The 1,153,433-nt window shown below is 42.5% G+C and overlaps 26 protein-coding genes, 1 long non-coding RNA gene and 1 other non-coding gene across 37 annotated transcripts; 14 read left to right on the plus strand and 14 right to left on the minus strand.

The window, feature by feature from the left end:
- Positions 1 to 49,942: 49,942 nt before the first annotated feature.
- bnc1 (basonuclin 1) lies at positions 49,943 to 72,343 on the plus strand. 2 transcript variants are annotated; one of them, XM_049561517.1, is made up of 5 exons: positions 49,943 to 50,312; positions 60,814 to 60,916; positions 62,296 to 62,531; positions 65,445 to 67,525; positions 70,317 to 72,343. In XM_049561517.1, exons 1-5 carry the CDS (start codon positions 50,298 to 50,300, stop codon positions 71,125 to 71,127), a joined length of 3,246 nt encoding a protein of 1,081 aa, XP_049417474.1. In that variant the 5' UTR covers positions 49,943 to 50,297; the 3' UTR covers positions 71,128 to 72,343. The 2 variants fall into 2 exon arrangements, with proteins under 2 accessions (XP_049417474.1, XP_049417481.1); XM_049561524.1 differs by lacking the exon at positions 49,943 to 50,312 and adding an exon at positions 52,779 to 53,086.
- A 20,223-nt stretch (positions 72,344 to 92,566) lies between these two features.
- Positions 92,567 to 141,038, plus strand: sh3gl3a (SH3-domain GRB2-like 3a). Of its 2 annotated transcripts, XM_049561877.1 has the most exons (11): positions 92,567 to 92,767; positions 126,586 to 126,654; positions 127,012 to 127,084; positions 127,203 to 127,346; positions 127,533 to 127,666; positions 129,346 to 129,504; positions 130,838 to 130,941; positions 131,320 to 131,444; positions 131,577 to 131,609; positions 132,178 to 132,243; positions 133,798 to 141,038. In XM_049561877.1, exons 1-11 carry the CDS (start codon positions 92,723 to 92,725, stop codon positions 133,998 to 134,000), a joined length of 1,155 nt encoding a protein of 384 aa, XP_049417834.1. In that variant the 5' UTR covers positions 92,567 to 92,722; the 3' UTR covers positions 134,001 to 141,038. The 2 variants fall into 2 exon arrangements, with proteins under 2 accessions (XP_049417834.1, XP_049417841.1); XM_049561884.1 differs by lacking the exon at positions 132,178 to 132,243.
- A 7,641-nt stretch (positions 141,039 to 148,679) lies between these two features.
- On the minus strand, positions 148,680 to 149,870 carry gjd6 (gap junction protein delta 6). The gene has a single exon (XM_049561863.1). The coding sequence runs from the start codon at positions 149,868 to 149,870 to the stop codon at positions 148,680 to 148,682; it is 1,191 nt and encodes a 396-aa protein (XP_049417820.1).
- Positions 149,871 to 158,094: 8,224 nt separating this feature from the next.
- Positions 158,095 to 162,871, plus strand: zgc:158785 (uncharacterized protein LOC791214 homolog). The gene is made up of 4 exons (XM_049562037.1): positions 158,095 to 158,279; positions 158,685 to 158,889; positions 161,981 to 162,187; positions 162,713 to 162,871. The coding sequence occupies exons 1-4, from the start codon at positions 158,095 to 158,097 to the stop codon at positions 162,869 to 162,871; spliced, it is 756 nt and encodes a 251-aa protein (XP_049417994.1).
- Positions 162,872 to 165,007: 2,136 nt separating this feature from the next.
- lmnl3 (lamin L3) lies at positions 165,008 to 175,973 on the minus strand. 3 transcript variants are annotated; one of them, XM_049561753.1, is made up of 13 exons: positions 175,884 to 175,973; positions 173,116 to 173,747; positions 172,272 to 172,428; positions 171,900 to 172,025; positions 171,595 to 171,765; positions 170,479 to 170,604; positions 169,994 to 170,214; positions 169,643 to 169,865; positions 169,147 to 169,254; positions 168,864 to 168,980; positions 167,271 to 167,381; positions 167,066 to 167,134; positions 165,008 to 165,347 (listed from the first exon to the last, which is right to left on the minus strand). In XM_049561753.1, exons 2-12 carry the CDS (start codon positions 173,505 to 173,507, stop codon positions 167,096 to 167,098), a joined length of 1,791 nt encoding a protein of 596 aa, XP_049417710.1. In that variant the 5' UTR covers positions 173,508 to 173,747; positions 175,884 to 175,973; the 3' UTR covers positions 165,008 to 165,347; positions 167,066 to 167,095. The 3 variants fall into 3 exon arrangements, with proteins under 3 accessions (XP_049417710.1, XP_049417700.1, XP_049417719.1); XM_049561743.1 differs by lacking the exon at positions 175,884 to 175,973 and having other exon boundaries at positions 173,116 to 173,829; XM_049561762.1 differs by lacking the exons at positions 167,066 to 167,134; positions 175,884 to 175,973 and having other exon boundaries at positions 173,116 to 173,829.
- Positions 175,974 to 181,764: 5,791 nt separating this feature from the next.
- Positions 181,765 to 496,981, plus strand: adamtsl3 (ADAMTS-like 3). Of its 2 annotated transcripts, XM_049561501.1 has the most exons (32): positions 181,765 to 182,031; positions 185,462 to 185,577; positions 226,259 to 226,372; positions 343,049 to 343,176; positions 357,140 to 357,185; positions 362,946 to 363,182; positions 384,861 to 384,987; positions 403,842 to 403,916; positions 411,060 to 411,217; positions 421,776 to 421,887; positions 422,037 to 422,175; positions 425,531 to 425,581; positions 433,825 to 434,035; positions 435,769 to 435,916; positions 442,027 to 442,111; positions 448,173 to 448,468; positions 448,576 to 448,705; positions 459,741 to 459,951; positions 460,034 to 460,213; positions 461,405 to 461,558; positions 469,547 to 470,281; positions 472,723 to 472,963; positions 478,691 to 478,818; positions 479,507 to 479,644; positions 482,675 to 482,857; positions 482,988 to 483,113; positions 484,533 to 484,787; positions 485,172 to 485,355; positions 491,488 to 491,692; positions 491,784 to 491,887; positions 492,026 to 492,240; positions 492,900 to 496,981. In XM_049561501.1, exons 2-32 carry the CDS (start codon positions 185,518 to 185,520, stop codon positions 493,016 to 493,018), a joined length of 5,295 nt encoding a protein of 1,764 aa, XP_049417458.1. In that variant the 5' UTR covers positions 181,765 to 182,031; positions 185,462 to 185,517; the 3' UTR covers positions 493,019 to 496,981. The 2 variants fall into 2 exon arrangements, with proteins under 2 accessions (XP_049417458.1, XP_049417464.1); XM_049561507.1 differs by lacking the exons at positions 448,173 to 448,468; positions 448,576 to 448,705; positions 459,741 to 459,951; ... (12 more) ...; positions 492,026 to 492,240; positions 492,900 to 496,981 and having other exon boundaries at positions 442,027 to 442,115.
- LOC125879973 (uncharacterized) lies at positions 461,917 to 580,936 on the minus strand. Its single transcript, XR_007447995.1, has 3 exons — positions 579,009 to 580,936; positions 542,823 to 542,982; positions 461,917 to 462,385 (listed from the first exon to the last, which is right to left on the minus strand). It is a non-coding gene; the product is annotated as an uncharacterized LOC125879973 (long non-coding RNA).
- lins1 (lines homolog 1) lies at positions 498,929 to 505,064 on the minus strand. 2 transcript variants are annotated; one of them, XM_049561686.1, is made up of 6 exons: positions 504,703 to 505,064; positions 504,523 to 504,612; positions 503,356 to 503,488; positions 502,103 to 502,687; positions 501,697 to 501,880; positions 498,929 to 500,356 (listed from the first exon to the last, which is right to left on the minus strand). In XM_049561686.1, exons 1-6 carry the CDS (start codon positions 505,057 to 505,059, stop codon positions 499,561 to 499,563), a joined length of 2,145 nt encoding a protein of 714 aa, XP_049417643.1. In that variant the 5' UTR covers positions 505,060 to 505,064; the 3' UTR covers positions 498,929 to 499,560. The 2 variants fall into 2 exon arrangements, with proteins under 2 accessions (XP_049417643.1, XP_049417634.1); XM_049561677.1 differs by having other exon boundaries at positions 501,697 to 501,883.
- On the plus strand, positions 509,685 to 529,616 carry asb7 (ankyrin repeat and SOCS box containing 7). The gene is made up of 4 exons (XM_049561951.1): positions 509,685 to 509,800; positions 512,149 to 512,360; positions 515,355 to 515,960; positions 522,782 to 529,616. The coding sequence occupies exons 1-4, from the start codon at positions 509,763 to 509,765 to the stop codon at positions 522,919 to 522,921; spliced, it is 996 nt and encodes a 331-aa protein (XP_049417908.1). The 5' UTR covers positions 509,685 to 509,762; the 3' UTR covers positions 522,922 to 529,616.
- aldh1a3 (aldehyde dehydrogenase 1 family, member A3) lies at positions 552,953 to 578,551 on the plus strand. The gene is made up of 13 exons (XM_049561786.1): positions 552,953 to 553,159; positions 553,290 to 553,394; positions 554,497 to 554,637; positions 560,132 to 560,261; positions 566,012 to 566,073; positions 572,246 to 572,374; positions 572,738 to 572,851; positions 574,104 to 574,206; positions 574,707 to 574,891; positions 575,084 to 575,248; positions 576,594 to 576,751; positions 577,546 to 577,620; positions 577,715 to 578,551. Exons 1-13 carry the CDS (start codon positions 553,061 to 553,063, stop codon positions 577,782 to 577,784), a joined length of 1,536 nt encoding a protein of 511 aa, XP_049417743.1. The 5' UTR covers positions 552,953 to 553,060; the 3' UTR covers positions 577,785 to 578,551.
- Positions 580,937 to 582,158: 1,222 nt separating the features above from the next.
- On the plus strand, positions 582,159 to 706,570 carry lrrk1 (leucine-rich repeat kinase 1). Of its 3 annotated transcripts, none has more exons than XM_049561456.1 (38): positions 582,159 to 582,297; positions 589,975 to 590,108; positions 603,015 to 603,205; positions 610,887 to 611,058; positions 611,840 to 612,019; positions 612,683 to 612,819; positions 614,646 to 614,872; positions 616,782 to 616,909; positions 617,187 to 617,350; positions 619,080 to 619,217; positions 623,320 to 623,432; positions 625,127 to 625,197; positions 626,973 to 627,102; positions 634,421 to 634,533; positions 635,012 to 635,226; positions 636,639 to 636,803; positions 640,311 to 640,483; positions 640,648 to 640,768; positions 643,499 to 643,658; positions 643,902 to 644,080; positions 644,210 to 644,307; positions 645,680 to 645,851; positions 645,946 to 646,115; positions 646,659 to 646,798; positions 649,726 to 650,011; positions 662,283 to 662,452; positions 665,229 to 665,432; positions 665,521 to 665,660; positions 665,920 to 666,057; positions 676,674 to 676,868; positions 678,068 to 678,219; positions 684,531 to 684,648; positions 684,960 to 685,076; positions 690,198 to 690,395; positions 690,529 to 690,743; positions 693,977 to 694,414; positions 694,593 to 694,694; positions 702,407 to 706,570. In XM_049561456.1, exons 2-38 carry the CDS (start codon positions 590,039 to 590,041, stop codon positions 702,582 to 702,584), a joined length of 6,078 nt encoding a protein of 2,025 aa, XP_049417413.1. In that variant the 5' UTR covers positions 582,159 to 582,297; positions 589,975 to 590,038; the 3' UTR covers positions 702,585 to 706,570. The 3 variants fall into 3 exon arrangements, with proteins under 3 accessions (XP_049417413.1, XP_049417421.1, XP_049417426.1); XM_049561464.1 differs by having other exon boundaries at positions 636,642 to 636,803; XM_049561469.1 differs by lacking the exons at positions 582,159 to 582,297; positions 589,975 to 590,108; positions 603,015 to 603,205; ... (2 more) ...; positions 612,683 to 612,819; positions 614,646 to 614,872 and adding an exon at positions 615,036 to 615,080.
- Positions 706,571 to 728,362: 21,792 nt separating this feature from the next.
- chsy1 (chondroitin sulfate synthase 1) lies at positions 728,363 to 813,967 on the minus strand. Its single transcript, XM_049561603.1, has 3 exons — positions 813,216 to 813,967; positions 802,691 to 803,186; positions 728,363 to 731,329 (listed from the first exon to the last, which is right to left on the minus strand). The coding sequence occupies exons 1-3, from the start codon at positions 813,524 to 813,526 to the stop codon at positions 729,737 to 729,739; spliced, it is 2,400 nt and encodes a 799-aa protein (XP_049417560.1). The 5' UTR covers positions 813,527 to 813,967; the 3' UTR covers positions 728,363 to 729,736.
- LOC125882624 (U1 spliceosomal RNA) lies at positions 797,609 to 797,774 on the minus strand. The gene has a single exon (XR_007448351.1). It is a non-coding gene; the product is annotated as a U1 spliceosomal RNA (small nuclear RNA).
- Positions 813,968 to 822,000: 8,033 nt separating the features above from the next.
- On the minus strand, positions 822,001 to 826,801 carry selenos (selenoprotein S). Its single transcript, XM_049562141.1, has 6 exons — positions 826,578 to 826,801; positions 824,609 to 824,740; positions 824,254 to 824,360; positions 824,084 to 824,173; positions 823,205 to 823,274; positions 822,001 to 822,657 (listed from the first exon to the last, which is right to left on the minus strand). Exons 1-6 carry the CDS (start codon positions 826,672 to 826,674, stop codon positions 822,578 to 822,580), a joined length of 576 nt encoding a protein of 191 aa, XP_049418098.1. The 5' UTR covers positions 826,675 to 826,801; the 3' UTR covers positions 822,001 to 822,577.
- A 2,443-nt stretch (positions 826,802 to 829,244) lies between these two features.
- snrpa1 (small nuclear ribonucleoprotein polypeptide A') lies at positions 829,245 to 839,140 on the minus strand. The gene is made up of 9 exons (XM_049561987.1): positions 838,959 to 839,140; positions 836,696 to 836,843; positions 836,346 to 836,424; positions 834,043 to 834,089; positions 833,855 to 833,957; positions 833,448 to 833,527; positions 832,917 to 832,992; positions 830,751 to 830,844; positions 829,245 to 830,068 (listed from the first exon to the last, which is right to left on the minus strand). The coding sequence occupies exons 1-9, from the start codon at positions 839,038 to 839,040 to the stop codon at positions 829,902 to 829,904; spliced, it is 876 nt and encodes a 291-aa protein (XP_049417944.1). The 5' UTR covers positions 839,041 to 839,140; the 3' UTR covers positions 829,245 to 829,901.
- Positions 839,141 to 848,884: 9,744 nt separating this feature from the next.
- Positions 848,885 to 909,108, plus strand: LOC125899603 (mucin-2-like). Its single transcript, XM_049594033.1, has 50 exons — positions 848,885 to 849,188; positions 858,136 to 858,192; positions 858,310 to 858,571; positions 861,124 to 861,238; positions 861,428 to 861,518; positions 861,606 to 861,712; positions 862,867 to 863,095; positions 863,361 to 863,486; positions 863,577 to 863,694; positions 864,525 to 864,663; positions 864,814 to 864,924; positions 865,994 to 866,063; positions 867,499 to 867,636; positions 867,794 to 867,958; positions 868,042 to 868,136; positions 868,229 to 868,355; positions 870,469 to 870,724; positions 871,045 to 871,097; positions 872,840 to 872,943; positions 873,095 to 873,246; positions 873,366 to 873,504; positions 873,857 to 873,967; positions 874,343 to 874,522; positions 874,638 to 874,877; positions 875,153 to 875,309; positions 875,714 to 875,842; positions 876,074 to 876,224; positions 876,331 to 876,374; positions 876,465 to 876,659; positions 876,758 to 876,881; positions 877,113 to 878,311; positions 888,867 to 889,556; positions 892,499 to 892,632; positions 892,813 to 892,984; positions 893,102 to 893,349; positions 893,557 to 893,740; positions 895,196 to 895,379; positions 895,484 to 895,662; positions 895,777 to 895,846; positions 895,971 to 896,101; positions 896,594 to 896,628; positions 896,739 to 896,907; positions 899,481 to 899,579; positions 899,694 to 899,734; positions 901,465 to 901,587; positions 903,210 to 903,311; positions 904,686 to 904,814; positions 906,363 to 906,402; positions 907,340 to 907,463; positions 908,847 to 909,108. Exons 1-50 carry the CDS (start codon positions 848,885 to 848,887, stop codon positions 909,061 to 909,063), a joined length of 8,559 nt encoding a protein of 2,852 aa, XP_049449990.1. The 3' UTR covers positions 909,064 to 909,108.
- Positions 909,109 to 932,236: 23,128 nt separating this feature from the next.
- Positions 932,237 to 942,162, plus strand: LOC125899610 (mucin-5AC-like; the record flags this gene model as incomplete). The annotated part of the gene is made up of 7 exons (XM_049594046.1): positions 932,237 to 932,322; positions 935,243 to 935,284; positions 935,388 to 935,646; positions 936,781 to 936,895; positions 940,264 to 940,348; positions 941,497 to 941,603; positions 942,094 to 942,162. Coding segments are annotated over exons 1-7 (756 nt in total), but the record flags the coding sequence as incomplete, so codon positions are not given.
- Positions 942,163 to 942,186: 24 nt separating this feature from the next.
- Positions 942,187 to 985,966, plus strand: LOC125879511 (mucin-5B-like). Its single transcript, XM_049561447.1, has 43 exons — positions 942,187 to 942,307; positions 942,463 to 942,588; positions 942,683 to 942,800; positions 943,191 to 943,329; positions 944,784 to 944,894; positions 945,085 to 945,154; positions 945,421 to 945,558; positions 945,915 to 946,082; positions 946,221 to 946,315; positions 946,408 to 946,534; positions 947,957 to 948,209; positions 948,718 to 948,767; positions 949,072 to 949,181; positions 949,272 to 949,423; positions 950,286 to 950,424; positions 950,622 to 950,732; positions 950,914 to 951,090; positions 952,121 to 952,360; positions 953,603 to 953,759; positions 953,904 to 954,032; positions 955,421 to 955,568; positions 957,943 to 957,986; positions 959,697 to 959,900; positions 960,088 to 960,372; positions 971,133 to 971,507; positions 972,235 to 972,428; positions 974,912 to 975,083; positions 975,763 to 976,010; positions 976,212 to 976,395; positions 977,184 to 977,403; positions 977,688 to 977,860; positions 977,949 to 978,018; positions 978,361 to 978,476; positions 978,580 to 978,611; positions 978,699 to 978,867; positions 980,056 to 980,154; positions 980,669 to 980,709; positions 981,329 to 983,104; positions 983,499 to 983,597; positions 984,225 to 984,353; positions 984,449 to 984,488; positions 984,616 to 984,736; positions 985,571 to 985,966. Exons 1-43 carry the CDS (start codon positions 942,187 to 942,189, stop codon positions 985,770 to 985,772), a joined length of 7,872 nt encoding a protein of 2,623 aa, XP_049417404.1. The 3' UTR covers positions 985,773 to 985,966.
- Positions 985,967 to 988,715: 2,749 nt separating this feature from the next.
- On the minus strand, positions 988,716 to 1,022,651 carry LOC125880018 (anoctamin-9-like). Its single transcript, XM_049562230.1, has 24 exons — positions 1,022,272 to 1,022,651; positions 1,016,965 to 1,017,030; positions 1,015,927 to 1,016,049; positions 1,015,665 to 1,015,804; positions 1,009,891 to 1,009,940; positions 1,009,671 to 1,009,729; positions 1,005,668 to 1,005,747; positions 1,004,473 to 1,004,607; positions 1,004,032 to 1,004,122; positions 1,003,021 to 1,003,081; positions 1,002,845 to 1,002,927; positions 998,577 to 998,681; positions 997,921 to 998,079; positions 996,199 to 996,235; positions 995,879 to 995,990; positions 994,759 to 994,813; positions 994,573 to 994,670; positions 994,247 to 994,443; positions 993,076 to 993,228; positions 992,777 to 992,921; positions 992,568 to 992,684; positions 992,391 to 992,481; positions 992,183 to 992,295; positions 988,716 to 989,650 (listed from the first exon to the last, which is right to left on the minus strand). The coding sequence occupies exons 1-24, from the start codon at positions 1,022,290 to 1,022,292 to the stop codon at positions 989,617 to 989,619; spliced, it is 2,325 nt and encodes a 774-aa protein (XP_049418187.1). The 5' UTR covers positions 1,022,293 to 1,022,651; the 3' UTR covers positions 988,716 to 989,616.
- A 4,265-nt stretch (positions 1,022,652 to 1,026,916) lies between these two features.
- On the minus strand, positions 1,026,917 to 1,030,679 carry tssc4 (tumor suppressing subtransferable candidate 4). 2 transcript variants are annotated; one of them, XM_049562293.1, is made up of 3 exons: positions 1,030,609 to 1,030,679; positions 1,028,815 to 1,028,902; positions 1,026,917 to 1,028,668 (listed from the first exon to the last, which is right to left on the minus strand). In XM_049562293.1, the coding sequence occupies exons 2-3, from the start codon at positions 1,028,815 to 1,028,817 to the stop codon at positions 1,027,673 to 1,027,675; spliced, it is 999 nt and encodes a 332-aa protein (XP_049418250.1). In that variant the 5' UTR covers positions 1,028,818 to 1,028,902; positions 1,030,609 to 1,030,679; the 3' UTR covers positions 1,026,917 to 1,027,672. The 2 variants fall into 2 exon arrangements, with proteins under 2 accessions (XP_049418250.1, XP_049418259.1); XM_049562302.1 differs by lacking the exon at positions 1,030,609 to 1,030,679 and adding an exon at positions 1,030,364 to 1,030,384.
- Positions 1,030,680 to 1,032,315: 1,636 nt separating this feature from the next.
- shcbp1 (SHC SH2-domain binding protein 1) lies at positions 1,032,316 to 1,042,886 on the plus strand. Its single transcript, XM_049562240.1, has 13 exons — positions 1,032,316 to 1,032,600; positions 1,034,251 to 1,034,466; positions 1,034,576 to 1,034,691; positions 1,034,916 to 1,035,124; positions 1,035,228 to 1,035,323; positions 1,035,415 to 1,035,645; positions 1,035,764 to 1,035,941; positions 1,036,403 to 1,036,523; positions 1,036,867 to 1,036,998; positions 1,038,208 to 1,038,326; positions 1,040,836 to 1,040,922; positions 1,041,051 to 1,041,189; positions 1,041,306 to 1,042,886. Exons 1-13 carry the CDS (start codon positions 1,032,441 to 1,032,443, stop codon positions 1,041,623 to 1,041,625), a joined length of 2,124 nt encoding a protein of 707 aa, XP_049418197.1. The 5' UTR covers positions 1,032,316 to 1,032,440; the 3' UTR covers positions 1,041,626 to 1,042,886.
- Positions 1,042,887 to 1,045,384: 2,498 nt separating this feature from the next.
- spg21 (SPG21 abhydrolase domain containing, maspardin) lies at positions 1,045,385 to 1,059,237 on the minus strand. The gene is made up of 9 exons (XM_049562315.1): positions 1,058,924 to 1,059,237; positions 1,058,630 to 1,058,692; positions 1,052,634 to 1,052,795; positions 1,052,043 to 1,052,123; positions 1,050,970 to 1,051,115; positions 1,050,777 to 1,050,885; positions 1,049,092 to 1,049,199; positions 1,048,854 to 1,048,994; positions 1,045,385 to 1,045,966 (listed from the first exon to the last, which is right to left on the minus strand). Exons 2-9 carry the CDS (start codon positions 1,058,690 to 1,058,692, stop codon positions 1,045,841 to 1,045,843), a joined length of 936 nt encoding a protein of 311 aa, XP_049418272.1. The 5' UTR covers positions 1,058,924 to 1,059,237; the 3' UTR covers positions 1,045,385 to 1,045,840.
- A 2,511-nt stretch (positions 1,059,238 to 1,061,748) lies between these two features.
- On the plus strand, positions 1,061,749 to 1,065,698 carry pdcd7 (programmed cell death 7). The gene is made up of 5 exons (XM_049562253.1): positions 1,061,749 to 1,062,873; positions 1,064,215 to 1,064,353; positions 1,064,516 to 1,064,746; positions 1,064,837 to 1,064,924; positions 1,065,184 to 1,065,698. The coding sequence occupies exons 1-5, from the start codon at positions 1,061,839 to 1,061,841 to the stop codon at positions 1,065,314 to 1,065,316; spliced, it is 1,626 nt and encodes a 541-aa protein (XP_049418210.1). The 5' UTR covers positions 1,061,749 to 1,061,838; the 3' UTR covers positions 1,065,317 to 1,065,698.
- A 1,335-nt stretch (positions 1,065,699 to 1,067,033) lies between these two features.
- On the plus strand, positions 1,067,034 to 1,081,790 carry ubap1lb (ubiquitin associated protein 1-like b). Its single transcript, XM_049562267.1, has 6 exons — positions 1,067,034 to 1,067,155; positions 1,071,135 to 1,071,260; positions 1,071,996 to 1,072,595; positions 1,074,635 to 1,074,844; positions 1,080,549 to 1,080,650; positions 1,080,760 to 1,081,790. The coding sequence occupies exons 2-6, from the start codon at positions 1,071,150 to 1,071,152 to the stop codon at positions 1,080,892 to 1,080,894; spliced, it is 1,158 nt and encodes a 385-aa protein (XP_049418224.1). The 5' UTR covers positions 1,067,034 to 1,067,155; positions 1,071,135 to 1,071,149; the 3' UTR covers positions 1,080,895 to 1,081,790.
- A 1,428-nt stretch (positions 1,081,791 to 1,083,218) lies between these two features.
- On the minus strand, positions 1,083,219 to 1,084,826 carry kbtbd13a (kelch repeat and BTB domain containing 13a). Its single transcript, XM_049594059.1, has one exon. The coding sequence runs from the start codon at positions 1,084,824 to 1,084,826 to the stop codon at positions 1,083,327 to 1,083,329; it is 1,500 nt and encodes a 499-aa protein (XP_049450016.1). The 3' UTR covers positions 1,083,219 to 1,083,326.
- A 5,925-nt stretch (positions 1,084,827 to 1,090,751) lies between these two features.
- Positions 1,090,752 to 1,101,591, plus strand: rasl12 (RAS-like, family 12). Its single transcript, XM_049562328.1, has 5 exons — positions 1,090,752 to 1,091,311; positions 1,094,846 to 1,094,902; positions 1,096,523 to 1,096,596; positions 1,096,897 to 1,097,091; positions 1,099,148 to 1,101,591. Exons 1-5 carry the CDS (start codon positions 1,091,200 to 1,091,202, stop codon positions 1,099,469 to 1,099,471), a joined length of 762 nt encoding a protein of 253 aa, XP_049418285.1. The 5' UTR covers positions 1,090,752 to 1,091,199; the 3' UTR covers positions 1,099,472 to 1,101,591.
- Positions 1,101,592 to 1,102,451: 860 nt separating this feature from the next.
- Positions 1,102,452 to 1,107,626, minus strand: si:cabz01068815.1 (solute carrier family 51 subunit beta). The gene is made up of 6 exons (XM_049562281.1): positions 1,107,521 to 1,107,626; positions 1,105,345 to 1,105,386; positions 1,104,871 to 1,105,254; positions 1,103,448 to 1,103,570; positions 1,103,239 to 1,103,329; positions 1,102,452 to 1,103,125 (listed from the first exon to the last, which is right to left on the minus strand). The coding sequence occupies exons 1-6, from the start codon at positions 1,107,609 to 1,107,611 to the stop codon at positions 1,102,747 to 1,102,749; spliced, it is 1,110 nt and encodes a 369-aa protein (XP_049418238.1). The 5' UTR covers positions 1,107,612 to 1,107,626; the 3' UTR covers positions 1,102,452 to 1,102,746.
- Positions 1,107,627 to 1,146,216: 38,590 nt separating this feature from the next.
- Positions 1,146,217 to 1,150,696, minus strand: LOC125902759 (cytochrome b-c1 complex subunit Rieske, mitochondrial). Its single transcript, XM_049599358.1, has 2 exons — positions 1,150,430 to 1,150,696; positions 1,146,217 to 1,147,369 (listed from the first exon to the last, which is right to left on the minus strand). The coding sequence occupies exons 1-2, from the start codon at positions 1,150,638 to 1,150,640 to the stop codon at positions 1,146,759 to 1,146,761; spliced, it is 822 nt and encodes a 273-aa protein (XP_049455315.1). The 5' UTR covers positions 1,150,641 to 1,150,696; the 3' UTR covers positions 1,146,217 to 1,146,758.
- Positions 1,150,697 to 1,153,433: the final 2,737 nt, after the last annotated feature.

Here is a 1,153,433-nt window from a genome sequence, read left to right on the forward strand (position 1 = left end):
AGCAGAGCTAAATGGTAAACAAACATGGCAGCACACCGGTAAGGTAAGACAACACGTTTACATGTCGTTTTCTATATGTTCTCTGACATTTATCCTAACGATATGAGGCGGTCTTTGTGGAAAAAAAGCTTGTTTAGTGGACTAACTTTGCACTTGAAGTATGCCCGTTCACTTACGTTTTAACAGGTCACTTGAAACAAATTTAGGACGATAGGAGACAGGTTGAAATAAATCGAAATTTCCCTTTAAGTCAATTTGTTTCTGGTAAACCTCATGAATCCTGAATCATTAAAAAAGGAGAGCATGCATTAAGTTATCAGAGAAATTACGTGAGCACACATTAGCATGTGGTGGGCAAGTCACTGGTTTACAACATGCCAAACAGTGTTGGAGAAACAAAGATTTGTAAGGTGAAACTGCTTTATTCAATGTTTTTACTGGTTTTAATCACCTGGTCTGAACAATGAACACTGAAGGAATCCTAACCTGGAGAAGTTTCAGCTGGTTGCAATCTGCAATCACCACCACTAGATGCCACTAAATCCCCCTGAATCTGACACACTGGACCTTTAAAAAGTCCTCTTCTTTCCTCTGCAAGCACAATGAAGCCAGTTGCACGTACTGTCGGTGAAAAGTCGTTAGCTTGCTCATGTTTTCTATATTAGATTTTCATGTGTGATGTTAATCTTTGCCGTTATGATAAGGAGATGGAGAGAAAGTGGGAGATTGTTTATATCTTAATTGTATAGGCTAGTGTTATTTGCATTATTAGCTGAACTGCTTTTATTAAAAAAAAAGTTGAATTGACAAGTACAACAGGTGCTGTTTTCACCTTACCTTCAGCCATTTTTATGGTGGTAATTGTACTTTTACTTAAGTACAGATTTTCATTACCCACTGCAGAGTGTGACGATGACTACATAGATAACTGGGGGAAAGCGCTGTGGATTTGTCTGGTTGCTATTGTCTCATGAATAAACAGACAATGTGTAGGCGTGTTAAAGTAGCTGTTACTTGCCTCGTGAACATGATACACACTCTGCAGAAAGCTCTACATGACTAGAACACCACTACCTGGTAGAAGCGGCCTACATTTCTGTATATCTGCTGCAGAGCTGAAAACAGCAAGACTGATCAAGAGCCTGATGAGAACGTTTGGGAGAATGTTTCCGAGTGTGTGCGTGAGTGAGAGAGAGAGTAGGGCAGGAAGGAGGGCGGCCAGGGAAAACCTGCACTAAAACATCATTGCTCAAGGCATAATCGCAGTTAAATAGGTTGTTGACTTACACAGTCGGCTGTGTGCAAACATCTCATTTGGCCAATTATCCCATTCGCTGAGGTGGTGTGGTCTAGATGAGGAGTGTAAGTGAGGATTCGGCGTAGACGGAGGCAGTAACTCTCTCCTGCTCGGCGTTAATGGAGCTACCAGATGTGTTTTAAAGGAAAAGGAGCGGGAGCGCTGGGTGGCCTGCCACATGTCCGACTTGGGAATGTGTGTATGAGCATGTGTAAGCATACCTTTGTCCATGACCATGTCTATGTGTGTGCAGGTGTACAGGGGGGTTTAGTGGACCACCCCAGGGTGCTACTCACCGCGACCACCTCCTCCCCTTAAAGCCACCCCGCTACTAACACCTACACAGGCTGGCAGAGAGGAGCAACAGCTTCCATCGCACTTGAAAACGATCCTATGATTGATGATGCTCGGCTGAACATGATGACTCACTGCAAAATGTTGCTGCTATCAGTGTTTGCGTTCCATCTGTTTCTGGGACTGATAATCAAATAAAAGTGGGATGTTGTGAGCGTTGGGCACCAGAGAAGAAGACAGAAGTCCGTGGCAGGCCGTAATGGATATGTGTATGAGATCTGAGTGCTTTCTTTGATTGTCTGATTGTGTGTGTGATTCCCCAGTAGTGATAGATAGCTGGAGAAAAGCACCCCCCCCTCCACCACCACCCTCCACCCCCACCCTGAGGCTGCAGGCTCCTCCTGCTCTAATCAATGACATGTTAAGCTGGCAGGCTTTTGAAGTGAGGGGTTCCAGAGGGGTGCTGAGGGGGTGAAGGGTAGGGGTGTGTGTGTGGGAGGGGGGTGTGTGACAGAGGAGTTGAGGGGTATTGATGATGTGCGGCGATGGGACACAAGGGAGAAAAGCGAGCGAGGGATGAAGGGAGTCCAGAGGCAGGCTTTAGGTGGGGGGAAGGTTGACAAGGAGCAAAAGCCAGTCTGGAACTCATCACACCAACTGGAGTGACTGGACGGCTGGCTGATGGCTCGCAGTGATGGGTCCCAACAGGTCATGCTCAGAACAGTCCCCAAACGTGTTGTTTTTCTCTTGGTTAACTCTTCGAGCCTGTGGTGTGTCTAGAACACACATCCGAAGTATTACAGGAAGTGTAGGCTGAATTGCATACTTTCTCTTTTTACTTTAGGTACATACTGCAGCCGGCCTTACAGACTACATGTGGTTGCATGGAATATGTCAATACATTCTCAGCCTGACCTCGTCACATATTGATGCTTCAGTCATGGACTTTCCATGTCCACATTCGACGTGCAAGGTACCTTTGGTGCGTTGGTTGTTGACGTTCTGGGACATCGTGCCAAGTTCTCTTCTTTCAAGATGCGCTTCAGTTTTCACAGAAAATTTAAAGTTGGCATACAGTCTCTTTCAAAATAAACGCACTACGTTGGTATAACACCGTGAATTGATGTTTTTTTCCATCAACAACAAACACACATAGTTGGGTTTAGGAAAAAGGAACAGGGTTTGGCTTGAGAATCTTGCAGGATGCAAACACCGCTCTCCTGGGTGATGGTTGGTGTTTGCTGGATCCATTCACCACCCCTTTCGCCTGCCCCACTCTGACTTTTGCCACTGCGTTTCCCCGACGCTGCCGGGTGCCATCAAACTCTAACAGCAACCAGCCACGTATCATGCCAACATTAAAGGACGCCTTTTTCATTGGTTTCTGACACCACAAGCCACTGCTCAAGTGCCAGATTTCGATGACTTTGGAGTGAGACTGGGCCTACAATGCACACAACAGTGTTGCGCTTTAAACTTTACCTTCCTGGTAATATATACGTCACAGTCAGTGCAAAATTTGAAGTAAAAAGAAAATATACGATTTGGAACTTGGGAGATCTGATCACTAACATTAGCCCCTTTTTCACTGCCAGATTTTTAGCGAATGTTGGCCTGTTTTGCCGGCAAGCTGCGAGCGTTTAGACACACACAGCTGGATTGGCGAGTTGATCCGAGTTGCCCAATTTTCCGCGGTGTAGGGTAGACATATTGGCGGAACCTTTTTGGTTTAAAACAAACGAGGCGGCCTTCCGCAACGGGAGGGGCTGTTGAAGACTTGTGGGAGGAGCTGTTGATGATGCCGCACGTGGGACCCGCTGGCGGTGGATAAACAGGAAACAGCTGATAGCAGGAATTAGCGAGCAGCTAGTAGCAAGAGGGAAACACAAACCTGACAGACACTATAAAGATGAGCAACTGGGGAGACAAGGAATTGCACGCCCTCCTTGTCCTCGCAAACGAAGAGGCCATTAACCGTCAGATGACGGGGACGGTGAAGAACGGGCCGACTTACGAGAGAATCGCCGAAGGACTGACCAGCCGCGGCTTCCCTCCCACGTCACTGTTTACGTCACACGCTGAGCTACACGTTTTGTTGCTTGCTCACGCCCCCCATTGCCCCGAAAAGGGCGCATTCTGTATAAACAAAAGTAGGTAGGTGGCATTTTGCTGCACTCCCCGATTTTGTTTTTATACTGCCAATGCTGAAAGAAGACTGATTGGGCTATGCCTATTTATAAAGGGCTATTATCTTGGAGATACAACAGAGACCCACAGATCTCTGCTGTTGTTACTTTGCAATGTACAGTATGCACATTCAACTTTTAATATATTACTGCGTACATTTTAGATTGTTTGCTATTGATTTTAGTCACTGTGGCCTCAGTCAGCCATCTTGCATACTGCTAAATGTGTCTGGACTCAGTGGGACATCATAGTACTGTATATTTGGCATACTGCGTTTGACATCCTATGTGTTGGGACGTAATAGATCATTTTTTGGCACACTAAGGCTGCATTCCAAATCGCATACTTTTGCTTTTTACATTTAGCAGGTACTGCAGCTGCCCTTATAAAGTACATACTTTTGCATGTATTATGCACAAAGTTGGGAAATACTACTGTCTCATACATTATGTCCTGAACTTTGACCCTCTTCACCAGAGACGAAAATGTCAAAACTATCCCTTCAAATCTTTCGTTGCTGACCACATAATGATAACAGCAGGGTTATTGGTGGTAAACTTTATTAAATACAGGAACATGACCCTAAAAATCAAGTTAATGTTTACTTTTTAAATACTGCCAGTGTTGTTCTGAATCTGAATTTGTTTGTTACTAACACTTGGCTGCAGAGCTGAGATGAATCAGAAACAAAAGAAATCCATTTTGCTGGTAAAAATGTCTGCGCTCTCCCTCCCCGATCCTCCCTCCCCGTTTCTACATCTCTCAAAACTTGGAAAAAAAGCAGGAGGGTATGTCACAGAGGAGGAGCACGTTATAGGATATTATGTGTGCTTTTTGTAACTCAGCAAAGCTTTGGAAGTGTGGGTCTGTACTTTTGTGTAGTTTCGGATATGTGTGCGTGTTATCTGGTGTGCATGTGCTCATTTATGGGTGAGTGTGTGTTTGAGGTTGCATCTGTGTGCCTGTGTGATATGTGCGTATATCTGTGTGTGACTATGGATGTTTGTGTAATATTGTGTATGTGTGAATGCCATGTGACTGTGTGCGTGCACCTCTGTATGAATATGTACTTTTTGCTCTGTGAGTGTGTGTGTGTGTGTGTGTGTGTGTGTGTGTGTGTGTGTGTGTGTGCTGCGGAGCCCTGAGAACTTGGCAGCGTGTCAGCAGTGTGCTCCAGCAGTGAGGGGGAGCTGCTGTGTTTCTCTGCCCTGTGCTGGATCCCCTTTCAGCCTGACACAATCCCACAATCCCACAGCTCTGAGCTCTCAGCTGCAGCCTCCACAGCACCAGCGCTAACCCACCGTGCTCTCATACCCACCCAGATCACTGTTTCAGCACACCAGGACCTGGCCGCTGTCAGCGTCTGCAGTGGTGCTCCAGCACATTCGACTGTGCTGTAATTTGGTGGAAAAGAGCCTGAATGTGTTTCGCAGCTACACTATACTGAAAGATGGTTTTCAGATCCTATTAATTAGTGATTCTGTCCACACTGACTTACTAAAATAATACAGGGTTAGAATACAGCATATTTCCTTACTTCCCTCTAGTGGTGCCAAGCCATGCAGATAGTTTTGGTTGTATTTGTCCAGGTTTTGAGATATCCGTGTCTGAGAGTCCTGCTGCCCTTAGTGCTCTGGATAATTCACACATCTTACTGTGAACTGCTTTTAATGGAAGAACTTTTTAAGGGACCTTCTCAGTAGAAAAAATCATGACGATAGTGCTGGACAGTTGGAGTCACATATATGTAATGAATATTATTTATTACTCAACTTATGTGTTAAATCCTGATCACTTGGTGCAACTAGAGAGGTCCAATGGAGAAGGTCCTGAGGAATCAAGTTCATATCGGATGAATCTGTAGTGCACAAATACCAGACACAAGTATCAGCTGATATTTGCATTGTTGGCCGCCATCAGCTGATCGGCAAATAATATGACATTTACTAATGTTAGTGAATATCTTACTTTTTTCCTGTTGTTTCACATATTTTTTTTTAATTTATTTTCTGTCGTTTCACATAATATTTTTTATTATTTTATTTATTTATTTTCTGTTGTTTCACATAATTTTTGGATTTATGTATTAATTTTTATTTATTTATTTATTTTATTTTATTTCACATACATTTTTCTGTTTTACACAATTTTTTTTATGATTTTTTTCTGTATTTATTTTTATTTGTTAATTTATTTTCTGTCGTTTCACACAAATTTTTATGTTGTTTCACATAATATTTTATTTATTTATTTTTATTTATTTATTTTTTCCTTTCACATACATTTTTCTGTTGTTTAGATTTTTTTTATTAATTTATTTATCTATTTTTAATCATTTATTTAATTTCTGTCATTTCACATACATTTTTCTTTTTTTCACACAATTGTTTTAAAAAATATTTTATTTACTTTCATTTTTATTTTTTTCTGTCGTATCACATAAAATTTTCTGTTTCGCATAGATTCACATAAATTTTGCAGAGGCGATAAAGAAGGGCTTGAGACTAACACCGTTGAGTCGTCCTTAAGACAATAGAAAATGTTTTCCGGGATGAAAGGACACAGTAAAGCAGCTACTGACGTGTGAGGGGACATACCATATTGTTTCCCTGATAACATTACATTGTGAACAACAAAATCATGTTGACATCAGCAGGAGGAGAGCTAGTAAACGTTAGCCGTAAGCAGCTGGCAGCTGAAACTAACTGCTCATGGAGGTTGTGTTGAGTTACATTAAGATGCGTTCAAGTCTCTCTCCTGTAAAAATGAGTATTGGGTGAAGGTAAATTAAAATATTTTCATGATGTGTTCAATTTAATTTTGTAAAATGAAGGTTTCTGGGGGGTGCTGACAAGCTCACCTGAGAGCAGCAGAGAGCACCAGAGCAGGCACCCTGTGTACGAAGGCCACGTCCTCGCCACAGCAGCCGCGGATTCGATTCTAACCCACAGCCCTTTGCTACATGTCATCCCCTCTCTCTCTGTCCTATCCAAAAAGGGGCAAAAGGCCACACAAATAATCTTAAAGTTTAGGGTTTTTTTCTGGTGTGAAAATATTTGAAGGAAAAATGTATTGATGTTTTTACAGCATATAAAATAGGTAGTAGAGAAAGAATCAGGATATAGTGAAAAGGCTTTTGAAACAGTTATTTAAAAAGTGTTTCTCATGTGAAAGGTTTTTTTCTCAAGGTTGTTTCATATACATCTTTGGTTGAACTTGTGCTCATTCAAAGGAGGCGTAATGAAGGACTGAGTGACTTTAAAAAAGGGTTCAGGATTTTTTTCAATAATGAAGATCTCTGTGTTTCTCTGGCACAATGGGGGAATGAATAACAACAAAAACTAAATAATCAGCAATATAAAAACATCCCTATCAGTATCAGGTATTGTCAAAACTGTTATTTTTAACATCAGTACACCCCTGATTCCTCCCTGCATCCCTCTCATAACTAGATAGGAGGATGTGAACATTTCATGTTCTGTGGTCAGTACTTTTTTCCTGTATAATTCCACTCTATTGAACATAACTTTTTTATGGATTGGAATGTCACAATTTCTTTATCTGTGTGGTTTTATTGAGTTTATACCAAGGTCTGGTCTAAATTTCAATGAATTAAAATGTGTTAAATGAGAAGAATGTGACATTTTGAATGCTGCTTTCCCCCACTGATTGACCACAGACTGTAGAAATAATGGACATAGCTATAATAACCTCACCCACTGGTTTGTGGACTCTCATTTTAAAGTGTTGAGTTCGGCATTTCAGCCGTCACCTTCTTGTTTTTTTTGGAGCCATAAGTGACCATGTTTGGGCGAGAGGCTGGAGCTGTGGAGGAGCGAGGGGTGGGTTTGACTGAGAAGTCGAGGACACTATGGGCAGACAGCCTGTCGCTCAAAGTGGCCCGCCATTATTTATGTGTAACTTAAGCCCCATTTCCACCAAACACTTTTAGTATGGTACCTTTGGAACCAAAAGTACAGTGGTTACATGAGCTTCAAAACCAGCCACAACTCAGTCCTGAGCAGAGTGACCGTACTGCAGTGTTCACAGCTCCACCTTTTAGTACCAGATCTGTGTGCTAGGTACCCCAACAGAGGGGGGGACCAAACATGGGGACAGTAAGGAACGCTTCTGTTGGTACCATCCACAACTTTTCACAGTGGAAACGGAAAAAAATGGTACTGAACTGAACTGAACTGCTTGATGGAAACGGGGCTTTGAAGCCTTACTAAAATGTAAACAGATGTGTTATATTAAAATTCTCCCTCCAAACAGTTGATGAAGTCATGAACGGGAAATTACCTACAGAGACCAAAACATTTTTTGTATCAGGCTGTAAACATGTTTATTTCTGCTGTAAAGTACAGCATCTTAACATGAGTGTCTATGGGGATTGACTGGCTTCTGAAGCCAGCCTCAAGTGGCCAATAGAGGAACTGGAATTTTTTTAAAACTGGCACGTTGGCGTCATATTTCAGCCGTGGAGGTTGCTGCTCAGTATTGACACAAACTATTGAAACAAACTAGGAATCTGCCCTGACTAGATTTTATTCAGATGCAGATACCGTACCCAGCTCTCATTCTGCTGCTCTTTGTTTAAATGGTTCACTCTTCATCAGCTGATTCCTTGTGATTAGTTCATTGTGACACAAGAAGGTGGGCAGAATGAGCTCTCCCATCAGTGTTTAGTGTGCATCATCATCATCAGCAGCAGCAGCAGCAGCCGCTCCCCCAGATGGACCTTCACAAGATTGGTATTGATTGATTCTTCTCAGAGTGGTGGTGATAATATGACAAACAGCAGTCATTTCCCACTGACCCTGATCACTTTGGTCCTCTAGCGAAGCCTTTATCACAAGAGTACCCGAGGCTTCCTGGAAGTGCTCTTCCGGCACTGGGGACCCGTCAGACCAATGAGCCAGTGGATCAAATGACACTGCAGCAACTGTCTTAATGACTCTGTGTCGTGGTTCCAGGAAGTGACTGTGACAAATCCTTGTTGGTAACAGTGGAAAAAAGTGGTGGAGGAGACGGTGATTTATAATGTGTTGTTGGCTTTCAGTTTCACAGAGAGTTCAAGTGAAAGGAATCAAAAACTAAACTGCTCTCTTGTTCATGGAGACCTTTACCATCTCATCCATTAATACTATGGCCTGATTAATGCTGGGTGTTTGAGGCTGATATTGGTATCCAAGACCCATATATTTGCAGATATATATGTTTGCCAACATAAACTCAAAGCAGCAAACGTCAGGGCTTAAAAATGAAGCCAACACTGAAGTGCCAAAAACTACAGTTCCTCAAATGGCCACTTGAGGCTGGCTCCAAGAACAAATCAATCCCATAGACCCCTATGGTAAAATGCCCAACTTTGTACCAAAAATAAACACAGATTGGTACAAAAAATGGTTTTAGGGTGCTGTCAGACCTAGAGTCGTCCCCTTTGGTCCAAAACAGGGACTAATTTTGTTCCAAAGTTGTATAATTGCCTAGAGTTGGTTCGTGTTCTCACGGCAGCATTTACAAGAGGACCAGATCAAATGCCTTGTGTGAGAAAGCTGCTCTTGATTGGTCAGAATTTCCATGTGGGAAAAATCCAGGAAGTAAAGCAAACGTTGAAGAAGAGTACACTTGCAAGATAAATGTGACACTTTCTAATGTCACAATGGAGGGACAACTACGCAGGTTGATTTTAGCGCTGCTCATCGTGGACTATATTGCTGTCATTGTTCATTTTAGTCAAAGCATACAGTTTGAAAACGAGGCGCGGCTCCAACTAGAAAACAATGTTTTGATGCATTGGATGTGCTGAATGTGCATATTAAGGCAGTACAGGCGGAGGTGCACATTAATAATCCTCCAGGACTGTAACATGCTCATGTTTAACCCAAACAATGTGTCATGTGACTGCAGTTGCTTCACATCCAGGTCGGAACACCTTCTCACCACAAACCAACCGCACCAGAGTTCCTTTGTAACCGGACTGAGACCACCTCTTCAAGAAGGTCTCGGTCTGGTTGTTTTGGTGCACACCTGAGTGTGATTGCTGTGTTCACACCTGCCCAAATGAACCACACTGAGGGGGCAAATGAACTTGAGTTTGATTGAACTGAACCAAACAGGGCAGGTGTGAAAGCGACCCAAATTACCTACAATATTTCTTTGTCATTCCCGTACTGCCATCTCTTTATTTATTGGCTGACATATATACCAGATAAGCTTAGACTGGCCAAAGATGTCAGCCCAGGTGGGATCTCATTTATTCATATACACTGAGTGCCACTTAGGGCCTCAAACAGTATTTCTCAGATCATCTCACAGCGCCTGAACCTCATCTTTGTCAGTGGAAGGTTGCATTTGTCAATTTTGTAACTTCGAGAAGAAGTCGATCTGACAAGCAAGCTTTTACTTACGCAGCGAATGACCAGCTGCAGTGTAGGCAGCGTTTGAACTCTTAAGCTCTTCAGCCCCGTTTGTACAGTTTCTCATTGCACAAATGAACTCATACAGATTTGAAATATACTGAAGCCTTTAGTGGGCCTTATGGTTTGCCTACACAGGAGGCGTTTCAGTCAATTATTTTCTGTCGTCCATCTCTCGCGTCTGACGGAACAGATATGCTTCTATTTTAATCAATGCAGCTGCCTACACATGCTGCATAATGCACTTCAGTCTTGCTTTACGTGCATAGCCGTTACCCAAATCTTATTTTAACGCTTCAAGCATCTATTTCCTTGTGTTTCACGAATGTACCTAAAGTAATTATGTGTTGGGCCCTGAGTGCTACCAAAGCGTGGGTGACCTACACTCAGCACTGTGCCTGAACACATCCTGTGTAGACACAGATGGAGGACTGAAGCTGCTGCGCTGCTGACGTACTGCTTTGATTACGCAGGGTGTTTTGAGATGGTGTTAGGTGGTGTGACAGAAGACTGTCTGCTAACAGTGTGTTCAGTTTGTTGTTCTCATCCAGTCTTTGGTTGCTAGCTGCTCACTGCTGTGGCATTTCCAAGACGTCACCTGTTAAAGAGTGTGGCATCTTTATCCTCTTATTTGCTGTTGAAATGTGAGACGGTGTTGATGGTGCTCTTTGCTTTGTTAAGAACAGTGGTTATTGTCATCATCAAAATATCTTGCCTTGTTTATCCAACAGTCCAAAACCCCAAAATATTCCATTCAAAGTGATTAAAAAGAGCTGAAAATAGATAGTAAAGGCAAATGAGAAGCTGTAACCTCTAAGTGTAAGATTTAGGAAGATTTGTAAACTGGAAACCATCTGAAACTTCTCCCGGTTAGAATCCCTTCAATGTTGATTGTTGGTTGGAGGTTTACACCAGGAGCTGAATTATCCATAGAGGTTTCTTTGTCTCCAAAACAAACTGACCCTCTGATTAAACTGGTAAAAACACATTACAGATCAGTTTTTCTCTGGTACTGTTTGGCATGTCAGAGACGAGCTGGAAGCCCAGCACTTGCTAATCTGTGCTCTTCTTTTAGTCCTCTGACAACTTAGGATCGAGACGTTCAGGACGTTTTCACCAGCATCCTCAGAGAGCTCTTCCTCTCTAAAACAAAGTGACCAGGTGATTAAAACACAGAATAAAGCAGTTTCACATTAAAATATTGGTGCATTACCAACACTCTCTTTGTGGAGGGGCTGCTACCTGCTGTGGTGGCCAACGTGAAAACAAGAAAACACAAAAACACAAATGGCCCTATCAAGAGCCGATGTTTGGATCCTGTAGAAAAGTGGCAGTTCAACATGGCGATATCTGAAGACGAAGAATTGCTCTCTATATAGATAAAAATGACTCATTCTAAGGTAATGAAAACACGACTCTTATTTTCAGTTGATTGAGAACAAGCTTGTTATATTATCACCTTTCACCAAGATCAAGACGTTCAAGAGATTATAACTGGGAGCCAAATTATCCGCAGAGGTCTCTTCCTCTCTGAAACAAACGGACCTGTTGATTTTAACCAGTAAAAAACACTGACCAAAGTGATTTAATGTTAGAAAAATCAGTGTTTTTCCATTGCTGCTCATCGCAGACGGGCTTCTAACTGCCGTGGCTGACATGAAAACAGATGACCCCGTCTAGAGCCAGGGTTTAGTTTGATTGTTCTGGGCTACTGTAGAAACATGGCGGTGCAAGATGGCGACTCCATAGACGAGGACCCGCTCCCTATGTAGACATAATGGCTCATTCTGAGGTAATGAAAACACAGCAATTCTTATTTTCAGGTGATTATACACTAAAGGTAGCCTGGAAATCCAGACCCAAATCTAGAAAGATTTAGGGTCTGGCTATGAGTAATGCAAATGGCCCAACTCAAGGGACGGCACCAAGCATGCATTTGTAAATATCACTGCACGCAATTGGATAACACTGCGACCAATCAGAACAATACACGGGGTGACGTATACGCTTAGCTACCAGTGGAGCTAACTGGTAGATTAGACTCTTACCGTATCCGCTCAGCAAAACAGCAAAAATGTCCGTATTGCAAAGAAAAGATTCGAGCGCCGTCTTCTGTTCCTCTTTTAGAGAAAAAGCCAAGTCTAACTCGTTCATTGTAGCGGCCAAAGCCGTTTCAAACAACTGGTGTTCATCCGTAGCCACCTTGCAATGTTTACTGACTGATTTCGGACTTCGTTGTCGCAGCGCTGTCGTCACCTGTTTAGCTCGCCTCTGGTCCGCCTATATCAGATACATCAATGTGATTGGTGCAGCTCGGCTCCAACAGCATGGGTAATGAGCATCATTACTGATTGCCAGAGTGACTCGCTGAGCAAATTCAAATTGTGCTCTCATGAGAACTCTGGATTTCCAGGGTACACTAAAGGTTCACAACTGGTCCAATCAGGGAGTTCAAATTTCTCCTTAGTCATTAGTTTAAGGTACACACGGTTTAACATATTGAGCGTCATACTTTCATTTGGCCCTGTTAGCCGTGTCTGTCAAGTAGCTGTCCGTTCTCTCACTCATTCTACAGCAGGAAACAGCACTTCAAAATTAAAGTTCTGAGCCAGAAATTCACCATACTTCAAAATAAAGTGTGTTTTTTTACAAGCTTGACACGTTTGTGAGTCACATGAATGGACCCCCGACCCACTTTTGGACCATGACCCACCATTTGGGGACACACTGGACCTTTAAATGATCATTAATAATGATGGTGAAACATCGCCTCTTTATCACCATTTGATGACTCAATAATTCATTATAGCAGGAGTTTCCTCTGTTACACATTCTGAGTAAAATCAGAACCTAGATAGCATCATTTCCTGTGCACCAGAAGAACAAAAAACCCTGGGGACATCTGACGCTGGGCATTTGAGCAACTTCAGTTTTCGCTTAGAAGTTGCAAGACTGACATCTCTTTCTAATTAAAAGATGAAAATATTTCTTTAGGAGTGACAAAGTGTCCTGTTTAAGCCTGTTCTTTTGGTGAACTTATTCAAACAGCTCTACAAGTCAAAGCAAATGAAGCATTTTGAAATATGTCAGACCATCACAACGTATCCCAGCTCATTGAATATAATAGTGTTCAGGCAGCCACCCTGCTGCAGACAGAGACAGTGCCACATCAGCACTGTGTGTGTATGTGTGTGTGTGTGTCTCTGCATGTGAGCGCATGTGTCTCTCATCTGTGTGTGTGTCTATGTGCTCCAAATGCTGATTGATGTAACTCTGGCTTTGTCAGCCCTTTGGCATAGGTGGAACAGGTGTGACTCTGCCACAGAGCGTGGCTCAGACAAGCCATATCACGGCACAATGAGGTCATTGTGCAACACACACATTCCTGCACAGGGCCCTCGGACTTTTACGGGCTGGAGGTAGCCATCTGTGTGTGTGTGTGTGTATGTGTGTGTGTGCAAATATGTGTGTGTTGCTCCAGGTGAGGGGGATTTGGATGAGATTTGCTGTATGAAAGAGATGTGTGCTCACCAGCTGCGTGTCCCTACACACTCTCAGAAACACCTCGGAGGCTCAGACACACACATACACACAAAGACACACAGACGGGCCAAGTGACGATTCTCCAGTGTTGCAAAATCAGCGTCTTGTGTGTGTGTGAGAGTGGGCGTCAGGTTAAGTGGGGCTGGCTGGGTTTTTTCCGACCGTGTCACTCTTGTCTCTGATACAGTCAAGGCTGCGTTGGCTCGCGTGGTTCCCGGGGTCCATTAGTACAATATGGATGTTACTACGGGGATGAAATCATCTGGTCTGACTCAGGCGGCTCATTCAGTGGCATCTGTGTTTGTTTGGATCCTGGCTGACACTTCAGCCTCTGTGTCTTAACACTGAGACACAGCACATGTAATACTCACTCCTTATTTCATATTTTTTCCCCTCCTCTCTGTGACTGTCTGCATTTTTTCCTGCTTTCATCCTGGACAAGGGGTTGCCATTTTTGTTTGAGGTGGGCCGTGTTCAGTGTGTGTTTGTCTAAGTGGTGTGTAGTGCTATCCCCAGGGTTGGTGTGTCTGGACTGGGTCCCTTCGAGCTGCTTTACAGTTTAACCAGCCTTGACTTGCTGTGTGGTGACATGTCTGCACTACACTGGCTGGATGACTGGGAGGATCTGCTCCGTGTGTGTGTGTGTGTGTGTGTGTATGGATCAGAGTGGGTGTAAGGCTGGAGGCTGACTGCTGGGCTATGCTTGAAAGACTTCTGGCATGTGCTGGTGCCTGCATTTTTCACCCTTGACTGGAAGCATATGCTGTAGCACAATCGAGACAGTGTTAGACGGGCTTGGCGTGAGGGACCCAGGCGGCTTCCTCCACATCTGGCAGTGCTTGGCCCTCCTTCCAGGTGAGTCACATCCCCCGGGAGGGTGGCTCTGCTGCGGCCCTCGGCCCCTCAGCGCCCGGGCATCTGGAAGTGTCTGGATCCGTCTCGCAGTCACATCTATCTCCACATGCTTTTCCAATTTCATCACCCCCCCCTCCGCAACACCACCGCCACCTCCACCGCCCCCAGCCACTCGCTGACCCCTGCTGTGCACCAATTACCCCTACCTCCACGCTCCAGGTGACATGGTTTAGCAAGACAGATGACCAAAAAGGACAACAGCACTGATGAATTGTACAGACAAGAAGGCCACAGGGTCACTCCACTGCATGGGTTTTCATTTCTTTTAAGTTGGAAAATTAAAGGATCATTCAGGTTTATTACACCTTCTCTTGTTTGCATAATTTTGACCATTATTTTTGTTGGGTGTGAAAACGCTGTCTCCACTTTGTAAGTTGCTGGGATCTGGGAACACAGCAACATCACTAACACAGGCAGATGGCTTTAAACAAATCCTGAATTCAGTTAATTTTTATTTGGAAGAGAAAACTCAAATGAACAGTAAAATTAGCAGACAAACACTCTGACCTCCTGGTGTACTAGCTTTAGGTTTAGATAATCTGGCTTTAATATTTTTAGTTCTGTTTTGTTTGTATCCACCTGATGAAATCTAGTATTCGCTCTCCTTTTTAGCTCTGTTTTGGTCTCCACCAACTCCTGAGGGAAACATTTGGCACGGAGCTTTTTCACTGGACACAAACAAGCTAATGACAGCAAGGAGAACAATAACGTTAATGAGTTAAAAGTCTTTGACCTGTTATTAATATCATAGGGTTAATTCTGACCAAACACCACAAGAAAAGACTCTTAAAAGACTGAAGTCTGACACCTTCTCACATCTTTAGACAATTTCAGTTTTTAGTCACAGACGATAACATTTTTGCAAAGACTGTAGATCTCGTAGGGTCACTGTGTTCAAGACAGCAATAAGATTCCTTTTGAAATTATAGAGTATATAATTATAGTCTCACTCCGAAGTCATCAAAATCCGGCGGTTGGTCGGTGACTTATGTCGTCAGACAGTGACGAAAAAAGCCGTCCTTTCATGTGGGCATGATACGCAGCCTGTCTGCGTTATAGTTTAACTGCGCCTGGTGATGTCAGGGATATGTGGCTGGACAGGAAAGAAAGTTAAGGTAGTGAAAGTTCGAGTAGAATGGGTGGGAGAGGATGGATGGATCCAGCAACCACCGACTGTCACCTGGGAGGCCGGTGGTCGCTTCCTGTAAGATTGTAAAGCCAAACCCTGATCTTTTGTCCAAAACACAACCACGTGCTTTTGTTGCCTGAACTCAACCATGTGTGTGTGTTGGCAAAATGTAACCACATGGGTTTGTTGTTGAAGGAAAGAAATGGTCGATACGTGGTGTTGAACCAATGTAGTGTGTTATTTTAGCGGAAGGAGACGGTGGGAATGAGAGGAGAACTGTTTCAAAAATTAAGATTTCTCACTAAAATAAGTGCTGGTTGGTGGATCAGATACACGCCAAATTAAACTCCTCCAGTTTCCCCTCCTTTTCCGCAGTCCAAGAGAACGGAGACTTGTTCATGATCTTGTACCTGCCCTGAGTCCGCTCCATGTTTACTGTCATCCTGGTTTGCTGCTTCCTGTTTGCTGCTGGAGAGAACGCAGCTATTCTTCAGTATTTGCATGAGCCACTAAAAATTCAGCTAATATTAAACATGTTTGTTTCTGACGTAAAAGCTAGACGAGAAAAAGACTGACTCAAGACAGCTTGGGCTGAGTTTTGTGACCAGATTATTGGAGCACGCACCAACTGTGGTAAAACACACAATTTAATTCCAGTGTGGAGATTTGTCTGTGACTATGAAATCACTTGGAAAGATGTTTGGTGGAAGGCTGGTATGAATCGTAGGCTGTGCTGGAATTTTAGGATTTTTCATGAACAATTTGACCATATAAGTAAACACGCTAACCACACATGAGAAGTGTGTGTGTGTGCAAGTGTGCGTCTGTGTGTGTGCATGTGGAGAGGAGTTAAAAGAGGCGGAGGGGGGCGGCTTCCCCCTGACCCTTAAACAGGAATGTCACAAGCAGCCTGGATAATTATGTCCCTTAGCCTGATGGCTGTTGGGGAGGCCCAGCTGTGTGTGTGTTTGTGTGTGTGTGCGTGTGTGTGTGTTGGTCTGGGGAGAGGGAGGGGGACAGGGGGGTGGACTGATGGGAGTTGCATGTGTCAGAGCGGATTGATCATGACACAAACAGATGTATGTCGGCGGAAAACATATCGGTGTCCGTGTGGAATGGGTCTATCCTGATCATTAAAGAGATGAAAATAAACATCTTGCTCTGATTAACGGCGGCTGTCCCGGCGGACTTGTCAGCTGCGCCGTCGACACGCTGCGCTGAGGCCGTACATATGTGTGTACAGATTTCTGCTTTTTACATAAATGTGTTCCTGTTTAGAGGCTGGTGAGCCATGCTGCAGCTGTAATCTGTGAGTGTGTGTCAGCCTGCAGGTCAATCAAGTGGGCCGCCCATTTTTTTTTTTCTTTTAGGTGTCTAAATGGAGATCTGGATGGATGAATAACACAAAGCGTACTGGGTTATATTTTTGCTTTAAAAAAAAATCTCTTGTTGCTACCATATTCTCCCTAAACAGCATCTCTCTTTTTATCTATTGCACTCTCTCTTTCTGTAACACCCGCACACACACACACACACACACACACACACACACACACACACACTCAGCCTCTCTCTCTCAGAGGCTATTTAGAAAGGAATGCTCTCGGAGTCTCACATTTCACTAAAGAAGCAGAAAAAAGGGGAGAGACTGAGCGACATCGAAATTGAGGAAAAAGGGAAAAAAAGATCAAGTGGGGACTAATTTTGGTCCGTGTAGTTTTCGCGTGCACATATTCACGTGCGTATGTGTGTGTCATTTTAGCATTGTTTTAAAGATTTAACCGCCACAGTGCGTGTGCTGCTGAATGCCATTAGAGGACAAGCATCTGGAGGACTAATGAAGTCAACTCTTTAATTCATTGAGTGTAACACACAGGGGTGAGACTTGATTGGCAGAGGGTTTGTCACATTGCGTGTTCGTACATGTGTGTGTGCGTGCTGCAGAGACACCCTTTCTTCTTCATTGTCTCGGCTGTCTCGGAGGCGACCCTGTTTCTGGGCCCTGTGAGAGAGCGTCAGTGTCAAACAGAGAGACTGGCCGTGTAGTAAACAATCCAGCACACACTCGGGGGATTACCACTGTCTCTTTGTCTGCTCGTGCAGAGGGCCTGAAACACATTTGCCCTGACTTTTAGAGAGAAAAACAAAGTCAAAATTGGCTGCGTTGAGTCCTGCGAACGCTCCCTGAAATGGGTCTTGTATACTGATAAGTTTATCTGAAGTCTTCGGTTCTTGCAACGCCAGCCTTCCTAATGAGGCACCTCTCCTCTCTTATGTTGAAATGATAGCCTCAGAGAAGATTTTCTGTGTGCGCGCCATGTGAGCATCGATCAGCCCAGACTTGTAAAACAGCTTCCACAATCCAATTTTCTCCTTTGCTGTATTCATTTCAAATTGCCTCACTGATGCCATCTTGGGTCAAGCTTGGTTGGAAGAAAAGCAAGCACCTGTGAATCAAAGCTGTGCTCTAACTCAATGAAACATTTTGTACCTTGGAGATTTTTTTGTTGTTGTTGTTGTCATTTAACCAACGCAGCTCACTGCTTGTACCAACAGATGTTTAAAAAAAAACACCCCAGCACTTTGTACGCAACAGGATTTTACCCAGAAAGCTCACCAGAGCCTGGAAGACACTGGGACTCACTGAAAGCCTGATATTTCCCCTGATGGCTGTGCTTTACGTCCTGCTTCACACAGAGTATCATGTGCCTGATGTGCATTCTTGGCGGCTCCCGTTGGGTCGTCTCATCCCTTTCTGGATAAGCTAGCAAATCTTAAAAGTTGTTTATCAACCTGATGTTTACTTTAACCCCAAAATTAAACCTACAGGAGATCTCACACCTCACTGTAGCTTCAGACAAAGATGATTGTTTGTCATCATCGATTTACGAAGATAATCCTAGATATTTGCTCCTTGTGCTGCTGGCGCAGCTTCAACTGCTGCAAGACTTCCCTGCAGATTTTCACATGACTTTTAACTGAAAGTCAAATTTATTTTCATCTCAACGTTATAAAATCTGTGCAACTAAATAGTGCTAAAATATATTGACATTTGGACAGACTAGATCGTTTACAATAACAAAAATCTGCTCAGATTTAGGAGGGATGAGTATCGCTTCATACTTGAAGCCTTAGTGTCATTTGCCTAATTTTCCAAGCTTTAGAAATTAAACTATCACATTCTTTGCCAACTCTATTTTCATTAAACCAAAATAACTAAGGATTTTTGTTTTGCCTTCTTACAAAGGTGCACACAGAGGCAAACCTTGCTGAAGCATGCACTGCTGCGTCCTGCAAAACCACACCCATCTGGGTGAAATACCAAGTTTTTAGGGAGTCCCATAAGACACTTACAACAACAGCATCAGTGTCTTTTTTTTTGTTGGTCTATGTTAGTGTTAAACTAACGAGAGAGCACGAGCAGCCGTGTGAGTAATGACTTACGGTGTTTCTGTAAATGGATGGGTTAAACAAACATGTTACATTCACGAGACTGGTGTTTGTTTCTTGTTTCCTAACAGCCATCAGCATTGGATCTTTTTAACCACGTCCATGAAGCTTTCCCCAGTCTCAAAGAAAAAATTCCAGTATTTTTCTGTCTGGGCCGTTCTGACTGTCGGCCATGTAAACAGTGTATATTGGGGCAAGCAGAGTGAACCTCTTAAAGCTTTTTAGATACACTTCAATCTTACATTAATCCTTTCAAATGCTTGTCTCAGAGTAAACACAGAATTGAGCCTCCTGGAGTAGCTATCATAGCTGACTGCATACGTCTCTAATTGTGGGGCTACTGGCTGGCTAACCAAGCTAGCTAAACAACAACTACCAGCCAGTTCTCATCGTCAGATCGTTACACACTTTGTCATGTCCCTTGGCATGTGATATTAACGCCAAAGGCACCCTTCAGGGTCTCTATGAGACACACTATGCTTTCAAGTAATTCTAATGTAACCCCAATAACCCAGTAATACTAGACAGCAACTGACGTAGTATAACGAGCAAAAAAGTCTGCATAGGGTGGGAGGGAGTAGAGGTAGATGGATAACACAAAAGAGGACTTTTATCCAGGAGACTGTAGCTCGTGTCACGTGTGTTAGCTTTGTAGCCTCACAGCAAGACGTTCCTGGTTTAAACCCAGGGTGGGGGGTTCAAACCCAGGATGGTGGAGCCCTTCTGTGTGGAGTTTGCATGTTCTCCATGTGTTAGCGTCGGTTTCCTCCAGGTGCTCCAGCTTCCTCCCACAGTCCAAAGACATGCAGGTTAATTGCTGACTCTAAATTGTCTGTAGGTGTGAATGTGAGTGTGAATGGTTGTCTGTCTCTATAGCCCTTTTTAAACAGGAACTGTGCAAATTTGCAGGAAAGCCCAATCAGTCTTTTTTCAGCATTGGCAGTATAAACACAACACTCGGGGCAATGGGGGGCGTGAGCAAGTAACAAAACATGTAGCCCAGCGTGTGACGTCAGTAGTGACGTGGGAGGGAAGCCGCGGCTGGTCAGTCCTTTAGCGATTCTCCCTCATAAGTCGGCCCGTTCTTCAACATTCCTGTCATCTGACGGTTAATGGCCTCTTCGTTTGCGAGGGCAAGGAGGGCGCACAATTCCTTGTCTCCCCAGTTGCTCATCTTTACAGTGTCTGTCAGGTTTGTGTTTCCCTCTTGCTACTAGCTGCTCGCTAATTCCTGCTATCAGCTGTTTCCTGTTTATCCACTGCCAGTGGCTCGCACATGTGGCATCATCAACAGCTCCTCCCACAAGTCTTCAACAGCCCCTCCCATTGCGAGGGCCGCCTCGGTCTGTTTAAACTAAAAGGTTCCACCAATATGTCTACCCCACAAGGCAGAAAATTGGGCACCTTGGATCGACTCGCCAATCTGGCTCTGTGTGTCTAAACGCTCGCAGCTTTCCGGCAAAACGGCCCAACATTTGTGGAAAATCTGGCAGTGTAAAGCCGTGCATCACATAGAGACGTTAAAGGGTGGCCTGTGCGTTGCTATGAGCCACAGTGTCTGTATTTGGCGACCTGGGAATTAGAACTGGTTGAAACTGACTGCTTAAGGTTAGAGAAAGATTTGGTTGATCATGGTTTCAGTTAAAACAAGTGCTCATCAAGATAAGGATACCTTTGTCCACATGGCTTAAATCCAACCAAGCCATCACCAATGCTTTGGCTGATTTGGAGAAAAAAAACTCACAAATGAAGTCCTGCCCATAGGAGCCTGATTCCAGAAAATGCCAGTTTGGTAGTTTTGCAGTCATTTGCAGGTTTTGACACATCTGTCTCATGCATCCAACCTCAATACGATGAAGGAAAATGGATTTTTGTTTTTGATTTGCTTATAGCAACTTAAAATAATGCAGCAATCCACTGACCCCACTGTCACCAGTTTTCATTGGAACTACTTTCTACTAAAGAAATATTGACTATGAAACTGTTGACTGTGTGTTTTGTGGATTTCATCGCTGTGAGCACCAAAAACAAAACTTGACTCAACTCCATTACATCAGGGTGGAGGCAAAACTGGAAATGTCAATGGCTAAACTGAGTGCATTTTTTCTCCTCCTCAATTCATAATTCAATGCTTACCTTTTGTACCAACCGATCTTTTACCATCCCCGAGAGGGCAACAAAAGTGACGAATGGCGCTGTCATCTCATTGAGCCGGCCCTCACGCAGGCCACCATAGCATGCTTTGGGGCCCTCGGGTGCTGCCGGGCTCAGTGTCAAGACTCAGCTGCTACAAGTCCCAACACAACCCTGACAGAGCCATGCCACAACACAGGCCCTAAGGTGATCTGTCTCTCTGTCTCTGTGCTTCCACATGAACACAGACTTCTAAGCTTTAACCTGAATCATCATCCCCCCGGCAGCGAGGTAGACAAGAGATGGATTATGGAGAGGAGAAATAAAACACTCTGAAAGTGCAAATTCAGCAACTCTGACTCCAATTTATTTAATCAAAAGTATCTGAATCAACTCTACAGTGAATCTAGGATGTTTAATTGAAAGAAAATAGTGTGTACGTAATCTAATTTATTCTACTTTGTCTATCCCTCCAAACCACACTGTTTTCAGTGGCAGGTTCTCATATTCTCAAGCTCCCTCTCGTCGTTGGCTGAGAGCTTCACATTCGCTGAGAATTACACAGCTACACCCCTAACAGCCACCCCCCCCCCTTTCTAGACTAAAGCTTCTATGGAAGTCACTGACGCATTGTTTACTTCATATCAACAACTTTACCGTATACAAGCCATGACAAAGTCCAACCTTGGTCTTACTGTCATATATTATACCTGAAGACTACTGTAGTGAAGAAGGTTTTAATAAACATTCCACCTATAGTGTGGTGGCACATCACTTGCTTTTCCGACACAATAACACTCTACAATGTACAGTAGGTCTGAGTCTTAAGATGCTTTTGAACAGTACTGGTCGAGACATATGTCCAGGAGATCCTGTAAAAGCTGCTACATGTTGAATCATAATGCAATAAATAGTAATTGCATTCTTTGTCTTGGATTTCGACTGTGCTTTGACTTGTGTGATTATTTAATGAGAATTGTTGGAGGGTGCCTGAGGCTAGCCCAGTCATCAGAAGATGCTAACCATGGCTACGTTACAATTGCACAGTTCATACGAATCATATGAATATTTCTAAAGTGATGTAGTAAATGAACTGACTTTGTCATCCAGAGGAGAGGATGGTGTAGCGTCACCAAGGTAACATCGCTGCCAATCTGCAGACCACTGTTCAAACCCAACAAATAACAACACTGTTTTTTTTTTTGTTGTTGTTGTTTTTTGGTGACCCTTTGTGGCATTTCCACTGTTTTTTGTGGCACTGTGACTGGGTGTTTTAGCAGCACATTGCGGTATTTCCCAGCAGCATTTGAGCCATGATAATTGGGTGTTTTTCACTGACATAACACTGTGTTTTCTAGTGGCATTTGAGTCACTGAACCTGGGTATGTTTTACAAACCCGTCCCTGCTTTTGCACCACCAAACATGGCAGTATTAAGCCATAAACCATAACCAAGTGGTTTTTGGACCTTAACTTAGCCACACGTTCACCACAGCATCACCTGAGTAAATTAAAATTTTTAACTGATGATGTTCCTGGATGCAAAGTCAGAGAATCACTAAAATTATAGCAGTTAATCCTGAGGAGAACATAAATGTGTGTATAACAATTCAAGGCAAACATTTTACTCTGAACCAAAAATGTCAGTCAGGGTATCGCCAACTACATCCCCTTTCTTGCTGGACAAAAACCCACTAACACCTATCAACATCTAGCTTTTGTATTTAATGGGAAGTGTTACATTCATCATTCACTCCCAGGTCAAAAGACTCCTCAGTAGTCATGGTTCCAGCTTCAATCGGCAGTGATGAAATATGGCACCCAGGTGGAGGTGCTAATTTTAGCCCCTCTGCTGACACGATGCAGTGACAGGTCGCCACAAAATACCGCCCGTCTCTGTCCAAGCAGCGTTCAAACATCATTCCAAAGTTGGCTCCAAGTTTGAGAGAGACTGAATAAGTAACAGAAATAACAAAAGAAAATTTTCATTTGCCTCCATGCTGCTAGATGTTTACTAACCCGTTTTCCAACCCATCTTTAAAGTCTAACTGACGCACCAGAAAAAAACTAACAAACCTAGAAAGCCATACTCGTCTACTGCAGAGACATGTACACAGCTCTGGTTTACTGGCAGGGGAAAAGCAGTATCACCTATTATTAACTGGTTTTCCTGTGTTTAAAAAACCTGCACTAATTTTGGTGGGAAAGGGGTGTAAGATTCGTCCTCTGGATGAATTCTGTAGACTTTAAGATAAGAGAACATTTTGACCTGCTTGTAGCACTACAGAAAAAAAGTTATGGCAAGTTAATCCTCTGGGCACCATGAATGTCTGTATAAAATTTCATGTCAGTCTATTCATTGAATATTGAGGTATTTCACTGAAAACTAAAAATGTCAACCACATGGTCAGAGGATGACTGAAGTCAGCAGGCGTCATCCTCTGGGGATCATGAATATCTGTACCACATTTGATGATAGTCCACCCAATAGTTGTTGAGACCAAACATTACCAGCCACGGACACAATCAGCCACTAGCATGGCTAAAATTAGAGTCTTGTGGAAGTTTGTATATTTTGCAAGCACATTAGTCATTTTAATGTTATTTTTGGGACCGAAATTATCCGATTATTATTTCGATTATCCGAAATAATAAAAAAATATGCACATGTACAAGCTGTGGACATCCTCTGTTAATAAATGCAGAATCAGCCTAGAATATGTACAAACACAGATATCGATTAAACCAGCTTGTGAATACATGATTCTTGTTATTTTTATTTTTAGCTCGTTCTGTATCTCAGACATGTTTTTCACAAGTATGAGTGAATGTGTTTCCTGGCTAGCATGTGCTGTTGGCTAAAAGAGGGCGATGTTCTCTGTTGTAGGTCAGAGCAAGAGGCAGCGGATCAAAGATGAATAGAGGCACGGGGGTGAGATGTAGTGGTGTGTTTGTTTGGACCAGAGTTTGAGGAAAAGTGGAAAGTCCAGTGGTGGTTAATTGGTGTGTTTAGGTCTGAGGTCATGAGGGTGGCAACAGGAACACACCGCTCAGCCCTGAGCGGCAGATGGATATACAGCCACCACAGAGATGCTGCTCAATCTAATCACAACTAAACACTGTGAAGACACGCACAGGCCCTCTTTTCTTCTTTTCCTCTCTGACTCCCCCCTCTTCCTTGGCCCTCCTCCCCCCTCTCCGAGCTCTCGCTGTGCCCAAAGCCCAGGGGAGGTCACAATGTGTCCCAGCAGCTAAGGCCTCCAGATGAACCTGTTGGTAAGCCCCCCACCCCCACCTCTCAGCACCACCTCCTACCTCTGAAAATACCCTGGAGGCTTGCATGACCTGAGGGGTTCAAGATCAAGCGGGAGCAGAGATGATCATGAAATGAGGATTTTTTTTCTCTCTCCTTCTCTGTCAACATTTTTTTGAAACCTTGGAGTTTATCCTTATGCTTCTTTAACTCTGTATCAATAACACAAAGATGTCATTGATGTCCGGCTGGTCCGCTGGCCGAGGTATTGCCGCCTTAACACCCACGCATGACTGTGCATTTTTATCTTTGTGTTGGATTATTATGTGTCAAACGAGGGTTGTTCTGCCAAAATGTCAGGCTGATTTGTAACATCAAAATCCCATCTGTGGTCCAGTCTGCATCCTCCACCTCTGTTATCATAGATACACTGTTATTTTTGTTTCCTGTACTACAAACTATGTGAGGGCCTTAAGCCATATTCACACAGGACTCATGACAGAGGCTCACAGTTTGGCTGTTAAGACAAAAAGGATATTATAATATCCATCCAGCAGCTTCCTAATAGCAGGGCTTATCAAATACACTGTGATACTCTGTTCACATAATACTGTATTCTCTAGCAACGTTTTTTTTTTTTTTTTTTTTTGCCTTCTCTCTCTCAGCAACCGTATACACACTGGAGGCTTTATCCATAGCGGTACACTTCTGTGGAGGTCTGGCTGAACAGATTCACTTCATTTTTAATCACCACAGCTTTCCAGTAACTCGTGCTTTACTTGCACTTTACGTGCAAGACCTCTGAAATGCTGCCCACATCTCAGATTTGTTCAGTGACTCAAGTAGTTGTGTTGTTTTGCCCCTTGACAGCTGCTTTTCCCAGTTTGGAGAAACTGTTGACCAATCAGAGCTTTGTTGGCAGATTAAAAATGGCAACATGCATGAAACACAGCAACAGAAAAATGGTTACAAATGTGATGAGATCCATGTAGATGTGTTGGTGTGTAGAAAACAGACCAGTTGCCAGAAAATGTTGGAATTGTACGTTTCTGCAAACCACAAATATGTTATGTTTGTACGTTTCATACATATATCAATATTTCTACAATGATGTCATTTATAAGCTGATTTCAGAAGGTGGAAGGGATGGTGGATGGTGTGACACCAAGGCAAGAAGGCTGCCGAGCTGCAGACCACTGTTTGAGACCAACAAACAACAGGAAGTTATCGAAAACCATCGGCGTGTTTCCATCTGCCTTTCAGCCACCAAAGTGTGTTTTAAGCTTCCTTGTCACTGTTATTCCATCGGGGATAGCACCACAAAAACCTGTTGTTTTTTACTAGACATTGTTGCTTTTCCTGCTGGGACAATGCCAAAGAAGAGGAAAGACTCATTTTTTTATGGGGCACACGCTCTATCAGGAGAGCTTGAAGTTGCCCTGAGGGGTTGTTTTTTTTACCGAGACATCAAGCGTTTCCTGCCTGGGACAGTGCCATGAAAAGCAGTTGTTTTTTACTGAGACATCTTGTTTCTTTCCAGTGCCACAAAACCAAGTGGTTTTTGTGTGTAAACCTAACCACAAGTTAACCGCTGTGTTGATGACACATTAAGAGAACAAATGTTCAATGTATTTGCTACATAAAGTAATAGCGTGCAAATGTAATGTATCCATGGTTTGCAGAAACAAACAACCATCATTCGCTTCTTTGCACAAAAATGCATTGTGTATTTCCTCAAGGTCTGAAAAACATGGTTCATAAACTTGATGCATTTGATTCTTTGGAGACAGTTTGAATCCGGCACTGATTAAACTGGACTATTTAAATTTCAGAAAATTCACTCCAAAAAAAAAATCTAAATTTCCAGCCAGGACAATGTTGTTAAAAATAATAAATGAGCAAACTCTGATAAAGACAGGGTTGAAAGCACGGAAGGAATGATTCCAGTTCTGGGGCGTCATTCAGAGTCTCAGCCAAGTTAGGCAATTGGATGTAGCCTGGTTAATTTCATCCGGCAACCGAATGGTGCCCCACTAATTTCATATGACATGCAGAGTTTCAGACGATGCTGGGGCAGCTTGCGACCTGTCCAGGGCGTACTCCGCCTCTCGACCAATGTCAGTTGGGATAGGCTCCAGATTACGGATAATGAATGAATGAATGAGTGAATGTCAAGTTTTAGCCAATGCTGGGTCAGGTCATTCTCAATCTGGAAATCCATCAGTAAAAAAAAAAAAAAAAAAAAATTTCTTCCTTTACCTCTGGAGGCACTGCCCGGTAGTTTTCGACTAACGGAAGTGCAGGGGCCTCGAGGATTGCTCACCCCTTCACTTCCGGCGGTGCCCCCAGTGTTACACTCCTACCTGCAACTCGAACCAGACGGCGGTAAAAACGTTGCCGCTAATGCCCTTCCATGGAGTGGAAGGTGTGCTGGTGGATGCACAACGCTTGTAAGTTGTGCTGTTGTCCATGTTTTTCACGTTGACGAAACTGCGTTTTGGGTGGTGCGGTCGCCATGGACGTGGAGCTTGCTGTTTCTTTAGGTACACATTTCCTGGGGACACCTGCACATCTCGGCCACGCCCCCTCCATTGTGATTGGCTAAAGCGCAGCATGTTCAACCTCAAAGCCCCACCCTCCCCCACCACCTGTAGTTGTCTTTCACACAGGGCTGCCGACAGATTCTACAATGTAAACTGCAAAATCTGTCTTGAGAGATTAGGTCATTCTTGATAACGGCCCAGGGATGACAGTATCAACAGCTGGAACTGGACCATCTGATTTGGCCTGATTCTGGGGCGTCATTCATGCTCTCAGTCGAGTCAGGCAACCCAGTTTGGCCCAGCTAATTTCATCCAGCATCCTGAGTTCAGGCTGAATCTGGGCCAGGTCATTTTGGCTACCTGGGACTGTCTGGAATTTGATTTAAAGATTAGTTGTGTTACCTCTTGTCCGGTGTCATCTACAGTAGGCTGTAGGCCCACACAAACCTGCACAGGAGAAGCAGGAGTAGATAATGGACAAACATTAGGATTAAACAGCATCATATCAGAGGTACATGATGCTGAACAAGGACCCACCCTCCATGAAGTAATAACCTCAGTGTACATGTGGCTTAAGTCACTCCACCTCTGTCCTCTCCAGTGACATCCCTGCCCCAGTTTGATATAATGACACTGGGTGAAAGCTTATGAAAGGTGCTGCTCACTGATTAAATTATTCCCTTTGTGAGTTGCTTTGTGACAGGCGCTCCAGCCAGCTGCCTGCTAAAGTGTGTGTGTGCTAATTTAGTTTTCACTGAGATCACATGGCTGTCAGAAGAGGGGACAGGGATGAACATAACGGTTCCCTATCAAAAGCCCAGATCTCCTGTTTGAGGGGGCAGTGCTGTTTGTCGACGGTGATTTGCCCCAGTGGCCGGGCTGGATGTGCCATATGTACTTTTGATAGCAGCACCAACCCACAGAACCACAACAGACAGCAACAATACTTCATGGATGTTAAATGGGTTTGAGCTGAGATCTACATTAATACCACATAGGCATCCACTGTGATAACTCTGTAGCAGCCATCCTGGATCGTAGCACAGTTTATACTCCAGCAGCTCAGGTTTACATCAAATTTGAGGAAAAATAACCAATATTTAACACCTTTTTCATTTTGGACCTCTTTGTTTCTGTTCCGTCAGAGCTCAGCACCAGTCAGTGACTTGAATTCACATGTTAAAAGGATGGTTTGCATCTTTAGAAGTGGGCTTGTTTGGGGTACTTATCCATAGTCACTGTTTTACATATCTTAAATGTCAGTCGGCACACCCCCCTCGCTTGGAGACGCAGGCTGGACATGGAGGCTAAAAAATTTACTGCTGTGGACGAGGGCAACAACAAGACATTTTAGCCACCTAAAAAAATCAATATCAGTTAAGTGTAAACTATATGCTTTCCCTTACCATCAGACAGCGATTTCCATCAGGGAACTGAAGCCATTACATCGCTCTCTTCAAAGCCAGACTCCATTGAGAAAAACAGCGATTTAACACGGCTGAACACAGGAGCTGCTGGTCTACCATTGCCTTGGAACAGTTAGTTTGTCTTTTGTGTGACACTGGCATTTAAAAGGGTTAGTTCAGATTCACCAAAGTCACACAATAACACTAACCAAACCAACTGATCAAGGCAGCAGTAGATCAGCAGTTCAGCAGCTGCCCCCATCCACAGCCAACACATTCTCACTCCGATCTCGTCATATATCAACGTTTGGTCATGGACTTTTCACGTCCACATACAATGTCCAAGGTACCCTGGTTACGTTGGTTGTTGATGTTCTGGGACACTGTATTAAGTTCAGCCTGTTACAGGCTTTGTCCTCTTACAAAATACACCTCTGTTTTCACAGGAAATGTAACGCTTGCATACCCTTTCAATATAAATGTGCCACCTTGGTACAACACCACAAAATGACGCACATGGTTTGGTTTAGTCCATGAAAACACCAAGAAAAGAAAGGTCTGGCTGGACCGACTCTCGCTTTAAGATTGGAGAAAAAAACGCCCCGGCTGCTTGTATTTCTTTCAACCAATCACAATCGTTCTGGGCGGTGCCACAGCAATGGTGTGCTTGCAAAAATATTGCCGGGGGGAAACAGGTTTTGGTGTAACACACCCACAAAAATATCGCCTACAGGACGCGAACCATGGCAGAAAAATAGCTACATCCCCGCAAGATCAAACACTGCAAAAGTTAGTAAAGGACGTGTTGAGAACGGTTGAAAACTGCTACACAACCGGACTTCAGAGAGGGGATCTATGCAGCAAACTTCCGCCCACTCAGACTACTATAACGGCAATCGGCTATGTATCATGCCGACATTAAAGGATGCCTTTTTTCAGTGGTTTCTGACGCTGCAAGTCACTGGCGAAGCACTGGATTTTGACGACTTTGGAGTGAGACCGGGCTCCCACAGTAGTACATTTCTTCAATTCCATGTCGGACCCCAGCCTGTTTCTCCTAGCTGAGGGTGTGCTGACTGACTTCCACTGTATGTAATACACTATACCATACAAGCCTACTTCAAAAGATCTGAACTATCCCTTTAAAGTTCACTAAGCTCTACGCAAACGCTCCATAATGTCCAAAATTTTGTTGTTAAGATACTGGTGGGACTGGAATGGATTTAGTTTTTAGGGCGAATAGGTGCGTTGGGATAGACCATACCTATTGAATTGGCTGCTTGGGAGCAGATCTAAAATGGACCAGAGGAAAGTGTACCTGAACTCAATGTGCGTTAATTGATTTTTTTTTAAAAAAAAGAAACGAGAGAGAGAAAGACCCGATCTGAAAGGGACCTGAGAACAGTCAGAGTTGATCTGATTAGAGTATAATTGGACCTGATCTGAAATGCGGTCGACCAAAACAGAATCAAACAGGGAGGAAAAACCAACACAAGTGTTCCAAATTAAACCACAAAATACTTAAACTGCCCTCCAGAAATGTTTTCTGATCTGCTGCTCCTGTCCGCAGGGTGACATTATTTGTCTTTCTCTTCTACAAGCATATTTCCCATTTCTGGAAATACAGTATTATTTCCTGTCTTACCCAGAGTCAGACGGAAATATTTATCAATTCCATCTTTTATGAGTCCAGTCTAGAGAAGTAACTTAACTCTTAAGATTTCTGTGCGGGGATAAAAACTCTAAATATGTTCTTAATTATAACCAACAGTACTAAAATCTGAGATTTGTTTTTTTGCTTTTCCTTTTGTGATTCAAGTTATACAGTGGTGTGTTTCATGTAGAATCTTGCTTCATGCAGTTTTAAATGATGCATAAACCTCCCCTCCTCAACATTCCTCTCCCACATTAGCTGTGTGCAGAGGTTGGATATGGGGAATGACAAGGCAGCAGATGTCCCTGTGTGAGTCATTGTGCCCATGAGTCGCCATGAGCTTTCTTAGAAAGTATTTTGCTAATGCGAATGGGAACATGAGTGTGTTTGTCAGAGTGTGTAAGACAGCTGGGATGGGGTTCACAGGTCGAGCAGGGATGAAGCTTCTCGTCACAGCACTCCAAGTCTCCCCTGGTCTCAGTCTGACTCACATTTCCTCTCATTGTATGTGCTTAGCTTCTGTTGTCGGCCTACACAACCAGCTGATGTTGAAAGCAAAGAGCGGGACTGAATGGTACTGACAGTACCTGTAATGCTGCTCAGAGGCTGTTGATGTCAGAGAGGTCAGAGGTCAGGGTCAGGCTCTGCTACACAACAGCGAGCCTGGAGCTGGTTGTGTCTCTGGATCCTCACATGAACTGGATCCTCTGGTTGAATCACAAAACCTTTAAGGTCACACAACCTGTTAGAAGATGAAACAAATACGAAGCTGATAAGGTGGTGTCACAGCTCAGGTTTCCTAGATTATGTTTTCATTTCATTCATTCATGTTGTTTCCTGTTTTACGTTGAAACTCACATCTCCTCTCGTTTCTGATCACTTCACTTCCTGCCCCTGAGTGTTTTTCCTCCCTCTTGATGGCTTCACCTGTGTCTAATTGTCTGTCCCGCCCTGATTAGCCTCACCTGTGTCTCATTATCCTTCCCGTCACCAGGGTACTTGGTGTGTGTCTTGTTTTCTCTCAGTGCCAGTTCGTCTTAGCTCCTTGTGTGTCTAGTGTTCCAGCCTTTTGTTTCCCAGTGTCCTTTTCATGTTTTTTTGGATTCAGCCTGTTGATTGACTCTGACTCATCCCCATTGGATTTGTTTGCCTCCACTGATAGTCCTCCTGAGTACCGAACCTACCTTTTGACCAGTGAAGACTGTTATTTTACCTGAATTGTTTCCAGAGATGTGTGTTTGAGTCCATTCTTACCTGGTTCACCAGTTGTTACAGGTGGATGTTAACTGACCCCTCCTAAGTCCTGCCCCTTTTTGCTTTGTGCTTCAGTAACAGTGGAGGAAGCTCATTACACCTTTCATGCTATATACTTGGCTCAGCGATGTTAAAAGGAAAACCAAATTGCAGACATGGCAAACGATGTGACTGGGGGACTCTTTACAGACACATTACATGGTATATAGTCAGACCTTCCCAGCTGGCACAGGATGTCAATATGACGTCAGAAAGATGTTGGACTGTTATCTGACAGATGTTAAATTTTGGTTGAAATAAAAATAAGGTTGACAGAATTTTAAATGTGTAGTGATACTAGAATTTCATACTGCGTGGACTTGTAGCAGATGTTGCGGTTGGTTCTCCGTACCTTATGACTGAGTGTCATTATGGTACTTCAAGAGGATGTTGGCATGACATGTTCAGAAGACGTTGGACTCTGGTCACTTAACAGCGCACCTTAATTTAAAACCAACAAAATATCAATGTTATCTGTCGTCATTTTTTTTTTTTACGTCAAATTGACATTGGCATTAGACGTCCTGACATTGAATTTTGGTTACCCCATGTCACAACCTCAATTCAACGAAACATCAACGTCTAACAATGTTGGTAGCCAGCTGTTTTAAGTTAGCTAATGTTAGCAAATGCTAGCTGACTAGCTAGCTAATGTATGGCTACATACATAGAGGTTACCCCAATGTCAGATTACCAATGTCAGCCAGGTTTGCTTCCTCCTTATTTTTGTGTTAATGTAAAAAAGATTTTGAAAAGGACAGATAGGTTGTTTGCTAGAATGTATTACAGTTAGCCAGAAAAGATCAAGGCTAAAGGCCCTTTTGTTATTTTGTTATTATCTCCGTAAGGCTAATTGCTGCCCAGAAGTAACTTTCTACAGTAAAGAGAGAATAGATCAGTATTTAGGAATAAATACATAGAGCACGTTATTGATCCCCGGAAGGGGAAGGGGGAACACATACTGAGCAGTGAAGGAACAATGTTGACTGATAGTATTGTCCTCAAGCTCTCTGCAAAGAATGTGTGGCTTCTCCCTTTTTTGTTGAGACTGGAATGACTTTGTTTCAATGCACTTCATTTTGTTTTGTTCACAAAAGTTGAATATATTGTTCCATTGTATACCATAGTCCTTGCTGTCGGCTTCTTGAAGCAGCATATGGCTTAAAGGGATAGTGCACCCAAAAATGAAAATTCAGCCATCATCTACTCACCCATATGCAGAGGGAGGCCCTGGTGAAGTTTTACAGTCCTCACATCCCTTACCATGGTTCTCTGCCGGAAAATGGTAAATTGCCCCTCTGGGTTGGGAGAGAGTTACTGCCTCAAGCGAGGGGGTTCAAGTATCTCGGGGTCTTGTTCACCAGTGAGGGTAAAATGGAGCATGTGATGGATCTGCGGTTTGGCGCAACATCGGCAGTGGTAAGTGCGTTGCGCCAGACAGTCATGTTGAAGAGGGAGCTGAGCCAGAAGGTGAAGCTTTCGATTTACTGGTCCATCTACGTCCCAACCCTCACTTCTCGTCATAAACTCTAGGTAGTGTCCGAAAGAATGAGGTCGCGGATACAAGCAGTCGAAATGAGTTTCCTCCACAGGATGGCTGGGCTCAGCCTTAGAGATAGGGTAGGGAGCTCAGAGTAGAGCCGCTGCTCTTTTGCGTTGAATGGGGTCAGCTGAGGTGGTTCGGACATTTGATCAGGATGCTTTCTGGGCGCCTCCTGTTTGAGGTGGCCCAGAACATGCCGGAAGGATTATATATCTTGTCTATAACGCCTTAGGGTCCCCGAGGAGGAGCTGGAAAGTGTCGCTTGGGAGAGGGACGTCTGGGATTCTTTGCTCGGCCTGCTGTCCCCGCGACCCGGCTTCGGATAAGCAGATGAAAATCGATGGATGGATTTTAGTCACATATCCTAAAGCCTTATTTGTCCAGAACATCAGGTAGTGTTTAAACTGTCTCTGACAGTTTTTCATCACCAAGTGGGCTACTTCCAGCAGGATATGTTTGCTACATGTAGTCAAAATATATTTGAAAGGAGATGTAGTAAGCCATCTTGTGCTACTAGATTGTTTCTCTGTTTGCACTTGGAAGTCACATTCACATCTGAACCTTCTGAAGATTCGTGCATTGTTACTCAGATCAACTTGCCAAATATTATTACAGTTTTGGCTACTCACCACATAAAGTTCAAATGTTTGGCAACTCGTTTGTCCTGCCAGCTGTGTGTGTAACTCTGTTTCTGCTCATGGAGGCTTGGTTTATAAATATCAGATGTATCAAGAGACACAAGACTTTGTCCACTGCACTCAAAGACTGAATGAGAGGATGAATTGGTAATGGAAGCGCTTGATTAGATAGTTGCTCACAGTAAGCAATCAAAATGGATTTAAGCAGTTTCTCTGATCAGGCTTTACCATCACTGTTAGAGAAAAACAAATTTGTAATGAATGCTTAAAATGAAAAAATAAATGTACCATTGTGGTTTTATTGGCAGTATATTTGATTTATTATTTCTCTATTTCTTTGAAACACTTCTGTCTTTTAAGAGAAGTACTGTACATGAATTAAGCTGAGGAACAAAAATGATCTTCACTTGATTCTTGAATAAATTGTCCAACCTAATACAGGACATGTGCTCCTTCTCAGATGTTGAGTCATCAACTGAGAGCTGAATATTAGTGTCTGTTTTCTAGATGTTGACCAGTCAGGAAGAGTTTGTCCATATTGAAGTTACGCAATGGAAAAATTGGCAATTGTAACATAATAACTGCATGTTTTAGTTTAAGGCATTATGTACTTGAGGATGGTTCCCATTCAGGACTGCAAAATATGGAAGGATGAAGTGCAATGTGTACAAATGGCTTGAGATCTGAGGATGCACGTGAAACATTTGTGGCATTGTTGTCAGCAAAATAAACGCACTACACCGGTACAACTCTGCAATTAGACACTATTTTCCTTCAACAACAAATGCACATGGTTTGGTTCAGCCAACACACACACATGGTTGGGTTTAGGAAAAAGAACAGGGTTTGGCTTTACAGTCACACGAGAAGCAAACACCAGCCTTGCCAGGTGAAAGTTGGTGGTTGTTGGACCCATGCACCACCCCTCCCGCCTGCCCCTCTCAGACTTGCGCTGCCTTAACTTTTGTTGTTTTCCCGCCACGTTCCCCCTTGATGCTGCCGGGCACCACTGAACAATAAAGGCGACCAGCTGCGTATCGTGCCAACGTGAAAGTATGGCTTTTTTCATCTGTGTCTGACGCAAGAAGTCACTGACAAAGCACCAGTTTTTGACAACTTCTAAAAATAACAGAAAATAATAAACTGAGATACAGTGATGTCGCCCATTGGTTTGTGGACTCCATTCTGAAACCTGGAGTTCAGCATTACGGCTGTCACTGTCTGGGTTTTTGGAGCCAGAAGTGACCATATTTGGATGAGAGGGTGGAGCTGTGGAGGAGTGAGGGGTGCATCTGACATGAAAGCCGAAAAAAGCTGACACTATCGACAGCCTATAGTGTCATGACATGGTATAAGCAGGATAGTGCCCTTCAAGATTTCGGTCATGGCTTTTGGATGGCCTTCGTGGAGGCAAGCGTCCTCCGCTGAGCGTCAGGCACTTCCGCCTCCACATTGGCCATTGAAAGTGACAATGGAGGCCTCATTGGGCATTCCTTGTGCAAAATTGGGCACTTTAACGTGGGGGTCTATAGGTATTGACTAGCTTCTAGAGCCACCCTCAAAAGGTCGTTCAAAGAACATCACTTTTTGGCAGTTCTGTGTTGGTTTCATTTTTCAGCCCTGGTGGTTGCTGCTTGGTAAAAAGTGAAGTGACAAGTGCAACTCTTGGCACTCAGAAAAAAATGCTTTGCTGGACCCCGAGAGCTACACACAGAAACTTAGTACAGTTTGTAACTGCACAGCCAAACCTTGTCTTGTTGCCAGCACTCAATCACTGGAACAGTTTAAATGATTTGCTCAAGAGCACACAGACAGTAGTTAAGAATGGGGTAGCAGATATTTCCTCAGACCACTTAACGTGCCCCTGTAACTGCCTCTGCTAATGTCCCCACTTCAAGCCGTGTGCATGGGGCTAATGTTGCAGCAGTTTAGATGTGTTCAAATCGCTCACAGAGACCAGCTTCATACAGACATTAATGCTCATACTGTAGTATAGATGGCGACCGCCTGGGAGGAGTCCAGCACAGCTTCCAGTTGTGCCTCATCATCGTCACCCTCTGAACCCCCCTCACATACCCGCCATTCCTTACACATGAAATATTGTCATCACACATTCCTTAGTTACAACTGACTTCCTACTACAACTACAAGCTTAGTTTAAAGGCTGCAGTTGACACCCACTTCCATTCGTTTTTCCTCGTCTGAGATGATTTAACTCCGAAACACATTTTTCTTTCTGCAGGCTGATATTTGTACGTGATAAGTGGGGGTCCTTGAATGTGATATCTTAACCTCCATAAGGTGTAGAAAAGGGAATACAGAAGACTAAAAGGAAGATGTGTGGATCAGTCCAGCACATTTTTGCAGTTCTGTTTGTGCATGTGCTCTCGTATTGGCTTTTTTTCCTTCCTTGAAGAGCCACAGGTTGGGTCTTGCATATTGGCCCTGAGACCTTGTAATGCACTATCCTTTTATTCATGGCTCCTGGGCCGCTGCATATGTCTCTGTGTCCCCCGTCCGCCTGCTGAGAGATTCCAGAGGCTCCTCTCTTGGCCTCTCAGGGCTCCTGGGTCACTCGTTTGTCATCACGACCTTTGACCCCTGTAGGCCAGCGTGCCGGGAGGAATGTGGGAGATGTTTACCTTCTCTGAGACTGATGGTGTCCAGGTGGCTCTTTCTCTCTCCTTCCTTTTTTTCAATCTTTTTTTTTCCTTCCTGAGCCAGGCATCTTGAGAGTCGCACCGCTCTGCAGAATCCAGCCAGTCTGGTGAATAATGCAGAGGCATAGCGAGAGTATAGCCCATCATGCTGTTGGTGTGCTAATACCATTCCGGTTAGTACCAGTGCCGCCCAACACAAGTGTCCCACCTCGATCTTTAGTTTCAGCTCTGGCACGTTTGTGGACGGACTCTTTACATTTGTGTCAGAATGTATCTGGATTGTTTTGACTGGAAAGTAATGAGAGAGAAAGCTATTGATTGGCCCTCTGTCTGGGTCCGGTCAGAGAACACACTCATCCAAAGCTCCACTTCCCAGAGTTTGTCAGCCATCAGACAGCCAGCCGAGCGGCGTGGCCAGACAGAGAGGGCATTCAGTAATAGGTAATGGACCCCCACTTCCAGCTCCCTCCGCCCTCCACTTCAACATGGTGCCATCTATCACTCTCGCACCGGACCTTCCCAGTGGCTCCTTGCTGGGTCCTCATCTACTGGAAACTCTTGGAAAGTTTCCTGCCCTCCCCTGCCCCCCAGCCCCCTCAGCCCCTCTAAAGAGCCCATTAAACAGTGTTGTAATGCAAACAGTAAGTCCAAAGAGAGCCAGGGCCAGGTGTCGGGTGCGGAGGGGATGAGCGTCTAATGCAGCCATTACGAGTGGCGGGGAGGGTGGGTGGATTATCATAAAAGCATCTCCCCTCCCTCTAATGTGGACATGTCTGATCAATACCAGACTCCTGGGAGGGGATGGAGGGATGGACGGATGAAGGATGAGAGGAAAGGGAGCAGCTTTATTAATCTATCTGCTGGGCGAACGCTCTGTCGCCACACCATGGGACGGGCAGAGAGGGAACAGAATGTGAGGAGAGGTGGGAATGACGATTTTCTTTTTATCTGATGCAATATCACGGTCATGTGACAACTTGCATTTTTATATTTTACCAACAAGACCACTCAACTGCCCTCCAAAGCAAACAAACTGAATGTTTTATACAACAATACTTTAATTCAATCCACTATTTAGCATTTATCAGCAGTAAATAATCGATTAACAAATGGTTTATACACTGAAATATCACAGCAAGCAGACATAAATGTTTTTAAGGGTTTATTGAGGTATCATTAAGCATTTACAAAATTATAATTCCTCTTATGAAGCATCCTTAACTGCACTGTATAAACTGTTCATGACAACAAGGGGTCTCATTGATAAATACTGTGTACGCACAAAACGAGGCCTGAAAGAGGCGTACGCCACTTCCCACAGAAAAGTTGTGATCTCTAATAACAGACTTGACGGGAGAAACTTTGATCCATGCTTACGAACATTTTGGAGATGGGAAATTAGCAACGCAGATGCTTGAGTGGAAGCCTCATTGTACAAACTGTTGAATATTTTTTGGTGCATGCCATTTTTGACTTTTGTCTGTACGTACATTTTTAGTATGGATCCTACGCACTGTTTTATAAATGAGACTCCAGGTCTCACTCCCATCTCGTCAACTGCCGACCCTTTGTCAGTGGTCCTTGGCATCTGACACTCACACACCCAGGCACCCTTTAGGGTCGGTATCAAGTTGTATAAAAAGCATAAAGTCCACATAGGGCGGGTCAAACAGACCCTGGACTTTCACCCTGGAGCTCATTGTTCGTGCCCTACCTGAAACCAAAAGTCATTCGAGTTTTTTAAATAACAATGTAGCATGCTACAGACGTTGACCCTTCACTAAGCCCCGCCCCTTGCGATGGTCTGTCAAGCTGTCGGAGTTAGCATGGAGCCACTGAGCAGCAGTGAAAACAGGTTAAACAGAGGATAGAAGTTAAAGCCTAACATACAGATGACAGTGTAAAAGTGAACCACCACATCACCTGGAGATCCAGACAAGAGACAATCAAAATAAAGGGAACTTTGCTAAATACAATTTTAATACTGTTTTAATGTTTAAAGACATCCTGCTTTCATTTAGAATAAAATGCTAAAAAAATAACTTCTCAGAAAAGTCTATCTTCTATTTAAATATAATCCTTCCCAATGGGCAAATAGGCCCTTTTAACACATTTTGAACCTCTAACACAGATGTCCATATCTTTATAAAACATGTCCATCAGTATTTTTTTTTTACTTTTATTCATATTCAGCTAATCTGAACATCATAAATAATCTTTGGTCAAAATAAAGTGTAATGTTAAGATACAATTTATGACTTTCATGGTGACTGGTGTCTTAATGTGCAGAAAATTATATTATACTTAGAAAGTATTTAAATGCTTTTTAAAAATGCCAAATTTTAGCAGAACTGTTGGTTGGATAAAACAAGCTATATGAAGAACTGTGAAATTGGTTGTTGTGACAAACTCTTGGCTTAGGGTGCGTTCACACCTGCCCTGTTTCATTCAGTTCAATCGAACTCAAGTTCATTTGCCCCCTCAGTCTCGGTCCAGTGACAAACAAACTCTGAGAATGCGTTCCGACCTGGATGTGAAGCAACTGCAGTCACATGACACATTGTTTGGGTTAAACATGAGCATGTTACAGTCCTGGAGGATTATTAATGTGCACCTCCTCCTGTACTGCCTTAATATGCACATTCAGCACATCCAATGCATCAAAACATTGTTTTCTAGTTGGAGCCGCGCCTCGTTTTCAAACTGTATGCTTTGACTAAAATGAACAATGACAGCAATATAGTCCACGATGAGCAGCGCTAAAATCAACCTGCGTAGTTGTCCCTCCATTGTGACATTACAAAGTGTCACATTTATCTTGCAAGTGTACTCTTCTTCAACGTTTGCTTTACTTCCTGGATTTTTCCTGCATGGAAATTCTGACCAATCAAGAGCAGCTTTCTCACACAAGGCATTTGATCTGGTCCGCTTGTAAATGCTGCCGTGAGAACACGAACCAACTCTAGTCCCTGATTCAGACCAAAGCAAGACAACTCTAGGTCTGAAAGCACCCTAAGATACTCATGAATCAAAATAATCAATACTGAAAAACAACTTTTAGGAGCGTTTTGTATCTCGTCTTCAGTCACATTCAGTAGTTCCCCCATAAAATAAATCTTTCATATGAAGGATTGTGATATCATGCAGCTCTAAAGCCTCATGAGAGCTGTTAGAAATTAAATATTACCTGTAATTAGTCTCCACTGACGGAGATAGATTTCTAGAGAGGAATGCTGCTTGTCTCATCACTATGACTAGACTAGACTATGTGTATGTGTGTGTGTGTGTGTGTGTGTGTGTGTGTGTGTGTGTGTGTGTAAAGGAGCTGCAGGGCTGCTTTTGTTAATGCCTTTACCTGCAGGTGTGTCCAACCTGTCCTGTGGACGGATGTCTTCACACCATTTCAGTGGCAGTTAGAGCAGACAGGCAGCTGGTTCCCATCAGTTTTCCTCATATGGGCCAGACGTCCTTCCAGAACCCCCCCTCTCTCAGCAGCTCTGCTCTGGACTCAGAAACTGAGCCATGTTGGAGAAGGTCCTCATCACAGAGGACCCTACAAGTGATTCTCACCACTGAGTGGAAAGTAACATTTAACGGTGACTCATATGTTTAATGGCCGCATAGAAAGTAAGTCTGACAGATCGATGGCAGACGCAGTTGAAGTGGGAGCGCAGTACGGTCTGTGGTTTCCAACACTGTCAGTAGTTGTACAACAATAGATTAGAAGTATTTCCTATTAAATTTCCCAGAGATGATCAATCCCAGATTGTGTTTAAAGGAGGTCTGTCTGCACTGCTCTGCTCAGGCTTCCTGCCTGCTTACTACTGTAATTGTGTTAACAGGTGTTTATCTTTATAGGGCTTTTATCTTTATAGTGTACCGAGCTGCTAAAACTGCTGTCTAGCTAGTCAGCTCGCTCACTATTTAGGTTTCACACCTGCTCGCTTGTTACCTTGTTAGAACCATAGATGTACAGGGAGCTGCAGTAAATAAAAAGTGGAAGAAATTCCAGGATCTGTTCCTGAAGTAAGAAACCCTAATCCACATTACTCTGACGTAAGTAATGAGACAAAGTACTACAAATGCAGCCTCGGGGCATGACCTCACTCAGCAGTATGTCAACATAATGAAAAACTACAACAAAAAAATCAAACAAAAACACCATCTTCACCAAACATCACCACTTAGTTCAGAGATGGATGTATGTATTTAGTCAGCCTGTCACCCAAGTGCTGCTGCCCTTAAACATGCTTATTTTAAGCCTTAACAAAACGGCTCTGGCGCGGCATCTGCAGTGATGCGGGTGCTGCACTGGACTGTTGTGGTGAAGAGGGAGCTGAGCCGGAAGGCCAAGCTTTTGATTTACTGATCCATCTACCCAACCCAGGCCATGAGCTCTGGGTAGTGACTGAAAGAATGAGATCAGGGATACAAGTGGCCAAAATGAGTTTCCTCTGTAGGGTGTTTGGGCTCAGCCTTAAAGATAGAGGGAGGAGCATAGACATTCTGGAGGGAGCTCGGAGTAGAGCCGCTGCTCCTTTGTGTTGAAAGGGGTCAGTTGAGGTGTTGACTTCATTTTTCAGTCCAGGAGGTTGCCGTTTATATCAAAATTCCTTTCTTTTTCTGTAAAACGGTTTCAAAAGTCTGATTATCGTCCTTCACTCTGAGGCATTTACAAAAGTTCATCCAATCAAACGAGACTCTAGGGGACTAGCGAGCCACACCGGTCAGACAAAACCATACTGCACCGCTTGTGGGTTGTAGTAGCTAACGGAGCAGTATGGACATAGGAAGAGACGAGTGTTCGGATATCAGTGGTCAAAACCTTTGTTTTCATTTCCAAACTAACTATAACTATTACCGTACTATATCGTATGCCAGAAAAAGATTTCCTAGTACATAGTGCATCAAATACTGATATCCTGATTGTGTGCATACTGCATGCAACAGTACATCCTTTTTAAGGGCAGCTGCAGAACCTACTAAAAGCAAAAAGAAAAAGTTTGTGATTCGGAACATATCCAGAGCGCGTTTTGCAGTGTCTTTTTGTTGAACAGTCACAGCGAGCACCACCAGCTGGTCCAGGAGCTCAGCCTGGATGATGGTTGGTTCAAGGCTCATTTGAAGATGTGTCGGGGACAGTTTGACCGTCTGCTAAAAATTATCAGGTCAAATTACAGTTTGTTAAAATATTTTAAAGTAGTCTAGGCTACAGTTTGTCAGATACTTCTTGCAGTTTGCCTCGGGCGACATTAGCTGTAAACCATGCACCCAACTAGCATCTTCTCATTGCCACACGGAAGGCCCGCCTCTTAATTCATCTGACGCGCCAATGGGGAAAAAATGGCAATGACATTGTTTCCCACTCTGTATTTTAACTTTTCAATTCCAGCCGTTCCAGGCGCTCCTTCAAAACCACGAAGCACATGGAGGAGAAAATGTTGGGCTCTCACAAAATTATTACAGAAAGCCAACAGACTGTTGTCGCTCCGTATTGTGTTTAACTCTGAGCCCTCCCACTTGGATTTGATTTAAACTGCTTGTCTAACTGTACATGTTCTGTTTCACTGTTTCGCTGGGAAGTGCCAAGGCTAAAGATGCTATAACTTCCGTTTCACTGCAACTAAAAATATGCAGCTGTCTCTTTAGTTCAGTCTGGAAACACTGGCATAGATGTAAATATGTTTTTAAACTGAAAAAGTGAATAATAAAATCTCTTTCTGTGATAGCTCAATCAAAGCAGTCATTGTACAGTAATTCAGTCTCATATCATATTTGTTAAAGCTTTTATATTTGATGTCCCAAACAAAGCAAATTCTCTGGAGTGCATGGAGCTATGTGTCATGTGCCCCGATTCTTTGAAAAAGATAGATAATAATAGCATAAAATAGAAATAATAGGAGGTATTGTGTGATGGCCAGCATGGCTGCAGAGACAGAGAAAAAAGGAACAAAATCCAAGGAAGATGACACAATGCTGGACGGTGGATGCGAGACTTCCGCTGGTCGAACTGGCTCTTGGCCTGTTGGCTCCTCGTCTCCACACGAAAGGGGTAGGATTATACAATCATACTTGTAGACATTTCAAACGTTACTGCACAGAACAGATCAAATTCTGACAATAAAAAGGGTCGTTTCAGGGGGTCTGTGACGCTTAGAAAAATGTATTCACCGTTTTACAGCCACCCCTTTTCCAATGCTCGTGGCCAGTGCGCCAAAATCTCTTCACAGCCCAGCTCCGTTCCTGGGGGCTTGTACTGGACACAGTCAAGTGATTTCTGGGAAGTGAGGTGCAGAAACACGACAGCATGAGTGCGAGCAGCAAAGATAGAGACAAATAGGGATCTTGCATATTAAATCTAACCAGTGCTTTATTGAAATCTGACCCCCACGAACCTTGTTTTGCATGTCTTTGTGTACCATTTGCCACATGTGCACTGAGCCTGGTACCATCAGCACTGCTCCCATTTACTTCTATGTCCTATACTCTTTACCCGCTAACTAAAGAGAGAAGAATATATTCATAGTAAGCACTAATATCCTGTGGTCTTCTTTTAACATTTGAAGTGCACTCAGTGGCCAGCTCTGCTTTCACTAATGCTGTTTTATATAAAACCAATCTCTATGAAAGCCCCGCGCCTCCCACACACGAGCAGTGTTGACCTCCTCTCATGCTGCATGGTGAAAGCGCTCTCCTCACTTTTTTCTTGCCACATCGCTTTCCATCTCCTTCACACATAATCGCATACATTCTGTTGCATGACTGCATCACATACTGCGTATCCACACGGGCAGGGGTAAACAAAAGAGTCCTGTAATGGTGGAACACACAATAGTGATTTCCAGGCTGCCAAAAGCCCTGTCGCACATCAAAGTCTCTCAGCAGCTTAGATTCCTCTCCTCTCAATTTTAAAGTAGCTCTCTGGGTCTTTCTGCTCTGTGTGATTTACAGTGACCCAATGAGAGTGTCTGTATTGAATAATGGCGTGGAATGACAGGTAAACCTCGGGCTATTTGGTGTGGTGGCTGGAGCCTGGTACGGACAGTTTGCAGGGAACGGGGAGGTAATAGCTCCCCTTTTGGCCTTTTTTACTGTCAACTCAAGTGAGGAAAGGCAGGCCGACACTGGGACGACACACTTGGCATGTACACACACACACACACTCACACACACACACACACACACACACACACATTTCCCTTGTAGTGTGGCTGTGTTGGGGCAGGTTCTGCGTCATACGGTAGTCAGCCAGGAGAGATAACAGCCAGCACAACTTAAAACAAAGCTGAACCACACATGGATCATTGTTACTGACATGATTATAGTGATTTAGTTTTTTTAATAATGAGATGTACTAATATGTACACAGGGTTGTTGTGCTGTTTGTTTAAGTGCTGCAGTGCACTTAAGATGAATATGCACGTGTGCATGCACATGGTGAAGTTGGAGCTTGTTTCCCAGATTCTGTATGAATTGTTAACCACTGATTCTTTGGTGGCAAGTTTACATATATAAGGCAACTATAACTATTAATGAAAGGATGTTTTGCTGCCTTTTCCTCTCTACTAGTTAGCTGTTAAGAGGAATACCTCACCCCCCCCTCCCAGATGAGCATTTTTCATATCAACCACTTGCCCAAAAATTTGTTGTTTTTTTTGTGCAATCCTCCACAGGGGACTCCAACTCCAAAAACAGAGAAAATTCTTGTTGAATTGAACAATAAAACTATGAAACATGGTTACAAACTCTTGCACAACTTGTGCAGTATAATCCAAATCTTATTTATCCAGTGGTGTGGTCAGTACTGCTCAAACAGAGAGTCCTCTCTGACGGGGAGCTCAACTTAAAGTGAGACTTATCAATACTCTCTTCAAAGCCAGGCTCCATTAATAAAAACAACAATTTTACCTCATTAAATATGGGAGCTGCTGGTCTACCACTGCCTCAAGTAGGAGTTTGTTTGTGTTATTGTGTGACTGTGGTGAATCCAAACCAACAATTTAAAACACCACAATCACACAATAACAACAAACAACTGATGGAGGCTGTGGTAGACCAGCTGCTTTCATGTTCAGTGAGGTAGAATGACTGTTTTTGTGAACTGAGTCTGGCTTTGAAGAGAGCATAGATAAGTTTCACTTTCAGCTTGTAGCAAAAACGCATGTGTGCTGAGCAGATGATGCAATAAATGAGAGTTGGAGTACACTGCACGAGCTGTGTGGGTTTGTAATCGGGTGTTTTAATATGGTTTTGCTGTTGTTCATTGTGGACCCCAATGACTTCAATTCATGTAGAATTTTCTCAGTTGTTGGATTCTTTGTTCACCGTGGAGGCACAAGAGAAAACTAAATTTTCATGAATTCAGCGTAGCATGGGGAGATTAACTGAAATACAAATCATCATTTGGGGGGCTAAGTATTCCTTTAAGGGGGAATGATTTCTTGCATGTTGTCAATGCATCAATGACAACTGTGACAACTTTGACCATTGCTTTTTTTATTGTCTCTCTTGCATGAAACACACATTAGTGATGATTTAAAAAAATGTGTTTGAATTCCAGCCAGATCAGGCGAACTGTGAATATCTTGTTTCCTCACTTGAAGAAAAAAAGTGGAGGAGCGTTTTCTGGAGCGCTCTGGCAGCACCACACCCCTGCATGTAAATACAAGCAATGGCACAGTCTTCATAGAGTCAAATTATCACCAGTGGAGTTTTTTTTTTTTTTTTGTCAGCACAGCTTTGATTGTATTTATCAACTCCACATGTTGGTATTTAGATTTATCAGTCCCCTCAGGATTTCACGGGATTTTTTCGGGATTGTTGTGGCAGCTTCTTTGTTTTGTTTTTTAAATAATTTCCGATTGAATTAATCAAATTTGAACATATCTGTCATATTTAAAAAGTTAATTTCCGTCCTGGCACACACTTATTTACACACATGCACACAGCTTGTCATGTTAACAGGCAAACACACCTCTCTTATTTTGCATTGCATGATTTGTCTGGTCTGTGGTCCGCTAGTTTCAGCAATTCTCCGAATATGTTTTGCAGTACCAAAGTGTTTGTCAACCGATGATTTTCCTTTATGTTTCACCACAATATTACACGGAGTGCAAAGCATTCACCTCCGTTTTCGTGAAGAACATCAGGGAATTGTTTTGCACGGTTTTTAGCAGTAATTTTGTTGGTAAATGTGAGACATTAGAATCGCACATGTCTGCATCCTCATTCCATAAACAAGGAAGTGAATCTGGTGACGTACGTCCATTACGTTTGCACAGGGGACTGCTATGATTGGTGGAACTCGTGGGAGGCTAGTCCAAATTGTGGAAAAGATGCAGTGATTGGACAAAATTGCACGGTCGTGCAGAATTCACTGAGATTGGTCGAAATTGGCGTTAATTGTTGCAGTTGCAACAACGCAAATTCCTGGAGGGACTGATTTATGTGTTCGTTGATAAACCTCCTCCTCCCAGATAAACATGACAGAGGCCAGTATGGTTCTTAAACAAGTCACTTTTATTGAAATGAGATATTAAATATTAGTCAATTAATTGATTAGTTGATTGAAAGATCAGCAATGCCATTGTTAATTTAATTAAATGTTGATGTTTTACTACAATACTTTCTGTTTCCAGCTTCTCCATTGTGAGGCTGCATTTCTTTAAGTTTTAGGCTTCAAGTTGGACAAAACAAGACATTTCAAGATGTTAACTCAGTTATGATCACCATTTTTTTTTTTAAACTTTTCTGACATTTATTAGATTTATTAATTAATCAGTAACTGTCAGAATAATTGACAATGAAATAAACAGTAACAGAGCTCCCCTGTGATTGTATTAGGGTTGTGAGAGTATTTAGATCATCAACAGTCATGAAATTAAAGCCGTGAAATTCCTTAAATCATCTCACGTGGTGGACACATCTGTTATATAAATCAGCCAAATGTATCATCTCACTAACAATGACAGAGTCCAAGTGTCCGCGCCCGCAGTATTGTGCTCGGCTTCATCAAATAAAGAAAGTGTAAAGGAATGTGTAACGCTCTCCCAGATCTGCTCATCTGCTCAAGTACTCAAGCCCGTCTCTCTTTTCCCTGCAGGAAGGCTAATGACAGACATGTAAGTAGGCAGCGTGACCTGTTCTGCTGCACATGGAGTTTATTTGCTGTGGTTTTAGCTGCAGCTTCTACGCTCAGCCCCCGGGGCGCAAATACGTCCGCCTTGCTCCAGCCCAGGGAGCAGCAATCTGACAAGCAGTGCAGACCTAATCCAGGCCAGGTCTGGGGCTGTGTTTGGTATGCATCCCTTAGGTATGGAATAAATACAAGGCCGGTAAGCAGATCTGCTTGCCTGGACGACCGCAGGGGAGTGTAGGGCTTTCCAGCCTTGCGCTACATGCCTTGACGGGATGTCTCTCATCCATATATGTAACCTCATAACATTTTGGGCTTTTCACAAACAAGAACGGCTTTGATCTCCTGTGGAAAGTAATGCAGTTTTAATGTCCAACTTCAAGGGCCATTAGCTGCATTTTTATCAGTTAGCGTCGAGGCTGCTTGGCAAATTTTCTGAATGTCAAGTCAGGGGGTGTTGCTAGCCTAGAGGTTAGAGAAGCAGGTCTGTGATTGGAGGGTTGTCAGGTTGAGTTCCTCGCTGGGAGAATGTGGGCGGGGAAAGCAGCTGAATTACCTTTTAGCAAGGCACTGAGCCCCCCGATGCTTCGGCGGGGTAAAGTAGGAAAATGAGATTATACAAGAAGCTTTAAATGATATGAATGTGGTGCAGTGAGTTATTGCTTCAATGATACTCTCTGGATTCATTTAAGGTGGAAACTCTGTTGTGCACGTTCTATATACTGAACCTTTAAAGTGTGTTTCAGCCTGGTGGCATCCCCACACTCCCACCTTCCCTCCCTCCCTCCTTTAAGCTGCCACAGGTAGAGCACACCAGGTGTACCTGTTTAAACTTGCTGTGTAATTTGTGGATTAGCAGATGCCTCTAATGGCTAAAATCATCAGAGCTTTCCCTCCGCCACAGAGAGGAAAGACATGGAAGGGGAAAAAAAACACAGAGGCAGAAAAGTAAGAGTAAAGAAGAGGATGAATCTTGAAGGGGAAACTCATCTATCCCACATACGAACTTAACATGAATATATGTAGAAAACATTAGGAGCTTTTCCTTCATACTGACTGGCAGCCCCTTTTCACTCTATCAACAGTCTTGTCAGTGCTTCTCTTTTCTAATGTGTTTGTGTCACTGCTGTGGTGGCAGACGAGGGCAAATGTGCAAAGACGGCCCAAAACATTTCTTTAGGAGCAGCTTAAGAAACAATACCAATTCAAAAACACTTATGAAAATCCAAAACAAATAAAAAGTGCTGTGCAATTGAAAAAATGTGCCACAGAAAGCCAAAACAAATAAATTGGCTGCAAACGCACTGCAAATAAAGAAACATAGTGCTGCAGGGAAGACGTTTTTCTGTAGGCCAACGTGGAAGTTCAATCTCACAGACAAAAAGCCCAAAGGGATTTTGGATTACTGCGGAAAATAAACTTTTGTTTGGCAAGATAATCTTCACAAATTAACACTTTTATGATAGTTGAAGCATAAATGCAATCGCCAGAAGTAAAAAGCTAACCATTGGCTGTAAACAAACTACAGTCACATGAATGTTGTCTCATTTAGCCACTTGTTAGCAACTGACACGTAAAGGCAAGTACAAGTGGGGAACTTACCAGCAAATTCTGTGTCGTAGAACAAAACCTGAAAGTCTCTTAAGCTTGTGACGACTTTATTTCAGGCATCTAACCAAAAACCTATTGACTACAAGACGAGCGAACTGAGTGTGCTAAAATGCTAACTCATTTTCAAGCCCGGTCTCAATCCGAAGTCGTCGAAATCAGGCAACTGGGCAGTGACTTGAGGGATCAGAAACCAATGAAAAAAGGCGTCCTTTAATGTCGGCACGATATGCAGCTGGTTGCCGTTTTATAACAGTGTCAGAGGGAAATGTGGCAGGACAAAGACGTAAGTTAAGGCGGTGGCAGACAGGAGGGTGTGAGAGTGGTGTTCACTTCCCGTAAGATTCTAAAGCCAAACCCTGTTCTATTTTTCCTAAACCTAACCATGTGTTGTTGTTTTTTTTGTTGCTGAAGGAAGTCAATTTGTGGTGTTGTACAGACGTAGTGCTTTTATTTTGAAAGAGACTGCATGCACGTAAGTTGACACGGCATCCCAGAACAACCAGCACACCCAGGGTACCTTGCATGTCATATGTGGACGTGGAAAGTCCATGACCAAACGTCGATATGTGACGAGGTCGGAGTGAGAATGTGTTGTATTTTCTGAACACCCCACTATATCTTAGTTTTCACTTAAAGATTCGGAAGGACCTAAAAAGTCAAACAAACATGAACGTCTCATGTCAGCAGAAGTCTGTTGTTTATAGTGCTTAATCCAAGATATACTGCACTATTAAATTCTCAATGCGCAGCAGTTTTAACCCTCCCATGACCAACTCTGCAATCACACAACTGTATGAGCTGTCTGATGATTTAATGGGAAGTAGGATACGATGTCATGATAAAAGGATCTGCCTTTTGCCCATCAAACACGCCTCATTTGTAGCTGTGGGTGCTGTAGTTTGTCCTGCCGCAGGTATTCAGCTTTTACACAAGAGCTTTGCATGTGTAGTAGTACTGATAAGATACCTGAGATTTGATATTTGAGCAGTATTTCTTTTTCGAAACCTTTATTTGTGAAAAATAAATATGTTCCCTACAAAATCAGAAGAAGCTCAAGTTCTCAGATGCTGTTTGTTGTAAAAAGTGAGTCTGAAATCGACAGACTTTTGATTTAAATCTGAAACTTTCTAATAAAAGAAGTAAACAAATCTAAACCACATTCACTGCCAGCTTTGGACACTTTGAAGTTTTCAGTCGTCAGTGTTGTGGACTGATTTTGGTCAGTGTTGAGGTTTGATACCCAGCCGCAGGTACACGTATTCCTAAAGATAACACAGATTTAGTTTTTGTCATGTGTGAAGTCCCCCTCCTCCCGAGAAACACTCGACACAGACACTGACACATTCCTGACGGCACAAGGCATAACTTGTTATGGAGGCTGTTCACAGAGCTGTGTTAAGGTGAATCCAGACACACACACTGGGCTGTGTGCACCAAGAGGGGCAACGTTGATTTAGGGCATTACTCAGACAGAGAGCGAGGAGAGGGGGAGAGAGGGAGAGTCTCCCCTGACTGCATTAGGAGAGCCTCCAGCCTTTGTGATTCCTTTTGATCAAATCTCTGTGAAAGATGAGTGTCATGCCCTCTTCCAGCCAGCTGTGAGGGGACTGCCCTGTGACTCTGAGGGGGTAGACGTGTGTGTGTGTGTGTGTGTGTGTGTGTGTGTGTGTCTGCGCGCGTGAAAGAGCATGCACACCTCTATCGGTGTGTGTGTTGTGCGCGCAGGCTAGGGAGGGAGCAGGCAGCTCCTGAGGTGAGAATGCCGAGTGGGAGGATCTCATTCCAATCCCCTGTGCCCAGTTTCAACACACACACACACTCACACACTCACACACACACACACTGAACATCTTGAGTAGTTTAGAGCCAGTCCACGGCAACATTAGAGGAGAGAAAGCAGAGGAGGCGTGTGTGTGTGTGAGAGTGTGTGTGTGTGTGCTGAGCAGTGAGAGTAAAAGCACAGTGACTTCTCTTTTTTGTGGAGTGTTGGTGGCTCAGTGTGTGTCAGTGTGTGTGTGAGAGAAGACAGAGGAGCAGAGTACATGTGTGTCTGTGTTGTTGAAGGAGATGCTGCTGGGTGTGATGGCTCTTTTGCGTTAGTATTTGTGCGGACAGGAGAGTTGGAGGCAGTTGTTTTGTGGGACTCGCGGGGAATGGCAAACTCCACGGTATCCTTGGAAACATCCGACTAAATGACAATGGCCGAGGTAAGAGAGACGGCTTTTCACTGCTATTCTCCGTCTGCTCTCCTGCTCCTCTTCTTCTCTTCCTCACACACACACTCACGCCGCCTGCACACATGAACAGGATATGTTTAACAAAGACAAAGTGGAAGGAGTTTATGTAGATCAGAGTGACAAGCGGGCGGAGTGCAGACTTTTGAGAGGAATATAAATGTTTTATAAATTAGGATTACAAACGTGTGTGTGCGCTACTTTATGTCTGACAAGACACGAGCGCTGATGTCGACTGTAGTTTTGCCGTTATTCCACATTTATCTCTTATATCTCTACAATTTCTTGTCACAAGTTGTCACATGGTGATCTACAGAGCTGGGAGCCAAGACTTAAGGCAATATTTCTTTGATATCTTGCTTTTGAGAGATATACGTTCTCAAATGTTGAATGAAACGATCCAAAATGCAAGCAGCTCTAGAAAAACTTTGTCTAAGTAAAATAGTATGAAACTGAATTTAATGGAGGAACTATCTGATGAAAGACAAAGTGAACATGATTCCAAATCTGTTTTTCGTACCCAGATTTTGGTTTTCAAAACTGTAAGATTCCTTAAAACTTTCTCCAAAAGCACACACAAACAAGAAGCTGAAATTTCCGTGACTTTGAGTCGCTCACAAACACTCGGAGTGAAATTGAAATGTGAGCCTCAGTCACTGTGGACAGAGATTGTCCTCACATGCCTTCAAGAATCCAGAGACAACTCCCGATAAACAGAAACAACTCCCCTCTCAGTCATCCTCTGTTCTCTGTTTCATCCTCTTGTCTTAAATCACACCCTGAGTTTTCATTTTCACTCTGCTTTGATTCATTTTATTCAATTTAATGAACTTTTTATTTGTGCATTTTATTTTATTTTTACATTTCTGCACACCACGTCCACCTTTGTCCTAAAGACAATACGCTCCGGTGAGGAGAAAGGTGTTCGAGGTGCGAGAACCAGCCTCATGTTCTTACCTGGGCCTGCTCTCCATCCACCCGTCTACCCGTCTGTCCGCCTGTCTGTCCGTAGTTCGGGCGAACAGAGCAGCCCGGCCTGCTGTAGCCCGCTGGCTGCTGGCCACAGCCTATTGGAATGTAATTTAAGAGCAGCCTAATGTTTTGTTGCAGCCATAATGTAACAATTAGCTGAGCTGTCTGTGTGGTGGTGGTGGTGTCGGTAGCGGCAACACACTCTCCATGCCTGTTGTGTGTACAGTGTGTGTGTGTGTGTGTGTGTGTGTGTGTAATCAGTTGGAGGAGAAACAATTGTGGTTTATTCTCTCTTACATTGCAGCGCAGCATCCAGACAGGCTGCAGTTCAACTTCCACAACTATGAAAATTGATTTAATGATGAAACAGATACTGAAACAGAATTTGTTTTTGTTTCGGTTGATTTGAAAAGCAAATTCCAATTACTTCCTTATTTATTTCTTCCGGTTTGAATGCCTCTTTTTTTAAAGAATGTATTTATGTGTAAATATAAATCTAAAAGAGACTTTCTTTACGTGATTTGAGCCTCACAATAACCACAATGTTCATGAATTAAAAACTCCAGAAATGCATCTGATAGGATGCGGTGACTATGAAATAATTTTATCAGTAGTTTAATACATGAAAAATAGATTCAGCAGCTATTTTTAAAGCAAACAAGTGAAGTGTAACCTTAAATATCGCAGAGCAGAGTTTTATTTTGCAAATATCACAATAAATATTAACCATCATAAAACAAATAGAATCCTAAAAAGCATTTGTTAAATCATGATGAAGCTCTGTCATAATTTTGGCCTGTGAGGTGTTTTTTTTTTTTTTTTTTGCTCGGCGCACATTTTATGCCCCTCTAACAGGTTGCCTTTTTCATTGTGTGAGAGGCCATTACTCCTGCAATCCATGAAAGTGATTTAGATTTATTTTGTGTGTGTGTGTGAGACAGAGATGTGAGTGGAGTGGCCCTCTGTGGCTTTCCTTTAACACACTCATGTCCTATCTCTTTATTCCTGCTGCTATCTCCCTCTTTCTATCGTTTGTTTCCTCTTTCCACCTCCAGCTCTTTCTGTGGGTGTCTCTCTGTTCTTCTTTAGTGCTGCAGGGCCCCGGGGCACAACACACACACACTCACTCACACACACACACGTGCGTAACAGAGAACGACACACACAGGGCCCCTGCTCGTCTTAACAGAGTTGCACTTGGCTTTGTGTGTGTGTTTATGTGTGTCGGCCGTGGCGACTGTAGCCTGCCAGCCTCGTCAGCTTCATTAGCTTCATGATGGTCCATCCGTGAGAGGATGAGGAAGGGGGGAGGCAGGGTGTGTGTATCTGCTCCAGCCTTTTACCCCCTTCAGCGTCTCCTCGAGCTGCGATCCGCCCCTCCTGGCCCCAGCCTACCCCCTTAACACCCCCCAAACTCCACACGCACAGCAGCCACCCCTTGCGTCTGCTCCGCGCTGCCACCAAAAGGCTTGTGAGGATTTGTCAGCCAGATGTGACAAGATTGTCAAGAGGCAGGCGAGGAGAGAGGGAGATCTGATATTAATCAGAGCGTAGCTGGGAGCCAAACTCTCTCAGACTCAGTGTACTAACATGTTCCCCTCATTTACTCCCTCTCGGAGCCAAACACTCCCTCCGAGTTCCTAACGGGGAGCCACATACACCAGGAAGCCAAGCAAACTTTGGCTCGCCTGCTTCTTCTCCCCCCCCAACACATTGTCTTCTAAGATTTTTTTCTCCTCTTTAAAGAAGCCAACCTTTTCCTCATGGATATTCAGGTAAAGCTTTGCTACCTTTTTGTCTGTGTTAGTGTTGAAACATGTAGTGTGTGTGTGCTGCCTTGTGATTGACTGCTGGATGAGTATGAAATAATGAGTTTTTCACGCTGTCTTTGGGCTGTATGGACTCTTAATAGGCTCAAACACAGCCTGTCACTACTTGTACTCGCCCAGGCTTTAGCTGGGTTTGTCTTCTCCTTTTCAGGTCCAATGCGCTGTTAAAGAAACGCTCATGGTTTTAAGTTTTCTTATAATTTGTGTGTGTTTCAAAAGCTGTAACTGACATAGAGTTTACTTTAAAGGAAGCTGTTAAAGGCTGGATGGCTTTGCAGCTAAAAAAACTTGATGTAATCATTTTGGGGAATCTCACAAGTGAGTGGTTTTTATCTGGTGCTGTGTGTTAAAGTGCTTCCTCTTTCTTAGTGCGGTGACATTAAATCATACGCTGAGGCAGGATCACGTTGCCTGCTGAGCAGCTCATGTATCGTAACCTCGCTTTAACTAACACTTGTCATCAATTAACATTTTACTGCCTCGCTGTCACACACACAACTCGGTCCAAGGCGTGATTTATTCATGAGACACACACTCTCACACACACATAGAGCCTGTGATCGGCGGTGGGGCCAGGTGTAACCATGAGTTTTGGTGCTGAGGTGGTTTTATTGGTGGAAGTGTGTGTTATTAGCAGGGTATCTGAGTGGTACCAGGAACACTGTCCTCCCACTAAATTCCTGAGTGTTTTCTGTGTGTTCTGGCCGGGATAAGATATTTATTTCCTCTGTGAGTGTGTGTGTGAATGTTCAGCCTTTTTTTGATCGCTGTGCTCCAGTTTGTTTGCTTTTTTTGTTGCCATGTAAATATATGTTGTCCTTTAATTTCAGAGAGTAAAGCGTGTGAGACATGTGCTAAATGTTTTTGTAGTTGTTTTATTAAATTCCAAAATCACTGTCAGTTTGGCTCTCAGTTTACTGCTTTCATATGTCATTTCCTTTGTAGCTTTAAAGTTAAATACGTCTTTTCTGCAAATTTAAAAGCAGCTCCATTTTATGTCGCAATAATTCTGTTAGTTGATTGTTTTCACAGTTAATTAATCGATCGTTTTGTCGTTTGAAAAGCAGAAATTGAGGGAGAAAACATCCATCACAAGTCTCCACAGCCTGCGGTGTCTTTTTGAAATTCCTTTTCTCTTTGACCAACAACCTAAAATTTGAAACTATGAATTTAATACTGATAAAGAACAGAAAATAACTACATTTAAGGAGCTTTTCAGTGAGTGAGTGAGTGATTGATTAATTAACCGACTGCACCAGCTTTCTAATAAAGCTCCATTTATAAAGGGTGTATAAATTGGAACTAGTTTCTTTGTATTCATGGTTAATAAATGATTTACTAATGCTTAATTAATTATTAATAAACCCTTAATCAAAGCAGCTTTTGGGTTGCAAAGATGGGTGTTAATCCTAGGCACCATCCAAAAAGATTTAGTAACCTGTTAATCCAAGAGTTTTCTTATTAATGTCTTATAACAGATCAATAAAGCATTACTAACTGATTTATTAATCATTAATAAATCATTAGTTACAACTTATTAATGCTTTATAAAGGGTGCATTAATGGAAAGTCAAGTGACAGTCTGCAGGAATTGGTAGCGTTTTGATCTGCAAACTAACCGCACAACCAGTGATAACAGTTGTTTGCACATATGTGAAATAGGAAAAAAATTATTATTGATAATAATCATAAACAGCACTATAAACCGTTATCTTAATGTCACTGCTGTTTTCCACATGAGGTGTCAGAATCATTTCCACCTCAGCTCTCAGTGTGTGTGTGTGTGTGTGTGTGTGTGTGTGTGTGTGTGTGCTTCATGGAGAGTCACCACCAAAGTTTTAAAGGAAATATGTTTAATTTGTACAAAAAGTGAACCGTAAATGAATAAAATCTGCTTCGTGCAGCTCAGAGATTATTTATATTTCCCATCAGGAAAAGTCTCCCTTCCTTTATTTCCCATGTGCCGTAATTGTCTTGTTAACTGATTAATGGCTGATAGTAAAATCTGATCTCACTTGGCCATCAGTCTGCCTCTTCCTGCGAGCTGCTGATCGCCCTGTTGTTATTCACTCTTTGGCACCAGCACCGCTTGTTTCCCCATCGAGTGTCAGTTGGTGCCGGGCTGCTGCTAATTGATTAGTTTTCCAGCGCATTAGGCCAACAAGTCCCCGTCCATCCCCGAACTGTCTCTGTCCAAGCAGCTGTTCACTTCTGCTGAGCCTCTAAAGCACCGTGGCTACTCAGGACATATGGCAGGATTTTATTTTAAGAGCCAGAAAAGACCATTTCATTTTATTCCTTGTGTGTGTGTGTGTGAGAAGGATGTCATGGCTGTAGCCCAGCAGTGGGATGAAGATGATGTTCCACTTTGAGCAGATAGAGCATAGCTTCTTTTTTTTCTTTCTGTTTCTGGTTTAGAGAACATATTGTGTTTTTTACACAGATTAAAGATTATTTCATAAATAGATTGAATTTTATAAACTCTTGCTATAATCCCAGCATTGTTAGATGAGATTGAGAGGCCTGAGAAGGCAAATTTGATCAGCTGGGTTGAATTTTAAGGACTCTAATCATATAATCGCTCATTACAATACTCAGATTTACCATGGAAATTATGTAGACAGGTGACTTTTATCTGAAACGTGTCACTGGTGTCTCTTGTGTTTTTCACGGAAAGTTATTTCATACTCACTCCTGATGTGGTCGTCATGTGATGCCGTCTTGATGTCGCCCCTGCCTTCTTCACCTCACACTTTTCTCTTTCCTCAACCTCACCTTCCCTCTCTTTAACCTCCCCTCACGGCCTCCATCTCTCCGTCCTACACAGCCTGACCCCTGAGTGTATGGTCCCTCAGCCGAGACGCCTGCAACAAATAGACAGACGCTGAGGGACTGAGGACAAGGAGACCGAATGTGCTTTGACTTTAGAGAAATAGCGTGAAGGTTTGAAGAAGTAGAATCTCTAAAGAGACTCAGACAGACCAAGGCTGTATAGGTCCATTGTATCAGGAGATGAAAGATTTTTTTTCAGGTATGTTTTTAAAAGTATTTCAGTCCTCCTTACTATTCAGAATCTTAGTTTTGCATGAGTCTCAAACACCCAGTGTGCAGGATTTAAAGGATTCTATTGGCAGAAATGGAATATTCATAACTATGTTTTATAATTCAATTCAATTCAATTTTATTTATAAAGCTCAATATCACAAATCACAATTCGCCTCACAGGGCTTTACAGCATACGACATCCCTCTGTCCTTAGGACCCTCGCAGCTGACAAGGAAAAACTCCCTTTAACAGGGGAAAAAATGGTAGAAACCTCAGGAAGAGCAACTGAGGAGGGATCCCTCTTCCAGGACGGACAGACGTGCAATAGATGTCGTACAGAACAGATCAACATGATACATTAACGGTAATCTGTATGACACAATAAGACAGAGAGAGAGAGATGGTAATGACAGTAGCTTACAACAACATTAATGAAAGTAATAATATTATAATTAATAATATTATTATCGGATAGTATACATGTGTGACAATAATCATATGTGTATAATAACAGTAGAAGTACATAAATCACCTGAAACTAGGAACTGTTGTGTTTTTGTTATCTCAGAATGAGCCGTTTATATCTACACACAGAGCAGCCCGCCATGTTTCTACAGTAGCCCAGAACGGACAAATCAAACTCTTCCCCTTTGCATTTTCACATCGGGCACATTAGTCTTCACTGCTAAATGTCACCAAATCCTACACAGTGACCATTAACTTAAATCCACTTGCTCATTCCAGAGCTTTCAACCACTTCTCACAGTCTTCGTCAGCAGATCGCTCAGTTGTCACGGAGTAAGTTTAGTCGTCAACACACGGCCTGTTCAGACTCTGACATGAGGAAAACTTTAGTAACTGGACCGTAAGTTAATTTGTTTTAAGATTGCTGTTTCCAAGGTGAAGACTGAACGCTCACATAGAGGTTCTGAGTTAATAAAAATATCAGATACATTCATCTAGTTGCCCTCAGTTAATACTGTGCATAAACTTAACAGGCAGCAGGGAGGCAGTGGACTTTTTTTGCTCCAGGTTTTGCCTCACAGGCTTAATGCAAGCTGCGCTGACTCTTTTGGAGTTGTGCTCACCAGTGCTGGACAACTCCTGCCCCCCAAAAAACAAAATTTATTATTATTCTATACATTTATATTTATTATTACAAACAAGAACAAGAGCCAACAGCTTAGCTAACATGCAGTAATCATTTTTTTTAAAGCCAAAAGAATAGGATTGTGTGAATTTGTTATTATGTCATACTGCGCCCCTTTTCATTTTCTTTATCGCTAATTTACGCCAAACACTCGATACGAAGACGGACAGAGCCTTTTGTCTGTATTCTGCATTCATTTCGTCCATATTTGTGCACGTTTCCTGAAAGCTTGCAGATATGGACGAAACGTAGCAGTAGCACCAGAGATCGTGGGGTCAATGTAGCGCAGTTGAAGCGAGATAAAACCGCAGGAAACACCGAAGACAATTAAATATTGGTGGAACGAACTTAATGGGTAATATAGTGAAAAGAATTCACCATCCACATGTTGGTATGTACATAATGGCTATACAAACCACCGTCTGCAACATTGCCTCTGATTAAAGGTACCGTATTACGACTTCATTCACCGTCGGCTCGTTTGTTGTTGTGTAAAACTATTGACTCTGCCCTCTAGTGCCATCTAGTGGCTGTATCTATGCCAACACAAAGAATGCATGGAGGCATGAGGGCAGCGACATTTGACTTATCTATTTTCATATGTAAATGGAGGATAAATGAGCCTTTACTCTGATGCTCTCCATTATGTTTGGTTTTTTTTTTTAGTATCAATGCCCCGCCCCTTGGCGGCCGCCTATGTGGCCTGTACAAAGATCTGCCGCTGGTGCTCACACTGCAAAAGCAACCACAGCAATTTGAATAGCACCATTTTTTGTTGCAGTACCAATAATATTCTTTATGTTTTAATCAATGCCTCCCTGCCCTCTGAAAACAAACCAACATCATTTGTCATGTATTCAACAACATGCACAAACTAAATGCTAATTCAGGACATGTGTAATGAACTCAAGGTGTGTGTAGAGGTGTTTGGGGTTGATGAGTGGCTGCACTGTTACACATCATTGATACAAAGAAACGACACCGTGTTAGCTTTGGCTTCAAAAACCTTGAACCAGCCGCGTCATTCTGTGCAATTAGTCTTCTTGTCATCGACCTCAGTGATGCGTGCGAGCAGCCGTGGCTTTGTTGTGACAACAGAAAAGAGAAAGAGATGGTGGGGAGGCTCGGTCACCAAGAGCCACTGTTGTGTCGGCCCGCCCCGCGCTGCCATACTTCCTCCTCTTCTTCTTCTTCTTCTTCTCAGGAACTCATGAAATGAGTCTCTAATTAAGATAAACGACCCAGAGCACAGTGTGCATTGGAATTTGCGTGTGTGTGTGTGTGTGTGTGTGTGTGTGTGTGTGTGTGTGTTACAGGCTGGTGAGCAGGCAGGGGCACCTGATTGAGATGTATATTAGGGGGAGCAGCAGCAGGAGGTGTGTGTGCACCCACAGTGGGATGGGATTAGCCTAATTGGGCTGTGTTGGTTCTTGGTGCTCTGTAATGATGGGATTATGTCGCTGAGAGATGAGCAAAAGGGTTTTTACACCTCACCACTGTCCGGAGGAGGCTGAGTTAGCCAGCCGGAGATAAAACCCGACAGAGAGGGCGATAGAGAGAAAAGCAAAGCAAACGGATGTCATGGGACCGAAGGCCGGAGCTACCACGCTGCGCTTCAAGGCCAGGTAGCTGCCGCCACCTTCATCTCAGGTCAGTTTATCCTTCCTAATGATGAGAGGTTATTGGAAGGTGAAATAACGTGATCCCAGATCTCAAGGACAAGCCCAGCCTCGAGCGCAGAACCAAGCGGCTGACTAAATGAGGAGGAGGAGGAGGAGGAGGAGGAGGAGGTCCCCTACCCATCCACCCACCCGCACTTCTCTTCCTTCTCCACTCGTGGAGAGGCAGCGAGCTCCAGCGAGGAGCTAAGCATGCCGCTCATGTATACTAAAACCCCACTGATCATGCATTATAGATGCAGAGGGAGAGAGGTGGCGTAGCGCAGCCACTCCGAGGTTTTCAGCATGTAGCACTAACAACACTCGCTTTGATCATAAATCTGATGATGCTTTTCCCTCAGTTCCTGGTGTGTAAATGATTTTTTTTTTTTTTTTTTTTTTTCCGTCCAAGGCGGAGAGAGTCATTTTTAGTGTATCAGTGCGCTGGAGTCCTCTCCGCAGGGTCGCTGCCAAGTCAGCAGCTCCCCACAAAACTTGACTCATTACTGCCATTCACTCCTCACTTTGAGTCTCGACATGTCTGTCCACGTACTGCATGTTTATCCTGAAAAGATAAAACCCATTAGCAGACGAGCTAATGGACAGAGTCTCCTGACCTGTGTGTGTGTGTGTGTGTGTGTGTGTGTGTGTGTGTGTGTGCCTCAGGCATCAATTGATTGAGATGGTTTTGGTGGTCCAGGTGTGTCTGAGACCTTTCGTTACTGTAGATACAACCAGCCCTGCAGCACCACTGACAGACACACACACACACACACACCTGTGCTAACGCTGCTCTCGCGGGGCAAACCAGGCAATGAGCGATACACAAAGGGAGAGCAAAATTACTTAAGGCAACAACGTTCTTTCTTTTAGTTTCCGTGGGCAACTTGACAGTCGTACATTTTTCATGGAGCTGTGTAAGATAAGCAGAGCTACAGCCATGCACACACTCTGACACTTCCTCTGTTGCACAGTCACAGCACGATGAGATGACAGGGCAGATTTTGGATTAGTGCTATTTAGTGTTGTCACAATGCTGCAATCTCAAACTTGAAAAATGTATCAAAAAAAGCATCAAAAATTTGAAATTGAAAGCATAAAAATTAAAAAAAAATATTATTATAATTAAAGAAAATATAACAGGGCTATAAATGACAACGACAAGTTTTCTTTGCTCAGTAACACTAACACTAGAACAGCAGCAGGACTGTAGTAAACATTAAAAATAAGAGAAAGCGAGACACAGCACGAGTATTAAAAAGGTTTCAAATTTTCAGAGTCGAGATGTGTCAATTAATCAATATTTCTGACAACACTTTTGCTATTATTTTTCATACAAATATGTCCACTTGAAAATGTTATACCTTTGGAAAAAGGGTATGACGTCAGTGATGCCAAATCTTTGATGTTGAACACAGAAATTTGCGCTGCAACCTTTTACAGTAGCGGCTCAGGTCTCAAGGTTGGATTTAGTAAAATGTAAACCAAATAAAACATCTACAGTATTTTTATTTCATGAAATGCTGGAGCCAAAAGGAAAAAAAATCTGTCTTGGGTTTGAATAATTCAGTCAATATAAGCTTGATCTGCGTCATAAAAGTGTTTGAAAGAAGAAAATACTGAATATATATTTGTTTTGGACTGAAATCATGAATTTGATTCATATCAAGAAGCACAGGGAATTTTAAGTGATAATCAGGTTCTGAGGAGGTTAACACTTTCAAATAGATATGGTGGTGCTGTGTGTTGTAAAAACAGGAATTTATTTTTATTGCATGCTCATTAAAAATAATAAAAACAGTTTTTGTGTGTGTTAACAGGCGATCTGCTGCACTTTGGTGAACTGTAACTGCGACAGCTTCAAGCCTGGGAAGCTGAAGAGGAGGCAGTGTGAAAACTGCAAGCATGGCTGGGTAGCACACGGTAAGAGCTCACTGGAGATGCACACTCTTTTTATTAATATGAGCATAATGTGTTTTTATTTTCAGCAGAATATATACTGTCTCACTTCTAGTATTATAAGAGTTTTGGTTTCATTTGGGTCTCGTGTCTCTGGAATTTCTGCCTTTTAAAAAAATCAGCAGCAACATATCTTTAGAAAACGTCGTCCTCTTTGATTAGGATGTCACACAGTTTCCCTCGAGACTGTTTTACCAGTAGAAAAATTAAATGAAAATTGTTAACTGTGGATTATCTGGAGTGACCAGGACAAAATATATTTGACAGGTGGGATACAGTTTTTATTTTAAGTCCCAACTCAGGTCACAAATCCTTAACTTTGCATCATTATGCAGCATTTCCCAAATCTAATGCGGAAATTTACAGAAATAATAAATGCTGTTTAACTTTTGTATTTTATTACTTTCAAACATACAGTAAAATAAATACAATAAAAATGACAGGTGTTATTTTTGAAACACAAAAATATGATTATAGAGCTGAATATTTTGCATTTTATCGTCTAATTTTTTGTTGACCACAACAGAATCTAATGAGGTGTCGTCTGTTGATCTGCACCGACACCTTTTACCTCCATCTCACACAACATGACTCTCAGCATATGTAGTGTCAGGAATTTTGATTTGATTGCGCAATTTTTTCACAGCGTAAGTTTTAGTCTTTTGTCAAGTCAAAAGACTGACATCACTGGTGTTAATATTAAAATGGTGTTAAACTGGTGTAAGTAAAATTTAATGTTTCAAACATTTGAGTAATCTTATGCTAAAAAATGTATTTTCTGCATCATCAGCACCTTCAGTTTGTTTATCGCTGATTATGTGCAAATATTTTAAGTAGAGCTCTGCAAAATAATCTTTAACATGAAGCAGCATCCTTTAAAATGTTGACTCATGCATTGTTTTCTAATATTCAGTTGACGTTATCAACTGTAGCATGAACCTGTCCAGATGGTGCATATGTGCTCATGTGATCACTGCACCTAAGGCAGAGTAACACAGAATCTGTGGCATTGGCATTTTGTAATATTAATGAAGGAGTACACATTTTATTTTTTCAAATAATGTTCTCATATTTATTATTTATTGCTTGTATAGTATTCCAATATTTTTATTTTTTTTTATATAAATCACATCTCCAAGCTGTCAGCTTTTCAGCAGTGAACAAAAACCATTTTGATTTTAATAAAGAGTGGGAATTAAATTTTAATATATGCACAAACCACATTTTTTCCATAACAATGCATTTTGGTTTTGTCCCATAATAATTTAAAAAAAAAAAAAAAAAAAACTCATTGTTTGCTGATGCTCAGTCTAGTGTCGTAAAATGCGATGTGTGTGTTGCAGCCCTGAGTAAACTGAAGGTGCACCACATGTACCAGAGCAGCCAGGTGGAGATTGTGCACTCCAACGTGGTGTTCGATATCTGCAGCCTGATGCTGTACGGCACCCAGGCCATCCCCATCCGCCTCAAGATCCTCCTGGACCGCCTGTTCTCTGTCCTCAAGCAGGAGGAGGTCATCCAGATCCTCAACGCACTCGACTGGACGCTGCAGGACTACATACGAGGATATGTGCTCCAGGTGAGCAGAGGGGGGGAAGAATATTAGGAACACACCTCCACCAGCCGGGGCTTCTGAACACCAGTACAAAAAAAACTGTTCAACATTTTGGGAGATGTGCGTATTTGCTGTCTTTGTGAGATGGAAGCAGGGGCAACCAGCCTCGCCTGGCTGTGTTCAAAATTTAAAAATACACCTACGAACAACTCTGAAGTGACGTGCTGAGACTATTTTTTGGCAAATAACAGGGTGCGACGGCTGCGTCACAGTGAGGTTGTCAAGTTTGGGACCGTTGTGCCTGTAGAGACCAGAACCTGCCATATCTTGCAGGAGGTGCTACCGTTGCAGACAAGCGCAAAGAAATGCTGAGAGCCAGGGAGACTGAAAAATCACACATTAAAATTCACAATTTGTTCTTTTTAACAATTCTGTTCATGTGCATGAGTTTTATAATAATAATGACAATGACTTTATTAAAGACACAGAGAAAGGTCCATAGTGTACACATTAAAACAATCATCTATGTACAAAAATACAATATAATAAATACTATATATTTAAAGAAAGGACAAAAAATACCCAACACTACATGGTGAATATTTGTATAAGAAGACAAAATGCAATTAGCTGCTCCTACAATCAAGCTGGAGAGCCAGTGGCTCCACAGTCACAGTGAAAACCGGTCAGTGAGCGTTCAGTCTTCACCTTGGAAACAGCACCGGGTCGGCCGAGGCCTAGATGATATTCTGAAACAGAGAGCTGCACATATTGATATATAGGATTTCATGTTTAGGCAGGGCAGGTAGGCACACCAGCATCGATATTATAGCGTTATTATAGGTCACATTAAGTCTTTGCAATTTGCTCTTCCTGTAGGAGCGCCACAGGTGGGCAGTATACAGCGTTGTACAAAATGCTTTCCAAAAAGAAAGTCTTTACATCAACTGAGCACGTGCTAAATTTGTGAACAAGCATATTAGCTTGCGCATACAACTTGCGTCACTGTCTGTGGATATCTTTATCATCAGATGAACCATGTGCAGGAGTTACAGAAGTGCTGCAACAAACTCTCATCCCAACTCGTCAAGTATTGCCGCTTTGTAAGTGGTTTTAGACATTAAATATGACGCCTCCTGCATCAGTTTTGGACATTCAGGGACAGCGTGTCATTTTACACTTTTCAAAATACATTTAGGTTTTCACAGGAAATGTAGTTTCTGTTTGACAACTGCAGTCTTTTTCAAGATAAAATTACAGTATAGGTATAAAACTTCCTTTTTAGGTTTAATTTAGGAAACTAAATCATGTTGTTAGGTTTAGAAAAAACATTTTGCTTAAAAATCACACAGGAAATAAACTGTGAAAGCGTGGAGTTTGTTTGACCCATCCACCATCACTCCTGCCCTCTACAGACTTTCTTTATATTACAGCAGTTGCCAGCAAACTGATGCCACCTGGTGCGTATCAAACCACCGCCAATGGCACCCCTGACTGACGCTGACGTCCACTGACAAAGTGCTGGTATTTAAGGAGTTGGGAGGGAGAACAGGCTGGGTGTTAAAGGCCTGTTTTTGAACTTTAGACAGAGTCATGCTATCTGTTTTCCCCTGCCTCCAGTCTTTATGCTAAGCTAGTCTAACACATCCTGACCTTTGCTCTGTGCTAACACACACAAGATTGATATCAGTCGTCTCGTCTGAATGACAGAAATAAAGCAAACTATTTCTCAAAATGTTAAAATGTTCCTTTAAATATCAAAAACACTTCCAACATAGCACATTGTGTAATTTATTTCAGGGTGAAAGAGCCTCTAAAGGCCAACATGCAACCCCAAAACTCTGAGTGAGTGTGAGTACATGAAGGCAGAGACAGAGGGAATTTCTGAGGAAGACGAGGGGGGAGGAGGAGGAGGAGGGAGAAGAGGGGTCAGGAAAGCATGGCCGCAGACAGGAGAGAGTAGGCATGTGATGTAGCGACCAGTGCCATGAACTCTCTTGGTACCCCGCTGATGCTTGTTGCTGTGCTAGCACCAGCTCGGGGAGGTCTCCAAACTGTGCCGGGTAGATTTGTAAATATTATGTCTTTTGCTTCAGATTTCCTCTCAAGCTGGAGCCAAGCCGGCCGAGCCGAGCCGAGGCCTGGGCTGCAGGCACTGTGTCAGAGCAGCGAGCTCTCACTTCGATTAGTACAGCATCAAGTATTCAAGTTGGGCTGCGTTTAATTCATGTTAGCTCATCTAATGGCGAACGTAGAGTCAGAATCCTCGACAGGCGCCCAATGAATGCTCTGTGATGAAATATTAATCACGGTTACGGCACGAAGCCGCTCCTCACTTTCAAAGGCACTCGAACTCACATGTGATTACTGCTGGGCTAAGGGAGAGAGGACCGCTTGATCAATGTGAGCCGCCCTCTGATCACCCCTCCCTAACTTGCGTGTCTTTATATATGTGTGTATGTGTGTGTGCGTGTGGTATGTTTGTGCACATATTTATTTTTGCATGCCTTTGGGAGTGTGTAAGCGTACGTGTGCATGTCTTGACCGGGATGTGTGTGTGTTCTCTGTCTGCTTCTGCTGATGCAGAGCGAGTAAATCCACATGATTTAAATGAAGAGAAATGACCTGCGAGATGAAACACTGTGTGTCTGTGTAATGAGGGTTCTCAGGGTTCTGCACTGCCCGCTTGTATTAACACTCCATCTGATTCCTTTATTTAGCTGCCATGCCAGTCTGCTTTATAGGGTGTGTCATCTAACCCACTCTGTGAATATGTATGAGCAACCCAACAGACACTTATAATGCTAATGATGAAATTGCTCTCTCCCCTTTCTCTTTTTTTCACTCTTCCTCTCCTTCTCAATCTATTTCACACCCCTGCCCTCTCCCCTTTCCTGTTCCGTGCCGCTGTTCCCTTTCTTCCTGCCCTGTCTGCAGGATATAGCAGGAAAGGTACTGGACCGCTGGGCCATCATGACGTTCGAGGAGGAGATTGCCACGCTGCAGCAGTTCCTGCGTTTCGGCGAGACAAAGTCCATAGTGGAGCTGATGGCTCTGCAGGACAAGGAGGGCCAGGCGGTGTTGGTTCCCAGTACCCGCACCAACTCAGACATCCGCACTTTCATTGAGCGCAACACCCCACGCACCGCTGCCAACCTCTCCACATCCAAAGTTGAAAAGCTGAGCAGCAGCAGCATGCACCACTTTGAGAACTTTGTCAACAGCATGGCGTTCATGCTGCCCTTCCAGCTGTTAGGCTCTGTTCCTGCACCGTTTCTGGGCTCACCGACCGGGGCACCACAGCAGCAGCAGCAGCACCAGCAACACCAGCAGCACCAGCAGCCATGCCGCGGGTCAATGGAGCAGCAGACTCAGAGACGAGACGATCAGTGTCGGGATGGTTTAGGGAGGGACAACCCGCTCTCTCTTTCACACCCTCCAGAGAACAGCCTGCTGGGATCCAGCTCCGTCTCATATACTGGTGATCTCGACCGAAGTGGAGACAAGACGATGGACAGCCTCTCCACCACCACTAAGATCGAGGCAGAGGACTTCTCCACGAGTGACAACTACTCAGATGGACCCTCCACACCGTGCACACCCTCTATGAGCTCTGATGTAACACAGATGTCCCCCGACGGCAAGCTGCGCTCTCTGGACAGGAATGGGAGCGGCGGTGGAGGGGTCTCAGGAGGCGGTGGGGGAGGATGCTCTCTGAAGAAGGGTCGCGTGTTTTGCAACGCCTGTGAGAAGACATTCTACGACAAAGGCACGCTGAAAATCCACTACAACGCAGTGCACCTGAAGATCAAGCACAAGTGTACCATTGAGGGCTGCAACATGGTGTTCAGCTCGCTGCGCAGCCGCAATCGCCACAGTGCCAACCCCAACCCGCGGCTACACATGCCTATGAACCGCAACAACCGGGACAAAGACCTGCGGGGCAGCTTGTCTGCTGACGAGAGCTCTCAAGGAGAGAAGAGGCCTGAATATGGAACCCCCATCCCTGTCTGCACCTCAGAAAGCCATAAGTCAGTGCCCAGCTACATGGTGAGCCATGTGGACACCGGCTCTAAACTCCACAGCAGCTCGTTCCCCAGCATGGGCCAGAGTGGCATCCTCTTCCCTAACCTTAAAACAGTACAGCCAGTCCTGCCTTTCTACCGCAGCCTGGTGACCCCGGCCGAGCTCGCCAACACCCCAGGAACACTCCCCTCCCTCCCTCTGTTATCCTCCTCTGTGCCCATCAAACCCATCATGGCCCCTGAACCCTGCATTACAGACCCTATACCAAAGAAAAAGTCTCGCAAGTCAAGCATGCCAATAAAGATAGAGAAGGAAGTGGTGGAGCGAGATGAGCAGATGGATAAGGGCAGCAGCTCTGAGGACGAGGCTCCTCTACAGGGCAGGGACAGGGAAGAGTGTGATGGAGGTCGAGCAGAGGGGCACATGTGTGCTGGGGAGGAGAGGGAGGCCAGAGGGGCTTACGCTGGTGAAGAGAAGGAAAGGGAGGGCGCCAAGCATCTGTTGGACCAAACATTAGACAGAGAAATGACAGCGAGGGAGGACAAAGATGACGGGCTGAGGCAAGCTGAAACAGGGGTCATCACCTGCGCATCCTCCCCCTTCGAGGACAGACTGATGGACAATCACTGTGACAACAATTTACTCAGTCAGGAACCCAATGGCAACGAAGAGCGGGAGGACAGGGAGCATGCTAACACTGACAAGATGTCAGAGCTCAGATGGGATGAGGGTGAGCACAGGCTGACTAACGGGGGCGCTCTACAGCTCATAGACCGTGAGAGGGAGGGATCAGACGGCTGCTTGGATGACTCCGATCTGTCTCAACTCGACCCCAACGCTGACCTGCCACACCACTGTGAGATCTGCAGTAAGACCTTTAAGAACCCCTACAGCGTCAAGATGCACTACCAAAATGTCCACCTGAAGGAGATGCACATGTGCACGGTGGACGGCTGCAACGCCGCCTTCCCCTCCCGCAGGAGCCGAGACAGGTGAGAGGCAGCCATGTTTGGGGTTCTGACAGATGTAGTAAGGCCCCAATCAGACAGAACGTGTTTAGCACAGGGCGCACTGCACTGCCTTTTCAGTCGAAGCTCAGTGCACATTTTGTAGCCTGCTGCACCTTTGTTGCTTGGCAACCACTAAATCACAGCTGTTATACTGTAAAGTTAACTCAAAGATCTGTACCTTCAAATCTGCGTTAAGAAAAGGACAGGTGTAGGGCTCTTAGGGACTGGACACAGGGAAGCAGAGATCCATGTGGGTACATGAGACTGTCAGAAAGAGGAGGGGAGCACCAACAGCTGGTCCAGGCGCTTTTCTTGAATATTAATCGTTCAAGCTTAATTTTAGGAGGAGTTGGGGACAGTTGACAACCTGATTATGGTTGGTAAAAAGTTAGAAAATAGTTGAAAGTATGTCTCCCAGCTTGCCTAGTAGGGTGACAATGAAAGTGAGCTAACGGCTTAACACTATACAATACCACGTGTTGTTATCGCCACTGCAGAAGGCCTGCCTCTCAGTTCATCTGATTGGAAAATAGGGAAAAAATGGAAATGACATCAGGCATGTAAAGCCTGAGTGTTGGGAGTACCCCAGGGTTCCATCTTAGGACCGCTGTTGTTTAGCGCATACATTAATGACCTTCCATCCGTGTGTGATGAAGTGGGGACCCTGATGTATGTGGACAACACGGTCCTGTATACTAGTGGGAAAGATCCCGAACAAGTGGCTGCTAAGTTGTCATTGGCAATGGAAAAAGTTCCACAGTGGCTTCAGTATTCCCGTCTCACCCTTAATACTGACAAAACAGAAGAAAAAAAAACATTGTCCGGCTGCCACCAGCTGATATCACTATCTGACCTGTTGAAAGTAGCTGTCTGAGTTATGAAATGGTTCTGTGCGCCCTGTTCCTCTATCTTGTCGCAGCTGTGTCCCCCAACCACGTTTCCTTCACAGATTCTCGGTCAAACGTCTCTAAAAGCTCTGACAGATGTGTAAAACGCAGAAAATCAAACCTGTTCCGAAAATTTTAATGACGGATGAAAGTTTTGGACTCAGGGCCGTAATCACAAAGAATGAACTGCGGCTGCTGATAGCACCTTGAATTGCACTTCACTTGCACCCGCAGTTTGCTCCGTCGTAACGTCCTATTCACAAAGGATATTGCGCTAATGATATACCAGCGCAAACATGCCCACAAAGTTTGGCAGCTGAGTGCAGTTTGCCCCTGATTGCAATTAGCCACATGGCAAAGTATAAATGGTGGCTTTGCGCCAAGAACACCGTGGCAGAACAATGGCAGACTTTGTTTGGCAAAGTACTGAATACTGTAGGCTATACCCTCATGTAGTGATGTCTGCTGGTGAGTCAGTCTAACGGTGTCGGATGGGTTGAGGCTGTGGATTTGACCAAGTTTGACCACTTTATCACTATTCCCTCTCACCTGTAGCTGTTTTTCCGTTATCTTTTGAATTTAATATGAATTACGGAACCGTTTTTGTTCATGTTTGTTTCCCCCGTTTCATAAAATAAATTATTGAAAGTTGCTTTTGAAGTGCATGACACAAGTGCGTTTTCAGAACGACCGCAGACTGTCACCTGTTCAATGCATCAGTATCTTCGGATGCCATTAAAGTAATAATGATTATAATAATAATGTCAAAATATTATTTACAGACTGATTTAACAGACGATCACTGCTGCCACGATCACTGGAAAAAGTCTGGGTGAGAGGCTTCCACAGAGGAGCGCCCAGTTTGCACCAGCTTTCTAAAGACGTTATTTACTTCACTCAAACTGCGTGTGGCTATTAGCGCTGGTGTTAGTGAATTAGACGTTGTTTATCAGTGAGGCTCATTTGCATAGAAAGGGGCAATTTTTGCGCCAAATATATGCATAGTACCTCATTTAAATACGTGCAAATAACACCGGAGCACCGAGACGCAATCTGCTTGGCAGCGCAGTTAGTGGAGCATTTCACCCTCTGCGCATGCTTTGTGAATTAGACGGTATCTGTTTGCTACATTTTTACCGGTTTAGCGGCCGCAAAAGCCACGCAATCCTTTTGTGAATTAGGCCCTCAGTGCGCAAACGTGATTGACACAATGTGAGGTCATATTTCTTTTTAAACATGCGACAATTTGAGATGTAAAAAACGGACGCAATGTGCAAAGGCTTTAAGTTTAAGGTATTTTAACTCGAAGTGTTGAGAGTGCTCCTGCAAAAAGACGAGGTGCATATAGTGTAAAAATGTGAGGCGCTCAGCAACGCAAAAGCAGCGAGCAAAACGCTTCACTCTCATTACAATTACAAAAAGCCACCCCAGGCTGCTAAAACTCACTGTCTGATCAGGGCCTTAGCCTGTATGTTTTACTGTCTCCAAAGGAGCAAGAATTCAGATGTCACCTCGGTGTTGCTGTTCAGTTCATTCATTTTGCAGTTTCCCTGTGGTTTCACTTAGCAGACACCAGCAGATCAGTGGTTCTCAACTATAAACGTCAATGTGCTGGCAGGAAGGAGAAGCTGAAATCAGCTGCTCTAGTTTGGTTCGAATGGAAATAGCAGACTCTTGAACTCTTAAGCTCAAATGATACTTTACACAGAATGCAGTTGGCAGAAATGGAAAAAACTTCTGATTCAAACATCACTACAATGTCTAAAAGACATTTTTCTAATGCTTTGGCATTTTCGGGTGAAGAGCACCTCAGGCAGCTGAGCATGACAATAAGAATTCACCATGTGGTTTTAAACACATCTCATTGATTTGTTTTTTATCTACAGACACAGTGCGAATTTGAACCTGCACCACAAGCTGCTGACCAAAGACTCATTCAGCCCAGCCAACACCCTGTACCTGCCCTCATCCCACTGTAAAGACAGAGACTCTGTTGGCCTGGACTACTACCAGGACCAGCGGGACCTGCTCCATCGAGAACCAACCAGCCAGACCTCCGTCATCTTCCGAGGACACAATCGCATGGGCCTGGTCTTCCCAATGAGCAAAATGTCCACTGCACCAAACAGTGCTGAAGCATCTCCCCTGGGAGAGATGGAGGGATTAGGAGGAGGAGGAGGAGGAGGAGGAGGAGGAAGTGGGGAGGATGGGGCAGTCCTGGACCTGAGCACCTCCTCCGCCGCTCCACCTCGCGGCGGCGGCAGTGCTCGATCTTCCTGGGACTCAGATGGTGCCGGCAGTGAGGAAGGGGAAGGGATTGAAGAGGATGAGGAGGCGCTCCCCATGGAGGACAGTGAGGAAAGCTGCGATGGGATGGGTGTGGGGGGGCCTGGGGGCGAGGAGTTGGCACTCGGGGGAGAGAGGACCCTGAGCTGCATTGGGAATGGGCAAGGCGGACTTCAGGGAGGTGGGGGTGGATCTCCGATAACCTGCCACGTCTGCCAAAAGGTCTACAGCAACAAGGGCACGTTCAGAGCTCATTACAAGACTGTCCATCTGCGACTGCTTCACAAGTGTAAAGTCCCCGGCTGCGACACGTCCTTCTCCTCGGTGCGAAGTCGAAACAGGCACAGCCAGAACCCGAACCTTCACAGGAACCTAGCTGTTAGTTCAGGTGCCACCATGGACCAGGAGTAGGGATGTGAGCTCATACACCAACATGACTGATTTTCCTAATTGTCTTTTTGTTGTTGTTGTTGTTGTTTTTGGGCACCTAAAGAAGGCTCACCAATTAGCACTTTTTAAGTTCCACACCGTCGTCCATCCTGTCATCATATTTCAGAGAAAGAGGAGCAAAAACAAGTACAGAGTTCTTCTGCTGTGACAAAACTGAAACTCGATTTTGTAACAAATAATTTTTTCTGCAAGGCAAAAATTTGATCAAGCTTTTCACACACCTATCTGTGTTTACACATCAACACACAAAGAATAACTGAAACAATCACTTGTCAGTAAATTAATTTTCAACATTGAGAAATACAACCTTAAAGGAACAGTGTGAAGGATTTAGTGGCATCTAGTGGTGAGGATTACAGATTGCAACCAGCTGAAACTTCTCCCATGTGCCGAACATAAACTCAACGGTGAACCATTAACCGTCAATGAGTTAACAATATTTTTGAGTGGTTACACGTCATGCTATGGGTTAATTTTGCTACTCTACAGTTTAACATTACTGGGCTGTGCACCACCCAGGTCTGGTGGGAGCTAGCTAACTAGCAGCACTGCTCATTTGGCGATTACCGCCAGTAACGCCATCCCAACCCACCAACCCTGCCGTGGAAACATTGTGCCCACCCTCCGGTCTCGGCCCAGCTCCCCCTGGTGAGTAAGTGGCTCAATTTTGAACTGTTAAACCTTCACTGTTAGCTTTGGTACCACCCTTAGCGGTGTCACAGGGCTAGTGATGCTAACAAAGTAATAGTGCTAAAAGGGTACTGTGGCTCGAAATGAAGCCGCTTACTCACCAGGGGCACCTCAGGGGAGACCGGAGGGTGGGCACAATGCCTCCGCAGCAATGCATTCTGCCACTGGGACGACGTTACAAGCTGTAATTGAGAAAAGAGTGGTGCTGCTAGCTAGCTAACATTAGCTTCCACCCAAACCAGGTGGTTTGCCCAAGGAACCAGAGATCGGAGGGTGTGCAGTGGGCCCGTTTCCACAAGTTAACGTGGCTGGCCTGCTGTCTGACAGCAAAGCCAACAGAAATAAAAAAAAGAAGACATTTATATCACAAAACATGAAAATTTCACCACCTCTAAATGATGGCGCTAAAGCTCACTGAGGCAAAAGAGTTTAGGCTAAAAGGAAAGGTTACTTGTATTTCACGTCTTTTTTTTTTTATTTTTTTTTGCATCCCTAATATTTAATATCTGCCAGTATATTCCCCTAAATCTCACACACTGGACCTTTAATGAGTCTCAATCTTTTGTTGTAACGCAGTACTGATTTCTTTGCTTTGGTTTACCTACAGCCCAGGTTAGACTTAAAAAAATCATTAGTATGAACTGAATTTGTCCTTGTGTTGTCCAGGTGAGAGTTGAGCCAGTTATTTTTTCTGGTGTTTTTGTTGTCACATGTCCACATCTTCCCTGTGAAGCTGTGCTAAAATGTATTGATCAAAAGCAGTAGTGAAGTAACATGTGTCTCCATGTGTCATTTCATCCACCTCGACATTCAAAAATAGTCTTTGTTGAGAAGCTATAGTGTTGTGAGCTTGACCAATAAGTTATTGTATGGTGTTAAATATGATCCGTCTTTACTGTTCTGGTTGTTGCATAACTGCTAATGTTGACCAAAGATTTTTTCAGTCCACAAGTGTGTATAGAAACCCCTTCGTACCGTGTGAGGGGTATGCAGTATTAAAAGGGCCCGCCCACTTGTGTCTCATCTACTTTGTGATTAACAGCAGTGTTAAGGGGTGGGCTCGGTTGTAAAATAAAATCCACCTAAAACACAAATAAAACAGAACAAAAAACTGCTTTTGACTGATCGCGGTGAAAAAAATCTTGATTTCGGTGGTGTTTTTGTAAAGAAACCTGCTCGTGGGACTAGACTTGATTAAGGCATTGCTCTTGTATTATTTGTGTGGTTGCTTGCAGTATCCTGACTGACTGGACCAACAGCAGGAAGAGACGCTGTGTCTGGAGGCTAGAAGCATGTACTGTGAATGAGTCAAACACTGAGAAATAATAATAAAAAATGCAATTTATAAGAACGGCCCCACACATGAGCACACCCTAAAAAAAAGAACTGGTAAACAAAATGTTTATTGAACTGTATATTCTGTGAATAGAGTAATTTGTTATCTGAAAGAAACCAAAAAATATACTGTATAAAATAGGTAAATTTCACCACTAACATTACATGTTTGTTTTGTTTTTTCTAAAAATGAATGAACAAGAACATTGTGTTGTACATGTCTGATTATTTTACACATGGTCTACTGTTCTGGTTTTGCTCTGCATATTTTTTTTTTCACTCTGTATTTAAATGCAATGGGTCGGATTTAAGATCCCATCTGTTTGTTGTTTGGATTTGTTAAAAAAAAGAAAAAAGAAAAACAGGAGCAAAACTGACATTTGTTGATAGGTGTTCATGTTTCCTTTGATTTAGTGTTACAATATTCATTCCAATTAAATAAAAAGCCATATGTTTGCAAGCCTCACTCCATTCAATTTTCTACCCATTAAACAAATAAACACAATCATTACTTGTATCATTGTGAATGAAATAATGAAATGTATTGCTCTGTATAATATTACACAAGTTTAGCACAAATTTGCTCATACATAGAAGGTTTTGGGTCATCACGTGCCGTCAGAACAGTTCCAATGCACCATGATTCAACAAGTATCTGGAACTCTACCGGAGAGACGATCACCATTCTTCCAAAAGATATTCCTTCATTCTGTGTTTGGATGATGGTCATTTATGCTCAACGTTAAATGCGTACATGAACACGAACGGAGCTTTCTGTCCATACTCTGCATTCTGTATTTGCGCACATTTTCTGAAAGCGTGTGGGTAAGGAAAAAACAGAGCCAGTGGAAATCACGGTGGCAGTGTAGCGTAGCTCAAGCGAGACACAATTGTAGGACACAACAAAGATATTTTAAATATGGTGGAACGGAACGAATCTGTCCGCGTCGTGATGTATTTCATAGCCTCACCAATCCAGTCTCACTCCAAAGTTGTTGAAAACCGGCACTTGGTCAGTGACTTGTGGCGTCAGACACCAACAAAAAAAGCCATCCTTTCACGTCGGCATGACACGCAGCCGATCGCCGTTATTGTTTAATGGTGCAGCGGGACAACAATGAAAGTTAAGGCAGTGGAAGACCAAGTAGAGCAGGTGGTAGGGGTGGGAGAGGGGTCCAACAACCACCAACTTTCACCTGACAGGCCAGTGTTTGCTTCCCAGTCTTTGTGATTGAAGCTCCTATCATCCATTCCCCAACAATGAACCCTCTTTCAAAGTCCGTTAGATCTTTGTCTTCTTGCCATCTCAATATAAAATCAGAATCACCATGGCCTGCAACATGCCACACAGCATGACTGGACTGGTTAATTGCTTAATTGTACCATTGTACCATGGTCTGTGGACTCCCGTTTTGAATCCTTGAGTTCCAACACATTCTCACTCTGACCTCGTCACATATCGACGTTTGATCGTTTGATCATGGGCTTTCCATGTCACAATATGACGTGCAAGGCATCCAGGGTGTGTTGACATTCTGGGATGTCAAAATACACTTCCTTTTTCACTTGAAATGTACAGTTTATATACAATCTCTTTCAAAATAAAAGCACTATATTGGTTCAGCACAGCAAGCTGATGTTTCATTCCTTCAGCAACAAAAGCACATGGTTGGGTTTATGAAAAAAGAACAGGGTTTGGCTTTATAATCTTACGGGAAGCAAACACTAGCTTCCTGGTGGAAAGTCGGTGGTTGCTAGACCCATCCACCACCCCTCCTACTCGGTCTTCCAACACCTTAACTTTCATTGTTGTCCCAACGCGTTTCCCCCTGCCGCCGCCAGGCACTGTTAAACAATAATGGCGTCCAGCCGCGTACCGTGCTGATGTGAAAGGGCGGCTTTTATCGTCAGTGTCTGACGCTGGAAGTCACTGACCAAACTGGTTTTTGACAACTTCAGAGTGAGCCTGGGTTGCTAGTTCAGCATTTTAGGCGTCCTCATCTTGGATTTTTGGAGCCAGAAGAAAAGCGAAGTTGGTTGAGAGGGTGGAGCTATGGAAGACCGAGAGGTAAATCTGACTAACAGACAACCTGTCATTCTTAATTATGAGTCATTTTAAGCCTTAATAAAATGTACTGGGTGAGTAACATAAAAATTCACCCCGTACAGTTGTCATGCTTGGGAAAATTAGCGATAGAGACCCAAAGCAGTTTTTGTTCCAGGCTGTTAACATGTTTATAGGAAATGCAGATTTTGGCACTTCTGCATTAGCTTCATTTCTTAGCCCTGGAAGTTGCCGCTTGTTCCACTCATTTGTTCAGGTTTTTCTTTAATTTTGTCACCATCCCTGTGATTAAACTATTTCATGATGATTAATCACATAATGACTATGGTTCATTCCAAATTAATCACACATTTTTAATTCGTTAAAGTGAACCTTTAAGGGAAAATTGTCAAGTTTTTGTTCTCATCACTGTGGAAGTGGACAAATATGCTTGTTTTATGCAAATGTATATTTATCATTGGAGATCAATTAACAACACAAAACAATGACAAAGTATTGTCCAGAATCCCTCACAGGAACTGCATTTAGCATTAAAAAAATGCTCGAATCACGACATGGGAAACTCACACTAACAGGTGACAACAGCTGGAACTTATTCTTACAAGGGTTCACTGAAACATGCCCTGTTTTAAAGCATCAACACAAATAAATAGACGCCAATGCTTCTCAACAACAGATACATTTTACAACAGGAACACTGGTCCGCTAATTTTCCATGACTTCAGTATCACAGACCACTCCCTTGATGTCTTGCACTTCTAAAGCAAACCACACAGTGTCACTGGGTTTAACCCCGGTGCTGACTTTATGTTTAATGTTCTTCTCTTTTGCATCTTATGCTTAAACTTTTCAGTCGTCCTGCAAGCTGCAGCCACCATTTAGCTACTGCGTGGTCTGCCGTAAGTGACATGTTTCAGGGATAATTCAGTCTCAGGGCTTCATCGCTTGCTAGTTCTCATCCAATTTGGGGCAAAGAAAGCAGACCATGTGTTACTGCATAATGTATATTTACATATATACATTTGAAACATGTTTAATCACACCAATGCAAACAAAGGATGTAAAGAGGAGGGTTGTTGCCTTGTTCATCTCCGCAGCAGTATCATCTGATGATGGCTGACTCCCTCGGGTCCATGTACTATTCAGTGTTAGGCGGAGCAACACCGATGAGCCTCTGACAGACACATCTAGCAACGGGCTGCTGGGACGACAACATACGGGCTTCGCTGAAGAAGATACTCCTCTGAATAACCCATTCAAAACAGAGATGAAACAAAAAATTTATTTCACCCATATTACAAAAACAGCATGTTTTCTCTTTTAACCTGATGCAGAACGGAGCCATCGGATAGTTTTGCTTTTATTTGTCCAGAGATTTGTCTCAGAGATTTCTGCCACGAAGGTGAACAGAGTTAAATTTCTGTTTCTTGCATCACTGACAAACGATTTAAAAAATTTAGAAGAATTTTAAAAGTTCAACATCTCATTCTGGAAACAGGCCCATCTGGAAGTGAATTTTCTACTGAGAAAATATCCCTGTGTGAAGACAGCTGTAAGGGACTGTCCTTTATTTATCAGGTGGTGTGACTTCTGTTTTTGTCTCTTAATTCTGACCCTCTCTGAAGCTACAAATATTTTTCATGAGCCTCCCTGAATGACTGGTGGGACACGCATGGCCCTCCAACAATAAATTACTTATTAGATTTCTAAAATGCACAATTTGATGTTTTAAAATTAAAAGCAAAAGTCGAAGATGAAAATCTGGAGTTGTAAAAACCCACATTTTTTCATTTTTGACCAAATTTTAAATGAGACGTTGAATAAAGGAATGTTAAAGGCGCCGTATGTAAGAATGTGGCCAAAACGGTTACTGCACTCAAATTCAAAATACTGCCACGAGTTGTGTCCGCCCCCCCTGCCCTACAGATTCGAGGTTGTTGGACAGCGGCACGCTGGAGACTGACGGCAAAAATAGAAGTCCTGCTTATCTGTTGCGGAGGGCTCCGGAGTGCCGCAGCTGAGACGGAGCTGGAACGCAGCACAGCCACAGCCGCACACACATTGACTAGAATTGAATCCTATCTGCTCCGCTGCCGTGCCGGAGCGCAGACGCAACCAACGCGCATCTGGTGGAAATTGAGGGTGATTTGTTTGCCCACAGGCGGCTGCCGTGGCAGGGCCGCGTCGCCGCGTTCTTGATCTCCGGTTTTCCAGCAGACCGTTCAAGCAAGTCTGGCTTCTCTGCTGCTGCTGCTGCTGCCGTGATACAGCTGAGGACGAGCCGGCTGCTAATGCTATGTACCAGGACACTGCTAATGCTGCTTGCCGTGCTGCTAACGTTTGTTTCTCAAAAAAAAAAATCAGTCGGGTCAATGACCCACCTGCACATGGGCTACAATGTATGATCGAAAATGAATAACAGTTGAAAGTATTCTAAATGTCCATCCCCGTCTAGCTATGATGCTAGTTAGCCAACTTTGGCTAAAGCTTACCTGTCGAGGAGAAGAGTAGCCACTTCGACATCCGATTTCAAATTCTTCTCCGCTTTCAACCGTCTCCACCGTTCAAAAGCATCTCCTGTATAGACCCTCGCTTTGCCTCGAGTTTTGTCTTGGCATTTTTGGGAATCATAACGAGGTTGTGTAGTGTAAAAGTTGTGTTCAATGAATCAAGTAATAAGGTTTTAACTCAAAATTGATTATAAAGAAACTATATAGTCAAGTATAAGGTATTATAAAGGCTTTGGATCAATGTTAAGTTTTGTTAATGTATTCACAAATCAGATTATTATGTGATGTTGTATGCACTTACTGAAAGGATACACCATGTTTTGTTCAATGATGATTCACACACACGCACTCTCATATTGTATGACTAAGGCTTTATTTTACAAGAAATTAAGGGCACTGTGGACTGTGTAGAAAGTCCCTAGAATTCACATATTTTTAAAAAATAAAGTGAAAACGAAACCAAACATAAGGGAAGGAAATTTGGGAAATTCCAGGCTGCATGACACCATTAAAAATGGGCCCAATCAGAATTGGACACAAAGGAAAGTTCTCCACCAATAGAATTGGCCCAGAGTGGGAAGGATTAACAAGAAGAGGTGGAGACTCATTTGAATCTCCACCAGCATATAAGCAAGGACGCTGAGAGCAGGATTTTAGTCGCATCCCGGGGGCTGACTCACGAAGTTGTATGTGTTGATGCCTGTTGACACATTAAACTTGATTGCATCGGACTTTGCCTGTTTCCAGTGATTCTTTAAGAGTTTCTGCTACTAAGTACAAGATACCAAATCGACATCTGAGAGCAACTGACAGAGACAAGAGGTTCAAGGTCGGGAGCCTACAGGCCCACTTCCAGGCACCGATTCTTGACACTTCAGTTGTTTGGGTTTAGTCGCACTGTCAGCCATTGTAGCTCAGTCGTAACTGTAACTGATGCTGAGACTCTACTGACTGCGTGACTGGTAGACGGCGGTGGGTGGCGCAACAGGCCAAAACACAAATTCAAAACATAAACATGATTTGCAGACCGTAAAAATGTTTTTTAAATGCGAATATTCTGGCTGTACTATTGTTGTTGGTGAGATCAGTATGTTATATGAACATTATTCCTTAGTCTCTGTGACATATTAGGAGGATTTTACGACTATTTGCTTTAGATTTCTTACATATAGCTCCTTTAATTTAGTATCACTTATTATTATTGTTTATTATTATCATCATTATTGGTATTTCTATTTATTTATTTATTTATTTATTTATTATTCATTTTCAGATCCTAGATCCTAAACAGATCAGTATCTCCTGAGCATCACAGGACAGATATGGTCAAACACACAGACCTTATTTTTCTATTTTATGTTTCTGTGCAGATATAATTTAAATAATGGATTGTATTTTCTTTCTTCCTTTTTATGTGCTAGATGTTTATTTAGTAATTTCTCATTTTTGTGCAGGATTTTCGTTTCTTTTCTGATCACTTGTGGAGGTTTGTCACCTTCACAGTGGACTCTGATTGTAGGTGACATCCACTGCCGTCGCCCACCTGCAGTCACTTATCAGTCAGGACTGGGTGACTCCCCCTACCAAGTTTATTAAATGTTTGCTTGTCTCCTGTCCACTCTTTTGCACCCTGATGAAGACTTTAGGGTGGACACCGGTCGGAGTTTTAATGAGAGCAGCCATGTTGTTTGAATAAAGGCTTTTTAACTTAATCCATTTTTTACTGCTCCACACATGAGCACCTGAATTTCATTTTTCCTCCCCATGTGCTGACCCTTTCCTTCAAGAGCATCTGCATTTTGTTTTGTTTTTTTGAGTTTCATACACTAAAGGCCGTCCTTGAGCACACCACTGCCTCGTTCTCCAAAGGATGGTGTAATTTGGGTGATTTTTAAAGAGAGCATGCATATTTACAAGACATGTTTTCTTAAAATTGGCAATAAAATAAATGTAGGTTACTGAAGCCATAGTTTGACATTCTAACCATCTGCTTTGTCTTAATCCACATGAGCAAAATATCCACTGGACCACTCGATAGGAGGTCAAAAAACTGTGCTGCTCTGCTCTCCACTGCAACTAACTCTCAAATCCGGAATCTCCCCCTACTGGTTAGAGTGTAAAAAAGAGGCAATTAAAGGTACAATACAATAATAATAATAATAATAATAATAATAATAATAATAATAATACCCTTATCTTAAAAGTTACAAATGTAAAACTGCATTTATGCTCTTACAATAAATACAAAATACAACAGTTTAAATTTATATGCCCCTATAATATGTCATGCTTCCACCATATTGCACCACCCTCTCCTCCCTCATAAATAACAAACAGTCCCTAAGTAAGAAAATGGCCTTTTGTGTAACTTGGGTGACTCGACACTTAACAGTTAATATGAAAATCTGTTCAGTAAGTTGATTCTTGTGCAGATCTTTGGGGGAAATCTCAAGCATGCGTCATGGCCTTTGTTTCAGCGGAGCAATCTGCCTCATTTACAAACACAACAGGACAAAAACACAAATTTCCTTCACTTTCAGGAAAATGAGGATTTAACAGGAGACTAAAGGGCTCATTAAGCAGCTCTTGTTTTCAGAGGTTATCTCAGGATCAGGCCTCGTTGACAGGCTGAGGACGGGTGTGGTCCTCAGAATAACTGTGTACAGGTAAACTCTGCTTGACCTCCGTCACTGCAACACTGCCGAGACCGGACAAGAAACAAAACAGACACAGTAACAGCGTGTCTGAATGCACACGCACAGAACACAGAGGCAGTGTTATGGTGGTGAAAACATCCAGCAGGCAACGGATATTTTGTTGGATTAATAGTGTTTTGATTATATTTTGATTTCTGTGATCCTTTCTTTTGGCACCATGAAATGGAAGAGCTGAGATGGTAGTCACATTCAGCAGTTATTAAAATTTGCATTGCCTCAAAATGGCATGCACTACACTCCCTGAAAAAAGCTCTCACAGTTATTGAAGAGGTGAATTAATCGCTGTAATACTGCTATGCAAAGTTAAAGGGCATGGATGGAAATGGACCAGGGACAGTGGAAGTATCGTCGGGCCCACATTGAAAAAGCGAGGAGGACAAATCTGTTACGCAACGAGCCAAAGTATTGCACTATTACAGAGGGCTGAAAGCCTTGCATAACTCAACAATTCAACCCACCCGTCACATTTACTGTACATTAGTGAGCCTGCAGAGCGGTTCCTCATCACTTTGGAGCTGAAAAACCCAGTTCTGACAAGTGGCCCCCATCCTTTTTCCCTGGCACGTTGCAGAAATCTAGTACCACTCAGAGAGGGCACAATGGGTTATTTCAGTCCCTCCTGTGTGCTGTATGTAGGCGACAATATTCAGCAGAGAACCTGGTTGATCTGTAGAGGTGGAGCACTTGCTCAGCTTCCTCCACAGAGCTGTATCTGTATCTGGAACAACGTGCATCTTTAGGGCTATTTTTAAGAAGCAGTGGACCACTTTCAGAATCCGCTCAGTGGTAAATATGGAACACACTGAAACTGAGGCTGAGCCATCAGCACACACAGCAACACGTTGGGAGCTAGCGTACAGCTAACGTCTTCACAGTATTGACTGTTTGGTGTGACTAAACACAGGAAGCATCCTGTGGTTAAAGCTGCAGGAACACAATGAAATGCTGCTCCATCCTGAACACACCTGCAGACACAAACTAAGCACCAATAAATAAAGATAAATAAATAAATAAATAGCGGACAGCCTTGTTTTGGAATTCAGAATTTCTATCATCAGTTTGTTCTTTGCTGAGATCTTAAAACACTGCAATATGGACAGCAGTGTCATGTAACGAAGTAATGATAATTCGTTGCAGTACTTAAGTATTTTTTGGGAGTGTCTGTACTTTACTTAAGTTTTTGTGTGTCTGTTGACTGTCCTTTTACTGCACTACATTCCCCACATAAAAATAAATACTTTTTTGTTGATACATTTTCCCTCAGCGTCTTAGTTACTTACTTACTACAAAACAGGAAAGGAAAGGAGGGACAGATGGACGAATGAAGGAATGGGAAGGAAAGAAAACTGGATTTTGCTCCTTAAATCCTTTAAGTTGTGACAAAGACCTTGTTTTTCTCACGAAGAATAAAACTTAATAATTCTAAAAATTCTGATGGCTTGATTTTTTTTAGTAGCAGAATTTACTTGTATATTTACTTTCAAGTACATTTGATATAATTAAATGATATTTGATACTGAAATACAGAAAATATCAGGGGACGGCTGCACAAAGCACCTCAAGTAAAGATTTTCCTTTAAATTTGAGCTAAGGTTTCTTTCAATAAAATCAGTTACAAAAACATCCTTAAGTCTTCTCCTTAAAGTTTTTCTCCTCATCTTTGTCTTACACTTAAGGAATTACTTAAAGTTCATTAAATCATTGCACAGAGGACCTCAGCAACCAAAGTAAGGAAAAAACATAAGGTACCTCTGACTGTATGTTAGCGTCAACATGGCTGAGTTCATGGTGATCTATGAGGAAAATGGAGAGCACCCAGTGGAGCCCTTAATGATGACCTATTGATTTTGCTTGGTCTTTCCATTCAGTTATTGGTGAGGTATTTCATGTACACAAGTTAATGGTTCGCCACATCATTCACCTGGTTTTAAACGCCCCGTCTGCTGAACATCATGAAGTTCCTGTCCAAACATTGCAGTTTCTTCCCACGTCTTTCCTTGACTAAGGAAACCTTTTAAGAGATTCTGTGCAACACCCTTAAGTAATTTCCTCAGCTAAGAAAAAACTAAACCTTGAGTGCCATACTTAAGGAGCACAGTTAAGGTGCTTTGTGCAACCGGCCTCAGATACTTTAGGGCTCAAATGAGACTCTGATACGTGACTTTAATTTCTGCTAAAGTCATTTTCTGGTAAGAAATCTGTGTTTTTACTCAAGTGTAACTTTCAGGTTCTCCATTCACCACTGAATATGGCTGAACAGAAGAGAGGGGCAGAAACACGAGCAGTCAGATGAGCAAACAGGAAACAAACCTCCAGGTTAGCCAAACTTTTTATTTTATTTATTTATTTATTACCCAACTGTCCAACATCCACCACAGCTCACAGACCAGCTCACTGCCTCCTGCCAAACTTCTGCACACAGATAGTTTCCTTGTTTTCTTGTGGTGGATTATTACACACACACACACACACACACACACCAACTCCATTAAATAAAGTATTTTTATTGAGCCCTAAAAAACACTTTTTCTTCAAATGAGTGAAAACGTTTGACAGTGCTGAAGGACATCTAACCTGTTTCTAATACATGTAAGCTTGTTGGAATTTAAATTAAATCAGTGTCAGTGTCTTCAAAGAAGACAGAAAGAAAACCCACATGAGTGACTGCAGGCCAGTGACCATCGCTTGCCAGGGTGATATTTGTGCTGACTATGGGCCATGCTGGATTTGAAGCACATGCAAAGCTAACTTACAAGCTAATGTTTGCTAGCTTGAAATATGATGTGATCGGTATATCTTCCATTTTTCTAAGTTCCATGCCGATCTCCTCACTCACTGGCAGCCAGGCAGCATCTCTCATGTGGGGCAGTTTGTATTGTTGATGGCCAATATTACACAGTATCAGGTGGTGTTGTGGTTCAGGGGTTAGTGCTGTCACCTCATGGCAAGAGGGTTCGAACTCGCTGGCTGGCGGAGGCTCTTCTGTGTGGAGTTGCATGCTCTCCCATGTCAGCGCAGCTTTTCTCTGCGTTCCTCCAGGAAGAAGGAAGAAAGCATTCCTTTATTATACCTTTTATATTCCTTTATTCCAGGTTAATAAATCGCCTGTATAGGAAACGTGAGCGTGAATTGTTGTCGGTCTTTATGTGTCCAGGGTGCACCAAGCCTCCTGCTTAATGTCCAACCTTGTCTCCTTCAAAAGTCTTTGAAAACAGTCGCTTGGTCAGAGACTTATGGCGTCAGACACCAACAAAAAGCCGTCCTTTCACGTTAGCATGGTACATGGTTGGTCGCCGTTCTAGTTTAACGGCAGCGTCAGGGGGAAACGCAACGGCACAGCAACGAAAATTAAGATGGCAAAAGTCCAAGTAGGGCAGGTGGGAGGGCTGATGGATGGGTCCAACTTTCACCACCGACTTTCACCCGGGAGAACGGTGCTCACTTCCTGTGGAATTGTAAAATCGAACCCTGTTCTTTTTTCCTAAACCTAACCACGTGTTTTTGTTACCTAAATCCAACCATGTGCATGTGTAGGCAAAACGTAACCACATGCGTTTGTTGTTAAAGGACATAGTGCATCTATTTATGAAGAGACTGTATGCAAACTGTACATTTCCTGCGAAAACTGAAGTGCGTCTTAAAACAGACAATGCATGTAACAGGGTGAAGTTGACACGGCATCCCAGAACGTCAACAACCAACACACCCAGGGTACCTTGGACGTCATATCTTGATGTGGAAAGTCCATGAGCAAACGTCGATATGTGACGAGGTGGGAGTGAGAATGTGTTGTATTTACACATCCTGCAGATGTTCTGTTCAGTATCCTCTCACTTTTAGCTTTGTTTTGTTCTCCACCAACTCCTGAAAACCATCTGGCTCTGTAGCTGCTAAATGCTCCACCATGTTCACCAGCTCATCTCTGACTGTGTGTGTCTGCTGTTTGGTGCTGAGCAGATGGAATACACTGGGTTTTGTACTGACAGCAGCCGCCTGCTGCTACCTGAGAGCGCTGAGACTGAACCAAACATTAAAGCTTCGGGCTGTAAAACCAAAATAATGAGCTAAAGGAGGCTAAAAGGCTCCACAGAGCTGAGGGGAGCTGCAGAGTCTGTGTGGGGTTGTCTCTATCAGCCATGTCTTTCACATTATACAGAGTCAATTGATCCATTTTAAGTATTAAAACAAGATTAGTGCAACTTTAATAATAAAACTGCTCTGAGCTACAGAGTTACTTTGGTGTGAACAATGTCACGTGACCGATAGAAAGACTCAAACAGTGTAAAGTTTAATTATCCTTCAAACCACTGTGATTGAAACCATGAGTCTTAGTCTCTACGACACACACACACAGACTGTAAGTGAATCAAAAAATTCCCATGCTGTTCTTGAGAATACATCAGCTGATTGAAAGCTTCGCTGTGAGCCAGCACCTGGGAAGCAACGGATACATGCACGCTACTGTGAGAATCCCAAACAGTGAAACTGAGCCCTCTGAACAACACTGCTTCTGATCCCCCACATGTTCCAGAGAGAGGGGTCTTTCTGGGGCACTGACACCGGATCCCACCTCTCGGTCCTGGGACGGGATCAGGGCCGGTGGGGGGGAGAGGAGGGTGTAGAACTGGAGGGTAAGGCAGAGGAAGGGGGAGAGAATGGATTGTCCACGGGTGCTTGGGAAGCTGAGGAATATGAGGGGTATTACCGCCCGGCACAGCGACCAGATGGACAGCAGATGACTTTTGTTCTTCCAAAAACTCTGCAGGCCGAGGGAGGAAAAGGAGGAGGAGGAGGAGGAGGAGGTGGAGAAGAGTAAAAGCAGAGCGAAGGAGGGAAGGGGCAGGAGGACAGAGGAGACAGGCTCAAGTGAAAGTTTGAGTTTTAACAAGACAAGTTTTTTTCCATCTCTGGACAACCCGTTCATCAAAGCCTCAACAGGTCCTGCGTAATTTAAAAAATCCAACACTCAGTTGTTTCATTCATTCCTTAAGTTTTATGCAATTAGAGACGACACGAGAAAACATTCATAGATACAAATTTATTGTTACAGTTTTCATTTCTTGGCACCAGTCTAAAGTCCTCCAACCTTAATTCAGCTGTGTACACAAATTAAAATCTAATCACAATCCAACTCGACCGCAGACAGCATGTCAGCACAGGAGTGGAAGCTGCTGCCAGTCTTCCCCCTGCTGCTGGACATCAGGCCTCTGCTGGGTCTCACATCTGCTGCTCTGCAGGCCTGTGCTGCCCCCTGGTGGTGTAGAGAACAAGTCACAGGCAACAATCCCCACAGCACACCTCAACAGATCCTCTTTAGATCAAGTATTGATCCAACAGCTGATGTAATATGAATGTGTGTTGTACATTTAAAGACAACACATGTAAATTTGTGCATGCAATTATAATCCAGCACTTTCCCCTGGATTTTGGCTGCCCTATAATAAAGGCAAAAACACATTAAAAAAAAAGTCTTTTCGGTGTCAGACACTGAGATGTGATAAAAAAAAAAAAGACTGGCAGAGTTTGATCTCGTCAACATGTCAGAATGTGCAATTTAAATGGAAGCAGTCATCACCTTCGTTGAATTTCTTGGACTACTGAAATCAACGTCGGTGTACATGAACATGCTCTGGGTTTTCCTCATATATTTAGTGAAGTCCAAACACAGCCATTACACCTGCTTGATCCCCTGCAAGCTCTACTCTCTCTGTCTCTTTTTTACAACCACAAGAACCGTCAGCACTGGCGCTGCTCTTCTCTGCTCTTCTCCCTGTATACCAGTGACTGCACCTCAGGGGACCCTTTTGTGAAACTCCTGAAATTTGCGGACGATACTGTGGTCATCAGTTTACTGTGATGAGTCTGCATACAGACAGGAGATGGAGCAGCTGGTCCTCTCGTGTGGTCAGAACCACCTGGAGCTGAACCCGCTCAACACTGTGGAGATGACAGAGGACTTCAGGAGAAGCCCCCCAACACTGCCCCGCTTTACCATCCTCAACAGCACAGTGTCTTCTGTGGACATCTTCAGGTTTCTCGGTACCACAGTCTCTCGGGACTTGAAGTGGACCTCCCACACAGACACTGTCCGGAAAAAGGCCCAGCAGAGGCTGCACTTCCTGTGACAGCTCAGGAAGCTCAACCTGCCCCAGGAACTGCTGATCATGTTCTACACAGCCATAATACAGTCTGTTCTCTGCACATGCATCACCGTCTGGTTTGGATCTGCCACCAAATTGGACAGGAACAGACTGAAACGGACAATCAGGTGTGCAGAGAGGATTACTGGGACTGACCTTCCCTCCATCGAGGACATGTACAGGTCAAGGGTCGGGAAACAGGCAGGAAACATCAGTGTAGACCCCTCACACCCTGGACACGATCTGTTAGAAGTCCTCCCCTCCGGTAGGCGCTACAGAGCACTGTTCGTCAAAACCACCCGTCACAAAGACAGTTTCTAGCCCCAGGCTGTCGCTCTGATGAACTATTAACACTACATAAATCAATAGTATACTAAACCTAAGTTTGCACTATTATATTTACATCACACAATTTCACTCTTACACTACGATCAAGGTGCGCAAGTGCATCTGATGATGCATCACTTCATGTGAGGAGCTGTCATTTTGACAAACGTCAGAGATGCTGCTAAAATCAGACTCCTACTAAAAGCATCAACGTCATTTTACTACAGAGTCCCACAATTGTGTTTTTTTAGATAACTGAAATAAGTACATTTCACTGTCATGACCCAGGGTTTTTTGTTTGTAGTTTTATCTCTCGGGTTTTGTTTTTAGGGTTTTCTATATTCTTCCTTGTTTCATGTTCATCCTGTTTGAGCTGTTTCCTGTTTTATTTTGTAGATTCACTCCTCATGTGTCATGTCTGCTTTTATTTCCTGTCTTTGTGTTTTCCCTCCTTAGTCTGCTCCGCCCCTGATCAGTTTCACTCACCTGTTCTTAGTCCTACAATCAGTGCCTTTCCCTCATTTACCCAGCGACACACCTGCCCTGTGTCAGCCTCTTTGGTCCTCCATGCTCCTGAGTTTGTCCCAGCCTGCTCCTCTGCCTCATCACTTTATTCCCCTCACCTGAGCGTCGCCGTCCTTTTTGTCCACCTGCACTTCGTCCCCTCGTCAGACTAGTTTGTATTTAAGTCCTGGTTTTCAGTTCAGTTGTTGTTGGATCCTTGATTTGGTTGTGTGATGTTCAGTTGCTGCTTCCTGGAATGAAGAGTGATCTGTTTGAGCTCCTGAAGTGGATATTAAAGTCACATTATAGAGTTATGTGAACACCATAATGGCAGTTATGTCTTTATTGCAGTGTTGGCCATAACTGTACTATTGTGCTTATATAAACGCAGCCTTTGTGACACCCCCCTGCTTGGTTGCTCTTCTGTGTCTGCTTTCCCATTGTGGGCTGCAGAGTGTGATCAGCAGCATGGGACACACCATACGCCCCACATATAAGAAAGGGCAGCAGTCAGTCTTGGAGATGGCACCTTCTTGCTCTGTGTTTTTTGCTTTTACAGCACATTTTCACTCATCCACTCCCTACACCACTGACTGCAGATTTCTACCATCTATCTGTGACATGTTTTTGTTACTTTTTAGTTAAAAAATCATTTATTTGCAGTTTTTTTTTTGTCTGAAGAGCTGAGGTGTGACATCTTTGACTAGCATGTTAAAACACCGTCCGCTTCAGTTGGAGCAGAGGAGCTTTTCAGCCACTTCAGATGAACACTTGAACTATTCAGCCCTGTTTGGGAAAAGATATTTGGAAAGACAGACCTTCAAACTGGAGCTCATGATCTGTACTTCTATTTCGCATCAAAAGCCAGAAGAGAGCGAAGCCAAAATAACAACAGTTTCCTCAATATTTTAGCATGTAACTGATTTTTTTCATCATATTCTTCCTTCTTGTCCGTACTCTCCTCTCTGTCATATTCACTACCTGCAGACGATTCATAAAGGTAATACAATAAATTGCACTGTATCCTTTAAAAGAACTGTAAAAAGGGAAGTGCGAGTGTGACAGAACGAGTCTAACGTAACTTGGGTTTAATTCCACAGGTGGGTTTCTGCATTCATGGTAGTAAATGTAGTGTAGTAAGTGTTAATCAATATATTTTAAAGGGGAGCACCACCTAAATTAAGAATACCAATATGTTATTTCCATGGCCTAGGAAAGCTAAATCAATATTTGTGAACATACTCCCTCAAGGCCAAAAACCAGAGAAGTAAATCTCCAACTTGTGATGTCATCAAGTAAAAAGTCTGGAGCTGCGCTGTAGGCAGTGAATGAGCAGCTTGGTCTCATGAAGTGTTAACAACACATAACGTGGTGGTGAGAACAAGTAAGTGTTAAAATTACTTGCTGGCAACACAAAGACAACGACAGTGCAAATTCAGTGGGGATGTTTTGTCGTGATGACTGCATGAATGAAGTATATAGAGTGAGACAGTCCATGGAGGGTGGAGGGGTCAAACAAACATGGACTTTCAGTCAGGAGACCGCTGTTTGTGTCCTGTGTGAAACCAAAAGTCAACATACTTACGTGACTTTACAGACTGCACATTACTGCACTGACAAGAGCAAAGAAGGAAGTAGTGTAAAGACTGAAAGTCTGTGTGATGGGTCTAAAAAGACAGGACTTTCCCCCTGGAGGCGAATTTTCAGAACAGTGAAACCAAGTAAACGCTGAGTTGTTTGCTGCTGCTGTCATCATGTTTCTACACACTACATTATTCAGTCAGCTGTAGTTATTTTGCAGATTAAGATTTCAAACATTAAATAAGAGATTAATGCTATCCATGCTTTTACCTAAGAATCCCTCAGACATGTTTTCAAGACATAAAATACTCTGTGTTGACTGATAATTTGTTGGACATTTTTTGTTTTTTCTATATGGTATGAACTTCAACCATAAGAGTGCCTTATGGGTTCTTTACTCAGCTACCACTTTCACCCTCACTGAAAAATCCAGAATCTATGGACACACAAATATTTGTTATTTTGCCTCCATGTTGGCGATAGCCTCGGCCGGAGGTTTATCTGTCGCATTCTCCTGAAAGTGGTATCCAAAGAACACCTTGAGGGAATTTCTTCCAGTTTGGCACAAACGTCCACTTGGACTTAAAAATGAAAACAGATTGTATTTTGATGATCATGGGTCAAAGGTCAAAGTCACCATGACTTTGCATCTGTCTTATTCTCATAAACCCGATATGTCAAGAACACCTTAAGGGATTTTCTTTTTTCAAATTTGGCACAAACATCCACTTTGAGTTAAGAACAAAGTGATTACAATTTGGTGGTCAAAGGTCAAGGTCACTGTGACCTTGTCCGTCACATTCTCCTGAACGCTGTATCTCAAAAACACCTTGAGGGAGTTTCCTCAAATTTGGCACAAATGTCCACTTGGACTCAAGAATAAACTGATTAGAATTTGGTGGTCGAAGGTCAAAGGTCAAGGTCACCATGACCTCACAAATCATGTTTTTGGCCATAACTCAGAAAATCATTCGTTCATTCTGACTAAATTTCACACAAATGTCTCAGGTACTGAAGGGGAGACATTTGGTCAGGTGATATTAATCTTGGGTGTCCATCTTGAAACGGTGCTGATTGTGTAGATCTTCTGTGCTGCCAGGGGGGAGATGTGCGTCTGTGTTTTCACGGACGCTGATTCAAACTTCAGCTGCAACTTGACGTATTTCTGGAGGCATACCACTGTGATGCGGTAATTCTAATTTTCAAAGATTCATGGACACAATTTGTATCCTATGCACGAACAGAAACAACCACCTCAGATCTGACACTGGAAGCAAACATACAAAACTGTATCACTCATACTGGTAACCTGTTTTTGGCATTGTATATAGACCGTTTCAAACCGGACATCATAAACATTCTAAATGGGTCCCTTTGTATTTCCTGTTTGAATGCATGTTAATGCAGAAGCTGACAGGAAGTAAACAGGAACCAAAGTTGTTGCCCTAGCAACAGAATATCAATGAAACGGTCCATAGGATTGCACCTTTTCGCACCCCAGCATGTTTTTATATTTTGCACCTACTGTTCCTTTATTTTTAAGTTTAATCTTATCTTACTTCACTACCAAACAGACTACAGTTACCTGTGTCAACATCAGTCTCATCACCTGTGGCCGTTAGTTGGTTGTAAAGATCATTTATTTCAGGTGCCTTTGAAGTCATCGATTCTCTCCGCCGTGGTTTCCTCCGCACGAGCGGCTGACAGCCAATAAGGTTTGAGATGTGGCGACATCACTGCGATTCAGGAAACCCTCTCCTCCTCCGCCGCTCAACGAGTCAAGTACCATACCATTAGCCCCGCTTCCTGTTTGTACTTTCAAATTAAACCTCAACTGACCTATGTATTTAAAATGTGAAAATGACTGATAAACAAAATGAGTTTGTACTGAATAAATAAATAAAGAATAAATACTACACTTAATAAACGGAAGGACTGGGTTTAATTGTTTAATTAATTATGACCATAATTAAGCTATAGAATCGAAGCATTGTAAGAGAGAGAAGTGAGGAGATATTTAAAACATGTGACTATTAGTGTGGGTACAAATGTTCATCTGGAGGCCTTCGGACAAATCTATCAGGGCATCTGAGGTTTCTTTTTTATACAGTTGTACCGTCAGTCCCTATTTCAATTTTTATATGCTTGTTCAGGAAGCTGTATAAGATGCCCTGATTATTGATTACACATTTTGTTCTTGTTATTTATTGAAAATATCTTTTTGCTTATTGCTGTAATGTCTTGCTGTTCACTTGTTGTTTTTCATGTGCTGTTTTACTCGTGCTCTGTGAAGCACTTTAGGCTGCATGATTGTATGAAAGATGCTACATAAATAACGTTTGATTTGATTTGATTGATTTTAGGAGATCTGTGATGGAAAATCACAAATATATTTTGAGAATACAACTGTCTGAGTTTAATGAAAAGCAGTGTTGGGATGTTTACTTTTAAAATGTTAGGCTATAGGTGTCAGATTACTAGCTACCCTGTTAAAAATGTAATCGTTCATGTATTCTAACTACTTAATCAAGTAAGTAGGCTGACTTGTCACATTTGATTACTTTTCCAAGAAATGTTTTAAACTGGGCAATGAAACTGAAAACTGTCAAGGAATAGCATCTGCCAAAAGAAAGGCATTCCTGCAAGGTGAAAACATGCAAAGCAACAGGATGAATTTTACTCTACATAGAAACTTTTAACCCAGGGGTAGCAACCCTTTCAATCACAAATAATATTAACATATTTAAAACATATTTGAGCCTTATAATAAAGGTAAAACAGCCTATTGAGTCTAAATTAGTCTGTTATAAGACTGAAGACGAGCCACTGCTATCGATGTTTGGCAAAATTTCAAGGAAAAGGTTCCAGTTTTACTTTATGTTTACTTGTTGTTTTTTTTCAGTATATAGGCTTCACATTTTTACAATTTGAGAATGTAAACATTTTTAGGCCTAAAACATTGATAAAAAAAAACAAACCATCATTTTTAAAAATAACTCATTTATTCAATATATATATTTATATTATATATAGATATATAAAATTTAATATTTTTGTCAAAGCTACAGGGAGACACTGGAGTGGGGCTAAAGGGCTACATTTGGAGCTGTAGGTTGTCTACACATTTTAACTGAAGATAATATAATCAGATTTAACTCCTTTGTAATCACCGACATTTTGAGTAGCAACTCTAATTAATCACACTTTTTTCCTCTCAGGAACTGTAGCTTATTAAAATCAATTTATTTTGTGGTGTTATTACAAGTAACTAATCACATGTAACTAGTTACTCCCCAACTCTCATGAAAAGTAGTCACAAGACCAATCCCAATGTCACTCACAACTAAAACCATTGTGAGAAACTCTGAGTTGCGACAGTGAAAATGCCCCCCTCTGACACTCTTCATTTGTTTTATATGAAAAACAATAAAAGAAATAAATGCTTCAATTTCAGTGTTCAACTTGTCACTTTTATTTTGAAGAGAATAAAACTATTTCCGGTTCCGCCTGCCTCCGCTGTGTCAGCTTGACTCAGCTCAGGTCTTGCTGCAATCTTGAACGGTGGTGACTGATGAGTGCGGTGTTGTGGAGTCGCCTGGATCTTTCTTCCTCCTACATTTTCCTACTTTTACCCGGTGTCTCACGGAACATTTCGTCCAGAGGTGAAGCTTCACACGTCGGTCCAAGATGTCGGTGGCCGGGCTGAAGAAACAGTTCCACAAAGCCAGTCAGGTACGGAGACGCCTGTTAGTGCTCCTTCATAACAACAATTGTTTGGATGTGAACCATGTTTGCTGCTAACGATGATGATGATGATGGTGGTGGTGGTGGGCTTCAGCTGATTACAAAACATGAAAAGTAGCCAACTTTAAAGTGTTACCTGTAACTATTTTGGATTTAGGCGCCAAATTAGACAACGTTTCAAGCTAATCAGTGTAACGGTACTTTTTAATTCGGACAAGTTCGATCAGTGCGGAGACAACGTCACACCAAACCCCGTTGAAAAATCCGTAAATTAAAAGTATTCTCGCCTACAAGCAAACACATTTTCGTTATTTGAGGTATTTTTAGATCATATACGAAACAACAAAGCCCCGTGAATAATTCGGCATCATTATTGACGTTTTAAGTCTTTACCTGGAAACGCACTACTTCAATAAAATCTGAAATGTGAACGTAGACCTTGTTGCTGTTGTTCTCCAGCTAGTACCGTTGACCGGTGACAAGAAAATGGAAATATCATAATATCAGAGCTATTAGATAAGTGAAAATATTAATGACAAAAATTGGTTTATTGAATTTATATGGTTAAAAATCTAGCTACGGTATAAAAGTTAACATCACACATTTCCTGCTGGAGTTTGGCGTGACGTTATCTTGATAGGTGAGATAACAGAATCTCTGTCTGTGCATGTGACAGACCTTTGAAGGAAACCACACACAGGCTGCTTCACTGTATGAAGGAGATATTACAGGGGTGAAGTCAGGTGATCTGATGCTTCAGGTACAAATGGGAAAAAGATGGTTTTACATCTTGGGCTCTTTAAATAGAAGCAGCCAGTCACTGCACATGATATTGCATCACTACACATGTGCTTTACATGAAACAATCATATTGATTGGTCTGAGATAACAGATTCAGAAATCACTGGACTTGCCAGAACAGACATGTGGCATGTTGATTTTCTCTTTCTGGTAATAAGAGGACTGTCGCTTAAATAATAAGAGTATAGAGACAAAAGTGCTGTCAAAATATTTTCCAAATACAGGTAACATTTTATGAGAAAGGGTTTTGAGTGAGCACTTAATGCATTTAGCTAAAATGGGTAATTTTTCTGTAGTGAAACCAGCATGTTTTGGGGCTGCCGGGTGCCATATGTGCCACTCTGTAATGTTACAGACATTTTTAGTCTTGTTGTCACTTAAAAAGGTGATGTAGTGACAGTGGCGTAAGGTAGTTATGATGGGCCCTAATGCATCATGAAGCAAACACAGAGAGTTTAAGGCATATATATATTTTACAACAGTGTGTTTTACTGCTGCTTTTATGTTCAATCCGCTCGTACATGTGTCCAGCTTGTCAGTCATGAGAGATTTTGCAACTTAACTAGCTGCTGTAAATCACCTTGGCTCGTTACATGATTAAACACCTCAACATTAATATTACCCAGCAGTCATCATTACATATCTGCATATGACAAAATAACAGAAGAAAATAGGAAATTGTTAATTTAACTAAATAGTTTTTTAGTTAAATTATAGTTTATGCAGAATAAGCATATCATTTGTCATAGACTGATAATATTTTACAACAACAGAAAGACATGATGGAGATGAGTTTGTCTTTTTGAGGGAGTACATATAAAATGTTTGATTTAATGTGAGTTCTTCTTTGGATGCGGGTGTATTTCCAGGTGGCTATTGGGCCCCTCAACCCCACGGGCCCCAGTGCAACCTCACTGCCTGCACTGTCTATATTCACGCCCCTGTGTAGTGAGTCATTATTGGCCACAATCGTCTGGAATTTGCCATCATTGTTACATGCATGCAAGCACACGTTTGTCCACTGTAACCAGCATGGCACCAAGGAAACACACATGAGCAGGGAAAGCACTTTAGAAAAGGCTGAAGATATTTTTTAATGAGGTTACATTAATGATTAAATGATTGAACTGATAAATGAACTACCCATTTAAAAAACAAGCATGGCTCTCCCATGTTACCTGAACATGTCGGTGGAGTGAGGTCGGGGTTCTTGGTGTGTTTAAAGATCCACAGTTTGTAACATCATCTTTTCTTTATGGGAATATAGCAGAGATCCAGAGCAAGTTCTAAGAGTAACGCTTAAAGGGACAGTTCAGATTTTTTAAAATGGGGTTGTGTGATGTTTTTATTCATAGTCAGTGTTTTACCTACAGTAAGTATCTGTCAGTTCGCCACCCCAGTTTGGAAAAAGGGCAGGGGGCTGGAATAGAAGCTAAGCAACATACTGCTGTTTATATGGGTCAGCAGCGAAATCTATTTTAACCACCTAAAAAAGTCCTACCTAAAACAATCCGCATTAGTTTAAGTGTGTGCTATATCTGCTGCTTCACCTGTCTGTCAGACTTCCTGTTTCCAGTGGTGAAGCTGTTAATAGCTTCACTTCCATCTGTGCACTTTTCAAAACCGCCAGACTCCATTGAGAAAACAGTAATTTTGGTTCGCTGAACACAGGAGCTGCTGGTTTACCACTGCCTCGGTAATTTAGTCAGTGTGACTTTGGTGAATCTGAACCAGGGATTTTAAACGCCGAAGTCACACAATAACACACAAAAATATGACTGGTGGAGGCAGCGGTGGACCAGCAGCTCCTGTGTGCGGCAATGTTAAATCACTATTTTCGTCAATGGAGTCTGGCTTGTGATATTAAGGCTTCAGTTCCCTGTCGGAAATCGCTGTCTGGCAGAAAGGTAAAGCAGTGAAAATACTCTCAGTATAGCTTATAGTTAAATTGATATCTTCTCTTGGTAATCTACCATAAAGTGTCCCAAATTACCTGACTTCACTCCAGCTATTAAAATTCTACTTAGCTTGTGCTCCGTCCTGATGTCACAGCATATGTCTTACTATCCAAGAGTCTGTCTTACTCACCTTCTTTAGCAATCATCACACAAGGATCTATCTCCTGGAAACCAGCAATATGTTTTAAACTTGTCATGCCTGCAAGTCACTGTGAGTTAAAGGCAGGTAGAGTGACATCACTGCGTCATCAGAGACATTGACCCAACAGGCCTCCTCATAATAACAGCTTCACACACTGAGGTTGTAGGTATTGTGCAATCTGGGCACGCATCCACTACTCTGCAATGCACTTTAATGTTACTCATAAAATTCCTTGGGCTGTTATTCCCACAGCCTCCTGCCACCAAAATACACCATGGTGGGTGGCTGTGAGTAACTGTGAACCAGCTCTAACATTTAGATAACATGTCACTGGGAACAAACGCCGGCTCTGGTGGATCATCTGTTTGTCTAAATGAGCAGTGGCTCTTGTCTTAAGCTTTGTTAAACCTGTGCCAGTAAAGTTAGAGAGCCAGAGATCCAGGTGGAGATGGATTGGATTAGACTGGGGTTTGGCGTGTCTCACAGGCTTGTTGTCCATTTGTTGGGTGCTCTCTTATCATACATGTTGCCTGCTGATACATTTGACTTTAAAGGGAAATTTCGGTTTATTTCAACCCGTCTCCTATCGTCCTAAATTTGTTTCAAGTCACTAGTGACATAGAAATAATAGTTAGCGTGTTAGCCGTTAGCCTAGATACAGCCGTAGCGTCAGACCTGTTAAAACTTAATTGAACGGGCATCCTTTCAAGTGCAAAGTTAGTCCACTGAACAAGCTTTTTCTCCACAAAGACCGCCTCATATCGTTAGGATAAATGTCAGAGAACATATAGAAAATGACATGTAAACGTGTTGTCTTACCTTACCGGTGTGCTGCCATGTTTGTTGTTTACCATTTAGCTAAGGCTGCAACCAGTCCCATTCCTTGCAACAGAGGCATTCCTCTTCTGTGGGCACTGGGGCACAGCATTCACAGGTAACGTTACACCACCAAGCTCCAGAGCTACGCAGCCTTGCAGCAGCCATTCCTCCTCTCTCGTCCTCTACCTGTTGCGCCTCTCTCTCTCTCTCTCCTCCTCCGTTCTTCAGTTTCACGAAGCTCTTCGTCAGTGTATTCTGGCTCAAATAAATAAGGGCGGCCATCAAACTCTGCAAAATCAAATTCCTCCTCCACAAAGTCGAAGTCTGGCAAAAAGTCAGCCATTATTCTATAAATCTTTCATAAAATAAATGAATGAACTTTTCACGCTACTGTCCGGTTCTGCCTTGCAGCTGCTGTGGCGTGTTCTTGCAAGATTTCAGGTACGGTATGAGATCACTGCTTGTTCTCGCAATATTTCGGCCGCGCTTTGGGAAGCAGAGGTAAACAGTAAACACACCGTAAGGTAAGACAACAACTCTGAAGACCACCTAAATGTGGAATGTTAGTATATAGACTTTCCACATCGAGAGGCGGTGGCCGCCCTTATTTATTTGAGCCAGAATACACTGAGGAAGAGCTTCATGAAATTGAAGAACGGAGGAGGAGGAGAGAGAGAGAGAGGCGCAACAGGTAACGTTAGAGGACGACAGAGGAGGAATGGCTGCTGGAAGGATTTAGCTCTGGAGATCGGTGGTGTAACGTTACACCGCTAGGGCTGTATCTAGGCTAACGGCTAACATGCTAACTATTATTTCTATGTCACTAGTGACTTGAAACAAATTTAGGATGATAGGAGACGGGTTGAAATAAACCGAAATTTCCCTTTAAGGTACAGAGAGTTCTGCTACTAGACTGGAAGTGTTGGGTTTTAGGTTGAGTATGGCTGTTTGGTTTTGTACGGCTGTGTCTGGGTTTCAGTTTTGGTATTTTCATATTTAAAAATCCTCTTTCTCTGTCTGACTGATGTCTAATCAGATGCACCCATGTGTGACATGTGTTGCAAGTAGATACACAATGCGAAGTGGTAATGGAAAGAGACAGCACGTAACCAGTGTGTTGCATTAGATCACTGGATGAAACAAATAAAAATATGATCAAACAGCTCCAAGGAGCCTTTCAGCCTCTTATGGTTTTACAGCTTGCAACCTTACTGTTTATTTTATAGACTGATCGTAACTGAATTTTCAAGTCCAACAGTTTATTATTCTCATAGCTTTTTTTAGTCTAATAAATAAACAAAATAACCTCACAAAAGGTCAAGATAGGAAATATTTTTGGAGCATCCCTGACTTGTTCAGGCCTGTAGCTGACCCCTGACCTCTTGTGAAGACAGAAGAGTTTCACTACTATTCAAGCTCCAGTGCCGCTCCTGTTGATGACATAAAAGTGACATTTTTAAAGGGCTTATTGTGAAACTGACTACTCATTACTGTGTTTATTACCCAACGTAGTTACCTTAAGAGGAAGCCATGCTATTATCTGTTTTGAAACATACTTACTTCAGAGCTGGTTTCAGTTAAATATTATATTTGGGGACTTTCAGTTTCTTTTTGTGCCTGAAGTTGAGTAACGCTGGCTCACTCACATACAGTGGTGTACAGGCCTGGACCTGTCAGATACATACATGACACCATTATCAGTCACCTAAAGAATCCAGCTCCATATGTGTGACAGCAAGAAAGGTCGTGTATTATATTAATTAGAGAATCTGCCAAGAATATTTCTGACTGGTTAAGCATGCTGATCAATAGGTTAATGTTGATACTCTTCAGTTAACTGTGCACCACCTGGGACTCATGGGAGCTAGGGGTGTGCCATGTCATATCCTTCATGATGATACTTCTATAATTTTTACTGTGATATGAAAAATTCATGTAGTGATACTCGCAATATTTCGACTTGTTGACACATTGATGTCATACTGTTACCCATGGCAACAACAAGCATTGCTGAAAGCGAAATTATCAGCGTCTCCACATCTGTTCCAAAAAGAGGAGCAGCTTCAGTAGTGTGGAGTAAACTGTGGCGTCCTGAATGTTTTATGAACAGCCCCGGACTTTCAGACTCTTTGAGTGACTTGCCGCTCAGAGGGAACTCATTCAGCGGCGAGTTACTGATGTTGTTCAGACACCAAAGAAATGAGAGATCAATTTTATTTTGTTTTTACTGAATATTTGAAGCAAACTGTAAAACTACATCACTTATTTTGTTGCAATTCTGTGTTCTTAAATTAATAATGAAATATTTTTTAATTAGTCATATCGTCAAGAATACCGTTATCGCAAAAATACCGTGATATTATTTTAGCACCATGTCGCCCAGCCCTATGCAAACCCCTTTAACATTGTTAACTATGTTAGTATCGTTAGTTGGGTTAGCAGTGTCAGCTAAATGCTAAAGGGGTTTTGTGGCCAAAATGAAGCTGCTTACTCACCTTTGCTACCTTTGCTATATCGATTCTTTGGACGACGATAAAATATTAACCGATATAACAAAGTCAGCCACAATACGATATAATGACTTTTTAGAACGATATCATTCATTGTCACTTTGAATCTAAATGAATACACCTATTGTTTATAAATTTTTTCAAAGGTATTCAGTGAGTGAGCTGTCGAGGTGTTTTACTAAAATATGACAGGATATACTGATGTATATGAAATAGAATAGGGACATCAGAGACAAAGGCATGTCTCAAATACAAGTCTGCTGACTGTGTCTTTGTGCTGTTTAAGGCAAATAAAGGGTCTAATAAATAATTCCCTCAGACCCGACTTCATCTCATTTATACTGGAAACTTCTTCCACTTGCCTCAGATTAGAGCTGCCATAATGTCTCATGTGACATTGAAATTCCCAGACCAAATACCATCAGTTATCTAACTAGATAGAGAGTGCTGACATTGGCGATGACCTTAGACCAGCATCTAGGTGAATCATAGATCAGGCCACACATTAGAGACTCATTGTGTAATTCAGAGTATCGCTCTGTCGTCCCCTCGCAGCAGAGGGGAAATCTCACGCTGGGCATCTGGGCTTAAGCAGGGGGAATATGAATGTCATTATCTTGTGAGGTTATTCCCATGTGCACAAGCTAAATGTCAACCTGCCACTTCCTGTCTGTGCTCCACATTGTTGTTGTGGCGTGTGATCCCCTGCACTCTTTGATCAGTGTAATTGTACATCGAAAGAGACATGCAGTTACTATTTCACAGTCTGTTTCATGAGATAACGTGAAGGTCACGTCTGTAACGTAGGAATGTTATCCACTGTCAGTTCTTTTTATTTATTGCTCATGTGGAAAAAGAAATGAAATACAGCCGTTTCCCCTCATGGGCAGTGACTTCACATGTAAATGTGTACAGTATCTTCTACCTGATTTTCCCCGGTACCTGTTTGATCTAGCCGTTCTGAGTCATGCTGTGATGAGCAGTCAAAGCAGAAGCTGTAAAACAATTCAGAGCTACTAACATTTACGTCACCTGCAGTGGTTTCCAGCCACTGGAAACACAGTGAGAACGCTTCTGAAAAAGCAGTCAGGCTGTATCAATCAGACTTTTAAAGCCCCAGCAGAAAAACAAACAAAAGATCAGTTTTTAGAGCGAGGTGTATGTCAGAAATATTGTTTGGTGTTTCACCTGTTTCCTGAAGTGGAAATGTGTCGTGACTGGGGCTGAGAACAGATGTACGAGTCTCTGAACCAGCAACAGATAACAGGGAAGGAAAACAGTGTCACTTCCTGTTTATTTCAACCAAATCTGAATCTTTTTTTCACTATTGAACTGGTGACACATGCAAAAGACCCAGATATTAGCCGAGGGCTCAGCCTGTCCTGCACCTATCAATGACATGATAACAGCACTGTTGTTGTTTCTGATCCGCTGCTCAGTTTACTGTGCAAAGTCCACAGTACAGGTGGAACCCACAGGAGTTTTATGACTACCTCCCCTGACGTCTCATGCACAGAAATGTCAGGCAGTGTCATAGAAACCTGCAGTTACTCAATGTCTCTGCCGTCTACTGTGAATTCCTCTTCACCTGAGTGGGACACACTTGTAACCTTGAAATACATGTATTCAGTTCAGTGGCAGGTCGGCCCTTCATTATTGAATAACTTTCTGAGTGTTTATATCTTCTGATAAATCCTACTACTACTTAAATCACATAATCAAAACCAGCAGCCTTGGAAGTTTGAATTCCATTTTATATTTTGAATTTCAAATTTAAGGCCTTGAAAGATAGATTTAGAGTTGGCTGGTCTTATATGTTGTGGTTAAACAAGTGTTTATTCATGATGTAGCTTAATTTAGCTTCGTATTATGTCAGCTTGTTAACAGATTAACTAACACTGGAAATTTGCACAATATAAATAAGTGACGGGGTGCAGTGGTGGTCTGAAGCCCAGTCCAGACCAAAGATTCATGACGAGATGAAACTGTTTTAGAACGTTGCAGAGAAAAGTTGCAGCGGTGTGAACTGGCCGGTCTGAGCTCGACTCAAGCCAGCTGATGGTGTCACCTGCAACTCAGCTGGTCAAGTCGCTGGCGGCTGGTTTCAACTGCCAATCTGCTTGTAGTGAAGTCCGCTGGTCAAGTCAAACTGATCGCAGATGGCATGTTTGTTGCTGTTGCAGGTGCTCCGTCCCCACCGAGCCCTCTGTTTCGACTATGCAAAGTTATTACCACTTTTTTTTTTTTTTTTTTTTTTTTAAGATATTTTTTTGGCCATTTTGCTTTTAATGGACAGGACAGGTAAGCATGAAAGGGGGAGAGAGAGAGCGGGGATGACATGCAGCAAAGGACTACCACTAAGCTACGGACGCCCCAAGTTATTACCACTTTTAATGAAAGATCTGTACTTCCTCTTCCTCCACCTTTGCAACTTTAAATCCTTTGCCACTGACAGCCACTACTTAAACTTGATCTCTCAACTGAAGAGCCGATCTCCAGAGCTATGACTCACCAAGCAATATCTTTTTGGCCATTGTCTATAATGACAGGATTGAGGGTCGTTTAGCTTTGGATATTTCTCAACCTCAACAGCGAGTCTCTCCTCATCCATTCTTCATCACACATGGGACACAACAACAGTTGTCTTTTTTTTTATTTCTATTTTTTTTTTATAGACTTTATTAATCCCCGAGGGGAAATTCAATTTTTCACTCTGTTGTCAATTACACATTTACACAATCACACAATTACACACAGGTCCGAACACACACATGCACAAACTGGACCTATACATGCACAAAGTGGAGAGATGTCAGAGTGAGCTGCCCATGACAGGCACTCCGAGCGGTTGGGGGGTTTGGTGCCTTGCTCAGGGGCACCTCGGCAGTGCCCAGGAGGTGAACTGGCACCTCTCCAGCCACCAGTCCACGCTCCATATTTTGGTCCGGACGGGGACTTGAACAGGCGATCCTCCGGTTCCTAACCCAAGTCCCTATGGACTGAGCTACTGCCGCTCCCTTTATACATCAGTGGTGAGGAGAGGAGTCGAGCTGCTATAGGAACAGAGAAAAAGAGTTGGTATGTACAAGCAGAGAGTAAGTGGGGGGGGAAATGCATTTAATTCTGGGGGCGGCAAGGCTGGTAATAGGACAGTGGCGTGAAGTGCTGTGGGGCAGCGCATCCAGGAGTGCCAACATGCTGTCGCCATGTGGAGCTGTACATCGAAAATAAGAGGGGCATATTTTTTTGATGCGCAGCATTCACTGCTGGTGTGTTTTGGGCTTTAGTCTTCTGAATTCTAAATCCATCTCATCATTGGACAGTTGCTTTTACAATCAAGAGGTAGTAGTGTGTTAAGAATAAATACAGCTTGGGAAAGACATTCAGACCTTTTCTGCTTTCACACCTAACACATCTGGCCAGCTGGAGTGCTGTGGAAAGATTTTTGGATTGTCTGTTTCAGAGAGTTACAAAAATACAAGAAGACTCAACCATCCTGAATTCTGCCATCACAAAGGCCAAAGAATACCGAAGCTTTCAGTCAAAGCCTTTTAAAACTAAGGTTAAAACCAAACTGTCTACTAGTGACACAGTCCAGGTTAATGTGCCAGGGTCCGAGCCGTTGTCACCAACGATCAAGGTGTGGAACTTGTGTGCTGTCAGGTGCGTTCATGCCTGGAGCATCAATTATCTTTTCTCTACACTGTACTTGGTTTACTGTAACCTACGTACAATAGGCATGTAGCCCATCACAGAAACAAAATTCCACTAAATAGAGATACAGCTGACACCTCTGTGAAAAGAATCTATCTATCTTTAATGGCGTAGTGATGGAGAGACTGAGTCACAGTTGCCTGGTGGTCTGGCAGGCAGCATTTCAGCTCATTAACATTTCAGGAGCTCATCATCATTGTGTGAGGCTCCACTGTGACGTGGTTTTGTCGGTGGTACAAGAGGAGAGCCTTCCGCCTGAAAGCAGCTGATACATGATATATAGGAACAAGGTGTCCTCTCTGAGGATTCCCCAAAGGATGAAATATAATAGCACTAAGTTTTCCACTGAGAGTTTTTCTAGTAGTTTGACCTTTACGTCAAAAACACTTAATTAAAAACTTTTATTTAAGAATATTTTCTTTTGTCACACTGTGGTAGTGTTTGGTGAAAATCCTACTATTATGCACCAAATTGCTATTTGACAACATCATGGAAATGGCAGCTGATGACATCCTTACACTGAAAAAGCATTTGTGGGAAATTTTTCAGAAATAATCACTTGGGAGTGAAAATGAAATTTGTGGAAATGAGATTGCAGCTGGCATGAAATACAGATTGTGGCAGAGAATAATTGCATAAAAAGCAGTGGGAGAAGGTGGGTACAATCTTCAGAAAACAGACCCAGACCTTTTTGTTTCTGGTTGAGAGTTCCTGATAGAGAAGTTTATGCCCTTTAGAAACATGCAGGGGAAATGAGCGGGGGCAGAAAGGATTATGGGTATGGGATGAGTTCCAATAGCAGTTTCCATTGTGGGTCCACTTCCAAGTTGGCAAAATACCTGAATCTGTTCAGCTTGAACTAATCTCCTGGTATATCTTTTAGTTTGTAGCTCATTTTTTATCAGCAGAGCTTAAACGTTGAGGTTAAAGGCCTCCCAGTTGAATCTGCAACTGTTGCTTTACTTTAGTTGACATGAGATTCAACAATGTTCATTAAGAATTAACCAAAACTTTTGGCTGTTGGCAAGCTGATGTCTGTATACTGGATATTTAGTGTTTGTAAAAGTTTGCAGTTCATTAGAAGGAAGTGTTTTAAATCAAACAGTCTAGATGACAGTATGATGTTAGTGTCAGTTGTCAGAATCTTTCAGCTTTAAGTGTTTCATATCAATTTACAAGGCATATTAACTTGATAGCTCTGAATCAGGACCTGCAGCAAACAGATTGTTGGGCCCAGTGTCAAGTATCTTTTGATGGGGGCCAGCGACAGACTTGATTTTGATGTTAACAGTGCAGCTAAGTTACATTAAGATATGCTTTTTTATGCATAGAAATAAGCACTTGGTCTCATGTGCATATGGAATATGATGCAGATTTGATGTGTATCCATGAGTGATAGAAATCTTAAAAAACAAGATAGCATAGGCTAGCCAAAAAGCTAGAAGCAGCCCTGAAACATAGGAAGAGGTGTAGCATGTTGCTATGGACGATATGTGATGGTGAGAGTTTTGATTCCTCTTAGTTAATGTAAAGTTAATGTATCGTCAGCTAGCTCACTGTAGATGCAAACAGCCAAACTGGTAATTGGTAAGAAAAATAATCTTACCTTATATAACAAGTTTGTTTTGCTCTTACTCCCTCTTGACTTTAGCTGTTACCTTTACCTGTTTACCTTCCTCATTCTCTTCTTGTGTGCTGAGCTGAACTGTCAGTCAGAGTGATATTATTCACCAACGGGCTCCACTGTCTCTGATGCCTATTCAGCATGTTGTATTGGCAGAAAAAAAGGCCAGCTAGCACTGACAAGGGCCAACAGTGCAGGACACACCGTGGCAACAAGGGCCCTGGATGCTCACAGACAGCCCAACATTGACTGACCACTGACCATCGGCTTGGTGTGTCAGGGTCTTAAAGCCAGCGTACTCACCCAGATGTGCTCTCAGGTATTGAAACTAGGCACAGATGGATTTAACATGAATCTATACTCTGTAGTCTCTGTAGTACTGATGTAATTTGGTCAGTACCCTTGAAAGTACCTTCTTGGGTACCCAACCCTAGTGCACTGTGTGTGCGTTCAGTCAGTTACTTTGTCATTTCCGTTCTTTGTTACGTTAGCAGGGTGTTTTTCTGTCCTCTCTAGGCTACTGTAGTTAAGAAAACATCTTAAAAGTACAATTAAAAGTAAAATTTCGGTTTATTTCAACCTGTCTCCTATCTTCCTAAATTTGTTTCAGGTGACTAGTGACATAAAAATAATAGTTAGCATGTTAGCCGTTAGCCTAGATACAGCCGGGGCGCATAGTAGCGTCAGACCTGTTAAAATGTAAGTGAAAGGGCAACCTTCAAGTGCAAAGTTAGTCCACTAAACAAGCTTTTTTTCCACAAAGACCGCCTCATATCGTTAGGATAAATGTCAGAGAACATATAGAAAACCACATGTAAACGTGTTGTCTTACCTTACCGGTCTGCTGCCATGTTTGTTTACCGTGCAAGGGGGGGTCAACTGGCTGCTTGGTTTGCAACACAGTGGCGGAAACCCTGGTTATGTGTTAAAAAAAATCAATACCAGCCAATATGCTGTTAATAGATTTTTAAACTCTCAAGTACTGATATTGTTGTCCTAAATCAAGTATCAGTCACTGGAGACACTCAACAACATATCAATGCTGTAAAAAGACGACTGTTCCTCTTTTAAAGTGGCAGTTTTTCCAGGTAAAATATCAACAGAGAAACTTTGTATGAAAAATATTGACATGAAATATGTGTGGTGGCATGCTTGCTTGTTTACCAGCTGTCATTATAATTCCACTCTCACCATGTGTCCTGAGTGAAGGAATAATAATTACATTAGGTCTGACCAGGGCTCGTTGGCTAACGACGCCTCTGATGGTAACAGACAACTGTGTCCCTGCTCTGGACAGGCCTCTAATGAGGCAATTACCTGCATGGTAGGTTTAACCCACGCATGACGAAGGAGGATTAATCCAATAATGTCATGGCACGAGAGAGATGGAGTTTTTTTTCTCTCTCTAAGAAAAGATTAATTAATTTTCTTGCAAATCTTCTCATTGTTTTCAGTAAACAGCCTCGTTACCTCACTTCCAGTTTGTCAGGAGATGATTCTCCGGCAACAGTGACTGACGGCAGCTCAGATTCCCTGAAACAGAGCTGCGGTGTTGGTTTTGTAGGCTGGGGTTAGATACATCTGCCTGACTGGCTTAAAGGGAAACACAAACAATGCAGAGTCTGCTAGACTGCCTGCTGCCTCTTCCTTCCTGCACGCACTGCAACCTGAACATATGAAGAAAGTTCCACCCACAGGTCAACAACCCCCAACACACACACACACACACACACACACACACACACACACACACACACGGCAGACTGAAAGCTGTGGTTCCATATAAACCCAGTGAAGTACACACACTCACACTGACAATGCTGTTGGGTAGATAACTGTGTGTGTACAGTCAAGGCAGAATGAAAGGCTCTTTTCACTGTGTTATCAAGCCAAGGACATCTCAAGCTATTCAACTTACAGACCAGAAAATAGACAAGCATGAGACACTACAGGCTTTGTACCCACAACACATACATGTGTGGGAGGGAAACGTCTGGCTTTAGTTTGTTCATTGTTGAATCGTATAGTTGAATACCTGTACATGCTGAAATACTATTGGTGTGAATCTTCAGCCTTCTCTATCTGACATAAAACTGAACATGACAAACTTTTCATCTGCCAGCTCGGGCACTCATGAAGCCCTTTGATGAACCCTGAGTGGTTCTGATCCCTGAAACCTGCTTTGACCACACAGCACTGTGTGTTATTGAGCCTGGTGTACAATGAGCTGTAGGCCTTTCATTGACCCTATCAAATCAATGAGGAGCAGCTATCTTTAGTGAGGGTTTGTTGAGTTTATTACACACACACACACACACAGCTGAAACCTCTGTAACAGAAGATTACTTTAAAGGGAATTAATAGCAGCTTTGGTATGTATTCCTGCTTTGTGTAATCTTAACAGTGTTTCCTCCACCACTGCCTTGATAGGGCAGCCCGGCCTCCCAGGGGGAGGATTGCTCAGCCTTGCTGTGCAGTTTTGGGAGTGAAGTTGCAGAGAAAAAATCCCCTGGGGTCTATAAAACATTTTCCCCATAGACATTATAAAATAGACGTCTGTAAAACTGTTGACAGGACAGCTGGAACTGCAAACAGCAATCATGACTCTTTGTATTATGAATTTTTGGTTAATTTAGGTTTTAAAATTTCCCTCGAGCCAACAAAAAGCAACCTAAAATCTGTGATGTCATCACAATACAAGTATATGGGTTGAACAGAAACTCACAGGCGGGACCAGCAGGAGAAGATATTCGGTGGATGCATACCATGGGATTAAACCCAGAAGCTAGAAAGTCTTGGCATTTGCGCAGGGATTGAGAGGCAATAAAGAGTTTGCCATCTTGGTTCAGACTTCATTACCTTCACAAGTATGGGCACAATGCCAGCTAGCAGCAGACTGGTGAGTAATATTTAAGTGATATGTGCCCCTAGATGATACCAATTCACAGCAGAGAATTATGGCATAGTTTTTTTAGTACATGACTATTTTGGCACAGACATTTACCCGCCAGTGTGGCAGATAGCCTTTCAAGATTTACTCACCAAATGGAAAACCTACTTGTATTTGGCCCTGCTTTTGCTCCAGGCAAATAACTTTCATTGGACTGAACAGGCGTCATCTTGGGGTTGACTGTTACTCGGGTTGATGACAATGCATTACATTAAGTGCAATAAAAGCAAGATCCTAAAAACCAAAGATTGACAAACGTCAGCCAATGTCCAAAAGTCTAAAATAATGCCTAGTGTCTTGTTTGGAGGATTTTCACCCATTCTTCCTGCAAAAGGCTACTAGTTCTTTTTAACTTCATCAGTCAACAGGACTTGTTTCAAAAAAGCATCAGGCTTGTTTCGATATTCCTTTGCAAACTTCTGACACTGAATTTTGTGGTGAGGGCGGGGGAAGAAAATAGTAGAAACCTCAGGAAGAGCAACTGCAATAGATGTCGTACAGAACAGATCAACCATGAGGACTAGTTGACAAATTAAAACAAAACTTTGTGTCCATGTTTGTAGGTATGACTTTCCCCAGTTAGAGGAGCACCACAGATACAACACCAGCTCTCAGTTTTCTCTCAACTACTGCCAAAGGAAACGCCCACTCAGAGACTTGAACAGGGTCTACAAATGTGTCCAGAAAGTTAAAAGTTGAAACATAGAAAGTTATGCACAATAGCTGCAGTATCATTATCGTTAATATGTCTATACGTAAAAAGTGAGGAGGAATAAAATTTCAGTTCAAGAAACTACTTTACAAACCCTCTGTGGTGCCGTTACAAAATACCATAATTTATTTGCTTGTACACGATCTCAGCTGGATGGCTCCTGTTTCCAACTCATTCCACACGCCACTGAACAAACACACTCCTGCTCCAAACAGCAGGAAGGTCGTAGCTCAGTCCAGTCAAAGCTACTTGTTGTCAAACATGTCTGTCGATATTTTTGTGCATGGAGAACTCAATTTCCTGGACTCCAAAGGGTGTGTACTGTTTTCATATCCACTGCACACACCTCTCTAGAGTTAATACTGCTGTGTCCCCTCCTCTTTGCCTCTGCAGTACAGCTCCTCTGGGACACACAGCAAAACAGTATGACTCTGCTAACACACACAAACCCGCCACAACAATTCCTGCGTACGTGAGTGAAGGCCGGTGATTCACCTCCTCGAGAGACTCCACATTGTTTAGGAGGGAAGCTGCTGTGTGGTTTGACTTCATGTCACTTTCCCTCCTATCAATAGCACATCTCAGCTGAGGGGAAAGTGTGATCTGTGACAGACTGACAGTGAGTCACTGAGCCCCAGAGCATCGCAGAGCATCGCAGTTTTGTTTTTCACTTTCTTATGACCTTCTGCATTCTTTCACTCCGTCTGTACCCTGCAGGCAAACAGTCCAGCAAACCTGGAATGCCTCATAACTTGTCCAGACTCATTTCCCACAAGATCCTCCATACTGAGAGGCTGACAGGAAGGAGTCTGGGCTGAACATTATCTCTGTGTTGCATTAATTAGTGTGAACCAATATTAACACCCTGCAAAATTGAAATAATTGAATTAACCTTTGCTGTCCATAAATCCAACCTTTCTTATTAGCCTTGTAATCATAAGTCAAATCTTTTCCAAGAGGTTAAGACGGTGTTACCTCTTCAGTGCAGCTTTAATGAGTTTTTCATTTAAAAAATGACTTAATCTCAATATTAGTGAGATGAAAGTTAGATTGATTGTGAATTAAATTTCTTGTTAATAAGGACATTTTCTGCAGTTTAATTAATACTTAATTTTCATGCTTCAGCCAACTCAGAACTGAATACGAAATTTTCTATCAATGTATACAGGGTCTGAAATCAACACTGCGAAGCGCCAAATGTGTTTGGTTTTTTTTGTTTGTTTTTTGGCAGGTACATCTCAGAACACTCTCTGCCACACTAGCAGGTAAATAATACCATTGTCACATTATAAGAAAATAAGTCTTTACCACATTTGGTGTATTTACGGTTACGCTGTTTCAGTCCTCTGTGGTCTGTCGATGTCAGAGACCAGTATGACACGCACACAGCACAGGGGCTTCATGGTGCATTCATGTGCACCTTGTACCTCTAAAAACTACATTGCTTTGTATGGCAAAGTGCATGGACATGGACAAGGACTATGATGCAATTAGGTGCACCTTGTAAACTCTGTAATCTATACTGGAATGGTCAAGAAGGTTATTTAAAATGGGAGAGTTTCTTTTTTCCTCTTGTTTTCCTTTATTTGAAATAGATCTGTGCAGTGGTCCGATCTATTATTGAGCTTTTAGACAGAGACCTGTTACCTATCCACTTTGTGGCACCACTGTGTTTTTGTCCCGCCTTAGTATGTGTCCAATCATTTTCCATCTACAAAGCTTCACTTCCTGGCTCAGCGGAATATGGAGTATTCTTCGTAGGCACCTATTGTGGAACACGTCAACTGCTTTGTTGTCTCCCTTATTTATTTTCCAAGTGTTTTTTTTTAGACAGAAAGTGCATAGATGTAGGTGTGTGGAAATCATTTCTACCAGTTTGCCACTTCTGCAAAATGACGGGGGGCCAGTTGCAGCAGTGATTTGAGGACACTAAAGCTGCCATGCAGGGGTGCCCAAAGTCTCTGTCCTTGCCGCAGCACTCGCAGGCTCAGTTCCAACCTGCAGGCCGCTGCTGCATGGTGTCCCCCCTCCACACACACACACACACCAACTATCGTCTCATCAATTAAAGACAAAAAAAGCCCTAAAAAATATCTTACAAAAAAAAGCTGCCATGCAAACAAGTTGCTATCAGTTCTTGTTCTGGCACTCGACTTGACATGCCTTTGAAAATCGACCCCTTTTTATTCGCCTAGCTCTCAACGATACTTGCACGATACATGGTTATAGTTTTGCCCACATCCTCTAACGCCACTCAGCGAAACTCTTTTTTTCCAGGATGATTGAAAGGCTTGCTTGTGCTGTAGCTCATAACTTTGTCTTTACCCACTGCCATACTCTTGTGAGAGTACCCAATTGGTTCTGCACACGTGCAACTCTAAACAAAGACGAAAAGGAAGATGGCTCACTACTTTGCTACTTCTGTCATCAGCTCTGGAAAAATGCGTGTATTTCTTTTTTACCTCTTCCCCGATCCAGCAAGTGAGTTACTAGATTTACTAGCTCAGCGTGGTGTTTTACTGGCTATCAGACAATCCTTTTCATTGAGCCCTGATGTGGGAAAGTATCTGAGCAGCAGCAACAGCAGCAAGGATTCTTCAGCAGGAGCTGATAATTGCTTTGTGCTTAATAAGTAACAGGGCTGGAGCACATTAACCCTTGAAAATTGAGCAATTGCCATCCAACATGAAAATCTATGTAGTGAATATTTTCCCTGATTGCTAGCAAAGCCCTTCCTACCTGAGGTGAAGCTCAGAAAACATTCTCTCCAGCCTGAGATGAACATTTTGCCAAATAGGAACAGTATATTAATAACAACAAACATACAAACTTGCAAAGATTTTCTCATCTGAAATGAAGCTCACACAGCGTACTATACCTCAGTTAAGCACTCAGTGATAATCTAATAGTGTCCCTATCCAAGGAAAATATTCCTCACTGAATGTTGGGACATATGGAAAGTGTCAAAGGTAAAACAGCCGTGCTGGAGCATGACTAAAGCAGCTGATAAAGCACAGCTAATGCAAGCTGTGACATCATGTGTTCTTCCTGAACTAAACCCATGCTTCATACTGCATTGTTTCAGCGTCAACATTACAATGCAGGCAATAACTACACTGCAAAATATACAATGTGATGAGGGAAACTAGGTCACCGTGGTGCACTGTGTAAATCATTTTACTGCTGTGTAAAAACTTAAGCTTGGTATGGTGATGAACCCAAGCATCTGTAGGCTGTGCTGATCCTTCAGCATGCAGCAATTCTACTTCAGCAGCTTCAATTCATTTTTATCTTTTATCGCACTTACTACCAGGATACACTGTAGTAATAAGGATTAATTAGTAATGTTTGATGAATTCAATCATTGCCAAACTGAAGATCGTCTTCTATTCATTCTCATAAGTTCAAGCTCATCTTTTAATGTGAGCGTTTGCTTGATGATTCTCCTGTGAGTGTTAAATAAGTGGTAATTTGAATAGTGTTTGGCCTGATGACTCCCCTTACTGCTGCATCCTGTTAGAATTGGCTCACACAGTGTTACACAGGTTGCATAACTAACTTGTGCTGCAGCTACAGAAGCTGTTATGCACCCTGAGGTGGCAATTTGGGACCACAACATAGTTGTCTGCTCTCTCCAGAGCTTTCTTTAGTGCCAGCTGAGAGATGAAACACGCATTGATTTTCTTTTCCTAAAAGGGTAATAGACTCTGGGTCGGGTGATTTGATGATATGTTGTAAAATGATATTTGTCACGGGTCTGAGATTGTGCAACGCTGTTAATACCAAGGTGACTATCCCTTTGATATCTCAGGCAAATCTGTGAGCAGGACGGCTTTGTTGCAATGTTGTATTTACCGGATTATTCACCAGGTGATGATTATTCATCAGTGTGATGAAATACTTTGATCTGTCAGGGATTAGAAGATTGTATTATATGTTATCTAGTTGCATCGTGGTGGCAGTTTAGTCCGAGTGTTTGGCTAAGTTTCTTGGTGATTCCTCAACTTGATCCCTCGTACTTTCCTTCGGTTCAGATTGGTTGTTGATGTTGCTGATCAGTACCACCATTCATTAAACAGGCAGCCAGCAGAGAGAGTGATTAACAGTGGTGTGGCGGTAGTTTCTGACCTCTGCTGGAGCAGAGCCTGGAGCTGCACTGATCTATGAGCAGAGTTGGACTGAACTGATTACGCTCCAAACTGCAGTCAGGAAAATTGATAGTGGTGGTGGCTCCATGTTTCGACCGGTTGAGCATGATTTAGTGTGGTAGCAAAAGACCCAGTATAAACACGAATCTTTTATATAGTGGAATGTAGGATGTATTTACAGTATAAAATGCACTGCACTGCTTAACTTGAGATTCAGCTGTGTTCTCTGTGGTTTCTCAGAATGCTACTGAGAGGCAGGAAATCAGCTCAGTGTTGTGAAGAATCCATGGACATTTTCAACACAAGTTGAGCTGTAAATTTGGCCTCCATTGTCTAAACTGGCTCGCAAATGGATGTTTAAAATCCTGAAGTTGCTCAAGTTAATTGCATGTCAGGTATGTTTTGAAGCAAAGTGACAATGAAGGCATAAGATGTTGATGGAGCACCTACTGACTGCTGTCAAAATCAGTTTTTCCTCTTCCATTTTGATTTGTGATTTTCTGTGAATAAGGAACTGTGCTTATTCATTTATATCATTTGGTAAACCTCAGTGAAACCTGCCGTGTCTGGATACAGTTAATAGTGTTGTAGTGTTATTGTTACTTACAGAAATGACAGCCAATTTTTTGTGTAATAAATGACGAAGCCACAAAAGCTCTGAGTAAGGTAAGGAAACTCAAAGGGAAATCCTCCATACTACTATGTTCCATTGTTTGGCTGCTGGGTCATCATGAGCCCCTTTTACACTGCCTGTTCAAGGTGCACTACTTGCCGCCTTGCCATTCAGTACATCACAGTGGTTTCCAACTGGTGGGTCACGGTCACAAAGTAGGTCGCTGGTCCATTCTGAATGGCCCACATGTGAAGTTTGTAAAAAGCACACTTCATTGTACAGTACAGTAAATTTCAGGCATAGAGCTTTTATTTTGAAGTGCTGTTTCCTGCTGTAGAGTGAGTGACTAACGGACAGCTGCTTAACAGAGGCAGCAAACTAGCTTGACAACATGGCCAAACACAAATATGATACTGAATATATTAAACTGTGTGGACCTTGAAGTAATTATGAAGGAGAAATCTGGACCCCGTGGCTGGACCAGTGTGGAACCACTGGTATAGAAGGTACGATCTTGGTATTTGGGGACAGAGTTGACTCGCCTTTAAGCCGCCAGGGGAGGCAGTAATGGGACAGTAACAGGTATAAACGGGATATCGGACAGGATGGGACCATGGGCAGGACATGTGTGACATTTGATGATGATATATGTATGTGACCCACTGCGGGACATTTATAATGTAGCTGCTAGCAGTTAGTGGCTAACTCAAAGAAGATGACCAACAGCCGGGAAAGCACTGAGATTCGGGAGCTCTTTAACCTTCGAACAGAGGATCAGATCAGCCGCCATATAACAGGGACGGTAAATGGTTGTTATTGCCATGTTATATGTTATTTGTCACACTAGCGGCTGATGTTGTGTCAAACACATGGATGCATAAAGAGAACGTCAGGCCCGTCATGCCTCTTTTGGTTCATGCCAGCATGCCAGGATACTATTTAAGTCACACACTGGAGCGGCACGATGGTGCTGTTGTTTAGTTTGGTGTAAAAATGCAAAGGAGGCATAAAGAAGGGACTTTGTAGTGACTCTGTTAGACTCTATTAGAAATGAACAGAGACGTCATTTTCTGTATCTGACATCTGTTAAGCCCCAAAAATTACCTGTCTCTGTGTTTGAATAGAAGACTTGAAGTGGACATTGTTTATACCAGGGGTCACATTAAATCAGGACTATGTTGTATTTTCTACCTAATATTCTTTGGCAATGACATTGTTGTGCCTTAAAAGCATCAAATTGATTTAAAAGTGGCATATATTTAGTCATGAAATATATTTCCACATCTTCATACTGTACTTTGATCTCTCTGTCTCTCTGGTAGTCGGGATCTGTGCGCTTTCAGCATGCTGCCTGATGTGCGTCGACTTGGTTGGGCAACTACGGAACATAGCGATCACTTTTCAGTAATTTGTAGTAAATAAAATAACTAGCTTGCAAAATCAAGTCCTATATTGCAAACAGAATAGGAGTTTTTATCTTGTGGCCATCTACAATTATGCGAAACAGTTTCTGGAATCATGGCTTTTTCTCCTCTGAATATTAACGAACAACTTCAGTTAGAATACATCTGTTTCCATCACATTTTTAATGCCCTTCCAAATAACATATTCACATTCAGTTACATCCCCAGTGTGTATGTGCATGTGTGTGTGTGTGTGCGCTGTACAAAGGAAGGAACAAGCAGAGTGTGTGCGTCCCCTCTGCTCCTGCAGGCCCGTCTGTAAGGTCTGTGTTCAGAGTGCAGGAAGAGGGAACACACAGATCCAACAACACAGTCACACAATCAAAGAAGTGACTGTAAATGAATGAGCAATGCCGGCTGCTTCTTTGATGTCTGATTTGAAAGGAAGAACTAGCATCCTGTCAGTGACGATCGCAGCTCGCTGTAGAGTCCCTTCCAATCAAAGTACCTGTTGGTCTTAACGGTTTTACTTTCTGCCTGTTGAGCCTTGTGTTCACTCTCTCTTTATGGACATGGTTTGACTCCAGCTCTGTAATAAACGCACTCAGACTGAGAGATAATGGGTGTTTTCCAAATATGTTGAAATACTCATTTAGCTGTTCAGTGAAAACATGATCTTACATTGGTAACAGTAACTGACTTGATGGATCAGACTGTAAAGATGTACAGTGGTACTTTCCGTTTCATTTCACTGAGCATGCTGCCCCCTCCACTGTCCTAGAAAGGCTCTGGCAGCCAGATCGGGCTCATTTCTCCACTCTGAGTCTGCTAATTTTACCCAGGCTCTGACCCACTTGGTGCCTACAACCCTCCTACTGCTGGCAGCTCTTGCAGTGGAGCTGTGGACACACACGTATTCACACCACCTGTAATGGAATGGGGGCAGCAGGGCTCTCTGTTTAGATTTGCCAGGTTGGCTGAATAAAGACCTGTGCTGGCAGGCTCACACTGGCAATTTGGCAATTCTGGTAAATGCCAGATGGACCGGCCCACCATGTGGGCTACAATGGCACCATCAGAACACAGTGCTGGTAAAGCACATCTGATTAGGGGTTACATCATCCCCATCTTACCAAAAGGCTACTTAAAAGTAGGAGTGAGGGGAATAAATCCATACAGCATAGTATTGCAGTATTTTGCGTGGTGATATTATATCGATACACAAATGCTAAGTATCGATCTTTTATGATATACATTATTCATTTTTGCAAATACACACAACTTTTGGTACTAGAATAATAAAATCAGTTGCTTTTTCGGTCGGCTACATGGTGCTGAGTCGGCTCAGTTGGAGTTGGAGCGTTAGCGTGGCAGCCGAGTAGTGCTAAGAGTGAGTGAAAGACATCGCTAACTGCTAAACTAAGCCAAACTAAGTTGGCTGTTTAGGTTTTATTTCCTCGCCCCTGTGGTGATTGAATCTACCTCCAGTGAAAGCGAGGCTAACCGGTGCTTCCTCCTCATGCTCCACTTCACTCAGCTGCCAGCACAGCCAGTTAGCCTCCACTAGCCTCCGCTAGCCTCCCAGCTAGCAGCTCTCCATATGGATCCAACCGGAGCACCGAGCCCTAGTTTGTTATTCAGGTTAATGTGGGAAGAAGCAGCGGGTATATCAGGCAGCTGAGTGAACTGAGTGAAGCGGAGCCTGCGGAAGAAACACCGGGACCGTCTGGATGCGATAGTCCGTGGAGATGCTGCAGTGCTCGGTGACACAGACGAGGCAAGTGGGGGGTGTTGGAGAGCAGAGGTAGAGGGAGGAGTGGCTCATTGACACACTTTGTTTTGGTCTACAGGCAGTGCACAACAGCAAACCTAGCAGTGAAAGGATTTCGCTTATTGCCCCTTTAAGGTGTGCTACATTAAATGATTAAAGCCTCAGTGTGTAAAAATGGTGAGTAACAGTAACATCAGCGGTCAAATTCTAGATTGCAACGCTCACTCGCGCTCACTCACTCACTCACCCCTCCCATTGGGTAAGTGAGGGTGGCCTCGTAGGACAAAAAGCCTTACGCAGACAGCAGAGTTTTTCAGCAGTATCTAGCGACGAGGTGAATGTTTATTTAGGAATCTAAACCATGTTACGATATGTTATAGCTTACCAGTGAGATATAGGTTATCTGTGAGATACAGGTGTTATATAGTGTGACAAGTGTTTAGGAGTGTTTTATTTCTAATTGTTTTGGTAACACGAGCAAACATTAGCACAGTAATGCTAAAATAACACGTTTTATGTGATAGTCACAGCACAGTGCGGCAAATATAGGTTGGTACGATTATAATATATGCGTTTCCAGAGTGCTCTTCCACAGGACACAGGGAGATGAGGAAGAGGGAGAGGGAGAGGAGGAAGACCAGGGAGAGGAAGGGGGTGAGGGGGTAACGTTAGAGGCGGTGCAGGAACGGCCAGGCGAAGAGGTGTGTCTCAGCTACCCAGAGGGAAGAGGAGGAGGAGAGGGTGGCAGCCTTAGCAGCAGCGCGAGAGGAATCAACAGATTAGGCTGTAGGCTAGGCTAACCATTTAGCTGTAGCTCTGGGATAACGTTAGCCAAGGCTAGGATAACGTTAGCATGTAAACGTAGCCGTCACTTGAACTTAGACGAGAGGGAAAAGTAGTTGCAAACATGAAGCCAAAATGATTTTAAAATATCAGATTGAATTACCTGTCTAGCAGAAAGCAGGCAACCTCCGCATCCCTTGTGAAATCCTTCTCCTTCGGGAGTTCTTTCCATCTGGAATTAGCAACACTGATATTCACTTGCGTTTTGTCCCGTCCTCGCTTATCTGATCTTTTTCTTTTATTTGGTGGCGTGGTTTCCCTCTTACGGGGCAAAACATATGTGTGGTCCTCCATTTAAAGTGCGACAGAATCATAAAAGTACAAAGCGGGTTCACACAGAAGCACCTCGGATTGATCTTCACCTTAACCGTCTCCAGTGACGCCAAGTTCTAGGTAAACGCGAAAGGCGAAGCGCGTATGTCCCTTTCAGCCACTGTATTCAAATATGGCGACGCAAGAGGGCAGCCTCCAGCAGACCGCGCCCTGCCTGTGTGTATATAGAGAAATCATTGTAAGCCTATGAGAAAGCTTCCATTTTTTTTCATTCGATGAACAGACTGAAAACTTTATCTTATGAGGTAAAACTGACGGTGACAAAGTTTTCCTTTGGGGAAATAATTTGCAGTTGGAAAAAGGTAATAAATCACAATATATTGCAATAATATCATGTCGTGGGTCCTCTGGCGATTCCCACCCCTACTTATAAGGCAGGTGCACTGGTGACAACCGCCATAACCTCCACTTCCAGTGGATCTATCCATTTATGGCTGGGCAAAACATCGATATCATATGAGACTGGATATCATCTCAGATTTTGAATATCGTCTTTTCCTCGATTTAAAGGTTGTGTTACAGTAAAATGATGTGATTTCATGAACGTACCAGACTGTTGTAGCTGTTCTCTTATTTGTCTTTACACACGTCACCATTATTTCCACGTTACTCATGATTATATATCGAAAATGTCACAGTGTAAGTATTTTGTGAAAGCACCAATAGTCAACCCTACAATGTTGTCGCAATATGTCGTGATATTGAAGTGTGTGAAGCATCAAAAATATTGTGACTGCCCTGTGTGGATGATCATTAGGATTCAGCTGAGGGAAATGTAACATCAGTGAAGTAAACATGAGGCCAACAGCACAGCGACGAAACCCGGCAACACTGCTCTGTGAAAATTCATGAGATTCTTGGAACTGCTGTCACTGTGAGCTCTTGTTCTTTATGACACTGGACGCATTTCCATTTTTTTTCTACCAGTGCTTGCAATGGCTTATTATACTGTGTGACCTCCACAAACACACGCACAACATCAACACAGAAACGCTGCAGTTTTCAAGCTCTCCGCCCCCCGCCCATGCTTTCCCAAAGCCTGGGTCATACTGTAAACTGTTTACTGATCCAGTCCTGCTGCTTACATAAGGCCTGGCAGCAGCAACACTCACTCCAGCGCTGATGTCGTCACTTACTGACACAAGACAATGCAGCATGCTGGAGGTGATGACCGCAACTTCCTGCCCTGCTCCTCTTACACTCACCATCACGCTCGGCCTCTTTGTTCAGCACCAGTTGGGATGTAACAAGGAGCATGTTATCATTTATATCACTCTGAATCATGTGACATAAGATGTTGTGAGGTGTCAACACAGCTCGGCTGCTGTTTAGGACCAAGATATGAGCAGTAAAAGCACCTGAAATCATTAAATATCAGAAGCAGCTGCACGTTTTGTTCTCAAGTGAAGAATGTTTAGGTCGAGCTGAATTGTGGAAACCATTAATATTTTACTGTTCCAGCCTCTCAAATGTGAGGGGTTGGCTGCTCTTGTGTTTCATACCATTGTTAAATGAATACTGTTTGGACTGTTTGTTGGGCAAATAGGCAAGGGAAATTTATTTGTAAAGCAACTTTCAAACACAAAGGCAGTTTGGGCCTCAATCTAAATTGCATTGGGGCCTAAACTGCACCACACTGCCTATAATTGTTGAAGCCTGACTCAGTCTGATAGAGCTGACTCACAGATCTGTATCATGAAATCTGCGTCAAGAATGCACAGGCAGAAGGCACTTGCTTGAATTGAGGGTGAGAGGCTGTTTTCCCTAATAGTACATTAGTCACAGGGAAACAGAGATCTATGTGGGTAAATAAGATCTTTGAGAAAGAGGACAAAATCACAGGGAGTGACACCAGCTGCTCCGGGAGCTTCGCCTGGATGATGAGCGCTTTGAGGCTTATTTTAGGATGAGTTGGGGACAGTTGACAATCTGTTGTAGATCTTAGGGCCTAATTACAGTTGGTAATATGTCAGAAAGAAGTTGAGGCTACAATTTGTTGAGATATGTCTTGCAGCTTTCCGAGGGCGACAATGAAAGACTGCTAATGTTAGCTTCACACAAACCATGTGTGTTACTATTTGTCGTCATCGCCACATGAGAAGGCCTGCCTCTAAATGCATCTCATTGGACAGCGGGATAAAAGAGCGCTTTTTCTGTTCCAAGTGGAAGTTTTTTTTAACTTGAAGCGTTCGGAGAGCTCCTTCAGAAATGTAAGGCACAACCTAAGGCAACACAAAACGCTTCATTCTTATTGAAAACCATCACAGAAAGCCAACTCCAGCTGCTAAAACACAGTCTGTCTTATTGGGGTGATTTTAGTGCTTTGTATAATGCAGCAAAATGCATTTTCAAATACAATAAAAAGGGAATAAAAATCAATCAAAATACTACAGTGGAGTAACAAGTTTCCCCAAATTCAGTAAAAAAAATGAAAGCACGGCAAGATTTTAATCAGTTAAAGGCACAGCACAACAGCAGAGTTTTGAGTTTAGAATTTGAAAGTAGGTCGGCCGTCATTTAAGATGACATCAGGACGTTGGTTCCACCTGTGTGCAAGATGGTAGCTAAATATTCTGACTGCTTCTAAAAGACCTAAGGGACCTATCAGGTTTATATTTCAAGCATGTTGTAGATATGTTTTGTCTGGAGATTAAGTGATGTATAAACCAGCACTAACACTTTACAATCTCTTCTGTAACTGTAGTCTTCTGGTTCTGGTTAGAGCTCTGGCAGCAGCATTTTGGTCTTGCAGTATCTTACAAAGTCAGAACCAACAATACATCTGCTGCAGTCCAAAGTGGAGCGCACAAAGAGCCGATTTTCAGTTAACTGCATTAAAGCACAGCTGAGGGAACTCACTGGAACGACACACCCCTCAGGCTCTAATCACCAAGTGAAAGCAAAACAGCTTTTTGACACCAGCTGACTCAAATGTATTCTACATCCCAAAATTGACACCATTTAACACAAGATATGTTCTTTAGGGTTCCATGAGGACACCAGTGGGGCTGCCCTCGACTAAGAATTTTCCTGGTCAAGCAGTTTTCATCATTTAGGTCCATCAGTGGACTAGTCTCCTGCATGTTTCTGATATGAATGTAATGATTAACTGATATATTTTGGTGGTTTGAGTTGAAGGTGTGTGCAAGAATAGTATCAGTAACATTGTTAACACTGTGCTACATTACAGAGAAATACAAACCGTACTAATGAACCTTCATTAATATAGGCCTATATTTTATCTCCAAGTGCACGTCACACACTGAGCGAGCCGCCTGTTAATGACGCTGTGGGCTAATGGGCATGTAGCTACTTCCGTGTTTTACATGATACGTCATGTTTGTAGTCGACCAATGAAGATGAGTTTACATATCACCTTGGGTTCGTCCTTCACCTTCTCAAAATGATCCCACACTTTGGATTTCCTGCCCGACATGTTATTAACTAGCCTGTGGAATAACCGCAGGTACCAGCCCTGGAGATTAACCTGACTCATGTCTGACTGCTGAGCGTGGGCACTTCCTGTGTCTGTCCTTTCACATTAAATTCCCACATGGTCCAGTCATATAGGCTTTGAGTTATTTTGACAAGGCGCAGTTTCACGTTTGTTTTTTCTGTGACTAAGTGACCAATGAAATCTTGCCAACTAATGGCAATTGTGGTCGATTGACGTTTGGTGGACTATTAGGGGGCAGCTCTAGACATCAGTATAAAGTGAGTAAAAACAATAAGATTTAGATAAACAGATGAAATGATAACTTATTGCTGTAGCAGATAAAACAGCAAAATACAGTCAAAGATAAAGACAAAACAGAGTTACAGAAATACTGGTACCATGATAGTAATATGAAATATAGTGGTAATGTCTAAACAACAAATCTAAACAATAACTGAATAACCCTGCAAAACTCTCTTCAAGTCAAATCAATAGATTCAGGCCATTTAAATAATTGAATTTACAAGTAAGTCATTAGTCTGAACATCAGCCCCGACCTGAATGGCTGATATCTTGGATGTCTTGGATCGGCCTTTGATAAAAGTAATGTCTTTCTTCACCACGTTGGCACTTTGATAATTACACTGACTGGCCTGGGGGCGATCAATGTAATGTTTATTCTTAAAGTGTCAGGAGAGAAACATGAACACATTTTTATACTCTGTGCTCCAGAACAGTTAAAATCTGCCAGACAGCTGATGGTAAGAAAGGCACAATGTGAGCTTTCATCACCTGGATGTAAGTTAAATGCAGAAAATGTCATTTCTGCTGCTCAGGGTCTCTCAATTTAAACAGTAATGAGAGATGGACTTTGATGATGTCGTAAAGTAGAGTGGGATTGTAGGAGTTGTTGTCTTCATTGCTGAAAACCATATAGAAATGTTTCTGCATCTATGTAATGTAATCAACAACCACTGCTGAGGAAAATCTGTCTGACACAGCTCAGGCAGACATCATGTTATTAAAGTTTTGTTTAAATTATGTCTGTTAACTTCTGGCCGTTTCATTCTAATGAAATAGGAGTCAACTATCCATACTCTGTAGGCGACAGCTACGCTAATGTTACATGGTGAGTTCAGTTGTGAAATTGTCCAGTGCTGTTATCTGTGGTCAAAACAACAAGCCTTTATCTGAGCTCTCTTCAAAGCCACCAGACCTTAGTGACAAAAACAGTAGTTTCATCTTTGGGGACACGGGAGTTGCTGATCTACCACTGCTGTGCTTAGTAAGTTTGTTTGTACTGTCTCACAGACACCTTGTTGTAATGTTATACCATTACTGTACACATGAGCTTGGTGGCTGGCATGAGCCTGAGCAGTTCAGAGAAATCACTGTTCAGATTTCTTGTAATGTTATTGCTATAGTAAGCTGGTCGATGAAAGAGATTACAAGCTCAGTGATCATAGATAATACAGACCTTGGTGAGTGGAAGATAAGGAGGCTGTGATCACATGCCAGCTATCTGGTGCGACAGTATGACTGATACTCAGCCACTGAGGCCTGACTGCCGATCACGGCATCATTTATGTGTCATTTACAGCGCTGCTCCGAGGATTTCCTTTTGAAATGATGACTAACTGGAGTTGTAAATGACATGGTAGTTTCCAGGTATGACTGTTTGATCGGTGACAGTTTGAGTTTTCTCATAGTAATTAGACACGTCAGCGGATAAGCAGAATGTCCTGTGGTCAGACCTCATAATACATGACGTTTTTGCTATGATTTCTAAGTTGATTTATGAATATTTGTGAATACCACTTTGATGAGAGAGAGTGTGTACTCGGATCCCAGCATACAGTATAGTTTATAATGTGTTTGTGTTTGGATTTGACTTAGGTTTGACCCTGAGAAGAGGGGGCGTGTTGTGATGCACACTGCTTTAATCATGTTCAAAGTTGCTTTGGGTTCATGTTCCCTTTGAATGTGGAGCCTTGTGCTGTCTGCCAATATCAAGACCCTGCTTCTAAAGTGTTTGAGCATCTGTTCTTCAGTTACATTAATCATCATATTCCATATGTGACGACTGATAACCCTGCCACACACCTCCAGTCCTGGTGACTCAAGTCTTGTTTCTATTCTGGGTCGATCTCCAGGTTTTCCCACTTATGAGCTTCCTGTTAAAGGTTGTGCTGTTCACAGAGCTGCTAATTGGACTACTTTTAGCTGTGCTGTGTCTGTGCCGCAGCACCCTTTGTCACCGTCTGCCACATACCTGCAGCCACTTTACTAAACTGCTGCCAAAGGAAGACCCTGGTAGGTAGAAATCTTTACCTAGGAATTGGGACACCACTCACTACATCACCCATTGATTACGTTCACGCATACGTAACTATTTTAAACAGGAAGCTGCGAGCCATCCACATTTCCAGCCGGCATCTACAATGGAGTCTCCAGTTGAGTTCATCCTGCCTATTACGTTTGCTGTATTCATCATGCTTCATTTGATGAACGACAGACGACAGGGGACTTCTGCTATCTAGCTAGCTAACCAGCTAACATTACGAGGCAGCATAGTTATACTAGCTGGTGTATTATTGTAATGTGAAAAATGCAAGAATTTTGCAGAACAGGACAGATGACAGAAGCCAGGTAGTGCAAGCTAGCTAGCTAGCTAACAAGCAACCTGACGACGGTAATGTTAGCTATGTACGAGCTTTTCCCCCGTCTCTTGCTCGGTGGTAGCCATGGCGACATCTACCCCTCGCTGGCAAGTCAGCATCTGAAATCCCTCGCTCCAAAGGGCTAGTTTCATACCCACTGCCCCTCGTTATGCCCCCTACCCCTACACGCAAAAAGGAATTGGGACACCCCTACCCCTCGTGGGAACGCACAAATGCAGGAGTAGGGCCAAGGGGTAGGGCTAAGGGAGGGTATTGGGACAGGCCCTTGAACTGCCGCGTTTGGAGGGACAGCTCCATAATATAGCGGCTATGTGAAAGGTGTGCTTTCTAAATGGACAGATTGATATCCCTGAAGTTTAACTGACTTGGTGTTATACTGTGATGATTAAGTAATGTTTTTGAGCAGCGTGTATGATTATACACTGTCAGATGTTCGTATTAAATGAGGTGAACGTCTGTAAAAGTAACCCCTGTGAGCAGACCGTTCTGAATACACGCTACTGCAAGTGGGTATGTTATGTAGCCTAAACTGCTACATGTAGCATCATGCTAACTTCAAGGAACCTTGGTTGCTGATGTTGTTCATTTCTCCCTGATTTTGATCATGCTCCTGGTGAAACATGTTCAGTTGAGAAGTTTTTGGTTTAGAAAATGCATTTCAGACAGAGGGTGAATACAGGTGTTATAGCACAGACAGTATGAAGAAATTAGTGTTTTTTGAACATTAAGGTGTGTAAAGATGTTCTAGTAGAAACCCAAAATACAAGTATGGACCTGAAAATGAGCATAAACTGTCCCCTAACTGTAGAGATAAGTAGAAGACTGAAAAAGCCTTGAGAAAAAGAAGAATTATGCAACATCCTCCAAAAAAATAACAGACAGAAGTAGGTGGTTGCTCCCATTAGGGTTCTTCAAATGTTGTCTTGGTAATGCAGAAAATCTCTGATGAAGTAGAGGTGCATGAGGCAGAATGATATGAAAGTGAGCTCCTCAGAAAGAAAACTACAACACATAATTACAGTAACTCATAAATTAGGTAAAGCTTGATGTTTCAGTTGTAGAACTCAGTGACTGACCTGCAGTAATACTGTAGCTGGCCAACTGCCCCAAATCTTTCAGTATTAGTCCACTATTTGTGTGCACAGAATTTTAATCCTCTTTAAATCTGCCAGGGAATTGTGTCAAAGTCCCATTCCTCTGTTTGATACACCCTTTAAAACCATGCAGGGTCAGAAGTGTTACTGCTGCTGAGGCACAAGTGTCGATCGGGGATGTCCTCATACCGTCTAGTGCCAGTAACTGAAACTGTTAATTTCCTAAACAGCTAAATCTGTGCTGGAAATTTACTGTAATTAAAAATAAAGTGTGTTTTTTTACTAACTTTGTGAGTCACTTGCGGTCCTTTCATAATGGACCTGTGACCCACTTTTGGACGGTGACCCACCAGTTGGGAACCACTAGTTTACATGACATTAGAGAAAATGGATTTGTTGTGTTAGTCTGACTTAAACTGGACTTTTAAAGTACATGTAAACATGTTAGTCCAACTGAAATCGTACTAAATCAGATTTCTCAAAGTCGGACTGACACACCCAGATAATGTTAGTGGGAGTCAAATTACTCCAGTCAGACCCAACCTGACCGAGGTGCTGTGCACATGCTCCACAGTTACTGCTCTGGGCTTTGATTGAGAAGTCGAATAGCAATAAATGTGTAACAACAGATGAAGCTGGTAACAACGTGGTGAAATCTACATCCAGAATCATTCCAGAACCATTTTTTGGACAGACGAGGAGTCTGTCTGAATGGAAGGAAGACACAGAGTGGCGATTGTTTGGTCTGGGACGTAATAGGTCAACAGGAAAAAGGTCCAATGCTAACAAGCTGAAAGGAGGCATATCTCCATCAGAGTCACGGACCTTTTTGTCCCTTTTGTCTCAAGTTTTGTACTTTGCAGCATTTTAAGTCACATCCGTTACAAAGCAATAATGAAAGTCATGAAAAGTCCTGATAAACTGTGTCAAAGTGAAACATAAGATGTGGTGCAGCAGAGAAGCTGCTGCTGCAGAGCTACAGAGAGCTGACACTCACTCACAGTCAAGTCACATGTTCTAAATGTAAACCGGTCTAGCAGCTTGTGAACAGTTAGTTTTGGTTTGGGTTAGACTTTATTGTACCTCGACATAGTTCAAGAAAAGGTTGCATCTGACTTAAAGGGATAGTGCACCCAAAAATGAAAATTCAGCCATTATCTACTCACCCATATGCCGAGGGAGGCTCAGGTGAAGTTTTAGAGTCCTCACAACACTTCACGCCCCAGATTAAAACGTCCAAAAAACACATAATTGAAACCACAAAATATCTCCATACTGCTCGTCCGTAGTGATCCAAGTGTCCTGAAGCCCCGACATAAAAAGCTGTTTGGAAAAACGTCATCTGAACTCTGTTTTTAGCCTCATTGTAGCCTGTAGCTCTAACTGCCTCTCTGTACACCACGCTCACATGTGCGCACTTACGCGAGACCGTGAGACATGGGCACCGCCTTCATGTGTGCTTCACAGGCTGGTCTCGTATGGAGATATTTTGTGGTTTCAATTATGTGTTTTTGGACGTTTGAATCTGGGGCACCGTCAGCCTCCATTAGGTGGAGTTGTGTTGCTACCTCCTCTCCCCTTGGATCTCCACAAGGGATGAGAGGACTCTAAAACTTCACTTGAGCCTCCCTCGGCATATGGGTGAGTAGATAATGGCTGAATTTTTATTTTTGGGTGCACTATTCCTTCAACCAATCAATGATTTGATGCACCAAGCAGGAAACACACACAATGTTTGTGACCAACAGGTGCAGCTGGGTCTGTTTGTAATGGAGGTGACTGCAGGCAGAGACAGTCAGCTGCGTCAGAGCCAAAGTAGCACAGTATTCAATGAATTACATTTATCAGCTGAGAAAAAAACGCATTGATGACGGTGGTGACTTCAAGGCTGCGGTGATGTGGTTATTGTTACAGGCTCTATACAGCATGTTTTTTTCCTGATATTGTGCAGCTTAACTTTATTTATCCTGAACAGCAGAGAGACAGATTGTGAGGATGATGTCATCTAGAGACAAAGCCTGATGATGCTAGACAGTGAATAATGGAACAACTGCTGGGTCGCGGCTTTACTGAGATATGATTACTTTTATTTTTGGACACAAATGTCCTAAATTTAACTAATAAATATCAAGTCAAGCACTGTACTGTTGAAACTGTAAAATGAGACAAACAAAAATGTTAAAAGATTAACCCTCGTCCTGTCCCTTTGTGTCTCTGAGTCCTCCTTAATTCTCTCTCTGCTCTCTTTGCGCAGCTACTCAGTGAAAAGATCAGCGGGGCAGAGGGGACGAAGCTCGATGAAGACTTCATGGAGATGGAGAGGGTGAGTTCAGTACTGTCTGCTCAGCAGGTAACATAATGTATAGCGTTACACATGGTGGCACTGGGTTGATTTCATTTAGTACAGGCAGGAGATAAGAGTGTCCAACTGAAAGTCCTTTTCTACTCATCTTCAGCTTCAGTGATGGTCACTGATTTTCTGAATTTCAATGTCTAAAACAAACAAGCAGAAGGAACTATGCTGATATTAAAACAATTACTTGTAATTTTTGACAATGAGCCTACTTTAAAATGAATCATGAACTGAATGTAAAGTTTCAAATACTCTATAGAACAAGAAAATATTTACACACAGCTACAATATCTCTAATTTTTAACGTTGTTGTCTCGCTCTCATCAGAAAATTGACGTGACCAACAAGTCCGTGTTTGACCTCTTGGCCAGAACACAAGAATACCTCCAGCCTAACCCAGGTAACAAAAAAAAAGATGCATCATACTTTATTTTGCTGTTACTTAATCTGCCACTACATTTTACACTGTGACGCAAAATGAGTCCAATATGTGATTTATTCATTGTTTTCCATCGCAGCCTCTCGAGCCAAACTGAACATGCTGAACACAGTGTCAAAGATCCGAGGACAGGTGAAGACCACCGGCTACCCTCAGACTGAAGGCCTGCTGGGAGACTGCATGCTGCGCTACGGCCATGAGCTGGGAGAGGACTCCGTCTTTGGTACTCTTTCTCATGTTCCAGAAATTCTTAGTTAATGGCGGAAAGCACTGAAATATCATAACAAGTTAATATTTAAAGGCAAAGTGACGAAAGGGGCAAGTGAGAAATTTCTATCCTGAAAATTTTAGACTTTGAATCCACTAAATATAGGGTTTCAAAATGAGTATTTGTCTCTCTGTCCTGCAGGCTGTGCTCTGGTGGACATGGGTGAGGCCATGAGGCAGATGGCAGATGTGAAGGACTCCCTGGACATAAATGTCAAACAGAACTTTATTGACCCTCTGCAGAATCTACAGGACAAGGACCTCAAAGAGATCACGGTACGTCACAGCGTCCTGTAAATGGACTTATACGAAGTGAAACACAAGCTACAGTATAATTCTGTTCTGATGAGTGTTTGCACCACAGGGGAAGTGTGACAACACTACCAGGATGTGCCAAGAAGTGTTTGTAATCTGCTGTCGGATCAGTGTGATCGTGCATCTGCTTTAATGTTACAGTCATTTCATTTACAGTATGCAAACAGTGTGTTTTAGGTTTTCGGTTCATTTGATCCTGCTATTAATACCACACCATAAAACCACCCGTTAATGACAGCAGGTCATGCTGCTTGCGCTGAACCTGGGGTGTTTATTAATTTTATCTGGTTTCACAAAGAACTCATGAACAACTGATTATAAGCACTATTACTTTATTATTTATGACTGTTAGTCTGTGGTTGATTTGTTTCACTCACTTTTAAATGAAACTTAGGGCTGGGTGGTATGACAAAATTTTCATGTCACATTTTTTTAAAAAATCATAGCGGTTTCATGGTATTTGACGGTATTTTGCTCGGGTTCGGCCCACTTGACATGCTGCTGTGTTTTGCTATGGCCTATTCAAGTCCTGGAATTTGTTATTTACGTGACGCCTGAACACAAAACAGGCTCCGCTCCATTAGTGCCGTGCTCAGTTAGAATTGTCTCGGACTCGGGTCGCCTTCGGTCAGGAAAATGTGGCCCAAGAGGGCAGAGGAGAGTTGTAAACAGCGGTGTGCCGCTGTTAGTTGCATACAGGGGAAACACTGCTCTTTTTGGTATAAGTTCTTCTGGGTCATCGTGTACGGCTGCTTCGCTTTCAGGATTCTCTCCCGCAACCATTCTCGCCTCTAAACTTTTCTCTATGCTCTCACTCTCTGTGCAGCAGTGAAATGGGTCACCGCTGAAACACTTTCCCGCCGCGTACATTCTGGACGTTGTTTGGGCTATTCACTGGTATTGCAGTTAAAGAAAAATTCATTTCATAATGAAAATACATACCGGTTTTCAGGAAGAATGGGTTTACCGCCCAGCCCTAATGAAACTTCAAAAGTAGTTGGAGCCTTATCTCTTCAGTGTCTAAAATATCAGGTTAAATTCCTGCACGATGGCATGGTCACGAGAGAGTAGGGCTGTACTTGACTCAGAATTATGTCAGTCAAATCAGATTTAGCTTTTCAATATATTCATATTAAAGTTAAAGTTTTAACTTTAACTTTAATATGAATATTCAGTAATTTGTTGTTTGTTTGTTTTTGTTTTTTTCTTATAAAGTTTGAAAGTTTGAACAGGCTAACCAGGACATTCAGTGTGACGTATTTCATTCACGCAGTGTAGCAAACAATCTAATTGTCATAACAATGGATCGGAAATGTGGATCAACATTTTCTTCTGATACTACATATCAAACAAAAGCCAGAGACTGTGCTGTATTAAGTTGCTGTGAGCTGTAAAATCACCACTTCCAAGCAGAAGAGAGAAGATAATGTTATCTCGGAGCCTTATGGTGGAAAGTCTCTCCTCCTCTGAGCTGCTGCATCACATCTGCAGCTGTCTGTACCAAAAAATATCATGAAAGTCAAGAACGCAAAATCCAGGGAAAATGCAGGATGTGTGAGTTTGTATTGTTACTAATATTGTTATGTCAGTCAGAGAGTTTGCTGAAGAACAGTTTTGACATGTGTTGTTTGTGTTTGCAGCACCACCTGAAGAAGCTGGAGGGCCGCCGGTTAGACTTTGACTATAAGAAGAAGCGTCAGGGGAAGATTCCAGACGAGGAGATCCGACAGGCTGTGGAGAAGTTTGACGAGAGCAAAGAGCTGGCCGAGAGGAGCATGTTCAACTTCCTGGAGAATGATGTAAGACAGGACAGGACTTCTAAATAAATAATAGACAAATTGGGGAGTATTAAACATAAAGCAGTTAAAACATGTCAGTAAACTAATAACAAAACTGATGCTTTACCACACAGTTAAGGCCAAAACCCACCAGCAGTGAACAACGCCCCTGTTACTTTAAATGTACAACCCCACACCAGTGTGTTAACATTTTAAGGTTGATGTTTAAGAGAAGATGAACGCTTATGCTGCCATCACCCCGAGTATGAAATTCATTTTCCCCCACTCGCTCTCTGCTTGTACAGACCAGCTCCTATAGCAGCTCTTTCTCTGCTCCTATGGCAGTTCGACTCCTCTCCTCACCTCTGATGCATAAAGAGACCTCTGTAGCTGTTGCTGTGTCTCTCTTGTGTGATGAACAATGGATGAGGAGAGACTTGTTGTTGAAGTCGTGAAATATCCCGAGCTAAACGGCCCACAGTCCCGTTAATATAAAGATAAAGGCCAAAAAGATATTGGCTGGTGAGTCATAGCTCTGGAGATGGGCTTTTCAGGTGGGAAATCAACTTTAATTAGTCCGTGTCCACACATGATTTTAAGCTAACGCAGAGGTGGAGGAGGTACAGATCTTTCAATAAAAATGGTAATAATTTTGTGTGGTCATCTGTTGACGAGCTGCAGTGCACTTGATGCGCTGAGCTATGTTCATTCTGTTTTTCTCAGCTCAGTATGTCCGACTGCAGCTGTCAGAAAACTGCAAATCATTTCATCTGTCAGTGCTTTAAAACACAGACGTCGCACTCTCTCCTAGGAGTTTACCTTTTTCTGAAAGTTAGTGCTGCATGAGTAAGCAGTCAAACCATGCTCTGAGGTGGGATTGTTTTCAGTGATATGTGAACGCTCTACTCAGCGTGAGTCCCAGGAGCAAGTTGGAGACGCGTGATACATCTCGAGTCCTGATCTGACCTCATCCCAAACAAGATACGCTCATCAAGTTTGTCAGGTGCAATTATGACAAGGTTTTCATGAAAAGTTGTACATATGTGCTCATTTGTAGACATCTAAATAAATAAATAACAAACAGGCAGGTTGTATTTTTACTGCAGTTGTTGAAATAAAGATGAAGATTTTAGAATTTAGCCTCAGACTTCAGTGTGAGTCACACGACGTTGTGAAGAGACAGGCCTAGTTATTATTTTCCAGTGCGCTGACGTTCAGTATACAGAAAGTCACATCACCACTTAACACTGTGAGTTTTTTTATTTGTGTGTGCCAGAGTGTTTTTAAGGAGTTATGTCACATTGCTAGAGGGGAATTTAACGCACGTGTTTTTGTGTTTTCCTGTGGCCAACAGGTGGAGCAGGTGAGCCAGCTGGCAGCACTGATCGAGGCGGCCGTAGAGTACCACAGGCAGTCGTGTGAGATCCTGGAGGAGCTCAGCGGAAAGCTGCAGAAGAGGTACTGAAGGCCACACTTCACTTTGCTGTTAGTAATTACTCTGCAGTGTTCATGCCCTGTGGGAGAGTCACAGCTTCGCTCTGGTCCTGCTGTTCAGAAAGTCATTTCACTCAATGTTCTTTGTCATAATGGAGGCACACTAACAGCCACACACTGACTGTGTGTTGTTGTTTTTGTCAACACGTGGGATCAATCCGAGAGCGGCCATGATTAGTGCTCCGCACCGTACTAACTGTCTTAACACCACAGCCAATGAAATATCTGTTTCACTACCAAAACCCAAACGATACTTTTCTCTCATCCTGTGATGTATGAGAAAACTGATTTGTTTTGCCAAATGGAACAAGTTTTTATCACCCTGTTATCCTCTCACCTCAGGATATCCACAGCTAGCAGCCGGCCCAAAAGAGAGTTCAAACCAAAGTCCGTCAGGAGCAGCATGGAGACCCTGGACAACAGTCAGCACAATGGACTGACCTACAGCTCCTCTCTCAAATCCACCGGTACAGCTGCCACACACCTGTCTTTATCTCACCCCTGCTTTTTCTTTTTTTTCTGTGATTTTCTCTGTCAGCCCCATCTTCATTGTTTGCTTTAAGTTCGAGTGTACATTTTATTTCTGCTATCCCTTACAGATATCCAGATCAACCACACAGTCAATGGGAAAAGTAGGTATTCCTTTATAGTGTTAAGGCTCTGCTCATGTGTGCTCCCCCCCACCTGCTATTGACGTCTCACACACACTGTGGCTGGATCACATGTAATGCACTCAGTGTATTTCTCTTCCCTCACCAAATGCAGATCATCATGCACACTGTTATAGAATAATTACTGACTGTGTTTGTTGTTAAACTCAAGCTGTAACTGTAAAGGAAGCTCGATCGCTCACTCAGATCTAGAGACATAATTCAACCTGTGTGCTGACAAACTGAGGGCATGTATTTTGTCTCTTTAAGCTCCTTATTTTAAAGTGGAGTCACTGTGGTTAGCACACATGTTGATACCAGGTGAAAAGAGATTTACCTCCTCATCTCTTTCATGGCAGTATCTGAGAAAACATTGCTGCCCTCTGCTGGTGTATGTCAGATACAACTAGTGTTCCTGCAGTGTGGAGTGGCACACTGCAGATTTAACAGCACATTTAGGATGATTTTTCCATCATAATCTGAGTGTGTGCATTGTTTTGTGTTGTCCTGTGCTCACCACCATCTTCATTTGTCTTCACATCTCACCCAGCTGATCATATAACCTCTGTCCCACTGTCATGGCCTGACAGCCCCACTACCAATGGCAATGTTCACCGTGAGTAACACACACTGACTCTGCACTCACATCTGTGCTGATCAATGAATCCTGCGTTATCAAGCCATGATGCAGCTGCTTTTAACGCAGATGTGAGGGTCAAACAACACTTTAAAATGAGTGTGAAGTTAATTCATGATCTTGTAAACTACAGTCGCTTCCGTTATTGCTGAATTCGACAACAGAATGACTATAAAAAATATATTGTGCAGCTCTAGTATGCAGATAGTTTACATGCTAGTAAAGTTAGCAAGCACCACCAGTGGCGTATCAGCATGACTTTCAAAGACAAATATAATACACTGCTCAAGAGAGAGGCAGACCCTGGCCAGGTTGGCCACACAACATGGGGGAGGCAGCTCTGGTCAGCCATGATGAAGGGAAAAAACATTAAGACAGCCAAGAGGTTGCTAAACAGACCACCAGCGTCAGCACACATTTCATGCCACATAATGTTACCACTTTGTGCCTACTGTATGTGCACACACAAAGGCATTCCTTTCCATATTCTCCATTTTTGCTGCAGTGCCTGTCTGAAGGCACAGCATACTGGTGTAATAGATATTGTGCCCTATGATATCTATACAGCCTCTCCTTTTTTTAAACTACTTATCATGAATGTGGGGTAAAATATTATGGAAGCGTTATGAAAAAAGTTTTACAAAATTAATAAGTAAAAATGTGTGTGAACCCTGTAGAAAAACATACTATACCTCTACAGTGGATGGAGTTTGCTCAGTTGTCATGGAGATGTCTCAGTATAAAATACTGAATACTGACAAATGAGCAAACCCCTCCCCTCAAGGTCAATCATTCAAACTGTGTTTCACACTCTTCATCAGTGAATTGTTCAGTTGTCATTGAGATGACAAAAAAATCTTTTAAAAAATCTTAACTCAAGGTAGACTTAATAACTTTTTATTGTGTTTTTAACCACATCTCATGACCTTCATCAGTAAGTGGAGTTTGCTTTGGTTGTCATGGAGATGGTTCAGTATCAGTACTGAGTATTGACAACTGAGCAAACTCCATCGACTCAACCACATTTAAATGGTTTTGTCAGCAGCTGGAGTTTTTGTCAAAGCAATGAAAAGACGTCATATTAGGTTGTTTTCAGACATTTTATTGCCTCGTCTTCTTGTCTTTATTGACTTGTCTTATTGTTTTCTTTGAAAAAACTGTGGTTAAAAAAAATTACTTAACGAAAGTAATTAAAAGGTGCAGCCTTGTGTCAAAAAAACCACACCAAGCAGCGGTGAAGTACGGCCTGAGGCGAGCTGCCATGCAGTTGTTATGGAAAGCTGTGGCGGTTGCTATGAGCTGCGGCCGTTTGATTCTGTGGCCAAACCAGAAGTTGGAGATAGTCTCTAACTTTTAGCATAGTCAGTCAATAAACAGAGTCCTGTGACTCCAATGACATGTTGACGTATGTTACAAACAATTCCTACCTTCCTGAAAAACACGAACACTCCTCCCAGCCGCAGAAAGGTAGGAAAGAAACCATTGGAGTGATATAGTTATACAGTCATGTAATACTGTTTTCTGTCGGTGCAGAGTCGGAGGTGTTGGACCAGCCGTGTTGCCGCTCTCTCTATGACTTCGAGCCAGAGAACGAAGGCGAGCTGGGCTTCAAAGAAGGTGACATCATCATCCTCACCAACCAGATAGACGAGAACTGGTACGAGGGCATGATCAACGGCGAGTCCGGCTTTTTCCCCATCAACTACGTGGATGTCATCGTCCCCCTGCCTCAGTGAAGACCGGCACATCGAGTCCTCTACAGACTCCGTCCTGCCTCTGTCCTGACTCGGGCCTGAAAATGCGAAGGGGGGGCGAAGCTGAAAAAAAATCTGATTTCCAAGCCGAGCCAGAGAGGTAGTAGTTTTGTCCCGAGCTGACTTAGGATCAAATTTCGCTGATTACATTGTTTTCTCTGTTGATATTTATGAACCTGAAGCCAACTGAAACCCAAGCCATTAAGCGGGACACTCTGCCTGGTCGGACCCTTCGTGTCCTTTGGGTCTGACCGAGGTGAAAATGTCCAGCAGTCGTCAAACTCTGTAGTCCATCCTGTCAGTCCCTCAGATGACTCCGCTCCCCGTTTACACTGATCAAAGTTTATTTCGTTGAGCTGTCTGCCTGTCTTTGCCCCCTCACCACAGACTGAGGCTTCTTATCTTTGTTCAAGTTCACCGTTGGACATCACGACTGAAGAGTTCGTCATTTCAAAAAATGATATGCTTTCATTTGCATTACAGTCACATTAGAAATGTGATATACATTTCAGGATGTTTTCAGTCCCATTACATCGTCATATAGAGGCTTTGTGTTTGCACAAAGCCCACATAGCTATAGCTTGAACTGTCGTGGACATCTGTCATCGTGCTGACTACATGCTAGCTACAAGAAACTAAAATAATCCAAGTACAAATGTAGGCAGGAGTTAATGACAAGCAACCCCAGGTATCACGCCATGCAGACGGGTTTGGTTTTATTTTATCAAGCTTTGAGATATTGTCTCCAAAGTTAATGACTCCATTCCAATTTAACACAGGTGAATGGAATTTAATTTGTGGTGCTTATAGATTGAACAAAGACAAAATAAAAGCTAAGAAAATTGGATCTGTTTAAATTTGGGTGAACTGACCCAAAAAAGCCCACATTTTCTCAGCCACTGCTTCCAATATGGCCGCCTCGGTGCTGAATACCACTGATTTTGTGATTTGTATTTTAAAAGCATTTTATATATGTGTTGTCTGAACACAGGTCTCAGTTTTCTGTTTTTATGACTCCTTGTGAGGCCTTCCAGTGAAGTCTTGCCAAAGTTCGAGGATAATTTCAGCTCCCTCAATGTTGTTGTAATTTTGCCCATCATTTCTATCAGCAGTAATTACATTGTACTCGAGAACAAAGTGACATAGCTGAAAAGAAGTCAGACATGTCAAGAAACACCAGCAGTGAGACAATTAGTTTGTAAAGCTGTGCTAACCAATATGGGTCACTCCACAGTGGGTCACATGACTACTTGTATGTCAATTTCAGAACCCATCGCCTATCAGACTGACCACAGTGTGCCTGCAGGGGGGCAACGGACAATATTTGGGGGATACAGTTTGAGCAGCAACCTCCAAGGCTGAAAAATGACACCATCAAGGAAGTGCCAAAAACTGCAGTTCCTCAAATGGCCACTTGGGCCTGGTTCCAGAAGTAACTCAATCCCCATAGACCGACCATGTTGAAATGCCCAACTTTAGAGCACAAGTAAACATGTTAACAACCTGGTACAAAAAACAGTTTTGGTAACCATAGCTAATTACAACATTCATGAAAACTGTAAATGGTCAATATTTATATAACTACTCTACAGCTCCCCCCTCTGGTCTGAATTACTTACTGGTTACTTTTGGCTAAAAAAGATAGCACAAGATAGCGACGGCTGAAATGCAGAACTCCGCAAACCAACAGGTGACATCACGTAGGCCCATTATTTTATACAGTCAATGGTTCTGGTGTAGCCAGCTAGTATCCAGATAACAGATAAGCAGCCCAAGACCTCCATATATATGTCAGATAATGTTTACAGTCCTGTTAGCAACTCGAGATGTGAGAATGGAGTTTTAATTGAGAAACAATGTCTATCCCTGTGTTTTTTCGAATACTGTTCAAAAACGAAATTAATTGTAAGTGAAATTCTACAACATTCTGAGTTTTTTGCAGTTGGTGATCGCAGCGCAGGCAGAGCTCTCCATGAATTCTTTTGTCTTGTTTTTAATACTCAGCAGCGGCCCAAGCCATTCAGAGCTGATTAGATCAGAGAGGAGCAGCTGCTGCCAAGTGAATGCAAACTTTTAGACCCAGTAAAATGAACACTTAAGTTTCACTTTCAATGCGCCTGCCTTTCTTGGCATTCTTTACAATGCGCCCGACTATTTGCGCATTGACAGTCAGAGTGATGCTCCCTCACAAACCCTCAGGTTAACCAACCATATTTGGGGGAGAAATTAAAGGCGGAAGTTGAACTGATCAGTTTACAGACAGACTTCTGATCTTGAACTTTGACCCATCTTACTTGGCGTAGTTATGCGCACACAGTTTTCCTTTGCATTCAAGGATTGTAAGCAATGTTTCAGACGGGCTCATTTTTAGTTTTAACTCCAGAAAAATGAAAAGTCGTTTATGTAAAGTGGATAAACTGTCAGCTTATTTACAACCGGCCTTACCGTCAGACTGCTGGTGTTTTTCACCCTGTTTGATAACTGATAGAAATGATGGCCAAAATTATAAGAACAACTTCCAAGTTGATATAACCAGAGTTTAAAATGTGAAGTTAAACATGTGCTTTACGTAGGCGTTAGCTGGATGATGCTCCTCCTCTCCACACAAACATTCCTTTGCTATTTATTTTAGACGTTCTTATATGATTTTGTGAACATTTCAAGCCACAGCTCTTGGACAGCGATCACACCGAACTCACAGAGTTCAAAGCCACCAGTGTTTGAAAGCTCCACATTCCACTGGGATCATGGCAGACAGTACGTGATGTATATTACCACTCCGTTCGACTCTGCCTGTGTTTAGGTGGGCCTGTCTCGTGTTGTAACTCTGTACCTTAATGTTCTCGTCCTTTCTCCTCCCCAAACTGACTCTGCCTGTTTGCCTGCTGTGCTCTTAAGTGTGGCCCAGAACACGTTCTTACGACTGTGAGGAACTGAAGTGAACTCCATCTCTCTGAATGTCCCTCTCTCTGTCTCTGTTTACATGCTCTGACTCTTTGTGACATGATGTAAGGACTGTGCTGCCCGCTCTCTGTCAGATAGGGATGAAAGCCTTGAGGCACTGAAACCATGAGAAAGTGCTTTTTTAAAATGTCATCTGTATTGCACTGAAGCTTTAGAATCTACCTACCACATACGTTTATGGACATGCACCTTTTTGTTTGTTGATATTTCCTTTTCTTCAGCGTTGCACTTTGTGTTCTTCACAACAGGGTTAGAATCACTACCATATCAGAAATGTCCGTGAAGTCAGAGTGGTAGAAACTTAGACTTATATAACCACAAATGTTATTTGACTGTACTATAATGAATCTCAGCTATTGTAATGTAGATTGGAGAAAAACATGGTTGTATCACATCTTAAATCAGACGTCTGTGGAAGTAGAAGATCCTGTAAACCTCGTGACACTCATTCCAGCTCTTCTAGTAGCTCGTGATAAGCCGTAGGATAAGTGAAGGCCTGCAGTTATTGTGTGGCTGTGCTGATAAACGTGTTTGTTTAGGAAGTCCCATCACGGCGTCATTTGTGAAACACCATGGAAGTATGGAAAGCCCAGATGCCATTAAACCCTTCTGTTTCACCCAATTTATTTTACAAAGGCATTTTTCTCAGTTTTATTCAACAAAAATGCCACTTTTTAGGATGCTCTGGTAAATAATTTTAAAACAGTGTGCTGTTTTTTTGGTTGGTTTGTTTGTTTTAGCATAAAAATTTTATTTTAATATATTTCACCAAAGCGCTGTAAAAAGCAGCATTTATTTTAACAGCTTTTTCTACACCATAAAGAGTGATATTATTCACCTTTTTTTAACTCTTTAAAAACCAGCGTTTATAATAATCCACTTTAAAAATAACTCACCACTTAATTTTTTTATTTTATTTTATTTTTTTTAAACAGTAAATTGCACTTGGCTTTTTTTTTTTTTGCCATAAAAAGTGGTGTTGGAAAGCTTTTTTTAAGTTGTAAAAATGTAAAAGCACCATTAAAAGCAGGGTTTTAAAATAACTCACCTCAATTTTTTGTACTTTTTTTGGTCACTTCGTAAAAAGCAGCTTTTTTAAATAACTCAGTAAATTGCTGTAAAATGCAGCATTTTTCCATTTTTCTTTCCTTTTTTTAACAGCATATTTTCTTTGAAACTGTTAAAAAGTGTCCTTTTTTCTGCTTTTTTTTCCCTGACTCACTAAAATGCTGTAAAAAGTAGAATTTTTTATTTTATTTTTCATGAACGCTGTACAATTTTTTTTTTCTTTTACAGCATTTATGTTATGCAGTAAAAAAGCAGCATTTTAAAATAACTTACCAGAGCGCCATACAATGCAGCATTTTATAATATCTCACTAAAGCACAGTAAAAAGCACAGTTTTTTTTCCCCCTAATAAAACAGCATGAAAAACGGCTTTTAAAATGGGGGGAGAAAGCAGAGACATTTAATGGCACTTTAAGCTCTCCATACATTAGCCTGGTAACTAGCAGATTTAGAGTATCCTGCCAACAGACAGGACGGTTCAAGAGATGATTTATCATGATTAGTCAAAGAGAGGCCGAGGCCTTTGTTTACCTCAACTACAGATTTATTTATTTGAATCTGAATTTCTAATGTTTCATTTTTAAAGTTTATTTGATCCAATTTTAGTCAGACACATCCCCCTGTTGATGCAGACTCAAACCTCCGTGTTTACCAGACGTCTGGTTCTTTCCGCAGCACTGATTCCATCTGTACAGCAACAGTCACGTCTTACTCACCACACTGCTGCTCTCAGTGTCAGAAATGCTGTTTTCTTTCACTGATTTATTCCAAAAATCTGGTACATGTTCCGCTAACGGAGGACAGAAGTGAACAGTTACGCTTTTGGGGAAAATGATTTTACAGTCTGCAGCTTAAATCAATATCACTTTTAGATTCTGGGTCAGTCCGGCTAGAGCAGCGTGATTTGTTCACAACTGCTACAGGAAGCACTTTGAATTCTCTGCACCTCTGGCTGCTAAATTGATGGACAAAACATAATTTCCCAGAAACAAGGTTGAAATTTAAAAGTGATGGTCATAACATAAAGGTAAAGGAACGTTGCGTTATCCAGAAGAGTCCAGTGTTTCTGTGTTTAGTAACCGTGAGGATATTATTTAAAGAGTCAAAGGATATTTATCTGCTGTTTTCTGTAAGCTGTTATTTTGAAACATTTGCAAGAAATTAACAGCAACTTATAGTTGTCAAAAAAAGGCAAAGCACAAGCAATGATTTAATGAATAAAAACAGCGTTTGTGTTAAGAAGAGCAGAGTGGTGAGAATGACATGACTCATAGTGATGAGATCAGTGCTGTGGAAATGTACATCATACTGAATATATTAAGTGAGCTATCCAAACACATTCTCACTCCGACCTCGTCACATATTAACATTTGGTCATGGACGTTCCGCATCTACATATGACGTGCAAAGTAACCTGGGTGCATCTGTTGACCGTCTGGGACTGTTACATGCATTGTCTTCTTTCAAACACACTTCCTTTTTCACACGAAATTTATCGTTTACATACAACTGACGTTTTTTTTTCCTCCTACAACAAACACGTGGTTTGGTTTAGGAAAAAAGAACAAGGTTTGGCTGTTATAATCTTACGGGAAGTGAGCTCCACTCTCCTGGGTGAAAGTCAGTGTTTATTGGACCCATCCGCCACCCTTCCCAACCGATCTTTGCACTTTCGTCGCCTTAACTTTCGTTCTTGTCCCATCGCGTTTCCCTCTGATGCCACTGAGCACCGTTAAACTGTAACAGCAACCGGTTTTGTATCGTGCCAACTTTTTTCATCACTGACTGACGCTACAAGTCACTGCCCAAGGGCCAGCTTTCGACGACTTCGGAGTAAGACTGGGTTGTCATACGGGAAGCAAACAGTGGCTCAAGAGTGAAAGTCTGTGATTGTTGGACCCGCCCACCCTACTCTGACTTTTACATCCCTTCACTTTCCCCCTGACGCCATTAGGTGCCGTTACACACTCATGGCAACGTAAAAGGACGGCTTTTATCTTGGTGTCTGATGCGCAAGTCTCTGCCCAGGCGCCGGTATTTGACGACTTCGGGGTGAGACCGTATTGAAATTCCACCACAACTCAATGTTTGGCTTCTTTCTTTGCGACAAGCCTTTATTTATCCGACCACTATTTGAACACCGGCTTTCATTTCAGAAGTTAGAGAACCCAAAGTTGTTGTCATGGCAGTTCCCTCCAGACGTTTGTGTATTTCCTTGTTTCGTTTTCTCCACAAAGTCTTAACTAAGAATGTGAGCAGACACAACCCCAGACCTAAACTCAAGTTTGGGTACTTGTCCCAACACGTGCTCGATGGACTTCATTCTTAATCTTCATTATTACGTTGTGTCTTTTATCGTATGTGGACCAACTTGACTTTATATACAATAGAGAGAAAATAAAGAAAATGTATTGGATACTTACTATTAGCTTGCACTTGCCTAGATGTTCAAGATGTTGCATGATGATTTTCTTTTTTCTAAAGATTGTTATTATGGATTTTGGATACTGGGGAGCTCGTCTGCAACACAGTACAACACATCACAGAAAGAAACGTCCATCACAAGGTTTAATCCTGAATTCAGTCTCCAGAAAACAAACTGAGAGGAAGACTGCAATTTGGTTTAACATGAATCAAGTGGAACCATTCATACTAACCATGCATTTCCAAAGGTTTTGACTTCGTTTACAGATTAAAGATTAGCCTAATTCAAATGTATTTTTTGCAGGTAGCCCCACAGCACGAATGACTGACTTTTGATACACTAAAACAAGATCTCTGTCAACACTGTACCTCTGTTTGCCTTTGCAGTTCACAAAGTCTCTCCTCAGTATTCATTTTACAACCAACTACTAGGCAAAGGAAACTGGCTGCGCAGTCGTGTTTTATTTTTTCAGTAGCATAATTTATGCAAAAGGTGTTTTATAGATGTTGTAAATGAATATATTAATAAATATATTGCGTAAATAAATGACAAGCAAATATTGAGCCACCACTCGCATGTGTGTTTTGTTTGTGTGCATCTTGATCAAGTGGAAACCAACGTGGAAGTGTCCAAAACTGCAGTTCCTCTAATGGCCACTAGAGGCTGGCTCCAAAAGTGAGTCAATCCCCATAGACTCGCATGTTAAAATATCAAACTTTACAGCAGAAATACACGTATGGATGTGTCATCCTGGAGGAGCTGGACTACCTGTGCAACCTGATTGGGCTGCAGGTACCACCTCATGCTACCAGTAGTGACAAGGAGACTAGCAGAAGACCAAACTAGAGCAGAATCAGTCAGGAAGGATAAGGAGAGAGCAACTGTCTGTGGTTACCACATGTAAAACCATTCCCTTTTTGGGGGTGGTCTTGCTTTTGCCTCTCAATTGCACCTGTTGTCACTTTGATTTGCACCAAAGCAGCTGAAACTGATTCACAATCACTTGTGCTTCCTGAATGGACACATTGATATCCCTGAAGTTTAGTAGTAATTCCAATGAAGGGAAACTAACGTCACAGTACACAGACAGCAGTGTGTTATAACTTTGAATCAACAGCTCCAGAGAGAAAGTGTTTTCCCAGTCTGGTGTGAAAGAGCTTGACAGAGCCCTGACCTCAAACCCCATCCAACACCTTTAGGATGACCTGAACACCAACTGTGCAAAACCTACACTGAACAAAAATATAAACGCAACACTTTTGTTTTTGCTCTCATTTTTCATGAGCTGAACTCAAAGATCCAAAACATTTTCTATACACACAAAAGACCATTTCTCACAAATATTGTTCACAAATCTGTCTAAATCTGTGTTAGTGCGCACTTCTCCTTTGCCGAGATAATCCATCCCACCTCACAGGTGTGGCATATCAAGATGCTGATTAGACAGCATGAATATTGCACAGGTGTGCCTTAGGCTGGCCACAATAAAAGGCCACTCTGAAATGTGCAGTTTTGCTTTACTTGGGGGGGGGGGGGGGGGTCAGGGAACCAGTCAGTATCTGGTGTGCCCACCATTTGCCTCACAAACATCTCCTTCCCATAGAGTTAATCAGGTTGTTGATTGTGGCCTGTGGAATGTTGGTCCACTCCTCTTCAATGGCTGTGCGAAGTTGCTGGATATTGGCAGGAACTGGAACACGCTGTCGTATACGCCGATCCAGAGCTTCCAGGAATTGTGTACAGATCCTTGCAACATGGGGCCGTGCATTATCATGCTGCAACATGAGGTGATGGTCATGGATGAATGGCACAACAATGGGCCTCAGGATCTCATCACGGTATCTCTGTGCATTCAAAATGGCATCAATAAAATGCACCTGTGTTCGTTGTCCATAACATACGCCTGCCCATACCATAACCCCACTGTCACCATAGGCCACTCGATCCACAACGTTGACATCAGCAAACTGCTCACCCACACGACGCCACACACGCTGTCTGCCATCTGTCCTGAACAGTGAAAACCGGGATTCATCCGTGAAGAGAACACCTCTCCAACGTGCCAGACGCCATCGAATGTGAGCATTTGCCCACTCAAGTTGGTTACGACGACGAACTGCAGTCAGGTTGAGACCCCGATGAGGACGACGGGCATGCAGATGAGCTTCCCTGAGACGGTTTCTGACAGTTTGTGCAGAAATTCTTTGGTTATGCAAACCGATTGTTGCAGCAGCTGTCTGGGTGGCTGGTCTCAGACGATCTTGGAGGTGAACATGCTGGATGCGGAGGTCCTGGGCTGGTGTGGTTACACGTGGTCTGTGGTTGTGAGGCCGGTTGGATGTACTGCCAAACTGTCTGAAACGCCTTTGGAGACGGCTTATGGTAGAGAAATGAACGTTCAATTCACAGGCAACAGCTCTGGTGGACATTCCTGCAGTCAGCATGCCAACTGCACGCTCCCTCAAAACTTGCGACATCTGTGGCATTGTGCTGTGTGATAAAACTGCACATTTCAGAGTGGCCTTTTATTGTGGCCAGCCTAAGGCACACCTGTGCAATATTCATGCTGTCTAATCAGCATCTTGATATGCCACTCCTGTGAGGTGGGATGGATTATCTCGGCAAAGGAGAAGTGCTCACTAACACAGATTTAGACAGATTTGTGAACAATATTTGAGGGAAATGGTCTTTTGTGTGTATAGAAAATGTTTTAGATCTTTGAGTTCAGCTCATGAAAAATGGGAGCAAAAACAAAAGTGTTGCGGTTATATTTTTGTTCAGTGTAATTACCCAGCATCAACGTCTGACCTCAGTTAAGCTCTTGTGTCTGAATGAGAGAAAATCCCTGCAGCAGGTTCAACACACGGTCGAAAGACTGAAACCAGAAGAAGAGTTCAGAATTTTTGAAGTGGAGTTGTCCTTGTATTACCTACAGCAGATATCAGACCGCACACCCCCAGTTTGGAGAAGCACACAGGAGTCTGACACTGAAGCTAAGCAATGTACTGCTGTAGAGTGCTGACTGACAAACTTGTAACTCAACTGCTCACAGGGGCGTAGGTTTGTTTCAACACAGGGGGACACATAATCAGCAGGGGGTCTGGGGGTCCTCGCCTAAGAAATTTTAAGCATCAAACACTTAATGTCCTGAATTCTGGTCAAAGTTTATGCACCAATTTGTGGTGACAATCTCATCCAACTGTAAACAGTTACTTCATCTTCTTTGTGTTTTATGGCAGGTTGTCACAGTGTTCAACTTCTGACTCATCACCTACTTTACCAAAGACATTGTTACAGCTATAAGGCACATACTAGCAGTTTGTCAAAGTGAAAATCCTCGGCTACGTTCATGGTTTTGGGAGTTGGGTTTGCTCTCACTATTAAAGATGTATCAGTTCCTCATTCTCTGGAACCTGCAGTCATTTCTTTTTTTTTTTCTGCCTTTATTTTAACAGGGACGTCCATTGAGAGCAAGCTCTCTTTTTCAAGGACGCCCTGCATTGAGCACAATTCAAAATACAGGTCACAACACATCAATGCAATACAAGAGTACGTAAGTGTAAAGTGCCAAATATAATAGTAAACCAGACTAAAAATTAGTCTACGATTAAGAAGTTAAAAAGTTCAGAATACATATCGCAACACATAATGCAGTAAACGAGTACAGTAATATAAAATGCCGAATAAAATAGACAGCCAGACTAGGAATAACAAGAACATGACTGAGTGCTTTCTCATTTCCCAATTCATTTCAGCGGACTGTCACAGTTCCCCAGAGTCGATTGTAGAGTAATTCAGATCACCTGTTTCGCAGGCTGTTAGTACTGACTCCTGATTAGGAATTGAGAGCAGCTTGGTTCATTTCTCCTCTGGTCCAATCAGGATGTGATGACACCCTCTCAAAGGGCTTAAGAGAGGTGGAAAAACGCACGCACAGGTCATTATGATCCTTCGTCAGCCTGATGCAGACCTCATGTCAGCATATGTTGTCAGTCAGAAACCCTGGTGTCGAGGCCTTTTTTGACTTCTTTGCTGCTGTTCTGGTTGAGGGTGATTGTGAGCGTTCTGAAACCTGAGAGGCTGTTTACACGTTGCTGGCTATTTTCATAAACGGACATTTCACCGTCTCCGTTTTCAAAAAGATCTTCGTTTACACTTACCCGTGTATATATACACAAGAGCATGCCACACCTGTAGGTGGCAGTGTAACGAGAAGCTCAAGCCTTCCATGTATCCATTGTCACCATAGCAACATAGGTCACACTTTTGACACAGGCGCAAGTTACGGCGCATACTGTGACGTCGGCTGCCTATAACTCCGTTTATCTCCGTTTATCTCCGTTTATCTCAGTTTACATGCAAACGCACAACCGGAGTTTTCCAAAATCTCCACTCTGGCTGGAGTTTTTAGAAAGACTCGTTTTCAGAGGAGAAATCTCTGTTTGCGTGTAAACGAAGGGCACAAACGAAGGAAGATGTCTCCGTTTATCAAAATCACCGTGTACGTGTAAACGGCCTCTGAGTGCAGGGGAATATTAGAGAGCACCTTACCACCAGGTCACTTTCAACAGGACAGCTCTTAGTTTAGTTTAGTTTATTTAAGAAGGAATGGTGCAAATTAATAAATACCCGTGGTATAAAAAAGGCCAGAATCAGCCAAAAGGCTCTTTTCATCATTAGTCCCTCGACCAAGATGTTACACCAGGCAACCGAAAATACAACAAAACAAACAGTTATAGCTGCTGCGCAGCGATGGGTCGGGTCCGGGCATTTTCAGGCAATTCTGAGCAACAAGCAGAAGAATTGGAAGACATTTAGCAACACAATCTGCCTTTTGCATCAGCTGAGGCTTGAACTCACAACCTCTGAGACTAAGAATCAATTTCTATCTCACTGAGCTAATTAATCAGTGACAGTTCATGTGTAGCTTCACAAATTGACTAAGCCAGACGTGCAGGTTTAGCAGCCGTCCCTGCATGGAAAAGCAGATTTCAAACCACTGTAAAAAATTCAGTTATTAAGACAAAAATCTGAAAATACACATATTGCATCTAGACAGCATGGAGATGTTGGTAATTTGTTTGTAACAATGATTGATTTGCTCCATAAGTGAAAAACTGATGTTTAAAATTGTCATTTTTACATTGACTCCAATTGTTCACATTAGAGCAAAATTCAAAATGCTGTCAAAAATTAAGTTTTTGAGATAAAATTCTGACATTTGCCACACATCATCTACCATGACTCTAGAATTTTGTCATTTTTTTCATGAACATTGAAGATTTATTTAGCAAGAATTTGCATGTATATGTTTACAGTACCGTTTACAGTCAAACATTTTGATGCACTGTAGGCTCAATTTTTGATAAATCAAAAATCTGTATGGATCGTTTGTGTAGGACAGTCTGAAGATGCTCTGTAGCAAGTTTGGTGTCAATTGAGCAAAAATTGTGGGAGGAGATAGGTTTAAGAAGTTTTACAGTTTTTGAAAAAAACATAGTGATGAACTTCATAATTTTAATAGGTTTAAATGTACAAAAGTTTCGTCAGTATTGGGGCTACAGTTTGATGAAAGTTGTGAAGTTGTAGCACGTATGGTTGATTTGTTGTGAATTTTCAAACTTTAGACGCTTGCTGTAGCGCCACCATCAGGATTATTGGCTTGAGTTTACAGCTGAGGATATCTGGCATGAGACTGGACCTTTGTGCAAAGTTTGGTGAGTTTCCACCCATGGGAAGTATGATTTCCTCGGAAGAAGAAAGAAGAAGAAGAAGAATACCTAGGATTACAATAGTGTCCCGGCAGCTTAGCTGCCCGGACCCTAAAAATAAATGAAAAGACACTAAATAAAAAAAAAACAAGACAAACATTTTTCCCATTGTGACCTCTCTTGTGAGATTTCTTCCTCCTGGTGAATATTTTCTATATGACGTGGGTGTGAACTGGTTCACAGGTTTCTTCCTGACCAGCTGAAATCTTGGGAATCAGTACCACCACAAAGGGGGTGTGCACTCATCTCCCCCCAAAATCTACACCCATGACTGCTCACAGCTCAGTCAGCCTGTGATAAAGGGGAAGTAGACGGACGCTGTTTTGTATGAAGAGAACATAAATGAAAAAGGTTGGAAGTCACAGCCTGAAATGATCAACATTCTTATAAGTGATCATATTTATTTTAGGGCTGTCAATCAATTAAAATCCCAAGTAAATGCATGATTTGTCATAGTTAACTTGCAATCAAATGACTCAAACTAAATGTACCTTAAATGGGATTTTTTTTCAAGTTTTTAATACTCTTATCAACATGGGAGTGGCAAATACGTTTGTTTTATTCAAATGTATGTTTATTTTTATTGCAACAATCCAAATCAATAACAAACACTGTCCAGAATATTCTCCAGAATCACCCAAAGGTTCAAAAACTATGCTGAAAGCAGACCATCAAGCATCAACAAGCAACAACAGACTAACATACTGACCTGAATATAACACTGAAAAGCATATTCTGTGGCTTATCCTGATTAAAGATATGTTTCTATAAATAATGTGTTGCATTTTGATGGAGGTAGAAATCTATAAACAGAAACTGTCTGTGTGGCTACATTCAACTAAAGGTGATTAAAAAAAATATGCATTTTATAATTTGGGTAAGTTAGTCCTTCCTTCTGCATTTTGCTGGGGACCCTTTAAAGGATCAGTGTGTAAAATTTAGGGTGGTTTAGCGGCATCTAGCAGTGAGGATCACAGACTCCAACCAGCTGAAGCTCATTGTTGTTCATTGTTTCATTGTTTTTTACTGGAAGCTGAATTCTCCACAGAGGTCTCCTCCTCTCCAAAACAAACGGACCAGGTGATTTAAACTTCAAATGAGCTGTTTTATGTTACAAACCAGTGTTTCTCCAATGCTATTTGGCATGTCAGAGACATGCCTGTAAGAGACTGTATATAAAGATGGACAATGCGTCTCCACTTACCCTGACTGTACAGAAGTGAAGCTGAGGTGATCTCTGCAGCTCAGTCTGAAGTGGTTGAATACCCGTGCTTGGGCTGTGACTTCTGGAGTCACACACAGACAAAAAAAAAAAAAGAGCCGTCCTTTCACATCGGCTTGATGATGTGACGAGGTCAAAGTGAGAATGTGCTGATGTCTGTGGCAGCAAGTTTCACACCTCATGTGGTAAAATCTTTGTTTTATAGAATTAAATAACTAATTAAAACCAGATTTATCAGAAAAACAAACACTTGAACAAACAGCAGCATACTAAAACTACCATAAATGTCAGAAACCATGTTTGGGAGAAATGTATATGATGTATAGATCTACTTTGAGTTTTTAGTTTGGCCCGTGTCCCATCTACTTATATGGAGAGCACAGGCTTTATGACCTATACTGCAGCCAGCCACCAGGGGGCAACCAAGATGTTTCAGCTTCACTTTTGAGGAGCTGTCAAGTCGTCCATCTTCAGACAGTCTATGGTCAGAGACGAGTTGCCAGCCCTGCACCTGCTGTGTGTTCACCTTTTTTCTCTGATAACTTAAGATCCAGATGTTCAGGAGGTTTTAATCAGGAGCTGAATCATCTGAAGAGGTCTCACCCTCCCCAAAACAAACGGACCAGAGATCTCATTTATAAAACAATGCATTGGCTCCATACTTACAATGTATGTAAAGACAAAAGACAAAAATGGCATGGCTGAAAAATGTCTGACAGTTCCTACACTCAGGCTTCTACCTCACCATCTGTGTCGCCAATTTCCCATCTCCAAAATGTTTGTAAGCGTGGGTCAAAGTTTCTCCCATCAAGTCTGTTTTTATAGATCACAACTTCTGCGTGGGAAGTGGCGTACGCCTCTTTCAGGCCTAGTTTTGTGCATATGCAATGTTTATAAATGAGACCCTGGTGATTAAAACTGGTAAAAACACTGGATAAAACAGTTTCACGTAAAAAAAAAAAACAACTGTCATTTCGGAGGGTCTGCCAAACACGAATGGCCCCATCCAAAGCCAGCTCATTCTGAGGTAACACAAACACAATGATTCTTATTTTCAGGTGATTATAAACTATAGAAAACATACGTATTTTATTATATTCCATTTCTGACAGTATATCCACCAAAATATGACACACTGAGTCTTTATATTCCAACATGAGATCCACAGGTCAAACAAACAGACATGCGACATGCTTCCCCGTGCTCGTTGACTATATCCAGACCTCAGCACTCCTCTGTTTGGACTCTCTGATGGCCTTCTTACTCTTCAGAGGCTGCCTCTCTCCTTTATGTGAGTCCTGTCTCTTTGGTTGCTCTGTTCTGGTCCCTCTGACCTCCTCAGGCCCCCTCATCCTGCTGCAGTTGACAGCACAGGTCCAGTCAGGCTGGTGACCCACCACCAGGTCCAGAGTGGGCAGGGAGGTGGTGCTGGTCACATCTCTGAAGCCTAAAGAGGATGTGAGAGAGGGGCTGTCTGGAGGGAAGGTTTCATACCCCCCCCTCATTCCTGGACAACCTCTCCAGGACGCCCTCTCCCTGAGCCTCACTACCTGACGGATCTTCTTCCAGCCCAGGTGGTTGAGCTCCAGCAGGTTGAGGAGGATACAGAAGACCCCGACGCAAAACATGAAGAGCAAGAAGATGGTCTTCTCCGTGGGCCTGGAGACGTAGCAGTCCACCGGCTGGCTGCAGGGAGCCGAGGTACAGAGGAAACGGACGGGCACCTGGAAGCCAAACAGCTTCCACTGGGCCAGGACGAAGCCCACCTCCAGGACAGCCCGTAAACACACATGGAAGACGTAACATTTCGACAGAACGCCTCCAGAGACCACATGACCCTCTGCCGTCCCCTTCTTGAGGGTGCAATCTCGGGCATGGCTCAAGGACACCATGTTGTTGGGGGCTGCCCTCTGGAGGCTCTGGATGTTGATGCCCTCCAGCACATCCGCCAGGCTGTGACCGAGATGCTTATGTGAGCGGATGGAGCAGCTGTCTGAATCGCAGCTCCGATCGTACACCTCCCGCCCTCCACCTTGCCCCACATCTGGGATATCCCCCAGTCCTTGCCCTTGCCTCTGGGTGGTGTTGTGGGGCAGCTTGGACAGGTTGTGCCAGGTGTAGATGATGAAGCAGAGCGACGGCGTGGAGACGCTGATGATGTGGAAGACCCAGAAACGAGGTTGCGAGATGGGTGCGAACGCGTCGTAGCAGACGGTGGAGCATCCCGGCTGCAGCGTGTTGCACACGAACATCTCCTGCTCGTCGGTGTACACATCCTCAGTCGCCACGGCGACAATGAGCAGCCGGAAGATGACCATGACGGTGAGCCACAGGCGTCCAATCATGGTGGAGTGCTGGTGGACAGCATCCAGGAGACGTTTGAGCAGGGTCCACTCCGTCATGGTGGCCTGTGGCTGCCGGCTGCCTCGAGGAGGGATGAGCTGCCTGGAGAGGAGCAGTCTGCTCTGGACCGATCCACCTCTCCTCCTCCTGAGCTTCTACCCTGTTGGACTCGCTGACATCTTAAACCTCGCAGAAGACCCAATCTTCACTGTCCTGCCTAATCTGCACTCCCCTCTGAGCTTGTGTTTTCTATTCAGTTCTTAAAACTTCTGATTTCTATTTTAAAATCCGAGCACCTTCCCTCCCTGGCTGCAGGCTGCTGTAGGCTTCCTCTCTGCTTGAATGTTCTCCAGCACTGCCCGGCTCCCTTGAGAGCAGTGGAGCCATTGCAAGAGTGAGCCACCCCATCTTTCACAGATAAGGATGTCCACTTGACATGAGTCACTTGGCGCACTCGCTTCTCTCTCGTCTTTAGGATCCATTTTAAAACCCAGAGACATCACCCTTCCTCTGCTGGAGGACCTGCTGATAGTGCCGACTGATAGAGCATTCTTCACAGATTAGTCCTCTGAAAGCAAGGCTCTTCCTTTAATGGAGAGGCGTATTTTAAATGATGACCTGTACATTAGAGCATGCTCACTGGATAACACACACTGTCATATACAAAACCACGTCAGGAAGTTTGTGTCAGGACGACTGAGCGGGCTTTTCCAGACTTCAGTCTGCTGTCTGCTGAGGTTTTGTGTTGCAGGGCTTGTTTTGACTGCTCCTCTCCAGCCACTTGCCAATCCTCTTATCTGTGTTTTAAAAAAAGACCCTTGAAAGGTCTGCGAGCATCAAATCATTGTGTCCCCAGATAAAACACTCAGTGACCCCTTTCTTTACTTCAAACAGTGCTGCCAAGCCTCGTCTGAGTCTCTGTCTCAGAGCTCTGCCCACCTGCTATTTCTGTCTCCAACACAAACGTTTAGTGTAGAATTAGATAGAAATGTCTTTTAAACACACTATACTTTATTTCTGAAGGCCTCAGTGTGCATCAAATAAGGTGTTTCGTGGATCATCTATCAGTGTGTGAAACAGACGGGCTACGTTAGACAATTTTTGGGACTTTCAGAAACAGACAAGATTTTAACTCCCCTCTCAGGGTCTCTTTTTTTAATGTGCACACAACTACCTCTGTCTCTGTTCATATGTACAAATGAGTGACACCTCCAAGAGGAGACTGTCTGTAGGCACTGTAAACCCCATTTGTAGAACTCTGACCTATCTCATCTTAATGCATGCATAGGTCTTGTTTGTACATGTGTGTGTATTTCGGGCCTGTGTATACTGCATGTGACAACAGGGTGAAAAATTTAATTTCCCCTCAGGGATTAATATAGTATATCTTCTTCTTTCTTAAAGCAAGTTCATTTTTTTCAGCCCAGTCTGAAGAAGAAAATGTTGGCATTGTATATTTCTGAACACCACATTATATTTTACGTTTCATATGTATCATATCAGTGTTTCTAACACTAACACAACACAGCTCCAAAAAAAGAAAATCAAAACCTGGCAGCAGATGTTTCTAAATCATGGCAGGATGCCACAAATAAATTAATAAGTGAGCCCAGTCTCACTCCAAAGTCGTCGAAATCCAGAGCTTGATCAGTGACTTAGACAGACACCAACGAAAAAAAGGCGTCCTTTAACTTTGGCATGATACATGGCTTGTTGCTGTTAAAGTTTAACGGTGCCCAGTGGCATCAGGGGGGAAATGTGACGTGACAAGGATGAAAGTTAAGGTGGCGAAAGTTCTACTGGGGTGGGCGGGAGCTGTGGTGGATGGGTCCAACAAACACAGACTTTCACCTGGGAGAGCGGTGTTTGTGTCCCATAGATCCTCAACCCAACCACGTGTGTTTGTTGTTGAAGGAAAAAAACAAACGTCAATTTGCTGTGTTGTACCGATGTGGTGCATTTATTTTGAAAGAGACTGTACGTAAATGTTAAATTTCCTGTGAAAATAGCAGCGTAGTTTGAAAACATGTAACAGGCAGAACTTGACAGGCATCCCAGAACGTCAACAACCAACGGACCTTGCACGTCGTATCTGGATGTGGAAAGTCCATGACCAAACATTGATATGTGACAAGGTCTGAGTGAGAATGTATTGTTGCTCCAGGTAGCCTCTGCTTTTTTTCAAGCTTCTCATTGACCAATATCTCCTTCTTCTTTGCCTGACTGGGCCAAAATGTTTTCAGGGTTAGGGTCATATCTTCCTGGGACCCTGTGTCCTCATATGAGGACATCACATTTTGGGTTTACTTGACCTTAGACTTCATTCTACTTAAAGCTGCTACAAGGAACTTTTAACTGGATGTGCAAAAGTCTCTCGTTTCTGCTGATGTCTGTGCGTGACCTACAACAGCAAATGAGACCATCGGTGTGAAGATAAGCTATTTCTATATAGTGTATATCCATACCTTTAGGAAACTGTCTCCGGGTCCGCCCCAGGTCCTGGAAGCAACCTGGGGCAATTTACGGCACTCAGACGGCACACGTCATCTTACCTAGCTGCTTACATTTATAGTGACTCTTATAAATAGTCGCTATTCTTCCTCTTCGTCCGCAGGGAGTTAATATAGCAGCAATCATCGGGTAAAAGTTCTGTGAAAGCACTGGACTCACCAACAGTCAGCCACGTCTCAGTCACACAGAGAAAATCCAATCCTCGGGAAGTCAGGAAATTTGTCAGGATAAACATTTTGTTCGCTAGTGATCTAGCATTTACCAGCCCAATCCTGGCAGGAGCCGGCGGGTCCACGGCGTTAGCTGTCCGGGGAGCCACACACAGAGGCCGCAGGTTGCGCAGATTCACCCCGCGCCAGCGGGGACGAGGAGAGCAGGGGCCGCGGGGCTGGAACACCTCATCCAGGCCGACGACAGGGGCCAGCGAGTGGCGAGAAATAAAGAGGCGAGGCACCGCTCCATACTCAGTCCAAGAAGCTGTGGAAGTGCTCGCCAAACAGGCCTTCAGCCTTACCAGCCGACTGCTGCGTTTACCCCGGCAGCGGTGGCGCTTACGCCGGAGAGGTGGAGCTGGGGCGCTGCAGAGGAGAGCTGGGATCCCTGATAGGAGCGGGGGCAAAGTTTTCCCGTCTTGTTGTTTCATTCATCCCCAAAACAAACACATGCGCGAGCCAGGTGAGCGTCTTTACAACAACACGCGCTAGAGCTCATGGGAAATGTAGGCTTCATTCTGGCAAAACACTACCGCTTTTGTCCACAGGGTCACCAAAATCAACTCAGAATGCAACCCTAACCCAACAAATGTTGTGGTCACAGGAGGATATCACAGCCGGTTGGTTTGGCATTCTTCTTATGAGCGCTTTAATTATGTTTTTGAGTTTTCATTTTAACAGATTTTTTTTTAACAGTTCATGTGTGGACAGGATTTTTTTTGAGACTGAAGTATGAAAAACCTTGTTTTCAAAAACACCTGTGAACATGTGGACCAGGACTAAAGGTTGCCACATCATCAGGTCATGTCTCCTTCATATGTTGCCTTCACTGTATGAACTACATTATCTGAAGCACACTGAACCCTTTACATCTTATTTTTACTTCTACTAAGTGATATTTGTACTGCTCAGGAGCAGGTGTTTATCATGATGACGATGGCGCACAGGTAACACATGAGGCACATGTGTGGGTTAAAGTCCAGACAGCCTCCGACGGTGCTTTTGTCTCCTATCGATCCAGACTGAGGCACACGCTGGATTAACATCTTTCAATGGCTGCTATGAGACCTGATGAAGCGAGGGATCGATAGACTGGAGAGTGGCCCCTCGCTCCTGGCAGGATTAGAGGGCCCCAGTCCCATCTAGCACAATGCAAATGGAGGAGGGGGGTTAAAGGGTCCGCCGATTGCAAATAGACCTTGACTAAAGCTCAGACACAACATCAGCCGACCCAGACCTGCAGCCAGAGGCAGCGTCCGGCGAGCCTGCACCCAGCGCCGGCCACTGAGAGGACAGGAAGTGGCTTTTCTCCAGAGCAGCGTGACGGGGCCCTCTGTATATATGTTTTTATCCAGCACGTCTGGGGCTCTGTGTGCCGCCGTCCTGCCGATGTCAAAGGAATTATCCACCCTCTCAGTCTGTTCATGATGGAATTCCCACTGATGTGCGTTCCCTCTGGGCTTTGTCAAGAGCAGCCTGGGAATGAATAACAGACAGGATTAGAGGCGAAGAGGGAGAAAGTGAGGGACTGGTGCTCCGCCAGTCACAGAAAGACCCTCTCTTTCTCCTCTGTGTTCAGGAGTTATTTTTCAGCAGGACTTTTATCTGAGCTACAGAGAGACCAGACTATAAATATGAATGGAAAAGCTTCTTTTAGAGCACAGACTCGGCTCTGAACCTGCTGCACACAGACATGTTTCACTCTGTTCAGTCAGTGTAACTCAAAATCTGTTGACTTCCTGGTTACGACTGCTGCAGGGTACAAAGATATTACCATTTTCATTTTAAAGTTCCTTATCATGAGACATAACAGAGACATATTTTTAAAAATATTTTCACTGCAAAAACAACAACCCCAAATGATTCTGCATTGTTATTTTTTGTCAGGCTTGTATTGGATTCAGCATCATATAAGAAGTGAGACACTGGCTGAGGATTCAGAAGTTCAGGCTGTCTTCATCATCCGACCAAGACTTCAATAAGTTCCTCGACAATGTGTCATTAGCAGGCAGTGAAGCGTGATTCACTGCTCTCTCTGAGCCTCAGTCTAAGTCCTGTTGTTTGAAACAACAAAAACATTTTATTAAGACAGAACAACCACATCCTACTGAACAACTACGGATGTTACTAAAATGATTCATATTTTAATCCTAAAACAAAGGTATTTTAAGGAGGAAGAGTTAAAGTACGTATGGATATGGAGCAGGACTGACGGAGGCATGAGATTAGACAGACTGTTAACACTAAATGTGTGGCTGCATTTTCCGAACAAACTGGCCCAATTCTGGCTGCCAACACCATCATCACTTGGCTTTCAAAAATAAGTTTGCCCAACTAGGCAAAGATTCGGAGTGATTGATACCTCAGAATTGGGCCAAATAAATGGAACCCATTTCTGGCTGCCAACATGGCCATCACTGGGCCATTAGCAAAAAAAAAAGACCTCGCCCATCACTGACCCAAACCGAGCATGCCGGAAGAAATAAGTTAGGCTACGTCCAGTTGCCCAACATGGCTGACATTCGGAATAAATGGTGCTCCAGAGCCAAATAACCTGGCCCAATACTGGCTGCTGACACTGTCATCACTGGGCCGTTACCAAAAAATGATGTGGCCCAACACCAGACCAAACTCAGCTGGGATTTGCAATGAATGATGCCCTGGATGCCAAATAAACTGGCCCGATTCTGGTTTCATGAGGTAGAAAGTGGTTTCTGGCACAACTTCACCGATTCACAAGGTGCATGGAGAGTGACGAAACACTGGAAAATGTCAAAAGAGCTCCAGCAACACTTGTGGTATGGAAAACAACTTTACTGACCGAGCGTTTCGGCTTGTGGACCCCGACGAATACCACAAGCCGAAACACGTCAGTCAATAAAGATGTTTTCCATACCACAAGTGTTGCTGGAGCTCTTTTGACATTTTCCAATCCTGGTTTCAGACACTGTCAGTACTGGGTTGTTATAAAAAAAAATCAGCTGGCCCAAACCTGACATGCCTGAAGAAATAAACTGGGCTACATCTAGTTGCCCAACTCAACTGAGATTAAGGAGGAAAGACACCCCAATATTGGGCCAAATAAACCAGCCTGTTTTCGGCTGCCAACACCGTCATCACTGTGGAGATACATTCGAAACTGACAGCAGGACATCTTAAGAAAGAACCTGTAAGAATTACAGTGCTAAATGCTAAAGTGCTTGTTTTTCTATCGTGCATTGCAGTGAGATTTAGCATTAGAGTTCAGTAGCTTGATGGAGGCTGAAACAAACGATCACTTCAAGCTTTTGATTTGTACATTGGCTTCCTGACAGCAGAGGGTTGCATTCAGAGAAGAAGAGATGTTGAGAGTCTGCAATGATTTTGTTGCTTGTCTCTTTACTGTCTGGTTATACTGACAATTTTCACTGGGCGTTACAAAAAAAGTTACATCTCCAATTTTCTCATGACTGCAGTTGTGCTCATGTGATAAATCTAAAAGCTTTACAAACAAGCAGAAGGGCATTCAAATCAATTCTAAAAAGAAGACAGTTTTTTCTTGCACCATTTGTTTTTCTGTTTGTCCGCACTTGCAATCTGATTTCCATCTCAAGACCTCTGATTGGAGCATAAATCAAAGAGCGAGGCGCTCTCTCCTCCACACACATACCTGTCAGAAACCAAACACAACAACAACAACACAGTCTCATGCCCTTCCTCATCTGTGCTGCCGACTTCAGCCCACATTACCATAGGAGCTGGGAGGCCGGTGAAAGGCTCGCTCTGCTGCCTGGTAGCCCCCTAACAGGATTAAGGGGGGTATGGTGAGGTGCTGCTCCCACTTGGTGTAACTCACTCTGATGTGATTTCCATTTGTCTGGCCTGGCCCTTACTTTCCCCTCTGGCTAATCCCTCACTATTCTCACCCCCGTCCGTCAGCCATGCTAATCTGCTGGCAGGCTTTAGGAGGAGAAGCTTCCCCACACAGACTCTTATGAACAGAGGTTGCTGGTCACTGTACGGGAGCACACACACCGTCACACAGTGTTTGTGGATATCAAGCTGCTGGTAAGACCGATTCACAAAATGACTTGTTGTTTGCAGCCTGCTGTCTTAGCTGTCATTGTCTCTACTGTGTGTGTGATTGGCTCAGTGTTTCACGTGTCACTGCCTGGGCTCGTCAGCTCGTCAGGGTCTGATATGTGCATATTATGTCAAACAAAGTGAGCTGTTTGTTGACCTGAACAAGCTGAAGTACAAATGTTATAAGTGGGAGTCATCTGTCTGTTGCATGAGATGCAGGAGACACAGGTAGGTGCACTTACAGCTCAAATCTAGTCCTAAAAATCTAATTTTCTTATATGAATTTCTGTATGAAACGAGCAAGGATAATACAGGGTGCTGCAGTAGAATTAGAGCAATTAAAACCTTGGAAAGTTTATTTGTTATTAGAAACAGTTAAATATTTCTGGCTGCACTGGCTGATTTTTTTATTCCTTTAATCTTTGGTACATGACAGTATGTTGTGTCACATTGTTAGACCTTTTTTACAGTGGATTTATATTAGCTTGTCCACCGACAGCTGCTGGAGATGAGGTTGATGTGCAAGATGTGAGCGACGTGAAGCAATGAAAGTGAAACAAACAGTAAAATTATGGGCTGTAAATGAAATAGTTCCTACATGAAACTGCTCACAACAAGGTCTGCGGGTTATCTTGAGTAACCAGGTCATGATTTCTGGAAAGAGACATTGCTGTTGAGTTTTTCAAATGTATATTTTTGGCACTTTGAGCACCACAAGCTGAGTGTCATCTAGTTCCATTTTATTGGAGAGAAGGCAGACATCTCTATGGACAATATTTCCAATATTCAGCAACTTACACCAGAACTATCTAGACTGATAAATAGCACGACAGGTAAGAGGACAAATATGCATTTTGGATTTTGCTGTGAACTGTCCCTTTAAGACAGAGTGACCTTTTTAACAGTGTTTTTCAGTCTTAATTAATGATGAATGATGTTTCCTAAATTCACATTAACATTTCTGAACAGGTGATATTCACAGACATTATTATGACTTCTGCACATCTAACGTTATAAACCGAATTAAAGGGCCAAACTGTAATATTTGTTATATAATTCGTGACGTCCCGCCCACTGTTTTGGAGGATGTTCCAGCCTCATCAGGCAGTTGGCTAACATGGGAGAGTCGTTGCCTTGATTGACCTCACCTGCCTCGTGTTTTCACTCACTCAGACCTACACACTCCGTTGGTTATTTAAGTTCATTTTAGTTAAATAAACCGTGCTTTTTTTAACTAAATCTTTTGTGTGGACTCTGTACTTGTCACATTCACTGAGCCAGTTTGTGACAAATTAAATGTACAACAAATTTCACAATAAAATTTCTGTATTGGTATATTCATATACGACACCACAGAGTTTGACCTGTCAATGAAAACTTACTGTTTGTGCACCTTAGTCTTCATCTTTGCTTATTATCAGTATCATGATGAATCAAGTCTGACGTGTTCGTCCTGGTCTGTGTCTGCTGACAGATGTGACGCTCCTGACATGAGTGAATGGCCCCTCATATAGCAGACATGACAGCAGAGGAGCCCCTGGGCCCGTGGGTGTCCAGCCCTGTGGGGGAGGTCAAGTTAACGCCTGAACGCAGGCTGGAGGAGGAACTCAACAACTGCAACCAAGAAGCAACACACTATCACACAGACATGCCCGCTGAGGGATGTGCACCAAACACTGACAGGTAACACAATAGTCTTATCGCTTCTGTCGAGCCGTTTCATGGGAAGATTCACAGCATCCATGTACAAATACATCTGGGGAAGGATTTCTGTCCTAAAGGAAGAGTTCAGCTCCAAAATAAACATTTGTATATCAGTTATTCACTCGGTGTTAGGTTGAAGTTCTGGATGGAAACTTTGGCGTTCTCACGTGCCTCCATGGTGATGGAAGAATTTAAATAGAGAGAAAATTCTTGACTATTGAAGCTAGAGGGTCCACGTTAAACAACAGCGTGGGATCACACAGAAACAGGGAAGTGTCTAAGAAGGGTCCCATAAAACTACCATCACCACACCAGTGAGGTAAATGTTTACATCCTCACAAACACTCCACCATCCTCTGACATGTCTCTCTCTCTGTGTGCCAGTCTGTGCAGCGAGGAGCCATTTTGTAGGATCTGCCATGAAGACAGGGCGTCAGGGGAGCTGCTGTCGCCCTGCGAGTGCTCTGGTAGCCTGGCCATGGTGCACCGGGCCTGCCTGGAGCACTGGCTCACCGCCTCCAACAGCAGCCACTGTGAACTCTGCCACCACCAGTTTGCACTGGAGCGCCTGCCAAAACCTCTCACTGAGGTAGGTTATTATTTCATGACTACACAGCTCATTAAGACACTGCTTCTCAGCATTGAGTTCTGATACTGGCCCCTTTACATGCAAATGAGCTTCACTGCAGAAACAGTCCAGTTCACAAAGATCAGCCACACACAGGTACAGTGAAGTTATTAGTGTCCTCAGAGAGTTGATGGTAACTGAAGTGCACAGACGTCACAGACAGCTTTGATAGTTAAATCCCAAAATACTGTTTCTCTCTGTCATGTTTAAATTCCTTGTCTGAAGTTTTGAGGAGTGCCTCCACCACCTCATTGTCTGTAAATTGTTCTGCCTGCTGTGTTCTTGGCGCAAACATTTATTCAAGGCCAGATTTCTGAAGAGTCCGCCATGCTTTAAGACTTGAAGGCTTTTTAGACTTTATTTTACAGGAAATCTGAGCCTTACATGTCCCATTTTCTCTTACCTGCATGTAACCTTTGTCCCTTTGGTTGAGTTTGGTTGCTGTGTGTGATATTACTACTATTTTTTTAAAAAAATATTTATTTAAATATGCACCTAAGTCTCCCTCTTTATTGTCAGTATCATGTCTGTGAGTTAAGATCAGAGCTAGAGACAGGATGAAGTTAGTGTTACCGGCTCACCCTTTTCCCCTGGAATGGCGGTGGCCTCGTGGGTACCCTGTGCGGGTGTGATGTATACTTCATAGTGCGTGTGGAGAGAGGCAGCTCTCTCTTGGTGTCATGGTGAAGACGGCAGGCGGCAAAGAGTGATGACAGCCAGCAGAATTAGGTGTCTAGATGAGCTCAGGGCTGCGTCTTAACCTCATGAGAAGGCCATGTTTATTGTTTTGTGGTGAAGACTGTGATAAAACCATTGTTGTGAACGCCTCGCCATCCGTCCTTCTTCAGAGTGGTGCGGACTGCTTGAAGATAGCTACCAGCTAATAATGAGCCAAGCTAAAATTAATGTTAATAAGCCAGCGTGTTCCCAGCTACGGTTCAGAGCTGTCACTGAGAGAGGAAACAGTAGCAAAGAATTGGAAAGAGCTAGCCTCTGTCCAAAGTTCAAAACCAATCCATTGTACATTTCTACAAACTGTGGATACATTACATTTGTGTGTTTTTATGTAGCAGATGCATAGAAAGCTAGGTTTCAGTGTTTCAGCAACACTGTGGTCAGATTTAGGCACAAAGACATTTGGTTATGGTTAGAGAAACATCCTGTTTGGGCTTCAAAAACAGTTTAATGGCACAATTGTGGCCGGAGAAGCTCTCTGTCTCTCAGTAAAAAACAATTGCTTTTCATGTCAATATATCAGCAGGAAATACATTGAAGTTTTGGTTAGGAACAACTTCTTTTTGTGGTGCTATCCCAGCGTGAGGCAGTTATGTCTCGGTGTGAATCTGTCCCTGCTGGAAAAACAGTGACAAGTCGCTAAAAAACAACTGCTTTTATTGTTTGTTGGTCCTGACTAGTGGTCTGCAGCCTGGCAAGCCATCCAACATCCATCCAGCGTCAGCTCTTCTACTGTCACTTTAGAAATGTTAATATAATGTGTATGAACACGGCAAATGAAGCATATTTCTGGTTTGCAGGATGCACAATATCAACTTTTTTTTTTCTGGTGGCTTGGCTGCAAAATTACACCTTCTAACAGATGTTAGATTGACAGAAATTTTCTCATCTGACTCTGAAAAGTAAAATAAATTAAATAATAACTTTCAAAACTTCTCTTTAACTCTTTAATAAGCCCAACTGAAACACAGATTTACCTTCCAACCATCAACCAAACATGTGACAAACGCACTGTCACCTGATATCCAGCAGGTCTGCTCTGTTTTTTCAATGAGACAGCAGAAGTCAGTGTTTGTGGGAGGAGCCTCTTGGCGAGTTGCTGCCTTCACGTTGGAGGACCTGCTGCTGTTAGCTGGACCGCTTGTACCCCTAAAGCCACTTAGCCTGAGAGCCAGATTAGATGGTGTTTCCTTCCCCATGCTGCTCTGCAGAGCACAGAGCAGCAGAGTGTATTAGAGCCCTCCCCCTCCTCCTCGTCCTCCTCCTCCTTGTCTTCCTGCTCTTCCTGCAGTCACAGCCAGTAATCTGCTGATTAAGCACCACGTTCTCCACCAGGTTAAGCTACACAGTGAGCAGCATAAGCCTGCTGTCAGGCAACACTGGACACATGCGCACACATGCACAGAAACACAGGTACAACACGTTAGTGATGTCGTACAATTAAGTGTGTCTGTTGTGGAGGTCAGCTCTGTCCAAGTCTGTCTAAGCAGCAGGCCTTGCACACACTTGGTGCATAAACATGGCTGATACATCACGGATTAGAGGTCTTCTTATATCTCTGCCCTGTTAGCTTTGTTGCACCTGTTTTGGTGGGACTTTATCATCGTCATGAATAAGGGGTCTGGTGAACTCACTCCCACACACGTTCAACATGAGCACAATCATGAGAATGATTGAACACCTGTTGTCGGCTGTGCAGAGAAGAGTTTTGATGTAGAGAGGACTATCATGAAAATGTTCTGCTTTTATTGAGTCTGTTCTTTCTTTTAACGTTTAACAATCTGAGCCTTAAAAACAAGTTGTGTCCAGTTGTGCTGCAATAACCTACAGCATCTGTATGAAGAGACGGTCACCTCCAAAACTCAGTCTGTTGCCTCCATGTTGAGTTTCAGGTGCTTCCATCAGGGCCGAGGTTTTGCATCACTAAATGCAGCACTAAGCGTTACAGCTCGTCCTTTGTCCCGTCTGATACTGCTCATCTTAACCAGCAGTGACCACTAATGTCTGTGATTTACCTCTGACAGTGTGTGACACTGGATACTGTGTGTTATAGTTTTATATTTGCTTGATATAACAGTAAAATACTGTCATATGTATTGCTATATATTAATGCATAATATGCTGATAGTAATATTCTTGTACCAAGTATTTTAGGGTTTTTATGACTACTGTGCTTTTACCAATACCACTTACTGCATGCAGCAGCTCACAGGAGTTGGCTCTTCAGCACCACCCGCTGGACAAATACAATATTTTCCACCCCAGGTGTCATTTCAGTGGTCTTAACCTGCCTTCTCCCTCTTCCTTTCCCCCCCAGTGGTTGTGTTCTCCGTCCATGCAGCAGCAGAGGAGGACGCTGTGTGGTGACGCAGTGTGTTTCCTGTTCATCACGCCACTGGCCAGCCTGTCAGGGTGGCTGTGCGTTCAGGGAGCCATGGACCTCCACTACACTAACGGCATGGAGGCCCTGGGGCTCCTGGTCCTCACGCTGGCCCTCTTCACCATATACGTCTTCTGGACCGTGGTACGTTCAGGGTCTGTTCTTCTCATTCAGACACGTCATGCTTATTTTACGGTGCTTTACAATAGTGCCATCCTGTCATGAGTTAAACCACCACCATGAGTTTCAAGTTGATAAAATGCACTGGCATTTTGCACCATGACTGAAGTCGTACACACAGTTAGGGACCTTCCACCTGTGTGAACATTAGTGTCCACCAGGAAGTTGTACTGAAGCAAAATAAAGAGCACTTCCTGGTTCATCTCTGTCTTATTCTAGCACTTGAGAAACCTGAACTTGCTACAATATATTTTTTGTACTTTCTTGTACTTTTGTATTAAATGCTGAAAGAACAAAAAAGTTGTGTTAAACTGACATAAAATTCCTGTCAGACATCATGTCACACATCTATAATGTGTTTGATGAAATCAAACTTTTTGGAGTGTAAGCTGTTTCCCAAAAAAAAAATTAAGTTGACTTATCCACCGTGGTGTATTTGACCTTTGACCTTTCCCAGCTGTACTGAGATATGTCTTATTATTGTCTCAGGTATCTGTGCGCTACCACATGCATCTGTTCAGGACGTGGAAGAAGACGGACCAGAGAGTGCGACTGCAGATTCCCTCGCCCCCTCACGCCACATCCAACCAACACGTCCTGTGCATAAACACCTTCGGCAAAGCCACCAACAAAGAGACTATGGTGTAGAGACTGCAGTCTACGACAATGAACGTACTTCAGAGATAAGGAAAGAAGGGAACGAAGATCAGGATGCGTTCCAATCCTGATGTAACTGCAGAGCTGAAGCCAGTGTAAGGGAGGACTCCTCTGAGAGCTGGAGGACTGACAGACTAGCCTCTGTAACCTTATGCTGGGAACTATTGCATGGAAGGAGCAAATCTAAGACTTCTCACAACCTGTGAGTCTTGCAGCGACGAGATCAGAAGGATCACTCTGGCACCTGTGGATTGTTCAGGATCCACAGTGACAATCAGTGTCATCACCTCCTGAAGACAATGAAGCGTTCTGGACTAATCCCACGAGTCAGTTATTTTTCCTCCTCATGGAATAAGCTCAAGATTTCCAATTCATGACAATCTGTTGTGACTTTGCAATGCAAGTGTGTTTGAGTTATAACGATGAGAAGAACTGAACTCAGCCATGCTTTCATTTCGACATGTCATCCATGTGACAACTCAGCAGCTGTCGAGTCATTCTTTCACGGACAAACATTTTATGAAGCTCTGCTCATAACTCACACACCACAGCTGATGTTGAAGGGTTCAGTGGGATCTGTCCATGCAGATAGTTTGGGGTTTTAGTTGTCTGGGTTTTGCCATATCTGAGATTTCTGCCTCCACCTTGATACAGTGGGAGGTGACTGGAATTTTATTTGTGATGCTCAAAACTGGAAAAACAAATGATATGACATATTAAATAAAAAAAATAAAAAAATCATAGAGCAATAAAGTCTTTCTGGATATTCCACAAAGCTCATTACAAATCATTGGATCTACTGTCTGAAGAAATAATCTCCATGAAAAGTGTTCATAGTTATGTTCTCATTTAAACATTTTTTATTTTAATTTTGTCAAAATAAAACTCAGGGCAGTGGGACAAGATGACATTATTTGAGCACCAGCCACTGACACATCATGAAGTTTAATTGCTGCTTCCCACCTTTTAGCAGAGCTGAGGCTGATCAGTATGTCGTTAGTTCTGCAGGTGTTTGGCCATAAACCGAAGAAGTGCGATCAAACCTGTTCTTTGTTTTACACCTACCTCACTTTGTCCTGTATAGAGGCCCATGTCTGCCAGTTTAATGTTTAATCTTGTTTTGTTTTTTTTGAGAAACTTTCCCAACATTATGACTTAATGTAGAGAATAAGAATCCCTCAAAATGAGAAGATTTCTTAACAAAATTACTTTGCATCTCAAAATAATGAAACTTTCGTAAAATGACTTGGTACCATTTCTCATTATGTTGAAATATTACGTCATTATTTTGAAATTGTTTCTCATTTTGAGATACAAAATTGATTATTTGGGCTAGGCAATATATATCTACTTGATATCAATATCATGATATGAGACTAGAGATCCTCTTAGATTTCGGATATTGTAATATAGAAAGTGTCTGTTTATCAAACATATCATTGAGTAAATGTTTAGTTAAAGTACCAGTACTAACCCTACAATAGTGCCACAGTATTGACACTGTTTCTCACTAGTTTGAAATAAAGTTTTTGATAAAGTTCCTCAATACAAAGAATTACTAAATCTTAATTTTTCTCACCCTACTGGCAGAAACAGGCATCCATATCATTGCCTCTCACTTTTTGGCATGAGCTGCCCAGTGATGAAAATGTCTTCTAGAACCAGAAATGCAGGACCATGATTCCTATTTTATTCTGGATTGTTCACATCAGCCTTTATCATACCTTGCCACTGCAGCCAGACGCAAAATCATGCTGCAATATTTAAGATTTTATTTCAATTTCTTTTTTACCCTCAGCAACTAAATGCACAAATTGGCGACCACATAAAGACGTGGAGGAATCACACCTGTTGTGTTTCGCATTTTATGTTTTTCCCAGTGCTGTGAGCAGGACAAATGAAACCTACACCATCTGCATGCCTAGTTTGACAATGAGATTTTTCTGTTGGGTATACAGGTGGATCGACCCTTCAGCCCGTGCTGCTGAAAACTGTCCTGCTATTAATTTAGTTTATTACGTGTGTGAGCCATTTTGACTTGGGAGTTCCTTCAAGCACACGTTTCCCGCCAAACTCAACTATAACTGCATTTGTTGTAATAAACAGTCTTTAATACATAGAGCCAACTGTATTTATAACTTTATTAAGCTAACACTTTTAAATTCACACGCACACACACACATTCATTTAAATGAGATCAAATCAAGGCAAAGCTCGTATCTTGTCTTGTGCAGTTAGAGATGAGACAAAGTGAGGAATACTGAGGTCGATACTGTTGCTCTAAGGCGAAGTCTGAGGTCTTCATACTCAGACTGACGTTTAAATGTCTCTACTGGAGTTTGTTGTACGGGACAACACCGGGGCCAGATAGGAGCAGATGTTTGTATTCAAGGTCAGAGCTGGTCCGGGTTCTTCAGACGGACAGCAGTGATCACATGACGGCACAGCTCTCACCCTTAGATAGATCCTGGAAAAAAAACAACACAGCAGCGTTATCAAATGTCCCCAGTTACCATCACAGGACACATGCTGGTTTCTTACAGGCAGGCTGGGTAGCACTGAACATGCAGTTAGGGGACGGTGTGGGGAATGAGTCTGCAGCAGGGTGTTATTACTGAGCAACAAACAGCTGTCACTGTGTGGCAACCAGGAAACCCAGATCAGTGGATCTGGATGTTTTCCTTTCACTTACAGGACTGCTGTCTGGGTAAATTCTCTGAGCCTCAAACTCAAATAAGTGCATCTTAGGCCCTGTTTAGACGTGGTATTAATGTGTGTTTTGCATGATCTGATCACAAGTAGACAGACGCGACACATCGCCATTCACACTCGTGTCGATCATACGTCTCCAGCTGACCATGTGGCTCAAATTATGTTACTGCCCCGTGCACAATTATTACATCCACACCTTTGGAGCACGCTTGTTTGTCACGTTAGCAGTTGTGTCAGTACAGCTGAAGATATTGCTGTCAGCAGAATTTAACACGTCTCTTTCCAAAGGGAGAAACGATGGATAATCACGCAACACTTTGTCCAACTCAACATAAAATATAAATGTAGATTAGCGCCAAAACAACCACCACGTCCTGCACTGATGACGTAGTCCTTCGCGGGGATGCATCAGTGTTTACACTACAAAAGATATGTGGTCAAATGCATGGCTGAGTGATTGGACAATGCGTCTTGGTGGTCGTTTACACTTGTATTTAGCGCTGTCCACTTGTGATTAGATCACCTAGAGCGCATGTTAACACCAGGTCTAAACAGGGTGGTAGCTTTAAGAACTGCAGGTTACCACATGTTAAAAATGCAAGGTAATTCATATTTAGCTGGATTAGTTTGGTACTTCCTTGCATCATTGGCTCTGCTGCATCCTTTGTACTTGTTCTAAAAAAACAAAACATGTATATTACAGGGCTGAGCTCCATATTAGACACACTGAGGAATAATGGTGAGCAGTGGAGAAGGTCTCAGGACTAGAAAACTAATCTGTGCAAATCCATTTATAAATCATGCTCTTCAATTATTCATTTTTGTGCACAAATTACTGGAACTTTAAACAATATTAATGACATGTCAGACGTTTAGCTGGAAAACCCAAAATATCTATGTATTTTCATCAAAAAGCAGAAAATGGCAGCACGTATGATCGAGTGGAAGTCTGTGGGTTGTAGAGATTTAAAGTCAAAGCAAACTGCCTTAAGACTGGATTAAAGAGTAACTATGGTATTTTTTATTACCTGAATCCTATGTTCCCATGTTTTTGTGTCTAAGTGACTCATGGGAACAACGGTATTTGAAATTGGTCCAGTATTGAGCGACAGGCTGCAGTGTAACCACTTCGGGTATGTTCGCACTGTCAATGTACGTCCACTGAAAGTGTTTGTTTTAGCCACTGAGAGGGATAGTCCTTTATGTTTCACCAGATACAGCCCCAAAATCACTATCGTCAATTCCAGACGCCATCAACTTAAAACACTTGCTTCATTCAGACACGTGAACCTGCTTCGTGATGCACAGTGTTCATTTTTACCCATTACATTTGGCATGTTGCTGAATAAAGCACAGAGGCAGCAGCTAATCCAACATGCATGAAACAAGCCATGCATCCTGGGACAAGCACACAGCGCAGCACACACTGGGTACGAGCAGACGGGCAGAAGGTGAAAGCACCTCCCTCCTCACCTACTGTACAGCTCGCTGTCTGCTCTGCACTCAAGAGACAGAACAACACTTCTTCTTCTTCCTCTTTGGCTTCAGTGTCAGCAGAAAGAAAAGTGATGTCAAGTTTCATAAACTCAAGTGTTTGAGCTTGTATCTGTGAGAACACTTCACACAGAGGACATTGAATGTTTTGTTTCTGGCTGGTTTTATGAGTCGGTGTGTTTACCTGTCTGCGAAAGTGCTGGATTTCACTGCCTGCGACAAGTTCTTCATCAAAATCCAGCTCAGTTTCCTCGTCACCTCTGTGCTGCATACACACCCTGCGCTCCGCCATTTCCTGAAGAGGGATCACATGATTATGTTGAGTTACATAAAAAAGACCACATAAAATAATGGACGTAACCACTGTGACATCACCCGTTGGTTTGGACTCCTGTTTTCCCATTCTCCTCAAGTTTGGCATTTTGGTCGTCACCATCTTGGATTTGTGGAGACAGAGGTGACCATATTTGGATGAGAGTGTGGAGATAATCCTTATGCTACCTGTTAGCTTTGTTAGCATGGTGCAGGGATGGTTAACTGTGATGATACTAATGCTAAAAAACAGACTTAAACCATTAAAACAAAACTGAATATCCGACTCCTTGGAGGATCTTTTAGTAGAATGCTGAACAAAACTTTTTCAGGTGACCAAATGTATGTAATATCCCAAAATGAACAGTTTAAATGTGCTGCCTGACCAAATTATTTGAGCAGTGCAGGGTTATTATAGAAACTGCAGTTTCAGGTCAGGTCGCAGATCTTGTGTCTACAGGTTGGGTTGTAGAAGCAGATAATGTATCATTCTATATCAAAAGGTGAAAATGACGTCAGTTGCAAAAGGTCGTAGAAACAATTGATCAGATGTCAGTTTCTGCAATAGGAAGAACTCCGTATAAGGAGTTGTTTTTGAGTTGGTGAACTTTGGAAATCAAACAAGAGAACAGAACGTTTAGGCTAGGATGACCTGACTGATGGACACTTAGGTCATACACCCAGACTGTCTGCACATAGATGCACACACACACACACACACACACACACACACACACACACACACACAGATGAACAGACGCCCACTCACTCAAATAGTATAAAAGCATTTGAAAGTTGGATGAACGGGGCTGTCTTTGCTGTGTTTACTATTCTCTGCTGTATTCTACAACCTGTGTGTTGGGTTGTATTATGCGATTAAAGTAATCCCGCTGGCTGTAACTTTTCTCCGTGGTTCTCCGAGTCTCTTCAGTGTTTGCTGCAGCAATTTCCTTACAGGGTCAGGTTGCAGAACTAACTGGTCATAAGTCCTGGATGCGGGGCAGGTGCGGTATTTGCCATTGCTGTGCTGGTTGGACCGCAGCTCTTGAAAATCAGACCCCTGTAGGTGTCTGCACCTCGCTCCTCAACCGTTCCAACCTTTCGTCTAAATGTGGTCACTTCTAGCTCCAAAAATCCAAGATGGCGACGGCCAAAATGCCAAACTCAAGACATCAAAACAACCGACCATACAGTCTGTGGTTAGATACAGCATTGTAAGATAGCCGAGACAGAGAGGATATGTACTTCAGGTACCCTGAACAAACACCTTCACCTTTACAAATGCTGTCTTATGACTTTGATTAGGATCTAAAACACTGGCTCAAAATGTGGCTTTAGCTGAGATACTCTTAAACATTAAGGACACCACTTTTTGGGATTTTATTCAAGGAAATTAAATCAAAAACTATAAACTTTGATTGCGGTGATTGAGGCAGATGACACTTGTTCACACCGCTTCACCCACCTCGTGGTTGGGGTTCAGTAGAATCACCCGTACATCAGTGACGGGGCCCCAGCTCCTGTGGCCCTGCAGGATCAGGTCCCCTGAATCAGCCTCCGCCTCTGCACCTGCTGCCCAGATCTAACAGCACACATACACACATGTAATTCACACATCTGACTTGCTTGGGAGTGCCCCCATAAAACTGCTCAACAAATCACACTGTCCCACCACTAATATTGTCATGAGAGTTTTCCCTCTCTGCAGGAGAACTCAGGGAAATACATAAATAACAATAAGTACTCACTGTGAGTGTCTGTCCAGCAGTGAGGATGCAGGAGGAGGGGATGTGGAAGGAGAGGTCTCCAGAGTCTGGGTACGTCCTCCGCACCACCCAGCCACCTAGTGGCTGCTCCTGGAAACACATAAGAGGGCGAGAAGCAGTTTAATGCAGAATATAATACAGTTCTGTAGAAAGACGTGTCCAAGCTTTAAACAAGAAACTTAAAAATAAAATTAGGGGTGGGAATTGAGTTTCTGGTGTCGTAATTCAGAGCTGATTCTCGATTCAGTGAATAGGAACAAGCTTTTAATCCAGTGCACACCATTTTTAGTCAACTTAAAAACAATATGAAACATAACTGGTCTGACTAAACATGTAAAGCACAGCAGTGTGTGAGAGCAGAAAAACATCTCAAAGGCACGATTACTGTTATATTGAACCAGTTCTTAAGTCTAAATGGAGTACTCGTGCTCATCCTTAAGTCAAACCCCAGAATAACCCCATCATCCAGCAGCCTCACCGCTTCAGAGTTGTTCTTCAGTCTAACATATTTTCCTTCTATGTCGACCTCTGCTATGCTCACAGCGCCGTGCTCTGTTGAACGACTGGACATTTTATAGGCCGGCGAGCTGCCAGAGGCTCCCTCGTGTTTCCGCTTCTTCCCTCGGAGCCTGCGGCTGCTGTGCTCATGTGACATACGAGGTATAGCTGTGTGCTGGGAGGGGCTCGGTGACAGCTGCAGTCTGACAAGAAAATGACATTTATTTAGATTTTAAAAACTTGGAGCAAAAGCACCAGACAGTGAACCAGGACCCAGAGATCTTGATGCCTTGCTTAACTGTCACACAGTGTACATAGATGACGGCCGTACCTCTGCTCCTCCACCTCCAGCATCTTCCTGTAGGCGTTGATCTCCATGTCCAGGGCTAGCTTGACATCCAGCAGGTTCTCGTAGTCCTCCAGCTGGGCGTACATCTGGCTCCTCATGTTCAGCAGCTCCTGCTCCTTCTGACCGAGTCTCTGCTGCCAAACCTCACGCTCCCTGTCGAGAGTCCTCTCCAGCTCCTGGAAGCGGCTCTCCAGCACCATTTTCTACCCAAGAAAGGAGAATAATATGAAGACAACTGTTTACTGCTAGACCCAACCTGCACAGATACCTGTACTACAAAGATTACCACAGAACACAAGTATTTTCAGGTTGCAGAAGAAGAACAAGAACTAGCTCAGCCCCTCTACACCCACCCACTCTACACACAGCCACCTCTAAGTATCATGGGAGTCAGGAATACTGTGGCCTGTGGTATTTTCTTATTTTGTCAACAGAACTGTTCGTGTTTCCTTACAGACTGCACTCACATCCTTCTGGTACTGCTGGAGCTGGGAGCTGAGGCTCTCCACTCTGAGCTTGGTGGTTTCCAGTTCATCTTTGGTGGATGACGCAGCGTTGTTTTTGTCCAGTACAGCCTGCTGAGCGTTCTGTAACTGCAGTGCAGAAAGGATTCAATCAGATATCAGAAATTTCAAGTAATAAAAAAAAAAAATGCAAGAAATTTGTACGCTTTCAAAAAACATTATCTTAAAAAGGTCCAGCGTGTAGGATTTAGGGGGAAGTATTGGCTAAGATGGAATATAGAACAATAAGAGTCACTGTGTTGTCGTTGCCTCAGAATGACATGTCTATATCTACATACGGCGCGGGTCCTTGTCTGCAGAGATCACCATGTTGCACCATCACGTTTCTACAGTAGCTCAGAACAGACAAACCAAACACTGACTCTAGATAGAACCATTCATGTTTTCACATCAGCCACCGTAGTTAGCAGCCCTTCTGCAACAAGCAATATCGCAAAAACATTTTTTTCCCCGTGAATTTGCTGGTTTAAATCAGCAGGTCTGTTTGTTGTGGAGAGGAGGAGACCTCTACAGATAATGTGGCTCCCGTCAAAGCTTCCCTGGATGTCTGCATCAGAAATAAGGTGAGCATACACTTGCAGGTGCTGGGCTAACAGCCCGTCTCCAATGTGCAAAACAGCTTTTAAGAAATATTGATTTATAAAATGAAACTGCTTTACTTTGTGTTTAAATCACCAGATCTGTTTGTTTTGGAGAGGAGGAGACCTCTGAGGATAATTCGGCTCCCAGTAAAAACCTCCCTGAACGCCTGGACCAGAAATGAGGTGAGCACACACAGCAGGCACTGGGCGAGCGGCTCATCTGTGATGTGCCAAACAGCGTAGATTTGTAACCTGGAACTGCTTTATTCAGTGTTTTTGCCAGTTTTTAATCAGCTGGTCTGTTTGTTTCGGAGACAAAGAGACGTCTGTGGATAATTCAGCTCCTGGTAAAAACCTCCTGAACAATGAAACTGGAGCAATTCCAAGAGAAGTTCCAGCTGGTTGCAATCCTCACCACGAGACACCACTGCATCCCCGTAAATCTTACACACCGCTTCTTTAAGTTCCACGTCTGTACCTTTGAGCTGTAGTTCCTTTCGATTTCTTCCTTGTACTGCTGCAGCTGAGACTCGTGGTCCTGCCGCAGCTGCTGCATCGTCTCGGCCAGTTTACTCTCAAACTCCCTCCGTCGTCCTGAGTCCACCTCCACCAGACGGCTCTCGTGTCGGCTTCGGATCTCCAACATCTCCTACAAAACAGAAACGACTGTGAGCTGTGCAAGAACTACCCTGACGCGATGCAGACAATTAACACATTAATCTCAGAGGACGACGGGAGCTGGTGGGATTCAAAACTGGGTTGAGGTGAAGGTTTGTGTCTTACTTGCTCGCTGATGTTCCTCTGTAGCTCCAGCTGTTCTTTGAGTGTTTGCACCTGGTTCTCCATCTCCACCCTCCTCAGGATCTCAGAGCTCAGCTGGTTCTTTGTGTCTGCCAGTGCACCCTCTACCTGGTGACACCCCCACCCCCACCCCCAGCACATACACACAGTTAACACATCTTAAAATATCAGCTCATCAAACACTGAATCTATAACATAACTGAAACGCTGACAAGCAGGCATTTTGGTTACGCTACTAGAAAGTTAAGTCATTTTCTCATCCTACATTTGGGGCTTTAAAGGCCCTCAAAAATGGACACCATTACATCCCTCTGTGTGTAACCTAACATGTGTAAATCAAGCTTGACTTCATACATTTTCCAGCTGGCCCTGCAGGTCAGTGAAGTCATCGTTGAGTCTCCTGTTCTCAGACAGCAGCTTAGTGTACTCAGCATCCTTGGAGCTCAGAGACACCTCGAGTTTCCTCCACTGGGCCAACGCATTCGCCAGATCACCCTCCTTCTTCTGGTTCCTGAAGTGGGACAACATCATTATCAGAAGATGACTTAGCTCGTTCTCTCATATCATGCCAAACTTCATTCAAATTTCTGCAGATTTAAGGCTGCATTGGTCACTTTGCAACTGTTAAGTCTCGTCTCAGTGTACGTTGGATTACCAAAACTATATCCCCAAACATACTTCAACCTAAAATCCACTTTGACTGTATTCCTTTAGATTGAGTCAGTCTCCCAAACTATGACTCTCTTCCATCTGTGTTGTCCATTTTGCAAATCCATTTGTTTTCCACATGATAAAAATATCACCAACAGGTAACTAACAAATTTCAACACATACACCTGTTGTGGGTGGGCAGGTGTAAATGTCAAACCAAAGTCTTATTACAGACCAATGCTCAGTTCTGCAAGTGTTTAATTAAAGGCTTCAGTGAAGTGTGAAAGCAAGTGTGTCAGTGCTGCAGGAGCTGTGTGAACAAGCAGGAATATTAAGGAGATACCTGCAGCTCGGTGTTTAAATTCACCCCGAATTATAAAGCAGCACCTGAATGTGCTGTGGAAATTTTTTATCTGTGTCCAGCAGGTGCGGGAGTCTCACGCTGTGCAATACTGCCTTTAAAAAAAGCAATTTCTGAACGGAGTCTGGTGTAGCAGCTTCCCCAGCACCTGCATGGTGGGACCCGGCTACATCCTAACGCAGCTACCTGGTCTGCAGTTTCCTGTACTCCTCGCAGAGGTTCCCATAGTCGATCTGCAGCCGGGCCCTCTCTCCGGCCAGGACATCCAGGGACTTTCTCACATCGGCCAACTCCTCCTCGTACAGCCGCCGCACGTTGCCCATCTCCCGGCTCTTCGACTCATCTTTCTCCTCCAGCTGAAACAATATAGAAGACCGCTCACTCTCCAGCTCCTGCACCCGCTGGATGTAGTTAGCGAGCCGGTCGTTGAGGTGTCGGAGCTCATCCTTCTCCTGGACCCGGGACAGCCGGGGGCTGGTGCTGGAGGTGGGCAGGCCGGGGTCTGCGCTGCGGCGGCTGGCTGAGCGGCTGGAGCGGCCGCTGGAGGCGGCAGCGGGGGTGGAGGTGGCAGAGGCCATGATGGTGGTGGACTAGGCACTTCTGTAGTCCGGGTCCACAGCTGGTCCAGATACTTTAGTCGAGTCCTAAACACACATATACAACTGTGGGCCGCAGGGAGGTGACGGTACACCCATCCGATCCAACGTGATGTTAATGAATTACAGTCTCATTAAATCTCTCCTGTAAAGTTCATCCGTTCATCACAGCTCAGGTAAAACACGGATCTGATCCTCCGCTCGTGATAAGTTGCCTTTGTCCTGTAATAAAATGTCCACAGCTGAAATTAATCACATTTGACGAGTTGACGCACTGAGAACAAGTGAAGAGCACCTCGCGACAAGTGACCCTAAATACAGCAATACGTTTCCGGGTGAGATTTTCAAAATAAAACAGTTTGACAGATGGAAACTACCAATGAGAAAATCAATATACCAAAGGGACTGTTTGTTATTTATAAAGGGAGAGGGGGTGGTGCAATATTTTTTTAAGCACTACGGCGGGACTTATGTTTTTTATTTTGGCTCAGGGTAGGGGCATACACATTTAAATAGTCATTGTTTTATTTATTTTACAGCTGATCTTTAAATAAATACAACAATGCCTTACAAACCAGAATTTGAGAAATATGAACTTTCCAAAATCACACTGTGTATCGTGGCCAGAATCTGTAAAAAAAATTATTGTTGTAATTTTCACATTTCTGACTGTCCTTGTGCAACAAACGCTTCTGTCAGAAAACAAACAAAACCAACTCTGAGCTTAAAACAGTGATATTTCATCAAAATCGCTTTATTTTACATCTCATTTAAAATTTGGCCAAAAATAAACTGTCGGACAAACTAACCAGCATGCACAACAAGGCTTTTTGTAAAGTCCAGGATTTTGTCTACAACTTTTAACTTTTCACTTTCAAACATCAAAAGGTAAGTTTTAAATATCTAATGACTCATTTATGGTGGTGGGAGAGTCATGCATTTTCCACCAGTCACTCGGGGAAGTTATAAAAAGCAAAATCAACCAAATAAACAAAAAACTAAGCCACACTCCAGCCACCCCCTCCTTTGATAAGTAAAGAACAGTCCCTTAGAGAATGGAATTATATTTAGTTTGCAAAGTAACCTCATAGTAACATATAGCATATTATTGTCACCATGGGCTTTACACCTATCTTGAGGATGTCTACCATGTTACAATAATAGATACATAACTGTTATGGTACATTCTTTCCCATGTACAATCAAATATTAATTTGTTGGCTTGAAATCCACAGGCCATAAAGCACATTGACTTTTGTACATTCACAAAGATAAAATTGCCCAGTTACTATGATGCAGAAGCATATAAAATACAGTATTAAATCAGCTGGGACTGGTGGGAGATCATTACACATAAATAACAATACAAACCAGAAGAACTATATTTACTTTTTTACGCTACATTAGACATTTTTTTCTGCATGCTGCTGCGTATAAAAGACAGATTATATTTCACAAATGAAAACTATAATCTCAGCGAGTTAAACCCTGTAAATTCCATGTTTTATGAGCCATTTAGTTTGGTACATTATTCTATGCTATAAACCAGTACTGCTGTTAAGTAAGTAAATAACAAAACAATGAAAGATGGAACAGATGATGTAATCAATAACATAAAAGGCAGTAGAAGAAACAAGATTTTTATAAGGAAAGAGAAAGATGGAAACTAGTACTACTGTATGATTTGTCCTTCCTGGGCTACTGTAGAAACAACATGGCGAACTTGTGGAAGAAGGTTACCAAAGAGCATGGATACCAAGAGGCGAAGCTCAATAGAACGCCCCATAGCAACAGACTCGCCCATGGTTTCGTCCTACCGCCGCCATTTTGGACTGTCAGCAGACCCGCTTGCATACAAAAACACACAGACAGACTTAAGTATATTGCTATTAATTATGCTTACAATGCTACTCACCTCGTGATAGCTTGGTCACAGTTGCTTTTTCACGTTTTTGTAAAGCAAAATATAGACTTTAAAAAAACAAAACGAGGAGAAACGGCCTAGATGGCATCTCTACATATTACATCCACTTATGAGAGGATTAACTTAATTACTCCATCAAAATCACCCCATAAGCCAAAAAATTAAAAAAACAAACAAAACAAAAACAACACATTAATACATTAATGGCGACGTCACATAGTAAGGAATAAAGATTTATTCACAGTTTGTACAGTAAGGGGACAGTAATAATAATAATAATAATAATATATAAGCTATTTTAATATATTTTAAAGCTAAAGCAGTAATCAGTTCTGATATAAATGGTCCAAGAGGCCATATATAGGCCTATACACATATACATATATCTTCCCACGAAAACTGGCATATTAATATTAAAACACTTTAAAACCTACACCTCTGTCGGGATCCTTCGGGAAACGGTGGAAGGCCAGGTGCGGGGTGTTCCACTGATAGTTGTTGCAGTTAATTGCACTACACTGTTTTCTTTTACTTTCTCCTCCTCTCTCCTTCACATCTTGCATGTTGTCTGGGCGGCAAAATGGCGGCAGCGCCCCTAGTGGCTGTTGGCAGAAAGTCAACGGAGTTTCGCCTCTTGGTATCCATGCTCTTTGAGGTTACTATGGAAACAACATGGCGGACTCCGGAAGAAGGCTACTGTAGAAACAAAATGGCAGACTCTGTGTTGAAGATGAGGATCTACTGCTCCCCTAGTAGTTAGAAACAGCTCATTTCAACAGCCGGAGAGCGACTGTCGCTGAGTTTTTGCGCTGCGTGTCATACCGTGACAACAGTCCGCCATTGTCTGGCGTTTTTTGGACTGTTGAATCAGAGTCAGACCCAGTGGAGCCAGAGAGCTCAGCAGTTCAGCTCAGTGTGGGAGAAGAGAAATAGAAGTTGGGAAAGGAAACAATCCCTGAAGTCAAGATGGCGTGAGATCGAAACAAACTTGTTTTATTGGGTAAGATAATTATTTTAGCTGTTGACCTCTTTTGCATAAATGGTTTGTGATAGTTGGTGTTATTGTTCACTAGCTAACGGTAAATGGCCTTTATCTGGGAACATGTAACATTATATTTAGTGTTGTAAGAGTGAACCTCTGAATTCAAGTGTGGAAAATTTTCAACAAACCAAAACAGTACCGTTCACAAATACTGAACGCTTTTACTTTGAAGGCACACCCGGAGCACTTCCGTTATGTTTTACCGTAACTGTGTCTAAATTGACTGCAGTGAGATTCCTGCAGGACATCAGCTGATAGACGTGACTGGACAAACGCCGGGAGCTGATGTCACTTATCACAAGACTACTTTTGCTTTCTCAACTTCTGAAATGAAACATTTTTGACCTCATATGCTAAATATTAAAACATCCATTGCTCCCATCATAGATTATAATTTTACAATTCATAAAGCGCCATTTTCTTGAATAACATGTCGCCATCAATATGAATACACGATGAGGTAACCTTTATATCCCCATTAATTACTGCCAGATATTTTCTTTAAGATGTGGTAAATATTTTTAACAAATGGCTCAAATTATACATTAAGGTCTTTATCATATAAACAACTTTTTTTTTTTTTTTTTAATTTTTATTTTATTTTACTGAGCTCTTTTCTGGTACAGGTGCGATGTTTTATAATGTCCCCAAGACAAAGTTATCAACTTATACAAAACTATCACCAATATTTTTTTACTTTTTTATAGGCCAAAAAACCTCTCTTTGTTTGCTCAAAGAAGTAAAGTATGATGAGCATAAACTTTCACTCATGTCTTCCTCCCCCATTTCTCCTAATGTTAATCCATTCATCACACTGAATTATTTATTATAAAGACAGCTGCGTGGATTAAACAAAATGAAAATAATAATAATAATAATAATAATAAAAATGTATTCAGCTCATAATTTCAGATCAATATAAACCAGTCTAACAATAGTAATTATTATTTGAGATACTGATATTGGCCGATATGTTTTCTAGTCTTATGAAATGCAAAATGCAAATAATTAAATAAATAAATACATAGAAATAAAAAATATATAAAACCATGAAAAGTATGTATGTACATCAATTCAGCCTCTATTTCTTTGCAATATTTACATAGTTTACAACTTGCAGAACGCAGTTATTTATTTTTTACTAGCTGGTCATTGATGCTTTGTATATTTACACAATATTTATATACAGGCCTACACCAATTTTTCACACACCTGTGTACACTGTCTGTGTTTTAACTTTATTTGTCCAGCTTTGTTTTCTTTGTTCCAGGCTGTTATATCTATTTATAGCTATACACTGAAGGCAATGCAAGAAAAAGTCATATTCCTTGTATGTGAACACACACTTAAACACACATTTTGCCAATGAAGCTGATTCTGATTTAAACGTGAACATATTCAGTTCAGGTCGGCAGGAATAAAGTGTTTATGTAAATGTGTGAAGTAATTTTCATCAGTGATTAAGAGAGAGTGTATTTCTCTTTAATGTTGTTGCACATGTTTGGATGAAAGGGGGCGCCACAGCTCCATCACACACTGATCACACAGTTTTGTTAATAGAATAATTCAGTTTGCACAATGTGACATCCATCTGTTTATATACAATATGATTTATGTACTGGCTGCCTCTGAATGACTGCTAACTGTCATGTTGACTCACTGTGTAACTGACGACAGTTTACAGATGACTGTATGATTGTATTATCGGCCTAATGCAGTCAGTTTAACTCCACCACATACAAACCATCCTTCAGTCTATTTATAGTCCATCCAGCCCTGTACGTATATATCCAGCATGTTTCCATAGAGCGCACAGTTTGGCACAGTTGAGGAACTTGAGGTCATCTGCTGACTGAAGCTTTTTGATATTCCCATTAGTCAAAGTCAAAACCAGCTCCTTCATACGCTGCCAGCTTCTATTCTTCACCTCATAATAAAAGTCTGTACACACACACACACACACACACCCTTTGATCCCCCCTGTGGATGGGGGGGAGCTGTGTTTGGCTGAACTACAGGAATAATCAGGGTGTGTGTATTACACTCAGGTGAATGATGGACGCTGACAGGAACCAGGCCACTGGATGTGAGACTGGTCTGATTGGGATCATCTCACTGAAACTTTTGCTTCCATTTCAAGCCTCAGCTGTCTCCGCATTTTATTTTACAACTCCCACAGAAACCTTTTGACCGTAGACTTCGTAAAAAATGAGGCTGGCGTTATAGTCATGTTAGTATCAACAAAATCAAAACCAACAGTGTGTAAGTCTGTCTGTCTCAGTGCTTTCTGACTTCAGCCCCAAGCACACCTGTTCCTCTCTAACACCAGTCTTTGTAAACAGTGTGGTTTCAAGAGGAAATACTGCATTTGTTGGACTGTTGTCAGTGTTTGATCCAGTGTTTTAATGATTCTGTCCAGCAACAGGACGGTGAACTGCATCTGGGACTGTGTGTGTGTGTGTGTGTGTGTGTGTGTGTTCATGATGAGCACATAATTATTATTATAAAAATGCTCATCACACAAATAACTAATCAGCCAATCACGTGGCAGCAGCTCAATACATTTGTCATGTAGTCATGATGAAGACGAGCTGCTGAAGTTCAAACGGAGCATCAGAATGATGAAGAAAGGTGATTGAAGTGACTTTGAACGTGGCATGGTTGTTGGTGCCAGACGGGCTGCTCTGAGTATTTACTGGGATGTTCAGCACAACCATCTCTAGGGTTTACAAAGGATGGTCCCAAAAAGAGAAAATATCCAGTGAGCCAAAATGCCTTGTTGATGCCAGAGGTCAGAGGAGAATGGCCAGACTGGTTCAAGATGATAGAAAGGCAACAGGAAGTCAAATAAGCACTGGTTCCAACCAAGGTGTGCAGAAGAGCATCTCTGAAGCAACAACACCTTGTCCAACCTTGAAGCAGATGGGCTACAGCAGCAGAAGACCACACCAGGTGCCACTCCTGTCAGCTAACAACAGGAAACTGAGGCTACAGTTCACACGGGTTTTCTCACCAAAACTGGACAATAGAAGATTGGAAAAACCACATTCAGATGGAAGCATGGATCCATCCTGCCTTGTATCAACGCTTCAGGCTGCTGCTGCTGGTGGTGTAATGGTGTGGGGGAGATTTTCTTAGTACCAACTGAGCATGGTTTAAACACCACAGCCTACCTGAGTATTGTTGCTGAGCGTGTCCATCCCTTTATGACCACAGTGTACCCATCTTCTGATGGCTACTTCCAGCAGGATAACGCACCATGTCACAAAGCTCACATCATCTCAAACATGACAATGAATTCACTGTACTCCAATGGCCTCCACAGTCACCAGATCTCAGTCCGAACGGGAGATTCTCATCATGGATGTGCAGCCGACAAATCTGCTTTAGTAATTCCAAACAGTTACAGTAATTCAAATGACCACGAACTGGTTGCCACACATTGAACTTTTAAGGCCCTTGGGGGCCTGAGAGATGCCCACCTTACCCAGTTAATAGTTTGGCCCTGGTCACCATGACTTCACTAGTGAACAGTGATAAGCACAGTGTTCAGTATTTCACTGCAGATATATAAAAGTAAAACCATGAAGCATGTATGCCAGTACTGTGTCATTTCTCAGTAGGACCCCAGTGACACATGAAGCCATGCGGTGAGGCTGTGGACACTGTACTGATGGTGCAGAGAGACATGCAGTCAGCACAGACACTGACTACAGGAATAGTAAACTGATGGAGATGACTGTTCCCTGCACACCACATGGGACAGAGGGGTTGGTCATCAGGATCGCCTACGCAGCATGTTGTGAAGCTGCTGGAGACGACCAGGGCTGTGCAGGAAATAAGCTGATTCACCCTTCAGAATAAAAGACTAATGTGATAAACCCTGGGGAGGAAAATGAAATCGAGACGTACAATCTGGAGGTGTAGATTTTGTGGGAGATGCAGGGGACACTGCCCCCTCATTATGTAGAGCATGTATCCCCCCTGCCCCCAATAACAACATGAAGGTAGCAGAAGACTTTTATTTTGATGAAATTAAAGATTATAGATTATATAGATTATAGATTAAGTGATGCAAAAAAGCACAAATTGGTGCATAAAATTCACCAGAATGCAGGAAATTAAGTGGTTTTCTGATGCCGAGGTGAAAGCATATTAATATAATTACAGTTTGACATTACAAATGACAGCCTAACAATACAGACAAACATTAAGCCTGTTGATATATGTTAGCTGGCTCACAATCAAACACAGTAACACATCGTTAAACTCCCCCTCGTTCTATAAGATTTATATTAGAAGAGGCTGTGGTGGATTTTTCAACAAAATTTTGACCTTTGTTTATTATTTGAGATCTGCATAAAGGTCACACATAGCGTAAACCTATATTTAACCCATCTGGGGACACACAGGGACATGTTGACTGTGGTCGTTTACCATTACCTTCACTTTGATTCGGGGAACAAAGAGAAGAATAAAAGAAAACAATTAACTTGATGACTGAAGAACATAGGTGTAGATTTTGGGATGATGCAGGGGACACATCTGGCTCAGTATGTAGAATCTGTGCATTTGCCCCCACCCATAAAAACACAAAATAAGCAGAGGACTTTTATTTTGACCAAATTAAATACATTTAAACGATGAAACTGATGCAGATAAGGCACAAATTGGTGTCCATAATTTTACTGGGCTGATAATTTGAGATCTACATAAAAGTCACACATTGTGTAGGCCTGTATTTAACCCATATTTAATCCATATGGGGACACACAGGGACATGTTGACTTTACTTTGACTTTACTCTGACTCAGGGGAACAAAGAGAAAATTTGAAAAGAAAAAAGTTTGCGTCATGAATTATGAACAAAGGTGCAGATTTTGGGGGAACGCAGGGGACATGTCCCGCTCAGTATCTAGCAATAAAAACATGAAAGTAGCAAAGGACTTTTATTTTAATCAAATAAAAGACATTCAAAATACAAACTGATTCAGTAAAGGCACAAATTGGTGCTTAAATACAGAATGCAGGAAATTAAGTGTTTGATGCTCAACCTTTTCTGCTGCAGGGCCCCCAAGCCCCCGGTTTCATATGTGTCCCCTTTAAATTAAAAAAATAAAATATATAAATATTCAAATAAAATTAAATGAAAAATATTAGGCTACGAAAGCGGACTAAAGTTGATCAGAGGACATTTTTCTGTATGTGTTTTACTTTGAAAGTGCTGACCGGAAAAAGTGTTATAACCGCGTCTAGCTTGACTCTGGCCCCAAGTTGAGTGTCAGGCAGGCAGACGGGCTGTGCGCCGCCCGGAGCCTGGAGACACTTTACCGGAGACAGAAAGTACCGGCGCGTCGGTCCCTGTGACACCTCACCGGACTCTCTCCGTCACTTTTTGGACGTGTGTGTGTTGGACTCGGGGCGTGGACACCGGGGACCGGGGCTCGTTGGATAACCGCACTGTTTTTGGATAATAACTGATGTTGCATCTCCATATGAGCGCATAGGGAGCGCAGGACCTCCCCCCGCCCCCCCACAAGGTAAGGTGTTTATTCCCCCCAAACAAACACACATCAGGCTGGAGGCGCCGCCGGTACCGGCTCCAGACTTTCAGTCACACCGGTCCGGTTGCTGACACATTGAGCCCGTGAGGTCTCGGTGCTGCTGATGAGCTGAACCTCAGAGTGGAAGCGACGCTTCACGGGTAGAAACTTAGAAAGTGGCTGTGATTTCTGCACACGCTGCATGGCATAGTTGGAGGAAAGGAAAGCTACATGGGAGCAGGAGGATCGCTCCCTGCAGCAGCTGTGGCACCACAGTGCTTTTGTCATGCAGGTGAATTTCCCTACAGTAAATATTCCTGCTGTGTAACACTGGAGCTTACAGTGAGTTTGACTCCGCCAGTGGGGTTGGTACCAGCAATTTGATTAATCCCATCAATGAGTCAGTGATAATTTAATCTATGAAAAAGTCGAAAAGTAATAAAAAAAAAAGTCCATCACAGATTTTCCAAAAGGATGTTGGATGTTTTTAAATAGTCCCAAACCTTAAAAAAAAAGATTCAGTTTACAGTCATTTGAAACAGAAAAGAAGCTTATTTCTATGTGGCTGTACCCACCCAATATGTGGTATTTTTCCATAGTTTGAATATCAGTCAGTTTTCTGTCTTTGTCTTGCAATAAAAAAATCATAAAGATATAGAAAGGCAGGATTACAAATGTGCCCCCGACACCCCTGGTTCACTGTGTGGTAATGAGTTAGTGGTCATTTTAATAAGTGAATTTGCCCAGCAATGCTGTAGGGCGGCACAATGGTGAAGTGGTTAGCATTAATACCTCATAGCAAGAGGGTTCGGTCCAAACTCAAGGGGACTCCAACTATGCAGAGTTTGCATGTTCTCCAGCTTCCTCCCACAGTCCAAAGACATGCAGGTTAATTGGTGACTCTTGATTGGCTGTGGTGGTTGAGTTGAGTAGTCGTCTGTCTCTGTGTGTCAGCTCTGTGATAGTCTGGTGACCTGTCCAGAAGAATGTACCCCGCCTCTCGGCCCCCCTACAACCCCCAACAGAATAAGCAGTCACAGAAAATGAATGAATGAATGAATGAATGCTGTATGAGATGATAAGGGTGAACTGAAGTAGCATTTTTATAATTATATAAAATCAAAGCCACGTCATGTAGCTAGAGGGCCCCGAGTTAAAACCTGTTTTTAAGGGGGGTTAAAGAAGTCATTCAGTGTTGCACTTCCATAAGATTGACTAACTTCAGGAAAAAAAACTATCAAACTATCAGTCAAACTAATTGCTGACTAATATGCTGGCATCAGTGATGGGCTCTGGATCGGCTAATGTCTTATCTGTCTGCTGTATTTTTCTGTTATGTTTGAAGATGTTCCTCCTCTCATGCTCCTGCCTGTTTTGGCGTCCCCCAGGGGTCTACTCTGGGTCCCCTTTTAATTACTATATGCTACCCCTGGACAAAACATGTAGACATAATGTTGATTTTCATTGCTACCTGGATGATACACAGCTATAAAGCCAATAAAGCTTCGTACCACCAATGTATACTTTACTGGGCTCTGCTTGCGGAAGTGAAGAATTGGATGTCCAAAATGTTCCTGCAGCAGAAATAATTTCAGTGACCCCGTCTGGCCCCAGCATGAGTAGCATTTACACTTGTGTCTAGTCTGGGTAAAATGGTGGAGTCCTGCTTTTTCCAACTAAGACATTTAACTCAGATCAGGTCATCAGTGTTTTTGCTTGACTATTGCACCACACTTTATTGTGGTATCAGCAGGTGAAACATCCAAAGACAGCAGCTGATACAAAATGCTGCTGCCAGGCTTCTAACACACACTTAAAAAAGCAAACACAGAACAGCAATCCTTGCTGCCCTTCACTGGTTACCTGTGAGGTTTAGAATTGATTTTAAGATATTACTGCTTGTTTGTAAAGCCTTGAATGGTCTGGCTCCTATCTACATCTGTGATATCTGTACATCGGTGTCTCTTGATCTGCTTCTATACTCTCTGTGTCCAAGGCGGCAGTATGTGTGGTGGGCAATATGAAAAGAAAGCACAGCATGTAGTTTGAGCAACTGTTTATATTGTACGTGATTGGCATTGTCTTTTTTTCTGACTTTACTGTAAAACACTGTAAAAAACTTTATTTTGAAAGGTGCTAACTGCAGTGGTGCAGTGGTTAGCATTGTTGCCTCACAGCAAGAGGGCTCATGGTTGGGGAGTTCGAATCCCAGGATGGGGGAGCCCTTCTAGGCCCGTTTCCACTGAAGAAGTTCCTGGTACTATTTGGGGGGCAGGAACTACTACAGGAACGTCCTCTCGCTCGGCCCTCTCAACCGCCGTGTCTCCACTGAGAGGGCGGAGTAGGAGGAAGGTTCCTGTAAAGTTACCGGGATCTGGATGTGACGTAATCGTTGCGCGACCATTTTGACCGGGGCGACGTAGGGGCATAGAGACGCCGTTAGCTGTTAGCCCTTAGCGGTGTCTGTAATACTCAGTAACTCAATAAATGGTCCGTGAATTTTTTTTTTTCCAGCGGCTGTCTTAGTTACAACATGATTGAGCTGACTGGAGTAGTTTCATCTTCTGTCAGCTGCAGCCACTGATGCTTTCTAGACATTGTGATTTCCCAAAACTGAATAAATACCACACACAGCAAAACAAAACTGCTTTGCTAGCTCAATCATGTTGTAACTAAGATATCCACTGGAAAAAATATTTTTTTTCACAGACTGTTTATTGAGTTACTGAAGCTATGAATGTGCTAACCCTCGTCTACTGAGTTTTAAAAATGCCGGCTATTTTGCCACTTTCTGTTGACGTCATATCCCGTCTTGAGTATATCCAATCAGCACCAAGTAATCCCCAAGCCCCAGCCAGGAGTTTTTAGGGGCCGTTCTGAGTACCTACTCTGAGTCAGGGACTTGTTTAGCCCCTGTAAAAGTTCCGGAACTCTGTCCTTCGGGGGTGATTCCTGCAGTGGAGACACACACCAATGGCCCCGGCCCCGTAAAATTACCCCGAAGTTCCTGCAGTGGAAACGGGCCTTCTGTGTGGAGTTTGCATGTTCTACCTGTGTCAGTGTGGGTTTCCTCCAGGTGTCAGCCCTGTGATAGTCTGGTAACCTGTCCAGGGTGAACCCCGCCTCTCACCCACTGTCAGCTGGGATAGGCTCCAGCCCCCCCACGACCCCTAACAGGATAAGCAGTTACGGAAAATGAGAGAATGAATATATAAATACAGTTATTGCTATTAATACATACACAATGTACAGAGTGGGGGATTGGGGCAGCTCAGTTTTGCCCTGGGGCCCACTCGTGGCTTAATCTGGCCCTGTCAACTACATGTTTCAGCATGGCTAACCAGACGTGATATAAGAGTTTGATCTAGTGTGGCGTCACAGTTAACAACTGCAGAAATGATTTGACTTGTCCACTTCCTCTCCACAGGTCGGGGCTCACCTAGCTGTAGAGGGACCCAGACCTGGGGAAATATCCGGACGAAGATGGAGTCATTTATCTTCTGGAGGGCTGTCCTCATTTTCCTCATGCTTCCCTGCATCCAGGTACTGAAAATGGATCGATGGATGAATGGAAAATAATTGGATATATGAATCCGGGAGCTGGATGTTTGTCTTTTGTATTACTGCCTGAATGACACATTGGGAACACCTTCCTGATGTGCAATTGTAGCCTCACAGTGAACTTCAAACAGAAGCGCCTTTATGTTTCTGTACAGTCAGTGTAGATTTTTGCTTTCACCACCTGCCTCACAGTCATGGTGGATCATCACATTCATCGGTGAATACAACGAGCACGAACCAATTAGAGAAACAATGTCAGGGTTCACAAACTGCACACCCAGCCTCTGACTTCTCAGTGCGGCTGCTGTCGGCTCCGTTTGCCTAATTTGATCTGACCCGTCCGAATCAAATTGTTTACACAGGTCAGAAGGCCGCAGGGCAGCGTGGAGATCCTGCCGGAGTCTGTGTATACATGTATGAGCTGTGGTGAATGTCACCTCTTTATATGAAGCAATACTGAGCGCAGGATGTTCTCTGGCAAATATAGCAGCTACTTAATCCCTGACAACAGGCTGCTGTGGACCTGGTGTTCTCCGTGATCAACTCAGCAAAGAGATCTTTATTTGGACCCCGTCTGTTTATAAAGCCACTGAAGCCTTTAGAGAAGCAGGAATATTTCTTCCATCTATTTTCAGGGGGGCTGGGACCTGAAGCCTTGCAGTGTTTACTATTGATCGCTTGCTATTGTGGTGAACTGGGAATTTAAATTTGAAGATTTGGACAGGTTGTTGACTCCTCATAAAGTGTCTACAGAGCCACACGGAATCCAAATGTCGAATAAAGTTTGTTTTTAAGGCGATTCACCGCCTGAGAGAATTAATGGGGTAAAGCCATACATTTAGAGTGCTGACACCAAATATTGGCCTGCAGAAGTCCATATTGATCAAACCCTTATTCACAGTGCTCTGTACCATCAGCAGCAGCTGCAGTAACACACACATACAAGAACAGTTAAGAGTCAATACATGAAAATGAAAAGATAAAGCAGTCACTAATTAGTAGGTCAAATCTGAGATTAACATTAATATTTAAAATGCAGATCAGCAGGATCAGAGAGTTCTGTGAGCACAGCTTTACATCACATAACTTACTGCTTTATTACTGCTGCATTGTGCTTTTCTAGTTTTTAAACCGTTGTATATTCATCATTACTGTAATACCTAAATATTTACAAGAGCCGCCATTTGTACAATTTCAGAATCTGTGACCACAGGCGTTGCCAGGTTATTCTGTTGGGACTTAAATGCCAAATGTTGAGTGTAGACCCAAAAAACTGGTTATGAGAGAATGTGTGTTAGTCTTTGTAACCTAACAGCCTTTCAAAATAAATGCAGGTCTCTAACTGTGTGTGCAGGGGTTGGGATGGTGGGTGGGGTCTGATGGTCAGTGCTGAGTGACTCAGGTTACAGCTACAAGAGCAGAGGAGAAATGACACAGCTCACAGATCCAGGTGGAAAAAAACAACTCAATGTTTTTGGATTTTTGCAAAAGAAAGAGGAGTAAAAAGTCATACAATACATTTCTCTTTATTGTGATTGTAGGTAGGCAGGCTGTAATTGTCTGATCCCACAGCATACTGTTAAATAAATGAATAAGTGAATGACTATTTTTATTTCCGTTATATACATCTGGAGAAACAAAGATTATTTCACACCAATTTTCCCACAGTCAGCAACCCCCAAGAAAGGCTGAAGCCCCGTGTTATTTTTGCCTATCCTATACCAATTAATAATTAAATACATTATACTCTAAATTAGAATCCATAATCATTTTACATTTTAAGGCTTTTTTGAAACTCAACAGGGAGCGACACATTTTCAACTCAGCGCTGAGTCCACTCCATAGTTTGACTTCCAAAACTGAAGCACATCTGTATTTTACATTAGTTCTCACTTGTTTCATAAATAAATGACTCTTTTAAATTATAATTTCCTTCTCTTATTTATTTATTTTTTCAAAATACAGACAAGGCGGCTTCTGTTAACAACTCGATACGATAACCAGCTTTATGTATCATGTTAAGAGCTCTTTTCTGAAGTTTAATTACAGGGTCTATATTTGTTTTATATGCATTTCCCCAAATTTCAGCACAGTAGGCATTACAAGTAAATTTAATTTCAATATTGCAGTGGTTGTCTTGTGGATAAATCAGATTTCATGTTGTATAACATAACGTTACTGTAAACAACTCATAATTTACTGTAGATGAGACAGACAGACAGACAGACAGACAGACAGCAGCAGATGATGGAGAGGTGAACAATGCATGCGGTGCACTGCATTAACTGTATCTAAACTTGAGTGTGTGTGTGTGTGATAGAAAGAAAACCCTTTTGATATTTTAATGTTAACATCAATACATTTAGCTGTTTTTCAGCTCTGGACAATAAATGTTTAAAGTTAACAGCTGGAGATTTTTTTGATGTTGTTGTATGCACTCGGGAACCTTGTTCCAAGTACATGTTTTAATAATTGACAAATTTAAATGTGCAGCCTGCTGTTGTCCACCTGCCAGATTTATTGTGAGTTGTATTTGTTAGTAATTAATATTGAGTAGAAACAGAATACTCCAGCAGACAACACATAGAGTGCAATCCTTTTAGTCTCATATGCCTATTCTGAGGTGTATCATTCGACTTGTTACTTGCTTCATTCCTGGCATATGGCATAAACGACATGTGACTCAAGTTCCTCGGGCAGAAAGTGCGCCGGCATACTGGCATAAACTAGGGCTGGGCGATATGGACAAAAATTCATTTCTCGGTATTTACAGGGGCTATTTATGGGCTACATGTTCGGCTGCAAGTCAAAGACATATCTAAGATGTCACGAGCACTTCTATAAAAACAGACTGTGATCAAAATAAAATGCAAAGACGGGGATTTTTCCCCTGTTTGAAAATATACAGCTGCACAACATGTACATGAAAAATTGTATATAAAAAAAAAGCAGGGCTGAATGTTACGTGTTTGCGCACAGCACTGGAGCTACAGAGGTTGAAAGTGTTGCAGCACAGGACACTAAACTATAACACGACTATAAAAGTATCAAGTAGTCCTAAATCCATTGTAGTTTGACACAATAAAAAATCTCTGTGGGCGGAGTTAAAAAGTTGTTTTCCACATCCTTTCAAATGAATCTAGTGCTGGAAAATGATTCAAATATTTTAATCTTATTTCTGCACAGAGCATCAACAGAGAGGCTGAGGGAGGGAGAGACATTTTTCCCCATTATATACGTCTTGTACATGAAACGTCTGTGTTGTTGCTGCATTTTTTAATCACATCATCATAGCAGGAATTAGCGAGCAGCTAGTAGCAAGAGGGAAACGCAAACCTGACAAAAGATGAGCAACTGGGGAGACAAGGAATTGCACGCCCTCCTTGTCCTCACAAACGAAGAGGCCATTAACCGTCAGATGACGGGGACGGTGAAGGATGGGCCGACTTATGAGAAAATCACCGCCTGACCAGCCGTAGCTTCCCTCCCACGACACTGTTTAAGTCACACGCTGAGCTACACGTTTTGTTACTTGCTCACGCCCCCCATTACCCCGAAAAAGGCACATTCTGTATAAACAAAATTAGGTAGGCGGCATTTTGCCTCACTCCCCGATTTTGTTTTTATACTGCCAATGCTGAAAAAAGACTGATTGGGCTTTCCTGCAAATTTGCACAACTCCTGTCTAAAAAGGGCTTGTGAGTGAGTGAGTGGGCCGAAGGGTGTGAGAGAGGAGAGATGGACATTGGCATGGCTTTTTGGAAAAACGGCGCTAAGCAACTTGACCCTATATTGATATAAACAATATTGTCTAAATCTCTATCTTGCTTGAAAATATATTGATATATCGCCCAGCCTGAGCATAAACCACTGCTGATTATGGTATTGCTGCCCTGTACCACATAAAAATGAAACACCCCACTTTTGTTCAACTGATGGGTGCCACTTTTCTCTATCTGCCCCATGTAAGAAGCTGTTACTGCTGTGATGAACTCTTCTTGTTGCTAAGCTAGTTTGCATATATTAGATGAAACTGCAGGTCCTACTCTGTCCTCGTGTTCTATATTTTAACCTTCACCAGCTGGTTCATTTTTAAACCAACTCCCCTACGTGATCCATGTCGATGTGAGCTGTACATGTCCGACCCTTCAGGGGGATATGAAGGGATAGAAGTTATCAGAATGAAAGCACAGCAGAGTGAAAGGGGACCAACAGGTGTTTCCACCGAGGCTTTCCAATTAGTCACACACACTACCCACACATGGGCCTCTGACCTGACTCTCTGCTACCTGCCAAACCTTATCACACACCTGGGGATAAGTCCACATCTGAGGAAGAAAGTATGACTTGTGCACTGTGTGTTGTGTGTTTATATGTGTGTGTGTAGCAGGTGTGCATTAGTCCCTAAAATCCATATCTGTGTGTGTTTGTTGGACTTGGCCAGGATGAAGCACAGTTCACTTTACACAATTTGACATGATAAAAGAAACGATTGTGCGGCTGTGTTCAGAGGAGTGAGTGTTTTTGTTTCTTTATTCTTTTAGCAATAATTGGATAAGATTGCAGCACACTTCTAAACATTGGATTTGACTCAACTCACCAGTTTTTCAGTGTTTTTGTAGGTCGGACACAGCCGGCAGAGACTCTGTAAGATGCCCACCATGGCAACAACAACAACAATGTGATAAGATAGGACAGACTTTTTGTACTGGCATGTCTCTGCATAAGCGAGAAAAAGCCCAGGCCCACAGTCCACCCCCACCCAGCCCAGTGTTCTACCTACAGGCATCCAGTCCTTGGATAGCAGGAAGATCTTAGGGCAAGGAGTGGAGGAGTGTGTCTCATGACAAACAACAGTTGGTGTTATCTCCACTCTCGGGCTCCTGCATGCCTGGCTTTGAGCATCAGATGATTTCATTCTGTCCATTCTGCCTTCCCCGGGAGTTCACTTTGGTCGTCATCCCCGCTGTGTGCATACCGCCACAGACAGATGCCGACACAGCATGGACAGAGCTGCGTGGTATTCTGCTCTGGCACTGGACCAGCTACCCGGACACTGCCCTTGTCGTGACTGGGGATTTTGGCAAGACAGACCATAAAAATGTCCAACCAGACTGGTGGGACTCTGGACAATTTTGTGTTCTCCATTCAGTGAGGGTTACAAGGCTAATTCTCTCCCACCATTTGGCAAGTCAGATTAATGCCGCCATCTTTATCAAGCCAGGGTATAAACAAATGTGGAAAATGGGAGTCTGTGGTGATGGACCAGGTCAGGCATTGGACTGCCCTATCTGAGTTATGTAGACCAGGATGTGAATCAGTTTTTATTTTCAGCAGCAAAATGTATCCAGTGAACTGAAATGCAATTGATTATATTATTCTAGTAGGCTGCCTAAATTTTAATTTGTATTTGTAATATTAATAATTTATATAATGAAAAAATCAACACTTGGCCCTGTGTGATGATACAGTAGTCGATTTTCCAGCTGTATGTGACACTTGCAGAACATCATAATGATGTCACAGAAGCTCATGAAGTGTAACTGATTGGTACATTGGTGATGTCAGTGTCACCGGCGCATGCTGGTCCTAGGTAAAAAAACGTGGCAAATCGAGTCCATCTGGCTGTGTCAGAAAATGGATCAACATTGGACATGAGGGTCCTGTGAGACAGAGTCTGGGTTGTCCTGAGGTGAATTCACAAGTTGTTTTATTTGTTCTAGATCTTTACAACAATTCATTGAAAGAACAAAGCAGACCTTCCTTATTGCACGATCCAAACCTTCATCAAAACTTGACAATATCAGCGTGTATGTTGTTAACTTGGAGGTTGCTGTTTCCCATAGCGAAGGGGATTTTGAGAACAGTAAGACACAGACAGCTGAAGAGGGGGAGAATGCTGGCTTACAGCCACAGCCGACGTCCGATGAGTCAAACTATGGAAGTAGTGAAAAGCTTCATGACAACTCCAGCAGATGATATAGTCCCTAAGGTGACCGCACAGTCATTTCCAAGGCGGAAACCGTGGGTTGATGGATCCCTCCATTCTACTCTGGTGACTGTGCTCCTGATTGTGGCTCAGGAGTTGCTGTTGGAGATAGGAAAAAAGACAAGACGGCTTCCTACAGGCTGAGATGTGCGGTCAAAGTCGCTGAGCAGAGTCAATTCTAAATATTACTATTATTATTAATACACACAACCCTTTTAACAAAGCTTGCAGTGTATGCCACCCCAGAATTTCACTACACAAACAGAGAAATATTAGTGCGTAAAAACAAAATCCTTGAATCTTGAATCATGTCTTGAGAGGCTGAATTTACAAACTCAATTGATAGAGACAATGGAAAGAGAGAATATTCATGTAGGATCATTTCTGCCTGATGACTGTGTCAGCACTTATCCCAATTAATTTGTCCTCTTGCTGACTGTGTCTCCAGTCCTGCTGATTATTACTTCGCAGCTCCTGCACCATCTGCGTCTTTGTCTCATTTAAATTGTGAATCATTTAAAAAACACTGACACGGTCGAGTCTCCAAAGCCCTATAAAAAGGTTTCACAGAGTGTGGTCACATGACGGCGTAAACCCTGCTGCTGACAGTATCTGAGTGCACAGCTGCAGTGTTGTGAAGAGTAAACTTTGACTGATCTATGAGGTCCTCAGATGCTGGGTTCCTAATAAAGAGGCAGTAAATGACATGCAGTCATTGGAATTTCATCCACAGTGCAGAACATGTTTTTGCTTTTAAATTTTGGAGTCAGTCTGCTCACGTGAAAAATATTTTATGTGATCACATCATTTTTTAAATGATTCTGATGATGTGGATCTTTGCTCGTAGAAAAAGTCGACTGTTGTGGTAAAAACTCGACATCCCATTTAGGTCGTTGTCCCAGTCAGATCCATGGGAGGAGGGGTGGATGGCATTGGTGGCTATTGTTATCAGCTGCAGTGTCTTTTTTTGTTAGTGACAGTGGGTATCACCAAAGTAAGACATTTTCCTTTGAATGTAAATATTGTGTTGGCACTGTCTTCATCATCCCTTGAGGGTCCAGTGTGTAGAATTTGGGGGGATTTAGTGCCATCTAGTGGTGACGAGTTCAGATTACAACCAGCTGAAACTTCTCCAGGTTAGAATTCCTTCAATGGTCATTGCTCAGGAGGTTTTCACCAGGAGCCTGATTATATGCAGAGGTCTCTTTGTCCCCTTCAAAACAAACCAGGTCATTAAAACTGGTAAAAACACTGAATAAAGCAGTTTAACGTCATAAATCAGTGTTTCTCCAACGCTGTTTGGCACCTTGCAGAATGTGTGCTCTCCTATTATCTCCGATAACATAATTTGTGCTCACCTTACTTGTGATCCAGACATTCAGGAAGTTTTTTGCCATGAGCTGAATTATCTGCAGATGTCTCACCTCTCCAAAACAAATAGATCAGATGTTTTAAATCGGTCAGAACACTGAATAAAGTTGTATCACGTAAAAAAAAAAAAGCGTTTCTCTGATGCTGATTTGGCAATCATGGTTACATGTAAACATGTCAGTATGTGAGTGCAGAGAAGTGAGAATGAGTTAAACTGGAGGTGTATCAAGCTTGTGTCTGTATACTTCAGCAGTCACACAGTAACTACGCCCTCTATTATCACAGGACAAGCTGCTGTTTTTTATCCTGTTGCTGCCTGTTGTTACTTATGACATACAGGTCCAGTAGTGGTTTCAGCTAATAATTATCATCGTCAGTTATTTCTTTGTGACATCAGATAATAAAAATAAAAATAAAAACATGACCTGCTGTCATTTCAGCATTTGATTTCCCCGTGTGGCTCCGTGTGGTACCGATGACGCAGGATGACATCATCAAAAAGGTCCAAAGAATGAGTTACCTGTCGGTCTCAATTGTGAACACACACACACATTAAACAGCAGTAAAAAGCAACAGTGGGATGAAAAATGAACCACACTACAATTAAGGAAGCAGCCTAGGACTCCAAACTAGGGCTGGGCAATAAATCAAAGTAACTGAAACCTACACTGTAACTGACTAATTGACCCAATTTCAGTCATTTCGATATTTTGCACAACCAGTAAGATTTTTTTTCTGAGTGTTCATTTAATAAGACGAGTCAGCAAGCTGTTTAAAGCAGTGTAATTAATTATGTGCGTCCAATCAAGCTCAGATGAAGTGACTCCGATGTTTCCAAAATGTCAGGTCAGCAACCTGCTCATAAAGGTCAGCAAAACTAAGCAGATGATAGTGGTATTTAGGAAGACGCAGGAAAGAAACTACGCCCGTCTTAATGTCAGCGGGTCCTTGTGGAGAGGGTGGACAGCTTCAGGTACCTGGTGTCCACCTCACTGTGGGCCTGACCTGGGTGCTGCATACTGACTCAGTGGAGAGAAAGGCAAGGCACAGACTGTTTCACCTGAGACACTTGAGGAAATTCCAAGTATCCTCTAAAGCCTCCTACAGACTGTGATATTTTAGCAGTCTTATAAGTTTGTGCAACACGGATCTGATAAACTTGGGTAGGACATCAAGTTTGATGTATGCAGACTGTACGATGACAGCGCTTACTGAATCACAGGCTACGACATACGAAACAATACCTTCCCATACTCAGTGTGCAAAGATGCGGCACGGGTTACTACTTCTCCAACTGTGATTCACAACATAGAGGGGCACATTATTAAATATGCCTAAGTTTTGTGGGCACTATATACTGTGGTGTGTGTGTGTGTTTGCTAGCTGCTAGGTTGCTCACCTGGCAGCTGCAACTCAGCCGCCTTTTCCTTCCATGCTTCATCCTTCTATGCGTGATCATGGTCAGGGCTGGAGGACACATCATACAGGCAAGGCTCCTGCTGCCACAACTTTACAAGGTTTTCCTCTTTACTGGAATTCCACACATTTCTTTTAGTGTGTTTTGCCTCCATGGTGAGCTGCTATTCGTCTGTTTGTTTGGATTCAGTGACCATCATTTTAGAGTCACGACCAAAGATATCGCCATGTTTCTTTCACAGTGGTCATGGTTTGTATAGGACGCCAAAAATCACACAGAACAGTGTGGAGCTTTCATTTTGAAGTGCTGTTTCCTGCTGTAGAGTGAGTGACTAACGGACAGATGCTTGACAGAGACAGTAAACTACTAGCTCAATGACATGGCCAAACAAAAGTTTGGCGCTGAATGCATCAAACTACATGAACCTTGAACTGATGACTAGAAATCTGGACCCCGTGGCTGCACCAGTTGGGAACCACTGATCTAAAATACTAAGGAATTTCTACTACTGCTCCATCGAGAGCATCCTGACTGAGAACATCACTACCTGGAGCAGAAACAGCACTGAACAGGACCAAGGACACTGCAAAGAGTGGTTCATTCAGCTGAACACACTATAGATGCTGCTCTACCCTGCATAAAGGAGAGTCAGGCAGGAAGGCCAGGAGAATCATTAAGATTCCAGCCACACACAGATAACGGCCTTTCCCCCCTGATGAGGTTGGGAAGAAGGTACCGGATACACCAGGTCAGCACTGACAGTCTCAGGAAGACCTCCTACCCCCAGGCCATAAGGATCCAAAATGGGGTCAGGACTGAACAGCATTACATTTCACTGGAATCGTATCTTATGATTTCATGTGACAAATAAATTGATTTGATTTGAAACGCAGCTGTGGGCAATTGAAGATAAGAAAACTGATAAAGAAGAAACAATGCCAAGTTGGTGGTGTGGATAAAAGATAAATGACAATACTGTCAAAAATAGCAGAGCGGCGCAGCTGCTTCTGAAGCAATCAGTCGGTGTGTTTGGTGAGTGTGCGGCAGAGAGCCGGGGTGTCTGAGCCCTCAGAGGCAGGTGTGCTGACTGTCGGAGCGAAGTCAAACTATGACTGTAACAGTGAACATTCAGTGAGAGCTACAGTTTGACGGAAAATAAATGCTCCTCAGGAACAAGTTGAAGAGATTTGTTTACCAGCAGCTGTGTATAGTGACAGTGGTAAGGCCTGGAGTTAACAACTTTGCCCTGGAGCTGTAATGGAGTCTTCCCTGTGCTTCTGAAAAACAGTCTGGAGGCTGTAGCAAATCATTTCAGATGCAGTAGTCAGCACTCCATACCCTAAAACATCCAGCTAATGGAATGCGATACCAGAAGCCATCAGTCTGTTTTATTTATTTATTTTTATGCGAGTATCATAGTCTGATGTGTCTTGAAGATTTAATAGTAGAGCCTATTTTTTTTGATATAGGCTTAAATGGCAGCGTGTGTGTGTGGACATGGGTGCGATTGCTATGTAGCGCCCCCTTTGGCAAGTATCACAGCTTCTAAACACTTTCTGTGTCCAGCTCAGAGTCTTTCAGTTCTTGTTTGGAGGATTTTCACCCGTTCTTCCTGCAGAAGGCTTCTAGCTCTGTGAGAGTCTTCAGTCGTCTTCATGCCCTGCTCTTTGAGCTCTATCCACAGATGTTTAATGATGTTTAGGTCGGGGGACTGTGAGGGCCACAGCCAAACCTTCAGCTGGCTCCTCTTGAGGTCGTCCATTGTGAATTTGAAGGTGTGTTTAGGATCATTGTCCTGTTGTAGAAGCCATCCTCTCTTCATCCTCAGCTTGTTTACAGATGCTGTGATGTTTGCTCCCAGAATTAATCCATTCTTCCCTGTACCTGTGAAATGTTCCCCGTGTCACTGGCTGCAACACAAGCCCAAAGCACGATCCATCCACCCCCGTGTTTAACACTTGGACAGGTGTCCCTTTGCTCATTGTGTCCAAAGAAATTCTATTTTAACTTCATCAGTCCACAGGGCTTGTTCCCAAAAAGCATCAGGCTAGTTCAGATGTTCCTTTGCAAACTTGTGAGGCTGAATTTTGTGGTGAGGACACAGGAAAAAATTTCTTCTGATGACTCTTCCATGAAGGTCATATTTGTACAGGTGTGTCTGCACAGTAGAACAGTGCACCACCACTCCAGAGTCTGATCAATCTTCCTGCAGGTCTTTTGAAGTCAAACTTCAAATTTTGATTTACCTTTCTAACAATCCTACGAGCACCTCTCTCTGAAAGTTTTCTTGGTCTTCCAGACCTCAACTTGACCTCCACAGTTCATGTGATCTGCCATTTCTTAATCACATGACAAACTGAGGTCACAGCTCCCTGAAAACACTTTGCTATCTTCTTATAGTCTTCTCCTGCTTTGTGGGCATCAGTTATTTTAGTTTCAAAGTGCTAGGCAGCTGTTTAGAGGAGCCCATGGCTGCTGATTGTTGGAACAAGGTTTCAGGAGTCAGTTGAAATTAGCATCACCTGGCCTTTCCTAACAATGACTGTGAACAAGCCAGAGCCCTAACAAGCTCATTAAGGTCTGAGACCCTGGGAAAAGTTGTCAGAGAGCTCAGATGTCTTGGGTCGTCCAAACTTCTGCATGGTGCTCCTTTTTTTTTCACTCTTAAATTGTACAAAACAAAAATTATACACTGATCGGCAATGGCATCGGCTCTGTGTAGACTTTACGCACAACTATAAATCAGCTTTAAGGTGTGTTGTGGTTATGAATGGAGTAGGGGGATGTGTGACAGCCTCTCAACTGGCAGTCCAGCATGTCCAGAGGTGGATAATAGAGTTTAAAGTGGTATTTAAATCTGTTTATAAGGGGTTATGACCTATTTATGTGAGGTCAGAGAATAATAAGATACTGAGGTGTGTCAGTGGTATTTACTACTGGACAGGAAGCTGTATATGTCTCATCCCTCTTCTAGAATACATGTATATCCTCTATAAGAAGAGTTAGAGTCACTGAGCTGACTAAATTGAGAAGTTAAGGAATGTTTTGGGTGCAGTGCACAAAAGGGGGATGATTGGGTGTAGATGAGATGGGGGTGGTGGTGGAGGGTTCGGGTGCACGCTTGGCTAGCTGCATGGATTATCACAAGCAGATGTGGGATCAGAATCACGCCTGATTGCCTTTTATTGTCCGGGTGTTTTTCTGGATGTGCTGCAAGATTTAGAGCTCTGTTTTCATTGACCTCGGCTGATTTTCTTGAACTTTTACTTTTCCTGGATTTGACCTAGCGTACCCCCTCCTTTGTCCCTTTGCTTTGTTACTAATACAACAACAGTGGGGAAATGCCTCTAAAGAAGAAGACAAAGCATGTTTATTGGTGTTATCGCACAAAGCAGGAGAGGAGAGAGTGAGGGAGAGGGGAGAGGAGAGAGTAAAAGAAAAAGATCTGCACTCTTCCACCTCTGCCTATTTGTCTGTTTCCTGTTGGCCTGGCCTTCCTGGTGCCAGCCTCTTCCTGTCATCCTTCAACCTCACTGCAGGGACAGCTGTTCAAACACAGCCCATCAGTACCAGCTCTGCCTTTTCCCGTCTCGCCCCCCTCCTGTCCAGCCAGAATCCCCACCCTGATTCCCTCACCAGCACCAGCTTCCTCTTCCTCCGTACTCACAAACAACAACCGGACGACATCACCAAGCTTTTCCTCTCAGCCTCCTCTGAAAACAGCATTGTCTGTGATGCCAACAAGCTATGAGCTATGGCTTCGAGGAATGCAGTTTGCTGTTGCCATTGTGTGTAGAAATGATGACAGAGGTGGAGGAACTGCAGAGAGCAGCCAGGGACCAGAAGGAAAAGTGCACAGAGAGAAAGGGAGTTTAGAGCATGGAGCAGAGCAAGAGAAGCTCTCTCTGGTGGCTTTTTAAAGATTACATTATATGTTTATAATAGGTTCTTTAAATTCATTGACTGATATCTGAATCCAGTACTTTTAAACAGTTTTGGATTCAGTCAAGCTGCCTGAGTGCTTCATCAGAGCTGCTTCTCAGGTGGTTGAATTGCTTTGGAGACCTCCTCCAACCCAGAACTTTTCAACATAAGAACTATCCGCTGTGACAATTTCAGTAACTTTCTGAAACCGACAATCACACCCTTTTAATGCTGTAAATGGCCAGGCGTGTAGAAGCGTGAATGTAGTAGGTTTGCCTCTCAAATTCAGTATTTTCTGCCACTTTGTGTCTGCTTTCCTTCTATAGTGGTTCATTAACATGACTTATCAACTAGTCTTGGGCAATGTCACGGTATTGTGGTACCAGAGTAGTAAGAAATCCAGACGATTAGATTTTCAGTACCTTAAAAAAAAAACGGCGCTACCCTTTTCATTGTGCTAAATCACTACCAAGACCTTTAACCAATAGATTATTGAGAATGATCCAATTTGGTGCAGCATTTGTAGTAGTTGTTTAGAAACAGTTTGTTACTTATGAGGAGGGAGAAGTTGGCGCAACAAGCGGAAGGCATGTCAAATAATTTTTTAAGCACTGGGCAGGGGCTTATGTTTTTATCTTGGCTTAGGGAGTGGCATACAGGTTTAAACAGTTGTATTTTATATCCATTTTACTGCCAAATTTGAAAGAAAACATGCCTTCCAAACTCATGGGTGGGTTTTAAAAATTATGCCATTTATCACGGCCAAAAACTGTAAACACAGAAATTATCATTGGATTGTCAAATTTCCGACGGTCCTTGGACGCATCTTGCACGACAAATGCTTCCGTCAGGAGAAAAAACAAAAACAAATCTGAGCTTAAAATAGTGATATTTCATTAAAATAACATTATTCTAAATGTCTCATTTAAAATTTGGCCAAAAAAACATTTGCACGAATGAAGCAGCATGCGTGACAGGAGTGAAAAACTGAGGCTTTCCTCAAGTCAAGTCTCAAGTCTTCAACTTTTAACTTCCACAAGCCAAAGGATAACATATGAAAAATAATATTAAAAATCAACAAACTAATTAATGGTGGAAGGAGGGTCGTCCAATTGCCCACAGTCACTCAGAGAGGCTCAAGGAAAATTTGTAGCTTCTGGAAGAAAAAAAAACACAAAGTCACCCCCGTCCTCTGAGAAGTAAAGACCAATCCCTTAGCGACCAGGAAACTCACAGACCGATTGCATGCATGCAGGGTGGTTAAACTTTAACAAATAACTACTGGGTATAAAGGTATAAAAAAGAGATGCCGCCCAAGCCAGGTATGAACTAGCTCTTTTCAAGCGTAACCCAGCCCTGACTAATTATTACATATTGTACAAGTAGAACCTGAGATTCACTCTTGGAACGAGCTTTCTCTGCTTGGCTTTAGCCTCACTATATTGGTGTTTCTTGGCTCTGTGAATGTGATTTTTATAACTTCCACTTGGATGCGTGCAGCTTACAGTCTGGCACCTGATTGCAACCTTTTTTAAAAAGTCCCGACCTTACCTGCGTGCTGTTATTGGCTGACGGCAATGCACCTAGATACGTCCCTAACACAGCAAAATATGAATAAGAAAATACAGGTAGAGGGCAGAGTCTCTGCAGGTAAATACACCACCACACACTGAGAGTGGGTCATATGTGGTGATGATTGAGAGGGATTACTTCTGTACGACTCTATACAGAGTTTAATAGGAAAATCCTGCAGAGTATACCTCTACAGAAATCCCCCAAAGCTGCTGGTGTGCCAGGAATCCAGGTTAGCAAAGGCTAATGAGAACAAAACTGTCTGTGATCCCTGCCTGTTAAGATGACTCTTATCAGGGTGTACATCAGGGACAGGATCACGGCACTGCATGAGTGGGGCCCCTCAGACAGCTTTGAGCGAGGCTCCTTAGCCCACAGTGTATTTTTTGATATTGTTGTTGGGGTTTTCATTCTCCTCTGGTGTGAAAAAAAGAAGCGACAGACGCTCGGGCCTGTGCTTTAGTGGTTGATTTTTCAGTGAACTTTGACAAATTTAGTCCATTAGATCCTCAGCGGCAACAGCACCAAAGTCAGGAACAGGCTTTCAGTGTCAATCATCCAGCCCCTGGTCCTCCACACTCTCAGAGGCAACTCTGTTCAAAGGAAACCCAAACCCAGACGAGGAACGATTAAGATATCCATCTGGAATAATATAATTTTGACCATGTGGCCTGCAGAGTAGGCCCAACCTGCCGCTGTTATCAGCGTTGTCATTATTTATTCACAGCTTGGTTCGTGTTTATTATTCAGTTGTGGATTCATTATGGCTGGAATGTGGTTATCTTTTCATGTTTTTCTGGCACATTGGAGTTCTGGAGTTTATTATTATATGAGCCCTGCTCATCACCTCCCTCCTCCCCCTGTTCTCTCCTTCCTTCCTGGAGCCGGTTCATGTGTGGGTTTATTAAGTTTCATTTTGTTCTTTACCTTTGCCATTAACTTGTTAACCTGTAATGTCTCCTGTCCGCTCTCTGCTCCACTGCCTTGGATTTATACCTCCTGAAGGAGCAACTAGTAAGCAGCTGCTTGTAATTGCAGTGTTACAGATAAAGATTTACGCATAAATGTGTTTAAGTAAGAGTGGGAGGCTCTGGAGAGCAGCAAAATAAGGTTTAATGAAATACATGTGGAAGAGGGAGAGAGCTTGGCTCGAGTCGTGGTGAAATTTTCTTTCTTTCTTTCTTGCTTGCTTTCCTTCCTCCTTTCCTCCTTCCTTCTTTCCTACCTGCTTGAGTACACGATATGAAGAAAAATATGTGATAAATATCCTATCCTTTGGTCCTGGCATTCATGTAGATGCTACTTGACATGCACCACTCATCCAAAGGCTGTTAGATAAAGTTCCCCCGCAGCTCATGGTAATGGCATGTCTCGATGGCAGTTGCCCCCCGACCAGGAGAAGGCAGCATACCACACTGCTCAGGAACGGCCTGAGGAACGTGACAAAGAGCTCAAGGTGTTGACCTGGCCTCCAAAGTTCCAAGATCCCGATCGTATCGCGCATCTGTGGTGGGACCCTGCCTCACAAACACCACCGGACACCCCTAGAGGTCCTGTGTCCATGCCTCGACAGGTCAGAGCCAAGTCTGATCCACAGAGGCCCCACCGTGGATCAGGGGTACTTCTGGGGTATCAGCAAGTCCCAGGAATGTTCGATCAGATTGTGATCTGGGGAATTTCAGCTAATCCGTTGTTTTAGGACTGACTGCCATCTCATCTGTGAAGTAAACAGTCCTGCCTGCGTCTGGCAGAGCAGAGCGAAGTCTCAGAGAGCAGAGTCGACACACTAACATCACTCGCTCAGTCACTTTTTCAATCACCTGCTCGATCAGGCAACTGGCTGATTGTAATGCAACTTCTTACTGCACCAGGCTGTCGTTGGACGCTGCCTAACAGTGAGGGCTCTCTGTGATTGTCCAGAGAGTTTACAGCATGGCGCTGTCAGACAAAATGTAATTTAACACCTTGTTACTATATTATAAGTGCAAGTCCATTAATTTCAGTGGAAATCTCCTTGATATCCGAAACTCCCACTGAAGAAACATCTTGGATGAGAGGTGAAATGTCTTCAAGAAACTCAATCAAGTCCAGTTGCCTAAGATATTACCACTTTAGATCATCATGACCTGGATGACTGAGAATCTTCACCAATGCGTAAAAAAAAAAAATTAACTTTTGCGGTGGATTTCAGAGAGACCATATGACGGTGTGCTAGCTTAGCCAACAGGCTGCTAACAAGCTAACAGGCTATTTCTTTTAATTCAGTTGATTGTAAGTGAGTTTGTCTGATTAAAAAGAACTTGTATCTAGTGTTAATGCATTGTGAATCTGAGTAATGTTATTCTGATAAAATATGGTTATACATTTCATACAGTCTGATCATCGTTATGATTCGTTCAGCCGTTCATAGTTTAGTTTAGTTTATTTAGTTTATCAAGGGACAGTGCAATAGCATTAATCATTTACAGAGATAAGGAGATGGTTGCACCAGATTTAACTGCTAATTTCCATCTGTAGTCCCAGCATATAATTTACAATATACACAGACCACAATCTAAAAAACAAAGAAACCTAAAATACAGATGAACAGAGGACAGCACAGAGACAGTACAGACATACAATTTCCACATTTAAATTAACCAAGTTGTTACAGTGCAGGGAGGAACACTTACAAAACACTAAAAGGCAGTCCAAGTAGCAGCTCCTGATATAAAGTGCAAGGCAGGAATGTGCATAGATAAAGTGCTGGTGTTGTTGTTGGTAGTCAACAAAGTGCTCGTAGCAGCAAAAAAAGTTACAGAGTTGATAATAATTTAGAGTACAGCGATAAGAAACCTAGATACCAACGATGGTAATTCGGGATTACAGGGATGATTAAATACCAGCAATGGTAATATGACAGGAATATCTGTAACAGAGCTCAGATAAACAGCAGAAGAGAGAAACGCAAAACGAGACATAATGACAGAGAATCAGACAGGAAATCTGACAGCAACACCTAATGTTGGCAACATTGTTTACTCAGGAGCCATTTCTTTGTGGCAAGGCAGAAACTGCGATAATTCCTGTCTATTCCATTCTCCGATGGCCTTGATGGAGAAAGCAGATTGACCAAAGGATGACTTTCTTTACATATGTCTTTTTAATTAAATAATTTATAAAACATGCCACGTACCTGGCAGGCCAGCATCTTCATCTTCGGTCTTTGTGTCACTGCACCCTGAAGAAGGCGCAAGCCGATACGCGTTGGTGTAATTTTAATGAATGTAGCCCATTAAATTAAAGGCCTTTTACATTTTTCAAACCCACTTGAGTGCCTGGACTTGGATTTTTTTGTGCCATTTTTTTTGGCCAAAAGTTTTCCTTTTATCTTCATTTATTTGTTGCCATTGGTCCTGTTTCTGTCCTGGTAATGGGAACAGCATGTTGGCCAATTCTGATCATTCGTTCATTTTAAAGCATTGGCCGATACCGATGACGTGTTGATATTATCATGCATCCCTAGCTGGCGCTGACATCATCAGACAAGTTAAAGGAACAGCAGTAACTCAATTGTTTATGACCAAATTACGAACCGGCTATTGGACCGTGATGTTATCCGCGTTCTGTCCTTCCTCCTGCACCTTCTACCCAGGTGCCACCCCTCGCCTAAACCAAACAGAGTATTTTGAGTGGTGAGAACTTCCGACACAGACAGTTTCCTGTTGTGTACTACATGTGTGGTAATTGTCTGGAGTTCATGTGAGAATGTGGCTTATTTTTGCCTTTACAGAGACAGTGGAGACAGAACGGTCCCTGGCTGGACTCAAACAGGGGACGTTACAATTATTTATCTCAACCATATTCACAGCTAAGACATAAATGCCCTGCACAGCCACATGTGTTTGCACTTATTTTTGCTGACCTCTGCTCAGGTTAAGGGTAGGAGGAGCTCTACTGAGAATTATGTGACTTCTGTACCAATAACAATTATGTGTAAATGTGAAATATTTTCCTCCCCTGCAGAACCAACAAGGCTAACAGCAGAGTGAGGGAAATGCCAATTACACAGTCTGTTGGCGCCCACACAGCCGTCAGAGCAGGTCCAACCAGGCGCAACATAAGTAACACCTGCAGTTTATCATGGATGTATAGCACCTTTAAGGTTTAAAAGTAAGCTTGTCTAAATCATATCAGCAGTAAATCCTAAACAGCAAACTCCACTTTTATTGTGACAAAACTATAAACACCAAAACAAATACAACAAAAATATAATAGAGTTGATATGAGAAAACTAAGAGTCAGTGATGCCGCTGTAAGCTATGAAACTTTAAAGACCTATAATAAACTATAATAAAATTTAAATGAAGTCATGTATTATGTGGGGAGGTCTATGAATATTAAATTACTCTGTAATAGGTATATGGACGTCACTAAGATGATTTATCTTCTTGCAGCATTTCTCTTTTATTTGCTGCATTTTCTTTCTATTTATTGATACTTATTGCTCCAATTACCCTGAATTTTTCAGGGTTTCCATTTTCTCAGAAGTAGAGTTTGTAGTTCTCCAGCTCTGCAACTTTGCTCCTTTTGGAGATGCACACCTTTTGCCCACACACACACACATTCAGTACACACACACACATGCACAGATCCACACATCGAGCTCAGGTTCAATGTCAGCTCTGGTATTTCAGCTGAAGGCGAGGAGTGAAAAGATCACTGTAGGTCTCCACACAAACTGCAGCGAGCCAGGCCGTCACCAGTCACCGCCTCACCCCCTCACAGTTAACTGCATACATGCTTCATGTGTGTGCGTGTGCATGTGCATGTGCAGATAGAGAGACAGCTGAAAAGCTCATTCATACACGCGGACAGTGTGGCCATTCACTCCGAGCCGCTGGCTCTGTTTCTCCTCCACTCTGGGGCTCTGCCAATCAGCTGGCTGGAATCTCTCCTCTTCCTCATCCTCTTATTTTTCTATTTATTCCTCCCCGCTCTCGCTTCTCTTCCATCTCGCTATTTTTCCAAAACTTGGTTCTCCTCTCTGCTGCTGACCTCCATTTACCCTGAGCTGTGTGTGCTGTCTGTGAGGAGCAGTAAAAGCTCTCCAGCCCTCCCTCATAAAGACATAACCTCCTCAGACCTCTCTGTGACTACGTGTGATGTGTGACACACCGTCAAACCTGCTCCTCTTGTTACAGCATGCTGTCACTGCAGGACTTCTCATAACATCTACCCAGTGTTGGGAAGGCTACTTTTGAACTACTTTTGACATCGAGCATTTTGATGTTGACAGCGTTTTTACAGCTTTACACTTTACAGTAATGTCAGCGCCTTTTTCTGATATCAACAAAAATGGTCTTGAATTTCCAGCCCTAAAAAGCATTCTGCAGCCAACAACATGGCCACCCACGTTGGTGTGGTCACCTGGTAGCAGGCATGGCAGTTTCAGGTTGCTTAAAGCAATGCGCATTGACTTGATTGTTAGACAAGAGGCGGTGCAGATTTAAACAAAAGAACCAATCAGAAACAATACTCAAAATTTGAGCATGTACTGCCAAATGAATGTAACCTGTCCAGACGTGGAGACAGCTCCTTATAAAGGCCCAGACACACCAAACCAACTTCAGAGAACTGGCAGCGACGAAGGCCCCCTGCTGCGTCGCCTGACCTTACCGTGTCTCGGCCAAAAAGTTGCACATGAACACACTGCAAAGACTACAGCTGACGGCCAACCAGCACGTACGCTCTGTGCCTGTGTGAGAGGAAATATGTCTCCACACTAGCAGATGGCGGTAGTCTGTATTCGTTGAAAACAGAAGACCATCTTGATGCTAGTTAGCCTCATGCCAGTTAGCATCATTAATAGCTCAATGGTTAAAGAAAAATAACCTTACCTCATGTAACAAGTTTGTTTCAATCTCACTCCCGCTTCACTTTAGCTCTTTGTTTACTTTCCTCACTTCTGTTTCTCTTCTCGTTGATTTCTAGGGCTGCCCTATAGACCAATAGTCATTTAGGTCCATTGGTCGACTGGTCTCCTGCATGTTTCTGATATGAATGTAATGATTAACTGATATATTTTGGTGGTTTGAGTTGAAGGTGTGAGAAAGAATAGTATCAGTAACATTGTTAACACTGTGCTACATTACAGAGAAATACAAACCGTACTAATGAACCTTCATTAATATAGGCCTATATTTTATCTCCAAGTGCACGTCACACACTGAGCGAGCCGCCTGTTAATGACGCTGTGGGCTAATGGGCATGTAGCTACTTCCATGTTTCAGATGATACGTCATGTTTGTAGTCGACCAATGAAGATGAGTTTACATATCACCTTGGGTTCATCCTTCACCTTCTCAAAATGATCCCACACTTTGGATTTCCTGCCCGACATGTTATTAACTAGACTGGAATAACCGCAGGTACCAGCCCTGGAAATTAACCTGACTCCTGTCTGACTGACTGCTGAGCGTGGACACACTCATATAGGTTTGGATTTATTTTGACAAGGTGCAGCTCCTGAGAGTTTTTTTTTTCTGCGACTAAGCGACCAATGAAATCTTGCCGACTAATGACTTTTCGGGCTCTAGTTTTGCAGACCGGGCGAGGTGGGGGCGCAGCTCACCTGTGTGCACACTGGGTGTGGCCAGGCGGATTTTGCAAGTTTGGCACACCGTGTTCCTTGCGCAGCTACTCGTCTTTCCTACCTCCATCCCTCCTACCTGCGCAAGTCGGAAAGAGGGAGGACAGAAGGCGTGGAGTGGGTTTTACACACATCACACCAATCAAATGAGCCCCTGTCCTCGCCCTTAAATGTGCCGCTTGAAGGCGTAATGAGAGTTTACTCAATTCGCCATGGCAGAAGAGAGCAGCAGCATCAGGCGGCCAAACTCCTCCCAGGAGGAAACTGATGTTTTGGTCCAGGAGGTCCAAGCTCGCAGTGTCCGAATATACGGAACTGTGAGCAGACCTCCACGGGCTGATGATGCAAAGGTAGCCTGGGAGGAGGTCACCACAATTGTAAATCAATGTTGCGTTTCTCTCGTGCGTGCGCTCTCTCTTTCTCTCTAGCAGTCTCACTCTGTTTCTTTTCTTTTGACTTTTCTAAGATGACAGATGCTGAATATATACTCCCTATCTGATGCTGTGGCTGTTTGTGGTTGGCTGAGAGGGATAATCAGGGTTAATCAAATCAGGTTGGGTTTCCATTACGCGTGCCAAACGTGCCAATCAGTGCCAGTCCCCTTTGATCTGACATCAGATGTGACGGGACAGTCGATATAGAGATACACGTATGTGCTGATTGCAGATAGTTGCATTGAATAGTGTTTTTTTGGGTATTTATTGCATCGTTAATGTGCCTGATATTCTGGAAACCTGCCTGTGAGGTTTTGGTGATGTGTGCACACTGTCCGCCGGTCAGCCAAACTTCGGCTTACACCGGCTGCGCTCCCCCTGCGCTGACAGTAGACCTGGTTTCAGCTGGCGAGCTTTTAGCGCACCTTCGGTGAAGCCTTTTAGCACAAAACTGTCACTGCGCCAAACTGGATCTGTCGACACCTCCCCCTGCTGCACCGCCACACGCATCTCAGCGCACCTCGGTTTGCCAAACTACCAAACTGAGCGCGCCTCGGGCTGCGCTGCTTGAAACTAGTTCTGCACGGGGTTCGCCACCCTGTGCCACCCTGCGCTGCGCCGGGAAACTAGAGCCCTTCTGGTTGACCAGTGTTTGGTGGACTATTGGGGACATCGCAGACACTGATTCAGCATGCTGAAATGAAAGCAATGGAGGCCAACGGAGTGGGACAAACTGCACCAACAAGGGTGATGGATGCTTACTGACAGCCCAACACTGACTGACGGTGTCAGGGCCTTAAGCCGTCCCACCCCTGATTGTGTTGCAGTCAAATTTGTCTGAAAAGCTTTGCTGACCTGTGTAAAGATACAAAGCAAAAGAATACGTTATGCTACAAATAAGCTTTTTACCCCCCAAAAATATTAAGATTGTAGTCACTAACATTTTGATTGGTATCTTTAATTCAATTACATATTTTTGTGATTGTCATGTTGTTACATTTACATTTATTTTGTATGTGGTTAAAGTGTTTGGCCTCCTAGCTGGTTAAATGTCACACTGTGGGAGTTAAAGTGATATTCTGAACTCTTCTTAGTGCCTGATCAGACAGGGACAGCACAAATCAAATAACATGTACTGCATCGTCCATTGGAGCGAACACTTCATGTCCTCTGGAGAGCACAAGGAGGTAGATATTGATTTCTTATGTCAACGTTTCATTTCACTTTGATTTTAATGCAGCAGCTGTAAAGAAAGAGTCTCTTCTTACTGGGAATAACACCTTAAGCAATAATTCAGAATGAAGGAATTTTAGTCACTTTTTTTCTCAGTCACAACTCCTTGCTGACACCATACTTAATGCTGAGGTCAGCTGATGCTCCACACTGTGATGTAACTTGATCTCTCATGTATCATTGAGAAGTTTACGTGTGTTAAGTGTAACATGCGGATCAAGAGCAGTGAAATACTGCAGAAACCCTCAGTCATGGCCTCGCGGTGGCTTCAAAGCAGGTGAACATGTCGTTGCTGTTATCCCTCTCACTGCTGCGGCTGTTAGTCCTACATTAAACTGTTCTGTATTCAGTTAAACCACTCAGCGTTCTCGTGACCCGCAGTGTCAGTCTGATAAGATGTTCTGGAACGTTTGGTTATAGCTTAAAGTGGATCACAATGAGGTAGTGAGGGCCAGCTTGGCCTCGATTAATCCTACGTTTCTCTGCACCCACTCTCCTCTGTGTTCTATTTATGGAGCTCTCTGGGGTTTTCATATCTTCAAGTATCTCTTAATTATCTGAAGAGGCGAGCTGTGTTATGTTACATTCAAAGTGCAGGAGAGGGGTGTAGACACAATGAGACACCCAGGCAAAGCCACATGCATACTTCCTAAAGTGCCCAACTTCAAATATGCTCACAAATATTTTTGAGCCATACATACATGCAGACTTACACATGTACACCTCATCTTTTCTGCAGGACACCTGATATATAAAGAATTTAGCTATGAGCTTTAAACTCATGTTCAAATTTATATTCAGATATCTTGGTCAACCAAGATGGTCTAACTATTCCAGCCACTGGGTCCAGATTTCTCCTCAGTCATTAGTTTAAGGTCCAACTCGGTTTAATATATTTAGCGTCATACTTGCATTTGGCCATGTTGTTGAGCTAGTTTTCTGTCTCTGTCAAGTAGCTGTCACTCACTCTCTGTTAGTCACTCACTCTACAGCAGGAAATGGCACTTGAAAGTAAAAGCTCTGTGCTGCAAATTTACTGTACTTCAAAATAAAGTGTGTTTTTACAAACTCGACATGTTTGTGAGTAACTTAAGGTCCATTCAGAGTGGATGCAGCAGCCCACTTTTGGACCACGACCCACCAGTTGGGAACCACTGGCACGAAGGATTAACTGATTCAGTCTTTACCACATCTACTAATCAGCTACAGGCTATCCCGTTACAGGTTTCCACATAGTTATTAGATGTCAACAGGATGATTACATTTGCTGTTGGTGTTCTGGTGTGTGGAGACTAATATCAAAATATTAGTGTTTGATGGACAAGGACCTCTACAAAATAAATGCGGTCTGACATGAACAGATGTCGTGTGATGCAGAGCCTCAAAACATGATAGGAGTTTAACAAGGCAAACTGCTGTTTGTTTCCTGCTTCCTACCAACTAGGAGTGTAAATATAGACAGTGCAGGCAGGGTGGTTGCACAGGGGCCCATGGGGTGAGGGGCCCCTTATAGAGTGTGCCCACCAACTATATGTTGGGCAGAAAACAGGCCCTTGTGAGTAATTTGGATTGCTACCTTAGAATCATGCCTGTGTTCAAAGAAAAACTCAATTTGCTATATGTGCCTTTGAGAAGGTGAACCCATCTCCATCGTGTTCTTCTTTTCTTTTTTTCTAAAATAGCCAGAAGCAATCTCTAACAAAATATGTTAGAAAATATATGCCTACCCTTCTTAAATTATCCATAAGAAACTGAACAATTAAATGACTAATCCCTTATTTCGTTGCTATTGTTGTCACATATATGCAGTGGTGATTTCTGAGCAATATGTATGTTGGTGTTGTCCAGTGTCAAGTCTCTATTTGATCACAGATTATACAGTAGCTAGTTTAGGTGCATAACTGGTACCCAGCATGCCTAAGGGCCCATCATAATGACATGCACTGGTTACTACCTTACACCACTGCTACCAGCAATCAATGTCGGTTTCCATGACCGTTTTACTTCGTTTCCCCTAACTACGTTCCCTAACCTTAAAGCTGCACGTGGTTAATTTTTTAAAAGTTTTTGACATATTTGCTGAAACTGCCACTATCTTCCAGTCAGTATAACATGAGACAGATGATCGGTGGAAAAAAATCATGTTCCTCTGCCTCCTCCTCGTGCTCTTACTGGCATTTGCAAGAATCTGATGTGTCTCAAGAAAAACAAATCGGAGTTAAGGAGTCTCTAACACATCTGTCAACCATGTCAATCACAGCTTGTGAACTGCGGTCAAACTGTCAAACTAGGGCTTGGGGATAAGGACAAAAATTCATATTTCGGTATTTTCAGGCTGAATGGCGATACAGGATATATATCTCAGTATTTTCTATGAAGTGGGCTACATTTTCAGCTGCAATTTTATTAAAAGAGACTGTGATCAAAATAAAATGCAAAGACAGGGATTTTTTCCCTGTTTGAAAATATACAGCTGCACAACATGTAAATGAAAAATTATATAAAATAAATAGCAGGGCTGTACGTTACCTTTTTGCACACAGCACTGGAGCTACAGAGGTTTAAAGGTTTGCAACACAGGACACTAAACTTTACTATGAGTATAAAAGGATCAAGTAGTTTGGAACAATTAAATTCGTTTTTCGTGGCCTTTCAAATGAATCTAGTGCTGGAAAATGATTTAAGTATTTTTATTTATTTTTGATCTTATTCATGCACAGAGCATCAGCAGAGAGGCTGAGCGAGGGAAGGATACAGAGACACTTTTTCCGTGTCATGTACGTCTTGTACATGAAACATCTGTGTTGTCCCCGCATTTTTTAAACACATCTGTCGCCTGCATCCAGGCGCTGTCTCAGTGTCACACAATAGACTTCAACTACCAAGAAAAACAGCAACGTGCTACGATCCACCTCACACACAAACTAGCAAACAAATGCTCACCTGACAGTCGAGCAGCTCTGTCTCCCACACATGCAGCGCAGCGCTGTGCAGCACGTGTACTACGTCAGTCATTTCATTCATCTCACAGACGTAACACGTGCAACATATAGACTGATGTCACACTGTAGATAATTAACAGACAGATTAAACAGAGGAGCAGCTCTGTGTCTCTGAGAGTTGCTGGAGAACTTGTGAGTGAGTGAATGAGTGGGGCGGAGCTGTGCGGAAAGTGTTGGAGAGGAGAGATGCACACTGGTTATGTCACGCAACTTCACCCTATATTGATATAAACAGTGTTTTCTACATTTATATGTTGCTTGAAAATAAATTGATATATTGCACATAGTCTGTATATGGCCTAGCCCAATGTCAAAGTAGGCAGCGCTGATCAAATATGAATCATTTTCTGTCACTGCATTGCCTATTGCTTGACACAAAGTTATTAAAAAAAGAATTGCTGGGTGTGTGATTGGCTGTACATCCCCTCAGTCTGCTTCAAACAAACCACTTGTTGGATCTTTTACGAGTCTGAAAACCCTCTGCACCCCCCACACATTCCCACATGGACATTACTGGAGCTGTTTTTCAAACCTGATAATCTGACGAGCACACCTACCTCATGCTGCGTTTGGCCAGGTGTAGAAATGAGAAACTAATGCAGGATCTGAACGTCAGGCTCTCTTTTTTCCTTTAGTAACAACTTCCATCACTTCATGTGTGTACCAATGAGTGCAACAACATGGCTGTTTGAACATTCTCTCTGTAGGGCAGCAGGCTTTGCTCCCCGCCTATGTGTGTGGTTGTTCTGAACAGCTATTAACACTTGTGCCTTCAGTTTGGATGGCATGTTGTCAGAACTTTGTTTCAAGCATGCCCAGCCTTCATGGTCGAACATGGGCTTTTTTTTATCACTGGGAAACAACTTAATCTGAGAAATGCGTGGCACAGGGCGTTTTCCAAATTGGCTCAGATTTTAAAAATGTTTTAACATGTTCCCAGTTTTGATCAAAATGTTTCAGAGCCACAGATACTCTGGATACAACATAGATCAAACATGAAGTATAAACAGCAAACACTTCTTTTATTTAACTGCTATTAAAAAATGTAAAAATAAGTGAAAACCAAATATGATGCCCCTCAGTATCAAGTTCTTTTTTGCCCTAAAGCGAGATCTGTGTTATTCAGATTGTCATGAAATTTGCTGCGTTCATGGTCCACAGTGAATGTGTTTTGACCCGTGATGTTTCGTCTAGTGCCATCTCCATTTTTCATATAAGATACATCATAATCTAATAGCCAAAGCATCAGTATGATGTTTGTTTTATCCAGCTGTATTTTGGATTGTAACAATGTTCTAAATTCTGCTTTTTGTTTTCTTTGAGTTAGTAGTGGGCCTTCTTTCAGACACATCCTCGTTTGATGCTTGTGGGCATGTGACAATACCAGAAATTTAGTAGTCGATGTCGAAAATTCCATGATTATCCATGTCTAATTTGATACCATGGTAAAACAAAAAACAAAAACAATAAGTCCAATATACTTGCACATACACAAATTTATCAGAAAACATTTAAATTAAATTAAATTGAAATTTGATTATTAATCCTTCCAAGTCCCAAGAGCCAGTCTCCAACACCAGGGATCAGCATGCCTGCCACCTGACTCCTGTCCCCGCAGCTGGTGGGTCAACATGGCATTGGCTCCATGTTTCTTATTCAGGCTGAGACCGACCAGGCCCCATGGCTAAGGCCCGGCCACCAGACCTGGCAAGCTCCCACCCCCAGGTCTGGCAACGTGGGGGGGTACCATCCAAGGTACTTGAAATCCGAATATGCCACGTCATCAAGGTCTGAAATAAGTTTCCTGCGTGGGGTTGCAGGGCTCAGCCTTAGAGATGTGTGAAGAGATGTGAAAAGCACAGACATCCAGAGGGAGCTCGGGATAGAGCCGCTGCTCCTTTGTGTTGAAAGGGGTCAGTTAAGGTGGTTCTTTTTTTTGGCACACAACAGCAGACTAGAACAGTTGTTCTCCATCGAGAGGAGCCAGTTGAGGTGGTTCGGGCATCTGGTAAGGATGCCTTCCGGACGCCTCCAACCGGGAGGAGACCTCGGGGCCCCAGGACATGCTGGAGGGACTACATCACCTGGCTGGCCTGGGAACACCTCGGGGTTCCCACGGAAGAGCTGACGGAAGTGGCTAGGGAGAGGACTGTCTGGGCTTCTTTGCTGAGGCTGCTGCCGCCGCGACCCGGACCCAGATAAGCGGAGGACAACGAGTACGACGAGTAGAACAGTTGTAGGCGTATGCTCCCCTGTCAGTCAGAATTACAGTATCGGTACCTATGGTAGGGGAGAAAAATGACCACCGGCTTGTATTCTGAATTTTGGGCATAGACTTGGCACTGAAGTATTGTTTCTAATGACATCCCTAGATGCTTGTCTTCTTTGTTTTACCCGACATTAAAATGTTACTCAGCTCAAACTCCTGTGATCCGTTTTCCGACTGCTGGTAAAATCAACTTGTAGGATCCTCTCTACCTTCCTCCTCCTTGTGCAGCTAAAAGCCCAGTCTGTCCAGCATGGACTGACCATTCATGGCTGTATCACTGCAGAGTGTGGGTTACTCACTGAGATCATCACCCGTTAACAAAAGCCCATTCATGGATACAAACAGCCCTCATTAAGGATGACTTCTTCACTCCTCATTTCCTCAACACAAACAGACAGAAAACTGCCTGCAGATACAGACACACACTTCTCCAAGTGAAGCAGCTGGCCTGAACATTGAGGGGATTACAGTATGTTACTGTTCTACTCACTATGAATCGACTCCATCAAGCCACACATTGATTGTAGGAGTAAAACTGATAAAATGTCCCTTTTTCCAGATTCTTCACTCACAGTAAGGACTGTTAGACTCAGCACTTGATTAACTGACAGTTACTATGGGTGTAAATGCTCAGTAGGTGTTTGAAAACATTTTCTTTCATCTCTTTCTGTGACTGTAAGCCTATGAAATAATAATAGAAAAGGCTGTATAGACAAAGGTGGGCCTGTAAATTTCAGTGGTGGACTGCAGAGGGTGAAAATAGATCCTGTATATTTAGACATGATGAGATCAAAGCCTTTCATCCCACTCTTTCAGCCTCTATAATAAGAAAAGATTATCTTACAGTAGGCAGTTCTGTATGCTGAATCAGATAAAGGACAAAATAACCTGTGGGACTGTTTTATGTGTTAAAGGGTGAGTCTGTAGTTTTTAATCTGGACCTTATTTTTAGTGTTTTTGTGTCTAAGTGCAGACTGTTCTCACAATTTTTTGGTATGTTTTCCTGTGAAAAGCAATGCACCAAAACCAAATTCGTACATATCCCGTATTTTAAAAAGGCTGCGATCCCAGATAACACTGAAAGCATTTTAGCAGCTGGAGGCACCTTTTTGTAATTGTTTTTAATGTGAATGAAGCTTCTTGGTCGCTGTTTTTGCGTTGTGATGTGCCTCTCGTTTCTGCGATCTAGGCGCCTGGTGTTTTTGCCAGAGAACTCTGAATTCCTTGAGTTGAAAAAACTTCAACCCAGAGCCAAAAAACACCCCATGTCATCTCTTTTTCGTCACCTTTTTTACCCGTTGTCCAGTCGGCTGATTTGAGAGGCGGGCCTTCTGTGGTGGTCCCAACAACAAGTTTACAGTTGGTAAACAATGGAGGAGAAACTGGTGGTAGTGGTTGCTGGATACCCAGAGCTATACTGCCGCAACGATAGACAGCAAGTCATCCTGAAATTTGCCTGGAAACAGCCATCATGGAGGAGAAGCTCCTGGACCAACTGGTGGCACTCCCCATGATCCGCCCTCGTTTTTAGGGTCTCATGTACCCACACAGATCTCCATTTCCCTGTGCCTGACAAATATTTTGCCGACAGCCTCTCACCTTCAACCAGAGCTACAGCAAGTACCCTCTGTCTCAACGTTTTAGGAACTAGATACTGATTACTGTGAAAAAAAGGCTGCAAAATTGCTTTCTGTGTTTGGGGGCCTAAGCAAGGAAGCAGTCCTGAGCAGTCTTGTAATATGACAGGTTGAGGTGGTGAATAGGTCTCAAAGAAACAAACTTCCTCCAGGACTTTCCCCTGGTTTTGAGTGTTTGGATCCATGTAAACTTTGAGCCTTTTTAAGGTACTTTGCGTCATGTTTTTCCCAAACCTCACCTCCATAACTTTACGTTGATTACAGAAGTGTACATTGAGGACGTAACATCATTCGTGGGATGCAAATTCGTAGAATATCATACGAACTGTTCTATGAGAATACGTTGCTAAGTGACTAATGGGAACAACAATTTTTGAAATCTATCCAGTAGTGAGTGAGACTACTGCAGCTGGCAGTGGTGAAACATGCTGCAGTGTAACCACTCTGGTCATGTTTCTACCGTCAATTAACGCCCACTAAAAGTGTTTGTTTGTGCCACTGACGAGCTAAGATTGTTACTATAAGTATCTGGCAACATTATGGAAAGGATCCCTAATGAGATTGACCTTTTTGTCAAAGAGTAAGATCCTTTTTGTTCATCCAGAAACAGCCCAAAATCGCAGTAGCCAGTTCCACCAAACCCCATTTAACTAAACAGTCATTTTAGTGTATAAAGAGCCATCATATTTTTCACATGTAACTGAGTGAATTAGGGATTATTTCAGCCAAACGTGAACATGATTGTTGGAACAATGTAAAGACGAACTAAGACAGTTTTTTAAAATTTTATTTGTTTTTTGTAGACTTGATGAAGTGTGTTTTACGGTGGTAAAATTACTCTTTATTTAATGGAATCTGGTCGGGTTGACAATGGCGATTCTGGGGCTGTTTTTGGTTAAACAAAGGGATCTTACTCATTAATCAAAAAGCTTATCTCTGTATGGATCCTTTCCATACTGTTATGGACACTTACAAAAAAAATCTCAGCCTGTCAGAGACAAAAACAAGCACTTTATATGAACATAAATTGACACTGCAGCTTGTTTTGCGGCTGCTGGCTGCTGCCATCTCACTAAAAACTGGAGGACCTGGGTGTAGCAGAAGTCAAACCTTGTTGGATCACATGTCAAGTCAAGTCAAAGTCAAGTCAAACTTTATTTATAAAGCACATTTAAAAACAACCTCAGTTGACCAAAGTGCTGTACAGTTATTGAAATATAAAATAATCATACACAAATATCATAATAAATAAAATAAAGGAAATAGTAAGAGCTCAATTTAAAAAACTAAAAATTAGATTAAAAAAGGAAATAAAAGAGTAAAAGGAGTAAAAGCCAAGGATTCTTGCCTAGCAGGGACTGAACGCCAAGGAGAAAAGATGGGTTTTCAGTAATGTTTTAAAGTGCTCAACAGACTGTGCAGCTCTACACATGTCAACTGAACCCACAAAAAAGAACCTGGTTCTCTAATTCTAAACTGGCCGTACACATACAACATTTGCTACTGATTGATTACGGCAGAACAAAACAAAATAACCCTGCCCCCTCCAACAGGAAATTGGCTAACATGAACACAATGTCGGGCTGAATGAAGAAAGTGAACAGAAATTGTAGTGTAGTGTGACTATCAGGGCAGGATCCACTGATTGCCACTTGAAAGTGGTGGTACAATGTATTCAAATAGGACAGAGAAACAGCCCAGGATGAGGAAGGGGAGGTGAGCTGTGTTTAGGCTCTGAATGCACCTGATTTAAAATCAATCACCGTCCAATCAGCTCCTGAGCTTCTCTGTTTGTCTCTCACAGGGCTACATTTGATATGACTAAAGATTGAGGTGACTTAAAGCAGAAAAAAATCAGAGAGGGGATCTCCAGCGACTGAATCATCACCAACTCTTGTATCGATGATACATATATATTGTGCCTGACCTCGAAAATGTTTCAGAATGACTGCTTAAGTATTTGTGGTCTGCCACTGGAGCTGAACAAATCACATCTTCCATCCCTGTTAATGTGAACAAACTCAGGCTTTGATTTCTGAGCTGCTGCACAGGAGTTTCTCTCCTGGCTTTAACAAGTAATCCCTACCACACTATGTAACAGCCGCCTCCTCCAGTACAGTGTCTTGTCCTTTGGGATGGGGGTTGCCCTCCTTGTATTATTATCCCAGTATTGGCTCCCCTGAAGTAAGCCGGTGATCCAGCGTGAACCAGCCACTGCAGGGTGCTGGCAGGGTGACGGCTGTCCTGACACCGTCCTTCCACTGGTGTGTAAACTCAATTAGGGGAACTGCTCTATGCCGCGCTGCACGGCTACGACTCAGTAACTTCACAGCAAGACAACCTGACTCTTTGTCACTGTGTGTGCCTGTGTGTGTGTGTGTGGCCTAGTATGGTCATAGTCCTCTATTGGGATGACAAATCATGCCCCTTTCAGACACGACTTTGTATTTTCAGTGTCAGCCCACTCATGCTGTTCATTCTGACCTTGATTAGAGCTGTGTGGCAGAACAAACAGCTGTCAGAGTAACAGCACAAATGCTCTCACACAATGGGCTGTTTGTCAGCTATTGAAATTATTTGTAGGTGGTCGGAGATGTACCACTGTCTCTCTGCTGCACCAAAGCGAGCGACAAAATATAACAAGCAGTTTGAACTGAGTCGCTTTCTTTAAATCTGCATAATACAATTTTTTTTATATTGATATGGAACAAAATAATAATAGTCCAGTGGTTCTCAGACTTTTTACACCGTGTACCACCTCACAGAATTCAGCTTTAATGTTTTTTTTTTCACTTGCTGATTGGACAGGTGGTTCAGAAATTTACTTGCCCAAAGTCAATTTAATACTTGCGCCTATACAAACTGTTTTTTTTTAATAGTGATGATCAGATAACAAGTTGATGTGCCTTTGAAAAATGGCCTCATTTTATCCAAGTTGCTCTTATCCTTTGTTTTAATGCTCTTATTCATGCATATTTATTTAGTAGTGTCTGTAAGTGTTGTGTTTGGTCTGCATGTGAGCTGCTGGATACCTGAATTCCGAGGGGATCAATAAAGTATCTATCCACCTCTCCATGTAATACCACCCAACTGAACTCCAGTGTGAGTGTCCAATCAGTACTGAGCATTTGCAGCTCCTAACAGAGATGAGAAGGAAGAAGGTATAGCTCACTCCTCAATGTCCTCCATCAGCCTTGGAATAAAAGGCTAGCCCGACATGGCAATTAACTTGCCCCAGGCAATCGGACAACCCATATCTTTGAGCCCTGCCTCAGAAAATATGAGACTCTACAAGTACCACCATTACAACTGATTACAACTGCGCTCGATTCACTGTTGTCTGCTTCAGTTTCCACAGAGCCGCTTGAAATATTCTATTCCTGATCCGCACTTCTCTCCCTAATTGTTCCTTTTTGGGGCCATGATTTCAGTGTTTTTAAACCATGCATTTTGACCTCAGCTTGTGATCTTGCCATCACAGTTTAGCTTGTAACTAATCATGAACGTATGCGTGTGCGATGTTTATAAATGTGACCACAGAGCAGGCTGATACAGAGACAAAAATATAACAGAAAGAGGCAAAACTTACTTTTTTAATAGTATAAATATCTAAAGATTGAGTATTTTCATTTGCAGTCCTTTGGTAGTATTATATGTATTTAAATTCATTAGTTTAATTTTTTAAAAACATTTTGGTGTTTCTTCCAAGTACCACTAGAGATAGCTTGCATATCACCGTTGTCAGTGCACCATAGTTTGCGAACCAGTGCCCTAGTCAATAGGGGTCACTCTTACACCGTATCCTAACAGCAAGCGAGCGTCCAACTATTGTTTCATCCAAGTGGCAACCTCTGGGACTGGAAAATGAGCCAACACAGGAGTACCAAAAACTGCAGTTCCTCTAATGGCCACTTGAGGCTGGCTTCAACAAGTGAGTCAGCCTGGTACAAAAAACAGTTTTGGTCTATATAACTAATTTCAGCATTCATGATAACTGTACAGGGGGTGAATTTGTATATAACTCACCTGTTTAGATTTATCAAGGCTTAAAGTTACACAGAATTAAAGGCGGGCCGTGTCGAGTGACAGACTGTCTGCTGATAGTGAGCTATTGTGATACTTATTGGAGATGACATACAATATAGCTAACTGCAAGTAGACTGTTCTTAGCCTTCAACTCCCTGGCGATTTCCTCCCAGCCAACTGCCACCTTATGCATGTTTTTGTCGTGAAATGGGGAGGTATATATGAATAAATCCTCATTTCAGCCTCATGAATCACCTGTTGCTTGTCACAAATTAACAGAATCGGTGTGTTCAGTTCAACAGTGTCACGCTGCATAGCCCTTAGGGCTGTACCCAAATATTCGGATATTCGTTTCTATGGGTAGGTATTCGTTGTTTTATTTACTTGTTGTTGTTTTTTTTGTAATTTATTTTTTTTAACATATTTTTGTTGGTGCTAAATGTAGTCTTTTTGTTGTTGGTAAATGTAGGTTATCAATGAAAATCAAAACTTTTAAATTGCATTGTTAAAAATGTAAAAATATAATATCGCCTACCAACGGAGCTTGTGTGCACGACACGCTTCAGGGCGGCTCTACAGTGCACGGCACTGCTGATTAACCATTTTATTGCAGCACAGAGTGTCCGCCAGCAACCAGTTACTTGCAGAGGCTTCCTACAACTTGTTTGAATGGTTCCGATTTAATCAGAAGACAAATTCAACAGGATGACTAGCCAATGTGAAAATCAAAAGAAAGCATAGAATAATGTACTGAAGGAGACTGTTGTGCCATCACATCTTTTTTTGTATTTTGAGAGCAAAGATCCGGTCGCCGCTGTGCAAAACTCTGCAATACAATTAGGTCCGAAAAAACCCTGGAGTTGTCCCCCCTGGAAATACAGTTTTGTACATAATAAAGAGTGTGTTTTGTCCTTCATCACTTACATTGATAGCAGCTTTAGGAATGGATCTCTTAATGTCCAGTATGTTCATGAAGAATGGAACAGTAAGCAAAACCTGTTTCAGTTTACATACACCTGGCTGTGGGTTTAAGACAGACTTGAAAAAGAGTGAGCCTCTCCTTTAACGTTGTCTTTTCTATCAACAGTCTCCACCAGCATCAGAAACACGTGTAAGTTACACGTTTGAGGAGATGCACTTTGGTTACGGTGTAGCCTGCAGTGTAGCTGAAGCTGTTACATGCAAAGGCTCTGGAGATACATAATATCCTCAACACACAAATTTCACTTCACAACTCTGCAACTCTATGAAAACGATGCAAGGGGTGATGTTGTGTTGGCGGGGGTGTTGTTTATGTGATCATGGCCTAAACTCACTGTTTACTGTAGAGTTTGTTCGGAGCTGCTCTCATCAGTCTCAATCTCACCTGTTTCCATGAGAAAGCTCTGACAAACCATCAGTGTACACCACCAGCAACAAACGACAAAAGTAGGACCAGCTGCATGTAGTGAAGCATAAAGCAGCCACACAGGGAAATATATTTTTCTCAGGAGTTATTAGAGACAGGGTTTGAATAAGGGAAAGGGATATTGGCCTAAAATATGTCAGGTTGACACAGACACCCAACATGAATGCTACTGTAATGCTTTGGCAAATGTTTGTTATTAGCTAAGACAACTTTATAAGCTGGGGATGTGTGCTGTCTGTTGTTTTTTATTTCCTTCTTCCCACTCGCCCAAAACGTGATTAATACAGTTGTAAAAACAATAGAAATAGCTGTACAGATGAGATGCTTCTCTGCATGCATCTTTTCCTGCACCATGAGCTCAGCTGCACAGAAAAATCCACTTTATTACCTCTTGAACAGCTTTTGAATTCTTTCCTTGGTGTCCTTTACCTTACGTGCCTTACCTCGTGAAGGCACAAAGCTTGTGCACCTGTGTGTGTTTCAGACGATGAAAGGGAAAAAGTTTATTTTAGTTAGTCATGTTCAGACATATGGGCTGTGGGAGGCAAGCTGAGCGCATGGCTGTGTGCTCAGTGGTGAGGTGGGGGGTTGAGGTGTGAGAAGTGGACTCTGTCAAGGCTCAGTCTAAGTGCTGAGGTGTGAATGTGAGCAATTATGAGGTAAAAGGTTAATCTTACCCTGCCATTCTACCAAGCAGACGTTGGGGTGGTCAGAGTTTGACATGTGATACTGCTGTTTGTTTGGCCGTCCACAAGCATATGAATCGTCTTTGTGATGCTTTGGAAGGCACTGTTGTTGTTGACAGGAGCATCAGATGAGAAAACTCTCATGTTTTTCGAGAATTCATTCTTGACCTTGAAAACAGTAATTGACAAAAACAATCTCACGGAAAGGTTCAGTGATAAGCTGGTCTGGAGCTTTCTCCTTTATTCCCTGCAAACATTTGTATTGGCGGGGAGCAGGTTTTTCTTATACTGTGAATGACAGAGAGAGCGGAGTGTGTTTGATGCTGCTGCAGAAATGAACAAAATACCACAAAATTGGGCTCCTGAGGGAGAGGCTGAGTGAGGATGCACTACTTGTGATACATTTACAGTGCACATTTCTGCTCCAAGATGGAGACTAACACAAACACCGGTTTCCATCCAGCTGACCAGCAGGCTGCTTCCTCCAGGTCAGCTGTGAGGATCAGGAGACAGGTGCAGAATAAATGGTGGAGGAACTGACTGTGGGATGCAGCACTATTTCTTTTTCTTTTAGAGTGGCTATAATCAATATTTTCATTCAACCAAAGGCTCATATAACTGCTTGTACATTAAAGGACTCACTGACAGACTTATAGAAAATCACCACCTGCTTTTACAGTTCCCTCCAGTTTATTGGAGCTTCATTATGTTTTTCATTGTTCTGGTTTAACTTTTACTGTGTTGGATCCGTCCCAGTGCTCTCATCATCCCTGTTTCCAGCAGCAGGCAGCCATTTTCAACAAAACAAACTGATTAAATAAAAGATCTGATAAACCCACTGTACTCTACCTGCCCAGCAGCAAACAGCAGACAGACACACAAGCCCCTTTCACACTGCCTGTTAACACTTTCCTCACCAGAGTATTATTTTCATGTTGCCAGGCACTGAGCATTTTCTATCATACTGACTAATCTTTCAAGAGCCACAGAATAATTTGTTCTATGAATATGTAAACAGTAAAGAGTGGACCTTCTGTTTTTATACACAAGAAACATTTTATACTGTTTTATTACATTTCTTTGCTATCAACTCTTGAATTTGTGTATTTTCATTGAAAAACAAAATTTTGGACAGAAAGCTGCATTTTTGTCAAAGACATTTTCAAGGGTTACATTTAATTTTACATTTACATTTTCCCCTCATTTTCTTATTTCAGTTTGAATTGTATAAATGAAAATTATAATAATAGTAATAAAAGTAATGTTTTCTTTGAGGTATAGTGGAACACGTTGTCACGTTCAGTGTTCTGTTGTCTCTGTCTCCTCTTTGGTCGTCCTGTCTGTGTGTCGCTGTCACTGTCATGGAGATCCTGTTTCGTCCCACCAAAACTGTTTGCTTCTTCGTCCAAATCGGATTCAGAATATACTGTAGATCAAAACAGGAATTGTCAGAGTCTGAGTTCATCAACATCTCCACAACTTGCGCAGCCAGAAACTTTTCCGTCAGCGCCCTCATTTTCATGCAGTTTACAATCTGCTACACTTCCATAAACAACATCTTCTTAAGGTTTCCAGCAGATCTTCTTTTTCAAGAACACGGATTGCCGGAATATCTCCTCAGTGGCGGGGATAGTGTTAAAGGTGGAAATATTGCACCTTTATGCCACCTTGCTGTGCTGTATATAATAGGGGTGTCCCCGACTAAGACAGACAGATTTTTCCTTTAGCCGACTAATCGTCGAATCATGTTGTTTTCCCCCTCATTGATTAATGAGCTCATTTGCGTCAGTTTCCGCTCCAGAAAAAAGAGCTAAAACACCCAAATAAACAAATTTAATTCTTCAGTTGGCATAATAAGATAATAATAATAAAAGTAAAAGGGTTATCATTTTATCTTTATCTTTATTCCTTTCACTTCATCAAGGTATGATGCTCTAGATGAGCACAGACGCGCTGCCCAGCCGGGGACAGCCCTCCATTCCGAAACCCCGCCGTTCTGAACCACCCCCACTCCGAAACTGATTTTCAAGTCCATATCGAGTTTCCTGCATCAAACACTGCCGTCCGCTCTCCGGCCACACTCGAACAATTCTGAAATTCGTTGTACTACAAAACCTTGAAATGAACGTTCAACTCATTGTTTTTTATTGAAAATATGTCACTGTCTTCATTTATTATGTGTAATTTTGCTAGCAGCAAACACATTTAAAAGGAGACGCTTGTCAAGTCTTTGTACACGCGCTGTCCGTGGTGCTGCAATCCCCACTCCCGGCTGCACTCCCGGCCGCACTGGTCAGACAGACTAGTGATAATAAATAAATAAAAAATCAGAGTCTATCAAGAAAACAATCAGCGGTGAAATTCGTTTCAAGACACTTCCGGTCAACGAATAATCCTTCAAAAAAGTCTGATTTGAGAGCACGTACCTCCTCCAAAGTGTTTGTTTATGCGCTCCATCACCGTAAATCACCGTAGGCCTCGATGCTGCTCTGATGGTCCTGCAGCGCACTCACTCACCTCAGCTTATTTGGACAGAGCAACTGGGTGATTTATTCATGCGTAGTAATGATTATGCCTACTGATTAAACGCACGCGTCATTTTCAGTTTTTTATTAACAGAAATTAGGCTGATGTTTGTATCAAAATAGGCTATATATCATGAATTACTAGAAAACAAATACATTCTATGTCAAATCAAGATGTTTAGCAGCAGTGAGCACCCCATATAGTCAGAATGGTACGGTCTTGTTTCATAACCACATTTTGCGACGATTCGATGGCGGGACTGGCAGTCGAATCAGACTTCTCCGAATCAAATCACCGAATCATTGACTATTCGGGATTACCCCTAATATATAAGGTGCAATCACATCATGGGGGGGGGGGCAGTTTTCTCACCTTTAAAGTGACATAGAAATAATAGTTAGCATGTTAGCTGTTAGCCTAGATACAGCTGGGGCGCACCTAGTAGCGTCAGACCTGTTGAAACGTAAGTGAAAGGGCCTACTCTTCAAGTGCAAAGTTAGTCCACTAAACAAACTTTTTTCTGCAAAGACCGAGAAGCCCAGCTGTTGCTGCTTGTTCTCGTGAGATTTCAGGCATGGTATGAGATCGCTGCTTGTTCTCACGATATTTCGGCCGCGCTTTGGAAAGCAGAGCTAAATGGTAAACAAACATGGCAGCACACCGGTAAGTTAAGACAACACGTTTACATGTTGTTTTCTATATGTTCTCTGACATTTATCCTAACGATATGAGGCGGTCTTTGTGGAAAAAAAGCTTGTTTAGTGGACTAACTTTGCACTTGAAGGTTGCCCGTTCACTTATGTTTTAACAGGTCTGACGCTACTATGCGCCCCGGCTGTATCTAGGCTAACGGCTAACATGCTAACTATTATTTCTATGTCACTAGTCACTTGAAACAAATTTAGGACGATAGGAGACAGGTTGAAATAAACCGAAATTTCCCTTTAAGCCACCACATGACCTAGTTAAAGTGTTGAACAAGGTCTGTATTAACAGGACAGCCTGCAGGACAGGATCATGGGCTGAACATGTGTGAAATTTTGACGACATGTTAGGCGCGCAGCCCTCTGCGGGAGATTTAAAAAGCAGCTGTTAGCAGTTAGCGGCTAACTCAAAGAAGAACAATGGTTGAAAATGTCCCTAAATTGGGCAAACATTGAGGTCCAGGAGCTCCTTACCCTCCAAGCAGAGGACAAGATCAGCCGCCATAACAGAGACAGTAAATGATTATTATTGCCATTGTTATTGTTTAGAGAACGCTGCCTTATGTGTCGCGCTAGAGGCCGATGCTGTTGTGTTGTCTCACCTCCTTTGCGTCCATGACGCTGTGTAAAACCACACACTGGAGCGGAATGATGCCGCCGTTGTTTGGTTCTGTGTGAAGAGGTGAATGAGGCATACAGTAAGGAAGAGACTTTGTAGCAGCCCTGTAGCGCTGAGCCAACCTGCTACCTTGTTTTGAATGTGCATGTCCTTCTCTCCAACACAGCTTACACTGACCACTACAAGGCCGCAGACCCCTGGTGGAGAGACTGTGGCATATTGTTTGTAGTGTCATGTATATAATGTTGTTTATGTCAATAGTAATATGAAAACTATTTGTTTTTCTTCTATCCTGAATTACATTATTGACATTTCATTTTTTATTTTTAGCACAAGTGTCCTCAGTCGTAGTCATGTGAGTAAAATACATTTGGGTTTCAGAGGGAGGGAGCTAAGAGAGAGTGAAGAGGTTAGTAAGTGATGAAAGTGTGCCAGTCCTCAGACACTCCTCAGGGAAACACATACCAGTGGTACTTCTCCTGTGTCTGTCTCTAAGTGGCTCTAAAAGCCTGCAGGAGACACCAGCCCTGCTAATCTTAATGGTAGATCATCTCTCTCACACACTATTCAAGTGGCCTGGACACACACACACTCTCACACACACTCACACAGTCCCTCTGTCTCTGGGGAGCCCTCTAAATGCCAGATGCCAGTTATTCCTCTCCAGCCTGGGTTAGCAGCACAGTCTCAGTCCCTGTTAGTCTGATAATCAGTCTTCCGCTCCCCTGCCTTTGGATTATGCTGATCATCCAAAAATCCTGCGTGAGACGTGCATGCTTCCTGACTGTTGTGTATAAATCACAGTGAAATTAATAGAAAATATTCAAGTGGAGCAGAATTTATGAAGAATCAGCAGAGGGTTTGGTCATGTAGGAGCATAGCTTTTCTCTCCTGTGAGCTGAGGAGGAGGAGTTGGGGAATGAAGAAGACGGGAGGGGATCCCGGCCTTTTTGGGGAGATGATATCACAGCCTCTGTTTGGAAAACGCCAGCGAGGTCCAGGTTTTAGCTCACTAAATTAACCCAGGAGTGACTGAGATCAGATTTATGACCCACGATACACAACCAAAGGGTCCAGTTGTCCAACTCTACTGTGTGCATCTGTGTGTGTTGATTTCTTATAGCTTTGTTGCATGATGGTGATCTCACTTTAATAATATTCCCGTGCACTTCACCTGGATACTGACTGACTGAAACTGTGTGTGTGTGTTTTCAGTGTGCAGAGAGTCAGACTGCAGTGTTCCTGCCAGAGTTCGCCCTCTCACCTCAGGGCAGCTTCATGGAGGATGCTACAGAGGATCAGTTTCTAACCTACAAATACGACGACCAGGTCAGTCCCACACTCTGCACTGTTGCTGGACCAGAATGGGTTGAGTGTCGCCAGTTGCTGTTAATCACTCCTACATTGTTTCTTTACCTACATGTAATTATTTAGGCTTTTTCATCACAGATAAATACAAGTCCGAACACAGGGAACACTGTACTATATAGACTATATTGACAGCAGCCCAGCATGCACTGGGGCGTTTTGCAGCTGAGTGTGAATGAGCATCACCACCTCCAAGTCTGAGGCCATGGTTCTCTGCCCCCTCTGGGTTGGGAGAGAGTTACTGCCTCAAGCGAAGGAGTTCAAGTATCTCTGGGTTTTGTTCAGTGAGGGTAGAATGGAGCGTGAGATGGTTCAGCAGTGCAGCGTCTGCAGTGATGTTGGCGCTGAAGAGGGAGCTGAGCCAGAAGGCAAAGCTTTTGATGTACTGGTCCGTCTACGTCCCAACCCTCACCTATGGTCATGAGCTCTGGGTAGTGACCGAAAAGATGAGATCGCAGATACAAGCGGCCGAAATGAGTCTCCTCCGTGGGGTGTCTGGGCTCAGCCTTAGAGATAGGGTGAGGAGCTCGGACATTTGGAGGGAGCTCGGAGTAGAGTCGCTGCTCCTTCGCGTCGAAAGGGGTCAGTTGAGGTGGTTCAACATCTGATCAGGATCCTCCTGGGCGCCTCCTGTTAGACGTGTTCCAGGCACGTCCAACTGGTAGGAGGCCCCGGGGCAGACCCAGAACACACTGGAGGGATTACATATCTCATCTGGCCTGGGAACGCCTCGGGGTCCCCTAGGAGGAGCTGGAAAGTGTTGCTGGGGTGTCTGGGATGCTTTACTTGGCCTGCTGCCCCTGTGACCTGGCTCCGGATAAGCAGATTGAAAATGGATGAAAATGGATGGATGGACTATATTGACATCTGCTCATGGAGAAGAGGCTAGTGGTGCTAGGTGAGCTAGCTACAGATGTATGCTTCCTTCTGTGGAGTGATACAGTTGGCAGGTGTAGTTCGGTAGAAAGAAAATAGGTCCTACATGAAACTGCTCACAACAATGTTTGCTGATTATCTTGAGTTGTGATTGCTAGACGAGACATTACTGTTTGTTTTTGGTGCTCAAAGCAAAGTAAAGTGCCATCTAGTTCCATCATATTCAAAAGATGGCAGACATCTCACACCAAAACAATCAAGATCGATAAACGGCACTACAGGTAAGAGGAAAAATATGTATTTTTGACTTTGTGGTGAACTGTCCCTTTAAGGTTTTAAAGAACATTTGCATCATGTCAAAGACAGTCGAAAAAAAATGGGAAACAGAAACACACATTCTCATTAAAGTGCTGCACTCTCAAAGGCACACATGCTTCAGGCCCTGTGTAGGTGTTTGGTGTTAGTGTGAGCGGTGTTGCCTCAGTGCGGCAAAGTGATTAGAAGCTACAGGTTGAGTAACAGGTGGAAGACTGTCAGCTCTCTGATCTACATCTCCTTCACTACAACAGGCCGCATTAGCTGGATGTGCTAACTGATGCACGCTCCAGTTGTTTCTCCTCGGCAGTGCGCTGCAGGTAGCAGATCTGATGTGTCAGCAGTGTTGCTTCCTGTGTTTTCCCCCCCGGGATGGTTAATAATGCTCTCTCACATTTTCTAGTTCACTTCTGTTCTACATTCTGCTTCGTGCACACACAGAACACCAGCTAGCAGATCAGCGAGACAGGTGGTGCTCTGAGCAAGGTCCTCTGGGGCTCCCAGGCGTCCACAGCATTACAATCCAAAGAGGATCTGAGGTGTTGCTGTGATGCATTATTTCAGTTGACGCAAGAGACAGAGAATGCTTACCATTGACACTTTTACAATCCTGTCCCCCTCCTGCCCTAGGCACGTGGTCTGAAAAGAAAGAACTATTTATAAGCAAACACTTAGGTCAAAAGGTCTTAATGAAGACTTCTGTCTTCGTGTGATGCTGTGAGATTGTGTGTCAGGTGAGATAAGTTGTTGTATTGCCGATGTTGTCTTAGGTGAGGCAATCCTTCAACATATAGATAGCAAGCAGTTTGAGGTGTTGATTTTCTCTTAGAGCCTGTTAGATACTCCTTGTCATGTTGTTGTTAAGGTTGCTTTAACATTAACACACAGTATATTCCTTTGTGTCTATATTTATCTCCGCCGGGAGAAGCCCGAATGGGATCATGTGTTTGATCTTGTGCTTGGGAAAGTGACTGAGTGTATGTATCTGTCAGCCTACAGCTAATCTCACAAACTACTGGACCAATCTGCCTAATATTTTGTGTGCATATTTATGAATGTATGCTCAAGGACCTCTTGTGGTGGCAGCAAGTAACAGTTGTTGAAAAACCTGTCTTATTGACTCTTTTGACTGCTGAGTCCTTACTCGTCTTAACCGTTCCGTAGAGGTCACTAGGGTTGCAGCGATATACTGGTTTTAAGGTACACCGTGATATAAAAGTTGATGGTTATACATACTGTGTACTTTTGCTTACGTACAATATTAGGAAAAAAAAACACAACTGGACTTTAAATCCCCTTAACTTTAGGTATTTTTTAAGTGGAGACTGTTTACACAAACTTCCATTAACAAAATGTTTCAAGTTTAAATTATAGTAGTAAAGAAATTGTTTAACCAACAATAGCCCCTCTATTTTCATTCCTTTAAAGGTCATTTTGACTGATAATAAGATAAATTCTTTAATTCCGCGATACCGTGAAGCTGCGAAATTTACTGAGACAGTTATCGTACCACGAAAAACAATGATCAACAACATTACGTAGGTAGCAAAGCATGGAGCAAAGGGCATTTCTGCCAGTCCACTCAGCTAAAAACAACAAGCCTTACTGTCTGTTGCTGGAGACATTTTGACCAACATTCTTAGAAATGAGTGGTCTCGGTTTGAACTGGAGCATCTGCAAATTAAATCCATACCTGATATCTTATGATCCAACGAAGTTAGGTATAATACGAGATGAATCGGTCAACTTATCTTTTCTATCATTTGACTGGAGCCTGGAGGGACAATTCCACAGGGTACAGCTATCTGCATGTATTGTCTAGAGGAGTGGTTCCCAACTGGTCCAGCCACACGGTCCAGATTTCTCCTTCGTCATTAGCTCAAGGTCCACACAATTAGATATATATTCAGCATCATACTTGCGTTTGGCCATGCCGTTGAGCTACTTTGCTGTCTCTGTCAAGTAGTTGTTAGTTAGTCACTCACTCTACAGCAGGAAACTGCACTCCAAAATAAAAGCCCTGTGCCAGAAATTTGCTGTACTTCAAAATAAACAAGCCTGACATGCTTAGGAGTCACTTGTGGTCCATTCAGAATGGATCAGCGACCCACCAGTTGGGAACCACAGGTCTAGAGTGGCCACGATCAGCACTAGCTCACCTCTTGGCTGCAGCTGGAACGTGGCCACCTGGTGGAGATCTGCTTTCTTATGAGTGTGCTTTTCCAGTTATAATGCTGATATTTGACTGTTGGAATTTGTATGTGCTTTCCCCTTCTTTCTGCAATTCAATTTTGATTATCTTTTTAAAATTACTGTCAAACTTACCTACTTTTGCTGATTTATATACGCCTAATTGTTGAGAAATTATGGTCTTGTATTCGTATCTATTTGGCTCATCATGGGATGTTGAATTTTTCAGTTGGATGACACAGTTAGCATCACTTAGTTAGCAGTTAGCATCCACTTAGTTTATCCTTTGTTACACTAAGTTTGCTTATATTGGGAGAGCGTTTTGGCCTCGAAGGTTACTCGTGGCGATATTTTTGTTACATGAACAAAGACTCACTCAGAGCTTTCTGACTTCCCCTCCCTGTCTATGACCCCCAGCCCCAAAGCCCACTGGTTCCTATTGTGAATGTGTAAGTGGCTAACAATCGCTCTATAATAAATGGCTTCGTATAAACAAAGGCTAAGTCATTTCCAAAAGCGGCTGGCCACTACAGCTTTTTATCAAACCTTATTCAAAGAGGAGGAAATGGAGCATTTGTTGGGGGCTGTTTTCAGTGATGGATTGATATACAGTTGGGTCTCCAGTGGGTATTTGCTGCAGCAGGATGGTGTGTGTGGGACTGTGTCAAAACAAACTACAGTGTGTGTGTGTGTGTGTTCATGGTAATGAAGGAACACGTCACCCAGTGCAACAGTGTGGCTCCTTGATGTATATTTAATAGTTTGTGGACAACAATGGAGCCCTACAGCTCAGAGGACGATGATATATCAGGCTGTGGATACACACAGCACTTGTTAGTTTATACATTCACTTTTGGTTTGGGACTGCACATAGGATTTGTTCACAAAAAGAAAAATATACAAGTAGAATACCACCGGACTTATTCTCTAATTTGTATGGATGCTGGGAGCTGCTTCTGTTCTCTGTGATTAGGGCGTTCTTCCCAGATCAGATTGATGCGGTGCCATTCGTGAGTGAGGTGTTTCTTTTTAATTTAGGGGACTTGTCACTGTATTGCATTGATGATTGCAAACAGTGCCATGCGCTGACATTTTGTGGGGCATGTCCTCAAGTAAAAAAAGGGCATCTCTTTCAAATATGCCTGTGCCAAAATTGTTTTGTGTGCTGCAAAAGCGCCCTGCTAGGAGGTTTCTATGTGTTAGGGATGCACCGATCCGATACCTGGATCGAATATTGGCCTCAATATCATCAAAACAGATGGATCGGGTATTGGAAAATGCAACCTATACCAGAGGTGATCCTTTCCCTTTAAATCTATTGCGATGCGAGCTACGTCATACGTCATGGAGCGAAGGAGAGAATCTGCTGTGTGGAGGTATTTCACACTATTTCAACTGCTGTTGTACAAGTGTTTATTGTTGTTAACTATAAATAGTTCATCATTGCATTAATCCGTTTCCTCTTGTTTCATTGTATCTTTGGAAAGAGCTGTGTAGTCATCAGTGCCTGATGCCTCAAGTCTTTTCTGTTCTACATGTAAAGGTATACAGCTTTTTAGGTCAACCATGGTATCGGATCGGTATTGGCTGATACTCAAAGCCACAGCATCGGGATCGGTATGGAAACTGAAAAAGCTGGATCACTGCATCTTTACCATGTGTCTTCTGGAACCTGAAGAGCTCTTGGGGCCTTAGAACACTGTTAGTTTTGTTGACGAAAACTATGACAAAAATATTTTGTCAACAACCTTTTTTCATTTTCGTTAATGAGACCAGACGTGACAAAATGTTCGTGGTGGACTATCAGACATTGAAAGCTGATAACAGCTGTGCTTGAAATTATCATCAAATGCTGCACGAGCATCAGGCTGATAAACTCCAGTAAATAGTCTGTTTCGCTAGCTAGCAAAAACACTTAGACTGGAGCAGCGTCCTCTGTTGGTGCGAGTTGTGAGCTGTAATTCAGCAGTAAATAATCAGCCGTGTGTGTCTGACTGTGGATGGTGGAGCTGCTGAATGGATTTGTGGAGTTTGGTTGTTAGCAGCTAGCTCTGCTTATTAGCTGCTGTTGTGAGAGTGAGCTGTGATTGGTGTGTGACTGATAAGATAGAATGATCCAATCAGCTGGCTGTTTGCTGATTACAGCTGGGGTGTATGACTTCCGTGTCCTGCGTGAGTAAACACAAAGCTTTGTCTGCTGTTAGGCATGATGGTGGGTTGTTGCCTCAGTTAGGCAGGCTGTATGTAGATGTTTTATAGTGGTTTAATTTCACAACAGAGACAAACAACACAGAGGCTTAGGTCAAACACTATCATTACCTGGCTGTCCATGAAGACAGGTCAGGGACACGTGGAGGCTGTACTGCAGGGTGCTCGATTTGTGTGTGTTATCATCTATAGTGTCTGTGACAAAGGAAGCTGAAGAGGGAGGGGACAGCGGCTCAGCTCTAATGCAGTTATCGGGCATACAACAGGCTTTTAATTGAGAATTGATGCCATGAGCTAAATTTAAAAGCTAAAATGTAAAAGTATTACAAAATGTCTTGCAAAAAAGGCACTTATCAAGTCAAAGGCCAAAAGGGCAGGTGATTGAGCACTACCTGGGGTCTATGTGTGCACGTGCCTGATTACAAAACCACTGTCAAGAAGCCAAAGAAATGTTCGGTATTTAGTCACTACCACTACCTCAATTTCTGCTTTCTAAATGAGCGGACAAGGGATGTAGCAAGTGTTCAAAATCAGCTTTGCTATGGCTGCCTTGTAAAACAGTTGCACTGTGTATATTTGGTCTTTAAAATGAGACGGGAGTTGCTTCAGGACAAAAGAAAAGTGAGTTGGTTTAGATTTTGCAGTCAGAGCCATTCCTATTCATTTTTCAGTGAATGCTCACATTCTCTGATGCACACTTTGGAATACAAATTTGAATTACCCACCCACATCCGCACTAAGCTGGCATTTTAAGAGAAAAACCCCAATTTAAAAGGTTGATCACAATATCTGTTGGCTCAGCATGGTGGGGAAGCTGAGTTTAAGGATTGTATTTTTAAAGTACTGTAAGTGTTGGCAGTGTGAGTAGTTTTAGTCTCATATTGAATTCCTGCAGAGTTCTGTGTGCTTTGATGGGGAGAGCCAGGTAATTTTCTCCTCTCTGCTGTTTGAAAAAATGGCTTCAAAAATGCAAATTACGCTGAGAGCATTTCTCTACTTTTTATGCAACTCTGAAAATTAAACCGGTGTATGTTGTGTCAAAGTTTATTGGGTTTAGTCACACACTCAATGCACCCATTCTTTTCCCTATAACTTCTGTAATATGGAGAATTTTTTGATTCAATAAAGCGGCGCAGAGCGGTAAGGTGATCCATCTGGCATTGGAGTGTGGTTAATAAGGAGATCTCTCTTTGGACACACAGCCGCATAAATCAGGTTAACATCTTGAGAGTACACTGTGTTTTGAAAGCCTCGCAGCTGACAAATATCGTACAAATGATCCCTGACGAATCACAGAAACCTTGTTTGGAGAGATTCTGCATGGATAAGTTTGCCTGGAGTGCTCTGGCCGTCTGCAGTGGTCAAGGTTGTTGTTGTATTGCTGTGTGCCAGAGTCTCGCATCGAGGCTGCACAAAGGTTGAGGATGTGTCTCTAAGGAAACGCCTGAGCCCCATGCATGACGCACTTCCTTCTATAGGGCTTTTACTTTCAGAAAAGGAATGAATATTCTTCTATAAATGTCCGTCTTTTACTGCTCTACTCTCCTAAGGGAGATGGACTCTTCTGAAACATTTAACAGGGCTCTTCCAGTGGCTTCATGTGGCTCATGTTATCCAAGTGTGTGTCACTGGAGTGTAAGGACTGAGCTAACAGAGGTACAGGCACAGACAGGAGATCTCTGGGTACACTGATTTATCTTTGGTGGAATGTTTTCTGCATATCAAGTTTGTGATTGGTGATGCATTTGATCATGTGTCTAACTTTGTACTGCATGGTGGGAGTCATTGATTTGTTGCTCACCAGTATCGTGGTTATGATCAGGCTTTTGTGATGTGCATATAAACATCATGTAATGTTAAAATATTTCATTGGTCACTTAGCTGCAGAAAAACAAAAAACAAACGTAAAACTCTACTAAAGGCTGCACCTTGTCAAAATAAAACAAAACCTATATGACTGGACCAAGTGTGAATTTAATTTGAAAGGACAGACACAGGAAGTGCCCACGCTCAGCAGTCAGACAGGAGTCAGGTTAATCTCCAGGGCTGGTACCTGCGGTTATTCCACAGGCTAGTTAATAACATGTCGGGCAGGAAATCCAAAGTGTGGGATCATTTTGAGAAGGTGAAGGACGAACCCAAGGTGATATGTAAACTCATCTTCATTGGTCGACTACAAACATGACGCATCATCTGAAACATGGAAGTAGCTACATGCCCATTAGCCCACAGCGTCATTAACAGGCGGCTCGCTCAGTGTGTGACGTGCACTTGGAGATAAAATATAGGCCTATATTAATGAAGGTTCATTAGTACGGTTTGTATTTCTCTGTAATGTAGCACAGTGTTAACAATGTTACTGATACTATTCTTTCTCACACCTTCAACTCAAACCACCAAAATATATCATTTAATAAGTAAATTAACATCAGAAACATGTGGGCGACTAATGGACCTTAGTGACGACTATTAGTTGACTTGGAAAATTGTTAGTCGGGAGGGTAGCCCTACTTCTGAATATTCATTAATAACAGCATATACTGGACTGGACATCAGGATCTGGAGTTTCAAGCCAGTGTTGAAAATGGAAAATTAGATTTGTAAATCAAAACAAAATGAGGCAGCTACATTCACTCAGAACTGTGGACAATCAAACCATTTTTGTTACTAAACGTATCCTCTGGCTCTAGTTACTGATTATGTCCGTCCCTCATCCTCAGCCCTTCCCTTGGAGCCCAGACACTGGTTAGAGTACAAAGGAAAAATGACTTATTCAACTGCAAACATAAAATTGCCCACATGCTAGTCCTGAATAAAGACCTGGTAAAACACGTTGTGGTTGGGTGGAACCACCTGCACTGCAGTAGCTCACATGGTAAAAACATCATCATGTTTTCCACAGCATTAAGTCCATCAGTAGGCTTTTAATGTGAAACACTTTGCAGGAAGTGTTGGGTTTCATTAACAGTAGTTCAGCATCGATTGAGAAGTAGAAGTGGCTCAGTTAATTAATTAATTAATTATTAGTGAGAGCTGTTGCTTTAAAATGGAGAAACAGAGAGCAGCAGTGTTAGTGCTGCGAAAATGTACATTACACCACATTTATCAAGACAACAGAAAAACATGGAGGAAGTGTTGAGTGGTTCAGCCTTTATCATTTTAATTACTCCTTCAAGCTCTGGATTATTTGCAGCTCATCATGCAGCGCTCACTGTGACAGTTTGTACTGAGGAGAGGCCACGTAAGATCATTCATGTCACTGAGCTGTGATTACACCCGTATGAAAACAGTCTTAGAAGACGCAAATGTCAGACATATTTTCTCATCACGTCCTTATTAAACACACACGCACACTGGCAGCAGGTGGAGGTGGAGGTGACGGGTCATCTGTGAGGCGGAGCGGGAGACCTGGGGTGATTGTTGACTGTAGCATGTGTGAGCTGTGTGAGCTGCTTGAGGAAGACAGACACTTAACCACAGCCGACAGAGTCAAGGTTGACTTTTCAACTGCTTGAACGCGTTGCAGGTCACAGTTCAGACAAAACAATCAACAGGTCAGTGGAAGTGCAATCACTTTCTCTGGAGGCAGCAAAAAAAAAACCCCTCAATGTATAGACTGTTGGCATTAGTAAGTAACAGTGGCCACTGCAGCTCTCTAGTAAGGTGGTTAACAGCCAGTTCCAGTTCGCAGCTCTGCCTGACGTGCAAAATGGAAGTTGGTTCCCTCAGTCCAATGTGTGCCATACCTTTGGGGCTTTTAATTTGAAGATTGAAAGAATAAGACCCCATGTACACCTGGTATTAATTGACATGTGAACCTTATCTGCATAAAGAAGAACACATGTTGAGGCAGGTGTAAATGAACGCAGAATGCATTGCAGTAAAACATGACTTACTCAGCTCGACAAATAGACTGCATAAAATGATGAGATATATAAAAATGAACCCCCCATACAGTTGCCATGAATGTTGAAATAAGCAACTAGTGGCCATTCCAAGCATTGCAGTTTTTGGGACTCAGTGGTTGCCACTTGGTTGCCACGAGGCTGTCTATGAAACGTCGCCACAGTCTGTGAGTCAAAGCCATCCCTGACTGAAATCGTACTAAATTGAATTTCTCAAAGTCAGACTAACACACCCAGATAATGTGATTGATTGATTAAATTCCTCCTGCATGTATACAGTCAATCAGGCGCAAACTGGCCGAGGCGCTCTGAGCATGCTCCAAAGTTTCCACCGCAGCCCTTGACCCGGAAGTCAAATAGAGTGTGCCAGTAAACCCGGAAATCCGTTAGCGCTTTCAGCACTTCCGGTTCTCTCGTCTAAAAGTCAATACGTTTTTTGAATGGGATTTTGGTAAAATGCTTCAAATAAGGTCTATGGTTAACAAAAGCTTAAGCGAGTTTCAGGTTTTGTTCTACGACATAAAACACATCAGTAAATACCCGACTTGTGAATTTTGAAGCTTTTACGTGTTGTAAAAAAAGGCGGTTGCTAACAAGTTGCTCAGTACGACTACAAACCCTGTCGGGGACATTAAACGTCATCACCCCCGAACAGGCGAGAGTGCTGGCAGTCCGCCATTACAGCTTCTTATTTAGCTTAAACAGTCCGATTTCCCCATTATACAGTGTTCTACGTGGAGTAGTCATGTAGTCCGTTAAAGCCTAATGTTAGCTTTTTACTTCTGGCGATCGCATTTAAGCTTAAAATGCGGTATGAAAGGTGTTCATATGTGAAGATTATCTCGCTGAACAAAACCTGTAAGTATCATAAACTTGTGTTAGTCACAGAGCTTATTTTCTGACATAATCCAAAACGCAATGCAAAAATCACATTCACTTTCTCTTCCGGGAACCAGCGCGATGCTAAACTTCCGGGTTTTGACGTCAGCCCTGGCTGACACTCTATTGCATCAAACAGAAGAAGAAGCTGGTAACAACATGGTGAAATCTACATCCAGAGCCGTGCATTTTTGGACAGACGAAATGTACAGAGCTGTAAACTTGTCCACCATGATACCAGATAGCTGCTAGCTAACCGTAGCTAACTTGTTTGTCAGTTGTTTGGTCTGTGATGTAATAGGTCAACCAGAAAAAGGTCCAGTACCAAGAAGCTGAAAGGAGTCGGACATACTTGGGTCAATAAATGGACTGCTTGTATACTGGGACAAGGTCATGGTATAACCATAACTCAACTAAAATGTACATGTAAATGAGATACATACAAAACCTTCAATTTAATAGTTGACAACTAACTGTGCATTCACACCAAACGTGATGGACGCGATGAACGCCACAAGTTTCCATTCAAAATCAATGTAAATGACGCGATGACACGCGATGTCGCTTCGGGCAACACGTCTCAGACTATAAGAGCGACGCGATGAAGCGGTGACGCATCCATCGCATCCATTGCCTCATCGCGTGTGTCGCTTGAAGTTGAAAAATTTGAACTTTTCAAGTGACATCGCATGACGCTGTGCCGTGACATCCAATCAGCGTTGATATCCAAACATTCATAAAGAAATTATAAGCTACTAACCGGAGACAGATGGACAGGCGCTCTGCAGCTGGGATGGAGCGCCTGTAGTTGGTGTCCAGGCGGGAGATCCTCGCACCGATACGGGCCAACAGGTCTTCAAACTGGGCCAGTGTCAGCCTGAAATACCGCTGGAAACGACCGTCATCCAGATGCAGCTCTTGCAGGAGGTGATGATATTCACCCAGCTGTGTGCGTTTCTGGAGGATATTGTGAACTCAGACACGGCAGCATTTGGGTCTCCGATCCAAATCAGATGCCCACAACAGATAAAGAGCAGCTACGGTAGTTAATTCAGCCATGGTTGATGAGAAAATAGCGGGAGGTGAAGAAAATTGCGGGAGGAGGGTTGCGTCATTGCGATTGAAGCGACGAAGCGATGATCAGAAAGGTGACATTTGTGATCAAGCGACACGATACTTGCTTTACAGGCGATGACATCACGTCCATCGCGTTTGGTGTGAACGCACGGTAATTGATTAATCCTTCAAGTGTTGCAGCTCTAATCATCAAATGTCTTGTTTTGTCTGACCAGCAGTCCAAATCCCAAAGAGATTCAGTTTAATATCCCATAAGAGAAAAACGGCTGAATTGAGACGCTAAAATACAAGGATGCAAGAAGTAGCTTTTACATGACCTTTGGTGTGTCACGTGATCCTCGCTTTGCATGTCGTAGTGGTCCCTCAGGTGAATCCTGCATTGCTTCCATTTAAAAGGAAATGCGCCATGTTTGGTCATAATAATAAAGGTACGTGATCAGATGTCATTATCCAGAAATCATATGGTGTCTAAATGTCTTAAAACACCATATTTGTAGGACAGAACAGCAAAGGCTAAGAAAAGTTGTCGTGTTTTTAATTGAAGTTCATTTGGGATTAATACAGCCTAATTAGTGTCTGCTAAATACTGCGCTAGCCCCTCGAAATGATGCAACATTGCGAAAGGCAAAATCAAAGTAGTGAAAGAGACCTCCTTTTTTTGTTCAAGACCTTGTGGCTGCAGACAGCAATATAGATGCAATCAGAGTCTCATTCAGAATAAACCAAGGTTTCACAGTGTCGAGATCATCTCACAACACTCTGTGTGTGTGTGTGTGTGTGTGTGTGTGTGTCTTTTCTCGGCGAGGCTGTTTGCACACACTGTGACTGTAATGTGAATGTTCCTCCTTATCGTCTGCCTCTGGCAAAGCAGCCTCAGATACTCACTTATATTAAAAACAGAACCAGTTAGCACACGAAAACAAGTCAAATTGCATTCTGCGCGTCTGCTGTCACAGCGAGGAGAGAGAGTCGACTCACAGCTCTGGGCTCGCCATCATCTCCTGAGGTATTATTGGACCCAAGTCATATAAATGCAACGTCAAGGCATGGTGTGTGACCAGCTGTGTTGAAATGCTCGAAAATGAGTTGTTGAGATGTCAAGCTTTTACAGCTCAGGCGCCAGTTCTTGCCTATTGTCTGACAGAGGCCTGAGCCACAAATAGGGAACATGACGCAGGTAGGAAGACATCACAGCAGGGCAGCCAGCAGCAACAGCTTCATCTCAGGCTGTATTTCTGTCTCTTTCTCTCTCTGTTTGTGACTTACCAAAGGCTGTTTTCTCGTTCCTTCTCCCTGTGCATGTTTCATATTCTCTGCACTACTCTTTTAACTCTGTCTCCTGTCTGGAAGGGCAGAAGCACAAAAGAGCAAAAGTGCCTCAACTCATGTTTTATTGCACAGCCTTGATACATTAATAGGGATACATGGGAATAAAAAAATGTCTAGGATTATGAGTTTGCTGTCCAGTCATAATGTTTTACCTGCATTGGAGGGGAAGGAGACAGTCAGTGACTAATAATTCTATCATGTCCCTGAGGTCTTCGTACAATACACGCCTGCTGCCTCAGACAGAGTTAAATCTGTAGCTATGCACGCCGCTGGCTCAGCTGCATTTCAACGGAGGCAGTCACATCCATCCTGTCTATGTGTAACTGATTTAAAAAGGTGATTTGAGAAGATGGATGAGAGCGATGCTGGAGATCGATGGCAACTGGTGTTGAGCCCGGAGAGGAGAGTGAAACAGGGTGTAATGTGGGCCATATTTTGTCTGATTGGAACCCAGTCATCAAACTCTTCACTGAGGGAGGATTCTACACTGAGACTGAGCTGCATTATTATTTTGAGCCGGCATTCTACGTTAGTTTTAGTTGTACAAACTCTAAAATTGGCATTTTTCTTTATGACATAAGCGCAATGATGCAAATGTAAAAAAAGCTTAAGCATCACAGCACTGAATTCAACTCAGATTGCATAAGGAATGAGCAATATAACAACATGAACAATATAAGAAAGAGGTGAGAGGAGGGAGAGCGGCGTGCGTGATGCTTGTTTACTTGAACGTTCATGTGTTTTTTGGGGTGACAAGAGGAGAGGATGCAGATGTAGTCTCTCAAGAAACTAAAACTGCACCAATGTGGCAACATTTTGGTTTTGAAGCCGATAAAAGAGGTGTCTGAACTGGCTGCAACTTTCAGTGGAAAGTTCTGTTATATCTTTTTTTTTTTTTTTTTTTTTTTAAGATTTTTTTGGGCTTTTTGCCTTTATTGATAGGATAGTTAAGCGTGAAAGGGGGAGAGAAAGAGGGGGGATGACATGCAGCAAAGGGCCACAGGCTGGATTCGAACCCGGGCCGCTGCGGCAACAGCCTTGTACATGGGGCACCTGCTTTACCCACTAAGGCCACGACGAAGTTCTATTATATCTTTGACTTGCTTTAGAAGCCCTTTAGTGGACAAGGACGGCTGATTCATGAAAGTGAAATGAGGAAGTATCTAGACTATACCTCCTTATTTCACTACAACTACCTTAACACAGTGGCAGCTGTCTGGAGGGAGATCACCAGGTGCTGAATGTTTCTGCAAAGGAAAATGACCATCACTAAAATCAAGCTAGGCTAGGCTAACGGTATTTGCTTTTAGCTATATTATATGTAATTTCCAGTAAATATCACAATATAAAACATGTTTTTGATTTAAAGAGTAATGATACAAAAGTAGGACAAAAGCAAATAGGCTACTTAATCATCCGTTAAATGGTTACGTCTCCAGTCTGATCTTGGGTGCGCAGCCGATTTAATGGATTAAGTGTGGACAGAGAGCTCTGATGTTACGTGATGCTACGCCATAGTCAATCAATACATTTCTGTTTGGACACAGCCGTCACTATGTTCTATATGTAGTTTGCAGACGCAATTAATGCCAATATTTTTTTAGATTTAAACCTGAAAACAAGTCAGTATGTAAACTGTGATAGAACAGTTTGTGTCATCATTTCCTCATTCATCTTCATTTTCTCTTTCAGATGAGTTTATCTAACCTGAGGATGTGTTTTCAACATGCCTCACTGCTTAAGTTTCTCCACCAGACTTAAAGGATAACTTTGGTATTTTTCAACCTGGGCTCTATTTCCCCATGTGTATGTGTGCGTATGATTCACAGGTACAACTCGTTCTAAAATTGGTTCAGTATTGAGGGAGGCGGATGCAGCCGGCAGCCGCGAAACGAGCTAAAACGGTAACGGGGGCAAATGCGTCCCGTATAAGTTTGTGCATTAAAAGTGCTTTTTTTCGCCACTGACCAGTTCAGATCGCCAGTGCTCTCAGAGCTGAGAGTTTTACTGCATCAATTGAAAACAATGGTTCGTGTTTGTGCTTATCCAAATTGCAAGAACAGGATGTCGCGCAACACCCCGTACAGCTTTCACAGGCTGCCTTTGTCGGACGGCGAGATGCTGAAGTTGTGGCTAGTTGTGCTACAAATGGATGCTAACACTCCTGTCCAGACACTGCGCCTTGCAGACCATCGGGTCTGCAGTGCTCACTTCTCCCAACATGACTACTGCCAGCCGAAGAAGAGAAGACATCCAATCCCAAAACACCTCTTCCTCAAGAAAAGCTGTCCCACGAGTAGAGAGAGCTACAGACACAGTGGAGGTAATGTTATATAAACAATGTTCGAAATGCTTAGTATGCTATTTAAGGAGATAACACTGGCGATTTGAACCGGTCAGTGGCGAAAAAAAGCACTTTTAATGTGCAAACTTATACGGGACGCATTTGCCCCTGTTACCGTTTTAGCTCGTTTCGCAGCTGCCGGCTGCATCCGCCTCCCTCAATACTGAACCAATTTTAGAACGAGTTGTACCTATGAATCATACGCACACATACACATGGGGAAATAGGGCCCAGGTTGAAAAATACTGAAGTTATCCTTTAATGGCAGCTATGTCCCCATGTTCCCAAACCTCAGGACTTAACTTGCTGATGTTGTTCTTACTAATAGAAATAATGGCTTAAAGTATTTAAGACCACTGTTGTAATAAAGCGGACCTGTCCTTTACTGTTGTGGATGTGCACCACTTAAAGAAACCCTCCAGTTTAATTGCACTTGTTCCTTTAACCACCAAGTGGATTTATTACTGTACTGTCTATGCTGACACCAGCAGTCAGCTGTGCCTTGTACTTATTTAATTATGTTCACACACGTCGTTACTGGAAAATTGGCCTCTTGGGTGTTTTTCTTTTTATTAATGCCCTTGTGCCTCTTTGACTTTTCATTGCCTTCGTCTTGTAATTGAGCTCTAATCTCCTGAGTTTGAAAAATAAGCAGCAAGTTTGGCATGATAACCTGAAAGCACAGGAGATGCCCCTGCAGAAAGCAACAGGACAGACTCTGCAATTAAAATTTTTGGGTTCTGGTTGACATCTTTGTCAAGTATAGGTGAGGTATTTCTTCTATTCCCTGCTTCTTTTGACAATCATCGTCCTCTGTGGGGAACAGAGTTTTAATACACTTTTTTTCCGAATGTCATTTGCTGGTGACAAATATCCAATGGACGTCTTTTCCTGCTGTAAATACAAGGAGGGCGGAAAATTGCACCTGGAGACAATCCTGCTTGAAGACTTTCTCACTGAAGTGGAAAAGTCTCACGTGGACTGAAACTCTGTACCATCCAGACAATAATAAACACACTGACGAACCCATTAGACAAAGTGCCCTTAGAAGTCTTAGAATATGCTTTACTTATCAATAACTGCTAATAAAATATGACAGGGCTGTGTGGTGGGAGGTTTGCCTGGCATGAGTGGACGTGTCCGCAGCCAGCTGAGGCACCGAGACAGACAGGCTATTGAGTGCTTGTGCTGGAGCAGGCTTTCTAATGGCAGTTAAAAGAGAAACTGTGGTTGTGGCCTAATGGCTCTTAGCTCTAATGCTTATTTTTGAGGTGACACATGCTGGAGACGAAAAACCCTGCAGCCACACTGTGGTCTGTGGTGTGAATGTGTGCGTGCGTGTATGTGTGTGTAATTCGGCCGCTTGCTGTGGGTTGCTCATAAATGCTGCTCCGTGGTTGGCATATTGATTTATGATGATGAGATTATAACTCTGCGCACACTTGAGTGCCAGTCCAGCCTGTTGGATTCTGGAGTGTTTGGACTGTGTGTCTGCGCGTATATGTTTCTGTGCGTGCTCTGTTCATTCCTGTGAGCTCCCTGGGATCGGTCTCTGTGAGGAAAGAAACGTTGTGAGGAGTGTTTTTCAGAAACTGTGTCTTTTCTGTCTTGGTACAAGGAAATACTTTATATATTTTGATGATACTGCAGTTATTGTGCATACAGCCTCTAAGTGGACATTTCCAATGGCAGCACAGACAACTGAGAGGCAGCAGTTCTGGGAGATGAGCTATCAAATTCTACTTTGCACTGCTACCTTGTTCACTTGTTTTCGCCTTGCTGTATTTGTGTTGTTCTGCACTGTGTCCGAAGTGTTTGGAGCTTCATTTTGGATACCTGCTGTTTATGTCCAGACCTCACCTGCACACTGTGGCCATGAACATCATAAACATGGCAAAATCAGAACATATTAAGAACATACAGGCAGAGGGCAGAGTCTTTACAGATAAATACAGCACCACATACTTCTAAAGGTTGGTATTTTCTCTAGGGGGAAATTACGGATACTCCCAGAATTTAAGTTTGGTTCAGATAAATTAGAAGTTATTTTTGAGTATGACTATCTTGGAACATTATTTAATTTTAATGGACGATTTGATAAAGCAATAGCCAAGCGAGTTAAACTAGCTAAAAGAGCTTTATTCTCCTTGGAAAATAGAGTTACTGGATTACAGTTACCTGTTGATATACAATGTGAGTTATTTGACCAGCTTATAGTGCCTGTTCTTTTATATAGAAGCGAAGTTTGGGGATTTCATAAATTTGACCAAGTTGAAATCTTCACAGATCTTTTTTGAAACGTTTACTTAATGTTAATAAATGCACAGCAAATTGTGTTATTTAATGAGAGTTTGGTTGAAATAGTCTAGATTTAAAGGTAAACATGAGAATGATTAACTTTTGGGTACATTTAATTAGTCATAATAAAACAAAAATCTCTTTGATTGTGTTTATTGTTTTCAAGATTCTGTATGATGACAATATTTTTCAGTGTAAATGGATTTCCAAAGTTTAAAATATTCTTGATGATTGTGGTTTATCGTACTTATGGCATAACGCTGGACGGATGAAACCTAAGTATTTAAAGTTAATGATTGAATGTAGATTATCTGATATGGAACTACAGAGATGGCATGAGAAATTACAAAGCAACCCCTTTATGTGATAGTTATCAATTGTTTAAAACTGATTTCACTTTTGAACCTTATCTGATTATGTTAAGACCTGCCGAAAGGATTTGTTTGTCTAAGTTTCGGTGTGGAAATCGTAAGTTACCTATCTCTGAGCGCAGGTATGACCGTGAAAATGGCACTTGGCAATGTACTCTTTGTTTGACTGGCAATCGAGGAGACGAATATCATAATGTGTGTTCCTTTTTTAACAGTTCTATAGAGTAAATCCAAATATTTACAAGTTTCAAAAGTTAACGTCATCTTGAAAAGTAAAGGTTTTGTCAAATTTGTTGAAACTTTTAAAGAAAATCCTGAGTAGTTTCTCTTGATTTGTTTTTCTTCTCTTCAAAGACTTGTATGTATGTACACTAATTTTGTTTTATTTATTTTGTTGTACATTGGTTGCTGCCTGCTTTGATTGGTTATTGCTATTTTTCTTTGTCCCTTATACCCCGGGGAGGGGTTAAAAGGAAATAGATAAATAAATAAAAATAAATAAAAGTGGGTTATAAGTGATGATTGAGAGAGATTTGCATCCGTCTATACGTTGTTCTTTGGGAAAATCTTGCACGTTATACCTTTAAGCTGTCTGTCCCTTTACAATGTTCAACATTTGGGAGGTCCCAAAGTGCTGCTCCCCTCCAGAAGTGGAAGCTGGCCAGTAAAGCTTGGTAACAGTCACACTGATTCACAATTAATGCTCAGGGTTACAGCCTTGCTATGGAGCCTACACAAGAGGTACCATGGAGACTCTTGAGGGTGGCTGTCTTCATTGGTAGAACATAGACAAGCTCACAAGGCTAATGAATATGGCTGACCTGAATGCTTCACTGCTTTGATCGCTGCCATGGTAGTCGACGTCAAAATCAGTAATTGAATGCTCTGTTTTTATAGTTATCCAACATTTTATATGATGCATCAGCATTAGGGACGCACGATAATATCGGCATGTCATTGGTGTCGGACGATAATGGCTTTAAAATGAAATATCGGAATTAGCCAACATGCTTTTTCTTAATTTGCACAATGAATGAATATCACATACACTGGAAAGTATTGTATTTCATGTCTCCACCTACTGGTGGGCCATCATGATAGGAGTATACATGCATAATATGATGTTAAGTCCACTACAGAAGAGACTTGATCATCACTAAAATTAGGTGAGGAAAAAGTGGATATATCGACTGGTATCAGTTATCGGTCAGATGAGTTGATACATATCAGCATATAGGATATCTGCAAAAAATCCAATATTGTGCATCCTGAATCAACATTATTATTTTTAGCGCTTCTCAGACAGAGACAGTTTTTTTAGTGATAGTTTTGTGACTCCGACTCGCACTCATCTAATGTCAGTGACCAGCAGTCCAGTTTTTAGGATTTTATTACCTTTGTACAGCACTTTGGTCAGCGTGAGTTGTTTTTAAATGTGCTTTATAAATAAATTTGAGTTTAGTTGAGTTGAGCACTACTGAAACTCGGACAATTTGAACACACATGACAGGCTTACAGAGGCTAGCAAGATGTCAAAAACACCAATATATGGAATAGTTTCAAGATTTGCAAAGATGACCCCCAAAATTTCAGATATGTCAAAGGAAATTAGTGTGTCACCAATCTACAGCAAGCTTGGAAAATCACTTGAAAACTGCATGCTAACAAACCACAACTCCCGCCCCACTTTCAATGCTATTATTTAGTAACCTAATGACACTTTTGGCAGTCTCTTGGTCATAGTGGTACGTCCCTGCTTGTGTTTGCATCTCATCTCACCCCCTGTGTGTATCTCACTCGCTTGGGTCGCAATGCTTATTGAAATGCACAGACTTGCATCACATGGGATGATTAAATGCATGTAATTGGTCTGAGAGTGTCCTTGGGTCTCATTTATAAAACAATGCCTAGGACCCATACTAAAAATGTAGATACAAACAAAAGCCAAAAATGGTGTGTGCCAAAAAATATTCAACAATTTCTGCAAACAGGCTCCATCTCACCATCTGCACTGCCAATTTCCCATCTCCAAAATGTTTGTAAGCTTGGGTCAAAGTTTATGCCATTAAGTCTGTTTTTATGCATCACAACTTTTGCGTGGGAAGTGGCGTACGCCTCTGTCAGGCCTTGTTTTGTGCACTGTTTATAAATGAGACCCCTGGTTGCTGAACCTGCTACAAATGCTCCACAAGTTAAGATAGAAATGCTCTGTCCAAAGTTTCGCTATTTTATCGGTTATAGGCTGGGTCCAGGTTGGACAGCGTCTGGGTGCGGACTGTGGGGATGGAGGGGGACGGCAGGTTGACAAGAGGGATGCATTTTGGTCATTTTTCTCACAAGATGACCAAATGAAATGACCATGAATGAAATATTGTAAACAAGTAAAAGCACTGCAGACAGCTCCAGTTCAGTAGTGAGACATGGTGAACCTTCCTTATGTTGCTTTACATCTCAGTGTCATTAACAGAATGTGAACATTATTACAGTGGGATATATACAGCCTGATGATGTACAATACTTTTGTCTAACGTTGTGCGGCTGCTATCAAAGGGTGGAATCCAAGGCTGAACTATAAAACAGAACCTGCAGTGAAGATATTCACAGCATGACTTCCATTAATCTCTCGAATCAAGTATAAATCCAGCTCTGTGTGCGTGTTATTTCACCTCCTGCAGAGTGCCATAGAAGCTCCTGTGCACTCAGTCCTGTGTTCATCCTGCATTATAGAACAGGGGGTCTGCCAAACCTGAGCTGCTCTTCTATTTTTTTCCAGTTGTGCTGATGGTAAATGACCAGTTGGTCAAAACCCAAAATAGCAGGTAGCAATGTCAACTCCAAACTATATTTCCTGATAGTAGTAAGACCTTGTTAGGCTGTAAGAAATGAGTGGATACATCAAACTATTTTTAGTGTCCACCAGCACAGATATTTTTCTAACTACACGACAGTCAGTCATCTGACTGTTATAACCACATAAAGACACAAGGCAAACACCAATAAGATACTGTAAATATTGATTTCTCAGTGAAACTACATCTCAGTGTCAGCCTGACTGAGTGTGCATTTGAAGTTGTAGACTGGAGCCTCTGTTTTTTATCCATTCATGCTTTTCACTAACATATTCTTAAAAGGTTTTCCATCAGGCTGGGTTAAGTACTGTTCAAATAAATAATTCAAATAAGTATTCAGATGCACACTCACACACTCACACCCCCCCCCACACACAAAAGGTATTTTCAGGTCTCAGTGTAAGTGCTGGAGATTTTTTTGTTGTGCTGTCATAGCAACCGGCCATGAGCAGAGTGAGCGGTGACGTGTAATCTCACTGAAGTGTCCGATCTAATGCGGTGTGTGCTGGGTGAGGACATCTCTATGACACCCTTATCGACGGCAGGTGACATTCAGCGAAGGCCCATTAACAGCTGCTCTTTTAACGCTCCGTCTGATTGCGTCCCGTTAGGCCTCGGCACCTCCTCTGCTCCACATTTTCGCCACTTGATTAAGGCTGTTCGTTCTCATATTAGCAGGAGGGTTATTGATCATCAGCACGGGCCTCGCTCAGTGTTCTCATCCTCCTTCGACCATAATGGCATTGTCTTCAAAGTGTCTGTGTTGTTAGATCACAGTCACAGACGGGCTGTGTGGGATGGATTCAGACCAACGTGTTGAGTTCATGGTGGGATTTAATTAACAAGTCTTAAAGTTTAAAGTCTTGCTATCGGCCTCTAGAGGCTGCAATGTTAACTACACTCAAGTAATCTAATGTAAATGTGATTTTCTTAGATCATTAGCAGAAGTCAACTTAAAGGAATACTTCACGCGCAAAATGATCATCGGTGTATCAGTTACTCACCCAATGTTACGTTGAATTCTGGAACAAAATTTAGTTTTTCTTGCATGAATTTTAGTTGAACAAGAAATCCAAAAAAACAGAGAAAATTCTTGATAAATTGAAGTCATAGGGGGCCGCGTTTAACAACAGCAAAACTATATCAAAACATCTGTTTACAAACTCTCACACATCTCACACAGTATAATCCAAGTCTCATTTTCCCAATTGTATGCTCAGTATGTCCCTAACACATGCATTCCATAAATAAAATATTAGAATTTAAAAACACTTTAACAAAAAGCCATGTGTTTGAGAAGAACTGAGCATACGACTGGATAAATGAGACTTGAGCTGTGTCTCAATTCAGGGGCTGCAGCCTTTGAAGGACGCGGTCTTCACGGCTCATGTCACCCCCTTCTTTTGAAGACGGCATCAGCCAAACCCAAAGTCTGAAATGGAACAGTCTGGTCTGCGGAGGATTTCCTGGTTGCATCACCAGCTGTTCTCACCCCGACCTGGCATTCCTGTTACCCAGCAACCAGCTGTGCTTGACGAAAGAAGAAGTAAGCTGGTAAGTTAGTTAGCCCAAGATCATTGGGCATTGGGCCAAGATTGTTGTTAAATATATATATATATACAGTATGTATATATTTTTAATTTAATACTTGAGGAGATGATTCACCGCCGGAGACATTGCCGTTTTCAGGTAAACTTAATAAATTAAGATTGTTTAACTGACAGCTTGCTCGTTTAGCGTGCCAACTTGTGAGGTCGAATGGCACCAGAGAGAAAGAAGAGGAGAGGCTCTTCCGGCTAGCAAAGGAAAGCCAAACACCGCCCATGCCCAAGTGCACGCGGTTTCCCCCTCTCCAAGATGGACACACACGATTCTTGCCCGGTCTGCCTCGGCATGTTGCATGCAAGCTAACCCCGAGACCTGTGCACCCACTGTCACTGACCCTGGAGTGACGTGTGGCGCTCTGACGAAGGTGCTGGGAGGCTCAGCTGCTAATGAAGACCCTCTGTTGTCCGAATCTTCCGCCATGTTGGAGCTTGAAGGTGAGGACTATGAGGGCAGTCATGGGGGGAGCAGATTGGATGAGATCCTCCCGCTGTCAGCATGGAGCGTGAATGAGGTTCACGCTCACGTTCATAAGTTCAACAAGAATATGAGCGTGTTCATGCACAACACTGAAGATTAGTTGTTAGTTTAACTGTGAGAATCTCTTGTTATGGAGCAATCAGCTACATCGTAGCAGTAGAGCAGACTAACCACCTGCTGCTCTTGATGAACAAGATCACTTCAAATCATTGAGTGATGTTACAGAGATTTTTTTCTACAACAAACTATCTTTGAAGTGCAGACACCAGCCTGGAGAAAGCGCATTTTGTCTCACTTTTTCCAAAAAGGAAAAAAGAATTCTTGCCATCAAAGAATCTATAGGCACGAGGGAATTCTGTGTATGGATGTTGCCAAATCTGACAGCGTCATTTTAAAGACAAGCACACGGGAAGCCGCCTGTTGTCAGCTCACCCAGGTGTTGTCAGGAAACAGTTCCAGCATATAACTTCCCTGGAAACAATAAATTGTTTTTTTCACATTTCTATTTATGCGCAGATTAAACAAACAAAGAGCAGTTAATTAGTGAGCGTTAGAGGTGTTGATACATGCCACTTTGAGCCTTGCCTGTGACGTGACTCGAGGGATGGAAAAAAACATCTCTCCACCTCGTTAACTTTGTGGTGGCTTGTGTTTGGCTAAAGTTCAGTGTTTGTTTTCCGGCATCAGCAGCCTCATACTGTTCCTGGCAGCCTGGCGTACTCGGTATCCCTCATGCAACATTCATGGCTGCACTTCTTCAAAGAACAAACAATGGGAGAAGCTGCGTAGCCCCAATATGACTGAATCTCAGTGTCTGCACTGTGCATTCTCATACAGATGTGGGGTGTAACACAGTCCTCCAACTTGTGTGTGCTGCTGCTGCTGTCATCACAGCCTTCCTCTCCTTTCAGCCCAGGTGTTTCATTTCTCTGCAGCATCTCAATCTGCTCCGTAACACCACTGATAGTATTCAACACGAGCTCTGTGTACCTGTTCCCAAATCCTCACCCTTCACAGTGCTCATTATGTTGGCATTTCAGAGCCATTAGCTATGCACAGAGCACTTTTTCCTAATCCTGGAAAAGAGTTGCTCTAATGGCTGAAATTAGTAACGTGACACGTACAGGAACTCACACACACACACACATATGAAGCCCTGTGTGTCATTTCCTAGTGTGTGAGTCCTGTCAGAGTACAGTAGTCACAAAGCAGCTAGTGTGTGGACTGAGAGGCCTGCCGGTGAGCAGCGGGCCTGTATCAGTCTGTGGGGAATAGTTGCTCTGCTACTGTAGCCGGGGATGGATTCACATTGTGCTCAAGCTACCAACTACAGGAAATTGTTTCAGGCCAAATTCTGCATCTCATTCAAAAACGCTGTGGCACATCAAACATTGGTTACGGCCCATTGTACTTTAGTTTTGGATAATTATATTGGTGATGAGCAGCTGCAGAAATGACTGAAGTGGCAGTATAGTTTTAGTGGTCACATCCAGCCTCGAATAATAGAGTAGAAAAAAGTAAAAATTACCAGCTTTATAACCACACTATAGCAGCATAGCTCTGGGGAAGGACTGACTGTTGGTTGGTCAGTGAATAATAATACAAATCACCCTGTATGACTTATATTAAACTTGAATTGGGTGCACAATAATAGTAATGTGGCTGTAGTAAAGAGGCAATAGTGATGTGACAAGAAAATACATGCTCTGTAAAAACTTCCATAGTCTCCTGGTATAATGAGAACTTATGAAAAAGTAATCCCTTTGTGCAAAGTCCTCAGGCTTCAGACCGTTCTGAATACTCTGTTTCCTACAGTTTTTTCCTGCTTTGGCTACAAGATGACGTCAGCTTGCGACAGATTTCTCTATATTGTCATCTGCTCCTGCTGGATATGCTGCTATTTACAGTCAATACTGGCTGCAAATACACTGAAACATGTAGCTACATGCTAATGTCAGGGAAACACAAAGTCCTGCTTGCTGGTGTTGTAATTTTCTCCCCGATTTCAGGTTATATTTCTGGGGAAACATATCTGGTTGTAATTGAAGCTGTTACTTCTGACTTTTAATGGGAAATATTGCTGCTATACACAGGCATTTCCTGACTGGAAGCACACTGCTACATGAAGCTACATGCTAATGTCAGTAAAAACTGTAACCGTGGTTACTGTTGTCGTTAATTGCTCCCAGATTTTGGATAAAATCCCTGCTGGAACATGTCTTTAGTGTTTTGAAGTTTTTATTGGTGAGCGCCACTACACACAGTCATTACCCGCTGTAAGTACACTGCTACATGTAGCTACATGCTAACGTCAGGAAACATGTAATCTTGGTTGCCGATATTGTTAATTTCTCCCTTATTTTGGATCATATTTCTGTGGAAACGTATCTGGTTGTGTTTTAAAGCATTTATGGGCAACTTTTAATGGAAAATATTGCCGCTATGCACAATCATTTCCAGGCTGCAAGTACACTGCTACATGAAGCTACATGCTAATGTCAGGAAAACCTATAACCTTGGTTGCTGTTGTCCTTAATTCCTCCCAGATTTTGGATAAAAATCCCTGCTGGAACATGACTTTTGTGTTTTGAAACTGTTATTGGTGACTTTTGATGAAAAATATTGCTCCTATACACAGTCATTTCCCGGCTGCATGTACACTGCTACATGCAGCTACAAGCTAATGAGAAACATGATATCATGGTTGCGGATGTTGTTAATTTCTCCCAGATTTCGGATCATATTCCTGCTGGAACATAGCTTTTACGGGGGATTTTTCACAGGAGAAAGTGTCACTATACATAGTCAATATAGTCAATATGACAGGATATATTGCTGCTATGCACAGTCATTTCCTGGCTGCACTGCTACATGAAGGTACATGCTAATGACCAGGAAACATTTTGCCTAAGCTTGGCTACTGTTGTCATGTCCCAGATTTTGGATCATATCCCCACTGTAACATGTGGTTTTGTTTTGAGTCTTTTGTTGGTGATTTTGAACAAGACATTGTTCCAACACGCAGTCATTTTCCAGCTGCAGGTAGCCTACACTAGCACATGAAGCTACATGCGAACATCATGTAAACGTGTAATCTTGGTTGCTGAAATTGTTAATTCCTACCTCATTTCATAACATATCCCTGCTAGAACATGTCTGTAATGCTTTGAAGCTGTTATTGGTGATTTTCAATGGGAAAAATTGCCGCTATACCCAGTCATTTACTGTCTGCCAATTCACTGCTACATGAAGCCACATGCTAATGTCAGGGAAACATGTAATCTTGGCTGCTCTTTTTATTAAGTTCTCCTCAATTACAAATCCTTTTCCTGCCGAAACATGTTCAGTCACGTATTAAAGCTTTAATTGGTGATTTTCTTAGAGTAGAAAGCCCCGTTATTCTCTGTTTTGGTCACTCCCCAGTAACAACATATAGCAACACACAGCACGATACACATATACAATACATCCACACATCCACACTCATCTCCACAAATTCTATAAAACATAAAACACGCCAACACATGCCGACCCACACATACTCACAAGCATACACATACACACAAATGTGCATTAAAAAGGAGTATGTACAGAGGTGGGTGAAAACAAGTAACAGCAAAAAGTTGAAGAAAATAAGATTAAAATATTAATAGTTAATAGTTGTAATGATTGCGATAGTAATGAAAGGAAATGTTTATATAAACATATGATACATAAATCTTCATCAGCATAATAATGTGTTCCCAACAAGGCCGAGTCTGATCCACCGGGCACAAGGCCAGTGACGTTAGGTTTAGTTGAGTCACCTCATAGATAGCCCAAAATATCAATGATCTAAGTGTTGGAAGGTGGAATGGATTACTGGCAGGTCAGAATCTTTGCTCAGCTGCAGTTTGATGAGTTTAGCAATATAATTTTTCCCATGTGGCTGCTGTCATCTTCACACTTAACCATTTACATGCACTGTAAAGTGTGATTCATAATTAATAAATGCTGCAGACGATCCATTCTCCTCAAAACTTACTTCTATTAACTGACAGGGTGCTGTGCCGGTGCTTAGTTAGTTTTATTCTTGAAGCTTCAAAACCTTCAAAATCTCCTCAATAAATACATGAAATTCATAATTGAGGATCTCTTCAAAGCGAAGGCATTTCATCTTTGGAAATAACCTGATCCTGACTCATCCACATTCAGCTGAAAGTGGATAGAATTTGGAAGTAATTTTTTGGTTTATAATGGGTATTTATTTTTTCCCATCATGAAGTCTGAGCCCACTCATGTATTTACCACAGTCAGACTGTGTCAATGGTTCGTCAATGGTTTCTGTTGTATTCAGAAATGTATTTAAGCAGCTGCCTTGATGAATAATCCATCACATTAAATAGCACATTATTGCACTTTTCCCCACCATGCTTTTATCACTCAGCTAATTATCACATTTATTATAGGCTACTTTCATTTCTACATTTCATATTGTATTGCTGTGCACTTTCCGGCTTCTGGTGGCAATGATAAGGCAACATAAATCTGAGGGCAGAATAAGAAGCAAATGCTTGTCTTGATCTCTTCAAATTCAGTCCAGGCTGGTTTTTATATGACTGCAGTGATTCTGGCATCATGACGTTGTGTCAGAGGAAGAAATACACACACACATGCGATTGAAAAGATGGATTGCATTAGTCAGTAGAGCAGTTTCTCTCTGAGCTGGTTTTCATGGATTTTTGAAAACAACAGGAGCCGATGACTTCCAGAGGGAAAACTAAACCTGCTGCAGACAGCAGAAGCCCCAACTGTTCAGATAAATCACCAAATGCACACTTCTGGGTAACATTATTTTAAAGTACCTGTATTTGTATTTTTTCTTTATGCTGCAGATGCTCATATCTAACTATAATGTCCTTGCTTTAATGTAGTTCCTAATCTATATATCATACATCTGTGTTATCCTCTATGAAATTATGCTGGTCAAAAACAAAATCTGAGAGGTATTGTGTTTCTTTCAAAATGTATTTTTTGTTCCAATTAGGCGACCTGTCAAAACACTGATAGATACTGCAGCCTTATCACCATTGATCTGTGTGTTCAGAAGGGTTGGGCCGGTGTAACAAAGTTTTAAGCAGGTTTATCTGTTATACCTGTTTATCGAATTTCACCAGGTGTCCCACTTGGCTCAGCAGCTCCCGAGTGAAACATAAGGACACCATGTTCCAAGGAGCATCCGACTACTGCATAGCAACACGTTACATCTGAACTTCCTGCCCACACTGAATCCAATGATATGTACTTTCGTTGCATCATGTCAACGAATCAAGTAGCTATCAGCTGTGTGCTGACGATCAGACTTCAGACGTGACCACTTAAAAGATGGACGAGTACTTGCTATCTACCTATGTTTGTACTGTTTAAACAAAAAACACACATTTTATATTGTGAGCTTGACTGGAAGTGACATACAATAGAGCCAACTTCATGAATCCATTGTTCTTCATCCATGGCGAAGCTTTTAGAGCAAGAGACAGGAATAAATAGAAACAGGGCGTTGTCGATGTGACGTGATTTTTTTTAAAAAAGAGAGTTTACAGTAAGTAGTGCGTGCATTGTGTTGTATTTTGAAATTTGCCAGATGCGGTGGGAGCGTATCTGCTACGCAGTGCGCGGTGCAGTGCAGATGGAGTATGTGGAAATTGGAGGTAAGGACACCTCTGTCGTCGGCTTCAAATACAAAATGTCATACTGGCGCAGTTTCACTTTCTTGAGAGACTAAAGCCTCTTACAGATTGTTAGATTTTAGCAGTCTTATAAGTGTATTGAAAGCTACACTGTGCAGCGTGATTTTAATAAACTTGTGTACGACATCAAGTTTGATGTCAGCGGTGGTGTGCGTGTGTGTGTTTGGGGTCTTTTCCTTTCTTTAATTTTTATACATGTATATTTACTTAGTTATTTTTTCCATGGTTTTCTACCTTGGTTCCATCATGTTGGGGTGCAGGGAGTGGGGGTGGAGTGGGAGGGTGTGGGAAGGAGGTGGGGAGCAGGCATCGGAGCAGGTGGTGTTTTGCTCTGCTGGTTTCATGGATGTGAAGATTTTTCTTCTTTTTTTTGTTTTCCCCAGTATGCAAATAATTGTTTGTTTTTTCTTTGGCTGTGGGGATGCTCCTCCCCTATTATATAAGCGATGAATAAATAAAAAATTGATCACAAAAAAAAAAGTTTGATGTCAGCTGTACGTACTGTATGATGACAGTGCCTAGTGAATCGCAGGCTGCGACGTATGTCCGTCAGCATCAAAACACAAGAACATAACATCAGTGTGCGCCATCCATGTACGCCGCTGTAATGGTAAGAAAAAAATAAAAACAAACATTAATGGAGCCCTTGTTATAGTGGCAACTTTGTGTGTTGAAAATGTCTGAAGAAGAGGAGGAGGAGAATGTGGACACAATCGTGACTGGGGATAAGCAGCGAAATTGGTGTGCTAATTTTGCTACGATAGCATAGTGTATTTATTTATTGGTTAGCAGACGTAGGTCGTAACAGCAGTCACACAGTGAGATGGTCATCCCAAATTTCTGACACTGTCAGAAGTTTATCCCAGGCTGTCTTTGATCACAGACCATGACAACAGTTATCCTTGAACCTCTCTAAGTCTGCAACACTGTTTGCAGAGCCATGGCCAAAGGTATCGCCACGTTTTCTGGTTATCTTTCGTCTGGGACAGCCAAAAATCGCACAGTGTATACCAGACTTAACTCCGCCATTTCTCATCTCCCCACCCAAAAACTTTCTCGTAAACAAATACAACATGCACCGCTCTTTTCCCGCCTACCTCTCTGGAAATTTGATCCTCCTTCATGTTGCCGGTGCTTGGCATCATGAAGTGACAAAACAGCTCAGTAGTAAATTTCACACAGCCTCTCAGACACTGGTGGCTACATTAGTCCCATATAATCCAACACATAACGTTAATCACGATGCCATATTTCTTATTTCTAATGCAACACAAGTTAGATTTAGCTGATGTAGGCTTCTTTTTAATTAGCCGCAACATGTCATAATGACAAATGCCTGTTCGGCCAGTTTGCATAAAATCAATCTGATTTAACCTCGTACACAAGACTGGACCAGCAAAACCAGAAGCTGACCCAGCTCTAATGTTTTGTATGTTTCCATCATAGTTTTTCAGTAGCTTTGCTTAATTTGCCTCCAGATAGCTCCAAACAGCACCACCAGAGTAGTGCTTCCAGCAATTTATTGGCAAAGCATCAGTTTGGAAAATACTGAAGACGTGATTAAGTCCTCGGGAGTGGTTTGAGAGGTTGCCATGGTTTCTTTCTTTTCTTTGCAGTTGATAGCAGGTCACTGTAAATGCTATGAATCCAAGCTGACTCTAGGCAACCTACAGACTTACTAGAGCCACCTTTCAAGTCTTGAGGAAGGTGGGTGTTTGATACTCAGAAGGTTTTGGGTGGAGCGCTTCTTTAAGACTGTGCAGAGTTTGTGCATCTCTCAAAGTTTGGGTGAAAACCCTGCCCTGTTATACATGGCTGTGAACAAATGTGAAGTGACAGTTTCCATATTCCAGTTTGTATTTATGTGTCTGGCTCCATTGTTTAATCGCCACGCACGCTTTCCTGACAAAAAGCAGACGTTAAAAGTGGCCCAACGAGCAGCAGAGTGATCAGCTGTGACATCTGGTTTTAACACTTTCCCCTGTGGTTGTCTTGGAATCGAGCCCGCATCGGCTTATAAAGCTGCTGAAAGAGAAACACGGCATCGCCCAGAGCTGCTGCTTTACCTGCCAGTTATGGGACACACACACACACACACCCACACCCACACACACACACACACACACACACACACACATACACACAGAGTCTAATGTCTGCCGCCTGGGGCTTCTATACCAGCCACTGTATGGAACATCTGGAATACACAGTGAGGTACGGCAAAGGGAAACATGCAGCCAAGTTACTTTCATGATCCTGACACACACACATCTAAGAATACTCATGTCACACACACACACACACACACACACACACGCACACACACACACACGCACACACATACCTGCTGCACATTACCTTACATTTCATGTTAGGCACGATGAGTTGAAGGACCTTAATTGTTTAAGTTTTCTCAGTCAACCACAAGGCTCTGCGTCTGAAGGAGAAACGAGTGCACATTATGTCAGATCTTTTCTCCGTGACCATTAATCACACCGAGTGTTGTTGTAGCATTAAGCTGGCGGATAATGACTGGATGTTATAGCGGGGGCCTAAGTGCTTGAAGGTGATGGAGGCTGTAGCCAGAAGGCACAGGGCCGCCGGTGAGGAATGAAGGAGAGAGAAAGCAGCGGACTGGATACAAGGAGTGCTGTAAACCGCTGTGAACCACATCACCTGAGAGATCTGTGTGCACGTATCAGTTAAAGCACTCGCAGTCGGCCACCCTGCAATAAGCCGAGACCAGACCTCATGCAGGTGACCTTGGTTCAAGCATTCGTGTCAGCAAGTATCTGTTCTGTTCTGAAGTGCCCCTGAGAAAAACACTGACTGCACAGTGAAAGAAGATCACTTTTAGCAAACGAGAAATATTTGGGGTTCCCAAAAATGACAATTAAATGTTAGCTGACCTTAGAACAATAAACAGACTTGACATAAGCATCATTATAAAAATTGTAGTGGTTTTGAAAGTCAGTGGCAAATTATGTCATCCTGCTAACGGGGGCATCAGATCCCAAAAAGCTTCCATATAGGCCTGTCATGATACCTCCTTTTGTTGGACGATATATTGTCTCAGAAATTATTGCAATAAACAATATTATTGACATTTTAAGACCATTTCATGCCACTGATACAATGATGATATAATAGCATAATAATTAGGGCTGTCAAGCAATTAAGAAATTGATCTAATATATCACATATTCTGTGATTAATTAATCTAAATTAATCGCATACATCAACTTTTGCTGTGAAAGTGTTCAAAAACTTTTAATTCGGATGTGTCGTAGTAAAGCTGCTGGATTTTGGACACAGTTGTCCATTTTGCGAGGGAGTTAGTGAGTCGGTCACAGGTAGACTCACTCTGGCTGGCTGCTAGCGTTAGCATCAGAGGCTGTGCTAGCTCTGACCTCCAGGGTCGCTGCTAAATGCTTTGTGTTGAGGTGATATTTCAGGCCTGAAGTTCTTTGATGGTACGAAAATTCCTTACTGCAGAAACCGCAGAGTATGATGCTCCTATCAACAGTTCCATCTGGGCATTTTATGAATATAAATGTTTTGTTCACAGGCCGAGCAGCGTCATCTAGTCTGCCTCCATCATGTGACAAAGCCACTGTGGCCTTCAACAATGCACGGGGTCAAAGGGCGTTAGTTAGTAGTTTTTTTTTTTCTGTGATTAATTAATTGAAATTAGCGCGCTTTTTTGACAGTCCAAGTAACCTTTTCAAGGAGCAATGAACATTAATGATCAAGAATGTTCAGACATTGAAATTAGACAGTGAAAAAATATTTCACATATTTTTAAATAAAGAAAGAAACATCTGTTAATATATATAAGATAGTAGTATAAAAGTATAGTACCGTTATAAGAAAAGCCCAAAATAAATATTTTGAGACATAATTGGGCAAGAAAAACAAAACTAACTTGATGCTCCTGCAACCAGTGGACAAGCTTATGGAAGCTCTGGGAACTGGTGACCTGCAGGTCGACCTCCAGCTTATGCGTTGACCTGCAGGTCAGGCGGTTTAGGTAAGCTTGTTAGAAAATATTGCAGGTTTTGGGCGGACGGGTCATAAAGTGATAAACAATAATAACTTACAGAAACATTGTGCAGTAGCCTTATCCAACTTCCACCTTTTCTTCCCTTCTCTCTGTTTCTGTCTCTCTCACACAACAAGCAGCTTTATCATCAGCGCAATTTTAAATTTGGTTGTCTAATTTCGAGGACTTGTTGGTTTCTTTGCACTATCCTTCAGTGCAACTAGATTTTAAATCTTATTATAAGATCGTGCAGTTACTTGGAAACATATTTTTGTCTTTGCAGTTCAGACTGTTCATTTAAGCAACTCTATAAAAAGCACATCTGCAGTGTCGTGTTTGTATTGCCTGCTGAAGTTTGAGGATTTTATCAGGAGTGTGACGACCGTGTTTCACGTCAGCTCAGGCTGAAAAATTACTCCTCTAAATCCCATCTGTGCGATGACTTCTCCCTGCAAACCTGACATAATCAGCCTCTGTTAACATGTCTCCTCCTGTTATTTGCATGATCCTCCCCTAAATCCTTACGCAGTGAGGAGAGAGCGGCACCTTGCAAACGCTCACACAGATGACACACAAACTCTTGAGTCCAACGTGCTGCGTCCGTTTGATAAATGAAGCAGGTGTTTGTTTTTTTTTTCTTTCACTGTGTTTCAGATGGCAACAAATACAGCACATTCTCAAACTACTCAGGTCATAACTTCCACTCAACAGTTTTATAAATGGAGCTTTTGTCTGTCTGCACAAGACATGATGGCACTTGGCTCCTGGTTAGTTAGTTTACATCACTTTGTGTTGTGGGATGATGTGAGTCTATAAGACATTCACAAAACAGAAAAAAAAGGCAAACACGCTGTTTAATGGATTATATGGTGAAAGAGCCTAACAGAATCTGTGCTGTTCTTCAGCTGACCTCTGACCTGTGGAGAGCAGCATCAGAAAAAAAATTATTTTAGCAGTCTGTGGGGCGATTCTGTCATCTCTGTCTTTCTGTGATTGTTCATTCAAACATGGCCGAACACGTCTGTTGACCTGTATTTATGTTGACTCTGTTAAATTAAGTCAGGATTATAAAATGATTTTGCTGTAGTGTTTTCTGGTGGGTTGGAGGTGTAAGTGTGGGTGCCTGTTTTGTGGGGGCTGGACGTCCTGTAAGGATCGCTCTGAGGGGCCATTAGTGGAGCAGCACAACAGTTTGATGTGTTGGCTAATGCTGCTGCCTCTTCATCTGCATCAACCGTAAATGTATAAAAAAAAAAAATAATACTCAACTGAACCTTTTGTCTGTTTTTATGTTTCAGGGCAGTGGGATTGAGTCTGTATCATCAAATAAGTACCTCGGAGTCTTGATAATGATTTGCTCTCTCTGAAGTCTCACATTAAGGAACTTGTAAAGAAATTGAAACCGGGGCTGGGTTTTTATTTCACAAATAAGTCTTGCTTTTCTTTTGATGCAGAAAGACGACTTGTTGCCGCTGCTTTTATGCACATGATGATGATATTTATGCATCTTCTCATTTCCTTCACTCCTTAGATTCTGTGTGCCACAGAGCATTGAGGTTCATTACAAATCTAAAAGCTCTCACTCACCACTGCTCCCTGTACGCTGGGGTTGAGTGGCCTTCCTTGCTCATTCGTAGACTTAATCACTGGCATGTCCTTATTTATAAGGCGACTTGCCTCTGTCAATTCTATGTAAATTTATTCGTCTCAAAAATGCTGGAAGCTACCGTCTCTGCTCTGTGACGTACTCCTCTTGTTGGCTGTCTCCAACGTCCGTCTTGAAATGAGAAAAAAGGCGTTTAGGTATGCTGCTCCTGCAGCTTGGAATCTGCTGCAGACTGATTTGGGTCTTTGGGAGCTCATCTCTTTAAGTGTTTTCAAAAATAAATTAAAGGAGTTAAAGGAAGGTGCACCAGGATGTAGATGCTTTGACGGTGCTGTTTGCCTCTATATGAACCAGGATGTAGTGACCTGATTTTTTATGCCTCTGTGCCGGCTATAGTCATGGCCGGAGGCGTTATGCTTTTTTTTTTAGGTCGTTCATCTGTCCCATTCTTGTGAACACGATATCTCAAGAACGCCCTGAGGGAGTTTGTTCAAATTTGCCATCATCCATGAGGACTAAACAGTGAACTGATTACATTTTAGTGGTCAAAGGTCACTGTGACCTCACAAAACAGCATGCTTTTGGCCATATCTCAAGAACCTATGTGCAAAATATGACAAACCTTAACAGAAATGTCGAGTAAGATGTAATGATGAAGTGATGACATGTTAGATCCAAAAGATCAAAGGTCGACTTCACTGTGATATCATAATGTTCTGCATAAAACACTTTCCTCGCCATTATTCGGTGTCATATCTCAGGAACAAAAAGGGAGACATTTGTTCAGTTACTGAATTGCTGTCCATCTTGAATCTGGGCTGTTGTAAACATCTTTTGTGCTGCCAGCTCTGAGAGTTGACTAACCTCCTTCCGTGTTGCCTTGATCTTGGCCTCCAGCCTCCCTCTCCATGGGTGGGAACGCTCTTTGTGGCTCATGGTGTTCATCTTGTAGCCAAGCATCTGTTGCCATGGTGTATATCAGCTGATTGGTCTCAGTAATGGTCCTTTTTGGGGGGACAGTATGTAGTACTGCATTCACGTCGTCTAGCAGACTTTCAGAGGGTACTTTGTCACTTAGCCTTAGTAATCAGCTTCAGGGGTGTTGTGACTTGTTTTAGTTAGTGCTTGTTTTAATCTAAGGGTTATAAGTAAGTTACTATTTCATTAAACTTCATTGCCTATAATCCTTTGCTACCCATAAAGCTGGACAAAAAAGGGAGAATAAAGGTCATGTTTTTATTAGCAGGGCAGTTTAGCTCATGTCTAACAGCCACGTTGTTCCTACGTTCACGAGCTGAAATGTACCGTTGTTTGTGTTCACTAAAGTCATGTTCAGACTTCATCTTGTCATTTCCAAGCAAGACTGAATCACAACGGGGTTTCGGGTTTCCAGCTTATACATGATTTTTCAATCTCAGGTCATTTGCCCTTATTGTAAGGGAATCTGTGTCGTAAGGGCTTGTTGGGGCTTGATTCCCAGTCGCCAAGCGTGGGGATGATGATGACGTCCCCAGTTTGACCTGTCGTCCTGGCTCCTCCTTGCTGTAGCATGTTTGTTGTACCTCATCAGCCTCTAGTTGTGACAGCAGTTGCCCTGTGTGAATGTTGGAACACTGGGCTAGGAGTTGTTTCTTTGTCAGCCTAGATGTTGGGCTCTGAAGCATCCAAATATCCCGTAACCTCTCGAGTAGTTCCTCTCGCTGGGGTTACACGTATAGTGGCATTCCAACAGGTCCACATTCTCTGCTCTAGTCCACCTATGTCTTGTTCCAGTAGCCCATTTCCTATCAGGTTGCTCTGGTTCATCAACACCTGACGCAGACCTTGTTGACCTGGGCAACGTCCAAGCTGGCATGCCTCCTGAGTTTGCGCTTTCACTCATCCTGAGGTAGGCTAGCAGCATTAAGAACCTGGCCTAAGGGTCCAGACTGGATATGTGTTGCCTTGCCCTGACCAGGAATTGAACCCTGATCTTCTGCGCCCTATACAGATATAAAACATTTAAACTACCCCCAAATAAGCTGTCTGTTGCAGTATGGAGCGACTACACACCAAACTCAGAGAGATGCAACAGCACAGTTGCTATCAGAGTACAGACAGCACACAGTCACACACACAATCACAGTGACACGCTGTCAGTAACAGTAAACAAGGTTTATTTTGTGCACGTAACCTGGACGGTTTAACAGCTTGTGTTTTTTCTTTCTTTCTGATGACTGTTGCACAGCAGCAATAAAACTCTGAGGAAGGAGAGGCCGCCTTCTCTCCCCTTCCTCTCCCTCCTGTTGCAACAGCACACGATATTTTTCATATAGTGATGATGCAAAAGCACACAACAACGTTAAACCATGGAATTTGATAGAGTAGGCTCCAGGTGCAGCTGTGTCAGGCTCTGGAGATGAGATGCACCTTTCTGAAATGTTACTGAGTAAAAAGAAGATGCAAAGTCTGGCAAGTCTAAATATGATATCCATCTAATCACATAGAGAAATAAAAGACTCAACATGAAATGAATAATGAGAACAGTTAATGCACTAATAAAAAAATAAATAAGGGATAGCCTTGTATCATTTAACGCGTGTAGTCAGCTATATTACATCTGTCAGTATTCACCACAGGTTGAGTCGTATAAATGTCAGCTAATTTCCTGACATGACTCACAGTCACGGACCTGTTTGTTTTATTAGTTCCTGAGTCTTTGCTTGACTTTTTATTAAACCACGTCTCTTATACTGTATCTCTCGCACATAATGATTACCTTCATGATTCATTTGATGAGGTAATCTTGTCACTGCCGCCGACTCTTTAATAATGTCAGAAATTAAAGAGTGTGAATCTCATGCAGGGCTGTGAGCTGCCAACAGCTGAGTAATGTGCTCGCAAACATCCTGACCTCACTTCACCTCTGTTTGTGTGTGTGTGTGTGTGTGTGTGTGTGAGCATGTAAGTTGACGAGGCTAAACAAGTGCAGCACACAGGATGGTAAAAGAAGAAAAGGTCCAGGCCGGTTCTTCGTGCTGCGTTTATCTTCCTCCACACCAGCGGCACACGCAGCAGGCCCCAGGGCACTGATTGAGACTGTGTGTGTGTGTGTGTGTGTGTGTGTGTGTGTGTGTGAAGTTGTTGCTCCTCCAGGAATTTAACTGGATCTATTCTTGTCAAAATACAAGCGCACGCTCACAAGTGTCTCTTTTTTGGGATTGACGTTCGCCAAAAGAGAATAGAAGCTTTCTTGTGAAACTTTATGGCTCTGCCGAGATCCCTAAAAATAGGAGTGTTTTTAAAACTTGTGACATATTGCATAGATCCAGTTATGTCTGCTTCGCCGCTTCATTCCAGGGACAAAGGGGGCATAAATTGCCTGCCAGAGAGCTCACAAAGAGATCTGACATGAGCAGAAATACAGCACTGAAACGCCTCTCATCGTTTAAATCATGCCCTTCGAATATATAAAAAAGTGTCCATCTCAAACAGCTATTGGGTCTTTTTTTGTCTCTTTCTGGCACTTCTGTGAAAATGGCGTCAACAATTCTGCCAAAGTGGTGAGATCACTCCTCCTGCTTTCTATCAAAGGCTGCTTGTTTAAAGGCTGTTCTGTTATTTTCTCTCTGCAGGGAGAATGATCTGAATGATCCATTCCCTATTTGCTTTAAAATTGCACCTGTGTTTGCTTCTCATGCAGCAGTGTGACTCCCACTAACACTGGTGCTGTCGAGGCATAGTAAAATTCAGCAGCAGTTTTTGTTTTTGCACAATAATGATATGAAGAAATAAATGAGTCAATAAAACACAGAGAAGTAATGATCTCAGGCAATAATTTAGTTAAGTTCATTCGCAGCTTTAGGTCATTATCTGGAAAGAAGTCAGCAGTGCCCTGTTAAAAATACGACAAAAAACATTAAGGAAATAAGTCATATTCTCTCACAGCTGAGGCAGATTTTAACCAAATTTATTGAATTCACAGAGAATTTTAAGCAACAAGGCAACAAGTGAAATTCCCAGTGGCAGAGCTGATGTTTTTTAACTCAAGTGACAATATTTAAGATTAAAAAGGCAATAAGGATTATTTATTCATTTCAAGATATGTAAATGATTAAGAAGAATAGGCATTAAGACGATATCGTATAAGGGAATTTCACTTATTACAGTATTTCCTATAATCCGGAGGGTTAATAAAGAAGTAAATGAGGCAAAAGGACATTAGAGTGATACAGGCAGCAGCTGGCCTCCAGGTATTTTCACATTATCTAACTCCCAGTCAAAAAATGTTCGGACACCCCTGCTGTGAGAGATTAATTGCTTCATACAGGAAGTGTCTTGAAGCTGTCACCACAAACAGTGGCTTCTCCAGGCACTAATAAATTTCACTTAGCGTGTTCAGTCCTTTGTTCCTGTGTCATCCCAGTTTATTCTATATCATTTTTAAGGATTTAAAGTTTCCTTCTCTGCGTAGTTTGATTGAGTTCATACAAATGTCTTGTCTAAATTTCATGTGAATAGCTGCACTGAAAATATGTTTTATGGAAAAAAATGACGTGTTGAATACTTGTTTTCACTGTGTGTCAAAAAGGATTTGCAAATCATTATATTCAGTTTGAATTTGATTTTAACAAAGCATTTTTTGGAACTGGGGTTGTACTTGTAGACTTGTGAAAGTACCCGAGCTGCTGGCAGCGTTACAACTTACGTCATCGCAACTCAGTTTCGTCCATATTAAGAATATCTCATCTTCTGTTCAAAAATAAAACCAGCGATCATTCCTCTGTGTCCTGCTGTTGTTACAGACATGTCTGAGCTAACCATGGACTCGCCTCTTTTGTTGGGTTTATGGGAACTGCTGTTTGTCAAAGGCCATTAAAAACAGAAATATTGAATAAGCATTGGTGCCATCCCTTTATAGATACACAGAGTGAACCTTACTGCATACTGTTGACTTAAGGTTAAGGTTTAGGAGTAAAGGCTTTGTTCCATCGTTGGATATTCAGTTATTCATGTTATTACAAATATGAATGTGATTTTGAAAGTTTTTCGTACTTCTGGAACAAAATCTGGAAGTTTTGGTTCCGCTTCTGCTCTCTGTAACAACCATGTTTTCAATCAGTCAATCATTTATTTGTCACATGATATTATACAAGATACAACTCCAGTGAAATGTGATCCCATCAGCTCCTTTAACTTGTGCACTGTAATTTAGTCTTACGTCATCGGCTGTTGTTTTATTATTGTCCATTTTTCCAGATGGTTTCTGGTTGTGGAATAATTTAACTGTCCACATATCCCCACTTTCACAAGACGGCCACATGGTTCCTCCTCTTGCAACACGGGCAACATCTCTGCTGTGCCGCTGGGTCTGCACAGTGTACTGCAGTGATCCACAGCAGGAACAGGACAGCACCTCACATTCCCACAGACACACCAGAGCTTATTCAATTTTAAATTCAATTCAATTTTATTTATAAAGCCCAATATCACAAATCACAATTTGCCTCACAGGGCTTTACAGCATACGACAGCCCTCTGTCCTTAGGACCCTCACAGCTGATCAGGAAAAACTCCCCAAAAAACCCTTTAACGGGGAAAAATGGTAGAAACCTCAGGAAGAGCAACTGAGGAGGGATCCCTCTTCCAGGACGGACAGACGTGCAATAGATGTCGTACGGAACAGATCAACATGATAAATTACCAGTAATCCATATGACACAGAGAGACAGAAAGCACACTTCTCTCTGTCTCTCACTGGACAATAAACTCAATTTTGATCAGCACACCAGAGACATACGAAAAAGCAGCCAACAAAGACTGTCAGCTATCTGAAAACTCAAAGGACTCTATGTCGCCCCCCGTCTACCGCTACTTCTGTACCAAAGCATCATTCAACCAGTCCTTCTGTACTGTTCCACATGTTTCTTCACCATGCTTTCTGTCACCAATCGGGCCAAACTGACACGCATCACACACCCACTCAACCAACACCTCATCCCATTACCCTCAGGGCGCAGGTACTGAACACTTAAACTCAGGAAAGCTGGACTCGGGAAGAGTCTGATCCCAGCAGCCATAGCTGCGCTGAACAAAAGATCCCGTTAACTCTTAGGGCTCTAGTTTCCCGGCGCGGTGCAGGGTGGCGAACCCTGAGGCGCGCTTGGTTTGGTAGTTTGGCAGACCGGGGTGCACTGAGATGGGTGTGGCGGCGCAGCAGGGGGAGGTGCCGACAGATCCAGCTTGGCGCAGTGACAGTTTCATGCCAAAAGGCTTCGCTGAAGGTGCGCTAAAAGCTCGCCAGCTGAAACCAGGTCTACTGTCAGCGCAGGTGGAGTGCAGCCAGTGTAGGGGAAGTTTGGCTGACCGGCGGACAGTGCGCACACGTCACCAAAACCTCACAGGCAGGTTTCCAGAATATCAGGCACATTAACGATGCAATAAATACCCACAAAACCACTATTCAATGCAACTATCTGCAATCAGCACATAAATGTATCTCTATATCGACTGTCCCGTCACATCTGATGTCAGATCAAAGGGGATTGGCACCGTTTGGCACGTTTGGCACGTTTGGCACGCGTAATGGAAACCCAACCTGATTTGATTAACCCCAATTATCCCTCTCAGCCAACCACAAACAGCCACAGCATCAGATAGGGAGTATATATTCAGCATCTGTCATCTTAGAAAAGCCAAAAGAAAAGAAACAGAGTGAGACTGCGAGAGAGAAAGAGAGAGCGCGCGCACGAGAGACACGCAACATTGATTTACAGTTGTGGTGACCTCCTCCCAGGCTACCTTTGCATCATCAGCCCGTGGAGGTCTGCTCACAGTTCCGTATACTCGGACACTGCGAGCTTGGACCTCCTGGACCAAAACATCAGTTTCCTCCTGGGAGGAGTTTGGCCGTCTGACGCTGCTGCTCTCTTCTGCCATGGCGAATTGAGTAAACTCTCATCACGCCTTCGCGCGGCGCATTTAAGGGCGAGGAGAGGGGCTCATTTGATTGGTGTGATGTGAATCGGCTGTGTAAAACCCACTCGCCTTCTCTCCTCCCTCTTTCTGACTTGTGCAGGTAGGAGGGACAGAGGTGGGAAAGAGGAGTAGCTGCGCCAGCGCGCACCGTGTGCCAAACTTGCAAAATCCGCCTGAAGCGCCTCCGCCTCACCTGGTCTGTGAAACTAGAGGCCAAAGTGTCCACCTCTGTGAATGAACATGTGATGTTTTGTGATGTCTGTGATATGTCTGTACCTGTGATATTTGTGATCGATCTCTGTAAATGTACAACTAGTGGAAACGAATTTCCCTCTGGGACAAATTAAGTAAGTCTAAGTCTCACCAGAGTCCTCTGCTCTGTGAGATCGGCATATAGACAAAGAGCCTCCTGGTTGAATGGTGCTGTCCAGGATTTAGCCAAGTTTCAGTGAAGGATTCACATTTACTGATATCCTGTTAGAAACTGGTGCAGCACAAAGTTTGTCCAGTTTATTTTCCAAAACCTGTACAATGCTAGCAGGATCGTAGTTCAGCTGGTGCTGGTGTTTTTCAGTGATTTTCAGTCACACACTTCTTCCGTCCAAAGCCGACAAAAAGCACCACCAACACTTTCAAAATAGACTTAAGAGCGTGAATTTATCACAAATTTAGCAGAGCTGACAGTGAAGCGACTTGAAATGTTTGCACCTATGTCATCATTTTTGTATTTGTATATATATATATATGTGTGTACTTATTTCAAGATATTGATATATAACGTCTGGTATGAAGATATTTAGTCTTGCATCGTATGAAAATTTTTGTGTCCCACTGGTGAATCTTGAGAAAGAAATGTTCCTTTAAAAACTTCAACAGGTAGTGTCCTTTTTTTTCAAACACTCACTCAGTTGTAAAAAAACAAGACGATGAAACACAGTGGTGAACATGCTCCCATCCCTAGTGTTTTGCAACCTGTTGCAGACATCGAATTCAGAATGAGTGTATATCTACAAAGAAGAATAAAGTTTATAAGTTTGAACATTAAACATATTCTCTTTGCACTGTATTCAGTGAAGTGAAAAAAGGATTTGCAAATCATTGCGTTCTGTTTGTATTTCCGTTTTACTCAGCGTTCCAACTCCTTTGGAACCAGGGTTGTAATACCAGCATCATATATCAAGGTTAAACCCTCCTCGGCGTCACTTCTCCTCTTTTCTCCTCCTTTTCACTCCTCTGTTCCCTCTTCACCCCGGGTCAAGGCACCCTTCAGTTCGCCTCCCAGTCAGTTTTACACAGATCGAATTAAACAGGCCAATGAATGCAAAATGCTCCTCTGTCTCCCCTCCGCCTCCTTCTGTCCAGGCATGGACGAGGGCACCTCTGTCGTAACCACAGTAACACCACCCTCCAACCCCCTGGTCCCAGAGGAGACCTGGCTGTCCACAGTCAAGTTGTGATGTGATTTGAAGCTTTGCATGCACACACACACACACACACACACACACACACACACACACACACACACACACACACACACACACACCAAGTAATCACTGTACTTTGATTACAGGGGGTTGAAGGAGAGGGGGGTAAATGGATTAGCATGGTGTGTGTAACAAAAAGAAGCCATGCATAGATTTTACGCTACATTACCCCCTCTGGGAAAAGCCACTTGGGCCCTTTGTGCTCCACAGAGCTCATCCTACACCTGCTTTGTCTCAGTAACGACACGCTGTCCCCAAACCGCTGTTCAAACGGCCTCATTCAACAAGTCACACAAACACATGTGATGAGAATCAGAATAATTTGTTGTTTGAATAAGAAGAAAGGAAGAAGAGAACAGAAGCTGCTGCTCTTTTGATTCTGCTCGTGTTTGGGTGAAGTCAGAAGTCTGAGGCCTCCAGTTTATCTTCTCGTCCTCCGGTTTTGGATTTGGCACAGCAGTTCTGCTGATTTGTTCATGTGGCTGTATTTCATTTTCTCCCGAGAGTCTGCTGTCCACTGCATTAGATTGATTAAAGCAGTAAATAAGATTTTAGCAGGGCAGAGCAGCTGAGGGCACAGGGAGAGCCAGTCCTAAATGAAATATTCACCGATTTAAAAAGCGAATAGCTAAAAACAGAGAATGATTACCGCCTCAAAATGAATCGACTGTTATTGTAGTTATAAGATAAGATGAAACTGTATTGATTTCTGTGGGAGAATAAGGTTGTAGCAACAAGGGACTGTGATATGACAGTATTATGGATGGTAATGATGATAACAGCTTTTAAAGTAGAAATCAAACAATAATTCCAGCTGACCAACAAACAAGTTACTTTTTCTTTTATTTACTGCTTTTATTTAAAGTCCCCCTCCCCTCACATATGTGTTTGTCTTCTGTTTATGTGCCTTAAAATGTGTGACCATGACTATACTGACTCATATCTGTCAAACTTTGTCACAAGAGAGGTGTTTTCACATTCCTTGACTTAAGGAGGCAACGTCTGTGCACTTCCCTAAAATCTGAGATTCAAATGTACGTTTAGCAAGCTAGATAGAGAGCTACAGGAATTACCTTTATCTTTAGGCCAACCAGGAAGTCAACATGACCCTGGTTCACTCCCCAAAAAGCCTGTAGGATTTTTCCATTTGATTTTGTATTAATGCAGAAAATAAGTGCTGTAGCTAACATACGTTTATGATACTTACATGTGTTGAGACTCTTAACACGTCTTTGATTCATTTGTAGAACATTTCACATTGTTAACACAAACTTTTTTGTCATTTGTACATCACTGTCAATTATGTGTTATCACTTACTTTTGAGATTTTGATCAATGATGCAATCTTTCTTATCTTTTTCCTATTATTTGTAAATATTGTTATTTAATAGGGGAGATGTCTCTTTGAAAAACAGTGCAAAAGACACGCACATCCCAGCGTCCAATGGAGCGGATGCTGGACCAAAGAAACGTCTGGCAAAGTAAAAGCCAAATAAGTCCGCAGACCCGTGCAGAGTGATTTTAATGCAGAGTGACGTTTCAAACCTGTCATGTATCAGAAGTCTGAGGAAGAGCCGTGTGGCTCCAAGTGTCACTCTGCATTGAAATCCTTCAAAACAGGAGCTACTTGATGTGCAGACGTATTTGTTTTTTACTTTGTGAGGTGTCTCCATGAGCCATTTTTGCCTCCTAACCTTTCCTGCACAATGTTTTAACTTTTTCTACACACATGGATGTGCAAATAAATAAACTAAACTAAACTAAACTTAACTTAAAGCTCCAGTAGGCAAAATTGTTTTGGTATAATTAAGTAAAAATGTTATAATGTCCTCTCAGCATAATGTAAATCAAGTGGTCTGAGACAAACAGTAGGTTTCTGCACCTCACCATGGCTCTGTGTTCTGCCATTAAAGAATCAGTATTGTGCCGATGTGCATCAACCAATCAAAGGTCAGCTCAGACCAGGTAAAATAGTGCACCAGGTAAAATAGCTATTCCAGCACTGGCTACAACTGCCTACACGGCTAAACAACCCAAAAAAAAGAAAGACAGAACTCGGTTCCCCGGAGCCCCGGAGGGAGGGGAAGGGTGAGGTGGGGCCGGGCCCGGCTGGAGGGCGCAAGGCTCGGCCGTGGGAGTGGAGCCGAGGGCTCTTCGCAGAGAGTGAGAGCTGAGCCTTGGGAGTATGTGCTGGGCCGTGAGGGAGGGATGGGGAGGGCTGCTGCGCGGTGAGGGAGAGCCGAGGTTCCCAGAGAGGGAGAAATAGAACCAAGTAGGATAAAATACTCGCGTGCTCGTCTGGTAGGAGGGGCTCAGGGCGGAGACGAATGAAATCTAACTCAGTTTTTAGGCTTTCTACCTACTGCAGCTTTAACTTTTGTTAAGAAAGATAATCTTTACAAATTGAAACACCATTTTTATGATTCTTCAGTGTCGCCACCACAATGAGGCTGTAAAGCTGGTTTGGTGTGATGACATTATGTAGTTTCATTTAGCCTCTTGTTAGCGACCACCTTTTTTAAGACAGGTAAAGGGTTCAAAATTCAGCAGTGTGGTATTTACTGTCATATATTATGTTGTAGAACAAAACATGAAAGTCTCATAAGCTTGTGTGAACCACAGACCTTATTTCATTTCAGGTATCATGAACGTTACAATATTCATGAGGGAGTGTAGCAAAAAGGGGGAGGCATTTATGATTTTTTTTTTTTTTTTTGCTTAGGGAGGCTTTTTTTGTATTTTTTTTAAACTAAGATTACACCATTTATCATTGTGAGAATCCGTGAAAACATAAGTTATCATTGGATTTTCACATTTCCAACAGTCCTGTGACACGTCACGTGCAACAAATGCTTCTGTCAGGGGGAAAAACAAAACAAAAAACATGACCAACTCTGAGCTTAAAATAGTGATATTACCTTGCAGTCACTTAATTCTACATCTAAATTAAAATCTGGCCAAATATGAACCGTTTGCACGGTTACCAGCATGGACGACAAGAATGAAAAACGCAGGCTTTTTTTTAACTCCAGGATTTCATTGTCAACTTTTAACTTTTAATTTTCAATCATAGGGTAAGTTTTTAAAATGTAATTCATAGTGGAGGGAGGGTCATGCATTGTCCACCAGTCAATCAGGGAGGCTCAAGAAAAAATATTTGCAGCTTATGTAGTGCCATACAAGTACAGTACTGTGGTACATGTACTTCTTATTACTTCTTATTTTCCATCACAGTGGCTTTCTTATTGTGAAATTTGAAATGTAAAGTATTTCCCTCCAGGACGCCTCAGCATTGTTTCATAAGCAGAATAAAATCTCAGTTCAACACCGAGCCAGTGCTCTGAGATATTCACAAATAAAGCTCCTTTATTATCTCAGCTCTCTCCTCAGAGGGCAGCATGTAAACTCACACAACATATTTAAAGCAGAGAACATAAATAATGTGGCGTCCTCCTTTCTCTTGTGAAGATGTTATGAGAAAACAGTGGAGGGAGCGAAAGAAATTGTTTGTCCCAAATGCAGAATGCAGGTCAGAAACAGCTCAGACTGCTGGGAGATTATTCCCATCTTTCTTCTAGGACACATGCTGATGCATGCTGGATCATATTAATGATGTTTCTCCTTACTCCTGCCATCTAATTGCCCCAACTTTGTGTTTGGCCCAGAAATCACTGATATGAATAGCATTATACTGGAATCACATACATATTTACAATGTAGGACAGCTTCAGTTGAATTTTAAGCTGCACTGCGGCAAACTTTGCCAAAGTGCGACTGTATCGTCTCTGCAATGAAGTTACTCAGCTCTTCTGTCTGCCGTCTCCTCTGAGTTGGTGTGGATTGTTTTGGCAGTGCAGAGAGAAATGTGCTCAAAGCTGCTGTCCTCTTTGTCTGCTGTGTGTCATCTGCCCTCTGTGGACAGGCTAACACACTGGCGCTCTCTTCATACTGGAAACATCCCTCCCAGATTGTCGCTTTCTTCTTTTACAGTGTCTCATGTGGATGATTGAGGACTAATTGAGTCCCCGCTGAAACCCCGCTTGGCCTTTTACCCAAGTGACAAAGTGACTTTGAGGGTTTAGAAATGCCACCAGAACAGCCCCACACACACTCATGTGTCCCATACACACACAAATACATACAAACACATGTATCTAATCCATATGCATGGAGAGCGGAGGCTGCAGGCTGTTTGTGAAGAGGTTATTCAACCCCATAGGGAGTCCGTGGGGATAAGAATAACCCTAGCATGGCTAAATGTCATTCTAAGTGGTGTGTGTGTGTGTGTGTGTGTGTGTGTGTTAAATAACTTCATTTGCTGGATGCTTTTACTGTAGATGAAAGAGCCAGGGTCCACAGCTGCTTCCCCTGTGGTCCTTCAGGAGCACTCTGGGTGCCTCTGGCAGCTTTTAATAAACACTCTTCATTCAGCCACACCACTGACACACACACACACACACACACACACACTTATAAAAAGAGTATTGACAAAATCAAAATGATAAAAATCCAGGTAATTTCAATGACGCGCAAACTTTTAAAACTCTAACGACAAAACGTCCATGTTCAAAAAGTGAAAAATGAATTTCCTATTTATGTAATACTCAATCGTTTTCCTTATGTTCATCATGAACGGTGACATTCAGGGAAAACTGACAGAGCATTAAGCTCTTTCACAGTCGTTCCACGAATTCAAATTCATAAGGACTAGAGCGATATATAATATATGATTAAACAGCCGCAATAAAATGATGAAAAATTCTATAAAAATAAATAACTAGCAGCAATAAAAACAGTAAATTGCCAAATAAATAAATAAATAACAAACAAGTCTGCCAGGAAAATGTTGTGGTAATAAACATTCATAACCCCGTACATAAACATCATAACCCTACGCAAACATTGTACCTGATGTGATTCTGCTCGCAGGCAATGTTTATTTATTTGTGTAACATCCTGTGTCGTCCTGTCTTGTGCACCGCGACTGTTTCTGGTTAAACTATGATCTTGTCCTAACCTTATGTGCTGCCAGTGCCTGAAGAGAAACCTTAAGAAAGTTGAGCAATGCTGTAATCACTGTGATCAAATGTTTTGGTTGAGGTGTTGTCAGTGGACATTAGAGGTGGCTGTGGCTCAGGAGGTAGAGCAAGTCATACAGTGATCATAAGATCAACGGTTTAGTCCCCAGCTCTTCCAGTCTGCATGTCGAAGTATCCTTGGGCAAGATCCTGAACCCCAAATTGCTCCTGATGGCTACTGATGTGTGAATGTTTAACTGATGAGCCAGTGGTATGGCCACCAGCATATGAATGTGTGCGGGTGAGCGTGACATGTAACGTAAAAGTGCTTTAAGTGGTGTGAAGACCAAAAAGGCGCTGTACAAATGAAGTCCATTTACCACGACATCTTACTGATTCATGCAGTATCAAGAGATATTAATATATGCCAGATATGTAAATTACTGTTTCCTCATTGTGTTTGATCTGCCTTACATCAGACAACCGGCTCCTCTCGGGACACTTGTTTATGTATTTGCAGTGTTTCTGTGGCAAATTTTAGCTCCAGTGTTACAAGTTTATGGAAGGACACTGGTGCTGTCAGCTTTACCGGCTTTCATGCCCACAGTAAAACGTATTCCCTGACAGGAAATGTGGAAGGGAGATGGGCAATGGAGCACAGCAAAGGGCTGGGTTTTGGTGGGCGGGGCTTAGCTGGAGGCAAAACAGACACAGACAGTAGCTAGCGCTGGCTAGCAAGTTATGTTGACTTATTTTAGACGATGGAGGAAGATGATGTGAGTGGTGCTTTCAGATGTCGGAGCGCACTCTGACACAAACTGAACCGTTCATAAATTGGGAGCGCTGTCTGAATGTAGCCTTGCGCTATCCAGAGCACCACACTCTCAGAGTGGCAGAGCGCACTCTGGACACTCTGTCTGTGGAGACGGAGCAGCAGAGCGCCGAGCAGAGTGAATGTGTGATTAACTTAATCGTTCATTAATTCATGTATAAAAATATAATGCTCCGTTTTAAGGTGCGGACACACCAAATCGACATCAAAGAACTAGCGGCGACGAAAGCCAACTGTTCCGTTGTCTACGTTGCCTCACGTCGCCCTGTGTCAGTTGAATTTGAACACACTACACGGACTACATCCGATGGCCAATTAGCACGTACGTTCTGCACCTGCGTGAGAGAGTGGTACATCCTGTCAGCCGAGGGGTTTCCTATCTGTGCAGCCGAGCACCGCAGCACCTCCACGGACTATTACATCCAGACGGTCCTGGTGTTTCCTCCTCAGGCTCCACTTCACTCAGCTGCCCGATAAACCCGCTGAGGAGGAAGCACCGGTTAGCCTCGGTTTCACTACCGGCAGATTCACTCGCTACAGGGGCGAGGAAATAAAACCTGAACAGCCAATCAGAGTGATCTCTCTCACCGTGCGGGACACACCGCAAAAACTAGGCCGACAGACACTCACTGACAGCCTGACTTTGGTCGACAGCCGACCGTTGGCTTGGTGTGTCAGGGCCTTTAGTGTAGAGCGTCAGACTGAATTTATGAATGCATCAGACCAGACTGTGTCGGCCAGTCGACCAGACTGACAGACCCGTATGCTCTCACATGGTGGATGGATGATTTGACAGGATTGCTGAAGGTGGGATGGCTGGCTTTGTGGTTGGTTACTATGCCAGTCTTACAAAGGAGGACGACACTTGAACGCTTTCCTCTAGCAGGATTCTGGTTCATTTTAAAGCCAATATCAGCTGATACCAAGGACGTGCCGATATTATCGTGTATCCTACACCGGACTGTAGTGTTGTCACGATACCAAAATCTTTGTTTCGGTACCAATACCAATATGAATTTCGATACTTTTCGATACTCTCCGGTACTTTTTCTAAGGAAAAGTCCTTTTGGGTACAAACCTTTAGAACAATAAATAGTAGGGGTGTAACAGTACCAAAAAAATCATGGTTCGGTAAGTACCTCGGTACAGACGTCACGGTTTGGTAACTCAAATGTTCCACCAAGTTTGTGTTGTCTCGTGTTGTCTCCCTTTGCGAGGCAGACTTTCTCTTGTCTTTTTTCACATGCGCCAGCTGCGAATGTTGATACAGGTGTTGTCTTACACACCACTTGTGCAATCTGTGCTCTAATCGGAACAAAAAAGGCGTTTGTGTGCATAAATGAGTAAAATAAATTAACTAAATTAATGAATTGAATCAATTTCAAAGTACCGGTATTTTCCAAATGCAGTATAGTACCGTTTGGAATACTCTAGTACTGCGGTACTATTTTAGTACTGGTATACCGTGCAACACTATCAGACTGTTACCAGAACTCTTCCAAGAGCGTATAACTGTTATACTCTCCGTGCTCTCCGTTATAAAACCATCTTTTTCCTTTGTTTGAGGTTTGACTGGCGCTCTTTAATAGCGCCATCTTCTGTAGCGGCATGTGACTGGACAAATAGTGCCACCCGCTGCTTATCTCAATGGACAGAACAGAAGGATGGAAAAATACATGAATTTGAATTTTCTTTTGCCTATTTTCTGAAAATGTGGTTAAAATGTTTGCTATGTTTGGATGGAAGCCCAGCTACAGCAACCAACAACAGCTTGTGGTGTGGATCAGTTCACTGTCTCCTGAGTCCCATTCATACACGTGATGAGCACAGAGCAATGTCAAGAGAAGAAACATAATCCAGACACCATTACATTTTCCTCTAAATGTATTTGTTGTTTCACATTAGCTGCACATAAACAGATTTTCTAGGAGACATGGTTACACATTGACTTAAACGAATGCCATGTTGGTGCAGAAGCTGAGGATGTGGGTGTTTGTTCCGAGAGGTGCTTCATTGATTCGAAGAAGGATGGAGTGTAACCTAATCAACAATCACACCTGCTGATATCTTTACACACAGGTAGTCAAACTCATGCACACACGCAAACTAATTCTCAGTACGACATGCTCACAAACACAGTGACCATATCTGTGTGTGTCAGTAATATTCCACTCACAAACTTACAGACTCTGAGAGAAAAAGGGAGTCTCCAGTGTGTCTCTCACTTTCATCAGTCCAGCAGGGGAGGTGAGCTTAGTGTCACCCAGTGGGTGTTGAAACGCTGTGTGATGGAGATGAATGAGGTGTGTTTTGTGAGCAGCAGGAGGAGAAAACAAACTCAGTTGACTCTATGTTTGATGCATTCTCTGACATGTGGTGAGGAAGCCTGTCCGTCCTCTGCGCAGATGTGTCCCGTGACAACACGCAGGACGCTCTGTTCTCTGGATTATTGCTGTTACACCGCTGGAACTGCTTTAAGGATTTCGCAAGATCGATTTAGCTGTCATTTTACAGCTGCATCGGACAGTTTGTTATGTGAAAGTACTCCTGTGTTGTCACCATGGATCACACACTGAGGCTCGAACAGAGCGTGTCTGGAAATAAGTTTAATCAACAGATACAGTATGAAGAACAGGTAATTCTTATGAGGGGCAAATCAGGAAATAAAACACAGGTGAAAATGTCTCCTGAACAAAGAACACACTGATTGTAAAGCCTCACAAAACCAGACTACATCTTGGTTTTAACAGTGTTTTACTGGAAATGATCACAGAGAATCCAACACATACCTAAACGACAAAATAGTTTGTTTGCCAGTGACTCCCAATCAACATCTATGACCGGAAGAGTACGCTAATGACCAAGTGGTTAAAGGTCCAGTGTGTAGGATTTAGGACAGCAATATTCAACTTACTTTGCCTGGAGGCGACATTTGCAAAATGACAGGAGGCCAGGAGCCAGTCGCAGCAGCCTCGCACATGTACACAGGTGCATTTGTAGGATTTGAGGACATCAGGGGTTTAGCCTGGGCCTCTGTCGGGGAATCTGGGGGATCTTCCCTTGGTGCAACCTCTGTTTTAATGATTTTTGTGTGTATAAATAGTACAAAAAAATCCCATTGATTCATTTTCATTGTAAATTAGAAAATCCAGGTTTGGGAGAGAGTTACTGCCCCAAGCGAAGGAGTTCAAGTATTCGGGCTCCGAGGTTCACAAGTGAGGGTAGAATGGAGTGTGAGTTGGATCGGTGGTTTTGCACGGCGTCTGCAGTGCCAGACTGTTGTGGCGTGTACATGCTTTTGCTTCTCATGAGCATGATATCTCAAGAACATCTTAAGAGAATTTCCTAAATTGTGGCACAAACGTCCACTTTGACTTAATATTGAACTGATTAGGAAGATCAAAGGTCCTCATAAAACATGTTTTGGGCCATAATTTAAGAATTCATATTCTAGTTTTCACACAATTTCACACAAATGTCTAATAGGATTAAAAGATGACGTGATAACATTATATATCCAAAAGCTTCACTGTAGCCCATTTTACACTGCCAGTTTTTCCGCAAATGTTGGGCTGTTTTTGAGTTGATCCGAGGTGCCCAATTTTCCGCCTCGTAGGGTAGACGTATTGGCGGAACCTTTTTTGTTTAAAAAGAACGAGGCGTCCTTCTGCCACGGGAGGGGCTGTTGATGACTTGTGGGAGGAGCTGTTGACGCCGCACATGCGAGCCACTGGCGGTGGATAAACAGGAAACAGCTGATAGCAGGAATTAGCGAGCAGCTAGTAGCAAGAGGGAAACGCAAACCTGAAAGACACTGTGAAGATGAGCAACTGGGGAGACAAGGAATTGCGCGCCCTCCTTGTCCTCACAAACAAAGAGGCCATTAACTGTCACATGAGGGGGACGGTGAAGGACGGGCCGATTTATGAGAGAATCGCAGAAGGACTGACCAGCTGCAGCTTCCCTCCCACGTCACTGTTTACGTCACACGCTGAGCTACACGTTTTGTTACTTGCTCACGCCTCCCATTGCCCTGAAAAAGGCACATTCTGTATGAACAAAAGTAGGCAGGCGGCAAATACCAAAGCGAAAAAATAAAATACCATACTGATACCAAAGAACAATATGGTCGGATACTGAATCGGTGACACTAATCTTGGGTGTCCACCTTGATACTGTGCTGATAGTTGAGATCTTCACTGCTGCCAGACTGAAGATGTGTGTGCTGCATCAGTGTCTTAGAATATGTTTCTTCTTTGCAGCAACATCTATATTTGAAACATTGCCAGCATTAATAGCTACATTTGAGTCTGAATAAACATGGATGAAAACTAACTTGACTGGTTTGCGGAGGCGTACAACCCCTGGGCATTAGTTCTAGATAATTCATGCTATTATCATAATTCCTGTACTGATGAGTGAGTTAAAATCGTAGGAGTTGTAAATTAAGTTTTCTTCCTTGAAAGGAGGATCATTAACTATCTGTGTATTATCCACTGTCCTGTTTTATTTTATGTATATCAGTACAATTCTGACTCAAAAGACCAACTATGGTTTATACAAATATGCAGCCGATGCTTTATGATTCAGTTTTATGGTCATTCTGAAGGTCATGGCTTGTTGTGTTGAGAGGTGTTTTGAATATTTCAAGGCATTATTACAAACTGAAATACATTTTGTATGTCGTAGTTTTTGGATATACAAAGAGCACTGTGTAACAGAGCAGGAGTGGAGCGGATCTAGGACACTTGATTAGTGACACAGAACTGGGCTACAGTAGTCTTCACACCAGGGAGCTCCACCTGGATCTGTTTCCATCTCTCTATTACTTCCTCTGTAACATATCCACCTGATCTGGCCGCTCCACTACCTTTTCCAGAAACCATGGTTACGCGCTGTTGTGTTTACCACTGGACGCTCTGAGGACAGGAGAACCTCGCTTAGCGACCGGCTCTGCGACACAACGACCCATTGAGTGTTTTTGCAGACGTAGTTTGGCAGGCTCAGCCAGCAGAGCTCCCCCTCCCCCTCTCACCCATCTGTTAAGACAGTTTATTTGTTGTCTGCTTTCACTGCGGTTCATATGGTGATGATAAAATGTTGGCACGTCTCTAGAAAATAATGCAATATACAGTTGGGGACAGGGAGCAGGATTACTGAATGTCCAGCCCAGAGGTTTTAACAGTTTCATTGTGCTGACCTTTCTCAAAATACTCAGTGCTGCACTCCTCTTAAAAGATTTATTTCCTAATGGTTATGTTGTGTTGTAATTGTTTTAAAACACAGTGTAATTGTGCCAGTATCCCTAAAATCAGGGCCAGACTTAGTGATTTAGGGGCCTTAGGTATTCCTTATGATATTAAGGTTACTGATCTCCATGGACTGCAACCATTTAGTTTGGTTTTTCCTCGGCTCCCCTGACATGACCTGCTGACTTTTCCAGTCGTGGAGGCAATTAAGTACATTTACTGCATTTATGTGCAATTTTGAGGTAATAACACTCTAATTGATAGGTTTACTCACTTGCATTTCATTAGGAGGTATTGTACTTTACTGTCTGGTTCTGTCTCGTGGCTCTTAGACACCATGCAGGTAGCTGAGGACAATTTGCTCAGGACCAAATAACAGTCACAGTTAGAGGCAAGCTGATAATCCCAGTGGAGCAGTAAGCAGCTAAAGAGACAGATTTTCTCAGTAGTTGGTGGAGACCAAAACAGAGTTAATAAGAAAGAAATTATGCGACTTAGAGGCTTTGTGATAATGTTGTTTTGTTTCTGCTGGCTGACTAAATGGGCAACTTTGTGTTACCATGTTCACCACATCAACTTTATAAGGTCATGCTGTGGTTACAGCTGTGCCAGATTTTGTATATAGTTTATCTAACAAACATAGTTCTCTTCTGTGCTCAGTTGAGGTCGGGTTTATACTGTATATTTACAGTATGGAAATGGAGAATAAATTTTTTTCTGAAATAGACATTATACAGTATGTTAAGACGTAACATTGCAACCTTCCCAGGATGGTTCTGGAAGACAATGTTAGTTTTGACAGCTGTCTTAAATTTAGCTTTAGGTGAAAGTCGGTGGTTGTTGGATCCATCTGCCACCTCTCCCATCCACCCTACTTGGACTTCCGCTGCCTCAACTTTTGTTACTGTCCTGCCGTGTTTCACCCTGATGCTGCCGGGCGCTGATTCACAGAAACAGCAACCGGCCACAAATCATGCTGATGTGAAAGGACAACTTTTTCGTTGGTGTCTGACCAAGTGCCGGTTTTCGATGACTTCAGAGTGAGACCGGGTTGGGAGGCATTATGTTCCTGGGTTCCCTGTCAGTACGTCTATTCTCATGAACACAATGTGTCAAGAAGGCCTGAGGGAATTTGTTCAAATTTGACATCAACGTTCCCATGGACTCAATGAACTGATTAGATTTTGGTGGACAAAGGTCACTGTGACCTTGTCTGTCTCATTCTCGTGAAGGCAATACCTCAAGAACAAACGCAACCGGCCGCCTATCATGCGAATGTGAAAGGCTGACTTTTTCGTTGGTGTCTGGTGCCGGAAGTCACTGCCCAAGTGCCGGATTTCGATGACTTCGTAGTGAGACTGGGTTGGACAGTGCAATATAATGACATGATTGATAGTGTTCTTGTGGTTTTGCGTGTGTTACTGATCCCTTGTTTTATTTCTGATGTTTGATATAATCATATGTTTTGAAATTCCTTGATGGATTGGTCAAATGTTCGCCATTGCCTGGAAATTAAAAGTAACTAACAAACTTTTAACATCATAATGTTTAATACCCATATCTATTAGGGGCACCACAGTCAGGGGCCTCAGTCAGTACACTGCCTTGCTGAATGGTAAAAAATGTTGGATTTATGGTATGAAGTTATAGCAGGGTAATTCAGGAGAAAGTTGGCCAGAGGGATTGTAGCTTTTGACTCTACATAATCCTACATTACAGTGGCTTACATCAACCTTCCACAGCCTCCTAACAACACATAATCATTCAAAAGCTGCTCCATCTGTCTGTTCACTCTACTTCTAATTCATCCAAAGTTTATTTTCCTTAATGTCAGTTGCTCAGAAGTAGACCTTTGGCGCTGACACATTCGGCACACTAGTGATGAACTGAGGTATCGAGTTCCATTTAAGAAGAATCATTATGCAGTGTTTAATGGAAAACTCGCTAAATATAGAGTCCTCTGTAAAATATCTTTCAGTGGCTGTGTGAGGTTAAAAGACGGGGCTGGGAGTACAGTTCCCGACCGTTCCCAGATGGCCAAAACATGAATTTCCTTCAAATGGCTTTAATTAATTCATATCTTTGCTTGGGGAGTGTAATTACTCTGACAAATACATGATGTACCTATGGGAAAAACTGATATTAATTTCCTTCCGTGAATGTCCTCCTGGCAGTTCTCCTCCCCCTGTGGGAGTTACAGTAATTACATTTTAAATACATACTGAATGTTCTTCATCCGCTAGAAAGACCTGAGTTAATGCAAAGTAGAGCCTCCATTTTTTTTTTTTTTTTTCCTCATTTCATATAATTTTTCCAGCGGCAGTTGTGCTCTCTTAAAAAAAAAAAACACACAAGATCACTCAGACTGAGGCTGGACACTGCTTTCTGACTGTGCCTCCAGTGATAATAATAAGTATGATGAAATAACTTTATAACATACAGCACTGCATGTGTATGTGTTGCTTCAAGGCATATAGAGTGTGGTAGGATTTAAAGAGAATTAACTACCACATTGGGGTACTTAGCAGGGATTATAGCATGCTGAGGTCATGTGTGTGATTAAATACATAATTATCTGTACAAATATAATATAATTAGAGCTGCCCCTGACTAAAAAATTTCCTAGTCAGCCAGTAGTCGTCATTTAGGGTCATTAGTTGTCTAGTCGCTCACATGTTTACAATATTAATTTGATCATTAAATGATATATTTTGGTGGTTTGAGTTGAAGGTGTGAGAAAGAATAGTATCAGTAACATTGTTAACACTGTGCTACATTACAGAGAAATACAAAACCGTACTAATGAACCTTCATTAATATAGGCCTATATTTTATCTACAAGTGGGGCGGTTTGCAGCCGAATGTGAAGCAGTAGGGATGAGAGTCAGCACCTCCAAGTCTGAGGCCATGGTTCTCTGCTGGTAAACAGTGGATTGCCTCCTCTGTGTTGGGAGACAGTTACTGCCCAAAGCAAAGGAGTTCAAGTATCTTGGATGCACAAGTGAGGGTAAAATGGAGCGTGAGATTGACAGGCAGTTTGGTGCAGTGTTTCAGGCGCTGCAACTGACTGTTGTAGTAAAGAGGGAGCTGAGCTGGAAGGCGAAGCTTTTGATTTACTGGTCTATCTACGTTTTGGGTAGTGACCGAAAGAACGAGATCGAGGATACAAGAGCCCGAAGGGAGTCTCCTCCGTGGGGTGGCTGGGCTCAGCCTTAGAGATGAGGTGAGGAGCTCAGACATCAGGAGGGAGCTCGGAGTACAGCCGATGCTCCTTCACGTTGAAAGGGGTCAGTTGAGGGGGTTCAGGCGTCTGATCAGGATCCTCCTAGGTGCCTCCTGTAAGAGGTGTTCTGGGCACATCCTACTGAAAGGAAGCCCAGGAGGAGGTGGAGTGTGTTGTTGGGGAAAGGGACATCTGGAGTACTTTGCTCAGTCTGCTGCCCCTGTGACCTGGTGCCAGATAAGCTGATGAGATATGACACATGTAACATATCCATGGTTTGCAGAAATGTACAATGCCAACATTTTACTCTGGCAGCTGGGCTGCTGTATTTCAAGAGTACCATTGTCTAAAGTTGAGTGTGTCAATGATGGCCCGTAGGCTTTCCATTTGATGTGCATTTCTGTTGTGATATGATTCAAATATGGATTCTTTGTGAGTAAAGGAAACAGACACTCAGCTGGTGAGATTACTCCTGTTGGTTAACAGTGTGTCAGCCACATTTAACCCTGAAATACTGGACTGTTTAGTGGGACACATTTGCTTTCTTTCAGCTTTGGGGCAACTTCCTGCCCCTTCCCCCAGAGATTCTGTGTGAGTGTGGGTTGACATATATGTGTGTGTGTGTGTGTGTGTGTGTGTGTGTGTGTGTGTGTGTGTGTGTGAACCACTGTGCACACGTTAATGTGAGTTGGCAGCAAGTACAACTTCACTACTAATTGAAGCACAGTTGTGGAGATGGGACTGAGCTGGGGGCAGGCTGTACCTGTGTGTGTGTGTGTGTGCTGTGATGGGGGATACTGGTCACTCTGCCAGACGAGACCAATTAACTGCCTTCCACTTGACCCTCCTAAATCCTTCTGTCAGGGCGAGACCTCCTCCACAGCTCTGCATGGCCCAGAGGCCACAGCTGCACAGCTCACAGCTGACAGCCTATAGCTGCTCACACACAGCACACATCTCAGACTGAGAGACCGGCAAGTTTTGTCAACTCAAATTCAGAAATACCTCACCGTGGGCACGTGGAATATTGTTGTCTCATCTGCACACCGAAACGACAAAATAGCGCCTGCAGAAATGACTCACATGAGTGTTTTCTGATTTGTCACCTCTGCAGTTCAGGTTTAGTTAATTTGGTCAAGCAGCTAAATCTACTTGGGTGTGGTGAGGTCAAGCATGCATGATATCTTATGAAAATGCACACACCATGGTTCATATGACTTCTAATTAATTAGCTCTGCACAAATCAGCGCCCCTACCAGTTAGGTTTAGGAACACAATCATGGCTGAACGTCAACACATTGTGCTCCAAACACAAAGTTACATAGGTGAGGTCTGGGAAAGGAAAGTTTGGTTGGTTAGGTTAAGGAAAAGATACATGGTGACGATGTAGCGTAAAATAAATCAAAAGCCCTATTCGGACAGGATTAGTTTTACATAGGGACGAGGGGTAAAGTAATAATTACCAGAGATTTTAGTCCCGTCCGAATGTGCCATGTCAGTAATCATTACCGCACAATGTCAGTAAAGATTTACCTTCTGTAAAAGGGTCCCGGACAATTACCTCAGCTAATACTAATCCCGTGCGAATAGACCAGCAGTAAATATGTGTGTTAGGGCTGTCAAAAAAAAAAATCGAAGTTAGAAATATATTCAAATATATGTATTTTTTATAAGTTCGAATCTAAATTTGATAATTCGAATATCATTAATAATTAATTAATACTATCAATAATGTTGTATATCACGGCGAATCCCGTTCAGGTGGCGATGGCTCGCGCACAAGCCGGGCCAGAGAGGGACGCAGCGACGGAGGGAGAGGCGCCGATGGAGGAGCCCGCTGCACCAACACCACCCACTGCGCTGTCCGCGATGTGTGACCTGTTCGGGGAGACAGACATTGAGGGTGCTGCACCTGCTGCCTCCCTGCCTACCCTTTTTGAAGAAGAGATGAAACGTTACCAGAATGAGACACCACTACGAGCCGACCAGGATCCACTCTTGTGGTGGAAAACTACGCACTGAAGTATCCAAACATTGCTCAGATAGCGAGGCAGAAGCTGATCATATCTGGAACTTCAGTGAGGTCAGAACGGGTGTTTTCATGCAAGTGTCACGTTCATATTGTGTCAGCAATAAGCATCTTATTTTTTGTGTTTCTTTTTATTTTTTGTAAAAAAAAACAACAAAAAAAACAACAACCAAATAATAATAATAATAATGATAAATTCTAATATTATTCAAACTCTACTAAATTAATTTGAAAATATTCAAGCTCAATTTCATGGTGCTTTTGACAACCCTATCATACGCACATGACGGCAGGAGGGCATGGCGGTGCGTGAATGGATTTACCCCTCCCACTTGTAGTAGTTTTACTGATATTTCTTATCCCGTGCGAATCGGCCATTAATATTACTGACGTCCTGTGGCAAAGTGACATTACCCCGCGTGCCCATGTAAAACTAATCCCGTCCGAATAGTGCTGAAGTTTACTTAGTTTCACACAGGACACAAACACCGGTCTCTTGGGGGAAAGTCGTGTGTTTGATTGACCCATCAATTACCTGAACCTGTCTCCTTATGCAGATTTCTCTTCATACTGCTTCTTTATTCAAGTCAGCGCATGATCGCAGCCTTCACGATTACGTGAGGACTGCGAGTTCTCATGCATAACTTTTTATAGGCGTACATATGAACAGTGCATGAGAACAGCCTGTATGTGGTGGGGTTGTGGCGCCAGGTTTTTGCAGAACTTTCTAACCCCACAGAAGAGCTTTTAATTTAGTTAAAGTTACAGTTAAAACTTAAAGTTTAATCTTTTTAAACCACTGTCTTGTGCCCTTTTCCACTCCTCTCTTTGTCTCTGTGCCTTTGTCAGTTTTGCTGTCCAACTCTCTGCCACCCCCGTCTCACAGTGGTATGCTCCATAATAAGGAGTGATTGCTTCCTCTCAAAGACTATTTTTGTGTGCTGTTATTTTTACCCTCCTCTTTTCCTCGTTTTTTTTTTCTCATTCCCTCGCTTCCTCTTGTGTATTTTCTCTTGTACAATTTAATTAGCTCTGACTGTTCGGTCTCCATCAGCCAACAATGGCCAAAAAAGACATGCAGCTCTCAGAAGGTCACAGAATCTGCTGGGATTCAAACGCCGTGTTTCCATCAGCAGGGATTATCTTTGGATTCAAAGAGATTATCTGTTTTTTATGTGTTTATGTCAGAGCTGTTTTTAAGTCTTCAAAGTCTGAGTCCATTCTCGAGTCTTTGAATCGTGATGTGTAAGTCAAAAAGTAAATGTTTCCGGTCTATCAATGCTGATAGGAGAAGAAGAGAATACGAGAAAACAATGGACACAATCAAACCAATACATCGTCCTAATAGAAACAGGTCATTTAATGCTTCAAACAGTGAATCAGAGCATCTGCATGAGTCACATAGTTCAGTGAGGACATTAAAACAAATGTGGGACTGTGCAAATAAAAAACATGATGAGGAACACTGTAGTCTCTCTACACATCACTGCTCGTGGTTTAGATCCAAACACAGCTCTCAGGGTGCTTTCACACCTGCCCTGTTTGGTTTGGTTCAATCGAACGCAAATTAGTTTGCCCCCTAAGTGTGGTTCTTTTGGGCAGGTGGGTACACAGCAATCACACTCGGATGTGCGCCAAAACAGCTGGACCAAGACCAGACTCTCGCATTGGTATTACACATATCATGCTGTACTCAGCTTAACAAACAAGGTTTGGCTTCAGATTTAATCGTTAGATTTGCAGTCTGAGGATTATGAAGCACTGTGTCCTGGTTGATGTTTACAAGACACATGGGCTGTTACACACAGGTGGTTCCCAACTGGTCCAGCCACAGAATCCAGATTTGTCTTTAGTGATTAGTTCCAGGTCCACAGACTTCAAAACATTCAGCATCATACTTGTGTTTGGCCATGTTGTCAAGCTAGTTTGCCGTCTCTGTCAAGTAGCTGTTCATTAGTCCCTCACTCTACAGCAGGAAACGGCACTTCAAAGTAAAATCTTTGTGCCGGAAATTCACTGTACTTCAAGATAAAGTGTGTTTTTCACAAACTTGGCATGTTTTCAAGTCAATTGCGGTCCATTCAGAATGAACCCTTGACCCACCAGTTAGGAACCACTGTGCTACAGTAACTTCAAACAGTCTTTTTAGCAGTTAAGATCAGGTATAAGCTATAGTAGCATTCAAACAAAATTATTTTGATCACAAACTTCTGACGCAGCAAACTTCTCACTCACTGTTTGAACTTTTACCTCATATGAGAGGAGCAAAGGAAGAAGTCAGGTCACATAAAGAGCAACAGAGTCTAGTTTGGGGTGGTGCACGGATCAAACAAACACAGGACTTTAAGTCAGCAGACCAGTGTGTCTGTCTCGTGTGAAACCAGCGCTGAGTTATTCCAAGTTACTGAAAGTCATGTCGTCAAGTTACGGTAAGTGCTGAACACTCAAACATTATTCTTTCACTAAACCTAACCTTACAGTAGAGGCACTGATTCTTAAAAAATCATACGAACTGTTGTATGAGGACATGTTGAACGCAGTCGACGCAGGTTTCAAGTCAAAATCTTAATTTTTCCGAACAGAATCTGACTTGAGTCGAAGTTTCAAGTCTACAGCTTTAATTTATATTTGAATTTAAAAAATAGATTCAGGAGTTTAACTTCCAGATATGGTGGTGTAAAAATGTATATAATATGTTAATTCATGGTACAATCTAAAAATTGCAGACGTTCACATGATTTTATTTAGTGCTGCTGCGTACCTGGACTGCACTGCAGTAACCTCATCATTGCACACCACAGTGTTCCATTACAGTGTGTCTTGGCCACAGCGAGCTTACTTATTATGCTACTGAAAATACAGACTTAAGTCAACAGTGCTTAATAAATAGATTTGTCCTCACTATCTTTGTGTGTGTGTGTGTGTGTGTGTGTGTGTGTGTGTGTGTGTGTGTGTGTGTGCAACTTCATTAGGAGGAGTTAAAGATGTCCTGTGACTCTGTCCGTTGCCTGCTCATAGCCTTTGGTCATATTGAAATCATTTTAGCACAGTTACATAAGCAGGACTATCCCTCTTTGAGTCTGACCCTCGTTTTGATCATATCCAGGATGTGGAGTTTATGTGGAAATATAAAGGAACCTGGTTATTCAGCAGGATTGTGACAGTATCCAGGTTGTGACGTCCAGCAGATCTGTTATTTCTGCACTAACTGAGCTCCTTCTGCAGGAGAGGATGGATCCACTTTACATCAGACCTGTTGGATTCTACTCAATACATCATGATGGTTTGGTATCGACAGGAAGTGAAAGCAACAAAATCAGTGTCCAGGTGTGCTCAGACAGAACACAAGGCAAATTATAGAGCAACAGGCAGTGGAAATTGGATGCAAATTCACCCGGGGCGACACAAACTGAGGCGAAAACATGTCGGCATGAGACTTTCAGACTTTTCACTTTCACTTCAGTATGCATAATATTGTTGATCATCCAGGTAATGGGTTTTGCTGACTAACTTCTTTGTAGTCCAGGCTGGGCCTTCACAGTCATTTATAATTCTTACCTCCAAGATGGCGTCACTCTTGCGGTGGTCTTATGTGTATATTCTTCACAGTAGAGATGGATGTAAGGTGGATTATGGACTTCTTTGTGATAGCTTTTGCACTCTGTACCTGGGAACTATGCCAATAAGAGTCTCATTCCCTGGTCTTCAAATACGGCAACTTTGTCACATCCCTCTGCGTCTCATAGCAATGCACAGGGCAACAAAACTACTCGGTTAGGTGTAGAAAAAAGATCATGTTTTGGTTTGAAATAAGTACATTTGTTTTGCAATATAACCTACCTCCCAGAAAATACACTGCAGAGAGCAGAGTTTAGGTTGCTTTATGATATTCTAGTCTTAATGTAAAGCTGGGATACTACAGCAGATTGATGATATATTTCATACAGTTCATTAATACATTTGGCTTCACAGCTAAAAAAATGAATAAGTAAATAAACTGATGTAAAATCAACAGAGCATCAACAACAATCTCTTCAACAGTTGATGTGATTGTCAGTCGTCATAATCCTAAATTAAGTAAAAATGCCCCTGTGAACATGGCAGACAGTGACTGGAAACTTGTAAAGTGTTGTTACGTCACATCCCGGCTTCTGTGAGGGTGCTGCAGCTGGACAGGCTGTTCTCATGCACTGTTTGTACGTATACCTATGAAAAGTAATGCACGAGAATTGGTTTATGACCCATGTAATCAGGGAGGTTGCCATCACATGACTAATGTACTGACAGTAGTAAAGAAGGAAGTAGTATAAAGAGCGAAACACAGCATAAGGAGGCAGTTTGGGGTGGTGGATGGGTCAAACATCACAGGACTTTCGCCCAGGAGACTGGTGTTCTTGTCTAGTGTGAAACCAGATGCTCTTTGAGTTATTTTAAGGAGTGTCATCACCATGTTTATTTTCCTAAACCAAACCTACATAACTTTACATTAAGTGCTAACTTTATGTTAAGTAAGTAACATGACAACACCATTTGTGAGGTGCTAATTTGTAAGATATTACACAAACCATTGTATGAGGATTTGTTAAGCCGGCACACCTGGGTTTCACAAAACCAGGATATGATGTTTACATGTGTGAATACTAGGGATTCATGATATATATTGGGCTGATAAATTATCGGCCGATAATGGGACATTTTTATAATTATGCGATAAATAGCGTCGATAATACGAAGCCAAACTGCCTTGTTTGGGCTGCATCTAAACACCCGATGCAGTGAGTAATGATACATGTATCTTTAAACGTGGTTTGTGAGCTGCCAGTTAACACAGAGAAGAAGAGCAACAGCAAATGCAGCACGCTGTCTAGAGGGCAGAATATGTAATTTCTTTTTAAAATACAAAAATGTAAATTATTGGACATCGGCCATGAGAAGCAGGTAATTATTGGTATAGGTTGAAGAAATCCATATTGGTGCATCCCCAGAAAACACATGGCAGGGATACAAACACCTGATCATTCCGGGGATACATGTAGTGTTTGGTTGCAGTTTGGTTTTGAGCAGGAATGCACATCGATAATTTTCTTACTCTACTTTCACTGATGTCAGTAATGATGTTATTTTCATACCCTGCTCTGTGCACACTTACACTTTTTTCAGAAAAGGGATTTCTTTTATGTTTTGTTCTTTTCTATCTCTGTAACCTTCAGACTAGCCAGTGGAAGTATACTCGATGCCCTTTTTATTTTAATCACCACCTTTCTTTGCTTTAATGCACTTATTCATGCCATTCAGTCTTTGGTCTGTAGTTCACTTCTGTGTGAGCTGAACAGTTCCACTGTAGCAATCAGGAGTTTAATATCTTCCTCAGTAGCACCTTAACAAAAGCTGCTTCACTTCCAACCTCCTCGTTTTCTCCGCCGGCCTGTGGAATCACTCTGGCAATCTTCTGGCCTGATTCTTATGCTGCTGCCGTCCTCTCTGCGATGTGGGTCCCTGCCCGCTCTCTAAAGTGCTTTGTGGAGCTGTGGCTGCGGAGCTGGTGTGGTCTGCCGACTTTCAGCCCCGGCTGCAGCGTCTCATCGGACGTTCCATTATCCTCTATGTGCTCCCCCAGTACCAGCTGCCGGACCAGATAACTCACAGCAGCCGCACTGGGAAGGAATAATGGAGCTAAATGGTGTGTGTGTGTGTGTGTGTGTGTGTGTGTGTGTGTGTGTGTGTGTGTGTGTGTGTGTGTGTGTGCTTATGCAAGTATAGCAATAGTGCTAACACGCATACTTTAAAGGCCATATACTTCAAACAAACACGCACCCTTTTAATCATGGAGACTTACTCAGTACGGTGCCGTGATTAAGCGGGTGCGTAGGATAAACTCTGTGATGCAGATTGTGTTACATGTGTGTAGTGGGGGACTCAAAGTGACATGCTCACAGGCTCCTTAATGAGGAAGAGAAACAACAGCAAAAGGGGAATATCCTTGATGTGACAAGCAAAATGTTCTAATGAACGGCTTGTAACTGATTTACTATAAAACTTCAATTAAAAGCTCAGTGTCCTTTATGAGCCTGGTGTAGCTACGCATTTGGACAAATAAAGGCCTGTCTCGATTAGACACATGGTCTGGTTGCCAAGCAGATATTTTTATAGAATTCTTTGGATGTCTAAAACCGGATTGTTGACTATATACACTTGAGCTAACATTAGTTAGCCGCTTAGATTGTGTATACAAATATAAATGTTTTAAGTTTTGACAATGTGGAGATGCTGCACGTTGTCAGCTCGGCTGATTTCATTTTACTGAAACCATGAGCGCCAGAGAAGACGGTAAGTAATTCAGATTTACTCCCTTCTCCTTTAAAGTTGTTGTAAAGTCAAAATATGTGTCCATTCCTTGATTACCCGGTAAGTTATTTATATTCTTTTAGTCCATAAAGGTCCACGGATCAAAAGAATCTTAAGTGTTTTTCATAAAAATTAATGTAAGTTGTGAGTATTGTTTTAACAGGATAGAGTGGTGCTGTGTCAGTATGCCAGGTGCTGTTATCCTTGGGTGCCGTGAAGCAAGTGTTATAACATAACACATAATTGATATGTCATTCAAAGCCTAATTTTTATTCAAGTAATATTCATACTGGTTCACATAAACAATTAATTTGATTGTACTTCCTGATCTTTGCTGAGCAACAGTTTTGTGTGAAAGGAATTAAAAGCCTGTCCCATATAGATGCCTGTTGAGTTTAGTGATTTAAGCACATAATAGCCTGGGCTACTAATATAAGTTTTATAGTATATTGCATTAGTATGATTTATTAACCATTAATGAAGCCATGAATTGAAATTTAAAAGCCCTTTATGAGGAAAAAGTCAACCCTGTGGCCAGACAAAAACGTTAATATTGGACGATTCTGCAAAAGTCAAATTACATCCAATGACATTGGCATTGACAGTGGGCCCTGGGTTCCTCCTGGTGCAGTCGGCCCTGGGTTCCTCCTGGTGCAGAGGGCCCTGGGTTCCTCCTGGTGCAGCGGGCCCTGGGTTCCTCCTGGTGCAGAGGGCCCTGGGTTCCTCCTGGTGTAGTCGGCCCTGGGTTCCTCCTGGTGCAGTGGGCCCTGGGTTCCTCCTGGTGCAGCGGGCCCTGGGTTCCTCCTGGTGCAGAGGGCCCTGGGTTCCTCTTGGTGCAGGACAATGCCTGGCCTCATGTGTCCAGAGTGGGCATTTCCTGGATGACGAAGGCGTTGATGCCACTGACTGACCCTCTCACAAGTTGGATCCGCTTGTGATTTCAATTTTTTACTTTGATTTTTGGTGTGATTTTGAATCCAGCGCTCAGTGGGTTGATGATGTTGGTTTCCACTGACCGTTGTTATGTCATTTTATCCTCAACAAATTATACAAGGTACATCGGTAAAGATTTTCAACTTGAAACATTCGTTCATCTGACATGAGATTTAAGTGTTCCCTTAATTTTTTTTTAGCAGTGTAGTTGGTTTGATTTTTCTTCTCACAAAAAGCAGCACTGGAAAGCAGTAAACATGGTTCATGTCCACTTACTGACTTCTGTCTCTTTGGCAGCGCTGCTAATGTGCACAGTGACAGATTGAGATGTGTAACTAAATTGCCTCTTCTGTGTTGGGCCTTCTGCGCCAGTTGTGTTGGAGATTGAATGTTTTCCCCTCTTATTCTGCTTTTCATTATTAAGTGGCGAGTGATCACACGGAGATACAGTACCTGCCGTGGAGCTGTGACATGAAAATTGCAGTGCACTGACTGATGAGTTTTTCTCAACAGAGGAAAGTCAATATCAGTCTCTGACCAAGGAGCTCTTCCATTAGGACGGATTTAGGGTCTTTCAGAGAGGCAAATACAATTGCTCCTAAAACAAACAAGTCTGATCAAAGGGGGCATTTCAGTAGTTTGTTATTCCTCCTGTCCTTGCAAGTGAAGCGGTTCATGGGAAATAGCTGTTTGTTTATATTCCATACTAACTGCTTAATGCTAATGCACTGCACAGGCAATGTATTTTTCCCACTGGCTGCCTGTTTATAACGACAGCCATGATGCATTCAGGCACAACTCTCCATGCATTGTTAGCACACTGTAATGCTTTAAAGTTCAAAAGATTGTTTCAAGTCAGCACAGCTACATATGCAGCCTATTATCTGGTCTGATCAGTGCGGCACAGTAGTTGACGGCCATGCAAGACGCTCCGGTGAAGCATCAGACTGAAGCTGGACATCCATTACACAAACTATTGCCCTGATGACTGCTATATGAATTCTGTGCCTGTTAGTCTCATCCGACCTGTTTGAGCCGACTTGATTCTTCATCCTCTCCTTTTATCTGCTCTGCTTCCCCCGGCCTCGTTCCCACCGCTCATGATGGCCTGACATGTGCGTCTGATCACTGTTAGCAACCAAATATTTGCATTCATCTCTCAACCTTCTCAGCCGCACCGCCTCACACACACACACACACACACACTCACACACACACACACACACCCCTGTACTGCTGTCTTTGTGAGGACCCCCACTGACATAAATCATTCCTTGGCCTAGTGGTTCCCAACCTGCGGGTCTGGAACCCCTCTCGGGGTCGCCAAAGCTTCACAGGGTCACAAGGCCGTCTGGATTTTAGAGAAAATAAATAAGGAAAATAACTTACCGGTACTATATAATGGCGAAAACTCTGTGTGTCTGTTCCAGGTTTTTCTCCTCACTGACTTGGTCAATCCATGTGAAATTTGGCACAGTGGTAGAGGGTCATGGGAGGATGCCAATGAAGCAATATTACATCAATTGGCCAAAGGGGGGCGCTATAGCAACTGATTGAAATGTCAAACTTTGAATGGGCATATCTCATGCCCCGTATGTCGTAGAGACATGAAACTTTGCACAGAGATGCCTCTCCTCATGAGGAACAAATTTGCCTCAAGAACCCATAACTTCCACTTATATAGATTTTCCACCATTTTGAATTTTTTGAAAAACACTTCAAATGGATCTCTTCCTAGGAAGTTTGAGCGATCTGCATGAAACTGGGTGAACATAATCTAGGGACCAATATCTAAAGTTCCCTCTTGGCAAAAGTTGGAAAACTTCCTAAAACTGAGCTTCTATAAGGCAATGAATATTGCGGAGGGCGTGGCTCATCACATAAAGGTGTAGAACATCTCAAGGGTTTCACCCATCACCACGCAACTTTGTAGGCATATGACCACACATAATCTGAGGGGACCCCTCCATTATTGACCCCATCAAACAAAATGGGGGCGCTAGAGAGCTCATTTCTTATCTAGGCCTAACCGCCATATGGATTTTTACTAAACTTGGTAGATATGTAGAACAGGACGTCTCAAGGTGACTGGAGAAATTGAACTCTAATTGGCAACTGGGTGGCGCTATAACAACAGAAAAATGGCTAAAATGCGACAGATCGATGTGGCTGCAATCATACTATCGAATTCACAAAAACTCTGTCTGAATACATTGCTCTTCTTAATGGGTTCAGTCGACTATTTAATCTGCAATTTCCTATGACCTGTATCCCAAACACACACCATGTGAAACTGTACGTGGGCAACTGTGCACTCAATGGGTATGGACTAGTATAAACTTAGTATGGATAAATAATCACAGGATAAGGGTATGTCGAAGACCTGAACACAAGTTTTAATCACAGCACCTCCCCTTGCTGAACAGCCTCCCCTTGCATTAGAAAATTACACAGTCAAAACAACAACAATTACAAAAATGGCCAAGTGTCAATGAGAAGAAAAAACTAAATTTGAGGAAATCTACTAAAAATATATCCAAATCAGTCATTTTACTCAAACTTCCTGCAGTTACTGTGTTGACTTTTTGGGTTGATTGTACAGTTAATCAGCTGCTCTGTACTGTTATTGTTACGCGTTGAATATAATATAAAATATTCTTAAACTTTGTCACTTAGTCAGGGAATGTCAGTTTACCTAATGATAGAAAAGGGTACCCTTGAGCAAAAAGGTTGAGAGCCACTGCCTGAGCCCCTTACCCTAACCCTACCACTAACCTTAACCATCACAACCACAGGGTTCCAAGAGATCATTAAGAAGTCCAAAAAGGCATTGAATTTATTCATTTAAAAGAAAAGTAAGGCCCAGTTGGTATTAAAATGTCTTTAATCAACCATTCAAAAGTCTTGGCTCAGACATGGAAAGTTGGATTTTTTGAATCTTTTTTTCTGATGTTGCATTGTAAAATCTCAAAAGAATTGGTAAGATATATAAAGTAATTAACTGAATGCCTCTCACATGAGCATAGATCAGGATAGTGGAAACAACAACACTCATAGTTTGAGTGCAAATTCAAATGAAAATTGGCCATTAAACTGAGGTTTTGCGAGATGGCTGAAACCAGTACAAAGTGATGCCTTTGAGGCTCTGTGCATTTTTTCAAACTTGGCACAATAGAAAGCAAGGCAGTAGAATCACACATGCAGAGTGAGAAACAAAATCGCCAAGTAAACTCGCCAGGTATTTCACAAAAAAGTCATATTTTATGTTACAGTTAACATTTGGGCAAAACAAAACTTAATGCCGGAGGCATAATGTATTTCGTGTTATCCGTCCATGTCATTCTTGTGAACACATTATCTCAAGAACGCCTTGAGGGTGAATGTTTCCAAATTTGACACAAACTCAAGGATGAACTCATTAGATTTTGGTGGCCAAAGGTCAAGGTTACCATGACCTTGCATCCATCTCATTCTTGTGTACGTGATATTTCAAGAATACCTTGAGGGAAGTGCTTGAGTCAAGGGTGAACTAATTAGATTAGATGCAAGGTCACCATGAACCTGTGTCTGTCTCATTGCGTTCGAGACAGACGTCATAATATTGTTCAAAAACACTTTCCTGGTCATTTCTCAGTGTCTTAACTCAGGAACAGAAGGGGAGACATTTCGTCAGATACTGAATCGGTGACACTAATCATGGGTTACACCTTGAAACTGTGCTGATTGTTTAGATCTTTCTTGTGGCTGAGGGTATGTTTTCACACACATGGATGTAAACTGTGAGTGTAACAACCCCAAGGCGGTAATTTTAGTTTTCTTCAGTTCTGGTTATTGTAATCTGGTCTTAAATTTCTTACCGAGTTGCATTTAAAAAAATCTGAAAACGTCTGAACTAAATACCTAACCTCAGTCCTTAACCTATGCTAAATCTGAACCTTAAAATCAAGTCTTAACCCTCAAACAGGCCCTTAAAATGTCCTCACTTTGCAAAACTGTCATCACTCTGTTGGTAAAAACCTGGTGTGGTCCTCACTATGTAGCAAGAACAAGTAGGCACACTCTCACACTCCTTTCCTCCGCCTTCAGATCCCATAATAGCTAATAGCTGGAACATTCTTGTGGTGATTCAGTTTGTTGGAGGCTGTCCACCTCCGCTTTCTAGGTTACATCGAATGCAGGGTGTTACATCAAATGACAGCTTCGTGACCGGTGAAAACTCACCTCATTATTTGCTCAACCAGTGCATATGAAATACAGATATTATTACCTAATTGGTTCAGTCCCCAGAGCTTTGATTCTTTCTTTGAAATTTCCACACACCGCCTGGTTTGACTGAAGCATATTGGAGGTGTTGAGCTGAAGAGAAAGGAGAGGTTTTAGCAGTAGGTGTTGGGACGTGTTGAACTGGATTGTGTCCCTCTGCAGGTTGTAGCTGACTGGCCTGCAGCCAGTGCCAGTGAAAGAACACACTCAGATATTAATATTTCATTCTTTATGTACTTTCAAAAATCCAAATAAGAGATACAGCAATGCTCACACAGCCTCTTTCAGTGTGTTGTATAAAAGACACCTACTGACACAGGAGTAGCTCACATGTAAGCAGGCTGCCATTAGCTATAGTACAAACCTATGCTGTGCTTTAGAATCTGCCCCATATAGGCCGAGTCCTCTGCAGCAGCCTGGGTGTGATTCTGACCCGCAGCACTTTGCTTTGTGTCATCCTCCTCTCTGTTCTAGCTTTTCTGTCCATCTCCAGCTGTACTATCAATAAAGGCAAAACACCAATGATGATAATAATAAGAATAATCTTTTAAAAAAATAACAAATTGCTGCTCAGCACTTTTGGACCTCCACACCTCCGTCATCACCATCATTGCATTTGCATCATGTCTCAAATACTAAATGTTCTCTCCTGTTGCAACCTGGTCTCACGCAGATGTTGTCAATCTCCAGCGCTTGGTCAGTGACTTCCAGCGTCAGACACCGGCTCAATAAGCCATCCTTTCACATTGGCATGATACATGGCCGATTGCCATTATTGTTTAACAGCACCTGGTGGTGTCAGGGGTAAATTCAGCGGGACAACTACAAAAGTTAAGGTGGCTGTAGTCGGAGTTGGGCGGGCAGGAGGGTGGTGTATAGGTCCAAAAACCACCAACTTTCACCTGGGAGACCGTTGTTCACTTTCCCTACGATTGTAAAGCCAAACTCTGTTCTTTTTTTCCCCAAGCACATCATTTCATTGCCTAAATGCGGCCACGTGCTGTGTTTGCAAAATGTGAGTTGTTGAAGGAACAAAAGCATCAGGTTGCAGTGGTGTGTGCTGACGTAGTGTGTTTATTTTGAAAGAGACTGTATGCAAAGTGTACATTTCCTGTGACATGGCGTCCCAGACAGTCAACAACCAACACACCCAGGGGACCTTGGATGTCGTATATCGACAAGGAAAGTCCATGACCAAATGTTGATTTGTGACGAGGTCAGACTGAGAATGTGTCGCATTGGAGTTTGTCAAAAGTCCAAGGTTAGCTAAACGTATATGGAAAATGCAATGAATTGTAACCGAAATTGTTTGGTATTACAATTGTAATACAACAATCATAATTTCCATAATTGAAATATCATTCTTGGATTCTAAGCTAGCTGTATAGATGTCACACATCATAGTCATGCAGTGTCTAAAGCTTTGTTACGCCTCTGTGCCAGCAACAGCTCTGGCCGGAGGCATTATGTTCTCAGGTAGTCCGTCCATCCCATTCTCGTGAATGTGATATCCCAAGAACACCTGGAAGGGATTTTTTTCAAATTAGGCACAAACGTCCACTCGGACTCCACAATGAACTGATTAGAATTCGTTGGTCAAAAGTTACTCTGACCTTGTATCTGTCTCATTCTCGTGAACTCAGTATCTCAAAAAGGCCATAAGAGAATTTTGTCAAATTTGGCACAAATGTCTACTGAGTACAATTTAAAAGGTCAAAGGTCACTTTGGCCTCACAAAACTTGACTGGTTTGTGGAGGCATATAGCCAAGGAGCGGTAATTCTAGTTTTAAATATCAAACTTGAATATGAATCTGTTTCTATTGTATTTCTGTGATCAGAGTGCCTCCTGACCTGTGTTGGCCCTTGATAGGTGGCAGGTTGTACCAGTCGACAGGGATTTCACTCCTCATTGGGGCTGTTTGGGTGAGTGGATGAGAGGCTGTTGAGGGCAAGCGTGCATGGGTTTGAACTTCCTCTGTATTCCAAAAGAAATCCAGACTGATCGACCTCATAGACAGAGGAAATGTTGAAGGTCATAGCTCGAGCACAGTTTTGTTGTGTGTTTGTCTTATTGTACGTCTCTTCACAAACTAGCACACTTGCAAAAGGTCTCTGTGTGCTTTTTATTCTTATGAGGGTGGCATTCTTCCAAAAATAGAAGTATATCCTCCAAAGTAAGGGCGTTTTATTCATCCTCACTTTTATCCACGAGGTGCTGTTTTAAGGTTAGAGCCTGGGTGTAAGGATAGAAATAGGATGAGCTGGGTGAATCCATGCGTGTTTGCATACCTAGTGGGTCTGTAATAGCTTCATAGAGTGCTCACTACTCTGAAGGAAGCAGGTTTCATACTTTAAGGAAAAGTTTTGGAAAGTATCCTCATTTGCTTTCTTTCCAAGAGTGAGACGAGGAGATAAAAATCAATCAATCTGTGTGTTAAGTACGGAGCTAGCTTAGCCTAGCATAAAGACTAAAAGCCAGTGATAATTTTGACAGCTATTTTAGATTTAGTCATAGTTTTGAGACAAAACAGTTTATCAGTTTATTTAGTCATTTTTATCCTTCATAGTTATAGTAGACGGAAATTCATGACATTATAGTCAGTAGTGCTTTGAGTCATTATGTTTTCTATATGTTTTTTAATCTTTAAATTAATCCAGTGAGGCTGATTCATGCATCAGAAGCTAGAATCAAGGTGATAGGATGTATAAAAATTTCATTTAGACATTTTATTTTACAACTACAAATAATGTCTGCACACTTACAAACTCTCACTTCTCCAGCAGTGTTTGACAGGTGTAAAAGCTGATTTACGAGCACACACTTACTGATCATCATTTGGAAAGTTTAACATCTCTCTATTTATGCTCTCAAAAATCCAGGTTCACTGTAAGGTCTGACTTATCGATCTCACTGTTAAGAAGCAGAAAATAACTTCTGCAACATGTTAGTCTGGAGGTTTAAACTCGTGTCCTCTCAGAGTTGGTGATTCAAACTAAACTTTCATCTCTGTCAGAGAAAACTGATCTGAGTTCAGACTGTTTACTTACAGCACAGCTACACTCACAGATAACTGAGCCTCCTACCTGCCTGTCAAACACCATCAACCCAGAAACCTTCACAAGACAGTCCGGATACGATTTGAGTCCTGTAGGGATCAACATAGGTGAAGTCCGGCAGCTGGTGGCTGCTTGCTCCACTGCCATTCGGTGGCTAATGTGCGGAGCTAACTGCTAACAACCACCGCTGCAACTAACAAACTCCACAAATCCATTCAGCAGCTCCACCATCCACAGTCAGGCATACACGACTGATTATTTACTGCTGAATTACAGCTCACAACTCGCACCAATGGCTGATGCTGCTCAGGTGTGAGTGGTTTAGCTGGCTAGCGAAACGTCCTGGCACCGACTTTTTACTGGAGTTTACCAGCCTGTTGCTCATGCAGCACTTGAAGATAACTGCAAGCACAGCTGTTCTTGGCTTTTCAGTGTCATGGATATACATGGATTTGTCTTAGTTTTTATCATCAAGATCTATTTTTAGCTCATCATTGTCTCGTTTTTGTCAAAAAGGTCATTGACCAAAAATTTTCGTCATACTTTTCGGGAACGAAATTAAAAGTGCTAAAAGCAAGGGGAAACAGCAAAATATCTAGTTATTTGGATTTGAACAGTGGCAGCTACCTTGCCAAAGTGACATGCCGCCCACCACCACCTCCACCTTCAGGAGTCTTGGGATCCTTGCACCATTTTCCCCCTTAAAAGTACAATATAACAAGTGTTTGCTTTTGGCTCAGCATTAAGTTTGGCCCTCCAAGGGAAGAAGTTTGGTCACCCCTGCTCCAGAGATTAACAACCTGAATCTGCAGCTCCCCTCGGCTTTACAGAGCTCTATAGTGACTGTCGGCTCAGTGTTTATCATGCGGCCCAAAACTTTTGGTTCACTGTCACTGCTTTCACAGCATCATTGTTAGCAACAGGAGGGAGCTCTTTTCAGAGAAAACCCTCTGATAAACCCACTGAACACTTCTGCTCAGCAGCAAACAGCAAACAGACACAGTTAGAGACTAGCTGTCATTAGAGGGACACATCATTCAGAGTGCATGGCCACAGAGAGAAAACCTCACAGCTGTATTTATGGGTCAGAGAGATGCAGTGGTTTTCAGAAAGTGAAGTGACATGTATCAGTATTCTCATCAGCAAGATGGACTATAATTATGAGGCTTAATAGATCGAGATTGATCCAGATCCACCGGCTAATGGTAACAGGTGCAAGCCAAACGTAATCAAAGAGTAAGCAACTCACCAAAAGTTAAGGCAAGAGGATGAGTTTTAAAATTTGGATTTAAATGCTTCAGCAGCGTCAGACTTTCTGATATCAGCGGGGAGGTTATTCCAGAGGAAGGCGACATGATAGGAAAAGGTCCTGCAGTCTGCTGACTTCTTTTTAACCTGGGGACAGACGGGCAGGACAGGCCTGTACTCTGAGAGTGGAGAAGATGGGATGGGATGTAAAGTTTAAGGAGATCAGAGGGGTTTGAAGGGGCGAGCCCGTTTACAATTTTGTAAGTCATCAAAAGTACCTTTTGATGCTTAGACGTTAGATTAGTGTGGGAGGGTCCTCACAAGTGTAGTAACACACACGTGTTTGTGTGTGTGTGTCTATTTTGAGCTTTATCAGAGAGAGCAGGACGACGCAGGGTTCCTCAGCTTTCTCATCATTAGCCCAGCAGGCCCCCGCATTCATTTCCTCCATTCATACTATTGTTGCCCCTCCATCACTCTCTTCTCTCCTCCATGCTCTCACCTTTTATCCTGCTCCTCTCTTTTCCCCCTGCGCCTCTCCTTTACCCTCTTCCTCACTTTCCCTCTCTGTCTGCAGTCGTTTGATGTTTACTCTATAGCTGGTACTCATCACAAACTCCCCCCAAATACAGTGAATATCTGGCCCCCTGCAGGACTTATTCTCTCTTGTTTTGTGAAGAGAGTATGTGTCACTGCTGCTCTTAAAAATGGCTGACAGCTCTTTACAGGAAACAGCAGAAAGCTTAATAAGTTCTTCAGTTTGAGAGAAGAGGACTATTTTTAACACGCTGAAATTCACTTTCATCTGTATTAAAGCGCTCCATATATGCAGCAATGAAATGTGAAGTCATAATTCTGCTGCTGAAATTTTAATCTTAACCAACTGGATTAAATTTACATTTTTTAGTGCAATATTTTGGGCGGTATATGGACATTCGGGGCATACAGTCTCCGGGATGGGTCAGAGGATTTAAGATACGTAAGCACAAATTGGGAGTGGAAGCTATGATGAGATTTGGATCGGACCAGAGCTGCAGACCAAACAGTCACAGTCACTGCGGTTTGACTCATATGTGTCTTTATTTTCGTTTTGTTGTGATATATTTCATATCTGAAGGTGCTTTTTTTAATGTCACGGAATAAAAAATTCAAGCTACGTATTCGTTATTAAATGAACTACACTCTACTCTTCCTGTTGTAACTTGTAACCTATGACAGGCTCATGATGAAATGACCTGGCGATGATGATTCACGTAACCATAGTAACTCTCCTCTGCCTGCCGACTCATGGCGAGAGTATGCAGGTACGTATCAAGTTACTTAAAGGGGGGTTAAACGTATTTTTCTGACCTGCAGTGTCTCCGCGCCTCCCTTGTTGTTTTTTATATTGTCTATTTTGGCACCCTTTCTGTTGCAGACGCTGTTTAAGGGGCCGTACACATGCTGCTTTTTTTGTGCTCATTGTTTTCAATGTAGATGCACAGCAGGACCGCTCAAACGCCAGAGCAACGCCGTTGTGGTGCACATGCATTCCCAAGCTCCTGTTTTTCTGGGTACAGTGGCTGCACCCTGAGATAAACTGAGTTTAAGTTTTGGAATGCAGCCGTGCGCACCGCATGTCACGTGACAGCCGACAGAAATCTTCCCCACCTTCAGTAAATATCAATCTGTGATAGAGAAGGAAAAGATAAAGAAGAGAAGAAGTTGATCATTTTAGTGCAGAGCTGCCAGAGCTTTTCATCTGACCCACAGACAATGTTTTAGGCCGACACACAAACAGCTCCTGGAAGAAGATCAGCTCTACACTCAGGATTTCATGTATGTGTTAGGGGAATACATTTATTATCTGTTATTGTTTCTGCTAAGGCAACATAGTCACTAGAAAAAATCCTAGCATTGCACATTTCTACAAACCACAGATATGTTGCATTTGCATGTTACTATATAGCAGATACATTGAAATGTCACGTTTCAACATGTGTGGTTAACATGTTTCGGTTTAAGCACAAAAAACACATGGTTATAGTTTGTAAAAGATCTGATACCTGATTTTGACCAGGCCCAGTCCCAGCAGGAAAAGCAGTGATGCCTCTTTAAAAAAAAAAAAAAAGCACTTTTCGTGCTACTATCCTCGCTGGAAAAACACAGACGGGTTGGTACAGAACAGCCACACTTGGAGCCCTTGGAGGAAACACAGCGATGACCTGCTAAAACACAACTGGTTTGTTGTCTGTTGGTCTCAGTGGATCTGCATCTTGTCTGGGTGACACACCATCCACCATCTCCTCCACCTCCTGATGACAGCTTATATTTTATGTGACTTTAAAATCATTGGTATGATATGTATAAAACATACACATGTGATGTATTCATGATTTGAAGAAAAATGTAATGCCAACATTTTCATCTGGCAACTGACCTGGCGAAGGAATGGACTTATTTAAAGAAGATGTTAAACAATTTGATCATGTCAGGACAGGTGATCCTTCTGACATGTGATGGTGCACAGTCAGAGTGTTAGGTGGTGCCAAGAGTTGCAGCAGGAAGCAGTGCTGACTTTGAGGAACACTAATACAAATTTGCTTTGTTTTTAGAGATTATCTCCTTTATATGCTGATATAATGTTAATATAATAGCATGCTGCTGTTATCCATTATGAAATGTGAGTTTGAAGGTGAGACATTTTCCTCAGAGAGGTGTAGTCCTTGTTGAAACTCTTAATATTTCACAATGTACATTGTTATTGCCAATCTGCATCCGCGTGTGAAGCTGTCATCAAAACACAAAGCAATTTCTAAAGCCGAGAAAAAAAGAGAGTTATGGCAAAGCCGAGTTCAGTTCCCCTATCAAGAGTGCAATTTATTCTCATTGCTCACGCGGTCATGACTCCAATCATTCACTGAAGAGGAAGGTGTAAAGGCCAAATGCGGCAGACAGAAATTGGGTTTTGAAAAGGATGAACGAGACTCGCTGGGAATTTATTCACATCAAAAGCCGACGAGTCCTCTAGTTCTTTAGTTTTGAACTTCATGTTGCCCTTGGTGGATGCTGTGGTATGGCACAATCTTAATAGTTTCTGACAGGAGACTTTCTGCATATTTCTAGTGTTTTACAGTATCCAAGCATCGCTCAGGAAGGCAATAATCAACACAAGTCTTAAATCAGTGCTAATCAGTTAGAGAAAGCAGAGTACGGATCTCAGTGCACTGAATAAACGATAAGTCGAGGTGAGTTTTTATTGCGGGCTGTATATAAGATTAGCTGTAGCTGTTATTGATGGAAGCAGTCTGAGAGGAGTATTGAATGCCTGAAACAAATAAGGCTGGAATTAGAAGTGGGTGATTAGTGATTAAATTGGGGGCAGGAACAATGGATTGATTGTGGTGGAATTGTATAAATATTTTCTCCTGGTGCTTTGACAGCCCTGCTTGCTCATTGGCTCGGGCTGCTGCCAGAGATGGGAAATGGACTCTAATACCAGACAGTGTACACAGTAGTTGGAGGAGCACTGGCTGTAAGGTGACTGAGGAAGAGGCCCTGACAGCAGCACCCACTGTAATGATCACAGTGTCTGAAATATTTAAAAAGATTTAGATTTGTGTCCACAACTCATGCAGAAAATGTCAGTCAGCAACAGTCACTAGTAAAAAATGTTGGTATTGTACTTCTCTACAAACAGCAGATATGTTATATTTGTTCGTTATGTTGTAGCTGATATGTTGAAACAATACTGTGGTGAAGGTGTGGTTAGGTTTAGGCCCAAAAACCACTTGGTTATAGTTGGGAAAAGATCAAGTCTTGGCTTAAAACACCCATGTTTGGTGGCACGAAATCTGCTGGAAAAGCAGGGGTGGGTTGGTGAAAAACACCCAGGTATGGTGGACCAAACACAGCCAGGATATGCTGTAACCTGTCGATGAAAAACATCCAGTTTCGATGGGTTAAATGGCGCTAGGAAATGCCGCAATTTGTAGGTGGACAACAGCCAGGTTTTGTGGCTCAAATGCTGCTGAGAAATATTGTGATGTGCTGCCGAAAACACCCACGGCCACAGACATGGGTGATGGCTTTTGGGACGACCTCGAGTTCATCAGGTAGCGTGTGCCCCTCATATAGGCTGAGGCGTCTAGAACAGGGAAAATGCCCCCCGAAAATAAAACAAACACGGGTGAAAATGCTGCAAAGGATTGCCAAAAAACAACTTGCGTTCTTGTTTATCTGTCTTGAACTCTGGTCCTTGGTCTGTGTGGATTATTGTTTATAGCACAGATTCAAAAACCTGCCCTTTGAAGACAAACTTGAAATGAAACACCTTGGTGCTCACCAGCAGCAGGGTCAGTGTTATAAACCACCCCTGGTAAAAATAATTGCTTTTAACCTATGGTGTTTTTTTGGCATCAAGTTCTTATTGGTAATAGCTGTGACCACATCAGCGCATGAATCCACTCATTGCCCCTGTTTGAGCTATGGATGCACCGATCCACATTTTTTCACTTACAATCTGATCCCGATACCTGAATTTAGATATCTGCCGATACCAATACTATTCCAATACCTGAGCTCTGTTTGCTTTAATATTATTATTATCATTATTGTTGATTTTATATGAGGCTGTAATAAACTCCTCTCTACAGGCAAGTATGATATGTACGTATGTATGCATGTATGTCCCAAAAGGCAACTTAAGTATAAGGTCAGAAAAGCAGGAAATCCTGTTCACAGAAAAAATCCCATCCTGAAAACAAATAGCCTATGCAACTGTAAGGGTTTCAAATTGATTGTCAATATTTATTAAATTCCAAGACAGTGTTAAACTACTAGTGCAATATACACTATCAAAAAACAAAAAGTACCTGTCATATTAATCTGAACAGCACAGATACAAATCAAGTAGACACTATGTAGTAGTGTTGTCACGGTACCAAAATTGGGACCCACGGTACGATACCAGTGAAAGTATCATGGTTCTGAGTAGTATCATGACAACGAAAATGAGGCAGATGTGCCTTTTGTCATTTATAAAAAAATAAATCACTTTTCTATAATACATCAATGATATTTCAATGGAATAAATTACTTATTGACTTATTCATACTTCAAAAACAGCATCTATCAGTGATTAACATAGGGGGGATCAAAATAAAATGAATAAATGAAATAAGAATCAACCAGCCACCCTCCTCCCCTGACAAGTAAAGAACAGTCCCTTCATAAGTAAAGAACAGTCCCTAAAGTGCGGTGAGGTTTGTGGACCGTTACCTGCCACAGAGCGAAATGTGAACAGCTCGTTTCTCCTCTGACACATCACATACCTGTGTGCTGCCACAGTTCGGCTGTTCAGGTACTTTTGAGCAGTCATGACGCCAAGAAGAGGACATTATTGGACCTGGAGTCGGACTCCTCTGTCGCCAGGTAAGCCGTTCTTGCGCCGTACAGCACTATGAGCCTCCACCGTATTTGACAGGAATACATTCCCGTCTGTGTCTGTGACCCCCGTTCAACCCACAACCGACAGGATTTGCCTTTAGTTTCTGCTGCTGGTTGAAATCTGTACTCCGTGCTGAATGATTTATTTTGCGCGCACAAAACTATTTTTAATCACAAATGCCAGTAAAATGCTCGCACTGTAGAGCTCTGTAGTGGAAAACAAATCACTGTAGCATAATCTAACCTACAAGTAAAAATAAATTAATAATAACTTTCACTGCTTAAAGATACTCAATAGCTCAGCTCATACCTGAAATGTCACTGGATACAAACCACTGCAGCGGCATATCGAGTGCCAGGTGGACAGCGCGCACTGTTATTGGACGCCACATGGACACTCACGCTCTTGCGATTGGACTTTGATCTTATCCCACAGTAGTGGTACCTGAGGTAACATAGTACTACAGTACTCCAACATTATGGTATCATATGTACCGTCATGTTTTAGTACCGCGGTCAGTGCAACACTACTATGTAGCAATCATAATATCATTCCAGCAGACAGCATGAAAGCACAGACGCGTCTCGTGGATCGGAAATTTCCGCAGGTAGATCGGAAATTTCCGATCCGTGAATTACGTTGGTATCAGAACCCAATACCGATACTAGATCGGATCGGCCCCATCCCTAATTTGAGCCAAGAGTAACCAACCATATTTTGCCAAGTGGTCGATCCATTAAAGTTTGTTATATCTCTCATATTCTTTTGTCAGATCTTTTTTTTTCTCGTTTATTTGTGCGTGTTTTTGGGTTTGTTATGTTATTCCCTTACGTTATGCTGTTACCATGTTATGTTATTTTACTTGTTTTATTTTATTGTACATTTCTTTGGTCAACTCTGGCTGTTTTCAAACATGCTTCATTAAAAAATTTGATTAGACTTGATGAACGTGGATAGCTAGCTGTCTGTCAGCAAAGCCAACAGAAACTAAAATAAAAAACAAAACGTTAACATTGCAAAACATTAAAATGCACAGTGATGTACTGTGACTGTATACTGCAAACATATTTGTCCTGAAATATGATCATTTTGTACTCTATGTACGGTTCATAGTGATTGATGTTTCCCTGTGAATGACAAACTGTCAGGCTTTGATGCAAAACCTCTCACACTGATGGACATGTCAACATCACTTTTGATTTATCTGCGCCCACAAATACAAATAGCATCGACAAATTCCATCTGCCAACGAGTTTAAATGAGAGGTTATCACAAATAGATGATTATAAACTCTCATCAAGGCCGTGACAATTCATTAAATGATTAATATAAAGCAGATTTTACAGATGTGCACAATTACTCTGCAGCACAGCCTTTTGTCGCAGTTATTCTTTCACAGAATCATGAGATGCTATACATTTCTCTGGCACAGTGAGAAAATTTGAATCCTGTATCTCAGGTATTTCAGAGACAGTCCGCTCCTGACAAACACGGCAGACAGAGGTGAGAGGACGGAATAACTCATAACACTCTGATTAAGATAACATGATAAATGTCTGCCTCCACTGTCAATAAGAAGAGACAAACTGAGAGCACTTCTTTCTTCCAAGAGTTGTGATAAAAACATCCAGTGCTTCTGTAGAGTTTTTTTCAAATGATAATAGTCTGATTTATGACTGTGCTGCATTTGATTTAAAAACAAAAAACAATAGCCATGCACCAGTTGCTCCGAATGTGGCTGAGTCACATGCTCACCCCGAGGCAACTTGAGAGCAGCTCCTCTGTGATGCACGGACAAGTGATTTACAGTGAGAGCCTCCTATTTCTCACAAACACAGTTTACATTTCCTCCCCGGCCTTGAGAATTATTGCGGAACAAATTAGCGGCCGGGGATTCGATTGGCTGAGCCCCGCACACCCAGAGCAGCGCTCCGAGGAACAGAACTCTCAGTGAATGTTTGGTCCTGACTGATGCCTGGATGTGGTGGGTGGCCTACAGGGCCTCTCAAACTGTCGAGCCTTGTTAGTGTTCACAAGCATCTGTGCTTCTCTGAGTCACTGTTGATGTGTGGTATACATTCTGCAGGGCTAAAAAGATTTTAATGTAAAAATGAAGAGCTTCTTATCAGCCTCAACAGAGCAGAGTGTCACCTTTTAGTCATACATTCACATCCGCCCACATTAGGACTTCTGAGTGTCTCATCTTTTTGGTATCCTCTGCTATATGGCAGCACAGACTGGCTGGCCAAGCTGGTAAACATGAGTCACCCTGTGCAGTTTACTGACATCATCTTGCAGAATTTCTGAGTTTTTAAGTCAAAAAACAACAACCGTTGGCTCTTGCCATTTGTGACCTCAGCTGCCAGGTAGAGCATATCATTTCAGTGATCTTATTCGGCTGTGGGATCTGAGAGAGATTTCAAATAATCCAAAGATAACAGGAGCTGTTGTCTGCCAGTGGTGATGGAGCCTGGAGAGTTCAAGTTGACTGTAACCCCAACCCTCACAACAAGAATAATATCACATCTACCAGGGCTCAAAAGATTTCTTTCTGTGTAACTGCAGCTGTGGATATGACTTTTAATAATATACATAACAATAAACGTTATTAATACAGCACCTTTCATACAAGAAATGCAGCACAAAGTGCTTAACAATAAGGACAGCATAAGCACTGAGTGCTTCACATGAAAATACACATAACTAGTCCATAGCCATTGGTAGCTTTGTCCCCTTCTACCTATGCCAGTCCTCAATGCCTATGTGCAGTTTCACATAGATTGACCACGTCAGTGAGTAGAAAAACGTGGGACAGACAGAATGACTGACTGACAGAATGACACACTGACAGTTTCCGTGATTATGTACAGCATACCATACCATGACTTAGTCATACCAAACATTAGAAAAAAACCCCCCAACATTGGTCCACAGGGGGAGCCACAGTGATCGGTCGCATTTTAGCCATTTCTAAGCATTTTTCTGTTGTTATAGCGCCACCCAGTTGCCAATTAGAGTTAAATTTCTCCAGTCACCTTGAGGCGTCCTGTTCTACATATCTACCAAGTTTAGTAAAAATCCATATGGCGGTTAGGCCTAGATAAGAAATGAGCTCTCTAGCGCCCCCATTTTGTTTGATGGGGTCAATAATGGAGGGGTCCCCTCAGATTATGTGTGGTCATATGCCTACAAAGTTGCGTGGTGATGGGTGAAACCCTTGAGATGTTCTACACCTTTATGTGATGAGCCACGCCCTCCGCAATATTCATTGCCTTATAGAAGCTCAGTTTTAGGAAGTTTTCCAACTTTTGCCAAGAGGGAACTTTAGATATTGGTCCCTAGATTATGTTCACCCAGTTTCATGCAGATCACTCAAACTTCCTAGGAAGAGATCGACTTTTCAAAAAATTCAAAATGGCAGACAATCTATATAACCGGAAGTTATGGGTTCTTGAGGCAAATGTGTTCCTCATGAGGAGAGGCATCTCTGTGCAAAGTTTCATGTCTCTACAACATACGGGGCATGAGATATGCCCATTCAAAGTTTGACATTTCAGTCGGTTGCTATAGCAACCCCCTTTGGTCAATTGATGTAATATTGCTTCATTGGCATCCTCCCATGACCCTCTACCACTGCGCCAAATTTCACATGGATTGACCAAGTCAGTGAGGAGAAAAACGTGGAACAGACACACACACACAGAGTTTTCGTCATTATATAGTAAGATGAACATAAAATACACAAACAAGGCAATTCAGTATAAAAGGACATTTAAAAACTTTTTAAACATGTATTAACTGATTCATATAATTATAGAGTTGTAAAACTATAAATCATAAAATCAGATTTTAAAACAGTTGCAGCAGCGTGACGCTTAAGAAAAAATAGTTTCAGACTTGTATGTGGAAAGTCAGAGCAAGTTAAAGGCTAAAGTGAACAGATATGTTTCTAGCTGTCTGTTAAAAATATTTAGGGAGCAGCTTCTCTGATATCTACAGGTAGTGTGTTCCATAGCTTTGGGGCATCACTGACAAAGGCTATATTCCTGATCTTCTTCTGGCTGTTTCTGGGAACCTCCAGTAAACAAGCAGCAGATGATCGCACTGTTCTTGGAGGCAAATAGTACACAGTAGTTAAAATGATGTGCTTAAATTTGTATTTAACCATTTGGTGTATTTGTCCTTTCTCGTCATGTCCATCAAAGCTGCAGCAAGAAGAAATCCAACAATGACCGCTGCAGCATTTTTTGTGTCATTTGAGCTGACTGTCCCTTTAAATAAAACAAAAGTACTGTAAATTGTAGTAGTAACTCATAATGAGGGTCATTCTGAACAGGATTACATTTAAAATTCCAGCAAACCTCTGATGGGAAACATTTATTCTTTTAATTTATGATATTATTTTCACTGAGTTATAATATCATGTGAACTGACTTTCCTTGAACAGTAATGTGCAGTGAAACTACTTTACATTTTACATGGTCATAGGGACAAAAACAAGACCAATGAATTAATCTCTCCCCTTTTCACTCTGGCTGGTTGACACAAAAGGCACCACTTCCTGTGAGTCTGCACAGTAAGGCCGCCACAGACACCAAAACTGTCACACTGAGAAATACAGAGAGCTCTCCCTGGTAGCGATAATCTTAATCACTATTGTGTGAACTCATTTGGCAAGGGGCTTGATTGTAACATACTTGTAAAAGTCCCACACTCTAAGTTGAATATGAATGAGTGCTCTGCAGTCACAACATGGATTATCAAAAACATCAGAAAGGCATCACACACCTCACTGAAGTAGAATTTCCTCAGTGAACGTACAATAGAAGTCACTGCTGGAAGATCGACCATGAGCATTTTACATAGTCCCACGTTTTGGTCCCCCAACATTCTGTGCTTGTTTCTTGTATTATGGCATTCATTTTATAGCCTGGAAATCCAGACCCAAATCTAGAAAGATTTAGGGTCTGGCTGTGAGTAACGCAAATGGCCCAACTTTGTAAATATCACTGCACGCAATTGGATAACACTACGACTAATCAGAACAATACACGGGGTGACATATCCAGAGCGCTACCAGCGGAGCTAACTGGTAGATTAGACTCTTGCCGTATCCAGTGGGCAAAACAGCAAAAACGTCCTTCTTGCAAAGGAAAGATTCGAGTGCCGTCTTCTGTTCCTCTTTTAGAGAAAAAGCCAAGTCTAACTCGTTCATTGTAGCGGCCAAAGCTGTTTCAAACAACTGGTGTTCATCCGTAGCCATCTTGCAATCATCGCAGTGCTGTCGTCATCTGATTAGCTCGTGTCTGGCCCGCCTATATCAGATACACCGATGTGATTGGTGCAGCTCGGCTACAAGGGCATGGGTAATGAGCATCATTACTGATTGCCAGAGTGACTCACTGAGCAAATTGTGCTCTCACGAGAACTCTGGATTTCCAGGGTATTCCTTTTAGGAAGATCGTATCTGTTTTTGGTATCCTATCCCTTCCGTTCAGGCTGTTCTCATGCATTGTTTGTATGTACACAAGAGGTAATGCACCAGAGTTCATATGTAACCTTCATAATCACATGCTTAGTTGAGTTGGTATATAACTCACAGAATCAAGAAGGCTGCTCCTATCAGTGCAATAGTCACATGACCATTGCACTGATAGGAGTAAAGGAAGTAGTATGAAAGGCAAAAGTCCGCCTAAGGAGGCAGGTTGGGGATGGGTTAAACAAACACATGACTTTTCCCCAGGAGATCAGTGTATCCCATGGGAAACCAAGTGAACTTTGAGTAGGTGACGAACGGTATGTCGTCACCAAATTTCTTTTTCCTTAACCTAACCTAAGTAACTTGAGGTGATGGTTGTGACACCAGTCGAGGGGCGCTAATTCATCAGATATCATTTGAACCATTGTTTGAGGATATCTGTTACAGAGTGCCAGCTGAGTGTAAAGTGTCACCTCTGTCAGTATTGATAGTAGATGTAATTAGTTATTTACACCCCTGATACAAAGGCATTAGCATGATTTTTTCTGCATAGGCAGCATTCGCACATCCCTGGTGTCAGATAGGTCTTTGTTGGAAAAATAAACCCTTGTCCCACAGAGGAAGTGAGACATGATCATCACAGCAGGAGTGGCCAGAATCTGGATTTTCTCTGTTTGATACTGTATAGAAGTCTTTTTAGTCAGGAGTCAGAGACGCCACAAACAGAAATGTAGCCATAAAGGCTGAACCTTGTCTGAAGCAGCTTCCAGTTTCCCTTTTGTATTCCAGCCTTGTATAACATCTTTTCTGACAGCTCAGAGGTATTTCTTCTGTCAGCAATTCTATGAGGCCCTGACACCTCGTGCAGCTCTGAGGGAGCGCTGCCTGTAAGCCTCGATGGTCTGTACAAATAGTGCAGCAGCTTGATTAGTGGCTGGATGAAAGGAAAACTGTCAGGCCAATGTAAATACTGACAGTGAAAGATGTTTTCCAGCAGGAACCGTTTGTTATTACACTCACATCTTTATGTGTGTACGTGTATTGTTTTAGTATGTGCATGTTCTGTGTACAACTGTGTGTGTGTGTGTGTGTGTGTGTGTGTGTGTGTGAGTGAAGTGGAGACAAACAAATGAGGAGAATCATTTTTTCATATTTCAATTTCTCTTTGATTCTTTTTTCAATTCGAGCACCACATAATGGGCTGCTACTTTTAATTTGCCACTGCATACATACAAAGGAATTTATCTTCTGTTTTTTACCGCTCATTGATCTACCTTCATCACCAGACAGGAATGACTGCATCGGCCTGTTCTGCAAAAATACTGTGGATTATGTTCAACACCTTTTTATGTGTAATGTCTCCATGTGTACAATAACATGGTTGCAGCTGGGCTATGGTGAGGGTTAGGCAACTTAAATAAGTGGCTAAAGGGACAGTGCACCCAAAAATGAAAATTCAGCCATTATCTACTCACTTACGCGTGAGACCAGTGAAAGCATGTGAACACACATGAATGTGGTGCCCATGTCTCACGGTCTCGCGCAAGCGCACTCATGAGCGTGGTGTACACAGGCAGTTAGAGCTACAGGCTACAATGAGGCTAAAAACAGAGTTCAAATGACATTTTTCCAAACAACATTTTATGTCGGGGCTTCAGGACACTTGGATCACTACGGATGAGCAGTATGGAGATATTTTGTGGTTTCAATTATGTGTTTTTGGACGTCGTCAGCCTCCATTAGGTGGAGTTGTGTTGCTACCCCCTCTCCCCTTGGTGGGAGTGTTGTGAGGACTCTAAAACTTCACCTGAGCCTCCCTCGGCATATGGGTGAGTAGATAATGGCTGAATTTTCATTTTTGGGTGCACTATTCCTTGAAGGTTAGGGAAAGGTTGTCAATAAAATGACAAACATCAGTTGCAGGTCTGTGACAGACAGTAACCTGAATGTCAGAGGTGCTGCACACACGTCCACCACCTGACCTCCACATGTTCTCTTTCGACCTTGCTACATAGGCCACACTACTTTCTGCTTCGACACTGGGCATTGGCACTGGAAATAAATTGCAGGGTGTTAAATTGTCCAATATGGGCATCATTCACAGGGACACTGTACAGTTAGAATGTAAGTAAACAATATTTCAGATTAGGGCTGGGCGATATAACAACGATGTACGATATATCAATATATTTTCAAGCAAGATATGGATTTAAACAAAACCATTTATTTCAGTAAAGGTTCAAGCTGTGCCACATAATGCTGTTCTAGCTATCCTCCTGCATTTGTTGTTGATGTTCCAGGATGGCGTGCCATGCAACACAAGCATGTGAATAGGCTCAGAAAAGAACATCATGTTTTGGCTCTACGTTCATACAGGAAGCAAACACCGGCCTCCTGGGTGAAAGTCCAGGATTTGTTGGACCCATTCACTGCCCCTCCTGCCCGCCCTCTAGGGACTTTGCAGCTCTGACGCTGTCCAGCGGTGTGTCATACAACTGTGAAAGGTTCCATCTGGTCGCGATAGAAACTGATCCCGCTTAGCAGCTTTTGGGTTGAGTGTCTGAAGCAGGGTTTGGAGTGAGTTACTGCCCCAAGCAAGGGAGTTATAGTATCTCAGGGTCTTGTTCACAAGTGAGGGTAGAATAGAGCGTGAGATGGATCTGCGGTTTTGCACAGTGTCTGCAGTAATGTGGGCTCTGTGCGTTGTGGAGAAGAAGGAGCTGAGTTGGAAGTCAAAGCTTTCGATATACTGGTCCATCTACGTCCCAACCCTCACCTATGGTCATGAGGTCTGGGTAATGACTGAAAGAACGAGGTCGCAGATACAAGCGGCCAAAATGAGTTTCCTCACAAGGGTGTCTGGGCTCAGCCTTAGAGATAGGGTGAGGAGCTCAGAGTAGAGCCACTGCTCCTTCACGTCGACGGGTCAGTTGAGGTGGTTCGGGCATCTGATCAGGATCCTTCTGGGGGCCTCCCATTGGCGGTGTTCTGGGCATGTCCCACTGGTAGGAGGCCCCTGGGGCAGACCCAGAACACACTGTAGGGATTGCATATCTCATCTGGCCTGGGAACGCCTTGGGGTCCCCCAGGAGGAGCTGGAAAGTGTCGCCAGGGAGAGGGAAATCTGGAATGCTCTGCTCAGCCTGCTGCCCCTGTGACCCGGCTTCAGATAAGGGGTTGAAAATGGATGGATGGATGGATGGATGCCTTAACACGAAATCACTGACCAAGCAGCAGTATTTGTTAACTTCAGAATTAACAGTGCCTACAAACTCATGGCAAAGTGGCATACTGAATGTCTATAATTATTTTTTTTTACCACTTTGTACTTGTCAGGTGAAGCTTTTGTTCTTCACACTCAGCTCTTGATATGATCATCTCATAATGACCGAGATGAATTCAGCTGATAGGTTCAACTGATTATTTTACCATCTACACATCAGTAACGATTCCCTGGTTGCTTTACCTAGAAAAACAACAATGGGCTCTGGTGTGGTGACTTGTTGCCTAATGGTAACGTGACTGTTTTGTACCATCCATTTGTTTATCAGGTTTAAGAGGCCACACCAAACATGAATGGTGCATCTGTGATGACTCACTCTTCATTCACAGCCCTCTCACATCTCAGTTTAATGATAAATAATGATACATCCATTTGAGAGGCTCCTTTAACCAGCTTCAGTTGGATATATTTACTCCCTCTCCCCCTCACACACACACACACACACACACACACACACATGACGTCTGGTGCCCCATGTTAATTTCCTCAGGCAGGTACAAACAGATTGTTTGCTGCTTAGGAGCTGAAATATAATTAAAAGTCAATGAAGAGCAAAATTGCTATTTCGCAGGTTGTTGATGAATAGGGCTTTGCAAAAAGGAAATAAAGGAATGGCCTGGTGAGAAGAAAGACCCCTGGTGTGACATTAATTTTAGTGCCAAAAATTGTAGTTTAATGAAAAGCTCTCCAACGACTGTGTTTGAGAATTTGAAAAACGCACTTGGAGATAGGAGATGTGTCAGCAGCAGTGTGGGTGGTGTGCATACACTCTTATAGTAGGTGCGGATTTTGGAAGCTGGTTGCAGCTTTGTGATACAGACAATGGCTGTAGGGGCTTTTTAAGGGCTGTATTGTGTTTTATATGTGAGGGGGAAAAAGAGGAGGTAGGCTGGAATAAGGAATAAAAATGAAGAATTAGTGAAATAGTGGCAGGGGAAGGTGGATGGAGGGGATTTGAAGGAGTCTGCTGCTGCTTCACAACACTGCAGCAGAACCAGCAGAGCATTTACACATACAGATTATGTGTGAATTTAGGCTGGATGTTGAAGGGGAAAGAGGCAGGTGAGAATTTTCTGATAGCTTTCCCTATTTTGTACATTTTTCCTTCAATCATTTTTTAGTAAGAATCGTCTGTGTTTTCTGATGTGCTCCTGTTTTAATTTGCTGTTGATAGTGTTCGCTGTTGATTCCAGCTGCTTCCAGTTGAGTTTTTTTTTACAGAAATACTGTCACAAATTCTTACAAACCACAGTTGGTTCTATCTTTCCATTTTTTTTCATTCAGGGTTTGGTAATCAACACACAGTGACCTCCAGCATGCACTGGGGCGGTTTGCAGACGAGTGTGAAGTCGTCAGGATGAGAGTCAGCACCTTCAAATCTGAAGCCATGGTTCTCTGCTGGAAAATTGTGAATTGCCGCCTCGGGGTTGGGAGAGAGTCTAAGCGAGGGAGTTCAAGTATCTAGGAGTCTTGTTCAAGAGTGAGGGTAGAATGGAGTGTGAGATGGATCAGCTGTTTGGTGCAGCGTCTGCAATGGTGCGGGTGCTGTGCCAAACTGTCATGGGGAAGAAGGAGCTGAGTCGGAAGGCAAAGCTTTCGATGTACTGGTCCATTTATGTCCCAACCCTCACCTATGGTCATGAGCTCTGGGTAGCCGCCGAAAGAACGGGCCGAAATGAGTTTCCTCAGAAGGGTGTTTGGGCTCAGCCTTAGAGGTAGGGTGAGGAGCTCAGACATCAGGAGGGGGCTCGGAGTAGAGCCGCTGCTCCTTTGCGTTGAAAGGGGTCAGTTGAGGTGGTTCAGGCGTCTGATCAGGATCCTTCTGGGTGCCTCCTGTTAGAGGTGTTCCAGGCACGTCCCACTGGTAGGAGGCCCCGGGGCAGACCCAGAACACACTGGAGGGACTACAAATCTCATCTGGCCTGGGCACACCTTGGGGTCCCCCAGGAGGAGCTGGAAAGTGTTGCTGGGGAGAGGTCTGGGGTGCTTTGCTTGGCCTGCAACCCGGGCCCGGATAAGTGGATGAAAATGGATGGATTGATAGTTTGGTAATCATCACGAAGCTCCTGCATGGTTGTTTCACATAAGTGCTTTACCTTATTTTCCTGTCCTTTTCTTATTGTGAAACTTTAGCAGGAAGTGTTCAGTTTCATGAATGGTGGCCCAAAGGGACAGTTCACCCCAAAATCAAAAATAAATATTTTTCCTCTCACCTGTGGTGCTGTTTATCAGTCTAGATTGTTTCGGTGTGAGTTGTTGAGTGTTGGAGATACAGACTGTAGAGATATCTGTCTTCTCTTCAATATAATGAAACTAGAAGGCAATTGGCTTGTGGTGCTCAAGTGCTCAGGTGACTTGGTTGGCAGTGTTTCCTTCTACCTCCCCAGCAGTGATCATCACTTCAATTGCCATGGATCGCCATGCATACATGATGCTCAACCACTCTGCTGAACCTGTTGTGCATGAGACGATATTAAAACATATAATAATATGATTTTTTTCTACAGTATTATTTCGGGTTTTTAATCGGGCTTGGGCCTAAAACTGCTGCTGATAGTCGGGTTTGGGTCAGGCTTGGACAGAAACTGTGCAGGTTTATGTGGGGTCGGGCCTGATTTTTTGGGCCCAATCAGAGTTCTCCATCCATGATGTAACCAGAATCTTCAGGGGTTAAGTATCAGATTAGCCAACTAAAACACTTCCAGCACTTATTTGAGAAGTACGGTATCATTTTCCTAACCATTTTGTTGTACTAAGGAACAGTTGGGCTTGTATAACTCAGAACTCTGTCTTGTTTTCAATGTTGTCTTTGTAATCTGCCATAAATCTGACCCAAAATCTGAAACTCCTAAATCAGAACTTATAGTCGATATGGCTAAAAGTCCACTGCACCCTTCCCTCCGCAGTGCAGACCCTTGCTCTCCAGCTTTATTATTCAACCTTAACCTTTAGCTCTGTGTATCTAATCGTTCTCATTTAATATGCATCATGCAGCACATCTTTACACAGTACAGTCAATGCTTCAAGCTAAACAGCAAATCCTGGATGTTGGACTAAATAACAAATCAAGTCTTCAGCTGGGCTTCGTATCTCTGGTGAGACTCTTAGCTGTGAGCCTAATCTCTGTTTTGTCCTACCCAACCTTGCTTGTGCCTAATCACTTATATTTTTATCCAGCTAATTTCCCTTCATATTTAAAGTGTATTTGATGCTTGCAGCTCTCTCCTTACGGTAAAAATTAGTCTATATCTTTTTTATCTTGATTGCCGCTTCAAAGGCTTCAACATTCAGCTGTGTCTCAAAGTATATCGTGCACAGGCAAGACTGACTCTGCAGCTTGACAGGAAGAGGATGTGTTGGATTTTTCCCATGGTAATTTGTGGTTTTGATCAGGGCAGATCCTATGTTCCTCTAATAATGAATCTAATCGTGGATGCCTCCATATTCCCCGGTCTTCTCCAGCAAAATCTCCTCTCCTTTCCTCAGTTCATCTGACGTTCATTTGTAGCTTGAGAAGCTGCTTCAGCTCACTGTGCTACTTCCTCCTGGCTGTCAGCAGTGGATTAGTAGCTCCAACTTATTCCTTTTTAAATGTGCTGCTTAGTTCCAGGACTCTTTATGAGAACATGCCAATTTCCTTATTAGACCGATCCTCGCTCCTCGCTTGACCTGAAAATTGCCCTGGTCCACCATCACGAAGAACGCTCTAATGCTTTTATCTCTGCTCTGAGCGAGGAGGGATCTTTGAGGACATGAGTGAGGATACACGAGGCCAGCTTTCACTGAAGTTTTTCTTACCAGAGAGACACGCTCCATTATCGACAACATCAACAACAACATTGCTGCAGCTTTATACCAAAGTGGACACACGAATAACAGAGCTGATAAAGGTGTATCCCTCACGTTTTGTTTTCTGATTCACCATCAAATAAACGACTTGGTTAATCAGAGAGATTGTTCTCTTCATGATCGGTTATCTTTCCTTTTAATGAGTATCATAACTAATAACAGTAAAGTAGAGAGGGAGAGTTTTCTTTCAGCAGTAAACACATTTTAATTGTCTACTGTCATCGGTTTTCAGTCACTCATGAGGCTGAAAATTACAGTGACCCTGGGCGGAATAATAATCACAACACAAGCACATGAAGAAACATCTTCACTGACTTGACAACACGTGAAGCACTTCGAAAACATTTAGCAATTTGACAGCACACAAAAACATTAACATAACAACATGCAAGATTTAGAAAGCCGTGGACGAAGCTCACAGCAAAACAGAAACTCTCTCCAGGGGACATTAAAAAGTGACGCACATGGCTGGGACATGCTTGAGGTGCTTTCCGAATCGTGTAGTTTTTCTTTTCACTTTTAGTAGATACTGCAGCTGCCCAGATGTACGTACTGTTGAATGCAGTACGCACACAATCGGGACATACTAGTTCATCATAACATCCCGCTCTAAAGTTTGACTCTCTTGCTCATATCTGTCACCTCGGAGATTAAAGAAATCACAGTTTGCCAAGCTCGCCAGAGACAGTCTTTCAACAGATGTGATAGGTTGTCCTTTTGTGAGTGTGCAAGCTGTGGACACCCAGTGGACATGAATTCAACAGCATCACAATATGAGACTGTGAAAATGCTGTAACTGTTAGTGAGATCACTCTGCTGATGGAAGATTGAGACAGACCCAAGTCATCGCTGCTGCACTGTTGCATTTTTCCAGTCACTAAATATCTTAGTGATATCATCAGTTTCATTTCTGATGTTATGTCATTATTGGGTTGGGTGGGAGATGTGAGTACACCTCGAAAGAGATCGACCACAAACATAACCCCTTCGAGCAAGCGAGGAATCCTAGCTTAGGTTTGGTTTGACTTTAGGTAGGTGATTTGTGAAAGTTTTCAGAGCAACTCTGAGAAAGGGACAGAAACTTTTACTTACCATCTTATCTGAAGTGTTTCATTTACTCACTGTCATCCAGCGTTTGGAGAATATTTCTCTCACCTCTTTTTCTTTCTGCAGTTTTGTCCTCTGTTTAAGAAACTCTTAAGCCTCTTAAAAGTTCTCCTCTCTACTCCTGACAGTTTTTCACCTTAAGAAAATTAAGTGAATACGTTTTATCTTTAGCATAACCTAGTCTTAAGTTGAAGGGGAAATTCATAGAAAATGTCATAATTCTTACAATTTTCTGGAATTTTGTCACCAGGAGCAACTCTTTGTACTATAATAATAAAAATAATAAGAAGAAGACGAAGAAGAAAAAGAATCTTTAAAGAGTGCTTTTCAAAACAGTTACAAAGTGCTTTACATGTCAATAATTAAAACAGACGACATGAAAACTACAACTTTTAAAAGAACCGATAAAAACGCCTTAGTATTTAAAAACTGAGAAAATAAGAGACTGATAAGAGTCTAAATGAACTTAAAACCCAAGTAAAATCCGGAAATCCCTTACAGCAAACACTCTGTCCTCTTTGGTTTTCAGCCGGGACTCTGAAACAGATGACAAACCTCTGCCTAAGGACCTCAAGTGCATCGTGGCATGTACAGTACTAAGACGAGCCTTGAAAGTAATCAGTAAAATCTTAAAATCTATTCTAAAACATACTGGGAGCCAGTGTCACGAGGGTGATATGGGAGTGATGTGATCATGTCTCTTGGATCTGGTAAAAATCCTGGCAGCTGAATTCTGTACAGTCTGGAGTCGAGGAAGGTGGAAGCTCTGTAAATACAGCCCCAGGCACATATCTGCAAAACGAAGAAAACTGATGAAGGTCAATGAATAATACTTTTGAATGATGGTAGAGTGATAGCAGCACCTTTGTTTCTTAATCAAGTATTTTCACATTGTTGATTGATTGTAAAGAGGGTATAATGGTTGTAGCGTACGCACACCTGCCTGGGACCAGCTCGTAGCACAGTAAGATAAGTGTGAGAAAATCATTGAGTGCATAAAGAGCTCAGCAGCGGCTGGAGGCAGTTGGTGTCTAATATGTCTATAATTCATTAGACTCACTCCAACACTTGTGGAGACCTTAGTTCTGTGTTTGGTTTGTTTTAATGCAGGTATTTAACGTTTTCCGTACTGCTGCTGCAGAGGATTTAATTCTGTCTTAAAATGAGTTGATTTCCAGCTAAAAACCTTGACATTCGCTTCACATTGCTCATACGAGCTCATGTGGTTCATCTACGAGTCAGAGTTGTACTCAGTGTGGATAATACTTGATATGTCTCCAGGGAAGAATGATAAACTGAACTGGTCGGTCCATCGGATCAGGATGTCAGAAAGGATTCAGGAAGATGCCTCATCTTACAAAACCTCAAATCCTCGTGTTGTTATTCAGCTCTCAGTTCAGCGCTGAGCCCGGGCCGAAGGAGTCGGTGGTCAATCTCACCCCGCTGTGAAGACGTTGGCTGCCTTTCCAAAAGAATTACACTGGCAATTTGAACCCCAGGGTTATGCGTTGACTCGATATAGGAGCTTCCCTGCAAGAAACCAGGGATTAAATGTTGATTACGAAGCAGAAAATTAATTGCAGTGTTTGTATAAAGTGCTTAATTGCCTGTTTGATTTATGAGTTGTGTATGGCAGAACGGTAAGAGGATTTCACCTGTTGTTTTCTCATTTTTTATCACTGGCAGCAGCCCCGTGAATATTTAATGGTGTTTTGCAAGAATCGACAAACAACTTTTGTGATAAATGTGCATGTGCTGCATATGTGCACGTTTCTATCTGGCTGCAACGAGCATGATGAGGCTCACCAGAGCTGTCAGTCTCTGTCTTACCTGTTTGCTTTGGCAGCGCTGCAGCTGAGGAACTAGGACGGATCTCTGAGTATGTGTTTTTGGACTTGTGTAGCTCTAAATGTGTGTGTCCATATTTGAATACTGAGCTGCTTTGGCACCTGTAATACAGGTAATGAGCCCGCTGCTTTCATCAAAACAGCTGGAAGCAGCTCAGCAAGTCTTCATCCTGCTCAGTTACCTGCAAGAGGAGCTCAGTGCAGGATGTTAATGCATAGATATATAGACAGACATGATGGGAAAAAAATCTTAGGTTAAGAGGAAAACAGGGTTTTAATGGTTAATCCCCAAAGAGAAAACTGGTCAAAGAAAAAAAATTACCTTAACCATAAAAACACAGAAAAAACAGAGTATTCCAACAGGACAGAATAACTGCTTGAGCCCGCCAGAGCCAATATATTGCCCTGCAAAATCAATATCAGTATAAAACCAATAACAGTTCATGCCTGCCAGTTCATAAATTATCAGCCCCACAAGAAAAACCAATAAGTAAATACATGCATCTTTAACATACAGTATTTCACTGGATATACTGTTAGGTTAGTGAGTATGTATCTGAGACTGTCCTCCGATGAAAAAGAGTGATTCCAGGGACAACGTTTTTCTGTAGGCAGACAAGGAAGTTAGCGTCACACTGGCTCCCTCATTAAAAAGCCCAGGGGATTTTTCCATTGGATTTGGGTGGTTGCAGAAAATCAGCTCTGTGGTGAACAAACCTTTATGATACTTTTTGTTCAGCAAGATAATCTTCACAAACAAACATCACTTTCCTGATTTTTGAAGCTAAATGCAGTCGGAAGTAAAAAGCTAATATCAGGCTATAAATTAACTCCATTACATTTCTACAGGTCACATCACACGGTATATGTGTGCTTTATTATTTAGATTTTTTACATCAATGTATGGGAGGGTGGGGAGCATATGAGAGTTATTGGCTGTTCTGTATATTTGTGGTAATGTTTTTTTTTCTCAGAATGAATGATCAGGCAGATACTGAAAGTTTGTACACTTTTATCGATTTAACACTGCTTTTATAACTTTCAGGGCCAAAGAATTACATCTTGAAGATAAACCAAACATTGTCTTAAATAATTCGTGCTGTTAAAAGTGTCATATAATACAATAAGAAGACTGAAAACAGGTGAAACGTTTCATGAGGTCAGCTTGTGCTTGTTGAGGTAATGGTTCCATAATGTGGTCTAATATCTTGTTGAAACATCATGTTGACACGAAACTCAGATCGTGACGTGGTTTGTCCAAGTGGTGTAGTGCATGTGGTACATGCAGGACTCGCATCATGAGCCAACTGGGAGCAGAAAAATGCTAACTCATATCCAGGTTTTAGGACTCCTTCCCGTGGCACTCTACACGACTGCATAGGTAATTTTTACAAGCAGAAGTTACAACCTGCATTTATGTTTTTTTCAACCCCTAGTGGCTGTAGTAATTATAATGTGAGCAAAGGAGGTAGTCAGGTGACATTTTATAAAGAGCAATTAAGTCTGTCAGGAGGTGGATGTGTCAAACTAACATAGGACTTTCATCCAGGAGACCAGTGTTTGTGTCCCGTGTAAAACCAAAGTCAAGTTTGAGATATTTTAACAATGTAATGTGTTGTGTCAGTATATGTATGTGACCTTTGTCTTGTGAGATACATCACGATACATTACCTAATTTGAGAAAGTAGTTATTTTGAGTCAAACCATGATCCTTATCCTAAATTCAACTACATAGGTTTGGTGCAACTGCGACCATTTCACAACGTATGCCACATGTTTAAAAATGCAACCATTAACAGTCCGATCTGATGCATATGGGTCTTTTTTGTGACATTTTTTTTATTGAAGTATAAATGCAAATCAACCAGTATTATAATCGAAACAATATTTTTCCTTCCATTTTTCTTTTCTGTAACAAACATCCCTCTCCACCTCCCATCCCAACCTTGAAAGTCCAAGAAGATTCAGGCTCAACACACAGTGACATCGATTTCATTTAAAAAATAAAGTGCAGTAGAAAAAAGGGATAAGTAAATGAATGAAAGGAGGGGAGAAAAGGGGAGAAGGTCTTATAAATAACAGTGCTCGGGAGTGAAGAGCAGTATTGTACAATTACATCATATTTCTCTCCTATTCAGGGTTAGGGTTCTCAAAGGCTGGGAACAAAGAAAAGGTATCATGCATTGCTATTTTATTTAGAAACGATCTTCAGAGCCCCTGAGAGTGAATTCTGTTTTTTCACGTTTAAAGAAAAATACCAGGTCCTTCAGCCAGATCTGCAATGAGCTAATAAAGATGTATACACGACTATATCAGCCCGTCCACCAGTCAGAGTAGTGACACCTTCTGAACCGCAAACACTGCCATGAGGGTGCAGGGTTGCAAATCCAAAAACTGAAGCCGAGAAGTTCTTTAGTTTGGGACAGCAACAAACCATATGAGCAGGGTCTGCAGGATGTTGTTGTATGGGTCATGGTTAAGCAAAACCAGTTTTGACTTTTGGTAGAAGACAGACCTTGAAGAGTGATCTCTGGTGTCAAAGTATGACACCCAACCATCCACCATAGCCTCCTTCCCGATAGCTCTTTTTTAGGCTTGTCATGATCAACACTTTTGTTGGACGATAAAGATGTCATCACAACTTAACAAAGACAGCAAACTAGCTCAACGACATGGCCAAACACAAGTATGACCCTGAATATTTTAAACTGTGTGGACCTTGAAATGATGACTAAGGACATCTCTGGACCCCGAGGCTGGACCAGTAAAAAAAAATGTAAGTATGGGTCGTAATCCTGCAGACAAATGCTTTACAAGACTGCAAAACATAGAGTACATTGGATATTCTGAAGCAGAATATTGTACATCATTTCAGCTTCAGTAATTACTGTGTTGCAAACCAGCTGTAGCATGTCTCCCCCTTGAGAGTTATCTGTGACTTGGATTTGATACCACCTCCTGAGCAGTGCCAAAATTTAGGTTGAGGAACTCGCCCCTAAAGCACAGGGAGTACAGTGGAAACAAAAGCAGAACCACAGACAAGGGCTTCACCTTCAGTCATTAAGTTCCTGTCGTGGAAAGGGCCTATAAGAGGTTTTGTGGTGGCAACACTGCATCTACCTTTGCTTTTAGACGCAACAGTCATTATTTCCCATTAGTAATACAGTACATTGTTTTTATTGCTTTAAGCATTCGACCAAAGGACTAGTGCTGTTGTGTCTCTGATGAGGACAGTCTTACATTCACAGTTCAACCTTTTGATATGAAATAATGTTCAACATATGCTGACAAAGAACATTTTAAACAATAACAGGGCAGTGAGTTTCTATTCCCAGATCACCACAGAACAGTGGGTACAAAATGTCTTCGGGCCAAATGCTTAAAACAAAAACAGGATAAGAGCTAAGGAGAAAGATCGAGGTGATTTTTCACTTCTTGGCCGCCTAAAGTAACCATTTGACACTTCCATCACTGTGATTCAATGCAGCTTCTCTCCAGAGCCATTAAATCTTTTATAGGTTGTTATTATTTGTCCTGTTGCTATACATGATGTCATTGACGAGTCTAATGTGAAGTCTGGTAAGGGACCGTGTGCACAGCTCACCATATTGGCTGAGCTCAGTAAACACAGCTCTCCTAAGCATGATAAACAGCTGAGGGTTGTGTATGAAGGGCACGCTGTGATGTTGATCAGGGCTGGTACAGTAAGTTTTTACAGTTGTCAGTGGCATTTTGAGGCCAGGTCTCCTGGTGTGAGGGCTCCACTGCAATCAGCCAGGGAATGAGCTTAATCGTTTATAATGAGTCCAGAGTCCAACCTGCCAGCCTTATGAATGAGACGGACTTAACAGGTCAAGGCAGTCTAGCAGGTCCTTGTTTTGTATCTGCCAGAAAGCAAAAAATAAATTCTCCATCTTGTAATTTTATTTTAACTGTTTTACTTAAAGTGACATTTAATCCTGAGATGCTTGTTTTTTTTTATCGGTATCCAGCAATCAGATTTGTTTACTGAGTAGACTCAGGTCACACTCAACAGTTTGATAAGTTCAGACTGGAGTTTGACAAAATCGAAATGACTCACACCTGTATTTCAGCGTAATCACCAATGACTCATGACGCCACTTGTACTTGAGTCTGTTTACTTGACAGACGTGATGCCCTCGCCAAACCCAAGGAGGGAGAAACTTGGCTGGAGCAGCAGTATGTCCACAGACAGCCAGGCCAGTGTTCAAACTGAAGGCTTGCTGGAAGCGTCAAATCAATAATTGTAAATTTGTGTAAGGATTACCTCAGATGCAGCATATCTATTGACAGGAATGGAGCGAAAAGAGGGACGTGTTCTGTGGGATCAGAGCTGGCATTTTCTTCTGTGAATTAAATAGCAAATATATTTCTATCCTCATAGTATACATACGATTCACATCGAACATATCGGCATTTCTCAGGGTTTCTCAGTTGTCTCTACAGTGTCTGCATGTGGCAACTAAAGGCTTCAATTTGCTTCAAACTAGCCATGGCTGCTTTCACACCTGCCCTGTGCGTTTACCCCCTAAGTGCGGTTCATTTGGGCAGTTGTGAACACAGCAATCACCAAAACAACCGGACCGAGACCCTCTTGATGAGGTGGTCTTTGTCTGGTTAAAAACGAACTCTGGTGCGGTTCGTTGGTTTCGACCTCAATCCGAACCAACTGCAGTCACATGACACATTGTTTGGGTTAAACATGAGCATGTTACAGTCCTGGAGGATTATTAATGTGCACCTCCTCCTGTACTGCCTTAATATGCACATTCAGCACATCCAATGCATCAAAACATTGTTTTCTAGTTGGAGCCGCGCCTCGTTTTCAAACTGTATGCTTTGACTAAAATGAACAATGACAGCAATATAGTCCACGATGAGCAGCGCTAAAATCAACCTGCGTAGTTGTCCCTCCATTGTGACATTAGAAAGTGTCACATTTATCTTGCAAGTGTACTCTTCTTCAACGTTTGCTTTACTTCCTGGATTTTTCCCACATGGAAATTCTGACCAATCAAGAGCAGCTTTCTCACACAAGGCATTTGATCTGGTCCGCTTGTAAATGCTGCCGTGAGAACACGAACCAACTCTAGGCAATTATACAACTCTGTGACAGAATTAGTACCTGATTCAGGCCAAAGCAAGACAACTCTAGGTCTGAAAGCAGCCTGCTTAGGGGTTGGGTCCCAGACTCCATACTTTCAAAGGTACCAACCAAAATAAAGCGGCACTACTGAGTAACAATTCATATTAAGTCATTCCTTACCAAATTTTGGTACCTGAGAGCACATCTGGGTAAGAATGCTGGGTTTAGACGAGGCAGAGGTGCAGTGAAGCAGCCAGAAACAGTTTGGAGGTCATGTTATCTAAACTAATCCATTAAACTGAACATCAAGTCTGCACACTTTTTTCCCTTAATATAAGTACATTATAATAATGGTAATGTAAGCGCAGACTGATATAGAACAGGGGTAGGCAACCTGTGGCTCCAGGGCCATAAGTGGCTCTTTAGCATCTGTCCAGTGGCCCTCTGTGGCTTTGACAAAAATATCACATGAAAATTAATAATGTTTTTCTTTTAACTTTTTCATTCTTATGTTTCATTGGCATAAAGAAATTCTTACATTCTCCAATTGTTAAAAAAACGTGTCAAACAAGCACAGGACTTTAACCCAGGAGACCACTGTTCCTGTCTCATGTGAAAGCAACGCTCAGTGCCTAGTTATTTTAGGTTAATGTTACTTTTGATGTAGCGTCACATAGATCACATTATGTATTTACATCACATTACGTTTACGTACCCAGGGGCACTTATTTAGGAAATGCTCCTGTGGGTCGTATTAGAGTGTAGGAACAGACGACCTATGTGGTTGTGTGGGTTGAAAATCGTGTTGAAAAAGTACTTGTACTGTGTTATAACAGGATAATGCACATTAACTTTGACAGCTAATGGAGATTTATGGATTGTGAGTTTTTACAGGTATTAACCATATTACTTGTCTCGGCCACACTCAAAGGTGGGGTGAAAAGCCTGTTGTCATGGAGAGAGGGGAGATGTGATAACGTGTAAGTGTTGGGATAACAGCAAGCATGTTCACACAGCCTCACCTGAAAAACAGTCACTGTTCACGTGACAAGTGACAGAAATAAATTTGTGAAAATTTTTTTTAAAAAAAAGAGCAAGAGAGATACATGAAATCCCTGGCTCCTTTCTCACCTCAGCACAGCTGGCGGAGGTGAAGTGGGTGTGAATGTTGGATTGTCAGATGAATTCTGACGTTGAACAGGTGAGGGGAAAGGCAGTTTCTGAAGCTATTGGTCCATTGCACAAGCACTTATGATGAAGAATATTCTGGCAAGCCTGTGTGCTGTGATAGATTACACAACTTAAGTTTAGACGCTGGTAATTGATTTTCATATCATACAAAAATGAATGGAAACTAATGGCTGCTTGGAACTGAAGAAAAATATGCATGCACAGTCAAAAACAGTCTTACATGCAACATACCCATGATTTGTGTTTAAGGAACTAAAATGCATCTAATGGTCCCTTAAAACTTTAACACAGACTTCCCAATCCCAATACACCCTTTGCCCCTACCACTCAGCTCTGAACCTTCCTTTTTGCGCGTCCTCTTCTGGAGGAAGGGTGTCCTCATTCTTGTTTGGATAGAGGAGAAGGGCAAAGTGTTTGGGCTACATGGCCCCTAAACAGAGGTTTTTGAGAGGCACACTTTAAACCAAGTGTTATGAGATCATCAGGAAATCATTGGCTGAACAAGAAAAACAAAGAAACCCACAAATGGATTTTCTTTGTAATCATTGTATTGTCGTAATGTCGTTTCTGTGTATTATGGACCTTTTCTTTGTAACATCATTTTGACATATTTCCTTGTTACATCCTTCCCGACTTGCCGAAAGTTAACTTAAGTCCAGCAGAGAAGTTGCTGTCTGAAGATAAAGCAGTGATATTTTTAATTTGATGACTCGAAGCGGCTGGGATGAGAGTCAGCACCTCCAAATCTGAGGCCATGGTTCTCTGACGGAAACCGGTGGATTGCTCCCTCCGGGTTGGGAGAGAGTTACTGCCTCAAGCGAGAGAGTTCAAGTAATTTGGGGTGTTGTTCATGAGTGAGGGTGGAATGGAGCGTGACATGGATCAGCGGTTTGGTGCAGCTTCTGCAGTGATCCGGGAGCTGAGCCAGAAGGCAAAGCTTTTGATTTACTGGTCCATCTACATCCCAACCCTCACCTATGGTCATGAGCTCTGGGTAGTGACCCGCAAGAATGTGATCGCAGATACAAGTGGCCGAAATGAGCTTCCTCCAAAGGGTGTCTGGACTTGGCCTTAGAGATAGGGTGAGGAGCTCAAACATCTGGAGGGAGCTCGGAGTAGAGCTGCGCCTTCTTCATGTCAAAAACGGGTCAGTTGAGGTGGTTTGGGCATCTGTTCAGGATCCTCCTGGGGGCCTCCTGTTCTGGGCACGTCCCACTGGTAGGAGGCCCCGGGGCAGACCCAGAACAGACCCAGACCCAGACCTGGCCTGGGAACTCCTTGGGTTCTCCCAGGAGGAGCTGGAAAGCATTGCTGGGGAGAGGGACGTCTGGGGTGCTTTGCTTGACCTGCTGCCCCCGCAACCGGGCATTGATTGGATAAGCAGATGAAAATGGATGAATGGATAGATGGACTTGTTCAGTTGATTGATAGCATGAAACTTAAGTTGTGAACAAATCAGAGGTGTCCTGACAATCACATAAGGCTGCAGATAGCCTAGGTAAGAGAAATTACCACAGCAGAAGACGGCATATTCGCAATGTCATTGCACCAACATCGACAACGACCTATGACGTATCAGGATCTTGAAGGGTTGACCCATTTCAAAGTGGAAGATTTCAGCCACTACCCCTTGCACCTCTGTATCTAATGGGCAAAGGGGCACTTGTAAATGAGGGTAGGGGTAAACATAACAAATGGAATTGGGCCTAAGTATGGGGGACGGGATTCTGTAAGTTTTGTAGGTAAATCTTTTCTGTGCCCTTACCTCCACTTTCTCGTTTTGCTCTGAACCCCTTCCTGATTTCTTAACTGGGACTAAATGTAGCCAGTGAACATCACTTGCTAATGCGGATTACTTTCGTATAAACTTTCTAGCAGAAGTGCTTGAATCACAGACCCCGCCACGGGCATTGGGTAAATAAACCTTCCTACATGTGTTTTATGATAGTTTACACTAACAATATGGATCAAGATTAAATCCATAGGAACAGAGTACACACATCTACAGTGAAGTCAGCCAGTTGAGAATACATTAAACAGACTTTATAAGTAGTAGATTTTATCCTGCGTTCAACTCTCTCATACATATAAGGAGGGAGGCAGTTTTTTTTCTAATCCCATCAGACACACTCCCATATCAGGACACAAGATGAGATTAATGCTGCTGGCTATTTTCACTCCGCATGAGCTCCCACAGCCAAACAAAGTGATGCAAGTCTGTTTACCAGCTCTGAAACTGCAGGAGATCAAGTGTGAAGCAACCTAATAGGATTTGCACTTGTACATGTTTCATGATACTCAGACAAAGAGGAAAATCTATGATGCAACTTGGGATTACTGGGGGAAAAAAGGGAAATAAAGGAATCAATAAATAAATCAGTGAATGAAGGAATCAATACATGAAGGGATGAGTGAGTGAATGAATCAATAAATGAATAAATTATGGATTCATCCAACAGTGGTGTACTGGTGGGAGGAAGGAGAACGAAGGAAGGTAATTCAGCTGCATAATTTAGAGCTTTGACATCCTCAACCAATCAATCTCGGACAACTGAAAATCCACAATATATATCTTAACTCAACCACACGTCAGGATGACCAGCTCTCACTGTATCAGTGCGTAGAATTTTATGTTAAGTTATTGCGTAAAACAACAGCAGTGTTAGCTTCTGTGGTCCAAATCAATAATGAAATCAGAAAAAAACATATTGATGGAGCGTTATTCTCCTTTTGTCAGTAAATTGTTTAACTTCCCCAGATGTCTGAAGGTTACTTTGACAGTTTGGACCTATAAAAAAATTTCCATGACAATTCACAACCTGCAGCCACGTGAACAGCTACAGACAATAAATTTGCTGTCATGTTACTTTACATTAAAGATGACTGAAAGATTACAATTAATCCCATTAAACACAACAAAATTCAAGGATTTTTACAAAAACCTTTAAGGATTTTACGAATACCAGGGCTTTTCAAGGCCTGGAAAAGCAGATTTGGATATGACTTTTCCAGGTTTTTTAAGACTGTGGTTATCCTGTATAAAGCAACATGTCACTAGGACAACATGACATTTCAGTGCGAGCTATGTCAATGTTATTTAAATGTGCACATAAATAATTTAATTTTAACAATAAGTTTAACCAGTTAGTAGCTTTGGTGCCAACGATTGAAACTAACAACGTTTAATCGTCTAGTTCACAGATCACACACGTCCCAAACCTGGAGGATTAAAAAGTACATCCACCAGACTGGAATGTCTTTATTTTGCACAGTGTCAACAGAACTGTAGTAATAGTTTGCACTCTGGCACAAACTGGACCATTTGTAAATTTGGTGCACTGTCTGAATGCTTGGTTATCTGGACCACCGCACTCTCAGAGTGGCAGAACGCACTCTGGGCAGATGGAGCGGAGTAAATGTGTGATTAACTTAGAAATATAACGCTGCGTTTCTTCCACCAACAGGGCTCTCATTTTAGTGTAGAGCGTCAGACTGAATTTACCAACGCACCATGTCAGGTCACTCACTCTCCGGGACCGCCAGTGTTACTTGAATAAGTAAACACTGAGCAACGGGACCAGACTGGCCGACCCGTATGCTCTCACTCAGTGGATGGATGATGTCACAGGAAGCCAATCTTACAAAGGAGGACCACACTTGTTTGTTTCCAAATCCAATCTTCCTCTTAATCCCTCCCCAGTTTCTGATGAGGTGGACATGATAACCCTTAATACACATAACCTTATTCATCCCTACAACAGGAAATACTTTTTCCCTAACCTGATATGAAGTGTGCGCTGCACATGTGAGCATTTTTGATGATGGCCTCCGTCCAGTCCTTTGGTCTTATCACATTTAACCATAGTTGTCTTTGTTTTTATTAACCGGCAGTGGCGGCTGGTTTTGAGCCATGACTCCTTCTATTCTGGCTCCCAATAACACAACAAGACAAACACATTTTAACACTCCTGTGGAGCCTACAGCCCTGTGGGGGAGAGGCAGGTTTTGCCTTCAGCTTATAAACTGACGTCATTGTGACGTTGGACCTAAAAGGGTCTATACTGTAGGGTCTATACTTTGTTGGAAGCTGGTCAGGTGGAGGGATGGGTTAACAAGGCATGTGACCTTTAAACAGCAGAGATCTTTTGTTACTATTTTCGAAACATTTAAATGGTGATTGTTCTGTTCCCTTAATCATCTGTTACAGAAAACAACAAGGGTTCCTTGGCCTCAACAAAGTAGAATTTTAAACCCAAGCTGCTATCTGTCCCAACCATTACCATATTGCTTCTGTGTCAAAGTCTAACAAAACCTAAATCATAGTGGTAAAGATCAGAAAGCAGTCATATGACTGGTCTTTTGGATTTTGGAACATACTGGTGATGTCATCCTGCTGATAGAGACATCAAAACAAAATACCCTCATCTGTCAGCTGTTGCAAGAGGCAATAGTAGGTTTCTCATTTGCTAATAAGCCATCAAGCATGTAGCTACAAACATTGCCTGCCTTGGGTTTCTTAAAGTGTGTAATCACCATGGAAGTGGGGGGGTCATGTTCACTCCAGTGTTTGTAATGACCAGACACATCATTTCCTCAAAAAGCTGAAAGAAAGCAATTTACTCTGCTCAGTTATCAGTGTAAAACAAACACTAAAACCCAGTGGATGCTTGGAGTTCACTGAACTCTAACTCTGAAACGTGCACAGACACGTAGGCACAGCCTCATTTCCCAGCAACATTGACCATTAGTGCTTTATTTGAATTTGTTGATAGCTGTTTCTTACCACTACCTCAAAGGTGCTGTATGTAACTCGAGAGAAAGATAGGTGATTGTTGAGGCTCATTCACAGGTCGTCAAATACCAACACTTGAGGTTAGTAGTCGGACTGAACCAACCTGGTCTCACTCTGAAGTCACTGAAATCCGACGTTTGGTCAGTGACTTGTCAGACAAAGACAAAAAACCCCCTTTTCTTTCACTTCAGCCAGATACACAGCCAGTCACCATAATAGTTTAATGGCACCTGGCAGCATCAGGGGGAAATGTGGCAGAACAAGAACGAAAGTGAAGCCAGCGAAAGTCTGATTAGGGTGGACAGGAGAGGTGTTGGTTGGGTCCAACAACCACTGACTTTCACCAGGGAGGCCAGTGTTTGCTTCCCGTAAGATTGTAAATGTAATAGACTGTACGCAAACTGTACATTTCCAGTTGACACGGCATCCCAGAACATCAACAACCAACACTTCTAGGGTACCTTGCACATTGTATTTCGATGTGGAGAGTCCATGACCAAACATCGATATGTGACGAGGTCAGAGTGAGAATGTGTTGACCGAACCACCAGCCCAAAGTGCCGGTATTTGATGACTTGGGAATAAGACTCTAAATCAACTATGTATTCTAAATAACAAAAAGCACCTTTAAATCATTTATAAATAATTTGTAAATTTATGTCTGAAGGCTTTGCATCTCATCATATATACACATACAGTACAGGCCAAAAGTTTGGACACACCTTCTCATTCAATGCGTTTTCTTTATTTTCATGACTATTTACATTGTAGATTCTCACTGAAGGCATCAAAACTATGAATGAACACATGTGGAGTTATGTACTTAACAAAAAAAGGTGAAATAACTGAAAACATGTTTTATATTCTAGTTTCTTCAAAATAGCCACCCTTTGCTCTGATTACTGCTTTGCACACTCTTGGCATTCTCTCCATGAGCTTCAAGAGGTAGTCACCTGAAATGGTTTTCCAACAGTCTTGAAGGAGTTCCCAGAGGTGTTTAGCACTTGTTGGCCCCTTTGCCTTCACTCTGCGGTCCAGCTCACCCCAAACCATCTCCATTGGGTTCAGGTCCGGTGACTGTGGAGGCCAGGTCATCTGCCGCAGCACTCCATCACTCTCCTTCTTGCTCAAATAGCCCTTACACAGCCTGGAGGTGTGTTTGGGGTCATTGTCCTGTTGAAAAATAAATGATCGTCCAACTAAACGCAAACCAGATGGGATGGCATGTCGCTGCAGGATGCTGTGGTAGCCATGCTGGTTCAGTGTGCCTTCAATTTTGAATAAATCCCCAACAGTGTCACCAGCAAAACACCCCCACACCATCACACCTCCTCCTCCATGCTTCACAGTGGGAACCAGGCATGTGGAATCCATCCGTTCACCTTTTCTGCGTCTCACAAAGACACGGCGGTTGGAACCAAAGATCTCAAATTTGGACTCATCAGACCAAAGCACAGATTTCCACTGGTCTAATGTCCATTCCTTGTGTTTCTTGGCCCAAACAAATCTCTTCTGCTTGTTGCCTCTCCTTAGCAGTGGTTTCCTAGCAGCTATTTGACCATGAAGGCCTGATTCGCGCAGTCTCCTCTTAACAGTTGTTCTAGAGATGGGTCTGCTGCTAGAACTCTGTGTGGCATTCATCTGGTCTCTGATCTGAGCTACTGTTAACTTGCAATTTCTGAGGCTGGTGACTCGGATGAACTTATCCTCAGAAGCAGAGGTGACTCTTGGTCTTCCTTTCCTGGGTCGGTCCTCATGTGTGCCAGTTTCGTTGTAGCGCTTGATGGTTTTTGCGACTCCACTTGGGGACACATTTAAAGTTTTTGCAATTTTCCGGACTGACTGACCTTCATTTCTTAAAGTAATGATGGCCACTCGTTTTTCTTTAGTTAGCTGATTGGTTCTTGCCATAATATGAATTTTAACAGTTGTCCAATAGGGCTGTCGGCTGTGTATTAACCTGACTTCTGCACAACACAACTGATGGTCCCAACCCCAGTGATAAAGCAAGAAATTCCACTAATTAACCCTGATAAGGCACACCTGTGAAGTGGAAACCATTTCAGGTGACTACCTCTTGAAGCTCATGGAGAGAATGCCAAGAGTGTGCAAAGCAGTAATCAGAGCAAAGGGTGGCTATTTTGAAGAAACTAGAATATAAAACATGTTTTCAGTTATTTCACCTTTTTTTGTTAAGTACATAACTCCACATGTGTTCATTCATAGTTTTGATGCCTTCAGTGAGAATCTACAATGTAAATAGTCATGAAAATAAAGAAAACTCATTGAATGAGAAGGTGTGTCCAAACTTTTGGCCTGTACTGTATGTAACCGTGTCTGCATTAAACTACTAAATTGTTTTCACTGTTACTTGATAGCTGCCCTGATTATATTCAGAGCCACATTAGGAACATTTCTCACTTTCTAACAAGTTTGTAGTTATGAACCCTCATGAAGCCTTCATACAGGGTGCCTTACTAGAAAGTAGTACAGTAGAACTTGTATTTGGGGACTAGCTAAGTACCATGTTGGGTCCTACTTAGGGTAAATAGAGAAATCTACTGTACATATCCAGGTCATCTGGGTTGTCAGTGGACACAGATTGCTGATACAGAACTATGCAGAGCTCACACAATGGACCAGGCAGGCCAGAAAAAGCCTTGGCTGGACAGATTCTCCTCATGCCGATGTTATTACTGTTGGAGGTCTGTGATGGCTGTTAGCCGGCTGAGCCCAACAACAAAAGGTGGTTTTATCCTATTAGCAGAGTGCTAACGTGTCTAATTCCTCTCCAGCGGATCAGTCTGTCTCTTTGGATGCAGCAGGCGGAGGGAAGTGAGAGAATACTGAGTTCCACCGCAGTGCAAAATTCCAAGACTTGCGAATCGATCCCATCTACGGGGGTACGACGTAACAAGGTTGAAGACAGCAAAGTGTTTCGCTCTGCCAGCTCCAAGGTCAGCCAGTGATCGGGGCCTGGGAGGCAGGGTGAAATGGAACCTGCGGAGGCATGTCAGAAATGTTAATTCTGGTTGACCAGGCATAAATAACATTGTCAGAGGAATTAGAGTTTGTTCCTGTGCTCTGGGTTTCACTGACACGGCAAGAAAGGTTTTGGTGGAGGCCCTGCGCTACCACTTCTCCAGGAAAAACAGTTTTCTGAATTGTATAAATACGTGTTTTGACTATTGGTCTGGTGACGCACGGGTTGAAGGGCACAATTTAAAAGCACTTTAGAAAGCTGAGTTCTTTGCTTCTCTGACTTATTTTCCATAAATACTTCATTGTGCTTCAGTTTTCCTCTTACACACACACACACACACACACACACTCGCAGCACAGTATGAGATTCCTTTTTCTTTGGCACCGTAGGGTCTGCTGTGACATCACTGACCCAAGGGAAGCCAATTTTCCTATTTTTGGTGACACGCAGCCAGGAAAACCCACTCTCTTTCCATCTCTCCCCCTCTGTATCAAAGTCTCTCCCTCCGTCGCTCCCTCTCTTTTATCTGGGCTTTTAACGCAGCAGATAAGATAGGAGGAAGGTTGGGGGTGAGATGCAGCCTGTTAGGACTGCGTGCCTCAAACAGATGAGTGTATCACAGGACTGTGAGGTAATGCTGCTGTTCAGTGGCCACAGAGGGTAAAGAAGTGGTTCTCCAGCAGCGCGTTCTGCAGCAGAGTGAGACCTGTGGCCTGTGCCGACTAACTGCTGGACTCTTTTTACTCTCTGGAGGACGCTCCTAATGAAAAACACTGTGTGACAGACAGTTTACTGTCGTAGTGCCAGAATAACTCCACACTGCAAAAACTTTACGTCTTATCAAGTTTGATCATTTGATGTTTAAATTCAAAGTATCAGAGGACTTATTATGAGTATAGATCCAATTATGCAAGACTATGTGACTAATTTGAGTAGATGTCACTTGCCTTGCGACTTGTTTTAAGGTCATTTTAGCGAGATTTTCGTCTAAGTGAGGATTAGAATATATGCAGCTACATAATCTGGTCAAGAGTCTGTGCCATCCAAGAGAGACATTAAAAACCAATGCAATGGTCAAAGATGTCATATTGAAATTTAAGGTGTGCTGATGGATTTATGTTGTCCACACTGAGCAACATTACCCTAAAAACACACCTGGCAATTTAGAATGATTGTGATTCATGAACTTACGCATGGTTGGCAGAACAAAATTAGCAGGTGTGCACGTGTCATGAACCTGACAGTAATATTGTGTGTGCACTTATTTTGTTCACAGATTACAACATTTCTACACACATACCTCATTTACGATGCTCCTCTGTAAATTAACTCATCATTTTAACAATTGTGACATTACAGGATGGTTTTAGCTTGAGGGGAGTCATAACTCAGTCAAATCTTAACATACAGATATACATTGTCATATATTGATATTGTTCTGTGACTTACTCTGAGAAAATCATCTCTGATGTCCATTGTGAATAAACAGAACTTCAGAACTGGTCTTATATACTATATAATGATGAAAACTCTGTGTGTGTGTGTGTGTGTTCCAGGTTTTTCTCCTCACTGACTTGGTCAATCCATGTGAAATTTGGCACAGTGGTAGAGGGTCATGGGAGGATGCCAATGAAGCAATATTACATCAATTGGCCAAAGGGGGGCGCTATAGCAACCCATTGAAATGTCAAACTTTGAATGGGCATATCTCATGCCCCGTATGTCGTAGAGACATGAAACTTTGCACAGAGATGCCTCTCCTCATGAGGAACACATTTGCCTCAAGAACCCATAACTTCCGCTTATATAGATTTTTCGCCATTTTGAATTTTTTGAAAAACACTTCAAATGGATCTCTTCCTAGGAAGTTTGAGCGATCTGCATGAAACTGGGTGAACATAATCTAGGGAGCAATATCTAAAGTTCCCTCTTGGCAAAAGTTGGAAAACTTCCTAAAACTGAGCTTCTATAAGGCAATGAATATTGCGGAGGGCGTGGCTCATCACATAAAGGTGTAGAACATCTCAAGGGTTTCACCCATCACCACGCAACTTTGTAGGCATATGACCACACATAATCTGAGGGGACCCCTCCATTATTGAGCCCATCAAACAAAATGGGGGCGCTAGAGAGCTCATTTCTTATCTAGGCCTAACCGCCATATGGATTTTTACTAAACTTGGTAGATATGTAGAACAGGACACCTCAAGGTGACTGGAGAAATTTAACTCTAATTGGCAACTGGGTGGCGCTATAACAACAGAAAAATGCTTCAAAATGGCTAAAATGCGACCGATCACTGTGGCTCCCCCTGTGGACCAATGTTGGTGTTGTTTTCTAATGTTTGGTATGACTAAGTCATGGTATGGTATGCTGTACATAATCACGGAAACTGTCAGTGTGTCATTCTGTCTGTCCCATGCTTTTCTACTCACTGACGTGGTCAATCTATGTGAAACTGCACATAGGCATTGAGGATTGGCAGAGGTAGAAGGGGACAAAGCTACCAATGGGTATGGACTAGTATCAAAGCAATGCAGTGATAGATGTGTGTACATCCTTGGGCACACTGCAAACAGGAACTTCTAATAATTAATCTGACATACTTTCAGTGGTACCAATTTGCTAAAATGTAAACAAATACAAGACAAACAAGCCTAATGCATCTCAAAAGAGGTACAGGTATTTGTGACATTACAACAGCCCATTTGATGAGACATAATATTGGTTCCACAATAGGCCTATATGTTGTTAGCATGTTTCCTTTCATCATGTCAGCAAAAACAGACGTGACTTCTTCTGATGACAAATCTCTGAGCTGATAAAAAAAAAGAAAAGAAGCAGTAGGACAAGCAGCTCTCTGTGGATAAAAACTGAAACAGATTATTGCAGCTGTAATTATAAGTGTGGGCTGTTATTTCTAATTATAGAAAAGACAAAGTGTGTGAATGTCATGTGCTGTGTGTTAGACCCCACCATGCTGTAAATACTCCTGCATGCGAGGCCACCAGCAAACCTCAGAGAACCTTATTAAGTCTTAAGAGAATTCTACCTCATCCTGATTTCATGCAATCTGATTGACAGTGATATTGATTGAGGTGTTGTTGCCCGCAGGGTTCACACGTGTCGGTCAGCTGTACAGTGTCTGTATGAAGTGTTTCTGTTGCTCCTGAGTCGAGTCAGTCGATAGTTCACGGGGATTTTGTTACTTTTCTGTCACACCAGTCCAAACTAGCCTGAGCCGACATGCTGATGTGCTGCTGTGTTAGCTCAGTGTGGATATATCTGCTGTCACTGTGAGAGCAGAAATGATCTCTGCCAGCATGGCACACTTTCACCGCATCCCACTGGGCCTTTAAGCTTTTTTAGCTCAAGCTTTATCAAGAATTTATTGTTGAGTATTTTTCACACCTGCTTGGTTCAGAGAGTTTCTTAAAAACTGCAGCGGGTTTGGTAGTTTTCTGACAGCAATCAGACCAAGATCTCATTGACAGGAAGTCCCAGATCGAGCTCAGGGTAACATACATGGAGTGAGACAGTGATGTCATTTAAATCAAAGGAAGTGCAGATCATGGGATGTGTAATTTTTTTTCCTTGGATTTCTGACTTTTTTTCTGATTAGGATTCTGTTAAATCTGTTGCAGTGTCAAACATACCAAAGACAGACAGACAGATAAAAACTTTACTGTTACATGCCAGAGTTTTTTTTTATGGCCATTGGCTGATATGGCTCTTTATGGCTCTTTCTAAAATTTCAGCTATATAGAAGAACTACTAGCCTAATTTTTTTACACACACACAAAAAAAATCACAAACACTGTGATCCCCTCTGTATTCCAAGATAGTCACACATAACTTAAAAAAAATGATAGCCTTAATGAAGGAGCAGTGACTGAACGGGGTGACTTATCAGAGAAATGACTGGAGGAGGCAAAAGAGGAAAGGGACATGATAAAGGAGGCACAAAGCCTCACTATAAAGTCCTCTTTGATAACATCCAGAGAATCACCAAGCCCACTGCTGGTCTGATCTTAAAGTTAACCCACTGTGTGCTAAAGGACTTCCTGATCTATGATGCCGGCACCAACACCAAGTACACTAATGGGCCTTTTCCAGTGTCCATTATCAGTTAAGAAGTGACGTCTCACTGACGGCAACAAATACCCAACAACCCCGCTTCTTCCCCTCAAACAAGCCGTGTGTGTTGCAAGGCTCTCCTCACCTATGTCTGCAGGAGACCTGGGAGAATTTTTAAAAGTCTCTGTGTGTTCAGCTCTCAGTACGTCTGTAGCTTCTAGCTGAATCTCTGTGGTTTGGAGTTTAGTTTCTCTCCTGCGTCCTGTTTTTACTTTAGATATCTGCTTTATTTCACTGTTTCATGTTCGCTATCAGCCGTGTTAGAAGTTGTGTGAAGTTGCTGCTCGAAAACTGAATTAGCAGAACTTTGTTAGCAGCTTTTTTTCAATAAAGGAGAGTCTAATAATACGGCAGTGAGGAAGAGTAAAATGAGAAACAGCCACAGCCACAGTGAGATGATGATGAAGAGCTGCAGACAACAGGCTCTTACTGCACCTCTGCAAACAGCTCACCTTCAACAGGTCTTTTACCTGCCCTGCTGTGGAAAAACACATGCAGCAAAAATAGCAGGGGACTTTAGCCTTGGATCAGCCCGCTGCTTTTAAACTTCATCACTCAAGACAAGACACCTTCAGGGAGGTGGTCCTGTTGTAATGGAAATGAAAATCTCTGCTGCGCTGGGCTGATGGCCCAAACCAAACCAAACCAAACCAAGACAAACCAAGCCAAACCAAACCAAGCCAAGCCAAGCCAAGCCAAGCCAGCCAATGAGTGTGGAAGAAGGGGTATAACTGCCATGGATGTGGTGTTTGCTCTGAAGAGACAGGGATGCACTCTGAACAGCTTTGGTGGATTAATAGAATCCTCTGTTATTAAGATCCTAAAATCTCTTCTGCATAATATGCGTTTATATCAAATCTGTCTTGGCATCATATCTCATAGATCACACAATGTTAGGCTAATTAATGTGCAATTAATTGATTGAATAATTAATTTGGCCTATTTCCCACCAGACATTTTGGCTGCTGATATTTCAGTCTGCCTGTCAACTACACTTAATATCAAGGAAAAGCCAGCATATGCCGGCTAACATCCACCCTGACCTCACTGTACACTGTCCTAAATAATTGATCATATTTGGTTTGTTTAGTATGAACATGCCCACAGCCTCAAATCTTGAGCTTTAAAAAAAAAAAACCCAAGAGATAACTTTTCCAACATCTACTCTAAACACAACAGCCAGTGCCCACTGCACAGTGAAACACTCAGAGGTAACGTCGCAGTACAAATACACCCTGTGTTAACCATTCCTGCTCCAGCTTCCAGACCGTGGTAGAGAAGCACAGGAGAGAGTTTGTTTTACCTCTGGGGCCAAAGTTGATGCTAACTTCAGGGCTAACCCCCTTCACTTCACCCAGCAGCTGGGAAACAAGACACAGGAACTTTACTTGGTCTGAAATTAGCAGCTTTATTTATGGACAAACTGAAACACTGTTCCTTTACTACCACTTGCTAATTTCTCCTGTGCTGTGAACATCAACATCTGTCTGCTCCAGCATCACACTCTCTTTCTCCCTGTCCCTGTCACACATTCACTATATATACACTGAGCTATTCTTTAAAGCAGCTTCACTACTCTTCTGCATCAAATGGTGTCAACACCCTACAGGTGTAGGGTTCAAACACCAGACCCAGAACACACTGGAGGGACTACATATCCCATCTGGCCTAGAAACGCCTTGGGGTCCCCCAGAAGAAACTGGAAAGTGTTGCTGGGGAGAGGGACGTCTGGGGTGCTTTGCTTGGCCTACTGCCTCCACGACCCGGGCCCGGATAAGCGGATGAAAATAGATGGATGGATGAATACTATCTTATTTGTGCTGATAAAACTGTGGATATTTCAATATCGGTATCGGTTATCAGTCAAACGAGTTGTTACATATCGGAATATCTGATATCGGCAAGAAATCAAATATCATGCACCCCTACTTATGACTTCTGTGTGTGGTGGTGTATTTATCTGCCGAGACTCTGCCTTCTGCCTGGATGGGCGTGTACCTCCACGGCGCTCAGGTGAGGTCGAGGCTTTATAAAAAGGTAGTGACCACATGCCAGACTGTAAGCAGCAAGCATTCAAGAGACACAGTGCCAAAAAAACCCAAGTATGGTGAGGGGAAATGCCAAATAAGTGTGAATCTGGGGTTGGCTTTTACTTTCACTTTTCCACCACAAGTGTGATTGCAAACAGTACCCGACAATCCTGCATAGTGTACCGTTAAGTATACATTGCTGCCCAACACGACTGTCATTATCTAAAGTAATGGACAAAGTGAAAATGTCAACCTGTTAGTGGACATAACATATCATCCTTGCAATCCCAAAGTTGTCAGGAACAGATCTTGTAAGAAAACAAATGAAATACTGAGATGTTTAGTATGAAGACTTTGCATGGGTTTGATCAATTTGTTATATAACAATGTCATTTTTAGGAGACGGGGCAGATTTCTAAAGTTAACTCCACCTTGGCAGCTGTGCAAGTGTTTATACAGGTCCTTAAAAGGCTGATAAGATTGTCCTCTTACAACCGCTAACCTTTCCTCTTCAGGGTTCCTTATGTTTTCACTCTTCAGAGAGCTGTATTCGTCAGTACAGTGGTTTATATCAACTGGTCAGAACACGCTCACTGTGAAAACATGAATATCTAACCAGATTGAAATAACTGACCTCTGTGTTGGTGTTTGACCTTCTGTAGGCGTCCAGGATGACCCGCTCAGACGAAGACAGGGACATCGGGTGGGACGCCTGGGGCCCCTGGAGTGACTGCTCTCGCACCTGCGGAGGAGGAGCCTCCTACTCTCTACGGCGCTGTCTCAACGGAGGGTAAGCCTCATTTAATATCTAACAAGGCACAATACGACAGCGTCTTTGGAGTATGGAAATACCTCATGGCAGAAATCTGATCATTAAAAAGGGAAAGAAAAGAATCCAGCATCCAGCGTGTGATCCCCGTGCAGAGCTGCTGCTCGTCACTGGGGAGGATGAGACTGTTTAATGACTAAAACTGTCAGCTGGTCAGAGCTGCAAATCTGCTCAGCTGACACATTGCATTTTTCATACTACAAAATATCCCTCTGAATTGTTTTGATACCAGTTAAGCAGATGTTTCCAGTCCAATCACTTCACTGGTACACTCAGCCTTTGAAGACAAGTTATGTGTTGAGTCAGTGAAGGATGCAGACGCAGGTCTTCGTGACCATAAATACTGATCCAAAGCAAACTTGTCAGTGCAGTGACAGCAGAAAGTTCACTGAGTGTTTTGGTCTCACATCGGTTCAGATGTGCTGTGAGTGGTTCACCTGCACAAACAGGAAACAGACAGGTCATTGAGAGCTTAAATCATGATTCCAGTTCATCAAAGCTTGTGTCTTATGCGTTCTGAATGAAATCTATGGCTTTACTTGGACTGTCCAAGCAGTGCGGACCCTCCTTTGTGTCAGTCGTCAGTGTGGCTGGGTACTGGGGAGTGAACTTGACACCGTGCTGGTGCAGCAGCTTCTTGCACTCCCTGAAGGCATCTCATTTAACCATTCTGGAGAAAACTGGATAGATCATGACTCGTTTCCCATTTCACCAAATATCTCCATTTGCTTGGGATGTGCACGAAGTCCGTCCATTGTGCTTATTGTCCACGATCCAGGGGCTGATTCTGTGAGCATGTTCAATTAACCATTGTACTGTTATGTCCAGCATTTTAGATAGAGCCCTCTCCAGGAATGCAACAGGGTTTTTTAATAAGCTGCTTGTACAAACAACCTATGAGGTCGTATTTTAAAGGGCAGGCTCTTGTTTTGTATATTATAGTAAATAGAAATATATGAAAATATGTATGTACATGTCCTTATCAAAATAATACATTTGTAGTAACTCAAATGCCCAACCCAACTTGCTGGTCAAGTGAGAAACTGCCTCAGGGCCCCCAGACCTACTTGGGCCTTCAAAAGCCCCTGGTGTTTGGTATTTGATTATTACCTAATTTGTTGGCCTTGTGTTGAAAAGTCTGGTTCACACTCCTTTTAATGTTCGTTCATAGTATTGGTGTGTTTTTATTTAAAGCAGCATGAATAAACTGACAGATGAAAAACCTGGGGCCAGGTGTTGGTGGTGCTGGAGGAAAAGTCAGGGAAGAGTCATCAGAACATATATTTTGGTATCTGTAGGCGACAGGACAAGATTTTGGTATTGGAAGTGCGCTGGTTTTCATTTGAAGTCAGTTTATAGTCCGAGTAGTATTTACCATCGGCTATCGTCTGATGATGAGTTAGGTTTATATTAGGTTTTTGGAAAATGTATCTGCATTTATATGTAGATATGTGCATATAGAGAAGAGCCGAAAAACAAGTCGAAAAGGTTTATCATTGTCTGATCAATAGACAATGGGTAGGGAGATTGATCTTTTGAGGACCGTGAATGTCTTTAAATTCATCACAATCCTTCCAGTAGTTATTGAGCTATATCTGTCTGGACCAAAGTCGTGCACTGATCAACAGAGTGATATTGCCATCCATAAAGCCATGGAACTAATTAGGCAAAAAAGTGTACACACAAATTACTAAATGACTAAACACAACAAGAACATTTGCTGATCAGCCACTACATTTAAAACCACTGACAGGTAAGGTGAAAAACGTTGATCATCGTGTTACAGTGCAATGTTTTGCTGGGAAACCTTGGGTCCTGGCATTCATGTGGATGCCACTTGACACGTACTACTCACTCAGGCACTGTTGCAGGCTAAAGCCCCTTTTACACTGCCAGATTTTGGGATGTTGGGCAGTTTTGCCAGCCAGCTGCGAGCATTTAGACACACAGAGGCAGATTGGCGAGTTGATCCGAGGTGCCCAATTTTCCGCCTCGTAGGGTAGTCATATTGGCGGAACCTTTTAGTTTAAAAAGACTGAGGCGGCCTTCCACAATGGGAGGGCTGTTGATGACTTGTGGGAGGGCTGTTGATGACGCCGCACGTTCGACCCACTGGCGGTGGATAAACAGGAAACAGCTGATAGCAGGAATTAGCGAGCAGCTAGTAGCAAGAAGGAAACGCAAACTTGACAGACACTGTAACTGTGCGTTCACACCGAGCGCAAATTCGCATGTCGAGATTACATACAAAGTCAATGCAAAGACGCAATAGCCGCAAATTCGCGTCCATCGCCTCATCACTCGAGTTGAAAATATTGAACTTTTGAGGCGAATTCGCATAATGCTGTGCCGCAAAAGCCAATCAGCGTTGAGATTCTCCCGACGTCACTGGCGTCAGGACATCAGTGACGTCTTGACGCCCTGACTCCCTGACGTCCAGTTGTTGACACAACAATAAACTGCTACTCACTGGAGACAGATGGACAGGCGCTCCACAGCTGAAATGCAGCGCCTGTAGTTGGTGTCCTGCCGGGAGATCCTGGCGCCAACCCTCGCCAACAGGTCCTCAAACTGGGCCCCAGTCAGCATGAAGTACCGCTGAACATGGCTATCATCCAGACGGAGTTCCTGGAGGAGGTGATGAAACTCGCCGAGCTGGATGCGCTTCTGCAGGATAGAGTGAACCCAAAAACGACGGCGTTTGGCCCCCCGACGCATTTGAGACTTCCAGAGCCGGTACAAAGCAGCGATGGTGGTTATCTCAGCCATGGTTGAGGAGAGACTGGCGGGCCAGATGTTGTTACCTAGTGAAAATGGGCAGGCTCACTACTCGTGCAACTGCCGTGATAACGCAAAGTAACAAAATGGTATGGTGTCCAAACTCACACGTTACGCGTGGCGCGTTACTCGCGTTACGTGCGAGTAAATCACTTCACTCACGCCCGGTGTGAATGCACAGTAAAGATGAGCAACTGGGGAGACAAGGGATTGCGCGCCCTCCTTGTCCTCACAAACGAAGAGGCCATTAACCGTCAGATGACGGAGACGGTGAAGAATGGGCCGACTTATGAGAGAATCACCGAAGGACTGACTAGCCACGGCTTCCCTCCCACGTCACTGTTTACATCACACGTTGAGCTACACGTTTTGTTACTTGCTCACGCCCCCCATTGCCCCGAAAAAGGCGCATTCTGTATAAACAAAAGTAGGTAGGCGGCATTTTGCTGCACTCCCCGATTTTGTTTTTATACTGCCAATGCTGAAAAAAGACTGATTGGGCTTTCCTGCAAATTTGTACAATTCCTGTTTAAAAAGGGCTTAAGTTTACTCCCTGACTGCAGTCAGTCAGGCTTTGACACATGATCCTTGGGGTTTCCTGTGGTGTCTGGCACCAGGGCATTGGCAGTAAATCCTTTGAGTCCTGTGGGTTGTGAGATGGAGTACCAGCATGTGTCATGGATTTTTGCAGGGTAGCATCAGGTAGTGCTGTTGCCATGGGGGGTACTTGGTCTGCAGTGGTGTTTGGGTGGGTGGAGTGCGTCAAGTGGCATCCACATGAATGCCAGGACCAAAGGTGTGTTCATGATGTCATCTAAAAAACACAGAAACATCACTGAAAAGAAGCTTTGTTGAACTGAACTGAGAGGGAGGGAGGGAAAGAAGGAGCTGGAAACTCAGACAGAGTCCAGAGCGTCTCCACAGGTCGCTGTAGATGTGATGCGAGGAAGTCAAGGAGACAGTGTCTGGGTCGGATGTGTTCTGTATCTTCCTCACACTGATAAAAGCATCAAGTGTGTGGGTTTCAGATCTCTGCTGTTTTTAAAAGCCACATAGAGGCTGTCTGCTCTCACTGTCAGCCTGTCTGCGCTCAGCTATTTGTTGTGCAGTGTTCAGGAAGTCATCACAGCCAATCTATTTCAGACTGTGCCCCATGGCATCATTCTATAGCCTCCTGGCAACACATTTGTCTCCATTATATCTGACTGCAACTCAGCCTCGCTTTCTCACCCTGCTACTGCTGAAATTTCTCCCCCACCAAGGAAGAACTTTTCTCCTGCACACAAACAAACAGTGTATGTGGTAAATACACACAGCAGTGCTAAAGCTTGTTAATTGGCACCTTGTGGTTATGAGTTGAAATGAATAGTACTGAAAGAGAGATAAAAGAGGATAAATACACCCTGCAAACTGGCCGTTGGGTTTGTCCGGAGGTGGTTTTATGGTTGTGTTTTGTCATATTTGGGCCAGTGTTGCCTCATTGAATGTTTCCTGCAGAGTAAAGGATGGTTTCCTCCTGTGGGGTGTAGAGTTACTGGTGCTGAGAGAGACATTCATGAGCCCTGGAAGAGCATGTCAGCTAAGGCCTTAACTTTCACGTGCTCATCCCCCATTTCCCATCTTTGATACTGACTGCAATATAAGCAGGTTTGTTTCACTCAGCGCTCTCTGAGACTATTGTAAGGTATTTATCTGTAAGATAAAAAGGAGGTGAAGGGATATTTCAGTGATTTATTGTAGCTCTTCAGTAATGGAGGGGGACTCACAAGAGAAAGATTTAAAGCTGTTTCACATTTAGCGATTTCAGGGGATTTGCAGCTGCAGAAGCATATGTTTGACCAGTGACCTCCAGGTCATGGGTAGCTCTCTGCCAAAACAGGGATTGTCTTATCAATTTGGTTTCTCAACACCCAACAATGTACAACAAACACTGTGAGGACGACCTCAACAACCAAATAATGGACAATTTATGGATCGAGATCGCCCAGCAGCTGCTAACACTTTGTGTTTGTCACAATATGGGGCTAGTCACGAGAGCTAGCGTTAGCATCACACCTGAGGTCCAAGTAGTTTATGTACTGTGTGTTAATGTCGTATGTGCAGAGGACTGGTATTACAAGGAGACCTCATGTAATTGGGACACCGCCCCCTGTCTTTGTTTCGTGTGGCGCATTTGCACAGGATAAGGGAAGTCTGTATTTTACTCAGATTTGCCAACATTATCCCTCAGATAAGATGCACACAGTCATTTGTAACTTCATCTGCCGCACATTGTCACATCATTCATCTCATCATCTTTCATGATTTTGCTCTTCTAATGGACTTGAGCTTGTTCTTCTGCAAATGGTTCTCCATGCTTTGCAGCAAGATCAGCCAGTACAGCCTCTGTAATTCTCAACCAGGAAGCAGGCAGAACACTTGCAGTGGAATTTTTACTTGACGAATTACAGACACGGCAGATTTGCATGGGATCAAGGTCACAGACAACCTCTGCAATTATTACAAATTCCCAGAGGTCCGCAGGTTGTACTGGTCCTCTGCAAATACGGCTTTAGACATTCTGTTTGGACAGGTTTCTGTGTGAAGTAGACACTCACTGGGCCTCATTCATGAAACGTGACAAACATGGAACACGTCAACATGGATAATTTGCACCGGACCTGGTGTGCATAGTTGTCACGCAGAAAATTCCCATGTGTATTCTGTGTTCCTGCACCACATGTTTGCATCACGTTGGTGAAAAACAACTTTTTTAAGTGATGAGCAGAGGCTGAGAAATCCTGACTTTTAGTGTCTAATATTCGTTAATCTACAAAAACACTTCCCATAAATCTTCCTTGATAGCATCGGAATGGCCACACCTCCAGTTTGTTATTCAGGCTTTCTGATAAATAAATATAAAGCCTAAGATAGGATACCCTTGAGGACATCTCCAGGGTTATTACTTGTGTTTTTAACTTTGACAACGTCCCTCCAGAGAGTGGAGGAAGACACTGAAAGACATTATACAACTGTTTTCAAAGACTTTAAGTGCTTCTTTAATTATCTCCCAACAAAATATGTTCTTTTGGATTTAAGACATTGCTCTTGTTATTACAAGAAAACAACTGTATTAATCTTGGATAAGAGATTAAATGACTCAATTACAGTTATTAAAAACTATTGCAGCCATGACCCCTGTCGGTCAACCACATCTCTGATCCAAACTTTCAGGAGGTATTTACTAGGAGCCAAATTATCCGCAGAGGTCTCTTCTCCTCTTCAAACAACTGACTAGGTGATTTAAACCAATGCAAACCTTGAATAAAGCAGTTTCATGCAATGAATCAGTGTCTCTCCGATGCTGTTCGGTATTCAGGAGACGGCCCACTAGCCCGGCTACTGCCAAGGTGTGCTTACCTTTTTTCTCTGATAATTTAAGAACCAGACATTTAGGAGTTTTTTTTAAAGAGCTGAATTATACACTAAAGAAAACATACTTATTATATTCTATTTCTGCCAGGATTTACACCTACATCCTAACGAACAATTGTAACAACAAACATCCTAACAATCCTGAACAACTCTGAACATCTGATCCTGTCATGATTCGGTCGTTTGGTGAAAAGCTCTCACCAGATTACATCTACATTCATTTCCTGTCCTCGGTTTTTCTTATGAAGGCCCCCTGCAACGTCGTCTGTGATGATATGTCAAAACTGAGTTTTATCAGTCTGACCTGTGCTTCCCTCCGACTGTTTGAAGTCTGATGAGGTTCCAAATCCTCAGACATCTGAAGACTGGCAGCGGTCGGGTGAGACAGGCTGATCACGGTAAACGCTGATCACAGCTCCCAGTTCACAGCGTCTGGAAGTGATTGGGGGTCCTGATTTATTCAGACTTCCTCCGCACTGGGAGATTCACACTCCAGTCATTACAGAAGCATCTCCCAACAAGCCAACCGGCCTGCGAGAGCACTGTGTGTGTGTGTGTTACTCTCTGAACGGGTGAGGGTCAGTTTGACTTCTGAACATAATTAGTTGGGCCCGGAGTGTGTGTGTGTGTGTGTGTGTGTGTACTGTATCTGTGTGTATGTCCATGGCTGTGGGCCACAGAGGACAGTAGCAACTAGCCAAAGTTAGAACATCCAGCTTAATCTGCAACTTAATTCAACTCTGACACACACACACACACACACGCACGCACACACACACACACACACACACACACACACGCACACACACACACGCACTGGCTTTCTGTCTGGGTCCAGTGTTTCTTTTGGAGTGGAGCTTGTCTTTGCCCGTTGCTTTGCCTCCTCTGGTGCCAGACTGTGTCTCTCTCCCCTTTAAAGGTCCATTAACTCCCACCAGCTCAGTCTGCCCTTATACAGCAACACTCCACCAGCAGAGGAAATATCTGTCTGTGGCTGAAAGAACTGACACTGTCCTCTGCTATTTAGCTGTTAATGACGTGAGTGTATAGATGGAACAGGTATGCTGCAGACACCATGTTGAATCATATAAAATGAATTATGCTTTTTGATAAATGATGTTGCTTTGATCTTTTTTGGTGTAATAATTAACTGATACAGTGGCACCAGATCCTGTACTGGTCCCGAAAGATAGGACTCAGTCTATAGCAGGGGTGGGCACCCTGGAGCCACATGCAGCTCTGGCTTGTCTCCAGTGGCTCCCTGTGGCTGTGACAAAATGATATGGTAATGAAAATGTTGTTGTTGTTTTTTTAACATTTTCATTTATCATTGTTGTAGGCCTAAAGGGATTCTCACATTCTCCAGTTGTAAAAATATGTAGCCTACACACTCAGTAAAAAATGTTTTAACTTTTCGCCAACTGAAATGTGCATCATACGTCTACGGCTTGGCACCTTTTCCTAAATTTTGATGAACCCCAGTAGCGATTGCCAGTTTTGAGTCTCCCTACCAAGGCTAACTAGTGAATCAACATGCAATGAAGAAAAAGTCTCAGAGGAAAGTAGAGAATTTGATTGTGAGAGGACAAAGTGTAAGTAAAAATAAATCCATATCCTGCAGGATCTTTTCCATATGTTTCATAGATGTCACTTCAGCTAAGACTCCTGAGCCTGTACACCAGATATCAGCAACCTTTAATGTCAAATGAGTCATTTTTCGCGTGAATTTAAAAAAAGGAAAAGAATCTTTCTGGAGCCGTAATACATATTTGTGCCTTTTAATAAAGGTGACGGGGCGGCACGGTGGTGTGGTGGTTAGCACTGTCGCCTCACAGCAAGAGGGTTGCCGGTTCGATCCCGGGCGTGGGAGCCCTTCTGTGTGGAGTTTGCATGTTCTCCCCGTGTCAGCGTGGGTTCTCTCCGGGCACTCCGGCTTCCTCCCACAGTCCAAAGACATGCAGATTGGGGACTAGGTTAATTGATAACTCTAAATTGTCCGTAGGTGTGAATGTGAGCGTGAATGGTTGTCTGTCTCTATGTGTCAGCCCTGTGATAGTCTGGTGACCTGTCCAGGGTGTACCCTGCCTCTCACCCAGTGTCAGCTGGGATAGGCTCCAGCCCCCCCGCGACCCTCAAGAGGATGAAGCGGTTAGAAGATGAATGAATGAATGAATGAATGAATGAATGAATAAAGGTGACACAGCCTAGTGAGTCTAAATCAGCCTATCAACATTATTAAAAGCTCTAAACAAGCATTCATTAATGTTTTACCACAAGTAGCTCCCCTGCAGCGCGCTATTTCAGATTATTTGGTACTTAAACGTTGCAGAATTGGGGTTGAAAGCAAACAACTATTTTCAAGGTAAGAAAACAGCTAGCAAAATTGGATTGTTGGGTGGATATATGTGCAGTAGTAGCTAAGCTTCAAAATAAAAGTCTGAAGGTGAGAATGTGAATTGTATTAAACTAGTTAGATAGCTAGCTGCTGACAATAACCTACAGTGTCTCCTTTGGCTTGCATGATGCATGCTAGCATGGACTTTATTGAGGATATGATACACTGCATTGATGGAAGTGAGGCAGAAGGATGAGACGTTCAATTAACGTCAAGGTTAAGAAATGTTATGGTCCACTTAAGGGGAGTGCGAAATTGTTTTACGATACGATATCGATTTTTCCTGCCGTGAATATAGGAAATATATTGTAATATTTACACATATTTAACATTCTATGTTTATTTTAAAAAGACTGTATGCATTTTATGAACAGAAACTGTACATTTCCTGTGAAAAGGGTTGTTTATTTTGAATTTGGGGACCACTGATCTAATGTTTGCTGTTATTAACAGTATATAAAATGCTAAACTGACACATTCATAGAGAAAACCCTGTAAATAGAGTGAAAACCGAGCTTTTTTATTCTCCTAGTTTAAACGTTATGTTGTTTATTGTTTATTCAAAACAGTTCTATCAAGTTATTTCTCTTATTTTTACGTCAGCAAGAACACTAACACGCCCTTAAATCTCACTGTGAATGTGCCTAAAGCAGTTCACATGTAGTAAATCCTCCTCACAGTTTGGTCCTGAACGTCTCACAGCCTTTGCTTCGTCTCCCCAGTCGTCTTCAGCTTTGAAGGATGTGGCAATAGCACTGATCTTTTCAAAGGCCTTTTTATCACTGCTGGGATTGTGAACTGAATTTCAGCCAGTGTTTAATGTGTAAAAAAGACAAAAGTTTGTTCTGTTGATATCATATTGAGTTCATTACTTTCATCTCCTGACAGGCTGTAATATTTTATTACGCTCTGTTTTCGACACTTGACACAAGCTGTAATCATCACTTTTCGTTACGCCAGCTGTGCATTTTAAGGTGAAGGATGACAGAAAGCTCTGTCACACATCAGGAAAGGCATAACTCACATATTCACAATGCTTTTAAAATCAATCCAATGTGAAAGGAAATTAATATCCCTCCTATCTTCATGTTAAAAAAACTGTTGTCATCACAAACATCAACATGTGCTCAACAAATTCAGGATAGAGTTTCAGCCCAGCTGCCAGGATGAAAAGATGGCATTGTATGTTTCTGCAAACCACAAATATTACATTTGAAGGTGTCATATGTTTCGTAACGTTTCTAAAGTTACATATTACATGATCTGACTCTTTCATCTGGAGGTGGAGGGGATGGTGGATGGCGTGACATCTAGGCGAGGCACCTGCCCAGCTGCAGGCCACTGTTTGAGACCAAGAAACATCAAAACCAGTTGTTATTAAATGAGTCATTGCTGTGCTGCCAGCTGTTTTTTAAGCCGAAAGGCAGCTGTTTTTATATCGCTGCTTTTCTTTAGTGCCCCGCAAACTGAGTACAGAACACAGAAGCACTCCTGTATAACAGATACGGTACATGAATAAAGTGCAAGGTGGCGAAAAACGAGGCAACAGAGGAAAAGTTGAAAGTTGAGATTATATTTCGTTTGTAGTTACATTGACCAGCAGTTGGTGAAACAAAAGTGCAAGTCTCTGCAGAACCAAAGTTTGATGCTTCGAATTCTCTGCTGGAGTCTACGGGTGCTACTGTCCTCCAATCACAAGCATGCATTCACCCACTAACATTTGCATGCCGACCCAAATACATGCAGACCCCACAGTACGGTAGGCAGCATACAACGCTGTCTGCCATCCTATAAGACAAAGACACCAAACAATAGCACAGAGATATTTGAAGACTGCATCCAACAATCCCGCCCTCCAGAGAACCATACAGGAAACAGACTTAACATCTGCCACCCCTCTGGCATTCATTTTACAGCTGGCCAAAGCTCACCCAACCCACTATAACCAAGTAATCAACTTTACACACACAGAACACTACATGCACGCACAAACACACACTCAAGCCTTTTTTCCCTCTCTGTCGTTCTCTTTTCCTTTATTTCTCATCCATCTGTCTTCAAGTCAGTCAACTGAGACCACCATTGATGTATAGAGAAGGGCAGAAGTTCTGAGCTATCCCAACGGGCTCATGGTCCTCTGTTCGCTATTCGTTAGCCATCCCACAGTGTCTTCAGCAGACAGTGTGGGAGCAACAGGGCCCCTAAGTAGAGGCTTGTGCTAATAGAACGAGGGTTACAATATCGTAACCTTTGTTCTATGTCTCATAAGCCCCGATTCCACCAAGCAGTCAGTTTGATTCGTATTTTTTCCATTTCCACAGTGAAAGTTGTGGATGGCACCAACAGAAGCGTTCCTTAGCGTCCCCATGTTTGGTCCCCCCTCTGTTGGGGTACCTAGCACACAGATCTGGTACTAAAAGGTGGAGCTGTGAACACTGCAGTCTGATTGGTCAGTAGAGGACGGTCACTCTGCTCAGGGCTGAGTTGTGGCTGGTTTTGAGGCTCATGTAACCACTGTTCATACGGTGGAGAGTTTTATTAGTAAACTGTAACTAAAATGAAAGGATGTTTTGCTGCCTCTCACATATATAGCACATATAATGTTCTGTAACTGTGTCTTGTCCTAACAAAGCCACCAACAGACCTGCACTGTTATCATATCGGTGTTATGAATTTCCTGCAGCACTGATGGCCGTAGCTGTAGACTTTCCCAGACCCTGAAAACATACTACACACACATGCACCGACTGTTGTTCACACACAAACAGTTTGTCTGTTGTCGAGCGGTTACTCATGCATTGCAATGGGAGAAATCTATTAATTGGTTCATTAATATGGAGCCATGGCTCGCTGTTGTCTGTGTTTGGTTTAGCTTGGAGCCGGCTGAAAGGCTGCAGTGTGGTTCTCAGCTCTATCTGCTCAAAATGGCAGATTAGACCACGCCTGCTTTACACTGGGATAAATGAGCTGCTACCAGTTTAGTCTAATGTTATTGTAAGCCGGCAGGAGAAATGTGCACTTTGTGGCAGTTAACACACACCGAGAGATTGGGTGTTGTTATTGTTGCTAACAAGGTGGAACGGATTTAACAGCGTGTCCATGCTGTCACGGGGAAAGGACCATTCTGCTATGGCACATTTCACACAGGGCTCAGGATCATTTTCTGTGTGTGTGTGTGTGTGTGTGTGTGTGTGTGGGTTCAGTGCTGTTTGACATTTTGGGCCCTGCCAGCTGGAGCTCAGTGAAGTGCTGAGATGGCTGCTGGCTGGGTGATGTGTGCTGCAGGTGGAGTGTGCTGTAGCCTTACAGGTGTGTGTGGACACGCATGGATATTTTAATGTGTGCGTGTGTGTTTGTTTAGTCATCCACCGCGTTTACTTCACTTTCTAGGTATTTACCTGCAGGTTCTATCCAGAACAAATTGAGAGAAGCTCAACAAAGTTCAAGGTGGAAAAAAGGAGGAAAAATATTGAAAGCAGGCTGCAAAGATGGAGAGAAGTTTGTCCTGCAGCAAAGTGCGAGACACAGAGTAATAAAAACCTGACAGCCTCACAAAATAATTTGTGAATTTATTGTATTTCCAACATTATGCATTTCCATCCCTGGTTCTATGGTTCTTAAACTGGCTTCCTGTCTGTCAGATAATCAATTTCAAAATACTACTGTTGGTTTAGGACCCAAATACATTTCTGACCTTCTGCTAAACTGTTTAATTGTGATATGGATCCCCGTGGGTCTGAAATAAAGAATGAATTGAATTGTAACCATCCAGACCTCTAAATTCATCTGGGATGGGTCTGCTTTGTGTCCCCAGAGCATAGATTTATAATAATATCTAGATACCGTATCCTAAGATGGAGTTGCTCACCTGGCGCATAAGCCAAAGAAGTCTCTAGCTTCCAGGCATGTGGTATGTGGCCCAGTGAATATATTCAGTAGTGTTCCTCCTGCTGGCCCTGCCTTCAAGTTCCCACTTGGTTCATAGTCTTTACATTGTGATGACTCGCAGATTTTAAATCACTTTCTTGGCTCAAAGAAAGTTTTACAAACATAAAACCTCCGTGGATCAAAAATTAGGTGTCCTGTGAACAGTTTTACAGACGTCTCTATTCACATGTTGGTCTAAAGAGAAAATGCTTTTTGGGCTGCAGGGAATGTTTTCAGCAGGTGGCCACCGGTAAAAATTGGCTGCAAGGCTGAGTGGCGTTCCCGGACTCCTGCCCCAGAGTCAAGACTAAACATGGAGAAGCAGTGTTTGGTTTTTAGGCACCACATATCTGGAACAAACGTCCAGAAAACTGCGAGTCTGCTGCAACTTTAAGTAATTTTAAATCAGGACTGAAGACTTTCCTCTGTGTTGCTGCCTTTTATTAAATCAAATATTTGTTTGTTTCTTACACTGCACTGTAACTTTTCTCCTTTTTTTATTATGTCTTATATTGTATATTTTAGCTGTTGTTATATGTTTCTTTTGCACTTTGTCTCAATGCTTTTAATGTTATAGGTAAAGCACTTTAAATTGCCTGGTTGCCAAAATGAGCTATATAAATGAACTGCCATGTATTGTTTGTTTTTTGTAATTTGTTGGGGGGGTTTTTTGGACATATGAAACAATGCAAAAATTAAATGATCAGTCAATTTCACACATCTTGTTTTGATAAGGTACAATACGTAATCATAAAAATGTTTTTTAGTAGTAATGTAAAGGGTCATTCCGCCTAAGTCACAAAAATAAATGTTTTCCACTTTCCCTAAGTTGGTTTTATTTTGCAGAGGTGTAGGGACATCTGCCACCCCAATAAAAAGAGGAATGTAATAAATTACATTTTGTTTGTGGCACTTAAAGCATGAAAAAAAACGTAAGAACATTCAACAGCAAGATACAATATGATACGATACGATACGATACGATACGATACAGTGCAATTTCATTAGTCCAACAACAGGACATAATAATAAATAAACAGCACAGACAGACAGACTGAATGGCTGAATTCACATTATTGCAGGAAGTATAGATTCAACAATACGTCTCTCCTGAAAGCATGTCCTGTTACTTCACACATCTGTCAACAGTTAAAAGAATGTAAATAAAGTTCAAATTATTGTGTTGCTTTAACAAAATCTGTGTAACTGTTACTACAGCGAGAAAGAATTCTATCTATTCATAAAAACAGTCTGTCAGGTGTACAAATGTCTGACAGATGTGGATGAGAAAAGGATTCTCTGTTGGTGGCGTCACTTGTTTTTAAAGCTGTTGATAAATAACTTTATGCATGCAGTTTTGTGTCGCCTGTTGGTTCACTGAGAACTTCTTCATTTCACCTTTCTTTGCAGAAGCTGTGATGGGAAAAACATCCGCTACAGAACCTGCAGCAACAAAGTGAGTCTGAACTTCACTACTCATTGATTTTATTGGTAAATCACCAGGGAAACACTGAATACTTAAAATAATAAGCTCAGAACCCATGACAGCATCACAGCTTCTTTTGCAGTTTTCACCCCAAACAGTTTAATTACAAACAACAGCTATAAACATCACAGCATGCACTGCAATCTTTTAGAAAAGCTACTGTGAAGTCTTCAAAATCCTGGAGGAGCTGAAAGGTCAGTAAATAGGTGTGAGAAAGTTTGATCTGGAGACACGTTCAGGGACTGTATCTTTTAAATACTATTTCCTGTTGATCTGGTCACTCGTAAGAGGCAAGAATACCAAATGGAGGACTCTGGGGGCATTAAATGAACTCCCAGTCCTCCATGACCAGTTCAGGTCATACCACAAATATGTGATGTGCTGTGTGTGTGCCAGGTGGGGAAATAAAAGACTGATCAATTATTTTGCCATAATAAAATCTGTCTAATGTTAGAAGTGAATTATCCCTCCACCAGTCCTTGACAGTCCATCATGTAATATCAACAGTCGTCATTTGATCCAAGAGAGACCAACAACCATAACCACCCCCACGATGGTCTCTTTACAGTCGGACTGCACTTTCCCAAACCACAGAAACACATCCAGCCTGTTGAAACAACCTTCTTACACCATTTTTAATCAGAGGCGGACAAGTCGTATTTCTCTTCTTCCCCACTGAAGTGGTTTAGTCTGGATTCGTTGTAGAGCTTCAATCACGTCCAGTGGGAAGTGGTCCCAGGATAATATTTATCTCATTTCCTTTCTTCACACATGGAGGCTAACTGTCTGAACCGAAGCCTCTGTTTGCTGGGCTCCATATAGGCGTCTGAAAGATATGAGGACTGGCAGAGTGGAACTGAGTGACGCTGATGTGTCAGACTGGATGTGTCCAGTTCTCAGTCATGGAGAAATGAGAGTTATTGGATGCCAAAAGTCTGCCAGTTGTCACCCCGAGGAACAAGCGTCTCTTATTGATCTGAGACAGCTTTCAGTCCCAGGAAGCATCCTGGTGTTAAGCTGTTGACAGCTTTTCTGCACCATTACCTCCTCTGCCATGGTCAGACCGGCTAGATTTTTCCTACGTCCAGCTTGAATCACACAAACACATGAAATCCAATATTTTATTACCTATGTGTGGTCTGAATTGTCGAGGACATTGCATTTCTGACTCAGAAACCCTGGAAACTCTTATTCAGATTTCTAGTCGAACCCAGCTGAAAAATTGTCCTGGATGGTCACAGATATATTGGAATCAGAGTACATGTCAGCCGAGTCAGGGACAGGAATGTCAAAAAAGAGAGTTGACTCCCGAATACAAAGTCTTTGTAATGTCCAGTTGAGCCCATGCATGAATAGGGTAGATTATTGTCCAGAGAATTCACAGCAAGTGAGTGGGCGTGTTGATGACGATTCTTTCATGAGGCTCACACGAAACCAGAAGAAAACAAATATCCAAGGATGAAGAAAAGGGGTCATATGCACGAAGACAGCAACAAAAATGTCTGAGGCCGAAGCCATAAATAGTAGGGCTGTAGTCAACCAAGGAAAATCTTGGTTGACTAAAGTCGCACATCATCTTCAACTAATCGATTAGTCATGGGGAAAAAAAATCTGCATGTTATTTTTACTTCTGCGGTGGTGTGTCTGTGTCACTCTGCAGTTACACCTCCAAAACACTAGTCAACGGTGGAGGACTGTGTTAAGTGCTGTAAAGTTTAGTTCAAATCAAACTTTATTTATATAGTTGATTCAAAACACACATTAAACACACATTAAACATGGCTTAATAGAGACAATTTCAAACACAAGTACGCAAACTGGCTTCACTATAAATCGCAAAACTGACAGACAAACACTTGTCTTTATCTGGACACATTTCCCCCACCAATACGACATGCTAACGTTATTAGCACAAGCCTATGGCATTTTACATTGTATAAATTAGCCTAGCGGCTAGCGATCTTTTCCTCTTCTCGTATAAAACCAGGGACAACAGTAACATGTACAAAGGTAACGGCACTTAATGTGGCTCCATTACAACTCACAACATTCACCTACAAAACAACTGTCTTATACTAAACACGTATTCCAAGTAAATTCAACATGCTAACGTTGTTAGCGCCAACCTATGGCATTTCACATGGTATACATTAGCCTAGCGACAAGCGGAGATTTCCTCTGCTCATATGAAGCCAGGATAAATCCCTGAAGGATAAATCACACACACGACTTAAAATGCTATTTTAGTGGAGGCTTTACTGTCTCCACAATTTATTGTTTCTTATCTGTGAAATACAAGTAAATAAAAGTTTTGTTTCCACTGAGGGAAATGGTTTCAGCTTACAGAAACAGACAGGAGGTCTGTGTCACCGCGACACTGAGCGTGAGGGTGGGCAAGTTCAACAATGGATTAATCCTGGAAAGCTGTTGATGTAGCACTTTTCTCCTTATGAAAGTAACACAGCGATTATTTGACCAATGAGTATTTGGTCGGACGAGAGCATAACGACCAAATAATCGACTAGTCGACTAGGAGACTACAGCCCTAATAAATAGTCTGACAAATTAAAGGAATGGCAAGAGACTGCTGTTTATGGTACATATGTCATGTCCAGCCGCCTGCGTGCTCTGCCCAGGCGCCGCCCCTCGACTAAACCAAACAGAAAAAATCCAGTAGGTGAGAAAGTGTCTGACGCAGACAATCTCCTGTTGTGTGCTACATGTGTGAAAGAGAAGCTCCGCACAATGTCTGGACCTGACTCTCTCGACATTGTTTGGAGTTCACATGAGAAAACAGCTATAGAGTGGTGCATTGTCCGCACCATATTCACTATATTGACTCATTATTGTGCTGTCAACAGAAGACAAACACACTCAATGTCAAGAAGTCATTCTGTTTGTAGAAGGAAGACAAAACATTTCCACCATACGTGCTTCATCAGTGTCACAACCATGCAGTGCAGATTTGTCTGAGACAGCAAAAACACCACTTAATCCTTGTCCACACACAGAACTTGGGCAAAATTCTTTAATAGCCAAATTGTAGGGATCCTTATCAAAGGTTTATGTTGTGGTCACGCCAAAGCTGATGCGAATTTCCACGCAGTCGGGCCGAATCACCAACACAAAGCGCTGGTATTTGATGACCTGGAAATGAGACTCAACTATCTACTAAATTTCTCCAGAGTGGCAAACTGCACCTTTAAATTTAATGTCAGTCATCAGCAGCTGATACAAGCAGTCCATTAAGAGATGAGGAAAGATGTCTTGAAACAGCTGATCGATGAGAGTGCTGAGACTCAACCAAAACAGTTAACATGTTTTAAAGCCAAAAAGCTACAAAAGACTAAAACCCTTTGTAGAGTGTGAGAGTGGTCTCTCTCTCTTTACGCTGCATGTCGTCACCTGATTCATTAAAAAAATACTGACTCCATTTTCTTACACATTACTCCGTCGAGGTGAGGGGAACTGCAGAGTTGGTGATAATTCTCTGTGGTTTCATCATTTCTGATTCGTGCAGCTTTAACCCTCCTGTTATCCTCAGATGACATCTTTTATCCCTAATTTAAACCTCCAGAAAATGATTGTAATGTAAAATAGTTCAGGAATCAGGTGCTACACAGTGTACACCTGCATATTCCAGTCAGAGCTGGACTGTGCATCACATGCTGCCCATATTTTGATACCGTCCGGTTTGTTTGGTATGTGTCACCTAAAGGGTCAGCACCCACGAAATGCAACCAGACATTCATCTACAGTCATGTGAGGGCCTGGTTTGTAAAAAAGGCATAATTGCTGCACCCACTGCTCCCATACATCCAGTATTGTGCTAAGTTTGTCACAAAGCTTAGCTCAGGGGAAAATTAGCAAAGTCCTCGGAGACATGGTGGCTGGAAATATTTTCCTTTTCGTGTCAGTATCCCAAAGGCTTTCTGTTGCTTCACCTCTGACTTGGTCACTCTTTCCAGCTTTCCCAGTGCAGTTCAACTGGGATGAGGAACCATGATAATTTTCCATTTCTGGAAGATGTTGGTGAAGATTCTCAGTCATCCAGGTCATAGTAACTCTAAGTGCTATATCGTAGGCAACTGTTTCTTGAAGACGTTTCAGCTCTCATCCAAGAGGCGTCTTCAGTTCTGAGCCTCAGCTGTGCATATATGGAGCACACACTCCATAAAGCCTATAATGGTGAGGCAGAGGTCCCCTCCCAAATTTGCCTACTTCTGTTCTCATTTTCAGCCACAACTATGACTTTAAAGATATTTAAATACGGTTATCTGACATATCTGACGTTGTACTGTGTTGCTTTGCTAGCGTCTTTGATAAACCAAATCTACTGGCACGGAAGCTACTTTAGCCATCTAAAAAAAAAAACACCACACACACACACACACACACACACACACACATACAAAAAAAACCTAGACTAAGTGTGTGCTATATTTGGAATATATGCTCTGCTTTACCTTTTCACACTAACCAATCAAGGTAGCGTTGGATCAGCAACTTTCCTGTCAGTCAGCTGAGTCTGGTGATGTTGAGATAACGCCTTCAGTTCCCTGTCAGAAAGTCTGTTGTCAAAAGTAAAGTGGTGAAAATATTCTTAATACAGGGTACACTAAACTTTAAGGTGGCTAAAAACTAATCAGTGAAGGCAGCATTTGCTCAGACCCATTTCATTTCACATACATGACCTGCGGGGTTCTACCCCGAAGTTATCGTAAACATTGTGTTTGGTCTGTTGTATTGAAGTTACAAACTCTCATATTGTGACAACACTGTCCCCACTATGGGAGAAATATCAGGGGTTTTTGTGCCACTAGTGGTATGGTTATGGCAGATCAGGGCCCTAATGATAATAAGATGTGATAGTGACCTCCATATCAGCCAAAACAACCTAGATAAATGTGTGTTAAATGATCATAGTTTTTATTTTGTTTTACACAGCTAAAACAGTCTGGGCTCAAATCAACCCAAAAGAACACATATGCATTCAAAATGTGTACAGGACATTGGAAATACTACATCACTGGTGTTGGTTTGACACACGGGGACACACGGGGCGGCAGAGCTCAGTCCATAGAGGTCTGCAGAGTCTGCAGAGGTGCCATTAGCAAGGCACCAAACCCCCAGCTGTTCGGGTAGCCTGTCCATGGGCAGCCCCCTCACTCTGACATCCCTCCATTTAATACATGTATAGGTCCTGTTTGTGCATGTGTGTGTTTTTCGGGCCTGAGTGTATATGGCATTTAAAAAAATTGAATTTCCCCTCGGGGATTAATGAAAGTGTATCTTCTTCTTCATTAATAAACAGATGGGGTCAAGCCAAAGGTAAAGCTCTGTTGGGATCCCTTCCATAATGTTGTAAGACACTTATGATAACAGTCTGAGCCCGTCAGTGGCAACAACAAGCACTGTCAGTGGTCGTACCTGGTATTTGTGCTGTTGCCTTGAAGATTATGCAGCTGCAGCTCTGTCAGTTAATGCTGGACTACTTTCAAAAAAACCAGTTCCCATTAGTCACTTAGACATAGAAACAGGTTAAGGTCAGGTCAGGTTAAATATACCTTAGTTCTCCTTTACCTGTCACATTTAATCAGTATTTTCAAGCTTTTCACGTGCAGTTTAATCACCTCCATTAAATGACACTTTAATCAAGTGACATTAAAAAGAATCACTTTGGTGTCGGACTCCAACCTCTGTCCTTGTCCTTGTTGTTTCCCTCCTCAGGACTGCCCAGCAGAGTCGGGTGACTTCCGGTCCCAGCAGTGTTCAGCTCACAATGACATCAAGTACCAGGGTGTCACCCATGAGTGGATCCCATCACCTTATGACCCCTCAGCACCCTGCGCTCTGCGCTGCCAGGCCAAAGGGAGAAGTCTCACTGTTGAACTGGCGCCCAAGGTGCTGGACGGGACGCGATGCCGGGCGGATGCTTTTGACATGTGCATCAGCGGAGTGTGTCAGGTAAGGGATTATCAGTGTCATCCACCTCTGATGTGATTAGATACCTAAATGGTTAGCTTTGTATCAGTGGTAAGACATGACATCATAACAAACATGGGAGCAGCTCTGTGACTGCGGCTGATGTGCAGCCTGTACGGCTTGGCTCATATTTAATATGTAGTTTTAATACTTGTACAGTGTGTACACGTGTAAAACTTGTTCTTCGCAGCTCCTTTAGTTTTATTTGTATTTTTGATGTCTCCGTAATTCTTCATCATTCTCATATTTAATATTACTGAACCCTAATTTGTAGGTTTTGTGTTTTTCCTGAGCTGGTGTACAAAGATGCAGAATTACAACTACTGCTGGTCACAATCTTTTAATGGCAGAAAGTCAATGAGAGAGCCTTAACACACTTTCTAGATATGCAATGGTAGGGAACTGCCCATTGGTTCGACATCCCATTGTTCCGACCATATTAAACTCATTGTTCCGAAGTCCGTTCCGAAATCATCATGATGCCCTGTGGTTAAGGTCTGGTTAGGTTTAGGCACAATAACCACTTGGTTAGGGTCAGGAAAAGATCATGGTGTGGGTTAAAATGAAAAAGAAAGTGACAAACACATAAGCCGTGAGCCTGCTCTGCCTCAAGCCGGTCGCCGCGCACCATACGCCCGCCGCGAGCCGTTCAGCACTGCGGACAGTTGGACTAATGGGATGTCGAACCAATGACATGGACCCCAATGGTACACTGCTGAGCCTTCACAGGTCTAAATCAGTGTGAACATGAAATTAATCAGAACTCAAAAGCAACAACAGATATTATTATTTATTTGGTGGAGACCAACTGAACCAAATGACAGGCATGAATACTGGGTTTACTGTTATAGCAACACATTCTCACTCCGATCTCGTCACATATCACTGTGTGGTAGGGGTGTAACGGCACACAAAAATCACGGTTTGGTAGGTACCTCGGTACACAAGTCACGGTTCGGTTTTTTCGGTACAGTAATGGAAAAAAATAGGCAACTATTAAATATCTTTTACTTATCGGTAACCTTATCAAAACATACCACCACAGCAGTTAACTCTTTTTACACAATTTCTGAATGAAACAAATATATATAAAATCCTGCTTTTTCACATTGTTTGAATGAAAATAGAAATATAAATTTCTGCTTAAACAGTTTTACTCAAATAAAATAAAAAGTATAGTGCAGCTGGTCAGCTTTAAAGCCTGCTCAGATTCAGTTTTACTAGGAACTTACTTAGCTTTCCCACTTTGGTAAAGTGTAAACAAGTAAACAAAACATGCTTATATCTAAAGTGCAGCTTAAACAATTTTACTCAACTCCAGTGGCGTTGGTTATTTCTTTAGCACGACGGTCAGGGAAACGCTTTTTCTTTTTAAATGATGACGATATCGTAGTTTGCACCAGATTGCTTTTTCTAGTTGTGCCGGTTAACGTTCAAACTCGAGTGGTGTCGCTTTAGATGTGTTAGCATGTTAGACGTGTTTCCAAGTACATACCCGACCGCTGTTCTGCAGTGTCGGCACACTGCTTTTGTCTTGTCAACTTGTTTATTTCCATCTTTGTATTTTACCCTGAAACCAAAGTGTTCTCAAATGGAGGACTTAAGGTTTTGCGGGTGGGTCTTCAGGTTCGTCAGGCTCACTTGCCACTTGTCGCGTACCGAACGGTTCGACACAAATACATGTACCGTTACGGCCCTAGTGTTTGGTCATGGACTTTCCACGCAGAGATATAACGTGCAAGGTGCCCTGGGTACACTGGCTGTGTCAACTTCAGCCTGTTACATGCATTGTCTGTTTTCAAAATACACGTCTATTTTCACAGGAAATGTACACTTTACATACAGTCTCTTTTGAAACTGCTACACTACATTGGTACAACACCTTGAATTTATGTTTTTTCCTTCAACTGGCCCGACTGGCAACATATGATGCCGAGGTGAAAGGACAGCTTTTATCGCCTGTGTCTAACGCTGGAAGTCATGGGCAAAGCTCCAGTTTTTGATGATTTTGGAGTGAGACCAGGTTGGTTATACACCTGTATCATCTATTTAAGATTAATTATAGATACTGAAAAAAACTGTTTTTATTATATATACAGTTGTATCATTTCAAACTTTTCAATATGGTGCCAATATGATACCTGAGTTCTGGTGCCAACACCAGTATTTTTGTCAAGACCTTACAGCGTAAACACTTCCTCCTACAAAAACATTTTTTTATTGAAAGATAAAGTTTTAAAATGCCTAAGATTTTTCATAACATAGTCTTGCAATGAAAATGAAACCACGTAGAGGTAAATCATTTTAACATGAATTTCAACCCTTTACACAAACTGCAAACACAAAGTACTTCAACTTTAGTTTAAAGTTTATTAGTCTACCATTGGATAGATATAATTAGCATTAGCCGGCATGCTAGTCAAGTGAAATGACCTAGCCAGCATCATGATGGATGTCTGCTGTTTAACAGAGCACAATCACACAGGAGATATTGATGATGTCTGTAGACGAAAAGCACTGGAGCACATACAGTGCGCTTGCTAACTCTTTAGTTTCCTCTAACAGGCTTCGCATGAATTCAGCTGCCTGTTTCCTCAAATTGTTGAGATAATCAAAGAACCACCATGTTGAGGAAAGATTTTGTAGTAATGACAAGATCGTCCACTTCACTACCCACACACACACACACACACACACACACACACACACACACAATGACCATGATCAGATGAGAAAGGTGTTAATATCGGCATTATGCAATGCCTTTGCTGTTAATCATTCCGGTGGGTATGGCCATGTCACCTGACCTCCTCCCTCACCTTGACGGACAAGAGTCATAACTATTACAGCCATGGAAACACAGTAGGGAGGCACTACAAAACACCCACATTTGGTGCCTAAAAATCAGCTTCAAACACAGCAAGTACCAGCAAGTGTTTGTTCACCTGGAGGAGTGGTCTGCAGCTGTCTGTAGATTGGCAGGCGTCTTACCGAGGTGACACACTGTCGCTGCCATCCTCTCCACTTCCAGATGACAAAGTTCGCTCATATACTTCGTCACTTCAGAAACTTTGATATGATACGTATAAAATGTGCAAATGTAACATATTCATGGTTTGCAGAAACATACACTGCCAAAATGTTCTTCAGGCTCACTTGAACATAAAGAAGTTGATTTGGCCATTTGCACAAAACACTGATGCTCTCAGTTCTCGGTCATATTCTGTGCTTGTTTGTCTTGCTTTATGTAACATCCACTGTTAGACACATCACTGTTTAGAGTATCCACATTGCTGCTCTCTTTGTAGCCAATAATATGTTCTGGTAATGGGCCATCATGAACTTAAAGGGTGAGCTGGGACTTGGAAACTTTGGTCCCTGCAGTGTCATAATCATGTTGGAGACTCTATATTTAGCTGAGCTTTGTTTTAGGGCGCACAGAGAGGGATTTACTGTGTATCGCTTCCACTCCCAGGCTGCCTGCTTGATTAGAGGCTGTTTGTGAGTGCCTGACAGAAGGAGGAGCACATGTGTCACACCTGACAAACCCATTTCCGTTAATACTCTTAATACAGTAGCTATGTATTCTTTGACACAAAGGTGATGTAGCAGAAAGCAGCAGTGTAGTAGAAACCTATTATGAGCTACTGAGTGTTCCTGTCTGACTGTCAGGTGAATTAAGATGCATTTTCATCAGCTTTGTTGAAGTGGAAAAGAAAAGTTGATGAGTTTTGGACAGCTTGTTGTTTTTTATTATGTTTTTTAATGTCAGTTTGGACAATAATAAATCTCACCTGGCAGTTTTTTAGTACTTCAGCTAATAGCCACATTACCCTGACCTTTACACAGTTGGTCTAACACTCGTGGGAGGTTATGGTCAACAAACATTTTTCTAACTGACAGTTAAAAACACACTTTGCCGCTGGTTAAGTGTTGTTTATCCAGCAAAAACAGATCTATCACCAGCTGTGACTGCATTTGTATCATGGAAAATGGAATAGGGAAACATTTTAACATGGACACTGATCATACAGTCATCTTATTTGCTACTCGTGACGACTCACTTTCATAGCATACAACGGCACTACATGTATCTGCACTAGGGATGTCATTGGTTAACAGTTAATCAGTTATTTGGATAATCGGCAAGAACATTTTTGACCAGTTACACTTGTTGCTCTGTAAGGTAATCTTGCCACTCGTCGGTTTACTGTACACCAATTGTGTCTGGTGGGAGCTAAGGCTAGCTAGCGGAGACCTTTGATAAACTGGTATAGAGCATCTTTGGCACCAGTCATTTGGCAATTATCGCTAGTAACACCCTCCAGACCCAACAGCACTGCTGCGGAAATGCTGGGCCCACCCTTTGATCTCCCTCCAGGTCGCCTATGTATGTGGGCACTATGTTTGTGCATGCTAAAGCGGCTGTCTGTCATTAAAGCCAACAGACAATAACATAAAAGGCAAAACATTTACATCACAAAACATTAAAGTAATGAGTTCAAATTTTACCACTCCCAGTTCCTTCATCTCAAAGTCAATGTTTTTTTTTTTTGGTTAGATGCCTGAAATAAGGTTTGTGGTTAACACAAGCTGAAAAGACTTTGAGATTTTATTCTGCGACATAACATATGTTAGTAAATACCCCACTTGTTTGTGGCTGAATAAGAATTGAACACAACTTTATAGCCTCGTTTGCCACACAGTTTATTTTCTGTAATAATCCAAAATCCAGTGGAAAAGTCTCACTGGCTTTCTTTTCCGCATCCCCCTACAGAAAAGCATGAGCACTCAACTGAGCACCAGACCAATGTTGTGTTCACAACACATGAATAAAACAGTTCACGCAAGTGAATTACATTTGAAGTCAATGTAAAGACGCGATTAGATGCGAAATTCAGCCGGGCGGCATGACAGAATGACATGAAATATGCAAATGAAACGAGTAGCTCAATTGTGTATCATACATATTCGCGTGAGGGCGTACCGGTGGAAGTTCATTCACTGATTGAGCAATTTCGCACGCGTATGGTGCGAGTCAACACAAAATATTGTAGCGTTCAAACTCATGCGATTAGCGTGACACAAATGAAGTGAAATATCAGAATTAAGTAACGTGGATGAAGCGAGTAGCGTGATTTTGTACCATACGCTTTTTCCATGAGAGTAAAAAAGTCTGAACTTCAGTGGCCAATTCACGCCGAGATAGCCAATCAGCATTGAGACGTCGAAGACCTATTAGATTTCACACGCATATAATGCCAGTTAGTCCCGTATGTGAAGCAAGTCAACACAAAATATTGTAGCTTTCGAACTCATGCAAATAATGCGACATGAATGCAGCAAAATACGCAAATTAAGTGCGCAGCATGATTTTACGTCATATGCTTATTCATGAGAGTAAAAATATCTGCACTTCAGCAACTAATTCACGCCACGATAGCCAATCATACAGGCAGATGTCACTCATCGATTCGGCAATTACGAAGTTTGAAGCGAGTCAATACAAAATATTGTAGTGTTCAAATTCATGCGAATAACGCAACATAAAAAATTTGAATTGGGTCTGGTGTGAACACTATATAAGATGGCCTTTTGTGTTTCACATCTTTTTGTGTTTTTTTTTTCTTAAAAATAAATCGTTACAGTTTAATTGGAATACATAACTAATATCCCTCATCTGCACAATGCCAGTACAATATCACAACAGAAAAGATGCTCCCAATAAGATGAAAAAAACATCAAAGAGTTACATTTCCTGTCTGATATTAAGGAAAATGTAGCCTACGAAAACCTCTTCTTTTTTTCTTTTTTTTATCAACACGCCAAAAAATATTGGTGGAAACTCAGCTGCTTTGAATAGACGTGATGAAATGAAAGAAGTTGAGGATAATACCTAAAGGGAATGACGAGCTCCGGCAAAACAGTGAGAATAAAAAGTAGAAAGTTCTGAGGAGACAGGGAGCAGAGGAGTAAACAACAGAGTGAATTGTGGGGAGAGAAAGGGGTTATCTCTCTTCTGCTTCCCCAACAACAGCCAAGTTGATAGCATCCTCACCAGATCCATTAACCACATGCCCTGCTTATGCAAATCCAGCTGTGTACATCATATAGCAGCCGCTCACACTGCACCTCCTTCAGTAGAAAAGGCAGATGCTTTTACAGTTTGACATCTGAAATTGCACAATATCCTCTAATGATACCTTAATACAGGAGTCGTAAGCGGCTTACACCTTTCCCCATCTACAGTTGTCATTCTGAAAAACAAGGCTGTAATAGCACAGGCATTTTCATTCACAGGAAAGTAGATCTCAGACCGCTTGGCTTTTTACTCAACGCTGTAAATTATGTTTAAGAAATACACAAATAATGTCAAGTAGCTGAGGGGTAATGGAGCAGTGATGGACTCTGCTCCAGAAGTAAAAATATCCAGTGTTTACATGTAGTGTCTCAGTATCAGCATCACATATCAGTGTCTGCGGTCACAGTGCCAAACCCCAGTCATACGCCATTAACAAAATGAGCTGTAATGCAACTGTGCTGTTTATGTAATACACTCCAGTGTGTGTGTGTGTGTGTGTGTGTATGCAGTGCGTGCAGGCTTTTATGTCTGCAAGATGTTCTTTCTCAGGCTGGATAACCTTTGTTGTAGCATTCAGACCATCACGAAGCATTAAAAGTAAACTAATGAAAAAACTATGAGGTGTAAGACAGGATTAAGCGGCGTATGTCTGAAACAAAAGGCGATTGTTTGTGTAGCTGTTTTGAATAAATAAAAACATAGAGAACTTAAGAGAGAAGTTGAAGTCCTGCATACTGTCTCACCACATTGCCAGCTCCTGACAAAGTTTTTCATATGCTCACAAAGTATTTGTTTCATTCCTTAAGATCACAAAGGCTTCAGCATCTGTTTGTTTTGGTGCATGGAAAGTAAACTTCACGAACATGCTTAATATTCTCAGAAAGGCTGATCATGCACAATACAGCTTAATAAGAGATTGCATTGAGTTACAGAGGATGGCTTAGACATGTTGTCATGACTTTGACTCTCCATGTCCGTTCCTCGGGAGTCTCCTAACAAACCTAAGATCATTAAAAGAAGAAGAAGAAATACTAAAATGCTGAATGATCGCAAGAGCGCCGGGCGGATTGAATGTGTGATTAACTAAACCGTTGGTTCAGCGTCAGACTGAATTTATCAACGCACCATGTCAGGTCACTCACTCTCCGGGACCGCCAGTGTTACTTGAATAAGTAAACACTGACCAACGGGACCAGACTGGCCGACCCGTATGCTCTCACTCAGTGGATGGATGATGTCACAGGAAGCCAATCTTACAAAGGAGGACCACACTTGTTTGTTTTGCTATGGAAGCTAACGTTAGCTAATGTGCTAAAAGGTTAGCGTTGCAGAGAAATCCAATCTTCCTCTTAATCCCTCCCCAGTTTCTGATGAGGTAGACATGATAACCCTTAATACACATAACCTTATTCATCCCTACAACAGGAAATACTTTTTCCCTAACCTGATATGAAGTGTGCGCTGCACATGTGAGCATTTTTGATGATGGCCTCCGTCCAGTCCTTTGGTTTTATCACATTTAACCATAGTTGTCTTTGTTTTTGTTGACGGGCAGTGGCGGCTGGTTTTGAGCCATGACTCCTTCTATTCTGGCTCCCAATAACACAACAAGACAAACACATTTTAACACTCCTATGGAGCCTACAGCCCTGTGGGGGAGAGGCAGGTTTTGCCTACAGCTAATAAACTGATGTCATTGTGACATCGGCCCTAAAAGGGTCTATAACCCACACCCAAGCGGCAACCTCATGAAAAATTTTCATCATAGTTTTCATCAACAAAATGACACTGAATTGAATCCATGTAGAAATACAAAGTGTGACACTGTGGTTCAAGGAGCAGTTGGTGTTAAATCTGTTTAATGACAGTCACCCTTATTATTGAGCACAATCCCAACTCTTAACAGAACAAAAAACACTACTTTGTCAATTAACTCTTTTTCCCACTTCTTGACTGAGCTGAGCTAACAGTTTCCTCCTGCTTCAAGTCTTTCTGCCAAGCTAGATTAAACATATCCTGGCCAAAAAACAACAACCGTTTTATCCTACTATAGTTTTGAGGCCAGTATTTCCAAAACTATGTTCTCACTGATCTCACAGACTAATGTCCCACCACTGACGTACCACCGTCTGTTTCACTCTGCGTCTGTGTCGAGTTTTTCTCTAACTATGAAGCCTTGTTTATTGAAAGGCTGGAGAGTGTTTGACTTGACTGTTCCCTTCTGAGATGATCCACTAATGTATGAGTAAACATCTGTGACAGGTGATCAGACGCAGATACTGCAGGAGAATTGGTGGCATCATTAAGGCATCTCAAACATGTACTGTACACTTCAGTTCAATAAGAGAGCTGCGAGGCAACAAACCCAGAATCAAGCAAAGCATTGACGCAATACTTTAAGCACATGGGGCTGCTTAAATAAATCATAGTATAGACTGTATGCAAATAGCTTTGACGGCTTTGCTTCATTTTGCAGATGTGGAGACAGCGTTGTAAGGAGATCATACCAGAGTGTTTAGTGATTCCAGACCTTTGGATTAATGCCCACGTTTGTTTAGTGAATCAATTAAGTGTTCTCCCAGGTTACAACTATTTCCACCAGTTGAAGAAAAAACTGACCAATCAGAGCTTTTTAGGTGGGATTAAGCAACCCTGGGTGCGTCCCAGGTCTCTTGCGTGATATTCCCTTTCTCCTCTATCCTCACTTGAACTGGTGCTCCATCTTGAAGGCCGTCCCAAAGCTCTTATTTCAGCTCTTAGGAGCAAGGAGTGAGGATACCTGTCTCACTCCCAACTTGTCAAATACTGACTCTTGGTCGGTGCTCCTCGGTGTCAAATAATGATGCACCAAAGTTCCCCTTAGTGGCGGTATGAGACACACCAGGCAGCAGCTCTTTATGACACTTTTAGCAACTACCGCAATGTAAAGAGCAAGAAAGTCCAAAGGGTGGGGGGATCAACAAACTGAATTTTCACCCATAAGACTGCTTTTTGTTTCCCGTTTGAAACTAGAAGTCATTTAAGATACTCTAATACCAAGGTGTGCATAGAATGTTATTTGAAACCTAATCACGTGCTTTTGTTGCCCAAATCTAAGGTAAGCTTTAAAACTTCATTTCTCTACCGACATTCTAGGATTATTTTGAAAAGAAACTTTTTGCTTTTAACAAGCAGAAACTATACATCTCATGTGACAGCGTAAGTTGATTTTGAAAAGACACATTGCATGTAACTAGCGTAAATTGACACACCATCCCTGAATGTCCAAAATGGAGGCTGGAGGGATACTTAAAACATTATATGCGCCCTTTCCACTGCCACTTTTGGCCACGCAGAGTTAAGCCGTGTCGCAGCGATTTGTGTTTCCATTATCAGTTTAGACGCACTGTGCCACACCGAGCTGTGCCAGAGATGGATCTCCTCCAGGGTAGGTCCAAAAGCCAGGCCACCCGCCCTCAAGGGGCTCGCGGTGACGTCTCGCTGACCGCAGCAAACCCGCACGGACTTCACTTCTCCCCCTCAAACAAGACGCGTGTTGTTAGACTCTCCTCAGCTCTGTCTGCAGGAGACCAGGGAGAAAGTTATAAGTCTCTGTGTGTTCAGCTCTCGGTACTTCTGTCACTTCAGACTGAATCTCTGTAGTTTGGAGTTTAGTTTCTCTCCTGCATTCTGACTTTTCTTTCAATAATTTGTGTGAAGTTGCTGCTCGAAAACTCAACATTTCCTTATTTTGCAGCATCACAATAAAAATTTTTACATAACAAAATAACGGTTTTATTGTGAAGAGAGGTAAACTCCTTTTACCTGCCCTGCTGTGGAAAAACACATGCAGCAAAAATAATACGAGACTTTAGCCATGGATCAGCCCGCTGCTTTTAAACATCATCACTCAACACAAGCTGTCATCAGTTAAAGACACACCTTCAAGAAGGTAGCACTGTTGTAATGGAAATGCAAATCCTGCTGTGCTAGTCTGATGGCCCAAACCAAACCAAACCAAACCAAACCAAACCAAGCCAGCTCATGACTGTCGAAAAGGGGTAATACTAGTTGCCCTACATTGACGTGGTAGAAGTGTCAGTATTTGACGTGTTGGGAATGAGAATGTGCTGGATTAAGAACTGGATTCATGAAAAATATGAACTTCAAAAAGGGAGTTTTCTTAACAACTTATAATGCAGATTCTCTGTCAAATGACTAATGACCACGGTGGAATGGATCCAACACTCGCTATTGATTAGGACAAATCGAAACAAAATAATCCCCCTGCCAACTGCCAACAAAAAATCAGATAACATAAAGTCAATGGCTGAATGAAAGAAGTGAAACAAAATGGCAGCTCACTCTGATTATCAGTCTGTATTTGTAGGGATTTTTAATGCTGTTTTTTTTTTTGTTTTTTTTGGAATAATTAAACATCCCTTCCCTTTGATCCGTGTAAAAGTCTGTTAGTTGAAGTCGGACGAAAAGTTGTTTAAGTTTTCCCAATATTAACTTTTCTTAGATGCAGTGATCTGACATTCTGTAGCATTATGGCACGCACCAGTGAATCTACACAGCATTACATGCTCCTAATCCTCATAAATACACCCCGAGCTCAGTCACTTACAGCCTGATTTATTTCTTGGATTTTCTCAGCTGCACACTAAAAAGTACAATACCAACAGAGAGTCTCCCATCTCCCAGTCCTATTTTGAATGCCGAACAGGATAAGTTATTGTCATTGATATTACTCTGCTTCCAGGAAACGCCATGGGGTGCCTAAGGTGGAATAATTTCTAATATTTAGTTTGAATAATGGAAAAGGTGCACCTTGAAGGAGCAGAAAATGATTTTCAAATGAAGTTCTTACTGCTCCTAAGAAACAACAGACATAACTGAGTCCTTAACAATAATGAATAATAATACATTTTGTTTGTGAAATGCTTTTCTAGGCCCAAAGTGCCCGAGACACAAAAACAAAAACAGAGGCATAAGCTCTGCTGTCTGTTCAAAATTAAAGAAACATATCCCAATGCATTTTGTTTTTTTCTGCTGTTTTGCACCAAACCATGATTCCTGTGGACCGTCACACCCCTGCTCTCCACTTCACTCTGTCCAATAAAGGCAAATATTTTGGAAAAAACAAGTAGGGTTTGACTTGGAAGGGTTTCTGACGGCCTGTATCAAAATTGGTGGAGATGTCTGAGATTGCTAATTTGTCATGGAAGAACTCAGGTGCCAAAATTAACACTGCTCTGCTGGTACGCCCTCAAGATAAGACCCCCTGAGAGGAAGACTGGGGTGGTGTATGACTTCATTATGACATCACTTGAAACAGCTGTGGGGGAAACAACAGTAAAACAACATGCACCCTGGAGAAGAGGCTAAATAGGCAACAGGAACACACAATATCAGCTGTCTGTGAACTCCAGACCAAAATCAGGCACAGCATCCACTGGGAGGAGGTCAGAGGTCATCGAGCAGATCTGCCACTGGAGACCATCTTTGAAGAAAGGCGTGCGTGGGTTAGCATCTCCTCCCATATACAAAACCTGTTATTATATCAGTGTGGTGACAACTGAGCACTGAGCTATCTCCATGACAACAGAGCAAACCTCTCAGCGGGACGTGTGAATGGATTTTGTTAAAATTTACAGTCAACAGAAGAAAATGTTGGCATTGTACATTTCAGTAAACCATGGAAACATTACATTTGGACGTTTCATATGTATCATATCAACAAGGTTTGCTGTGATAGAGTGGTGTTGATGACAACCGTGATATTTTAAAAAGATAGTATTGATATATTAATCATACACATGATGATATTGTGTATATATTACAGCACCTCTTAAATCATTTCTTTCTTTCCCTTCTTGTTTCGTCACCTTCTCTGCCTGCTTACACTCGTAATTGGATTGAAATTCATTTAGCAAAAAAGAGACAAAACGCACAACTAATAAATTAAAATATGAATTTGAATGATAGCATTATTAGTATTTTCAAATTTCCATAGATACTGAGATAGTATTGTTATCATGAGGTCTTTTGGCAACGATAATCACAGTGAAATTTTGATACCATGCTATCCCTAATATCAACATTTCTAATTAATTAATTTCACACTATAAATGTGTAAAATCACATGAACACTCCTGATAGATCTTTAAGTTTCATTTATTTCCATGTGCTCCTGCTTTTTCTTTTATCTCTCAACACAAAAGTGATGGTTATAAGTACGTGTGGCGACTATTTTGTTCATGTATGAAAATATAGTAGCCGTACAACCGGGCTTGGTAAAGTGTTTTTAAGTTGATGTAAAAAATAAACGACGAGCATTTGTGAAATCCCGCACTCGTGTGGACGTGAGTTTCTGCCTGTTGTCTCACTCCAAAGAGCTACACGGACCCAAAACCATTACAACCTCACGCTGTGTGCACACAAACTGCAAAATTATCCATTGAGACGAGCCTTAGCTTGTCACGTTGCACTGTAAGCCCAGCTTGTATCATACCACTACGCCATTAATTGCAAATGACATGCTAACATATAATTTTTTAATTCAGTGTTACATTAGATAAATTGAGAATGACGTATTTTAACCCAGTTATTGTGCATTTACCTTTACTTGCGAATGTAAAGCCGGGTGGTTGTCCCGCAGGTGTTGTATCATGTTGCTCGTGTTTGATCCTTTGGCCGCGACTTTTTTGCGGCATGTTTTACAAACTGGAAAGCCGTCGTCAACAATGACCCCTTGGTCATTTTGCGATAGCCAAAATGATCCCACACGGCTGACTTTATCCGTTTTTTGGGGGGGAATAAGTCTTCTTCATCCATACTTCATCATTTGGAGACACCGCTTGTGTAACTTTGTTTTCGTTCTGTGCAAGTTGCGCTGACCTACTGTATATGGTTCCACGTCACGGCATAATCGTTGGAGAGTGACGGTGTTGAGGAATCTTTACGAATAATTAACCGTGGTGTTTAAAATTGCGGTTAATAGTGAAATCAAGTGATCGTGACATCCCTAGTTTGAAACCAACAAAACTGGTTGTTTTTAGTAAGTCATCGCTGAGTCTTCCAGTGGCGTTTTAGCCACCAAAGGCGTGGGTGTGTTTTAGTGATCCGTTGCTGTTTTCACGTCAGAGACATCACTGCATATTCTTTACAGAATAATGTAACAAAAAGCAGATGTTTTTTACTGAGACATCACTGCATTTCCTGACGGGTTATACGACGGAAGGAGGTTGTTATTTGCCTTGACATCACCGAGTTTCCTGCTGGAATAATGCCTACAAAAGTGGTTGTTTTTACCCTGACTTTGCTGCATTTCCCACCGGGATAGGGCCACAAAAAGCAGTTGCTTTTTAATAAGACATCACTGCATTTCCTACTGGAATAATGCAACGGAAGGAGGTTGTTATTTACCGAGACATCGCTGTGTTTCCTGCTGGAATAATGCCTAGAGAAGTGGATGTTTTATACCCTGACTTCGCTGCGTTTCCTGCTGGAATAGTGCAGCAAAAAGTGGTTTAACAAGACACCACTGTCTGAAGACGCCTCTTGGATGAGAGGCATAACGTCTTCAAGAAACTCAGACAAGTCCAGTTGCCTACGATATAGCACTCACCTATCCATGACCTGGATGACTCAGAATCTTCACAGACAGGACATCACTCCATTTCCTGCCATGACAATGCCACAAAAAGCATTTTTTTGTTTGTTTGTTTGCTTTTACTGAGAGATTGCTGTGTTTCCTGCTGGGATTGTGCCACCAAAACCAGATATTTTAAGATTTATGAACTTTTCCTAACCATAACCAAATGGTTTTTGTGCCTAAACCTAACCACACCTTAACCACAGCATTGTTGAAAAATGGTGTATCCGCTACATATTAACCTGCAAATGTATTTGTGCAGAAGCGTACAATGCCAGCATTTACTCTGGCAGTTGTGTTGGGATTTAATCATTTGCTGATGTTTTCTGTCAGTATTGAACTTTCAGTCAATCAAGGACATTTTCACAAACATAAACGTGTCAGTGACAAAAATATGGTTTTGTGCAAATATACTGAAAAACAAACTGAGAGAGAGTTGGATATGACAGACTGCCATGCATCACACAGTTCTCTTAAAAAGATGAGTTTTCTGTCCAAACAGTGAAGTATAAAGCTCTGTGTTCCCTGAAGGGGTATAAACTGTGTGGGAGGAAGGCTGAAGCAGCAGGCACTGGATAGACCTATTTTCAAATTTATCAACATTAGTGTGGACAGGGCCTCAGTATTAGGAGACTGCAGTGTTGGGAAGCTGTTTGCTGTTTGGCAAGAACCCAGGTAGAAAACAAAAACTCACAAATGGAGCTCATTTCCTTCAGGTTAGAAAAAGTTACCCCCCTCCTCTTCAGTTTGGTGCTGTTTGGTTAGCACTCAGCCCACGAGGTGAACTTGAATGACGTGAATTTGCCTGTAAAAATCCAATAAATTACAATCTCTGGAGAGACTCGGTTTACTCAGGCTGCTTCATTAAACTGAAAACAACAACAACAATCAGGCCACACACATGCAGGCGTTTGTCGGCAGTAAAGGGAGATAGATGATGGATGTGTGCTCAAACAGCAGCTGCTGACGGTCCTGGCATGCAGAGAGGGCACTGGGCATGGCAGGGATGAAACAGCATCACCTGGTGATGAAGGCAGAAGCGCAGGAAGGGGTGCTGGGTCGCTGTGGTGTAGCAGAAAGTTTGTCAGTGACGGAATGAGGCCAATCCCTCCTCTGGTGCATGTATATGGATTAATAATACAGCACAGAGCAGCATGATATCCAGCTGTATACAAGGAGAAGAGAAAATAATACAATTCCTGGGAGTAAAGTGGAGCGGTGCTGTGTCATGCTGTCTGTCCATGTGTGTATGTGTCACTTTGGTTTGTCAGCCTGTCACAGTAACCCAGCATGACAAGCCTCAGCATATCTACATTAGCTTGTGTCTGCATAGACCCTTTTTACACACAGATCCTGCAATACTGCCGGAAAGATGATCCGCCATTACGCTGGCTGCGCTTTTTTTTACCCTGAACCAAAAACAGTCCAGAAGAAAACGCTGGCGTGTCTGCAAACCACAAGTACGTTATATTTTACTTTATACACATCATATCAATGTTTCTAAAGTGATATTTAAAATGGAGCTCACATTGTCGTCTTGAGGTGGAGGGTATGCTGGATGGCGTCCAAGGCAAGACAGCGACAGAGCTGCAGATTACTGGCTACTGTGCGACGCCAACAGCAACACGATTGTGTTTCCATCGGGTTTTTAAGCTCCGGATGTGGGTGTTTTGTAGCAACTTATTAGCGGGGATAGCGCCATGAAAGGCAGGTGTTTTTAAATGAGACACTGCTGCTTTTCCTGCTGGGACTGTGCCCAACGAAACCAGGTATCTTAGGCCAAATCATGATCTTTGGCGCCCCGAGCAGTTTGAGTTCTGTCACACAGCTTTCCAACAGAAGTGCACAGTACAAAGTAAGTAGTATTGAAGTTATACGATTACACATTATGTAACATAATATTTCAGGGTGGAAAAAACCTATTTTCTTTATGAATAAGAGATGAACAAAAGAGGAAGGGTATTGATTTTCACTGTTATTTTCACCTAAATTGGAATCAAATATCACTTTGTCTGGAGTAATATTGATTCAGTCATCCCCACTTCATTTAGAAGAGACAATATTGAGAAGAAACTTTTAATGTTTCATATAGTGTCATCATTCAGCCCAGGATACCTGAGATACTATGTCCATATTGGACAATGTGTCTATGTCAGATGTGCAGATACTGTAAAACAATAAAACATTTTAAGGAGTTACTTTACAGTAGGTAGAAAAGCAGTGTTTTGCTGTCATTTTGTTGCATGTGTAACCACACACAATGGTGATGTCACAGGGTATTTGAGTACAGTAGTGCAAGACATATTCAGATCCATGAGTGAAAGTAGAAATACCATGGTCTAAAAGTACTCCATTACAATTAAGACTCTGAATTCAAATGTTACTTAAGTAAAAGTACAAAAGTATCATCAGTACTTTAAGTATCAAAAGTAACTCGTATTGCAGAGTGGCTCCTTTCAAACTGTTCAGTTATCAGGTCTTCAAAGTGGGGCCAAATTTAAATACTTTGTTGTATAGTCCTGTATCATATCATGGAAGCATACCATATCGGGTAAGCGGATGAACATGGATGGATGGATGTAAACATTTTACTCTTACTAAAATTCGTACTAAATCCAATTTCTCAAAGTCGGACTAAAGCCTAGTTCACATTACACGATTTTCACCCTGATTTTGCGTCGCGGAGACTATCGTAATCTTTTGAGTGTTCATACCTGGCGACGTGTTTCTGTCAGCGGGAGTCTCGCCAACTGCGTTATGACCTGTGTGCACAGTCACGCCACAAGATTTCTCCACCGAGCTCTCGCCGACAGAGCCCCAGATAATGCGATGACATCACCAAACTTGGAGACGACACATCGTAAAGGCATGGATATTCTTCCCAGTGTTGAATCAGATCTGCCTCCAGGGCCTGGGTCCAAACACAACACGCTCCCCGTGATCCTGTGGACACCGCCATTGTTGTTGTTGCTTGCCGGCTCAGTGTTGCCAGATCTTGGGAGAGAAACAAGCAACCAGGGCTATGGAAACAAGCCCAAAAGAAGCGACTATCATGCGTTTAAATAACTTACTAGATGGATATATATAGAGAAAGGTGATGTTTAGAGAGCAAGCCCAAATAAGCAACTCCACTTTAGAAACAAGCCCAAAGTCGTGGCTAATAAGCGGACCTGGCAACCCTGCGGCTTGTCCTCCTCACATTTCATCCGTCCTCCTGCGTGCTGACATGGGACGTATCCCGCCTCTCATTGGCTGATGCTCTTTGTCAGTCGTGTCAGACTTCTCCAGTTTTCTAGCATGCCATATATCCAGTCCCAGTCTCAGACGAGGATGCGACTTGCTCGTCGTTCACACATGAGGAGTCGTCGTGGCAGACTATCTGCCGACTCACCTCCGACCCAAGGTGGCTCTCAAGATCCTCTGTGATGTCAAAATCGCGGTGAAAATCGTGTAATGTGAACTAGGCTTTACACACCCACATAATCTGATTGGGAGTGAAATTCCTCCTGCATGTATACAGTCAATCAGACCCAAACTGACCAAGGTGCTCTGAGCATGCTCCACAGAGCTGTAAAGCTGTAAAGTTGTCCACCATGGTACCAGTTAGCTGCTCGCTAACTGTAGCGAACTTGTTTGTCGTTTGTTTGGTCTGTGACGTAATAGGTCAACAGGAAAAAGGTCCAACACTAATAAGCTGAAAGGGGGCATATCTCCACCTATTGTAGCGTAGTTCGACATACTTCGGTCAGTTAATGGATTCCCCTCCCGTGTTTGTATACTGGCACAAGGACAGCACTTTATCAACTGTGGCCTTTACTTTTAAGAGAACTGTCAGTATTCACTCATCACAGGAAGTTGCATGTCAGAACAATGTAAATAGAAGTTCAGTTAGCCAACTCATGTGAAATTCATCATTATGGAAATGTAGAATATGTAGACGATTGGGGGCTTAGTCATTACCCACAAGATAGCATCAAGCTCAGCAGGAAGTGAAGGGTTATGATAATGTCTTCCGCCCTGTACGGGGGCGTAGAGTCGGAGCCTACAGGTGGGTGCTAAGATGAAGGTGAGGCGCAGCAGAAGCAGCAGGGAAGGCAGCAAAAGAGTGAGTAGAGCACTGACAGCTTGAAATACAACACCATAAAAACGGTCTTATTAATATGTCTGTGGATGCCATAGCTTACCAAAAAAATTCACTTTACCATTTAGACATGTCATTATTATCTTTTACGTGCCATCATTGTTGGTTTGTGCAGGCTGTAGTCAGGGACGAACATTCTTTGCTCTCCACAAAAACCCTTTTTTCTAATTATTTAATCATAAATTTAAAACCATGCAGTTGTTTTTGAAACCCAGGAAGCCGTATTTAAATATGCTGCTACCTCTCTACCTATTGCACCTCATGGGGATTTTGGAAACACTGCCTGCACAGTAATGTTGAAATCCTTCTTAATTTGTCATGCATTTGTATTGCTCGAGACTGCACACGAGCATCCTGTGACCTGAAATGAAATATTGAGATGGAACTGATTATGGATGCTTCTTTTTTTTTTTGCTGTTTGTGTTTTTTATTCATGTTATTCTAGCTGAATTTAAAGAGAAAGCATGCAGTGGGAGAAAGATTACAGGGAGGGCAACAGCTTGAATAGGCCAGCAGTCCTCAACATAGTATGTGCAGATACACTCATGTTCATACAATTTAAAGCCTCCACAGTTTGTGTCTGTTGCAGCTGCAACAACTACTTATTTCCAGTTTTAAGTAATGTATAGATTTTTTTATTCAACAAACTAGTTAATCATTTAGTCTGTAAAATGTGAGAAACTTTACAACCATGCTAGCAGCTTTTTCAGGTTTTCTGTGCAGCTCTGCCCTTTTCCTTTTGCCGCCCTTGTTGACCTATAGAGCTGTTCACACTGGACGTAATGAATTTCAGCTTCCCTTTACAAAGTTTACCGTCTTAGTTTAGCAGGTCAGCATGCTAACATGCTAATTTTTTGCTTATTAGCACTGAACATAAAGTAGCCTGATGCACCAGAAGGTTTGTCAAATAGAAACCATCTGATAAGCCCTTAATGGAAACTGGAAAGGGGCAGGCACATTTCAGAAAACACTGGACAGGGATTGGATAAACCATCTGTCTATCACCATCTATCATGAGCTAAGTTCAACCAATCAGATCATTGTTGTTTTAAATGGGAGCGTGCCTATGTTCCCACAGCTCTATGTTCCCACATCCCTATGTTCCCACAGCTCTATGTTCCCACAGCTCTATCTAGCTCTAGCACAGAGGCCTCGCACTGACTAGCTTCCGGTCAGATCAGTCAAATGAAGCGCAGCAACTGGACGCAAACCATAGTTTGCAGTGCATCAATACCTCTGGAAAGCCGGGTTGGCATAGAGAGGGGGTGCTCCTGGGATGCCTGGAGTCACTTTCCAGCCCTCTGGAGGCGTCATAGGCTCATGGAGGAAACGTTAAGGAAGAAGGATGCCCATTTGAAAACTCCTCTGTGTCAGTCTGTTAGTGTCATCAAGTCTACTGCGCTACTGTCTTGCTGCTGATCGAAATAAAATTACTCATCCGTTCATTTACTATAAAGTGTTTCCAAAAGATCTTGTAGGAGGATAAGGCTTAAATTGAAGGGAAATGTAGGAACACAAGACCTAATTTTGAAAATGTCCTAGAAATGTGGGAACATAGGGCCTCATTTTAAGAAAAATCTTAGAAATGTTGGAACATAGGGTTTAATTTTGAGAAAAATCTTAGAAATGTTGGAACATAGGGTTTAATTTTGAGAAAAATCTTAGAAATGTGGGAACTGTGGGAACATAGGGCCTCATTTTAAGAAAAAAAACTTAGAAATGTGGGAACTATGGGAACATAGGGCCTCATTTTAAGAAAAAAAACTTAGAAATGTGGGAACTATGGGAACATAGGGCCTCATTTTAAGAAAAATCTTAGAAATGTGGGAACATAGGGCCTCATTTTAAGAAAAATCTTAGAAATGTGGGAACATTGGGCTGTGGGAACATAGGGCTGACCTGGTTTTAAACAGTCACCTCTCTGTATTGTCACACTCACGTAGACCATGCTCGTAGATGCCAGTAGCTCCTCACGGGACTAAGAACCTTGTTCTTGTCAAGAGCCAGTTCAAAACTGTCCTATCCATTGGACTCGTATGCATCTGAGTTCATCAGTTCATTTTATTAGTGCTGACATGTTTTTCTGACAGTTACAGAACAATGGCATCAAACTCATCCTTGTATGCTGCTGGAAGCTTGCAACAAGAGAAACGGCCCAAAGCGTGGCTTTACTTCATAGAGAAAGATGACAACAGTGCTGCTCTTGCAGTGTCTGTACAATGATCATTTCAAGTCAGCCTGGACACACCAACAATGTGCTGAAACATCTCTCTACGCTCAGCTGCTTCCCAACCGAGCATCATGTTGGTTACTGAGGGTAGGTTTCCTCAATGACAGTTCCCAGCTGGTCCAGCCACAGGGTCCAGATTTCACCTAAGTCATTAGTTCAAGGTCCACACAGTTTAATATATTCAGCATCATACTTGCATTTGGCCATGTTGTCGAGCTAGTTTTCTGTCTCTGACATGTAGCTGTCCATCAGCCACTCACTCTACAGCAGGAAATGGCACTTTAAGATAAAAGCCTGTGCCAGAGATTCACTGTACTTCAAAATAAAGTATGTTTTTACAAACTTAACACATTTGCAAGTCACCTTGTAAATGGAGTCACATTCAGAATGGACTTACGACTCACCAGTAGGGGATCACTGCTCCATAACAATAACATTATACTCTGTTTCTACACTGTGTTCAAACTCAGAGGCAATAAAACAGTTGTGTTGAAGCTGAAAACCCGTGGAGGCCAACTTTCTTCCCACACAGAAAATTCATCAGTATCAATGAGGGAATGGATCGGGCCAATAAACAGAATCAACAGTGGCACTGGTTTTGAATAAAATCTATTTAATCTAATTATGTCTCATCCCTAGTTCAGAAAGAAATGCATTACTTGAAGCCTAACAAGATGAATTTTTGTACGATCTTGTGATCCCATAATTCATCTTCTGATGTCACTTGAATCCAGCTGCTGTGCAAGGTAAAACACAAAGTACAGAAGAGGCTAACGGGAATATCATTAGTTTTGAAGGTATTTAGTAATAAAGTATTTGATGGAAGCCTCACTCTTGATTATCATGGTGGACCGGCCAACGAACTACCTGACTGACTTTGGCAGCGCAGTGGTGCAGTGGTTAGCATTGTCGCCTCACATTAAGAGGGTTCCTGTTTCAAACCCAGGGTTGGAGGAGCCCTTCCGTGTGGAGTATGCATGTTCTCCTTGTGTCAGCGTGCGTTTCCTCCAGGTGCTCCAGCTTCCTCCCACAGTCCAAAGACATGCAGGTTAACTGGTGACTCTAAATTGTCCGTAGGTGTGAATGTGAGTGTGAATGGTTGTCTGTCTCTATGTGTCAGCCCAACCCACCCTGACTCACCCAATGTCAGCTGGGATAGGCTCCAGCCCCCCCAGGACTCCTAACATGATAAGCGGTTATGGAAAATAAACTGACTGACTTTTCCTTCCCTTGAGCCACGCTGCCTATGTGGCTTGTATCCCCAATTTAATTTGGTTTGCAAAGATATGATAGAGGTGGAATGCTGTGAATCCTAATAGGGAGAAGCTGGAACTAATATTTGACATTTTTATTTCATAAATGACTTGAAATTACTTGTTGTTTATTAAAATTGCTGTTTTGTGCCGACTAATCAATTTGTTATTGAATGACCTTTCATCGCTTTGAGGCTCGACTGCAATACGTTATACCAGCCTTACTCTGTATAGTGTTCTCTTGTCTTCCTGTCCCTTCATCTACTGGTCAGCCCTGTATCTTTCTCTGAGTGTTTATTTGTCATGTGTGTGCAGGAGGTGGGCTGTGATCGCCAGCTCGCCAGTGGTGCCAGGGAGGATAACTGCGGAGTCTGTGGTGGCGACGGCACCACATGCCGGCTGGTACGAGGACAGGCTCTACCACACCTTACACCAGAACAACGTAGGTGATACAATCCATGTCTGTGTCTGTCTCACATGCATGTCTTCATTGACTCTAGTTCAGCCTCTACACCTCATGTCCATGAAGCTAATCCCTAATACTTTACAGAGTGGACTTTAAATCTGAAATACCACTACAGTCCTCTCCCTGCTCCAAATGTTACTCCGTCACCTACCAGCCCTCTGCAAATAACTCAGCCCATGATCTTTCTAGGTCGTTTCAGTAAATTCATCCTCAGCTCAGGTCTAATATCTCGCTGCTCTATGGAAGCTAGAAGCTAGCTGGATATCTGTCTGCTTGGACGTGTGGCTCTCACCTGTCTTGGCTGTGTGTCAGTACTCGCTGAGTTGGCCACAGGCCTTCAGGAGCCATCTCAGCTTTGGCCTGCTCTTTATTGCCTCCAGCATTTACTTATCAAGGCTGGACTATTAAAATGGCATCTGGTGACAACAAGCCACCCACTGTCAGATCAGCCCCGTCGACAGAATGAAATGTTGGCACTGTACGTTTCTGCAAGCCACAGAAAAGTTATTATGCTTGTTATATTGTTATTTTGTTTTATTGTTATTATAATGTGTATGCTTCATATGCATGATGTAGTTCAGCTTACATGTATATGAGTTTCTTATGAAGGGGAGGGTGGTGTGACACATAGGCAAGACGGCTGCCAAGCTGCAGACCACTGTTCGAGACCAACAAATAACAAAAGTGAGTATTTTTAGCCAAACATCGCGATGTTTCCAGCCTTGTTGGTGGAAACCAAACCAGGTATTTTTTAACTAGACGTTGGGACATTTACAGCCGTATTTGTGGTTACAAAACTGTGAATTTTTAATGAGATTTTCAGCTGTGTTTGTGTCTCAAAAAACAAGTATTTAAGAAGTTTGTAGTGAAAAAAAATGTTGATGAGACTTCAGGACATCTCCAGCTATGTTTCTGGCTACCAAACTGGATATTTTTTAATGAGCCGTCAGGACAATTACAGCTGCGTTTGCGGTGACAAAACCAGGTATTTTTAAACAGACATCGGGACATTTCCAGCCGTGTTTTTGGGCACCCAGCTGGGTATTTTTTGTTCAGACGTATGGACATTTCCAGCCGTGTTTTTGGGCACCCAGCTGGGTATTTTTTGTTCAGACGTATGGACATTTCCAGCCATATTTGCAGCAATTAAACTGGGTGTTTTTCAACCAGACATAGAAACAATTCCAGCCATGTTTGTGCCAATAAAATAGGGTATATTAAGGGAAAACATGATCTTTCCCCAACCCTAACCTAGTGATTCTTGTGCCTAAACCTTACTACATGTTAACCACAGTGATGTCACAACATAAAACCAAAAATTGAAATGTAAAGCTTAAACATATCTGCTACATATCAAACATAGAAATTAAACTTATGAAACTTACAAATTTAACATATCAGTGGTTTGCAGAAGGGTGCAATTAACGCATGAAAAGTGTGATTTTGGGAGGGTTGCAACGGTACGAGATTTTCATGGTACGATAACCGTCTCAGAAAATATTGTGTTTTCACGTTATTACGGTGTTACTGTTTATTGCTATAATTTTAACTTGAAACCATATGTGTGAAAAGTCTCCATTTTGAAAATGACTAAAATATAATAGAGATTCTCCTTCAAGTTGCATTTTTGTTTTCAATATTGTAGTTGTTGTAATTGCAGGCAAATGTGCACAATATGATGATTGTCAATTTACAAGGATACACAGAAAACTACTGGGACCTGCCTGGAATTGTCATGGAGTTTCAATTTCCGGCAGTTCTGCCTGCCTGAGAGCCTTGGCACTTGACCCCCAGCCCCTGGTCCAGGGGAGGCTTTCACATGTGAATGAAAACGCTGTGAGCTATACAAATGCAGGATAGTAGAGGGATTTTGACTCACCAGTGGTCCACAGGTTACACATGCCAACATTAATTCTGGCGTTCGGGCAGAGCAGATGGTGCTACACCATTCACGTATCAGTGATTTTTTTTTCTCACAGCTTTTCATAAATGTAACACCCAATTGTATTGGCTTCAAGTTGGGTAAATAAAAAAAACACTGTGCATAATAGGAAGAGCCAAGCAGAAAAAGTGAGCCTGGAAATGAGTTTTAATCAGTTTCCATTTTAGTTTTAAAACAACAACACTGGCTCAGCATTGATCATTCAGCCTGTCATGACAGATTAGAGGAAAAACACTGACAAGGAGATCAGTATTCATTGCTCACTGTAGTTTTCTTCAATGTCGCTAAATAAACAAACCAAGCGATAAATCGACAAATACTTAATGTTCACTTCTCAGCGTTTTTGTTTTGCATTAAACCCTTTATGTAGAAAGCAAATACACAGGTGCATATGTTTGTCTATAGTAAACAGAGGATTTGTTTTCTGCATATTCCCTCTGTTTTCAACCGTTCCTGTCTGACAGAAGTGGAGCTGAGGCTCCAGCAGCACAAATAACTTTACAGTATTGGAAATATGAAAATGTAATTTCCACTGGAGTGGAAGTTTGTTTAAATGTTCCCAGGACCGCTCAGCATTTCCCAAAGTTTTAACAGGTTAATGAAGCACATATTGGCAGCAAATATAGTCTATATACATAGCAGAGTTATTGGCTCTCGAGATGGAGTATTGTATCAAATGTTTCAAATTAAGTTGTTTTGGCATGCCTCAGGGAGTGGAAATGAATATGGCTGGATTCCCTGAAAAAGACTGGTATTAGAAATCACAGCCAGTGACCATGTAATTATTTCTCTGGGTTTTAAATTCGGGGGGATATTTAGAGAACAGCAGGGGTGTGCCATTACTGTGGAAGTATATGCAAGCATTAGACATGTAATATCAACGGAATAAAACTGAAATGGCTGTATTAAAGAAATGTGAAACACAGACACATATCAACCTGCCACGATTAGCAAGTCTGAACATTTGGGAAAATGTTGGGTTTTACACTGCAGGATGAAAGTTTGGCACGAGGCTCCTTGCCTTGATCTGAAGGAGTGAAAACTCCAGAAACACTTGTGGTAAAAAAAAAAATAACCCAACTGTGAGACCAGCATGTTTTGGCTTGTGACCATCCTGAGCCAGGTGAAGGATTTTCCCTGCACCTTGTTGAAGTTGTACACGAAACCTCGACTCTCCATCGCCTCAATTGACATAAAGGTGATAAAAGTTGGTGGAAAACAACAGGAACCTTTCATAATTCTATGATCCAATCAAACATCAAATCTTCAGAAATGACCCCAGAGTTGAACCCGCAAGTATGTTTCTTTTATTTTGTCCATCAAACATACACAGCAGTGATACAAATATTTAAGAGCACATTTTCAATTATTTTAAATGTTTAGAATCTCAAAAAATCATTATTTTATTCATCAATATTTGCTGCTCTCAATCACAATCCTTAGTTTGAAGTAAGTATGACCAAATAATATAGGACATCTAATCAATCTATTGAAATTCAAGTGTACAAAAAGTTGAATTATTCACTGAATAATGTTTTCAAAGAACACGTAATCTTACTATATAATGATAAAAACTCTGTCTGTGTGTGTCTGGCCCACGTTTTTCTCCTCACTGACTTGGTCAATCCATGTGAAATTTGGCACAGTGGTAGAGGGTCATGGGAGGATGCCAATGAAGCAATATTACATCAATTGGCCGAAGGGGGGCGCTATGGCAACCGATTGAAATGTCAAACTTTGAATGGGCATATCTCATGCCCCGTATGTCGTAGAGACATGAAACTTTGCACAGAGATGCCTCTCCTCACGAGGAACACATTTGCAGAGATGGGACCAAGTCACACATGTGCAAGTCTCAAGTAAGTCTCAAGTCTTAACCTTCAAGTCTCAAGTAAGTCCCAAGTCATTTTTCTTGGGCAAGTCAAGTCAAGTCATAGGTTATGTCAAGTCAAGTCAAGTCAAGTCTCCATATTATTGTAATTTTACCTGCAGAATCTGATCTTAATAAAGTGAAAAGACAAGATATAAGTAACTGTCAGTAAACATTGACTTCATCGCTGCAATGTTTACTTCAAATGGCGAACAAAGTTTGAAGTTGTCACCTGGCTGTCCGAGATGTTTATGCCGCATGTCTTGCACTGTGCTGTTCGTCTTTTGCCGTAATAATGGTAATTCCGAAAGCCGAAGACAATGACTCTTGGTACCCCTCCCGCTGACATGTTGATGCCTATCTGATATAAGAGGGCCTGTTTCTCCAATAAACACGTAAGGTACATAGAGAGGGCATGACTGATTGACAGGGTAGTGATCCAATCATGACAACGCCATTCTCAGCCTGCGCTCCTACCGGGTAATCAACATTATTTTTTAAATTAATTTATTAATTTTATATTCTAACCGAAAACATGATGTGAATAACACTCAAGTCATTCAAGTCATCGTGTCTCAAGTCAAGTCAAGTCCCGAGTCTTTAACTTCCAAGTCCAAGTCAAGTCTCAAGTTTTTTATTTTTTGTCAAGTCACAAGTCATCAAAACAGTGACTCGAGTCGACTCGAGTCCAAGTCACAATGACTCGAGTCCCCATCTCTGCAAATTTGCCTTCAAGAACCCCTAACTTCCGGTTATACAGATTTTCCACCATTTTGAATTTTTTGAAAAGTCGATCTCTTCCTAGGAAGTTTGAGCGATCTGCATGAAACTGGGTGAACATAATCTAGGGAGCAATATCTAAAGTTCCCTCTTGGCAAAAGTTGGAAAACTTCCTAAAACTGAGCTTCTATAAAGCAATGAATATTGCGGAGGGCGTGGCTCATCACATAAAGGTGTATAACATCTCAAGGGTTTCACCCATCACCACGCAACTTTGTAGGCATATGACCACACATAATCTGAGGGGACCCCTCCATTATTGACCCCATCAAACAAAATGGGGGCGCTAGAGAGCTCATTTCTTATCTAGGCCTAACCGCCATATGGATTTTTACTAAACTTGGTAGATATGTAGAACAGGACGCCTCAAGGTGACTGGAGAAATTTAACTCTAATTGGCAACTGGGTGGCGCTATAACAACAGAAAAATGCTTACAAATGGCTAAAATGCGACCGATCACTGTGGCTCCCCCTGTGGACCAGTGTTTTTTGTCTAATTTTCGGTATGACTAAGTCATGGTATGGAATGCTGTACATAATCACGGAAACTGTCAGTGTGTCATTCTGTCAGTCAGTCATTCTGTCTGTCCCACGTTTTTCATAAACTCTGTCTGAATACATTGCTCTTCTTAATGGGTTCAATTGACTATTTAATCTGCAATTTCCTATGACCTGTATCCCAAACACACACCATGTGAAACTGTATGTGGACAACTGTGCACTCAATGGGTATGGACTAGTATACATTTAATTATTGAAATGTCACCATTGGAGACATTAAACCAAAGATTAGGGTTGGGTATCATTTGAATATTTTCAATACTAGTGTTGATACTATACCTGAGTTTCAGGTCTGAATTGTGACGTCAGTTTTGGATAATTTTAGGGATGCGCGTGATTATAGACATCTAAACAATTAAATGTCTGCCCCCTCGCTAGTTGGCACCAGAAATATTAGTCGGTTAAACCTATTAGTGTTTTATTCATGTTTAAGGCCGCTTAGCTGTCATGCAGCCGCCCGCCACCAGTGGCCAGCAGTCCCCCTCCCGCAGTAATGCTCGAGTAGACTGGAGTGTTTAAACAGCACGATGTGAAATTGGAGACATGTTGCAGCGCAGCGCAGTTTAGCAGTGCTTTGATCTCGAAAATGAATTCAGCAGCAATGAATATTTATTGAGATGTTATATTATTTGTTAACTTTAAGTGAATGTTGTCAGATCATGGGCAGGGCTTACATTCATACTGCATGGCGCACTGTGTCTCATACGTCAGCTGAAATTTAATTCTAAATTACTGTAATTTCAAACACTTAACCATAAATTGTGCCAAATTTTGACTATTTTCAGAGTGTTTTCCCTTTTTTAGACCTGTCGACTAGTCTTAATTAAAATTTATGTTTAGTCGCCAGGAACATCCCTAGTTAATTTTGCTTTCAGTTGCTTGACGCCCATTAACTGGTAACCATTAACTGGTTAATTTTTGAGAAACACCTGCTAACAGCTGCTAACATCTTGCTTTTTTATATAATGGGAAAGGTTACAATAGGCATTCACACCCAGATCAAATGACTCTGCAGTAGTCACAGGTATTTATCAGCTCCAACTGGCAGTCATGGAAATACAGCACCCGTGTGAACATGCTAATTTTAGCCCCCTTGCCGGCAAGATGCAATAACACGCCACCACAAAATACTGTATGTCACCACCCAAGCTGCACTCAAGCATTGATCCACATTACTCCACATTAGCAAGTTTGAAATAGAGACTAAATAAGAGATCTAAAAAAAAACCCAGTAACCACAGTAACGTTCTCCTCGTCCTCCATGCCGCTTTCTGCTGTTTACGAACCTGTTTTCCAGCCTGTTGGTGACGCTGAAAGTGACTCACCTGTAAAAATAGAACAGAAAGGCATGCTCATCTGCTGCAGATTCACGTACACAGTTCTGATCTACTGGCAGTGGTAAAGAAGTTTAAAGCCTATTTTTAGCAGGTTTTCTTGTGTTTGAAAAACCTGCGACCCACACTGAAAAAAAAGAGGTCTGCAATCCTGCAAAGACAAGCTCTCTTTTTATTGAGTTATTTCAAGGTCCAAACAGACAACTTAATCATACTCATCGGACTTATTCGGGCCCTCTGTGAGACGCAGTTATAGCAGAAGGCAACATAAAAGTGAGTTACAGTATATAATACAGCAGCCAAAATGGCCCTTAAAGTAAATGTAAGTACAGGTATGAATATAGAAAACCCCATACAAAAAAGAAGCTGAACTTAATATATATGATCAGAGTGTTGGGTTTTGTCCTCACGATACTCCAATCACTGCACCAACAAGGATAAGAAAATCATTAAAGAGAAAAATGTATAAATTACACAAGGGGACAGAAATTCACCTTAAACAAATGAAGAACTCACAGGTGTAATATACAACATCCAACTTTCCCATCTTTTTCAGAAACTTGTCCTGTTGCAGTTTAATAAAACAGTAATCCTTTCCATCCTAAATTTATCATATAATGTCATTCCAATCACCAACTGTAGGTATAAGGTTTTACCCACTTCTAGTAATGGCTTTCCTGCTGGCTGCACTTAGGATCTGAAACAGATATCTCTCATGAGAGGTAACATTGTCCAAAGGCGGGGTGCCCAAATATAGGGTCTCTAGTTTCAGTGGAAATACTTTTTTGCCAAACTGTATGAACCTTCTGCCAGAAAGGAATTAATAATGGGCAAGACCAGAGTATGTGATAATGATTGGCATCGAAGAACTCACACTGTCTCCAGCAGTTTGACCATTTGATATAGTGACTCTCTTGAACAGGAATAATGAAGAACCTATAATGAGGTTTTTCCAACAGAAGTCTCCCTCTCTCCTCTCGTTACGCCCATAGACGTGCAGAGCACACAACAGACTGAGGAGCCAGCTCGCGAGGTCTATCATATTGTATACTGTATATTAGAGAAGCACTGATTGCAGTGATCCCACCACAGCAAAAACAATAAGTGTGTCTCACCAGTAAGAGAGACGCCGTGCACATTACGCACGAGGTACAGCAGTGTAACTTTATCGATGATCTAAATCTCCAGAACCGCCAACAGGATCAGTCAGGATCTATGTGAATTATTGTTCTGTGTTCTTCTACACACACTGTTGGTGTTTTTGTGTCTATCAGAGCGGCGTGCACGCAGGGCTTCAGTCCATGCAGGGCTGTATTGTGGTAGTCCCCTCCAAGAAGTTGCATTGTGGTGCTATCAGCAGCAGCAGGTCTCTCTCTAGCAGGGCGTAAAATTAACTTTTTACCTCATCTCCAAAAATTTACCGGCCATACATATTTTTCACCAGCCAAATTAAAAAACCATGCCCTAAAAATAATTACCTTACGTTTTTAGTATAAAAATCAAACTTTAGGAAAATCCAACCCAGCCTCGTCTAGTTTCCATTTTTCAATAAAATGCCGTGTGACATTTGTACTCCGTTTAACTGTCTGTTCTTCTTGTCCAAGTCCAACATGTTCATCTTCATTTTTCCTCTTTTCTGGCGGTGGCTTCACAGCAGGAATGTGTCGCCACATCTTGCTCAGAAGTTACCATAGAATGCCCGGGGTTCCGGTAGCTGAAGTCATGGGTTCCTGGCACGTGTACAATAAGCCGCGAGGGTCAAAATAGTCTGACACAACTGGCAGAAATGGCTGAAGCACATAAAAAACCCACATGCAATTCAAAATTTACCATCGGCCACTGGCGGGTGTGTGTTTTTGTTTTACACGCCAAACTCATTTTTTACCCGCCACTGGCGCTTGGCGGGTGTTCATTTCATGCCCTGCTCTCTAGCCATTAGCAGCTAGTTTTTATTGTCTCTCTTGGATGACAGACACCTTTGTAATGAGTGGATCTTAAAGACTTTAAAAATATATATTAATTTCGATCGGAGTGCTGGATGGAGCAGTGGGTGTCAACAACTCCGCCCACATTTACTGTCCTGTATGGAAACACCAAATGAAGCTAGGGTCAAGCTACCATGTGAGACGGGTTACTGTTGGTTCCAAAGTCACCATACCAAAAGTGTTTGGTGACAGCGGGTCTTAATATGTGTATCCGGTCAAACTGAACAGTAAACCCTAGACATCCCTAAATCTTTTGAACATAACTGTAGTAAAAAATCCTAATTTAAGGTCCACTGACCAGCTTTTTCTACAGCTTCATTAGGCCTTTGTTTGCTGACAAAGGTTCAATATCCACCCATCCAGAGATCTTATCTATTAACTAGCCCAATAACACGTTTCCCAGCGCCACAGCCAATGTCCCTTAATGACCAGTACAAGGCGGCCTTTGTAGCACTTGAGTAATGTGGATAGACCGGGACCTAAATCATGGAAAGAGTCTCTGTATAGTTGTCGAAGACCTCCACAGCATCAGGTTTGCCTGCAACTGCCAGTTACACTTAAGTCATCTTTCCTCATCCAAGAATCCTCCTCCCTCGCTCCAGGGCCCAAATAAAGTCCTCAGGAGTGAGACAATGACGACATGCTGGAACTTTTGTAGCAGTAGACAGATGTGGGGTTTTTACGGCACTGTGTCTGGACCCTTAGACAGCCTGTAGATCAAGGAGGAGGAATACAGTCCAAACATCCTACTTTGGCTTTAGTATATATAAAAAAAAGAATTAGGAGTCCTCCAAGAAGTCACTAAGGTGTGATGTGATGACATTCTGCCAAGTTCTTTAGAGGATCTGGCAGAGGAAGAGCCACTTAATGATAATCAGATAGCAGGGCAGTTTGGCTGCTGCAGCGGCTGCAGCTCTGCAAGATAACACAAGCTCAAGGGATGAAGGCTTGAAGTTACAGGTGACATCGTCTAAAGCATCATGGGGTTTTTCCCCCCCACACTTTTATACTGACTTGATGGCAGTCAGGCCGTCAGGGTGGCAGGGACTTTTCTCTTCAATGCCAATAAAATCAAGAAGGACGGGTACTTAGTGCGAGTGACCTCATCAAATACATTCACCTACAAATCCACGTTGAGTTAGTACTAGTGGTGAAGGTCACAGAGGGATCAACCTAGTACAGCTGACCACAACACCTGTCTATACCTCGATCAGTAGAGACAGTTCAGCCCCCTCCCCTCTAGTCTCACCACCAGACAATCAGAGATCTCTGCCTTCTGATAGTCTGGGGACACTCCTCTCTAAAGTGTGTTTAACACCAGAGAAAATGGCCGGCAACAAAGCAACGCCTCTTGCATTTTTGAAAAGGACACGTCCTCCCGGAAACGTGCGCTCCCCCTTTTCTCGTCCGCAAGGAAACAAACACACAGAGAGCTTGAAAATGGATGCCGAGAGATTTAACTCCGTTTTATCAAACGTGTGCTCAGTTCACAAGATTGTGGAAATGAAGGACTTACAGCGACTTTGTTTAAGACTTTTAATGCAGTGGGACTATGTTTACGAGCACAAGAGTTCAGCTAGCCACCGAGGGACCGCCCTGCGGATTTACTATTGGTTCTGCAACATAGGGAGTTTATTTAAACTCTGAAATTGTATCCGCCCATCTAAACACAAAATCAGGGATAAAGACATCAGTCTTTAGTTAAGCAAGGCATCTAAAGACTGACTTGTGAGTCTACCTCCCCTCAGGCAGAAGGCTGCGCAGCCTCAAAGCCAGAACAGCAAGGCTAAAGTGCAGCTTCTTCCCAGAGGCTGTGAGGCTTATGAACTCTGTGGATTAAAGTCTGTCCTCTGCACTTTGTACTGCTGCGACTGCATGAAGCTATTTTTGCTTGGTTTTAACTACAGGATGAGTTCTATAAACGAAGAATCCAAACAGGGTGAAGATTCTTCATGATTGAAGTAAACAGGGATCACATTTAACAGCAGCAAAACTCTATCAAAAAATCTTTTTACAAACACTCACACAGCACTTGCAGAAATATCCAAGTCTTGTTTATCCAGTCTTTTGCTCAGTACTTCCCATGTACATGCATTTTTGCTAAAACATTATGATTTAAAACACGTCAGTAGAGACAATTTCATGCACTGGTGAGCAGCGTGCCTGGACATGTTTGTGCATTTGAACTCTACTCAAGCAGAGCTCATTCACACACGTGTGCAGATGCATTCAGGGTGCTTTTATAGGCGGGAGGGTTTTAAATGTTTTAGCAAAAATGCACAGATAAATGAGAGTTGGGTTATACTGCCGTTGTGTAAGAGTTTGTAAAGAGATGTGTTGATATAGTTTTGCTGTTGTTAGACACACACTCTATTTGCTTCAGTTCATGAAGAATGTTTGACTTTCTGTGTGACTTGTAGTTCACCCTGGAGGAACGTGAGAAAAAAGGTTTCTTCACAAATTCATCGTAACACAATGTGAGCAATTAATATACAAATGGTCATTTTGCAGATGAGGTATTCCTTTAATAATCTGCAGCTGGTTCTGTTTACAAAACTCAGTGCTCTTGGTGAAGGTTCAGGAAAGGTTGTGGACTTGGTTAAATCTTAAAATGAATCACAAGACAGGATGTGTGGGCTTGTGTTTACTTTTAATCAAAACCCCTCTTCCTGAACCTTAACCAAAGTGCTCTAAATTGAATTGAATACATTTTTCTTACTGACAACATGCAAGAAGAATAGCACAGCCTCTCCAGGAGGCATGGTATCTTTAGACAGTCACGTCAAAAGGAGAAAACGCAATAAAGCCCAGGAGCTTCTTTCCATTGTGGTCCTCTGTTACAGCCCTTTTGTTGCCTAAACTTAGCCACACACTGTTTGTTAGCCTAAATCTGGATTTATACTTCTGCGTCAAAGCGACTCCATACCTATAGCATCACAACAGTCTCGAGTCTCGACCATAGCCTGACACGCACCTTCCCAGAAATGTAACTACAAGTTGCGGAGACACAGACCTCTTGTCTTTATTTATTTGTTTTTTTAATTGAAACCATTTCCCTCAGTGGAAACAAAGCTTTTATTTACTTTAATTTCACAGATAAGAAACAATAAATTGTGAAGACAATAAAGCCTCCACAAAAATAGCATTGTTAGTCTTGTGTGTGATTTATCCTGGCTTCATATGAGCAGAGGAAATCTCTACTAGCTGCTAGGCTAATTTATATAATGTTATATGCAAGAGGCTTGCGCTAATAACGTTAGCATGTTGTATTTGTTTGGGAAACGTGTTTAGTATAAGACAGTTGTTTTGTCAGTGAACCTTGTGAGTTGTAATGGAGCTGAATTTTGTAACGTTACTTTTGTTAAATGTTGCTGTTGTCCCTGGCTTCTTATGAGTAGAAGAAACCTCGGCTAGCTACTAGGCTAATTTATTCAATGTAAAATGCCATAGACTTGTGCTAATAACATTAGCATGTTGTATTTGTGGGCAAAATGTGTCCAGATAAAGACAAGTGTTTGTCTGTGAATGCTGCGAGTTATAGTGAAGCTGATTTGTGCACTTGTGTTTGAAACTGTCTCTATTAAGCCATGTTTAATGTGTGTTTAATGTGTGTTTTGAATCAGTAAGACTTTACAGCACTGCACAGAAACCCTGATGCCAACTAGTGTTTTGGAGGTGTAACTGCAGAGTGACACACCACGCACAAGTATAAATGCTCACAACGGCGTAGGCCATGTGCGTAGACTACGGCGTAGACTTTGCATAGCGCTGATGCACAAGTATAAATTGTGCTTTGTGTTTGTCTGTGAATGCTGCGAGTTATAGTGAAGCTGATTTGTGTACTTGTGTTTGAAATTGTCTCTATTAAGCCATGTTTAATGTGTGTTTAATGTGTGTTTTGAATCCACTCAGCTTTACAGCACTTCATAGGCTATGTTTCCATCCAAAAGTGATTTGAATCATTGGGAAATGAGCATTAAAAGAAATACAAATCATGTGTGTTTCCATTAAATGTACGGACTTTGGTGAAAAATATGAACTCGGGCAAGTTTTCCTCAGAACCGGAAACAAAACAAGTCTTGCATTCTTCTTCTACTTAATTCGAACATAACTGTTTCCATCCCCCGTTTTGCGAATCAGCATTTTTTTAAATCAACCAAAACCCGGCTAAAGCGAGTGTATTTTAGTTTGTGCAAATCAGGGGATTTTAATTCGAATTTTGGCGTTTACATCATAATTTTCTGATGCAATACTTCCAGATGCGCATCTAAACAGGCTGATGGAAACATAGAAACCCCACCACTGACTAGTGTTTTGGAGGTGTAACTGCAGAGTGACACAGACACACCTAATGCTCATAACGGCGTAGGCTCTGAATAGAGCTGATGCACAAGTATAAATCCGCCCTAATCAGTATAACTACAGCATCCAGCTGCTGGTTTATATTAAGTGCTTGCTGCATACAGCAATTCTTTTTCCTGCTTACTGAAATTGCTTTATACTGTAGTTAAAAATACTTGCACTGTTCAACTCTACACAGATATCTTAAAAAAGTGAAGAAGTCGCAGGGAGGTGATGAGCATTATTGGTCACATCTCTAGGAGTGGACGTCTCCTTTGACAGGTTTTTGCAGGCTTTTGTTTGTAGCACTTTATGTCTACTTTGGCTTGTATCACCCTGTAAATACACTCTGTATTTTTCTGAGACTGGTTGGCGCTGTGAAGTGGCCTGACGTGTTCATGTTTTCAGAGGCCAGCAGGGAACCTGTGAAGCAGTGGTTATCTTTAAAGTAGTGTCAGAGCTTTCTCTGGCCAGTGATTCTCCACCTGTCACTTTTATTTGTTTGTCTTTCATTCAGTTTTAAAGTTTCAGTCTCTCATGTCCTCTCTGCCTCGGCTCTAATGTCCCGAGAGACGAGAGCTGATACAGTAAACCAATCACGACCATTTAGGCTTACCTTGGTCGGTGAGTTTATTTACCATCACAGACACACAGAGTATCACCTTTGTTCCCCCACATCCATTATTCATGACTCTACTATTTATCAGTCATTGCATTTGGAATATGAATTGGCCCCAGTATTCCCTGCAGCCTCAGTTTACGGGTCCAGCAGACTCATGTAAAATGAGCCCATAACTGTTTATCTGTGTTTCATTTCCCTTATTTATTTTGAAGGTCACTTTTTTAATGCCCAGCTTTACATTTAATCTCCATTTTAGAGTCAGAAAAAAATAAGCTCTCATAAATTAAGGACATTGCAGATGCAGTTTCCAAGCGTAATTACGTTAGGGGGCAAAGCCCTGTGGCTGGCAGCCAGAGCAGCTTAATTGTTTGAGCTCAGCGTTCATTCGTTGCCAGAAGGAAAAGTAACTCTCATAAAATGTGGAAAATAGAATTAACACTCCATTTGTCTATAAAGGTCTCGCCTCGTTACTACACCTCCTCGCCTAACCACAGAGGGAGAAACACTTCTAGTGTGAAAGCTCAGAAAGTATTTTTGCAGTCTGGAAAACAAGAATCCTTCCACAGCAGTAAATACTTTCAATAGTTAAGCTCTGTGCTGTTTGTGTACGCTGTAAGCACGACCGTGCAAGAGTCTCATGATTGACTAGTTAGCAAGGCTCACTGACGTTTAACAGCACACATGTGGATGTTATTTAGGTCTGCTGGGCTGATCAGCGCTGCCGTGCAGCAGTAAAGCAGGCAGATTTAGGGATGGCAGCGACTGTAGTGTGGTGGTCTCCTTCAGTCAGTGCTCTCAAAACAGTGAGAGGCCTCAACAACAAGCAGGGAGTACAGTGGAGGAGATTTTTTCTTCCATATGACGGACTTTATGGCGAGTCGGGAGTTATACACGAGCCATGCTCTCTCTGTCTTGCAGTTCACTGATAGAATATATGTAATAGCACCTGAAAACTGCACTTTATGCCTTTTCTCAAATGAAAGCAACAATAACTGATTTTAATTTTCACGTTGAGGCAGCACAACAAGCTGTAAACTCAGGATGTTTTGCTTTTCCAGTCACTTTTTCAGGCCTGAACAAATAGGCATGAGAAAAAAATTTGTTCCAATGAATTAAAATGCAGCCGTAGCCTAAACCTAAAGCATGATTTATGGTTGTGTGTCTAGAGGTTTCAGCGTAGCTGTGGAGCCTGAGCACGTAGCTGCCAGAGATGCACCTTAAACTACACTGTATTTGACATGCGCTCCTTAAATATGTAACAACACATCAAGGCTGTGATTACCACAGAGATACACATACGTGAGTGTGAGGCAGCAAAAAAATACAGGACCCAAATGTGGACAGAACAACAGACAGGAACAGTTCAGTGTGCCTAGTGTGCTGTCATACCTGCCCTGTTTGGTTCAGTTAAAACAAACTTGGGTCTGTTTGTGTGGTTAGTACGGTTCATTTGGGCTGGTGTGAAAGCTGTCAGTCAAACCCTGATGCGGCCCAAACAACCGAATCAAGACTGCTTGAAAAGGTGGGTCTTGGTCGCTTCCAAACGAACTCTGGTGCAGTTTGTTTGTGGTGTGAAAGAAAACACACCAACCACAGGATTTTATGATGCAGATATGTGATTTTAGCGTGATTTCAACACCTAAATCAATAATAAATCCATCTGCTGATCGAGAAATCTATCCAAGATCTCTTAATTGATTGATTGAAATGGGTCCTGATGATGCAGGATGACAAACACCAAAACTGTCCAATTAATGCGTTTTTTGTCAGTCGGTAGAACTTCCTGTTTACTCCTCACGGTGAACAGGAACCGGACCAAAACTAAAATGGAATGATGTTTCATTTTTCCCCTCTGGTGCGACCAAATGAACCGAACTACAGGTGTGAGAGCACCCTTAAAAGTTGTATAATTGCCTAGAGTTGGTTGGTGTTCTCACGGCAGCATTTACAAGAGGACCAGATCAAATGCCTTGTGTGAGAAAGCTGCTCTTGATTGGTCAGAATTTCCATGCAGGAAAAATCCAGGAAGTAAAGCAAACGTTGAAGAAGAGTACACTTGCAAGATAAATGTGACACTTTGTAATGTCACAATGGAGGGACAACTACGCAGGTTGATTTTAGCGCTGCTCATCGTGGACTATATTGCTGTCATTGTTCATTTTAGTCAAACCATACAGTTTGAAAACGAGGCGCGGCTCCAACTAGTAAACAATGTTTTGATGCATTGGATGTGCTGAATGTGCATATTAAGGCAGTACAGGAGGAGGTGCACATTAATAATCCTCCAGGACTGTAACATGCTCATGTTTAACCCAAACAATGTGTCATGTGACTGCAGTTGCTTCACATCCAGGTCGGAACACCTTCTCACCACAAACCAACCGCACCAGAGTTCCTTTGTAACCGGACTGAGACCACCTCTTCAAGAAGGTCTCGGTCCGGTTGTTTTGGTGCACACCTGAGTGTGATTGTTGTGTTCACACCTGCCCAAACGAACCACACTGAGGGGGCAAATGAACTTGAGTTTGATTGAACTGAACCAAACAGGGCAGGTGTGAAAGCACCCTGACTTAATGTCACCTGCAATGACTCCCAATCTGTTTTCCATCCGTCTGCTTCCTGTTTACACCTGCACATGCATGCCCAGTGTTAGTGAATGGTCATGTAAACAAACACACAAACTCATAATGTTAAGAAAAAACTGTAATCTTGAATGTTTTGACTTTCGTTTTCACATTAACAGTCAGAATTGACAGAATGGCGCGTCAGACTTTGTCCCCTGTCTCTCCTGTCAGTCAGAAGTCCCACAGTATGCATGATGCATTAAAATGGTACGCTTTTGGTCCCTGTACTTCTTCAGTTCTTTTATCTCCTCCACAGCGACTTGTCTTTTCAAATTCTTCCTTTCTCTCCATCTAATTTTACACAATTCAGCGTGCTGACAAGATTCAAGGTCACAATAAACTGGACTGCATTACTCACTTGTTAAATTGTCAGTTATGATAACAGCAAATGATATCGTTGCGAGCAGCATCAGTCGGCCAGCTACAAAACATAAATAGGAATGAATGCAGATGCATCAGTGTGATTTCGAACTTTGATATGACATAATTATTTTGAGAAACTGTGTCTTGTTGATGTGCAGATGTGATGGCTTTTGTGTGCCTGTCAGGGTTAGAGATTAATGCGCTGCAGATAAGAGATTGTAAGACGTGATCACCATAATTTGTTACAGCAGCAAATCAGTAGATGTGAATTATTGACTTCCTTTTGGCTGAGACTGTTGCCTTGATGGATAACAGAGTGTGCATAGATGCAGATAGACACACATACAGTGTGTGGACTGTAGTGAGTGTGTGTAACAGTGAGACAATGTTACCACAGATTCTACTCAGCACAAACAGTCTCACGCTGCTCAGTCAACTTAGGCCATCCTTTTATTTCTCACACACACATTTTCACAATATAAACATTCTTTCTACTCTTCGCTTCGCCGCTATCTTCCTCGGTGCCTCCTGGAGGGCATATAGTCCAGTCTCTCACATAACACAACTCAAACTCCAGCTATCCCAGCGAGGAAGGCGGCATGTCTCCTCTGGCTCCAGTGTGTGTGTTCCCCGAGTTAGGCATGCTACTGCATAAGAAGAGAGAGTGTAATTAGCCAACAGGGAACACCTGTGCCAGTTAGAGCACACGGGCCACTTCCTCCTCCCATTTCTCGCCTGCAGCTGAGCCTGAATGCATCTTTAAAGGACCAGTTCACCCCAAAATAAAAAACACATATTTTTCCTCTTACTTGTAGTGCTGTTTATCGGTCTAGATAGTTTTGGTGTGAGTTGCCAAGTGTTGGAGATATCAGCTGTAGAGATGTCTGCCCTCTCTCCAGTATAATGGAACTAGATGGCACTCAGCTTGTGGTGCTCAATGCGCCAGAAAATACATTTCAAACACTCAACATCAATGTCTCTTTCCAGAAATCATGACCCGGCTACTCAAGATAATCCACAGACCTTGTTGTTATGAAGGAAGTATTGTCTTTCTACCAAATTACACCCGCCAAATGTCACCACACTGAAGGAAGCGTGCATCTACTCATGGACGAGTCTCATGCTCATGACAAAGCGGAATGTAAACATTAATGGTGTCATCCTCAGCTAAGGTGATCTGGCAGTATCAGTTTAAGACGCACACTTCCTTCTGTGCGGTGAGACGATTAGTGGATGTAGTTTGGTAGAGAGAAAATAGTTCCTACATGAACATGAGTAACAAGGAAACGTTGCTGTTGAGTTTTTTTAAACTGTTATAAAACGGTTTCCTATTTTGCAATGTGCCGGAAAAGGCAGGGAAGAAGAAGAATGCTAGCAAGTAAACCTGGATGTAAACAGTGCTGGATCTGAAATACTTCAAAGGAGGTGACCTCGTACCTCACCTGGATGAGCGTGCACTGTGTAGACTGAGTTTGGGTTCGATACCAACCTGCGGTCTTTTGCTGCATGTTGTCCTCTCTTTTCCCTTTCATATCTTCTGCTGAGCTATCCATTAAAGAAACAAAGCCAGCCAAAAAACATCTTTAAAAAAAAGAAATACCTCCAAACTAGGCTTTGCAGTTGTTCTTTGCGCAAAGAAAATAATTTCAACACACTTGTTAGAGCTCAAGGACACTTACAAAGTGTTTGAGTGAGAATATAAACATAACCTGTTTAAAAGAAAACTGCAAAGGGCACCACTCCACTCAACTCACTTTTGGTGCCAGGTCTTTTTTTTATATTTTCCACTGCGGATCGTACCCACTTACTATAGGCAGGATTCTCATCTGATTACCATAGCAATGCTGCATCACACTGCTGTGAAGTCATCTTCAATGCAACACTTGAATAAAAAAAAAAATTGTAGTTGCTATTTACAGAAGCTTGGCTGTTAAATAATGGCAGGTTTGTGCAGGATGTGAATGATGTGCTGTCCTTCAAGACCGTGAGCTGAAATATATATAACTGTCTGTGTGTGTGTGTCATTGATGATATTTTATGTATTTAAACATGTCCACCTATATGATGGTTTTATTAGTATCTTGCATTGATTTTTTTTCTCGTCCATCCTGTTATACACTATGAGCTCACCAAGGCATGTTAATTACAGTTTTAATGGTCATAAGTTGACTCAACTGGAGGGATGGTGCACCATTTTTCCAAAAGTTCAAAAAACAAATCCCTCTCTTGGTGTTGTGATGATGTAGTTGGAGAATACTGTCTAGCACCATGCTTCAACATCTCCCATACTGAAGGTGTTTAACTCTCCATTCAGTTGTGCAGGTTTTTCCTTCAGTTCGCCCCCCTCTGTATACTGTATTTCACTGTATGTTGAAATTAATCCTTTCCAACCTTGTGTCTGCCCTCAGCTATGAAGACAGTGCTGGAGGTGCCGTTAGGAAGCCGCTTCCTCAGACTCAATGCCAAAGGACCTGATATGATAGGTGAGTGACAACAGTTTAGTCCAGACGCTGAGATTTATTACGCTGGTCTGTTGTGTACATACGACTGCTATTGCATGTCTGTCCATCCTGAGGAGGGATTGTTTTGAGGGCAATTTGTCCTTATCTGCTGTGAGGCTCCAAGGACAGAGAGTGTTGTATTTTGTAAAGCTCTCTGAGGCAAAGTGTGATTTGTGATATTGGGCCATATAAATAAAACTGAAATTGAAGTACTCAAAGAACCAGTGTATATTATTAAGGGGGACATATTGGCAGAAATGGAATATACGTATACAATATATAAGTATGTTTTCTTACGTGTATAATCACCTGAAAATAAGACCTGTTGTTTTTTTTTCCATACCTTAGAATGAGCCGTTTATCTACAAAGGGAGCAGGTGCTAGTTTTTGGAGATCACCATGTTGCATAGCCACATTTCTACGGTAGCCTAGAACAGACAAACCATTTGCGTTTTCATGGTGCCACCATAGTTATATTGTAAATTTAAACTGCACTTGTGTAGCACCTTTCTAGTCTTCTGACTACTCAAAGTGCTTTTACACTATATGTCACAAACACATAGCCACCACCTGCTGCTCAGTACAGCCTAGTTCACATTACACGATTTTCACCCTGATTTTGCATCGTGGAGACTATTGTAATCTTTTGAGTGTTCATACCTGGCGACGTGTGTTTCTGTCAGCGGGAGTCTCGCCAACTGCATTACGACGTGTGTGCACGCCACAAGATTTCTCCACCGAGCCCTCGCTGACAGAGCCCCAGTGACGTCACCAAACTTGGAGACGACACATCGTAAAGGCATGGATATTCTTTATTATCCTGGGTCCAAACACAAACTCCCCATGATAATGTGGACGCCGCCAATGTTGCTATGGCTTGCCGGCTGGCTTGTCAGTGTTGCCAGATCTTAGGAGAGAAACAAGCAACCAGGGCTATGGAAACAAGCCCAAAAGAATCGACTATCATGCATTAAAATAACTTATTAGACAGATATATATAGAGAAAGGTGACATGTAGAGAGCAAGCTCAAATAAGCAACTCCACTTTAGAAACAAGCCCAAAGTCGTGGCTAATAAGCCGACCTGGCAACCCTGCAGCTTGTCCTCCTCACATTTCTTCCGTCCTCCTGCGTGCTGACGTGGGACGTATCCCGGCTCTCATTGGCTGATGCTCTTTGTCAGTCGTGTCAGACTTCTCCAGTTTTCTAGCATGCCAGATATCCAGTCCCAGTCGCAGACAAGGGGGCGACTTGCTCATAGGCTTGTTCACACATGAGGACTTGTCGTGGCAGACTATCTGCCGACTCACCTCCGACCCAAGGTGGCTCTCAAGATCCTCTGCGACGCCAAACTTGGTGGAATCGTGTAATGTGAACTAGGCTTAACCATTCACACGCTCTCACACACTGATGGAACAGGAGCAGGACCAATTTTGGGTTCAGTATCTTGCCCAAGGATATTTCAGCATACAGACTGGAGGAGCTGGGGATTGAGCCACCAATCTTCTAATTGGTTGATGACCCACTTTACCTCTGAGCCACAGCCACCTCCATCTGCAACAAGCAAGGTTGAAGTTTCACTGGTTTGTAATGTGAAGCTGCTTTATTCAGTGTTTTACCGGTTTAAATCACCTGGTACGTTTGTTTTGGAGAGGTCCCCATAAAAACCTCCTGAACGTCTGGATCTGAAATTATCAGAGAAAAAAGGTGAGCACACATCAGCAGGTGGTGGGCGAACCGCCCGCATCGACATGCCAAACTGTGTCGGAGAAGCATTGATCTGTAATGTGGTACTTCCTTTTTCGTTGTTTTTATAGGTTTTAATCAGGATATTCTGACTGGGAGAAGTTTCAACTCGCAAATTGGGAAAGAAAAAGAAGAATTTTAGTGGTGGTCAGTCTTTGTTTACTCCCCTTGGTTTGTTTGTCAAAGGTCAGTGTGAACGTGAAACAAACCAGAACTAAAAGGAAACTATGGATTTATTTTGTTTTTACATTGGTCCATACCAAAAGAAACAAACTACAGGTGTGAAAGTGACCTCGGTGTGATGAGGAATGGTAATTACATCATTATATCCCTTTAGATTTTGGAGTGGATGATGGATCAAAAAAGAATCTAAGACTTTTCCTTAAAACCTTCCAATTTATGGATATGAAATAAATAAGAATGTCCCACATATCCTGAACTCTGTGATTTACATCCTCAGAGCATTTTGAGTGTTTGTTTGTGTCATTTGGGTTTTCCTGACCTATTTTACTGTCAGTTGAAAGGAGCGCACAATGAACGCAGCACATGTCCACAAGCCTTACTCTGCTAATATACTCAAGTTCCAACTGCGTAATACCCTGAAGAGCTGCAGGATTTACTGGATGTGGGCTCTGTCAGATGTCTCAGGATCGAGGAGTGACCTAAGAATTACTTTAGCAGATCATTCATCAGCTACCAGGAGATCAGCGCTGCGGACGGGAAACACTGGAGAGAGAATCTGAAGGGAGAGAGCGACCACAGTAAAAGAGAGGAAATCAAACACACATTTACAGCTCGGCTAACCTCGCTCACAAGTTCATGAACTCCTCTGAAACTAAATATTATCAGAAGTCTAATCATATTTTAACCACTGGCAGGACACAGGGACCTTTTTACACACTGACTGTTTTGATTCTGAACGACTTCTTGTCATGATATGGCAGCGCGGCAGGATTGTTAATTGTTTCAAGTTGTGAAAGCTGCAGGAAAAATGTTATAATTAATGTCAAAAATAAGTGGATTTGTTGAAATGCTCTTACTTTTTTCTTTTTTTATGGAAAATCAATGCTCTGGCCAGAAAATTTAAGATTTCTGATTATAATATAAAAAGATGTCTAAATACAGAATAATCACATCAAGTAAATAAATAAAAATAAAACATGAGCACTGGCTGATGCTTTGTCTCGCACCATCTGAAAATGATTGTCTTTTGTAGGAAGGATAAATATTTGTCCAAAATTTGTTTCCCAACATGTCAGCCTTGTTATTCTGTGACAGAAGCTTAAAGGGTCAGTTCACCCCAAATCAAAAACACATATTTGTCCTCTTACCTGTAGTGCTGTTTATCAGTCCAGATTGCCAAGAGTTGGCGATATCGACCATGAAGATGTCTGCCTTCTCTCCAGTATAACTGAATGAGATGGCACTCGGCTTGTGGTGAAAAACTCAACAGCAATGTCTCTTTCCAGAAATCATGACCCGGTTACTCAAGATAATCCACAGACCTTTGAGCACCACAAGCAGAGTGCCATCTAGTCCCATTATATTGGAGAGAAGTCAGACATCTCTACGGCCGATATCTCCAACACTCTGCAACTCACACCAAAACAATCTAGTTTGATGAATTGCACCACAGGTAACAGCAAAATATGTGTTTTTGATTTGGAGGTGAACTGTCCCTTTAATAAAGACATCAGGTGATGTTTCCTGGCCATAATTTCACTGCACTGTGGCCTCATTGTCATCGTGGATTACAGATTACAGTTCCTCGCAGTGAGGCCATCATTTGCTGTCACAGCACTCGGTCTTGATGACTGTAGGGAGACAGGATGGATACATCAGTCACACAGGTAAAGATAACCTAACCTTTTCTCGTATTCTTGTCCTCCTCTGAATTCAGACTCATGCATCAGTGAGTGCAATCAGTATCAGTCTGGTGATACAGACCAGACTGATCTGTAGCCTAAGGCGCAGGTAGTGGGTTTTCAACAAAGCAAGAAGCTATGAAACTCATTATCATCCAGGGAGTGGATGTAGACGTGCTTTCTAAAAGTTTTCTGGGTGTTAGAAGTTATTGGGAGTGCATGAAAACTTGTTCTTGCAAACACAGAGGGACTCTTCAGTATGGCACTATACTGGTACTACTGCTATAATAGATTCTTTTTCCTGCAGGTTTTGCCGGTTTTACTGACTTTCCCTGAACAGTAGCTCACTTATTCAGGTTGGAAATGTGTTGCTTCCTGAAGTGAAGGAGTTGAAGTATCTCAGGTTTAACAGTGAGGATACAGTGGAATGGCATCGGCAGTAATGGGAGCGTTGTCCCAAACTGTCTGAGCATGAAGGCGAAGCTTTTGATGTGCTAGTCCTTCTTCATTTCAACCTTCACCTATGATCATGAGCTTTGGGTAGTGACCAGAAGATTGAGACGACTACAACGGGCTATTAATACTCAACACCTTAAACGTAGGGTCTGGAGGATTTTCCAGTTGCTGTTTGTAAACACACATTCAAATTTGGCCCCTCCTATCAGGCTCAACTCTCCCCGGTGTACGGAGCCCGGAGGTATGGCAGAAGGCTTCACAGAAGAGGCTCAGGCAAAGCTTGCGCTGGTGCACGCTCGGACACGCTTGGACACGCTCGGGCATGGCACCTGCGCTCTCTCATTGGCTGGGGAAATCTCCGTCCAGAAGCAGTCCGAGCTCACAAAAACATTAAAATACATTTAAAGGGCACACATGAGTAGAAGCCCATAGGTGATGGTTAAGCAGGATTGCATTTGTATATGTCTATATTTTGTTTTGTTTGAAAATCCTCCAGATCCTACCTTTAAAGGTATTGACTGAAATAATCCAATTGAAACTTCTCCAGTCAAAGATACCTGCCTTTGATCCTTTTTGCAACCGGAGTCTGATCCCGGACCTTCCCAACTTCCCGCCAGATTAGCAATCTTTCTATTGCTGCCATCTTTAGAGCTACTTTCCTCCTGGCAAACAGTCAGTTCAATATCTACCCAGTTAGCCGGAGCTAACACAAAAGCAGTGGCTAACGACCAGCACCAAGCTGTTATACAGCAACAACAAACTCACACCAACACCGAAATGGCTCAACTCTGTCATTAGACCTATTTGGAAATGTTAGCCATTGGATGCTAACAGTTAGCCCTGTCACTGTAAAGTAGAACTGTCGCTAACTCACCCCAGCGCAGAGCTCACGCTACCGCAACAGCTACAGCCCATACGGTCTGTGGTTGGTGCAGTCGAGATGAGATGCCACCAAAACGTTTGAATGTATGGCTACGCCACACGCCACTCCATTTACAGCATGGGTATCGAATAGAGTACTACATTGCAGTGGTTCCCAACTGTTGGTCATGGTCAAGAGTAGGTCAGGGGCCCATTTTGAACGGACCACAAGTGACTAGCAAACACCTTTTTCAAGTACAGTGAATCTCCAGCCCAGAGCTTTTATTTTGAAGTGCCGTTTCCTGCTGTAGAGTGAGTGACTAACAGACAGCTATTTCACAAAGACAGCAAACTCGTGGGGTCCGCCCATAATTCTGACATCCCATTATTCCGAAAATAACCCATTGTTCCGAAGTCTCAATATTTCGACATCCCATTGTTCCAACCATATTAAACCCATTGTTACGAAGTCCCGTTGTTCCAAAATTTCATTTTTCATTGTTACAAAGTAACTGTTTCATGGTTAAGGTCTGGTCAGGTTTAGGCACAAGAACTACTTGTTTAAGGTTAGGAAAAGATCATGGTTTGGGTTAAAATTATAACTTTCAACATTGTTTCTACTTCCTCAAAACAGGGTGACCATTGTCGTCACGGCAACAGTAAACAACATGACAACACGGTCTCTTGCTGCTTTCCCTTGCTGCTTGCTGTTTCAACTTTTTGCATTGCAACACTGAGATTTCGGAACAACAGGACTTCGGACCAATGGGACGTCGAAACATTGAGATTTCAGAACAATGGGTAATTTTCGGAATAATGGGATGTCGAGATAATGGGATGTCGGAATTATGACATGGCACCCAAACTAGTTTGGCAACATGGAGAAACGCAAGTATGACCCTGAATATATGAAACTGTGGGACCTCAAATTAGCGAATAAGGAGAACTCTGGATCCCATGGCTGGACCAGTTAGGTACCACTGCTCTGTTGGTATCAGCACCACTTTAACGGTACCAGTATTGATAACCTTGATATCATCATTTTTTAAAATGATACCTAGCCCTCATCACAGATACAAGTGCACAAAATGAATTGCCTTCCCAGGGTGGCTGGGCTCACCCTTTTGAGATACTGAGAGGTGCTCAGATGTTCAGAAGAAGCTCAGAGTAGAACTGCTGCTCCTGCCCATCAAAATGAGTCCGTCCTGGTGGTTTTGGCATCTGACAGGTTTCTCCTGGACGCCTCTCTTTGGTGGTTTTTCTGAACAGAACCAACTGAGAGAATCCAGGGCAGACCCAGAAGACAGAAGAGGAATTATGCATCCCATCTGAACTGGAGCTGGTGGACATGACTGGGGATAAAGGACATCTAGGCTACAATAATGAGCCTGTTACACCACACAGAGTGGATACAATGGTTAAAAGCACAATAATATTTTGCTGAACATTTGCCAGACAGTCCCCTTTTTTTGTGGCTTTACAATACTTCAAATGATTTCCCTTTGTCAGCCTGTAATGTGTGCACTTGTACACACCTGCTTGTCTTTTGTAGCTACCTGGACTTTATACTTATGTGACATTAGCAGTTGCCAGTTCTGTACTGCCAAAGATGTAGTTCCACTTTTTATCTCTGTACTTTGTTATTTTTTTTCCATTCTACTCTTTACTTTTTATTCTTGCCTTGATTTATTGATTTCTGACTTCAGTTGTGCTCTTGCAAAATTGTATTATCTGGTTTGTCCTGCTTTGTCTGATGCTATCTCTCTCCAAGAAATAGTGTTTTCTGCATTAACTGTTGTAGAAGTTTAAATCCCATTGCACACCAGATCTCAAGTTAGAAGTTGTTCTTTATTTCTGCATTAGATAACAGAGTTTCTTTTCTTTTTCTTTTCCTGTTTTTTTGGAGCATTAAACACATTCCACACCCAGCCTCCTCACATCTGCTCATCATGTTTTATGCATCTTGATAAAGCTTTTTATGTCTTTATGGTGTATGCTTCATTTCATCTGGACTGTTATTGTAAGGCAGCAATACATGTGCAACTCCTGAGTCCAAGATGAATTTCTCTGTGGGGACAATAAAGTATATCGTATCGTATCACATTGTATTGTATCGTATCGTAATATGTGAATATTGAGTTAAATCATGTCGTTAATATTTACAGTAATAAATGTCCATCTTGCTGTGTCTCCCTCAGTTATCGAAGCCGTCTCTCTTCAGGGGAAGAAGGAGGAGACCAATCTGGTGTCCACGGGCTCTTATGTGATAGGAAACACTTCCTTGGACTTCCAAAGAGGGACGGACAGGCAGACACTCAGGACACATGGTCCACTTAACGCTGATTACATCATCAAGGTGAGACAAAGAAAAGAGGACATGCCAAGGTTTATAGCAGAACAGCCTCAGGACTTCTGGCTTCTGATGAACATATTTTATTAGAGATACAGCATAAATAAATCAGCCTGTTGCATGCACAGAATTTTTAATAAGACTGTGAGATTGTTTCCAGCAGCAGCACTAGTTGGAGGGCCGTCTCAGTCCAAATAGAAATACATCATCTTATTAGTAATGATTGAATTGTTTCACAACCCATTTTATGTCGCAGTTATTACGGATGTACCCCAGTCAGACTACGTTGTTAGGGAATAATGTGGTGGAAACAGATACTGTGCTCATTATTATTTGGGAAATGAGAAGCTGGAAGACTGACTATTGCATACAATGTTTCTCTAAACTATTAATGACTGACTGAAATAATAATACATTGGATTTATATAGCACTTTTCTGTATACTCAAAGATGATTTACAGAGAACAAAATGAAAAAAAGATATAATTCATAAGAAGGGAATCAATGCAGGAAGGGAGCAGAAGAAGGTGGGCTTTGAGAGATTTCTTGAAGGTGGAGAGTGAGGGGGAGTCTCTGATGTATTTAGGGAGTGAGTCCCAGAGGGTCGGAGCAGCAATGGAGAAGACCCTGTCCCCTCAGATGAGGGGTGGACAGGAGGTTGGAATCAGCAGACCTGAGAGTGTGGGAGGGAGTGTGCTGGTGGAGGAGCTCAGAGGGGAAGGAGGGAGCCAGGCTGTGGAGGGTTTTATACGTGATGAGAAGGAGGTTGGAATCACTGTGTTGTCACTTTCTGACCCGCCCAAACCCCTGATATTTTCTAGAAAGCTTTCCTGAACCCACCTGGGACCCAGAGGGAGGTCAGTCAGAAGTGTGCATCATAGTTCCCCGCTGACACTCAGGGAAACTCTTGAGTAGCCAGACAGAGGCCTGGTGTGGCAGCTTGATTTCTTTCAAACATGTTGGCAAACAGCCTGCATGTTTTTGGACTGTGGGAGGAAGCCAGAAAGCCCAGAGAAAACTCATAGGGAGAACATGCAGACTCCGCACAGAAGGGCTCCCTCTTCCTGGGATTTGAACCCTCCACCCTGGGTTCAGTGCTGTAATCTGTGTTAATTTCACTTATTTAAAAAACCCAATTGAAATATAAATAAACATAAACACAGCATCACTGGAATTTAAAGCTACTCTTACCTTTCTTGCATTTCACACAGCACCCAGTCCCATCCCCCTCCTCCTGCAACTCCACCTCCCGCCAAAGGCCTACTCCCCCCTCCTCCATTACATCCTCATTATGTCTATGATAGACTTGGCGTTGGGAAGGTAATGTTAGATACACGGAAGAGGAGAGCGAGTGTATTGTAACAACCAAGACAGTCAAACGCAACCCTGGAGTTTTAAAACGCAACCAGAGTCAGTGATGATGAGTTTTAGAATAAGGTTACAGTGCTAACGTTAGATAGTAGCGTTAACGTTACTCGTAAGTGGAAACGCACAAGGAAGATAACGTTAATGTTTCAGAGGCTACGCTACAGTAGGCTAACATTAGCCATTAGCAACTGGATGCTGTGTTGTCATATACAGTATAATGTTATATTAGAAGCAAACTAAAAATACCTGTCCGGCAGAAACTCCGCAACCATCTCATCCCTTTTTAGCTCAGGATGCTACACGAGCGGTTATGTCAGTTGGAGGCCTCCACATGGAGAAGACAGACAGGATGCTCGGCCAATCATTGCATTCGAATGCTAAGAGTTTTCTTAGAACCATATGAGAATGGTATGAGTTTTTATCTCTGGTGGAATTCACTTACATTTTAGTGTGCCATCATCTTATTAATAGCATTTTAACCTAAACAAAGAAAAGTGTAAAATTTCCAGAAAGGTCAGTGTCGCTTTAAGAGACAAAGAGAGAGATGAGAAGTACAGTATGATGATGTGGAAATATATTTAATGATTAATCATATCTTTCATTTATTCATCCATTTTCCGTAACCACTTACCCTGTATCCTGGGGGGCAGGAGCCTATCCCAGCTGACATTGGGCAAGAGGCGGGATACACCCTGGACAGGTTGCGAGACTATCACAGGGCTGACATGATCCTTCATTATCATGAACACACACTCTGTAGTTTATTTTGACTCAATCCCACATGTACAACATCTTCCTGCCAGAAATACTCATCAAATCTGCAGCTGAAAAACGCCCCCAACAAATGCACCTTTTACTCCTGTTTGAGTAAAGTTTGCTGAGAGCTGCAGTGCCCAGCTTTTTTTTACTGAGCCTTTCATAAAGACACACGTTCAATATTTGGTGAAACATGCTCATAGTTTTCTTCTAAACTCTGGGTGAACAAAAATTAAGGTGCAGTGGCTGTTTGCAGCTTCCTGGAGACATGTGATCACAGAGGTGTTGCCAGGTTTGGTATCATCGGGCCTGTAACGAGATTTTACACCTCATTACCGCCTCTGAAACCAAAAACTGTACATAGAAATGCAGAGGTATCAGAAAGATGCTGACATGAGACATGAGATTGGTGTTCTCATCTCAATCCCAGAAAGAAAACAAATAAGAGTACTCACTAAAGCTGTTAACTATTGTTTTAAAAAAGGAACTATATATGTGCGACCCTTTTGTGTCCTGGGGCTGTGTGGCAGCAGCAATGTCTCACAGAAAAACATAAAAAGGACACAACCTCATAATGTATTACCTGGTGGTGGGCAGGAAATGTGTTAAAGCCCAGTTCAAACCAAAGATTCGCGATGAGACAAAACCGTTTTAGAACGTTTCAGAGAAAAGTTGCAGTGATGTGAACTGACCGGTCTGAGCTCGACTGAATCCAGCTGATGGTGTCACCTGTGACTCAGCTGGTCAAATCACCGGAGGCTGGTTTTAGAATGTAAAGCACGTCACCTGTTTTGACAGCCAATCAGCTTGTAGTGAAGTCCGCTACTCAAAATGTCAAAGTGAAAATGATGGCATGTTGGCTTGCTGCAGCAGGTGCTCCGTCCCCGTTGAGCCCTCTGTTTCCGTCCTCACGGTGTGCCGTGTCAGACGGTGGGTTGCTGCTGCTGCTGGCTGTATGTGCTTATACCCCGCCCACACACACACATTCTCATTGACTGATGAATTGGTGCTGGTTATTTATATTATTGTGGCGTATTGATTATGAATACAGTCCATCTGATGCTGGTTTTGTTTCATCACTGTAGCCAGTATCTCACTATCACTATCCTCATTCAGATTTTAAGAAGCTACAAATTATATTCAGCCACAAAATAAGTCTGAAAAGCTGCAAATCAGAACGGAAGTACAAGTACAGTCTTTGGTCTGAACTGGGCTTAAAATTCCACGCTGGCAACACAAAAACAACACCAATGCAGAGTCTATTACAACGATTGCAGTGTCGTTGTGAAACAGTAGCAGTTTGTTTAGCTTCTGGGAAAGAAAATCACTTGGTTAAGTTTAATAAAGTTGTGATTTTACTTAAAACTTCACATGTACGTAAAGCCCAGTTTCCACCACACATTTTCGGTATGGCACCTTTGGAACCAACAGTAACCCTTCAGACATGGTACCTAGACCCTAGCATTTCCACTGCAAACCATACTTTTAAATGTGGGCAGGGTTGTTGTCACTCACTGCTCCATCCAGCACTCACTGTATTTCCTCATTATCAGTGACACAGGAACAAGTCTGCACCTGGTTTATCGTCCACAGAACGAGGCTACACGCCCACATTTTCACAACAAAATAGAACAGGCTGCAGTGAGAGTCTCTCTCCATGGGATATTTAAAAATAGCAGCTTTGTGCATTTAGTCCTTCTGAGGCAAGCTCAGGGGTTTAGTGTTGTGTTCGCCCGACGCTATGCGACCCTTTTCTTTTCTATGAGTGAGGATTAGAATATATGCAGTTCATATAACCCAGCTGAAATTAATACATATAAATGCTTGAGGATCCACTCCTTGCTGAAAGTGTCTGTCATATAAACAATAAAGTGATGCTCAAAGTTGTCATATGGAGTATTTAAGTGTGTTGACTGAGTCACGTCATCAGCTCATGCATTGAGTAACATTACGAGTTATTGTTCCACCTTAAAAGTTGCCGGCAGTCGGCCCAGTGACTGAAGTTATTTTTTCTCAGACTCCAGCTGCTGTGAGAGGCAGCAAAACATCCTTTCATTTTATAGTTACAGTTTATTAATGTATGTAAAACTCTCCACAGTATGAACAGTGGTTACATGAGCCTCAAAACCAGACACAACTCAGCCCTGAGCAGAGTGACCGTCCTCTACTGACCAATCAGACTGCAGTGTTCACAGCTCCACCTTTTAGTACCAGATCTGTGTGCTAGGTACCCCAACAGAAATGGTAATGGTTAGGAATGGTTCCATCGGTACTATCCACAACTTTTTGCAGTGGAAACGGAAAAAAAGCATACCGAACTGAACCATACCGTACTGCTCGGTGGAAACGAGGCTTATGTGATGACAAGTTCATAATACTTTTCATAGTTACATGATCTACATGAAGTACTTCGTGAAGTTACATAAAGTCACATAACTGCGTAGACTTAATTTCACACTGGACACAAACTGTGGTCTCCTGCTTGAAAGTCCATGTGTGTTTGACTCGTTGTAACCCCAAGTTAGACAGTGCCACAGAATTACTGTGTTGTTCTGCTTTTGTTTTTCTGTTTTGTTTTTTCTTGCCTGTGCGTCCTTGTGTATCAGTCTGTGTAACCTTTCTAAATTCTGAGTTTTTTGTGGGTCCTTGAATGCAGCACAGGCAGAACTCTTCCTTTTTTTCCTTCAGCAGCAGCAGCAGGAGTTTTAAGTCATGCGGTGGATAATTGATCAGTCGATACGATCAGATCAGATCGATGGATGAGAGAAGCAGCTGTTGAGATTATAGTTTCACTTTCACTGCTCCTCTGTCTGTGCCTTCTGTCTGTGGAGCAAATAATAACCAAACGGTATATGTATATGTTCCAACGGTGCACCTAATGAATATTCCAGCTTCAAAAATAGGAATCTAAACATGGCAGCAGATGTTGTAACTGTGGCGGCCCGCCACAAGTAAATGAATGTGTGCGAAACTGTGGTGTGCAGGAGTTTGTTTTAAGTGAGTGGGCTGGTGAGAGACAGGGGAGGGAAGTTGGAAAGTATCAAGAGACTGACTATTACATCATTGTTTTGGTCTTTTCATTCGTAGATGAAAAGAAAAATATAGAATAAATCATCCTTTAACATGGAAGAAGTGTCATTATGTTGTTTGATGCAGGATTGGACGGCAGCCAAGAGCGGTTACAGCATCTTATTCCCATCAGACGACTTCAGTTATTTAACCAAAAGTAGCTTCTATGTGATTATCAGCGAGTCAGTATCTGTGTTGATACTGCTGATTTATTCAATAGATACAGTGTTAGAAGTCTGATCCAAATCCTTGATTGCCAACAGTTTTATCTGATGCAGATGTAAAAGGATTTGTCCAGTTTATGTTGAAGCCAGAGCTTCGACTCCCAACATCCACTCAGCCTGCTGCAGCTTCACACTCCACAAATCTCAAGTGGATATAAGAGACACATTTGAATAAGACCTTCTGTCTGGATGCAATTCAAACACAGCTTGTCTGTGCACATGCTTAACAGTTTAGAATTATGTCACAGCTGCCACCATGGATTGGGACGCGCTGATGTGGGTAGATGCTGTAACAGCAGCGTCTGGATGTGCCATGCGTGCTGGAGGGCAGAATTTTGAAGATTATTGTCTTGGTGCTGTACTGTTGGGTTTGATGTTTACTATTATTTCTAATTTGACTCAGTCCTTTTCCTCCTTGTCACTATATGGTGTGTTACGACACTGGATATGCTTTATGTCATTACAACTAGTTGGTGATAAATATGACACATTACATTCTGTGTTTGAAAGGTCAGAAAACACATTCAGTAGTTTGGTCCACAAGGCCGAAGTTGTGATGAATGACTTACACGTCAATTACATCATCAAAAGGAAAAGAGCGGCTGCTGGACAGAGCTTATTTTACTAAGGCAGCTCTCTGCTCTTTGAATTATGGAAGTGCAACTCTTTGACTGTCTGAAAAAGCTGAAAGATGACGTGAAAGATTGAAAGATTTTAGTTTGTGTCAAATCATCAGCCAGTAAACTCTGAGTAACATTTGACTGTGACCTTGATTCTTAGATAATTGGATAATTGTTCAATAAATTGTTCAATAAATACTACAGCAGGGCTTCTACAGGGATTACTGTTAATTTATCATGCTGATCTGTTCTGTATGACATCTATTGCACGTCTGTCCGTCCTGGAAGAGGGATCCCTCCTCAGTTGCTCTTCCTGAGGTTTCTACCATTTTTTCCCCGTTAAAGGGTTTTTTTGGGGAGTTTTTCCTTATCTGCTGTGAGGGTCCAAAGGACAGAGGGATGTCGTATGCTGTAAAGCCCTGTGAGGCAAATTGTGATTTGTGATATTAGGTTGTATAAATAAAATTGATTGAATTGATTGATTCTAATGAGAATCAGGATGAGAGATCACATTACTGTGTATTTGACGGTGTAGTTTAAGGTTTTGCTTATCGTCTTTGACAGACATTCGGACATGACTCTCGGGGTGCCGTCACATCTACACTGTTTGGTTCGGTTAAAGTGAACTCAGGGCCATTTGTGCGGTTAGTACGGTTTGTTTGTGTAGGTGTCAAAGCTGTCATTCCAACCCTGGTGCGGACCAAACAGCCAAACTGAGACCACTCGAACAGGGACTGCACCTACTTCCAAATGGACTCTGGTGGGATTTTATGAAAGCAGATATGTGATTTTATCATAATTTCAACAGCTAAACCAATAAAATCTGTCCGTGATCTCATAGTTGATCCTGATGAAGGCCACGTATATCCCAAAACCTATTTATGCTCATACATACAAGGACGGTAGAGGAGATACCCACACACCAATGTAACTGGGATAGGAAGCATCAAAGAGGTCCACAGACTGAGATCTATTTAAGACATCCCTGCACAAAAAACATGCTCAAAGTGCAAAAAATCCTAAATAGTCAATACTGTATAGGCAGCAGCAAACGTTTCAGTCCTTGACTATCGTCAGTGCTCTTCTACCGTCCTTTCTTGTTTGTCTATTGCAGCGACGCACCTGAGACGAACTTCTTTGTTGCCCTAAGTGGGCGCAGTTCCACAGCAGCCCTAAGACTTTGCAGTGCATACATGTAACCATGGTAACACATATGCACATCAGTGAGGGTATTTTCCCTGATTACAAAGCTGTTAAAACTGCCATCGTTGTATCCGACTGTGTCTGTTCATTAAGTCATTAAAAAGTGTGTGACAGTGATCCCACTGTGTGAAGCTCCAAATCATGACGATAGCCAACAAGACGCCTTCTTCTCATCCTCTCTGTGTGTTAGTGATCAATTATAACATGCAGTTGATTTACAGTCTAATAATAACCTCCTCATAATGCTTACCATCAGTTATTTCTCTCTGAGCTCTTTGTGAGACCAGAGAACAGAAATAATAACGCTGTAGTTGACATGCGCTCCTTAAAAATGTAGCAACACGTCGAGGCTGTGATTAGCACATGTAACACACAGGTGAGTGCGACGCAGCAAGAAACAGGAACAGTTCATTTCCTGTCTGCTGAAGGTGCTGTCACACCTAACCTGTTTGGTTCATGTATAATGAATGAGGTCAGTTTGCGTGGTTAGTGCGGTTCGTTTGGGCTGGTGTGAAAGCTGTCAAGGGAGCGCTGGTGCGGACCAACCAGCTGAACTGAGACCACTCGAAAAGGTGGATCTCGGTCTGCTTCCAAACGGACTCTGGTGCGGTTCTTTTTGGTGTCAAAGAAAACAAACCAACCACAGGATTTTATGACAGCAGATATGTGATTTTAGCAACAGTCACAGAGACTGATGTGAACAACAATTTTTGAAATAGGTCCAGTACTTGATGAGCGGGCAGGTTGCAATGGAAGCACACGGGGCAGCTACACATCATCACTGTGCTCATTTAAAGTGATTATTTTCACCACTGACAGGCTCAGATTGTTATTGTAAGTGTCTGAAGTGTCTCTTTACCTTTCACTTGATCCAGTCTGTTTGTTACTGCCTCGTTAAGTGGAAGGCTCGTTCTGAAATATGATGAAATGTCACTTGTTGCAGGAAAACAACAATGGAAATGTGTCTGAGTTCTGGAAAGAGTATAACAATCAGAGTAGTTTAAATGTATTTTAGTGTCGTCTAAAAGATTTGTATTTACCTAATTTCAACAATGTGGCTCAAACCTTTGGATTCTGTCACCACCCATATTTATTTCAATCAGGAGAGAAAACTGTATTTATTCACATGTGCACGTAAGTATGAGAAACATGAAAAGTCTTTGGCGATTAGACCCCCATCATGATGTCATATATATTCCAGGAGGGTGGTAATGGTGGTGATGAGATGAAGAGGGAGCTGAGGGTGTAGATGTGAAGAGGAGTGGGCTTTTGATGTGCCCGTCCTGGGCTCTGGAGAAGGTGACTGGAGGTGAATGCTGTGGAGGAGGGTGTGACGATTTTGCGAAAATGACAGCTGACAGCAGCAGAGAGGAGAACAGATTTAATGTGTGGCAGTAACGATATGAATGGCTGAGGGAGATCATGGCAAAGTTTAATTGGCTGACCAGGAAGAGGAAGCGCCATAATCAGCTGACTGGTGGAAGCGGTGGGACAGAGACACCATCAGTCTCTCGGCTTCATGGCTTTGCTGCTGGTTCACCCTCTGCTGCTTTTTTTCCCTCCTTCTCTCCTCATCTGCTCTTCATCTGTGTACTCCAGCTCACATAAATACAGGTGACAGTCAAGTTTAAGGCCTCATTCACATGATTGAAATCAGGTAAATAATCATCTATGACACTGAATATCATTAAAGGGACAGTGCACCCAAAAATGAAAATTCAGCCATTATCTACTCACCCATATGCTGAGGGAGGCTCAGGTGAAGTTTAAGAGTCCTCACATCACTTGTGGAGATCCAAGGGGAGAGTGGGTAGCAACACAACTCCACCTAATGGAGGCTGACAGCGCCCCAGATTCAAACATCCAAAAACATAATTGAAACCTCAAAATATCTCCATACTGCTCGTCCGTAGTGATTCAAGTGTCCAGCAAGCGCACACACTTGAGCGCAGTGCACAGAGAGGCAGTCAGAGCTACAGGCTACAATGAGGCTAAAAACAGAGTTCAAATGACATTTTTCCAAACAACTTTTTGTGTCGGGGCTTCAGGACACTTGGATCACTACGGACGAGCAGTATGGAGATATTTTGTGGTTTCAATTATGTGTTTTTTGGACGTTTGAATCTGGGGCGCCGTCAGCCTCCATTAGGTGGAGTTGTGTTGCTACCTCCTCTCCCCTTGGATCTTCGCAAGTGTTGTGAGGACTCTAAAACTTCACCTGAGCCTCCCTCGGCATATGGGTGAGTAGATAATGGCTGAATTTTCATTTTTGGGTGCACTATTCCTTTAAGATAATACCAACCTATGTTTACTGTAAACTACTCTGGTTATTATACTCTCTCCAGAACTCACACACATTCCCATTGTTGTTTTCCTGCAACAAGTGACATCTCGTGATATAAGTGAAAGGTAAAGAGACACTTCAGACACTTACAATAACAATCTGAGCCCGTCTGTGGTGAAAATAACCACTTTTAATTGACATACAGTAACAAAGTTCAATTGCTCCATGTGCTTCCATTGCAGCCCGTCCTGCAGCTGCCGGCCACTGCCCACTCCCTCAGTACTGCACCAATTTGGAAAATGGTTGTCCACATCAGCCTCTTTGACCAATTTACACAGGCAGATAGGGTCCACGTTGAAAAATCCTTTAAGGTGACTTTGTCTTCGCCGTCATGGTTCTGAGGTTTTGGAAGAATCTGCTTGAGGAGATCAGGCCAGCATTTTAGACTTTAGACTCTTTTAAAATCTCTGCATAAAACTAAATCAACAGACCTGCTTTTACCTTCTGTGCTTGTTTCTTATCTTTTATTTATTTACATGCTTTTGTTTGTAGTATTGTTGTACATCAGGTGTGTACATTGAAGTCTTACACCTGGAGTGCTGAATGGAGGGCAGAAATAAAAGCTGTAATGTGACTGGAATATATAACACCCTGTCTAACCTTGGACTGATGAGGCCGGTGCTTGTTCAAGTGTTGAATTCATACTGGAGCTGAAAGCAGCTGACAATAAAGTGAATCTTTAGTGACAGGAATGATAAAATTAAGGTGAACTCTGTCAGAACCGTTTGCCTACCAGTGTTATAAAAATGTGGGGTTAGCTTTTACTTTCACTTTCACAGGCGAGCACGTCGTTGACCAACAGTGACTGACAGTCCTGCACAGTATTTAACATTCTGCTCCTTGATTCTGTTTAGTGTGATTCTTTACTGAGCTCAACTCTGCCTTTCTTTCCTCTCCTATTGTGTCCCCTGATCTCCTCTAACACTACTCAATATAACAATGTTCTTTTCTACTGTTCATTCACTCTTCATGTCGTGCAGATGAAGTACGGAGGCTCCAAGGACACCGTTGTCCAGTTTCTTTTCTACCAGCCAATCAGGTACCAGTGGAGAGAGACTGACTTCTTCCCCTGCTCGGTCACCTGTGGAGGAGGTGAGGTGACCGTCAGTCAGCTGACAGTATCTGTAAACATGTGTCTTCGTGTTTGAGTATTGAATTAACACTGTTTTAGATTTTATTGATCCTCAGCTTTTGTATATTGTGATTCATCTGTTGAGCCTGCGTCTGCTCTCCTCCCCCAGGCTATCAGCTGAACTCTGCAGAGTGCACAGACATCCGATCCAACCAAACCCTGCCGGATCATCACTGTAACAGCTATCCTGAAAACACCAAACCCACTCCAAAACTCAAGGAGTGTAACATGGACCCCTGCCTAGAGAGGTAGGATCATTACAAGTTGGATTTTACAGCACTGACGTCACAAATAACAACATTTCAGTGACATATTGACACCATTGCACCTCTTTGTACCGACACAGTGCAAACAAGCAACATCAGATTGTTTCAGTTTTCCCAATGAGGATCTCCTAACCTGCTCCATGCATCAGTGAACAGGCTAAGCAAAGTGTTGCTTGCTTTAAAACAGCTCACCCTGGCTCTATTTTAACAAAGCTTCGCGCACCTATTTTCAGAGTAACAGCAAGTCGTTCCTTAGGCTCAATGAGGACATCGCAATCTTTCCCCTTGTGCCACCATCAGACCACACTGTGGCTGCCATAATATTTCCGTGTCAACCACCCTGTACAAAGTTGATAGTGAAGTAATGGCCAACTGCTTTCATTCTAACTTGAAAGCGACAATGCTCATAACTGAACATGACCAGGATTGTACCAGAGTTTCTAAAAGTCAACTTTTCATCTGTGATTCCTGGCTGGATGTGTTAAGTGCTCCTTAATATGGTTAGCGAAAACTAAAGCCACTTTGTTAGTGGACAAAAAACCCACTTACATCATGCTACTGCTGCTGCCGTCATGTCCATGAGATTAAATTGTCACACCAGTAAAAGAATAAAGACATACTACTGCAGAGCTGTGTACACAGCTCTGGTCTGCTGTCAATGGGAAAGGAGTCTGTCGCCTATGTTTAGCAAGTTTTCCTGTGTTTAATTAACCTGCATATATGTGCTAATTTGGGCAGAAAAAAGCTTTAAAGGAAATGACCACTTTAGAATGAAGATACAGACAGTACTTACTCACCCTCATGCCGACAAGAAGTCCAGTGCAGAGTCCTGCACAGGTCCAGTTTTCAAGATCCGCCCCGACCCGACCCGGCGACGTACAAACCTGCACCCAAACCGCAAACCCGCGCATCAGGCCAATCAGTACCGCAACCCGGTCTGACCCGTTGAAACACAACCTGCAGCCCGACCTGTAACCCGGATTTAAAGTAATCATTTTGGGTCATATTGGCTGAATATTGAACAGCATATCGCCACAGTTAAGGTGCCAGTGAGTAAACAACGACCTGATTGAACCAGCTCTCACAATAACAACCTGCCTTCAGCTCCATCATCAACCCTCTGTGTTCTTCTCCCATACGAGTGTAAAAGCACTTGTTTGTTACGTTTAATGCTTTTAAACTTTTAATCTATGTAGAGGAACTTTACATGTGTAATAATAGACTTACTTTCTGTCCAGAGCGACGTTCAGCAGTTACGAGCCGTCACGTGTTTTTAGAATCCATCGAGGAGAGAAGTAATCCATCAGGGAAACACTTCAGAAACATTATAAAGTGATAGTTGTACGTTTTATCCACTTATTTCTCAAATACCTAAGTAATTATTTACTGTTTTGGAAGCGGTGCTTGTTAGATGGTGGCAGCCATGTTGATTCTGTTGTCCAATCACAAATTGTGTTATTAAATGGTGAAGCGCGTGTAAACAGCTGAACCAATGACCGTTGCGAAATAGCGGAGGTGATTCTCAGAGAGTAAATAATGACCAAGATAGTTATCTGTAGTTTACCGAACTAATGACTGATGTGTTTATCTAAAACCCGCGATCCGACCCGCATGTTATTTTTTCCACCCAGATCCAAACCCGGGAAAAAATGTTTTTTTAAAAACCACCCGCAAATCAGCCGACCCAGTGCAGGACTCTGGTCCAGTGTAGTTTTTTTTAATCCACAAATCGCGTTCAGGGTATCGGAGGATAACAGCTAGCCAGATTTTTCCATACACTTGAAGTGCAAATGTAATAAAACTTTGCTAATGCATTTCAAAAATGTCAGAATGGCTCGTCCTTCGTAATCCAAGTACCCTGAAGCTGCGGAATACAAAATTGACTTGAAAAGACATAATTTACTCCACTTTTATAGCATAATTTCTCACCATGGTCAGTTAGCTTGCAGGCGTGCTGTGTTTACATGGCAACTCGTGCGAGACTCAAGAACGTTCAGAGACGTTCTCGAGTCTCGCAATTACGACGGACGAGCCGTTCTGACGTTTTTGAAATGCATTAGCGGGGTTTTATTACATTTCCAAAATGATTTTGGATGTGCGTTCCATGCACTTCAAGTGTATGGAAAAATCCGGCTAGCTGTTATCCTCTGATACCCCGAACGAGTTTTGTGGATTAAAAAACCACACTGGACTTGTTGTCAGCATGAGGGTCAGTAAGTACTGTCTGTATTTTCATTCTAAAGTGGTCAATTCCTTTAAGAGCAACATGCACAGGCATCAGAAAGGATAATGTTATGTATTAGGTTAGCTCCAAGTGAGATGAGTGAAAAATGTTAATAAAAACAAACGAAAACAACAAACCAGTTGTGTTTTAGCGAGTCATTGCTGTATTTCCATTTCCAACTGATTTTTAGGCTCCAAATGTGGGTGTTTTGCAGCGACCTGTCAGCAGGGATAGTGCAGTGAAAAGCAATTGTTTTTAACGAGACATTGCTGCTATTCCAGTGGAGACTGTGCTCCCCAAAACTGTGTATTTTAAGCCAAAGCGTTACAAAAACTTACTTTTAACTTGAAACCATCTTGTGATGGGATCACTCCAGCCGCAATACATCAATCTGCAACTTAAAAACAATGTGCACCAGCCACCAGGGGCATAAACTGGGGGTGGCAACATATAAACACCTGGCAAAAAACTCAAAACTGCTTCTGTGGTAGTTCCCGCAACAATATGTGTCACCAGGATCACATTTTGCTGTGATGACTCACAATATAAAGCAATACCTTTGTGTTACTTTCACACAAGCCTTGTAATGGTATTAGAATAAAGATCAAAAAAAGCGTTTGCAGACGGACTCTTTGACAGGACTTTGTTCATAACAATATGCAGCAGCCTGACTGGTTACACTCTGGTTTATCCCTGTTACCCCCCCAACAGGGTTTTTTGGATCGATCTGATCGGGTAGAGCTCAGATTTGCAGGCTGAGTCGAATCATTACAATTTTCACACCTGCCAGAAAAAGTACCAGTATGAAACAGCTGATTATCTCCTGAGCTCATCACAGTGCTTCTTTTATGACGGGCCGGATCAATGGAGGATTTAATCAGTAGGCTAAAGAGCAGAAATGCTAAATCAGCAGCACAAAGCGTTTTCTCTTGACACTCCTCCACCACTTCATCATAACCTTGAAGGCCAGAGTGCTCTTATTGAGCTCTCTGTGTGGGCGCACAGTTATCACATATGCTTTGTCAAGATTCTTATGACCACGTGACTACGGCTGCTGTCTGACATAACAGTCTCATAAACTCACAGTGTGTTGTGATATTTTGTCTCCTCCAGTGATGGATTCAAAGAGGTGATGCCGTATGATCACTTCCAGCCTCTGCCTCGGTGAGTAACTGTTACAATCCTTCATCCTAAAAGCTACAAAACAGAAGATCACTGCTGTTTTTCCTCTGTTGTTTCACATATTGCCAGTGTGGACAGGGTGTTGGCGAGCTGTATCACAGGACATCAGTGAGCAGGAAGTGCTCAGTGATATGATGACTGGTTTGAATACATCCACTGATGCACCCTGTAACCAGATGTAAAAGGAGTACCAGCATAAAGGATGTAAATGAGAGTTACAGAGAGTCATTTGAACACGTTAAACTTTCGGGGAGAGAAGCTGTAAATCCTCCACAAAAGTAGCTGGGAGGAATTTATCTACATTAAAATGTGACATGACAGCTCCCCAAAGCTGATTTAACCTCACAGTTTCATATTCCTAGTTTAAAATAGACTCATTTTTTCAATGTTGATCTTTTCATTAAACTGAGCTGTCTATGCAGTATAAAGACACAAATTCTTTTGAAATTGGTGCCATGTGACCAGAGGGAACAGAGAGAAAAGGCTGCAGAAATTGGCTTTTGCCCAAGAGGTAGAAAACCAACAACTACCAGATCACACTGCATCGCACTGGACCAATAAACGCTCACACTGGTGGGTGACATAATAACGCAGCTTGGCCTTCTTGACACAGGAAACAATATGGCGGCCAGCTGGTGACAAATGAACTTGAATGACAGTTAAACAGTGAGCTCAAATGTGTTTCTGAAAACATTTGAGGCAAGAAATAGGCAACACAGTGACAGAATCTTTGTTCATATTTGATCAGCCATGCTTAGTTTTGCAGTTTTTTACAGTACAGGAAACAATATGGCGGCCACCTCCTTCACAAATGCTCATATAACAGAGCATTAAAATACGTCTCTGAAGACATTTTAGGCAACAAACAGGCAACACAGCAACAGAGTCTTGGTTCATATCTGATCAATGCTGCCTAGTTTTACTGTTTCATCTGATTATGATCTGAGTTGATGACTTCAGACTTTCTCCAGCTCAATGAGATGGAAACTCAAGTTATTTTATTTGGACAACAGCATTATTTCTCCTCATCTTGGCCATTTAATCCTCTCTGTTAAATCTTGGAGTTCTGTTTCAGAGTTGAGGTTTGACAGACAAATCAATCAAGTAGTAAAATTAAGTTTCATGCAGCTGCACATCATTTCCAAACTCAGATCAATTCTCTGACCTTTTGACCCGGAGAAAGTCATCTATGCCTTTATATCCTCCCGCTTCAACTCTTGCAATGTGTTGTATTATTCAGTCGTGTTTATCACGTCCTCAGCTCGTCCAAAATGCAGCAGCAAGAGTTGTAACGAGGTCAAAAAGGAGGGAGCACATTACCCCTACTCTTGCCTCCTAACACAGTCTGTCTGTTAGCTGCATGATACATTTTAAGATTCTGATGTTTGTCTACAAAGTGTTAAACGGCCTCGCCCCCTCTGACATCACAGAGCTCCCCTCTCCCCTTACGTTTGTCCTAAGATCCAGGACTAAGTGTTACAGGGACAGGGCTATCGCTGCCCCAGAACTCTGGAATTTTCTTCCTCCACCCTCTGATTCTCCCTCTCCATTGAGACTTTCAAAAGTCAACTTAAAACACACTTTTACTCACCAGCCTTTAACTGTGCGTAATGTGATTGTCTTTTTTGCTGTTACTGTAAAAACACTGTGCTATAGGTACAATAATGACAGTAAAGATTATGGCGTCATTACTGTCATTGTTATTTTATTGCTTTTATCACTCAAACTTTTGTACTACATAAGTGCTGCATAAATAAAGTTGACTTGAGAGAGCGAAAGAGACGGGTCTCTCTCTGCACATTGTAAATTATGGTGTCCCGATATAGCAGTATTGACGATAAACGTGATATTGGAAAGTGAAATACTGATACCATGTTAATAAAACACATCACATAATATCATGCAAATAACCCAGTGCACCTTACATCATATCCTTTTCTTTCTGTTCTTGCGTTGTCTTCCTCCCCCCCTGCCATCTGGTTGTCTTTTCACTATCCATTAAAGGTATACCATGCAGGGTTTCCTAAAAACAAATAAAGACTCATATAGAAGTAATCCCTCTCAATCATCACTTATGACCCACTCTCAGTTAGGGCTGCAACCAGAGCATGTGAGCGAGAGTGGGAGGATTTTGTGTTGAGCGAGGAGCGGCTATTTTTTTAAAAGGTGGAGCGGAGCCTTATCTCTCGTTCCAATTTCGCTCCGGTCGCTCATGCCCCACCCAGAATGCATCTTTGCACCTGCGCACACCCACACTATTTTCTTTCAAAACTATGGAGTTTACTGTGTGCTTCAGAAAAGAAACTGAGAGGGCTTCCCCGGAGAATCTACCAAGCTCTTGTTTTATTGGTGCTGCATTGTTCCGACCTCTCATTAGTCCGACGTCCCGTTGTTCCGATATGTGATTATTACTGTAGCTATTTGTGTACCATAGAGGATCAGCAACGCAACAAAAGTAGGCTACTGGTCAAGATACAAGTGTCATAGAGAGGAGAGAGTGAAACACCATAACCTCCTGCTATTAACTCTGGGGTCCAGGTTGTGTGGGGAGCTCGGGCGTATTTCTGCCTTGATGGTGCGCTGCGACCGGCTCTGGGTCAGCTGGGAAAGGCTTGAGGCGGAGCAGGCTCACAGCTTATGTGTTTGCCACTTTCTTTTTCATTTTAACCCACACCATGATCTTTTCCTGACCCTAACCAAGTGGTTTTTGTGCCTAAACCTAACCAGACCTTAACCACAGGGCATCATGATGATTTTGGAACAATGGGACTTCAGAACAATGGGTTTAATATGGTCGGAACAATGGAAAAATGGGCAGACCCCGTTTTATTTGTGAACAGAAGATTACAGGTTAGGGTAGCACGACGCAGTTTTTTTGAGCGGAGTAGTGAGTGGGAGTGGAGCGGGATAAAATTTATGATGGAGCGGAGCAAAGAATGCGCAGAACCAAGCGGAGCGGACGAGCGGCGCAAAGTGACAGGTCTGCGAGTGAGGAGCGGAAATTTTCACCCGCTCCGCTCACATGCTCTGGCTGCAGCTAACATTATTTTCATTGTCAACTTTTCTTCAATTAGTCAACTAATGATTTTAACTAAAAATGTGTTAAAATGTTGAAAAATGTCGGTCTGTCTCCCCCAAAACCCCAATATTTGAACATAAGAAGCTGCAGTAAGAGTATTCTGGGGTACTTTTATAGTACTTTTCTATGAAAAATGACTCAAACCGATTAGTCGACTACTAAAATAGTCACCGATTATTTTAATAGTCGATTCGTCATCGATTAGTCGACTAATCGTTGCAGCTCTACTCTTAGTGTGTAGTGGCACATTTTCTGAAGAGACTCTGCCCTCTGCCTATATTTATTTATTTTCTTTTTATTTTCTGTGTTTGGGACGTTTGTGTGCATATATCCTCACAGCATTTTTATAAACAGGTAGCGACCAGGTGCCAGTCCGTACACAGCAGACATCCAAGAGACACAGCGCTGAAAAAAACACAAATATAGCGCGGTGAAATGCCAAACGAGGGTGAATCTGGAGCTGGCTTTGTTTTTTCACTTTGCCAACAAGTGTGTTTGCAACAGTAACCAACGATCCTGTGTAGTATACCTTCAAGTGTGATCACTCTGTTTATAATATTGATAGTAATAATAAACTTTATTTATATAGCACCTTTTAAAACACAGTTGCAAAGTGCTGTACAATAAAACGAAACACGTTTAAAACACAAGGAGAATAAAACAAATGTAATCATTAAATGTCACTAAAGCAAAAGATAAAATAAAGAAAAAGTAAAATCAGGATAATAAATGGGAAGTAAAAGCAATAAAATAGACAGACAGCTCAGATGAAGTCAGGATATGCTTTCCAATAGAAGTACGTTTTTAGGAGAGACTTAAATAAAACCAGTGATTCAGACAGCCTTATATCCTCGGGCAGGTCATTCCAGAGCCTCGGGGCCCTGGTTGCAAAAGCTCTGTCCCCTTTAGTCTTCAGTCTGGACTCTGGAACAAACAGAGGACCTCTGCCCGAGCATCTCAGACTATGCAGAGGTTCATAAGGGACTAACAGGTCTGAGATGTAATATGGAGCCGTGAAGAGTCTTAAAAGAGCCTTTTTGTACACCTGTGTACAGTTATGATTACAGAGTCTGTGTTTACCTCCCTACACTCGTGGTATTTTAACTGTGATTCATTTGCCAAACAGGTAAAACACAGCATAGACAATGTTAAAGGTAAATGTGTCTGATAGCATTATCATTATTTTTTAAATTCCCATGCTAACACGGGGAGAACATGCAACCTCCACACAGAAGGGGCCCCCCACACTAAGGTTCGGACCCTCTTGCTGGGAGGCGACAATGCTAACCACTGCAGCACCGTGCTGCCAGTGTAAATCTGATATTGTGCCAGCTCTCTTCTAAACTGTAATTACTTTCTGAGAAACAAACTCTGCACCACTTTGCCAAAACTGAACCTGATGTTTCAGTTTTTGAAAAAGCCAGACTGTCCTCAGCACTTCAGCATAACTGTAAAAAGCAAATAGATTATTCTTCTCTACCGTCCCTTTGACCAAAAAAAAAGAAAATTGAAATAGCTATTCCCAACCTGCTGCCATTTTACATGCGGAATGAGCAAAAACAGAGTAAGTTCTGTTCCACAGCAGCTGTCTCCCAAAGTAAAGCATTACCCATCAATCAACGTAGGCGTCTCTCCTCTTCAGTCTGACTTCATCTCTCTGTTGGGGACAGACAGCGCTCCAGTTTTGCATATGATTTTATTTTTTTTTAATTCTAGGATTCGTCCCAGAAGTAGTTGGCTGTGTGCTCTGTAGATGTGGTGTTCTCAGCTCTGTGAGCTCAGCTCCTGGCTCAGCGGTCCCATCGGGTGTGATTGGTGGTGACTGCTGTCACAGGGAGAGAACGATAATAAGCCATCATTTCCTTCAGGCGTGCTTGGCTGTGCGGCGCGCTGCAGCTGCACACCAGCATATGTTCTATAGCATGTTGGATCAGAGCTGAGAGCGTTTGTTCATGTGTGTGTGTATCTGTACTGGAGGTGTGAGGCTTTTCCCCACAGGGCCCTCTTGACTTTAATCTCCACTGACATGTTAAATAACTGTTGAAATGTTTCAGTGCATGTATGTCTAGATTATCTCTGACTTATTTGCACTGGATGCATTTTTACTGTGGTTTGTCTGATAATAGCTCTGTAAATAGTGCACTGTTTTTATACATATACTCATTTGTGTCCACAGTATAAAAAAACTGGCCCTTGGTTTGTGTTTTGGGAGCTTAACAATTGTGGAAATGGCCTCGTTTCAATTTATGACAGGCGTCTGATTCCATGATTTATAGGTTCATTTGTTGTTGCTAGTTTCCATGCCTGCCTGAAACCACCATGCATTTTGAAATCATTTAATTGGAGTGCCGTCCTTTTGATGATTTAATGATCTTGTCTTTGAGGTCTCAACATGCAGATAATCATATCAGGGTTGAGCATCTCGATCCATTATCATTCATGTTTACATGGTGCAACAAGGTGCAACAGGAGCAAGGCTGCTGCCAGCTGTGTGTGAGGGAGTATCATGGGGGTAAATTACTGACTGCTGATTGTAAAGTTTGTTTAAAGTGGACTCGACATTAGCTGTGAAAAATCATATACTGGGTGATTTAAAGGTCCAGTGTAGGATTTAGGAGGATATATTGGCAGAAATGGAATAAAATATAATAAGTCTGTTTTCTTTGGTGTATAATCACCTGAAAATAAGAACTGTTGTGTTTTACTTACCTCAGGATGAGCCGTTTGTATCTACATAGGGAGCGAGTCCTTGTTTATAGAAATTGCCATGTTGCACCGCCATGTTTCTACAGTAGCACAGAAAGGAAAAACCAAACACTGGCTCTAGATACGGCCATTTGCGTTTTCAGGTCAGCCACACTTGCCCAGCCCCTCCACGACGAGCCGAATACCTCTGCAAAACACTTTTATTTTTAGTAATACACTGCTTCATTCTGAGTTTTTACCGGTTTAAATCACCTGGTCTGTTTGTTTTATGGAGGAAGAGACCTCTGTGAATTTGTCTCCCAGTAAAAACCTCCTGAACATCTGGATCTTCATTTATCCAACCTGGTCCCACTCTGAGGTTGTGGAACAGTGGTGCTTGGGCAGCGACTTCTGGTGTCACACACCAAAAAGGCTGTCCATTCACACTGACATGATATGCGGTCGGTCACCGTTCTTTTGTAACAGAGCCTGGTGGCATCAGGGGGAAATGTGGCGACACAACAGCATCAGTTAAGGGGGCGAAAAGTAAGAAAGAAACTTTCAACCACGAGGCTGGTGATCACTTCCTGTAAGATCGTAAAGCCAAACCTTGTTCTTTTTTCCTAAACCCAACCACGTGCATGTGTCGGCAAAACATAACTATGCGTGTTTGTTGTCAAAGGAAAAAAACTTAAATTCATGATGCTACAGAGACTGTACGCAATCTGTACATTTCCTGTGAAAACAGTAGCATATTTTTAAAACATATGATGCATGTTACAAACTGAAATGGACATGGAATCCCAGAACGTCAACAACCAATGCACACAGGGTACCAAGATTTTCAGATGGGTTTAAACACCTGAACTCTGTACAAACGGTGAAAATGAACTATATCACTTACGGAACTCTGGACGGCACTCTGTCAGAAGACGCCACTCGCAAATATCCGCATGGGACTGAGCTCGAAATGGGATGGTGCCAGTGTGTATTTCCAAAGCGCTGTCAATCACAAAGGGGTTCAGCCTTTTAGACAATTCCTCCAATCATCATGCATACACCGAGCGTCCTCTCCCGCCTACCGCTCCATTAGGTCCCAGGGAAGCTGAGCCTCCCTGGAAGTGACGATTTTGTCGCATTTATCCAATAGGCGTCTCGCTTTGCTGCATGAAAAAAAACCTGCTCAGCGCTGTCTCATAGGAATGCTTGGAGGCTCCGCGTTCACCATGCTGACACGAGAATGTATGACAGGGAGGTCGCATTTGAAAACTGGTGATAAACAGCTGACGTGTGAACATCATAGTCATGATGTTAAACGCACATTTAATGCATTGTAAATTCTTATTTTAATGTAAATTCAATAGTGCATATTTGACCATTTCTTCTATGAAATTTTAGGGGAAGTTCAGCCTCCCTTGTTGTCTCAGAGCAATCGCCCCAGGTATATATGTCAGTATGTGACAAGGTCGGAGTGATAATGTGAACACTGAAGGAATCCCAACTGGGAGAATTTTCAGCTGGTTGCAGTCTACAATCCTCACCACTAGATGCCACTAAATCCTTAAAGCAGATCTTCATTGAAACGGTCCTGACCAATATTTAACGGCTCTATTTTCAAGTCTGACACTGTGGACCTTCTGACAGAATCAACACAATCACCCCTGGCCTCCACCCGTCCACAGGGCAATTATCTGTATGTGAAAGGATAGCGGATCATGTCAGTGTTCCTGGGATGTTACTTGAACTTTCCAGCCTTTAGTAATGAAAACATATTGCTATCAATATGCAGTATTTTGCAACATGAAGAGTTTGTTATTTCTGGATTTTAATGCTGACAAAAAAATTAAAACATGATGATTCTCAGGCTAAAATGATCAGTTTTGGAGATATATAAGCAGCATTGTCCCTGATTATTTTGGTAGTGGATTTATGCACATCTGATAATGACGTGATCTTCTGCATGTATAAGTCGCACTGGATCTGAAAATGTACTATGTGATGATAATGTTCAGATTTGTCTGAGTTATGGCTCACAGAGGGAATGTGATTTTGACGCAAATTGCAAAAATTGGGCACTAAGGGGTTTTAAAGTACCTTAATTGCCTCCATAAGCTGTGTGTCACAGCCACTGCTGCTGCAGCAGCTGCTCAACATGTTGGTGATCAGCCCAAATCAGCGGTCAAATTAAAATAACAAACCTCCAGTTGTTCTCAGAACACCGGCATGCACCTGTTACTTTTACCTCATACAGTATCTCTGCCTCATGTCTCTCCCTCTGTGCTCCCACTTCAGCTCTCCATCAAAACTGTGGTCTAAGACAACATGAACTTGCTTTAGGAACAAAAACATCCAGATATTTTAAATGTAGGTCTCGACACTATAGTGTCACCAAACGTTAAATGCATTGTTTAATGTTTTGAGAAAGCGTTAAGTGAGCTTGGCCCCTGTTGTGTGTGTGCAGCTGGGAGCAGGGCCCCTGGACCCAGTGCTCAGTGTCCTGTGGTGAAGGAGGCGGCTGGCAGGATCGCAGCGTGCTGTGCGTGGAGGAGGACACCCACGGACAGTTCTCCCAGGTGGAGGAGTGGAAGTGCACCCACTCCCCTCGACCTACCACCCGACAGATATGCAACGTCTTCGCCTGCCCCCAGTGGGTGGCCATGGAGTGGTCACAGGTCAGTGAGTCTGAATTATAAAGCACCAGTTGGTTTTATTTGGACGTATAAAAATCCACCTGTTTTCTCTTCAGTTTTACTTTTGTCTCTTGTGTTCCTCTATCACTTGTAAAAAAATGAAGTCTTGGAGATCACTTTTAGAGCTGGAATGATGAGTACATTAATCGATAAGTCAACGGAAGATTAATTAGCAACAAAAATGCTAATTAATAAATCATTTAAATCAGTTATCAAACAGCCAGAATCAAATGGTAGCATTGTGTGTTTCTGCAAACCACAGTTATGCTACCTTTGTACATTTGTATGTTTCATATGAAGCAGATATGTTAACACTTGATGTTTCTTGAGCTCTCAATTGTAATTTTTATGTAGTGACATTGTGGTGGTTATGTTTAGGCACATGACCCACTTGGTTAGAGTTGGGAAAACATCATGTTTGGCTTAAAATATCCAATTTGGTTGTCACAAACATGGCTAGACAGCTCTTTAAAAATACTTTTTTTCTTTTCGGCTGAAAATGTCCTGACAACTCGCAAAAAAATACAGGTTTTGTCACCACAAACACAGCTGAAAATATCCCAACCTCACATTAAAGCTTTACGGTTTTGTTACCACAAACAAGCTGATAATGTCCCGACAGCTAGTAATATCCTGACGTCTCGTTAAAAAATACTCAGTTGTGTTGCCACAAACCAATTGGAAATGTCCTGACATCTGGTTGAAGAATAGATAAGAAGAATAATAAGTTTTGTTGCCAAAAATATAATTTAAAATGTCCTGACATCTTACAAATGAATAACGGTTTAGTTGACACAATCACAGCTGAAAATGTCTTGACATCTCTAATCAGAATAAGAGTCAGATATGTTTTATTGATCCCTTCTATTGTCATCTTGTCATCACAAACACAGTCGGAAATGTCCAGACCTCTTGTCAAAAATACTCAGTTTTGGTTGCGACATACGGTTGGAAATGTCCCAGTGTCTTGGTTAAAATTAGGTTTCATTGTTTGTTGGTCTCAAACAGTGGTCTGTCAACTACATCACTTCAGAAACACTGATATGACACATTTGAAATGTTTTAATGTAGCATATCTGTGGTTTACAGAAACGTCCTATCCCAGTATTTTATTCTGGCCACTGTGCTGCTGATTGCTGCTTTCCTCTGTTTTATATCGTTGTAAATGACAGATCTTTGGGCTTTGGACTGTTGCTCAGACATTATAAGCAAAGCAAACACTTAACCTTGGACTCTGGAAAACTGTTCTAAGCATTTCCACTATTGGAATTTTGTAGACTGAACGATGAATCACTTAATCCAAAAATAATTGGAGTTTAATTTTGTAGTTTCCAACCTGAGGGTCAGGACTCCCAGAGGAGGAGAAAAAATCAATCTGAGGGGTAACGAGATGATTAACACAGGAGGAAAAAAGAAAAAAAAATATTTCTGCTACACAAAGTTGAGTTTATTGTAACAGTCTTTTTCCATTCCTTCAACATTACTGAGTCATTTCATTTTATTACTATTCAAATGGGCTCAGCGACCACAATGGACTTATAAACTGGTCGGATCACAAGTAAACTAAAATGGTAACACGCCAAAAAGTTTGCGAAGCACTTTATAAATCGTTAATAAAAATAACTGTTAGACACAACCTCAATCACTGGAATTGACTGATGCTGCTTGTGAAGTGTATAATATGTGAGGTAATGTGAGTTGTCATCCCACTGCAGTGCACAGTGACGTGCGGACGTGGCCTCCGATACCGTGTGGTTCTGTGCATCGACCATCGTGGGCAGCACATCGGAGGCTGTGACGCGTCACTGAAACCTCACGTTAAAGAAGACTGTCTGGTCCCTATTGCCTGCCACAAGCCGAGAGGTAGGACACTTATTATTGACAGAGAGGTGTGTGTGTGTGTGTGTGTGTGTGTGTGTGTGTGTGTGTGTGTGTGAGTGAGTGAGTGTGTAAGGAAGCTAAGGCCATAATAGACAGGCATTTACAAATGTCTATTGTCTTTATTTTTTGTATATTTTATTATATAAATATTCTCCTACTGGATAAAGGGAGGAATTTATTTGGACCAGAAGGCTAACTCATTGTGCATTTCTGCAAACCATGCATCCATTACATTTGCACATTATTATATAGCAGATATGTTGAGACATTAAGTTTCAGCGACACTAATGTGTAGCTAAGTGTGGTCAAAAAAACACTTGATTATGGTCGGAAAAGATCATGTTTTGGCTTAAAATACACAGTTTTGGGGGCATAATCCTGCTGGAAAAGCAGCAGTGTCGCAGTGTAAAACAGCCACTTTTTGTGGCACTAACCCTGCTGGAAAAACAGCCACTGGTCACTACAAAACACTCATGTTTGAGGACAAAAAGATGCTGGAAAAACAGCCGCACATTGCTAAAAAAACACACCCACGTCTGCTGCCGGAAACCAACAGGAATGACTTAAGAAAAATCACCGGGTTTGTTGTTTGTTGATCCTAAACAGTGGTCTGTGGTCACACCATCTACCATCCCCTCCACTATCTGACCGATATCTGATATTCCAATATATGACAACTTATTTGGTGGATAACGATTACCAATATCAATATATCCACTTTTTTCACCAGCTAATTTCATTGATCATCAAGTCTCTCCTGTGGTTGGAATTAGCATGGAGATGGAGATGGCAGATATAGACAAGAAACACAACACTTTGTATGTATTATTGTATGTATGTAATATTCATTCATCGTGTTGGCTGTGTCTGATAGTTTATTTTAAAGCTGAAATCGGCCAATACCAATGACATGCTGATATTATCGTGCAGCCCTGCCCTGCACCCCACGATGAGAGTCAGCTCCTAAACTACCTTACTTAAGAGACGTTAATAGGATATGTATGAAACTTGTAATTGTAATGTACAATGGCAGCATTTTTTCTGGCGACTGGGCGCTTGAGGCATGAACACAAGCTGTTTACAAAAGAAAGGGCGTAAGTTTCGTTTTAACTTTTGGGGGGGGGGGGGCACATATGAAAGCGAGGGTCCTCTACCAGAATATTTTGAGCATCAAACAGTTAATTTCCTGTATTACTGTGAATTTTTATGCAACAATTTGCATCAATTTATGGTGTAAATGTCTTTGATTTTGTCAAAGTAAAAGTCCCCTGCTACTTTTATGTTTATAAGGGATGAGGGGTTGACTAGTACTCATACTCCGTGTACTGTGAAATTCTAATTAAAGGCCTAGTCCCAGTTAAGCGGCCAGTCCCTTTTACTTGCCTGGTGTAGCTACATATTGTCACAAATAAAGGCCTGTCTCAATTAGAGGCCTGGTCTGGTTGCCAAACAGTTCATTTTTAGCTTCAGTTCACTGTTGGCTACCCACCTGAGCTAATGTTAGTTAGCTGTGTAGATCGCACATGTAAATATAATATTTAAACTGGAGATGCTGCACATCGTTAGCTTGGTTCAGTTCATCTTACTAAAACCATAGAAGACCAGAGAAGACCATCATTTACTCAAATTTACCGAAAAAAGTGACTTCTGCTAAAGCTGTCATAAACTCTGAATATGTCAATACCTTGATTACCTGGAAAGTTATTTATATCTCTTTAGTCTGTAAGTGTTCACTGATCAAAAAAGTGTAAAAGAAATTAAAGGCCTGTTGAGTTCAGTGATTTAGGCAAATAGTAGTTTCACGGTATTCTCTATATGTTGTGGGGATGTGTCCCTTGCGTCTCCCCCAAATCTACACATATGGAAAAATGGAATCTTATATTCTTTCTCATTACTATTTCACCATACTTTAACACCCTCATCATTGTATATTTATATATGATATATTTATGTATGTATATGGCTTTTACATTTTTCCAGATCAGTGTAAAAAACTTGGCATTTCATCGGATACCTTTATTTATCTGAACTCTAAAAAACACATAGCAGCACTGCAGCAACATCTGTACTGTACATTTGGTACAGAACTACATATCCAGACCATGCAGTACTTAAACATTATATGTACAAGCACCATGCTGATCCACAGGTTGATTTAAAATAGAAGCTGAATAACATACATTATATACTGCAGAGCATTAATATAATATAACGTGTGTTCATATGGTTCTTTTTTCCATGGATTCTGTGTGCACGTGTATGTTCTCCTCAAGTGTGTGATATATGGTGGTCTGAACAGCACTGCAGTTGTGACTCAGGCCTCTTTTCAGTCACGCTGAGCACATTAGCTGTGGTGACGTGTGTGTGTGTGTGTGTGTGTGTGTGTGTGTGTGTGTGTTGTCCTCAGTGCCCACAGTCACCACCTTCATCATAAAAACAACAGCCTTCATTTGCATCAGCCTCCATCATGTGGCCCTAATTTATGATCCGTCCTCCGCTGCAAACGAGCATCCCTGCTCATTAAACTGCTGGATCCTTTAAAAGCTCGTCATTCTCTCCCAAAGAAGCTCGTGGTTCTGCGTACGTGTGCGCTGCGTGTCTCTGAATGCCAGTTAAGAGCTTTTTTTCCATAATAATAGAAGTCTGTTTTAGACTCAGGCCAAACTCAGTTACTTTGCTCTCTCTGACACACACACAGACAAACCTTAAACTCTGAGGCCATGTGAAAAGGAAACACAACATTAGAGTCTGTTCAAAAACATTAGGGACTTTTAGACTGAAGGGAAATTGTTTTTTGGTAGAAGAGTTCTTTCCTTCAGATTTACAAATCTCTCCTGTGAGTAGAGCTGCAACGACTAATCGATTGTCAACAATTAAATTAACTAATGACTAATATGATGATGATCAATTAATCAGTTGACATAGTAAAACATACAAACATCACAATTCTTTGATTCTAGCTTTTTAAATGAAAAAAATTTTGGTGACTTCACTCCTCAGTGACATTAAACAGAATATATTTGGATTGTGGATAAACAAGAGATTTCAAGACGTCATCTTGGGCTTTTGGAAACACTGATCGATTTTACCGTTTATTGACATTTTATAGTCCAAATTATAATAAATTATGTAATAATAATACTAATAATAATAATTAATCAAGAAAATGATCAACAGATTAACTGACAGTGAAAATTTTGGCATTTGGCATCATTTTCAGCTTTGTGTTAGCGCTATTAGCCGGGCTAACACTGCTAACGGTGCCAACAGAGCTACGAGTTGTTGTTGGGTCGTGGCGGTGTTGCCAGCATTAATCTGCAGTGAGTGGTGCCACGACCTAACGTTAGCTCCCACCTGACCCGGCTTGTGCGCAGTGCAATAAAATCAATCAGTGACGCATTTATTTGTCCCATGAAATCATACAATAAGATTTCAGTGAAACACAGTTGTTAGTTCCATCAAAATGAAATAAACATGAAGAAAACAAAGAAGAGTAGAAAAATTAACCTGTAGACCCACATGTGTAACCAGCCAAAAATATTTTCAGCGGTTAACAGACTAACGGTTAACCACTGACATCCCTAATCCTGATAGTAGTGCATGAGATAGATAAGCTATGAAAACAATTATCTTCCTCTGCCCCCTCATAGTGCTTTTAATGGCATTTGCAAGAATCCACCATGCTACGATACGCTTTGATTTGGCTCAGCCGTTTTCAACGTGCCGTCCAGGTCACAGTCTTTCTCATTTTACAGCTAAACAGTGTGCTAAAATCTGTTTGTGAAAACATTTGAGGTGAGAAACAGACGATGCAGTGACAGAATCTTGATTCACTGCCTAGTTTGACAGTTTAACGGCAGTTCACGAGCAGTGATCAAGACCGTTCTTATAAGTTCTTTTCATTTCTAAATAATTAAAGAATTTTTAGAAAAATATAGACATTTAAAAACAAATAAATTTTTAACGGGATTATTTGTAAATGAAACTAAATGTTATTTCCAGGGCAGCAACAGTAATTTTTACAACAGCAAAGTCAAGATATAAATAATATTCCTGACATCACAATACAGAATGAATACGGAGCTTATCAGTACTACAGGCTAAAGCCCCTTTTACACTGTACACACTACAGATTTTCCGCGAACGTTGGGCCGTTTTGCCGGCAAGCTGCAAGCGTTTAGACACACAGAGGCGGGATGGCGAGTTGATCCAAGGCGCCCAATTTTCCGCCTCGTAGGGTAGTCATATTGGCGGAACCTTTTTAAATTAAAAAGACAGAGGCGACCTTCTGCAACGGGAGGGGCTGTTGAAGACTTGTGGTTGCACGTCTGTCCGTCCTGGAAGAGGGATCCCTCCTCAGTTGCTCTTCCTGAGGTTTCTACCGTTTTTTTCCCCCGTTAAAGGTTTTTTTTGGGGAGTTTTTCCTGATCCGCTGTGAGGGTCATAAGGGCAGAGGGATGTTGTATGCTGTAAAACCCTGTGAGGCAAACTGCGATTTGTGATATTGGGCTTTATAAATACAATTGATTGATTGTGGGAGGGGCTGTTGATGACGCCACACGTGCGAGCCACTGGCGGTGGATAAACAGGAAACAGCCGATAGCAGGAATTAGCGAGCAGCTAGTAGCAAGAGGGAAACACAAACCTGACAGACACTGTAAAGATGAGCAACTGGGGAGACAAGGAATTATGCGCCCTCCTTGTCCTCGCAAACGAAGAGGCCATTAACCGTCAGATGACGGGGACGGTGAAGAACGGGCCGACTTATGAGAGAATCACCGAAGGACTGACCAGCCGCGGCTTCCCTCCCACGTCACTGTTTACGTCACACGCTGAGCTATATGTTTTGTTACTTGCTCACGCCCCCCATTGCCCCGAAAAAGGCGCATTCTGTATAAACAAAAGTAGGTAGGCAGCATTTTGCTGCACTCCCTGATTTTGTTTTTATACTGCCAATGCTGAAAAAAGACTGATTGGGCTTTCCTGCAAATTTGCACAATTCCTATTTAAAAAGGGCCTCTGATAATTTTGCCCCAGGGGCTCATGTAATACCAGGTTTCGGTACCTATCCCTGGTCTGGATGTAGTGACAGTTTTAGCAAACATGATTTATTTATTATTATTATTATTTATTATTATTTATTTATTATTTATATAAAAGTTACCAACTGTAGCTTTCAGTAAAGTGTGAGGAAACATGCTGATCGTGGATATTAAGCCAATAATTTGGAACATTAGTTGTATGTAATGTGCTTTGCATTGAGTAGTTCTTAATACCAACTTGGTGGATGTTATCCCACATGGTCACTCGCCAGCAAATCTTTTTTCTCAGTCAGACATGAACATTTTCTCTCCCCACCTAAATCATTTTCATACAGTCCCTTATTATGGTTGAGTTGACAGTCTTGGTTGTTACCCAGCACAGCACACAGGCACAGTTTTCAAATGCTGCCAGTGTCGACTGAGAAAAGCTATTTCTGTGCATCATGCATAACCAGGCAACAATTGGCCACAGCCTCGAGTGCCATGCATCCAGATCTAACTATGATACTGTTGATACTGTGTTGTCAGTTGACTGACAATTTGTTCCCAACTTTGTTTTGACTAATGACTTCCTGCAAGCTCACAATTTGCATTTTATTTTTTTAAAATCACATTTACTAGAGAGTAAATCGTTAAATGCGCCCAGTACTGGAGGTTTGAAGTGAAATGAGCTCAATCAAGCCACTTTTTTTCTCATGTAAATGAGCTCATTTTCTCCTGAGTGGATGGAGCAATTAACTCACGCACAAATAACTTAGCAGCGGTTTTAATCAATATCTTGGTGTTGTCGTTATTCATCAGATGTTCTATATTATATGCAGTCTGTCCGTGCCTACTCATTTCTGCTCTGTCACTCACCTACTGCTGGGAGCTCCTGCGAGGACAGCTCTGAATCCTGCTGCAGACATGATGACTCTCCCAGGTTGAGAAACCAGTTAGGTCCAGTTAGAACCAATTTCCCACTCTGAGGTGCTTGATGAATCCAGGCTCTGATCACTGCTGTCACACTGGGATGACTGGAGTGTAACTAATTTTCTGTCTCTCTGTCAGAGTCCCTGCCAGTGGAGGCCAAGGTGCCCTGGTTAAAACAAGCCCACGAACTAGAGGAACAGCACACTGCAACAGAGGACCCCACGTGAGTACACACACTCTCTCACACACCCTAAAAGTGATTTTTTTTATACATAATTACAATTTTTACACTTAAGACACTGTCTGTGCACACAAATGCAATGTGAACTCACCACAGAGCTGTAAAATCTGATCCAGCTGTGACGGCTCAAATGACAGGACGTCTAGTTTCCTCGATTCCTCTCCTCGCATCTTTTTCTTGCATCCCCTCATCTTCAGGGGTGGGTCTAAGATGCAAGGAACAGACTGAGGGACATGGGTGCAATTAAGGAAGTCTCTAGGTGTTTCTCAAAGTCAAGGAAGGATCCTTAAATGAATTTATGAATTTCAAAGATGTTACGTCATCAGATCCTGTCTAAGGACTGTTTCAATGTCAAGGATGCTTCAAATTATACAGAGGACAGAGTCCTTCCCTCAGAGAATTTTCAAAGATGCATGTGTGTATCCTCAGTGGACATAAAGTACCCACAATTCTTTGCACATGATTTGCAGGAATTGAAAGTGGGGCCTCCTAATGAAATCTGTGCCAGTGGAGCTCGGCAGGATTCGTATAAAACATAAAAGTTTATAAATGAATCATTTACACTAGTGACGGAGCGCTAAGTGTCCATGTGATTCTGACAATACTGCTTACATTTGTTCAAATTGTACAACAACATTAGAGAGTGCCAAAGTTATCACAGTACCCTGAAATCCCCTCAGTCCCCAGAGGGTTAATGACACACACCTGGGGACACTCGCTAGCCTGTTCCAATGTGTGTTGATTGAATGCTTGGAAGGACTCTTGCCTGGCCTCTGTAGGATCCTTCCTTGGGGGGACCCATCCTACTAAGAGAAACACCATTTCGTAGGGGTGTAAAGGAACAGCTACACCCTTAAAGGGATAGTGCACCCAAAAATGAAAATTCAGCCATTATCTACTCACCCATATGCCGAGGGAGGCTCAGGTGAAGTTTTAGAGTCCTCACATCACTTGTGGAGATCCAAGGGGAGAGGAGGTAGCAACACAGCTCCACCTAATGGAGGCTTACAGCGCCCCAGATTCAAACGTCCAAAAACACATAATTGAAACCACAAAATATCTCCATACTGCTCGTCCGTAGTGATCCAAGTGTCCTGAAGCCCCGACATTTTTCCAAACAACTTTTTATGTTGGGGTTTCAGTTATGTGTTTTTGGACGTTTTAATCTGGGGCACTGTCAGCCTCCATTAGGTGGAGTTGTGTTGCTACCCCCTCTCCCCTTGGATCTCTGCATGACATGAGGACTCTGAAACTTCACCTGAGCCTCCATTGGCAGGTGAGTAGATAATGGCTGAACTTTCATTTTTGGGTGCACTATCCCTTTAATGGTACCTTGACTTAGAGTGATGCACACAATGTTTTAGATGGAGTGCAGAAAACTAAAGAGGGGAAATTGCTGGTGCTCATAAAGTGCTGATTAAAAATGAAAAAATAAAACACCTGAGGCAATAATGCTGCATTAAATAAAGTCTTTCATCATTGGACTGGCTGTTTAGACATCATACTGTATCAGATAAATGACAACAGGTTTTGTATGCATCTTCTACAGGTGATAAATAAGGTTGTAGAGTTTCTGTTTGTCAGAAAGATTGTGTCACAAGCCCTTTTCAGACATGAAATACGCAACACTGCTGGCTTCATTTGTCTGTTAAAGTGATGGCTTTTTGTCAATCAGACATGGAGGATATTTATGTCATTGCTCACTCAAACATGGCAGGACATCTATGACATGAACTGCATGTATGTGCAGTGTTTGACCCCTGGTGTGTGAGACAGCGCACAGAGAGAGAGAGAGAGAGAGAGGAGGTGACTTAATGTTTGATCAGAAGGACGAAGTTTTTTGTGATGGATTTTAAACTTTTTTTGTCATTAAAACCTTCATTAATTATCATTTTAAATGTGAGGGATGCTCGCCCCAGCTCCCAGTAATGACTGAAATATATCCATTTAATATTAGAGATCAAACTCAGCTGCCTGTTTTATACAGTCTGTGGTGCAGTGGTTCAGCCACCGGGTCCAGATTTCTCCTTAGTCATTACTTCAGGGTCCACACAGTTTAATATATTCAGTGTCATACTTGTGTTTTGCTATGTCATTGAATGCGTTTGCTGTCTCTCTCAAATAGCTGTCAGTTAGTCACTCACTCTACAGCAGGAAACAGCACTTCAAAATAAAAGACTAATAATTCACAGTACTTAAAAATAAAGTGTGTTTTTTTTACAAACTTGACACCTTTGCGAATCACTTGAGGTTAATTCAGAATGGATCCACAACTAAGATTAAACTAACACATTCATTACACAGATTTTAGGAAGCAGACACGCTGTGCATTTGTCTTCCTCTTTCTCTGCATGTTTAACGATGACGTTAATCTGATGATGTCCAATTCAGACTTGTGCCACGTTAAAAGTGACACGGAAATGTTCATGTTCGACCTGAAAGATTGTCATTGACTTTCACATAAATGTCACCAGAGTGCTGATATTCAGACAAGAGGCCGACATGTTAAATTGTGCATGTGCATGTCTGAAAGAGGCTGTGTGTTTTTACGCAGTACATATGCGCTCTGCATTCATGTATATCAAACATTTTTCGAGCCTTTTACTCACACACACACACACACACCCAGTTTATCCAGGGCTGTGTGAATCTGTCCGGCTCTGTTTCCTCTCCTTCCGCGGCTGATGATAAGCATGTGATTATTGCCTGCTGCTCTGGGCCTGGTCAGCTCTGATAGCCTCCCTGGGATCCATCAGCTCTCAGAGCTCACACACACCTCAAACACTTTACACACACACCTACAGCAGGCCCCAGTAAATCTCCATCACATGCAGCCAGGCAAATCTTGTGTAAGCCACATTAATTTGATGAGCATGTGAAGCTCAGCTCTGGTAGTTACCCCGCATGCTAAAGGAATAAGCCAACATAAATCAATCTAGTTTAACAGAGTATCAGACACACAGCCCCGGTAAGTTTGAAGGAGGGCTCTGAGAAGATTGTAGTATGTCGCTTAATCTCTGTAAATAGATATCTGCTTATGTTTGCACAATCTGTTGGAGACGAGACAAGAGTTTGGTATTGGAAGCATTTAGATTTCTATTTGGAGTCAGTTTGTGGTCTGAGTTATGGCTAAGAATTTTCCAAGTCGACCAATAGTCATTGTTTAGGTCCATCAGTGGACTAGTCTCCTGCATGTTTCCGACATTAATTTAATGATTAAATGATATATTTTGGTGGTTTGAGTTGAAGGTGTGAGAAAGAATAGTATCAGTAACATTGTTAACACTGTGCTACATTACAGAGAAATACAAACCGTACTAATGAACCTTCATTAATATAGGCCTATATTTTATCTCCAAGTGCACGTCACACACTGAGCGAGCCGCCTGTTAATGACGCTGTGGGCTAATGGGCATGTAGCTACTTCCATGTATTCCCTGTATCATTCTTGTATCGAGTCTGACCTCCCAACCTTTTGTGTTTATTCACCCCAAACAACCAATGTACCAACTGTACAGTGCCGTGAGATGGACCTTGGACTACATAGCACAGACCTTTGCTGTAAGCTATAGCAACAATGCACCAACTGTGTATATAAGAGTGTGCCAGTGTGTGTTTGTGTTCAGCTCAGCCTCTGACTGAACACTCCAGAAACAGTCCTTTCTGTTATTTTCCTCCAGTGTTTCTCCTTTTCCTTTGTCTTCTATGAAGCAGACCCATAAAGGCTTTGAGTGTTTTTTGCTCAGGTTGACCCATTTTGAACTGTGAATGAAGATAAATGCATGCTGAATGTAGTGCAAATGGAACGCGATCTGCGGGAGGTCACATTGTGATCAGAACTCAGTCAGGTGTAAAATGCCACCATTGCAATTTGGCATCGTCCTTAAGAAAACAATCCACCCAACATATTGCAAGGTCACCTACCTCCACTTCTTCCTGCTATTTCAAAGTGCCTCTCAAAAAGCAACAGACATGCCCTCCCTCTGGAAAGAGAAAAATAAGTAGAGCCGATACAGCTGCATCGCCTCTGGAAACTCTCAAGGGGTCGCTACGATGTGCACGACGGGTTAGCCGAATGCTAATAATAGCATAGCCTGTCTTGACGTAATCCACATATCAAAATCTGATCACCGTGCAGGCAGAACCAAAATTAAAAAGAACAGATTGCGTGTTTATAAGGGTGGAAATCTGTATTTATGTGTTAAATGTGCACACAACAGACAAATGGAATTGTTTCTCAGCTTATTTATACAGGTTTTTAAATCTGTGTGACTGAGCTTGAGCCTACTTTTCACTGTCTAAACATATTCCACCTCCCGTCAGGAGAGCCCTGCAGAAAGTCTGACCTCCAGGGAACCTATCTCTCGGCTCACCTCTGCTCAGTTGCTCTAACAAGCTCACTGTCACACATTACCTCTGGTGCATCTGCCAGTCAGCAGCTTCAGGATAAAGCAGCTGGAGTTTTGGGGGAAGGGGAAGAGACACAGTGAGCTGAAGCAAATTAAGTTTTCAGCCTAGTCAAGATATCAACTGTGTTGAAAAGTAAGAATACACTGCACTTAAAATGTTGGACACTTGAAGATCCCAGCACTTAACTTTACTCACGATTAAAATTTGCCTGAAGAAGCAGATGAATATTAGAGCCAGATAATAGGGAAAGTCAAGTGTACTGAAGGTAAAATAAGACATGATGCCAACACTGCAACAGAACAGCAGTTTGCTCTGAGTGACCTCTGTTCAGAGATGAAGGCCTCATACTTGCATTTAACCGTGTCATTTAGTTTGTTTGCTGTCTCTGTCATGTAGCTGTCTGTCAGTCACTCACTCAGCAGGGAACAGCACTTCAAAGTAAAAGCTCTGTCCCAGGAATTCACTGTACTTCAAAATAAAGTGCATCTTTTTGAATGCACTGTCAATTTGGGTAGCTCTGTTTGCTCTGAAGAGCGAGCAAGTCCTGCATCTTTAATGTTTGGTGATCCAGTCAGAAAGTTGCTTGAGATTTCTGAAAGTTACCACCCCCTCCAAAAAACACACATGGAAGCAAAATGCATCTTCTTAGCCATTTTGTTCTTGGGAAATCACTCCATTTTAAATATGATCATTTCACTTTAGTCAGAGAAAACTTTATTTCCATTTGCAGTGTTATATTTGGTGGTATGGCTCTGTTCTGGGGCCTCTCTAACTTCCCTTGGGCCTGTACAAAAAATCTAAGACAGAGAGAGCACACCTCTCTGCCCTTCCATGCGTCTCCATGGAAAGCCTAAGCCAGAGAGAGAGCAGCAGCAAAGACCCTCAGGAACAGAACAGAGCAGCATCAATGACAAACAGAAATGACATTGATAAGTCAGACAGCTGCTTGAGATCAGCTGATGTAACTGGGATGTGAGCTGAGCCTGACATCGTTCATGGTAACAGCAGTTTGTCTCGTCTTTAAAAGAAATGGTAACTTCTGCCAACTACGAGCAAATTACGACAACAGCACTTGGGGAAAGAGCCAACCAAAATGCGGCGGGACAAAGGACAATCATTAAATCTGTGCTATCAGCTTTCATTACTAAAGACTTTGGGCATGCTGATTGTTGTTTTTCTGCACTCGGGGGACTTGACATTGCAGATGTGAAGCTATAGTAAAATTGGGCCGAGTGAAATTTAAAGATCATTTGAACTATTCAAACTATTCTATCCAGACATTGATTTTAAGCTGTAGAAAAATGATAAATAAAAGCAGTGTTTTTTTTTTTAATGTCATGTAATAATCCAGAATTCTGCCAGCAGGTGAGACTTTGCCCCACATGCCTCCTCTATGTAGGAAGACTGAAATTCTGGTATAGCATTTCTAAAGGGCTCCATGCTCCAGTGTTTCATATCCACATTTCTAACATTCTTGGTTATCTCAACATGCACACTCTGTGATTACTGTTAATCTTTTCACCTACAGATTAAAAGTGCTGTTTGGCTCCTAAATGTAAAACTTATGTCCAACAAAAATGTGTTGGTTTATGGCTCTTTGTGAGTACATATTGTCCTCTACCTCTCTGTTTAGATTCGTACCTGGGCCCTGGTCACCTTGCAGCGCCACCTGTGGGCCTGGCAGGCAGAATCGGGAGGTGAAGTGCCAGGTGCTGCTGTCATTCACCAAAACAGAGGTGGATCTTCCAGAGGAGGAGTGTGGTGAGGACAGACCCCAGCTGGAGAGGCCCTGCAACCAGGGGCCGTGTACCAAAGTTCCAGGCATCTCTGCAGGCCTCCAGGACCACGGGGCCCCTGACACACAGACAGAGGAGCTGCACAGCTGGGACTACAGGGGCTTCACTGCCTGCTCAGCTACATGTGCTGCTGGTGAGGTTTCTGAAAAGGATGTTGGCAGTGATAAGGCTCTGAACTCGTCTGTCCATACCTATTGTCAGTTTATGTCCAACTGGTACTTGTCTGTGTCCTCTGCCCAGGGAAGCAGACAGCCGTTGTGAGGTGTGTTAACAGGAAGCAGGGTGAGGAGGTGGAGGACTCTCTGTGTGATTCATCCAGCAGGCCGCCAGTGATGATCCGCATCTGTAACCCTGAGCCATGCCCCCCAAGGTGAGACACAACGAGGTCACGAGCCATACAGAAAGCTCTCAGACCATGAAAAATCAAACTACTGTGAGGAGCCACTCCGGCTGGACGCCCAAGGTCTCTCTGTGCTTGTGCCCAGTTTAACCTTGATCTCTGTATCACACGTATGAATGATAGTGATGTATACAGGGATGAATTGTGCAGTTATGAAGTGAGCCAGGTGAATGACCACTGATAGATAGATAGATAGATAGATAGATAGATAGATAAATTTGTGCATTTGATATGTGTTTTATCAGATTATAACACTGGAGGGCATGGTGGATACCGGGTCAAAACCAGTTTTGATTTAGTGAGTCATAGCTGTTTTTCCCAGCGGCTTTTAGGCTCCAAATGTTGGTGTTTTGTAGCAACCCATTAATGTTTTCCCAAACGTGGGTGTGTTGCATCGACTCGTCTGTGTTCTCCAGCAGCAGCTTATTAGGCTCCTAACTTGGGTGTTTTGTCGTGACCTGTCTGGTTTTTTTTTTAGTGTCTTTTTAGACTCCAATCATGGATGTTTCATAGTGACCCATCTGCGTTTTTTCTATTGACTTTCTAGGTTCCAAACGTGTGTGTTTAATAGCGACCTGTCTGTGTTTTCTAGCAGCTTTTTTAGGCTCCAGTAGTACGTGTTTTGAAGTGACCCATCAGTGTTTTTTCAGCTGCATTTTAGGCTCCCAGCATTGGGGTTTTGTAGCGCCCTGTTTGTTTTAACATTGGCTTTCTAGGTTGTATAGCAATCTATCTTTTTTAGCAGCAGCAGCTTTTTAGGCTCCAAACGTGGGTGTTATGTAGCAACCCATCAGTGTTTATCCAGCAAGGATAGTGCTGCGAATAGTTGTTTATTTTTACCAAGACATTGCTGCATTTTCTGCTGGGATAGTAGCCCCAGAAGTGGTTGTTTTTTACAGATCCATTGCTGCTTTTCCTGTGGGGACTGTGTTCCACAAACCGGGTATTTGAAGCCAAAACATAATCTTTTCCTAACCATAACCAAGTGTTTTTTTGTGCCTAAACCTAACCACAACATTGTTGAAACGTCAAGCCTTTTTAAAGCTATTTTATCCAGCCACTGAGCTTAAATCGTAAAATAATGAGAAATAACAGAGGCATCTGTGAATGTTTTATGTCATGCATTAATTCAGAATTAGTATACTACTCTTAGCACCACTACAGCCACTACACTTTTTCCAGCTGCCAGCAGGTAGAGTTCTTCCCAGCTTGCCTCAGATGACCTGTCGTCTCCATATCCAGGTCACTGGTGATGCTTTAAAATTCAGCGAAGTCCAGAGTTTAATTTCAAACTGAGATTAATTACAAAATATCAACAGTAAACTGCTCCTTGGGGCAAATTTGTGATGTATGAAAATTGACTTGACTAAATTGGGTGGAAATTTGGGGTTTGGTAGCACTATTAGGTGCTGCACCTCAATCAGGGAGCGTATCTCAATGATTCTGCTGCGTTTGCCAGCACCCAATGAGCAGGGAACAGGAGCTCATGTTTCTTTTCCACAGCTTAATGAGATTTGAAAGAAGGGAGGAAAAAGGCCTTAGAACATCAAAGCTGATGTCAGCAGTCTAGACCCAGAAACCAGGAGATAAGGATCAGACAACCAGCGCCTTAATTACTTTTGCAGTTCTTAGAATTCGACCCAGTAATTTTCGACATACACACCAAGCAGGTGGTTCCAATATCACCAGCAAACTCCCTCTGTACTTTCTACATGCACAGAGAGCAGAAATGTTGCACTGAGAATGAACCATAAATTCTAAAACTGTAAATCATTTTCCCTACCATGTAAGAATAACTTGGAAATGAAGTTCATTGATGGATTTCAGAGGAAAACTAAACAGAACTGCCTGCGTCGGTTTGAATAAACACTGGGATTACAGCTGGGAGTGCAGTCGGAGGGTTTGGGACTTTTGCAGAGGGCTGTTCCTTTGTAGACTGATTTATAAGCCATATTTGGCCATCCAAAACAAGCTCTACCTTACTGAGTAAACACAATAAGACATGCAGTCAGACTGGAGCTGGTGGTTGGGCTGGTGAAGAAACGCGAGCAGACTGTGTGGCTCCTGGGTACAGGGACAAACCTTTATAGCAACACTAATGTATCTTTGGCTGAAAAAATACATCAGTGATTCAACATGTTAGCTGAGAGATATGTTTGTGAACTTTTCAGTATTTTAGTCCTCACAAAGTCACTTGTATTAGGTAATTATTGTCACCATTCAGCTAATAGATCATTATTAATTATTTTTAAGTATTTATAAAAACAGCAACATATTTTAACCATGACCATGGTCTTTAACTAACCAGAACCAAGTAGTTATTTTAGCCCAAACCACTCTGTGTGTTCCAGTACCCATACTACCTCACTATGTAGCATGCCAGAAAAAGATTTAGTATGTCCTAATACATAGTATGTCAAATGCAGTTTGCCAAAAATACCAGAATGTCCACTGCAGAGTTTGCAGTGTGCAAGCCAGCATGCTTTTCTGGCTATTCTGACCCACAATCTTCTGCACAGCGGACGATACGTCACATCGACTTAGCTGCAGAGCACGAGTGAGTGGGTATTGCCAGTGGAAGGATATTTGGATGGAGCGCAGGGCAGACTTTTTAAAAATGTGGAGCGCCACCTTGTCTCCCGCTCTAATTTCACTTCTGCAGTGCTCACACCATGAGTTCCAACTGAGTCGGGTTGTGGGTTTTTGGTTATTTTATTGTTTTTACTATTTTATTTTGAGTTTTTTCAATGTGCACTTTACACATATGAGGTGACAAAAAAGAAAAGAAATACAGTAACAACAAGATCCCCTTCCCACACCCCCCAAAAAAAGGTCAGGATATATTAAGTATATGGCAAAAATGATTTGATTTGGGCTTTGGAACACAGAAGAAATGTATATCTCCTTCCACGTCCTTTATGCAGGGCAGAGCAGCACCTATAGTGTGTTCAGCTAAATGATACACTCTCTGCAGGGCCTTGTGGACCTGTTTGGTGCTGGTTCCATACCAGGCAGTGATTATCTCCGTCAGGATGCTCCCGATGGAGCAGGAGTAGTAATTTCTCAGTATTTGAGGGGATACCCGGAATTTCCTTAGGTGTCTTACGCCGGAATTCCACTGGTCTGCCGTCCGTCAACACCCACCGTCTGCGTTTGCTGCGCGGAGCGGTGCAGCTCTGCCGGACAGCAGGAGTCACGAGGATCCCACGAGATCTCGCAAATTCACACATAATCGCATGATATAACATGATGTAGTTTCTATAAACAGAACACAAAACCAGAGTAGTAGGAAGACATCTTGGTGCACCTCCATGATTAGTATCTCCTTGTCCATGGTGTCAACGGGATGAAATGACGTCTGAAAACCTCTGACCTGTTGACTTCAGGCCTGTCTCCACCCATTATGACGTTTTCAAGGTGTAGTGCAGGGAAATATGATCCGCCATGAACACTGTGTATTTTATTTTGAAAATTAACCGGATGCTTTATTTTGTTTCTGTGCATGACTTCCTGCCCTGCATGCTCTGGGCTGAATTGCTGCGATGTGCTCCGGCGTCCGGCAAAAATAGAAGTCCTGTTGCAGAGGGCTCCGGAGCGCCGCAGCTTTGATGGAGGTGGAACGCAGCACAGCCGCAGCCGGTGGAAGAACACACATTGACTAGAATTGAAACGTGCAGACGTAACCAACACGCATCTGGTGGAATTTGGGGGTTAGGTAAAACAGTCTGTGCCTTGCCTTTGTCCCCACTGCGTCAGTATGCAGCACCCAGGTCAGACCTGCAGTGATGTGGACACCAAGGTATTTAAAGCTATCCACCCATCCTACTGGGCGCCTAGCTCTGCTCCCTGCAGGAAGAGGAGCCACTGCTGTCGAGCATGGGGATCTACACCTGCCACCAGAGCTCCGACTGCAGGTCGAAGGTGGCAGTGAAGCCAGATATGGGTCTGCCGACGGTGCGCTGCGCTACCATCTGATATAGAGGCGTCAGTATTCAATTGAGACTGTGTATATACCAGCCAGTTAATAACTCCTTGTAATCACATTAAATAGCAGTCCATGTCTGTGATCACACCAAATGTATACTTTACTGGACTACACATGAACTGTACTTAAGACCACCTTTTCACCTGGGCACAGATCGGACTACCGTGCCCAGGTACGGCACACAGTCTTCACACTAATCAAACGAGCTGGACTTTAGGGTCATCCGTACTCAGATCCAGGCCTGGGTCCCTGATGTAAAAGCCCCCTAAGTCTAATGTAGTTGCTGAACAAGACCAGCGATTCAATAATTACTTGGCCAGATGCCTGGCTTTTAAAACTTTCCAGCTCTGGAGTCCAGAGTTTGAGTTTAGTTGGATTTACCCACCTCTGTCCCAGTCAGCTCCGAGGCCAGCAGGCAGGTCAGCGGGTGTATTAGTGGCAGCCAGCAGACTTGTACCTTATTTTGGCCCCTTGTCCCTCTGGCATTACTGGAGACACAGGCTGGATTCTCCTTCAGCTCTGGGAAAATGATTACCATGCAGCTAATAATACACAGCTCCTACATTAAGCAGCACACACAAGTGAAGGGCCGAAAACAGTGTATGACCTCGATATAGCATGACTCTGGCAGAAAGCATAACTACAGTCATTTTCCAACCTTGATTTCATTTTCCCATATCTTTCCTCAAAGGACACTGGCAAGAATGTCATCATTTGCCTTACTGTGACTACTGGCTTCTTTCTGGCCTGGTTGCTACAAAACAGTTGGCACAACAAGCCGATGGATCTTCCAGAAATCAGTCTCCAAAGTAGCCAAAGCCCCATCTCCCTCTTTCAACACTCTGATTGCTCACTTTGATCTGAGACCTAAAAATGAAAAGACATGGAAACTGATCAAAAGTCAGATCTTTCTTGTTTAGTTTAAATAGTCTCTGCTGTTGCTGTGCTCCTCCTCCGTCAGCAGCTGCCTGTGTGTATATGCCTCGATGTAAAGCTGTGCAAAGTAAGCTGTCATCGTCATCTGTGACAGAAACGGGTTAAGAATAGAAAGAAAATCAGCAAAGAAAAATGAACAGACATCACTTGGTTTCATTTCAGATCTCTAACAGAAGGAAGGGGAATTGGTGGATTGCCCCCTCTGGGTTGGGAGAGAGTTACTGTCCCAAGCGAGGGAGCTCAAGTATCTCTGGGTCTTGTCCAAGAGTGGGGGTAAAATGGTGCATGAGATGGATCGGCGGTTTGGTGCGGCATCTGCAGTGATGTGGGCGCTACACCGGACTGTTGTGGTGAAGGCAAAGCTTTCGATTTACTGGTCTATCTACATCCCAACCCTCACCTATGGTCATGAGCTCTGGGTAGTGACCGAAAGAATGAGGTCATGCAAACAAGCGGCCAAAATGAGTTTCCTCTGTGTGGTGTCTGGGCTCAGCCTTAGAGATAGGGGGAGGAGCTCAGGCATCGGGAAGCGTTGGTACAACACCGCTAATTGACGTTTTTTTCCTTCAACAATAAATGCACGTGGTTACATCAAGCAACAAAAGCACAAGGTTGGGTTTACGACAAAAGAAGAGGGTTTGGCTTCAGAGTCATATGGGTAGCGAACACTGGCCTCACGGGTGAAAGTTGATGGTTGTTGGATCCATCGGCCAATCCTCCCACCTGCCCTACCCCTTAATTTACCTCGTTGCCCAGCTGCCTTTCCCCCTGGTGCCACTGGGCACCATTACAGGATAATGTGACCGTCCATGCTGACATGAAAAGACAGCTTTCTGGTTGGTGTCTGGCACTGGAAGTCACTGACAAAGCGTCAGTATTCGATGTCTTCAAAGTGAGACCGGGTTGTCAGTAGGGATGTCACGATTATAGATTTTCTTGGTACGATTATTGTCAGAGAAATAATCACGGTTTTACGATTATTATGCATTAATTAATTTCACACTATAAATGTGTAAAATCACATGAACACTCCTGATAGATCTTTAAGTTTCATTTATTTCCATGTGCTCCTGCTTTTTCTTTTATCTCTCAACACAACAGTGATGGTTATAAGTACGTGTGGCGACTATTTTGTTCATGTATGAAAATATAGTAGCCGTACAACCGGGCTTGGTAAAGTGTTTTTAAGTTGATGTAAAAATAAACGCCGAGCATTTGTGAAATCCCGCACGTGGACGTGAGTTTCTGCCTGTCGTCTTACTCCAAAGAGCTACACGGACCCAAAACCATTACAACCTCACGCTGTGTGCACACAAACTGCAAAATTATCCATTGAGACGAGCCTTAGCTTGTCACGTTGCACTGTAAGCCCAGCTCGTATCATACCACCGCGCCATTAATTGCAAATGACATGCTAACATATAATTTTTTAATTCAGTGTTACATTAGATGAATTGAGATTGACGTATTTTAACCCAGTCATTGTGCATTGTACAAACTGGAAAGCCGTCGTCAACAATGACCCCTTGGTCATTTTGCGATAGCCAAATTGATCCCACACGGCTGACTTTATCCATTTTTTGGGGGGGAATAAGTCTTCTTCATCCATACTTCATCACTCGGAGACGCCGCTTGTGTAACTTTGTTTTCGTTCCGTGCGAGTTGCGCTGACCTACTGTATATGGTTCCGTGTCGTAGCATAATCTTTGGAGAGTGACGGTGTTGAGGAATCTTTACGAATAATTAACCGTGGCGTTTAAAATCGCGGTTAATAGTGAAATAAAGTAATCGTGACATCCCTAGTTGTCAGCAGCGGCTCTGTCAATGCAAACTAAACTCCTTTGAGGTACGTCAGAGAATACTGATGTTTAATTCCTCTAAAATAGAAAATATTTAACTTTTTCATTTATTTGCTGGTTTACATTGTAAAAAGGACAAGAACCGACAGCATGGTGTTTGTTAACCTCAGCTCTAAAATCACTGGTAAAACAAAAAGCTCCCTAGGGCAGTCTAAAGGTCCAGTTCAAGCCATTTGCTGGAAAAACATTTGGTGACGAAGCTGATCACACGATGCAACAGCAGCTGTGACCACTACAGATCTGTGTATGTATATACTGTATGGATGTAAAGTAATTTCACTTCAATGTAACGTAATCGTGGTTTGCAGTAACGTACAATGCCATCACTTTCTTCTTGTGACTGTTTTGTACTAGATGTGTTCGATGAGCACAGGTTTTAGTTTCGGTCACTGTGCAGGCACAATGGTAGCAAACCTGGCAAACGCACTGTGATCAAAAGGCAGCACTCACCTGTGCAGAGTCACAGTGTCTGGCTGTTGTCTGTCAAGAAGTCACTCCAGCATGTAATTGTTGTTTTTATATTTCTGATTGTGCAGTAATTAAACAAACCAGATACAAGGTGTAAATTAATCAGCCGTATTTTTCCACTCTGGATGCTGTTCCACTGATTGTAATCATTATGCTAAGCTACACTAACCACGTGTTGACTCCAGCTCCGTAGTTAACACACAGACTGATGCATTCTTCTCATCTCACTCTCAGAAAGATAAAAACCTGAAGATGAAAACCTGCACCTGCCCATACCCGTAAAGCTCAGTACCAGAACCAACCAATTACCCATCATTATGTTTCAGTCAAAGTGAAAGTATGTAAATGTCTCGCAACCAGACCCACGCCCATGATTAAACACACACAGGCTGCAGTCACTCACATTAAGCTGGGTTCATTGTTCTTGAATTACAAATCCAGCGGAAGAGACGTGTCTTTCACTGGCTGCACTCTATGCCGGGATGGCGAGAACATTCAGTCGCTGCCAGGTTAGGAAACATTTTAGCATGCTCCTTCCACCACCATAAAACCTCAAAAGGATCCTCCCTGGGTGCCTTGAACTCAATGTAGGCTGCCACCTCATCCTCGGGTTGCAAAGTTTCATGGCTGGAGTCCTCAACATTGGTGATGAATGTGACCAGGGGGTCAAAGGTTACACTTGTGTCATTGACTTTCAAAATAAAAGGAATTGCGACTTGTTAATAGTGATTTAGGATGCTTTCAGACCGAGAGTTGTCTTGCCTTGTGTGAGAAAGCTGCTCTTGATTGGTCAGAATTTCCATGTGGGAAAAATCCAGGAAGTAAAGCAAACGTTGAAGAAGAGTACACTTGCAAGATAAATGTGACACTTTCTAATGTCACAATGGAGGGACAACTACGCAGGTTGATTTTAGCGCTGCTCATCGTGGACTATATTGCTGTCATTGTTCATTTTAGTCAAAGCATACAGTTTGAAAACGAGGCGCGGCTCCAACTAGAAAACAATGTTTTGATGCATTGGATGTGCTGAATGTGCATATTAAGGCAGTACAGGAGGAGGTGCACATTAATAATCCTCCAGGACTGTAACATGCTCATGTTTAACCCAAACAATGTGTCATGTGACTGCAGTTGCTTCACATCCAGGTCGGAACACCTTCTCAACACAAACCAACCGCACCAGAGTTCCTTTGGAACCGGACCGAGACCACCTCTTCAAGAAGGTCTTGGTCCAGTTGTTTCGGTGTGTTCACACCTGCCCAAATGAACCGCATTGAGGGGGCAAACCAACCTGAGTTTGATTGAACCGAACCAAACAGGGCAGGTGTGAAAGCACCCCAAGATGCCAAAATATTTCACATATATGTTTGTTTTATATAAATGAAAAATATAATTTTGTTCTCACATGCTGCCGACCTACGTGTAGCTAATTTTTACCCCTGAATTTATATACATACATATTTTTACCCGTTACACAGCTTTTGACTCACATCACTTTGACACATGTGATAATGACACTATGAAGTTCAGCCAGTAAGGCAAGTAAGGACAAATAACACGAGGACGATCATAGAGGGACTTCAGTTTGCCTTTTTCAAAAGTGGCTGTAACCCAATAGTCACAAGATGGTTGTAATATTATGCACTTAACCACCAGTGTGTGTGTGTGTGTGTGTGTGTGTGTGTGTGTGTGTGTGTGTGTGTGTGTGTGTGCATGCTATAAATGTAAGTCACTGCATTTCCAGGCAGCAGATGGATATTTGCCCATCTAGTAGTCCTGCAAACTGGAGGCACGTCTGATTCACACACAGTGATTTACTGCTCTCTCCTCCTCTAATGGACATTTACAGGAAGCAGCTGCAGAGTGCGCGGCCTTACACACACACACACACACACATGCATGAGATCTCTCCATCCCAGGCAGGCACACACACACACACACACACACTCATGCAGAACACACAGGGTGTAGTCTGCTGCCTGAGAGTTTTGGAGACCAACAGTGAGAACACAGTGAAGTGTATAAACTCCCATATTCCCTCATCTACTCTGTCTGTCTATAACTCTCTCCCACTCATCCTCTCCCTCCATAAGTGACGGCTATACATCATGCTTCTCTGTGGGGATTCATCTCTTGTATTTAGTCTGACTTTATGAAAGCAATAAAAAAAACTACGGCCCTGAATGAGGTCGTTGTGTTGTATGAGGTCCAGTGCTATCAGCAGCCACGTCACAGTCGAGGTTAGTCATTCAGTATATGATGCATGTATTTTTCTGTGGTGCTAGCCATGGATGTAACTCTGCTAGCTAGCAACTTCTGCAGGGAGTGCTTTCAGCCATTAGCTAATATTACTCTTTTCATATCGCACCATTGTAAAATACATGCGTCATATATGGCACTGCTGTCAACACAAGTATGTAACATTTTGGTTAGGGAATAGTAGAGGTGGTGTTTCTCACATTTAAGTTAGGTCAGAGATGATTTAGAAACCAGAGGGTCTGGTAAATTAGAAATCGGAGTAGAGTATCTTTGGTCAAGTTACCTTTTGTTCCTCTGACATCTTCTTATCTGATGTTTCTGCCGGCAAAAATGAACTGCTGGTGCTGAAAGTGACCAATCAAAGGAGCGGAGACTTCACTCCACTTTGTGCATCGCGCTACTTTTGACATTGTGCAAGTGTTGAGCGGGTAGGGAGGCTCGAGTGCGTGCTCATCACACCGTTGTGCGTGCAGAGCTGATATGCTCCCTCACGAGGATACTACTGTGTGTGCGCACGGGTTTTGAGACTAATTAAATGACATACTTCTCAAAATAAATTTATGTATTCAGAGGAAATGTCAAGGATTTCATGCAGTGGCCTCGTTGCTCTATCGCTCCTCCTACATACATAACCTACCTCTGATACCCCCTCTGTCTGCTTCTCCCTGGAGTCACTGTTTCATTTTCCCAAAAATATGAGAATATTTCTTCAGGGAGTGCAGTTAGTTACAGTGTGGGCTCCATGTTTACTCCAACAGCTTGTCAGGGGCGGGGCTTAGTGAAAGATCAATTGCTAGAAGTTTTACAAAGTAAAACAGACATGATATATGTGTAATGTATTTGCCTGCTATAACAGTATTAAGACTAGCCTGGCAAAATGCGAATGGGTCTGGACATGGAGTGTACATTTCCTCTATTCCCGAGGGGCGGTATCAACGGCTGTCACTCAGAGTGCCCCTTCACGCAATTGGAAAGACGGAAAACCAATCAGAGTAAACGAAACGTGTGACGGAGCGAAATAGAATATGAGCTCGCGAGATTAAGATGGTTTCACCAGGCTATATTAAGAGACCCTTAGTTACACTTCAGGAGCTTGGAACTAACAAACACAACCTCTGCCTATAAATCCAGTTAGTGCAACATCAGGCCTGTATTACATTATTCAAGCAGCAACAAACAGTGACAGCTGTGCATCATGAGTGATTCATGTCTCTGAGAATGATGCTGGACTGCAAGACTGCAAGCCTCATTTTCAGATACATGTTGCACAGATTCCTCCTTCCTCAGTTCTACACCTTTAATCTCTCCCACACAGCGAGGGTGGAAAGAGGGAAGAGATGTATCAGGGCCACAAATGTGCCACAGGGGGGTCATTTAATACTGTAGGTGAAAATGGAAAATGTATCACCACTTCCTCAGTCTATCTCCCGGAAAGAGCTTGCATTGTAATGTTTAGCAGTGTTTTGTGTCTGACCTGCTCCATTATTTCTCTCTGCAGATGGGAGGTGACAGCGTGGACCGGCTGCTCTGCGTCCTGCGGCGTCGGCATACAGACCAGGAGTGTGTTTTGCATGCGTCTGTTGTCCGTTGACCAGCAGGATATTCTGACTGTTTCAGAGGACGAGTGCAGGGAATTCAAACCTGCCATCCTGCAGCCCTGCAACCAGGTGGACTGTCCTCCAGCCTGGGAGACCGAACCCTGGCAGCAGGTATGGACTTTGTTTGTGTGCAATAAAATCTGATTGCACCTCTCCATTCCTGCAACTATCTTCCTCTGCTTCCTCCTTCCAGTGCTCCCAGTCCTGTGGTGGGGGCGTCCAGGTGCGGAAGGTCTACTGTAAGCAGCTCCTGTCCACAGGGGCCTACAGGAGGCTGGGGGACAGGTCCTGCTGGGGGGCCAAACCTGCCACAAACAGAGGCTGCAGCACCACTGACTGTCTGCCCTACCTGGCAGGAGGAGACTGGGGAAAGGTGAGCACCAGCAAGTGGAGGAATGACAGAAATGATGGAGGCTGCAAGCTTGAATGGAAGCTGCTTTTTTTAAATATAATATTTCTACAGAAACATTTCTAATTGAAACTCAGGCCCCATCAAGTCTTCATTTATAAAAGCAAAATCAGTTATTTTCAGTGGAATCACAGTTAAGTGTGGCCGTTCTTGTGAGAGGTACATGCACAAAAGTTTTCCGTGACTTCGGGGAATTTTGGTATGCAAATATGCAGCATTAACCAAAAGTAAAACGTTTCAGCGGCGCTGACGTTTGAGGCAAAGGAGAGCCAGAAAAACCCAAGCTGTGTTGCACCATCCGCATTTAAATAATCCTGCTCAGCCAGAGTATAAACTGCTCCACTAGAGAGGCATGGTTTGCATGCAGTTATGAGGCGATGGGAGAAATACACCTCTTGAATAAACAGTGTCAACTTATAGAGACATGAAATGCAACTGGAATTTCCGGCCATTCTGGATGGTTATGTCACTGTCATCTATACGAATAACAGTGTGTTTATGTGTATGTAAATCACTGGTTTCCAACCAGGGGGTCCCGACCCTCACTAGGGGTCGCCCACTTCACAGGAGGCTGCGAGGGCTTCTTGATATTGAGTGGTGAACTTTTGGGAAAAAAAAAATAGTATGCCTGTGTCTCAGTATTTAATTCATGCCTGTAAAACTAAATGAAATGGTTATTTTTAAAGTTTAGATTATTATTCAAGATAGAAATTTAAAATCTCTTGGAATAAGGGTACAGTGAAGACCAGAACACAAGCTGTATTCACAGAGCCACCACTCTTCGCTTAGCAGCCTCATCCTGTGTTAGAAAAGTACACAGTTAAAACAACCAAAGAGCTAACGGCACAGTTTTACTCAAAGGTGATAAAAGGGGGTCCTTAAGGAAAAAGGCTGGGAACCACTGATGTACGTTATACTGTATGTATGTGTTGAATTTGAGCCTAGTTTCTTCACATTAGTTTCAGACAACTCTGCATGGCTCAGTTCATGTCCAGCTGCAACATTAATTGTAACCAGAATCATTCCCTTACCTTTACCAGGCTTGACATGTACAAAAACATTGTCTTGTCTACTATCAATAAAGATAAAGATGCTGAATTAGGTCTTACTTAAACATTCCTGTTCTTATCGATTGTGTTCTGTTTCACTCTGTAGTGCTCGGTGTCCTGTGGTTTGGGGATCCAGCGCAGAGAGCAAGTGTGTCGCCAGCTGACAGCCATGGGCCACCAGGAGACGCTGGCCAGGGAGCTGTGTTCAGGGTTGTCCTCCCCACCACTCGTGCGGACCTGTCGCATGATGGCCTGTCCCAGTAAGAACACACAGTCATACTCACACTCATATTGCCACACCTTTATGTTTTATATGTTCACATCTGAAAAACAGGACAGAAGGTGGGTTTTGTTGCACTTATTGCAGGATTTGGTCTGTTTTATTCACTCTGGCAAAGTTTCTGCTCTGAAGTTACACTAGCTGTTTTTACACAGAGATCGACACAAAGTCCCGTCTTTACGCCACTTTTATATTTTTACACAGAACCAAATGATGGCGGCATCATACCGCTACAGTATGTGATTTTAGACAGATGCTGGCATCCTGGTAGGAAAAGAGGGGCGTGATGTGTGACACAATAGTGTCGGCCTCTAGTGTGCGATGATGTGAGCTTTGTGACATGGTGCGTTATCCTGCTGGAAGTAGCCATCAGAAGATGGGTACACTGTGGTCATAAAGGGATGGACACGCTCAGCAACAATACTCAGGTAGGCTGTGGTGTTTAAACCATGCTCAGTTGGTACTAAGAAAATCTCCCCCACACCATTACACCACCAGCAGCAGCCTGAAGCGTTGATACAAGGCAGGATGGATCCATGCTTCCATCTGAATGTGGTTTTTCCAATCTTCTATTGTCCAGTTTTGGTGAGAAAACCCGTGTGAATTGTAGCCTCAGTTTCCTGTTGTTAGCTGACAGGAGTGGCACCTGGTGTGGTCTTCTGCTGCTGTAGCCCATCTGCTTCAAGGTTGGACAAGGTGTTGTTGCTTCAGAGATGCTCTTCTGCACACCTTGGTTGGAACCAGTGCTTATTTGACTTCCTGTTGCCTTTCTATCATCTTGAACCAGTCTGGCCATTCTCCTCTGACCTCTGGCATCAACAAGGCATTTTGGCTCACTGGATATTTGCTCTTTTTGGGACCATCCTCTGTAAACCCTAGAGATGGTTGTGCTGAAAATCCCAGTAAATACTCAGACCAGCCCATCTGGCACCAACAGCCATGCCACGTTCAAAGTCACTTCAATCACCTTTCTTCATCATTCTGATGCTCCGTTTGAACTTCAGCAGCTCGTCTTCACCATGTCTACATGACTAAAAGAATTTTGTTGCTGCCACGTGATTGGCTGATTAGCTATTTGCGTTAACAACCGGTTGAACAGGTGTACCTATTAAAGTGGCCGGTGAGTGTACACAGAACAATGAGATGAAATAAAGGCGCAAAATGAACAGGCAGTGTAAAAGTGGTTACTCTGTATACGGGTTGGTGGGAGAGCTCAGAGCTCTTGTGCACAGACAGGCACCAAAACAAAGAGAGAAGAGGAAAAATAAAGAGCCAAAGATGCAACCATGAACATAAATTACATTCAAACTATGTTTTCAGATCTGCTTATATCCTTCCCACACTCGGAAAAAACAACCTTAAAAGTCTCCATTCAGAACCAGGCTTACTTCAGACTGAAGAAGCTGCGTCCTTATGTGTTAAGACGTGGTAATAAGTGAATGCCTGATTTTTGATGCTACCCTATCATTTTCGATACTCAGTCCCAGATTAAACTGAAGCAGACAAAGCTGTTAGCTGTTCTGTCTGATTTAAACTTCATAAGAAGAGCTTTAGCTGCGACAGGCCGGATTACAGTCTGGTTAAACATTCTCATAAACGCCTTGTTGGTATACGGTTGGAAAGTGATTACCCATGGGGCTGTGAGCAATGTATACACTCCGCAGCCCTCGGCAGGGTCTCACTTTATCAAGCTATCAACAGATCCCGTTCTCTCTTTGAACATTTGAAGGAAAAACATTTCTTTGAAAACCCGGCCAGGCTTATCTTCACTCTTCATGCTAACACAGTGTGCGGTACAGTACGTATGCAGCCGACTGGGAAGTGTGTGAAGTCCCAACATGTGGGAAAGACATCTGAAAGTCATGCGTCGAGTTCAACAGCTGTTCAGTGTTGATGAGTTCACATAAAAGCTGTGGCCACAGTGTGGGAGGAAATGCAGAGATGCCGCTATCTGCACATTCATATTCACTGTGTGCATGTAAAGGAATGAACTCGAACGTTCAGAGAGACACTGTTTCAGATTCTGTCTGTCTTACTCACCTCAGCTGGGACACAGGCTGTAAAACACACAGTTGAACACCAGCTGCTGCTCCCTGCTCTTTGACCATTTGTTAATTGGGACTGAGGTCAGGGCTTTGTCATTGGGAGAGTTAAGATGCCATTAAGCTTCATCAGAAGTGTGTGCCTTTAAACCTCGAAGGTCCAGTGTGGAGGATTCATTGGAATATATTGGTGGAAATGGAATATAATATTTATAATTGTTTTATTTAGCATATAATCACCTGAAACTAAGAACTGTTGTGTTTTTGTTAACTTAGAATGAGATGTTTAAATCGACGTACCGAGCTGGAATGGACAAACCAGGCAGCTCACGGTGGAAAGGTCCCACAGCAAAGTTTTACATTCTCATAAAGCGTCGTTGTAAGGTCAACTATAAGCTTACAGAAGAGCGTCAGTGCTGCACATTCTTGCAGAATATGTTCCCTCATTTGGTTTTTAATGACGATGGTGGAGGGTGCTCTCTGTCACATCACTACAAAGTCTCCCATTTGGTTCAGAAGTGGTGACCAGTGTTAATATTCACAGCTATTTTAGATTTAGTCTCAGTCTTGAGACAAAAATGCTCATTAGTTTTAGTCAAATTTTAGTCATTTTATCCTTCATAGTTTTACTCTAGTTTTAGTCGACAAAAACTCAGTTTTGCAATTGACGTTAATCTACATACGGCATGTGAGCATGGATCAACCACTGAATGTTATATTTAAGTACTGAACAGAGCCCACTATGCAACAATTCAGACTCGGAGACAAGAAGTCACAAGATAACAAAAATGTAATGGATTGTTCCAAGTAAAAATATCACCAAACAAAACTCTACAAAAATAAAGGGGTAGAGAGTGGACAGGCAGAGAAGTCAGGGTTTTTTTCCCCAAACACATAATCCTCAGAGTCTCAGGGACAGACACAAAGCAGGGCAAGGCTGGCTTACGACCGGAGATGAGACCTGAAGCACAGGAGACAGCAGTCAGGGAAAAAGAGACGACAAAAAGCCAAAAACAGGCAGCAAAAGCATTCACAGGGGTTCTTCAGAGTCTGAGTGGTTACCACTATGGGAAACGGACGATTTGACGAATACTGGAAATTGAAGTGGAGTCTTTATAGTGAGCAGGCAGATGAGTTCTTTAAAGGCTGATTGACAGCAGGTGTGCAGTGGAGGCAGAGAAGGCAGGGACGAACAGGAGAGGGAGAGTGGCCAGCCACGCCCTGCAGCAAGGGAGAGACCAACACAGACAGGGGAGAGAGACGGACAAGAAACACTAGGGAGAGGGGAAAACACAAGAAACATGAGGGAAGAGGTTAGAGACTGCCAATACCCAACACTGAATGGGCCTAAGGGGTACAGGTCCAGGGGCCCAAAGTGAAGCCAGTAGAAGTATGTCAGATTGATTTGATTTCACACCCTCTTCAGGAGAATCTTTTCCAAATGCAAGTGGTGCATCACATCCTTCAGGAGGGCAGAATGGTTATGAGCCTGTGTTTGCTTCCAGTTTAATAATATCAATCTACGTGCTAGTTGGGTCACAAATAATATCAGATTATGTTGGGAGCTGGTTAACACCACATCAGAACCTTTAATACCAAAGAGTGTGGTCAGTGGATCTGGATCCACAGGTCCTACAACAGTCGCACGCTGGACTAATATTTGGATGCATTTTACAGAGCTTATTTTTGATAAGTGAAGTCTATGCAATATTTTAGATTGCAAAAGTCAATGTCTAGCACAAACTGAGGAAGAATGTACCAGTAATTGGGCTTTTGTCCATGACTCTTCTGATATAGCACCCCCCAAATATTATATATAAAAATTACTTTTACCAAACTACTTTGAATAATCTAGAGAGGTGGTACAATCAGATGTGAGCCACATTTTTTAACAGATTTGAAAGTTCTGGGTTCATTTATAAACACTGTGTACACACAAACCAGGCCTGAAAGAGGAGTATGCCACCTCCCAATTTTTGATACACACATATTTAGTATGGAACCTACGCATTGTTTTATGAATGAGACCCCTGAAAACTACTAACTACTAAAGCATTTCTTGTGCCATGTGTATCATCGACATATGAATATGATATTCACGTCTGTAAACATCCTCCTGGTTGTTGAATGTTCATTCAGACTGTGGTCTGAAGTTGCACGACCAAGTCCTGAGTTGTTATAAATACTCTGGTCCCCCTCATCATAGCTTGCTTTTGCTGAGACCTCAAATCCAAGACAGGAAAGGAAAATACTGACAAATGCTGTTTACTGCCCGGCCTCAGACCTGTGATAAGATGTGACACACCAAATCCCCCCCTCACTCCACCACTGCATGCTCTGTACACTTTCCAAATCCACTTGGCTCTGCTCTTGTAAATGCTGCTCACTTCAATACTTGTCCACAGTCTCGCCATGCTTCACCCCCTTAACCTCATATCAATGCAATTCTTCAGGTGAGAGTGGGTAAAAGTAACAATACAAGAAAGCAGTGTGTCCACTTCACTGACACTCTGATGGATCCCAAAGCCAGTGGTCAGCAGGCCCATCCATCCACTAATAATTACTATGGCCTTGAACTTCTCTCCCATTTTTCAAGCCATGCTTTAACTAAGCAACTTCTGCTCCCCAGATGTTATCTCACAATATTTTATTTGACTTAATGATGTCAAATCTATTTGGCTACTGCCCTTTAGCCCAGGAGTTCCAGGGGAGGGAGATGTTTGCATTTTCTCATCGTCTACATATGACCATCAATCAGTTTAATTTACAATCACCAGTGCTCACACTGACCCAAACTGCTTCCACCGGTCAGGATTTATTCTGTGTTCAGCTGACGAGTGTAACAGTGCACAAACAAAGGTGTCACACTGATGGGCCTTCGTCTGTCTCCACACTCTGTGGAATTCACTTAAGTTATATATGGTACAGCGTATGTTGTATTAAACACAGAGGGCCTCCTTACTTACATAAAATGTACATCACTTTACAAGAGGTCAGATAAATGATAGCACATTTGTGCCCAGGGGTTCTCGGGAAGACCTCTGAAAGAACTTCTGTACAATCATGATCATTTTTTTTTATTTGTGAACAAATCTGTATGTGCAAATGCCACAGAAAATGACTGATAGAAACATTTACATTTTTGCTTACACAGTATACCCCTCTTTGTTCCTCCCCATGGCTGCATCCCTATTTAAAGCACCCCCAGCTGTCAATTCAGGGGTCTGCCACGGACTGTCCCAAAATATGTCTTCACCCTTCACCTGTCAGGTATATAAGAATATACAGGTCAGTGTAGTGTGAGGCTTTTGTCTGACTGAATGGATACTGCAGACTCTGAAGCCAAATTATCTGTCAAATTGGGGTTACTTCGGGAGAGCCGCAAAGTAAGTACAGGTAAATTCTGAAACCTCCCACGTCACTGTTTACGTGACACACTGAGCTACACGTTTTGTTACTTGCTCACGCCCCCTATTGCCACGAAAAAGGTGCATTCTGTATAAACAAAAGTAGGTAGGCGGCATTTTGCTGCACTCCCCGATTTTGTTTTTATACTGCCAATGCTGAAAAAAGACTGATTGGGCTTTCCTGCAAATTTGCACAACTCCTATCTAAAAAAGGTTAGTGTCTCTACAAAAAACAACCACTTTTCATACTGTTATCCTGGCAGGAAAATCAGCCATGTCTCAGTAAAAAACAGCAGCTTTTCATACCACCATCCCGACAGGAGAAGCATTGATTTCCCTGCCAAGATAGCAACATAAAAAACAGCTGCTTTTCCTGCCACTATCCTGGCAAACACTTTTCATGCCAATATGCTGGCAGGAAAATGCAGGGCTGTCTCAGCAAAAACAGCAACTTTTCATGCCACTATCCCAACAGTAAAAGCAGCGATGTTTCGGGGGAAAAAAAAGCCACTTTTTGTGACGCTATCCTGGCAGGGAAAGCAGAGATGTCTCTGTTAAAAACAACCACTTTTCATGCCAAAATCTTTGCACAAAAAGCAGCAATGTCTTGGCAAAAAACACCAGTTTTTCGTGCCACTATCCCGGCAGGAAAAGCAGAGATGTCTCTGCTAAAAACAGCTGCTTTTTGTGACAAAAAATCAGCAGGAAAAACAGCGAAGGGTCGCTACGAAACCTAAAGCTGGTGCCTAAAAAGTTGCTTAAAAGTCGGTTTGTTGTATGTTGTTCTTGGACAGTAATCTGCAGCTTGACAGGCGTCTTGCCTAAGTGTCACACCACCCACTATTCCCTCCACCTTCGGATGACATAATCAGCTCATTTATTTTGTCACTTTAGAACGTTGATATGATACATATGAAACATGCAAATATAACGTATTTTTAAACCTCTGAAAGCCAAATTTACTGCAGCTTTTTCCTGTTTCTCAGGTGCCAAAGTGACACATTCTGCCTCAAACACACTGTATTCATCAACACTAGGCTAGAGTCACAGTATGCATGTCATTTAGGAGAACATTTGTAAGTTGCGCCTCTCTATTTATTGCAGGTTGTGCAATTTTCTACTCAGTTTTACGGGTGAAGTTAACCACCTCTGAAGAGCAGACGTAAAGATAGTGTGAATGTATTTTACAGGAGCCAGAATCAAGGTTGTGGTTGTATAAAATAGCAGTCGAGAGCTGCACTGTATCAGCAAGTAGCAAACTAATAAATAAACTAATACAAATATGGGCCTTTATACAACTAGAGCCAATTCTTAGAAAATAGAAAATGGAGCAATAATTAATGAATATTGATGTGTTTATTTTGTAATAGCAAACAAACCCTGGTCTGGACAGAGTGTTTGTGTTCATAAATTTTAATTTGAACTTGGCCTTCACTGAACTGTAAAAAGCACTACAGGCTGCATGTTTCTTTTATGGAATACTTTCTTCTGCATTTATCTCCGTATTAACATCAACATCATCCCCATCTCCTCCTGCTCCACTGGACCTGCTGTTTCAGTCATCACTATCAGTTCAAGTCAGGACAACCTCAAATCAGCAGTTATGATATTCAGAACCTTTTCAGAACTTTAATGAGGAGTTCAGTTTTGTAAGTTAACCTCTTCAGCTCTGCCGACCACAGACCAGTACCAGTGGAGATCCCAAAGTTTTCAGAGTCAGTGTCAGACGGTTTTAAAAGACATGTTTAAAGAAAAATACATTATTCATTGGTTTGAGTGTGAAGTGTTGAAGTCCAGATACACCAGGCCAACAATGAAGAAGTAGTGGTGAAGAAGGCAGACTGCTGCATCACCTCAGGTTGCCTGTGTCACAGTCAAAAAGTTGCACTTGAACACAGGCAAAGACTACAGCTGACGGCCAACCAGCACCAAGTGCTGCGTCTGCGTGAGAGGAAATAACTCTCCACACCAGCAGATGGCAGTCGTCTGTATTCATCATTCAAAAAGGGGAAAGGGAAGACTGACAGATTTAAGACTCTGTTTAGCTGGGGAGCACATTATCAATGCAACACAATGTTGAAAGAATAAATGATATTTACCATGCATCAGTGAACAATAACAAACAATTACAAAACATGTCTGCTAAAGAATATAACAAGCTTATTTTGATCCCACGCACATGTGACTTGAGTCGGTTGTTTACTTTCCTCACTTTAATTTTTCTTCTTGTGCGCTGAGCTGAACTGTTAGTGATTTCGGGTATCAACGGGCTGATCCCACGACCCGCCCCTGGATAAGCGGATCGAAATGGATGGACTCTCACTAAAATTAGTGTTGTTTCTTCATATATGGATTAAAGAAAGTATATATATTGTCTTATTTAGTGATACTTAGAGGTATTTTTAATTTTGCTCTTTTTCTTCTCTCTCTAAAAAACAGATTCACGCACTGACTTGAAAAAATATCTGCATTAAAAACAGCTTCTCGTCTCTCCTCTTCTCTGGTATTTTCTACAACAGAGCACAAGAAAGAGATGAGACCCAAAAACACCCAGGAGAAGAACCAGGTCAGGCAGACAGTGAGACGTCCACCGAAGGCCAGAGGCTATGAAGAAGGGGTTAAACAGTGTCCAGCGCTCCTGGGTGTGCACCAAATCTACATCCAGACACGCAAAGAGAAACGCCTCCACCTGACCGTCGGCGGCCACGCCTACCTCCTCCCCAACACCTCCCTGGTCATAAAATGTCCTGTCAGAAGGTTCCCCAAAGCCTACATCCGTTGGTTCAAAGACAGACGCCCCCTCCCCAGCTCTACACGCCTGGCCGTCACCAAATCCGGCTCTCTGAAGATCCACTTTCTGGAGGCAGAGGACATCGGGGTGTACAAGTGTGTCGCTGGACCCGCCTCGGACATCTTCACCCTCCAGCTGATAGGCAGTGACAGAGGGTCAAGTGGCAGAGCGTCGACTGCCAGCCCCAGTCCCAGCTGGGAGGAGATGCTGCCTAGTTGCCACTGGCACTATTCAGTCCTTCAGCCGTTCCAGCCAAGAGTTAGTGTGTCTCTGCTTCCCCCTGGTGTCCAGGAGGCCTCGCTGCAGCCGCGGGTGGAGGAGAGACTGATTAACATCACCCTGCAGGCTGACAGAAGAGAGATCCAACAGGAGCAGGCCTCAGAGCTCATCTCCTCGCTGCTGACCCACATGTCTGCTGCACAGCTCTGGACCAGGACCACAGAGGGAGGAGGACAAGCTAAAGGTAATTATAACCCCGGCTGCCTCTGCTGTGCAGTGTGTGTTTGACTTTGACGCTGTTGTTAAAAAAATTACCTGAGATGCTCTTCTTCTCTGTGAGACTCTTTCCTCCACCACCTTGTGATGTTAATCGATGTTTATGTCATCACTTGCATATTTTGAAATGTTCTGATAGAAACAGCATGTTGTGAACGGCCTGTTGATGGACGTCTCATTTAAGTCATTTATAATGATAATAACACATTTTATTTATATAGCACTCACCGAAACCAGAGGTCCAAAAGGGCATTACAAAGAAAACATGCAAATCCAAATTCCTATAAGCACACAGTGCAAGAGAAGGAAACCCTGAAGCCATGAATAAACACATAAATGCCCACATGCTGAAAAAAATTACCTGAATTAAAAAAAAATACTTAAAAAAGCCTTTTGATGAACATTTGATAGAAAAAATAAAACTTTTTAGATGTGAATCAAAAGAGGTGGTTAGCACTGTAGCTTCACAGCAAGAGGGCTCCTGGTTCGAACTCAGGGAGTTTGCATGTTCTCCCTGTGTCAGCGTGGGTTTCCTCCAGGTGCTCCAGCTTCCTCCCACAGTCCAAAGACATGCAGGTTAACTGGTGACTCTAAATTGTCCGTAGGTGTGAATGTGAGTGTGAATGGTTGTCTGTCTCTATGTGTCAGCCCTGTGATAGTCTGGTGACCTGTCCAGGGTGAACCCTGCCTCTCACACAGTGTCAGCTGGGATAGGCTCCAGCCCTCCGCGACCCTTAACAAGATAAGTGGTTACAGAAAATAAATAAATTATAGAATGAATAATAATCATAATAATCATACATTTCAGAATATAATGGAGACAATGGAGGTGAATGTAACTCGATATTGTGGATTTCCTGGACCACTGTTTTTTGTATCAAGATGCCACACAGTGTAGCAGGGCTGTAATCACCTCCTTAACGTTGCGGGGAGACCCTTTTCAATGTACACCTTCTGCAGCCTAACCCTCTGGGGGTATCCCCCCCATACAACTGACCATTTGAAAGCAATTCGACACTACTGAAATGAAAAAAAGTCCACGTTAAAATCTGTGCAAAAATCTTTATATTTAGAACGTTTGTAAAATTATTATTATAAAGATTTCACACTGATTTGACTTAGCGGAGGCTAATGATGGGGGTGCAACTTGATACTTTATGAATACTGTGGGGTACTAGTCCCCTCTAAAGTTTAATGTGTTTACACTCAGGCCATTGCCACTCACAAAAAAAGACAAAAAAAAAATAATGCTGTTCTCAAATTGTCGTCCTTTTTTAACATTTCTTTGTAGTCAGATTAAGCCTTGTTTAGGTTACGGCCAAAAAACATGAGACATGCGCAAGCAGTTGGGACAAATTTTCCTTGAGGGCTTTCTATCAGAAAGGGATCTTTTTGTTACGGATAGGAAAAAAGTTCTGTCAGAAAGGACTGTCTTGGAGAAAGCCTACAAGAAAAACTTCGGCATGACTTGTGTGCAGCAGCATGTCCACAGTGTGACTATCACTAATCAGCTGAAGCTGCTACACTGACCCCAGAAGCCGAGCTGGTGGGCACCACACTGCTTAACACTATTTTTACGCGGCCATCCGCATCACTCCAACAGGTACAAACTACATAACTGTGTAAAAAACGACAAATACAATCTGTTTAAAAGTTGAAAACCTCACTGTCTAGTTTATATAGTCTGTGCTTCTAAACCCTGCATAAACCAACTGCATTATCACTTGACAAAACTCAACACACACAGTGAAGGTGGCGGCGAACACACACTACAAAGAAGGACCCTGTGACGCAGGTGAAAACCCTGCTCTGCCTCTGTGGCTCATCACTTCCCTGCCCTCTGTATTTCAGCCGTTAGTCTCTTCATCCCAGCTGTTCCACTTGCAGTGTAACAAACCCGAAACTTGTTCAAACCCACCGAATTTATTTTTGGCTCTAGTTGAGATTCCAAAGTTTATAAAGAAACCAAATATTGTCAGGGGGAGGTTGGGGAGATGTGTGTTTCTGTGTACGTCCACTGAGAGCAATGAAGAAACTCCAGTCAGATTTCTTGAGTGTGTACACATACCTGGATGATGTAGAATATTTTCCTGTCTTGGAATGATGCAACTATATGTATAAAAAACAAAAAGAGAAGAACATGGAGTTCTGGATTTGTACATTTCACTCAAACATCACGAAGCTTCACTGAACAGGTGAAACCAGGTGATATTAAAAATAAATGATACTGTCAGACAGAGAGGAATAAAACAATTCAAAAAACCTCGAAGCTGCTAAACCCACGATTTTTATATTGGATCAGATGACTGTGATGTCAGAGATGTTGCTCATAGTGGTGAACACACAACTCTGGTGTTCTACTGGGTCTAAAACTCTTGTATCTTATGTTTGTGTCTGATTTGCCCACAGACAGACTGCCCAACTGGTCAGAGCGCTCTTCACTGGAGACAGCTGGGAGCAGACCAGTGATCATCAGACAGCAGCCGAACCTTCCACTGACCTTCCAGAAGAACATCAACATCAGCATTGGACAGAGCACCCTCCTCACCAACACCACCCGGTCACTGACCATACTCTGTCCTGCAGAGGGCGTCCCACCTCCCAAAATCAGCTGGACCAAAGATGGAGCGCCGCTGCAGCAAACTGACAGGTAACATGCTGAGACTGCTGCTGACAACCAGCCAAACAAGCGTTTTACAAAGTTCTATTGCCTTGCAAATTTTATCGAGGCATTTTGATCATGTTATTATATGCCAAATAATGCAGCAGAAATACTGAATTCTGTCTTGCAGAAATAATCCAGATCAATACAAAACATGACTTGGATTCATCTGCTCATGTTTTTGTCCATCTCTGGGTCAGGATGAGTGTCTGCCACAGACAGGTTTTTAAATTCTACTGGCAATGGTGCATCGATGACGTGCCAAGTCAAATAGTTTTTAATTCTTTGCTGAAAATGATAAAACACCTGATGTAAAGTCTGTGCACTGTACTTCTCTCTGTAGAGTATTTGAAGCCATGTTGTTCAGTGTCCCAATAAGCAGATTAAAATGAATAGCAAAATAGTTTATTTATTTAAATAGAGGCTGAATAAACCTTTTTTTAACCAGAAAAAAAGGCTTCTGCTGCCACAACTCCACAAGGTTTCCCTCTTTGCTGGAATCCCACACATTTCTTTTAGTGTGTTTTGCCTCCATGGCGAGCTGCTATCCATCTGTTGGGATTTAGCTCCAGTGCATCACTTCATGCTGCATTTGCTTTGGTTGGTTTGATAGACGTAGGTCATGGTAGCAGTCACACAGTGAGATGGTTGACGTAGGACCACCGTTTGAGAGCCATGACCAGAGATATCACCACGTTTCTTTCACATTGGTCAGCTTTTGTTTGGGACAGCCCAAAATCACACAGTGTATACCGGGCTTACTGTAGCTGTAACTACTATACAGGGAGTTTTGAGTATTTGGTGTTTATATGTCTGTCTGTCTGTGCCGATGTTGTCACAGCTCCAGCATCACAACAGTGTAAGATGAAGTCACAAAACTTTACAGGTGTGCAGTGGGGATCAAAAAGAAGGCTGAGTGATGGGTGTAGTCTGAGCAAGGGCACTGGAAACACGAAAAAGGTCATTGGTTTCTCACTTCATGCCCCTGGCTCACATTCATTTTAAGTTGTGGATCACAAAATCCCAGCAGGAGTGATCACATCGCAGGATGGTCTCTAGTTTTTTTTTTCTCTCTTATCAAATATGTTTTTTGATATAAGAGTTTATATGGTAACGCTTCACTTGAAGGTATCTACATAAGGGTGACATGACACTGTCATAACTATGACATGACACTGTCAAGAACTTGTCATAACATTATGAACATGTCATAAACGTTTATGACTGCTGTCATTAAGTGTCATTCGTTTTTTGTTATGACAAGTTGACATTGTTTGGGTTGTCTTGATTATGACAACTTGACATTATTTAAAGTGACATTACCAGAAGATGTCTTTGTCATGACAAGTTGACATTAAATTTGTTTGGGATGTCCTTTTAATGACAACTTGACATTCAGCATGACATTACCAGAAGATGTCTTTGTCATAACAATAATAATCATTATGTCAACTTGTCATAAACACAAAAAGAGGTGCATTTCTTGTTAATGTCAAGTTGTTATGACAAAGAAGACCCAAACAATGTCAACTTGTCATTACAAAAACTGAATGACATTTAATGACAGCAGTCATAAACGTTCATAACATGTACATAATGTTCATGACAGGCTCATGACCATGTCATGTCATAGTTATGACAGTGTCATGTCACTCTTATGTAGATACCTTCAAGTAAATGTTACCATTTATATTAACCAGGTCCTTGGTCCTGTGGCTCCAGACATCACATTTGCAGGCAGCTACACAGTTGTAGTGTCTCTATTACCCTGCTCCAAGTTCTTAGACCACTTTATCTGCAATGCATCTCAGTTTTGGCTCACTGTCAGTCACTGGAATTGGATTTCCCCAAGTGTGTCTATGTAGCGCTGATTAAACACGATGACATCACCAAAACTGTCCAGTGAGTGAGTTACCTGCCAATGACCTAATGTTGACTCCTCTCAGTTTGTTTGTAACGAGTCTATTATGAACACAAATTGGACCAGAACACCAGAAGGAGACAATCTGTTTATTCCTTGGATCAAACCAAACGAACTGAACTACAGTACGTGTATAAAAGCAGCTCCCTGCTGTGCCTGGAGAGTCTGTGTACAGAGAAACTCTTCAAAATATGTTTTCACTGCAGGTACTTTAAGTCCTACTTTGAATCAGTGTGATCGCAGAGGATCTCCAGTGAATCAGACACAGATTTAATTAAAGGTGAATATTGGTTATCAGTGTATCAACAAAGCAGTTTATTGGTCCAACTGTAGCAGACAGTTTCAGACTGGTTGCTCTGCTGGTTCCTCGAGGCAGGCTGAGCAAGACACAGCAAAGTAGGGAAGTACTGTGAGTCACTTATACTGCATGAAGTGTACACATATCAGGTTTTATATTATTATGTATAGTCTCCAACATCGCAGCTTATTAATATTTGAAATGAGGGGCACATGGGGTGAGCGGGCGGATTTCAACAGTGTATCGGTGTCATCGGTTTTGCTTCCTTAAATTGGTCCAGGATTGTTGAGACAAGCTGATGCTCCATATTCCTGAATTGTGATGCACATTTTGAACAGCTAGCCTGCGGATGCAGTGTTTGGCATTTCCAGTGGCACACTAGTGAACTGTGCTATTGAATTTCTGTCTCATTGAGCAGCTCTGGTCCTATGAATATTGATGACCTTTTGAAGAAAAATATTGAATGTGAGAAGGAAGCAGACCACACACTTTGCAATTTTGGGAACTTGCACTCTTTGTCGAATAAAATCCACATCCCGTGCTTTGAAAAAAAAAATGTATTTGCTCAAGTCTCAGGTTTGAAATGCAGATTGAGGTTTGAGAGCTGCCACTCACTGCTACTTTCTCATGTGTGGGAGCAGGCAGCTGCATATGGAAGCCATCACCACTACGCTCAAGGCCCTGTCAATCACACCATGACTGACTGCTGTGGAGAGCGTGCTTTTCTGCATACCTTACACAACATGCCCTGTTCTGGATTTCTCCAGTCTTCCCACTTAACGGGCACTGACAGTCTCTGGAGTGTGCACTGTTTCAAACCTGCTGAACTGGGCCATGTATGGTGATAGGTTTGCTGTTCTGGCTCCAAGATTCACTTTAACCATCTGGCTTTTTCTTAATCATTTCGTCTGATTCCCATGTTATCTGCTCTGTTTGTGCACTTTCAACACGTCCACTTGGACTCAGCAATGAACTGATTAGAATTTGTTGGTACAACACTTCTATTTCTCTCCCAGTTTCAAAGTGGGAACAGGAGCTCTCCATCACTCCCAACTCAGACTTCTGGCACCAAATCTGCAAAAATAACTGCAAAAACTAAATCACCGTAAAAACAATCCTCCTAAACTGGAAAACAAGAAATCAACTGAACATAACCCACTGGAAGAACGTATTAATAGATCATAAGTTAATCACAACATACCCCGTTTCAACAAAATCTGGTCCTCATTTATCAACAAATTGACCACTATAGATGCCTGACTCCTTTTTCACAGCACCACACAACCCATAGCATCTTTGGTACATGAAACTACACTGATTCTGTTATTTCGAACATAAATAGATAATACATAATACCAAACATAACTACTCTATATATGCACACACACACACACACACACACACAATCTCCTTACATGCATACATCTCATTCTGCCATGAATATAATTTTGTCCTGTTCCCTTCCTCCCTCTTTTATATTCGATGTTTACTGTTGTTTTGTTTGCTTTGTGTTTGTTTTGTCTGTTTGTTTGTTTGCTTGCCTGTATATCTGATTTGTCTGTTTGTCTGTCTGATTTGTTGGTAACTGTGACCTCATAAATCTTTTTTTTTTTTAGCCAGCGCGCAGTGTATTTCTGGGGATGTTTGAGTCCCCAGATTTAGCAGAGTGCTCTACTCCACTCCTTTGTTTCATGCGGCTCTCCAGTACAGGCAGCTGCAGACCCAGACCCAGGGTGAATCTGAGTGAGACAGAGGCAGCTGCCTGGCTCTCACTACACTACTTATTCAAGTAACACTGGCGGTCCCGGAGAGTGAGTGACCTGACATGGTGCGTTGGTATATTCAGTCTGATGCTCTACACTAAAATGAGAGTCCTGTTGGTGGAAGAAACACAGCGTTAAATTTCTACATGAATTAACAAATGGTCCAGTTTGTGTCAGAGTGCGCTCTCACACGGAACAAATCACTCACATCTTCGTCCTCCATTGTCTAAAACCAGCCAACAGGACTTGTTAGCTAGCGCTAGCTAATGTCTGTGGAGAATTGTTTTGCTTCCAGCTAAGCCCCGCCCACCAAAGAAGGTCATAGTAACAGTAAAAGGGTCTATATGTCTATTCATATACAGAAAAAATGTGTTGCACCAGTCAATAACGAGTTTGAATAAGAAGTGTAACCTTACACTTTATTCAGTTGTAGGTCTTGTTTCGGAAATCTAAAAAATCCAATGTCATTTTATTTTGTCATTTTTATTTGTAAGTACTCATAGTCGTCTAAAATTATCATTTTCATCTGAGAAAAATTATATTTATTTATTATTATTCATTATATGTCTGGAGACTCAGAGACCAACCAGTTCTCTTGTGCTTGAATAACGCTATAACACTGTTCAGAAATATGCACTGGAAGCAGGATATAGATTGAAACAATGAATGTACCAAAGCAAAATTTTGAAACCGGGCCCCTCTACAAGACAGGGCCACATCATTAGGCCATAAAGGTGGGCTGGCCTTATTACTTATTATTGTATGTGTTATTCAAAACACCAAAAATCTACTGATGCACAGTGACCCTGAGACTGTTGACCCCAGAGCCCCGGGGTTCTGGGGCTCTGGGGCCTCGGCTGTCTGCTGTGCTCAGTTGGTGATCCATCTTTGAGCAGACGTATAAAGAACTGTGAGTGAAGGGTTTTTTGGAGTCTCTAAATTTATTTCTTTTCACTATTGATGGAGCTAGCCTCTGTTTTCGGTGTAATCCCGTCCTGGATGATCTGCTCTGGATGCACTGAGATGAAACTGATGCCAATCTAACAGACACTTTTCCCAAAATGTCAGACTGCTCTTTTAATCTGACAACAAGAGAGAGAATCTTAGTGGAGGAAAGACAGACACAAATTCAAAGCCAGAGTGAGACTTGATTGACATTTCCAGGACCTGTGGGCTGTGGAGTTTAACACAGTGTTCTACATTTGCCCTTCACTTAGTTTTATCAAAGCAGTGAGGCTGTGGAGTGAAGTGAGAGTGATAACGGCTGAAGCTCTGCTGAGGTTGACCTTTTAAAATAACTTCTATCAGATTTACTGGGGGCTGTCCTGTCTGTTCATTCAAGGGGGAAAAGTTCACATTAATTAATATTTTGGAGAGAAAGCAGAGCAGAGAACGATTAATTTTTGTTTTCATAATCATTTACTAACAATAGTGTTGATATGAATGCAGGACTAATGGTGATGGAGTCTGTGTGGTTGGATGGAGTCTGATGAAATACATTTACTCACCACTTGCTAGTCACTCTGTCTTTCTGTCTGTCTACAGCCCTGTAAAATGTGAACAGATGTATTGACATTAATCTAATTTGGAGTCCTCATTGAAAATAAATTTCAGAGTCTTTTAACCGAGCCACTCTGTTTTCACTTTTCCTTTCAGAAAGTAGTGTAAGCAACATTTTTGGTCTGAATGTATTTGTAGGGAAAAAACAACCTGTCTTGCCTGTGTGTCTGCAGGGTATCCTGGGATATCTCCGGAGGACTCCACATCCTTCAGCCCCGAGCGTTCGACAGAGGCCAGTACACGTGCACAGCTGCCAACACACATGGCTCAGACTCTGAGTCATCTGTGCTGCTGGTGGCAGGTGGGTCCTTTGTTTTAGATACACTTGTCCAAGTCTAGGTTTCATGTTACACACATCTTCCTAATTGGGATTTCATATTTCTGTCACCGTAATACATTTAGATAAGTTTAAAATAAAACCTGTTTACCTGACATTACACACGTATTTGTAAAGCACATTGTGTGCTCACCTATTTGCTCTGATAACTTAAGATCCAGATGTTATGGAGGTTTTTTTTATCGGGAGCCTTCAGAGGTCTCTTCCTCTCCAAAACAAACAGACCTGGTAATTTAAACCGGTAAAAACACTAAACAAAGCAGCTTCACGTTAAAAAAATCAGTGTTTTTCTGACACTAATCACAAAGGTGCTGAAAACTAGCGTGGCCAACGCAAAACCCAAATGTCCCTATCTAGAGCCTGTGTTTGGTTTGTCCATTCTGAGCAACAGTAGAAAGATGCCAATATATCCCCCTAAATCCTACACACTGTACCTTTAAAAGTTCCTTTAATTAAAGAACACATCATTATACGTATTTCTTCCACTGATTTCAAACCTGTGCCCAGGTATCTTCTGTATTGTATAACCAGGATTAGCATCAGTAACTTTCTAAAATTCATGCATGAGTAAGATTATGCACAAAAGGCAACAGCACTGTGAAAGAGATGAAATGTTTTAAATTCATTTCTTTCTTTATGTGTGACACTTCAGAGCCGCCTGCCATCACTGTGTCATGGAGGAATGTCTCTGATCATGGGGTGGTGTTGGGCCACAGCTTGAGGGCCAAGGTTGGGGGACGAGTCAGTGTTCGCCCAGGCGCCAACCTCACTCTGGACTGCCCCGTCACTGGTAGGTCACCATATGTCATAATAATTATTCCTTTAAAGGGCCAGTTCACCCAAATTAAAAAAGCGCATCATGGACTTGAGTGGACTGCGATTATTTAGTGATCCTATAATGTGCTTCTCATTCACTCACGCTGATGCAAGGTATTGGCACTGGGAGCATTCTGTGGCTCAGTATCTTGCCAGGGATCGAACCGCTCCACCTCCTGAGCCAGCAATGAAAGCAGGTGTAGTGGTATCTCTTATATTATCAGAAAGATGAGGAGGTTTTATTGTGTTTTACTACGGAGCTGGCTGAGTTCAGTTGCTGCTGCTCTCTTTTGTAGCCACGGGGAGTGAGGGGGGAGGACAGAATGTGATTTGAGGCTCCATCCAATGTTAGCCATGTAATCATGAACTTAAATGAGCTGAAACAGGGCTCATGATTAGCAGAAAGCTAAATTATTAGCAACATTTTCAATCCATCTCTGAGACACTTCATCAATATTCATTCATTTCCGTAACTGCTTATCCTCTTGAGGGCCGCAGGGGCTGTCCCAGCTGGGTTCACCCTGGACAGGTCACCAGACTATCACAGGGCTGACACATAGAGACAGACAACCATTCACACTCACATTCACACCTACGGACAATTTAGAGTCACCAGTTAACCTGCTTGTCTTTGGACTGTGGGAGGAAGCTGGAGCACCTGGAGGAAACCCGCACGAGGAGAACATGCAAACTCAGAAGCACAGAAGGAACCAGAAACCTGGAACACTCTTGCTGTGAGGCGACAGTGCTGACTACTAATCCACCGTGCCGCCCGCCACATTTTATTTACTTTATTGTTAGATTCTATATTAAACTCTCTTTCTCATAAGTCTGTCTTCCTTTTTTGGGTTGCTTTCCAGTGTCTGCAGTTGTTGTCAATGCTGGAATAGCTTCTAATAGATTCTCCCTCATTGAAACAGGCTTCTGCCGAAGGAACGTGCACGCACATCTGCATTTTTAGAACAGCCAATACAAACGCCCTTTCTTTGAAATGACTTTTGATCAGCCAGAGTCAGAGTTATTGATCAAAGGTCAAGATAGTGCAAACTCCCAAATATCAAACAGCCTTTGTTTAGTGTCCCATTCAATAACCGAGCACTGCAGAAATCTTGGTGTCATTTTCAGTAAAACCTAAGCTTAAACAAACACGTCAAATCAATGGTTTAATCCTGCATCCGCCGTCTCAGGAACACTTCAAGGATTAGACCATTTCTTTCCACCAAAAACTCTGGAAACCGTTATCTACACCTTCATAACTTCTCGATTAGTATTTCCTTGCTATCTGGCATCTGTTTAAAAAGAAACCCTCTTCCACCTTCAGCTCATTCATCATTTTTGACTCGGGCTAGGAAACATGACCACATTTCCCCAGTCCTTCCCTTCCTTACACTGGCTACCTATTGCTTTGAGAATAGACTTTAAGGTATTATTGATTACTTACAAAGCCCTATGAAGCCTTGCTCCAAGTTATTTATCTGATCTGTCATTGCCCTATGTCCCACCTCGCACCCTGAGATCCTCGGATGCGCCGCTCCTTGTCATTCCAAGGTCTAGATTAATTCGCAGAGGTGATGGAGCCTTTGCAGTCAGAGTTCCTTGACTTTGGAATGACCTGCCTGAGAAGGTCAGAGCTGCAAACTCATCTCATCTTTTAAATCACTTTTAAAAACCCACTTTCTTAAAGTGCTTTTTGGTGATTTCACTTTCATTTTATGACATGTTAGTTCATTTTACTCTGTGTTTTACTACACTCACCAGCCACTTTATTAGGTACACCTTGCTAGTACCAGGTTGGACCCCCTTTTTAATTCTTGGTGTCACAGATTCAACAAGGTGCTGGAAACATTCCTCAGAGACTTTGGTCCATATTGACATGATGACATCACACAGTTGCTGCAGATTTGTCGGCTGCACATCCATGATGAGAATCTCCCGTTCCAGCACATCCCAAAGGTGCTCTATTGGACTGAGATCTGGTGACTGTGGAGGCCATTGGAGTACAGTGAACTCATTGTCATGTTTGAGATGATGTGAGCTTTGTGACATGGTGCGTTATCCTGCTGGAAGTAGCCATCAGAAGATGGGTACACTGTGGTCATAAAGGGATGGACACGCTCAGCAACAATACTCAGGTAGGCTGTGGTGTTTAAACCATGCTCAGTTGGTACTAAGAAAATCTCCCCCACACCATTACACCACCAGCAGCAGCAGCAGCCTGAAGCGTTGATACAAGGCAGGATGGATCCATGCTTCCATCTGAATGTGGTTTTTCCAATCTTCTATTGTCCAGTTTTGGTGAGAAAACCCGTGTGAATTGTAGCCTCAGTTTCCTGTTGTTAGCTGACAGGAGTGGCACCTGGTGTGGTCTTCTGCTGCTGTAGCCCATCTGCTTCAAGGTTGGACAAGGTGTTGTTGCTTCAGAGATGCTCTTCTGCACACCTTGGTTGGAACCAGTGCTTATTTGACTTCCTGTTGCCTTTCTATCATCTTGAACCAGTCTGGCCATTCTCCTCTGACCTCTGGCATCAACAAGGCATTTTGGCTCACTGGATATTTTCTCTTTTTGGGACCATCCTCTGTAAACCCTAGAGATGGTTGTGCTGAAAATCCCAGTAAAGACTCAGACCAGCCCGTCTGGCACCAACAACCATGCCACGTTCAAAGTCACTTCAATCACCTTTCTTCATCATTCTGATGCTGCGTTTGAACTTCAGCAGCTCGTCTTCACCATGTCTACATGACTAAATGCATTGAGCTGCTGCCATGTGATTGGTTGATAAGCTGTTTGCGTTAACGAACAGGTGTACCTAATAAAGTGGAAGACTATAAAAGCTACAGAAATCTTGCACTTAGATACTTTTTCAGTGTAGATATTCAGTTGATAATCTGTATATAATAATTAAAATAATATAATATAATATAATGACACTATAATATAATATGGGTCTGTAATCTAAGGTGTTACCCATAGTTCTCATTGTTCTCTCTGTTCTGTGTGTGTCAGGCGTTCCTCAGCCCACAGTGACGTGGAACAGGAAGAATGGAGCACTCGATGCCGGTGCTGTTTCTCTGCCTTCTGGCTCACTGTGGATCAGAAATGTTTCTCTGCACAACCAAGGAACCTACTCCTGCACCGCCACCAACACCATAGGAAAGTCCACTGCTTCTACTGTCCTGCAGGTCTATGGTGGGTTCACACACAAGCTGTACAAAACATTTAATCACACACTGCAAATATCAACACACACTCAGAAAATGAAAAACCATCACATCATTTCATTATGGTTGGTGGTCTGTGTGTTTGTGTGTGTCTACAGGTCCATACCCTGCTGGAGTGAGCAAGGTTGTTCCGGTCTCACAGGAGCTGAACAGGAGAAGGGTCCTCATGGCGTCACACCGTGGGACGAGTGTCTTCATCAAGCCTGGAGACATTTTACGGATAGGTACACATGAGCGTGCATATGAACACAGCCTGCATATCCTCGTTTAAATTTTAAATCAGGTTGACCTTCATTTTACTCCCCTGGAGACAGAAAATCTCAGACACAAATTTCTCCAAACCCTGTGGACAAAAAATCTAAACTATCTGCGTGTAGAGATACCGCTGGTGGAGAGTGGAAAAATTGTTTTTTAAATTATCAACTTGGGTGAAATGACCCATCCATCCATCCATTTTTAATGGCTTATCCGAGGCTGGGTCACAGAGGCAGCAGGCTGAGCAAAGTATTCCAGGAGACCCTCTCCTCAGCAACGCTTTCCAGCTCCTCCTGAAGGACCCTGAGGCATTCCCAGGTCAGACGAGATACATAATCCCTCCAGCGTGTTCTGGGTCTGCCCACCAGTTGGACGTGCTTGGAACACCTCTAACAGGAGGCGCTCAGGAGGATCCTGATCAGATGCCCGGACCACTTCAACTGGCCCTATCTCTGAGGCTGAACCCCGCCACCCTTCAGAGGAAACTCATTTCGGCCGCTTGTATCTACGATCTCATTCTTTTGGTCATTACTCAAAACTCAGGCACATAGGTGACGGTTGGGACGTAGATGGACCAGTAAATGGAAAGCTTTGCCATCTGGCTCAACTCCCTGAATTGACCCTTTTAAGTGAAAACACCTGAACAAGGAATAAATTGAAAAGAGAGTTCTTCTCCAGGAAATTCCCTGCATTCTGATGAATTTAAAATACCAGTTTGTGCATCAATTTATGGTGGAAATTTCTTTCCTTATTTAAAGGAAAAATGTTCTCGGGCATTCTGTTAACACTCCCAAACATTTATGGAAAATTCTCCTTTTGATTCATCTCTCATTTATTGTTATCCCTGCTAACTCAACACATGTAGGGATAGTTGTCCATCTTCTTTTGTGTCTTTTGTTTGGGGAAGTAACCTTTAAATGTGCATGTAGCACCTACGTCAATTAGAAATTTATTTGAATACATTTATAAACCGCTGGACTTTAATAGCTCATTTGTGTTTCTGCAAGATTTCTGCTCATGTTAAAACTCTCTGCACGTTCAAAACATCTCACACATATCTGTTTCTCTGAGAGTTTGAGAATGAAGTAATATTTTAGAGAAGAAAAGGCTACAGAGGTCTGGTAAGCTCACTTCTAACTGCATACCTCCAGATGTTTTTCTTTCTTCTCTGTCTTTAGCCCCAGCTGACGTTGCCACAAGTGACATCGCTTGAGAAAATTTATCAGACTTTACACAGCTCCCTCTGGAGCCATAAAAATCTCTATACAACCATTCACATGTGTATAGTACCCCCCCAAACCAGTAAACAGACTTTGAATGTAAATATTCCCCATTTTAATGGATTATTGAAGAACTTTACACATCATTTTGTTTGTGCCTTTCAACAGGTTGCCCAGTAGTTCCTGACCACAAACTGCCAGTGAGATGGGACTTCAACAACCAGACCCTGAAGGAGGTTTCAGGTCCAGCTCAGACCCAGGGTCCTGGTCCTGGTCAGGGTCTGCAGTACAGGATGCTGGTGGGAGGTCGTGTCCTCGAGGTCAATACACTCCAGGTGAAGTTCTCGGGCCGATACCGATGCCAGACCCTCATCAACAGTACCAGACATATGCTGTCTGCCTGGATAAACGTTCACACTGAAGGTGAGTGTGGAGTTGGTCTGCATGAAGATGATTTTGTTACGATCTATTCACCTGTTAACTGTGAGCTTGAATGTTAATATGCATGTCATCCCCCATGCCCCCCAAAAATCTTTAAAAAAAATAATAAACTTACACTCAAATGAAGTGGTTTCCCTCAGTATGTTGAGTTAAACCCTTCCACAGAGTTACAAAATACATCTAGTGTCTCTGCCAGCTTGTCTTCAGGCAGTTTCCAATTTGGAAGGTGGGCAGTTCCAAATTTGAAATTAAAAACTGAGAATCTGTGGAGAGCACTCGTGTACATTTAGATTAGAAGGTTCCTCAGTTGTTGTAGGTTGTTTGCTTGATACTATAGATGTGAGTATTGTACATTTGTGTCCACAGAGTTTGGCTGGCGTTTTGGAGACTGGACCACATGCAGCGCTTCCTGTGGGAACAGAGGGACGTGGCTGCGGAGGATTCACTGCGTCACTCTGGATGGAAAGGATGTTCAGCCCGCCATGTGTCAGCACATACCAAAACCCATCACTTCTCCAGTTCCCTGCAACAGACAGGACTGCCCTCCCAGGTACACTCACACTTCCATCAGGATACAATCTCTGAAAGCAGATCGTCAGGTAAGAATTATAGAGCCAGCTCCTGGCACACGGAGTGTCAGGGAATAAGAACTGATAACAAATTTTAATGCAGTTCTAAATATAGTGGGATATTAGATTAAGGAGGCAGAATACGTAGTCCAATAGATTATATTATCATTTGTGTTACACAAGGCAAGAAAGTATCTGCTTAACCCAGAATGGGACAGACAGATTATACACAGCCAATCCCCAGAGAAAAAAATTGTCATTGTACATTTTTTCAAACCATGGATACGTCACAGATCAATAGAAAACATCCACATTTGGGGGCTAAAAAGCTGTTGGAGAAAGAGCCATGGGTCCCTGAAAAAAAACATTTGGGTTTTAAAAAGCTCAAGCAAAATCAGCCACAGGTGGCTTGAAAAAAAACCCTTTTTTGGTGCTAAAAAGCTGCCAGAGAAAAAGCCAGGCATCCCTTAAAATAACTGCATTCTGGGGCTGAAAAATCACTGAATAAAGAGGGACAGGTCCCTAAAAACACCACAGCTTGGTGCCTAACAAGCTGCTGGCAAGAGCCATGGATTCCTAAAAAACATCTACATTTGAGGTTTGAAAAGCCCCAGTAAGAACAGCCACAGGTCCCTTAAAAACATCCTTGTTTGGTGCCTAAAAAGCTGCTGAAAGAGCCACACATTCCTTAAAATCACTGCATTTGGGGGCTGAATAATCGCTGGAAAAAGAGTGACAGGACCCTAAAAAACTCTCAGGTTTGGTGTCTAAAAATCAGCTCAAGAGAGAGCCACAGGTCCCGTAAAAACACACACATTTGGGGTTAAAAAGCCCCAGGAATAACAGCAACAGGTCCCCAAAAAAACACCCTTGTTTGGTGCCTAAAAAGCTGCTTGAGAATGAGCTAAACGTAACTTGAAATCACTGTGTTGGGGGCTGAGAAATTGCTGGAAAAAGAAGGACAGGTCCCTTAAAAATACCAGTTTGGTGTCTGAAAAGCTGCTGGAGAAAGAGCCACAGATCCCTAAAAAAACATCCACATTTGGTGCCTAAAAAGCCTCTGGGAAAAGAGCCACAGGTACCTGAAAAACAAACATTTTGGTTTAAAAAAAACCCAAGCAAAAACATCAACAAGTCCCTTAAAAACACTCTTTCTTGGTGCCTAAAACGCTGCTTGTAGAAAGAGTCATGGATCCCTTAAAAGCACTGCGTTCACAGGCTGAAAAATCACTGGGAAAAAAGGGACAGGTCCCTAAGAAACACTACTGTTTGGTGCCTAAAGATCAGCTGGAGAAAGAGCCACGGGTCCCTGACAAACACAAATGTTCGAGGTTTAAAAAGCCCCAGGAAAAACAGCAACAGGTCCCTGAAAGACACCTTTGCTTAGTGCCTAAAAAACAGCTGGGGAGAGAGAGCTATGCATCCCTCAAAACCACTGCGTTTGGGGGCAGAAAAATTGCTGGGAAAAGAGGGACAGGTCCCTAAGAAACACTACTGTTTGGTGCCTAAAAAGCTGCTGGAGAAAGAGCCATGGATCCCTGAAAAAACATCCACGTTTGGTGCCTAACAAGCCTCTGGGAAAAGAGCCACAGGTCCCTGAAAAACACAAACATTTGGGTTTAAAAAGCCCCAGGAAAAACAGCAATGGGTCCCATAAAAACACCCTTGTTTGGTACCTAAAAAGCTGGAGAAAGAGCCATGGGTCCCTTAAAAACACTGCGTTCAGGGGCCATAAAAAATTGCTGGAAAAAGAGGGACATGCCCCTAAAATACACCCACATTTGGTGCCTAAAAAGCCACTGGAGAAAGCACCAAGAGTCCCTTAAAAACCCCACGTTTGTCGGCTAAAAACCCACTGGAGACAGAGCCATGGGTCACTGGGAAAAAAGTGACGGGTCACTGAAAGAATACTGGTTTTGTTGTTTGTTGGTCTCTAACAGTGGTCTGCAGCTTGGCAGGTGTCTCGCCATCCATCATCCCCTCCAGCTCCTGATTACAAAGTCAGCTGATATTCTGCATCAACACAACACATTTTCTTTAGGCAACAGGGCTGTTACACAATAAACATGCGATCAATTAGAATTACATTACACTGACTGATTGATATTTGCTTTTAGCCTACAGACCCCGGGTAGACTCTTTGACACACTGACTTTGATGAGGGAGAAACACAGAGAGGGCAGGCTGCTAATGAATTCATGAGGAGCAGCCAGGTCACAACAGAAGTGTAACTCTCAGCAGAATCTCCTCACCCTGAGCCCCCCACTGCTTCCAGCTCTGCCAGCCTGCCTTTACCTATCATACAGCCCATCAGTCAGCCCCCCCGCCCCGCTGCCACACACTGAGCCAGCTTCACTTACTAATGCAGCACAAATGACCCACCATTAGCTCCAGTCAAGCCAGGACTGCGGACTGTTGTAGACTGAAAGACACAAAATACAGAGAAAGACAGAGAAAGAAACTCACATACCCAAGAAGATCTTACAGTCCGACTCTCAGCAATAGGAAGCTTTCTCTGCTTAGACAGTGTTTTTTAAAGCAGCATAGTGTAACATCAGCCTTTGCTGCTGACCTTTTACTGTCCACATCAAGAAAACAGCCGCACACAAAGAAGACAGAGGAACTGTCAAATCAAATCATCTGGGTTCTTGGACTGTAGAAATGTGTTGATGACAGCTTTTGTCTCCAAGATATTTCAGCAGATTCACTGAGAATAAAGATTCATTATATTAGAGATTTCTTCTGTTTATATTTATAGATAAGAATTGCTTTAATAGCTAAAATAGAAGTGTTTCTTTCACTGTCCGCTGAGACAGAGTCAGATAGGAAATCAGTCACTGTGGGCAATGTATCGAATATACTCTGTGTATCATGGCTTGTTCCACGTGCAATGTGTAAAATAACTATATCGTGAACATCAAGTACAAATGTCACGTAATTTTTGAGCCACCAGTATGAGACTCACTTCAGAGTTTCAGCTCTCTCCATCTCACAGACACACACACAAAAATAAAGACTCACAAACATGATGCATCACACACTCTTCTGACCATCCAGATCAGTTTCGCCCGAGCAATAGCAGGTGAGGTGTGTTTCTCTTCTGCAGGGCTCCAGAACGCGACTATTAAAGGGATAGTGCACCCAAAAATGAAAATTCAGCCATTATCTACTCACCCATATGCCAAGGGAGGCTCAGGTGAAGTTTTAGAGTCCTCACATCCCGTGGGGAGATCGGCGGGGGCAGCGGCTAGCACACCTAATGGCTGATGGCGCCCCAGACTAACGTCCAAGAACCCAAAATTGAATCCACAAAGTATCTCCATACTGCTCATCCATAGTGATCCAAGTGTCCTGAAGCCGCAGCATAAAAAGTTGTTTTGAAAAATGTCATATGAACTCTGTTTTTAGCCTCACTGTAGCCTGTAGCTCTGACTGCTTCTCTGTGCTCCGTGCTCTTTTTATGGCTGGGCTGCAGCACACTTGGATCACTATGGATGAGCAGTATGGAGATACTCCGTGGATTAAATTTTGTGTTCTTGGACGTTAGTCTGGGGCGCCGTCTGCCATAAGGTGTGCTAGCCACTGCCCCCGCCGATCTCTGCAAGTGATGTAAGGACTCTAAAACTTCACCTGAGCCTCCCTCGGCATATGGGTGAGTAGATAATGGCTGAATTTTCATTTTTGGGTGCACTATTCCTTTAAATTGTATTTTGTGACCATGGAGCACCACTGCGACTTGTAAATAACAATATATAAACAGGAGAGGTGTTGGTTTGTTTCCAGTTTACAGTGAGAAAATCATTACGCTTTTTTTCTTGAGAGGCCACTATGTTTGAATATTTGCTGTTTTATTTTGGACTTTTATGTTATATGTTGTATTTGTTGCATTTTAATGTGTTTTGACTGGCTGCTCCTCGGCCAGGTCTCTCTTGTAAAAGAGATTTTCGATCTCAATGGGACTTCCTGGTTAAATAAAGGTTAAATAAATAAATTTAACAGCACCACGGTAACAGTTTAACTTAATGAGGTTAACAATAGCATGAGCAGAGGAAGTGTGTGTCTTTGTAGCAGCAGAGCTCCAGACAGTAACTATTTAGTCACATTTTGCGACCATGGAGCACCAGTGCAACTTGCAAACACTATTAATATATGAACTGGAGAGCTGTTAGTATGTTTCTTGCACACAGTGAATAAATCCTCATGTTTTCTATGTTTTTAACAGTTTAACTTTCTGCTTACAGCTAACCGGTGACTGTAAGCTTCAAGTTCACACCAAAAGCATCAACACTTTTAGCCCAGGACAAGCCGGGTCCTTCAAAGTAAAAGCACCAGTGGTTCCGCTTTGATTTTTTTAATTATAACAAAAATGTGTTCAACTTAAATGAGACAGTATTTTATTCAACTTTATTATAACAATATTTCATTCAGCTTTGTTATGACAGTAGCTACTTTATTTCATAATTTTATATTTTAGTAGTCTACAGTACTTTGGCGATTTCAAGACATCATGATATGTATCGTGTATCATGATATAGCCTAAAAAAACCTGCAATATTATTTTCAAGCCATGGTGCCCAACCGTACACTAACCGATACTGTCCTAATGGTGCTCAGTTACTGTACGCTTTACACTGATCAATATTTTCGTTTTAGCGATGGGTCAAATGGCTATGTATAATGTGAAAGGTGTGGCTTGTAGAAGAAAAGCCACAGAAAATTATTACCTGACTCTGCAGGTCTCCTCAGCTCTGTGTGGCTTTTTAGTGTCTTTTAGTTTTGGTTGTAGAACAACATGTCGGGAGCCCTGTACTCAGTGAAACACCTGAATATCATAAATAAAAACGGCATCACGGACAATCTCTGGTGAGATTTGGACAAATAGACCAGTTGACCAAATTATTATTTTAGGTTCCTGACACTGCCTAACAACATGATTGTAAATACGTCTCTGTTTGTCCCAGACACATTTTCTGTTGTCCCTGGGACGACGGAAAGACGAGACACCATTAGTCTGGAGCCCCGCTTTTTAGCCTGTATAAAATTAATGTGACACAACAGAAAAACATCAGCCACTGCCGTTGGTGAATGTCATATTATTTGTCAATAGTATTTAATAAAGCTATTATCGGCTGATACCATGCGTGCAGATGGCACTATAGTGACCCCAATCTGTCCCCCCCACTGTCCTCCCCACACATAGGTAAAAAAGAGGGTCAATGTTCCGTTAGTTAGGCTAACTTACAATGCAGCACAAAGTTGAAATGGCAGTGGCAGTAGCCTTGTCAGTGATCAATCCACATTACACCGATTCAAGAAGGGGAAAGGCTGGAGCAGATCCTTGCTGAGTTGGGAAAGCAAGGTGTTCAATTTTCCACGTAATTCTCAGTTAACACTGCACAGCTGATCCATTGATAGCCCAGTGTTTGTGCTACGACTAATGGTGTATTCAGTTGTACTCGTAAGTCGGAGTTTTGAAGTTGGAAAAGCATTGAAATCTAGCATCTACAAGCATAAACGTTGGGTTTTTAGTTTCATTTCATTAACTGTCCATTTTTTTTTCGAATTCCATGTTCCATGTCCCAGTTTTTAAACTGGGAAGCGCTCAGTTCGGAGGTTACGTTGTTACGTTACGTTACTCTGAGTTCCGACTTCCAATGTAATGAAGACAGAGAAGAAAGAAAAATAATCACAGCGTTTTTTTTTCAAGAACCAAAAGATGTCTTCTTACCTGAAGTATGCTAAATGTAAAATAATGTTTGTTTACCAATGCTCATTCAGTCAGAAAACTCAGGATTCTCATGTTCATTGCAGCTTCAGTGTATATATGTGTGTATATATATACATGTATATATCATTTGCTGACAGCTTGGTCCCACCCAGTTCAAAAATCCCATCTGCGCCCCTGGCTGATACTGGTGTTCAACCGATAAATTGGTGGATCCTTATTTCCTAGTTTAATGTTTGCAGCATTAACAAAATGTGAAAACAGAAGGGGTCTGAATCCTGTCTTAATGCACTGTATGTGTATATATATATATATATAGATATAGATATATATAGATATATATATAGATATGTGTCAGTATTTTTTTTGTGTCATGTCATCATTTCAGATGGTTGGTGTCGGAGTGGTCAAAGTGTTCAGCCTTATGTGGAGGTGGCTGGAAGCAGCGGCAGGTCTCCTGTCAGCAGTTGGATGCCAGAGGTGAAGTGAGGACTCTGACAGCAGCTGCCTGTGAGAGGATGAGCCGGCCCACAGACACAGAGCCGTGCACCGCCAATTACTGCCCAACCTGGGTAACCAGTCCATGGGGAAAGGTACAGTCAAACACAGAATTAAACACCTGTGTCTGTTACATGATGTAGAAAATGAAATGTGAAGTGTGAACTCTATGTTACTTGATTTCAGTGTTCGGGTAGGTGTTTAGGCCCGACCACCACTGTACAGAAGAGATCTGTCAGCTGTCAACATGCCAACGGCTCCTCGTTCACAGACTGTGATCTCAGAGACAGGTATACACACACGCATACAGAGTGTTACTATCAAGTCTGTATTCTCACAAATCTAGTAGTAGTATGGAAAGGGGAGTGCAAAAGTGCCACAGTAATGAATGCATAGTACTAAAAACAACTAAAACTGCTGTCTTTCAGGCCTGCATCTGTACGCAACTGTTCCTCTGACCTGTGTGATGTCCAGTGGCGTCCTGGTGCGTGGCGGGCATGCACGGTCGTCTGTGGGAGTGGCTTTCAGTCCCGCAAAGTTGACTGTGTTCACCGCAGGAGTGGCAGGACTCTGGCTGACCAGCACTGTGCCTGGCTGCAACGGCCTTCCACCTGGCAGCACTGCAACACCACCACCTGTGGGAGTAAGGCTGCTTTCAGACCTAGAGTTGTCTTGCTTTGGTCCGAATCAGGGTTTCATTTTGTTACAGAGTTGTATAATTGCCTAGAGTTGGTGCGTGTTCTCACGGCGGCGTTCACAAGCGGACCAGATCATATGCCTTGTGTGAGAAAGCTGCTCTTGATTGGTCAGAATTTCCATGCCGAAAAAATCCAGAAAAGTTGGAACATGTTCTCACCACAAACAAACCACCCCGGAGTTCGTTTGTAATCGGTCCGAGAACCTCTTCAAGAAGGTCGTGGTCTGGTTGTTTTGATGCGCACCTGAGTGTGATTGCTGTGTTCACGGCTGCCTAAACGAGATGCACTTAGGGGGCAAACAACCTTGAGTTTGATTGAACCGAACCAAACAGGGCAGGTGTCAAAGTATCCCAAGGTACAGATCTGTGAGTTTACTTTACAGTAGAATAACTGCGTCCAACCTGCAACTGCACTCTGTCTGATCAGGCCCTAAATCTACCCCTGGCTTTAATTAATACCAAATGAAAGAGTCCATTCAAGGAAACTTTCTGAGAAAAGTTGTATCAGTTTCTTTCAGGGAAATATGACTTCAGACAAAAAACTTCAACAACAATCACATTGTTTTTTCTTCAGTGATTAAACTGAGTATTTTGTTCCCATGCAGGTGAATGCAAGGACACCACCCAGTACTGCAGTGTGGTGAAGAGACTGAAGCTGTGTTACCTGGATATGTACAAACAGAGATGCTGTGGTTCCTGTTCACAGGATCCGGACTCCACCTAGTGGCAGTGAGCAGTCATGACCGCACTACATTTTTGTAAAACAGATGGACTACATGAGACGAACGACTGAGCAAACACTGAAAGGACAACATCTGTGAGTGGATGCTTCAAGAACTGCACATATTTAAACTGGACGAGCTTCGGTCCGAATCTTTCACTTCCTAAAAGGATCCTGAACAGAGCCTCAAAAGGCCAGAAGGATGAAGGGGCTTTATTTTCTGATTTGGACCCAACTTCCTAATATGAAGACAAGTGCTCACGATGGGGATCAGATGGATTTTTTGGACTTTACTGCAAAAAGCGAACGTGTAGTTTATAGTGACATTCATTCATTATATTCCCTCTTGGCGGCCAAAAAGGAATATAATGATGTTCATTGTAGAACGCGTACCACTGCTCTCCTGTAAACAAGACTTAGACTGAGGAATGGGTTTGACAGAATAGTGAGACATCAGCCAGTCTGCTGATGTCACTGAGGCTCATCAAATCAGCAGCTACATAAAAACAGCGTAGAGTTCTTGTAGTCATGCTTTTACATACACATTTACTCTTTAAACTTTTCTTTATTTATTTGTGTAATTGTTCAGAAGTGTTTTTATAGAATTATTCATATAAAATATTGAAGCAAAATTCCGGTTTATTACAACTTGGGTCTACTTTTCATAGTTTTGACCATCATTTCTTTTTCAGAGTATTGCTGAGATCTTCTTGCTACACCAGAAGTTAGACAGCTTGTTAACAGGATTTCTTTGGATGGAGGTAAAACTCAAAGTGAGTGCAGAAAATATGGACAAAGCTGTAAAATTAAGACCCAAGTTGTTGTAAACCGCACCTATCCTTTTATCTATCCCTGGTTTTCCCTACCATTAAATGGGTACGGTATGTCACCTTGCTTTAAAGAGCTGCTAATCCCAAGAGAATTTCTTTGGTGCGGATTCCAGTGTCCCATGTGTTTTAGTGTCACGTGATGCTGTTTCAGAGGCTTTTCCATCCTGATAAGTTTAAACGTTTGGTAGACACACTGAATTCTTGTTCCACTTTGACATAAAAATGATCCAATTTAAAGATATTGACACAAAACCATCGGCATAAAACCTGCGGTTCCCAACTGGTTAAGCCACAGGGTCCGGATTTCTTCTTCGTCATCAGTTGAAGGTCCACACAGTTAAATATATTCAGCGTCATGCTTGTGTTTCTCCATGTCGTCGAATTAGTTTGCTGTCTCTGTCAAGTATTTGTCCATTGGTCACTCACTCTACAACAGGAAATGGCGCTTCAGCTAAAAGCTGTGTGCCAGAAATTCACTGTAAGTTTGCGAGTCACCAGGGGATCCATTCAGGATGGAGCCATGACCCAATTTTGGACCACGACCCACCAGTTGGGAACCACTTGTCTTGAATATCATATTGGCCTTTAAAACCCCATATCTGTAAAACCAGCCTTAACGCCAGACAGAACATTGATGCTGGACGATTAAGCAAGATGGGATCATTTTCAGTGCCAACACTTTAAGTATTTCAGTTGTGTGTGGCAATTACAACATACCTGTGGTTGGGGAAATTTAGTTGTCATGGGGATGAGCAATTTTTGAGGTATGAATAAAGGTTAGGCAATATTTGATGAAGGTTTAGGAAAGATTGTGGTTATGTGAGGGTTAGGGTTAAAGTGTCTCCATCAACCATGCAGGTTGGAATAGGGAGCCAAGGCACAGTTGTCAGTCAAGAGTTCAAACACCATGTGGACCCCGTTTAGCCAGGAGGAGCCCCAAACCACACAGTGGCAGGAAAGTATCTAAGAGAGATTTGAGAAGGAGAATACAGGAGATAGTGGGGTCTAAGGCAAACCTAGTTGGGGTTGGACGTCCCAGCTGGTTCACTTGGTGTTAGAGCAAACTAGTGGTAGAAGGATTCAAAGTCAGGGCCAGAAAGAGAGTCCAAGATCCAAAGATGCAAAGCTGTTTCAAGAGAACACTGATTAAAGGTCAGTGTGTAAGATCTAGGGGGATTTAGTGACATCTAGCAGTGACGACTGCAGATTGCAAACTTCTCCTGGTAAGACTTCCTCCAGTGTTCCAAAGGAGGTTTTTACTGGGAGCTGAATTATCTGTCTCTTTCTGTCCAAAACAAACAGACCAGGGGTCTCATTTATAAAACAATGTGTAGGATCCATACTAAAAATGTATGTATGGACAAAAGCCAAAAATGGTGTATGCCAAAAAAGATTCAACAGTGTCTACAGTCAGGCTTTAACCTTATCATCTGCATCTTCAGTGTCCCGTCTCCAAAATGCTCGTCAGCATGGGTCAAAGTTTCAGGTCTGTTTTCATAGATCACAACTTTTGCGTAGGGAGTGGCGTACGCCTCATTCAGGCCTCATTTAGTGTGTACGCAGTGTTTTAAAAATGAGACCACACATGATTAAAACCAGTGAAAACACTCAATAAAGCAATGTCGCGTTACAAAAATCAATTTTTTTCTCTGATAACTTAAGATCCACATGTTCAGGAAGTTTTAACCAGGAGCTGAATTATCTGCAGATGTCTCTTTCTTTCCAAACCAAACCAACCAGGTGATTTAACCAGTAAAAAACACTGAATAAAGCAGTTTCAGGTTTGGTTTGTCCCTTCTGGGCCTCTGTAGGAACATGGCGATCTCTTTGGATGAGAACCTGCTTTCTATGTAGATCTAAATGGCTCATTCTAAGGTAACAGAAACACAACTATTCTTATTTTCAGGTGATTATACACTAAAGAAAACAAACTTATGTATTTCTTTTCTGCCAATATATCCCCCTTAATTCTACACACTTTACCTCGCAGGTTATATCCACACTAATTTTTGTTTAAAACACCAAACTATTGCTACAGTTACACCTTGCGTCCGGACGACTACAGAGGTTCCTAACCCCTAAAATAGTGACCTTTGAAAACTCTGCTTTTTTATAGACGGGTGAAAATGGAGACTTTCAAAAACGATGACACAGAAGCCACATTTGCTCCAATTGGGTCTTATAAGTCACAACTTGTCAAGTCAAAGCATTCCAGCATACCTTTTCTGATTTTATCCTTCTTCCTCTGGCAATAGGAAACACTCCCGGCCTGTACTGCTCTAACCTGTCCCTGCTTTGTAATGGCTCCCAACCTTTTTGCCGCCGCCTCGACTGCCTTTTGCTCTTGTTATCTTAATTTATAAAAGCAATGTCAGGTCACATATAAAATTTAGGATTGAAATCCTAATAGACCATTCACCTGTGTGAAGGTACTGGGTTGTGATTGTAGTCACATGTCACTGATGAGAAAAGAGCTGCTGCTGTTGGTGGAGCTTTAGTTGTGAAAGCATGAGTTTATATCCATATATTCATCAACACCACTCTATGATTCTCTACCAGAAGGTTTTGTAAAATAATTTCGATATTACACATGAAGGACAGTTTGGTCGTTGAGGCGAAACTGACTCTGGAGTGAGAGGCACCAGCACAACACTGATTTTGACGGATGGGTCTATCCATGTTATCTTTGTGTTGGTTCTCATACCGATGTGCTGCATTGTAAAATGTCTTGTATATACTGTGTTCTAAGTGCAATATCGTATATGGAGTGTATGTAGATTGTGTGCGACTTTTATTTTCTTACTTATTCATGGTTAAGGTGTCTTTTTAACTCCTGTTGAAGATCTTAGAGTATAAAGCACGTGTATATGTTGATTGGGTGGTAGGTTTGCTGCCACTCACCTGATTTAATTTGCATGTGTATAAGCGCAACCTCCGATGTTTTATAGCTCCATTGTGAAATGCCACACGGTAACATGCATTTTTCGTGTTTCCCCCCGGCTACTGATGGCTATACAGTATATCTGGTGTGGTGACGTTGCACTGCTTGTGGACTTGCAGCTTGACTGAGGGAATATGAGGTAGTACGACAAATTATTTAAGTGCTTTAGATAAAAACGCAAAGGAATAAAGACAGTTTGATCACTTCATAAATGTTTTGTGTTTTGTTGCATTTATTTTGAAAAAAAAAAAAAATGTACATGATGATCCATTCTGGGGGGAAGGACGGGTTTCAGTTTGGGGACCTCAGAATTACATCTCTCCTTTCTGCAGATGATGTGGTTCTGTTAGCCTCATCACACCGTGACCTCCAGCATGCAGTAGGGCGGTATGCAGCTGAGTGTGAAGCCGTCGGGATGAGAGTCAGCACCTCCAAGTCTGAGGCCATGGTTCTCTGCCGGAAAACAGTGGATTGCCCCCTCTGGGTTGGGAGACAGTTACTGCCCCAAGCGATGGAGTTCAGTTATCTCGAAGTCTTGTTCACAAGTGAGGGTAAAATGGAGCAAGATGGATCAGCGGTTTTGCTGGGGTGTCATGATGAAGTGGGAGCTGAGCTAGAAGGCAAAGCTTTCAATTTACCGGTCTATATACGTCCCAACCCTCACCTATGGTCATGAGCTCTGGGTAGTATCCGAAAGAATAAGATCACAGATACAAGCGGCCAAAATGAGTTTCCTCAGGGTGGCTGACATCCAAAGGGAGTTCTGAAGGAGCCCCTTTGCATCAAAACGGGCCTTTTGAGGTGGTTGAGGCATCTAAACTGGATGCCTCCTGAGTGCCTCCAGTTAGAGGTGTTCAAAGTGCGTCCAACTGGTAGGAGCCCCCGGGCCAGACCCAGAACACACTGAAAGGATCATAAATCTCATCTGGCCCCCAGGAGGAGCTGCAAAGTGTTGCTGGAGAGAGGGATGCCCGGAGTACTTTGCTTAGCCTGCCACCCTTGCGACCTGGCCTCAGATAAGCAGTTGAAAATGGACAGATGGATTGGTGGACATTAGATTTACGCCTACAACTTTTCTTAATTGTATGCAACAACTTTCTGTGACATTCTAATCATTGTTTCAAGATATATATGTGAAAATTACACTGGAGGTGATCATCGTTTGCATTCAGCTTCAGGAGAAGAAGATCAGTGCCAGGAGAGCTGATTGGCACAGCTGGTGCTCGTTGTTTAATCAGTCTCTCTCAGTAGCGTGCTGGACCTTGGATGACTGCCAATAAACTGATAATGGAAACACCTGCATTTCGAAAAAACTGAAATATTGAGAAAACGTTTTTACACTCTAATGAGGTGGTTTTTCAAATATACGTCACCAGACATTCAAGTCCTCTGTGAATTCCTTGTTCATGATCCTCTCCCAGAAATCCTTTATCCGTGGTCGCTGCCACACGTAAGGACTTTGCCTTTGGAATACCACTCGCTCTCTTCATCTTGGGTTGTAGACTACTGCAACCGCAGCAGTGGCAACCGAGATGATTGCTCCAGGTTGCAAGAGATTTGGAATGTCCATCTTACTTCCGCAAACAAAGTGGAGTCTCGCGGGATGAGAATTACAGCTCATACGCAGAACACCTTTTAATGGAAACACTTGCAAGTTGCAATTGTACTTTGTCGAAACTTTAGAAATAGCGCATTTATTTTGCACAAAACTGTAATGGAAACGAGACTACAGACAGTCATGCCGGCTGTCAGAGTTTATTTGCTGCATGATGGAGAACATTGTTGAACTGTGTTGGAAGTGGAAAATGCAGATGTATTAATGTCCGGCTTCACTTGGACAATACAAAGGCATGGCATGAGAATGAGCAAGATCCAGGACATGCAAGATGTGGACTGTGTAGTAAAATGTTTGACATTTGACACATGGGAGAGGCACCACTTGCTAGCCATGCTAAAGCAGCTAACCAGTTTACCCTAGTGACCAATGTGACACCTGCTGTCAGCTGCAGTGATGCATGCACCATCAAACAAGGGACCATTTTCGGTGCTGTGTCCAGAAACGAAGCCCCAACTGCAGAGAGGTACTGTGACACTGAAGGTGCATAATTTTCACTCACATTATTCCCTCTAGTTGTACGAAGACACAAGCCAGCTTTTTCAGGTCATGGTTTCCCCAACAGCCAGATGACTCCCTGATTCAGATGCAGTAAACACAAGTATTCAACTATTATATGTAGTTTTTGACTGGCTGCTTATTTTAAGAAACTACTGGTACATTTTTTATTAATGGATCTTTAATCTTTTCATGTAATGTTACACACATACTTTCCACAGAATGCAATGGCGATGAAAATTTGTTTCAGTCATGGGACCTGTCCAAAACCAGACCCTACCCACTCCATCACAGAGTTTATTGCAGACACCTTCGCAGCTGAGGGGATAGGTGAAGGGGATAAACGCAGCCATTGCTGTTTTATAACGCAGTTCCACTCCTCGCTGCTTGGTTTGGGATGGCACTGAATGTGGTGGACCCTGGAAACAGAGTGAAAGTGGGTAGGGAGAGGTTGTAGGGGCGGTTTGGGAAAGGCCCATGGAAATGTGTTAGTAAAAATGTGTATAAACCCTGTTTGTATGATTTCATATGGCAAATGATTGGTGCTGGATTGATTGATGGAAGATGCATGGACATGTCTAAAAATCATGGGAGGACAGACACTGGACTATTTACATTTCACAAAACATATATCTTTATTGAACTGTAACAGACATGATCGCTAGGAACAGTTCTCTACTTGTGCTAAGAGCTTTAAGAGTGACGAAGGGTTGTATGGGAAGAGTTTCTTCATCTGCAGCCTCGTCACCACCTCTCTGAGCGCTGACATACAGAGGACTGCTCTGGCTAATGTTTTACAGGTCACCTGTGAACCTGGACGTGATGCTTCCTCAGTCTGTAACACCGACAGTGGCGGTCCTCCTGGTCTTCTCTCTGGTGTGGAGTTAGGTTCACTTAGTGATCCTGGTGAGTTCAATGACTCATACTGTTCCAGCTTGATGGGTACTGGTTGTCCACTAATCTCTTGTTTCACATCCATAGCACTAATGTTCTCACACACAGCTGCTCCTGGTTCATCCTGACAAACCTCCATGTCCTCTGGCTCAGACTCGTCAGAACTGTCGTACTCTACAAGGTGAATCCCAGCAGCCGAACTCATTGTTCCCACTGGTGAAGTAACACCTGTGGGCTGGTCACAGGAGCTGAGTTCAACTCCATCTGGCTGACCTTTACATGTCACCTTTAACACATCACCACCACATGAGGCAGTCAGTGACAGCTGAGGCCAGCTGATTCGTCCACATGCTGCAGTGAAGCCCGGCCAGTCGGCTCTCTGGTACTTGAGGTACCGCACAAAGTACTCCAGGAAGCAGGTTTCAGTGGAGATGAGGAAGTCGAGGAGGATGCTGTGGTCGAAGGAGATGCTCTGGAGCAGCAGCAGGAAGTGGCAGTGAGGGTTGCAGCCGGACGCACAGGCTGCCTCCAACACAGCAGAGTCCTCCAACCCTGAACACCGTCTGCAGGAGGAAACAAGCAGCTCAGTCAGCTCACTCTGAAAACATGATACCACCACTGCCCTGGACTGCATCTGATTTCACTGATTGGTTTTTCTTCTTTGGTTGAAGGCGTGTTTGCTCCATCTACCATTCACATTTAAGTCTACAAGATGGACAAATCTGAGCGTGCACTTCCTGTTTTGGTGTGATCTCAAGCGAAACTTACTCAGCTTTGATCAAGCGTGTTTGGAAGTAGGACTGAGTTGATTTCTGGTTTTGCCGCTCTGGTCCAATGTGTGAGCTCAAACCAGTGAGCTCACTAGTGATTGTCAGGCTGTGAGTCAAGCACGGCAACACGAAGGATCAAATTTTAGCAGAGGCGGGAGAGGAAGAGCAGCACATGTTGTGTTTGTTGACTGTAAAGTGCGTGTGTTTTTTGGGGTGACAAGATGAGACATGGTTGAGTCAAGGAAACTTAAACTGCACCAATATGACGACATGTTGGATCTGAAGCTGATGAAGGAGTTGTCCTAACGCACCGTGACAAGTTGCGCCATTTGGAGCTGAATTTTTGTGGGACACCTTGTCTGCACTTATTCCTGTCACTTGCTTTGAAAGCACCGCAGTAGATGAAGGGCCGCTGATTTATGAAGTTAAAATTAGGGATTATCTAAACGAAGCCCGCTCATTTCACTACAGAGCCCAAAGTAAGGTGTCAGCTGGCTGCAGAGAGATCGCCAGGAGGCTGGAAATTTCTCATGAGCTAAATGACCATAGCTAATAACAAGCCAGCCTAATTGCTGTTGGCTGTATTCTGTCATTTCCAGTAAATATCACAATATAAAACATGTTTTCTGTTTAAAATGTACACACATAGGAAGATAGCAAGTACTCGTCCATCTTTTAAGTGGTTACATTTCCAGTCTGATCTCGAGTGCACAGCTGACAGCTACCTGGTTTGTTTACATGCAGAAACAGAAGTGCAAATTCAGTTGATTCTGTGTAACGGAGAGCTCCGATGTTACATGACGCAACATGGTTGTCGGTCACCTTGTGCAAGAGTTTTTGCTTAGGTTGTTTGGGGATTTTGGCTTATGTCATTGAGACTGAATATAACCCCTGCCCTCATATATCAGCATATTTGTTTATCATCAAAGAGACTTTTGGTTATTACTAAAAAAAAACTTTGTGCATCACAGCCCTTTCCTCTGGTCATGAAGTATTTGCATCATTCTCCTACGGCACAGACAGCCCAGCTTCCTCAACAGACCATCTTTCCAGCAGTGAAACACTTATTTAACTTTGTCTAAATGTCATGTTGATGAAAAGAAATCACACATGCGCCTGTATATCTGCTGTACCTGTGATGTAAGAATATGGACAGCAAAGCTTTGGCTGCCTCCATCATGTCATCGTCCTGTTCTCCAAACAGCAGGCTGATCCAGCAGCAGCGGTGAGTGACCTCCGTCAGCTGGACACCGCACTGCTGCAGGAAGCCCCACAGATTCTGCAGATACCCAGAAACCTCTGCAGCACTGTCCGCTCCTGCTGTGAGAGGACACAGGACGGTATCAGCATAAAGCCTCACCTTGTATTGCGGAGGAACTGATAGTTCCCCTCAGCTCGACTAATAGTTTTGGCATCTTTCAAGTTTCTGTTTTGGGTTTACAGCCTGCAGCATGTGAGCAAAAAAATCTACTAATGCCACTCAATCAGACATCTTGATACTTTGCGTTATTTGAAGATCACTTCATCATGGATTCTCACCTGCTCCTCCAGCTGTTTGGATGTGAAGCTCAATGGACTTGAGAAGAAGCAGGCTGACGGCCCTCAGCATCACACAATCTGGTTTTTGACCCTCCTCGACTCTGACGCATCTCGCCCCCCCAAAGAAAGAGGCTGACTCCACCTGAACACTCTGCAGCCAGTTAGTAGCCACAGCTGTGAGCACGCTGTGAGCCAGCAGACTCATATCAGAGCTGAAGTGCTTGTGTTTTATTCCAGTGGACAGCACGTCACCTGAAGCCCAGTCCTCTCCAGCCTTCTGAAGCACCGCTCTCTTCAGAAGCAGCAGCGCTCGCTTTTTGACAAAATACTCTGAGCAGCAGCTGATTGTTGTCAGCAGTGCTGAGGAGTGGATGTGAGTTATCCTCTGACTCTTCAGACACACACCGGCTCCACATATCAAACTGGATGCGGTCAGCACCTCCAGCAGGTCCAGCAGGAGGCAGAATGTTGTTCCCCAGCGTTCCACTGAACACTGCGTCGCCTCTTTTCTCTCCTCAGGCAGGAACTTTGAACACAAAGCACTGAGGCTGGAGTCAAACGCTGACAGAAGTTTCCCAAGGATGTCTGATGGAAGAAAATACACACATTCAATATGACAGATGAGACGCAACAACACATCAAAGATATGTTGGAAGATAAATCTGTTCAGACACAACGAATGTTGATCAGCGACTTACAAGAAACTGCAGAGATGAACAAAGACATCAGAAGTTTTTAAGCAACATTTTAAAAATGAGCGGTTTTCAGACTCTGTTCAGCTCATTACAGAGGAGCTGCTAACTATGGTGGCTGCTGCGAAAACTGGATACAGCAGCAGAGGTGTGACCGCTGTTCATTCCTGTGAAAGTTGTTCAATGGCGCTTAAAACCAAAAAGGCTCTATTTCTGCGGTACGAAAATACCTGAACACCATGGAGGCCAGAGAGCAAACACACTGGAGACTAACACAAGCCGAGCCAGCTCCTTTTGTTTTAGCACCCCACTTAACTGAATGGGGATAAAATGATTAATCACAAGGCTCTTGTAGACCAGTGGTTCCCAACTGGTGGGTCCTGGTCCAAAAGTGAGTCCCAGGTCTGTTCTGAATGGACCACAACTGACTCACGAATGTGTCAAATTTGTAAAAACTACACTTTATTTTGAAGTGCTGTTCCATGCTGTAGAGTGAGTGACTAACGGACAGCAACATGACAGAAACCGCAAATTAGCATGATGACATGGCCATGGTTTTACCTTGATGAGCTCCTTTAAGAAGTCTTTTCAGGACTTCAGTCAGCGACCACAGACAGGCGTCCAGCTCAGGACCAAGGGCTGAGTTGTAGAATGTCTGCACACACTTCTGCTGCCACACAGGACTGACGGTGCCCTGAGAAATTAAACTGTACATCATACATCCTGATTCTGATGTGGCATTTACTTCATACATTTTTTCATGCCGTTGGAGCACCATTACAGTCATTCTCCTGGCAGCAAGGACGCAGAGGCACTGAGAGCACAGATGTGGAAGAACCTCAAACACTGACTAATCAGAGCAGACTGGGCTTTTTTGGGAGGGGGATCAAAGCACGATTTATACTTGTGCATCAGCGCTATGCAAAGTCTACGCCGTAGTCTACGCACATGGCCTACGCCGTTGTGAGCATTTATACTTGTGCTGGTGTGTCACTCTGCAGTTACACCTCCAAAACACTAGTTGGCATCAGGGTTTCTGTGCAGTGCTGTAAAGTCTTACTGATTCAAAATACACATTAAACACACATTAAACATGGCTTAATAGAGACAGTTTCAAACACAAGTGCCCAAATCAGCTTCACTATAACTCGCAGCATTCACAGACAAACACTTGTCTTTATCTGGACACATTTTCCCCACAAATACAACATGCTAACGTTATTAGCACAAGCCTATGGCATTTTACGTTGTATAAATTAGCCTAGCGGCTAGTGGACTTTTCCTCTACTCATATGAAGCCAGGGACAACAGCAACATTTAACAAAAGTAATGTTACAAAATTCAGCTCCATTACAGCTCACAAGGTTCACTGACAAAACAACTGTCTTATAAAAGCTTTGTTTCCACTGAGGGAAATGGTTTCAGCTTACAAAAACAGACAGGGGGTCGTGACATGTAGAGACATTACTGGGGAGGTGCACATCAGGCAACAGTGTGGGGCTCTACATCGATGCCTAGTCTACGCCATAGGTACGGCGCCAATTTGACGCAGAAGTATAAATCCCACATTAAAGATACAGTCACTAAAACTGAGTGTTTCAGACAGAGGGTAGTACGAACCTGAAAATGAGCAGAATATGGGACCTTTAATACAAAATGGACAGATGCATGATGCATGACAGACAGAAAAGTTTTCTAAGTTCTTTAAAGTTCATCCTGAGAACTCACAGATTTGAGGAGCTGATAGCAAACACATGTTGATGCAGTCTTTGCAGCGAGATGTGAGATGATCTGGTCCTCAGCGTGGAACAGCTGGACCTGTGAGGGAGTGAGATCTCACTGTATAAAACACTTGTGTTAAGATGTATCTGTGTTTCATGGTCAGCCTGAGGAGAGTGGAGCACTTACAAGTTGGGACATGAGATCCAGGTCCTGAAACACCGTCAGGATCTCCCCGCAGTAGGAGGTCAGTGCAGGAGGCAGGACCCGGGACGTCAGGTCAGAGGTGATCCTCTCCACCAGACTCACACTGATGCAGGTCAGATCACAGCTCTCTGCAGGACCACTCTCTCTGTCCTCACCGGGGACCGGTCCACACACCCCGGAGAATATCACACGGGCCACCTCGGCAGCACTTCGTGTGGGACATGTCCCCGTCTGAAAACATCTGGACACATGTGTGAGACAGTCAAAGCGCTGACTGACGGAGGAGCTGTCTCTGCAGCCTGCTGTGTGCTCCATGATGCTGCTGCCTCTTCCTGCCATGTGATGCACACGGAAGCAGAGCGACAACAAATGGGTCGACAACACAGAAGCTGAGTCAAGTCACCGAGAGTTAACACGATAAAACCGGATGTATGTCACATGAGCCTTCAAAATAAAAGCAACTTTCAGCGCGCTTCTGTCCGGTGGATTATATATCAGTCAAAAACATAGTATTTTGGTAGTAAACATGGACTGAACCTTCACGTTGTGCAGTAGACATTTTACAGCACTGACATGGTGCTGGGTGTCGGACGACCTACAGACTATTTTCTAACTCACAATGAAAATAAATTGATTTACGCTGGGAATATTTTTTGTACTTTTACGGTAATGTCAGAGTGCATAGAAAAATAGTAGTTTGTTTTAAAAATATTAATAATATTTCTGCAAATTATTTCCAGAAATTTACAATATGCATGTTCTCCCCATGTCAGCGTGGGTTCTCTCCGGGCACTCCGGCTTCCTCCCACAGTCCAAAGACATGCAGATTGGGGACTAGGTTAATTGGTGACTCTAAATTGTCCGTAGGTGTGAATGTGAGCGTGAATGGTTGTTTGTCTCTATGTGTCAGCCCTGTGATAGTCTGGTGACCTGTCCAGGGTGAACCCTGCCTCTCGCCCGATGTCAGCTGGGATAGGCTCCAGCCCCCTGCGACCCTCAAGAGGATGAAGCGGTTAGAAGATGAATGAATGAATGAATTTACAATATGTAGCTGTATTTTTTTTTAGATAAATTACATTATTATCACAACTGTATTTAACTGTATTCAGAACTTTACTGTGAAATTCACTAAGGTAAATATCGTAATTTCACAGAAGTACACTGTTAAATCACAGTAACATATAGAGTTTAACTGTGAGATTACAATCAAATACAGTAATTCTGTTTAATCACAGTAATCCAATGTAAATTAACTGTGAGGTTACAGTTAAATACAGAAATTTTACAGGAACATGCTGTTATATCACAGTAATGTAATGGACTTTAACCGTAAGGTTACAGTTGAATATAATTCAGTCAGGAACATTTTAGTCAAAGAAAACTTTATTTCCATTTTCAGTATTACATTTCGTGGTATGGCTCTGTTCTAGGGCCTCTACCTTTCCTCGGGCCTATGCAGAAAGCCTAAGGCACAGAGAGCACATCTCTCCGCCCTTCCACATGCAGACAAGGAAAGCCTGAGGCAGAGAGAGCAAATCTAACTGCCCTTCCATGCGCCTACATGAATATTTAATATTATCTTGATTTTAGTTTTGGCCTTCTTCATTTTATCTTTTTCTTTACTTTCCCAAGTGTGAGATTAATAAAGTTTATCGTACCTTATCTGACATTTTAGTTTGTTTCATTCTCAGAAACGTCTTTCATGCTTAAGGAAATTGTCTTATTTTCGCATTGATAAGTCCCTTATGATCCTATTTTACAGATCTTATATTAAGTCTGTCTTGACCTTCTCTTCTCTCTGCTGGTTTGGGAATCTCAGCATCAGGTCCAAAAATGAACTGAGTAGCATTGTGAAAATGAGTAGCAAGATCTTGGGGCTTCAGCAGAATACTTTATCTGTCCTGTTTCATAAACAGATAGGAAGGAAGGCTACAGCCATCCTTTCCTACAGTTCCCAGCCCTTATTCTCTTAGTTTTAGTTTATGCCTTCTGGCTCTCGGCTTAGATTTCCACCTGTTAAGAATAACAGATAGTATGATCATGATGGTGATGTTGTCGATGTCGATATTGTTGACTATTGTTGATGACCTCTGTTGTTTTAGATCACTGTATTTGGTTCCCCTTTCCTCCACCTGATTGTTGAGTATTTATTTTCTTATGTGTTCTCTCCTGTCCCTTTTATGTAAGTTCTTACTTGCTGTGCAACTGATTGTCCTCTAGGGACAAAATAAAGTTAAAGTTGATTTTTTTTGGCAGGTTTCTTGCTAATATTGCATAAGAGATTAGTTTTCCAGTTTTTTTTTTAAATTATACTGTTTGCAGTTGGTTTGGAGTTGAGAGAATGATGCTTTTATTCTGAAAGATCGGAAGCGGAAATCACAATGTTTTTGCTGCCGGGGCCAAACTGATGTGCTCACAGAGAGACTTTGTTGTTAAAACGGATTGTACAACAGCGAAATGATGCTCAACATTGCTGAGACAGACATCTAGTGAAGTTTTAACGCACAGTTTTGCAGATACGTGATGGATTTGAGTTGAAAACGACATAAATATGCATCTTTGATAACTCCAATTCCTCCTGACTGGAAGCTGATTGGCTAAGTTATCCGTCGGATAAGTATGTGAAGTGTTTTTAGTATCAAAGCTGTTGTGTTTGTCACTACATATGTAGAATTAACTTTAATATCGGTGCACACAGTGTGCCGGGGGTTTATCTGTAACCACCGTCACAAGTAACGGTAGAAAAGTCAACAGAAGCTAGCGAGCTAGCGCTAGTGAGTTTGTTAGCTTGCTGGCTAGCCTTCGTTAGCTAACATAAATACATCCTTAAATGAGGCGTTTGTCGAAGTATGTCGCAGGTATTATATTTTCTGCAATGTAAGAAACAAACTGTTTTATCTGCCTGATTGGTTTCATCGGTTTTCATTAGTTACCGTCATTGTTTACTTGTACGTGGCTTGTATTGTTGGTCATGTTAGCAGGTAAAGCCTTTCTATTGTCCATTGTTTTTCATCAAACGGTGAAGCTAACTAACATGTATGTGTTCACCCGGAGGTGCTGCACAGTTTGGCGCCTTGGTACCATGTTTAGTCATTTGTTTTAACTATAAGGCGTTAGCTCATTTTAAACCTAAGCTATTTTTGTTAGCTAGTTGTGCATTTGAGACATGAATTTCATTTGACACTCCTGTCATTCAGCGTTGCTATTGTTGTTGCTAGCGGTGGTAGTTTATCCATAACAAATCCATAATATTTGATTGGGTTTATCAATAAAGATTATTAAACGGTCATGTCACCCATTTTTGAGAATTGGGACAAATCATGTCCCACTAAAAAACATCAAAACTTATCAACATCGTTTCTGTGGTGAAATGTTATTTCTCAATGATTTTTATGTATGAAAAATGTGATTTTTTTTTTTTTTAATATTTTGATCTGCTCTAGTTTTTTAAACTAATTAACTCGCCTGAAAACACACTTTCCTAGATAAGAATTCAACTCAACTTTATTTACCTAGCACCTTTCATACAAACATGCAGCCTAAAGTGCTTCATGTGGCAAAACTGGAATGACACAGACACAATTTAAAGGATAACACAAAAAAATAAAGTTTAGCAAGACTACAAAATTACAACAGTAAGTCAACAAAACATTAAAAAAGCAAACCACACAAATGAGTACAAACTTATCAAAAAAGACAATTAAAAGTCCATAGAAAAAAATAGAAAATAAATAAATAAAATAAACTAGAGGGATAAAATCAGGTAAAAACCAATGGTTAAAACTTAAAAAATGAATACTGCAATGTTACTTTACATTAACAAACCAGATTAAAAAGATACACAGAGTCCTTTCTAATATCCAGAGGCAGTGACGTCCACAGTTAAGAAGCATAAAAACAGAAAGTGCTTTCCCCAGGACTTTTATGGGACACATAAATGGACATTTATGGGTCAACTGGAACTTAAAATGATAGAAAATCTCTGATGTGTGGAGGTTAAAGTTATTTAAAGCTTTATAAACAAGTAAAAGAACTTTAAAATCAGTTCTGAAAGATGCAGGTAGCCAGTGTAGTGACTTAATTCATAACTTCAAACAATTAAAAATGTTTTAAAAGCTTTAAAAATGTAAAACTAACAGTAGGTACTGATAACATCGATGTAAAGGTGTGCTGCTATATTCATCTTTGTTATAAGATATGTTTTTTGTGAAAATGTTGGCCCTTTCAACCTTTGAACCCTGGAACAACATCACTTTCCTTGTGCTGCTTTCAGACGCCTTTTGCAAGTATTAGATGTGTCTCAGTTTTTTGTCACCTCCAGATTTCTTTTACTGATAAACTATGTTTAAGCAGTAAAAAAAAATGGTTAGCTTAAATCTAAGAACTCCGGTCTCACTTTCTGGTTTCCAGAAAAGCAGGAATGCCGCTCAAGTAGCGATAAGCTGCACATTTTTTTGATAAATTTGGAAAATAATATTGCTATCGGTGTGCTAAATCAGGTGTGTCTTAACTACAACATGTCAATTCTGTAGCCCTTCAAAATCAAAAATGAATAAGAATTATGGTTTAAAAATGTGTGTTTTGATGAGCATTAAGAGAACCTTGAAAAATAAAATGGCTCCTCACAACAACCACAGTGAATTTAATAAATATAGAACTTTTTTTGTCAATTTGGAAAGATGCTAGATCAGTCAGGTCTTGACCTCTGACATCCACTATCAATGCTATTCAAGAAAAAAAATCACTGAGAGGTTAGACCTTTACAATGTTTAATAGCCATGACTTCAATCTTTTAAAATATATTCCATCAACCTTGAACTGAAGAGTAAAAATCAAAACCTCCTAAAAGTAAGACTTTGTCCCAATTCTCAAGAATAAGTGATTTATTTCAGTGTTTCCAGCTTCCTACACTTTTTCCTGACTTTCTAAAAACAACTATGTTTTGCACGTGTCTGTTGCAGGAACACCAGCTGAAGACAGAGTGCCGTCCTCTCTCAGCCTTCTTGACAGTGCAGCTGTATATTTACAGGTGCAGCTCCGATATGACGAAGAGAAGCCCGTCTCTTCAGCTTGTCAAAAGGTACACAGTCCTCTTATTTAAGAGTGGTCAATTAAAGAAATTCAAATACTTCAATAAAAAACAGTAATTTCACCCAGCGAAACAAGTAGTTGAGCTTCTCAGGTCTGTTGCTCAGTCAGTAGCTTAAAGTCAGAGTTAAACCTGTGTGGTCTGGAACAGCATTATGTAGTCATTAGCTGTGTCCTCAGAACCCATGATTTAATATGCCTCTATGATTCTGGGCCTAGGTGTACTCTAAAATGTAGCCCAGACAGCTTCTACATGAAGGTGTCCCATTTGCCTCATTTCAGTTCTGACTAAGGAAAGAGTTACAAACTGAAGAGGTCAATGTCTAACCACCCTGCTTGAACTATCTCAGCAGCGCGACACTAATATCTGCAGACGTGAAGTCAGTTTGTCAGTCATGTCGGCAGGTGCCACTTAAAGTCACATAGGGAACAAATCAAATGTAGCCTAAGTCCAATTTCTGCTAAAGCTGTAAGCAAATGCTCTATGATATAGTTTATATTTTTACAATTAGAGGCTGACACATTTTTTGTGATAGTTGAGGTGTAACCAGACAGAATTATAACACAAAGTGCATAATTTGTTCCGTATCTCCAAATCTTTTAGCAGTTGTTAATACTGTGCACCAGAAAATCAGAAAACTGAAACCTACTTGTGCTGAATGTTTTCTAAATCACAGCCGAGCTTATTGAATGCTAAGCAACAAAGCAAACAAATCCCTTTTGTAATAAATACAGAGTTCTCACTGTCATGAAATTACTGGAAAAGTTAGGAAATTAGAAAAACTATTTTCCAGGCCTGGAAATGGTTTGGAATTTACAGAATGTTTTGAATAGACAGTGTTTCAGCTATTGTTTAAATCATGTCCAACATTGTGCAAAATACGTTCCTTCATTACTAATTTAAAATCTATTGCTGCATTGCGTGATTGTTGAAACATCACTGGTATCTCAAGATACACACACTGGTGTGTACAGCTAGTTGGCGGCAGGAATGTGTGACGTGCAAGGAAAGTTAGCAAGCATGAGCAGTTTGCTTATCCACCAAAACCCACTAACATTTTGGTGCGGAGTGGAATAGAGGCCAAATTTAGTTGTGGGAAAATAAAGTGTACGTAACTGTCCACATTTGGAAATGCTCCCTACTAAAAATTGTTTGTTGTCAAAGAGGTGTCGAGGCAGGGTATTTTTTCAACTACTTAAAGTAACGGGAATGGTGTAAAATATAATGTAAAAGTTTTGAAAATTGGTTGGTAAAAATGTGTGGGAACCATTAACTTGTTTTGTTTTTTCAGCATGTAATTTACGGTGTGTCATTTTATGTTTTTTCTATTATTACCAACGTCAATCTGCTGAACCTGTGTATCAGCCAATATATCAGCCGTCAGTCAAAATGACTGTACAGTGTCACAGAACGGAGTTTCTTTCCTTGAAAATGATCTTTTGTGAAGAACAGACACCGGCTGGCAGTGAGCGCCTCAACCCTAAAACATGCTACTCACTTCAATGACAGCTGGTACACCAAAAGCTGTTAGAGACTTTAATCATTTTAAGCAGAGAAAGTTGACGCTGGCGTAAAGTTTGCTGCTCTTTGCTAAATAGCAAATTATATTGTCTGAACTCAACGGTGTGGCCCAATAATTTGCCACCTTCACACACTCTAATTTTCACTTGCACATTCAGTGAAATAATCACATTGTAGGTCCTGGTTGTGGTAAAGGAGATCTGCATCAGTTGTTTAAGGTGGACAAAACACAGTAGAGTATGTAAGTGTGTAAAGATGTCATCTAATATTATGTCTGTAATACGGCTTGAATAATTAGTTGATTAGTTAGTCGAAAGAAAATTAAACACCAACTATTTTGACAGTTGATTAAATGTTTCAGTCATTTTTAAAGCTAAAATTTGCTTTTTAAATGTGAGAATTTGCTGCTTTACTTTGTCATTTACAAAAGTAAATGATGAGTGTTTGGGTTTCGGACTGCTGGTGGGACAAAAGAAGCAATTTGAAGACATCACTTTGGGCTCTGGGAAATTGGGCTGAGAATTTTTCAGATCATCAGATAAATTGTGAAAATAATCAGTAGACAAATCAAAAATCTACAAGGTGTGCATTAGACCATGTTTAACTCCAGTTGAAATAAAACTGACATACATGTGAAACACATTTATAATTTTGGATGGTAGAACATTTTCGTAGCATAGCAGTCAGGTCGATCAACGCTCTGCAGCTGAATCAGAAACGTACCCACCCAGTTCCCCAAAGACATACAGAATGTGTTCATGGGTTTTTCCGAACAGAAGTTAGGTACAGATGAACATTCCCATTCCGAAATGTGACAGGATGCTGAACCATCACTGCAGAAGGAACCCTGAGCTTCATGAGGAGCTGCAGATCCAGGCTGCAGTGGCAGCGGGCGATGTCTGCACTGTCAGGAGAATGCTGGAGCAGGGATACTCACCTAAGATCCGCGACGCCAACGGCTGGACACTTCTCCACTTCTCTGCTGCCAAAGGAAAAGAGAGATGTGTTCGAGTGTTTCTGGAGCATGGAGGTCAGACGCTTTGTCTTTTTCTTTTTGTCCTGCTGTTCTAGTTGGCTTCATTTGGTGGTTAACAACGTGCTATGATAGATCTGAACACTAGAGGTCGTTATTTTACTGGAAGAGAGGACCTTTCACTCACCTCTGTGTTAGTTGAAAGCCACTGAAGTTTAAGAGTGTAAAACATGATGTCACATGTATTAGGTCATTTATCTTGTACAGGGAGGGGCCCATTACGTTTACATACATGCCTTACATCTACAGAAAATGTGATGGAGAATAATCTGTTTTATAAATCTGTATATGTTCGTGTAAAAAAAGTTGCACAAAACATTAAAATACAACTATGGCCTTTACATTTGGGGTTTATTTCCTTAACCAACAGACTTAAGCTGCTATGAGGCATCTGTCTGTTTGTGTTTTTAGGCAGTTTTGTTATTTAATTAATTAATGAATAGAACAATAAAACACTTCAGAATCAGGTATCATATTTGTGCACACACCTTAAAGTAAACTGTGGGTCCCCTCATATTATTGAATGGATTCCCTCTATTTCATCTGACTTTGTGAGCTCAGAGAAATCTTAAAACCTTCAGAAAATACTTCACCTGCAAAATGACCATTTGTTTTATCAGTTAGTCACAGTGTGAAAATGCATGTGTTCTGGAACAACCGAGCATACGATTGGATATATGAGATATAGATTATACTGCATGAGTTGTGTGCGAGTTTATAAACAGGTGTTTTGATGTAGTTTTGCTGTTGTTAAATGAAGTCTCCATTTACTTTAAACCTTTGAACCCTGAGCAACTTGGTGCAATTTCTTTCAGAAACTTGGTGAGAAAAAGAAATGTCCCACAAACTGCTAAAAAAAAAAAAAAAATGTAGAAAGTTGTTTTACAAAAAAAAACTTGGGAAAAAAGAAAGAGCTATGGAAAACTATATTTATAATTAATGTTATTACATTTTTAAATTATTATTATTATTAAATTATTAATTTTTCTTTGTCTTTTTTTTCCTAATTTCTTGTTTTTAATTTTCTCTTTTTATTAATCTCTTGATATTTTTCGGGTCATTTCTTCTTTTGTTGCTTATTACCTTCTTCTAGGGTTGGGTACCGTTCATAATTGAACCGATAAGGTACCGGTATCGGTATCTGGAATTCGGTACCGGTACCAAACGGTACCTTATTTCATTACTTTTTAACCCTATGGGCCCTAGGCCTTTTTGGGGTATTTTTACTGTCTTTACTTTTAAGCTCATATCACAGTCATTATAAAGGCACACATGCTATATCTTGTTTTTTTTTTCAGGACAATGTCCTTTCATGTCCTTCTATGTGCCTGTATTTTATATTAATTTTTATATCAATGAAAAAAACAAATCTTTGTGCCTAAATTCTTAGATTTTATTTTCTTTAGACTCTCTGGAATCTGGCAATTGGGGGGGGGGGGGTTCTTGTCATACAAAGTTTGATGGAGTGTCAACTGGACAATATGGAGATATTTGCATCTTGAAAGCCGGACTACAAATGTGGATAGACAGGGAGAAACACATGCAAGCCTAAGACGTGGTAAGATACGATATTCCTCACTATATGAAGTGACTGATAACAAGATCTGTATAATGGGTTGTGAAGAAATTCGTCAGGTTTTTATTTTGTAGACAATTGATCTGGATTTAGAGCGTGATGGGATGACAGCACAATGATGTGTGTGGTATCAGCAGAAAGCTGTGGTCCTGCGCTTTCATGTGATATGCGTGGCATTTCTGTGCGAGCCTGCATTCGCGAGTAATCCATCCAAGAGTTATGTGTGTGCAGAGCTGTATGAAAGCTCTGTTATACATCATTTTATTGTAATTTTTCGCTGTGAAAACATTGGATTACCGACAAGTGCTTGGCCTTGTCGGAAAGCTACAATTCTGCTGTTTCTGCTGATAGGCGTGGCTTCTCGCTATGACGCACGGTCACGGAGAAAATCCACAGAGAAGAACGGGTGTGATGACAACATTTAGGAACAGTGCTGCACCTTAACTTTTGTCTGCACATTGTTTTTGTCGCCATTGTTGCTGAGTCTGAGGTGCGAGTCATGCGCTCTCGCTCCGCCTCCACCTCAGGTACCGAAATTTGGCACCGTTTCATTTTAAGTGAATCAGTACTCGGTAGTACCAACGTGTATCGGTACCAAGTACAAAAAGTACCGAGTTTCGGTACCCAACCCTACCTTCTTCTGATGTTTTTTAAAGAAATAAAGCCAATTTGCTCAGGTTTCAAAGGGTTAACTCCTGAACAATGCTAATGCCTTTTTTGGATTCACTGTTCAACTTGGAAGCACTGGAGAAAAAACAATTTTCTCACGAATATAACACAACACACACAGTGAGTCATTAATATACAAATTGTCATTTTTGGGTTGATGTATTCCTTTAAAGTAAACCTTAAAGCTGAGTCAGTTTAGTTTTGGCTAGTTAGAAACAAAAACTGTAATATCAAGCCTGACACATTACCACATAATAAAGTTGTTGTGGTTATGAAGACGTCACTTCTCTGGAATACTGTCCAGCTGCCAGTGATGAACTGTTTCTCCTCCACAAAATGATATGAAATGTCCTGGAAATGACTGTTGGTACCACTGTATAAAAACTGTTCTGTCTCTTGCTCTAAAGTCATGTAATCCATTTAAAATTGATCTAAACAGTTAAAGCAGGTTTAAAGGTTTCACACTCAGGGAATCAGTTGCCTGGTCATAATGTCTAGTTGTGTCTAAACTCCGGTGCACTGCATTTGTCAAGTGTAAAAGTTGACCTTTAGTGTAATAGCTAGAGAGGACTGTACATTAAAACAATTCAGGTGAACGTGTGAAGATGTTCTTTTTGACAGATTAAAGTTTAGATTGACCGTAGAGTCCCAGCTGATCACCATTCATGTCACCCACAGCACAAAGCACATCTCCTGCTGTATTAACTTTCCTCTCCTTTCCACTCTTTCCACTCTCCTCTGTCCAGCCGACCCCACAGTGAAGGACTTTATTGGTGGCTTCACAGCACTTCACTACGCTGCTATGCACGGCAGAGCCCGCATCGCCCGGCTGATGCTGGAATCGGAGTATCGCAGTGACATTATAAATGCAAAAAGCAACGATGGCTGGACGCCACTGCACGTGGCTGCCCACTACGGCCGAGACTCGTTTGTACGTCTCCTCCTCGAATTCAGGGCCGAGGTGGACCCGCTGAGTGACAAAGGGACCACACCACTACAGCTGGCCATCATTCGGGAGCGTTCCAGCTGCGTACGGATCCTCCTGGACCACAGTGCCAACATTGACATTCAAAATGGCTTCCTGTTGCGGTATGCCGTCATAAAAGGCAATCACTCGTACTGCCGCATGTTCCTGCAGAGGGGGGCGGACACTAATCTTGGACGTCTTGAGGACGGTCAGACGCCCCTGCACCTGTCTGCCCTCAGGGATGATGTGTTGTGCGCCCAGATGCTCTACGCGTACGGAGCCGATACCAACACCAGGAACTACGAGGGCCAGACGCCGGTAGCTGTGTCTGTTAGCATGTCTGGGATCAGCCGGCCCTGCCTGGACTTCCTACAGGAGGTCACAAGTGAGTCTCACACAGTCACATCACTCATCACACAAGCATGTCGTACAACCTGACATATCATGTTGAGTCATGAGGAGTGATTTGAAGGTGGATGGATTTGGACAGTCACGGATGTGTATAGGGAGGGTGTTCCAGAGGGAGGGGGCGGCTATGGAGAAGGCTCTGTCACCCCAGGTTCGGAGCTTGGTCCTGTGTGGAGGAGAGAGGAGGTTTTTGTCGGATGATCGAAGGTTGCGGGAGGGAGTGTGGTGGTGGAGCATGTCCGTGAGGTAGGAGGGGGCCTGGCTGTGGAGGGCTTTGTGGGTGAGGAGGAGGATCTTGAAACTGATTCTGTACGGGACAGGGAGCCAGTGTAGGTTTTGCAGGACAGGGGTTATATGTTCACGGGAGCTGGTGTGGGTGAGGAGGCGGGCAGCAGAGTTTTGGATGTACTGAAGTTTGTTGAGGACTTTGGATGATGAGCCGTAGAGGATGCTGTTGCAGTAGTCCAGTCTTGAGGTGATGAAAGCATGGATGACAGTTTCAGTGGCAGAGAAGGAAAGTAATGGACAGAGACGGGCAATGTTTCTAAGGTGAAAGAAGGCAGTTTGGCGGCTAATGTGATGTTCAAATGAGAGGTTATTGTCAAAGATGATACCAAGGTTGCAGATGAATGGGGAGGGAGAGAGGGTGGTGTTGTCAATGCTGAGGGTGAAGTTTTGTGTTGCTGTAAAGAAGGATTTTGGGCCGATGAGTATTATTTCAGATTTGTCACAGTTGAGTTTGAGGAAGTTGGCTTGCAGCCATGATTGGAGTTCAGTCAGACAGTTGGTGAGGGTAGAGCGGGTGGCCGGGGTGATGGATTTTGTGGAGATGTAGATTTGGATGTCGTCAGCGTAGCAGTGGAAATGGAGACCATGACAACAGATGATGGAACCAAGGGGGAGTAGGTAGATGATGAAAAGGAGAGGACCAAGCACCGAGCCCTGAGGGACACCTTGAAGCAGGGGGACGGTGGCAGAGGTGCAGTTGTTGACGTGGATGAACTGATGTCTGTTGGTGAGGTATGATTTGAGCCAGGAGAGAGCAGAGCCAGTGATGTTGAGGGAAGTTTGTAGGTGGGACATCAGAGTGGTGTGATTGATGGTGTCAAAGGCAGCAGTGAGGTCGAGGAGGATGAGTATGTTGAGGTGGCCAGAGTCGGCAGAGAGGAGGAGGTCGTTAGTGATTTTGAGGATGGGGGTGACAGCGGCCAGTTTCAGGGATTTAGGGATAGAGCCAGAGGTGAGGGAGGAGTTAATGATGGTAGTGATGAGTGGGGAGATAGTTGGGAGGCAGGCTTTGATAATGGAGGATGGTATGGGGTCCAGGATGGAAGTGGAACTTTTCATCTTGGAGATGATGCGGAGGAGATCCAGGGGGGAGACAGGGGTGAAGTGTGACAGTGGTTGAGTGGTGGTGGAGGCGGTGAATGCCGGAGAGACTAGGGGGGGTGGTTGCTGAGTTGAGTGTAGATGGTTTCGATCTTTGATTGAAAAAATGCCAGGAAGGAGTTGCATTTGTCAGTTGTGATGGAGGAGAGGGTGTTGTCACAGGGTTTGAGGAGTTTATTGACGGTGGAAAAGAGAGTCTTGGTGTTATTGGAGCCAGAGTGAATGAGCTGTGAGTAGTAGTAAGACCGGGCGGCAGTGAGGGCGTCTTTGTAGTTTGAAAGGTGGTCTGCATAGGCATGGAAATGGACTGTGAGACTGTTTTTTTTTTTTGTAAAGTCTTTCAAGCTGGGGTTTACGGGTTTTCATGTGACGGAGTTCACATGACCAGTACATGACCTGTACTGCAGCCAGCCACCAGGTGGCGGTCGAGATGTTTCGGCTTCACTTTTGGGCAGCTGTCATGGCGTCAATCTTTATGTTCAGTCTATGGCTGGTATTAATGTTTTTGACCCACAAACTGCCTGGTCCCCAGGTAGCTAGCTGTTGGCAGATGACATGTACACTCATGCATTGTTGTGGTGTGAAGTTGTTTGGATGAATGGTTTTTGAGAAGCTCAATCTGACCGTTCAGGGCAGGCATGTTTTAAACCGGCACCGCACTAGTGAAAAGAAATCTGTGAGTATGGATGGGGTGTCGAAAAGTATCCCAAGTTTAGGACAAAAAGTGATGGAGCCTTTTATTGTAAGATGAGAAGAGGAAAAAGTCGAGAAATGTAAAGAGTGAAAGAGGGCTGCTTGCCAGCACAAGGTTCTAATGACTACTGTTCAGTCAGAGAACAATCCCAGGGTGGAGGAACAGGAGAGCACATTACCTGAAGCATTATGATTTACAGGGAACAATGGCTGCATTCCTCCGCTGCCCCCTGCACTTTGATATCAAAGATATCAAAGAGCTGTGCACTGATTCAGACAAGCCCTTTCAGAGACTCCAAACCCTCAGCCAGATCACATATCTGCTGGGTTATTGATTACACCTCTGCCTCCTGGATTAACTCATATGCCATGAAAGGCTTGTCTCACAGTATGACAGGCGCACAGCTCCTTTCAACCGCTGCACACGTCAAAGACCGCACCATGCACAACTGCGCTCATACAGTGATTACAACTTCAAGCAAAATCTCAGACATACTCCACCCAGAGAAAGTGTCACATAGATATCTGTGTCATCTTTGCCATTAAACTCTAGCTTTGTGATCTGCAGACTCCATGAATCATTAAAAAGGCACAATGCTGCCTCCCATAGAGCGTGCAGTGATGACTCTGGCAGCCTGTCCGCCTGAGGCTACAATGATTGTATTAGCTGCATAATTCCTATTCTCTGGCTGTGGGGAACTGGGGATGTTTTAAGATACTGGTATTGACGATAACGGTGATATTTAAATATGAAATATCATGTTAATAATACACATATGATAATATTGTGTAAATTATCCAGTGCCTCTGAAATCATTTACGTTTTTTTACGTTCATGCTGTCTCCCTCTCCCCACCCTTCCTCTAAGCCTGACAAAATCTACTTACCGTACAGTTTATGGACTTGACATTGATCATTTTGCTGACCTCAGTATTGTCCGTTGTGTTTACATGACAACATCACCAATATTTTATCACAGTGGTTCCCAAGTGGTCCACGTACGGGGTCCAGATTTCTCTTTACTCATTATTTTAAGTCCACACAGTTTAATATATTCACCAACTTGCGTTTGGCCATCAAGCTAGTTTACTGTCTCTGCTAAGTAGCTGTCTGTTAGTCACTCACTCTACAGGAGACATAGCCCTTCAAAATAAAAGCACTGTGCTGCAAATTCACTGTACTTCAAAATAAAGTGTGTTTTTTGTACAAACTTGACACTTTCTTGAGTCACATGCGGTCCATTCAGAATGGACCTGCGACCCACTTTTGGACTGTGACCCACCAGTTGGGAACCACTGTTTTAGCCAGTGTGATGCCTGAATAAACAACAGGGTTTTCTTGACCATCATGACCCTTGGGCGCAGTGATTCTTCCTTTTTTCCCCTTTTACCCCGGCCAACTTTTGCAGTTCACAGAAAAATAAAAGGACACTTCATAGACAACACAGTGGAGTTTACTGTTAGCCTGCAGCTACACTTTTGGAGTGAAAGACAGTCGTGATAGTCGTTAGCTTACTGACCCCTGGTAACAAGCCAAAATGTCAGTCGTTTGTATTTTTACCCTCCAACAACTTCTGTAAATCCACCAGTAAACAGCCTGGATTATGGAAGTAACTGCAGTGTTTCCAAAGCTTTGCTAAACTTGTCTATTAGTCGCAAGAGGCATCACTTAGTTTTGGTTTTGTCGGCCAAAATTTGTATTAAGTCTCAAGCTGAGTAATTTTGGGCTTCTCCTCTAGAGGTACTACAGTTTGATATATACTTTCTCACATTAACAGGTGTTAGATACTTCTTTAAAAATAGGTTTAATATTTGTTCATATTTCAATTCCAGTTTTTGAATATTCTTCTTGAAAGTTCATTGTTCCTTGAAAGGGTGTATTTGTGTTATTATCAGGGTGTTGGGTCCTTAACAAGTCTTAAAATGTCTTAAATTCAATTTTAAAACAATGAGGCCTTAAAAGTAATTAAATAGTCTTAAATTTGAATTTGTGAGGTCTTAACTGCAACAAGAATTTTAACTTATTTCATTTATACATCTTTTAATTTATTTTGTGAAAATGAGTGATGCCTTTCTTTGTAAAAGTCCACATTTCTAACGTTACAAATCTTTTAAAAACTGTACCTGTTGGCAAAATGTAGATCAACTTAACTCACTCTAATAACCATATTCATACATAACACTCATCTCTGCACATATATACCACTTACCTGCGATGCTTAAATAAGTTAAAACATGATTTGTCTAAAAAAAAAAAAAAAACCTGTCCTAAATTTGGTGAAAAGGTGTCTTGATAGGGTCTTAAACATCATTAAATTTAACCGTCCGATACTTGTTGACACCCTGATTACGCTATTATGTTGTCATTTTGTCTTAAAATGACAACAACATCATTTATAACAATTATTTCTGGGAAAATGTATCACCCAACAAAAGTACTTATTGTGACAGGTTAAATTTCATCTTAATATTTTTTCCCTGTGCTGTTCAGCTGTGTTGGTGTTTCACATCAGGACCGACAGCACTGCCACCACCTCCTGAAAGTACCTGGAACTTTAATTTAATGTCACCTTCTGCCCACATTTCTGTCTCATCGTATTGGTGTTTGTTGTGGTGGAGGGAGGGAAATGTCCATAGCAGAGGAGTCACTGTACCCACATCAGACTGATAACACCCCCCCACACACACATCACTTCCTGGAATCAGGGGGATTTTCCCAACTCTTTGCATCCAGCTGATAACAGAGTGGATACTGGGTGATTTGGGATGCTGATTAATGCCTGTGGAAGGCTTTGGGAAAACCATACGGCTGAGAGAGGAACATTTGAGCTTGATGGTGGATATACAGCATTAAGATATTGAGACAGCCCTCGGTAACAGTGTCTTTTTTTGTAAAAACCACTAGAACATGCCAAAGTCATACTTTTTTTATGATGGGGCTTTAATGCTTTTAGTTTTCCATATACTGAAACTCATCTTTTTAAACCATCTGTGTTTGAAATGCTGGGCTGTTAGTTTTCATTATGCAAAAAAACTCATTGACCAAATTTTTTCCATCATGTGAATAATTATTTTGTTGAGGAAGTTAGGACTGAGAGAGGGGAGGTGATCACACATCTCTGTGTTTAACTATGAAGACAAACCTTTTCGAAACATGAATTTGTTCCAGTAACTTCGGTGTAGACGCAGCTGCGAGTTGTACCACTGATAGCAATTTTGATATTTAAGGGTTTGAAAATGTGATAAGGATGTGTCTGCTGATGTTCATATTTTCAACAGAAAACCGTTCTTGATATTAAAGAGTTGTGATAAAGATATGTACCGAGAAGGGTATTCTGCTCACCTAATATTTTCTCTAATATCATCAGTTAGCTAATCTGACATTAGCTAAGGGCGTAACATGCCTCAGTTTTAAATTTTTGAGACACTTAAAGCTATAGTGCGTAACTTCTACAGGTCCGTAAATGACAGAGGAGATGACACAATGCTGATTAAGCCGATCGGCTCCTTTAACATCTCGCGGTATTTTTCAATATATATCATTTTTAGTATGCGTGTTGACCGGCGACATTCCCGCGCTGGTGCACAGGAAATGCTTCCTCACAACAAGAAGGGAGGGGGAGGAAGAGCGGAGAGTGTCATAGCAAGAGGTAGAATGCAGGTAGAAAGAGAAAGCAACATGGCAGAGAAGCGGCCGAGACACAGTTCAGAAGTGGATCCTACCACAAAGGCAAGTGTTACTCTGTGTACACGGTGTGTGGCGAGTGTTACTCTGTGTACATGGAAGTGCTACCGGCTTATTAGTTGTAATAACGCATTATCCGCTGGGAGGCGACAGAAGTTACGCACTATAGCTTTAAATTTCTCTGGTGAAAATCAGATCAAGTCATTGTTTTTTAAGTCTCAAATCATTGCACTTAACCGAGTAACCATATATTAAATTAAATTACATTTGTTGGAAGCTCTTGTGTCTTCGTCAGCGACTGTAAAAATAATGGACATAGTTACCGTGACATCACCAATTGGTTTGTGAACTCCAGTTTTGAAGCCTCGAGTCCGGCATATTGGTCATCGCTGTCTTTTTGTTTTGGAGTCAGAAGTGACCATATTTGAACAAGAGGTTGGAGCTGTGGAGGAGCGAGGGGGGGATCTGACTCACAGACTGTAGCAACACCTCACAGACAGACTGACGCATAAAGCGGCCTGCCCTTAATTATGCATACCTTAAGTCTGAATAAAATGTTAACGGGTGAGTTGTGTAAAAATTCACCTCTGTATCGTTGTCATGAATGTTGTAATTAGCTACAGAGATCAAAAATGGTTTTATATCAGGCTATTAACATGTTACTTTCTGCTGTAAAGTTGGGCTTTTTAAATCTGAGTGTCTGTGTCTGACCTGCCTCTGGAGCCAGCCTCAAGTGGCCATTAGAGGAACTGCAGTTTTTGGCACTTTTGTGTTGTAATTTTTGACCCGCATGTTTTGCACACTGCAATTACGTTTTTTAAAAAGTAATGATTAAGGTGTAAAACGACCCCAACACTGACACATTTACACTTATCTTCTTGTTATTAACCAGCCATCATAAATCCCAGTGCCCACTTATCTGCAATAAGCTAAAATCAGAGGATAAATTTCCCCCTCGATGTCTCAGTCAGGTATACTGATTAGCTCAGGAGTAATTCCAATGTGTTCTAACTGTCTCTGTTCTTCTTTCAGGACAACCTCGGACTCTACAAGACTTGTGTCGAATAAAAATCCGTAACTGCATTGGCCTTCAAAGCTTGAAATTGTTGGAGGATCTACCGATCGCAAAGGTCATGAAAGACTATTTAAAACATAAGTTTGACAACGTGTGAAGGCAACAACAGCAACAACAGAAGAGGAGACGGTGACTAAAAAACTCTTATCATTTATAAAGACTATGCAATCACTGTGCTCCTCGTCTGGAAGAAATGTCCACAGCTCTGTTGTGTACACGCGTAAGGATAGCTAGTCCAGTTTGGTCGTCCAGTTCAAGAGTTCTCCGCTCCTCTTCCCCATTTCAGCCTTTTTTTTTAACGGTTACAGCAGCAGCTGAAGAGTGGAAATAAATCCATCTCATGTGAGCAACGGTTGTGGGAAAAAGAAAACCTCATTTGACAGATAGCATTGTTACCACAGTTAGCATTATTACCATTTATGTTCTTGCTGAACAAATGTGCAGACACACCCCACCCCCCTTTTTTTTTTAACTCAAGTAAAAAAAAGTCAATTGATGCACTAATGATGACATGATAATGATGATCCTTTCTGACTTAAAATCAGCAAAGTGTTGAGCTACCTGGACGATGATAGCTTTAAAGAAACCCACTCCAAAAGATACTCTCTGATTTTGTTTTCGCACCCAATTAGTGAGTGTTGTTACCCAAATAACCTGGTTCCAAACCTCTAAGTCACCATCCACATCTCCAAATGGTTCAATGATTACAAATCAGATAGCACTTGTGTTGTGCCATTGACAACTAGAGAAACAATTAGAGAAACAGTTGACCAATCAGAGCTAGTTAGCTATGTAGGAAGAGAGAAGCAGTATCACTTTGTGCAGTGTGAGATGTGGACAGTTGGTCTGCAGAGACTGCAGTCGCCACAGCATGTAAAATAATACGCTAATATCATGAAAACAAGCTCACTACAATTAAGAGCAACCAAAGAAAAATGTCCGACCTGCCAAAGATTCATCTTATCGTCCAACATTGAGATAGTTGATTGTTCAGACAGTTAATCATGCGTCTGGCCTAAATTGAGCCCCAATGTTCAAGGGATGGTTTGGATTTTTTCTGAGTGGGGTTCTCATCCATAGTCAGTGTATTACATCCAGTAGATGTCAGTAAGCACACCCCCAGTTTGGAGAAGCAGGCTGGAATTCAACACAGAAGCTAAGTAATGTGCTGCTGTGGCAGGGGACAGCAGCAAAATGGATTTTAGCCTCCTAAAAAAGACAATATTAATTTAAGTGTATGCTGTATTGACAGTATTTTCTCTGCTTTACCTTTCTGTCAGACAGCCCGTTCTGATGGGGAAGCCTTTAACAGCTTCAGTTCCCATCTGTGCTCTCATCAAAGCCAGACTCCTTTGACAAAAACAGTAATTTTGGCTTGCTGATCACAGGAGCTGCTGGTCCACAGCTGCCTCAATCAGTTAGTTAGTTTGTGTTATTGTGTGACTTGTAGATCCGAACAAACCCTTTTAAACACCGAAGTGACACAGTAACACAAACAACCTAAGTGATGCAGCAGTAGAGCAGCAGCTCCTGTGCTCAGTTAAATCACTGGTTCTCTCAGTGGAGTCTGGGTTTGATGAGAGCAATAATGGCTCCATTTCCTCATCGGAAAGCACTGTCTGACACAAAGGTAAAGCAGTGAAAATGTTTTTTTCTGCTGCTCCCTTCCACAGCAGTACATTTCCTAGCTTCCATGTCCGACTTCAAACTCTCAGAACTGGAGGCGTGCAGAGTAAAGGCACACTGAGCCCGAAACTTTCGTCCATCATAAAAATTTTCAGAAGAGGTTTCTGTGTTTTTTGCATCTGTCAGAGCCTTTAGAGAAGTTTGACCAAAATTCAGTGAAGAAAACGTGGCGGCGGGTCACAGCTGTGAAAAGACAAAGGAACGTGGCGCACAGAATCACATCATAACTTAGATAGCTACTTTCAGCAGGTCAGGTAGAAATATTCAGGCGGATGATTATGATGAGTGGAGGATGTGGACTGCACACAGAGTGTGGAGGACAGCTCTGCCCCCTCATGCAGCTGTGGTGCCAAATGAAAAACAGGGAGTGAGTGATGTCAGTCAGACAGGTAACTCCAGTGGAGAGAAGCAAAGGAGGAAAGGAAGGTGTTAGATAAAACGCTTCAGAATCAGTGTGCGAGGTTTCTGTGTGTAATCTTTTTTTTTTTGGGATGATGGATTAAAAAAACGGACTCAGCATGTAAAGGCCTCGACATCTACTGTATGTGACAGACTGACTGTGTAGACGTACCTCACACAGCCCCACTTCAAAAGACCCAAACTATCCCTTTAAATTCTAAAATCAGCCGGGGGGAATAGGTCGTTAAAAGTGGGAGGAATGAAATGAAGCAAAATTCAAGTTTGATTATCAGGCTACAAAATGTCTTCCTAGCTCACTGCTGATACTTAAGAATTGACCTGATTTTAAAACATCAACAGTTTTAGGGCTGCCGCTGGGTGCTGTAACAAAGTCAGGGAGTATATCTTTAAAAAAAATCATATACAGGATCAGATTTTCTCAAACATTGCTCACATGTTTGTTCTTCTTTTGATGTGCAAAAATAACTTGCACGGATAATTTTTATTTATAAAGACACCAATAAGAATATGTCATGCATTTGAAATGATTTTGGAATTTAAGTTTGATTTAAGTAATTATTTGATACTACCAGAGTGATCTTCGGTGATCGACTATAAATCAATCAATTTTTACACTATATGTAGTACATTTCAGTTTGGAGTAAATGCACTGTGATGGAATTATGTTCTGAAAGCATCACATTTACTCTCTGGAGCAGCTGTTGATAATAATAAGGTCTGTTTTGGATAACACTGACACAATCGTTAGAAGCTACAGTCAATGTAAATATGTTATGTACAACAGATATTTTTGTAGAATTTATTTAAGCAATGATCTCTGGTATTCTCAATGTATTTAAAGTTTGGAAAGTATTGTGATCTGTTTGGTGTGACTCAAGTATTTTTACTTTTATGTGTGTCTGAGTTCTCTGTTGTACAAGAAATAATTTGGAATCAATATTTAATTTTTACGGCAGACATGTTGGGTGCTTTCTTACAATTCATCATCTCTTGCAGGTAACTCTGTCATGGAGATTATACTGTGAATTTTTAATTTTGACAGTTCAAAATAAAATGTAGGATTTGGGGTCTAAATAACACCGACACCACAGGAAATATTTTTTCTCTTTGTCTCTGCATGTGTTTAAAATTTGTAGTGAAATTATGTGGCACCTGAAGTTGGTTTTCCTAAAATGTTGTATTCACGAGTTCATTCTAACATCTGCATTAACATGTCAGTGTCATTTTATATTTAAATTAGCAGGGTTGTCTGCAAGTTACTTTAAACAAGACAACAGGCAGTGAATGGGTTACTATACAAACATGGGATTTGAATATGAAGGTCAACGAAGATGACAACCTGTGTCCAGTTTCAGGGGCTGCATCCATCAAAATCTGCCTTTCAAATCTGAATCCAGTGCAACAGATTGACAGGACCCGTTTAAGTTTTTAAAGGCTTCCCCAAATCTTTTCCCTGAACATGAAGGACACTGTCAGTGTGTCTTTTGTGTTCCCACACACCCCATTAACACTCATTTATACCCCCTTTACGTACGAAAATAGATACGTCTGTTTCAAACATTCTAAACATCACTGCTCTGATAGTGCCATGCGTCATTTATGTTGGCATTGATACAGCCAATAGATGGTACTAGAGGGCCGAGTCAAAAGTTAAACACAATAACAAACAAGCCAATGGCTGCGATGTCAGGCAGGTGGTTCAGTGAACACCAGCAGAAGTGAAAGCTAGCCTGTAGCAAGACAATAGAAATCACTGAAATCACCAAAGATTTCTACACAGTTAGACAATTTACCAGTCATCTGGAGTTTGGTGAAAATGTGATCCCAGGCTCAGCTTTGCTTGTGGTTGTCCTTTTAAGTTGCTAGCACCATATCTCTGGGTGTTTAAACACAAATATTATCAGCTCCTCCATCGTTTCTTCTTTCTGTTCCTGCGACCCCCACTGTCTAACCGGCCAAAGCCCAGTGGCAACCACCAGAAGTTCAATGTGGTGAACTATGTGCAGCAACCCCTTTGTAGCCCGACCGCCATGTTTGAAACGGCTTCCCTTCTACTTCCACTTCCACTTAATGACTAGATGCACCAACCACACAGCAGTGTGAGGGCCTGTATATATGAAGCGTCTTTAACCGCCTGGAAAATGCCAGGTCAGGCGCTGGGCACTCTTCGGGGCTGCATTTTTTTTCGCCCCCTATTCTTTGTTTTCAGTGTAGATGTAGATGCTCACAAGCCTGTTTTTCAAGGCCCAATGGCTGCACCCTACGACAAACTGTTCAGCTTTTAGAATGCAGCACGTGCTCCACATGTCATGACAAAAACCAACCGATCATAGCCGACAGATATCTTTGGCTTCTTTTGTAAATATCAGTCTGATAAATACGGAAAAGCTGATCATCTTAGTGCAGTGCTGCAGCCTAGCAACAGGCATCGTATCACAGCCTATTTACCTGAAATTCTGAGTGCAGAGCTGATCTTCTTCCAGACACTGTGTGTAGGCCTTTTGTTTGAGGGACTAAAATGATCAACTTTTCCGTGTTCATCACAGACTGATATTTACTGAAGACGGGAAAGATATCTGTTGGCTGTGATTGGTTGTTCCTTGTCACATAACGTGGTGCATGCTGTTGAAGTTGAACTCAGCTTAGTCTCTATATACAGACTCTACATTCAGTGAATGTAGAGTCTGTAGGCAAACCCCGGAGATCTTGCCTCCGGAAGAAGAGCGGAAGAGCCCTGGTTTCCAGTTGTAGGCTGTTTGTAGTCCGCGTGATATTGACCAATCACGTTTGAGCCGGCTGCAGTTGTTGCCAGGTTAAACGGTCCATGCGGTGAACTAACGAGGTGGAACATAATTGCCGTCACTGCAAACTCTGAATCCATCGCAATGGTTCAGCATATTTGCTTATATATAAACAGAAGTCGGAAACGGAAATTCGCCTCCTCCTCCCAAATCAAACCGGAATGCCAAAAAATCGGGAGTCAGCCCCCAGAGGCTGTATGCGCCGAATACAGCCGATGGGTTCCGAGACTGCACCCTAAGAATGCAGCACTGTGTTTCACGTGTCGTGTGACAAAAACCAACCGATCATAGCCGACATCATCTTTGGCTTCTTTTGTAAATATCAGTCTGATAAATATGGAAAAGCTGCAGCGTTGCAGTGCTGCAGTCTAGCTGTTGCGCGCAGAGCTGATCTTCCAGACGTGTGTGTGTAGGCCTGTTGTCCGAGGACTAAAATGATCAACTTTTCCGTGTTCATCACAGACTGATATTTACTGAAGACGGGAAAGATATCTGTTGGCTGTGATTGGTTGTTCCTTGTCACATAACGTGGTGCATGCTGTTGAAGTTGAACTCAGTTTATCTCAGGGCACAGCTGCTGCGCCCTGACAAATAGACACTCAGAAACGCGTGCACTGCGGCAGCGTCACCCTGGCATTTGAGCACGCCTGCTGGGCGTCTGAATTGAAAAATTTGAGGGCGCAAAAAATGCGGCATGTGTGTGGCCCCTGAAAGAGAGCTTGCTGAACATAGTGAACCCGCCGACGGGGGTAGGATTGGTAGCACCCTCCCATAAATACAGTCATGTACCCTGGTGAAATTTCAGAAAGATATGAAAAATTAGACACTGCTCAGGCCTACTGTGCATGCTTGCATGAGACAAACAAATCGGGGACCAAATTCTGACATACCAACCAACCAGAATACAGCACGAAATGACACAGAAAACAGCGTCCAACGCATTGTAAGTGTCCATAAACATACATAACTACCACATTAGCGAGCGCTGTCTAATCTGTGTTCGGTGCTACTTTATACTGAATTTTTTTCTTTAAGTATCAACGCTAAGGCTGAAGGGTTTGGTTTTTTTTGCTGCATTTTGAAAAAAGGATTTCGGTAGATTTCATATCTCTGCTTGCACATCTTACCTTTTTACATCTAGATTCAGCAAAGCTTCATTGTACAATCTGACAACCAAGATTTTATGTGCGATTGCTGTTTTCCCCTTTATGAGTGTAGGGTGTCTTCAGGTGCAGCCCAGTAACTCTCAGTCTTCCCAGTGACACACTTTAAGGCTGTATCCTCTAAAAAAGGCAGTTGCTGAAATGAAACTAATCCAGTGAGTGTTTGTTTAAATAGCCAATATGATTATGAGTTTTGTAATGTTTGTATATGGCCTGGGTTTTTAATTATTGGTCCTGAGGTAGTTTTATTAACGTCTTAAATCAAATTGATTTGACTGTAATTCTTCAGATGATCTTAAATAGCTAAAGTCTGGATGCAGCCTCGTCTCTTTCAGCTCACTACTTGTGTTGATAATGCAGTGGTCACACGTGAGAATAAAAACTGAAGGTTATATCATCATGTTAGGATGTCCTCCACCACATCTCAGTTCTGTTTTATGCACCATGCTGTCCATCTTCCTGATTCTGGATTTGATACGATGCCATTTTGCAGCAGTAGTTTTGTATCGCGTGTGAATGAGTTTGTCATCCATCGACTGCCTTCTCCTATCAGTTCCTCAGCAGACTTTGGTCGTCACAGTCAGGGAAACACTTCATACATGTCTTATGTGGCTATCAAATGGCTGTAAGTCTTCCACACCATTAACTACTGAATGTACAGAATATGCAGATTTTCAAACGTAAAAAAAACAAAATGTGTGAATAAACTGAAGTTAACGTTTCGAGGTTTGTCGGCTGTTTTGTTTCTTCTGTGTGTGTTGGATTTACTGTGAGAGCTTCAAGAGGAAGGAGATGACAGGCTGGTCCTTTTGATAGCAGCTGTTCTTTTTAATTTGCGTACTTATTAGAGGTCAGAATCTAAGTTTTATACAAGATGCATCCGATCATTGAATGCAACAGATCGTTCCTAGCACTATTAATAAGACTGTACTCACCATCTTAATATCAGATCACCAAAAAGAAGTCAGACAGAAACACGAGCAGTCACATGGTTAAACATATTTGAAAAAAAAAAGAAGGTAATTTATTTTATTACTGAAACTACTAGTCATACAGATCCATCATAGTTTACAGACCTACTTCCTGCAACTCAATCGCCAGAAAAGTTGTTGGCATTTCACATTTAGACACTCAGACCTTTAGGATTTAGACACAAACACCACTTGGTTATGGTCAGGAGAAGATCATGTTTTGGTTTAAAATACCCTGTTTGGGTGGCACAATCCCGGCAGGAAATGCAGTTATGTCTCCATATGAAACAAGCGCTCTTCAGGCCACAATCCTGGGAGGAAAAGCAGAAATGCCTTGGTTAGTAACAGCTTTTCGAGCCATTATACTGGGAGGAAAAGTAGTGATGTTTCAGTAAAGAACGACATCTTGTCTCAGTTATTAACAGCTTCTCAGGCCACTATTGCAGAAAGAAAAGTAGTGATGTCTAAGTGTACAAAAAACACTTCTGGATGCAATCCTGGGAGAAAAAACAGATATGTCTCGGTTAGTAACAGCTTTTTGAGCCACTAAATCGGGAGGAGAGGCAGAAATGTCTCAGTTATTAAGAGCTTTTCGGGCTTCTACACCAGGAGGAAAAGTAGTGATGTCTCGGTAAAAAACAACTATTTTCATGCCTAACAAGCCGCTGGAAAACAGCAACAGGTCACTACAAAACGTACAACGCTAACATTTTCTTCTGGGATGGACTGGGCTGCTTCCTGCCTGTGTCCCTCTGGTGGTTGTGGATTTGCACAAACAGTTTTCCTTCATTTAGTTTTAGTAGTATCACTGTGCTGGTACAGTAGAGATACAGCATGCAATATTTTTTGTGGTTTTGTGTCTTTTTGAGATAATTCTGTCTTTATTTTTGTTGTTTGGATGTTTGGTCATGGACTGTCTTTGTCAACATACGACGTCCAAGGTACCCTGGGTGTGTTGGTTGTTGACGTTCTGGGACGCCTCAACTTCAGCCTGTTACATGCATTGTCTGTTTTCAAAATACACTTCTGTTTTCACAGGAACTGTACAGTTTGCCTACAGTCTCTTTCAAAATAAAAGCACTACATCAACCGTTTTCAACACGTCCTTTACTGACTTTGCGGTGTTTGATCTTGCGGGGATGTAGCCATTTTTCTGCCATGGTTCGCGTCCTGTAGGCGATATTTTTGTGGGCATGTTAGACCAAAACCTGTTTCCCCCCGGCAATATTTTTGCAAGTGCACCGTTGCTGTGGCACCGCCCAAAACGACTGTGATTGGTTGAAAGAAATAAAACCAGCCCGGGCTGTTTTTTTCTCCAATCTTAAAGTGAGAGTCGGCCCAGCCAGACCTTTCTTTTCTTGAGAAAGGTCTGGTGAGCGAGACTGGTGGTTGCTTGACCAATCTACCACCCCTTCTGCCCGTCCCACTCTGACTTTTCACCCCCTTAACTTACGGTGTTGTCTCACCACGTTTCCCCCTGACACCTCTGGGTGCCGTTACACTATAACTGCAAGCAGCTGCGTATCATGCTGACGTGAAAGGGCGGCTTTTTCGTCAATGTCTGATGCTGGAAGTTACTGACAAAGCGGCGCTATTCAACGACTTTGGAGTGAGACCAGGTTGGGTCATTACATGTGACAATAATTTGAGTAACATTTTGCAGGGGAAGGTCAGGGGGCCACTGGCCTGTCCCTGGTAGGCCTGTTCAGGTATCCATTCATGCATCTAGAGAGACACACATCTGTTAATGAGTTTGTTGTGTCTGAACGTCATTCTGTGTGGCGTGTACACTACAACGTCCTCCGCAATCTGCTCAAGGCTCAACTATTCCGCTTATTCATCCTCATAACATCATGTAATCAGCTCAGCCTCTCTGTCCCACTATAACCACTGGATTCCATAGTTCTTCTAGTTTCATGTGATACCAGTAACTAGCTTCAAAACTCAACCTGCTACAGGCTCTGACAGATAGCAATGTCCGCCATGATCTCCGTCCCTCTTTAATCCTCGGGAGCTGTCAGTAGTGGACCGTGACTGTCAACCAACCTGTGCGGTGCAGACTGGAGAAAATATATATTTTTTATTTTGGGTATCATTTGATTAAAATCAGTAATACAAGTGTCATTATTTCAATTTCATTACATATTTATTACATTTTGGAACCCTGAGTCAAATACGCTCATATTTTGGGACTGTCTGAGTCGGATGTGGAAGATAATCTGACACTACTTTCTTCTTCCTGTGTGGAAAGTACATATCATCAGATAATAATCACCATCCAGCCTGTTCAGGTCATTCCACTCACACTGGCACAGCACCAGGGTGTTACCTTTCAGAGGATAGCAGAGCACATGTGTGTGCCTGCTCAGCTCAGAGCGGCTGTCACAGTTTTCATTTATGCATATTTAATTGCTCACGCCGCCCCTCACCCAAATAACAACATATAAAAGCAACAGGAAAAATCAGAACGTGGCACTTTGTCAAGCATCTCTCCTGAGCGCTGTATCATTTTACATTTTCCCTTTCCTTTCTTTATTTCCCCCTTCTTCTTTTTTTTCCTCCGGAATGCTGTTTTAAAAGAGCTGGTTTCTGCTTTCGCCTCCATTTGTTCTCAGCAGGACTCAGTCAAACACTACCCAGAGCTGAGGTGACCCAATAGTGGCTGTGATATACTTCTGTCTTACTTTACCAAACATAGGGTGCTATCGCTGAACAGATCACTGGTAGCATTACATGATAAAACAATGCCATCCCTCTGTGGGCCAGCAAGCCCTCAGACAGTAGGAACAATAGCAGCTTTGTCAGGAGTCTCTGCAGCTCTGTGTGCTGTCTAAAAATATCTAAATGCTTCTTCCTCTCCTACCTGATATGGCACCTCCATGCTGTCCCACCTACATCAAATATGTGGACATTTCCCCTGTCATGGGTTCATGCAAAAACATTTATGCAGCTCCATTAGGTTTGTGTGTTTGCAAAGTCCTGAAGGTTTCTTGGTAATGTAATGTGAGACAGGGAGCTCCTTTCTCCAGGCCACATCAGAATAATACACTCTGCCAATGTCTTTCTATTGTGTTACAGGAGTACAGACCTGTTGGTATAATTCTCACGGTCTGTAAAAAAAAATCATGGAGAGGCAAAAGCAAGACAACCCCCAAAAAGTTTGGTCTTCTGCTAGTGTCCTTGTCACTGCTGGGAGCATGAGGCCGTACCTGCAGCCCAATCAGGTTGCACAGGTAGTCCAGCTCCTCCAGGATGGCACATCCATAAGATTGTTTGCTGTGTCTCCCAGCACAGTCTCAAGAGCATGGAGGAGACACCAGGAGAGCAGCCATTACACGAGGAGAGCTGGACAGGGCCGTAGAAGGGCATCAACCCAGCAGCAGCAGGACCAGTATCTGCTCCTTTGTGTGAGGAGGAACAGGAGGAGCACTGCCAGAGCCCTACAACATGACCTCCAGCAGGCTACTGGTGTGCATGTTTCTGACCACACTGTCAGAAACAGACTCCATGAGGGTGGCATGAGGGCCCCACGTCCTCTAGTGGGACCTGTGCTCACAGCCCAGCACCGTGCAGCTCAACTGGCATTCAGCAGAGAACACCAGAACTGGCTGGTCCACCACTGGCGCCCTGTTCTCTTCACAGATGAGAGCAGGTTCACACTGAGCACATGTGACAGGTGCGAAAGAGTCTGGAGACACTATGGTAAATGTTATGCTGCCTGTGACATCATCCAGCATGACTGGTTTGGCAGTTGCAGGTGCAGAGGGCCCTGGGTTCCTCCTGGTGCATAGGGCCTGGGTTCCTCCTGGTGTAGCTGGCCCTGGGTTCCTCCTGGTGCAGAGGGCCCTGGGTTCCTCCTGGTGCAGAGGGCCCTGGGTTCCTCCTGGTACAGTGGGCCCTGGGTTCCTCCTGGTGCAGAGGGCCCTGGGTTCCTCCTGGTGCAGTGGGCCCTGGGTTCCTCCTGGTGCAGTGGGCCCTGGGTTCATCCTGGTGCAGAGGGCCCTGGGTTTATCCTGGTGCAGTGGGCCCTGGGTTCCTCCTGGTGCAGTGGGCCCTGGGTTCCTCCTGGTGCAGTGGGCCCTGGGTTCATCCTGGTGCAGAGGGCCCTGGGTTCCTCCTGGTGCAGTGGGCCCTGGGTTCATCCTGGTGCAGAGGGCCCTGGGTTCATCCTGGTGCAGTGGGCCCTGGGTTCCTCCTGGTGCAGAGGGCCCTGGGTTCCTCCTGGTTCCTCCTGGTGTAGCTGGCCCTGGGTTCCTCCTGGTACAGTGGGCCCTGGGTTCCTCCTGGTGCAGTGGGCCCTGGGTTCCTCCTGATGCAGCGGGCCCTGGGTTCCTCCTGGTGCAGCGGGCCCTGGGTTCCTCCTGGTGCAGTGGGCCCTGGGTTCCTCCTGGTGTAGCTGGCCCTGGGTTCCTCCTGGTGCAGAGGGCCCTGGGTTCCTCCTGGTGCAGAGGGCCCTGGGTTCCTCCTGGTGTAGCTGGCCCTGGGTTCCTCCTGGTGCAGCGGGCCCTGGGTTCCTCCTGGTGTAGCTGGCCCTGGGTTCCTCCTGGTACAGTGGGCCCTGGGTTCCTCCTGGTGCAGTGGGCCCTGGGTTCCTCCTGGTGCAGAGGGCCCTGGGTTCATCCTGGTGCAGAGGGCCCTGGGTTCATCCTGGTGCAGTGGGCCCTGGGTTCCTCCTGGTGCAGTGGGCCCTGGGTTCCTCCTGGTGCAGTGGGCCCTGGGTTCCTCCTGGTGCAGCGGGCCCTGGGTTCCTCCTGGTGCAGTGGGCCCTGGGTTCATCCTGGTGCAGTGGGCCCTGGGTTCATCCTGGTGCAGAGGGCCCTGGGTTCATCCTGGTGCAGTGGGCCCTGGGTTCATCCTGGTGCAGTGGGCCCTGGGTTCATCCTGGTGCAGTGGGCCCTGGGTTCATCCTGGTGCAGTGGGCCCTGGGTTCATCCTGGTGCAGAGGGCCCTGGGTTCATCCTGGTGCAGTGGGCCCTGGGTTCATCCTGGTGCAGTGGGCCCTGGGTTCATCCTGGTGCAGAGGGCCCTGGGTTCCTCCTGGTGCAGTGGGCCCTGGGTTCCTCCTGGTGCAGTGGGCCCTGGGTTCCTCCTGGTGCAGCGGGCCCTGGGTTCCTCCTGGTGCAGCGGGCCCTGGGTTCCTCCTGGTGTAGCTGGCCCTGGGTTCCTCCTGGTACAGTGGGCCCTGGGTTCCTCCTGGTACAGTGGGCCCTGGGTTCCTCCTGGTGCAGAGGGCCCTGGGTTCCTCCTGGTACAGTGGGCCCTGGGTTCCTCCTGGTGCAGTGGGCCCTGGGTTCCTCCTGGTGCAGAGGGCCCTGGGTTCATCCTGGTGCAGAGGGCCCTGGGTTCATCCTGGTGCAGAGGGCCCTGGGTTCCTCCTGGTGCAGCGGGCCCTGGGTTCCTCCTGGTGCAGTGGGCCCTGGGTTCATCCTGGTGCAGAGGGCCCTGGGTTCATCCTGGTGCAGTGGGCCCTGGGTTCATCCTGGTGCAGAGGGCCCTGGGATCCAACCAAGTTGGATCCGCCTGTGATTTCAATTTTTTACTTTGATTTTTGGTGTGATTTTGAATCCAGCCCTCAGTGGGTTGATGATTTTGGTTTCCACTGACCCTTTGTTACATCATTTTGTCCTCAACAAATTATACAACGTACATGAGTAAAGACTTTCAACTTTGTTCATCAAGATCTGACGTGGGATTTCAGTGTTCCCTCATTTATTTTGAGCAGTGTAATCCAAAGCTTCAGAGGAAATGTCCTCACAGACACTGAGAAGGAGCCAAATTCAGAAGGTTCAGAATACTAAGGTTTATTATGGTAGTGTTAGATCATGAACGTGATCTACAGATAAGAAAAACACCATTTTGTTTTGCTTGTATTTTATGAATCTCTAATAGGACACCTTTTGCTCTAATTCTTCTAGAGAATACCTTCCTACTTTAAAACTCACATATTCAAACTGCGTCCAGTTATAATTTACTATGAGGAAAATGATTTGAGATCGCCTCATTTCAGACACACTCAGGCCTGTACGTTATTGTTGCAAGATGAATGAAACATATTCGTCCTTCAGGAAATGAGAAGGCATTCCAGGAGCTGCCATTGGCTGGTTTCCACTCGGCTTTCTCAAGGGACTCTTTATGTTATTGCTCGGTCCAGGAGACAAGCAGCTAGTAGGGGTCAGCCGTGTGACGTTTGGCCACCTTGTGCCCAACTCAGAGAAAACAAAGAGGCTCTTTCTGATGGCCTTCGCCTCCCCGTTACCATAACCAGCTGTTCGCTGCACCATTTTATCAAGACTTCATTTTGTGGTGAAAGCACTTCACCTTCTTGCCAGATGCACGGACCACTGAGGCAGAACAGAGTGACAGAGAGGCCGCTGCAGGAATTTTCTCATGCTGGCACTGGAGGACAGTTTGGGTGGACCAACCGTTTAATATCCGCAGGGTGGTTGTTTTTAATCTTTAGACAGATCTGGGGAAAACTGCCATGGAATAATCAGCAAAAACTTCCTGCTAAAATGAAGTTCAAAATAATAAATAAAATACATAATATGCTGTCGAAATATTATCATATTTTTCAAAGGCTAAATCTTAACCACCATAATTATCACACATGACCATCTAGGTCAAATCCAAAAGGTTAAAGGCAGTCTTCCTGAGGACGGGACAGGAACTGAGATTGTGTCTGACCTGCACTGATCAATGACAGACTGTAACAGAAAGGTCACACAATCACGCACAGTCATTACCCACACACACATTGAGCAATTATGAAAATCTCTGCCCACTCATCCACACACACACTGTCCTCCTTTATTTTACACTTTTTTATTGTCAGCTTTTGTCTCTTGGTTTTATCATTTTGCAGTGTAAATGTCCAAAACGTTCAAGTGTACACAAACAGCACACTATTTTCCACCATGACACTCTACTGTTTCACACCAAAACACCACAGTGTATTAAAACTTTAGCATCACTCACTGTCAGTGTGAAAGCTGGAGCTGGAGCTGGAGCTGGAGCTGGAACACACCAGTCCGGGTTCAAACCCAGGGCACCAAAATTAGCTGCTTGGGCAGTGTCCCAGAGTCATTTTAAAGACGATGTAGGCACCGTTTAGTGTCTGTGTTAGACGCACCAGGCTTTCTACCAAACCAAATTTAAACCTATACAGTAGACAGTGAGGGCAACAGATGTAGTTTAAAGCTTGAAAGTCTGCTCAGGATTGACTCTGCTGCTTTTCCAACACTGCTACCTTTTCAGCTGTGTTTATGCCACTCAAAGCGGGGTACTTTAGAGCAACACAGTGCTGCTTTTCCAGCTGTGTCTGAGTGACTCAAAGCTGGGTGATTTTTGGCAACACTGCTGCCTTTTCAGCTGTGTTTGTGCCACTCAGAGCTGGGTAGTTTTTGGCAATACAGCTGCTTTTCCAGCTGCGTTCATGCCACTCAACACTGGGTACTTTTTAGCGACACACTGCTGCATTAACAGCTGTGTTTGTGCAACACAAAGCTGGGTACTTTTTAGCAACACGTTGCTGCATTTCCAGCTGCATTTGTACCACTCAAACTTGGGTATTTTTTAGCAGCATCCACAGCTTTCCTAACCTTCACCATACTGTAGCTGCCAAGCACAGAAACTGAAGAAACCAGGAATTTAAAAATGTTGTCATTGAACGTAATCCAGGGTTTTGCAGAATAGTTTAATATTGATGCTCTTGTCTTGTCTTGTCTTGTCTGTTAGTCCTAATGAACTTTTCATGACACTGAAACAGCTCATTAGCATTTGGCTCCATAGTTTTGCTCTGTTGCCTATAAGTGCAGAATATTTTCTGTTCAGAAGGCATAGATGCACTTTTATTGTGCTCACTGGTTTATAAACAGACCACAAGAATCTCCTGAAAAGGGGCCAAAGCAGGCTGAATGCCTCATATGCATGAAAGAAGACAGTTTCAGCACAGTACAAGAAGTTGCCTAACATCTCGGTTCTAGTAGAGCCAATTTAAACTTTGCCTCTATTCGTCCACGTACTGTAAAAGCCCCGAACAACAACTTTATTTTGAGGGAAACCAAACACAGAAAACAACATGACAGTTTCAAGTGGCAGATGCTCAACTCTGACCAGGCTTCCTGATTCAAATGGGCTTACTCACCAGCTATTTACAGTTCATTCGGAGCACCAATGCCTCACATGTGACTCTAGTTAGAAAATAGAAACTTTTCTTTCCTTTTCCATTCTCATCTTTGTCCACATTAAGAGCTCTTGATCTTTTCTTTTCTCTTCTCCTTTTGGAGATGCTAATTGCTCTCATTGCAGTCGTGATTAGCTCTTTTCTGTCGTTGCAATTTTGGGACACAAATCAGAAGTGTGTTTCCAACCTGATTCTATCAAAGAAAGAAATTTGACTTTCTTTTCCCATGCATTCCTTTTAAGTTATCTTTTTTCCTAATGACACGTTAACCACAGCAGTGTTGAAACATAAAGTTTCAACATATCTATTGCAAAATAATGTGCAAATGTAATTTATTCATGGTTTGCAGAGTTGTGCAATGCCAACAGATTGTCTAGTTTTCATCTGCCAAACTTTCTGGCCTTTGCTTTACAAATGTGGTGTGTTTAGTTTATCCTTTACCCAGTGACACCAGTTCAGGACGCCAACAAGCACTGATGATTTGGTGATTTAAAGTTAAAAAAAACTACAAGGTTTATACTGGGGGTGTCGCAATATACCGTATGTATTGATGATAAGTAATGTATGGGCTGTATAAACAGATCTCAAATTGACAGATGTATTGACGAGACTTTAGGGTGGATAGACTGCCACAGTTGCTCCAAAATAGATTTGAAAGCTTTACTAGCCTATCTGCAAAGATACGGGAAAAGTAGAGAGAGATGACTGTGTCCAGACAGAACACACTGTGTGCACTAATCCAGGATCCACTCATGCTTACCCGAACAGCAGAGCGGGGCAGGCCAGCTATCCCAAATGCTGTGGGAGTCTCTCACAGAAGTGCTCTGACTTTCCACACAATAGAGCGTATTGATTCGACATGTATCCAAAACAGTTCCACTGGAGCTGCGTACTGTGCACAAGTAGCCTCTGAGAATTTCTCTGCAACAGGAGAACAGGTGATATGTCCTCTGTGGCACTGCCATTAAAGCATTGCATTTCTCAGCAGAGAAAAGCCCCAGGTGTGGCTGTTTCTGTGTGTGTGTGTGTGTGTGTGTGTGTGTGTGTGTGTGTGTGTGTGTGTGTGTGTGTGTGTGTGTGTGTGTGTGTGTACATTTTGGGCAACATTAAAGTAATATAAAAAATAAACGCTACCCTAAATATTAACATGTTGGCAATAATTTTTGACAATGGAAACAAAGCCTGTCGGCAGGATCAAGGAGACAATCAACAGACCAGGACTGGAGTCAAGAACATTTATATTAGGCAAATTTTAGGACAGGACAGTCATCAAACGTAAAGTTTGGGGGTGACTGGACCATGTACAGTGGAGTTACTTACCACTTCCTGTTTGGTGGTGAAACATGGAAACTTGACGCCTCGCACAGTCACATAGTGTGACAAAAACTCAAGCTTTATTCAACTTTTGATGTCCAAGATCTTAAGATGGTCCACACCAAATCTGAAGTCAGTTGGATCAAATATGTAGGAGGAGTTTGTTAAAGTATGACCCCAGGAAATGGCCAAAAATGCACAAAGATTGCACAGTGAAAATGGCTGACTTCCTGTTGGGTTTAGAGTATGGCTTCAAGAGACTTTTTTGAATGTCTTAGGGTGTTGCATGTGCTTACCAAGTTTCGTACATGTTAGTGAAACCAGCTTTGGGGGCTGCTTCATTGATATTTTGTGATATTAGGTGCTACTGAGCCATTTTTGGCAGCCAGACATGACACCCCCAAAATATCAAAGTTTTCACCAGATGTGATGTGTGTGCAAACTTTCACGAGTTTTGTTAAGCCCCTCAAAAATGTGATTCATTTGGAGGAAGAAGAATAAAAATCACTTGCACTTGCTTGGGCCCTAACAAGAGAAGGACTCTCAGTAGAGTGAAGATCTCCTGGCTCTCTTACAGGCAAGATGGTGGTCATACCTTCAGTGCATTTATGGAATTAATCTGCAGATGCTGTGGTTTAACATGAGACCAAATTTTTCTATGGATGTCCGTTTTTGAGCCACGACGACAGCAAAAATGTGACCTGCAGTAGACTAGGTAAGTCTTGTCTTTAGCCAAGACGAATGCCAGAACTGTTTTTAGCTTTGTGATTTTGCAACTTGACTTAGTTGATTAATTGCAGCCATTACAGGTTGGTGAAGCGGAGTGAGGAGTCAGCAATCAAAAAATAGTCATTAAAACATTTTTTTTGACCACTGTGAATTGCTGCAACAATGAGAGGTCCCTAAGCATACAATCATAAACATGCACACAAAATAATAGGCTGATTGGTCCAGTAGTATGCAGATCAGCAGCAGGCAGACAGATGCACACACACAACCAAACGCAGGATCCTATCCAAGTTTAAGTCTAGCAGAGATAATAACTTTTGAATTTGAGTCAAGAAAACTATAACAGGTAACAGTAGTGTACAGTAGCTTGGACGGGCCCCAGTGCCAGATTTTGAGTCGAACAGCTAACATTTATTTTATAGTATCGTCACATGATGAAATACAAACTTGACGTTGGACAACATCAATATATGTATTACCAACACACTCTCACTCAGACCTCGTCACATATCGACGTTTGGTCATGGACTTTCCACATCCAGATACGGTGTCAAAGGTACCCTGGGTGTGCTGGTTGTTGATGTTCAGGGATGCCAGGTTGAACCTGTTACATGCATTGTCCTCTTTCAAATACACTTCAGTTTTCACAGGAAATTTACAATCTTACAAACACACAAACACAGCTCTCCCGGGTGAAGGTCAGTGTTTGTTGGACCCATCCACCACCCCTCACGCCAGCCTTACTCGGACTTTCACTGCCTTGACTCTCGCTCTTGTCCTTCCGTATTTTCCCGTTGTTCCCGAGTGCAATTACATTATAACAGCGACTGGCCGCGTATCGTGCAAATGTCAAAGGACGGCTTTTTTCGTCAGTGTCTGACACAGCAATTCACTGCCCATGCGCCAGATTTCAATGACTTCACAGTGAGACTAGGCTCATTTTACCTTGCAATCATCACTGCAAATCTGTATAAGACAAAAAATGAGAAATTATTCATTAAATTGAAGTTTCTACAGTTTATTTATAGTTTTTAAAGTTTCTGTAAAATGCACATATCATTTTGTAATAGATTGCTACTGACTATTTTATAAAAAAGAAACATTAATGGAGATGGGTTTGCCTTCTCGAGGTCAGGAATAACAGGTGACAGCATCTGTAGTTTAACATGAGTTCTTTTTTGAACACAGGCATATTTCTAAGATGGCAAGTTGAATCACTCATGAGGCCCTGTTCTCTGCTCTAGAGACAACAACTCTCTCTACAGGCCCCAACCCCCAAGGGCCCCAGTCTGTATTTACGCCCCTGCCAGGTAACAACTCGTTCAACCTGCATCACATATTACAGATTTGGTTCTTTTGGTAATTGTAGTTTTAGGGGCTTCGTTTGTGCTTCTTAAACCAGCACTAGTTCTTTTACTGGATAAGTGTATTAAACAGTTTTCAGAGACACCTCCCAGCCAACAGGAACCTGTGTACAGATTTATTTCCTGTTGTCACTGTTCATTATTGTCTGCAGAGCTGTCACTTGTTACTAGGAAGAGAAACTGAGACAGATAAATGTTAAGATCCTCCAGCAAATAAACTCCGTCCAGATTAGATATGATATGATAACTTTATGTTCTGCAGAGGAGACTAACAGTCCCACCACCACCACCACCACCACCACCACCACCACCATCGCCTCCAGGCCAAAAGCAAGATGTAAACATTCTTCTGTTATTCAATCCTGTACATTCTTCAGAGCAGAGCAGGGATGCAGGTGATGTCTGCGCTGTGACACACTATCTACCAGACTCCCTTTCATCTCAGCAGCACTACACACACTGGGTATGAATATAGACTGTAACTCTTAGTCCGGCTTTAAAAGTGACGATGATGTTGACCATCATTTTACATCACAAGTAAAATGCTTTCAAATTAAAAGCTCTTAAAAAAGCATATTGTTGTGTGTGTGTGTGTCTGGTTTGATCTACTGGGAGTGAGTAAGCATTTTAACTGTAAATGTCTGCAGTATTTACAATAGGACAAACCAGTTGAATGTAGTTAGAACAAAAAGGCCATATACACTCACCAGCCACTTTATTAGGTACACCTTGCTAGTACCAGGTTGGACCCCCTTTTTAATTCTTGGTGGCACAGATTCAACAAGGTGCTGGAAACATTCCTCAGAGACTTTGGTCCATATTGACATGATGACATCACACAGTTGCTGCAGATTTGTTGGCTGCACATCCATGATGAGAATCTCCCGTTCCAGCACATCCCAAAGGTGCTCTATTGGACTGAGATCTGGTGACTGTGGAGGCCATTGGAGTACAGTGAACTCATTGTCATGTTTGAGATGATGTGAGCTTTGTGACATGGTGCGTTATCCTGCTGGAAGTAGCCATCAGAAGATGGGTACACTGTGGTCATAAAGGGATGGACACGCTCAGCAACAATACTCAGGTAGGCTGTGGTGTTTAAACCATGCTCAGTTGGTACTAAGAAAATCTCCCCCACACCATTACACCACCAGCAGCAGCAGCAGCCTGAAGCGTTGATACAAGGCAGGATGGATCCATGCTTCCATCTGAATGTGGTTTTTCCAATCTTCTATTGTCCAGTTTTGGTGAGAAAACCCGTGTGAATTGTAGCCTCAGTTTCCTGTTGTTAGCTGACAGGAGTGGCACCTGGTGTGGTCTTCTGCTGCTTTCTATCATCTTGAACCAGTCTGGCCATTCTCCTCTGACCTCTGGCATCAACAAGGCATTTTGGCTCACTGGATATTTTCTCTTTTTGGGACCATCCTCTGTAAACCCTAGAGATGGTTGTGCTGAAAATCCCAGTAAATACTCAGACCAGCCCGTCTGGCACCAACAACCATGCCACGTTCAAAGTCACTTCAATCACCTTTCTTCATCATTCTGATGCTGCGTTTGAACTTCAGCAGCTCGTCTTCACCATGCCTACATGACTAAATGTATTGAGCTGCTGCCACGTGATTGGCTGATTAGCTATTTGCGTAAACAAGCAGTTGAACAGGTGTAGCTAATAAACTGGCTGGTGAATGTACATAATGATGGTGGTTTCCTCCTGTTGCTGTGTTATGTTTTATCATAGAAATCAAATGTGTGCCCACAGAGGTCTCTCCAGTGTGACAGGTGAGGATCTCTCTGCAGCTGGTTGTCAGTATCACAGTAAAACAGACCTTTGATATTAACTGCCAGCTTCCTAGAGAAGCATGTTTGACTCTCTTCCCCAGCTGTGCAGTTAGAAGCCATCAGGTAGGAAAGTTAATCTACTGCCCATGAGAAACAGTGATGAGAGATTCTATATCTAAGCTCCTTTTGTGTGACGCTGTTCTTGAATGAATTTGCAAATTGCTCTGATCTGAAAATACAAAGCGCTCTCTCACTCCTTGTAACAGACGGGGGAAGAGGCCGGACTGATGTGAATTGGTGAGAAACAGCCAGGAGTAAGAATCTCTTCCTGACATCAAAAGACTGTCCTCTCACTTCTGTCAGCTCAGGCAGGAAGAGATGACAGAGGGCCGCCAGGCAGACACATATCCCTCTGCAAGCTGAGCCCACAGAGAGCTCTGTGTTGAATGGATGTTGATGCCGAGGCCTGCACCACTGATGAAACCCCGGGTAAATATAGTGCCAGAAAGAAAGCTGAGACAATGTCCACAGTCGTCCATCCCAGTGATCAACTTTTAGTTCCTGCAACATGTTGTTCAATTGTGACTGAAAACCTTCTTGACACCAATCAATTACACCATCCAGTATTGGTTGTTTTTGACCAGGATTGTGGCCTGAAATGTGGTTGGGTTTTTTTTGGTAACGTCCTGGTATAGTAGCCCAGAAATCAGATGTTGTATACCGAGACATGGCTGCTTTTCTTCCCAGGATGGAGGCCCAACAAGTGGTTGTTTTTTACAGAGACTTGGCTGCTTTTCCTCCTGAGATAGTGGCCGCAAAATTGTTGTTTTTTACAGACATTGTTTCTTCTCCTGCTGATTTTGTGGCTTGAAAAGCAGTTGTTTTTTACTGAGACATGGCTGCTTTTCTTCCTGAGATAGTGGCCCGAAAGGCGGTTGTTTTTTACAGACATTGTTTCTTCTCCTGCTGATTTTGTGGCTTGAAAAGCAGTTGTTTTTTACTGAGACATGGCTGCTTTTCTTCCTGAGATAGTGGCCCGAAAGGCGGTTGTTTTTTACTGAGACATGGCTGCTTTTCTTCCTGGGATAGTGGCCTGAAAGGCGGTTGTTTTTTACTGAGACATGGCTGCTTTTCTTCCTGAGATAGTGGCCTGAAAGGCGGTTGTTTTTTACTGAGACATGGCTGCTTTTCTTCCCAGGATGGAGGCCCAACAAGTGGTTGTTTTTTACAGAGACTTGGCTGCTTTTCCTCCTGAGATAGTGGCCTGAAAGGCGGTTGTTTTTACTGAGACATGGCTGCTTTTCTTCCTGCTGATAGTGGCCTGAAAAGGCAGTTGTTTTTGACTTAGTCATGGCTGCTTTTCTTCCTGAGATAGTGGCCTGAAAGGCGGTTGTTTTTTACTGAGACATGGCTGCTTTTCTTCCTGAGATAGTGGCCCGAAAGGCGGTTGTTTTTTACTGAGACATGGCTGCTTTTCTTCCTGAGATAGTGGCCTGAAAGGCAGTTGTTTTTTACTGAGACATGGCTGCTTTTCTTCCTGGGATAGTGGCCTGAAAGGCGGTTGTTTTTTACTGAGACATGGCTGCTTTTCTTCCCGAGATAGTGGCCTGAAAGGCGGTTGTTTTTTACTGAGACATGGCTGCTTTTCTTCCCGGGATAGTGGCCTGAAAGGCGGTTGTTTTTTACTGAGACATTGCTGCTTTTCTTCCTGGGATAGTGGCCTGAAAGGCGGTTGTTTTTTACTGAGACATGGCTGCTTTTCTTCCCAGGATGGAGGCCCAACAAGTGGTTGTTTTTTACAGAGACTTGGCTGCTTTTCATCGTGAGATAGTGGCCAGTTGTTTTTTACTGAGACATGGCTGCTTTTCTTCCTGGGATAGTGGCCCGAAAGGCGGTTGTTTTTTACTGAGACATGGCTGCTTTTCTTCCTGGGATAGTGGCCTGAAAGGCGGTTGTTTTTTACTGAGACATGGCTGCTTTTCTTCCTGGGATAGTGGCCTGAAAGGCGGTTGTTTTTTACTGAGACATGGCTGCTTTTCTTCCTGGGATAGTGGCCTGAAAGGCGGTTGTTTTTTACTGAGACATGGCTGCTTTTCTTCCTGGGATAGTGGCCCGAAAGGCGGTTGTTTTTTACTGAGACATGGCTGCTTTTCTTCCTGGGATAGGGGCCCTGAAAGGTGGTTGTTTTTTACTGAGACATGGCTGCTTTTCTTCCTGGGATAGTGGCCTTAAAATTGTTGTTTTTACTGAGACATGGCTGCTTTTCTTCCTGGGATAGTGGCCGAAAGGCAGTTGTTTTTTACTGAGACATGGCTGCTTTTCTTCCCGGGATAGTGGCCCTGAAAGGCGGTTGTTTTTTACTGAGACATGGCTGCTTTTCTTCCTGGGATAGTGGCCCGAAAGGCGGTTGTTTTTTACTGAGACATGGCTGCTTTTCTTCCTGGGATAGTGGCCCCGAAAGGCGGTTGTTTTTTACTGAGACATGGCTGCTTTTCTTCCTGGGATAGTGGCCCGAAAGGCGGTTGTTTTTTACTGAGACATGGCTGCTTTTCTTCCTGGGATAGTGGCCCGAAAGGCGGTTTTTTTTACTTAGACATTGCTGCTTTTCTTCCGGGGATAGTGGCCCGAAAGGCGGTTGTTTTTTACTGAGACATGGCTGCTTTTCTTCCTGGGATAGTGGCCCGAAAGGCGGTTGTTTTTTACTGAGACATGGCTGCTTTTCTTCCTGGGATAGTGGCCCTGAAAGACGGTTGTTTTTTACTGAGACATGGCTGCTTTTCTTCCTGGGATAGTGGCCCTGAAAGACGGTTGTTTTTTACTGAGACATGGCTGCTTTTCTTCCTGGGATAGTGGCCCGAAAGGCGGTTGTTTTTTACTGAGACATGGCTGCTTTTCTTCCTGGGATAGTGGCCCTGAAAGACGGTTGTTTTTTACTGAGACATGGCTGCTTTTCTTCCTGGGATAGTGGCCTGGCGGTTGTTTTTTACTGAGACATTGCTGCTTTTCTTCCTGAGATAGTGGCCCGAAAGGCGGTTGTTTTTTACTGAGACATGGCTGCTTTTCTTCCTGGGATAGTGGCCCGAAAGGCGGTTGTTTTTTACTGAGACATGGCTGCTTTTCTTCCTGAGATAGTGGCCCGAAAGGCGGTTGTTTTTTACTGAGACATGGCTGCTTTTCTTCCTGGGATAGTGGCCCGAAAGGCGGTTGTTTTTTACTGAGACATTGCTGCTTTTCTTCCTGAGATAGTGGCCCGAAAGGCGGTTGTTTTTTACTGAGACATGGCTGCTTTTCTTCCTGGGATAGTGGCCCGAAAGGCGGTTGTTTTTTACTGAGACATGGCTGCTTTTCTTCCTGGGATAGTGGCCCGAAAGGCGGTTGTTTTTTACTGAGACATGGCTGCTTTTCTTCCTGGGATAGTGGCCCGAAAGACGGTTGTTTTTTACTGAGACATGGCTGCTTTTCTTCCTGGGATAGTGGCCCGAAAGGCGGTTGTTTTTTACTGAGACATGGCTGCTTTTCTTCCTGGGATAGTGGCCCGAAAGGCGGTTGTTTTTTACTGAGACATGGCTGCTTTTCTTCCTGGGATAGTGGCCCCGAAAGGCGGTTGTTTTTTACTGAGACATTGCTGCTTTTCTTCCTGGGATAGTGGCCCGAAAGGCGGTTGTTTTTTACTGAGACATGGCTGCTTTTCTTCCTGGGATAGTGGCCCGAAAGGCGGTTGTTTTTTACTGAGACATGGCTGCTTTTCTTCCTGGGATAGTGGCCCGAAAGGCGGTTGTTTTTTACTGAGACATGGCTGCTTTTCTTCCTGGGATAGTGGCCCGAAGGCGCTCACATTATTTACCCATGATTTCTTCTTATTATCTTAAACTTTGATCCTGGATAACTTTCAAACAAATGAAACTGAACTGTAACACAATTCACTTATTGTGAGCGTTGGCAGTTCTGACCTCGGCTTTTTTCTCTCCCAGCTAATACTCTTGTTTACTGGCAGCAGCGAGGCTCATATAATTGGGCAGGCCTTCCCCTGGTCCATATTTTGGTACGGTAACAGAATATAAGCTTCTTCCTGAGTTGTGCTCTTTTATCTCTCCTGTATATTTTGCAACAAGTGGAGGAGCAGTGTGTTCTCATCAGGGCCTGAAAAGAGCCTTTGTTTGGCTCTGAACACCTGGACAGAGTTATCTCAGTGGTTCAGACTCTCCTTCCTTCCCTCGTTCCTTTTCTTTCTCTCCCTCTTTTCTCTATCTGTCCATCTTTTTCAATCTGAATTGTTCTCTCTCTCTCCCCTCCCCCTCTCTCTCTTTTACGCTCTGTCTGTGTGTGTCCAACTGCAGCACTGAAAGTCCGCAGAAATAACAGACAGGCATGGGAAAGCGTTTTATCTGCGAGACAGGTCACATCTGAGAGATTGTCAGCTCTGATACCGGAGCACTATTTAAACTTCAGTGATGCTTTTTGTTTGACATGAAGAAAGTCAGTCCCTCACCAGTAACCAAGTTTTTAATCCTAAAATAATCTGTGTTTCAAATTAAATGTCAGGATTTTCATTCATTCTGAAAAAAATCATCATTTGAAGCATCGTTATGCCTTTATACCCGCAGTATAGTAATTTGCATCCTCAGATAATTTGTCTCATTTGAATTAATCATTTGTTCCAGGAATAACTAATTATGTCCCTCATATAACATTTTCATTCTTTTAACATTGTACTGAGACACATTTGGGTCCAATCTGCTTTAAACACTAAATTACAAGGTGTCTGCAGGTCCTTAAAAAATTTGTCTCAAATTCAATTATATAGATATCAGGCCTTAAAAGTCATTAAATGGTCTTAAATTTGAATTTGTGAGGTCTTAATTGCCACAAACATTTTTTATCTAATTTCATTTATCCATCTATTAATTCCTGTTTGTGAAAATGAGTCATGGTCTTTCTCATGAAATTCTTTTCTGATGTTACAAATCTTTAAACCTACCACTGGACATAATCCTGTTTAGATTAACCTAATTCACTTAAATAAGTAAAACATGATTTGTCCAAAAATCTGTCCTAAATTTGGTTAAACGTTGTCTTGAATGGGTCTTAAAGAGCATTGAATTTAACTGTCTGAGACCTGTAGACTCCCTGAATATTCAGCCAATTGCAAAATGTTTAAAATTGCAACTGATTTTAGTTGCAGAGATCTGTGAAATTGGCAGACTTTTTTTTACGTCTTCTTACTTTTCATTTTCAGCTCTAACTGTAACATAACACGGTGGTCCAGCCTATCTGATGTTTCTGCCATGCTTATGTTATGTACTGTGTTGCTTTGCTAACGTCTTTGAGAAACAAAATCTACCATGGAAGCAAAGCAATGTACTGCTGTGGGTTGATACCAAAGTAAAACATATTTTAGCCACCTGAAAAGAGCCACTTAATATTAGTATAAGTTTAAGGGCCTGTCCCAATACCCCCCCTTAACCCTACCCCTACATTTGCGCGTTCCTGCGAGGGGTAGTGTCCCAATTCCTATTTGCGTGTAGGGGTAGGCGGCATAACGAGGGGTAGTGGGTATGACACTAGCCCTTCGGAGTGAAGGATTTCAGATGCTGACTTGCCAGCGAGGGGTAGATGTCGCCATGGCTACCACCGACCAAGAGACAGGGAAAAAAGTTCATACATTGCTAACGTTACCGTCGTCAGGTTGCTTGTTAGTTAGCTAGCTAGCTCGTGCTATCTGGCGCCTGTCATCTGTCCTGTTCTGCAAAATTGTCGGAATTTTCATGTTACGATAACACGCCAGCTAGTATAACTATGCTGCCTCGTAATGTTAGCTGGTTAGCTAGCTAGCTAGCAGAAGTCCCCTGTCGTCTGTCGTTCATCAAACGAAGCATGATGAATAATGCAAACGCGATCGGTAGGATGAACTCAACTGGAGACTCCATTGTAGATGTCAGTTGGAAATGTAGATGGCTCGCAGCTTCCTGTTTAAAATAGTTACGTATGCGTGAATGTAACCGATGCGGTGACGTAGTGAGTGGTGTCCCAATTCCTAGGGAAAGATTTCAACCCCTACCCCTCATTGCTTCATTTCGAGAGCCAAGGGGTAGGGCCAAGGGGGGAATTGGGATTGGGCCTAAGTGTGCACTGTATTTGGAATATTTTAACCACTTTGCTTTACACACTAACCAATCAAAGGCAGCAGTGGACCAGCACCTCTCACGTCCTGCGAGGTAAAATGACACTGTCAGTGGTGTCAGGTCGCTTTGAGATAACGGCTTCAGTTGTGTGTTGGAAAAGGCTGTCTGATGACAAGGTAAAGTGGTGAAAATATTCTAAATATAAAGTACACTTATTAACTGATAATGATTTTTTCAAGTGGGCCTTTTTTTAAACTAGCTAAAAACTAACCAAGGCAGCGTTTGCTCAGCTCTGTTTCATTTTACGTACATGACACGAGGGTTTTCTACCCACAAGTTATTGTAAACAAACTGATTCGGTCTGTTTCTTCACTCATGCACTTTTTTTGACAATACCCTGTATTTGCTTCAGTGTGCTGTATTCATTTGCTGCTACGACCACAGCTTGCACAGAGCTCACTTCAGTTTCCATTTATTTTTTCTCAGGTTTCAGTACATCCTCCTAAATTGAGAATTGGAGCTGAAATGAGGGATAACTGACCCTGCGTCTTTTCTGTAACATTGTATTTAACCTATAACAAGCTCTCAGCAAAAGACATAACACTGCAATTAGCTATCTGTGGAGAGATTCTAATTGGCCATGAAGCCTGCTGATGGGAGCAGACTTGACCTTCATTAAAAGGTGTGCAGCACCAATTAGCCCGAGCAGCCAAGCCTGGACGGAGAGGCTCCACTTTCCCACGACAGGACGCTCCGCTAACGCTCAGTCAGCTGGAGGAGGACTGAATATTATACAGTAGAGATTCATGATCACAGAGAGATCACAGACCTGTCTCCACCTGTGACAGTGTCCTCGATGGCCGATGTCATCAGATCTACAGAGGCGGAATTTGCAAAGATTTGCTTCAGTAAAAGTCAGATTTGATTTGCGTCGCAGTGTCAGACAGCGGATCTCCACTCTTCACATCTTGTCCACTGAAGTAACAACCTTCTGTTCCTTGTAGGTTTCAGAAAAGCTAAAAAAAAAAGTACTGTAGATTCAATGCGAAAACTTTTGACTCAAAATGTTTGACTCCTAATTTTGGGCTCAAAATCTCAAACAGCATTCGAAATAAAAACACCTGCATTAAATTAGGTAGTGCGTTATTACATTTAAACTTCAAACGTTATTTGAATCATTTATGCATTCTTTTTTAAATGACTTTTATTAATTATGTAACATTGATAATAGTAATAACAACTTGATTTATATAGTACCTTTCAAAACAGATTTACAATATGTACATATATATATATATATATATATATGTACACACACACACACACACAAAATACCCTCTGCCCCCTCTGCGCAGTGCAGAGCAGCTAAGGCTAGCTAATCCATAGAGACCAGAGGGCAGGCAGTGAGCACTATGATCGCACATGTTAATGCCAGAGACCCCTGATAAACCAAGATGTCCCACTAGTTTCATTTCCTGTATCTGTGCCACTATTTAATCCAATGGGAAAGGTGAACGTGAGTAGAGATTATGACCAAGTCTTTCTTGATAAAGTCACTGAAGTAAAGATTGGACCCAGTTTTCACAAGCCACATATCGTCCCAACATTCTTACACAAAAATGACATTTTTCAGAATGACGAATCAGGAGAAATTAACTTTGTTTGAGACCTGTCTGTCTCTGTAACCCCCTCTCATGAGATCTGGCAACGCAGAAATCTCTTCTCTCTGTTGGTGCTCAACCGTCGCTCCAGTTTCACTGCCGTGCTGCTGATGTTACCGTACAGCTGGATAAACAGAAGTTTAAATAGCCTTGTGCGTAAAGTCATTAATCAAAAGCTAAAATAAAAATAAAACTTGTATTTCATTGCCTAATAATACCATTATTGTTACTATTTAGTTGTTTTTGGAGGGGAAAGTGTTTGTTGCAGAGTATCTTTGTTAAGGCGGCTAACTGTCTGTCCTCTACCAGAGCCAGATGCTGCGCAGTGCAGCAAACTGAGGAGCAGCAGAATTCACCCACAGACCGACATGCGTAACCGGTCAAGACTGTTGTTGGCGGGTAACTGATTAATGGTTAACTGTTCACATCCCTAGTGTATATCAGAGCCTGATATATCCTCTTCCTCTGCACCATAGAGCTTCTGTTTTTGTTAAAAACACTCACCAATGCACTGGATGACACGTTCCTTCATTACCATGAACACACACACACTGTAGTTTATTTTGACACAGTCCCACACACACCGTCCTGCTGCCAGAAGAAACACAACATGTGGATTAATGTGTGTACTGTTTTAACAAAACACAAAAACATTTAACAAAACAACTACAACATGTAAGAAAACAACATTTCAACAAACAAAAACAAGTCACCAAACACTACATTTCGGAAAACACAATGTTTAAGAAAACACTACAACATTTAAGAAAACATAACATTTGACAAAACACTACATTTCACAGAACACAACATTTAAAGAAACACATCTCAGAAAACACAGAAACATTTCACAGAATTTTAGAAAACACAACATAATCAGTCCCAACAGGCCGTCGCACCATTTCCTCCTGTCTGAGTAACATTTGATAAAAGCTACAGTTGCTTTTAGATGTTCTATAAATACTTGATGCTCAACCGAAGAATATTTCTGGTTGCCGTGTTGATCTTTCACTCGCTGTTAATCCCTCAAACTGTTTGAGCAATCGACTCATCCCCTCCAGTGCAGGTTCCTGCTTATTTGCATGGGTCTGGGCCCATGCTTTGCATCTCATATTGTTTCCCGACTCCACCATCCGGCCAAGCCCCCCCCCCCCCCCCCCCCTCCCCTTCGTGCAATCCCTTTGAGTCTCTCTCGCTCATTATGAAGTGTTAGAAAGTTGCTGAAGTGAGAAATGAGCCTGCGAAAGCCCGTTGTCCTAATTAAACTTTGACATAAAGAGTGACAAGAAGCGATGAAGGGGAAACAATAGCAGACTGTGTAGGAGTGCAAGCCCGGAGCAAGCAAGCAGCTTTGTCCTCAAGAACAAAAGCATTTGTTTGCATGTGTTCAACTCCATTCAACTTCACCAGGCCCAGGTGCAAAAACCAACTTTGCGAGGAACATCACAACTCATAACACCTTTGCACGGTTGACGAACAGCCTGCAGTCGCTCCAGATAGGCCAACAGAAGCAGATCAAAGCTGCTGTGTTGCGATGTAAATATTGTGCAGCAGAATGAATTCAGTCTCATTACTTTCATTCCCTTTACTGAGAGGCACAGCCAAATAATTCAGGTGTGAAATTCTCACTCTTGACTCTCCCTTTGCTCACACACACAGCTAATGCACGCTGAAAATAAAACTGGACTGCATTTATCCACCTTCATCATGACTGGAAATGCTCGCTGCTTCCTCAACACCTTGCTTATGAAAATAAGAACAGCAGGTAGGCGTGCCGTTTGGCCGCCATCTTACCCCACACCATTCACACAGCATTAGTGATAAATAGGATACATGTTGCAGGATGTTTCCAAGGTGCTGTAAGAACAAGATCCCCTCAGATAAGGGCCCTGCACTGGTGAGTGGAGGGGCGGAGTTGGGCTCTCCTCAGCTGCTGTGTGCGGAGGGAGGAACTTCACATTCTTATAAAAAGCCAGAGGATGGGCCGGCAGTGTTGAGTAGTCGCAGCAGACAGACTGGCCCTGGACTGTACTGCTGACCCAGAATGGCACAGAACGGAACGACAGAGAACGGAGTGGCCGAAGGGATCCCAGCTTTGCCTTTTCCTCAGCCTGTCAAAGTTCAGGAGATCAGACACACCAAGGTAAGGAGGCTCTGCATAGAAACCAGCTGCTGCAGGTGGGGTTGGAAGCTTTTATGCTCACTGTGTTTTTTAACTTTGAATAAATTGTCAGTTGAGGCACAAACCAAAGCAAACACTCTGCTTTCCACAGATTTTTATTGACAATGAATGGCACACATCCAGCAGTGGAAGGACGTTTCCAACTTTCAACCCAGCAACAGGTGTCAAAATCTGTGAAGTGGAAGAAGCAGACAAAGTAAGAATGCATCACTTACAGCCTTTATTTTATTACATAGCATAATAATGATAATTAATTGAACTTAGTGTAGGCCTACGTACTGAACCACTGAACGATAAGGACCTTATATGAACATTGGTTTTCTGTTTTTGCTCCAAATCAATAGCAAAAAGTCCTTTTGCCAAACTTCATTCCAACATCTGTTAAGATTTTTGAGTTTGTCAGAAAAATGTCTCTGAAATCAAGCTTGACATAAGAAGTTGGTTAAAAAGATTTAACCAACCAACATTTTGCCAGATTTGTTTTTTGGGTTTGTCTGAGGAATACCTTTAAAATCCAGCATGACATTACAACTTGATCAAATAGATAAGAACTTTTGCCTAATTCTGTATATCTGCTTTGGTTCTGAATCAATGGGGAAGACTCTTTGCCAAATTTAATTTATATATCTGTTTATTTAAGGTTTTGGGGTTTGTCACAGGAATGTCTCTCAAATCAAGCGTGACATAAGAGCTTGATCAAATAGATAAGAACCTTTTGCCAAACATGGTATATCTGCCATGCCAAACTTCATTCAAATATCTGTTAATTTAAGGTTTTTGGAGTTTGTCAGAAGATTGTCTTTGAAATTCAGCATGACTTTACAACCCAATCAGATGGCCTACGAACTTTTGCCTAATGCAGTGCAGCTCCTTTGGCTCTGAATCAATAGGGAGAATCTTTTTGTCAAACTACATTTCAGTATCTGATAATTTAAGTTTTTTGGCTTTGTCAGAAGAATACCTATAAAATCCAGCATGACATCAGAGCCTGATCAAATAGATAAGAACATTTTAGAAAATTCGGTATATAATTAATCTACACTTTAGCGTTTTATATCCACAAAATAACTTTTACAATGCAGTTATGCACCTCTTTTTACCGTTTAATCAATTAAAGTAAAGTGGAAAGTAAATGTAATTACTTATTGGAACCTGGCCCTGAAAATTAAAGTCAGTCTGTAGGTGTGTGTTGGGCGCACAGCCCGTTGTTTCCACAGTACAGCAGAGCCTTTGTGTCGTGACATCGCCCTGCTTTACTCTGCTTTACTCTGCATTACTCTGCTTATGTCTCTGTGCAGGAAGATGTGGATAAAGCGGTGCAGGCAGCCAAGGCGGCCGGGCAGAGAGGCTCTCCGTGGCGGAGGATGGACGCGTCCAGCCGCGGGAGGCTGCTGCACAAGCTGGCTGACCTGATGGAGAGGGACCGGGTCCTGCTGGCGGTGGGTTCATTCACACTACTTGTCTTTATGTTGGGCTAAAGTGACGTCATGCTTCCTGCAGACTGCTGCTGTTAATGCGACGTGACTGTTCGGAATAGTTCTGACGCACAAACTGCGACCATTTCACTTTCACATTTAAAGTAGTGCTTGGTTTCTCTTTGAAACTACGATGGACCTACGCAGCTGAAGAATTACAGATGGATTTGAATTAAAACTGAATATGCGTTACTAAGTGTGTCATCCTGTTGTTCAGCTGAATCATCTATAAGACAATTAACTTAATTAAAAGTAATCAGGGAGCGATGGAGACATTCAGTTAACATCAAACCGCATATTATTAAGAGAATCCAGCAATATTACAGGATACATGAAATATTATGATCTGACTATAGTGAAAACATTACTGTTAATCACTCTGAGGCTGGCTACAGAAAGATAACATGCTCACTGATTTCAAAAGCATTTGAATTCTATATTTAAGTAAATTAAATGTACTTAAAGGTTGAAAAGTATCTGCTGATTTTGCAGCAAAGTGGCCATAAATATTATATTTTTTGATCATTATTATTGATGCATTACCTGTCATCATTATACTTAGGGCTGCAACTACATATTTTCATTGTTGATTAATCTGCTGATCATTTTCTCTATTAATCCATAAGTTGATTGGTCAATTCAATGTCAGAAAATGGTGAAAAATGTGGATATGTGTTTCTCAAAGCCCAAGACGATGTCCTCAAATGTCTTGTTTTGTCCACAGCCCAGAGATATTTAGTCAGCTGTCACAGAGGAGTAAAGAAACCAGATAATATTCTTATTTAACAAGCTGGAATCAAAGAATTTGGACTTTTTTCCCCCCTTAAAAATTACTCAGACCGATTAATCAAATGTTGTTTGGTCTACAAAATGGCAGAAAATGGTGAAAAATGTCGATCAGTGTGTCCCAAAGCCCGACATGACGTCCTCAAATGTCCTGTTTTGTCCAAAACACAAAGATATGCAGTCATAAAAGAGTGAAGAAACTGGATGATATGCGCATTTAAGAAGCCAAAATTAGCAAATTTTTACTTTCTTTTCCTTAAAAATTACTCAGACTGATTAATCAAATGTTGTTTGGCAGGAAAATGGCAGAAAATTGTGAAAAATGTCGATCAGTGCTTCTAAACAACCAAGATGACGTCCTCAAATGTCTTGTGTTGTCCACAGCACAAATATATACTGTAATAGAGGAGGGAAGAAACCAGAAAATATTCACCTTTAAGAGCTGGCATCAAAGAATTTGGACTTTTTCCATAAAAGATTACTTATTATTTCTTACTTACTTATTATTACAACTGATTCATTTATTATCAAATTAGTTGGCGATTGATTTAATAGTAGTTAGTTTATTTTACTCTATCACAATGCATCATATTTTATGGTTGTTATGGATTTTTTAAATCTTATTCTGCCAATTAAGTTTAGTAACTTGAGTAACTAGATAAAAAGAACATGGCATCCGCGACACCAGGGATCAGCACGTCCAGAACGCCACTCCTGCCTGCCACCCGGCACACAATGCACTGGCGATCTCCCCCTGAGGTCTGGCTCCAGGCAAGGTGCTCGAAGTCTGAATAGTCCGTGTCATCAGGGTCTTCTTGAATCGGCTCTTAGACTGGCCCCTCCTCTGGGACCACTTCACCTTCAGAGACCCTACCAGCAACTATTAGCCTCGAAAACACAGCTCCCAGGTTCACAGGGTCATGCAAACCCCTCCACCATGTTGAGGTGGCGGTTCTCGGAGGAGTGTACATAGCATAAAATGGAAATACTCCGGTAAAGTACAAGAACATTAGTAGTGTAGCCTATGTAGTTACTTGCAGTATCTTAGTAAATGTGCGAAGTCACTCTTCACCTCTTAACCAACACATTTACCCTTTGCTGAATCTTTTCTTTCCCTTCATGTTTACACATTAAGTCAGTGTCAGATCAGTAAAAAACAGGTATCGCCTCAGTGACCAGCACACAGCTAACTAACACTACGTGCTCCGAATCTGTTTCAGCTGAACAAGAACAACAGTTTCTTTTTGCTTGTGGCTCAGATATTATTCATAACAACAGATCTCAATTATGGAAGCAAGTGCTGTTTCATAAGCAACAAACTTGTGGGATTTCCCTGCAGCTGAAAAATGTCCATGTGCTGTCACGATGTTGACTCCTTCATATCAGGGACTGGCCTACAGTATATTACTGCATGACATCACACTGTGACCCCACCCCGGTCTCTTTTTTCTCTCCGTAATGATTGCTGGATGTTACTCTGCCTCTCCTTCAGATATTGTTTGGACTGAAATCCCTGTTGCTGTGCCTGTTCACTCTGTTTGGCTGCCAGCTTGCATTAAGACTTAGATCTGTAAATGAACCCTTACAGATGTGAGTGAAGTAATAATACCAGATTGCATGTGACTGCTAATTGCAAACATGCTCTGGAGTGGTAGTGTGCAGGGTATGGCTAATTACACTAAATTCCCAGCTATGTTTGGGGAAATAAAGACCAGATTCGGACCATTTAAAGGTACAGTAGAGTGGTACTGTGGTTTCAGGATCCGCTTGAGCTGCAGAGCCCCACGTCTTCTTCTTTTCCCTTTTAAAATCAAACACAAGTAACTCCAGTAAACTCTGTGTAGATGTTGGTACGTCATACCATGTTAATCATGTCTGACAGATTCATACATGATCATTATTAAGCATTAACGTAATCGATTATACACTCAGTTTTACACGTTTGGCTCAAAGCCATGTCTTTATCAAGGCACTGTACACCGTTTGACGTCCCACTGCACCACCCCTCCACATATTTCAGTCTAATGCACTTGCTGTCTTTGTCTCCCTAGATTAATTCACCACTGTTACAGTAATATTATAATAATTATTATTGTGTATTAAATTGCTGGTATATTAAACATTAAGTGGGGTAATGAACTTGGTACTTTTAAGAGTACCAACTGCATTACATCGGCACCACCCATGGGCGGATTATGAGAGAAGGGGTCTCTGGGCACATGCAAAGGGCCCCACCTCCTCTTCCACACAGGAGCAAGACACTCAGACCCTTTGGAGGTTTTGTGTCTTTTAAGGCCACGATCACACAGACAGTGTTTTGCAGGTTGCAAAACACAAGGCAAAGTTGAATGCCACTTGTAAAAAAAAAGGCTTGCTGCACCTTTTTAATGTTTCCAGGTAACAATCCCATCACCTCCTTACACTAACCTTCCCGTGTAATCAATCTACCGTTTGAGTATCTAGTAGTATCTAAATGTTAAGGCAGAGGGTACTTGCTGTAGCACTGCCTGCCCCATTACCCACACTTCCTCTAGAAATACCCACTTGCACTTGGTTGTGCGCATTCATGTTTAGACTAGTGGTGTCCCAAAACAGAATTGAGGTAGTAGAAGTGGTTTCCAACACTTAAAACCCGCCCTAGATTCCAAGGGAGCCCTGACCCACACTTTCAACGAAGTTGAAGATGAAATTTCCCAGAACACCTTGCAAAGTCAGCAACTTCGGCAAGTTTTGGGAAACAATTTGTTACTGTACGATCAGAATGTAGGCTATACAAACAACAGATGGTTGGACTATCGTAAACTCATCAGCAACTTGGCTGAACACAGCGTCAAAATATTTAAACAAATCAACTTACCCGAACAAAATCGATCAGAACTAGAAGACGTCGTAGGCGCCTCCTGTTTTCAGCATTTCTCCTCTGTTGATCCATCATACGGAGAAGAATAAACATAGCACACGCCACAACACAAGCGCTGGAGCCGGCATTTTCATTGCGTCGCTACTATGTGTGACCTATGCCTGCACGTCGGCCACACCGATTTGCATGAAGTGGTGTCCCATTTCTTAGGGAAAGATCTCTGCCCTAATATTTCTCACTTCCCTCATCAAGGGTAGGACAAACGAGGACTCGATACCAAGTGGAAGATTTAAGAAGTAGAAATGGGACAGGCCCTTAAATATACAGAGAAAGAGAGAGTGAGAAAACGTCACCCCTGCAGCTTTTTCAAGTTAAAGTGAGTCAGGGCAATAGCGGACCAAAAGTGACACACATTACACTTTCTCAAACTTACCACAGACAAAACTTGCTGTAATATTTGTAATGCAAACTGCAAAACTGGATCGTGGTGATGCGTGAGTCAGAGATTTTTAATACCCGCACCAACCTGGCTCATTGCGAGAGCCAATCCACACCACCCAACCTGCCAAAATATGTCTTAATCAACCACCCAAACCTGACCTAACAGTTGTGTAGTGGTCGCTGATGAACCGCCAGGTAGATGGGTAGGTTACCAAGCAGGAAGTGGGTACACTCATCTATATATTCCAGTGGCTTTTTGGCTAATAGGTAGGCATACCCTGTATACCTGCGTAAACCCTCCACTACACCACCGGCATTGCAGCAGCACAATGTTTCTGTACGTTACTGATAACTTATTCGGAATGGTGCTTTATCACTTATGATGCCAGAGTCAGTGATTTTTAACACCTTTAAATGAATAACAATGTTTATACTGAGAAGCTTGCGTTTAGTTTTTGCAACTGAAATTGTTTTTTTTTTTTTTCATTATTATTACAGAGAGGGTCAGGTACCATAAACAGGAACCACTGGGCACCAGTGCTGAATTCTGACCCTCATTATACAACACAAATAAAACAGTTTGTAGCTGGCAGAACATTTCTGGGCAACCTGCACTATGCAGGAAGATGCTTGCAAGTTAAAAGGGATTATAAATATTTATAAATGGATTATGAACTTGGTCGGTGTTGTACAACAATTTAATCAGTTATGATAACGTTGCCGTTGCCAAGTAATTATACAAACAAGGTGTATCCAGATTCTCCAATCACTTTATTTGGAGGTTGAACAGAAATTGGGTGAAATGATGCAAATCATCCCTCATTTCACTGGAAAACTGTGTTCAGGTAAAGAACAGGAGGACATAGTGGAAGCAGAAAGTCGATCATAAAGTGGGATCAACCAACCCAACCTCCAGTGTAAATGTTGCCATTGTATGTTTCTGCAAACCATGGATATGTAACATTTACACGTTTCATGTGTTGTGGATATGATGGAACTTAATATTTGAATTTTATTTTGTGACAATGCTGTGATTAAACTGGTTAGGTTTAAGTACAAAAACAACAAGGTAAGGGTTAGGAAAAGATCATGTATTGGCTTAAAATACCCAGTTTGTTGCCACAAACAGGGCTGGACACGTCCCGAGTTCTTGTTAAGAATACCCTGTTTAGTTGCTACAAACATGGTTGGAAATGTCCTGAAAACAAATTAAATATACTTGTACTATAAATACATAATTGGTCTGTTTTCTTGCGTTATTTGAAGTTACAGTGACAAATCACATTTCTTTGGAGCAGTTACAACTTTGCCAAGTTTCAGCCAAATGTACGACACAATTGGACAGTGATGCTATTTTTCCTGATTGTTCAGACGCTGGAGACTCTGGACACAGGGAAGCCTTTCCTGCAGTCCTTCTTCATTGACCTGGACGGCAGCATCAAAACGCTTCGTTACTACGCAGGCTGGACCGACAAGATCCATGGAAAGAGTCTGCCTGTAGGTGAGTGTGTGTGTCATCTTATTCTAACAGTCAGGAGTTCAACAAAGGAAACCATCATGGCCAACAAAGGTCTGTGTGTGTGGTGTCAGTGAGGGTTTGAGCAATGTGATAATAAGGAGGGAAAAAACTTCTACATGCAGCCATTATTAAAAACAGTACTGCAGAGCCCAATAATTCCCCAAAAGGGAATTTATTTTATTTTGTGCGCACAAGTTAATTATCTTGTACACATAAGAAGATAACCTGTGCACACTGAATAAAAATATATAACCTTTTGGGACTTGAGGTGCTCCATGAAATACACAAACTTACTGCAAAGACAACCACACAGCAACACCAAACACCTAAAGACTATTGCTGTGTTGGTCACCTGCATTTTGGCAGCACTCAGAGTTCAGTACACAATCACTGTAAATATGAGGAAAAAAGACTTGAAGGAAATGTTGCCACTGTATGTTTCTGCAAACCACGAATACATTACATTTGTACATTTCATATTAACATTTTTAAAGTGATGTAGTATGTGAGCTGACTTCGTCATCTGGAGGTGGAGGTTGTGATTTAGAAACCGAACACTGTTTTACAAGCATTTTTTTAGGCACCAAATGTGTTTATAATCTGATGCTGTTTTTTTTTTTTCCCACAAAAAGTGCCATGAAAAGCAGTTGTTTTATTTTCTTGAGATAGTGCAGCATTTGGGAAAGTGCCACAAAAAGCAGTTGTTTTTTGTCGAGACGTAACTGTGCTTCCTGCCATGATACTGCCACAAAAAGCAGTTGTGTTTTACCAAGACATCACAGCGTTTCCAGTCAGGATGGTGACATCAAAAGTTGTTGTGTTTTTGTCATCGCTGCACATCCTGCCATGACAGTGCCACAAAAAGAGGTTGTTTTTTTTGTACCAAAACATCGCTGCTTTTCCTGCCGGGAAAGTGCCATAAAAAGTGATTGTTTTTTACCATTGACGTGTTTCCAGTTGGGATAGTGCCACCAAATGTTGGTGCTATTACAGAGACGTCAGTGCTTTTTCTGTTGGGATAGTGCCATGAAAAGCAGTTGCATTTTCCCAAGACAGCACAGCGTTTCCAATCAGGATAGCGACATCAAAAGTTGTTGGTTTTTTTTGTCATCGCTGCACTTGCCATGATAGAGGTTGTTTTTTTAACCAAAACATCGCTGCTTTTCCTGCTGGGAAAGTACCATTAAAAGTGATAGTTTTTTTTACCAAGACATTGATTCGTTTCCAGTTGGGATAGCGCCACCAAAAGTTGGTGCTTTTACAGAGACATCACTGCTTTTTCTGTCAGGAAAGTGCCATAAAAAGCGTCTGTCTTTGTCAAGACATCAGTGCCCTTTCTGTCATGATAGTGCCATGAAAAGCGGTTGTTTTTTGTCAAGACATCGCTGCATGTCCAGCTGGCATTGTGCCACCAAAAGTGAGTATTTTAAGCCAAAACGTGATGTTTTCCTAACCATTACCAAGTGTTTTTTTTTTGGTGCCTAAACCTAACCACTCGTTAACCACATAATTTCTGAAACATGAAAAAACATTAAGATTCCATGTGTAAATTTAATAATTTAATGTATCTGTGGTTTGCAGAAAAGTACAATGTTTTTTGTGGCGATTGGGTTGCTCTCATACATGTAAGTGCATCAGTTTTTTCTCTTCATTTCCTTTATGAGCTCCATATAAAACAATGTTAAATGAGTATACATCAATCAATAAATAAAAACAATTAAAAGTGTGCACAAGATAATTAATAGGGGCCATGGATGAGTTTCCAGTGTGCACTAGACACATGGGGAACTTGTTTTTATGCCTCATCAGTCGCTCTGTGACCAGCGCACCGTTAGGAAACAAGTTAATGACCCAAAGTGCAAGTGACTTGTCCTGACTCAGGATTGTCCTTAGCCCTGGGTGGTATCTCATCCAGCCTCTTAATACTTCCCCCTCCTGTCAGATCCTACTTTGCGGGACAGCACATAGACAAAACATGCTCACCTTTTCCTCCCGATTAGATCCCAATAGAGTGGTGAGAGATGTGAGGCACGGCGGGACAAAAGGAAGAGGAAGAGGCTGAGATAGTAATCAGTGAGGTGCAACAGTGTGTGTGAGGATTAACAATCAGTGTTGGCTCAATGCCTCGCCGAGCCGGCAGACACTCAGCCAGTAATCCCCACCGTCACACTGGAGCAGTTTCATGACCAGTCATAAAGACGAGACACATAACCGAGTCGTAGTTTGATAAGAAAACAGTCGCAGGCCACACGTGAGCTGTGAATAGAGACTGGAATTTTGTAAACATGATTCAGTGGTGGAGCTACTGTATGGACTGCTACTTTCATTGGATGCAGATGAAGCCATGTTTTCTGGATAAGTCGGGACAACTCACTGATCATTAAAGATGCTGGACAAGTTTCTCTCTTGTAAGTTTAAAGTAAGAGCCTGAATACAGTCACATGTAACATCTCATTTCCAGTCAGCACCGTTATAAATAACTCAGAGAGAGAAAGAAACACACAAATGAAACCAAAAGTACCTGCATTCCCAGACACTGCCAATGATAGATAAGAAACATTTTCACTTTTCATTTCATTCATTCCCAGCATCGGAATTGTCTGAGTGGCTCTGCAGACATAATAAGTGTTTGCTCGGCTGCTTTTAGTTTTTATTTGACTGAAAATGACAAATTTGACATAAGCTTCTTGACTTTCCCAGGTCGGCCCAGCTGCATGATGTTTGTGTGTGTAGGGAGACAGCTCACCTTCAAAGATCAGCTGTGTCATCATGAGGAATACACCAGGAGAGTTTACTTTATCTGATATTATGAAAATCAGGACATGAAATTACACAAATAGAAAGTCCAAGAGTTAAAAACCAAGCAAAGATGCAGGAGGCCTCGTTACAGAAATTTAAGTTTTAAATCTTATCTTATCTCAGTTTGGGATGACATTCAGGATTTTTGGTATTACAGAAACATGTTTCCCTTCTTCATTTAGGAAAGAATCTTATCTTATCCTAGGATAGGAATTCAGCTGTTACAAAACCATCCTAACTTAGAGATTTCTCAAGTTAGTTTCCCAAAGCTGCTGACAGGTCCAGTGTTTAGGATTTAGGGGGATATACTGGCAGATGTATGATCACCTGAAAATAAGAATTGTTGTGTTTCTGTAACCTTAGAATGAGCTGTTTATATCTACATAGGGAGCAGGTCTGCCTCCACAGAGTACAACATGTTGCACCGCCATGTTTCCATAGAATGGACAAATCAAACACAAGCTCTGATAGGGCCACCCGCTGTCTGGGTTTTTCCTGTCAGTAGTTAGAAGCCCCTCTGTAACGAGCAGCGTCCAAAAAACAGCTATTCTTTTAACACAAAACTGCTTTATTCAGTGTGTATACTGGTTTAAATCACCAGGTCACTTTGTTTGAGAGAGGAAGAGACCTCTGAGGATAATTGGCTCTGGTAAAAATCTCCTGAAAGTTTGTGCCATAGATTTGACTGGAAGTCAATTTATGATTGTCACCGTCTGGTGGCTAAACTCTGACGAGCCTCACTGCATCCTAGAGACATTCATTTTTCTAACACAAAACTGTTTTATTCAGTGTTTTCACTGCTTTAAATTGTTTGTTTTTGGAGAGGAAGAGACCTCTGCCGATGTACATATAAAGAAAGAGAAAATCCGAACATCATAAGTTCAGCTGCGCATCACAGAGAGACCCTAAAGGGTGCCCTGTGTGTCGCCAAGGGGCGTGACAAAGCTTCAGTATTTGACAAACTGGGAATAAGAACAGGTTGCAGCAACATAACACACACCTAATGACTTCTACTTTTCTAAAGATCACACTAATAAAAAAAGGAATTATATTGTAATGATTTAAGTACCTTAAGAGATCTAAATACTTCTTTAACCCCTGTGTATTTAAAGTCCATCAGAACAGTAGGATATTCTCTCCGTCAGTTTGGTGTTGGCCTCTCAGAGCCACAGTCGCCCTCAGGCTGTCCGTTTGAATCTTGTGTTACACACTGACAGCCGCTTCCCCCAAGACGTACAAGGACGTTCCCCACTGACTTTGATGCATTTAACCTTCAGTTAGCTGTGATTGAACATGAACTCAGCCAGTGACTCAAAGATAAAGGCAGCTGGAGATGGGAGTCTCCCAGTCTGCGATCAGTCACATGGGAAACTGGAGAAGGTCAGCGTGCAGACTGGGAGGCCAGGTTTGACCAGTTATCTGCTGACACATCCATGTAGAGTACAACTGTAGGAGTGTTGATCTCATTGTTAGTGCTGGTGGGACATTGTTAAAGGATTGATGTATAAACGGCTTAACAGTACAATAGAAGTGTTGCACTTTGAATTAGAAAGTTAAAGAGCACAATGTAAGGGAAACTGAAACATGACGTTGATGTGGGTTAGGATTAATGCGGCACAGTTGTTGTTTTGAATAAAATATATAACGATTTATTACTTTTTTTCAACTGTAAATCGTGTCCTCAAAGGAAAACTTTGTCACCACAAACTTTGTTTTATCTAATAAGATAAAGTCTGTGAGTTTTAAAGTAAGATTTCAGTCTGTTCATCTCACTTCAGCCATTTTTTGCAGCAGCAAAATGCATCTACAGTAGACTACCCAAAGTTTAATTTGTATTTGTAATATTAATAATTTATATAATAAAATAAATTGACACTCGGCACTGTTTGACGATACGATATCAGTGGCACGTTGCAGCTGGGCCACTAACCCAGCACCTGCTCAGTAACGTGCGCTCACTTTGTTTTTAATCCAGACATTCAGGAGGTTTTAACCGGGAGCTGAAGTATCCGCAGAGGTCTCAAACAAATAGACCTGGGGTGTCATTTACAAACACTGCGTACGCACAAAACAAGGCCTAAAAGAGGCGTACGCTGCTACCCATGCAAAAGGTGATGGGAGAAACTTTGACCCATGCTCATGAACATTTTGGGGACAGGTAATTGGCAACACAGATGGTGAGGTGGGAGCCTGATTGTTAAAGTTATGAAATATATTTTGGCACACACCATTTTTGGATCCTATTGATTGTTTTATGAATGAGACCCCTGGTGATTTAAATCAGTAAAAATACTGAATAAAACAGTTTCACGTCAAAAAAATCTGTTTCTCTGACACTGCTCGTTGCGGAGGGGCTGCTAACTAAGTCAGCAGACGCAAATGGCCCTATCCAGAGCCAGTGTTTGGTTTGTCTGTTCTGGGCTCCTGTAGAAACATAGTGGTGCAACATGGCCAGGTCCATGGACGAGGACCCGCTCACTATGTAGATATAAACGGCCCATTCTAAGATAAAACATAATGATAACAATTCTTATTTTCAGGTGATCATACACTAAAGAAATTATACTCATTATTATATATTCCATTTCTACCAGTATATCCTTCTAAACCCAACACACTGGACCTTTAACAGAAGACACACTGGTGTTGAAGTTTGATGTTTTCAAACATCTCACATCAAATTTCTCTCTCAGCATGAGATGTCAGTTATGTGAAGGCAGATGGTTGAACTTCATGTTTTAACTTTGAAACTAACCGAACAATCTTACTTGTGCAAACATCTACTTGACCTCCAATTGCCTTGAAATTTAAGTGTACCTTGAAGCAATAACAGAATTTTTAAAAAGTAGTATTGGCAGTGCTTGAATAACCCCCCCACCTAGAGTAAAGTGGATCAAACTGATTGTACTGTTTCTTCTCTCTCTCTTTTACAGATGAAAACTTTGTGTGTTTAACCAAACACGAACCTGTTGGCGTATGTGGAGCCATCATTCCAGTAAGTCCAGAGGAGATCTGGTTTGAATTTATGAGCAATAACACATAATAGGAATTCTTATTACCATTCTGGCATGGTGTGAAAATGAAACACACCCATACACACTGTAAATAAAATAAATAATATTGTTGTCATATACAGTTACAGTGAGTATGATGTTGAGGGGATCTAATAAAAGGTACATCAGGATGCCTGACTGTTCTGCTGTAACACAGTCTGTTTCTAATAAGCATTTAAAAATCAGAACATTGCACAATATCTAATTTATTACTTGAGGCCAACACACTATTGTGATCCCAACCTCTGATAGGCCTGTGTGCTGTGGTACAAGGCTCTGCTGTACTCTTTCTCTGTGTACATGTACGTCATTCATGTGTTTTGAGTCTGACATCAGAGTTAAAGGTATGCTTTGACAGTTTGAGTAAAAACCATTATGCATGTTTGCTGTCCTCTCCTCAGTCAGAGAACGTAGTAATCAGCTTCATCTGTGGATCAGTACAGAGAAAGGTCCAAGCCTCCAGGAGCACTATCTTGGTCACACGACGCGCTGAGAACCAGACAGGCCTATTGCCATACACATCTATTCCTAAAGAAAACGTTATAGACCCTTTGATGGCTCATGTCACAATGACGTCAGTTTATAAGCTGAAGGCAAAACCTGCCTTTCCCCCACAGGGCTGTAGGCTCCATGGGAGTGTTAAAATGTGTTTGTCTTGTTGTGTTATTGGGAGCCAGAATAGAAGGAGTCATCGCTCAAAACCAGCCGCCACTGCCGGTTAATAAAAACAAAGACAACTATGGTTAAATGTGATAAGACCAAAGGACTGGACGGAGGCCATCATCAAAAATGCTCACATGTGCAGCGCACACTTCATATCAGGTTAGGGAAAAAGTATTTCCTGTTGTAGGGATGAATAAGGTTATGTGTATTAAGGGTTATCATGTCCACCTCATCAGAAACTGGGGAGGGATTAAGAGGAAGATTGGATTTCTCTGCAACGCTAACTTTTTAGCACATTAGCTAACGTTAGCTTCCATAGCAAAACAAACAAGTGTGGTCCTCCTTTGTAAGATTGGCTTCCTGTGACATCATCCATCCACTGAGTGAGAGCATACGGGTCGGCCAGTCTGGTCCCGTTGGTCAGTGTTTACTTATTCAAGTATTACTGGCGGTCCCGGAGAGTGAGTGACCTGACATGGTGCGTTGGTAAATTCAGTCTGACGCTCTACACTAAAATGAGAGCCCTGTTGGTGGAAGAAACGCAGCGTTATATTTCTACATGAATGAACCAACGGTTAAGTTAATCACACATTCACTCTGCTCGGCGCTCTGCTGCTCCGTCTCCACAGACAGAGTGTCCAGAGTGCGCTCTGCCACTCTGAGAGTGCGCTGCTCTGGATAACTGAACAGTACATTCAGATAAAATTGATAAAGATAGTGTAGTGTATAGTGTATTTCCCAACTTGGAACTTATATGACAGAAGCACTTCAGTGTAGGGCTGCCCTCGAGTAAGAATTTTCCTAGCCGACCAGTAGTCATCATGTAGGGCCATTAGTTGACTAGTCACCCGCATGTTTACGACATTAATTTAATTATTAAATTGTATATTTTGGGCAGGGCAACACAATGGTTTGAGTTGAAGGTGTGAGAAAGAATAGTATCAGTAACATTGTTAACACTGTGCTACATTACAGAGAAATACAAACCGTACTAATGAACCTTCATTAATATAGGCCTATATTTTATCTCCAAGTGCACGTCACACACTGAGCGAGCCGCCTGTTAATGACGCTGTGGGCTAATGGGCATGTAGCTACTTCCATGTTTCACATGATACGTCATGTTTGTAGTCGACCAATGAAGATGAGTTTACATATCACCTTGGGTTCGTCCTTCACCTTCTCACAATGATCCCACACTTTGGATTTCCTGCCCGACATGTTATTAACTAGCCTGTGGAATAACCGCAGGTACCAGCCCTGGAGATTAACCTGACTCCTGTCTGACTGCTGAGCGTGGACACTTCCTGTGTCTGTCCTTTCAAATTAAAGTCCCACATGGTCCAGTCATATAGGTTTGGATTTATTTTGACAATAGAGTGTCATGTTTGTTTTCTGCGACTAAGCGCCCATTGAAACCTTGCGGATTAATGACCTTTCTGGTCGCCTAACGTTAGGTGGACTGTTAGGGGGCAGCTCTACGTCAGTGTGACCTTTCAAATGAGGCCATGCATGTACATGTACTAAAAATGGAAGAATGAAAGAACAGCTTGTAATTTCCTCTGGGTATGCCTTGGATAGGCGTTTTTAGTGAATTTAGGTGAATTTTACAAGAGTGCTAAGATTAAACTTCAGCAGGTCACAGCAGTGAATGGCTCTATTATCTACACAGCTAATGTCTCTGACTGTCTTGGGACAATACTCAGGCTTAATGAGAACCACTAAAAACTGAACCTAACTTTCCAGAGAAGCAGTGATCATAAACGTGTAGTGCTAGCAAGGCAGTTTGAATGCACTGTCTGGATGTGAGGATGAAATGAAACCCTGGTAAGTGTACCAGAAACCTTATCTTAATCTTTGCTCTCTCTAAACAAGACCTCCTCTCTCTTAATCCCTCCGGGGCCATTCTCACAGGAACACACAGCTCTGGTCCTGTGCAGCTTGGATTCACTTTCACACATTGGAATATATGTATTTTTGTCTCTTTTGATTATAACTTCATCAGATCTAGGGTGGGGCAACTTTTGGTGTTCGGACGTATCGTGTTGCACTTTGTCTCAGATCCAGACAGACACATACGCATAATTTCAGCATCATGACAGAATAAAGCCATTCAGTTTTTATCTTTGAGCATGAGCCTATAACCTCGAATGTTGCTTTGGTAACAAAGGAACAAAATGGCTGTTGTTTGACATGGGAGATTATATCATAAAAGTGAAATTTATACTGAAGGACGTTGTGTAATTACTGAAAGCACTGCTGGCGCACACGCAGCGTGAGTCATACTCAGAGGAAAACAGGAAACCTTTTTCTCCCCACTTGTGATCCCAGGATCCCTTAATGGCTGTGAGTGTTTCCAAAGTGTTGTAAAAGTTAACAATGCCTAAACAATAAACATGCAGCACTCACATGCATTGCTTTCTAATTTGGGTTTGAGTGCCCAATTAGTTGTCCACTGATTTCCAGCATGGAAATGAGCAACTGGAAAATAAATGACCTCTTTTCTGAATTTGCTAACTTTGAATCACCTCCAGTCCTAATGATTTAAGGCTCCTTTTATTATCTTGTATATTCTCTGCAGACCAACATCCAAGTGAAAAAGTGGATTTTTTTTTCTGGACAAAACAAAGAACTGGTGATGTGTGTGTTGTTTGGATTATTAGCCCCAGTTTGTGCCTCTCATGTCATTATTATTTCCATTGGAGACTGTTGCAGTGATGAGAGAATGACAAAAACAAGCTACCGTTTTTATCCAAAAACTTTAATAATGCCTCTGCCCAGTGTGTCCAGGGGGCAGCTTCACTGTAGAGCAACTGGTTTGTGGTTATGTGATTACTTTCTGCTGCTCATCCTCGACCAGGTAAAGATGGCGGCAGGTTTAGCAAGGCAGTCTAAACCCTATTCGGACAGGGCTACACACCTGGCCAACTGCTACAGTTACAAGAATTGTTGGATGCAGCCCTATGATTCCAGCTTCAGAAAGGTTTGAGTTAGAGCTTTGATTCTTTTCCCGACCCGACCCACCAGGCTGTAACTTCTTAACATTCCCTGAACCAACAGAGAAAGAGAGAGAAACAGGGGGGCATGATAGAGGGAGAGGAGGAGTGACAGAACAATGGAGAACTGGGGAAGAGAAAGTGCGCGTGGGAGAGGGATGGACAATAAGAGAGGGAGAGAAAGAGAGGCCGCAGGCAACTTTGTTGGCAGTGTTTGTTTCTGCCTCCCCAGCAGTGGGACAGATGTGCATAACATGCAGCTGAGAGTGGTGATTGTTATCCAGCGCTGCATCGCCATGAACGGGAGGCCGAGACGTGCATAAGACACAGAGCTGACAACAGGTTATTACATGCCTGTAGGGTAACACATATCCAGTCTGGATGAGAGAAACCACAAACACAAGAGTCATACCGGCTCAGTCGGTGCCCAAGTCAACAAGGTCTGCGTCAGTTGCTGAGGAACCAAGACAACCCAATGAGAAATGGGCTACTGAAAGAAGACATAGTTGGACTAGAGCAGAGAATCTGGACCTGTTGGATTGCTACTATACATGTAACCCCAGCGAGAGGGGTGACATGCAGAGGTTGTGGGATATATAGATGCTTCGAAACCCAACATCTACACTGACAAAGAACCAACTCCTAGCCCAATGTTCCACAAACAGCAACTGCTTCCACAACTAGAGATTGATGAGGTCCAACAAACATGCTGCGGCAAGGGGGAGCCATGACGACAGGTCAAAGTGGGGATGTCATCATCATCCAACAACCACTGAGTTTCACCTGGGAGAGAGGTGTTTGCTTCCCATAAAAAGCCAAACTCTTTTCTCCTAAACCCAACCACGTGTGTATATTGGCAAAACATAACCACGTGCATTTGTTGTTGAAGGAAGACAATGTCAATTTGCGGTGTTGTACTGATGTGATGTGTTTATTTTACATAGTGGCCAAACGTGGAATTACAACTTCCGGCTCTGTCACAAGATGCCACTTCCATTTTAAAAGATGAGTCTGTTAATGAGTGGATACATTTGTTTTAATATATTTGTTTAAAGCATCACAACACATTCAGTCTGATCACGTTTTCGAAAATCTGGAAGAGCCTCTCAATTAAATCATTTCAATTGGGAACACTTTTGTCAAAGAAAACTTTATTTCCATTTGCAGTATTATATTTGGTGGTATGGCCCTGTTTTGGGGCCTCTCTGCCCTTCCATGCGCCTACACAGAAAGCCTAACTCTATGTTCAAACCAAAAGCTTCCAAAGAGGCAAAGTCTCTCGCGGACGCCCAGGAAGCACGACTGTCAAAAATATTTGTGGCAGCTTTGGTCGCTCTAGTCGCTCATCACGTGAATCATTCGAACGTTCAATCGTGCCTGTCAATTTAAAGGAGCCACAAAGCGGACTACTGGCTTGAAAGCAGCGTAGTTGCTGCTTGCTGTTGTCCAGTCAAAAAGCTCATAGTTGGCCTACAGACAGTTATGTTTGGTCAATGAAAACAGAAAACAGAAAAAGAACACCTAAAAAGGTCATAATTAAACAATAAAGCCTGCAATTCTCTCCTCTATTACTAACATTTCACACTTTAAAACTCACCAGACCAACCAACTACCTCTGTGACGCAGTCCCAAGCCTCAATCTTTTCATTTTGGTCTCTGTAACCAAACAGCGACACATTGTAAAGGACTGAGTGGGCGCGAACGCAAGTAATCAACCTCTCGATATCCATTGTTGTAACAAGTGTGCTGTAGGAACCAAAGTTACATGGCTTGTTCTCTGGGACCCGCTTCATCAATGCACATCAGCATTCTGATTGGTTGTTGCCGAACTGTGTCGGAGCTCGTTACCATAAAGTAAAACTAGTTTTAACTCCCCTCCGGACCCGCTCCGGTTGCTTTGGTCGCGCAAGACGCGTGGCTGACGACCAGGTAGTCCAAGTCGCCCAAGTCGCCAGGCTCTCATTGAAAATTAAACTTCCGCCGTTTTGGAAGATCTGGTCGCTGTTGGTTTGAACGTGCCAACTGGTTGCACACAAAGGAGTCATGTGATCTGTCAGCTGATCCATCAGAAGACGGAGTGAGACTAGAAATAATAACTTGAATTTGGCTTACAGACTTCTCACACATTTGAAAATAGTTTGGCTCTGCCATTGGAGGAATGGAGGTTATTAGTGACCCATCAGCGCATGTTAGCCCATGGCCCTGTCGCAGATTAACCTTTGTAATGTTTATAAATTGAATAATAATGAAAAGCAAAGTTATGGTATGTACGATGACTTGTTAAATAACTTTCTATCAGTCCAATAGAGGGGGGAAGGTTCAGTTTACCTCTGAGTAGAGCTTGAATCGTGGTCTAACCGTGCCTTTTGTTTGTGTCAATGTGCATTAACCTGACTTGTGCTGTTACACATTGAAAGCCGAGATCAGCTAACATGTGTTCTTCTGTCTATGCCAGTGGAACTTTCCTCTGCTGATGTTCACGTGGAAGATAGCACCAGCCCTGAGCTGTGGAAACACTGTGGTCATCAAGCCAGCAGAGCAGACCCCCCTCACGGCCCTCCACGTTGGATCACTCATCAAAGAGGTCTGATGTTAGGCTGAGAGACTTTAAACGTCTCACAGTCATCTTCTTGAACAGATTCTGGGCCTGTATTCTTGTGGAAAATCCTGCTTCTCGTGTGATTAAACTGCTCTGCTTCGAAATGTTCAGTGACTGTTCGCAGCAGGGGAGACAGTGAACACTTTAACTCTGTGAGGTTCACAGACTCCCACAGGTCCCTGTCCGTCACTAGACATAATCACAGAGTGGTCATACAGACAGTTTATAAAAGGAATACTGAACCTACCATGAACTAGCCAAATGGATCAGATGTTTTTAACCATATAGTAGGAGTTGCTCGTCAATGGGAAGATAAATCACTCTCTGCTCTCTGGGTTGCCATTTCAGGCAGGGTTCCCGCCAGGAGTTGTGAACATAGTTCCAGGGTTTGGTCCCACAGCAGGAGCAGCCATCGCCAGCCACATGGACATTGACAAAGTGGCCTTCACTGGCTCTACAGAGGTGTGTACTTCTTTGATAAAGAATCCAGACGCCATTGAAGTGGTCCAGTGCTGCTAGTAATGATTTCTTTTTTTGACTTTGGTTAGTTGTACAACCGAAGCAGAGTTTATACTTTTGTGTTGAATTAATGGCCTTCTATGTAGGCTCTGTGTAGAAGCGCACCCCCATGTGCATAGATTAAGGGGGATTTATACTTGTGCAGCAGACCCTACACCATAGCACACGCATGTAGCCTACGCCGTTGTGAGCATTTATATTAATGCAGGGATGTGTCTGTGTCACTCTGCAGTTAAACCTCCAAAACTCTAGTCAGCGGCGGAGTTTCTGTGAAGTCCGGTAAAGTTTAGTTGATACATAACACACCCAAAACACACATTGAACATGGCTTAATAGAGACAATTTCAACAACGGCAACATTTAACAAAGGTGATGTTAAAAAATTCGTCTCCATTACAGCTCACAAGGTTCACTGACAAAACAACTGTCTTATACTAAACACGTTTTCCAAACAAATACAACATGCTAACGTTATTAGCACAAGCCTATGGCATTTTACATTGTATAAATTAGCCTAGCAAGGAGCGGAGATTTCCTCTGCTCATATTTCAGCCAGGATAAATCACACACAAGACTTAAAATGCTATTTTAGTGGAGGCTTTATTGTCTTCACAATTTATTGTTTCTCATCTGTGAGATTAAAGTAAATAAAAGCTTCGTTTCAACTGAGGGAAATGGTGTCAGCTTACAAAGATAGACAGGAGGTCTGCATCGCTGCAACTTGTAGTTACGTTTCTGGGGAGGTGCACCGTAGCCTGTTGTGCACCTCACCAGAAATATGACTACACCATTTCATATTCATACAGTCAATTAAAAATGTATTCATAACTTTTTGTACAATGTGTGGTTACGAATTCCCACAGCATACCTGGATTTGCGCCATGGCACACCATTTGAGAACCACTGACTTAAATGGTTCGGGAAGCCGACCACATAATATAGTTTTTATCATTAAAAACATTATAAGAAATGTTCGTCCGTTTTCAATACTTGTACCACTCATGCTGCACTTCCTTGCTCTGTGAGTGAAGCTGGACACAAGTTGAAGCAGCCGTGTCGACTGTTTGTGGCCATTCAGCGATGCTGGGAATATCTTTATTTAAACTACTGTACATGAACTGATTTTAGTCCCAGTGAAGTTCCTGAGTTCCTCAAAAGGTTCTTTGTGTGACTCTGTGTGCCCTCATGCGTGCAGGTCGGCCAGCTGATCAAAGAAGCATCAGCCAAAAGTAATCTGAAGAGAGTGACTCTGGAGCTGGGAGGGAAGAACCCCAGCATTGTGTTTGCTGACTGTGACTGTAAGTGAACACACTCTGTGTCTCTGTCATCTTTACATCAGTAAATGCAACACAAAGATGTTGTATGTATATTCCAGCATGCACTGGAGTCACAGTGTGACCTGTTACATGGTTACTTCACACCTCTACAGCCCCGGGCGTTTCACTACCTGTCTTTACGACTCAGGAATATTGAAACATGAGAGTCTCATCTTTCATCTGTACAACTCAGCTTTTTGTGCCATCTCACAACTATAAGGTGAAGATCTCAGCGACTGTCACACTATCAAAAACAGATACTGTAGCTTGAGGGGCTGCAGAGACAGCGCTATCAGTACAGAGCAGCAGAAGAAACAGTAGCAGGATAAACTGGCCTGTACAGTGCAGCTACTACTGAACCATTCATATGTAATATGATCTGTCATTTAACTGATGGCAGACAGTATGTGTTTGTTATACTAATAAATACTGCATTTTTTATGTGTGTGTGTGTGTGTGTGTGTGTGTGTGTGTGTGTACAGTGCAGCTGGCTGTGGAGGAAACCCAGAAAGGAGCTTTGTATAACCAGGGTCAGTGCTGCACGGCTGCGTCACGTGTCTTTGTGGAGGAAAGTATTTATGAGGAGTTTGTGCGTCGCAGCATAGAAAACGCCAAGAAGATTGTGACAGGAGACCCGCTGGACCCCAAAACATCACACGGGCCACAGGTAGGAAGTACGGATTTGGAGTCTGGACATTGTTAGCCTGGTTCAGGAAAAATACTGGAAGCAGGTGGAAACAGCCCGGCTCTGTCCAAAGTTCACATCCAAGTTCACTAAATCAGTTCCTAAATTTAGGATTCCCGTATTTAAAAACCGTCTCCTTATCTTTTCTTCTTACTCTCTTGATGTTGACTCCAGATCGACCGACAGCAGTTTGACAAGATCATGGATCTGATAGAAAGTGGGAAGCAGGAGGGAGCCAGGCTGGAGTATGGAGGAGCAGCTTTGGGCGAGAAGGGCCTTTTCATTCAGCCCACCATCTTCTCTGGGGTCAAAGACCACATGCGCATCGCAAAGGAAGAGGTACGACTTGTTTCAGTTCAGTACCAATGAATCAGACACAGACAGGGACGAGGACGGTGTCGGTGTGTGACTGACACCCTGTGGAACTGCGCTGTAATTGCACCATGGATAGTGCAGAGAGGCACGCTGCAGTCAGCACTGATGAGGAGCTGCACACGCAGGAGGAGAAGTAAATGTGTTGCTTAGTTATGTGGAAGCCTGTTTCTGACAGTGAAATTCAAAATTATGAGATTAGTAAAAAAAATACTAGAACAAATCCCCCAAATTACACCAACTAAGAAGTTTAACATATTATCTCATGATTTTGACTTTGAGTGATTAATTACTTCAGTCATCCTTGATTTTTCTGTTTTTCTTTGTGTGCACCCCATCCAGCTGTGATGGTTCCACTGAAATGAATGAACCTCCTTCAATACCATGGCGTATGGGATCCTTTGGTTGTGTTCACATGCTGGTGCCTAGGATGTACAAAAAGAGACTGAACGTTGAAGGCTGGATCTTGTTCATTCCTGTGAAAGTTGCTCAGTGGCACACAAAGCCAAAAATGTTTAACCACCACGTAAAAAATTGACAGGTGATCTGCACTGCTTCTGCATCACTGGGCCCACAGAGCATGGGCACTACAGACTTCTGCCGGTTGAGATGGCCACTTCCAGTTTGCTTGAATGGGCATCCATGAATAAAATGATTTAATCTGCAGCTCTTCTAGACTTTAGAAATGTTATCGGACTGAATGGATCAAATTCTGATAGTGAAACGAGTCATTTCGTGGGGGGTTGACGCTCAACCCTCCCTCCCAATGTAAGTAAATGGGAAAAAGTCTTTTTGGGCCTCATGGCATCACGTGACGGACTCAGAAATTGTAATTTTACTGTTCAGCCACTATGAGAAGTTGGCTTCAGAGCCCGGTGCACTTCCTGGAGACCTGGTTGGGACTAAGGATTTTACAGCAAACATATACTGAAATCCGCTGATATCGAGGTTCATCTGAATATTTTTATCTCTAAATAAGCTCTAAATTAGAGCCCTGTCTCATCCTCTGGTTTTGGAAATCATTTTCTTGACATGACACTGGTATCACTGACATGCATCAGTATCATCTGTCATGGTACCATCACAACCACTGACCTCACAGCTGCTCTGTTGTTTGTATTCTTCTATGTTTGCACATCTGGCGTACTGTCACATATCATCATATTGGACTGTACAGTTTTATTCAGTATTTATTTAACCAGTCTAGCTTTTCTTTTCTGTTCATATGACACATTTATGTTTTTTATTTTATGTGAATGTCAGTCAGAGAGGTCAGCAAACATATTAATTTGATTTATCTGTCCCCTCTCAGATCTTTGGTCCAGTGCAGTGTATATTCAGCTTTAAAAGCCAGCAGGAGGCCATCGACAGAGCAAACAACTCACAGTACGGTCTGGTGTCAGCGGTCTTCACATCCAGTATGGACAGAGCTCTGTCTGTGTCTGCAGCCCTGGAGACTGGCACTGTCTGGTAAGTCCCTGGTCCTAGTCCTTAGGCTGAGCTTGGCTAACCATGTCCTGACTCCAGCTCCATATTTAAAGAGTAACCAGCATTACTAACATTTACTCACTGTGTGTTACCTTGAATTTATGAAAAAACCTCCACAGTGAACAGAGAATCCAAGGAAAAAAAAAAAAAAAAAAAGGCGAACATTCTTCATGAACAGGGACCACGTTTAACAGTAGCATAGCTATACTAAAATATCCGTATATAAACTCTCACACAGTTCATGCAGTATAATCTGGGGATGCACAATATTGGATTTTTGCCGATATCCCTTATGCCGTTATATAACAACTCTACATCCCAACCCCTCACCTATGGTCATGAGCTCTGGGCAGTGACTGAAAGAATGAGGTCGCAGATACAAGCGGCCACAATGAGTTTCCTGCAAAGGGTGTCTGGGCTCAGCCTAGGGAAGGAGTAGTGGAGTCGCTGCTCCTTCATGTCGAAAGGGGTCAGTTCAGGTGGTTCGGGCATCTGCTGAGGATCCTCCTGGGCGCCTCCTGTTAGAGGTGTTCCAGGCACGTCCCACTGGTAGGAGGCCCCAGGGCATAGTCTGCTTTGGTTAAATGTGGTACCTGTTTACGTCAATTCATGAAGAATGTTCGCCTTTTTTGGATTCTCCCTTCATCGTGGAGTGAAGCGAGAAAAACAAAGGTAAGGTGGAGATTAATTGATATACAAATGGTCATTTAGTGGGGGAAGTAACCTTTAAACAGAGAGCTGACAACAAATAAAATCAAACCATTTCTTCTGTTCAGGATAAACTGCTATAACGCTCTTCACGCCCAGACTCCCTTCGGAGGGTACAAGATGTCCGGCAACGGAAGAGAGCTGTAAGAACTATCAGTGTTTCTTAATTTTTCATGATCTTGAGTTTTTCACTGTGTCCTCTCTAACCTGCCTCCTGTGTCGTCTCTGTCCTCTCAGAGGAGAGTACGCTCTGGCCGAGTACTCGGAGGTGAAAGCAGTGACAATCAAACTGAGTGAAACCCTGTGATTCGTCCAGCGCTCTGCACTGCCCTTCACATCACACTTCTCTCCCACCAGCACGCTCCCTTCTTTGTCTTCAGTCATGGTGTTGAGATTAGGGTTAGGCCGATATATCAGTTAGTCTGTGCCAGAGTGTGTCAGATCCCAGAGAGTCAGCGTTTGTTCACCTTTACTATGATGTGCTGTAGGTGATGATAGGCTTTACTCAACAGCTTCAAAACCACTAATGCTCAGTTTTATTTGTATTTTTATAATAATTTTCCAATAATTTATTCTGATTTATTAAGTTCCCCCAGACATCAGTACACTCACCAGCCACTTTATTAGGTACACCTTGCTAGTACCAGGTTGGACCCCCTTTTTAATTCTTGGTGTCATAGATTCAACAAGGTGCTGGAAACATTCCTCAGAGACTTTGGTCCATATTGACATGATGACATCACACAGTTGCTGCAGATTTGTCAGCTGCACATCCATGATGAGAATCTCCCGTTCCAGCACATCCCAAAGGTGCTCTATTGGACTGAGATCTGGTGACTGTGGAGGCCATTGGAGTACAGTGAACTCATTGTCATGTTTGAGATGATGTGAGCTTTGTGACATGGTGCGTTATCCTGCTGGAAATAGCCATCAGAAGATGGGTACACTGTGGTCATAAAGGGATGGACACGGTCAGCAACAATACTCAGGTAGGCTGTGGTGTTTAAACCATGCTCAGTTGGTACTAAGAAAATCTCCCCCACACCATTACACCACCAGCAGCAGCAGCCTGAAGCGTTGATACAAGGCAGGATGGATCCATGCTTCCATCTGAATGTGGTTTTTCCAATCTTCTATTGTCCAGTTTTGGTGAGAAAACCCGTGTGAATTGTAGCCTCAGTTTCCTGTTGTTAGCTGACAGGAGTGGCACCTGGTGTGGTCTTCTGCTGCTGTAGCCCATCTGCTTCAAGGTTGGACAAGGTGTTGTTGCTTCAGAGATGCTCTTCTGCACACCTTGGTTGGAACCAGTGCTTATTTGACTTCCTGTTGCCTTTCTATCATCTTGAACCAGTCTGGCCATTCTCCTCTGACCTCTGGCATCAACAAGGCATTTTGGATCACTGGATATTTTCTCTTTTTGGGACCATCCTCTGTAAACCCTAGAGATGGTTGTGCTGAAAATCCCAGTAAAGACTCAGACCAGCCCGTCTGGCACCAACAACCATGCCACGTTCGAAGTCACTTCAGTCACCTTTCTTCATCATTCTGATGCTCCGTTTGAACTTCAGCAGCTCGTCTTCACCATGTCTACATGACTAAATGTCTTGAGCTGCTGCCATGTGATTGGCTGATTAACTATTGTGTTAAAGAGCAGTTGAACAGGTGTACCTAATAAAGTGGCCGGTGTATGTATGTGATTTTTACTACAGTAATTAAGGGGGGAAATCCAGGGCAGCCCCAGTCTGTATGGGCCCCCATACAGAACACAATGAGTAACTTTTTTACTGCACAAATAGTGGTTGATCATTGATCGATTGTCAGCTGTGTTCGACGTCCCTCAACTGGAAAGTTTTCGAAAAAATGCTCCAGTCATTATGATGATCCTTTTATTTGCCCGTCATGTCTTAAACCTGTGCAAAACATAGTGATTAATCAACAATATGATTTTTCATGTGAGTTCAATTAAAATCTCATCAACTCTCCCTGCAGTAGACAATGTGAGGAGGTCTGAGCAAGAACTACTGTTTATTTTTGTAACTGTTGAGTAGCTGATGTTTGCAGATACTTTATGTTTCTAATTCCAAGCGCTGATTCAAACCTGGTGTGATCAGTACGAATGTTCTCTCTGCTGAGGAGAATGTGCCTTCCCTTTCAGATGTTGGAAGGAACTGTTTCCTGTCCCAGATGAGGTAATATTTACCTTGCCAGTAACATGTTAGTACTGTAACAGATAGTGTCAACTTTAACTTTTTTTTACCAACATGAGTGAGAGTTTATTATCACACATTGAAACACATCTGTCTCTGCATTTTTCTCACATTAGTTTTGTATTTAAATAGAAATTCTGAATAAAGAAAATGAAATGTACTTTATGCATCATTCTTTTATACAATAAGCCTGGTGAAGTTGCTGAACAAGTGCATGTGTTTCTGCACACAGCAACCAAAGGATTGTTGGGAAAGGTGAAGAACAAGAACATATGCATATGATATGACAGGGCATGTTTTCTTTAGAGGGACTACTATTTATAATATTATCAAAGAGACACTCAGGAACCTGTTGTTCTTTCTGGGGATCAGCTGCTGACACTGTGTTCACCACTACCAGTGTACAACACCTTGGTTGAGGGTGTTTTCACACCAATGTAGGTGGCTGCAAAGGGCACCACCCAGAGGGGGGCAAGAAAACTGCAACCGACTTTTTACATTTAAAAAATTGCTCATTAAGGGAAAATGCTACAAAGATCTAATGCTAATGGTCGGTCTGCAGTAAGTGTACCACCTCTTGGTCACCTTATTGTGTTTATTAGTGAGTGATTATCACAATTTAGGACCTGCTACAGCAGGAGTTTCAAAGTCTTTGTTGTTCATGGGCCACATATAGCACTGTTTGATCTCCAGCGGGCGGGACCAATAAAACCATCACACAATAACCTATAAGTACCATCAGCTCCAATATTTTCCCTTTTTTGGTGTAAAGAATTACAAGTACATTCTGTAGCTGTTCATCCTGTTATAAAACAGTTGAACAGCTTGAGATGTCATGAAAAATAAGTGCAATTTCAATAATATGTCTCAGTTTTTCCACATTCAGTCAGTCGACTTCTCTCTGTTATGACATATGCATTTATCCATACATTTCCTGATACAGATTCTTTTGGACTGAAGCTGCTGATTGACAATATTTTGCACAATGTTTAGTGTCTTTAAACATGGTCACAGTAAGTATTTATTGTTATATCAGAGATCTGTATTCTGGTCATGGTGGAAAAGCCTTTGAGGCAGAGTTTTACACAAAGTAGGCAACACATTGTTAAACTTGCTCCTGAAACCTGGCACCTCTTAGTCCAGTCATGTAGTGGGCCAAATTGGACCCTTTGGTGGGCGGATTCTGGCCCACAGGCCACATGTTTTACACCCCTGTGCAAGATAATCGCTGGATATGTTGGAGTGGAGAGTATGTGGATAGCATTGGAGTAAGAAAAAAGTAGAAGGCATAAAAAAGCAAATAATTCTCATTAGGCCTAGCTGATGTTCTTGTTTGTAAAAAAATAAATGCTCAATATTTTTACTGTGGAACTGGTAAGACAAGACTTTTTTTTAATGCACTGATTAATTTTGAGTTTTTGGGCTATTTTGCTTCCATAATAAACTACTGTTTATTTTAGTTCAGATTTCTGTTCTGGAGATGTATGTAGAAAGTCCATATTTCAGTAGATAATGACTAATTTGCATATTAAAACCTGAAATTTCTGAAAACTTTAAATACTAAAAATAATTTTCTTAATGTCACTAATCAACTTTGGAAGTTTCATGGTGATATCTGTTAAACTAGTTAAAAGGTTAAGTGTCCCTCTTAAAAGAAAACATAATAATAATGATAATAGATGGATGCATAGATAGATCCTTTATTATAATTGTATGTTATTCATGAAACTTTGTTGGAGCAATACAGTTAGCAGCATATAAATATGTACACATGCACCAACACACACATTCATATATTTTTAAGATATATGATAAATAGTAAGTTAAAACAATAAAAACAGCCAAACACAACAGTTATTGCACAAAGTCTACAATGTCACCTTAGGTGGGTGGGTTGGGGGTTATATTCTAATAATAATAATAATGATGATAATAATAATAATAATAATAGTTTAGCGCATTTCAAGGATATGCAGCCAGAAGTGCTTTACAACAAGGGAATTATGCCTCACATAAAAGTAGACAGAATAAACAGAAAACAGGCCAACAAGACAATTCAATATAAAAGGACATTTGAATACAATTAAAACAAAAGATAAGTCCACAGAAGCAATCACAGTTTAATATCAGTAAAACCAGTAGTTTAAAAAAAACATAGTTATTAGTAAAACCATAAATCATAAAATTACAAAATTGTGACACCGTAAATCACAAATTCAAGTAAAGGCCTATGAAGTAGCAACATGTGAATTTCTCTGTTTTTAATAATGTCGGGCCTGGTTTATCATTAACTGAAATATATAACACCATCTATCTTTATTTTATATTCTCGCTGCTGAATTACTGTTGTTTTATTTTGAAAAATTTATCTGGGTGTGTTTTAATGACGCCAACGGCTGGGCATTATTTTGAAACCCCTCACCGGAAATGACTCCGTGTTCCAGTCTGGCTTGACCTGGACTTGACACAGTGTGCGTGGATTGGAAAGTTTGCATCGTGGAATCAGGAAGTCCAGAGAAGCGTCAGTGTCAAACAGAAATCTGTGCAGCCGCTGTGAACGACTCGGAGCTGTAAAAGTGCGTCGCCATGCTGAGAGGAGTCCTCAGACATGTGGTGAGTAGTTTTATTGTCACTGTGGCGTCATTAAAGTTTGAGTCTGATGTTTTAGCTTCAACTGGGAGTCTTAAAAGTCACCAAGTTAGCTCCATCAGGGCTGCTTCACGCGCCCCTGTCATCAGAGGAAAAACAAACCAAACGCTGTTGAAAAATCTGCTAATTTAACACATATTTTCCTCCTGTTTTAATAACTTACTCTGTGAACTATAATCAAACATATTTTCCATACTCTCATGAAGTACTTTTAAATTCGGTATTATTATAATGCAGAAAGAGGCAGTAATTTTAGGAATATTTCAGGCTTTAAAGTAGGTTTCAACCTGCTGCACACGCTTAACAGACCCCTCTACAGCCTCCTGTTTGAGCCTTAATAATAAAGGGACTCTTGTATTAGCAAACATCAGTTAAAGGAGTTGTCTCTGACTCAGTGACTCCAATGTGTTCACAAGCAGAGCTCCTCCACAGACACTGTGTTGTCATGCCTCCTCCTCATGGCTATACACACCTGCTGCAGTGTGAGGATGACACAGATGATGAAGATTTAACTTCCCACTTAAAGGAACAGTTCAGATTTTTTGAAGCGGGGTTAAACGAGGTACTTATCCATAGCCAGTGTGTTGCATGCAGAACATGTCAGTCAGTGTGCCCCCAGTTTGGAGAAGCAGGCTGGAGTCTGACATGGATGATAAGCAATGTACTGCTGTGGACGGGGGGGCTGCAGCTAAACATATTGTAAAAATTAATATATCAGTCTAAGTGTAGGCTGTGTTGGCAGTTTCTGCGGGGCTTTACCTTTCTGTCAGACAGCTTGTACAGACAGGAAAGCAGTTAATGGCTTCAGTTCCTCATCTGTCAAAGACACCAGACTCCATTGACAAAAACAGAAATTTTGTGTGCCAAAGTCACTCAGTAGCATCAACCAAAGAAAAGGTTGAGGCAGCCTCTCTGTTCAGCGATGTTAAATCAATGTTTTTCTGGCATTAAGGAGAGAGCTATTATGGCTTCATGTTTCAGTTGCACTCTATACTGGTGTGTGAGGCACGGCAGCTTTATTTATACAGCACATTTTATACAGCAGGGCAATTCAAACTGCTTTACACAGCAATAAAACATAAAACATAATACAGGATATAGATTTACAATAAAACAGTAAAGATAAAGGATATAACATGTCAAATTAATTACTAAATGATTTACGTTTTTAGCTTTGATTTAGAAGTGTTCAGAGTCGGGGCTGTCTAACATCTCCTGGGAGGTTTTTCCAGGTTTGTGCTGCATGGTAACAAAGCGCTGCCTCACCAAGTTTTGTTCTGACTCTTGGGATGGTGGATAGGCCAGCCCCAGATGTCTGCAGAGTCCTAGAAGGTTCATATGTCGCAAGCATGTCAGAGACATATTTGAGCGCTGAGCCACAGAGTGATTTATACACAAGCAGCCAGATTTTAAGATCAGTTCTCTGAGTGACAGGTAGGTAGGGTAAGGATTTAAGAACTGGAGTAACGTGGTCATATTTCCTAGTTCTGAATAAGGTTGAAGCTGAAGGTGTGAGATGGATCAGGCGGTTTGGTGCAGCACCTGCAGTGATACGGGCGCTGCGCCAGTTGGTCGTGGTGAGGAGGAAGGCAAAGCTTTTGATTTACTGGTCCATCTGCATCCCAACCCTCACCCATGGTCATGAGCTCTGGGCAGTGACTAAAACAATAAGGTCGCGGATACAAGCAGCCTAAATGGAGTTTCCTCCGTAGGGTGTCTGGGCTCAGCCTTAGAGACAGGGTGAGGAGCTCAGAGTAGAGCCGCTGCTCCTTCATGTTGAAAGGGGTCGGTTGAGGTGGTTCAACATCTGATCAGGATGCCTCCAGTTAGAGGTGTTCTGAGTACGTCCCACTGGTAGGAGGCCCCTGGGCAGACCCAGAACACACTGGAGGGATTACATATCTCATCTGGCCTGGGAACGCCTCGCAGTCCTCCAGGAGGATCTGGAAAGTGTTGCTGTGGAGAGGGACATCTGAACCATGTTGACATCTGGATATCATGGTTCCTGTCATGGAGTAGATGTGGTTTTGGGGAGCTCCATCTTGACTTCACTTTTTACCTGACCCTAAAGACCTTTAAAGGCACTATGTGTAACAATTTCAGTTGTTCTTTGAGACAAACAAATTTTGCAGTCAAAAGTGTGTCCTAGCACATGTGTATTTACCTCCATCAGCGTATCTAAGTATGTCCATAAGCTCCGAAATTCCCATTTACATATACATTGCGACCGGTGTCTCATCATGTACGTGCGCCATCTTGAAAATACAGGTGCATACAAGGACATGCTTGAGAAATATGGAATCGCCTTTTGCGTTTTCACTTGTTGGTTTCCGGTTTCCGCCTGCAGGTAGAGTGACGAAAAGCAGCAGCAAGCAGGCTAGTCACAAGTGCCGGTGCCGGAGAAAGGTAATGCAATCACAGGACAGCGCCGCTGTTAGCGGGGAAACGGCTCACAGCTAACAGCGACAAGTGGCTCAACCTCACACACCTCATCCCTCTCCTTGCATCACTGCGCCGCTGTTAGCTGTTAGCTGTTAGCTGTTAGCCGTTTCCCAGCTAACAGCAGCACTGGCCTGGCGTTACCTTTCTCCTTCAGCAGCTCTCTCCACCTGGGAAAGGCTACCCCGATGTTGACCCTCGTTTCTTGAATTCCTTTTGTGTTTTCTTGGCGATAAGGATTCCGTCTCCCGTGATGCTGCATATGCATGATCCTGCATTATGCTCAAAGAGTGGGACTTTGTTATGCTGCAGTAGTGCCGGGGTAGTAGCGACACCGCTAACAGCTGTCAGCGGCACAGTGATGCAAGGAGAGGGATGAGGTGTGACAGGTTGAGCCACTTGTCAGTTGTCAAAAGACAAGACGTGATTGGTTTGTTTCCATTTACACCCAACTCCAACAGTCCTACTTTGAACACACAGCCAGCATGGTGAGGAGGGGGTTTGTCAACTTGCGTCGTGTGCGTCTGTAAAGGAGCCTGAATGAATACTCCATGAAGTATTGGATGACATGGTTTCATCAATGTTATCAAAGCTTTTTGGTGCACAGCAGCTGCTGTTGTTGCAATACGCGTTTGAAACAGTGAGGCACTAGAGCGTGCTATCTGTTTGAATGCAATATATGATTTCAACGTTAGATGGGAGAAATTCCTACACACTGTGGCTTTAATTCCTAATTTGTGATTTTGAAGTGAGCTGTGAAATTCTATACAATGTGACAAAACCAGACAAAGGAAAGAAACAAGAAAAGTGCCCCTGAGAGGAAATTTCTGACGAGACCTCAACTATACTAGTTGTCTCAGGCAAAGCTAAAGGTAATGCTACTAGCACCCTTTCTCCTACCAGTGAGGATCTCATGGCTGCGATAAACATGTTAAAAAATGTTGTAAACTCTATATAACTCTGTATAACTCTGATACAATTCCCAACATGCACTCGCTCTTTTTGGGGGGCATTTGCAGAGTGTATTGGCTGAGCTTAGGTCTGTAGCTGAGCACTCACTGCAGCTCAGTCTTCAGAAAATGTGTTAGCATTGTATATTTCTGCAATGGAAACTATACATTTGTATGTTATTATGTAGGGGACACATTGAAACTTCATGACTGTCATTCATCCATTTTCATCCGCTTATCCTGGGCCGGGTCGCGGGGGCAGCAGTCTGAGCAAAGCACCCCAGACGTCCCTTTCACCTGCATCGCTGCAGCTGTGATCCATTTCATGCTCCATTCAAACCTCACTGGTGAGCAAGACTCCCAGATACTTGAGCTCTCTTGCTTGAGGCAGCAACTCTCTCCCAGCCCAGAGGGGACAATCCACTGGTTTCCAGCAGAGGATCACGGCCTCAGACTTGGAGGTGCTGATTCTCATCGCGACCGCTTCACACTCGGCTGCAAACCGCCCCAGTGCATGCTGGAGGTCACGGTGTGATGAGGTCAACAGAACCACATCATCTGCAAAAAGCAGAGATGCAATTCTGAGGTTTCCAAACTGGACCAACAGGGCTGTGATTCATGTGTGGTTTGATGTAGGCACAAAAAGCACTTAGTTATGGTGCAGAAGAGATCATGTTTTGGGGGAAAAGTCCTCGCTGGAAAAGCGGTGAAAAACAACCACATATCGAGGCACTATCCCCGATGTTAAAACAGCAATGACTCACTAAAAACAACCGCTTTATTGTTATTGGCTTGAACAGTAGTCTGCAGCTTGGCAGGAGTGTTGCCAGGTGACACGCCATCCTCCACCTCCCAGTGACAGTCAGCTCATATACTACATCACCTTTGAAATGTCGATATTTTGCAAATCTAACATATCAGTGGTATCTGTGGACACCATTAGCAGCATAAGCAGCTTTTGTGTCCAGGTTTTGCTGCAGTTTCCATGTTGTGGTTTAGTGTAGGATGAATTCAGAGTTGAGACACTGTCGTAGCATCTTTGCTCACTCTGAGTCAGATCCTCCAGGAAACACGCAGCAGCAGCAGCAGCAGCAGCAGCAGGGAGGACCTGCTGAAGAGTTTTAAGGGCCCTTCCTCTGCAGCTTCACTGGATGTCTGAGAGTCTCTGCAGCTCGAGGGTGTGCTGACCTAGATTTATGGCTTACCATGTTTATTCAAATATAGCATGGCATTTTGGAGAGTTAGTGATGAAGGTGTTAAGTTTTTCCAACTACTTAAAAAAGAATTAAAAATAAACACAAAATCACAAAGTACGTGATTAAATAAAAACATTAAGAAAATAAATTAAGGGGTGCCGGTGGCTTAGTGGTAGAGCAGGCACCCCATGTACAAGGCTGTTGCTGCAGCGGCCCGGGTTCGACTCCAGCCTATGGCCCTTTGCTGCGTGTCACTCCCTCTCTCTCTCCCGCTCATCTGTCCTATCGATTAAAGGCTTAAAAATGCCCGAAAAAATATCTTTAAAAAAAAGAAAATAAATTAAATCAAAAATCACAAACTACATGATTAAATAAAAAAATAAAAATAAAATCACAGAGTACATGATTAAAATAAAAAATAATTAAAACAATTGAACAAACAAATAAATAAAAATCACAAAGTTCACGATTAAATAAAAATAGATAAATTAAAAATCACAAAGTTCATGATTAAATAAAAATAGATAAATTAATTAAAGATCACAAAGTACATGATTAAATTAAAAATAAAAAAGCACAGGTCTACATGCTTACATTTACATTCTCCACTAAAACAAGATTCAACCCTGACACTGAACATATTGCTTGTTGCTTTTCCATTTTGCCTTTGGGTTTTGTCTGGACTGTTAAGTGTTTGAAATAACATGAAAAGTGTAATAAAATTTGAATTAAATTAGATTAAAGGTTAAATTAAATTAGATTATAAGTGAAATAGAAAATTACATTTCAATCAAATGAAGTTAAATGTATATAAATGCAATTATATGACAGTCTATCTATGCAAAATCTTAATTAAATGAGTAGATAGCTTTCATTCAGAAAGCTGTGTTTTTCACGTTATGTTGCAGCTTTATGCTAAAATCTTTTAAATTCATATTTCTATCATCGGTCTACACTCAACACCCATAATGACAAAGACAAAACAGGATTATAGATTTTTTTCTTCAGTTTTATTAAAAAGAAAAAACTAAAATGTTAGATATTTTTATATAATTTGTGTCCTAAATTTTAAATATGAAACTTTAAGAGAAGAAAACACACATTACATGAAGGGAAGTGTGAGGTCTTAACACATACTCAGGACGTCAGAATGCATAGACTATATGTTATCAGGAAGTCACACTGAGATCAAGATCTCATTTACAAGTGAGACCTGAGTACAGAGTACAAAAATATAATGTAATAAAATAAAATACAGTATTAATGAGAGCTATAATAATGAAATAGGAAGGACAAAATATACATTCTGAAATATCCTTGGTGTAGGTATAAATTAGAGATGTACCGATACCACTTTTCCTTCCCGATACAGATTCTGATCCCTGAACCTTAGGGATCTGCCAATACCGAGTACCGATCCGATACCGAACGTAAAATAAAAATGGATCGGATATGAATTGTTGTATGTCTCAACTCCTAAAACTCTATGTAGAATATTAAGAAATAAATACATAATAGTAGAATAAATGCTTTTTATTATTATTATTATTATCCAGTGTTGACACAGATCAAGACACAGGTTAAAGTGCAGCCGCACAATTTGGTAAAAACATTTTAAAGGCTACAGTAGAATGCTTTTTAAACTTCGCTCCGTTTCTGTTTCCTTTGCCTGTAGCGTGCGTACGCGTAATGACGTGAGGCATTACGTGGTATCGGAATTGGTCATAGGCTGTACTCACCGATACCCGATACCGCATTTTAGGCAGTATCAGAGGCATTTCCGATACTGGTATCGGTGTCGGTACAGCTCTAGCATAAACAAAAAATAACAGTCATATAGTAAAAATCTACATTATTGAGACAACTGCATGACAGATTATGAATTATATGTCAGCCCCATGTTGTTTCCTTTTGTGGAGGTGTAATATTGAATTGCTGAGTTCCCTTGGTGTGATGTTTCTTTAAAAATAGTTCAGTTAGTACACACAGTATAGTGCAGTGCTCAGTGGCCAGAGGAAGGAACCTGTTCAAGTTAAAATTTCTTCTTTCTCAGAGAAAAAAGAAAGATTTAACAATATTGTGTATTGAAGAACGGCTTTGCTATTTTTCCCTGAGTCCAGTACATTTATTTAATGACTGTGCACTACAGTGTAGTTTGATGCAGAATATTTTAAAAATGGTGAATGATACATCCTACAGACGCTGGGACGCATCATCAGTGATGTATCCTGGGTTCATCGGGTGTTTCAGGTCTCGCAACATCATACACCCTCACAGGAGACCCAGCCAGGGTTGACCAAGCCCTGACTTGTGTCTCAGCACCATTAGCCCATGGATCGCCCCTCTTTATCCAACGCAACATGGAGGCTCTCTCTGCTGTACGTGTCATAGCCCTGGTGACTTTTTTCTTCATCAGCCCACTCATTCACATCTGGGTGTTGGTTCGAAAGAGAGACCAACCGGCAAATCCCCTTCAGCCTACTTCTGCAGGGTGGCAGTGTGCTCTCCAACCCTGCCCTGCCACTGCTCCACCAGCTCCTGGTACTTGCATTCTTCCTTTCAAATGACTCTTCCTCTTCCCGTCAGCTCCATCAGGGCAAGTTGTTTAGTGGCCTCTGACAGAATGATGTCAGGTCGCAAAAATGTCACTGTGATGTGTGCTGGGAACTTGAGTTGCCTGACCAGATCAACCATTAGCAGCCAGTCCGGCGCGGTGCCGAGGAGGCCTACAGCAGCTCTTGGTTGTGGTTTGGGCTGCTCACCTGCCTCGATGAAATACATGTGCTGCTTCGGAGGGTCTTGGTTACATTTTCTATTTTTATAATAGCACATTTAGAGGGTTGTGCAGGCTTGTTGCAGGTAATGTATCAACACTCATAGTTTGTGATGGTGTTTGTTGGCCTGCATCATTTTCAAAATGCATTTAAAATAGTCATAGTTTTTAAATAAATATGGTCTCATTTGGGCCGTACAGCTAAACTGTGTCTGTTTAATGGGTAGAAACTGTTTTAGTGTTGCTTTACTTCATCACTGCTGCTTTGTCCGTGTGTGTGCAGGGTGACAGCTGAATCCAGGCCTCCTCTCTGCTCTGATAGTGATTAACCAGTACCTCCAGTAGGAATGTCCTACTGGTCCGTTGGCCTTCCCCAGGACTCTGCAGACACTCCCAGCAGCATGGAGCCACAAAGCAGTAAGTGATCTATCCTTCTACACGGCCTTGTCTCTGTCTGTGTGAGAAGCATCAGGCAGGTTCATGAGGGGTCTGACTGCAAACTGAAATGTGTCGATGTGTGGAGGCATCGCAGCGGCACTTAAATTTAGCAAAAAGAGAAGTGAAAGTGTGATTGTTTTAGAGCCGCACGCTGTATCTGCTGCTGTCAAACTGTACGTATGAACCAGACTGAGAAAGTTTCACTCCCACATTACACACACACACACACAAAGCTTCTGTACCACATTACAGTAGATTGTAGTTCAGCTGTGTGCTAGATGAGAGCAGAGTTAATGATAGATGATGGAGGATGACAGCAGGAGATGAGGGACTGTGGTAGATTAGATTATAGTAGGTTGACTGTCCACCTTTTCTTCCCAGCAACAAGGAAGCTGCTGTGATCTGCTGTTATACTTTAACTTCCTGTCTCTGTCAGAGGTGGGGACAGGTCTTGTGCTGGTTGATGTTGAGTTTGACAGTGAAACATGGTGCACAACTTTTCACACAAGTTCACTGTTATAGACAAATTTTGATGTCAGAATAAAATCATGAGTCTTACTCAGGTCTGCCTCCTGAAAGCTGATGGATCAAATCATCAGTTGGTGACCCTTCAGGCGACTGATATTCCTTCAAGTGAAGCGGTCTGTTTTTTGTTGTTTTGTTTTTCTGTCAGTGTATGTGTAGGGACATTTTGGTCCCTAGATTTAGCTGCAGAGTCAGCGATTCTTGCTTTGACACTGCTCTGCTCTGTAGGCAGTCAGACCCAGACCAGGGTGAGTCTGAAGGAGATGGAGGTTTTGGCCAGTCAGGCTCCGAGATAATGTTATCTTCAGCCTTCTGCTTAGAAGTGGTGAATTAACAGCTCACAGAAACATAATACAATACTGTGTCTGGCTTTTGTTTGATATCTAGTGTCCAGGCCTGCCGTCAGGGAGGTCAAAGGGTACAGATGACCCCAGCCCAAGGCCAAAGGGGGGGCATGAAAAGGTCTATGACTGACCCTTAAATGGGATTAATTACAACTTTTTACTTATGACTTAAATCACTGACAAATTCTATGTATTTACACAATACATAAATGTAATTTTATACTTAAAACACATCTCAAGGTGCTATCTGATGCCCCCCCTGCAGGTATTGTGACATGGTACGGCCCAACTGACATGAGTCAGGTGCATGATGCGGAGAACTCACAAGTGCTGCTAATATAAACATGTGAGGTGGACTGTTGCCTGATTAGCTAAGTCAGAATGCCTCATTGAAAAACACAGACCACTCAGGGAAATGTCAGAGTACCAACAAGAAAATGAAAGCAGCAGAGAGGCAACGGACAAAGGTCTGGCAAAAGAAAGTGAAGAAGCAGCAGGTATGACAGGAAGGGCTGCAACTAACGATTATTTTCATTGTCGACTAATCTGTCGATTATTTCTTCCATTAGTCGACTAATCATTTTATCGAAAAATGTGTTAAAATGTTGAAAAATGTCAGTCTGTCTTTCCCAAACCCCAAAATTATGTCATCTAATGTCTTGTTTCGTACTCACGCCAAAGGGTTTTAGTTCACCGTCATGGGAGAGTGTGTAAAGCTGCCAATATTTGAACGTAAGAAGCTGCAATAAGAGTATTTTGGGGTACTTTTACAGTACTTTTCAATGAAAAACGACCCAAACCGATTAGTCGACTACTAAAATAGTCACCAATTATTTGAATAATCGATTAGTCATCGATTAGTCGACTAATCGTTGCAGCCCTACTGACAGGCAGAGCTGAAGGTGTGGAGTGAGGCGGAGTAACTTGGCAAATAAAAACGGCTGTATCAGGCTAAGGTTTAAAGCTACAGTGAAGACACAGGTATCATATCAAACTAGAGGGCCTGAGGCATCCATTGGTACTAACCATGTTATGCTATCTTGTCGGAAAGGGGGCCAAATAACGCTCCAGAGTTGCACTAAATTTAGGCGAGGGATAAAGGAATACAGCCATTTTTCAAAATGGTGTATTTAAATATTTCTGCATACTAAGGTCCGCAAACAGTCTTGGAATTACATAAATTGGGTGTGAGTGCAAAACTGAGGGTTGACAGCCATACACTCTTCACACCATTTCAGTTCTGCACACAATTTAACCAATATTTGTTCACTCCTGATATGATCTTAGGATTTAATCCCTTGCAGTAACTTCTTCACTCAGTGTTTGATTGCACTTTCCTCTAATCATTCATTGGGGTCCAGTTTTTCAGCCCAGGACAAACATGTGACAAACTCTGCTTTTCAAGATTAGAAAACAAGCTCTTAACCTTCTTCCCGTGAACTACGCAACTTTTGTCCTACAAGGTCAAATTGACCTGAAGACAATAGGAGGGTTAACAGTAGATACAAGATACATGTGGAAACGTGATTAATGTGATTATATTCGCAGGAGGTATAAAATGTATCGGGACTTTGAGCTGAGTGCTGTCAAAGGTTTGGCTGGTCAGTGTAAGATAACAGCAGATCAGAGCAGAGGCAGTGTGAGGGAGACAGATGCAGGAAGCTCAGAGGCTGGCGTGGCTTTTAAACAAAGGAGCATCACTCCCCGCTCCCCCTCCCTGCTTCCCCCTCCTCCTGTTCAATACCTCTCCCTCCCTGCCCCCCCCGTCCTCCCACCCCGTTCAGCCTGTCACAGGGTTAGAGAGGAGGCAGATCATCCAGGGAACACAGCTGGGTAGAAACCACACAGCAGCTGAGGGGAAGCCATGAAAAGAAAGCGCTCAGCTTTAGATGTGATAGAGGCAGGAGGAAGAGGAGGAGACGCTGCTTCGCTATGAGCAGGTTAGTGGGAGAGAGGAGCAGACGACAGAGCCCAGCGCTGACTGAGGCTTGTTTATATGCTGCACATGTCGGGCTGACTGAGCCTCAAAGCTACTGAGCGCTGAGCTCTGACTCTGCGATCAGTGTACTGACATCAGATCAGATCTCAGTGTTGTCTGCAGAGTTGTGATGGATCTGATGACTTCCATACTGTAGAGCTCATTAATGCAGCACTGGGTGTTTATGAGGATGCATTAACCTGATTCTGATGTCTGAACACATCTCACTCAAGTACGCATGCATGGATTACACTGGGGTTTTAAGGGAGGATTTTTGTGGGGTTTGAATGTTGTTTAAATCTTTCTTAAGATGCCTTTAACAGCTTCAATTATAAATGTCACATTTTAAAGGGAAATAGCAGGAATTTATCCACTGATCAGGTCAGAGGAGAGCCTTATGTGCACCAGAAGGATTTCATGTAACAGTAGTCTGAATTTTTAAAATCAAAAGGATATTAACATAAATTACTTTACAGCAAACCATCATAACTGTGTTGAGACAAAGTTATAGGAGCAGTTATGGCTGTGTCTGCTTAACTTTGCTCCTGTCACTGTGATTTGATCCCACTAACATGCTGTATCACAGAGACAGAGCATAAATAAAGGGATAGTTCAGATTTTTTGAAGTGAGGTCATATGAGGTGCTCATCCATAGTCAGTGTATTACCGTAAAAAAAGCAGCAGAAGAGCTGAAATGGAAGCTCAGCAATGTACTACTGTGAATATATTTTAGCCTCTTAAAAGAAGTCCCACCTAAAACAACCAATAGAAGTTGAGGTGTACGATATATTGAGAGTATTTCTACAGCTTAACCTTGCTGTCAGACAGCCCGTTCGAACAGGGAAGCAGGTAACAGCTTTAGTTTCCCATCTATGCGCTCGTCAAAGCCAGACTCCACTGACAAAAACAGTAATTTTGGCTCGCTGAAAACAGGAGCTGCTGGTCTACTGCTGCCTTGACCAGTTTGTGTTATTGTGTGAATTTGGTGAATTAGAGATAACCCGTTGAAAAGCCAAAGTCACACAATAACACACACACACACACACACACACACAAAAATGGTGGAGGCAGTTGTAGATGAGCAGCTCCTGTGTTCAGTGATGTTAAATCAGTGTATTTCTCAGTGGAGTCTGGCTTTGAAGAAAGTAATTCAGCAGCCTTTGTCCCCTGTCAGAAATTAGTGTAAAAAGGTAAAGCAGGGAAGATACTCTCAATATGCAGTTAAACTGAGATATAGAACTACACAGTGTAAGTGATCCCTTCTTAACTGCAGTGTTTCATAAAAAGAGGAAGCTTGTGGTGGGACTGTCTGTTGGCCTTTAGGATCACTGGGTCGCCAGGCGAGCTGCCGACTGTCTGAGTTTATTAAAGGGAAATTTAGGTTTATTTCAACCTGTCTCCTATCGTCCTAAATTTGTTTCAAGTGACTAGTGACATAAAAATAATAGTTAGCATGCTAGCCGTTAGCCTAGATACAGCCGGGGCACTTAACTATTATTTCTGTGTCACTAGTCACTTGAAACAAATTTAGGACGATAGGAGACAGGTTGAAATAAACCGAAATTTCCCTTTAAACAAGGAATATCTCACAGATACAAATGTTAGGGTCAGTGGTTCCTAACCTTTTCATCAAGGAAGCCCTTATCTTTCATTGAGTCACTAATGACCCGTGGCTAAGTGACATATTTTATGGTAGTTTCATATTATATTCAATCCATAACAAACAGTGATACACAGTAACTGCAGGACATTTGCGTAAAACAAGTGATTTAGGTGAATTTTGAGCAGACTCCAAGTCTTATTTTTAGGGGATAACACACTAAAGAAAATGTACTTATGTTTCATGTCCCTAACCCTAACCCATGTCAATATATTCCCCTAAATTCTACACACTGGACCTCTAAAATCAGGAAGGCCCCACAACCCCCTCAAAAGGCTTTGGTCTGGACCCCCAGTTTCGGATCTAGTAGGTAGGACAATAGCAGTCTTGGTAATAAATAACCAGTATAAGGCCCTGCTCACACAGAGGCGTTTTGCAGGTTACAAAACACGAGGCACGCTGCTCTGCCTTTTTAAAAATAATTGAACTAGTAAATAAAAAAGCCTGCTGTGCCTTTTTATTGTTGCCAGGCAACCACCCCATCACCTTCTTACACTGACCTTCCCCTGTAATCAGTTTACAGGTTATTTATTATTTTAATTTATTTCACAGTAATTAGTCGCTTGTTGGAGGCAGAGGGTACTGTCTGTGGCTCTGGTTGAGGGTGAGAGGCTGTCAGCAGATAAACAGAGATCTGTGTGGGTACATGAGACCCTAAAAAAGAGGCTGGATCATGGGGAGTGCCACCAGTTGGTCCAGGAGCTTCTTCTCCATTATGGACGTTTACAGGCGTATTTTAGGATGACTTGGCAGTTTGATAACCTGCTGTCTATCATCAGGCCGTATAGCTCTGGGTATCCAGCAACCACTACCACCCATTCTCTCCTCCATTGTTTACCAACTGCAAACTTGTTGTCATGACCATCACAGAAGGCCCGCCTCTTAAATCAGCTGATTGGACAATGGGAAAAAAGCGAAGATGACGTGTGGCGTTTTTCTGTGCCATACGTCATTGAAGTTGAAGTTTTTGGACTAGAGGAGTTCAGAGCGCTCCGGCAAAAGCGCAGAAACGTGTGGCGTGTCACAACGCAAAAACAACAAACAAAAGGCTTTATTCTCATTAAAAACAATTACAGGAAGTCGCTTCCAGCTCCTAAAATGCTTTCTGCGTGATCGAGACCTAAGTCTCTTGATTGGTAGCATGGCACCACTGATTTGATCCCAGCACGTGTGCAGAGTCATTCCATTGAGCACTGGCTGTAAGTGACCTGCAGCAGAGTCTCCTGTCCATCACACTGAAGGGAAAAACACACCTGCTTTCAGTTCACCAGCTGCAGGTAGTGTCTTTTTGTGTGTACAGTAGAGTGTTTTGGATGATTCAGTTTGTCTTGTTGTGTTTTGCCTGTTAGGACTGAATCCTGTCCACAGTACGTGTGAAGCTGCTTCCTTCTTGTGGTCCAGCAGCGACAGAGGGAAAGTGAAACAGTGGATTAATGTTTGGTGTCGAGGTGGAAATTCCCCTGAAAGCTTCACACTGATACTGATCAGCAGCTTTCATGGAGCCGTGCTGTTATCCGATATTCATTTTGTACAATACTGATCACTCCTTTAAGCCTGACAGACTTTTTTCCAATAGAAATGCTCCTGAATGAGCATGTAGGGAGCTGTGGAGAGCTAAAGGTCTCTGAATGAAATTCTATTAGGTGGTTTAGCAGCTTCTTAAACTCCTTAAGGCTCCATAATCCCTCAGGCCGGATTTATTCCTGCTCTTTCTTTAAAGCTTATTTTTGTGGAGTTTTGCCTTTATACAATCGAGACAGGCAGGAAACACTGAGTGAGAGTGAGGGGGAGTTTCGTGCAACAAAGGTTCTTCAGTCAGAATCAAAACAGTGACGACATAAAGCATCTTCTTTTTTTATTGGTGCTGCTTTTCTAAACAGAGTCCTGCATGTATTTATCATCCTGCACCACATTCAGATGCATTCAGCCAGCGTTTAAAGCAGAGGTTCTTAATTATTTTTCAGGCAAGGACCGTTTACAAGATGGAGAATACACTGAGGACCCCCTCATGTATATCCCATGGTTTAATTTGTGTAGCCTGTTTTCTTTTTACACCTCCACAGTCTTACTTATGTGAAGGAACAACACAAGACAATAGTTACAGATTTGTTTACAATGGAAGAAGGAAGCGCAGCTCGGCTGTGAGGGCAGGTCCGACAGGTGCTTTTGGATGAGGTAGGGGTAAGTGGTGGTGATTTGTTTAGAATTTAGAATTTGGCCAAACTGCACAGATGTCATTTGCATTTGGCTCAAGTGGCAACTGCCGGTGCTGAAGTGCCAAAAACTGCAGTTCTTTGAACGGCCACTTGAGGCTGTCTTTAAGAGTGAGTCAGTCCCCATCGACCCCAAGGTTAAAATGTCCAACTTTACAGCATGTTTACAGCCTGGTACATAAAATGGTTTCAGTCTCTAAAGCTTATTTCAACATTCATGACAGCTGTATGGGGAGTGAAGTTTTAAATAACTCTCAGGTTTACATTTTATAAAGGCTTAAAGTTATGCATAGGTGAGGACAGTTCTGCTTTGAGTGACAGACTGTCTGTGAGGCGTCACTACAATCTAAGGCCCCTTTTACACTGCCAGATTTTTCTCGAATGTTGGGCTGTTTTGCCGGCAAGCTGCGAGCGTTTAGACACACAGAGGCGGATTGGCGAGTTGATCCGAGGCGCCCAATTTTCCGCCTCGTAGGATAGACATATTGGCTGAACTCTTTTAGTTTAAACAGACCGAGGCAGTCTTCCGCAACAGGAGGGCTGTTGATGACGCTGCACATGCGACCCACTGGCGGTGGATAAACAGGAAACAGCTGATAGCAGGAATGAGCAGCTAGTAGCAAGAGGGAAACGCAAACCTGACAAAAGATGAGCAACTGGGGAGACAAGGAATTGTGCGCCCTTCTTGTCCTCGCAAACGAAGAGGCCATTAACCGTCAGATGACGGGGACGGTGAAGGACGGGCCGACTTATGAGAGAATCGCCGAAGGACTGACCAGCCGCGGCTTCCCTCCCACGTCACTGTTTACGTCACACGCTGAGCTACACGTTTTGTTACTTGCTCACGCCCCCCATTGCCCCGAAAAAGGCACATTCTGTATAAACAAAAGTAGGTAGGCGGCATTTTGCTGCACTCCCCGATTTTGTTTTTATACTGCCAATGCTGAAAAAAGACTGATTGGGCTTTCCTGCAAATTTGCACAATTCCTATCTAAAACGCGCTAATGGTACGTACATTTGGAACCAAAAGTAACCCTTCAGACATGGTACCTAGACCCTAGGTCAGTTTAGTGTTTCCACCGCAAAAAATGCCCCTAAAAGTGGGCAGGATTGTTGTCACTCGCTGCATTTCCTCATCAGCGGTGACACAGATGGAAGTCTGCACCTGGTTTATCGTCCACAGAACGAGGCTGCACGCCCACATTTTCAGAACAAAATAGAACAGGCTGCAGTGAGAGTCTCTCTCCATGGGATATTTAAAAATAGCAGCTTTGTGCATTTAGTCCTTCTCAGGCAAGCTCAGGGGTTTAGTGTTGCTGTAGCCCACAGGAACGACACGTGAGGATTAGAATATATGCAGTTCACATAATCTGGTCGAAATTCATACATATTTTTTTAAATGCTCGAAGATGCACTCAATAAAAGTGTGTGTCATTGAACGAGACAGTAAAAACTAATGGAATGGTCGAAATTGTCGTATTGAAATTTAAGGTGTGCTGATGGATTCACGTCATCAACTCATGCATTAAGTAACCTCACAAGTAAACGTTCCACCTTAAAAGTTGCCGGCAGTCGGCCCAGTGAATGAAGTTATTTTTTCTCAGACTCCAGCTGCTGTGAGAGGCAGCAAAACATCCTTTCATTTTATAGTTACAGTTTACCAATATAAAACTTGCCACGTCATGAATTGTGGTTACAAAACCAGACACAACTCAGCCCTGAGCAGAGTGACCGTCCTCTACTGACCAATCAGACTGCAGTGTTCACAGCTCCACCTTTTAGTACCTGATCTGTGTGCTAGGTACCCCAACAGAGGGGGGACCAAACATGGGGACAGTCAGGAATGGTTTTATTGGTACCATCCACAACTTTTCACAGTGGAAACAGAAAAAAACTGTACAGAATGGGACTTATGAGTCTGATCCACCCTTTGCTCCTCCACAGCTCCACACTCTCATCAAAATATGGCCACTTCTGCCTCCAGAAGATGTCTGTGGCCAAGCGGATTAGGTATTGACGTTGGCCTTGACTCAGTCGATCCACCTTAATAGTTTTCTTTGTCACTGTTAATATAAAATTCAATGTTTTCACTAAACTCATTTTCCCCTGGCCTCAGTGATGTGTACCAATTTTAGATTTGGGGAAAAAGAAAGTGCTGCTATCAGATCGATGCTTCATATCAGCAGATACTCAGAGTTATGGTGTCAAAACTTGTATCTGGAGAGAAAAAGTTTGATTGATGCATCTCTTGTTGGTACACTAGCCTTCCACTGGATGTTTTTATGTCTCTGTGCTGTCTGTAACATGATCCTGTGTTTCATTTCCGCCATGTGAACTGACAATGCTCAAATCTCCTCCTCTTCCCTCAGCTCCCCTCTGGTCCTGTCCACTGCCGATAACACTGATGTTCAGTCTCCACTGTTTGTCAGGAGTGAATGTTCCCTCTGATCTCTAAACTAAAACTAGACCCAACCACACGGACGAGTGAAAGGGAGAAATTTAGCAACGGAGGAGAAGTTGGCAGCTTCATTCCTCTCAAGGTCTTCTTTTAGCTTCTTCCCCAGACAGGTCGTGTGAGGCTGTGATAGCAGAGTATTGATGGTGGGTGGGAGGCGCGTATGTCTAATGGTTTCACTCCCTTGGGCTTTCTCATATAGCCTCAGCAGCCCAGTCAGACTCTCTGTGTCTTAATTATTCATAGGAAAGCCACTGGGCTGCAGGAAGCAGGCACATGCAGCTGAAAGAGGAAACAGAAGGTTCGCTGGTAAAATGAATAACCAGTCTGACTGACAGTGAAACTCAGACTCACCAAGAAATTTATCTAAAAACAGGCCTGGAAAGAAAACTGTGCAGTCGACCAGCAATCACTAACCGTTGGTTCTGAATGAATGGGCTCATTCTGAGCAACGATAGTCACACATTTGACGGTTTGAAACCAGGAAACACTTGCTGTGGTCTGACTCCTGCTTGCACGGGTCTAATTATGACCTGTAGGGAGTAATAATAATAATAATAATAATATTATATTAAATTTGTATAGTGCTTTTCAAAGACCCAAAGACGCTTACATAGTAACACAAAAGGGGTAGTGACAGACGGGGGAACAAGCAGAAGACAACATAGTGAACAAAAGAAATGATGGGATGTAACATAGGCGGTATAGGAACAGTCAGTGGGGTGGAGGTGGTTAGGGGTAGGGGAGGTCGAAGGCTTGGGAGAAGAAGTAGGTTTTCAGGTGGGATTTGAATATGGGAAGTGAGGGAGAGTGGCGAACAGTTGGGGGAGGGAGTTCCATAGTCGGGGTGCTGTTCTGGAGAAGGCTCTGTCGCCGAAGGTTTTCAAGTGCACTGATGCGTAGCGCCATGGCCCGCCTGCACTGTTTATAGCATGTAAAGTGTCTGCGTTGTACATGAGTGAGTGATCAGTGGGGAGGACGCTGGTCCAGGGCAGGCTCTGGCACGCCACGCTGTCTTGTGAAGCTGAGCAATCTGAGGAAAAATTTTATCGATCGTTGAGGAGGAATATAAAATCACTGCTCAGTGTTAAAAAAGTTGTAAAATCCTGACACATAACTGCTGTACAGTGTTTTTGTGGCCAGTACACCTCATGGATCTGTTACTGAAACTGGCAGCCCTTTGCATTTTCATTGCTGTTTCAGGTGGGAACGCCCGGTTGGGGGGACGTCAGAGAAAAGGTCATTATTGTGAGCGTCTGATGGGATTAAGGATATCTGAAGTGCTGTGATCACAAGGTTAGCTGGGGGTGGTGGCAGCTGATTAAGTCAATAAATTGCCCTTGGATTTAATCACCCATTAGCAGATATAATTCCCTAATTAGGGCCGAGCACCGACTGCGGGTGGTCGTGAAGGCTCTCTTGAAACTGAAGGAATTATTATTATTATACGGTGCTCGAAAACTCATGAAACTTTGCACACACTTCAGAACTGGAGAAAATTTACATCTGATATGGGTCTGGTTATCGGGTGTCACAAAATGGCTCAGTAACGCCCCCTGTTGAATTTCTACAGAGCAGCCCCTGAAGCTGGTTTCACCTACATGTATGAAACTTGTAACATCCTAAGAAGTACAAAAAAGTCTATTGGAGCCATACTCTAAACCCAACAGGAAGTCAGCCATTTTGAATTTTATGTGGAATTTTGGTGCATTTTTGGCCATTTCCAGAGGTCATACTTTAAAAAACTCGTCCTTCATATTTGATCTAATTGGCTTCATATTTTGCCTGCACCATCTTGAAACGTTTGACATCAAAAGTTGCTTGAAGCTTGAGTTTTTGATGAACCGTGTGACGGTGGCGAGGTGTCAAATGTCAGTGTTTCGCCACTGAACAGGAAGTGGTTTGTAACTCCAGCATACATGGTCCAATCTGCCACAAACTTACATGCTTTGTGAGGATCCAGTTCCAAAGCAAACTACAGGCACAATAGGTGTTTTGGTGATTACATCACCTACTGGCAATACTGATTATTTATTTTATTTTTATTTATTTATTTATTATATTTTCAACTGTGTGCAATAGCAACTTAACTGTACAATACTTCTGTGCAGTTTTGTTGCAGTTAGGTGGTAAAGCTGTAGTAGATGAGGGAACCCCCCAGTATAGTCTAGACGCTGGTGATGGTAATGGTGGTGATGAGATGAGATGAAGAGGGAGCTGAGGATCTGGATGTGAAGAGGAGTGGGCTTTTGATGAGCTTGTCCTGGGCTCTGGATACGGTGACTGGAGGTGAATGGGGTGGAGGAAGGTGTGATGATTCTGTCTAAAATGACAGCTGACAGGAGCAGAGAGGAGAACAGATTTAAAGTTTAGTAGCAGCAACATGAATGGCTGAAGGAGATTGTGGCAAAGTTTGATGAGTTAACTCAGAGAGAGAACGCCCCAAATCAGCTGATGGGAGGAAGTGGTGGGACAGAGAGAGAACTGTGGATGAATACACTATAAAGAAAGTTTTCCTGATTGAACACTGAGCTTCATTCCAACAAAAATGGTCCGCATATAGTCGTCATGCACTCCCAAAGGTGCAGATGATCAAAATCCAGGAAAATAATTAGTCCAGACACATTATTACATACAGAGATATCCGCAAACTGCTGTATCATCATTTTCAAATGTTCATATTTTTCCATGTTGTTTGCACGCAAGTATGCTGACAGCTCAACACCAAAATGTTGGCTTAACTCCAAGCTCTTGATTGACATCTTGCTTAAATGGGCAATTTAATCACATCGGTATTGCCCATAAACTCAATTGGTGTACTACTCCTTTGAATGCATTTATTTAGTTCTATATTTGTGCATGGTTTATTGTTTGTGTACATAGTAATGTCCTTTTTATTGAGTATGTTGTCCATACAGAAATTAAGAAAGCCATTTCTGTAGCCTCATTGATGTACGTATATTAAGAATCTCCCAGTCTGTGACGAGGATCTGGATCTGGCATCATAGGCATTTCTGAATGCATGAATTTTTTTGAGCATCACAACCCGACAATATAACTTGTTTCTCTGTCAGGGTTTGATCCATTCAGTTCGATAACATTTTGAGAGTCTAGAAGAGCCGCAAGATTAAATCATTTTTAACCCCATTCAAGTTTGCAGAGTGCTAAACTGGAAGTTAGCCGCTCAGCTGGTGGAAGTCTCTAGTGCCCTTGGGTCCAATGCTGCAGAGCATCAGGATAATTTCATACTGCAGAATTCAAGCTTTTTTGGCTTCATGCGTCAATGAGCAACTTTCATAGGAATGACCATGACCCCGCCTCCAATGCTGTATCCACTTCTCTTTGTACATCCATGATTGCCATCATGCCATCCATGATGACTCAAAACATCACTTGGTGTTTCTCTATTTTGCCTCGCACTGAGGATACATTACACAGTATCATCAAAAGCGAGGGAGGCTGTTTCCCCGTCGTCACAGAGGATGCTGTAATAAGGTGACCTAGTTTTGGGTGTTTGCTGCTAACAGGACTACAGTAATATGATGTGTTCAATCTGCAGCGTGATGCCACAAGCCTCCATATAATCCTGTTCCTCATCACCAACACTCCTTTTAACTGACCACTGTCTGTCCCTCTGCCTGTCCCTCTGTGTCTGTCCTACTGTCTGTCCCTTTGTGTCTGTCCTCTGTCTCCGTCCTCTCCTCTGTCAGGCCCTGGGGAGGAAATGGGAGCCAAGGCATCATTGTTGGAGGGTCCAGGGCCCGGCTCCACGCTGGGCCCTTCTCCCACTCTGGAGAACATCCAGGCAGCATATGAAGACGGAGAGGGGGAGTCTGCCAGGGAGCTGATCCAACAAGCCTGCTGTGTGGAGTGCAGTGCAGGGATGCCCCGCATCGACGGGGTGAGCATATCCAAAATATATAGTATGCATATACAGTACAGGCCAAAAGTTTGGACACACCTTCTCATTCAATGCGTTTTCTTTATTTTCATGACTATTTACATTGTAGATTCTCACTGAAGGCATCAAAACTATGAATGAACACATGTGGAGTTATGTACTTAACAAAAAAAGGTGAAATAACTGAAAACATGTTTTATATTCTAGTTTCTTCAAAATAGCCACCCTTTGCTCTGATTACTGCTTTGCACACTCTTGGCATTCTCTCCATGAGCTTCAAGAGGCAGTCACCTGAAATGGTTTCCACTTCACAGGTGTGCCTTATCAGGGTTAATTAGTGTAATTTCTTGCTTTATCAATGGGGTTGGGACCATCAGTTGTGTTGTGCAGAAGTCAGGTTAATACACAGCCGACAGCCCTATTGGACAACTGTTAAAATTCATATTATGGCAAGAACCAATCAGCTAACTAAAGAAAAACGAGTGGCCATCATTACTTTAAGAAATGAAGGTCAGTCAGTCTTTCAAAAACTTTAAATGTGTCCCCAAGTGGAGTCGCAAAACCATCAAGCGCTACAACGAAACTGGCACACATGAGGACCGACCAGGAAAGGAAGACCAAGAGTCACCTCTGCTTCTGAGGATAAGTTCATCCGAGTCACCAGCCTCAGAAATCGCAAGTTAACAGCAGCTCAGATCAGAGACCAGATGAATGTCACACAGAGTTCTAGCAGCAGACCCATCTCTAGAACAACTGTTAAGAGGAGACTGCGCGAATCAGGCCTTCATGGTCAAATAGCTGCTAGGAAACCACTGCTAAGGAGAGGCAACAAGCAGAAGAGATTTGTTTGGGCCAAGAAACACAAGGAATGGACATTAGACCAGTGGAAATCTGTGCTTTGGTCTGATGAGTCCAAATTTGAGATCTTTGGTTCCAACCACTGTGTCTTTGTGAGACGCAGAAAAGGTGAACGGATGGATTCCACATGCCTGGTTCCCACTGTGAAGCATGGAGGAGGAGGTGTGATGGTGTGGGGTGTTTTGCTGGTGACACTGTTGGGGATTTATTCAAAATTGAAGGCACACTGAACCAGCATGGCTACCACAGCATCCTGCAGCGACATGCCATCCCATCCGGTTTGCGTTTAGTTGGACGATCATTTATTTTTCAACAGGACAATGACCCCAAACACACCTCCAGGCTGTGTAAGGGCTATTTGACCAAGAAGGAGAGTGATGGAGTGCTGCGGCAGATGACCTGGCCTCCACAGTCACCGGACCTGAACCCAATGGAGATGGTTTGGGGTGAGCTGGACCGCAGAGTGAAGGCAAAGGGGCCAACAAGTGCTAAACACCTCTGGGAACTCCTTCAAGACTGTTGGAAAACCATTTCAGGTGACTACCTCTTGAAGCTCATGGAGAGAATGCCAAGAGTGTGCAAAGCAGTAATCAGAGCAAAGGGTGGCTATTTTGAAGAAACTAGAATATAAAACATGTTTTCAGTTATTTCACCTTTTTTTGTTAAGTACATAACTCCACATGTGTTCATTCATAGTTTTGATGCCTTCAGTGAGAATCTACAATGTAAATAGTCATGAAAATAAAGAAAACGCATTGAATGAGAAGGTGTGTCCAAACTTTTGGCCTGTACTGTATATATATCACATCAGCTGCACTGCTGGTTGGGCTGCAGTCTGTGTGTCAGTACGTTTACATGCACAGTTAAGTTGAGCTACAGTTACAGCTCGACTAGGCCATTTAATAGGACCACTCTCCTTGTCCCATAACGAGCATGTGAGAGCAATCGATTTATTGACCAAGCACCATTGCACCCGCGTGCTGTCGTATATGGTAATTAAATGTTAAAATCATAGACAGTATAGAAAAACGACGCGTCTCCACTTCCTCTCACTGCACAAAAATGAAGCAAAAATATCCAGCTGCTGCCATCTTGCGCTGGTGATGTCATTTGGAGCCGCAGACTGTGCAGTAGCAATCTCCTCTGTGTCGACTTCCTATTCATACACCCGTCCAACCAATCACAAGCAGTGCTATCAAACAAGGGCACACACAGCTGTCAACCATGATGTCAGACCTGCTTTTTATAGCATCAAATAACTAATAAAAACCAAACATGTGAACAAACATCAAGGTGATAAAAGTAACCTTGATAGTTATCAGCGGTGAATATTCAGAATTTATAAATTCTACATTTCTCCTGTTCGCCACATATTTAATAAGTCATGGGGTTATTTCTGATGTGAATAACTTTACTACTGGCACAAGTAATGTGTCCTTTTGTAGTTTAGGACCATTCTGATAGAGGATTTTGGATTGTTTTATATTTCTAAAGAAAGTCTCAAATTTGATATTGTGTTCCTGTAAAAGAGAGGAGGGCTACAGTATGTCAGTGTTTCAGGTGTGATCAGGCCTGAAGGACAAATAACGTGCAGTGAACACACAGGAACAAATCGAACCAGGAACTAAACTTTGAAATTAAATCAGAAACAAAAGTTCCCTATTGTCCACTAAAGCTGTGTGTGAGTCCTTTTTTAATTTTTTTTTATGTATATAAATGAACGTCTGTGAGACTTAAGTCCTCGTCAAACGAGTTCTTCACACAATGCTAAATAAACCTATCGCTGCCAGGGAAAGTCCGCTGTGTTACTCAGCATTCTCCCAGCGTTTTGATGTCAAGTTTATTTGGCAACTTCACCGTGCAGGTGAAGTAAACCAGTCAGAGCTAAAGAAAGGAGAGATTAATTGATTTATTTTACGTTATATTTGTTTTGTTTTTGTCTGGTTTTTTTTTCTGTTTTTTTATTTGTATGGGCGTGATTCTAGTATTTTCCTCTGAAACTATGCTTCTTGAAAGTATGAATTAAAAGGCAGAAAGAGCACACCTCTACGCCCTTCCACTCGCCTACATGGAAAACCTTAAGGCACAGAGAGCAAACCTCCCTGACCTTCCACTCGCCTACAAGGAAAGCTTGAGACAAAGTAAGCAAACATCCCTGCCCTTTCATGCACCTACAGGGAAAGCCTAAGGCAGAGAGAGCAGCAGCAAAGACCCCCGGGAACAGAACAGAGCAGCATCAGTGACAAACAGAAATGACACTAAGTCAGACACAGCATGAAAAGGAGGAGCTGGGGTGGAGGCAGGTTGCAAAGTAGGTTGCAGAGGAAGCAGCAACAGTAGGCAGGCCAGAGCAGTTTGAATAGGGTGTCCTAAATGAGATTTTATCGGCTGACTCCCTTCCATCAATCAGCAGATCCATCAGTTAATTGGGCTCCTTGAGATCAGCTGATGTAGCTGGGATGTGAGCTGAGCTTGACATTGTGTCCTGACTGAACTAACGCTATGCTCAATTAATTAAAGCTGAACTGAAAGTGAAACTGTATCTATATTCTCTTCAAAGTCTCTTCAAGTGTGAGAGTTTATAAACAGATGTTTTGATATAGTTTTGCTGCTGTCAAATTTGGTCCCCACGAGTTTTTCTTTTTCTTTGCCCTCGTCCTGTGTGGTAGTCTCATTATTCTGCAGAGTGTTCCCTGCAGTGCTGCAGCGTTCTGTGTTTGCTGTTTGGTTGTGAGTGGGCGTGTCATGCTCTTGTTTTGATTTGGGAATTCATTCTTCTCAGGCGTCAGCAGAGATCTGGCCTACTTCTGCCTCTGTGACAGATTCGGCTGGTTCCATTTCTGCATTCAGCTGTTAGATGGAGAAAACACACAACACACAAACACACAGAATCAGTCTCTGGCATTTCCTCAGTCTGACTAACTGATTAACTGGTGGCAGTTTTACCGAGTATGAATTATTGAAATCAGTTTGCAACCAGACTTGTTTTCAGATCCTCTATTGTGACTATTTTTAGTCACACTACAAGTGTTGGTTTGTTCGTCACTTTGGTCCAGACTGAAATATCTCAGATACTTTTAGATGGATTGTGATGAAATGTGGTTGAGACATTCATGTTGTAAAAACTGTGGTGATCCTCTGACTTTTCACGTAGCGCCATCACCAGGTCAACGTTTTAATGTGTCCGATACTTAGAGAGATACCCTCTTCAGAGCTAACATTCCCTTCAGCCTCAGCTGTCCTTTTGGTGCATCCTTACAGGGGTGCATTATCAGACAATCTGAGCACAGACATGCAAAAGCCCCCAGTAATCCTACACAGGAGAAAGACACACACACTTTATAGTTGTTTAGCCTTGTTTTGCATCTTATTGCTGTGTTTTATGTCTCTTTGAGATAATTTAGTGTCTTTTTTGGTCATTTTTTGTCTCTTTGTGGCTGTTTTGCCTCGTCTTGTAGTTTTATTGTGTCTCTTTTCAGTTCCTTTGCATCTCGGTGTGGTCATTTTGAATCTCTTTCTGGTCAGGTGATAATTTGAGTCACATTTTGCAGGTGAGCTTGATGTTGCCTTGCAAAACAGTATGACGTCAATACGTCAGCAAGTCAAAATATTGCGAGTATCACGACAAGAATTTTTCATATCATATTAAACATTATGCCGGTATTAGAGACGGCTGTGGCTCAGGAGGTAGAGCCGGTCGTCCAGTAATCGAAAGATCAGCGCTTTGATCCCAGCTCCTCCAGTCTGCATGTCGAAGCATCTTTTAGCAAGATACTGAGCCCCAAATTGCTCCAATGACTGTTCCACCGGTGTGCAAGTATGTTTAAAAACTGAGTAGCAGGTGGCACCTTGTAGGTAGCCTCGGCCAATGGGTGAATGTGACTCGTAGTGTGTGAATGGGTGAATGTGACTCGTAGTGTAAAAGTGCTTTAAGTGGTCAGATGACTAGAAGAGCGCAGTCTATTTACCATTATCATGAATGATATGATGTGGCACACCCCTACTAGGATAGAATAAAGTTAGAATAATAAAAATAATTAAAAAGTATTAGTTAGTGCAGGGATGTGTAATTGTGGGCATGCTAACTTGCTAATGTTTTGCTGTTATCAAAAAGCACTGCTTTGCTGATGTGCAGCATCACAGAGATGCAAACACAGCTGGAGACTCTTAACCTTTGGTCTTATTTTATATCAAATGGACCTTTCAGTTTTGACATGTTACAGACTGAGTGCCGACTCATTGAAGGCTCGTGCACACAGGAGGCGCCTCAGCATCTTTTTCAGTCATCTGTGTGTCTGATACGCTTCTATTTTAATCGATCCACCTCTCTACACAGGCTTTGTTACGTCTCATGTTTCACTCTCACTCATATAACCTCGACCTGAAGCATATTTTTATGCTTCAAGTCTATTTCCTTCTGTGTGAAGCTTGTGTCAACAGTGAATGTGTGCTGTGCACAGATCACCGCCAAACACAGGTGACCTGCACTGAGCACTGTCCGCCCAGTTACAGAACAGTTCAGTGCCCGCCAATAAACTTCTAAATGAGCCTTTGTTAGTCTACCTGTAAAACTCATGTTTATTATCTGGGATGTGAAAACAACCACATGAATAAAAATGTGTGTTCTGGTTATAGTTCATTTATAAAATCTTAAGTCACCAAGCATCTCTCCTGATTGCTGACTGGCTGTCAGTTGAAGAGTTAATGACACAGGTCAACAATAGAGGAGGTTTTAACTGATGTCTCTGAGATCATATCTATCCATAGAGACCAAGATTATGCGTAGACACGTGATGGTTATGGAATTATTCTTCATTTATTTTGGGTATGTCTGACCAGGCGAGCCACACTTCCAGCACCATATCGTCATTGCAGATTTTTAACACAGCCAGGTGTGTCAATGACATGATGTGTCTGTGACAGAGAAGTGGCATTAATCAGATAAAGATAAGCTAAACTATTAAAAGATTTCTATTTCCTCTAAACTAGTCATGACATAGAACAATTACACAAATTGTATGTTACAGGTGAACCCTTTTTTAGAAGCATAGAACCTGAATAACCAGTCACCTGCGATCAGTCAACAAGACAAAACAAGTTTCTCTTATAACTACTTCAATCTTTACTGATGGTGGAGGGTAAAGCAGGGAGAAGTGTATATTCAAGTGTGAAGTTGTTTTTATTGTGGCTCAACTCTGTTCCAACAGAGAGCACGAGGTTACATTTTGTTAACGTTCTCAACTCTTTGTGGAGGTTGTTTAGAAGTAGACTTGTACTTTACTGAAACATACAGGGCTCTGTTTAAATGATCTGTAGCTTGTGGTCAAAAGTGCATGGCACAAGTGCATTTAGGACATGTCCAGCTCCAGTTGTGATACTTGTGAACAGTGCATAATCTGGATGCTATGTAAGTTGCAAGGAGCAAAGGGGTTGTGTTAAGTCTCTTGATTAAACATGGGTGTGTTTTGGTTGTTACATGAATTCAACCAACCAGAGTTTCATCTCCCATTCCGTTTAAAAGCCAGGTGAGGCTGCCTCTGGTGCACTATTTACACAGCAGATGAAGAAGTGATGGTTTTCAGCTCAGAGTAATTCAGTAGGCAAGGCAAGTTTATTTATATAGCACATTTCAGTAACAAAGTAGATGTTCTTAAACTGCTTGACATAAAACATCAAAAGCATTTAGACATGGTGCAAAATAAGCACATTGTAAAAGGACATTTAAAAGCGAATCGTTAAAGAACTAAAGAATAGAGAATAAAAAGTTAAAATACACTAAGACAGGCATAAGATACAAGAATAAAAGTTACTGTATGTTCACACCAGAAGCTGCAAAAGAGGCAAAGTCTCTCGCGGGCGCCCAAGAAGCACGACTGTCAAAAATATTTGTGGCAGCTTTGGTTGCTCTCTTGCTGTTGTCCAGTCAAAAAGCTAATAGTTACAGAAAGTTATGTTTGGTCAATGAAAACAGAGAACGTATGTCATCCCATTCAAACCAAGCAAGGAAGACTTGCATGCTACTTTGCAACATAAGCCTGCAATTCTCTCCTCTATTACTAACATTACACACTTTAACACTCACCAGACCAACCAACTACCTCCGTGACGCAGTCCCAAGTCTCATTCTTTTTATTTTGGTCTCTCTAACCGAACAGCGACACATTAGAGGTAGAGCGGGTCGTCCACCAGTCAGAAGCTAGACGGATCGATCCCGGGCTCCTTCACCCCACATGCCTTGGGCAAGATTCTGAAACTGCTCCTGATGGCTGCTCCATCAGTGTGTGAGAGTGTGTGAATTGTTACTGAGTAGCAGGTGGCACCATGCATGGTAGCCTTGGCCACCAGTGTGTGATTGTGTGCGAATGTGACAAGTGCTGTTTATCTACCATTTACCAATGTGGAGTCAGACAATGTGAAGTCTGCTCTCTGTTATGTTCATATTTTACAGGATGTTGTTCATATTTTCCGCATTGATGAGGTATTATTTCATCCACCTGCAACCCATCCACACATCCGATGAGTGTGTAACAAGCAGTGTACTTATGTTGTGAACCTTTCTATGTAAGCGCATCTTACTATCTAAAATAGTGTGCCTTTGAATAGCAGAAAAATACTGCACCAGGTTTGGTCAACGGTGCAGTCAAAGCAACAACAACGTGCTTGACCACAACTCATTTTAAGACCTACACGCCCGTGGGTGCACAGATGGTATTTATTACTTACACAATGTGCACACCACTCTGTACACAGGACCACAGCAACAGGACTCTGGGGCTGCCAATGTTTAATCTGTGATTCATTATGTGTGTGTGTATTGTTTCAGGTCCGTCTCATGTGTGTGGCCACTCAGCACGGTGACCTGCAGAGTGTGTGTTACCTCCTGAAAGAAGCTCGTATCACTGTTCCCCAGGAGCCGTCAAACAGCAACCCAGCCATCCTGGCAGCGTACTACGGCCACGCCAGCCTCGTCAAAGAGCTGCTGGACTCTATACCTGGTAGGAGGAGGAAGACTGTGGGAGGAAGGGCGAACCTTTTGTTTGATTATGATAATGGTTGAACTTTGTGTTTAGTGCTTTCAGAACCGAAACCAAACTCCAGGTAGAAACTAAAAGTCAGGACTTGTGCTGATAGAGAATTAGAGATTTGATAGAGAATAATCTTTAGTTTACATAAATATATTTTCCTTATTAGTTTTGCTAATCTGCCTTCTGGTGTTTAAAGGTTACATACTGTGTTACCTGTGCTTTTAATTAAGACTCTGACTCAATGTCATCACCACGTCCTGAGCTTGTTGGGAGAGCCAACGTGATATCGGCATATTTTGTATTTCCTGCTGAACTGAAAGTAGAACAAAAACACATAACCTCTAACTGGCTCACTTGTAATGGTGTACCCCAGGGTTCTATATTAGGTCCGCTGTTATTTCCGTTTTATATGAATAGTCTTGGTCAAAATGTGGTTGGTGCCAATTTTTATTTTTATGCAGACGACACAGTGAGTTATCCATCAGAAACTGTAGGCTGTCTTTAACGTTATCGAGATTCAGCTTTCACGGTTAAAGCTGGTCTTAAATGCTGAGTCTAGAGTCTAATACATGCACCAGGTTTGCTGGCATTAGGTTGCTGCATCATAGGTCCTTTAAAGCTTTCAAAATAATAGAAATGGTCTTTGGACTGACAGAAGCTCTGCGGTGCAGTCTGTGTGGATGTTAATGAAGAGAAGAGCATACCCTGACTGACCTCTGCTGACTGCTGTTGGCTCTCTGTCTCCTTTCAGGTCCATGTCTGAGGAGAGACTTGCTGAACTGGATGCTGGCCACATCCTGCCAGCAGGGTCACCTGGACGTGGTCCAGCTGCTGGTCCACGGCTACGATGCTGATGCCAAAGACTGCGCCATCCACAGCGATGAGTTTGCTGTCATCACTGGGCTCCCGCTGTACGCTGCTGCACGAGCAGGTAGAGACACACACATGAGAACACTGTAGACATCGTCGGTACTGACACAGCAGACCACTGGAGACTGCAGTTTGGATTTGCTGCTTTACTGATGCAAAATCCCCAAAGTAAAGAAAATATTATTCTTACTCTGCCTTCAAAAAGTATCTTACTCCTGCATTCACGTCCTGGAAATACTGTATGTCAGATCAGATGTTGAACCAGAGTTTCAGCCTTGACAAGCTCACTGATGATTGTGATTTCTTATCAGTAATAGCAGCTCCTTTATGCTCTAACTTTATGGCTTGCAACACCGTGATTAATTTAACATTATTAATGTTAGGCCACTAAATTGTTCGACAGTTTTAAATGGCAGATTGAAGTACTGGCAACATAAATCTGCCCTTTAATCCTGATCCTGCCCCGACTGACCAATCACAATCCAGTCACAGGGAGCTAAGCACCGCCTACAGCAGCTGTGTGTCCGTGGCTAAGCTGTAACTCCTTAATGCAAACCTTGAGACAATTAATTCTTTAAACGTTGAACACCTGCAAGAGAAAACACCAGGTTAGAAACATGTAAAGCAGAAGTGCTGGAACAGTTCTGGTGACAGATATAGCGTGAACACTGTCCACCTCTGGTGCTGTGAACACATGAAGTGAGTGGCATGTTTTGTGTTGCAGGTAATGAGGAGATAGCTCGCTTCCTGCTGCAGAATGGAGCAGGATTCTCCTCATACACCCTGATGGACCATCCAGCCTTCAGCAAACATCTCCTCAGACTCCAAATACAGGAAACCTCCAACGCAGAAGGAGAGGAGGTAGGTAGCGGCGTGTCACCACTGTGTTCCCGAGTAGAAAACAGTGCAGCAGGAAAGACAGCCTATGAGGAGTTGTTTTCAACTCCATTAAATTTATGTGTGTTTCAAGTTTAATTGCAACTCCAGCTGATAGAGGTGCAGACAGATAGCTTTGGATCAGAGCTGTTTTGCCCATAGGTCAGTAAAAGAGTACAGAGATGACAGAGTGTGTCTGGGATATGAAAGATTCAAAGACGTTAAACAGAAACCTGATAACGTTAGAATCATATTGATTAGCAGGTTATGTTCTTTGTCATATCCTGAATAAGATTCAAACCATAAGAAGACATAACAGGGAACTGGTGTCCATGTAGAAATACTGATTTACAGATGATGACATGACACAGAGCACTTGTTTGATGTCCTCAGAAAATGACTTTTCTGAGGGCAGCTTCAGTGCTCATTAACTTGTTCTGCCTGTCGAGGGTTCAGGAGACACACCGTTCATTTCTCACCACCTGCAGAACTAATGATGTGGTCTGGGTCAGTGATGTTCCTGCTGCTAGCTGCAATGTGTCATGTTAGCCAGCCAGAAGCCTGTCAGCTGTAGTGTGAAGACATTTACCTCTAAAAAGTTATTTTACAGTTTTAATATACTGAAAATGTCCATGTCCAAGTTTTTGTGATATTGTGATGATGAGCTCTCTGCAGCACAAACCTGTCTATGGAAATGAAAATAAGAAATTGAGAATAAAATGAAATGAATAAATAAACAAAGTGTAGGATGTACATACAAACAATTAATCTTGTTTTTTTCAAAGGATCTTTTCTAGACTGGATTTGAAATTTTAGAACCATGACCAGATTACCTTCAATGTTACCACTGTAATTTGGTTTAGTTCATCTCATAAGTACAACATCATATTATGGCCATTTTACAGGAAGTAAAACAAAAGTACTAGCGGGGGGGGTATTTCGATAAATAAGACAAGACAAGACTTTATTTATCCCACACTGGGGAAATTCAAACGTTACAGCAGCTCAAGAGTCAGAAGCAAAAGAAAAACAGGAAAAAAGTGACTGAGTGCCAAGAAAGGATAAAAATATTACAAAATACAAATTACATTTAAAGCAGTAAATTTACAGGCAAAACCCACAAATTTATGGTAAAAGAAACTTGAATATTTTAAATTGTAAATTTGAGAGAAAAAACTAAAGTCATAAATTTATGACAAAAAACAAGGAAAAGTATGAATGAAATCACATATCTAAACATGTCTATGTCTTGTTGTAACAACAGGTTGCCGTTGCTAGATGTCCAGTTAATAGTTTATAGTATTACTAAACAAAAATGGCCTATTGATGCACAGATTTGCAAATATAAGATAATGGGTTAGAGAGGGTAGAGTGGGTTTACGCACCCAAATAAACCTAATAAATACCAATAAATATCTTGCAAAAAAATTAATTCATGGTGTAATTTGATACAAAATACAGTTTATTACGTCTTACAAGTGTACCGTAAAATAAAAGCAACCCAAGCAGTGTCTGTGGTTTGATAAAGTTAATTCAACCATCGCAAAGTGAAGCAATGTGGTTCCTTGACCAGTGTCTCATAAATATGTGACTCTAATCTCAGGTTTTTTTTGGGTAGTTTATGACTTTATAATCCCAGAGAATATCTCGTTTTTTAGCTCATCTGGGTTCAGTTGCTAATGTTCATTTATTCACTTTAATAAAACGTTAAGAATTATGATGTGTTATGATTAAGTTCATAATACTTTCAGTCAAGGTGATTAGAAGTGGCTCTCCTCATGACGTCATGCTGTCTGTCTGTCTGTGCGCAGGCTGTCAGTGTGTCCTGGAGCGGTCTGCAGCTGCCCTGGCTGGAGCTGGATTGGTTCATGGATGTCTCGTCACGTATCACCCACCTGGATCTGTCATCCAACAGCCTGGCTGCGCTGCCCTCTGTGGTGCCCTGGGGTCTCATGCAGCTGCAGAATCTGGATCTCTCTAACAACCTGCTGAAGGAGCTGCCAGCTGCTCACAGCTCCCAGGAGGTCATCTGCTCCAGGTATGTTTGCCACTTAACTAGAGGATCTGAATTCTTATTCTGCCACTGCTCTGTAGAGCTCCAAATAACTGTCTCACTATATTTAAATCCAGTATCTAAGGGTGTCTTCTTGGCTACAGATTTACCAATCCACCCACTGTGAGGACTGGACTTCAGAGATACTGAACCTCGTTGTTGTTGACTCTGAATGCTCCTGAAACCACAATCAGTACGTTTACATGACATTAGAGAAAATCGATTTATTGTGTTAGTCTGGCTAAAACCAGACTTTTAAACTACATGTAAACATATTAGTCTGACTGAAATCGAACTAAAGTGAATTTCTCAAAGTCGGGCTGACACACCCAGATAATTAGCCTGGAAATCCAGACCCAAATCTAGAAAGATTTAGGGTCTGGCTATGAGTAATGCAAATGGCCCAACTCGAGGGGCGGCACCAAGCATGCATTTGTAAATATCACTGCACGCAATTGGATAACACTACGACCAATCAGAACAATACTTAGCGCTTAGCTACCAGCGGAGCTAACTGGTAGATTAGACTCTTGCCGTATTCGGTCGGCAAAACAGCAAAAGCGAGCGCTGTCTTCTGTTCCTCTTTTAGAGAAAAAGCCAAGTCTAACTCGTTCATTGTAGCGGCCAAAGCCATTTCAAACAACTGGTGTTCATCCGTAGCCATCTTGCAATGTTTACTGACTGATTAGCTCGCCTCTGGCCCGCCTGTATCATATACACCGATTGGTGCAGCTCGGCTCCAATGGCATGAGTAATGAGCATCATCACTGATTGCCAGAGTGACTCGCTGAGCAAATTCAAATTGTGCTCTCGCGAGAACTTTGGATTTCCAGGGTACCAGATAATGTGACTGGGAGTCAAATTCCTCCTGCATGTATACAGTCAGTGAGACCAAAACTGGCTGAGGAGCTCTGAGCATGCTCCACAGATTCTGCCCTGGGCTTTGACCCGGAAGTGAATAGCATTAAATGTGTAACAGAAGAAAGCTGAATCCAAATGTCTAAAACTCCCAGACTTTGTGGGCGCGCTCACGGGAAGTCTCGTAGTGCTGAGGTCTCCAAATCCACAATTCAGCCAGTCCACAAGGGGCCTCAAGCGGACTTTCTACAGACTTCCAGAGAGTCTGGACAGTCTCGGGGGCTGTCTGTCAGCCACTTGCAGTCCCTGCCCTCACAGACTTAAATGATGATAGTAAATGCGTCACATTAGTTCAGTTGAAGTCTGCAAGGGTGGACATTTGGATTCAGCTGAAGAAGCTGGTAACAACATGAGCCGTGCATTTATGAATGGATGAAATGTACAGAGCTGTGACTTTGTCCACCATGGCACCAGTTAGCTGCTAGCTAACTGTAGCTAACATGTTGGCCGATTGTTTGGTCTGTGACGCAACAAGTCAACCGGAAAAAGGTGCAATACTTACAAGCTGAAAGGAGGCATATCTCCACCTTTTGTTGCGGACTCGGACATACCTCCACCCACCCCTCCAGTGCTTGTATACTGGGACAAAGACAGTAGTCCAATAGGCCTAGTCAAGCTGTAACTGGAGCTCAACTTAATTGTGCGTGTAAACGTACTGACTGTCTCATTCTCTGTTTCTCTGTGTCTTAAATTCAGATAATACAGTGTGGATGAATAGCTTCCCCCTTGTTTCCAGTCTTCGTGTTAATCCAGGCTGAACATGTCCTGAAGTCAATTCTGTGGACTCAGAGATTAAACGAATATCGATCTCCTCTCACTTCGGCTAAAATGGCAAACAAGCTTATTTAAGTATTCCCTCAGCGAAGGCATTTACAAGTGTGGGCCAAACACTGATTCAGTGTCTCAGTCCTGGATGTAGCTGCTTGTGTCATAAAGAAAAAACTCATCAGCTGTCATCGTCTCTCCTGTGCTTCAGGTTACAGCAGATAAACCTCTCCCAGAACCAGCTCACCAGTTTACCACCTGGACTTCTCCATCTGACCCGCATACAGAGGATTTCTGCTGCTAAGAACCAGCTCACCGTCCTGTTTGACATCCCTGACAGTACGTTCCAACTCTGCTTCTGTAGAACTATTGTATGCATGTAGACTAATGTATGTAATAAATATTTAATGTAGATTTAAAAGTATATATTTACTCAGTGTTTGTCAGGCGCGTGTCAGGGGTTATTTTGAAAGAGATGGCCCAAGAGCTGTAACCCTACAAATACACTGCATCATAAACACATCCTAAAACCCACCTGAAGCAACAGTTCTTTAATTCGTCATTTGTGCAGGTGTAATTCAGACTTTGGCTGTGTGCTTTATTTCCATTCTGTCAGCTACCAACTGGATCGGCCTACGTAAGCTGGAGGAGCTGGACGTGTCCGATAACTGTCTGACCATTTTGCCCACGTCCGTCATGCACTGTTTGAAATCCCTGGGCTTCCTCAACGTGTGCAGGAACACACTGAGCACCTTCCCTGATCCCTGGGCCTGTCCACTGGTAAGAAACCAGACTGCTGATGATCCACTACACACATCTTTTTCCTCTGCTGTCTACAGGCACTCTCATTTACAGGATCTTGATCAATGTTGCATCATGGTGTAGGAGCTGTTTGAGAGGCTTAGCTACTGTGCCAAAGATAACATTTGAGGAGGATGATGAAGGTTCACACAGAATGTTAAATATTTTTATTGCGTTCCACAGATGAGTGTATTTTGTTGTTTCTGTTGTTCTGGCTTTTGGTCCCAGACAGGGCAGAGGAGTCACAGACTAAAGCTGGGCATACACTGTATGAAAATGTTGTTGTTTAATTCTAACTCCCACTGAACCATTAAATCCTCTTATGATTTATGTCCTCACACTGAATGGTACGATCATCAAAATCAGTCAGAGGGTACAGTCAGTGTTAAAGTGAGCAGGTGGGATTTGAGATGGGATTTGAAGGATGTTATGCTGTCAGACGGTGGGGGTAGGGCGTTCCAAAGGCTGGGGGCAGTGTAGCTGAAAGCCCTGGCACCCATGGTGCTGAGGCGTGAGATGGGGATGATCAGGAGACCAGCAGAGGAAGAGCGCAGGGTGCAGGTGTACTCCTGGAGAAGGTCAGAGGGGTAAGTGGGGGCCAGGTTGTGCAGGGCTTTGAGGGTGAGCAGGAGGTTATTGTAGTCGATCCGATACTGAACGGGGAGTCAGTGTAGTTAGATGAGGATGGTGGTGATGTGGTTGGATGATTTGATACGGGTGATGATCCAGGCAGCTGAGTTTTGAATGATTTGAAGCCTGTAAATGAGTTTGGTGTGAAGACCAGAGAGAACTGCGTTACAGTAGTCAATATGTGATGTAACAAATGCGTGGGCCAAGACCTCAGTGCTGGATTGGGACAGTGATGGGCGGAGTCTGGAAATGTTGTGGAGGCGGAAGAAAGCAGTCTGGGTAATGTTTTTTATGTGAGGGTCGAAAGAAAGAGTGCTGTCCAGAATGACACCGAGACTCGTGACGTGGCTGGAGAAGGGTACAGGGAAGTTGGCAGTGATGATGTGTGGGACTTTTGGATTTTGGATGTGGTGTTTTTGGAGCCAGTGTGCCTCGGTTTTGCTGCTGTTGAGCTTTGAAAAGTCTGTCTCTCACATGAACACACACACATACGTTAGCAAGTTAGCAGCACGTACAAGCTAGCTGGATATACACTGTACGATTAATTGAGTGAGAAAAGAGGCACTCATCTTGTGGCTTTGCTTCAACTGTTTGACAGCCTGACAATGACCGTCAGAACTTCCTCCAAATGTCCAACGGCTGGTCGGGAAGAGTTGATTGGTCCTCGCTCCCCCCCTGCACTCTGCTGGCAAATGATGCCGGACAAAGCTGAAATTTGGTCCAACTCCAAAAATAAGGCGTGAGGCTCAAAAATCGTGTCAGAATGAGCTTAAATTGTACAGTGTACGCCCAGGTCTACACTGGACACACATATTGGTGTTGTTGGTCTTTTCCCGGGATGTGTTTACAAGAGGAAACATAAAATAATACCAAACTTGTGCTTTAAAGTTTGGGGAATGCACAGTGCATGTCTTACTGTCGACTAAAACTGCATTATCTTAATATTGATCAACTAACCACACAGTAACAGCTGAACCTTCATCACGGAGATGCTGATTGTTCTTGGGAGGGGTCAATAAAGTATTATGTTTTACTCATAGTAACAGAAATGCATCCTCTTCTTCCTCCTCTCCTGCAGAAACAATGCAAAGCCTCCTCCAACGTGATTGAGAGTCTTCCCAACACTATCTCCATCTTCTGGAGGACTCAGCTGCAGGAGGTGGACTTCTCTGACAACAACCTGAAGGAGCTGCCCTCATATATCTTTGAGCTGGAGGTAGGACCTGTTGTATGTGCACCAGGCTGGAGTGCAATTACCAGTTACACGTATATCGATTCAACAGAAATAGATGCATTAACAGTAAAAGGAGTCAGACTCCTGTGTGTGTGATGTGTTGAGTAGCCTGCAGATGGCATTGCTGCTGTGTAGTTGACTCCATGTTTAAGTCACTGAAGCACCAGGAGAGAGTGAGAGTGCAGTAACATGACTTTCTGTTAGAAATGTAATGGTATTAGTTCTTTCAAAAATAATGGTCTCTTTTAGAAAAAAGAAAATTAAACTGAAAGGAAATCACATTAAACGTGCTGGCCATTAATAACAAACGTATGACAAATTTATTATGGGCGTCTTCTTGTTTTTACTCAGCGTCCTTTTAACTTTCAGGGTGTGTTGTTTTCAAATGTTGGAAGAGGTTGTTACTCATGTTGCTGCTGTGTTTTACCTTCTTGTCACACATAGTGCATGTTTCTGTCTCTATGTTTATCTGCAGGGTGAGAAGCAGCACCACAATACGCTTCCTGTCCGGCATTCTCTCTCGTTTACTAGATGTAGAAGTGTGCGACTGCATGCAGCTGTTTTAATGTCACATAGTTTTGCAGGGTCATGTGACACGGGTCAGCTGAATGTCAGAGCGGCTTCAGCACAAACATACAAAAGCACTGAAAACATTCGGAGGTGAAGCAGCCATCCATGATTTGTATTTCTATCATTTTATTATCAATAATTCTTTAAAGGAATCAGTACCAAATTTATTCAACCTTGACTACAGTTTAGGGACGCACGATATTGGATTTTTTGCTGATATCTGATATCATCTGATCATTTGGCCAATAACAGATACGAATTTTGATATATCCACTTTTTTCCCCACCTAATTTTAGTGATCATCAAGTCTCTTCTGTAGTGGAATTAAAGGGATAGTGCACCCAAAACTGAAAATTCAGCCATTATCTCCTCGCCCATATGCCGAGAGAGGCTCAGGTGAAGTTTTAGAGTCCTCACATCCCTTGCGGAGATCCAAGGGGAGAGGGGGTAGCAGCACAACTCCACCTAATGGAGGCAGACGGCGCCCCAGATTCAAACGTCCAAGAACACATAATTGAAACCACAAAATATCTCCATACTGCTTGTCCGTAGTGATCCAAGTGTCCTAAAGCCCCGACATAAAAAGTTGTTTGGAAAAACCTCATTTGAACTCTGTTTTTAGCCTCATTGTAGCCTGCAGCTCTAACTGCCTCTCTGGGCACCACGCTCACGTGTGCAAGACCAGAATTTTCATTTTTGGGTGCACTGTCCCTTTAATATCATATTATACTTGCATTATCGTATTGTGACAGCCCACCAGCAGATGGAGACATGAAATACAATACTTTTCAATGTATGTAGTATTAGGGTTGGGTACTGAAACTCGGTACTTTTTGTACTTGGTACCGATTCACGTCGGTACTACCGAGTACCGATTAACTTAAAATGAATCGGTGCCAAATTTCGGTACCTGAGGTGGAGGCAGAGCGAGAGCGCATGACTCGCACCTCAGACTCAGCAACAATGGCGACAAAAACAATGTGCAGACAAAAGTTAACATGCAGCACTGTTCCTAAATGTTCTCAATAAAATGTTGAAACTGAGAAGTTTAGCCTATGGGCCCAAACGACGCGTAGTGCGTCCAAATTCACACCCGTTCTTCTCTGTGGATTTTCTCCGCGACCGTGCGTCATAGCGAGAAGCCACGCATATCAGCGGAAACAGCACACACATTACTCTTGGATGGATTACTCGCGAACGCAGGCTCGCACAGAAATGCCACACATGACATGAAAGCGCAGGACCACACACATCATTGTGCTGTCATCCCGTCACGCTATAAATACAGATCAATTGTCTACAAAATAAAAACCTGATGAATTTCTTTACAATCCATTATACAGATCTTGTTATCAGTCACTTCATATAGTGAGGAATATCGTATCTTACCACGTCTTAGGCTTGCGTGTGTTTCTCCCTGTCTATCCACATTTGTAGTCCGGCTTTCAAGATGCAAATATCTCCATATTGTCCAGTTGACACGCCATCAAACTTTGTATGACAAGACCAGGCACTTGACCTTTGCGTACCCAGACAACTGTAGCCTAATTATGCATGCTGACAGGGCCGTAGTCACCATATACATTGAGGGGGACACGTGCCCCCCCACCAATGCCCAAAATGCCCCCCAATATATAACTGAAACTGAAAAACAAATATTATCTTGGAGGACATCATTGCACTTGGTTGACTATTCCTCTATGATCTTAGATGTAAATATTGCATGTTTCTTTCAGATAAAACACATTTTTGACTTGTGAATGAGTCAATGGAATTTCTTGCAATAATGAAAAATTACTGGCAATCATGTCCGCCTGGCACAAACCACATGTTTTGGACAGCTGTGAAGTGACAGAATGTCCCAGCATCATGGTTCTTATATTGCCAGATTCCAGAGAGTCTCCCCTCTTCATATATGGCAGAATATGTCTTCTTCCAACTTGCTATGGTGAGATACATGTAAAAATGTAAGAATTTAGTCACACAGATTTGTTTTTTTCATTGATAGAAAAATTAATATAAAATACAGGCACATAGGAATGACGGCAAATCTGGTTAGCTCAGATTGTCCTGAAAAAAAAACAAGATATAGCATGTGTATGTAGCCTTTATAATGACTGTGATATGAGCTTAAAAGTAAAGGCAGTAAAAATACTCCAAAAAGGCCTAGGGCCCATAGGGTTAAAAAGTACCGAAATAAGATACCGTTTGGTACCGGTACTGAATTCCAGATACCGGTACCAGTACCGTATTGGTTCAATTATGAACGGTACCCAACCCTATGTAATATTCATTCATTGTACAAATTAAGAAAAAGCACATTGGGCGTTTCTTCCGCTCTGAAAAAGGATGCTGGACATTGCGTTTTTTCTCTAGACGGCTGCATACACGCTCTCTTCAGTGGGAACTATTGGAAAAAAAAGCTGCCAGTGCAGGCCGTTAGGACAGTGGTTCCCAGCTGGTGGGTCCCAGGTCCAATCTGAATGGACCCCAAGTGACTTGCAAACATGTCAAATACACACTTTATTTTGAAGTACAGGGAATTTCACAGTGAATTGACACTGACACTGAATTGACCTTAAACTAACGACCAAGGGGAACCACTGTGTTAGGGAGCCTGAGGTTTTTGCTTACAGGGAACTTCAGCGTATGTTTACCTCATCATCTGAAACTTTCGCCCTGTTTTATTTGAATTTCCTTCCTTGTAACACTACACATCAGACACAAAAGGTCTCCTTTTAAAATCCTGACAGCTTTGTTATACGACCCAATGTGGAACCAACAAAGGAGAAAGAATAAAGAGAAAACAAAAGACAGTCTTATAAAACTTAAATGTCCCCAAAGGGCCAATTTGTGGTGCAGCGTGGTAAACAAGGAACATAATGTAGGCACAAATGTACATTAAATGTAGTCATAATTAAAACCAAGGACAAGGAAAACAAAAACAAAAGTCAGCGGTCTGTCAAATAACTAAGATGGCTTTAATACATCCTTGTATATGGTGCTTTCTTCTGACAGCTGGGCTATTGCATGATCAATAAATGACAATAAATTTAAAGATGATATATAAATGAAAGTGGAAAGGTTTATGGGTTTATCAGTTTTTCTGCTGAACACAATTTCACGACTTGCATTCGTTTTTATCTGCCATGTTACCAGATACATCTCTTTTGGAATGGAAACCATTTTCAGTTCTTATGGGAGCTGCTGCAGCAAAACAGTATCACAGCCTCTGTGTCATACTTAATGCATGTTTTCTTCCAGGCTTGGCTGCATCTCTTATCAGATCTCTTTCCTTCTTAAAAGATGCCTGATGTGAATGACTAATGAGTGAACGATTTGAGGCAACATAACACAGTAACCACAGTGAGAACTTTGGAGCTATGTTTTCTTCACTGTACAGGAAAGCTGGCCAGTAATACAGTCAGCCAGCTGTCTGTGTACTCCTTGAAAGGAAAATGTGAATGTGTGGTTTACAGTATCTCACCCCTCCTCCCACTCATCCTCCCATCAGGCTCTGGTCTCGTTGAGATTGTGTGGGAATCACATTGCGACACTCCCGGCCCCCAGTAAGTGGAAGTGCTCCCAGCTCAGGACCCTCGATCTTTCCAGGAACCAGCTGGGCAAGTAGGTCCACACTGTAGATACACACTGCCAGCTGTTACTGAACAACACAACCATTCACTGCTGAGGTCACTGAAGGTCATATGTGAAGAAACACTGGGCGGTTTTAATGCAGAGATAAGGAGATGGATAAAAGATAATGCCAGATGCAGTCTAGTACGGCTAAGAATTTTCCTAGTCAACCACTAGTCCTCATCAGGGTCCATCAGTGGACTAGTCACCCACATGTTAATGATATGAATGTAATGATTAAATGATATATTTTGGTGGTTTGAGTTGAAGGTGTGAGAAAGAATAGTGTCAGTAACATTGTTAACACTGTGCTACATTACAGAGAAATACAAACCGTACTAATGAACCTTCATTAATATAGGCCTATATTTGATCTCCAAGTGCACGTCACACACTGAGCGAGCCGCCTGTTAATGACGCTGTGGGCTAATGGGCATGTAGCTACTTCCATGTTTCAGATGATACGTCATGTTTGTAGTCGACCAATGAAGATGAGTTTACATATCACCTTGGGTTCGTCCTTCACCTTCTCAAAATGATCCCACACTTTGGATTTCCTGCCCGACATGTTATTAACTAGCCTGTGGAATAACCGCAGGTACCAGCCCTGGAGATTAACCTGACTCCTGTCTGACTGCTGAGCGTGGACACTTCCTGTGTCTGTCCTTTCAAATTAAACTCCAACATGGTCCAGTCATATAGGTTTGGATTTATTTTGACATTTGATACACATTAAGACCAGCATCACATCATCACAAATGCCACGCCCCCTTTTGGGTGAAAGAAATGTCCATAAGAAGTAAAGAAGAACTGCAGAAAAGCTGTGTTGTGTTGTGTTGTGTTGTGTAGCAGATTAACCGAAGCTTTCACACTGAGATCTAAGGCACAGAAGATACATGAATATTCACAGTCAGTTTGATACTAAATGATGCTGATGACAGTTACCACTGATGGATAGCTAAAGTTAACCTGAGTGGGAGGCAGCTGCAGCACAGTTACACAACACAGCAGTATCAGGCTGTTGTCTCCAAGTAAATCAAACAGAGGGCTATTGACAGGTTGGTTATTTACAGACAACACATACTGTACATGTCTAGACGTCGGGATATGAAATACTTTATTGTATTACTGGGGAAGCCCAAGGGAGCATGGCGTCAATCAACTGTAGTCTATTAACGTATCACGAACGCTCAGGTTCAGGCAAGGTGGCAAACAATTTTTAAACGTGTTTAAAACAAATGTTTGTTTAACAAGAAATAAATGTAACAGATGTGTAAAACAAATTGATTCCTCTGCCCCAAAATGGCGCATAGTTTGCTTATCCGTAAAAGACTTGGAAGGAAGTGTTTCATAATGTATGGCTGTATTGCAGTGTAATCTTACACATTTAAAACTATGTTAGGTTAGAGAAATGTTGTACAATATTATGGAAAAGTTCTGCAATAGTTTTGAAACTCATTGGTCAAAATGTGTGGGCACCCTGACTGTATCATATCGGGCTTAGAGCAGAGTTCTTGCCTCTCTTACTTTTTACTTTTTGTCAGTAAACTTGTCATATCTCTAAATATTTCTGAATCATATAAAGCTAAAGCCCATGCAGTGTGATGTTTGTAAATGAGGGCTTTTGTCACTCCTTCTTAATGCTACTGTGCTTGACATTATTGGACTTGTTGCTGTGTCTTTAGAACAGAGGAGGGGCCCAAATCCAGGAGGCTGGCCTTCCTGAGTACATGGAACAGAAGGGACCCAGACCCAGGTAGGTCTGCTTTACATACATGGAAATAATTAACTCTAACAAGCTGAACCTAGTGTCTGCTACTAATGTTGACCTCAGAGCTGATGTCAGGGCTGTAGAGTCAGAACATTTCTCAGCATTACCTGACATTTTGTCCTTGCATTTGTGCCACAAACTGAGAATGTTTACATATTGTTAACATATTTGCCTGTTTTATTTGTTGTTTTCTGTATGATGAGCACAAGGCGAGTTGAATCCAGTTTTGGCTCATGAATCATTTGATGACCCTTCAAATTCTTCTTCCCCCCCATTGAAGAGGTCCCACTCCACTGTCTGGGAACCACAGCTCTAAGACAATGCTCTCTCAGCCTCTGAATGACAATAAACAAACCATCTCTAACCTCCCACATGAAGTGAACTATCTCTGACCCCGTCCCTCAAACTAACCTTTGATTTATGGAGCGTGTTCAGAGTTAACATGATCTGAAATAAAGACTTGACCTCGTGGTGACGAATCTGCTGCAACAGTGATTCCCAACCAGGGGTACTTCTCTTTTTTAACAACTAACTGTATTCATTAATGCAGGATAGGTACAATATATACATATGTTAACATATCACCATATGTTTTCTTTTACTGTAACTATAAGGTCACAACTCAAGAAACTGTGATTCAGAAAAAAAACACAAAGGGAAAAAAATGAACCAAAATTAAACAACAAAATTAGCGAAAGAAGGAAAATAGATAAAATAATTAAAGAAAAAGGGAGTTAAACAGTCTGCAACACCAAGGATCAGAACGCCTGGGGCCCCGTCCCTGACTGCCGCCCGGCACACAATGCAGCCAATCCTGATTCCCGTCCCCCAGGTCTGGTGCAACACTACTCTTATCACTTAACGATAACTTGCCAAAACTTCCTGTAATTAGTCCAAAACTCTGAATCATACAAAAACTGTTTTCATCTGTAATTTTGGTTCAGATCAAACTGAAAAGTCTGAAAGAAAGGGCCCTCAGCTAGAAGTGATGGACAAATAGTCAAAATATCTAGTGTTAAATGGGATCAGTGGTTGAAACGTCCAACTTCCTGCACTCAAAATGGTCGTACTGGATGAAAAAAATATTGCTTAATATAATTAATAGTTCAAACCCCAGGGTGGGGAGCTCCTGTGTCAGCGTGGGTTTCCTCCAGGTGCTCCAGCTTCCTCCCACAGTCACAGTAACATGCAGGTTAAAATTAAATTGTCTAAATTGCCCGTATGTGTGAATGTGAGTGTGAATGGTTGTCTGTCTCTGTGTGTCAGCCCTGTGATAGTCTGGTGACCTGTCCAGGGTGAACCCTGCCTCTCACCTAATGTCAGCTGGGCAAGGCTCCAGCCCCCTTGGTGACCCCCAACAGGATAAGCGGTTATGGAGAATGAATGATTAATGTGTCAAGTCTGGTTTAAAACAAGTTCAAACAAACACATTTGGAACATGTGTTATCAGTGAAGGGGAACTTCTCAAGATCCTGATGGGACTGATGCATGTCTCCTGTGGGTCAATTGTCTGATACAATGGAAATAATGCACTGTTATAAAATATATAAACAGGAATTACGCCCCGCACAGAAAAACACTTCTGTGGAAGATGCTGATGACTTTGTAGATTCTTTGGAAATGTTTGGCACACATTGATCCAAACACAACTCCTTACCCAGAGCTCACATTATCCACTTTCTAATGAACTGTAGTTGCTGTGTGTGTGTGTGTGTTTGAACTTACACGCTGTGACCCCCCGCATGGCTCTGTCTTGGCAGTGTGTCCCATAGAGTTTCCCATGATTCTGCGGGATTCACTGGAAGTGCTTTACTTGAATGACAACCAGCTGGAGTGTGTTCCCCAGTCACTGTGTGGTCTGCACGGCCTTACCGAGCTCTACCTCTCCAAGTGAGTCCGTCCGTGTATCTGTCTGTTTCTCTGTTTGTCTGTCTGACAACCTTCACCTGCACACCTTCTGTCCCTCTCAGTCCTCCCTCTGCCACACTATGATATTAGTTTAAAGTCATAGGGGCCGTACACATGCTGCGTCTTAAACTGCCTGGAAAACACAAGGTCAGGCGCTGGGTGCTACTCTTGTGTCTTCTCTGTGTCAGCTTTCAAGAGCATGACGGCAGGTTGTGTCCGAGGTTTCTAAGCAACCGAGAGAAGCACCTAATCATAGCCTATTTACCTGAAACCCTGAGTGCAGAGCTGATCTTCCAGGTGCTGTTAAAAAGTGTGTAGGCCTATTGTCTGTGGGACAGATGTAAAGCTCTGACAGCTCTGCACTAACATGATCAACTTCTTCTCCATACTTGCCACAGACTGATATTCACAGACAAAGTAAAGACAAAGTAAGACAATAGGCGCTTGGGAACACATGTGCATCACAACAGCGTCGCTCTGGGGTTTGAGTGCGCCTGCTGCACGTCTACATTGAACACAATGAATTTGAGGAGAGGTAATGTTCAGTTTGGCTGGGGAGGCCTGGGGCTTGGCTCAGGCAAACCGGTATGGAATAAAGCAGATCTCAGAAATAAGAGAAAGCTGGTTGAGGAACAGATATGTTGCTGAGCCTGTGAGTTTATCTTCTCTATCTCCTTTAACTTTAGCTTATATTAGAGTTATGCTATGTAACGTGTGAAATAGAGTATGGTGAATGTGCTAGCAAAGGTAGTATCGCCACTGTCACTACCTGGAGCTCGCATGTACGGAGCCTGGGTTTGTTGAAGGTGGCAGTTAGGCCTGGGACGATCAGCAATCAAATCATATATTGGCGACTGGATGGTTGCCAGGCGATTTGCTGGATATCATGGCGATTTTGGAAAAAAAAAAAAAAAAACGAACAGCGCTCTACCGTGCATTAAGAGATGTTTTTTGGGGAAATACATGACTGTCAGAGAAGCCCTGTTTACAAACAGACCTACAATCCCTCTCCTCTCCTCTCCTCTCTCTTCTCAGCGGAGGGTGCCCTGTCAGCCCTGCACTGACAGTGACAGGGCGCATCTCTTTGATCTGAAGTGACACAGCCTGTTTGGTCATGCTTCAGGGTCATTCAATAGAGTAATTGCAAATAAATATTGTTTTAATGTGTAACTATTGAAATGTTCACAAGGGCTTTCCTAAATTCCTACAGTTCCTGCAAAGACACTGCCACCTTTGCAGGTTAAAAGTTAATGGCAGCGATTTGAAGTGAGGAGGAGCAACACACCTCCGGCTTGTCACTTTTGCACATATTAAAATAACATGGTAGTGATCGAGGTAAGACACGGGCCAAGGCCGTAACCCCCCACGTGAAAAGGATGTAACGTGGGTTTGTTGAAGGTGGCAGTACAGTTTGGGCTGAGAAAGTCTGTGAGTTTATCTTCTCTATCTCCTTTAACTTTAGCTTATATTGAAGTTATGCTATGTAGTGTGTGAAACAGAGTAAGGTGGATGTGCTAGGAATGGTAGTATCGGCACTGTCACTACCTGGAGCTCGCATGTACGGAGCCTTGTTGAAGGTGGCGGTGCTGTTTGGGCTGAGAAAGCCATGTGTAAGTAAGGTAAAGGAGGTTATTGGGTTGGTGTGGGGAGCAGTGAGACCTGGCATTAGGGGAGTGTCTCTGGGACACCAGAGATCACTGTCTAGCCTCCTGGAGGTGTCGTATAACCAACTAGACGAAACACTGGTGAAAGGAGGTTCCCACCTGATGACCCCAAAGACATGTTAGTTATCACTGCTCACTGGTCTGTATAGTTAAGCCTTGCCATAATAGCTTATGCTAACTTCTTGTGTTTAATTGAATTGAGGGTGCAAAAAACGTGGCATGTGTACGGCCCCATAATCTCCATGTGTGTATTTTTTAACCTCATTGACGGATGAAAGGTGCAGAGCAGAGATGCTGCAATACAGGGGCACTCATGTTTCTGCCAGTGCTCAAGAAAAAAATGTAAAATACAACAGTTTCTGGGTGCTTTAAAATGTCTCCATACACTGGCCAAGATTCCATGTAGCAGACAGCCTGGGTTATATTCACCAACCAGCAGGTAGCCTTACAGATCAATAACACTATTTCAAATCTCTTAATGGAACTAACAACCTCTTATAATCTCACTAAGCTCCCAGCACCACTTATTTCAAAGGACCTGATATACAGTTTGACCTTTTCCATCTTTAAATGTACAGTATGTTGCATTCTGCTGCTCAGAGAGCTGTGCCGTCACTGATGTCGGCGTCTCTACATTAGGATTCTGTCAGTGTTCATTGTTCAGGAGGTTTTTACCAGGATATCCGCAGAGCAGTCTTCCTCTCCAAAACAAGCAGACCTGGGGTCTCATTTAAAAAACAGTGTGTAGGATCCATACTAACAGTGTAGATGCGGAAAAAAACAGGAAATGGACTATTTAATTTGACCATACGTTTGCCTGCCTGCGTGCAATTTCCTTTTATAAATCCCAAATAAACTTGGAATTGTCTGCACATGGATCATCCTCATATCCCACCCTCTATACGTCCAATGCAAAGCACCTCACGAATGTTGATGCATAGAAATGAGCCTTCTTTTCAGTTGGACCTTACGGGTGAATCACGCCAACAGCCGAATGTCACCGCAGTATTTATGTGTTTACAGCGTTTAGACTGATTACTACACACTGTGCCAAAATGATTGTGACAAATAGAACACCCTTGACCCTGAGATGTCATTTGAAGATGAAGGTGTGACAGGTCAACACTATTCATTAAGTTTGTTGAGGCGATCTTGGCCTGCATTATGATTATGACTCCAGATGAGGACATGGAGATCAATAACTGTGCAACAGCTGTCACCGGCTTTATTTCCATCTGAACTGATTTACACAAACCATATGGGCAGGTGGTCAAGATGTTAAAAGGTTGACTGGAGGAGGAAGTGTGTGGCCGCCACCACAATGTCTCTTGGTTGTGCTTGGTGATGTGTATTTACAGTATCGGAAGATATTATTGAAAACTGTTGATGCTCTGTTTTGCAGTTATTTAAAGGTAGATAATGTGCACTCTCAGGGGGGCTGGGAATGTGATGGCAGCTCTGATGAAATAATGAGCAGAATCTGAGGGGAGATTTGAGTTGGCTCATAATTTTTACAACTGAAAGGTGTTTATGGAAACGTAATGGCTCACTAGCACAATCACTAATAACACCGCTGGATTAAATGTTTATGGTGAAATCAGTCTATAGACATCATATAGACATCATTGTACATCTAGTGATGGCTCTCACATTTAATTTCTACAGTTTGGCTTTAATTCACCACCTCACCATGTGCATCACCAATTTCCCCTGGGTCCTACATGTCTGCAGGCATGGGTCAGAGTTTCCCTACAGGTGCACACATTCTGCCATCAAGTTTATTTTTATAGATCACAACTTTTGCACATGAAGGGTAAAAGAGCGTACGCCTCTTTCAGGCGTTGTTTTATGCGTAAGCAGTGTTTATAAATGAGACCTCGGGTGATTAAAACCCTCAATAAAGCAGTTTCAGGTTAAAAATCAGTGTTACTCCAGTGCTGTTCAGCTCATCACGGAGGGACCACTAGCCCAGCTCCTGCTATTATGTGTTCATGTTTTTTCTCTGAGAACTTAAGAGCCAGGATTCAGGGGTTATTACTTGGAGCTGAATTATCTGCAGAGGTCTCTTTCTCTCCAAAACAAACAGATCAGGTGATTTCAAGTGGTAAAAACGCTGAATAAAGCAGCTTCATATTTAAAATCCGTGTTTCTCTGTGGGTGTTTGGCACAGCAGGGGCTGGAGCTGCTGCTAACATTTGCCCAGGACATTTCTTAAATAACTTCAGATCCATCCGTCTGATGACTAAGATCCTTCAATTGGTTAAAACGTATAGTCAAGAAGGGCGAGGATCAGGCAGAGCCACCACTGGCTCACCGGGTAGAGTTTGCACTGCATGTACAAAGGCAATGGGCCTCATTCACTAATATCTGCGCAGAAATGTTCTTACTCTCCGCAAAAAATAAGTACTTGCGCAAAATCACCGTCGGATTCATGACACATGCGTACCGGCCAATTTTGTTCTCACCACCGTGCGTATGTTAGTAAATCAGAACCATTCTAAATTGACAGGCACGTGTCCGTGATCTGCAATCAGCATACTACCACGCCCCCATTTCTCCATATAAGGAAACCGCTTGCCTAGAGTTGATTCATGAATGAAGGAAGCGGTTACGCGAGGAGAGAAGTAGTAAATTTCACAGTTTGTTAGAAGCGATGGCGCCGGTTCTTACAGGAATGCCATGGGTCATTGTAAGATTGTGGAGGACACAGCATGCCAGGATGATCTTGCACACCTTCTCAGGGGTATAAAGTAGTTTGCCACCGGCCGTATCTGATCCAAACACATCCAGCGGCCCTTAAGCACGCCAAAAGTGCGCTTGTGTGGGCATATATGTTATTAGAGCGCACCTCTTGAGGGGCTTCAGGGTTTGCGTATGGTGTCATCAGCCATGTTTTAAGGCCATATGCCCGGTCACCCAAACAATATAACATTTTAGCATTAACGGAATAGAGACTTACTGAAAATACTAACTGAAAACAATTGAAATAAAAGACTAGAACAAAAGATGCTCACCAACAAGCCATCCACTTCTCACAGCCCCTGCCTCCAAACGCGTTCCCACTGTACTGTTCTGCAAAATAAATGAGTCGTGGGTGCCTCCTGGCCAGCGGGCCACAGCCTTAAGGATATGGCAGTCGGCATTACAGATCATCTGCACGCTGATGGAGTGATAGTTTTTCTGTTCATGTTATTAATATTTTAATTGTCACAATGATGAGGGTGAAGGTGTGTCAATTTCATGGTTATTTAATCCATTTGGCCAATATATTAGTAAATTAATGATTTTAAAAAACGTTAATTAAATCTCTTTTTAATAAATGTGGTTTTATAGACTCTGCATGTACTTAAAAGGTATGTTTGCATTTTCTAAGTCAGTTCGGCCATCATCATTTGTGTGTACGCATGGTCTGAGGCAGTTCTAAATTTGTTCGCAGAATAAGAACAAATTCGGGTAAGAAAATATTGATGAATCTCGGATTTGTGCGTGAAACAATCGTACGCACAGTTTAAGCACAGATTTGTGCGTACGCACTGTTTGTGAATGAGGTCCAATGTCTTTGCTGCAGTGGCCGCGAGTTCAATTCCAGCCCATGGCCCTTTGCTGCATGTCATCCCCTCTCTTCCCTGTCACATCTCTGACTGTCCTGTCATTAAAGGCCAAAAAGCCCAAAAACAAATCTTTGAAAAAAAGGATCAAGATCAAAAAAGCATATGGTAAAAATGTGGCCTCAAACTGATCAATTTGTGACAGTTTCTGGTGAGACAACACAAGGGGGATATGACGCCACTGACAGGCAATTAAATGACATGGAGCGTGTCCTTTGTTAAAACGACAGATTTCTCTTTGAACATTGTTGAAAACATTTGGGATAAGTACAGAACCCAGCAAAATATATAACACTGGTCTAGTTGTATTTGTTTAATGTGAAAAAGTTACATATTTTATTTTTAATGAAACACATTGTTCAGTGAACAAATTAATCATTTATATGAGATATGTGCTGTTTTTCAGCACTTTGACAGTTTATAGTCAATCACAGATCTTGTATTTCCACATGATAGAGTTTTGCATTTGGATCGATAAAGCTGAAATCAAATTCAAAACAATAACCATGTCAACAGTTTTCAGTACAATCAGATGTGGGTGCTGGAGCCAAGTGACACACTCCGCTGGTTAAATAATCGGCGTTATTGTTGTTGATGTTTTTTATGCTGAAGGACTCACTGTGAGGCATTATGTCACCCTAACAAGCCAAATGTTGAAAGTCAAATGATGAAGTCAGGAGTGACAAATCTTTTTGGGTTCAGTTCAGTCCCTGGGAACCACAGTGTGGTATGAGGTCAGTCCTCCTGCTCCAGCTGTTTGCAGCTGTTTCATACGAGCAGCAGATCGCTCTGCTCTCACGCACCTCCCCCCGCGAAATGATTGAATTGTTTGGGAAGTTGTGGATCCACAAAGTCTGTGGCTGCCAAATATTGCTGTGGCAACATCTCCATCGGAGTGTTTTTAAAATCCCTGAGGGCTCAGTGGAAGTCCGTGAGGTGTGAACTGTTTAATTAGGAATAATTTAACATTTAAAGGTCCAATGTGCCGGATGGAGGGGGATATATCTAACTATGTATCTTTAGTGTATAATCACCAAAAAATTAGAATTGTGTATTTGTTACCTCAGAATGAGACGTTTATATTTACACCTCGTCCACTGAGTCCACCATGTTGCACCACCATGTTTCTACAGTAGCCCAGGACAGACAAACAAAACACTGACACCAGACAGGGCCATTTATGTTTTCGTGTTATTGAATTTTTGCATCAGCCACCAGTCAGCAGCCCCTCCATGACAGGCAGCATCAGAAAAACACACATTTTTTTAAACATGAAACTGCTTTATTCAGTATTTTTACCGATATAAATCATCTGGCACCTTTTGAAGAGGAGGAGACCTCCTGAACATCTGGATCTTAAGTTATCTGAGAAAAAAGGTGAGCACACATTAGAAAGTGCTGGGCTTGCGGCCCGTCTCTGACAGGCCAGACAGCGTTGAAGAAACGCTGATTTGTAACGTGAAACTGCTTTATTCAGTGTTTTGACTGGTTTTATTCACCGGGGGTCTCATTTATAAACACTGCGTACGCAAAACGAGGCCTGAAAAAGACATACGCCACTTCCCACGCTAAAATTGTGATCTATAAAAACAGACTTGATGGGAGAAACTCTGACCCATGGTTACGAACATTTTGGAGACGGGAACTTGGCGACGCAGATGGTGAGGTGGAAGCCTGAATGTAGAAACTGTCGAATATTTTTGGCTTTTGTCCGTGCGGACATTTTTAGTGTGGATGTTACACATTATTTTTTAAATGAGTTCCCTGGTCTGTTTGTTTTGGAAACAAAGAGACCTCTGCAGATATTTTAGCTTCTGGTAAAAACCTCCTGAACAATGAACACTGAAGGAATTCTACATGGAGAAGTTTAGCTATTTGTAGTCTGCAGTCCTCACCGCTAGATGCCACTAAGTCCTACACACTTCTCTTAACTTTTTCATAATGTCATTTGGATGGTTAGGGAGCTTTGAGCTTCCTGTCTGTCATGTGTATTGTTGACTCGTGTTGTCTCACCTGCTCTGGAAACAGCAATCCTGGGATCCGGGAGCTTCCAGCAGAGCTCAGCCAGCTGTCTAACCTGTGGCAGCTGGACACCGAAGACCTCAACATCACTAATGTCCCCCAGGAAGTAAGAAAAGAAGGTACTGTCAGACCGACTTTCCAAAAGCTGGAAGTGTTTTTACCTAAAGTTATAATGCTTAAATGACTGCTGAAGAAGAACCATATTAACTTAAAATTAAGTTTGAATACTTTTTTGCAAAGGCTGGGTTATGTATAAAACGCCAGAGGGCTTTTAATGTGAAACAGGAAATGGCGGCATTTGGCCAACTCAATCAGTCAGTCACTCAGTCACGGACTTTTGCGTTTAAAGGCTTGGCCCCTGTGCCAATCATGCCAAAAAAAAATCCATGTAAATACATCTTAAAACCAAGAACAAAACACTTAGTCAATAAGGAGAGTTTGTAAAACGTCCTATTGGTTCCTCTTAACCTGTCACATCAATTCATGGGTCGATATTTTTTGGTTTGCAGTGGTGGCACCTCTGTAATGTTTCTTGATAATTTGTAATGTCATTCTAAACATCCTGAAAACTTTGTGTCGACCTCTCTGGTTTTCCAGGTCCTACATCTGTCCTGGCTTACCTCCGGGCACACCTTCGAAAAGCAGAGCCTTATAGACTGCTGAAGATGCTCGTGATTGGTCCACCGAGACAGGGGAAGACGGCCCTGCTGGAGGCTCTACAGACCGGCAAGGCGGCCCCCTTCACCCCGGCAGAGTGCAGCATCTCCACCTCCACCTGGGAGCTGGAAAAACCCAGCGGAGGCAAAAACAGCGTAAGAAAAAACACAGACAGTATATTATACACTCACACACACAGTACAGGCTCGAGATATCAGACCATAAAGACAAGAAGGAAACTGATTGCATATCAGTCTGCTTATTGGATTAGCTGTTTGATTTCCGCAAGTTTCATCACAATATTATTATTGATAAAAAGCCAGGAGGAGTGTTTCTTCTCTCAAAACTGAAATGGACAGATCAGAGCTTCTTTCTGTGTCTGTTGGGGGGTGCAACTGTATCAGCAGAAGAGCTGCTTGTGGTCTGGTCAGGACTGGCTTCTCTTCCATCAGCAACATTCAAAAAGTCCAAACATTTAAATTTGATTTTCAGATGATTGCGACGATCTGCATCTGTCCATTTTTGGTTTTATTGTACATAATGTAACAAACTGTTGTTGACTTCAGTGACATTCGTGCTCTGCTCCGTGTGTGTGTGGATGTGCAAAGCCCCGCCCTCAGTGAAAAACAGGGAGGAGTCTGTAAATGACGGTAAAGCACAGTTATGACTCCACACTGAGCTGAAATTAAAGAAACAGTGTGTAAGATTTAGGGAGATTTAGTGGCGTCTAGCAGTGAGGATTGCAGATTGCAACCAGATAAAACTTCTCCTGGTTAGAATTCCTTCAGTGTTCATTGTTCAGGACATTTGTACCAGGAGCAGCATTATCCACAGAGGTCTCCTCCTCTCCAGAACAAACAGACAAGGTGCTTTAAACCAGTAAAAACACTGAATAAACCAGTCTCATAAGTCAGTAAGTAAGTGTTCTTCTGACACTGCTCATCAAGAAGGGGCTTCTAACTACGGTGGCCGACACAAAAATGTGTATGGCCTTATCTATAGCAAGTGTTTGATATAGACAAGGATCTGCTCTGTATGTAAACACCTCATTCTAGGGTAACGAAAATAAAACGATTCTTATTTTCAGGTGACACCAAAGAAAACATACCTATTAATTTATCTTCCATCTCTGCCAATATATCCCCTAAATCCTGCACACTGGACCTTTAAGTGAGAGCACAGTGCGTGTCAGAGCAGCTCTGCACTGAGGCCTCTACAAAAGCAAATCATTGATTTGTGAATGAATGGATTTTTGGAGCTATTTATGGCATTAAATAAAAAGCTTTTGCCCTTGGCGGGGATACAGTTGTACAATTATAGGGGAAAGAGTGAACACCTCTTTTTAGAAACAGCGTCCCTGTTGCTCTGGTTAATCCACAAACAGTTTGTCAGCAGTTTTCACTTCTGGGTCAGAGAGTGGTTCCAATAGAAACTGTACACAGTGAGGTCTGTGGGTCGGTCCAGTGGAAACTTCCCACAAATGCAGGGAGGATCTTTAATACTGTTTCTAAATTCCTGACTCATCGCTTCTGTAGAGCTGACTCAGCACTTGTCTCGTTTCACACAGAAGGACTCAGTGGCGTTCAACGTGTGGGACATTGGTGGTCAGGCGAGCATGTCCACAGTGAACCAGTGTTTCTTCACTGATAAGGCCCTGTACGTGGTGATCTGGAACCTGGCTCTGGGAGAGGAGGCTGTGGCCAACCTGCAGACATGGCTGCTCAACATAGAGGTGAAATGTGGCACACACACACACACACACACACACACACACACACACTGAGAACCTGAGGCTGCGCTGTAGTGAGAGTGGTCAGAAAGTGAAGGGTGTGACTGTGAGAAGCAGACAAACAGATGGTATTTGTGTTTCCACTCGGAGGGAGGAGTGATCTGATTTAAAGGAAAATCATTTGGTTGTCAGACCACATAAACCAACCGCAGCCCGATGGATGTCATTTAATGGGGGCGTGATGACGTGGAAGATGTTGAAACTGTTTGCATCATTTCATTTAAATGCTTCATTGAAGCCTAATTACTAACTCCTAACATTTCATAACGCCTCCTCTTTGCTTCCCGCTGGTTTGTGTGCTCGGTTTACAGCATTAATGACGCCTGGATGTGTTTTGTAGGCCGGAGTGAAATCCCCCTGCCAAAATAATAATTATGATAATTATAATAATGATAAATGTATTCGTCGAAGTGGTGGGAATTACACTCAAGAATGTTTAAAGAGTCAACGTGGGAGTTAAACATTTCGAAAAGTAAAGACTAATACCCTTTTTCCATTGTCACTCTAGGCCGCGCTGAGTAAAGCCATGCCGCGCGGATTTGTGATTCCACTGTCAGTTTAGACGCGGCGTGCCATGCCCAGCCGTGCCGGAGATGGACCCTCTCAGGAGTAGGTCCAAAAGCAGGGCCACCCACCCTCAAGCGGGTAGCGGTGATGTCTCGCCAACCGCAGCCAACCCCCGCCCACCCCTGTTCTTCCCGTCAAACAAGCGTATGAGTTGCGATTCTCACCTCTGTCTGCAGGACACCAGAGAGAAAAGTGTTTTTAAAAGTCTCTGTGTGTTCAGCTCTCAGTACGTCTGTAGCTTCTAGCTGGATCTCTGTGGTTTGGAGTTTAGTTTCTGTCATGCGTCCTGTTTGTACTTTAGATATCTGCTTTATTTTACTGTTTCATGTTCGCTATCAGCCGTGTTAGAAGTTGTGTGAAGTTGCGACTCGAAAACTCAACATTTCCTTATGTTGCTGCTTCACAATAAAAGTTTTTACATAACAAAATAATGGTAGACTTTTATTGTGAAAAATCTATTGGAAAATTGGAAAATCAGAAACAGCCACAGTGAGTTGTTGATGAAGAGCTGCAGACAACAGGCTCTTACTGCACCTCTGCAAACAGCTCACCTCCAACAGGTAAACTTCTTTGACCCGCCCTGATCGGACCACTGCTTTTAAATGTCATCACTCAAGACCAGCCTCATCAGTTAAAGACACACCTTCACGCAGGTAGCCCTGTTGTAATGGAAATGCAAATCCCTGCTGTGCTGGGCTGACGGGCCAAACCAAACCAAACCAAACCAAGCCAGCTCATGACTGTCGACAAGGGGTATGATTCAACTGACAGTAGTGGGGTTACCATCCAAATGTATCGAAATTTTTGAGATAAATTTTGTGAAAATGCGCAAAAGAAAATGCGAATTTATGCCTGTTTCAATTCGTTATTGTTTTGCGATTATTGGAAGTCAACAGGAAGAGCAGTAGGTGGCTCTTCTCGTGAAAAATGAACAAAATAAAAACACCCCCGTAGAAGAAGAGTGCGCCATGAGATGACGTCATAAGAGAGCGTCTTATGCCCACTGTAAACAACAACACGCTCAACTGACACTCAACAACTGACCATGGACAGATTCCTGATAAACGTCGGCTCTTGGGAGAACTCTGGTTAGCATTTTGTCAGCGCTCACAGCGTACCTAACCGTCTTGAAGAAGAGACGACAAAGAAGTTTAATGTTAAGAGTACTGTGGGAAATAGCTGGAAGGAGACCATCGCATCGTTCTCCGTGTGTATGGGAACGTAGGCGTGTGAAGGACTTTTGGGAGGTAGTTGTCCAGCAGCATTTCACTCACGAACTCTGGCTGGAACATTTCCGTATGTCAAGGGCCACATTTGAGGATCTGTGTGCTGGTATGTCATTAGCTATGTAGGATTTTTTTAAACAGCTTTATTGTGAACAGAGAGTATAAAGAAGGGCTGAGTGTTTTCTGAATCGATTCAGTATCGATTCACAAGGTCAGATTTGATTTGGTGTCCAATTACCATTTGGATTCAATATCGATTCGATACTATGGATGATATTTTAGTTTCAGCACCAACATTTGCTGGAATGTGAAAGAGATTCTCAGAGAACTAATTCTGTGAATTTTACAAGGAATTATTTAAAAAATGAAATAAATTCAGAACAGGATTAAAACTGAATAGTAACAGTAATATTAAAACATCAAAGTCAAAGTCAGATTTTCCCCCAAAAGGGAGGCCGGCTTGGTGGTTGGCGTTTGATGACGCGATGCCGACAGGCCTCCAGGAAGTGCGTCAAACCAGTTTTCATAGTGACCAAACAGTGTGATTGCATCCGTCATGTGATGCCACGTGGCCCAAAAAGGGTTTCCCATTGACTTGTGTGGCGAAAGAGACATCTGCAAATCAGTGGATACATTTCTTTGAGAGTCACAACCTCTGTGAAATGACTCGTTTCACCATCAGAATTTGATCCATTCAGTTTGATGACATTTGGAAAGTCTGGAGAGCTGCTCTATTGATTCATTTTATCCCCCTTTGAGTTAGTGAAGCACTAAATTGGAAGTAGCTGGCGGTAGTCTCTGGTGCATCTGTGGGCCACACAGTGCTGAAGCAGTGCCGATTATCTGGGTAATTTTTATACGCAGCTGTTGAACTTTATTGGCTTCATGTGCCACTGAGCAACTGTCACAGGAATGAACGGGGCCCGCCTCCAACACTGTATCCAGGTGCCTTTATACATCTATAGATGATAGTGTGGTGTATGCTCAGAGAGGAACAGCAAATCAGATGCAAGAATTTAGCCCTCATCTGAAAACTCTATACACTGCCTCACTGATATGTTATTCTGCAAAAGCCTGAATGATTTTTTTCATTTTAGATGTAAGTTCTTTTTCTAAATCAGTAAATAAAATGAAAACCAAAAAAATAAACTGCTGCCGGAAAAAAATGTAATGAAGAGACAAGTGCAGACAAATAAGAGGCATGGAAAGAGATTGTAAACAAAGTCAATTCCAGCATTCTTCCAGAGGAATGTGAAAATAATTGCATAATGTCCTGTCAAAAGTGTGTCTGGAAATGAGGAGACATGTTGCCTTGGGCTGCAGAGGATGTGTGCTTTCCTCTGCCTCTGTATCACACCATATACACACACAAGTACACACATACACTCTACATGTGGACATGATACTAGCACTTCATCCCTTCCCCTCACCCAAAAACCAATTTCTCTCCCTTCTCCCTTCTTATCTGCCACTTCCCCTTCTCCTGTTTACACACTCTCTCTTAAGTTTACCCAGCATCTAAAGAAACATAGCAACACACATACAAAAAGGAAAAGAGTATGAAATGAGAGTGTATTAACATGCTATTTTCATGTGTGTGTCAAACAAGTGTCTCCAAGAGCAAGAATCATTTTTCAACTGTGTGTTGTTGCCGCAGGCGCGAGCACCAAACTCTGCCGTGGTGGTCGTGGGAACACACTTGGATCTCATCGACACCAAGTTTCGCACTGAGAGACTGGCCACGCTGAGAGCTTACATTCTGGCTCTGTGCCGATCGCCGTCGGGGGCTCGAGCCAGCGGCTACCCTGACATCACCTGGAAGCACCTGCAGTAAACACACATTTTTACATTCATTTCTTTTGATAAGAAGCAGCTGCACTGTTTGGCTGAGCTTCGTGACAGCTGTCACTCGTATCAGCCTCACAGAACATCTTACCATCTGTCTGTTAGTCTGTGGAGTGTATTCAATTGTGTGTGTGTGTCTTGGTGCTCAGGGAAGTGTCCTGTAAGACCCTGGAGGGTTTGGATGGGTTGAAGAAGCTGATCTACCAGGTGGCTCTCTCCATGAAAGACAGCAGCAGCTCAGCCTGTGGCAGTAAGCTGCTGGGCAGACTGGTGAGTGATGCGGCGTGTCTGCTGATGCTCTGCACTGTGAGTCTGTGTAGAGGAACCTCACAGTTTGGTCCAACAGAGAGAAACTGTTTGCTTATTAAATACATACAGCACATCACTGACTATGTTTACATGCATCTGTAAATATTCTGTTTTCTGAACTTGCTCCAAAAAAGACAATATTCCTACAAAGTAGGGCTGCCTAGTCCAAGTCGACCGATAGTCCTCATTACGGTCCATCAGTCGACTGGTCTCCTGCATGTTTCTGATATGAATGTAATGATTAAATGATATATTTTGGTGGTTTGAGTTGAAGGTGTGTGAAAGAATAGCATCAGTAACATTGTTAACACTGTGCTACATTACAGAGAAATACAAACCGTACTAATGAACCTTCATTAATATAGGCCTATATTTTATCTCCAAGTGCACGTCACACACTGAGCGAGCCGCCTGTTAATGACGCTGTGGGCTAATGGGCATGTAGCTACTTCCATGTTTCAGATGATACGTCATGTTTGTAGTCGACCAATGAAGATGAGTTTACATATCACCTTGGGTTCGTCCTTCACCTTCTCAAAATGACCCCACACTTTGGATTTCCTGCCCGACATGTTATTAACTAGCCTGTGGAATAACCGCAGGTACCAGCCCTGGAGATTAACCTGACTCCTGTCTGACTGCTGAGTGTGGACACTTCCTGTGTCTGTCCTTTCTGTCCTTAAAGTCCCACATGGTCCAGTCATATAGGTTTGGATTTATTTTGACGAGGTGCAGCTCCTGATAGAGTTTCATGTTTTTTATTTGTTCATTTTTTTTCTTTGTGTAAGTGAACATTGAAATCTTGCTGACTAATGTTTGGGCCAGCCCTACTAGTAAGCCGTTAACATGGCTAATGAAAATCAATGTTCCACTAAATCCTTCTATTACATGCAGCCGTGCATACTCTGATTAACGTGCCCTAACATGATGTTTTTTACACCAAGATATAGGCAGTTAAAACGACTGGAGCTGCTTGTGCCATTTTGCTTCTTTGCATCAAAATAGGATTTTTTTCAGTACTTTCCGACTTGTTTTGGACCGTGCATATACAGCCTCCCTCTTTCAGTCCTTCTTGAAAAGTTCAGCATTGCAATATTTTCCCGTATCCAAAAACCTCTTGAAATCCAGGTCTTTGATTATATTTAAAAGGAGGTGTGTATAAAGGCCTAATTCAAGATATCCAGATGGAATATGGTGTCTACATGACTCAAATTCAGAATATTGTCATATTAAAATGTTAGTAGAATATTAGTCTGCATGTTAACGTAGTCACAGACTATGTTTACATGCACAAAATATTCTGGTTTTGCCCTTATTCTGAAAAGGAAATGTTCCTACTAACCTGTTTATATGGCTAATGAAAATTAATATTCTACAAACACTCCTGTTTCCATGCAGCCATGCATACTTTGATTATGTGCCCTAACATGTCCTTTACCACATCAAAATATGTAAAAGCAGGGGGCTGTAAACATGTCCAAAGAATGCTCTTAAAACCTGAATAATATCAGGTAATAATAATATCCCTCATGTCTTGATCGAAAAATTTAAACGGATTAAACGACCCACATCAAATTCAGAATATGGTCATATTTGGAATAAGAGTGACATATTAGTGTGCATGTAACTGTTGTATCACTTAAAAACAAAGCTTTCGTGAAATGATCTAAAATGTTATCAAATAGTTTAATAAGCTTATAAGATGTGTGAGAAATGTCTCATCCGCATACAGCTTCATGAAAATATGAAAATCACCAATCTGTGTGAACTAGTGAGTAGGTTTTTTTTTTTTTTTTCATTCAGCAGCTGTTACATCTACAGTAACCAGAATTATAACAATTCTGCTTTTTGCCAACAAAAACTCTCCCTGGAAATTCAGATGATTTTACTGTGTAGGCTGGAAACAGATTCATGAAATAAGAACATAATGTGGAGTAGAAGCAAAATACATTAAGTGTGTGTGTGTGTGTGTGCTCAGTACATACAGTGTGAGGCCCCAGTCAGAGCGCGTTTTGTACCTTGCAGAGTGCAAGGTGCGTGGTGCTGCCTTTTTTTGATGACGCCTGCCCTGATCAGATAGACCATGTTTTGCAGCTTGCTGTGCCTTTTTTTAATGTTGCTAGGCAACAACTGAATCACCTTTTCTTTTTTTTTTTTTAGTTTCACCAGTTTTGAAGTTAACTCACAGATCTGTATTTTAAAATCTGCATAAAAATTGACAGGCATGTGCTCTGAGGGTGAGAGGCTGTTCCCAAATAGTACGTGAGACACAGATCCATGTGGGTACATGAGACCTTCAGAGAGAGGACAAATCACAGGAAGTAGCACCAGCTGGTCCAAGAGCTTTGCCTGGATGATGGTTGGTTCAAGGGTTGTTTTAGGATGAGTCAGGGACAGTTTGGCAATCTGTTGTCGATCGTCGGGTCTAATTACTGTTGGCACAATGTTAGAAAGTAGTTGACGTGATCATTCGTTCAGATATGTCTCACAGTTTGCCTTTGGAAAGTGAGCTAATGATAATTTCACACCAACCACATACGCAACTACTGTTAAACTTCAGTTAAGTTGGCGACTTCTACAATCGTTCTACAGTTAGTTCCTGGATCTGTTTGGTCAAAAAGACTAACCTTGATATCTTCCTGATGTTATTCTAAAGCACAAACAGATTTGTACCCTTGTCTCCTCCTCCAGATCCCCAGGAGCTACCTGACACTTCAGGAAGCAGTGATAGCAGAGAAGCAGAGGCGAGATGCTGAGGGAGAGGTCCAATACCTAACTGATGTCCAGCTGGACAGTGTCATCGAACAGAACCCAGGAAGTGACATCAGAGACTATGAGGACCTGCAGACTGGTACTGTGACTTGTTCAGCAAACTATTGGAGTGTGAAAATTACTTGTTTGACTTGTCAAACTGTTCAAACTACCTTGAACGATTTCCTTAATTAAAGCCAAAGTGTATTTCTAGTATTTGTTTGAGGCTGACTGATCGGTGAGGTGATTCTTTTACGTATGTAGGATTACTTAATAGGATTACGTCCATGACTACACCAGAACACCAGGCTTATGGCTCCTCTTTTTTCTGCACCACATCCAGCCATCAGCTTCTTGATAGAGACGGGGACCCTGCTGCACTTCCCCGACACCAGCCATGGCCTGTGCACCCTCTACTTCCTGTGTCCTGTGTGGCTGTCAGAGTGCCTGGAGAGGATCATGCATCTCAAGTCCTCTCGCTCTGTAGCCAGAAACGGAGTGATCCGAGCTGAAGACCTCAGGGTGAGACTCTCAGACAACTGGAGAAATGGAAGAGAGCGTCTGAAAAAAGAATTTGGCTTTGTGAGTTGTTTTGAGTGTTAATGATGATACTGACTTCCTGTGGTGATGTCTGTGATGTCTGATGTGCAGATGCTGTTGGTTGGAACAGGGTTCACCCAGCAGACAGAGGAACAGTACTTCCAGTTTCTAGCCAAGTTCGAGATCGCTCTTCCCGTGGCAAACAACAGGTAACATGTCATCTATATACTTATTAATACTCAGTTGATAGAAATGACATTACTCTCCCAGCACAACGCCATGATCGCAGAGTTCCCATCCTAAGATTCCTTTTCTTTCCTGCATAGCTTGCGCCAGTATTTTTGCTCCCCACAATTTATTACATCAAAATATGCAGTGCTGGTAATGATGCAGAACTTCTGCACATCCATCTAGCAGCTAACGACCAGAGTCACCATAGCAAACAGCCTAAACACCAGCAATGACCTAGCAACACTCAGGCAACCACTCTAATAGTGTTTATCCACACACGTGTGCTGGCTTGACTCGACTCGATTGGACTCGGTGCATTAGCCCAGCGCAGCAGGGATTTGCATCTCAGTTACCCACTTTGAGGTGTTTAAAAAGTGTTAAAAGCAGCAGGCTGATCGGGGGCTAAAACCCTCCGTTATTTTGCCTCAAGTGTTTGTTTTTTTCATCACACAAAGTTGGCCCAACTCCTCAAAAGGTCCATCTCGCACATGGCTTGGCAAAAAATTGGTGCATTTCAACTCAGAATGGAAACACAAGTTGACGTGGCATGGTTTGACTTGGTGCGGCCACAAGTGCCGATGGAAGAGCCCTATAAATTACAACAACTGCCGAGTAACCACCTCATCATGATATAAACACCTACTAAAACCCCAGCAACTGCCCGCAAGCAATAGCAAAAGCAACCACACAGCACCCGACGTAAAATGCATTACTAACGTCACTCTCCACCAAGCAACAACCTAAAACACTCTGGCTGTTACCTTGAAGACAGCTATCACTCTACCAGTGGAAGCAGTTGTGTCTTGTCTCCTGTGTGATGAATTAGGCACAAACCGTCATGTTTTGGCTCAAACCAGTTCTTTTGGAAGTGACAGACAAGAGATGAAAGCATGTGAACCCTGGAAGCAATTCAGAGGGCTCTGAGGCTGGCAAAGGAGCTCCGCTTGAGCTGCCGGGTTTAAATTCAGATATAGTGCCGATCTGCTTTTGAAATTGGGTCTGTTTTCTTTAGTATATTATTTCAGTAATGGTCTAGTATCACCACTACACGATGCAGAGACAGAAGATCTATGTGTGATCATAAAATAGCAGCGGAGCAGAATGGCAGTTTTGTCTACTTTCCACCCCTGCGGCTTGTTCAGAAATTAAATGTTTATTATTACAGAAAAGGTAAAGTACTGAACAAAGGTACCCTTGGGCATTGATACTAAATTCCAGGTACTGCAGCTGGTAACTGCTAATGTGGAGCAAGTCCTGGCACTACTGCCGAGCAGCAGACATCCCTGAAGTTTCTTTATTCATTTTCTACTTTTAAATGTGTTCTTTATTTTTCCTTTCCTCTTGGTGTAGCTATCTGCTGCCCCACCTCCTCCCCCCCAAGCCGGCCATGGACATCCACTGCTTCCGTCAGCAGACCAACAACACCCTGCAGCGCCTTGTCAAGATGAGCTTTGTTCCTGCTGGATTTTGGGAGCGTTTCATTGCCAGGATGCTCATCAGCCTCACAGAGATGGACCTGCAGGTACTGAAACCAGCAGATTCTCATCCTTCACTTATTGTACTTACACACTTCAAGCTTTTTTACATTCATGGCTCTGAATGTTGTGTTTGTGCAGTCGTTTGAGCACAAAAGAAACGCCAGGACGCAGCGCAACAGGAACTCTGTGATCTACAGCTTCGCTGGAACCCAGCAGAGGAACCGCTGCAGCACCTTCAGAGTCCGACGCAGCCAGACGATATACTGGAAGGAGGGGCTGCTGGTCACTTTCGATGGAGGTTACCTCAGGTCAGAGATGGGGCTACAGTGATGCGGGCAGTAATTAAATGAGACAGTGAGGGAGTGTAGAGTGTGAGAAAGTTAAGAGTGTGTAGCTTTACTAGTGTCAGAGCTTTAGAGAGGAGCCACTTCTGAATCAGGACAAGCAGACTTAAATCAAAAACCAGTGAAGGCAAATAACAGGTTGGAGCTAGTGTTCAGTGAACGTCAGGGGCATACAGGTTCACAGGAAGTGGGTGGGTTCCTCTGGTTTTTTACCAGCTTTCAACCCTTGGCGCTCAAAAAGAAAATGACAAATGTGAAGCACTCAGCACAGAATAGACGCTCAGCACCTCATCATGCGTCATGAATACGTGGTGCTCCCACTGCAGAGAATTAAAGAAATACCCTGGCTTCAGAAAAGAATGATTTAGATAATCCAAAGTAAACTAAAAAGGAAGACTAAAAGAATGTTGAAGTGCCTCAGAGGTTCCTGCTGTTCCTTGTGCTCCACTTAAGCTTCCATGAACACAGTAAATTATGAGATGGTGGCGTGCGTTTGTGTCTCTGCAGCGTGGAGTCGTCAGATGTGAACTGGAAGAGGAAGAAGAGTGGAGGCATAAAGATCATCTGCCAGTCAGAGATGAGAGATTTCTCCGCCATGGCTTTCATCACAGACAACGTCAACTCTCTGATTGAGCAATGGTTCCCTGGTCAGTGCAGCTCTCCTTTTTTATGTGGACACAACTTCTAACTGCTAACAGCTGCTGAGTGACGACTTTCAGCTCCCAATACTTGATCAGATTCTTAATCTTGGTACTTTTGTCTTTTAGCAGATGTTTCCTACTTTAATCCGTAGCTTTGCTTATATCACTCTGTATTTTATTTAGATATTTAAAGCTACAGTTCACTCCAAAAATCTAGATATTTTGGTGTGAGTTGCTGAGTGTTGGAGATATCGGCTGTAGAGATGTCTGCTAAGTGTATCACCACACAGAAGAAGGCCTGCATCCACTGCTAGCTCACCTTGCACCATTAAGCAAGCTTACGTTATAGCTCAGTCAAGGAGGACGCCGTTAATGTTGACGTCTCGCGCTGTCACGAGCACACACCTCTCGTCCATGAGCAGATGCACAGTGATACGGTGGGCGGGTGTAGTTCAGTAGAAAGAAAATAGTTCCTACATGAAACTGCTCACAACAAAGTTCTGTGGATTAATTTTAGGAGCCGGGTCATGATTTCTGTAAAGAGACATTGCTGTTGAGTTTTTTAAATGTATAGTTTTGAGCATCACAAGCCGAGTGGCATCTAGAGAAGGCAGACGTCTCTACGACTGATATCTCCAACACTCTGCGACTCAAACCAAAACAAGCTACAGTAGCCTAATCTCTTAAAGATCTCTCAGGTTGTATGGGCTGAGGTTTTTCATGTTGAACACTACGTTCAGAACCAGTGGCCCCTCTCTATTCACAACTTGATCTATTAGGGGACAGAAGTGGAAGAAGACAGCAGCAGTGTGAGCAGCAGGGCAGTATAAAGCTGCTGTGGATAACTGATACTGTAGGAATCACCCATGACTGTTTTTTTTTTTTTTAGTTCAGGGTTTGAGTGTTCGGCCAACATTCCTGCTGTAATGATCTGATTAGTGATGGTCAAAAATGAACAAATGAATCTTTTTGAAGTCTCTCTTAAGTGTCCTCCTCCCACTCACACTGCCTGTGAGTGAATGAGATTCGATTGAATCAGACTCCGGTTCAGACAGCCAAGCAGCTGCACTTATTGAACAAGACTGAGTGAAGCGTTCTCTCGAGGTGGGATGTATTCTGCATGCCCAGGATGAACGACAAATTGATGCAGTCAGATCATATTTCTGTTGGGCTTACATGGCCTAGATACATACAAGCATGGGGAAAAGCTGGATGTTTTACTGTACACCATAAAACATTATTTTGTATCCATTCTCACCCTGATGTTTGGAATACCTGACGAAAAAAAGTTATATTCCATAAATAGCATTAGAGCAGTCAGCGGCCTGCTAGATGTCATGTTGCGTCTGAAAAACAAATTGACTGGAGTCGGAGGAAGACACAAACAAATCAAAATGGTAATTCACTGCTTTTCTCGTTTTACCTGCGAGCTGCAGACACTGAAACCACCCTGGGCTGTAGGTAGAGGAGCCAGAAGCCACAGATGTAGAGGAGGGTGGTGCTCCTGAGGAGCTGCTGCATTAATGGATGACACAGTAAAGTGGTTGTTGTACTGGTTTGTGAGGTGATTGTGTAAAATCTACACAGTAGGATATCTGTAAACAAACGAGGACCGTTTAAATCAGACTCAGGTCTAGACCTCCGCCAGCCAAGGCCAATGGTGCATTCATGTGCTCCTCAAACAGTTGTTCTTCCAAGTTCAGTGTGTTGATGAAATGAACACTGACGCTACAAAGACGAAATCTTGTATTTTATTTCTCAGAGCATTTAAACAACAAATTGATAACGAAGACCAAAGGACACAGGTCTGGTAAGCCATGAACAATGATGGGGAACTCATTTTTCAGATTTTTCTGACATCACAAGAATGCAGCACAAGGCTGAGGAGGTTTCTACAACGTCTGCAGTGCTACTTGCCCTCAGAGAAGCTTACATGGCCTAAATGGGATGCAGAAATGCATTAAAATGAATATTAGCTTTACTGATGTAAACTTATACATGACTGATACTGCACTGAGGAGAAGTTTCAGCACTAGCTGCCAAACATGCATGTACAAACTGAGTGTCGCAGTGAAATTGACACCATATTTTGTGAAATGTCTCGAAACGTAAAAGGTTCGAAAGGTCAGATACTTGTACATGTGTCACACTGAAGGCACTGGAACTGTAAGAGGAATCACACCGCACATCACTATTTCTGATGCCAGTCTAAAGGCAGTGGTCGTGAAATAACTTTACAGTTTAATTTTGCAATTGTTTGTTTACAATATTTTGCAGCTGCTGCACATTTTCTCCGAGTACTTATTACGTTCTTTCTGACAGACTCATCAAAGAGGCTTTGCACTGAAGGCAGTCATGCATGATGTGTCGGTCTACACTGTGCACAACAATGCCAATCAGACACCGAAGCATATGTGGAGGTCAAGAATATACAAACATGTCAGTGCTGATTGTACCCACTATGTTTATATCCCGATCACAAACTTCACTGCCCACTGATGGGCGAGTCAGACCCTGCTGCAGCGCACAAACTGCAGCGTAGGAACATATATCTGGATGTTCATGTTTATTGTACTACTACCACGGTGACATTTCGTGCTTCATGCTCTTCATCAGTCTGATCAATCATCTGATGAAGAGCGTGACGATTGAAACCTCACCTTGGTGGTAAATCAGTTAAATATTTATGGGAGCATAGCCTAGTGTGCATGATCTCTTGTCCGTTGCCCAGTGGATGGCTGGATGTGATGTGATACATATATTTAGACATAGGTACATAATATGTGGCACTGCCAGCATTCCAGGAGTGAAAATGACTTTTAAATAAAGAGAGGACATTTAACAGATGTATTTGAAACAGTTACTCACATTATAGAAGACCAATGAACAGATGATCATGTCCATGTCTCATGTCTCTCTGTCCTCTCTTGTAGCCTTGACAGCCAGTGAGAGTGATGGGAGTCTCCTCATAGAGCAGTACGCACCCTGTCCGCTCTGCTCCTCACTGGGCCAACAGAAGCAGTCCGGCCACGTTGAACAGACAGAAGCACGTGGAGCAGATGACCGGGGAGGAAGAGAAGGGGTTCATTACTTTAACATGGAGGACTGTGTGCTGGCTGCAGTGGAGAAGGAGTACATCATCTGTCCTCTACACCCTGAGCAGCCGGTCAGCCTCCAGGAGCTGGTCCCAGAACTCTTCATGACTGACTTCCCTGCACGGTAACCTCTCTCACCATTTCATGCACCATTTCATTTTACACACTGATACTGGCCAGGCTCCAGTCACTATAACAGACACGTTTCAGACACGCTCATCTGACAGAACAGCATCTGTTTTTTCATCGATACAGCTGTACACACAGGCCGCGTATCAGTTCATACTTTATAAACATGACTGTGACCCAGAGCATCTCTCTAGGCTTCAGGACTTCAATAGTCAATAGTCAAATCTCCTCTGAGTGTGCAGCAGTACTGAGGCTCCAGTTTGAGACTTTTATTTCACTGTTGTTGTAGCCCTGCTCAGAGCTCGGGAAGCCGCCAGCACCTTGTGAGAGCTTTCTTGCATGCAGATATCAAAATATCGAACACGTATTCGTCAGAACACTTTGCCATAAAATCAGCGCATCCCAAAAATAATGTGGAAAATTGCAGAGCAGATCAGTGTGAAGCATCATTTTAAGTGCTTTATGAAATTCCGTCCAGAAAAGCCTCATCACTGGACACTCCCGGAATACATGCCAGAGATTGGCTTCCTAAAACCCACACTGTCTCCAACATTCAGTGTCCACTCCAGCAAAATGTGCTTTCTGCTTTGATGTGATAAAAAACCCCGAATAAAACATTTCCACCCGAACTCACGCCACACAGCCGAGTTACTGCATTTCCACTGAAATGTGCACACATCCAGCCAGTCCTCATTTGATATTGAAAAGCTTCCTTCTCTCTCCCATTTTTAAAATATATTCAGTAGTGCGGGGAGTGAAGAGATAGCACCCTTTTTTAAAACATTCTTGTAGTCATCGATAAATATTCTCAGTATTGGATCATCAAAGTCTGTTTTATTTCTAATGTTATGTTCAAAGTGACTTCGTAATGGAGTTTTTAAAATGATACTCTTTGCTTAGTTTTTTGAAGTCTTTAGATCGTCTCTTTTCTGTCAGGGAATCTAATGTTGTCAATCTTTTTGGAATCCAGGACTGTTGGACTTTGTCTTGAAAAATAATGTTGGATACACACTGATTGCCTTTTGATTATTTTGACATGAGAAAAAAAAATAGTATTGTATAAGCATAAAGAATTGTTGTTATTATCACTGTTGGGTGCAGATAGTTACTATGATCACATTACATCTGTCAGTAACCCATTAATGTGAAGTAGGGCTGCAACTAATCAATGACTAATCGACTATTAAAATAATCAGTAGCTGTGTTTCCATCCAAAAGTGATTCGAATCATTGGGAAATGCGCATTATATGAAATACGAATCCTGTGTGTTTCCATTAAATGTACGGACTTTGGTGAAAACTACGAATTTGCGTGAGTTTTCCGCAGAACTGAAAACAAAACACTTCTCACATTCTTCTTCTTCTACGTTTTCTGGCGGTTGGCAACCAGCTTGTAAATGCATTACCGCCTTCCTGACCCAGAGTGTGGATATCACCATGGAGAGAGGTGCGCTACGTCAGACTTAATTCGAACATAACTGTTTCCATCCCCCGTTTTGCGAATCAACATTTTTTTGAATCAACCAAAACCCAGCTAAAGCGAGCGTATTTTAGTTTGTGTGAATCAGGGGATTTTAATTCGAATTTTGGTGTTTCCATCATAATTATTTTCCGATGCGATACTTCTAGATGCGCATCTAAACAGGCTGATGGAAACATGGCTAGTGACTATTTTAGTAGTCGACTAATCGGTTTGAGTCATTTTTCATAGAAAAGTACTACAAAAGTACCCCAAAACACTCTTATTGCAGCTTCTTATGTTCAGATATTGGCAGCTTTACACACTCTCCCATGACGGTGAACTAAAACCCTTTAGCGTGAGTACGAAACAAGACATGAGATGACATCATTTTGGGGTTTGGGAGAGACAATTTAGTGCAACTCTGGAGCGTTATTTGGCCCCCTTTCCAACAAGATAGCATAACATGGTTAGTACCAATGGATGCCCCAGGCCCTCTAGTTTGATATGATACCTGTGTCTTCACTGTAGCTTTAAACCTTAGCCTGATACAATCGTTTTTATTTGCCAAGTTACTCCGCCTCACTCCACACCTTCAGCTCTGCCTGTCAGTAGGGCTGCAACGATTAGTCGGCTAATCAATGACTAATCGATTATTCAAATAATTGGTGACTATTTTAGTAGTCAACTAATCGGTTTGGGTCGTTTTTCATTGAAAAGTACTGTAAAAGTACCCAAAATACTTATTGCAGCTTCTTACGTTCAGATATTGGCAGCTTTACACACTCTCCCATGACGGTGAACTAAAACCCTTTGGTGTGAGTACGAAACAAGACATTAGATGACATCATTTTGGGGTTTGGGAGAGACAGACCGACATTTTTCAATGTCGACTAATCGAAGAAATAATCAACAGATTAGTCAACAATGAAAATAATCGTTAGTTGCGGCCCTAATGTAAAGTGCTACTGTTCTAAATCCTGTAATCACATTGCCCTAACTAATCAAACAATTGCGCCATTACGTGTGTTACATAAGTTCTCAGTTATCTGCATACCGGACAGATAGAAAAAAATTCATCAAATCAGCGACACCATCCACCAGTGCACCAGTAAAGAGGCTCTTCAGTCTGGGCAGTCTGTGCTGACTCTGAGGAGGAGCGGTTTGTTGAAAGGCCAAAACACACTTGCTGCGAATGTCACGTGTCAGAAAATACGACCCTGTTATTTTCAGGGTACAGTCCCACACTGGCAGCAGCTAGACACACGTTGGCGCTCCTGAATGCCCCGCAACACTTTATGACACTCTCCTACTTCCGGCCTCACCATCCCTGGACGTGAATGCATTTCCCCCCTCTTGCTCTCTTCTTGTACATACTAGCTCCCATAGCAGTGACGAAGAATGGATGAGGAGAGTTGTAGAGGTTGAGAAATATCCTGAGCTAAACAACCCCCAGTCCTGTCATTATAAAGACAATGGCCAAAAAGATATTGGCTGGTGAGTCATAGCTCTGGAGACCAGCTGTGCAGGTGGGAAATCAACTTTAATGAGGGGCTCTCCACACATTATTTTAAGCTGATGCACAGGAGGAGGAAGTACAGTACAGGTCTTTCTGTAAAGGTTGTAATAACCTTGTGTGGTTGTCTATTAACGAGCTACGGCGAGATGCATCCAGTGTGTGCAAGGGGCAGCACTTGATGTGCGCGGTGCTGGTGTGTTTTCAGCTTAATAATGATTTGAGGATCTTTACATCATGAGGTATAACCACTGCTTTAGTGATGAATACATGAAATAAGATGGACTAGTCAGCTATAAATCTGTGGTTTGGTGAGTGAGCAGCTGGAGTGAGCGTTTATTTGTTTTGTTAAATATAGTTCAGATGACTTTTAAACGTGTTGATCGATATAGTTTCAATTTGAGGCAGTCGTAGCCTACAGCAGTGCCGTCTTGATTCTCCTGATCCTTGTTTTGTGTAAGGTTTAACGTTATGTTATTGTTTACTTGCAATTACGTGGCAGTGCATCTCAATAACATAACAAGTGGTGTGAGGAACTGCTTTGAGTAAGACCCCAAAACTGATTATCATATAAAATATGTCTCGAATTAGATATATCTTCCACAGACTCCCTGCACCACTCGCTCAGACCATCAGGGATTTATTTTAGAGAGTGTTTTAGTATTTTCCTTTGATGGCAGATGTGACGCTCATGTCTCCAGTCTGTGGAGGATTTTCACAGCTACTCACTGGACTTCAGAGTGAGGCAGTCCTTCCACTGGAGCTGGGTGATTCACACAGCACATGCCAAGTAATTACTACACACACACACACACACACACACACACACACACACACACACACACACACACACACAGAGTGACAGTTAGCTGCTCTCCAGGGCTTTGGCTCTATAATGAGTTCCAGCTGATTTGTCGCCAGTGACAGCGAGTGTTGATGTATCATCAGGGCTCAAGGGTAACCGCCACTCTGTCAACTATTAGAATAAATATTCATATACGTCTCTGTGTCCTGCACACTGTGTTTATGTGTGTGTGTGTGTGTGTGTGTGTGTGTGTGTGTGTGTGTGTATGGGCAGAGAGTTGCGCAAGGATATCTCTATAAAACAGCACAGACCCATGGAAATGTTTGCTGCAACATTTAAACAGCCGCTCCAAATATTAGTACAATTGTGCTCGAGCTCTTAAAGAATGGAGAATGGATGTTGGTATAAACATGAATGCCACCAGCTAACATCATCAGCTGTAACAGCTGGATGCAGGCTTAAGTGTGCACACATTAGGGTGGGGCAAGGCTTTGGCCAGTATTGGCCTTTTATTAAAATGTTACAGCCGACAGTCTGGGTTGTCCACCTCCCATATGGAGCTCGAAACTGGGGGTGAGCATGTGACACTAAGATATGATTAAGCTTGGGCAGTATCTGTTTGGCATACCTTTATACCTTCCTGACATTTCACCAGGGTATACAGTATATGAAGATATTCGTGTAATAATGTAAAGGTATGTTTTGTTAGCTCCCTGAGCTTAAATGTCAAAAAGGAAAAACATCTGGACACCTGCTCTCCTTCTTAAACAGGAAAACAGAGTCATACACTTCTAAATTTAAGTTTCTGTCTTATCAAACTGAGACTCAAATGCCTTTAAATTCATGGTAAAACACACTTCATTTAAGCTCAATAGAAACCAAATAAAATTCACCAAAACCGTCTTGCTTAGTCTTTCTAATGTTCCAACAATCACCAGCTCTAATTAGATGTGACAATATGCTGTTTTGCTCGCTGCCTCTATTTGCCGTTGCTGGCCAGCTTTGTACCAGTCCTGTAACGTTATCCCCACCTCTCACAGTCGGCATCTTCCTGAGCTTAGCTGCCTGTGCCACCAGTAGAGACTTCTGACCTCTGGTGGCATGTTTTGTGCACTACATCACCCCGATACAGCATCTCCATATCAGTTTATTAGAAAGTGAAGCATCTTTGTTAAATTATACCTTCAGGATTTCTAAATACCCTGATATACCAGGGCTCAACAGTGCGAGCGTTTCACTCGCATCTGCAACTAAAAATAGGTGTGTGCGAACTGTAAAAAATATTTAGGGGCACATGTGTGCATAAAAAAAATCAGCCGAAGCAGCCTCTATTTTTGTCAATAAAAAAATATGATAATCTAACCGCAAATGTTGGAGGAACTCCAGCCACCTTCCCTCTTCCCTCTTCCCTGTGTGACACGGTTATGGGCGGTTTTCCAAGCCACTGTCGGCACAATGAATATAAGTCCCACTGTCGGCAGGGTGGACATAGCCTAAGTCAAAGTGTGGAGGAGACAAAGGACCGGGAAAAGTGGCGAACCTCCGGGGAAGCCTGCTCTAATTAAATTGCAATACTTTTTCAAAACTTGATGATTCTACCTTTCTGTACATTTTGTATACAAATTCATTAAATCATTTTGCTTGTAAATGTCTATTTGCATCACGTTTATTACGGAAAACACATTATTTGATCAATTTACATTGTGCCCCTAAAGTTCTTTGTGCACTCCTTACTTTTTCAACTTAGGAGCACATGTGCTCCTTGGGAAAAAGTTAGCGTCAAGCCCTGTATACTGTAATACCTTGAAACTGCCGAAACTTAGATGTGATACGAGACAATGTTGGACAAGATCTCCACAACATAACACTCTGCTTTCAGTTTATTTATTTCTAAATATTGGGACCCCTCAGAGTGTATCTGTGATATTGGGGAAAAAATGCAACTGGATGTTTAATCTCTTCTTTATTTTAGTTATTTTCTAGGGTAGACTTTCTACATGTACTTCCATTAACAAAATGGTTTCAAGGTTCAGTTATAGTAATGAAACATTTGTTCAACCAACAATAACACATCTGTTTTCATTCCTTTAAGGGTCAGTCTTACTGATAAGAAGATAATTTCTTAATTACTGTGATACCGTGAAACTGCAATATTTTCTGAGACGGTATTGTACTGTGAAAATCTCATACCACTGCAACCCTACCAGAGGGAGATGTTTGAATAATCACATGTGTTTACTGTGGAAATGTGCATAAATAGTATTACTAGGATTACATGCAGTTAAATGAGTCCTGTTGGGATTTCATGGGCTTTAATTTGGATTGTTGTGACTGAAAATGCTTAATTTCACTGCAACTTCTCCAAAAGAATGCAGTGCATGTTAGGAGTGAGTGGAAATTGAAAACAAAAAAAGTTGTTTTAGTGGGAATAAAACAGCACTGTTTTGAGTTTGTGATTTATACCATACTCATATTACCACTATCCTGCATATTTAATCTAACTCAACTTGATGCTTTCAGCATGTGCAGTTGATCTGAATGCAGCAGCCTCTGTCATGGTGATTTATCATGTCTGTTATCCACGTGTTTTAGCCATCCTCTGGTTTTTGTTTTGCGGTAGAAACTGTTTATCAATCAGTGTCGTTTGTGTTCCACCACAGCAATGCACACAAAGCAAAACAGTTTACCCTCGCTTTTGTGCAGAACATCAGGGAGTCGCCTTGTACACTCTTTAGCAGTAATTTTTGTTGGTTGTGAGACATTTGTGTCGCACATTTCTGCATCTTCACAACCAGAAACAAGGACGTGAGTTTGGTGACTTTGTGACCGGGGACTGCTATGATTGATGACACTCGCAGGGAACTATTAGAATTAGTCAAATTTGTGTAAACGTTGCAGTGGTTGGACAAAATTGCAAGGTTGTGCATAATTCATACGGATTGGTTGAATTTACGTCATTTGTTGTGATTGCAACATCCTGGAAGGGCTGTTAAAAAGACATTACTCACTGATTTAAAACACAGATTTAAAACAATGGTCAAACTGTTGACAGGAACCTTGTTGAATGTCGAATGAAATAGTTATTATTATAACTCATAATCTGTTTATTAGACTCATAGAGTTGACAACTGAATCAACAACGCATTAATCTCTGTGATAACTGAGCAAACTCCATCTGCTGATGGAGACAAAGATACAGATCATCTCAATACGGTGCTGAAGATGAGCTCGGGAGCTCCCTGCTCTGGATCATTGGATGATTCAGACAACTGAAAAGATTCAGTAATTAGAAGCAAATGTCAGCTCAGAGTGCTGCTGTAATGTTCCCTCGGTTGTTTGGCCTTTCAGGAAACCATTTCCTGAGTTAACATTAAACTGTCACCATTCAGACTGGAGGGCTGGAGCTCATTCAAGTCACCATCTTGATTGGTTTATGTTGTCAGTGTGGTCGAAGCAGCACATCAAAGGACCGTGAGCGTAGGATGATGGGATGGACTAAATGGTATTGCTTCATCGAGAGCCAATCACTAATGCCGCGCCCCCTTTTGGGGGAAAGAATCTTGCTGTCACATAACGGCAACGTGAAAGAGAACATCTATGTTAAAAACCGAGACCTCCACACTGAACTTTGAGGCAAGAAATGTGAATATTCACTGTCAGTAACAACTGATAGAGAGCATGTTGAGTGGGAGACTGCTGCAGGAACTTCACAGCCAACTATGTCTCAGCCTAGATAGGTTAGGTATCAGCAGGTTGGTCATTTACCGACAACACTTGAGCTAAATTCACACTATACAACTTTATAAAGTGATCAGATCGCTGTATTGTTCACACCACTCAACATGCTGTCTTGTAAGTGGGGGTCTTGAAGTTGATGTGGCGACATGGCATCACACACTACAAGATCTTTCAACAGGAGGAATCCCTGATCAGTACGTCATGTGATGGTGATGTGATTGAACTATACCCCGAGGTCTGGCAGGTGCTTACCAGAAAATATTAAAATCAAAAGGGACAAAGTAGAGTAAGTTATCAGGCTAAGAACTTAAAAAAGCATTGCATATAATAGTCCACCTTTCACCTACTCTTTCCTTCTCCTTATTACTGTCTGTCTCCTTCTCTCTCACACACACACCTTGGAAAGCACTGTAGCACGGTTTCTGTCCTTAACCCGTGTCTTGTGCTCTTACTGTCTGTAGCACGCCAACAAAGTCCCCATCTGGTCCAGATGTTCAGCATGCTGGATATCTGGGGAGTGTCTGCAATGCATCGGTGAACAGTTCACATGTAATAATGATAATGCATTTTATTAAAAGGCACCTGTCAAAGCACTCAAGGACACCTTACAGAACTCAGGTTATTTTTAAAAAAAAACAGCAGAACTGTATCCATAGATCATAAAATCAAACAATACAGTAATACAATAGTAGTATAATACAGTAGTACAATAGGTTAATAAAATAGAGACAAAAATCATTATTGTGAAAATTAGGTATAGAATCATCATCATAACGTCATCTTTAGTGTATGTCTTGATTATGTGTGTCTCCATTAAATCAGACTGAATATGCCAGCTTGAAAAGGTGTGTTTTCAGACTGGATTTGAAAGTGGAAAGGGAGTCAATACTACAAATGTCGTGGGGGAGACAGTTCCAGAGGTGGTTAAGGGCCGTAAAGGTGAGAAGCAGAATCTTGAAATCGATGCGTTATTTAACAGGAAGCCAGTGAAGCTGCAGGAGAAGGAGTGATATATGATCTGTGGAGGGGATTCTGGTAATGACATGGGCGGCTGAATTCTGGAACAACTGGAGTTTATGAAGACACAAGAGAGGGAGACCAAAGATGACAGAATTGCAATAATCAATACGGGATGTAACCAGAGTGATTGAGGATAGGGGCGCTGTGAGGTGTAAATGACGGGCGCAGACGATTAATGTTGCGTAGATGAGAGCATGCAGTATGTAAGTGTAAAGTGCTTGAGTGCTGACTTGCCTCTGATCTCAGGCTCCAAAAAGTGTTGGTGTGCGGAAAATAAGGGCTAAAATCCTGTAAAATGAAGTAGGGATTAGCCTTACGATACCTGGTGATTCAATCAAACACATATCGATCTCCTGATGAGCAGTATCCAGCCACTGTGTGGGGTCGTTGATCCAATTAGATGGGGGAACACTGACAGGACAGGACGGCTACTAGCCCTCTTTTATTAAGGTATCAGGAACACTTAGGTTCAGTGACAAACACTGTCAAATTGCATCGACATCTTTACAATTTTCGGTTTTCCTTCGCCCAGGAAAGTGCAGGCTTGATGTTTTGCACAGTACACTGTTTTGCCGGTCTGGTCTATGGATGCAGCTCTATGGTCAGCCTGCAGGGAAGATGGTGGAAGAGAGGTTTTGTTTCTCAGATGTGACCAAAAGACAACATGCTGGTTGAAGTTAGGAGCTGTGGTATTCTGAGTCTTTGTGGTGCATGTGTTGACAAATGTCCTCAACAGAATGAGTGTGAGGGTTTGTCCAGCTTAGTTTTAAACTAATACTGATGTTAATACTGTCAATACAGTTGTTTTGTCGCCATTATTAAAGGTAAATTTCGGTTTATTTCAACCCGTCTCCTATCGTCCTAAATTTGTTTCAAGTCACCAGTGACATAGAAGTAATAGTTAGCATGTTAGCCGTTAGCCTAGATACAGCCGTAGCGTCAAACCTGTTAAAACTTAATTGAACAGGCATCCTTTCAAGTGCAAAGTTAGTCCACTAAACAAGCTTTTTTTCCACAAAGACCACCTCATATCGTTAGGATAAATGTAAAACAAACAATGCAAAATCAAATTCCTCCTCCACAAAGTCGAAGTCTGGCAAAAAGTCAGCCATTATTCTATAAATCTTTCATAAAATAAATGAATGAACTTTTCAGGCTACTGTCTGGTTCTGCCTTCCAGCTGTTGCTACTTGTTCAGGCACGGTATGAGATCGCTGCTTGTTCTCGCGATATTTCGGCCGCGCTTTGGGAAGCAGAGGTAAACGGTAAACACACGTAAGGTAAGACAACTCTGAAGACCACCTAAATGTGGAATGTTAGTATGTAGGCTTCCCACATCGAGAGGCGATGGCCGCCCTTATTTATTTGAGCCAGAATACACTGACGAAGAGCTTCGTGAAATTGAAGAACAGAGGAGGAGAGAGAGCGAGAGAGGCGCAACAGGTAACGTTAGAGGACGACAGAGGAGGAATGGCTGCTGGAAGGATTTAGCTCTGGAGATCGGTGGTGTAACGTTACCTGTGAATGCTGTGCCCCAGTGCCCACAGAAGAGGAATGCCTCTGTTGCAAGGAATGGGACCGGTTGCAGCCTTAGCTAAATGGTAAACAACAAACATGGCAGCACACCAGTAATGTAAGACAACACGTTTACATGTCTTTTCTATATGTTCTCTGACATTTATCCTAACGATATGAGGCGGTCTTTGTGGAGAAAAAGCTTGTTTAGTGGACTAACTTTGCACTTGAAAGGATGCCCGTTCAATTAAGTTTTCACAGGTCTGATGCTATGGCTGTATCTAGGCTAACGGCTAACATGCTAACTATTATTTCTATGTCACTAGTGACTTGAAACAAATTTAGGACGATAGGAGACGGGTTGAAATAAACCGAAATTTCCCTTTAATTCATTTTAGTCCAACCATTTACCAGAGGATTTCACATAGTCATTGTTTTCCCAGATGTATTTCTTGAAGGGAGATTTATGCATATTGTTTGATGTTCTAACTGGATTTTTATGAAAGTGCATGTGTGTGATCACGAAAAGACAATCAGACAATAGAAACCTTCTATTAAAGAAAATAAAAGATAAAATCACAGAAAAAAGGGACCAGAGGGTGTGCTCCAATTATCGGGGTATCACACTGCTCAGCCTCCCTGGGAAAGTTGATTCCAGGGTGTTGGAACGTAGGCTCTGACCAATTGTCAAACCTCGGATTCAGGAGGAGCAATACAGCTTCTGTCCTGGTCTTGGAACAGTGGACCAACTCTTTACCTTTGCCAGGTTGCTGGAAGGGTCATGGGAGTCTGCCCATCTAGTCTACATGTGCTTGGTGGACTTGGAGAAGGCTTATGACCGCGTCCCTTAGGGAGTCTTGCGGGGAGGTACTGCAGGTTTACAGGGTACCAGGGTCGCTGCTGTGAGCAATCTGGTCCCTGTATGACCAAAGAAGGAGCTCAGTCTGTATACTCTGCGTAAAGTCAAACATGTTCTCAGTGGTTGTTGGCCTCCACCAGGGTTGTCCTTTGTCGCTGATCCTGTTTGTGATATTCATGGACAGGATCTTTGGAGACCTCAGAATTGCGTCTCTGCTTTTTGCAGATGATGTGATTCTGTTGGCTTCATTACATCGTAATCTTCAGCATGCACAGGGAGGGTTTGCAACTGAGTGTGAAGTGGTTGGGATGAGGATCAGCACCTCCAAATCTGAGGTCATGGTTCTCTGCTGGATTGCCTCCTCTGGGATGGGAGAGAGTGACTGCCCCAAGCGTGGGAGTTCAGGTGTCTTGGGGTCATGTCCACAAGTGAGAGTAGAATGGAGCATGAGATGGATAGGCCATTTGGCGAGGCATCTGCAGTGATGTAGCTGTTTCGACGGCCCATCGTCGTGAAGAGGAAGCTGAGCCGGAAGGTGAAGCTTTCAATCCATCTGGTCCATCTACGTCCCAACCCTCACCTATGGTCATGAGCTCTGGGTAGTGACCGAAAGAATAAGATTGCAGATACAAGCAGCTGAAATTAATTTCATTTGTGGGGTGTCTGGCTCAGCCTGACAGACAGGGTAAGGAGCTTGAACATGTGGAGGGAGCTCGGAGTAGAGCTGCTGCTACTTCGTGTAGAAAGGGGTCGGGAGGGGCACCCCTCCTGGGTGCCTCGCATTAGAGGTGCTCTGGAAGTGTCTGACTGATGGGAGGCCCTGGGGTAGATCCAGAACACGCTGGAGAGATTACATATCTCCTGGGGGCCTTAGGGTTCCCCAGGAGGAGCTGGAAAGTGTTGCTGGGGAGAGGGATATCTGGGGTGCTTTGCTTGGCCTGCTGTCCCCACAACTTGGCCCCAGATAAGCGAATGAAAATAGATCGCTGGATAGAAAACACAGTAACACAGATCAAGGTCAAATGCGGGACTTGAGGTTCAGTCAAAGGCTGTGGAGAACATAAAAGTTTTAACCTGGGATCAAACTGAAAGTGAGCCCACCTGGAATGTTTCTAGTATTCCCTCACTGCACAAGAAAATTGCAAAACGCTGCAGACTAAGTACAGTTAGTTATCAGAGCTGAAGCAGAAAATAGGCCTATAAAGTGAGATGGGCGCTCACACTGACACCTCAGGGTAATTATTTTACTGTTCACTTTGTTTTCTCTTCTAATTGAGTTTGGCAAACCTGGAGGTTTGTTTCCAGACCTGACTAATCATTGCTTTGTGTCTTTTCTTGTCTGTGTGTGTGTTAGGCTGTTTTTGGAGAGGGCCCAGCTGGAGTACTCTGAGGAGGAGAATAACATCCTCGGCCAGGGGGGCAGCGGGACCATCATCTACCGAGCTCGATACCGTGAGCAGCCAGTGGCCATCAAGCGGTTTCACTTTAAGAAGTGTCGACAGCAGACCATCAGCAGTGACACAGGTACGGAGGCATAATCTTCTACTTATTAATGAAATTGTTTAACGGGGCTTTTAAAGCTGATGTTTTGAAAAGCTGCTAATGGACATCTGGTGTCTCTGCTAAATGCAGTCAAGGATTTCTGACTTGATAAAGCTCACGAGGAAGCATTCACACAAAAGCCAGTATTGAAAAACCACTACAACTTTTAATACAACCTGTACTGATAATATTTACTCAGGATGTCCTCATCAAGTTTTCAGGCTCTGATTGTTGATATGACACAAAGGAAAGACTGAGAAAGTGGCTCCTAAAAATAAAGTGACACAATCCACCTGTGAGTCGACGCATCACTCTGTTGGAAGTTTAATTTTGGCCTGTTTTCAAGTTACTCACTGAGTTAACATTATCCCAGTGACAGCTGATATGATAAAAGCTGATGGTGAAGTTTGTCATTTTAACCAGGGAACACTTTCTAAAAGTGAGCAGCTGAATGTTTTGTATAAACGTTCCAAATCTGTGAATTTTCCACCCTCACTGTCTGACCAAATTATTTTTAACACTTTACACAACGTTTCATTATTTTATGCAGTGAAATGCTGTATCTTTACAAATTAGTGCTCGTACCGGTTAGGTCAGGGTTAAGCTGGGCGTACATTGAGTGATTTGAGTTCATTTAAAAAATGTTGTTTGTCCGTACAACTGAGTGCTCTCACTGTTCGTGTAAAATAGACAATAAAAGAGTCCATCAGCCCCTGCGGACCATTCTGGCTATTGACAATTTTCAATAAAGACTCTTTTGAAAGCCCTGAGGCAGTAAGAAGTCTTTGTGCCTCAGCTCTGTCGATAGCTGTGGCCAGAGGCTTTATGTTTTCAGGACGTCCATCTGTCCATCCGTAAGTACGTCTGTCCCATCCTATTAAACATGATATCTGAGGAACGCTTCAAGGGACTTTGTTCAAATTTGGCACAAAAATAAACTGCTCAGTTTTTTTGTTGTTTTTTTGACGGTGTCTTTCTCATTCTTGTGAACTTGATATCTTTAAAACACCTTCAGGGAATGTCTTCAAATTTGGCACAAAGGTTGACTTGGATTTGAGGATGAACTGATTAGATTTTGGTGTTCAGTGGTCAAGGGTTAAAGGTCAAGGTTGCTGATACGATATGATATCTCAAACACAACTCTAAACTGGGTCGTGCGGCTCAAAAATCAGGTCAGAAAGGGGTTGTAATCGCACAGTGTACGCCCAGCTTTAGGAAAAGAATCATGGTTGGGTGTCATCATGTTTCATAGTTAATATAAAGTGCCAAAGTACATAACATAACATCACATTAAGTATGTTACTAAATATAACTTAACTTTGACTTTTGGTTTCACATGATACACAAACTCCGGTCCCCTCAGGTCAGAGTCCTGTCCACCACCCAGTCCACATCCCTCTGCGGATTTTGTCACTCTTTATATTACGTGACCTGAAGTCCTCCTTTGCTCCTGTCATATGACAGATTAGAGCCTGCAGCACATACAGAGGCAGAGTTCACCTGCTTTGGTCTGTATCAGGGACTTATTTTGTTCCAAAGTTGTATAATTGCCTGGAGTTGGTTCGTGTTCTCACGGCAGCATTTACAAGAGGACCAGATCAAATGCCTTGTGTGAGAAAGCTGCTCTTGATTGGTCAGAATTTCCATGTGGGAAAAATCCAGGAAGTAAAGCAAACATTGAAGAAGAGTACACTTGCAAGATAAATGTGACACTTTCTAATGTCACAATGGAGGGACAACTACGCAGGTTGATTTTAGCGCTGCTCATCGTGGACTATATTGCTGTCATTGTTCATTTTAGTCAAAGCATACAGTTTGAAAACGAGGCAAACGCGGCTCCAACTAGAAAACGATGTTTTGATGCATTGGATGTGCTGAATGTGCATATTAAGGCAGTACAGGAGGAGGTGCACATTAATAATCCTCCAGGACTGTAACATGCTCATGTTTAACCCAAACAATGTGTCATGTGACTGCAGTTGCTTCACATCCAGGTCGGAACACCTTCTCACCACAAACCAACCGCACCAGAGTTCCTTTGTAACCGGACTGAGACCACCTCTTCAAGAAGGTCTCGGTCCGGTTGTTTTGGTGCACACCTGAGTGTGATTGCTGTGTTCACACCTGCACAAACGAACCACACTGAGGGGGCAAACGAACTTCAGTTTGACTGAACCAAACCAAACAGGGCAGGTGTGAAAGCACTCTTAGTCAGTTGCTCACATCCTGCTGGCTCCTGATTTTGTGGGTTACATACAAATTAAGATGCATTCATTTTGTAGGTATAACTACGAGCAGTGAATGAGAACAGCCTGAAGTGCATCACATGGTCTTCATCAGCTAATGGAACTGTCTCAAACACTATATGGTGTTAATAGGAATGTTATATGCAGTAACCCTTGTGTCTCTTCTTATGTGAATGGAATCCTGTAAAGACCTTGAGATGTGGTGAAAAGTTTCAAAAAGGCAAACAAGCGGACCTTTTGGGCGAGATTATTTTGTCACATATTTCTCACCTTATAATTGCAAAGACACACATGGACCACCATGCTTATCGGCAGCAAATGGAGGACACAGATGGAGTAAAGCTTGTAGACTTGCAGTTGGAATTTTCAGTATGATACAAATATAAAAATGAGGCACTATGAGCTCCTGTAGCATTCGTTCTGGCACAAATCTATTCTCTGTGTTTCACATTTCAAAGTATAACTTTTCTAACCTTTGCTGCTCCCTCTTGTTCCGCTCTGTCTCTCCTCAGACACCATGGTGAAACACCTACAGTCTGCAGACGCCTGTCGGAGCTTCTCTGAATTTCGCCAGGAGGCCAGTATGTTGCACTCTCTGCAGCATCCCTGCATCGTGTCTCTGGTGGGCATCAGCATCCACCCGCTCTGCTTTGCCCTGCAGTTAGCGCCGCTTGGCAGCCTCAACACTGTGCTGGAGGAGAAGCAGAAAGGCAAAGGCATGTAAAGACATCTGCATCCTGTCATCTCCCACCTGAAGCCTGTTTCTATGTCAGTAAAACATGAGGGTGTGTTTTCTCGTTGCAGGCTCCAAGTACATGCCCCTCGGTCACATGCTAACCTTCAAAGTAGCCTATCAGATTGCAGCAGGACTGGCATACCTTCACAGGAAGAGCATCATCTTCTGTGACCTCAAATCTGACAACATCTTGGTGTGGTCTCTGGAGGTCAGTTTATGGATTACTATGAGAAAGACATATTTTTTTTATTTGGGTTTATTGACAATATTCCAACGTATTTATGAAATCAGCAGTAAAACAGTAAAGTCCTGAACTTATTTCATTTGTCGTCCCTGCTGTTCTCACAGTCCTCTGAACTTTATCAAGACAAGCATCCAAAGTGCTGTCAGTAGACACTTGAATCGAATTATTAAGCTTGTTGTTTCTGTCATCTGACTCATTCACTCATCCATGTGTCTTCTTCCAGTTGCGGGATCCAGTCAACATTAAACTGTCTGACTACGGCATTTCTCGACAAACCTTCCATGAGGGGGCGCTGGGGGTCGAGGGCACGCCGGGTTACCAGGCTCCTGAGATCCGACCAGGCATCGTGTATGACGAGAAGGTACTGACCATGTCCTCTTAACCCACATTAAAGGAACAGTGTGTGAGATTTAGGGAGATTTAGTGGCTTCTTTCAGTGAGGACTGTAGATTCCAACTTCCCCCAGGTCAGTGTTCTTTGATCAGGGGGCTTTTACTTGGAGCTGAATTATCCACAGAGGTCTCTTCCTCTCCAAAACAAATGGACGGGGTGATTTATACCAGTAAAAACACATTACAAATCTACAGTTTGACATGTTGCAGACAGGCCACTCACCCAGCACCTCCTACGTATGCTCACCTTAGTTCTGATCCAGATGTTTAGGAGGTTTTAAGCAGGTGCCAAATTCTCCGCAGAGGTCTCTTCCTCTCCAAAACAAATGGACCCAGTGATATAAACCAGTAAAAACACTGAAAAAAACAGTTTTATGTTAAAAAAAAATCTGTGTTTTTCCAATGGTGCTCATCGCAGAGGGGCTTCTAACGATGGTAGCTGATGTGAAAATGTAAAACCACAAAAACATGAATGGTCCTGTCTTAAGCCAGTGTTTGGTTTATCCGTTCTGGGCTCATTCTAAGGTAACGAAAACACAATGATTCTTGTTTGCAGGTGATTTTACACTGAAGAAAACATACTTATTACCCCTGAATCCTACACACTGAACCTTTAAGGTGATGTGTATAGCGGTGAAATAAGGATTCAGGGTGTCAGTCACAAGTTTCATCACACTACGACTTATTGATTTACGGACAATGATACGATAAAGTCTGCCACGATTTGATTTTAATTTATTCCATTCAGGTCCCTCGAGCGATATTTTGAATGCAGGGCAGAGGAGGAGTCAAACTTAGTACTGATGCTACTCTTTTGGCTGGTTGTTACTCTTGTTATGATCATGTGATGAGCGATCATGGTGTTGATATTGATGGTTGTTGTTCTCCTCCGCCTGAATGTTGAGTCTTTATATTCTTATGTGTTCTCTCGTGTCTTTTTTTAATGTATGTTTTTACTTGCTGTACAACTAATTGTCCTCTAGGGACAAAATAAAGTTGAAGTTGATATGAGATGATAGAAACAGACAACCATTCACACTCACATTCACACCTACGGACAATTTAGAGTCTCCAATTAACCTGCATGTCTTTGGACTGTGGGAGGAAGCTGGAGCACCTGGAGGAAACCCACGCTGACACGGGGAGAACATGCAAACTCCGCACAGAAGGGCTCCTCCACCTTGGGGTTCGACCTGTGCTGCCTTGGTGTAGAGATGCATGCCCAAAAGAGAAGCCCACATTTCTGGTTGTGGGGAAAAACACACCTAGATGTAAACGTTATGAAAGACAGTTTTTTTAGATATGCACAAATGGAAGAAGAAGATGTACTTTTTTAGTCCCTGAGGGGAAATTCAATGTTTTTACTCTGTTTTCATATATAGTCCTGAAATACACACACATGCACCAACAGGACCTATACATGCATGGAGAGATGTCAGAGTGAGGGGGCTGCCAATGGACAGGCGCCCCGCACAGTTTGGGGTTCTGTGCCCCGGAGGGAAACTGGCACCTTTCTAGCTTGGTCCAGATGGGGACGTGAGCCGGCAACCCTCCAGTTCCCAAGCCAAGCCCCTATGGACTGAGCTACTGCCGCCCCAAACTATCACGGCGCCAACTTCTCCAAGAAGAAATGAAAGAGGGAGGGTGTGTTCGCACGGTCGAACGAGTTCGTCACTGGTGGAAAACTCTGGAAAAAAAACTATTTTGATGCAAAGGAGCAAAACGGCACAAGCGGCTGCTCCATTACTCTATATTTTGACATGATGAATGACATGTTAGGGTACGGACAGCTGCACGTAAACAGGAATATTATCGGAGTATTCTTTTTTTATTTATCCATATAAACAGCTCAGTAGAAATTTTGTCATTTTTTTAGTTAGCCAAGAAAAAGACATAGTCATTGTCTTTTTCTTGGCTGGTGCCATTGTCTGCTTGGCTCTACGCTGCCAGCACTATTTGAACATTTAGGAAGGAGGTGTGCTTGGATGGAAATGTCTGACACAGATGTGTCTGGACAGAGCAGATTACATTTTAGTGTATTTATTATTTTTACCTAAATCTGTTGTTAAACACAGTGTTTACACATTTTGTTGTCCACACTCTTCAATCATTACATCCTAAGTAGGATCAACAGTCCGTGTTTTGGATTTGTCATCTAGTTGCTCAGTAGTGTTGATGTTATCAGAGCCTGTAAACAAATGGTAACAGCTTTCCATTAGTGTTACTGTATATTGTCCAGATCATCAGCCGACAAATACTTACACATGCTCCATTTCTTGCCAAGATCCCAGCAGCTGGCAAACACGTTAACAGCCATGAAGCTGCTTTTCATTTATTTTTCTATTACACTTCATTTGTTTCCCACCCGCTCCGTCATTTATCCTCTCTCCTGCCTCGCCTGCATCTCATTAGAATAGTTAAACCTCATCAAACAGCGAAAGTAACGACCAGGAGAGGAGGAAAGGTATCTGATTGGCTGGAGTCAGCAGATTCTGTGGGAGAGGGGCTGATGAATAGAGGTGGAGGCTTACAGATATTTTTCTCTGCTCTTTGAAAGCTTTCTCCACAGAGGCAGAGGCCAGTAAAACAGTAAGCCCTAGTAAAGCTAGCCTCCCCGGAGAGATGAGGAGCCGGGGCCAGCCGTGTCAGACCAACACGCTGCTGTGGTCTGAATGAAAGTCAGCAGAAAGAACTTGTACTGGCCTCAAATCCCATTTACAAACACACTCCAGTTCTCAGTCAAATAGCCCCAGAGCTAAATCAATGATCTGTCTTACAGTGTGTACGCACAGCAATATAACTGACTAATCACACTTAATCACATTTGGATTAAGGTGTATCCATGGTGTGAGTCAGTCACATATACTGCTGCAACTATGGGTCGATTAATCGATTGAGTCAACTGACAGAAAATCAACAATTTTGTTCATCTGTTTATTGCTTAAGAAGTTATGAAAGGGACAGTTCACCCCAGAATCAATAAATATTTCTCCTCTTACCTGTACTGCTGTTTATCGATCTAGATAGTTTTGGTGTGAGTTGCCAAGTGTTGGAGATATCGGTTGTAGAGATTCTCTCCAGTATAATGGCACTAGGTGACACTCAGCTTGTGGTGCTCAAAGCGCCCCAAAAAATGCATCTGAAAAACTCAACATCAATGGACCTCATTCACAAACAGTGTGTACGCACAAATCTGTGCTTAAACTGTGCGTACGATCGTTTCACGCACAAATCCGAGATTCATCAATATTTTCTTACCCGAATTTGTTCTTATTCTGCGAACAAATTTAGAACTGCCTCAGACCATGCGTACGCACAAATGATGAAGGCCGAACTGACTTAGAAAATGCAAACATACCTTTTAAGTACATGCAGAGTCTATAAAACCACATTCATGAAAAAGAGATTTAATTAACGTTTTTTAAAATCATTAATTTACTAATATATTGGCCAAATGGATTAAATTACCATGAAATTGACACACGTTCACCCTCATCACTGTGACAATTAAAATATTAACAACAACATGAAGAGAAAAACTATCACTCCATCAGCGTGCAGATGATCTGTAATGCCGACTGCCATATCCTTAAGGCTGTGGCCCGCTGGCCAGGAGGCACCCACGACTCATTTATTTTGCAGAACAGTACAGTGGGAACGCGTTTGGAGGCAGGGGCTGTGAGACGTGGATGTCTTGTTGGTGAGCATCTTTTGTTCTAGTCTTTTATTTCAATTGTTTTAAGTTAGTATTTTCAGTAAGTCTCTATTCCGTTAATGCTAAAATGTTATATTGTTTGGGTGACCGGGCATATGGCCTTAAAACATGGCTGATGACACCATACGCAAACCCTGAAGCCCCTCAAGAGGTGCGCTATAATAACATACATGCCCACACACGCACCACAGAGCGCACTTTTGGCGTGCTTAAGGGCCGTTGGATGTGTTTGGATCAGATACAGCCGGTGGCAAACTACTTTATACCCCTGAGAAGGGGTATATCATCATCCTGGCATGCTGTGTCCTCCACAATCTTGCAATGACTCATGGCATTCCTGTAAGCATTGGCATTCCTCTCCTCGCATAACTGCTTCCTTCATTCATGAATCAACTCTAGGCAAGCGGTTTCCTTATATGGAGAAATGGGGGCGTGGTAGTATGCTAATCAGAAATTGCGAGCACACGCCTGTCAATTTAGAATGATTCTGATTCACACACATACGCAAGGTGGTGAGAACAAAACTGGCCGGTGCGCAGGTGTCATGAATCCCACGGTGATTTTGCGTATGCACTTATTTTGTGCGCAAAGTAAGAAGATTTCCACGCACATATTAGTGAATGAGGCCCAATGTCTCTTTCCTAGAAATCATGACCCGATAACTCAGGATAATCCACAGACCTTGTTGTGAGCAGTTTTATGTAGGAACTATTTTCTTTCTACCGAATCTAGATTCTCAATAGATTATCAATCTTGATTATCAATCTAGACTGATATGTAGCACTACAGGAAAGAAGAAAAATATGAATTGTAGATTTGGGGGTGAACTGTGCCTTTAAAGATGTTAGATGATTTGTGGTTCCCTCTACACTGTGGGGCCTCGATGTTTTTCTCTGTTTATATCAGTGTAAACTGAATGTCTGTGGAATTTGGACTGTTGACATTTGAAGACGTCTCCTCAGGCTATTGTAATAGTGTAATTTTTCTGCCTCTTTTATAGACTGATAATCAAAACAAAAAAGAATCCACAGATAAATCAATAAGTTATTTGCAGTCCTGGTCCCAGCCCTTATAAACACTGAGTTCGATGGTGAACCTCAGTGTAAAATTTTATGGTGCAGACTGGAATGTGCTTGTCGAGAATCAAAAACTGTACTGAGAGCTGACACTGCATTTCATTCAGATTTGTCTTCCTTAGAAATATCTTGATTTAAAGTCAAAACTTTGCTGATTTCAGAGTGTTTTTAAAGGAAAGCTCACATATTGCTGCCTGTGTTTGGTCCTTTGGCTTCTCTAACAAAGCTTTCACAGAAAGTCAGGTATCAAAAAAGCATTGTTTTGGTGCTTTATACAGTTTTTGCGTGGATGCAGATCTAGTGACTTTACAGCCACGGTAAAACCTGCATGTATCTGAGGCTCAAAGCAAACATATGGTACTAATCAGACAGTTAGGCAGCACGCTGCAGAGAGGAAGTAACCTGTCAAAACAATCAGCTCGCTAACTGTAAATCCTCTGGTGTGTCAAGTAAAATAAATCCTGAGCTGGGGGAAGCTCTGTCATTCTCTAACACCTCCTGCTCCATCAGAGGGCCTCGGATCAACAGATCCATTTCTGCTGCAGGACTCCCCCATGCTGCGCGTGTACTTCAGTTATTGGATCAAATGAATTTTTAGCACTTAAGTGCTCCCCATTTTCATTATTAATTCAGCATGTGTCCCAATGTTCGGATCAAGTACCTCTTTAAAAACTTTCATATGTGATGGAGAGGAGGGAAAATGGATGATGCAGAGGTACAGTGTGGAGCAGCAGGATGGAGAGTGTAGTGGCCATTTGATCCAAGTGATTGGACTAAACAGCAGATGACTTTTGTCCTCTTTGGCTCCCCTGACTCCTGATTTCTGAGAAGTTCGGCAGCCTTTCCAACTATGTTTAACCCCACGTCAAAAATCTTGGCGTGATATTTGATTTTGCCTTTATCTTTGACAAATGTATTACTGCAGTAGTAGAGCCAGGTTTTTTTTTTTTGTTTTTTTTAAAGCCAGGCCGTTTCTCTCCTTCAAAAACCTGGAGATAGTCACCCTGGCTCTCATCTCCTCCTGGTTGGACCACTGTAACTCTCTGTAAACCGGTATTAGTCCATCCCCTGTGTCCCGCCTCCAACTGTTTCAGAGCCCCGCTGCCAGACCCCTCACAAGTACCCGCAGGAGAGACCATATTACATCTGTGTTAGCGTCTCTCCACTGGCTGCCTGTAAAGTTCAGAATTGATTTTAAGGCTCTTCTGTCTGTTCACAAAGCCCTTAATGGTCTGGCCCCATCCTACATCACAGACCTCCTAACCCCTTATTCTGCACCCAGGTCCCTCAGGTCAGCTGACCTGGGGCTCCTGGCTGTCCTACGCTATAGACTTCAGCTTAGGGGTGATTGTACCTTTGCCATGTCTGCCCCCAAACTGTGGATCAGCCTCCCTCTCCCAAATAGATCTGCCCCCTCCACTGACTCGATTAAATTTTATTCATTGCGTCTGAGTCCCCCTGATGTGGCTTTCTCTGATGCGTGCCTGTGAGCGATGTGTCTTGAAATGTATGAGCTGTGTACCTGACAGTTATGTTGCCTCTTGTTTTTACTGCAACACTTTGGTCAGCGTGAGTTGTTTTTAAATGTGCTTTCTAAATAAATTTTAGTTGTGTTGTGTTGAGAGCACGTCCCATGAATGCTCGATCAGACTGCGATCTGGGGAATTTAAAGGCTAGACAGACACCTTGAGCAGTTTGTCACATTCCTCGGGACATTCCTGAGCAGTTTTTCTAATGTGGCATGATGTTTTGCTCTATGGGGGGACTGCTGACATCAGGGAGTGCTGTTGCCATGAGGGGATGTACTTAGTCTGCAACGATGTTTGGGGGCGTGGAGAGTGTCAGGTGGAATCCACGTGAATGCCAGTACCTAAGGTTTTCCAGCAGAACATTGCATTGTAACTAGTGATGAGAGGTGATTAAAAAAATTAGAGGCTTTGTAATTAATTAATCGCAATTAATTGCATTTTTATCAAGCTGGATCAGACGACGCTATTTGTAGCACCTTTTCCAGCTCCTTATCCTGTATCACCAAAAGTAGACTACAGACCACTGCAATCCATCTCGCCAGAGAGTTTGTTAATTTGTCAGACGTAGACTTACTTATTTTGGCCTTGGTCTATTGTGGGCTGGCTACACTGTTTGCCTGTACCAGGACTGTCGTAGATAATGTTCTGCATTGAGGTGATACCGTAGGCTTAAAGTGCTGTGGTGATAAGAAAGCTCTTTGTTGCACAATTTGCACACAGCCATGCTCTTATCCAAGCTGCCATCAAGCCAAGCAATGCTGTCTCGTCTTCCATCACTGTTCACCAAACATTCTTGTGCGCTGATGTCACTCAGTACGTCCTGTGCATCGTCTTCGCAGCTGGAAATCGATTACCGCCACCGACCAGGCTGGAGTGTGTGCATCAGTGTTACCGGTATGCCAGAAATGAGGGAACTGAGAAACGTGTGTGACTCACCAGAGGATCCATGTTACAATATTATTGCGATATGATGAGTATTGCAATTAATTAACCTTTTTTCCAACTGCAAATTATTACCGTCCATCAGTTTTCAATCGCTTATCCAAAGCCAGGTCATGGGCGCAGCAGACCAAGCAAAGCACCCCAGATGTCACTCTCCACAGCAACACTTTCCAGCTCCTCCTGGGGGATCCCAAGGCGTTCCAAGGCCAGACGAGATACATAAACCCTTCAGCGTGTTCTGGGTCTGCTCCGGGGCCACAGGGCCATGTTTCTAACATGTAAGAAAAGCCTTGGTTTTTACCAGAGCGGTATGGACGCAGATCTTTGCACATGAAGTAGGTGATGGAGTGTGTTAATTTCTTCACTCTCTCACAGTTGGATGGTAGTTTTGTCGAGCTAAGTGTGTCCACTGCTGGTTGAGTTTTCGGCAGAGCGGGTTTAGCGTTAGCTTGGCCGTCAGCAGCTAAATGTGAGGTGAGCCCTCATGTTCGTAGTATTCCCAGAGTATTTCATTCTCATATGACACTGCTGTAAATCATGTGTGTCATATCCAAGTCCTCCTTCTGTGTAAAAACTCCCAAATAAAACCAGACGTGATTTAAACACAGATGGCGCATTTCAGATTTCTTTCTCCAGTGCCTCCAGCTTTGTTTTGACGAACTTCCTGCCAAATGCCACTGACTGAGACCTCCGCTGACCTCACCTCAAAAAAACATCAGCACCATCTAGTGGACCGAAAAAGCAACTGATTTTATAATGGTAGCAGTGAAAGTTGTAAGATCGATACTTGCCGTCCGTGTATCGATACAGTATCGCCACGCAAAATATTGCGATACTATGCTGCATTGATTTTTCGCCCCACCCCTAACCTAACCTAACCTAACCTAACCTAATTGCAGGCCATGAATCTTTGAAACTGCAGGGAGAGTGCATTTTTCAGAGCACTGGACGTTTGTCTTCCGGATAACATTCTCTGTCTGGAGAGGTTTTTGTTGTGTGGATCGTCACAATAATGAGAAACATCTTTAATGAAGAGTTTGTCTGGTTTGAGTGGTGCATTTAATTTGTTGGCTTTGTCTTTAGACAGTTCTGTGAAGGCCACTTTCATTCTCCTCAAACCATTCAGTGTTTAATTATATTAGTCTTTGAATGTTTTCCACTCCACTATTCATCTCTCTCCTTTCATTTTTCACCCAACTTGAATAATATAATTTATCACACCACTTAAGTTAATGCTTCCAAAATTAATACAAAATATGCAGCCGGCTCTGCAGCTGTGTTTTTATGTAGCACCAACACGGAGGATAAAAACTGTAGGTAATGCAGAATGAGAAGGTGCTAGGTTTGTCAGATTAAGTCAGGATGACCTCCTTATATGAATATGCCAGTTTTCCATCGCTGCTGTGACGCCGTAGTATGCCACAGACCTCAAGGAGTCACTACCAAGTGATGTCACCACAGAAGTAGTTCAGTGCTTTTGGCGTTGCACAACTGTTTGTTTCTGCAGTTATTCTGGGAAGTTGCACCAGAGGCCGAGTCCCCCAATCACTATCTGTGTCCACTCAGACACAAGAATCCACTCAAGTATTTTGGTCCTCAGATATCAGTTTCAAGGATAAGATAACGGAGAAATGTTTACTGTATAAACATGAAGTATTTGGGGGGTTTTTTGTGACACTTGATGAACAAATGTGCTCTTTGGCATCAATTGCAAACAAGATGAAAGAAAAAAACAAGGCACTCGGAGTCCTAAGTGTATCAGATGAGTGAACTCCAGAGGTTTAGGGGAGCTGTCGCAGTTCATGAAATGTTTATAGCAAAAACCCCTCGAGGAGACCAGGATAAACACATACTTGAAGTAGCATACAGAAGCATAGTTGAAAGCATTTTATCATTTACAGCATGGAACAGCCACCTGAGTGCAAAGAGCAAAAACAAGCTCTCCAAGATTGTCATATTGCAGGGAAGGTGATTGGCAAGTCACAGAAACAACTCAATGTAACTGATGTATCTAACAGTGCTACGCGCAGGTAGGCCAAATGCTTCATGAATGCTGATGCCTCACATCCATTACACTTAGAGTCTGAGCTGCTCCCATATGGGCGTTGATTTAGGGTCCCCAGAACCAGTCGCAACATATATAAGAGGTCCTTTATTCTCTATGCCATAAAGGCAATGAACACAGAATGACTATATTAGGAAACACTACTATTTTTATTAGATGTGCTTTCTTTTACTATTTATAAAACTTATTGCTCCTACCTGCCTGTTTGCACTGTTGTATCACATATATGGTTAAACTGTGCGTTTTCAATGGTGTATGGTGTTATAAGTTTGTAAGTACCTCTGATTTTTGGGAGAAGCCAAAGACAAATTTCCACCAAGGTGGACAATAAAGTATCTATCCAACCAACCAACCAACCAACCAACCAACCAGCCAACCAACCAACCAACCAACCAGCCAGCCCACCAACCAACCAGCCAACCAACCAACCAACCAACCAACCATCCAGCCAACCAACCAACCAACCAACCAACCAACCAACCAACCAACCAGCCAGCCAGCCAGCCAGCCAACCAACCAACCAACCAACCAACCAACCAGCCAACCAGCCAACCAACCAACCAACCAACCAACCAACCAGCCAACCAGCCAGCCAACCAACCAACCAACCAACCAACCAACCAACCAGCCAGCCCACCAACCAACCAGCCAACCAACCAACCAACCAACCAACCAACCAGCCAACCAACCAACCAACCAACCAACCAACCAACCAACCAGCCAGCCATCCAGCCAACCAACCAACCAACCAACCAACCAACCAACCAACCAACCAACCATCCAGCCAACCAACCCACCAACCAACCAACCAACCAACCAGCCAGCCATTATTATTTTTACAGATACTGCGATTGAGATATGAGTCGCAGTTTTAGTAGGAATGTCAGTTTTTGTTGTTGATGTCAGTGTTCAGTAAAAATAATAACAATGATATGATTTATGCTGGGGTCTGCACCAAACAAGCATGTTCCCTTATGTCTGGAATATTATCTGTAGGCTGGGGCATCTCTGTAGCACCACAGTGAAGCTGATGGGATTTGGATACTGCGCTTGGCCGAAGTTCAATTTTGATAATATTCCAGTAAACTGTGCAGCCCTTATTTCCTCTACATTCATGATATGCATTAAATAACCTGTCTTCAGTCACACACTCATTTCAGTCCAAAGCTGTCTGACTGTATTACTAACCTCCTCGGATGTAAGTGTGAAACCTGACCTTGATGTTCCTTGTTTTGTCTCTTGTCATCGCTGCCTGAAGGTGGACATGTTCTCCTATGGGATGGTGCTGTATGAGCTGCTGTCTGGGCGGAGGCCGGTGCTGGGACACCACCAGCTTCAGATAGCGAAGAAGCTCTCCAAAGGCATCCGGCCGGCTCTGGGCAGCCCAGAAGAGGTTCAGTTCTACTGCCTCCACAGCCTGCTGACCGAGTGCTGGGACACCAAGCCTGAGAAGGTGAGCTGATCAAAATCACACAAGTTTCCCTCTCTGTGCTGCTTTGTAGGAAATAGAGTGATTAACTGCACCACTCACAGTGTGGTTAGGGTAGTGGTTAAACTGCTCCTTGTCACATGGGACACAGTCCCGGATTACATCGGTTATCGTTCTGACAATCTCTGGTGGCAACAGCCAGTATTTCAGTGGTTTGAGTATAGCCCACGGATATCCAGGCTGACACTTCCTCTTCTGAGCGCCAATCAGTGTTTACAGTTCAATTAAAAACCTGAGAGAGGTCCAAACAATGTTTTGGCTAATCTCTATGAACAGATATCTGCATATGGATGCTGATAAATGAGTAAAGAGCTAATAAAAAGCTAACTCAACATCAGAAGATAGCAGATGGGCGCTGAGATTGTATTTGGCCTATGTGTTCCTTCTCTTTTGCTCTCCATATGGACTGTTTACCTGCAGGCAACCAAAGCCCGCTTAAACTTGATTGGTCAATACTACGTTGACTACAAATGGAAACCAAAATGCTTCTCATACCAAAGTCTTGTCTCATTTCCATATGCACACATATGCAGATATCTGTTAATAGAGATTACACTGGACAGTGTGAACCTTCCCACACCGTCCCACACTAGCTCCTCACTGGCAGGTAAAAGACAACGCGACTGGCAGCAGCAGGGAGGAAGCATTTCTGTCCGCAGCCCTTCGCAGAACAGTATGAGCAGATAACTTGAAGACTGCTGTGCAGAAGGAACTATAAGTTAGGCATAAAGTGGCAGCTGAAGGTGAGAGGTGTAGAGGTGGTGTCACCCTCTTCCCTTTGCCATGGCTTCCTCCGGTGATGGATAATGCTCCCTGTATTGCTCTGATGTGTCGTCGTATTTGCCATGCAGCAACTCCTAATCTATTTTCTGCTGCCTTATACTTGTGAGTTACTTTCAATAACACTTACCCCTCGTCATCGGTCGAGGCATTAAAGTCTAATGATTTGCCATTGCTGTCCTTCCTCTGTAGTGGGATGTTTTCTGTAACTAAACAGCCAACAGCAAAGTAGACAATCTGCTTCCTGTATTAGTTTGGATTTAGCCTGAGTCAAATGATATCAGCTCTTGCCTCAGGAAAAAAAAATAATCAGACAGCAGATTAATGTTCTCCCTCTGTGCGTGTGTCTGTATTTGTGTGTGTGTTTGTGTCTGTGCGCACAGAGGCCGTTGGCCATTCAGTGTGTGAGGCAGATGCAGGAGCCCAGCTTCCCCTGCCTCAGGTATATGCTGTCCTGTGACATCCACTCGCAGCTCTTCCTGTCCCAGCTGCAGGGACACAGCGCAGTGTTCTGGAGCGGAGACAAAGATAACAGGTTTGTTTCAACTCTTCAGTTTGCTGTAAACATTCATTCATTCATTTTTCATAACCACTTATCCTGTTAGGGGTCATGGGGGCTGGAGCATATCCCAGCTGACACTGGGTGAGAGGCAGAGTTCACCCTGGACAGGTCACCAGACTATCACAGGGCTGACACATAGAGACAGACAACCATTCACACTCACATTCACACCTACGGACAATTTAGAGTCACCAAGTAACCTGCATGTCTTTGGACTGTGGGAGGAAGCTGGAGCATCTGGAGGAAACCCACACTGACACAGGGAGAACATGCAAACTCCACTGTGTGTGGGCTAATAACATGCATGAAAAAAGAACAACACTTTTTAGTCCTACACACCTAATTTTGAACCGTTCTGAGCATTTTGACCAAAAAATAAATTGGTTCAGAATCCGAAAAGTTGGTTCGCAGCTGGAACCAAAAACTAGCAGGCTTTCCTTGACTTTCAGTGCCAACCCTGAGGAAGTCAGTGGGCATGTCATATGCTACAGGTTGGAAAGAGGCGATGGGGTCTTGCATGTTATATTGTCTTCATCTTCTCGTCGTTAATAGTAGTTGTGCCGTGCTTGTTTTTGTGCAGAAACAAATATCTGTAATAACAGAACAAAAGTTTGCAGGTAAGAGCAACGCTGTCTTGCTACCACTTTTTATTTCCTTTGTACATTATGCAATGGCCCAGGTTGATGACACGTCCTTGATTACAACGACTCTGCTCAACACTAATGGAAACACAAGCGGGTTCACTACATCAGTGGCTCCCATCTGGTGGGTCGAGGTCCAAAAGTTGGTCCCAGGTCCATTCTGAATGGACCGCAAGTGACTTGTGAACATGTCAACTTTGTAAAAAAAACACACTTTACATTGATTTTCCACCAAAGAGATTTTATTTTGAAGCTCTGTTTCCTCTGTAGAGTGAGTGAATAACGAACAGCTATTTAACACACAGCAAATTAGCTTGAGACATGGCCAAACACAAGCATGACGCTGAATATATTGAACTGTGTGGACTCCAAGAATCTTGAGTGGAAGTGGTTCAAGAATCAGAGCTAATTTGGTGAAAAAGCAGTTAATGAGTGCTCTGCATGCATTTAAACTACATATCAACTATTACTAAGCATTAATATAAATATGTAACATTTTGCAGTGAACACTTTAGAGCTGTGGTTCTCCACAGAGATGTCACTGAAATGGACAGAAATAGAGAATCTGCCTTGATTGATCAAGATTCTGAGGATCAGCTCTCTGATATGAACTGATAAGTTTATTAAAAATAAGATTTGGTCTTGTGAGTGAGATCCACAGTCTCCTTATCTAAGGTTTCTGCCGGTCTTTCTTCATTTTAACAACAATAATGTATCATATGAAACACAATAAGGAGCTGCTATCTTTGTGAGTGTTTTAATAAATCTAGTACGGGGCACGGCAATGGTCAAAGCCTACAGCACTGCATCCTCAAACTGCTGTTAATGTCCTTCAGTCCAGGCAGCACGGTGACTTGTGTCCATACTTTCTAACCTTGAGACTTCACTCAGATATAAAGGATTGTGAAGCCTAAGCAGAGGTCTGGGCGTCCTTTGAGTTTCAGACACTTTGTTTAATGCATTCTGGTGACTTAAAGAATGAAAGCAACAAAAAAGTGCACTGCATCAGTGTTTTTATGTTAAATACATTTAATTTAGTTGAGACTTTGATGACACTGATACTCTAGAGGCAGGGAGGCCAGACTGTAGGCTTGGCCCGCGCCAGAGTCCCAGAGCCAGCTGTCCTACCTGGCCCACACACTCCTGGGTCCTGGTTGCATAAGTGAGGCAGAAAGGGCAGCTCGCAGTTTCTGGAACACAGTTAGGTACACCACCACGGTTGAAAAGGGCAAGCAAGATCCCCACTCAACCCCTTAAGTAACCCTCAAACCCCAAGTAGAGCACTCTGTTGGACTTAGACACGCATAACACAGACAACACAAGCTCTTTTTACTCAAAGGTCAAGCCATAGGGCTGCTGCAAAGTCCCTTCTATACGTTGGCTTTTCATTTTTACACAGAACCAAATGATGGCAGCGGCATCATGCCTCTGCGGTGTATCATTTTAGACAGCATGCCAGCATTGTGGAAGTAAAAGAGGTGTAACAGGCATGACGTGTAATACATTAGTGTCTGCCTCTAGTGTGACATAAACCATATGCGTTGGCAGCATTTAATAAATAGGAACAATTGAATTAACATGGCAATAATAATCAATTACCGTCCCTGTTATATGGTGGCTGATCTCTCCATCTGCTCAGAGGTTAAGGAGCTCCTGGACCTCATTGTTTTACCAGTTTTCTTTCATTTTCAGCTGCTGTTCTTCTTATGATTAGATATACTTTATTGTCCCCGCAGGGAAATTTGTCTTGGACTCAGGAGCTGCACAAGTATTGCTGCCTTACAGTTATAGTCCAGAAGAAATGAAAAGCATGCACCATAAAACACACACTACACATAACAGTATTGCAGTATATCAAGCAGCATTATTTAAAATCTTAATTGAGGTTGGCACAAATGAATTTTTAAAATGATTTAGTTTAAATTTGGGCGCCCTGCATCGTCTGCCCCAGGGTAAAAGCTCGTACTCAGTGTGGAGAATGAGGAAAGACTCAGACAATATCCTCTGTGCTTGTCTGAGAACAGACTGCTCGTACAGCGTCTGGAGGGATTGGTGTTGCTTCCTCCCCTTGACCTTCATGGCTGTCTGAACCAGATGAGCAAGTTTGGATTTTAACTCCACAGTCAGATTTTCAAACCATGCTGACATACCGAACCTGACAACACTCTAGAACAGCCTGATAAAAAAAACATGATCCCAAAGTCTTCTTAAGAAAACAGCCTTTCAGTGTGGACCCTCCAGCTAAGGCTACTGTCCAGGTGGATCCTGAGGTGCTTGTAGGAGCACACCTGATTTATTTGTTTGTAATGATTGATGACTAGACTCTGATCCCCCACTGACCTGGGGTCCAAAACCGTCTCTTCATTTTTCCCTGGTGTTTAAAACTAGGTAGTTGCACAAACATGTCTATTTCATCGAAATAGGCCGAGGGACTTTCATCCTTTTGCAGGAGACTGAGAATGGCAGTGTCATCTGAAAATTTAAAATATGGTGCCCTGAGCTGCTTTTCTTAGGGTGCTTTCAGACCTAGAGTTGTCTCCTTTGGTTCAAATCAGGAACTTATTTTGTCACAGACTTGTATAATTGCCTAGAGTTGGTTCGTGTTCTCACGGCAACATTTACAAGAGGACCAAATCAAATGCCTTGTGTGAGAAAGCTGCTCTTGATTGGTCAGAATTTCCATGCGGGAAAAATCCAGGAAGTAAAGCAAACGTTGAAGAAGAGTACACTTGCAAGATAAATGTGACACTTTCTAATGTCACAATGGAGGGACAACTACACAGGTTGATTTTAGCGCTGCTCATCGTGGACTATATTGCTGTCATTGTTCATTTTAGTCAAAGCATACAGTTTGAAAACAAGGTGCGGCTCCAACTAGAAAACAATGTTTTGATGCATTGGATGTGCTGAATGTGCATATTAAGGCAGTACAGGAGGAGGTGCACATTAATAATCCTCCAGGACTGTAACATGCTCATGTTTAACCCACACAATGTGTCATGTGACTGCAGTTGCTTCACATCCAGGTCGGAACACCTTCTCACCACAAACCAACCGCACCAGAGTTCCTTTGTAACTGGACTGAGACCACCTCTTCAAGAAGGTCTTGGTCTGGTTGTTTTGGTGCGCACCTGAGTGTGACTGCTGTGTTCACACCTGCCCAAACGAACCGCACATAAGGGGCAAACAAACTTGAACCTTACAGTCATTAGTGTATAGCTTTTCTTGGAGTTAGCCGCTAACTGCTAACGACTGCTTTTTAAGCAGGGTGTCTGCAGATCCTTAAAAAGTCTTAACATGTCTTAAAGTCTAAAGAGTCATTAAATAGTCTTAAATTAAAAATTAACAAAACAATGATAATCTGAATGTATGAGGTCTTAATTGCCACAAAAATCTCATTTAATTTATCCACTTTCAGTTTCTTTTTGTTAAAATGAGTCAAGCTTTTCTGCATGAAAGTCCACATTTCTGATGTTTCAAACCCGAAACTGTATTTTTACTTAATGCTTGCACTTACCTGTTGGCAAAATGTAGATTAACCCAACTCACTCTCCATATTTCTACATAAAACCTACCTCTGCTCGGGACTATATTTTCCATTATCCTGACCTGCAAGGCTTAAATAATAAAAAGAGTATTTGTCTGAAAAATCAGTCTTAAATTTGGTGAAAAATAATCTTGAAAAGGTTAAAAAAAAAAGCATTAAGTTTAAGTGTTTGACACCTCTAGACACCCTGATATAAAAGGAGCTAATTAGTACACTTTAACAGTTGCAGGGCTTTTACACACTGTGCAGTTGTAGAAACAGCTCGTGATAATGAAAAAAGAAAAAAAAAAAGAGTGAAAATTTGTTATAAATTAGGAGAAATACGGGAGACTTGTGACCCCAGGAGGAAACCCATAGAGGGCAATAAAAAAACTGTAAGGTTGGCAGGTATGCTCGTCCCTTCGGAGCCTTTACCCTCGGCCCACCGTCTCACTGCAGCTCATTAACTCAGAGGAAGATGACCTCACTTTTTCTCAGACCTTCTTAGACCACGACTCAGGACTCGAGGGAACTACAAAAGTGTCTGATTTTCATTTTGTCTCCACGAAACTAGTTTAATAAGTGCATATATATACACACACATGCGGTATAAATCTTACAGCTCACAGGTAGAGGCTTATACACCACGGTAATCACACACACCGCTGAGTCCCAGGTGTCTTGATATAAAAGCTCTATTGTCTTTGTGGCAGCAGGATTCCAGGTTAATCTCTGCACAATAAAAGCAGCTTTCATCCCTTCATACAGGTGGTGTTAATGACTGCTGCTGACTCCTCTAGACTTCTTCCTGCCATTAACCCCGTCACTGTGATAAGACCTTGTTTGCACCCCTCCCCCGACTCTCCCACGGCCTTTAACAGACCTGAGGACCTGGAAACTGGCTGTGGGAGGCAGCGGACAATCACCTCCAGTTATTTAAACAGTGTCCGCACTAGCCCATGCAGATAAAAGTCTTTGAGTGTTGACCTTCCACCCACGCTAAGCTGGTGCAGCATGCTCCTTACCAAATGAGGGCGTGCATGCTCCATTTACCTGTTTGCAGACAGTCAGTTAACTTAAATAAGAGATAAGATGATGTGCCAGTGTCTGTCTGCATCACTGTGGACATGGCCTGAGTGTGTGTGAAGTGCTTTTCTGTTCTGTCTGACACTTTCAATATTAATGCATGGCCCTTTGTAGAGTCACTATTTTAATACAGCATACTTTAAATTGTTGATAACATGATATTGGATCAGATGAGACTTTATTGATCCCCTGTAGTGAAATTTGCAGTTCATGAAATAAAAGTAAGAAGTGACAGACATTAAAAATCTGAGCTTTACACATTACCAGGATCTTTTTTCTCATGTTATACTGCATGTTACATATTGTCCTCTCTCCCATCATATAAACACACACATAGAATGGATCACCTGAAATGAATACAAAGCTAGAAAATAAGTAACCTTTCACTGAAGAAAAGGGAGTCAAATGTTCACAGTGATGACATTTAAAGTAAAACCCCATCATGCTCTCTCTAAAGTTTTTACTGTCCAGGCTTCCCACAGTTTAATAATGACACTTTGTCTAAAATAAAAACTGCTCCAGCTAACGTCAGAATAAATGATTACTTTTTTTCAAATGTTAACCTTCAAGGAGTGAACCAAATCCAAGGGGAAGACGTGACACAGATGTTCCGACAACCACTTAAATCCCTAATTTAACCCAATTATCTTGACCACTTATCTTAAAGTGAAGCCAAAGTGAACACGTCTAAAATGGCCTCTTCAAACAGTCGTCCTTTGTACTGTTGAACTGTGTGGACGCACAGCTGTGGTCAGTGACTAATATTCAACTTTATTTTAATGTCCAACTCAGAGAAAATGCCTGCACCTATCTGATGCCTTGTGTCACGTGCACCGCCACGTGAGAGCTGATGCATCACCACATCTCAGCAATGAAACTGACTCATACATTTTTAATATTGTTAATTAGATGGCAAAACTACCAGAGTAAGATCAAGGCTGCGTGATTGAACCATCTTCTAGTTTTCTCCAAAGCAGCTACAGTGTGTGAGTGTGTGGTCATCTCTGTGTATCGCTGTGTGTGTCTTGTAGGAACTACAGTGTGGTGAACGTGGAGAAGGGTCAGGTGGAGGTGAAGAGGATGCTGTGTGCAGGCAGCAGGATCAGCTGTCAGATGAAGATGGGGAACGTTCTGTGGATGGCTACTGAGGTACACGCCACCTCAAATCACACTCACCATCTGCATGCAGATAGTTACGTCTTCACATAGCACAGTGCTGGTTCTGTTTGGGGTTCAGAGGTTAAGATGACCCGGTCATACATGTGCTGTTTGGCAACTCTTTATCTCACAGTTGGGACTCAAATATTCCGGAAAACACTTGAGTTTGGATTTTTCTAATTCCCTCAACAATCAACAACTTAATGTGGTAAACAGGATCTCTCCCTGACGTGTCGTATGTCCGGAGTTTTGTGCAAAATGTGTTGGTTAGTGTGTAATACTGGTGTGTGTTTGTGTGACAGGAGCAGGAAGTTTTCATCTACAGTCTGAAGGACATGTGTCCCCTCAGTCAACCCCAGAAACAGTTCTCATGTCCAGCCGTCATCACCTGCCTGTTTCCTGTTCCAGCGAGAGAACAGGTCAGCTCACGTCTCAACACACATGCACACACACGCACACACACGCACACAGAGAGAGAAGCAGGGTTTTTTTTTATCATTTGTGCACATAAATCACTCATTTGTTCCTGCACCTCCCAAATAACCATTTGTACTGTATATCAGTTACTCGCCCAGTGTTACATCATATTTGTGAAGAAAACTTTTTTGTCTCGCACGCCTTCATGGTAAACGAAGAATCTAAAAACAGAGAAAATTCTTGATGAATTGAAGTAAATGGGGTCCACTTTTAACGACAGTAAAACTATATCAAAACATCTGTTTACAAACACTCACAAAACATGTGCAGTATAAGCCAGGTCTCAGTACTTCCCAAAACCTCGGCCCTCTCTAATGGGGAGCTGATCGGAAAGTGAAACTTATCTAATCTCACTTTGAAGCCAGACTCTGTTGACAAAAACAGTAATTTTACCTCGCTGAACACAGGAGCTGCTGGTCTACCACTGCCTCCATCAGTTAGTGTGTATTATTGTGTGATTTTTAATGTTGTTAACACTGTGCTACATTACAGAGAAATACAAAACCGTACTAATGAACCTTCATTAATATAAGCCTATATTTTATCTCCAAGTGCACGTCACACACTGAGCGAGCCGCCTGTTAATGACGCTGTGGGCTAATGGGCATGTAGCTACTTCCATGTTTCAGATGATACGTCATGTTTGTAGTCGACCAATGAAGATGAGTTTACATATCACCTTGGGTTCGTCCTTCACCTTCTCAAAATGATCCCACACTTTGGATTTCCTGCCCGACATGTTATTAACTAGCCTGTGGAATAACCGCAGGTACCAGCCCTGGAGATTAACCTGACTCCTGTCTGACTGCTGAGCGTGGATACTTCCTGTGTCTGTCCTTTCACATTAAAGTCACACATGGTCCAGTCATATAGGTTTGGATTTAATGTGACAAGGCGCAGCTCCTGATAGAGTTTCACATTTGTTTTGTTTGCCTGCCACTAAAGCAACCAATGAAATTTTGCTGACTAATGACCTTTCTGGTCGACTAAGGTTCGGTCATATCAGGGGGCAGCCCTACTTGAGTATATGATTTATTTCAACACAAATCTGAAATCAGAGTAGACTTTGGTACATCATGTATGCATCAACATATTCATATGTCCTTTAACTGTCTTGTATAGCACATATGAGATCTGAATAAGTATTTTACAGGACAGAACTAGTTTGCACACATGATTTAATGAATAGAACACATCGTCAAGGTTTTTCTTATCAAGGCCAGCGGATAGCCTGCGGCTCCCACACAAAGTTGGCCACAAGTGAAGGTCATTGTGATCCCTTGTGTTACCTAATCATAACACAGATGAAACCATCCATTGTCTCTACATTGCAAATCCTTCACTTAATCCATTTCTCTAATACAGTTTGTTCATTTTCACCATAATGTGTCGACTGATAGTGCAGAGCTATAGCTGCTCACTTTCAGCAGTGATGCTTCTTACTGTGGGGCTTTGCTGTGATTTGTGCACATCACTAATTTTACATACCGTCTAGACTACAGCAGCACAGAGTTCAATACACAGAGAAATGCACGATATTGGATTTTCCGATATTTTCCAACTCATTTTGGCTGAATCCAGACATCAATACATGCACGTTTTATTTTTTTCCACCTAGTTGCAGAGAACATCAAGTCTCTGCTGCCATGAAATTAACATATAATTATTCTTACTCTTGTCATAACGGCTCGCTGGCAGACGCAGACATAAAATACAGTGCTTTTCAAAATGTGCACGTTCACTTGGTAAAATAAGGGAACTACTTAAACTCAGGTTAAAACACGTCATGTTTATTTATATGTAACATTTTGGGGCGGCAGTAGCTCAGTCCATAGGGACCTGGGTTGTGAACAGGAGGGTCGCCTGTTTAAGTCCCTGTCTGAACCAAGTATGGAGTGTGGACTTGTAGCTGGAGAGGCGCCAGTTCGCCTCATGGGCACTGCCGAGGTGCCCTTGGCACTGCAAGCAAGGCACTGAACCCCCAGCTGCTCAGGGTGCCTGTCCAAGGCAGCCTCCTCACTCTGACATCCCTCCATTAAATGCATGTATAGGTCCTGTTTGTGCATGTGTTTATTTTTCGGGCCTGTGTGTTGACAACAGAGTGGAAAAATTTAATTTCCCCTCGGAGATTAATAAAGTATATCATCTTCTTCAAAACTGTAAAATTCATCCCACTTTAACAGGTTTCGATGACACTCTCCCTGAGATCATCCTGACAGAAGCAACAACCGGGGCGAATGAACCTGTTTTGGCTAATTAAAGTCACATCTTATCAGCCTGTCACATCGGCAGACATGTTAATTTTGGGCCGGCGCCGATATTTCATTTTCAAGCCTTTATCTGCCGAAACTGATGGCATGCTGATATAATCTTGCACACCCACCTGTAATACATTTATCACTTAATTATTATTTCGTATGAAGAAAGAAATTAAATCTTTTCATTAAATCAGGGAATGTGTGCACAATAAAAAAAAAAAAAAAAAAAGATGTTTTCCCCTCCAGCATTGGGCACCTTGTAAACTCAATAATCAGACTGCTTATATTTTTTCTTTCATTCCAGCTGCACAGATTAATAAACGAGTATCCAGCAAAGGGCTTTACAAACAGCACGTGTGCAAATAAGAGTTCCAGCTAAACATCTAGTGCATTGTTAGAATAGAAAAACAGGCTGCAGCAGTTTTCTCAAACAAATCATAAAACTGAGTGGATTCCTTCCATGCTCTCAAGTGTCATTAATTAAGGCTCAAACAGGAAAATCACATTTAAAATCAGTGAAAGAAAAGAAATACTGTGCTCCCTTTATTTCATTACTTTTAACTCTCCACATGACAAGCACCACAAAACACTGTAGCTCTGTCTGTACTGCTCATATCTGAGTAAATAAAACCCAGAAACACTTCTTGGCCACGCAGAGTCAAGCCATGGCACGTCGCTTTGCATTTCCATAGTCAGTTTAGACACGCTGTGCCATGCCAAGCTGCACCAGACATGGACTTTCTCAGTCCACTTCTTCACAGGGGACTTTAGCCATGGATTGGCACTCTGCTTTTACAAGTCATCAACCAAGACAAGCCATCATCAGTTAAAGACAAACCTTCAGGCAAGTAGCCCTGTTGTAATGGAAGTGCAAATCCCTGCTGCGCTGGCCTGGATTTCCCAAACCAAACCAAACTAAATCAAGCCAGCCCATAACTGTCAAAAAAAGGGTATTTGTCTGAATGCAGAAAAGCTATCACTTACAGATAAAGCTGATAATGTGACGTACACACATGTGAAAAGTCTTTACATGGAGCGGTACTTGAACATGCATCCAGTTTTTGCCGAATTCCTCGACATGCCATTAGTGTTTGTTTAGGTGAAATTACAGAGACATTAACAGGTGGGAGTTCGACAGTTTTAGTACAGCAGGTAATAACAGCACACTAATGGCTTAACAGCAGCTCACAATTACCTTCAAACATCTCACTGCCAGTAGCACTGCTGTGAGTGTCAGGCACCAAACAATACCTTTATGATGTGTACTTCTGCTCCCCTCTGACCTCTGACCTGCTGTCTGTTCACCCATCTACACATAACGGCTCTGCACCCTCACTACCCTTTGAAGCGGAGCTGGTAGAAAATCCAGGTGTTCGTAGGGTGGTGGGTGGTGCTGGGAGGGGATCAGCCTGTAGCGACTGGTATCACTGAGTAGGATGAACTGTGATCGTGTTTTTGTGTGTGAATCTGTGATTGTTTGATTTGTGGAATTAATTTTTCCTTGTATTAAGTCAACCAGTAAAAAAAAATGCTCATACCACTAGATACTGTCACAATATTTTCAGACTGATTTTTTACATCTGATTCTTATGCCTCTGCACTAGCAGTACTGGAAGACATTAGGTTTTCGGGCTGTCTGTCTGTCCGTACGTCCCATTCTCATGAGCACATTATCTCACGAATGCCATAAGAGAATTTCGTCCATTATTGCACAAATGTCCACTTGGACTCAACGATGTACTGAATAGTTTTTGGTGGTCAAAGATCAAGGTCACCATGACCTTATATACGTCACATCTCATAAACGCAATCTGTACCTTGAGGTACAAATCTTCAAATTTGGCAAAAACATGCACTTTGAGTTAAGGATGAACTGATAAGAATTTGATGGTTAAAGGCCAAGGTCACTCTGATCTTTTGTACATCTCATTCTGACAAATGCAATATCTAAAGACCAACTTGAGGGAATTTCTTCCAATTTTGCACAGATGTCCACTTGAACTCAACAATGAACTGATTACATTTTGGTGGTCATAGCTCAAAGGTCAAGATCACTGTGACCTCATCAGTCTCATTCTCATGAACAATATCTCAAGAGTACCTTGAGGGAATTTTTCCAGATTTGCCACAAACATCTACTTTGAGTTGAGGATGAACTAATACGATTTTGGTGGTCAGAGATCAGGGTTACTGTGACCTTGCATCTGTCACATCTCGTGAACGCAATATTTCAAGAATACCTTGAGGGAATTTCTTCAAATTTTAGCTCAAATGTTCACTTGGACTTTAAGAATAAACTGATTTGAATTTGGTGGTCAGCAGTCAAAGGTCAAGGTCACTGTGACTTCGCAAAACATGTTTTTAACCATACCTTAAGAATTTGTATGCTCATTATGACAAAATTTCACAGAAATGTCAAAAAAAAATGAGTAATGAAGTGAGGTCAAAGGTCACCTTCACTGTGATGTCATAATATTCTGCAAAAACACTTTCCTTTCATTACTCAGCATATTTCAGGAACAGAAGACATTTGTTCAGATACTGAAAAACTGTAGCTGCAACTTGACGGGTTGGTGGAGGCATATGACTGCAAGGCATTAATTCTATTAATTCACACTACACTGCAGTATAGAGAAATAGGCATCACAGCAGTACAGGAAATAGTGTAATGATGTGGGAAACAAACAAAGGACACGGGAATGAACAGGCTTCTGAAACAACATGTAGACAGTGGCACACAAATACTTTTGATTGCAAGAGTCTCAGAAAGTAAAGTGATTAATTAAATCTGAATCACCTGTGAAGAGCCTGGCCAGAGTGTTTGCGGGGATGTCTGACGGCCTGGTGGCGGTGTACAGCCTGGTGGAGGACGTTCCCCTGGAGGGAGAGACCTACCTGTGTTCACACACTCTCAACAAGACGGTGTTTGCTCTGAAGGACACAGATCCCAGGCAGAGACCCTACCCAGTCAAGAGCATGGCACTGGTCAATAGCGGCTCCCAGGTGAGGAGATACACAGTCACAAGTGTTTGATAAGTCACAAAGAAGGTAACATGACGTTGAGATAACCTGACCTCACGATCCTCACTGTGTCACCCTCGTCCCTCTCCTCGTCCCTGTCTGTGGTGGTCATCAGTTATGGTTCTCCAACGGTCCGGGCGTGCTGGTCATCGACTGTCTGAGTCTACAGGCAGTTCGAAGGCTGGAGCCCTACAACCCGCCATCCTCCATCGTATCCATGGCAACCAGCTTCAGTCTATGGGGAGAGGAGGCCGTCTGGACCCTGGACGACCACATGAACACTCTGCTGCTCTACCACGCTGCCTCCTACCATCTCTGCGCCAAGTACTGGTGAGTGGATTTATGACTGTTCTGAAGAACAGTTGTTTCTATGAACACTTCAGTCTGTGACAGACGCAGAAAAGATGTGGCAGACGTCTTTTGTTCTGAAGACCCAAAGAAATGAATTCTTTGAGTACCCGAAAAAGTGTCATTCCCTGGAGAACGGTGAATGAGTAAGTAAACAGTGTCAGGCAGGCTGATATTATTATACTGCATATTATTACTGGCTGATTTTGGCACACAATATATGTGAACTGATTGGTGCAGAAATTCCAAAGTTATGTTTTGAGTCTATTTAGAAATGGTGTCTTAATTACAATTTAAACTGCAGTTTGACTCATGCTCACAGTACAGCCATGAGGAGAAACTCACACTGGCTCAGCCTGAGGTGAAGCTAAGCCTGAAAATAAGCCTGACTTAATGAAATAAGCCTGGTTTAAATGGTTTAACTGGTAAACTTGCTTAATCAAACACTCCACAGGGCCGTAGGGCAGTTTGAGCTAGCTGTTTCCTCCTGGTTCCAGTCTTGGTGCTAAGCTAAGCTAACCAGCTACTGGCTGTAGCTTTATATTAGCAGCACACACATGAGAATGGTATCAGAGTTCTCAAGAGCACTTTCAAAGCTATAGTTAGACAGACTCGGCGCAATGTGGGAGTGAAGTTGCATTTTTCATTTGGTTCAGTTAGTGTTCACGATGCACTTTATCAAGCGCACCAAACGTTCGTCATTTGTCTATCGGACAGAATATCTAAGTGAAACTCGCTGACATTTCCCGGTCTCAGAAATAATGGAACCACCAAGTTTATATGGTCTTAGGTTTCTAGCTTTGCTCTGGTGTTTCTATCAGTCACATATTTTGGAAGAATGCGATCAATATGAGCAGCTGACAAGACAGAGAGTTCTCAAGCCTTTCATTCTTCAGCTGAGACGAGTGAGACAGTACTGAAGGAGAAGACGGGCCCTGATGAGAGAGAGATGATGATGTGTTGTTTGTGTTACACAGACGACTAGTGAGGCTTAGAACATGGCACTCTTAAATACTTGATTCTGATTGGTCAATCAACAAAATTCTGCGGTGTTTATTTCTTGAGGTATCACCGCTGCTCTGCTGCTCCGTTGCTAGGGACGCCATAGCAACCTGTGTCAGTCTGACATCCTGGATATATCCTTCAAATGCATATTGTAGAAATTTGAGAGTATTTCTCCAGGGAGTGCAGTTAGCGACAGTGGGAGCGCCATGCCAGTCTAGCTCTGAAACCGAAAGTTTGTCGGACTTAGCAACAGTAACTAGGCTGCTGTTGCCATGGATACAGACACTTTTTTTTTTTTGCAAATTTTGAATCAATAAAACATGCTTTATTATCATTTTGTGTCACATCACTGAATGTTTTAGTAGTAAGCCATGTTCAAAGCGTGAAAATGTATAGTGAGCCGGTGAGAGTTGAAAAATAACTCCCGACATGGGAATGGAACCCCTCCGTTTCGCGTCGGGGTTCCATTCCCATGTCGGGAGTTATTTTTCAACTGTCACCGGCTCACTATACATTATTCCTTACATAAGTTATGGATTAGCGCCTTTTTTTTTTGTTGTTGCTTCAGTTCCTATATTTGTGTCAGAGTGCATTCTCACCTAAAGTGAACCGAACTCTAGTGCACATGAACCAAGACCAGCGTTTTCAGACAGACCAAAGTTTAGTTTGGTGCGAATCAGCTATCACACAACCTTAAAAGAACCGGACTGGAAAGGAAATGCCCCAAGGTGAACGTTTGTCTATATGTCACTGTCAGATTTTTTTCACTGTCAAACATCAGTATTAGTAATAGTGTGAGAAATCAGAATGGACTGGGTTAATGTGTGAGCATCAGTAGGTGACATTTGAGTTACGATTCAGTCATTCAGTGCCATGAATATTTTGTTTTTTGTGCCGTCAGTTAAGATTTAAGTGGGTAAGTTTTTCTCGAAGTGGTGCTTCACATTGCCACTTTTAATAACAGCCACGGTCTCTGAACATATGCTGAGACATACTGGGATGATTCAATATATAAGAGTCTGTCCAGTCTTGATTAAATGCTTTTTTTCACTGTCTGCTTTCCTCTCTTTAGAGTCCACCATGTGAAATTAGTTTTCTCTGACTCTCTCCAACTATTGTCTCTCCTCTGTGTGTATCTCACTCTCATCAGGATGCTTTTGAAATGCAGAGATTTGATTGACGTGAGATGATTAAACACATGCAGTTGGACTGTGAGTTTCCTGGTTGTTAAACCATGCTACAAACACCTCCCTGGTTAAAACAGACACTTCTGTCAAAAAGTATTTTCAATAATTTATCTCTCATAGGTCGGATAGGACAGTGATTGGGTCTATTCGGAGGATAGATAAGGATGGCAGGTTAACGAGGGGGGGACACGTTTTTGTCATTTCGCTAACAAGGGGCACAGCCTCCCCCGTCAGACTGCCTCCTGATGAACACTCCAGCTCAGTCTCTCTGTAACAATGAAGACAAGGCAGCATCCCTCTGGGTGAATAATGTGACACACTGAGAGAATAATGTTCTAAAACCACAGACTGTAGAGAAAAGTAATGTAGATTATGTGTAAAGGGATGTCCCACGCTCCCACTGCTCCATTGCCAGTTCACTGAGCCAGAAAATCTAAAATTTAGCTTCGTCTGATATATGTTGAACCTATAATACAAATATTAGCATATTATAAACCTGTTTTGGGGACTTATTAAATCCTAAAATGTTAGATTTTCTTCTCCACCTTCAGCTCTCTGGGGGTTTTTCCAGTTTCCCCGTGTGCTGAGGAAGTTTTGTCTTCCTGGAGAGCTGTCACCTGGGAACCAGACGAATCTGCGAGCTCGTGTTTTATTTGCTCTGCGATTTGGTCTGGTGATGTCAACCAGGAGAGTTTGGAAAGATTTCTCATGTGGGTCTGTGAGTCTGTGATACTGAGCTGTATGAATGAACTGAACTTCAGCTGCAGAGCAAAGCAGAAGAGTCTCTGACCTTCCTCATCCATGAATATTTTAAGCAGTCTTTTACCTTTGTTACTTCAGGTTGGCTAGCTAATGCTAATCACAGAGCTTCACACCAACAGTGATGATGTAATGTGATGCAATCTGAACCTGTCTGATAGTCACAGCTGACATCGTACGGGTGAGCAGGAGGAAAAAAAGCTGTTGAAGCACAATTGATTTGATTTTAAGTGCCTGTTTTTTGACATCTTGACGTGTTTTCAGCTGCGGAGACAGCAACCCTCTTCGGGATGTCTTCACTGTGCAGCGTCCTGCTGGGGTTACCAGGGTGACAACCCCTGAACTCAAGACCTCAGATCAGGAAGAGAAGCAGGGATGGACTAACGGAGAAGTGACATTGATCTACAGCGAGGAGGCAGGCACCCAGATCATCCAGCACCAGGATTCACTGACAGACTACTGCTCATTATCATCCAACTGCTCCCTGGAGCCGCTGGGGTCAGACTGTTCCAGCACCGCAGGCCGCGCCTCATTAGACAGCCACAGCAGTGTGCCTCCGCCTGCAGACTGGGAGGAGACGGAGCAGCAGGCATCCACTGGCCCAGAGTCTGACCGAGACACTGCAGAGAGCGTGAAGGCCACGCCACCTCAGCTGAGAGCCTTCACTGTGCTGCCAGTGAGCGGAGCTCTGTGGATCCCCAGGTACAAAACACTGCACACTGAGTGAACCCAAACACATGCACATGAAAAAGTTTTAAACATACCCACTACATTGTACGATCAGAATTATAAAAACTTGGAATACAAGTTACAGTAGACTGTATAAAAACACGACAACCTACTGGAAAAAATATACATATACATGTGTGGTTGTTTGCAGGCGTGGAGGTGACGTGATGGTCATTGAAATGCAGTCGCATGGCGATGAGCTGAGGGGGCGTGTCATCGCTGTCCTCAGTCCACCTGGATGTTCGTCTTTGGGGTGAGTTCATGATCTGGGATTTAAATCTGTAAAACTTTGGTTGGTTTGTTTTGCTGCTGGTTTATTTTTGCAGCGCTTTCTTGAATCAGTAAAACAATTACAATATTAACTGTTTATTTATTGAGCCAAATATTTATCTCCCAGTTTATCTTCTTTTTTTTATTCCTCCATGCCGGCGACAGCCGCGGCCGGGGGTACGATGTTTTCTGGTTGTCCATCCACCCCATTCTCCTGAGTGCAATATCTCAACAACCCTAAGGGAATCCCCTCAAATTTGGCACAAAAGTTTACCTGGACTCAATGATGAAATGAATTTGGATGGTCATAGTCATGGTCATATGCATGGTCATGGTCATTGAATGGTCATAGGTCAAAGGTCAAGGTAACTGTGACCTTGTCTGTCTTAGTCTTGTGAATGGGATATCTTAAGAATATCTTGAGGAAAATTTCTTAGAATTTGGCACAAAGATTGACTTGGACTCAAAGATGAACTGATTTCGGTAGTCAAGGGTCCAAGGTCAAGGTCGCCATGACCTTTCATCCATCTTAGTCTTGTGAGCGCAGTATTTCAAGAACAACTTGAGGGAATTTCTTTAAATTTGGCTCAAAGATTGACTTTGACTTTGGGATTAATTGATTGTATTTTAGTGGTCAGAGGTCCAAGGTCCCCATGACCTTACATCTATCTTTTTCTTGTGAATGCGATCTTTCAAGAACAACTTCAGGGAATTTCTTCAATTTTGGCATGAACGTTCTCTTGGACTGAGTGATGAACTGATTAGTTTTTGGTGGTCAAGTCTTATGTGACCCCATCCAATTCCATCCTTGTAAACACAATACCTCAATAACACCTTGAAGAAATTTTGGCACTTTGGCACAAACATTCACTTGGACTCAACAATGAATGGTCAAAGGTGGTCAAAGTTCAAGGTCAGTGTGACCTTGCAGCTGTCTTATTCTCATGAATGTGATATCTCAAGAACAACTTGAGGGAATTTATTGATTGATTGAATTTGACACAAACATCCACTTGGACTGAATAATAAACTGATTAGAATTTTGTGGTTGAAGGTCAAAGGTCAAAGTGACCTCACAAAATATGTTTTTGGCCATAACTCAAGAATTCATATGCTAATTATGAGAAAACTTCACACAAATGCCTGATAGGACAAAATGATGAAGTGATGACATTTTATGTTACACAACGTCGTATCTCAGTAGCACAAGGGGAGACGTGGTCAGATACTGAATTGGTGACACTAATCTTGACACTGTGCTGATTGTATAGATCTTCTGTGTGTGAAGCATCCATGTTTTCACTGACGTGGATGAAAACTGCAAGAGAAACTGGTGCACAGAGGGATACAACCGCAGGACAGTAATTCTAGTTTGAGACTTTATGAGTGTTTTTGAAATGCTCATTTTATTTGGCCAATTTAAACTAACATTTTCGAGATGGCAAGAAAATTTTGTGGAACCATAATATGAGAGACGGTAGTATTTATGGCCTTCATTTCTATGACTTGAATCATTTCACTTTAAAGCAGCCTTGAGGAACAGGAAGAACCATTAAAAACAACTATGTTATGGCAGTTTAATAAAGCACACCAGCACTGTGTGGTAGATACAATATCACCAAGTGTCTTTGGTCCTTGATGACATGTCACAGAGATGAACTAAACACAAACTGGCTGCAGCGCTCCAGAAAAAGTGGTTACTATGAGCCAATCCTGCCCTGAAATAAAACGGCACTGAAAATAGAATCTAAAAACATTTAGCTGCACCCTCTGAACCAGAGGACTTCCTTCAGGGCTGGAAGCTGATCGTCAGCCACCAGAGCAGCAGCAACATGTGATCCACAACAGCAGCAGAGACGACCAAAGGCCTCCAGTATCTGCAGATTATACACTAAAACAACTCATGACAAAAACAACCTCGCTATTTAAATGTTAATAATAATAAACATTTGATTAAGTGATGTTGTCCAGGCTTTAAAATTTCATAGTGTTGCACAATCAGACATTCCCTCAGTTTAATATTTTTTCCAAGTTTTTGCGTCAGCATTTTCCACGACCATTACATTCAGGTCATCAAGACACAGATACTGAGGAAGGGCAGTAGTTCAGTTTAGGACAAGATGTTACAATCCCTTGATTCACACACTGAGACTATGAGTGGGAGTAATGGTGCCATATGGGGGTTTCCGAGTGGGAGTCAAAGGGTTATTGTAAGATGGATAGAAAATAAGGAAAGAGCACAGGGAAGGCAGAGCCAAGGAGAGACATCTGTGGGACTGAACTCTCCCCCATCAGACTGGGCCGTACACTCTACCTCCCCCTACATCCTTATTTTGGTTGAGTTAAATGGTTAAATTTGGTTAAAGTTAAATGCCAGCACCTGGCATCCCAGGTGCGCCCCCCTCTGCTTTTACTCCCTTGAATCCGGCTGTTGTTGGTGGTATCTCGGGGCCCAAGTGGTGTCTCTCCTCTTAATCCAGAGCCACCAGCTTACCTGTTTAGCTCAGCCAGAGAGGGCTTTGATGGCCTGATGTAGGAGTAAGAATATCTTCACACTCACAATAGAGTTTGTCAGATGAAGTTTAAACATTGAAATAAGACCCTGTTTAAGCTTAAGGCCCTGACACACCAAGCCGACGGTCAGCCGTCGACCAAAGTCGGCCTGTCAGTGAGCGTCTGTCAGCCTAGTTTTTGCAGTGTGTCCCGCACCATCGGCACTAAGGCGTTGGTGGCTTTTCGGCCGATTGAGCATATTGAATCGACGGCGGAGCTTGACGGTGAGAGAGATCACTCTGATTGGCTGTTCAGGTTTTATTCCCTCACCCCTGTAGCAAGTGAATCTGCCTATAGTGAAACCGGAGCTAACCGGTGCTTCCTCCTCAGGCTCCACTTCACTCAGCTGCCCCACAGACCCGCTGCTTCTTCCCACTTTAACCTGAATAACAAACCAGAGCTAGCTGGGAGCGGCTAGCGGAGCGTTAGCCGCAGCATAACCGGAAGGAAGCACAGCCAGTTAGCCTCCGCTAGCCTCCCAGCTAGCTCTGGTTTGTTATTCAGGTTAAAGTGGGAAGAAGCAGCGGGTTTATCAGGCAGCTGAGTGAAGTGGAGCCCGAAAGGGAAACACCAGGACCGTCTGGATGTAATAGTCCGTGGAGGGGCTGCACACTCGGCTGCACAGATAGGAAACCCCTCAGCTGACAGGATGTACCACTCTCTCACTCCGCTCTTTCTCACACAGGCGCAGAACGTACGTGCCACTTGGCCGTCGGATGTAGTCCGTGTAGTGTGTTCAAATGGAACTGACACAGGGCGACGTGAGGCGACGTGAGGCGACGTAGACGGTGCAACAGTTGGCTTTCATCGCCGCTAGTTCTTTGATGTCAGTTTGGTGTGTCCACACCTTAAGAAGAAATTGTTTTTTTAATAGTATGTTAAAGATAGATAAAAGTCAAACCATACCTTTCACAAAGTTACATGAAAAGTTTATATAACCAAGGCAAAGACGAGACAGAAAATAAGATAAAATGAAATACAAGAGGCAGAAGCAACATTATCCTAGAAAGTGCACAGTCACATCAATTTAAGACGTACGGTAAGGCAGCCCACAAATCATCACCTCTGCCAATTTACTCAGTTATCCATCTTTTTTTCCACTTTATTTATTAGTCTCCGTTTTTTCTCTTTTTTCACCCTTGGGAGCAAACAGATAAAATGCAGCATGAAATAACAACAGTAACAGACAAAGTGTGTATGTGTTTTCACACGTTCCTTTGATTTAAAGTTCTGCAGCAGATGTTGAGAACCAACAGTACAACACCCTCTCAGCTGATCCAGCAGATATGTAATAAAAGGTTGCCATACACTGTTAAAACTGTCCTTAGCTCCTTCTAAATCAAACCTTATCCTTTCTAGCTTCAAAAACTGTGATGTATCTCTGACCCAGTGTTTAAGAGGGTGGGTCACCTGCTCCCAACTAAGTAACATAAGTCTTCTGGCTAAAAGGGTGACAAATGACTGTATCTTACAAAGATGACTGTCTTCACACTGAATACCAAAAATTGCTGTAAGACTTGGATTTGGATCAATTGTTTTTCCACGTATTTTGAAAAGGGCTTAAAAAATGGAGAACCAGTGAACTGAGAGACCCGGGCAAGACCAGAATGTATGAGCTCGAGATGCAGGGGAACTTTTACATCTATCACAAGCATCATCGACCGAGGGGCACATCTTTGAGATTCTGACTTTAGATGGATGAAGTCTGTGTACTAACCACCTTGAAGTGAATCAGGCTGTGTGTGGCACATATTGAGGAGGTGTGTATCCTTGGGAATATCTGACCATTCAGCATCCGTAAAATGCAGGTTGAGATCAACCTGCTGCGCCTCTCTCAATGCATCAAGTGTTTGAAGTTTTAAATACGTAACAGATATTGTGCCTTATCTATCTTTTGTCTGAACACTACATACATACCTAAGGTTCAGGGATCGGAATCTGTATCGGGAAGGAAAAAGTGGTATCGGTACACCTCTAGATAAAAATTGTAATGTCTTTGCAATCCCCACATACAGTGAAAAAATTTGTATTCACTGTTTGTCTGCGAGCCTCAGCACATATTACACCCCAGTCATCCAAGGAAATATCCTCCTGTGAGTATGTAAGGTTTTAGTGATGCAAGATGTCAGTTAAAGTGTATACGCATGCACAACCCTGTTAATGTCTGAAATAAATCTAAAATGTAATCTGTGATGGAAGTTGATTGAAAAGATAACTGTGATCTGTTTAAGATTACGTCAGTCTGAGAGCAGAGGGTTCTAATTTACCACCAATCGTTCACCTGATGTAAAAAAGAAGAAAAAAGTTGAATGTTTCTAAGACTGTAAAGAAGTTTTAAAAGTTTGGATGGCATTTGCATTGCACCCATGTGGAAGTTGTGGACGACCATAAAAGAACAGGTGAGGATATGAAGTTAAAAAGTGTGCTTCACTAAAAGTAGAGTAACATTATTAAAGAACTGAAACATGGAGTTGTAACTAGAAGCTGCTCAGTTCTTCACAGTTCACAGTGCAGATCAACCAGACTGATGTATTGCGCACGACCTTGACTTTAAACACTTTAAATGTGTTTTAATTCCAGAGCCATTAAGAATAAATCTATTCATCTTTTTACAACTTGAATTTTCTGTTCAGTCTCAGACTGAACCACTTTAACTGGTCTTTTTAACATTAGAGGGACTTACTGAGGTCTAAACTGGGTTTTCCTCCACCTGCATGGAGCCCGTTTGCAGCTGTGCTTGAAACCATTCACCGCTGGCCAAAGAGCTATATATTAATTTACTGATGCAGCCTCAATAAAGCCGAGCGAGATCCTTCATCATGTACTTATGGTGCTCGGCTGAGTCTGTAATTATTTCTGTAAAGAAGCCAGCAGCTGCTCCTTTGCAGAAAGGACTCCTGTGTGAGTGTCCACAAAAAGGGGCCTGGCCTTTTAGCAGCAGGCAATAAAAGGGCCACCCAAAACAGGGCCCTTAATAAGCAGTTATTACATGGTGCACCTGTAGCATAGACGACACTCTGGGGAGGGGGGGTCACGGCTCAGGTGAAGCGAGGGGTCGCCAGGCCTGCAGGTATATCACATGGCTGCTTTGATTGGACAGTTTTATCTCCATTACAAACGTATTAAAGGCTGAGTTATTACTGACTGTGACTTCACAGAGCGCCGTCATCACGAGGCCGTATATCAAAGGACGTGAACTAACATCAGTGGAGGATAATGACACACCTCACAAAGATGAAACAACAATGGAAGAAGATAATTCAGGGTTGTTCAGCATGATACATGGGTGGTTGAGCTCAGGACACACGGTCCCCAGAAGCTCTTCTTCCTCCCAGAATGCTTTGTGTCACAGCCTTCATAAATTAGAGTTTAAACTCAGGGAAAAGTATAATTAGTGATTTATTTTTAAACACATCATACATGTCAGAAAATACTTGTTGAAAACATGTGAACAGACTGTGAAGTGTGTAGTACTGAACTGTTAGGTTAGATTATTAAACTGTTTTTCAACATTTGTGTGTGGCGGGCCTTAAATCACGATGATGCTCCTGGGCATCATTAACATAACCCCTTCCCCAATGTATAAAAATTAAAATTAGCCTGCATGACATCAGTGTCAATTTGTGCACCCCCCTGAGGGTGAGCGCTGAGTTCCCTACATGAATAAACATCGTTTTAAAGTGCCACAATCATATGGACCCTTTAGGGCCAACGTTACAATGATGTCACTTTATTACCTGCAAAACCTGCCTCTCCCCCACAGGGCTGTAGGCTCCATGGGAGTGTTAAAATGTGTTTGTCTTGTTGTGTTACTGGGAGCCAGAATAGAAGGAGTCATGGCTCAAAACCAGCCGCCACTGCCCGTCAACAAAAACAAAGACAACTATGGTTAAATGTGATAAGACCAAAGGACTGGACGGAGGCCATCATCAAAAATGCTCACATGTGCAGCGCACACTTCATATCAGGTTAGGGAAAAAGTATTTCCTGTTGTAGGGATGAATAAGGTTATGTGTATTAAGGGTTATCATGTCCACCTCATCAGAAACTGGGGAGGGATTAAGAGGAAGATTGGATTTCTCTGCAACGCTAACTTTTTAGCACATTAGCTAACGTTAGCTTCCATAGCAAAACAAACAAGTGTGGTCCTCCTTTGTAAGATTGGCTTCCTGTGACATCATCCATCCACTGAGTGAGAGCATACGGGTCGGCCAGTCTGGTCCCGTTGCTCAGTGTTTACTTATTCAAGTAACACTGGCGGTCCCGGAGAGTGAGTGACCTGACATGGTGCGTTGGTAAATTCAGTCTGACGCTCTACACTAAAATGAGAGCCCTGTTGGTGGAAGAAACGCAGCGTTATATTTCTACATGAATGAACCAATGGTTAAGTTAATCACACATTCACTCCGCTCGGCGCTCTGCTGCTCCGTCTCCACAGACAGAGTGTCCAGAGTGCGCTCTGCCACTCTGAGAGTGCGCTGCTCTGGATAACCCAACGCTACATTCAGACAGCGCTCCCAATTTATCAACGCTCCAGTTTGTGTCAGAGTGCACTCCCACACTCACAATGAGTGTTTCTGAACGCACCACTCGCATCATCTTCCGCCATCGTCTAAAACAAGACAACAGAACTTGCTAGCTAGCATTAACTAATCTCTGTGGAGAACTTTTTTGCCTCCAGCTAAGCCCCGCCCACCAAAAAACATCATAGTGTTTACTAACAGTAAAAGGGTCTATACACTTTAAAAAAACATACTTATTGTATTATATTCCTTCTCCACCAGTATATCCTCCTAAATCCGACACCCTGGACCTTTAAAAATTGATGGCTTTGTCTTTTGCTTTGATTTTGTATTTTTCTTTCCAGGAGCTTTGGATGAGACATTTCAGAGCAGAGAAGTTCAGGAATTTTCTTTTTCTTTACCAGCACTTAGATAAATACTAACTTCTGTGTGCTAACAGAGCATTCAGTGTCCTCGGTGGCTTTCCAGGGAACCACTTCCTAGAACAGCTCACTAGCTTCTAGGAAGAGCTAATTAGAGTGCACAGAGATGTGCCACTAACTTTAGCTCCCTCCCTGCATAGCATCCCTCTCTAACCCTCACAGATTGATCTCACTTCTCTTCTCTCTGTTCCTCTCAGGATCTTGGAGGAGGCAGCAGTAGTGGCAAAGGACACAGTTGTATGTGGCTTTCGTAAGGAAAACATGGAGTGGTGCCTGTGTGTCTGGAGGGGCTGGGGCTGCCGCGAGCTGGAAGTCTTCTACCAGTCTTACGAGGAGCTTGGCCGCTTGGAGACCAGCATGAGGAAAAGAAGGTAGCTGTTGTGCTGCGTCGGTGAGGCGCAGAATTGCAGCTCTGTACGGAGGGCGAGCCGAGGGGAATACACAACGACAGACTGCCAGTGTTCAGAGCAGGGGGCCGCCGAACGCTGACATCAGGGCAACGTAGGAGGGGGGAGGAGGTGTGCTGTAAGGGCCAAGCCTCCAGCTGTGCACAGTGGTTACATCCCCTCACTACTTAAGTACAAATAAGACCTGAATATCTGTAATGCCACAGCAGACAGGAAGCTGAGTCACAGATCAAACTTTACTTCTGCTCAGAGGTTTAAACGTTGGTCACATATTCATATTTAGCCTGTTTGGTATGACTGGAATTCAGTTCAAGATGTGGCGGAGTGTTTGTGTCTGACTCCAGCTGCTGCAGGCCATTGTTTATTCTTTCTGTCTATTTCAGTCTCCCCTCATTTAACTGTTCCAATCTGCAACTTTATGGACAGGGACATTGTAAGTATTGAGTCTTTTTAAATGAAGCTGGTGCTGCTGGGAAACAGCTGTTTGCTGGAAACAAACAGCAGGTTGTAGATGACACTGAACACAGTGTTCCTGTCTTTAACTGTGCCATATGAATCTGCATCCCAGCCACAGCTCCCATTGTTACCAGAGCGGTCTGTAAGCAACAAACGAACATCTGTGATTGGCGCAACATTATGCAACAGACCAGTGGTTCCCAGCTGCTGTCATTAAAACCTGATGCTTTGGCAGGTTCTCAGAGATAAAAGACCACTTTATGTTTTTTTAAATGAGGCTCCACTGCGGCTTCAGACACCACAGTGTGTTTCCTGCTCAACTCTGTCCCACTTGCATCTGTATCTCAGGAGAACAGAAAGTCATCAGTACTGGATGTGATGCCAAAGACAGAAGCTGGTGCATGTGCACATTTGACATAATGTAGAAGACAACAGTGGATCATTAATTCAGTTTGTTGGATACAGAGGCCCCGTCCACACCTACACAGATATTTAAGTGCAATATCCTGTGGTGCTGCAGAGATGCCCTGGCCTAAAAATTATTTTCCAGGTGTAAAGGGGACATGCTCGTTAGGTAGAGACCCCAGCAAAAATCACATCATCATCATTTTTATATATTTTTTCAGTGGAACTAAAATGCAAAAATTACCTTTCCCATAAAAATTGCAACTCATATTGCAGTCGCGATATTTGTCAAAATATTCACAATATGATTTTTTTTGCCTACCGTGCAGCTCTAATCAACACTAAATGCATAACAACTCCAAACACTCGTTAAATTTAGCTGTCAACTGCGACGCAAAGAACTCATTATCCCTGATTCATACAAGGACAGGTATATATGTTTACCTGTCACACCTTACCAACAACAGTCCCACTCTCGAAAGTGTCTCACAATCTGCTGGTTCAACCGGATCTGATCCAAATTATTTTTTAGGCAGACGTTACCACAGACGCTGAGATGGACCAAATAACACTGGGCATGGCAGACACCTCCGTTCGTCTGTGAAGTGGTGCAGCAGTACTAAGGTTATGTGTGAACTATTCATTAGACCAAGTGGTGATAAGAAAACATTAGCAAACCGGTAGTCTGTTGTTGGTTTTTTATCTGGCTCATGCTCATTACTCAAAGCAACAATGGGCAATGTACAAATTGAGATGATGTCATCGCCTTCCAAACACTCCCTTTTACACGTCCACACAGATACACAGTAATCAGAGTTTTGAAAAATCTTAACCTTAGAGGGTGTTTCAAAAAATCTCTGTTTTAGTGACATAATGGCTTGTTTGTGTGAACGAGAGGCCAAATATATGCTGGCCTATAAACACCGCTTGTTCTTATTTTCTTAAATTTCTGGTGTTATTAAAACCCTGTCTGCATGTATACAGATCATTTTGAAACCTGATATCTGTCTCTACGTTTTGGCCTCTTGTCCACATGCAAACAGAGGTTTAGGTCCCTAAAACAGAGATTATTTAAAGTGCCTTCTAAGGTGAAGATTTCACCTTAGACAATCTTCTTAATTTGTCCACGCCCACTGTTGCTTTGTATAATGAGTTTGCAACAACACCGCGGACTAACTCACCGGCTTGTTTACCTTTTATTAGCACTGCTTGGTCGAAGGACTACTTTACACCTAATATGACTGCACAACTTCACAGATAATCAGAGGCGTCTGCTGCACCCATCCGCGTTTTTTAAGTCTACTATAAACAACGGTTTTGGATCACCAGGCCCAGTCGAATCAGAAGATGCTGGAACAATTTATAAAGTGGGATTGCTGTCGATGAGGAGTGGAAGGAAACTTTTGCATCACTCTGTGTTTTAGTTGAGCTCCTTCGTCCATGTATCAGAGGCGAAGGGGAGACTGCCGTACACACTGGCGACCATTTGGAGTTGTTTTTGCATTCTAGTTTGGACAGAGATATCTTGTAAAATAAAGGTCATGTGGACAGAACTTTTAAAATGAAGAGGGAAAATATCTGTTTTTTTAAATTTCCGTACACATTCAGAGGGACTAAAATACACCCACCGATACCATCAGTACCTTCAGGTGTCACCAAATCATCCATAACTGAAATCAGCTGGACTTCCGCCCCCATGAGGCCGGTACAGTGTGCTGAATGCTTCCCATGGGTGTTTTAGTTTTATCTTTCACTGTACAGTGGTACATATCAGTCCAGGTGACACCTCTATTGCAGAAGTTTGGACTTGAATCAAAGGACTTGGACTCAGGTCACACGTTTGAAGACTTTAGACTCGAAAAAATCAAAAAATGACTTGCAACTTGACTCGGACTTTAACATCAATGACTCATTTCTCTCAACTGATTTGATTTGAAAATACTTGATACCTGAAGAATGCGCTACAAATCAGTTAATTTCCTTATCAAAAACATTAACACTATTCACTCCCTGTAAGTCGACACTTAATTCCCCAGACCCACTTTGTGTGAGCCAATCAGACAGCACCCTGCTAAGTTGCAGGAGAGAGCCAAATGTTACATTACTGAGCGCTAGTTGGAAAAAACGTTACCAAAGATAATTTAATTCACGTATAAAAAGATTGCAATTTGTTGAATTTCAGACTGCAAATCTTGGAGGATGAAGATGCAGCAACTTCATTTGACATTTGAGGTTGCACAGGGAACAGTGAGTCGAGGCCAGTGAGAAAATAGTCAGTGAGCTCATGTTAAATGAATGCTAGCTTAACAGCAAAGGGAGTTTTTAGCAAATTTGTTTTAATAGATAAGGGAAATTTTAAAAACAATCATGATTTCTGTAAATTTAATACTGTATTATAAACATTACATATGTGAAAGAGGGCTAAGGACTTGAAACATGTTCAGGACTTGAGTGCAAATGATTGAGACTAACTCGTGACATGCAAAACAATGACCTGTTCCCACCTCTGGTCTATAGACTCAATCAGAGACACTGATGAAAGAAACTCTCTGAGTTACAGATGTCAGAGGAACAGTCCATATCTACAAGAGAGGAAAAGACTCAGTGCTCTCTAGGCTCGCTATCCAGCCAAACATAAGCCCTCAGTTTCACCAAAATATCCAAAATGTATCACGTATAAGTTTCTGCTCTCTCCTTGCTCCCTGGTCTATCCACACAGCACCAGTGTCAGCAGCTGAGCTCACAGATTGCAGACAGATTCATGCAGCACCACTGAGAGCAGAGCTTTGGGTGAAGTGTTTGCTTAATGATGTGGCGACAATAAAAAGCTGTCAGTCACAGTGTAGAGGCTGAGAGGAGCCCATCACTCCCCGCATCATGGTTTTACATCTTTTTAATCATTTTATCTTTACAACCAAATCTGTTTTTCGCCGTTTTACATTGGCATATTTCTACGGTGGCCAGTAAAGAAGTGTATATTGTAGCCTGGTGGTGAGGCAGAGGTTATGTATTTATCAGAACGTGTAATGAAATGGAAGCTGTTGTGTAAATATCTGCTGTACAATATGTTACTAAATAAAGTTCTTATGATAACTCTGCTGTCATCATTGAGACACACATGGAAACTTCTGGACACTCAAACCTGTCCCTCTGCTTTCATGCACCGCACACTGTGAGAGAGAAGGAGAGACGCCTGCTGTGATGAAGTGATGATGACAGATGGGAGGAGGAAGCTGATAACAAGGCTCCTGCTTGGTATGAGGAACATAAGTGGCTGCTTCCTGCTCAGAGCTCTGGCAAGGCTTTCTGCTGGACCTGATCCTCACTGCGTATTTTCACGCAACAGAATCATGTATGGCAGTAATGTGATGTGTAAAACAACATGTTAAAGGTACACTAGGTAGGAGTTTCAGTGCACATCACTTATCGCCCGCTCTTTGTGTGTGGCGGTGTATTTATGTGCAGAGACTCTGCCTTCAGCCTACATGTTCTTTTTTTTTTTCATATTTTGTGTTTGGGACATTTATGGGTGTGTGCCCCAACAATGCCCAGGGCGTTCCCAGGCCAGATGAGATATGTAATCCCTCCAGTGTGTTCTGGGTCTGCCCCGCGGGAGGATCCATATCAGATCCCCGAACCACCTCAACTGACCCCTTTCGACACGAAGGCGCAGTGTCTCTACTCCGAGCTCCGTCCGGATGTCTGAACTCCTCACCCTATCTCTGAGGCTGAGCCCAGACAGACAAGAGAGGAAACTCATTTCATCTGGTCGTATCTGCGATCTCATTCCTTCAGTCACTACCCAGAGCTCATGACCATAGGTGAGGGTTGGGACGTAGATAGGCCAGTAAATCGAAAGCTTCACCTTCCGGCTCAGCTCCCTCTTCACCATGATGGTCTGGCACAGTGCCTGCATCACTGCAGATGCCGCATCAAATCTGTGATCCATTTCACGCTCCAGAAGACCCCGAGATACTTGAACTCTCTCACCTGAGACAGTAACTCTCTCCCAACCCAGAGGAGGTAATCCACCAGTTTCCAGCAGAGAACCATGGCCTCGGATTTGGATCCCCACTGCTTGCCATTTCCCCTCGCTATATTTGAATTTAACAGTGGTGTGTCTCTTGGATGCCCGCTGCTAACAGTCTGGCACCTGGTCTCTACCTTTTTGATAAAGCCACAACCTCACCTGGTCACTGTGAGGATGCACGCCCACGAACACCTCGAACACAGATGATAGGAAGAAAACAAAGGCAGAGAGCAGAGTCTCTGCAGATAAATACACCACACACTGAGAGTGGTTTGTCCACTTAGTCATACATCCACATGTCTCAAATGCTGCAATGTGTCTGTAGAAACACCCAAAATTGACATCTCAAACACTGGTGAAAATGCTGCGCCAAAAACCAATTTGCTGTTAGTTGTCTTGAACAGTTGTCTGCAGCTTGGCAGCCATCTTGCCAAGATGTCTCACCATCCACCCCCCCCTCCATCTCCCAGTGACAGAATCAGCTTCTATATTAAGTCACTTGTTGCGATGCTGCATTTTAAACGTACAAATGTAACGTATCCATGGTTTACAGAAACCGACACAATTTTCCTCTGGAGATGCCATGTGTGACATATCCACGCTCTCATTGTTTCATTTGTCGGACACAGACCACCTCAGAAAGGTGGAACTGTGTTCAGCATACTGACACATTTACCCTGATGACATCATTAGGGGTTGACCGTTTATCCACGGCTAGGCTAACAACTTTAGAGATCTGTTTGCTGATCAGTCGCACGTAAGGTGTGCTAATCACACTGGTTTCCCGACAGTCAGCCGTCAGTGAGCATCTGTTGCCCTAGTTTTTGCAGCATGGCACTAGTTGGTCCTCGTTGGCTGTTTTTTGGCCGATTTAGTTCAGCACAGCGTATGAGAAGAGAGACAGAAGTGACGAAAGCAAACAGTCAAGAGGGCGTGAGAGCAAAACAAACTTGTTACATCAGGGAAGATTATTTCTTTCTAACCATTGAGCTCTTTAGCAGAAAAGGTTCCTGATGGTTTGTGTTAGTGTTCGCTAGGTAGATATCATTTGTTCTTTAACGTCGGGTTGTGTTGTTAATGTGCTAGCTGACTAACTACTGTCTTGAATCCATCCGGTCAGTCTATCTGTTTCCCTTTTTGAATTACCAATAAAGACTACCGCAGCCTGCTGGTATGGAGAGTTATGTCCTTTCACGCAGGCACAGGATGTACTTGCTATTTAGCCGTCGGTGTCAGTCTCTGCGTTGTGTTTCAGTGCAGCTTTTCGGCTGAAACACAGGAGATGTGAGGCGATGCAATAGTTGACCTTCATTGCCACTAGCTGTTTGATGTCGGTTTGGTGTGTCTGGGCTTTAAAAAGGATTTCTAAACATTGCGTAACACAACAGGAGGCCTGAACAAGGCGAACGCCACTTCCCAGGCAAAAGTTGCGATCCATAAAAACAGACTCGATTGGAGAAACACTGACCCATGCTTACAAACATTTTGGAGACAGGAAATTGGCGATGCAGATGGTGAGGTGAAAGCCTGATTGTAGAGATTGTCAAATATGTTTTGGGACACGCCATTTTTGTTTTTAGTCCTTTTGTACATTTTTTATATTGATCCTATGCACTGTGTTATAAATCAGACCATGGTTTCTTTTCTGTAAACGCAGCTATGTTATCATGAGGAAACATTACTGATCAGACATCGATCTCTGAGCTTCAACATCAGCTTTAACAGGGAAATAATTTTGACCTTAAATGATCCAGAATCCTGAAAAGACAAGAGGCTACAGAGATTTTCTTGGAAATACCTGGCCTCTCCTGTAAACAAGATGACAGCGTCGGTGCCAGGAGTTTACTCAGCAGCCAACACGGTGGCACTACAAATATCATGAATGATGCTCTTGTCATTTAAAAAGACTTGGCCTTCTGTTGGACTGATATGAATAAATCATGCTCAGTCTACGGGTGCTCTCATTTAACCTCTGCTCAGGCCAGAGTACCCACAGAAGTCCTGGCTGCTCGCAGCTCAGCTCAGCTTCAGTCTGATCACTGCCGGCCTGCGGGCAGGATTTACACATCTTTGTGCTGTGTTACTGAGCAAAACCCCATTTTAAACCTGTCACATGGATTAATGGTTCGAAGATGCAGCCTGTGGTTTTCCTCGGACCGTCAGACAGAAGAGGGCAGTAGAGAGAAGACTTGATAGCTAATCTGTGTAACAAGCTGCTGTGATGGATTGCAGCTGTCAGGAGGGTTTCCCTTTTTCTCCTCAGTCGTAGTTTATCATTATGCGTCTCTTTTCAGTCGTGTTCATGATTGTTATGACATGTTCTGTTTGTCAGAAGTCATGGTAATGCACTTTAGTGAAACAGTCTTTGAATGTTTCCATTTGAGTAAACCCACCCCGCTTGGTAAATGTCTCTGAAACTCACACCTCCAGTTTGTAAAGCAGATGCTCTGTTTTTTGTAGAACTCCAACGCAAACTGAGATAACGCCGATGACATCATCAGGAAATCAGTGGAGTGTCCCTTTAATGGAGTTATAGGAGTGACGGATTTTTCATGCACTGCTCAGTTGTGAGATTTTGGGCTATTTTGCCTCCATAACGTGTTCTTTCAAACTGGGGTAAAGAAAACGCACATATTTGATTAGATAATACATCATTTGCATATTCAAACATAAAATGTCACGAAACTTGCAATACAAAAAAATTGTCTTAATGTAAGTAATCAGCTGGGGAAGTTTCATGATGATATCTATTATTCAGATATTTTTTAAATATATTCATAATGTCTTTTTTTTCTATAAATGTATGAAATTTTACAATCCATATTTTCAAAGGCTGTTTTCTAAAAAATGAGTTTTTCCTCATAGTCTGAGCCAAAAAATCTCAACTTCAGCAGCACTTATAAACAGACTCTCCAGCTTTATTCCTTTGTAAATTCTGAAGGTTTTGACGAAGGGGCTGTTCATACATTATTCATCGTCTGATTTATGGAAGGTTTTATCCTTAAAACATGGCAAAAATTGTTTTGTTTTTGTGGCTGTTGACAGTATTATCTGATTTATGAAGTGATAAAAACGAGAGATCCAAAATTCCCTCTGTAACCACCTGTGACTCTAATGTCTCTAAACATTGAACATGGCTTTATCCAATTTTCATTGTTCTGGAAATTCATAAAAAATGTGTATTTAATTAGATAATGCCTCATTTGCATATTTAAACTTTTAATACAGAAAATAAGTGTCTTAATAGAATTATTTCCCTGTGGAAGTTTCATGATTATATTTATTATTTGAATAAAAATTTACTCATTCACCTGTAGAGGAATTTTACAGGCCGTTTTCTCAAAATGAATTTTACTCTGAGCCAAAAATCTCATCTTCAGCTAAAACTGCGCAGTCTTATTCCACACATGATTCATGTTTCATGGCTATTGATAATGTTTTCTGATGGAGCAATAAAAGAGATTTCTTTGTCATTTTTATGCTCCACAAAAAAGTTGAAATGTTTCACACATGCCACCAATCTTTAAATGTGCTTCAGCACAATATATTAATAATGAATAAGAGCAATAATAAATGGGGAGAATAATTAATATGAATAAAGTGCCAGTAGCAAAAGTTCCATGTTCAACTGTTCTGATTTAGCCGCCCTTGTCTTGTTGTTCCAAGACTGCATTAGTGTGAACAGGCAGGAGGAGGGATGAGTGGAGTCCTCTCTATCAATAATTTCCTCCTTATTATTATCTTTGAAGGCTGTTTCCTCAAAATGGGTTTTTCTCAGACTCTGAGCCAAAAATCTCCACTGCAGCAGCACTTACGTACAGCAAACGTTCCAGTTTTATTCCTGTCGATATTCTGAGGGTTTCTACAGAGGGAGATGTCCATACATCATTTATAACCTGATTAATAGAACATTTTATTGCTAAAAACAAGGGGTAAATTGATTTCTCTTTTCTTTTTTTGTGGATTTATTTGTTTATTTTTTGGCTGTTGATGGTATTTTTTTGATTTATGGAAAGTTAAAAAGAGACATAAAAAATTCCCTCTATAAAAATTTGTGTCTCTGATGTGTCACCAAAATGATTTTTTTTTAATGATATTTGCATATTAAATCTAAACTTAAAATGTCAGTAAAAATTAATAATTGTCTTACTGTATGCAATCAACCGGGTAAGTGTCATGCTGATATCTGTTAGTTAGAAGCTAACCCGTTTCCCCTGAGATGTCTCCTCTAAAAGCAGACCTTTGTTCAGTCGGGCGTCTTTCAATTTGGAAATCTGTTCACACTGACTGTGCAGACACCTTCTCTCAACCTCTGAGAAATGAACTCACTAAAGCAGAATGCTGATAAAGCTGCCGACCCACCGAGCCGCCCACCGTGCATATGAGACATGCACACCGTCACCAGACAGGACACCTATCAGCCTATCAGCTCTCTCGCTCTTTTATCTCTCGCAGAGGAAAACAACAGGAAGTGAAGAGATATGATAATTTTAGTCTTGTTTTGCTTTCTTTGTCACATGCAGTGTGGAGGGTGGTGGCTCAGTGGCACAGGAGCAGATTTCAGGGGGGACGTAGACATTTATACAATAAAATGATGCATAAAAATTCACCAGAATGAAGTGTTTGACGTTTAAAATTTCCTGTGGGACGACCCCAAACCTCCATTTCATTTGTGCCCCCCCCCCCCCCCCCCAGTGTCTACCTTCATCACCAAACTGCTTTCATACTGTGCCGCAGCTGTATAAGCCAGACTGAGAGTTTGTGTTGAAGTGTGGAGAATCTGACTGAGAACGGAGTGTGAGAGGGAAAAAAATCACTGGCAACAGGAAGGACACAAATCTAATATAGAAGAGAAAGACTTATATAAATGTGGACAATGAAACATATGGACTTTATTAATGCACTACGTGGCTGTTTAAGTAAAGTAGATGAGCGCAGAGATGGAAATCTACAGCGTTATCTGGATGACTCTGCAGAATAAAATCTTGGATCCTCAAATGTGAGCAGCCTGATCTCACTCCCAGGGCGTCAAAATACGCCACATGGGCCGTGTCCTTCAAGTCATTATGATGACGTGTCTGTGTGAGACACGCTGGGCTTTGTACCGACTCCAACGTAAACCCCTCCACATCATTATTAGACTGTCAGAGTAATGGATGTAGTTTAAGAAGCGTGACAGTAGGGTGGGTAGGCGAGTAGGTGGATGGGTGCAACAAACACTGGACTTTGACCTTGGAGACTGGTGCTTGAAACCAACAAACCATCAAAACTGGTTGCGGTGTTTGTGCCACTCAAAGCTGGGTATTGTTTAGCAACATCCGCAATCTTTTCCCAACCATAACCAAATAGTATTGTTACCTAAACTGAACCGCCAACTTCCTCTTACCGCTGTGTTTGTGCCACTCAAAGCTGGTGTGGTTTTTTTAGCGACAACCGCAATCTTTTCCTAACCAAGTACTTTAGTTTTGTAAACCCAACCACCGACCCCTTCACGCCACCACATTTGTACCACTCGAAAATGAGGCTTTTGTAGCGACACACCGCCTCATTTTGAGCCGCATTTGTGCCACTCAAAGCTTGGTGGTTTTTCGGGACATCCGCAATCTTTTCTGAGCGATAACCAGGCACTTTTGTTGTCAAAACCCAACCACTATCCTTGTCTTACCACTGTCTTTGTGCCACTTTAAGCTGGGTGTTTTTTTAAGCGACATCTGTGATCTTTTCCTCACCATAACAATGTCGTTTTGTTGCCTAAACCTAACTGCCGATACAACACACAAAGCTGCCGCTGGCGTGGTTTTAGCAACACTAGGATGAGATCATGTTTATCTGGGACATGAACTCATATAAACAGAGTTGCTTTTGCTTTTACTCATCAAAGTCGTTCAGATAATTGACATCAGACTTTGACTCTGGACACCTGTTAATGGTAAAATGACTGCACTTGTATAACACTTTCTTGTCTTCCAACCACACTGGCCCATTAACACACACATTTATACACTGGTGACCGAGCCCACCTCTTACTCACTAACCATTCACACCGATGGAACAGCCATCAGGAGCAATTTGGGGTTCAATATCTTGCTCAAGGATTCTTTGACATGCAGACTGGAGGAGCCAGAAATCGAAACACTGATCTTGATTTTAGGGTGAACCGTCCCTTCAAGATAGCAACATTAACCTGTACCATATTATCACATCACATTTGCTATCCTATGTTAAATTATTGTACTACGAGGACCGCATTCTTACCTTAACACTAAAGTTAGGTACATTTTCTTGATGTTGCACAGAGGCAGAGTTTTTTCAGTGTGTGTTAGAAGCTGTGGTGGAGCAGACCGAGGCAGAGGAACATCGAGTGCAGCAGCAGCAGTGTACAGCTGAACACCAGTGTAACACTGACAGCTGAGAGACAGACACTGAGGGAAGAACACAAGATGCATCCAGCTCTCCGAAAGCCAGAGAGAGAACAGGAGTGCAGACAGGCTCCTGGTTAAAGATGAGCTGAGTCAGCAGAAACAGAGCCAAGCTGAGGGAGTAATGACACATGTGGAAGAACTGAGGAGTTCTGTTCAAGCAGTCGCCTGGCCGCTCACAGCACAAGTGTATTTCATCTCGCTGGTCAGAAAATAAATCAGCTGCTCTGCTCTTTAATAATCACACGTAGAGCTTTGTCTGTGTGTGTGTGTGTGTGTGTGTGTGTGTGTGTGTGTGTGTGTGTGTGTGTCTGCTCATCTCTGTTCAGACACAGCTGACAAATACCTGGAACAAGTCAGCCGGGGATATATATTCTATAATTTATATCACATATATTATGCCCTTCATGGGGTTCAGAGTAAATTATCAATGTGTTTTCTTGCCAGATTCACTCATGGAAATAATATATAAGATGCTCCAACTATCGCTGCAGATGGCGAGCCCTCTGCAGAGCTCAGCATGGCAGCATGTCCAGTGTGAACATCCTGATTCATTAACATGGGTGCTGAAGGGAAGCAGGCGGCGACCTCGTCTAGCAAGAAGCTGGCATCAGCCTTTTCTGTGGTGTCACTGTACATTTGTTTCAGCTTCAACAGTATTAGGAAATGCTTTAAACACTGAGTATGATTGCATTACCTAAGTAATCTTATCAACATTGTTTTCATAAACTTAATTTAACTTAATTTTAAGGTCCAGTGTGAGGGATTTAGGGGGATGTATTAGCAGAAATTGAATATACAACAACAACTCACTCCAACTTCGTCACATATTGACGTTTGGTCGTGGACTTTCCACGTCGAGATGACATGCAAGGTACCCTGGGCGCGATGGTTGTTGATGTTCTGGGATACTGTGTCGATTTCAGCCTGTCTGTTTTCGAAGTACACTTCCGTTTTCACAGGAAATGATCATTTTGCATACAGTCTCTTTCAAAATAAAAGCACTACGTTGGTACAACACTGCAAATTTATGTTCTTTTTTTCTGCAACAACAAATGCACGTGGTGATGTTTTGCCAACACACTCACGTGGTGGGTTTAGGAAAAAAGAACAGGGTTTGGCTTTATAATCACAAGGGAAGCAAACACCAGTCTCCTGGGTGAAAGTCGGTGGTTGTTGGATCCATCTACCACCCCTCCCGCCAGCCCTACTTGTTCTTTAGACGCCTTAACCTTCGTTGTTATCCTACCGCATTTCCTTCTGGCGCTGTCAAACAATAATAGCAACTGGCCATGTATCATGCCAACGTCAAAGTCAAAAAAATAAGATAAAGCATGTTGTCCGATTTCGATATTAGTCAATACTGATGATGTGCTGATATTATTGTGCATCCTGAGTTGGCACAGTATAGGCACACAGCGCTTGACCTCACGTTACCCAGGTGCTTAAAGACGCAGCACGTGTGTGGCCCCTGAAGTGTATAGAATTAGTTTTGTTCCAATATAATCAAACATCTTTAATATCAAACAAAAATATGAATTTGAGAGAAAATAAAACACACAAGCAAAAAAAGAAAACTCAAAAGTAAAACTCACAACTTGGAAACGAATATTTGTGTTACTGTGAAAACTGTTGGTCTTTTACTTTCTTGGTAATATGTCCCTCTGTTTGCTATTCCCTCTGCTGCTCTGAGTTAGAATCTAAAAGAGGTTTGCAGCCCAAAACTGTGATCCAGGAGCAGACCGGAGGGTGGGCACAAAGTTTCCACAGCAACACTGTTGGATCAGGACGGCGTTACTGGCGATAAATTGCCGAATGGGTGGCGCTGCTGCTGGCTCCCACCAGACCTGTGTGGTGCACAGTGCTGTAAACTGAAGAGAGGAGAAATTAACCAATATACTGACATGTGTAACTGGTCAAAAGTTTTCTATACGGGTAACAGCTGACATCCCCATTCCAGACTTTTCCCTAATGCTGACACAGCGCTATGGATTAAGGCCTGGTCACGTGACACTAACTTTACCGAACAAAATATTCTCTCCTTTGTCTGTTGTGTCTTTACCAGGCAGTTGGTTGCATTCAATGTCTGAAGTAAAATCAACACAGGCATTAAATCTGTAGATGTATTTCTTTTCGGTCTCTGTGCAGGATGTTGTACAACAGAAATCTGCAGTCAGTGTGACTAAAGGGGGGATCAGAGGCTGCTTGGTCGGGTTATGGAATAAACAACCCCCCCTCAGAGCGGGACAATGCCTCTGTTGTTTACCACAGTTGCATCTAGTTCAATGTCTCCAGGAGATTTGGCTCACTCTAAAGAAAAGCCTCAGCACAATGCTGATCACTTCCACACCTCACGTGTGTGTGTGCATGTGTGCGTGTGTGTGTGTGTGTGGCTGCTTCCCATCATGAGGATGAAACTGAAATTGAAAAATCCTGGCTGTGGGTCAGAGTCAGAGTTAAACTATAACAATGTGTCAGATTTTATAAGCCCATCAAATGTTTTTGTTTTTACCCAAACAAACAGTTAGGTCCAGCTGGTGCCAAAAGAATCCCTGTAAAATGTATGAAACCATGGAAATACTCCAGCAAAGTACCTCAAAGCTGTACTTGAGTACAAAACTTAACATGCTAGCTGTTTGCACATGGTATCGTCCTCCAGATGCTGTCAGGATCCTTCCTGCCGCTCTCGCTGGTTTGTCAAAGCTGATCATCTGATCTGAGACCAAACTGTCTCTCAGATCGAGCTGTCTCTCAGACTCCTTCCTGCCAGGTCCATGTGGCTCCCAAATGACCAGGGTTGGCACACTCAGCAGCGTGTGGCTGACACCAGGATTGGGCAACACTCACTGGCAACGTATGTGATCAACTCGACACTCCTGTACTCGGGGGAGTATGTGGAGGGCATGTTCCAACAGATTGGTTCAAGATGAAGAGGGTTCAATGGACTCTACCACACCCCCATCCCAGCAGGAAGCCCCCTAATTGTTTTCAGCTCACTTAGCCTCGGGGGAACGGCAGCATTACGCCTAATGAAAACATCATGTGGCCGGACGGGCCAGCACACGAAGACCTGACTGCTCCGTCTCTGCCCAGGGAACAGCCCAGTGTCATTTTAATATGCATTTGATTTTCTTTAACAAAAGATAATAAGAGGCTGTGTGACGGCAGTGGCCTGGAGGCAGAGACAGATGTGGAGCGCTGGGCTCATTATGAATTGATTTGATGCAGATAAATATAATGTTCCAATCAGCTGGTGGCGGCCCGTCATCTCAGAGAGTCTGCAGACTTTGTCTTTCTTTCATTTCTGTAAACTGCTCTTGTGTCAGCTGCCTCCACTCCACCATGCCCATAAATACTCTAGCATGCTCCGACTGTGATGATCACTCACTGAGAGACCAGATGGACTGAGGTGGTACCCCGACTGCAGATAAGCATTCTTTTCCCCCTTATGTTTGATCGTTTTGAATGTCAAAAAAATAAATCCATCCATCTTCTAACCGCTTCATCCTCTTGAGGGTCGCGGGGGGGCTGGAGCCTATCCCGAGAGGCAGGGTTCACCCTGGACAGGTCGCCAGACTATCACAGGGCTGACACATAGAGACAAACAACCATTCACGCTCACATTCACACCTACGGACAATTTAGAGTCACCAATTAACCTAGTCCCCAATCTGCATGTCTTTGGACTGTGGGAGGAAGCCGGAGTGCCCGGAGAGAACCCACGCTGACACGGGGAGAACATGCAAACTCCGCACAGAAGGGCTCCCACGCCCGGGATCGAACCGGCAACCCTCTTGCTGTGAGGCGAGAGTGCTAACCACCACACCACCGTGCCGTCCTCAAAAAGAAATACATAAATGAATAAATAAATGTTCACATTATACATTTCTGCAAACCCAGGATATGTAACATTTGTACATTTCATATGTATCACATCAACATATCTAAAGTGACAGTTCAGATCACATCCATGGTTTCTCATCAGGAGGAGTAGGGGATGGTGTACGGCACTGATACCTAATTGACCCTTACCTAAGTCCCGCCCCCAGATGCAGACTGGCCAATCACAACATAGCATTGGGCCAGCCCAAATCAGGGTCTGACAGCTTACTATATACCATACTACACCATGACTTTTACGGTTCTATGAATTTTTAACTGATGCGCAAACTCTGATATTTTGCAACAAATTATTCTGTGACTTTTGACAAACTTTACTTGTACAGTTTTCGGCCTGTTATACTGTGACGTTTTTTTCAATTTTCTCAACATGCTATACCATAACGTTTTTCAATTTTCTCGACACTGCTATTCTGACATTTTTTTAAATTTTTTTCGACATGCTTTACTATGACCTTTTTTTTTTGTCTTTTTTCGACATGCTATACTATTACCTTTTTTTATATTTTAGACATGCTATACTATTACGTTTCTAAATTTTTTCGACATGCTATACTGTGACGTTTTTTTAAAAAAAAATTCGACATGCTATACGATGACTTTTTTTTTTGGACATGCTATACTATGAGGTTTTTTAATTTTTTAGACATGCCATACAATGACATTTCTAAATTTTTTCGACATGCTATACTATGACCATTTTTAATTTTTTTCGACATGGCGTTTTTTTTAAACTTTTTTCGACATGCTATACTATGATTTTTTTTAAAAGTTTCTCAACATGTTATACTATGACATTTTTTATTTTTTTTTATTTTTTTATTTAAAATTAAAAAAAAATTCTTCAGTTTTTCAACAAGCTATACTATGACGTCTTTTCATTTTTTCAACATGCTATACTATGATTATTTTTTCATATTTTTCGACATGCTATACTATGATTATTTTTTCATATTTTTCAACATGCTATACTATGATGTTTTTTTCATATTTTTCAACATGCTATACTATGATGTTTTTTTTTTTTAAATTTTTTCGACATGCTATACTATGATTATTTTTGTTTTTTTCGACATGCTATACTATGACCATTTTTCAGTTTCTTGACATGGTATTCTATTACTGTTTTTTAAGGTTTTTTTAGACATGCTATACTATGACCTTTTAAATTTTTTCGACATGCTATACTATGATTTTTTTTTTATTTTTTTGACATGCTATACTATGACTTTTCTATTTTTTACGACATGCTCCGCTATTACATTTTTAAAATTTTTTCGACATGCTATAATGTGACTTTTTTTTTTTTTTTTTTTTAAATTTCGCGACATTCAATACTATGACGTTTTCTCAAGTTTTTTCGACATGCTATACTATGACCATTTTTCAGTTTCTTGACATGGTATTCTATTACTGTTTTTTAAGGTTTTTTTAGACATGCTATACTATGACTTTTTAAATTTTTTCGACATGCTATACTATGATTTTTTTTTTATTTTTTTGACATGCTATACTATGACTTTTCTATTTTTTACGACATGCTCCGCTATTACATTTTTAAAATTTTTTCGACATGCTATAATGTGACTTTTTTTTTTTTTTTTTTTTAAATTTCGCGACATTCAATACTATGACGTTTTCTCAATTTTTTTCGGCATGCTATACTATGTCGCTTTTTCAGTTTATTGAAAAGGTATTCTATTACTGTTTTTTAAGGTTTTTTTAGACATGCTATACTATGACCTTTTAAATTTTTTCGACATGCTATACTGATTTTTTAATTTTTGACATGCTATACTATGACTTTTCTATTTTTTACGACATGCTCCGCTATTACATTTTTAAAATTTTTTCGACATGCTATAATGTGACTTTTTTTTTTTTTTTTTTTTTTAAATTTCGCGACATTCAATACTATGACGTTTTCTCAAGTTTTTTCGGCATGCTATACTATGATGGTTTTAAAAAAAAATTACAACATGCTATACTATGACGTTTTTTAATTTTTTCGACATGCTATACTATGACGTTTTTTAAATTTTTACGACATGCTATACTGTTTTTTAATTTTTTCAACATGCTATACTGTGATTTGTTTTTTGTTTTTTTCGACATGCTATACTATGATGTTTTTTTTAAATTTTTTCGACATGCTATACTATGATGTTTTTTTTAAATTTTTTTGACATGCTATACTATGATGTTTTTTATTTTTTAGACATGCTATACTATGACGTTTTTAAAATTTTTTCGACATGCTATACTATTACTTTTATTTTCAAACTTTTACGACAAGCTATACTATGACGTTTTTTAATTTTTTTCGACATGCTATACTATGATGTTTTTTAAATTTTTTCGACATGGTATACTATGACTTTTTTAAAATTTTTCGACATGCTATGCTATAACGTTTTTAAATTTTTTTCGACATGCTGTACTATGACTTTTTTAATTTTTTCAACATGCTATACTATGACGTTTTTAAATTTTTTTCGACATGCTGTACTGACTTTTTTAATTTTTTCGACATGCTATACTATGATGGTTTTTTTTTTTTTTAAAAAAAAATCGACAATCTATACTATGACTTTTTATTTCATTTTTTGACATGCTATACTATGACTTTTTATTTCATTTTTTGACATGCTATACTATGATGTTTTTTAATTTTTTCGACATGCTATACTATGACTTTTTAAAAAACTTTTACAACACGCTATACTATGATGTTTTTTAAATCTTTTCGACATGCTATACCATGACTTTTTTTTTAAAATTTTTACGACAAGCTATACTATGACCTTTTTTAAATTTTTCGACATGCTATACTATGACTTTTTTTTATTTATTCGGCATGCTATGCTATGACGTTTTTTTGTTTTTTTTTTAATTCCGACATGCTATACTATGACTTTCTATTTTATTTTTTTGACATGCTATACTATGACTTTTTTTTTTTAATTTTTACGACAAGCTATTGTATGACTTTTTTTTAAAACTTTTTCAACATGCTATACTATGACATTTTTTTTAAATTTTTTTGACATGCTATACTATGACTTGTTTAAATTTTTACGACAAGCTATAGTATGACGGTTTTTTTTAAACTTTTTCGACATGCTATTTTATGAGGTTTTCTTTTATTTTTTCGACATGCTATACTGTGACGTTTTTTTTGTTTTCCGACATACTATACAATGCCATTTTTTTAAATTTTTTTTTGACATGCTATACTATGACTTTTTTTTCGACATGCTATACTATGATGTTTTTTCAGAAAATTTCCACAATCTATACTATGATGTTTTTTTTATTTTTTTTGACATGCTATACTATGACGTTTTTAAATTTTTTTGACATGCTATACTATGACTTTTTGTTTAAATTTTTACGACAAGCTATAGTATGACGTTTTTTAAACTTTTTCGACATGCTATCTTATGAGTTTTTTTTTTTTTTTTAATTTTTCGACATGCTATACTGTGACGTTTTTTTTGTTTCCCAACATGTTATACCATGCAGTTTTTTTTGTTTTTTTTTTGGACATGCTATACTATGAATGGTTTTTGACTTTCTTCGACATGCTAAATTACAACCTCTTCTTTCGGTTTTTTTGACATGCATTTCAACAAGTCATAGTATACTATGACTTATATGACTAACATGCTATGCTAACTTATTTCAGATTTTTGACAAGGTATACTGTGAGTCTTTTTTAAGGCATGCTTTATTTTTCATTTTCCACACGCAAGCATAATATTTCCCTCTGAATGTCTGGCTGTCATTGGTATGAGATCAAAATAATCAAGTCCAGTCCAAGTGTTTTAAATCTTTATTTGAGTACAGTTTTTGAGTGAATGTACATAGTTCACATTCCACCACTGAGCAGCAGACAGCAGCAAACCACAGTTCAGGACCAGTGACATTGCAGCTGTGTTTGTAGCGACCAACTGGACACTTTAAGCCAAAACATGATGTCTGTCTCAACATAACCAAGAGGTTTTTGTGCGTAAAGCTAACCACACGTTAACCAAAAACAAAACAAAACAAAACCAAGACAAAAGTTAACTAAAAACATTTGAGATGAATTCAGTGTTTTTTCTTAAGTAAGTTGGCTTCATTGTCAGGCTGGTCTGTTGGTTATTGTGATGCCAAACACACAGCAGGGCAGTGTTAGACCGCAGCAGTCATTAAAAAGCAGACATTGTTCTGATTTTAGAGGTGAATTTTAAAGGTACACACACTCACACATTTTAGTAAAGCCTTTAGTCTTTTCTTTTTCCCAGAGACAGATGAGAAGATCAATATTAACTGCATGCTCAGCACAAAGCCTGGAAGCAGGAGACACAGTAAATGTCACCTTTAAAGATAACTCCCCATTAGTTGTGAAGTAGCTGATTGCCTTAAATACCAGTGTCCCTTTAACATTAATTAAAAGGAAAGAAACTCCAGCTTTCCATCGCTGCGCCTCTTTCTGCTCGTCACTGATAACTGCCTGCAAGTGATGTGGAGGCACAGCAGGAGCTCTAATGGAAGCCTCTGTGGTCTCATCAGACGGGTCAGAGATGCAGATAAGGCAGACTTCCTGCTGTGTTCCCTTCATGCTCCGTTCTGCCTGCTGAAGAGTTTCACTGATAAAAGACAAAGCTCTCCTGATTGGGATCCGGAGGCTGAGACCAGATCCTGAAGTGAACCTTTATAATTATGGTTATACAGAAAGGCTGGATGGATGTGTTCACTCCTCAGTGGACGCAGGCCTCCGAGATGATTCTTTGGCTCTGACAGCAGCATCACCTGCAGCCGTCAGCAGGTCACTAAAGGTGCTCTGTCACAGTCAGTGATGTGGATTCATCATTTTAATATTTGTTCTAGATGTTATAGAATTTACCTATTATTATTTTGTGTGTGTGTGTGTGTGTATGACCCTTTTTTGACACAGTATACTATGACTTTCGTTCAACATAGTATTCTTTGACTTTTTTTTTTTTGACATGCAGCACTTCCTCAGGAAAATGTACTTGAAATAAATCAAAGGAAAAGTAGCAAGCCTATTTGAGAAGCTGAAAAAAAAAGACAAACAATAATCAAAATAGCTGCCAATGAATTTTCTCTCCATCAGTTGTCTCATCGTTTCAGCTGCACTTGTAGATTTTCATATTTTGTGTGCAACTATCCTAATATGTAAAGTAACTAGTAACTTAAGTAAGTAACTGCGCTCTGAGAGTGTGGTGCAATGAATAACTGAACGGTGTAGCTTCAAAAGTAGAAAATCAATACATGGCGGGGGAGGAGGTTAACGTGGCGGGCTGCCACATTGTAAGGTAAACCCTGGTCATTGCAGCTACGGGTGTGACTTTTGGGAAATAATCTCAACTGACAGCTTTAAATTAATTTCATGGTGAATGAAACATTTGCTGACGAAGGTCATGAGAGAGCTCCAGAGCGGACCTCTGAGTTGAGATTATTTTGTCACATGTTACAGATGTTCGATTGATGAGTAATCAGTGGTGCCTGCATCAACACAATCCCGCTTACATGTGTCACTGAACCATCTGCTGAAATAGAGGTGTTAGAGGTGTTTTAGGACCAGATAGTTCTGGGAACTCCCTGAGAGGAAATGCCCGCTGGGGAACTACCATGAGAACTACAGATCTTTAGGGGCTTTTTCCTGTTTGCATTCGCACTGCTAATAAAAACAATTAAGTGACGTAAGTCAAAGCCGTGTTGTATTTCACCTGTCGCTCATTTGCTGAGGAGCGTCTGGACCACGAGCTGTTGTTTGTGTTGCCTGTTAAAGGCTCACGTTTTTTTTCAAAATGGAGGCTGCACTGCTCATGTGTACACTTCCATCACTATAAGTTCCTCTTGTGCTGGGAGAGTATGTGCTCTAAAGTAGGAGCTACAAAAGTCCTTAAAAACAGTGTTCTAGGAACTCTGATGGTTCTGAGTTCTTGTGGTGTGGACACAGTAACAAGGGGGTTCTTACAACTATGACAAAATTCCCCTGCTCTGAAAACAACTTGCGTTTACGTGCATTTCACCACTGTTCGCTTTAACTTCAGTAAAATGTTGGATACCAAACATGTAGTGTAGGATTTTTACACTGTGGTGCTGCTGGTGTTACTGTTGGTAAAGAATCTGCACCACTGACTGCAGAGCGCAGTAAACTGGGGCCCAGTAGTCAAAGTGTCATGCTGCTCTCACACACAGCATGTATGGTACAGGAGGTGAAATGTCACAGGGGCCCTGCTGTCTCCATGTGTGTCTTTAAAAACTGTGCCAAGCTGTGGCTGTAAAACAGCCCTGTGTGTGTGTGTGTGTGTGTGTGTGTGTGTGTGTGAGATACATACAGATGATAGACAGCATCCCCCTGAAGTGACTGTGTGTCCTGCTGAATGAGAACCATTTCGTTGGTCTACTGAATTTAGAATCACATGGTGCGCTCTGTAGTGACTGAGACCCTGTCTGATCGATCAGATGATGATGATGATGATTATTATTATTGAAGCCCATTTCTACATGTGTGACAAAAATGATCTTGTAAGATCCCAATACCAGGTCATCATTTAGAGATACTCAAGTCATTACTAAGTCATTACTTAATTATTAACTAGTCATTATTTAGAGATACTAAGTCATGATTTAAAAATACCAAGTCATTGTTCAGAAATACTTAGTCATTATTTAGAGATAATAAGTCATTATTTAGAAATACTTAGTCATTCTTTAGAGATACTAAGTCATCATTTAGAAATACTAAGTCATTATTTAGCGATACTAAGTCATTATTTAGAAATACTTAGTCATTATTTAGAAATACTTAGTCATTCTTTAGAGATACTAAGTCATTTAGAAATACTAAGTCATTATTTAGCGATACTAAGTCATTATTTAGAAATACTTAGTCATTCTTTAGAGATACTAAGTCATTTAGAAATACTTAGTCATTCTTTAGAGATACTAAGTCATTTAGAAATACTAAGTCATTATTTAGCGATACTAAGTCATTATTTAGATACTTAGTCATTATTAACAGATAATTAGCCATTATTTAGAGAAACTAAGTCATTATTTAGAGATACTTAGTCATTATTTAGAGATACTAAATCATTATTTAGAAATACTTAGTCATTCTTTAGAGATACTAAGTCATTCTTTAGAAATACTAAGTCATTATTTAGATACTTAATCATTATTAACAGATAATTAGCCATTATTTAGAGAAACTAAGTCACTATTTAGATACTTAGTCATTATTTAGAGATACTAAGTCATTATTTAGAAATACTTAGTCATCATTTAGAAATACTTAGTCATTCTTTAGAAATACTAAGTCATTATTTAGATACTTAATCATTATTAACAGATAATTAGCCATTATTTAGAGAAACTAAGTCACTCTTTAGATACTTAGTCATTATTAACAGATAATTAGCCATTATTTAGAGAAACTAAGTCACTCTTTAGATACTAAGTCTTTATTTAGAGATACTAAGTCGTTATTTAGATACTTAGTCATCATTAACAAATAATTAGCCATTATTTAGAGAAACTAAGTCACTATTTAGATACTTAGTCATTATTTAGAGATACTAAGTCATTATTTAGATACTTAGTCATTATTTAGAGATACTTAGTCATTATTAACAGATAATTAGCCATTATTTAGAGAAACTAAGTCATTATTTAGAAATACTTAGTCATTATTTAGAGATACTAAATCATTATTTAGATACTTCGTCATTGAAAGATATTAGTCATTATTTAGAGATACTTAGTCATCATTTAAAGATACCAAGTCATTATTTAGAAATACTTGGTCATTATTTAGAGATTCTAAGTCATTATTTTGAGATACTTGATTATTATGTGGGGACACTTAATCAAATTGAGAACGCTTCTTGTTATTCTGTGATACCAATACGTCATTTTAAGATACTAAGTCATCATTTCGAAGAGGTTTCTCATTTTAATGACTTAGTAGATTGGTTTTTTTTTGTCATCACACTGGCAGAAATGGGCTTCCATACTGAATAAACAAGAGGAACTACTGAACAGGTCTTAATGAGAGATTGTTTCGTTAGCTGCTTTTCCCAAGTTGAAGAATTAACTTTGAAGCTCGATGCATAAACGTGTTCTGTAATTTAAAATGAAATAATAGTTATTATCCAGACCTGGATTTCCCACCCTGGTACTGATAATACTCAGAATGAGCAGGAAAACAAACTGCTCTACATTATAATTTAATGTATTATAGCACTCCTGTAATAAATACTGTCTCTGTGAAACATATCATTTTAGATTGTTGACATGCTGCCAGACAGGTGTCTGACAGGCAGTTTAATATGTTACTAAGGTGGATGGAAACAGAAAAACCTCACCAGTGTCCACAGTTATTGGACATAATCGGCACATACCCTGTCCAAACCTGGCTCTTATATGTATATGGCTAGACACACACATTAAAATGGTTGAAACGCTGATCCTGTTTGCTTTTGCGTCTGTTGCCTGCAGCGCTCTGAAGACACACTGTTGACTTATCCCAGCATTTGCTTTGGAGGCTTGGTTTAATTGTCCCTGCAGGAGCTCGCTGACAGTGATCAGACATCACAGAACCACCAATGAGCTTCAGCTCAGCTGCTTCCCACTTTCCACATGTACCCAGAGAGATTTATTACTGTTGATATTATTATTTGCACAATCTCAATTACTGTGTAATCTCTGCAGCCAGAGCCTCTTGTGAAATGATTCTTTCCATAAACATATGGATATGAAGCCAGCCCAGGAATGTCCCCTCTGTCCCCACAGAGAGGGTGCCTGCTCTAGGCCCCACACCCTCAGGGGCCCTGAAGACCCCACTTCACTGTGTCTCCATTGTAGATGAATTCAGACTGTTCTCATGCACTGTTCATGTGTATACCCATGAAAAATAATGCACCAGAATGTGTACAGGACCCACGTAACTGTGAAGGCTGTGATCACGTGTCAAAGGAGCTGAAGGGAGAAAAGAAGGAAGTAGTACAGACAGCAAGTCTGTGTAAGGTGGCAGGTTGGGGTGGTGGATGGGTCAAACAAATACAGGACTTCACCCCAAGAGACCAGTGTTCATGTCCCCAGTGAAACCAAGTGAGTTATTTCAACATACATTAAAGCTCACTGACGTAACATTACCTTTCTAAACCTAACCTATGGGACATTATGTGAACATGTGTAACATTGTTGGGTGTTTTCGGGTCACTACTGAATGTAAAGTAACAGATGAAACACAGTTTACTGGTAGATTTAGGAAAGTAAAGTTTCATGGGTTGGGTTTAGGAAAAGAATTGTGGTTGGGTGTTTATTTTCCAAAATCTAACTTACGTAACTTTAAATCTAGCATTTAACTTTACATGAAGTACCTTGATTCTCTTTATGAAACAAACCTACATAACTTTATGAAACCTGACCTACGTAACTTTAAGCTACGTAGGTCAAATCACATTGGCTTGTTTGAAAAAGAAACATGGTTGGGCATTGTCAGGTCAATACTTAACGTAAAGTTACAAATTAAAGTTTCCTAAGTTAAGTTTAGGAAAAAAATCATGGTTAGGCATCGTCACGTTGAGTACATAACTTAATGTTGCATACTAAACGTTAAGTTACGTAGGTTAGATTTGGTAAAAGAATCATGATTGGGCGTTGTCACGATACGTATTTTTTTTTTTTTAAGATATTTTTGGGGGCATTTTAACCTTTAATGGATAGGACAGACAAGCGCGAAAGGGGGAGAGAGAGAGGGAGTGACATGCAGCAAAGGGCCACATGCTGGAGTCGAACCTGGGCCGCTGCGGCAACAGCCTTGTACATGGGGCACCTGCTCTATCCACTAAGTCACCGACGCCCCCACGATACGTATTTAACATAAAAGTACATACTATACAAAGTTACGTAGGTTAGATGTAGGAAAAGAATTGTGGTTGGGCATTGTTCTTTATGTAGTGAAATTTACTTTGCTAAATCTAACCTACGTAACTTTAAATTTAGTACCGAACTTTACATTAAGTTAGATTAAGCCTAACCTACGTAATTTTTCCTTCGTAAACATAATCTACATAACTTTGTTGAATATGGAACTTTATGTTAAATACGTAATGTAACAATGCCCGACCACAATTCTTTGCAAAAACCTACTCTACTTTAATTTCCCAAACCTTACCTACGCATCTTTACTCTCCTAAACCACCATAGTTTTACATTTAGTATATAACTTTACATTACGTAGTAACATGACAACACTCAACCATGATTCTTTTCCTTTTTCTTAACCTAACCTGTAGAGGTGCTAATCCATTGGGCGCTACTTCGTCAGATATACAAACCGTATACTCACCACTGTATGAGGATATGTCGATGATTTGTACATTAGTTTGGCAGACTTCTCGGTTGTTTCTGTAGTGACATCATCCTGGTGGCTGATAACCGAGAAATAACTGAGAAAAATAACAGCAACAACAGCAGCAGGGTTTTTTTTTTTTTTTTTTAACTTTTCCCCCATTTTATTTCTTTTTAAATAGAAAACTTTGCCCAGTTGGACAGAGTTGAAAGAACAAAAATTACAAAAAAAAAAAGTCCAAGAAAATTAAAAAAAATCACTATAATGACCGCACAGTCATTCATCCCGTTACAACAGTCTCAAAAATCACCATTCATGTTGTGATGCTGAAAGAGTAGCATTAACCCGACGGAGTGCTACAAACGTACAGTAACTGCCGACGCAGGACAACAAGGCCTGTCGTGAGGAAGCGTTCTGCCCTCAAACCTGTAACACAGGACCAGACAATGTGGGGTTTCACATCACAGCTCAATGGAATCAGCACTGAAGCCACACCTCTGTAGACTGGGACCAGCCGCAACACGTTTTATTTCAACATAAAAGAGTCATTTATAAAAAGAGACAGTGATGTGTGCCTTGAGCCGGCCGACCAGAGTGCTGCTCCCACTTCAACTCACTGGAATTAAAGGCCAGACTGGTTTCCACTTCACCCATCAGAAAGGCCTGGGATACATAGAGCTTTTGTGTTTACTCTCTATTATACACCACACACACACACGCAAACAAACACACACACACACTCGCGCTCACACACATACACACAGGCAATATGATACCTAAAGCAGACTGTGCAAAACTCTTTGGTGATAATGAGTTTAAGAAAAGGAACATGAAAAAAGCCACCATCCCACAACTGACATGGTTATACAATCTTTCCAATATACACATTTCAACAGTCAGAGAGTAGAAAATGGAGCCTGCAAATTCAATAAATTAGACAGCAAAAAGATGAATTGCAGATATAAAATCCAGCAGTTGGGTTCACAGAAATTAATAATAAAGAAAAATACAAAAAAATTGGAGAAACAGTAACAGTGTCATGTCATTTTACCAAAACCATAAAAGCAATTGGAAAAGAAACGGACTGTAAAAGAAAGAGAAATGGCCTTTAGTTAATCATTCAGACAGCTGGGATCTGAGTTTTTTCATTGATGAAATGTTGTTGAGAATCAGTCTTTTGTAAACATTCACAATCAGGAGTTCTGTTTGGAGCACTGCTGGTCTGAGAGTACATGGACACCAGTCTGTTTTCTGCACACAGGACAAATGGAATATTTAAGGACCATGACGGTGTACTTCACTGAGGTACACACCAATAACCCCCGCCTGTCCTTCACCCACCATCCATCAGGCTCACACAAGAATATTCGTCAATATTCCTTCGATCATTAGAACCCAGACTGTCTCTATGTTTTGTTCATCATGGCGTTTCTGTATATTTTCTTTAAAAAAAAAAAGACATATTTTCAAAATATATCCATGTGAAGTCTTTCATTTCAGTAAAAAATAAATTAGGTAGTGAAAACAGCCTTTTCTCACGCTGTCCTAACTGAGCCGTTATTGCTGGCCAGTCTCCTGAAGCCGTGGTCGTTCTTCTCCAGCCACAGCTCGGCCAGCTGCTGGGTGGAGCCGTGCGACGAGGCTTTGGAGCCCAGGCACATCTTATATTGCTTTGCCTCCAGGTTGGGGTCACATATGACGGGGTGGTGGACGTGCACTATCCCCGTGTCTGTGCTTCTGAACAACTTAATCCCTGACTGGACAAATTTATTAAAAAGGTCCACGTCCTCCAATCCCCACCCCTGTATGGAGGTGTCGAAGCCTCCAGCTCGGAGCAAGTCTCCCTTGTAGACGCAGACGATCCCGAAGCCGTAGTTCCTCCACAGACCTGTCTTGGAGGTGAAGACGTAGTGGTTGTTGCTGGGGACCTTCCCAGCGTACACCACCTTTGGATCATATTGGCTGAAGATGATGGGGAAGTAGGTTTGCTCTCCCAGGGCTGTGTTGGTCCGACATCGCTTCAGGAAGTCGCTGGTGAAGAGCAGATCCACGTCACAGTAGAAGAGCAGTGAGTCGTTGGAGAAGTGCAAGGAACCCACTTCCAAAGCCAGAGCCCTGGAGAAGGAGCCGGCAACGGGCTTTATCTCCATCTCGGCCCGGGGATACTTCATGTGATACTCCCTCATCAGCTCCACCTGCTTCACCCGCTCTGTGTTGTTGTCTGTGCTGAAGAGCAGGATCAGCAGCTTGACGTTCTGGTTGGGGATCAGACAGACTCGCTCAAAGTTGGCCATGAAGCGCACAAAGATGTCGTAGCGTCCCGACAGAGGAACCAAGATGTTGACTTTCTTCTCTTTGGGTTCCCTCTGGTCCTGGCCGGACGTGGCCAGCTTGAAGGGCACCAGCATCTTGAGGGAGTTGGACAGGAAGGAAAGCGAGTCTGAATCTTTGTTGATGTGGCTGGCCAGAGCTCGGGCATCCATCTCGCCCTCCTCTCTGAACTGGATCTGGCTGAAGGTCTGTTGTAAGTATGCGTGTCTCCTCACAGGAACCGTCATGGTCTTTCCTTTGTGCTTCTTGTACAGCAGCAGCAGATCCAGCACATACTCGGCCCCGTATAAGGGATTGACTCTCCGGTAGCCGTACTGGATTTCTTTGAAATCAATGACCCGCCCCCGTGTCTTTGCATTGGCATTGATCATCTCCATCACCTGCATGATGATGTCGTCCAGGGCTTGCCTCTGGGAGGAATCCATCCCACGTCGAGGCGGCTGACCATCAGATGATGAGAACAGGTACTTCCCAGTCAGGAACTCCCACTCCAGGACCTCCTCCCTCTGCCGTGGGTGGAAGCGCATGAAGGAAGGCGGCATGCCGAGCTGGAGGTCCTCTCGGCTGGGCTCGGCTGCTCCGTAGCGCCCCATCTGAACGATCTCCCGGTGGAGCTGAATGGTTCGGTGGCGCAGGTCCGCGATCTTGCGGCTGAGCATGTAGCTGTGCAGGCGATACTGGTAAGGAGGGTTCTTGTTGGGGTGGAGGGTGATGGCTCGATGGATCTTGCTGTTGTGGAGATCTCGTATGTAGCCCTTCTTATTGGGTTCGTAGTTCTCGTAGAACAGCTGCTGCATCTGTGGAGACAGGAGACGGATCGTGTTAGTGCCTCTGAGGTCACTGGATGTTGTTACACCAATGGAAAACATCACTTTTGCCATGTCTGCCCCTAAACACACTGTGACAGGACCAATAATGGTAGAGGTATGACCAGCAATTTCTGTCCCCAGCTGCAGTCAGACCCATGATGCTGTGAGAACATGATAAGCACCTTGCTGTAAGTACCAGTCTGAGTTACAGGGCTGCTATAAACCCTCTATAAAGTGTTTCTACAGGATTCTGGCAGCCCACCCAAACAGCTCACACTATATGTAAAGAGAGTTCAGAGCAGAGGCCCGAGCGGAGAGAATGAAATGAACATAAGGTTCCATTTTACTCAATTAGACGACGACTGTGCTCTTTATCCATCATTACAGCATTATCTGCTTGTAAGGAAGTCAGTTGGAACAATTTATTAAACATCTGTTGAACAAGCAGCCAGGATGTTTCACGCAGTCTTATTGATGGAGTGGGTGGCATGGTGATGCAGTGGTTAGCATTGTCACCTCACAGCAAGAGGGCTCCTGGTTTGAACCCGGCGTGTGGGAGCTCCTAAAACGGCTCCTTCACGGGAATTACATCGATTACTGAATTACTCTGTACCCCCAAAGATAAACTAAAATAAAAAAAGCAGGCTTTGCCCCACTTGCCCCAGATGACCTGTCACCTCTACATATAGAGCATGTTATACTGATAGTGAACCGGCTTAAAATTGTAACTGGATGTAACGGTTGAGCCTCATTAACTTTGTGTTTGAAAATACATTTTTCAGACTTTCAGGCTGAGAGCAACTGGCTCCTCCTCTCTACCTGCAGGACGTGACTGCAGTTATTCTTCACATCAGCAGCAGAGAGAGGAGGAATGATGACACAAGGCTGTTAGACCGTTTACTGGAAAAGGCTATAGATAAGTTGTTAATTAGTCCAGCAGTTAACTTATTCAAGTGGTTTTGTAGCCTCTAAATGCTCTTCATTAAGAAGATAATGCCAGGCATTCATTTGTTTAAGTATTAAAAAACATTAGTGTTGTCTGAGGAAAAATAAAATACAGAATTCATTTCTGTCTTCACATTTTCCATTTGTAGGATTATTGGTTATTGTATTGGTATCGGTTTTAACGAACAGATTATTATCAGTTATCAGTGTTGACCTTGAAATTTAGTATTGGTGCTGTTGTAATCAGAAATACTGCCTGATGCGGGTTTATGTGCTTGTAAACGCAGTGAATGGAAACCTTTGTCTTGTTTTCTGCTGATGCAAACTCTAAATTAAGAGCCGGTCCGCTGCTGACAACAAGGAAGTGAGTGAGTGTTTACTGCATAGCTGCAGGAGTTTTACAAACCTACTGTTCCTCAAATCGCAGGAGACTAAAAGTGTAAACATTGGGACAGCTGCTTTGGAGCCGCTGGCAGGATCTCAACCGTGGTCAAGAAGGCAGGGTTTGTGTCGTTGCCTCCCAATGAAGGGAGCATCAGAACGGCTGCAGCCTCTACAAAGTCTAATTTGAGAGGACGGCTCTGGAATGCAGCCACAAGCCTGATCCCCAGGGAAAGGCCATACAGGGAATAAGACAGGACAGGCCTGAGAGCTATGGAAAATGATACCTGAAGCCGAATACGATCACAGGAACTGCCTGAGTAACTCTTTGCTTTTCCATGGCTTTAGCCCGCATTCCTGCGCACCTAAGAGAGGGCAGCCTGCCAATCAAAACACACTGTAACCTTGTCATTAATGGAAGTGTTGAGCTGAGCTGTTCCTTCAGGGGTGAAGGGTCAGCCTTTACATCTGAAACCAGGCCGCTGCGTGTGCAACTGACAGAAATTCATCTGTAGAATTCTTTCATACTGAGAGTAGAGACGATTTCAGACAACGAATACGTAATATTATTTTCATACATTTCAATCAGTCGGTATCGGCTAAAACAAGACAGATCAAAATTCAATCCCGTCTTTCTTGCTCTGCTGTTTTGTCCATTTCAGCGTGCTTGTGTTACAGCTGGTTGCAGTTCTGCCCGACAGCGTTTGACTGCTTATGACAGTGAAATGTGTGTGTGTGAAAAATGATTTGGTTACACTGGTGAGTGACTCTGCTCTGACGTCAAAATTTGCTCATCCGACAGTAATAAATCTTTGCTCTCTCCTCCCTTTCAGTTGGCAAATCCTTCCAGTACCGTGGCTTTTATTAGTTAAAATTACAAACATTGCTGCTGCAGGACATATCAGCTGCCACCAATTAATTATTAATAGTAAGTTGATGGGATTCCAAAATAAAACTTGGCTGTTGTCCGTGTTTTCTGCAAACCAGTGTCTGTACTCGACCAAAGATTGTTTATAACATAAAAGGAGTATCACCTTGTGACATCGTTATACTGCTGCAAGTGTTTTAGTAGTCCATCAATTTCTTCTCATCAATTTCAGATGTCGCAAACCAACCAGCTTTCTCAGTTGGTGGCACCAGAACATGATTTGGTTGCAACCTTGTTTTGTTATTATTACTTTTTAAGTTGATTTTTTAACCTGGTGGCCGATAAATTAATTGAAAGATGTGCTACTTTGGCTCTGATGCATCTGCCTGTCTGTCTGCAGCACCACTCTGTAATTATATGTCAGAAAATAATAGCTTATCAACATGAAGGCTGCCGTGCCTTTGCCAGAAAGGCAAAGATGGATGCACACTGATGCTGCTGTTTCTGAGTGAGCGGTGCTGTGTGTCAAAGGTAGGACAGCAGATATTACTTAGGTTGTAATAAACATCAAAATCTCTTACTAGTTGCAAAAACACCCAGTGTTCCTGCTGGTAACGTTCTGCCCTTAGTTATAGTAGTTAATGGATGTAACCACAGTTGTATGATTATGAGAACTGTAAGGAAAGGAGACAGGAGTGAGATGGTGCCTGGATGTGGGTGAGAGATATGGCCAAAATATATTTAGGGCTGCCCCCTCAAAGCCGGAGATCCAAATCAACAGTCTGAGACCCCAATGTCGACTGAGATTGCTTCATGTTGAGTATTTTTCATTTATTTTTTGGGCTAGTCAGTGTGCTCTGCTCATTCGAAGATTACCGCCTGTGGTGCCGTCCCAACACAACAGTGTTGCCGTGGAAGCACTGTGCCCACCCTCTGGTCTCCTTTAGGTTGAGCCGCAAACTTCCTTAAGCATTAATGACTTCCGTTAGCACCCAAAAATGAAAATTCAGCCATTATCTACTCACCCATATGCCAATGGAGGCCTCACATCACTTGCGGAGATCCAAGGGGAGAGGAGGTAGCAACACAACTCCACCTAATGGAGGCTGACGGCACCCCCGATTCAAACATCCAAAAGCACATAATTGAGACCACAAAATATCTCCATACTGCTCGTCTGTAGTGATCCAAGTGTCCTGAAGCCCCGACATAAAAAGTTGTTTGGGGCGCCGTCAGCCTGCATTAGGTGGAGTTGTGTTGCTACCTCCTCTCCCCTTGGATCTCCGCAAGTGATGTGAGGACTCTAAAACTTCACCTGAGCCTCCCTCGGCATATGGGTGAGTAGATAATGGCTGCATTTTCATTTTGGGTGCACTATCCCTTTAACAATGCTAAGGGGGGTTTTTGCAGCTCAAAATGAACCTGCCACCAGGGTGACGTTACCATCTGTAATGTCCAAATGAGCTGAGGCGCTAGCCAAATCCCATCTGACCCCGTGCATACAGTGCAGGGCAGCCAAGGCTAATGTTAACTAACCAGTGGAGACCGGAGTGTGGGCAGTGGTCACTATGTATCCACATGTTAACGGAGCTAGCTGCCGATCTGTCATCAAAGCCAACAGAGAATAAAATACATTTACATCACAAAACATTTCAATTTCACCACCTCCACATGGATAGCGCTTTGAAACGCAGCACTAAAGCTCACTGAGTCGATGTAGCCACTTGTATTTCATGACATTTGGCTTGGGTGTCAGGATATTGAAATTAACTGAAAACTGACATCCCTAGTTTAAACATTAAACTAAAAAAGGCTCCAAGCCTCTTGATTTTACAGCAGGCTCTACTTACCACATCTATTTAATAACCAAGACCTTTAACCAAATTAAACATCCTATCATACAAATTGCCAACAAGTGTCAGTGTACACAAACAGTTACCCTGTGTACTCTAAAACTGACAGGACTCTCTCCACAGATCTGTCTGGATTCAGTGAGACACTTGGAAAGATTTATCTAAGATACCTCAATGTTTTATCCCCAACAGAGTCTACGTCACAAGAATGCTAATAATAGACTGATATATATGATAATGAACAGATAAAAAACAATGTAAATCAGCCTTCCCAACATAAATACTAGTGCACTTCACATCCAGCCTGTGTCCCAGTAAGAAAAGGGAAACACTTTAGTTTTACCACTGACTTTAATGGAAAAAGACCTTTTTGTGTCTGCATTTGTTTTATTGGGACAGACTGAGTAGTTTCCCTCCCTGCAGTATTTTTCCAGGCTGGTTCAGTTGTTGGCTCAGACTGTCTCCAGCAGGGTAACACCAGTGGTCATCAGCTGACAGCCAATTGGTCAGGATGTTTATAGCTCTCTCCTGTGGCTTCACCATCATTAGCACTCTTCCTAATTACATGACCTCCACTTCTGTGGCCACCGTTGCAACTTATGACTCATTAGTGTGATTTCTTCACAGTCATTAACCTCACTACATCCCTGCTCCCACTACAATGGTTACCTAACAAAGGCAAAGGTAAGTCAGAAGTTACTACTGTGAGCCGAAGGAGCCTTTGTGCTTCATTTCCAACACAGCTGCTGGAATAACTCTGGGAGCTGATGAGACGTGCACCAGCTGCTCTAAGACATTAATCCCAACACTGAACTCATTTTCAGGAAACCAACAGTATGCGAAGTGCATACTTTCCAGTGATATATTACAGTATGCAAACACTGAACACAATGGATACCACAATGGATTTGCATGAGCAACTACAGATGGATACAGTCTGACTGGCCGCCCTGCTGTAGAAGCTCCAGTGTGGAAGAATTTTGGATATGTTTTGAAATGAAAAGGGTACTGGACAATAGTCACATTGTATGCAAGTACATTCATCTGTTTATTTAATAACAGATCATTACAAATAAGCTAGAGTAGCAAGTAATCACACAGTGAGAAAATAAATCGTGTAGAAATCAAAAGTTTGATGCATTAAGATGCAACGATAATTGTTTCATAATCAAATCGCAGCCCTCTGAACTGCAATCGAATTATGCGGTGCCTAAAGATTCCCATCCCTAGAATTTATGGCGAAAATGTCTCCACCCTTCAAATCTACATCTGTGCTGGAGCTTGAATAAAAACACCTCACCGTTTGAAGCAGTTTGCCCTGTGGTCGAGCAGAGAGGGTTCATCAGATTCACTATAAGCTTGACCTGCAGCATGCTCTACTGACCTACCATTCAACTAAGCTTATAGATAAAACAGAGGAGGTCACTTGTGAGCAAAGCCACGCTGACCTGATAATCTTGACACTGAAGAATCTGAGTAGCAGTGTGTTCAAGTTCTTCGGCTTTGGGCAGCGGAGGCACCAGAAACAAGAGGAGCAACGTAAACTGTACAGCCTCATCTGACTGTTCACTTCTGAACCACACATCTTCAGAACCCTCGCCAGAAACTCGTAAAAATGCCATCGCTGAGAAGATAGCAAGACTTAAATCCAAAGACATGCGGCCAATTGGCAGCGTTTCGGGACAACGACTTGGAGCTGACTGAGAAATGTATAGACGGCACTCAAGGGTAAGACAATCCCTCTGAGCACCAACAAACAGACACCCTGCCTCCATCGCTGAACTTCACATTTGTTCAAGTAGACTTTTTGGAAAATAGACGACTCCCTCGACTCTAGCAGCCGACCTTTGTATGTTTTCAGTTTCATTTCAGTCTCCATTACTCCATAACATAAGCTACACTGTTAACTGAATCCACACAAACACACTAATCAAAGCAAAGCAAGAGAAACAGTGTTATCGAACCAACAACACAGTGGCCTATCTGAAGTGGAGGGAGATGCCAAACCAATGAGAAGGTTCTGTGCTGTGATTACATTAGTGAAATGAACCTATGAGGGTTCAGACTCTGATACATGCCATATACCACTGAAAGCCAGGCTGGCAACCCTGGAAACTCACCCAGGACATCCTGCTGGAGGAAACATCTTATAAACCAACAACACGAGAGAGCAAACACCAGAGACACCCTCAGGAAAAGTGATCTGTGATTTGTTCTTTCAAGGTTGTCTTTTTCATGACCTCCTTAACGTTCCTCAAGATAAAAATACAGGAGTCTCCTGGTTAATTTAACCCCACTGTGGGATTATGTTCTGACATCCAGGTTTAATTATTTCCTCTTCCTTTGTGAGAAATACTATGATAGCCATGAGCCTCAACCACTGTTGCTACGGAGAATGTATTGGTGGTATGGAAAATTCAGAGTGCTTTCTTGTTAGGGTGTGTTTGGAAATACACACTCGAAGTGCCAGGACGCACTCTGGCACAAACTGGACCGTTTATAAATTTGGTGCACTGTTGGAATGCACCGTTCGGTTATTCAAACAACACACTCTCTGAGGAACAGACTGCACTCTGGGTACTCTGTCTGAGGGAGACGGAGCAGCAGAGTGAATGTGTGATTAACTTAACTGTTTATTAATTTGTGTAAAAACAGAGCGTTCTGTTTCTTCGAACGTCAGCACTCTCATATTATTGTGGAGCATCAGATTAGATTTATGAACACACCCATAGTTACTGAGGGGAATATTTTTAACTGGTTGCTTATGTTGGTCTGAGGTAAATTTTGCTACTCTTCAGTTTACTGCACTACAATACACCCAGCTCTAATGGAAGCTAGCTAGCAACGCTGTTTATTAGGCTATTACCGTTAGTAACGCCGTCCCAACCCAACAGTGCTGCAGTGGAAACATTGTGCCCACCCTCCAGTTTCCCCCAAGGTCATCCCAGTGAGTAATTTAAATCCACAAGCTCACTTTAGCTCTGTTAGCATTGTTAGCAGTGTCAGCCAGTGGTGTTTACACAGTGAACCATGCTTAAGAGGTTTTGCAGCTCAAAATTTAGCAGCTTATTAGCCGAGGCTACATGAGGGGAGTCCAGAGGGTGGACACGATGTTTGTGCAGTAACACCGTCCTGGTTACTAACTGTAATGACAAATGAACAGTGCGGCAGCTAGCTCCCATCTGAACCAGGACACTTGCTGTGCTAGCCAGCTGTGTGTCAGCAAAGCCAACAGAAAATAAAAGGCAAAACGTCAAAATTTCACCCCATCTACAAGGATAGCACTTTGAAATATGGTGCTAAAGCTCACAAGTCAGTGAAGTGCCCAGCTAAGAGGAAAGGCCTCTTTTATTTCACATCATTTTGCTTTTGTTTTCTGTATTGCTGGTGTCAGGCTATCAAAAGCTAAATTTATCAAAACTGACATCCTTAATAGTTACTAAATTCATCCCTAATTTGCCCAGAATCTTAAACTGTTGGATGTGCGTCACATCATGTGTCATACAGACAGATAAACAGTCATGGTAAGATTCCCTGGGATATGCTGATCTGCGTACTAAATGTGATGAAACTGCTACAAGGAAATAAAAAAGTTGCTTTTCTCGATTAGTTGACACACATCAACCCAGGATGACGGTATCAAAACAACACAGGTGTGCAGGCTTCCTGAGAAAACAATGTGTGTGGGTGTGAAGTGCATCAGAGTGATACCGCCTCAGGTTTCTGTTGAATCAGCTTTCTGTTAGCAGCCACCACAAAACAGAATTTTGGATGTTTGTTACCAAAGCAGGTGTAATTATCTTATGTCCAGAGGCTTGTAGGTTTGACTTTTATCAAAGAGCCACATATTTTCTCACAACACGTCCACCTCAGCTTTAAAGTGCTTCAACTGTCTCACCTACACTATCAATGAGAAAATGGTTAGATTTTTACTTCCGGTACCCTGAACATGTAAAATAACCCCTGAAACAAAAGCATAAATGGCAAATGTAATTTGGCAATTTTTTAATTTGTGTGAGGAAATAATGAAACAGCAAACTTGGTACAGTCTGAAACTTCTGTAGTATTAAAAGATGGTGTTACGAGTTAACTCAAAAATGACATAACATTCTCAGGACCGGAACAAAGGCTGGGAGTGTCTCCAGGTTGGTGACAGATTCTCACCCCAGTCTTAAGGCCCAGACACACTAAACCAACATCAAATAACTAGCGATGACAAAGGCAGACTGTTGCGTCGCCTCAGGTCACCTGTGTCTCATCCAAAAAGCTCTGCTTGAAAAAAACCCAAAACAACCCAAAGACTATAGCCAGCGGCCAATTAGCATGTAAGTTCTGCGCCTATGTGAAAGGAAATAACTCTCCACACCAGCAGGGGGCAGTAGTCTGAACATGTCTTTCAAGAAGAGAAACTGGGAGACCAACAGGGCGGTTTCAAGGTGCTAGTTAGCCAGTTTGCACATTCACAACGCAGCCAGTTATTGAAAGAACAAATTATATTTAGCTTCCATGTGCTAACAGACAATAGCACAAACAATTATAAACCATTTCTGCTACAGTGCTCAATGGCTAAAAAAATAATCTCTAATATAACAGGTTGGTTTCTATCTTGGCCTCTTGACTTTAAGCGTTTGTTTGCTTTCTTTGCTTTCATTGCTCTTCTTGTGCACTGAGATCAGCTGCCAATCAGCCAAGCTGATTTTGCCAAACAACAGCCGACTGGTGCCAACAGACGCTCACCGTCAGCCCCAAAAAACAGAACCGACCTTCAGCTTGTTGTGTCAGGGCTCTTAAAGAATGATGTCACTTTGTCCAAGTGCCACATTAGCTCTGATAAACTGTTTAAACAGTTAACTAGTTACGGTTGGCAGCGCTCAGCCTGTGAAAACTTTTGTATCATGTCTTCTTTGGCTCTGGAGGAGCTTTGACAAGTCTGAGAAAACAACCCCCTGATGATGTCATAGTGATGTAATCAGGGTTATCTCAGTTTAGGCGTGCAGACTACAAATTTAAAACAGAAAGCTTAGCGTTATTTGGATGATGTAAAGGACCTGGGCATTCACCAGGCAGAGGGGCTAATGAAAAGATACTATGGAGTTGCATTATGGTAAATGTAGAGACGCCAAATGTTGGGATATCAAAGCCTCTGCTGCTTTGACTGTGACCATTCTGTTTATTAAATGTGTCTCCTGTGAGTCCCCGACCTTTGTAGAAGTGCAGCACTAAATTGGCGGAGCACTTCCTCAACATTAATGGTTGAAAATGTATTGAATCTGAGGGCGTTCCAAATTCTTAGTCTGCAAAAACAAAAACTAGCTCTAAGTTAAATGATGCTTGAGTCAAACAGGGAAGTAAATGTATGCTACCAGACAGCCATTAGTACAACTGACTGTGTGTGTAGATATATATATAGGTCTGTGAGTGTGAAGGCTCGCTGCAGCAAGTGGACTTTGTGCAGTGAGTCCTGAGGCTCAGTCCCAGCAGCAGGCAGCATGGCCGCTGCTCTGACTGTGTTTAATCTGCTGGACAATAGGCAGTGCCTGCCTCTGAGCGGGCCATGCAAATCTAATTGGAGACGGCATTATGCTGCTGTAATTGGCTCTTTTGTAAGCGAGGGTGGTCTGTCCAAACTAATTTCTCGACTCGGGGAAAAGCTTCTCACACCTAAGACAGCTCTACAATAGGCCTGGTATTGAATTGTGTGTCGGGAGGTGGTGGTACCATCAACAGCATTATGACTTCATCAATATTAGCCATCTAAGCAGTGGGCTGCTGGTGAGTGAGGCAGTGCAGTCCACAGAGGACGGTCAGGCTGAGGGCTACACTGGGCTGACCACATTTCATCACATCAGAGGCAGGCTGATTCAAAACAGACTGCATCCCAACAACTGCTAAAAATATACAGACTCTTTAGTGGTGCTTAGATAAACTGTTCATGTACATGTTGATGGAGGACTCAGGTATAACTGGTCTTTGAGAATTTTTATAAAAACTTTTAAAGTAGCTCTCATGACATTGTTTGAAAGAAAAATACTAGGTCTAGGCTGGGTTAACCTGTGAAGGAGCTGTGTGCATCAAGATGGCTAACACTGGAGGAAACATTAGTTAAGCTGCACTTAATCCTTGTTCCTATTCGCTAGCTCTGACAAGTTGAGCTAACATTAGCAAAAATTAAAAGCTGTTAAATAAGACAGAAGCTTCGTTATCTTTTACCATCTACAAGCAGACATTTGTGGGTTTGATGAACAGAGTGAAGGTGAGCCGGTGCGCTCAAGCTGCAGGTGAGTGACAAAGGGTGGGGCGAGTTTTCATTTTCATAGGTTTGTGCATACCAACTGAGGCAGAAGTGTAGTTACATCGAAACCATTTCGAGGCATGAAAGGATGTTTTTCATGTACGTTTGATGAACAGAGATGAGTTTTGGGAAACATGCATCAAACATGGGGATGGAGTAGGACAGGAGACCTAAGGAAGGGACAGATAAGAATAAAGACGAGAGGAAGCAAGGAGCTTCCAAAAAAACTTCCAAACAGAGCTTTTCAAACTGTTATACAAATGTCCGACATGCAGAGGTTGAGAAAGGTTCAGTTTTATGCAGAAGCGTCAACCAATCACACTCATATTGATTTCCTTGTGACACTGAGGTTTTATTCCAAAAGCACTATTAAGTTAAAAATGACCTTATGTGTTAGAAATTAATGATGTGACAAGCGGAAAAGGTGCTGATATATTTATAGTTAAAGAGTATCTGAGATTTCCACTGCAGTGTAATATAAAATAAATTAGTATGGATGAAAAGTTATGGCTCATATTTCCTGTTTTTTTCTCTGCAAAGTGTCGTGTAAAAACTGTTGGTCTAAAACAGTGTGGCTCCAGCACAAACCAATTACAGACTTTATTCACTCTATAACTTCTCCAGCTGTTATTTCATGTCTGTTTGTGTTCCAACTATAAAATGTATTTATATTTCTATCTGAAACATTTCCAGTAACTTTATGTGAGAACAACAATAGACACTGTGGGTCGAGGCTTGCACAAGTCACTGAGTGCAGAAATGCCTTCGTCTAGTCGTTTTAATGACAGGATAAACAAAACGATCAGTCTAAACAAGACTGAGAAATATAATCCCCATTAAAACATAAGAGATTCAGTAGAAATGATTCTGAGTCAGCAGAGGAACTGATGAGATACTAAAAGTTTTGGCCTGAGTGATTTAATGAAGCAAAAAAGATGAGGTGCAGTTTGAACAGGTCAGGTCAGGATATTAGAAAGACAGAGGGCAGGATATGAGAACAGAGCAGACGAGAGCAGAGTCACTTTATTCTGGGATCGTGCTTATTAAAATCATCCCAACTGATCAAAACTGACAAATGTTTCTTTATACTTTTAGCAGGGGAGGGGAAAGAAATATCAATTCATCTAAGTATCGCAATTTGTCTTTTTTGATCGATGTTAAATGCCTGAATTGATATAATTCAACTGCAGAGCTGGAAAGAAGAGAAGCCACTTTTATTGTGGTAATATACGAGTAATGTGACACTGTATCTGTTTCCAAAGCCAAAGCAAAAACGCAAAAAATGTCAGACAGTGTGAGGAAATTAACCTTCAACTACTTGAATCAACAGAGCATAGTATCACGATATCTCTGTGTGGCAATATCGTATCGTCACACAGTGCCAAGTAGCGACTTTTTATTACGTATATTATCAATATTAAAAATACAAACTAAACTAACAAACAAACTAAACTCTAGCCTACTAGAATAATATAATCAACTGCTTTTTAGGCCACTACATACATTTAGCTGCTGCAGAAAATAGCTTAAGTGAGATGAACAGACTTAAAACTTTATCTTATTAGATAAAACAGATGTTGACAAAGTTTTCCTGTGTGGACATAATTTACAGTTTTAAAAAAAAAGGCAATAAATTGCAATATATTTTATCGCATTACTCAGCATATCTCAACATATTCAAAATCGCAATAATATCGTATCGTGGATCCTCTGGTGATTTCCAATAGGAACTCAAATGCAGACAGTGCAAACTCCCAACCAGATTAGCAAACTTTCTGTTGCTGCTGCTACACAGATTAGACCCAGGGACTGCAGGGTGGTTCGCTTATTCTTGTCTCTAGCCCATTTTAGATAGGAGATGTGCAAATTTGCAGGAAAGCCCAATCAGTTGTTTTTCAGCGGTATAAAAACAAAATCGGGGAGTGCGGCAAAATGCCGCCTGCCTACTTTTGTTTATACAGAATGCGCCTTTTTGTGTAGTTACATCGAAACCATTTCGAGGCATGAAAGGATGTTTTTCATGTACGTTTGATGAACAGAGATGAGTTTTGGGAAACATGCATCAAACATGGGGATGGAGTAGGACAGGAGACCTAAGGAAGGGATAGATAAGAATAAAGACGAGAGGAAGCAAGGAGCTTCCAAAAAAACTTCCAAACAGAGCTTTTCAAACTGTTATACAAATGTTTTTTTTCAGGGCAATGGGGGGCGTGAGCAAGTAACAAAACGTGTAGCTCAGCGTGTGACGTAAACAGTGACATGGGAGGGAAGCCGCGGCTAGTCAGGCAGCGATTCTCTCATAAGTCGGCCCGTCCTTCGGAAAATCTGGCAGTGTGAAAGGGGCTACAGTGTTGTGTGATGAACAGAGGGAGAGAAAGAAAGCGGGGCGAAGGGCTGAACTAATCAATAAACTGAATGCAGCTCTACAACAGAAAAAGATTCTGCATCTACTAAACATCTACATTTTAGTAAGTAAGAAAGTTAAATTTATGTAATATGGCATCATCCACAGAGCGAGGTCACAAAATGCTTCACTGGGATAAAACTGTTAAAAATCAGACCATAAAAGCAGTTATTAGTTTATTTACCACTTTTCTAAGCCGTATATGAAGCTGCTGAAAAAACTGACATGACATGTGATGTACATTGTTTTTGGCAATGGGTATAGTTTAGGTTTTTCCAATACTGGTGCTAAAAAGATGCCTGAACAGATACTTTAAAAAAAAAAAAAGAAGCATAAAATGAAGATTTTGAGTTGGGAACAATAATCGTCTCCCTGACTCGGCAGCCAGACATGTCTCCATTAGTCTCCATTATCTTATCTTTAGGAGCAGCTGAGATTGTTTAAACAATGAGAACAGCTGGTCCACTTTAACAATCCATTTTTAAGGGAAGCTAATTTCACTTAGCTTCAGAGCTAACCCCCTTCACTTTAATTGGCAGGTGGCAAGCAAGACAAAGGAACTTTGCTTGGGTCTTGTGGAGCTGCAGCATTTATTCACTGACAGATAGCCTAAACTGTACACACACTGCACTGCTGTGTTTAACTTCATACTGTCTGCTGCGGTCACTGCAGCCTCGCTGTCACACGTCACCATCACACACACGCTCTCTGTCTCACCACAGTGGTACTTAATGGCTATGCACACACTCTGGCACTAAAATAAGGCACCGTAATCTGCATTGTGATTCAGCCCAGCAGGTAGCAGCTCAGTACACAACCCTACTCCACATACAGTCTCTAGAGGTGTATGATTTACCTTGTTCCTGTGCTCTAGTGTTAAAATAGTGAACACAAGTCACAACATATGGTGATATCTAATTGCAATACACCCAAGTAGTGTTGAATCTGGAGACGAGCATATCACCCCAGCGCTAACTTTTTAGATAATGGCGTAAAAGTATTTGTCACCTTTTTAACTTTCTGAAAGTCTCTATTAGGATTCAGAAGAGCTGCAGAGCGGAGGAGTTCCCAGCAGGTGGAAAATGGAAACAAAGAACACAGAACTTCAATATTTTTTCTTATTATTACTGAATAAAGACTCTGTCGGTAGCATCATATGCTGAATATGATTCATATTGAATCCTTTCCCTGCCAACAAATGTTTCGAAATGTTTCTAGGCAAGTGAATGTCGCAACAGCTCTCATAGCACTGCTCCAAACTTGGATGAGTACCATTTAAATACATATATTTGTTATTCATTTTGGACATGAGTTCAAAGAACTCTGGTTTTAAAGCCTTGTATGAGATCCTGGCTTATAAACAGTTAAAACACGCTCCACATCCAAAATTATTTTCCAGTGTTCTGAGTTGGAAATTGACCAAATCAAGAACCCAAACATGCTGACAGATGTTTATCTATTCAGGAACATAGCAGCAGTGTGAGTAAGCAGGCCGTGTTGTTCTTATGGAGAAATGCCCACAGGGAAATGATGCAAGCACTAACATGTTCCTGTCAGTTCGCTGCAGAACAAACACAAGTAACGGACTTCTGCCAATCACAATCACTTTATCTAACACTATGCAACCCCGTCACACTACACTGAAGAGCATCCATCCTTCCATCCAGTCTGCTGATTGCCTTTACTCTTCGAGGTTGCAGCTACAGCCGGCCTGTCAGAAGAGCAGCAGGCTGATGTGTCAGATCGTTCTGTCAAGTAGCAGCACAAGTTCAAAAAGGAAAACATTTGTCGTTGGATGACAGGATATAAAATCTTTGGCAGTTCAATGAATAATTGATTTCCTCTACTCTGCAGTCGTGTTCCAGTTAGGTCATCGCTAGTCTTGATTCAACACATTGGCAGAGATCCCTGGTTCACAGACGAGCTGCAGAAACCTGACCGAGTAACACTATCACCTCCTCCTGCAACTTCGCTCAGCTGTTTCCATGACAGCAAACCTCTGAGCTCAAATTCACCAAACTGATAACCCTTACAGTTAGATTACTTTTACCTTTAAATGACCATTTGTACATTGAATTCATTAAGAAAACCTTGTTTTTCTTGCATGCCTCCACAGTAGACAGAGATCCAGAAGAGGCAAACACTCTTCATGAACTGAAGTACACGGGGGCCACGTACTTTAAGCATAAATGACTGCAAGTTAGGGTTGTACCAGACTAGATAACGTCAGTTGAGTCTGTTCTAGCTGTTCAATGTGAATATGCGATGACTGATTCTTTTTTTCCATACAGAGTTTGAGAGTTTGAACAGAGTGCGACATTCAGGGTGACAACAATGTTCGTGTAATAGTGTGAACAAGCCAAGTTAGCCCTCTGACCTAAAGCAGGATAACTACACAAATGACACGGATAATTTGTTTTCTTTTTTTCTATATAGAGTTTGAAAGTTGATACAGATTTTACTGGGAAGTTCACATAATATAGTAAACAAGCCAAGTTAGCCCTCTGAGCTACTGTGTGCTAAATACGCTGATGAAGGATCAGAAATGTGCAGTAACATTTTTGCCGACACTAAATATCAAACAGAAGCCAGAGACTGTGCCATGAGCTGTGAATTCACCACTTCACAGTAGAACGCAGGAGATAACGTTATCTCAAAGCCTGATCAGGCAATCCTCCATCTCAATCAGACTCACCCTGGGTCTGGGTCTGCAGCTACCTGTTCCAGACAGCAGCATGAAAGTGAAGAGCGCTCACTCTGCAGATAAATCTGGGGACAGAAACGTCCTCAGAAGAACAAAACTGACAACCTGACTTGAGGGAATCTCAGTCATCTGAGAGGTTTACCAACGATGATTCGAATCTTTGACTTTCAGTGAGCAGCCCTGAGCAAACCTACGTCAAAACATCAGTTTGCAAACTCTCACCCAACTCATGCAGAATAATGTAAGTTTTATTTATTCAGTCCTATCTTCAGCACTTCCTAAACACAGGCATTTTTACTAGGGATGCACGATATTGGATTTTTTTTTGCTGATATGGCGATATATAACAATTCATTGGGGCGGTACCTGATATTTTCCCCACCTAATTTTAGGGATCATCAAGTCTCTTCAGTAGTGCTCAGTTTGATGTTTTAGTCACAATGTGTTTGGGAACTACTGAGCATACGACTGGATAAATGATACTTGGACTTTACTGCCAAGTTGTGTGAGAGTTTGTAAACAGATGTTTTACTGGTGTTAAATGTGGACCCCTATTTACTTCAACTTGTGAAAAGTGTTCGCCTTGTTTGGATTCTCCGTACATTTTCTTCATGAATTCAAGGTAAAACGCAGTGAGTAATTTATTTATATTTTACGCCTTTAAACTCCAGCTTTCACACTTAAATTTGGTCATTCAGTTTAATCATTTCTTTCTAAATTTGTAACACTGCAGCTCTAAGAAGGTGCAAGACACCTGTTTAAATAATTTGTGGATTATGTGCAGCACATTAAGACATTTAGGCCAAGCTGTGTCAGTGAATGTGACGGCACTAAGCTGGAATGTGAGCCATGTGTGAAGAAACGTTACCACAGACTGCGTAGGCAGATAAAACTACTAGACTGTCAGTACATTAAAGAAGAGTGAAGTGTATATCTGAAAGTTTATCTTAATTTTCTGTGATATTTCATGAGTTCCAGTCTGATGATGATATACCCGAGTGTCTTCCGGTCAGGCTTTATGTGTTACACACCACAATAAGAAGACGATCGCCTTGATAAGTGCCATTATCTGAATATGAGCTCTTATTACTCCAGCATGCTGAGAGCACTAATAAAGGAGGAATGTGAACAAGCCCTTTGGTTTGTGTGTCCGCTGAGGTTTGGATGGGACTGGGTGACAGGGAGCAGAAAAGACTCTTTGTTCCCTCCAGCCGGTCCCTCTGTCCAGATGTCTTCTTTAGCCCAGGCTCCAGGGAGAGATGGGAGATATGCACTGTTACGACTCAATTACAGAAGAGAGTCGAGACAACATGAAAAAAACGTTGCCTCAGATTTCTCACAGTTCTGACAGAAAGGCTCTGACTCTAAAACAATGATTAACTGTAAGATTAAGAGTTCGATTTTTTCTGAATGGACTTCAGGTCGGGCCAAAAATGACACTTTTTTTATACCTTCAGTTAGTCCCTGTTTTTTAAAACAAGCCAGAGGTCACACATGACAATAAAAGGTCAAACATCTGCAGCAGTAGAAATCGCTCTAAGATAACTGACATCTTATCTTGATCCTCGTTTAGCCCAGACATCCTCCCACCTGGGGGACTCACCCAGCTCCTGATCAGATGTCTGCCTCTGGTGGACACGGCTGCAGCCTGAAGCACTTATCTCCCTGTCTTTAACATAGCAGCGTCTCTTTTAATTTCCCTATGCCAACAGTGAACCTCGGCGGTGGACAGACAGGATATCAGGCCTGAGGGACAGCTGATATTATATCCAAACACTGCGAGTTACTGATAGAGCAGCAGCTCTCCTTAAAATAACAAAATCTGTGTGCGTATAAAACACCACATGTATGCACTGAAAATGTTGTCCCAATGTCATCATCTCCACAGCCTCTGAATTATTCATGAATAAATGAAGATCTCAGAAGTGGAGGGTTGAAATGAAGCCCTCTGAAGGCTCAGGGTAAGCAAAGAGTCCACAGACAACTGCTACGGAACAGAGAGGAAAAGCTGAAGAGCCCAAAAACTAAAAGTTTGTCTAGAAATAAGATGACACTAATGAAAATACCACATGAACTCTACCTCATCTCATGAGTTAACAGACTTAAGGAGCCAGTATACTCCACCAGACGAGCTTGTCGGATGATCGAACCTCTCCCCACACCTTTCCGCCGTCGGATTGGTAGGGTGGGGGCCGTGTCTGACCATTTCTGTGACTTTCCGAAACAGAAAATCTGACATTCACACCCACCTCACACTGTGACTGGTCAGCTGTGTGAAGGTTGGAACATCTCAGGGTGCTTTTACACCTGACCTGTTGGGTTTGGTTTAAACAATCACAGGCCCGTTTGCCCAGTGACCATGGTTCATTTGGGCCGGTGTTACAGCTGTTAGTCGAACCTTGGATCCACTCCTGAAAAGGTGGGTCTCGGTCAGCTTCAAAGCGGACTCTGGTGCAGGATTTCATGACAGCAGATATGTGATTTCAGCATGTGTAATCTGTCTGCGATTTTGTAATTGATCTGCATGAGGTCACATAGCCGTATAACCTGCTTATGCAAATCATTTGGCAACCGAGGTAACATGCATGCATGTCAGCACGGGTATTATAAGTCCATTATAAAGTGTGTGACAGTGCACTGCAATGAGCCCTGAATCATTACAAGACACCTCCTTTTCGCCATGTCTCTACCTGTTAGTCATTACTCATAACATGCGGTCGATTAGCGGCCTAAGGTTTTTGTGTGACTTAAGAACATAAATATCCACATCAGAGGCATGAAAGTGCCGCAGAAGCTTCCTGTCAGTCCCTGGAATTTGATTTCCCCAAATGGGTCCTGGTGGCGCAGGAGGACAATTGCCAAAACTGTCCTATTAACAAGAAACCAGCCGGTCCTGTTCTGGTCCGGTCTGGACTTTTTACAAATAAACACCAACATGCGACAGTCTGTAATTTTTTTCTTTTGGTCCAGACCAAATGAACCGAACTTCAGGTGTGAAAGCTCCCCAAATCACACAACTGTTCCTGTCACTTTTCATGTGAACAAGTGAAACAGAGTGAATATCCTCCAGGAGAGACTGTCTGACAACATCTTGTTCAAACCACTTCCCCTTACAGCCAAGCATGCGGCACAAGCACCTTCATGGTGTCTCACAGTACAAGCTCCCTAAACGCAGGACACGGGCCTTCCTTCATGCCGTTAAAGGCTCTGAAATAGTGTTGTGTTGTAATAACTGAGGATAAAAGAGGCAACAGTCCCTCCATAAAAGTCTCCATATTATCTAAGAGTTTACAAAAATCTAATGCAGGGAACACTTTTTATGTGAAACCGAAATGGGAAGCAGACCTGAATATTAATCTGTCGGGAGATGAATGGCAATCCATCAAACCTCCGCCAGCTCTGAAAGATGGAGAGACTTTGGCTGGGGGAATATATTTGATTTTTTATCACACCATTTACAAAACACAAACAATCAGGTAAACAACAGCACTGCTGGAGACTCTGCGGGCAGGCGAATGCCAATCACTCACATATATTTTGGTCCTGTATAAAACTCTGGGATGGTATTACTCTGATGAGAGAGAGTTTTAGGTTTCAAAATTGCAAGGAACTGGGATTTATACCTGAGGACATTATTCATAAGAAGGACACTTATCTGTTTGAAAACCTTATGCTGGCATGCAAAGAGGCTTTTACTAGGAACTGGGGACCCTCCATGTCCAGGACGGTGGATGGACATTGTAGAGGAGCTATATTCCAAGGAAAAATTGACCTTTCACCTGAGGACTAAAGCAAAGACACGTGCAACGCTGGGATAAATGGCAACAGTTACTGAAACTCCATCAAGATGGACAAAGAAGAAGCTGTTGCTTTAGCCGAATAAACCAACACATCGAACTTGTGCAACCAATATGATGGGTGGAAATACGAATTAATTCAACAAAAACAATAAGTGAAGCAAGTGTCCACTTCTGCTTTTGCCTTGTGTGGTGTCATTGTGGTCGTGTTGTTCTCTCTCTTGGTTGTAAGTACAGATTATCAGAGGCATTACAGCTGGTAAGTTTAGAAAGCACATGATTCAATATGCAGCAGTTTTCTACGAGCGAAGCATCTCCGTTATGTTCATTTAATTGTGGAAGGCCAACATTATGATCATGATTATTATTCCATTATCGTGCAGCCCTAGAATGCTGTACATCATTACCCGGTGCACATTATCAGCTCTGCAGAAAAGTACAGTCATACGTAGAGAACACAGTCAGAAATGTGTAGAGCTGCTGGGTAAAAAAACCGTTCACCACATCTCTCTGTACTCACGACCAAAAGTGACGGCAACACGACCACAATGACACTACACAAGGCAAAAGCAGAAGTAGGCACTTGCTTCACTTCCGTCGAGATAAGGCCACGCTAACAGATACACAAAGTGTCAGAGTGACACTGAGACGACTGAAAATTCACCAGCACTGACACGTCATGATCACACTGCAGTGAGACTAATGGGTCACCTGCTGCTCCTCCTGACACTGTTACTACTGCTGTAATTATGTGCCCTTCGCACACAGCCTCTCTGGGCCTCTGTCTTCTCATCACCACCACACACACAAACTAAACACACCTCTACACATTCATTTAGCAAGCAATGATCATCAGACACATCCCCCTTTGTACTGTACACAGATTAAAGGATAATTCCAGTTTACTGCCATTACCGACATCACTACAATGAAATCAAAGCATCAAGAAACACGAGTGGTCAGATGGTCAGACAGGCCTGAAATAAACCAAGAATTGATCCAGACATCTGACATCGAGTTATGATATGGAAATCGATATTTGATGTCCAAAGCAAAAATGCTGGGAGAATGCACCGTGGCTAAAGATCTGAAGAGGGGGCATAATCCCACAGAGATTTTCATCACGCCATACCAGAGGCTGCTCTCACTGACGCCAAGAACCAAACACACTTTCATCTTAAGAGAACGCACCAAAAATATCCACCCAAAGACAAACACAGAGAGGCTTTGTAAGGGGCGTTCTTCTGACACTGGAACTCTTAGAAACATGCACAAACTGGTGTGGTGACAGTGAGAGGATGGATGAGCCCGTCTTTAGTTCAGAGGCAGTTAAATGTGGTGCGATGTCGAGGACTAAACCAGCGCTGTGTAACAGATGGGCGGCAGCCATGGGGCTGGATGTGTCCTAAGCTGCACCCTGGCACCAAAATAGAGGGGTGCTGCCTCGTCCTTCTCGTCCAGCATTCTTCTGAGAATCTCAGCTCACTAACAGAAGAGACCACAATCATCCCATCCAGACCTGTCAGCTGCCAACACACCTCCAGCTGTTCAGAGTACAGCTCTGCCTTTCTTCATGAAGCCTTTAAAGAGGATGTGTTTTCCTCTGAGACTGATTTCACATTTACATCACACAGAATCACTGATTAATTAAATCAAATTTAAATATAAAATGACCAGAAATATACTGATGATTGGTGATGTTTGTATGATTGCATGGCAAAGTGCCACCAGTTTAGTCCTCACGAGGCCTGTACCAAATAGTTCAAAGTAGGGTATGTATGTATATAGTTCCTGACATGTTGAGGCAGAGGGTACTGTCTGTAGCTCTGGTTGAGGGTGAGAGGCTGTCAGCAGATAAACAGAGACCTGTGTGGGTACATGAGACCCTAAAAAAGAGGCTGGATCATGGGGAGTACCACCAGTTGGTCCAGGAGCTTCTCCTCCATCATGGACGTTTCCAGGCATATTCTAGGATGACTCGCTGGCAGTTTGACAACCTGCTGTCTATCATCGCGCTGTATAGCTCTGGGTATCCAGCAACCACTACCACCAGTTTCTCCTCCATTGTTTACCAACTGCAAACTTGTTGTCACGACCACCACAGAAGGCCCGCCTCCCAAATGAGCCGACTGGACAGTGGGAAAAAAGATGATGAAGAGAGATGAAGTGAGGTGCTTTTCCGCTCTGAGTTGAAGTTTTTTCAACTTGAGGAGTTCAGAGTGTTCCAGCAAAAATGCCAGGTGCCTAGAGCGCAGAAACGTGTGGCACGTAGCAACACAAAAACAGCAAGCAAAAAGCTTCGTTCTCATTAAAAACAATTACAAAAAGCTGCCTCCAGCTGCTAAAACGCTTTCTGTGTGATCGGGGCGTAATTTGTTATATGCGATGAATTACTGCGTTCAGACTGAGGATTTTGTTTGAGAACTTTCTGCTTTTAGGCTGATTAAGTCATAAAATATGACATCATCAAATAAGACACTGGAAGCTTCATTCAAAACCCTTAATAGAAGCTTTCAATGTAAAAAATATGACATTTGGTTCAGCCCTAGTCCTCACCCTAACCATACCCAACAGAAGAAGCTTAAACACTGTGGTTACTCACCACTGCAGCCTGGAGTACCAGACTGGAAGGTTTCTCAGTTTGATCAGGTGTCACATGGATGAGGCCTTCCTGTCACTCGTCATTCAACCAGCTGTTTCATTACATTCATCCATCTGCCTGCAGACAGGCAGAGCCTGGGCGGACCCACTGCATCAGCTGCTTTCTAACATCAAGGCAAAGGCCTAAATTAAAACCTTCCATAAAAGCCGAGGGAAAAACTACCCAATATTGGTCAAATTTTTCCTTTTTTTTTATTGTTGAAGGTAATTATAGCCGTGCGGTGGGCAGCAGCATACTTGTGGAGTCCTGGTGGTCCATGGAGCTAGCATTTAGTGAGTGCCGCCCAAGGGAGCTGGAGGAACAACAGGAACTGGGACGTGGGTGTAGGAAAGCTCAGAGACAAGTGTTTCTACACACACACTCTCGACGACTGAAAGTGAGTATGTTTATGCAAGCCTATAATCTGCACCTCAGTCCCTGCCCTAAACAATCCCTCCATTCCAAAAGCAAATCTCCCTTTGAAGTCCAATTTCTCACTCTGCCATGTTTAGAACTCTTATCGCAGCGTGTAAACGACGTAAGGAAGTGCATGGAACAGCACCTGCTAAATAAACAGGGCGTCTGTGTGGCAGCCAGGCAACTTCATCCTGTCACAGGCTCTCAGAGGATGAAGGAAGACGATTATTATTCCTTTAGTTGGTTTTGTGCTCTTGGTACTGTCTGAGCTGTGTCTTATAATTTTTATTGTGATCTTATTAAAGGCAGCTCACAATGACTGTGCAGGATAGCGGGGACTGAAAGAGACAGTCATAACGCATAACTGAAGCCAGTGATGTAAACGTGGTTAATCCACAGTGATTTCTCTCACAGTGCTGCCTCTCCCATGTTCCAAACGCACAATATATTTTCACACAATCCATATTTAGCGTGGTCTTTTATAAGCTGTGGTGTACAGTATTCACTTCACTTTTTGCACTTTATTGTGTCAGAGATTTGTTTTTTGTTTTTTTTTTGTTTTTTTAGAACTTTTCATGAAAAAAATGCACAGTTTTCCTCATGAATCTACACTCGACAACCCATAATGACAAAGTGAATACTTGTTTTTAGAAATGTTTGCAAATGCATTTTAGCCACCTAAATAAATGTATTTGAGTTTAAGTGTACGCTACAATTAGAGTATATTCACCGCTCTTCCTTGCTGTCAGACAGCGATTTCCTGCAGGGAAATGAAGTTGTTATATCGCTCTACGGAGCACAGGAACACAGAAGCTGCTGGTTTACCGCTGAGTTAAACATTTAGTAAGGCTCTGATCACGCAGAAAGTGTTTTAGCAGCTGGAGACAGCTTTTTAAAATTGTTTTTAATGAGAATGAAGCTTTTTGGTTGCTGTTTTTGTGTTGCGACACGCCTCCCATTTCTGCACTCCAGGTGCCTGGTGTTTTTGCCGGAGTGCTCTGAGCTCCGTGAGTTGATGAAACTTCAACTCAGAGCAGACAATCGCCCCACATCATTTCTTTTTTTCATCATCCCTTTTCCCATTTTCCAATCGGATGATTTGAGAGATGGGCCTTCTGTAGTGGTCACAACAGCAAGTTTACAGTTGGTTTACCAGTACCATCAGTTGGTCCAGGAGGATCCACCCTCTTTTTAGGGCATTCAATTAAAAAAAAGGCAGCACTGTGCGCTTCGCATTTTGCAACTTGCAAAACGCTTTCTGTGTGATCGGGGCCTTAGTCTGCGTCACTGTGTAACTTTCTTGTTTAAAAGGTTTAGTTCAGATTCTGATATTGATATACTGGCTGATATCTATCAACCGATACTGATATATCTGAGATGGGCCAATATCTTGTTGGTTCCTACAATATGAATTCCACTGTCACATTTTTCTCACTGCTCCTAATGATGCTCCATCAACGCTGAGGATGGCCTGCTAACACACATCTGAGGGTAAGAGCCGTGTTACTGTGCCACAAGGTCCAAAGACACCATGTTTCTCTGAGTCAGACCTGTGAGTGTCTGCAGAGCCGAGGTACTGGTGGCTAATAAAGAGGAGAGATCGCCTGATAGAGCAGGATCTCCAGTTCCAGGACTGTTTGGGGAATTCAGCTGAAACATGCAAACAGTGATCAGTCCCTCCCCCCAACCCTGCGGCCTGCCCAGGGGGCGATGGCAGGATTGGGGTACTAATTACAACCCTGTCCCTGTTTGATCCCACCGACAGTACGGCCGTCCGACCCCCAGGTAAACAGAGCAACAGCTGTATGCTGATGGTTATGGCTCATGGTCCAGATGTCACCACTGACACATGCAGCAGGCCTGGGAATCCTCCCAGCAGCCGTGTGACAAGCACTGGCTGCTGACGGTGAAGGGAAACACATCCTGCTGTAGATGTGTTTTCAACATCGCCTGTTCTCTTACATCTGAGTCTGGAGAAACGCTTTGGTTTAAATTACAGGAGGTTTTATTGTTTTGTTGAAACATGCTGCGTTAGTTTAATGTCACATGGCAAAATGCTAAACCAGAGAGATTCAACTAAGTGGTTCAAAGGGCCACATCTTTAGAAAGCGAAGGGCCTGGCTGCCGGACATTTCCCTGAACTATTATTCTCATTATGTACGTTCACTTAACACAACACGACACCACATTTTCAAAACCTTTATTTTGCTACATTGGAATTTATATTTACTATTTAAATTTTTACAGCCTCTACTTAGAATGTCTCTTGTCCTCTGCTCTGCGTGAACAGCCTGCAGCTCAGTCCAAGTTTCACTGAATTTTTGTCACAAGACTGTTGGTCTCAGCTGAGTCAGTCATGGCTTCATAGTTGCGCCAAGAAGCGCAGAATTTATTGTTTTTCACAGAATCTGGTTAGTACTAACAGTTTATTTTTGGCAAAATTTTAAATACGACGTACAATAAAGTGATTTTGATTAAACATGACTATTTTCAGCTTGGATTTGTTTCCTGATGGCAGCGTTCATCACACATGATGTGTTCAAGTAATGTTCAAGAAATGTGAAAATCTGATGATAAATTCTGCTGAAACAGTTTGTGGCTGTGATAAATGATTTAATTTTGGCAATTTAAAAAAAAAGCCATGACTTTCAAACCCGCTGGCAGCTTGTGGGGTTCAGACACAACTAGGCAAAGTGCTGCTCAGCGCAAAATGTCTGTTACTCACAAGATTTTTTTGTTCTTCAAGTTTTAAACTTTATTTATTTGTAATCAGACCTGATCAGCAGGCCGGTCTCCAGTTTAAAATCACACTTCAAAACTCATCTCTTTCACTGTCAACTTGTTTCGCTGAATATTTATCTGTTATGTTATTATTATTTCTATTATTTATTTTTTATGTTACTGTATTCCTTATCTAATTGACTTTGCTAATCTACCGTTACGTTCTTTATCTTTGACTGTAAGGTGAGTGTCTTTGAGTTGGCCCACGGGCCACCACTTGAATAGACCTGTGCTAAATTCTAAAGTGGATCATTTCTTTTATTTAATTTCCTTCAGGGGCCAGAAGTTTGTCACAGGATATGACCTCCTGTAGAGCTGTAGAGTCACTGCATCAGCTGGCAGCTCATTGCATCATACTGTACATTGATCCGCTGCATTACATTGTATTGATGAGTTGGACACACTGAAAATTCCTATCAGTGTAAATCCTGTATGTTACAGTCTGTCTGGGTCTTACTTAGGGCTGGTAGCTCTGACACATTGCTTGTTTTCTTAACCCCAAAACTGACAACGATCCAGATCTGCACAGAATTTACCATCAATTTAAATTTTCCCACAAACTGAGGTGAGAAACTCAGTCTGATCCACCTAAAGCTGATTAAGCCAGATCCAGAAATGCTAAGTCCTGGCATGTGAACTCAAAGGACAATTTAAGCGCTCTCTGTAATAATTGGCAAACTGGCACCAGGTCTCAAACACGTGCAGCTGGGACTTGAGTGTGTCCAAACAAGCCAGCCTGGGGTGGACGTCACTGCGATTCCGGAAAGTGAATGATCCTCCTGCCAAAAACAGAGGCGTCATGACAGTGACAGTGACAGTGACGGCGTGGGGAGACACAGAGGAGGCCGAGGCTAATACTGTTACATCAGAGCCCAGGTGAAGGGCAGCAGGTTGCCTGGCAGCACTCACGGAAGTCTGTGGGGGGAGGGGCAGGTGGTGCTACCACTAACTGGATTTACGGAGCTTTGTAATGTCTCTATGGTGCCATCCAGGAAGAGAGTCCATTCAAACACAAACACAAACAAACACACTGCAGGTGTACTTGTACAGGTCACACATGACTTGCGCCTTAATTTGGCTGGCTTCTTAGTTTGTTAGCTTTAATAACTTGATGCTGATGTTTCAACTTTTCAAAATAAGCCACATTTATCCTCTGTGTTTATTTTGTTCTCGCTGCTGTGCTGGAAACATACTGAGCCATGATGTCAATACCACAACACGTATTAAACCATGACTACTGCGTGCTATTACTAATTTCCTGTCTTGCTCTCGGCGGCAGTGTGAAAACCCACAATGACGACTAAAGAGAAGTTAAAACAGTGAGCACAGGATGGTAATACATTAATGAACAATAGGGTCAGTGTGAGAAACATACTCACCAGTTTCATGACCACAGACTCTGCTCTGCTTGCCTTTTATTTCATTTTCTGCTGTCTTTCCTGACAGACAGGTGGCTATCTGTCTTTACGTGCAGAAACATGGTGCCAACCCTTCAGTCTTTACTTTTTAGCTTGCTGCCGCCGCTCAGCACTGTGCACCACCCAGTCTGGGCAGGAGCTAGCAAGAGGTGCCACTCATTTGGCTTGTAACACCGTCCTGTCACCATGGGTCACCCCGCTGAATAAGGGACTTAATTTTGAGCCACAAAACCCCTTCAGCATTTAGAACTACATTAGCACCACCAACAATGCTGATGCTGCTGACCGTACTAACAGTGCTAACATAGTTACAAATGCCAAAGGAGGTTTTGTGGCTCAAATTTAAGCCATTATTCGCCATGGCAACCTCCACACTCCACAGGGTGGGCACCATGTTTCTGCTACAGCACCGTCCCGCCCCCATGGGTCAGGATGGTGTTCCCAGCAGTAACTGCAAATGAGCGGCAGCGGCTAGCTAGCTAGTGTAAAATGAATACTTCATTAGCTTTATTCTTAATGTGGAACAGTAAAGTTCTAGTATTTTGGCTAAAGTGAAGAGCAGCATTACACAATACAGACTTTGAATTTGTTGCCTTACTGGAGGAGAAGTTCCCGTACTGCTAGCTAATGAAGCCGTTAACAGTGTCTGTGTTTGTACCCAAGTTAACAGTTGACATACTCATATAAAAACAGTTCTACAGTTAAACTTTACCACAGATAAAATCAAATGCGAGCAGGAAATCGCTTCAACCACACTGGTAGCACATCTGATACCAGGAAGGAAGTGCAATCCGTCTCAACTAGATCTCTAAACAAACTGGATCTATGTGGAATCTAAACATGAGACCATGTTGGGGGATCACTGATCCGTCTGCCTAATAAGCTTCATCCACTGCCTCGTTTAAACTGACCACAGTATGCTCAGAGTCTCAGCTACTCCAGAGCACAATAAACAAACACAGTCAGTTCACTCACAGACTGTAATGAGGTCTCTCACTTCCTAATGAAATACTGTTGGAGGAAGCTTGCGTGGTGCCAGGGAGTGCATTAGCCAAGGCTCAAGAGGAAGAACCCTCTTATTGTTCTCAGAGGAAACATTCAACACCTACTGAACATGTTTTTATTAGTCTGACTGTTGATCTGCTCAACATGTGCAAACACACATGTCCTGTCTGTGTTATCTTTTACACTTCCTCCTCTGAACCGAGCTGAGCTGCACGTCTAAAATCAGTGGCCAGTGAGCGCACACACACACACACACACACACACACACACACACACACAGAGCGTCCCATACGCCCTGGCAGTGGAGGAGGTTCATGTGTTTCTGTGGAAACATTGTGGCTGGGAGACCTAAACTGCTCAGCCTTTCCCTCTATGCCATCAAAGCAGGAGGCGGTGTTCCCGTACAGGGCGTGATGATAGAGGATCCCCTGCTTGAAACTACACTGAGGGCGGGACTTGGATCAGTCGTCGGCACTGCCCACAGCTGATCCACATTGCTGCCCTCCAAGTAAGGTCTCAATACAACCTGGTGCCTTGGCCCTCTGGTGCCATTTCTCTGGCAGGTGCTCCATTTTGATTTTGCGGAGCCGCCTCATCAGCAGCCTCAGAGGCAGGTGAGGGGGCCATACTGGATGGGGAGTCGCTTAGAAGCAGGGAGAACACGGCTTCCCTGCTGAGGAACAGGTCTGGAATCTTGCATCCCCTCCACCTGTTTAGGTAGGCCACCTCAACACGACCAGTTTGCTGGTAACTGCCATGAAAGTGGATCACAACTCCTGTGTGGCAGTGACTCCAGAAGGTTGGTGTGAGGAGAAAACTGACCACATTCCCTATGCTGAGCTGACAGATCATTACACTCAGTCCAGCAAGTAAGCACGCTGCCAATAAAGTCCGCTGTGTGCCTCCGTATAAGGAACCTAGTGCTACCTCCTTGACTCAATTCCTCCTCCAGTGCCAACGTCCCAGTGGAGCTGGAGAGGGAGGTATGTGAGATGCCCCAGACTGGAGGAAGCTTGCAGCAGAATAGGAGTGTTTGAGATGTGAGTGGGGAGACAGGTGAGAGGGGCCATCTATCTTTATCATCCTTCAAAAGAGAAATACACACGAGGGGGCAGCTGGAAAATGCTGCTGGGATGCCGGCGCAAGTAGAGAGAAAGTTGCCTCCAAGGCAGCACTGTCTGTGAAGAGCCCTCTGTGGTCTCGGACAGAGTCACTGTCACCACTTAATATCTGTACGGGGGCCCATCCATCCAGGTGAGCTGCTTCCCCAAAATATACGCTTCAGTTAGGGCTATACAATTAATCAAAACATTATCAAAAAAGCAATTTGGTCAAGTGCAATATCCAAATGGCAGAAGCAGCAATTTGAAGACATCCCTTAAAGCGTTCTTGAGATATCACGTTTACAAGAATGGAATGGACGGACAGACAGCCCAAAAACAATGCCTCCGGCCGAGGCTATCACCAGCATGGAGGCATAACGAGTTCATCAGATCGCCCTGATGATTAACGTCTCACTGCGTCCTCCAGCCTGCTGCTGTGTCCAGCTAACAGGGTGAAGCTAAAGCATCATGTCACATACAAATGGTTTGTTAGGGTTTATAGAAAAGAGCTAACTCTGACTTCCTCAACAGGTCTGCTTTCATTTGGCACTTTTAAATGCCAATCCACACTGAAAACTTTCTCAGGATCTTTTTGAACGGATGTCACTCACATGTTTCATGGAACAGATACGCTTCCATCTGATTAAATGTTCCAGTCCCCCCCTGCATATCTTTGCGCTTCAAGTCTATTTTTGTTGTGTTTAGTGAAGCATAATCTGCACTGACAGCTGTTTAAATCACAAATATCCCGCTTTATATGTGGTTTGAACTTATTGACCGTATCTACATCGATTGATCTGCTCCCTGTCTGTCTGTGAGCTCGCCTGTTTCACTACAGACAGATTCCCCTCACTTGCTACAGCAGGCAGGTAAAAAAAAAAAATCAATGAATCATTACATGCAAACACTGCTGATTTCTTTCCATGGAGCCGACATGAAAACTGTTGTTGTTGAGTATTTCTGTTGTCGGTGAGCTTGGTGAATGCAAGTGAGCCCTGTCCACTCAGGTTCCCAGGAGCTGCTGCTGACAGACAGCTATGACGTTTACGTAAGAGGGAGTCAGTGTGGATCGGATGACAGGAAGCTGACACACCACTCACATCTTGTCTCCAATGGGAAATCCCGGTAAGTATCATATGACTTTGTGCTCGGTTTCAACAACCAGCATGATGAATCGTGGCAATACATCAGTGTGAAATGTCTCTCAGGAAGAGTGACATGTGATAAGTCTCTATATGTGATCAGCCAGTGAGATGGCGGGCTGGTGTGTCTCTGTGTGTGCTGCCACTTTTAAAGACCACATCAAATCACTGCAGATCAAATCCTTTAACATCAGAAGGGGAGAAACATACCGAGGCGCCAGCACTTCTCCCTGGTCTGAGAAAGTGCTTTGAAAATGGCGGCAATGAGTTAAGATTCCCTCGATTTGTCGATTTGTTGCCTCAGAAAAGAGGCCACTTCTCCCATGACAATCACACTCATCTCCCAGTCTAATTAAAAGTGTCTCAGTATGCAGCAGATTAGTGGGAGAATATCATGACTTGCCTGAGGACAGAATGACTTTCATGTAGCATCTCAAACCATGCACAAAGAAAGTGATGCTTCACCGTCTCACACTGAATTCACGTTCAAGCTCTGCTCCAGTTACAACCTTCTCAGCTGCTAGCAGAAATGACTGGCACTGCCACATCCACCAGAGAGGAGGAGGAGGAGGAGGAAGAGGAGGAGACAGAGTCCTGTCAGAACTGTGTTGGATACCAGATCCATGTAAAGTGCAGCACAGCCACATTTCATCAAATCAATCACTGCTGGAGGAGGTTCACGTGCTGTTGGAGATCCGAGGCGTATGACTTGGCTGAGAAAGCTGATCCCACAGCAAACAAGCATTTTGCCTACTGCCCCAAAGGGATTAAGAGTTGAGACTTGCTTTGCAAAAATGTGAGACACAATTTGAGACATGATTTGAATTTGTTCCAAAATACTTAACTAGAATTAACATCTCACGGATGTTTGCCTCTGCCAACCACTCAAAGCTGCAGTTTACATTTATGTCTGTCCAGACTCACATAACGTCAAACTTCAAATATGGACGCTGCTGCAGAGAAGCTACATATTCTAAAACATGGATGCCTCACACACATCTTCAACCTGGCACAGTTTCAAGGTGAGCAACCAAGATTAGTATCATCAATTCTGTATCTGAACAAATGTCTTCCCTTCTGTTCCTGAGTTATGTCCAAAAATGTTTTGTGCGGTCACAGTGACCTTTGACCACCAAATCTTGTAAGTTCGTTCGTGAGTCCATTTACACGTTTGTGTCAAATGAATTCCCTCAAGGCCTTCTTGATATATCGCATTCACAAGAATGAGATGGATGCACTTTTTTTTCTCATTTGTATATTTATTAAATAAATATAAAGTTATGAAACTGACAGCTTTGCTATTTGCTGAAGTTTCTTGACTGTGACCGCTGTTTTATTATGTGACTGAGAATTATCAATCCACCTGACGAGGGCGGCTTTAACCAAAGGTGCTTTCCCCATATGCTGTCGTTTTCTGTCTCCTTCACCAAAAGCTTTGAGGCGACTCTTTCTCAATGATAGAGAATGACTTTGTTTTCCCCTCATGGTTTCAATGTGCACGCAGCACCAGCCTCAGCCTCTGGTAGCCCACTGCAAGCTTAGACGGTAGAAATAATGGACGTAGCTCCTGTGACGTCACCCACTGGTTTGTGGCCTTCTGTTTTGAAGCCGCCATCTTGGTTTTTAGGAGTGACCATATTTGGGCGAGAGGCTGGAGCTGTGGAGGAGTGAGGGTTGGATCTTACTGAGAAGCCGAGGACACTACTGGCAGCCTGTCGCTCAAAATTGCCTTAATTATGCATAATTTTAAGCCTTAATAAAATGTAAATGGGTGAGTTATATAAAAATGTATCCCCTGTACAGTTGTCATTAATGTTAAAACTAGCTACTAGCCTTGTACCAGGCTGTAAACATGTTTATTTCTGCTGCTGAGTGGGGCATTTCAACATGGGGATCTATGGGGATTGACTGAAATCTAGAGCCAGCCTCAGGTGGCCGTTCAAAGAGCTGCAGTTTTTGGCACTTCCACGCTGGCTTCATTTTTCAGTCCCGGAGGTTGCCACTTGGCTGCAAGCAGACAGGTTACTGCAAGGAAAAGTATCATGGGAGTAAAGTAAAATAAATACATAAATAAAATGACTGTAGTTCTAAATTGTTTTTCCATATATAGACATGTATGAAAAGGCCAAAAATGAATACTCAAAGTGGACTATTTGATTACTGTGAGCAAATTAATAAGGTTGATCACTCTACCTGTCATCACTATAAGCAGTTTCCCCTATAATTCTAAATATCCTCTCCATAATACTATAAAACTTTTACAGTATATAACAATTTCCATAGCACCGACTTCAGAGGTGAACTGCACAATATTTTACTCAACTGTGATCTGACTCATGGGACCAGACCAAAGAAGTAAAAAATGGCAGACGGAGGCCAAAAGTCTTAAATGGTTATATTTCCTTTGGGACAGCCAAACACAGTTTAAATGACAGGAGGAAACAAACACACCATAATTCTCATGGTACCTACATCTGAAATGAAGAACAGACATATGAAATCAATAAACCTTGAAATGTCCTGTCATTACTGTCTCTAACTGGCTGTGAGGAAGAATGCCACCATTTTTTGGGTCCTGATTTCAAGGTAATTCTCAATGAATGAACTCAAATAGTCATCGTTTAGGGGTTATATGAACAACACCAAACTGAGTATTAGGTCAGCCATAGCTCTACTACTATTACTAATATTACTGCTCCCACAGCTACTTCTATCACTTTAACTGCTGTGTGACCTAACCACAGATCCTACATCTGTGTTTCAGGGCCTGATGGTAACTCTCCCTCCAAACAGCAACAGAAAAAGAAAAAGCAAGAAGTGGAGAGCCGGGTTGCTCATATTTTGAACCAAGCTCAAGTGTCGGGTTTGAGGATTTGCCTCGTCATAACCTGTGGATTTGGTGAGACGACTATTTCCGCTGAGGAAAGCAGAGCAGAGAGAGAAAGAGGAGTGAGAAGATGGAAAAAATGAGCGCACTTCCAGACAGTCTGCACAGGTTAGGGCGAAAAAGAGAGGAGGAAACTGAGGAAGCCGACTGCGGATGGGTTCATTTAGGGAGTCGGGAGACATGTCATGATAGATGTCATTATCGGGTGTTGAGGCAAAACGAGAAGGCGAGCTGAGCCTCCCTCTCCCTCTGCAGTGGATATGAAGGCAGAGAGCCTGAGGCAGCTGCAGTCCTCTGTGCTGCAAGCTGCCAGCAGCTGAGTGCTGTCCAGACTGCAGTCTGTGATAAAACAGCAGCAGCTCATACTGACATGACAGTAACTGAAGATGTTTGGTGTGGAAACACTCTAGAGCTGTTGAAGGAGCTGTGAGATGACTCATGCCTAAACTAAATGTCACACTGCCTCCAAAATGCATAAGTCCGCTGCCAGTTAAAGATCCACACCATCATAGACATGACCACATCGAATGAATGAGTGCCGTCTGACTGTGGAATATCCTCTGCCTGCTGCAGCTGGGCACACAGTAGTGGAGGTTAATGAATCACCTTTCCAGACCCAGAAGACAACATCAGGCACAAAATCCAGTCAGCGCAGAGTCAGCTCCATGCTCACCAAGGTCTAATGAGTTTCCAATGGCCTTCTGTTTCTGCCTGACAGCCTCCCTCTGTGGCCCTGGGACCGGAGGCTTCGCTCCAACCTTGCACCTCAAGGATTCATCGTCTAAGAATGCCATCAATCTAAACTATGCTCCACCTGAAAACATGTCAGCATCCCACTGATATAATCCCCCCCAGGCCAATCAGCCAAACCAGTATGGATAGTGCCCGTTATTTCTTACAAGCTCAGAAGACCTGACCTCCTAAAATGTACTTAACTCTCTGTTTATTGCCCCCACGAGCCCCCCTTTCAGAGGAAGTCTGCCAAATGAAAAGAAATGATTGCTAAATGCTTGTGATGAATTGGACGTATAGTGAAAGGCCCCAGTGTGGTGTTTTTCAGTGTTGTACTTGGCCGTACATAATGTGACAATGACAACGACTTAAAAGATGAGAGTGTAATCTTTTGTAGTGTTGTCACAATGCTGCAAGTTTTTAACTTTACAAAACCTTGAAAAATATCAATATACCATCTGTACAGTTTTCATGAGGGAAAAATGACATTGAGAGCGTAAAAAGTACAGCTTTTATGAAAAGATAAATGTAACAAGGCTGTAATAGTCTGCAACTTTTCTTTCTTGGTTTGTAGCAGAGAACAACAGAAGTCATTTTTCAAGATCTGGGTACAAAAAGGGTTGAACGCAGGTATTTTTTGACTGGAGAAGTTTCAGTACCACTCGGTGCTGGATTATTTCGGTGAATATCCATCTCTACTTGTCAGCCGGACAGTAACTTGTCACAGTGTTTGCTTAATAAGGTTATACTGATGAAATAGTAACTCTCTAGTGATGAAACAACCAGTTAGTTGATGGACTGTTGACTGTAAATGGTAAATGGATTTCATTTTCATAGCACTTTTCTACATTAGCAGATAAAGCACTTACAATTTGCCTCTTAATCACACATTCATGCACACTTAGTCACACTCAGTGGCGGCGGAGTTGGCCTGTCTGTCTGCCTCCTGAGCCACAGATTAATTGTTCTGTCAAGCAAAAATACCAACAAGTGAATGCATCGTCTTCAAAGGGAGAATTTGCTGCTTTTCTCTGTTTTATGTCAAAGTGAATTAAGTTAGTTTTGGACCACTGATTGGATAAAACAAGACATTTAAGATGTCACCCGGGGCTCTAAAAGAGATTAAACTGAAATCGAAAAACAAATGTGGCACTGATTGACTCACTGATGCAGAAATACTGCACATAGCACCTTTGAGGCTTGCCGGAGGACAATCGTCCTCCTGTCTCTGGGCCCGGATCCCTTCCTCTCTCTGTGGCATCCTCTCCTCTCCCCTCCACCCATTCCTCCAGCAGCAACCTGAGCCCTCCGCCCAGCTCCAACCTGCTGCTGCTCACAGACAAAGGCAGCCTTCTAATGCCACAGCCACACATAGCACTCACTCTGCACCAGGAGCGAGGAATTCCTGCTCCTCCACGTCCATGTGCATGAACACACACCTCACACTCTCAGCCTTTTATATCTGACTTTTTCCAGCCCTGACACATTGAGGGCAAACTGTGCTCTTTATATGAGCCGCCTCCTCTGTCCCCGATTCTTATTATGCCCCCCAGCGATTCCTTGACCTCTCAGTACGGGGGCAGGAGGGTCAGGGAGATGAGGCAGCAGATGAGGTTTTCACCCAGCAGCCTGGCTGAGACAACAGCTCATCTAGAAGAAACATGGAAAGAGAACCGCAACCCACACACGTTTTGAGCTGATCCCCAGAGAGGAAACCAAGAAAGGCCACAGGAAGCCGCGCAGCCCATCTAGGAATTTAAAAGGAAGCTGTTGTTTTTCTGACAGCAGCATGTTAACTTTTAACCCATTGTGCTGTCTGTTTGTCTGCCTGGGCAGATGTGCTCAGTCCAAGTTGATGCCTTTGGTATGGTGCACCTGGCATGCTACAGGAGTTCATTCTTTGCACATTTTGCAACATGGTCAAGACAGCTGAGACGCCCTTATCTCCTCAGTCTGCATTACAATGCTGGAAATATTCATCAAGGACGACATTGTGACCTTCACACCTAGCAGAGGCATGACTGGGATGTGAAAAGATCTGGGCCAACACGTCCAGGCTCCTACAGGGCTCTTTTTCCATCACTACAAATATTCTGTACTGACAAACAAACTGCTGTGTATACCTCACCTGCTTTAAACCGACGAAGTACGGTTAGTGCGCCACTCACATCTTCTGTTTTTTAGTTGGATAAATAATTATGCAATTGCATTACATTACATATATTGTGAATGTCAGCAGTAAAGCTGCTCTGATCATATTTGAGAAGAGAATGAACGCAGCCAACAGTCTTTGTTCTGGAGCCAGAGTCAACAATCCCAGAGACAGATATCTCAAAATCTGGACAACTAAAACCAAAAGCATCTGAACAGAGATAGACAGAATTAATGGAGGGAGGGAATGAAAATATGTATTTGTAATTTGGGTGAACTGACACTTAAAATGGAGTGGGAAAATACAGCTTGGTAAAGCACTGGCCCCATAATATAACACTGAAATTCCTGTTCAATGAGGCAACAACTACTATAACCTATGGTACGTTAAAATGTGATTCTTTTTTTTGGGAACAACTTACTGTAAAGATCAGAGAGGCTGCAAACCAAACAGGACATGTTAAAAGACTGAAATAATTGATGATGTTAACAATGCTGCACCAGCTCATATTGTTCCCTCTGCTGTGTGATGATGATGACAGCTGTTTAATAAAGTCAAAGGAAAGAATCCTGCACAGTTGCGGGCAACAAATGGATATTGATGTTTCTGTAAAACCCAGATTACATTCTGCGACAAATTAACGACATTACTGGCAAAACTCAATTCAACATACATAAATCTACAGCCACAAAAACCAAAGTTTATGGACTAGTCTTGGCAGTGAAATGTGCAGAAAAGCTGTCTTTAAGTAACTTCACTCTGTCTGTATGCTATGTTCAGCGCTTTATTACTCCCTCTCCCACTGACGCTCCAAGTAAAGTTCTGCTCTATAATCAAAATGCTAATTTTTGAAGACCAAAGATATTCAGTGTTAGGCTCACAATATTCTGACTCCAATGACACCACACCACCTCTGTGATATTAAAAGGCAGAATTAGTGGGATTTTCCTGAAGAGTGCCTCTGCGCACCAGTCAAGTTGCAGTCTACAGCCACACATCTTCCTCTCGACAGCACAGAACATCTATAGAATCAGCACAGTTTCAAGGTGGACACCAAATATTAGTGTCACCCTTTCTGTTCCTGAGTTATGACGTTGAGTAATGGCCAGAAAAGTGTTTTTGCAGAACATTATGATGTCATAGTGAAGCTGACCTTCATCCTTTTGGATATAAAATGTCATAACGTATTAGACATTTCTGTGAAGTTTTGTCATAACTAGAGTAAGAATTTTTAAGTCACTGCCAAAAACATGGTTTGTGGGGTCACAGTGACCTTTGACCACCTAAACTAATCAGTTCACTTTTGATTCTGAGTAGACGTTGGTACCAAATTTAAAGACATTCCCTCTAGGTGTTCTTGAGAAATCGTGTTCACCAAAATGGGATGGAAGGATGGAAAAACCCAAAAACATGATGCCTCCGGCCACAAACACTTGATGGATTTAAAAAACAGTTTAAGAATAAGACGATAAACAATTATAAAACTGAGTTGTGAACACCAGTGTGTGTATGTGAATATTTGTTTGGGACTTCAGGATATGTAAAATATGTTTTTTGCTTGCTTCTTTCATGTTCACTGTTCAGCCTAGAACTGTTTCAGTCAGCTTAACTTGCTTTGGTTTGTCACTGCTTCAAAAATTCATGATTTATTATTGCTATTATCTTACTCACTATCATCACTATTTCTTTTTTTTCTGTGTACATTTGCTGTAAATTGGAAAATGACCGAAATAAACTACTACTACTGCTACTGCTACAGCTGTCACCGAGGCAAAGACATAACAACATATAGACTCAAACAAAAGTAATCCTTCTCGATCATCTCGTACGACCTACTAGCAGTGTGTGACGTTGAATTTATCTGCAGAGACTCCGCCCTCAGCCTGTATTTTCTCTTTTCATTTTGCTACGTTTGGGATGTTTCTGGGCATAAGCCTTTAAGCACTGGGTGTGTAGCCTCCAGCCACAGTGCATGGGGAAAAAACGTATAGAGGTAGTCAGGTACACTACTCTTGAGTCGCTGCCGTATGTGATGCTGCAGGTCACACACTGGCATCATTGAACCGGGGAGGAGGGGCCAACTTTGAGTGTTGTGTTTATCAACTGCAATGGAGAAATCCCACTCATTCTACCTTTAAGTACGAGGGCGCCAGATGTTTAAGAGGATACACCACTAACTGAAGTGGTGTGCCAATTCATTTCACGATCACTCAAACCAACTGTTCAGGAGAATACATAAGTATACTTTGCTGCTGATATGAGAGGTTATGGGCCACGCTGTATTACAGGCTGGTAAGCCGAAGCAAATCCAGTTTTCTTGTACCTCCAAGATCAAATCTGGCTCTGTCATCATTTATCTGCATACTAGACATGTTAATATTCTCCCACACACACAGAAGTGAAGAGTGTGTTCACAGTATAGAATATCAAAGGCTCAACTGAAGACCTAAAAGTTGGAAGTAGTTGTTTAGTCTTTACTGTGCGTTCTTATTTCTCTTGAGCCTGAGGTGTGAAAGTAGAAACAGTTTGAAGCTCGAGCTCTTTTCATTCTCCACACAGCTCCTGCTGTCACTTTTCATGTGAACTAAAGTGCAACACCATAAATGTCTTCAAGGAGAGACTGTCTGAAAGTGTGCTCCATCTTCCCCATTTCAAGGATTCGTCGCAATGAGGCAACAAAGACACAGAGTTCGAACTCCGAGTCTAGACTGCAAACGTCACGTCAGCGTTGCGCTCGTATGCCGACAGCGTTCATGCAACACTGAAACGAGTGTCTGTACCGGTTCCTTCTCGTCTATGAATTTCAAAGCGTTGAGCGGCAGGGCAGACAGGTGTTGGTGATCAGAGGGTAAGGTTAGCAGTGAAGTTGTCTAGTGGCAGTAAATGCACAGTGCAGGTTTCAGTTTGCTAATGAATGAACACTGCAGCTCCTTAAAACCCAAGAAGTTCCTGTGTATGGTTTCCCAGCTGCTGGACAAAAGTGAAGGGAGAGTCTGTGGGATTATAAACCAGGGCAGCATACTCTGCTTCGCAAAGGTGGCAAAATGTAGATGAATATTAAAACTGTAGTCAACTCAAAATTATGTCAGTGGAATCAGATTTGGCTGTTCACTATGAATATTAGATGATTTGTTTCCTTTTTCCATGTAGAGTTTGAAAGTTGGAGCAGGTTCAGTGGGACGTTCACAGTGACAGCAACGTATAATAATAACTTTACATTAATAACATTGATACAACACCTCTCAAAACAGTTGTTAATAAACAGGTTAATACACAAGGACACACAAAAAAAGCAGGAAACAATCAAATACAAATTCACAGTCAGAAAATATATATATAAAAAAAAGAGTAAAGTAGGTAAGCATTTCCAAACACCCTGTCACCCTCAGTCTTTAGTCTTGACTGGGAAACAGCTAACAGGGCCTTATCAGAGGACCTCAGGTTGGACCTCAGCCTGCACAGAGCTGGTGCAGACAGCTGCATGGATTAAAACTAGAGCGTATCTGTTGCATGAGACATGCAAATTAAAAACATGTCTGATAACACTTGCAGTCTAGACGAGGGGTTAAGGCTGATTCATCCGTGGCCTATGCAAGTGGCCTACGTCATTGTGAACACTTAAACTTATGCAGTGGTTCTGTGAAGTGCAATAAAGTTTGACTGATTCAAAACACACCTAAAAAAAACAACCTGTCTTCTACTAGACATGTTTTCCCCACATACACAACATGCTAATGTTATTAGCATAAGCCTATGACATTTCCCATTGCATTAATTAGCTTAGTGGCAAGCAGACTTTTCCCTACTCACATGAAGCCAGGATAAATCACACAGAAGATTTAAAGTGCTACTTTGTGGGGGCTTCATTGTGCAACACATTCCTTTGATGACACATCCGTGATTACAAAGGCTCTGACTGAAACTGACTTGATAGCACCAAGGTTGAAAGAGTCCTGAATGAGACCAGTTAAAGAGCCAGAGCTTATTTGGTGGAAAAGGGGGAACAGAAAACCAGAACCAAGGACAGCCTAATAAAGAAGAGGGACAGAGCGTCCAGGTGAAGTCCAGACACATGGTGGCATTAGTATGCACACCTGATCTCCCCCCTGGGACAGCACATGAAGAAAATAAAAACCAAAGGGAATCTGAGGTTTCCTGAAAGAGCCCCATTTGCATGACTATCAGGTACAAATAACAGTGCAACTGTGATTGTTACTCATTCAGAAGATAGAATTGAAATGTAAATTCTATCTTATCTGGTCGTTAAGCTGCACTGGGCGAGGAACTATTTCCATCAAGTATTCCCGCCTGTGCCATCACAAGCACCTCATGGACAACATTTCTTCTACTCATCACATACCAGAGGCAGCGAGAGCACCAAGACAGAACACAGCTGAATTATGGGATTCATTTGGTTCCAGTTAGTGAGGACACTTGGTGTGACATTGTACGTCACTGTTTGATGTCGACCGTCACCGATTCAACATCAATGCAAACCCTGACTACTGCCACAGATTCCTTTGAATCATCTAACACAGTGAATTCCCTGTGTGTCCTCACAGTATCATGTGCCTCTAGTTTAGCCACTCATCCATCAGACAAAATGTCAGAGATGACACCCTCTACCAGACCAACAAGCCCCTTCTCTCTGTGACAGGCTTTGTCAGTGGAGAATGTGGCTGACTGCATCTCTCAGGTTTCATTTTGTAAAGTCACGATGACTCAAACACCTGCGTACAGATGGTGTGTGGTGACTGCAGACGACTGGGCCGCATTCCCGAATCAATCCACTGCCATTTTAGCTGCTGTGTGTGTGTGTGTGTGTGTGTATTTGTGTGTCCACTGGCTCCATAATCGCAGCGTCTCGCTCTCTTTTCCCCACACTGCTATCTTTACATGCCAGGTCTATTTTTGAAGCATGAAAGTCGCTTGTAAATGCATTTAAATGCCTGTATTTAAAGGCAAATGATTTAAATTCTGAGCTGGAAGGCGAAACTTGATTTTCTGCTCCATCTACATCCCAACCCTCACCTAAGGTCATGAGCTCCGGGTAGTGACCTGAAGAATGAGAACGTAGATACAAGCGGCCAAAATGAGTTTCCTCCTTAGGGTGTCTGGGCTCAGCCTTAGAGACAGGGTGAGGAGCTCAGAACTGCGGAGGGAGCTCGGAGTAGAGTCGTTGCTCCGTGCGTTGGGTCAGTGAAGGCATCTGATTAGTATCTTCCTGGGCACACCCCACTGGTAGGAGGCCCCGGGGCAGACTGGAGGGATTACATATCTCATCTGGCCTGAGGTAACTAACAAAGTGTTGCTGAGGAGAGGGACGTCTGGGATGCTTTGCTTGGCCTGCTGCCCCCGCAACCCGATAAATAAACAAACATTAAGGAATACAGTTTTAATGTCTTTCTGCTTTGGGTTCGCACTGCTAACATAGACCCCAGACAATGAAGCGCCTATGCAAACTTAAAAAAATGCAGTGATGTTGATAGATTTTCAGTGTAGTAAGTCCAGTAAACCCACAGGTGGTCATTTGAGTGGGTCTCTGATTAAATTTGTGTTTTTAAATTGCTAAACTGGTGTCTGATGTGAGTGAGTACAGCATCTGCTGTCATAGCAGACGCTGTGATGTACGATAACAGAAATGTCTGTAATAAAATCCTACAACTTGGGTGTATTTTATGAGCCTTAAAATACAAGATTATTGTCTACCGGCAGTCCCCGGGGAACCTCTGTGCTGCCCTGCTGCCTTTGACAGGAAGCAGTGGTACACCGAGCCTCAGAGAGCCGGGGATGAGAACAGGTGGGCAGGTGGACAGGTGTCAGATCGCCAGAACAAAAACACGACACATCATGGACAGTGTGATGATAACATCTGAAAGGCAAGTTTCACTCCCAGTGGTTTCTGTGTGGCATGACAAGTACTTTAAAAACTAGTAAAATTACCTGAAGCCACTGTTTCAACACGAACTGGTGGTTCACAGTCACTCCCTCTCATCTAAATCCGAGCATCTAGGGCAGTAGGGCTCCATCTGATTGGCCAAGAATACTGACATGCAGCGTGTGGATGCATGGCACATGTAAATAAACTATTTATCGCAGTCTTTCCCGCCACCTTTATTGTGCACGTTGACATCGTGATGGAAGTAAACTTTCCATATTCTGTGCAGCCCCCAGCCGTCATGAGCAAGCTGCTGAGCTGCAGATAACGTCATCATTTTATGATCAGCATATTGTCAGAGAGAACAAACTGAAATCAAGTTTAATGACAGCAGCTGTGCTGTGAGATGAGCTCTGCTGACATTTAGAGAAGAAGTCACAAACTACAGAAGGTGTTAATATTCACGTTCAGCCACAAAGCATCTGCTCACACATGAACATATGGCTGTAAACATGAATGTGTATTCTATCAGGTAGACGGAGCAGAGAAGACATTGTTTCAGATTTAGCTTTGACTGAACAAATGCTAAAAATGATAAAGTCACATTATTTCACTTCATGACTTAATGTCAAAACTACTGTGTTGCTGTATGTCTGCTTGCAGCTACAAATCAGTGGTAAAGTTCAAATGAACAGTGACGTGAAAATACTGGTGTCGGTAGGTTTGCTTGTACATGCCTCCTAACATCCATGTTAAATCCTCTGTACACAACAACAGACGGCATGCAGGTAAAAGGCCGTGGTGATGTGAACATGAAGTGGTATCAGTGCCAGCACCTCTGTGAACCATCTATGAGGAGGAAACACATGGCGAGGACCTGTATGGTCATTGTAAGACTCTTAGAAACTAATCTCCTCTAATTGGATGCTGGAGGCTTAACAACACCACTGTGATTGACTGTGATGGGTGTCATGATGGATCGAGCACGGTGAATGGACCAGCCTCAGGGCTCCTGCTGCGGCTCTGCCAGGCCCCAGCTGCCTGCTAGCTGCCTGCCTGTCACGGCGTCTGAATACTGAGGATGCAGCCAGCATTATTTTCATTATTCATTCTTTTATCTTTCATTTACTGATCAAAAAATCAGCGACCTCAGAGGGACTCAACTGGAAATAGCGAAGCGCTCAAATAGAACGGAAATGTTTTTACGTGATCTGGGACCCGATCCTTATGTCGACACATTTTCAAAATAAAAGGAGACCTGAATCAAAAGGAATTCAGAGACAGCGGGATGAGAGTAATTAGATCTGATTAGAGCCAAACAAAGAGAGAACAGCAACACCAGCAGCAGCATGAAAAAATAGAACAACAAACTGTTCACACACTTCATCTGCTCCCAAAAAGCAATTCTTCTCCTGTGAGGAGGATCGTAAACCAACGTTATCAGAGCTGATAGGGAGCTCTCTCTGTCCTTCTGGGGATTAGACACACTGACACACAAACCAGTCAGTGGCAATATGAGAGCCTACTGGGACTCAGCTGGAATAAATATAATATGTACCCAGTCTGACTTGGGTCTAGAGTTCGGTCTTTCACAAGGGACTGAGTGGACCTGTGAAAACCTTTGAAGTGTACGAAGTCAATGGACAGATGTGACCACATGCAGATGGCTTCTGACTTTGACTAAAAGGCCATTATCAATACACATACTGTCTAGCAATTCATAATTTCCGTGGGTCCGCAAGAATCCGCCAGGCGCTATACGGACGTCTGTGTGCAGCCATTTGTGACCATGCGGACTGTACACACAAGCAGGCTGACTGCACATGCTCCAGTCTCTTGTTCTACACTTCAGTCCAGTGCACAACACAGACCTTCAATGCAGCAAGTATGTCGTAGTCTTAACGGCCGTGACACACCAAGCTGATGGTGGGCTGATGGGCAATATTGGGCTGTTGGTGAGCGTTTGTTGCCATAGTTTTTGCAGTATGATATGCACCATTGGTGCTAGTAAGTCCTTGTCTGCCTGTTTTTGGCCAATTCGGCATGCTGAATCAGCGTAGGAGCCTGCAGAGCTTATCAGTGAGAGAAATCACTCTGGTTGGCAGTTGAGCTGAGTGCACAAGAGGAGAAACTGAAGTGAGGAAAGTAAACAAGTGACTTAAGTCAAGATGGTGTAAGATCAAAACTAACTTTTAGCCATTGAGCTCTTCAGCAGAAACGATTCGCAAATGTTTTTGTTTGGTAGCACACTGTAAATATAATTCGTTCTTTCAACACTGTGATGTGTTGTTAAAGTGCTAACTGGCTAACTATCATCTTGAATCTGTCCTGTCTGGTCTGTCTTCCAGTTACCCTTTCTAAATTACAGATCACTGCTGCCTGCTGGTATGGAGAGCTATTTCCTAGATGTAAAATGTACGTGACAGTTGGCTGTAGTCTTTGCGGTGTCTTCAAGTGCAACTTTTTGGCCAAGACACAGGCAACATTAGGTGACACAACAGTCTGCCTCAGTCGCCAGTATTTCTTTCATGTCAGTTTGGTGTGTCTGGGCTTTAACTAGTGATCTGGGTTGTAAGGAGCACTTCAGACTACCTGCTCATTTACAGACATGACAGGTTAAAGCTCAGTCCCACATGAGCTGAAGTCCGATAGTGTCTGGGTTTTATTATATATTATTATATGTGGGAGAGTCAGTGCAGCTGTTCCTGAGCAGCACAACAATATTTGGAGAGATTCCCCTCTCCCCATTCAGTCTCTTCCCATTGCAGATTGTGTCATCAACATTTCAGAGACACAGAGAGTTTTGTCTTTAGTGTATTAGGTACAAAGCCGTAATGAAACAAAGGCCAAGTAAAGTGGAGTTTCAGTTTCTGTGTTGGAGAGATAAAGATCCCACCTGAAACATTTTATGTTTAATTTCCAAGCAAGCAAACACTGCTGTAATGGAAGACCCATATTTCCACTCTGCATACTGATAGGGTGTGAAGAGGGCAATTAACAGACAGCGAATCATCGATGGCTTCTGACATATCATCATTAAATGGGCGTTGGGCTGCAGCAGAAGAGAGGAGGGTAGTTATCAGGAGGAGTGTGGGGGTGTCAAGCCAACACATCTGACACATCCAGACTCCAGTCTACAAACTTTCCAACATGGAACTAGAACAATGAGTAAATGTTTACATGATGACGGGCGGGTGGATCAACGTAGACAGACAAATACACCCTGCCGTGGATGGATAAAGATTATGGCTTACTAGTTAGTGCACTGCCCCCAATGTAGGCCAGCGTCAGCAGCAGAGCTTAAATCTGCTTTATCTGCTGGGTGGACGAGTAGCCCTGAATACAAGGAGCAGGAAGAGCCTCTCTCTTTTGCTCACATACTGTATTTAAAGCGTTTTACTGGATATCCATTTATTCATCCACGCAGTTGGCACGCATGAACAGTAAAAACAGAGGAAGAGACGGTTGGATGAGGTTTTTTTAACCTCCTTCGCCTCAATTGCACTGCAAGCGGAAAACAGTTTTTAAAGACAGATCTGATAAGAATCTCAACAACTTACAACTGGCTCTTTGGCAGAGTTCCATGGTCTGTTAAACTGGTTTTATTTTCTCATTGCATAAGAGATGATGATTAAGACACAACATTTTTCTGTCTCTGAACCTTGTGTGGCTGCAGCCTTTACGGTAATCCCATGGCATTTAATTCAGACTTGTGCCGTCGTGTTGAAAGTGATACACAAGTGTTATTAGAGCCCCTTTCCCACGTGCACTGCAAACCTGAAGTCACCTTCCTGTGGGAACGCAAATGTCTGAAATCAGTTGGATTGGACATTAAAGGAACTCTAACCTGCCAGCTCCAAAGTATAAAGTCTGTGTAGTGTCTGATTAGGGCTGGGCAATATGGCTTAAAAATAATATTGCAATATTTCTAGCCTATATCGTGATATATATCTCCTCTAAACTACGGTATACTATTAAAATTTAAAATTATTAAGTTAACTACAGTTACAATGAAGTTAAATAAAGTAGCTAATGTCATAATAAAGTTAAATAAAATACTGTTTATTGTTACATTTAAATAAATCATAGCCGAACCACTAGTGCTCTAAAGCGCTCGGCTCATCTCAGTCAGAAGCGCTGATGTTTTGCTGTGAACCTAAAGCTTTCAGTCAACAGTCTGATGTTAGCAGTTAGCACAAAGTTAAACTGTTGCCGCTGTGCCTTGATTTATTTATTGTGAGTTGGAAAAAAAAACCTAACAGCTCTCCAGTTCATATTTTAATAGTGTTTCGAACTCACACTGGTGCTCCATGATTGCAAAATGTGACTAAATAGTCATAGTCTGGAGCCCTGTTCACCTCCTCACGCTATCATTAAACTCATTAAGTTAAACTGTTAACACAGTGCTGTTAAACATAAGCTGGAAACAAACAAACAGCTCTCAAGTCCATCTATAAATAATATTTGCAAGTCTTTGTGGTGCTCCATGGTCGCAAAATGTGACTACACTATTGTGGTCTGGAGCCCTGCAGATAAGACACACGCAACACCTGCTCGCACACAGAGAAGTGAGAGTGTGTGTGTGTGTGTGTGTGTGACATATGTTTGTGAGTGTTTCTCTGTGAGATGAGAAAGCATTCGAGAGTTAGACAACTGAAAGGCAAGTCTCATGCTACTAGCTTAAAAAACACAATGTGAGAATTCATACTTGATGTTTTGATGTAGTTATTTTATACATCCCACAGGGCTGCAAAACATCGGGTATATTCGACATGTTGCCCACCCCTATGTCCGGCTACACCCATGAGTGAGTAGAGCAGGTCAATGTCCGGAGTATTCACAGCAAGTGAAAGGGCATATTGATGATGTTTCTATCATGCGGCTCGCAGGAAACTGTAAGAAAACACACGCAAGTGAGGAGGAAGGCTCACTTACACAAAGACGGTAATGAAAATGTCTTACAAGAGAGGGACGAGATTTGTGAGCTTCTGTGACACGGAAATTGTCTGATATATATGCAAGGAACGGCAAAGAGACTTTATTGTTTATAACCAAATTAGGAACCGGCTTCGTCACAGCGATGTAATTTGCATCATGTCATGAATCCTGTATGCTCTTAACCACAAAGTACTCCCAGTAGATGAGAACTCATCTGACAGAGACAATCTCTGGTTGTGGGCTGCATGTGTCAAAGGACAACAGTGTCTGAAGAATTAGGTCCGGGCATTGTCCCGAGTTCATATGAGAAAACGGCAGGTACTGATTCAGACATTAGATGAACATGTTAAACTGCCATCAGATTAACATAAAAAAACTGGCTTCAGAATTTATGTATTCAAACAAAGTTCATGCACAGACTAGAGACCCATAAAACAAAGTCTTACTGACATTTATATAACAGGATTGTTTGTCAGTGACATCCAAATCTTAATAAGAAATCAAAAGCAGCCGTGACAGAGCAGTGATGGACAGGCACAGGGCTGAAGCAGAGAGGGACGTATAATTTATGGACAGATTTAAACCTCAGCTCCTTACACAGAGGCACATCACAACTACCTGAGACGCCAGCGAACATATTTTACATTCCAGGCATGATGCATGTCCCTGGAAACCCTCCAAACAAACTAACAATGTACTTGGAAGTTACAACCACACGGTCAAAACACGTCAAATATATAAAGGAATAAACAAAACGACCACAGAATGTCCCTGAAATTACAGCGAGAGATGACGTATACTACTTTATGTTTTCAATTCTTCTAAATATGCTGCATTTAAGGTGAAAACTGACGTTTTTAAATTTCTCCGATGCTTCCAGATAACAGCATCAGCCTTTATGGACCAACATCAGTCCACATACATATATCACTTTACTGTCAGCAGAGTGTAAAATGGTAAGGTAATACAAAACAAGCGAATCCAGGACAACTAAACACATGTTGCTCTGCTCTGGATCGTGTTCCTTGACTTGTAGAGAGGAGCGGCAGTGTTTCACTTCACACAGTCCAAAGTGGAAACTTTCCAGTGATGCTGCCGTCGCCCCCAGGCCCCGGAGCTGCTGGTGAAAATCACGACTACATCAGTTTGTATCCAACACTCTGAGACTGTGCATTAGAAATGCATGCAGAATGTAACACTGGCTGTCAGGCCTCTCCCAAACAACATGCCGGTATCATGTGGAAGTTGTTAAAGAATCTGGGATCCAAAGACATCTGTGAACTTTTGGCTCAGTGTGCAGGGGCTGCAGCCCTAATGTGTGATATAGACACCAGCTGAGAGCACGTGTTTTTTAAGGGTTTCAAAGCCGAGGGTGTTTAAAGATATATTTATCATCTAATGAAATGAATTAGAAGACACATCCTTTGGTTTTACTGCAGAACAGGGATGGTTGAGCGCCCTACAGAGTCTCACACACACAAACACACACACATTTTTGCACTAGAAGAGACTATCTAGGACTTCAACCCTCTCAAGCTTTAGCTCATCGTGTCATTATTCCGCCTTGTTGTGCTGTATATAAGGTTCGATCACAGATTGGGGGGACAGAAAATTCAGAGATGCATAACCAAGTACTGTGACAGCTTGCAGAGCTTTTGCACTTGACACGTAAGGGTTGATTATGCCATTATCTGGTGCATGAAGCTTGTGCCAGGGAGCCGACAGTGAGTACAAACCATGGATCATTCTCTCAGCCTGGGTCTAAAACTCATTATGGAACACATAAAGGTTATCAATATTCAGATGAGTGATCTCACTGGGGTTGGGAAAATGTGACTGTCCTAACCTGACGTGGCTGAAGCTCATCTGAAATGATGATAATCATCGCCCTTTGGAGGGTTTGATGACAAACAGCAGAGACGCAGACTTTCTCAGGGTCAAAGCATGATTAAGAGGGTATAAATACATCTATGTACAACTTCCTCAATTTCAGTGGGTTATAGTTCATTTTTAACACACCCAATGAGCTGTTTGAGACGTGTTCTTCACACCTCTGTAAACAAAGGACGACCTCTGTGCAGCGCAACATACATGGCTATTTAGGCCCATTAACCCTTCATAAAAAATGCCTTCATGTAAAAGCACTTTGGGGGTGTAATAGAAAAAATAAGAAGCAAGAAGAAGAAGCAAGGTAAAGGGAAGAGTGTCTCTGATGAGATCAAGACCCTAAAGGTGTTTTAAGTCATGTTACTGGAACAGATAAATAACTGTCCTGTGTTTTCAGTTTGACTGTAGTTTGTGAAAGCAGCAGCTGAGGAACAAATCCAGGTTGATTCATCAGTTTGAGTTCAAGCAGAATCCTTTTACAGACTTGGTTGAGCTCACTGCAGGGACTCCATGGTGTTTTAGTTGTTTTAGAGCCCTTGACATTAAAAGATTGACACAGAAACACATAATGAGGAGTAATGGCAGCCAGGCAGAGCCAGCAGTAAGCTGACAACTGCTCAGTCCAATTAACCAAAGTGAATGGGCTAATCCTCCCCTTAACACCAAACACTGGGAGATAATTGCCTGCTTGGCCAGTCTGCACGCATTTCTACCACAAAACAATGTATTGGCATTAAAATGACAAGAGAATAATGACCTTTCAAATCAGAAGTAAGAAACAAATTAGTCAGATGGAACGCTCATCGATTAAAAAAAGGGCTCCAAAGCAAAAAGGAAGTTAAGTGTGGTTAAATTTAGATGGAGATGTTGACGTGAGCGGCATTTACAAGCTGGAAACTGGTAATTACAGTAAATGTCACAGTATACTTCCAACTAAGTTTGTGTGACATGCTGTGTGACCATGTCCTGTTCTAAATGAATCCCGTAGAAACGCTATGAGGTGGGGTGAAAAGCCTGCTGTCACAGAGAGGGGTGTGGCACAATGAATTGGAAACATCACTCAGACATGGTCGCCACTGACAAAGTCTTTATTGTCTGCTGCAGGTTCCTCCACAAACTTCTAAACAAACCACAAACTCTCAGTTTGACCTGAGCTAAGCCGCCTTGCTCCGCTGCCTCTGACAGCTTAGCACATCTGAGCATTTTCTTTTTATCTAATGCAGCTTTCCACATCACTGTGAGCTCCACAAAGAACACTCAAAATCCAGTTCAGCCTCAGCCGGGAGCTTGCGATCTCACTAGAAACTGATGGATGGAAGGAAAGTGGAGAAATACTAAAAGAAGGTGAGCAAAAGTAAAAAAAAAATCTATGATGCAAACCTAAAACGCCAGAACATCTTCTGACAGGTAAAAACCTGGATTAAAGCCCCACTCATATTTTTATGATATTAATAATTTTTGGAGTCGTTTCCCGAGAACGTTGATAAGCTAAATTATTCGCAAAATATTTTTTGACAACTTTATTTTGTGCTCAAATTTTAAAAAAAAGAACTTTGTTGCTAAAACAGGAAGAAGATGTATGACAACAGCAGAAGCTGCGTTCATATGTCATTCTTCAAGCTTGCGTAGGAGCACTGTCATGCCTCTTGCGTCTGAGTGGCAAACCTAGAAACATCACTGTGAGCTAGAACTCATCTTTTAGTTTGTCGTAGGCAAAACAAGATTGTTTCTTCAGTGTCTGGACCCAGCACAGCGCTGTGAGATGCTAACTTTTTCACACAGTTTGTGTAGTATGGGTAAGCCAACATCTAAAGACTACAGTAGGCTATGTAAGGTACTGTGTATGTAAACTAGTAAAATAAATGCCAATATACAGGGGTGCCCACTGGCTCACCTGGTAGAGCCGGTGCCCCGTGTATGCCCCATGGCCTCGTCCTGCCCTTTGCTGCATGTCATTCTCCCTCTCTTTCCCCCTTTAACACTAACAACTGTCCTGTCGATTAAAGGCAAAAAAGACCTACAAAATATGTTTTAAAAAGTAGCCTACATACAGTATGACTAACGTACTTATCAAAGATAATTGTAAATCGACAGGTAGTACTACTGATTTAAAATTAGGGTATTTCATTAACTTGTTGGCGTTACGGAAAATAAAAAACAAACTAGCTGCCCATTTCAGTTGTCAGTTAATAGTTGTGTATTCAAGCTAAACTTAGATTCATACTGTCCCATATTTCCTTCAGGTGAAGGAGGTGGAGAAAAATCCTCTCCACCTCATGACATACATTAGAGTGACTGTTATCCCTATCCATCCTAATATCCCTGCTCTCGCCTCTACAACAGCAATGTGGTTGCCACTACAAAGGAATATGTCCAACTATTAACAACAACGCCATTCTCCGTTAGAGAAAAAAAGCATTAACTGAAAACATGAAGTGACACAGGCTGCAGTGAGGCTTTAATAGTGTAGACTGTGGCCAGTAGGAACCAGCTGTTACACATCTAGACTTGGAAAAGTCATTAAATCATTCAGGAAATAAACAGATCATCAGTTTAAATGCATTAAAATCATACATCTGTGCAGCTACTCCTTGCCTTTGGAAATACAACGCTCTTTGAATCGAATCCTCTCTCTATATACAGGAATATGAAAACAAGAAAACACTTTCTAGGCTGACACTGAACCAGACCAGTTCTGGGATAACCTTGAGATGCCATGATGAGCAAATCTCATACCACGCAAGACCTTCCCTGCAAAGTCCCTGCAGGATGGTTACTGTCTCAGTAGGGTTGGACGATAAAATATTTTATATCATGCGGCGGTAGAAGTGTATCGACCTGTAGAAATTTGGCAATACAGTTTCTACCGCAGGAGATTTTCAGGGCAGACTATGACGCAAATCAGGGCAGGATGCTCACGTAATTTTGGCAGACATGGAGGAAAGTGAAGCTGTGAAAAAGGAAACCTGTCACATTTAAAAATACTCAGGAACATTACGCTGAGGCAGCTGTTTTTGTTTGTGGAAGTTTCAAATAAAAGAAGAAGATGATCAGATGTGACAGGTATGGTTTGGTTATTTTAATCCATTTCTTAATTGAATTTACAGAACAATTCTTGTATCATGATATATACCACTATTGTTAAATTGAGACCTGAAATGCCTGATGTCACTGCAGCTTCATCTGTGATGAAATGAGATTTTCCCTGTTTTAAATACTCAGATTTGCAGTTAAGCTGAGGACAGACTGCAGGGTCCCACCAGAATTCACGGGGATTCTCTGAATTTAAGTTACCGTTGCAATTGCAGCATCTCAACATCCTTGAGGGACTGACATATACTGTGATATTTAATTTTGGCCATGTCGCCCACCCTTATGTGTCAGTATGGCCTGGATGAGACTGATGAGGGGTTTAAAATGTCTTTACCGTTATGAATATCTTTAGAATGAAGCTATCCAGTGTCTGTACTTTAAAGGTCACTTTGGTTCTTTAAATTGCCTGTTTTCATTCTCCATAATTCTCCCAACAGGCAGTGCTTACCCTGTGGGTTAAGTCCTGCCAGCGCTTTGTCAGAGCTGAAGAAGGGAGAAAGAAAAAGAAAATGTGAGGAGGGAGGAAGAGGAGGGAGGAGGAGAAGGAGGAGTCCAGGAGCATGACTAAGGTCTACGGTGGCAGTGCCAGTAAAAGCCAGCAGCTTCAGCCAAGCAGACAGGAAAGAGGAGAAGAAGAGAGACGAGAGAGGAAGAAAGCAGAAAGTTAAACTGGGACAGAAAAAAAAAGGTTCTGAGGGACAGAAGGGAAGAGTTGTTTCCATACTAGTGAAGAAGGCTCAATTGAATATGAAATTTCAGAGATGGGCAACACATGCAGTGAATGTGTCTCCTTCAAACAGCTGTACAGTCATGGAAAGATGATGAAGACTGTGCACAGCTAAAACATGACAAAGACACCATTCATCCTCATTATTCCATGTGCACCAAATCAGATATGATTTAATATGCATTCTTCCACAATTTACTGTGTCTTGAAAAGTTTCCCTGCCTGAACCCGCCAAAGAAATACATGAAGAAGACGCAGTTGCATGTAACCTGTGTCCCCAACTATCACATTCATTATTGAGACCACAGCTTTGGCTAGTTCCACTTTCTTTTCAAGCCTTTTGAACACAGACTGCGGCTCAGATGTCCTCCTAATGTTGTGGGAGAGCTACTGGACTATATATTTGTCCTCACTGTTTCTTGGCTGCATTTACACTTGGCTTTCTGGACAGCCCAACACTCGCACAGCGGCATGAAGTGTCAGTGGGGTTTAACAGAGTCCAGTTAACCAGTTTTATTAACTAACCTTTGTATAAAAGGGAAAACTGTGGCTCTGTGAGTGGAGAGCAGAGAGGAGAAAAATGTCGGCATTCTGCTTCAACAGTCCTGGCAGAGCTGGTAAGCATACAATTAGAGAGGAAAAAGGGAGGTGGTGTAAAAAAGGAAAGCAAGAGCATGAGTTGGCAGTGGGCAGGACATAGAGGAGGAGCCTGGCTCCCACTGCAGCTCTCCTTCTCTGGCTGCAGTGACAGGGCCAGGCTGGCCCGGTGGAGTTAACCTCAGCCTGGGAGCAGGGAACTGGCCTGGAGCAAAGCTTTTCAAGAACCAGACACTTTGGGCCTCGAGCAAAAACTTTTTCTTATTCTTATTCTAAAACTCGCTCACTTTATTCTGTGAGCATAGCGAGTGTGTGTGAGTGATCCAAGTCAGATTCACTTTCACTGAGCTGATGAATACCGTCTGGCACAAGTAAATGTACGCTCAGCAGAGTCGATCATTAGTATAATCAATGCTCCTAAAATTGCCATAAAAGGCAACCTGGTCTGCTCCATGTGTGGATACGTTTCATTCACAAAAATGTTGCCAAAGAGTGAAAAGAGGAAATTCACACACAAGTCCCGTTGTTGGAAATCAGCAGACAAAAGCTAATAAGCACTGTGAGTAGTCATATAAGAGAACCAGAACCAATTAGAATATATGAACAGTGCAGCTGCCACAGATAAATCTGACCAGTGGTGGGAATCACCACCATATTATCACAATATTTAAGTCAAGACACAATATTAATGTGAATTTAAATGTTTTGCAATATGCTGATTATGACGATAACATATATTACGATACATTTATTACCTTTTGGTTATAATGTGGTGATTGGGCTGATACCAGGCAATTAAAAAGCCAGCTGCAGGGGGTGGCAAGAAACCACGATAAAGGCTATGTTCATGATTTTTCTCCGGGTATTTACACTCTGCTACAAATGCCAGCAGTGTCACGAGGTCCTTAGCGTCTATTCTTTTTACATAGCCGTCCAATCACAGTGCAGGAGGGGGCAGGATGAATACCAGGAAGACCAACCATCACTTCGCTGAACAACAGCAACAATGGAGGAGAAATTAGTACTGAACCCACAGACTGGGCAGTCTGTCCTCTATTCCTACAAACTTCAGCCTCATCTTCACCCAGCATGTACTCTACCTTGAGCTGACATTTTTACTTCTAGCTATATTCTGCATCATAGCAACCAGATGCAACCAAAGAATCTCAGCTGAAAAAATGCTGAGCCCCTTAGTGCACTTCATTTCACAATGAAGAAGTATTTTAATTTGTGTTCATCCTGTGTCATCTTTGTCAATTAAAAGCAACAATAAACCTCATGGCCTAATGATAAAGCTTATTCACAAAGCATGGAAATAAATGAATGACAAATGAAGTAATTTGTAAATACAACAAAAAGCAGTGGCAATTCCGCATATCACGCTGTTAAGCCACACTTAATAACCACAGGGAAAATTTCTTCTCCACGACAGCCCTGCTTCCCAGCAGACACTGTTTGTCACTAACACAGAGTCATTCAACACTTTGCAAACCTGACACTCAGCACAAGATACGAGCACAATGAAACCGACACAGTAAAGTGGCACCACAGTGATCTGATAACCTACTTTGTGCCAGGCTTTAAACCAGGCCAGGCTTCACTCGATGCCACCACCTCCCATTCACCGCGCTTCAGCTTTCCACGACACAATACAAATCAGTCCTCTGTATCCTCATCTACCCTCTTTGCCTTACAGAAAATTAAGATAACATATTTAGGACTCCAGCCTTGATTGTGCATCTTTTATTGATTCAAGTATCCATTACATCCGTTATCTCAACAGCTTAATATCCAAACACTTAAAAAATATTGGGGTGCAGGCACACACTGCTGTAGATGTGACAAGATGGTGGTTCAGTTTGAAAACACTTCTCCTTTCTCTCTACATTTGTATGGCTGTACCTCACTTTTTAAACTGTATTACTTACTTACTAGAGGAGAGAGGACACTTGTGCTTTGGCAACATAAAGAATGCATATAGCGGGAAATCAAAACCACGACCAGGTGATCACAGCACCGTCCACCAGGTCCTTCTCTGTTAACAGCAGCCTAAAACCAGTAGGGCGGAGACAAGAACCATCCAGATATGGAACGATTGACCAGTGGATTGTCTTGGATAGGGATTCCCCCATCTGAGTACCTGAGTATCTGACGCGAACGACTAGACAGGAGATGTATCTGTTGGAGATGTTGTGATGACAAAAACATTGAGTCCACTTGTGTTTGTATATCAGAGTGATGCTTCTTCTTAACAATTGTTGGTACAGACACTGACTGTAGACATGAGTAGAGCAGGGTAACTGTACTTGATGCCTTCAAGGTGTTGACCGAAATAACGGAAATAATCAAGTAGTACCTTAACTTCTCTAGTCAAACGATAACAACATTTGATTCCTTTTGTAATCTTAAGTGCTCAAGTTGCCTATGATATAGTTGCTTATGAATTGGCAGTTCAGTGTATTAGCTATATTACATGGCTGTGGCGTCTGGTGGCATTCTACGCAACTGAACCGTCTTCTTTCACATGATGGGTATTGAATTAAGTAGCAAAAAAAGTATCAACAGAAGTACTGGCATCAGTATCACTTTAAGGGTACTGGTACTGATAGTGGTATTATAACTGAATGATACCCAGCCCTAGACATGAGGCAGCGCAGACAGGAGCTGCTATGAGGACAGCAAAGCTCAGATGACAGACGTTCACTTAGAGCAGGTTTGTGACAGAGACATCACACTTTAATGATGCTGCAGTAAATGATCTGAACTCAGTGGGAGGTTTATACTTAAACTGCCAGAGGTCTAATCCGCAAGTAGTAAGAACTGGGGCAGCAGTAGCTCAGAAGCTCAGTAGGGACTTGGCTTGGGAAACCATGGGGTCGCCAGTTCAAGTCCCTGTATGGACCAAGTATGGACCAAGTATGGAGCATGGACTGGTAGCCGGAGAGGTGCCAGTTCACCCTGGGCACTGCCAAAGTGCGCTTAAGCAAGGCACTGAACCCTCATGGGGCGCCTGTCCATTGGCAGCCCCCCTCACTCTGACGTGTGTGTGTGTGTGTGTGTGTGTGTGTGTGTGTGTGTGTAACAAAAGAGTGAAAAAAATAAAGGAATTAATAAAGTATATGTTCTTCTCCTTCAAGTTCGGAAGGCCTTGATTGAATCCTTGAACTCTTGCAGGAACCTTTTCAAGATCTCAGGAGCTTCTCCAAAAACGATTCTGAACCCAAACAGATCTGGGGACTCCCTGAGAGGAACTAGGGCAGTCAACGAATATTCTAAATTCGAATTTAAATTCGAATTTGAAAAAAAAAGGACCTTCGAATGTGAAAATTGATATTCCATTGTGGATGAAAAAAAACACCACCGCAGCTGTGTGGGCGTTGGCCTGGGCCGCTGCACTGAACGCATTGCTTGACACATTCGCTCGCGGCTCGCACAGAAAACAGACCAGACGGCGAAACGATCACTGCAGGGTGTGAGCCGGCCACAGTGTGGATGACACATTCGATTAACATGGGCACTGAAAGAAAACTGGCTTCGCTTCGACGCGCGTCGAGGCTATTTGCAGCGTCCGTGGGCGGTGTGGCCCTGGCGTGACGGGTCAGAGAGGAGGGGCGAGCGAGAGGTCCGCGGTCGTTTATAACGTAATGTTATAGATAACTGTTTTATGTGTTTTAATGTGTAGGTATGTAAATGTTTTCAAAGACGTTTATGTTGAAATAAAAATACCTACAAGTAGTTATGTTTCCTTGTATTAATACATATACAAGTATGTTTCCTTGCATTAGTTTGCCCTCTTGTGGACATAATGCAGAAAAAAAAAAAATATCGAATGGTTCGAACCTATGAGTTATTTTTAGAAGGAATATTCGAACGTCATTTTTGAGCTATTTTGACAGCCCTAAGAGGAACTGCCCACTAAGAAGCTTCCCCAAGAACCTCATACCTTCAAGGGCTTTTTTTTTTTTTTGTTTGTTTTGCATTCGCAAACAGGAACGCTAAAGTGACATACTGGATGCCAGCTGGTGGTTAGTACAGTAACGTCACTTTTGCTTTGACGAATCAAAATCACAGTGTATTTCTAACATCACATTTATGGTCAGTAAAGCCTGGAATTCACTGTGGGTCCATTTGTCTGTGTTCTCTTCCATTTCTCTTTTCTTAAGAGCTGTTGTTTAGGTTTTGTATTCAACCAGTCAACATACGACATATGTGGCTCCTCTTGTGTTGGGAGTCTAGTCTGAAATGGGAGCTACCAATGACCCTTTAAAACGGCCTTCTCAGAACTACGATTGTTCCTAGTTCTTACAGTGCAGACATAAAAAAGGAGGGGTCTGAGAACTATGAAAGAGTTCCTCTGGTCCTAAAATGTCTTTACATTGCGTCCCTAAGCCACATTTTCTGCTCATTAACAGTTCCTGCTCCATACAATATGAACTCCATATCTCAGCATACTTGGCACTGTGTGTGTCAGGCCAGAGGGTAGCACGATGGCCAGGGGGAGAAATTCCAATTCACCTGGAGGAGCTTAATGTCCACTACTGACTGGACTACAAAGTTGGACTGTACTACGAATGAGCGCTGCCTTCCAGCTGCAGAGAGAGAGTTAACTTTGTGTGCCTCATCATGCTGTGTGTTGTGATCCTCTTATACAAGCTCCTGCCTGGGCACCAGAACACATGTCGGAAATAGAAGCTGTTTAGGCCGACAACCAAAATGTTAAACGAGCCTTTCTTAATCAGGCAAGTTCCAACTCTGGCTGCAGGTAACGCATCATGCCTGAACAACCAGGATAAATGGGAGGATGCACTGCTGACTCCCTGCAGCTCGCACTCCATGCCAACCAACATGGATTAAGCCTCAAAACATCAGTGAGGGGAAAAAAGTGCAAGTAGAAGAATGCATGTCCACAGGATACGCAACTATTGTTGAAAACAGTGAGCATATATATACATGCATTTATGTGTGTGATATGAATACTACTATTAGTACCTGGTTATACCTGGACACACTGCTGATTACATATATGTTTATTTCATCATGTCTACATCACAGTTTATTAATTATATCACTACTGCACACCAGTCTACCACATTATTATATTGTATATTGTATTTTATATGTACGACATTGTATTCCTTATGTCTTAGATTCTCTTTTTTATTTACGTGACTTTCTTTTATACCTTTTGTGGTAACACTGTTGGGCAGGACCTGAGAAGGCTAACTTCACTGCCAATGACTGCTCCACTGCGGTTGTTGTGCATATAACAAATAAACAACTTGTAAAGTATTTTATAATTTAACAGCTAGAGGTGCACAGATTTATCGGTTTGGCCAATTAGATCAGAGTGTCGATAGGACATTTATAAACTATTGCTATTGGCAGAACTTGGCTCCAACAGTGTCCGATGGCTGTGCAGCCTCCATCAGTCACGCGGGGAATTGCAACACTGACCGCGGCTGAAGAGGGGAAGGTTGTGTTAAATGATCAGTGGGTACAGCTCCACATGAAGCAGCTCCCTTCTGCGGTGTTAATGTGTCTCGTGCACTGTTCTTTTTTAACATGCATATACATGCTACTACAGAAGTCTTTAAGTCCTTGAGTCCGTGACCGAGTGAATGCCACCACTTCCTGTTTAAAGTTAAAAGTCCTTGTTTGAAATTTGCATTTTCTTGCTATGTTTTGACCTTGTCTTGTTTTTTATGTTTCATGAATCATGGAGAGCATATTTTGAGTGTTAAAAATAACAAACAGAGCAGCACGGTGGTTCAGTGGTTAGCATTGTCGCCCCGCAGCAAGATGGTTCCTGTTTGAGTGGAGTTTGCATGTTCTCCCTGTGTCAGTGTGGGTTTCCTCCAGGTGCTCCAGCTTCCTCCCACAGTCCAAAGACATGCAGGTTAATTGGTGACTCTAAATTGTCCGTAGGTGTGAATGTGAGTGTGAATGGTTGTCTGTCTCTATGTGTCAGCCCTGTGATAGTCTGGCGACCTGTCCAGGGTGAACCCTGCCTCTCACCCAGTGTCAGCTGGGATAGGCTCCAGCCCCCCCATGACGCCTAACAGGATAAGTGGTTACGGAAAATGAATGAATGTAATAACAAAATAAATTTAAATATAGAGGGATGTTTAAATAGTACTTTCTCTGTAAGTCATTAAGCTACATTCTGACATTCAGTCAAAATAAAATACTCATCTCCCACGTGATTATCACCACAGAGGTTGCAGATCCTCTGGTTTCTGTCCAGCCCTGTATATCCTTCAGTGACTTCAGGAATTCTGGTGTTGTTTACTTGAAAAATTACAAACAGAATGTACTTTTGGTTTTCGTGCAACAGATACTCCCCCAGTTTAAACTCTTGTTTTTCACATATATATAACATGATGTCATACTCCTGAGCTCACTATGTCACTTCTGCATGGACGGATCTTTCAGCCTCTCTTCAATCAATTAAGATAAAACTTCGAGTCTGTTCATCTTCAGTCATTTTCATTGCAGCCAAATGTATCTAGTGGACTGGAAAGGCAATTGATTATATTATTCTAAGATGCTACCAAAAGTTTCATCTGGATTTGTAATATTAATAATCTATATAATAACAGAATTGATACTTGGCACTGTGTGACGATACGATAATGCCACACAAAAATATTGTGATACTATGCTGTATTGATTTTTTTCGCCCACCCCTACACCTAGATTTTTTTTATGGTAAGTTTGATGTTCAGTTCCGGATTTATTTATTTATTCAAGTATTTATTACTATTCGATATTCAGTTTAAGCAGTTCTCAGTTGATCGGCTTTTTCCTATTCCAATCAATCCTATTACATCGACCATTAAAAATCCACAATCAGTCGATACTCTAACAACATATTCAAGTGATTTTACAAAGGCAGCACTTAACTGTCTTTAAATTTAACGTATGTTTTATCACTTATGTCATATATTCTGTATGTGTAAGCCTTAATGATTCTTACACTGGCAGAGATATTTCTACGTTCTCCCATTTAAGCTGGCACAAACCGTAGAGCCAGATGCGATGATCGTGCTGCGGGGGACTAATGAATATTCTGTCTACTCTGTCTCTGTCCCCATTATCAGACAGTCTCTGGACAGGATGCACAGATACACAACTCTGTACTGTGCTGTAGAGGGGTGGATACTACACTGATACTTTGTGTTGAGTAGCTGCAACAGAATATTATTATCATTATTTATCATCATCATTATTGCTCATTATTTATAATTAGCTACTGCTGGCTTTTTACATACTGTTGCTGGTGCCATGGTGTGAAACTAGAGGCAGTACTGCTCCATTGAATGGAAATATTCCAGATGTCTCTGCATCGTTTTATACAAATGTTCCTCTTTGAACTGCTCTAAGTCTAAATTAAAATACATTTAATCTGTTGTACATTTGCAGCTCCACACACTGCAATTGTATGCTTGACTGCATTCTGTATATTCCCCTGCTTCCTCCACTCTTTGCATAACCAAGATTTTAGATGATGATGACAAAGCATCCATCACATTAGATATGAAGTCATGTGCAGCTGGCTGTGAAACACAGGCCAATTAATATGTACAAACTGAACTGAGATAGGAGGGGATAAATGGGATCGCAGTTAATCCTGAAGAACAGAGGCAGCACGGTGAGAGGACAATGGTACTTTTGTTGGCAGGATGAAAGCGCATGCAGCAGCAGTCGCAGGTTTGGCAGCCCTGCAGGCTACTCAGGAGAAATTAGGATTAGGAGGTGGACTCATGGCTCTCAGCAGTGCTGCCTTGTGATTCCCATTAGCTGTGTTGGAGCTTGTTTGGGAGTTGGCATGCAGGGTGGGGATGGGATGGTCTCTGCCCTTCTAAGGAAAGCAGGCTACTGCTCACCTCAAGGACATTATTACAACAGACAGTGACAGTCACGTAGAGCTGGGCTGGACCCTTTCTCAATATGTATTTATTTATTTGTTGATCAGATATCATAAATCATATTCTTGGTAATTTTAAGATTCCATCATTTAGCACTGAAGAAGCTTCTTGGATGAGAGGCGAAACGTCTTCAAGAAACGCAAGCAAGTCCAGTTGCCTACGATATAGCACTCAGGAATAGCAATGCCTCCACTCCCTGCAGAGACTGAGAAAAGCGAACTCCCCTCATCATCCATCCATCATGACAGCATTCTACAGAGGAACCATCGACAGCATCCTAACACACTGCGTCACTGTCTAGTACCAAACTATGCAGCCGCCAGCCGTATATCCCTGCAGAGGATACTGAGAGCTGCTGAAAAGATCATAAGTGTCCCTCTCACTTCCAGAGCAGACATCTGTACACACTGGTGTGTCTGACAGGCCACCAACATAATGACAGACCCCTCCCATCCCTCCCACCACCTCTTCGCACTCCTGCCATCTGGAGTGAGGTTCCAGAGCATCAGGGAAAGATCTGCCAGACTGTGCAATAATCTCTCCCCCCCCCCCCCCCCCCAAGCTATCAGGGCTCTGAACACTCTCCGACTGCTGCCCTGCATCCCTCCCTCCAACACCACGGTGTGATACGTCTGTACTAACAAATGAACCAGCACTTCAAATCTGTTTTTCTACTCTACATTGCACATTGAAATGCATCAGCACTTTGTTTCATGGTTATGTGTTTTTGAAATGTGTTTTTAAATGTGTCTTTTACAATTTTAAATCACTAACCTGTGGAGAACAGCTTTCTGCTCCCATCCTTGCTGAGTGTGAATTATGCAAGTGACAAATAAACGTGATTCTGTTTCTGATTAATTTTTTACTTCAAGAACTTCTCTTTCCTTTCCTTGCATTTTTTTCTTTATTATCTAATGGATTGAGGTATATCCTGGGTGGTGCCTTGATCAAACCCCTCTGAGGGTTTTTTGCACCTCTTAATCTAATGTGCTCTAATGAAGCAGAACAAGACAGGCAGCATGCAGCAGAGACGTGTGCTGTGCTGAAAATGTTGACCTTTGTGTTTCAGGCCTGACCTTGTCTAATCTCTATTAACAGATTCTGCTTATGTATGCAGCATCTGTAAGCAACAGGACAAAAATTTGGCATCAGAAGTGTTCTGGTTTTCATTTATAGTCCATTTGTAGTCTGAGTTGTATTGACCAATCATATTTGAATGTCAGGTAAAGAGTCTGTGTGGAGACGTGTAACACATTGGCCAAATGGGATTCTGAACCCATCAGCTATCATCTGACGACCAGTTAGATTTATATAAGCTTTTTAAAAATGCATCTGCATTCAGAAGCAGATATCTGATGAAAAAGAGAGTAGCTGAAATGACCAGTGGATGGAAGAGGAAGTCTTGACTCAGGTCTTTGCCGGCTACACTGAATCACCTCCAAAGTGTTGGCCCTCGGCCCCAGAGGCTTATCTTCATCAGACCGATGGCTGATGACAGGGTAGACTTTCCATTTGGCCACACTGGCGGGTGAATGTTTGTACCAGTAAAGTAATGCCATAAAAACTATGCAAAGAGTCTCTTCCACATTTTGGTGTCATTTAAGGCCGTGCTGCCATCTCATTTATGTAACATGTCTGAGTGGAGCTCTGGGTTGACTCCAATGCCAGTGTATGCAAGCAGACCGGATAACCAACTCCATAGTGTGCTGCTTGCAAAACACCAAACACCATAGTTTAAAGATGGAGCATGCCTGCCACAAGCACGCAGATGTAAAAAAAAAACCCAAAACAACATAACAAGTGGTTGCATTAAAACAGAGGGGAAGGTGGCGTGGCGCACTGGAAGATCAAAATCCTCTGCAGATAGAGATTCAAGTAAATGACAGAAAACAGAGCTTAATCAGAAGAAGCCCACCCACGGTAATGAAGACTTTTACAGGTTTAAGCAGTCGCTACCAGACCTATAAAATCTCTCTCTCCCCTCCCAAAATGTCACCATCCTGCATACCGGCTGACTGCTGCTGCAGCCACACACAGCCTGCGCTTCATGCTGCAGAGCTGTAATTCATGCTAATTCAGCAACCCGGCCTTCCATTTCTGTTTATTTTTGAATAGTGAGTGTAAACATGGTGGGGCCTACTTTTAGCACGACGCGAAGGCACTGCTGGGGACACACAGAGGAGAAGCACACAGAGTGGTGGCCACAGGAAGTCTGAAAATACACCAGGCTCACAGCATAGTGCCACAACAGGAGAGGACAGACACGTACAGTACAGAGATGGAGACGCCTCACTGGGATAATGCCTGATGAGGCGTCCATCATCCCGTATAAATGGACAACAGGGAGGCCAGAACTGGATGGTTTTATCCAGCTTACACCAAAAAATTAAGACCATTCATTTACATTTTTATGCGTTTTGCAACTAAAATGTTAAGTTTTTCTTTTTTACAAGCCATAACTGGTAACACCTGAGAGTATGACGAATACCTGGAACAGTCATTACCATCCCATATGGTTCTCATGCAATGGAAACGTTTTCCCTTGCACCAGTAAATAGGACAGATTTTAAGCCAACTTTACACTGTCTGAGCGAGGTTGGAAAGTTGCAGAATTATTCTGCGTCGTCATTCTGCATAAAAAGGTATGATCGCAGAATGGAGGGACAGAGTTGTTACCTCGCTTTAAGCCAGCAGTGGAGGTAGTAACAGCGCCGAATCAAAGTCTGTGTTATAGGGACAGCAGGCAGGACGGGACAGGTGTGACGTTTTGATGATGTGTGTGAGATTTCAAAAGCAGCTAGCAGCAGTTAGCAGCTAACTCACACACGAAAAAAAAGCAAAATGTCCACAAATTGGGGAGACACTAGCTATGTTTCCATCCAAAAGTGATTGGAATCATTGGGAAATGAAGAAAAGAAAAGAAACACGAATCCTGTGTGTTTCCATTAAATGTACGGACTTTGGTGAAAATGACGAACTCGCGCGAGTTTTCCGCAGAATCGGAAACAAAACAAGTCTCGCATTCTTCTTCTTCTACGTTTTCTGGCGGTTGGCAACCAGCTTGTAAATGCATTACCGCCTTCCCGACCCAAAGTGTCGATATCACCATGGAGAGAGGTGCGCTACGTCAGACTTAATTCGAACATAACTGTTTCCATCCCCCGTTTTGCGAATCAACATTTTTCGAATCAACCAAAACCCGGCTAAAGCGAGCGTATGAGTAATGAGTCCAGGAGCTCTGAGCAAAGGACAAGGCATATTGACCAGAGGCAAAGTTATGCCCACAGACATAAAAATAATAGATGTATCTACTGTGACGTCACCCATTGGTCTGTTGACTCCCATTTTGAAGCCTCTGGTTCAGCATTTCAGCCGTCACTGGGATTGACCAAAGTGGATCTGACTAAAAAGCCGGGGACACTATCAGTAAACCTGTCACTCAAAGCAGTCTGCCCTTAATTATGCATAACTTTGAACCTTAGTAAGTTATATAAAAATCACCCCTTGTACAGTATTCATGAGTTAGGTATAGAGACCAAAACCGTTTTTTGTACCAGGCTGTAAACATGTTCTGCTGTAAGGATGGACATTTTAACATGAGTCTCCAAGAGGACTGACTCACTTGACATTCTTTAAATGGCCATTAGAGGAACTGCTGTTTTTGGCACTTCCTTGTTGGCTTGGTTCTGTCATAGAAAGAGCAGACTGATGCTGTTGTGTTACACATTACACCTGTCTGACCTCTTTTGCTTCCTGATCGCCAGCGTGCTATCTACAATCACACACTGGGGAGGAATTACGCCGGTGTTCATTACTGGCGTAATGAAGGATCTTTGTTGCGGTGAAAAGGGCTGCAGAGAAAGAGAGAGATACAGAGACAGAGATACAGACGGAGAGACAGACAGAGAGGGAAAGGGATGGGAGAGGGTGTGGGGTTTAGAGAGCATGTTGAGGCATCACTCATGAGTGTGGGTGGCTGACTTCCTGTGTGTTTGTGCTAGCAAGAGCACGTCTGACTGCTGATCTAGAAATATAGGCCCTCTGAGAGCTGAAGCACTGAAACCAGGAAAAAAGAAACATTTCAACAGAAAAAGCACAAGGCCCTGACGGGTCACTGACCTCTTTCAGCATGTATATATTCTCCCTGACACTTTTCTGCCCTCTGACTCAGTTTTTGTCCCCAAAGATCTCCATATAACAGCAATTACATAGCCATTAATATGCATCCTGTATCAGACTATGACATTCAGATACAGGAATTTTGTTTTAAAAGAATTGAGGGAACAGAGCTATTGAATTCTCTATTAAAACATATTAACCTTCTGTTCTTGAAGGTAATTTTACCAAAATGTGAGCAGATAGAAAAGCTAACAGGGTTTATTCAAAATTGAAACACGCTGCTTTTTTACAAACTTGACATGTGTATAGGCTTGGTTTTGTTTTGTCATCAAGGATGTGAGGCTGTCACACATCTCAGCAAGTGGTCTACAGTGTGACTGAATTTTAAAAGATAAAGGACAAATAAAAAAAAGTGATTTTAAAAATGTCAAGGACATCTGGAAAGAAACAAAGAGCTAGCTGCAGTGATGACTGATGTAGCAAGAGAAAAAACTGAGCTGAAAGAAGAGTAAATATTGGACCTACGATCATCAGGTGGACACAAACACAAAGACTCCTAATGAATCAATGTACTGCTAGATGTGGAAATGAGTCAACATATAAACAAACTTAAAAGGTGAGTCAATTTTGTGCTCATGATTTTCTTCCTCTCCCCTCCAAATGGCCAGAACAATCAGTCATTGTTGGTTTAAGTAAAAGACTTGCACAACTCTTAGACTTCCTGCATGTTCCTCGCTGGCCTTCACTAGACAAGTCAAAGAGACGGTCTGCCAGCTGACTTTAGATCGCTCCCCTCAAGGTTTTCATTTAAAAATGGAAGCTGATCAAATGTGAAAACTACAGACTTGACTAGTCAAATTAGAGTGGAGAGAGCACTTAGGAGGAGTCTTTCAGGTCTTGTGAGGAGAGTCAGCTGTTTGGGAACAGCCCCGCCAGACAGACCGTGACATTGAGTGGATGATTCAGCAGTCTCTGGAATGACAGTCAAAGACGCCGCTGGTCATTATTTATTGCGTTAGCTGAATCCATACTCTCAAAGACTGAGACTGTGTGTGTCTGTGTGTTGACCCTTGCAACACAGATGGTGCAAGAGTGACCGAAGTGATGGCATTGCATCTCTTGAGTCATGTGCATAAGTTGTCACTGTGCATGGTTGTGCACCTCCCAATTTTGATACTGGGTTTTCACTGCACGTGCAAGTCACTTGCATGACCCTGTGAGAGACCACAGTGTTGGTCAAATGGTCTCAAACACAGATGAATCGTGCAGCCATGTTCAGTCTATGGCATTCTTCCGGTGACACTCTTTGACTTCCTGCTTCTTCACAGAATATTTTGTTTCGACGCCCCCTGGCTTTACAGAAAAAATAATGCAACAGGGAACATGCTGAGCATAAAAATCACATGCCGAGGTCTGCACCAGTGTCTTGCTGGAGCATTTTCGGGAGTCAGCGGTTAAAAGCACCATGGAATGTTGTAATGTGAGCTACAGGTCAAGTTTAAACTGCTTCATTTGACTGATGGGATGCAGCCCTTACATTTGGTCCAGACAGGAACTTGAACTGGTGACCCTCAGGTTCCCAACCCCACCAGAGTGCGGATGCCCCACAACCAGAAATTATGCAGTCGTGATTCCCACATTGGGTAATTCACTGGGGTTAGGACAACCAGAGAGCAACGGCTGAGCCTCGCCCAGGGTGAACCACCTTCTCGATCATGGTATCTCCCCTTAACCATTTAAGGACATGAGTCTGCACGGCCGTGTGAACACGCAGAGAAGAGAAAAAGTTGTGAGAATTGAGTCATGAACACCCAACCGAAAGTCAGAAGAGGGTGGAGTATCTGATGCCAAACATAAAAAAACCTTCTGTTCTGAAGTAGCGGCACTTCTGCAGAAAGTGAACGCTAAATGAGCTGCCATATTTAGTAGCGTAAAGAATGGAAATAAAACAACAAAATGCATTATATTAGCACACTGTGGACAGCTACGAGCGTCACGGTGCCCCCAATGGTGTCGTGTGATTTAAGAGAGACACAGAAAGGGGTAGAGAAGATGAAGGTGGACTCACGCAATGTTTCTGTAACTTATTAATAACTTACTCAGAACGCTGCTTCATCACTTTTTGTCCTGCCCGCCCGCACTGCCAGTGATATTTGCTAGCAAGATCTGTCACCAATTATTGGGTTGGATTGTTTCCATTAACATAACTGAAGTAAACTGAAGTGTTAGCATAGAGTTTATTTCAAAAAACTGTAATGCTTTTTGTAAAATAACCCAAATAACTATAACAAATATTATTGTTGTATAAATCCTAAAATATAATACAACTGTAGAATTATTCTGCTCAAACATGTTAGCATAAATGTGTGTAACAGTGCTCCCAAGTATGTGCAGATTCTGTTCTTACCCAACAAAACATTGGTGAATGTGCAAACCTTTCTGAAAACTGCACAGGAAATTTTAAGAAGAACAGTTGGTGAATGAGGCCAAATGTAAATTGAGTCTCAATCTGCTCTTCATCAATATCTGTGATAGCAGGAGTGGTTGAACTGTGGTTCTGCACCACATTTAGCTCTATGTAGGAAAACACTTTATTTCAATTCAGCTGTAAACTTTGGGTTGCCCTAAATGTTGTTCATCTTTATGTTTGTATAGATAATCTGTCAATTTGTGAAATCACTTGTACTACATATTGTTTACTCACTACTACAGCTACATGCTTTAAGAGTTTTACCTTGACGTCTGATTTAAAGGACATAAAACCTGAATTGTGCTTCACTTCTCTATTTCCTCCAGACACAAGCTGAGCACATGACGAGGAAGCCTTTTATCGTTTACAGCTCAGATCTCGTGTGATCCTACACAGTCACTTCATTCATTTCATTGGTTTCAAAGGGCTCTGCTTCATGTGAACAGTGGTCATATGAGCAACAGGTCTTTGGCACAGCCGTGTCGAGACATGTCAGAGAACAGGCTCGTAGGAGTGAATGCGCTCTCCTCTGATGACGTCGCCGTGGCATTTCTTTCATAGCTCTGTCCCAACATGGGGCTGCTGCGGGGGGCTGATTTGGTTAGCGGCGTTGTCTTATTACGTTTTCTCACAATGACAACACTCTCACAAGTCTCAACAATGACTAAATGCCATACAATCCAGCAGGCACAAAGCAACCAGTTGAGCTGCCTGCTCAATAACAGAGATGAAATGTAGTTTGAGCTCACGGTGAGGAGGAAGCAGTGGACCGCTTCTTCTTCGGGTTTCAGGTTTTTCCACCCTTGACTTTGAACATCTGTGATTGTGTGTCTCAGCATTGTGTGGTTAAGTGATTGATGTGTGAGCAAACAAACCACTTAAAACATTACATACCTGTGAGCCACTATCTAAACAACACACAAAAAAGCTTGTGTAAATATCACACAACAGTGCAGGCAAGACACAGTGTACCAGCCAATGGAATGCTATTCTGGAAACCCACTCAGGTCAAAGGTCAGCCCAGAGGTCAGGACCAACACACAGAAACAGGGATCACTGCGACCTTATGATGATCATAATTTGCTTCCACAGAGCTCAAAGCAAACAGCCTTCGCTCTCCTCTTCCTCTCAAAAACACACAAATCTACCCGGCGGGGAAACAACAGTTAAAACTCAACGAGACACTTTTACCAAGCTGCAACGTACAATTTGCTGCACTCAAAATGATGGCTCCAGAGGGGCTGAGCGCTCAGCCTTGCATGTTAGCAGCCAAACGTATGGAAGGCCCAGTTCTCACTGCAGCTTTGAAGAAAATCAAAAGGCAGATCGGTACACCACAGTTAAAAGAAAATCTCCTGGAGCTGCCTTATTGTCCTTCACTGACTTCTGTAACCTCACTGAACTCATACATGACATAAGCGGGTTCTTAGTAAAGCACATACACATATGTTAAGTCGACCTGCCAAGGGACTGCAGTCACTCAGAGCATCTCATCTCTCTGCTTGAGAATAATGTTCTTTCTACATAGTCCATGACGACTATACTGGATACAACAAAGCTAACAAACACAAGGCACAAACATTAAGTCTGCAATTAAGAATAACCTAGAATTACCACCTTGCGGTTGTCGGCCTCCGCGAACCACTTAAATTACAGTTTACATCCATGTCTGTCCAGCCAGCTGACGATGCTTCAAATATGGATGTTGCTGCAAAGAAGCTGTATATTCTAAAACATGGATGCTTCTCACACTTCTTTAACCCAGCAGCACAGAAGATGTGAACAATCAGCACAGCTTCAAAGTGGACACCCAAGATTAGAGTCACCAATTCAGCATCGGAACAAATGTCTCCCCGTCTGTTGCTGAGATATGATGTTGAATAATGACCAGAACAATGTTATACAGAACATTATAATGTCACAGTGAAGCTGACCTTTAACTGTTTAGATATGAAATTTCATCACCTCATCAGTGTATCCCATGAGACATTAGGGTGAAATTTGCCATAATTAGTATGAATTCCTGAGTTTTGGCCAAAGACATGTTTTGAGAGGTCACAGTGACCTTAACCTTTGACCTCTGACCACCAAATTCTAATCAGATCATATTTGGGGCTTAGTGGACTTTTGTACCACATTTGAAAGAGTTCCCTCAAGGCTTTCTTGAGAGATCACATTCACAAGAATGCGACCACAGCTATTGCCAGCGCGGCGGCATAAATAACATAAGGCCTGTACAGTGTCTCTTTAAGTCTGATTTATGGTCCTGCATTAAATCAACGACGTAGGGTACGTGGCTACGCAGGAGGCTCGCCATAGCCTGCGGCGTAGCCTGGCGTGCACCTCCCAAAAAATGTAACTACACGTCGAGGCGACGCAGACCCAGCGCAGACCGAGAGGGCTGTGATTGGTTTGCTTGCTAGCAACACATTTCCGGTTCCGTATTTCCAGATTGCGCCATCCCCGCCATCTTTAAACATCTTCTGTCGCGATGTAGATGTTGCAGTATTAACATACTTTCTTCGACATCCAACAACTCCAACTCCAGCAAGATTCTCTCTCTCTCTCTCGGTCGGTCGCCATTGTTCACCGTGACCGGAAAAGCAGGAAGCTAAACAAAGAATCAGCTAGAGATGACGATAACCATTCAGGAAAGGAACGCAGTCCCCTACCGCTCTGGCGGTGAATTGCACCACGACAAAATGGAGTGACAGAGAAGTTCGAAGGGTTCACGACAGCGTCACGGCAATGACGTAGGTACGTCGTAGGTACGCCGCAGGACCATAAATCAGGCTTTTTTGTGTCCAAAGATCTTCTCAGGGCTCCAGTGTGACAAGAAGAATAGAATTCTGCATTTATAGAAATGTACAAGAGAGACCATACAAATTAAATGAGTAGAACCTAGACTGACGTTAGCTTAACTGCCTTGTTAACTTGCTGTAAAACACATTTTAGTGAATCCCGACAAGAACAAAAAAAAACCTCCATCATAAAACACCACCAATGGTAAATGCTATGTTAATTTGAATGGAAATGTCTGCTATACTCTCATTTTATTTCTATGGGAGAGACATTTCCATTCAAAATGCCATTCTGTTATAGATAAGTGAGCGAGCCATCAAAGCATCTTTAACAAAAGCTATAACACAACTATTCTCCTCCAGCAGCACTGCACACTCCCTGAGCTTTAACAGCCACATACCACATCCTTCATGATTCACTGTAGTTACCATTTCATCACCATCTGCACACCTTCACAGTATCATACATTCCTACAATAGTCCTGCAGTAAATCATCCTGCTCTGAAGCCTCTAATGTTCAGGTTTGTTGCCATTTTGTCAAAATGACGTTGATTCAACTCTTTTGTCACTTTCAAGTGTGGGGCTGTGTGCTGGTGTCGAATTACACTGCGTTAGATTCCTGTATAATGAGCTGCGATGCAGCATGTAGCCAGCTGCAGCAGAGACTTGAGGGTGTCATGAGGCAGTTACAGTGTCGTCTGCATTAACCTGAAGCATCTTTAGGTCCCCAGCACAGAATGAGGCTGTGACCAGAAAGTATGCAGTTATCGCCTACACTATCTGTACTGCTTTACTTTGATGAAATTCTCTATCAGCATGGTTTCACATGCCCCAGGTGTTTACTGAAGTACACCTCATCTCAGCTGCATAAAAGGCTGAATTTCTGCATCAGTTATGCTACAGATCTGCGCCACTGAAGTACAAAACTCAAGTTGTGATGAACTGGGATCATGGAGGGATAAAGAGGCCACCATGGCATCAGAATCCCCTCCCCATATACATCCCAGCACCAGCTGTTATGAAGCAACAATAACTAGCTTAGTATTGACGTTCACTAGTTACTGAAGTGAATACTGTAATGAAACAGCAGCGAAGCATTTCATCATTTTCATGCTGAGAAAAATGCACAGAAAAAGTCATGAATAGATGGCATGATGCCATAAATGAGCTCACCAGAATCTGAATTCCTTTATTAAAATTCTATTCGGCTTCCTTCGACTCTCCTGTGCCTTCATCTCACAGTCTGAAGAACCTCTGGTGTAGACAGTTTACAACCCAATACACCAGATTTTTCAATATAAGCATCCCTAAGCGTCGAGTCTAGATGAGTTCTATGTCTGTTTAGAACACAAAAAATTCGATATGAAAACAAAATGAAGCCATCTTACCTCATATGACCACACACACTGGACTCCCGCGAACCTCCTGACACACCGGCCCACCTCCACGTCCTCATGGGTGGTGTACATCTCCTGGAGACACTCTCGGATGTGGGGCACCATCCTCTTGAGGACCTCGCGGCTCATGATGACCCCTGGCCCCCCCATGCAGAAGTTCTCCCCGGGCTCCAGGGCCAGTTTCCCCAGCTCGTCCCGGGCCCCCATGCCTGTCTGGCCCAGGAAGATGGCCTCGCTGCTGTTGAGGCTTCGCAGGAAGCCCTCTAGCTTCTCACTCTTGATATAGACGTCGTCATCGGCCCTCATGAACCACTCGTACTTGTCCAGGTAATGGTCGTGCATGTACTTCAGCATCATGAAGGACTTCTTCTGCGGTGGGTACGAGTCATCCACGTTCCTCAGAGCCACTATGGGGATGGGTATGGAGGTGTCCGAGCCCTCGCTGGAGAAGAATTCAACGCGACCTGGAATCGTCTGTGCCCACGTCCTGTAAACACATACAGAAACAGATGGAGTCAGATAAAAGGTAGACAACAAACATGTTGGATTATCTGTCACATGTAACAACCCCCAATGACAGGAAATCATTTAATACAGTGAAAGCAATGCATCCAAATGCACCTCTCATTAATTTTAACAAAACATGTATGGCCTATGACAAAAATACTCTCATCAACATCTGGAAAGCACAGGGATTGGATTAAGTGCAGCGGACCTTGAGACAATCCACGGAATACTTGGTCAATCAGGACATTCTCAGTTACTTTATTATTTATTTAATTATTCTATTATTTCTCAATCTACACAATTTTTTTAGGCAAGTCGCCTGCACACACATGCAACAAGGGGGGTCACTCAGCCATGAATGGCATCCCTGGAACAGTTGAGGGGTTTGGTGCTCAAGGACACCTCAGCAGTGCCCAGGAGGTTAACTGGCACCTCTCTAGCTGCCAGTACACACTCCATACTTAGTCCGTACAGGGACTTGAACTGCCGACCCTCTGGTTCCCAAGCCAAATCTCCATGGGCTGAACTACTGCCGCCCCAGTTGGACGTATCGTGGGGAAAAATGCATTTGTTTCAATCAGTATTCTAAATGTATTATTTAAGTTAATACCAGACAAATGAGCGGCACAGACTGTGGGTGTCATTGTTTTTTTGTTGTTGTTGCTTGATGACTTTAACTTGTCCGGTGCGGCAAGTAAATTTCTCTTTCACTTAGTTCAATGGTGTTCATTATGTCTTTAGTTCCTGATAATGACTTTAGTTGTTCTTTTATCTCAGCCATGTTATGATGATACATACCTTGACATGTTTCAGCAGAAACTTCTGCCTTCCTCAGAAGTTTCACTTCACGTCGCAACCACCACCAAGTGACACTTCTGAGGAAGGCGGAAGTTTCTGCTGAAACATGTCAAGGTATGTAACATCCTAACATGTCTGAGATAAAAGAACAACTAAAGTCATTCTCTTTCACTTGCCCTACAAATATCCACTTGTCCCAAACAAGCGGACAAGCCTCAAAGGAATACTTCACCCCCACACTGATCATTTGTATTTGTCAATTTCTCATCACGTTACCTTCAATTCGTGAAGAAAACTTTGTTTTTCTCACATGCCTCCATGATGAACGAAGAATCCAAAAACATTCTTCATGAATTGAAGTAAATGGGGACCAAGTTTTAAAACAGCAAAACCACTCACACAACTCGTGCAGGGTAATCCAAGTCTCTTTTATCCAGTACCCAGACAAACACATTTGAACTCAAACAGAGCTCATTTGCATGTGGAAGTGTTTTATACTTCTGTTGTGTTGCCATGTGACATCACTTCATGAAAAGGTTTATCTTTTTTGGATTCTTTGTTCATGGCAAAGGCAAACAAGAAGAAAACAACAAATTTAATGCAACACAGTGTGACTTATTAATATAGAATGGTTATTTTGTGGGTTAAGTATTCTTTCAATGTAGAGCCTTATTGTGGACCCCCATTGGATAAGATTTCACTTCAGAGACCTCCATCTGAAAAAAATTTCATTGTTCGATATTAGGGATGCATGATAATATCGGCACGTCATCAGTATGTCAATATTGGCTTTAAAATGAACTATGAGAACCGGTCAACTTGCTTTTTCTTATATTACACGAATGAATATTACATATGCTGAAAAGTACTGACTTTCATGTCTCCATCTGCTGGTGGGCCGTCATGATAAGAGTATGATGAGTATGATGTTAATTCCTCTACAGAAGAGACTTGATGATCACTTATATATATATAAAAAGTGGATATATCAATATTGCTATCGGTTATCGTCCAAATAAGTTGTCATGTATCGGCATATCGGATATCGGCAAAAATCTAATATTGCGCATTCCTGTAAGATATGATTCAGACCAATATAGCAGTCCCGTACAGTTGAGGAGATAACTGGAGGGAGTGAAACCTATGACCAGAATCTGTGGTTCTTGTGACTCTTACTAAGACTGGGTTCACGTTTATGTTTCTCAATAAATCTTCATCCCTTCATAGGCCAAGGAGAGAAATCTCATCTACGAAAGCAGCGTTAACACAATCAGCTTAATTAAAGCAAAACCATAAAGTTGATGCAAACATGGATGCAAACACTGGTCTTTTCATACTACATTAGGTTTCTGCATAAACGGGATCACATGCTACTAAAAGCCACAGCCACAGCTTAAACAGGTGGGGATGAGAGTATGTAATGCAAAGCAATGGTGCGTTTTCCTTTTGTAGAAAATAAGCTTTTTCAATGCTGACATATTCCTTAATACATCACAGGAAACAACAGACAGTAGCTACACCAAACTTCTCAGCGAGTCAAACTCTCGAAATAGAAATGGGAGATGCTTCTTTTTGGTTTGTTTGTCAGCCAGAGAAAAGATAACAAATTCAGTAGAAACTAACAGCTTGTGTCTTGTTCCATAAGTCTGAGTCATGGGGCTGAACACAGTCCACTGGGATTAACCTTGAATAAACTTGTTTGCAAAGAAAGGAAGCTCGCAGTGCAGTCAAATCATTACCATGGTTTTTAAAGTCCTAAATGATTTCTGTTGGACTGTGTGTGAGCACAAAGACATGCTACAGGACAGACAAAGTTATGAGTCAGGCTTTTCTAAGCATGACTGTAAACTATAGGAGATATTTTGAGTGTGGGTTGAGGAATGGTGACGCTGTCCTTTAACATGAGAACGCCACTGAGACTGCTCCTCTACTGAAGTACAACTAAAACCAGGAAGGATCTTTCATGTAAGAAAAATAAGAGCATTAGTCACCAGAGAAGGATCACAGAGATTTATCTTGTTAGCTTTTTAAATTCATCACTATAATTTACTTCATGTGGTGGTGGTCTAACAAAACAGAGAACCGCTCTCATTCGGTGCATTTGCAATTACCACAAATATTGCAGGCATGTCTGCCATGGAGAAACAGTGCTATATTTCCTCTCAGCCCAGATGGTAATTCCATTAAAGCCTAAAATAAGCATTTACTCCAGGTGTTAGGCATCTGAAATGGAAGTAAAAGAAAAACTAGGTTTAGGTCCAGTGTGTAGGATTTAGGGGATATACTGGCAGAAATGGAATGCAATAATCAGTGTGTTGTCTTGAATGTATAATCACCTGAAAATAAGAATCTTTGTGTTTTCATTACCTTCAAATGAGCTGTTTGTATCTACACGGGAAGCCAGTCCTCGCACATGAGTTTGCCAGTGTTTCTACAGTAGCTCAGAACAGATAAACCAAACACTGGCTCTAGGTAGGCCCATTCGAATTTTAGCATCTGCCTGCGTAGTTAGCGCCCCCTCCCCGACAAGCAGCATCGGAAAACACTGATTTTTCAACATGAAACTGTTTGATTCAGGGTTTCTTCCAGTTTAAATCACCTGGAGTCTCCTTTATAAACATTATGCACGCAAGAAACAAGGCTGAAAGAGGCGAACGCCACTTCCCAGGCAAAAGTTGTCATCTATAAAAACAGACTTGATGTGAGAAACTTTGACCCATGCTTACGAACATTTTGGAGACGGGCAATTGACCTATGGCTAAGCCACGCCCCCCTACACAAAATATCAACATTCAGTGACCAGCGCTTTGGTAGATGTCACAGTACACGACATTTCGCAGGAGGCAGTTGTTGCTTTTTGGGGACATAACGATCAGATATCATTGAGAAGTAACCAAAAGGGCCTAAACTACGCATTGGAGGGATATATTCATCACTTTATTGTTGAGAAGGTCGATGAAAAGCTTAAATTACAAGCCAAAATTTACAGGTCACAGTGTATGCTTGTGAACCGCATCTCATTGCCGTCGCCATCAAAGACAACAAGTTAAAGTGCCACTGAAGTTAAGGTTTTTGGCTCAGAATATGAGAAAAGGATAACGGCCTTTTTACCATCTTTACCAAGAGTGTCTCTCCGTTAGTTTGGTGCTACAGTATTTACACTGAATCATTCAGCATAACGTTTGCCAACCTTTGTTATCTCTGCCATTACAGATAAGTTAATGAAGCTAAGCTCCAGAAGTTAACGTTAGCTTAACTAGAGCCCTTTGGACAACAGCTAACAATGATATACGATCACCAAAGTACAAAACTAGAACAAAATAGGCTAATGAACTCCCAGCAAACAAGGTGACATGATGAACAACGCAGCTAGGAGCTAACGTTAGGCTAACTTTAGCTAACGTTAGCTAGAGATGTTAAAGATAACTTTATATTTCTTTCCAGCAAAGTGACAATATGTTGCCTCAACACAATGTTAACTTACCTTAGAACAGATGTAGACATCATTGTTAATCTTATTCACGTTGAGTTGATGTTGTGGTCTAACGTTACCACACAACTTTATCCAAAGGAGACACTTTTCTCGGTTGAGATGTGGTTTAAAGTGTAAAAAATACACCTCGTCGCCCAGCCTCTCAGGATACCTTGTGTCGGAGTTGCATGTACGTTAGGTCAATTAGTGACACAGGATGCTTGGTTGTAGAAACTGTCGAATATTTTTTGGCGCACATCATTTTTGGCTTTTGTCCGTACGTACATTTTTAGTATGGATTCTACACACTGTTTTATAAATGAGACCCCTGGTACATTTGTTCTGGAGAGGAAGAGACCTCTGCGGACAATTCGGCTCCTTATGAAAAAACCTCCTGAACAATGAACACTGAAGGAATTCTAAGCGGTGAACTTTCAGCTGGTTGCAATCTGTGATCCTCGCCACGAGATGCCTTTAAATCCCTTAAATCTTACACACTGCTTCATTAACATCATCTCGTTTTAGCAGAATGAACAACTCATCTATGTCTACTGCTGATGGACTGCTCATTTACAGCACAGTTCAGATGGATCCTCATTGAAACTAGAAAAACTATCAGCCTTCACCAGACAATAATCTGCTACACCATCAACTATTTGCATCAGAGCCTTGAGAGAAGGTTAAATACACTCCTGTGGAGCTCTTAAAGCATTCCTCTGGTGTAAACATCAGTACTGCTTTCTATACCACATATCTGCCTGATAACACTGAAGTTCTTTTACTGTATTTCAAGATTTTGAGAGTTAGCCTACACACTCATCCTAACTTGTGAAAGTAGCACTGTAAAAAAGACTATAAGCTGTTGGGATGAGATCCTTCAGCTTAACACCTTTTCTACAAAACTCTCAACCAGCGTCAGACTCAGGTCATGACCAGAGACCCTGACCTGGACATTAACGATCTCCTGAATGGAGATGCAACCTTTAACCCTTTTGTATAACCTCCAGTGTTTCCCACATAGTAAGAAGAATGTACTCACATCTGAATGATAACACTGATCTTTGAACTGACTGCCTATACTCCAAGTCTTGATCCCTGATCTCCTTTACGTACCCTGAGAGATTTAACTAGAGACCATTCTGCACAGAATCTGTAGGCAATGGTACAAGATACTGGTATTGGAAGCATTCTGATTTCTGTTTGTGGTCAGAGTAGTATTAACCAATCACGTCTGAGTGGGCTTTGGTTGCCTGCTGATAAACAGTCCGTATGGAGAGCAACAGTGGCAGTACACATCGGCCAAAATGTAATCTCAGAACCCATCAGCTATTGTCTGACAACAGCTTAGCTTTATTGTAGCTTTGAGCTAATTCATCTCTATTCATATGCAGCTATCCGTTTACAGAGATGAACCGAATTGTTGTCTGGACCTGTCTGAGGTTGTTAACTGAACTGTAACAATGAGAAGATGTAGGGAAGGGGAAGTCTTGACCCAGATATCCACTTGACTACACTGGAACCCCTGAAATTTGGGTGTTGTCCCCTGAGGCTTTATCATCGTCAGACGAATGCCAGCCACGATCTGCGACTTTAAACAAATGTGGGCCTGGGGCATAAAGCAAGGGGGAGTGGGGGGGGCAATGGCCTCTTCCCTCTACCCCCCTACTTCTGGAACCATTGCTCAGAACACACTCATTTTCAAACATGGCCTTCATTTTGATCTCAGCTACACACCTATAAAGTTTTGTGACTGCATCTTGCACAGCTGTGTCCAAATCTATCCCCAGACAGACATAACACGAGACAGAGTCCCAAAAAAGGCTTTTGTGGTAGTTCCCACTATAGTAGGTGTCACCAGAACCACATTTTGCCATGATGACACACAAACACACTGACTCACAAGGTGAAAGCAACAAAAGCCTTGCTGTAGCTGCTAGTACAGATCTACTTCACTGTATGCAAGACAGAATATTCTTTAAAGGGAGACCATTTCCAAAACTCATATATGTTTTTCTTGTGGCTCAAGACAGTCTTAAAATATGAGTAAACATGACCAACTCTCTCCAAAATCCAAAAACTAGAGTGCTAAAACTCAAACCTGTGATGCCACAGGGGTCAAAGTCTGGAGCTGCTCCAGAGATGATGGATTGGGGAAGATGTTGTAGACGACACTGAGAGCCCCCAGGGGAATATTCTGAGTATACAGGTACATTTTCTGTTTCACAACTGAGAACACTACAATTCAATAAAGCTCATTTGGGTATAAAAAGGGAAACAAACACTCTGTAAGCCCCCAAAAAAATCAGTCTTTGAAGCACCTCCAGACTGTACACTTCATGGCATCACAAGATTGAGACTGACTTCTCTGGTTTCTGGTTTTAAAAGAGAATAACATATTGGAATTCTTAATCTAGGCTGCGTTCCCCTATAAAACACTCCCCATGGAGTATGGGCTTGGTATCTGCTTCTTTATGTTGTTCTTTGAAGAAAACACCGCCTTATTTTTGGCCTTTAACATAATCAGTGCAGGACTCAACAATGACTCCATTAGAGTCATGAGCTCCTATGAGGTCCCAGACATGTTCAGTGGAAACGACAGGACATTCACCTCTCCAGAACTAAATATATTGCATGTAGCACAGGGAGGAAATGCCAGCACTGGGTCAGACCTGTGATGTGGTTCTATCAGGTGGCTGCTGAAATGAGAATGTTTGAGAAGCCCTGGTTAGCCTACTGTCTGAGCAGCTCTGCAGACCTCGTACGGTGGACGTGCTCGTGGGTCAGTCAGTGCAAACTCACACTGTGCAGACAAACTCTGTTAAAACCCACAGAGCTTGGTTTTAGATGCTGTGAGAGATCCTAGAGCTGAAGCAGTTAGTCAATGACTCAATTAGTCACTGAGGGAAAAATATTTAAATATCAGCCGTGTGTAAACGAGATAGTCAAATATTCTCACTGAATATATTTGGGTTTTTGACTGTAAGTGTAACAAAACAAGACAGTTAAAGATGCCACTTTGGAAGTGGTGCCCAACCATTTTCCTTAAGGGAGCCCTTTTCTATCATTGAGTAAACCCCTGACTAAGTGACATACTTTATGGATATTTCATATTATCATCAATGCATAACAATAAGAGTAAAGAACAACTGATAAACTGTACAATGAAACTAATATCTGCAGTAAGTTTGTGTAAATGGAGCAATGAATTTTGTGCAGATTTTTCCTGTGAATATTAAATCACAAATTAGTTTTCCTGACATTTTTAAAAACGTTTTATACGGTTCTTTGTCTGTATCATCTACTTTTTGCATTTTCAACAATCATACACACTTACTAGGCTTCTTTTTTGACAAATTCAGTGTTTTCTCCTTGACGCTTGGCCGTTGTTACATTAGCTGTTTGGCTGTTTTAAGTGCGTACTTTTCTAATACAAGGCAGGGCTGTTTAAAAGAGAGGGAAGGCTCTGCGAAAAAAGCTTGTCCTCACCATGCCTTCATCCTGTAAGGTTTAGAATTTAATAGAATATGTCTTTATCGTCCACCAGGGTGGTCCGTGACCCACAGCAGGGGTCAGGACCCCCAGGCTGAAAACCAGTGACCCAGGACTCTGGGAGGTTGTGAATATGTCTATCTATTTTCTGACTGTTTTTTTTTTTTTTTAGTTGCAGTATTATCTCAAAGTTTGCAAATAAAACTGTCAGGATAAAGTCTGGAGATATGTGTCAAAAATTCTGCAGCAGACATGAAGAACTTTTTATTCTAATGGAAGGGTTCAGCCGTTAAAAAAAACATGGGTCTCGGTTTAAATATTTCAATGTGTTAACATCATATAGCTTCAAAGAGGAGGCACAGTGTGATGCACAGTATTTCTGATACTCTCTGACGGGGTGGACGATGATTTTCGTAGCAAGAGCTACTTGAGGTGACAAACAGGGAAATTGGATTTTAAGGGGTTTTGATGGCAGTTTAACAGTACAAAGCTAACACAAGGTGTCTACAGGTATCAGACAGTTTAGAAAGCATCACAGGCAAGCACTGCAGGTGAGTGGTATATATGTGGTCTTGTGCAGAGGTAAGTGTTGTGTAGGAATATGGTTATTAGAGTGAGTTAAGTCAGTCAAATTGAATGAGTGAAGTAAAATGACAGTATTACAGGTTTTTAAAGATTTGTAACATTAGAAATGTGGACTTCTAGAAAGGCTTCACTCATTTTCACAAAAAGAAATTAAAACATGGGTAAATTAAATAAGATAAAGTGTTTGTAGTAGTTATGACCTCACAAATTCAAGACTATTTAATGACTTTTAAGGCTTTATTGTTGTATCATTTAATTTAAGACATTCAAAGAGTTTTTAAGGACCTGTGGACACCCTGTAACTGTCACCTGGTGAAACGTTATTTGAGTTTCTGATGAATCACCCGGTTGTTCTAGTCATTTCAGCTTAGAAACTGTTCATTAATTATGAGGGAGGAAGGGTAGTGCAAATGTTTTAAACACTGGGGAGGGACTTGTGGCTTTTATTTTGGCTTTAGAGGAGGCACATTCAAATTTAAATGGTTGTATTTTTCATTTATTTACTGCAGATTTTTAAAAGTAAACATGCCTTCCAAACCCAAACACTGCTAAAATTACACCATTTACCACAGCCAGAAATGGTAAACACTATTTTTAAATTTCTAATGGTCCTTGGACACATCATAAGTGACGACCGCTTGGGTCAGGGAAGAAAGCATAACCAAATCTGAGCTTAAAATTGCGATATTTCATCAAAATCACTTTATTCTACGTCTCATTTCAAATTTGGTCGAAAATAAACTGTGTGCATGAATAAAAAGTGTGCAGGGCTTTTTTCAACTCCAGGGGTACGTTCAATCTGAAAACAGCGTGCATCATGTATCTACAGTTTCCAGGTTGAATGGCATGTGTCCTCAAAATGGTGTGACAGGCTTTGAGGTGTGAATCATGGGTGGGTAACCATTTAGCAGTGACGTGTGTATAAATCATTGCACATACAGTTTTTTTTAATTTCACACTTGCTTTGGCAACATAAATGACTGCTGCTTGTGCCAATAAAGCCCCTTTTTAAATTGAATTAAATAAAACCTTGCAATATTAAAAAGCAGAGCACCTGCGTATCACAACAGGGCATTCAACGTGGTACCATTGTTTGTTATATTAAATGTTTTGCTGTATTTGTCGGGGCTGAATGCAGCCCAGGATTTGCTCTTTAACTTTTAACTTTAAAGCATCAAAAGGTAAATTTTAAAAGTCTAATTAATGGTGAAGGGTCATGCATTTTCTTCCAGATATGTGTAGCGACAGGGAGGCTCAGAATAAATTAAATAAATTAAATAAAAATCAAAGTCTCACCCCTGCCACCCCTCCTCCTCTGACAAGTTAAGAACAGTCCCTTATGAGAGCACAAACCAGACACACCATGCAGCAGGTTGGTATATTTAAGTACATTCCCTAATAGACCCACAGTGGGCTGGGTGCTAACAGTCACTGTGGAGCTCTGACAAACACTGAAAATGGTAGAAGTGTGGCCGTTAGCTAGCTGCCGAACCCTGGGCTACATTTTGTAAAGAGGGGCCTGTACACCGAAGTGTCTGACCGGTGCACGTCCCTCCAGGTAAGCTGCTAAAGGAGGCTCCGGTGTTACGGTGAGGTTTGTGGACCGTTACCTGCCACAGAGAGACAAATGTGAACGGCTTGTGTCTCCTCTGACACGTCACATACCTGTGAGCCGCAACGGCTCGGTTGTTCAGGTACTTCTGGGCAGTCATGACACCAACAAAGAGGAAATTCTTGGACCTCGAGCCGGGCTTCTCGGTCGCCGGTGAACCGTTATCTTGCGGTGGCCACAGTACTCCGCCGTATTCCTGTCTGTGACCCCCGTTCAAACCACAACCGGCGGGATTCGCCTTCCGTTTCTGTCCAGCTTTCTTCAGCTCGGTCGCCTTGGGTAGGATGAGTCTGGAAGCCAGAGTGAACCCGACCACCAGTCCCAGCAGAACACTAAACCATGCTCTTCGGCTTCGACCTGCCATTCCCCAAAACTTCACCAGCTCGCCGCCGTGTATCCTCGCCGTAACCGTTATCCTAAAAACAGCGCGTCGGTGAAAACAAACCAGTAAATGAAATAAATAACTAAAAGCAACAAAAAGCGGATCGGTAGAGCTCCCGTGTGTCCAGAGAAAAACCGGGCTCACACACACTCTCTCATAGTAGAAAAGCCCTTTTCTTCCAGTTGCCTACGTAGCATCACAGCAGTCTCCTTGAAGCCGCCACCTGAACCGTTCAGTGCCGCCGCTTCTTCCGCTCATCCACCGGTCCGTCGCCACCGAGCACCGGCACGCCTCACAGCCGAGAGACAAATGCAGCAGCCTTTCTCTTCGCCTTCAATAACGGCCCCATTCTCGCCATTATCTCACCATAGGAAGAATGTCGGAGTCGGACTACCGAGAACGCTGGTCGAAAAGGGTTTAACACTGGTTTGACCCAACGGGCTCTCCGTAGGAACGCGCTGACTGGCTGGAGGAATCCTTTGAAGTGGGAGGGGCCGGAAGTACTTTATTTTTTTTCTCCAGTCTGTATTTTATTTTTTATTTTTTTTATTTTATCAGTGTCCTCAGTGTCACTATATAACGATCATACAACTGAATTATTTCAACTTTTTAAAATTTATTATTTTTCTAATTTATTCATTTAATTATTTTTTTCTTATTTATTTTTTAGACTTTATTATGTTTTATTACTTTTTATCTTTATTTCTAACAAAATACATTAACACTACATATTAACACAGAACTAACCATATCAGGGGATAGATAGATAGATAGATAGATAGATAGATAGATAGATAGATAGATAGATAGATATTCTTGTGGGTGTAGAATTTCTCCATTATTAAAATAAAATATAAAAATAAAATAAAATAAATAATAATAATAATAACAATAATTATTATTGTTATTATTATTATTATCTCTGTATCCTGTAATTGAATGGCTTACTCAGTTTTTCCTCTTGTATAAAGTTGAACATCCACCGTAAATACTTTGCTGTACATACAGTGAAAAAACAAATGGCAGATTGTTTCTTCTTTTAATTCACAGAGAGTACAAGAACATTCATTATCAAGTCAAAATCTCTCCAATGTCTTTTTTTTTTTTTGCTGGATATATTTGATACTTCTGGTTTTTTTTTTAAAGGAACTCTCTTAGACTTTATTATTAAGGCTTAATTTGTCCCCAACCAGCCAAGCTTACTGCCAATTAATGTCTTCATAAAGCAAAGAGTCTTACAGGGGGCAGAGTTACAGCTTGTATGTAATTCCTGATACATTTATCTGATGAATATACCTCTGTTAGGTGTGTCAATGATTGAATCCTCGATTACTGAAGCTCTCAAAAGCTGCAGCATCTCCCCTGACACAGCATCAAGACTACTGCATATTCTCTGAGTATAACTGGTAGGCTGAATTTGGAGAGCAGTTCACTGTATGTCAGTATCTCCCCCTCAGTATTAACAAGTTGTCTTTAGCTATCAGGCTCCTCTCCTGTGGAATCATCTTCCTGTTACGGTCTGGGAGGCAGACACCGTCTCCACATTTAAGACTAGACTTAAGACTTTCCTCTTTGATAAAGCTTATAGTTAGGGCTGGCTCAGGCTTGCCCTGTACCAGCCCCTAGTTAGGCTGACTTAGGCCTAGTCTGCCGGAAGACCCCTCTATAATACACCGGGCCCCTTCTCTCCTTCTCTCTCTCTCTCTCTCTCTCGTATTCTATTACTGCATCTTGCTATCCCGGCCATTCTGGATGTCACTAACTCGGCTTCTTCTCTGGAGCCTTTGTGCTCCACTGTCTCTCAGATTAACTCATATCACAGCGGTGCCTGGACAGCGTGATGTGTGTGGTTGTGCTGCTGCCGTGGTCCTGCCAGATGCCTCCTGCTGCTGCTGCCATCATTAGTCATTAGTCATACTTCTTCTGTTATTATACACATATGACTATTGTCACACATGTATACTGCCAGATATTAATACATACTTTCAACATATTGTACCGCAGTAACCAGAACTATAACTATAATATTATTACTTTCAATAATGTTGTTGTAAGATACTGTCATTACCTGCATCTCTCTCTCTCTCTCTCTCTCTCTCTCTGTCTCATTGTGTCATGTGGATTACTGTTAATTTATCATGTTGATCTGTTCTGTATGACATCTATTGCACGTCTGTCCGTCCTGGAAGAGGGATCCCTCCTCAGTTGCTCTTCCTGAGGTTTCTACTGTTTTTTCCCCGTTAAAGGGTTTTTTTGGGGAGTTTTTCCTTATCCGCTGCGAGGGTCATAAGGACAGAGGGATGTCGTATGCTGTAAAGCCCTGTGAGGCAAATTGTGATTTGTGATATTGGACTTTAGAAATAAAATTGATTGATTGATTGATTGATTGATAACCATTATATTAAAACTGTCAACCCATTTTCCCTAATAAAGAGATTTATTTTGATATTGAATATACTTGTTGTTCCAAATGTAGTAATTAGCTGGTGTAAGTGTGTTTGTAAATCATTTTCCAGGCCAGCAGCGCCTCTTTATGAGAATATGCTAACTTTACACACATTTGTGTCTGAGAAATAATGTCTTGTCTGTTATTTTGGCGTGGCCTTCTAAATACTACAATACCCATGAGTTTCGGCCGCCGTTGCCATGGAGAAGAAGAATTCAGCCCGAGGCGCAAATCACAGCAGCAGCGAACTCAAACTTCGTTTTGTTGCAGTTGTAACAAAATACGGCGCTAAGTTTGCTTAACTGAACTACAGCTGACACAAAAATTAATTTATTTAAAATGCAGATTATGAATCCGTTTTTATACTTAAAGTACTAAAAGTAAAAGTACTCATCACAGTTTCACCAGCAATAAAACTGCAAACCTAAGCAGCATCTGAAACGAGTCTAGTAAAACAACTAAGAAATGTACTGTGAACATGTAACACTGAAATATAATGTGTATTATAATAACATGTGGTTGGGTTTATTTTCCTTCTTTCGTATGAGGTATTAAAAATGTTTTCTTTTTGTTTTGCTTCATTATATGTGTCTGCTTTTGTGCTACATGACAGAAAACATACTAAAAAAGTATGATCAAGTAGACCCCTCATCAAACGCCTCACAGCAGCTCTCTGGTCTCTAGCGCCCCCATGTGGCTGTACTTGCCTACAGCAACTCGGTCAGTGTGTGTTGGTTGTGTTAACAGAGAAGCTGAAGGGTTTTATCTTCTGTTATGCACTATAATCATAAAAATCTTTCAAAGCTGAGGGGAAAGCTCATGAATTATTTGTCAGCAGAATGTGGCTCTCAGTTACTGAAAAGAAAACAGTCGCAGTCTGTTACTGACAAAGATATACTCCATTCATCTGAGGTCTCAGCTCAGCTTGTTCTGCCATACTGTGCAACACACGTGCACATACACGTAGACTGCATACACCTGTCACCTGTAGACTGTACAGACCTGAACTGACTTCACCAGAATTTATCAGCTGTACAAGTTAATTGAAACGCAGTTAAAAGGAGGTGCCTTTTTTCAATTCAATTCAATAGAACTTTATTTATCCCGAAGGAAATTCTTGTGCCAGAGAATGCTTAGAATTACAGTAACACTAAGTACAGTAACAACAATTTAACGTTCACAGCCAGACAAGCAGTGGGTCCCCAGGTCAGGGTCACCCTCTGAGCCCAGTTTAAAACAATAGAATATTAAATATCTGGCAGAATATAAAAGATTTAAGTGTTTTCAAGGAGCAAAAGCAAAAACCAAGCAGACTGCTCCTGATAATCAATGTTATATTGTGTATGATATAATGATGACAAGTAGTATTGTACTTGATTTGAGAAAATGATATTGCACTGATAAGTGATCGTGATATTGAAAAGTAATAGTTTTTTTATTTAGTCTTAGTCTTTAAATAAACTGAGTGTAAATCTGTTTTAAACGTGTGAACAAAGGCTTGGAAAACATGAGTCTTCACATTATTACCAAGACTGTCGACATTTTCTTGAGCTCTGCTCTGAAAACTGCCTCACTGTTGCACTTGTTTTATGACACAGTTTAAAATCTGAGTGAACCTGCTCTTTGAGGATTCGGTTGTGTCACATTAGAGCCAAAAAGAGACATTAGCAGACCCAAATGGAATCTGTGATTGTTGTTCATCATGAGGATCTATTACTGGTCAGTGGGGCAGAACTGTGCAGGTACATTATGACAGCTTTGACTAGTTAATAGATATTTAGCGGTATGTGTCATGCATCTGTCACATCTAACAAAGACCTCGATATCATGGAGTCACTTTTGGAGTTTTCATTTTACTTAACTAACCTGAACCTACACGGCTCACACAGCCTGAAGTCTGACGAATCACCAGGTACAGACAAGACTGTTCAAAGCAGAGTCACAGGAGATGCAGGTTTTATGAGAGGATCGCAAAGTGCAGAGGCCACAAAGACTACAAAGCAGCTGGGACTCTCAGAGGAGTTGAATTATCACCGTGACCTGCGCCGCTGTGGAGCAGCCGACCACGACCAATTGTGGGTTACACTGTGAAAAGAATCAAGTGCTGGCACTTTTCACAGGTGGGTCTCAGTTATGGGCTTGAACTGGCTGTAAAGTATCAGTCTGGTGATATTATATATATTTTTCTTTTTCTCAACAAATCCCTCATGAAGAGCAGAACCAAGTGTGACTGTATCAACTAACAAGTATTGTGTGTGTGTGTGTGTGTGTGTGTCTACAGCCTGATATATCTTCTTCCTCTGGGCCGCAGAGCTCTGTTGTTGTTCATAACCAATCTGGCGAGTCTGAATGTGATCCTAGATTCAGGTCTAAGCTTCAAGTCCCACATTAACAAGGTGACGAAAACATTTTTTCCACCTCAGAAACATCACTAAAGTAGGACCATTTCTAACTGAGCAAGATGCCGAGAAACTGATTCATGCCTTTAATTCAAGCCGACTCCACAACTGTAACGCACTTTTTACTGGCCTCATAAAAAAAACACCTCTGAGAGACTTCAGCTCATTCTAAACTCTGCAGTTCGGCTATGAACCAGAACCAAGAGGAGAGAGCACATCAGGCCAGTCCGAGCTGCTCTGCACTGACTTCCTGTTACATTTGGACTTGACTTTAAGTTCCTCTTCCTTGCATACAAAGCCCTACATGGGCTGGGACCGAGCTACGTTGCTAACTCCCTTGTTAACTATTTGCCTCCAAGAACACTGCAATCATCAGCTGCTGGTTTATTGGAGGTTCCCAGAAACAGCCGGAAGAAGATCAGGGATGCAGCCTTTGTCAGAGACGCCCCGAAGACATGGAACACACTACCTGTAGATATCAGGGAAGCTGGCTCGCTAAATATTTTTCAAAGAAAGCTAGAAACGTATCTGCTCACTTCAGACATTAGCTAGCTCTGACTTTCCTGATACAGGTCTGAAACTCTCTTTGCTGCTGCTGCAACTCTTTTAAAATGTTGTGTCTTATTTGATTTTATGATTGATGGTTTTACAATTCTATTTTATGATGTCATGATTTATGACTTTTTATGATTTATTTCATTCTATGTTTTCTGCATGATTTTACGATTTGTACTTTTGAGTCAGTTAATCAATCCACCGCTGAAAATACTCGCCAACAAACACACTATTTCCTCCTGTTTGAGTGTTGTTCTCTAAAAACTACGGCGACCAGCTGTTGTAGAAAATGACTGAGTACTTTAAGGGATACTTTGCTGATTTTCAACCAGGTCTGTGTCACTGCAGTGTGGGGAGTGTTTGCAAATGAATGGTGTTTGGCTTCCCCCCGTGCCGTGAGCAGAAATCCATCAGATGGTGTGATACGCATTGTTTTGCATCAATAGTAAAAATAGAAAAACTATAATAACAGGCTTGGAAAAGTGTTACGTCTTGATAGAATACTTCATAGAGCCACATTTTGGTTTGATTACAGCCATCAGACTGTTTGAGTATGTCTCTACCTGCTTTGCATACCTGGATTAGAGAATATTTCCTCCTCGAGTTTAGTCAGATTTCATGGTGAGCAGCTCAGGTAAAGACTTACCCACTCAAGGACATTCACTCACCTCTCTTTAGGTGCCGAAAGGAGAACTGCTGGCCCATCTTCCGCTGTCCAGTAGAGGATCACAGGTTTTCATCAAGAATTTGGGTGTAGTTGCAGTTAGCATCAATTTCCCTTTCAGTTCTGACACACTGCCCAGTTCCTGATGCAGAGAACATAACGCTGCCACCACCATGCTTCACAGTAGGTTTGGTGTTTGAGGCGGTGATCTGGAGTTCAGTCCAAAAAGTTCAGTCTTCGTCTTCTGACCATCAAAGCTTTTGCCATGTAGCATCAGAATTTACGAAGTGTTTCTTCGCAACTTGCAAACATGAATGACTTTGGCACTTTTGAAGGTATACATACATACAGTCCATCTTTGTGTAAAGCTTGGGAGATTGCCGTCACATGCACAGACTGTCCAATCTCAGACAGCCGCAGTTTCCACTGGCCTCTTGATAACGTCCCTGATCACTATGCTCCTGGCTCGGTCTTCCAGTTTTGACAAGACGGTCCGATCTAGGCAAAGTGTTGGTGGTGCCACATGGTCTCCACTTCTTAATGATGATCTGAACAGCACTCAGACAGACCTCTGAAATCTTTCTGTATACTTGGTAAATGGACTGCACTTGTACAGCGCTTCACTAGTCTTTCGACCGCTCAGAGTGCTTTCACACTACACGTCACATTCACCCATTCACACTGGTGGTCGAGGCTACCGCACATGGTGCCACCTGCCACTCAGTAACCACTCACATGCACTCACACACTGATGGAACAATTTGGGGTTCAGTATCTTGCTGAAGGATACTTTGACATGCGGACTGGAGGAGTCATGGATCGAACCACCAATCTTCCGATTAGTGGGCGACCTGCTCAACTACTGAGCAGCAGTCGCCCCAACTTCTCTGAACTTCTGCTCATCAACAACTTCATCCCGCAGCCCTTCTGAAAGCACGTTTCCAACCATGGTGAATTCTTTGTGTTGCTTGCTGTACTTCTTATGTGGCTAATCTAGTGTTTGGAACAAGATAGTGCTCCTGCTGTAGCATTTTTTTGACAGCAGGTGGCAGTGCAAGACTGTTTTTGACTGGACTGCAGTCAGGAGAGCACGACCCGCTGTCTTCCCTTTTCCCCGAGCCACGTCTCCCTTGCTATTTGGTTTCAGTGAGAGCGGAAAATAAACAGAGAAAGAGTTTGTCTTTTTTTGTAAACAAAGTTATACCTGCCAAGAGTGACAGAAAAGGCAGTGGTGCACTTGTTATGTCAGATGTAAGTTGTTAGTTTGGGCCACACGTTTCTGTTGTTTACATCCTGGCTCCACACAGATTATCAGTCATATTTAAAGTGTCTGTACTTTGGGCTGTTAGCAGTGCTGGAAAGACACACAAGTTTGTCTCAGTGTTTGTTTGCCAGTAAAGTGATGTGATGTGGAAGTCCAAGCACTACTAGTAGTATTTGGAAAGTGGAATGTTAAGATATTAAAACTGGATTCTGAGACAGAATGTGTTTATTTGTAACAGGCCGATTAGTTATCCAAACTAGGTGTTTTACAAATTAAATATTTAATTAGTAATAATTGTTGAAAATGTTTTAAAAACTTTGATGTTGAGATTGTATTAATTTAGATTTTGAGGGTGTGAAATGAAAAGGGTAATGATTTTAACAGGATACAGTGATACATATATACTGTGTTGGAGCCATAATATTGATTAGTTTATTTTATCATGATCTAAACACAAGATAATTCTAAATATACTCATGCAGTTTCATATGTGAAGTGCAAATAGGTAAGCTCCAGGTAGTGGGAATCAGGTGTGTGGAACAGGAAGCAAACAGTTTTTGACTGTGTTATGTAAGCACGTCATGAAAGCATGAAGTATTGGCGTGGAAAACTGAACTTGGTGAAGGGAATAACTGAATATGGACAGCTCTGTTAGCTTTCTATGTTATGGTGTGCATGTTGTATATTGTGTTGAGAATAAATGGATCGCCAAATCCAAAGAGATAACGTGCACTGGACATTGGTTTATTTTTAGCCCAGAACACGCGCCTGGAGCAAGTTCACCCCTCAGTGGCTTCTTTACACATTTTGTTTTGTTAAACGTCACTACATACTGTGAGGCTCCTGGGGCCTCGGTGTTTAGTGACTGAATGATCTTTTGTTGTTGTATGTTTATTGTGTATATGCTGTACTTATGCCCTTTATGTTTGTCATTATTGCTTTTGTTTATAATGTTTTGTCGTGTCATGTAAGCCCATGTGACACCTAAATAAAAGATCTAACAAATCTGCAATCTGTTTGCTTCTGTGATAAATAAAGTTTAGGTAACGCTTATTAAGTGTCCCAGCATGAATCACCCTCACACCACCTTCAGGTGCTTCTGCAGTCCCCCCTGAACAAATATAAATATCCAGTGATCATATCTTTATTGCAGAAAAATGTGCAGAACACTACAGACATACCCTCCTCACATTGTGATAGATGAAAATGTTAACTTTGTTAACTATACTATCAGAATGTAGCATTTTTGAAATTAAGGATATGTTCACCAGCTACAGCTGCTGTAATATTATCAACTCTAAAGCTATGGTGGCACACATTAATAAACATATTAAAATATATGTGAAAAAACACACTGACTGTGAATTCATCAGCCAAACCTGCTGGTTTCACACCACTTACAGGAAAGGCGTCATTACAAGCTTTCAATTCCAAAATGCGTTTCTCCTCTAACAGCATGATTCATGATAATCACAGTATCGTAGATGTTTAGCACGGCAGCAGAGTAGAGAGTAAATAAAAAGGATCAAATCAAACAGGACGGCAGGTGTTTGTTAATAATGAAGCGAACTGATCAACACCCACCACGAGTATGGAGCAAGATAAGTTTGGTGATACTGTCAGCTTGATTCAGTCAGTCAGTGTGCACAGCAGGATGTCAGAGGTCAAAGGTCGTACAGACCAATGTCTCTGACCTTCTTTAACCTCATCCACCAGATGACGGTCCTCTCCTGCCGGGTCTGAAGGAGCACGTGCCCCCTCCGTCTCCACTCAGGGGATTGTAGTCTGAAACACACACACAAGGACAGAAAGCTGACTGCTGGTGCAGGACCCAGGACACAGTTATCACTCTGAGCTCATACGGCATGAGAAAATAATTACAAGCACAGCCATTCTCAGCTTCCTATTCTATCATTTATTATGTTCCTTTAATTTTATAAATGTAGTTTTTTTCAAGGACCATTTTTAAAAAATGTCTGATTTTCAAGTTGTTCCAGTAGTCCAATTCAAGTACTTCAAGCACCTTGTACGAACCCTGCATGGGTGTAGCACTTTTCTGTCACTGTGTATATGTTTTAATTGTGACCTGCCATGTGTAGATACAAATTAGCTTCACGCTAACTCTGCTGAATGACATCTTTAGGTTTAATATTGTTCTCTCCCCTTATGTAGAAGATAAATTCCAGGTTGATTTGTAGATGAAAGGGCATGTCAGATATTTTCAGTTGAAAAACTGAGAAACTGAGAAAAAAGCAGAAACTAGCATCAGCCTCCTTATTAGACTGCAGTGTGTGGTGTCTGTGCTTCAGCTCCTGTCCTGTGAGGTCCATACCTGCACTGCGAAGTGGCTTCTTCCCCTTTGGTTTCAGCACTGCTGTTGATGAGCTGGCCTCCTCAGTGTTCTGCAGAGAAAAGCATTAATCAGATTCTACAGCGAGGGACTGTGATCAAATCACTGATTTATACTCAAGCAGTCTTCTGACAGCAGAAACACTATGTCAGTGATAACAGTTGTGTTGTCAGTTGTACAAAAACACACAAAAGTGATCTCAATGTGTCAAACGAGGCCACATTAGTAATGAAGGAATACTTCACCCACAGAATGACCGTTTGTATTTTAATTAGTCATGCTGTGTGACATTTTTCTTGCCTGCCTCCACAGAAAACTGCTAACACGTCAATAAATCATCAACAAATCAATGTCTTTCATGGAGGCATGTCAGAGAAACTAAGTCTTCTTCACAAATTCAAGGTAACACAGCAACACTTACTGATACACAAATGGTCGTTTTGTGGGTGAGGTATTCCTTTAAACTTCCCGACACCAAACAGAGTAATTTGGAGAGTTGCTAACCTGTAACTCCTCGGCAACATAACCAACTCCTTTCACTGAGTCCTGCTGTTTTGTGACAAAACTACTACTACTGGCAACTACTGACATCTAATAGTGAGGCTGCAGAGGTTGGAGATTAGCACCAGCCACCATCCAAATGTAAAGGTAAAATGTGCAAGTAGCTGCTAGATTTTAGTATCCACCAGCCAAAACCTTAATTTATTTAGTTAATTTCCAACCACCTGTAACTTCTCCTGTGTGCCGAGCGTGTAGGAGAGCTACAGTGGCAAACGTGAAAACCTGTATGGCCCTGTCTAGAGTCAGTGATGGCCTCATATTAAAGGAATTAAAGACAAAATAACAGATGATCAAACTCACCTGTGGAAGTTTGGTGGTTCCTTTGTAGCTCTTCCCCTGCTGCATGCTCTCCCACATCTCTATCTTCTGCTTCCTCTTCTCTTCTTCTTGCTGTTCACAAATTACATCACACATTCAGTTCAGGTGTGACATCACACAAAGACTGTTTCATCTCCATTTCACTACTTCACCTGTCTCTGCTTCTCTTTGAAGAGGTCAGCTTTGGCATTAAGCTCCTCCTGCATCCTCAACCGAGCTGCCTCCATGGCCTCTTGCCTTCTCGCCACTAACACAGCATCTTAGTGAAAAGAAAAAGTTAAAATCAAGACATTTAGCCTTTATTAATAAAGACTGAATCAAAATGACCAAACTATTCACTAAGAGCTATATTATGGATGATTTACAGTAATTTCTCAACAGTTATAGTATGTGTGGTGTGATACAATGGACCCATAAAACACTAGATTGTGTTTGATTCCACTGACTCCTACTCTACTGATCGAGTCTCGTCTATGTAACTGTGAGCAGGTGCTGGGAGGTGCTGACCTTGCAGTATTTCGGGGGCCGTGCCGTTGTTGCTCTGGCTGGATCTCCTCTTGCTCAGGTACTGGACGAGCAGGTAGACCAGGACAGTCACAATCAGCATGTACCATCCATACTGGGACAGGATCTCTCCGGCTGTGGGGAGCAAGAGCAAACACCTCATGTGTCTTCTTTGATAACAACTTTATTTGACATATGTGCACAAGATAGAGATAGATTTACAATTAAAGGGACAGTTCACCCCAAAAACAAAAAAATAAACATTTTTCCTCTTACCTGTGGTACTGTGTATCAGTCTAGATTGTTTTGGTGTGAGGTGCAATCAATGTCTCTTTCCAGAAATCATAACCCGGTTACTCAAGATAATCCACAGACCTTGCTGTGAGCAGTTTCCATGTAGGAACTAATTTCTTTTTACCAAACTACACCCGGCAACCACATCACCGCACAGGAGGAAGTGCATATTTACTGACACAAGTATTGTATGAATCTTGCCCTGTCATGAGCAAAAGCCTCTCATCTACACACTGCTTCTCCTGTGTGGTGATACAGTTAGTGGGTGTAGTTCAGTAGGAAGGAAATACTTGAAACTGCTCACAGCAAGGGTGTGGATTACCTTGAGTAAATGGGTTATGATTTCTGGAAAGACACATTGCTATTGAGTTTTTAAAAAGGAGCTACACCCATTCTCAAAATTCATACTTGTCATTCCTATGGCCTACGACAGTCAAAAAAATATTAGTAAATATGAACAATTCTCCCAAATCCAAAAACTAGAGTGCTAAAACTCAAACTTGTGATGTCATATAAAGTCTGGAGCTGCTCCATAGACAATGAAGTTACTCTAGATGACACTGAGAACACCCAGGGGAATATTCTGAGTGTGTAGAGTTTCTGTTTCAGAGCTGAGAGCACTACAATAGAATAAAGCTCATTTTGGTGTAAAATAAGACAACAAACATTCTGTTGGTCCACAAAATCAGTCGTCCATTCATTGCCTATGGAGTTTGAGACATCCTTCTCTGGTTTCTGGTGTTGAGAGAGAGTAGCTCATGTTCACAAATATTAATTGAACCAGTGGTGTCATGGTTGATTGCATTTTTCCCCACCTAGTTTTAATGATCATCAAGTCTCTTCTGCAGTGGAATTAACATCATATCATACATGCACACTCTTATCATGACGGCCCACCAGCAAATGGAGACATGAAATACAATACTTTTCAATGGATGTATTCGTTCATCAATACACATGCCCTCCACTACACCACTGGACTGAATGCTCCCAGGCCATGAACGTAACCTATGAGAAATCTTAAACTGGGTGTTGTTCCCAAATGTTTTCTTTTGTGGCACTTTGAGCACCACAAGCCGAGTGCCACCTAATAATCACCAAAACTATCAGACTGATAAATTCAATACAGGTAAAAGGAAAAACATGTATATTTGAATTCATGGTGAACTGTCCCTTTAAAATGTACCAACCCAGATCGTGTTCATAAGAAGGAACACACTGGTTAAAGTACGAAACACGGAGGTAAGAACAAGTGTGAAACTGAAACAAGAAGGACTTCCGGCTCCTGTTTCCATGACTGTTTATCATATTTACCTATAATGGCGGTCATATTTAGCAAGTCAGATATTTCGTTTGACAAACTATTGATACACACTAAACTCTAGAGTCTGGACTAATCCAAAGAATGCAATATTTTTAGTTTTATTATTCTGTTATGAAAATACAATCCTGTTCCTCACAGTAACGTTACATGTTACATTACTGTAAACCGGAAGCAGGAAGACAAGCTAACGTTACTCTCATTTAGCTAACGTTAGCAGCTGAATTAATAAAAAAAACAGTGCTAACTATTAGCATGCTAACGTGTGTCGTGACTAAACACTCTGGTTTCTTTAGTTTTATCAGAAATGATCCGACATGACGAAGTTGTTGTTGTTGTGACGTGTCACCGTCTCACCGGTCTGGCTCACAGAAGTCAGGTCCGGGTTCCTGATGGGCTTCTCCACCCGGAAAGGAGAGTCGTCGTCCACGTCTGTGATCTCCACATCGTCCATGTCTCAATAAAATCAACGCTGTCGCTCAGGACACGGAAATGAACAGTTAACGGCTCCCAAGTTAGCTGCGCTGAAGACTCCTTCTCCTGTCAGCCATCTTTGCTCACACTGGCTGTATTCTTCTTCTCTTGCTATAATGGCGGTAGGAAAACAGGAACCAGCACAATAGGCACTTTACCGCCACCTTCTGCGTCGGAGTGTGAATCACAGATTACATCCTGTCAGATAATCCTGTTTCTCTGATGAAATGAAATAAAATAAATAAAATAAAATCCACTTTTTGCTCTAACGGATATGTTTATGTTTTATTATCAGAGTATGAATTCCAGCCATCTTGAGATCTTCTTCTTAACCAGTGATGGATGAAGTATTCCGATCCTGTAGTAAAAGCACTAATATGTCACTGTAAACGCACTGTTAGAAATAAAAGTTCTGAATTAAAATGTAACCTCAGTAAAATTCTGTCGGCCTACGTACAGCCAGCAAAATGCATTTAAAGTATTAAAAGCAAAAGCATGTAAAGCAGAAAATAAATTAGGGACTGTTCGTTACTTGTGAGGGGAGGCATGTCAAGTTTTTTTTAAGCACTGGGGAGGGACTTAGATTTTATACATACAAATTTAAATGGTTGTAAGTTGTATTTATTTTACTACCAATCTTTTAAAAAATCGGCAAGATCACAACATTTATCACAGTCTGAAACTGTAAAAACAGAAATAACTGTTGGATTTACAAATTTCTGACAGTCCTTAGACAAATCTTGCAACCAACAAAAATAAATAAATAAAACCTCTTATGTCTCGTTTAAAATTTGGCCAGAAAATAACCCCACTGCACAAACTAACAACAGTAAAAGATCAAGGCTTTTGTCAGCTCCAGGATTTCCTCTTCAACTTTTAATTTCAAATATTGAAGGTTAAGTTTTAAAAATCTAATAACTAATTTATGGTGGAGGGAGAGTCATGCATTTTCCACATGTCACTCAAGGATGCTCAAGGACAAGTGTTTGTAGCTTTGGGAAGGGTTAAAAAAATTATTTTTATATTTTAAATGAAAATAATAAAACAAAAATAAATTTAAAAATAAAACAAAACAAAGTCACCCACCCCCATCCAGCCACTCCCAAATTGTCATAATTAAGAAGTTAGAATCACAAAATGTTTTTAAATAAAAGACAAATTATTTTTCAAGATAGCTGCCAACTAATTTCCATCAATCGACTAATTGTTTCAGCTGCACTTGTACATTTTTTTTTAATGTTTTGTGTGCAAAAATCTTACTATGTAACATATAGTAACTTAAGTCTTTGAATAATATTAGTAGAGAAAATATATTGCCAAGCCACAAAAGCCTTTGACCCAACATTTTACAAAGAGGATGAGGAGGAAAGCGAGGAGCATCATGGCAGAAAGCTCCCATCCTCTCTTCAGCCAGTTTGAGCTCCAGAGCTCTGGAAGGAGCTATAGAGTCCCTCTGGCATATAAAAATGTATTTAAAATGTCCTTGATCCTGAGTGTCATCAGTATCCCTAACTCAACAAAGTGACTGATGAGTTTTAAACCACAGACAGACTGTGATCTGATCTAATGTCTAAGTGTAATGACGTTAAATGCCTGTCGTACTCTTTGTCTGCTTTTTACAATGTTGTCTTTTGGGTTTGGTGAGCCCAGGACAAGTTTCTCCCCATGGCAGACGATAAAGATTTATTCTATTCCACTGTAGTACTTATGTGAATACACTGACATCCCACCACTGCTCTGGACAGTTGTCACATGAGTCAGTTGGATGCTTTTCTATTATCTCAGTTGTGCTATTGAAATTGGAATATCCAAGATTTATCCTGTCAAAATCAACTTTCCTCGACCTGCCCCTTTCAAAATGTTGAATTGACGATTTAAATTACACAGAAACCTCTCCCATATTTCAGTTTCACTCATCTTGCCTCTCTTTCACTGCTTTATCCCAAATTACTGAATTCTGATTTGCTTAACAGGAGTTGTAGATCTTTGTAGAGCTTGTTCTGCTCACTGGTCCACCTCCTCTTTTCCCTTCATCCCTACTGTCACTACACAGGAACCCACATGAACAGAACCAACACTCCCTGATGGATGAGAATGGAACAGACCGGTTAACAAAACAAGCTCTGCAAAGAGACGCTGCAGCTCTACAAGTCCCATCCTGACAAACAGGGACAAACTCAACTGTCCAAAAGAACAAAGCTGATCGACACACATCAACTCCAGTTCAAGGCTGTAACTGCTGCAGGTGCACCTACAAATCACAGATCTGAAGAAATGAATACTGTGCAAACAATGTTTATTTATTTAAAAAATAAATGTGTAGATGTTTTTCAGTTTGACATAAAATTGTTTTCTGTTCATAATAGTAAAAAAAAAGAAAAGAGGCTGAACACATTTTAAAGACACACACAGAAGCAGAGACGGAAATATCTCATTTTTAACAGCAACTGAAAACTTAACTGGTATTTCAACACCACTGAATTCACAGCATTTAAATATTTTATTTTGAAAACCGTGTATGTAGACTCATTTGTTCCCGATTCACCTCTGTGAAAGTTAAAAACAAAATTTCTTGATTTTGAATTTCAAAAGTTGATCTTTTTTTTCAATGTTAACAAATTAGTATATTAAAAATTAAAGAGTCACAATTAAATAAAAAAAATAGACAGTTGCTCAAATTTCAGATCAAAAAAATTCTAGTCGAGTATTTCAAATAACCCATCAGGCACAGCACAAACTGGACGACTCACTGGAGCCCTGTCGTTCTCCCCAGTTGCCATTTTTGGGTTTCAATTTCCAAGTGGCGTTCTTGGATCATATGACTGACAGACCATGCCTTGAGTCAGTTTGAATGCAGTCAGTCCTGACAGCATTTCCTGTCTGGGTAGGATGGATGTTACCATTTGAAATTTTTTGACTTGAATTTCTGGATCTGAATTTGACCAACCAGAATATATTTTTATGAAAATTCTGAAACTTAAAATCTCAAGTTACAGGACATTAACAGACTCTATAGCTGCTCCACATTCAGCTCAGACCGTCAGCTGACTGCTTAAAGAAACTGGCCTCACACACGGCGGTATAAGAATTCAGTTTAATGAATGTCATTTTACAAAATAAAAAAGTCCTGCTAGACGGACAGCCAACGCAAGAAATTACAACACAGAAATAAAAAAAAAAAAACAAAACAAAAATTCATCCAGGTTCTCAGGAGCCATTCACAGGAGGCTCTTCCTCCATGTCTTCTTCGTCCTCCTCTTGTTCACCCTCAATCATTTCCTCTCCAGAAGCTCCACCCATATGTGACCCCATCGGCATCTGTGCAGCCTCACCCTCCTCCTCTTCCTCCTCTTCCTCCACCATCCCAGCTGCACCTGATTTTATCAACATGTTTATAAATAAACATTCATCCATCAGTGAATCCTCAGAATACATTGAGGTTATTAAAAAAAAAGAAAAACTCAAATTCAGATTAATTTTACAGGGAAACGCTGCTCTTATCGTGGATTTTTCTTAGTCTGTGTTACAACACGTTCCAACTCTGTCTCAGCTCAAAGCCCATTGGTTCCTACTGAAGATGCAAGTCTTTAAAACCACCACAAATACATGGTTTCAGCTTGGTTACGGCTGTTTCAAATTGGAGGAAGTAGTACATTTGTGGGGACTATTTTCAGCTGTGAATTAATCCACACATGGTGCAGCAGGTGTTTGTGGGACTGAGCTAAAATAAATCACAGTTTGTGTTCATGGTGATGAAGAAACATGTCACCGGTGCACCCGAGCAGCTCGTTGATGAGTTTAACAATGGAGCTCTACGGCACAGAGGAAGAAGACACATCCGGCTCTGGATAACAACGACTATTCAGGGACTACTATTGTTAATGGCTGGAAGTATTACTGCCCCTGCTGACAGATTTGTCATTTCTGAATAACAATGAAAGTAATTCTGTCCAAATGTGTTTAACCAAATCCAAAAGGATAACTGAAAACTTAGAAATGTCCACCAGGTTGTACAGTATCAGGGACGTTGTGCATTAGTATTTGGTGAGCACTGACCTTGTCTCAGCTCTCGCCCTGGGATCTGACCAGCCTGCAGCATTCCCTTCAACCGCTCCACCTCTGCCAGCGATGAGGCGTTAGCGATGGCATTCTGAAATGCAAACATGTAAATCTCAGTTAATATGGTCCGACCTGTTATTGAAAATATTTTCAGGGATCAGTTTAGATTGAACAAGATCTGAATCTCCATCTTGGTTATTTTAATACATCAGTGGTGCTTCATCTCTGTCTTGTTGTACAACCATTAATTCATAAATGTGATAATATATTGGGGCGTCAGTGGCTTAGTGGATAGAGCAGGCGCCCCATGTACAAGGCTGTTGCCGCAGTGGCCCGGGTTCGACTCCAGCCTGTGGCCCTTTGCTGCATGTCACTCCCTCTCTCCCTCTCTCTCCCCCTTTCACGCTTGTCTGTCCTATCCATTAAAAGGCTAAAATTGCCCCCAAAAAATCTTAAAAAAATAAAAAATAAAATAATAATAATAATAATAATAATAAATGTGATAATATCGTATCGACTGGAACATGCTTCAACATTGTGACCAACATGTTCTGAGCATAAAATATGAAATAAAGTTGCACCTCTTTGGCAGTCTCAACATTTGAGTTGGACCAGTGTAAAACTTTCAAACCAGTTTGATATTAAGCCAAACACTGGACTGGAGTACCAGATTTTACCACTAGGTGTTGCACTTGACTCAGCAGCCACTCCCAAGCGGAATATAGTATGAAGTGGCTTTGTCACTGCAAACATAGCAGGCCATTATGTCAATCATGTTGTCACATTATTTATTACTAATAGTTACAGTCAGAGTTTGTGGAAACGCCCACATTATGTCACATCCCTCTACACTGAGGGGGCAACACAGCATTTATTACGATGCTTTCTGCACGTCAAATAAACTAAAAAATCAAGAGTTAATAGTTTGTTTCCAACCTGGACCCTATTAGAAACAGTGGACAATTTATGTTCACTAAAAGTTCTGGTTATTGCCACTGACAAACTCAGACTGTGATTTTAAGTATCTGACAACATGATTGGCTACGGTTACATGATGGCTTCTCATTCAGAATGAAATAAATCTGAATGAAATCATTCGGAATTAAAGTCTTTCCAGGTAGTTTACATGGGAAATATTCATTCCGAATGAGGGTTTACACGGGAGATCAGTTTAATCGCCTTTATTCAGGTTCGTGCAAGGTTTGGGGCAGGGAAAGTTTCTGATTGGATAGGGGGCGGGGCGATGTTACGTGTTTACGTTTACCGGAAGAAAACACTGTAGTCCTCGCTCCGGATAAGAAGATGCTCGACGACGTCGTTCTTAGTGCCTTTTCCGGGCGTGTTTTGCTTATATTCTTGAAGCAGCAGTACAACAACAACCTTGTTCTGCTAATGCTTCATCTGTTGAGCAGGAGAAGGGAGGTAGAAGACCGTGCTGTGGCGAATGGAAACCGGTGAGTGCAACAAGTCCGACTGCTCTATCTCAGCCCGTTGCTATGTGCGCTATACACGTCATCGTGCCAGAAGGGCAAGGAAACGAGCATGCACAGAAAGACCGGAATGAACTTAACGAGGAATGAGTGTATACAAGTGCGAGAAATTCTTTCATTCGGAATGAGAAACGGAATATTCCAGCCCCTTTTCAATCGCATTGACCATTTTCATTCCGAATTAGGTGTTTACAAGATCACTTTCAATAGGAATGAACTTTCACTCCGAATGAAAATGAAATTAAACTGTCCATGTAAACCCACTCATTGAAAGGATCCCTACAAAGAAAGACATTTTAGTTTAAGAGTAAAATCCTTTTTGTTTAAAGAGAATCAGCCCTGAAACGGCTATCTAACTATAAAAAAGTTGTGAGACTCCAAGGACCTGTAGTTCTTGAGGTTGTAAATCCCTGCGTGACAATGCTACAGCAGACTGTAAAACACCAGTCTCGAAACATCCATAGTATTCAGTAAAAAATGTAAGTGTCTCTTATGTGAGTTTAAAAACGGGGCTTCCCAGCATTTACAGGCTGAAAAAAGGACTGATCCCCCCCCTCACCAACTTTGTCTTCAACCACGACTAGACATTGGAGGGATGGAAATTCAAGCTCAGCTGTCAAAACATAAAGAACCCAAAACACAGTGCCAACATTTTTCAAGTCAACAAACGAACCTTGATGGCTTCCACGTCAGCCTGAGACGGCCCCGTCCTCTTCTTCTCAAGCTGTGCTGCCGCTCCCGGAGTGAACCTGAAAGAACACACCTCAGTTAGACGACATGGACACACACAAGCTTCTCTGACCTCTCAACCAATGTAGTAATCTCATGTATAGTATCTTTTCTTGAGTCAAGTATTCTGATACATCGTCCTTAGACAGCAGTCCTGAGCAACACTGTGGTGAACGTCTCTGACTTTGGCTTTTAACGGCAGAGTTACAGCCCATTCAGAGGTCATGACCTTTACCAAACAAGGTGTGTTTTAACTGTGGGGACGAGGAACAAGGGATCAGTTTTTGGTGCAGATCCCAGAATTTTTAAGGATTTTTTGTATTGTAAAACACTCTTAAATCATTCAAACAGATGAACTGTAAATGACCGGTGGTGACAGTGTGTGTTGTTTTATGTTTTCACGATTGAACCCGTTCTATCAGCCAGGATCCAGTGATTCTGAGGAGCTGCTGTCTAACGTGGACTTTCATCTTACGTTTTCGTTCGCCTGGCAATATCCTTTGCAAGCTGAGCACCTCGTTTGCCTTTGAACATTTTCTCTGCCTCCTGGCGTTCCTATGACGATATCACACAGTTAAAGTGAAAAGCCTCATTAAGTACAGACTGAAGCTTTCATCCAAGAGGGGGGGCAAGGCCAGGCAGGAAAATGTACATAACACCAGAGCTTCTTTAGATGTTCAATGGGACGATATCTCCAGGTTAGAAGACTTTAGCACATCATTAATAACCACTGTGATGCTTAAAGGAAAATGCCCTGGTGTTTTAGCTTCCAATACATGTGATCCATAACTCACAGCTCATGCCAGGCCTTGAAATATGTACAGTCCGGTATCTCACATTTTAAATGGCTGTTAAAAAATATACCTGCTGCGTTGTTCTTACCTTGAGCTTTACCTTCTGGAAGTCAAGCACACGGATCTGTGGGATTTTGTTGATGACGTAGAGCCTGTAATGCTTCTTGTTTGTCACTGGATTCCTTAACAAGCTGGAAATTCAGTGATTATTACAAACGTGTGTGATCTTCATTCAGCTGTAAACAAATTATATCACAGAGTGCTGATGATCCATACCTGAGAAGGTTCAAGGTCTTCACTGAGGCCAGAGGGTCCAAGTCACCCTGCACATTAAACAATAATGATTTAGAAAACTACAGTAAAAGTGTTTGATGATTAGGGTACTGAAACCCAGCATCAATATGGCCTTGGCTCCTACACAACCAGCACCTACTGGACCACATCACAGCGCCAGATTGTGTGCATAGCCAGTGTGTGGTCGAAAATAAAGAGAAAGTGTGTGTGAGTGATGATGACGTGTGACAGTGAAAGTCGGAGCAAGGAGTTAATGTAGCAGTGCAGTGTGTGTGTGTACAGTTCAGGCTATTTGTCAGTGAATAAATGCTACAACTCCTCAAGACCCAGGCTCGACTTATGGCACAAAGAAAGTGCATCAACCATCATGCAACCAAAACAGGAGGCGGACGGCGTTTTGTTTGTCCCGGTAGCAATTGGTAGCCATTAGGGATGGGCAAACGATCAAAATTCATTATTCGATCATCAAAGAAATTAACGATCAATTATCAATTAATTGATAAGTGAGTATTTCAAAAAGAGAGAAAACAAAAAAGTGCAGTGCAGACTGTCGCCGCAAGAGAGCGCAGCTGCCCCAGTTTTGAGCTTCAACCCCCCAGGCCAAAGAGGAAGAATGGCACGCATGCGCAGTTCACCCCTGGGTGTTTACAAGCGTTGCCAGCCAGGGCACACTGGCGTAGTGTTTTCAGAGGCCTCAAGGGAAGCCGCCGAGGTTTTGGAGAGCGATGAGAGCCTCCGTCTGTTCATGATTTTTTGCCTGGCATAGGTCCGGCGGGGGGTCTCGTAGGCACGGCGGCTCGCCGGGCCTGTAGCATTGTAGGGGAAACACTGCGACTATCGAGCAAAATTATTTGTGATCGATCAAAATCCTTAACAATCAACCACTGATAATCGAAAATTGATGCCCATCCCTAGTAGCTATCTGCAGTTACCTGAGAGTATCTGTGTAAGTTCTTTGCAGTTAGTTTGCAGTAGAAGGGGACAGTAGGTCTGGAAAAAACAATATGTCCCGTGTTGCTGGACATCCAGTTTAGGGTTGGGTCAGTGCCATTGTCCATCGCCAATGGCTGCCCATTATCAACCGCTAAGCCCAACATGCGATTTAAAAGCCCCCTCCCCATCCACACCAACACCAGGGCACCAGTTTGCGGTGGCATAACAGCATTCATTGCATGCTTATTAAAGGATAACTTCGGTATTTTTCAACCTGGGCCCTATTTCCCCATGTGTATGTGTGCGTATGATTCATAGGTACAACTCGTTCTAAAACTGGTTCAGTATTGAGGGAGGTGGATGCAGCCGGCAGCCGCGAAACGAGCTAAAACGGTAACAGGGGCAAATGCGTCCCGTATAAGTTTGCGCATTAAAAGTGCTTTTTTCGCCACTGACCGGTTCAGATCGCCAGTGCTATCTCTGTAGATAGCATACTAAGCATTTCGAACATTGTTTATATAACATTACCTCCACTGTGTCTGTAGCTCTCTCTACTCGGGGACAGCCGTTTTGAGGAAGAGGTGTTTCGGGATTGGATGTCTTCTCTTCTTCGGCTGGCAGTAGTCATGTTGGGAGAAGTGAGCACTGCAGACCCGATGGTCTGCAAGGCGCAGTGTCTGGACAGGAGTGTTAGCATCCATTTGTAGCACAACTAGCCACAACTTCAGTATCTCGCCGTCCGACAAAGGCAGCCTATGAAAGCTGTACGGGGTGTTGCGCGACATTCTGTTCTTGCGTTCAGGAAAAAGGCCCGTTTATTTGAGCACTCCAAAAACTCCGGTAACACTCCAGACATACATATGGGGAAATAGGGCCCAGGTTGAAAAATACCGAAGTTGTCCTTTAAGTCACAACTCTGATTTATCTACCAGATATACAGTTGGCTGCCAGCTGGGGGAACTCGTACCCCTTTTTAGCAACCAGGTTTGTAAAGATTTACCACCAACACAAATTACTATCCACTTGCATCCGCTGAGCTGACTGATGGTTTTTATAATTCATCTGTAAAGTTGTATAAATATCAAGGCTTCTGGCAGGCAGGTCACAAAGTCACAAAGCTGTGTTTTGAGTAAGTTATTATTTCTTATGGCTAGTTTGATGTGCTGTTAAGATGTTAATAATATTTAATCCAGCAGCGTGGACAAAACAAATAACAAACAACAACAACAAAAAAAACTTAAAAGGGATAAGATGTTTGGAGGATTTGTTGCTGTTGTCAGACTGTGGAGGATATTTTTCTGGTATTTCGGTGTAAATCAGTCAAATTTGTTCTGCTGCTGAAACGTACTCACCAGCTCCTGAATGTTGTTGTTTGTGAGAACCAGTTCTGTCAGACCCGGCAGAGAGTGCTCCAGATTCTCACCTATACGACTGGAGAAAGATTTTATAAAGTTACAAGCATGCAGCCGTGTACTGACCAGGTATACTAAACAACATTTAATGTGCTCCTAATGGGAGTAAATTTACTGAATAGCAAGTACGATATTGAACCCACCTTATTGGAGCATAAATAAATAAACAACTTAACTATGAATTATAATCCCAAAATCTGAACTGTAAGAGCTCTGAACTGCTTCTTGGTTAATTTGAGCATCACCATATTTCCATTCATGACATCAGAGGATGTTGCAGCGGAACTTACCAAATCCTGTTGTTGTTCATTAGTAATGTTTTCAGTCTTTTGAGCAGAGGGAAGCCGTCCAGTTTTCGGACTTCATTATCAGAGAAGTCGATGGTGTCAAACTGGTCCAGAGTCGCTCCGAGGTTTTCCAGCACTGGGATTTTATAACCTGGGAGATGAAGAACATCAAAGTTGAGGAGGACCTTCTAATATTCATTACATTTTTTTCTCAGTATTATGAAACAGAGACATGTTTTTCGACAAAACCATAACCTGTGTGTTTCAGTTTAAAATTATTTTCATAAAAAAAAAAATGTCAGAATGGTTCGAGTGTTTATGGTTGATAACAATGGGAAAGTGGCACAGCACACCTGAGGTTCTTTTCTTCCAATTTCTCCTCGAATACTCATACTGTCTGCAGCCTCTAAAAACCTGTTCTTCTCCCTCTTCCCTGTTTCCCTTCTCATGGATTATTTCACCTTTGTACTGTTTTTTTTCTTTGTTTTGTTGTTGTTCTCTGGAAAGTGTCTTTGATATGTCTCATTATTATTATTATCATTATCATTCATATAAGGTGTTTAAAAAAACAACAATACACACTTCCCTCATTTGAACTCATTTTTTTGTCATACACATATATACAATAATGACTGCTGGGAAATATGTATGTTGATGTTGTCCAGTGTCATTATAACATGCACTGGGGCCCATCATAACTAGAGCTTTTGTTGATGGAAGTTTCTGTAAAAACTCTCACCTTAGAACATTACTAAAATAAAAAGGAAGATTCAATGTCCAGTTCGTTTTCCCCCCCAGTTCCATCAATAAGCAAATGTACACGGTGTGACGACTGTCAACTTTATATCACAGTATACCTTGAAACCGGTATATCGTTGCAATCCTTATCACAACTACCTTACGCCACTGCTGCCATTAATTTTACTTAAAAAACTCCTTTCACAACAACATTTTAAAGTAATTGTCAGAAATGCCTCAAAACACAAATATGAATTATACACCAGAGATCGCCCTCCGAAATATTGAGAGGTTAATCAATAAAACCTGCAGATTTCAGATCAACTGTGTCAAGGAAACGCTGCTTCTACTACAGTATAATACAAATTATGACTCTAAACCAGTGTTTCTCAAATGGTGTGCCTTGATACAAATCCAGGTGTATCGTGGGATTTTGTGATAACCACACATTTTTACTGCAATATTCACCTGAGCCTGTACAAAAAGTCATGGATGGATTTTTAATTGAATGTGTCAGTATGTCGTGGGCACCCATTTACTAATAAAGAGGCAAACTCTAGATAAAGAACTGTTATTTAATTTAAAAGACCTTTACAGGCAACCAGTTTGTCACAGTTCATGCGTGGCAATTATGAGTGTGAGGCACATTATCTTATTATTTCCCATTTAAATGGGTGTGTTATTGGTGATTTAATGTAGTTTCAAACAGTTTAAAATGAATTCTTGAATCATTTTGTCAACTATTTAATGAGTACTAGTTGGTTGTAAATTGTTATTGGATATAAGTGAATAAAAACAACCATTTCCATCGTGATAAGAGTGATAACACATCATATAGAGGCTGCTGTGCACAGAAATAAATAAATACAGGTGTGCCTTAAGATTTTATTTTGCCCCTTTGGTGACACCTTGGGCGCAAGAAGTTTGAAAACCACAGCTTTAAACGTTCATAAGCTGCAGACTTCAGATAACTTATCATTAATAACACAACAAAAGAAGATTTTATGACTTTTAAACACTACTTGTAAATCAGTACAATGTCTGTGCGCGCTCCCGTGAGGTGCACGCAACTCTCGGCGGGCAGGCACATCACTGGCAGACATGTTAGCAAGCTATGCTAACATCAGCTAGCATCGGTTCTCCCGTACTTTGACAACCAGGCACAAAACTACCGGCATTTCCACTAAATTCACTCACTCTTAGTGTTTCACAGCAGCTCTCAGTCGAGGACAACAGCTTCACTGTTTCTGTATCGCTTTTATTTTGACTCTTAAGCTGCTGTGGACACTAAACAGTGGTTGTACTCACTGTGCAGCTGTGTAGCTTTCAGACGCTACCTAACGTTATGAGGTGCAGCTACAAGGCTAATATACACGTATTACCCGGGCCTTCATACGCATTTTGCTGTTGATATCAGAAAGTATTAACAGCATGTGTTTGAATGGAGTTCAGCGTGAGGCCCGCGTAAAGACTGAGCTAGCTAACTTTACATGTCCAAGTGTGCAGCGGTGAGAAAAGTTGAACTCACCTCTTAAATCCAGCTCTCTGTCTCTCACAGGGTTCGTATACTGAGCTGCCTGCTCAATTAGCTCCGCAGATAGTTTCACCATCGCGAGGCCGACAGCAGACGTTACTAAATATTAATATTTTGGCAGTAAAGCGGTCCCGGAGGTTTGTAACGCTGCACACACGCTGTTTCCCGGAACAAAGGCCTGGGTCTCTCTGTGCTCATAAAGGCGGCTTTATTGAGTGTCAGCGCCCCCAGCGGGCGGAGGACAGAACAACAGGACACCAGGCAGGCAGCAGAGCGCATCACAGTGCAGCGATGCTCACATTACATAGCTCTGTACTGCAATACAGTTCAGAGGGAAATCTAACAGCTATAAAATACGGACGTGTATTGCATTCACTTGACAAATAAAAAAAGCCCTGTTTTTCTCAGTATTTTTTTGTCTGTTTTTCGTGATAATATTTTCTGTTTTTCTCAGTAATTTTTTTTTCTGTTTTTCGTGGTAATATGTTTTTCTGAGTATTTTTTCTGTTTTTCGTGGTAATATTTTCTGTGTTTCTCAGTATTTTTTTCTGTTTTTCGTGGTAATATTTTCTGTTTTTCTAGGTATTTTTTTTTCTGTTTTTCGTGGTAATATTTTCTGTTTTTTCTGGGTAATTTTTTTTCTGTTTTTCGTGGTAATATTTTCTGTTTTTCTGAGTAATTTTTTTTCTGTTTTTCGTGGTAATATTTTCTGTTTTTCTGAGTAATTTTTTTTCTGTTTTTCGTGGTAATATTTTCTGTTTTTCTCAGTATTTTTCTGTTTTTCGTGGTAATATTTTCTGTTTTTCTCAATAATTTTTTTTCTGTTTTTCGTGGTAATATGTTTTTCTGAGTATTTTTCCTGTTTTTCGTGGTAATATTTTCTGTTTTTCTCAGTATTTTTTTCTGTTTTTCGTGGTAATATTTTCTGTTTTTCTCAGTATTTTTTTCTGTTTTTCGTGGTAATATTTTCTGTTTTTCTCAGTAATTTTTTTTTCTGTTTTTCGTGGTAATATTTTCTGTTTTTCTCAGTATTTTTTTCTGTTTTTCGTGGTAATATTTTCTGTTTTTCTCAGTAATTTTTTTTCTGTTTTTCGTGGTAATATTTTCTGTTTTTCTGAGTATTTTTCTGTTTTTCGTGGTAATATTTTCTGTTTTTCTCAGTATTTTTTTCTGTTTTTCGTGGTAATATTTTCTGTTTTTCTCAGTAATTTTTTTCCTGAACGAGGAGACGAGCGATTGGCCTACACTAGAAGGATGCAGTCAAAATCATAGCTAGATTATGATACCTTGTGTGTAACTAATTATGTGCCTTACCCTTATTGACCCCGTAGTTGAAATTTTGAAGTATATCGTCTCCTCGTTCAGGAAAAATATTACCATGAAAAACAGAAAAAAATATAAATAAATTACTCCAAAAAACAGAAAAAAATACTCAGAAAAACAGGGCTTTTTTTTATTTGTCAAGTGAATGCAATATACTTCCGTAATAAAATGAATAATAAATAATAAATTAAAGCTACACCAGCACTACCCATTCTGTCCCAACACTGCCTCCATAATATAAATCTCTGTTTGGAGAGACATTACCATATTTTTCTTTTTGGTCATTTGTAACGTGCACACTGAGTAAAATGTGACTGAGAATTGACTGAAGCAGATTTCATCAATCTGACTTTGTCAAATAGAAACCACAAAATAAAACACTGTTGGACAATTCAAGGTTCAGTAACAACTATTTTTTAGCAATCCAGACAAATGTTTCTTTTTCATCTGGTTACGACAAAATCAAGCTGTAAACAGCAATGGTCACACTTGATTCATTTTGGGTGGAAACGTTACCAAGGTTAATTATTAAAGAAAGCCATGCTGACTGTTGGTATGACACTGAAAAAAACCTCTGGCACAGCTGAAATGTACATCCATCCACCAGCCTGACTTCAGTTTCCACTGAACTATAACACAACTTGCACTAGAACTGAATACTAATGAGCAACATGAACCAGTATGACCAGTAATCCTGGGACTGTACTGGCCTCGGCTGGTGCTGTGGTTCCTCTGTCTGCACTTTTCCTGTATTTTTCCTCAGTTCAGATTTCTGCTCCGTCCAGCACCACTCCTGCTAGACAAACAGCAGCACTCAGCATCGCCCAGAGCTATCAGTCTAATCTGATACACACTGATAACAGCTCACACACCAACACATCAGGCATCACGCCTACAAAGGTCAACCATACCTGTGGCTTCTGTGAAGTGTGGACAGGTCATCATCTGTTGGGTTGAAAAAGCTGGGTGGTTTTCTTTTTATTATCTTCACCTGACGTATGGAGGGGGGATCTTGCATTTGGCCGTGTGTGCATGCGTGAGTGTGTATGTGTGCGCGTGTGTGTGCGTGCATGTATAGATAGATAGATCAATAGAGGCGGGGGTCTACCACAGCAGACAGGACCCCAGGTGCAGGCTGTGCAAAGATGCTCCTGAGACAGTTCAGCACATAACAGCAGGGTGTAAGATGCAGGAAGAGCGTACATGGGACACCATAACCAAGTGGCTGGCACAGTGTACTGGAACATCTGCACTGAGTATGGGCTGGAAGTCCCAAGGTCACACCTCCTAAGGTGGATGAGAATGACCGAGCTAAGATCCTGTGGGACTTCCAGATCCAGACTGACAAACTGGTGATGGCTGACCAACCAGACATGGTGCTGATGGACAAACAACAGAAGAAGGCAGTGGAGATGGATGTAGTAATCGTGAGCGACAGGAGGAGGGAACACGAGAAGCTCGAGAAATACCAAGGGCTGAAAGAGGAGCTAGAAAAGATGCGGGGAGTAAAGGCAACAGTGGTGCCAGTGGTAATGGGAACAGCTAAAGCCCTTTTTAGATAGGAGTTGTGCAAATTTGCAGGAAAGCCCAATCAGTCTTCTTTCAGCATTGGCAGTATAAAAACAAAATCAGGGAGTGCAGCAAAATGCCGCCTACCTACTTTTGTTTATACAGAATGTGCCTTTTTCGGGGCAATGAGGGGTGTGAGCAAGTAACAAAACGTGTAGCTCAGCGTGTGACGTAAACAGTGACGTGGGAGGGAAGCCGCAGCTGGTCAGTCCTTCGGCGATTCTCTCATAAGTCGGCCCGTCCTTCACCGTCCCCGTCATCTGACGGTTAATGGCCTCTTCGTTTGTGAGGACAAGGAGGGCGCGCAATTCCTTGTCTCCCCAGTTGCTCATCTTTACAGTGTCTGTCAGGTTTGTGTTTCCCTCTTGCTACTAGCTGCTCATTCCTGCTATCAACTGTTTCCTGTTTATCCACCGCCAGTGGCTCACACGTGCGGCGTCATCAACTGCCCCTCCCATTGTGGAAGGGCGCCTCGGTCTGTTTAAACCAAAAAGGTTCCACAAATATGTCTACCCTATGAGGTGGAAAATTGGGCACCTTGGATCAACTCGCCAATCCGGCTCTGTGTGTCTAAACGCTCGCAGCTTGCCGTCAAAACGGCCCAACATTTGCTGAAAATCTGGCAGTGTAAAAGGGGCTTATGATACTGCGCAGAACCCTCAAGCTTCCAGGACTCTAGGGGAGGGGGAACAGGGGAGCACAGGTGGGCTCCCCCACCCAGGCTTAAACCTGGAATCCTCTTGCTGTGAGGCCACAGTGCTAACCACTGCACCACCACCTAGTATGTCAAAATCCTGGGGAAAATGATGTTTGATGGATAAGTGACATTAACAAAACTGTCTTGAAGTTCATTAGGCTCGTTTCTACTTCATGCTTATAAATCAAACTTACTGGATTTAGAACATCGCCAATGCAGTTATAGGTCCGTGTCTAGATAAAACTCCATCTGGGTCCATACCCAGGGGATGGAGAGGGATGGCAGGTTAACAAGTGGGGGTGCATTCTGGTTATTTTGCTAACCATGGGGATGCTCCCCCTCCTAAAATCACCTACTGACCCCTGACGGTATTCACCTGGTTTGTCCAGTTGGTAATCAAGCCTGGACTTAAACCTCTGGACGATCCAAAAATATAACCATTCTCTCTCTCTCTCAAAAAAAAAAAAAGACAAATAGACGGTACTGTATTTTTGCAGAATGTCACACAACAAGCAACAAGGAGCAGCAATCACTGACTTATCACAACACTTTTGTGTGTCAGGCGGTGGTCATTATTTATGCATTATGCACCGACTGCTTCTTAAGACGTGACTGCTGCTGTCACTTTGCCAGTGTGACAATTTGCATTGTGTTGCTAACAAACAGCTGACAGCTCTGAGGAATGAGGAGAAAAGACTCACTGTGATTAATGATGTTTTATTGTCAGAGGAAGAATGTGACTCAGAGTTAAAGACTGTTACTCACACAGGAGGGAGGAAGGAGTGAGGCTCATTCAGTTTTTGAAGGTTGAGGGTAGTTATGATGGGTTTCATAATGACATCCTGCTACAGCTGCCGCGGTGGCAGCCAGAAAAGAAGATGTTTTCAGTCCTGCAGAATTATTGCAGCAATCCTGCAGTTTGTAGTTTCAAATGAGATAATCTTATCGATGAAATTCCCTCGATGCCAGACACGTAACGTGTTACAAAAAACTGAACAAACAGAAGAACCAGACCCAAAGTTAAAGAAATATTTCACCTCTGGAAAGACAGAGAGACAAATACTTTCTAAACTGGTACTACATTATCAGAGAAAACAGAAAAAGGACTGTGGCATTTGCTTTTGCTCAAGAGGTAGAAAACCTACAACTACCAGAATGCGTTGCCCCACACCGGACCAAAAAACACCCCCGCTGGTGGCTGACATACTGGGAACTCATCCCTTTTTCCATAGATAACAATATGGTGACCGGCTGGTAACGAATGATCTAAAGTTACAGTTAAATGGTCAGCTAACGTGTTTCTGAAGACATTTTAGGTGAGAAACAGGCGAAGCAGTAACACAGTCTTGGGTTATGTTTTAGTGCCCTCATCTACCTGTTGTACTCTGTTGTGCACAGTGGCAAGAACTTGTCATTAAGGACATGCTGCACAAAGCTGATTAACTTCTAACCAATCAAGGACCTACTAACTGGTACTTACAGCTACCACTATTCCCCCACACACTGGGCCATCTTCCAAAGGACAGGGGACACACCTAAGATCGCGGAAGTGAAACCAGTCAAAACAAGTGGCACAAGATGGGTGCCACATCACCAGGGAGCTCTGGCAGCTGTAAAGAGGGAGTAGCAGGCTATAGCGGAGCACCTGGGCCAACTGGCAGCACGTGGAAAAGGGGAGAGAGTGCTGCAGGGATGACATGTTTTTGGTAGGCCAACCCAGAAGTTAGCGTCAGCCATGTTCCCCTGTCAAAAATCCAGTGGGATTTTTCCACTGCATTTTAGGTTATTGCAGAAAATAAGCTCTGTGGACAACAAACGTTAATGATACTTAGACTTTTTCTTCTGCAATATAATCCTCACAAAACCACCATGTGTGTGCATTTCCCATTTTTGTGTATATACAAAGTGACACAGGATTGATATAGTAATTCCTAATAAACAGAGTAGATTTAAGGGATGCTGAACTTCTAACAAATTGTGTTTAACTACAAGACGAATAATTTTGTTTTAAGAATTATATTATGAACCCACTGGCATGTTTCTTTTGTCTCATACGATCTGCTGTGTCTGATAGTCTCAGCTCTGAGGACTCAAACTCAGTGTCTTCCATATTTGGCTCTGACTTAAAGTGAAAATGTTGCACAACATTGAGACTTCCTGAGTCAACCTGAGATGTGACAACACTGGGTGTTTGGACAGTGTTCACCTCCTTAAACCAACAGTGATAACTGGGCTGAGACTCCGGTGGTTTGGGCCCGATCACAATAAACCAGCTCCTGTGGTTTGACCTGGATTATTGGGGAGAAATCTGAGTGTATGTTTCTATCAAAGCTAAGTCACAAAGCAAATATGTGATAAGGTGAAAATACAGGTAGCATTGCCTAAATTGTGTGTACATATAAAGGAAATTCAGTGGAGACTCCCTTTTATATCATCCAGACTTATCTTAAGATCAAAGTTAAGCAATGAGACGACGGTTAGCTGGCTTAGTAACGCCAACATGAGAGCCTGCAGATGTTGGCCATAATTTCATTTATAGGTTTCAGGTTTTATAAACTGATTACCACTGTGGGCTACAGAAGCCTTTGCTACCACACTTACTTTTTTTTTCCTTAATTGAAGCCATATTTAACCTGTAAAGTCAGGTTGAGATCAGCGATATCTTTTCAAGGGAGAACTGGCCGAGACGGCAGCTTAAAAAAGGTACAAACAAGAATAAAAAATAAAGAAGATATATGGTGACATGTCGAAATATTAAAATGTCTACACACAATGACAAGAACCACCTGATTCATTCACCTTTGTACTTATTAGAGCTTTAAAATCAGACAAGAGACCAATTATCTTAGTTTTTTAAGGCTTTTTCAAGTGAGGGAAGCACAGCACATGAAAGTTTTCAGCTCAGTCCGTGAACCAGGAACAGACAAGACTAAATCTTGAGATCTCAGACTATAACTGCAGTCAGATTTCTGTTTAATCAAAGTGCAAATGTATGAAGGGAGTTTACCCAATTTGGCTTTATAAATGAACAAATACCAGTGACTGAGCCAACAAAAGGTCAAAGATGGCCGACCAGCCCTGGAATAAGGCGTACAGCAACACATTCTCACTCCAACCTCGTCACATATCAGTGTTTGGTCATGGACCTTCAGCGTCCAGCACCGCAAATTTGTATTTCTTTTGCCTTCAGCAACAAACACACATGAATGGGTTTAGGAAAAAAGAACAGGGTTTGGTTTTTACAATCTTACAGGAAGCAAACACTGGCCTTCCAGGTGAAAGTCGGTGGTTGCTGGACCCGTCCACCACCCCTTCCACCTGCCATACTGGGACTGGGGCTTATGTTGTTATTCCACCGCGTTTCCCCCGATGTGGTGACTAGCTGTGTATCATACTGACATAAAAGGACGTCTTTTTTAAGTGGTGTCTGACTCTGGTTATCACTGCCAAAGCCTCAGTATTCAACGGCTTACGATTTAAACCGGGTTGATTCTCAGGATCCATATTTCTCCTCAGTCACACAAAAACAGTTGATGTTTCAAAACCTGTTACATAAAAATGACAGCTGAATGTTTCTGTTGCAATATTGTCTCCTTAATGTCTGTGCCGCTGGCAGACACACATTAGTCAATCTGTAACAGGAAGCAATACTTTAACCCCAGTGTTTGCAATGATCACAATCTGAGTCCAGTTTTAGAACGCAACCCTCCATTTGGGAACCCTGCTCTTCAGTGAATCGAGAAATGAAATATCACTGAACGTGAAATTAAAATGTGGTTCAGTTAATCTCCACGTGAAGATTTCTGACTTTTCAGTACTTAATGTTGTGGGTGTGACATACATGACCTCTTATAAACCAACAGTATTCAAGTATCATGACTGAAAACAATCACTGATTAGTGTTGCTGCGTAGATGGCAGGGCTACACCCATACTGCTGCGTAATCCACAGCAGCTTCTCTTCAGCCAGTCACACAGTGGTTCTGGTTTTTGGGTGGACGGTAAAACAGTACTAATGGATCTGCAATGAACTGAGGTGAATTAAAGTAATCTCTGCCTCCCATTCACGTGAAGTCTTTCTTTTGTTAAAGATGACTGCTGGTGATAAGAAAACAAAAGACAAAAGTGTTAATCACTCAGAGATCCGAACACACCTTGAATAGGTTCAAGCTTTTATCGCTTGCGTCAAAATATGATAAAGCAAAGCAAATAAAAACACTCAGGAGAGTATCTATCATTCCCACAGCTCTAAATCAGATTTGGCAGTAGTGGGTGTTTCCTACTTGAACCTTTAATAATGCTGAAGCTGTATCCTGAAACTCTGAGCCTGAAAAGAAAGAACCTTCTCTTTCCTTTTTACTGGTCACAGATAGAAACACACCGAATACATCTGCTCAAACACAGGACGCATGTTTGGGTTTGAGTTTCACTTTTAAGTAATGCCGACAACTGTGACTTCCTCTCAAGTCACAGTTGAAGTCTTTCATCCAAATTACAAACTACATGTCCTTCCTGTGGTGTGTCTCCCTGCTGCTTTTGCTTTATTTCTGGGATATCTGTCTCCACCCCGGCGCACAGGAGGTGACTGGAATTTAGTTTGTGTGGCTCACCACACTTAATAGTTACATTTAAAACTAGAATTATCACCTCAAGGTGACCTCGTCCATCTCATTCTTATGAATGGGATGTCTGAAGGATCGCTTGAGAGAATTTCCTCAAATTTGGCACAAACGTCCACTTTGCCTCGAGGATGAACTGATTAGATTTTGGTGGTCAAAGGTCAGTGTGACCTAACAAGAAATTTCCCCCAAATATCTGTTGGGATAAAATGATGAAGTGTTGACACTGACAGTTCTAAATGGACTTGTTCTAATTATTGCGGCTTCCAAATAACTGGAGAAATAACCGCTCACAGATGCCATAACCAGAGATATGAAGAACTCACCATCTTTGGTTTAGTTATACTCACTGTTTGATGATCCAGGTGCTTCGGTTGGTTTTAGAGTTGACTGTTTTGCAGGGGGGGTGCACCTCTTGAGGGGTGCTCCAGCTTCCTCCCACAGTCCAAAGACATGCAGGTAAATTGGTGACTCTAAATTGTCCGTAGGTGTGAATGTGAGTGTGAATGGTTGTCTGTCTCTATGTGTCAGCCCTGTGATAGTCTGGTGACCTGTCACCCAGTGTCAGCTGGGAGAGGCTCCAGCCCCCCCGCGACCCTCAAGAGGATAAGTTGTTACAAAAATGGATGGATGGATGTTTTGCAAGATGTGTGAAGAGTTGCAAGATGACGCTATGAACTGATTGTCTTGACTGTTGCATTCAAAAAAAGAAAACAAAATCCCCAAATAAACGTTCAAGATAAAAGTTCAGATCAATGGGGTATTAAACAACTTTGGTTTAGTTACGCAGCAGCAGCAGCAGCGTTCACACGCACACTTTTATTTTAGTAAAACCAGAATCAGAACTCCGTCCTGAAACATCATCACAAACTGGTCTGTTTTGAAAAACCATCTCGAATCAAGTCGTCGTCCCAAGGCTGAAAACAGGGAGATACAAGCAGCAGCAGCTTCCACCAGGCCCAGGCCCAGGCCCTAGCAGCAGCAGCAGCAGCAGCAGCAGCTACCACCAGGCCCTGTTACATCTGCTGCTTGAGTGGGTGTGTGTGTGTGTGTGTGTGTGTGGGTGTGGTGAGCAGAGTGGTTGCAGGTGTGCCGGAGACAGAGCAGAGCACCACCAGCTGCATCTCATCCTGCAATCAACTCAGCCTACTTGTACTCAGCCCTGGCACATCCACGCTGCCACATCGTAGCCACTGTTCAGTCAGTATTCAGCTCGACTCTAGCCACTAGTTCTAATACCTGAGTAAAACTTTGTCAGTAATCCTGTTTTCCTGTGTTTCCAGTAACCAACCTGCCTGCTCTGCTCTCCGGCCCCGCTCTGCTCCACCTGCCTTCACCTCAGATGCTCCAGCCTGCTCCCCACTCAACCTGCCCCCTCCTCTGGGCCCATACCCCTTCACCCTTCCCATCCTCCCCTCTGGACTCAGCCCCTCACCCCTGATTCCTTCCTGAAGCTGAAATAAACCTTTTTGGACTCAACCTGCTGCTTCGCCGTCTGTCCGCACTTGGGTCCTTGCTGCCGCCCCGTAACAGGCCCAGGCTGCAGCAGCAGCAGCTACCAGCTACTAACAAGCCAAGCCTGGGCTCCAGTTGACAGCCAGCTGGAAGACAATGGTGTCACAGAAGAAAGATGAGGAAATAGAAGAGATAAAAAGATCACTTGATTTCATGTCGGAAGAAATTGCCACTATATCTAAACAACAAAAAGTGATTATGGATCTGATGGGTGAGATTAAGGAACTTAAAAGACAAAATGCTGAGAAGGATAAGAGGATTACCCACTTGGAGTGCCGAGTTGCGGACCTAGAACAGTACTCCCGCATGAATGATGTTATCATCAATGGGTTGGAAACCAGGCCCCGGTCATACACCAGGGCGGCAGTGCCAAATGGAGAGCCCACTGAGCAAGACCTTGACTCCCTGGAGCAACAGGTGATCACATTCTTTGACAACAAAGGCATAGCCATGAACAGTAAGGACACTGAGGCGTGTCATCCCCTTCCCCGTAAGGATGTAAGTGAGAAACCTGCCATCATAGTTTGCCTTGTGACCAGGGAACAAAAAAATGCACTGCTCAGACAAGGAAGAAAATTGAAGGGAACCAATGTGTATGTGAATGAACATCTGACAAAGAAGAATGGTGACCAGCCAGGAGAGCACGCTTCCTGAGAAAAGAGAACAAAATCCAATCAACATGGACTGCAAACTGTAGGGTGTTCTTAAAGCTGAATGGTTCACCTGAAGAAGCAAAAGTGCTACCTATCAGAGAGATCACTGAGCTGGACCAGTACCAGAGATGACTGCTCCTGAGAACATCAACACACTGGACAGGTTTAATGACTGTATGACCCATGCCTGCAGGGACCTATGGTCTAAGAAAGTAGGACCACTCTATGAACCATTTCAACTACTGATGAATATCTTGAAGACAATACCGGCCATGACTAACAAACTCTTTCAGTTTTTTATTATTCCCACGATCTCTTGTAAACAGCTGAATATCATATTTTGTAATAACTACATGAACCTAAGACATCTCAAACTATGAAATTCAACATGTCTACTAAGGGCCTTGTGATGGCCCATTTGAATGTCTGCAGTGTAAGAAACAAGATGTATGAGCTGAACTATTTGACTAAAGAGAACACAGTTCACATCTTAGCCATGTCTGAGACCCACCTGGATGTTACTGTACTTGATGCAGAGGTATCCATTGATGGCTACAATATTTTTAGAAAATAAACATGGAGGTGGCACAGCAATATACAGTACAGGCCAAAAGTTTGGACACACCTTCTCATTCAATGCGTTTTCTTTATTTTCATGACTATTTACATTGTAGATTCTCACTGAAGGCATCAAAACTATGAATGAACACATGTGGAGTTATGTACTTAACAAAAAAGGTGAAATAACTGAAAACATGTTTTATATTCTAGTTTCTTCAAAATAGCCACCCTTTGCTCTGATTACTGCTTTGCACACTCTTGGCATTCTCTCCATGAGCTTCAAGAGGTAGTCACCTGAAATGGTTTCCACTTCACAGGTGTGCCTTATCAGGGTTAATTAGTGGAATTTCTTGCTTTATCAATGGGGTTGGGACCATCAGTTGTGTTGTGCAGAAGTCAGGTTAATACACAGCCGACAGCCCTATTGGACAACTGTTAAAATTCATATTATGGCAAGAACCAATCAGCTAACTAAAGAAAAACGAGTGGCCATCATTACTTTAAGAAATGAAGGTCAGTCAGTCCGGAAAATTGCTAAAACTTTAAATGTGTCCCCAAGTGGAGTCGCAAAAACCATCAAGCGCTACAACGAAACTGGCACACATGAGGACCGACCCAGGAAAGGAAGACCAAGAGTCACCTCTGCTTCTGAGGATAAGTTCATCCGAGTCACCAGCCTCAGAAATGGCAAGTTAACAGCAGCTCAGATCAGAGACCAGATGAATGCCACACAGAGTTCTAGCAGCAGACCCATCTCTAGAACAACTGTTAAGAGGAGACTGCGCGAATCAGGCCTTCATGGTCAAATAGCTGCTAGGAAACCACTGCTAAGGAGAGGCAACAAGCAGAAGAGATTTGTTTGGGCCAAGAAACACAAGGAATGGACATTAGACCAGTGGAAATCTGTGCTTTGGTCTGATGAGTCCAAATTTGAGATCTTTGGTTCCAACCGCCGTGTCTTTGTGAGACGCAGAAAAGGTGAACGGATGGATTCCACATGCCTGGTTCCCACTGTGAAGCATGGAGGAGGAGGTGTGATGGTGTGGGGTGTTTTGCTGGTGACACTGTTGGGGATTTATTCAAAATTGAAGGCACACTGAACCAGCATGGCTACCACAGCATCCTGCAGCGACATGCCATCCCATCCGGTTTGCGTTTAGTTGGACGATCATTTATTTTTCAACAGGACAATGACCCCAAACACACCTCCAGGCTGTGTAAGGGCTATTTGACCAAGAAGGAGAATGATGGAGTGCTGCGGCAGATGACCTGGCCTCCACAGTCACCGGACCTGAACCCAATGGAGATGGTTTGGGGTGAGCTGGACCGCAGAGTGAAGGCAAAGGGGCCAACAAGTACTAAACACCTCTGGGAACTCCTTCAAGACTGTTGGAAAACCATTTCAGGTGACTACCTCTTGAAGCTCATGGAGAGAATGCCAAGAGTGTGCAAAGCAGTAATCAGAGCAAAGGGTGGCTATTTTGAAGAAACTAGAATATAAAACATGTTTTCAGTTATTTCACCTTTTTTTGTTAAGTACATAACTCCACATGTGTTCATTCATAGTTTTGATGCCTTCAGTGAGAATCTACAATGTAAATAGTCATGAAAATAAAGAAAACGCATTGAATAAGAAGGTGTGTCCAAACTTTTGGCCTGTACTGTATATCAGTAACTATTTTCCTGCAACATCGTGTGCTGAGCTCATGCCAAATAATTTAGAATCTTTATGGGTTAGAGTATATCTTCCTCACCTGAAGCCAATTTTGATAGGTTGCTGCTACAGACCTCCTGGAACTGAGGGGTATTCCAGGTAGGAGGTTCAACAAACTCTGAGTCTATCCCTGAACTCTGAGTTGATTTACCCTGAGATGGGAAACTCTGAGTATCCAGTTCCAGAACAGCTGATCTGAGTTAGTTCAGTCAACTCTGAGTATGTTCACTCTGAGTTAAACTGACAATAAAAAGCCATCATCAATGGAGCTCCTACTCCACGATTCACCATGGCAACAGGTAAATAAAAGACAGCGCCTCCATTTTAATCCAGTGGATGTAGAGATATTAATGCATGTGTAGCAGACGGTGCATGTTTATCTTTAAAAGAAGAGCCTGAGTCAGAGCGAGGAAAGTGTCAATAAGTTAACCATAAAGTTAATAAGAAAGTTTTATTCAGTGTTGTCCGTTTATTCATCATTTATCAGACTTACATTTCCTTAATGAAGATAAAGTGGTGGAATCTGACTGTGTATCAGGCTGTAGATACATTACATTATATTAATTATATACAATAATATGTTTGTTCAGATTTAATCTGATGGGGAAAAACACAGGAGGCAGCAACTGAAAAATAGGAAGATTTAAAACATATAGGCTAGGCTATAGATCAAAGACATAAAGACATGACTGTAAACTCACAGTCTGACCCAGTAATAATATGTTTGGTGATTTGCACCTGAAAAGACGTTGAGGTTAAAATACAGTAGATTTTAAAATGCTGGACATCTATTTGTGTCTTGACTCAACAGCATTCAGTGACTTTATTTCAGCTACAAATGTAGTAAATTTAAAGACAGTGAAATGCTGCACCATTGCTCACTCAGAAATATGAACATATAATCCCCAATATTAGGCTATAGGAGTTATGTTCCATCAGTGTGACTAATGACATCAGTGACAGAGATCATTAGTCATTGATACTACGTGTCTGAAGCTTCATACCCATTTTTAAAATTTAAATAATTAGACCTACACATTATGTGCAATAAACATTTGGGAGCTGCTCTAACAGACTGACAGTCTGATCCTTGTGCACAGTGTTATAAAAAATAATAGGCCTACATATTAAAAGGACAGAGGTTTGATTCTGAGCTGAGGGTGAATTCTCGCTGTGTAATATTTGAATGTAAAGACAAAAACTGATGTCCAAAGAAATGATTGATGTGCATAAATTCAGTAACTTCAGACAGTCCTGAGTAACAAACTAATATCCAGCAGGATTTAGGCTGTGACAGACGGTAAATCTCCGCTAATGAATGTGCTTCGATACAAGCTTTGACACGGGCTGAATGAATGAGGAAATGAAACAGCGTGTAAGAGGGAGGAGACAGAGAGAAACTCAGGGTTTATTGAAGAAAACCTGTCAGTGAGCAGGTTAGGTTCACAGACTCAGTTGCCATGGTGATTGACTCAGAGTTTGATTTACCTCTCTTTCTGGAACTGAAAACCCAGAGTTTCCCTCATTTCAGGGTTAACATACTCAGAGTTTTCACTAAACCCGCTTTCTGGAATAGCCCTCAGATACGCAATACGTGTATGTATACGTGTGAGTTGACTGACAGAGCTGCAGATGTGAACGGTGACATTTTCTTACTCGGGGATATGAACGTAGACTGGCTTGCAAGATGGTATCATTAATCAATGCTTGTAACCTGTCGCAAATGATTTTGCAACCAACCAGAGTTTTTACAAATAGCACTGGCCGTACATCTGCCACTTGCATTGACCATATTTACACAAACATTCCTGAGTGTTGCTCTGAGCCAGTCTCTCTACCTGTGGGGTTCAGTGACCATAATATGATAGCAATTACCAGGAAAACTAAGGTCCCTAAATGCAAGGTCAAAATAAAACATAAGAGGATGTACAAGAAATTTATACCTGACTGTTTTTAGGAGATGTTAGAGATATTGTTTGGACTGATGTGTATGCTGCTCAGGAGCCAGAGGCTTCCTTGCATATTTTCATGAACATCTTTATGAGGATTGTTGACAAACATGCTCCTATGAGAAAGTGTACCGCAAAAGCTAGACCGGCTCCATGACTGAATGAGGCTTTAAAAGACCTCATGAAGAAAAGAGACGAAGCCAAATCTATATTAGTAAAGTGTGGTGCGGTGGAAAACAGATTAAGGTATTGTCAATTGAGAAACCAAGTTACAAAACTGAATAAAACAACGAAAAAAGAATATTATAAGCAAAGAATAAATGTTGTAAAGCAAGATGGGAGAGAGCTCTGGAGAACTCTAAATGAAATAATGGGGAGAAAGGCAACTGGTGGAGGTTCTTCTGTGGAACTGGAGGGCAGGGTTATAACTAAACCATTTGATATAGCCAATTATTTTAATGATTTCTTTATAAACAAGGTCACTGTATTAAGGCAGAACATGGGCAATATGGATTCCAATACTCTCAAGCTCATAAGAAATAACATAATGCTTACTAAGAGCTGCACTTTTCAGTTCAATAGTGTGGATGAGAGGGAGGTAAGGAAGATGTTGAAGGCCCTTCCTGAACACAGCTCAGTGGGTTCTGACATGCTAGATAGTAAGGTGCTTGGTCTGGCAGCTGACCATATCTATGATCCCATATGTCACATATTAAATAGCTGTTTGATGCAGGGTATATATCCCACCATTTGGAAAGAAAGCAAAATAATTCCATGACCTAAATATGGCAGACTAGCACTTACTGGGAAGAACAGCAGACCCATCGCCATTCTTCCAGTACTCAGTGAACTGATGAAGAGAATAGTCCACTCACAAATACAGGATTACTTTGACTGTAATGGTTTGAATACAAGATCTCAGCATGCTTATAGACGTGACTACTCCACTTGTTCTGCCCTTACAGAAATGACAGATAACTGGTTTAAGGAGATGGATAATTCTAAGATGACTGGTGCAGTATTACTGGATTTTAGTGCAGCATTTGATGTCATGGATCACAATCTTCTAATTGGGAAACTAAAATGTTATAGATTTAGTCCAACCGCCATCTTATTTATGAAGTTATCTCTCAACAATAAACAGTAAAATTTTAGAGAATAATTCCAGGGGGGGACAAGGAAAAAAAGTTGTAGCCTGTCTTTCATACAGCATCTTTTACCGCAATTTGATGCTTTAATCTTCTATCTCTCCAACAGGCAGGCATAGAACCTTTATTAGCACTGGCTGAGTCCACCTGCACATGTCCAGATTTAAAACAAAATGACTGAAATCAAATTAACATGTACACATCGACAACAGTCAGGTGCGCCGTGCTGTCCAAGGTGCTGAGTGTGTATGGAGCAGAGCAGGTCTCTGTCTCCCCGTGCGCAGTAGTGTGAATATTTATGCTATTAAGTAAAGGGAGAAAACATGTCTCTCATTGTTTAATAGCAGCAAAACAATAAGGCTTCATTCATCAAAGACAGGAACTCGATCTCTCTCCTTGTCTCCCTCTTTTTCATCTGGCTTCGTCTCTGGCTGGCTGCAGGAGCAAACAGTTTGTTTTTTTTTGTTTTTTTACCGGCAGTGAGGTCATAACTTTAAAAAATGTTTGAAAGAAAAGTAACCAAAGAAAATGTGTAATACTGAATGTTTCATTTGTTTACAAGTTATTTTGAATTTTGAAACCTGTTTTATTGACCTGTTTGTAATAAATTACTTTTTTTGGACTTTAAACATTTATCTCAGCATTGCAAGTTATTGATAACGAGAGAGTCAAGACTCAAGCCAGCAGCAGCCACATATAGAAAAGTGGATATACAGTGAATGTCTATACTTATGAGAAATGGCTTAACAACTAAACATTTCCTGCAATTAAACTGGTAAACTGGTTTATAAACAGTGTGCTGTGAGATCTGCCGCTGCGCACCTCACAACCGTGCGTAAGATTAATCAATTCACGGCGGTTCAACACTGCGGCATCCTCCACACTCCACACACTTAAGCACATCTGCCTTGCGTAAAAGGTTCCCGAGATGCCAGGTCAGGTGGTGCATTAGGGTGACTAAAAACATAATAGGAAACGAGGACTTGCTTGTTTTCTATTACTTGCCACCCAAAGTGCTTTTACACAGTCACAGTCACACACTGGTGGCTGAGGCTACCAAACATTCTCCATCGCTACTCAGTAAGCAATGGAGCAGCCGTCGGGAGCCATTTGGGGTTCAGTATCTTGCCCAGTCATACTTTAACATGCGGACTGGAGACACCTCTGAGACACACCCTGTTCTGCAGAGACACTTCTGGCCAACATCATAACTGGTGACACTAATCTTGGTCGAAACTGTGCTGACTGTAGAGATCTTCTGTGCTGCGGGGTTGAAGATGTGTTTAAAGGATCCACATTTTAGAACACGTAGCTTCTTTGCAGCAACATTCATATTGTCCATATCTGGATGGTCCTTTTCCTCATTAGCCTGGAGGACACGATGTCCATGATGGACTTGTCAGACCACAGCGCACTTTTCCACTTTGTGTCTGTCCATCTCAGTTGAGCTCCAGCCCAGAGAGCTCGGTGGTGTTTCTGGATGTTGTTGATATCTGGCTTTCTCTTTGCAGGGTAGAGTCTAAACTTACATTTGTAGATGCAGCGATGAACGAGTTTACTGACAATGGTTTTCCAAAGTGTTCCCGAGCCCATGTAGTAATATCCTTTAAATATGCATGTTGGTTTTTAAGGCAGTGCAGTCTGAGGGGTCAAAGGTCACAAGATGTCAATGTTGATTTTTGGCGTCATGCAGAGATTTCTGAATCTTTTGATATTATGGGCTGTAGATGGTAAAATCCCTGAATTATTTGCAATTGTGCATTGAGAAACATTGTTGTCAAACTGTTGGACTGTTAACTCACACAGTTTGTCACAAATGGACCATCACTGCATGTGAACAACTGAGTTTTGGGGAAAGCCCTTTCATACCTATTAATGATACCATCATTTGCTACCAGTTATCCAGTTTACCTGTGAAATGTTTGAGCACAATGAGCACTCCACAACGTCCCCAGTCTTTTGCTGCTCCTGTCCCAACTTTTTTGGAACACGTTGCAGGTATCAAATTCAGAGTAAGTGCATATTTAGCAAACAATTAAAGTTTATCAGTTTGAACATTAAATATTGTGGATATCAGTGTTGGGCAGTAACGCGTTATTAGTAACGCTTTACAGTAACGCCGTTAGTTTTGGCAGTAACTAATACTCTAACAGTCAGTGCAGCATGCAGTATTCTTTCACAAACTGAAATTCCCTTTCACTAAAACATTTTAGCCCTGAACAATAACAGATAGTCAAGTCAGACAGAGGTACTGTATATGAACAATTGTTACCAGAGCATCTTAAAGAAACACGTCTCTTACCCCAAGTCACTGTCGACCTGCTGGCCTCACCACAGTGCTGTAACGTTACATTAAGCAGTAGCACTTCTGAAGATTTTTAGTCCCAGTAACGTTACATCCAGTGACGTGATATCCATTGTTATCCCGAAGAAGCTTTTAGCTCATTTTACATATTTGTATCCAAGTACCGTAGTTGTAAAACGTTTAGCTGCCTGCCTTTCCTGTACCGTTCAATTGTTTTGTCAAGTTGTAGTCTAACAACTCCAAACTCCATCTGCTGTCACTTGGGCGATGTAGCTACGAGCCAATATAGTTTGGAAATGCTGGGCTGCAGGGCTGAGTTTCCCAAAACATGATCCTTCTTAGCAACGCTGTCTTCTTTGTTGCTTAGAAAAACTACACTGCTAAAAAGTTACTTTTCTCAGTAACGCATTACTTTTTGGTTTAAGTAATTGAGTTATTAACTGAGTTACTTTTTAATGAAGTAACTAGTAATGGTAACTAGTTACTATTTTTCAATAACTAGCACAACACTGATGTCTATGTACTGTATTCGATTAAATGTAGGTCTAAAAAGCTTTGACACAGCATCCCAACTTTTTTGGAATTGGGGTTGTAAACATTATGTTAGTTTGGCCATCACAGTGGACATGGATTCCACATTAATACACTGTGGCCTTCAGGTGCTGGTTTGTTTCCATCACAGATGTGAGGTGAACATCTGTTTGCATGCTCTGTAACCTCGCCCTCCATATCAGTACTTTAACTGGGAGTGAACCAGCACAGCCAGCAGCCAGCAGCCATGAATCACCATGTCAAGCTATGGGACTGCCACTCCTTCACCTGCCACATTAAGACCTCGCCCCCCGCTATAAGAGCTGGCCCTCCCTCCCATCCTCCTCAGAGTTCCTGCGGAGAAGCAAATGGTTATGGCTAACAAGTGGCTGCTATGGCTGGCCCTGTCAGCCATCGGAGCTGCTTGGCACAGCGGTACACACATTTCATTCCATTAGGCAGTTTGACAAATACAACAAATGGGACTATTAACAGCTCAAATATTTACCCATGTGCTTCAGCCTCATTGTGTGCTAATGTAGTTTGATTGTTGATTACTTGACAAATAACTCTGACTTCTTTCAACAGAGGCAAAGTCTGCTGTGAACACGTTCTCCAAGTCCCAGATGCCTGAAAAAATAACAGGTGAGCTCACTGGTTGTTGGTAGTCACCATAAACTAGACAACGTGGCAGAATTCATTCCTGTGGGTAAAGACTTGTGTGAAATATGTTGATGCATCATGTCTGACTTGTCTTTGTAGGAGTGAGTCCCATCCACAACGGCCAGGTTTGCAGTACATGGGGCAACTACCACTACAAGACCTTCGATGGAGACGTTTTCCAGCTGCGCTCAACCTGCAACTATGTCCTGACCTCCTCATGCAGGAGCAGCTACAAGGACTTCAACATCCAGATCAGAAGTGAGGAGGCCGACGGCCATCGCATCATCAAAAACATCATCATGAAGCTGGAGGGGTCGGTGGTGGAGCTCTCTGATGACTCAGTGGTTGTTGATGGTGAAACGTAAGTTAACTCTAAAAACCTCAAACCCTTTAGGCCTTGATCACACGCGTGCTGCACTGCCTTCTTTTTTAAATTGAACGCATGCTGGGCCTTTTTATTGTTGCCAGGCAACCATCCCATCACCTCCTTATTCTAAACTTTTCTCATAATCAGTCTACCATTTATTTATAGTAGTTATCTGACAGTAATCAGTATCTAGCTGCTGACACGTTGAGGCAGAGGGTGCTGTCTGTAGCTGTGGTTGAGGGTGAGAGGCTGTCAGCAGATAAACAGAGATCTGTGTGGGTACATGAGACCCTAAAAAAGAGGCTGGATCATGGGGAGTACCACCAGTTGGTCCAGGAGCTTCTCCTCCATCATGGACGTTTACAGGCATATTTCAGGATGACTCAGGGGCAGTTTGACAACCTGCTGTCTGTCATCCGGCTGTATAGCTCTGGGTATCCACCGGTTTCTCCTCCATTGTTTAACAACTGTAACATGTTGTTGTGACCACCACAGAAGGCCCTTCTCCTCTCAGATCATCTGACTGGACAATGGGAAAAAAGATGAGGAAAAGAGAGATAAAGTGGGGCACTTTCTGCTCTGAGCTGATTTTTTTTTTTTAAACTAGTTCAGAACGCGCCAGCAAAAACGCAGAGCACAGAAACGCAGGGCGTGTTGCAACGCAACAGCGAGCAAGAAGTTTCATTCTCATTAAAACAATTACAAAAAGCTGCCTCCAGCTGCTGAAACGCTTTCTGTGTGATCAGGACCTTACTCTGCAGCATAATGTTTTGCTTCGGAATGAATGGCACTCAAAATATCTTGGTAACACGTATTTACAATTAACTAGTTGCTTATTAGCATGCATATTAGTAGTGTATTGGTTCTTTAGTCATCTAAAGCACTTAATAATGCCTTATTCTGCATGACCATTCTGCAACAACTAGGCCATTAAGTGAGAGTTTTACCTCAATAACCTCCTAATTGCTGCTTACTGACGAGAAGTAAGGACGTTGTTGAGCATGAACTACAATCTTATTATGCTTTGCTCAGTACGAGCCTTATAAAGTGGTTGTTATTCTCCCTTAAAAACACTTAAAAGCCACTTAAGTGATAAGGCAGTGCATTTTAAAAGATATGTTTGAAAACCTATGAAGTGGTCCATTAATAGAGGGAATGTTTCTATCTGTGCCAACTTTGTTCTTCTACCACTGAATGGGAATAAAACCTGAGCATGTTAATACACCTCCGTCTTTTTAAAGGTATAACCCATCACTTAAAACATGGGTCTGTCAGTCTGTTGGTACAATCTCAAATGTGTTTCGGGAGAGAGTTCAGGAGGGAGGGGACGGCTGTGGAGTAGGGGTTAGTGTGTTAGAGTGTGGCGGTGGAGCAGGTCGGTGAGGTACGAAGTGGCCTGGTTACGGAGTGAGGAGAAGGGCTTTGAATTGGACGTGTTGTGGGACAGGGCGCCAGTGGAGGACAGGGGTGATGTGATTGCAGGAGCAGGAATGGATGAGCAGACGGGCAGCAGAGTTCTGAATGTATTAGAGTTTATTTAGGAGTTTGCATGATGGACCATAAAGAATGCTGTTACATTCAATTCTGGATGTGATGAAGGCACGGATGAGTTGTGGCAGCAGAGAGGGAGAGTGATGGACGGAGACGAGCTATGTCTTTTGGGTGGAAGAAGGCAGTACTGGTAATGTGACTGACATGTTTTTCAAAGGAGAGGTTGCTGTCGAGAATAACTTTGAGGTTGCGGATGTGTGGGGAGGAATGCAGAGAGGAATTAGCAGTGGTGAGGCAGAAGTTGTTGAATGCAGAAGTTGCTTCAGTGGATTTACCAAGTGTGAGGAAGAGGAGGCAACTTTAGAATAGGGATTCTGTTGGGTCTGATTGGTGTTCAACTACTAGTGCAGTTAGTTATGAGCAAGACCTCACTTTAGAACGGGAACATCTGACATTCTGAGTTCGAAAGACTTAATTCAGAGTTCTGTGAACACGTTCAACACATGTAGTTTTGTCTTTTGTTACATAAAAATCGACCATATTTATTAAGTCTAAAGGGAGAATGACAATTCTTGCAGCACCACCACTTTATAAGGCCTATTGCAGTTCATGTTCAGCAACTTCCTTGCTTTCTATCAACACATAGAAATTAAGAGGTCACTGAGGTAATGGTGAATATGTGATAAAAAGTGTTAATGGAATGGTTTAGATTACCTTAGAAATCTATTTGTGGAGATTCTCTGACCAGTGTTGGTTCTGTGCTAATGTTTTATGCTTTGTTTCATGATGCTTTACACAACCTGATCTTGACAATCTTTTTATATAGTGATGGGCGGACTGATTCTTTCCACAGTATTGATTCCTTTGAGTTGATACAAGTAAATGTATCAAACCCTTTGAGTTCTGTTGCAAATTAAAAAGAGTTGTTCAAACAGATTAATTCATTTTCTCACAGCACTACATCTATTGTCACCCTGTGCTTTCACACCTTCCCTCATAGGATGGCTCTAGGAATCAAAGTAAACTAATGTGACCTCTTTTTGTTGTTGTTGCAGAGCCATCCTACCATTCAGTAAAGCAGGAATGCTCATTGAGAAAACTCCCACCTACATCAAAATCAAAGCGAAGCTGGGATTAGTTGCCATCTGGAATATGGAAGACTCTTTTCTGGTAGGATTGTGGCTGCATAGAAAAGCCTGTTATGACCATTATTGTATATAAATACTGTCAAAGCTTTGAGTTAAGGTAAAACATATATTCATAACATATATCACTGGTAGTCTGTAGAGTAAAAACAGAGTTAGCTTACGACTGAAAAAGAACTAGCTCCTGTTCAAGGTGATGGTTTTGTCCTCACAGGTGGAGCTAGATGTGAAGTACAAGAACCAAACCTGTGGTCTTTGCGGAGACTTTAATGGGGTCCAGCTCTACAATGAGTTCTTCAGCCACGGTACACTTTGACCCACTTTAACGAGTCAGTCCGACAGTGTCGGCACAGCCACAGAACTGAGCTGTTTCTTTGATATCGTCCAAGCAGGTGTGAAGATTTCCCCCCAGGATTTTGCTAACTTCTGGAAAATGGATGGTCCGACTGAAAGCTGCTCTGACTTCACACAGGAATCAACGATGACCTGCAAGAACACGGTGAGGCTTCATCCGGTTACATGGAAATCAGAATGGAATATAACTGTTTGACACAATACTTTATCATTATTATTATTATTATTATTAAAACATGCACGTATCCTCATACCAGAGTTTGTGGGATATCTTATGAATTAGCCCCCCAATGGTTTGGTTAGGTTTGACAACGTAAAGTTATGCCATTTAGGTTTAGGAAAATAATCATGGTTGGGTGTTGTCATGTCATATACTCGACGTTATGTTACGCACTTAACGTAATGTTATGTAAGTTAGGTTTATGAAAAAAAATGTGGTTGGACGTTGTCAAATTATGTAGTTAACATTATGTGATGATGTAACAACGTAGGTTAGGGTCAGGAAATGTATCACAGTTTGGCATCATCACGTTATATACTTGACGTAAAGTTACGTAGGCTAGGTTTAGGGAAAGAAACATGGTTGGGCATTGTACCACTCATACTTAACGTGAAGTTACGTAGGCTAGGTTTAGGGAAAGAGTCATGGTTGGGCGTCGTACCACTTGTACTTAACGTGAAGTTACGTACCTCACGTCATGTTACGTAAGTTATGAAAGGAAACATGGTCGGGTGTTGTCACATTATCTACTTAGTGTTATGTAATGACGCAACAACGTAGGTTAAGGTTACGAGAGGAATCACGGTATGGCATTATTGTATTATGTACTTAACATAAACTTACATTGGTCAGATTTAGGGAAAGAATCATGTTTGGATGTTGTCATGTTGCATTTCTAATGTACAGTTGCGTAGGCAAGGTTTAGGGAAAGAATCATTGATGAGCATCGTCACGTAGTTAACGTTAAAGTTACATACTTCACATAATGTTACGTACGTTAGGTTTATGAAAAGAAACATGGTTGGGCATTGTCACATTACATACACATTATGGGTTAGGGTTAGGGTTGATGACATGACAACGTAGGCTAGGTTCAGGAAAAGAATCATGATTGGCCATGGTCACGTTACATACTTAACGTGAAGTCACATACTTAACATTAACATTATGTGGCGACGTAACAGCGTACCTTAAATAATTCAAAGTTCACTTGGTTTCACAAAATAACTCAGTGTGCTTACTTCCTGTTTTTCTCTTCTCTGGTTTCATTCCTGTCTGTCTGTGTGTGTGTCCTGTAGAAACCTCTGTGTGAGCAGATCCTCACATCGCCGGCCTTCAACAGCTGTCACAGTGTCCTGGACGTCTCCTCCTTCACATCCGCCTGTATTTCTGACCTCTGTCACTGTGGCAGCAGTGGCGTAGAACCGGTCGAGCCCCTCTGCCTTTGTCACACTGTGTCAGAGTTCTCCAGACAGTGCAGCCATGCTGGTGGCAGACCCCTCAACTGGAGAACCAAGGAGCTCTGCTGTGAGTATTCTCATTGGACAACTGAATATTCCATTGGTAGGAGAGGTTGCAGGCCCCGTCTTGGCTTTCGTCCAGACAAAATGTGTCTGGCCATGACTGAAAATCACACTCAGGATTTAAGAAATCAAGGAAGAGGCCAAATTAGGGGGAAAAAAATCAGATACAGAATATAGTATTATTAGTTAAGTGTATGTGAATTAATGTCTTGAATGTAAATCAGAGGGTTACGTACGTCAAATGGTGAAAACAACTGATGTACTCACAGGGAAATCGTGTTCTCACCAAATGGAGTACAGAGAGTGTGGGAGTCCTTGTGCTGATACCTGCTCCAACCCAGAGGCCAGCCACACCTGTGACAACCACTGTATCGACGGATGCTTCTGCCCTGCAGGTACAGCACACTGACACACACACATAAACACACACACGCACAGACATTCACACCATGTGTTTCAGTGCAGTAACACTTGATCATTTCCAGGCACCGTGCTGGATGACTTGGGCGGAACAGGTTGCATCCCACTGAGCAAGTGTTCCTGCAGCTACAACAGCGGGATCTATGGACCAGGGGAGTCCTACTCCAGTAACTGCAAAAAATGGTATGAAATACAGTATGTTATTCTGTCTGCATGTTCAAGGAAGACAAAATAACATTATGTCAAAGTACTAAGCAAAGTAAAAGAAATACAGAGGAGAAAATGGAAGATACCTCAGGAAGACCTGAACTCCTTTCCTTGGTGTTCTGATACATATGACAATAATCAATAATGTGAATTAAAAGTGTAAGACAATTTGTTTTCTTACCTGAGTGTGAAACAATTATTTGTTCTACTGATTTGAACAAGATTTGCATTTCTTTTATTTCGAAAAAAAAAAAATCACTATAAGACCTAAATCTGAATCAATCCAAAGTACCAAATATTTAATATATCTACATTATTGGGTAGAGACCCACCAGTTAAATTAAAAACTAACTCAGCAAATGAGATAATTGAGATATCGATCACCCAACAGCATCGTTAATATAAAACTGTAATTTAGAGAGAGAAAACTGTGACCCTGACTGCTTTGAATTAGATGTGTATATAACAGTGTCATCTGCATATAACTGAATAAAACAACTAGAACACATTTTTTGGAAGACCATTACTAAGAAAACAGAGAAAAGTAAAGGCCCTAAAATAGATCCTTGTGGTACACCCTTCTCAATTATTTTTGATTACCTTTCCCCAAAATTAACCCAGTGCTTTTTGTTCTGGTGTCACAGTCCTGCACTTTGTGCGCCTGGCATCCTTCTTGCAAAGCCTGTGTGGTACATGAATGTAACGTTTCTTACTTGAAAGAAACATTGCCTCTGAACATGATTCAAGCAGTGATTACATTGCCACAACAGCATTATTGAGGAAGCAAATTGTGTGTGTGCTGACAGTGTGTGTGAGAGCGGCCAGTGGAAGTGTACAGAGGAAAGCTGTCCCGGAAGCTGCGCCGTGGAGGGAGGAGCTCACGTCAACACCTTCGATGGAAAATTCTACACCTTCCATGGAGACTGTTCCTACGTCCTGGCAAAGGTAACACACATCATCATATATGTTTATAAAACAGGCTGATATATCCACTGTCACTTCTTCTTCTGGTATTTTAAACCCTGAACACTGCTATCTGCAGGTTCATGGCTTTAGTTCAGCAGAAGCTGAATGGTTTTGTGTTGGTATGTTTAGGACTGCAGTGGATCCCAGTTTGTGGTGCAGGGAGAACTGGTGCAGTGTGGACTGACTGAAAGTGAAACCTGCCTCAAGACTGTGACTTTGGGTTTGTCTGGAGGGGCTAATGTGAGTACAACACACAACAGGCAGACACACACAGACACACACGCAACACTATTTATTTGATGTTTTTTACTAGGAGAAAATCATAAATTATAGTTTCAGTGTTTTAAGAAGATAATCATTAAAGACAAAATATGTTTTATGGATGATCCTATTTCCAAATACAATATTATAACATAAATAATGAACTTTATGAAGACATTTTCCCTTTCAAAGCCTTAAACATTATTTGTATTACTGTTTGAAGGAAACGAGGAAAGCATAATTGTAAGTTTTTCTAGCCTTTAAATAATTTTAAATCATAATTTTCCAAAGAACAAACCGAGTTGTAGTTTGTTGAATGTGTTTTCTTACTATTTCTATGCTTTTTCCTATATTTATTTCAATATGCAGTTTAACAACTTAATTGCCAGTAAAAAAGTTGTATGTATGTATTGTATGTTTCTGCAAACCACAGGTTAAATTTGTACATTATTTTGTAGTGACTACACTGAAACTTTAAATCTATCAACACCGCTGTGATTAATGTGTAGTTGAGTTTAGGCACAATTTTAATGGATAGGAAAAGATCATGTTTTGGCTTTAAACACCCACATTTGCTGGCACTAAAGCTGCTGGTAAAGCTGGGATCAGTTAGTGGAAATCACCCAGGTTTGGTGCCACAAACATGCGGAAACATTGTAAAGGGCCAAAAAACAACCGGTGTTGTTGTTTGTTGGTCTTGAACAGTGGTCTGCAGCTTGACAGGTGTCTCACCATGTGTGACGCCATCTACTATCAGCCACACATGTTGATGACAAAGACAGCTCATAAACTACGTCACTTTAGAAATGTTGACATGCTACACGTAAAATGTTTGCAGAAACATGTAATGCCAACGTTTTCTTATGGCAGCTGGGCTGAGTTAAATCATCTTGCAGTCTTGGAACTAGTCTGAGTCCATCATAGTGTCCACTTTTTTGGCAGATTTTTTCTCAAAGTGTGCACGTATGCATTGTTGCAGAAATAGCTGATTTTCTATCATTAAACACATCAGACTGCAGTAATAACATCCAGTCTCCTTTTGTTTAAGGTGATCACAATCCATCCCAACGGAAAAGTTTTTGTGAACGGCATCTTCGCCCAGTTACCCTTCTCTGCTGGTAAGACACACTCCACTCCACTGTATTCACCTCTGACATGTAGAAAAAAATACACTATGTGCCTAAATTATAAGATGCTGCATGTTTTTCTGTGTAAAGATTTCTACAAACAGTTTAGCTGACTGACTGAGGAGTCGATAAACATCTTACTTCACTTCCTGTTAGGATTCTCAGTTCCTAAATATTTCACAGTCATGCTTAAACCTTGATGATCTCTTCCTCTACTCTTTCAACATATAGAATACTGCCTTATATTTGTCCTCCTGCACATTCATAAAGCTGGTTTCCATATTACATAGTTAATTAATATCATGTGGTTGGAGCCACTGTGCTTTGCCTCATTATAGAAATCCTGTTGGCTCTCAGGTCACACACACCTGCAGTGGCTGACGATGAATTCAAACCAGTTTGAAACATAGCTGAGGGTATTTGAGGAGCTGAGATGTTTAGATCTCGGCAGCAGTATCTCTGCATGTGGCTATGGATGTGAAATAAGTGAGGGTCAATGACCTTGTCGTTGCACTAGCAACACCTACAGGTCAGCCGTTGTGTGAGGGAATAGTGTGTAAGTATGTGTTTTATGTGTCACACTCTCCTCCTGAATTTTACTGCTGGCTGATGAAAAGGAGTGCATGGCGACATCTTGTGTACATAAGAGGTCACGACCTCTCAGCTCAACAGTAGAGTTAAAGGGATAGTCTGGATTTTTTCAAGTGTGGTTGTATCAGTTACTTCTCGTCAGTGTATTAAATATAGTAGCTCAGTAGATGGCGGTCGGCACGCCCCAAGTTTGGAGAAGCAGGCAGGAGTACCAACACAGAAGCTGAGCAATGTACCAGAGTCCTGCATGGGTCCATTTTTAAAAACCCCACACCCACAAATACCCTTAAAGCTCAGTACCAGAACTAACCAGTTACCCGTCATTATGTCTAAGTCACACCCATGATTAAACACACACAAGCTACAGTCCCTCACATTAAGCTGGGTTCTCCATTCTTCAACTACAAATCCAGCAGAGGAGACGTCTCTTTCACTGGATGGTGAAAACATTCAATCACTGCCAGGTTAGGAAACACTCTAGCATGTTCCTTCCACCACTATGAAACCTCAAAAGGATCCTCCCTGGGTAGGCCTACCTTGAAAAAAAATTAAAAAATTAAAAAATGGAAATGGCACAGAGAGATTCACACAGCCAATCACAGTGGTATCACACTTCATATACATCATTTTCCAACCTCTAGAAAAGCTGATTCTGATAAACATCCAACAGGTGTTTCCACATACTCCTCCCCCAACATCTTTACTGTGGATCCAGCTTCATTTAATTTGTCCCCGGCCTCGACAGGATCACACTTAGCAAACAATGACATAGACAAATAACATTTCATTCTGTCTCCTCCTTTCCACTCATTTACCAACCTCTCTCAAACCCTAGCTGGGATCTCCGCCTTCAGAGCGTCCTCTTTCTACCTGCTGGTGCAGACGTCTGTTGGAGTTCTGTTGGAGGTGCAGCTGCAGCCAATCATGCAGCTCTACATCACAGTGACCAGTGAATACAAGGCCAAGACCTGTGGTATGTGCACTGAGACTCCGTCTACGTGCTCTTGGACTGAAAAGTCTAAATATGCTCATTTTGGTTATAAGACACTGTACTCTATAACCACGAGTGTCAAAATGCTGGAAAGGATTGTGACATGCTGCTTACCATGAGGCCGTCTGTCCGCCTGCAGGTCTGTGTGGGAACTTCAACAGCAACCAAGCCGACGACTTCCTGAAACTCAGTGGTGTTCCAGATGCCACAGCAACTGGATTTGTCAACAGCTGGAAGACTCATGCCAGTTGCCCAGATGTGAAGAGCAACTTTGAGAACCCCTGCAGCCTCAGTCTGGATAACGGTAGGTCTGACTCATTTGGATTCTCCGTCATCACTGTGGGTTCCTCACGATGACTGATGTTGGTGCTTGTTTGTCACTGACAGAGAAATACGCCAAGCACTGGTGCTCCATGCTGAGTGACCCTCAGGGGGTGTTTGCCTCCTGTCACTCAGAGATCAGCCCCGACTTGTACAGTGAGGTACGTCTCACAGCTTTTTTTTTAATGTTTCCCTGGGCTGTACCTGATGTGACCTCACGTGACCTCACACTGCACATCGTGTCTCCTCACAGAACTGCATGTACGACAGCTGTAACTGTGAGAAAAGTGAGGACTGCATGTGTGCTGCGGTGTCCTCATACGTCCACGCCTGTGCAGCTGCAGGGATCCAGATCAGCGGCTGGAGGAAGGTCATCTGTGGTGAGTGGAGAGTGAAACAGAAGAGAGTTAAACATGTGAATTTGAATCCCCGACAGCATTAACTAAGAGTGTTTTCACATTTAGTCCCTTTTAAACAAACCAAACTCAGTCCTCTTAAAGTGGACCAACAGAAAAAGGACCCAGTTCTTTTTGTGTTCACATTCAGCTCATTTGAAAGAGGACTTTCTCTTTGTGTTCATACTGTAACCTATATATAAAATATATATATATAGATGTAGTTTTATTTTTACTTTGACATGGCACTGCAGTACACTGATGAAGCCCCTTGCTTTCAGATGAACTTAAAACTGGAGGAAAACCTTAGTGTTTCTGTGTAGACTGTTGCTGTTTGATGTATTCTACGTTTCACATCTGGAGACAAACTACTCCTCCGTGTCCACCTCCAGAGGTGGTCTGAGTTCACTTCGCTTCGGAGGGGTGTGACTTATTTTGGAGTGTTCACATAAGCCCAAAAAAATTCTGAGTCACTGCTCTGAGTCCGCTTGGAGGGCTGAAAAGGACCAAGTGTGAAAGCACCCTGAGTCAGGGGTCAGCAACCTTTACTATCAATTTTTGGCCAAAATTTTTTAAGAAAAAATCTGTCTGCAGCCACAATATATATTTGTATCTTATGGTAATGGCAACACAGCCCATTAAATCTAAATTAGTGTGTAAACATTTCTAATAGGTCTAAATTAGCATTCAATAATGTTTTACAACAAAGTAGTGACTCTGTATTGAGATATTTATGATTATTTTGGAAGCAAACAAATCTGTCCACGCACTGTGAAATTCTCTATTTATCTCCGAGACATTTTCTTTTTTGGATTTGGAATCAATAGCTAACCTTACCGCGGAGACTCAAGATTAGCCATCGCTACTGAGGTACACGTGAAACTGGGGGTTTGTGGACCCTCTGCCAAAAAATTGAGTATCAACCACTAAATTTCAATATCAATTTACAATTTCTTAAAGATGGTTATTAGAAAGTCTTATTTATGAGAGGATGAATATGAATAATAGACCATGATTAATAACATGAATAATAAATAATCCAACAAAAATATAGATATATTATATAGAAATATTTACAACCGACTTCAAAGCCTGTAAACCACCTGTCATATATGTGATGTAAGGTTTCCATCAGTCAGGCTGAAGAGGCTGCTGTTAATAGCCCCACAGCTAAAACAGAAACACTTTTGTCACACACAAACTGTGCATTGTCTTGCGCAGACATGCTGCACTCCACTGGAGGGCAGCAGCAGACCACAGACGACTGATCATATTTTAGGATCCCTTATTTTTGTGTCACTGCTGATCTGCATCAAATTTCACATGAATGCAAACATGGATTTTGCATATTTGGCTATTTTTCAATTTTATTTTATATAGGCAATAATGGGCATGTTCTATACCAGATGATACAGCTCCATATATGTCTGCCATATTTACCATATAAAAGTAGTGTTATTTTGGATGGCTAGAGGAGGAGGGAAAAATGGAGCGAGGGTCAAATTTAATGGGATGATGGAGGTTGAGAAGCTGGAGCATTTGTGAACCCAGGGGCTGAGACTTTGATGAGCTTCGTGCTTCGTCATCCTCTCTGGGTTCATATCCAGGGCGTCTTTGTTGATGTGCCACCCTGCTGAGAAGGCAGAGAGGAGAATAACAAGGGGTTCATCTCAATACCTGATCTCACGTCCACGTTTCCCTCACTTGCGTCTCTTCCTTGCGACATCAATTTGTGATGATGGTGGCAACTGATCACAGCTATATATATCCTTTGAACTTACTAATCACTATATCCTTTTGGACATTTGTGTAAAGTTTTGTCAAAATTATGATGTTTGTTGTTAAGTGCAAGTGGGAGTTTCTGTCAAATCTAAAGACATTTAAATTGGACTTGACTCAATTGATTGATTGCCAATTTTAAAGACATTCCCTCACTCTCTCACTGACAAATTCACAACTTCATACCCAATGGATCTTCATTATCAGGACTTTGCAGTCTTGAAAAGGCCGTGGTGACGTACTGGCAGGTCAGCTAACTCTTCATGTGGCGTCTTGCAGTGCTCAGTGTTCCACTGATTCTGTGGTGTGACCTCCTCAGGGAAATACGCCAGCTCCTGCCCCAGCAGCATGGTCTACTCCTACAACATCACATCCAGCAGTCAGACCTGCCGTTGCATCAGCTCCGAACATCTCAGCTGCCACTTCTCCTTCCCGCCCATCGATGGCTGTGTCTGCGCAGAGGAAACCTATCTGGACGACTCCGGGAAGTGTGTCCCTGCTAAGGCTTGTCCCTGTTATGACAAAGGCTCTGTGGTGCCTCCTGGACAGGTCGTCAGCAAGGACGGGCTCATGTGGTATGAAAATGAGTTTTAGTGTGTTATTGCATGTGATGTGTGTGTAATTCAGTGCATCTTTATTATATTAACACATAAATGAAGAGCTAACATTGTGTGTGTTTCTAAACTGATCATAAATAACAGACTTGTTGTAGTGCCTGTGTTTAAATGACTGACAGACAGACTGACAGACTGTTGACACAGTTTTGTTGACAGTCGGATTAAAGGACTCTTGAAGAGGAAGTGAATATTTGCTCTTTGACTTGTATGTATTATGTATCACATGCTGCATGGTTATATATTTAAATTAACATGTTGTTGTTTTTTTTCTCCACCAGCACCTGTAAGGGGGGCAAACTCAAATGCATTGGAGAGATTGTTGAACAGCCATGTAAGTCACAGAATCACCTGATAACAAGCAGCCTAAAGGGAGTTGCTACTTTCCTCCTAGTAGTACTGTATTAACTTAAACTGGACTCAGACTGGGAGCAGTGGGGAAAACTGGTTTGACAGTTCACTCCAAAATTAAAAGACATATTTTTCCTCTGACCTGTAGTGCTGTTTATCAGCCGGATTGTTTTGGTGTGAGCTGCAGAGTGTTGGAGATATCAGCCGTAAAGATGTCTGCCTTCTCTCTGCTGTTACAGAATTAGATGGCGCTCAGCTTGTGGTGATCAAAGCGCCAAAAAATATACCTTGTGAGACTCAACACTAATGTCTCTTTCCAGAAATCACGACCTGGTTACTCAACATAATCCGCAATTTTGCTGGGTGGTTCGTGACATGCGTTTTTTTGCAAGGTGGGGTTTAACATGACTTATGTTGGAGGGTAACCTGCATGTAGTTCATCTGCTTTGCCGAAAGCGTTGTAAGGAAGCTTTGACAGGGTATGTTGGTGAAGATTCTCAGTCATCCAGGTCATGGTAATCTTAAGTGCTATATCGTAGGCAACTGGACTTGCTTGAGTTTCTTGAAGATGTTTTGCCTCTCATCCAAGAGGCTTCTTCAGTTCTAACGGACTGGTGTAGAGTTGCAGGCTTTAAACGCTGTGTGAACCCTTAAAGAGTCATCAAGGTTACATGTGAGTCATGGCCCACCCAGCCATCATGTGGCATCATGTCATTAGAGTTTGATGGGTCCAGGTGAGAATGGGTTTTAAGTCGTCTGGGGAGGGATCCCACGATTGCACTGTAGGTGGGTGACAGGGGATCAGCCATAGCGCCTGTGCATGCCAAACCTCCTCAGGGCCTTACGTAGAGTAGAAGAAGAAAGAGAAAGTGCAGAACGGGATAGAGGGAGGGGTGGAGAATACGAGAGCAAAACAGGAGGGCTGGGTTAGGGGATTATTTATGCAGGAAGTGACATTGAGGTGTGGTCCTGCTCCTGAAATTCTGCTAGATAGCCTTCATTAATCACAGACTGATTATCCTAGGACGTTTTTTTTACCTGAGACCACCAGTTTGTCTGCATGTTTCTGCCTTTAGCCTCCAACAGCTGTGGTGTTTCCAACTGCCGTGGGGATGTTTACCTAAGGTTACAGTAAATAGGGTCCTCTGGAGGTGGAGAATGTGCCTGGAACAGGAAGCGACGAGAAAAATGCAAAAGAGCTGCTGACTCATTAGCATCATTGATGTTACAGGTGTAAACTCAGAGTGTTTGTTCTGCAAATCATATCTGCGACTGTGATTCTCAGGCCGTGTTTGACAACATTTATGTTACATCTTAGATATAAATAAACTCCTCTGTGTTCTGACGTTCATTGATTAAAGGGACGATCTTTTGAACTGGGGTTTTATGAGGTACTACCATAGTCAGTGTATTACATATAGTAGATGTCAGTCCCCCCGTGTGGAGGCCAACATGAAAGCTAACAGATGTACTGCTGTGGACGGGGTCAACAGCAAAATGTATTTTAGCCACAGAGTAGTAGAATATTTTCACTGCTTTACCTTACTGTCAAACAGCTATTTACAGTGGGAAACTGAAGTTGCTATATCGCTCTCTTCAAAGCCAGAGTCCATTGAGAAAAACAGTGATTTAGCTTTGTTGAACACAGGAGCTGTTGGTCTACCACTGCCTCCATCAGTCATTTTGTTTGTGATTTGTGAAGTAATTTCAGATGTCTTTTCCCAGCAACCTGCGTTGCTCCCATGGTGTACTACAACTGCTCTGCTCAGGGCCCAGGTGCAAAAGGAACTGAGTGTGAAAAGAGCTGCAACACATTAGACATGACCTGCGTGAGTCACCTGTTCCCCAACATAACACAGTGTTTACCAGCAAATACTGATTATTAGTTTATATCTCGGTCAAATATTTGGATCATCTGAGCTCTGATGTTGCAGAAATGAAACATATGACTGTGGATTATATGTTGGATCTCTTCTCCAGGTGACCACAGGGTGCGTCTCCGGCTGTATGTGTCCCTCTGACTTGGTGTCTAATGGTAAAGGAGGCTGCATCAAGCCAGAGGCCTGTTTCTGTGTTCACAACGGCATCTCATACCAGCGCGGAGAGACCACCAAGGTGGACTGCAACACCTGGTAGGTGAATCACATGTGGAGTGAAATACTGACACCTCCATCTGCGACTGACACGTACAGACAGACAGGCAAGTCTTCCGTTATAAACCTGATGTCATCTACTCTGGATCTGTTAACAGCACCTGTAAAGGCATTAAGTGGGAGTGCACCACCAACCAGTGTGATGGAACCTGCTCTGTCTACGGTGCCGGACACTACATGACTTTTGACCAGAAGCGCTTCACCTTCGATGGCACCTGTGAATACATTCTCACTCAGGTATGAATGCACACAAAAGCAGAGTGATGTTATTCATGTTGTCAATAATGAAAGTCTGAACTTTCTTTGTGGACAAGGTAATATTAAAAGAGTAAACCTCAACTGAAATTAGCTATGGAGATAAAAACATGTTTATTCCTGCAGTAAAGTTCGGGCATTTTAACATGAAGGTCTATGGGGACTGACTTGCATCTGAAGCCAGCCTCAAGTGGACATTAGAGGAACTGCAGTCTTTGGCACTTCTTTGTTGGCTTCATTTTTTAAGCCCACGTGGTTGCTGCTTGGTCAAATGTCAAGCGGAGCTTGTGTGTGTGTGTGTGTGTGTGTGTGTGTGTGTGTGTGTCTTCCTCAGGACTACTGTGGCAGCGCTGAGAGTAATGGAACATTCAGAGTGATCACTGAGAACGTCCCGTGTGGAACCATAGGAACCACCTGCTCCAAAACCATCAAGATCTTTCTGGGGGTAAAAAAAAATAGTCGATATAAAAAAAGTCAAAAAACAATTGCATTGTCACTGCTTATTGCTTCTTTTGGTCAATACCTTAAAGGTATTGAGTACCAACAGCCAGCCTTAAAACTCAGTGCAAACACCTAAAAGAATCTCGAAATACAGCAAAAAGTTGGTGCATCAATAAAAGATAAATGTGACTAAGTGCAATAGAAACCATTGTTTTTCTTCGTTTGCTGTTTGACTGGTGCTCTTTTAATTGCGTCAAACTGTTGCGTCCTCTTTTTCTGCAGGCACCTGGAGAATTAGCGCCACCTACCGCTTTTCCTGATTTAGTGAAAAGTAGTGGCTGGGAAAGCTCATAATGTCGCATTTTCTTTTACTATTTAGAGTGCAGAGCTGATTCTCACAGAGGGAAGCTATCAGGTGATTTCAAACGGAAATGAAGAGACAGCTCCGTTCCGTTTCAGCACTATGGGCATCTACCTGGTGGTTGAAGCCAACAATGGACTCATTCTCATGTGGGACAGGAAGACCAGCTTGTTCATCAAGCTCAGCTCGAAATACAAGGTAACCCTGCAATATGTTCGAGACAGTTTTGGCTTTAATGTGGCTACAGTTAATTTTTCTTGGGACAACAGTGTTAAATTGACCAACATGATAATAAGGAGCTCTACTTTCTCAGGGTCGTGTGTGTGGGCTGTGTGGCAACTACGACGGCAATGCAAATAATGACTTCACCACAAGGTGCCATGCTGTGGTGGTCAACCCCCTGGTGTTTGGAAACAGCTGGAAGGATTTACCGAGCTGCCCTGATGCTAAGAGCATCAGCAGCCCCTGCACAGCCAACCCATACAGACAGGCGTGGGCCCAGAAGCACTGCGGCATCATACAGAGTGACGTCTTCTCTGCCTGCCACTCCATTGTAGGTTGATGTTGAAGTAGAAGTCATGTTGGACCATTCATGAGCTTTCCCATTGCGCCTTCAGGCCAAAAGGTCAACTTGAAGGCATCATGTTCTGTATTAAAATCTTAATTTTAGTCACTCTAGCTGTCAGATAAATGTAGTGGAGTCAAAGAAACATTATTTTCCTCTTCGATGTAGAGAACCAGAAGTGGAAATGCAGCAGTGCCTTTCCTCCATGCAGCGTTTTGTGTTGTGGAGTCTCATTATTAGTGTGTCATCATCCTCACCTCTAGGTGGATCCTGCTCCATACTACGATGCCTGTGCGTTTGACTCCTGTGCTTGTGACACTGGTGGAGACTGTGAGTGTTTCTGCACTGCTGTGGCTGCTTATGCTGAAGCCTGTAATCAAGCTGGCATCTGTGTACGATGGAGAACCCCAAAGATCTGTCGTGAGTAACCACGATGTAACATAGCTTGTTTAAAAGCTACAATAAGCATACGATTCATGCGGTTCACCTAGGCTAAACTTATTTTTATGACAAAGGGAGAGATGAGAGTATCAGAGTTGCATAGCAAGAAAAAATACCAATTCTTTTAGTTGAAGCACCTATCAGTACTGTAACATCACTATAACATAAAATCTGTATCAGTAATTTATGAATTATAAACATTTGTCATCAGTAACAGCTATATTTCTGCCCTCTGCCTTTTAAAGTTTAAATTTTAAATGCCGCTGAATCATTTCCAGATCAGAGAACTACAATAAATGTCTAAAATCATCAGTATGCTCTCTGAATATCCCAGTCTGGTACGTGTCTATACTAAATACTGTGAGTATTATTATCTTTTCCAGCTCTCTTCTGTGATTACTACAATCCTCCGGGTGAATGTGAATGGCACTACATGCCATGTGGATCTCCGTGTATGAAAACCTGCAGAAACCCATCAGGCAGCTGCTCCTCACTGATGCCTCCTCTAGAAGGTACCAGATGCGGTTTTTAGAAGGTTGAAGATTTAAGATTCAACACATGGATTGTCTTTTTACTGTATTTTTTATAGTTGTTTTTAAAAATTTTTAGTAATATCGCTCATTCAATCACAATGTCAGGTGAACACACAAAAATCTCTGATTGTACCGATTGTTTGGCAATAATGCCAACAAGTAAGAACCCATTTCTTGCTCTGTGTAAACAGCCGCTTGTTTTTCAATTAGGTTGCTATCCAAAATGTCCCCCTGCTCAGCCATACTTTGATGAGGACACAATGACATGTGTTGTAAAGGATCACTGTGGCTGCTACGATAAAGAGGGGAAACACTACAAAAATAATGAAAAAGTACCAACCACCGAAAACTGTCAGGCATGGTAGGTCTCGCACATATCGCATGAGCCAATCAAGGTTCTATACTGTAACTGTGTGACAATTTCAAATCTTACAGTGACACTATATTTCATGTTTTCTGTCTCGAAGTATTTGCGGTTCAATGAACATCCAGTGCCATTACGATGCCCAAGGTATGCCAAAATTCGGAGAAATTGTGGGTTGTAAAAATACATACTTGTGTTAGGTTAATACATTAACTATACCTCGTCCTCTCATTACAGCCTGTACTTGCACATATCATGGAAACAGATATCCCACTGGCAGCACCATCTATAACACAACAGATGGACACGGTAACTGCATCATAGCGGTGTGCGGGAAGAATGGTACCATTGACAAGAGGTCATACCCATGCCCAGTACCCACGACACCTACCAGCCCTCCAACCACCTTTGTTTTTACAACAACCACACCAAGTATGTGCAGGATATTCATTTTGGAAACTGAAGACATATTTAGTTGTATAATGTGACATTTACCACATGACTAACATCTTTATCATGTTTGTCCACAGAGCCACCCACACGCCCAGTCACATGTAATCCTTGTCAATGGTCGCAATGGTATGATACCAGCTTCCCCACACTGGGACCTCAAGGAGGAGACAGTGAAACCTTCGAAAAAATTAGAGAGGCAGGGTACAAGATATGTGACAAGCCAGTCCAGATCGAATGCAGAGCTGAGAAATACCCGAAAATCCCCATTAATCATATTGGACAAGTAGTGGAATGTAGTCTGGCTAGTGGGCTGACATGCAGAAATCAGAACCAATCAGGACCACTGGCCTTGTGCTTAAACTATAAAATCAGAGTTATGTGTTGTGACGATGGTGCATGTCAAACAAAACCTCCTTCTACGTTACCTCCAAGTTCAACCACCAAACCCCCAGCGCCTACAACAACCAAACATGTTACCGAGCCACATTGTCAGGAAAAATCATGCGACTGGTCAAAATGGATTAGTTCTGACTACCCTGAGTATGGTCCTGACGGCGGTGACAATGAAACCATCGCACATATCATCCAGAAAGGATATAAAATCTGTGAGAATCCAGTGGAAGTGGAATGCCAGGGTGTGGACTATCCCGGGGTTCCCCTAAAAACCTTGGACCAAAAAGTGACATGTAACAACAAAGTAGGATTCCTCTGTAGGAACAGCTTACAGTATCCCCCCATATGTCAAAATTATGAAATACGGGTAAAGTGTTGCAAGACAGTGCCATGTAGCACAACGTCAAAACCTACTACACTACCTTCTACTACAACCACCACACCTTCTACCACAACTGAAACAACTACAACTCCACCACCCACAACTACCACAACCACTACACCTTCTACCACAACTGAAACAACTACAACTCCACCACCCACGACTACTACAACCACCACACCTTCTACCACAACTGAAACGACAACTACATCACCAACAACTACTACAACCACTACACCTTCTACCACAACTGAAACAACTACAACTCCACCACCCACAACTACTACAACCACCACACCTTCTACCACAACTGAAACAACTACAACTCCACCACCCACGACTACCACAACCACCACACCTTCTACCACGACTGAAACAACTACAACTCCACCACCCACGACTACCACAACCACCACACCTTCTACCACAACTGAAACAACTACAACTCCACCACCCACAACTACTACAACCACCACACCTTCTACCACAACTGAAACAACTACAACTCCACCACCCACGACTACCACAACCACCACACCTTCTACCACGACTGAAACAACCACAACTCCACCACCCACGACTACCACAACCACCACACCTTCTACCACAACTGAAACGACAACTACGCCACCAAAGACTACCACAACCACTACACCTTCTACCACAACTGAAACAACCACAACTCCACCACCCACGACTACCACAACCACCACACCTTCTACCACAACTGAAACAACCACAACTACACCACCAACAACTACCACAACCACCACACCTTCTACCACAACTGAAACAACCACAACTATGCCACCAACGACTACTTCAATCACTACACCTTCTACAACAACTGAGACAAGTACAACTCATCCACCCATGACTACACTTTGCCCTGGAGGACATGATATGACATGTGGCTGGACAGACTGGATCAATCTTGGCAAGCCCACACCTGGCCCTGATGGAGGAGATGATGAATCCATCCAGAAGATAATCTCTGCTGGTTATCATGTGTGCTCAGCTCCTGAAGAAGTCAAGTGTAGAGCTGTTTCTCAACCAAATGTTTCCCTGTCACTGGTGGGACAAGCTGTGACTTGCAAAAAAGATGTTGGTCTTATCTGCATCAACAAAGACCAAGGCCTTCAGCGACAGTGTTTGGATTATGAGGTTAAATTTAAATGCTGTGGATGTCCAACTCCTTCCACTACAGCCCCAAGTCCAACCACTACAACCACCACACCTTCTACCACAACTGAAACAACAACTACTGCAACCACCACACCAACTCCAACAACCTCAACAACTACAACAACCACCACACCTTCTACCACAACTGAAACAACAACTCAAACTCCCACAACTACAACGACTACGCCTTCTACCACAACTACAACTCGGCCACCTACAACTACACCTTGCCCTGGAGGACATGATATGACATGTGGCTGGACAGATTGGATCAATGTTGGCAAGCCCACACCTGGCCCTGATGGAGGATATGATAAATCCATCCAGAACATAAGTTCCTCTGGTCATGGATGCCCGGCTCCTGAAGAAGTCCAGTGTAGAGCTGTTATGTACAAAAAATTACCCATGTCACAGTTGGGTCAAAATGTGACTTGCAACAAAGATGTTGGTCTCAAATGCATCAACAAACAACAAGGACAGAACCAACAGTGTCTTGAGTATGAGATTAAATTCAAATGCTGTGGGTGTCCACCAACTCCTTCCACTACAGTTCCACCTTCAACACCTACAACGACCACACCATCTACCACAACTGAAACAACAACTACTGCAACCACCACACCAACTCCAACAACCTCAACAACTACAACGACCACACCTTCTACCACAACTGAAACAACAACTACTGCAACCACCACACCATCTACCACAACTGAAACAACAACTACTGCAACCACCACACCAACTCCAACAACCTCAACAACTACAACGACCACACCATCTACCACAACTGAAACAACAACTCAACCTCCCACAACTACAACGACTACGCCTTCTACCACAACTACAACTCAGCCACCTACAACTACACCTTGCCCTGGAGGACATGATATGACATGTGGCTGGACAGATTGGATCAGTGTTGGCAAGCCCACACCTGGCCCTGATGGAGGATATGATAAATCCATCCAGAGCATAAGTTCCTCTGGTCATGGATGCCCGGCTCCTGAAGAAGTCCAGTGTAGAGCTGTTATGTACAAAAAATTACCCATGTCACAGTTGGGTCAAAATGTGACTTGCAACAAAGATGTTGGTCTCACATGCATCAACAAACAACAAGGGCAGAACCAACAGTGTCTTGAGTATGAGATTAAATTTAAATGCTGTGGGTGTCCACCAACTCCTTCCACTACAGTTCCACCTTCAACACCTACAACAACTACAACGACCACACCATCTACCACAACTGAAACAACAACTACTGCAACCACCACACCAACTCCAACAACCTCAACAACTACAACCACCACACCTTCTACCACAACTGAAACAACAACTACTACAACCACCACACCAACTCCAACAACCTCAACAACTACTACAACCACCACACCTTCTACCACAACTGAAACAACAACTCAAACTCCCACAACTACTACAACGACTACACCTTCTACCACAACTACAACTCAGCCACCTACAACTACACCTTGCCCTGGAGGACATGATATGACATGTGGCTGGACAGATTGGATCAATGTTGGCAAGCCCACACCTGGCCCTGATGGTGGATATGATAAATCCATCCAGAAGATAATCTCTGCTGGTTATCATGTGTGCTCAGCTCCTGAAGAAGTCCAAGTGTAGAGCTGTTTCTCAACCAAATGTTTCCCATGTCACTGGTGGGACAAGCTGTGACTTGCAAAAAAGATGTTGGTCTTATCTGCATCAACAAAGACCAAGGCCTTCAGCGACAGTGTTTGGATTATGAGGTTAAATTTAAATGCTGTGGATGTCCAACTCCTTCCACTACAGCTCCAAGTCCAACCACTGCAACCACCACACCTTCTACCACAACTGAAACAACAACTCAACCTCCCACAACTACAATGACTACACCTTCTACCACAACTACAACTCGGCCACCTACAACTACACCTTGCCCTGGAGGACATGATATGACATGTGGCTGGACAGATTGGATCAATCTTGGCAAGCCCACACCTGGCCCTGATGGAGAGGATGATGAAATCCATCCAGAAGATAATCTCTGCTGGTTATCATGTGATGCTCAGCTCCTGAAGAAGTCCAGTGTAGAGCTGTTTCTCAACCAAATGTTTCCCATGTCACTGGTGGGTCAAAATGTGACTTGCAAAAAAGATGTTGGTCTTATCTGCATCAACAAAGACCAAGGCCTTCAGCGACAGTGTTTGGATTATGAGGTTAAATTTAAATGCTGTGGATGTCCAATTCCTTCCACTACAGCTCCAAGTCCCACCACTACAACGACCACACCATCTACCACAACTGAAACAACAACTACTGCAACCACCACACCAACTCCAACAACCTCAACAACTACAACAACCACACCATCTACCACAACTGAAACAACAACTACTACAACCACCACACCTTCTACCACAACTGAAACAACAACTCAACCTCCCACAACTACAATGACTACACCTTCTACCACAACTACAACTCGGCCACCTACAACTACACCTTGCCCTGGAGGACATGATATGACATGTGGCTGGACAGATTGGATCAATGTTGGCAAGCCCACACCTGGCCCTGATGGCGGATATGATAAATCCATCCAGAGCATAAGTTCCTCTGGTCATGGATGCCCGGCTCCTGAAGAAGTCCAGTGTAGAGCTGTTATGTACAAAAAATTACCCATGTCACAGTTGGGTCAAAATGTGACTTGCAACAAAGATGTTGGTCTCACATGCATCAACAAACAACAAGGACAGAACCAACAGTGTCTTGAGTATGAGATTAAATTCAAATGCTGTGGGTGTCCACCAATTCCTTCCACTACAATTCCACCTGCAACACCTACAACAACTACAACGACCACACCATCTACCACAACTGAAACAACAACTACTGCAACCACCACACCAACTCCAACAACCTCAACAACTACAACCACCACACCTTCTACCACAACTGAAACAACTACTACAACCACCACACCAACTCCAACAACCTCAACAACTACTACAACCACCACACCTTCTACCACAACTGAAACAACAACTCAAACTCCCACAACTACTACAACGACCACACCTTCTACCACAACTGAAACAACAACTACTGCAACCACCACACCATCTACCACAACTGAAACAACAACTACTGCAACCACCACACCAACTCCAACAACCTCAACAACTACAACGACCACACCTTCTACCACAACTGAAACAACAACTACTGCAACCACCACACCAACTCCAACAACCTCAACAACTACAACGACCACACCTTCTACCACAACTGAAACAACAACTACTGCAACCACCACACCAACTCCAACAACCTCAACAACTACAACGACCACACCTTCTACCACAACTGAAACAACAACTACTGCAACCACCACACCAACTCCAACAACCTCAACAACTACAACGACCACACCTTCTACCACAACTGAAACAACAACTCAAACTCCCACAACTACTACAACGACTACACCTTCTACCACAACTACAACTCAGCCACCTACAACTACACCTTGCCCTGGAGGACATGATATGACATGTGGCTGGACAGATTGGATCAATGTTGGCAAGCCCACACCTGGCCCTGATGGCGGATATGATAAATCCATCCAGAGCATAAGTTCCTCTGGTCATGGATGCCCGGCTCCTGAAGAAGTCCAGTGTAGAGCTGTTATGTACAAAAAATTACCCATGTCACAGTTGGGTCAAAATGTGACTTGCAACAAAGATGTTGGTCTCACATGCATCAACAAACAACAAGGACAGAACCAACAGTGTCTTGAGTATGAGATTAAATTCAAATGCTGTGGGTGTCCACCAATTCCTTCCACTACAGTTCCACCTTCAACACCTACAACTACTACAACGACCACACCATCTACCACAACTGAAACAACAACTACTGCAACCACCACACCAACTCCAACAACCTCAACAACTACAACGACCACACCTTCTACCACAACTGAAACAACAACTACTGCAACCACCACACCATCTACCACAACTGAAACAACAACTACTGCAACCACCACACCAACTCCAACAACCTCAACAACTACAACGACCACACCATCTACCACAACTGAAACAACAACTACTGCAACCACCACACCAACTCCAACAACCTCAACAACTACAACGACCACACCTTCTACCACAACTGAAACAACAACTCAACCTCCCACAACTACAACGACTACGCCTTCTACCACAACTACAACTCAGCCACCTACAACTACACCTTGCCCTGGAGGACATGATATGACATGTGGCTGGACAGATTGGATCAATGTTGGCAAGCCCACACCTGGCCCTGATGGTGGATATGATAAATCCATCCAGAGCATAAGTTCCTCTGGTCATGGATGCCCGGCTCCTGAAGAAGTCCAGTGTAGAGCTGTTATGTACAAAAAATTACCCATGTCACAGTTGGGTCAAAATGTGACTTGCAACAAAGATGTTGGTCTCAAATGCATCAACAAACAACAAGGACAGAACCAACAGTGTCTTGAGTATGAGATTAAATTTAAATGCTGTGGGTGTCCACCAACTCCTTCCACTACAGTTCCACCTTCAACACCTACAACTACTACAACGACCACACCATCTACCACAACTGAAACAACAACTACTGCAACCACCACACCAACTCCAACAACCTCAACAACTACAACGACCACACCTTCTACCACAACTTCTACCACAACTGAAACAACAACTCTGCAACCACCACACACTCCACAACTCAACAACTTCTACCACAACTACAACTCGGCCACCTACAACTACACCTTGCCCTGGAGGACATGATATGACATGTGGCTGGACAGATTGGATCAATGTTGGCAAGCCCACACGTGGCCCTGATGGTGGATATGATAAATCCATCCAGAGCATAAGTTCCTCTGGTCATGGATGCCCGGCTCCTGAAGAAGTCCAGTGTAGAGCTGTTATGTACAAAAAATTACCCATGTCACAGTTGGGTCAAAATGTGACTTGCAACAAAGATGTTGGTCTCACATGCATCAACAAACAACAAGGACAGAACCAACAGTGTCTTGAGTATGAGATTAAATTCAAATGCTGTGGGTGTCCACCAACTCCTTCCACGACAGTACCAACTCCAACAACCACCACACCAACTACAACAACCTCAACAACTACAACCACCAAACCTTCAACAACAACAGAAACAACAACTACTGAAACAAACAAACAAACTCCAACAACATCAACAACTACAACCACACATTCTACCACAACTGAAACAACAACTCAAACCTCCCACAACTACTACAACGACTACGCCTTCTACCACAACTACAACTCGGCCACCTACAACTACACCTTGCCCTGGAGGACATGATATGACATGTGGCTGGACAGATTGGATCAATGTTGGCAAGCCCACACGTGGCCCTGATGGTGGATATGATAAATCCATCCAGAGCATAATCTCTGCTGGTTATCATGTGATGCTCAGCTCCTGAAGAAGTCCAAGTGTAGAGCTGTTATGTACAACCAAATGTTTCCCATGTCACTGGTGGGTCAAGCTGTGACTTGCAAAAAGATGTTGGTCTTCTCTTCATCAAGAAAGACCAAGGCCTTAATCGACAGTGATTTGATTATGTGTTTAAATTTATATGATGTGGATGTACAACTCCTTCCACTACAGCTCCAAGTCCAACCACTGCAACCACCACACCTTCTACCACAACTGAAACAACAACTCAACCTCCCACAACTACAACGACTACACCTTCTACCACAACTACAACTCGGCCACCTACAACTACACCTTGCCCTGGAGGACATGATATGACATGTGGCTGGACAGATTGGATCAGTGTTGGCAAGCCCACACCTGGCCTGATGGTGGATATGATAAATCCATCCAGAGCGCATAAGTTCCTCTGGTCATGGATGCGGCTCCTGAAGAAGTCCAGTGTAGAGCTGTTATGTACAAAAAATTACCCATGTCACAGTTGGGTCAAAATGTGACTTGCAACAAAGATGTTGGTCTCACATGCATCAACAAACAACAAGGACAGAACCAACAGTGTCTTGAGTATGAGATTAAATTCAAATGCTGTGGGTGTCCACCAACTCCTTCCACGACAGTACCAACTCCAACAACCACCACACCAACTTCAACAACCTCAACAACTACAACCACCACACCTTCTACCACAACTGAAACAACAACTACTGCAACCACCACACCAACTCCAACAACCTCAACAACTACAACCACCACACCTTCTACCACAACTGAAACAACAACTCAAACTCCCACAACTACTACAACGACTACACCTTCTACCACAACTACAACTCAGCCACCTACAACTACACCTTGCCCTGGAGGACATGATATGACATGTGGCTGGACAGACTGGATCAATCTTGGCAAGCCCACACCTGGCCCTGATGGAGGAGATGATGAATCCATCCAGAAGATAATCTCTGCTGGTTATCATGTGTGCTCAGCTCCTGAAGAAGTCAAGTGTAGAGCTGTTTCTCAACCAAATGTTTCCCTGTCACTGGTGGGACAAGCTGTGACTTGCAAAAAAGATGTTGGTCTTATCTGCATCAACAAAGACCAAGGCCTTCAGCGACAGTGTTTGGATTATGAGGTTAAATTTAAATGCTGTGGATGTCCAACTCCTTCCACTACAGCTCCAAGTCCAACCACTGCAACCACCACACCTTCTACCACAACTGAAACAACAACTCAACCTCCCACAACTACAATGACTACACCTTCTACCACAACTACAACTCGGCCACCTACAACTACACCTTGCCCTGGAGGACATGATATGACATGTGGCTGGACAGATTGGATCAGTGTTGGCAAGCCACACCTGGCCCTGATGGCGGATATGATAAATCCATCCAGAGCATAAGTTCCTCTGGTCATGGATGCCCGGCTCCTGAAGAAGTCCAGTGTAGAGCTGTTATGTACAAAAAATTACCCATGTCACAGTTGGGTCAAAATGTGACTTGCAACAAAGATGTTGGTCTCAAATGCATCAACAAACAACAAGGGCAGAACCAACTGTGTCTTGAGTATGAGATTAAATTCAAATGCTGTGGGTGTCCACCAATTCCTTCCACTACAGTTCCACCTTCAACACCTACAACTACTACAACGACCACACCTTCTACCACAACTGAAACAACAACTACTGCAACCACCACACCAACTCCAACAACCTCAACAACTACAACGACCACATCTTCTACCACAACTGAAACAACAACTACTGCAACCACCACACCATCTACCACAACTGAAACAACAACTACTGCAACCACCACACCAACTCCAACAACCTCAACAACTACAACGACCACACCTTCTACCACAACTGAAACAACAACTACTGCAACCACCACACCAACTCCAACAACCTCAACAACTACAACGACCACACCTTCTACCACAACTGAAACAACAACTCAACCTCCCACAACTACAACGACTACGCCTTCTACCACAGCTACAACTCGGCCACCTACAACTACACCTTGCCCTGGAGGACATGATATGACATGTGGCTGGACAGATTGGATCAATGTTGGCAAGCCCACACGTGGCCCTGATGGTGGATATGATAAATCCATCCAGAGCATAAGTTCCTCTGGTCATGGATGCCCGGCTCCTGAAGAAGTCCAGTGTAGAGCTGTTATGTACAAAAATGTTTACCCATGTCACAGTTGGGTCAAAATGTGACTTGCAACAAAGATGTTGGTCTCACATGCATCAACAAACAACAAGGGCAGAACCAACTGTGTCTTGATATATGAGATTAAATTTAAATGCTGTGGGTGTCCACCAACTCCTTCCACTACAGTTCCACCTTCAACACCTACAACTACTACAACGACCACACCATCTACCACAACTGAAACAACAACTACTGCAACCACCACACCAACTCCAACAACCTCAACAACTACAACGACCACACCTTCTACCACAACTGAAACAACAACTACTGCAACCACCACACCAACTCCAACAACCTCAACAACTACAACGACCACACCTTCTACAACTGAAACAACAACTCAGCCTCCCACAACTACAACGACTCGCCTTCTACCACAACTACAACTCGGCCTACAACTACACCTTGCCTGGAGGACATGATATGACATGTGGCTGGACAGATTGGATCAATGTTGGCAAGCCCACGTGGCCCTGATGGTGGATATGATAAATCCATCCAGAGCATAAGTTCCTCTGGTCATGGATGCTCGGCTCCTGAAGAAGTCCAGTGTAGAGCTGTTATGTACAAAAATTACCCATGTCACAGTTGGGTCAAAATGTGACTTGCAACAAAGATGTTGGTCTCACATGCATCAACAAACAACAAGGACAGAACCAACAGTGTCTTGAGTATGAGATTAAATTCAAATGCTGTGGGTGTCCACCAACTCCTTCCACGACAGTACCAACTCCAACAACCACCACACCAACTTCAACAACCTCAACAACTACAACCACACCATCTACCACAACTGAAACAACAACTACTGCAACCACCACACCAACTCCAACAACCTCAACAACTACAACCACCACACCTTCTACCACAACTGAAACAACAACTCAAACTCCCACAACTACTACAACGACTACACCTTCTACCACAACTACAACTCAGCCACCTACAACTACACCTTGCCCTGGAGGACATGATATGACATGTGGCTGGACAGACTGGATCAATCTTGGCAAGCCCACACCTGGCCCTGATGGAGGAGATGATGAATCCATCCAGAAGATAATCTCTGCTGGTTATCATGTGTGCTCAGCTCCTGAAGAAGTCAAGTGTAGAGCTGTTTCTCAACCAAATGTTTCCCTGTCACTGGTGGGACAAGCTGTGACTTGCAAAAAAGATGTTGGTCTTATCTGCATCAACAAAGACCAAGGCCTTCAGCGACAGTGTTTGGATTATGAGGTTAAATTTAAATGCTGTGGATGTCCAACTCCTTCCACTACAGCTCCAAGTCCAACCACTGCAACCACCACACCTTCTACCACAACTGAAACAACAACTCAACCTCCCACAACTACAATGACTACACCTTCTACCACAACTACAACTCGGCCACCTACAACTACACCTTGCCCTGGAGGACATGATATGACATGTGGCTGGACAGATTGGATCAATGTTGGCAAGCCCACACCTGGCCCTGATGGCGGATATGATAAATCCATCCAGAGCATAAGTTCCTCTGGTCATGGATGCCCGGCTCCTGAAGAAGTCCAGTGTAGAGCTGTTATGTACAAAAAATTACCCATGTCACAGTTGGGTCAAAATGTGACTTGCAACAAAGATGTTGGTCTCACATGCATCAACAAACAACAAGGGCAGAACCAACTGTGTCTTGAGTATGAGATTAAATTCAAATGCTGTGGGTGTCCACCAACTCCTTCCACTACAATTCCACCTTCAACACCTACAACAACTACAACGACCACACCTTCTACCACAACTGAAACAACAACTACTGCAACCACCACACCAACTCCAACAACCTCAACAACTACAACGACCACACCTTCTACCACAACTGAAACAACAACTACTGCAACCACCACACCATCTACCACAACTGAAACAACAACTACTGCAACCACCACACCAACTCCAACAACCTCAACAACTACAACCACCACACCATCTACCACAACTGAAACAACAACTACTGCAACCACCACACCAACTCCAACAACCTCAACAACTACTACAACCACCACACCTTCTACCACAACTGAAACAACAACTCAAACTCCCACAACTACTACAACGACTACACCATCTACCACAACTACAACTCAGCCACCTACAACTACACCTTGCCCTGGAGGACATGATATGACATGTGGCTGGACAGATTGGATCAATGTTGGCAAGCCCACACCTGGCCCTGATGGAGGAGATGATGAATCCATCCAGAAGATAATCTCTGCTGGTTATCATGTGTGCTCAGCTCCTGAAGAAGTCAAGTGTAGAGCTGTTTCTCAACCAAATGTTTCCCTGTCACTGGTGGGACAAGCTGTGACTTGCAAAAAAGATGTCGGTCTTATCTGCATCAACAAAGACCAAGGCCTTCAGCGACAGTGTTTGGATTATGAGGTTAAATTTAAATGCTGTGGATGTCCAACTCCTTCCACTACAGCTCCAAGTCCAACTACTACAACCACCACACCTTCTACCACAACTGAAACAACAACTACTACAACCACCACACCCTCTACCACAACTGAAACAACAACTCAACCACCCACAACTACTACAACGACTACGCCTTCTACCACAACTACAACTACAACTCGGCCACCTACAACTACACCTTGCCCTGGAGGACATGATATGACATGTGGCTGGACAGATTGGATCAATGTTGGCAAGCCCACACCTGGCCCTGATGGTGGATATGATAAAACCATCCAGAGCATAAGTTCCTCTGGTCATGGATGCCCGGCTCCTGAAGAAGTCCAGTGTAGAGCTGTTATGTACAAAAAATTACCCATGTCACAGTTGGGTCAAAATGTGACTTGCAACAAAGATGTTGGTCTCACATGCATCAACAAACAACAAGGGCAGAACCAACAGTGTCTTGAGTATGAGATTAAATTCAAATGCTGTGGGTGTCCACCAACTCCTTCCACGACAGTACCAACTCCAACAACCACCACACCATCTACCACAACTAAAACAACCAGTACAACTCGACCACCTACAACTACTACTACAATCACGACAACTTCTACCACAACTGAAGAACCAGTAGTGACAGGAGGAACCAGTCAACCATCTACTGGAAGACTTTGCCATTGTATTCATAATGGTGTAGTCTTCCTTCCTGGTAAGTTCTGATTAGTAAAGACTGGGGCTACCCTGAATACAATTTTTTGGGCTCCAGAGCTTTCGTAGTAATCAACAGAGAATATTCAAAACTCCGGCCAGGGGTGGGGGGCATTGGAAAGCGGGTGCAGCTGAGCATGACTGTACTATTTATTTATTTATTTATTTTAATTATTTAAAATGGGTAAAATCTTTTGTTTGGTTGTTGAGCTGCATGCCCCACCTTGCCTCCATTTTCTTTTCTTCTCTGTTTAATTATGAGACGAGATTTAGCAGACTAGCGCACCCCCCAGTCCCTCCAACTCCCCCAGTGCTAGGAGACTGCCAAATTAAGGGTCAGTGTGAGTATTTTGGGACCACTTAACAGCTGCTGCTGCTGCTGCTGCTGTGGTAGCTCTAACTAACTGGACAGACTGTTCGTCAGGAGGAGAGCAGCTCCAGAGACGATCCTTCAGCACTGTATCTAACCTATGTAATGGCAGCAACAGAAAGTTTGCTGATCCGGCAGGGAGTTAGGGTAGTCCGGGATCACATCTATTTCAGAAACCACTCCGAATTTCAGAACACAACTTATACACTAAGTCTAGCGTACTCCAAACCATTCTGAACTAGACAGATATTTCTATTGAACAATTAATCTCACCGAAAACTTAAGTTTCAGGTTCTATTTTCATTGCTTTGACAAAGTCTGTTGACATTGGAACAACAATTCAGGGTTGGAAACTTTAGCCATCAAACAATCAGAGGAGTAAAGGAAGGTTAACGGGCAAACATTTTGTCCATAGTTAACAACCTTCACAGTTTACAAATTGACTTCCTTGTTCAGTGCTTACCTGCTTAGTGGATTTATGCACTCAGGGTTTTCCTGTGTAGTGAGGGATTATTCAGGCTACTCTCATAAAAATGCGTGACACAAAGTCTCAACAATGCATTATGTAGTGGTGAACACGAAATGTGTTGAAATAATATGCTGCCAACACGAAAACAATGCTGATGCAAAGTGAATTAGGATCTTTTGTTTCGGTCTACACACAAATTAAGTATCAAGAATGAGAAGGTTAACATAGGGTGGCTGGGAGGGGTTGTGGATGGGTCAAACAAACACAGACTTTTAATCAGGTGACTGCTGTTCATGTCCTGTGTGAAACCAAATGTCAATGTTGTTATGTCACTTTATGTAACTACACAAAGTACTTCACATAGGTACTTCCCATGACGGTGCAAAGCAAGTTAGTTTACATCACTTACGACCCGTACATAGTTATTTTAACTGACCTCTTCCTCAACTTAACAAAGTATTTTTTGTTCTCTAAAGCTAACCAAGTGTTTTTTTCTTTTCTAACCCTAACCAAACTGCTACTGTTTCACAACGAAATTGCAACCCTTGGTAATAGCGTTTTTTTTTTTTATACGTGTTCCCATCACCCACGGAATTCATGGTCCAGTGTCCACTAGTTTTTTTATGGTAATGAAACCAAGGTTGTAATCAACTGTAGTTTTCCTTTAATCATGTTTTTTTTTAATGATTTTGTAAGCATAGCCTGCAAATATATTGGCCTTCAGCATTGGCAAAAAAAAAAGCACACCCACTTTATATGAGACAATGGTCACATTAACTACATTACTGCATTGCTAGGGTTAAGCTCAATACTTAGATAAAATGAGTGTCTGGTACAGCTACTGTATTTAATTTAGGTACGAGTGTTATCTGAGTAAAATGTGTCAATATTCGTATGTCATGGGGGAAATCCTCTTTTGTGTGAGTGTATACTCATTCAACGGTTTGTAAAATATCCTACAAAAATGTATACAGAGTTTGTATGATATCCTACAAATCAGTGCTCCACAAATGACATTGTGTACTTAACGTAAAGTTACTCAATTAACATTTAGTTACAAAGGTTAGGTTTAGGCCAGTACAGTTGGTATGGTTAGTTTCATGCAAAAGAAACATGACATACGAATTTGAATCATTCCTTAAAATGATTCAAATTTCACACGGTTCTGAAGACCAGCCTTCTGGAAAAGTCTCAGGGAAAGTCCTTGGTTTTGTTACCCATCCACCCCATCCCTGTCAAAGTGCCTCCTTACTGAATCGCTGGCGACCGCTTCCATCTTTACTCCCACCAGCACACTGGTAATCGCAGCCTTTCAAAATAGAGGGGAATTCATTTTGGCACACAACATTTGCACAGCTTTTCTTTTTTTTTTCTTTAAAACCACTGACAGGTGAAGTAAATAACTTTCATTATTTTGTTCCAAAGCATTGATCTTTTGGGAAACCTTTAGTTCTGGCATTCATGTGGGTACCACCTGACATGTTCCACCCACTCAAACACCGTTGCAGGCCTCAAAGTGTCAACCTGGCCTCCAAATTCCCCAGATCCCAATCTGAATGAGCACCTGTGGCACATGCCATTAACCCACCACACAACTCACTGGACTAAAGGGATCTGCCGCCAATGCACTGGTGCCAGACACCGCAGGACACTCCCAGAGATCCTGTGTCCATGCCTCGACAGGTCAGAGCCAAGTCCGATCCAAGGAGGCCCCGCCTTGGATTAGGGGTACATCTGGGGTACCGGCACATCACAAGAATCATTCACGGGTCATTTCTAAACAGTTTTTGTAGTGCGGCATGGTGCTTTTTTCTGCTGGGGGGCCACTGCCATTGGGGAGTACTGTTGCCATGAGGGGGGGTACTTGGTCTGCAACGGTGGTTGAGTGGGCGGAACATGTCATCCACGTGAATGCCAGAACCAAAGGTTTCTCAGTAGAACAATGCATTGGAACACAATAATCAAAGTTATTCACTTCACCTGTCAGTGGTTTGAATGTTTTGGCTGATCAGTGTATATATCGTGCATGTATCTGTGTGATGTAATATCATATATGTGATATGTGACACTCTTTTTCATCAATCTTCCTGTGCATCATTTTCAGACTCTATCGTCTACAATGAGACAGACGAAGATGGCTACTGTTACACAGGATACTGCAATCACAACTGCGTCGTTGAACCTAGACACCACAAATGTTCTGAGATAGGGTGTTCTTATCTAACACCTCCGCGACAGGTGCATCTTTAATTTCCATTATACACACACTTTTAACTTTGTTAAGCAGCACTGCTCAATCCCTTAAATTCTATCAGTACATTTGAAATATGGGTTTTGCATGACGAATTGATATGGTATTCTTTGACAGTGACCACTTTTTCTTTTTTCTTTAATTCCAATCCATGATTGCCTTCACAGGATGGTGAAAGCTGGAAAGAGAAAGACTGTCGTGTAGGAACATGTGTTAATGGCAGTGTTACCCATTCACCGCTCGTTTGTCCAACTCCAAAGCCTGTAGTGTGTGCAAATAACTTCGCTCCTGTAAAAGTGTACGATGATGATGGATGCTGCTACCACTATGAATGCCAATGTAAGTATGACCCACTGTAAAATTTTGCAGGGTTGAACATGCAAATGCATTTTACCTTTATATTTTGCTTTGATACCAGATGAATTAAAAAGTCATTTTCAATATATGTATCTTAAGGTATCTGCTACGGCTGGGGGGACCCTCATTATGTCACCTTCGATGGAACCTACTATGGTTTTCAAGGCAACTGTTCCTACTGGCTGGTGAAAGAGATCTACCCCAAATACAACTTCAGTGTTTCCATCTATAACCAATACTGTGGTGCAGTTGACGGCTTGTCCTGTCCTAAGGCCATCACTGTCTTTTACCAAAACTTCAGGATCTTTATCACACAGAGGCATATCAATAGCACTTTCATAAATGAGGTAATTAAATGGCACTGTTAATTTTCTCCATTTTTAATTCAAACTCTTATCTGAGCATTGACTCCCCTTTTTTCCCTCAGTGCAAATGCATACCTGACAAGATCCCAAGTTGTAAAACTGTCCAAAGAAGGGCTGACTGTAGGTGCACTGAAAACTTACAAAGTTTGTTAAGGGTTATTTCTAACATGTACATCCTTTTTGTTTTAGATTACTGTGAATGACAAGCATGTAAGTCTTGCATACCAGAATGCTGACTTCCGTATAGCCACCACCGGTATTGACACAGTGCTTGTCATCCCTAAAATCGGAGCCAGGATCACCTTCTCAGGCCTCATATTCAGCATCTACTTGCCCTACAGCAAATTTAACGGCAACACCTGGGGACAGTGTGGTAAGTCCTGCATTAGAAATGAATAGCATCTTACTCAGGCGTGTAACGATTTAAGGTTTTAACGTTTTAAGCCACAATTCATAAAATGTGGGTTTTATTTAATCAATTTTAAGTACACAAACACACCGAGGTAGAATTACTTGTTCCACAAGCATTAAAGACAAATTAAATCATACATTGTAACTGGTTCAAGTTTCTCAGGGTCTTGTTCACGAGCGAGGGTAGAATGAATGAGATGGATTGGCGGTTTGGTGCAGCATCTGCAGTGATGTGTGCACTGTGCCGGACCGTCGTGGTGAAGAGGGAGCTGCGCTGGTAGGCAAAACTTTCGATTTACTGGTCCATCTACGTCCCAACCCTCACCTATGGTCATGAGCTCTGGGTAGTGACTGAAAGAATGAGGTCGCAGATACAAGCAGCTGAAACAAGTTTCCTCCGTGGGGTGGCTGGGCTCAGCCTTAGAGATAGCTATGAGATAGCTATGTTTTCTGTAATGTAGTCTGCCATGATGATGGTGAAGTTCTCTGTTGCACGAGAGGTCGACCTATCTGTAGTTAAAGCAAAGAATAATGTATTGCTGAAATACTGCTGCAGTGCAGTCTTTACTTCGTCATAAAGTTTGACTGAAATGCGGTAGGCTTGGGACTTTGCACTGGCGCTCAAGCACACAAAGCAAATGCATGAAAAGGAGTACCAGTGGCATGAAAACCCTGATTTGTATTGGTAATTGCTTAAGCATGGTGCAAGTTAGCTTGTAACATGCGTCTCAAGATATTGGTAAGAGTTACCTGCTGTTGTTTGGGTTTCCGCTGATATCAATGTTGGAATGATGTTTTTGGATATGTGCTAGCATTTGTGAAGTTTTGCCTGCCGCCTGGGGAAGTTTTGTGAAACACTTTTAAAACACTGTGTGTTTGTTTTACTGATGACGTAATTGCCATTCCCATACTCCACTGGATAACCAAAGTCTTCCCACACTGCTGATTTGAATTTGCTTGGGGCGACTGCAATCTTAGTGTTATTAGCAAATATTTTGAAAGCTCCACTTCGTCACTCTGAACAGGCATCACCGTGGCAGTTGGATGGATAGAGTTGGGAAAAACCGTAACACAAAATAAAGAACCGTGACACACAGGCTGTGGAGATTTGTATCACAGGTTCGGTTTTGGTTTGGGAAGTGTTACATCCTTAATCTTATTGAATGTAGTTATCAGTTGATAAATGACATGCATGTTTAAAGAGGTGGAATATTCTGTGTACCTAGTAATTACAACAAACAGAACCTATGATTCTTTTCTGACATTTTCTGACATCAGTATGATTAATTGTTGGAAAGAAAACAGCTCACATTAAAGTGGCCTCTGCATAGTGACTGAGCAGGAACAAGGCAGTGCAGGACTGTCTTGAGTTGTGACATCTGTGACATCGTTTTACTGATGATGGGGGTTTCTCTAGGCACATGTGACAACAACCGGACAGACGACTGCATGTTGCCCAGTGGTAAAATTGATCCTTCATGTCCCGGTATGGCACACGAGTGGCACGATGGTGGCTGTGAAGTTCACCCAAAACCAACACTGGCGCCATCACCTACACCTACTCCCTGTGATACAACCATCTGTGATATCATCAAAAGCAGGTAGGAGGAAAAGGAAGTTCAAACTTAACACCTTGTCATGTTTGGGGCAGACATTAAAATATACACACCATCTTCATAATGTGCATAAATCCACTCTTCCTCAGCGTGTTTGAAGAGTGCCACAAGCTCATTGGCTACAGTCCATTCATCAAGGCCTGTGAGTCGGACATTTGTCACATGCACATCAAGCACATCGGCTGCACCAGCTTACAAATGTATGCTGACTCCTGTGCTGAAGCTGGAGTGTGTATCGACTGGAGGAATGCCACCAAAGGACTCTGCAGTATGCATCCAAAATAATGTTAAAACCAAGCGCTATTACATTTACTTTTAATTTACCAGCAACATCACAGCATAACCTCAACTAAAAAGCCCCATGTTTCTTCTCTCTTTATAGATTATACCTGTGTGAGTCCCAAAGTGTATCAGGCCTGTGGCCCTCTGGTGGAGAACACCTGTGATTCCTGGTACAGCAGCTCACCCTCATGTTGATGATGCTCCTCACAGTCAAACCATTTTCGTTCATTTATGCTTTGGCTTGCACACAACATCAGAGTGTTGCCTTCACACAGTGTTCTGTTGTTTCTACAGGTACAACCAGAAGTTCATCAATACTGTCAATCAGTTCAGTGTCATGCTGAATATGAAACTGGAGGGTTGCTACTGCCCGCCGGGCACCCATCTCCTCTCTTCCAGCTCCAATGAATGTGTGCCCACCTGTGGTAAGAGCACTGCTGCATGACTTTTCTATTGGACTGCTTGTGACAGTGTAAATATGTTGGATTCAAGAATGTGCTGCACTTTTGTGACCAAGTCAAAATCATCTATGTTATTCTATCATCAAAATCACAAGTTTATGGATCAGTTAGTGTCCGGTAGTGAAGAGGAAAGTGAGGGGGCAGAGGGCACGGGAAGCAAACAAGCTCAGCTTTAACGCCATAAGCCCAGGTCTGCACCTCATCAACAATTAATGTTCATGTTTTTAAAATGACAACAATCTATTTCTATCTTTAAAGGGACAGTTCATCCCAAAATCAAAATACATATTTTTCCTCTTACTTGTAGTGCTACTTATCAGTGTAGATAGTTTTGGTGTGAGTTGCCAAGTGTTGGAGATACCGGCCATAGAGACTTCTGTCTTGATGAATTCCTCAAGGGTGTGTGAGTGAAAATGAATGAAAATGACTTTATGCTTTATATCTTTCTCCTTACAGAAATTTGTCGGCTGCCAAATGGAAAATGGAAAAAGGTAAATGATTTGTCTGCACTGTCTTTTTCTGTAACCTTTTGACAAGCCAGTCAGAACTAACTATTCTATGCCTCCTGCCATAATTCATAAATAAATAACTGTGTCCTCAGGCCAACTCAACATGGACAGAAGGCTGTAACGAGTGTATATGTGATGAGGACACACTGCAGTCCATCTGCCGTCCTAGGTCCTGTCCAGCACTGCCGCCTCTCAGCTGTGACCACGAGGGTCAGGTCAAGGTCACTCAAACTGATGGGTGCTGTAAGAAGGAGAAGTGCGGTAAGAGAGCACAGAGAAGGTGGCAGGACCTAATACTGGAATCAGTACGGTATACTGCAATGATATATTTAACACAGTGTGTAGTCCATCCATTTTTTACAAGAGTCTTGAACATATCCCTCAGGGGCAAGTGTGCACCATTAATTTCAGTCCACTATAGGTGCTTGTTTTTACCACTGACAGGCTCAGCTTGTTATTATAATTGTCACACATTATTATGGAAAAGACCCTCAAGAGACATAAAACTTTTTTCTTACCTTTGTTGGTGTGTGTCACCAAGTCTCACTCAAGGAGAAGTCTTGTTCTGAAATCTCACGGACTATTTAAATCAGCTCAAAATTCAACCATGACACCGAAAATCTTTTGGATAACAATAAGCTACTTAAATTTCTCCGTGTAATCCTTTCCATAATGTTGTCAGACACTTCTAATAACAATCTGAGCCTGTCTGTGGCAAAAAAAGGCACTTGTGATAGACATCAATTGATGGTGCACAATTGCCCGTTGGGATTTCATTGCAGCCTGTTTTCACCGCTGTGGCTGCAGTGGTCTCACTCCATACTGGACCAGTTTCACAAAAATTGTTGACTCCATTATTAACTAAAGCCCCACTCACACTGGACTAGTGTTACCTGGGAACACCTGGTAATTTCTAATCATTTTTAATAATTGCGGAGGTAGTCTGTGATCTTAATCCTGTGCAAATCTGCCATGTCCATAATTTGTCATAATTTGTCTGTCATATTTTACCAGACGCAGATAGATAGACAGATACTATAAGTCCCGTACGAATCGGCATCTCTGTATTTTGAAGTCATATTTTGCTTTTCTGTTTTCTCCGCCCCTTGCTCTGAACTTGTGTCCCAGTGAAAGAGTTCCTCCACCCTCGTTCATTCAAGATTCAAGATTCAAGATTCATTTATTTAGTCCCGAAGGAAATTTGTGTTGGACATACACAGGCTGCTACCTAGGACATAACACATAACATAAACAAGAAACACAAGTGCTGACAGTGCAGACATAAGGACATAAAGTGCGGTCGTAAAGTGCATACCTAAAGTCCATACCCACATACTCCATACATACATACAATCATAAAGTGCCTACCTAAGTGCATACATACATACATACATACATACATACATACATTACCGGCCTGTGTTCAACAGGGTAATGGATGGTGGAATGAATGAAAATTTATACGTGTTCAAAAACCTTTTTTTATTTTTTACTGGGATTCTGTAACGTCTGCCAGAGGGTAACAGTTCGTATTCTGAATTTAACACATGAGAGGGGTCCTCAATTATTTTCCTGGCTTGTCTGAGTACAGTGTCTTCAAATATTGCTTGGATTGTGGGGTGCTCCCTCACCCCCATCACTTTCAGTGCACTAAGAGCTAGTCTGTTGATTTGGGACTTTAATTTCACAGTTAAATTTCCAAACCAAACAGAAATTGCATAGCGAAATATACTCTCAATCACAGCACGATAGAAAAGCAACATCACCTTCTGTTGGACACCAAGCACCCTAAGCCTACGTAGAAAGTGAAGTCGCTGCTGGATCCTAGTACACACACTGTTCACATGGACATTCCAAGACAAACTGCTGTCAATATGCACACCCAAATATTTGTATGAATCAACCTGAGCAATATTGACATTATGAATGAGTAATGGAGTATGGTCCCCCACATGACCAGGGTCAAAGACCATTTCTTCTGTTTTTTTTTGTGTTAACAGTGAGGTGGTGGTCCTCACACCACTGTACAAAGTTGTTTACCTCCTGCTTGTACACAGAGGTGTTTATTTCTGTATCCAGTAGACACAGGATGGCAGTGTCATCTGAAAATTTAATGAAAGAAACACTAGGATGACTGCTGATACAGTCATTTGTGTATACCGTAAATAAAGGGGGAGAAGTCACACACCCTTGAGGAACTCCTGTATTAATTGTTTTTGACTGGGATGTTGTCTGGTTCACTCTGACCTGTTGGGTCCTATTGGTTAAAAAAGAGTGATACCATCTGATGATATAAGGGTTAACAGACATCTGTTGAAGTTTACTAAGAAGGATGTGTGGCTGCACTGTGTTAAAGGCGGAGCTGAAGTCAACAAACAGTAATCTGGCATAGGCATTCCACCATTTTCAAGATGTTGCAAAATTGAGTGTGTTATAGTAAGAATTGCGTCATCAGTGCCACGGTTGTATCTATAGGCGAACTGATATGGATCTAACTGTCCGTGTAAGTTTGACTTCAGCTTCCCCACCATCAACTTCTCTAAGCACTTGACTACAATGGAAGTCAAGGCTACAGGTCTGAAGTCATTATTTTCTTGAGGGACAGCTTTTTTGGGAAGAGGAATGATAGTCGCCTTCCTCCATAGAGATGGAACAGTGTGCGAGTCCACTGACCTTTGGTAGACAGGGGCCCAAGCTGTTGTGAGTTCCTCCGCACATGTTTTTAAAAGGAAAGAAGAAATACCATCTGGGCCTGCCGCCTTGTTTGTTTCCAATCTTTTAAATAAGTTTGTAACTTCAGTGTGGTCTATGTCTCCATCTATGTCTCTGAACAGAGTGTGATGTGAAGCTCTGCCCTACTGTTGTGCTGTCCTGTCCTCCTGGTTTTGAGCTGATCACCACTCAGGGAGTCTGCTGTCTCAACACCTCCTGCCGTGAGTGTCACTGTAACTGTAACTGTAACTGTAACTGCAGAGCCAGGTTTCTTTTTTGCCACTGTGATGCAGCACATTTATCATGCATTTATAATCGGTCTGTTTCCTTCACAGGGGTTAAGGATGTGTGTGTTTTTAACAACATCGAATATCAGGTGAGATCTCACATCTGCTGTTGTGAACTGTTGTGAAGGTACGAGAAGACAACACGACAGAAGACAGGAGGGTTTTGTTTAACACATAAACTGTAGGATTGTGTCTTTTTACTACAACCTAAAACTTATATCATCAGAAAAACTTGAAAGGTGTTATAATTAGGGGTGGGTCGATACGAGTAACTCATGATTCGATATTGTGGCGATATTTGGCCGTCGGTAACGATAATATCACGATACATCTGATATCTGCGATATTCGATATATTGCAAGAAATTTCATCAACGATATATCATAATATATGTGACTGGAAAAGAAAAAAATACCCATAAAATGGAAAATGTCTGTAATTATGCATTTATTCCAAAACTTCACACATTTCTGTTGTTGCATCTAGAGTGTGGGTAACCGATTCGAGCCTGATGGGTCCCGACGGTACCTGACAGGTTGGGCCGGGTTTGGTCAAAAATGTATAAATTGTATTCGGGCTCGGGTCGGATTCGATCTACTTTCAGTGAAAATGAAGTGTAAAAATAAATAAAATCCTATTGTCTGTCCTGTTTATTGCTTGGGCACTGTTATTTACGTGACAACACCTGAACATAACACACACACACATGCACTGTTTGTTTCTCCCTCTCCCCTCGCTGGAAGCCTCAGACCTCCCGCCGCCCGCTCCCGTCTCAAACACGGAGGTCTCCCTCTCCGCGGAGCACACGGCGCACGCCCGGCCTGTTAAATAGCCTGTAACCATGACAACTGTGTGACACAAACTCAGTGCTTTAGTGCTTTATTAAATAATGTCGGGCTCGGTTCGGTTTCAGACATAACAAAACAGAATGAACATCAGGTTTGGACAAAAATATGCGGCCCGTGCCGCACTCTAGTTGCATCTGCTCAACTCGTCTTCTTCACCGGCCGCTGCTTACGCCCACTTTACGGCCTTTACCCTCATTTATGGGATTAGCGCCCCCACAAGCAGGGCAGAAGACATTAAGTACTGACGGTGATAACGGGGTGTGTTGTAATAAAATATTGATATTTGCCTTCAGTGTATCGATTATTTATTGCAAGAGAGAGCACAGCAATATATTGCAAAAATGATTTTTTGTCCCACCCCTAGTTATAATCCAACGTATTGTCATAGTACGGTTCGTATGATATCTGACAAATTTGCACCCCACAAATGACGTCACATCGTAACGTACAGTTATGAAATTAACATTAAGTTACAGAGGTTAGATTTAGGAAAATAAACGTGAGGACATACCTTAAAATGACTCAGTTCACTTCTTGTGGGAAAATGTGAGAACAGCCTGGATAATCATGACATTTCTCGACATGTATGATTCAATTGTGTTGTGTTCACACTGGGCACAAATAAAACAATTTGAATTACATGTAAAGTCAATGTAAAGATGCGATTAGATGCAAAGCAAATGACGCAAAATACATGAATTAAGTGGTGCAAATGAAGCTTATTCTCCAGTAAATAAAAAAAGTATTGGAGTAAAAGTGAAAGTTGACAGAAATATAAAAGCTCAAATAAAGTACAGATACTCCCAAAAATACTTAAGTATTTTAACAATGTGTGTTTTTACTTTGTTTCATTACATCACTGCATATTTCTGCCCACATGCTGAGCTGGACTGCTTTACACTGAGAGGATTCTAATGTCTACATCCATCAGTGCCTGTATCTGTGCTCACCCGCTCACCCTGTCCACCCAGGTTGGAGACGTGATACCCATGAGCCCATGCAAAAAGTGCGTTTGTGGCCCTGACAAAGACCCCAGCACCCATCTGCACATAATAGTGTGTCAGTCTTCACCATGTGACACCTTCTGCCCTGTGGTAAGATCACATACTTTCATCTTTTAAGTTTAGTCTAATGTACAGCACAGTTTGGTCTTTGTGACTTTACTGATGAGCACCTTCATTCACGCTCTCTCCTACACATTTATGGATATTTTTCTCAACATTCTAGATGGCATTTATGACCACGAAAACTGATTTGCCGCACTCTTTTCCCATTCTGCTTTTATTGTCTGTTTAATTGTATGTTTCCCCTTCTTAACTTGATACTGAATGAGCAAATAACAGCATAACACACCGAGGATAACACTATGGACCTGCACTTGTAAAGCACCTGTCTCGTCTTCTGTGCACTCAAAGCACTTTTTACACTATAAGTCACATTAACACGCTGTTGGCCGAGGCTGCCATACAAGGGGCCACCTGCTACTCAGTTTTAAACACACACACACACACACACACACTGTTGGAGCAGCCATCCGGAGCAATTTGGGGTTCAGTATCTGGAGGAGCCGGGGATCAAGCTGCTTCTCTTCTTAGTGGACGACCTGCACTACCATATGAGCAACAGCCGCCCCATACCGGGTACAAAAGAGCACAGGGATCAGTTTACAAACTCAGATACGAGAGCGAGTGCAAACCAGAGTGAATATAGTCGTCTATTATCTTTTAGGTTTTATTCTTATTTAATTTTTGTTTTCAATTCAGTTTATTTTTAGTTAGTTTGCTTTATTTCAGTTTATGAAAATGTTTTTTTTTTACAGTTTTAATTTTCAGTTTTTAGTTTGGTAAAATAATCTTGGTGCAAACAAGACTTTGAGAGTGTGATCGATGGAGAAGTTTTCAGTCAGAGTTTAATTGCCACATCTTTTAAGTCTGGCAGTGACACTGACTTCACCAATGTAGCGATCCGTTCCACTTCACACGAGCTGCTGTAATATTGTCTTAATAATCTTCTGCGACAGCCACATCCAGCTAGCAGATCATCTGTGGTTTTGACGGGTCCAGTGAGCTCCTCCAAAGCTAAAGCACAGTCAGACTTCACCTCTAAGGCTCCGATTACCAAATCACGTTTGTCTTTTTTATCACTAAACGTTGACTCACACAGTGAACGTACATCTGTTAGTGTTTTTTGTGGGGTTTTCTTTTGTGGAGCCATTTTAATGACAGTGCTCGCCTCCCTATAGGCCAATGTTCCACCAGAACAAGACACTATTTTGCAAGGGCACCATCACTGGGCTTAGCACTGCCCAAGATGATCGTGATTGGTTTAAAGAAATACAAACCAGCCACAGCACTTTTTTCCCTGCAGCAGAATAATGATGTGTGCCTCCGGACCTTTCTCTCGCACAGACGCAGGGCTGTGGAGATTGGACAACTGCTTGGATACAAATTTGTCTTTCGACCACACACGTTATTATTCTTAGACGTTTTCTGTATTTGCCTCATCTTTAGTTTTGCGACTATACTGCCACTGGAAATAAATAACAGAGGTAACGAAAATAAAAGCCATACTGTAAACCCGACAGGATACTGAATCCATATTCTGACATTAACATACTGTACATTTAACGACAATAAAAGATTGATCAGATCAGATGCCAGTTTTATGTTTTTATGTTTTGTTTGTGTGCTGAGTTTGTCTTTGTGTCTCTGTTCAGGGTTTTAAGTACGAGATCATCCCTGGACAGTGCTGTGGGACGTGTGTCCAGAAGAACTGCACTGTCAAGCCGCCAAACTCAAACATCACACACTCAATAAAGGTTTGTATACGTCTGTGTTTGTGTGTGTGAGCGAAAAGAGAAGGGGATTAGATTTGATACATCTATAAAGTCACCAAGGTCTCCAACATATCTGCTGTATTTTATATGATGCCACAGGTCACTGTGCTCATTTTTTGTTTGTATTTTTCTGCTGTTTCAGCTTAACATGGCATAAACCCATATCATTGACATTTTCAGCACTGTAAAGTGTTTTTGAGTGTCCTGGGAAGCGCTATATAAATCTGATGCATTATTATTATTAAACCCAATCACCAGAAAAAACCTTGACATTGTACATTTCTGCAAACCATACATACGTTACATTTGCCCGTTATTATATAGCCGATGTGATAAAACTTCAACATGTTTTGGGCCACAATCCCAGCAGGAAAAGCAGTGACCTGTCAGTAAAAAACAACTGCTTCTCATGCTGACACCCGGCAGGAAAAACAGCAATGTATTGGTAAAAAACAAACACTTTTCATGCCTAAAAAGCCACTGAAATAACAGCTGTAGATTGCACCAGAACACCTATATTTGGGGTCTAAAACGCAGCTGGAAACACAGCAGTGACACGCTTAATCATTGGTCCCCTCCACCTAAGGATGACAAAGTCAGCTCATAAACTACATCACTTTAGAAACGTTGATACGTATGAGACGTTCAAATGCAATGTGTGCGTGGTATGAGACATACAATGCCAACATTTTCTTCTGGCAACTTTGCTGCATATGACACACGATGATAACAGCTCAAAATAAAACAAGCCACTGGATGTGCAGTTGAGGACATTTTGCAGTTGGAACAAAATCCTTTTGGTGTTCATCCACCAGGAGGTGTGGCAGCAATGACAGAATTAGATCAGGCAGTGTTACTGCTTCATTAGAACGGAGAATAGTTTCTGCTTTTATTGTTTTAAATGAAGATGATGAGGCAGTGCAGAGTTTTCAAATCAGTCTGAGGGTGATGTGATGGATAAACTTTCTTCATAATCAAGTTTAAGGTCTCGACATGTTGATTTTAATTCTGTAGTGAAATGATTATCGACCAGAAGCTGCCAGACATAGAGACAAATGTAATTCACAAATGTCAGCTACACTTTGTTTTGGAAAATGTTCAGCAAGAAACTGTTTGTGATGTGATGTCCCTTTAAGTTTCCTCAAGTTTCACTGGACTCAACAAGAGTGTATTCTCACTTGATGCACTAACAAATAGAAAAACATATCAGACGAGGCAGCAGGGAGGCAAAATGGCTCAAAGGCTATAAAAGCCCACACGAGAACAGTTCACACACATATTATGGGGACGACAGTGACTCTCATGCAGTCCCGCCTGAGAGACTTTGTTCCAAACCTCTGTTGTGTTGTTCTTCAGCCTGGCACCGTCTGGACTCCTCCTGGAATGCCCTGTCTGAGGTACGAGTGTGTGAAGATGGGTAATCAGTTCATCACTGTTGAGTCCAAGACCATCTGTCCTCCCTTCGATCCTAAAGAATGCATACCGGTGATTGCACACACACACACACACACACACACACACACACACACACACATAAGAATAAAACCATTTAAAATGTAAAAAATGTAAGAACAGTGCAGGAATAACGATTACTATGGATAATATGCAGGGTTCCTGCAAATCCATAAAATGTCTTGCAAGGCATTCAATTAATAAAATCGGTCTTAATTGGTATAAAACTGTCTTAAATCAATCTTTAAAATGTTTTAAAAAATACTATTTCAGATTTTTTTTCTGATGTTGCACTTTAAAATCTCAAAATAATTGGTAACATTTTCTTTTTCTTAAATTATTTACCAAATGTCTCAAATCAGGATAACAGAACCAACAGCACTCAGATTTTGTTTCCAGCCCGGATCTACTGTCTGCTAGTTAGTTGTCACTGAACTCTGGACAACATGGAGAGGTGAAAATTCAATGAAAATTGACTATTAAATCGAGACTTTACAGCACAGCTGAAACCAGTAGGCTACAAGGCAACGTACGGTTGGTCGACCATTAGTCATTTAGGTCCATCAGTGGACTAGTCTCCTGCATGTTTCTGATATGAATGTAACGATTAACTGATATATTTTGGTGGTTTGAGTTGAAGGTGTGAGAAAGAATAGTATCAGTAACATTGTTAACACTGTGCTACATTACAGAGAAATACAAACCATACTAATGAACCTTCATTAATATAGGCCTATATTTTATCTCCAAGTGCACGTCACACACTGAGCGAGCCGCCTGTTAATGACGCTGTGGGCTAATGGGCATGTAGCTACTTCCATGTTTCACATGATACGTCATGTTTGTAGTCGACCAATGAAGATGAGTTTACATATCACCTTGGGTTCGTCCTTCACCTTCTCAAAATGATCCCACACTTTGGATTTCCTGCCCGACATGTTATTAACTAGCCTGTGGAATAACCGCAGGTACCAGCCCTGGAGATTAACCTGACTCCTGTCTGACTGCTGAGCGTGGACACTTCCTGTGTCTGTCCTTTCACATTAAAGTCACACATGCTCCAGTCATATAGGTTTGGATTTAATGTGACAAGGCGCAGCTCCTGATAGAGTTTCATGGTTGGTTTTTTTTCTGCAACTAAGTGACCAATGAAATCTTGCCGACCAATGACCTTACTGGTCGACTTTCATTTGGTCAACTATTAGGGTGCAGCCCTAGTTGTAACACTGGTCACTGTAGTGGGATTAAAAAATCCAATTTGCCTTGAGCTGTAGAAACCCTGATATAAAACACAAATTGAGGATAAATATATGAACAAAACAAATACAACTGCAGATTGTGAATGAGGCAAACATAGCCAGTAACTTATAGTCCAGGTGATTAAAAGTAAAAACAGTGCAAAAAATAAAGAACACCAAGAAAAATACAAATAATAGGTAAACATCTAAATCATTACAAATGCAAATTGTATGAAGGTTAACATGTGCTAGGACGCAGTGCCAACTACTGTCCACTGTGACTCTCCAAAATGAAACATGACCCAACAGTGCACTGATGTGAATGTGTGTTTGTCTCCTGCAGGGAACAGAGACCGTAGCTCCAGACGGATGCTGTCATGTCTGTACGTATCACACCTGCATGTCGTAACTCTCCTCTCACTCTGGTTACACAAAGCCTCATGATGTGTATGGGAGCGTCTGACCTTTCACCCACAATGAATGGATCTTTATCAAGTCATGTAATCATAATGACGATTTTTTATATTCACAAAAGACAGAACAATGAAGGTATCTGGAATACATTTCATTTATAGGCCTTATAGAGATTACTACCACATATCTTATGGTGAACTGGATGAGACTACACTCAATGCATCATCGGTTTATTGTTTTTATTGGTATTGATCCAGAGCACTTAAAGGAAGGGCTCGCTCCAAAATTTAAAGCACATATTTCTCCTCTTACCTGCAGTACTGTCTATCAGTCTAGATAGCTTTGGTGTGAACTGTGTGAGATGTCTGCCTTCTCTCCAATATAATGGAACTAGATGATACTTGTTTAAATCGCCAAAAAATTACATCTGAAAAACTCAACAACAACGTCTCTTTCCAGAAATCATGACACAGTTACTCGAGATAATTCATGGAGGAACTACTGTCTTTCTATCAAACTACACACGCCAACCGTATCACCACACAGAAGGAAGAGTGCATCTACTCATGGTTGAGAGGCTCTTGCTCGTGACAGCACGAGACACATTAATGGCATCCTCAGTGATTTGAGCAGTCAAATGTCTCAAGGTTTCATACAGAAGGACAGATATAAAACCCATCTTTACAAAAAATTATTCTGGCGTTCGGCATGCTTTCTCCTAAATTGCAGTTACATTTATTTCACTTCTCAAAACAAACACAAAATTGCACAAAGGTAAATTTCTACATCATGATTTGCATCCAAAAAACTGCACCACTGTTATTTTTTTCATCCACAGATGCTTTGTTATAAACAGGTCAGATGAGACGTTATTCCCTCTCAACATGTTTCTCCCGTCTGCCTCAGGTATTCCGAAGGGTCAGCCGTGCAGTGTGTCCACTACGACTGTTCAACTGGAGAACCAGGGCTGCCTGTCTAAGGACCTGATCAATGTCACAAGCTGTAATGGAGCATGTGGCACCTTCACCTTGTGAGTCCCCCTCTTGTTGTTTTTTCCTATAATCACTCATGGAAAAATCTTACTATCTCCTCTTGTGATTTTTATCACATTATGGAACATTTCTGTTGAGCGTAGGAGAGACAAGATAAGAGACATAAAAAGAATGCTCATAATCATAAAGAGTTTTCACAGGCTCAGTTGCACTAACCATGAGTACTGAACTGATCATTAAGTGTAAAACGGTTGAAATGCCCTTTAAATAATCAGAAATTATTAAAACTGAAATAATAGATTGAAAAAAGTTCAACCCATTGCTTGAAAAACTGTTGGCACTGTTTGCCAATCATGGACACGTTGCATTTACATGTTTTTATGCAGTGGATATGTTGAAACCGTGGTTCAAGTGTGGTTGGGTTCAAGTACAAAAACAACTAGTCAGGAAAAGATCATATATAAGCTTAAAACACCTTTAAGGGCACAGTGCCCGCTGGAAAAGCAGCAATGTCTCTGTAAGAAACATCTGCTTTCCGTGGCACTATCCCTGCTGGAAAAAAAATACTATGGGTTGCTAAGAAACATCCATGTTTGGGGGGTAAAAAGCCACCGGAAAATGAGTCATGTGTCACTAAAAAACACCTACATTTTGAGGCTGAAAAGCCGCTGAAGAGAGATATGGATGGCTAAAAAAGATCCATGTTTGGGAGCTAAAAAGCTGCTGGAAAATAGATATGTGTCACTAAAAAAGATCAGTGTTTAGGGGTTTGGAAGCTGCTGGGAAAAGAGCCACAGGTTGCTAAAGAACACCCACATTTAGGGGCTGAAAAGCTGCTGGGAAAAGAACAATGGGTCCCTAAAAGAAAATCCACGTTTGGGGCTTAAAAGCCGGTGGAAAAACGGCCACAGGTCGAGAAAAAAAAATCTATATTTGTGGGCTAAAAAGCTGCTGGAAAAAACCCAGGGGTTGCTTACGAAACACCCATGTTTGGGGCTAAAAAGCCAGTGGAAAAGAGCAGTGGGTCGCTAAAAAGGACCAATGTTTGGGATTTTGAAAGCTGGTGGAAAAGAGCCACAAGTCACTAATGAAAGACCCACGTTTGGTGGCTACAGAGCCAGTGGAGAAAGAGCCACTTGGTGTTTGAAAACCTCCGAACTTGGGGGCTTAAAAGCTGCTGGAAACACAGTGATGCCTCGCTAAAAAACAACTGGTTTTGTTGTTTGTTGGTCTTGAACAGTGGTCTGCAGCTTGGCCTGCGTCTTAGATGACAAAGTTGGTTTTCCTCTGGTGACTGGGCTGAAAAAGTGACGCTTATATCTTATATCTAGCTTTCTAAACTTGGTTGTTCTGTAGTCTTAAATTTCTTCTTGAACTAAATTTCTTCCTCTCCTCCCTTCCTTCACTCTCTCCTCTGTCAGCTTCTCAGCCAAAGCCAAGTCGTTGCAGCACACCTGCTCCTGCTGCCAGGAGGTGGCCACATCGGAGCGGCAGGTCCAGCTCACCTGCCCTGACAGCTCAGAGATCACCTACACCTACACCCACATCGACTCCTGCGCATGCCTCAAGACAGACTGCTATGTGACTGGCCGCAGCGAAAACGCGGCCGCTCCCAACTCCAGTCGAAGCAGGAGATAAGGCGAGAACCAGGACACACTTAATAATGTAATGAGCGTGCATTTATAGGACCATAACTCAACAGTCAGAAATGAATCAGTGTCATCTGCATACATAATTCCTCTATTTATGTCTGATGTATTAGAGCACGTAGATTAAGCTTGGTAAGATTTGAACCTTCAAAGATCTGATTAATAAACATCATACTGCTGCAAGCTGTCTGTGTTTGTGCTTTCTTACTGCATCCACAGTGTGTGTTAGTGCGTATGTGTGAGTGTGTGTCTTTTATTTGAAATAAAATACAATGAAAAATAAAAAACAAACATCTACATCACAAACAGTTTCAATATGTTTAAAATACATTCTTGGCTGTCATGTCAGCTCCTGAGGGAGCGTTCTCCCAGGCTGTGTGATGTCACGTTCTTCTCTGCACAGGTGTTATTTACACTGGGAACACTGGGAACATGTCCCTAAATGTCAGTGAAGATTCTCAGTCATCCGGGTCATGGTCATCTTAAGTGCTATACCGTAGGCAACTGGATTTGCACGAGTTTCACCTCTCACCTCTCCACGAGACAGACTGGTGCAGAGTCGCAGGCTTTATAGTCTGCGTGGGTGTGAACCTTTATGGAGTCATCAAGGTCACACGTGAGGCCATCTTATGTGTCCTTAGGCTCCAGGTGTGAATGGGTGTCAAGTCGTCTGAGGAGGGATCCAAAGACTGCACTGACACGAGACACTCAGGTTACAAGTGGTGTCGTAGGCCACCTCCTTTGTTTAACGAAGGTAGTTCCAGTTTGACGGAGATGGCTTCTTTCACGTCTCTTTCAAACCCTCTGTCTTCTCTGGCCAAGACGAGGACATGGCTGTCCTTGAAAGAATGTCCCTTCTCCTTCAGATGTAAATGGACAGCTGAGTCTCGACCATGCACTTGTGGAGTGGTTGTTTGGTTTCACCAGTGTACAAATCTGTGCGCTCCTGGCTGCACTGAACTGCAAACACTACACTGCATACACACGACACACAAGATGGCCGAGTGGGTCGACTCACATGTGACCTTAATGACCCTGTAAGGGTTCACACCCACACGGAGTTTAAAGCCTGCGACTCTGCTCCAGTTTGTCAGAACTAAAAGTCTCTTGGATGAGAGGTAAAACGTCTTCACGAGACTCAAGTGAGTCCAGTTGCCAACGATACAGCACTTAAAGGATAACTTTGGTATTTTCCAACCTGGGCCCTATTTCCCCATGTGTATGTGTGCGTATGATTCATTCACTGACCGGTTCAGATCGCCAGTGCTGTCTCTGTAGATAGCATACTAACGTAGCGTTTCCCTTACCTCTGGGTTGTGTGATGTCATCTCGTGACAGCTTTGCTCCACTGTGTCTGTAGCGCTCTCTACTCGTGGGACAGCCGTTTTCTTGAGGAAGAGGTGTTTCGGGATTGGATGTCTTCTCTTCTTCGGCTGGCAGTAGTCATCTTGGGAGAAGTGAGCACTGCAGACCCGATGGTCTGCAAGGCGCAGTGTCTGGACAGGAGTGTTAGCATCCATTTGTAGCACAACTAGCCACAACTTCAGCATCTCATCGTCCAACAAAGGCAGCCTGTGAAAGCTGTACAGGGTGTTACGTGACATCCTGTTCTTGCAATCTGGATAAGCACAAACACGAACCATTGTTTTCAATCGATGCAGTAAAACTCTCAACTGTACTCCGGGACAACCAGCGCCACTCTGAGCGGCGCTCAGCATGGCTCCTCTGTTTTCTTCCGGCTGCATCCGCCTCCCTCAATACTGAACCAATTTTAAAACGAGTTGTACCTATGAATCATACGCACACATACACATGGGGAAATAGGGCCCAGGTTGAAAAATACCAAAGTTATCCTTTAAGATGTCCCCAAATGGCCGATTCTGTACACATCACTTTTTTTTACCATAAAATGTTAAAAAATATTCCAAATAATAGGGTGCCTGGTGGCTTAGTGGGTCGATCAGACGTCCCATATACGAAGGCAATGTCCTTCCCACAGGCTCGATTCCAGCCTGTGGCCCTTTGCTGCATGTCCTCCTCTCTCTTTCTCACCCTCTCCCCCCCAGCCTACCAATTCTACAATGCCACAAAAACGTCCACCAATTTAGAAACTTAAACAAATTCTTAACACCGTTTCTTTCGTTCTCTCTCTGTGAACAACTCATAAAGATTTGAATGTGCAGGGGTTTATAAGTTAATTAATTAAAATTATGTATCTCCCATTGAACATGTGCTGCATGCACATTTACAAAGGTTACCTCCCCAAACAAAAGAGGGCTGAGGAGTAAATCATATGATGTGTGAAATTAAGAAAAGCAGATCTACAGGAGAATAAATACTTGAAAGCAGTCACAAATGTCTGAGAGCTTTACTGCATTTTACTCCATTGTATTTTGAGTTGTCACCTGGCGCCTGAAATTTATATTTTCCTTTACAATAAATACAGACATGTCCACCATAAACTGGTACATTAAAAGGACCCTAACCCCCACTGATTTATTTTGCATCTCTTTGTTGCTGTTTGTGGGTTTTTTGGTTGTTTTGTGTCTCTTTGAGATAATTTTACGTCTTTTTTGGTCATTTTGTGTCTCTGTGATTGTTTTGCAGGGTTTTCGGCCATTTTCTTTTTTACTCTGAGGGAATTTTGTGTCTTTTTTGGTTATTTGGTTGCTCTGTGTGGTTGTTTTCTTTAATTGTTTGGTTTTTTTGTTATTTTGTGTGGCTGTTTTGTGGGGTTTTTCAGTTATTTATTGTCTCTGAGTTTTTTACAGTAGTTGTTTTGGTCATTTTGTGTCTCTTTGTCGTAGTGTATGTCTTTTTTGGACATTTTGTGCCTTTTTAAGGTCATTTTGTGTGTCTTTGAGGTTGTTACAGTAGTTGTTTTGTGTCTCTTTGACAACATTTTGTTTATTTTCCAGTCATTTTGTGTCTTTCTGAGGTTATTTAATGTCTTTTTTTTGTCATTTTGTGTCTCTTTGAGGTTGTTTTGAATCTCTCTGTGGTCCGTACACATTCATTTGAGTGACATTTTGCAAGTGAAGGCCCAGGGGCCCCTGACACTTTGGGCCTCTGGGCCTAGATTATGGTAGGATGTCACTTAAATCAATATGTTCAGAATGAACAATGAAGATGTGAACCAAATATATTTTACAGGACCTTTTTGAAAGAATTAACAGTTGTATGTTAATTCTTTTTTAGGAAATGTTACATCACAATGATATAATAACTACAAGTAAAATATAACCTTACTTTAACAGAACTTCAGCAATACACTGATTGTTTTTACAGCTGTGTTTTAGCTCAGAAGACTTCTGGTTGCAGCTGTGATAAATCCTGGGATCATTATGCACCGGGCTCAACCCTGGACACATAAAGACCTTCAACGTAACTTGACATTTTGCAGTACCATGTTTGTTAGGATTACTGTCTTTTAGTTCTGCTGTGTTTGGTATTAATTTATCAAACTAAGGGTATGTATGCAAATCCTGTCTCCACCTTGACCTGTGTCAGCACCACCCATTCAGCTGTATCCCATCAATCAAGCAGCTGTGTGAGAAGCCTATCGCCTTCATATATGCAGGCTGTAGCCACATCCTGCTCCCAGTTTGCTTCCCAACCCTGAGTATTTAACCAGGACATGCGAGATAAAGGTCTCACAGAAAGATCATAGCAGTGTTGTGATGACAGAGCGGCCAAACACGGCAGCTAGAAGCAGAGATCGACACACAGAGTCAGACAAACATTCCCAGTGTGACACAGTGCCTTTGGGCAAGGCGGTACCACACAGCACACATCCTCAAGTCAAATCTTTCTCAGGCTAATGGGTTGAGAGAACAGGTACTCATAGAAGACTTGGTAAACAAGGATGTTTACTTAATGCAACATTGATCTAACTAGACTGACTAATGAAAGAAAATTATCGTGACTTACATCTCTGCAGCACTATGATTTAAAGAAACAAGTAACTTGAGCGCACAGCTAACAGTGTGTACCTGTGAGACACTTAGTCAGGGAACATATCAACGTGTTACATTAAAAAATAATCCTACATCAACTGAAAGGGAGTCAGATAATCAACTTTTCACTGCAGGCATTATCAATCCAAGCTATTGAGAGCAATATATAACGATGCTGACATTTTTTATCATTAAATAAATTAAATATTAAAAATAAAATGTGGTTGTTATTGATATGTGTGCGGCCAAAAGATGATGAGCTCTCATGGTGACACATCCAGGCTTGCGGTTGTTAATGAGGAACTACCCTGATGAATCATAAACTATTACATTTTCAAAGCATGCAAATTTTTGTCACCTTCAAGAGATGGTTCGGATTTTTGAAGTGGGGTCATATGAGGTCCTCATCCAGAGTCACTGTGTTACTCAGCGGTGATTTCAGTCAGTGTGTCCCGGGTTAAGAGAAGCAGGAATACCGACATGGAAGCTCAGCAATGTACTGCTGTGGAGGGGTCAGCAAAACAGACCTCTCAGCTAACCACAACTGTGAAACAGACATTTAATTTTACTGAATAATTTCATTTAGCTTCCATTTCCAAGAGTTACATTTGTCAGAAATGCACTGAATTTATTGCAAGTCGTTTTGGACAAAAGCAAATGCCAAATGAATGTAATGTGAACAGAGCTGCTGGTTTGCACACTCCTTCACCCTGCTCACTAAGACAACATTAATTGTGCAACAAGAGCAGCTTTGTTTCTCAGACACTGAAGGACTGGGCTCAGACTACGCACTGGGGGCATGTTTGTCCTGGTCCAGCTCTTTGAAGCCGCCCACTCTGCTTAGTTCGAGTTGATTGATTCGTCTGGCACAGCAACATGAAACAGCAGTTTTTTAAGGTTTTTTTTGGTCAAAATAAAAAACAACCAATGAGCACCACAGTGGGACTCGACTGACCTTTCAATAAGCCCCGCTCCCTTGTGATGGTCCAACAAGCTGTTAGAGTAAGCATGGAGCCCACGCTATGACTAACTGCACTCCCTGAAGAAATATGATTATATTTTTGGACAAATGAAAGAGTGATTCCAGAGAGCAGCAGACAGAGGGGTCTACAGTCTGTGTTTGAAGGATATATCCAGGATGTCAAACTGACTCAGCAGCAACAACAGGTTAAAAAGACAAAGATAGTTAGAAGCTAAAGCCGAACTACAGTGGTGGAAAAAAGTTTTCGGACACCCTTAAAATTTTACACAATCTCAAATATTATCATGAAATATTTGTGGAAAAATCTTTTTTGTGTTTCAAAAGGTGTGGCTGCATTAGACAGATACAAACAAATACAAATTATATTTTTTTGTTTATTGTTTACAAGAAAAACTAACAAAACTAAATTCTTGACAGTTTCAATATGTCAGTTCTCAACATTGTCGGTATCAAAGTCAACAAATAACAGATAATGTGTTCAAAACTGAACAAAAAATAAATAAACCATCACATCATCAAATTAATATTTAGTAGTCCTGCCATTGGCACGTAGTAGAGCTCTAATCCTGGCTGGCATGTTCCCCACGAGCCTTTCACACTGTTGAGGGGTAATCTTGTCCCATTCTTCTTGAATTACTGCTTTTAATTCTTCTAAATTCTTTGGTTTATGCTTTGAAACAGACCTTTTGATAATCCACCACAGATTTTCAATGGGGCTCATGTCCGGGGATTGAGCTGGCCACTCTAAGACCTGGATACTGTGCTCCTGCAGCCAAGTTCTACTGGCCTTGGATGTGTGGCAAGGGGCATTATCTTGTTGAAACATCCAGTTTTTACCTCGACGGAACAGTGCACGCGCAGAAGGGAGCATGTGGGTTTGGAGAATGGTACAATACTTGGTAGAGTTCAATGTGCCATCACAGACAGTGAGATGACCAACACCAGCAGCACTCATGCATCCCCAAACCATGATACTGCCTCCACCATGCTTGACAGTAGGTACTGTACATGCTGGAGATAATGCTTCGCCTGGCCTTCTGCGTACCCTCACATTAGTAGGAGGAAGATAAAGCTGGAAACTGGACTCATCTGACCACAAAATCTTCTTCTAATTCCTGGCTGTCCAGTTCTTGTGTGCCTGGGCCCAACGACGCCGGGCTAACCTCTGTCTCTCATTGATCAGGGGCTTCTTGATAGCCTTGTAGGGCCTTAAGCCATGATCTAAAAGTCGGCCACGTACAGTGCGGGTGGAACACTGGACACCAGTTTGGTTTGACCACTGCTGCTGAAGCTCCTGTGATGTCATTCGGCGGTTTTGCCTGCACATGCGGATCAGGATGCGGTCATTTCTTGCTGAAGAAACCCTTGGACGCCCAGATCTCGGTTTGTCTTCCAAGCTGTTGGTTCGTCTGTATTTCTGCAGAGTGTATCCAACTGCTGAAGGACTGCATCTGCACTTCCTGGCTATCTGGCGGCAGCTGTACCCTTCCTGGCTGAGAATCTTTATCTTCAGGCGTGTTTCCTGCGTTAGGTTCCTTGTTTTAGCCATTTTTGTGTCTGAAGAACTTTCAAATGTGCTGGCTTTATGTAGGCACGAAGCTTGGCAACAAAAATTGTGTCTTTTAATAAAAAGAACGACCTTCATCACTGGTACCAAAATGACCCAATACTCAAAATTTCTTATGTATTTTTATGGAACCAATCAATTTTAAGTTTTTAATGGCTTTTTTAGGATTTATTTAGTATTTTGGTTGTGACTGTACTAAAAGAAATTGTACTTGAAGACCTAAGAGTGATTCTTAATGCAATATTTCACAAATGCATGGGGTGTCCGAAAACTTTTTTCCACCACTGTATAGGCTACAGATCACAGTGTAAAAGTGAACCACCACATCACTGCTGATCGCCACACAAGACAATGAACATAAAGGGAAACTTTGCTGATACTGAACCAGCTGTGTGGCATCGCAGTGTGTGCAGATGAACCGTGTTTAGCTACGACCTCCAGATCTCCAGGGGAAGTCAAACAACATTCATCTGTGCACACTGTGATGACACACAGCTGGTTGAATATGAGCAAAGTTTCCCTGCTTCCCTTCACTGGTTCCTCCCCCAGAAAATTTTCAGTTAAGTAGATGCCATTTCCTGTATTAAAGTCATCGCAACAGTAATGTTTTTACCACCCAGGAGGGCAGTTCAGGCGGCGTTTTGGCTCCCAGGAGGGCATTTTGGCTGCCAAGAGGGCACTTTAGCGCACGTTTTGGCTCCCAGGAGGGCAGTTTATCATGTTTTAACCAGCCAAGAGAGCAGTTTAGTGTGTTTTTTTGGCTCCAAAGAGGGCACTTTAGCATGCGTTTTGGCTCCCAGGAGGGCATTGTGGCTCACAAGAGGGAACTTTAGTGCGCGTTTTGGCTCCCAGGAGGGCACTGTGGCTGCCAAGAGGGCACTTTAGCGCGCGTTTTGGCTCCCAGGAGGGCAGTTTATCATGTTTTAACCAGCCAAGAGAGCAGTTTAGTGTGTTTTTTGGCTCCAAAGAGGGCACTTTAGCGTGCGTTTTGGCTCCCAGGAGGGCATTTTGGCTGCCAAGAGGGAACTTTAGTGCGCATTTTGGCTCCCAGAAGGGCATTTTGGCTGCCAAGAGGGCACTTTAGCGCACGTTTTGGCTCCCAGCAGGGCACTGTGGCTCACAAGAGGGTACTTTAGCGCGCGTTTTGGCTCCCAGGAGGGCAGTTTATCATGTTTTAACCAGCCAAGAGAGCAGTTTAGTGTGTTTTTTTGGCTCCAAAGAGGGCACTTTAGTGTGTGTTTTGGCTCCCAGGAGGGCATTGTGGCTCACAAGGGGGAACTTTAGTGCGCGTTTTGGCTCCCAGGAGGGCACTGTGGCTCACAAGAGGGTACTTTAGCGCGCGTTTTGGCTCCCAGGAGGGCAGTTTATCATGTTTTAACCAGCCAAGAGAGCAGTTTAGTGTGTTTTTTGGCTCCAAAGGGGGCACTTTAGCGTGCGTTTTGGCTCCCAGGAGGGCATTTTGGCTGCCAAGAGGGAACTTTAGTGCGTGTTTTGGCTCCCAAGAGGGCAATTTAGCGACCACCCCCGCCTCCTCCCACAGTCCAAAGACATGCAGGTTAATTGGTGACTCTAAATTGTCCGTAGGTATGAATGTGAGTGTGAATTTTTTTGAATTTTTTGTCTTCGAAGTGAGACCAAGTTGGACACACAGACAAAATATTGTGCTTTATAACAATCAGACTTACATAATGTTTATATTACAAGGTCTAATCAATGCAGAAACTGTAAAAGGTGATGGGTTTAACAACTCCTAACAGACTGCTGCTGATATATTAGTGAATCAGAAGAGTTGTAAACACAATAAATTCCCACTCATTTATTCTTATAAAATAATCATGTGTCTAAAGTGAACTTAAAGACTGGACTGGTCTGACTGTACGGCGGTGTCGTGATAAGGCCGGCGCCATTCTAATTTTCTTATCAACGTCAAACTCCAAGACGAAAGCTTTGTCTGAGGCCACTCCCTATTAATGCTCTTTATTTACTCTCTATACTATCTTATTTTTATTGTAGAGTGAGCACACATGCAAATGGTACATTGACGTGTACTTATAGCGTGCTTGTCTAGTCATTAATCACTCAAAGCACTTTTACATTAGACTTCTAGGCAAATAGACATCCATACACTGCAGGCTGAGGCGATCATAGGTAGCACCTGCTCAGCTAGGCATTCACAGGGACTCAGACACAACCAGCGGGGGCAACTTTGGGTTCAGTGTCTTGCCCCGGAACACTTTGATATGCAGACTGAAGTAGCCGAGGGTCAAACAGCCGCCCTTCTGACTACTGGACGACCTGCTCGCAACCGCTCACATGTTATATTGTGTCAGCTAATGTCTGCATGACTGTCTCATTGTCATTGTCTCATAGCATCAAACTTAAAACCTTTAAATCTTTAGCAGACTGATATTTAACGATGAAGGGAGCGATATCTGTTGGCTGTGATTGGTTGTTCCTCATCACAAGACATGCAGTGTGCGCTGCTGCAAAGCTGAACTGTTTATTTCAGGGTGCAGCTGTCGTGCTGAAAAATAGGCACTGAACTCATACGTGCCGCGACGTTATCACTCTGGTGTTTGAGCGCCCCTGCCGTGCATCTACATTAAAAACTATGGCCTCTAGTTTCGCAGGCCGCACGACGCGGCGGTGCAGCGCACCTGCGCTTCGCCAACTGGGTGTGGCCAGGCAGATTTTGCAAGTTTGGCACACTGCGCACTGGCGCAGCTACTCCTCTATCCCACCTCCGTCCCTTCTACCTGCACAAAATGGAAAGAGGGAGGAGAGAAGGCGTGGAGTGGGTTTTACACACATCACACCAATCAAATGAGCCCCTCTCCTCGCCCTTAAATGCGCTGTGCAAAGGCATAATGAGAGTTTACTCAGTTTGCCATGGCAGAAGAGAGCAGCAGCGTCAGACGGCCAAACTTCTCCCAGGAGGAAACTGATGTTTTGGTCCGGGAGGTCCAAGCTCGCAGTGTCCGAATATACGGAACTGCGAGCCTGGACCTCCACGGGCTGATGATGCAAAGGTAGCCTGGGAGGAGGTCACCACAATTGTAAATCAATGTTGCGTTTCTCTTGTGCATGCGCGCGCTCTCTCTTTCTCTCGCGCAGTCTCACTCTGTTTCTTTTCTTTTGACTTTTCTAAGATGACAGATGCTGAATATATACTCCCTATCTGATGCTGTGGCTGTTTGTGGTTGGCTGAGAGGGATGTGAACTCATTAGTTTGCAGCTGTGTTAATCAAATCAGGTTGGGTTTCCATTACGCGTGCCAAACGTGCCAATCAGTGCCAGTCCCCTTTGATCTGACATCAGATGTGACGGGACAGTCGGTATAGAGATACATTTATGTGCTGATTGCAGATAGTTGCATTGAATAGTGGTTTTGTGGGTATTTATTGCATCGTTAATGTGCCTGATATTCTGGAAACCTGCCTGTGAGGTTTTGGTGATGTGTACGCACTGTCCGCCGGTCAGCCAAACTTCGGCTTACACCGGCTGCGCTCCCCCTGCGCTGACAGTAGACCTGGTTTCAGCTGGCGAGCTTTTAGCGCACCTTCGGTGAAGCCTTTTGGCACGAAACTGTCACTGCACCAAGCTGGATCTGTCGACACCTCCCCCTGCTGCGCCGCCACACCCATCTCAGCGCACCTCGGTCTGCCAAACTACCAAACTGAGCGCGCCTTGGGTTGCGATGCTCGAAACTAGCTCTGCGCGGGTTTCGCCATCCTGCGCCGCACCAGGAAACTAGAGCCCTCAATGAATTTGAGGGCACAAAATACGCAGGCTTTGTTGGATTTCTAAATTGTTTGCTTTGAGCTTCATCTGGGTACTAGATTAAATGTATTTGTTTTCAGTTCTGTTTGAATGCATTTTTATTTGTCCTTTAAGTTTCTTCTCTCTTCACTCATAAAAATGAGGGAGTAGGGGAGACAGAGTGTACAGCCTGGTCAGGTGGGGGAGAGTTCAGTCCAAACATGAGTCTCTGCTCTATCTTACTCTTCTCTTTATCCAATTTTAACCCAAAGGCTCCCACTCAGAAACCCTCAGATGACACTATCACACCCACTCATAGTCTCAAGATGTTTGCAAGAAAAATATGAACTGTAGTCAAATGTGCTGAGGTTGACTGTAGATTGATTTTATGGCAGGTGAGGTAATTTAAAGAAATAAGTTTAGGCTGTTGATCAAGTTGAGGTTGAAAGAATATTTCTCAGTATCTAAATGGGTAAACTTGTTGGTAATGTATTTTTGAAACAGTCTTTAATTTCAGAATTAAAAGCCTTTTACATGAATGTGCCTCCCAATAAATCTGTGTGCTCTCCGTCACGGTAAGCAAAAGTTTGGTTTCATAGAAACTGATCTGTCAAACCACTCAGCACTGGTTTCATTTTATCACAAGAACAGGAACGGATGGATGAAAAACAAACATTCATTCATCCTGAAATTAAATAAGTACATGTAAAACATAAAACCACTTAATGTCAGACTGATCATTTAAAAAATGCTCCATGTCAGTTCAGAGTGCAGACACCTTCTGAGCGGGAGTCATTTCACATCATACTTGTGCAAGAATTCAGCTTCAAAGTCAGAACCGGAATTGTTTTGTTACAGACTGCATGGCATGACACTTTCTGCACCATCAGTGTTAAATCAATGGCTCATTAACCCTTATTGACTCAACACAAACACTCTACTTAGCAAAGCAGAGCCAAGTTTTTTTTAATCAAAGATGCACCACAGGATGCATATCCTGGACTGAGTGAGCTGAGTCACTGTGGATTATTTACTCAGGTCTGGGACATCAACACAAGCCACACAATCCTTCGAACCTCCTTAGAGCAACACACGTCATGTTTACACCCGAACAATGTGCCATATTGTGTTCAATATCCACGGACGACTAAGTGATGGGTGTGGACTGCTGCGTATTGAGACAGCTTACGCACTGAAGGAGCCATTATCATGTGCAGTTAATAGATATTCAGAGTCTGACATGTTTCTGATCAGACTGCTTGGTGGCTGTAGGCATGGATGGATTATTGAGGGGCCCACAGGCCTAGAGGCACCAAGTGTCAGGGCCCCCCTGGCCTTTACTTGCTAAATGTCAATCAAATTAACACATTCCAACCAGGAAGAGACTCATAATGATACAAAGAGACACAGAAAATGAAACAGATACAAAGAGACTGCAAAGAGACACAAAATAACTAAGAAACAGGCAAAGCAACCTCAAGCAGTTACAGCAGGCCTGCAAAGAGACACAAGACCACCACAAAGTCTGTGTCTTGCTTCTGTGTAGGAGAGGTGCTGGGGCCTTTTGCATGTCTGTGCCCCGGGGCCCATTATCTCAAAATCTGCCCGTGGCTGTAAGTCTCTTTTTTGTAGATGTTGATTTCCAGTAGCAGTTTAAGGCACAGCAGAGTGTACTTTATGGTTTGGAGTAAATATTGTCTCATTATAGTCCCTGCTTGCCTGGTCACATAAAAGCACAGATTGTCTTTCAGACTCAGGGGATGGCAGCGCAGTCGCCACAGGACAATGTTGGCATTGTATGTTTCTGCAAACCACTAATATGTTACATTTGCACATTTCATACAGTTCAGTGTTTCTAAAGTGACATGATATATAATTTGTCATCAGTAGGTGGAGGGGATGGTGGATGGTGTGACACCTCGGTAAGGTTCCAGTCAAGCTACAGATCAGTGTTTGACACCAACAACAACAAAACCAGTTGTGATTTAGAGTCACTATTGTGATTCCAGCTGCTTTTTAAGCACCAAACATGAGTGTTTTGTAGCGAACCTGAACGAAAAGTGTTTGTTTTTTGCACCGACATAAATGTGTTTCCTGCCCTGATAGTGGTGGCACTAAAAGTGGATATTTTTTTTTACAGAGAAATCAATGCTTTTACTGCCGGAATAGTGGCATGAAAAATGATTGTTTTGCATTGAGACATTGCTACGATCCCTCCCAGGAACGTGGCACGAAAAGTGATTCTTTTTTACAGAGAAACTGATGCGTTTCCTGCTGGGATAGTGGTAGGACAAGCAGTTGTTCTTTACCAATACATCACTGCTTCTTCAGGCAGGATTATGCCCCCCAAACCGAGCATTTTAAGCCAACACATGATCTCTTTCCTAACTGTAACCAAGTGATTTTTCTGTCTAAACTTTACCATACTTTAACGACAGCGTTGTTGAAACATAAAGTATACAGCTGGTCACACAGCAGCCTTCTGCCCAAACCAGCTCATCTGTTGACACAACTCATTCAAGTGTTGTAAAGAATTATTTTCTGTACATTATCAAACTGAGTATGTTTTAAGAAGAAGTTTCGCATCCTTTGAGTCACCAACAGAAAATAAAGTTAAATCACAGAAGCTCTGGCTCACCCTGTGCCATGTATTTAATAATCCATCCTTATCTTACAGCTTCAGTGATTTTGTCCATAAACTTTAAAATGATTATTTATTTTTTGTTAATCGAGGTGTGTATGGTGAACACTGGGGTGGAAGTCAGAATATTTATCTTACTATATAATGACGAAAACTCTGTCTGTCTGTATGTCTATCCCACATTTTTCTCCTCACTGACTTGGTCAATCCATGTGAAATTTGGCACAGTGGTAGAGGGTCATGGGAGGATGAGAATGAAGCAATATTACATCAATTGGCCAAAGGGGGGCGCTATATCAACCGATTGAAATGTCAAACTTTGAATGGGCATATCTCATGCCCCATATGTCACAGAGCAGGGGTCTCAAACTCACGGCCCGGGGTCCAGACACGGCCCTCCAGACCATTATATACGGCCCGCTATTTGATATCAATTCATAGTGAAATCCGGCCCGCTGCGGCCGTGAACGCAGCGGACCTTGAATGCAGCCTTGTCACAACTGAGGAAAAATGCCCAATTCTGTTTTTGACCCTTCAGCGCATCATCCTAGGACCCTTGAACACATCACCACACCTGAAACCAAGTAGAAAAAAAACAAACATTTGGCACGCTGCTAACACTATGGCCAAAAGAAAGGTTGACGCTGAGTACAGAGTGTTTCAGGACAAGTGGGAGACTGATTATTTCTTCGTCGACTTTAAGGGGAATACCACCTGTCTCATCTGCAATGAGAAAATTGCAGTGTTTAAGGAGTACAATCTAAAGTGGCATTATTCAAGTAAACATGCAGAGCAGTATGCTAAGTACCAGGGAGACGAACGGACACAATGAGCTGCACAGCTAAAGAAAGGACTGTCAACACAACAAAACTTCTTCCAGAGAGCAAGAAAGGAGTTTGATGCAGCAAAGTGGCCCCCTTGGGACAAGACTGGATGCTCAGCGGCCCTCAGGTAACTTGAGTTTGAGACCCCTGTCGTAGAGACATGAAACTTTGCACAGAGATGCCTCTCCTCATGAGGAACACATTTGCCTCAAGAACCCATAACTTCCGCTTATATAGATTTTCCACCATTTTGGATTTTTTGAAAAACACTTCAAATGGATCTCTTCCTAGGAAGTTTGAGCGATCTGCATGAAACTGGGTGAACATAATCTAGGGAGCAATATCTAAAGTTCCCTCTTGGCAAAAGTTGGAAAACTTACTAAAACTGAGCTTCTATAAGGCAATGAATATTGCGGAGGGCGTGGCTCATCACATAAAGGTGTAGAACATCTCAAGGGTTTCACCCATCACCACGCAACTTTGTAGGCATATGACATATTTTCTGGAGGGACTGATTAATATAGCAGCGAACCACTATCTGTGATGAGGATGTAGTGGAGCAACGGGATCCTGCACAGAGAGTGAAGTCACACTCCCTCTGTGTGTGTTGTAATCTGAGCTTCTCTGTTGTGTGTTGTGGGCGACGGTCTGGCTGTGGTCCATGAATTTTTTTCATGAGTCCCAGGGAGTGTGTCCCACTGGCTAGCTTATCACTGCGCTAATACAGTGTTTATAACTGATATTGGGACAGTGTTGTCACAGAAACATTGTGGCCACAGTACGGCTGCTTTGTCAGTGATTTCAGCATCAGACACCGACACAAAAGGGCACCTTTCACGGCGGTAACATATCTCTGTGAAAAGTGCATCAGTTTATAACGCTGCTGAACGTGTCAGTTTCAAACGCTGGTAACAACGCAATAAAAAGGAGTTGGAAAGTGTGACTGTTTTCATCTAAGGAGCAGAGACTGTACATTTCCTGTTAAAACTAGAGTGTATTTTGAAAAGACACATTTAACAGGCATAATTCGACACGGTGTCCCACAACACCAACAACACACAAAGGGCGATACCTTGCACGTCATATGTAGATGTAAAAGTCCACTGACCAAGTGACGATATTTGACGAGTTGAGATGAGAATTTGTTAAAAAAATTCAACATAAGGCAGAAAACAGTGACATCATTTAAGAACTCTCACCCTGCGCCTAACACAAAAACTTCTTTGGTACAGTGAAAAAACCAAAAACAAACAAACAAAAAAAAATTACAAAGATCGCACCCCTGGGGCTACATGTTTGGAGGCCTTTCCCTCTCTTCACAACATGACACAACATCCACTTAAATTCCCTGGTAAAGCACAGTGACAAATTGTAAACAGAGTAGCCTCCTTATCAGTAAACAGAGTATGAAACGCATCTATAGAAGACAATTTGTCAACAAATAAGCTGAGCCAATGCTAGGTTATCAGCCACCTGTTTAGACAGCAGCAACTTAAGAGGATCAATCTTTTTAATTAATAACATCACAAACAAAGAACTGGTATGGAGACTGGGCTGCTGTCTGAACTTCCTAAGTGCTGTTTACTGGTCTTCGCTGTTATCTCCGTAGCCTGGGGATACTCAACTTGCTTCACCTGGGGGCCACTTTTGCAAAATGACAGGTGGCCAGGGGCCTGCCATATAAGCCCAGCACAGGTCACCTGCACCTCTGTCAAGGGTCTGGTGGATCCTCCTGTTCTCCTCTCCAGCTTATCCAACGCGGTCACACTCCGGAGTCAGCAAGATCACGTCAGCATGATTCACAGATGGTTGCAATTATTGTTTAATGGCAGCAAGGGGGATCATGCGAAAAAATGGCGGTACACCCTCAAAAGTTAAGGCGGCGGCAGTCCGACTGGGGCGGGAGGGGTGGTGGATGGGTCCAAAGACCACCGAATTCCACCCGGGAGGCCGGTGTTTATTTCCCGCAAGATTGTAAAGCCAATCAGATTCAAAAACACTACATACAGTACAAATTACACGTTTGCCCCTTCGCCCTGCTAGCTTAAAGCTGCTACAAGGAACTTTTAACTGGATATGCAAAAGTCTCTGGTTTCTGGTGATGTATGTGTGTGACCTACAACAGCAAATGAGACCATTGGTGTGAAGATAAGCTATTTCTATATAGTGTATATCCATACCTTTAGGAAACTGTCTCTGGGTCGAAGGACAAAGTGGTTTACGGCACTCAGACTGCACACGTCATCTTACCTAGCTGCTTACATTTATAGTGACTATGTAGCAATCAGCGGGTAAAAGTTCTGTGAAAGCACTGGACTCACCAACAGTCAGCCACGTCTCAGTCACACAGAGAAAATCCAATCCTCGGGAAGTCAGGAAATCCTTCAGGATAAACGTTTTGTTCGCTAGCGATCTAGCATTTACCAGCCCAATCCTGGCAGCAGCCGGCAGGTCCACGGCATTAGCTGTCTGGGGAGACACACACAGAGGCCGCAGGTTGCGCAGATTCACCCCGTGCCAGCGGGGACGAGGAGAGCAGGGGCCGCGGGGCTGGAACACCTCATCCGGGCCGACGACAGGTACCAGCCAGGCGTCGACAGGGTCCAGCGAGTGGTGAGAAATAAAGAGGCGAGGCACCGCTCCATACTCAGTCCAAGAAGCTGTGGAAGTGCTCGCCAAACAGGCCTTCAGCCTTACCAGCCGACCGCTGCGTTTACCCCGGCGGCGGTGGCGCTTACGCCGGAGAGGTGGAGCTGGGGCGCTGCAGAGGTGAGCTGGGATCCCCGATAGGAGCGGGGGCAAAGTTTTCCCAGCTTGTTGTTTCATTCATCCCCAAAACAAACACATGTGTGAGCCAGGTAAGCGTCTTTACGACAATACGCACTAGAACTCATGGGAAATGTAGGCTTCAATCCGGCAAAACACTACCGCTTTTGTCCACAGGGTCACCAAAATCAACTCAGAATGAAAGTTCCTTGTAGGGGCTTTAATATCTGATATCAACCCACTACAAGCTCATGTCAGTCTAATGATATTCTCTTTTCCCCCTTCCAAAAACAGTTAAATTAAAACAGCAATATTGTTATTAAGCAAAGAAACAAGTTTTATTTCAGTTTTCACTTTTGACTCATGAGTTCTTACGTAAGTCTATGTAAGTCTGAAACTGGACCGACGGTTGAGCACCAACAGAGAAAAGAGATTCTGTGTTGCCGGATCTGGTGAGAGTGGGTCACAGAGACAGAGACAGGTCTCAAACAAAGTTCATTTTCTCCTGATGTGTCTTTCTAAAAAATGCCATTTAAGTGAATGTTCAGACGGCTTGTGAAAACTGGGTCTAATATTTGCTTCAGCGACTCTGAGGCAAAATGATCGGTCATAATCTGTAGTCACCTTCACTTTTCCCTTAAGACAACACAGTCAGGACTGCAGCTGCTCTCCTGAAGGGGCGGGGCAGCGGCAAAACCCATCTAAATGAATCTAAAGTGAGGTGTCTTGGTTTATCAGCGGTCTCTGGTTTCACGTAATGCTCTTATCATCCATGTTAGCTTTGTTTATCTCTACATAAAGGACTGATCAAGCCTGTGATGTAATTGATTAGTTGGTCATACAATGCAGATATGGTTATTGTTTGCAATTGACTCGGCAGGTTGAATTGTTGTTCTTCAGAGTAAGAAACAGTTGTGAAGCAAATTACAACTGTTTTGTGCTTATTTGCATTAAATAATGTGCTTTTTTAATAATTAGACTAACAGCTGAGAAAGTACTGCAGGTTGTGACTCAGGTCCGTCCATCCCACTGATGACAGTTTGTGACAGAGCAGTTATGAAATGTGTTCACAAGCAGTGTATTTGCATAGGGATTGACACTGAGTGGAAATGTTCAGCTCCAGTTCAGGAAGAAAGTCCTGCACGTGGCTTGGATGAATAAGAAAGATGACTAACCAGTTACGTTTTGATCTTCTATTACGCAGATGTTATAAAAATGCATGGAAGCACAGAGAACAACAGGACATGATTTATAGTTAAGTCACTGATCTTAATACTAATACAATACGTCCACACCTGATTTGAGCTATATTTAAATTTACACACAGTAAGAGTGTGCTTAAACCCCTAAATTTCCCTTTTTTTCTCCATCAATTTTCATCAGTTTATCCAAGGCTGGCTCATGGGGACAGCAGGCTGAGAAAAGTCCTCCAGATGTCCGTCTTCTCATCAGCGCTTTCCAGCTCTTCCCGAGGCGTTCCAAGGCCAGATGAGATATGTAATCCCTCCACCATGTTCTGGGTCTGCCCCGGGGCCTCCTACCAGTTTGACGAACATGAATCTCCTCTAATGGGAGGAAGATCCTAATCAGATGCCTAAACCACCTCAACTGACCCTTTTCGATGCGAGGGAGCAGCAGCTCTACTCCGAGCTCCCTCCAGATATCTCAGCTCCTCACCCTATCTCTAAGGCTGAGCCCAGCATCCCTTCGGGGGAAACTCATTTTGGAAACTTGTATCTCCGATCTCATTCTTTCGGACACTACCCAAAGCTCAGAATTTTCACTGACATGTACCCACAGCTCATGAGCATAGGTGAGGGTTGGGACATAAATAAGCCAGTAAATCAAGAGCTTAACGTCCCTCTTTACCACAGCGGTCTGCTGCACCAAACCTCCTGTCCATTTTAACCTCGCTTGTGAACAAGACTACTGAGATAATAATAATAATAATGATAAATTATACTTATATAGCGCTTTTCAAGGCATTCAAAGACGCTTTACAAATTCAGGAACACACACACACACAAAAAGATACGTGAACTCCTTTGCTTGAGGCAGTAACTCTCTCCCAACCCAGAGGGGGCAATCCACCAATTTCCAGCAGAGGACCATGGCCTCACAGTTGGAGGTGCCAACTCTCAAAGGGCTGCTTCACACTCGACTGTAAACCTCCCCAGTGCGTGCTGGATGTCACAATGTGATGAAGCCAACAGAACCACATCATCTGCAAAAACCAGAACCCTTCTTCCCTCTGGCTGTGCCTTGAGATCCTTTCCATGTTGAAACGGTGACGAAGGACAACCCTGATGGAGGCCACCACTACTGGAAACACCGTCTTCCTGCAGTACCCCCACAAGACTCCCCATGGGAGCAGTTGCAAGCTTTCTCCAAATCTCCAAGTCCACAGAACACATCTAGACTGGATGGGCAAACTCCCACGAGCCCTCCAGCAGCCCCCCAAGGGTAAAGAACTGGTCCACTGTTTGATGATCGTTCTGAGCCTCCTGCCCAGCACTCGGGAGTAAATTTTACCAGGAAGGCTAAGCAGTGTGACAACCCAATAAGTGGTGTGAAAATTAGTTACCCCCAATTATTTCATGGTTTCAGAATAATGAAAACAGCTGGAGAACAGTTAGCAACTAAAAAGGAGGTCGACTCGACAGGAGGATTTTTTTTTTCCTTTGCAACTATCATGTTTGTCCCAAATGATCTACAGATATTTAGGAATTCTATTATCTCAAATGGCTTGACAAATAGTGCACCCAGACCCCCTGCAAATAATGACTGTCCACTGTCCTGTCCTGACCTGATAACTAACATCCAATCTCTTACCAACAATAAATGGTGGTTTCTTTGAACCATAAACACGATCTTTTCCTGGCCTTACAGTGAAAAACTCCCAAATCTTGAATAATACTTCGGGTGCACTTTTGTGGTGAGGCTCCAAAACCAAACAGAACACTGGCACATACAGATAAATTTACTTCAATCAGGAGAGACTCGTTTTGAGGGAAATTAATATTTATTCACATCTACAGATCCATGTACAGACCCCATGGTGATGTCATATGTTTAAAGAGGGTGGTAAAGATGCAGTAGATTGGAGAGATGAAGAGGGAGCTGAGGAGCTGGATGTGAAGAGTAGTGGGCTTTTGATGAGCTTGTCCTGGGCTTTGGATGGGGTGGTGGAGGGCATGACAATTTTGCTCAAAATTGATCGTGGCAAAGTTTGATTGGTTTAAGAGGAGAGCGAACGCCTGTAACCAGCTGATTAGAGGAAGAGTTGGGATAGAGAGATAATTGTGAATAAATAAAGCATAAGTCTGTTTATTTAAGGAGGACAAAGAAAACAGAGAGTGACACGTTTCAGGCACAGAGCCATCATCAGTGTTACTTAACAAGCAGGAATGGCAAATTATATGGTGGGGTTCAAACAGGTGAGGTTCAAACCACAGTTGAGTCAGAGAACACGTTACTGCATGACGGGATCCATATGTGAGTGAATGACCCGCCCAGCAACAGCCTCTCTGAGAGGAGTGTCCACAACAATCAGGAACAACAACGACAGCAGGTGTCACCAACACCAATTATTGCACAACTCAATGCAAAGACATGTTTATAATATATATTTGAAGTCAGTGGATGATTTTTTTTCCTCTTTTCTAAAATGCAAAAGTCCAGATCGTCAGCCCAGATCATGCAGTGCTGTGCGTGGTTTGTTTGTCGAAGTGGTGTTCCCGTACTTCTACCTCACGCATGCCCTACTCAGACTGGGACAGCTCACAGGTAGAGAGGAGAGGAAAAGCTATTAAATAGTTCTGGAAATGATGTTTAGAAGTTGAATTAACCTAGCCTACAAATTATGACCTCTTTACTTGCTTCTACAACAAGTCAGAGCATTTAGTGGGTTGTTTTAGAGTCTGTAAATGTTCTGTGATGATATACAACAATGTGTTGACATAATAAAAAGTACTTTGAAAACTTTTTGCGTTTTTTAAAAGCAATTACTCCAGTACTTTAACTGAAGTAATAACTTGACTCGGCAACTCACCCCTTTATTGGCGTAATATCTGACCAGAGGTATCTGTACTTTGACTCAAGTAATAGAGTAGTATACTTTGTCGACCACTAGTAAGAACTTCGTGCACTGGGGCATCGGTAGCGTAGTGGATAGTGCCGGCGCCCCATGCACAGAGGTGATGCCTCGCTGCAGCGGTTGCAGGTTCGACTCCGGCTTGCAACCATTTGCTGCATGTCACCCCATGCTCTCTCTCTCTCACCCCATTTCACTCTGTTATGTACATTAAAGGCAAAAGCCCAAAAAAATAATCTTAAAAAAAAAAAAAAACTTGTGCATTGCAAAGTAACAACCGCAGAGCTCTCCATGTTGACCTCGGTCTCCGGTGAGCACAATAAATGGTGGTTTGTTCGATCTCAAAAGTAACGAATACATGAGCGAGAGGGTCAAAGTTCAGGGCCAACACATTCTCAGTCCGACCTCATCACATATCGACATTTAGTCACGGACTTTCCACATCCACATATCCACATTGTTGCTGGGACGCCGTGTCAACTTCAGCCTGTTACATGCATTGTCTGTTTTCAAAATACACCTCTGTTTTCACAGGAAATGTACAGTTTGCATACAGTCTCTTTCAAAATAAATGTACATCAATGCAACACTGCAAAGTGATGTTTTTTACTTCAACAACAAACACACATGGTTGGGTTTAGGAAAAAAGAACAGGGTTTATAATCTTACAGGAAGCGAACACCAGCCTCCTGGGTGAGAGTCGGCCACTGCTAGACCCATCCTCCCCTCCCGCCTGCCCCACTCAGACTTCCACCACCTTAATTTTTGTTGTTGCAACGCTGCGTTTCCCCCTGACACTGCCAGGCATTGCTAAATAATAACGGTGTCCGGCCGTGGATCATGCAGATCATGCAAAGGACGGCTTCTTTCTTTGGTGTTTGACGGTGAAAGTCACTGACCAGGCGCCGGATTTCGACGACTTCAGAGTAAGACCAGGTTGTCAGCGCGCAAGTAGTTTTAATCCTGATAGGACCGATGGAATTGACTAACTGTACGATTGTATGAATGTAATTAAGGACTGGATGTCTTCTAACTCCCTTCAGTTGAACGCAGCTAAAACTGAAATTTTAATTATTGCACCTGATGCCTCAGCATCTAAAGTGGCCAGCTGCTTAGGGTCCCTCAGTGCAAATGTGCGCCCCAGTTTGAGAAACCTTGGGGTCACATTTGATCAGGCCATGCTCTTCGATGACCACATCAAAACTGTCACTCGCTCCTGCTTTTTCCACCTCAAAAACATTTCCAAACTCAGATCCATGTTAACTTATTCCGAGCTAGAAATGATCCTCCATGCTTTTGTTTCCTCACGTCTGGATTACTGTAATTCTCTTTTCACCTGTCGAAATAAAACTTCATTAGACCGCCTCCAGCTGGTCCAGAACGCGGCCGCCAGGCTTCTGTCCAGATCTCATAAGTTGACTCACATCACTCCAGTCCTGGCATCCCTGCACTGGCTCCTTGTTAATTTCAGGATCCAGTACAAGATTCTAACCATCACTTACAGAGCCCTCCATGGTCAAGCACCTACATACGTGACGGATCTGGTGTCCTTTCACTGTCCTGTCAGGTCACTGCGGTCCACTGAAGGCCACCTACTTACTGTCCCTCACACAAGATTAAAGACAAAAGGTGATAGAGCCTTTAAGGCTGTTGCACCGAAATGGTGGAATGCACTACCTCATGAGCTGAGAGCGGCCTCTTCTGTGGACACTTTTAAAAAGCAGTTAAAAACACATCTGTTTAGGCGTGATTTCCATTAATTGTCCATTGTATCATCTCTGCATTTTGCTGCACTTTACTTTTTATTTGTTGTTGTGTATTTTGCATTGTTTCTGTTGTTGTATTTTTTGTATTTTATCTTGTGAAGCACTTTGTGAGTCCTCTCTGTGAGAAGTGCTATATAAATAAATTTACTTACTTACTTACTTACATTCTGATTATGTGCATATTGCATGCAACAGTACGGTCGTTATAAAGGTCAGCTGCACTACCTACGAAAAGTAAAAAGAAAAAGTATGTGATTTGGAACGCAGCCATGCTTCCTACATAACACTGCTCACAATAAGGTCTGTGGATTAACTTCAGTAGCCGGGTCATGATTTCTGTAAAGAGACACTGATGAAGAGTTTTTCAAATTTTGTTTTTTGGTTAAATGTTTAAAACTCTTTAAACTTAGACTTTTAAATATGTAACTGCAGGAAGGCTCCATCTAAACACGCCGTTTAACCCATCGTGCCATGATAAATTATGTTCTGGAGTATTCCATCTTGTTCCAGGATACTGACAGCTGCAAAAAAGTTTTGTGTACTGATTACAAAAGACCACATCCTCCTGTTGGCTCTGTATTGCATCTGAGGTTTGTAGATGGAACAAGTTCGTGAGTGTAGTGATGGAGGTGGTAATCTATTTGCTGAGTAAACACATAGTAACCTTGTGTGCACTGTCAGGTATTTATTGAATATGTAAATTCATATGTGGTGGAGCTGCCTTACGCTCTGTCTTAGCTCCGCCTTCCCTGGTTATAAAGCAGTTTGTCTCACAGGTAATTGCTCTCATAGCGGGTCAGTCCTCGGGACCAAACATGGGGACAGACGGACTCAAAACTACATTAGGGCTCATCTACCTGACGCTGCTGGTCGGCGGCTCACTTTCTCAGACTGGTGAGTGTGTTACAGCTTCAGCTTCACTACACACAGTGTAAGACAGTGGAGCAGGTTACAGAGAGGATGACTGGCTGTTGTTAACAGAAGTTCATTTTTGTGTAAGGTGAATTAAGATAGTTCATATCTTGTTTTCATAACTTCTAAAATTCATCTGTAAAATATCATGAGAAACTCCAAAGATGCCGGATGATGTAACTCACCTACTTAGACTATTACATTTGAATTCAAAGCCTAAAGCAGCTGATTAAAAGTCGTCAGTCATCTGTTACTGTTGCAGTCCGTACAGACTAACCCTAACCCTAACCTACCAAAAACATCTCCAAAGATACTAAATATGTATAAGTTTTGAGTTATATGTATTATTTGAAGGAGCCTAGTTGGGCCCTGACTTAAGCAGAGGTGTCAAGATAATAACAATACTAATAAGCTTTATTTATATAGCACATTTCAAAATGCTGTTACAAAGTGCTTTACAATAAAAACAGTTCATATTTAAAATCATAGAGAATGAAACAAATGTCGCACATGGTAAAAACGGTAAGGTGAATCAAAATGTCATAAAGTGTAAGTAGAGTGAATTTTTTAAACGTGATTTAAGAGATGAAGATGATGATGTGCATATGTGCAAACACGTAGCATGCATCTACTATTTCTGTCTCTGATACTCAACATTACTGTATTTCACAGTTCGTATATTCCTGTGGATAAAACTTTAATTTAAATGTTTAATAGACCTGTACAACAGCATGGCACCACGCAAATGTAACGGTGTTAATGCAACATTAAAATAAGGCAAAATATTGTGTTGACAAACTTTAAATGTCCAATACAAATCTCTCATACAAACTGCGCCCCAGCGACTGGGAGATCGTGGGTTCGATCCCTGGCCGGGGCATACCAAAGACTATAAAAATGGGACCCACTGCCTCCCTGCTTGGCACTCAGCATCAGGGGTTGGAACTGGGGGGTTAGATCACCACATGATTCCCGAGCACGGCACCGCTGCTGCTCACCGCTCCCTCAGGGGATGGGTCAAATGCAGAGAACAAATTTCACACACTCAGGTGTGTGACAATCAGTGGGACTTTAAACTTTAAATGCCACTTCCAGTACCTTTTGCTGCACAGCCCAAGATTCGTTTGTCACGCAGAAGACACACCAAGCAGCGGCAAAGCGCAGCCTGCAGCAAGTTGCGATGCAAAGTCAACAGAAAGCTGCGGCGGCCATTTGATTCTGCAGCCAAAGTAAAGTTGAGGATAACTCATAGCAGTGAACTGCCCCCAGAGGACACCTGCAGCCAATCAGTAAACAGAGTCCTGTGACTCATGAGACATCTTCACCTATATGACAAAGAATTTCTACCTGCCTGGAACACATGAACACACCTCCCAGGTGTGTCCATGGTTTTTGGCATTAATTACAATCATCCTGGACAAAACAAAAAACAGAGTTATGGTATAAAGTGCAAAGAAAAGTATTAAAATAATGTCAAACAGCTGATTCCAACGACAGCCTCACCCTTGACTGGGCAATCTTAGTTTAGGATAATGCAGTGGCACCTCAGATGGCCAAGTCTTAATCTAACATGACTTTACGTAACAAGACTTTATGTAACATGTCTAAACGTTAATTAATGGCACTAAATTATGTATGCAATGTAAAGTTATGTATGCACGTAACTTTACTGGATTACTATACTGGTTTACTTGACCTTAGACTTCATTCTACTTAACTAAGACCTGTTGTCCTTGTTTGTGGACACTTCTTTGTGCCATCTAGTGGCAGTAAGAGCACAATACACTAATCCATGTGAAAACAAGATGGCAGCCATCTCTGCCGAGTCAGTCTGCAGCCGATTCTGACACAAACGTGGACAAGATCCAAAACCTGATCACGTTATGGTTGAAACTTGTTTATTTATGATTAACAATGTTTGTAGTTTGATACGGCAACAAATTTGACCAATTTTAGCAACAGTAAAAAACTAAGACACTTTTAATTTGGAAGCACTCGTTATGAAGACACTGGGTCTTAATTATCATTGACAATGTTTAGTTTTTATACCTATTGGATCCTACTGATCCCGAATGGCTAGGGGAAATTAAAAATGTATACCAAACAAAAGTTTGTGTCTCAGGAGGATAAGTAATATCTCATTGTTGACTTTTGGTTTCACCTGGGATACAAACGGTGGTCTCCTGGCTCAAAGTCCTGTGTTTTTTGACCACTCTATGCACATCAACAAGATCCTGACATGGACTTAATTGCGCTGTATACCACAGGAATGTCCAAAGTCTGGCCCAAGAGCCAAGCATGGTGCGCAGACCAATTTTAAACGCCCCTTGCTAGACTTTCAAAATATACTATATGTGGCCTGCCACACAATATTGGTTAATCAGGCAAGATCACTTTGCATTTTTCCCTTCACCTCACAACGGCAGGCCTATCATAAAATCTGTAGACATGTGTGAAGCAGGAACCATGCAGGCGGAACTGATGTGTTTTCATAATCAGATGGTAAAAAGCAAACAAACGGTTACCAAACAAAAAACATTTCCTGCTAGGTAGCAGGGAAGTCGACAGTTAAGAGCCACTGCTTTCAAGAGCAGTGGAAAACTTGAATACATTTTAACTGAAAGATTAAACAGTTTGTTTGTGAATGTTTTTGAGTTATTTTCACATTAAAAAGTTTGGACTCCCCTGGTACACCATGTCACCTGACTCTCGCCTTTGCTCCAATCATGAATGGCCACGAGAGGTCGCTGCGACACTAAAAGTAAACATGGTGTCCACAATAAGCTGCTGTAGAAACAACCTATGGCGTTGTGTTTTGAAGATTAGAGTCTTGAATATATGATATAAACTGTGGGAAACATTTCCATATTGAAATGATTTTTCTTCTTCTCTTTATCTACAGTAAACATCATTCCGTCTCTTCAGAGGCCGGAGCTGATGACAGGTAACTGCGCAAACGCCCCAAAATCAGTTTTTGCTCAACACTTAATGCTTTTAATTGTTGTCTTCAGTTAAAATGATGTTTTACCTTGTTAATTTTGTTCTAGCAAGTGCAAATCACATCGGCCGAGTGTGCACCACATGGGGAAGCTATCACTGGAAGACCTTTGATGGAAATTTCTTCCAGCTTCCCTCCACCTGTAACCATGTCACCACCTACCAGTGTGGGGAAAGCTACGAAAATTTCAACATCCAGATGAGGCGCAAGGTGGTTGACGACGTCCCCACCATCAGCAACATCATTATGATGTTTGACGGCTCTGTGGTGGAGCTGTCGCAGAAATCAGTGGAAGTCAACGGACAGACGTAAGTTTGAGAGACACCACGCCTCATATGTTTCATGTTACAGCCGGAGACTCTAGTCAGATATTTACATTTAATGCTGCAGGTTGACCAAGAAAAACAAACAAACAAAAAATCAAACATGCATGTCTGTCTTTTATACTTACATATATAACATCAACATATATTGACGGGCTTTGGGAGGTATATATGCACATAACATATAGAGTATGTGATATGAATATATGTGAATTATATCTATATGGTGGACATTTTTAATGATGTTATACCTTGTGAACATATACTAGACACTTATAGAAATACATATGTTTTTATGTATGTGATATATGTCAGTTGTCACAGAGATAGTTTCCCATATGGAAATGTAATGCATGCAATGCATATTATCACATATACACATCCTTTGGATAAATGAAGATATAAGTTTATAACATATATGACATACCCATAGTGAAATTTGTATTTGTAGATATATAAAAAAATCGAATTGTCTATTCTTAAAGGTTATTCTTAAAATTAAATATATGTACATATATTTCATTTCTATGTGGGTTTCTCTATCTCCATCTGCAAACTACATTCACTGTTGTCAAACACGTGTTATAACAATCTGAGCCTGTCAATGGCAAAAACAAGCACTTTAAATGGATGTGCATTTATGGTGCAAAAATGCTCCGAGTGTTGACACTGCCGGCTGCAGCGGTCTCCTCATTACTGGACTAGTTTCAGAAAGTGCTGTCTCGTTAGGCACTTAGACATGAAAATGACATCAGGTATTTTAAAGGGGGTCATGAACACTGACAGTCTGTTTCTACTCAAAACTAACAACAACTAATACATGTATTTTTAAAACCACAATTTATTATTAATCTGGAAAATAAAATTGAATCAAATGTTTTTATAGGTAAATAAAATGCCACAGTATGTTAAAAAAACCCCATAAAAATAGAGCTTGGGTTCCTCACAAAAGAGACTTTCTGTGATGTCATTCACAGAACACACGGTTACTACTTTGTCTCTCATTAGAGTATGACCTTAATTTCTCTCAGGATTAATAAAGTATCTATGTCTCTGAGCTCATGTGCCACCTGCTGCTTTCTGTCTTTCGTTCTCACTAACTCTCTGTCTTGGTTTCAGGGTGACTCTGCCACACGTCTCATTCGGGGTGACAGTCATGGGGGACTCAAACAGTGTCATGGTCGAAGCCAAGCTAGGAATAACAGTCGTGTGGAACAAGGACGACTCGCTGGATGTATGTGACACACCCTGTCATATGCACACAAGCGCTGCTATGTGTCCAAGTTAATAGTCACACTGACAAAGTTACACATTGTGAGGCTGTTGTAAACAACTCAACAGGATATGACTGTGTGTAAATGCATTAATGCGTTCCTGCACATGCTTGTTATGCATGCATATAAGTACACACTTAGTCTTAAGCTGTTTTCATTGTTGAAAGGATAAGGCTGGAGTTATCTTATCATTTTATTATTGTTATCGACAATTCTCACGAAAAGACCAAACCAACAATCAACCTTTTGAGCAGGTATTGTGTGTGTGTGTGTGTGTGTGGCGCCACAGTCTGATAGAGCTAATCCCTCTTTGCCACAAACGCCATTGTTGCCCAAAAGCCATTAAAACCACACACAACAGCCGGAGTGTTGCACTTGAGCAACATACTTGATAAGTCCGATGAAAACAGCCAGTGTAGTTCAGTCCTATCAGCCCTTTTCACAGAAGAGTCTGATAAAAGTGCAACGTAATTGCCGCTGATACCTACGGCTCTTTAAATATTGAGTCGGAGCTCATCCATTTTGAGAGGAGGCATCAACTCCTGAGGGCGTGTAGTACATGCAAACATTCCTTCTAACGATGAGCAGTTAAGGTGACACCCCAGGCCAGAACATCGTTTTTTCATGCATCGGTCAATCTTGAGATTTTGAACTATTTGCTTCCGTAACTTCCTTTAGACGACACAACACATTTAGGTGTTTATTCAAGTTCAGATTTCTCTTCTGGAAATGTTTACAATAAGCACATATATAAGGCAGTGATGCCTCCTTTGCATGTTTAAACATAAAAATTGAGATAACCTGAAATGTATGGAATTTTACAACACATATCTTTAGAGACTGTTTTATCAAAGAGTTTTTCTTTTGCTCAAACTCTGACCGAAAAATCTCATATTCAGAAGCACTAACATGCACCAAACCTTCCAGTTTTATTCCTGTCTTTATTCTGTAGGTTTTTACAGAGGGGTTTGTTCATACATCACTCACAGCCTGATTTATAGAACATCTTATCCCTAAAAAAGACACATTGAAAATTCCTTTTTTATTATATATTATCAGTATTTCCTGATTTATGGAGCGATAAAAACAGATATACAAAAACGTCCCCTGTAAGATTCTTTGACTCCAACGTGTCGACAAAGTAACACAAGAATTTTAAACCTGACTTTATCCAACATGAAGATCTCTGTTCTGGAAATGTATGAAAACCAGAAAACCATAATATAAAAAAGGTCTTACTGTAAGTAATTATCTTGGAAGGTTTCATGGCAATATGTGTTCGCTAAAAGTTTTAACTTTATTCTCCTCTAGTGTCGCCCTTTAACCCTTAGATACAGCATTTATTCTTTTTGCAGCAGACAGCTAAGGCTTCTGTCTTTCCCATGATCGCACCATGACCTTACGTTACCTTACGTGCCGTGTAAACATGGTATTTTGCCGTAAGTACACTGGAATGTTCCCCACAAATTTTAGCATAGCTGCTGCAGATTGTTGTTTGCAAAATAAAAACCATAATAGCTAAAACATTCATTCTTTCTGCAGCAGAAAGCTGAGGCTTCTGTCTTCCATGTCATTATGTTGTACACTCATAATGACATTATTGTGCAAAATTGAATGTGGTGCAAAACTGCACGTTTTCACACAATGTGGAGTCATAGGAGCATCTCTCAAAAATTAAATAATGAACATGGTTAAAATGACTTTTGGAGTGTTAAGAAATACTTTGGAGGAGGAAAAGGTGGATCTGACTCAGACGGCCTTAAAAATGCGTAACTTTAAGCCTTAATAAAATGTAAACGGGTGAGTTATATATAAATTCACCCCGTGTACAGTTGTCATGAACGTTAAAATTAGAACTTAAATATGGGGGTCAGTTTTTTAAGCCAGCCCCAAGTGGCCATTTATGGAATTGCAGTTTTTGGCACTTTGGCTTCATTTTCAGCCTCCAAGGTTGCCGCATGATTCAAAGACAAGTTCCTGCCCATCAGAGTTTAAGTGCAAACATGAACTACTCTATAAACGCCAATGGCACCATCCACACCAAAATCAGTTGGCCTGACTTCAAATGTCACAGATCTGTTTTGAGAGAGATGAAATGCACTTAGAGGAGTAAGCTCCGTGACTAAGGCAACAGGAAGGAGCTCAAATATTGATCAAGGATAATTGCAAAGCAGCAGTGAGTCACTGGGTAAAGTTGTGGGATATGTCCTGGAGTGATAGGCAAACAATATTAATCAACCAGGCCTATAAATGACAATGCAAATGTGTGATGTCAGATATATGTCACACGTTTTACAAGCGCAATAAAATATACTCAAGGGCAAATTCTGTTATTTCACACGTGCATATATTAAACTCACACGATACAAGACCAATTCAACAGCAGAGTTGTACAGGTAGCTGCAAGAAATAAGAAATAAGAAGTGGCCGCACGTGTCTGCTTGGCAAGCGCTGGAGGGCTTAGATGTTCACAAGAGGTTAACTGTGCTCTGGAAGTAGAGTTCTGCATGTTCAAACTGACCTGATTTTTAACAGTTTTGGAGGAGAAACTGGAAGCACTGGCTCTCTTATGATTGGTCACTTATAGTCACACCCACTATTGTATAGTGTGCTGCAGGTACGGGTGTGCCATATCATCTCATTCACCATAATATCAGTATATTTTTTAATATATGAAAAATCCATATCATGATACTCATGGTTTTTCAACTGGTTGACATACTGCCGTCATACTGTTACCCACGGCAACAACAAGCATAGCTGAAAGCGAAATTAGGCTGTTACCAACTCCGTGGTGGTTCCAAAAAGAGGAGCAGCTTCAGTAGAGTGGAATAAACTGTGGCGTCCTGAATGTTTTATGAACAGCCCCGGACTTCTCACACTCTTTTAGCGACTTACTGCTCAGAGGGAACTCATTCAGCGGCTCCTCTGGCAGCAGCACAGCGTCGTGTGCGGTTTCCACCCCACATGCTCGTAAGCATGTTTTGTCTTATGATATAAATATGAGGCTATCTGCTTTAAGTAAGCGTGTGAAAGTTGCTGACTTAACGACAGGTCGTGCATCAGTTGGACAAGCAAAGCGTAACTCTCCTACAATAACTGCCCAAACCAAACACTGCTTATCCACTTCGGTGCTCACACACACAGCACACTAAGATTCCCCATAGACTTAGACTCACTCAAATTCCCAAATGGATTACATGGAGAATTGCATACATCAAATTTTCATTAAGAATATGTTGAAATCTTAAAAAGCTGCTTTGAATAATAAATGATTAATAACTAACTTGTGATTTTGCCAATAACTGCTCGATGTTTGGGTTCACAGATTGAAATGAATGGTCAATACCAGAACCAGACATGTGGACTCTGTGGAGATTTTAACGGGATATCTAATGATCTGACGAAGGACGGTAAGATCCTTTTTAGTGTGTGAACAGATTCCTTAATATCAGGCCTGCAGTGTCTGAAGGCCTCCCTGGATGTCATGAATCACAGTGGGTATAATTTACACTGATCAACACACTCGATACTTTGATGTCAAAATTAAATCAAACCTAATTCATAAATGTTTTAATTGAATTAAAAATCACAAAATCACTATGTGCATTAGCACTCACCCATGTCAAGTCTATATTTACTCTGTAAGAAACACCTTTGGCAGCATCTGCAGCCTGGAGGCAGTGTCCCTTCATCTGTTTTCAAGTGTTTGCTGATGCTGCTATGATATCATGTGAAGTAGGGATGCACAATATTGGATTTTTTGCTAATATCAGATATGCCGATATATAAAAAGTCATCTGGCCAATAACTGATACAGATATACTGTAAAGTGGATTATATCCCAATAGCCAATTTTAGTGATCATCAGGTCTCTTCTGTAGTGGAATTAACATCATATTATACATGCATAGTCTTATCGTGAAAGCCCACCATCAGATGGAGGTGAAATAAAATGCTTTCCAAAGTATATATATCCTTTTGAGACCATGTCCTCACATTTTGGGCTTACTTGACCTTATACTTCATTGTACTTAACTCAGACCTGTTGTCTTCGTTCATGGACACTTATTTGTGCCATCTAGTGGTAGTAAAACCATAATACACTAATTCATGTAAAAACAAGATGGCAGCCAAGTCAGTCTGCAGCCGATTCTGAGACAAAAGTGGACAAGGTCCAAAACCTGATTTTCTGTGAGTGAGTACCAAGATTCTCTGAGTTGTTCGGAGTAAAAAGGGATGAAAGATAGGGTGGAAGCATCTATATCAAAGCTTTATAGATGAATAAATCCCAGTGCAGGTCCTGTTTGGCCTTAAAATACAAGAACACAGACATGGTTTGAGTTCTGGAGCTAATGTCTATTGCATGAAGCTCTACTAAATGTTGACTTTCACCTGGTAAAAAAACTCTCTGCACTAACTGCACATTTGAAAACTAATTTTAAACATGTTCTCCACTGAACATTCCCCCTACAAAGGGGTACAAACTGCAAGTTGTAACTAAACTTTATGACACTGGGCTGAATAATCACAGTAACCATTGCTGTGTGATTGACTGTAGGAGTTCAGCTGTCTGTGGCCGACTATGCTGACATCTCCAAGTTGGACGGGCCGACAGAGAGCTGTGAGGAGCCTGAGATCAACCAACAGCAGAACTGTGGCCATAAAGTAACTCTTCACTCTTTGTCAAACACATTTACACATTTAGATTCACACTGACTCATGGCGTCTCTGAGATGCCCTTTACTATCTTAAGTCAAGGTTGGAAAAAAAAGCACTTTGAAAATGTACTATTCTAATACTTAAGACTCAACTGTGGGTTGTTCAAAGTCAGTAGATTGACTGTGATGAATGTTACTGATGAAAATAACTGTAGGCTAATCACCAATTAATTAGTAATTCTAGCATCTTTACCAGTACAGCTCTTAATCAACAATAAAATACAGTAACAAATCTATATCTTACTACATCAAAACAGGAAGCACATTACCTCCAGCACACAGCATCTCACACCACCCTGCAGCTCACAGTGGTCTGCACCTCACTGTCTATGTGTTCTCAAAGTTAGAAACAGTATTAAAGCAAAACAAATATCCATGTGTATGTATGTATGTATGTATGCATCTAAAGAGTGTTATTGACTGATTTATTTTTTCAGGCACTCTGTGAGCAGATCTTCTCCAGCGCTCCATTCAGTAGTTGCCAAAACCTTCTGGATCTGGACGCCTTTACCAAAATCTGTATGGCTGATATGTGCAACGCTGAAAATGACGATGACAGCTCTGTCCTCTGCAAAACCATCTCAGAGTTCTCCAGACAGTGTGTCCACGCTGGCGGCAGGCCCCAACAATGGAGGAATGAAAGCTTTTGCTGTAAGTGTGCCAACATGTGAAGACAGCTACTGATGTGCGGTTCACTTAAATGTTCTGGCCCTGAATTACAGACATCAGCTGCAGAGTTGCATCATGTTTTGCAAAATTGCTTGATTGTCACCAGTGCAGCTACATTAACGTGTTTGTCTCCACAGATATGAAATGTCCATACAACATGGAGTTCATGGAGTACAGCAATCCATGCACTGACACCTGCTCCACCCCTCAGGCCAGCCTGACATGTGACAGTCACTACTATGACAGCTGCCGCTGCCCTGCTGGTACCCATACACATCTACTCTATATGCAAACAACCATGTCTCATACACAAACATATAACATGACAGTTATTATTATCTGTCCTCACCTCCTCAGGAACTGTCTATGATGACATCGGGGATGGTGGCTGTGTTGTAGCCAGTAAGTGTCCCTGTAAGCACAACAACAAAATCTTCCAATCAGGACAGTCGTACACTCACGCCTGCAGATCATGGTAAGATCAAAACTCTGGTGCCTTGAGGTGTCAAATACAAATAAATATGATTGAAAAAGGTTTTTTTTTTTTATCTGCTTTTTCAAGGTTTTTACTTCAGCGTGTTGTTCACACGGTTATGTTTTCGATCACTGAGTAAAATCAGTGTTTACAGCTTATTTCATCTTTTATAATAAGTGAAAATAAGTACTCATCATAATCGCCAACATTAGGATTTATATACTGTGTGTGCAATATTAAAATTAGAAGAATTAAGTTAGGGCCACAATTATGGGATGACTTCAAGTGCTAATGCTCATAGCAAATATGTGACCTTTTTTTACACTTGCATAAAAATGCATCTTAAGTTACTCTAATTCCTGACGTGTGTGTGTGTGTGTGTGCTGACAGTGTGTGTACAAGTGGCCAGTGGCGGTGTACGGAGAAGAACTGTCCAGGAGTCTGCTCCGTGGAGGGAGGAAGTCACATCAACACCTTTGATGGGAAAGTCTACACCTTCCATGGGGACTGCTCCTACGTCCTGGCTAAGGTAACGCATAGACAAATCCCAAATTTTCGATTCAAAAACTGTTTTATTAATAAAGCATTGTTGCCCTCCTGGCTGCCTGACGTAACGTTCATAGCATACGTATCTTTGCATTTCATCTTTTAAGTTAAGCAGGTGATTTTTGCACGATCGAGTCAGTCCACATCCCCCGAGTTAAGTCTCATTTCCACCCAGTTTTGCTTTGTGTCCATCTTGTGGAAAATGCGCATGTAGCAATACAGTCAAAAACTGAACCAGTAACGCATCATTTAACACATCAAATGTGGGCATAGCTCCTGTCACAACAACACAGACACAGGTCGGGCATTAATTTGGGCATTTCTAACATGACAGAAGAGAAAACAAAATGGCGGTCAGCGCGATCATGAGAAACAAAGTGAAATAGAGTACGTCTTTAGCTGCTTGTCATAAAAAGAGTTTCCCAAAGCTCTTAAAGTCCTTCAAACATCTCTCCAACCGAGGTTCTGACAATCAGCTTCGGCCTCAGACATTAACAAAACAAAAGTCAAGCCTAGCGAGTCGTTCTTAACACTGCTACACACGGTCCATTCACTGTAATGGCACGCCTGACAATGAACATCAGGACGTATGATCCACTCTGTGTGTTTCACAGCTAGCATGCTACCAGTGTTAGCTAGCTAAACATGCAGCCAAACTTTTCAATTAGAAAAAAACGTAAAAAATAGAGCTCTATTACATTCAGTCAGTTACCTTATTTGTGTTCATGCTAACTTCCCGTGGAACAGTGCATACAGTCTGTCTTACTTTCAATTTCCCAGTGGTCACGTGCGGTATTGCAGTGAAAAAAATCCCCTGCAGCCCAGAAAGCATTTTCCCCTACAGGCCACCATTATGAAAGAGACATCTGTAAAACTGTTGACAGAACACCTCGAACTGCAAACAAGGCTGAGCACGACTCTTTCTATTATGACTTTTTGATACATGGAGGATACATGTTTGTTAAACTGTCCTCGAGCTGAGAAGGGCAATTTTAAAAAACGTGACGTCGTCACAATGTAAAGTCGATGGGATGCGTGGGTACTCATAGGCAGAGCCAGCAGGAGAAACACTGCTGTGCAAATTCAGTGGACCTCGTACCGCGGAAGTAAACCCAGGAAGCTAGGAATCTTTTTGCTGTATGCACCAGGTGAGCAGTGCCGTTGGAATAAACAGATCTAGTAATACATTCATGTGTTATTGCCGCTGTCGAGGGTTAATGAATCATGGCTGACAACCAATTAGTTGTGCTATTTTTTAAGACACATAATGCTACAGGGTACAATGAGGCCTAATAAACTTAATGTATGATGGATCTATGTACTATTTAATGGGAATTAGTTTTCTGTTGGTGAGTGTAATGCCTCTAATTTATTTTACCAGTTTTCAGTCTTTCAGTCCTTATTAAAGCCCATGTTTTGCCCCTGTGTGTGTTGCAGCCAAATAATGGCTCCATGTACACTGTGCTGGTCAACCTGGTGAAGTGCGGTCTGGGTGAAAGTCGGACCTGCCTCAGAGCTGTAACTCTGAGCTTATACAGCAACTCTGTGGTAAGCACAGCACACTGCTGATCCATGTCTGACTCTATATATGTTGTATATATATAATACATATAAGATGTGTAAACCCTCACCAACAATTTGCATCAAGTAGGTCTAAAGTAAATGCAAGAATTATTTGGAAATACAGTTGGATTCCTGTTTGATATAATCTGAAATGTGTCTTTCCTCAAACTCTCAGGTTGTTAAAATTCAGGCGTTGGGTCAAGTCTATGTGAACCAGATTCTTTCTCAGCTCCCTCTGTTTACACGTGAGTTACTTAAAATATTTTACAGAATACACACAGCATGCTAAAAAACACATAAACATGTTTAAGAAGACTCTCAGAGTCAGAGTCATTGGTTACACTCCTTATCTATCAACTCAAGTGCAGAATATAAAATATGTTTAAAGAGTTTTGTATTGAACAGATGAACAGACCCACCTAAAGATCTGTGGTAAACATGATGCTGCAACATGCACAGAATTCAAGCTGTGGCACTGATTTGCATTTTTAATGTCTTCTGACTGCTGCAGCCGAGCTGAGTGTCTTTAAGCCATCGTCCCACTACATCCTCACTAATTTCAAGGGGGGCATTCAAGTGTTGGTCCAGCTGGTCCCCACGATGCAGGTCTTCATCACAGCTCAACCTTCACACAAAGGACAGACTGCTGGTATGTCTCAACGTTACTGTTTCAGTGTCCAGAAAACGCCTCCAGTATTTACAAATTGTAATCAACCTGTTATATTCAAGAAAAAAGCCTTTGAAAAGTGGTTTTGTTTGTGGTACTTCACATGTTTTCAACCAGCGTTGTATCATCACAATGTGGGAAGTGTGTGTAGATCAGTGGTTCCCAACCTTTTGACTCAAGAAATCCCTTTTCTTTCACTGAGTAAACAAACAACCCAACTAAGTGATTTGTTTTATGGATACGTCATATTAAAATTCAAGTATCTGCCATCTTTCCAGCCGTGAATACTTCTGTAAATGTTTGTATCGATGTGAAATACGTGTCACCTCACCCATCAGGTTTGTGCGGAAACTTCAACAACATAATGATTGATGACTTCAGGACGGTCAGCGGGCTGGTGGAGGGCACCGCAGCAGCGTTCGCCAACTCATGGAAAACTAGAGCAAACTGCCCCGACATTATACCACACCCTCTTGGATACCCCTGTCGCCAAAGTGTCAGCAAAGGTACAGCTGGACACTCCTCTAACGTCTGCTTGTCATATCATATCCTCTGAGTGAAACTATACCATACAACATTTTGGAGTAATCGTATCTTTTTTTTTTTTATAAATGCTTCATTTTATTTCTGTTTGTGTGTCTTAGAGAGTTACGCCCAGTATTGGTGCTCCAAAATATCAGACCCTGAAGGAGTGTTTGCCCCGTGCCACTATATGGTTAGCCCTGACACCTACAGAGATGTAAGTCTGCACACACGAAGCTGTAATGACAAATATAAACGAAACCACTGTACCCTTGTTAATGTGTCCATACCCACTGTGTCTCCTCACAGAACTGCATGTACGACACCTGTAACTGTGAGAAAAGTGAGAACTGCATGTGTGCTGCGGTCTCCTCGTATGTCTACGCCTGTGCCACCGCAGGAATCCAGATCGAGGGCTGGAGGGACAACGTCTGTGGTGAGTACAACTCCATGGCCATTTTATTGTACTGTGGTTTGACAGAATCACAAATTTTATTTACAATAACTTCTGGGTAGAAAACCCCCATGTCCATCCATCCATCTTCATCCACTTACCCGGGTCCAGGTCGCAGGGGCAGCAGGCCAAACAAAGCACCCCAGATGTCCCTGTCCGCAGCAATGTTTTCCAGCTGCTCTTGGGGGACCCCAAAGCGCTCCCAGGCCCACCTAAAAATCTATATCAGTGTAAATATATGCTATATTAGGAATATTTTCACCACTTTATCTTGCCGTCAAACAGCCTTTCCTAACGGGGAACTGAAGGCGTGATCTCAAAGCCACCAGACTCTTTACAAAAACAGTGATTTTACCTCGTAGAATGCGGGAGTTGCTGGTCTACTGCTGACTTGATCAGTTGGTGTGTTAGGTAAAGCAGAGAAAATATTCCAAATGTAGTGTATACTCAAATTGATATTGATCTTTTTAGGTAGTAAAAAACGGTCTTGCTGCTGCCCCCATCCACATTGCTTTGTGTCGGTAGATTTGGTTTCTCAAAGGCAAAGGAGTTCAAGTGTCTCGGGGTCTTGTTCACAAGTGAGGGTAAAATGTTGCCCGAGATAGACAGGCAGTTTGGTGCGTCTTCAGCAGTGATGCGGCCAGTGTGGTGGACTGTCATGGTGAAGAGGGAGCTGCGCTACAAGGCAAAGCTCTCAGTTTTACTGGTCCATCTACGTCCCGAGCCTCACAGTCATGAGCTCTGGGTAGTGACTAAAAGAATGAGATCGTGGACACTAGCAGCCGAAATGAGTTTCCTCCCTGGGGTGTCTGGGCTCAGCCTTAGAGATAGGGTGAGGAGCTCAGACATTTGGAGGGAGTTCAGAGTAGAGCCGCTGCTCCTTCGCATCAAAAGGGGTCAGTTGAGGTGGTTCGGGCTTCTGATCAGGATCCTCCTGGGCGCCTCCAGTTAAGGGTTTTCTGGGCATGGCCAACTGGCAGGAGGCCCCGGGGTGGACCCAGAACACACTGGAGGGAATATATATCTCATGTGGCCTGGGAACACATCAGGGTCCCCCGGGAGGAGCTGGAAAGTGTTGCTGGGGAGAGGGGCGTCTGCGCCTGCTGCCCTGCGACGGATAAGCGGATGAAAAAGAAAGGATGGATAGATGAAATCAGTTGCCAGTTGTCTACCTGGAAGCAATTCTTGTTGGTTGATTCAGTCAAACAGCCGTTGGCCTGTGGAATCAACAAATCAACAGCTGCATATTTAATGAGATTCGTGTAATGAACGGTTTCTTTAAAGAACAAGGCCCCATTCACGCCCTCCCGATCTGCAACAACAAACAATTCACCTTCATGAAGAATCTGATCATCCAGCTGATAAACTCTCGTCTTACTACTCAAATCATTTCTCTCCCACCAGGCAAATTCAGCATATGTCCAGTAGGACAAGTGTATCGCTACAACATGACCAGCTGCCAACGTACCTGCCGGTCCATCAGCCAGCCCGACTACTCTTGCCAGACCAAATTCACCTCAGTGGACGGCTGTGGCTGTGCAGAGGGAACCTACATGAACGAGGAGGGGATGTGTGTGTCCAGTTCAGCCTGCCCCTGCTACGACAGTGATGACATCATACCTGCTGGGCAGGCTGCCAGCAGAGACGGCGTCACATGGTAAATATAGTGTAATGATGTCAGGAGCTGAGCGTATGAGCGTTGAATTTAGACACTCACGTAAAATGCAGTAAAGCAGACAAGAGATAGTAGGTGGACAAAAGGGAGTTATTTCAGTATCAACACAACAGTGACTTAGAAATAAGACTAATTTTAAAATATGCGCTATTATCTTTGTTTTCAAGAGAAGATGGTTGAATAAAATATTTAAATATTTATTAGACAAGTTTCTGTTATTATTTTTGGGGTTACTTAATTGTTATATTGATTGAGTAATAAAAAAAGAATCTTAATAATCAATAAATTAGTCATTAGAGTAGTCGGCTAATCAAAATAAATAATTGTTAGTTTAAATGATAGGTGTTACATCTGAATTCATTCTGCAAACATGATGTGAATGTACCAGTACAATAAATGGGGTTAGGAATTCCACTGACGGACAGGGACTGATTTCAGGATGCCTGTTGATGACACTTTTTCTAATTCCGCTGTCTACCTGTTTCCACAGTTACTGCAGACAAGGAAAGTTGAGCTGTCCAGGAGAGACCCAGCTAACATGTAGGTTTCAACACATGAATACAATCAAATCCTCATCTTTCTAAAAACCAAGTGTTTTGAATACTTTTGTGTTTAACTGTTGAAACTTATTAGTGAATGATATATTGAGTAATTATTAAACACATAAAAAGGCACATGTCCCACTGAAAACCTGTCAGTTATTGCAGAGGCCTGTTGTGTCCACATCATGATGCTTCCAGGCTGACAGAATAGCTCCTGCTGAGATACAGAGAATCACAGACATAGACTAATGCATGTGACATCTGGAACTGACTCTAACATGAATCTGTTATTTATTACTCAGCCAAACCAACATGCGTTTCCCCCATGGTTTACTTTGACTGCTCTACTGCTGACCCTGGGTCCACTGGGACTGACTGTCAGAAGAGCTGCGGCACTCTGGACATGGCTTGTGTAAGTACAGCATAGCACACACACTCACAGAAGGTCAAACATAGATGTACAGGCAATGTTTGGCTCACACCATCTTGTCTCCTTCCACAGATCAGTGTGGGCTGTACGTCAGGCTGCATGTGCCCTTCTGGCCTGGTGTCTGATGGAGCAGGAGGCTGTGTCACTGAAGCCAACTGTCCATGTCTGCACAATGGACAGGCCTATCAGCCTGGAGAGACTCTGACTGTGGAGTGCAACACCTGGTTTGTACAGTGCTTTACATATACACCAGTATAGTGTGTACTTGCGTGGAAATGCACACACTAAATATTCCTCGTGTAGAGGTTTCCCCACACAGTTATTTAAGACTGCATTGTAATCTGATATGAATGTAATGATTAACTGATATATTTTGGTGGTTTGAGTTGAAGGTGTGAGAAAGAATAGTATCAGTAACATTGTTAACACTGTGCTACATTACAGAGAAATACAAACCGTACTAATGAACCTTCATTAATATAGGCCTATATTTTATCTCCAAGTGCACGTCACATACTGAGCGAGCCGCCTGTTAATGACGCTGTGGGCTAATGGGCATGTAGCTACTTCCATGTTTCACATGATACGTCATGTTTGTAGTCGACCAATGAAGATGAGTTTACATATCACCTTGGGTTCGTCCTTCACCTTCTCAAAATGATCCCACACTTTGGATTTCCTGCCCGACATGTTATTAACTAGCCTGTGGAATAACCGCAGGTACCAGCCCTGGAGATTAGGGGCCGTACACATGCTGTCTTTAACCCCCGGAAAACGTGAGGTAGGGTTCTGGGCACTACTCTTGTGCCTTGTCTGTGCCAGCTTTCAAGAGCGCAGCAGCAGGTTATTTACCTGGAATCCTGAGCGCGGAACTGATCTTCTTCCAGACACTGTTTATAAGTGTGTAGGCCTATCAGACAACAAATTGTCACCACTATCTGGTGTCCCCATCAAAACTGGTTTGCTGTGATTTCGCACACAGATGTTTACATTCTGAATTCAAATGTAAAAATAATAATCACAGATAATTTTGCTGATGTCAGATTTACATTATTGATGGTTGGTGTCTGGTGTGTTTCTCTGCAGCACCTGCAAAAAACGGAAGTTCCAATGTACTGAAAAAGTGTGTGATCAAGTTTGTGGGATTTATGGCGACGGTCACTACACCACATTTGATGACAAGAGGTTTGACTTCAATGGAGAGTGTGAATACACACTCATACAGGTAAAGTGGCAGCTGGACAGGGATGAAAGTTCCTTCATAAATAATCCATCACAGTGTTGTCACAATACTGTCATTTCTATCTTTGATACAATACCTTGAAAAATAGCAATATTTGATACCAAGGCCAGTGAAAGCATGAAATGTAACTAACAACAGTGTTGCCCGGTAATCTCATCCTGTGTCTGTGCCTTATTCAGGACAACTGTGGTGGTGGTCAGGGCAATGGAAGCTTCAGCGTCATGAGTGAGAACATTCCCTGTGGAACCACAGGAACCACCTGCTCCAGGGCCATCAAGATCTTCATGGGGGTAAACACAACAAACAAACTGTGCACATGTTCTGTGATTTGAAACAGCACAAGTTCCTGAATAGCATAAAAAATTTCAGGTTTAAGAAAGAAAGGATTTATTGAGCACATGATGACCTGTTCCATCTCACGTAACTGCTGCTGTAATAAAATACATGTTTATTTGATGTTAATGCCTACAGGATAATGAATTCCATCTTAAAGATGACAGCTTCCAAATGGTAAAGGGCAGCAGTGAGGTGTTCCCTGCTCAGATACAAAAGATGGGTATTTACCAGGTGGTGACGATCATGAAGGGACTTGTCCTCATGTGGGACCAGAAGACCAGTCTTTTCATTAAACTCAGCCCCAAGTTCCAGGTAAACAATCAAGTCTGCATGTCCTAATAGACACTTGGCTTTTGCACAAAGCATACTGGTAACACCAGCTCATTTCAGTCCGGCTTAACTCACATTAATCAATATTTTTATGCTGATTAATATTGAGGAAAATATTGGTGCTTTGTTTTATGGCCCACACATTTACAGGTGTGACCTCGACTCTGCTCTGTTTTGTGTGATGTTTATGGATCAATTCAGCTTAAAAAGGGATGTTCCACATGTAAAATGACCAAATAATATTAAAGCATTAAAGTTTAGTTTAAACTGACTCGACTAACGCACATAAAACAGCACATGGAATAAGCTAACCTTCAGGGCTTTCTGACAGAAGTTTCAATTCTAACCCAAACTATGATCTTTTTCCAAAAAATTCAGGGCTATCTGGCCATAAAACATAACAACCACAATAATGATAACTGCCAAGATTCACAGACAAAACAAAAGTTTCTTACTAGTCATTTAATAAGAGCTTAAGCACTTCTACATTGCATAAATTAGCCTAACGGCTAGCAGAGTTTTCCTCTACTCGCCAGAATAGCACGGTTGAATTTCAGCCTGCGTGCACGTTGTTTCAGTTTAACATTGTTGTTATCCTCCTCGTCTTTCTCGGCTGCTTGCCATCTACCTGTTGCTGTATGACAGTGACATAGAATTTCAAAATAAAGGCGTAACCTAAAGATGATGATATGGACTGATGTTTTCACATAGCATTAATGAGATTGGAACGTTGATCATTAAATTGATATGTCGATCCAGATTGATGGATCATTACTCCCCTAGTAGTGAGTAATTGTTATACATATGGTCATTTTGCGGCTGAAGTTACATTTGCACTGGAAGTTTGATTTACCATCTGTCTTATGCTCTGCTGCAGTCAGCCGCTCTGTGGTAAACAGGAGTCACTTATTAAGACAGGAACCTATAAATTGGACAGTAAAGGTATCAGATGAAAATGCCAAGGCTATGTTTGTGAGTAAGTAAATTCTGTCATTGGCCTCCTCCCTCTCAGGGTAAAGTCTGTGGTCTGTGCGGAAACTACGACGGCAACATCAGGAATGACTTCACCACACGCTCCCAGGAGACAGTGGCAGACGTTCTGGAATTTGGTAACAGTTGGAAGGTTTCATCCACCTGTCCAAATGCCCGGCTAGTCAGCGATCCCTGTTCCACCAACCGCTACCGAGCAGCCTGGTCTCAGAAACAGTGCAGCATCATCACCAGTGTCACCTTCCAGTCCTGTCATTCAAAGGTAACTGTGGTGATAGTGCTGGATACACACACGTATGCACATACACACCCATTATCACTTTAACCTCCATGATGTTTGAAAAATTATTTCTTTCTGTCTATGGCACTAAGTGCTGACTGCTTTGTGTGTCGATCAGTACGTCAGTTGCTCTGCCCATCCGTATGTTCAAGCAAAACTTTCGCCCACGGCAAAATATTTTAAAAACTACTTTTCAGACTGTCAAGATATTTAAATGGGAAATTCACAGTCCCCAGTAGATGATTCCTTATGATTCTGGTGAACTCCGACCTCAAAATTCATCACCATCACCACAATATTTCCACCATCAGTGACAATAGTACGGCCTGTATGATTACTACGATTGCTATCAATGCCACTGTTGAACAAGCCCAGTCGCCAGTAAACTGGGATACATTTCATTATATGTTTCATATCATATCAATGTCTTCAAAATAGTTTACGAGCTGATTTTGTCACCTGGAGGTGGAGAGGATAGTGGATGTTATGACTCCTAGGCGAGACACCCCCACTGTCTGAGACAAACAACCCAACAAAAGAGGGAAACAAACAACAAAAACGATTGTTTTTGGCAACCCTTTTTGTTTGAGCCCCCAAACTTGGATTTTTTTCACCGACACATCGCGGCATTTCCCAGTAACAATTGAGCCCTGGAAGCTGGGTGTTTTTCATGAACACATCTGGGCATTTCCAAGAAGCGTCTGTGACAGTGTTTGAGCCCCCAAACCTGGGTGTTTTTCACCGACTTATCTCTGTGTTTTCCAGCAGTGTTTGAGCCCCTGAGCTTGGATTTCTTTTACCAACACATCGCAATGTTTCCCAGTAGCATTTAAGCCCCGGACGCACACACACACATTGTGGCATTTGCAGCAGTGGTTTTGGCACCTGAACCTTGTCGTTTTCACCAGCACATTATAGTGTTTCCAGGCTGTGTTTGTGTCACTGAAACTGGGTGTTTTTTACCGCTTTTTCAGCGGCTTGTGCCACCAAACTTGTTTTGTGTTTTAAGCCCAAACACGATCTTTTCCTTACCATAACCAAGTGGTTTTTAACATGTCTGCTACAAAATTATTTACAAATGTAATGTATCCATAGTTTGCAGAAACATAAAGTCCGAACATTTTTTCTAGCAATTGGGTTGGTAAACTACCGCTACAAGCACAGGACATTTTTGTTACACTCAACTTTAATTATTCTGCTAAAGAGTACATTATTGTGTTTAAGGTTGATCCTGGTCCCTACTATGATTCTTGTGTGAGAGACTCTTGTGCTTGTGACACTGGTGGGGACTGCGAATGTCTCTGCACAGCTGTGGCTGCCTACGCCAAAGCTTGTAATGGAGCTGGGGCCTGCATTGCATGGAGAACTCCAAAGCTGTGCCGTAAGTTTGGCGTCCATCACACCAAGAAAATCTGAGGATCTGTAGAGCACTGCATCTTCTACCAAAAGATTTTAATTTGTTATGTTGGGAAACACCCTGACTTTAGTCACACAAGCTAAGAAGTAATCATTTTGTCTCTTGCAGCTCTTTTCTGTGACTACTATAACAGACATGGTGGCTGTGCTTGGCACTACAAGCCCTGTGGAGCTGACTGCATGAAGACATGTAGGAATCCATCAGGAAACTGTTCAGAGCTCATCACTGGCCTGGAAGGTACTTAATAAAGATCTTTTGCCTGACTAGTGGAATCTGTGTGTAAAAGCCAGGCTTTGAGCCCAACTGTGCTGCTGTTTCAGCATTTTCTGGTGGTCCCTTCTTTTTCTGGCTTTTTTTTTTTTTTTTTTTTTTTTGATGGATATGATTACATATTTATAATATAACTTTTCATTTCTTTGGGTTAGTGTGTTGTGTATCTTAAAAGTGCTCATTCCCAGGCCGTCAAACAGTGACACTTGGCGGCTGGTGATACGGTTCGACCACCAACCCAGGGTCATCAGTATGTAGCGACCTGGGAAGGAGACTCAGCGATCAACTATCTTTCTCCAATGTTATATATAGCATCTTTAAGAAATCTGTCTTGCAGCTGTTTCAGCCACTGGACAAAACAAAAAGAAATGTAAGGGGTGGAACATTTGAAATAATTTAAAATGAACACATTGTGGTCAGTGTAAAGAGGAAAAAACTTAAGATGGACACCTCATTCAAACTTGCGATGTTGTTGCTCTGCTGCATTGATGATATAAATCAAATCCCTGATTCCTCATCCCTGAGCCACAGACCTGCCCAGGGTCAACATGTGAGACCAGGGGCCAGATGCATTAACAGTGTGTATGCACAAAAAAAACGTACATATGCCTTTTCCCACACATAAACTGATATTTATAAAGGAAGAATGTGCATTGAAAATGTGCGCACCTCACGCATTCTTCAGACATTCTTCAGCTGTGATCATAATGAGCAGATTAAATATAAGTTATTTGACAATTTCGCTAGTTGTGTTATTATATTTGCCTGCTGCATGGCACTTTGTAAAATGTCAATCAAAGGCATAATCATAATCATTTATAAATTTAATTCTAGATTATTTATGTGATACATTTTATAATTTTTTCATTCATCTCTTTGTCTTTGCTAGTGGTGGAGGGGCACAGATTGATATGCAGGCATATGTTTAAGGGCGTTTTTATATCCATTTTTGGCGAACTGTGGGAGTGGAAATGAGGCTTGTGCATGTGCGCCCAGTTCTATGCATCTGGCGCATGGTCTCAAGGCGACAATGTGATTCGGCAAAATTTAACGTGGGTAAATTCCCTGTCATCAGGATTTAAATTTATCCTAAAAGAGAGAGGTCATGTCTGAAGCAAAAATCCTACGGTAGGCAAGTATGTATTGTATTGTGGCTGTGGCTCAGGAGGTAGAGGAGTTGTCCACTGATCATAGGGTCAATCAGTGACCCATCACTGTGTGTGTATGTGTTAGTGTGAATGCGTGAAGGAGATGCAAAGCACTTTGGATAAAAGTGCTATTTTGTTGCAGCAGTTTATTATTTAGCTACACTTGTGTTTCCACTAAGTAATCTAAATGTTATGATGGTGCTGCAGGGTGCTATCCAAAGTGTCCCCCCAACAAGCCCTACTTTAACGAAGACAGCATGATGTGCGTTCCCTGGAACCAGTGTGGCTGCTATGATGACAAAGGCAACCATTACGATGACGGAGCTAAGGTTCCAGCAGAAAACTGTTACACTTGGTATGTCTCATACAGATGACTTATCTTCACAGTAACGGCCAAAAAATACACGGGGCACATGGGAGGTTTTGTTTTGCCATATCATAATGCAGTTGGTTATGGAGGGTTTGAAAGCGTAGGCTATATTAGCTGGTACTGAATTAATCAACTGGATTGTTTTAAAAACAGGATGTAATAATTTGATTTATTTTATGGTAAAATGTAAAAACATTTTTGCATCACAGATTGTACTCGTTTGTACACAGTTCAATGTAGTTTTAATTGTTGGAGGAAAGTGGAGCCGCACGCAGAAAAAAATAAATAGACCAGCTGCATAAGAAAAATGTGTAGCAGCACGGACCAGCGCGTGCAGATGTAACTTCAGTGGTCAGAGTAGCTGCTTCAGTTAATAATAATGAACACGCTCAGCTGCACCCATCACAGCCCTCTGACATCATCAGTGTGCTGCTTGTGTGCTTCTTTCAAAATGCCTTTGAGCTTCTGTAGAGCTAAGCTAGTTTTCCAAATATAAGTTAGTAAAATTTAAAAGTTACACTGAACAAAATCCTCATGAGCTGCTGCAGGGTTCGAGGGTAAACTTACTGAGTGAGTAGCCTATGATTAAGAGTAAACTTGCCAATGGACGAGCATATTACTGAGTTAGCTTTCTAACTAGATAGGCTATACTGACAAGTAAACTTGGCAGTAGACAAGAATATCACTGACTTAGCTTGCTAACTAGGTTGGCTATGCTAATGACAAACTTGGCAAAAGACTTTAATATTAGTGAGTTAGCTTGATAACTAGGTGGGCTATTCTAATGAGTAAGCTTGGCAATGAACTATTATGGTGAGTTACCTTGCTAGCTGGGCTTTGCTAACAAGGAAACTTAGCAATGAACTAGCATATTAGTGAGTTAGCTTGCTAACTAGATAGGCTATGCTAACAAGTAAACCTGGCAGTAGACAAAAGTATCAGTGACTTAGCTTGCTACCAAGGTTGGCTATGCTAACGAGTAAACTTGCTAATAGACTAGAATATTAGTGAGTTAGCTTGCTATCTAAGTAGGCTACGCTAACGAGTAAACTTGGCAGTAGACTAGTATATTAGTGAGTTAGCTTACGAACTAGGTAGACAATGCTAACTAGTAAATTTGGCAATAGACTATATATTAGTGAGTTTGCTTTCTAACTACGTTGGCTATATTAATGAGTAAACATGGTAACAGACAAGAATATGAGTGAGTTAGCTTGCTAACTAGGTAAGCTATGCTAATTTTTAATAGGCCATAAAAAAGGAGGGAAAATGTGCAAGCTTACTCAGTAACACTTTGCACTATTTTGTTCCAGCCTATTGACTACATCTTAGCATAGATACTTGTTTAGCAAAGTAACTTTATGTTCATTTAAATTTGTTTAATTTCTTTAAAACAACTAGCTAATGAAGCACAAAGGAATTTTGAGAGAAGCACACTGATGATGTCAAATGGCTGTGAGTGGTTGAACGCAATGTCGGTCCAGGAATGGGATGTGACATGTTGATCCAGGACCATGTAGGTGAGATACTTGTCAAGCTGCAGACCACTGTTTGAGACGAACAAAGAACAAAATCGGCTGTGATTTAGCGAGTTGTAGCTGTATTCAAATTGCAGCTTTTTGGGCACAAGAGGCTTCATTTCCAGTGGGGATTATGCCCCTACATTTTTTCTATGCCAACATGTGATTTTTCAGAAACCATAACCAGGTGGTTTTGGTGCCTAAGCCTATCCACACATTAACCAAAGCATTGTTGAAAGGTCTCTGCTACATAATATCATCGCAAATGTAACACATCTAACATGACAACCACCATTTTCTGCTGGTGGGCTTTAAGGCTTGCCTGTCGTAATGGTTTGTAGATGAGCATATGACTACATTTTAATGTCAACTTTGCAGTCAGTGTCAGGAGCTGTCCAACCTGTGAGGGTGTTTAGGGTACTTTTACATTTCTGTCCCAAGAACCATTCTGTCTTTAGCCATCGCAGTTTCTGGCTGGTACAAGACAAAGATTTTACTATGGTATACGTGGGCGTAAAATTTTACAATATCGATGACCTGGAGCTGGACCTAGACGTTTCTTTGCTTAAATGATAAGCTCAAAATGTGTGGTTATGCCATGACTGGAGAAAAAGATGAGTACATGTTTAAGTAGAGTTGTACAAGTCCTCATGTCGTCCCAGGTAATAGTGTTTTCTGAGCTTCTCTTCTGAGTCAACTGAATGATATCAAAAAGCTTCCTAGTTCTGATTAAAATCTTGAGATTTACTATGCATCATGAGATAGAATTGTGGTTGTATGTACAACATGTTAAATCAAAAAGTTTAATGACATGTCTAAATTTTCTATCTATTTCAAAGCTCCTGTACAGTCAATAAAATAAGCTGCCACTACGATGTGAACTGTAAGTACACACATTTTTTATATTCATTTATGTATTTATCTATTTATGTAAATAATAGAGTTGTGCAAGTTGCTAAAATTTAGTTGTTAATTACAGTTACTAGCTACCTCTCACAGAAGTAATTGGACTACTTTACCAATTACTGCATATAAAGTAATTCGTTTCGAGAGAAAGTAACTTTTGCGTTACTTAAATATCTGCTTCAGGTTTCCTATTAAAGACATACTAGGCTGGATTTGTTGTCTACTGTTTGTAAACTCAAAATTTAAACTTGGCCCCTCATCCTTGGCTCAACGAGACTGAAAAAGCAGCGGTGGACAAACGAGCTAGATGATAGTGAATGAAGACTGAGTGGCATTAACGAAAACAAAGTAGTGACTGAGATATAAAACATTATTTTTCTGATTGTTTCATGGTGGTTACATACCCACAACCCTTCAGGAAGATGCTGCGTTGCTGGATTTTGTGTGAATTCAGCTGAAGGGCATGCCTCTATCTGTCCGCTTGGCTTCTCTGATCTGTGTGCATGCAGCTCAACCTTACCTGTGTTCATACAGACACACAGACCTTCAGCTAGCATCCACAGAACAGAGGAGAGAGACGGAGATAGCAGTGTGTCCTGGTCGCTACATTTAAACAGCATCTCAACCTTGTGCTTCATTTGGCTTGGCGCTACACACCACTAGCACACCAGGTTGTAAAATGCGAGGTGCGCTGCACTGCCTTTTTTAAATTGAATGCCACTACTGAAAAAAAAAATTAAAAATGCTTGCTGCGCCTTTTACCGTTGCCAGGCAACCACAGACTCACCTTTTTATTCTCAACTTCTCGTGGGATCAATCGACCGTTTATTCATTTATATTAGTTTTTTGACAGTAATCAGCATGTAGTTCCTAAAATGTTGAGGCAGAGGGTAATTGCCGTAGCTCTAGTTGAGGTTGGGCGACTGTCAGCAAATAGTTCGTTGGGTTCAGGGAAACAGAGATCTATGTGGGTACATGAGACCCTAAAAAAGAGGGTGGATCATAGGGAGTACCACCAGTTGGTCCAAGAGCTTCTCCTCCATGATGGCCGTTTACAGGCATATTTTTAGGAGGATGCAGGGGCAGTTTGACAACCTGCTGTCTATCGTCGGGCCGTATAGCTCTGGGTATCCAGCAAATGCTACCATCAGTTTTCCCTTACAGTTTACCAACTGCAAACTTGTTGTCGTGACCACCACAGAAGGCCCACCTCTCAAATCATCTGATTGGACAACAGGTAAAAAGATGACGAAAAAGGAGATGACGTGGCATTTTCCCACCTCTGAGTTCAGAGCACTCCGACAAAAACGCCAGGCACCTAGAGCGCAGAAACACAAGGCGCAAAGCAACGCAAAAAACAGCAAGCAAAAGGCTTCATTCTTATCAAAAACAATTACAAAAAGCCGCCTCCAGCTTCTAAATGCTGCCCAAATACTACACTATGGGCCTAATGTATCCCGGTAAGGGAACAACCATTGTGTGCAGGGGATAGTCTAATGATGATTGATTGTATGATACAGGCCATTTATTATGCCACCATAAAGTTTGGTGACTACTCATGCGGTCTAGGTAATGTTTATACATAGACATATACATATATGTTTTTAAATGTTTATATATATATGTGTGTGTGTGTGTGTGTGTGTGTGTAAAAAAAAATTGACAATATGATACTCTTCATGTGCAGACTGTAAATGCTATGTTAATGGCAAAACCTATGATTATGGGGAAACCATTTACAACACCACGGATGGGATAGGACACTGCCTGACAGCCAAGTGTGGAGTCAATGGGACTGTTACCAGGGAAATGTATCCTTGCGCTACTGTGGCCACCCCTGGTCCTCCAACTACCCCCTTTACATTCAGCACGACTGGACCGACCACTACAGGTACAAAATCTATGCAGAATAACCGATGATCCTCCTTTCATATTCACAATAACTCATGGGGAAAAAACATTAAGATGTTTAGAAATGGAAAACTATATTGAAAAAAATATTTTAAAAATAAGTATTTTTATGACATTTTTTACACGACACTAACGGTGTTCTGGTTGAAAAATTTTGTTTTCCAAAGTTGTTGTCACTACATCACTGCCAACCACCACAAGTGGGACCACAGCAAGACCTGTAGAAACAACCACATCTGAAGAGACAACTGCAAAGACAGAGACAACAAAAGCACCAACAGAAGGCACTACTAGCCCAGTTATAAAGTCTACTACAGCTGTTGTTGAAACTACAACACCAAAACCAGGTGTCACAACAAGTCCTGAAACAACAGTCGTGACATCAAAACCTTCCGTCAGCACCACAACCACTAAAGTTGTAACTGAAACAACTGTGAAGAGCACAACCAAAGGTGTTGAGACAACCACACCTGAAAAGACAACTGCAAAGACAGAGACAACAAAAGCACCTACGGAGGGCACCACTGGCCCAGTTACAAAGTCTACTACAGCTGTTGTTGAAACTACAACACCAAAACCAGGTGTCACAACAAGCCCTGAAACAACAGTCGTGACATCAAAACCTTCTGTCAGCACCACAACCACTAAAGTTGTAACTGAAACAACTGTGAAGAGCACAACCAAAGGTGTTGAGACAACCACACCTGAAAAGACAACTGCAAAGACAGAGACAACAAAAGCACCTACGGAAAGCACCACTGGCCCAGTTACAAAGTCTACTACAGCTGTTGTTGAAACTACAACACCAAAACCAGGTGTCACAACAAGCCCTGAAACAACAGTCGTGACATCAAAACCATCTGTCAGCACCACAACCACTAAAGTTGTAACTGAAACAACTGTGAAGATCACAACCAAAGGTGTTGAGACAACCACACCTGAAAAGACAACTGCAAAGACAGAGACAACAAAGCACCTACGGAAAGCACCACTGGCCCAGTTACAAAGTCTACTACAGCTGTTGTTGAAACTACAACACCAAAACCAGGTGTCACAACAAGCCCTGAAACAACAGTCGTGACATCAAAACCCTCTGTCAGCACCACAACCACTAAAGTTGTAACTGAAACAACTGTGAAGATCACAACCAAAGGTGTTGAGACAACCACATCTGAAAAGACAACTGCAAAGACAGAGACAACAAAAGCACCTACGGAAAGCACCACTGGCCCAGTTACAAAGTCTACTACAGCTGTTGTTGAAACTACAACACCAAAACCAGGTGTCACAACAAGCCCTGAAACAACAGTCGTGACATCAAAACCCTCTGTCAGCACCACAACCACTAAAGTTGTAACTGAAACAACTGGGAAGATCACAACCAAAGGTGTTGAGACAACCACACCTGAAAAGACAACTGCAAAGACAGAGACAACAAAAGCACCTACGGAAAGCACCACTGGCCCAGTTACAAAGTCTACTACAGCTGTTGTTGAAACTACAACACCAAAACCAGGTGTCACAACAAGCCCTGAAACAACAGTCGTGACATCAAAACCTTCCGTCAGCACCACAACCACTAAAGTTGTAACTGAAACAACTGGGAAGATCACAACCAAAGGTGTTGAGACAACCACACCTGAAAAGACAACTGCAAAGACAGAGACAACAAAAGCACCTACGGAAAGCACCACTGGCCCAGTTACAAAGTCTACTACAGCTGTTGTTGAAACTACAACACCAAAACCAGGTGTCACAACAAGCCCTGAAACAACAGTCGTGACATCAAAACCCTCTGTCAGCACCACAACCACTAAAGTTGTAACTGAAACAACTGTGAAGATCACAACCAAAGGTGTTGAGACAACCACACCTGAAAAGACAACTGCAAAGACAGAGACAACAAAAGCACCTACGGAAAGCACCACTGGCCCAGTTACAAAGTCTACTACAGCTGTTGTTGAAACTACAACACCAAAACCAGGTGTCACAACAAGCCCTGAAACAACAGTCGTGACATCAAAACCCTCTGTCAGCACCACAACCACTAAAGTTGTAACTGAAACAACTGTGAAGAGCACAACCAAAGGTGTTGAGACAACCACATCTGAAAAGACAACTGCAAAGACAGAGACAACAAAAGCACCTACGGAAAGCACCACTGGCCCAGTTACAAAGTCTACTACAGCTGTTGTTGAAACTACAACACCAAAACCAGGTGTCACAACAAGCCCTGAAACAACAGTCGTGACATCAAAACCCTCAGCACCACAACCACTAAAGTTGTAACTGAAACAACTGTGAAGATCACAACCAAAGGTGTTGAGACAACCACACCTGAAAAGACAACTGCAAAGACAGAGACAACAAAAGCACCTACGGAAAGCACCACTGGCCCAGTTACAAAGTCTACTACAGCTGTTGTTGAAACTACAACACCAAAACCAGGTGTCACAACAAGCCCTGAAACAACAGTCGTGACATCAAAACCTTCTGTCAGCACCACAACCACTAAAGTTGTAACTGAAACAACTGTGAAGAGCACAACCAAAGGTGTTGAGACAACCACACCTGAAAAGACAACTGCAAAGACAGAGACAACAAAAGCACCTACGGAAAGCACCACTGGCCCAGTTACAAAGTCTACTACAGCTGTTGTTGAAACTACAACACCAAAACCAGGTGTCACAACAAGCCCTGAAACAACAGTCGTGACATCAAAACCCTCTGTCAGCACCACAACCACTAAAGTTGTAACTGAAACAACTGTGAAGAGCACAACCAAAGGTGTTGAGACAACCACATCTGAAAAGACAACTGCAAAGACAGAGACAACAAAACCACCTAAAGAAGGCACCACTGGCCCAGTTACAAAGTCTACTACAGCTGTTGTTGAAACTACAACACCAAAACCAGGTGTCACAACAAGCCCTGAAACAACAGTCGTGACATCAAAACCCTCTGTTAGCACCACAACCACTAAAGTTGTAACTGAAACAACTGTGAAGAGCACAACCAAAGGTGTTGAGACAACCACACCTGAAAAGACAACTGCAAAGACAGAGACAACAAAAGCACCTACGGAAAGCACCACTGGCCCAGTTACAAAGTCTACTACAGCTGTTGTTGAAACTACAACACCAAAACCAGGTGTCACAACAAGCCCTGAAACAACAGTCGTGACATCAAAACCCTCTGTCAGCACCACAACCACTAAAGTTGTAACTGAAACAACTGGGAAGATCACAACCAAAGGTGTTGAGACAACCACACCTGAAAAGACAACTGCAAAGACAGAGACAACAAAAGCACCTACGGAAAGCACCACTGGCCCAGTTACAAAGTCTACTACAGCTGTTGTTGAAACTACAACACCAAAACCAGGTGTCACAACAAGCCCTGAAACAACAGTCGTGACATCAAAACCCTCTGTCAGCACCACAACCACTAAAGTTGTGACTGAAACAACTGTGAAGAGCACAACCAAAGGTGTTGAGACAACCACATCTGAAAAGACAACTGAAACAACTGGGACAACAAAACCACCTAAAGAAGGCACCACTGGCCCAGTTACAAAGTCTACTACAGCTGTTGTTGAAACTACAACACCAAAACCAGGTGTCACAACAAGCCCTGAAACAACAGTCGTGACATCAAAACCCTCTGTCAGCACCACAACCACTAAAGTTGTAACTGAAACAACTGTGAAGAGCACAACCAAAGGTGTTGAGACAACCACATCTGAAAAGACAACTGCAAAGACAGAGACAACAAAAGCACCTACGGAAAGCACCACTGGCCCAGTTACAAAGTCTACTACAGCTGTTGTTGAAACTACAACACCAAAACCAGGTGTCACAACAAGCCCTGAAACAACAGTCGTGACATCAAAACCCTCTGTTAGCACCACAACCACTAAAGTTGTAACTGAAACAACTGTGAAGAGCACAACCAAAGGTGTTGAGACAACCACACCTGAAAAGACAACTGCAAAGACAGAGACAACAAAAGCACCTACGGAAAGCACCACTGGCCCAGTTACAAAGTCTACTACAGCTGTTGTTGAAACTACAACACCAAAACCAGGTGTCACAACAAGCCCTGAAACAACAGTCGTGACATCAAAACCCTCTGTCAGCACCACAACCACTAAAGTTGTAACTGAAACAACTGGGAAGATCACAACCAAAGGTGTTGAGACAACCACACCTGAAAAGACAACTGCAAAGACAGAGACAACAAAAGCACCTACGGAAAGCACCACTGGCCCAGTTACAAAGTCTACTACAGCTGTTGTTGAAACTACAACACCAAAACCAGGTGTCACAACAAGCCCTGAAACAACAGTCGTGACATCAAAACCCTCTGTCAGCACCACAACCACTAAAGTTGTAACTGAAACAACTGTGAAGAGCACAACCAAAGGTGTTGAGACAACCACCCCTGAAAAGACAACTGCAAAGACAGAGACAACAAAAGCACCTACGGAAAGCACCACTGGCCCAGTTACAAAGTCTACTACAGCTGTTGTTGAAACTACAACACCAAAACCAGGTGTCACAACAAGCCCTGAAACAACAGTCGTGACATCAAAACCCTCTGTTAGCACCACAACCACTAAAGTTGTAACTGAAACAACTGGGAAGATCACAACCAAAGGTGTTGAGACAACCACATCTGAAAAGACAACTGCAAAGACAGAGACAACAAAAGCACCTACGGAAAGCACCACTGGCCCAGTTACAAAGTCTACTACAGCTGTTGTTGAAACTACAACACCAAAACCAGGTGTCACAACAAGCCCTGAAACAACAGTCGTGACATCAAAACCCTCTGTCAGCACCACAACCACTAAAGTTGTAACTGAAACAACTGTGAAGATCACAACCAAAGGTGTTGAGACAACCACACCTGAAAAGACAACTGCAAAGACAGAGACAACAAAAGCACCTCTGGAAAGCACCACTGGCCCAGTTACAAAGTCTACTACAGCTGTTGTTGAAACTACAACACCAAAACCAGGTGTCACAACAAGCCCTGAAACAACAGTCGTGACATCAAAACCCTCTGTCAGCACCACAACCACTAAAGTTGTAACTGAAACAACTGGGAAGATCACAACCAAAGGTGTTGAGACAACCACACCTGAAAAGACAACTGCAAAGACAGAGACAACAAAAGCACCTACGGAAAGCACCACTGGCCCAGTTACAAAGTCTACTACAGCTGTTGTTGAAACTACAACACCAAAACCAGGTGTCACAACAAGCCCTGAAACAACAGTCGTGACATCAAAACCCTCTGTCAGCACCACAACCACTAAAGTTGTAACTGAAACAACTGGGAAGATCACAACCAAAGGTGTTGAGACAACCACATCTGAAAAGACAACTGCAAAGACAGAGACAACAAAAGCACCTACGGAAAGCACCACTGGCCCAGTTACAAAGTCTACTACAGCTGTTGTTGAAACTACAACACCAAAACCAGGTGTCACAACAAGCCCTGAAACAACAGTCGTGACATCAAAACCCTCTGTCAGCACCACAACCACTAAAGTTGTAACTGAAACAACTGTGAAGATCACAACCAAAGGTGTTGAGACAACCACACCTGAAAAGACAACTGCAAAGACAGAGACAACAAAAGCACCTACGGAAAGCACCACTGGCCCAGTTACAAAGTCTACTACAGCTGTTGTTGAAACTACAACACCAAAACCAGGTGTCACAACAAGCCCTGAAACAACAGTCGTGACATCAAAACCCTCTGTCAGCACCACAACCACTAAAGTTGTAACTGAAACAACTGGGAAGATCACAACCAAAGGTGTTGAGACAACCACATCTGAAAAGACAACTGCAAAGACAGAGACAACAAAAGCACCTACGGAAAGCACCACTGGCCCAGTTACAAAGTCTACTACAGCTGTTGTTGAAACTACAACACCAAAACCAGGTGTCACAACAAGCCCTGAAACAACAGTCGTGACATCAAAACCCTCTGTCAGCACCACAACCACTAAAGTTGTAACTGAAACAACTGGGAAGATCACAACCAAAGGTGTTGAGACAACCACATCTGAAAAGACAACTGCAAAGACAGAGACAACAAAAGCACCTACGGAAAGCACCACTGGCCCAGTTACAAAGTCTACTACAGCTGTTGTTGAAACTACAACACCAAAACCAGGTGTCACAACAAGCCCTGAAACAACAGTCGTGACATCAAAACCCTCTGTCAGCACCACAACCACTAAAGTTGTAACTGAAACAACTGTGAAGAGCACAACCAAAGGTGTTGAGACAACCACACCTGAAAAGACAACTGCAAAGACAGAGACAACAAAAGCACCTACGGAAAGCACCACTGGCCCAGTTACAAAGTCTACTACAGCTGTTGTTGAAACTACAACACCAAAACCAGGTGTCACAACAAGCCCTGAAACAACAGTCGTGACATCAAAACCCTCTGTCAGCACCACAACCACTAAAGTTGTAACTGAAACAACTGGGAAGATCACAACCAAAGGTGTTGAGACAACCACACCTGAAAAGACAACTGCAAAGACAGAGACAACAAAAGCACCTACGGAAAGCACCACTGGCCCAGTTACAAAGTCTACTACAGCTGTTGTTGAAACTACAACACCAAAACCAGGTGTCACAACAAGCCCTGAAACAACAGTCGTGACATCAAAACCCTCTGTTAGCACCACAACCACTAAAGTTGTAACTGAAACAACTGGGAAGATCACAACCAAAGGTGTTGAGACAACCACATCTGAAAAGACAACTGCAAAGACAGAGACAACAAAAGCACCTACGGAAAGCACCACTGGCCCAGTTACAAAGTCTACTACAGCTGTTGTTGAAACTACAACACCAAAACCAGGTGTCACAACAAGCCCTGAAACAACAGTCGTGACATCAAAACCCTCTGTCAGCACCACAACCACTAAAGTTGTAACTGAAACAACTGGGAAGATCACAACCAAAGGTGTTGAGACAACCACACCTGAAAAGACAACTGCAAAGACAGAGACAACAAAACCACCTACGGAAAGCACCACTGGCCCAGTTACAAAGTCTACTACAGCTGTTGTTGAAACTACAACACCAAAACCAGGTGTCACAACAAGCCCTGAAACAACAGTCGTGACATCAAAACCCTCTGTCAGCACCACAACCACTAAAGTTGTAACTGAAACAACTGGGAAGATCACAACCAAAGGTGTTGAGACAACCACATCTGAAAAGACAACTGCAAAGACAGAGACAACAAAAGCACCTACGGAAAGCACCACTGGCCCAGTTACAAAGTCTACTACAGCTGTTGTTGAAACTACAACACCAAAACCAGGTGTCACAACAAGCCCTGAAACAACAGTCGTGACATCAAAACCCTCTGTCAGCACCACAACCACTAAAGTTGTAACTGAAACAACTGTGAAGAGCACAACCAAAGGTGTTGAGACAACCACATCTGAAAAGACAACTGCAAAGACAGAGACAACAAAAGCACCTACGGAAAGCACCACTGGCCCAGTTACAAAGTCTACTACAGCTGTTGTTGAAACTACAACACCAAAACCAGGTGTCACAACAAGCCCTGAAACAACAGTCGTGACATCAAAACCCTCTGTTAGCACCACAACCACTAAAGTTGTAACTGAAACAACTGGGAAGATCACAACCAAAGGTGTTGAGACAACCACATCTGAAAAGACAACTGCAAAGACAGAGACAACAAAAGCACCTACGGAAAGCACCACTGGCCCAGTTACAAAGTCTACTACAGCTGTTGTTGAAACTACAACACCAAAACCAGGTGTCACAACAAGCCCTGAAACAACAGTCGTGACATCAAAACCCTCTGTCAGCACCACAACCACTAAAGTTGTAACTGAAACAACTGGGAAGATCACAACCAAAGGTGTTGAGACAACCACACCTGAAAAGACAACTGCAAAGACAGAGACAACAAAAGCACCTACGGAAAGCACCACTGGCCCAGTTACAAAGTCTACTACAGCTGTTGTTGAAACTACAACACCAAAACCAGGTGTCACAACAAGCCCTGAAACAACAGTCGTGACATCAAAACCCTCTGTTAGCACCACAACCACTAAAGTTGTAACTGAAACAACTGGGAAGATCACAACCAAAGGTGTTGAGACAACCACATCTGAAAAGACAACTGCAAAGACAGAGACAACAAAAGCACCTACGGAAAGCACCACTGGCCCAGTTACAAAGTCTACTACAGCTGTTGTTGAAACTACAACACCAAAACCAGGTGTCACAACAAGCCCTGAAACAACAGTCGTGACATCAAAACCCTCTGTCAGCACCACAACCACTAAAGTTGTAACTGAAACAACTGTGAAGAGCACAACCAAAGGTGTTGAGACAACCACATCTGAAAAGACAACTGCAAAGACAGAGACAACAAAAGCACCTACGGAAAGCACCACTGGCCCAGTTACAAAGTCTACTACAGCTGTTGTTGAAACTACAACACCAAAACCAGGTGTCACAACAAGCCCTGAAACAACAGTCGTGACATCAAAACCCTCTGTTAGCACCACAACCACTAAAGTTGTAACTGAAACAACTGGGAAGATCACAACCAAAGGTGTTGAGACAACCACATCTGAAAAGACAACTGCAAAGACAGAGACAACAAAAGCACCTACGGAAAGCACCACTGGCCCAGTTACAAAGTCTACTACAGCTGTTGTTGAAACTACAACACCAAAACCAGGTGTCACAACAAGCCCTGAAACAACAGTCGTGACATCAAAACCCTCTGTCAGCACCACAACCACTAAAGTTGTAACTGAAACAACTGTGAAGAGCACAACCAAAGGTGTTGAGACAACCACATCCTGAAAAGACAACTGCAAAGACAGAGACAACAAAAGCACCTACGGAAAGCACCACTGGCCCAGTTACAAAGTCTACTACAGCTGTTGTTGAAACTACAACACCAAAACCAGGTGTCACAACAAGCCCTGAAACAACAGTCGTGACATCAAAACCCTCTGTTAGCACCACAACCACTAAAGTTGTAACTGAAACAACTGGGAAGATCACAACCAAAGGTGTTGAGACAACCACATCTGAAAAGACAACTGCAAAGACAGAGACAACAAAAGCACCTACGGAAAGCACCACTGGCCCAGTTACAAAGTCTACTACAGCTGTTGTTGAAACTACAACACCAAAACCAGGTGTCACAACAAGCCCTGAAACAACAGTCGTGACATCAAAACCCTCTGTCAGCACCACAACCACTAAAGTTGTAACTGAAACAACTGGGAAGATCACAACCAAAGGTGTTGAGACAACCACATCTGAAAAGACAACTGCAAAGACAGAGACAACAAAAGCACCTACGGAAAGCACCACTGGCCCAGTTACAAAGTCTACTACAGCTGTTGTTGAAACTACAACACCAAAACCAGGTGTCACAACAAGCCCTGAAACAACAGTCGTGACATCAAAACCCTCTGTTAGCACCACAACCACTAAAGTTGTAACTGAAACAACTGGGAAGATCACAACCAAAGGTGTTGAGACAACCACATCTGAAAAGACAACTGCAAAGACAGAGACAACAAAAGCACCTACGGAAAGCACCACTGGCCCAGTTACAAAGTCTACTACAGCTGTTGTTGAAACTACAACACCAAAACCAGGTGTCACAACAAGCCCTGAAACAACAGTCATAACATCAAAACCCTCTGTTAGCACCACAACCACTAAAGTTGTAACTGAAACAACTGTGAAGATCACAACCAAAGGTGTTGAGACAACCACACCTGAAAAGACAACTGCAAAGACAGAGACAACAAAAGCACCTACGGAAAGCACCACTGGCCCAGTTACAAAGTCTACTACAGCTGTTGTTGAAACTACAACACCAAAACCAGGTGTCACAACAAGCCCTGAAACAACAGTCGTGACATCAAAACCCTCTGTTAGCACCACAACCACTAAAGTTGTAACTGAAACAACTGTGAAGAGCACAACCAAAGGTGTTGAGACAACCACATCTGAAAAGACAACTGCAAAGACAGAGACAACAAAAGCACCTACGGAAAGCACCACTGGCCCAGTTACAAAGTCTACTACAGCTGTTGTTGAAACTACAACACCAAAACCAGGTGTCACAACAAGCCCTGAAACAACAGTCGTGACATCAAAACCCTCTGTTAGCACCACAACCACTAAAGTTGTAACTGAAACAACTGGGAAGATCACAACCAAAGGTGTTGAGACAACCACATCTGAAAAGACAACTGCAAAGACAGAGACAACAAAAGCACCTACGGAAAGCACCACTGGCCCAGTTACAAAGTCTACTACAGCTGTTGTTGAAACTACAACACCAAAACCAGGTGTCACAACAAGCCCTGAAACAACAGTCATAACATCAAAACCCTCTGTTAGCACCACAACCACTAAAGTTGTAACTGAAACAACTGTGAAGATCACAACCAAAGGTGTTGAGACAACCACACCTGAAAAGACAACTGCAAAGACAGAGACAACAAAAGCACCTACGGAAAGCACCACTGGCCCAGTTACAAAGTCTACTACAGCTGTTGTTGAAACTACAACACCAAAACCAGGTGTCACAACAAGCCCTGAAACAACAGTCGTGACATCAAAACCCTCTGTTAGCACCACAACCACTAAAGTTGTAACTGAAACAACTGTGAAGAGCACAACCAAAGGTGTTGAGACAACCACATCTGAAAAGACAACTGCAAAGACAGAGACAACAAAAGCACCTACGGAAAGCACCACTGGCCCAGTTACAAAGTCTACTACAGCTGTTGTTGAAACTACAACACCAAAACCAGGTGTCACAACAAGCCCTGAAACAACAGTCGTGACATCAAAACCTTCTGTCAGCACCACAACCACTAAAGTTGTAACTGAAACAACTGTGAAGAGCACAACCAAAGGTGTTGAGACAACCACACCTGAAAAGACAACTGCAAAGACAGAGACAACAAAAGCACCTACGGAAAGCACCACTGGCCCAGTTACAAAGTCTACTACAGCTGTTGTTGAAACTACAACACCAAAACCAGGTGTCACAACAAGCCCTGAAACAACAGTCGTGACATCAAAGCCCTCTGTTAGCACCACAACCACTAAAGTTGTAACTGAAACAACTGTGAAGAGCACAACCAAAGGTGTTGAGACAACCACATCTGAAAAGACAACTGCAAAGACAGAGACAACACAACCACCTAAATCCACCACAAGTCCAGTTACAAAGTCTACTACAGTTGTTGGTGAAACTACGACCACGACATCAAGCACTACAACAGAAGGTCCAATCACAGAATCGCAAAAAACTACAACTGCTGTTACAAAACCTTCAGTTGTTAACACAACTGTCACGATCTTCACTAAAACTACACCAACAACAGGTACAACCTCCATTGGACCATTGACAAAGACACTTCCAGGCACCACAAATGTTGTCACTACCTTACCAGCCGGAACCACACTTGTATCTACAACATTATGTGTCTGCATTCATAATGGAACTACGTATAATCCTGGTAGGTTTATCCCCATTTTTCATTTTCACATTCATCTTGTTATTCTATAATAGGTCCACTGCAGGGGAGGTGAAGAGCAAGATTATAATTGTTGTGAATTGTAATTGCTTCATATTTTATCAGGGGTTCAAGCCAAAAATTAGTTTGACTTGAAATTGAACACACAGGTCCAACTGAATGTACCCTCCAAAATACCTCAATAACTGATAAAGTCTGTGTGATTAGTTTTTCCTTTGTTTTGATTTTTTTTTTTTGAAGACACATTTTTTACATCTCCCCCGAGTCATATCTTTTATGACTTTCAACAATATAAATATATTGAGCCTAAATAAGCAACTGAAAGGTGAACAGGTGAACTTGTGTCAGACATGTTATCAGAACAGCAGTCAGTGCTTTTGAACAACACTCTGGGATTTCAGATGGCCCAAACTGGAGGTAAAATTAAACAAGACTTAGTCTGCTCACGACAGCATGGAGTTGGCTTGATAAAATAGATTAAGCCTGGTTTGATTTGTCAGGCTCATTTATTACAGTCTTTTCACAGTAAGAGCTACCTTTATGAGACGGAACCTCTTGCCTGTTTTTTTGTTTGTTTGATTGTTTTGTTTTTTTGTTTTCAGCTTGAATAGCCACTATCTGTCTCTGTCTTATTAATTATAGTTGTTGATGAATTGGTAATCCTATTATTCTGTGTACTAAACTTTTATCTTGACTCTAATTTTCACAGGGGAAGTGATATACAACCGCACTGATGGCCTGGGGTGGTGTTACACTGCATATTGCAATGCAAATTGTCAAATCGATACCAAAAGCAGTCCATGTGCAACACCATCTACAACTGTTCCTGCCTCTCCTACCACTCCATCAACAACCCCATCTACAACTATCGTGGACTGCAGTCATTTGGTTCCACCACGACAGGTGTGATATAAAACATGTTTTTATTTATTATTGTGTTTCCACAATACTTTAAAACATCTTATTTCACTTGTGGCTGCTTTGTGATTAGGAACACACCTGTGGGATTTTTCACTTAATCAATTAATCATTTATTTGCCCCATGAAATTATACAAGGTGCAACTCCGGCTAAATGATCCCATCAGCTCCTTTAACTTGTGCACTGTAATTTAGTCTTTTTTTTTTACATCTTCTTGCAATGTTGGCTACTGCTTTATAATTGTCCATTTGTCCAGATGGCATTGGTAATCCATGGCTTCTGGTTGTGGAATAATTTGACTGTCCACACATCCCAACCCCATCCCATATGGTCACTCCCCCGCCACAGGCAGCTTGCTCTGAACAGTGTATAGCAGTGATCCACAGCAGGGACAGGACAGCACCTCACGTTCCCACCATCACACCAGTCCTTATTCACTGTAACACACACACCTTCTCACCTTCTCTCGCCAGAGTCCTCTGCTCTGTCAGATCAGCATATAGAGAAAGAGTCACCGGGTTGATAGGTCCAGAATTTAGCTAAGTTTTGGTCGAGTTACTTTCCAATACCAGTGTGGTTAGTGGTATGCTAGTTCAGCTGGTGCCCATCTTCTCTGTTTACTAATGATTAGATTTGAAAACCTCGACCTGGCTAGTTAGCAGAGTTGCAGGAGAGGAGAATTTATGGACTGGTGAGTTGATTTCTCACCACCGCCCTCCAAAGCCAACCACAAAAAGCACCACCAAGACTTGCAAAACAAACATAAGAGCATGCATTTAGCACAAATTTGAGGTGGACTTAGTTTTGGCCAGATTTTCATGCTCTCAGTGTAGTCGCTGGGATGCCACCTTTTCAAATGATGATAAAGAAAAGGTTTGTTGTGTTTCTTTGTCCATGTGCCGTCACCTTTCAAGTAGACAAACCACTTCCAAATTAAATGAATCCACAATTTTGTCCACTTTTGAGGATAAAGCAAGCTCTTCTTCAGCTTCACAGCTGTTTTGCTCCACACTTCCACTCATTTTCCCCTCTATTTCATTAAGTCCACGTTTTCAATTCCTCCTCACCTCGGCACAAACTTTGCAGTGATGCAAAAACCTCAAGCAAAAAGCTTCATTCTCATTAAAAACAATTACAAAAGGCCGTCTCTGGCTGCTAAAACTCCTTCTGTGTGATCAGCTTCAATATTACATGTGCTAAGTCATCCAGTGGGCCGGATTGGACCCTTTGGAGGGCCGGCTCTGGTCCTCTGGCCATATGTTTGACACCCCTGATTTAGACAGACCCAAACCCCAACATTTCACATTTTGCGCAAGAATGAAGCCAAGGCTGGAGCCTTAAAGAGAATTAAATACATGTATTACCTTTAGATAAGTTGCAAGTATCCTTCCACTCAGCTGGTCACTTTCTGGTTAAGTCCCTGTCAAACGGCAGCTGAACCAACTGGGCCTTTCTTGTGTGAAGCATTATGCGTCTGTATTGCGAAAATACAGGGTGGCGGAGGCTCCAAATGTTAAAGCATGTTTAAAGCACTGAGCATCGCAGTGACATGCGTCCGGCACTGCGATATTTTTCGGGAGCTGAATTTTTTTTTACAGGCGACCGTGACAAGTCCACAATGCGTCTCACATCCAGAAATGTGTCACCTTCTGGGTTCAGTGCACCAAGCGCACGGACCAACTCCCAGCTGCGCGCGATAAATCTGTGGCCCATTTCTGTTTCGTCATCCTCATCCGTGTATCCTGTGGTTCCCACTTTCTTATATAGGTGTTATTTCAGTCCGATGACAGCTCGCTCTCACTGTGAAAAACGCTGACCGCGCTTTGTCCTGACATAATGACAACAAATCAAACCAGCAGGTCACAGGTCAAACACCTGACCAATGGACATACGTCCCCAGTTGTGACGCAAATATCACCAACAAATGTGTGGGGTTTTGTTTTTAATTTTTTTTATCTTCATTTATTATTCAAATTTCATTAACCAAAGATGATTTCACATTCAATATGATAATCAAACCATCCATTAATTTTGATCCGCTTATCCGGGTTGCGGGGGCAGCAGGCCAAGCAAAGCACCCCAGACATCCCTCTCCCCAGCAAGGTTTTCCAGCTCCTCCTGGGGGACCCCAAGGTGTACCCAGGCCAGATGCGATATGTAATCCCTCCAGCGTGTTCTGTGTCTACCCCGAGGCAGAACCCGGGGATTCCCGTACTGTCCAGTGAAAGTAGTGAATGCATTTGGCCACGGTTGTCACAACCTCTAACATGCCTACCTACAATGTATGATAACGTATTCCGTATCCAAGTGTGCCCTGCATGTGCAGGCCAAAAGTGCATTTGGCACAAACACACCCTGACGTACTGGGAGTGGTGCAGAAAATAACGCCCTGCGTCGCAAAAACATCATTTAAATTGCACTATTGTGGTTTCCTGTGTGACTTACTACATCTCAATATCCATCCAGAATGGAGACACCTGGCAGATCGACAACTGCACCACAGCTACCTGCATCGATGGCAAAGTCGTGGAGACACCTCATGTCTGTGCCACAGAAAAACCAGTCATCTGTGCCAATGGACGCACACCTGTCAAAGTCTATGATGATGACGGATGCTGTTCCCACGATGAATGTGAATGTAAGTGAAAATGTAACCTTTCAGTACAGTTTAAAACAGTTTCTCATAATTCTGAGATCATGCCGTTACTTCAGACAAATAGGAGCAGATTTTGTCCATGAAACTTCTGACATTACAATCTTGTTAATTCAGAGAAACAGGACAGGATTTTTTTTTTTGTTCTCAGGTGAATGCATTACTACTAAATCCACATAGTGATATGTGAAATGCCACTCTACAATTTCTTCATGATGTAATAGGCTATGCATCTCCCAATTACAGAAAAATATATGGCATATCACAAAACAAAAAATATGGTTGAGTGATTGATCTTAATTTTTGCAGTGTTATTTTACTGCTCAGTCCGCAAACAAACTCTGCCTAAACCTGGCAAACAAATTCAGCCACAAAAAGGGTTCCCTCTTTGAAACAAAATTCCAATTCTTTTATGATCATCCAACCAAAAGAAATCAACATAGATAAATTTCATTTTACTGTAAAGTACATTCATTAAGTCTTCATATACAGGACAGTTAAACAAGAAATAAACCTCATTCTAAGCTTCACCGAAATTACACAACAAACAAATTCTGTCCTCCTCTGTGGTGGCGTTAAACCTTCAAGTCTCTAAGACTGATGGTAACGTTCCTGAGCACCTGTGCACTTATTATTTCCACCCATGCTTCTTCTCATCCTGCAGGTGTGTGCAGTGTCTGGTCTGAAAACCACTACAAGACATTCGACGGAAAATCATACGATTTCTACAAGAACTGCTCCTACTACCTGGTCAAAGAGATTATACCCAAATATAACCTGACAATTATATTAAATAACCGCGAATGTGGCCCCTCAGACAGCTCTTTCTGTCCCAAGTCTCTCACTATTACATACGAATCCTACACGGTGGTGTTGACTCAGTTGAAGATTGGAGAAACAGTAACTTTTGCGGTAAGCCATCAGTCAAATTGTTAAAGACGTGATGTTTTAGTCATAGCATCTCTCTTCATTTCATATTTCAAAAACTTAATGGTTAATCTGTCAATCAAATCAAACATGTCATCAAAGTGGTGTGGTGTATGGTACAGTTAGAAATGCTGCTGTGCTCAGCTTACTGTCTTCTATAACGTGTTTTGTCTCTTTGTTCTACAGGTGTATGTGAATCAGAAACGTGTCTATCCTGCCTACAGCAATTCTGCCCTACGCCTCACCGGCACAGATATGGCGGTCACATTGAATATACCGGAAATCAACACAGAAGTGATCTATAGGGAATCCTCATTCAGCATTGAGATTCCTAATTCCCTCTTTGGCGGCAAAACTGAGGGACAGTGTGGTGAGTTGTCAGAACACTTGGTCCTTAACCTAAGCCTATTCAGTGATACTTAAAGCTCATTTATACTCCCTTTACGTACAAAAATAGTTGCTTCTGTTTCTGTAAATGTTCCCGCTCTCATACTTAAAGGCATCTTTTATGCTGGCACAGATACAACCAATAGATGGCACTTGAGGACAAAATCAAATGTTTTACACCAACCATGTTTCCATCTCTGTAATTAATGTTCACCATACATGGGTTCTGAAATGAAATTTTGCTCCTCTGCTCTTCTCTAATCACACATAGAGCTAATCTTCTGTCTCTGTCTGTCTGTCTGCTCACATTTTTGTACGTGGGTCATCCAGCAGGGATACTAGGCCATTATTAAAAAAATGTAATGTTGGCATTGATGAATTCAAGGTGAATCGATAGTCAGTAATACCGACATAATTTGATTGGTACCTGCAAAAGTACAGAGTACGGTACTCAACCCTAGTTACAGATAATGGATGGTTGGATTGTGTAATATGTTTGTATTTAATTTCGGTTTTATATTTAAACTACAGATTCATTCAAATGAAACTACTATACTTCTTAAGTCAAAAGAGTTTTCCTCCTTTGTGAAGACAGGCAGACTATTTGTACATGTATGACAGGTCGGGACCATGTGTGAATTTTTTTTGCTCTTGAGAGAAAGTTGTTACATGCCACCAATTCTGTTAGGTTTCTCATTAGTGCTGTTTTAGAACAACTCTTGCATGAACCCAAAGTTTCTTGGCTTCATCCTCTCGCCTCTTGTATTCCAGGAACATGTGACAACTCCCAGACAAACGACTGTCGTTCTCCAAATGGCCAGGTGGAAAGCTGTTCAGACTCTGCAGGCCAGTGGCACGTCCCAGGTACACCCTGTGTCGCCCCAACAACCCCACCAACGACTACGTCAGCACCCGGGACCACCCCAAAACGTCCACAAACAACAACACCATCCCCTTGCAGACCTGCCATTTGTGATATCCTAACTGGCAGGTGAGGGGAACCACAAAAAATTCACAAACCTCATTATTCTCCTAAGCCCCGTTTCCACCACACACTTTCAGTATAGTGCCTTTGGAACCAAAAGTAACCCTTCAGACATGGTATCTAGACCCTGGGTCTGGTTAACGTAAACCTTTATAAAAGTTGATATTTGTTACAGGACTATTTTGTTGCTTTCCATTTTGATGATGCTCATCTTTTTCTGGTCACTTGGTGTATTCAGTCTTCTGATAACTTTCCCTGATATATTGTCCATTCTTGTATGTTCCCTCTAGTGTTTTTGAGAAGTGCCACTCAGTTATACCCCCAGGAGATTTTGTGAAATCCTGTGTGTCTGACAATTGCAACTATGAAAACAAAACCTGCACCAGCCTGGAGGCCTATGCCGCTGAGTGTTCTAATGTAGGAATCTGTATCGACTGGAGGAATGCTACTAACGGGCAGTGTGGTAAGATATATAGTTAGTAGTGTATAATACTAAAGTTGTTGTGTGGAGTTTTGAAAAATGTGCATATAAATATGTCTCCTTCTTACAGAGCACAAGTGTCCAGATAACAAAGTGTACAGGGCCTGTGGACCTGATGTAGAGCCTACTTGCAATGACAGGTAAGAATATGTCAACAATATGATGTTCTTTGGGTTTTTGTTTAGATATCTTAACATTGACACTGCACTTCCCTGATTCACATGATCACATTTCCATCACTGAATTCAGCTGTCATGACTGAAACAATGTGTAAGGGGATAGTTCGGATCTTTTGAAGTGGGGTTGTAGAGGTACTTAGCCATAGTCATTGTTTTACATATAGTAGATGTCAGTTGGCACGCCCCCTTTACTGTCACTGGTGGAGGTTGTAAGGATAAACAGATCTTTTAGCCCTGTTGTGTGACAGTCTGTCAAAGTCTTCAAAACACTGTAATAACTAGTAAATACATTTCCATCATCAGATATAACCAAAGGTTCCAGGCAAATGACGGCACTAACTACAATAAGGAGGGTTGCTTCTGTCCTCATGGCACCATAAAGTTCAACACAGTCTATGACACATGTGTTACCTCCTGCGGTAAGAAATCCTATGGAAATCTTGGTTTGACTGGGTCATAGATTTTGCTCCAAAAGCTGTACACCTTCAAATCTATAAACACTTGTCTCTGTTTTAATTTCAGATTGTGTTGGACCTAATGGAAAACCCAAACTGGTGAGAACTCTGCCCATCACATATATTCATGAACACTTGCAAAGCATGAGCTGCATTTTTCTGAACTGGTTCCTGTCTCTTAAACAGCCTGGTGAAACATGGATAAGTAACTGCCACAACTGTGTGTGTGACAACGATTCAATGAGCATCCAGTGCGAGCCTATTAAGTGCACAGAAGAAGAGACCCCCGACTGCAGCGAACCTGGTCAGGAGATGGTCAACGTGACGGAGGAATGCTGCACAAAACATAGATGTGGTAAGCTGTAGTGTCACACAACTAGATTCAATTCTGTCACTTTGCTGATGTCACAAAGTGACAGTTGATGGCAATAAAATCTGCCTCTGCCAAAGATTAACCCACAGTCAGGGTTCTGCTGCATTTGTACCAGTGAATTGTGAAAACGTTCCCGTAACTTTTCCATAATATTTTACCCAATTTCCATGACTTTATCTAAGTAGTATAAAATACGTAAAACAAAATAGTGAAAGAGCCATTGTGGATAAGTAAAGTGCTAGCGCTTGCTAACTCTACTTGCTTGCTAGACATTCTCGCCACCTGCTAGTTGCATGTGCCAACAGACCAGAAGGCACATACGGGTACTGCGCAAACTGTCAACAAATATTTGTTATATGGACATGTCTAAAAATTGTTTTGTGACCTTGCCTGAAACCGAGGTGAAGGTTGATCACCATATTGTCCCTTCAGTCTTCCCCCATCCAAGAAGATCGTTCTGTGTCTCATCTCTAAATTCAGAGGTTTTTGTGGGTCATTGAACGCAGCATAGGTGGAGCTCTCTGTGAGATCTGTTTTTTCCTCAGCAGCAGTTTGTGACTCACAGGGTGGATAATTGATCTGTCGATCTGTTCAGAGCTGATCTGATCAGATCAATGGATGAGAGGAGTAGCTGCTGTGAGTGAATGCACTTTTAGACCCATCAGAATGAACAATTAAGTTTCACTTTCAATGCGCCTAACGTTCTGCTGCTTCGTCTCTGCCGTGACCCAAAATACTGTACTATTTCTTGAAGTAAAAAGTCCTCCAACAAATTAAAAGTTAACGTAACTTGTCTTCTGCAGCTGCATCGCTTTCCTTCACCTGAAACCCACCTTGTTTGTTGACAAGTTGTAAGCCCCACTTTCCTCATTTACATATTAAAAATCAAACCACAGTGTGAGCAGAACAGAGATAATGAGACTCTTATTAATACCAGATTGCCACTGCAATGGCTAGTTTCTGTGCGGTCAAATAAGCTTTGGATATGTCATCCATCACACTGAACATCCTCTGCAATTTGCTCAAAATTATTAGACAGCCTCCGTCTCACCAGAGTCTCCCGTTAACTTGTAGTCAATCACTCAAACATGCAGAAGTGCTCTTATAGTTCCTGAAGTTATTGACAAATCTCCACATTCACGTAATATAATCATCTTTTTTCTTCATCAGAATGCAACGTCAACCTGTGTCCCACAGCTCCCACTTGCGACTTGGGCTTCGAACTCAACGCCACCAATGACGGCGTCTGTTGCCAATCCTTCGAGTGCGGTATGTGACTCTCATCTATCAACAGCATAAACTGCTGGTGTGCAATATGGAATGTAGAACTGCATGTCCTCATCTCAGTGAGATTTTAAGAGGTTTGTTGTTAAAGAAGTCCACAACAACTGAAAAATATCAGACAGAGAAACAGAAATTAACATCTGGCATTAGTGTTGTCGCAAATGTCAAAATGTAAAATATAGCTGCAGGGAGCAAAAGGAAAAAGTTTGGGTGGATTCCTAAGTTTCTCAATATAAAATATATTCATGTATATATGTAATATGTGCTGTGTTGGGGAAGCTACTTTGAAAGAATAGTTTTACAAGCCATCAATTACATCACACTGGAAGAAGTTAAACTACAGCAAAGCTCCCATAAGGAGGTGTATATTGTGGTTAGCTAAAGCCACTTAGAAATAGTTCAAACTACTTTGTAAAAATATGATCTAATTGACCCTTTGCATAAGCCCCACCCCAACTTTCTGCCTAACTAACTTAAATCTCTTTGTTTGTTTTTACAGTTCCTAAAGGTGTATGTATCTACGACATGACTGAGTACAAGGTAAGGACACAGTCCAGATATCAATATCAAAATTCAGGTACAACAGGAAGGATGATTCAAATACAGACACAGGCAGAGCAGGTTAAAGTACAGTACTTTTTTTTTTTTTACTGAAACAAAAGCTTGACTTCTGGCTGGCTTATAATTCAGCTCTTCAAACAGGCTAACAAATCCAACAGGGCAGAGGCAGCAGGCTGGTTTACAGGATGGGGAGAAAGACAGGAATAGCTGGAATTTACATTAGTGCCAGCAGGACACACTGCAAAATTTAGGGTGACAGATACTCACTAATGGCCCAACATTGACTGACGCCCGATAATGGGCTTGGTGTGTCAAGGCCCTAACATGGTCTGAAAAGTATTGGGGAAGTATTTAAAGTAGTTCCCTTTCTTACAGTTTTATTACAGCCACAAAAACCTTCCATGGAATTAGTTACCTGTTACTCTTTTTGCTGTGTTTGTAAGAAGCCAATGTGAACAGACCAGACCAGAACTAAAAGGAAATAATGGATTTTGTTTTCCTTGGTCCAGAACAAATTAACTTAACAAATAGATGTAAAAACTTCCTTAAAATACTGAACCAGTGTTTAACAAAGCATTTATCACTTTGTGTTCTATAGCCTGGTGAGAAGATACCCACTGATGAAGAGCCAACAGAACCACCACTGGAAGAACCAGTCGTAACAGAACAACCAGGAACAACAGCAGGGCCATCAGGAACAACAAGAGCGCCATCAGGAACACAAGGCCCATCAGGAACACAAGGACCATCAGGAACACAAGGACCATCAGGAACTCAAGGTCCATCAGGAACTCAAGGACCATCGGGAACTCAAGGTCCATCAGGAACGCAAGGACCATCAGGAACGCAAGGACCATCAGGAACACAGGGTCCATCAGGAACACAGGGTCCATCAGGAACACAAGGTCCATCAGGAACACAAGGTCCATCGGGAACACAGGGTCCATCAGGAACAACAAGAGCACCATCAGGAACACAGGGACCATCAGGAACACAGGGACCATCAGGAACACAGGGACCATTGGGAACACAAGGTCCATCAGGAACACAAGGTCCATCAGGTACACAGGGTCCATTGGGAACACAGGGACCATCAGGAACACAGGGACCATCAGGAACACAGGGACCATCAGGTACACAAGGTCCATTGGGAACACAGGGACCATCAGGAACACAGGGACCGTCAGGAACACAAGGTCCATTGGGAACACAGGGACCATCCGGAACAACAAGAGCACCATCAGGAACACAAGGTCCATTGGGAACACAAGGTCCATCAGGAACACAGGGACCATCAGGAACACAAGGTCCATCAGGAACACAGGGACCATCAGGAACACAAGGTCCATCAGGAACACAGGGACCATCAGGTACACAAGGACCATCAGGAACACAGGGTCCATCAGGAACACAGGGTCCATCAGGAACACAAGGACCATCGGGAACACAAGGTCCATCAGGAACACAGGGTCCATCAGGAACACAAGGACCATCGGGAACACAAGGACCATCAGGAACACAGGGTCCATCAGGAACACAGGGTCCATCAGGAACACAGGGCCCATCAGGAACACAAGGTCCATCAGGAACACAGGGACCATCCGGAACAACAAGAGCACCATCAGGAACACAGGGACCATCAGGTACACAGGGCCCATCAGGAACACAAGGACCATCGGGAACACAAGGTCCATCGGGAACACAGGGCCCATCAGGAACACAAGGACCATCGGGAACACAAGGTCCATCGGGAACACAGGGTCCATCAGGAACACAAGGACCATCGGGAACACAAGGTCCATCAGGAACACAGGGACCATCCGGAACAACAAGAGCACCATCAGGAACACAGGGACCATCAGGTACACAAGGACCATCAGGAACACAGGGTCCATCAGGAACACAGGGACCATCAGGTACACAAGGACCATCAGGAACACAAGGTCCATCAGGAACACAGGGTCCATCAGGAACACAGGGACCATCAGGTACACAAGGACCATCAGGAACACAAGGTCCATCAGGAACACAGGGACCATCAGGTACACAAGGACCATCAGGAACACAAGGTCCATCAGGAACACAGGGACCATCAGGTACACAAGGACCATCAGGTACACAAGGACCATCAGGAACACAGGGACCATCAGGAACACAGGGTCCATCCGGAACAACAAGAGCACCATCAGGAACACAAGGTCCATCGGGAACACGGGGACCCTCAGGAACAACAAGAACTCCATCAGGAACAACAAGAGCACCTTTCAAACCTGGACCCTGCCAGGAGTGTTACTGTGGCCCCAAAATGGATCCTGTCACCAAACTCAACATCATTACCTGCACACCTATTGTCTGCGATACAAACTGCGCTGATGTAAGTTCATTCACAGGACTTTCCAACAAGCACACACACATTCACTGCAGGAATACATTTGCACTCAAGGGTAACTTTTCTGGTGCAACTGTACCAGCTGATGCATGTTTGCCGTGATAATATGACAGTAAAATAACCGGGATGACTTAACACACTTCCTTTGCACAATTCAGCATCACTGTGCATTTGCCTGGGACCTAAGGTCCGCTGGGCGATTAAAAAAAACAAGCTAGTACACTGCATAGCAACCACCGTGCCCTATCTGTAGGCAGCCAGGATTGCCTTTCTCTTTAAAATTGATACTTCATGATCATGTCAGTATAAAGGGTTCAAATTGAGAACACTCAAGTGCACAAGTTTTTTTTTCCTCACTGTCTCTCGTTATCGTCTCCAGGGTTACGAATACGAGGCTGATCCCAAAAAGTGCTGCGGAAAGTGTGTTCAGAAGAAATGTATTTTCACCACACCTGACAACACAACGAAAGTCATTGAGGTCAGTACTGCAGCTGTGTGAGTGGTTCCTCACGTTTCTAAAAGACTAGAATATGAGAAAAGGGATGCTAGCAGTGGCAGGAGGGGTTTCTTTTAACGGTTTCAAATATTCAGAATTGATATGTTTTGACAAATTGATATTTTTGACAACACTAGTGGCGTAACCCCAGATTCAAATAGTATTATTGTAAGTGTTTGGTCACCTAAAAAATCTTGTTCAGCATTTGGTTGAAATTAAGGTTTTCAGAGGAACTGAATGTTCAGTTAGTGCAGTAAGTACATTTTGTTTTAATGTTTTTAAGCCTGTTTTCACCACTAAAAAATAGCATTTTCACCGTTCACCACTGCTGTAAAATGCATCATGCTAACCTAGCTAGCAGCTAGCATTAGGGCTATCTCCACCCTCTTGTCCAAACATGGTCACTTCTGGCTCCGAAATTCCAGGATGGCATTGGCCAAATGCCAAACTCAAGCCTCCAAAACGGGAGTCCACAAACCAATTGGTGACATCACAGTGGCTTCGTCCATTATTTGATACAGTCTATGTTTTGCATATGAGCCAAAAAGGACAAGAGACAATCTCTTTGTTGAATATCTGACTCAGCTCCTGCTCTTCCTGTTCGTACAGGTCAATGGCACTTACGTTCCACCTGGTGACAAGTGTGTGAAATACACCTGTGAGAAGATCAATGGACAGTTTTTCACCAAGGAAACCACGACCTCTTGTCCACACTATGACCCCTCTGAGTGTGAACCTGTGAGTTTATCTGCCAAAACACTCACACAAATACACACACAAATACACCCCCCCTAACTGTCTAACTCACAACATGACATGTCTTTTTCCTGCAGGGCACTGAGACAACTGACGCTAATGGATGCTGCAAGAGCTGTAAGTTAGAGGAGTCACAGTATTTAAATGATAACTCAGAAACTCATGAACTGGTTTTAAGAAGTCGACAAAGCTGTGTATCACGTGTCGTTGTTAGAGCCTAACAGTCGCTGTGTGTGTGTTCCAGGCAAGCCAAAGAGCATCTGTGAGGTCAAGAGTAAGGAGACAGTCATCGAGGTGAACAACTGCAGGAGCCCACAGCCAGTCAACATGACGTCCTGCGCCGGACAATGTGGAAGCTCGTCCATGTGAGTCTAATTAGCACCACATTTCAATTAAATCGGCAAAAACCACAGTTTTCTGTCAGCAGCTGCCTCAGCCTGCTTTAGTTCACAGATACAGTTGTAGTTTAGGCATAAGCTCCTTCTACACAGCCGTTTTGATGACGTTATGTGTGCAATTTAAAAAGTAGCTGTTAGTTAGCAGCTAACTCAAAGAAGAAGAAAGCAGCTGTAAATATCCGCAGATTTGGAAAACAATGACGTCCAGGAGCTCCTTACCCTCCGAGCAGAGGACCAGATCAGCCACCATATAACAGACAAGATAAATTATTGTCATTGCCATGGTTATTGTTTATGAAGTGTTGCTGACGGGTATGTTTTATGTCACACTAGAGCCGATGCCGTTGTGTTAAACCTCACGCCTCTTTTGATTTGCGATGCCGGCATGCAGTCTGTAACCATGCACTGGAGCAGAATGATGCCACCGTCGTTTGGTTCTGTGTAAAAATGCAAAGGTGGCATAAAGAAGGGACTCTGTAGTTGCCCTATAGTGCCATCTCTGTGTTTGAGGGCGCGTTGAGGGCGGAGTTGGCAAGGAGGGAAACAGTCCTTTCCCTCAGCCTGTAAATGCTGGGAAAGCACTGTTTTTATACTCACATAAGAGACACCATTACATTTATCACAGATAATTGATTAATTAACACATTTTACTGTCTTGCCCTGATTTGAAAGACAAACCTGATACCCCAGTGAAAGAAGCTGCTGTTTGGAAAATAATTAGCAATAGGCACAACTAAATTAAAGAGGACTTGACACAAGACAGGGCCACAGGATTAATGCAGAACCTTTTATTTTGTACAGGTACTCTGCAGCAGCTAACACCATGATGCACCAGTGCGAGTGTTGCCGAGAAGCCAAAACCAGTCAGAGACAGGTGGAGCTGACCTGCGCCGACGGCTCCAAGGTCCAGCACAGCTACACCATGGTGGAGGCGTGCAGCTGCGCCAAAGCAGAGTGTGTGCCAGGAGTAACATCCAAACCACAGCGCCGCAGGAGGCGTTGATCCATTACTCACTGCTTTAGATGGGACTGAAACTTTACCAACACTTAACCTTAGCGCTTCCTATTCAGGTTGTATTATTTATAAACCAGCATGTGCTCTTTTTCACCATCACAATATAATACTGTGATGTAAACTTTCTTTGTCTGAGGATTTCAGGGATGATAATTATTAAAGTTATATTTCTGCAACATAAACACTGGCACTGACGTTTTTATTTATTCCTGGGGAATGATTCATATTAAAGGTATGCCATGCAGGAAATGTCAGTTACTGGTTCAATCTTATCTACTTGGATGTGTGTTGCTTTCAGTCTGGCACCTAGCTGCTACCTCACCCACACCTTGTACCCTGAAACGTCCTGAAACAGCAAAACAAGAAAATATGGTGCTGAAAAGGATATGGCCACACTCTTCTAGTGGGTCATAAATGATTGAGATGAGATGATTCATTGATTCGTTTATGTATCATTTTCGTAAAAAAAAAAAATCCTGCAGAATATCCCTTTAACAAAAACACATTTTGATGACAGCTGGATATTTTGGAAGCTTCAGTGAGAGAAACTGTTGCTCAGATTGACTCTGAAACCCAGTTGCCAGAAAAAAAAAATGTTGGCAACTGCAAACCACGGATGCTAGCAGATATGTTAGAACTTTATGTTTCAACAATGTTCTTATCAAAATATTGTTTTTGTCACAAAAATTTCAAGTTACATTCTGAGAACATAAATTAATTTATTCACAGCCCAAAAAGTCACTCCAGATGAAGTGCACGGTTTCAGTAAAGGTATTAATTGTAGCTAAAATATAGCCAGTGCTGCATGACGTCCAGTTTACCGGACAAATGATTAATTGTAATTTCTTCCCAACATAAAATCAATACTTGACAATTTTAACAACTATATAACTCCTGAAATGTTACTTGATATTAACATTTTTTTATTTACCTGCGAGGGCCTCCTATTGTAGCAGGACTGAAGATAAACTCCTGAGCTGCACAACACTTCTTGCCATCTGTCGGCCATCTTGGTTTTGAAAGCTTTGCGTTGCACTGACAACACCTGGCCAGTGGGTGGCAGTGTATGGCAAGACACACTGGGATCAACTGTAGTGACTTACATGCAACTACAGCATCAAAACCCAAGCATGTACAAGAAAATGGTTTTAAATAACTGTCCCCTGTCGTGACCACTATGCATGAAAGGGTTAATATGGACATGCTATACACATGTTAGCTCGGTTAGATTTGACCGTCACAATTTAGTTGTCTAGTTCATTTTACTAAAACCATGAGGGTTAGGGCTCAGGGTTTGGGTCAGGTTAGGGTGGAGGGAAAAACATATCGACGTAGAAACAGTCTTCAACACAACAACAGTATATGGTAAACAGGAGACAAAAAAAGGTGGTGACTGCCTGCAACTAAGATGGTCATAAAGTCCAAACATAGTACTATTTATATTCCTTTAATCCAAAAGGGTCCACAGATCAAAAGAATTAAAAGGATTTTTCATAAAAACTGAGCCAATTTGTTAATTTTTAAGAGGATAAAGAGTAGAGTTGTGTTGGTACGCCAGGTGACAGGTAACTTTATGTCTTTATTCTGCAGCAAAAAGTAGAGACGTGACAGGAAATTGGAGGGACAGATATTTCAGACGTATCACAAACTACAGATGTGAATAAAAAAATACTCAGCTCATTTTCTTTGGTTTGGATATTAAAACACAATATGATATTTCTAAATGAATGAAGGAGTCCATGAGGTACACTGTCCTGAGGACATCCTGTGGCTCCCTAAACACACTCAGTGGAGCTCATATGCTCTGCCAGAAGCAGAAGAAAATGTTGGCATTGTATGTTCCTGCAAAACATGGATATGTTACATTTGTACATTTCATACCAATCATATAAACGTTTCAAAGTGACGTAGCATGTGAGCTGACTTTGCTGTCAGGAGGTGGAGGGGATGGTGGATGGTGTGACTCCTAGGAGAGACGCGTGCCAAGCTGCAGACCACTGCTCAAGACCAACAAACTACAAAGCAGGCTGTTTGTTAGCAACCCTTTGTGGCATTTTCGAGCAGCTCTTCTCCCACCAAACGTGGGTATTTCAAGCCAAAACACGATCTTTTCTGAACCATAACTGTGTGGTTTTAGCGCGTTAACCTAACCACACCTTCACCACAGCGTTGTTGAGAAACAAAGTTTCATCATACAAAGAAATGTATTAATGTAACATATGCGTGGTGTGCAGCAGGGTGTCTGCAGGTATAAACGAGTTAAATAAAAGACTTTTAAAGGCCTTCTTAACACCACTTAAAATGATCAAGTGACGTATAAACATTGATGTCAGTTCAAAATGAACAGTAAAAACGACCCTGACAATATTGTCTCTGCGTGTTCAATTCTACAGCTCAGATACCCATTTTACCACGTCTGAAACACCTTCGACATGCAGCGCAGTTTGCTGTGTAAACTGGCTCTTAACAGGCACTGGCTTTAATCACCACGAATAATTGCTCCAACACTAGCTATTTGTCCTTACACTACAATTATCCCATTTTTCATAGCTTGCAAGGTCTGAGTTAACTGATGCAGACTCACTGTGTGATCTAAGTGCACTAGGGGGGCACAAATAGGCACTGAGCACATACAGGTGTCGAAGTCTGGCAGCCCGTCCAATAGTTTTTCCCTCCTGTTAAAATCTTTCCTACAGCACCACCAGCAAAACTTACATCAGCGAAAAGAGACAGCAGCACAGAACACATACACAGCCGTAACAATGTGACTAAAAAACATTTAAGACCCATTCAATCTAAATTTAAGACATTTTAAGGACCCGCTGCCACCCTGTGCAGAAACCAACAATGCCAACATTTTTTTCCAGTGATTGTGTTGTGGAAAAATACACAGAATCAACCATACATTACAGTTACAATCAGATGACAGTTAAAAAAAAAAAAAAAAAAAAAGCAAAATAAAATTTCGCAGCTGAGAGGAGAATAAAAACAGTTATCTAGAAGCACATGGGTCCACTGGATAAAAGATGTGATGTGATATTATTTTTATGGGTTTTGTCTGACAAAGTTTTAAGAAAGAAACATATTTTTCTTAATTACTGAAAAAAGGCCCTGTTGATAAATATGTAAGTTGACAGTGTCAGATATGTGATATTATTCTGATCAGTCTCATTATGAGGAGTTTTCAAATTAAGTGAGGACCATCTGTGAAGGTTTTGGTAATGTTTGGACATAAGTAATAATATTCAGTCTGAATCCAACATGAACTTTAATGGTGCCCGACCATCAACAGCTGGACTGATGTGGAGCAGAAGACTGTGGTGCATTGTGGGATGCATTGAGCTATGAGGCAGCTTAGGACAGTGTGGGTTAAGGGGACTGTGACATGAGACAAACTTGTGTATTACCTGCATAAAGTAAGTGCATGAACACACATTTAAGTGCTCAGGAATTAAAGAGCAGGTACAGGGACAGTTCACGGTCATCATGTAAAGTGTGCAGTGATGATGTTCTCGTCTAACGCTGAGCAGAAAACTGTCAAACTGTTCCTTTACGGGGAAAACTCATCAAAAACATCAACATCAAAAGACAAAAATTAAATCTTTCTTACATTTTAATATAAAAACATCACGACTGTCAGCTGTTGTTAGACGTAGTGTGATGGCTGTGTGGTGACATAAAGTCCAATGACACCCTGACACATAAACCTCACACAACATCAGCGTCTCAGTCCAGTCTCTTGTTTCAACACCAAATATTAATTTAAAAAAACAGAATCTCTCCCTGTGATGCTGGAGCCAGCCGAGGCAGATCTGAGGTCAGCTGTGGGCGGTCAGACGTCTGTTGATTTGCTGCGTTTCATGTCACTGAAATAAGAACAAAAACACGCACATTATAGATTGAGGAGAGAGGTGTGACGGCACCCTGGTGTTACTGAGACTGTGACGTAAGAAGGTCAAACTGTCAGCTGGTGAAGGGCCTGTGTCATGACGTTTCTTTCTCAGTGCTGGCGTCTTTTTTGTTCGTTTGGAGCGAGTGTGTGTGGCTGCATGCAGCTGCCTGGAGAGAAAGTGCAGCGCCCAGCTCGTTTTTGTGAGCAGATCGGCCGGCAGACAGTGAATATATGCGTGGATGTTGGACAGTGGATTTTGTAAGCTTGTTTTTGAGTGTGTTGTCAGTCCTCTGTTCATGTAGCATTGCATTAGCTACCTAGCTACGGTTAGTGTCAAGATATTGTTGGCACAGAAACATACCCATGCTGGCCACGTCATTAAAAGTAGCACTGGGAGCTCTTTTTTATGAAGCGCTGGAATGAAGAACTCCTGAGCGACCTGCCACTGCTTTTCTGTTGAAGAAAAACCTTATGTGGACACAGGCCCTAAGATGGAGATCTACAGGGATGTAAGAAAAGCTCTTTTCTGAACAAATCAGGGAAACTAAACTCGTCTGGATCAAATTCGGTTTCGTTTCTTGGTTGCTGTTTATAGCATCGTAGCAAACTGTGGTTTCTATCCGTGTTTTCGCTCTTCATCTCGATTGTGGAACTATTTTTTCAGCTGCCTCACACCCATGTGTGAACTTCCGCTTGATCGTTCCTTTGACCCTGAAGCGTTATACACTCCAGCCCACTTGATGGCGATAATGCTCCGTTACATGGGTGTCGCCAACTGGCAGGAAACCATTGCAATGTAATGGGACACAGAGGGTCCGTCCCAAGTCTCTTATTTTTATAGTGCTACTGCTAGCTCCTCGCTTGAACCGGAAGTTGTTCGAGGTCCGCCATCTTCTAAGCCGTCCCAAGTCTCTTATTTGTGCAGCGAGGAGCTAGCGCTAGGAGCTAGCAGCAAGCTTTAAGCAGCTACGAGCTAGGATGGTCGAAAGCTTCCTATCCAGAAGAGTTTTTCAGCTGAATGCCATGACGTATAAATACCCGCCCTCTACATCTGGCACATTTGAACGAGATGGCGGAGAAACAGTTCAAGAGTAAGTACCCGTTACATGCATTCTTTGCAATGAATCACTGACTATGTTGAATGATGGCGAGTGGATTTAATAATAGTGATAATAATAATAATAATAATAATGATGATGATGATGCTCATCACAGTGACAGTGGAACAGCAGAGCTACAGACCGTTCTGTAATTGCACAAACTTCGACAAATGACTCAGTAACAATGGTAATACATGCAAAAGTGTGTGACCAGAGTCATGATGGCAGGGGGTGGGGTCTACTGTTTTGGTCAGCGAATATAATGAGACTTGGGATGTACCCATAGTAACGCCAGACGCTGGCTGCTTTACGGAGCAGATCCAGCGGTGCTGCCGTTGCCAGGAATGGACGTCGCTTCACGTGACGCTTCAGTGGAAAGGACGTCTCATGTCTCTTAAACCGACAATGCTCGCTCATAGCTCCTAGCGCTAGCTCCTCGCATTTTTTTCCTAGGTGGGAGGGGCTAAACAGCTAGCAAAGTCGGCTAGGTGAGATAACTAGCAGTAATTTAAGAGACTTGGGACAGACACAGAGAAGAAGGAGAAGAAGAAGGTTGACGTATTCAAAGGCATCGTACTGCGAAGGTTGTTTACAAGTGAGTAATCCGTTGTGCAGTTGTTTAAACTTATTACAAAACTTTTTCGTTCGTTCTCTACCAACGGACAATGAGGCTTCTATAGAAAACCAATGGGGTAGACAAAATGTCAAATAAATCATCACGGAAACCACAGTTTGCGACAATTTACATGTCAGAACATCAACGAACACCACTGACCACTCGGTGAGTTTCATGGCTTTGAAAATGAACGTTTAGGGTGGTTTTAGGACAGGTTCACACATGGCCATAGACAGCAGTGTTAAGCCAGGCAGGGGAAAGCCAAATTCTCCAAAAATGAGCAATCATCACTACTTTGGTCTTAACACTCTATTTCATCATAAACAACCCAGAAATGGGACTCAAAGTGCAAAATACTGGACTCCTCCTTTAAAATCACGTGTGGAAACTCACCTGAGAAGCCGATCTCCACAGCTGTGGATGACCAGGTAAAACCTTTCACCATTGTCTTTATAATGACGAAATTGTGGATCATGTCGCTAAGGATATTTCTCGACCTTAGCAACGAGTCTCTCGCAAGAGGCGAGGAGAAGAGTTTAGCTGCCACAGGAGCAGGGATGTACAAGCAGCCTAAAATATGTGGGGCTTCTTTTAAGAGCACGAGACTGGAAAAAGGACAGTGTCGTGACGTGTCTCGGGATGGCGCATCCATGAGAGTCGGCATGTACATAGAATTTAAAGGGGCAGCTGAGTGTTTTGGCCCCTACAGCTTTAGAGATGCTGTGACAGTGTCCCCACGGCATGATTATCTATTTATCTTGACCTGTGTCCTGTAGTTCTGCTGACTTACCGCAGCTCCACCTTCAGCCGCTCCATTTTGTCGTGCAGCCGATCGTTCTTCACACGGATGGGATTGTTAGGGACGAACCAGGCCGCTATGAACTTACACACCACCACAACATGCTGTAGAAACACACAGACGACACACACAGAAACTTTTTCACTGCCGTTTTCAGATTCGGTCAGACAATGACGTCCATTTGACCTGGAGTACAAACCTCAAACAGGATGATGAAGGCAAAGCGCACGGCCAAGACCAACCAGAACTGATGGGTCAGAGCGTAGTCCTCATTCCTGTAGTCTCTGTAGCTGCACAAACACACACACACACGCACACAGTTTGTCCCCAGTATCAGATCTGTGACTGCTTATTCTGTTATGTAAGTTCTTCTCACCTGCACTGTGCAACGTTGAGGCCATCTATCTTCATCTGGTCTGCGCTAAAGACATCAACTCCTGAGTGTGTCACATTAGCCGTGGACAGGGTGTCATTGATGTAGCCCTGCATGCAGCTGCAACAACACAAAACACATGATGATGAAGAGACACGACGCAGCCTGCTGACGAGTCATCAGGTGTTTCTACCAGCTGAAACGAGACTGACTGTTCGTGAGTTGTTCCATTAGCACAGGGGCCGTAGCTGTAACGGTAGACGAGGCGTGGAATAAAGTCTGATGAGATTCCAATAACCAGACCGTTAGCAATCACTGCTAACACGCCGATGGCCTCCAGCACCTTCGTCCACACACCTGCAGACAGAAGAACAGGACACACTGTACTTTACTACATGCTTCAGTATAAGTAGATGTTGTTGCAGCACTGTTGGACATGTTGAGGGTCCGCTGTAGCAGACCACTCTACACAGAAACCTCTGACTCAAATATCCACAGACACACTGCTCACCGATGTCGTTGGTCTTCCGGGGAACCAGCCGCCGCTCCAGGCGGACCATCTTGATGGCGTCCAGGCGGATCTCAAAGATGTTGTTAATGAGAGCCAGCAGGGGGGCAAGGGGGAACGCTGCCACGAATATGGTGGTGAAACTGAACTGGACCACTAGAGGGGACAGACAGTCAGATAGTAACATGGCTTTAGAAAATCTAGCCCTGACGGGAGACTTTGGCCAATCATAAGTCATTTCAGAGAGTGTTCCTATTGACTGTTCTACAAATGCTGGCAGCAGCTCTGGAGACAAACCCCAAATCAGTGGCTGCAGCAACTGAATCCAGCCAGCGCAAACACCAGCTGCGGGGCACTGCAGCCCTGACTCCACACCTGATCAGCAACTTTCTGTTGCTGCTGTTACACAGGCTAAACCTGGTGCTGCCACTGGCCACCAGCCCCTTGTGACATCCAGTGCTGGGGGGTTTGCGCTGGCTGAATTCAAGCCTCTACAGCCGATGACCAAAGGTCTGAGCAAGGCGAGGGGATTGTGGGGTAATTCTTGTCTCAAGCCGCTACAGCCTCCACTGAAAGTCTGTCTCGAGAGCTGCTGCCTGCTCTCCTCCTGGAGAAGCAGCCCATAGTGATGGGAAGCAAACAAATTCTTGTCTCATTTGTGGTCTGATAAACAGAGAGAGCGCGGGGCAAGGAGGGGCTGAGAGAATGTGCTCTACAATGAAAGAAAATGAAATAATCAGCGTATGTGAAACACTGGGTTACTGTATGAAGTGCATGCATATGCCTGTGGTGGAAAGAGCTTAGGAAAGAGAGGGGGGAGCTGCAGGAAGAGGCAGCTGCAGTGTTTTCAAATTCTATTGTTTCGTGCGTACAGAAAGTATTCAGAACCCTTAAACGTTTTTACATTTTGATGTGTTGCAGCCTTCAGACCTTGACACACCAGGGCTATTTTTTTGTGCGATTAATTTGCATGTCAAAATTCTTTTTCGAACTGTTGTGATGTTGTACCTATACTTTAGCAGGCTCTGTAGTCCAAACTAAGATGGCAAACTTTATCATTCTTGTCAACCTTGACAAAAGCAGCACATGCCAGATCCACTTCTTCAGTTCTTACCTTTCACAGTAAAAGCCTTAGACACATAGTGTGGGGGTAAGGGGGAAACTGAGGACCTACCCATCTCCAGGAACTCATTGAACAGACTGAAGGCGTCTGTGTTGGCCAGGTGGTAATTCTTCAGCCAGTCCCGAAGTTTGCAGATGTCACACGGTTCAATCTGCTTGCTTTCATCACGGCAGGCCTTCCTGTAACAGTTACCGCACTTCCTCTGCAGCTTCTTCGCAGTGTTTCTGCGCAGACAGCTCTTCAACCAGCTGGAAAACACAACATTTTGTTTTCTCATGAGGTCTGTGTTGGCACTATGTACGACCGGACATTATTTCATCACCACCTGCTGCCTTACAGGAGGTGATGCTGAATGAAAACACAGCTAACACACTCACGGCACAGTGAACTCAAAGATGTTGTTGAGAGTCTGTTTGAGCAGCATGATAACAGCCATCTGGATGAAGAGGTCCGTTAAACAGCCACTGGGATGGCACTACGACACACAGAACACATCTCAGGGTTAGTGCTGTGGTGTGTTCAGGCTGGATGAAGGACTATAACAACAGAGTGTATCTCCTCACCTCCTCCAGTCTGAATCCAGCGAGGCGAACATAGTTTCCTGGATGGCCGTTTATCCTGTGGTAAGAAAATATTCATTTCACATCAACAACCAGCATTTTAACCCTCTGAATTCAAGGCTGGTTACTGTATAAAGTACATATACACAAACAAATACACACACACACTGCGCTCACGTGTGTGCGCTTGCACGGAGATCAGCGAATGCATATGAGTACGGTGCACAGAGAGGCAGTCAGAGCTACAGGCTACAATGAGGCTAAAAACAGAGTTCAAATGACGTTTTTCCAAACAACTTTTTATGTTGGGGCTTCAGGACACTTGGATCACTACGGACGAGCAGTATGGAGATATTTTGTGGTTTCAATGATGTGTTTTTGGACGTTTGAATCTGGGGCGCCGTCAGCCTCCATTAGGTGGAGTTGTGTTGCTACCTCCTCTCCCCTTGGATCTCTGCAAGGGATGTGAGGACTCTAAAACTTCACCTGAGCCTCCCTCGGCATATGGGTGAGTAGATAATGGCTGATTTTTCATTTTTGGGTGCACTATCCCTTTAATGTTGGCAAATACATATTTGAATACAACTTTTAGTACTTGATTAATAAAATCAGTTGCTTTTTCGGTCCTGGTGCTGATGTTGTTTTTCCTGGTGAGGTCAGCAGCATCTGGCAGGAAGTTCATTAAAACAAAGATGGAGGCACCGGAGAAAGAAATTTAAAATGTGCTGTTGGCGTTTAAATCAATCGTCTGGATTTCATGACCTCACAGGCCACCATACAGAGATAGCGTTAGCTGCCGACGGCCAAGCTAACGCTAAACTGCTCCGCTGAAAAATCAATCAACACTGGACACACTTAACTCTACAAAACTCCCATCCAACTGCGACAGAGCGAAGAAAATAACAGTCCATCATCTACTTCACGTGCAAAGATCTGCATCCATACAGCGCTGGTGAAAACCAAGACCTTTGTTACATGCTAACAACACGTGAACTCAGCAGTTTTCCTGTAGCTCCTGTAGCATGTGCATGCACATTTAAACTGCGCAGCACCCCTCAGCATAAAAATGTTTCCATGCACATGGACAGACACACTGACAGACACACTGACAGATACAGAGTACCTGCCCAGGAAGAAGGCCACGTAGAAGAGTGAGGAGAAGAGAGTGAAGAACTGGAAGGTGAACATCTTGACGGTGAAGTTCCTCTCTGTGGCAGCGAAAGAGTTTGTCTTCTCTGAAACACACACACACACACACACACACACACACACACACATTCATGTAATGTGAGATATTTGACAAAATGTCTTTGAACATTTGATTTTCTCTCAGATTCATTATCATGAGTGTATTCAGATATTTTAACGACACTTCATTGTTTTAAACTGATACATGTCTCCATCTATGCTAACTACAACACACTGAATTAAGCTTGTTCTCACCTATTTTACACAGCTTGAGGGACACCCATCTGTTCACCTGCAGGTGACGTTGACACAGAGACACAAGAGATTTGATAGTTATGACATTGTTGGCAGGTGCATCTTGTGTTGACAGATCTGTTTGTTCTCATCTATCAGCTGCTCTTCAGAAACTCCCAGCAGAAACTTCTTCCTGATTCCTTGGTGGTCTGTTAAAGTTCCCGTCAGTTTAAAGATGATGTCAAGAGCTAATGTTCGCCCGCACACGAGGGTGAGGAGGTCAATATGTAAAGTGGTTTGTGTGCCTCAAACCGCACAAACACAGAAGCAACGAGTGGAAAATCAATAAAAAACTTCCCAGAGAGCTAACGTGTGTTAATGGCGGTTTAATGCAGTCAGGGTACTGGTGGCTATGACATGGAGGTCTGTGTGACCCTCCAAGGATATGCCTCCCCAGACCATTACTGATCCACCGCCACACCGGTCATGCTTGATGATGTTACAGGGAGCATATTGTTCACCACGGCCTGACCCTTTCACGCCTGTCACATGTGCTCAGTGTGAACCTGCTCTCATCTGTGAAGAGAGCGGGGCGCCAGTGGTGGACCTGCCAATTCTGGTGTTCTCTGACGAATGCCAATCCAACTGCATGGTGCTGGGCTGTGAGCACAGGTCCCACTAGAGGACGTGGGGCCCTCATGCCACCCTCATGGAGTCTGTTTCTGACAGTGTGGTCAGAAACATGCACACCAGCAGCCTGCTGGAGGTCATGTTGTAGGGCTCTGGCAGTGCTCCTCCTGTTCCTCCTCACACAAAGGAGCAGATACCAGTCCTGCTGCTGGGTTGATGCCCTTCTACGGCCCTGTCCAGCTCTCCTCGTGTAATGGCCTGTTTCCTGGTATCTCCTCCATACTTTTGAGACTGTGCTGGGAGACACATATGGATGTGCCATCCTGGAGGAGCTGGACTACCTGTGCACCCTGATTAGGCTGCAGCTAGCACCTCATGCTACCAGCAGTGACAAGGACACTCACGAGAAAGTCACCAAGTTGGCAACACTGATCATCAAGCTGTCCGGCTTTGTGGTCTCAGAGCAGCGAGGAGTGAGAGGGAAGAGCCACAGGGTACATCCATGGGTGTGCTAGCTAGCTAGCAGCAGGGCCGGCAGGCCATAATCGGGCCTTTATGTCTGGCAGCTCACTTTCTTCATGCAAAATGAGCATGGCTTCATCTGAAGTGAGTTAGAAAAATGATAGATGCAACCAACTGAGGGTAGGATGATGCTTATCCCAGTAAACTCAGGGTGAGACTTTACCGCTCTACATAGGATATATATTTACATCAGGGCTTGGATGTGATGCAGCATTCACATCATGTAATTTAAACTGTAGGAAAAGCAGAGTGGGAAACACTTTTCACATCAGCCTCAGATTTGTATTCTTAGTTGGAGATATCGGGAACACCAATGCTATGTCCCCCCTGGTGAGAAGAACTACAGACATGTTGACAAAGTGTCGGCTTAATGGTTGCACATGCATCACTACAGGAAGTTAAATGAAATACAAGAATTGAAACAATTCATTTAGCTGTGGTTTCACTTTGTGATGAACTGCAGCATATACACAACAGAAGTAATTTAGGCCTCATATCTGATCTGAACCACCATGACAGAGTGTGTTCACACTTCATACTCTGAACTATTCTGTGAATGCAGCATGAGGATCTGGATGCAGGTATACGTACCCGGGTCATGATCTGAATGGTGATGTAGTGCAGCACAGCTCCCAGCATCACGGCCACAGTGTTGGCATAATCACGGATAAAGTCCCACTGAGACATCGAGGGGGCCGCCACCACTCGAAACACCACCAGGGCATGAGTGAGACCGATGATTATCATCAGCTGGAACACAAACAAACACACCAACATGTTGCATCGTCTTTCTGCTCACAACACACACACACACACACACACACACACACACACACACACCCCACAGCAGTCAGCCCAGATCATTCTCTGTTCTGTAAAGCTGCAATCTGATTTAAAGCTTTTATAATCTTTTGTCTTGCTTGTGATAAATTCCATTCGTGTTCCTGAATCAGCAGGAGATAATTAGAGACAATGACATGATACTATGTTACAGCTGTCACTCCAGGATACTAGCTGATCTTTTGGGTGTGAAGCAGCTTTGTTTTGGCAGGTGATCGTGTCAGCAGGTAATGAGCAGAGCTCTGCCACTGAGATACATTTTCTGAGGAATACTTTGCTCTGAATCACGCCTATCAGGTAGAGCTTCAGCCCACGCTGTATACCACACCCACCAAACTTCATAAGCAACTCAGTATCAGTGTGTGTGTGTGTATGTGTGTGTGTGTGTGTGTGTGTGTGTGTCTTACCATGACAGTTACCAGAATGAGGACTAGAGTGCTGCGCAGGTAGGAGTGTCTGAACTGTTTGGGTTTACAGTGTGGATCATTGACTATTTCCATGATCAGTTCCTCCTGTCAACACAAACACACAAATACACAACCCACACACACAGGATGAGATTCAACGTATACATTAAAGGCATATTACAAGGACTTCAGTGTGCTGAAATCCAGTAGGCACTTTGGTTCTGGCTTCATTGGGCAAAAATCCCATAAATATCTTTGATATCTACAGAACCTCCTCTTGGTTCTGTTTTCAAGTGTTAGAAAATCCAGCCTGTGATGGGAGACAGGTCACTTCAAAGAGAGGGAGTTTCTATTGGCTGTTCTACATCTGCATCTGATTCAATGGAGGAGAGTCCTGCAAAGAAAATGTCTGTTCCAGTGTTGGCAACAACTGCCTGCACTGCAAAGCGACCCAGAAAAGGAAGACGGACTCATCGAAAAGAGAGTCTGGCAGTTAACGAAATAAAACGTGTGAATATCATCGAAGCATTTCAGAGATGAAGAGAAAATGTTACAAAAGATTAGCCTTCTGCTAGCTGGAGCTTAAAGGTGCTGACACACCAAACCAACATCAAAGAACTAGCAGCAACGAAAGCCAACTGTTGCGTCGTCTACGTCGCCTCACGTCTTGTGTCAGTTGCATTTGAACACACTACACGGACTACATCCGACGGCCAAGTAGCACGTACGTTCTGCGCCTGCGTGAGAGCGATAGGAGTGAGAGAGTGGTACATCCTGTCAGCCGAGGGGTTTCCTATCTGTGCAGCCGAGCACTGCAGCACCTCCACGGACTATTACATCCAGACGGTCCCGGTGTTTCCTCCGCAGGCTCCACTTCACTCAGCTGCCCGATAAACCCGCTGCTTCTTCCCACTTTAACCTGAATAACAAACCAGGGCTCGGTGCTCCAGTTGGATCCAAACGGAGAGCCGGGGCTAGCTCAGAGGCTAGCGGAGGCTAACTGGCTGTGCTTCCCCCCGGTCATGCTGCAGCTAACGCTCCGCTAGCCGCTCCCAGCTAGCTCCGGTCTGTTATTCAGGTTAAAGTGGGAAGAAGCAGCGGCTCTGTGGGGCAGCTGAGTGAAGTGGAGCCTGAGGAGGAAGCACTGGTTAGCCCCAGTTTCACCACAGGCAGATTCACTCGCTACAGGGGCGAGGAAATAAAACCTGAACAGCCAATCAGAGTGATCTCTCTCACTGGCAAGCTCCGCTGCCGATTCAACATGCTCAATCGGCCAAAAAGCTGTCGAAGTGCCGACGGTGCGGGACACACCGTAAATCTAGGGCGACAGACACTCACCGACGGCCGACCGTCGGCTTGGTGTGTCAGGGCCTTTAGACTCACGGCTGCACCTTCATGTTCACGTTTATGTAGCTAAACGTTAGCTAGAGCTTCAAATCACAGTGTGTCCTCCGCCTCACTCCCCACAACTATAGACCACCTTGCCAGGAGGAGAGCCGGCAGCAGTTCTGGAGAGAAAACCCCAGTAAGTGGCCGCAGCAACCAGAATCCAGCCAGCACAAACCGCAGCTCCTGGGCACTGGACAGCCCCAACTCCCCACCTGATCAGCAAACTTTCTGTTGCTGCCCTTACACAGATTAAACCAAGTGCTGCTGCCGGCCACCAGCATGCTGTGATACCGGGTGCTGGGGGGGTTTGTGCTGGCTGAATTCAGGTGTGATCAAGGCAAAGGGATCGTGGGGTGGCTAGCAGCTAGTTGTTGTCTCATATGTGGTCTGATAAACAGAGAGAGAGCAGAGCAAGGAGGGACTGGAAGAATGAGCTGCGTACAACTCTACAATAAAATAAGATTAAATAAATCAGTGTATGGGAAACACTGGGTCACTGTATGAAGCATATGCCTGTGGTCGTGTGGTGGGAGGGGCTTAGGACAGATAATTATGCATTTTATCCCAGGAATTGTAACTGATTACAGCTACATTTATTTTGTAATTTAACATCTAACTAGTTACTCCATAACACTGGCCAAACATCTGACAAACTGACACAGGCTGATATTTGGGTCAGATCCCTGAACCCAGATTAGCCAACGTGATTAACGTTTCAGATAATTATGACATAACAAAGCTTCAGGCGATGCATTCATGACATGACTCAGTTATAAACAAGTTTCCAACATGTTCAGACATGTAATGACAACCATCTCTGTAAGATGTGAGCAAAGTCTGCAGTGATGAAGATCATGAGGTGAAGGTAAAGCACCAGTAAAAAGCCAGTAAGTAGACCCTGAGTTAAGTTTGGTTTTTTTGAGGGAAAAGTATTGAGCTCAGTGGAGTGTAAAGGAAAAAAGTCTAAATCATGAATGCAGGTTAAATAAAATAATAATTTAGAAACAAGAAATCTGAAACACACAACCAAAGCTGCAGTCATGAGACACACACACAGATATGATGTAGTAAATTATCACTTATCAACCTTAAACACTAAAACCATTAAACTCTGATTCAGTTTATTCTCCCAGTTTCCTCCAGCTGGTGTGTCCAACAACTGTACAGTGTTACAACATGATAGGATCAGTGTGGTGCAGTCTATTTACTGGAGACATAGTGAAACATGCAGGCAGCAGTTTGTCTTCACACTGCAGTCACTAACCTACAGACAGCTGCACAGCCTGTGACAACATGTTTGTTTCCTGCAGGCTCTCATGTCACTGCACACACACACCTTTGGTTACAGGGGAAGAAAGAGAAGACTGAACCGGGAAAAAAAACTCTCTGCATATTAACTGGATATATTTTGTGTGCTCCTTTACTGCATATAACCTGGATATTTTTTGTACTCTTTTGATGCACGTTAACTGGATATTTGCTGTAGTCTTACCAGTCGACCCAGCAGATGGGACACTTTTTTTTTTTTTACAGTGGGATTGTTGTCCAGAGCATCACTCATATCTTCGTGTGAGCTCCTTCATCCTTTTTATTAAAGAGGAATCAACAATGATGTGTGTTTTGAAAAAGGTAACATTATCCTGTAAATGTCACATGCTTTAAGACGAGAGGAGAACACTGGAGACAGCTAACACAGTTGTTTTTGCGTTCTACTGTGACCGGAGTATTTTTGTGAAACAAAGGTCTAATGGACTGAAATCTTCTTTTTTTAAACTGAGGGGAAAATATCCATTTTAAACAAATATCTGCGTGTGTGTAGACAGGGCCGACATTGAGCCCGTTTATATGCACACAATAATCAGATAACTGGGAATAATCAGGTAATGGTAATAATCTGATCTGACGCGTTTACATGCACTTCAGTAATGTGATAATCAGAAAACCCTGGTTTACATGATTCAGTCTGTTAGTCGGATTTCTGCCCAAGTACATGACGTAAAACTCAAATTTTCTGTTACAGTAGGTGGCGGTAATGCACCTTAACGCTGGTTGCCACTCGCCATAATACCGAAAAGAAGAACAAGAAGAAGAAAATTCCTGTTAGTTTCAAAACATCCTGTCTTCTTCACCATGGCAACGCTTCACAAAGAATAAGAAGAAGAAAATGGAGGTAACGCTAACGGTCAGGGCTGTCCTTATGTGGGAGCTGTTAAGCCTGCACAATAGGCTACACACTGCTGCTGTCCTTCGCTTATTTTCCATGAGGAGAAAACGACAATGGGCTTTCATTCAGCAAGCATCTGCCGTTGGTCCCAGCATGATGGGTCCTCCACTCCTACCAAAACACCGTGCTTGCTGGATGTGCATCCGGAGCAAGGACTGGTGGGAGAAAGTGGTCCTCGAGGAATTCTCAGATCCAGAATGGAGAGAGAACTTCAGGATGTCTCGGAGAGCATTTGTGAAACTGTGTGATCTGATGAAGGATGTCATGAGCCCTGATGAGACGACAGTACGTCCCCCTGTACCTCTGGAAATGCGAGTGGCATATCTTCTACGACTTTTCACACATGCGCAGATGTAAAAGAATGAAAGATACCAGATTAACGGTATACATGCACCGAATAAAATGGACTACTGGGGAAAAAGCTAGGCGTGTTTATCCGATTTCTCAAAATCTGATAATGGCTTTTATCTGATAAAGCACATCAGATTATGCTGTTTACATGACCACTTGAATAATCTGGTAACTCCAGAAATCAGATAATGATCGGTTTATTGTGTGCATATAAATGGGCTCACTGTCTGGGTGCCATTAGCGATGTGTAACCCAACACTGCAGACAACAACACAGAACACAGACTCAGATTTGTCGTCAGTACCTCCTCCTCACACCAGTCATACACCTTCCACTTAGACACGGCTCTGGCTCTGTGTCTCTTCCACAGCTCCAGGAACAGAGTGGCTGTGGAAACACACGGAGAAACCAGACTTCACGTCACTGGAACACGTTAGATTAGACACCAGAGAAGATCATGAGATGAAATCAGACACTCACCCCAGATCGCCATGAACATAGCAAAAGCCACAGTGCCCTCATTGTCAAACAGGTGGCTGACCTGTGTGGATACAAACACATTGCACATCCCATCAACAGGGAAGATCATAAACATGGCACCACACAAACACACAGATAAACATCAGGACCTGCACTCAGAACTATAGTTGAAAAGCCGTTGTAATTCAGTTTCTAGGAAATGTCAGTGAAGATTCTCAGTCATCCAGGTCATGGTAATCCTAAGTGCTATATCGTAGGCAACTGGACTTGCTTGCGGTTCTTGAAAACATTTCGCCTCTCATCCAAGAAGCTTCTTGGATGATAACGCACTTACGGTTACTAGGAAGTATTTGCAACATCTCTGCTGTGTCGGCTGGTTTGTGGTGAATTCAGTGACTTTATTCTGGTTCCAACATTCAGTATATTGGCAGCTGTAACTTCGTACTGCAGGTCTGTCAAAGTAGCGAGGCCAAATTCAAAATCCGAGGTAGTGTAAAATTTAACAAACTCATTGGTCAGTGCTTAACATCAAAAAATTTCAGTTTGAAATCTAAATCTGACAAACACAAACAAAACAGCAAACCAATGGAGGATGGCAGCAAGTTGAGGCAAAACAATCCAAAACGTAATGAGACGCCCATTCAACATGCTGAATCAGCCGAAAAAAAGCCAGCAAGAGTCGAGCAGTGTCCATGGTGTGGGACACGCTGCAAAATATAGAGCAACAGATGCTCATCGTCGGCTTGACAGGGCCCTGACGGCTTGACTGCAGCCACATCACGGTGGTTTAATTTGCAAATGCATCTTTTCCTCTCTGTCTCAGCCCTGCAACTGTGTTTCTCCCTAAAATGGAGTTTTTCTAAAATTTTTGCTTTGATTTGTAATTAAAAAAAAAAAAAAAAGATCTGATCAGCAAACTTAATGTCTCACTCCTCACCAGATGCTGGCTGTGATGCTTTTTTGTTATTAGAACTAACTGCAGCTGGTTAAAATGACATAAGATGAGCTCACCTTGGCGTAGGTGCAGGTGTCTGACAGCCTCCACACTGTACAATTGTCACAGCGAGGACACATAATGACACTGGACTGACACACTTCCTTACTGAAGACACACAGAGACAAACATGAAAGGGTTAATGGGAATAGAAATTAAAGCATGATTCAGTGATTCATCTGCTGCACAAACATGATAAACAGGAAGAGCTCGCTTCTCACGGTTCTCTTGAAGTCAAACGTTAGAAAGTCCCTACATTTCATCAGGTCAGAGAGTTCGATGAATCGGACTTTGAAAACTCGCAGGAACAAACCTCACAGAGAAAATCTGAGAGGTTCAGGAGAAGAACGGCCCAGTGTGTTTTTAACAAGTTTCAAATTTCAAATAGTCTGAATGGGACTTTAAAGTTATTTTGATGCAATGACATAATAATTTTACTTCCACAGCATCTGACTCACATGAGAGGGTTGGTGTTGAAAAAGGCGAGTCCATACAGGAACACCACGACTCCCAGAGCAGCAGCTGGGACCAGCAGCTTGGTGTACCAGCCCAGCCACAGGTAGTACAGAGCCACCTTCTCTCCAAAGTAACACCTGCAGACATCATGTGACACAAACACATCAACAAACCAGAGACTAAAAACGTCTTCAGTCTTCAGCCTTTTTCATATTTAATTGTTTTATACTTTTGAATCACAGAACACTGGTTTTACCTTTTTTTCCCTTGCTCAACCTGCTGCCACTGAGACCTGGCCTTGGGTAAGTTGTAAAAAATGGATAGATGGATGAATTTGCCATCAGCAGCTCCTGTTTGCAATGTAACTATGAATGTACAGCTTTTTGTCTTTATTGGAGTGGATAGTTTTAAGCATTAAAGGAGGCGATAGAGGGGGGATGACATGCAGCAAAGGGCCACAGGCTGCTCCACCCTCTAAGCTACCAGGGGAAACAAATCACTGATTTTAAAGAGAACAGGATGATTCTGAGGCAAGTTCTGCTGCAGGTCTGCACCATCTCTCACTTCTTTTAAGTCAAGATAAAGACTAATCTGCTTTTTATTAAATCAAATATTATATATTTTTTATTCTGCACCTCTTGTCTGAATTTATTCACCTTTTATATATTTCCTCTTTAATCTTTTACTGCTCAGTAAAGCACTTTGAATCGCCCTGGTGTATGAAATGTGCTGTACAAGCAGAGCTGCCTTGCCTTGCTATCAGGAACGTCTTTTTTCTACGACTTACGGATACTTGATCCCGATAAGTTCCAGAGATACTGATATCCTCTGAAAGTGTGAGTCACACTGAATCTAAAAACACACGTGTCATGTTCAAATTTGTGTTCAGATGAGTTATGCGAGATATGACTCAGAGAATGAGCAGACGCAAATTGTAGCAATCAGACACTGAGTGGTTAAATCAACTTCCTGTTGTTGTTACAACACCTGAACGCACCTGTCCCTTTGACCTCAGCCCAGGTCTTGGTGTGAAAACCTGTGACCTAAACAAATGTTACAGGTTTTACATCCTGCTTTCCTTAATCCACTGTGTGAACATGCTTAACAGTGACAGACAGACAGACACACACACACACAGACACAGAGTTGTCGTCATTATATCGTAAGATACAGACAGACAGACAGTTAGAGACTGACTTGACGTCGGTGACTGGTTGTCCCGTAAACAGAGCCGACCATCGAGCCCATTTCTTCTTCAGCTGTTTTTGCATCTTTCTCTGAGAATCATGGGAAAAATCAACATACATACACTAGGTGGTTATTCTTTATACCAATACACAGTTTCACATCAACATCACAACATCTGGGCAAAAATATATTTCATTGTGTCTGAATAGTTTGTTTAGTGTTTTCTCTTTGATGGCTCTGAAGGTCTTTGCACCTGAAATCTATGTTTTTGGTCCAAGTCCACTAATTGGAAGATCAGCGGTTTGATCCCCCGGCTGTTCCATCGATGTGTGAGTGAGAGTGAACGGTTACTGACAGGTTTGGTTTTATGTGGGTTTTCTTTGTAATCCATACAAAGCCTTTAAAGAGTTGTTTGAACAAGAAGCGGTGAAGAAAATGTGGCGTAAGCTGCGGGACACATACATCCACAACAAGAGAGAGGAGCAGAGGGCAGAAGCTGACAGCTGGTCAGCAAGACAAACAAGTGGAAGTATATAGAAGCAACATCCTTCTTGAAATATTCCACGTCAAAGAGATGCACAGCAGCAGTGATGACGCTACAGCAGAGGGGAATTTAATGGCCTCACAGCATCATGTCTTAACTCAGGTAGCCGCAGAGAGTGGCTTCGACCTGGGAGGTAACTCCAGTGGAGGGAAGCAAAAGAGGAAATGTGTCTTTACATTTTGTCCTGTGTGGAGAATTTTCCCGTGTGCAAGGTTTCTGTGTGTTACAATTTTTATCAGATGACCGATTTAAAAAACGCACATGAAAAATAGGGACCTGATGTTCACTCAGTCTCAAGAGAGGAGAAACACCTGTGTCTTTGTGACAAAGCAGAACCAACAGATTTTTCTGCTTCATCGTATTTTCACTGGGTGTTATAAAAAGTAACCATGTGACCGTTTCTCATGACGTGTTGGGTTGTTGTAGGGGCGAGTAGCAAACGCACTCTGGTTCACCTCTTTAAACCCTCAGGACTCAGCCGTGGACTCTGGTGTATTAAGTGTGTGATGTTTCCTTTTAACTGCAGCCTTAGGTTATTGAGCCTTTGATCTGTGTGTCATCCTGACACAGAGCCTGAAGCCAGAACAGGAGCTGCTTCGTGCAGGTTTAGTTTCTCTGTAAAGACGGTGCAGTATGTGCAGAGCAGAGAGACCGTCCATCAGGGCCGATCATGGCGTATTTCAATGGTATGTATCAGCTAGAATAAACCTCATCACATGCTGATCTTTCTGATCCACTTGCTGTGTGTTGCAGCCCTGCTGTGCAGCATTTCACTGTGTATTTAACCTCTTTCACTCCACGAGGACACTGGCGTCCTCTACTGACTTTACTGTCCTTGAGACAGGCTGCAGTGGGCTGAGTTTTTAAGCTGAAAATACTGACTTTATATGAAACTAGAAGACTAATGGAACAGCCAACTCTGTTACGCTGCAGGGAGAGAGGTAACAACGCTCCAATGGTGAGGGAAAAATTGACACAGCCATTTTCAAATCTCAAGATATCTGGAAGAAAATGGGTTCTATGAATACCAAGGAGTCTCCGGAGTACAGACATACTCACTCCATGCTAGACCCGTTATGGGCAGAACCCATGCAGTTCCTTGCGTGCAGAACAAATGCGTTTTCTTTGTCCATCATATTTGAACATTTCTGCACACTGAGGTCCCTGAACAGTCACACTGCCATCATAATGTTCTAAGCCTTTAGGGCCCAGACACCACAAAGACGACAGCCAATCAGCATGCTCGTTCTGTGCCTGCTGGGGCGCCGAAAAGGGGGGGAAAAGGAGAAGGATTCTAGGGGCCATGATTAAGAGGGGCCCAGAGAGGCCCCTAATAAAATTATAATACTGACAAAAAATAATATGACACTAAGTTATTAACTAACTTATAATCACAAATATATTTTATTTACAATGTACTGGTAACAATAACTTTATTTGTTTTGGAAACATTAACGCACCCCCTCTCTATTTACATAAAATGGTTCAGTCCAACTGGATCAGCTGCAGTGCGCTGTAATTTGTCACAGACAGCAGGTAAGGAGGCTACGGAAGCGCATTGCATTCACTGGGTAAAAAAAAATTAGACACCTTATCTTGTAATTACGAAATAAGGTGTCTAAGAGACGGCAATATGCCTCAAAAATCAGGTAGCCGAGATAAGGTGTCTAAGAGACGGCAATATGCCTCAAAAATCAGGTAGCCAAAACCGGAAAGAAAGGAAGCTAAGAGAGGAGAAAGAAGCAAAGGGTCGACAGTATGTCACCCAGTCTATAAGCAGCTTATAGTCCAGGGACAAAGTTAATATTCAGAAGAAGGTGATCATTTTAGTTAGGGATGAGCAAGCAAGCGAAGCAAGCTGAGCGAAAACTAACTAATAACTTACAAATTATGGTGAAAAGGTAGTTTCTTGAAACACTAGAATTAAGATAAAAATATTCACAAACGAAAAAACACTTCTGGTTGCTGATAAGTTGTGTTTGACTTCTGATTTAACACTAAAAATTAAAACCCTCGGCGCGCACTGCAGCGCAAACAGACAGATGTGCGACTCAGAGCAGCATGTGTCACTGACACCAGACTCAGAGCGCAGCGGACCGGTGGAAAATGTCACCATCAGCATATTATCTTACATCAATAAAATCTATTTTATCATTATTTTGAGTCACATTGTTGAAAGAATTTAGTCGTCTGTGTTCAAGCAGGATAATAGGTCTCCATTCACTGCACCTTGGGCTTTCTATTTCCTTTTCAGAGATGGTGTTGCGTTCAAGGTCCCCCCAAAAAAACGGGAGGAGAAAAAAGGCAGAATATTCGATTTTTTTTTTCCACAATCGAATCCCATGCCATCGAACGCAGCTTCGAAGCTTCAAATTTTTTGGGTCAGCCCTATGACGTACACTCTACAGAGCCAGGTCCAGGCTCCTCTTCAAGTTTGTCAGGGAGGAATGTGGAAGTGGAGGAAGAGATTGTTCTTTTTTCACACATGTGGGAATGATAGTCAAAAATACCATCAAAATGCATAGTTTTATGTAAAATAGCATCAAAAATTTTCAGTGGCCTCCCGGCCAGCTGTGCATAGGGCCCAGTAAAAATTCTTTTCATGGGGCCCAAAATCCCTGGCGGTGCCCCTGTGTGCCTGCATTAAGAAAACACCTCTCTTTAAAAGCAGGCAGCTGTAGTTTGTATTAGTCATTCACAACGAAAAACCAGAAGACCAACAGGACGGATTCAAGATGCTAGTTAGCCACCTACACATCAAAAACACAGCCTGGTGTTAAAATAAGAAAAGATATTTACCGGCACAAGAAACAACAACACAAACCATTACAAACAGCTTCTGCTAAGGAGTTAAGTGGCTTTAAAATACCTCATATAACAAGTTTGTTCTCACTCCCTCCTGATGTTAGGTGTTTGTTTGCTTTCCTCACTTCAGTTTCTCTTCTCGTGCACTGAGCTCAACATGTCAAGCAGCCGAAAAACAGTTGACAAGGACATGACTGACTGGTGCCAACAGTGTGGGACACATTGCAAAAACTATGCCGATAGATGCTCACTGATGGTCTGACGCTGACCGACAGCCGAACATCAGCTCGGTGTGTCAGGGCGCTTATACAGTACTCAAAGTTTGAACAGGCACCTCACCAAAACACATTGTTAATTACATGTTTCTGACAAGAAAAACTTGTCACACAGCGCTGAGCTGCGTCTCAAATTACTCTTCAGCTTCCTGTTTTCAGATGATGTCAACCACTTCTATGTGGCATCTACTGCTGACCTGCTGTCTCCCCCTAAAAATCATGTGTCGTCCCAAAAAAAGACAAGAACAGGTCTCTGGTAGGGCCGGAGTGAAAGAGGTGTGTGAATGTGAAAAATTCTTTTGGTACACTGGTGTCAGCAGATGATCAGTATGAAAGGACTCAGATTGTGCAGTGTAAGTTGAACAGGATCAGTCAGAGGTCGACTCACCTCATGGAGGCAAAATGTGGTTTCAAACACATCCTTCTCCAACAGCTCCCGCAGGTTCTCTGACGGGAACAAAGCAGAACATATCAGCATGAGAGGCTGCTGTTTGTCTCATATCACAACATGATCGACAGAGTTTAAAGTCTGAGTAGATGATATGTTGCTGCTGTGTGTTTGCTGAAGGTCAGCAGATGATACTAATAAATTCTATCAAAACTCTCACCTCCTGTGCCGATGAAGGTCCGATGAAGGATGAAATGGACGATTCGGATTCTGGAGAGACAACGAAAGGTTTAGGTGAAGTGAAGAAACTGTGTCGGCAGAATGAGCAGGTTCATTAAAATGACTTTGACTGCACAGGTGTTGGCACACAGTACATCTCACACATACACACACCTACACACACACTGCAGCAGGGGTGTAGCCATTACTTCAGAGGTGAGAGATGATTTTTTTGAATGATTTATTGAAATATTCTCTCCCATTTAAAACACCCGATGACGAGGAAAAGAGGTCATCTTTTACCGTCAGCTAACTGTTCATCAAACACTGCGTAACTCAACTTACATGATTTGATATAAAGAACGAGTGCAGGGTCGTCTGCCTGTTGCTAACCTGTTTGCTGTACACCTTTGTTCAAACACACAGTGCATCCTCCCCGCTCGGCGCTCAGAGAGCCGACAGAGGAAGCGTGCCTCTCTGCCGTGATGAAAGAAGAAGCAGCAAGTGTGCACCTTGTCCGCCCACTCACGGTGCATCCAGGGCAACTTGGAAAAACAAGCTCTGACTTGTTAAGATGAATTGAACGGCTGTCACTCGATTTACAGTACGGAAAAATGAGGAGGAAGTAAAGGACAGATACAGCAGCTGCGACGGACATGTACCCTGCCTACCCTGTGTCCACTGCTATGAAGCTGAGGCTCTCCTCCTCTGACACTCTTATATTTTTGTGCACAGTTGTGTTCCCACATATAGATGCATCTTTATTATCTTATTTTCAGACCCAAACTTCAAGGATCATGTTGTATGAACTCCATTTGACACGTCGGAGAAAAAAATATAAATACTGCTATAAATCCTGAATCACTTGTTTTGAATACATTTCAGGACCTGAAATACTTTTTTGGTGTGCACACACTGTTGCTTGTAACTTTTAAAATGACATGCTCCATTTCTTATTAGCTGTCTGCACCATTTTACAGCTCTATTTTGGTGTATTTGTTCTTCTTTTTCAGCACTTGCACCAGGGTTGTAAACATGGAGAGGCACTGTGGTTGCACTCAGGCCCTTGAGGATGGGGGGCCCTTATAGAGAGATTCAGATTGCTACCTGGAAATACCTCCTGTTCCTCGTGTTAAATGAAGGACTCATGTTAAAAACAGTGTAATTAAGCAACATCACAGTCGAGGTCGTGCTGTTGTGCTGAATATCAGCCTGGCTGTGCCCACGACCGAATCACAGCCGTGCTGATATTCAGCACAACAGCATGACTGTGATATTGCTTTTACACAACAGCTCTACAAGCGCCATTTATCAACAGTTAAAAGCGGCAAAAGGTTTTTGATTTGTTTGTTTATTTAACGATATATTTAGCTCCACCAACACACATAGTTCAGCAGCTGGACCGGGATGGGGCTGATGCCAAGCAGCACAACAGTCCTGCACACTAGCTTTCAGTTCATACACATCACCACAGGACACCTACATTGTATTATGTAGGCTACATGTGTGTGTTTCCATTTATTTTGTGACCAGTGAAATCAGTCTGTTGACAGTCGCTTTGGTGGAACACGTGTGACGCCGATAAATTAACAGCTTGCGTTGTCTTCTGGTGTCATAGGAAATTCCTTGGAGCGTTACAGTGAAGTATTCAGGCTTCCTTCCATCCCTTTGTCCTTTTCTGACCGTTCACTATTTAACTTCATGGTTATTGGTTGTAATACATTTAATTTTTGGTGCAAAGTTTGTTACAACGACCCTGAATGTGGGCTTATCAACAATTAACATAATTAACGGCTCAGAACTGCTGTAAAATGGAGTGATACATGCAGAGCTAAAACCCCCAGTGCTGTCATACTGTATATCAATCATATCTCTCATATCTATCAATCTATGTATCAACTGGAATGACTCCAGTCCAAACAAATTGCTCAGTCAGAACTACCTGTTGTATTATTTTCTATATATGCCCTCAAAAAGACAAATCCATACAACATGGTTTAATTTTCTAAAATAGTCAGCAGCACTTTCTAACAAAATGATATGCTTATTCAGCATAAAGTATAAAAACAAACATTCAATTGCACGACTAAGTTCTTATTTTCTTTGGTATTTTTGTCATTCACAGACATGCAATAATGATTAGTGGGTAATATTTATGTTGATGTTGACTGCTGTCAAGTTTCTTTTGGGTCATGTGACAAGATGATAAATATATGGGAGGTAGTTGAGGCACAAAATCTGTGGAGACTGACAAGCTGAGCATGTGTGCAAGCTCAGCGAGCGGTCACGCCTTTCAAACATAAAAGACACATTTCAATTTCAATTCTGTTTATAAAGCCCAATATCACAAATAACAATATGCCTCAGAGGGTGTTACAGCATACGACATCCCTCTGTTCTTTGGACCCTCGCAGCAGATAAGGAAAAACTCCCCACATCATTGGGAAATACTATATCGGCTATAAGCCTGATGCTGTGTGTGTGTGTGCTTCAGAGCAACCATGGGGCCTGTCATAACAACCTTAAATCACTGGCTTGCATCACGGCTTGGCCGGATCTGACCAAAAGAAATCCATCATGAACCACTGAGATATTTTGTTTTTGAAGACAGTTTAAATATGAGGAGAACGTCATTGTGTTGTAATTTGAGCTGACTTTCGTTTTTAATTTTCTCAAAAACTGTCCAGTAAAATAACTTTATTCTTATATTTATTCATGTAATTTATGAAAGTTTAAAAATGAGTACATTTTCAGTGTGTGACAATATAATCAGAGCTGACTTTACCTGAACAGTAATGTGCAGTGAATCTACCTATTATATTGTACATGACCATCATGGGAACATTTTAAGTAGAAATTCATCATGCTTTTCAGCAAACCTATCACACACACTTTTTTGACATCACATATTCAACAACTGTACTCCTGCACAGCTGCACATCACTTATCTTCCGTGGGGCCATGCTGTCTGACATAGGGTGACCATATTCTGATTTCCAAAAAAGAGGACACTCGGCTGGCCACGACATAGCCTACTTAAATGATACTCGCAGTTTACTCAAAGATGCCTTATAATTATAATATATTTAAAATTTATATGTATGGATAGAAAATTCAGTTATATTACAAAATAATATCTCTCAAAGACAGAAATTCAGATAGGCCCCATTAGATAGGGGACACATACACACACTAGAGTGTGGCGATCCGAGCCCGATGGTACCTGACAGGTCGGCCGGGTTTGGTCAAAAATGTAGCTATAAATTGTATTCGGGCTCGGGTCGCATTCGGTCAGCTTTCAGTGAAAATGTAGTGTAAAAATAGATAAAATCCTATTGTCTGTCCTGTTTATTGCTTGGGCACTGTTATTTACATGTCAACACCTGAACATAACACACACAGACACACACTGGCTGTTTGTTTCTACCTCTCTCCTCTCTGGAAGTCTCGGACCTCCCGCCGCCCGCCTCCACCTTGATTAAACGCCGAAAATAAAATAAAAGAGGGAGACAGGTTTTTCCTATTTTATCTTATTTTGTTATATTTCTCCCTCTCGTCTCGCTGGAAGCGTCGGACCTCCCGCTCCCGTCTCAAACACGGAGGTCTCCCTCTCCGCTGAGCACGCCCGGCCTGTTAAATAGCCTGTAACCATAACAACTGCGTGACACAAACTCAGTGCTTTGGTCATTAAATAATGTCGGCTCGGTTCGGGTTCGGACAGAAATATGTGGCCCGTGCCGCACTCTAACACACACACACACACACACACACACACACACACACACACACACGGAAAACCGGACATTATCATCAGTTTATAAAAAAAAAACCCGGATGCCCCGGACGGGACGTGAAAAGTGGACATGTCTGGGCAAAAGCTGCAGTGTTGTTCAGTGATGCGGAAGATTTCTGTGCTGGAACACAACATTATTGTTAAAAACAACCTTTCACACGTGAAACTTTTCCACTGAGCTCGTCTGATCAGCGCCAACACTGTTGTTGCTTCATATGAAACACAATTACACAACTGCTGCTTCTCTCTGAACAGTTCCCTGGAGCTACCTGTACAGGTTCCTGTACCAGTGCAGGTGTCACTGTGGTATGTGTTTTTATTTGTGCAGATCTTGGAATTAAAGTTTCAACAACTTATTGGCATTGATGGGATGTTTGACATACTATTGTTTTCGGCAAAACTTGGGTCTGAGAGTGGTCGATGGCTACGCAGCCTTCATCAGTCACACAAGCCCTGCTTCCACCACGCTGTTCAGTTCAGTTCAGTTTGGTATGCATTTTCTCTTTTTCCACTGTGAAAAGTTGTGGATGGTACCAACAGAAGCGTTCCTTAGCGTCCCCATGTTTGGTCCCCCCTCTGTTGGGGTACCTAGCACACAGATCTGGTACTAAAAGGTGGAGCTGTGAACACTGCAGTCTGATTGGTCAGTAGAGGACGGTCACTCTGCTCAGGGCTGAGTTGTGTCTGGTTTTGAGGCTCATGTAACCACTGTTCATACTGTGGAGAGTTTTATTAGTAAACTGTAACTATAAAATGAAAGGATGTTTTGCTGCCTCTCACAGCAGCTGGAGTTGCCTACGGGTTACATCTGTAACAGGAAACCGATGGAATTGGGGGCTGGCGATGTTTTTATTCCCACAGCTGTTCACACCATTTTGGTATTCCTCTGTTTACCTGCAGCAGCTGACGAGAGTGTGTCGTGAGCCTGAGCCGGTGTTTGCGCTGTAGTAGTAGGAATAGGGTTAGTACATCTTCTTCCTCACTAATAACAGCCTACTGGTTCTCTGTTGGAAACAGCCGATGAAGTTTTCGTTAGCCGTTGCTATCCTGCGCACCTGCACGGCGTGGTAATGAACTGTGTTATTGATTTCTGTTGGCGTGCTGTCTTGCAGGCCTGCACGGCGGAGTGATACTGGCCAGAAAATAGTCCCAGTTGATAGCAAGGTCTGACGTAATGTGGGGATGTTTTAAAATTATTGAAATAGTCTAACAAAACACATGCATACTTTTTTGTAGCTTAAAACCTTTTGGTTACGTGTCCCCCGTACATCTTCAGAACTACTTTTTCTCCGGGCCATTTCTCAGAGCAGGAGGCTCGTTGAGAGTAGTGACACCGTCACATCAGAGCTACAGATGCTCAGCGTTTCACACAACTTCATGTCCAAAAACCTGAACTATCACTTTAAATTTCACTGTGACAACTTTGACTATTCCATTCATTTTTATAAGACAGACGCTTCAGGTTATGAGTGGATCTTCTATGTGAACTGTATATTTTCTAATCCTCTCATGGAGAAATAAAAAGTGCAGTGGAGCGTCGTTCCTGTGGGCTCCAGCAACACTAAATCCCTGAGCTTGCCTGAGAAGGACTAAATGCACAAAGCTGCTATTTTTAAATATCCCATGGAGAGAGACTCTCACTGCAGCCTGTTCTATTTTGTTGTGAAAATGTGGGCGTGCAGCCTCGTTCTGTGGACGATAAACCAGGTGCAGACTTCCATCTGTGTCACCGCTGATGAGGAAATACAGCGAGTGCTGGACGGAGCAGTGAGTGACAACAACCCCGCCCACATTTAAGAGGACTGTCTGAACAGACCGAGGGTCTCGGTACCATGTCTGAAGGCTGACTGCTGGTTCCAAAGGGACTGGACTGAAAGGGTTTGGTGGAGACGGGGCTTAGGAGACATACAACAATGACTGGAGCTGAAGGGTTGTGTTTAATGATCAGTGGGTTCAGCTCCAAAGAAAGCAGCAAGCGTTACCTGGTAGCCTGGGTGACGGAGCCCCTCACATTTCCACACCAGTTGCAGGAGTCGGAGACTTTGAGCAGGTACTGGTAGTCTTTAAATATCTCATTGGGAGCACGGATGCCGTAAAACACTTTGTCATCATGGTCGACCTTCTAATAACACAAAAAACAACACATGCATTAAAGGAAACTCTGCCCTCTCTGATTCATACAGTCATTCCCCTACATTACATAATGTGTCAGGTCAGGGTGATTTGAAGAAACGTGTGACTCACAGTGACGGTGATATTTTTCCTCTCTAGCTCCCCGAGAAAGGCTCTTCGTCTCTGAGCCTTCTGGTCCATTTCATCTTCCACCTTGTGGGCCACCAGTATGTAGTCAAATGTCCTCTGGTTGGACTGTTGAAAAACGAAACAGCCCCAGAGACATGTTCCCATTGTTAAGCAGCTCAAAGAAGATTTATACCACAAAAAACAAAACACATTACTCAGACAGACATCAAGATGGTGCTGCGAATGGCGCGTTGTTTTGTTTTATGGTCAATTCAGTTTGTTCAAAAACAAAAGTGCTGCATTTATATTTTTATTCAGTGTGTTTTCACATTGTGTCAAACTCTGTGTGAAACCCTCTTTTACTGTCAGACATCATCAGTCTGTGATGTCTGACATGTTGAAAGACCAACAGTTCCCACAGGAGCCTGCACACTAGACTATGGTCCCATAAATGTTTAATTAATTTACCACTGAGGTGACATTTCGAGCTGCATGCCCTTCTTCATCTGTGACACACTGAAAGAGAAATAATATTCTCAGCGGTCCAACACTGATGCAGGTGATAACTGTCCTGCAACAACTACACACCTGCTGTATCTTTTTAGTGAGCAAACTAGTCTCCCCCTCATCCAGTAAGTCAGCTGAGCTCTGTCCCAGGAAGCAGGTTCATGCCACTACACCAGCGCTCAGTAACACCTGTGGTGCTGCACCAGGTGCTGTTACAGTCGATGTAGAGCCACATTCCAGATTATCATCAGCAAAATAAAACCCAGCTCATGTTACAGCAGTGAGCATACCTGACAGACCCATTCAGCTAGATACAAGGTGCAAATGAGACGGCTGAGCTGAACGAGCTCACTGTGACGCAGGGACTTAAAGATAAAACAGTCTGTTCATGTGTGACGACAGGCAGGTTTATCTGCCAGACACAGAGTCAAAGGATGCTCTCATACCAGCAGATATATTCAGTTTGCATGTTCCTGATGATGAGGTCCAGTTATCTTGTTCATGTATGAAAAGTTCAGAGACGTGGGTTCTTACCACTGAAGGAAGTAAAGGCTCACTGGCGTAACCGTCCTTTGGTCCTTCCCACAGCTCAAAGCTTTCCTTTAACACACACACACACACACACACACACACACACACAGATAAGGTGTTTACCACACTGACTTCACAGTGTCATATTACAGATAACTATTTAAATCCAGATGTGTTCAGAACATTCAGTTAAAGTGAAATGATAACTTTTGCCAGATAAAAATAACACATTCTTCCACCCAGAAATGAAAAGATAAATTCCTAATAAATAAAACACACTGCTGATCAGATCAGGTCACTCAGGTGTTTGACTGCTACGGTCTCATCTGGAGTCTCACACAACAAGATAAAACTGTTTTAGAATGTTTCATCCATTGGCGCTGGTTATTTATATTATTGTGGCGTATTGATTATGAACACAGTCCATCTGATGCTGGTTTTGTTTCATCACTGTAGCCAGTATCTCACTATCACTATCCTCATTCAGATTTTAAGAAGCTACAAATTATATTCAGCCACAAAATAAGTCTGAAAAGCTGCAAATCAGAACGAAGCACAGAGAGTTGTTGACTAGAGATGATGCGCCGTCTCATGGCGGTCACTTCCTGTCAACGTTACAGATCAGAAGCACAGAGAGTTGTTGACTAGAGATGATACGCCGTCTCATGGCGGTCACTTCCTGTCAACGTTACAGATCAGAAGCACAGAGAGTGGTTGACTAGAGATGATACACCGTCTCATGGTGGTCACTTCCTGTCAACGTTACAGATCAGAAGCACAGAGAGGCGTTGACTAGAGATGATGCGCCGTCTCATGGTGGTCACTTCCTGTCAACGTTACAGATCAGAAGCACAGAGAGGTGTTGACTAGAGATGATACACCGTCTCATGGTGGTCACTTCCTGTCAACGTTACAGATCAGAAGTACAGAGAGTGGTTGACTAGAGATGATGCGCTGTCTCATGGTGGTCACTTCCTGTCAACGTTACAGATCAGAAGCACAGAGAGGTGTTGACTAGAGATGATACACCGTCTCATGGTGGTCACTTCCTGTCGACGTTACAGATCAGAAGCACAGAGAGTCGTTGACTAGAGATGATGCGCTGTCTCATGGCGGTCACTTCCTGTCAACGTTACAGATCAGAAGCACAGAGAGTTGTTGACTAGAGATGATACGCCGTCTCATGGCGGTCACTTCCTGTCAACGTTACAGATCAGAAGCAAAGAGAGTTGTACTTCTGATCTGTAACGTTGACAGGAAGTGACCACCATGAGACGGCGTATCATCTCTAGTCAACAACTCTCTGTACTTCATTCTGATTTGCAGCTTTTCAGACTTATTTTGTGGCTCAATATAATTTGTAGCTTCTTAAAATCTGAATGAGGATAGTGATAGTGAGATACTGGCTACAGTGATGAAACAAAACCAGCATCAGATGGACTGTATTCATAATCAATACGCCACAATAATATAAATAACCAGCGCCAATTCATCAGTCAATGAGAATGTGTGTGTGGGCGGGGCATAGGCACATACAGCCAGCAGCAGCAGCGACCCACCGTCTGACACGGCACACCGTGAGGACGGAAACAGAGGGCTCGGCGGTCATTTTGACTTGACCAGTGGACGTCACTACAACCTGATTGGCTGTTGAAACAGGTGACGTGCTTTACGTTCTAAAACCAGCCGCCAGCAGTTTGACCAGCTGACGTTCTAAAACGATTTTGTTTCATCGTGAATCTTTGGTCTGAACTGAACTTTACACGGTTGGCTGCAATCTGCAACCTCAACGCCAAATGCCAATAAATTCCACACACTACACCTTTAACATAAACGCTTTTGAAAAATGATTCACGTATCAGTTAATTTTTCTATCAGTGATGTTAGGCTAACAGTAAACACGATGCAGTTTAACAGCAGCACAAAATACTTCCTCTGAAATGATCATGAACACAAACTGTTTATAACTTTACAGCCCTCATGAGGGGAGGATTTATGTCACGCCTGTTGTATCAGACTGCATTACTTTGATCAGGAGGACCATATAAACTGGACTCTGTGAGTGGTGTATGTGAAAAGATCTGTAATCACTACTGATAAGTCTGATAAATCTTCATTAATCCTTCTGGTTGTTTATGATTCTTCTAAATAACATGTTTTCACAGCTCTGATGAGCCGCTGCTGCAGCAGCTCAGAATCTGTGTGCTCCTCTCTAACAGACGTTCAGCAGCCTGCAGGTCCGGACCTGCCCGACACGCTCAGCCTCTCATGTCTGTTGTCTCCTGTGGTCTTCCACCTTCACGCTCTACCTTGTTCTACAAAACTCGGCTGCCCTCACAGTATTTACAGCACAGACAGGCCGACCTATAAGCTCAGTTTCTATTCCTGGAGAGCGAAGAGATAAAGGATCGAGATACCACAGTGAACCTTCCACATGGGCGTAACCTCCACTGCTCCAAGTGATAAACAGGTTTCACTTCTGACCCACTGAACACACACACACACACACACACACACACACACACACAACCTGATTTTCACACTCTGATATACTCTGTATCTGATCAATCAGTTTGTTGGTGAACTGAAATTTACTCCACAAACAATTTTGATGTCTGATTCATTGTTTAAACAATGGTTGACACATTCTTTGGTTCAGCTGCAGAAAGGAAGAAGCAAGTCAAATAATTTTTAAGCTCTTAGGAGGACTGGTGTTTTTTATTTTGGCCTCATCCCGGTCTCACTCCGAAGTCATCAAAATCTGACGCTTGGACAGTGACTTCCTGTGCCCGACACTAACGAAAAAGCCGTCCTCCAATGACGGTATGATACGCAGCTGGTCAGCGGCGTCAGGGGAAAACGTGACAGGACAAGAATGAAAGTTAAGGTGGCGAAATTGCGAGTAGGGTGGGCGGGTCCAACAAATACCAACTTTCACCCAGGAGAGCAGTGTTCACGTCCCGTAAGAATTTAAAGTCAAATACTGTTCTTTTTTACCTAAACCTAAACACTATGTGTTGTGTTGAAGGAAAAAAACGTCAGTTCGCGATGTTGTACGGACGTAGTGCTTTTATTTTGAAAGAGACTGTATGCAATCTGTACATTTCCTGTGAAAACAGAAGTGTATTTTGAAAGATGACAATAAGAGAAGTTTCTGGATGTGAAGAGTCCATGAGCAAACATCAATATGTGATGAGGTCAGAGTGAGAATGTGTTGCTTGAACACATTATTTGGGGCGAATGCGTCACTTAGAAAAAAGAAAATCGGACCTTAAAACAGATAGATAAATAGATATTTCATCAAAAATCACCTCATTTTACGTCTCATTTAAAATTTGGCCAAAACTAAAACTGTTTGCTCAAACTAACCAGCAGGATGAGCAACTCCAGGATTTCATCTTCAACTTTTAACTTTCAAACATCAAAAGGGAAAGTTTACAAATCTAATAACTAATTCATGGTGGAGGGATGGCCATCACTTGCTCCTCTGATAAATAAAGAACAGTCCCTTAGTCTTCTATGACATTAACCTGATTAATTTTGGACTGTTGGACTCAACAAGACATTTGAAAATCTCACTTCTGGCTTTTAAAAGTTGTGATCATCACTTGTCACTGTCTTATGACATTTTATAGACCAAAACAATCAGCACGTTAATAATGACAGTAACCATTTGCTGCATCTTTAATCTACTTATTTCACCACAAACTCTATGAAGCAAAAGTATGAAATATCACATCTGGGGTCAGACACAGATGTAAAGTAGAAACAGGACATTTGCTGCAGATATTTTGGAACTGCTTCAGGATTAAACGTCGCTGAAACTGTTGAGAATCGTCTCAGCAGAGACACTGAAAGTGTACTGCACCTCTGACTGCACGTGATTCCCCCCTAACTGACAAAGGTTGAGAGGCTGTGAGTAGTGCTGATCGCAACCAGTGGAAAATTCTCCTGGTCAGAATTTCTTCAGTGTAGTTAAAGAGCTTTTCAGCAGGAGCCAAATCAAAAACAAACGGGCCAGGTGATAAAGCTGGTGAAACACTGAATAAAGCAGCTTCACATTACAAATCAGTGTCTCTCTGAAGCTGGTTGGCGTGTCAGAGACATGTCGGAGCCCAGCACCTCCTTATGTGCGATCACCTTTTATCTCTGATAACCTAAGAACCAGAAGGTCATGAGGTTTTCAGCGGGAGTAAAATTATCTGCAGAGGTTCCTTCTCTCCAACACAAATGGAGCAGGTGATATAAACAGGTAAACACACTGAATAAAGCAGGTTCACATTAAAAAACGTCAGCGTTTTTCTGATGCTCTTGTTGTTGAGGTGGCGAGCTATGGCAGTTGAAAGAAAACATGAATGTCCCTCTCTGGAGCCAGTGTTTGGTTTGTCCGTTCCGGGATACTGTAGAAACACGGCAGTGCAACATGCATCGCCTGAAACCAGGACCTGCTCCCTATAAAGATATAAATGGCTCATTCTAAGGCAGCGATATTCAACTTGCTTTGCCCAGAGACCATGTTTTCAAAAAGACAGGGGTCAGTCGCAGCAGCCCTGCATATGTCAGGAGTACGCAGGGACGTTTCAAGGATTTGAGGACATTCGGGGTTTTGCTTGGGCCACTGTGGAGGGCTCCAGGTGGATCCTTCCCTGGCTATTTTTTTTTTAATCAATCAAGCTCCATTTTGAAGCTTTTTATGTGCTCTGGCACCAAATTTAAATTAAAATTACAAAATAAACAAAAATACAAAAATGTTTTGGGAACAAAAACACAGCAATTCTTGTTTTTAAGGTGATTATACACTAAAGAAAACATAATTATTATATTACATTCTATTTCTACCAATATATCCCTGTAAATCCGACACACTGGACCTTTAAAAGATTTAAAAGAATAAAAAATAAATACATGTTTTGTGGAGTTTTCAAGCATCTCACATGAAATATTCTTACTCTTTACAACTCTTTAACTGAACTGAACTTTCATTGTGTGTTTCCTGTTGTGTGAGACAAAATATTATTTTACCCGAACAGATACATCCATGCACATTAAAGCAGCATTTACATATATCTCCAGATTGTACACTGTCACAGCTCAGTGCATCACACTGTTTTGCCCGTAAGCCGCAGGCTGCAGAGCAACACGTGACTCTAACTGTTGTGGAGTTAATAAAGCATAAAGCAAACAACACCTGTAAACTGTAAACTTGTGTTAGCTTCACTGTCAGCTGGAAGCTCCACATTCACACACACAGCTGCCTGCAGGACCCCAGCACATAGACGGACCCAGGACCAGACTCAGCTCAGTGTTTACCTCGGGTGACTTGAAGAACATGTTGAAGTCGTTCCGGTGCTGATGTGAAGTTCGGTCACAGAGAAATACTTCCCACGGGAAAATACTGGTACATGTTCCCTCGCGCAGCTGTGCCGGGCCTCATTAACATTCCGACATCATTAAAACCAACCAATCAAAAGAAGAAACATTAAACATGGACCTGATCAATAACTCTGAGCCTCGCTTCACTTCCGCATATCGACAGGTCACTGCTGAACCGTGTCTGTCCGCGCGCGTACAGGTAAAGTCTCAGGTAAAGGTGTGCCTTTTCACCTGTAGCCGCTGACGTCACACACCAAGAGGAGACGGGACCATGTTGCGTTCGCGTTCCGTGTGAAAGATGGCAAATACATTATGTATGATGGAGTCAGGTGAGTGGAACAGGTAAAGTGGGACAAATAAGGTTTTACATCTTGAGCTCTTTAAACATTTGCAGCCAGTCACCTTATATGTTCAGTTAATACAGATGTGCTCTACATGACAACAATCATTTAGATTGGCCTGACATAACTGGGAAGGGTTAAAGAAATCACTGGTCCCAGAAGTTTCCATAAAAGCCATGTGGCATGTTGATTTCCTCTTTGTGGTAATACGAGTTCTGCAGCTGGAACAATAAGAGTATAACAGCAAGAATGTTGTTTATAAACTGTTTGACTTATAATCAAAATATTTTCACAACACACTTAACTTTTTATGGGAAAGGGTTTTAAGTGAGTACTTAATACATTCAGGTAAAATGGGACACTTTTCCTGAAGTGAAACCTGCATGTCTTTGACTACCAGGTGCCATAAAATCATGACTTATAGTATTGGGTGCCAGTCTGTAATATTACAGAAACCTTTTAGTATTTTTGTAACTTTTGTATTTTTAAAATCTCTTTTATTGATAGTCAATCTATTAACTTCTTTTATTATCTATAGATTCCTTTATTCCACAGAACTCCTTGGCATATATATATATTTTTTTTAATTTAACCTTTATTTAACCAGAAAAACTCTTTTCAAGAGTGTCCTGGCCGAGACAGGTAGTATGGAGTTAGATTTGTGTCCTCCTCCTTTCACTGAACATGTTTTCATTGTCTGGCACAAGAGTTTGACAGGTGAGCATTACTGTATGTCTGCAGCTCCTTGTCTGTGGAACCTTCTGCAGGAGGACTTAAAGTTGCTCTCATTGGTTCCTCTCAGATTGTACACAGTCTCCTATATGCCAATGTCACAGTGTATTTTAGCTGGTCTTGTAATCAGGTATAGTTGTCATTTGTTTATGGTTCACCTCTAGCATATGTTAACATACTTTTTGGCTTTTCTTCCTTTTATATTGCTTATTTTACAGCTGTATATCTTTTATTTTGTATTTTCGTTCTACGTCGTCTGTTTGTAACCTTATGTTGCTGCCTGGCTATGGAGTTAGATTTGTGTCTTTATTACATGCGAGAAAATAAATGATATGAGAAAAAAGAAGTATTTGAGAAAAAAAGTTTTCACACTGATAGCAAAAAATAATAATATTTGAGACTAAAAAAAGTTTTGAGACTTTTGAACTTTTTTTTACTCTCCAATATTATTTTTTTTTTTGATATTATTCATCATCTGTGTCATCATCTTACCCAAACATTGGAGTCTCCGCTCCCAAATAACGCAGCGCATCTATGCCGGTGAATCCACCATGGTGGATGAATGATTCACTTGAATTCGACTCCCAAGACGATCCTCACCCAGCTGTCAATTCGATTGAGACTGGCCAGTAGGAACATGGCCCCGCCCATGACATTATTTTCGCAGCGAAAGCAAAATCCTGACACGAGAGCAAAGACTTAGGTTTTGAGAGAGAGAAGAAAAATGTTTTGAGAGAAACAAATTTTTTTTTTGAGAAAAAATGTTTCACACTGATAGCAAAAAAATAATATTTGAGAGTAAAATAAAGTTTTTCAAGTCAAATATTATTATTTTTTGCTATCAGTGTGAAAACTTTTTCTCTCAAATATTTTTTTTCTCTCGTATCATTTATTTTTTTGCATGTAAAAAAGACACAAATCTAACTCCATACATCCCCTCCACCTCCCGATGACAAAACCAGCTCATAAACTGTGTTCCCTTAGAAATGTTGATACACTTTTGAAATGTGCAAATGTTAACAGGGTTTGCAGAAATGTAGAAGGCTGTGCAAACCCAGAATTTCTCCGTGTGCAGATGCACTGAACTGTTAATGTTCTCTTGTCAAAGAAAAATCTTTACCTACAACATAACTTTGAACACAACTTTACAGGCTACCAGCTGTATTTACACTTCATCAGTAACAGTGTGATCGTCTGAATGACGCTCATACAGTGGTGAACATCTCGCGACATGAAACCAGCTTTCATCACCTTCCATCACTTAGAAAACACCTCGACATGCAGTCACTGAGACGCTGGGTTTGTTCCATGAAGCAGATTCACTCAGTGATCCGCGGTCACACCTGGAGCTGGTGTGTTTACACCATCCACATCAGGAGTGCTCGGTTTTCTCAACAAAGCTGCTTTTTGGAAGCTGTACCTGAACACACCTCACACTTTGTTTGAGTTATTAGAAAGCAACAGGTCTGTTTTTATGGAGGAAATCCACTTTATGTCTTATGTGTTTGTAACCATGTCAGCAAACAGCAGAGGGTTTTAATCCCATCTGACCTGAACGCAGCACAAGGTCAAAGGTCACTGCATCATTTTCCTGTGTCCTAACACTGTAGATAAATAAGACAACTTCACAGTGTTGATAACCGGATCGTCCTCTGACGCCATGATGCAAACTGCCTCTATAAAGCAACAGCTGCTGAGTGAGAGTGCAGTAACTGATGTGTGTGTGATATGCAAACAGGGACTGATTAGAGACATTTAACCAAAGCAGCAGCAGCAGCAGCAGATCTGGGCCAAACTTTAATTGTTGATAAGGAGTTTTTGCATTTAAAAGGGCAAACCCACAGCATGCTGGTACTGTCCCACTGCAACCAGCTGTAGCTGTCTCACAGTGTTCACTTTATTAGGTACACCTGCCAGAATGGGCTCAGGTCTTGTGCTCTTTTTAAATGTAACAAAGAGAAATGTTTTCAAAAGGAATTTTATTTATACATTTATATTTTTATGATTACTGGTTTATTCATTATTAAAATGCTCCCTGTGTGTCAGTGGTTGATTATCTTGTTCTCACACACAGATGATGTCATACACAGTCCTGCCAATGGTCTTACATCATTCCACTGGTGCACAGGTGCATCAACAAACACTGAGATAAAGAAGACTGCAATTTTTCTTTGCAAATGTTTTATGAAAATATGGTCCATGCATATGTTACCTATAGGCTGGATTACCATAATTCCCTATTATCAGGTGGCTCTGACAAGTCATTAGAAACACTCCAGCTAATCCAGAATGCAGCGGTATGTACTGAAGGGAACCAAGAAAAAAGATCTCCTGTTTTAGCTTCTCTACACTGGCTCCCTGTAAAATCCTCCGTCATATCTTAGAGAGCTCATAGTGCCATATTATCCCACCAGAACACTGCGCTCTGAGAACGCAGGGTTACTCGTGGTCCCTAAAGTATCCAAAAGTAGATCAGGAGCCAGAGCCTTTAGCTATCAGGCTCCTCTCCTGTGGAATCATCTTCCTGTCGCAGTCCGGGAGGCAGACACCGTCTCCACATTTAAGACTAGACTTAAGACTATCCTCTTTGATAAAGCTTATAGTTAGGGCTGGCTCAGGCTTGCCCTGTACCAGCCACTAGTTAGGCTGACTTAGGCCTAGTCTGCCAGAGGACCCCCCTATAATACACCGGGCACCTTCTCTCCTCTCTCATGTCCAACTGCATGTCACTAACTCGGCTTCTTCTCTGGAGCCTCTGTGCTCCACTGTCTCTCAGGTTAACTTCTATCGCAGCGGTGCCTGGATAGTGTGATGTGTGTGGTTGTGCAGCTGCCGTGGTCCTGCCAGATGCCTCCTCCTGCTGCTGCTGCCATCATTAGTCATTAGTCATACTTCTACTGTTATTATACACGATTATTGTCACATATGTATTCTATCATATATCTTACTATATCATGACGAAAACTCTGTGTGTCTGTTCCGCGTTTTTCTACTCACTGACGTGGTCAATCTATGTGAAACTGCACATAGGCATTGAGGACTGGCATAGGTAGAAGGTGACAAAGCTACCAATGAGTATGGACTAGTTAATATATAACAACACATTGTACCACAATGACTGTTATCAGTATGTTATTACTAAAATTAATGTTGTAGCTATTGTCATTAGTGCTTGCCGTGTCTCTCTCTCTCTCTGTCTCATTGTGTCATACGGATTACTGTTAATTTATTATGTTGATCTGTTCTGTACGACATCTATTGCACGTCTGTCCGTCCTGGAAGAGGGATCCCTCCTCAGTTGCTCTTCCTGAGGTTTCTACCGTTTTTGCCCCTGTTAAACATTTTTTTGGGGAGTTTTTCCTGATCAGCTGTGAGAGTCCAAAGGACAGAGGGATGTCATATGCTGTAAAGCCCTGTGAGGCAAAGTGTTATTGTGATATTGGGCTTTATAAATTAGACTGAATTGAATGGAGGATGGAGATACATTAAACATACTTGTTAGACCTTGATGATTCACACAGTGCGCTTTAATGACAAACACTGAATATAAACAACTTTTGTTTATTTTTAAGAAAACTCCTTTAAGATGGTGGAGAGGACAGTTATTATTTTCATTTTGCACAAAACGTTCACCTGCTAGATCTAAACTAAACCAAAAAAATGAAATAAGGAGAAATAGCGACAGGTTCAAATTCCCACACTGGTTCTAATTTCCCTCCCCAGTGTGACCAGCTGAGTGTAAACAGGATGTGACACTCACTGTCCTCATGTTGTCTTTTATTCAAAATCTAAAAACATTTTCACATCTATCTTTCAGGTTGATTTGGATGACACTGACGATCCCTAAGCCTCGCTCCTCACTTACTGTTGCTAACCCGTAAATCTTTCATTTTCAGCACATTTACAGTTTACAATCACAACAGCAGATTTACCATCAAAATGTATCATTATTTTAAACAGTGCGTCTCTGATTTCACACAGGACCAACTTTTCACTTCTCGCTGACGACTGTTGATGCTGCAAATGAAAACTGACACTGCAGCTAGCCAGTGAAGCTAACGTTAGCTCCATGAGTAGGGGGAAAACACTCCTCTTCTCCGGCTGACTTTTTTTAAATATTTCTGGGGGACTTGTACAGTGAAGCTGGGTGTGGGTTGGAGGTGACACGGGCAACTTTGTACTAGAGAGGGAAGCAAACAGCCTCTGAACCTGCTGCTGAGTTACTCGTCTGGTGTCTGAGACCAGATGAGGTGTTTGAGAGCTGATCAGTTTTCCTCCTGCCCTGTGCTCTTCCTGTAGTTCTTACGCTTGCTCTTCTTGAAGGAGGTAAACATGGGGTTGAGCTCTTCTATCTTCTCCTCTTCCTCATCTTTCTCTCTCTGCATCCATTTCTTGTCCTCTGGTTGACCCACATCTCCCCTCATGTCTTTGTCCGCATCTCTTGCTCTGTCCTCAGCCTTTTCTACATTCTGGTCTGTCCTCCTTTCTCCAGCCTTCTCTTTCTCCCTGCCCACCTCCCTTTCATCCTCCTCCTCCAGATGACTGAGGCGTGTTTCCTTCTCTTTGCTTCTGACAGCCGACGGCTGATCAGCAGGTTGTCCCTTCAGCAGCCTGCTGGGTTTGGAGAAGATCATCTTCTGCTCAATGTCACAGGAGGAATCACTCCTGCTCTCCTGCGGCTCCTTCCTCTGCTGCAGACTGGACAGGAAGTGGTGAGCCGCCCTGCTATTGCCCTGATCACTGGTCTCTTCCACATCTTCCAGACTGTAGTGGGTCCAGCGCTCAGGGTGCACCAGGTAGTCTGGGACTCCTCTCTTCTTTGCTGGTGTGGGGCTGCTGGATGGCGGATGGCTCGTCTTCCTGCTGGGAGGTGGAGGAAGAGGCCGAGCAAACACCCCATCTGTAGCTTTCTCCTGGCTCAGAGCAGAGGAGGAGGAGGCCAGCCGGGAAACACTGTCCAGGCATTCAAAGATGCTGTGGCTGCGGTCTGAGAAAGCAGAGCTCCCTCCTTTCAGACTGAAGGCACTCAGAGCTCCGAGTCCAACAGGTGGAGCAGAGATCTGAACCTCCCCGCCATCATCGTCATCATCATCCAGCTCTGGGTCAAAGGGAGCAGTGAGGAGTCCCTCCTCAGGCTCTGATTCATCACTGGCTGACAGCTCGTCTACATCATCATTGTTGTTTATCTTCTCGCTGCGGTCACTGCCATTTTTCTGATCACACATTTTAACAAGGCTCAGCAGCTCGGCTAAATCGATAACCTGGTGAGAGAGGAAGAGGGTACATACATAAGTTTACACCACCAAACTGCAGTGATGCAGAAACGTCCCTATGTGCATATGCAATTTATAAAACAGAACCAGGCTTACACACAGCTCTATAACTCTGATGAAATACATGTGCGTACCATGTTTGTGCTCCTGTTGTAGCCTCCATGTTGTCTTTGTTGGTCTGCAGACTCACTGGCTCACACTGCCACTCTGGGGTTCATCAATCTGAGATTTAAAGCAAGAACATGAAATCATTTCAACAAACCAAACACTGAAGACTGAATTACACAGCTTTTAACTCTTGTCTAAGTTCTACCAAGTGTGGTCTGCAGACAGATTTTAGCGGCCCTCTGCATGTCTTCCAGCACTGTATGATTAACACAATGTTGGTTAATCACAGATCACTTTAATTTTTTTTTGTTGGACCTCACAATGGCAGGACAGTCACACAGTTTGCAGGCGGAACTAATGTGCGTTCATAAACAGACAGTAAACAAGCACATGAGGAATTACCCCAGACTGGATATTTCCTTCTAGATAACAGACCTGGTAAATTGACTGCACTTGTGTAGCGCCTTTCTAGTCTTCCAACCACTCAAAGCTCTTTCACACTACATCACATTCACCCATTCACACACTGGTGGCCAAAGATACCTTACATGGTGTCAGTAACCATTCACAAGGTCTCACACTGATGGGGCAATTGGAAGCAATTCAGGGTTCAGTATCTTGCCCTATCAGTATTTTGACATCGACAGGTGGAGACTGATCGAACCACCAATCTTCCGGTCAGTGGACAACCCGCTCTACCTCTGAGCCACAGCTACCCCATAGTCACATAGGGCCATGGCCACAGGCTCAAGTGCGAGGGCCGCTGCTTTCAGGAAAGTTGAATACTTATTTACCTAGAGATGAAACAGTTGCATTTTTGTCATTTGTATGTGATTTTTTTTCTAGCACATGATGCAAGAAACATCAAGACGCTGGCTCTGCAGGTATTTTTTACATTATCTAATCTGGCCCCCATTTCAAAAAGTTTGGACACCCCTGCCTTAAATGGTCCTTCTCAGCCTTAACACTCACACTTTGAGCTTTAACCTTAGGGGAGCACTACAGACAAGTAAAAAAGTGCACAGAAAGTAGAGATGTGTATATCTTTTTTTGGCTCTAATTTGAATCTTTAATTACTGATTATCTGTTGACACTGAATCATCTCACATACTTATATTTACTTGAACAGGTAGTTTGGATCGTTGTAAGTTGGGGTGTGTGAGGTTCTTATCTATAGTCAGTGTATTATACGCAAGATGTGAGTCGGCATGACCCGCAGTGTGCTGCTGTGGATGGGATCAACAACAAAATGTATTTTGGCAACCTAAAAAATCGGTATCAGTGTAAGTGTACGCAATATTTAATATATTTTCACTACCTTACCTTACAACCAGACAGCAACTTCCAACAGTTAACTGGAGCTGTTGTGTCGCTCTCTTCAAAACCAGAATCCATTGATAAAAACAGTGATTTAACGTCACTGAACACAGGAGCTGCTTCTGAATCTGCGCCTTACTGCTATGACGGGGCTAACGGGGTTTAGCTTCTGTAACCCTGAACACAAGCGCGGGTGAAGCAGAATAAGTTGTGGAAATGATGTGTGCAACATCGCCAGCGACAACATCACAGACCCACCATAATGTGAGAAGTAAATCTGCGAGAGGGACATGGCTTTCTGTGGTGCAGCATGAAACCACAGACTGTAGCATGAATCGTTAGCATGCTAACGCTAGCGGCTACCTGACATGGTGATGCGCGCCGGTAAAAGAGCTGCGCGTCGGTTCCGTTAAACCACATCTCGTGGCGGACATATTACAACTTCGTTTCACATACTTAACCTTTATAATAAGAAATCAGTCAGTTAATTCACCATATTTTACCTTACGGTTGTTTCCACGACCCGGAAACGTTTCACCAAAACACTTCCGTCCGCTTCTTCTTCTGTCATCAGTGCCTCAGGTTTGACTCAGACTCCTGCTGCCCCCCAGTGGTGACAAGATGTGGTTGCAACAGACAGTTTGTATAATGCAGCAAACATAAATATGTGCGCATTTTCACATTGTTCCTGTATTATTGTTATTATTATTATTATTATTATTATTATTATTATTATTATTATTATTAAATAAAATTAAAAAAATGTCACAGTTCTTTACATATTTTCATTATGGAATGGTATACTGGAGAATGTGCCTTGGGGAAAGAGGTAGGCTTTGCATCTCAGATTTTTTCTTACTAATAAAAGGAGAGAAGTTACATTTAAATTAATTCTGACTGCTAATTTTATAAACGTTCAGTCTAAACTGTTTCACATTTGTTTTGGATTTATTTTGGTCAGACATTCTAATGTTCATCTAAACATACACAAACACATCCACAAATGCAAACCATTATTTCCTATATCCAAGAATGAATTCAATGAATATATCGGTGCCATTAAATATTCAAAAAACTCTAAAGCTGCGAGGACTGTGCCATTATATGCAGCCTTTGTGACCTCCCAGGACTGATGTTGGAGCATCTTTGACTGAAGCTGGTGCTGTGATCGAATCTATTAAAGCCCTGTTAACCTTGATTATTTCGCTCCTCCTCTTCCTGTACCCTTTGTGTTTTATGAAAGTCATGTTTGGCATCATCTTTCATAAAATAACATAATATTCTATTAATTTAAAAATATTTAAATTGTTCAAAAAATTGAAATAATGTCCAAAATATGAAATAATAAGCACATTGAAAATATAAAAATCTAATAAAATATTTTTAACATAATATTTTAGACATATATACAAAACAAGTTTACTTCATAAGTGTTAGGACAGTTATCCACCCTCACAAAATTGTATTACTGTCACAGAGGCACAAAACAAAATAATTAGTTAGTTCGTAACTTACAGTATTTGGTCTGGTTTTTAACTGAACAATTTCTGTTGTATAAACAACATTTAAGCTTTAAGATCTTTGCAGTAGATCCAAGAATTATTGAAGTAATTATTGGAGTATTAAATAAATATAAGACATGAGCTTTATAAAGAAAAATGAATGATAAAAAAAATAAATTAGGGGCTACAAGTTTCTTTTTTTGTTTTTAAACCACTACAGTAAAACGCTAAAAAGTTCCATTGCATTTTGATTTTTCACGAGTTTAAGGGCTTTCAAATCAGAAAGAGACTCATTATGAAACACACTTGCACTTTTATATATTTATATTTGCATACAAATCTTTTCTTCTGTAAGAATGTTACCATCCAGTAAGTCCTCCTCCCAGCTGTCCCTAAGGAGTCCATCAGCAATATTCTTTTATTTGAATTTCTCTAGTTGCAAAATTTCTGAGTTAGTTAGTTAAACACACACATTTTAAGGTTTGGTCTAATTACACTGAATAAATTAAATTAAATGTTGATATTTACACACAGACACATGTCAAAGCAGAAACAGCCTACTAATAAGCAGGGCGGAGAAAGCTGACGGCTCTCTCTTCTCATTGGCTCACAGTCGCTTGGGGATGAGAGGGCGGGACATCCTGCGATTTTACCGCTCCTGATTGGCTGTGGCTCCTCAGACCGGGAACATTTTGAAAGTTACTGGGTGGGTGCAGTTAAGTTTGTGTGTGTTTGTGTCAAACTGACAAAACTTCGTATCGCTGCTCGCTGTTAGCTCATTAAAACCGACCTATATATTTGGTAACGTATTAAACAATTGTTTTTAATCCTCCATGGAGCAAGAAGCTCGAGAAAACCCGACGAGAGAAACTGGGGTCGAGATGACGGACATCGTGGTGGAGGATTTCGAGTCCTTCGTGAACGTTGATATGGACACGGAGAAGAGCAACGGGACTCCTGAGGAGTTACATCCTGTGTCCGGGATAAGTCAAGGTCTGTGTCGTGTTTTAATTAGTCATGTTTAAAATACGCTAGCAGTGTTAGCTAGTGTCAGTGATTAGCGTTTAAACTAGTGTTGCCTGGTGTAAGTTGAGCCTCTGATGTAGTTGTGTCGGTGTGCAGTTAAACACGTTTAAACAGTGTTTCCTGTGTTAATGTGACAGTAACAGTCACAGTTTGTGTATTTTCTGATCTTTTCTGCCCCAAACCAGTGGAGCCAGATGCTGTTCAGTGCCATCTAACGTTATGGTTAGTTTGTAAACCAGTGACGTAGCTAACTGATATGAGACAACACTATTTCCCCCCAATTTTTACAACCCATCCTGCACTGTAAGACCAAATATCTGCACCACAATTTTGAATCAGCTCATGATACACGATCAGATCTGTTTATTGGTGCATCCTGAAAAGTCAGGGTGATGAAAGTGTCAGTGGTAAAGTTGCTGCTGCTGCTGCTGTTGTTGTTGTTGTTGTAGCAGCACCACCACCCCCATCAGTCCTACATGAACTGGGACCAAGACAAGCTTGAAATGTAATTAAGGCTCATTCTCTGTGTCTGCTTTTGCCTCCTCCCTCCCTCAGCTGATACTAACCTTTTCCACGTTTGGCTGAGGTGCCAGCTGGATGACCCTGTTTTTCATGGACCCCCTCTGAGGGCTGGTGAAATTAAAGGGTGTAGTAATTCATATAATCTGTTATCAGGCAAATTCCTTATGTGTATTCAGTCCACAGCGTAAACCTGGGCTGCCAAACTTGTTTTAGTTCATGGGCAACATACAGCCCAATTTGATCTCAGCTGGGCCACAGCAGTAAAACCATCGCAGAATAACCTGTTAGGGATGCACGAAATATTGGCAGTTGTCAGCAGAATCGGCCAACGTGCTGTTTCTTATTGTGCACAATGAATGAATATTACGTACATTGAAAAGTATTCTATGTCATGTCTCCATCTGCTGGTGGGCCGTCCTGTGCAAAGTCATCCAGTGGGCTGGATAAAAGGATGACAGGTTTATGTTTGATGCCTCTGTTGTAGACATTTGTGACTGCCCCCCCTCTTTCTCCCACCTTTCCTGTCTGTCTTAGCTGTCCTATCAATAAAGGCAAAAACTGTCTAAAAAAATCGTAGAGAACAGACAGAAACAGACACATACTCTCTGTTGTCCATTCCACCATGTAGCCCATCACAGATACTGCTCAGTACTCAGTTGGAGAAGTCGCTGCTTTCACTGGTAGCACTGGTTTAACCTGTTTGCAGGATGTCAGTGGAAATCAGCTGAAGCGTGTTAAAGAAGGATTTCACAGCTTTTCATAAAACTGGTTTGTCTATGCTGTGAAAAGATGCAAATACTTCCGAAATTACAGGTAAACAAATAAAGTAAACAGAGAAAAAGGGCCGTGGCATTTGCTTTTTGCTCAAGAGGTAGAAAACCGACAACTACCAGAATGCACTGTGCCACACTGGACCAATGCTCCTGCTGGTGGGCGACGTAACCGGTGTCTCTGAGGTGCAACCAGTTGTAATTTAGCCAAGCATATAACTCCACTGGAACACTTCCGTAGGAGCCGCTGCTGCTGAACCTCCAAAGGCAGAAAAGAGCAATAAAATTCCTCTACAGCTTGTAATGCATACGTTTCTCCCAACAGCTCTGTTTCAGAATGAAGAGGAGGATGAAGATGAGAGTGATGACGATGAGAGTGATGATGACAGTGGCACAGACCATTTAATCTCTGAGAAATCAGGGACTCAGCTGCAGAGATGTGAGCACCGTGAAGGAGTGAATTCAAGTCTTCCCGACATCTTCCAGACCAGCCACCTGCTATTCTATGAGAGGTTCAAGGCGTACCAGGACTACATGCTCGGTAACAGCACACACTCTTACATAGTCACACTCAAACACAATAAAATAATAATAATTCTAAATCATTACATCCCTGAGCTCAGTCCTTGTGTGTATATATCTGTGTGTAGGAGACTGTAAGCCATCTGAGGTGAAGGCCTTCACAGCAGACTACCTGGAGAAGGTGGTGGAGCCGTGTGATTGGTTGGCTCTGTGGTCTACTGATGTCTTCGATGTCCTGGTGGAGGTGAGACCAACTTTCACACATGTTTCTGTTAATATTATGAATGTACCTTCTTTTTCATCCACTTGACCCTTGGTCACTTGGTCATTGAATTGACACACAAGTTACATTTGAGCAGCTGCCAAAATAATTTTTATCCACAGAAGAAATTTGGTTGAACTTATTTACAGTGAACAGTGGTTCGTGACTTCAACTGTGAGTGCTAAAGAGCTGCTTTTTGATTCCAGGTGTGTGATGTGGACTGGAAGGATCTGAAGGCGTGTGTGAAGCTGGCGCTGCCTCTGCAGTGTGACACCAGAGGCTGTGAACTCACTGAGGACGCCATGACGTCTCTGCTGGAGGCCACTCAGCACAAAGTCCCTCTGCAGGAGCTCCTGGTGGTCTACGAGCAGTCTGGGGACTTTGATCAGACCGCCCTCGCTGTCGAGCACCTCAGGTGAGACTCCCGAGATGATTCTGTGCCTGAAGTTCGCTCGTTTGTGTTTTTAAAGAGTCTGAATTTAATACCCAGATATGTCTTCCTCTTCTTCTATCCGCAGGTTTTTCTATAAGCACATCTGGAGAGAGTGGGATGAGGAAGATGAAGACGATGACTTTGACTACTTTGTTCGCTGCGTGGAGCCTCGCCTCAGGCTGTGAGTGCACCTTGTGTCTGGGGGATGATGTAGTATTAATAAGTGTTGTTTTATTCCCATGAATCCTGTTTGAAAATGCGTCTTCTCTCAGCTACTACGACATCTTAGAGGACAGAGTCCCAGCAGGCCTGGTCGCAGAGTATCAGGCCTTACTGGAAAAATGCTCCCAGTGCTTCCAGCAGTTCTTTGTGCTGCGCAGCGGTCTCAGCACCGACTCAGACTCAGAGCCAGACAACGTGTCCATGGTGGAGGGCCTGAAGCTCTACGACCAGCTGGAGACGTTCAAACGCAAGCTGCACATCATAGAGAACCCCCTGCTGAGGTAACAGATGTGTTGAGATTCTCCCCACACCATCGCCACTACTTCCTCTCTCTGTCTCTAATCCAATCTTCCATCAGTATCCTCCTCATCATCATTACCTCCGTCACTTCCTCTCCAGGTATGTGCTGGGCTACAGAGGCAGTGCCAGGCAGCAGTGTGTGCAGAGTCGTGGGCCCAGAGAGTCAGGTGTGAAGGTGGTCCATGTGGTCACAGCCTCCTGCAGCACCACCCAGCTCCAGTCCCTCCTCAGTGACAGACTGCTGCCTCTGTGTTCCTCGGAGGACACTGAGATTCAGGTCAGTTCCACTACACACCAAATCACACCCTCCAAAGGAATCACCTTGCAGAAGGAAGCGTGCGGAGTGCAGTTCAGTCGAAAGAAAATAGTTCCTATGTGAAACTGCTCACAACAAAGTCTGTGGATTATCTTGTGCAATGGCATCATGACTTCGTAAACACTTTCCGTGCACTCAGCTGAGTTGGAGAACAGCTGGGGTGAAGCTGGGTGCTTTGTACATTCACATTAATCGCCTGAAGTGAAACTGTTGGATGGTTTAAAATGAAGAGACTTGTGTTCTCTTCTTGGATCCTTGTTTCCAGTGGGGCCACATCTAACGCTTGTCCTGAGAGTGGCGCCAGAGAGAAGGAAACTCTGGCTTCTGTGGAAGCTCTCAGGCTCAGCTCTAAACTGTACAGTATGTATACACTCAGTGGGTGAGCTCCTCTAAGCTGTGTGTGTTTGCATGTTTGTGTTTAGTTCCACAGAGACCCAGTGTCAGCAGTGGAAGCCTGCCATCAGGATGATGTGGTCATAGTTCTCCCAGGGATCTACAGTGTCAGCAGCTCCATCTTTCTGCCTGACTCCATCACTATAGAAGGTAAACAGCTCTTATCTTGTTTCCGCTGACATGATCAGTGTTTGGAGAGCGTAGTTGTAAATCAATTAGTACTGGCTCCTTGCAGGGTTGTGTCCTTTCTCCTCATGTTACCTTGTGATAAATACACTCTGACTGTTTTGACATAATGTGTCTTGGTGGTGTTGGACATCATTAGTCAGCTTTGTCTGTCAGATTGCTTAAATGTATCTGGATGTGTTAAATGAATCCCTGTGAGAGGAGGGCTTATATCCCTCTGGGTTTAAAGCTCACAGGTGAGCAGTGCAGTCTGAAAACACACACACACACACACGTCATTACTCTTCCTATGTTGTCTCTGTGTCAGGCTTCGGGCTTCCTGATGAGGTGGTGATTGAGAAGAAAAACAAAGGCGACTCATTTGTGGAGTCGACTGGAGCTGACGTGCGGATGTCCAACATCAAGTTCATCCAACACGATGCTATTGAGGGCATTCTGTGTGAGTACACACTGTTACTGTGGCTCCTTACTGTACACCTGTTTAAAACACTGTCATGTTGGTCAAGGATTTTCATTTTTTTCAGTACTGACTACCAGAAAATTTGTCCAACAGATCCTGTAGAACCTGTTATATGTTGAAAACACAGCCATCAAATGTGATACTATATTTATAATCTACAAAACTTCAACTTTCAGTTAACCTCTTCTCCTCCACCCCTCCCAACAATAGACCCATTTTGTCTTTTTTAAGGGGGACAGGGGATCTTTAGGGGGAGACAGCAGGTCAGTAGCTTTTGCTACATAGAAGTGGTTTACATCGTTTGAAAGCTGGAACCTCAAGATTAATTTGAGATGCATCTCAGCACTGAGTGTCAAGTTTTTCTAGTCATAAATCTGTAATAAACATTGTGATTTAGTTTAGGTGGCTGTTGGAACTTTTAGAGTTTAGAGCATATAGAGCCTAGAACACTATGATAGAAGTACACGATGGCCATTCACATGCTCAGTTATGCCTCGTTAGTTGTTGCAGCAATTTTTAGGTTGATAACATTTGTCACACAGATATTGTGATAGATTTAATCTTTTAATTACCACTCGAAAAATGGTCAAAAATCCCTCCAGAGTTCCTCATTAAGACAGCAGGACTTTGAGGAACACCATTAAAGCTGCAGTGATTAATTGATTAATTGACCAGTTGTCAACTATTAAATTAACTGCCAACTATTTTGATAATAAATTAATTGTTTTAAACAATTTTTCAAGGAAGAAAAAGTCGAAATTATCACACTGCAGCTTTTTAAATGTGAATATTGTCTGGTTTCTTTCCTTCCCCATGACAGCAATACTGCATATCTTTGGTTTTAGGATAAAACAAGACATTTGGGGATGTTATCGTGGACTTTGGGAAACACTGATTGACATTTTTCACCATTTCCTGACATTTTGTAGATCAAACAACTAATCGATTACTTGAGAAAGTAACTGACAGATAATGACTGATGATTATTTGCAGCCTGAAACACCATAGAAAAATCCAAGCTGTGATTTTGCATCAAAAACTTTTCAAATTTGGAGATTTTTGTATGAATTGCATCTTTCAGGCCTACGTGTCGTGCACACATGTTGCTGTGTGATATAAAATAAACAGTGAAGCTATCTGTTAACATGCTGACTGTCCTGTTGTGTCATTTCCTGTGGTTTCTGTCAGGTGTGCGTCAGGGGACTCTGAACATGGAGAACTGTGTGCTGCAGTGTGAGACCACGGGAGTGATCGTCCGAACATCAGCCCATCTCACTATGAACATGTGTGACCTGTATGGCTCCAAGGTGAGTGCTGATCACAGGTAGAGACTAGGGTTGGGTACCGAAACTGGGTACTTTTTGTACTTGGTACCGATTCACGCCGGTACTACCGAGTACCGATTCACTTAAAGGAGCTATATGTAAGAAATCTAAAGCAAACAGTCATAAAATCCTCCTAATATGTCACAGAGACTAAGGAATAATGTTCATATAACATACTGATCTCACCGACAACAATAGTACAGCCAGAATATTCGCATTTAAAAAACATTTTTACGGTCCGCAAATCATGTTTATGTTTTGAATTCGTGTTTTGGCCTGTTGCGCCACCCACCGCCGTCTGCCAGTCACACAGTCAGTAGAGTCTCAGCATCAGTTAAAGAAAAATTTGAGTGCAGTAATGGTTTTGGCCACATTCTTACATACAGCGCCTTTAAAATGAATCGGTGCCAAATTTCGGTACCTGAGGTGGAGGCGGCGCGAGAGTGCATGACTCGCACCTCAGACTCAGCAACAATGGCAACAAAAACAATGTGCAGACAAAAGTTAACGTGCAGCACTGTTCCTAAATGTTCTCAATAAAATGTTGAAACTGAGAAGTTTAGACTATGGGCCCGAACGACGTGTAGTGCGTCCAAATTCACACCCGTTCTTCCCTGTGGATTTTCTCCTTGACCGTGCGTCATAGCAAGAAGCCACACATATCGCATGAAACGGCAGAGCTGTAGCTTTCTGACAAGGCCAAGCACTTGTCGGTAATCCAATGTTATCACAGCGAAAAAATTGATAAAGTTACACTAAAATGATGTATAACAGAGCTTTCATACAGCTCTGCACACACATTACTCTTGGATGGATTACTCGCGAACGCAGGCTCGCACAGAAATGCCACGCATATCACATGAAAGCACAGGACCACACACATCATTGTGCTGTCATCCCGTCACGCTATAAATACAGATCAATTGTCTACAAAATAAAAACCTGACGAATTTCTTTACAATCCATTATACAGATCTTGTTATCAGTCACTTCATATAGTGAGGAATATCGTATCTTACCACGTCTTAGGCTTGCGTGTGTTTCTCCCTGTCTATCCACATTTGTAGTCCGGCTTTCAAGATGCAAATATCTCCATATTGTCCAGTTGACACTCCATCAAACTTTGTATGACAAGACCAGGCACTTGACCTTTGCGCACCCAGACAACTGCAGCCTAATTATGCATGCTGACAGGGCCGTAGTCACCATATACATTGAGGGGGACACGTGCCTCCCCACCAATGCCCAAAATGCCCCCCCAATATATAACTGAAACTGAAAAACAAATATTATCTTGGAGGACATCATTGCACTTGGTTGACTATTTTTCTATGATCTTAGATGTAAATAGTGCATGTTTCTTTCAGATAAAACACATTTTTGACTTGTGAATGAGTCAATGGAATTTCTTGCAATAATGAAAAAATACTGGCAATCATGTCCGCCTGGCACAAACCACATGTTTTGGACAGCTGTGAAGTGACAGAATGTCCCAGCATCATGGTTCTTATATTGCCAGATTCCAGAGAGTCTCCCCTCTTCATATATGGCAGAATATGTCAACTTCCAACTTGCTATGGTGAGATACATGTAAAAATGTAAGAATTTAGTCACATGGATTTGTTTTTTTCATTGATATAAAAATTAATATAAAATACAGGCACATAGAAGGACATGACATGATGGCAAATCTTGATAGCCCAGATTATCCTGAAAAAAAAAAAAAACCCAAGATATAGCATGTGTATGTAGCCTTTATAATGACTGTGATATGAGCTTAGAAGTAAAGGCAGTAAAAATACCCCAACAAGGCCTAGGGCCCATAGGGTTAAAAAGTACTGAAATAAGGTACCGTTTGGTACCGGTACCGTATCGGTTCAATTATGAACGGTACCCAACCCTAGTAGAGACCCCTCTTGAGGCTCCACCTCACCATCAGTTTGTCAGTTTACAGTCTGTGCTGACTGTGGGAACAGTCTCACAGCTGACTCACTGCAGGAACCTCTTCAGTAAACATTTATTCTGACACAAACAGTCAGTGCAGTAGATCCACTCAGAGATAAATCTTGTTTCTTTAGGAGCTCTTTTAGAAAGGACCATCACCTCAATATGTTGACAGGATTTTTATCAGTGCAACAACTGTGGAGATTTCTCTAATCGTCTAAATATATAATGAACAAACAGTGTTTCCCTCAGAATTAGAATCTGTGTGGCTGTAGCTCAGCTTCAGAGGTGATGATGTGTCAGTGTTGTGTTCACGACTTGTTGTACTGCCTCCAGCTGGCCAAAGAAATCAGTGCAGCTTTAAAAATTGTGACTGAGGTGTGTGCTGAGTGAAACATTTTACAGTACAAATAAATACATCTGCATAAAACATGCAGTGATACTGATGATATGCGGATCAGCTGATATTGTCTGGTTGGTTTATAGAGACTCTTTGATGTAAATGTGACTACACGTGGTCAGTCATGTTGATGTGTGTTGTACGCAGGGGGCCGGCGTGGAGATTTACCCCGGCAGTGTCTGCAGTCTGGTCGGTAACGGCATCCATCACTGTAAGGACGGGATCCTCATCAAGGTTAGAAAAGACAAGATGGCAGCCTGTTGGAAACAAGTGTCATCTTCAGTGTTAAATGGAATGCTGTCCTCGTGATTTTTTTATTCTAATCCTGTTATTAAATGTGAAATGTTTGTGGGTGTGTGCAGGACTTTGCTGATGGGCTGGACGGGATGCCATCAATCACCATGGAGAACAATGTGATCCACAACAATGAAGGCTACGGGGTGATTCTAGTGAAACCCAACAACGGGGAACAACATGGAGCTCCTCAGGACAGAAGTGGAGGTAGGTGGAGCTAACACAGTCGAAACAGTACATTAAATAAATATAGATGAGGATATGAAGGCAGGTTTGCTTGCAGGCAGCACAGAATCAATACTGAACAGAGCTTTTGTCTCCAGAGGACTCTGCTGGACCGACAGCTGAGGACAAACAGCAGGAAGGTGTTACAGATCTTCCTGGCGTCTCCACAACCAATCCGACCAGCGGCGGCTCGGCAGACGTCCAGCCCGAGTCAGCAGAGAACAACAACAGCACAGACGGTGACGCAGCCTCCACCTCAGGCAAGAAGTGGCAGTTCAGTCGTCAGCTGAGCAGAAACAAGGAGACGTCCTGCAGCCGAGCCGTCCAGGACCTGATGGACCATCAGATCTTTGTCTCCATTCAGGGAAACCAGTTCAGACGTAACGGCATGGGCGACTTCGGCACCTTTTTCTACTGACAAACTTGAGACTGGCTGAACGGCGATACACATCAGCACCCTCAGAACTGACAGCTCTTTAGAGATTCCTCCACAGAGTTTATTTGACAGCTTCATGTTTTAGATTTTCGATTGTCATGAAATAAATCTTGCTGACTCACAGCCATTCATGGAGGTGTTCTGCAGAGACGATGATAATGTTCCTGTGCAGTAAGCGTGTTGTGATCAGTGTGTGTTTCTGAAAGCACTCTGAATTAACTGTAAATTGTTCCCCACCTTTGCTTTTATCTTATTTATTCCTTTGGGCTTCTGACGCGAAATGTTTTTAATTTTTTTTAACGCATTATTTGAATCCACTCGTCACTTTGAATTCAGTTTTGGTGGTTCCACTTTAGATCTAATAAATGTTACGTTACGGTGATTATGTTGTTACCTGATGTTGAAAGCAGTGCACTGTTGATGACACACTGATGTTAGTTCTTTGTTCATGAGTTAGATGTAATGTTCACGTGGTGCCTCTTTTTTTTTTTTTTTAAAGGTGTTGGTTGTGTGTTACGGTCGAGGGGAGTCTTCAGGCTGACAGACTCTGACAGAGGTTTTATATATTCAGATTGACTGATGATACAAATGAGCCTTTAGTTTAAACTGCTACTTGCAGAAATTGTGAATATAATGAATTTCTTACAGATTAAAATGTGTCTGTTGAAACCTCTTTATGTGGTGGTGCTGTTTGATCAGCATTTAAAGGGTGTGTGTTGAAACCTGAAGCTGACCCCAACCACGTGCACTGTGAATCACACTCACTGAGTCTTAAATACCAAACGTTAAACACTTCATTTCCTGCACTCGAGTGAAATTTTATGCACCAATATGGTGGAAATTCTTTATATCACAAATATACAAAATCAGTCATAAGTTGAAAATTCAAAAATATAGAAATACAATGCAGTGACACTTTCTCTCCCGAGTCAACAGACGGGATGATTTACTCTTTGGTCACTTGTGTTTAAAGAAATTAACTCTTTAATTGAGCATGTGGCACCTTTTTATGTCTGACACATTAATTCATTTTAATTAATTTATAAACCCCTGGACTTAAACAGCTTGTGTGTTGTCAAGTTCACAGAGGGAGAATGGAGAACTTGGACTGATGGATGAACATTTTTGGGTCATTTTAGAATCAGGAGGTCAGAGGGGATTTTTTTTTTTCATTACTTTTTTTGGACAATGCACATTTGGTTCTTCTATATTAACACTGCACTGTATGTTTTATCATGTAAATAAACCCTCTTAAAGTGTTCTCATCTTAGTAGTTAAAATTTCTTGGTGTGAGTTATGTCTCAGAACATTTTAAGCAAGTTATGTTTTTAAAAATTGATGGTGACAAAATCAGCCATTTAAAAAGTGGTGTTGACATGTCTCCAGTCTAAGTGACACCTAGTTGTACATGACAGTAAATTTCAACATTCAGCTGCTGAAAAGTTACTTAAAAATGAAAAGGAATGTCTCACAGGGTAGAGAACGTGTACGTGATCTCTTGTATGAAGGTCATTTTTTCTTCATGTGTTTAGAAGCAGAGAAAGAATGGATCAGTTAGAGCTGCAGGAACTTTTAAAGCTATAAATGAACCCTGAGGCCACATTAGTAAATTAAACTTGTCCAAACATCTGAAGCTTTATGCTACAAAACATCCTGTGAGACCTGTTTGACTTTCAGCATGCTCACAAAGTGGCAACCTACGAAGCTATAAAAATGAAGCCATCACTCAAGTCCCAAAAACTGCAGTTCCTCTAATGCCCACTTGAGGCTGGCTCCAAGATCGAGTCAATCCCCACAGACCCTCATGTTTAAATGCTCAACTTCACAGCATTAATTAAAATGTTAACAGCCTGGCACAAATATGGTCTTTAGGTCTGATTTCCTGATTTATGACAACTGTACGGGGCTGAACTGTTAAACAACTCACCTCTTTAGAAGATATTAAAGCTTAAAAATGTGTATAATTAAGAGTGTAGCTGCTTTAAAGGACAAGTGGGTGCCGTCCATTGACTAGTCGCTGCCATGGCAACAATGTTGGTTATGTATCCAGAACATAGCATAACCCCAGATTGACAGAGTATAGGCGTAGCTGTAGTTTTTTTTTTGCTAGCGAAAATTTGTATTAGCATTATCACAGTTATCCATAGCTGTAAATACACTATGCTAACCAGCTAGCAGCTTGTGTTCAAACTTCAAGTTACCTCCATCCTCTTGTCCAAAGAGGGTGATTTTTGGCTCCAAATATCCAAATGGCAACGGTCAAATTGCCAAAGTAAAGGCTTCAAAATTGTGGATGTCTAAGTAAAACTGGATACAATGTTTGAGGCAGGGCCATTCCGATAAAAGTTGCTCAGTGGTGCATAAAGACAAAAGTGTAAAATTAACGAGATCTTCCACATCGTTGGGCCCATAGAACAAATGCGTTGCTGTACAGCTGTTGCGATTTCTACCTTACTTTAGAACTGGCTTCACCACCCAAAACGGTCAATTTCCAAAGGGAAGGGGTCAAGACTCCTAGGGCAAGAACAGCTGCCAAGAGCCTGGTTTCAGTTTTGAATTAAGCCTGACTGAGAGATGCAGGTGGGCCTGAAGAGGAGACTCGTCTTTCCGGAAGGGGTACTCCGACCAGACATGATCTTAACATCAAGGAGCACAAAAACCATCTTGGTTGCCAAACTTACATTCCCTTGGGAAGATAGGCTAGCCATCTCTCACTAGTTAAAGAAAGCAAAGTACCAGGACTTGATTGATGAGGTCCTTGTCAGAGGGTGGCATGCATCCTTATTCCCTATTGAAGTCGGCTGCCATGGTTTCCTATCAACATCAGTGCACTATTTCTTACAAAAGATTGGTTTGGAACCCAGACAACTAAAGAAAGCCATCAGTGAGAGAGCCATGGCAGCCGAGAAGAGCTCAAGATGGCTATCGTTGACCAGAGGCCAGAGCTGGAACCCCTCTCCGGGCGAAGGTTAATCCTAAGACAAAGTTCCTGCCCCCAAATAGTACCAGGAACTTCTTCAGTGGAAACGGGCCTCTAGTCTTCAATGCCCCATGCAGCCAAGGTGCAAGAGGTATGCAGTCAGGTTCAGACCTGGCTCAGGGAGGACGCCCCTGCCTTGCATAGTCCCGGGTCCAGCTGCAGGGAGCGGAAGGGAGACGTCCCTAACCGCTGCCCCACTATCCTAAGATACTCTGGGTTTAAAGGGTCGAAACATCAAGGAGGGATGGCCCCCAGCTGACAACCCTGCAGCCGGTACCCATGAATGTTCCAACCATCCTGCCACCGACGAGTAACATCCAGAGGAGAAACATGCAACACCTTATCAAACGTAGCTTTAGATTCCGCTTATAACAAAGCATTCTTGATGTTTATTTCACCTTCAGTTTATAGAGTTAATGTAACATCTTTGATCATCATGGTTAGCCATAGCTGTCAATACACTGTGCTGACAAAGCTAGCAGCTAGCGTATGGGTTATCTCCACCCTCTCGTCCAAATACAGTCACTTTTAGCTCGGACCTGGAAGTTGTAATTCCACTGCTTGGCCGCTACGTAAAATTGGCTTCAAAGCCAGTGCTGAATCTGGGGGCTTGTTCAAAACGAGAGTCCACAAACCAGCAGATGACGTCATGCTGGCTACGCCCATTATTTTATCCAGTCATAAACATGGAACTTGTGTGTAAATTTAGTGCAGAGCCAAAACCACTGTGACACGAGTGGAAATAACAACGGCACAACAAATGAAAGTCAAAATAATTAACTGTATTCCAAAACAAATGAAAAAAAAAAATCTCATTTTTGAATTACACAAAGACTTTAAGATAGAAGTCTCTCCGTAACCAGCGTTCATCTTTCTGTTAACGCCAGTTCACTGCTGGCCGTGTTAACCACCATTCAGTATATTACACACAGAAATGAACACTTGAGGCAAACAGTTCAGGCAGTTTATGAGTGCAACAATTATCAAAGTCATTCCACATAAGGCAAGGTGTCGTATGTTTTTAAAGCAAAGCGGCTGTGTAACAGTTATGTACAGTTCATTATCAAAATATTGCTTCATCTGTCAAATAAAAATACTCTCAGTTGACTCGCTGATTAAGCTCCATGAAAAATCTGGAGACTGTCCAGTGAAATGATGAAGGGTGAGAGAAACTGTTGGAAATGTTGGGAGGAAATAGCCGGCAGGTAAACGCTGTCTCATTGGTCGTCGTCAGAGTCCTGGGTACTGCTCAGGTGACTCTCCTGCACCTCCAGCTCCTCAGCACTCACCATGGCAGGACTGATGGCGGCGTATCGCGTCCCGTGGAACTGGCGCAAGTGTATCTGTGCAAAGGAAAAAAACAAACAAGAATTTATATGCAGCATCTTGTTTACACATACATCGTGTTTATAGTAATGTTAAGATGTTCTGGTATCAGGTGTTTCCACTAGTCAGCGCTGTTCAGGCAGCTCTTAGGTCTTGTGGTTAAACAAAAGAAAGGGAGGGGGAATTTAGCAGGTGCCATGGCTGACTGATGTGTGTTTGGACTTCCGGACTTAAGTAATGAGGAAAACCCAGAGCATGTTGGACTGTTTCGTTCCTTCTCACACACCAACACTGCTTACAGTACAGTTTCTCTGTATTGGCTGTTCTTCCTGTCCAGCCGGTGTTACTTCCTGTTTACTGGTTAACATTCTTTCTCAAACAAAGCATGGGTGTTGTGGTTAATAAATGAAATCCATCACCATGACAACCAGATAACAGCTACTGTAACTTGGAAAACAGCAATGTGGCACTTAATTTCATGAGTTTCTTGTTTATCAAACAACAAGCGAGACGAGAAATGGCACAACACATCAGATCTGTCTCTAGCCCCCTCTCCTCTTTACTGTCTGTCCTGTTGCACCATCAAAAGCAGGTGACACTGCACCACGGTAGAGCTGCAACGATTAGTCAACTAATCGATGACTAATCTATTAAAATAATCTGACTATTTTAGTAGTCGACTAATCGGTTTGAGTCTTTTTTCATTGGAAAGTACTATAAAAGTACCCAAAATACTCATTGCAGCTTGTTAAGTTCAAATATTGGCAGCTTTACACACTCTCCCACGATGGTGAACTAAAACCCTTTGGCATGAGTACGAAACAAGACATTAGTTGACATAATTTTGGGGTTTGGGAGAGACAGACCAACATTTTTCAACATTTTAACACATTTTTCAATAAATGATTTGTCGACTAATCGAAGAAATAATCGACAGATTAGTTGACAATAAAAATAATCGTTAGTTGCAGCCCTGCACCACAGGAAAGTCAGATATGTTGCTGAGGTCCACCATTTGAAATGCAGTTATGGGATGTTTTTGAGGTGCATGGTCCACCAGCATCAGCCGCTCTCACCTCAGCTCCCAGCACCGACACTGCACCGGGCAGCACTGTGATTCATTTTATTTTTTGGTTCTCTAACGGGACTTTTCTCTTGTTGCTGCAGGAAGATGTTCTTCATGTCTGGGCTGACAGTTGAGTGCTTCCCAGCTAGGAATGTCACGATTATAGATTTTCTTGGTATGATTATTGTCAGAGAAATAATCACGGTTTTACAATTATCATGATTATTATGCATTGATTAATTTCACACTATAAATGTGTAAAATCACATGAACACTCCTTAAAGATCTTTAAGTTTCATTTATTTCCATGCCAACATAACAAAAAAAATATAGCAACAAAGAAAAGTAACCAAAAAGTAAGATTTAATGACAATAATCCCATTGGAATTAAACAAAAATCACTTCTGTTTTAAAAATCCTCAGCAGGATTTCCCTTTTGGGAAAAAAGGTTTCAAATGCTACATGTATTTCTTTACAAACTTTCTGTAAACTATATTACAAAAATGTTTCTGAACATTTCTTTTGGACCTGAGAAGAGAATTTTTAAACTAATAATCCATACTTCATCACCCGGAGACGCCTATTCACCTGTACCGCTTGTGTAACTTTGTTTTCGTTCCGGGAGATTTGTGCTGATCTGCTTTCTGTATGTGGTTCTGTGTCCTGGCATAATCTTTGGAGAGTGACGGTGTTGAGAAACCTTTACGAATAATTAACCGTGGCGTTTAAAATCGCAGTTAATAGTGAAATCAAGCAATCGTGACATCCCTATTTCCAGCCTCCGAGCCTGTTAGAGGTCTGTGCTGGTGGATGGCGCAAACCTTCAAAATATCCATAACTGTATTTCAAACTGTTGACCTCTGCAATATGTCCACATATTTTTCCCACACATTTTCATGGACAAATTTTCAAAACTTTCTCAAGTCTCTCAAGGACCCATAAAAAAATTTCCATTACCATTCACAGTGTATATAACATGGCCACTGCTCCATCTCAGAAATGCAGCATTATCTAAAAGTAGAGGTGGGGCGTGACATAGAAAATGGAAAGTTTGGAATTCATGACCCAAAAGCAGGATTTATCCTTCAGAGTCTATGAACTTGACATGCACCTCCCCAGAAATGTGATATTAAATCACACTGTCACACCATTTCCAGCTGGCTGACGTACAAGGAGGGAGAAACGGAATGCAGGATAAAATTAAGAAATGTACATGAATGTAAACTTTCAAGGATTTCTCTAATTCCATGATGTTCCCAGGTTCTCCATGACCGTGGGAACTCTGCATGTCTGTCCATCCTGCAGTGTGCTGGGGCCAGGGGACGGCTAAGAAAAGAGCGAGTGACAGAAACAGTCGGTGTGTTGTGCTTTGTCTGTGGTGGGATTTTGTGTCATCCACTGTGCTGATTGCAGCCTTTTACTGCACACACCTATGTTATTATTATGAAAAGAGACAATACTAAACTCTGATGGAGGAAACTAAAGAATAAAATAAAGATCCCTCAATATTCAACTGTAAAACCTGATTATTTGTTACCAGCTGGCCGCCATATAGTTTTTTTTTTCTTCTTATAAACAACTCACATTACGTTACCCACCAACTGGAGGGTTTGTTGGGCTGGTGCAGTGCAGTGCATTCTGGTAGTTGTAGGTTTTATGCCACAGTCTTTTTTCTCTGATCATGCAGCACCAATTTCAAAGTATTTGTGTCTTTCTACTGCACAGACAGCCCAGTTTTGTGAAAATAACTGTTCACCTGGAGGATCAATATGTGTCCCTCGGCAGCTGATGAAGCAGCACCATCGTCTTTCCCTAGTCAATGATAAACCAGAGCGTACCTGTATGTAAAGGTTGACCTCAGCACTCCTGCACAGGTACGGGAAGTTTCCTCCTGTTTTCAGATGAGCTCGTCTGGCATTCGGATACAGTTTATACATCTCCTCCTTTGCCTCCAGCGACAGAGCGCTCTGATCAAACACCTAAACACCATCGCAGAGAAAACACATCTTTCAGCTTACTGTAGCAGAAACATACATGAACAGACACTGTGATGGAGAGACATGGTTTAACACTTACATCTATAATCGTCACAGCAACGTCTTTGATTTTGTGCGGCTCCACGTAAGAGTTCTGACAGTTGAGTGTTAGCCGCGATGCTAACTCACTTTGGTTCAGACTCTCCAACTGCAGCACAGACAACACATGGAGGGCAGAGGTTAACAGTCAAACACAAAGACATTACATATCTGTACTCAAAGGAACAAAGTGGTGACACCTTGGGCAGTAAACTGAGTGAGATGAGCAGATGGATAAAACGCATGTCTGCTGTTTAAGGGTGCTTCTCATTTGTCCATAATGTCTCCTGATCCACAGGATCAAGATCAGGACTGACACGTTCACGCTTTTTGATTAATAGGTATAAATCCAGATGCTCCTGAAATGACAGCTGTCAGAAACACCCCACTGAGCTCAGTTAAAATACAGAGCACACAGCGCAGTGAGAGTGACCTGCACTCAGTCTGAGTTAATGATCTGACAGCAGAGCATCACTTTGTGTTTACTGCAGCAACATTTTACAGTTTAATCACACCTGTTAAAGCTGGGGTAGGCAGTTTCATTTTGATGTCACTGGGCAAAAATCCCATAATAAACTCGAAGCATATTATAATTCAAGTTGTCTGAGAGAACATTTGACTTGTACACCTCCTCTTGGCTCTGCTTTCAGGCTTTAGAAAATCAAACCCATGACAGGAGACTTTTCAGAGAGAGGGTGTTCATATTAGCCGATCTACAAATGCAGATGTTCCTGCACGTCACTTCGGATGGTGAAAGGCTGATTCAATGGTGGATAATCCTGCAGAGAAAGTTGCTATTCCAGCACTGACAACAACTGTCTGCACTGTAAAGCAACCCTAAAAAACAGAAGACAGACTTTACAAAAAGTCAAAAAGAGTCTGACAATAAACTACATTCGTGTCAATATCAGCAAAGCATCTTAGATCTGAAGAGATGTTGCTAATAGTTGAGCGTTCTGCTAATCATAGCTAAAGACTCAGTGCTGCAGATTCACATTCACCAATCTCTAGCTAACTTTAGCTAAAGCCTCAGATCACAGTGTGTCCTGCGCCTCACTCCCCGTCGCTACAGACCACCTCACCAGGAGGAGAGCAGGCAGCAGCTGCAGAGACAGACTCCAAGTCAGCAGCCGCAGCAACCCGAATCCAGCCAACTAAAACCCCAGCTCCTGGGGACTGGACAGCCCCAACAAACTTTCTGTTGCTGCCGTTAAACAGGTTAGACTCAGCGCTATCGCTGGCCCCTAGCCTGCTGAGACATCTGGTGCTGGAGGGTTTCTGCTGGCTGAATTAAAGCCACAACAGCTGCTGACTGAATGTGCACTTTAAGTTGTATAAAGACTGTAAAAATAGATTTATTTGAAATAAACATTAAATGGTAAACGTGATGATCAGTAATCATTCAGAAATACTCATAACAGGTTAGGTTTCATATCACATCATGAGCAAAATTCAATCTGGTTAGTTAAGCTGGATAAGTTATATTAAAAGTAACAAAAGATTATAAAACTATTGAAATTATTATAAAATACTGCAATGAAAAGATCAGTCAGTCTCTGCAGTAACATGTATAGTAGGTTATAGAGGGGCGGATGTTCAGCTTGAAGCAGCCCTGAGTGTATTTCCTCTGATGAAATGTGATCACCACTTCTGATAACACATCATCACATCAACATGTCCACTTACCCTGTCAACCATAAAGTCAATAGCATCTGCCATTTTAGGATCCACAGGTCCTTTAGCAAAGTTCCCCAGAACAATCTTCTTCAACATGAACGCCGGCATCAACCAGAAACTGAGGAGACAAGGACAAGGAGACGAAACATTAATGAGCGTCCACACCGAGAGGAAAGTCTGAGATGGAATCATTGAAATCCACCTGTTTGCTGTCCACGTCTGATTAAAGATGGAGGTATCACTGAATGAATTACACAGTATCAGTGAGTGCACTCTGGGAGACTTGTGTGTGTACTCTGCAAACTTCTGAGCCAGGAATCCTCCCAGGGACGCTCCGAACACATGGACCTGCAGGTTCAAGGGACAGAGGAGCATAATTAGATAGAGAAGAAGACAGTGTGTTTCTCAGCAGTCCTTTTCCTCTACTTTCTATGGGTAGTTTGTATCATCAGTGCAGAAACAAAAAAAACCCTCTCAGCAGTTGGTGCATTTCAAAGCACTGTCCACTTAGAGGTGATCAAATTTTAATGTGTGGTGTTGTAATTGTCTTGCCTTTTCTTTTCTGTTGTCTTTGCTGACAGACAGACGGCTAGCTGTGTTCACATGCAGAAAAATACTGGCCACTGCTCGACCTCTGATCTCCACTGGTTGCACTGCACACCACCTGGGTTGGATGGGATGCTAGCTTGCAAATACTGCGACATCACCTGCTGTGCTGACACTGCTAACGATGCTAACAATACTAACATAGTTAAGAATGCTCAAGGGGGGTGTGCGGCTCAAAACTGAGCTGCTTACTCAGAGAGAACAATGTTTACAACCCAATGCTGTTGGGTCAGGACAGCGTTACTAGCAGTAATTGCAAAATAAACGGTGCTGCTAGCTAACTCCCACCAGACCTGAGTGGTGCACAGGGCAGTATGCTAAAGAGCAGCAAAATTAACATATATGTCAGAGCTATTCAAATAGAAATTCAATCTGGCCGGATTTTAAAACCAGGAGATGTTGCTGGGCCAAAGATTTTCTATTTCAAACATTTTATTTTAACTTTCGGTAATGACAAATTTGAAACAAAATAATGTAGTAAAAAAAAAAAAAGCTTGTTTCATTTTTGCAATAAGAAAATATTCATGGTCACATATCTGACCCAGGCACATCACAAAGTGCAGTAACAGAATAAAACCAGAGCCATCAATGGAGACAGTCACGCCTTCCTTTCTCTTTTACAAAGAGATGCTCAGTCAGCTCTGAGACAAAAGAAAAACACAGGCTTACTTTGTCCAACTGCAGGTGATCGAGAAGCTTCCTGAAGCCATCACAGAACTCCATAAGATCCCAGTACACCGGATACTGTAGCTGGAAACCACACAGTCAGGAGACAAGAGAAGTATGCTGGAATTACAACTAGTTTAGTTTTTAACCTTTTTTTAAACCATTTAGCCACTGTCAGTGTTTCAGTAAAATGAGCTGGGGTACAAATTCTCACAGTCGATGACAAAGCTATTCACTTCTCACTTAACATGAGCACTGGACTGATCGAACATCAGGCAAACAAACTGTCAATACCAGACATTTATATATTTACAGACTCTGTTTGGCTTTTTTGCCCACACAGTTTCTGGTGTCTGTTCCTCCAGCGTGCCAGGGTTTGTCTGGTTTCTATCACAGTAAGCAGAAGACAATCTAAGACACCACCCTGAGAAACTCAATATAAATATTTTTCACCATTTTCTAACATTCTACAGACAAAAATAATATAATATAAATCAAGAAAATACTCAGCTGATTATCCATAATGAAAATAACCATTAGTCAGTCGCAGCTGTAAAGACAGAAAGCTGAAGCTGTGGTGTGTTTTGAGCTCACCGAGATGACTCTGTAGCCCCAGCCTGTCAGAGCCAGAACCTGCTGGAAGAACACCTCAGCTGTCCCACTGACTGGGGGGAGGAAGATGATGGGACACCTGATACTCTTTGGGCCGGCATCATACAGCGACCACACCTTACTGTCATCATCATCGACAATAATCTGATGGAGACAAAGACACGAGGTGAGAAAACGACATCCTGTAGACTAATCATGGCCCTTGAAGAAACACTTCACCTACAGAACAGCTTTACATTCATAAAGAAAACATGTGTCCTTGGTGGACAGCAGAGAACATTCTTGATGACTTAAAGGAGGACCACATTTAACGACAGCAAAACTATATCAAAACATTTGTCTACAAACTCTCACACAACTCGTGCAGATTAATTCAAGTCTCGTTTATCCAGTTGTGTACTTAGGACTTCCCAAACTCAAAACACTTCAGCGTAAACAGTCTCCTGCACGGATGAGTAGCGTGCCTGGGCAAGCACGTACGTTTGAACTCAATGGAATGCACAAGCACAGTTCAAACCATAGAGGTGTGATAGTATCTAGATACCAGATGCCAAGGTGGCGCCTAGTCCAGTGGAGCTGCTCACCTGGCACATACCAAAAAGGTTTACTAGCCTCCGGGTTTACTTCCGCAGCATGCCGCCCACTGAATGTGCACAGTAGTGTTTCTCCTCCACCCTCTGGCCCCACCCACGAGTTCCCGCTCAGCTCGGAGACTTTACATTGTGATGACTTCACCGTCTTTAAAATAGCTTTTGTCAGCTTGAGTAACGTTTTTGAAATATAAAGCCTCTACGGATCAAATTTCATAACAGAAAGAGTCAGAATTGACCTTGTTTGCAGTTTGACGTGTCCTGTCAACAGTTTTACAGACGTCTCTTTTATAATATTGGTCTATGGGGGAAATGCATTTTGCTTTTGCGAGGGGTCTGGGGTCTTATTTAAAAACATTGCATACGCACAAAAGGAGGCCTGAAAGAGGCGTACACCACTCCCCACACAAAAGTTGTGATCTATGAAAACAACTGATGACTGGATGGAAGAAACTCTGACCCATGTTTACGAACATTTCAGAGATAGGAAAATGGTGATGCAGAAAGTGAGGTGGAAGCCTGATGTAAAATATTTTTTGAAGCACGCCATTTTACGTACATTATTAGTGTAGATCCTACACGTTGTTTTATAAATGACACCCCTGGTTAAAACTCATGTGCCCATGCACACAACTTGTATGCAAGTATTTGTGTTTGTATGCACCACATTTGGCAGAAATGTGTTGTCTGTCCTAGGGGGGGACATTTGGAACAGTCTTCCCTCCACAATAAGGGAATGTCCTACATTTTATGCTTTTAAAGGAAAGCTCAAAGACTGGTTTAAGAATAACCAGAAGTGTGTCCATTAAGTAGATCTCGTTAAGTCGGACTGTATTGACATGTGTGCTTGGCAATGTAAATTCGAAATGTGTATTTTGTAATTGTATTATTGTGTTATGTGTACTTCCATGTTTTTACACTTGGCAATTAACATTCTGCCCAGGGACTGCAGTTGAAAATTAGCTAATCAGCTATAAACTGGCACATTTACAGCAATGTTCATCAATGTGCACTGTCCCTGAACAAATAAACTTGAACTTGAACTTGAACTTAAATAGTTAGGTTTTAGTGAAAATGCATGTGTTTGGGAAACAATGAGCACACGACCGTATAAATGAGACTTAGATTAACCTGGACAAGTTGTGAATGAGTTTATTGACAGATGTTTCAGTGTAGTTTTGCTGTTGTTAAAGGCTCTCTAAGTCTTGAAAAATTTTTGTCACATACAGCAAACATCTCCTCACGATCCGCTAGCTACATGTCCTCTGAATATGCTGTGAAAAAGTCCGGTCTCTGTCGGCAGCCCAGGCTCCGCACATGGCAACAAAAACATTGTGGTCCAGGCTGCACCAACCAGCCAGCGTGAGACCAGCGAAAGCAAGCACACACACGTGAACATGCTGTATGTGACAAAAACTTTTCAAGCTTAGGAAGACTTAGAGAGCCTCTAAATGTGGACCCCATTTACTCCAATTCATCAAGATTTTTCCTCATTTTGCATCCTCAATTCGTCATGGAGGCAGGATAGAAAAACAGGTTTCTTCACAAATTCAAGGTAACGCAGGGTGAGTAACTTACTCAGTTTAGTTTCTTTCACACTAATTTTCAAACAGGCTGCTGGGAGATAAATATGGAACCATTTTACTACTTACTTAGTACAATGGTCCCTTTTTTTGCAATGATTCATTTTCTCATCTTACTTATCCCTGTATTTTTTTCTCTTCTCTTATCACTCTTCATATTATATGTTATACAACTTTGACATCACAGGTCATCCTGAGCCAGCCGGGGTGGGGAGGGGAGGGAAGGGTTGGACAATAGGTTAATTTTTTCCTCTGAAGTTTCAATAACTGCAAAATTTGTAAAATATACAGACATATATGTATCTATGATTTTAAATAAAAATGTAATCACATAAATTAGGAACCATTTCAAATCAAATCATGTTTGTCACATACGCAATCATACACTGTGCAATGTGTTGTGAAATGCATGTCTGCGTAGCTCCAAAAAGCAACTGCCAAATAGAAAAAATAAAGTAGAATAGAATACTATAAAACAATCTTATAACAATTATAACAAATACAACCTGTGATGAAGCAGCCAGTGTGAATCATTAACCCAGAACATACTGTCAACACTGCTCACGGTCAGCATGTGATGAATGACTAACTAAACAACGTGTGCTGTGTGTGACTTCAGTGTGACTTCACTCTTCAAAGAATCAGAGGAGAAATTCCTCATTTCAAAGACCTTATTTTAGCTCCTGATAAACTGAGAGAGTTTCTGCAGACGATCCAGTGATGGTCAGAGCTCAGTGGTCTGAAACATCTGCGAACAGCCGGTTCTTCAAAGAGAACACAGACGAGCCTGTGTCTGTTGAGGACGCTCACTGGTGTTAATGTCACTGACTCTGAAGGTATTTAATGCCTCAGTATGGTCATGTGAAAGCACTTTATCTTCTAAAATGTGGTCATGTGTTAATGTCAATGTCAGAAATAATCTCAAATGTAGCTGTAAAAATAGAGTGAAGTCACAGATACCACCACATGAGAAATATGAATTAAATATGAAGCTTTCCACATTATAAATAATCAGATGCTCTGCACTTTGAGTTGTACCCTCAGAGAGGCACTACAGACGAGTAAGCCACCAATATGTGGACAGAAAGTCTTTTGTTCCGGCCCTGCTCCCATTTTTCAAAACTTATTTTTCCAACTAACTTGTAAAACACAGTTGTGACAGAGCAAATGAGTCATCGGAGCCGCAACACAGCAGGCTAGTGGTGACACGCCACTGTGTATTAAAAGGCACAATGCTCTATGTGCTACAAACAAAGCAGAAGTGAAAATGAGCCCTTGCTGATATGAACAGCAGGTGCAGAGGTCAGTGTGAGGGTCTGAGTGCAGTGAGAGTACACAAACAGGAGTGCAGCAGTCAGCAGTGGAGAGTAACTCAGTGTAAACACTCCTGTTACTGTAGCTGAGCAGCTTAGTCATTAGTCTATTGTGTCTTAATCTCTTTTATTACTTATTTGGGATCAAGCACAGCTGCTCGGTGCAGAGGATTTCTAATTTGCTCGGAAAGCCTGGTTTAATTCTTGGGATTGAGATCCTGGTATTTCCTGGGAATTCTCCCCTAATCCTGCCCCCTCTTCCCAGGAAAATACCTGCAGGGTCGTGGACCACAGCATGTGTGTAATAGCATAATGATTGTACATATACCGGAAAAAATCAAACATCACGCCTTCACTGAACCTGGTTATCTGCCCTACACATTCATATACAGTGTACGCACACTGCACAGTACAGTCAGGGAGTATTATATATCCAACCTTCTATTTTCATTGGTTTGTCCAGGGCCGGGTCGTGGGGGCAGCAGGCTGAACAAAGCACCCCAGACATCCCTCTCCCCAGCAACGCTTTCCAGCTCCTCCTGGACCCCAAGGTGTTCCCAAGCCAGACGTGATATATAATCCCTCCAGTGTGTTCTGGATCTGCCCCGGGGCTTTCCACCAGTCGGACATGCCCGGAAACACCTCTAACGGGAGGTGCCCCGGAGGCATCCTGATCACATGCCTGCCACGTCCTCAGAGCCAGTCTACAACACCAAGGGTCAGCACATCCTGGTCCCTGCCTCTGCCTGCGGCCCGGCACACAATGCACCCGCGCCCCTGGCCCCTCCCCTGGCAACACTACCAGGGGCTACTGCCCTGGACAACACAGCTCCCATGATCACGCAAACGCCTCTATCACGTTAAGGTGGCAGATCTTGGAGGAGGTATATGTGTATAGGTCTTTTGAAAGAGGATTTCCTCCTCTCACTCTGTGCGTGAAGTGAAGTCACTCACAGCATGTTAATCACTCAGTCATCCATCACATGCTGAACATGAACATATACATACACACACACACATATATATATATATATATATATATATATATATATATATATATATATATACACACACATATATACAGTACTGGGTATTTTTAAGTTGCTTCCTGGAGCTTGGCACAAAAGCATTTCACTACACTACATGTATGATTGTATATGTGACAAATAAATGTGATTTGAAATGCGTCTACATTTGTTTCCTTTTGCCTGCTTGAAATCCAGCTTCAAAGATACTCAAAGAAATAATCACCGATGACGAGAGATATTATCCTGCATCTCTAATGTTATTTTTTATAAAAGTTACTGACTTCAGCTTTTCATGCTAGATAGACAAAAACACATTTCCTAAATGGATATAAAAGAAAAACAAGATTTAACTGCTGTGAAAATGAGTGGGCAGGTTTGAAGCTCTGATTGGATTACTTGGTGTTAGTCAGACCTCCTGGGACAGACACACTCTTTTGTTATCAGGCGGAGATGCAGATGTAATCATGCTGCATGACAACAATCAACCAATAATGTGTTCAGCACCAAACACATCAGCTTGATTAATAACACAGCTTTGTTGTCACAGAGAGGCCACTTAAGATGTTCCTTCAAGTCCTAATAAAATCGGTTGTACAAAACAAACTTAAGTCATCTCCTGAAGGTTTCCTCAAAATAAAATCGGTTGCAAATACACCCTCACGTCTTCTCCTTGTGGTTTCCTTAAAATATTCACTTAAGTATTTACGGTTTTCTCCTTGTCTTGATCTCATACTTAAGGAATCCTTAGCCTATTGCACAAAAGACCTTAGCAACCAAAGTCAGGTAAAAAAAAACTTAAGGTACTTCTGATTCTATCTTAACTGCAACATGACCGAGTTTACGGTGATAAATAAAAAAAACCCCATAACACCTCGAGAAGAGTGTTCTGCGACCAGGAGAACATGACGGACTTTCATTGCTTCTTCCTACAGTCGTTTTCTGGTATTTGGGGATCAAATTTACTTTTCAGTTTGTGCTTTCTATGAGTGTATTCCTCCAGAAGCTTAATCTTGTCCTCCTCTGACCAATTTGGTTTTCTTGTCTTCTTTTCTTCTTCCATTTTTTCCACTATCTAACTATGAGCCACTTTTGTGAGACGACAACAGGCGTCACAAGCTTGAGTCCAAGCAAACAAACAATCTCCATGGAAACTTGTGTCGCTGTGAAATCTCTTTGAACACAGTAATTGAGTTGATGTTTCTCCTCAGCTAAGGAAGCCTTTGAAGGGATCCTGTTCAACTGTGTAAGGAGAAATTAAGCCTCAAGTGTCACATGTAAGGAGGAAATTTAAGGTGTTTTGTGCAACCTGCCAGTCTTTAATCTAAATGTACTGTCCTGTCTGGTTTTAATTTATTTCTATATCCCCACACGTTAGTAACATGATCATAGTTGGTGTCCTGTGCTCAGCAGAGGGCCCAGAGTTTATGGACCTCCATCACAGACCACACATCATGAGGTACTTACTCTTTTCAGGGGCACTGTGCTTCTGAACCAGTTGTAGTCTGGAGACACTTTAATCTCCTCCATCTGAGGACACAGTCAGACACAAACATTGAGGGAAACACACAGACTCCAGTAGCTAAATCACTAATTCAGCTGACACACACCTGACTCTGTCACATTAGCTTCCCTGCTAACTGTCAGTGTTGGTAAAGATAAAACAAACATGGCTGTTAACAGTCGTTACAGTGAGAGCTCAGTAATAACCGAATATAACGTTATTAGCTGTGTCTAAATGTGATTTATGGGTGCTGTTACCGTGCTCGCTGTGGATGTTAGTCACCGTGTCCGAGGAATTTTATCCATATCTAGGCAGCATTTTCTCCGGCTGCCTGACTGGTCATATGACTCCGAGTTCAAACACACTTCCGCAAAGCTTCTGCCACCGCCTACCGATAAAACCCAGCGTCTGTGTCTGTCTGTCTGGTTATTGGTCTGCCTGTCTGTCTGCAGTCTGTCCACTACACCATCATGTAGCTTAAAGACACTACAGTGTATTTAGAGGAACTAGCTGTTGCCATTTGTGGCGGTTACACTTCGCACATCGTCTCTCACTGTATGGACTGCGTTTGCGCATGCGCACACGAACATCCACATTAGTTCATACCTTTGTTTTTGTGTGTTTGTGTTTCTGGACGTGTTAGTGACCTTAATGAGACATCCAACGGCACCCCAGAAGGGAAACATCTATTCATGGCTAAATGATTTAATAATGTATATCATAACTCACCTTCTGCTCTGTGTCAGGTCATCATCTGTTATTCAGCTCCTTTGAATGAACACTGGTCGCTACTGTGTGTTATCCTGGTTTGAATCATGTTCAGGATGTGACATCTAACATACCATGGACATTAAAGCGATGGCTCAGATGTTTGTGGTGGGGTTGCATGGGGTCAGAGGTGTAAATATAGATAGTGCAGGAAGTGCAGTTGGACCGCCTGTGCGGTGGGGAGAAGCTCCTGCAAATGATTCAGATCGCCACCTCAGAACTACACCTGTGCTCAAAGAAGAGCTCACACTAAATTAAAAATGCAGCCATTTTACTATAGGCTATATGCCCTCAAAAATGAAAACCAGCCTCTGTCATGGTTTTCTTTTCTTCTCTTCTCTTTTTTTTGTAAAACAGTATTTTTGTCATATGCATGTATGCCTTGGTGATTTCTGGGTAACACGTCAGTTGATGTTGCCTAAGGTCAAGTCTCTATTTGATCATGTGACAAGACGATACGATCACATGATTTTAACTAGTTGATTACAGCCCTGGCTTTTATAACCTAGTGCAGGAGTAGGCAACCTGTTATGGAGTTAGACTTGTGTCTTTATTACATGCGAGAAAATAAATGATATGAGAGAAAAAAAAATATTTGAGAATTTTTTTTCACACTGATAGCAAAAAATGATAATATTTGAGACTAAAAAAAAGTTTTGAGAGAAAGTATTTTGTCATAAATAATTTGAGATTTAAAAAATGATTTCCGAGGAAAAAAAACTCTCAAAAAACTTTTTTTTACTCTCAAATATTATTTTTTTGCTATCAGTGTGAAACATTTTCTCTCAAAAAAATTGTTTCTCTCAAAACATTTTTCTTCTCTCTCTCAAACCTAAGTCTTTGCTCTCGTGTCAGGATTTTGCTTTTGCTGCAAAAATAATGTCATGGGCAGGGCCATGTTCCTATTGGCCAGTCTCAATCGAATTGACAGCTGGGTGAGGATCGTCTTGGGAGTCGAATTCAAATGAATCATTCATCCACCATGGTGGATTCACCGGCATAGATGTGCTGCGTTATTTGGGAGCGGAGACTCCAATGTTTGGGTAAGATGATGACGCAGATGATGAATGATTCACTTGAATTCGACTCCCAAGACAATCCTCACCCAGCTGTCAATTCGATTGAGACTGGCCAATAGGAACATGGCCCCGCCCATGACATTATTTTTGCAGCGAAAGCAAAATCCTGACACGAGAGCAAAGACTTAGGTTTTGAGAGAGAGAAGAAAAATGATTTGAGAGAAAGAATTTTTTTGAGAGAAAATGTTTTCGCACTGATAAAACTTTTTTTAGTCTCAAATATGATTATTTTTTGCTATCAGTGTGAAAACTTTTTCTCTCAAATATTTTTTTTCTCTCATATCATTTATTTTCTCGCATGTAATAAAGACACAAATCTAACTCCATATATAACATTCATTCACTGTGGAAAAATAGAAAAGCATGTTGGCCGACTTGGATACTTCATTTTAAAGCCGATATCAGCTGATACTTACGACATGCCGAAATTATTGTGCATCCCTATATCAAATAGTCATAAACAGCCCACTGCAGAGTAGCCATCTTGTGGTAAAACATATTAATGATGAGTGCTTATTTTAATCTGTTAGTGATGTTGAAAGGCTCATCTAGTGTTACCTTGATTATGAGGTCAAAGCTGAAATATATTTTGCCACACCAGACAGAGTTGATATTCAAGTTGCTGACCCTTGGCCTAGTAATTTAATTTCAATTCAATTTTCTCACTATCACAAATCACAATTTTCCTCAGAGGGCTTTGCAGCATTAGACATCCCTCTGTCCTTTGGACCCTCACAGGGGATAAGGAAAAACTCCCCAAAAATTACCTTTAATGGGAAAAAAATGGTGGAAACCTCAGGAGGAGCAACTGAGGAGGAATCCCTCTTCCAGGACGGACAGATGTGCAATAAATGTTGTGTGTACAGAACAGATCAGCATAATAAATGCACAGTGATGCATATGACTAAATGATACATTAAGAGAGGGAGAGTCAGAGATAGATGCAGGCGAACAGTAATGACAGTAGCTACAATAAAGTATTAATAACAATAGTATTTTGGTAGTGTACATGTTTTGTGCACATACTAATATATGACAGTATATGCAAGTGACAATTATATCCATAGTATTAGTGTGACTAATAAGAACAGCAGCAGTAAAACACAAAAATGTCAGATTCCTTATTTTGAGTCGTGGCTGCAGTACCAACTTCCGCCACTGCGTGTTGTTGGCAGTGTGACCCACTGAAGGCATTAGAGCTGCCGTAAACAGGAAGAAGAAACAGTCACGTGACGTCAACAAAATATGGCTCCATTGAAGGATTGAAAGAGTGGCTCTACGTGTATGAAGTGAATGTAACTTGTTAGATTATTACAGTACTCGTCATGGACAACAGATATCACCTCGCTCCGTCAGACACGCAGCAGCCTCCTCTCTATAATGGCGGTTATCTGGAGCCACCGTACGCCGCTAACAGACCTCCGCCGACCGGCGCGGCTCATGAACCAACACGTCCGGACCAGAGTGCTCCTCAGTGGGCACCTTCTCAGGGATATGACGGACACCCGTTCGGATTTAATCGCGATTTCCCCGCTCCTGTTCCCGTAGGAGGGGGTTTCGGAGGGCCTCGGTTGCCTCCTCCGTACGGATTTGACCCCTCCGTCCCGCCGCCTCCTTTCGGCTGTCCTCCACCAGGACACTTCCCCAACATGGTGACCCCCCCTCCGATACCCACATACAGCAGCCAGGGAGTCTCAACGTTTCAGACATTTCCCCAGCAGTTTAACCCTCCTCAGCCTGCTCGGTTTGACCTGGACCCCGGGCAGAAACAGCAGCAGGAGTATGAGGACTACTCCGAGGGTGGAGCTCCGTATGGCTGCCCACGGTTCCCCCCGCAGGGTCAGGACCATGACAGGAGTCCGGGACCAACAACTCAACCTGAGGATGAAGCAGCTGTGCAGAGGAGGCAGGATCGACAGTGGCTCGGACGTTTCTTACAAAGCAGAGACAAAACCTCCCCACAGATCCTCCAGCAGGAGCAGCAGACACCCCACAGCTCTGTCCCGGACCTGAGACAGGCTCTGTACCGGGCAGCTCAGCTCGTCTCCCAGCTGGCTCAGTCCTGTGAAACTCTGAGGAACAACCTGGAGGATGAGTCTGTTTGGGCGGACTCGTATTCAGTGGCTTTAAATGTGAAGAGCGAGCTACAGGACAAACTCAGAGTCCTCAGTGACACTGAGAGTTTGGACAGATTAAAAGCTAAATTATCTCGGATTACAAAGACGAGGGCCCGGAGACAGAGAGCCAGGAAACTGCTCCAGATGGAGGAGAAACTGAGAGAGGAGCGAATCACTGAGAAAGAGGCTGCCATTAATAAATGGAGGATGCAGCAGATACATGAGGTGGAGGAGAAGAAGAAGGTAAGGAGGTTACACACATTAAAGGTCCGATATTATGCTCATCTTCAGGATCAAACTTGTATTCTGGGTTTCTACTAGAACATGTTTACATGCTTTAATGTTCAAAACACACATTGTTTCTCATAAAGTCTGCCCGAACACACCTGCAGGCACTGTTTGTCTCTTAAAGTCCTGATCACACAGACAGTATTAGGCAGGTTGCACAACAGGAGGTGCACTGCACTGCCTTTTTTTAACTGAATGCCACTAGGAAGAAAATGCTTGCTGCACCTTATTATTGTTGCCAGGCAACCACCCCTTCACCTCCTTACCCTAACCTTCCCATGTAATCAATCTACCATTTATTTATTTTATTATTTATTGTATGTATCCTGCAGTAATCAGTGTGTAGTTCCTGCCATGTTGAAGCAGAGGGTACTGTCTGTAGCTCTGGTTGAGGGTGAGAGGCTGTCAGCAGATGAACAGAGATCTGTGTGGGTACATGAGACCCTAAAAAAGAGGCTGGATCATGGGGAGTACCACCAGTTGGTCCAGGAGCTTCTCCTCCATCATGGACGTTTACAGGCATATTTTAGGATGACTCAGGGGCAGTTTGACAACCTGCTGTCTATAATCAGGCCGTATAGCTCTGGGTATCCAGCAACCACTTCCACCAGTTTCTCCTCCATTGTTTACCAACTGTAAACTTGTTGTTATGACCACCACAGAAGGCCCGCCTCTCAAATCATCCGATTAGACAATGGGAAAAGAAGCAGAGATGACTTTTCTACTCGGAGTTGAAGTTCTTTGAACTTGAGGAGTTCAGAGCACTCAGGCAAAAACACCAGGCACCTAGAGCACAGAAATATATTTGACATTTTGCATGAATTACTTTTGTGATTCAGCTAAACTTTATCCTGGGGAAACCCTGCTAATGGCATCTAGCCATATAGATATAGTTTTGATTATATTTACTCTGGTGTTTAGAACTGTATCTGTCAGTTTTTGCCCTTATCCAAGAACAATGGAGAGGAAGGGAGTCAGCTTGAGATTTGCAAAGCATCAGTTACCCCTTTTATAACTGTTGACAGGTGATATCTGGGGATTTTTGTTTGAATATTACGGTAAAAGCTTTAAATACGTCCATTTATGCAAATGTATTTCTTTTGTCATATTTGATCAGGGTCCCATACTTTAAAGACTAATGGCTGTACACAGATCATCTCATGCTGGGATGTATAGCTCATTAAGACATCATGACCTGTGAACCACGGTAGCTTTATTTAGTCACAATGAGATAATGAGGGAGGAGTATCAGAAAACAAAAATGAATGGTCAGATTTGTGTCTGTTTCTGCACCAGGAGCGGGAGCTGAAACTGGCCGCAGACTCTGTTCTCTGTGAGGTGAGGAAAAAGCAGGCAGACGTGAAGAGGATGCAGGACATCCTGAGATCTCTGGAGAAACTGCGCAGACTGAGGAAAGAGGCTGCATTGAGGAAAGGTGAGAGTCACTCAGCCGTGCACCTTATTCCCAGTCCCATGATAGCATGTGTGATTATTGGGTGCAACTTCAGATCATAAGGGAAGACACCTGTAGCATGACGCCAACTCTCAAAGATGCACAGCCTGTAGCCTACAGCCTGTAACTGTGTGTGTGTGGCAGGTATCGTCACCCAACCAGAGTGTGACGAGGCGTTCAGCAGCAGACTGGAGCAGCTGAGGAGTGTGATGAAGAAGAGGACGGCGGTTTACTCAGCAGAGGAGAAAGCTCTGATGGTGATGCTGGAAGGAGAGCAGGAGGAGGAGAGGAGGAGAGAGCGGGAGAAACGAGTGAAGAAGGAAAGGGAGAGACACCTGCAGAGGAAACAGAGAGTGAACGCCATGTTGTTTGGAGGTAACACCTCAAACTCCTGTCGACACCAGAGGGGGAACAATAGCTCAACAGCAGTATGACTAAATCACACGTGTGTGTTTTGTTTCTCAGATGAGCTTCCTGCTGATTCTGTTCTGCAGCCCTTCAGAGGATATTACACGCAGGCCGAGCGCTCACTGCACGCTTTACTACAAATCAGGTAAAAAAAAAAAATAGTCACAGTACAGAGTTATGGTAGCCTAAAAGGGACACGAGAAATAAATACAACCCTGATTCCAAACGCTGGGACAATGGGAGTCCAATGATTTTCTAATCCTTGTTTACATATATTCCATTGAGGACCAAAAAATCTGAACTGTCACTTTAAGGCTCACGCATGCTGCTACCATGCAGCCATTGAAGTAAGCTTGAGGATGATGATGTAATTACTCGTTTACTGTAATATGTTTCTCTTTCAGGAGAGAGTGGGATGTGTTTGTGGTTCCAGCAGATCATCCCGACGGTTCTTCGGTTCCTCAGAGCTGGATCCTGCCAGACGCTCCGTCAGACCAGGCCTGGGCCTCTGCTCTGCAGACTGCTGACACTGAGTGAGACAGCTTCTGACTCACTGTATGTACAGTCTACCAGTGCCTGACATCCAACACTAAATCCAAACATACACTGCAGGAGTCTGTGGGAGGACTGTTGGTGTAAAGCCAGCTGAGGAGCGCATGTAAACAAGACCATAAGGAGCAAAGACGTTTGTAGAGCATTTAGAAGTTGTTTGTTCCAAAGCTGTTGACTTGAACAGGAAAAAGAGACAATGAACTTGTGATCTGTTCACTTTGATATCTTTTTCAAGCGATCTGCAGCGTGTTGGCGCTGTCAGACTGTTAATGTCTGATTTAATAAATGATGACAGTGATGAGACGAGAACTGCAGAGGTCACAGAGTGAAATGCTGCTGCTGTCGTGGAGATACTCTGAGTCAATAATAAAATACTGTACGTTTTTAAATCTCTCTGGATGTCTCACTGCTGTTTCCCCAAAACTATCCACAGCATTATGTCGTGTGAGGATGTACTTGTGTAAAAAGGCTTTATGATAAAATGCAGGTAAGATTTTAGTGCAAAATTTAAAAAAAAAAAAAAAGAAAGCAGGCCATGTCATAGTGATAGATCATCTCGTTGAGCTCTGCCATGAGTCATAAATAATCACAACAGATATGAGAGAAGTCTGTCCAGTCATATTTCTGGATCAGGCAGGGCAGCTTTATTTGTAAAACACATGTCACACACCAAGGCGATTCAAAGTGCTTTATAGAGCAATGGAATATAATAAAGTATAGAGATTAACAATAAAAGAGTGAGGAGAAAAAGATATAAAAAGTAAAATAAATTACTAAATGCTTTACAATAAAAAATCCATTAAAAATAGCAAAAATACAGAACAAGAGGTGCAAAGATAAAAATATTATTCAAAATTTTTAAAGTCTTTCAACAGAAAATCCTACACACGGCTCTTGCGCAGCTTCACAATTTATCGGCCCACCTGGACCTTTGTCAAGAGTGTTCAACACCATAATTTCCAACATTGAGCTTAAATAGAAACTGCCCCACCCATTTCACAGGTGTGAGGGAATTAATCAGCTGTGGGTGTGTCTCAATAATTGACGACAGCCTGTGCACCATGTGTCACATATCCCATTAATGAGAGAACAATGGAACAAGAGGAACATGGGGAAAAAACTCAAGCTCCTCACTCAATAAATGTCATGTACGAGATTATTTACAAAAAAGGTTGATCTTATGAATGAACACATCGGCCTGGCAGCTTTCATTAATCATTTAAAATGATCCTATGTTGTATATTCTCATGCTGTGTATCATAAATGGGTCTTGTTGAGATCCCAAAATCCATTACGCCATCTTAATTATGCCATCTCATTATGCCATCTCATCATTTAATCCTTTGGGAGATGAAGTTTGCAGATTAAATATCCAGTAGCCTACACTTGTTCAATGTTTCCACCTCTCTGGCAGAGGAACTTTTTCAGTGCCTCGATATCTAATGTGAATACTGTGACAAACCCAATGTTGGTTTAGGAGTCCGGCATCGGTCCTGCCTTTACACAATAATCACAGAATTATTAATAATCAAAGAACGTTGTGGTAAATTCTTAAAGATGAGAAGGCGTTTGACTCCAGCTGACGTCACATCACAGTGTTTACACAGTTTGCCATCTGTATCCTGCTGCTGTATAATCCCGTCAGACGTCAGGCCTTTACTCTCTGTTGTTGACAGCAGATCAGCTGATGTGGGTTACTGTCAGTCAGTAGATTAGTCTTCCAGGTAGCGCTCCTTTAATGTAACCAGCAGTGTCGGCCTGAGCTTCACACACACCTGAGAGGATCCTGACTGACTGACCGACAGCAGCTCCGAGACAACACAGGTAAGCTGATATTTGATTTATTGTAATATTCAAATATAATTTAAATGGGCAAATAGATTCTACAGCTACTGTAACACAGAAAGATTAGTTAGCAGTACATTTTTTTCATTTTCATTTTTTATTTCAAAGGCAAATTATTACACAGAAAATAACACCAATACAAAATGTTCCCCATTACTCATATATATTGATCAATGCTGGACTTTTCTTTGAGTGAACTGGCAGACAATTGCAAACAAATTTGCAGTCAACGAAGCATCTGAATGTGATAACAATAAACTGGAGTTTCACATGTTATAACACTCACACTGTCTATTCAAACATTTAAAACAGGGGTCCTGCAGATCCTTAAAAAGTCTTAAAAGGCACTGAATTCATTCATCTCACAACAAGATCTTAACTGGTATTAAAGTGTCTTAAATCAGTCTTTCAAAAAACCCTCTTGCATTAACTTTAACTTCTTCTTGTTATTTTTGTCCTTTCAGTTGTGTAAAATTTGTCTTAAATTTCATTCCGAGTAGCATTTAAAAAGTCTTAAATCTAACTTGCCTCAAGTCGTAGAGACATTTTTTTCTGTCATTGCATTGTAAAATCTCAAAATAATTGGTCAGTTTTAAAGTAATAATAATAATTTACTGAATACCTATGGCAGTGACATCAACAAAAAGTCATGTCTTACGTTACAACAAATATTTCTGCAACATTTTCCCCTAACTTTAAGTAATTGATGACAGTTCATGTCTTCTTTTTCCTTCAATTTTGGCTTTTGTGAAATTGGTCTTAAAGTGTTTTCTGAGTGGCGTTCAAAGAAAGGCTTCAAAATATAAAATCCCATTTGTCATTATGTGATATTCATGATAAGTGTTATTTAAAGCACATTTTTGTTACAGAGGAAAAACAAAAGTCAGCAGCACAATTTGATTAAACCCAGTGCATAAAAGTGAATGAAATAAAATTTAAGATTCCAAATACAATAAACACATAAAACAGTGAAAATAAAACTTTTTTTAAATTTAAAGAAGTGCTTTAAAAGATGTTGCAGCTTCTGATCTTGAGAGATTTTAACTATAATGAAAGTTCACAACAAAAGGCTGCAATTTATTTGTTGCAGATTATAAAAATGGGGATAGACATTTGCTCACCAGGATGCACACATTTTCACTCCTCCTGAGTGAAGTGCTGGTCTTAAACTGGTGTGTGTTCAAACTATGGTTTGCCCAGTAGTGTCTGCGTGTTTCTGTCGAGCACGTCAGAGACAGTGTGATGAGCTTACAGAGCATCTGTCCTCTCTGCTGCTGTAAGTCCGGGACCATCTGCTTTCTTGGTGTTTTGGTGTTACTGGAGCAAATGTCTGATTAGCTTTCACAGGACAGCAGGGACGGAGGACGCTGAGCAGATTTACCTCGTGCGCCTTATGGTTTACTCTCAGTCTTACCCAGACGCTGCAGGCAGAGGTGTGAGCGAGCAGACGGGTTTCTGGGAAAGCAGCTTTCAGCTTTTCTCAGTTGGACCAAAGAGAGTAGAGTTTCTCCCGTCAATTGTCAGTGGAAGAGGAGTAGAAGTGCTCCTGGGAAAACTTTATCTCGTTAACGTGACTAAATTTACCACAAAGTCTGAGAGACTTACAGGAGGCCAGAATTAGAAACAATAGAAGTGAGAGACACCATCTTGCTGCAACTAGCTTCAGACAGATAGACAGAATTTATGATCTGTCTTTAACAGTGACAGAAATTCTCCTCTGACAAGGCTCAACAATACACATGATTCACATTCAAAAACACATTTAAAACAAATATAAAAAGGGGACTGTTAAAACAGCAGCTGATAAATGCAGGTCAAAGGTCAGTGTCTATTTCAGATTGTTTAGGGTGGTTATCGCAGAGGGAATGAAGGATTAATTGAAGACGTTTGGGACTTTGTAGCGTCTGCCTGATGGCAGTAACTCGAAGGAGTGGTGGAGAGGATGAGAAGATTCCTCTGTGATCAGGGCGGCTTTCCTTTCACTGAGCAGTTTCCTGTCAAAGGATTGTTTGTGTACATGCAGCACGGGAACGCAGTTTGAACAAAGTATCCATGGAAACACATTGCGGCATCTTCACCTCAAATATGAAACCAGAAGAGTTACAAGTTAAAGGAGAAATTAAAAACAAAGTCTGAGATCAGAATCTGTGGTTAAAATCCATCATTAGAAACAGTTAACTTCAGTGTGCTGCAGCGTCCTCACTGGCCTTATACACAGAGAAGCGTGGCATGAATCAACAATGTACTTTTGTGTAACGCTAAATAAAGTCGGTGAATGTTTGAGTATTAAATCTGCACTGATACCTGATTGCACAAAACATCTTGAGTTAAGATTTTCCTTAAAGTCCTAGTTTAGGTTTCCACAAAATAAAACGAACATTTTAAATGGCATTAAAAAAGTCTTAATGGCACAGACAGTATAGACGAATGGTAAGTGTGCTGTCATCCATAGGGGGCGCTACAAATGGAGGAAGAAAAATACAACAAATTTTTATATTTTACCATTTTTTGCTAATACTATCACTACTGTTATTTAGGGCCACGACAACATAACACACAGCAAGGCCTTTTTTTCTGCATTCCACTTGATCTCTGGGGGAGATAGACGAGTTATTCGACATCATGTGACCCCGAAACACGCTGTATCATTACCATGTCAAAATGACAAAAGCTCTCTGGTGCCCACTCAACCACCACGACACGACTGAGAGGAGTGGATGTGGAGAGATGGGGCATGAAATCAGCAGTAGGAGAGCTCGTCATCGTTAATTCTAAGCAGCCGGTGGCCTCAACAGACAGCTCACAGAGGTTGCATTGATTTACACTGTGAAGCGTTCAGGCTCTATTCAGTAAAAGATAATATTAGGCGTTCTCATGATGTGTTCAATGTAATCTTGTAAAATGTAGTTTTGGGTGGAAGGGGGAGGCTCGCAGAGGGCACTAAATGTGCAAGGGTATGGAGTTAGATTTGTGTCTTTATTACATGTGAGAAAATAAATGATATGAGAGAAAAAAAATATGTGAGAGAAAAAGTTTTCACACTGATCGCAAAAAATAATAATATTTGAGACTAAAAAAAGTTTTGAGAGAAAGTATTTTGTCATGAAATATAAAAAAAAATAATTTGAGATTTAAAAAATGATTTCCGAGAAAAAAAAACTCTCAAATATTATTTTTTTGCTATCAGTGTGAAAACATTTTCTCTCAAAAAAAACTGTTTCTCTCAAAACATTTTTCTTCTCTCTCTCAAAACCTTTGCTCTCGTGTCAGGATTTTGCTTTTGCTGCAAAAATAATGTCATGGGCAGGGCCACGTTCCTACTGGCTAGTCTCAGTCGAATTGACAGCTGGGTGAGGATCGTCTTGGGAGTCGAATTCAAGTGAATCATTCATCCACCATGGTCGATTCACCGGCATAGTTGCGCTGCGTTATTTGGGAGCGGAGACTCAGACACAGATGATGAATGATAGCAAAAAAAATAATATTGGAGAGTAAAAAACAGTTTTTTGAGAGAGAGGTTTGTTTTTTTTTTCTCAGAAATCATTTTTTAAATCTCAAATTCTTTTTTTATATTCCATGACAAAATACTTTCTCTCATATTTTTTTTTCTGTCATATCATTTATTTTCTCGCATGTAATAAAGACACAAATATAACTCCATACAAGGGCCCCCATTGGCTCACTTTAAATCAACGTTATAAAGTGTGTTCAGAAGAAAAACAAGAGAAAGCAGCACAGTTTGATTAAACCCAGTAAATAAAAGTACAGTGAATAAAATACGATTACACAAATACAATGAAACAAGGTAAAACTTTTGCTTTAAGTTGCAGAAACCCTGATGTCAGTGTGTGTAGTTCATGTGCCTGCACTGGGGTGTTGGTGACTGTATTAAGAATCAAAAGTCTGTGTGTGTGTGTGTGTGTGTGTGTGTGTGTGTGTGTGTGTGTGTGTGTTGCAGTGTGCACTGAGTGGGATGGAAGGCGTACCTCTGAAGATGCCACAGGGTGCCTCACAGGAAGTCAAAGAAGACGTTAAAGTTGTTGTTGTTGTCCCTGATTATCTCACCATACTGCGGGACACAGAGGTGAGTGTGCTTTCCTCTTTGTCTGAATGTGCACACAGACTCACCTGTGTGTTTCTCCTGCTGCTGTCTCTCCTACAACCACACACCTGCTCAAATTGTGTTGTGTTTTCCTTCACGCTTTCTTGTGTACAGTGATACGGTTGATGGGAAAGAAAATAGTTCCTACGTGAAACTGCTCACAACAAGGTTTGTGGATTATCTCGAGTAATCAGGTCATGATTAGAGTTTTTAGGGTTAACCACCAGAGTGGCGGAAAATGTAAAAGTTTGGTCTTATGTGCAGCCAGAGGAGAGGCCTTGATGTTATTTTAAGCTACACTTCATCAACCTCTGTCAGCAATAGCATGCTAACGTGCTATGTTGGCTTTAAGCTCAAAGTACAGCTCATTTATTTTTAGCTGTGATTGCAGTGTAGCTCAAGGGATGGCAATGTCCGTCTGTCTGTCCTCCACTCTGGTCCAGACTGAGACATGTCGTCGGGTACTGGATGGATTGTGATGAAATGTGGTTCATTATTCATGTTCCCCTCAGGATGAAATAACTAAAGTGACCCCCTGGCTTTTTATCTAGACTTATGATTGTTCATCATGAACCGGTGTTGAGACGTCCAATGCGATTCCTGGAGTGGAGCCACCATGCTGATGTAGCGAGTGTTTAGGACATGTGACTAGAGAGAAGAGAAAGTTTCAGAGTAGCGGGTCGTTCGTCACTAACATGTTGTTTGTCCATGTTACAGTATGAGTTCAGTCTGGAGAAGTGGGTGCTAACCGGGCTCCAGAGCGGCTTCACCAGTCAGCAACGCCCTCAGCTCTCCTCCTCTTCATCAGGACTGCAGCCATCTTGCCCGCCATACTGGATGATGTTCAGCAGCCCGCAGCAGAGCCGCCTGGCCAGCCGCCACTGCTCCGACTTCTGGGAGCCCAATCCTCGACAGCGCTCCTACAGCCTCAACCCTGCTGTCCTGCGCGCCAAGTTGGCCATCTCCGACTCTGAGGATGATGGAGAGAGCGCCGCAGAGAAAGCCAAGTCATGTTTGTCGGTGAAAGCCAGCTCTGGTGGAGAACGTCCTGCTGCTTTGTGTCAGCGTGCTCAGAGGACAGCACAGAGAGCCTTCGTCCCCGACCTCCTGAACCCTCCGACCTGCCTCAGCAGCCTGCCACACCAGCGCAGGAAGAACCTACGACAATGCTCGCTGTCGGTGCTGGACACGCCCAAACACCACGAGCCCAACACAGACAGCCAATCCAAGAGCCCGTCCCCACATAGGACCCCCACCACCAGAGCCAACACAGTCGACAGGCTCCCGTGCATCAACGACCACAACAACAGATACACAGTAAGAGCATAACATTTAAACATTAGAGAACAATCACATGTGTTAAAAGAATGCATCACACCCAGCAACAGGGTCGACCACATCCTTTTTATAAATGTCAAATTTCTGTCCTCTCCTTGCTCAGAGTTGCTTTGAGAACCTTCCTAAATCATTCCTAAAGGCCCTGACACACCAAGCCGACGGTTGGCCATCGGTCAAAGTCGGGCTGTCGGTGAGCGTCTGTTGGCCTAGTTTTTGCAGTGTGTCCTGCACTGTCGGCACTTCGGCATCGGAGGCTTTTTGTCCGATTGAGCATGTTGAATCTGTGGCGGAGCTTGTCAGTGAGAGAGATCACTCTGATTGGCTGTTCAGGTTTTATTTCGAGTAAATCTGCCTGTAGTGAAACCGGGGCTAACCGGTGCTTCCTCCTCAGGCTCCACTTCACTCAGCTGCCCCACAGACCCGCTGCTTCTTCTCACTTTAACCTGAATAACAAACCGGAGCTAGCTGCGAGGCTAGCGGAGCGTTAGCCACAGCATGACCGGAGGGAAGCACAGCCAGTTAGTGTCCGCTAGCTTCCCAGCTAGCCCCGGCTCTCCGTTTGGATCCAACCGGAGCACCGAGCCCTGGTTCGTTATTCAGGTTAAAGTGGGAAGAAGCAGCGGGTTTATCGGGCAGCTGAGTGAAGTGGAGCCTGCGGAGGAAACACCGGGACCGTCTGGATGTAATAGTCCGTGGAGGTGCTCCGGTGCTCAGATAGGAAACCCCTCGGCTGACAGGATGTACCACTCTCTCACTCTGCTACTTTGTTTATCTCATGCATTCCTCGGACTTCCGGTTTCCCCTTTTGCGTTATTTCCTCTCACGCAGGCGCAGAACGTACGTGCCACTTGGCCGTCGGATGTAGCCTGTGTAGTGTGTTCAAATGCAACTGACACAGGGCGACGTGAGGCGATGTAGACGACGCAACAGTTGGCTTTCGTCGCCGCAAGTTCTTTGATGTCGGTTTGGTGTGTCAGCACCTTTAAGCTCGGACTCCTTACTAAAACATTTTAGATTAAGTGATGAGCTCTCCGAGAATATTCTCAGAATGTTTGTGAATAAGGCTCCTGGTAGTGTTTGAGGGTTTTTAAATCCTTTTCTCTGAAAACAGCTGCTATGAGAGCCGAGAGAGTGAAACAAAATAGTGACATCGTGGGTCAGACAACTGAACAATGAGCTAAAAGATGCTAAAATTCTCTGCTGAAATAAGAGTCAGGTGATTTTGGGTTCATCAGTCACTGCGAGCAACACTTTTCACGCATTTATTCACACATTGATAATATTAAAACATTTATAAGGGCAACTTCAACACTGAAAGCCAGCGCCTTTACTTCCAAGTGACTGTTTCACTCAAAACACCTGTCATATTGTTACACAGGATGTGACCTAATGTTTGAATGACCATGCTGTCACCATGTTAGGTCACCATGTAGTCACATGAGTGAGAGTTTTTAGTGCAGCTCAGTGAAAGCTGCAGTATAGTTAGCCCTTCACTCTGGTCTGCAGGAGCAGACTATGAATACAGCCTAAAGCTTCTGCTGAGCCCTACTATAAATCTCCACACATAAGCCAGAGACAGACAGCGCTCACTGTAGCACTGCACACACCCTCGCTGCCCAACACAGCAGAATTAGTTTGACAGTATTTATAGTCAACGTGCTGATGAGTGACTCTTTAAATGGCCTTTAATTCAGCTTATGAATGTCAACACTGTTTGCTGGAAGAGGAAATCAATCCGAACCATTTTTTCCGTTCACATTTCCAAAATATTTCCATGAGATCTGCACTATAAAAATAGACTGTGTAAAGTCCACTCCCTGAATCCAGCCAGGTTAAAAGAGGTTCATCAGGATTAGCGGGAGGAAGTCCTCTGAAAATGTCTTTCTCAGCAAAGCTGCATCTCAGGTCAAAGCTGCTGTCAGCATTACAGATTCAATATGACTGCTGTCTTCATCCTCGCTGCCTGCTTCTCTCCTGTAAACACACCCACTCACTACACACTCTTGTTTGTTTCCTAGAAGTCTCTCAGCCCAGACTCCTGTAGAAACCCATCCATGACCTCAGCCGCCCCGGGTCTCCCCTCCTCTGGTTCGGACTCATCAGTTGAACTCCTGTCAGCTCTGAGCCTGGAGGAGAGAGAGCTGCTGGCCGCCATCACTGCCCGGGGTTACCCCCTCCGTACTGCCATCATCGCCCTGCAGAAGACGGGCCGGCAGACCCCAGAGCAGGTCAGTCAGTGGTGCACACAGTGAGACCTTTGACTTTCTCTCCTTCCCCCTTACACTGACTCTGGATCAGGTCACACACAGTAAGAACTTCACTCATGATCATCTCGGGTCTGACAGCAGATGTTGGAGTGTTGGTGACTCTGATCCTGGAGTGCGGCTGTTTACTTCCTGACTTCACCTTCCCCTCTGACCTCAGTGTCGGTTTTTCACCCTTAAGTTTGTTACTTCACTTTTCATAGTTAGTGTTACACTTATAAAATGCCCAAGGAATCATTCCTAAAACCCAGAAATGAGTCCGCATTTTATCACGTCCAGATCCCTCATCTCGAAGTCGATGTTTCTTTTTGGGTTAGGTGTGCAGTTAACACAAGCTTAAAGCTCCAGTAGGCAACATTGTTTTGGTATAATTGAGTAAAAATGTTATAATATCCTCTAAGCATAATGTAAATCAGGTGGTCTGAGACAAACAGTAGGTTTCTGCACCTCACCATGGCTCTGTGTTCAACCTCTAAAGAATCAGTATCGTGCCGATGTGCATCAACCAATCAAAGGTCAGCTCAGACCACTGCGTTCCTATTGGCTGTTCTACTGCATATGCGCATTCCCGTGCCGCCGGTAGAAGGGGACAGCAAGCGGCAATGGCAAACAGTGCACCAGGTAAAATAGCTATTCCAGCACTGGCTACAACTGCCTACACGGCTAAACAACCCAAAAAAAGAAAGACAGAACTTGGTTCCCCGGAGCCCCGGAGGGAGGGGAAGGGTGAGGTGGGGCCGGGCCCGGCCGGAGGGCGCAAGGGTTGGCCGTGGGAGCGGAGCCGAGGGCTCTTCGCAGAGAGGGAGAGCCAAGCCTTGGGGGTATGTGCGGGGCGGGCTGCTGCGCGGTGAGGGAGAGCCGAGGCTCCCAGAGAGGGAGAAATAGAACCAAGTAGGATAAAATACTCGTGTGCTCGTCTGGTAGGAGGGGCTCAGGGCGGAGACGAACGAAACCTAACTCAGATGAGACTCAAAAATAACCGTTTTCAGGCTTTCTACCTACTGCAGCTTTAAGAGACATTCACATTTTGTCCTAAGACATAACATATGTCAGGTAATATCCCACTAGTGAATTGTGGAGGTTTTATGTGTTTTAAAAAAGACTATGAAACTACAGAACGTCATCACACCTGAACACAGCTCTATAGCCATGCTGTGGTGTTGATTTGAGTCAGGCAACCACAGTGTAGTTCGTTTATGACCTAATGTTACCTTTTTACTTCTGTTTATTACATTTAGGCTTAAAAAATCATACAAGCAATGTTCATTTGTGAAGATAATCTTGCTGAACTTGACGCTCACCTCTGTGTCGGCCTACAGAAAAACCTCAACCCTGGAGCACTGTATTGTTTCTACTATCTACTGTTCATTTTTGTATAAAGTGTTGTTGATTAGTTTGATGATCACCTCAGTGTCTTCAATAATTGTTTCCACTGTTAGTCACTCAGTGTAGCCAGGGTTGCCAACTTTGGTCAGAGGGCCGGAGTGAGATTTTACCTTGTGACGTAATATCTGCTTGTACATGCGTGGTCATGAACATATGTGGACATGGCGGCACATATTTTTTTTACCGTAAAAGAGTTAATATGCACATGTGGCAAACCGAAGAAATGAGTGTACGTTTACATATTCATATCAAAAGGCCTAAGCCCCACATATGTCCATAGATGCTCAATATTTGTTTTACGGCGCAGATCAAGATCAATTTCATCAATCTGATGGCAGTATTGATCATCTGCTTCAAACATCCAGTAATATGTGACAAAAAGAAAGATTTCAAGGGGTGTTCGGGGGAAAATTCACGAGGCAAAATCCTATTTTCATGCAATTTTATACAGAAATAGATCAATTCAAGGATTTTCACTGACCTGTGTACATTAATGCATATTATGTTCAAATTCACAAAGGTTTCATTACACAGTTAAATGTAAATTTGTCGGGAATTTGCTTACCTTGGTACAATTCCCACCAGCAATGTATCAACGACAGGCAACTTCCACGTTATTTTCTTTGTAAGCCAATAGGCAACAAGTGTAGGAGACATGGGGAAGGACAAAGTAGCATGAAGTTCAGGGTAGCCCCACGAGACCTAAGCTTGCTTTCTGAGAGTAGTATGCGGTCCGGTCAAGCCACACAATGAGCTGGACGTAAAAAAAAAAAAAAAAAAAGAGAGAATGACATCGATGGTGAAAGAGTGACAGTCACGCCAGATGTGTGAGAGTTGGCAGCCCTGGTGTAGCACCAATATTAGCCTGATTTTCAGGGCTAAGCTAACTTTAGGTTGCTGTAGCTGTCTTTTACACTCTGTGCTTTGAAGACCTGCTAAAATTATTAAAGTGACTGATGTGCACTGTCTTGTGAGAGGGAGCAGTAAAGCTTCACAGAGCTCGATACCCTAATAAACCTGATGGCGCTTTTCTGCACTTTAGTAGCCAGCTAGCTGACCAGCTAACATCAGCATTAAGTTTATCAGTCACAGCACCCTCTCAGTGACTTTAACTCCAATAAAGCCTCCAATAACTCAGTGAGAGGTCATGAAGAACAAACAAACTGAAATGGTGTGTGGTGGTGTATTTTTCTGCAGAGACTGTATTTTCTTATTTTCTTCTTATCCTCTGTGTTTGGGACAGTTATGAGTGTGTACCCCCACAATGCTCGGGGCTTTATGAAAAGGAACTGAGCAGGTGCCAGACTGTAAGCAGCAGGGTGAGGTGAAATGCCAAATGAGAGTGAATCTGGGACTGGCTTTTACTTTCACTTTAACTAGTGAATGTGTTTCCAAACAGTAATCGCCAATTCTGCAGAGTATACCTTTAAACTGGAATTTGAATACTGTGCACCTGTTGTGTAAAACTGTAAAAACACTGCAGCTATTGTGCATTTGTGGACATATTGATAGAAACACTACAGCTAAGCTTTAAGCCTCAGAGTGGAGAACATCATACAGTGTCGTATTCATCCTGCATTATAGTACGGAGAGGGTGGAGCTCGTCTCTTTTTCTGTGGTGGTGGGAAATAACCAGACTGTAAAAACTCACAGCAACACGTGTGACCTCAGCAGGAATTATGTTATTGTGAACTGTCACTGCAAAGAAAAAAGAAATATGGTTTTCATTTCTTCATTTTGGTTATTTAAAAAACAACAGGTGCACAAGGTTATATACAGGGCCTTCTACATATGTTCTCTACAGCTTAACAGCAGAAAAGATGCACCAACTAACCAACTGGAGGTGGCAATGAAACCAAAACACAGTATACTAAGCCACTTTAAGCCTCTGTAAAAATAGACCCCAGAGTTTCCACCGCCTGCTCTGTGTGTTTTCCCATAACCTCCCCTCAGAGTAAATCACGAGCTACAGCACAGGGCTGATGGGAAAGCCAGGACAGGGGGACATGGACAGGAGAGAGGGACATGGACGGACACACTGGGTGACTTACTAATATTCAGCGTAGTCTCATAGAAATACATGAAGTGGACACAAAGTCTTAACAACACATTATGTGGTGGTGGGCATCAAAATTATGTGCTAGCAACACGTGGATCTTTTGTTGGGGACACATGGATTAAATTAATGAGTGAGGAAGTTCGCACAGGATGAGTCAAACAAACATGGACTTTCAACCAGGAGACTGCTGTCTGTGCCCCGAGTGAAACCAAAACATAGCTGTGTGATTTTACAGACTTAACATAACTATGCAAAATAGTTTATGTACTAGGTACTTTACATACCATGCAAAGTACATAATTTTATGACACTTTTGTCCCATATGTAGTAATTTCTTTTGTTCCCCTAACCGAACCACGCGCACTAAAACTGCAACATTCAAAAAAGACTTTGCGTTGGCATTGTTTTCATGTTGCCAGCTTGTAATTTTAACACATTTTGTGCTCACTGCCACATAACGTTGTTAATAGGTTGTGTCTAGCTCACAGAGTTCTGTGGGACTGTGTTGTAATATTTGCTTGTTATAATTCTGGTACAATTTAACCCTTTGAATTAGAGGTCCCATGTTGTGAATAGTGAAATTTTCACAAAAAATAAAGCAGGTGTAGGTGCAGTTTAAATACTGTGAATGTATCAAGACGCTCAGTCCACAGAGAAATCCGCTCAGTTCATATTCAGATACTGTACCTTTAAATGAGCAGCCAGGATTTCTGTGAATTTGTGATGTCACAGCTATGCTATGTAGACCGTATGAAGCATAAACATCCTAACTGGGTGCTTTTGTATTTCTCTCTGGAATGTTTTGCAGCCACAGCATTTTTCTGTTGTTATAGCGCCACCCAGTTGCCAATTAGAGTTAAATTTCTCCAGTCACCTTGAGGCGTCCTGTTCTACATATCTACCAAGTTTAGTAAAAATCCATATGGCGGTTAGGCCTAGATAAGAAATGAGCTCTCTAGCGCCCCCATTTTGTTTGATGGGCTCAATAATGGAGGGGTCCCCTCAGATTATGTGTGGTCATATGCCTACAAAGTTGTGTGGTGATGGGTGAAACCCTTGAGATGTTATACACCTTTATGTGATGAGCCACGCCCTCCGCAATATTCATTGCCTTATAAAAGCTCAGTTTTAGTAAGTTTTCCAACTTTTGCCAAGAGGGAACTTTAGATATTGCTCCCTAGATTATGTTCACCCAGTTTCATGCAGATCGCTCAAACTTCCTAGGAAGAGATCCATTTGAAGTGTTTTTCAAAAAATTCAAAATGGTGGAAAATCTATATAAGTGGAAGTTATGGGTTCTTGAGGCAAATTTGTTCCTCATGAGGAGAGGCATCTCTGTGCAAAGTTTCATGTCTCTACGACATACGGGGCATGAGATATGCCCATTCAAAGTCTGACATTTCAATGGGTTGCTATAGCGCCCTCCTTTGGCCAATTGATGTAATATTGCTTCATTGGCATCCTCCCATGACCCTCTACCACTGTGCCAAATTTCACATGGATTGACCAAGTCAGTGAGGAGAAAAACGTGGAACAGACACACACACACACACACACACACACACACACACACACACACACACAGAGTTTTCGTCATTATATAGTCAGATGGGACCTTTAAATTCCACTTAAGCAGCTTTATTACAAAAGAAGCTAATATGCTGTATTTGCTAAGACTGAAGTTACGTGAAAAGAAATCTTAACACAGTGTGGTTTGATTTTACTGTGACTCACTGGAATGTTTAATGGTTTAACAAGGTTTGCAGTCTGATTTCAGATCAGCTCCTGTTAACCCTCATTCCCTCAGTCTGTCAGTCAACAGGAGCAGATGTGGCAGCTGGTAAATCAGTGTAAGAAGAGTTCATCAGCGGGGAAAGAGCTAATGACTTAATGAGCGTATTACTGAGCCTCATGCTGGTCAGTCGGGTCACTTTGCTCTCACACAGATTGTGTTTCACTGTGCTGATGTCAAGGCGTGTTTGATTGAGCCTCTGCTGCTGTGCTGTCCCCGGTGCCTTCACTGACATTTTCCATGCAGCGGTATGTCGGAGGACTCATGGTGGTTTGTTGATACAGACAACGGGTAAAGATACTAAAGATACTACCTGTGGAAAAACATCCACAGGTTTAGACTGTTATAATGAGATTATTATAAACAGATAACAAGCTTTGACCAGGTGACAGTGGCCAGATGAATGAATATTCCCGTGTGTGTGTTTGCAGATCTTGAGTTACCTGGTGGCGTGTGACCATCTGTGTCAGCTGGGTTATGACACAGTCCTGGTCGAAGAGGCTCTGGAGATGTTTCAAAACTGTGAGACAAAGGTAAGACACGCAGAGAGCTACAACACCACATGAGTCTTCACACTTTTCCTTTAATAGTCAGTTTTATTGAGTAAATTGTATAAAAGAATGATGATGTCTTCCTCTCAAGGCGGAGGAGTTCCTTCATCTGCTGAATCAGTTCAACGAGATGGGCTTCCAGCAGAACGCCATCAAAGAAGTGCTGCTGGTCCATGAAAACCACCGAGAACGGGCGCTGGAGGAGCTGATGATGCGTGTGGCGTGATGGCAGATCAACACACACACACACTTTACATAACTCAGCTGCAACTTAAAATACTGCAAAATATGAAACCCATGTTGATACGACGCGGAGAGAACGAGTCAACAAAGATTATTGTAGCTGAAGATGGACGTGGCCTTCACCAAGGAAAAGTATATTGTTGATACATTACTTTATACGAATGATGATGATGATGTGCCCATATTGCACATTTTTATTCCTGTTAATTAAAGGTATACTATGCAGGAATTGTCAGTTACTGTTACAGCTTATATGCGCACTACAAACTGTTGTAGGAACGTTACATTTGTTGTTCAAAAAAACAATACTTCAGCAAGCGAACTTATCTGACTGCCGGCAAACAGGCCGCATCGCTCTTCATCTCCATCCTCTGCTTCATTGCTCGCCAGAGGAAGTAACGTCAACCCCAGATTCACTCTTGTTTTGTAACAAGCTTTGCCGTTTTGCCTCGCCACATTTGCTTATTTCGTCACTGCGTTAGACTTGAGATGGGATCACTCCAGACGTGATGCAGTGATCCACGACCTAAGATAAAATAAACCCTTTTTGTGCAATATAGTTTTGCTAGTTGTGCACTTTTAACTCCGTGGCTCACGTGGTCACTTTGTCTTTTTGTTTTCTTTCTCGTTGTATAACACCCTCGTGAAGCACTTTGTGACCTAGCGATATAAATAAATTTTACTTTGCCAACCAGTGTGCTTGAAAGCTTCACTGCTTCATGAAGCTTTATCTGGCCATCACTAGTGAAAACAACATTAGCCATCATGACGCTATCGCAGCTGGTAATGAAGATAAATACACCGCCTCATGCTTCTAGTGTGTCGTAAGTAATGACTGAGAGGGATTAAGTTTGTATGAGTCTGTGCTTTGCTTTTTTGTAGGACAAATTCTGCATGGTATACTTTTAAAATGTTGTTATATTGTATTCATGATGTCTCTGAGAGTAACTAAACTTGTGTTATCTTTGTGACAGTCTCAAGTGATCTGAGTAGTTGTAACTGTGACAGACTTATTAAAGAAGTATCATGAACTTCCACAGAGGCAGGTTTTTTTCTTTAACTTTCATGTGTCAGCATGATCGCTAACTGCAGGTCTCTATTTTTACTCTACTCTTTTTTCCCTCTGTGTTCTGGCCTTATTTAACCTCATTTCCTCCGATGAAGCCATCTGGGAAACAAACTCTCCTCATACAAGACTTGTTTTCTCTGAAAACAGGAGTGAGGTCCATCAGGGACTTGTTCCCACAAACAGAGAGCTTTGATAAGCAGCACAACGTATTCTCATTTATTCACTTTAACTTCTCCAAAACAACCCCGCTGGTCACTGAAGCATGATTCCATTATTTTTGTAGTTTTGTTTGTTGTTTCTGTCAGTTACCAAATTATTGCTGCAAAGATGGTGTCATGGTGGTCACGACAACAAGTTTACAGTTGGTGAACAATGGAGGAGAAACTGGTGGTAGTGCTTGCTGGAGCTATACGACTTTACAAACCGCAGTTGCCACGATCTCAATAGAAAACAGCAGGCGTGGAAGCAGATAAGTGCGGGACTTGAAACGACCATCATGGAGGCAAATCTCCTGGACCAACTGGTGGTACTCCCCATGACCCACGATCTTTTGGGTCTCATGTACCCACACAGATCTCTGTTTACCTGCTGTCAGCCTCTGCAGACAGTACCCCACATTTTAGGAACTAGATACTGATTAATGTGAAATAAATGAACGGTAGATTGATTAAACAGAAAGGTTAGGGTGAGGAGGTGATTGGGTGGTTGCCTGGCAACAATAAAAAGGCGCAGCAAGTGTTTTTTTACTAGTGGCATTCAATAAAAAGAAAAAAGAAATGCTTTCTGTGTGACTGGGGCCCAAGATGACAGTGTCTGTATCTGGGTTATTTTGCCTTCATTTTTGTACTGTTGGAGGCGTGTCCTCCATCTTTATATAGAATCTATGGTGGTGCGCAGTGCAGAGCGGCCATGGCTAACGTTCATTAACAAGTGGAGACCAGAGGGTGGGTGGTAGGCACTGTGTTTCTGCATGTTAACATGGCTAGCCAGCTGTAAGTAAAGCCAAGAGAGAATAAAATAAAAGGCAAAGCATTTACATCAGGAGTGATTAAAATTTTACCGCCTCTAAATGAACAGCACTTTGAAATGCTAAAGCTCAACGAGTCAGTGGAGCACCGCACTTTAAAGAGAAGCCTCTTGTATTTCATGTCATTTTGTGTTTTTTCTTTTCTAAAAAAATGAACCGATTACTTACTGAGCAAAATCAACCAAAACTGACATCAGTTCAGGCAATCATTTTATTCTTCACCTCTGATCCTGATCCAGCATCATGAAAATAAGGTATGTGTAGTTACAAACCAGGACGAGCTCTCTCAGCAGCCCATCTGGTGATTTGTCAGCAGCTCTCACAGGTTATCAGAGCACTGCGGGGAGAATCTGGGACAGTCTCTGAGGTTTTGGTCCTGTGTTAGATCCTGAGAGTTTCCCATGAGGGAGACAGTGTCTTTAGGCAGCCTCATCAGAAATGTATATATAGACCCAATCCTGCCGAAACCTTTCATCTCACGCTTCACTCTCCATTTATAATCCTCTACAGTGTACTCTGTGGTCACATGCCGGCTCAGTGTGAACACAGAGTCTCCTCTGACCACGGCAGTGAACAGAGAGCCTTTACTGTTCCCGTACTGACCGGACATGGCCGTCCACTGGCCTGAGCTCAGGTTGTAGCAGTCCATCACACACAGTAAGAAGTCATCACAAGGTCCATTGCGCATCACATACAGGTTATCCTTATGGGCCACCATGTAGAGACCATAACTGTGCTCACGGATGAGCGTGGTGACCAGAAGCCATTGGTCCCGTTGAGGCACGTACTCGTGTATATCCGTGGCTCCTTTACCTTTCCAGAGACAGATAAAGATCCTGTTCATGGCTACAGCGGACACCACCGAGGCTGCAGGGCAAGGGAGGGGGGAGACAAACCCCCAGCTTCCACTCGACACCTTGTATCTCTCCACAGACGACAGCGCCTTCATGCTGTACTCACCTCCCAGGGCGTAGAGGCAGCCCTCGTGACCTATCAGAGTGAAGTTGTAGCGTGGCTGCTGGGAGCCACAGATGGTGGACCATGTGTTGGCTGCAGGGTTGTAACAGAAACCAGTCTCCGCTACCTTCTTGCTAACATCATGCACTCCTCCGATGATGTAAAGATTGTTCTCCAGGATGGCCACGCCTGCCATCGTGGTGCTGGCGCTCACAGGTAGATGTGTCAGGACCTTCCACTCTCTGCTGTCTTCGTCCAGGTAGCAGACAGTCCTCTGGAGGTCCTGCAGCAGCTCAGTGGACGGCGAGTGGCTGCACATCGCCATGTAGCTACTCGGGAGAAGAGACTCTATGTACTCTACCAGCTTGATGGGTAGGGCGTGAACATCGTCCCTCAGGTCAGCGTACATATCTCTGATGAATAAGGCTGAACTGTGGGAGAGCTCCCACACTCCGTAGGTGGCAGCTGTGTGGTACATGAGCAGGCAGTTTTCAGAGTTGATGATATGGATAAGGTGCTTGGTGAGGGCCGGCACCTGCAGAAAAGCTGCACACTGGATGGCTTCTACGATCTGGTCGCTGCTCAGCACAGGTCGCTCCCCACCAAGGACCCGCAGCATGACCAGAAACCCCAGAATGCCCACACACTGCAGGTGGATGTCTTCTTGTTGGCACTCTCTCATTCCTGACTGGAACAATGCTCTGAAGTACTCACAGTTCTCAGCCAGAACGATTTTATCTACAATGAAAGAGCTGCCGTCGATGTAGACCCTCAGGCTGTCCGCTGGCTCACAGTGTCCCGGCTGCTGGCTGAAGCGTGGACAGCTGCTGGACTCCATCACTTCCCCGCTGTGGATCTTCATTACATCCCAAATGAACTGCACACTCACAACAAGAAAACCTGATCACAACACTGCACATGGCTGTGTTTAACCACACACTGCCAGTGAGACGTCCCATCCAGGGCCGATGCTGACAGACAGAGTTTTTTCACAGCTCTGAGAACAGACTCTATACATAGCAGACAGACGTGTGACACAGTTCAAGTACATTATGATGACCTGCAGCCAGAGGAGAAAGAGGAGCCGGATAATGGCTGGGTGGCCGTGAATGTGTGGATGATACATACTGCTCTTTGTCTGTGGCTGACAGTTGTGGAACAGCTGAAGATTTACCCTTGAGCAGCAGGAACTGGAACAATAGGTGGTTCCCCTGGGTCACATTGTGAGTGCGCCACTATTTCAGCACTTATTGAAAAGTTGAGTGCAGAACTCTCACTTGTAACTGAGTCTTTTTCCACTGTGAAACTGCTGCAGTCAAATATTTATCAGTCCTTTCCTCTACTGCCCAGAGCCCAAAGGTAACTTTATGGTCTCGTGCCACTGTAGTGTCAACACAATGTCGTCACAATCACTGTATTCGTCTTTTAAAATGTGCCATCATCTGATAGTGCAGGGGTTAATGACTCTACTGCACACCTGCCACTTCCATCCACTCCGCTGTCATTCATTCATTCACTTCATAACTAGAGGTCTTAGTGAAATGAACTCCCACTGTAACTTTATCCGTGGCCACCAGGGGGCCTTGCATCACCACACAGAGGAAGAAACAAAGAAACAAATAAATGAAAGTGAAAAATATTCAAGTCAGTGTCGCATAGCTAAATAAATAAATTAATTAATACAAATACAAATTAAACAAAAATCACAAGTGAATTACAATGGCATTAGTCTCTTGTGTTATTGTTGTTACAGTGATATTCATTCATTCATTCATCTTCTAACCGCTTCATCCTCTTGAGGGTCGTGGGGGGGCTGGAGCCTATCCCAGCTGACATCGGGCGAGAGGCAGGGTACACCCTGGACAGGTCGCCAGACTATCGCAGGGCTGACACATAGAGACAAACAACCATTCACGCTCACATTCACACCTATGGACAATTTAGAGTTATCAATTAACCTGCATGTCTTTGGACTGTGGGAGGAAGCCGGAGTGCCTGGAGAGAACCCACGCTGACACGGGGAGAACATGCAAACTCCGCACAGAAGGGCTCCCATGCCCGGGATCGAACCGGCAACCCTCTTGCTGTGAGGCGAGAGTGCTAACCACCACACCACCGTGCCGCCCACAGTGATATTATTATCAAATAATAATAATAATAATAATAATGATAATTCATTCATACACCACCTTTAAAAATAAAATTACAAATTCACACACAAAGCACAACCCCCAAATAAAATAAAATAAAATGCAATAAAACAAAACAAAAAAATAAAACAATGAAAAAATGAAATGAAATAAAATAAAATAAAATAAAATGAAATAAATACACTGTATGTACTCTGCCTCTATAAAGCAATTTAAAAAACAAAACAACAAAAACAAATGAACAAACAAACAAAAAAAACAGAGTCTCCCACACCAGTGGATCCCAACGGATGAGGTGGGTCAAGTGGGTCGCGAGTCCACTTTGAATGGACCGCAAGTTTGTAAAAAATACACTTTATTTTTTTTAAGTACAGTGAATTTCTGGCACAAGGCTGTTATTATGAAATGTCTGTTTTTAAAATACACTTCAGATTTTACAGGAAATGTACAGTTTACATACAGTCTCTTTCAAAATAAAGTAGCTGCTACTTGCAAAGCTACTTTTATTTATTTTTCTAATTTTTTTTTTGATAAGAAAAACTCTCAGCCAAACAAAGAGGCAAGGGAAGTTCAGTTTAACTGTTTATTGTAAAACAACAGACTTAAATTAAATGTTCTTTGTTGCAGTCAACAAGGTGAACCCAAACGCTAAACAAAAAGTTTGGTAAAAGATGGGGTTTTGTTGCCAGGATAGTGTTCGGCAGGTAGGTAGGTGGTGACCCTATGACAGACGAAAACATAGCAAGTATTCACGAAAAATACACGAGCAAAAGTCTAAGTTGAATTCAAAATTCAACAGCAGCAGGGAGCAGGTGAGCCGAAGACGAGCCGAAGATGTAATCAGGAAGTGAGGAGAGTGAGGGAGTGGCCACGCCCACAGCACGGACACACAGAGAGACAGACAGAGGGGGAAACAGAGGACAAGGGAAAACACTGGGAAACTAGTGACACGGCCACGGCTGTGACATTCCTCTTTGAATATGTCCTCCAGTGACATGACATCATCAGTCGGCCTATTGCCCTCTCTCTGTCTTCCTCTCTCCTCTTCCTCCTTAATGCATTTCTCTGTCTCTCTCTGGCTCTGTCACTAACTCAAAAACAGAATTACAAAATATATTTTTTTAGTCAATAAATTCATAATAAACAAAAGACAGTTATATAAACTATAAAAATAAATGAAAACATGTCTTTATGGGGACATTAGAACATGAACATGTCCTGCAGATAACACGTGACATTGCTATGTCTCTGTCTGCTCTCCTCCTTCTTCATACTGTCCTCTGTCTCTCGCCGTCTCTCGGCACTCGTTGTGTCTGTTTCTCTGGTGTCCACTACAGATCCCCTAAATATATACACTCTGTGGACGAGACACGTGAGAGATGCGTCAAGAAGTGTATCCAAGGGTCAGAGTAAGGCGGGTCTTGCCAAGAAAAGCCAATACTGAAGCAGCAAGCAGATTAAACTGCAGGATTAGTATGTGATGTCATACATGAAAGCGTTCCTCGTCACATGACTTATCCTCAGCTTTATTAACCTTACTGTGATCCAGACCTCTGCAGATGAACAGTCCGCTGCACTTCAGAGCTTTTCCTCAGAAAAAGAGCTGTAACTTTTGTAGATGCTAACGCGCTACTCTGTCAATTAATCAGCTTCGCTACTGCAAAGCTAATGAGAAATGTAAAGTTAGTAACATTGCTTCTTGCAGTGACGCCACTGCCCAACACTGCTCGGCATCATATTACAGGAAGTAATTACAGCCATGTCATTTACACTATTTGTATGTGTAACCTGCTGCCTCTGCACGCCCACGCCAGACTGCTTCAGCACCTCCCCTGGACTCTGCGTAGCGATTTTTGTCTTTGTAGTTGTGGTGAATTGTTATGTGGATTAAAGGAGGCACCAGACGCAGGATTCAGGATTGTGGTTGAGACCTTGGGCCTTTTTAAATAGGAGTTGTGCAAATTTGCAGGAAAGCCCAATCAGTCTTTTTTCAGCATTGGCAGTATAAAAACAAAATCGGGGAGTGCAGCAAAATGCTGCCTACCTACTTTTGTTTACACAGAATGCGCCTTTTTCAGGGCAATGGGGGGCGTGAGCAAGTAAAAAACCTATAGCTGAGCGTGTCACGTAAACAATGACGTGGGAGGGAAGCCGCGGCTGGTCAGTCCTTCGGTGATTCTCTCGTAAGTCAGCCCGTCCTTCACCGTCCCCGTCATCTGATGGTTAATGGTCTCTTTGTTTGCGAGGACAAGGAGGGCGCACAATTCCTTGTCTCCCCAGTTGCTCATCTTTACAGTGTCTGTCAGGTCTCGCTAATTCCTGCTATCAGCTGTTTCCTGTTTATCCACCGCCAGTGGCTTGCACGTGTGGCGTCATCAACAGCTCCTCCCACAAGTCTTCAACAGTCCCTCCCATGGCGGAAGGCCGCCTCGGTCTGTTTAAACCAAAAAGGTTCCACCTATATGTCTACCCTACGAGGCGGAAAATGGGGCACCTTGGATCAACTCGCCAATTCGGCTCTGTGTGTCTAAACGCTCGCAGCGTATTGTCGCCTGATGTGTTAATAAATTGATGAACACACAATGAACAAGTTAACAGGATGTGTGGTTTTAGCACTGATATTGTGATATAATGCAGGACGCCGTTACAACGCTCACCTTGCTGGGCAAGAGAAAATAAACTTGGCATCCTAGACAGAGCAAATCTCAAAGCTACGGTGTCCTGCCAGGAACAAACTGTGTCAACTGCTGCATTTGTTGTGAAACAGACGCAACATCGCCTCCTACTGGCTCAAACAGGCAGCTGCCTTACATAATGTATTCGTCACTTACGTCAGTGGGTCTCATTCATGAAAAGTGAGTAAATCTGTGTGTAGATTTGCACATAAAAGCCTACTCTACTAAAAACTTACTCCGGATTCAGGAACGCTGCGGGAAACTCAGATTTGATCGTAAACACGTGTGTATGGTCATGAATGCCAATCCGTCGTAAAGTGACAGCGCGCTCCCGGTAATCAGCAATTAGCATAAATCCCCGCCCATGAATATCCAACGACCACCATATAAGGAGGTGTAGGTGCATCCTGTCGACCTGTCAGTCATGGCGCAAAGAAAGAAAAAATAATTTTTCCGAAGCAGAGATCGAAATAATTTCGGGTGAAGTGGACTTAAGAAAAAATATTTTATTTTCTTCAGTTAGTAGTGGTGTGACAGGCAAAGCGAAGGCCTGGAGGAAGGTAACAGATGCTGTTAATGTTGTCTCCATGGCACAAAGAACCATGTCAGAGGTGAAGTGTAAATGGTTTGATATGAAACTGGAGGCAAAGAAACGCATAAGCACACACAAAAAAACATACAGCAGCCACAGGAGGAGGAGGCTCACAGTCACAACTATCTAATGACGAGCGCATTGCTGGCATAATTGGGGAGACATCTCTGTCAGGAATTATTCCTGTTGGAGCCAGCAACATGCCTCCACTGGAGTCAACATCAAACCCAGACTGTAATGTGTTATAGCCTAATACATTATGAAAATCATCACTGATAGCGTAGTGGTCACCAAACAAACAGAAGATTCATTTGTGGGGTTTTGAATGAAGTGGGAACGGGAAACCAGAGATGTTTTGTGCGTAATGGATAAACTCTAAATCAGTGATGGCTGTCGGAATGTAGAGCTATTTAACATTTATTTTAACAAGTGATACGGATAACATATAGCCTACAGCAGTTTGTATGCAGCGTCTTCAAATTATTTGAATCTTAACAGCCTAAAGCTCTGTTTTATACAACGTAAATTAAACATTTTCAAATCAGATTTATTCATTCAAATGATCAAAACCCCCCAAAAAACCATGTGTTGTCTCAAATAATTCTTTCAGCTGGCGCGTGCTCCTTCATGGCTCCACCACCTGCTGCTCCTGCTGAACCCAGGCACCGAGGCCGAAGAGGCTGTGATCCAGCTGTCCTTACGGATATTTTTATCTTCATTCAACATGTAGAAAGAACGTGTAATCTGTTGAGTCGCTTTACATAGATAATTCATAATCATGAATCTAATCTGGATCTTAAACCTGCTAATTACCAACTAATTTAACTAAATGTGTTATATTTTTAATATTTTGGCATGTTTAGATTACGTGTTTCAAAGGCATCTGTGTATTGTGTACATAACAGAGCGCAATACAAGTTAAAATTATAATTTCCAATAGTGACAATCAATATTTATGTGCTTTACTAAATTTACACAAGCACTACTGGTGGTCAGGAGCAGGAGTAGATTTTGTTAGTAGCTACGAAAAGATCGGAGCTACAAAAATATTGATGAATGCGGACATGCACGTAAATTTCCATCTGCAAACAGTTTACACACAAATTTCTTCTGCTCACGTTTCATGAATGAGACCCAGTGTGTTTAAACACTGCTGGAACTGTGTGGGAATATATAAGTGCACACTCAACAGAATTTACAAGATTGGTTTAGTTGTCTTTAGGAGAAGTACATGTTATATCTTTAAATGGGACAGTGTGTGTATGGGTGGGTGGGTGGGGGCAGGAATGTTTCCCAGGCCCCAGAAAAGCTTGAACTGCCCCTGCATGGAGGGAAACATAATCACAGATATATGTGTACACAAACAGAAGGAGCTCCTGAGGCATTTCACCAGTGGAATAAAACAAATCTTCATCTGTCTGAATGTCTGACTACAGGCTCAGTTCCAGCTCAATGAGCTGGCTGCTGCTTCACTAACGGTACACTTCAGGTTTTACAAGCTAGGTTTGAAGTCTTTTTCCTAAAATGGAGAGGTCAGTGCATCAGTTGCGCACGAGACTGTTTTTTTCTCTCACGGGAGCAGAAGGCTCACACTGATCCCAGGACAGTGTCTGGATATGAACCCTAACAGTTCACTTGGACCTGTAAAATACTTTCCTTTCATTTCTGATGCTTCTTTTCAAGAGAAAGAAACAACAAGTCTAATTTTTCACAGCCTGTCTGTTTGGAAATGTGTTTTTATTTTCTCCAGCTGCTTCAGAGGAGACCAGAGTCTGTTGGGAATAAGAATGTGAAGCATTTTGACGGAGCATCACCATCATGTCGTTGATGTTTGGGAAAGTGAAGACGTGTAATGCGGCCGCAGCTCCTGACAGAAGCCCAGCTGAGTGTAACCTGGTGCTGCTCGGTGTGATGGGCTCCGGGAAATCAGGTCCCACTTTAACTGCCATATTTATATTCACATATTTCATGGCAACAAATGTTAAAATAGTTTCACTACATGTAAATGACCATTTACCCCTCCTGATAACATCTGATATTTGTGTTTATGAATCGCAAAGTCAGCAGCTGGCTGCATTAACACAAACCAGGAAAGTGATAACACTGTAAAATTCTTGTTCCTGTTTTAGTGAACAATTTTTAAAAATCTAAAAGTTTGGTATAACGTGGTGTAACGTTATGTTGCTTCTTGATTATTTTTTTTGACTGTCTTTCAGTTCTGAGCATTAAAGGTCCAGTGTGTAGGATTTAGGGGGATATATTGGCTGAAATTAAATAGAATATAATGAGTATGTTTTCTTCAGTGTGGGTCTATCATCATGGGAAAATGAGAATTGTCTGTTTTTGTTACCTTAGCATGAGCCATTGATGTTTACATAGGGAGTGGGCAGCGTTGGGGCCCGTTACTCTAAAAATGTAATATATTAATCATTAATTTTAGTAATTTAGTAATGACATTACTTTGCCTATTCATCCCTGTCAACAGTAATTTCTGTTAGACCCCATTAAATTGGTAATTGCCAACACATTCTCACTCTGACTTCGTCACATATCGACGTTTGGGTCATGGACTTTCCACGTGCAAGGTACCCTGGGTGCGTTGGTTGTTGACATTGGGGCAATTTAACATTTACATACAGTCTCTTTCAAAATATACGCACTACTTTGTACGTGACTTGATGTTTTTTTCCCTTCAACAACAAAAACACGTGGTCAGGTTTAGGAAAAAATAACAGAGTTTGGCTTTAGAATCCTCCGGGACACAAACACCACTCTCTTGGGTGAAGGTCACCGTTTGTTGGACCCATCCACCACCCCTCCCTCCCACCTGGACTTTCACTGCCTTAACTTTTGTCCTTCTTATGCCGTGTTCCACCCTGACACCACCAGGCGCCATTAAACTATAAAGGCAACCATATTATGCAGATGTTAAAGGATGCATTTTTTTGTTGGTTTCTGATGCTGCAAGTCACTGCCCAAGCATCGTATTTTGATAGTCTGAGTGGGCGGAAGTTCGCTGCAGAGATCAGCCTCTCATTAGGTGGAACAAGCCACCTGCTGAAGTCCCGCCCTACCACCTCCGGTTGCAGTTTTCAACACGTCCTTTACTAACTTTTGTGGTGTTTGATCTTGCGGGGATGTAGCCATTTTTCTGCCATGGTTCGCGTCCTGTAGGCGATATTTTTGTGGGCGTGTTACACCAAAACCTGTTTCCCCCTGGCAATATTTTTGCAAGCGCACCGTTGCTGTGGCACCGCCCAGAACAATTGTGATTGGTTGAAAGAAATACAAGCAGCCGGGGCGTTTTTTTCTCCAATCTTAAAGTGAGAGTCGGCCCAGCCAGACCTTTCTTTTCTTTTCAGCTGTGAACTTACACGTACCCATCGTTTTGTTTTGCTTTTGGGTTTTATTTTTATTACATTTATTACTTTCTTTTCTTGAGAAAGGTCTGGGGCCTGTATCATGAAGCGAGATCAACCTTTCCTGGGTTACCCAGACCTATCCTGGGTTGACTAACCCTAACAATGGCAATCAGGATAATCGGTATCACAACGCTGGATATCAACTCGGTAACTCAACCCAGGGTTGCTTTATCAAGAGCCGTGAACGCGCACGCAGCGGACCAATCACAATCATGAGAGAAGCGCAGCATCACTGAGCGTCACTGAGCGTCTTCACAGAGTGCCGTATGTGAGGGGAAAAAAGTATTTCTCATGTGAGGATCAGAGATTAATTCTACTAAAATATGAGGAGGAGAAAAGCAACATTACAGAAAAGGCCAACACCGTGGCAGCTGCAGGAGGAGGAAACATGCGTGGCAACGCATAACAGGATGAATAATGTTTAGTTTTAGTTTAGATTAGTTTATTTGCACATAATGTTAAAAACAGACAGTATAACATTTACAAGATTAAAAAGAGAGAGAGAGGGGTTAGAAGCCACTAAAAGCTTATCAAAGAAATTCCCCTGTCAAAACATCAATGAAATCACATAATAGACAAGAAAAAAAAAGGGTCAGGAAAGAAGAAATAGAGGAGGAGAGAGGGAAAAATCAAGCTAACAACAGTCTAAAATAACATGTCTTCTTAAAACATTAAAAGTAACTTTTCCCGTGTTTTGTGTCAAAGTGACGAATTAGAACAACAATTTATCAAAGTGGTCCAGTAGTGGGCGAGACCACTGCAGCCAGTAGCCGCGAAACTGGCTGCAAACTCTACAGGTAATTGAGCACCGTCAATTTATGTCCACTTAAAGTGTTTGTTTTTGTCACTGCTGGGCTCAGATAGTTATTAGGGCTAGCCGTAGCCACTGTTAGCAGTATCAGTTAACAACAATACTCTATGTGGCATTTTGCACATACAGTCAGCATAGCAACATGCCCACGGATAAAAATTTAACAGTACTATGGGTATGGCTGACCTAATGTAAAACAAATAAGATAGAATTGCTATAAACAGTACTTTAGCAGAGTGTTTACTCACTATGTATGTGACCGGCAGCCATCATGAATTCGTAAGCTGGGGTTGATGCGGTTGCTCCGAGTTCCCGAGTTGGAGCTGGGAACTGGGAATTTCCGAGCTCCGAGTACAAAACGAACACAGCATAAGATCCTTGTTGTTTAATCAAACAGCCCAGAAATTGTCATAGCCAAACCCACCAGACTCCATTTAAATAAACTGTAATTTTAGCATGTATAGAAGCAGCATATTTTAACATCAAATTGGGTGAATTAAGGGTTAATTTCAACCAAACCAGAGTTGGTGATTGATAAAACAGTAGAAAGATAAACAAAGATGGCTTTTGTTGGCTTTACTTCGTTTCTGTCATTTTTGAATAAAGTGTGTTGTATGAAGTTAAAATTAGTGTTTTTTTAAATGGAGTCTGGTGGGTTTGACCAGAGTGATTTGGGGGCTGTTTCTCGTTTAACAAACAACAAAAAAAAAAGCTTTTACTCTTTAACATAAATTTCTGTCTCTCTATGAATCCTTTGCATAATGTTGTCAGACACTTGTAAGAACAATCTGAGCCTGTCAGTGGCAAACACAAGCACTTTTAGCAGACGTACATTGACTGTGCCCAGTTGCCTGCAGGGATTACATTCAGCCTGTTTCAGTGCTGCTGGCTGCAGCGCTCCGGCTTAACACTGGACCAGCTCAAGTAAATGTTATTTCCATTAGTCACTTAGACACAAAACACTGGAATTAGGGTCCAGGTTGGAAACTACCAAATTACCCTTCAACAGTTCATTTTACTCAGATGTGTTTTGGAGGTTACATAATGCTTTTTATTCTTGGACTGGACGCCATCTAGATATGTTTGTACTTTACGAGTCTCATTTTGACATCAAATGTGAACGTTTATGTAGCAGTGGTTTTCTCAGGGCCCTCACTGACCCCACTCCCCGCAGACCCCACAGTTAGAGAGTCACTCAGACTGTGTTCTGTTGTTTCTCTTTGCTTTACAGCACTGACTGTCAAGTTCCTCACAAAGCGCTTCATCAGTGAATATGACCCCCATCTTGGTGAGATCTCTGCTTTCATTTTTAATGAGTGTAATATATAGAGAAGAGGTGGTGGACAGTAACTAAGTACATTTACTGCATTGAGGTGGCTGAATTAAAGGGATAGTGCACCCAAAAATGAAAATTCAGCCATTATCTACTCACCCATATGCTGAGGGAGGCTCAGGTGAAGTTCTAGAGTCCTCACATCACTTGCAGAGATCCAAGGGGAGAGGAGGTAGCAACACAACTCCACCTAATAGAGGCTGACGGCGCCCCAGATTCAAACGTCCGTTATGTCCTGAAGCCCCGACAGCTGACAGTAGTGATCCAGGACACTTGGATCACTACGGACGAGCAGTATGGAGATATTTTGTGGTTTCAATTATGTGTTTTTGGACGTTTGAATCTGGGGCGCCGTCAGCCTGCATTAGGTGGAGTTGTGTTGCTACCTCCTCTCCCCTTGGATCTCTGCAAGTGATGTGAGGACTCTAAAACTTCACCTGAGCCTCCCTCGGCATATGGGTGAGTAGATAATGGCTGAATTTTCATTTTTGGGTGCACTATCCCTTTAAGGGTGATTGGGACATAAGGTCAAATTGGACAGTATAAATATACAGGATTTATTTTCTCGCCTTATGAGTGAAAAAAAAAAAAACTTTTTCTCTGAGCAGTAGCTGTGAACCCACATAATCAAAATTGCATGCCCTCATTGGTGTGACATCATGTAGGAAAATGACATAAGCTTGAGCTAGCTGTCACCATAAGGTCCTAACATTGTCATTGCTAACATATTGCACAAATCTTTGATGGAAACATGATTATGATGTACTACTGCTGCAAAATCAGTCAAAAGTGAGCTCATATCATGTGTCTGTTTTTGAAACTAAGCTGTTTTTATTTTGTCCCATTCACCTAAACACGCTTTGGGTGGTTGGCACGGTGCTAAAAGGCTTTTTGTAAAAAAGAAAATGATCAACCTTGCAATAGAGAACCACTGTGTGTGCTCTGTATGCTCTACATTAGTGGTTCCCAGCAGTTCTCTTCATGTGTGCGCAACAATAGTCAACCACAAAAATGTTAATGGACTGGCTGGATTTTGTACCAGCCTGAATCAAAGGATGTGTTCATGGGGCAAGGGGACAGTTGTTATCATGGCAGCTTTACTTTGTGTAAATTGTGGACGGACTTTGGCCAAAAAACAGTTTAACAGATATGTACATGGAATCTTAAATTCATAATTAGGAATGAGTAACACTTCAGTATTACAGATACGTAGCATTTGTTGGGCTAATTGTTTGAATTTATGGCAAAGAAACTTACAGAAGGAGGAAAATCAAACTGTCCCAATCACCTGTAATTCACCCGACTTGTCCTTTACCTGAGTGTTTCCTTTTTCTGCTACTATGTTTACATGCTGGTATACATAGCTATACTTTAAGATGTCCTCCAGACACATTTTGAGAAATGTCAGTGTAAAAAACAAACCATGTACACACATCATTCTGCACAGTGAAGCTCAAATACACAGTCATGAGTGGAGGGGGACTTCAGGTAGAAGATCTCCCACCACTGCAGAACACACTGGAATGTATCTGTGATAATGTAATGGTTTCTTTTGCGTCGTTGGCTGCTGTGTAGAGGATATCTATTCGTCAGAAGAGAGGGTGGACCAGCAGCCAGTCACAGTGAGAGTGATGGACACCTGTGACCAGGTATGATGTGTTGACTCTGTGTGTGTGGGGTGGTAGAAAGGCTTGAGGGTTTTACTCACATATGCTCCGTGTAGCCCATCATTGTTTCATTTTCTGTTATTGTGTCCATGAAAAACAGAAAAAGGGCTCCTGACCACATCAAAAGAAAAAAGAGAGAAATGAAATGGCAGATTTAGGCCCATTATGGCCTCAGTGTAAAGTAATTTACAGTGTATAACGTGACGCTACTTCACAACACAGTGTCTTGGTGATGAGAACGTAAGTGTGCAGTGTGTGTTTTTGTGTCGCGTGTGTGTGAAGGACGGTCCGGTGAACTGTGAGCGTTACCTGTCGTGGGCCAGCGCCTTCCTCGTCGTCTACAGCATCGACAACATGGAGAGCTTCAAAGGCTGCCAGCTGTACCTGCAGACACTCGCCCTGCACAACAAAACCTTCAGGCCACAAACTCCCATCATCCTGCTGGGGAACAAGCTGGACATGGACAGATACAGGCTGGTATCTGTGTGTGTGTCTGTGTGTGTGTGTGTGTGTGTTCTATAAAACAATAATAATATGACAAACACAATAACTAAAGAGCCCTCAGAGTGAAGATTCCTCTGCGTACCACGAGAAGGAGCTTGTGTGCCAATGCCACAAGTGGTACACACACCATAGTTTGGGAACCAGTGCCTCAGATAATACAGCTGCACAGGGCACAAAGTACATTACAGTTATTAAAATGATTCCGATGCATATGCTTGACAAATGACTAGCTCTGCAATATTTTTAAACAAAATATTTAAGTATATAATAAACATCTCTTTTCTGTTAAGAAAGTTTACTCCAGTGTTTGTTGCAACCGTGTAGCCTTGAGTTTCCTGAATGAACTCTATTCTGTTCGGTGTTTATTTTCATTGTCATCATCATCTTTTGCGCTGATTACATTGATAAATTGCTCTCATTGGCTGTTTGCTCACGGGGCTTTTGTTGCACATGCAGTTGCATTGTGATTGTCTGCCACGCACCTTTGATGACAAACAAAGGAAACACAAGATACTCTCGCACTGAGCTGAAATGAAACGACTGCACATAAATTAGGAAAGTAACAAATTACTAGTCCATACCCATTGAGTGCACAGTTGCCCATGTACAGTTTCACATGGTGTGTGTTTGGGATACAGGTCATAGAAAATTGCTTAAATTAAGATTAAATAGTCAACTGAACCCATTAAGAAGAGCAATGTATTCAGACAGAGTGTTTGTGAATTTGATAGTACCATTGCTTTATTGGAAGTACAGTAGTACCATTGCCAATAGTGGGATAGTTAGTGGGCTAAAACTGTACATTAGTAGTTGAGGTAGCACGTTGAAAGGCAGATAGTTAAAGTGTTTATACGTTGTATTGACTTAAAAGTGGGGTGCACTGGTAGTTCACATGGGAAAGGTGCGGCAAAAATGAGAAAAAACCCCCCCAAACATTGGTCCACAGGGGGAGCCACGGCGATCGGTCGCATTTTAGCCATTTTGAAGCATTTTTCTGTTGTTATAGCGCCACCCAGTTGCCAATTAGAGTTCAATTTCTCCAGTCACCTTGAGGCGTCCTGTTCTACATATCTACCAAGTTTAGTAAAAATCCATATGGCGGTTAGGCCTAGATAAGAAATGAGCTCTCTAGCGCCCCCATTTTGTTTGATGGGGTCAATAATGGAGGGGTCCCCTCAGATTATGTGTGGTCATATGCCTACAAAGTTAGGGTAGATATTGGTCCCTAGATTATGTTCACCCAGTTTCATGCAGATGGCTCAAACTTCCTAGGAAGAGATCCATTTGAAGTGTTTTTCCAAAAAATTCAAAATGGTGGAAAATCTATATAAGCGGAAGTTATGGGTTCTTGAGGCAAATGTGTTCCTCATGAGGAGAGGCATCTCTGTGCAAAGTTTCATGTCTCTACGACATACGGGGCATGAGATATGCCCATTCAAAGTTTGACATTTCAATGGGTTGCTATAGCGCCCCCCTTTGGCCAATTGATGTAATATTGCTTGATTGGCATCCTCCCATGACCCTCTACCACTGTGCCAAATTTCACATGGATTGACCAAGTCAGTGAGGAGAAAAACGTGGAACAGACACACACACACAGTTTTCGTCATTATATAGTAAGATTAGTCTCATATTGCATTTTGCTGCTGTTTATGGTGTGTGGTGTTTTGCAGCAGAAGAGGCTCAGCCCCTGCTATTAAAAAGTGAGAGGAAAGACAGACAGTGAAGAGTTAGAGAGTTGGTTAAGGCTGTGCTTCACGTTGCTGTGCATGAAAGCTTCATGAGTACAAACACCTGTGTGACAGCGGATGTAAAACAGGATCAGATCAGGCTCTTCATAGACGATCCTTTATTGTCCTCGATATTGATCTTTGAGATCAGATCGGAGCATCCCAAGAACAAAGTGTGACTATAAAAGTGTGTACTGCCTTATGTGAAATGTCGTACTGTGTATCGTGTGTAAAAATAATGAATGTTATTATTTGACCACATCATAAAATATCACAATGTCGTGTCCTCTCTCAGGCAGGTGAGTCAGTGTGAGGGCGAGCGACTGGCGGCTCGTTATGGCTGTTTGTTCTTCGAGGTGTCGGCCTGTCTGGACTTCCTCTCTGTGCAGCGGGTCTTCTACGAGGCGGTGAGGAGGGCGAGGCAAGGAGGGGAGCGCAGCCGCCTGGTACCAGCCATCTACATCAGAGAAGACAAAGCACTGCTCCCCGCCTTCGCCACCCCCTGCTACAAGGAGCTGCCGACCCCGGCCACCGCCAAGCTGGTCACAGTGAAGACGTCCAGAGCGCAGAGCAAACGGAGGGCTGCCACACTCACTCTGCTCAAGGGCTTCAAGATCTTCTGACACCACTCTGCCACCCCCCAACATCTCCACTGACTCTGTGAAAGACTGCAGAGCTCTACACGGGGTGGACACAATAACATGAACAACTCCACAGTGAACAGATGAATGAATCCTGAAGACATGAGCAGAGAAACAGATGATTCTCTGACTGTAAGAACCCTTTAGGTTTATGTTCTCATCATCGGTTTGAACTTTTGTTGCTGAGAACTCTGGCTTCATTTTTTAATTTGGCAGACAGCACTAAAAACTACAGATACAGTCTGTGTTGATGGGAACGTTTACTAAACGTCACATCCTTTCATGCCGAGGGGCAAAGAAGGTATTCGCTGCCATACTGAAGAGCTGCTGTGTGACGTTTTCAACCTGGACCGCATTTTAAGTGATTAATGGGAACAAGATTTTTTTTAAACTAGTCCAGTATTGAGTGAGTGCATGTTGGCACCATCAGTTTATGTCAGTGTTATTTTAGATTTAGTCTTAGTCTTTAGACTAAAATGTTTCAGTAACATTTTAGTCATTTTATCCTTTACAGTTTAAGTCTAGTGTTTTTTATAAACTTTTTTTAAACTTTATAATTCATTTCCTGTAGATTCTGTACAATAAAAGACCTGTTATTTTGTTATGTTTGTGACGCAGCAAAATAAGGAAATGTTGAGTTTTCGAGCAGCAACTTCACACAATTTCTAACACGGCGGATAGTGAACATTCATTCATTCATCTTCTAACCGCTTCATCCTCTTGAGGGTCGCGGGGGGGGGTGGAGCCTATCCCAGCTGACATCGGGCGAGAGGCAGGGTTCACCCTGGACAGGTCGCCAGACTATCGCAGGGCTGACAATTTAGAGTTATCAATTAACCTAGTCCCCAATCTGCATGTCTTTGGACTGTGGGAGGAAGCCGGAGTACCCGGAGAGAACCCACGCTGACACAGGGAGAACATGCAAACTCCGCACCGGCAACCCTCTTGCTGTGAGGCGAGAGTGCTAACCACCACACCACCGTGCCGCCCTGGATGGTGAACATGAAACAGTAAAAGAAAGCAGATATTTAAAGTGAAAACAGGACACAGGAGAGAAACTAAACTCCAAACCACAGAGATTCAGTTAGACACTACAGACGTACTGAGAGCTGAACACACAGAGACTTTTAAAAATGCTTTTCTCTCTGGTCGCCTGCATACGGAGGGGAGGAGAGTCCCACAACACACAAGCTTGTCTCAGGGGGAGAAATGGGGTCACTGGGGGTTGGCTGCGGTCCTTCTTGAGGGTGGGTGGCCTGGCCTTTGGACGTACTCTGGAGAAGGTCTCGTCTTTGGTGCAGCTCAGCGTGTCACGGTGCATCTAAACTGATAATGGGAACGCAAAGTAGCACGGCATGGCTTGACTCGGCGGGGCCAAAGGTGACAGTGGAAAAGGCCCATATTTGTACCCATGACCCTTGGCCGCTGTTGCCATGGAGAAGAAGTCAGCCACCCATTCAAAATACTTCATTGTTGCAGGTTTGAACACATCGCCATATAAGGTGGAGATTATAAAATCTGTTATCTCAGTGGCATAAACTTCAGCTCCTGCCCACTGTTAGCAGTGCATGTGACAGAATTTTAAGCTCTGTGATTGGATGTTTCTTGGTGAACTGCACCTTGGGAATTGTAGTTGATGATCTTTATTTCAGTTTTTATGTCCATGGGCTTTTTGTACCAAAGAACCAGATATTTTCTAACACTGTTGTTCACCTTTTGTAACGATGATTTAGATAAAGTTCAGTGTGAGTTCAGTAGATGAGCTCCAGCTGTGAGTGAGAAAAAATCCTTTTCCATTTAACCAGGTAAAAATCTCACTGAGAGTTAAAATCTGACCGGGCCGAGAGCGTGAATGAACTGGACTTTCACTCAGATAGCTCCCCCCACTTCCCAACTCAGTGTTGAGAATCATGTTATGGCCTTCACATCTCAACACAGCTCAGCACCTGTGGGAGATTTTGCAGCAACACGCTCTGTACCTCCATCATCAACACAACAAATGAGAAAATGTTGTTTTCACCCCCTCAGGAGAATTGAATATACTGCTGAGGCTCCACACCTCTAAGACACTGTTAGTTTTTACTTTAATTTGTCACCAATCTGTAAAACATAATAATGTTGCTGTCGCTGAGGTTTTCTTCTTTAACTTCTGCCCTCTGAGGCAAAAATTTGAACTGAACTTTTAAAAATAAGCAAAAAAATGTTTGTTGGAACCAAACACTGAGACGGAGAACAACAAAACTCTACTTCTTAAGTATAAGGTGTTTATTCTTTGAATTTGCAGACAAGTCTAAAGCAGCTCTGAACATACACAGGTTTAAGTGATGTGAAATTGAAGGCATACATGCATGATGGAGAACTGGTTGAGCCTCAGAGGACAAGAGGTAACAACACTGAGCCTTTCATGTTCCAAACAGAGGCATTTTATTTCCCAGTCTTTTGTTGCTCCTGACTCAGCTGAGTGTACATTTACAAAAATCAATAAAGATTATCAGTTTGAACATTAATATATTTTCTTTGTTCTGTATTCAATTGAATATACTGTAGGTCAAAAAGGATTTTACACAGCACCCCAGCTTTTTTTGGTATCAGGGTTTTATAGATACATAGATAGATAGATAGATAGATAGATAGATAGATAAAACTGGGTTGTCGGCGACCTCAAATAATGTGTCCATCCCTCAATACCCTGTAAGGTGTTCATATTCCTTGAGTCCGTAAGGGTCTTCAGATCAAAATAATCAAAATGGTTGTTTTCATAAAAATGAATCCAAGTTGTGAGTGTTGTTTTAACAGCATAAAGTAGCGTTGTGTTGGTATGCCGATGATCCTGTCATTTATCATGACAATTATCGATATCGAATGACATGAAAATATTTATCATGACAACATTTTTAGCTGTACTTGGCCCCTCGGTTATATTTCCCTCCTCTGTTTAAGCTTCATGATCTAAAGAAAAAAAAAGCAAAAACAACAAAATTGTCGGCTGAGATCAGGCGACTGTCGCTTTGTGGTAGTTTGGGAACTACAGATCGGGTGTTTGCCGTGTGTAGGTGCAGTGCTGTCTGTAGTACAGAGTGGAGGAGATCGATAGACAGACACAACATGTCACTTAGTTTGATTTTTGTTGTTGAAGGCCAATTATGTGAATAACGCTTAATTGTTCTACTTGCTTAAAATGTATTGCACCAACATAGATATCAGCTCTGTGAGTGCAGGTGACCATGATTCATGTACAGACATGTCAGTGAGCAAGGTTATACACTGTCAAGCTCGTTCTGATCGACAGCCATGCCAAAGGCCTTCAGCTCAGCGACTAACTCCTCGTCCAGTTTCTTCTCGTGTGTCTCCTCCTGTTTCTCCTCCTGATCCTCCTCCTGTTTTACCTCCTCTGCTGCAGCATCTGGGTACAGGCAGGAGGTGTTGCCATCTCTCCATGTGACCACGATGTCCCCTGCTTTGAGTTCTTTCACCTCCCCGTTGGGTGAGGGGGGCTTGTGTCCCTGCGTCAGCCTGTCGGGTGACGGTGATGGTTTGCTGCTGCTGTCATCTCTGAGCGGTGAAATGATCCGCAGCTCCTCATTTCTCAGAGCCGCTGCAGCTGCTGCCTTGTACTTTGCAATCTTCTTTCTGTTCCTGGAGAAAAAAGACAGGAAACTATGTCACTTAACAGCCTCTAAAATACAAATACCATACATCTTCCTTCAAGTGTTCTCATGTTAATGTCACTGTATAACATAAGGTCATACTTGTTGGCCATGGCTCCCATTCCCAGCAGCATAAAACCAACAAGAAGGCAGACGAAAGCCAGTCCCAGCATCACATACTTCCATATGGTTGCTGCAACAAAAAGAAGACAACACTCTGCTAAACATACAGCTTATTCACTGTTATTAATACGTGGCTGAAACACTATATTTTCATTTGGATGAAGTATATTAGGAGCAGCAGCATGTACGGTCTTCTGTGCGATAGAACCAGCGGAGGTATTCTTTCTCTTCCTCTGTCATGGCTGCCAGCTTCTTTTTCTGCTCCTCTGCAGGATCAGACTCGACTGGATCATCAGATGCCCTCCTGGATCCTTGAGGAAGAACAAACACACAGTGGCACTGTTTGTTACAGATCATGTCACACATAAAATACAAACACTAAACTTATCATCAGTCTTACACTGAATAGGAAGTGTCTCCAAAACCTTTTGTTCAACCACCATTTACCGATGATTTGTTGTAAAATATGACACATGTAAATGCAACCGTTTCTGTCAAGAGAGCAGTTTAATGTCCTGTCAACAATATAATATTACCATGATATCTTATCTAGGCCTAACCGCCATATGGATTTTTACTAAACTTGGTAGATATGTAGAACAGGACGCCTCAGGGTGACTGGAGAAATTGAACTCTAATTGGCAACTGGGTGGCGCTATAACAACAGAAAAATGCTTCAAAATGGCTAAAATGCGACTGATCGCTGTGGCTCCCCCTGTGGACCAATGTTGTTGTTTTTTCTAATTTTTGGTATGACTAAGTCATGGTATGGTATGCTGTACTCAATGGGTATGGACTTGTTATACTAGTTAGTAAATTAGAAATATAAATCAGTGGTCAAAGTCCAAGGTTAAACTTAAGTCATTAAAACTAAAGTAAAGTCTTGTCACCAAGGTTTTTTTTATCTACAAACTAATTTCAAACCAATGCATGTCAGGCATATCGGCCAATTACAAGTTTGTCATTTCACTCTCACCGCTTACATCATTTCCAGCTGCAGCAGAGAACTGTCTGTAACTTCTGGATGTGTAAATAAGCAACTGTTTGCTCAGTTGAACTTATCAACTAAAATCAGGTGAGATGTCAGCATTGTGTTGACAGCTTGTTTCTGCCGCAAACAGGTTGACAAAACAAATCAGTAACTGCAGGCTGAAGTAAACGGTCTGAGTGTTCTTCCACCACAGTCTGCCTGAATGCACATATCTCCAACTCAGTTCAGTCTGGCAGCCCAGCTGCCTGAAGACAATGTTGTACATTTGTACAAAGCAATGTTTGACTAGCAATTTAACCCCCCAAACTGGGTATTTTAGGCCAAAATATGATCTTTTCCTAATCAAAACCAAGTTGCTTTGATGCTGAAACCTAATCACATGTTAACTACAGCGTTATTGAAACATAAAGTTTCAACTTATCCACTACATAATAACGCACAAACATTATGTATCTGTGGTTTGCAGAAACGTACAATGCCAACATCTTTTTCTGGTGACTGGGTTGAGGTTGGAAACCTTTAAAACAAATATAAAATAGAGAAATTAAATTAAATAATCACAGGTCTCCCAGATAGTGCAGAAAATAAACTTTCTGTCCCTGTAATCCTCACTGACTTACTGAGTTTCTCCTGGCAGATGTCCCCCTCATCCAGAGACCTCCACTTTGAGTGTTTGTTGCCATTTGTGAGAATCAGGCGCCGGCCATCCATCGACAGCAGCATTGAGGTGTTCTTGCTGATCAGTTTACCCCTGTCACAGTCCCACATCAACCCTGTCACATCTGCCTCTGGCTCCCCGCAAGGCCGTGTGAGGACAGGTTCTCTCTGAAGGTCTGACAAACATCTGGACGATGCAACACACATCAGCATGTTCTGATCAATCCACATCCACTTCTGAAACTCTGAGTCCACGTTGCAGTTCTTCAGAAGGACTTCACCTGTAGCTGCTGAGTCCTCCAGACACAGGCTGTGCTTGCTGTTATAGATCATAAACGCCCTCGCCCCTGCAGGTATTGTGAGAGTGACAGGTTTAGATTGCATGCTGTAAACATATTATTTACTTCTAAATGTGTCTAAATGATGCATGAACTTACCGAACAGGGGGAGAAACAATAAGATCCAGGCATGAAACATATCTAAAGAGGATGGAACATTGTCATTATAAATCACCACAGTTTCAACTTTTTCATTAAAAAGTACTGACTTCAGGAAAATGGAGTTGTTTTAACCAGGTGATGTGTTGGCAGGAATGTAATACCATGTACTGGATGTGTTTCGTCCAGTTCTTTGTTACAGATCAGTGGGAAGTTGTGTTCCCCAAGGTTTAGCCCTGGACCTCGTTCTTTTCTGTCTCAGCCACTACGCAGATGACACACTGCTCTATATCTCTGCTTCACCTAAAGATTTGAGTCCTGTCCACAGTCTGGTAAATTATATTTTACAGAACAATACATGAATGGGTAAAAAGTGTCTAAATTTCCAGGCTGAAGGCAAGAGCGTCATGCCACTACATCTGTGGCTAGGAATATGTGGTTGATCACTAAAGCAGTCTTTTAAGACATACATGACATTTTCAAAGTCACAACATTTATCTTGTGAGGCAACAATGAAAATGACTCTGCCACCACAAAAACTATTTTTCCCTGCTGTTTGATGATGGTCTAGTTTGTGTTATAAATGTCATTACAAACAGCAGTCAGACTTAGTGTTTGTGAAAGCTATTCCATGAGCCTCTGTATGTGTGTCTGAACACCGTCTTGTACTGTCACATCATCCAGCATGAGCGGTTTGGTGGTGGGTCAGTGATCGTCTGGGGAGGCAGATCCTTGGAGGGTTGCACAGACCTTCATGTCATAGCCAACAGTACCCTGACTGCTGTTCGGTACTGGGATGAAATCCTCATGAGCGACTGTCAGACCTTACGCTGGTACAGTGGGCCCTGGGTATCTCCTAGTGCAGCGGGCTCTGGGTTCCTCCTGGTGCAGTGGACCCTGGGTTCCTCCTGGTGCAGAGGACCCTGGGTTCCTCCTGGTGCAGTGGGCCCTGGGTTCCTCCTGGTGCAGAGGGCCCTGGGTTCCTCCTGGTGCAGTGGGCCCTGGGTTCCCCCTGGTGCAGAGGGCCCTGGGTTCCTCCTGGTGCAGCGGGCTTTGGATTCCTCCTGCTGCAGTCCATCCTGGGTTCCTCCTGGTGCAGAGGGCCCTGGGTTCCCCCTGGTGCAGTGGATCCTGGGTTCCTCCTGGTGCAGTGGGCCCTGGGTTCCTCCTGGTGCAGTGGACCCTGGGTTCCTCCTGGTGCAGTGGGCCCTGGGTTCCCCCTGGTGCAGAGGGCCCTGGGTTCCTCCTGATGCAGAGGGCCCTGGGTTCCTCCTGGTGCAGGACCCGGCCTCATGTGTCCAGAGTGTGTAGGCAGTTCCTGGATGACAAAGGCATTGATGCCATTGACCGGCCCTCTTGTTCCCCTGACCTAAATCCAATTCAGCACCTATGGGACATTATGTATCGGTGCATCTGACACCTTCAAGTACCGCCACAGACTGTCCAGGAGCTCACTGATGCCCTGATCCAGTTCTGGGAGGAGATCCACCAGGACACCATTTGCCAACTCTTCAGGAGCATGCCCAGACCTTGTTGGGAATGAATACAGGCACACGAGGGCCACTACGGAGTTACATTATGAGTTGCTGTGATTTCAATTTTTACTTTGATTTTCGGTGTTTTGAATCCAGCCCTTAGTGGGTTGATGAATTTGGTTTCCATTGACGTTTATTACTTCATTTTGTTCTCAACAAATTATACAGTGTAGTCTACATCAGTAAAGATTTTAAATAATTCGTTTATCAAGAACTGATGTGTGATTGAAGTGTTCCCTTAATTTTTTAGCAGTGTATATTCTAAATATTATGTGAGATACCAACCTCTACAGTGCAAGGAAAAACACTCCAAACCATACCATAAATCACCACACTCTGCACGCCATGTTGAGAGTATGAAGCAATAAGTAACCACCAATGAAGCTTTAATTACCTGCTGCAACCTGTCTGCAAATCACACGACCCCGCACAGGTAGTGAGATCAAGGTTAACAAGGTATGACTTAAAAACGCTCCTGTAACAGTGCAGCTTTACAAAAACTACAAAAAATAAAACATAAATATGCAGAAGTAAATATTTCTTTCAAACTTCATACTACTTGATGTGTGTACTTTGATTTCTTATGCTCTACCATTAACTGAGAACTACATATATTAATAGAGTTAGTCATTTGTCCTCACCTCTGTGATGTTCTGTCTGTGGCTGAGATGAGAAGGAGGGAGCTCTGACTGGAGGATGAAAAAAAAAAACATAAAGCTTTCCAAAGTTCATGGGGCGGAGCCTGTAGATCATCACATTCCTCTGCTCTTACTCTCAACACTGACTGTAATAACCTGCCATCATAAACACAGAGTTTATGCTGGACGTGACATATGTGCTTATTAATTGTGCTCACAGGTGGTCATTTCTGTCCTCTGTGAATTTATCAGACTTTGTGTATTCGTACCATCTACATGTGACATTAAAGAGAGACTCACTTTCAGTAATGAAGTGTGGAGCCTTTAAAACAAAGTCCAGACTGGTAAATTTCAGGTCCCTGACCCTGTTGCTTGGTTACTGTTTAAACAGCCTCATGGTAACCTTGTCTTTTCTGTTTGTGAGGGTTAGTGACTCATCAGTCAAATGCCTGCACACTCAGAGCGCTGTAACGTTTGACTGTTAAAGGGTTTTAGTTTTACAGCAGAGGTGTGGAGAGGTGAATAACCTCTGTGTCAGGAGGGTGAATCTTTATCAGTTGTTTGTGTCAGTTGTATGTGTTTGATCTTATCCAATTAAATAGATTCAACTTTGTCATCATCTCACAGAGTGCTGGCACTGAGACAATCAAATGCAGTTTAGCATGTGATGTCACAGCCAACCTCTTAAGCCGGATAAAAGGAGGGAGACACACAGGTAAATGAACAAATAAAGTGATATATGAACTAAAAAAACACATGAAGCAAATTTTACATGAAAACATTACAAATAAAATTTCTGAAATTATCAACAGGTCACCACTTTATTTAAGCTTTTAAGAGGTGGAGGAAATCACAGTCCTCATATTCCATCTGTTGCATTTACACTCATTTTTTAATGTGAAAGTCAAATACGTAGTTATGACATACTACATTCACTTATTAACACATGATTGACATAACATTACATTTTTTTAAGTTTGGTAGGTGTTAAGGAGAAGGTAAAAACATTCTACGTTTACAAACTATATGTTTCAACTTGTATGGAGCATAGACTGTATAAAATAGATAATAAAATGTATGGAGCTACATTTGTTTCTTTATTATTCAATAAAACAGAGTAGGTTTTGCAATCAAAAAAAGATTTGAGAGCAAAAGCATCAATATTGCAATCAAAAAATGTTTTATTGTAAGTAAAAAATGATTGATTAAAAAATGCGAATCCAAAAGTTTTGTTTGCAAATCCTAAAGTTTGTTTGTGAGTCATTTTTTTCCATTTGCAAGTCAAAAAGTTTTGCAAGTAAAAAGCTGAACCTGGTGGGCGGGGCCTAAACTGAAAGCTGTAAGACACATCTCTATTGGTAAGTCTCAATCTAGTCTGGGCCGTTAGTGGCCGTTTTGGTAAGGAACCGGAACCAGGGCGAGCGAGACAGGATCCGGAATTCGATGGACGCGCCTTTCCGTCAAAATAAAAGCACCAAGCTAAAAAAAATGTGGTGAAACTTTTTAATTTAAAGAATATAATTTACAAGAAAAGCCCCAAGCCATTAAGTTAATCGATTTTCTTACACCCCTCATCACCCCAAATCGATGGTGTGCCAGAATTTAAAGTTTTACTTTGGTGAATTTGGTGAATTCCGCATCTGCTCTCTAGACCGGAACCAGAATCCAGACAAAATTCAGAGTGAATAGAGACCAGGCTCTTCCCCTTACGTGAAGAGCCTGATGACGCGAGGCCAGTCTCAATCAGGAATGACAGCTTGCAAAGCATTTTTTTTCTTCTTCTCTCGGTTTATTGGCGGATTGCAAACAACTGAAAGGTGCATACCGCCACCTACTGTACAAGAGTGTGCAACATCATGCCATTTAGCCTGTTTCTTAAATTCTGCTCATCAGCCTAGTACGCTTGCAAAGCAACATGGGAGTGCTGTAGTTAACGGGGAATTCAGTGCGGGAGCTGTGGCGAAAATCAATTCTGAAACCACAGTTTTTTGGGCTTCGGTTTCCAAAAAAAATTCATGTACAGGAGTGGTGTGATAAAAAAAAATATGATATCCCCACGAAACTGCAAAACCCGCTACCAAGTGATGTAATACACATGCCAAAGCAGTAGGTGGTGTTGCAACTTCTAACGGAAAGGCCATTTTAACCAATCAGAAGTCAGAGTCAATACCAGAGTAGGGAAGTGCGGAAAATAAAAACAACCCGATCCACAAAAACAGCGCTACTTAATTCAACAGCAAGCAAAGAGGACTGATTTATAAGCAAAATGATCAAACGTTTTTACTTACAAACTTGATTTTTGATTGCAGTTCAAGAAATATCCTCTCAAAACAGTTTTATATGATTGCAACAAAATGACACAAAAATACCTCCATAAACTTACAGCTGATCATAATCAGTCAGTTTCTGAACTGTATTAATCGTAAAACACCTGTTTTAGAAACAATATTAACAAAGTTTGGGTTTGTGGACGGTCACTTTATGTTAACCTGCCATATAGCCTCAAACAGTTTTTATCATGCTGCATTAATGACTAGAAAAAACGACTTTGTGATTATCTGCATGGCAAATGAATCTTCCCAGCTTTCTGATGGTTTAAAACACTTCTATGTTGGTACTATGATCTACTGTGAACCTAAACCTCCACCCCTCAAACATTGCTCCCCTCTACCCTTCACACAAAAGGTTTTCTCCTTAAAATCTTGCCCACATTTGCCTCTCAGAACAAATGAGAGATAAGAATTTAGAGTGCATCTCTCAGATCCCTAGTGATAAAAAGTACTCAGGCACACCTCGCCTTGCGATCAGGTAATCTGTTGTAACTGGCTGCAGGTATGAGTCCCTGGGCCAGGCATGCTGGCCAGTAGGCAGAGTGTATGGTTGTGCAATGAGTGTCTCAAGGTTATTAGAACTTTAATTGTTTCTGTTTTAGCATTACAATGTAGAGGTGCATTACACTCACTTTGAGAGATGGAGTGGTGGTGCCAAGCAATTGCCCAACACTAGAGGTTAGTACTGATCTTTTTGTTTTTAATATTGTGATATTAGCCATCTAACAGGCTACTCAAAAAACTTTGTTTGAAGGCCAATCTGTGTCAAATGGCAAATTTGTAGCTGCTATTTACACCATGCTGCCCAAATCTTTTTTCAACTCCCCTTCCCTTTGTTTTTGTCTTGGGTCCCAGAGAGACCCTTTCAGTTTGAATAAAAGTGATGGCTGAGGGGATTCCACAAAAAGACACTTTTTTATGTGTGAATTCATCCTTCACATGAAGGAGCATGGTCACATTTTTGTTTTTGAGCACACACTGCTGCTCTCAACTTGGTGCATTCACAGTGCGATGACATCCTGCTCTACACCCGTCAAAATGTTCATTCTTGACCCTCTCTGAAGTCTCCAACACCCAAATGTAGGGCAAGTTGAAGTGTGCATGTGACAAGTTGTGCCAAACACCGAGCTGGTGGACAAATGATTCATTATGGATTAAAAACTTTTTGTGGGCAGGAGGGTTTCGACCTCACATGGTGGGTTTTTATATGAAATTGGAATGGATGACGTGCCTGTACTTATGTCTCTCATTATCTGGGTGTGTTCATCCAACTTTGAGAAATTAGATTTAGTACAATTTCAGTCAGACTAACATGTTTACATGTATTTTAAAAGTCTGGTTTTAGTTGGATTAACACAATAAATAATGATTTTCTCTGATGTCATGTAAACATAGTGAGTCATAATGATTTTTGCTAAGCAGTATGAATAGTATGTCACCTTCTCCTATTCTTGTGCTGTCTTATAGAGTTCAGCAGGTGATAACTGAGGGGAAGAAGCTGAGTCTGCTGGTCTTGGAAATGAGAGCCTTATAGCCAAAATACCACTGCACGCAATTGGATAACACTACGACCAATCAGAACAATACTTAGCGCTTAGCTACCAGCGGAGCTAACTGGTAGATTAGACTCTTGCTGTATCCGGTGGGCAAAACAGCAAAAACATCCTTCTTGCAAAGGAAAGATTTGAGCGCCGTCTTCTGTTCCGCTTTTAGAGAAAAAGCCAAGTCTAACTCGTTCATTGTAGCGGCCAAAGCCGTTTCAGACAACTGGTGTTCATCTGTAGCCATTTTGCAATGTTTACTGACTGATTCCGGACTTCGTTGTCGCAGCGCTGTCGTCATCTGTTTAGCTCGCCTCTGGCCCGCCTATATCAGATACACCGATGTGATTAGTGCAGCACGGCTCCAACGGCATGGGTAATGAGCATCATTACTGATTGCCAGAGTGACTCGCTGAGCAAATTCAAACTGTGCTCTCGCGAGAACTCTGGATTTCCAGGGTACATGTTTACATCCTTGTACAAAAAACGGCTTTGGTCTCTGTAGTTAATTTCTCTGTTCATGACAGCTATACGGGAGTGTGGTCAATTTTAGTGACAGGTGGGTGCTTTCTGATGACAAGTCACTACCAAAACAAAAATGTTGGTTAGGTAACGTAGCCATGGTGTAACCTCAGATTCCTCCCAAAGAAACAACAGGTAGGCTCCAGCTCACTCAGATAATGCAGGAAAACAGAGCACATTACACCTGCACTGAAAACACTGCACTGGCTGCTGGTACTGCAGCCACTCCCAAATATATTACCGACCTGCTCACTGGCTAAAGCCCAATCTGATCCCCCAGATCATTGAGCATGTGTCTCCTGAACATCCCGAGGATGAAGACTAAGTCAGGTGAAGGTGCATTCAGTCACTGTGGTGCTGTTCTCTGGAACAAACTGCCTGATAACCTGAGATCTGCTGCAACTGTGTCTTCCTTTCAAAGCAGTCTTAAAACACTGCTTTTCTCTCAGGCTTTTTGGTAGTGAATGCATGCATGTGTGTGTGTGTGTGTGTGTGTGTGTGTGTTGATTAGTCCCTGTTTATTCAGCAGTAACAGTGTTTGGTTTGCTGCAGACGTTCACAGGAGACAAATTGTGTCTGCTGCTGGCTGCAGACACACAGATGAAGAAGGTAGTGGTGCTCACAGAAATACAGATCTCACGTTCACACTGCTTTCCTCTCTGTCATCACTTTAATCCTCCACCCCTAATATTTTCTGTTTCCCTACACTTTCACTGGCTACGGTTACATGATAGCTTCTCGTTCGGAATGAAATAAATCTGAATGAAATCATTTGGAATTAAAGTCTTTCCAGGTAGTTTACATGGGAAATATTCATTCTGAATGAGGGTTTACACGGGAGATCAGTTCAATCGCCTTTATTCAGGTCTGCGCAAGGTTTGGGGCAGGGAAGGTTTCTGATTGGATAGGGGGCGGGGCGGATGTTACGTGTTTACGTTTACAGGAAGAAAACACTGTAGTCCTCGCTCCGGATAACAAGATGCTTGACGACGCCGTTCTTAGTGCCTTTTCCGGGCGTGTTTTGCTTATATTCTTAAAGCAGCAGTACGACAACAACCTTGTTCTGCTAATGCTTCATCTGTTGAGCAGGAGAAGGGAGGTAGAAGACCGTGCTGTGGCGAATGGAAACCGGTGAGTGCAACGAGTCCGATTGCTCTAGCTCAGCCCGTTGCTATGCAGCCCGTTGCTATGCGCGTTATATACGTCATCGCACCAGAAGGGCAAGGAAACGAGCATGCGCAGAAAGACCGGAATGAACTTAAAGAGGAATGAGTGTATACATGCACACAAAATTCTTTCATTCGGAATGACAAACGGAATAAACCACCCCCTTTAATCGGATTTAATTTTCAATCGGAATGACCGTTTTTCAATCGGAATGACCGTTTACATGATCACTTTTAATTGGAATGGGCTTTCATTCCGATTTAAAGTGGAATTAAACTGTGCATGTAAATGTACTGACTGCCTCCACTTCCATCACATCCCCTCTCCTCCCTCCACCACGTCTCTCAGCCTCTCTTTCCTGAGCGACAGTATTTCAATCAGGAGCAGCTAAATTAAAAGAGGTATTTAAAAAGTCATAAAATCCATTTATTGACACAGCGGGAAAGCTGAAAGAGTCTCTGGTGATTAGACCCCGTTGTGACGTCACGCTTATGGTGCCATGAGCTGTACAGGAATGTGATGAAGGGATGAACAGTGTGAGAGGTGGAGCAGGGTTTCTGATGAGCACACTGGCTGTGGAGGTGAATCTGTCACGTGTTGATTTACTAGCCAAGCTGTATTTGTAGTGTCAGTGCCACCAGATGGCGACAGCTACATTTAGGTACCATATGGGAACTTTGCAAGTCACTGGATTACCACATGTGGTCCTGCAAATGTGAAAGGATGAATAAAGGGATTCTGAATGCTGTAGCTTTTTAAGATGGGATGGATACAGGAAGTGTGGTGCTTGTGTTAACAGCACAGTGTCGTGACTAAATCTCTAACAGGCAGACAGCAGCAGATCAGAAAACAAGATTATATTGTAGTTTTATTTGAGCAAATCTACATATCAAACAGAGGAAGGAGGATAGGAATAAATGGCCTCTCCAATAGATGCCTTTTCCAAATACGGCCTGCTGTGTTCTGCAGTTAAATAGAGGCTCAGCCACTATTAGATAATTTACTGTAATGGTTTTCTCACTGGACTGGGGACGCAGACAGAATGGAAACAATGATGCAGTTTGGACAAGTGCCTGCAGCCTGACCTAAAATGCATGAGAAAGGACACTGAGGGCATTTTTTTATTTTAGGTATGATTAATTCAGACTGTGCCTGGGTACAGTTGGCCCCTCTCCACTCCCCCGCCTCTCAGCATTCACAATAGTAATGTTACAAACTGTAAACTTGTGTCATCATCTGCGTGACATTTCAAAAGATTTTAAAACCAACTCGTCAACCACAGACACTTGATCAGTGGCACTACACATCAAAATATGACACTGCAGGGAGCCTCCTGCATCACTTTTATTTGTGTCAGCTGATACTCGTTACACACACGGTGTCTTTTGATCATCAACTTCAGTTTTCACAGGAAATGCATAGTTTCTCCTTCTTCTCCTTCTCCTTCTTATTTTTAGGTGTGTTTCCGTTGGTTTGGACAACAAAAGGACACGGTTTAGACAAAAACATCACAGCATGGCTTGAAATAAGTAAGCTTGTCACTAATATAATGTAAGTCACATGACATATATCATGTACGTCTCATGACATAGTGTAGCATGCTACACAGCTTGTGGGGGGCTGTGGCTCAGGAGGTAGAGCCTAATCAGAAGATCAGTGATTTGCTCCTCCAGTCTGCATGTCAAAGTATCCTTAGGCAACATAATGAACCCCAAATTGCTCCTTGTAGCTGTTCCATCATAACGTAAGTGTGTGTAAAACTGAGTAGCAGGTGGCACCTTGTATGGTAGCCTCGGTTACCAGTGGGTAAATGTATGCATGAATGGGTGAATGTGACATGTAGTGTTAGCGTGCTTTAAAGGGCAACTAATGTTTTTTTCCAACCTGGGCCCTATTTTCTGATCTACTTTTGTCTAAATGAGTGATAGGATGTTCAATATTTGACATTTCTCCAGTATGAATTCGGACATGTTTGTTGTGACAAGTGAGGTTTGAGTTGTTGCAGGAAGTTACCGCTGGACTGACCTTACAAATGTGAGGAGTTACTCTGTTTGGAGTAGTCATGGCTGAATTTTTACCTGATTTTGACCAACTGGATCTGGATGAGCCATTTGAACTTGATGACCGGCCGTATTTATTTGAACACGGAGCACACAGACGTACACGGACGCAGAGCTCATTGAAACTGAAGAGCGGACGAGGAGAGAGAGGGAGCAGCAACAGGCAGAGGAACATGTCTGAATCCAGCTAAAGGTAAACACAGACGTTCATTTCTCCTTTCTTTTACGTTGTCGGATAATTATACTAACAATCCGAGCCTATCTGTGTGAGAAAAATGCACTTTCAGTGGACGTATTTTGACATTGTTTGACGCTGTCTGAGTGCCCTATTATTTAATATAGTGCGCACTCACGGGCTGCAGGCAGGTCAGCCCTAGCTTCGTACTGGAGAAATGTCACATATTGAACATCCTATCACTCATTTAGACAAAAGTAGATCGGAAAATAGGATTGAAAAAAAAAAACATTAGTTCCCCTTTAAGTGGTTGGAAGATGAGAAAGCTGCTATACAAGTGAAGGTCCCCTTCCTTCCTTTCTCCCACATCATGCAGACTTTCTCACTCTTTATGCCACAGCAGTTGCTCAGAGCATCATAAAATGCCGCTGCCAGGTGCTTTTCACACCACGGCTTAAAGGGAAATTTCGGTTTATTTCAACCTGTCTCCTATCGTCCTAAATTTGTGACTAGTGACATAAAAATAATAGTTAGCATGTTAGCCGTTAGCCTAGATACAGCCGGGGTGCATAGTAGCGTCAGACCTGTTAAAACGTAAGTGAACGGGCAACCTTCAAGTGCAAAGTTAGTCCACTAAACAAGCTTTTTTTTCCACAAAGACCGCCTCATATCGTTAGGATAAACGTCAGAGAACATATAGAAGATGACATGTAAACGTGTTGTCTTACCTTACCGGTGTGCTGCCATGTTTGTTTACCATCTAGCTCTGCTTTCCAAAGCGCGGCCGAAATATAGAACAAGCAGCAATAGCTGGAAGGCAGAACCGGACGGTAGCCTGAAAAGTTCATTCATTTATTTTATGAAAGATTTATAGAATAATGGCTGACTTTTTGCCAGACTTTCACTTTGTGGAGGAGGAATTTGATTTTGCAGAGTTTGATGGCTGCCCTTATTTATTTGAGCCAGAATACACTGACGAAGAGCTTTGTGAAATTGAAGAACGGAGGAGGAGAGAGAGAGGCGCAACAGGTAGAGGACGAGAGAGGAGGAATGGCTGCTGCAAGGCTGCGTAGCTCTGGAGATTGGTGGTGTACCTGTGAATGCTGTGCCCCAGTGCCCACAGAAGAGGAATGCCTCTGTTGCAAGGAATGGGACCGGTTGCAGCCTTATTTTCAAGGTCTGGATGTGACCGAGGACGAGACACCTCCACCTGGAGTAGTATCCAGCTGGGCTTTATCTAGAGCTCGCCAGATATATTTCGGCCGCGCTTTGGAAAGCAGAGCTAAATGGTAAACAAACATGGCAGCACACCGGTAAGGTAAGACAACACGTTTACATGTCGTTTTCTATATGTTCTCTGACATTTATCCTAACGATATGAGGCGGTCTTTGTGGAAAAAAGCTTGTTTAGTGGACTAACTTTGCACTTGAAGGTTGCCCGTTCACTTACGTTTTAACAGGTCTGACGCTACCATGTGCCAGTGGCGGCTGCTGGTCTTTCAAGGAGGGGAAGCTCATTTTTGGCCTACATGATAAAATGTGTCCGTTTATTTATACGTAAATTCTACCCTGCTGCGCGAGGCTAGTGTGACCGTCTATGTGTGCTTTGGGATGGTGGAGGGGCTCACAACACCCGCTGCTCGTTGGGGACAGTAACTACAGAGCGACAGAAGTCAGAGTCTCCAAACACGAGTACAGTCTCCAATAACACCAGAACAAGATGCTAGATTTGTCGCTAGTCATTTTTAACAAAGAAAAAGTCACTAAGAGGATTGGAAAAGTCTCCAGATCAACTCGGAACAATGGAATGAAACTTGAAAAATGCTCTGGTGGTTTATATTTCAAGATCGCTGATTCGCTCATTTCGCTGTCAATCAAAAAGGGATTCAGCCTCAGACAGATCATCCAATCATCATGCAGAAGCCCAGCGTCCAGGCCAGCCGAGGCCAGCCCACTGCCCCATAGACCCCCAGAGACGCTGAGCGTCCAGTGGGCGGGACAAAACCAAGCATTTATCCAATGACTGTCTAGTTTGGCTGCAGTGGAACAACCCACTCTATGCTTCCCCACTGTGATAAGTAGCTGATTCTGAACAAAAGTTGAACGCGTTCTAGCGCATATTTAGTCAGTGAAATGTAAACACAACAGTACATATTTGACCACTTATTTTTTGACATTTTTTTTGACATTCATCGATTTCAGGCGGGGAAGGGACCCACATCTTCCTCTCACCATCAAAGGAGAAGCGGTGGAGAGGGTGGAGTCCTTTAAGTACCTAGGCGTACACATCCATGAGAAGCTGAAGTGGGAAGTCCATACAACTGCGGTGGTTGCCAAGGCACAACAACGCCTATATGGACTAAGGCGGCTTAAGAAGTTTGGCCTGAGTCCCCACACCACCAGGGCCTTCTACCGAGGAACAATCGAGAGCCTGCTGACAAGCAGTCTCACCAGCTGGTATGGGAACTGCACTGCAAAAGACCGCAAGGCCCTCAGTAGGGTGGTGAGCTCAGCCGTGCGGATCACTGGGTGCACACTACCCAGCTTGGAGGAGCTGTACAATCAGCGGTGCCTCAGGAAGTCCCAGAGGATTATCAAGGACCCCACTCATCCCCACAACTACTTATACAAGGTACTACCCTCAGGGAGGAGATATGAACATATCAAGACCAAGACTGACAGAAGGAAAAATAGTTTTTTTCCTCAGGCCATGAGACTGCTCAACAAATGAACTCTTCGACATCATGACTGTATATTGCCTTGAGTTTTTAACTGTTTTAATTAGTTTTTTAACATACCTGCTTTTATCCCTTATTATTTTTATTCTAGTATCATTATTATGTATTGTGTTTTTAAACTCGGAGCAAAGACCCAACATAAGTTTTTCACAGTGTATGTACTTGTACATTATCTTGTGACAATAAAGCATCTTGATCTTGATCTTTGATCTTGATCTAGGGGAAGCTGAGCTTCCCTTGCAGTCTTAGAGCAATCGCCACTGCTATGCGCCCCGGCTGTATCTAGGCTAATGGCTAACATGCTAACTATTATTTCTATGTCACTAGTCACTTGAAACAAATTTAGAACGATAGGAGACAGGTTGAAATACACCGAAATTTCCCTTTAAGGGTGGCTTGATGTGCCGGTATCTGACAACAAGGACCATTGACCAAGTATTGACAGCACTGGGCAGCTCCTTCAGTGACAGCTTCACCTGTGGTGTTTGAAGGAGAGATACTGCAGGTCCTTCCTGCTGCTGCTGCAATATCTGCATCTGTATACTAAATGTAATTCTGCCAGCCAGCCTTATTATATCTTGCTTTTATTTGTCAGTGCTTACAATCATCACTCAGGTGCAATATCAGTATTGTAAAACTGTGCAACAGCTATCCTTCCATTGGTCAACAATATAAAATTCAGTCTGTCTCTTTATTATATTCTGCTTCTTTTTGATGTTTCCTGATTATATTGCTCCTTGTTTTTGTAAAGTTTACTTATTTTACATACTCAAATATTGCTATCTCATCTCATCTCATCTCATCATCAGCTGGGACCAGTGGAGCAGTGGGTGAAAGCTGTGACTGCAGGTTGAAGGTGGCAGTGAAGCCTGATCTTGGTCTCTCCATGGCGGGCTGCGCTGTCTTCTGATAAAAATGCATCAGTATTAAACTAAGACTGTTTCATAACTGGTTGGACTTCTTGCAGTCACATTAATTGTGCTTACAACTGAAACATACCGTACAGAAGTCTGAACTCTACTCAAGAACAACTTTTCAAGTGGACTCAGGCAGGGATCAGTGTACCATACCAACGTATGGTCCACAGTGGTTACACTTGGGGTCAAGGGTACTTGGATTTGGGCGGAAGCCACCTGAATACGGGAGGAAGGCCAGCAGTTTGGACGAGCCTATGCCTGTGCTTTTGCATTGGGGTTGTTTGCCTGCCTAGTTAGAGGCTGAAACAGCAGAGGCCACAGGATGCTGAGCAGCTTGAGTCGTAATGATGTGAGAGGCCAGTTGAATACAGAAACAGGCTGCAACATGGAGGCCTGGATGGCAGCAGAGGCTGGAGCATTTTCCAGGAGCTGAAAGTGTGTGTTGATAGCTGGATGGAATGAGCCAGAGCCTGCATGGTGGCTCGCAGGATGTTGTCAGCAGCGGAGTGCCTGGAGTAGCAGATGCAGCTGGGTGAGGAGGCGAAAGAGTAGGAGAAGAGACACATCGCATCTTGGCTGAGTAATGTTTGTTACTAGCAACAGAAACCGAAAAAGGTCATGTGAACGTTTTCTATCCGCATCAATCGGACACTGAAATGATCGATGACGGCAGCAGAGAAGAAAATAGTTATAAACTTTGGCTGCAACAAGATGATTGGCTCACAGAGGTGAGGCGTCCTCAATCAGCTGATTGAAGGGGGACAACAGACAGCAAGAGACTGTAAATAAGTAGAGTAACCACAAAGATAATCAGATTGAGATTGAATTCATGCTCAGCTTCATGTGTCAGAGGATGTGGCTTCTGCCCACTCACAAACATCCCCCTCAATGGTATGCAAGGCTCAGATCCTAAACCCTCTCAGCGCACTGCTGCACAGAGATTCTCTCCCCTTAATGTGATTCTGCCAGCTCTCACCATCTCAGCTTTATGCCACATTTCTATTTAATGTGTTTTTCCACTGCACACAGCTCATGAATAAATCGTGAAGTGTTGAGGTTTCAGCTCTGTTTGTCACAAAGTTTAGATTCTGTGGCATTTCTGGCAGCTCCGGGCATCAGAGGTCACGGTGAAAGACCAAGAGTCAGCGTCCAGGGGGAACGGGCCGGAGACATACGGAGCAAAAATAATAGATATCTGCATAAAATCTGGTCAGACAGGCAAAGGTAGCGTGGCATTCATGATGTACGGGGCCACGAAGCATGTGACAAAAGTTAATGTTGATTTCTTTGAACAATGACCACCATCTTTCCCAACTTTAACAGTTTTTGTAGCCGAGCTCGCAGCACGATCCCTGAGCTGGACCTTGAATGGATTCGAATACTGTGGGTGGAACCTTTTTGGTCATGATACAGTTCTGTCATGTCGCCTGTTCCATCATTCTTGCATACTTTGTTTTTGTTGAAAAACTGCATGTGCTGATGTGTACACAGAATTTTTTTACAACGGTGTTAATGTGAGAGAAAGACAGAAAGGGTGCAGTGTACTGGGACAGAGACGGCTGTCGGTGCGATAACAAGCTGAGCTGAGAAGTTTCTGTGTGCCACTCCTTTATCATCACTGAGCTGAGTGTGAACCTCACACAAGGATAGAAAAAAGTGCACATGAACAGAAAGTGTCACCGACAGTTTCCTCTTCATTGTTTATGTTTAACTTAGATACAGAAGGCTGAAACGTCAGCAGTGAAGGTGTGGTAAGGTTTAGGCACAAAAACCACCTGGTTATGATCAGGCAACGACCATGTTCTTGCTTAAAACACACATTTAGTGGCACGAGAGCTGCTGGAAAAGCAGGGTTGGGTCACTGATAAACACCCAGGTTCAATGGCTCAAATGCTGCTGGCAAACGCTGCGATGTGTTGCTAAAAAATCACCCAGATTGGCTCAAACGAACACCCAGGGCCAGGATTCAAAATAGGCTTTTTGACTTACTGGCCAAGGCAGCTGGTGGATGAAAAAAATCCACCGGCCAAGTATTTTTTTTCTACCAGCCAATAATAATAAATTGCCTTTTTTGTTTCACGTATACATTTGTTTTAGTACATTTTAACAAGAAAACAAGGTTATTTTGTTGAATACAAACTAAAAGAAGAAGCCAGAACCTGAAAACCTGAAGCAAAAATATTTTATAATATTGAATAACTCCTCAGCATGTGAATAAGTTTCCTCTGGTCACCAGCAGGGTTGGAAAACAGCATCAGCCACCAGTGAAATACTGGTAAAATATACATATGGCTGCTGGATTTGCTTCACTCACCAGCCAAGAACACAACAGTCACCCATCGAGTGGCTGCTAGAATGTGCTGTAGATCACTCACAGTGGCGGGTAGACAAAAGAAGTTCATATCCAACCCTGGTAAGCAGCGATGCAGTGTTTATTTCTACGGCTTTTATTGTGAAAGAAAAAGTGGAGCTTTGTGAAGTGACAATGCTGGAGGCAATAAAGAGTTTGCCATCTTGGTTCAGACTGCAGGGCCTCTGTGCCATTATTTCATTACCTTCAGAAGTAAAGGCGTAATGCTAGCTAGCAGCAGATCAGCAGCAAGTGATAGTTTAGCAGATCTGTTGATATTCTGTATGGTACACAGTGCGGCAAAACTAGGAGCTCTAAAGACCGTCAGTTTCACGGCACCATTTAGACACATGTAGATGAGTGTGTGTGTGTGTGTGTGTGTGTGTGTGTGTGTGTGTGTTTGGCAGCAGAGCAGGGCGCCCCAAAATGATACTAAAACATAAACTCTCAGCATATTTTTTTATTAAAGGACTTTTTGATACAAACATTTACCCACCAATGTGGCGGATAGACTTTAGAGATTTACTCAGAAAATCTATTTGCATTTGGCGCTTGGCGGATGTTGATTTTGGATCCTGCCCAGGGGTAAAAACACCCAGGTTTGGTCCCACAAAGACTGAAGAGAACACCATGAAGGGCTGCCAAAAAACAACTGGTGTTTGTTGGTGTTGAACAGTGTTGTGCAGTGGTCTGCAGCCTAGCAGCCGTCTCTGGGAAACGCCACAATGTGTTGGTGAAAAACACCCAGGTTCGGTGCCACAAACGCTGCTGTAAAACATCAGGAGGTGCCTCTAAAAACACCAAGGTTCGGTTAAAATCACCCAGATGATCTGCAGTGGTCTGCTTGGCGGCCGTCTTGCCTAAGTGTCACACCATCCAACTTTCCCTGTACCTGCTGAAATCAGCTCATACACTACGTCACTTTGGAAACGCTGATATGTTTTGTATGAAATGCACAAATCTAACCTCTCTGTAGTTTGCAGAAACATAGAATGCTGACATTTTCTTCAGGCAACTGGACTGCTTCAGCACACAATTATCCTCATTCAAAAATGAAAAATATCCACTCTCTGTCGGCGCCTTGAATATTCGATCTCTATTAAGACGATATAATGGGTCCTTTTGCAAAATGATCCCATAGCATAGAGGTGACATTGCTCCTCAGTCCATTTGTATCTCCATCACTGCCATCTCTCTGCCTCTTGGACTCTTTATTAGCGAGGGTCAGACAATTAGCCTCTCCTTGAGAAGGGGAGAAGAGCAGCTCCTGTTGAGGAGCTCCATATCAGCCAGTCCTTCATCTCCTCCTCAGCACCTGCTTGAGAAAGAGATCAGAGAACAATAAAAAGGCTGGGGTCAATTAAAAAGCTATTCTTAGACACGTCACACGTCCACAGTGCCTAAACTCACTGAGACAACAGACATATGGGACGGCTGTCACCATATGAAAGGTAACAATGAGACGTGGGATGAGATACACTGAGTGCTGCTTGTTTTATCTCTTAATTTGCTCAGTGCATAATTATCATACAGAGACTTGACAAGTGCTCTTTCCCACAAAAGACCCTCCTCAAGGACACAGAAGAATATTATATTAACTGCAGTCTGACAAGAGAACATCACACTTTAAAGGCCCCAACAGTATTTCAGACGACATTTTCACTGAGTCACTTGGTGTGTCGTGGGCAGATCAGGTGTCTATGTGATCTCCAAAAAGCTAAATGTAAATGCACCCCAGGAGCATTCAAGATAAAACTGACATCTGATAGTTGAAACCACCTTTGGAGGAAGTTTGAGACTCATTCTAGCCAGATTTTGAAAAGCTGTAAATGCATCCTTCTCTCCAACACAGAGACATGATCTAATCTTTACACCTGCCGTAGTGTAACCAAGCGGCAACCTCCGGGGTTGAAAAGTGAAGCCAACACAAAGTGCCAAAAACTGCAGTTCCTTGAATGGCCACTTGAGGCTGGCTGCAGAAGCTTGTCGATCTGGCTTAAAAAAAAAAAAAAAAGATGGCGATGACCAAAATGCCAAACTCAAGGCTTCAGAACGGGGTCCATAAACCACTGGGTGACGTCACAGTGGCCACGTCTATTATTTTATACAGTCTATGATTTTAACTATATCAGTAAGATTTGATTGCCTTAAGCCTCTGTATTGTTTGTAAATACTGTGTGATAAAACCACTATTAAACCATCTCAATACATCAGGCAACAGCACAGCATTTAGCTTAACAACAAGTAAGCTTGTCTGATGCACAACCACACTGTCTCCCTCCAACTCTCTGGTCGATTCTGGTTCACCAACTGCCCGGTGTGAGGGCAGACATACGCTGATTGCTTTCCTAATAAAATTCAAAATAATGTTTAGATCTCCCAGGCTGTGCATCTGATAACTCATTTAAACGGTTTGGTGCTGCACATGCCTTGTGCCAAGAGTGCAGAGGAGAGGAGGAGTGCGAAGCTGCAGCCGCCGCGTGTTTACTGATTATCTTTATATCTTATCTTACTATGCAATGATAAAAACTCTGTGTGTGTGTTTGTTCCAGGTTTTTCTCCTCACTGACTTGGTCAATCCATGTGAAATTTGGCACAGTGGTAGAGGGTCATGGGAGGATGCCAATGAAGCAATATTACATCAATTGGCCAAAGGGGGGCGCTATAGCAACCCATTGAAATGTCAAACTTTGAATGGGCATATCTCATGCCCCGTATGTCGTAGAGACATGAAACTTTGCACAGAGATGCCTCTCCTCATGAGGAACACATTTGCCTCAAGAACCCATAACTTTCGCGTATATAGATTTTCCACCATTTTGAATTTTTTGAAAAACACTTCAAATGGATCTCTTCCTAGGAAGTTTGAGCGATCTGCATGAAACTGGGTGAACATAATCTAGGGACCAATATGTAAAGTTCCCTCTTGGCAAAAGTTGGAAAACTTCCTAAAACTGAGCTTCTATAAGGCAATGAATATTGCGGAGGGCGTGGCTCATCACATAAAGGTGTAGAACATCTCAAGGGTTTCACCCATCACCACACAACTTTGTAGGCATATGACCACACATAATCTGAGGGGACCCCTCCATTATTGAGCCCATCAAACAAAATGGGGGCGCTAGAGAGCTCATTTCTTATCTAGGCCTAACTGCCATATGGATTTTTACTAAACTTGGTAGATATGTAGAACAGGACGCCTCAAGGTGACTGGAGAAATTTAACTCTAATTGGCAACTGGGTGGCGCTATAACAACAGAAAAATGCTTCAAAATGGCTAAGATGCGACCGATCGCTGTGGCTCCCCCTGTGGACCAATGTTGGTGTTTTCTAATGTTTGGTATGACTAAGTCATGGTATGGTATGCTGTACATAATCACAGAAACTGTCAGTGTGTCATTCTGTCAGTCAGTCATTCTGTCTGTCCCACGTTTTTCTACTCACTGACGTGGTCAATCTATGTGAAACTGCACATAGACATTGAGGACTGGCATAGGTAGAAGGGGACAAAGCTACCAGTGGCTATGGACTAGTATAACTTTATTTTTCTAATTAATAATTACGAGAGAGGTGCCCTTTTTTTGGCTTGAGCACCTGCTCCCAAAAATGTCTGTGCACGACACTGCTGCTGATCATACCGTGCATATATCCTGCATGTCTCTTGTTTAGTGTTGTTTATGTGTCATACCGCCAGCATCCATTCTTGGACACAGACTCTTTCTGTTCTGCTACACTGCTGTTTGTCTGCTCTCTCACTGCCAGGCATTATTAGCTCATTACATTTTAAAGAGCCCTTCCCTGTGGTGATGTATGGTCCTGAGGAGAGAGGGGAGAGAGCTCGCTCAGCACAGCAGCTTGATCTCTGTCTTTGGGGGGTTGGGGGGTACAGATGATGTAGCGCTGTCTGCGTTACGTAACAGTGCAAGCAGGAGAGGAGTTCTCCTCCCAAAGTTACAGCCGCTTCAGCCAGTTCATCTGAGGAGAAACTTTTTTAAAGGAACACGTCACCCACAAAATGACCATTTATATATCAATTATTCAGACTGTGTTACCTTGTGAAGAGAACTTTGTTTTTCTGTCTCCTCCACAACTACACTGTTGAATAATGTAAGAAAACGGGATGGAGTTTAACAGCAAAACTATATCCAAAAATCTGTTTGTAAACTCTAACACAACTGCAGTAAACACGCAGCTTTGAGTTGCACAAATGTGGCGGTAAGATAAGATTGGCGGTTAGGTATAGGCAACAAAACTACCTGGTTGGATTTCAGATGTTGTTTAAAAGCATACAGCTTTGTGTCGCACAAACGTGGCGGTGAGAAGGGGTTGGGGTTAGGTTCAGACAAGACTCTGCTTTTTGTTCAAATAACCCTCACCCTGCAGGTATCGCCCCCTTTGTGAGAATCTTTGATGACTGTCAGGTGGCTGGATAAACAGTTAAACAACAATCAGAGCTTTAAATGCAGTAAATCATTTTCCTTTAGTGGCTACCAACCTCACTACAGACAAAATGCAACAAAAACATGGCCACAAAAAGGTGATAAGGTGGATGAAATGGACGCAGCTGTTTCAACAGACATAACAGCTCCTGGATCGTCACATTGCAGTGCTGTTGCTCCTTCCACCGACCTCAGCCGTGATGAGCCAACAGGGCAACATCGCACCAGCTGGCCTGAAGCCTCCTCATTTGTCAGCCAGTGAGCAGGTCTCCACTCAAAGCCTTTTGTCTGCGGGGGATCTGCACAATGTCACTGCCAACTGTCACATCTCGGCCTCAGACTGTCTCTGTGTCACAGCCGCGCCATTTGTGATATAGTAAATGAGAAACTGCTCCGTTGGCCTGATAATTAAACATCTCCTCATGAAAGCAAACTGAACCAGAAAAGGATTTTTTTTTTTTTGAGTGTGTTTGTTTGGATGAAATATACGGAGTCAATATTTAGACATGGGATGGTTTCTGCAAACAATCAGGCTGAAATGCAGGAGAGGTTAATGGGATTTGAAACTGTTGCAAATGCTCAACTTTACTCAGCGCCTGCAGGAGTGATTTTAATTTGGTGTGGAGACATGATTCACTCAGGAACCAATATTCCTTCTATAACAAATGTGTTTCCATCCACAGGGTTCATCCTTGCAGCGTATAACCTCTGCTTCAGCAGGTGCCACGACACATGACTTGGCCGCACATAAGACTTTATATGTTTTAGAGCAAATGCATGTTTGGGAAGAACTGAGCACACGACTGGATAAATGAGACTTGGGTTATATTGTATGTTCTGATATAGCTTTGCTGTTGTTAAACACAGCCCCTTCTTTCTTACTTCAACTGACCTTTCAATAAGCCCCGCCCCTTTGTGATGGTCCAACAAGCTATCGCAGTAAACATGGAGCCCACACTGTAACTAACTGCACTCCCTGAAGAAATATGATCATATTTTGGAAAAATGAAAGAGTGATTCTAAAGAGAAGCAGACAGAGGCGTCTACAGCATAGATATCATATACAGTAGATACTTCGTTGACGGCTTCGGCCCGTTTCAGCGGTGCCGCCATCAAGTGTAATTGGGTGCCGGTCCATAAAAATTACAGCAAAGCAGAAAAACCCGACAGCATTCACTAATAAGTATAATACTTTTTAATATAGTGGATTGCACAGCAGCAGTTGAACGGATGCGTTTCAGCTCACAGCCGTCCTCAGCGTTAGGAAATGGCCACTTTAGAATGAAAATACAGACAGTACTTACTGACCCTCATGCCGACAAGAAGTCCAGTGTAGTTTTTCAATCCACAAAACTTGTTGGGGGTATTGCTAAACATCTTAAATTTGATGTAAACACTGCAGACATGGTGAAGTGAGGGCGACAGAGAATTCAGCTTCTCCGTAAACTAAATTCCTTTTCTATCAGTCCCATCATCCTCTGCTGTTTCTATCAGCCTTTTACTGAGAGCCTCGTTAGCATCGTTAATATCCGCTCTAAGATCACAGGAGTGACACAACGGGACTTGACCGGTCTTCACAGTCAGCAGATCCTCCAGAAGGCCACGAGTATTTTAGCTTCTTCTGGACGTGTTCTTGCAGGAGAATTTTCGCGGTTGCTGTCAGAGCGACGTTACACTTTACCTGCTTGTAAATATAACCAGTATTCAAAATTTTTTATTGAGTCTTTTATCTTTTAAATTCCCTGTAATTTATTTCTTCTTCAAATGTTTTTATTGTTTTTTAGATTTCTTTTGTTGATAATCGGTCTATTAACTTTTAAAAAATATTCACAGAGTCCTTTATTCCACTGACCTCCTTTTCATATTTATTTGTTACTCATCTATTTATTGCCCCTGGTGTGATTAATAAATTTGTCTGAATCAGAATCTGATATTTTAAGTAACTTTTGATATAACGCTGAATGATTTTTTTTTTTAATTTCTAAACAACCATACACACTTAATAGGCTTCTTTTTTTTAAAGATATATTTTTTGGGCATTTTAGCCTTTGATTGATAGGACAGTCAAGCGTGAGGGGAGAGAGAGAGAGAGAGAGAGAGAGAGAGAGGAGTGACATGCAGCAAAGGGCCACAGGCTGGAGTCGAGCCCGGGCCGCTGCGGTAACAGCCTTGTACATGGGGCGCCTGCTCTATCCACTAAGTCACCAATGCCCCAGTAGGCTTCTTTTTTGTGACGTGTTCAGCGTTTTCTTCTCCCTGACCCTTGGCCATTGTTATATTAATTCTGTGGTTGTTTTAATTGCGTACTTTTCTAATGCAGGACGAAGCTGTTTCGCAGTGAGAAAAGGCTCTGAACATAGCTTGTGTTCAGGTTTTCACCGTGCCTGTAACAATTGGTCAACTAGGTGAGAGTGGACTCAAACACACGAGTCTGGAGACAGTTTGGGTGAAATAACATAGTCTTCACTGGTCAAAAGGTGGGTTAGGTACACAGAAGGACTATCAGTGGAGGCAAACAAACCCAATATGGATGAGCCAGAGTCTATCATCAGGCTGGAACCCTAGACACACAAGGAGCTGAGACGAACTGGCGCTGAGAGAAAACGAGACACACACTAAGTACCCTGGTGAGGAGAAGGATAACGAGACACAGGTGAGGCTGATCAGGGCGGGACAGACAATCAGACACAGGTGAAGTCATCAAGAGGGAGGGAAGACACACAGGGGCAGGAAGTGAAGTGAAACAAGATATGAATTTGTGAGTTTCAAAGTAAAACAGGTAACAACATAAATAAATATAACCTGAGAAACTTGAGCTGTGACAGTGCCCCGTCCTGGGAGTTTTTTTGAGGTTTATATCTGAAATAATAATAATACAAACTTTAGGAATAACACATTTGTTTAGTTTTCTTAATGCTGAGTTATACGGCATGTGTTGCTTAATTTGTGTAGGGGCTGGAGTTTGTGTGGTTGTGTTTGACGGAGGATTTTGTTTTGCCTCTTGTTGTCAGGAATAAATGGACATTGCCTTCAAAGAAATCCACAGTCTGGGTCTCTTTATATCCACACAATGCAGACATCACTAGAGTCACACGCAGCCACCTGACAGAGATCTTCACCTTACTGAGTGCACTTTTTCAGTTAAAACTGTAATCAGGATGTCATTACATGTCTATTAAAATGCATTTGCTGGCAACATTAGTAGAATAAGACACAGTTAAGAGGGTGTGTATAATGAATATTCATGTTGCTCTATTTGTATATATAATGTTTCTCTCTGCTTTTGATGATTAAATTGATTTGCAGTTACATGTCATAATCTATGTTGTTTTAATGTAGGCAGTAGTGCAAAAACAAAACAAATAAACATGATCTGTGTTCTCTTCTGTATCTTTAAAACAATTTTCCCCGGTCCTTCTATAACCACCATGATGTCCTGCACCTCACTGTCATCACATTTCATTGGCCGACGGGTAAGAAGATGATTGTCTGAAGGCCTCGCCAGAATGAACCTCAACAACCCTTCAATTTCAGCTTCATCATGTGATCAAGCAGGATGAGCCCCGGCAGTGACACTATCACTCCCAAGGCAGAAAACCAATTTTCTTTTTAGAGCTCAGCAAACCCACATTCAATTTGACGAGGGGAAGATTTCGAGGAGCGAGTGTGTGAGAGTTATTTGCCTCTTTCTCAAATTACACTTCTCTGAAATTTACAATCACGTCAGCTTTTTTCTACCTCTGTGATTTCTGTCTCTGTTCGCCCTGCTCCACATCTCCTTCTTTATCAGCTGTTTATGATCTGAAAACAAACCTGATCATTTCAGGTTTCTGAGAAATAACTTGTAATGTATTCTTGATTTTCACAAATAACAAAACAATGCAGATTGAAGCTAGAAACAAGGAGAAAGATTCCTGGTCAGTCTGTCTGTTGGTCCAACACTCTTCTCCTCTCACACCACCAGCTGGTCAAACCTTTCACTGAATCGACCCTCATTTATCAATCTATCTTATGCACCAGCACAGGTCCGAGCATAGAAATCATATTAGGATATCGTTTGCTTGTGCTTCATGAAAGGTTCTTACCTGGCCAGTCACAGCACAGGAATGATCTGGTGTTGATAAATGTGGCGGCTGAAAACAATCATCATTTTCATATCCTGCCCCAATATATTCTGGGTTTAGAGGCCTCGCCCCAAGACGTTATGGAGAGGAAACATTTTCTGAGATAGAAATGGAAACGATGACATCACAGGTTCCATTTAACCAACTGGTTTTATTTGGCAGTCTGAAAAGTGGCATCAACGGAAGTCGGAAAAAGGCAGCATGGGATGAAAACACTGCAGCGGTCAACAGCTCTGCAGTGATCAGTCGGACTCCAGCTGGAATATTTAATTTATACATCCATGATATGTACCTACCTGTGACTCTCACATATTAATAATATAAGCTAGATATTATATAATATTGAAAATCAGACATATTTCATTAGCTCAAAAAAGCTCAGGAGCTGTGAAGTAAATTTTGGTAAATTTTGTTCATAGTCATAAATATTTGATAGCTAGCTATCAAATAATTGATGTAATCTGTGAGAGTCCAGCTGTTCATACAAAGTGATACCTGCCTTTATTAGCCAGGGTTCACTGAGGGTCCAGCAGCAGACAGACAGACTCTTTCTTTTCTTTATTGGCCTGCAGAGTGGAGCTTCAGATATGAGAGTGGACGAAGGATGAAGGCAGAGATGAAGAGAACATAAAGTAAACAGTGAGTGAGGAGGCAGAGAGTGTGAGAGGACATAAAGAAAGTTTCTGAAATGACTCTCCTTTGCTCGAGTCTTCTGAAGCATGAGAGCATCTGAGGCCACGTCCCTCGTAGGGATGCAGCCTTTTTTTAAAAGGAGTAAGAGCCCTATAGGTGTCGTGTTGCTTATCTGTAATTATAGTGTTTTATGTTTTGAGGTTGTGCCGTCTTGACACTCTTAATCTCAATAACTGTTTCAATCAACCTGCTTTTATGCACATTTTTTATTTGCACATTAAAAACTAGAGGAAACACTCCAGAGAAAAATGTAATGCCGCCCTTACATTTTTACACAGAACCAAATGACAGCGGCATCACGCTGCTCCAGTGTGTGAGTTTAGACTGCATGCCGGCATCGTGAAACCAAGGGAGACACAACAGGTGTGACATGTAACACAACAGTGTCGGCCTTTAGTGTGACAAATAACATACACCTCGGCAGCGCCTTATAACCAATAACAATGGTGTTAACATGTCAATAACTGGAGCACTCGGAGAGCGCAGACCGCCGCCAAGCAGCTCGGATTTCCTGCCATTTTATTATTTTATCCACTTCGCTTCAACTGATCACCACCAAAATTTTATCATCTGTTCCTTTGTCACATTATCAACCTTTCCTGAAAATTTCATCAAAATCCGTTCAGAACTTTTCGAGTTATTTTGCAGACATTCAGAGAAGCAGACCAACGCTGGAAACATAACCTCCTTGGCGGAGGTAACAATCATTTACTGTCTTTGTTTTATAGCAGCTGATCTTGTCCTCTGCTCGGAGGGTAAGGAGCTCCCCAACCGCATTACTTCCCCAATTTTTCAGTGACTGTTTATCTTTTCTTAGTTAGCTGCTAACTGCTAACAGCTACCTGACCTGACTTTTTAAATCTCCCAGAATGGGTCGCACACATAACGTGTTGTCAAAATGTCACACCCACGCCCCCGTCCTGAGGGCTGTCCCGTTTATACAGACATCGTTTCGGCGCTATTACTACCTCCAATGCCAACTTAAAGGCTAGACCACTCTCTGTGAATGTACCTAAATACAAAACAGTGAGGCGGCATAATGGCATGAACCTCCTGCCTTGAAGAGGGAGTGTAAAACGGGCTTATGACACTCTAGGTATCCCTCTGGTGTCAGCATCAGTTTATCTTTTCAAAATAAATTTCCATTTTCATAGGACGTGCAGTTTCTGCTTTTTAAATGGAAACAGTCTCTTTTCAAAATTAACTTAGAACGTAGGTAAAAAAAACTTGTTTCTTTAGGTTTACTTCCTTAAGTTTAGGCACAACAGGTACGTGGTCGGGTTTAGCGAAAAACATCATGGTTTGGCTTAAAATAAGTACAGTTGTTACTAACGTAATGTAATGTCACATGACAGACATCAACAGCATCATATGCTACACATAGCCTACTAGCACGCTACATCGTTATTCAAATTACTTGACTGACTTGGTTTCACACAGGAGACGAACAGCACTCTGATGAAGGTTCAGACTTTGTTTGACCTATTCACCTTAACATCCACCTGCCCACACTGGACTGTCATGCTCTTTAAACTGCGGGATTAGCTCAGAGCATCAAGACATGCAGCTGCCCAGTGTGTCTCATACCATCGCTGATCGTTATCTGACATCGAGAGCCACTGACCAGCCATCTGTATTTGATGAGATGGGAGTGAACCTGTCTTGTGAAAACAGTAGATCTGTGTGGAGTGATGACTATAAGCTTCCTCACATTACTGCAACAAACTCCAATATACAGCAATAAATCAGGGAAGTTAAAAGAAAAGCTGAACTGATTTGACATTTTGTCCACTTGGTGGCAGCGGGGAAAGTTCAAAACATCTTACAGTATCACCTAGAAAGGAAGCAAACATGTTGCAGCTCCCCATCTCTACATCAAATAGACAAATAGCAACATTAGCATTTATTTCACCAGCAAGGACCTCACCATCAACAATGCATGTAGTTTTACTGAAGACGAAACATGAGCGACGTGCGAGGTTTGGACTGCTTTGCTGAATATGTTGGTGTTGATCCCCCTCAGGATCCTATGTAGAGTACAGGAAGAGAGACAAAGAGGAAACCCGACGGGAGGGAGGGGTGAAGAATATGAGAGTGTAGCAGGGAGAGTAGGTTAAGTGGGTATTTATGCAGGAAGTGACACAATCAAGGTGTGGTCCTGCTCCTGAAATTCTACCAGTTGGAGTGGTGTTTGACTGCTCCTGCTGCTCCTCCAGTCCACATGTCTTGGTGTCCTTAGGAAAGATACTGAACCCTAAAAAGCGCGCCAACGGCTGTGACATCAGTGCGTGAAAGGGTGTGAGTGTTGAACTGAGTAGCAGGTGGCGCCTTGTATGGCAGCCTCGCCAGTGTATGAATGTGTGTGAATGGGTGACTGTGACATGTAGTGCCAAAGTACTATAACTGGTCAGATCAGAAGTCCACTTCCCACAGATGAAAATGATGTTGAATCATGATGAATAAAAACACATGACACAGGGACACCATATCAATGGTACTGATGATGATTATTGTTCTGTTTAGTGGTATAAATAGGTCGTAATTAGTGGGAGAGCCCTTTCTTTATTTGCATGTCGAAGCTACAGCCTACAGACAGAAGAACTTTCTCCAGTGATATCGCTGATTTTAGGAAGATGTTTGTCAGACCAAAGTTGCTCCATAAATAGAATCCAGACGTTTACTCATCCATAATTCAAACACAAGTCCATCTGAGTCATACACCTGGAGGTGTGTGTTGAGAGTGCAGCTCTGTCAGTTTTCTGTTCTGCAGTGACGCGCTGCTGCAGCTTCTGTCAGCACCAAACATTTTCATGAGGGATGATGGTGGGTCTGCAGGAGGAGAGAAGTCATAGGTGGTGTACGGCTTCTTTTATTCCACTAAAAAAAATAACAGTGTGTATGTGGAAATTACACAGCGGACAGGTGGGAGCATTTTCCAGTTGGATGGCGATTCACGGAGCATCTTGTAGCCTCAGGTGACAGAGACTCTCGCACCTGTCCTAAAAGCTTTCTGAAATAGATTTTCCCCTGTCAAGGTGACACCTTCACCTCATCTGGCTGGACTCTGCACAGAAACAAGGCTGAGGTGGAGGTGTGGGTGAGTCAGTGTGTCAGCTTTTATATCTGTCTCTTTACTTCTGCGCACTCTGATCTGTACAGTTACTGTCAGATGACCACTGCTGAGTCTAGGACATTCATCTTCTGTGTTACAATGATGGAGAACAACATAAATCAGCTGAATCTGAATGTTTCAGTGGCCGAGTATGTTCTACTCCCCAGAGAGATGAAGGTGTAAGAAGACTAAATAAAGCCCAACTGGTGGTCCCCTGCTATAGGTGTCCAAACAAGACAAGGGTTCACCCTCAGGGGAGCATGAATGTGCTCAATTTACTACATTTTGATTTCATTTTTTTTTTGTATGCCTAAAAACTTCTGTGTGATCACCACGGAGGCAAATACACCTTTTCGACAGTCATGGGCTGGATGGCTTGGTTTAGGCCTCCAGCCCAGTGCAGCAGGATTTGCATTTCTGTTACAACAGGGCTACCTGCTTGAAGGTGTGTCTCTAACTGATGACGGCTAGCGTTGAGTGCTGATGTTTAAAAGCAGCGGGCTGATCCATGAACGAAAGTTCCCTGTTATTTTTGCTGCATGTGTTTTTCCACAGCAGGGCAGGTAAAAGGAGTTTATCTGTTGCAGGTGAGCTGTTTGCAGAGGTGCAGTAAGAGCCTGCTGTCTGCAGCTCTTCATCAACATCTCACTGTGGCTGTTTCTGCTTTTACTCTTCCTCACTGCCGTAGTATTAGACTTGTCTTAATTGAAGAAGCTGACAAAGTTCTGCTAATTCAGTAAAAACATATTTCATTTCCTGTAGACTCTTCACAGTAAAAGTCCCCTCCTTATTTGTGAGGTAAAACTTTTATTGTGAAGCAGCAAAATAAGGAAATGTTGAGTTTTCGAGCAGCAACTTCACACAACTTCTAATACAGCTGATAGCGGACGTGAAACAGTAAAATAAAGCAGATATCTAAAGCACAAACAGGACGCAGGAGAGAAACTAAACTCCAAACCACAGACATTCAGTTTAGAGCCTGTGCATGTTCTGTCCGAGCCTGGCTTGGCCCGTCCCCTTCAACTGTAATTATGAGCCCGAGCCTGGTTTAAAACCAACATTTTTTTAAAGGCACTATGTGTAACAATTTCAGTTGTTCTTTGAGACAAACAAATTTTGCAGTCAAAAGTGCGTCCTAGCACATGTGTATTTACCTCCATCAGCGTATCTAAGTATGTCCATAAGCTCCGAAATTCTCATTTACATTGCGTCCGGTGTCTCATCATGTACTTGCGCTATCTTTAAAATACAGGTACATACAGGGACATACTTGAGAAATATGGAATCGTCTTTCGCGTTTTCACTTGTTGGTTTCCGGTTTCCGCCTGCAGGTAGAGTGACGAAAAGCAGCAGCAAGCAGACTAGTCACAAGTGCCGGTGCATTTGAAAAACCTCTGGCTTTGTTAGATGGAGGATCATACTTATTCAGCTTCTTCACTTGAAAAGGGGACATCTGCAGCTCAACCTCACACACCTCATCCCTCTCCCAGCATCACTGCACTGCTGTTAGCCGATGTTAGCGCTAACAGCGGCGCTGGCCTGTGATTGCATTACCACCTCTCCACCTGGGAAAGGCTACCCTGATGTTGACCCTCGTTTTTTGAATTCGCCGGTCACGTTGCCTTTTTGATTTCCTTTTGCGTTTTCTTGGCGATAAGGATTCCGTCTCCCGTGATGCTGCATATGCATGATCCTGCATTATGCTCAAAGAGTTGGACTTTGTTATGCTGCAGTAGTGCCATGGTAGTAGCGGCGCCGCTAACGGCGGCTAACAGCGGCTAACAGCTGTCAGCGGTGCAGTGATGCGAGGAGAGGGATGAGGTGTGTGAGGTCTAGCCACTTGTCAGTTGTCAAAAGACAAGACGTGATTTACACCCGCCCCAACAGTCCTACGTTATAAACACACAATTCCTACACACTGTGGGTTTAAGGATACGAACGTGGACACTGAAGGCTGACTCTCGTTTTTCTTTCCATGGCAAGCCTTCCTCATGTGCCTCGTAAGTGTGAGGTCACGCTTGTTTAAGGGGTTGTCGGGGTTCTCTCACCACTGCTACCCGCTTGAGGGCGGGTGTCCTGGCTTTTGGATCTACTCTGGAGAAGGTTGATGTGGCACAGCACATCTAGACTGATTATGGAAATGCAAATCAGCGTGGCATGGCTTGACTTGGCACGGCCAGAACTGAAAATGTCAGATAAATGAGTTCCCATTATTGATTTTATTGATCGCATCAAGATGGTAATGGTTATGAAATGGTAATGCAGTGTCCTCTTGAGGCTTGTGTGCACAGAGCAGCCAGATCGCCGTCTAGTGCGCTCTGCCAAATGCACTGGTAGCATGCCAAACACATTTTTGGTAATTTTGTGGTCACTCTCCATTGTTGCACCTGTGGGATCAGAAAGAATACATTATCATAGGTGATGCACTGGAGGCTGTGACAATCATGGCTTAGCACATTCACTACTTTCGAGAGCTGCCCCCAACTAAGGATTTTCTTAGCTGACCAACAGCCCTCATTTAGGACCATCAGTGGACTAGTCTCCTGCATGTTTATAACATTAATGTAATGATGAAATGATATATTTTGGTGGTTTGAGTTGAAGGTGTGAGAAAGAATAGTATCAGTAACATTGTTAACACTGTGCTACATTACAGAGAAATACAAACCGTACTAATGAACCTTCATTAATATAGGCCTATATTTTATCTCCAAGTGCACGTCACACACTGAGCGAGCCGCCTGTTAATGACGCTGTGGGCTAATGGGCATGTAGCTACTTCCATGTTTCACATGATACGTCATGTTTGTAGTTGACCAATGAAGATGAGTTTACATATCACCTTGGGTTCGTCCTTCACCTTCTCAAAATGATCCCACACTTTGGATTTCCTGCCTGACACTAACAGTCTGGAAATCTTGTGGAGAGTTTTCCTCAGAGGGAACTTGGGAGGAAAATTATTCTTAAACTTAAGTTTGGTATCTGAACAATCTCTACCACAACATATTGCTTATCACAGCCACACACAGACAGCTGTAAACAGATATCACAGCCTGTTTCCTGAACAGTACCGTGCTGCAGTTGTGTGTGTGTGTGTGTGTGTGTGTGTGTGATATGTGTAGTGAACAAGTATAACTCAAATTGTAGATATAAAGGGACTGGTTGTAAAAGAAAATGATGAAGGGCAGTGCCTGTGTACACAGAGCCACACTGCCTCCATCGTGTGCTCTTTTGCAGCTTCACTGTGAGGAGAGGAGGAACTCTGCATTGTGCTGATCATGACTGGCAGCATTACTAAGACTACTTAAGCTTCACACATCAGCGGCTGCTTGTGTCAAGCATGAAAAGGGTCCCACTGCAGAGAGCGGCAAAGAAAAGAGAAACTTCTATTAGACTTTATTGTGCTGTCATGAAATAACTGTTCCCACCTCAAAGGCACGCAGGCTCCTCTAACTGAGCTCTCATTTTCATCTCAATGTGCAGCGCTGTGAGCTACTGTGCACACAGCGGGAGGCAGGAGGACTCACTCCATCAAAACTCCAGCTGTCGCCTTGAAAAGGACGCCTTCCATTTTCTATTTCAATTTGATGTTTCTAATATGAGCTCTCTGACATCATAGCAGCATACAGCTCAATGAGCTTTATGCTTCCGGAGTGGAGGCTTGTATGTATGTACACACACACACACACACACACACACACACACACACACACACGACAAGATATAGACATGATGCTGCAGTTTGACTCGCATACACTATCAGAAGGGGCGACAGAGCCTCTCTGGAATCACCTCCTGTGTGGTAAGTGATGTTAATTAACTGTGTACAGCTGCTTATGTTTACTGACAGTCAGTGATCACTTGACACCACAGGAGAAAAACATTTAATGTCAGGAGACATCAAAAAGCTTTATCAGAAGGACAGACCTTGTTCATTCTGGGGTTGAGCTAAATACTGGGATGAAACGAGTATCTGGTACAGATAATGTACTTTTTATGGGTATGAGAATCATTAACAGCTCAATCAGCAGAGACTCATTTTTACTGAAAAGAATATTTATTTACATGTGCACATAAGAATGAAAAAATTTAACAAGTCTTTGGTGATTAGACCCCATTAAGATGGTTTATAATTAAGGAGGGTGATGAATCCATTTTAAACAGGAATTGTGCAGCAAAATGCCGCCTACCTACTTTTGTTTATACAGAATGTGCCTTTTTGGGGCAATGGGGGGTGTGAGCAAGTAACAAAACGTGTAGCTCAGCGTGTGACATAAACAGTGACGTGGGAGGGAAGCCGCGGCTGGTCAGTCCTTCGGCGATTCTCTCGTAAGTCAGCCCGTCCTTCACCGTCCCCGTCATCTGACGGTTAATGGCCTCTTCGTTTGCGAGGACAAGGAGGGCGCGCAATTCCTTGTCTCCCCAGTTGCTCATCTTTACAGTGTCTGTCAGGTTTGTGTTTCCCTCTTGCTACTAGCTGCTCGCTAATTCCTGCTATCAGCTGTTTCCTGTTTATCCATCACCAGTGGCTCGCACATGTGGCGTCATCAACAGCCCCTCCTACAAGTCTTCAACAGCCCCTCCCGTTGCAGAAGACCGCCTTGTTCGTTTTACACCAAAAAGGTTCTGCCAATATGTCTACCCTATGAGGCGAAAAATTGGGCACCGAGGATCAACTCGCCAATCTGCCTCTGTGTGTCTAAACGCTCGCAGCTTGCCGGCACAATGGCCCGACATTCACCGAAAATCTTGCAGTGTAAAAGGGGCTAATGTCTCATTTATACAGTCGTATGCTTAGTACTTGACAAACATATCCATATTCACTAAAAGGTCACGATTTAAAACATAAACAATCTCATGCTCGGTTGAACAGAATGACGGGGCACATGCATGCATTTTAACTTTGCTCAAGCAGAGCTCAAACCCATTGCTTAGGCATTGCAAGGTTTTTAGTAGTGTTGAACCAAATATTGGATGAAATGAGTTTCAGGTATTTGATAGTGTACTTTTTATGGGTACAACGATCAGCTTAGTAAAATGTGTCTGTGTGTGATGATCCCAATTTGGGTCGCTGTGTTCAATTTCTTACTCTTGAGATCAAAAATGATCTGAAGCTCAACCCTGAGATTGTTTTACAGTTTTTTGATAAATTATAAATATGACATATTCTGATCAACCCATATCAATTACAGGCTTAACAAAAAAACAACAACAACATTCTGGTTAGGCCACACCCATTGCCAGTATAAGACCCACCCATTTCTGTCTTAAGCGGGATTTTATACTTCTGCATCGAATTGATGTTGTACCTCGAGCGTAGGCTCTGTGTCTACACTGTAACCCACGCCATAGCCTGATATGCACCTCCCCAGAAATGTAACTACATGCCACAGCGACGCAGACCTCCTGTTAGTTTGTATAAACTGAAACCATTTCCCTCAGTGGAAACAAAGCTTTTATACTTTAATTTCACAGATAAGAAAAAATAAATTGTGAAGACAATAAAGCCTCCATAAATTAGCATTTTAAGTCTTGTGTGTGATTTATCCTGGTTTCATATGAGCAGAGGAAATCTCTGTTACAGTATCTCACATAAGTGAGTACACCCCTCCCATTTTTGGAAATATTTCATTATATCTTGTCATGGGATGACACTATAGAAATGACACTTTGATATAACTTAAAGTAGTCAGTGTACAGCTTGTATAGTAGTATAGATTTACCTTCCTCTGAAAATTACTCAAAACACAGCCATCAACATCTAAACAGCTGGCAACATAAGTGAGTACACCCCACAGTGAACGTGTCCAAATTGTGCCTTAAGTGTCAATATTTTTTGTGCCAACCATTATTATCTAGCACTGCCTTAACCCTTTGGGCATGGAGTTCACCAGAGCTCACAGGTTGCTTCAGGAATCCTCTCCCACTCCTCCATGATGACATCATGGAGCAGATGGATGTGAAGACACCTTGTGCTCCTCCACCTTCAGCTTGAGGATGGCCCACAGGTGCACAGCGCACAGTTTAGGGCTTAGCATGATCGCCCCTCTTCAGAAACTGAACCGCAATGCAGTTTTCCAACATGATAATGAACCAAACACACCTAGTAGATGACAACTGCCTTGCTGAGGAAGCTGAAGGTGAAGGTGATGGACTGGCCAAGTATGTATCCAGCCCTAAACTCACCTGTGCACCTGTGGGCCATCCTCAAGCTGAAGGTGGAGGAGCGCAAGGCGTCTTCACATCCATCTGCTCCATGATGTCATCATGGAGGAGTGGGAGAGGATTCCTGAAGCAACCTGTGAGCTCTGGTGAACTCCATGCCCAAAGGGTTAAGGCAGTGCTAGATAATAATGGTTGGCACACAAAATATTGACACTTTAGGCACAATTTGGACATGTTCACTGTGGGGTGTACTCACTTATGTTGCCAGCTGTTTAGATGTTGATGGCTGTGTTTTGAGTAATTTTCAGAGGAAGGTAAATCTATGCTACTATACAAGCTGTACACTGACTACTTTAAGTTATATCAAAGTGTCATTTCTATAGTGTTGTCCCATGACAAGATATAATAAAATATTTGCAAAAATGGGAGGGGTGTACTCACTTATGTGAGATACTGTAGTTGCTAGGCTAATTTATACAATGTGAAATGCCATAGGCTTGTGCTAATAACGTTAGCATGTTGTATTTGTGGGGAAAATGTGTCCAGATAAGACAAGTGTTTGTCTGTGAATGCTGCAAGTTATAGTGAAGCTGATTTGTGTTCGAAACTGTCTCTATTAATCCATGTTTAATGTGTGTTTAATGTGTGTTTAACGTGTGTTTGAATCAACTAAACTTTACAGCACTTCACTGTAACACCACCGCTAACTAGTGTTTTGGAGGTGTAACTGCAGAGTGACACAGACACACCACCACGCAAGTATAAATGCTCACAACAGCATAGGCCACATTTGTGGGCGACGGCGTAGGCTGTGCATAGAGATGATACACAAGTATGAATCCGCTTTTTTAACCTCGCCAGGTGCAAACAATTTAGTTGGTTTAACAGATTCAGATAATGGTGTGCTTGCTCATTCCTTGGTTTTAGTTAAAATGCATGTGTTTGGGAAGAACTGAGGTTACGACTGGATAAATGAGACTTGAATTATACTGCCCGAGTTGTGTGAGAGCTTTGATAATATTTACTGTTGTTAGACGTGGTACCCGTTTACTTCATCTCAGGGAGAATGTTCTCCTTTTCTGGATTTTCACCGTCAGAAAAAGTTTGCTTCACGAATTCAACGTTACATCGTAAATTAAATACAAGTTGTCGTTTTTGTGGGTGAAGTATTCTTTTTATATAACTTCCGGTTAGGCCACACCCACTTCCAGTCTAAACTCCGCCCATTCTGAGTCCAGATACACATAAATTATTTGGTTGAACAGATACAGCTATGTTCTGCTCATCTCTAGACGACTCAATCCGTATCCCAGTTATTTCCAAGATGTTTGTGAGAGGGGCTCAGTAGTTACCGGGAAATAGAGAGGGTGTTTAATTGTTAACACTTCCAATTAATTACCTCCACTTAATTAGCAGGGTAACAAAGGAGTATTTAGTCAGTGAACAGCAGGTCAGCTAATCATGTACAGATGTTAAATTTGTCTACAGACGAGCACACAGTTTAATATCTATGAAGAGCAAAGTTTCCAAAAACAGAGGAAGAACCAGAGTGTTTAAATGGAGCCTTTCTTTAGAGTCATTTCTGTTGTCCATATCATTTGTGACAAATTATTTTGTCTCTGCAGGAAACTTCCCGTCAGGAAATCACAGACCCATCAAACAGAGCATTAAAGGTTTTTGCACGTTTCACATCACAGTTAGTAAAACAGTCAACCAGTGGTGTAAGGTAGTGATGTGACTTGCTGTGCCGAGGCTTCGAAGCGTGTGTCGAGTAATCCAGGAAGTGTTTCCGCGATGCGCGTATCGAGGCTTGTGTCGTTTCAGATGAGTGACATCATTGGTGACGTCCGAAGCCTCGCTGGCCAGCTGTACCACGTGACTGGTTCGGGAAGTGGTTCAGATCTATATATACAAACCACCAAGTGTAATAGCTTTTTTTGTCCAGTAGATGGCTTAGTAGAGCAAATGAAGCATCAAGAAGCTTTGCCCTTGAGTGAACCAATTTGATGAAAAGCAGAAGCTTCATCTGCCCATCACTAGTGTAAGGTAGTTACCATGTGCCCCAGTGCACGCTGCTTATTAGTTAGGCACACATTAATCACTGGCAACGTGCAGATATGCTCAGCTTGTCAGTCTTAAAGAAAAAGTCTGGTATTTTGCACTATGAGTCCCATTTCTGGGTTGTTTATGATGAAATAGAGTGGTTAAGACCAATATTTTGACGATTGCTGTGGTTTCCGTGATGATTTATTTGACATTTTGTCTAACCCATTCATTTTCTATAGAAGCCTCATTGTCCGTTGGTAGTAATCCACCACTGAAAACAGAAAGGGGGTTGTTTACGACAAGGCTGTAGTCATTGTGGTCTTTTAGCTCAGCGAAAGTGCCGGCTCGACAGCGCTGTGTGCGCTCCTGGAGGAAGAACGAGAACTAACGAAACTGCACAATGGATTACTCACTTGTAAACAACCTTCACAGTACGATGCCTTTGAACACAACGCCAACCTTCTTCTTCTGCTTCTTCTCTGTGTCCCATTACATTGCAATGGTTTCCTGCCGGTTGGCGACACCTACGTAAAGGTGCATTATCGCCATCAAGTGGGCTGGAGTGTGTAAAGCTTCAGGGTCAAAGGAATGATCAAGCGGAAGTTTACCAGAGTTGGGTAAGGGTTACTTTAAAAGTAATCAAAGTACTTTACTGTCTTACTTTTAAAAAAGTAACCAGTTACTTTACTGCGTTACTCCCTGAGTAAAGTAACTCAAGTACTTTTAAAGTATTTCCAACGTTACTCCCTGAGAAAAGTAACTCAAACACTTTTAAAGTACTTTTGAGTATTCTACATTTCCTACTGGGCAATGGACCACAGGGCGCTAAGCCTACATTATTTGTCTCCAAAATTAAAGTTATGGACCACTTGCCCTTCACTGAGATCCAGTTCTCCCATCACAGCCGTCACTTTGACCAGTAGAAACACACAACGATCTGCTGCTGTAGACAACTGTATGACAACAACACCCCAGCGTTTTTAATATTTCCTCTAGGGATGTTACCACACAGAGTAAAAGGGGGAAATGATGGTGTGAAACAGCAGAGGCACTTTGTCAACCCGCTGAGTTAACGTTACTGTCATTAGCATCAAGCTAGCAAACAATGGCACATCCTCACGGTCGGACATAAAGTAATAACATTAACAAATAGCAGCGGGGCTTTTACTCACCACAACTGCAGAGGCTCCCAGCTTCATTTGAAACAGACTACCTTATAGACGCTCTGTTATTTATTAATCCCTCTGTGTGTTTATATATTTACTTTTTATCTGCTCCCGTTGTCTTTGTAAAGTTAACATATCGCACCGTCATTTCAAACTCAACACTTGTTTCAAATTAAAAGCCCCTTATAACCTCAGCTGAGAGAATCCCTCCATTTTCTAAATAGGCTTTTGTTCTGAAACATTTGTAGGTACTTTGTTGTGGAGGATTCAGTAGCTTGAATGTTTGCATAAGGTACTTTAACTGTAGCTCCTGCCACCTGCTGATGCTTTTAGGTGACTACAACAACATGTCAGCTGGCACATGAACACACACAGTGACTGAAATAATAGTAAAAGTAATAAAAATAGGACAAGAATAAGCCGATGACATCATACACGTCGTGAAAGACGACCGGGGATAATTGGTGAGTACCAGCGTGTAGTGTGTCACGTCTGTCGGCCAAGTCACGGCACGATTTTATAACTCCACAATCGTGTAATGTGACATAGTGACTTTCAGTACGGGCAGAAAAGTCATGTAGTGTGAACCAGGCATAATGCAAGTCCTGAGTCTGACCTGTCTGTGAGCGAGTCCTCCTCCACCTGTTTAGACTCCACCGTAAACAAAGGCATCATTTCTTCTACTACTGTATGTAGCTAGCTACAATCTCCGTGGCTTCTTTCGGACTGGTAGGTTTAACGTTACCTCCGTTATTAGAACCAGACGACAGTTGTTGCTGTTTCGGCGCTGAAGGTTCAGCGTTCTAAAAGTAACGGAAGTAACTGATGTCTTGTTTGAAAATGTACTTAAGTATTTGATTACTCAAACAGCAAACTAACGCGTTCCGTTACTCTTTATTCCAATAAGTAATCAAAGTACTCTAACGGGTTACTTTGTAACGCGTTATACCCAACTATGGTCATTACCCACCTGTATATGACAAAAATATAAAGAAAATAAGAAATTATTCAAAGTGTTTTTTTATGTTTATTTATGCTTTTTCTAGTTAATGTAGAGTAAGCAGTTTGTTATAGATTGCCACTGACTACTTAATCAAAAAGAAAAGAAAATCATGACGTAGATGGGTTTGCATTTTTAAAGGCATATAGCCTGTTGCACATGGCACCATTTTTAATATAGTGTGAGATCTTTGAACACAGGTGTAGTTGGGGCGACAGTGGCTCAGAGGGAAAGCGGGTCGTTCACTGATCGCTGGCTCCTCCAGTACATACAGTATGTTGAAGTATCCTTCAACACGATACTGAAGACCATATTACTCCTGATGGCTGCTGCATCGGTGTGTGAGTGTTAAAGCTGTGTAGTAGGTGGCACCTTGTAAGGCAGCCTCGGCAACCAGTGTGTGAAAGTGTGTGTAAATGGGTGAATGTGGCATGTAGTGTACAAAGCACTTGGAGTGGTCGGATGACGAGAAAGGCGCTTTACAAGTGCAAGCCCATTAGTTCTGAGGTGGCAATTTGAATCATTCACATGGGCCCCTGTGCAACTGCACTGCCTGCACTGTCAGTGTGTGCACCCCTGTTGAGACAGCAGTGAGTTTGTTGCCAGTGAGGGAGAGGCTGGAGGAGGGTTTCTCCAACATCAGGAAGTCATGCAGTGTACCTTCAGTGGCGGGCTGACTGCACTGTCTCCATTAAGTGAATGTTTAGCAGTAATTATTTGTAACTAGAGATGAACTTGCACTCAACAAGTGAACACCCAGACACACTTCCTCTGTACTAGTTTTAATGTGGAACTTGTATTATGGAAGATAATTATGACTTTATAGGTTTACTGTTACTGGAGGATTTTTGAGTAACATTGTCATAGAGGAGATCATATTTAAAGGGATAGCTCAGAAGTGGGGTTATACGAGGTACCTGACCATAGTCAGTGGTTATATATTATTTTTTCTTTATACTTTATTAATTCCCCTGAGGGGAAATTCAACTGAGCTTCTGCCGCCCTACCTGCAGTAGATGTAAGTCAGTCAGTCAGCATGCCCCCAGTTTAGAGAAGCAGGCTGGGGCATCAACATGGAAGCAAGGGATCGCACTGCGATGGATGCATCAGCAATAAAACATATTTTAGCCACCTCAATAAAATCAATATCAGTTTAAGCACATGCTATATTGAGATTATTATCAGTGAAAGAATGAAGCTGTTACATCGCTCTCTTTAAAGCCAGACACCACTGAGAAAGTGATTTAACACCACTGAGCGAAGGAGCTGCTGCTCCACCGCTGCCTCCGTCAGTTTGTTTGTGCTGTTGTGTGACTTTGGTGTTTTAAAGGGTTAGTTCAGATTCACTACGGTCACACAGTAACACTAACTGGTCGAGGCAGCGGCAGACCAGCAGCTCCTGTGTTCCCACATTTTCATGGACAAAATTTCAAAACTTTTCCATGACTTTTCAAGGACCCATAATAAAATGTTTTTCTTTTTGCCCCACTTGCCGAGAGTTTTGTGCACATATCAAACTCTGTTCAAGCAGCTAGCTGAGAAACGAGAAGAGAGAGTGGGAATGTGGGGAGTAAATAAAGAGACGTATGTAATGGCAAACAAAACATGCAGCACAAGGGCTATGGGTCATTTGAGCCTGTGGTCACTGTGGCAGGACGCTGCCTGCTCTACCCACTGAGCCACTGGGTGCCCAGTGGCCTGTACTGATCATGCCTACATCCGTCTCAGAGCTCCAAACTGGGGGCTGACCGAGATCTACTGTGTGTAATACAGTACAAAAATCTGAACTATCCCTTTAAGGACATTCAAAGAAAATCAATCTCAGGAAATCAATTTCTGAAACCTTTCAATGTACAGTAAGTGTATACCTTATTATTTTCACCCTGGTTTGTCAGCGCAAAGCAGGCTTGTCTTCAATCTCACTCTTTGTAACAACCAGCCAAACCTGCCTGGATTAAACAAGACATCCTACAAAATAAAGCTCAACTTCATGTTTGACTCTAACACACAACCAATGCATGGCAACATAACCTTAACCACCGGAGTCCTGCTATTCATATGTCTGTTTACAGAGTCAGTGGGACAAGAACTAGTATTTCACTACTTGGATGAAACCATTTTAAGCAAAGAAAGGCTAAACACTGAATCCAGTCATCAAATAAAATAGAAATCTTTATTAACCAGACGTGAACTCATTTGTTCTTTGCTAGTAGATGGATTTATAATTTAATAAGATAAGCAGGTGTTTTAATTTCATGTTCACATCATATTCAAGGGTAAGGAAAGAAAAAAAAAGGATGGTATCTTCCAACCTATTTAACCCAGACACCATATTCTGAATGGTTTGCATGTTAAAATACAGCAGCTCCTGCTTGCTTTCATTATGTAAAGTGATTGCATTACATTAAAAACAACAGGTAGAGAGGATGACCAACATCTGTCATGTTTGGGAAAATGGTGACGCTGATTGAAACACAGCACAGAACAAAACATTTCCACATGTACCAGTTGTAAATGATGTGAACAGTTTTGCCCAGATGGCAGAACCAATAAGACGTGAACACAGCATCATTACACCGGAACATTTGCTCTAAAGCATCACCACACTGAGCAGATGTGTATCATACAGACAGCCGTTATGCTTCTGACAGAGTGAAAGCTGTTATACAACCAGAGCTCAGTCTGAGGAGTGTTATTTATCCAACAACCACAGTGTCCTCATCTGGAAACTCGTAGAAGGGAACCTCCAGGTTGAGGGGGGCGGGGCCTTTCCTGATGCGGCCCGAGGCGTCGTAGTGCGAGCCGTGGCAGGGGCAGTAGTAACCTCCGTAGTCGCCGGCGTTGGCGATGGGCACGCAGCCCAGATGTGTGCACACCCCCAGGACGATGACCCATTCGGGGTTGATGACTCTGTCCTTGTCGTGCTCTGGGTCGCGCAGCTCTGCGATGTTCACGGCGGCCTCTGCGGCGATCTCTTTCTCTGTGCGGTGACGGACGAACAGCGGTTTGCCTCTCCACTTGAAGGTCATGTTCTTACCCTCGGGGATGTCGCTCAGCTTGATTTCGATCTTGGACAGGGCCAAGACATCGGCCGAGGCGCTCATGGAAGAAACGAACTGAGTGACCACTGTTTTGGCGGCGTAGACGCCCACCACAGTTGTGGCGCCGGTGACCAGGTACGAGAAGGCTTTTCTGGAATCACTGCTCTCCTGAGAGGACTTGCTGGGGTCGAGCACCTCTGGGCGCCTGTAGTCAGAGAAGTCTGGTACCCTGACGTCCGTGTGGGCATATCGGACTCCTGCGGCGCCTGCAGACACAAACAAAGTCATCAGTTTGACAGCATAGATCATTTGAAGACACACTAATCTCCAGATGCACACAGGATCCGGCTCGTGCTGTCAGTTTTGTTGGTGTGTTAGCGGGTCTATTTGTGCTGGAGCAGCTCGTTTGTCAATGTATATAAATGTCTATTTATTTGAAAATGACTTCAAATAAATTTTAATGATGCATTACATTTGTTTCTGCCTCTGTCTTGATCTATTTGGAGATAAGACCAAATCAATATTAATACTGGCAGCTGTGCTGACATTTAAATGCCGGAGAAAGTTAGAAGCTACAAAAGGTTGTTATATTCCAACACAACCTGCTGGTGTGGAGTTATTTGCTCTCAGAGGTGCAGAACATGTGGCAGGTGGCCGGTGGCTGTAGTTGTGCAGTCGGTGTGTTCAAGTGCAACTTTCCAGCTGACAAGGCAACGTGAATCTACGCAGTCTGATATGTCTGTTTGAGGTGCCCGGGCCTTAAAGGAAGTGCACACTAAGGCTGCTTATTTATGGCAAAATCACAATCCATTATTCTAGTCAATATTAAGATCATGATTATTTAAAATGATTACTCACTGACTTTTGGAATGTGTGGATGTCAAGAACTATTAAAAAAAAGTCTTTTAACAGGATTTTATTGAACTGTACATATAATTAAACTGAAAAAACAATAAAAAAATAAATGGAAAAAAGAGGATAAATAGTTACATAAATACTGGATAAACATGGCGCAAGATGAGAGGAAGAGACGTGTGCTGTTGGCTTAAGAGCCATGTACTGTGATTAGTGCCTGTCCATAAATAAGCCAAGCATTCAGGATGAATGGTAACATCGCCTTTCTTAGCACAAAGTGGACTGAGGTAGATCCTAAAATTAGCACCTCTGTGTACTAAATCGAGAACTGCTTCTTGAGTTGGAACTTTTTTGAACTGAGAGTCGATTTTGCATGGAATCATGACCAGAAGAACTGAAACTGAACCATGACATACTGAAAGATTCACTCTCCTCGCATTCATCAGTTGATGATTATTGTATTATTTAAATTTCACCTGGAACCCTTACATTCTGACTTCACGAGGCTCTCAGGCTGCTGGTCATCCATTTATGATGCCCTGCCCAGGATACTTAAAAGACCAGTAGATCTAAATTCTCTTACAGTGTTTTTTTATTGTCCAGTATGAAGACAATCACCTCAGCAGTGCACAGACACTCTTTTAGCCAGAGGACTCATTTGACTTGATAGGGAGCAGGCTACCCCTCCCTCCTCTTTTTGGATCAGAGATGCACTACAATTTTTGATGCTAAAAAAGACAAGATTTCCTCCTATGGAATCTAAGGATGTTTTAGCAGTGCACTGCCGGATTCACATTGGACACAAAAGCGCTACAAAGCACGCTGATAGCTTCCTTTCAGCACCCATGTCATTGGGTTGTTCACACTGGGTGCCAGGGGTGCTGAGCTCCGTGTACGGCTCACCGTCTGGTCTCATTTTCAGCGAGCTACAAGCGAATCTGGACGGACAACACACTGATATTTTTTTCTTTACTATATTAAGGATATATTATTTATAAATGATTAGATTCTTCTGAGTGATAAAATACATCATAAGAATAGGGTTGCAACTGCAGGAGATGATACGACAACTGTCTCAGAAAATATCGTGGTTTCACAGCATTGCAGAATTTATACCATTATCAAGGGTTAATTTTGGTTGAACAAACGCTTTATTACTGTAACTGAAACCATTTTGTTAATGAAAGTATGTGTAACAAGTCTTGCCTTTGAAATTAACTTAAATAAAGGGGAGATACTCTGTCCAGTTACCTGTTTTTTTAAAATACTATCGATATGCAAATGTACATGATATGATAACTGTCAACTTCTATATCACAGTATACCTTGAAACTGGTATATTGTTGCAGCACTACATAGAACAATACTAGCAGTCATTTCACATCAATACAAGGTTATTAGTGTGCAGCTGTTAAACTGTTGTTAACCATTATTTTAACACAGTGGTATCAGATCAGTACTCTTCATTGTACAATAGGCAAGTTCAGGTACTGGTATCAGTATCGGTATCAGTCTGGAAAAAAATGTACTGGAACATCTCGATTTGTATTTAGCATTTATTATATATTTTGTTTACTCTAAATAATACAGGCACACACTTTGACCACTGTTGTAATTTTTCCTTGCTTATCTTTTTCACAGGGACACCTTACTATCTTACTACACCTGATCTCGTTTGTCTATTTGTTCCCTTGAGGAGAGTTTTCTTGGACTTCTGTAAATGTCTTTTTAGAAGTGACAACTAAAGAACAAAGGGGGAAAATAGAGAACAGGATCCACAGTATAGAGTCCATGTAACTGAAGCCTCTCCAGGCTGATCAGAGGAACATATAACTAAAGGCAGGACACATGGAAGGGGACCCGAATATCTCCACTAAATGTGAAAATAGTTGCATCACAGTGAAAATAGTTGTGGTTACCGTTACAGCCCTGACCGCAGTGTTAGTAAAATACATAATTTGTGAAATAATTTTCAACATTTACCTTTACACTTACACAGTAACGTTACAGATTACAAGACAAGGGTGACGTGGGGACGCTGAAGGTAGCGTACACCGGCTTCTGTGTCTTTCAAACGGCTAACGTTGACGTTACTTCATCAAGTCAGTATGGACAGGCTTCCCAAGGTTTATATTATATATTCTGTTCCGCAAAGATGCCGTTGGTACCAAACACACAGAGTAAGAAAAGTGTTATCATGTCACCTACTTAAAACTGACCTCCAGTGTAGGCCGCCCTTTAGCCAACGAGGCTAACAGGATGCTAGCTAACAGCCTGGAAAAGCCTGCTGCTAACGGTAGCTAAACTAACTATGTTACGACAAACTCACTGAATGCCATTTACCTGTAACACATGTAACATCGCTCAGCAGCCACACATCGTGAATGACTTTTGAAGTTCCTTTTAAATACACACATTAAAACAACAGAACACTGTCTTAGCCCGCTAATGCTAGCAGCCCACAGACTTACCATTGATGCTAACCGTCACAGCAGGCCCGGTCTTTGGGCTTTGACCGCTGAGTGATTCGCGGCACAGGAACTTTTGTTTTGGGTCCAACAAAAACTTCTCTCCCTTTACAATAACCCCGGGGACCAGAGCTTTCAGGGGACCGGCGACAGCAACAGCTGTAGCCTGCATGTAAGGGGAAAATGCCCCTGACCGGGCAGCAAGAGACATCATGTTTGCGGCGAACTGCAGTTACGACCTTGTGCGTGCTGTCTTCACTAGGGAGGCAACGTCTTGACGTAAGTGCGTATTTACGTCGCACGTAAGCGTACGTAATTGTGACCAACCTCTACATCCCAGGGATGATATTTGTTCTCTTGATGCTGTCCTACGGGCCCTCTTCAGTTTTTAAAGATCTGTGATCTCATGGAAATGAACATTATCAGCTCTAAGCATATTTCTGTTGGAAATATTGATCTGCTGACTGAGCCCAGCAGTTACAGATACACCAGAAATGCTTTGGACTGTGTTTCACCTCCTGCAGCAAAGTTCTTTTGGTCCTCTGTCACGGGTGATTTACGGTGGGAAAAGGCTCGATCCATTTAAACAGACATAGTATCTTACTATATAATGACAAAAACTCTGTGTGTGTGTTCCACGTTTTTCTCCTCACTGACTTGGTCAATCCATGTGAAATTTGCCACAGTGGTAGAGGGTCATGGGAGGATGCCAATGAAGCAATATTACATCAATTGGCCAAAGGGGGGCGCTATAGCAACCGATTAAAATGTCAAACTTTGAATGGGCGTATCTCATGCCCCGTATGTCGTAGAGACGTGAAACTTTGCACAGAGATGCCTCTCCTCATGAGGAACACATTTGCCTCAAGAACCGATCTGCATGAAACTGGGTGAACATAATCTAGGGAGCAATATCTAAAGTTCCCTCTTGGCAAAAGTTGGAAAACTTCCTAAAACTGAGCTTCTATAAGGCAATGAATATTGCGGAGGGCGTGGCTCATCACATAAAGGTGTAGAACATCTCAAGGGTTTCACCCATCACCACGCAACTTTGTAGGCATATGACCACACATAATCTGAGGGGACCCCTCCATTATTGACCCCATCAAACAAAATGGGGGCGCTAGAGAGCTCATTTCTTATCTAGGCCTAACCGCCATATGGATTTTTACTAAACTTGGTAGATATGTAGAACAGGACGCCTCAAGGTGACTGGAGAAATTGAACTCTAATTGGCAACTGGGTGGCGCTATAACAACAGAAAAATGCTTACAAATGGCTAAAATGCGACCGATCGCTGTGGCTCCCCCTGTGGACCAATGTTGTTTTTCTCCTGTTTTTCTCCCTTGTTTTTTTGGTATGACTAAGTCATGGTATGGTATGCTGTACATAATCACGGAAAGGCTGTCAGTGTGTCATTCTGTCAGTCAGTCATTCTGTCTGTCCCACGTTTTTCTACTCACTGTGAAAGTGAGTGAAAGATTTCTGCGTGTGAAAGATTTACCCAGCTAAAGAAGTGTTACAAAGATTTAAGCTAAGCACAGATTATACATGAGCTTTTTGTGCTTCAGATAGAGAAGCAATATTGTATGTGTTCTTTCACTGTGATCATTCAAAATTATTTTGGACAGATATGCAAGACTTTATAGAAAGGACATGGGCATTAATGTACTGATGAATGTATTTAATGTGATGTTTTATTGTGTGTTCTATGGCATGGATAGCAATGCTACCCTATATTATTCAGCTTCTGATCACTCTTGGTAAAATCCATACCCATAAATCGAAATGGTCTCACTCCAAAATCTGCTTTAACTCATTTATTGTTATTGTTAACTCAAAAAGTATGGTACCTCACAAGAAGAGGTGACTAACAAAAAACCACAAAGACTTTCAATATTTTAAAGGACATGCACTTTCTTTGACTTGACTCCAGAGTGAATGAAATGTGTTATTTATATGTGTATGTGTAATAACATGTTGTTCTCAGGCCCCTCTGGCAAATGAGATCTTGATCTCAATGAGACATCCTGATTAAATAAAGAATAAAAAGGAAAGAAAGAAGTACACAGTTATGTCCAGTGTCAGTGAATATAGTCATGTGACTTTCATACAGCCATGCACCCATTTCTTATTGCTTTGTCAACGTGTTGGTTGCAGTAACGGAAGACTAGAAGCTGGGTAGCCCACACGTTCCTCGAGACAGCCATGTCCTCCAACTCCTCTTAGTGGATCATGAGGTGTTCCTTCACCCTATGTGATACATAACCTCTCCAGTGTAGGTCTGCTCTGGATTCTTCTCCTCGTTAGACATGTAGGGAAGGGAGAGATGTCCAGGGTGATCCTGATCAGATCCCCCATCTCTTCAACTGACACCTTTAAAGGAGTAATGTTTATCATCTTAACTCTTTCCTGATGTCTGAGCTCCTGCACACAACCTGGGAAGGAAATTCATTTCAGCTCCTGCGATTCATGTTCTCATTCGCTTGCTCATGATGACAGGAGGATTACAGTCCTGATCACACAGAAAGCTCTTTACAGGTTGCAGAACCTGAAGCAAGCTGCACCTCCTTTTTTGAAAAAAAAAAAAAAAATAAAAAAAATTAAAGAATGCCATTAATACAAAAATGCTTGCTGTGCTTTTCTTTATTGTTGCCAGGAGACTACCCCATCACCTCCTTACGCTAACCTTCCTGTGTAATCAAGCTACTGTTTGTCTTTCTCTTTTTTCATTTTTATTTGACAGTAATCAGTATCTAGTTGCTGCCATGTTGAGGCAGAGGGTGCTGTCTGTAGCTCTGGTTGAGGGCGAGAGGCTGTCAGCAGATAAACAGAGATCTGTGTGGGTACATGAGACCCTAGAAAAGAGGCTGGATCATGGGGAGTACCACCAGTTGGTCCAGGAGCTTCTCCTCAATGACGGCCGTTTCCAGGTATATTTTAGGATGACTCGGGGCGATTCTCTGCTCTGAGCCAAAGTTTTTTCAACTCAAGAACCTTGGACCTC

This window comes from Epinephelus fuscoguttatus, linkage group LG2 (assembly GCF_011397635.1).
Source record: "Epinephelus fuscoguttatus linkage group LG2, E.fuscoguttatus.final_Chr_v1".
NCBI lineage: Eukaryota > Metazoa > Chordata > Actinopteri > Perciformes > Serranidae > Epinephelus > Epinephelus fuscoguttatus.

What these genes read in the sequence shown, in the direction of transcription:
- adamtsl3 (XM_049561501.1), top strand. Translation starts at nt 185,518, where the DNA reads ATGGAGTCATTTATCTTCTGGAGGGCTGTCCTCATTTTCCTCATGCTT. An exon ending in ACTGCAACAGAGGACCCCAC is followed by an intron (nt 442,112 to 448,172) that starts GTGAGTACACAC and finishes CTCTCTGTTTAG; the next exon opens with ATTCGTACCTGGGCCCTGGT. An exon ending in GGGAGGAGGACAAGCTAAAG is followed by an intron (nt 470,282 to 472,722) that starts GTAATTATAACC and finishes ATTTGCCCACAG; the next exon opens with ACAGACTGCCCAACTGGTCA.
- chsy1 (XM_049561603.1), bottom strand. Translation starts at nt 813,526, where the DNA reads ATGGCAGGTCGAAGCCGAAGAGCATGGTTTAGTGTTCTGCTGGGACTG. An exon ending in CGAGCCGTTGCGGCTCACAG is followed by an intron (nt 803,187 to 813,215) that starts GTATGTGACGTG and finishes ATGTGTTTACAG; the next exon opens with GACGTGGGCACAGACGATTC. An exon ending in AGTGTGTGTGGTCATATGAG is followed by an intron (nt 731,330 to 802,690) that starts GTAAGATGGCTT and finishes CTGTCTCCACAG; the next exon opens with ATGCAGCAGCTGTTCTACGA.
- kbtbd13a (XM_049594059.1), bottom strand. Translation starts at nt 1,084,826, where the DNA reads ATGAAGATCCACAGCGGGGAAGTGATGGAGTCCAGCAGCTGTCCACGC.
- spg21 (XM_049562315.1), bottom strand. Translation starts at nt 1,058,692, where the DNA reads ATGGAGGAGATTAAAGTGTCTCCAGACTACAACTGGTTCAGAAGCACA. An exon ending in CAGACGTGGACAGCAAACAG is followed by an intron (nt 1,050,886 to 1,050,969) that starts GTGGATTTCAAT and finishes TTGTCTCCTCAG; the next exon opens with TTTCTGGTTGATGCCGGCGT. An exon ending in TTGCTGTGACGATTATAGAT is followed by an intron (nt 1,048,995 to 1,049,091) that starts GTAAGTGTTAAA and finishes GATGGTGTTTAG; the next exon opens with GTGTTTGATCAGAGCGCTCT.
- si:cabz01068815.1 (XM_049562281.1), bottom strand. Translation starts at nt 1,107,611, where the DNA reads ATGAACTTTGGAAAGCTTTATGTTTTTTTTTTTCATCCTCCAGTCAGA. An exon ending in ATTGTTTCTCCCCCTGTTCG is followed by an intron (nt 1,105,255 to 1,105,344) that starts GTAAGTTCATGC and finishes CAATACCTGCAG; the next exon opens with GGGCGAGGGCGTTTATGATC. An exon ending in GTTCTATCGCACAGAAGACC is followed by an intron (nt 1,103,330 to 1,103,447) that starts GTACATGCTGCT and finishes TTTTTGTTGCAG; the next exon opens with CAACCATATGGAAGTATGTG.
- LOC125880018 (XM_049562230.1), bottom strand. Translation starts at nt 1,022,292, where the DNA reads ATGTTCTTCAAGTCACCCGAG. An exon ending in ACACCTGCACCTACGCCAAG is followed by an intron (nt 1,003,082 to 1,004,031) that starts GTGAGCTCATCT and finishes GTATCCACACAG; the next exon opens with GTCAGCCACCTGTTTGACAA. An exon ending in CCGGAAGACCAACGACATCG is followed by an intron (nt 992,922 to 993,075) that starts GTGAGCAGTGTG and finishes TTCTGTCTGCAG; the next exon opens with GTGTGTGGACGAAGGTGCTG.
- bnc1 (XM_049561517.1), top strand. An exon ending in GCATGGCTGGGTAGCACACG is followed by an intron (nt 60,917 to 62,295) that starts GTAAGAGCTCAC and finishes TGTGTGTTGCAG; the next exon opens with CCCTGAGTAAACTGAAGGTG. An exon ending in TCCCGCAGGAGCCGAGACAG is followed by an intron (nt 67,526 to 70,316) that starts GTGAGAGGCAGC and finishes TTTTATCTACAG; the next exon opens with ACACAGTGCGAATTTGAACC.
- rasl12 (XM_049562328.1), top strand. Translation starts at nt 1,091,200, where the DNA reads ATGTCGTTGATGTTTGGGAAAGTGAAGACGTGTAATGCGGCCGCAGCT. An exon ending in TGATGGACACCTGTGACCAG is followed by an intron (nt 1,096,597 to 1,096,896) that starts GTATGATGTGTT and finishes GTGTGTGTGAAG; the next exon opens with GACGGTCCGGTGAACTGTGA. An exon ending in ACATGGACAGATACAGGCTG is followed by an intron (nt 1,097,092 to 1,099,147) that starts GTATCTGTGTGT and finishes TCTCTCAGGCAG; the next exon opens with GTGAGTCAGTGTGAGGGCGA.
- ubap1lb (XM_049562267.1), top strand. Translation starts at nt 1,071,150, where the DNA reads ATGGAAGGCGTACCTCTGAAGATGCCACAGGGTGCCTCACAGGAAGTC. An exon ending in CCATACTGCGGGACACAGAG is followed by an intron (nt 1,071,261 to 1,071,995) that starts GTGAGTGTGCTT and finishes TCCATGTTACAG; the next exon opens with TATGAGTTCAGTCTGGAGAA. An exon ending in TTCAAAACTGTGAGACAAAG is followed by an intron (nt 1,080,651 to 1,080,759) that starts GTAAGACACGCA and finishes CTTCCTCTCAAG; the next exon opens with GCGGAGGAGTTCCTTCATCT.
- snrpa1 (XM_049561987.1), bottom strand. Translation starts at nt 839,040, where the DNA reads ATGGTGAAACTATCTGCGGAGCTAATTGAGCAGGCAGCTCAGTATACG. An exon ending in ACAACAACATTCAGGAGCTG is followed by an intron (nt 834,090 to 836,345) that starts GTGAGTACGTTT and finishes TTTAATGTGCAG; the next exon opens with GGTGACTTGGACCCTCTGGC. An exon ending in TCCAGAAGGTAAAGCTCAAG is followed by an intron (nt 833,528 to 833,854) that starts GTAAGAACAACG and finishes ATATCGTCATAG; the next exon opens with GAACGCCAGGAGGCAGAGAA.
- asb7 (XM_049561951.1), top strand. Translation starts at nt 509,763, where the DNA reads ATGACGAAGAGAAGCCCGTCTCTTCAGCTTGTCAAAAG. An exon ending in AGTGTTTCTGGAGCATGGAG is followed by an intron (nt 512,361 to 515,354) that starts GTCAGACGCTTT and finishes TCCTCTGTCCAG; the next exon opens with CCGACCCCACAGTGAAGGAC. An exon ending in CTTCCTACAGGAGGTCACAA is followed by an intron (nt 515,961 to 522,781) that starts GTGAGTCTCACA and finishes TTCTTCTTTCAG; the next exon opens with GACAACCTCGGACTCTACAA.
- LOC125899603 (XM_049594033.1), top strand. Translation starts at nt 848,885, where the DNA reads ATGGATCTGATGGGTGAGATTAAGGAACTTAAAAGACAAAATGCTGAG. An exon ending in CCAGTTACCCTTCTCTGCTG is followed by an intron (nt 866,064 to 867,498) that starts GTAAGACACACT and finishes CTCAAACCCTAG; the next exon opens with CTGGGATCTCCGCCTTCAGA. An exon ending in CAGCCTCAGTCTGGATAACG is followed by an intron (nt 867,959 to 868,041) that starts GTAGGTCTGACT and finishes TGTCACTGACAG; the next exon opens with AGAAATACGCCAAGCACTGG.
- pdcd7 (XM_049562253.1), top strand. Translation starts at nt 1,061,839, where the DNA reads ATGGACAACAGATATCACCTCGCTCCGTCAGACACGCAGCAGCCTCCT. An exon ending in AGGTGGAGGAGAAGAAGAAG is followed by an intron (nt 1,062,874 to 1,064,214) that starts GTAAGGAGGTTA and finishes TTTCTGCACCAG; the next exon opens with GAGCGGGAGCTGAAACTGGC. An exon ending in AGAGGCTGCATTGAGGAAAG is followed by an intron (nt 1,064,354 to 1,064,515) that starts GTGAGAGTCACT and finishes TGTGTGTGGCAG; the next exon opens with GTATCGTCACCCAACCAGAG.
- LOC125902759 (XM_049599358.1), bottom strand. Translation starts at nt 1,150,640, where the DNA reads ATGATGTCTCTTGCTGCCCGGTCAGGGGCATTTTCCCCTTACATGCAG. An exon ending in TGTGACGGTTAGCATCAATG is followed by an intron (nt 1,147,370 to 1,150,429) that starts GTAAGTCTGTGG and finishes TTGTGTCTGCAG; the next exon opens with GCGCCGCAGGAGTCCGATAT.
- zgc:158785 (XM_049562037.1), top strand. Translation starts at nt 158,095, where the DNA reads ATGGCCCCTCATATAGCAGACATGACAGCAGAGGAGCCCCTGGGCCCG. An exon ending in TGTGCACCAAACACTGACAG is followed by an intron (nt 158,280 to 158,684) that starts GTAACACAATAG and finishes TCTGTGTGCCAG; the next exon opens with TCTGTGCAGCGAGGAGCCAT. An exon ending in TATACGTCTTCTGGACCGTG is followed by an intron (nt 162,188 to 162,712) that starts GTACGTTCAGGG and finishes TTATTGTCTCAG; the next exon opens with GTATCTGTGCGCTACCACAT.
- lins1 (XM_049561677.1), bottom strand. Translation starts at nt 505,059, where the DNA reads ATGGCAGGAAGAGGCAGCAGCATCATGGAGCACACAGCAGGCTGCAGA. An exon ending in GCTATCAGCTCCTCAAATCT is followed by an intron (nt 503,489 to 504,522) that starts GTGAGTTCTCAG and finishes TTAATTTCTCAG; the next exon opens with GGCACCGTCAGTCCTGTGTG. An exon ending in TCTTAAAGGAGCTCATCAAG is followed by an intron (nt 502,688 to 503,355) that starts GTAAAACCATGG and finishes TTCTTCCATCAG; the next exon opens with ACATCCTTGGGAAACTTCTG.
- selenos (XM_049562141.1), bottom strand. Translation starts at nt 826,674, where the DNA reads ATGGACGATGTGGAGATCACAGACGTGGACGACGACTCTCCTTTCCGG. An exon ending in GGCCCCCGAAATACTGCAAG is followed by an intron (nt 824,361 to 824,608) that starts GTCAGCACCTCC and finishes CTTTTCACTAAG; the next exon opens with ATGCTGTGTTAGTGGCGAGA. An exon ending in GAACCACCAAACTTCCACAG is followed by an intron (nt 823,275 to 824,083) that starts GTGAGTTTGATC and finishes TTTTCTCTGCAG; the next exon opens with AACACTGAGGAGGCCAGCTC.
- shcbp1 (XM_049562240.1), top strand. Translation starts at nt 1,032,441, where the DNA reads ATGGAGCAAGAAGCTCGAGAAAACCCGACGAGAGAAACTGGGGTCGAG. An exon ending in TGCTATTGAGGGCATTCTGT is followed by an intron (nt 1,036,999 to 1,038,207) that starts GTGAGTACACAC and finishes GGTTTCTGTCAG; the next exon opens with GTGTGCGTCAGGGGACTCTG. An exon ending in TCCTCAGGACAGAAGTGGAG is followed by an intron (nt 1,041,190 to 1,041,305) that starts GTAGGTGGAGCT and finishes TTTTGTCTCCAG; the next exon opens with AGGACTCTGCTGGACCGACA.
- lrrk1 (XM_049561456.1), top strand. Translation starts at nt 590,039, where the DNA reads ATGTCCTACTGGTCCGTTGGCCTTCCCCAGGACTCTGCAGACACTCCC. An exon ending in ATCCCTGGGCCTGTCCACTG is followed by an intron (nt 617,351 to 619,079) that starts GTAAGAAACCAG and finishes CCTCTCCTGCAG; the next exon opens with AAACAATGCAAAGCCTCCTC. An exon ending in TCCAGGAACCAGCTGGGCAA is followed by an intron (nt 623,433 to 625,126) that starts GTAGGTCCACAC and finishes CTGTGTCTTTAG; the next exon opens with AACAGAGGAGGGGCCCAAAT.
- gjd6 (XM_049561863.1), bottom strand. Translation starts at nt 149,870, where the DNA reads ATGACGGAGTGGACCCTGCTCAAACGTCTCCTGGATGCTGTCCACCAG.
- aldh1a3 (XM_049561786.1), top strand. Translation starts at nt 553,061, where the DNA reads ATGGCACAGAACGGAACGACAGAGAACGGAGTGGCCGAAGGGATCCCA. An exon ending in TGGAAAGAGTCTGCCTGTAG is followed by an intron (nt 560,262 to 566,011) that starts GTGAGTGTGTGT and finishes TCTCTTTTACAG; the next exon opens with ATGAAAACTTTGTGTGTTTA. An exon ending in CTGGAGACTGGCACTGTCTG is followed by an intron (nt 576,752 to 577,545) that starts GTAAGTCCCTGG and finishes TCTTCTGTTCAG; the next exon opens with GATAAACTGCTATAACGCTC.
- sh3gl3a (XM_049561877.1), top strand. Translation starts at nt 92,723, where the DNA reads ATGTCGGTGGCCGGGCTGAAGAAACAGTTCCACAAAGCCAGTCAG. An exon ending in AGGACCTCAAAGAGATCACG is followed by an intron (nt 127,667 to 129,345) that starts GTACGTCACAGC and finishes TTGTGTTTGCAG; the next exon opens with CACCACCTGAAGAAGCTGGA. An exon ending in AGCGGAAAGCTGCAGAAGAG is followed by an intron (nt 130,942 to 131,319) that starts GTACTGAAGGCC and finishes CTCTCACCTCAG; the next exon opens with GATATCCACAGCTAGCAGCC.
- LOC125879511 (XM_049561447.1), top strand. Translation starts at nt 942,187, where the DNA reads ATGTGCAACGCTGAAAATGACGATGACAGCTCTGTCCTCTGCAAAACC. An exon ending in AACTCAGCCCCAAGTTCCAG is followed by an intron (nt 951,091 to 952,120) that starts GTAAACAATCAA and finishes CCTCCCTCTCAG; the next exon opens with GGTAAAGTCTGTGGTCTGTG. An exon ending in CTAATGGAAAACCCAAACTG is followed by an intron (nt 978,612 to 978,698) that starts GTGAGAACTCTG and finishes TCTCTTAAACAG; the next exon opens with CCTGGTGAAACATGGATAAG.
- lmnl3 (XM_049561753.1), bottom strand. Translation starts at nt 173,507, where the DNA reads ATGGCCTCTGCCACCTCCACCCCCGCTGCCGCCTCCAGCGGCCGCTCC. An exon ending in AGAGGAACATCAGCGAGCAA is followed by an intron (nt 171,766 to 171,899) that starts GTAAGACACAAA and finishes TCTGTTTTGTAG; the next exon opens with GAGATGTTGGAGATCCGAAG. An exon ending in TCCAGCAGTACCAGAAGGAT is followed by an intron (nt 170,215 to 170,478) that starts GTGAGTGCAGTC and finishes TTTCTTGGGTAG; the next exon opens with AAAATGGTGCTGGAGAGCCG.